General features: G+C 42.9%; 6 protein-coding genes and 1 long non-coding RNA gene across 62 annotated transcripts; 5 read left to right on the top strand and 2 right to left on the bottom strand.

Annotated features, from left to right (window-relative positions):
* The first annotated feature begins 166,899 nt into the window (after positions 1–166,899).
* PKIB (cAMP-dependent protein kinase inhibitor beta) lies at positions 166,900–176,623 on the top strand. The gene is made up of 2 exons (XM_033936023.1): positions 166,900–167,074; positions 175,979–176,623. Exons 1-2 carry the CDS (start codon positions 166,927–166,929, stop codon positions 176,062–176,064), a joined length of 234 nt encoding a protein of 77 aa, XP_033791914.1. The 5' UTR covers positions 166,900–166,926; the 3' UTR covers positions 176,065–176,623.
* A 24,496-nt stretch (positions 176,624–201,119) lies between these two features.
* LOC117357492 (PE-PGRS family protein PE_PGRS5-like) lies at positions 201,120–210,637 on the bottom strand. 7 transcript variants are annotated; one of them, XM_033938192.1, is made up of 3 exons: positions 210,413–210,637; positions 209,587–209,818; positions 201,120–201,340 (listed from the first exon to the last, which is right to left on the bottom strand). In XM_033938192.1, exons 1-3 carry the CDS (start codon positions 210,500–210,502, stop codon positions 201,270–201,272), a joined length of 393 nt encoding a protein of 130 aa, XP_033794083.1. In that variant the 5' UTR covers positions 210,503–210,637; the 3' UTR covers positions 201,120–201,269. The 7 variants fall into 7 exon arrangements, 6 of the variants coding, with proteins under 6 accessions (XP_033794083.1, XP_033794080.1, XP_033794081.1 ...); XM_033938189.1 differs by lacking the exons at positions 209,587–209,818; positions 210,413–210,637 and adding exons at positions 207,067–207,334; positions 207,928–208,165; XM_033938190.1 differs by lacking the exons at positions 209,587–209,818; positions 210,413–210,637 and adding exons at positions 207,103–207,334; positions 207,928–208,165.
* Positions 205,181–263,917, top strand: SMPDL3A (sphingomyelin phosphodiesterase acid like 3A). 5 transcript variants are annotated; one of them, XM_033938184.1, is made up of 8 exons: positions 205,181–205,294; positions 227,156–227,369; positions 229,669–229,813; positions 232,772–232,868; positions 242,072–242,250; positions 255,650–255,830; positions 260,515–260,639; positions 263,383–263,917. In XM_033938184.1, exons 2-8 carry the CDS (start codon positions 227,281–227,283, stop codon positions 263,686–263,688), a joined length of 1,122 nt encoding a protein of 373 aa, XP_033794075.1. In that variant the 5' UTR covers positions 205,181–205,294; positions 227,156–227,280; the 3' UTR covers positions 263,689–263,917. The 5 variants fall into 5 exon arrangements, with proteins under 5 accessions (XP_033794075.1, XP_033794073.1, XP_033794074.1 ...); XM_033938182.1 differs by lacking the exon at positions 205,181–205,294 and adding an exon at positions 206,051–206,346; XM_033938183.1 differs by lacking the exon at positions 205,181–205,294 and adding an exon at positions 208,551–208,810.
* Positions 263,918–265,880: 1,963 nt separating this feature from the next.
* Positions 265,881–268,881, top strand: LOC117356472. Its single transcript, XR_004538646.1, has 2 exons — positions 265,881–267,342; positions 267,452–268,881. It is a non-coding gene; the product is annotated as an uncharacterized LOC117356472 (long non-coding RNA).
* Positions 268,882–285,862: 16,981 nt separating this feature from the next.
* Positions 285,863–295,643, top strand: FABP7 (fatty acid binding protein 7). The gene is made up of 4 exons (XM_033938541.1): positions 285,863–286,057; positions 286,701–286,873; positions 290,587–290,688; positions 295,394–295,643. The coding sequence occupies exons 1-4, from the start codon at positions 285,985–285,987 to the stop codon at positions 295,442–295,444; spliced, it is 399 nt and encodes a 132-aa protein (XP_033794432.1). The 5' UTR covers positions 285,863–285,984; the 3' UTR covers positions 295,445–295,643.
* Positions 295,644–405,014: 109,371 nt separating this feature from the next.
* On the top strand, positions 405,015–484,202 carry CLVS2 (clavesin 2). The gene is made up of 5 exons (XM_033939970.1): positions 405,015–405,403; positions 428,921–429,095; positions 465,515–465,625; positions 481,720–481,940; positions 483,466–484,202. The coding sequence occupies exons 1-5, from the start codon at positions 405,015–405,017 to the stop codon at positions 483,551–483,553; spliced, it is 984 nt and encodes a 327-aa protein (XP_033795861.1). The 3' UTR covers positions 483,554–484,202.
* Positions 484,203–527,728: 43,526 nt separating this feature from the next.
* Positions 527,729–1,124,987, bottom strand: TRDN (triadin). 46 transcript variants are annotated; one of them, XM_033935809.1, is made up of 66 exons: positions 1,124,471–1,124,986; positions 1,002,337–1,002,546; positions 983,986–984,027; positions 966,598–966,651; positions 962,562–962,690; positions 957,348–957,377; positions 946,026–946,052; positions 931,658–931,717; positions 923,435–923,512; positions 918,291–918,350; positions 912,573–912,632; positions 907,514–907,573; positions 904,285–904,344; positions 891,054–891,113; positions 890,103–890,162; positions 881,145–881,204; positions 878,811–878,870; positions 877,348–877,407; positions 872,057–872,116; positions 871,136–871,195; positions 869,877–869,936; positions 863,440–863,499; positions 860,702–860,893; positions 850,493–850,552; positions 798,890–798,922; positions 788,678–788,740; positions 785,138–785,182; positions 768,406–768,456; positions 753,945–753,992; positions 751,850–751,897; positions 746,198–746,242; positions 744,887–744,934; positions 741,345–741,392; positions 737,619–737,663; positions 735,355–735,402; positions 728,848–728,895; positions 724,928–724,978; positions 723,653–723,700; positions 713,781–713,825; positions 698,196–698,234; positions 694,240–694,287; positions 692,921–692,971; positions 689,520–689,570; positions 685,051–685,095; positions 674,385–674,420; positions 658,455–658,499; positions 654,382–654,429; positions 651,923–651,967; positions 644,937–644,984; positions 638,022–638,069; positions 621,537–621,584; positions 612,595–612,642; positions 607,468–607,512; positions 603,176–603,223; positions 600,137–600,184; positions 592,897–592,941; positions 588,551–588,598; positions 583,220–583,258; positions 581,300–581,347; positions 576,716–576,760; positions 574,391–574,411; positions 562,186–562,224; positions 558,104–558,142; positions 556,203–556,247; positions 553,022–553,051; positions 527,729–529,930 (listed from the first exon to the last, which is right to left on the bottom strand). In XM_033935809.1, the coding sequence occupies exons 1-66, from the start codon at positions 1,124,490–1,124,492 to the stop codon at positions 529,785–529,787; spliced, it is 3,684 nt and encodes a 1,227-aa protein (XP_033791700.1). In that variant the 5' UTR covers positions 1,124,493–1,124,986; the 3' UTR covers positions 527,729–529,784. The 46 variants fall into 46 exon arrangements, with proteins under 46 accessions (XP_033791700.1, XP_033791701.1, XP_033791723.1 ...); XM_033935810.1 differs by having other exon boundaries at positions 694,240–694,284; XM_033935832.1 differs by lacking the exon at positions 1,124,471–1,124,986 and adding an exon at positions 1,121,738–1,121,880.
* Between the last annotated feature and the right edge of the window lie 26,960 nt (positions 1,124,988–1,151,947).

Genomic DNA, 1,151,947 nt, shown 5'->3' with positions numbered 1-1,151,947 from the left:
GGATTCCTACAATCCAGGACATACAGAGTAAAGACAAACAAAGAAAAATCAGAACCATGGTCCAACCCCTGTGGCATACCTCAAGGATCGCCTTTATCCCCAACACTCTTCAACCTTTACATTGCATCCCTCGGCACCTGCCTAGACAAATTAGGCTTAACCTCCTATAGCTATGCAGACAACATCACCATTCTCCTTCCTTTTGATCAACCAATGCCCTCCATGACGGACACACTACACAGAACACTAGAAACAGTAGCAACATGGATGAAAAATCACAAACTGAAACCGAATCCAGACAAAACAAAATTCATACTCCTCGAAAATAACAAAACCCCAACCATAACAAACCTAGTAATAAACTCTATCACATACCCCATTCAACCCACTCTAAAACTTCTGGGAATGATGATAGACAGATGCTGTACCATGAAGCCACAAATCAACAAAACAATACAGAAATCATTCGCAGTCATGAGAAACCTAAGGCAAGTTCGAAAATTCTTCGACAGATAACAATTCCAGCTCGTGGTCCAGTCCCTAGTCCTATGTCTTCTAGACTACTGCAACATCCTCTATCTTCCGTGCCCCGCAACCATGATAAAACAACTACAAACAGTACAAAACACAGCTCTGAGACTTATCTGTTCACTGAGGAAATACGACCACATCACAGTGGCATACCTTGAATCACACTGGCTCCCAATACAAGCGAGAATACTATTCAAATTCTACTGTCTACTATTTAAAACCATTAATGGAAACAGCCCAGCCTACTTGAACAACCGCCTAATCCAAACTACCAATACCAGACATAGGAGAACCCACACACCATTCACACACCCTCCTATCAGAGACGTCAAACGAAAAAAACTGAACAATGGCCTTCTAGCCACACAAGCAGCAAAACTAGACTACCAATGCTCCAACTTACTGATCACGACCCCAGACTACAAAACTTTCAGAAAAGAAATAAAAACCATGCTATTCAAGAAATCCTTAAAGACAAACTAACACCGCAAGAATCATCTCAATCCCCTGTAGCAACCCGTTCCATTCTGTAATACCTCTGGAAATGTCCAGATAACTTCTCATGTAATCCGCCTTGAACCGCAAGGTAATGGCGGAATAGAAATCACTAATGTAATGTAATGTAAATATGTGATACTGACTCTGTATGAAAACATAAAACACAATCCCCCTCTTCTACGAAACCGCGCTAGTGGTTTTAAGCGCAGAGAGCTTATGCGCATCGGGAGCAGCAAAGGCCATTCAGCATGGCTTTCTTTGCTAAAAATCGCTAGCATGGTTTTGCAGAAGAAGGGGAATATCTAACTGAAACAAAGAACTTGATTAATCTTTGCTACTCTTAATTTGAGCTAAACAAGAGCTGTATTTTAATTCCCAAGAAAAGTTGTATTCGCTATGAGCACCTGTTGCTTATATAAGGCACAGCATTAAAGGGGTATACTGTATAGCAGGGGTGCCCACACTTTTTGGGCTTGCGAGCTACTTTTAAAATGACCAAGTCAAAATGATCTACCAACAATAAGATTTAAAAAAAAACACAACGCACACTGTACGCATAGAATTGTTAATTATCATTCCTATTCCGGGGTTTTTTCAAAGAGGTCAAAGCAGATGACTCTATGCACTGTCACCTCAGTAACAACCATACAAAAATAGACAAAACCCACCCCCCTCCCTTTTAACTAAACCACGATAGCAGTTTTTAGCGCAGGGAGCTGCGCTGAATGCCCAGCGCTGCTTTCGACGCTCATAGGCTCCCTGCGCTAAAAACCTCTATTGCGGTTTAGTAAAAGGGGACCATATTGTAAAATATAGAGAGCAGATATAAATTCAGACACATTTTGATCACTAAATTTAAAATAAAATCATTTTTCCTACCTTGTCTGGTGATTTCATGAGTCTCTGGTTGCACTTTCTTCTTCTGACTGTGCATCCAATCTTTCTTCCCTTCTTTTAGCCTGTATGCTTCCTCTCCTTCTGACCTCATTCCCCTCCCCCCCCAACGTTTTCTTCTTCTCTCCCTGCTCTCTCTTTCTTTCTCTCTTCATGCCCCCTTTCTTTTTTTCTGTTTCTCTTTTTTCCTTCTGTCTCCCTGCCTGCCCTCTTTCTCCCTCCCTGCCCTCCCCCAAGCCACTGCCACTGCCATCGGATAACAGGCCGCCGGCCAAGCTCTCCTTGCTTCGGGCCCACCAGCATTCCTCTCCCCGACGTCAATTTTGCCGTCGGAGAGGAAGTTCCGCTGGCCAGAACTTCCTCTCCGACGGCAGAATTGACGTCGGGGAGAGGAAGGTTGATCGGCCCAAGATCGACCTATTGGAAGAAATGCTGCCGGGTCCTGCCTTTGAGGAAACAGAAAGTAGGCAGGACCTGGCAGCAAGAAGAGCAAATCGCAAGCTTCACTGACCTGTCTCCCGCTTTAGCCCGCGAATGGGGCTCTAACATGTGCGTGCGGCTTCCCTTCTCTCCCCCCCCCCCCGGACATAACTTCCGGTTTCAGAGGGAAGAGAAGGGAAGCCGGTACAAGCACAGGTTAGCCCCCGGAGCATAAATTCTCCAAGCCGTTTTTTTTTTTTTGCTTTTTTTTAAATGTTGAGCAGCGGAGGCAGCAGCAGAATTCAGGAGCAGGCCAGTCAGGAGGGGAAAAAAGAGAAGAGAAGAAGGGAACCCGCTCTGCGATCGACTGGGGTCGCCTGAGCGAGCGACCTGTCGATCGCGATCGACGTGTTGGGCACCCCTGCTGTATAGGTACTGCCTATTAAACTGGTGATGAATACATGGCTGTATAGATGGTGTTGTCAAGAGTGTTTTGATTTCCTGAACCATGGGATGATTTTCAAAAAAGAAACAGATGGTGTCTATCTATGAAATAAGGGAAGACGTGTCTTCAGCAGCAGACTGGAAAACCTACTAAAGACGGCTTTAAACTAGAATCATTGGGGCTGGGTGATCAATGCCCCAGATAAAGCATAAGCCCTCAGGTAAGTGAAGCATTAAATACATCTTCACAAACGGGAAACAGGGGCAATGTCTGGAAGGAAGTATATACTACACTTCTCCCTCCTTATTCGCGGTTTCAGCTATTAACGTTTTTTGGCTTGCTGGCTCCCCCCCCCCACCCCCAAATTACATCAGCTTGCAGAGAATCGCTGATTCCCAGCACTTTGTTCACCATGTTTTGCCTCTCCTTCAGAAACAGGCCAGGTCTCCCACCATGTTATTCGCGCTTTCACCATATTCACGATGGTTTTTAATAGAAAGCAGCAAATAACATATGAAAAAGGTATTCATGGTTTTTCAGTATTTGCGGTTCTGTTAATCCCCTATTACAGCAAATACGGAGGGAGAAGTGTAATTCCCATAGTATGGAAAATAAGGTTTTGGATCTAGAGGCGGTGATGCCGGGAGTGAGTGAGCATCCCTTCTGCTGCTGGGGGGAGGGTTGATTGGCGGCGGCAGGAGGGAGTGGGCATTCCTCCTGCCAATCTTCATTTTGGGTCTTTTTCTTTTTTTTTTTTAACTTGCGGGTGTATTCTGTGCATGTGCTGATTGCTATCACTGGTGACTCATCCCATGCAAATTTAGCGACCCTCTGTGAACCTCATTTGCATGTGTGTTTTTTAAAGAATGACTCTTCTTTTTTAAATCGTTACAATAGCAGCCTTGATAGCAGCCTATTGGATTTTATCACTAACACTAGAGAATCTTCCCGTAAGTATTTAGCAACTGGTCACTGCTCATAGCTGCAGGTCAGTCATTGTTTACCCTGTTTTGAGAGGTCTCTGGGCATTCCATTATATCTGGCCCCTCACTGTTCCAGTACATTCTCTCCAGATCTGTACTTCTCAGCATTCACCCTGGGTCCTTCCGTGGCTGGAGTGGACTCTAGATCCCTGCTCAGCTCTAGCAGCTTGTTATCTCCTCCTAGCCTCTGGTGGACTTTCACATGAGGTCTGTGGGGTACTTGATGTCCAGATGTACCCGGACATGTCGTCTTTTTAGAGGACTGTCTGAGTGTCCAGACAGGTTTTCAAAACCAGGCAGTTTGGATTTTGAAAAGGGTTGAGCTTGGGGCCACTTCTGGAGGGCCTTGGCACATGCGAGGATGTGATGCATGCACGGAGACCCTTCAGACGTGGCCCTGAAGAGACAAGAATTGTGTGTGGTTGGGGGTTGGGGGGCAGAATAGGGCAGGGCTGTGGGTGGAACAGGGTGGGGCCAAGGCAAAACAGGGCAGGGCCATGCGTCTTCTTATTTTTTTTTTTACAAAAAATCTGGTAATCCTAGTCTGTTCACTTTTTTTTTCAGGCCCACCAACAACTCTGGTCACCTCCACCAAAGCCCCTTTCTAGATCTAGTGTTACTCATATTGGGCCAGTTTTTTCATTCACCAATGAGAATCAGTGTCTGAATGTCTCCAAAGGAAAACCTCATTTACCTGTGTTGACAGCAGAGATTGTATGCACAAGAAGAAGGGATCTGATTTAACTTGGATTGAATAACTCCCTTGGCCACCTGATTAGGACTGGTTTTGGATTTAAAGTGAACAGATTTTTGCTTCCATAAGCCAATGTCAATAAAACCATGAAAGAAGCTACGGACAAAACTGCTGTCCCATGCTTCAGAATACTGGAGGGCAAAGGGTTTGTATAGCTTTGGTTTTTGGATTTTTAAAATATAAATTAAATGTATTTCATTTGATTAACATAAGGTATTTACTTATTTATCCACCAAATCAAGTGTGGACAGAAACTGTTACTTATAACTATATTAAAAAATATCAAAAAACGTCAATCACCCTCTCAAAAAGATTCATATTGTGTTATACATTAACAGTTGTTATTTCTCTCTAATTGAACATGAATATCTCTCCATAGAGCCTCAGAAGCACCATTTGTAAGAACTAATGTATATGTGTAGTCATGGGGAAAGTTTATTGAAACCCAGCCCTGATGCAGATTGCGAAACATGCTTGTTGGCATGGGGCGTGGCATTTAAGATAAGTAAAAATTACTATAAACATATTATGAGCACTTTAGATATTTATTGAACCAGATATTAAAGAAGATATTACATTATTGGTGAGCCGGTGAGAGAGCTTGTGGCCTTTTACAAATATTTATCGGGTCACTGTTCCCGTGAAATAAGCCGCTTCTGAGGCTCTATGGAGAGATATTCATGTTCAGTTGGAGAGAAATAATAACTGCATATGTATAACACAATAAGAATCTTTTTGAGAGGGTGATTGACGTTTTCTGATATGTTTAAGTGATATAGCCTGCCCTATTAATTTGTTTTGGCCCCCTATAGAAGGGACTTATCACTATGCTAGCATACATTTAACTGGTCAACATTTTTACAATAGAATGTAATACAGCTAAAACTGATTCATCCGGCCTCTTTTTCAAACCAAACTATTGAATGATCCATAAGTAATACATACTAGTACTGTTTGGACCCAGTAGACTGATGTGTGTCACTGTGTTCCTTAGGAATATACTGTAGAACTTATCATCACACTTCCTACCGTTCCATTTTCACCTCCTGCAAATGTGCGCTTGTGGCTTAGCAGATGATGGTCCTGGGAGGTTCACAGCTTCAGAGTTAGCCTTTTAGACACACAGAGAGTTAATATTATTATTGACTGTAGTATAACACCCATTTCACCACATAACCAGGTACTTCAGCTGTACTTTAGAGGTACTTATCGTAATTAACTAAACATTTCAAAGGTAAAACAAAAACAAAAGAACATATAGGTAAACCAATCCGTAAAAAATTAAACCACACACACATGGCTCTATATTCATAGTGAAGACACTGAAGAGAGAGCACACAGGGCCTCAACGACAAGAACAACAGGACACAGTAGAGAGTCGTGAGGAAGAGATGTCAGACTTACAATTTTTGTATACAAAGTCATTTACCCAAGATTGAGAGGTGGGAGACACCGACACCATTTTAATGCAGGAAGAAGAAAAAACTATTTTTGAATCAGAAAGTGCCATCCCCAATGGTTTAAATATGGAAATAGACCACATGTTTTTTTTATAAACCAGTCAGTTCTCTACTCATTCACCTCAATCTACAGTTTTTTGACTTAACTATTATTTCACTTGTTAGTCATGTAGACATGGATTCTTTTAATGGTTGACTAACAATACTATCTTTACATAAAATATATTTTTGAGTTATTCTTTTATTGTGTCCTTTAGTTAAATTACTTTGATGTATGTATGGTTTAACAATATTTATGATTTTCCAAAAAATAAGCATAGTTTACACTTTTTTTGGGCCTTCTTTTTTCTTTTTCATTCTTTTCTTCATCTGTCTATCATCATCCTTACTTTTTCATCTTCCTTCATTCTTTTGCCACGATTCTTATGTCTAGTCTACTCCTATCTGCCTTAGCCTCAACCGTTGCCAGTGTCAGCCATAAATGCAATGGTACCTTGGAATCCGAACTTAATCCATTCCAGAACCCCGTTCGAGTTCCAAAACGTTCGAGTGCCAAGACAATTTTTCCCATTGAAAATAATAGAAACTAGATTAATCCGTTTCTTGGTCCCACAAACTCAGACAGCAAGACCGGCAAAGTCAGCAAGATTAGGACCCCCACTGGCATAGGCAGCAAGATCAGCAACGGCAACTGCAAGCGGTGCTCAACCCAAAGCTTCCCTCCCAGGCTGAAACAGGAAGCTGCGTCAGAGGGGAAGCTTTGGGCTGAGCACTGCTTGCAGTTCAGATTCCAAAGCAGTGTTCGGATTCCGGGGCAAAAATTAAGAAAAAAAAAACAGTTCAGATTGCAAGTCGTTCGAGTTCTGGGGCATTCAGATTCCAAGGTACCACTGTATAGTGTGTTGTCTTTGATAACGATGTCAACACCCAAAAAAGTTTGTTGTTACCCTTTAAAACTTCCTTCTTTCCTGTCCAGCCTCTGTTTCCTTGTGTTCCATAGCCTCGCTTTGGCCACCAGTGAATTTCATGCAGAGCTCATTTCTACCAGTAAGTTCTATTTAGAATTCTTCTCTTGTAGCTATGGTTTTTTTCCTTCATGGAATGCTTGGCATAGGGTTATCAGATGTCCGGATTTACCTGAACATGTCCTCTTTTTAGAGGGCATATCTGGGCATCTGGGAGGCTTTTCAAAACCCGGCACTTCGTCCGGGTTTTGAAAAGCTTCTTCTTTGGGTCCGTGCCAGGAAGGCATCTGAGCATGACATCATCGCATTGAATCCGCGCATACGTGGATGCCCTCCTGACCTGGAGGCGGGCTGGGGCAGAACTGGATGGGCCTGGGGTCGGAGCTATAGGTCTAGATTTTATTTAAGTAAAAACTGGTAACCCTAGCTTGGCATTTCATGCGGTTAGTGGAATTTGCATTCCTAACTTGGAAAGAGTTCTTTTAAGTTTTATTTGGTTTAATAGTCTTAAATTTCTCAGATTGAATTTTAATTGAAGAACAGAATAACATACCATTCCATTCAGTATATTTGTTTACTGTAAATGTGTCTACCTTTTTTATAAAAGATATTCGTGTGGCATTGCTGATCATTTTGGATAGCCCTCTATAGCGTTGTTTTACCGCAGCATTGGTATATTTGTTGATTTTAAGTTTGTCCACCTTTTTTGTAAAAGATATTCATTGTTGCCTTTAAAAAAAAAAAGATATTTATTGTTGCATCTTTTCAACTTCTCGACATTGCTGATCATTACCATAGCGTTGCTTTACCGCCGTTCATATTGGCCACACGCTTTCCAAGTATTCTAGTGTTTGGTTTTTACTGTTTGAATAACTTACGGTCACATGTTTTACAGGACCGTACATATCATTTCACAGCGTGCAAAAAAATCTTCTACAGTAAGAGAAAACTCAGGCTAATCAGACCTTACTTCCACCAACACCACTTCCTAACACAGATATTGATATTGCCCCAGTTGGACTACTGTAACTCCCTCTATGCTGGCATAAACTCCATCCTCCTGCACAAACTGCAGCAAATCCAAAACACGGCACTACGACTTATCTTCAAATTAAGAAAATTTGACTCCATATCTCCTTACTACAAAAACTTGCACTGGCTGCCCATCTCTGCACGTATCGACTTCAAAGTATCATGCACAATGCACCATATACTATATGCAAGCTCTGCGGAACCTCTCATAAACTTCGTTGTCAATTCTTGGGTCCATCTCATTAAGAAACTCCTGCTGATCCTCCCTTCACCAAAATGAATAAAATCCAAACCCAAATTTATTATACTCTTCACCTACCTCGGTGCAAAGACCTGGAACGACCTCCCAACAACCGTCAAAGATGAACGCGACTACCTTAACTTTAGGAAGAAACTAAAAACTCTACTCTTTGGGACAATACACTCCGTTGACAATGGACAGAAAATGTTATATATTCAATGATAACCTCGTACTTCACGCATTTTATGTTATAGAGCTTCTGCCTCTTCTCTTTTAACTCTCCTAGTTATTCCTTCTAATGCTCCCTAGAGTTATATTTCCTTTGACTTCTATGTTGCCTTGAACCTTTTCAGGTATAGAGCGACTCATAAATACTAGATTATATTAGAATCAAGTTATAAATAGCAAAGGGATTGGAAGCCTCTGTAAAATTTATATATATATATAAATTTTATATATATATCATATATATATCATATATATATATTTCATATATCATATATATATATCATATATATGATATATATATATATATCATATATATGATATATATATATATATATATCATATATATATCATATATATATTTCCATATATATATCATGAAAATGGAAACCTTTCATAAAAATGTGGCTTGTGAGGCTGCAGCAGTATTAGCTCTAACACTCACAGAATTCCTATGAGCATCAGAGCTAATACTGCCACGACCGGCGATAAAAAAGCCTAACGCGGCTTCATAAAAGGGGACCTATAATTTTAGATTAACATCATGAGTAGGGCTGCACATCGATTAATCACAATTAAAAATTTTAATATGCACATAGCATCCTCCCTCACATTTCCTTCTATACTCGTACAGTGGCAAATATAGACAGCAGAAGTATATTCCCAGAACCAACATGTTTTAATTACTAAAATGAAAATAAATCATTTTTCTTACCTTTGTTGCTTGGTGATTTTATTTTTTTAATCATTTTGTTCCATCTTTAAGATCACCAGGCTTGATGCGATTCAAATTTTTAATCGCGATTAATTGATATGCAGCCCTAATCATGAGCAGTAGAAGTTACAGACTAGTTCAGATTAAATTTAACTCCCTACCTGACTAGAAGAGGGAGAAGGAAGGGGAAGAGTAAGAAGGTGCCAGGGCCGGCATCAGGGCAGCTCTGTGAATCGCTGCCTCCTCCTGGCAATCTTTACAACAAATTAAAGACTCCTGAAGCAGGCTGAGAGGCTGAAACACGATCAAGTTGAGTTCTGTTTTTATGTTTGGCATTAAGCTGCTTAGTAAAAGAGGGCCAAAGACCCTTAGCACCACAAAGGTATCTCCACTGTGTTTGGTGTTTGTATTTTAACTGTGGAACTTGCTCTTCGTTGTCTTCCTCTTAAGAGAGGGATTGGAACATTTTCAAGTAATCTAGATTAAATTTGAACAATTCAATATCTTATTCTAATATAGCAGTACATTTATGATTCAGTTTTGATTCAGATCCTTCAGAATTTGAATTTTTAGTCTTGATTCAGATGACAAAAAGTCAAATACAGTATTGCAAATAATTAAACTCTGATACATAACTATTTGCTAAGGAGTTTGCTTTTATATTCCACAAGGGGTCAGGTTGGAGGCAGTAGGAGAAGGTGAGTTTCATCAGGTTGTCACTGATAATAAATATATCAAAGTTTCAGGAAATATTGAAAAGTGTGCTGCATTGCTGGTATAATTTCTGTCTATAACTGATAAAAAGGTCCTGAAGGGGATAGACTTAGTAGATAAGGACAGGTTGTTCACCCTCTCCAAGGTAGGGAGAACGAGAGGGCACTCTCTAAATTTGAAAGGAGATAGATTCCCTACAAACGTAAGGAAGTTCTTCTTCACCCAGAGAGTGGTAGAAAACTGGAACGCTCTTTCGGAGGCTGTTATAGGGGAAAAAACCTCCAGGGATTCAAGACAAAGTTAGAGAAGTTCCTGCTGAACAAGAACGTGCGCTGGTAGGGCTAGTCTCAGTTAGGGCGCTGGTCTTTGACCAGAGGACCACCGCGTGAGGTCTGCTGGGCATGATGGACTACTGGTCTGACTCAGCAGCGGCAATTCTTATGTTCTTATTTTATAAATAAAAATTATTTATTTTGTGGTCAGAAGTTCAATAAATTTTGGGATGTTTCTAGGCAAGCTTCATTGATTACATGCAGCTTTATGGAATTTCAGCTTGGTTCTTGGTGTCCAGAGTTTTTTCTCCCACTGCACTTCAGCAGATAAGTGCTTCTTGCCTTTTCGGCTCAGGCATTTTATTTGAACTTTGGTTCGCAGTACCATTCGGGTCTTTATCTGCCGTCATCTACTATGAGAAGGACTATGAGAACAGACTGTTGTGATTATTACACTTAGCACATTTTGTTGTGCATTATTTTTGAATACTGTCACTTTGGGCAAGGTCCAGGGATGTTGCACAGTTGATACCCTTTTGTGTTCCTTTTGTGGCAGCTCGTCTGGGGGCTGCTGTCCCCAGGCTGCTGTGTTGACTGAGGACCTGCCCTTCACATTTAATAATTTATTAATATTTGTGTTGTTTTCTTCAGTCTGTTGCCCCCATTTCTCCTCTTCAGCGCTTGGGATGGGAAGATCTTTGTTTTTTGCATCTAGGCAAGCTCAAGCATGAAGAAAGTTTTCTTTCAGCATTAAAGTTGAGGATAGTTGTCTCAGGAATGACTTTCTTTTTATATTTTATGTGCAAAACCTGATAACATACGAAGAGAATAAGAATCAGTGCAATTAGAAAAATTCTTGTCTTAACATAACTGACATTTTATGGTTGAGGGAAAAAAAGATGTTCAATGAATTATGTTTACTTGTAGCATAAGATTTTGACTTTTATTTTTAGACTATTTTTATTGTGCTTCTTTGAATGTAACCATATAGGGCTGAATTCCATAAATGGCGTTGAAAAGTTTAAGACCCGGATATTTGAGCATTGATATAGCATTGAACATTATATAGGAGTGGATTGTCTGGGAACATATTGTATTGACCTCCCCCCCCACTCCCTTTTACAAAGCCACATGGCTATGACCCTGAAGCCCTTTAAATCCCTTTGGGCTTCAGGGCAGTTACCGCAGCAGCTCGTGCGAAATGGCTTCGTAAAAGAGGTCCAAAATTAGGTGCCATTTATAGAATAGTGCTAGGTGCTTGGAACTGTGCCAAACTTTAATGTAGCCATTTACAGTAACTAAACCCTGGTGTAAATCCTCAATTCTAAATTACACATGGATAAATTACAGGAATGCCCCCCCCCCATCCACCAATGACCCTCCCATGCCCATACTCCCCTTTTGATTTTTGAAAAGTAGAGATATACGCGGGAGTGCTGAAAAGTTCTCAGCTCAACCACATAAATATGCGCGCATATCTTTTCATTTATCTTAGAGCCCAATTATTGGCGCTAAGTGACTTGTTATTAAATTAAATTGTGCATGCAAATTGGATGCACGCCCAAATTTGCAAGCACAATTTGTAGCTCCTTTTATAGAATTGGGGGGATAGTCTAAAGATATGGATTGCAACCTTATTGGTGTTTCAGTATATGAGGGTTCGCTGAAGAGTTCTCAGCCCAACCAACAAAGGTGGGGCAGACTCCATCGAAGGCTATACTCGTAGGGGCAAATTCTATAAGAAGCGCCCAAAAGTTAGGCACCTAATTAGGCACTGTTCAGCGTGATTCAAGTAAAATTGGATGCCGTTTAATGAATCACGCTGAGCAGAACCTAGTTTGGAGGCGCCCAAGAAATAGGCGAGCTCTAGGCACAACTAAAAGTTGGGTGCCTATCTGAGCGCTTAAGCACGCTTAAGAGCAGCGATTCTGCAACAAGGCGCCTAACATGTAGCCACGCCCATGCCTAACGTGCATAGCGCCTATTTTGTTTGAATGCCGCCTAAATTTTTAGAGGCAAGGCGCCTCTAAAAATTTAGGCGCTTTCTTGATAGGCGCCTTTGTTTCAATCAGTGCTGATTTATAAGCTTTTGAGCTTTTTATTAAATTTAGATAGGCGCCTATCTAGTTGGCACCTCCGAAATAGGCGCCAAGCTTTAGGCACTGGTTACAGAATTTGGGCCTCAATCTTTGCATTCGGTCAAATGCTCAAAGAAATGCATCAACGAATAATTGTGTTTTCAGCAATTTCCTGAATGATCTCCTATCCCCACATTTCTGAATTTGACTAACAGGGCCATTCCATTTTAAATTTAGTAAAAACAAATCTGTGATTCTCTGCTTTGATTTTTGAAAGCAGAGATATATGAGTGGGTGCTGAGAAGTTCTCAGCCAATCAAGAAGAGAATGACATGGATATGGTTCAATCAGTGATCTGAAATAGAGAATGACACGGTGACAAAATTCATCACCGTTCCCGTCCCCGCGGATAATCGCGGGAAACCATCTTCATCTCATTCTTTAAGGAGAGAAGGAAGAATCAGAGTATGAATGGCCACAACCTCTGACCCGCAAGATTTGCTTTGAAGAATGCTGGTGTAGAAGGATTTAGATTGAAATAGACACTAGAAAATGACATGGGATTATTTCCCGCGGTTATCTGCGTGGACGGGAACGGTGATGAATTTTGTCACCGTGTCATTCTCTAATCTGAAACAATGTTAAAACACAGAATTTCGTTTTTGCAAATTGGCACTTAATGAAATAAGACAACACTCTTTCCAGCTACAGTGGCAAAATAACGCTCAGAATTTAGGAAGTTGGCTGTTTGGGCTGAGAACTTTTCAGCACCCCCTATATCTTGAGAGCCACAAGACAGTATACCTGGTTCTTGAAGCTGAAAAAAAGAGAATAGCATTATCACCCTCCAGCAGGGCCTTAAAACATGTTTACCCCTATGGACAAAATCCCCAGGAGACCTGTCTCATAGCATTTGGAAGCAGACAGGCTACATACAACATGTTATCATTAGAGATTGTTTCCATAATACTCTGTCACAGTGGCCAATGATAATACCTCAGACAAAGAACACTTCATAAAAATAAACTAACCTTGTCTCAATTTTTCAGACATTGAGAAGGAAAGGAGTATGAAATATTAATAAAATTCTCATAGAGAGAAAAGGTGTTATACTTGTGTGAGTATTGGTAATATGAAAAATATTTAACGATTGAACGATTGAAATAAATTTCAATTGATGATAACATTAAACAATACAGTATTTTTATTGGTATGAGTTGAAATAAAATTTTTAAAACAGTTGCAAATTGTTTTTTTATTTTATTGTCTGTTTTAAAATGTGCACTTTCAATAAGAACTAGTTAAAATTTTAAATATGTTCTTTAAAACCTCCTTAAAATGTAAATTCAGCTGAATAAATTGTCAAGAAAAGTGTGGAATAACTTGTAAGTTTCATGGCTCCACATCATTCTCTTCTTGGTTGGAATGAAACCTTTCAGCGTCCCCTCATAAGGTTCAAATGTTTCATATTTTTCAACCCCCCTCTCCCCATCTTAATTCCTATACCTTTTCCCCCTTCCCCCATAACATTATAACATTATAACATTTTCATCTTTGTTTTCCAAGACCCTAGGCAAGTCCACTTAGGGCTCCTTTTACTAAGCTGCGATAGCATTTTTAGTACACGCAGGATTTTAGTGCGTGCTAAACCTGTGCTGGCATTAAGGTCTAGCGCATGCGGCAATTCAGCGCGTGCTAAGCGCACGCTAAAACCGCTATTGCAACTTAGTAAAAGGAGCCCTTAATGTCGCCCCCCCCCCTTCCTGGTTGTACCAGGTACATAAATTTAGATTGTGAGCCCACCAAGGACAGAGCAAGTACCTGCATAAAATGTGTACAGTGCTGCGTACATTCGAGGAGGTTGACAGTGAAAGAGGGTGAAGCCTTGATAAAGCGGTTTCCCGCGAAACATGTCGGCTAGGACACCCTGTTTGCTATAGACATTTACTAAATGAAGAACAGCATACAAGCTAAGTACACTATTTCAAGACTATTTAAAAACAATTTAAAGTTTGTTTGAATACTATTTAAAATTATAAATTAAGCTCTTAAAAATAATATAAAATAATACATACAGACCCAGTGACGATTTGCCACGTAAAGCTCAGAACAGTGATACGTTGAGTTCTGAGTGGTGACGCTGAGGGTCTAAGAAGATTGTGAATGAGGCTGCTATTTGAAACTAGGAAGAAGTTCCTGTTTCTATGAAACTAGCGTACATCCAGTAGCATTATAGAAATAATGAGTACCGTATTTTCACGCATATAACGCGCGCGTTATACGCGTTTTTACCTACCGCGCATACCCCTCGCGCGTTATATGCGTGAGCGCGGTATACAAAAGTTTTAAAACATAGTTCCCACCCCGCCCGACGCCCGATTCACCCCCCCAGCAGGACCGCTCGCACCCCCACCCCGAACGACCGCTCGCAGTCGCTCCCACCCGCACCCGCATCCACGATCGGAGCAAGAGGGAGCCCAAGCCCTCTTGCCCGGCCGACTCCCCGACGTCCGATACATCCCCCCCCCCGGCAGGACCACTCGCACCCCCACCCCGAACGACCGCTCGCACGCGCTCCCACCCGCACCCGCATCCACGATCGGAGCAAGAGGGAGCCCAAGCCCTCTTGCCCGGCCGACTCCCCGACGTCCGATACATCCCCCCCCCGGCAGGACCACTCGCACCCCCACCCCGAACGACCGCTCGCACGCGCTCCCACCCGCACCCGCATCCACGATCGGAGCAAGAGGGAGCCCAAGCCCTCTTGCCCGGCCGACTCCCCGACGTCCGATACATCCCCCCCCCCCGGCAGGACCACTCGCACCCCCACCCCGAAGGACCGCCGACTTCCCGACAATATCGGGCCAGAAGGGAGCCCAAACCCTCCTGGCCACGGCGACCCCCTAACCCCACCCCGCACTACATTACGGGCAGGAGGGATCCCAGGCCCTCCTGCCCTCGACGCAAACCCCCCTCCCCCCCAACGACCGCACCCCCCCAAGAACCTCCGACCGCCCCCCAGCCGACCCGCGATCCCCCTGGCGACCCCCACGACCCCCCCACCCCCCTTCCCCGTACCTTTGGTAGTTGGCCGGACAGACGGGAGCCAAACCCGCCTGTCCGGCAGGCAGCCAACGAAGGAATGAGGCCGGATTGGCCCATCCATCCTAAAGCTCCGCCTACTGGTGGGGCCTAAGGCGCGTGGGCCAATCAGAATAGGCCCTGGAGCCTTAGGTCCCACCTGGGGGCGCGGCCTGAGGCACATGGGCCCAACCCGACCATGTGCCTCAGGCCGCGCCCCCAGGTGGGACCTAAGGCTCCAGGGCCTATTCTGATTGGCCCACGCGCCTTAGGCCCCACCAGTAGGCGGAGCTTTAGGATGGATGGGCCAATCCGGCCTCATTCCTTCGTTGGCTGCCTGCCGGACAGGCGGGTTTGGCTCCCGTCTGTCCGGCCAACTACCAAAGGTACGGGGAAGGGGGGGGGGGGGGTCGTGGGGGTCGCCAGGGGGGTCGCGGGTCGGCTGGGGGAGCGGTCGGAGGTTCTTGGGGGGGGCGGTCGTTGGGGGGGAGGGGGGTTTGCGTCGAGGGCAGGAGGGCCTGGGATCCCTCCTGCCCGTAATGTAGTGCGGGGTGGGGTTAGGGGGTCGCCGTGGCCAGGAGGGTTTGGGCTCCCTTCTGGCCCAACTACCAAAGGTACGGGGAAGGGGGGTGGGGGGGTCGTGGGGGTCGCCAGGGGGGTCGCGGGTCGGCTGGGGGGGCGGTCGGAGGTTCTTGGGGGGGGGGCAGTCGTTGGGGGGAGGGGGATTTGCGTCGAGGGCAGGAGGGCCTGGGATCCCTCCTGCCCGTAATGTAGTGCGGGGTGGGGTTAGGGGGTCGCCGTGGCCAGGAGGATTTGGGCTCCCTCCTGGCCCGATATTGTTGGGGAGTCGGCGGTCCTTCGGGGGGAGGGATGTATCGGACGTCGGGGGGGGCATCAGGCTTTCAGGATGGGGACAGACCTTCAAGGGGGGACAGTGCACGGAAGTCAGGGGGGGTGAACGGAGAGTCGGAAAGTCAGGGCGGGCGAAAGGAGCGTCGGGCAGCATGCGCGGTATACCCGTGAGCGCGGTATACCAAAGTTTTTGTACATATCATCGTGATTTCTGCGCGCTATACCCGTGTGCGCGTTTTATACGGGTGCGCGTTATTTGCGTGAAAATACGGTAATAGTGCCTCCAAATCTATACACCTGGTATGGACAATAAATTGTTTGAAATTGGCTCTAAGATTCACTTCCAAACCAATGTTTGAATCCTTTCAATAGATTTCTCCAGGTGAAAAGATCTCTCTACTAGACTTAAGTCTTCCTCCCACTTGCTGATGACTGGCCTGCTCTCTCTCTTAAGGACCTTACTCAAGGAGGTCTCAATATAACCTAGAGATAGTAGCACACCTAGGGAGTCCAAATGGATAAACTCCTGCAATTGCTTTCTCTTATGTATACTGTAACATCCATTGAGAGCACAATAGTCCTGTGATGACAGATCTGTAGATAAGCAAACTATCTCTAAGATCATATCTGTTCCAAAAATTGTAATGCCATATTATACTGTAATATTTAATATTAGGGAAACACATTACCCTACTCAATTTTCATCTATGGCTCCATCCTCTCCCCAAAGGAATCAAATACTTTTTGTACAAAGGACCTTCAAATCTTTCTGTAAAAGCCATAACGTCAATAACTGCAAAATATATAGCCATTTTAGGAAGAGTCATCATGTAAAAACATGTGGCCACTTAAGGATAGAGGCAAAGCTTGCCAAGCTTTTAATTTATGTCTTGTGAATTCATTGTCTCATTTATATTTCTAGGGCATAGCTCATTTAAGTGTGTAGCAAGCAGACTCCCAATACTTGAAGAAACCTTCTGCCCAGAGTAGGACCCCCCTCCCCCATATAACACTCCCATACCTAGTGGCAAGACTTCATATTTAGAAAAAAAAAAAAAATTAAATCTGGAGAAGAACTCAGTTGTGTGAAACTGATCAAAGCGATGCAAAGCATGAAGGAGATTCGTCTGATGTACTAAAGATGTAAAAGATTATCTGCAAAAGAAGATATTTTGAAAATATAGCCTCCTATGATCACACCTAGAGATCACCCTAAATTACAAAAGAGAGTCCAATGTTAAAATAAATGGGGGGACAGTGGGTAGACCTGTCGTCATGATCCTCTATGGATACCAAAATCATACAAAAGGTCCCAATTTGCCCAAACAGCTGCCTTAGGGCCAGTATATAAAGAGTGAACTGTGGAGGCAGAAACAAGTAAACAAACAAGTTTGCTAGGTCCCAGAGGAAGGAAATCGTTGAGGCAAATGTCAAAATTGAAGAGGGTTTTAAAATTCTTTATTTACTGCCCGATGCGCCCGGCCATGTTTCGCTCTGCGTGGGCTACTTCAGGGGCTTAACTCCAAAGGAGATCCTGCAAAGCCTTATGGTAATGTTTTCCCTGACACCAGAAGGTAAAAGTTAAACCCCTGAAGCAGCCCATGCGGGGCGAAACACAGCTAGGCACATCAATCAGTAAAGACCTCTTTAACTTTGACCATGTTTGCCTCCATAATTTTCTTCCTTTGGGACCTAGCAGTTTGCCTACCTGTTTTGTGGGACCTTATAAAGAGTGTACTGTATTATGATAGGATCCCACTGTCCCATACACCATCAATACAGAGAATAGAAAGTCTCTGTTGAGTGCCTTCTCTATGCTACTGCAGAGCAGAATAGCGTGTAGCAAGATGTACATGCAAATCAAAAATGGTGCTATTAGTGCTAATTACCACCCAATTATTGGCACTAATTTTAGCTCATTAGCCAAATTTAGTTGGGTGCACATCTTGAATCAGCGTCCAGTTTTGGACACTATATATAGAACTGGGGGTAAGAGCTCCCATGTTAACTCTGCATTAACCAGTTAGCACATGCTAATGTGAACAAACCAGCTGGTTAACACTTCCACATACATTCTCTGTCCATGACATGCTACCAGCCAAAAATATTTTCCAAAAAATTGTCAATGCATGAGTTAGCACATGCCAACAAACTACCACAAAATGCTTTAATGCATTTTGTATGAACTATTTTTCCTGCATTAAGTGCATGCTAGTGCTTAACACAGTTTAGTAAAAGGGTCCTATGTTTGTAGCAAAGCCAAACCCCACTGCAGCCAGTCCCCTGCCATGCTCCCTTTAAATCTTTGCACCCCAGAGGAATACATGTCTAAACAGCACCTTTCTAAAATTGCTATTTGGGCATGGACCCGGAAGTGATTTCAGAGGGAGCCAGGCTGGCGCGAGTAGCAGGCTAGAGCAGTTGCTCATGCTGGCGATGATTTTTAAGAGGTACGGAGGGCACGGAAGGGAAGGCATGAGCGTGGCATGGAGGGGAAGAGAGGTGCCGGCACCCACACCAAGATGGCGCCTGTGGCGGTCCACCCCCACCCCTTTCTACGCTACTGGTGCTAGGCAACATTTGTAGAATTGGTGGCTAGTGGAGACCTTAACAGCAACATTTACTGAATCTGTCCCTAAATGCTCCATGTGACACTAAACGGGCCATGTGACACTTAGCGCACACTAACGGCTCCTCTTACTAAGGTGCGCTAGCGTTTTTAGCGTGTGCTGCATTACCGTGTGCGCTAACCCCATGCTACGCGCCAAGAACTAACGCCAGCTCAATGCTGGCGTTAGCATCTAGCGCTCGCGGCAATGCAGCATGCGCTAAAACCGCTAGCGCAGCTTCGTAAAAGGAGCCCTAAGCTTTAGAAGGGCCCTAATAATTGTTCTATCACATGTTTACATCCTGAACCCTAACCTGCAGAATCACCCAGTTTCTAGAAGATTTTAGGCCAGTTCTTGATTTCTCACCACCCCAACTTGATGCACTGATTTCAATAGGTAGAATCAGGGGCTACAAATATCACAAGAATTTGCCATATACCAGTAAGTTCAAAACCACATTTTATAGAAAATCTCTCTCATTGACTGGGGTAACTTGGTAGTAGAGAATGACATGGTGACAAAATTCATCACCGTTCCCGTCCCCGCAGATAACCGCGGGACACCATCCGTGTCATTCTTTAGGGCTCCTTTTACTAAGCCGCGTTAGGGCATTAACGCGCGGAATAGCACGCGCTAAATTGCCACGTGCGCTAGACGCCAACGCCAGCATTGAGCTGGCGTTAGTTCTAGCCGCATAGCGTGGGTTTAGTGCACGCTAAAATGCTGCGTGCGCTAAAAACGCTAACGCAGCTTAGTAAGAGGAGCCCTTTAGTGTCTATCTCAACCTCAGTCCCTCTACACCAGCATTCTTCAATTCAAGGCTTGAGGGTCAGTGGTTGTGCCCATTCTTATTCTGACTTTTCCCTTTCTCCTTAAAGAAGGACATGGAGATGGTTTCCCGCGGTTAACCGCAGAGACGGGAACGGTGATGAATTTTGTCACCGTGTCATTCTCTACTTGGTAGTTCCATGAAGACAAGGAAGAGCAGAGAGTCACAGAGCTATGGAGTAGACGGCAAAATAAAAGGATCCTGTATGTAAAAAAAACAGAGAGCATGGCAGGAATTTGATTGAATGGAAGCCCAGACTGCTCCGATGAAAGGCTTGCAGCTCTTAACGCTTTGTCCTGGCAATGACTGAAAAATTTTATCATGAAGGCAATAAGTTGGATTGTTACCGAGTTTAAGTGCTGTTGCCCTGATGCAGTGGCCAACAAAATGCGCGAGTCATGGACTGATGTTGAAAATAGATGGCTGCTTATCATGCAACGAGCAGAGCACCAGTGTTTCTTCATCTTTCACGCATGTGCAGCACAGCACACACAAGAATCAGGAAAGAGGAGGATAGGCAGTAAAGTGTACTCCCCAATCACAACTGTGCACTCTCTGCATTAAAGGCTGCTACATTTCTTACCACACTGTCAACGTGATAAGGAAAGGAGAGAGTTCAGTCTAATTTTATCCCTAAGTAGGAAAATGGCAGGAGAAATCCATCAAGTCAGATGGCGAGTGCTTTGCTTCCTTTTAGTCAAGTGGAAGACTGAGCTGATTGCGTGTAGAGGCGGTGCCATCACTGATGGTAACAGATAGGCATGGCATTAAAGCAGTGGCCTCAAACTCAAAAACCCTTTGCAGGGCCACATTTTGGATTTGTAGGTACTTGGAGAGCCCCAGAAAGAAATAGTTAATGTCTTATTAAAGAAATTACAATTGCATGAGGTAAAACTCTATAGTTTATAAATCTTTCCTTTTGGCTAAGTCTTAAGAATAATATTGTAATTTATAGCTAAAGAGTAATTTGATCAAGAAACTTTTGTATTTTATTTTTGTGATTATGAGTGACATACTGTGTGGCCTCAAAATAGTACCTGGTGGGCCACGAGTTTGAGATCACTGCATTATAGCCTTTCTCGTGACAGTTGAACAGTTTCAAAAGGCCTGGGTGTAAGAAGAATAGCCATATGGTCCACCTCAAGACACAGAAGAACCTCGAACCCTTTCGCCTTCCCCCCACTCAAAGGCACACAACGCAAGAAAATGTTTGACAACCTTCTGGCAACACAAGCAGCAAAAATCAACCATTCCATCTCCAATCTTATGACAATATCAGACAACTTCAAAACATTCAGAAAAGAAATCAAAACCCTGCTTTTCAAAAAATTCATCCAAATATCTTAACCCCTCCTCTTTTACCTCCAGAAGATTCACCTACCTTCAGATAACCTTCCCCCAAATTACCCACCTTAACACCTTCCAATTAAACAAATACCATAAATAGATTGTAACCTACCCTCTCTAACTGCATTCCATATGTATTTTTCATACAGTTCTTCACTGTCAGTTTAATTTCCATACTATAAATTCACATAGAATTTTTCTTTTTTCAACCATCTTTATTTTCTCTTCTTTATTAATTTCCAGGTACTTTAGTTAGATTGTGAGCCTTCGGGACAGTAAGGGAATTTTTTAAGTACCTTCTTACTTCTCATTTATAATCTTAATGTATATTTTCTTCAAACCGCTTAGAACCTAACGGATGTAGCGGTATATAAGAAATAAATTACATTACATTGCATTACATATATGCAAATTTGATTCTCAATGTGTGGTAGGTCGCCAATATAAATCTGAAAAGTTCAGATGCCAAAACTGATCTCTGTGAGACACCATTTTTAAAAGCCCTTCTGGTGGATTACTCTTTTATTATAACTTTGGAGGCACTTACGCAATACTAGAAGCAACTTTGGGTACCAGACAGCGTCATAAATTGAAGAACGATAAATATAGCTTTACACCAGTAGCTTATCCAGAGCAACTTTTTTTATTTTTTTTTTTTGGGGGGGGGGGTTTACAATGATCATGGATGGACTCTAGGCACCCAACTCTTTTGCCTACCCTTCCCTCTTCCCCCTCTCTCCCAATTAAAGTTACCTTAACTGACACCAGTTATAGAAATCCATATCCCACCCAGAAAACCTAAAGAACATCTGTCCTCAAAGTGGTGCCACCGATTAGAGAATGACACGGGGACAAATTTTTCCCCGTCCCACACAGGAACTCAATTTCCCCCTCCCATTCCTGCCCCTGCCCCATTCCTGTAAGCTCTGCCTTAACCGCACAAGCCTCGAACACTTATGATTTTAAAGTGTTTGAGGTTTGTGATGATGAGGACGGAGCTTGCAGGAATGGGGCAGGGACGGGAAAGTGAGCTCCCACGGGGAAAAATTTGTCCTCGTATCATTCTCTACTACTGATTCAGGCACCATGATTCTCAGGAACCAATCTAATGAACAGTGCTATCTTTTAGTAAGTTAGTTTAGGCAGATTTTCTGGTGCTAATCTTATTATTCAATATAGAAAGTGTTTTAGTACAGAAAACTCTACTATAAAACCACTGTGCTATAACGATACCATGGCTGACATGCAAACCAGTAGAATAGACAATGGCTTCCAATGTAAAAAAAAAGTGTCAAAATTTAACTGTGATTATTTTTTACTTTGCTTTTAGTGCTGAACCGCTTAGATATTTGAGTAAGCGATTAATCAAATACTTAATAAACTTGAAACTTGAACTCAAGCTGTGGTAAAAATTTAGCATGGAAGTTAAACAGTCTTCTGGGGTAAAGTGCAATCATTTACCTCAGATCACCCTTTAAATCACCTTGTCCCAAAAGTCTTTAGTGTCCTTGAGCTCCAAGGTATATCTTCTCTCTCTCTTAAAAAAAAAAAAATCTTGTGGCCCAAGAACACCTTCTTCTTCCTAAAAATAATCCCTGGTCACCCTCATGGGCCTTGAGGCCTCTCCCTAAAGATAATTTTTTAATATCAAAGTAGGCCTTGGCCCTCCCCCATCCTCTACCTATATTGGAAAATGACTCCACCTCACGCCATCAAATCATACAGTACTGCTAAGAATCAACTTACCAAATAAGGGAGCATGCCCTTATTTGGCAGGCCGCCCTTACTGTTACATTCCAATGTACCACTTGGAGTTAGGTGGAGCCATTTAAAAAAAAATGTCATCAGATAAATAGAACACTGCAGCATACTTCCCCATGACTAGGTAAGTATTATTGGTTCATGGCTGTGCTTGCAGCTTTAGGGTCTCTGTGGTCGAGGGTTTTCCTGAGCTAGGTGTCCGGGCAAAAAGTACCCTAGAGCTAGGGCCGGTTTAGACATGCTGGGGCCCAGGTCAGAAATTAAGGAGGTGCCCCGCCCGATCCCTTCTCCTCCCCGTAACCCCCATTTCCCACTTGCTATTCCTACCACACATAATAGAACTTTAAATGACTTCTTCACAACAAAACCCAGATAGACTTTTACCAAATAGAGAACAAGGAATCACAAATAAAAACTGAACTGGGAATTCCAATAAATTATACTCGGCAAATATCACAACAACGGAGAAATAAAACCAGATATGCATATCTTTTAGTACTGAATACAGGGTTTTCTGGGCCTACATTTCCAGGGCCTGTCTTTGTCATGAATCACACCTACATAGGCGCTTTAGAGGTCACCTAACACCGCTTCCAGCATTATCCACGCTCATAGTTGCATTAAACGGCCTAAAGCATCTATGTAGGTGTGATTATGGTGCCTATTATTTAGGCACCAGAAGGTATTTATTTATTTATTTTTAAAAATTTATATACCGTTTATAATTAAACGTTTCACAGAGTTACATACATAATTTAAAAACAAAATCATCATTACATACAAATAATCCTAAAATGTCATGTTTAAAAAACATTATTAACAACTAAAAACCATAATAAGAATGATCATGAACAGTTCATCAGCTTTTCCAAAAAAGGCAATTATTAACTAGAAGAAAGTATCGACAAATAGCTGTGTCTTGAACATGCCCTTTACACGGCAGTTTTGTATTTGGCCCACAAGAACATAAGAACATAAGAAATTGCCTCCGCTGAGGCAGACCAGAGGTCCATCTCGCCCAGCGGTCCGCTCCCGCGGCGGCCCATCAGGCCCATTGCCTGAGCAGTGGTCTCAGACTAACTCCAGCACAGCAAAATGTCATTTTGCCAGTCTCAACAAGCCTTGGGTTTACATTCGTCTTCAGTAAAGCTAAATTTTAAGAACGTAATGATCTGTTTGGTGTGTAGCTGGACATATTAGTTTTAAACAATTCTGGGATGTTTCCATACAAGAATTGATGGCAGATCATTACCATACTGTACTTTAACTTTTCAGCTTTTTGCCGCTTTAAATGGCGTTTCTCAATTAACAGAGGTGCCAGTAGGGGGCCTGCCAGTGCCTAAGGGCCTCTTTTACAAAGCCGTTTAGCATGGGCCGCTGCGGTAACGGCCCTGAAGCCCATAGAGATTTAAAGGGCTTCGGGGATGTTGCCGCGCAGAAGTCACTAGCCATTGTTTCTAGTATTTCCCCCTTAAGGGCTTCTAACATAGAAACATAGAAACATAGAAATAGACGGCAGATAAGGGCCCACGGCCCATCTAGTCTGCCCACCTTAATGTCCCTCCCCTACCTTTGCCCTGTGAATAGATCCCATGTGCCGATCCCATTTGGCCTTAAAATCAGGCACGCTGCTGGCCTCAATCACCTGTAGTGGAAGACTATTCCAGCGATCAACCACTCTTTCAGTGAAAAAGAATTTCCTGGTGTCACCTCGTAGTTTCCCGCCCCTGATTTTCAACGGATGCCCTCTTGTTGTCGTGGGACCCTTGAAAAAGAAGATATCTTCCTCCGCCTCGATGCGGCCCGTAAGATACTTGAACGTCTCGATCATGTCCCCCCTCTCTCTGCGCTCCTCGAGCGAGTATAGCTGCAATTTGTCAAGCCGTTTTTCGTATGGTAGATCCTTGAGTCCCGAGACCATCCGGGTGGCCATTCTTTGCACCGACTCCAGTCTGTGTTATCTGGGCACTAACCAGTGAGCACAAGAACATAAAAGCTGCCATACTGGGCAGACCAAAAGTCAATAAAGCCCAGCATCCTGTTTCCAACCCAGGTCACAAGAACCTAGAAAGATCCCAAACAGTAAAACAGAGTATATGCTGCTTATCCTAGGAATAAACAGTGGATTTTCCCAAGTCCATCTTAATAATGGATTATAATAATAATAACTTTATTCTTGTATACTGCTAACACTAGCAGTTCTAGGCGGTTCACATAAAGTAAAACTGGACAATCAGTGAAAACTACAATTTTGTGAGAAAATACAATTGAATAGGAAATACAGAATAATACTGTATTAAAAGCAATCAAATCAAGCTGAAAATTTATCAAACAGATAGCTCTTAACTAATTTCCTGAAAAAACAATAAGGTGAAGCTTGGGAAATAATTTCACCTACGGTATGTACTTTTGTTTTAGGAATTGATCCAAACCTTTTTTTAAACCTTGTTATGCTAACTGCTTTCATCACATTCTCTGGCAACAAATTCCAGTTTAATTACATGCTGAGTGAAGAAATATTTTCTCCAGTCTTTTTTTAAATCTACTACTTAGTAGCTTCATTGCATGTCCCCTAGTCCTACTATTTTTGGAACGAGTAATGTTAGCACATGGTTAGCACAGGAACACCCAGTCGCTGTCCATGACATTCCCTCTCAAATGAATTAAAAAAAAAAAAACAACTTGGTATGCAAATGGCATGTGCATATCCAAAACTAATGCAGGACAAATTAGTAAATTCCATGTTAGGCTTCTTTTTTTTTATTTTTTGCTACTTTAGGTGCATGTTAGCACCTAATGTATCTTAGTAAAAAGGCCCCTATGTTAGGTGTTTAATAACCTTGCACTGTCCCTGTTTATTTCTATAAGGGGTCCTTTTATTAAGGTGTGCTAACTGATTTAGCGTGCGCTAAATGCTAAGACATCCATTATATTCCTATGGGCATCTTAGCATTTAGCGTAAGCTAATCTTTAGTAGGTGCTAAATCGGTTCGCACACCTTAATAAAAGGACCCTTATATTTGGCTCACAATGGCTTATATTTTTCTTACCATGTGCATGCTGATACTCTATTTAGGATCAGACCTAAACAGAGGCCAGTATCGGCACCCTATAGAGCAGTGGTTCCCAACCCTGTCCTGGAGGACCACCAGCCCAATCGGGTTTTCAGGCTAGCCCTAATGAATATGCATGAGAGAGATTTGCATATAATGGAAGTGACAGGCATGCAAATCTGCTCCATGCATATTCATTAGGGCTAGCCTGAAAACCCGATTGGGCTGGTGGTCCTCCAGGACAGGGTTGGGAACCACTGCTATAGAGAATCCAGGCCATACTGCCTACAAAATAGGTGGCCATAAATGCTGCCACAGTATTTTTTAAAAAATGGCTGAATGCTAATGGCTCCAATAGCACATGGCCAGAAATGAAAATAGAAAAAGGCATTTTTAAGGCTGTAGTAAAAATGGCCTTAGCACCCAGAAAAGACCCATAGGAGCATGCTAAGGCCATTTCTTACCACAGTTTAGTAAAAGGACCCCATATAGACCTTTTTACTAAGCTGCTGTAGGCACTAATACAGGAAAATGGTCTAACACAGGACACGCTAGAGCAGGGGTAGGAAACTCCGGTCCTCGAGAACCGTATTTCAGTCGGGTTTTCAGGATTTCCCCAATGAATATGCATGAGATCTATTTGCATGCACTGCCCAACTGGAATACGGCTCTCGAGGACCGGAGTTCCCTATCCCTGCGCTAGAGCATTCTGTGATAGTCTTGCCATCGATGTGTGCTAAGTGCCCGGTATTTATTTTTTTCTTTTTTGTGCAGAGGGGGTGCACTAATCGGCGAGAGCACTGACATTACCCTCACTGTTATTGGTTAGCATGTCCATACTACTACTATTAATGATTTCTATAGGATCCCGGTTGAAATCTGTGCAAAACTCTGCTGCACTACTCATCTTCTACCAACCTCACTACGCTCATGCCACCCCTCTCCTTAAGTCACTTCACTGGCTCCCTCTCTGCCATCGCAAACGGTGTCAGGTCAAAAGCGCGCCGGGACAAAGGCGCGCCCAGACAATTGAGTGCAGCGCGGAGGCGCGCGCCGCTCAAAATTAATGTTTTTAGGGCTCCGACTTTACATAATAGACATTGCGCCGCCTTGTGGGGGCATTGTGGGGGGTTTGGGGGTTGTAACCCCCCACATTTTACTGAAAACTTCACTTTTTCCCTGTTTTTAGGGAAAAAGTTAAGTTTACAGTAAAATGTGGAGGGTTACAACCCCCCAAACCCCCCATAACGCCAGCGCGATGTCTATTAAGTAAAGTGGGGGGGGGGTTCCCCAACAAAACCCCCCGTCGGAGCCCCTAAAAACTGTAATTTTCTTCGGCGCGTGCCTCCGTCTTGCGCTCAGTTGTCAGCGCACGCCTTTGTCTTTCGCGCCGTTGTCTATGAACCATCGTAAACAGTTTGAGATCTTATTGCTGACCTACAAATGTGTTCATTCTGCTGCCCCTCAATATCTCTCCTCTCTTCTCTCTCCTTATACACCTCCTAGAGAACTCCGTTCCTCAGATAAGCCGCTCTTAGTTGTACCCTTCTCCTCCACTGCTAATTCCAGACTTTGTTCCTTTAGTCTAGCTGCCCCCTATGCCTGGAATAAATTACCCGAGTTTGTCCACCAATCCCCTTCCCTGGTTTAAAAGCAGACTGAAAAACCACCTTTTTGATATAGCCTTCAATCCTTTACCCTACTCCTCTGCCCTCCATCCCAGCCAGCTGGTTAACTGTTCCCCTTAACTGTATCCATGACATCCTCTTTGTCTGTCTTGGCTGTTTAGATTGTAAGCTCTTTCGAGCAGAGACTGTTTTCTTCTTTGTGACTCTGTGCAGAGCTGCGTACGTCTGGTAGCGCTATAGAAATAATTAATAGTAGCAGTAGCTCCTTGTGTATAAACCTGCTTATATTGGTTCCTTTATTTGAAAAATAAGAACATAAGAATAGCCAAAATGGGACAGACCAGAAGGTCCATTAAGTCCAGTATCCTGTTTCCAACAGTGGCCAACCCCGGTCCCAAGTACCTAGCTAAATCTCAACTTAATCATAACTATTTGATTTTACATTTTCCATCTGCAAAAGGCATGTCATTAAAAAAAAGTTAATCGTTTCCATACCAAGCTGCAACCTTGGAATTCTCTTCTACATACAGTATAAGACCAGAATTCTATTATTTCAGGTTTAGAAGGAAACTGAAGACCTTTTTATTTCAAACATTTTGTAAATTGTTTTGCAGATAAACTTTGGGATTAGACTCTACAGAGATTATATATATATATATATATATATATATATACTGTTGTTTATTTACAATTATTTGTAATTCCTAAAAATGCCTATTCTTCTTATTGTAATCTATGTACACTGGACCATTGTGTAGCTGTAGCTCAAAGCCACTTACATTAAGCTGAGGAAATGAAAGGTCAAGTAACTTGCTCAAGGTCACAAGGTATCATAGTGGGATTTGAACCAAGCTTTTCTGCAGTCGGTACTAAAGCTCAGCTCACAGTTGTAAGGCAGGAATCATGACATATGCCCTTCAGTGAGACAATTTGCCTCATCTGTGAAATAATAACATTCAGTGACCTTGAATCCCCTTTCCTCATTGCCTATAGATAGAAACCATGCCTTCCAGTTAGGTCAAACAAATGGGTTTCGCGTTCACCCAGCCCCTAGTGTGGCAGTAAATTAGTTTCTGGGTAGACCGTGATGGTTCCCTTATCAAATAAAATAGCCCTTGTAATTGAGCACACATCTAATTAAAAATAGAGCACGAGACCTTGAGCAATTTATCTTCGCTACAGCATGCCAAAACCAAAGCAATTAGGGGTCCCCAGCCATTCCCTATCTACCCTGGCAACACAGCTGAGCTGCCAAGTTTCCCCAGTGGCAAGACTCCCCTGGGTCACACACATGTGCTTGCATTGATCAAGGCATGCTCAGTCAAAAAAACAACAACAGACCCACACATTCACAGCAGGAGGACATTGTCTGTCAAGCAAAACGTAAAGACAAACATAAAAATCCCCATTCACAGTTCAGCACTTCATCACAGCACACAGCAGCTCCCCAGTAGTCGTGCCAGAAAGGCGTCCGAGGGCAGGAAGGGGTAAAACGTGGACCTTAACTGCACGCCCTTAAAAAAATCTGAGGTCTGTGTCACTTTTAGTCTCGGCATAGGTTATGGCTCTGACAGACCTCTATGACAATTTAGCTCTGACGGATCTCCCTAAGCTAAGACTAAAAGTGGCACAACTCTTGCCCTGAGACCTGTGCCAGTTTTAGTCTCGGCATAGGTTATGGCTCTGACAGACCTCTATGACAATTGAGCTCTGACGGATCCTTATGCTTTTCCCTCCCTATGCTGAGACTAAAAGTGGCACAGGCCTCAAAAGTTGTGCCACTTTTAGTCTTAGCTTAGGCAGATCCGTCACAGGTAAATTGTCATAGAGGTCTGTCAGAGCCATAACCTACGTCGAGACTAAAAGTGGCACGGACCTCAGATTTTTAAGGGCGTGCAGTTAAGATCTATGAGATCCGCGTTTTACCCTTTTCCCATCAAGGCATGCTCAGCAAAAAAAAAAAAAAAAAAAGGGGCATTGTCTGCCAAGCAAAACGTAAAAACAATAATAAAAAAAAAAATCCCGATTCACAGTTCAGCACCTGATCGCAGCCGCGGCAGCTCCCCAGGAGTCGAGGGTGCCAGAAAGGTGTCCGAGGGCGAAGGAGAAGGGGGGGAGGGGGGGAGAAGGAGCGGCACCGCCTCCCCCGGCGGATCGGCTCCAGCTCAGCGCCGCGCGCAGTGTTCCCGAGAGACAGGAGCCCAGTCGCCGCCTTACCATGCTGCCTCGTCCGCTTCCTGCATCCCCCTGGATTTTGAAAGGCTGAGAGAAGAGCTTGAGGGAGACGGCCCAGAGAAGAGTGAGAGAGAGAGTCCGAGACGTGGGGGCTCCCCCTGCACCCCCCACCCACCCCCCCTCTGCCTTCTGGTGAGTACCGAAGCGCAAAAAGTTCCCAGATCGGGGCGAAGCCGGGCAGGGGGTGCATTTGAAGCAGCTCGGGAGCGATCGTGGGGGGGGGGGGGGGAGAGGGGGGAGGAGGTTATCGCTACCCCTGCCCTCCTCTCCGAAGTGATCTTGTTCGATTTGGGACGGTTTCTTGCAGTGTTACACTGCCATTTCTTTTAGCAGACATAAAATATATATATTTATATATATATAATCTTTATTCATTTTAAAACAGAATAAATTAAACATTTTACACTTTAGACATCACTTAAAAATTTTACAAGATTCATACAGATCAATACCCTCCCCCCACCCAACCTAATCTTTACCATTAAAGTAACTATAAAAATGTATCATAGTTTTAGAAATACACTAGACGTGTTTTAACATTACACATATAGAACCATTCAGAATTGTTTATCAAACCTCAAAAATACCACCCTTCTCCCCCATTACCATCAGTAAAAATAATCATTTAAAATCTTATATTCTCCTACCCTCCCCCCTCCCTGGAGGTGCAGACATAAAATATTTAATAAAAAAAAAAAAATAGATTGAATGTCGCAGTAAATGTCTTTTACAGAATGATGATGTGTTCACTTTCCAGCTTCAGCTCGGTCATGGTACTTTTTTTGGGAGGGGGGGAGGTAGGGCAGAGAATCAACAAAGAGGAAGTTTCTGTGTTTCGTTTGCTCAGGATCTGAAAGTTTGGAACCCAGACTGCAAGGAGGCTCCTGGGGCTTTTATCCTCTAGCTAGCAGGTTGCGAGATGTGCCTTTAAAGGCTCAGATCTGGAGCTGAAAGTCTCTGGATGTACTGCTGACGGAGCAGTCGGTGTCAGAGCGCACCAGTGTTCAGATAACTACTCGCACATTGCCCGTTGATCTCCTGGGTGCATAGGACAGTTTGGGAAATCGGTGCATGCCACCTACCCGCCTTACTGAAAAAGAAGTTGAGATTTTTAAGCGTTTTGGAAAAGCAGTTGCTTGTGCATTCTGATTTTTGGGGAAAGTCATCTACGTTTCTGGAAGGTGGTAGATTTCGGTTCGAAGTTGGCCACATCCTTGCTTCATCCCCCAAATTATCAAGTAAGAAACGGAGAGCAAGAAGAAATGAGCACGGACAATTTGATGGTGAAGTTCATTTTAGGCAACTTGTCAGGGCAGCTACGGTGTATCCTCACTTGGATACACAAATTTATCCCCTTTTTTTTTTATTAAGGCACGCCAAATGCTAACATGACCATTATATTCTGTGGACGCATTTGCATTTAACATGCCTAAATAATAGGCACCACAATCATGCTAAATCGATTAGCGCGCTCATCTGTGTTCTATATTTGACAGAAATCATTCAGGATTATACTGAAGTCTTGAATATCACAGGGAAGGACAAGTTTCTCTGTGCATAGAAGGGAGAGACTAGTGTTCATGTGTGCAAAAAGGTGTTTCGTATTTTTCGGTCTATAAGACGCACCCCTCCATAAGATGCACCCCCCTGTAGCGGAGGAAAAACCAAGGAAAAAAAATTTCCTCCTCTACAGGGGGGTGCGTCTGGTGGTCTGGTGGTCCCGCCCGCAGCCTAAAGCCACCCGCACCCGAAGCTGCCTCCAGCGAAGAAACCTGCCCGAAGCTGCCTGCAGCTGAAGGAAACTGACCGAAACTGCCCGCACCCGAGGCTGCCTGCAGCGAAGAAACTTGCCTGAAGCTGCCCGCACCTGAAGCCGCCAGCCTGAAGCCGCCCCGGTACCTTTTTAAAGCTGCAGTGCTCTTCTGGGTTGTCTTTGTAAGCAGAGCAGAGCGGTGCATCCTGTCTGGTCTCGCGCCACTCTGCTCTACTCTGCTTACAAAGACAGCCGTCCGGCAGGAGAGCACCGTAACTTTTAAAAAGGTACCGAGGGAGGGGGATGGGATGGTGTATTCGCTCCATAAGATGCACCCACTTTTCCACCCCCTTTTTGGAGCGAAAAATACGGTAATTAAGAACAATTTAGTACCACCTGGAACTGATCCTCTACCCTCTTCTGAGATTGGAAAGGTGTTATATTCAAATGATTTTTATTATTTCAACAAATAACAAACAAAAACAAATAACATAGTCAGGAAATAATATTGCAAGCACCCCCCTCCCTCCCTTCCCATCCCTCCCCACCCCAAGAGTCCAATGCCACAGTAAAATTGAGAGTGAAAAGTAAATCTATTGATTCAAGAGTCTACTTCGAGCATATGGTGTGAGGTCCTGCCAGAAGCATTTCCAGGTCTGACGAAATCCATGACCCGGCCCACGATCTAAGTCTCCCACCAGTCTTCGCTCCAGCGTAGCATGAATTATCAGCAAGGCTCTCCATTGAGCATTGGAAGGAGGATCTCGGGACAGCCAGTTAGTAAGAATTGCTTTCTTTCCCATCAAAAGCACTCTAGTGACAAAAGCTGTCATTCCCTTAGGTTTAGGCATGGCTATATTGTAATATCCAAATAGTGCTCTCGGTTGCAGAAGCCAACGCCTCCCCCAAAGCATCGTAATATAATGTCCAAGATGTCTCCAAAACTGTTTGGAAAGGTGTTAAGCTCATAAAAGGGCAAGTCTGTGATACAGGTGCTAACTTTAACATGTCTTTTACCTACATAAACATTTAGAATGGCTATTTTTACTACTACTAATCATTTCTATAATGCTATTAGATGTACGCAGTGCTGTACACATTATGGACTAGATTCAGTACATGACGCTCAAAAAATGGCACAGAAAGAAAACAGTGAAGGCGAACCAAAGTGTTGAAATGCTCAAAGACTTTTACGAGCAGCGTGTTGCTCGAGAGGCATATGCAGAATTGTACTTTTGTTGGTGTTCGACACACATTTAGACGACAGCACTTCTTTCACAAGATATCATCTCCTTTCCAGCCAATAAAATGCTATCCAAAGATAAGAAGGATCCTGATGTAGGCCATAGGGCCGAAACATGTTTGTGTCAAGTCTTTGACTGAGGAATAAATCATTTCAACACTTTGGGCCACCTTCACTATTTTATACTGTTCTTCATACTCCAAAAATGGTAAAAAAATCCATTCACAGCGCTTCAAATTTGGTGCCATTTATAGAATAACACTTAGAGCTGATTTCCATGCCAAATTTTTTTTAAGTTTTTAAGTTGTTTTTTTTTTTTAAAGTTTATTAGGATTTTATATACCGCCTATCAAGGTTATCTAAGCGGTTTTTACAATCAGGTACTCAAGCATTTTCCCTCTCTGTCCCGGGGGCTCACAATCTATCTAATGTACCTGGGGCTATGGAGGATTAAGTGACTTGCCCAGGGTCACAAGGAGCAGCCCAGTAGGTAGGGGGGGATAGGAGGGGGTGAGAAGTGTGTGTGTGAGTGAGTGTGTTAGTATGACTGTTGGCTATGCCCCTGTTGGGTGGGAGATGAGTGTATAGGGGGCCAGCCTGGGTTTGCCTTAAAGAAAAAAATTGGTTTGTGGAGATTATCATATAACTTTCTGTATTCTTTGTGGTCATCTGATCCTTTTTATCGTGCGATGGTGCGCCCGCATCTGGAGTACTGTGTCCAATATTGGTCACCGTACCTTAAGAAGGACATGGCGATACTTGAGAGGGTTCAGAGAAGAGCGACAAAAATGATAAAAGGTATGGAAAACCTTTCATACGCAGACAGGTTAGAAAGACTGGGGCTTTTCTCCCTGGAGAAGTGGAGACTCAGAGGAGACATGATAGAGACTTACAAGATCATGAAGGGCATAGAGAAGGTGGAGAAAGACAGATTCTTCAGCCTATTGGGAACCACAAGAACAAGGGGACACTCGGAGAAATTGAAAGGGGACAGGTTTAGAACCAATGCTAGGAAATTCTTTTTCACTCAGAGGGTGGTGGGCACCTGGAATGCGCTTCCGGAGGTTGTGATAGGACAGAGTACACTATGGGGTTTCAAAGAAGGATTGGATAAATTCCTGAAGGATACGGGGACTGAGGGATACAGATAGAGGTAGAGATATGAATATGAAAAGGTTTAGATAGAAGGTTAAAGGGGACTGAAGGGTTTTAGACAAAGGATCACCTTACAGGTCATGGACCTGATGGGCCGCCACGGGAGCGGACTGCTGGGCGCGATGGACCTCTGATCTGACCCAGCGGAGGTAACTTCTTACGTTCTTACATCAGTTTTTGATTTTCAGTTTTCTTGAGATATTTAGATAACTACAGTGTGAATTCACTCTGTTGTGTTGGTGTATGCATTCTCTGTACCACTGTCAATAAAAAGTTGTTAAAAAAAAACATCTGGTATAAATCTTGGCACATAATTTAGGTGCAGATGCCCATTCTTTAGTAATGCTGCATGCATCTTTATTGAGCATCCCTGACCCGTCCATGCCCGTGCCCCCTTTGAATTGCCTGTGGATCTGTATAGAATAGGGCTTAGCACAGTGTATCACACACTGTGTGCCTCTTGAGATTTCAGGTGTGCCGCGACACACTGGGGAGGAAGAGAGGCACCAGTTGACTTCCTACAGGATGTGCCGCTTGTGGTGAGAGGCACGTCCTGTAGATAATTAGCCAGCGCCAGTGCCTCTCCTTCTCTCTGGCCCTCTTCCCCGCTGGCACCCGCTTCTGGTGTCTCAGGGCCCATCTGGAGGACCTTCGCGCATGCACGGACATCGACATGATGATGCATGTGTGTGACATCATCACGGTGACATCTGCGCACTTCCGGATGCCTCAAGCCACGGCCACTACGTTTAGTGTGCCGCAGCTCGAGAAAGTTTGCGGGAAACTGGCTTAGCAAGAGGCATGTGCAAATCCAATTTCAGGCCAATTAATGCTCAGCCTGGGAGGATGAGAAGGGTAGAAAACCCAGGGTAGAAAGGAAGGAGCTAGGGAAAAGAGCTTGGGAAGATCAGGCCAGGATAAGAAGGGGGAGGTGAAACATTTGGAGGGAGGGTAAGAGGTAGTGCTGCCCGATTTCCGATTTGAATTGATTCACCAATTCACTTCGGGTGAATTGATTCGAATCGATTTGATTTTAAAAAAATCAGCCTGGCCGATTTGGTGGCTGACCTTCCTCCCCGTGCCTTCCTAAAGCAGGAGCAGCAGCACTGCCTCTTGCTGGCCTGCCGCTCCTGCTTTAGAGGGCGAGGGGGGAGGGTCAGTCGGGAAGAGCTGCAAAAATGCTGGTTCTACCTTGTTCCATGCTTTGACTACGTTGGCGCTCTCTCCTGCATCCTCCGGCTTCCCCCCTCCTTCTCCCCGAGCCTCCCACTCTTACCGCAGCCTGCAGAGAGGATCGCCGGTGCTCTACACGATCCTTGTAGGCTGCTATAGTCCTCAGAAGCATGTTCCCTCTGATGCAATCTTGCCCCTGATGTCAGAGGAGGGGCGGGACCGTGTCAGAGGGAATGTGCTTCTGAGGACTGTGGCAGCCTTCAAGTATCGCATAGAGCACTGGCAATCCTCTCTGCAGTCTACGGTAAGAGTGGGAGGCCCAGGGGAAGCTGGAGGACCTGCAAAGAAGGGGGGGCAGGCCTTCAGCGGAGGGGATCCTGGTCTAGAAATACATGGAGGGAGGGAAGGGAGAAGAGGTACTGCTGGACAGGAGGAGCAGGGAAGGGGGAAGGGGTACTGCTGGACAGGGGGAGGTAAAAGGAAGAAAAGGTGCTGCTGGACCTGGCAGAAAGGGAGGGAAAGGAAAGGTGCATGGGGAGAGAACATGTTTGGTTGGGGGTGGAAAGGAGGGTTGTCACTCGAGGGACGAGGCAAGGACAGAGATAGAAAGCGTGCAGGAAGCAGAAAGTATTGGACTCATGGAGAGGACGAGATGGATGGAGAGGCAGAAAGGAGGGAAGGAGAAATGTTACACTGGGGAAGGAGGGAAAGATGCTGGATGAAAGGGTAGTTGAGAAAAGGAAAGATAGTGGATCTGGGGATGGTGGGTCCATTGCTGCAGCTGCGTGGATGGAGATGAAAATAGGGAAGATGCCAGACCTCCAGGGGAGGGAAGGGAAAACCCGAAGGGGAAGACAGAGATGGAAGATGGATGGCTAGCACGGAGAAAGAAGAAAGAAGGAGACCCTGGCAAGCGAGTTAGCAGAAGACAACCAGAGCCTGGGACCAACAAGATTTGAATAATGACCAGACAACAAAAAGTAGAAAAAAATCATTTTATTTTCTGTTTTGTGATTATAATATGTCAGATTTGAAATGTGTATCCTTCCAGAGCTGGTATTAGACTGCAAACGTGAGCTAGGATTTAATAGAGAAAGGAAAAGTCTTTTTTGTTTGTTTATTTTGTTTACACCACAGCTCCAGTGTGGGTAGAAGAGGGCAAAGGGGATGAAGAGGCTATAAAATAAATCCACCAGATGTTTGAAAAAACACCCACTTGGGCAGGAAAATCGAATCGAATCGAATTGAAAATTCAATTCAATAGGCTGAATCGAATCGAATCAAATCAAAAATTTTTTTCCTGAATCGGGCAACACTAGTATGAGGAAGAGGAAAGAGAATTAGGAAGGAGGGAGGGAGTAAGAATGGGGTAATATTTTTTTGGAGGAAGGGTTAAAAATGGGGGGGGGATGGGGAAGTATGTCTGGAAAGAGGGTGTGAGAAATCTGAAGAGCATCAGGAAAAGAGAAGAGAAGTAGAAAGTTGGAAGGAAGAAGATGCAAAGGGGGAAAGAGCAACTGGAGGTAGACTTACAAAGTGGGAAAGTGCAGGGAGGGTACAAGAAGGGAGAAGAGTGTCTGGAGGGAGGGAGGAGCAAATTATCCGTATATGGAAGACTGACTTAGCAATAGTACCGCTAGGGACCATTGCTGTCATTTTGAACTCAGAGTCAGGTGGGGCAGGAGAGGAAGGGGACTGTTACTACTATTACTCATGATTTCTATAGCGCTATTAGACATATGCTGCACTGTGCATCAAACGTAGAAGAGACGGTCCTTGCTCAAAAGAGCTTACAATCTAGTCAAGACAGACAGAAACATAGAAATATTATGGCCAAATGGCCCATCCAGTCTGCCCACCTCCTCCTTTCCCTAAGAGTTCCACGTGCTTATTCTAAGCTTTCTTGAACTCAAAACACAGTCTTTGTCTCCACCACCCCTACTGGGAGACTATTCCACGCATCTACCACCCTTTCTGTATAAAAGTATTTTCTTAGATTACTCTTGAGCCTTTTAGCTTTATCCTATGCCTTCTCATTCCGGAGCTTTCTTTCAAATGAAAGAGACTCACCTCATGGACATTTATGCCATGTAGCTATTTAAACATCTCTGTCATATTTCCCCTCTCCCGTCTTTCCTCCAAAGTATACATATTGAGATCTTTAAGTCTGTCCCCGTATGCTTTATGACAAAGACCACTGACCATTATAGTAGCCTAACTGGCTAACTGGTCATTTTCGGTGGTACTTAAATCAGCTAGCACTGCAGAAAATAATCCGTTAGCAGAGAAATCGAAAACAGATATTTTGGGGACAGTCTAGGGGTGGAGCGGAGTCAGCACTCGGCTGGTTAAGTGCTGAAGTTCAGAGCTTAACCACGCAGGTTAACCACACAAATTGGATGACATAAAAGTCAGTCTTATCCTTGGCCCTCTTTAACAAAGCCGATTACTGAGGCAGCCCTTGGCAATCGCATCAAAGCCCTTCGGGAATTAATGGGCTTCAGTTCTGTTGCAGTGTGGCAGCTGCTACTGTGGTTTTATAAAAGAGGGTGTTTATAAGGTAAATGTATTACTATTTAAAAAGGCAATAGAAGACCTTCAATCACTATCCTCACTGGAAGAATACCAGGAGATCAAAATAGTATACAAATTAAGTTTTATTACATATATATACAAATATTTCTAGCCATAATCATTGATTAAGTACAGAGTTTGAATCAATACGTTACCGGTTATTGCATCACTCCGATGGGGGACCACAATCAGGAGGCTTATTCAATATGTCATCACACAGCTCGTCAGCAATGGAAAAAAAATGTCCCTGCTTTACAGGTAACTTTCCTCCCTTAAATTGTACTTTTTCCCCATCCCCTTTTTCCAGATTGGATTTACAAACGCGTGCTTACCTCATGTTGAGAGGGTAATCCCCAATCAGCATGTCTTGAAAACAACTAGCTTAGCTCGTGGGTTGTATACCCAGCCCCTCTTTATGGATTGGATACTTTTTCCCTCATCCCCTCTAGCCAGATTGGATATACAAACGCGTGCTTACCTCATGTTGAGAGGGTAATCCCCAATCAGCATGTCTTGAAAACATCTAGCTTAGCTCGTGGGTTGTATACCCAGCCCCTCTTTATGGATTGGATACTTTTTCCCTCATCCCCTCTAGCCAGATTGGATATACAAATGCGTGCTTACCTCATGTTGAGAGGGTAATCCCCAATCAGCATGTCTTGAAAACAACTAGCTTAGCTCGTGGGTTGTATACCCAGCCCCTCTTTATGGATTGGATACTTTTTCCCCCATCCCCTCTAGCCAGATTGGATATACAAACGCGTGCTTACCTCATGTTGAGAGGGTAATCCCCAATCAGCATGTCTTGAAAACAACTAGCTTAGCTCGTGGGTTGTATACCCAGCCCCTCTTTATGGATTGGATACTTTTTCCCTCATCCCCTCTAGCCAGATTGGATATACAAATGCGTGCTTACCTCATGTTGAGAGGGTAATCCCCAATCAGCATGTCTTGAAAACAACTAGCTTAGCTCGTGGGTTGTATATCCAGCCCCTCTTTATGGATTGGATACTTTTTCCCCCATCCCCTCTAGCCAGATTGGATATACAAACGCGTGCTTACCTCATGTTGAGAGGGTAATCCCCAATCAGCATGTCTTGAAAACAACTAGCTTAGCTCGTGGGTTGTATACCCAGCCCCTCTTTATGGATTGGATACTTTTTCCCTCATCCCCTCTAGCCAGATTGGATATACAAATGCGTGCTTACCTCATGTTGAGAGGGTAATCCCCAATCAGCATGTCTTGAAAACAACTAGCTTAGCTCGTGGGTTGTATACCCAGCCCCTCTTTATGGATTGGATACTTTTTCCCCCATCCCCTCTAGCCAGATTGGATATACAAACGCGTGCTTACCTCATGTTGAGAGGGTAATCCCCAATCAGCATGTCTTGAAAACAACTAGCTTAGCTCGTGGGTTGTATACCCAGCCCCTCTTTATGGATTGGATACTTTTTCCCCCATCCCCTCTAGCCAGATTGGATATACAAACGCGTGCTTACCTCATGTTGAGAGGGTAATCCCCAATCAGCATGTCTTGAAAACAACTAGCTTAGCTCGTGGGTTGTATACCCAGCCCCTCTTTATGGATTGGATACTTTTTCCCCCATCCCCTCTAGCCAGATTGGATATACAAACGCGTGCTTACCTCATGTTGAGAGGGTAATCCCCAATCAGCATGTCTTGAAAACAACTAGCTTAGCTCGTGGGTTGTATACCCAGCCCCTCTTTATGGATTGGATACTTTTTCCCCCATCCCCTCTAGCCAGATTGGATATACAAATGCGTGCTTACCTCATGTTGAGAGGGTAATCCCCAATCAGCATGTCTTGAAAACAACTAGCTTAGCTCGTGGGTTGTATACCCAGCCCCTCTTTATGGACTGGATACTTTTTCCCTCATCCCCTCTAGCCAGATTGGATTTACAAACGCATGCTTATCTCGTGCAGGGAGGGTGTGATTCTGTCAAGCACCTATCATCAGGTGCTGAAGACTCCTGGCTTTGCTCGTGTGCTGACAGTGACCTGCTCTCATAATAGGAAACTTATCAGCAGGTGCTGAAAAATTCCTGGCCTTGCTCGTTCTCATAATACTTGTGTTTCCCTGTAACAGCTATCATGGATCCTAGGCAGTGTCATTCAATATTAATAATCCTTTCATACCATACGTTTCACATTCGTATCACAGTAACATAGCCAGATAAGTGCTGAATATCACACTTAACTGGCTATGTATTAGCTGGTTCTGAAAACCCAGAAATTCAGGGACACATTCTATAAACGGTGTCCGGCTTGTAGGCGGTGGTAGGCATCCTACCACTGTCTAATCAGCCAATCAGGATGCACATTAAAAAAAAACCAAACACCTGAGGCAGGCTGCCTACACCATAGGCGTTTGTCGTGGTTGAGGGAGACGCATAGGGGCGCTTAAGCTCACCCAAGGCTAGGCGCGGGCGCGGTTTCACCCGGAAGTGGCCTTGGGCAAGCTTAGGCAGCCCTATGCGTCTCCATAGGGCCACAACAGATTCCTGAAATGTAGGCCAACACAAAGCTGTTCTACATTTCAAATATGAACTGGAATATAGAATGGAAACGTAATGAAGTGTCCAAAAACCGATGTATAAATCAATAAACAGGGTCACTAAGATAAGTGCTTGACATTTTAAGATTATGGTGTTCTTTCAGCATTGAGTCATGTTCAGAGCTGCTGGTTTTTTCATGCTCAATCATTAACAAGAGAGATTTTGATAAAAGTTTTAGAAAAAGAAATATAAATATTGCACATATTTGATAAAGATTAAAAATAATATCACACAATAAGTCAAAAATTAAAATCCACACAGGGGTTTTTGACCAGTGATGAAAACCAACTCCAATTGGCTATGGTCTTTTTGATCCATATTCCAGGGGTTTTTTGAGGTCTTTTCTCCTCTGTTTTAAACATACATTATATGCAACAATTAAGTGATCCATCCTGTTTATTGATTTCTACATTTCAAATAGACATGGTCGCTATGCTGATCGATACAAAGAAATCTCACTGCTGCAATCAGCTGTGTGGCCATGACAGAGAACTTGCACCCCTCCCCTCTGCAAAGTTGGGCAGCAGGAGGGATGCCCACTTTCTCCTACCACCTCCCCGAAGCATCCTCTGACAGGAAGAGTGCCCAATTCCTCCTGCCGGAACCCCTTGAGCAACCTCCCCAATCCCCCCTCCCACCCAACCGCAATAGAAAGGAGTGATGCCCACTTCTTCCTACCAGAACGCCCCCCCCACCCAACTGTGATAGGCAGGAGGGATGCCCACTCCCTCCCACCCACTAACCCCCCACCCGGTAATCCCCCTAACTCCCCCCCATACCTTACAAACAGAAGGTCTGGCCGGAGGGGGGTATACACCCTTTGACTGGAAGGCCTGCCACTGGAAAATGGCAAACCTTCCCCTTCCCGGAGCATTCTAGGATGCACCAGGGAGGAGCCTAAGGCCCTGATTTAGCCAATCAGAGTCTTAAGTCTCTTTCCCAGTGCATTCTGGGATGCACTGGGAGGGGCCTAAGACTCCACTTGATTAGATACCTAAAGCCCCTCCCATGGGTGGGGGGGGGGGGGTCGGCTGGTCACCGGGTGGGGGGAGGGGTTGTTTCGGGGAGGTGTTATGGTAGGATGAAGTGGGCATCCCTCCTGTCCAACACAGTTGGTTGGGGGGATGTTTTGGGGGAGGGGGGGGGTCCTGGCAAAAATAATTTGGCACTCATCCTGCTGGGGGTTGTTCAAGGAGCTCTAGCAGCAGGAATTGGGCACTTCTCCTGCTGGTGGATGCTTAGTGGTGGTGGTGGGGGTTCAGGGGTTCCCTGCCGCTGCGCTGATCATGGCAGGGAACTTCCTTTGCCGTGAACAGCTCAGTGTCAGCACAATTCTGTAATCGGCACCTGTGCCATAGACGATGGTTAAAGAATCAGGGTGGTTAGGTGGGGTTCATGATTCTATAAAGGACAGATGCGATTCTATATAGGACGCCTGTGTACAATTCTTAAAAGCCGCCTAGGCGGCAGCTGAGGCCAGGCATCCTATACAGAATCAGGCCCTTAATGTCTGTGCCCGGACATGACCCAACATTGAATTTCTGGGTTTAGCACCAGCAGTAATCAGCAAAACATTGAGTGCTGCTGGCTGAATATCGGGCCCTTAGTTGCTCAAGTGAATAAATTAGGCCTTTCTGAAGTATGCATCATTTGCTTAACTTATAGAACAACTCTGCAGCAGTTTATTTTAATGTCATTAAGCCTATTAGCATGGCTGGTAGGCTTAGACAGTGGAACACTTTTTGGTTCGGGGGGAAGGGGGGTTGCAAAAGCTCCGCCCTAGACTTCTCTTTCTGGCTCCCCCACCTACCTCCTCCCCGGCTTCTGTCATTTTAAATCTTCAGGCAATCCTCAGCAGCAACGTACGAGCCTGCTGCCATCGGCCTGTCCTGGAAGTTTTCATTCTGCAGCAACTGGACTGCAGGATGAAGACTTCTGGGGCACACCGATGGCAGCTGGCTCACTCATTGCCGCTGACGGCTGCCCGAAGATTTAAAATGGCAGTGGCCAGGGAGGAGTTGGGTGGGGGAGTCAGGAGAGCCATAACTCTTCTGTTCTCTGAATGCCTATTTTTTTTTTTTTTTTTGGAGGGGGGGGCAGGGCGTGGCCACCCACGTTCCGACGTTCATGCTGGTAGGCAAAGGGGAAAGGGGCCAGGCACACACACACACTATAAGCAGTTCATCATGTTCAGATCATTTAAGTACACAAGTCATTGATTTTACTGGATAAAAGAGTATGGTTGCCATGGGAAACCCTGTCAGTGAGCAGTGATAAAAGCCAATAAGTAAAATTATATAAAGTGAGGTGTTTCTGTTAGATTCACTTCATCTATTTTTGAAAAGTCCTTCAGAAGCTCAAGTCCTTTTTTTTTTTATTTTTTTGAGTAATAGGATGGTCACAGAGAATCAGAATTATGAACTATTATTTTAATCTCACTACCAGTCATAACTCTCCTTTCTCTTTGTCACCATCTTGTCATTTTGGAAACACTTTAAACCTTTCTGCCTTTTCCGTCTTGCTAGCATTGTGACTGAACCTGTGATTCATTTGTCTGTCCGGGCAATATCATCCTTTGATTTAACCTGCTCATTTTGTTTCAATATGATGAATGTAGCTTCCAAAACCTAGTCAATAAATTATTTTGTTAGCCCAATTAGTTATTGACCTTATCATTTCAGAGGAAAACTGTACAAATTACTTTTCAGCTACAAGTCTAAGTAACTGTTAAATATATATATATATATTTTTTTAATTTCATAAATACAGCCTGTGAGCCCAAAAGCTTTCAAAGCAGTGCACATTCTGGTACAATAGATATTTTTTTTTTTTAATTTGCTTAACTTATATCCATAGTCCTAGATGGCTTACAGAATCACGTACTTAATTAAAATCACATAAGAGATGTGGAGGGGCATTTTCAATATGACATCTAAATCTGAGCTTGGGTGTTTTGCAGAAGACACACAAAAATCCAATAGTGAATATTACCATTTTCAAAACAGAAACACATCTGTCTTGGCCATTTCTTAGATGTGCATCTATCTTTTTGAACCATTTTCCAAAAATAACACATCCAAAATAAAAATGCACAAAACAAGCCATTGGGATGTAGGAGGGGGTCCGCAGTCAGGGCTAGATGCACTAAAGAGGATCGATAAGACCATGTGGGTCTGCTCCCAGGGCTGTAGAGCCGGTAGATAAATCCTTCGACTCCGACTCCTCAGTTTCTGGTACCCACGACTCCAACTCCAACTCCAGTACCCAAAATTGTCTCTGACTCCTCGACTCCATAGCCCTGTCTGCTCCGATCTGATTTTCAGCCAATTCAAATTGATGCACTAAAAGATTTGCCTGTGAATGATTCACATGGAAGTTCGTCATAATCCCTGACTCTCCCATCCAATCGATCGCTGTGAGAGCAACTCTCACACATGTGCAAAGCCGGAAGGGGAAGCCCGAACAGCTGAGAGGCAGGAGAAACCCTGAAAGCAGCCTTCTTCCACTCAGCTGTTCGGGCAGGAAACCTTTTTATTTTTATTTCAATGGGCACAGATGGTATGCATGGTACACATGCACAATATCTGCCCCATAAAAACAAAAAAAGAAAAAAGTCCCCCCCCCGCCAAAGACTGCCCCATAACATCACAAAATCATCAAATATGAATTAAAATCCAAGAATTTATGTTGCCATAAATACCTGATGAAGCAAATATGCTTTCAATTTGCAACACTGTAAGATTTCTTATAACGCAATTCATTTGGAAGGGAATGCCACAGTTTAAGTCCACCTATAGAAAACATTTGTTGCCTAGAATTTTCTAAACAAATAGACTTCTCCCTCCATATTTGCTGTGATAGAGGATTAACAGAACCGCAAGTACTGAAAAACCATGAATAACTTTTTTTATATGTTATTTGCTGTTTTCTATTAAAAAAAAAAAAACATGAATATGGTGAAACTGAAAATAACATGGTGGGAGACCTGGTCTGTTCCTGAAGGAGAGGCAAAACATGGTGAACAAAGTGGTGGGAATCAGCGATTCTCTATGCAAGCTGATGTAATTTGGGGGGAGGAGCCAGCAAGCTAAAAACCGTGAATAATCGAAACTGTGAATGCTGAAGCCACGCATCCGGAGGGAGAAGTGTAGTTTTAAATGAAAAAGGATCTGCAAAAGTTAGAGGAATGGTCTAATGCCTGGCAACTAAAATTCAATGCAAAGAAATGCAGAGTAATGCATTTGGGGATTAATAATAGGAAGGAACCGTATATGCTAGGAGGAGAGAAGCTGATATGCACGGACGGGGAGAGGGACCTTGGGGTGATAGTGTCCGAAGATCTAAAGGCGAAAAAACAGTGTGACAAGGCAGTGGCTGCTGCCAGAAGGATTCTGGGCTGTATAAAGAGAGGCGTAGTCAGTAGAAGGAAGAAGGTGTTGATGCCCCTGTACAGGTCATTGGTGAGGCCCCACTTGGAGTATTGTGTTCAGTTTTGGAGACCGTATCTGGCGAAAGACGTAAGAAGACTTGAGGCGGTCCAGAGGAGGGCGACGAAAATGATAGGAGGCTTGCGCCAGAAGACGTATGAGGAGAGACTGGAAGCACTGAATATGTATACCCTAGAGCAGGGGTGACCAATGTCGGTCCTCGAGGGCCGCAATCCAGTCGGGTTTTCAGGATTTCCTCAATGAATATGCATTGAAAGCAGTGCATGCAAATAGATCTCATGCATATTCATTGGGGAAATCCAGAAAACCCGACTTGACTGCGGCCCTCGAGGACCGACATTGGACACCCCTGCCCTAGAGGAAAGGAGAGACAGGGGAGATATGATTCAGACGTTCAAATACTTAAAGGGTATTAACGTAGAACAAAATCTTTTCCAGAGAAAGGAAAATGGTAAAACCAGAGGACATAATTTGAGGTTGAGGGGTGGTAGATTCAGGGGCAATGTTAGGAAACTATACTTTACGGAGAGGGTGGTGGATGCCTGGAATGCGCTCCCGAGAGAGGTGGTGGAGAGTAAAACTGTGACTGAGTTCAAAGAAGCGTGGGATGAACACAGAAGATTTAGAATCAGAAAATAATATTAAAGATTGAACTAGGCCAGTTACTGGGCAGACTTGTACGGTCTGTGTCTGTGCATGGCCGTTTGGAGGAGGATGGGCAGGGGAGGGCTTCAATGGCTGGGAGGGTGTAGATGGGCTGGAGTAAGTCTTAACAGAGATTTCGGCAGTTGGAACCCAAGCACAGTACCGGGTAAAGCTTTGGATTCTCGCCCAGAAATAGCTAAGAAGAAAAAAAAAAAATTTTTAAATTGAATCAGGTTGGGCAGACTGGATGGACCATTCGGGTCTTTATCTGCCGTCATCTACTATGTTACTATGTTACTATGAAGGAGCATCTAAAAACAATTTCTCCAAAGAATGTAATGGACAATAGATCTTCAATGACACAACTAATGGCAAAAGGACATCACCAATCAAAGCCTTAAAAATAAGTCAGAACCTTAAACTGTGATCTCCACTTCACTGGAAGTCAATGCAAACCCTGTAAAACAGGAGAAGTAGGTTCAAACCTTCCCTTCTGGGCTTCAACTCTTGCCGCTGCATTCTGGACCAATTCTAATGGTTTGAATAAATAACCAAGAAAATCTAAAAAGAGAGCATTACAATAATCAAATAAATGCATCATTAATGCATGAATTACTGTTAGATAGTTTTCCTGTGACATTACATCCGTCAACCTCCTCAAAACTTTCAATTTAAAGAAAGATATTTTTTTTTCACTAAACTTCTCACGTGACTATGGAAAATAAGTTTGGAATCCAATATGATCCCCAAATACTTTACTTCATGTATAATTGGAATCATGTCATCCCTGTGAAGAGAAGCAAGAGACTGTGAGACCAGCTCCAATAAAGTCTGTCTCAGGTTTTCTGAAGCAGCTGGATGTGAAACACGTCAAGACCCGCCTAAGCCTTTGCTGCACTTCAGCGCAGATATGTGGTTTTTTTTTTTTTAAAAAAACAACAAATAACTAGTGCAAGATTTAACTAGCAAGATGTGTTTTTTTTAAAAAAACAACAACAAATAACTAATGCAAGATTTAACTAGCAAGATGTTGAAAACTTATCAAATGCAAAGCCATGTTATGTGCTATGATTGAAAAAGGAGAGTTTTTCCTGCTGTTGGAGCTCTGCTCTAAGTCTGGTCTCAAACAAACTTTTTTCTGAGCACTCCAAAAATATGTTACATTGTATTTGAATTAATAACCTTTGAGGACTCTTTTTGGTTATTACATTGTATCATATTGGCCTTTGTGATAAGTTTGGTTATTAAGTATACCCGGTGTGTTGGGTATTAAATTACTCTTTATACTGTGTTTTAGGAGACTCATATTTTGCCTGTTATACTCAGATTCCTTCCTTTCCTGACATGTAGGGGTTCATATCTATCTATCTATCTATCTAGCCAATCAGTGCCTTTGACCTCTCCCACTGCATCCCAAGATGCAATGGGAGGGGAAAGCCCTGTCATTCGCAACACATGGCCATATAGGCAGGAGGCAGTAAGCTTCCCTCCTGCAGTTTTCTCATCCAAAGATACAGGGGGTGAGGATCCGGGGATGTGGGAAGAGTGCCCAAGGATTTTGGAATATAGGGGCCGGAGATGTCAGGGGAGGTCTGGTATATGAGGGGGATGTCGTGGATGTTAGGAGTGTGTGGGGGATGTCAGGGGGGGGGGGGTGTAGGGCTCCGCAGCTCAGTTGATCCTGGCAGAGGGAGCCGCCAGGAATCCCCAAAACTGACTCAGCTGATGGGGATTCCTTCTGCCACGATCAGTCAAGGTAGTTGGTAGGTAGGTCTACAAAACTTGCTTTTGTACATTTTGAACGTGGACGTTTTTATTTTTGAAAATGGGCAAAAAAGATAGACATCCTAAGGACCAAAACTTATACCTAGCTCATTTTCAAAAATAAAAGATAGATATTTGGCAGCTTTGAAAATGGACACTTTTCCTACTGGGCTTGTGGACGTCTTGCACAAAATATTCAGACTTAGGCACACTTTTGATTATGCCCCTCCACGTGTTTATCTTCGGCCCTTAAGCGCGAGCACTTACACAAGTTCTATGGCTCATGTCTAAATTACTCAGTAATTGTGCAAAGCAAAAAAATACTACATATATCAAAATAAGCTAACTTATATGGTGTGACAATTTTACCATTGTTACACTGGTGATTGTTTATGCATTATTTATCAGCTAGGTATTTGGATATTTTAGCGTTAGTGATGCTATGATGGTTCCTCTTCGAACTGGTCTATTCCCCATATGACTGGTCTGCTGGAACACTGAGCACACCATATAAGTTAGCTTATTTTGATATATGTATTAAGTTAGCATATAAGTTAGCTTATTTTTTGCTTTCTTTTTGTGCTTTGCACTGTAAATACTTTCTGTGAGGTGGGAGTGTTGCTTTGATCGTGGAGGACATCAGAGTCCAGTCCTCCGTGGTTGTTGGGTGAAATCGTATACCCTGTTTTCTATTGCTGTTGTACTTGCTGTTGTACTTGCTTAATAAAATAGATTTGAACTAAAAAAGGAAACCATAAAGAGGTCTGATACAGTTCTCTCAACTGTACACGTACCATTTTTAGTTTACTCAAGGAAGGATGTTCTACAAATTGTGGGCACAAGTTCATGTTTGAGAGAGAAGGGCAGAGGAACGGCCCAGAAAAGGAGATGGCATGGTTCCCAGCCTTCTAAACTATAATCTCTATGAAACTGTGATGAGATGCTTCCTGAAGTAGCAAACGGTACATTGACTAGGGGTATTGGATTTAAAGTCTGAAAAATATTTACGTTTGAAAATAAACAGAGCACTAACAATACTCGGGGTCATGTCTGGGCGTCTGAATGGCTTTTCAAAACCCGGCACTTTGTTTAGGTTTTGGAAAAGCTTCTACTTCAGGACCGCATCAGGAGGTCGTCTGTGCGTGCGTGGATGGGACGTGTTGATATCATGCACATGTGCGTGACATCACACCTGCCCATTCGCAGATGCCCTCCCGATGTGGCTCCGAGCATGAGAACAGGTTGAGGGGGCCAGGGCTGGGGGATGAGGCTTGGGGGGGGGGAAGCTTCACCCTAGCCCCAACAGGATCGGCATGACAATTCTCATACCTACCTTCCCCAGTTGCTGTAATTTTAAACTTTGAGTAGCCACCATGCAGGGTCAAGGAGCAGGTCTGCCCTGGAAGTCTTCATTCTACAGCACAGGTGTCAAAGTCAGTCCTCGAGGGCCAGAATCCAGTCGGGTTTTCAGGATTTCCCCAATGAATCTGCATGAGATCTATTTGCATGCACTGCTTTCAATGCATATTCATTGTGGAAATCCAGAAAACCCGACTGGATTTTGGCCCTCGAGGAGGGACTTTGACACCCCTGTTCTACAGTGATGCTGCACAGAGGCTGCCTGCAGATTTAAAATTACAGCAGCCGGGAGGAGGTGGGGGGGGGGGGAGCAAAGCCATAACTGACTCTTCTGACTGCCAATTTTTTTGTGAGGCCATCGCCCTATGGCCTCCCCCGTTCTGATGCCTATGGGGTAAGAGCATAAGAATAGCCATACTGGGTCAAACCCAACGGTCCATCAAGCCCAGTAGCTCATTTCCACGGTGGCCAATCCATGTCCCTAGTACCTGGCCAAAACCCAAAGTGTAGCACCATGCCATGCTACCAATCCAGGGCAAGTAGTGGCTTCCCCCATGTCTTTCTCAATAACAGACTATGGACGTTTCCTTCATGAACTTGTCCAAACCTTCCTTAAAACCAGCTACGCTATCCACTCTTACCACATTCTCTGGCAACACGTTCCGGATCTTAACTATTCTCCGAGTGAAAAAAATTTTTCTCCTATTGGTTTTAAAAGTAATTCCTTGTAACTTCATCGGAGTATCCTCTAGTCTTTGTAATTTTTGACAGAGTGAAAAATTGATCCACCTGTACCCGCTCCACTCCACTCCTGAGTAGACTTCAATCATATTTCCCCTCAGCCGTCTCTTTTCCAAGCTGAAGAGCCCTAACCATTTTAGTCTTTCCTCATACGAGAGGAGTTCCAGCCCCTTTACCATTTTGGTCGCTCTTCTGTGAACCTTTTCTAGCGCCGCTCTTTCTTTTTTTAAGATAAGGAGACCAGAACTGAATGCATTACTCCAGATGATGTCACATCATGGAGCGATAGAGGGGCATTATAACATTCCTAGCCTTGTTAGCCATCCCTTTATAAATAATTCCTTGCATCCTATTTGCTTATTTGGCCGGAAGCTTTTATCATATTGTCTACGATGACACCCAGATCCCTTTTTTGGGTGCTAACCCCCAAGGTGGACTCTAGCATTCAATAACTGTGATTTGGGTAGGGGGAGAACTACAATTCCATAGTAAAGTAGAAGGGGGAGAATATAAGGAAGATATGTTTTATTGTTTTTGTCATATGGAGGGAAAATATGAACTAAAGTGCGCAAGAATCTGTCTGGGTTTGTTATTTTGATTGCTATTTTTATGCAGCTATTTGCTGTCTTCTCAAGAGAGAAAGAAAGGGTAAGAAAGTCCTTTAATTAAGCCACCAGAAAAGCTAGAACTGTTGTTATGACTTAGGGCTGCATCTGTATAACTGATTTTCAGGGCCATAGATGTGGAATGGGAGAAATTGTTTTGAATCCAGGGATCCAGGGAAATGTTCAAAAGGAGAAAGATCTGAAAATAAGTTGTTTGCAAAACTAATGATGTCTGCTTTGTGAGATGCACATGTGCATGTAGACGTGACTTCTTCACCAGCTCCAAAATGCCCCGGTGTTTTTCAGAATTTTGATGTGACTGGCACAAAGTGATCAGGGTTCTGCTCTTTCTGCAATCCTGTTTAATATTTATATGTCTTCTTTGGGGGGCAAAGTTTCAGGAGATGGGAGTGCAATACCGAATATACGCTGATGATATTTTATTCTTTTTTTTTTCGGTGAGCAGAGCAATGTTTGCAACGATATATGGAAATGATTGTGGGATGGATGGATGAACATGATCTGAAATTAAATGTTAACAAAAACAGAGGTGATGGTGGTGAAAAGTCAAAGGGATAACTGAGTTAGAAAGTGTTGATGTGATGGGTGAGAAACTGTTATTCAAGAAAGAGATGACGGGAGTATGTTTGGATAGTTGTTTGACTATGGAAAAATAAATATTGAAAACGATTCAGATAGGATATATGCAATTACAATTGTTATATATATTAAAACCTATGCTACCAGCTTATGATTTCTGTAGTGTGGTGCAAGTAGTAATACTAAGTAGGGTGGATTATTGCAATTCTCTTTATTTGGGATTTTGGGATGAGGTCACTGCAAATGTTAGTTAACTCTACAGCAAGATTGATTACTAGGATTTCTTTTCTTTTTTTTTTATTTTTTATTCTTTATTCATTTTCAAACTTACAATAAGTGTGACAACATGTCCAAACAAATTAACAATAAATATATCACTTAATAATCATCAATGGTATAAATGATATGCTCTTATCTCCCACCCTTCCCACCCTTTCCTATCATATAATCAATACCTTATACAATAAGTAACAATAAAATTACCCCCTCCCCCTCTCAGAATGACTCATATACCCCAGTGTTGAAACAACTGCACTGGTTACCTATGCAGCAGAGAGTACAGTTTAAGATTCTCTCAATCATACAGCAAACATTATATCACGCTTCCCCAAGGGCACTAAAAGAGTTTTTTGAAATCTATCAACCAGAAAATGTTTGAGATTAAAAAATAGCATGAATTTGAATTTGGAAGGTAAGATGTTAGTCTCTTATGTTAAGATTGGGGCAAAAATGCTGTCTGTGGCAGGTGCCAAGCTTTGGAATGTGCTGCCTGGTATTCTGCGATTTTGTGAAGGGAGACTGAATTTTAAGAAAATGTTGAAAACACAATTATTTGTTAATGCCTTCATGTGCTAATGCTATTTGCTGCTGAAGCCTTACTGTCCTATAAATGGTTTTATGGGATTTGTCTTTCCATCTTGTTGGATGAATTTGAAAAAAGGTTTTAATAATGCGACTGTTAATGTTTTATTGTGTTTGTTCTGTCGAAATATGTTTTAGTATTTTTGTACAACAAATTTCACAATACAAGAATTTAGAGCACTTGATTTCCGATAGTCTGAATGTATGAATATCATTTTGGTGTGTTTAGTATTTTTGTATTCATGTAGTTTTGTAAACCGCGTGGAGGGGCATAATCGAAAGGGACGTCTAAGTCCGTTTACATCCATCTCGCTAGTCGTCCAAAATAAAAAACAGCCTAAGACACATTTTCGAAAGATACGACCAAATTTTTCTTTGTTTTGAAAATCGTCTAGTTATACGTCCTGCCGATCTGATCGTCCAAGCTGCTAAATCGTCTATCTTTATACCACATTTCCGTCCAACTTTCCGTCGAAGTCCAAAACGCCTAGAACCAGCCCTGTTGGATGTGGGAGGGGTCTGCAAAGTGAAGGACAGCACACCAAGACATGCCATCTAAATAGTGGGGTACCTTACAGGGCACTGCTGTGAACTTCACAAAAAGGGTGCCATGTCTTCTCCTCCCTACAGCTCCTTTATAGGTCACGGTGAGCCCCCCAAACCACCACCAGAATCCCTTAGACCCACTTATCTACCACCCCAATAGCCCTTATGGCTGCAGGAGCCACTTATATGCCAGTATAAAAGGGTTTTGGGGGTATATAGGGCAGTGCACATGTTTTAGTATCAATGCAGTGATTACAGGGGCTTATGGGCATGGGTCCTCCTCTCTATGGGCCCCTAACCCACCCCCAAGACGACTTAAGCTGCCTCAGGGCTGTACGACTAGGCTTTCCTATGCCAGGCGCCAGGGATGATGGTCTGGAGGCTGAATTTTAAAGTTATGATTAAAATTTTTATGGGGGTGGGAGGGTTGTTGATCACTGGGGTAGTGTATGGGGGGGGTCTGTTTTATGTGTTTTCAGTGCTTATCTGGTGAGTTTAGGTGGGTTTTTGTGACATAGACCATCTAGGCTCTGTTGTAAAACTTTCGGTTATAAATGCTGTACGACTAAGTCTAAGCCTGCCCACGTCCCACCCAACTCCCGCCCTCGACACGCCTCCTGAAACACCCCGTTTAGCTTTGGTCGTTCAGCGGCACTATGAAGGCCTAGGTCGTTTAAAAATACTTCCAAAACCCATTTTTAGTATCGGCACTTGGACGTTTTTGAGAAATGTTCGTCCAAGTGCCGACTTAGGCCAGTTTTTGGACGTTTTTCTCTTTCGATTATGAGCCCCATAGTATTTATGCGGTATATAAATGTTAAAATAAAATTAGGTAGGCCATGCATTGACACGGTGATCTCATGCATGCTTTTCCTCCTTTCAGAAATACCTAAAAGCAATGTAAAATGCCAGAGATGCCAAAGGTGTATCTGTAAAGATGAACACATCTATTGCTTGGGATTTATTGCACTCAATATACTTCTAGTACCAGTACATTTAGTAGTTTAAAAAACTAAATTAAAAGAAAATATGTGAAGTTAGTCTGGAAGGAGATAGAAACAGTTAAGATTCATGGAAAGATTGGGCAATTTTCAAAGCCATCTCCACAGAGAAATGGTCTCGTTAAAAACTGCCAACCCCATATATGAGTAAACGTTCATGGGCCTGATATTCAAACCGCAGGAGACAGCCTGGCCAGTGGCGTAGTAAGGGGAGGGGGGTGGATCGGACCACCCTGGACGCCATCTTGATGGGGATGCCGGCACCTCTCCACCTTCCCAGCCGTGCTCACGCCATCCCTTCCCCCCTCCATACCTATTTAAATCTTCACCAGCGTGAGCAAATTCTCTGGCCTGCTGCTCGCGCCAGCCTGGCTCCACTCTGAAATCACTTCTGAGCCGCAGGGCCAGGAAGTGATGTCAGAGGGAAAACCAACAGTGTGAACAGCAAGCTGGCTGCTATGATTTAGCTGGTCAACCAATGAATATTGGCTTGGTCAGCTATGTCAAGCGCGGCTGAACATAGACCAGAAATTCAAAGCCAGCCACCGGATGTGACCTGCGCACTGAATTTCCAGGTTCGTCACTTGCTGTGAGAGATGGCCGGGCTCAGTGGCATAGTGAGGGTGGGGGGTGCCTGGGGTGGTGGCACCCGCCCCCCCTTCTCTCTGCCTCAACCCACTCCTTCCTCAACCCCATGCTCTTTCCCTAACTCCCATGTCACACTCACACCCTCCCTTGCCCCCAGTACCTATCTTAGAGCAGGGGTGTCAAACTCAATCACATAAGGGGCCGAAATCTAAAACACAGGCTAAGTTGCGACCTGAATTTTTTATTAAGATACTTAGTCTTAGTAGAAGGATTCTAGGTTAGATGGACCATTGGTCTGACCCAGTATGGCTCTTCTTACATTCTCATGTTCCTCAGAGCGATCTCCATTGACCACTACCCTCTGTCATCTTCCACTCAACCAGTTCCTAACTCATTCTGTCACTTTGGGGCCCATCCAGAGGGCACTCGGTTTATTTATTTGGTTTATTTATTAGACGTCTGTGTGGAACACTGTCAAAGGCTTTGCTAAAATCTAAATAAACCACATCCAGCGCATGCAGTACTACACCAGAGAAACAGAAACAAATGAATTTCTTCCTGAACAGTGCAAAATATAGACAGCAGATGTAAAATTTCAAAGCTAACATAGTTCAATCACTGAATTGAAAATAAAATTGTTTTCTTACCTTTGTTGTCTGGTGATTTCATTTGTAAATCATCTATCTTTTCCCAGTCTCTGGCTACACTTCCTTTTCTGCTCTTAATTCTGTTTCCAAGACTTTCTTATCAATTTGCTGATTTTCTCTCCTTCACTTTCTGCCCTACTTCCATCTTTGGCATTAACCTTTAACATTCAACTGCCTTCCATGTTTCTGATTCCTTCTCAATCTATTTTTCCATGTCTCCCCTTCCTCTCCATACATGTGTACCAACTTGGCCCTCTTTTTCCTCTATTCCCATCAATCCTAAACAGCATTTCTTCTATCTCTTTTCCCTTCCCCACTCCTACCATCTCTGTGCACCATTTCCTCCCTCTCCTGTGTTCTGACATCTCTGCTTTCCCCCTTCCTATGGTCTGGAATATTTTTTTTCTCTCCTTCCCACAGCTTGGCATACCTTCTTCCTTCCTTTCCCTCCTTCCCCCTACTGTGGTCTGGCATCTCTCTCTCTTCCTTCCCTTAGTCTGGCATATCTCTCTCATCTTCTTCCTTTCCAGTGGTCCATTTCCTTCCCTTCCCCCCCTCCTGTGGTCTGCTATCTCCTCTCCTCGCAGTTTATCATATCTCTCTCTCCCCTCTTCCCCTTCCATACCTGCTCTGCACTGTTGCTCACTATCTTTCTCTCTCTCCCTTATGTTTCCAGCATCATATGTTCTTCCCCTTCCCCTCTCTCACACCTCAGTCTCCCCCATTCTACTTAAGAAGCTGGTCCAGAGGGCTTCCTGGCCTGGCATTTCCTCCCCTTTCTATCTGTGCCAGTCCAATGTCATCCTCTCCTTCAGTCTTGCAGACACATCCATTTTTGTTGCAGGGTACCGCCAGTCTCAGCAGCAATTCTCAACTGCCGCATGCGGCCCCTTTCTGTGCTTTCCTTCTGCCATGGTCACCTGATACCCGAAGCCAGGTCTCTCTCGAGGCGGCCGGAACATTTCATGCTCCTGCCAGCAGCATCCACCATTCGGCGCCCACATAAAACGCATATGTTCTGCTTTTTTGAAGTGCTCATAATGAATTCACCAAAAACACACGCACAACAACACTGTACCAAAACGGCGGCCTCAGGACCACTGTATGTTCCTTTTATTTCTTTTTAAAAAATTTTTATTTTAAATTCTCACAGCTCACCAGCTGTATCAAGAGAGCAGACCCCTCAGGCACTCTAAACTGTAGTCTGTGCCAAACAGGTGGCCAGGCATACAGTTGAGGCTCCTCTAAATTCAGAAAACCTGAGGAGGTGGGGGAAATAGAGGGAGGGACTCCATTCTTCCGAGTATGACACCCCCAAGGTCGGTAGGACCCCCAGAAGGGTCCCTCAAGATCTATCTGGAAAGCAAAAGAGACAAGAAAGATTCACTAAACCAGATCCAACAGGCCCAAAACAAACCTCAGCACAGACTGCACAAGCTTACCACCCCACATGCTGGAGACTGAGAAAAGACTGTAATAGGGACTGCAGTGCACAGCCCACTTGTACTGTAGCCCAAAAGACAGTATCTGTCTCCATCTGCTGTCAGAGAAGCGTAAATCCATCCGTTTCTGTGCCGGTCTGGAGGGACGCTGAAGAATACTGAATTTTTACCAAATTCCTCTACTTCACTGCCACTGCTGCGTACCATCTATGAACCAGCTCCTCCAGTAGTGGAAGCTTCACTCGACGCTCCCACCGTTGATCAAATCTCTTCTGGAGTCAGAGGAAATGCCGGCAAAGCCATCAGTGAATCAACGCCCGATGTCTCCTGCTGCGATGTCGGCACGTCCCATTCCATTCCGGGGGAGGGTGGAGGAGCAGCTGGTCCCTCTGAGCTCAACAAAACTTCATTGTCCAGGTCAGGCATCTTCCTATACCCGACAGCAGATCCGCCCAACTTAACACATACAGCATAAGTTGTTACTGCTGTTTGTCATGGAGAGGAGGTAGCAGGGGGATTAGGAGGAAATGCCCTCTACATTTAGGCATTATTAAAAAGAAAATGTTTAACAGGGTAACTTAATTCCTTGCTAGCAATCTGGGAGCCTCCTCCCACGCATCTTACTCTGACGCCATCTTGGCCTTTTCTCTTCATCTTTGTCTTCCAATTGCTTTCATAGCTAACATATCCTGAAAACATGATGGAATTAGGTTGAGAAGCACAGCATTAGAGCTAGGGTTTCAGCCTAGTCTTTGAAACACACCCAGCTAGTCAGGTTTTCATGAGTGACAATGAATATGCATGGCATACTTTTGCTTGTACAGAACTATACTGCCTGTCATAGTCTAACAGCAAAGAGGTTTATAATGAAAATAATAGACAGAAAAGAAGCAGTGTTTTGACAGGAGAAGGTTGGGTCATATGTAGGTACAGAAGTCAACCCCAACAGGCCTCCGTACTTAAAGCTCATCAATAGGTCCGTAGGAAGAAGTGAGTCTTGAAACCAGCTTTAAGGGTTTTGGGTTTTTTTTTATATAAATCTTTATTGATATTTCAAACTTTATAATGTATACAATTTAAACATCAGAAAAAACTATATGAAAATACATTATTATCATCAAAATTATTACATTCATCAAATTTTAATCCCCTTCTTATCCTAATTATAATCAGTAATCTTATATATTATACTATGAATAATATTAAAACAAATAATCCACTCTCCACCCTCCAACCCCCCCCCCCCCTGGATGTGCAAAGGAATCTACTATAATTATAATGTAACAAAGTTAGTTAATGGACCCCATATCCCATTAAAGGATTTACTAATCCCTAAATGTTCTGCCATAATCTTTTCATATTTATATGTTGCACATACAGTTGCCCACCAAAAACTAAAATTAATCCTGTCATGATGTTTCCAATTAGATGTGATCATTTGAACTCCTATTCCTGTTAAAATCATAAAAAGGCGATTACTATTTTTATCCAAAGTGGGTTTAACATGAAGAATAGTTCCAAATATTATTGCTTCATATGTCAAAGGGATATCAGCTTGAAGAATATTATTGATTTGCCCCCAGATCGACTTCCAAAAAGCAAGTATCAATGGACAAAAAACAGAAGATGATCCAAAGTCCTTATATCAATTTGACAATGCCAACATCTATTAGATTTAGAACTATCTACTTTGTTTAACCGAACTGGGGTCCAAAAAATCTTATGTAATAAAAATAACCATGTTTATCTCATAGATGATGACATTGTACATTTTAATCTCCAAGTCCAAATCCGTGGCCAACGAGAAACAGAAAAAACCAAACATAGAACCTGCAGATCCTCAGACAAGTGGTTCGACTCAGAACTCCTCCTACAAAAAAGGCATTGCAGACAACTTGAAAGATCTTGGAGAAAAAAGAAAAATGATCAAACCAAATCCGCTTGGAGAACCCAAATCAAACTATACAACATCAAACTTAAAGAAAAGCGCAAAACATACTACTCTAAACTAATTGGCACAAACACCTCTGACACAAAAACACTCTTCAACTTAGTAAAAAAACTTACGGACACAAACCCATTCCTTGCCACTCAAGGCAATAAACCACCAACAGCTTCTCAACTAGCAGACCACTTCAAACACAAGATCACTACAATCAGAAATACCTTCAACAACTCAACCACCAAACTCTACGAGATAATAACACCCACAACGGAAGAAGCCATATCTGCAGACAGAACATGGACCACATTCCCAACCCTACAATGGTCTGATTTGAACCGACTATACAAAAAATACAGCCACACCTCATGCGACTTGAACTACTGCCCATCGTATCTGCTTACAAATGCCTCCCTTAAATTCAAAACCAACCTCATGCAATGGATTCAAAGCACTCTCATAGAAGGTCAATTCCCACAAGATCTTGGAGAGATCATAATCACACCCCTACTGAAAGATCAAAAAGGCCCTATAGACGCTCCTACCAACTACAGACCTATTCGCTTCGATCCCATTATATGTCAAACTGATTGAAGGACTTGTGGCTCAATACCTCACCAACTACCTATTTGACCATAATATACTTCACTCCTCTCAATCAGGATTTAGATCTCACCACAGCACGGAAACACTACTAGCAACACTACTAGACATAGCCCGACAACACCTCAGTAAAGGACACAGGATCCTAATTATCCAACTAGATCTTTCCGCCGCCTTCGATCTAGTCGATCACACCATATTACTCCAGATACTTGATGCAATCGGGATCTCAGGGGTGGTTTACAATTGGTTCCAAGGATTCCTTAAAACAAGAACGTACAGAGTTAAGACAAACAACACGAAATCTAACCCATGGTCAAATCCATGCGGAGTCCCGCAGGGGTCACCACTATCGCCCATTCTATTCAATCTCTTCATCTCCTCCCTCGGCACCACTTTAGACAACCTAAATGTAACATCATTCAGCTACGCAGATGACATAACTATTCTCCTCCCCTTCGAAATCCAAGACCACACCTCAACAGGACACCTGGAAATAATTCTGGATGAAGTAGAAAAATGGATGACAAACCACAAACTGAAACTAAACTCGGACAAAACCAAATTCCTAATGCTTGAAACGGACAAAAACCCATCCATAACAGACCTAGAAATTAAAGCAACCAAATACCCAATCCAGACCTCACTCAGAATCTTGGGAGTGCTGATAGACAGATGCTGCACTATGCAGACCCAAATCAACAAAACTACCCAAAAAGCATTCCTCACAATGCGCAACTTAAGAAAAATAAGGAAATTCTTTGACAAAGAACACTACAGGATAATTGTACAATCCCTGGTACTAGGTCTCGTGGACTACTGCAATATCCTTTATCTACCATGCCCCACAAACATGATCAAAAAACTTCAAACTGTTCAGAACACAGCCCTTAGACTAATTTACTCACTCGGAAAATTTGACCACATCACCAATGCCTACCTAGACTCACACTGGCTACCGATTCGAGCCAGAATTCAATTCAAACTATACTGTCTACTCTTCAAAGTAATTAACGGTACTGCACCCACCTACCTAAATGACCGCCTAAACCGTAACCTTCCAACCAGAACAAGAAGAACACTGACATCATTCACATACCCACCACTCAAGGGTACTCACCGCAAAAAGCTTTATGATAGCCTCCTGGCAACACATGCTGCAAAACTCGAACCTTCCATCACCAGATTGTTAACCACAACATCAGACCTCAAGACATTCCGTAAAGAAATCAAAACACTGCTGTTCAAAAAGCATATACAATCTACCTAACCTCCCTCACCCCATCCCCCAAGAAACCAAAACACTGCCGTCCAAAACATCTTCCGATGTTATTAAGTCTTTACTATCATTCTGTTATTAAGTCTCTATCCTCAAACTGTATTCTCTATTGTCATGTACCATCCTGGAAATGTCCAGTTCTCTTCTTATGTAATCCGCTTTGAACCGCAAGGTACAAGCGGAATAAAAAATCACTAATGTAATGTAATGTACTGTTTTATCTCGATACTCCAAATGTCTCTAAGACTATTTTTTGGTTTTTTATTTAAAAATCCAGAAATCAATTTATACCACTGAGCAGCCTGATGTCCTATTAAATATTTGGTAGCAAAGGATTTGCAAGCTAAAATATTTTTTTAAATTTTTCCATTCAGGGAACCCAGTCTGAATAGCCTGCTTCAACTGTAAGCACCTATATTGTTGAGTCTTTAAAATACCAAATGAATGCTGCAGTTGTGGAAACTCAAGCAGATTACCATTAGAAATAAGATCATCTAATGTCCTAATATTTGCCTGCATCCAATTCTTCCAAGCGATCCCAGCACCGCCTATTTGAATCTTGGAGTTTAACCATAAGGACTGTAAAGTAGAATTCATTATTGGAACCTCTGTAAATTTATCAATAAATTTAATTGTTTTCCAAGTATCCAATAAAATTATGTTGTCCTTAGCATATTTATGTAATCTGATACTTAGTACATGTGGAAGTCTCATAGGGGACACCAATTTCCTTTCCAAATATAACCAATCTGGTTGATGATCTATAAGCTCAGGGAGGATCCAATACATACCTTGACGCAATATATAGGCTTGATGGTACCTATAAAAGTTTGGAAAATTTACCCCACCCTCCACAATTGGTTTTTGCAATGATACTAAAGCAATTCTTGGTTTTTTCCCAAGCCAAACAATTTTTGTCAAAATATTATTTAATTTTTTGTAAAAGGACTCTTGAAAATAAACTGGTAACATACTCATTTGGTAACAAACCATAGGCAAAATCATCATCTTTACTGTTTGAATTCTCCCCCACCAGGATAAATGCAAAGGATTCCATTGCTCACACAATTCTGAAACCTTTAGCAATAAGGATTTTTCATTTACCTTCATTGTTTCTTCCAACGTACTTTTTATCCAAATTCCTAAATATTTTATTCCATCTTTCTTCCAACTAAACTGAAACTAATCAAATAATCCTTTTACACAATATACATTTAGTGGAAGAATTTCTGATTTATTCCAATTTATTTTATAACCCGAGAATTTTCCAAATCTATGTATCAAATCCAGTAAATGTGGAATAGTTGATTCAGGATTTCTCAAATGAATCAATATATCATCTGCATATGCAGAAATTTTATTTTCCCGACCTGCATAAGGAATACCCTCTATCTCCTTTGATTGTTGAATAGCTAAAAGTAGAGGTTCCAAAACAATATCAAACAACAAAGGAGATAATGGACAACCCTGTCTAACTCCCCTTTCTAAACCGAACCTTTCTGAAAACGTATTATTTATATATAATCTAGCAGATGGGGAGCTATACAGGGATTGAATCATTTGAATAAATCGAGAACCAATACCAAACCAATCCATTGCCTGATACATAAAAGTCCATTCTACCCGATCAAATGCCTTTTCTGCATCTAAAGAAACAGAGAAAGCCGGATCCTTCATATCCTTTGTTAAATGTAAAATATGAAAAGCTAATCTGGTATTATTTGAAGAATGTCTTTGAGCAACAAATCCTGTGTTTTTAATAAAAGGTTTTAGATCAAAGAGACCTTGGCAGGGCATTCCAGAAAGAAGACACCATAAAAAAAGAATGCAGTATGTCTAGCTTTCTAAAGATATGTGGATGGACAGCTAGGGGAATCGACAAGAGATATTCACAAAGAGCAAAGTGGCCCAGCAGGGTATATAGGGTGATTGGGAGGAGAGACGCGATGGCAAAACACTTTTACCCCTGTGTTCTGGAAGGTATTGAGGTGTTTCGAATCCGTTGATTTGTTTTTGCATAAAATGAGTTCCAGTAATCAAGCATGAAATTATAAGCCGTGAATTAAGGAATGCTGGGCTGCCATATCTAAAAGTGGCACCTAGCAGAAAAATTGGCATAGAGCACAGAAAGCACTGTCTTGGTAACTGATTCTGAGCTTTGCAGTGCAAAATCCTTTTCAGATTCAAGGTTCCTCAATCTTTTAAAAAATAAATATATATATATATATATATATATATATATATATTGTTTGAAAGGAGGTTTACATAGCTGGAGCTGCTATAACAACGCTTCCCAGAGTTTACTTTGAGAACAAGTCTACAGATTTTATTGGAATCTTTGCAAGTTTTCAGTGCCTGGAATCCAACCTAAATGCCAGTACACACTGCTGCTGCCACACAGCCATGGATCTGTCCTTGTGCTCTGACTGTCTGAAAGGAGCTCCAGCCTCTCTGCTTAAGGGCTAGTGTCTACATCTAGCTCAGGGGTGTCAAACTCAATCATATTAAGGGGCCGAAATCCAAAACACAGGCTGTCGCGGGCCAGACCCCACTCAATCTCTACCCCAGACCCTGCCCCCATAATAATACTAATTATAACACCATTTTATCCAGTCATTTTTCACATATACACACACACACAATATAATCTTATCTATAATAATAAAATGCTAAGCGCGCATGCGCACTCTTGCCGCGTGTTCCCTGAGATCTGATCTGTCGGGATGTGGCCACAAGAGTGCGCATGCGCGCTTACCAGCCACCGTGACTCCTCTCTCGAACCGCACCAGGCGGGGATCGAGAGAGGAGCCGCGGCATCGGCTTTGAACTAAAAAATGAACTTTTTCATCCGGAGCCGGCAAATGGGACATCGGGAAAGCTAAGTGAAGTCTTAACGGAACTTGCGGATCTGTAGGATTTTAAATCTGCCCCATAGACCCTACTATGCCACAGAAATTCTAACTCAAAACCGCCACCACGGGTCCTCTCTCGAAACGCACCAGGCGGGGATCAAGAGAGGAGATGCGGCGTCGGCTTTGCACTAAAAAATGAACTTTTTCATCCTGAGCCGCATGTGGCGTACGCCATTACCCGGCCGCCCTGGATTGCCATCTTTTCCGCCTTGACTCCTCTGTTTTACTGTATATGTGTTAGCGCAAAATGATTTAAAGGAGCCATATTCTGGGCTGTTCTTCTAAATATAGGTTTTCCATATTTTAGAATATGGGAAGTCAATCCAGATGAGGTCCCTAGATCCAACTTTAACACTAAGGGAAAAAAAAAAAAAAATCACGAAGCTCCTGGGCAAGGTAAGCCCCACTAAAGCAGAGCAGGGCAAGATGGAGATGCATTCAGAGCAGCCAAAGAATCTGGGGAAGACTGAGGCAGCAGAGGATCTGGGGTAGAGCAGGGGAAGTTGGAGCCCCACATGCCAAGCAGCAGAGAATCCTGGGCATTGTATAAGTAAAACGTGGATCCTCTGTTGACCTGAATGAATCCGGTGGATCCAGAGAATCTGGCTTTTACCCAGTTCCTCTCAATCTCTACTTTTAAGGATAAGCTGATTTACATTTATAAATCTGAATTATATATGTTAAACTGGCACCTTAGACTTCTTATTCACTCCTAAATCACTTAAAATAAGAATGTAAAGCTATGTATTTATCAACTGTGCAGTGCTGGAATTTTGGAGGGGGGGGGAGGTAAAACAAAGGGAGAAGGGCTGCTGCTGGATAAGGGGAGCAATGAAAGGGTGCTGGTGGACACAAGGGAGGTAAAAGGAAGGGAGAATGGACAGGGGGAGTAGCCAAGGGGTGGTGCTGGACAGCTAAGGAAAAAGAAAGAAAGACAGAAATACAGAAACAGCCTAAGGAGAGAGAGAGAGAGAGAAAGAAATAGACAGACATACACACATATATTCTAGCACCCGTTAATGTAACGGGCTATAAGACTAGTTAACACATAATGGTAATGGTTAACCACAAAATTAAACTACACAAAACACACTGTATGTTTCTCAACATTCATTCCTAGCAGAACAGATAACTCCTATACAAATAGGGGACCAAAAACTAAAAATACTAATATATTTTTTTAAAAACCTCTCAGATTCAAGATTCTGCATGCAGTACAACCTCCAAAGAAAAAGAAACAAATGTATTTCTTCCTGAGCAGTGCAAAAGATAGACAGCAGATTAAAATGCTCAAAACTGACACAATTCAAACACTAACATGAAAATAAAATCATTCCCCTACCTTTGTTGTCTTCCTCCCTCCATGCTGTGCCTCCCTCTGGCGGGTATCTAACCTTCTGGCTGGCTTCAACCTGGCCATTTTATGCGGCCCGCGGTTCGATGCCCCCTGGTGTCATCTTGTGGCCGGCTCCTTCCTCCTCACAGTCGTAGTATGCATGGAGCCACTTGCAGTGGCTCCTCATGCGTCCTGCACCTGAACCAGAAGCTTTGTCTCTGACGTCGCAATGTCAGAGGGAATGCTTCTGGATGAGGAGTGGGACGCGCGAGGAGCTGCTGCATGCGGCTCCATGCACACTACGGCTGTGAGGAGGAGGGAGCCGGCTACAAGGTAATACTGGGGGCATCGGTCCGCGGGCCACATAAAATGACCAGGCAGGCTGGATTTGGCCCGCGGGCCTAGAGTTTGCCCGATCCGGGCAGGTCTGATGAATTCTGCAAACAACAATATGCCGATGGGGGTGATCGGAGAAACGCCCCCATCAGCCTGCCCGGATCACTCTATAGGGGTCCCAGCGCATGAGCAGACCATCTGTAGATGGTCTGCCCATGCGCTGGACCTCCGGGCTGGCAGAGATTTTTTTTTTTCTTTTTTTCACTTCTTTAGGAGCCCGTGGTTTTAACCTGCTTAAGCCAGTGGGTTAAACCCACGGGCTAGCACTGCGGGGAAGGGTGGGAGAGTTGGGCAGGCAGGAGATCTGGGGCAGCGGGAAAGTCGGGACATTCCACACAACCACCACCCTTTCCAGACAGAATTCTACGGGGCAGTTGAATGGAGAACAGCGGGAGAGTCGGGGCAGCGGGAGGCATTCGGGGCAGGCAGTTCAGGGCTGCAGGAGGCATTTGGGGCAGCAGGAGATCGGGGCTGGCAGGGCAGAGAGCAGGGCGGCAGAAGTCAGGGCAGTCGGAAAAGGCTTGAGCGACTGGTCCTCAGCAGTCGCTTGTTTGTGATCGGCCAGCCCAGTTGGTGTTGCAGGGTTTTGCTTTGTGAATCGCGTCCATGCCTACTTTGCATGCCGTTGCCCTCATTTGCATGCGCGGCTTGGAGTATGGTTGGCAGAGGGAAATTTGGTCGCAAAGGGGTCGCAAACCAATTGGTACACGATCGGTTTGCTTTGTGAATTTAGCCCTTAGTGAAGTGGAAGAAATCCTGGGACTGAAGGGGGAGCTCTACTCATGTATATGATCCCCTTGCACTTACGTATTGTAAGTGCTGACATTCAGCACTTAAGCAGCCAAGGTAACCGCATAAATAGGACCGCATAAAAGTCACTCCTGTGTGCGCAGTTAAGTGTTGAATTTCACACTTAACTGGCTATATTTTTTTTGGCTAGGTGTACTCAGAAATTTCAATGCTGGCTCGGCATTGGATTTCTGGGGATAACACTGGCAGTGGAGAGAAAAAATGGTGCCTAAAGTTGCGTGCATACATCACTGGGCATAGCTGATGTGTGCACATGACTCATTTGAGTACACAGCCTAATCGGCACCGATAAAAGCACCTCATAATTGATGCTATTTGGGATTAATTAAAAGTTCTGTGTACAACGTGGAAAACGCGATTCTTCAAAAATTATACGCCAGTTGCAGTGCGTGAATTTGAAGAAGGGGCATGGCCAGGGGCAGATTGTGGATGGATCGGGAGCAATCCTAAAAGTTATGCGCACTGTTATAGAATGCGCCCGATGCGTGCACAACTCTGTAATTCTGCCATCTGAGCACTGTTGCACATTCTTGTCCGGTTTGTCTGTCATGACTAGATTGTAAGCTCTTTTGAGCAGGGACTCTCTTCTATGTTTGATGTACAACACTGTGTATGTCTAGTGATGCTATAGAAATGATTAGTAGTAGGTTAAAGGTAGTTAAAGGTACGCACATGCACAATTTAAATGCCAACTTAAATGTGGTTGCCTAGATTATAGAATTGGTCTATATCAGGGGTCTCAAAGTCCTTCCTTGAGGGCCGCAATCCAGTTGGGTTTTCAGGATTTCCCCAATGAGATCTATGTGCATGCACTGCTTTCAATGCATGTTCATTGGGGAAATCCTGAAAACCCGACTGGATTGCGGCCCTCAAGGAGGGACTTTGAGATCCCTGGTCTATATGTACTAAGAAAGCAAATTCTTTGGAGGTTTTGTTTGTATGAATTATTTTTCACAGTCCTCCGTAATCTGATGGTGTTCTATAAATTATGCAATAGTTGCATTTTTCTGTTCACTTTCTATGCCAGCTTCCTGATCTTTCCGTGAATCTCAAATCAGGCCTTTCGCAGGTTGCTTCCATTCCTGATTACATCAGACTGTTGACTGATTAAATGGTATTTAGGAAATGTATGTGTCATCTAATCATGTAATTAACCGCCCAGCTGCCCCCTTCAGTTCCTTTCATCAGTGGGATGAACTTAGGTGCATTGCCTTTTTCCTGCAGTAATAGCTTTTGCCTTGTTTCCAGGGCTGTCGTTTCACCCTGATGTGTGTACTTACTGAGATTCAATTTCATTGTGTTGTTTTTATGACCATTGAGTTGTTCCAAGTCTACATAATAAGGATTCTATATGTGTTGTACCCTAACAAAAATCAGGTAGGGTAAACTTCCAAAACAAGTCAGATCTCATCTTTTTTTGTCTTCTTTTATTTTTACCTTTTGGGCTCCACGCTTGGTGAAAATCTAAGCTGGGAAGTGAAGTTCTGAGCGGGCTTGGCTAGACCTGTTTTTTTTTTGTGCTCAAGGACTCACTAGTCTGCGCTGTTTATCAAACTTGCACGGACCGCAGCGACTATCTGTGCGAGTATTTTTCTCTGGTTCTTTACGCAGAATATTCCTTTGGGCCACTAAGACTCAACAAGGATTCTCATCCTATGTGCTTGATGTTGATTCATTGAAGACTGGACTCCTCAGGAAGGCACTGTGTGCCGAAACACAAACTGTGTTGGGTCCTTAATACACCTATTTTTTTATCGCCATCTGATTTTTTTGCATATTGTGTTAGCCACAATCAAGAGATTGGAAAATAAAGGTCACCTGGACTAAAGGCTCCTTATACAAAGGCGCGGTAGCGGTTTAATGTGCGTAATAGTGCGCGCTAAACCGCCAGCCGTGCTCGCCGCTACCACCTTCTCTTGAGCAGGCGGTAGTTTTGCGGCTAGCGCAGGGGTTAGCGTGTGATTAAAAGTCACGCACGTTAAAGCCACTACCGCGGCGTCGTAAAAGGAGCCCTAAGAGTGCTATTTATCCAAGTTTCCGAGTTTATTTCTTATTTGATATGCTGCCCATCAACCTGGCTCTCTGAGTGGTACACAACCCGGACAAATGACGGGTTTTGGAAAGTCTGTCCAGGAGACTGGGCAGTCCTCTAAAAAGAGGACATGTCCAGATTTTCCCGGACGTCTGGTATCCCTAATTTGGGCTGAGAATGTAAACACCGCCTCTCTCAAAAAGAGAATAAAGCTTCTGTTTGTATGCTCAGTGTTTAGGAGAGGAAAGTGACGGCAGGCTGGCAGTGAGCACAGATTTTCTGAAAAGATCTGTTTTTATTAGCATGGCAGGTGTGGGTTCAGTCTCCAAATGACTCTGCTAACCAGGATTCATCTCCTAGGGAAAAGCATTCATTTCTCCTCATCTTCACCATTTATTTCACTCTCTTCATGACCTTCTGTGTAATACTGTGATGGAACTACATAGGTTTCACTCTTATAATTGCAGCTGGCTAGAGCTTTGAGACTTGTTGGAAGGAAAGAGTGAAGAAACCATTTTGTCAGTAGCTCCAGTTGTTAATATAACTAGCTTGGAGAAAATATGCCTCTTTAGCACAGTGTTCTTCAACCACCGGTCCATGGACCGGTGCCGGTCCACAGAAATTTCCTGCCGGTCCACAGGGCCAGCACGTGCATCAGGTCCAAAACAGTGTTCTTCAACCGCCGGTCCACGGTGCGATCGATGCGGCATTATCTTCGAGCCAACTCCCTCTTCCTAACTGATTCAGTGCACAAAGCCACGGGCAGCGGCTCCTACAGGCATCCTGCGCTTGAACCAGAAGCCTTCTCTCTGACGTTGCAATGTCAGAGGGAAGGCTTCCAAATGAGGAACAGGACGTGCAAAGTGCAATTAGTACTATTATGGGGGCGGGGTCTGGGGTGGAGATTAGGTAGAGATAGGCGGGGTCTGGCCCATGACTTAGCCCTGTGTTCCTCAACCGCCTGTCCACGGACCGACGCCGGTCCACAGAATAATTCTTTTATTTCTGCCGGTCCATAGGTGTAAAAAGGTTGAAAAACACTGCTTTAGCAGATCTTAATTCTTAATTTCTACCTTTTAAATCCACATACCAAAGAAGAACATATTTACTTGATGCCAAAAGCTAAAGAAGTTTTCACTCCCTGGACTCCCAGCTACCCTTGTGAACTAGGATAGCTTTAGCTTTCCGGAGGAATGCAATAGTTTTATGGGGAAAGTTATCAACATGGACTAACATTCAGATGTGTTTACTGTTAACCTCACTTATTGGTAACTAGATTAGTGATAAAATAACATGTCATAATGGCAGCCCATATTGATAACCACACCCCTTGCTGAACTCATCTTCAAGGATCCTTTCAGTTTTAAGGAAGAGGAAGATAAGTGCTGTGGATGGGCAGACTGGATGGGCTGTTTGGCCTTTATCTTAGGGCAGGGGTTGGCAACCTGCGAGCCACATGCAGCTCTTCTTGCATGTGGCTGTGGCCCCCCCCTTCCCAGGCCTACTGAGGTACCTGGTGGTCCAGTGGGGGATCTTTGTGGCCAGAATACGGCTTTCCTGCTCCTGCCTCCTCACGACTGCCTTCTAAAATAGCTACTGTGACCTCTCACAGTTGCTCGCGGCATTTCCCTTAGTACCTGTTTAAACAAAGTAAAAACAGAGCAATTTTCATAATAGAATAATCACATAAGATACAAGAATATCATACACTAAAGGCCACTTCAATGAGAGCACATGGTGTAACAAATAGTAATAAAGAAAACAAGAGGAAAACTAAACACATAAATTATTTAGCTCAGTGCTGCAATTTAGCAACTTAACATACCCTTAATTCAAATTCCAGAAGCTTCTTTCTCCAATATAGACCTCTCCAATTGCAAAGGATAATCCCCCCCTAATTTGTACCTTGAAGTGAAGCTAAACATTTACAGGGGAATTTTAAGTATACAAGTGGCACCCAAAGTTACCAAACAAGATTTCAATTCAAGAAATGTCTTACATCTTTCCTGAGTGGCCCTAGTCACATCAGGGAAGATTATATTTTTCTGACCACAATACGATTTCTCCTTATTTTTAAAATAGGCACTCAGAACCATTACTTTATCACTCTCTAATATAAATGTAACCAATAGGGTGGCATGTTGATTGAACTCATCCTGGGAAGTCTCCAGAAACTTGGTCAAGTCCTTCCCAAGTGAGTCCATAGCTTCCCCCTCTGGTACTTGAGTAATCTTATTTTGAGGTAAATAATAAACACAGGAAAACAACATAGAATCAGGTCCCATAACTTTGCTTTCATGTGACAGCTATGGAAACATAAGAAGTGCCCTACTGCAGTGGTCTCAAACTCAAACCCTTTGCAGGGCCACATTTTGGATTTGTAGGTACTTGGAGGGCCTCAGAAAAAATAGTTCATGTCTTATTAAAGAAATGACGATTTGCATGAGGTAAAACTCTTTATAGTTTATAAATCTTTCCTTTTGGCTAAGTCTTAATAATAATATTGTCATTTATAGCTAAAGAGACATATGATCAAGAAACTGTTTTATTTTACTTTTGTGATTATGATAAACATACCGAGGGCCTCAAAATAGTACCTGGCGGGCCGCGTGTTTGAGACCACTGCCCTACTGGGACAGACCGAAGGTCCATCAAGCCCAGTATCCTGTTTCCAACAGTGGCCAACCCAGGTCCCAAGTGCCTAGCTAGATCCCAAGTAATAAAACAGGTTTCATGCTGCTTATCCTAAGAATAAGCAGTGGATTTCCCCAAGTCATCTCAATAATGGCCTATGGACTTCTCTTGTAGGAAATTATCTAAACCCTTCTTAAACCCAACTAACCTAACTGATTTCACCACATTCTCTGGCAACGAATTCTAGAGTTTAATTACACGTTGTGTGAAGAAATATTTGAAAATACCTTGATTTGCCCATTATGTAAGATAGAAAAGTGCTCATGGTTCCAACCTACTGTAGGAGTTGCCTGCAGGAAGACACAAGAAGGTCCCAGTGAGCTCCACTCCATTACTGAAGGCTAAATATTGGTTACCGATCGTTCTGCATATTTTAAAATGCTTACTCTAACTCACAATATTCAACATACTGAATTTATGTTTCCTATTTTACTACCTGATTCTGTATTCTATTCCACATTCACTTCATTCAGCTCAACAAAACCTTCTTACAATCTCTTTGTTTCACCAACCCCATCTTCTATTAAACTGCACAGTTTAAAAGAAGAGGCCCCAAGTCTTTTTGGACATATATCATGTATCCGTATTTAAGGCCTCTTCTATTAAACTGCGCTAGCAGTTTCTAGTGCGGGGAGCAATGATAAATAGCCCGTGCTGCTCCCGACGCTCATATAGTTCCTATGAGCATCGGGAGCAGCGCGGTCCATTCAGCATGGCTCTCTGCGCAAAAAACTGCTAGCGCAGTTTAATAGAAGATGGGATTAATGTTACAGGTCTTACACTGTTGAACCAGCTCCCTCTATCTCTTTGATTGGAACATTAGAAAGAAATTTAAAAAAACAAAATTCCTTGAAACATATTTATTCCAAGTTTTTGGATAAGGCCCTCTTAAGCCTGAGATACATTAATGGCTGCAGTTGAGATGCCAGCTACTGTTGTATGTACTGTATTTTCTTTTCAATTATGCTTGCATTTTACTTTATGAAACCACCTGATGGTTGTATATGTGACCATTTTTTATAGCATCAAATCTTAGCTGCTAAATTCTAGACCATTCCTCAAGCTTTGCTAGATCCCTCTTCATGTTATCCCCACCATTAGGGGTGTCTACCTTGTTGCAGATTTTGGAATCAGCCACAAAGAAGCAAACCTTACCAGATAGCCCTTCATTGATATCACTTATAAAAATCTTAAAAAACAAGAAATGAACCTTGTGGTACATCACTGGTAAAATCCCTTTCCTCATAGTGAACTCTATCTACTATTCCCCTCCTCTGTTGCCTTCCACTCAACTAGTTTCTAACTAAGTTAGTTACTTTACAGCCTATACCAGGCATGGGCAACTCTGGTCCTCGAGGGCCAGAATCCAATCGGGTTTTCAGGATTTTCCCAATGAATATGCATGCGATCTATTTGCATGCACTGCTTTCAATGCATATTCATTGGGGAAATCCTGAAAACCCAATTGGATTCTGGCCCTCGAGGACCTGAGTTGCCCATGTCTGGCCTATGCCAAGGGCAATTCAGTTTATTAGTCACCTATGCAGAACTGTGTCATAAGAACATAAGAATTGCCGCTGCTGGGTCAGACCAGTGGTCCATCACTCAGTGGTCCATCGCTCACGCAGAGACCAGCGCCCTAACTGAGACTAGACTTACCTGCGGATGTTCTGGTTCAGCAGGAACTTATCTAACTTTCTCTTGAATCCCTGGAAGGTATTTTCCCTTATAACAGCCTCCGGAAGAGAGTTCCAGTTTTCTACCACTCTCTGGGTGAAGAAGAACTTCCTTATGTGCATACGGAATCTATCCCCTTTCAATTTTAGAGAGTGCCCTCTCGTTCTCCCTACCTTGGAGAGGCTGAACAACCTGTCATCTACTAAGTCTATCTATCCCCTTCAGTACCTTGAATGTTTCGATCATGTCCCCTCTCAATCTCCTCTGTTTGAGGGAGAAAAGGCCCAGTTTCTCTAATCTTTCGCTGTACGGTAGCTCCTCCAACCCCTTAACCATCTTAGTTGCTCTTCTCTGGACCCTTTCGAGTAGTACCGTGTCCTTCTTCATGTACGGCGACCAGTGCTGGACGTAGTACTCCAGGTGAGGGCGCACCATGGCCCGGTACGGCGGCATGATAACCTTCACCGATCTGTTCGTGATCCCCTTCTTTATCATTCCTAGCATTCTGTTCGCCCTTTTCACCGCTGCCTAATATCTAAGTACACCACATCTAATACTATCCCTTGATCCAACTGTCTAGTCTTAGAAAGGGTGATTTCCCTCTTGAAAACATTAAAGATGGCAGCAAAAGGGAATCTTGGAAAATGTGTAGTTAATCTTTGACTTTGAGTCCATGGGCAAAGGAATGCTTAATTTGAAATGTTGCACCTGCTGAGTTAAATTATATCTACTCAACCAAGACTATATTGAACCAGAGTCAACCATGACTGACTGCCCAGAGGACTCATAATCTAGGGAAGACCTAGTACTGAACTGATGTTCTTGTACCAGATGCAGACCTGCTGTGCCACCATTATTATCTCTGTTGAGTGAATCTAATAAACCCAGCCCATTAGTGAATGTCACCTGTTTCACGGGTTTATCATTTATTAAAATTTGATATATTGCCTTAGTTACAGCACAATTCAAAGCAGTTTACAATAAAATGCATTAAAAAGTAGAAAAAAGAACGCCATTAAATATAGGAAAGTACACTTCAGTGGAACCTCGGTTTGCGAGTAACCCGGTTTGCGAGTGTTTTGCAAGACAAGCAAAACACTCAGCAAACTTTTGACTAGCAAACCGAGCACTGCCCCGATAAACAAGCACTTACAGTCCAGGAAGCGTCGCTTCGGGGGATTCCTCTTCCGTCTTCCGGCCAGCCTTCCACATCGGGTGCCTTCCGCAGGTTGGAGGACCTCTGTCTGGGCCTGAATGGCTGGGTGCCGTCCCTCCTGCGCGTTGCGTGTGACACGCACAGCGTCAATCATCGGCGTTGTGTGTGTCATGCACAGTGTGCGGGTGGGGCGGCGCTCGGCTGCGTGGGCTCGGATGGGGGCTCTCCAGCATGTGAGGGGCATCCGATGTGGAGGGCTGGCCGGCGGATGGAGGAGGCATCCCTCTGAAGGCACTGCGGGGTTCTCCGGCGGCTGGCGGACATTACAAGCATCCCCCCTGAAGGGGTTCTTCTTCTGATGACGGACGAAGGAGGCAGACGGAGGAGAAGGTGCTGCAGCACCCGGCCCCGACAGGTACAGACCCCGGATTCTGGAACCAATCGTTGCTGTTGCCACTGTTGTCTATGGGTAACTTGGCTTTGATAAACGAGCATTTTGGATTATGAGCATGCTCCTGGAACGGATTATGCTCGTAATCTAAGGTACCACTGTGCTTTCATACAAAAAAATAAAAACCATAGATAGTGTTGGATGGTAAAGGCAAAGAGGTAGTGCAAGATGAGTCTGCACTAGTGTATAATAGAAAGGGTTAGTAAGCAAGAAGCCGATGAATTGGAAGCATCTGTGTGGTACATACTGTTTTCACCTGATGCAGCGATGTACTACATTCTTCTCTGTTACCGCACCTCAGACGTGGAACCTACTACCTGCTCAGGTAAGAGAAGAAAAAAATCTCAAAAAATTTAAATCAAAACTAAAAAGTTTTTTGTATAGAGACGCTTTTAGTTAATTAGTCTTTCAAACCAAGTTATTATTCCTAACTGAAGTAGGCAAGCGCTGATCTGTTATAACATAATTCCTATTGTTTTATCCTTATTTGTTCTCTTTTCTATATCAAATTGTAGTTCTTCCCGAAGTGCATTTCTGTCCATCCCTATATTGTATGTTTCCCTTATTTGAAAATTATTCATTGTTCATCGCTTTGTGATCTTTGAAAAAAGCAATTTTATCAAATACGAAATAGATTTGAAACTTGAAATTTATTAACTGCGAAACAGGAGCCCCTTCGGAAGTGGACTGCTACCTGAATGAAGGATTGAGTCAGACTGACTTTTGCTTCATTTTTGCTTAGATGTTGAACTATTAAGAACTCGATTGTAGCAGTTTCTGGGTCTTTCCGCATCTGAATAGAAAGAACTAACGTTTCAGCCATCATGCTGTGGCTTTCTTCAGGGTATGAATTCACTCACTATTTCGTTATCCTCTGCTGTAAGCAAGGAGTCAAATACACAGATGTGTAGGGGTTTACAATTTTTTGACTGTTTATTTTACATGTTTGAAAATTATGAATTAGATGTACATATTTAATTTAATTTAATTTAATTCTTATATACCACTAATAACCGTGAGGTTTCTAAGCGGTTTACAAAAATGAATGCATTAAAAGATACAATAAATAAAAATAAATAAGATAGGTACTTGGAAATTCCCTAACTGTCCCAAAGGCTCACAATCTAACTAAAGTACCTGAAGAGACAATTTATGAAAAATAAAGATAAAATATAAAGACAGAGATAGAGATAGAGATAGAAATGAGTATTCCACCAAGTAATGAATAAATAAATTTAAAGATAGAATTAAAAATAAATAAGTAAAATAAATAAAAAATAGAGATAAAAAATAAGTATCAAGAGAAATAAAAAATATATATTTAAAGTATTCTCCCCAGCTGAATCGGGGGAGCGGTGTAACTGTGATCAGGTGCCCTGCTGGAGAGGGGCTCCCGATACTGCTGCTGGTCTCGGTGAGCCATTGGCACCACTTCTTTTGAAGTGTTCTCCCCTGCTGGATCGGGGGAGGGGTGTATCTGTGATCAGGTGCCCTGCTGGAGAGGGGCTCCCGATACTGCTGCTGGTCTCAGTGAGCCGTTGGCATCGCTTCTTTTAAAGTGTTCACCCCTGGTGGATCGGGGGAGGGGTGTAACTGTGATCAGGTGCCCTGCTGGAGAGGGGCTCCCGATACTGCTGCTGGTCTCAGTGAGCCGTTGGCATCGCTTCTTTTAAAGTGTTCACCCCTGGTGGATCGGGGGAGGGGTGTAACTGTGATCAGGTGCCCTGCTGGAGAGGGGCTCCCAATACTGCTGCTGGTCTCAGTGAGCCGTTGGCATCGCTTCTTTTAAAGTGTTCACCCCTGGTGGATCGGGGGAGGGGTGTAACTGTGATCAGGTGCCCTGCTGGAGAGGGGCTCCCGATACTGCTGCTGGTCTCGGTGAGCCGTTGGCATCGCTTCTTTTGAAAGTGTTCTCCCCTGCTGGATCGGGGGAGGGGTGTAACTGTGACCAGGTGCTCTGCTAGAGAGGGGCTCCCGATACTGCTGCTGGTCTCACATATGTGGTGTTTAAATGAAGTGGAGTTTTTTGCTTGTCCATGAAAGACGGTGAGTCATTCCATTTTGAGCACCCTGAAGGGGTTCAATGGTTTTTTGGCGCTAGATATCTGAGTCTTTTTTTTTCCATTTAAAAAGACTGTGTATGAGAAGGGTGGATGAATGAGTTCTGTGTGTGATTGGATAACTTTGGTGGTGACTGTTTATTCTGATATCCAATTTTCCTCTGTGTTGTATATGGAATTTAAGATAGAAAGACCCCATATAGAAAGCTGTAGGTATATCCTACATGGTGAGGAAGACCTATGGACATTTTAAACAGTTTTTGACTTTATTTATTTATTTATTCAATTTTTTAGCCTGTCCTCCCAAAGGAGCCCAGAACAGGTTACAAAGTACATCCATAATAATCAAGACAGGACAGAGATGACATAATTTACATAAATTACAATATAGACATGACAATAATTTACAATATAGACATGACAATAAAACATATGCACAAAGTAGCATCTGGTGAGATTAGGTGGCGTAGGTGCATTGACTATGTGGCATTTCTGGGTGAATGACAAAGCACTTTCTGTTCTATAGCAATACCTTTCTCATACCAACTCAGACAACCAAAGTACATTTTATTGTTCTAATAGGTGGGCAGCTTTAGGGGTCCTTTTATTAAGGCACGCTAAATGCTAAGGCATCCATTATATTCTATGGGCGCCTTAGCATTTAGCATGCAGTAAATTGGTTAGCTAAACTCTCTTGTTAAAAAGTGTTTCATTAGCCTCTGTATCCTGAGAAGAGTGAGAGCGCTCTTTCATAAGCAGCACTTCTGTGTATTGGTTCAGTCAATTATCTTGTTAAGGTTGGATTATTGCAACTCAATGTACCTGGGTCTCTCAAAGGCCAGTCTGCAGAGACTTCAATTGATACAGAGTACCACTGCTAAGCTCATTTTTGGTAAGAGTAAATTTGATCACGTAACTCAAGGAATTACATTGGCTTCCAATGTATCTTAGAATTCAATTTAAGTGCGTTTGTTTGCATTTAAAATTCTCTTTTGTATTTTTATTACTTTGGTTCCTTTAGATTGGAATGTACACAGATCTCATCTTGCTAGGAGTTCAAATAAATTAAAACTTACATTTCCTTCCCTTAGGGGTAAAAATAGAACTTTCAAGAGATTCAGCCACTCTTTTATTTTCAAACTAACTGAGCTCTGGAATGAGTTACCGCTTTCACTTAGAAGTCTAGGCCTCTTCATTTTATTTCGGAAAGCTCTGAAAACTTTCTTGTTTACTAAACACTTTGGAAACTAAACCATTCGAGATTACATTCTTCTTCTATATTTAGGTACTATATTTACATTATTGTAAACCGAGTCGAGCACCTTTTTGACTGAAGACCCGGTCTATAAAATTAAGTTTTAGTGTAGTTTAGTTTTAGTTTAATAAAAGGACCCCTAAGTTTGTAAAATTTCTCATCCTGCAAAAGCCTAAAAGATCTCCTTTGAGTACCATAAAAGTATGACCTGTAAGGCAACTTGATGAATCTGAAAAATAACTAGGAATGAATGCCCCTGACCTCCCCAGGCTCCTCCCCAGGCCACACCCTCTTCTCATTTATGCCCTATAAGATTTGTGTGCAAATTTTTTAGAATAGCACCAAGCAAGATATGTGTGTAAATCTAAACTGGTGCCAATTAATGCCAATAATTAATTGTTAAGGTCCAATGATTGGTACTAATTAGCTCATTAAACATTTAAATTGCACATGCAAATTGGAGGCATGCCTAAACTTATGCACGTAATTTAGAGGGACACATAAAATTCAGGTGTTAAAGTGTACATACAGTATACCTTTAAAACCGTCTGCTTCTTTGATTCCTGATGCACTCCTGATGACTAATAGATTGTAAAATGGTTCTCATTCTCTGTAACTCTGTACATGGATATATATATTCATTTTTGATTGCAAGCATTTGAAGTCCCTGATATCTTATGATCTGGATTCTTTCTTTGTCGTTGTTGCAAAATTATGTCAACTTCTAATAATAGCTTGCTTGGAAATTGTGGTTGAAAGAGTAGGCATTTTTGTTGTTGTTTTTCAGTAAGCAGCTCATGAGATTCCAAACACAGCCCAGCAGGTGAGGTCTGACATATCACAAACAAGCCAGCTGTTCATTTCATCCTCTAGGCTCGAGTACCTTGATTAAGAGAGCAGTTACCTACTTAAGTTTCAAGCAATTGTGCTTAATCATTTAATACCATTCAGTGCTCTGGTAGCTAGCCCCCAACGAGTCAGCTGGCAGTGGACAGTATTTTTTTAAATGTCAATCAATTTGAATGATAATTAGAGTTAAAAATTATTTTGCTAGGCAGATCCAAATAAGAGCGCTCGCATGCTTTCCTGGATCTCTCCAGTGACTTTTTCAAAGCCAGGAAGGCCATGTATTCATTACCTGTCTGTGTAGAAATATTTTCTGATGTCATTTCATGAACCTCATGCCATGACTTAGTGCTTTAGGACTTCTTGTTCCTTAGTTATGCTTTTGAAGTATTTGAAAGGTTCTTTCACGTTACTACCGCCACTGGTTTTCTCTGACATACAGCAATATATATCCTAGTAGGGAGGAAGTGAAAGATCACGCTAGAGTAGCTCCAAATATTCAGGTTGCAGCAGTCATTTTGCAGAGGCCCGCTGCAAGGGGCAGGAACAAGGTTTTTTAAAAAAAAAATAAATTTTTTATTAATTTTTAATTTGAGTACAAAGTGCATTAAATTTTACATATAATTAATATCATAAACAGCACTTACATTCGATCAAAGAATAATGCAAAAAATATATTTCCCCCTCCCTCCCTCCCACCCTCCCTGGTTGTGTGTGCAAATCAAATAGGAAATAAAGGCATTATACAACTAATCTGAATTAATATAATTCGTTAATAGTTTATTATGACCTAATATTCCTGAATTCATTTTTTCATATCTATAACATAAACATAAAGTTTCCCACCTAAAGGAAAAATTAAGCCTGTCCCAGTTTTTCCAATTCTTGGTAACCATTTGCATGGCCAGTGGCATACCAAGGGGAGGGCAGGGGGGGAGGTCTGCCCCAAGGGGGTGCACAGCTGGCCATCCACCGGGGAATAGGCTGCCGCTGGGGAAAGGCTTCCACTGCCGCAATCTGGAACAAGCCGGCCAAGTTTTCCCTTCTTTTCTTCCCTGCGGGGCCGACCAACTCTCGTCGTTTGACGTTAATTCTGACGTCAGAGAGGACGATCTGGGCTAGCCAATTGCTGCCTGGCTGGCCCGGAACTATGGTGGGATGGTCGTACTATTTGGAGGGCAGGGAAGGGTATTGAAAGGGCTTTAGAGGCACAAGATTGTTATGCTAGTTCAGGGGCCCTCAGAGCTAAGTGGGTTAATTTAGGACAGATTTTAAGCTGTCCTAAATTAAGCCACTTAGCTGTGCAGGTTCTGGCACTGATATTGCCAGCCCTTGCAATGAAATGTTAATGCTCATGTGTTGAATGCATCCTTGAAAAGAAATGTTTTATGTTGAGATTTGAATCTTGACAGGGAAATCGCTTGCTGGAGGTCTTGGGGCATTGCATTCCAAAATGAAGGAGCCATGACTGAAAAGATTGATTTATGTGTTGTATCATATACAATCTGGTGGATGGAAGGGATAAGCTTGTGTGGAAGGCTGCTATGGGAGAAGAAGATTCCGAAGAGGATTGCTCTTTTGGAGGGGGATTGGTGATAGGGTTACCAGATTTTACCATTGGAAAATCCAGACCCATAGCCCTGCCCCTAGGCCCCCCAGTTCCCCCCAGCCCCACCCTATTATGCCCAAGTCATGCCCCATTCCGCCCCATCCCCCCTCCCAACCTGTTCTTGTTCTCAGGACCACATTGAGAGGGACGGAGGGCATCTACGCATGTGTGGATGCAACATGATGATGCCCGATCCGATCAGGGGTGGGGTGGGGGCTGCGTTGGGGCAGGAAGGGTTGGACTCTCTCCTGCCCGATCTGATCGGGGAGTGGGGGGCTGCATCATGGCAGGAGGGGTTGGGCTCCCTCCTGCCCGGATGGTATCGGGGGTGGGGGTTTTGCCGGGGCAGGAGGGGCTGGGCTCCCTCCTGCCCGATCCGATCGGGAGTGGGGGGCTGCATCAGGGCAGGAGGGGTTGGGCTCCCCCCTGCCCAATATGATCGGGGGGCTGCGTCGGGGCAGGAGGGGTTGGGCTCCTCTTGCCCATATCGGTTCAGAGGGTGGGGGCTGCGTCGGGGCAGGAGGGGTTGGGCTCCTTTTTGCTGTCTGTCCCCAGCACACCTCCCCCCCAAAGCAGCCCCCTTTCCCTCTCCATGGCCCCTTCTGTCTTCCCCCAGCACACCCCTCCCCCCAAAGCAGCCCCCTTTCCCTTTCCCTCTCCCTCCTGGCCCCCGGTATTGATCCTCTTCTTACCCTCCCTCCATCCCGGTGTCTTCTGGTCTGCTCCTCTTCAAAGCCGCCTGCAATCATGGTGGCCGGCTTTAGCGAACCTTGCAGGCTGATCTCCAACTCGGTAGCATGTGCCCTCTGATGCGATCCCGTGCGTCAGAGGGAACGTGCTACTGAGGTTGGAGAGCGGCCTTCGAGGTTCTTTAAAGCCGGCCACGATCGCAGGCTGCTCTGAAGATGAGGATCAGCTGCGGCACCGTCGAGTGAGGGCGGGAGGTGTGCTCCCTGCTGAGGACACAGGCAGGTAGAGAGCTTGCCTGCGCTTCCAAATGGTGAGTGAGGGCGGGAGGAGGGGAGTGGCCAGAATGTTCCCTGCCGCCGGGTTCTAAAATGGAACACGGCCACGGATCACACACCACAGCGGCAGGGAACACAAAACCCTAAGTGCTCATGCGCGCTTAGGGTTTTATTATATAGGATATATATATATATATATACTGGCATTTGTTTCCATTATGAATTACAGCTTCACAGCTTTAAATCAACAGCCACACAGTGTCTTGTTCTAAAGAGTATGTGGGGGTTTTTAGTTGTTTTTTTTTGCTATATAGTTTGGATCACTTTTCAACCACAAAGGTTTTGTTCTGTTGTAATCACAAACAATATTCAGCAGTAATACCTGCTTACATTCCACTGAATATTGGTGGGTAGTCAGCTTCTGCCCAGTTAACCCCTTTTGAGTATCAGGCCTAGCAAAACGGCACCTTCCACATGTCAATCAAAGTTAGGCACTGGTATAATAAGCCAGGGTTTTCACATTCAATTTATTTGATATATTGCCAATATAAAACCAAGGTTAAATCTAAGCGGTCTACAATATAATATGATAAGAAACAGGGAGGATATGCGTACCTTTTAAAAGAGGTGTAACATGATCAAATTTTGGTCTAATATACTTAGCCTAACAGAGATGCCTACCAGCACTTAAGTCAGTCCACATCCAAACTCTGCCTCTAATCATGCCTACTTTTTGTGTAGGCACCTCGGTGTAGACGCCTACTAGAGAATGACACGGTGACAAAATTCGTCACCGTTCCCGTCCCCGCGGATAACCGCGGGAAATAATCCCATGTCATTTTCTAGTGTCTATTTCAACCTCAGTCCTTCTACACCAGCATTCTTCAAAGCAAAGCTTGTGGGTCAGTGGTTGTGGCCATTCATACTCTGATTCTTCCCTCTCTCCTTAAAGAATGACATGAAGATAAGAACATAAGAACATAAGCAGTGCCTCCGCCGGGTCAGACCATAGGTCCATCCTGCCCGGCAGTCCGCTCCCGCGGCGGCCCAAACAGGTCACGACCTGTCTGAATCACCAGAAGGGGCTCCCTTGCCACCTTGGTTTATCATTGAAGTCCTATCTTCCCATCGAAGTCCTAACCCTCTGGTCTTGCGCATGCACGACCTGGTTGGGTTTCTATACTCATTACCTGGTTAGCTTTCTATACTTGTGTTACATCCCAGCTCATCCCTCAGTATCCCACGATCCCTTTATCCCTCAGGAATTCGTCCAATCCCTGTTTGAATCCCTGTACCGTACTCTGCCTGATCACTTCCTCCGGTAGCGTATTCCAAGTGTCCACGACCCTTTGCGTGAAAAAAAACTTCCTTGCATTTGTTTTGAACCTATCTCCCTTCAGTTTCTCCGAATGCCCCCTCGTACCTGTTGTCCCCTTCAGCCTGAAGAATCTGTCCCTATCCACCCTCTCTATGCCCCTCATGATCTTGAAGGTCTCTATCATATCTCCCCTGAGCCTCCTTTTTTCCAGAGAGAAGAGCCCCAGCCTATCCAACCTCTCAGCGTATGGGCAGTGTTCCAGCCCTCTTACCAGTTTCGTTGCTCTCCTTTGGACTCTCTCAAGTACTGCCATGTCCTTCTTGAGGTACGGCGACCAATATTGAACGCAGTATTCCAGATGTGGACGCACCATCGCTCGATACAATGGCATGATGACTTCCCGTATCCTGGTTGTTATGCCCCTCTTTATGATGCCCGGCATCCTGTTGGCTTTTTTCGAGGCTGCTGCGCACTGTGCAGATGGCTTCAGTGATTCATCCACCATCACACCCAAGTCTCTCTCAAGACTGCTGTCTCCCAACAATGCCCCCCCAATTTGTAGTTGAACAATGGGTTCTTTTTCCCTATATGCATGACCTTGCATTTTTCCACGTTAAAGCGCATTTGCCATTTGTTTGCCCAGTCTTCCAGTTTGTCCAGGTCCCTTTGTAGGTCCTCACACTCCTCCCTGGACCTAACTCTGCCGCACAGTTTAGTATCGTCTGCAAATTTTATAACCTCGCACTTTGCCTCCTTTTCCAGGTCATTGATAAATATGTTAAAGAGTAACGGCCCCAGCACCGATCCCTGTGGCACACCGCTCGTGACTCCCCGCCAGTCAGAATATTGGCCCTTTACTCCGACCCTCTGCAGTCTACCCGACAACCAGTGCTCGATCCATCTGTGCACATCCCCTCCCACTCCGTGGTTCCACAGCTTCCTAAGCAGCCTTTCATGTGGCACCTTGTCGAAAGCCTTTTGAAAATCGAGGTAAATGATGTCTATAGGTTCCCCATTGTCCACCCGACTGCTTATTCCCTCAAAGAAGTACAGAAGGTTCGTTAAGCATGACCTTCCCTTACAGAATCCATGCTGGCTTGTTCTCAGTAGGCCATTTCCCTCGATGTGCTCGCAAATACTGTCCTTGATCATAGCTTCCACCATCTTCCCTATAATTGAAGTCAGGCTCACCGGCCTGTAGTTCCCGGGGTCACCCCTCGATCCCTTCTTGAAGATAGGTGTGACATTCGGCAATTTCCAGTCCTCTGGTACCTCTCCAGTTTTCAAGGATAGGTTGCAAACATGCTGGATTGTGCCCGCTATTTCTTGTCTTAGTTCCTTTAGAACCCTTGGGTGGATCCCGTCTGGGCCCGGCGATTTGCCGCACTTTAACCTGTCTATCTGTTTGAGGACATCCTCCTTACTTACCTCTATGTGTTCCAATTTTTCAGCCTGTTCCCCACTCATGAGCTCCTCTGAGTCCGGTATATTAGATGTGTCTTCTCTCGTGAAAACCGACGAGAAGAACGTGTTCAACCTCTCTGCTACCTCTTTATCCTCCTTAATCACTCCCTTCCTATCCCCATCGTCCAACGGCCCCACCTCCTCTCTCGCTGGTCGCTTCCCCTTTACGTAACTGAAGAATGCCTTGAAGTTTTTCGTCTCCCTGGCCAGCCCCTCTTCGTATTTCCCTTTTGCTTTTCTAACCTCTCGGCATTCCTTTTGGCATTTCCTGTGCGCCTGGAGATTTTCCTCCGTTGGGTCCTTTTTCCATCTCCGGAAGGATACTTTTTTGTCATTTATTGCCCTCTTTACTTCTGTTGAGATCCAATCCGGGTCCTTTGACCGATTGTTCTTGCCGCCTTTCCTGAAACTGGGGACGTACATTCTTTGTGCTTCCTGCAGGGTGTCCCTGAATAGGGTCCAGGCGCTTCCTACAGTCTCCATCCTGGGGACGGGAACGGTGATGAATTTTGTCACCGTGTCATTCTCTAACGCCTACTGCGAGGTGGTAGGCACCTTCTGAGTTAGGTGTCTAATGGCTAATTAATTTTTAATTGTTTTAAATCAGTTTTTAATGGCATTTTCAATTATTAGCACCAATTAAACCGATCAAAAGGGTTGTTAGGTACCTAGATTGGTAGGTGCCTTGATCTAGGTTCTGATCGGTAGGTACCTTTTTTAAAATCGGAGCCTAACAGGCTTATAATCAAAAAACATAGACGTCCATAAGCATCCTAAATCGGCACTTGGACGTCCTAATCCCCAGGACATCAAAATGCCTTTCTGTACTTCTAGCAGGGTATTCCAGCCTCTGTATGTCCAGAGCACGAGATGGGGGTGGTGTTGGTGCGTTATGGGTGGGCTTTGGGTGGTCTCAAGGGCAGGTTAGACATGGATGTCTTGCAGCGATAATCAAACATTTTGCCAGGCATCCTGGACGGAACTTAGATGTTTGGAACTAGGCCTGTTGTAGAAGCATCTAAGTGCCACAAAGGTGTCCAAACTGACCAGATGACCCTGCATGCATCAAGGTAAGACACCCCCACACTCCCCCAGTGCTCACTTACCCCCTTCCACCATACAAAAATGAGAACAAAAAGGTACATACCTGTCTCTAAAACAGCAGCATCTGATATGGGGAAGCCTAGTAGAGCTTCACACAAGTAACTTAAGCAGCCTGGTGGGTGGGCTAATGAACCATAGAGAGGAAGACCCAGGCCCATAAGCCACTCTAACCACTATATTTATGGCAGAACATGTGAACCCATCCAAAACCTACTATACTGTCATATAGGTACCATCTGCAGCCATAAGTGCTATTGGAGTGATACACTGGAGGGTATAGTAGTTTTTTGTTGTTGTTGGATTTTTTTGGGGGGTTGGGTTGGGGGCTCACCCTAAATTATAAAGGGGTTATGGTGAGCTATACCGGTACAGCTGTGAATATACTATGTAAAGGTCTTTTTACTTTTTATCTTTTTTATATCTTTTTTATATATTGGCTTCAACAGCAGCAGCAAACATTCTTTTTAAATCATTACTTACTACATTACATTACATTACATTACATTAGGGATTTCTATTCCGCCATTACCTTACAGTTCAAGGCGGATTACAAAAGAATTATCCAAGATGTATTACAACAACTTACAAAAAAAAAAAATTGGTCATTTTCAAAAAGAGTAAGAAATGGGTACCGCCTAGAAGTCGATTGACTATGGCGGTATAGAAAAATAAAGTTATAATTATTATTATTATTATTATTTGTTTGGGGTAGTTGGCTTTAGTGAGAGGTGGAGTTTGAGACTTGCGGTATTATTTCTTTTTTCAGAGTTTTCTTGAAGAGTATGGTCTTTATTTCTTTTCTAAAAGTCTTGTAGTCGAGGGATGCCGTCAGTAGATTGGCGATTTGGTTGTCTAGTTTGGCTGCTTGAGTGGCCAGGAGGCCATCATATAGTTTTTTCCGTTTGACCTCCTTAATTGGGGGGTATGAGAATGGGGTGTGAGTTTTCCTATGTCTGGTTGCAGTGTTGTGGATGAGGCGGTTATTCAGGTATTTTGGACTGTCTCCATATAAAGTCTTAAAAAGTAGGCAGTAGAATTTAAATTGTATTCTTGCTGGGATCAGAAGCCAGTGCGATTGGAGATATGCTTCTGTAATGTAATCATGTTTCTTTAATGAGTAGATGAGTCTTAGTGCTGTGTTTTGGATAGTTTGTAGTTGTTTTGTTATGGTTGTAGGGCATGGGAGGTAGAGGATATTACAGTAGTCAAGTAGGCCTAGTATTAAGGACTGAACTATGAGCTGGAATTGAGTTTTCTCGAAGAATTTCCGAACTTGTCTTAAGTTTCTCATGACTAAGAATGACTTTTGTATTGTTTTATTGATTTGCGGTTGCATGATGCAGCATCTGTCGATAGTTATTCCTAGCAGTTTTAGTGTGGTTTGTATGGGGTAGTTGATTGCGATGATTTCAATGTTGGTTATGGTTGGTATTTTGTTGTTTTCTAGGAGGATGAATTTTGTTTTATCTGGGTTCAATTTCAGTTTGTGATCTTTCATCCAGGTTGCTATTGATTTTAGTGTTTGGTATATTGTGTTCATCATGGAGAGTTCAGGTTGATTGAAGGGTATGAGAATGGTAATTTCATCGGCGTAGCTGTAGGAGGTTATGCCTTGTTTGTCCAGGTGAGAGCTGAGGGAGGCTGTATAGAGATTGAAGAGAGTCAGGGATAGAGGGGATCCTTGGGGAACTCCACAGGGGTTTGACCAAGGTTCAGATTTTTGTTTGTCTGATTTTACTCTATAGGTTCTTGATGTATGGACCTTCAGACTGCATCCGGGCACTTTGCTACCGGTTGCTAAACTCTTCATAAGTCCAATCTTTAATAAGTCTTTATTTAATAATATTAGTCCAATCTGGCTATCAGAAAATTTAATTTAAATATAGTGTTTCAAACTTTTAGCTTCTTATTTTTCTGAAGTAAGCATTTCTAGAAGAACATCACTTAGCTTTATTAGTAATTAGTTCTTCCTTCACCCCTCCCGACATGCATGTTTCAATAAAGAAACTTTTCTTCAGGGTTGAGTTGAACTATAAGAACAGAAATACAGTTAACACATCTACTATTTTAACGATATAAAACATAGACCACCCTAACAACATGACCTCTTATTGTATTTTATACTCAGCAAGGAAGCAAAGATCAGAATCCACGCTTACCGTTTGTGGGAGCTAGTGTCATCTTGCATAATGGCCGCTGTTTGAAATGCAGGCCATTAAATACAGCTGGCCCAATGCACATCGAAGTAACGTGTGACGTAAACATATACACTAGTGCGGGGCTCAGCAAGACAATAAGATTAAACTACAGAATGGACAGCCATTCTATTTCTTCATTAAGCCCTGCCGGGGCTAAAGATTTAAGTTTAAAAATCCATCGTTGTTCTTTAATAGCAAGTGCTTTCTGGATATTACCACCCGCCCACCCTGCTGTCACAGTGTCCATAATTCTCCATCTGATGTCTGACCAAGTATGTCCCATAAGTTGCCAATGCTTTACCAATGGGGCAGTGTCTCTTTCAGTGCGTACACGAGATTTATGTTCATTGAGGCGGACTTTTATAGATCTCATCATGCGGCCAATGTAAATCTTTTTGCAGGGACATTGTAATCCGCTTTGAACCGCAAGGTACAAGCGGAATAAAAATCACTAATGTAATGTAATGTAATGTAATGTATCAAATAGACCACTCCAATCGAATCGCAGGTGGTAGCGGCCCCAGTGTAGATATATAGTTGGCACCCTTTATGTGAAGCATGCCCTCTAAGGTGTCCCATTGCTCTGACGGGATGTCTATGTGGCCAGTCCATTACTATGCTGGCCCCACCCATGTCCAAATGGTCAGAATTAGGATGATTTCAACCTGGATGTTTTTCTGATTGAAAATGAGGTATAAGGCTAGAAGTCCCTGTGGCCAGGATATATATTTTGACATCCAGCAGTTTGCTATTGGAAAATGGCCATTTTTGTACCTCCAGCTTTGGACGTTCAGCTGCAAATGTCCAAGTTGGACTTAGACAATTTTTTTGAAAATGCCCCTCCACATGTGGTTGACTGCCTGATTAAAGGACACACCTCAGGCAGTAGGTATAACACATCTGAGTGCTGCAATTACTAGGGCTCATCCTCAAAGGTTTCATAACTACAAAACTTCAATGAATCTATAAGTGCCCATTCTTCAGCTTTCCACTGATTAAATATTGATCTGCTAAAGAAAATGTACCTTTCAGCAATAGTCTGTAGAACATTTTTGGCAGCTGTTTTCTACACCTTAGTTCTCAATGGAACTGAATCTCAAACATGGAGAGAAGCACTGATCCATGTCTTCCCCAGCATTACCTGTGTGTTTTCCCTTTGGCCTAAATGGTGGTTTTATTACCCTAAGACAGGGATCTCAAAGTCCCTCCTTGAGGGCCGCCATCCAATCTGGTTTTCAGGATTTCCCCAACGAATATGCATTGAAAGCAGTGCATGCACATAGATCTCATGCATATTCATCGGGGAAATCCTGAAAACCTGACAGGATTGCGGCCCTCAAGGAGGGACTTTGAGATCCCTGCCCTAAGATCTACCTATGTGCTTAGTTTCTTCAGATTCAACAGATAACATGAAACCAGTCTCCAAAATCCAAACGAGAAGAAAAGACAGCAAGCAGACTGCATATGAGACATGTGAATGTCAGCTGGTAGTGAATGGAAGCTATTTAATTTCACAAAGTTTGGTGGCCTGGTTGTCTTGGATTTTAGTGGTCACTTGCTTCACTTAAATTTAATGTCCTATTGTGGTCCTTGTGCCATCGTGTTTCTATATTTCTATTAGCAAGAGGAGGAGATAGTGGATGCTGCAGATGGGCAGATTGGATGGACCATCTTGTTAACCGTGTCAAGCTTTACGAATGTAGAGATGATGCGGTATACAAACCTAAGGTTTAGATTAGATTAGATTAGATCATGTTTCTATGTTTCTATGACAGCTGGTCTGGGCTCCCTTTCCTCTTCTCTTTGGGACTCCAACCTCTTCTGTAGGACAAGGAACAGCAAAGACAGCACTTTTCTAAGGTGTGATATAATGGAGTGGAGGACTAACATATTGGTTCAAACAGTGTGTTGACACCCAGGGAAGCCCAATTCAATTCCACTGCAGGTCCTTGTGATCCTGAGTAAGTTATTTAACCATCTATTACAGTGTATCACCAGCATCTCTCCTCTTCTCCATGCCGCTTCTCTTGCAGCAACCCTTGCCCCCCTCCCCCCCCAGTCTGGAGGACCTCCATGACATCATCGTGTCGACATCAACGCATTTCCAGATGCCCTCCAGCCGCGGCCCTGAGTCTAGTCTACAGTTGCTCTGGAGAGTTTGCGAGACGCTGGTCTATCACCTTAGGTTGGAACTTAGAGTATGTTGAGGGTCATTTTTGTCATCTTTAATGCGCGGCTGTTAAAAACAGTTACTGTGTGAGCTCTTAGCTGCCATCCATTTTGTATGCAGTAAGGGCCAAATTCTGTAAATGGTGCCAAAAGTTAGGTGCCAGTAGGCATCTAGATCACGACCACCAGTGCCTAACTTAATTGCATTAATTGACCTTAATTGGCGTGGTAACTGAATGCACCATTTAAAACCAGTTAAAAACACATGTATGAAAACTGGGTGCTGCTGGAATTGTGCCTACAGCTTGGAATCTAGTGGCACCTAAGGTCAAATTAAGCGTGCTTAGGGGCAGAGATAATCTTAGCTGTCACTAGGCACATTAGGCGTGATTCTCCTAGAAACCTATGGGCCAGAAATGTAGGCCTATAAAACCCTGACCTATATTATTGATGCCTGTTTTTTCTTAGGCGCCGGTAGCCATGGGTCTGTTAGCGGGGCCTAAGTGTGATTTACATGCGGCTGGCACTGTTTCTCTAGGCATGGCCGATTTAGGCGCCACTTACAGATCCGGGCCTAAGGGCTCATGTGGTAATCCTGCATTAAACACTTAGCATATGGTAATGTAGTTGCGCTTATTAGTACAGATATGCCCACTGTCTTTCTCCAAACATGCTCCCTCCAAGAAAATTTGTTAAATATTCTTTAACAGGCAGGTAGTGTACACAGATCCCAAACTTACCACAGGGTGCCTGAGTGGGTCCCAGGGTAAACCATTTAAGCTGCAGTAAATGGGAGCCTGAGACCCCCCCGTGTCGATGGGTGCAATGTAACACGGGGCTGGTAGAGCCCATCGGTCAGGGTTTGTTGGGTTAGTGGGGTGGGCGAGGGGGAATTAATTGGGTAAGTATTGGGTGGTGGGTCTGTCAATTTAGGATTTTAAAATTGATTGGTTGGAGGCAGGGAAGGGTGCCAGGACCCTGGAGGACTCGGCTCCTTCTAGGGTCCTCCAGGGTGGCTTTTTCACACCCGTCCGCGGTTTGTGGCAGATGTTGGTAGCTTGGGGGTGCGGATCTCCCGAGCTACTGGGTCATGGGGCTCATCAGGTGATGAGCGTTGGGCCGGCAGGGAGCCGTGTCTGGTGAGTCAGGTGACCCGGATAAAAGGGGCATGAGGGGCATGCCAACCCTCGGACCCTTGCTGTGGTGGCGGGGTATTTTTGGTAGCTCGGGAGGAGCTCTTTTGATATGATGTTAATTGAAGTTAAGATATGTTTTATATGTTATGGGTTAATAAACTGAGCTAATTTTTACCATCATAAAGACTGTAGTGTGTTTGTGGTAAAACTGGGTGGGGGAAGGTTATGATGGTAAGGGGGTGGGTGTGAGTATATAGGCGGACAGCAGGGCCTATCCAGATCCCACTGTTAGTGAATGCTAGCACTTCCTGCAGCTTAATAAAAAGGACCCTTACGATTGTAAAATCCCTGAGGACAGTAAAATACTTACTGTACTTGAATGAATCTTGCTTTGGGCTACCACTGAAAAAGTGTGAGTTAAATCTCTACTCTATATATTATCCAGAGGTATCACTATCAGCCCATTTTTGGGGGGCCCCGGGATAGATTGGAGGGGTGTCATTCATTCCTCTGTGTTCTTTACCACCTATTAAAAATTATACCATTGCTGGTGAGAATGCACAAGCTCTGCCAGCCAAAGATCTCCATGGTCTGAACTCCTCCCCTCCCCTCCCATGAGAAGTCGTCAGCAGTGTGCTTTCCAGCTGCTGATGCCAGCACTCTTTGTGCATGCAGTGATGCAGTAAGGGGGGAGGCAAGGGGGCGGCCTGCCCCAGGGCACAGTACCTCTCTGCCCCCCCCCCTCCCCGGTGTGAGGTTTCAGCCCACATCGGCATTGGCGCTCTCTCTGACATCACTTCTGGGACCCACACCTAGAAAGTGATGTCAAAGGGCAAGCCGACATAGATGTGGGCATGCTGCTCACACCAGAGTCATAAGAACTGCCATCTCCGGATCAGACCTTCGGTCCATCAAGTCTGGCGATCCGCACACGTGGAGGCCCAGCCAGGTGTACATCTGGCATAATTTTAGTCACCCATATCCCTCTATGCCTCTCGTAAGGAGATGTGCGTCTAGTTTGCTTTTAAATCCTAGAACGGTGGATTCCGCAATAACCTCCTCTCCTCTGGGAGAGCATTCCAGGTGTCCACCACTCGTTGCGTGAAGCAGAACTTCCTGATATTTGTCCTGGACTTGTCCCCCTTCAGCTTCAGTCTGTGTCCTCTTGTCCGTGTCACATTGGACATTGTAAATAAAAAGGTATGGGTAAAGGGAAGGGGGCATGTGCACGCCAGGGGTAGAGGTAGGGAGGGACACCACCAACCCAGGCGCCACTCATTTTTACTATGCCACTGTGTGCATGCTCAGTTTATAAGATAAAATTAAAAGTGGATAGACTCAGAAGTAATCTAAGGAAATACTACTTTACAGAAAGGGTGGTATATGCACGGCATAAAGTACCTTTTAGGGGGCAGAAGATAGTAGATGATATGGATGAGCAGACTGGATGGGCCATATGGCCTTTATCTGCCATCATTTTCTATATTTCTATGCTTAATAGAAGTTCTTGCATTGCATTTACAAGCATTTGTAAAATATACATGCATTGCCAGAGGATGTGGTAACAGTGGTTAACGTAGCTGGTTTACAAAGGTTTAGACAAGTTCCTGGAGGAAAAGTCTATAGTCTGCTATTGAGACAGGTACAGGGGAAGCCACTGCTTGCCCTGTATCAGTAGCATGGAATGGTGCTACTTTTTGGGTTTTTGCCAGGTACTTGTGACCTGGCTTGGCCTCTGCTGGAAACAGGATACTGGGCTAGATGGACCATTGGTTTGACCCAGTATGGCTATTCTTAGGTTTATCCCCTGAATTTGATGAAAGGCCCTAAAAATTGTGTATTCAAATTTGGGCGCAATTTAATTGAATAACAAGTCAATTACCACTGATAATTGGGATCTTAACAAGCGATTGCCATTCTAAACACTTAAGCATGTAACGGGTATGTAAATGTTACTGCCAGTGTAATAGAATTGCCTCTATCTATCTATTTGCCTTGTTTGTTCATGAATATACTGTACTCCCAATCAATTTTAAAAGAGCACACTTGAGCACTTAAGATGATTTTCTATGTTATATCTCAAGAGCTTAAGAACATAAGAATAGCCTTATTGGGTCAAACCAATGGCCCATCTGGCCAGGTATCCCATCTTCACAGTGGCCAATACAGGTCATAAGTACTTGGCAAAAACCAAATAGTAGCAACATTCCATGCTATCGATCCAGGACAAGCAGTGACTTCCCCCATGTCTGTCTCAATAGCAGACTATGGACTTTTCCTCCAGGAACTTGTCCAAATCTTTTTAAAAACATACTATGTTAACCGCTCTTACCACATCCCCTGGCAATGTGGTTGAGAGCTTAACTATTCTCTGAGTGAAAAAAATATTTCCTCCTATTGGTTTTAAAAGTATCTCCCTGCAACTTCATAGAATGCCCTCTAGTCTTTGTAATTTTTGATGGAGTAAAAAATAGATCCACTTGTACCCGTTCTACACCACTCAGGATTTTGTAGAATCCAATCATATCTCCCCTCAGCCATCTCTTTTCCAGGCTAAAAAAAAAATCTAACCTCTTTAGTCTTTCTTCATATCAGAGAAGTTCCATCCCTTTTATCATCTTGGTTGCTCTTCTTTGAACCTTTTCTAGTTCTGCTATATCTTTTTTGAGATATGGCGACCAGAATTGAATGCAATACTTGAGGTGAGGTCGCACCATGGAGCGATACAGAGGCATTATACCATTCTTAGTCTTGTTTATCATCCCTTTTCTAATAATATCCTATCTTGTTTGCTTTTTTTGGCCACCACCGTACATTGGATGGATGGTTTCATCGTATTGTCCACAATGACACCCAGATCTTTTTCTTGGGCGCTGACCCCCAAGTTTAACCTTACATCAGGAAACTTTGATTTGGGTCATTCTTCCAATGTGCATCACTTTGCATTTGTTCACATTAAATTTAATCTGCCTTTTGGATGCCCAGTCTTCCAGTTTCCTAAGGTCTGCCTGCAATTTTTCACAGTCTGCATGCATTTTAAAACTTTGAACAGTTTAGAAAATTACTCCCTAGTTATCAGTAAAAATTCCACAAAAGCAATAACAAATTTCTGTTCCCTTCAAATGGTTTTCTGATGCCTATTTTCTTCAGTTAAAAAAAAAATAAAAAAATCACTTTTGTCTTGACAAAAAAGGTGCCCCGCAATTTTGAGCACAATTTACTGGTAGTGCTGTTCTCTCTGAAAGGATACTGTTGCTTTAATAATAAGAAAGAGAAAACGGCATTGTTCTGAAGACTGGAGGGATTATTTTCCATATATCGGTGTCAGGTTATAATGTGATTATGTAGGTGAGGCTATAAAAAGAAGACATTGAAAGCTCATAAGAAAAATGATGGAGTGAGGTCAGCATACGGCAGATGGGAAGGCAATATCATTTAGCAGTTATAGACCTAAAGGCACTCACCAGCAAGCACATGTTCTGTACATGGAGCTCGTGGGCTATGGCAAAGCTTTCAAAACCCTAATGACCTTCTTTAAGGTGAAGGCTAGGATCCTTTGTGCCAGCCTGTCGGCTAAATAAATGGACACCTGAGTGATGCACAGATGGTCCTGTTTATGCATGTATGAGTTTGTGTAGATTTCCGACCCACCTTTCCAGAAGATTGGTCAACATGGCGTGTGAAGGGCAATTCTATAATTGCCTGCATTTATGTGTCCCCCTTGTGTGCATAAATTTTCAGAATACTGGCACCTGCATATAAGTACACAACTACAAAATTTCTGTCAGGAGGTCTAAGCTCTATTCAGTAAAAGCATGTGTAAGTGTAGGGTTTCCAGACGTCTGGATTTTCCCGGACATGTTGGCAGGTCCAGATAGCTTTTCAAAACCCGGCACTTTGTCCAGGTTTTGAAAAGCTTCCTGACATAATCGCGTCGGGACGGGGCATCCGCGCATGCATGGACGCAGCACAGTGACATCATGCAAGCGTGCCGCCATTGCGTTGTGCCTGCACATGCGTGGTTGCCGGATGGGGGCGGGGCTGGGGGGCAGAACAAGGCAGGAAAGAAGCGGATCTGGGCGGTCCTGGGGGAGTGGCCGTGGATCTGGATTTTCCCGAAGGAAAATCTGGTAACCCTTTGTAAGTGGCATTTCCCTGGATTCTGCATAGTTTGCCATAGTTAAGCCTGCAAATCTGGGTGCCAATCATAGATCTGCACACCAATTAATTAATTAATTGGGATTTATTAACTGCTTTTGTGACGAGATTCACCAAGGCGGTGTACAACAGATATAAGTTAACAAAAAACTTATAATTTTGTTAACAGCTTAACAATAGTAAAAAGACCAAATATAATGACTGAGGTACAGTTAAAATTGAAACTTAAATAATAGGACTACCATGAAACAATTTCAAAAATGTACTTATTAACAGCACTGAAATTCAAATAAAAGAGATGTAGTACATACTAAAAGGGAGACATAATACTTATGAAGCATCTAATAAGCACAAATCAGAATATTCAAATAACATAGATATAATCCTAATGCTTTTCTCTAATTCTGCTTATCCTATCATCAAGGGCTCGAATGCATATATTAGGTGGGGGCAAGATGGGTGGTACAGTGTGTGTTGGGATAAACAGATGGAAGGCTAAACTCAAAGCAAGTTATTTAAACAGTTAGACAAGGTACAAGGAACTGATTTAGTTAGTGTGTGTGACAAGCTAATCCTGGTGCTGAAAGCGTGTATAGTCAAAGGCTTGGGTGACGGTACTAACAATCCATAACTGGTGTTAATTGACAGCACTTTGGAGTTAGTTTCCAAGTTTATTTACTTGTCCTGTTTGTCTGTTGTCAGCATAGCTATCGCTAGCATTCAGCATTTTCAGTTGGCATTACTAATGTCAGCGAAGGCCTATGGGAAATGATATCAATCTGACTCTGGCATGTGAATGCAGATAGACCCTGAGGGCAGGGAGACTGTTTTAAGTAGCCCTGATTGAATCATGATTAGCTAAAAGGTGTTAATGTGTTAATGTCTGATTAAGAGGGTGCTTAGGACAATGGGTCCAGGTGCACAGATAACTAAAGTTAATCAGAAACTATTGTCAGAAACAGACTGGAAATACATATATGACTACAGCCTATTTTTCTCCTGTCTACGAAGGAGGGGGGACATTTAACTTCTATTGAAGCTCAATAGATTCTGGTTTTTAGAATAAGTTTCCAAACTATAAAAGCCCCCTCGCATAAGTTTCCAAACTATAAAAGACCCCTCGCAGCATCACCCCCCTCTCTTGGCTCTTGGAACTCTGGTCCTCTCTTCTATCTCTTGAGCTCTCTCTTTCTCTGTCTATCCTTCTCTTTATCTATGGAACACGAAGCCTGGACCATTACCCCATCCCCCTTTTTTCTCTCTCTGCCTTTCCCTGGAACTTCAGGCTTCTATGTCTCTCTTTTCCTCTGAACACTGTAAGGCAGGGAAACTGCGTTGCTCTCTCATTAATTGTAATGCTTAATTGTAATGCTTATAAATATTGTTTTTCTGTAAGCCTATTTCTATAATATATTCTTTATGCAATCACCTCTGGCTGTGCCTTTTTGATTCTACTTCCTGGTGAATGTTCAGTGAGGGAACTGAACCTGGGACCTGGCGTTTGTAAGGGCGCCTCTAATATAACCCCACCAACCATACATTGTGGGGGCCACTAACAAACCTTACATTTTGGGGGCTTAAGATGTCAGCATAGCTATCGCTAGCATTCAGCATTTTCAGTGGGCATTACTAAAGTCAGCGAAGGCCTATGGGAAATTATATCAATCTGACTTTGGCATGTGAATGCAGATAGACCCTGAGGGCGGGGAGACTGTTTTAAGTAGCCCTGATTGAATCATAATTAGCTAAAAGGTGTTAATGTGTTAATGTCTGATTAAGAGGGTGCTTAGGACAATGGGTCCAGGTGCACAGATAACTAAAGTTAATCAGAAACTATTGTCAGAGACAGACTGGAAATACATATATGACTACAGCCTATTTTTCTCCTGTCTACGAAGGAGGGGGGACATTTAACTTCTATTGAAGCTCAATAGATTCTGGTTTTTAGAATAAGTTTCCAAACTATAAAAGCCCCCTCGCAGCATCACCCCCCTCTCTTGGCTCTTGGCACTCTGGTCCTCTCTTGTTTCTCTTGAGCTCTCTCTTTCTCTGTCTATCCTTCTCTTTATCTATCGAACACGAAGCTTGGACCATCACCCCATCCCCCTTTTCTCTCTCTCTGCCTTTCCCTGGAACTTCAGGCTTCTATGTCTCTCTTTTCCTCTGAACTCTGTAAGGCAGGGAAACTGCGTTGCTCTCTCATTAATTGTAATGCTTATAAATATTGCTTTTCTGTAAGCCTATTTCTATAATATATTCTTTATGCAATCACCTCTGGCTGTGCCTTTTTGATTCTACTTCCTGGTGAATGTTCAGTGAGGGAACTGAACCTGGGACCTGGCGTTTGTAAGGGCGCCTCTCAAGTGACCCCCCACCAACCATATATTGTGGGGGCCACTAACAAACCTTACATCTGTCTGATTAGATTGTAAGCTCTACTGAGCAGGGACTGTCTCTTGAATGTTCTAATGTATAGCACAGTGTACATCTAGCAGCGCTATAGAAATGATAAGTAGTTAAACTCTAGAACTTGTTGCCAGAGAATATGGTGAAATCTGTTATTTTAGCAGGGTTTAAAGAATTTCCTAAAAGAAAAGTACATAGGCCAGTGTATCTCAAACTGTATGCCGAGGCACAGTAGTGTGCCTCCTGCATGTTTCCCGCTTCTCTCTAGCGTTCTTTGGCTTCCCCCCCTGGCCTCCCGGTCTCACCTTTAAAGCTAATTAAAGCAGCCTGCAGAGTATCGCTGGTAGGTAAAATGATTTTATTTTCAATATAGTGATTGAAATGTGTCAGTTTTGAGAATTTATATCTGCTGTGTATATTGTGTGTATATGAAAAATGAATGGAAAAAATTGCATTACAATTAGTAAAGGGGATGGGTTCTGGGACAGAGCTTGGATGGGCCTAGGGAGGTTTGTGGTTGGGGTACTCAGTTGATATTTGTTAGACTTAGGGGTACTTAGCTTGAAGTAGTTGAGAAACACTGCTGTAGGCAATCAGCTGGTGCCAGTACCTCTCCTTCTCTCAGACCCTCTTCCATGCTAGCACCCTCTACTGGCGTCCCAGGGCCCATCTGGAGGGCCTCTGCACATCCGCGGATGTTGATGTGATGATGTCATACATATGCATGATGTCATCACAGTGATGTCCACGCACCTTTGGGTGCCTCAAGCCATAGCCACTACCTTTAGCTTGAGAGGCACTGCCATAAGCCATTATTAAGATGGACTTGGGGAAATCCATTGCTTATTCCTAGGATAAGCAGCATAAAATCTGTTTTACTACTTGGGATCTTGCTAGGGTACTTGGGACCTGGGTTGGCCACTGCTGGAAACAGGATGCTGGGCTGGATGGACCTTTGGTCTATCCCAGCATGACAATTCTTAAGTTCTTTTTTTTTATTTAAATCTTTATTTATTGGATTATTCATTACAATACCTTAGTAACAAACATTCATGAATGAACACAAAAAATGCAAATGTAAATTCCCTACAAGGAACAACAAAATATTTAAGGAAACTAATCAACCATATCCTAGTCCACATTATTGCTGATCGCCAGTATTTTAAAATAAATCATCAAATCAATTCATTCTCTCTACTATCTAGGCACAGGCAATTGGCTTTTATATATATTATACATCATCCTCCTAAAGTAAACTCAATATTAGAAATTAAACTTTTAGCAAAGGTTTCTCTTTAATAAAATCTTCCACCTGGGCTGGATCAAAAAACACATATTTATCACTTCCATATGAAATCAACATTTACATGGAAATTTCAAAAAGAAAGTAGCTCCGACTGCCAAAATCTTAGGCTTTAGCTGAAGGAACTGTTTCCTCTTAAACTGAGTTTGTCTAGAGACATCTGGAAAAATTATCACCCGTTGACCACAAAACATCTCTTGTTTTTTCAGGAAATATAATTTCAAAATATCTTGTTTTTCAAGCTCTGTCTTAAAGGTCACGAGAAGAGTTGCTCGTTTATCAATTATGTCTTTAGATGACTCCAAAAACTGTGATACATTCAAACTATCAGGTAACACTATTCTATCCATTCCACCTTCATCTACCTTTTCCTTGGAGTCTCTTGAGATGTAATATAGGTTATCAACCTCAAAGGTCTCCACTTTAGTATAATGTAATATCTCCCTCAAATACATTCTCAAGAGCTCCATCGGAGAAAGGTAATGTGTGATTGGAAAATTTAACAGGCGAAGATTTTTAACTCTGATAGCATTTTCCATTTTTTCTAATTTAGCATGTATCATCATACTATCCTTTATATTAGAAACAGCACTAGCTTGTAAATTACCTACTACCTGATCTAGCTTTTCAACCTTCACAGCTGTTTCTCCAATTTTATTATCTTGTTCTTTAATTTTCACAGTTACATCAGATGAAAATTGACATAAGTTCAAAACGTTTTTTTGTAAAGATGACTCTATTCTGTTAATACTTAGCCAAACATCATTTAGAGCAGGGGTGTCCAATGTCGGTCCTCGAGGGCCGCAATCCAGTCGGGTTTTCAGGATTTCCCCAATGAATATGCATGAGATCTATTAGCATACAATGAAAGCAGTGCATGCAAATAGACCTCATGTATATTCATTGGGGAAATCCTGAAAACCCGACTGGACTGCGGCCCTCGAGGACCGACATTGGACACCCCTGATTTAGAGTGATCACCTTATCCCTGGGGAGAGCGTCCGAGCTTTGCCCAGTAATCATCTGTACTGGGGTTAGTTCTTTAGTTTGCCCCAGGGATTGTCCTGAAACCTCCAGACCAGATAGTAAAGATGATTGAGGGGAAGAAGAAATTATTCCTTCCTTAAAAGGGGAAGGAGATTCTTCTAACCGTGAGGAATATGATGGTTGAGGAGGTGGTGTTGGTTCCCCAGAACATAAGGAAACAGCTTGAATGTTAAAAGTTACCTGTTCCTCAACATGTGGCAAGATAGGAACTACAAGATAGCGATCCATCAGGCCTGTTGTTCCAGCAGATGGTGTTGCTTTAGCTTTCCTCTTACCCATGTTGAAGATTCGATAACCCTGCTCCCTGCTCCTCTTAGGCTCCGAAGGGGCTCAAAAGGGGCAAGCCCCTTTAGCCACGCCCCTTCAGCTCGCGACCCAGGGCTCGCGACCACGGGCCGCATACCGCGGCTGTGCCGGTGTTTTAAGGCTCCTCTCCAAGGAACCTCTCAGCTGGCTGGGTCGGGCAGCAGCGGGACTGCCTGCCCCGATGTAGAAAGGTGCAACAAGCACTAGCGACAGGCTCCCTCTCTGCTGTGCCGGTGTTTTAAGGTTCCTCTCCAAGGACCCTCTCAGCTGGCTGGGTTGGGCAGCAGCAGGACTGTCTGCCCCGATGTAGAAAAGTGCAACAAGCACTAGCGACCAAATCTTATGTTCTTATTTAGCTTTTCATAACCCACACATCAAAAAGATATCTTAGTGGCTTACAGTTCTAAAGTATCGTATAATATAGAGAAAAGGAAAACAAAGAAGGTGGGGGTATGTGTAACAGCAGAGGGGTGGGAAGAATCTAGAACTACAAATGTAATACAAAAGAGAAGAGAAAAGAGGGTCAGATGAGGGAAAATTGGATGCATCTGCAGGCCAATAACCTGGGGGGAAAAGAAAAAACAAAAATCAAGTATGAAGGAAAGCATCCATGAATAAGAAGGTTTTAAGATCAATCTTAAACTTTTGTACGGAGGTCTGTAAGCATAAATGAAAAGGTAAAGAGTTCCAAAGTATAGGACCGACAACAGAAAAAAATTGAATTACGGGTGTGATCATAAGTAATCTGTCTATGAGTGGGAACCACCAAAAGCTCTTGTGAAGAATGGAGGGGTCAAGAAGATTGGTAGGATCACAGTACTCTGGGCCAGAAGGAGCATGATGCCTGTAGTTCAGATCTTGAAAACAAGGAGTAAGATCAGTGGCATAGCGAGGGTGGGGGGCGCTTGGGGCAGTGGTGTTCCCCATCCTCTTCTCCACCCTGTGTTCCTTCCCTGCCCCACCCACCACACTTCGTATCCCTTCCCTTTCCCCATTCCTCTTTAACTTCCCCAGTGTGAGCAGCATCTCCAATTTGCTGCCCGTGCTGGCCTCGGCTCCCTATGATGTCACTTCCTCGCCACAGGACCAAAAAGTGACATCAGAGGGAAAGCAAGGTCAGTGCGAGCAAGTTGGAGCTGCTGCTTGTGCCGACAAACAGCTAGAGGTATGGTGGGGGAAGAGGAAATGAAGGCGCACATGCAGCAGGGGCGGGGTGGAAAGGAGCAGAGAGGAGGAGAGGTGCCAGCGCTCCTACCAAGACAGTGTCTGGGGAGGTCTGCAATCCCTCCGCTCCCCTTACTACACCACTGAGTAGGATCTTAGAAACATGACGGCAGATAAAGGCCAAATGGCCCATCTAGTCTGCCCATCTGCAGTAACCATTATCTCTTTCTCTCTCCAAGAGATCCCAAGTGCCTATCCCAGGCCCTCTTGCATTCAGTCACAGTCTCTGTCTCCATCACCTCTTCTGGGAGACTGTTCCATGCATCTACCACCATTTCTGTAAAAAAATGTATTTTCTCAGATTATTCCGGAGCCTATCACCTCTTAACTTCATCCTATGCCCTCTCATTGCAGAGATTCCTTTCAAATGGAAGAGACTGGACTCATGGGCATTTACATTACGTAGGTATTTAAACATCTCTATCATATCTCCCCTCTCCCGCCTTTCCTCCAAAGTATACAGATTGAGATCTTTAAGTCTGTCCCCATACGCCTTATGATGAAGACCACATACCATTTTAGTAGCCTTCCTCTGGACAGACTCCATCCTTTTTATATCTTTTTGAAGGTACGGCTTCCAGAATTGTACACAATATTCTTTTTTTGTTGTTGTTGTTGTTGTAGTTCTTTATTTAAACACTGCAGTTACAACCCAAAAAACAGACATCAAGACAGGGCACAGTCCATCAGCAGTACTCAGGAACAAATGAGGTCTCACCAAAGTCTTCCTACTGGCCACACCTCTCCCTATGCATCCTTTTAGCTTTGGCCATCACCTTTTCAACCTGTTTGGCCACCTTAAGATCATCATATACAATCACACCTAAGTCCCGCTCTTCTGTCGTGCTCATAAGTTCTTCACCCCTAAACTGTACCGTTCCCTTGGGTTTTTTCAGCCCAAATGCATGACCTTGCATTTCTTAGCATTAAATTTTAGCTGCCAAATTTCAGACCACTCTTCAAGCTTTGCCAGGTTTTTCTTCATGTTATTCACACCATCTGGCATGTCTACTCTATTGTAGATTTTGGTATCATCCGCAAAGAGGCAAATTTTACATGACAACTCTTCAGCAATATTATTTATAAAAAGAACAGGCCCAAGAACAGAACCTTGAGGCACACCACTGGTAACATCACTTTCCTCAGAGTGATCTCCATTGATCACTACCCTCTGTCGCCTTCCACTCAACCAGTTCTTGACCCAGTCTGTCACTTTGGGCCCATCCCGAGGGCACACAGTTTATTTATTAGACATCTCTGTGGAACACTGTCAAAGGCTTTGCTAAAATCGAAATACACCACATCTAGTGCACATCTTCTATCCAATTCTCTGGTTACCCAGTCAAAGAAATTGATCAGATTTGTCTGACAAGACCTTCCTTTTAGTGAATCTTTGTTGCCTCCGGTCCTGTAATCCACAGGATTCCAGACACTTGACCATTCTCTGTTTTAAAAGTGTTTCCATTAATTTGCTTACCACAGAGGTCAGACTTACTGGCCTGCAATTCCCTACTTCTTCCTTACTTCCACTTTTGTGGAGAGGGACCACATCCACCCTTCTCCAGTCCTCCAGTACCACTCCTAACTCTAGAGACTCGTTGAAAAGGTCAGTCAGTGGAGCTACCAGAACTTCCTTAAATTCCTTCACCATCCTAAGATGTACACCATCTGGCCCCATCGCTTTGTCTACCTTTAATTTAGCTAGCTCATCACAAACACAACCCTCTAAAAATTGGTCAGGGTCTATTACTCCTCCATCCCTATTCACGTTTGTCTTCTTTGGTTCCGCTCCCGGTGCTTCAGCCATGAACACAGAATTGAGAGTAACGGCTAGTTTAAGTAGGACGAAGTGCCTTACTAGAGTTACAAAGATAAATTTCAAAAATAAATTTATTATATCATATTAAGAATTTTATTGTTGAAAGTCAAAGAAATGTGTGAGCATTGGAATCCAATATGTCTTTCTTTGTAGGGGAGAGTCCACACCATCAAAATGACGATCTCGCCTGTAGTTTGTTACCAAATGAGTATGTTACCAGTTTATTTTCAGAGTTCTTTTTATAAAAAACTAAATGGGATTCTTACAAAATTCCTTTGGCTTGGTAAAACTTCTAGAATAACCTTAGTATCTTTGCAAAAGTCTCAGTCGGTGGGAGGGGCAAATTTTCCAAATCTTTACAGATATTAAGCTTTTATTTTACATCAGGGTATATATTGGATCCTTCCTGAACTCATGGATAATCTACCGGATTGGTTGATTCTGGAAAGTCATCTTATGGCCCCACTTCATCTCAGTATACAACTACCACACAACAAGAATGGATAGAAACCTCAAAATGGTGAATGACAAATATGCAAAACAGATTTCCCACACAACTATAGTTAACTAAACAAGAGGAAAAAGACCTCAGATGCCTGCGCCACGTAGAATATGAATTCACAAAGTGGTCAAAAGCAGGAAATGATCTCTATCATAGATCAAAAAACCTCTTGTAGCTGATTGAAATAATTATTTGAAACTCGTGTATTATACACTTAGATAACAACAATCAGCAATTTAAATGCACTTATCTCAACTATTGATAAGAGCCCGACGGCACCCGTTTCGCCAAGATTCTGGCTTCATCAAGGGACTTTTTAAAAAAAAACTACGAAAAAGGTGCCAAAGCATATATTAATGCAATTTTAAATACAGTTGTTAAGAACAATAAGCCGAAATAGTACTCACTGCGTTCAGTTTAACTTTCTCGCATATCAAAAAAAATGGCGCCGGTGGTTCAATGAACGCCACATATGAGCATTTATAGGTGACCAAAATGACATCAAAATAACAGCTCTCCCTACTCAGAAGAATTTCTAGAGCAGGATGCATGGATTATTATTACAAATTAGAAAAAAGAATTCCATCCTATGTTGCTATTAAGACCTGCAGGTTTTATAGTATTGAGCTGAAACATCCAACGGGCTTCCCGCTGCAATAACTTAATTTGACGGTCACCCCCCCACCCACCCCCACCCATGTTTTATTTCTTTGTCAATACATAAACATTTTAACTTTAAAATCATGTTGAAACTCTAGACAAAGTTCTACTAAAGGAGCACTGACTTTCTTTAGCTTTAAATTTGATTTATGTTCGCTCATTCTTATTTTAAAAGGCCGAGTTGATTTGCCTACATATACTTTCGCGCATGGGCAGATTATCAAATCCATTTATTGAGCCATATATTGAGTATCAAGCTTCCTAGAATATATAAGGACAATATTATTTTTCGTTCAACTTGGGTGACGTTAAAATTTATAGATGCTTTAATTCCTATTCCAATACAGCAAACCAACTGTCAATCCCTATGGTTGAACTCCAAGATACAAATTGGGGAGTCTAAAATCCTCTGGAAACATTGGTTGCAGGCAGGCATTTATACTGTAAATGATGTAATTCTGAATGGGAAAATGGTAAATTTATTACAGTTACAACAATCATTTGGCATATTAAAATCTCAAGGTTATGAATGGTTGCAATTGAAGCAGGCCATTCAAAAGGGGTTCCCTGACTGGCGCAACTTAAAAAATCAGTACAGCTTGCCGGGTCTATGTTTCCAGACAGATTTTCAAGGGCATCAGGCCGCTAAGTGCTACAAATTAATATCTGAATATTTGGCGAAAAAAACCTAAAACAAGTTTAAGAGACATTTGGAGTATAGAAACAAAGCAGCATATTTCTGCTACACAATGGCCACGGATTTGGACTTGGAGAATGAGATATACAGCGTCAGCATCTATGAGACAAACTTGGTTCTTTTTGTTATATAGAATTTTTTGGATACCTGTTCGTTTACAAAAGTTGGATAATTCAAAATCTAATAGATGCTGGCACTGTCAACTTGAAATAGGGATATTGGACCATCTACTATTTTATTGTCCATTGATACTTAATTTTTGGAAGTCAATTTGGGCCAAGATTAACATGGTATTAGGTATCTCTATTCCATTGTGTTATGATGTGGTTTTATTTGGGACATTGTTGAAACCTAAGAGTCCAATTGATACACATAAAAATAGTCTTATTATTATGACGGGGTAGCCATGCAGTTAATAACTAGAAATTGGAAGAATTGGGATAGGTTGAACTTTTCTTTTTGGTGGGAAACACTTTGTCTGTATTATAGATATGAAAGAATGATAGCGGAACAATCTGGAAATAATAAAAGGTTCAAAGAGATTTGGAGTCCATTGGAGGAATTTGTCAAACAGCAGAATGATTGAATCCTTAATTCCTAGATTTTCTTAGATTTCTACGCACATCCAGGTAGGGAGAGAGGGAAAGGGTGGGGAGGGAATAGGGTAATTTGTTTCATTGTAAGAATACAAGTGCTGTTATTCATAGAAACATAGAAATAGATGGCAGATAAGGGCCACGGCCCATCTAGTCTGCCCACCCCAATGACCCTCCCATACCTTTCTCTGTGAATAGATCCCACGTGTCTATCCCATTTGGCCTTAAAATCAGGCACGCTGCTGGCCTCAATAACCTGAAGTGGAAGACTATTCCAGCGATCAACCTCCCTTTCAGTGATATATCTGAATGTATATTTGTTTGCACTTTTTATTTTAATTCTTATATACCGCTATACCGTTCAAAGCGGTTTACAAAAAAGATATATTAAAGATACAATAAAATAAAATAAATAAAGATAGGTACTTGGAAGTTCCCTTACTGTCCCGAAGGCTCACAATCTAGCTAAAGTACCTGAGAAAACAATTTATGAATAGTAAAGATATAAAATATAAAGAGAGAGGTAGAGATAGAGATAGATATGAATATTCCAGCAAATATTGAATAAATAAATTAAATTAGAATTAAAAAATAATAAGTAAAATAAATAAAGATAGAAATAAAAAATAAGAATAGAGAAAATATAAAATAAAATATATTCCAAAAAGCATTAGGATCTGATGTTAAATGATCATAAGGATTACATGCCAAAGAGAAAAATAAGCTGGTATGCTCCTTGAGGCCTGAGGTATGAAACTCAGACCCCTCACCATAATTCAGCACTAAGGTTTCACAGGATGTTATAATTAGTGCCTAAAAATTTTGAAAATCAATAAAGAATTACAAAAAAGAATTTTGTGATATAATATTGAAAAACTTAAAAAAGAATGCTAAGACTAAACCGGAGCCTATGAGGAAGCATAGCGGCTTTAAATCTCTATAATCATCTGTGCTTGTCATATAATAGAGTGCCACTTCTGATAGTTCCTGGTTACAAGATGAAGGATTGACTGTGATTGATTCTATGACACATCTGACTAAAGGCTCCTTTTACTAAACTGCGCTAGCGTTTTTAGCACGCGCTTCAGATTAGCACACGCTAACCCCCACGCTACACAGAAAAATGAACGCCAGCGTTAGTGTCTAGCGCGTTAGCGTCTAGTGAGTGTGGCATTGTAGCGCACGCTACGCATGCGCTAAAACCGCTAGTGCAACTTAGTAAAAGGAGCCCTAAGTGATTGTCCTCAAGAGCATAAGACATGAGAAGGTTTGGACTGTCTTTTTCCTTTTGTTTGATGTTGGAAATAAACTCAGATTTAGACATCATATTGAAAATGGCCTTCCACATGACTTTGATTAAGAACATAAGAATTGCCACTGCTGGGTCAGACCAGTGGTTCATCATGCCCAGCAGTCTGCTAACATAGCGGCCCTCTGATCAAAGACCAGTACTCCAACCGAGACTAACCCTACCAGCGTCCATTCTTGTTCAGCAGGAACTTGCCTAACTTTGTCTTGAATCCCTGGAGGGTGTTTTCCCCTATAACAGCCTCCGGAAGAGCGTTTCAGCTTTCTACCACTCTCTGGGTGAAGAAGAACTTCCTTACGTTTGTACGAAATCTATCCCCTTTCAACTTTAGAGAGTGCCCTCTCCTTCTCCCTACCTTGGAGAGGCTGAACAACCTGTCATCTACTAAGTCTATCCCCTTCAGTACCTTGAATATTTCAATCATGTCCCCTCTCAATCTCCTCTGTTTGAGGGAGAAAAGGCCCAGTTTCTCTAATCTTTCGCTGTACGGTAGCTCCTCCAACCCTTTAACCATCTTAGTCGCCCTTCTCTGGACCCTTTCGAGTAGTACCATGTCCTTCTTCATGTACGGCGACCAGTGCTGGACGCAGTACTCCAGTTGAGGGCACACCATGGCCCGGTACAGTGGCATGATAACCTTCTCTGCTCTGTTCGTGATCCCCTTCTTTATCATTTCTAGCATTCTGTTTGCCCTTTTTGCCGCCGCCGCCGCCGCCGCACATTGTGTGGACAGCTTCATCGACTTGTTGATCAGAACTCCCAAGTCCCTTTCCTGGGAGGTCTCTGCAAGTACCGCCCCAGACATCCTGTATTCATGCATGAGATTTTTGTTACTGACATGCATCACTTTACACTTATCCACGTTGAACCTCATCTGCCATGTCGATGCCCATTCCTCGAGCCTGATTATGCCACGTTGCAGATCTTCGCAATCCCCCTGCGTCTTCACTTCTCTGAATAACTTCATATCAGCCACAAATTTAATCACCTCGCTCATTGTACCTATGTCCAGATCATTTATAAAGTTGTTAAAGAGCACGGGTCCAAGCACCGAGCCCTGCGGCACCCCACTGGTGACGCTCTTCCAGTCCGAGTATTGTCCATTTACCCCCACTCTCTGTTTCCTATGCTCCAGCCAGTTTTTAATCCACATGAGTATTTCACCCTTGAGTCCATGGCTCGCAATTTTCCGAAGTAGTCGTTCATGTGGAATCTTGTAATAACTCAGGCTGTTATTTATAAGACTACTAAAATACCACATATTGTATTGTATATTTGTTCACAGTGACATAGTAAAATAGTAAATGACAACAGATAAAGATCTGAACGGTCCATTCAGGCTGCCCTTCAGTTACACACCTTATTAATGCATGATTAAATTAGTCTTTTTTCTTTGATATTTCTGGGCCCTAGACCATAAAGTCATCCAGGTACTGTCCTTAGGTTCCAACTACTGGACCTGCCACTGAAGCTAACTACAACCATCTCATTATTTGTGTGATACATACCATAAGGTTTACCCAGCAATGTCTTCAGGTTCCAAGTTACTGGATTTCCCGTTGATACCCTCCCCAGCCCATCCTAAACCGAATCGCCATATACAAGACACAGACTGTGCAAGTCTACCTTAGTTCTTCTATTTATTCAATTCATTTTCTAATTAGAGATCCTTTATGTTTATCCCACTCGTTTTTTTAATTCCATCACCGTTTTCCTCTCCACCTCCTCCCTCAAGAGGGCATTCCAGATATCAACCACTCTCTCTCTAAAAAAGCATTTCCTGACATTACCTCTAAGTCTACCACTTCACAACTTCAATTCATGCCCTCTAGTTTTACCATTTTCCCTTCTCTGAAAAAAATATGGTTCCACATTAATAACATTCAAGTATTTAAATGTCTGTATTATATCTCCCCTATCCCTTCTCTCTTCAGGTCTTCCAGTCTCTTCTAGTATGTCTTTTGATATAAACCCCCTACCATTTTCGTTGTCTTCCTCTGGACTGCTTCAAGTCTTCTTATATCGTTCACCAGATACGGCCTCCAAAACTGAACACAATACTCCAAGTATGGCCTTTTTAATTGTTCACATTGTTCTCATCTTTGTTTATTCTTATGAAATACCAATAAGATTTGAACCTCAGAAATATTTCTTAGAGGCTTAATTAAAAGCAATTTCCAGGCACCTTGATGGTGCATGTTACATCCTGTGATTTTCTAGAATGTTCTCTTTTGCATGATTCAAGTACTACAGTGCGGTCTTCTTTTACTAAGGCTCGCAAGCGTTTTTAGCGCATGCACAAGATTAGCGCGCGCTAGCTGAAAAATTACTGCCTGCTTAAAAGGAGGTGGTAGCGGCTAGTGCGCGCTATTCCGCGCGTTAAGGCCCTAATGCACCTTTGTAAAAGGAGCCCTGAGTGTTATCAATAAGTCTGAGAGACTGGTATAAGGGGGATCCCATTAAATGCCTGAAGACTATGTTGTATAGTGTAAGCTCTCGCATAAAAAGTTTGTTTCCTTGGGACCAATGAACACAGGGAGGCTGTAGGCAAATATTCCATTAATGTTGCACTCTTCATTTAATCAATAAGTTAGACCACTCCTGAGCTGGTGTCCAATTTGAGCGAATGAATTTACTAAAAGTTTGTTTTGGCAATTAAACAATAGCAGAGGGAGTTTACTTTGGAAGAGACAGTAAACAAATTGGATTTACAATCTCTTTCTCTTTTGTATATCCTTCACTCCTTGTAGCAAGTCATATCAGCAGGTTTTGAAAAATGTTGTCACTGGTAGATTCTATAAAGTCTACCTAAAGTTAGGCACCTGTATCAGCGTGCCTTGCTGATGTAGGCTCTTAATTTAATTGTTTAACGGACTTAGTCGGCGCCAGTAATTGACAATTAGCACCTCATAACTAACGTGACCATTTATTTTTCCCATCAAAACGGGACATCTGTTAATTGTGAATCCAGCCCTAGCCCCACCCCCCAATTCCGCCTCCAATTTCTTCCATTCATTTTTCATGTACACATAATATCTTATTAATTCATGATGGTAACCATAAAATTTTTTTTAAAATCCCACAAAGCACACTATACGCAGAGAAAACGTTAATTATCATTTATATTTGGGGGGTTTTCAAAGATGTCACCTCAGTAACTATAGAAAAATAGACAAATATAGTGCAAAATATAGACAGCAGATATAAATTCTCAAAACTGACACATTTTGATCACTAAATTGAAAATAAAATCATTTTTCCTACCTTTGCTGTCTGGTGATTTCATGAGTCTCTGGTTACGTTTCCTTCTGACTATGCATCATTTCTTTCTTTCTGCACTCAGGCCCAACAATTGAACGTTTCTATTCTTTCATTCCTATTCCTTAGTGCCCCCAGTGCCTCTTTCCTATGTCCTTAGTGCCCCTTCCCATGTCCTTAGTGCCCCCAGTGCCTCCTATGTCCTTAGTGCCCCCAGTGCCTCCTTCCTATGTCCTTAGTGCCCCTTCCTGTGTCCTTAGTGCTGCCAGTGCCTTCTTCCTATGTCATTAGTGCCCCTTCCTATGTCCTTAGTGCCCCCAGTGCTCCTTCCTATGTCCTTAGTGCCGCTTCCTATATCCTTAGTGCCCTCAGTGCCTCCTTCCTATGTCCTTAATGCCCCTTCCTATATCCTTAGTGCCCTCAGTGCCTCCTTCCTACATCCTTAGTGCCCCTTCCCATATCCTTAGTGCCTCCAGTGCCTCCTTCCTATGTCCTTAGTGCCCCTTCCTATATCCTTAGTGCCCTCAGTGCCTCCTTCCTATGTCCTTAGTGTCCTCCCTCCCTCCTTCCTATGTACCCCTCACTGCCTTCCAGCCTTTGTCCAACCCCTTCCTCCGAAGCCAGCCTGCCTGCTTACCTTGTTCCCTCCTTGCCATGCCAAAGCCAGCCTGTCTGCCTGCCTACCTCTTTCCTTCCCTGCTGCGCCAAAGCCAGCCTCCCTCCTTCCCTCCCTCCAACGCCCGATTTCCCCTCCCCCCTGCTCTGCCGCCACTGCTTGGTGCCCAGAAGCCTTCTTTCCAATGTCAATTCTGACGTCGGAGAGGAAGTTCCGGGCCAGTCAATCACTGCTTGTCTGGCCTGGAACTTCCTCTCCGATGTCAGAATTGACGTCGGGAAGAAGGCTTCTGGGCGGCAAGCAGCGGCTGTGGAAAGGGTGGTGGTGGGTGGTTTGAGTCTGCGCTGGATGAAGGGAAGGATAGAGGCTGGCAAGCAGTAGCGCCGGACGGGGTGGGGGTTGAATCGGGCGCTGGAGGGAGGGAAGGAGGGAGGCTGGCTTTGGCGCGGCAGGGAGGCAGGGGAAGCGATCACCTGTCCTGTTGTCCCTGCGCACAGCTTTGGAACACAGCTTGAAAACGGGACATTTCGGTGTCCCGAAGCTGTGTGGGGGGATCTAAAAACGGGATGGTCCCGTTCAAAACGGGACGTATAGTCACCTTACTCATAACTGATGCAAATTGCACTCAGTTGGATGTTAGATGCCTACCACTTTGAGAAAGTTCAAGGCATCTACCACAAAGTAGGCATAGTCAGGGGGCGGATTGTGAGTGTGTTTTGCATGTAAGTGCCAGTTTTGGACTTAGGCACCAATAGGCAACTAACTTAGATGCAGGTATTTAGGCCAAGAAAACCCTGGCATAAATACAGTACGCCTAAAAATTAGGATGCCTAGTGGCACTAAGCATGATTCTATAAAGTCCACCTAAATTCTTTAGAATTGCGCGTATCGCTGCACTAGTGGACACTCATTTTTTAGGTGGCATATATAGAATCGGGCTCTTAATGTCTTAATTGTGAGAGCTGCTAAGAGTCTCAGAGCAGCGCTTTACATGGCTTAGCCTTGGTTGAATGTGTAATGGTGCTAGGAAACTTGCTGCTGTAAGCAGTTTGTAGGTTTTTGTCAGCCTCCATAGCTGTTCCAGGAGCCTGCTTGGATAATAGGTGATCTTGGTCACCCTGCTGGAAATACACAACCGAGCCAAGCTCCTCATTAACTCCCTTTGTCCTAAGAGTGGGTGCAGCAAGTTCCCTGTTCCCACGGTCCCAGTCACAGCACACAGCTTAAGCAACTACTGTTACTACAATTGCTCCTAAATGTCTCCTTATAATTTGCCCTGATTAGTGTAGCCAGGTATCTCTATCTCCTATATTTGTTTAGGCTTAGATGGCATGGTTTGGCTAAAAGGCTCTTTCCTCATATTCAGATTTTTCAGCCAGGGAGGCAGAGAGCCAAAAACAAAGATTTGAACTGTGCAGAGGGTTTTATACCCAGGAAAGTTCCCTCTAGAACCAGGGCTGTGGAGTCGGTAGATAAATGTTCCAACTCCGACTCCTCAGTTTTTTGTACTTCAGACTCCGACTCCAGGTACCCGAAATTTCCTCCGACTCCGACTCCTCGACTCCGACTCCACTGCACTGGTTAATTTTCAGATCGTTAAAATGGAATGTCAAGTTGAGAGAAATGAGCATTTTCGACACCACCTTCTTTTTGCTTTTAATCAAGGTTCTAAGGCCGCAGAAGCTGCTCGCAACATTTGTGCTGTGTATATAGTGGGTGCTATAGCTGAAAGAATCGCTCGTGATTGGTATGCCAAGTTCAAAAATGGAGTCGGTAGATAAATGTTCCGACTCTGACTCTGACTCCGACTCCTCAGCCCTGTCTAGAACAGAGGTTTTCAATCCAGTCCTCAAGACAAACCCAGCCAGTCAGGTATTCAGGATATCCACAATGAATATGCATCAGATACATAGGTATGCACTGCCTCCATCGTAAGTAAATCTATCTGATGCATATTCATTGTGGAAATCCTGAAAACCGGACTGAGTTGAGAACCCCTGCCCAAAAACAAGTCTCCTCCCCTGATTATAATATTCTCCCTAGAAACCAGTGATGTCATGATAAAGTACGCAAATTATTTTAGTAGAGTCTCTAGCTCTCACTGGTAGTACCCCATAGCAGAACCCCAGGCTCTCTGCATGTAGGGATATTTCCCCTGGATGAGACCAAATCTGAGCACTGTAGATATGCATTTCCAACTTATTTCTTTAACAAGCAGTAAAAATATTACTAGCATTGCATTGTTCTTCATGTTCCGTGAGAATGCACTTCTCCATTGACTTGAATACCTGATAATTTTCCTTTTGAACTGTATTTGGCAGGAATGCCTGGGCAGTAACTCTTTCCTTCTCTTTGCATATCCAACAGACCACAAAATCCTGTGGTTTCTTTCTCTACAACATCACTAAAATCCAGCCTTTCCTTTCTGAGCACAGTGCCAAGACCCTCATCCATGCTCTCGTCACTTCATGCCTGGACTACTGCAACTTGATTTTTGCAAGTCTTCCACTAAGCCATTTCTCTTTCCTTCAATTTGTTCAAGAATTCTGATGCTTACCTCATATTCTGCCAGTGTCATTATGCGCACGTTACCCCTCTCCTCAAGTCACTTCACTGGCTCCCTATCTGTGTCCGCACACAGTTCAAACTCCTCTTATTGACTCGGTTTTTCTTTCCAAGAAGTAGACATGGCAATACTGTGCTGGTTTCTGAACCTGCAGTTGTACTGCCGTAGTCTTCATTGTTGGATCACAACGAGAGGAAGAACTTTGTACATTTTGTTAGGGCAGATGAGGAAGACGTGTCCGTGAGAATATGCAACACGGCTAATTGTTTCTTACCACATTTCAAGATTTCTCACCACATTTCAAGATTTTTATTACCGCTTTTTCCAAGTTTAACACAAAATTCAATCACACACCTCTGGTGTACTCTCACAGACACACCTTCCTCATCCGCCGTAACAAAATGTACAAAGTTCTTTCTTTCGCTGTGACCCAACAATGAAGTCTATAGCAGTCCAACTGCGGGTTCAGAAACATCCATGAATGAGCTTCACAAGAACCAGCAGAGAAATAAGTTGCCACGTCTGCTTCTGGGAAAGAAAGGCAGAGGCAGTCTCATTACTTTTCAATCAGCCCTCATACACGCGTATTCACTCTCAGCAACGTGGTATCTCTCCTCTCTCATTTCTCCCTATACCCTGCCCCAAGAACTCTGTTTGTCGGATAAGTCTCTCTGCCTGGCTCAGTACGTTGGGCTCCATCTCTGGAGGTATTCAAATCAAGGCTGAAAGCCCACTTTTTTGAAGCTGTTTAAGTCCTAACCCAACCAACTTGTAAAGCACCCATATCTGTAGGTCATTCCCTCTATAAGCGCCTACCCTATCCACCTCATGAATCCCCCCCTCTAATTCCCTACTTGACCAGCATGTATAGTTTCACCCTGTTGTCCTATGTGTCTGCCATTGGATTGTAAGTTCTTGGGGGCAGGGACTGTCTCTTGTGTGTTTGATGCATGTGTCTGGTAGTGTTATAGAAATAATAAATAGTAGCATTGCTCTTCTAAAATAGCAGTGAGTGAATTGTGAGCTGTCTGTTAATGCAAATATAGTAGTCGGGCTGAATTTTTCTGAAGTTTTGCATTTTTCTTGAGAGGTAATCTGCCCTCACACGAACGAGTTATTCCATTTGTGTTTTGCTTACAAAATAATTGGAAAGGTCTTAAAAAAAGTTGGCTTTTGGGTAGAGAAAGCTATTAATTAGGAGGAGACAAAAAGCACAATTTAAAGCTTTGGTTAAAATCAAGTGCCTGTCAAACTTGAAACCCAACCCATTTTAGCTTCATTTCAAAACACATGAATGCAAGGGGGAATAAAAGAAAGACACCATATACTGTACTTATCTTTATTGGAGTCATGTAAAAGAAACCTACTAAGAAGCAAGTTATAATACCTTCCCATGGGATAGTCTTTTCAATCTCTGTTAATCAGCCCAAAGGGTAATTTTTTTGCATTGTCAAATGTAGAGAGACCCATTGTCAAGCAAACCTGTTTGCTTGAAATGTCAGCATTCACAGACATTACAGAGGTGTGGGCTCTTCCTCTGTGGAAGATTTATTTTTCTCACCCTCCATGGTCTTTCCGTACATGTAAAGGCAAGTGTGGCTTTAGAAGCATTCCATTTGCCCGCTTCCTTTGGACCTTTGACAGTCTGTGGCTGGTTGTAATGCAAGGTAAAGGTACTTGTTCATTTGTTTCATGCAAAATGATGTCCAACTCAAAAACACCTAGAACAAGATCCCTGAGGAAGGCATTTTTTTTTTTTTTTTTTTCCGAAACCCAGCCTGTGTTGGGTCATTTTCATTGTAATGTTATTTGGTTTCAATCCTGTGGGTCACTTGTGACTGTATACACCCTTAGTGGATTGTTTTTATGATTATTGTTTTTAAGTTATTTGGACGCTTATTAAACTACAAACTGGTACATCTGAAAAAAAGGAGATCTTTTGGATGTGGGAGGGACCAGCAAAGTGATGGACTGGCCAGCCAGACATGGCAATAGAGTAGTGGGGCACCTTACAGGATACTGCTGTGAACTTTACAAAAAGGGTGCCACATCTCACCACAACTCCCTTCTAGGAGCCCCAAAACCACCTGTCTACCACCCCAATAGCCCTTATAGCTGCAGGTACCACCTATATGGCAGTACAGTAGGGTTTGTGGGGCTTTTGGTGGGTGCACATGTTTCACCATGAATGCAGTGGTTAGAGTGGCTTATGGGCCTGGGTCCTCCTCTCTATGGTTCACTAACCCATCCCCCAGACTACATAAGCCATCTCTGTGCAGCTCTACTAGGCTTCCCTATGCCAGGTGCTAATGTTTTGGCGGCAGGTATGTACTTTTTTATTCCGATTTTTATGGTGGTGGTGGGGGGGTCAGTGATCACTGGGAGAGTGTGTTGGGATCTTTGCTTTGTCCCTTCAGTGGTTATCTGGTCACCTTTGATACCTTCTGGGCACTTATACCTGTTTTAAAATCACCTAAGTCACAATGTATAAGTTCTGTCTAGGAAGTTTCGTTAAACGTTCAATTATCGCTGCAGTACGACTATGTCTAAGTCAGCCCACATCCCGCCTATCTCCCGCCCTAACGTTCAAAAACACCCCTTTTCACTGTGGGCGTACAGTGGCAGCGAAAAGGCCTAAGCTACTTTTAGATACGTCTAAAACCCGTTTCAATTATCGGCACTTGGACGACCTGTCTTTTTGATCGTCCAAGGGCTGATTTAGGCGGGTTTTTAGATTTATTTCCGTTTCAATTATGAACCTCTATTATGATCTAAAAAACACACAAAATGGAACCAGATCTTGGAGCCAGGAAATAAGATTTGCAATGCTTTATTGAAAATTGTAACAAAACGCACACTGGAACCTTGGTCTAAACCAGGGGTGGGCAACTCTGGTCCTCGAGGGCTGGAATCCAGTCAGGTTTTCAGGATTTCCCCAATGAATATGCATTGAAAACAGTGCTTGCAAATAGATCTCATGCATATTCTCCAGCGTTTGTGCTGGAGCAAGATCCTGATTTGGAGTTCTCAGGCCTGGTTGAGGCCAGCAAACAATATATGATGAAATGTCAGAAACTGTGATCAAGTCTTAAGCTCCTGATGATGCCTTAAGGTGAAACACAGAACTGTGTCAAGTTTGATTGAATGAAAGTGGAGGCAAATCCAGTAGACAACGGCGTGAGGAAGATAATTGAGAACTGATACAGATAAGAAGATTAGGCACTGAATAGAGTGTTTTAGTGAAAGGATGAACTTTTCATGAATTTTAACATTTTGTATGTGTTGGATAGATTGGGGGGGCTTCACCATTTGGGAGAATAATTGTGTGTATGAAACAATGTTATAATATGTTTTAAAGGTTTTGATGGTGTTATATTATTATAATAAATGATGAATTATTTATAAGCACAAGAAGCAGTGTGAAGCATAGCTCTTTTTTGAGTATTTTGTTTATGTATTAACTAGAGCTATTAAAAAGTCTGATAAGTCCCAGTGGGTTAATTAATATTGGATGCATATTCATTGGGGGGAAATCCTGAAAACCCGACTGGATTCCGGCCCTCAAGGACCCGGAGTTGCCCACCCCTAGTCTAAATCTTGACCCTACATGGGCCCTGTTTCGGCAAAGAGTGCCTTCCTCAGGGGTCCTGAACAACGACTGAACTTCCTGAGGAAAGACACTCGACAGCCTCTACTACTCTAAGCATTGCAAATTTATTTCCTGGCTCCAAGTTCTGGTTCCACTTTGTGCATTTTTTGGATACTCATTTTGTGTTGTGGAACCTCGGTCCTTTGTCTCTGGCTTGGGGCTATTGCCTCTGGCATTTATGGATTGTCTATTATAATCTACCATGTTAAGTGCCATACTGTCATTTCACACTATGTTACCCATGCTTGTATACTAGGTTTGCCATGCAATGCTTATATATACTATATATATATATTTCCCCAAACTTCGTGGGGGTTCCGTTCCAAGAACACCTGCAAATTTTGGGAAAACTGCAAATGAAGTTTAGGAGCTGAACGAAGTTAGGAGAGGGCAGGTGGGGCACCGGCGGGTGCTGAAAATCATTCTCAGTATTTTCTGACTGCCCCTTCTTGGTACTAAAGTCAGGCTACACCAATCAGGAGCTGCTTTGACCTGCCAGATAGCATGTCAGAGCAGCTCCTGATTGGTGTAGCCTGATTTTAGTACCAGGAAGAGGCGATCAGACAATACAGCGAATTACTGAGTCCGCGATTCACAAACCGCGAAGTCGCGTGGGTTTACTGTGTAATAATACTATGTTTCCCATGCTATGCTTGTGTATATAATAGTCTGCCATGCTATTCTAGCCAAGCTTGTAATGCTATACTTGTCATGCTAAGCTGCCATCCTGTGCTTTGTTATACAATGTTCATCATGCCATGTCACACCATACCATGTTTTTACCATGCTTTGTTATGTTTGTAAACTTGTAACCTGTTCTGAGCTCTCCTTAGAGGATGGTATATAAAACCAAATAAATAAATGTGCGCGTCTTCTAATGGGAAAGGGGGAAGTTGGATAATTCTATCTAGGTCCCAGATGTGGGGTTAATATGATTTTATGCAAAGCAATGCATCACAGCTGGAGATTGAAGTAGTTCAAGCCGGTGCGGGAGGCAGCAGGCACCGGAAGAAGCAGAGCAGAGCGGCGAGGAGAGAGAGGGAGAGCAGAGGAGCAGCGAGGGAGAAGGCAGGCGAGGGAGAAAGCAGGCGGACAGTGTGGGGTAGCGGCGAGAGGAAGCTCCACCCACCCCCCAGCGTCACAGCAGCGTCAGCAAGCCCAGACTCCCCCTTAAAAGGGGGGACTGAATGGTGCGCAGCCGTTCAGTGCGAAGGGCCTTGAGAAGGGCCAAGCAAGGATAGACAAGGACTCCAGAACACCAGAGAACAGCAGGAAGGTAAGGAAGAAGCGAGCACACACGTAAGGAGAACACACACACAAGAACACACACAAGACAGTTCTTGGGTGACTCTTTAGGCTTTGTCAATAGGGAACTCTTCAATATTCAGTTGAATCTCCCTTTCATTTTAGGTATTTATATACCACCTATCAAGGTTATCTAAGCAGTTGACAATCAACTATTCAAGCATTTTCCCTATCTGTTCTGGTGGGATCACAATCTATCTAATGTACCTGGAGCACAGAGGATTCAGTGACTTGCCCAGGGTCACAAAGAGCAGCATGGGATTTGAACCTACAACTTCAGGGTGTTGAGGCTGAAGCTCTAACCTCTAGGCCTCTCCTTCCACCTTTGGATTCAAAGCAGACCTCTTCGCTAACTGCTTTCTCATCCTCTTTGGCATCATTAAGCAACAGATCCTTAACACTTCTTCAGAATATTCTCTTCCTTCAGATACTGAGGAGTAAGCCAAATTTTGACTTCCCATAATGTAGGGAAAGTTAAGACTTCGCAAACTGCCACTCAGAGGAGTTACTAGACTGTACTGCTTTCGTATTCTGAAGCAAAAATGAAAATTTATAGGAACCAACTTTTTATAATTATTAGGAGTGCTAAACCCAATCAAGGAGCTTGTTCTATATTGAGGGTGCTCAAGCACCCATAGAGCTGGTTTCTATGCATACATAGTAACATAGTAGATGACGGCAGATAAAGACCCGAATGGTCCATCCAGTCTGCCCAACCTGATCAAATTAAATTTTTTTTTTATTTAATTTAATTTTTTTTAATTTTTCTTCTTAGCTATTTCTGGGCAAGAATCCAAAGCTTTACCCGGTACTGTGCTTGGGTTCCAACTGCCAAAATCTCTGTTAAGACTTACTCCAGCTCATCTACACCCTCCCAGCCATTGAAGCCCTCCCCTGCCCATCCTCCACCAAACGGCCATACACAGACACAGACTGTGCAAGTCTGCCCAGTAACTGGCCTAGTTCAATATTTAATATTATTTTCTGATTCTAAATCTTCTGTGTTCATCCCACGCTTCTTTGAACTCAGTCACAGTTTTACTCTCTACCACCTCTCTCGGGAGCGCATTCCAGGCATCCACTACCCTCTCCGTAAAGTAGAATTTCCTAACATTGCCCCTGAATCTACCACCCCTCAACCTCAAATTATGTCCTCTGGTTTTACCATTTTCCTTTCTCTGGAAAAGATTTTGTTCTACGTTAATACCCTTCAAGTATTTGAACGTCTGAATCATATCTCCCCTGTCTCTCCTTTCCTCTAGGGTATACATATTCAGGGCTTCCAGTCTCTCCTCATACGTCTTCTAGCGCAAGCCTCCTATCATTTTCGTCACCCTCCTCTGGACCGCCTCAAGTCTTCTTACGTCTTTCGCCAGATATGGTCTCCAAAACTGAACACAATACTCCAAGTGGGGCCTCACCAATGTCCTGTACAGGGGCATCAACACCTTCTTCCTTCTACTGACTACGCCTCTCTTTATATAGCCCAGTATCCTTCTGGCAGCAGCCACTGCCTTGTCACACTGTTTTTTCGCCTTTAGATCTTCGGACACTATCACCCCAAGGTCCCTCTCCCCGTCGGTGCATATCAGCTTCTCTCCTCCCAGCATATACGGTTCCTTCCTATTATTAATCCACAAATGCATTACTCTGCATTTCTTTGCATTGAATTTTAGTTGCCAGGCATTAGACCATTCCTCTAACTTTTGCAGATCCTTTTTCATATTTTCCTCTCCCTCTTCGGTGTCTACTCTGTTACAAATCTTGGTATCATCTGCAAAAAGGCACACTTTTCCTTCTAACCCTTCAGCAATGTCACTCACATACATATTGAACAGGATTGGCCCCAGCACCGAACCCTGAGGGACTCCACTAGTCACCTTTCCTTCCTTCGAGCGACTTCCATTAACCACCACCCTCTGGCGTCTGTCCGACAGCCAGTTTCTGACCCAGTTCACCACTTTGGGTCCTAACTTCAGCCCTTCAAGTTTGTTCAACAGCCTCCTATGAGGAACTGTATCAAAGGCTTTGCTGAAATCCAAGTAAATTACATCTAGCATATGTCCTCGATCCAGCTCTCTGGTCACCCAATCAAAAAATTCAATCAGGTTCGTTTGGCACGATTTACCTTTTGTAAAGCCATGTTGCCTCGGATCCTGTAACCCATTAGATTCAAGGAAGTACACTATCCTTTCAGCAACACTTCATAGAAACATAGAAACAATAGACGGCAGATAAGGGCCCACGGCCCATCTAGTCTGCCCACCTTAATGTCCCTCCCCTACCTTTGCCCTGTGAATAGATCCCATGTGCCGATCCCATTTGGCCTTAAAATCAGGCACGCTGCTGGCCTCAATCACCTGTAGTGGAAGACTATTCCAGCGATCAACCACTCTTTCAGTGAAAAAGAATTTCCTGGTGTCACCTCGTAGTTTCCCGCCCCTGATTTTCAACGGATGCCCTCTTGTTGTCGTGGGACCCTTGAAAAAGAAGATATCTTCCTCCGCCTCGATGTGGCCCGTAAGATACTTGAACGTCTCGATCATGTCCCCCCTCTCTCTGCGCTCCTCGAGCGAGTATAGCTGTAATTTGTCAAGCCGTTTTTCGTATGGTAGATCCTTGAGTCCCGAGACCATCCGGGTGGCCATTCTTTGCACCGACTCCAGTCTCAGCACATCCTTGCGATAATGCGGCCTCCAGAATTGCACACAGTATTCCAGGTGGGGCCTCACCATGGATCTATACAATGGCATAATGACTTCCGCCGTACGACTGACGAAACCCCTTCGTATGCAGCCCATGATTTGTCTTGCCTTGGACGAAGCCTGCTCCACTTGATTGGCAGACTTCATGTCCTCACTGACGATTACCCCCAAGTCTCGTTCTGCTACCGTTTTTGCTAGGATCTCGCCATTAAGGGTATAAGACTTGCATGGATTCTGGCTGCCCAGGTGCATAACTTTGCATTTTTTGGCATTGAAATTGAGTTGCCATGTCCTAGACCATCGCTCCAGTAGGAGTAGGTCGTGCATCATGTTGTCGGGCACTGAATCTTCGTCTGTTGTGCATTTGCCCACTACATTACTCAGTTTGGCGTCATCGGCGAATAATGTTATTTTACCTCGAAGCCCTTCTGCCAAGTCTCTTATAAAGATGTTGAATAGGATTGGGCCCAAGACTGAGCCCTGTGGTACTCCACTAATCACCTCCGTCATTTCGGAGGGGGTGCCGTTCACCACCACCCTTTGGAGCCTACCTCCAAGCCAGCTCCCAACCCATTTCGTCAATGTGTTACCTAATCCTATAGAACTCATCTTGCTCAGTAACCTGCGGTGTGGTACGCTATCGAATGCTTTGCTAAAGTCCAGGTACACGATGTCCAGGGACTCCCCAATATCCAGCTTCCCCGTTACCCAGTCAAAGAAGCTGATCAGGTTGGATTGGCAGGATCTCCCCTTAGTAAATCCATGTTGTCGGGGATCCCGTAGATTCTCCTCATCCAGGATCTTATCTAATTGGTGTTTGATTAGAGTTTCCATTAGTTTGCTCACTATCGATGTTAGACTCACTGGTCTGTAGTTTGCTGTCTCCATCTTTGAGCCTTTCTTGTGGAGTGGAATGACGTTAGCCGTCCTCCAGTCCAACGGGACGCTGCCTGTACTAAGGGAGAGGTTGAAGAGCGCGGACAGTGGCTCCGCCAAGACATCACTCAGCTCCCTAAGCACCCTGGGGTGCAGGTTGTCCGGCCCCATTGCTTTGTTAACCTTGAGCTTTGACAGCTCACCGTAGAAACTGCTGGGCGTAAACTCAAAGTTACTAAACGGGTCAACTGAGCCAACCCTTGTCTGTAGCTGAGGGCCGAGCCCTGGCGCTTCTCGGGTGAAGACTGAGCAGAAGTATTCATTTAATAGTTGGGCTTTTTCCGAATCCTTTTCCACATAGTCTCCGTCTGGTTTCCTAAGACGTACAATCCCGCCTGAGTTTTTTCTTCTATCACTGATATACCTGAAGAAGGATTTATCTCCCTTCTGGATGTTCTTTGCTAGAGACTCCTCCATGAGGAATTTAGCCTCCCTGACTGCTGTTTTGACGGCTTTTGATTTGGCCAGGTAGTCTGCTCTAGAGTCCTGCTTCCCTGATTGTTTGTAAGAGATGAATGCTTTTTTCTTCTCCTTGATCAGGTCTGAGATCTCCGCAGTAAACCACTGTGGCTTATTGTTCCTTCACCGTTTACTTACTGATTTTACATAGCGGTTTGTTGCTTCTTGTATGGTTGCTTTCAAAGTCGACCACATGTCTTCCACGTTATCGGTTTCTTCTTGGCTTTGTAGCGCCTGGTGAACGAAGTCTCCCATTTCTTTGAAATTTGTGTCCTTGAATTTGAGGACTTTGGTTAGTGTAGTAGATTTAGTGAAACCTTTCCTGATATTGAACCATACCATGTTGTGGTCACTGGAGGCCAATGTGTCGCCCACCGAGACCTCTGTGACACTTTCTCCATTGGTAAGTATCAGGTCCAGTATTGCCTGATCCCTTGTTGGTTCCAACACCAGTTGCCTGAGGCTTGCTCCTTTCATAGAGTTTAATAGCCTCCTGCTGCTGCCGGAAGCAGAGGTAAGTGTAACCCAATCCACATCAGGCATGTTGAAGTCACCTAGCAATACTGTGTCCCCACGCAATGTGATATTTTCTATATCTTCGATTATTTCCATATCCAGGTCATCCTGTTGTCTTGGGGGTCTGTAAATTACGCCAAGATACAAGCATTTGTCCTTCCCTCTGGCCAAATTAACCCAAAGGGATTCCCCAGTATACTGGACATCTGAGATTCTCGTGACCTTAATGTCATCTTTAGTATATAATGCTACACCCCCTCCCTTCCTACCCTCTCTGTCCCGGCGAAGCAAGTTGTAACCCGGTATGACCATGTCCCACCCGTGGGAGTCTGTGAGCCAGGTTTCGGATATCGCCACCACATCCAGGTCGGCATTCCTTATTTCTGTTTCCAATTCCAGGATCTTGTTTCCTAAACTGTGTGCGTTGACGTACATAGCCCTCCATGTTATATTTTTGTTATGTCTCAGTGGGGATATTCCTGTTTGAGCTATTTGAACATCTTCAGCATTGTTTGTGTTATTTGTGCTTTCCTGAGGCTCAGAACCACAATGTGTACTCCCCATATACCCAGAACTACAGTGTGTACTCCCCCTAGACCCGGAATTACAATGTGACCCATAAATATGATGTGACCCTACTCCCGACTCAAAAGTGTGTGCACTCACCCCTGACCCAGAATTTCGGTGTCTACTTTCCTCAGCCTCATAAATGTATTGGCATTTTAGTTTGCCTGGTATGTTGTTTGTGCCTGTACCCTCCCCCGACTTACCTAGTTTAAAGCCCTGTGGAGTAGGCGGGCTAGGCGGTGTCCAAGGACATTCTTCCCTCTTCTGGTTAGGGGTAGCCCATCGTGTCCCTGTAGTCCTTGCAATGCTTCTCCATGGTGCAGAAACCCGAAGTTCATCTCCTTGCACCATCCTCGCAGCCAGTCGTTCGCCCTTTGTATTCGATCCTCTCTGGCTCTGCCCTTGCCCCTCACTGGGAGAATCGAGGAGAAGACTACCTGCGCATCCATCCTCCTCAGCTTCTCCCCCAGGGCCCTGAAGTCTTCAGGTATGCTGTCCGGGCTGCTCCTTGCGGTGTCGTTGGTTCCGACGTGGATTAGAACCATGGGGAAGTGGTCTCGGGGCTTGATGAGTCTGTCAATGCAAGCAGTGACATCCCGGATCCTGGCCCCTGGCAAACAGCAGACCTCTCTTGATTGTAGGTCTGGTCTGCAGATTGGTCCCTCGGTGCCCCTCAGCAGCGAATCTCCGATGACCACCACTCTGCGCTTCTTAGGGGTGGGCTGTACTGTTGATTCCGGAGTTGGAACCGTCTGCTGAACAGCTACTTGTAGCTCTTTCTCCGGACCTTCCTGTAGCAGCTGATATCTGTTCCTCAGGGCGATATGAGGTGTCAATGTTGAGCTGTCCTGTATGGGGGAAAAAGAGACAGAGTTAGGTCCTCTGCATTTTCTTGTGGAGGAAGTCACCAACTGCCAGGAGTCAGCGTCTCCAACCACTTCCTGCATTCCGGTAGTTTGTCTCAAGGTGGCCGTTTTGGATGCTATGGGTGTTCCCAGGGTGGTCTTGTCAGGTTCCTGTTCAGCGATCTGAGACAGCTCCTGGATGACTCCATCGATGAAGGTCTCGTCGTCTCGGATGCTCCTTAAGCGCTGAACCTCCTCTCTCAGGCTCTTTAGCTCCATCAAAAGGCTTTCGTCCGGTTGAACCATTACTTCTGTCTGCGTTGAGACTGTAGACATCTTTGACTGTAGACACTTCCATTATTTTTCCAACAACTGAAGTGAGGCTCACCGGCCTGTAGTTTCCTGCTTCATCCCTGTGACCACTTTTATGAATAGGGACCAGATCCTCTCTCCTCCAATCCCCAGGAATCACTCCCGTCTCCAGAGATTTGTTGAACAAGTCTTTTTTTTTTTTTTTTTTTTTTTTTAATTCTTTATTTATTTTGAATATATTATCAAGAATAAACTTCTTGTACAGAGTATGATTAAGTCAACATAACATAAAACAAATGAAGTAACATTTATATAACAAAATTACTATTTACTCAATCAAAATTAAAGTCCCAAAAATTTGAGATCCAAGATGTTCCTGAGTGAGAAACTATTTAAAGGAAAAAGAGAAATTCAAATTACAAATTAGGCGGTCAGATGAGAATGGACCAAGAGTAAATTTATGCATTGAGATTTTCTTAATCCCCTTCAAGGCCCCTCCTGGAGAGAAATCCTGTCAGCTGTGAAGGTTCAAAGAAAATATAATTGCAAGATTTATACTTTACAATGCATTTACAAGGATATCGTAAAAGAAATGATGCTCCCATTGCCGCAACCCCAGGCTTAAGAAGCAAAAATTCCTTCCTTCGTTTCTGGGATTCCCTTGTCACATCCGGAAATATTTGAACTTTACATCCAAGAAATTCTTTATGTCTGTTCTTAAAATAAAGCTGTAATATCCAATTTTTATCTGGTGATAAAACCACCGTAGCCAATAGGGTAGCTGGAATAGCTACCTCCCTCATTGAAGATTCCAATAATAATGTTATATCCATTTGTTCACCCTGACCTTGTTGTTCTGGTGGACGCTGTTCTTCCGAATTTTTTGATGTTGGCAAATAATATATTTTGGAAAAGGGAGGAAAGGCATCATTAGGAACATTAAGAACTTCACAAAAGTACTTTTTCAAAACTTCTTTTGCTGATAAAGAAGGAATCTTTGGGAAGTTCAAAAATCTAAGATTATTCAACCGCATATTATTTTCCATCATTTCCACCTTTCTCCTAAGATTGATATTGTCTTTAATCAGTGTCGTTTGAACATGATTTACTTCACTTATCTTTTTATCTATTTTTTCCACATTAGTTTTCATCAATGTATTTTCCTGTTTAAGTCCATTTATTTCATTTCTTTGTTCTAGGAATTTATCTTCTAGTGCTTTAATTTGTGGTGACAATGTTTGTCCCAGAGTAATTACCAAATCCCAAATAGAGTCTAGGGTAACATTCATGGGTTTAGGAACAGAGAATATACTTGCTTGCATTGTCCCAGCTTCCACAGCAATGACAGTCTTCTCCCTCTGGGAGCCTTGTTCTATTTCATGTTCCCTCGTTGTTCTCACTGCAGTCTCCTCTTCCTCCGGTGCTACGCCCATTTCAGCCTCCCGGGAGACGAAGTCTGCCTCCTCGGACTGACTACTCTCCCGTGGAGAGCTAGCACGCTGCGGCTGAGGGGGCGGGGTTCTGGCGTCGGGGCTCAGAGTGGACTCTAGCCCAGGGAAGCTTGCCGTGACCTCACTCCTTCCCGGCGATTCCAGCGGGCGACTCCCCGATGCAGCTGCTGCCTCTTGGTTTAGACGCCGCAAGAAATCCTCCATGGACATCTGAAGAGGAGTCTCCGGGCGCCTCGAGGCTCCAGAAGCACCTTTCCCTCTCCTTTTCGGCATCGATAAAGCTGTGAGTAAACGTTGTTACTTGGAGTCTCTGGCGGCGTCTCTCTCACTCTCATCTGCTCACGGCCATCTTGGATCACTGGATGTCCTTTTCATGGATGTTGTTGAACAAGTCTTTAATAGGACTCGCCAGAACCTCTCTGAGCTCCCTTAGTATCCTGGGATGGATCCCGTCTGGTCCCATCGCTTTGTCCACCTTCAGTTTTTCAAGTTGCTCATAAACACCCTCCTCCATGAACGGCGCAGAATCTACTCCATTTTCTCGTGTAACTTTGCCAGACAATCTCGGTCCTTCTCCAGGATTTTCTTCTGTGAGCACAGAACAGAAGTATTTGTTTAGCACATTTGCTTTCTCCTCATCACTCTCCACATATTTGTTCCCAGCATCTTTTAGCCTAGCAATTCCATTTTTTATCTTCCTCCTTTCACTAATATATCAGAAAAATTTTTTATCTCCCTTTTTTACATTTTTAGCCATTTATTCTTCCCCCTGTGCCTTCACCAAACGTATCTCTCTCTTGGCTTCTTTCAGTTTCACCCTGTAGTCCTTTCTGCTCTCCTCTTCTTGGGGTTTTTTATATTTCATGAACGCCAACTCTTTCACCTTTATTTTCTTAGCCACTAGGTTGGAGAACCATATCGGCTTCCTTTTTCTCTTGTTTTTATTGATTTTCTTCACATAAAGGTCCGTAGCCATTTTTATCGCTCCTTTCAGCTTAGACCACTGTCTTTCCACTTCTCTTATGTCCTCCCATCCTAACAGCTCTTTCTTCAGGTACTTTCCCATTGCATTAAAGTCCGTACGTTTGAAATCTAGGAGTTTAAGTATCGTGCGGCCGCTCTCCACTTTAGCCGTTATATCAAACCAAACCGTTTGATGATCGCTACTACCCAGGTGAGCACCCACTCGAACATTAGAGATACTCTCTCCATTTGTGAGGACCAGATCCAATATCGCTTTTTCCCTTGTGGGTTCCGTCACCATTTGTCTGAGCAGAGCCTCTTGAAAGGCATCCACAATCTCCCTACTTCTTACAACTTAAACATACAACTTAAACATGCGATAAGAATTAGACTCAGCAGAGCACACTTTGAGTTTCTGCTGCTTCTGAAATCCTCTTAAATTACTATAATGAAAAACCGGAATATCTTAAAATGTTCCAAGTGTCTGTTGAGATAGAGATCCTGCCTTATCAAAATCTAAGTAAAATGGTGACACTGATGGAAGGCATCACTGGGTAATACCAAAGTCGGAAATTACCATTGGAACACACACACCTAAGTGACTGGTGGTGGAGTATTCTCTAACTGCCAATACTCTCTCTTGGTATGACTTATATACTGCCTTTTTATAGTTTTACAACCACATTCAAAGTGGTTTATGAATAGAAACTTTAAGTTTCAACTTTCCAAGTTTATTAAGCATTTGATTAATCGCTTATTCCAAATTCTAAGCGATGTACAAAATATTAAAATATTAAATTACAACAATCAAAGGGAAACAAACTGTATAAAGATGACTGACACGACAAAACGTAATACAAAAGGAATGGGATGGGAAAGAAATACAGATTTAAAAATAGTAAAGAAGACATGTAAGAGAAAAAAACAATAGGGAATGGGAGAACAGTAAGCTTCAGAGAGTTGAAAAGCCAGGGCACAATTGAAGCACCTGATCTAATCCAATTTTCAGGTTTATAATCCAAATTTAATTTAAGCATTTTCCTAGTTTTTCTGGTGGGCTCACAATCTATTTAATGTACTTGGGGCAGTGGAGAATTAAAGGGCAAATTCTATAAGAAGCGCCCAAAAGTTAAGCGCCTATATAGGCAACATTCAGCGCGATTCAAGCAAAATTGGGTGCTGTTTAGTGAATCGCGCTGAGCGGCACCTGTTTTGGAGGCGCCCAATAAATAGGCCAGCTCTAGGCACAACTAAAAGTTAAGAGCAGCAATTCTGTAACAAGGCGCCTAACACAAAGCCACGCCCACACCTAAGATGCTTAGCGCCTATTTTTTTCCATAGGCCGCCTAAATTTTTAGAGGCGCCTTGTTACAGAATCGCTCTTTCTTGATAGGCACCTAAGTTTCAATTATTGCTGATTAAAAATCTTATTTGAGCGTCTTATTCAATTTAGATAGGCACCTAGCTAGATGGGCGCTGCCATAATAGGTACCTAACATTAAGCGCCGGTTACAGAATTTGGGCCTAAGTGACTTGCCCAGGGTCACAAGGAATGGCAGAGAATTTGAACCCACAACCTCAGTGTGCTGAGGTTGTAGCTTTAACCTCTCTGCTATGTTCCCCTCCAAAGGGAGGGATACATTTCAGTAGGGATCTAGGGAGCCTACATTTAGCAAATGCTATAGGTAGGGTTTCTGATTCTTTAGCTTATAAATTGTAGATTTGGGGGAGTAGTTATTAACATGGGCTAGTGTTAAGATGTAACTCTTACTATTTTAGCACAGGTCACCTTTATGCAATGAGACGGGGAGGGGAGGGGTGGAATTATCAAAGTAGGCAACCATTATGATGAGTTATTTTACTATTAACCCAGGTTATTAGTAATGAGAGGGCAGAGTTATCAATGTGAGCTGCTGTTAAAACAGGTTATTTTACCACTAATCTGTGCTACGAGTATTTTAGCAAAAAACAAAAGGAATTGACTCAAAAATATCCACAAAGAAAATCCAGAGAAAACCAAAAAAACTGTGTGGAGTGACGATATTCCTAAATGGACTTTATTTGAAAGTGTCAAAGTTCCAAAGGTACACTGAAATCATCCACATAAAATAATTTCATCCACATAAAAATAAATCATCCACATAAAAGCCTTAAAGGACCTAGTCTGCTAGGGATACAGGACCCAACACGGTCTGCGTTTGAACAAAAAGTCTTCTTCAGGGGTCCCTGGGGTCCTATAAAGGTGAATACGTGGGAAACAATTGTGTGGTGACCCCCAGGGACCCCTGAAGAAGACTTTTTGTCAAAACGCAGACCGTGTTGGGTCCTGTATCCCTAGCAGACTAGGTCCTATAAGGCTTTTATGCGGATGACTTATTTTTATGTGGATGAAATTATTTTATGTGGATGATTTCAGTGTACCTTTGCAACTTTGACACTTTCAAATAAAGTCAATTTAGGAACATCGTCACTCCCCAGAGTTTTTTTGGTTTTCACGAGTATTTTAGCACAGGTCCCATTTTATGCAATGGGACCTAATTGCTAATAATTAGGATTGTGGCACAGTGGTTAAAGCTATAGCCTCCGCATCCTGAAGTTGTGGGCTCAAACCCAAACTGCTCCCTGGGCAAGTCATTTAATCTACCTATTGCCCCAGGTACATTAGATAGATTGTGAGCCCACCAGGACAGGCAGGGAAAAATTTAAGAGTACCTGAATAAAAATCAGATACACTATTCTCAGCTCCCTTGGGAGAACAGTATAGAAAATTGAATAAATAATAAAATAATATGTCTTAATGGTAGCTAACATTAACACTATTGCCCCTAGGTGTTTTCAGACTAATTAGGTACTCTGGGAAGATACTAAAAATCTGTATATGTCAGTATTTTCATACTGCAAAATTAAACATTAGGAAATTACTAGGGCTGTTCAAAGTCAGAATAATCTCAAAAACTCTGTGCATTGCTTTCCTTCCTTTCTCTGAGCATCTGTTGACCTAAGTGTTACTATTTTGGTTTCTTAAAAGCCTGTACCCGGTGATGATAATTTCTACTGTTGCTCACGAAGTAAAGATGATGATTTCAATCATTTCTCTTCTGTTTTCTATCTAATGGTTTCTAATTGTGGACAATTGGTTTTTCTCTATATTCCTTTGACTTTTCTGTCCTTCCATTTCTCCTCTAAACGTGCTTGAGAGTTGGCACTCCCAATTTCTCAATTGTTTCTTTGCTGGGTGCCAAAATGATGCTCTCTGCTCACAGGTAGTAATAGCTCCGAGGTCCAAGAAAGTACAGCAGCACAGGACCCATGTTCCCAGGTAGAGAATGACACAACAGGATTTGTCACCATCCCTGTCCCCAATGATAACCGCGGGAAACCATCCCATGTCATTCTTTAGTGTCTATCTCAACCTCAGTCCTTCTACACCAGCATTCTTCAGTGCAAGGCTTGAGGGTCAGTGGCTGAGCACATTCATACTCTGATTCTTATGTGAGCCAGGTATAGGATAATGAAGCCATTGTGACATCACTGATGAGCTTGGCTCTTAGGCATTGGTGGAATGAGGCATTATGACATCACAGTATCTGCTCTGAATACCAGAAACTGTCATTCTTTAGTGTCTGTCTCAACCTCAGTCCTTCTACACCAACATTCTTCAATGCAAGGCCTGAGGGTCAATGGTTGTGCTCATTCATACTCTGATTCTTCCTTCTCCTTAAAGCATGACAGGGACAGTGATGGTGACAAATTCTGTCACTGTGTTAATCTCTGTGTGAGCTTAGCTGTCTTCAAACTCCTGTGGCTCAACTCAGCAGCTGTCTCTTCATGTTCAGCATGCCATGGAGGGGTAGAGAGGCCAATCCAGTGCATACAACATCATCCACATATGACCGCAGCAGCTGAATGATGTTATTAGAGTACATCAAAATGAAACCCTATTTCTTTATTGGGATATTTTTGCATCATTTTTCACTTATAACTGAGAATCAGAAACTTTAGTTATAAGCCTTGTTAGTTTGCTAATGCAGTGGTCCCCAACCTTTTTGACACCAAGGACCGCTTTTAGAGAAGCAAATTTTTCCAGGGATCTGTAGGGGGGAGGAGGATTCGGGGCAGGTTCGTAGGGAAGTTTTATACACAATACACATTTCTATTATTATTAAGTTATAATATCATAATAGAAATTATGCAACTTACCATAATGCAGAATCAGTGGGAGCCCTGAGTTTGTTTTCCTGAAACCAGATGATTCCATCTGGGGATGATGGAAGACAGTGACACGTGTGCAGAAGAACCTCTCAGACCCCGCCAACCCATCTACCTGCGCAGCACCTTTCCATCTCTCCCTCCCATCCCCCACGTACAGCAGAACCCCGATGACCCTCCGACCGCGAAACCGACATACCTCTGTTCTGAAAAGCAGCAGAGGCCCGGGCACTCTGCTCATTGAATAACTCTCTTATCTGTACCCTTCTCCTCTACAGCCAACTCCAAACTCCGTCCCTTCTACCATGCTGCACAATATGCCTGGAGCAAACTGCCTAACTCATAGTAACATAGTAGATGATGGCAGATAAAAACCCGAATAGCCCATCCAGTCTGCCCAACCTGATTCAATCTAAAAATTTTTTTTTTTTCTTAGCTATTTCTGGGCAAGAATCCAAAGCTCTGCCCAGTACTTTGCTTAGGTTCCATCTCTGAAGTCTCCATCAAAGCTCACTCCAGCCCATCTACACCATCCCAGCTATTGAAGCCCTCCCCAGCCCATCCTCAACCAAATAGCCATATACAGACATAGACCATGCAAGTATGCCCAGTACTGGCCTTAGTTCTTCAATATTTACTATTATTTTCTGATTCTAGATTCTCTGTGTTCATTCCATGATTTTTTGAACGGTGTCACTATTTTCCTCTCCACCACCTCTCTCTGGAGCGCATTCCAGGCATCTACCAGCCTCTCCATAAAGAAGAATTTCCTTACATTGCTCTTGAGTCTACCACCTCTCAACCTCAAATTATGTCCTATGGTTTTACCATTTTCCTTTCTCTGGAAAAGATTTTGTTCTATGTTAATACCTTTCAAGTATTTGAACATCTGAATCATATCTCCCCTGTCCCTCCTTTCCTCTAAGGTATACATATTCAGGGCTTCCAGTCTCTCCTCATACGTCTTTTGATGCAAACCTCTTATCATTTTTGTCGAACTCCACTGGACCGCTTCAAGTCTTTTTTTATGTCCTTCGCCAGATATAGTCTCCAAAACTGAACACAATACTCCAAGTGGGGCCTCACCACGACCTGTACAGGGGCATCAACACCTTCTTTCTTCTACTGGTTATGCCTTTCTTTATACAGCTCAGCATCCTTCTGGCAGCAGCCACTGCCTTGTCGCACTGGTTTTTATGTCTTTAGATCTTCACCCCAAGGTCCCTCTCCCCATCTGTGCATATCAGCCTCTCACTTCCCAGCATATACGGTTCCTTCCAATTATTAATCCCCAAATGCATTACTCTGCATTTCTTTGCATTGAATTTTAGTTGCCAGATATTAGACCATTCCTCTAACTTTTGCAGATCCTTTTTCATATTTTCCACTCCCTCTTCGGTGTCTACTCTGTTACAAATCTTGGTATCATCTGCAAAAAGGCACACTTTTCCTTCTAATCTATCAGCAATGTTACTCACAAACATATTGAACAGGATTGGCCCCAGCACCAAACCCTGAGGGACTCCACTACTCACCTTTCCTTCCTCCGAGCAACTTCCATTAACTACCACCCTCTGGCGTCTGTCCGACAGCCAGTTTCTGACCCAGTTCACCACTTTGGGTCCTAACTTCAGCCCTTCAAGTTCGTTCAACAGCCTCCTATGAAGAACTGTATCAAAGGCTTTGCTGAAATCCAAGTAAATTACATCTAGCATATGTCCTCGATCCAGCTCTCTGGTCACCCAATCAAAAAATTAAATCAGGTTCGTTTGGCATGATTTACCTTTTGTAAAGCCATGTTGCCTCGGATCCTGTAACCCATTAGATTCAAGGAAGTACACTATCCTTTCTTTCAGCAACACTTCCATTATTTTTCCAACAACCGAAGTGAGGCTCACCGGCCTGTAGTTTCCTGCTTCATCCCTGTGACCACTTCTATGAATAGGGACCACATCCGCTCTCCTCCAATCCCTAGGAACCACTCCCGTCTCCAGAGTTTTGTTGAACAAGTCTTTAATAGGACTCACCAGAACCTCTCTGAGCTCCCTTAGTATCCTGGGATGGATCCCGTCTGGTCCCATCGCTTTGTCTACCTTCAGTTTTTCAAGTTGTTCATAAACACTTTCCTCTGTGAACGGCGCAGAATCTACTCCATTTTTCAATCTTGGTCTTTCTCCAGGATTTTGTTCTGTGAACACAGAGCAGAAGTATTTGTTTAGCACGTTTGCTTTTTCCTCATCTCTCTCCACATATCGGTTCCCAGCATCTTTTAGTTTAGCAATTCCATTTTTCATCTTCCTTCTTTCACTGATATATCTGAAAAAAATTTTCTGTCTCCCTTTTTTACATTTTTAGCCATTTGCTCTTCTGTCTGCACTTTCGCTAGACGCATCTCTCTCTTGGCTTCTTTCAGTTTCACCCGGTAGTCCTTTCTGTATATCAGGCTACGTCTCTGGCAATATTCAAATTCAGACCCAAAGCCCAGGTGCTTTCAATTCCAAACTCCTACCTACCTTCTAAGCACCAATATATGTCTTTTCATTCCCTCTGTAATTCCCCCACCTGAGTGTTGACTAGATTGTAAGCTCTTTTGACTAGATTGTCTCTTCTGTGTTTTAATGTACAGTACTGCGGTCTAGTAGCGCTATAAAAATGATCAGTAGTAGTAACCTTTCTTCACATTTGCTTATTTCTGATCTGAAGAAGGGTCACCTTCGAAAGCTAATCAAAATAATACATTAATCAAAAAAAAAAATAAAAAAAGGTATCACCTTATTTCATTTATGTTTTGTTTTATTCCTGTATATTACTAAACAGAATACAAGAAATCTATATTTTCAAAGCTGACATCTCATTTCTCTAAATATTAACAAGCAAAAAATAATAATAACTGTACTTTTGTCTGAGCGTTTTGTTTTTCCACTTGGGTTAGTCCTGGTCTCTGGAGAAGGGCGGATGTGGTTGCTCTCCACAAAAGCGCCCACAAATAGGGGCGCTGTTTAATCGGGAGTTGCAGATATAAGAAACAGTATTTTGGGTTTAACCCGCCCCCCCCTCTTTTTACAAAACCGCAATAGCGTTTTTTAGCGCAGGCCGGCGCGCTGAATATTCTGCGTTGCTGCCGACGCTCATAGGAACTCTATGGCCCTCTTTAACTAAGATGTGCTAACCGATTAGCGCGCGCTAAACGCTAATACATACATGTTAGTCGATGGATACGTTAGTGTTTAGCGCACGCTAATCGGTTAGCGCACCTTAGTAAAAGAGGGGGGTATGAGTGTCGGGAGCAGCGCAGAGCATTCAGCATGCCTGTGCTAAAAAAATGCTTTCGCGGTTTTGTAAAAGGGGGGAGGGGGGTAATTTATAATTTGTTATTTCATGTGCTACTTGGACTTATTTTTGGAACCCGCTTAGGTTATTAGGCTGGTGATATAAGTTTGTTAAATAAATAAATAAATATATGTATCCATATGAGAATGTATGAAAAGAAGCTTGTAGTAGCTGTGCTTTGATTTTGGCAAAGAGAGGTTTGGTCAAATGTATTCATCCCCAAGTGCCTCTGGGTACATTTGCACACTGTCATCTCCTGTCTGTGGCCTTTAATTTTGAAGCTTTCTGTTTGTAGAGTTTGCTGATGCCTCTTAGTCGGGCGAATGTTGGTCAGTTCACACCAGTCTGAGGGAGGCATTGAATAGCATTCAGTTACTGAGCTGACTGAATAGCGTGAAGGGTGAATGCCCTCGTATGGTGTTTTTTTTCATTTGCATGCGTGGACACGCACGTTGTAGTGTGCTCATGCTAATGTTTTTCCAGACCTCTTTAATATGCTCATTAAAAGCTTCTTTTATGGCACACTAGTTTTAGCATGCACATGAGAGCCTTAGCGTGCCTTGCGAAAATTGATTGCCTAGAACAAGGACACGGGGCATTGGGTTGACAGTAGGGTTTGTTTGTTTTTTTTCCACATCACTTTAGTAAAGTGGTGAGGGAAACATGATTGAAAATGCAGTGCCATTAGTATCCTCCAAGTGAGGAATTCGGATGAGGGTCTATATCTTTGGAGTCACTCTACTCAAGAGACTGCCACCCACTTTGATTAAGTTTGGCAACGTCTCAGAATGAGCTCTCTTTATTTTCGGCAGCAAGTTTATAAGAAGTGACTACCATGGAAACGAACTAATGGGATGAATGAAGTTACTGGTTGAGAACAAAAAATGGGGGGGAGGGGTGTTTGTCAATAATGCTGGAGATGAGCATTCAGTATGAAGGAGCAGAACGGAAAGCAGGAACACATTTTATGTTAGTATGGTAGTGGTGCTTTACAGATTTTATTTATTTATTTAAAAAATTTATATACCACCTATAATCTAAGCAGTTTCCTTAAAATGAACATACATAATTATAAATTCAAAACTTGAAATTAGCAAACTTCCATTCACTGCCAACTAAAATGACAAACTTCGCTCACTAATAACAAACAACCAATTCACGTCATAGAAGATCCTACAACATAACATAGATGATCAAAACTGCCAGCTTGTGGACTCCAAGAACCAATACAGAAACTACTTATTCCATAAGGAATAAACTTTAACCTAGGCTGGATTGACTCTACAAATAAGTGTCCGCAAATAGCTTGGTTTTCAACAGTTTCTTAAAACTAAGGCATAAGGGGCAAAATCAAAAAATACATCTAAGTCCGTTTTTGGGCCTAAGTCGCTAGTCGCCCAAAGTCCATTCTCGAAAAATATACCCCCCCCCCCCAGTATTTTTTTTTTTTGAGAATCGTCTACTTGTACATCCAGCCGTTTGATCGTCCAGACTGCTAAGTCGTCTATCTTTATACCCCATTCAAGTTTCAAGTTTATTTAAAATATTTGATTTGATTACAAAATCCAAATCCAATGCGATTTACATTTAGTTAAAGATTAGGTTAAAATTTAAAACACAAAACAAAACAGGACAATTAGTACTAATTTTAATAAAATAATATGTTTGTAAAAGGGAGGTGAAAAAAAGAGGATTAAATACAATTCAAAAACAAATAAAAAGTGATAGGTAATGAAACAAGTCAAAAACGCCTTCAACAAGACCTTTTGGACATGGGAGGGGCCAGCAAAGTGATACGTCCATAGAATATAATGGGCACATTAGCATTTAGCGCGCGCTAGATCGGCTAACATGCCTTAGTAAAAGACCTTATTTTGCTTGGAGTGAGTTCTGCAAATTCTGCCCACGGTATTAAAGAGTGCCATATCCATTAAAAAAAAAGGCAACCATGATTTCATCATCAAATTTGGACAAGCATTCTGAAAAATAGAAACAATTATTGGTAACTTATTGGTACCTGTAGAAAAAGAAGCGGCAGAATTTTCAAAACATGAGAAAAGACTTTTTAAGGACTTGACTTTGCAAACAGGGAAAAGAAAGTGGCAAATATAAAAAGGATAGAGGGACTTCTTTTACAAAGGTGCGCTAAGCGTTTTAGCGTGCGCTAACCACACGCTAACTGCTAACACATGCATGTTAGTCTATGGACGTGTTAGCAGTTAGTGCGCGCGTATATTTAACACACGCTAAAACGCACAGCGTATCTAAGTAAAATGGGGAAAGAGTTACTTTAGCAAGCAAATGCAGATTAAAATGAACACAATAATGGCTAATGAGAAAGTGATAACTGCAATACGGGACAGTGAACAATGCACACCTTGGTTCACATCAAGCATAGGAAAACCTGGAAAAACACACAAAGGCAAATTTTGTTACATGCACCTGGAAATGGTTGCAAATTTTATGGCTGAGCTCAGATTTATTTATTCATTTAGATCTGGCTCATATCTTTTCATAGCTCAAGACGAGTCATATTCAGTAGACTCAGTAGGTTCAGTAGATGGCCTCATGATGGTGTGAAGCTCTGCTCTAATGGAAACAGTTCAGAGAGATGTGAAAGAGTCAGGCCTCCAAAGATGCAGACATCAGAACAGAAAGTAAAGCAGAGATTAGAAGTAATGTCACATTAGGGAAGAAAGGGGCAGAGAGTGTGATGGGAATTATAGATCAGGGGAGATGTGTTCTAAAACTGGTAAGAGAGAAGAAATGAAATGGGAAATATGAAACTGATTTGTGGTGCTAGGAGAGTCTAATAAAGACGCTCTTCAATCACCCCCCGATAAAAGGCATACAGCGAAAGAAAGTGCACGACGGGCTACTCGCCAAGCAAGCAGCGAAACTAGACAACCACCTCACCAATTTACTGACCTCAGCACCAAGCTACAAAACCTTCCAAAGAGAAATCAAAATCATGTTGTTTAGGACATTTATCAAGACAAGCTCATGATATAACCGGTTACCTCAATCTATCACCAGATCCTAAACGTTCCAACCATATAGTTATCGTGTAATCTTCTGGATATGGCCAGAATCTCCTCTTATTGTAATCCTCCTAGAACCACAAGGTGTTGGCGGAATAGAAGACACCAATGTAATGTAATTTACTTAGGGAGGACTGAGCAGGGGAGCCAAGGCATGCAGTGTCCAGCTGAAGTAGAACCACACAATGGAATATTGTTTTTCAAAGACTAGAGAGCCCATTGCTAGGCTTTCAGCAGTGTGATAGTGCAAAGCAGAAAAGGGTATTTGATCCTTGTATGTATGTACAGTAACATAGTAAATGACAGCAGATAAAGACTCTACCCTGTAATCAGTGGCAGAGTGAGGGTGAGAGGTGCCCGTGACGGTGGTGCCCCTCCCCTGCCCTTGTCTCCTGCTCCTTCCCCGATCCCACATGCCGCGCCCCCCTCTGCTCCTTCCCCGATCTCATCTTCTGCATGCGCTTCCCCGTCCCTCTAGTTGAAATTGTTGCTCGCGGCGGTCAACAACGTGCTCCTCACGACCCCGTTGGCTCTCCCTCAAACATAACTTCCTATGCGCGGCACTCGGAAGTAACGTCAGCGGGAGCGTCAACGGGGTCACGGAGAGCACTTTGTTGACCGCAGCAAACAACGGCTTAAACTAGAGGTATGGGGGGAAGGGAAGGGGGTGCACGTGGAGGGGAGGAAAGGGAAGAGGCAGGGAGCGGGAAGGAAGGGGGGAGCCAGCGCCCCCACCAACATGGCACCCAGGGTGAACCGCCCTCACCCCCTCCCTTACTATGCCATTGCTTGTAATCACAATTTCATAATTAAGGGCTCCTTTTACAAAGCCGCGTTAGAGTCTTAACGCTCAGAATAGTGCACGCTAAATTGCCGTGTGCGCTAGCCGCTACTGCCTCCTTTTGAGCAGGCCGTAGATTTTTGGCTAGAAACATAGAAACATAGAAAGATGACGGCAGATAAGGGCTACAGCCCATCAAGTCTGCCCACCCTATTGACCCTCCCTATTAAGTCTAATGATCCCCTTAAGTATGATTGTAATTATACTTCCACTCTACTGATCCGCTCTTTCAAGTCTATACCTTAGTGACCCTATCCATTGGCATGACCCTCGTAGGGATCCCACATAGGTATCCCATTTTTTCTTGAAGTCTGAGATGCTGCGTGCCTCGATCACCTGCACTGGAAGCTTGTTCCAATGCTCAATCACTCTTTCCGTGAAGAAGTATTTCCTGGCGTCTCCACGAAACTTCCCTCCCCTGAGTTTGAGCGGATGACCTCTTGTGGTCGAGGGTCCCAACAGAAGAAAGATATCATCTTCCACCTCGATCCGTCCCGTGATGTACTTAAATGTCTCAATCATGTCTCCCCTCTCCCTACGCTCTTCGAGAGTGTAGAGTTGCAATTTGCTCAGTCTTTCTTCGTACGGAAGACCCATTAGCCTCGAGACCATCCTGGTGGCCATCCGTTGAACCGATTCAATTCTGAGCACATCTTTACGGTAATGTGGCCTCCAAAATTGCACACAGTATTCCAGATGAGGTCTCACCATGGCTCTGTACAATGGCATCATGACTTCAGGCTTCCTGTTGACGAAGCTTCTCTTGATACAACCTATCATCTGTCGTGCTTTAGATGAAGCCTTCTCCACTTGAGTGGCTGCTTTCAAGTCAGCACTGATGATTACTCCTAAGTCTCATTCCGCCATAGTCCTGGTTAAAGTTTCTCCATTCAGGGTGTAAGTTCTGCAAGGATTTCCGTTACCGAGATGCATGACCTTACATTTATTGGCATTGAAGCCCAGTTGCCAGATCGAGGACCAACTTTCTAAAGTACGCAGGTCTTGCTCCATAGCATCCTGTAGATTATAACCGTTTACTATATTGCATAGTTTGGCGTCATCAGCGAATAAGGTTACCTTGCCTTGAAGCCCTTGAGTCAGATCCCCAATGAATATGTTGAAGATGAGTGGGCCCAGGACTGAACCCTGTGGCACTCCGCTAGTCACCTCCGACATTTTAGAGAGGGTACCGTTAACCACCACCCTCTGAAGTCTGCCACTAAGCCAATCTTTAACCCATGCAGTTAGAGTCTCTCCTAATCCCATCGATTTCATCTTGTTCAGCAGCCTGCGGTGTGGGACGCTGTCAAACGCTTTGCTGAAGTCCAGGTACACGACGTCCAAGGACTCTCCTGAGTCCAGTCTTCTTGTTACCCAGTCAAAGAAGCTGATAAGATTGGACTGGCATGACCTACCCTTGGTGAATCCATGTTGACTGGGATCCCGGAGATTTCCCTCGTTCAGGATCGTATCTAATTTATACTTAATTAGTGTTTCCATGAGTTTACACACTATTGAGGTGAGGCTTACCGGTCTGTAGTTCGCAGCGTCAGCCTTACAACCCTTTTTGTGTAGAGGAACGACGTTGGCTGTTTTCCAGTCCAACGGAACTATCCCCGTACTTAGTGAGAGATTGAAGAGTACTGCCAACGGTTCCGCCAGAACATCTCTCAATTCCCTGAGCACTCTTGGGTGTAAATTGTCCGGTCCCATGGCCTTGTTTACCTTTAGCCTTGCCAGTTCGTTGTAGACGTCCCCAGGTGTGAACTCAAAATTCTGAAACGGGTCATCCACGTCTTGTTTTATCTTCAACTGTGGTCCGTGTCCCGGTGCTTCGCAGGTGAAGACTGAGCAGAAATATTCATTTAGTAGTTCTGCTTTTTCTGAATCCGCCACCGCGTAGTTTCCGTCCGGTTGTCTAAGGCGTACTATACCGTCTGTGTTCCTTTTCCTATCACTGATATACCTAAAGAAGGATTTGTCCCCTTTTTAATGTTTTTTGCCAGAGTTTCTTCCACTCGAAGTTTGGCCTCCCTAACTGCTGTTTTAACCGCTGCAGATCTGGTCTTATATTCTACTTTAGTTTCTCTTCTCTGCGTACGTTTGTAGGAAAGAAATGCTTTTTTCTTCTCCTTAATGAGTTGCGAGATCTCTTCAGTGAACCATTGGGGTTTGTTGTTTCTTTGCCGTTTATCTACTGATTTTATGTAGCGATTAGTTGCTTCGTGTATGGATGATTTCAGGTATGACCACATAGTTTCCACATTGCCGGTCTCTGCTTGGTCCTGCAGCGTCTGATGAACGAAATCTCCCATGCGTGCGAAGTCGGTGCCCCGGAATTTGAGCACCTTTGTTTTTGTAATTGATTTAGGGGATCCTTTCCCAATGTTGAACCATACCATGTTATGGTCGCTGGAGGCTAGCGTATCTCCCACCGAGACCTCTGAGACGCTTTCCCCGTTGGTGAGTACCAGGTCTAGGATCGTCTGGGCCCTAGTGGGCTCCGTTACCATCTGTCTGAGATGTACTCCTTTTATGGAGGTCAAAATCCTCCTGCTGCTGCTGGTTGTTGCTGAAAATGTGGTCCAGTCTGCATCAGGCATGTTGAAGTCCCCTAGCAGTACAGTGTCGCCCCGTAGAGTGATATTCTCTATGTCTTCAATTAAATCTGCGTCCTTGTCTTCCGGTTGTCTTGGAGGTCTGTATACCACTCCAAGATACAGGCATTTTTTGCCACCTCTTGCCAGGTTTACCCAGAGGGACTCCCCGGTATACTTGACATCAGTGATCCTGGTGGTTCTGATGTCCTCTTTAATGTATAGTGCTACCCCTCCACCTAACCTGCCCTCTCTGTCCTGACGAAGTAGATTGTACCCCGGTATAGCCATATCCCACCCATGTGCGTCCGTGAACCAAGTCTCGGATATTGCCACCACGTCTAGGTTGGCATCTCTTATTTCAGTTTCCAGTTCTAGAATTTTATTGCCTAAACTGTGTGCATTAACATACATGGCTCTCCACACTTTGTGTTTGCTGAGTCCCAGTAAGGCTAGCGCGCGCTAATCCGGTTAAAAATGCTAGCGCACCTTTGTAAAAGAAGCCCTAAATTTAAATGTCTTTTTTTCTTTGTTATTTCTGGGTCATAGACCTTAGAAGTTTACCTGGTATTGACCTTAGTTTCCAACTACTGGAGTGGCCACTGAAGCTCACTCCAGCCTTTCCAAACCGTCTCATTTGTGGGATGCAGATCATGAAAGTAAGCCTATTCATATTCTAATTAGCGCTTTTTTGAATTCCATCACAGTTTTCTCTCCACCACCTCCCTCGGGAGGGCATTCCAGTCATCCACCACCCTCTCCATGAAAAAGAATTTCCTAATATTACTCCTAAGGCTTTCACCCCTCAACCTCAATTTATGTCCTCTAGTTTTACCAGTTTCCCTTCTCTGGAAAAGATTTGGTCCTATATTAAAACCTTTCAAATATTGAAATGTCTATATCATATCACCCCTGTCCCTCCTCTCCTCCAGAGTATACGGTACATGTGGAAGTCTTCTAGTCTCTTCTCGTACTTATTTTGTCGCTTTCCTCTGGACTTCTTCAAGTCTTTTTTTTTCCTTGACCAGATACGACCTCACCATAGTGGCATCAACACCTCCTTTCTTCTTGCTTAAATCTGTTTTGTTGTAACAGACTATAGAAAAAATGAAGACACTGCCAGTTGCAAGCTGTGTTTTAGGCAGTCTGGCAGAGATTTGAAGTAGATTACATTATTGATTTGTTATGCCTGTATTGCAAAAAGCACAATTAGGTAGTATGACTCATTGACCTGAAAATGTGTAAACACTATAGCATTGTGGTAGCAGAAAAATACTGGAATCAGAACCCTGACAAAACTATAGAGGCTGAAACAGAGAAACATGAGGGCAGATAAAGGCCAAATGGCCTATCCATTCTGGCCATCTGCAGCATCCACTATCTCCTCCGCTCCCTAGGAGATCCCATGTTCCTATCCCACGCTTTCTTGAATTCAGACACAGTCTTTGTCTCCACCACCTGTATCAGGAGAGTATTCCATGCATCTGCCACCCTTTCTGTAAAAAAGTATTTCCTTAGATTACTCAGGAGTCTATCTTAAGACGTAATTATTTGCAGATGCCTTTTTCTAGTTAATAACTGCCCTCTCTGGCAAAGTTGATGAACAGTTCATGATCTTTTTAAATATGGTTTTAGTTTGTAAATATGATTTTTGGGTATTATTTTTATGTTTATGCTACGATGATTTTGTTTTAAATTATGTATGTAATTCTGTAAACTGTTTAGTTTTAAATGGTATAGAAATTTTAAAAATAAAAAAAAAATCCCTTAACTTCATTCTATGCCCTCTCATCCTGGAGCTTCCTTTCAAATGAAAGAGACTCGCCTCATGCGCATTTAAGGCATGTAGGTATTTAAACGTCTCCATCATGTCCTCCCTCCAAAGTATACATATTGAGATCTTTAAGTCTGTCTTTGTATGCCCCGTATGAAGACCATTAACCATTTTAGTAGCCTTCTTCTTCTGAACCGACTCCATTCTGTTTATATTTTTTTGAAGGTATGGTCTCCAGAATTATACAAAATATTCTAAATGAGGTATCACCAGAGTTTTATACAGGGGGCTCTTCCTTTTTCCTTTTGGCCATACCTCTCTATATCCACCCTAGAGTTCACTCTCACCTTTTCAACTTGTTTGACCACTCTAAGATCCAGCTTCTCTCTTGGGTAATCACATAGGCCATTAACTATGAAAAAAAGTGATGCTAGAAACCCAAAGAGAGTCAGGCTGGGTCTATGGATGGTGTAATTGTGGTCACATAAATGTTAGGTGACCAATACCAGGTTAGGTTTGCATCCTATAAGAGAATTTGGGTGCCCAGATGACTTTATAGGATGGGCTCTAATTGATGAACTATCTATATTGTGGATCTTTACTTGACTCGACACGGCTGTGTTTCAGCTAAAAGGCACTGGTATCAGAAGTCTTCAAGGTGGCTTTACAGAATAATTGGTTTATTGAAATAGCTCAACAAAAATCCTAAATGATGACCTCCTAAGCAGCTCAATCAAAGCTTAAGAGAAAAGAAGTAAGCTATCACCATTATAACGTATTACGTATGCAAAATCAGATTTAGTAGCTGTTTATTAGCCATGAAGATTTTGTACTTTGCCACATCTAGGATTATGGACTTTCTCGAAATGGATTCAAAGTGCACACATTTTAGTTTTTCTTCTATTAAAAATTGTACTGTGTTATGTAATGCTATTTCTAAATAAGTCCTGTTTTGAGTTATCTAATTCTACGAATGGAGTTTTAGGTTGCTCTTGACATAACTCAGAGCGCCATTTATAGAATAAAAATCTGCACAGATTTTTTTTTTTTTGCCATTTACTGAATCTAGTGACCACCTTTACGATGTTAGAAATGATTGCCAAAACTGCTGGGCGGTCTAAGCCACAATGGGAGATTCTTCTTTACCTCATTTTGAAAGAGGAAACCAAGGTCATTCATTAGGTCTTGAACAAGACAGCCACTAACAATGAATTGAAAAAGGCCATTTTGGACTGGTCAGAGATCAGTGTGGAGGCCTACATACCCACCTAAAAACTGGTTGAGAGAGCAGCAAATGCTCTATCTAAGGTTAATACAGATTAAAATTTGACAAGGAATTGAGCACAGAATGACAACTGAAGTCACACTGAAGCAGCAGCAACTTTCTGATACCAAATTTAAGCAAAGTTCCTGCAGGTTTCTTTACCATATAGCAAAAAGTCATCTTTTGTGACAATAATCACTAAAAGATTGGACACTTGATTTTGTGAACATTTATTCATCTGTCTATTAACGAAATAGAGTGAATATTTTTCTACGATACAGAAGGCAGAGCAGGGAGGTTTTTCTAACCAATGACGGCTCAATAGAGAGGGGATAGGGCATGAGATATTGAACAGCCTACCCCCTCCCCTATGAGCACTTGAGTCTTTCCTGCTGATGAGATGAAATTGTAGTATCAAATTATAGTATAATTTTTTTTGTAGTGTGTAGTAGTAGCTACTGTCTGACGTTCAGCTGACATTTAGAAAGCCATCGCTGGCTTTTACAAAGCTGTGGTAGAGGGCTGGTGAGGTAAATGCTCTGGCACTCATAGAATTCCTATGAGCATCGGAACATTTACCTTACCAGTCCATGGTAAAAAAAACCCGTACTGCAGCTTTGTAAAAAGATCCCTATATTTGTTGCTAGCTTTGTCATACTAGATACAGATAAGTGAATTGGTATGTACTGTCTTCTTTAGGCTGCAGTGTAGACTAAAGCTTCATATTCTCCTTTATGATGCCAGGACTGTGACGGAAGCCCTAATTTTGGCACTTTTGGACTAACCTAATTCATTATGTCTGGGGTTGCTGAATAATTCCTTAATGCCCTTATAAAAAGCACAGAATATGACATCCTGTCGATTGCAGCATACTTAGATACCTTGCACTGGCTTTCCATGTGTTGGAGTATAAAATTCAGAATCCTAACATTAATCCTTCAAGTGGAGACTCCCCTTCAGTCTATGTTGTAAAAATGCATAAGCCTCTTCGCTCCTTGAGGTTCAAAGGCGTTCACTATATCCCTTTGATTAGAGAATTCTATCTGATTGAATGTAGAAATCACATTTTTCTCTAATGGAAAGACTCAGTGAATGGGATAAAGTGCCACTGGACTTCAGAATTTGCATTACATCATTTAAGAAATAGCTGAAGGCACTATTATCAACTCCTTCTCCCTTTTCTCCTCCTAGCTTACTCTCTCCTTACTCCTTTACTCTTCTATACATTTTGTTTATCACTTGAATTGTATGTCGCCTTGAACCTAATTAGGCACAGAGTGACTCATAAATTATAGATTAGATTAGATTATTTAGGCAGGCATTTTCACCATAGGAACATTTCAACTAGCCGATTAAGTCTACGGTACTCAGCACTCTGGATTATTTACTTTTCCTAATCCCAAAAATTGCCGTTATAAAAAGTTTTTTTGATAGAACCTTAGCCTATCACGCAGGTAAAGTGCAAGTCTGGCTAGATGATATGATTCGACAGACTGCATCTTATTGCACTTTCAGGAAATTAGTTAAGACTTATTTGTTTAAAAAATGTGTTATCTGATTGATTATATCATAGTATTCATACTGTAGTTTTATAAAACGGTATATTGTACTGTACTTCTTATGTGTTTTGTTTCTTCACTGAATTGCTCAGTCCTCTTATTTTATGAACCGCCTAGAATTCTTTGGGTGTTGGCGATATAGAAAAATAAAGTTATTATTTTTATTTGACTGTAGCATTGCCAATGACTGATTCAGATCGATGGTAGTTGGGTGGGATAAGTGCATTGTTACCAGTTACAGCTGGTTATTGGTTTTCATTTGACCTGTGCATATCCCTTGTTATCGGCCTCAAGCTATGCATGGGCAGGATATAAATATTTCAAATATATGAAATAAATTTACCCAGTCTAAGGATTTACTTTCACATTATATCATCTAAGGATCCCCTTCTTTTAAAATTCTGTTACTTCCCTCTTTCTCAATCAACTTCCTGTATCCAATACTCTCTCCCTCTCAGTCTTCCCTACCTGTTTATATCAGTCACTCTCTGTGTCTCTTTCTCTGAATCCTCTATCTTTCTCCCCAGTAGTGCTTGGGGGGTAGGAAGTAGGTGTTGGGTACTGGAGTGGAGTAAATGCTGTTGGGATGGAGGAGGTTTTAGAGTTGAAAATCATCTTTTTTTTTTCCTCCTTTATCTTTCCTCTTCTCTCTGACCCACTCTTTTTCCTTCCCTTATCTCTCCTCCCACCCTTTCTTCTACTGTTTTTCCAGTTCATAATCAGTCGCACGTGAGACACCAGCGCGCCAACAATGGAGGGCAGACAATTCAGCGCAAGACACTAGCACGCCGTGGGAAAACTTAGTTTTAAAGAGCTCCAAAGCGGGGTGTTAGTGGGGGAAACCCCCCCACACACACACACACACTTTACTGCATAGTGTTCGAGCTGCTGTTGGGGGGGGGGGTTGGAACCCTCCATTATAGAAAAAACGGAACTTTTTCTGATTTTTTTCAGGAAAAGTTCCGTTTTCTCCATAATATGGGGGGTTGCACCCCCCCCAACGGCAGACACCCCCCATCGGAGCTCTTTAAAACTAAGTTTTCCCACGGCGCACTGGTGTCTTGCACCGAATTGTCAGCGCGCTGGTGTCTGGTGCGCGATTGTCCCATCACCGTTTTTCCTTCTGTCATCCTGGTAGCCCCTCTGCAGATCCAGTTCTTGTTTCCTTCACCGTTGAGGGGTGAGGAAGGGGACCAGTATTAGAACCCTGCTGTGTTTCCAGTGTAATACCTCTGAAGGTTTACTTTGACTCCATAAGCATGCTGCCATAAGCCTCTTCTTAGGTCTTCTGCTGGTGGTGTTCGTGGAAACAAATGGTCTTCATTCCTTGCCCTACAAAGTGGCCATTACTGGGGCAGGGTGCAAATTTTCACTGATGTGCATATTCATCTTTAAGTCTGTGCTTGTATGCCCCGTATGAAGACCACTAACCATTTTAGTAGCCTTCTTCTGGACCGACTCCATTCTGTTTATATTTTTTTGAAGGTATGATCTCCAAAATTATACAAAATATTCTAAATGCATTATACAGTGACAGAAAGACTGTCGATGGCATTCCTGTCTATTCCCTTTGAAGGAGAAGATATTTATTTATTTAAAACTTTTTTATACTGTTTACAAAAATCTAAATGGTTTACATCAATTAAAACATACATGAGATAAAAACAAAGCATATCATAAAATCTACATAATTAAACAATTTCTTCTCTTCAAATGCCAACTAATAAATCACAAAAATGCAGTAACAAACAGCTGAGTTTTTAACTGTTTCTTAAACTGAAATCGATTTACACACAGGGCTCCTTTTACAAAGGTGCGCTAGCGTTTTTAACGCACGCACCAGATTAGCACGCGCTATTGCGCTCGCTAGCTGAAAATCTACCGCCTGCTCAAAAGGAGGCGGTCGCGGCTAGCACACGTGGCAATTTAGCGCGTGCAATTCCGCGGCAATTTAGCGCGCGCTATTCTTTTGTAAAAGGAGCCCACAGTCGCAATTGGCCCACCAGAGCATTCCAAATTTTAACACTAGCAATACACAATCAGGTTTCAGAAAAAACCACAGCACAGAGACACTACTTGTATCTCTAATGGATATAGCACACCAACACCTCAGCAAAGGGAACAGGATACTACTTATCCAACTAGATCTTTCAGCAGCTTTCGACCTAGTGGATCACAACATACTACTCCAGATACTAGACGCCATAGGGATCACAGGTTTGGTACTCAACTGGTTCCAAGGCTTTCTAAAAACTAGAACTTATAAAGTAAAGACAAAAGACCACATATCTGACCCCTGGTCAAACCCCTGTGGAGTACCACAAGGATCTCCATTATCACCCATACTTTTCAACCTCTACGTATCCTCACTGGGCACCACTCTAGACTCCCTAAATATAGTCTCATTCAGCTACGCAGACGACATAACAATCCTTCTCCCCTTCAATACCCAAGACCCCAACTCATCAGGACGACTGAAAATAACTCTGGAAACGGTAGAAACATGGATGACCAACCACAAACTGAAACTGAACACGGATAAAACCAAATTCCTGCTGCTAGAAAAAGACAAAGAACCTACCTTAACTGATCTGACGACAAATGCAATCACATACCCAATACAGCCAGCACTCAAAATCCTGGGAGTAACAATAGACAGGAGATGCACAATGCAGACTCATACTAACAAAACCATCCAAAAAGCCTTCTACACCATGCGCAACCTGCGAAAAATAAGAAAATTCTTTGACAAAATTCAATACAGGATCTTAGTCCAATCACTTGTACTAGGACTTGTAGACTACTGCAACAGCCTTTATCTACCCTGCCCCGCTTACATGACCAAACAATTACAGACAGTACAGAACACAGCACTCAGACTTATCTACTCGCTAGGAAAATACGATCACATCACTAATGCCTATCTTGACTCACACTGGCTACCGATACAAGCAAGAACTCAATTCAAACTATACTGTTTATTATTCAAAGCACTAAACGGAACAGCACCTCTCTACCTAAACAGCCGCCTAACCCGAAACCTCTCAACTAGAGTAAGGAGAACCCAGACTCCATTCACCTACCCCTCACTCAAAGGCACAAAACGCAAAAAGCTATATGACAACCTACTTGCTACACAGGCCGCGAAAATTGACCCCACCATATCCAAGCTGCTGACCACAACTACGGACTACAAAGCGTTTCGAAAAGATATAAAAACCATACTATTCAAAAAACACATCCCAATATTATAATCTACCATCATCTTCTCTCCCTTCATAACCTACTGCAACTCACAACCAACTGCAACTTCGTCCCCATAGGCAACATCTAACCTAGCTGCATCGGGCGTAAAGCCAATTCATATCTAGAAACACAGTCTCCCCAAATACCGAAAAAATCAGATATAGCATCCTAGGAACAGACGATTTTTGGTAACATAAGATTATGCGTTGTAATATTATGTAAATTAACATAAGGTTATGCGTTGTAATATAACATAAGGTTATGCTTTGTAATATCATGTAATGTAAGTTATGCAATGTACTGGAATAATAAGGTAAAATAACATAAAATAACTCTACGTAAAGTCTTGTAAAGTTATGTAAGATAAATTATGTAAGATAAATTATGTAAACTTAATGCAAGTTATGCAAGCACGGTAAGGATAATGTAAAGTAACACAAAGTAACTCCACGTAAAGTTATGTAAAGTTATGTACGTAAAGTTATGTAAAGTTATGTACGAAAAGTTAAGTAAAGTTAGGTTTGCAAAGTTTGTAAAGTTATACAAATAATTGTATTGTCATCGCCTGGAAATGTCCAGCCATCTTCTAATGTAATCCGCTTAGAACCGCAAGGCACAAGCGGAATAGAAATCACTAATGTAATGTAATGTAATGTAATGTATCTGCATAATTTCCCTGTACTATTGGAATTAATAGCTTTTGATTTTTCGGATCATAACGAACTATTGGGCTTATAGAGTGCCACAACTTGTCAAAAGTACCATGGTGATTGATGGTAAATAGTCTGATGGACCACAGAAACAACTTTAGTTTGCACCCGAAATACAATTGGTAACCAATGTAATTGCTTCAGAATTGGCATAATAAGAGCCATCCTGTCAACTCCCATTACTAACCTAACTGCGACATTTTATATCAATTGGAACGTTCGCCCTCTTGTTTGTCGAAATTCCAAGATAGAGAGCGTTACAATAGTCTAACCTAGACAGAACCATCCATTGCACAACAGTCTGGAAATCAGAAGGCAAAATGAACGATTTCAAATGATAGAGCATATGAAGTTGGTTAAAACGTGATCAGGCCTGAATCCAAAACAACTCCCAGAACAGTCATTTTTTTCCTCAAAGGTAAGTAAAGATAAAGAAAGACAAAAAGTAACTAAATAATGTCCTGAAATAAACTAAAGCTAGTCACTGCACACTAATTACTGAAAGAAGGTATATAATTTTTAATTAGAGGATAAAAAAATTTATCACACTTTGCAGGTGCCAGGAAATTATTTTCTGTTCCACATCATTAATTATTGTATCTTGCATTCCTCTCAAATAACAAAGCTGGTTAAGTTGACTGGGAAAGCATTAAAGTGTGTTTTTGCCAATTATACATACTTCGAAATGGTTACCCATAATCTATGTATTAGAGAAAGCCTTAACAATGTTGGAAAAATATAGTTGCTGAAAATTTTACACATAGTAACATAGGGCTCCTTTTACAAACTGCCTGCTCAAGAGGAGGCGGTAGCAGCTAGCATGCTAAAACCGCTAGCGTGCCTTTGTAAAAAGAGCCCATAGTAAATAATGGTCCATCCAGTCTGCCCATTAGTTATACCCATTACAAATACATGATTAAATTAACTTGTCTTTTCTTTGGTATTTCTGGGCCATAGACTGTAAAGGCTGGTATTATCCTAGGTTCCAAATGCTGAAGTTGCCGTCCAAGCTCACTCCAGCCTATCCAACCATCCTGTTTGCAGGATATCTACCGTAAAGTCTGGCCAATAACGTCCTCATGTTCCAGGTTACTGGAGCTCCCATTGATGCCCTCCCCAGCCCATCCTACACCAAATCATCACATATGGGACACAGACTGTGCAAGTCTGTCCAGTACCGGCCTTAGTTCTTTAATTTACATCCTCCGTTTTCTAATTAGAAATCTTCTATGTTTATCTTACACATTATGTATAAAGTAATGTGGTTGCTCTTCTAGTTCATATGGGAATGAAAATAACAACCTCTGGCTCTTTTTTCTTACATGCAGCTACTCAAATGTGTTTGCTAGGGAGCTCTAGGACAGATATCATCCTACTTACTGGATTACCCGCCCCGCCCTTTCCCCTTTATGAAGCCAGCAGCGGTGGTAAAAGCTCTGACACTCATAGAACTCCTATAATGCCTCGTCCAGCAATAAAAAAGTCTAACACCGCTTCAAAAACGGGGACCTTAATGAGTATATGTTTGGGATTTTTTAAAGTTTCCTTGGCTATGACTTCTGCCTTTGACATGATTTCCTGGTTTAAGTTTTATTTATCTGAGCACCAATTTCAAGTTGTTCAACCCCACTCAAAATCAAATTGGATCCCTTTACATTTTGGGATCTGTGTTTGATGTTCAAACTTTTTATGATTTCGGTTTGTAAATTGTTGGCTAATTTAGGCATGAGTTATTGACTCCATGCCCATGATTTACAGTTTTACTTTCCTGTCTCTCTGAACATAAAAGATGGATAAAAATTGCTTGAATTATATATTTGTACTGTTTGTGCATGGAGGACTGCCAATAATTTGCTTCTGAATATAGAGAAGACTCAAATTATTTGGCTTGCTCAGACAGGTTAATTTCCTTCCAATAATTTCGAGTGCGAGGGTGTCAATACCAGTTTTACAGTCAGTTAAAAGTTTAGGTGCTATTCTGGATTCCTCTGTGTCCTTAAACTACAGATTTAATCTGTTGCTATAAATGTGTTCTTTGCCTTATGACCTTGTTATTACCTGAGAATTTCCAATTGGTAATGCAGAGCTATGCATTATCTCATTTATTCATTTATTCAGGGCTGCTTTTACTAAGGAGCGCTAGCATTTTTAGCGCACGCACAAGATTAGCACGCGCTATAGCGGGCGCTAGCTGAAAAATTACTACCTGCTTAAAAGGAGGCGGTAGCGGCTAGCACGCAGTATTCCACACGTTAAGGCCCTAACACACCTTTTGTAAAAGGAGCCCTCAATTTTTCTATACCATTTTCCCTGGGGAAGTCAGAATGATTTACATGAATTTTATTCAAGTACTCAAGCTCACAATCTATCTAATATACCTGGGGCAATGGGGGGATTAAGTGACTTGTCCAGGGTCATAGAGAGCAACGTGGGTTGGAACCCACAATCTCAGGTTGCTGAAGTTGTAGTTTGTTTTTTTTTTCTTTTTTACATTCAGGCGAAACTCAAAGCGCCAATCAAGCTAGACACACACTATATTATTTGTACCCGACTTAAGCAAAAATGCGGCACAACAGCGAAAACAATTACTCACCAAGAAGCTGTAGCTTTAACCACTGTGCCACACTCTCTCCCCCCTCCCTTTTTACAAAGGCGCGGTAGTGCGTCCCATGTGGCAAAAGCAACGCAGCCTTTGCAATTCCTATGGGCTGTGTCACATTTGCCGCACTGATACTCGCTGGCCCGGACCTTCTCGCCAACGTCAGAATTGACGCGGGGGTAAGACTTCTGGGCCAGTGGTGTGCAATTGCTCACCCACCTGGCCCTTCCGGGTGCCGCACTGCTGAGCCAGGAGTCCGCTCCCTCGCTGCTACTGCTTCAGCGACGTGTCCTCACAACAGCAGTTTGGTTTCTTATATCCAGGTTTACTAAGATTTGTTTCAGTTCCTCTGTATAGTCTCTCTTAAATACCATTTCTGGCATAAGTAGTTCTCTTACATAGAAACATGATGGCAGATAAAGGCCAAATGGCCCATCTAGTCTGCCCATCCACAGTAACCATTATCTCTTTCTCTATCCGAGAGATCCCACGTGCCTATCCCATTACATCCTGCTTAGTAATGACCGAAGCTCAGAATTCATTAGATTTTGTGCACTGCCTTTCTATCATTAAAATCTGTTAAGTCAGTGGTCTCAAACTCAAACCCTTTGCAGGGCCACATTTTGGATTTGTAGGTATTTGGAGGGCCTCAGAAAAAAAAAAATAGTTAATGCCTTATTAAAGAAATGACAATTTTGCATGAGGTAAAAAAAACTCTTTATAGTTTATAAATCTTTCCTTTTGGCTACGTCTTAATAATAGTATTGCAATTTATAGCTAAAGAGACATATGATCAAGAAACTGTTTTATTTTACTTTTGTGATTATGATAAACATACTGAGGGCCTCGTCGCCCCCAGGCTGCGAGTTTGAGACCACTGTGGTAAGTGAATTCCTGGTTCAGAATACTCCCTGCACTGGACTTTTGGGAGTCCTTTTATAAAGCTGCGGAAAGCACAAATATGTGCTTACCTCAGGTTAAAAAGTACTACTGCAGGGCACATTCAGGTATCCAGTGGTAATTTCACGATCGGCTCATGTTACCCATTCACTAAAAAATAAACCAGGACTACACTTGCAAGCATAAGTAAATCAGAGGTCTTTGAACTGACCGTGAGAAACTGTAAACAGAAAAATTTGGCAAGTTGTGTGATGGAATAAATCTGTCTGAAAAGGCATTTTATTTGTTTGTACAGCATTTACCCCCTCTTTTACGGATGCATAGTGTGGGTTTTAGCGCCGGTAACGGCGGTAACTGTGCCGATGCTCATAGAATTCCTATGAGCGTCGGAATAGTTACCGCCGCTGCCGGCATTAAAACCCGCGCTATGTGTTCATAAAAGAAGGGTTTAATTTTTTTTTTACCCTTAAAATATTCAACGACAACCAAAAATAAAGACAAAAATCATTTTCTGTTATGGTTGTGTGCAACTGCTGTGGAGTATGAGACAGAAGCTATAGACACATCAATATTCGGGGATTTTTTATTATTATTATTTCTCAGTTAAGAACATAAGATTTGCCGCTGCTGGGTCAGCCCAGTGATCCATCGTGCCCAGCAGTCCGCTCATGCGGCGGCCCTTAGGTCAACGACCAGTGCCCTATTTGAGTCTTGCCTTACCTGCGTATGTTTTGTTCCAGCAGGAACTTATCCCTGAAGGGTGCTTTCCCCTATAACAGCCTCTGGAAGAGCGTTCCAGATTTCTACCACCCTCTAGGTGAAGAAGAACTTCCTTACATTTGTACGGAATCTATTCCCTTTTAACTTTAGCAAGTGCCCTCTGGTTCTCTTCACCTCGGAGAGGGTGAACAATCTCTCTTTCTCTACTAAGTCAATTCCCTTCAATATCTTGAATGTTTTGATCATGTCCCTCTCAGTCTCCTCTTTTCAAGGGAGAAGAGTCTCTCATTGTACGGCAACTCCTCCAGTCCCTTAACCATTTTTGTCGCTCTTCTATGAACCCTTTCGAGTAGTACTATGTCCTTTTTCATGTATGGTGACCAGTATTGGATGCAGCATTCCAGGTTGGGGGCGTACCATGGCCCGGTATAAAGGCATGATAACCTTTTCAGATCTGTTTGTGATCCCCTTCTTAATCATTCCTAGCATTCTGTTTGCCCTTTTTGCTGATGCGCCAAAAAAACTGCTCCCTCTAGTTTCAAATTTTTTCATCAGAAAACAAAGGGCCTCTTCTATCAAACTGCACTAGCAGTTTTTAGCGCAGAGAGCCGCACTGAATGGCCTGCGCTGCTCCCGACGCTCATAGGAATTCTAGTGCAGTTTGATAGAAGAGGCCCAAAAAGGCAAAATAAAAGGTCTTTAGTGATCCTAGTAAAAGACACTGGAGCAGTGTATCTTAAACCTTTTTAGCTCCGGCATACTAAATGGAGCAAATGTTTTTCTCAGCACATTATAAATGAAATAATAAAATTGCAAAACCAACAAAAAAATTAACCCCCCCCCTCCCTTTACAAAACTGTGCAAGAGGTTTGTAGCACTGTCTAATACGTTGAATGCTCTGTTGAATGCTCATAGAGTTCATATTCCCTTTCTAAATATATTTCTAAGGTGCTCTTCAAATACCTTGTCCCACTTTAATGAGTACTTTAAATGGTTCTCTAAACATCTCAACAGATCTCAGAACCACCACTCCTCCGTCCCACAAAAGTGTCCCAATGGGGAGATATAGGCTAGCGGTTTCACCGCTAGCCTATATAGAGAACTGAAAGTTCACCATTACTGAGATAAGTGAATACTAAAAATCTTTAAAAAATATATATAATAAGAATTGCACATTATTTAAATTGAACAGACCGGTGAGGAGTTCACCACTTGAATCTCCCCGTTGTGACACTTTTGTGGGACGGAGGAGTGGTGGTTCTGAGGTCTGTTGAGATGTTTAGAGAACCATTTAAAGTACTCATTAAAGTGGGACAAGGTATTTGAAGAGCACCTTAGAAATATATTTAGAAAGGGCACATTGACTTTCTAAGGCAATAATCGGCCATACATTTGCAGGCTGAACATAGAGTTCATATGAGCATCAGAGCAACACAAAGCATTTGTCACGCCAGCTGCTGCTAAAAATCTCTTGCACAGTTTTGTAAAAAAAAAAAAAAAGGGTGTGTGTGTGTAAATTTGAGCGTTATTTATTTAAAGTTCTTTAAGCTATGTATACGGGTAATTGTAACAATGGTGAAACTAAGGTAGATAGAATAGAATTGCTAATCAATGCGCTGGATGTGCTTGTTTTTGAGTGCAAATTAACTCAAAATGCAGCTCAATAGTTGACAAGGGAACATGCATTTCATCATCCACCATCTGCAGTCGCTCTCTTTTATTAAATTTAATTTCTGTCAAAGCTGAAAATCCAAGGGCTCCTTTTACTAAGGTGCGTTAGGGCCTTAATGCGCGAAATAGCGCATGCTAAATTGCCGCACGCGCTAGACCTTAATGCCAGCGTTAAGCTGGCGTTATTCTAGAAGCGTACCATGCGGTTTAGTGTGCGGTAATTTCGTGTGTGCGTTAAAAACGCTAGCGCACCTTAGTAAAAGGAGCCCCAAGTTCGCAAAGACAAGAAGATCCAAACTGTAACAAAGCCTTGATTGCATTGTTGTTCAAGTTAACTTATTGCTTAAAAAATAAAAAAAAATTACTTGCCATTAGTTTTCAAGGACCAATCACATCAAAGAATGATGCTTGTCTGGGCGGTTGTATCCTTATGCACATGGACGCTCATAACATTGACAGATTCTTTCGTACAAGACGTACAAGACGTACATATTCTAGTGTATACTTATAAAATGAAATTTTTAAATTAAAATAAAATTCTGGAATCTCTTTGTGGCACACTGTTTCGAGAAAGACTGCACTAGCAACATGGCAAAGCTGTTTTATAGTTTGGATTTTGAGGCGGTTTACAGCTCTGAATGGAAGAGTGGAAGGCATTCAAGGTGATGTATTCTTCTAGGCATATTCTTCAAACCAGCATAGCCAGGAGAGAGACAGAAGAGATATACTTCAGTGAGACAATGTCAAAACCCAGAATGAAAATGAATGCCTATTTTTACTTGCTATGAAGATAAAAGTTGGTTCTATGTCTGAGCCACAAGCCTGTTTAAAAAAAAAATATATCTTTGAATGCTATTCTTGTTTCCACATGAGATTGTGATGTGTTGCTGATTTTTCAGATACATACAGTATTTGTCCCCGTTCTCCTTCCGGTCTCTGTTTCCTAAAATACAACAGGCACCATGATTCATTTCCCATGAGAGACTGAAGTAATGGGAACATGCTGGTTGAAAGTCTGAAATGCCAGGCAAGGAACACCAGGTGATTTCAGAAGAAATATTACCTTGGCTCTCTGGGCTTTGGTGACATGTTAAATGCTTTTATAGTTTCATTCAAGCACAGGAGTCCTTTGAATATAATCATAATGTTTCCATAACCTACACTTTTTATCCAAACCATTTAACAAGCACAATACATTATTATTCACTGTGAATTGTTCAAAGAGCACTGTCAAAAGTATCGTCTTTTTAATCCAGGCCTAGATTTATACCATTGCATACAAAGATTTAGGGGCAAATTCTATATGAAGCGCCCAAAAGATCGGCACTGATATAGGCACCATTCAGTGCGATTCAAGCACAACTAGGTGCTGTTTAGTGAATCACGCTGAGCAGCACCCATTTTGCAGGTGCCCAGTAAATAGGCCAGCTCTAGGCACAACTAAAAGTTAGGCACCCACGCAAGCACTTAAGCATACTTAACAGCAGCGATTCTGTAAGAAGGCGCCTAACACGTAGCCACGCCCACGCCTAACATGCAGAACACCTGTTTTTTTTGAAGACTGCCTAAATTTTTAGAGGCACCTTATTACAGAATCACGCTTTTCTTGATAGGCGCCTATATTTCAATTAGTGCTGATTTAGAAGCTTCATTGAGCTTGTTCAATTTAGATAGGCTCCTATCTAGTTGGGCACCTCCGAAATAGGTGCCTAACTTTAGGCGCTAGTTACAGAATTTGGGCCTTAATTTATAAACTTAACCCTCCTACTGGTGTAACCAGGCTTGAATGTAAACACTGGACTCTAAGCACTATGGGGTTCATAATCAAAGCAGAAATATGTCTAAAAACTTGCCTAAATCGGTACTTGGACGACCTAAAAGACAGGTTGTCCAAGTGCAAATAATCGAAACAGGTTTTAGACGTATCTGAAAACAGCTTAGGCCTTTTCAGTGCCGCTGTGTGCCCAGAGTGAAAAGGGGCTTGTTTGAAGGAGTATATCTCGACTTCCAAAAAACCTTCAACAAGGTACCCCCACGAGTGCCTACTAAGAAAACTGTGGAATCACGGGGTGGAAGGGGACTTACACAGATGGATCAGAAATTAGCTGGCGGACAGGAAACAGAGGGTAGGAGTAAAGGGACACTACTCTGACTAGAAGGGGGGTCACTATTGGCGTCCCGCAGGGGTCAGTGCTGGGACTGCTGCTGTTCAATATATTTATTAATGACCTGGAATCAGGGACGAAGTGCGAAGTTATAAAATTCGCGGACGACACAAAACTCAACAGTAGGGTCAGAACTGCTGAGGAATGTAAAGAACTACAAAGGGACCTGAACAAACTGAGTGAGTGGGCAAACAAATGGCAGATGAGCTTCAATTTAGAGAAATGTAAAGTCTTGCACATAGGGAAAGGAAACCCGATGTACAGCTACACGATGGGGGGGATGGTACTGGGGGAAGGCAACCTAGGAAAGGACTTGGGGGTTTTGGTGGATAATACAATGAAGCCGGCAGCACAACGCGCAGCGGCCTCTAAGAAGGCGAATAGAATGTTGGGCATTATCAAAAAAGGTATCACTACCAGAACCAAGGAAGTTATCCTGTCGCTGTATCGGGCGATGGTGCGCCCCCATCTGGAGTACTGCATTCAATACTGGTCGCCGTACCTTAAGAAGGATATGGCGATACTCGAGAGGGTCCAGAGAAGAGCAACAAAAATGATTAAGGGCATGGAAAACCTTTCATATGATGAGAGGCAAAAGAAGCTGGGGCTCTTTTCCCTGGATAAGCGGAGGATTAGAGGGGACATGATAGAAACTTACAAGATCATTAAGGGTATAGAGAAAGTAGAGAGGGACAGATTCTTCAGACTGGCGGGGGCAACAAAAACAAGAGGGCACTAAAAAATTGAAGGGAGACAGATTCAGAACAAATGCTAGGAAGTTCTTCACTCAGAGGTTGGTAGACACCTGGAATGCGCTTCCAGAGGAGGTGGTAGAGCAGAGTATGTTATTGGGTTTCAAAAAGGGATTGGACGAGTTCCTGAAGAAAAAGGGGATTGAAGGGTACAATTAGAGGGATACTATACAGGACAATGTTAAGTAAAAGATCACTTACAGGTCATTGACCTGGGGGGCCACCGCGGGAGTGGACTGCTGGGCACGATGGAACTACGGTCTGTCTAAGCAGAGGCGATGCTTAAGTGGTTAGAGCAGGAGGTAGGCGGGATGTGGGCCAACCTAGACTTAGTTGTCCTGCAGTGATAATCGAAAGTTCAACAAGACTTCCTAGATGGAACTTATACGTTATGACTTAGGCAATTTAAAAACAGGTTTAAGTGCCCAGAAGGTATCCAAAGTGACCAGATAACCACTGCAGGGACAAAGTACAGATCCCCACACGTTCCCCCAGTGATCAATGACCCTTCCCCCCCCCCCAACTGCCATAAAAATCGGAATAAAAAAAATACATACTTGGCTGCCTCCAGAAAGAACATCAGCACATGACATAGAAAAGCCTAGTACAGCTGTACAGAGGTGGCTTATGTAGTCTGGGAGGTGGGCTAGTGAACCATAGAGAGGAGGACCCAGGCCCATAAGCCACTCTAACCACTGCATTCATGGTGAAACATGTGCACCCACCAAAACCCCCACAAACCCTACTGTACTGCCATATAGGTGGAACCTGCAGCCATAAGGGCTATTGGGGTGATAGACAGGTGGGATAGTAAGTTTTGGGGGGCTCCTATAAGGGAGTTGTGGTGAGATGTTTATGTGGCACCCCTAAACCCTACTGTATTGCCATATAGGGGGCACTTGCAGTAACAAGGGCTATTGGGGTGGTAGACAGGTGGGTGGAGTAGGTTTTGGGGGGCTCACCATGACCTATAAGGGAGTTGAGGTGAGCTGTTTATGTGGCACTCTTTTTCTGAAGTTCGCAGCAGTGCTCTGTAAGGTGCCCCACTATTGTGTTGCCATGACTGGGTGACCAGTCCATTACTTTACTTTTCCCTCCCACGACAAAAAAGTATTTTCTAGGTATTTTAGGCTTGGACGAGAATGGGGTATAAAGATAGATGACTTAGTGGCTGGATGTACAAGTAGATGATTCTCGAAAAAAAGTAATATTTTGGATGCATTTTTTTGAGAATGGACTTTGGACGCTGCCAACTTTGAACGACTAGCGACTTAGGCCCAAAACGGACTTAGATGTGTTTTTTTTATTATGCCGCTCCCCACATTCTCCCCACACACAAAAAACCATGTAGTATATCTGGCTGTTAGTTCCCTCTTCATATGGGAACTAAGACCCCCTTTTATCAAGCTGCATTAGGGTTTTTTATCGCAGGCAGCTGCAGTAAAAACTCCAATGCTCAAACAATCCCTATGAGTGTCGGAGCTTTTACCACAGTGACCTGCAATAAAAACCCCTAATGCAGCTTAATAAAAGGGAGACCTAAGAGAAGCCAGGCTACATGAATATCAAACATAATTAATTTATTATCTAACCCAGTGAGTACTTGATTGTAAAACCGCTTAGATAACCTTGATAGGCGGTATATAAAATCCTAATAAAAAAAACTTAAAAACTTGATTAAACTTAGGTTCTATTAGCTGTGGTTAATCAAGCGGTGTAGTAAATTGGGGGTGAATTACACACTGCCCAGGGCTGACCCAGCTCCCCTGCGGAGAGGTATCAGTTCTCCTTTCTGACTTTTTCTGGAAAAACCAACAATTCCTTATTCCTTTCTGAGGAGCCAGATCCTAGGCTGTTGGCAAGTAGTTGAGGTTCCACAAAAAGGTTCAGTTTAGTTACCTGGTGTCATCCGCAGGAGACCACAAGAGAGAGATTCACATGAACTTAGTTCTCTTTCTCCTTCGATGCCAGAAGGATATAGATACAGAGTACTCTAATTAAGTGCCCAGGTGCACATCTCACCTTAACCCCCTTATAGGGTATGGGGAGTCCCCTCAAACCCATTGGACCCAACTGTATACCACACCAATAGCGATTTGGGTGGGTTATAGAAGGCTCTCATATTCCACCATAAGAGTAGTAGTTAAGAGTGGAATATGGGCCTGGATCCCCATCTCCTGGAGTACCCCCTTGCCAGTCAGGTTTTCAAGATATCCACATTGAATTTGCATAAACTTGATTTACATACACTGCCTCCATTATATGCAAATGTCTTTCATGCATATTCATTGTGGATATTTTGAAAACCTGACTGGCAAGAGGGTACTCCAGGACCGAGTCGAGAAACACTGCACTAGACTACTCCAGAGACCTGCTTGCTGTTCTCTAGGATTGGCCATAACATCTGAAGCTGTCATACAAGTAGGTATATTCTGTTTCATTTACATCTTTGGGGGTGGGGGGTGGGAGGAAGTTGGTGACCACTGGGAGTATGTGTGTAGGGGTCATTTCTGTATCCCTCCAGTGGTCATCTGATCAGTGTGGACATCTTTTGGGACACTTTCGTTATTAAAACAGGTCAAGCCTAAAACATCCAAATTGTGCCCTGGACGTATTCTTCAATGTTTGATTATGGCAGAAAAACAACCAAGTCAAAAGCCCGCCCTAGTCCCACCCAAACCATGTCTCTAACACCCCCCTTTGAGATCTAGACGAACTGCAGATCAGCAGTATTGAAATCCGTCTAGAAAATAGGTTTTGAAAATAGCAAATTGGAAGGGTTTGCCCCTTTAGGCTCCTTTTTGGACATTTTTCTCTTTTTGAAAATGAGCACCATAGTGTACAATTCAATGGGGGCTAAATGGGAGCAGAGCTTGGTAAAGACGTGGACATGTCTTTCACTTAAGGCTCTTATGTGGATGATTTACTTTTATGTGGATGGAATTATTTTATGTGGATGATTTTAGTGTAACTTTGGAACTTTGATACTTTCAAATAAAGTCCATTTAGGAACATCGTCACTCCACAGAGTTTTTTTGGTTTTCACAACATTTAGAATGCCAGGAGTAATTGGGTGCACCCTTCACTTAGGTGCATCCATGAGGGTTTACACTAGCATTCTATAATGGAATCTGGGTATCCAGATTGCATTATAGGTTTTACTAAGTCACAAAGTTTTAAATGGTTGCAGCTGAAGCAGGCTATTCAGGAGGGGTTCCCTGAATGGAAAGATCTTGATACTCAATATAGTTTGGAAATCCTGTGTTTCCAGGCGGATTTCTTGGGTCACCAAGCCGCTAAGTGGTATAAATTGATATATGGTTTTACAAATAAAAAACAAAAAACGGGTCTAAGAGACATTTGGAGCATTGAGATTAAGCATCAAATTTCTGCTTCTCAATGGCCACGAATTTGGTCTTGGAGAATTAGATGTACAGTGTCGGCATCTATGAGACAGACTTGGTTCTTTTTGTTGCATAGAGCTCTTTTGACCCCAGTACGTTTACAAAAGTTTGATAGCTCTAGATCTAATAAATGTTGGCACTGTAATCTAGAAGCAGGGACTTTGGATCATCTAATTTTTTATTGTCCTTGTATTAACGCCTTCTGGAAGTCAATTTGGTCTCAAATTAATTATTTTCTAGAAAATCCAGTTGCTATGTCATATGATACAATTTTGTTTGGAACAATGATGAGAGCAAAGAGTCAAATTTCAGCAAATAATAATAAATTACTAATGATTATGACAGGGGTTGCCATTCAAAATATAACTAGAAATTGGAAAGATTATACAAGACTTAACTATACTTTTTGGTGGAATTCTATATGTTATATTTATAAAATGGAACGAATTCTTGCTATGCAAAAAGGAAATTATAACAAGTTTAAAAAAATTTGGGGGCCATTGATTGAATATTCGAATGATTAGACACTTTTTTTTTTTTATAGAAGAATAATATGATATGGGATTGGGAGGGTATAATGTGTGAGATTCAAATAAAATGTTGATATGTGTGGAAGGGAAGGGGGGAGGGGGGATAATATAAGATTTAATATTATATGAAGTATACAAGTGAATTGTATGAATATTGAATGATTATTGTATACTTGTTATGAGATATGAAAATGAATAAAGAATTGGAAAAAAAAAAAGAAAATAGCAAATGGAAAGCCCCCTCCCCCCCAGCCCAAAAAAAAAAGGCCATCTGTTCATATATGACATTTTTTGGGCATTTTTCTTTTTTAAAAATGAGCCTCATATTGTCTTTAGATTTGCAGAAAGCTTTTAGAGTTCCTCAGGATAGTCTCCTAAGAAAATTAAAGAGTCACGGGAGAGGAGGCAATATTCTGTTTTGGATTAGGAGTTGGTTATTGGACAGAGAACAGAGTTTATGGTTAAATGAAGATTTTCTCAATGGAGGGTAAATAGTGGAGTGCTGCAGGGATCTATACTGGGACCAGTGCTATTTAACACATTTATAAATGATTTGGAAATTGGAACAAGTGAGGTTATTAAATTTGCAGATAACACAAAACTGTTCAAAGTTGACAAAACACACAGGGACTGTGAAAAATTGCAGGAAGATCTTTGGAAATTGGAAGACTGGGCATCCAAATGGTAGATGACATTTAATGTGAACAAATGCAAAATGATGCACATTGACATAAATTAAAAAGAGAATGACTGCAGATAGTGGATGATGAAATGTGTGTTTGTTAACTATTGAGTCGCATTTTTAGTTAATTTGCACAAAAAACGAGCACATTCATTGCATTGATTAGTAAATCTACTTTAGTTTAGTTTCATTGTGATTACAATTACACATACATAAAGCTCCTTTTACTAAGGTGCGCTAGTGATTTTAGCGCGCGCTTAGTGCATGCTACAATGCCGTGCATGCTAAACACTAACGCCTCCATAGAGCTTGCGTTAGTATTTTTTATTTAGCGTGTGGTTTGCGCATGCTAATCATAAGCGCACGCTAAAAACGCTAGCGCGCCTTAGTAAAAGGAGCCCATAGCTTAAAGAACTTTAAATAAATAAATAAATCTTTTCTCCGCCATCTCCCCTTTTAGCCTCTTGCTCTTTGAATCCCACACAGTTCCTCTTCCTCTGTCTTTATCTCTTTTTCTTTGGGTACCCCGGCACCTATGAGGAGAGGGGCTAAGGGAGTGGCAAGTGAATTTCCCTGGAATCACAATTTCAATTAGAACCCAGCAGGTAGATGAAACATGGACAGGGTCTGAATGGAGTGTGGGCGAGACCTATGTGCGTAATTTATAGAATACTATAAATTCTATGGGGTCCTTTTATTAAGCCACGCTAACGGGGTTAGCGCGTCGGACATTTCATCACGCGCTAACCCCCGCAGCCAGCTAAAAAACTAATGCCTGCTCAATGCAGGCGTTAGCGGCTAGCGCGGCAGGCAGTTTAACGCGCAGTATTGCATTATTGTGGCTTCATAAAAGGAAGGTGTAGGAAGTGCTTTGTGCTCCTATGCTAAGAACACATTCAGAGCTGCCAAGAAGGCTGACCTCCTATGCATGAGATTTAGGGCCTGCTCCACTCTGCCCCACCTTTAACTCTGTTCAACCATGCCTACAATGCCACCCAGCCCTTCCCACAGCAGCTTCAGCAGTAGCCTCCCCTTCCAGCAGAAGATGACATTTTAGGAAGACGAAAGCTAGAAGGATGCTAGGTTGCATAGGGAGAGGCATGGCCACTAGGAAAAAGGAGGTATTGATGACTCTGATGAGACCTCATTTAGAATATTCTGTACAATTCTGGATGCCGCACCTTCTAAAAGATACAAAAAGGATGGAGTAGGTCCAGAGAAAGGCTACTAAAATGGTGTGTGGTCTTCATCATAAGGCACATGGGGACAGACTTAAATATCTCAATCTGTATACTTTGGAGGAAAGGTGGGAGAGGGAAGATATGATAGAGACGTTTAAATACCTACGTAATGTAAATGCACATGAGTCGAGTCTCTTTCATTTGAAAGGAAACTCTGCAATGAGAGGGCATAGGATGAAGTTAAGAGGTGATAGGCTCTGGAGTAATCTAAGGAAATACTTTTTTACAGAAAGGGTTGAAGATGCATGGAACAGTCTACCAGAAGAGGTGGTGGAGACAGAGACTGAATTCAAAAGGGTCTGGGATAGGCACGAGGGATCTTTTGGAGAGAGAGAGAGAGAGAGAGATAATGGTTACTGCGTATGGACAGACTGGATGGGCCGTTTGGCCTTTATCTGCCGTCATGTTTCTATGTTTCTATAAGACCTCTGCTGCCACTGGAAGGGAAGGCCGCTCAGTGGGAGATACCTGCTTCTTGGTAGGAGCACGGGAGAATTGTCAGGTCTGTACATTATCCAGTTAGCGCTTGCTGATCAGATAATGCTTCCTTGCCCATTCCCTACCCATGACGTGCCCCCTGCACAAAATAATGCATGGTTTAGCACAGTAGTTCACAACCCTGTCCTGGGGGACTCCTAGCCAGTTGGATTTTCAAGATATCCCTAATGAATATGCACAAGAGAGATTTGCATATAATACAAGTGACAGGTATGCAAATCTCTCTCATGCATATTCATTAGAGATACCTTGAAAACCCAACTGGCTGGAGGTCCCCCAGGACAGGGTTGGGAACCACTGGTTTAGTACATAGGAACAGGCAAAATACTGTAAAACGCTTTAAAGCATTTTGTGGTAAGACTCTTCTTGCACACTAAGCACACATTAGGAATTAATGATGTTTAATAAAAAGGCTCCTATGTTACTTTTCTATAAAACAGAATAGACCATTAGTGGTCTATTTTACTTTATAGAATAGGTGGCAAATAGATGTATTGTTATAGAATTGCCCTTGCAGAAGACAGCTTGTAAAGGTTACCTTTGGCTTGCAAGCAATTCTCAAAGGGAAATTTACAATTAGGGATTGGGACAATTAAACAATTACAAAATTAAAACCTTTGCTTATTGTCTCCTCCTGTGTTTAAGTAAAATTGAAGATTTTTTTTTTTTTTTTTTTTTTTTTAGTATTTATATACTACTTATTGTTTAAGTGGTTTACATTCAGGTACTCAAACATTTTTCCCTATCTGTCCTGGTGGGCTCACAATGTACCTGGGGCAATGGGGAGGGTCACAAGGAGCAGCACAGGGTTTGAACCCACAACCTCAGTGTGCTGAGGCTGTAGCTCTAACCACTGTTTGGTGTTATTCCTGTTATGTTTTGGAGAAATCTAAAAGCAAATAGATTATGAGCCCTCCAGGGACAGAAAATGATCTACTGTGCCTGATTGTAAATCACTTTGATAGTTTTCAGACTTGCAGGCAGGATATGAGAAATTGAAATAAATAAATAAAATAAAAATATTTTCATGGTAAAAGAAATTGTGCTTCCATTTGGACAAGAATCAAATGCAATTTCTAGTCAGTGCAACAATATTTCAGGCTGCAGCCTGGGACAACCTTTTTATACTTGCTTTCCAAAATTCATTGGAAACAATGGAAAGAATGAATGAGAAATATGAGTTTTAGGGGGAAGTTATCAAGCTGTGTTAGGGCTTCAGGTCACATTATTTGGCCATTTACAGTATACATACATACCCTATTGCAGCCTAACTTAATTTCTTGTGGCAATATTTAAGCCACTGTGGGTTACATAATAACGAAATGCAAACCATGCAGAAGCATGATTTGCATCTTATTACTCTGCAAATACTTCAATACAATCTTGCAGTGTTATACAGTAAGTTGTGTTAGTGGCAAATAAATCCCAGTAAGAACATAAGAATTTGCCTCCGCTGGGTCAGACCAGAGGTCCATCGCGCCCAGTGGTCCGCTCCCATGGCGGCCCATCAGGTCCATGACCTGTAAAATGATCTTTTGTCTAGAACCTGTTCTTCCCTAATCCTTTACATCCTTCAAACCCCTTTTCTTTTTTATCTATACCCTTTCTTTCTCCTTTATCTGTAACCTTTCAATCCCCTTATCCTTCAGGAATTTATCTAGTCCCTCTTTGAAACCCCATAATGTAGTCTGACCTATTACACCCTCCAGCTTTATTCTGGTATTATTTCACCATTCAGGAAGATCAAGCTGCAAAGTTGTGACCCGATGCTTTTGGGCTGGCAAAGCAGGGCCCCCCTGGTTTCTACCCTCTCAGCTCAAATGCCATCTCTCAGTAAAGGCCCCAGCCCCCTCCCAAGGTAGCTCCTCACCCCATCAACATTAGTGGTCTGGGGGAGTTCTTTAGGCATGAGTTTTTAAATAAATATAAGGAAATATAATCTCTAGGGGTATGGTATGTTATTGTGCCAGACTAGGCAGGAGCAACAGGGCATCACCAATGTTGCAAAGGTAGACCTTTGAGGAGGAGAGGACTACTTTTTATCATTTTATTATAATCTAACCTTTATTGTTTTTTTCCTTTAAATGTAATGGAGTTCGTTTTTGCATTATTTTACATCCCCAATTTATATTCATTGTAAACTGCGTGGAGGGGCATAATCGAAAGGAACGTCTAAGTCCGTTTTCATCTAAGTAGCAAATCGTCCAAAGTAAAAAAATCAGCATAGGACACATTTTTGAAAAATACGTCCAAATTTTTTTTTCGTTTCGAAAATCGTCTAAGTATACGTCCTGCCGATCTGATCATCCAAGCCGCTAAATCGTCCATCTTTATACCACATTTTCATCCAACTTTTCATCCAAGTCAAAACCGCCTAGAACAAGCCCTGTTGGACGTGGGAGGGGTCTGCAAAGTGATGGACTGAACACCCAGACATGGCACCTAAATAGTGGGGTACCTTACAGGGCACTGCTGTGGACTTCACAAAAAGGGTGCCATGTCTTCTCCTCACTACAGCTCCCTTATAGGTCAAACCACCTCCAGAATCCCCTAGATTCACTTATCTACCACCCCAATAGCCCTTATGGCTGCAGGAGCCACTTATATGCCAGTACAAAAGGGTTTTGGGGATGTATAGGGGAGTGCACATGTTTCAATATCAATGCAGTGATTACAGGAGCTTATGGGCATGGGTCCTCCTCTCCATGGGCCCCTAACCCATCCCCAAGACAACTTAAACCACCTCTGTGCAGATCGACTAGGCTTTCCTATGTCAGGCTGCCAGGTGATGATGGTCTGGAGGCTGAATTTTAAAGGTGTGATTACGATTTTTATGGGGTGGGGGGGGGTCGGTGATCACTGGGTAGTGTGTGGGGGTCTGTAGTTTGTGTCTGCAGTGTTTATTTGGTGACTTTAGATGGGTTTTTGTGACTTAGACCATGTTTTAAACGGTCCAAGTCACAACGTCCAAGTTCCGTCTATATTGTGCTGTATAACTTTTGGTTATACATGCAGTACGACTAAGTCTAAGCCTGCCCATGTCCCGCCCATATCCCACCCTCGACACTCCTCCTGAAATGCCCCATTTAGCTATGGTCATTCAGCGGCACTGTGAAGGCCTAGGTCATTTTAAATACGTCCAAAACCTGGTTTTATTATCGGCACTTGGACATTTTTTGACTGATGATCGTCCAAGTGCTGACTTAGGCCGGTTTTTGGACATTTTTCGATTATGAGCCCCTTAGATTTTAACTTTGGTTTTATATTTGTGTTGAATTAAATAAATTGAACTTGAACTTGGAAGTGAGAAATAGAGGTGAGGGGAAGGGGGGTTTAAACCTAGTGGGGGTGGATTTGCCTTGAGCTGTGGATAGCCAGAAGCTGGGGGTGAGGGGTGAGGTGGAGTGGGGAAACCTCCAGCTCTGCCAGCCTGGGAACATCATGCTTGGCTTTGTGGTCTGATGCTCCTGGGCTGCTGGAACAATGCAGCATGTGAAGTGGCTCGCAAGCAGTGTTATATCTTTAAAATAGGATTCAGCCACCTTTGGAACTGATACTGCAGGTTGGTGAATCCCATTGGAAATCAAGATATAGTAAAAGGCAATCCTATACCTCACCCTGAAAACTTCTTCCATTTTTAGAGAAATTGTAAACAGAAAAATTTGGCAAGTGATGTGATGGAATAGACCTGTCTGATAAGTTCTGCATTTTGTTTGTCTTTACAGCATTTTTTTTTTGACCTTTAAAATATTCAACGACAACCAAAAAATAAAGACAAAAATCATTTTCTATTATGACTGTGTGCAACTGCTATGGATCTTAGACAGAAGCTACAGACACATTAATACTCTGGGTTTTTTATTTTATTTCTCAGTTCCTAAGGCTAAAAAACCTCCTCCCTCTAATTTCAGATTTTTTTTTTCATCAAAAAAACAAAAAGGCAAAATAAATATTGTATATGACTGAAATAAAAGTTCTTTAGTGATCCTAGTAACAAGACACTAGAGTATCAGCTTTGACAACATCTGTTCCATAATTTGGATACGGCAGCACCTGTGCTGTGGGCAGTAGAGCCCTGAGAGTTTAGAAAAAAAAAAAAAAAACCTGTTCTGGATCCAAGGTTCAAATAACAGGGACCTATCCTGTTTCTGATTTTTTTTTCCGATATAACTACTAAAGCCAGACAGCCTGCTTATATGACCACCATTGTCATATTGTCTCTACTATTTGCAGGTGTTGCTATGAGGACAGAGGTCAGAAATGACTGATGTGAAGCCTGTGGCCACAGATTTTGCATCCTCAGGAAGAACTGGTCGCCGAAATGCCTTACCAGATATAATGGTTCCCCCAACTGGAGCTGAGACTTCAGAGCTGCCACCCAGACTAGCGGAACTTTCACTGTCTAAAGGTAAATCCAGTCTCAACTCTCAACCTATACAGTCAAAGGGATCACTTCAGTGAGGGTTGCCAAAATATCTGGACTAAATTCAAATCTATCTGAACTGGAAATTTTGTAATCAGAGTTGAATCTGTTCAAGTGGGAGGACAATGAAGATGATTATTCTAGGGGGAATAGGGACACAGGGTACTGATGATATGATTATGCCAGGGGGGTGGCGGTGAGATGGTTTATATATCTGTCCATATAACTGTGGGGGATGCAGTGTACTTGTTTGTTCAAAATCCGCCTAAGTGATATTTGCAGTGGCGTACCTAGGGTATGTGGCACCCGGGGCCCATCATTTTTTGACACCCCCCCCCATGTAAAAAAATAGTTTTTGTAATAACCATGAAACAGAATAAATGGTCATAATAGAAACAGACAGTGAAAATTTTCTTTTATTGAACCTCATATATGTAACCATTAATCCAAACATAAAATAAATTATGTCTGAATTGTCATGACATCAGAACTACATATGGAGTAGTTGCAGGTGATGCTTGGGACAGTTCTGATTGTGTTAGTTCGGTTTTATGTGTTTTTTGAACAGAAGGGTTTTTATTTCTTTTTTGAAGGTTTTGTAGTTTGTGGTCGAAGTCAAAAGGTTGTAGAATTGGGGGTCGAGTGTTAGGAGGTTGTCGAACAGTTTTTTTTCTTTTGACAATTTTGGTTGGAGGGTGTGTGAATGGTGCGTGAGTTCTCCTATGTCTGGTTGAGGTGGATTGAATTATTTAGCTGAAGAAATTAGTTACCCCCCCCCCCATTCCACACACATTAATTCTCTTCCATTTTTGTTCCCATTATAAAAAACACTGATAAGTTCCCAGAAAAAAAATACATTAAAATAAGAAGTAAAAACAAAGGCACCTACAGATGAGAACATAACATAAGAATAGCCTAACTGGGTCAGACCAATGGTCCATCATGCCCAGTAGCCCATTCTCATGGTAGCCAATCCAGGTCACTAATACCTGGTCAAAACCCAAAGAGTAGCAATATTCCATGCTACCAATCCAGGGCAAGCAGACACTTCCCCTATGTCTTAACAGACTATGGACTTTTCCTCCAGGAATTTGTCCAAATCTTTCTTAAAATCAGCTGCGCTATCTGCTTTTACCATAACTTCTGGCCACTTCATTTTTAAGCTGAGATCTTTCCTTCCAAACAGAGACCTTGCTAGATGTCAAATACAGTACAAGGTAAATTCACACGGACTTAGCTGTGCAGGAAATGTGAATCTCCTCATACACCCACCATATAGTGCAAAAATGTGCAAAGGTCTGTTTTTTTCTTTCGATCACTACATAGCCTAATGCCACACAAGCAGCGCTGTTACAAACATATTCTGAAGGTCAATGCTAAGGTTAACAAAGTTTCCTTCCTTGGACCACAAGGAGATATTGACAAACCATTGGAAGAGATCCCAAAACAACTACCCAGGCACAACACTCAAAGACCCACTCAGTGTGTGAACCAGTTGAGTGGAGTGGACTAACTGGGGGGTGGAAATGGGCCCAGAGTTTGCTCAGCAGAATTTCCCAGACCACCTCTTCCTCTCAACACATTGACACGCTGCCACCACCACCACCAATAGGAACACCTCACCGGGTAGGCCAGCAATGCTTATAAACTTTATAAAACACATTATTATATTTTCTTATAAAGCTCATATTTTAACTGAACTCTCTGACATCCTCAGCCTTGCCATTCACAAAAATAGAAGGAAGAAAAGTTCCCGTTTCCTGCTGTCTCATGTTCCCGGCCTATACAATATTTTTCTTCTGCAGACCCTTCAAAAGTCTGACCAAATCCTCGTTTCACTTACATTATAAAGTACTGAGGATGCCATCTCTCCCCAATCCCAGGTCCTAAAGTCTAAGACAGTAGCGCAAACAGTAGCCCGATTCAAAAAAAAAAAAATTTTCGATTCGATTCAGCCTTTTGAAGTGGTTTTTCGATTCGACTTTCCTGCCCAATTGGGTGTTTTTTGTTTTTTTTTCAAACATCCTGGTGGGTTTATTTTATAGCTTTTTCACCCCCCCTTTGGCTTCTTCTAAACACACTGGCGCTGTGGTGTAAATAAAATAAAGAAACAAAAATGACTTTTCCTCTCTCTGTTAAATCCTAGCTCACGTTTGTGGTCTAACACCAGCTCTGGCAGGATACACATTTCAAATCTGACATATTGTAATCACAAAACAGAAAATAAAACTAATTTTTCTACCTTTTGTTGTCTGGTTATTTTTCAAATCTTGTTGGTCCAAGGCTCTGGTTGTCTTCTGATAACTTGCATGCCAGGGTCTCCTTCTTCCTTCTTTCTGCATGCTAACCATCCATCTGCCATCTCTGTCCTCCCCGTTTCCCTTCCCTCCCCAGGAAGTCTGGCATCTTTCCTTTTTTTCGTCTCCCTCCACAGATCCATCTTTTCTTAACTACCCTTTCATCCAGCATCTCTCCCTCCTTCCCCACCACCCCAGGGTCCACCATCTCTCCCTTTCTTTTCCCAACTACCCTCCTACCCAGTATCTCTATCCCCCCTCCACACCATCCCTAGTGTCCAACTTCTCTCCCTTTCTGTTCCTTCCCTCCCTAAAAACCATGGTCCATCATCTCTCTCCCTCTTCTCTATTTTCAGACCCATTATTTCTTCCGGCATATGCGCGTCTCTTTGAACCCCCCTTCCCTCCGTGTACTTCTACACCAGGGCCCCTCTCCCTGAAGGCCTGTCCTCCCCCTTAAAGGTTTGCATTCCACCCCTGAAGGCCTGTACCCCCCCTTGAAGGCCTGCACCCCCCCCGAAAGCCTGTCCCCCCCTTGAAGGCCTGTCCCCCCTTGAAGGCCTGCCTGCCTGATCCCCTTGAAGGCCTATCCCCCCCCTTGAAGGCCTGTCACCCCCTTGAAGGCCTGCCTGTCTGTCCCCCTTGAAGGCCTGTCCCTCCCCTTGAAGGCCTGTCCTTCCCTTGAAGGCCTGCCTGCCTGTCCCCCCTTGAAGGCATGTCTGCCTGCCCCCCTCCCTTGAAGGCCTGCCTGCCTGTGCTGCTTCGTAGCTGCTTCCTCCGCCGCGGTCCCGCCCCTCCTTTGACGTCAGAGGAGGGGCGGGATCGCGGCGGAGGAAGCAGTGCCGAAGCAGCATAGGGATCGCTGGCATCGCGATTCCGCTACAGGCTGCTTCTCCACTGCAAATGGTGTGGGAGGGGGGGCGGGGGAAAATCCGGACGTCGGGGGGGGGGGGAGAACTGGACGCCAAGGCCGGGAGCACCCCCTCAGGGCTTGCACCCGGGGCGGACCTCCCCCCTCCGCCCCCCCCCCCCTTAGTTCGCCACTGGATATTTGTGCTCTGTCATCAAAATACTATAAGAATACCTAACCAGACAGGCCATTTCTGCAGTTTCAGAGCAAGTCAGAACATGAGCTCTTTAGGGTTACATTTTTGGATAATGAAAATCCAAAATGCCAAGGCCCCATTAGTTAAGATAATCATATCCCCTGCCAATTAGCACATTTACATGAATATATTTGCAAGGAATAGCATCATATATTATTTGTCATAGCAGAGATGGCTGTACCAAGACAGCAGACTTTTTCCCAGCATTGATGTTTGCTGAGCATAACCAGAGATTGTAATTTTCTGGTTTTCTAATTATGGGGCTCTTCTACTAAAGAGCATTACGTTTTGGGCACAGCCTGCTATAATGCTGGATTTAAACATATGGCAAGTCCAAAAGTAAGGCTACAGCAAAATGGGGCCTTTCTAGTATTTATTTATTTATTTATTTTTATTGCAGATTGTAAATGGTAAATGGAGATGTATTTAGAACCTCTTATTTAGGAAGCAGTACCGTATTTTCACGCATATAACGCGCGCGTTATACGCGTTTTTACCTACCGCGCATACCCATCGCGCGTTATACGCGTGAGCATGGTATACAAAATTTTTTTTACATAGTTCCCACCCCGCCCGACGCCCGATTCACTCCCCCCAGCAGGACCGCTCGCACCCCCACCACGAACGACCGCTCGCACGCGCTCCCACCCGCACCCGCATCCACGATCGGAGCAAGAGGGAGCCCAAGCCCTCTTGCCCGGCTGACTCCCCAACTCCCCGACAATATCGGGCCAGGAGGGAGCCCAAACCCTCCTGGCCACGGCGACCCCCTACCCCCACCCCGCACTTCATTACGGGCAGGAGGGATCCCAGGCCCTCCTGCCCTCGACGCAAACCCCCCTCCCTCCAACGACCGCCCCCCCCCAAGAACCTCCGACCGCCCCCCCAGCCGACCCGCGACCCCCCCTGGCCGACCCCCACGACACCCCCATCCCCCTTCCCCGTACCTTTGGTAGTTGGCCAGACAGACGGCAGCCAAACCCACCTGTCTGGCAGGCAGCCAACGACGGAATGAGGCCGGATTGGCCCATTCGTCCCAAAGCTCCGCCTACTGGTGGGGCCTAAGGCGCGTGGGCCAATCAGAATAGGCCCTGGAGCCTTAGGTCCCACCTGGGGGCGCGGCCTGAGGCACATAGGTACGGGGAAGGCGGGTGGGGGTGTCGTGGGGGTGAACGGAGAGTCGGGACAGCGCACGGAGAGGCGGGGCAGTGCACGGAAAGTCAGGGAGGGTGAACGGATAGTCGGGACAGCCCACGGAGAGTCGGGGAGGGCGAAAGGAGAGTCGGGGTGGCCAGAGGAGAGTCGGGGCGGGCGAAAGGACAGTCGGGCAGCATGCGCGGTATACCAGTGAGCGCGGTATACAAAAGTTTTTGTACATAAAATCGTGGTTTCTGCGTGCTATACCCGTGTGCGCGTTTTACACGGGTGCGCGTGAAAATACGGTAATTGGTCCCGTATTATTACTACTACTTATTTCTATATTGCTACTTGACATAGGCAGCGCTGTACAGTACATCAAAACATAGAAGAGACAGTCCCTGCTGAAAAGAGCTTACAATCTAATCAATCTCAATCTCTGCATTAGCCATTATATGGTAAGGGTAACGCATTAGCTGATTAACCCTTCCACTTCTACTCTTCACCTATGCCAGTGGTCTCAAGCTCAAACCCTTTGCAGGGCCACATTTTGGATTTGTAGATACTTGGAGGGCCTCATAAAAAATAGTTAATTTCTTATTAAAGAAATGAAATTTTGCATGAGGTAAAACTCTTTATAATTTATAAATCTTTCCTTTTGGCTAAGTCTTAATAATAATATTGTCATTTATAGCTAAAGAGACATATGATCAAGAAACTGTTTTGTTTTACTTTTGTGATTATGATAAACATACCGAGGGCCTCAAAATAATACCTGACGAGCCACGAGTTCGAGACCACTGACCTATGCCATGCTCCTTAAATAGAATTTTTTTTTTTTTTTTAATTCAGTAAAGTGTGATCTAACACATGGAAACAGGCAAACCACCATGAAAACTCTTAATGCGGTTGTACAGTAGCCTTTTCCTACTCGTTAACCATGTACTAAGGGCTCCTTTTACAAAGGTGCGCTAAGCGTTTTAGCGCGTGTTTAGCGCACGCTAAATCAACGCGTGCGCTAACTGCTAAAACAGCCATAGGACAACATGTGCGCGTTAGCGTTTAGCTCGTGTTTAGCACGCGCTAATATTTATTGCGCGCTTAAAAGCATAGCGCACCCTAGTACAAGAGGGGTAAGTGTTTAATGCCCTTTAGTAAAAGGTTTTCTATAAAAGCTTGGGGGGGAGGGGTTGGGAGGAAGTGCCTGACTAGTATTCTTATTGTGTGTGTGTATGGGGGGGGATTCCTTCTCACCTTACTCCTTGACTAGAGCTCTGAGGGGTTTTTAGGTGCTTTGGTGGGGACACCATCTCATGCCTGACAGATTGTCTTGAGGCACCCTGTGTCACAGTACATATGAAATTCATTATTAGAGTGTTAGCTAGCGCTACTCAGTACAAATTAAATTCAGATTTAACAAAAACAAACTTTCATTCCAAGGCTTTCAGCTTGTGTCTGATTTCTCCCTACCTGACAATGTAATTCTTTTTCAATAGCACCATCTAGACCAGTGGTTTCCAACCCTGTCCTGGAGGACCCCCAGGCCAATCGGGTTTTCAGGCTAGCCCTAATGAATATGCATGAGATCAATTTGCATATAGTGGAAGTGACAGGCATGCAAATCTGCTCCATGCATATTTATTAGGGCTATCCTGAAAACCCGATTGGCCTGGTGGTCCTCCAGGTCAGGGTTGGGAACCACTAATCTAGACCACAAAAATTAACCAGATTCAACCTGAAAAATTAAATATTGAATGCATCAAACCGTGTATATAAATCCATTAATTCTCCTCCAAGGAAGTTAATATGAATAAATGAGGCAAAGATGAAATACTGAGTTTATCATGTACAAAAATTCAATTCTTTCAGTGTCCACAATAAAATACAGGTAAATAACAACAATATCACATTTTCCCTTCATGCCTATATAAATCATTACCTAAAGAGAGCAGCGTGTACCATCTGAAGCAGACGTGTTACTCAGCTTTGCTTAGTCAATTTGACAGCTCAGCAGAGGATTGAGTTTCAGTGGGCCATAAGGCATTATTCTTTGTGAAAATATAATTCCAGTAAACAGCGGTATTTCTGTTTAAACATGCAGGTGCCCTCTAAAATTACCCAAGGTGCATAGAGGGAATAGGGAAGGGGACTTGATATACTGCCTTTCTGTGGTTGCAATCAGAGTGGTTTATATATTATACCTGAGCCAATGGAGAGTTAGGTGATTTGCCTGTACTTCCAAGGAGGTTCAGTGAGATGTGAACCCAGTTCCCCATGATCTCAGTACACTGCACTAATCAGTAGCCTACTCCTCAACTCCATATAGAGCAGGGATCTCAAAGTCCCTCCTTGAGGGCCGCAATCCAGTCGGGTTTTCAGGATTTCCCCAATGAATATGCATTGAAAGCAGTGCATGCACATAGATCTCATGCATATTCATTGGGGAAATCCTGAAAGCCCGACAGGATTGCGGCCCTCAAGGAAGGACTTTGAGATCCCTGATATAGAAACATAGAAATATGTCTAGGGTTAGCAGATTTTATGATTGCAAAATCTGGACACGTGGCCCTGCCCCTAGGAACGCCCAGTTCTACCCAGCCCCGTGCTGTTCTACCCAAGTCATGCCCCATTCCACCCCAGTCCCGCCTCCAAACCTCTTCTCCGAGCATATGCAGGTGTGAAGTGATGATATCACATGCATGCGTGTGCCATCACCGCGTTGCATCCACGCATGCGCAGATGCCCTCCAGATGCGGCCCCGAGCTCAAAACTTTTCAAAACCCAGACATAGTGCCGGGTTTTGCAAAGCCTTCCGGTCACCTGGCTAGTCCTCTAAAAAAGAGGACATGTCCGGGTAAATCCGGACTTCTGATAACCCTGTACATGACGGCAGATAAAGGCCAAATGGCCCATCCAGTCTGCCCATCCTCGGCATCCACGGCCCACTGGCTTCAAGCATTTTTGTATTTTGGGGAATTAATGAGAATATTTGAACAGCTCAAAATAATAGAGCAATAAAAGGGGTAAGGGGAGAGGGCATGGGAAGGAGTAATGTGGTGTTTCTGGACTTAAAATATTAGGATAGAGCTCTGGGATGGTAGATGTATAAAGAATAATTTGATTGATCATAAGTAGAGGGGAGGCAGAGTTTGTAGGAATGCTGTGTGGATGAAAACAAGAGAATTGACCCAATGATCTCCACAGACAAATCTAAGAAGAAATAAAAAAACAATGTGGAGAAATGATGTTCCTGAGATGGACTTTATTAATATCAAAATTTAGCAAACCACATAAAAACCTCTAAGACATAGTCTGCTGAAAAGCTTTGGACCCTGGATCCCCCCCCCCCCTTTTTCAGCGGACTGTGTCCTAGAGGTTTTTATGTGGTTTGCCAAGTTTTAATATTATTTTAATATTAATACAGTCCATCTCAGGAACATCATTTCTCCACATTGTTTTTTGTTTCTTCTTGGAATGCTGTATGGGACATTTTTGAATGGGCACAAAGGTTTTTGTTTTTGCCTTCTGCATGGGTATAGTGGAAAGAATTTCCCACCCACCCTTCACTTGATGATGATGGGGGCGGATCAGTTCCCGGTCACAGCTGGGGTGGAAGAAGACCTGGCCCTAAATGGCATTATTATGAAAGTGATGGTTTAGTGAGACCTGATGTATGTTATTGAGTACTTGAGTGTATCGGTGCCACAAATGGGGGAGGGGGCATGATCATGCAAGACCATGGGTCAGGCATTTGTAATAATATGTGAAGATTTCTGGTTTCTCACAAGTGGCCAGTTCATCACTCACTAGCTGGAACAGGGTGGGATTTGAAATATTGTTTGGGGGACATAGTAACATAATAGATGACAGCAGATAAAGACCCGAATGGTCCATCCAGTCTGCCCAACCTGATTCAATTTAAATTTTTTTATTTTTTTTCTTAGCTATTTCTGAGCTACCCGGTACTGTGCTTGGGTTCCAACTGCCGAAATCTCCGTTAAAACCTACTCTAGCCCATCTACACCCTCCCAGCCACTGAAGCCCACCCTAGCCCTTCCCCCACCAAATAATTTTCCATTGTATTCTGCATTCACTTATTGAATCAAGCTGAGGCCAACATTAATTACAGTATCGCTGTGTTTTGCTCCTTATTATTTTATTCATTAGTATTTGGTATATGGGTTTGTGAGTATATGGGTTGCCTATGTTGCCCCCTTGTGGTGGCTTTTTATTTCCTGTTTAATGAAGGAAATGCTATGTTAGAAGTTACTCAAAGCCCCAAAAATAGTCTGATGATAGAAAAATGTAATCTACTGACTTATGCTGAAAATATTTTATATTTGTTTTAGATGCAGGAGCAGAAGGTGGAGAGAGAGCATCCTCGGAAACCCCCCTGGAAGATAAAGTGGAGCAGGCGACGAAGGAAAAAAGCTAGTGTCCCAGTGATTGGTGCCTTTATTTACGCCCAGGGACTGGCTTTGCAGTGTATTTCTTTCCATAAATCCTGAGACCCAACTAGTAACTGTAGTGCTACATACAGGACTATGCAAGACAGTCAAATCCAGATATGCTCTACCACACCACTAGACTTAAGAATGACTTTTTATGCTAGTCTGACAAAATGTAGGCTCTTCACTACTCACAGCCCAGAAGAGGCGTAAGGAATTGATAGAATTTTCTTTTGCTTTTAATTTCTACTGGCTACATTGCTAACAACCAAACATTCTTTTAGAAACAGTTGGAATACAAATTATGCGTTCACACTGTTATGTTTGTGTGTGCGTACGTGCGCGCAAATTACAGTTTAACTAGGGGATATTCCTGCATACTCATCATTTCTCTTTCTAGACCTGTCCTCTGTTCAGAGACTTCTTATGTCATTTGTATGTGTGTGTGTGTGTGTGTGTGTATCTAAATAAAAGTAGCTGTTTGTTAAATGATTTACATTTTATTTGCTATAAACAAAGAAATTAAACTGAAATCAGATTTTCTTGCGTGGTGGTCACTGTATTAATTATTTTTCAGTGAATGCATAGAATTAATCAGGAGTGATAATGGTGTTCATTTTTGAAGCATATGGGCATTTCTAAAGGCCAAAATGGACGTCCATGTACTTGAAAGGTTTAAATTCCAATTTTGCAAAGGCAGAATAAGGATGCCCAACACTGCAGAATGCCCAAATAACAAGAACAAATGTTCTGGACATGTTTTGGGTGGGACTAAAGAGGGCCTTAAATCAACAGCGGAAGAAACATCCATGTCTAAAAAGAAGGACATCCTTATTTAGGCCTGTTTCAAATACACATAGGCGTCGGAACAGTGTGTGTGTGTGTGTGTGTGGGAGGCACAGGGGCCATGGCCTCCCCAAAAATTGCCCATCCTGTGGGTGGTCCTGGTAGGGGGGACCCTACTTCTTGTGAGGCTGGGAGTGGCATCTTGCAACTGGCCAGCATGCCTACTGGTTGGAACTCTCTGCTGCGCACCTTCGCCGGCATCTACTTCTTTCCCCTCCTCCCTCCCGCCACGTGTCTACCTTTGACTTCTTCGAAAAGCACTATATTATATGCAACTTAGCAGCTAAAATGACTAGCGACACTTATCTTTAGTTGGTCGCTTGTGTATCAGGGACGCTCAGCCGGTACACAAAGAACCCGATGGGACCCGTTTCGCCGGTTAAAGCTTTGTCAAGGGTCAGGCTATTCAAGTGAGCACAGCTAGACCCGTACTTAACAGGTCAAAGATGGCGCCAGGGAAAGGCGGAGGGGATATGGACTGGGGGCTGGGAGAGGTGAGAGATGTCATACTTGGGAGCACACCAGGACCTCTGGCCATACTCTGTTGCTGCCTGTAGCTTTGTGAAAAAAGAAGTACAGCTGGAATGAAGGAGGAGGAGACCTACTTGGATGTTTTAGAGCCAGCCAGAACAATGGAACACACTCTTGGGAGGGGGCATAAACTTGGGACACAGAATGGAGGGAGGAAGAGAGGCACATTGGGTCACAGGAGGGAGAGGGGCATGTTGGGACAAAGGGAGGGGCACATTGAGACAAGGAAGGAAGGGAGCATGAACTTGGGACAAATGAGGGAGGGGGCATGAATTTGGGACACAGAATGGAGATAGTGGACGTGATAGGACACAGAAGCGAGAGGGCACAAACTTGGGACAAAGGCTGGAAAGGAGGGAGGGAGAACTAACTTGGGACACAGAAGGGAGAGAGGGGGCATGAACTTGGGACATAGGATGTAAGGATGGGGGAAAGAGATGCTGAGGTGTGGGAGGGAATAGAAAGGGAGAACTGTTAAGCATGGGTGTGAGTGAGACGGAAAGAGATGGTGTACATGGGGAAAGGAAGAAAGAGGAGAATTATTGGACGTGATCGGAGAGGAGTGAGGTAGAGATAAGAGGGAGAAATGTTAGATGTGGTGAAGAGGAAATAGTGGGACAGATGGAAATGGATGCAAGAGGGAGGAATGTTGGACATGGTGGTGGAAGGAACAGTGGAAGAGATGTGGCATGGAGCTGGAGAGGGGTGGTAGAAGCAGAAATGTTGGACTTGGGGCTGCTGGGCAGGGGCAAAAGATGCTGCACACAGTTTGGGGGATAAGAGAGGGAGAAATATTGAATGTGGCAGTAGAGGGGGTGGAAGAGAAGCACCCTGGATTCCTCCCTCCCTTTCCCCACTCCCTTTGCAGCAAGGGAGGGAATGAGACAGAGAGAGAGAGAGAGATGATGGACAATGAGAGAGAGGAAGACGTTTTCACACATTAAACTGTGCATTATCGAATTTTTCAGTTAAGCGGCATTAGAGTTACCAGATTGTACTCCCGAACAATTCAGACCCATAGCCCAGCCCCCAGGCCTGCCCAGCCCTACCCATTACGCCCATGTCGGGAGGGCATCTGCACATGTATGGATGGAACACGATGATATCACATGCATGCGTGTTCACAGATGCCCTCCCGCCAGGGACACAAGGTGGAAACTTTTCAAAACCTGGACAAAGTGCTGGGTTTTGAAAAGCTGTCCAGATGCCTGGAAAATCCTGACATCTTGGAACCCTAAGCGGCATGGCATGCAAAAAAAATGGGTGTGAAAGTGCTAGTTAGCTACCACATTACACTTACCACTTGCTAACTGGTTAAAGCAGAGTTAACGTAGGATCATTTACTGTTTCCTGAACAGGAGGCACTGACTCCCAAATTGTGTATATAATGCCATATTTTGTGCATGTAAATCAGTACGCACAGTCAACTCACACTCAATTGTTTAACAAGATAAATCATCGCTGATAATTGACAATTAACACCTCACGATTGATGCTAATTGGACCTAATCAGAAGTTACACGCACAACTCAGCAGGCGCATTCTATAAAGTGGCATGCATCAGTTCTAGCGCACAAATCTGTAAAGGGGGTGTGGCCAGGGGAGGAGCATGGACAGATCGTGTGCATTTATAAAAGTAATATGCACTGTTATAGAATATACCTGATCTACACACAACTTAGGCGCAGGTATGTAGGCTTGTTTTTCCTTGGCCTAAATTTTATTTATTTATTTATTTAAAAAATGTATATTCCTCATATCCTGCAATTCTATGTGGAGTACAATGAGATATCCAAATGAGAAATAACAAATTTACAACCTTCACATACAACACATACCGTATTTTTCGCTCCATAAGACACACCTGACCATAAGACGCACCCTAGATTTAGAGGAGGAAAACAAGAAAAAAACATTCTGAACCAAATTCTCCCTGCCAGGCTCTGCACCCTGTCCCCATCTCTGACAAGCTCTGTACCTTGTCCCCCCTCTGGTGTTCTAGTGGTAGGCCGGGACAGGGCGGGCAGGGACAGAGCATAGGGCAGGCAGGGACAGGGTAGATGACTTTTTAAAATATGCAACGTCACCTCAGTAACAACTATAGAAAAATAGACAAATATAGTGCAAAATATAGACAGCAGATATAAAGTTTTAAAACCGACACATTTTGATCACTAAATTGAAAATAAAATCATTTTTCCTACCTTTATTTTCTGGTGATTTCTTTCTTTCTTTCCTTCCTCAGGCCCAACAATTGTCCCTTCCTCCCTCCCTCCTTCCTATGCCCCTTCAAGGCCTTCCAGCCTTTGTCCTCTTCATCTCCCCGTTGTCTGGTGATTTCTTTCTTTCCTTCCTCAGGCCCAACAATTGTCCCTTCCTCCCTCCCTCCTATGTCCCCCTCAATGCCTTCCATCCTTTGTCCTCTTCCTCCCTCCACCCACCCCCCTGTTGTCTGGTGATTTCTTTCTTTCCTTCCTCAGGCCCAATTGTCCCTTTCTCCCTCCTGTTCCCCTCACTGCCTTCCAGCCTCTCTCCTCTTCCGTCCGTCCCCCCCAAGCCTGCCTGCCCGCCCGCCCGCTGGATTTAATTACCTCCCTCTGCTGCTGCTGTGAGGACACGTCGCTGAAGCAGCAGCAGCAGGTGGGGGCGGGGAGGGCGGACTTCTGGCTCAGCAGCGCAGCACCTGGAAGGGCCAGGCGGGTGCCAATGGCTGGCCCAGACCTTCTCGCCAACATTAGAATTGATGTTGGGGTTAAGGCTTCTGGGCCGGCAGCATGCAATCGCTGCACCAGCCTGGCCTTTCCCTTCTACGTTCGGCTGTGAGCAACCAGCAGCGGCGGCAAGCAAGGGACAGGCGGTGGTTCTGCAAGGTAACGGGGGGTGGGGGGAGGGAGGGATTTGGGTATTTGCTCCATAGGACGCACCCTTTTTTCACCCACTTTTTTGGGGGGAAAAAGTGTGTCTTATGGAGCGAAAAATACGGTATATCAATAAGACAACAAAACAACATGATACAATACAAGAAACATATAACAATACTACCAACAACAAACAACACAAACAGAATGGGTGTGCCTAAATATTATGATGTGTTCAGGCGCTATGCGTGATTTTATATATGGTGCATGCCGTTTATAGAATCATGTTAAGAGCCATAATGATCAGCACAATTTTTTAGGCACTATATGTAGAATATAGGCCCTGATTCTATAAACAGCGGCTAACTTCTAGGCACCGTTGAGCGCAGTTATCAATCATACGCTAGGCACTGTTTATAGAATTGCACCTAGCAGTGCCTAAGCAGTCTTAAATGCCAGCAGGCATTGAAACCATAGGCACACTCCCATTTAGGCCAGGGCTTTCTTGGTCTATGAGTGCCAAAGTCAAACCACGCTTACAATCCATCCAGAATCTTCCCCTAACCATGCCTACTTTCTGTAGGTGCCTCGGAGTAGATGGCTACTACATAATTAATTTTAATTATTTTTTTAATGGTGCTTTCAATTAACAGTGCCGATTGAGCCAATTAAGTTAGGCGCCTAGGTCGGCTAGGTGCTCCAATCTAGCTTCTGTGTCAACTTAGAGCAGGTACCGCCATTAATCTGAATGTTAAACCATGATCTGCCATGTAGAAGACCGGGAAAGCCCCTTTCTGATGTAACATTGGTTTTAAGCTTGATGCATGTTAAAATTCTTTGATACAGTGCTTTAAGTCCTAAATTTAACACACCAGTTCAAAAATCCCTTGATTCCACCTTCTATCCTTATTTCTATCCAATGCATGCCTAAATGCAGCAATTTAATTCCCCTATATCAGGGATCTCAAAGTCCCTCCTTGAGGGCCGAATCCAGTTGGGTTTTCAGGATTTCCCCAATGAATATGCATGAGATCTATGTGCATGCACTGCTTTCAATGCATATTCATTGGGAAAATCCTGAAAACCGGACTGGATTGCGGCCCTCAAGGAGGGACTTTGAGATCCCTGCCCTATAGTCCAAAAGTCCTCACTCCACTCCTGACATATTTCACTTCCCATCCAATCCTTTCATTTAAATCACCCCTAATCATCCATCCTGTGCAACATCCAGTATACTTCATCACTCAATTATAAGAAGGCCACCTTTAATTCAGAATGCCCTTTTCTCATAGACTGACACATATTTTGGGCGAATGTGTCTCCATTTCAAGGTAATGTGTCAGAAGAGGAAACAGAATTCTTCTAATCAATCTATTTCTAACTAAAATGTATTACTGCTTGAAGGAGAAAGATATGAAAATACTGGACCTGAAACATGTTCCTTGTCAAAGGAATGACTTAAGAGAGATGTACAGTACAGTGACATAGTAAGGGTGTTGTGTGTGGGAGGGCGGAATGTCCAGGTGCCGTCTTGGTGGGGGTGCCGGCACCTCTCCACCCTCCACGACACCCTTCCTTCCCTGCCCCACCCTTACCTCTTTAAATCTTCACCAGTGCGAGCAACTACTCTGGCCTGCTGCTCGCGCCAGCCTGGCTCCCTCTGAAATCACTTTGGATCACAGGGACAGGAAGTGACATTAGAGTGAAAGCCGGCGTGAGCAGCAGGCCGGAAAAACTGTTTGCACTGACAAAGATTTAAAGAGGTACAAGGGTGGAAATGGAAGGTTTGAGTGTGGCATAGGTGGAGTGGAAGGAGCAGGGGTGCCATGGAAGAAGCATGGTGTGGAGAGGAGGATGCAAGGGATGCCACTGCCCCGGGCACCTCACCCTCGTTACACTACTGCACAGCACTCAGCCATTTTGCAGGTGATCGAGGCAAACAGCATGCAAGAATTTAAGAGCAAATGGGATGCCCATGTGGGATCCCTTAGAGGGTTAAGCCAAGGGAACCTGTCACCAGGAGTGGAATCCCTAGGATAGTAGACTTGGGGGTGGGTGGGTGGGTGGGTCAGTAGAGTGGGCAGACCTGATGGGCTATGGCCCTTATCTGCCGTCATCTTCTATGTTTCTATGTTAATTCCAGTTCAGTAGAATTGTGGAATAGCACTGTTCACAGTTAAAAAGCAGAGGATTATCTCACAGTTGAGTGAGCAGTTTTGCAGAACCTGCAAATAGAAAAGGCTTACAATGAATTCAATCTGCTCTCCTAGGACGATGGAAACTTTAGTGCCGATACAGCGGTGCCCTAATGATCTTTGCTCTAAGAACTGAACAACTGAGAGCTATTTATCTCCACACTTACATGGCTTTCACTTTTCTCCTAGTCCTGAATTTGGTGATTTTGGCTTGGGGCAAAAATATCCTTGGATGATCACATGCTTCAGTCCCATAGCTGTCATGGTAATTAATGATAGTGATTTTGTCACATATATTTCCTTTTCTTTTTCCTGACAAACAAATATAGCTTGCACAACCTGTGCTACTCTATCACGTGCCATTAAAGGAACGTTCAAAGACTGGTCGTACATTCACAATTCAAAAGCTGCTTTTAATGAGACAGAACTTTTCTTTGCAGCAGATCACAAAACACATCTTTGAACTTTTTAAAATGTTTAATGATGTTTGGGAGCCATTAACAAAATATGGTATGGATTGATTATAATTAATAATTTATTTTTCCCCTTTTGTTTATTAAAGTACAAGGTGGGGGGAGGGTGGGTTTATTTTAATGATATCTAGAGTTAAAGTGTTATTGATATTTATAATGAAGGGAGGGAGGGTATTTGATATGAATTAGTCTTTCCTGGATTAGTAAGTGATATTAAAGTGTATATGATTGTATTTTGTTACACTTGTTGAAAGTTTAAAAATGAATAAAAAATTTTTTAAAAAAACAAAACCCAACCCACATCTTTGAATAAAGTCTTGGCCGGATCTTTCATCCTGTAAGTCCCTTTTTTGTGTTCAATATGGGGTCCCTTTATTAAGGCGCGCTAGCCGTTTTAGCACATGCTAAAAATTAGCACGCGATAAACGCTAACACGTGTGAACGGGTCCATTATATCCTAAGGCATGCGTTAGCGTTTATCGCGCACTAAATCGGCTACCGCACCTTAGCAAAAGGATTACTGTGTTTTTAATGTAATTATTACATGTGACTTAGACGTCACTGAGGTAAAACCTGGCCTAATTTACCGCCGCCTACCTCTATGATACCTAGTGATGCATAAGGACGCCTAATAACCACTAAACATGATTCTATAAAGGATGCATATTGGTTGATTGACAACCGCGCTGATCGATGCCTAGGCATGGTTAGGCACCATTTATAGAATCAGGCCCTAAGGCTCATGAGGTATCCCTGCGCTAACCAGTTATCCCCTTATTCTATATATAGTGCCCAAAATATGGGTGTGCACCTAATTTGTATGTGCAATGTAACTAAACAGTGAAAAAATAAGCGTCAATTATTGGGCATTAACAATCAATTATTGGTAGTAATGGCAACAATCAGAATTTATGCACACATCTTCCTAGTTGGGATTGTTTAAAGATGTACAAGTAAAATTTTCCATGCAGATCTGAAAAGGGGAGGGGCACAGGCAGATCATGAGAGTTCCTAGAATTTAAGAATGGGGGTTTACACTAGGTTGGTGTATGCAGTGGCGTAGTAAGGAGGGTACGGGGGGAGCGGTCCGCCCCAGGCGCAGTCTTGCTCGGGGTGCTGGCACCCCTTCTCCTCCCTGCCCCCTTCCCATTCCTCCCCCTGCCGCATGCCAGATTGAGCGCTGAAGCCGATGTGGGCAGCAAGTTGGTGGCTGTTTGCACCCAAGTTAAAAAGGTACAGGGAAGGGGCGTGCATGCGCAGCAGGGAGGGCGGAGAAGAGGGGTGCCACTGCCCCGTGCACCACTCACCCTCGCTATGCCACTGGGTGTAAGTCCTTGTGCCCAAAACTAAGCACCAATTCTGGTGCTACTTGCTATTCTACAAGCAGCGCTGTTTACAGAATAGCACGGGGGTGCCCAAAAGGTCAATGGCGATTGACCAGTAGATCGCAAAGGCAATGTGAGTCGATTGCGGAGCCCTTTGCATTCTGTTCTCCCTGCTTCCCTGATGCCAGGCCAGGTGCGTATAAGCACTGGGCCCACAGCCTTCCCCCCTCCCTCCCCCTCTGACATCAATTCTGACGTTGGAGAGGAAGTTCCAGGCCAGCCAGGCTGGCCTGGAACTTCCTCTCCGATGTCAGTATTGACGTTGGGGGATGGGGGGGAGGGCTTGTGGCCCAGCACTTTTACGTGCCTGGCCTGGTGTCGGAGAAGCAGGAAGAATCAGCGGCGGTGGCTTGGGGGAGGGCAGGGAGAGAGAAAGAAAGAAAGGGGGGCAGGGAGAGAGAAAGAAAGAGAGGGCAAGGAGAGAGAAAGAGTGAAAGAAAGAAAGGGGAGAGGCAGTGGCGTACCTAGGATATGTGGCACCCGGGGCCCATCATTTTTTGACACCCCCCCCCCCCCCATGTAAAAAAATTTTTTTTTTTTTTTTTTTTGCAATAACCATGAAATGGAATAAATGGTCAGAATAGAAACAGGCAGTGAAAATTTTCTTTTATTGAACCTCATATATGTAACCATTATTCCAAACATAACATAACATAAATTATGTCTAAATTGTCATGACATTAGAAGTACATATGGAGTAGTTGCAGGTGATGCTTGGGACAGTTCTGATTGTGTTAGTTCGGTTTTATGTGTTTTTTGAATAGAAGGGTTTTTATTTCTTTTTGAAGGTTTTGCAGTCTGTGGTTGATATCAATTGGTTGTAGAGTTGGGGGTCGAGTGTTGCAGCTCGAATGGCTAGGAGGTTGTCGAACAGTTTTTTTCTTTTGACGTTTTTGGTTGGAGGGTGTGTGAATGGTGCACAAGTTCTCCTATGTCTGTTTGAAGTGGATTGAATTATTTAGCTGAAGAAATTAGTTACCCCCCATTCCACACACATTAATTCTCTTCCATTTTTGTTCCCATTATAAAAAACACTGATAAGTTCCCAGAAAAAAAATACATTAAAATAAGAAGTGAAAACAAAGGCCCCTACAGATGAGAACATAACATAAGAATAGCCTAACTGGGTCAGACCAATGGTCCATCATGCCCAGTAGCCCATTCTCATGGTAGCCAATCCAGGACACTAATACCTGGTCAAAACCCAAAGAGTAGCAACATTCCATGCTACCGATCCAGGGCAAGCAGACACTTCCCCCATGTCTTAATAACAGATTATGGACTTTTCCTCCAGGAATTTGTCCAAATCTTTCTTAAAACCAGCTACACTATCTGCTTTTACCATAACTTCTGGCCACTTCATTTTTAAGTTTAGATCTTTCCTTTCAAACAGAGACCTTGCTAGATGTCAAATACAGCACAAGGTAACTTCACATGGACTTAGCTGTGCAGGAAATGTGAATCTCCTCATACACCCACCATATAGTGCAAAAATGTGCAAAGGTCTGTTTTTTTCTTTCGATCACTACATAGCCTAATGCCACACAAGCAGCGCTGTTACAAACATATTCTGTAGGTCAATGCTAAGGATAACAAAGTTTCCTTCCTTGGACCAGAAGGAGATAAACCACTGGAAGAGATCCCAAAACAACACCCAAAGACCCACTCAGTGTGTGAATCAGTTGAGTGGAGTGGACTAACTGGGGGGTGGAAATGGGCCCGGAGTTTGCTCAGCAGAATTTCCCAGACCACCTCTTCCTCTCAACACATTGACACGCTGCCACCATCACCACTAGGAACACCTCACTGGGTAGGCCAGCTATGCTATAAACTTTATAAAACACATTATTATATTTTCTTATAAAGCACATATTTTAACTGACCTCTCTGACATCCTCAGCCTTTCCATTCACAAAAATAGAAGGAAGAAAAGTTCCCATTTCCCGCTGTCTCATGTCCCCGGCCTATACAATATTTTTTTTCTGCAGACCCTTCAAAAGTCTGACCAAATCCTCGTTTCACTTGCATTATAAAGTACTGAGGATGCCATCTCTCCCCAATCCCAGGTCCTAAAGTCTAAGACAGTAGCGCAAACTAATGCTGCCAGATACAGGAAAAAAAAATTTTGATTCGATTCAGCCCTATTGAATTGGTTTTTCAATTCGATTTTCCTGCCCAGTTGGGTGATTTTTTTCAAAACTCCTGGTGGGTTTTATAGCTTTTTCACCCCCTTTGGCTTCTCCTAACCACACTGGCGCTGTGGTGTAAATAAAATAAAGAAACAAAAAGGACTTTTCCTCTTTCTGTTAAATCCTAGCTCACGTTTGCAGTCCAACACCAGCTCTGGCAGGATACACATTTCAAATCTGACATGTTATAATCACAAAACAGAAAATAAAATTAATTTTTCTACCTTTTGTTGTCTGGTTATATTTCAAATCTTGTTGGTCCAAGGCTCTGGTTTTCTTCTGATAACTTGCTTGCCAGGGTCTCCTTCTTTCTGCATGCTAACCATCCATCTGCCAACTCTGTCCTCCCTTTCCATTTCCCTTCCCTTCCCAGGAAGTCTGGTATCTTTCCTTTTTTTCATCTCCCTCCACAGATCCACCTTTTCTTAAATACCCTTTCATCCGGCATCTCTCCCTCCTTCCCCACCATCCCAGAGTCCACCATCTCTCCGTTTCTTTTCCTAATTACTCTCCTATCCAGTATCTCTATCCCTCCTCCACACCATCCCTTGTGTCCAATTTCTCTCCCTTTCTGTTCCTTCCCTCCCTAAATCCCATGGTCCATCATCTCTCTCCCTCTCCTCTATTTTCAGACCCATTATTTCTTCCCCCCCCCAAAGTTTGGCATATGCATGTCTCTTTGAACACCCCCTTCCCTCCGTGTACTTCTAAATCATGGTCCCCCCCCCAAAGGCCTGTCCCCCCTTAAAGGTCTGCCTGTCCCACCTTGAAGGCCTGCACCCCCCTTGAAGGCCTGTCCCTTCCCCTTGTAGGCCTGTCCCCCCCCTTGAAGGCCTGCCTGCCTGTCCCCCCCCTTGAAGGTCTGCACCCCCCGAAGGCCTGCCCCCCCCCGAAGGCCTGTCCCCCACTTGAAGGCCTGTCCCACCCCCTTGTAGCTTCTCCCCCCCCCTTGTAGGCCTGTCCCCCCTTGAAGGCCTGCCTGCCTGCCTTTCCCCCCTCGAAGGCCTGCACTCCCTTGAAGGTCTGCACCCCCCCCGAAGGCCTGTCCCCCACTTGAAGGCTTGTACCACCCCCTTGTAGCTTCTCCCCCCCCTTGTAGGCCTGTCCCCCCCCTTGAAGGCCTGCCTGCCTGCCTTTCCCCCCCTCGAAGGCCTGCACTCCCTTGAAGGTCTGCACCCCCCCCCCCGAAGGCCTGTCCCCCACTTGAAGGCTTGTACCACCCCCTTGTAGCTTCTCCCCCCCTTGTAGGCCTGTCCCCCCCCTTGAAGGCCTGCCTGCCTGCCTTTCCCCCCCTTGTAGGCCTGTCCCCCCCTTGAAGGCCTGCCTGCCTGCCTTTCCCCCCCTTGAAGGCCTGCACCCCCTTGAAGGACTGCACCCCCCCCGAAGGCCTGCACTCCCTTGAAGGTCTGCACCCCCCCGAAGGCCTGTCCCCCCCCTTGAAGGCCTGTCCCACCCCCTTGTAGGCCTGTCCCCCCTTGTAGGCCTGTCCCCCCCTTTAAGGCCTGCCTGCCTGCCTTTCCCCCCCTTGAAGGCCTGTCTCCCCCTTGAAGGCCTGCACCCCCCTTGAAGGCCTGCACCCCCCTTGAAGGCCTGTCCCCCCCCTTGTAGGCCTGTCCCCCCCCTTGTAGGCCTGTCCCCCCCCCCTTGTAGGCCTGTCCCCCCCTTGAAGGCCTGCCTGCCTTTCCCCCCTTGAAGGCCTGTTCCCCCCCTTGAAGGCCTGCACCCCCTTGAAGGTCTGCACCCCCCCAAAGGCCTACACCCCCCCCGAAGGCCTGCACCCCCCTGAAGGCCTGCCTGCCCCCCTTGAAGGCCTGCACCCCTTGAAGGTCTGCACCCCCCCCCCCCGAAGGCCTGTCCCCCCTTGAAGGCCTGCCTGCCTGCCTGTCACCCCCTCCCCCTTGAAAGCCTGCTTGCTTGCCCGCCCGCCCCACCCTGAAGGCCTGATGCCCCGACCCACCCCGAAGGACCGCTTGCCCCCCTGGCCTCCCCGCACCACCTATGAACAGCCGCAGCAGGATCGCGAAGTCAGCGTCAGCGATCCCTGCGCTGCTTCCTGCGCCACGGTCCCGCCCCTCCTCTGACGTCAGAGGAGGGGCGGGATCGCGGCGCAGGAAGCAGCGCAGGGATGCTGACGCTGACTTTGCGATCCTGCTGCGGGCTGCTTCACAGGTGGTGCAGGAAGGTCAGTGGGGCGAGCGGTCCTTCGGGGGTGGCGGGGGACTGAACGGCAAGGCCGGGAACACCCCCTTAGGGCTGGTACCCGGGGCGGCCCGCCCCCCCCCCCGCCCCCCCCTAGGTACGCCACTGGGGAGAGGGAGTGAGAAAGAAAAATCTGGACTCATAGAGGGATAGAGGGAGATGTTGGTTGGGAATGGAATGAGGTCTGGCCGAGAGGAAGCATGCAGGAGGCAGAAAGAAAGAAAGACAGAAAGAAAGAAATATCGGATTTACAGTCACAAGAAGAAAGTGCAACCAGAGACTCATGAAATTACCAGCCAGTAAAGGTAGGAAAAATGATTTTATTTTCAATTTAGTGTTTAAAATGTGTCTGTTTTAAGAATTTATATCTGCTGTCTATATTTTGCACTATGGCCCCCTTTTATTAAACCGCAATAGCAATTTTTAGCGCAGGGAGCCTATAAGCGTCAGGAGTAGCGCGGGGCATTGAGCGCAGCTCCCTGTGCTAAAAATCGCTATCGCGGTTTAGTAATAGGGGAGGGGGTATATTTGTCTATTTTTGTATAGTTGTTACTGAGATGATATTGCATATTTTAAAGTCATCTGCCTAGACCTCTTTGAAAAAACCCTCAAATATAAATGATAATTAACATTTTCTCTGTGTACAGTGTGCTTTGCGTGTGTGTGTGTGGGGGGGGGGGTAAATTTTATTGTTGGAAGATCATTTTGACTTGGTCATTTTAAAAGTAGCTCGCAAGCCAAAAAAGGGTGGGCACCCCTGGAATAGCACAAATTGCTCATTTTTATTCAGCATGGAAATTTGGGCACTATTTTCAGAATCTAGTCCTTAGTACACATTATGTAATTTAGATCTGCTAACTGATTAGTGCAAAATTATACATACATTAATAATCAGAATCAATAATCAGAGCTCCTTTTACAAAGGTACGCTAGCGTTTTTAGTGCACGCATCAGATTAGTACGCACTATAGCGTGCGCTAGCTGAAAAATTACCGCCTGCTTAAAAGGAGGCGGTAGCAGCTAGCGCATGTGGCAATTTAGCATGCGCTATTCCGCGCATTAAGGTCCTAACACATCTTTGCATAAGGAGCCCTTACAGTCAATCAATAACAATACAAGATGAATTCCCCTCCCCCCTTCCAATACATCCAATCAAGGACCTAATCTAATCCTTAGGTTTGTATACCGCATCATCTCCACGTTCGTAGAGCTCGACGCGGTTTACAGTAGGAGAAATAGGAAGGAACTACAACAGAGGGTTAGAGGTAGAAGTGTGAAGAAAATTTAGAGGACTTGGGATGCCAAGATATAAGAGTTTCCTTGATTCCTAAGGATAAAACAAAAGAGATATCCCTCCTCCCACCCTTCGCTGGAAGGACGCATTAGCGTTTAGCGCGCGCTAAAATGGCTAACACGCCTTAGTAAAAGGACCCCTAAATAACTCATATATTCTGATAGCCATCTTTTGCTCATACTGTCCTGACTTGAGGAAGATGAAAAACAAAGTTTAAAATAATGTACAGTACTGATAATAAGTTACTAAAAAGAGAAAGTATTTTCTTTCTTTTTTTTTTTTTTGCTTTGTTTAATTTGCATTTATTAACCTTTAACGTGAACTAACACAGCAACCACATTACCATACATAGGCAATTACTCCGAAGAGGAACGAGCTTCTGAGATAGATCTTTTGGACCTATAACATTCCTCCTGAAAATGAGACTTGTTCTTTGAATGCTAATAATCAACACATTCAAATGGAGGAAGCAAGGACTCTGGAGTCATAGAAACATAGAAACATAGAAGATGACGGCAGATAAGGGCCATAGCCCATCAGGTCTGCCCACTCTACTGACCCACCCCCAAGTCCACTATCCTAGGGATCCCACTTCTGGTGACAGGTTCCCTTGGCTTAACCCTCTAGGGATCCCACATGGGCATCCCATTTGCTCTTAAATTCTTGCACGCTGTTTGCCTCGATCACCTGCACCGGGAGCTCATTCCAAGGATCAACCACTCTTTCGGTGAAGAAATATTTCCTGGTGTCGCCATGAAATTTCCTGCCCCTGAGTTTGAGCGGAAGCCCTCATGTGGCTGAGAGTCCTTTGAGAAAGAGAATCTCTTCTTCCATCTCGATACGGCCGGTAATATACTTAAATGTCTCGATCATGTCTCCTCTCTCCCTACGTTCCTCGAGTGAGTACAGCCGCAAATTTTTCAGCCTTTCCTCGTACGATAGATCCTTGAGCCCCGAGACCATCTTGGTGGCCATCCATTGCACCGACTCTACTCTCAGCACATCTTTTCGGTAGTGTGGCCTCCAGAATTGCACACAGTATTCCAAATGAGGTCTCACCATGGTTCTGTATAATGGCATTATGACTTCAAGCTTCCGGCTGGAAACATCCATTTTCAGATAACATTTTAAACGATTTATACCAGACACATTATTAAGCATAGGAGAGTCAACCAAACTGATATTCTGATGCTTCAATACATTTTTAGTATTCTCCATTTTTTCTCATCAAAATAGCATTATTACCAAGATTCACTAAAACATTCTGAACTGCCTTAATCCTGTTGTCACACATTTATCTACAGCTCACAAACTTATATCTGATATTCAAACGTAACCACATCAGTTTATCCAATCTGCCAAAAGATTGCAATAAAACCCCAACAGAAGAAACCCCACCCCTCCTTACAAAAGCTTTTTCCACCCTATCCTCAGAAACATCAGGCAGCACAAGACTTTTTTTTAATCTTAAATAAAATTTTATTTGCTCATAGCAACCATAAAACAGCCTGCTTCTGAAACAAGATCAATACATAAACTGTCACACAAAAAGAATACTGTTATGTGTTCTCAAAAACACTGAGGTGGTCTGATTCAGCTCACTATCCGCATATATCACAGACAGCGTAGGTGGAATGCAGAAAAAGGCAATTTTCATAAACCTAAAGGGGTAACCCCTTCTGATCGATCATCTGTTAATGATTCAGCTATTCCAACAACTGGAATTACTAAAATGAGAGGAGAGCGTTGTAATTGGTACAAAATGCTGCAGCTAGGCTGGTACTAGGTGTCGACAGGATGGCACATATTAGGCCAATTCCGATGAAATTACACTGGTTACCAGTTCCATTTCGGGTCCAACATAAGGTCAGACGGGAGAGGGGAGATATGATAGAGACGTTTAAATGCCTACGTAATGCAAATGCGCATGAGTCGAATCTCTTTCATTTGAAAGGAAACTCTGCAATGGAGTAATCTAAGGAAATACTTTTTACAGAAAGGGTGGTAGATGCATAGAACAGTCTCCCATAAGAGGTGGTGGAGACAGAGACTGTGTCTAAATTCAAGAAGGCATGGAATAGGCATATGGGATCTCTTGGAGAGAGAAAGAGATAATGGTTACTGCGGATGGGTAGACTGGATGGGCCATTTGGTCTTTATCTGCCATCATGTTTCTATGTTTCTGTGGTCCATCAAACTGTTTATCATCAAACACCATGGAACTTTTGGCAAGTTATGGCGCTTTACTACTACTTATCACTTACGAGTATATAGCACTAAACAGTATACGCAGCGCTGTACATTTTGACATTTATAGACGGTCCCTGCTCGGAAGAGCTTAAATCTAACTTAGACAGACAGACATGACATAGAAGGTAAGGGATGCAGAACCCAAGGTGAGAGGAGTTAGGAGTCGAAAACACTCTCAAAGAGGCGGGCTTTTAAATGGCCCTTGAACGCTGCCAGAGATGGAGCCCGCCGTAGGTATTCGGGCAGCTTGTTCCAAGCATACGGTGCAGTAAATAGACCTTTACGATCTGAAAATCAAGGGTTATTAAACCCAACAGTGCAGGGAAATTATGCAGACACTAGAGCAATGGCATTCTGTATTGCTGGTGTGAAGATGTGGAACGCCTTGGTGGGCCAATTGCGATTATGTGTAGATCGGCTCCAATTTAAGCAACAGTTAAAAACTCAGTTGTTCGTTACTGCATTTTTGTGATTTATTAGCTGTCACTTGAAGAGAAGAAACTGTTTAATTACAGAGATTTTAAAGTTTTAGTTTGTTTATTATTTTATTTATGGGCTCCTTTTACAAATCACAAGATTAGAGCGTGCTATAGCGCTAAAAGGAGGCGGTAGCGGCTAGCACGCATGGTATTTTAACATGCGCTATTCCACGTGTTAAGGCCCTAAAGCACCTTTGTAAAAGGAGCCCTATGTTTTTATTGATGTAAACCATTTAGTTTTTCTTTAAACGATATAGAAAAGTTTAAAATAAATAAATCACCACTGAGGATTAGATTTAATTCTAGATCTAGAATTTTTTTTGGAGTAGATGGTGTCTTTCTCAAGACAAATTTGATGTTATTTTTATTTGTATTCTTTGAGGTCTTTTCTATTATTATTGAAGTTCTTTTTATATCAAATTTGTATTGTAAACTGCTTAGACCTGTCAAATGCTCAAGCGGTATAAAAAATGTTTTAATAAAACATAAAACACAAATAAATCACTGCTGAGGAACCCATGTGAATTTGGAGCAGCTAAATTGTTTCTGGAAGAGAGACTCCATTGTCATATGTTAGGGCTCTGTATGTATTGCAGAAGTAAGAGACACGTTCTCCAAAATTACCTCAACAAAGCAAGAAACTCTTGTGCCTAGATGGGATTAGAGAGACTTACTTGGGTGGGGCTAGCTCCCTCCTCTTATGTACTAGTGAAGTCTCTCTTAATTATTGTCAATTAATGGCCAGATCAGTCCACCACCACCTTGGCCATTCTGGACTCTGGGGCCAGAAACTTCATGGACATTTCTCTTGCAGACAGCAGGAAATTTCCTCTGAGACCTTGGCTATTCCCATATAAGCAATGGCAATTAACAGAAGACCATTAGCTGAAAGCTTGATTACAGCAGTGGTTTCTGTGGTTAATATTACAATAGACTGTTTTCTGGTTGCCTATTCATAATCCATCTATTAATCAGAGATCAGGAGATATTGTAACATGGTTACAAGAATATGTCCACTACTATAATAATAATAATAACTTTATTTTTGTATCCCGCAGTATCTTGCAGTTCAAAGCGGTTCACATCAAGAAAAGCTGTGAAAATGCAGCAAAAATATATCAGCATTTTTCATAAGAAGTACATAATCAAGATGATTAAACAAATTTATCAAATAAATAAGTTTCAATGATTGTCTAAATTTTTGATACGAAAGGGAATTCAGAATCAGATCACTTAAAAGTTTTGTTCCATTTATCAGCTTGGAAAGAGTTTTGTCAATGAATCTTTTAAACATGCATCCCTTCAAAACTGGAAATGAGAATAGAATTCCACATGTACTGGTAGATCAAACCATGAAAATTCAATTAAAAAAGTACAATAATAAAAAATACTGTGATAAAAATCTAAGCGGATCCTACACGGTCCGTGTTTCGGCGAACACGCCTTCCTCAGGGGTCCAATGGTTTGCAACCTCACATATGAAGAATTGAACTGAAAACAGTCTATTGTCTTTAAACATGTGAGCAAAGAACACCACTATAGCGTTTTTTTTTGCTACTTCAGCTTGTCTGCGGTGTTCTTTGTTGGGGGAGGGGAATACATGAGAGTGAAAGCAAGAAGACTGGATGAAGGCTGTGGGTAAATGAGACAGAGAGACTGGCTGGGAGGGGACGGCACACTGTAGTATTTACAGTGCGTGTTTTGGCTCTCTGAATGTCACAATGTATAAAATGTGGCCCCTGATAGGAAAAAGGTTGGACAAGCCTGCCTTACGCCATCTGCTTTATGGGAGATGCTTGCCAGCAAATAAAGAAGGCTCCCAGGTGTACGCATAAAATTCATTTATTCAGTTGATCTGTGTAGTGGTCTTCTGTGTCTTTGTGCAATTTGTGCGCAAGCCAAAAACCCTCATTTGGACCTTCTGGGTTACTTCAACCATTACCTGTACCCTAACATCCATTGTCCCATATTTCCATGGAATCCATTGTAGATCTGTCAAAATCCATAGATAATGGTGTTTCCTGGTTAGTAGCGGATAGAATTAGTAAAATGCCTTTGTTAAAATGTCATCACTCATATCAGCTAAACTCTTTGTGGAACATATCTTCTGGCTACATGGGATACCAGAAAACATTGTGTCTATTAGGAGAGATAATTTCATGTTTAAGTTTTGGAGGGCATTCTGTAAGTAGGAATGAATCTGCCTTTTCAATATACTATTCCAAAGGAACCAAACAGGTATTAGAGCAATTTCTGCACTGTTACCATATGTACTTGAGAATTTGGGGCCAGTGAATCCATTTTATACTCCATCGAAAATTTGAAAGACTAGGAGACAATAAAGTTATAAGGAAATACTTTTAAAACTAATAGGAAGAAATATATTTTCACTCAAATAATAATTAAGCTCTGGAACTCATTGCCAAAGGATGTGGTAACAGCGGTTAACATAGCTATATTTAAAAAAAGGTATGACTAACTTTTTAAAAGAAAAGTCCATAAGCCATTATTTAGATGGCTTTGGAAAAATCCATAGCTTATTCCTTGGATAAGCAGCATACAGTCTGTTTTACTCTTTTGGGATTTTACTTTTTTGGGATTTGTTATCTGGGTTACCCACTGTTGGAAACAGGATACTGGGCTTGATGGACCTTTGGTGTATCCCAGTATGGCAAGTCTTATGTTCTTTTTTTAAACCCTGCTAAGCTAACTGCTTTCACCATTCTCTGGCAATGAATTCCAGAGTATAATTACACATTGAAGGAAAAAATATTTTCTCCAGTTTGTTTTAAATCTGTTACCTAGTAGCTTCATTGTATGCCCCCTAATCCTGGTATTTTGAGCATAGTCCCCTCAGTGAGTTAAACTTTAGTATATCTGAATTCTGCTGCTCCTGCTATATGCATATTTTGCTGTATCAATGTAATGCCTGTAAAGGGTTTCATTAAAAATCAGTACAACTGCACCCAAGTTATGGTGGGAGTGAATGAGCCCAGAAGCTTCTATATAATAATGACACCACCATCTCCTTGCAAATGAAATATAACCCAGAATGAAAAGCAGGGATCCTAATAGTCTTATATGTGTTCTTCCCGTGTGAAAAGGTCATTTTTGCTACAGCTGGAAAATGGACAATTTTTCTATATTTTTTAGGGCTCCTTTCACAAAGGTGCGTTAGTAGTAGTTTAACGTGCGTAATAGCCTGCGCTAAACCGCCAGACGCGCTAGCCACTACCGCTTCCTCTTGAGAAGGCAGTAGTTTTTCTGCCAGGGCGGGGGTTAGCGCATGATGACAAGTCGCGTGCATTAAACCCACTAGCGCGGCTTCGTAAAAGGAGCCCTTAATGTTGCCATTAGTGGGCTCAACCGAAAAGTTGACCCTTTGGATCCACAGAAAATTGGAAGTCCGACACAAAAAATACTGTGGAATCTAATGTTACTGATGCAGACTTTATTAAGAAGATAATCCACAACTTTGGAGAAATGAAAATCATCCGCAACTTTAAAAGACTGAAGTGTGCTGCCAATAAAAAAAATTTTAAAAATTTACCACAGGAGCATTTATTGACACCTACACCCAGATTCTGTTTTTTTGCCTACAGTTAGGTGCCTATATTGGCAAGCCTAGCCGATGCAGGCGTCTAACTTTTAACAAACTGAATCAGTGCTGATAATCAGTGGTGTAGTACTGGGGAGGGGCGGTCCGCCCCAGGTGTGGTCTTGTTCGGGGCACCAGCACCCCTCTCCTCTCTGCCCTCTTTCCCACTCCTCCTCCTCCTGTTACACGCATACCCCTTCCCCATACTTTTTTAACTTTGGTGTAAACAGCCACCAACTTGCTGACTGCGTCGGCTTTGGCGCTCTGTATGATGTCACTTCTGGGACCCGTACCTAGGAAGGGACATAAGACACAGCGCTGAAGCCTACATGGTGGTTGCTTGCATCAAAGGTAGAAAGGTTCGGGGAAGGGGCACGGGGTAAGGGGGGGGAGGGGGTAAGAGGGCAGGAGAGGGGCGCTACTCACCCTCGCTATGTCACTGCCGATAATTAACAATTAGAACCTCATAATTGATGTTAATTGTACTTAACTGGATGTTAGGCACCTAACTTGGTAGGCACCTATCACTTTGAGGTAAGCACTTAGGCCCTGATTCTACATAGTGCATCCCGATTTTAGGCAGCTGTAGGCGTCCTACAGCTGTCTAATCAGCCAATCGGGATGCACGTTTTTTAAAAAAATGCTCCCCAGGCAGGCTTTCTATATTGAAGGCGAGGCCCGCAAGACACCTAAGCTCGCCTAAGGGCCTTAGGCGGGCCTTAGGCGAACCTAGGCGGCCCTACGCGTCTCCCTAGTAGAGGAAGAGACGCTTACAATGTAGGCCAACAAAATGCTGGTCTACATTGTAAGTAGACGCGGTCGCTATACTTATTGTGGCAAGGGATCTCTCTGCTGCTATAAGTATACCGACCGCCCCCCCCCCCCGACACTACCAATCGCTGGCAGGAGGGTGCCCAATCCCTCCTGCCAGAAGACGCACCCCCTCACGGTAACAGCCCTCAAACCTCCCCCCAACCAAACTAACCTTTCCTTGTTGGCCGGACGGGACTTGCCCGTCCAGCCGCCAGGCCCATCTCGTCGAAATGAGACGGGCCCGCCCCTTCCTGGCCCATCCTTCCGAAGCCTAAAGCCTGATTGGCCCAGGCTCTAGAAGCCTGGACCAATCAGGCCTTAGGCATAGCGGGTCCACCCATCCCCACTTAATCTAAGATCTGAATGGCCCAGGCTCTAAGGCGCCTGGGCCAATCAGGCCTTAGACTTAGTGGGGATGGGCGGACCCGCTATGCCTAAGGCCTGATTGGTCCAGGCTTCTAGAGCCTGGGCCAATCAGGCCTTAGGCTTCGGAAGGATGGGCCGGGAAGGGGCGGGCCCGCCTCATTTCGACAAGGCGGTCCTGGCGGCTGGACGGGCAAGTCCCGTCTGGCCAACAAGGAAAGGTTAGTTTGGTTGGGGGAGGTTTGAGGGCTGTTAGCGTGGGGGAGGGGGTGCGTCTTCCGGCAGGAGGGATTGGGCACTCTCCTGCCAGCGATCGGTAGTGTCGGGGGGGGGGGGGGGGCGGTCGGTATACTTATAGCAGGAGGGATTGGGCACCCTAGGTTCGCCTAAGGCCCGCCTAAGGCCTGCCTAAGGCCCTTAGGCGAGCTTAGGTGTCTTGCGGACCTCGCCTTCAATATAGAAAGCCTGCCTGGGGAGCATTTTTTAAAAAAAACGTGCATCCCGATTGGCTGATTAGACAGCTGTAGGACGCCTACAGCTGCCTAAAATCGGGATGCACTATGTAGAATCAGGGCCTTAGGGCCAGATTCTCTAAAGGGCTCCTAAAGTTAGGCGCCTAACTTAATTGGCAAAATCCCCTTAACAGGTTCAATAATTGAAAAAAAAAATTTTAATTGGGTGGTAGGCGCCTTCCTGATTCTATATAAGGTAGGTGCCTATCGCATGGTGCTTAGAGGCGGTTAACGCCTAAGTGGGCATTTCTGTGGGTGGAGTATGACTTAGGTGCTGCTAAGCGCGAATCTTGAAAAACTTAGGCACCTGAATTGTAGGCCCATAAAGCTTTTGCCTACATTTCCGGCACCTAAGTTTTCACATAGGCACTGCTAGGCATGATAAGCCATTTCTAGGCGCCGTTTACAGAATCTGGGCATAAGGGCTCAAGCGGTAATGCGGATGTGCTAACTGATTAGCGCAGGAATGCCTACTCTCCACTCTCAGACATGCCGCTTCCAACAAAAATTTTAGAATAATTTTTTGCATGTGGGTTGCGCATGCAGATTGGAACTTAACTGCAGGGTGTCTTAACTTATTTAACAAACTCCTGAATTATCACAGATTTTATGTTTGTAAACCAGTGCAGAAATTATTGGAATCCACTCCACGTATAAGAGATACTTAGCATGATAAAGTATAAAGGATATCAGAAGAATTTAACAAACAGCTAAAAAATCTTTACAGTTCTAGGGTACACTTTAACTTAAGATCTAAATCTATGAAGAGCTGAATGCAGCTGGAGGCATATTTTGAGAGCTTATGGTCCACAAGGTGACACTAGATGGTGCTGTCTGTCTATTTATATTTTATCCATAGTCCACCAAGAATCATTTCAGCATGAAATTAAAATCAAGGAGCCATATTCATCAGTCCCTCCTCACTAAGGGCTTCTTTTACTAAGCTGCGTTAGGGCATTAACGCGTGGAATAGCGTGCTCTAAATTGCTGCGCATGCTAGACATTAAAGCCAGCATTGAGCTGGCATTAGTTCTAGCCACGTAGCGCGGGGTTAGCGCACGCTAATCTGCTGTGTGCACTAAAAACGCTAACGCAGCTTAGTATAAGGAGCCCTAAGGGTTGTATATCAGGTACTATGGCGGAATCGTTAACCATTGTTTTGCCAAAGCCAAACCGAGATCCCATGTTGGTTTCAAACTATAGGACTATTTCTTTAATTAATGTTAATGGGAAAATCCTGGCTAAATTATTGGTTTTAAGATTATCCAAGGCTTTCCATTATATGATTGTTATGCACCAAACGGGTTTCATTGTTCAAAGACATTCTTCAAATAATATTAGATTGGCATTTCAAATGCTAAATTTAGCAAAAACAATGGATGATCCTCTGTTTCTTTGGAATGGACTTTCTTGTATCAAGCAATGGATTGGTTTGGAATGGGATCTGGATTTATTTAAATGATTCAAACTTTGTATAGTTCCCCTTCTAAACTAAATTAAACCTTAAGTTTATATACCGCATCATCTCCACAGAAGTGGAGCTTGGCACGGTTTACAAGAACTTAAAATATAAGAAGAGAAAGGAAAAGGTTTACATGAGCTTATATATAGAATGGAAGAGTAAGGGGGAAAATAGAATTACATGTTAGAGAAGAGCCAAGTTTTCAGTTGCTTGCGGAATAGTTGGAGAGAGCCCAGGTTCCGCAACGGGATAGTAAGGTCGTTCCAGAGACCTGTGATTTTGAAGAGAAGAGATTTTCCCAGTTTACCTGCATAGAGAATACCGCGTAGAGAGGGGAAGGATAGTTTATATCTTTGGGCGGGTCTGGTGGAGTCAGGATTCGAGGAGTTAAAGGATAGTGGGATTAGGGGAGGAAGGATGCCGTGAATGATCTTAAAAGCCAGGCAGGAGCATTTGAAATAGATTCTGGAAATCACTGGGAGCCAGTGAAGATTGGACAGGAGTGGGGAGACATGGTCAGATTTGCGTTTTGTAAAGATCAACTTGGCTGCAGTATTCTGGATAAGCTGGAGTCTTTGAAGACTTTTTTTTTGTTAGGCATAAGTAAATGGCATTGCAGTAGTCAAGTTTGGAGAGGATGATGGATTGGACGAGGACGGCAAAATGTTTTTGGCTAAAGTAGGATTTTACTTTCCTCAGCATGTGGAGGCTGAAAAAGCATGATTTTGCCAAGGAGTTGAGGTGGTCACTGAGGGAGAGAGAAGAATCAATAGTGATGCCAAGGACCTTGCTTGAGAACTCATGGTGCAGAGCAGTGCCTGTGGGTAGTGCGAAGATGGTGGGCAGGTGTTCTAACTTTAGGCCGAGCCAGAGTAATTTTGTTTGTGATTCATTTAGTTTCATCTGTACCGAGAGGGACCAGATTATATATTAATAATACATTTTTAGAACGTTTTTGTCTGGAGAGGGGAGTTAGACAAGGTTGTTCCTTATCTCCTTTGCTTTTTGATATAGTTTTGGAACCCTTGTTGTTGGCCATTCAACAGGCAAAGGAGTTACAGGGAATTCCATATGCAGGTCGAGATTATAAGGTTTCGGCCTATGCAGATGATATTTTGCTTCATTTGAAGAATCCTGAATCTACCATACCGCATTAACTGGAATTGATTGATCGATTTGGCAAATTTTCTGGTTACAAATTAAATTGGAGCAAATCAGAGGTTCTTCCACTAAATGTGCATTGTGTAAAAGGTTTAATTGATCCATTCCCATTCCTTTGGAAAGAAGAGGGAATAAAATATTTGGGTATTATGATTAAAAGAACTTTGGAAGACACAATGACAGTAAATGAAAAGTCTTCATTGCTGAAAGTCAAAGAAATGTGTGAGCATTGAAAACCACTACATCTTTCTGGGGGGGGGGGGGGGGGGAAGAGTCCAAACCATCAAAATGATGATTTTGCCTGTGGTTTGTTACCAAATGAGTATGTTACCAGTTTATTTTCAAAGATCCTTTTATAAGAAATTGAATGGGATTCTTACAATATTTATTTGGTTGGGTAAAACTGGTAGAATAGCCTTAGTATCTTTGCAAAAATCACAATGGGCTGTGGGGGGGTACATTTTCCAAATTTTTACAGGTATCATCAAGCCTTCATTCTGCGTCAGGGTATGTATTGGATCCTTCCTGAACTCATGGAGAATCTTCCGGATTTGCTGATATTAGAGAGTCATCTCATTTCCCCATTATGTCTGAGCCATATTTTGATTATCAAGCTGCCCAGAATATACAAGGACAATAGTATTCTTTTTTCCACCTGGAACACATTAAAATTCATTAATAATTTAACACCTACTCCAATACAACAATCCAAGATTCAAATTAGCGAGTCTAAGAACCTCTGGAAACATTGGCTGCAGGCAGGCAAATGTACTTTGGAAGATGTAATTTCTTTTTTTTGTTTTGTTTTTATAAATCCTTTATTCATTTTAAAACTTAGAATAAGTGTGACAGTAAGTTAAAACATTTTAACATTAAATATAACACTTAATAATCAGCAATAATTCAAATCATATAACATTATCTCCCTCCCTCCCCACCCTTTCATAACAAAATATAAAATATAAATATCATATGATAAACTTTTTTCCTATCATTCCTATATAGTTAGATGATAGACTAAAAAATTAGTCCCCCCCCTCCCCGAATATTGAACTTATCAATTTAAGGGAAAAAGGTATCTATTCATTATATTTTGTTAACGGCTCCCACACATTTTTAAACTTCCTTAAATACCTGTGCTGTGTAGCTATTGCTAAGAACATAAGAACATAAGCAGTGCCTCCGCCGGGTCAGACCATAGGTCCATCCTGCCCAGCAGTCCGCTCCCGCGGCGGCCCAAACAGGTCACGACCTGTCTGAATCACCAGAAGGGGCCCCTTGCCACCTTGGTTTCTCATTAAAGTCCTATCTTCCCATCAAAGTCCTCACCCTCCGGTCTTGCCCATGCACGACCTGGTTGGCTTTCTATACTTATTACCTGGTTAGCTTTCTATACTTGTGTTACATCCCAGCACCTCTCTCAGTATCCCACGATCCCTTTATCCCTCAGGAATCCGTCCAATCCCTGTTTGAATCCATGTACCGTACTCTGCCTGATCACTTCCTCCGGTAGCGCATTCCAAGTGTTCACGACCCTTTGGGTGAAGAAAAACTTCCTTGCATTTGTTTTGAACCTATCTCCCTTCAGTTTCTCCGAATGCCCCCTCGTACCTGTTGTCCCCCTCAGTCTGAAGAATCTGTTCCTATCCACCCTCTCTATGCCCCTCATGATCTTGAAGGTCTCTATCATATCTCCCCTGAGCCTCCTTTTTTCCAGAGAGAAGAGCCCCAGCCTATCCAACCTCTCAGCGTATGGGCAGTGTTCCAGCCCTTTTACCAGTTTCGTTGCTCTCCTTTGGACTCTCTCAAGTACCGCCATGTCTTTCTTGAGGTGCGGCGACCAATACTGAACGCAGTATTCCAGATGTGGACGCACCATTGCTCGATACAATGGCATGATGACTTCCCGCGTCCTGGTTGTTATGCCTCTCTTTATGATGCCCAGCATCCTGTTGGCTTTTTTTGAGGCTGCTGCGCACTGTGCAGATGGCTTCAGTGATGCATCCACCAGCACACCCAAGTCTCTCTCAAGTCTGCTTTCTCCCAACAATGCCCCCCCCCCCAATTTGTAGTTGAACAATGGGTTCTTTTTCCCTATATGCATGACCTTGCATTTTTCCACGTTAAAGCGCATTTGCCATTTGTTTGCCCAGTCTTCCAGCTTGTCCAGGTCCCTTTGCAGGTCCTCACACTCTTCCCTGGACCTAACTCTGCCGCACAGTTTGGTATCGTCTGCAAATTTTATAACCTCGCACTTTGCCTCCTTTTCCAGGTCATTGATAAAGGAGGCAAAGTGCGAGGTTATAAAATTTGCAGACGATACCAAATGCTCTTTCCATTTTATATATATGGCACAACGAGTTCCACCAAAAATTATAATTCAGTCTATTCCAGTTCTTCCAATTACATGTAATTTGTTGTATGGCAACCCCTGTCATTATAAGCAAAAGCTTATTATTATTCGAAGATATCTGACTCTTTGCCCTCATTGACATGCCAAATAATATAGTATCATAGGTCAATGCCATCGGGTTTTCTAATAAACAATTAATTTGGCCCCAAATTGATTTCCAAAAAGCCATAATAAATGGACAATAGAACAATAAATGTTCTAAAGTCCCTGCTTCAAGATGACAACACCAACATCTATTAGACTTAGAGCTATCCAACTTTTGTAACTGAACAGGGGTCCATAATGCTCTATGGGGCTCATAATCGAAAGAGAAATACATCCCAAAACTGGCCTAAGTCGGCACTTAGATGAACATTGTCAAAATACGTCAAAGTGCCGATACTAAAAACGGGTTTTGGACGTATTTCCAAATGACCTAGGTCTTCATAGTGCCGCTGAACGACCAAAGCTAAATGGGGCGTTTCGAGAGGAGTGTCGAGGGCGGAAGTTGGGCAGGACTTGGGATGGCTTAGACTTAGTCGTACAGCATATATAACTGAAAGTTATACAGCCCACGATCGACGAAACTTGGACATTGTGACTTAGACCATGTAAAACATGGTCTAAGTCATAAAAACCCACCTAAAGTCACTACATAAGCACTGCAAACACATAAAACAGACCCCCACACACTACCCCAGTGATCACCAACCCCCCCCCATAAAAATATTAATCACACCTTTAAAATTCAACCTCCAGACCATCATCACCTGGCCGCCTGGCATAGGAAAGCCTAGTCGTACAGCACAGAGGCAGCTTAAGTCATCTTGGGAGTGGGTTAGGGACCCATAGAGAGGAGGACCCATGCCCATAAGCCCCTGTAATCACTGCATTGATACTTAAACATGTGCACTCCCCTATACACCCCCAAAACCCTTTTTTACTGGCATATAAGTGGTATTGGGGTGGTAGATAAGTGGGTCTAGGGGATTCTGGAGGTGGTTTGGGGGGCTCACCGTAACCTATAAGGGAGCTGTAGTGGGGAGAAGAAATGGCACCCTTTTTGTGAAGTTCACAGCAGTGCCCTGTAAGGTACCCCACTATTTAGGTGCCATGTCTGGGTGTGCAGTCCATCACTTTGCAGATCCCTCCCATGTCCAACAGGGCTTGTTCTAGGCATTTTGGACTTGGATGGAAAGTTGGACGAAAATGTGGTATAAAGATGGATGATTTAGCGGCTTGGACGATCAGATCGGCAGGACGTATAATTAGACGATTTTCGAAACGATAAAAAAGTTGGACGTATTTTTTGAAAATGTGTCTTCAGTTGTTTTTTACTTTGGACGACTTACGAGACTTAGACATCCCTTTCGATTATGCCCTTCCACGCAAATACAGGACCACAAACTAAAAGTCCTAATATACACAATTAAAACCCTAAAATTCCAGGCTCAGCCCAACTTTTCACTACAGTAAAGCATAGCATTCATCCCCCCTCTTTCTCATAGCCTGACTCCTAGCATTCATCCCTTTCTCTTCACCTCTTTATTTCTTGCCACTCACAGTTTCTCCTTCCCCCTTCATTCATCTTGCATGGCACCATCTCCTTCCTTCTTCCCTGTCCTGTCTCTGCCTAAAGAGACACCATAAGGGTGTGGAGCGAGGGAGGAGTTTGCAGGGTAGCAGGAGGCAAGACAGGGGGCACAAGGCAAAAAGTGGTTCTAACTAGTGCCAAGTGCCTTCTGCCTGAGTGACATCACTCAGCTTTGCCAGGACCTTGGCGGTGCTGGAAGTCCAGGCAATTGCCATGCATTGGAGCAGGAACAGCAGAGTAGTATACTTTTTTTTTTTTGTTTCCTCTCCTTCTGAGCTGGGTTGCTGCCTGCCACCTGATTGTTCTTTAACACAGATGAAGCAAGGAGGGCATTTAAAAACAAGCTTTCATCTTGCATTGAAGCCAACATTTAGCTCTACAGATTACCCCTCTCTGGAACAATGAAGGAATCTGTGCCAACATGGATATGTGTAAACATCCTCAGACCAGAGTTTTGAACTTGTGCCACCAGCTGGTTTCACTAGATAAAAACAAATTCAAACTAACTCAGTTGGAAATCAGAGAGACTGATGGTGGAGGCCGGGAAAGGGGATAGAGAGAGAAAGAAAATGTGCAGAATTTCAGGAAGCCTCTCTCCTTCACTAATTTACACCAATCCCAAGGTAATCATAACTCATATTTATAAGTAGAGACTACATAAGGAAACACAGAATACAAGGACAGCTCTTAAAACATTAGCCCAAGCTTATTCATACCCTATATTTATTTTATAAATAAGAATGCTGATTTCTTTATAAAGTATATGTTTACTGTTGAAGATTCCTGGAATTTACAGGTGTGACAGTTGTCACTGATGATATGAAAACTGCAAGTCTCCAGCCTACTTGCACATTACCAAGGTGCTTTTATTAGGTTATGTTTTTTAAATAGTGTTTTAATTTGATCTAATTTTTCTATTGTAGCAGTTTTTTTGTTACTGAAGTTTTTATGACTGTGTGTTTTTAAATTTGTATTTTAATGATGTCACATTATTCGCTGTATTACAAGCAGTATGCTGGCGATGGTACTTTTTTAACTGAAATGTTTCAGTTTTTTCTGTTGTGAACCGCCTAGAACTTATGGTGTGGTGGTATACAAGAAAATAAATTATTATTATTATTATTATTATTATACAAAACAGACCATAAAGTGGGGAGGGAGGAGGAGTGAAGAGTACCCTGGAATTTGCAGGACCCTCTCCCTTAAGGTGACCAGAATCCTAATAAATTTTAAAAAAGGTTAAACGTACAATTACAGTACGGTGGGAACGATTGATTATAAGGACAACTGGAAAGCAAACTTCGCAGATAAGAAATCACGTGTTGAGAGAGGGAGGGGGGGTGCACAAACTTTTCGTTAACCATTCCTCCTGACTCATCACAGCTTCCTTGCTTTGGAGGAGGGAGAAGCTTAGTCACGTGGTGCAAACTTTGCAGCGACTGTGGAAACATGTCACCCTATTCCTGCCCAGGCACTACAGTCACGTGATTCGTCCGAGACTCTCATTCCGATTTCTGAGTACGGCAACAGAGTGGGGAGAGCGCGAGCGAGCAAGCGATGGGCATCGATTGTCGCTGGAGCTCTTTGCTCCCCATCCTTCTCTTCCACTGCGGGTGGCATAATTATTCCCCGGTTTCGGCAGTCCCAAGACACAGGACTTTGGAGGGGTCTGTAGGTGAGTCGTTAAAAGTGATCAATGAGAGAGCCGTGGAAGACAGACAGTATTCCTTCCAACAAAAGGTTAAAGATATCTAAAGAAAGCTTGTGCAATCCATTTAAAGCGAGCCTCGGGGGGGAGGGGGGGAGGGATGCACCGAGGGATCAGTGGGATAGAGGGTGTTTGTATGCAAATGCCGAAGAGCCCAAGATTGTTGCGTTTCCCTGTTTTATATAGTTTGTTTTATGAAATTAACAAGCACTGAAGCAGCAAACTAAACTATAAAGTAGTCTGTCAGATATATATAGTCTGGAGATATATATATATATATATCTCCAGACTTAAGAGCAGGGGTCCGGCCGCGGAATCTGTTCTTTACCTTGTTCCAAAGCTGGAACAAGGTGAGGCTTTACTTCATGGAGTAAGGGGAGTCGTCTCTCATTTCATGCCCAAATGTCACTTGTTAACATGGTGAAGCCGATGTAGAAACAAAGCCGTGCATTAGGACTCTGCACACCCAAACAAACAGCAGCAGCAGCAGCAGAATATAATCAAATTCAGTGCAAATGGACTGTATGCAAAAACCTTGTACAAATATGGGAGACCACCCGAGAGGAAGATACATAGATAGATCTGCTCTTGAGGCATCTATATTATGGAACTCAGAATTGCATGTTAATGAAGAGGAAGAGGACGAAGAAGAATCCCGCACCCTACGGCGCTTCCTCCCCCGCTTACCCCGATTATCAACCCCAGCCCCTAGGGCCATGTTACCCGTAGTCCGGACAGCTCCAGGTCCGCATCCGCCATCAACAGCTTCCACAGTGGCGCCGTCCGCAGCTACCACCATAGCAGGACGCTGAGTAGTCCGAACAGCATCCTCGCAGCTCGTCTGCACGGCTCCAGCAGATCCTTCACGAACCGATCCAGCCGTAGAAGTTCCGGCCATGGCAACGCGTCCAGCGGCGACCTCCTGTGGGAAGAAATCCGGACAGGGGCCAGCAACCTGAACAGCAGGAGGGTAAGTTAGCCCCGAAGAACTAGCAGCCCCGCCAGGGATCACACCCCCTCTAAAACCACCCACAAACTCCGGTCCCCAAGGTGACGTAGGACCCACCGCCGGAAAAGTCGGGGGAGGAGGGACCAAAGCCCACGGGCCCATCCCCCAAGGAGAACCCCACATACTCCATGGGGACCAACCACCCCCATGCCCCCCTGTGGACCACCAACGGAACCCGACGTAGATGGAAGGACGGAATTCCCCTGAGACCCTCCGGCCTCACACAGACTACCCATAACCGGCAAAGCCCCTAAGCCTAGCTGGTCCTCCAATGGCACAGGAACCAACTCCCGAGCCCCCCGAGACACCCCCCGGGACCCAGAATCAGCAGCAGGCACAGCCAGTACCGTCCCTCTCCCTGCCGAGGCCCTGCCACGTGATCGCGAGCCTGGAAGTCGGCCCCTACCCCTGCGGGTTGACCCCGCACGGTCCTGCACGGTCGGGACTTCTCCCACTACCTCCAGAGCGATCGCCGTTCGGGCAGCCGAACGGGACCGCCTGGGAGGCAACTCCCTACCCACACCGACAGCCAAACTCACCGGGGCTAAGTCTCCCTCATCGAATGAGTCCCCAGCTAACAGGGACAGCTCGGCCAGGTCCGCGGCCGAAGTGGAAGGCGTGCGCTCCATACTGCAATCAGGACACCTTACAGCAGCAACCAATCATGGAATTCAGCACGATTCCGAAGCAGCAGGCCGCACGCCGCAGGACACACACTCGCCACGAGGTGAACAACTCTGTCTCGGAGGACCAAACCGTTTAAGTCCTCCGAGCATGCTCCCCTTATAACCCCTCCCACCCACAATCCCCCTCGGCTGCGACGACCCGAGGAGAGGCGGAGAAGAGATCCCTCGACCACGGATCGCCCCCCCTTTCCGCCCCCCCCTCTCTCCTGCTTTCGCAATTCCCCTTCAGATCTAGCAAGCCCGACGAGCGACTCAGCGGGCCACCCAGCCCCGCGTTAGGGTCGCCCGTCGAGACCAGCTCTCGGGCTTGCTTAAAACGTACAATTACAGTACGATTGATTATAAGGACAACTGGAAAGCAAACTTCGCAGATAAGAAATCACGTGTTGAGAGAGGGGGGGGGGCACAAACTTTTCGTTAACCATTCCTCCTGACTCATCACAGCTTCCTTGCTTTGGAGGAGGGAGAAGCTTAGTCACGTGGTGCAAACTTTGTAGCGACTGTGGAAACATGTCACCCTATTCCTGCCCAAGCACTACAGTCACGTGATTCGTCCGAGACTCTCATTCCGATTTCTGAGTACGGCAAGAGAGTGGGGAGAGCGCGAGCGAGCAAGCGATGGGCATCGATTGTCGCTGGAGCTCTTTGCTCCCCATCCTTCTCTTCCACTGCAGGTGGCATAATTATTCCCCGGTTTCGGCAGTCCCAAGACACAGGACTTTGGAGGGGTCTGTAGGTGAGTCGTTAAAAGTGATCAATGAGAGAGCCGTGGAAGACAGACAGTATTCCTTCCAACAAATGGTTAAAGATATCTAAAGAAAGCTTGTGCCATCCATTTAAAGCGAGCCTCGGGGGGGAGGGGGGGAGGGATGCACCGAGGGATCAGTGGGATAGAGGGTGTTTGTATGCAAATGCCGAAGAGCCCAAGATTGTTGCGTTTCCCTGTTTTATATAGTTTGTTTTATGAAATTAACAAGCACTGAAGCAGCAAACTAAACTATAAAGTAGTCTGTCAGATATATATAGTCTGGAGATATATATATATATATATATCTCCAGACTTAAGAGCAGGGGTCCGGCCGCGGAATCCGTTCTTTACCTTGTTCCAAAGCTGGAACAAGGTGAGGCTTTACTTCATGGAGTAAGGGGAGTCGTCTCTCATTTCATGCCCAAATGTCACTTGTTAACATGGTGAAGCCGATGTAGAAACAAAGCCGTGCATTAGGACTCTGCACACCCAAACAAACAGCAGCAGCAGCAGCAGAATATAATCAAATTCAGTGCAAATGGACTGTATGCAAAAACCTTGTACAAATATGGGAGACCACCCGAGAGGAAGATACATAGATAGATCTGCTCTTGAGGCATCTATATTATGGAACTCAGAATTGCATGTTAATGAAGAGGAAGAGGACGAAGAAGAATCCCGCTCCCTAAGGCGCTTCCTACCCTTACCCTTCTTCCTCCCCCGCTTACCCCGATTATCAACCCCAGCCCCTAGGGCCATGTTACCCGTAGTCCGGACAGCTCCAGGTCCGCATCCGCCATCAACAGCTTCCACAGCGGCGCCGTCCGCAGCTACCACCATAGCAGGACGCTGAGTAGTCCGAACAGCATCCTCGCCGCTCGTCTGCACGGCTCCAGCAGATCCTTCACGAACCGGTTCAGCCGTAGAAGTTCCGGCCATGGCAACGCGTCCAGCGGCGACCTCCTGTGGGAAGAAATCCGGACAGGGGCCAGCAACCTGAACAGCAGGAGGGTAAGTTAGCCCCGAAGAACTAGCAGCCCCGCCAGGGATCACACCCCCTCTAAAACCACCCACAAACCCCGGTCCCCAAGGTGACGTAGGACCCACCGCCGGAAAAGTCGGGGGAGGAGGGACCGAAGCCCACGGGCCCATCCCCCAATGAGAACCCCACATACTCCATGGGGACCAACCACCCCCCATGCTCCCCTGTGGACCACCAACGGAACCCGACGTAGATGGAAGGACGGAATTCCCCTGAGACCCTCCGGCCTCACTCAGACTACCCATAACCGGCAAAGCCCCAAAGCCTAGCTGGTCCTCCAATGGCACAGGAACCAACTCCTGAGCCCCCCGAGACACCCCCCGGGACCCAGAATCAGCAGCAGGCACAGCCTGTACCGTCCCTCTCCCTGCCGAGGCCCTGCCACGTGATCGCGAGCCCGGAAGTCGGCCCCTACCCCTGCGGGTCGACCCCGCACGGTCCTGCACGGTCGGGACTTCTCCCACTACCTCCAGAGCGATCGCCGTTCGGGCAGCCGAACGGGACCGCCTGGGAGGCAACTCCCTACCCACACCGACAGCCAAACTCACCGGGGCTAAGTCTCCCTCATCGAATGAGTCCACAGCTAACAGGGACAGCTCGGCTAGGTCCGCGGCCGAAGTGGAAGGCGTGCGTTCCATACTGCAATCAGGACACCTTACAGCAGCAACCAATCATGGAATTCAGCACGAATCCGAAGCAGCAGGCCGCACGCCGCAGGACACACACTCGCCACGAGGTGAACAACGCTGTCTCGGAGGACCAAACCGTTTAATTCCTCCGAGCATGCTCCCCTTATAACCCCTCCCACCCACAATCCCCCTCGGCTGCGACGACCCGAGGAGAGGTGGAGAAGAGATCCCTCGACCACGGACCGCCCCCCCTTCCGCCCCCCCCCTCTCTCCTGCTTTCGCAATTCCCCTTCAGATCTAGCAAGCCCGACGAGTGACTCAGCGGGCCACCCAGCCCCGCGTTAGGGTCGCCCGCTGAGACCAGCTCTCGGGCTTGCTTAAAACGTACAATTACAGTACGGTGGGAACGATTGATTATAAGGACAACTGGAAAGCAAACTTCGCAGATAAGAAATCACGTGTTGAGAGAGGGGGGGGCACAAACTTTTCGTTAACCATTCCTCCTGACTCATCACAGCTTCCTTGCTTTGGAGGAGGGAGAAGCTTAGTCACGTGGTGCAAACTTTGCAGCGACTGTGGAAACATGTCACCCTATTCCTGCCCAGGCACTACAGTCACATGATTCGTCCGAGACTCTCATTCCGATTTCTGAGTACGGCAAGAGAGTGGGGAGAGCGCGAGCGAGCAAGCGATGGGCATCGATTGTCGCTGGAGCTCTTTGCTCCCCATCCTTCTCTTCCACTGCAGGTGGCATAATTATTCCCCGGTTTCGGCAGTCCCAAGACACAGGACTTTGGAGGGGTCTGTAGGTGAGTCCTTAAAAGTGATCAATGAGAGAGCCGTGGAAGACAGACAGTATTCCTTCCAACAAATGGTTAAAGATATCTAAAGAAAGCTTGTGCCATCCATTTAAAGCGAGCCTCGGGGGGGAGGGGGGGAGGGATGCACCGAGGGATCAGTGGGATAGAGGGTGTTTGTATGCAAATGCCGAAGAGCCCAAGATTGTTGCGTTTCCCTGTTTTATATAGTTTGTTTTATGAAATTAACAAGCACTGAAGCAGCAAACTAAACTATAAAGTAGTCTGTCAGATATATATAGTCTGGAGATATATATATATATATATCTCCAGACTTAAGAGCAGGGGTCCGGCCGCGGAATCCGTTCTTTACCTTGTTCCAAAGCTGGAACAAGGTGAGGCTTTACTTCATGGAGTAAGGGGAGTCGTCTCTCATTTCATGCCCAAATGTCACTTGTTAACATGGTGAAGCCGATGTAGAAACAAAGCCGTGCATTAGGACTCTGCACACCCAAACAAACAGCAGCAGCAGCAGCAGCAGCAGCAGAATATAATCAAATTCAGTGCAAATGGACTGTATGCAAAAACCTTGTACAAATATGGGAGACCACCCGAGAGGAAGATACATAGATAGATCTGCTCTTGAGGCATCTATATTATGGAACTCAGAATTGCATTTGGCATCCGGAGTTATTTGCAGGGATGGTGCAACCATTAAGCAAGACCAGGAAGTTTCTTGGGGCCAAGCAGTATGGGATCTGTAGTGCCTGATCTTGCTCACTGAAATCAGTCCTGCTTACTGTATACCATAATGCAACTGCATAGGGTGGTCAGAAAGGACTATACCCAAATCTCCAAAACTGGGTAACTCCATACATACTTTTACCTGCAGGAAGGGTGGCTATGCTCAAATAGCCTATGGGTGGGCAACCATCATCCTTGAGTGCTCCAACATTTCCATTATGAATAAGCATGAGATCTATGTTGCTTACCGTGAAAAGAGGTAGGAATTGCGTGGAGATTGTGCCGGTTACGGGAGTGGACAGCACCTTGCAATTAGTATGTGGCGTGTTATCATATACTGCCACTAAATTGCAGAAGCACTTTCTTCCTGAAATGGAAGGGTCAAGTGTATAATAACATAACATATAAACTGCGAAAGCCTTTCGGTTTGAGGCGGTTTACCTGAAAAATGGTTGAAGAGAATCAGCGAGCTACATCAATGGAGAGAAGACTGAAAATTGTAGAGATTGCATAGAGGGAGGTTAAGCAGGGTTTTATAAGGAGGAAGATAAATAAATTAGAGAATGACACGGGGACAAATTTTTCCCCGTCCCCGCGGGAGCTCATTTTCCTGTCCTGTCCCCACGAGTTCTATTTCTGTCCCTGCCTCATTCCTGCAAACTCTGTTCTCATCTGCACAAGCCTCAAACACTTTAAAATTATAAGTGTCGGAGGCTTGTGCAATTACGGCAGAGCTTACAGGAATGGGGCAGAGACAAGAACAGTGACAAAACTCATGGGGACGGGAAGGGGAAATTGAGTTCCTGCGGGGGCGGGGACAAATTTTTCCCCGTGTCATTCTCTAAAATAAATACACTTCTCCCTCCGTATCCACGATACGGAGCACAGCCGGCGCGTGAATATTAAAAAAACACGAATAATATTCGGGCTGGTTCTTCCCCTATCCCCCGCTTCCCCCGGCTATTTTAATCCCTGTAAGCCCCCCCTTAAACCTTACCTGGTGGTCTAGTGGGTTTTTGGGGCAGGAGCGCTCTTCCCATGTTCCTCTCCCGTGCATATCGCTCACAGGAAATGGCTGCCTTAAGCTCCCGTCGTCTCTCGAGACCATGGGAGAACAAGGCAGCCATTTCATGTGAGTGATCTGCACGGGGCAGGAGCGTGGAAAGATCACTCTTGCCCCAAAAACCCGCTAGACCACCATGTAAGGTTTAAGGGGGGAGCTTACAGGGCTTAAAATAGCCTGAAAAAAGAAAAAGGAATTTTTGGTTTAAAATCGCGAATAAGTGAATCCGTAGGGGGAAGTGTAGATAGGAATGTTCATAGTCTTAGAGTAACAACTTGGAATAGAGAATCAGTGGGTCGGGAGCCTTTTCATGGAAAATGTAAGGTGGGTCGTCCTGTTTGGAGAAGAGGAGCGTTTTTAGGAGCTTTCTGAAGTGCATGTAAGAGGTTGATGTTCCGACCAGTTGGCTCCATTCGTGATCTTTTGGAGGCTGCTTGATAGGCTAGGAGTCTGTTGATGAATCTCTTCTGGGTGCACCCTTTAATTGAGGGGAAGGCGAAGAATGATTGAGATCAAGTAGATCGTCCGGGTCTGGCGAAGGTGAACTGATTGGTGAGGCAGTCGGGCAGTAGACCGTGCAGAGCTTTGTAGAAGAGACATCCGAATTTGAAAAGTACTCGGCTCTCAGCAGTGCTAAAAAACTGCCATGTTCTACCCCTTTGCTCCCTCTTATTCCCTCTCTGCTTCTGTCCTTACCTTGTGCTTTCTTCTACTTCCCCATTCTCACACTCTCTCTCTTTCACCTCCTGCCATCCTCTCGTTTTCTCACTTTCTATTCCCTCTTTAAACTTATTTCCCCCTCACACCAAACCCCTTTTGCTATCATCTCTCTGTAATTACATCTTTGTGTGTTCCCTTCTTGATTCTCCCCTTCTCTCTGCAACATGTATGTGCTGTATTTACAATTGTTGTGGCACAGGAAGCTTTGTGTTGTGCTTTGCACTTTCTCATCCTTTGTGCATGGTGCTATAGTAACATCCATATGATAACTTCCTTTTATATAAGGTTACCAGACGTCTGGATTTTCCTTTTTGAGGACATGTCCGGGGGTGTGGACGGCTTCTCAAAACCCGGCACTTTTTCTGGGTTTTGAAAAACTTTCAGCTAGCAGCGACATTGGGATGGCATCTGCGTATGCGCACATGCAACGCAGTGACATCACGCGCCACACCAGCGCATGTGCGGATGTCCTCCCGACAAATGAACAGGTTGAGGGGGGCGGGGTTGGGGGCAGAATGGGGCATGACTCGGGCAGAATGGGGCGGGGCCAGGTAGAACTGGACAGGCCTGGGGGCGGGGCCATGGGTCTGGATTTTCGTTCCCGAAATTCTGGTAACCCTACTCTTATAGTACCGATAAAGTAGCGCTTATGCAGAGCTGGCACATTTTCTTTTTCTTTTTTTTTTAGCTTCCTTAGGCTGTTGAGAATCTGAGAACTCTTCTGCTGACCCCAAGGTCAGAGCCTAAACCTAGAAACTGCAATTCATATTTGAACTGCTCTCAGGCCTGATTGCCTTGGCAGTGGTAGAGGAGCGGCCTCGTGGTTAGAGCAGCTGTCTCAGCACCCTCAAGTTGTGAGTTCAAGTCCCACTGCAGCTCCTTGTGACTCTTGGCAAGCCACTTTACACTTCATTGCCTCATGTAAACCACTTTGATTGTATAAATCACATAGAAAAAGCGGTATATTAAGTCAAGTTCCCCCCTTTATTTTTACCGTGCAGTACTTTGCAAGCATTAATAGGTTTATAATACACACATATAACATAATTTATTTATATACCGCAAAACCTTCCAGTTCAATGTAGTTGGAACAAGACTAGGTTTGGAGCCTCAGAAACCTGGACGAATGGGCCTGCCCCATTCCCGCCTTGTTCCCACCTCCAGTCCTGCCCCCTCAAAGCCTCGTCTTTCTTCACCGACGAGCTCCGGCCGCATCTGTAGGGCCTCGAGCATGCGCAGATGTGTGTGACATCACCCACAAATGAAAACAAAAGAACAATCCAACTAGTCTGCAGTGAAAAACAATCGGAACAAACAAAGGAAAACTGCGGACAGAAGTGCAAGAGGCAGACTACGTTTATTTGAAACAATTATAGGTTGCGGTTAGTGTCGCTGCCTTTTTAGAAACCAGGGGACCCGACACGGTCTGTGTTTCGATTAACATGCCTTCATCAGAGGTCCCTAATTTGAAAGGTATCAAATTAAAACCTAACAAAAATAAACATTAGCCTGTGTAAAACGTAACTAGTCACCGCAACAGAAACTCCGTGGGAGGTTTTACATAGGCTTATGTTTATTTTTGTTGTGTTTTGATTTGATACCTTTCAAATTAGGGACCTCTGATGAAGGCGTGTTAACCGAAACACGTGTTGGGTCCCCCTGCCTCTTGTACTTCTCTCTGCAGGTTTTCTTTGTTTGTCATCTGTAGGAAGGATTCTCGTTCATTGACCAAAAACCTTTCATTCATTCATTCATTTAAGACATTCATATTTTTTGATTTTTTTTACTTTTTACTCAATAAATAAATAAATAAATGAATAAATATCAACGAAAATGCACTTAGCTTCAGATTTCTTCAAAAAGTGCCTTAGTGTAAAGTGCCTTGTGCAGTCAAGTGTTCACCCGACGGGGCCCGTTTCGCCACTCGCTAATGGCTTTGACGGGGCCCGTTTCGCCACTCGCTAATGGCTTCCTCAGGGGTCTTTTATGGAGATGTTTACAGCTATAACATCGATTTCCTGCAGTTATCTCAATGTTCATTCATTGAACAGAGCAGGATTTCTGAGACCTTTTCCTCTCAACAATGACATAACTTTTAAGTTGTGGTTCAGAAACCTATTTTTTGGTTATTGAATATACATTCTTAGAGGTTTCTTGCTTTCTCTGTTAAATCCTAGCTCACATTTGCAGTCTAACAATAGCTCTGGCAGAATACACTTTTCAAATCTGACATATTGTAATCACAAAACAGAAAATAAAATTATTTTTTCTACCTTTTGTTGTCTGGTCAATATTCAAATCTTGTTGGTCCCAGGCTCTGGTTGTCCTGTGATAACTTGCTTGCCAGGGTTTCTTCTTTCTCCGTGCTAACCATCAATCTTCCATCTCTGTCCTCCCCTTCTGTTTTCCTTCCCTCCCCTGGAGGTCTGGCATCTTTCCTTTTTTTTTCGTCTCCATCCACAGATCCACCTTTTCTCAACTATCCTTTCATCCAGCACCTCTCCCTCCTTCCCCACCACCCCAGGGTCCACCATCTCTGCCTTTCAGTTCCTAACTACCCTCCTATCCAGTATCTCTATCTCCCCTCCACACCATCCCTTGTGTCCAACTTCTCTCCTTTTCTGTTCCTTCCCTCCCTAAATCCCATTATCCACCATCTCTCTCCCCCCAAAGTCTGGCATATGCATGTCTCTTTAAACCCACCTCTTCCCTCTCTCCCTCCGTGTACTTCTACAACAGGGACCCCTCCCCTGAAGGTCTGTCCCCCCCGAAGGGCACCCCACCCTTGAAGTCTTGTCCCCCCGAAGGACTGCACCTCCCCCCAAAGGTCTGTCCCCCCTGAAGGCCTACACCCCACCCCTGAACGCCTGCCTGTCCCCCCTGAAAGCCTGCACCCCACCCCTGAAGGCATGTCCCCCCCCCCGAAGAACTGTACCTCCCCAGAAGGTCTGTCTCCCCCTGAAGGCCTACACCCCACCCCTGAAGGCTTGTCCCTCCCTTGAAGGCCTGGTTCCCCCCCCTGAAGGCCTTCTCCCCCCCCAAAGGCCTGTCATTTCCCCCGAAGGACTGTACCCCCCCCCCCGAAGAACTGTATCTCCCCCCCTTGAAGGCCTGTCCTCCCCTGAAGGCCTGCACACCCCTTGAAGGACTGTCTCCCCTCCCATAGGACTGTACCTTCCCCCTGAAGGCCTGTCCCCCCCTTGAAAGTCTTTCCTCCCTCCTGAAGGCCTGTCCTCCCCCCGAAGGCCTGCACCTCCCCTCTGAAGGCCTGTCCCCCCCCTTGAAGACCTGTCTCCCCCCCCCCCCCCGGAAGGCCTGTGTGTCCCTCTGGCCTCCCGCGCCTCCCTTTACCTGATTGCAGCAGAGAGCAGCCTGCAGAAAGGATCGTGGGTACTTTAGCGATCCTTTAAGGTTGCCATAGCCCTCCGGAGCTGTCTTCCCTCTGCTGCGATCCTGCTTCTGACGTCGGAGGTGGTGCGGGATCGCGGCAGAAGGACAATAGCTCCTGAAGCCTATGGCAACCTGCAAGGGTCGCTAAAGTACCCGCGATCCTTTCTGCGGGCTGCTCTCTGCTGCAATCAGGTAAATTGAGCCGCAAGAGGCCAGGGGGGAAACTGGATACTGCAGCACTTCCCGACTGTCCCTCCCTTTCTATAGCAGGAGCGGCAGCGCTACCGATTCTGCTTTAGGGGGTGAGGGGGGGGGGAAGGTCAGAGTGAATTGGGAGGCTGATTTTTTTTTTTGGTTTTGAATCGATTCGAATCGATTCACCCGAAATGAATCGGTGAATCGATGTGAATCGGGCAGTACTAGCCAGTACCCTCTTCGACAAACTTTACAGTCATTTTCTAAGTACCTGAAGGCAAACTCTCAAATCTCAGCTCACTGTGAGGTCTGTTTACTAAGTTGTAGTAAGCCAGCACACTGTTTTACTTCAGAAAAATTCCCATTAGATTTATTAAACTGCAGTACCAAGAATTCCTCAGTGATTTTCCTGATGCTACCATTTCAGGAAGATAGTACATTCATGGCTGTAGTAACACAAGATCTTGGCCCAGCCTTCTTAAAGGACCCACAATACTGTTTTAAGAGTTTTTGTTCATCATCTTCTGCTTTGGGGAAAGTGCCTTTTTCTATTTTTGTAATTTGTAACACAGAGAAGGAAATGCATTTCCTGTTTCTTATTTACTGGTACTGCACTGTTTATGGAAGTTTGTATTTCCGTTTCAGATTTTGTCTACCTTTCTTTTTCTCACTTATAGTCTCACATTCTGTGTTGGATGAGGGATTTTGCTAAGTATGTAGTTCCTGTGACACGGGAACAGGTACCTGCAGATAACCGTGGGGACAGAGCCTGCAGGGACAGGGCAAGAACGGGGACAAACTGTGTGGGTGGGCTGCTTATCCACGAGGCCTGGGTAGTGAGGCTTGGGAGTAAGCCTGATTGGAGACAGCTGGGACTTTGTGGACAGCTAAGTTGCTTTTTTTTTTTTTTTCTTGCTCAAGTTGCAATATTTCTGACTGTGCCTCTGGACTGCAATCTTTTTTCACACAACGTTTGTATGTGAGATTTTGGCGTGCTGGATGTGAGGTGTTTTTTGGGGGGCTGCTACTGTGCCTCATTTTTTCACCACTGTTTTTGATATAGTGAAGACGCATAAGTGGAGGTTTTTTTTAGCCATATGAAGCTTAACTGAGGCTTTTTCTCCCCTTTTTCTCTGTCTTCTTTTTTTCAGACTGGGTGTATGTGTCATGTGTGGGTGGCCTTGCAGTGTCCTATAAGACCCTTGAATGTTCTTTTTAGGGCGCATTTTGAGGTAAATGGTAATTATTTGGATCCCTATCCTAAGTTAGTTTGGAGTAGTATGACAAACTGTGTCCCCCATGTCATAGAGACTAGCATTAAACAGGCTTTTCCAACTAGATGGAACAGCATCTCTTAAAGCTTTTACATATTGTTATTAGCATTTGACATATCTTAGACAACTGGCAACTGAATTCAGCGTAGCTCCCTGCACTTAAAACTGCTATTGCAGTTTCATAAAAAGGGAGAGGGTATATTTGTCTATTTTTGTATGGTTATTACTGGGGTGACATTGCATATTTTAAAGTCATCTGCCTTGCCCTTTTTCACCCCCTCCCCCCCCCCGAATATAAATGATAATTAACATTTTCTCTGCGTACAGTGTGATTTGTGGGTTTTTTTTTAAATTGTTGGTAGATCATTATGACTTGGTCATTTTAAAAGTATCTCACATGCCAAAAAAGTGTGGGCACCCCTGGTTTATACTGTAGATTACTTTTGATATATTGCTTTTCCTGAAATAATAACAAGGCGGTGTACAATAAAAAAATATATTTCAACTTAGGAAAGGAATACCAATTGTTGATAGGAAAGAAAGATGAAGTTTAACATTGAGAGGAGCAAATAAAAGGAGACATAGAGCTGTAGGCAAAAGAAAAGGAATAAGCAGCCTGGTAGAGAAAGGAGAGATTTAGGAAACCAGTGAACCCTCACTGCGTCACCACCATCCAGCTGCAGGCCAAAAATATTTTCAAACAGGTCAGTTTTCAGTAAGGATCTAAATTTTGGCCAGGACAATTCAAGTCTTAGGGGTCCTTTTTACGAAGGCGCGCTAGGGCCTTAACGCGCGAAATAGCGCACGCTAAAATGCCGCACGCGCTAGCCGCTACCGCCTCCTCTTGAGCAGGCGGTAGTTTTTCGACTAGCGTGCGCTAAACTGGTGTGTGCGTTAAAAACACTAGCGCACCTTCGTAAAAGGAGCCCTTAGTGATTAGGGGATGGAGTTCCAGATGGAGGGTGCTGTATTGAGAAAAGCTCTCTTTTGTTGTGGAGATTAGTAGTAAACCTGACATTTCTTTACCCCACATTTTATCTGACTTTATCTAAAAGCACTGTGCAAACATGTATTTTGTCACATCTGAAACCCAGGATCTGGCACTAAGCCACAGGCCGACCACAGAGAAACAGGAAGGAGAGTGTGGTGTAGTGGTTAGAGCTACAGCTTCAGCACCCTGTGACCCTTAGCAAGTCATTAAATCCTCCACTGCCCCAGGTACATTAGCTAGATTGTGATCCCTCTGAGATAGATAGGGAAAATGCTTGAGTACCTGACTATAAGCTGTTCTGAATTCCTTTGGGAGGTTGGGCTAAACAATAAAATGAATGCAAAAGTTGTGTAAACATTGCACAGTTTCAGCACAAGACTTTTTTTCCCCCCATGCACCTTTTATAGGTGTGTTTTATTGAGCAATAATGTCATTAGAGAGGGTGGCTGGTTCATCTGTACAGCACAACAGTTGGTTGCATGGGAAACTTAAATCATATAGCTCGAGCAGAAACGTCCTGCTTTGGCCAGAGCCGTAGGAAAGCTGGAGCTGCCTACGTTGCAGGGAACCCAAATTCTGCAACACACAAAAAAAAAACAATCTGGTTAGGGCAGGGCCGCCATCAGAAATTTCTGGGCCCCTTACTGAGCAATCCTATTGGGGCCCCCACGCACCCCTTCCCCCCCCCCCCCCCGACACCCCCTCCCCCTTCTTCCATGGGCCGAATACACACATACTTTTCTGCTAATGCTCCACCTAAGCCAGTCCCTTAAAATCTTCTCACGTCCATTGGGTGATTTGGCATAGAGGAGATATTCATAAAAAGAACGTCTGTCAAGATCTTTACTCATAGACTGTGCCATTTGCTTTAAATCATCTTCCATCATTAATCCAAATTGCACAATTCTTTCTCTGTCTTTGTCCTGAATGGCATCTGGCCACATTGCTGGATCCTTCCAGTCAACAAATTTATGAGCAGGCGCGGAGAACGCATTTTTAAACAAATGTAGTTTATCCTTGTACTCCTTAGGTAATTTTAATCATCTATGGATATGTTTGTATGTTTATTGTTCAAATGGTTTTATTTATTTCCCCAAATTTATTTTTGTTATACGCATTGAAAATATTTGATATTGCGTTTAAATCAAAATCTCAATAAACTTGAAACGAGTGCCCGTGAGATTGTGGGAGGGTTAAATACTCAAAACTTAGAAGAATAACAATTTACTTAAAAGTTTTTGCTACGCCAGCTTTCTGGTATCTTTACATACAGTGGAGTACGTAGCATATGTAACACCCGGGGCCCATCATTTTTTGGCACCCCCCCCCCCATCTGTAAGAAAAACATGATTTTTAGTAACAAACCACACGTCACACATGAGTACCTAGGAAAAGGCAGCATCTTACATATTGCAGTGAGCAGTACATCAATACACCCATTGTAAAACTAAACAAGCCAGACCAGCACAGATCAATCCTACACCGTCAATTCTAACAGAAAACCATGTCTTTCGAACACACAGAACACAGAAAACACCTTCGCCTAGTATGGAATATGTCATCACAAACTAACCCCTCACTCTTTTACAAAACTGTAGTATGGATTTTAGCCACAGTGGTAACAGCCCTGACGCTTATAGAATTCTGAGCATCAGAGCTGCTACCACCACGGCTGGCGCTAAAAAACGCTCCACAGTTTTGTAAAAGGGGGGATAAAATAGAAATACACAGTTTCAACGCTCTAGCTCAGAGGTGCCCAAACTTTTTGAGCTTGTAAGCTACTTTAAAATGACCAAGTCAAAATGATCTACCAACAATAAAATTAAAAAACACAAAGCACACTATACGCTGAGAAAATGTTAATTATCATTTCTATTCTGGGTTTTTTTCAAAGAGGTCAAAGCAGATGACTCTATGCATTGTCACCTCAGTAACAACCATACAAAAATAGACAAATATACCCTCTATCCTTTTTATTAAACCACAATAGAAGTTTTTAGCGCAGGAGCTCTGGGCTGAATGCCCAGCGCTGCTCTTGACGCTCATAGGCTCCCTGCGCTAAAAACCACTATTGCGGTTTAGTAAAAGGGGACCATATTGTAAAATATAGACAGCAGATATAAATTCAGAACTGTGCATAGTAAGTGAAGGGAAGTTTTCATCTCTGGGAATTTACCCAGTTAACTATTAAGTTATTTGGGCAAATTCCTTTGAAAACTGTGGTAATACTGCCTCCACTTTGCTAAATTTAAAATAAAATCATTTTTCCTATCTTGTCTGGTGATTTCATGAGTCTCTGGTTGCACTTTCTTCTTCTGACTGTGCATCCAATCTTTCTTCCCTTCTATCAGCCTGTATGCTTTTTCTCCTCCACACCTCATTCCCTCCCCCAACTTTTTCTTCCTCTCTCCCTGACCTTTCTTTCTTTTTTTCTGTTTCTCTTCTTTCCTTCTGTTTCCCTGCCTGCCCCCTTTCTTTCTTTCTCCCTGCCGTTCCCCAAGCCACTGCCACTGCCGCTGCCATCGGGGAACAGGACCTACCAATGGATAACAGGCCCCAAAACCGACGACGACGCATGTTCTCCCTGCTGCGGGCTGATCAGTCTTCCTCTCCCCGACGTCAATTCTGCCGTCGGAGAGGAAGTTCCGCCCAGCCAGGCAGCGATTGGCTGGCCCGAACTTCCTCTCCGACTGCAGAATTGACGTCGGGGAGAGGAAGACTGATCGGCCCGATAGATTAGATCGCCAAGACAAAGTGAGTCCTGGGTGATAGACTCACTTTGCCTTGGCGAGCTACTGGTGCCCCTGCCTTAGAACACTGCCTAGGACCCTGGGGGAGCCCAGGCCCCCTGTCAGCTCCGGGCCCCTGAATGCAGGACTGGTAGTACTGCCCTGATGGCGGCCCTGGGTTAGGGTTACAGGTAAAAGGTGGGGGAGAAAATATAGATGGGGATCAAGGTAAGGGGTGAAGTGGTCAGAGCAGAGACTGGAAAAGCTGAAGGGTGGATGGAAAGGGGGAACAAATGTGAAAAGGAGGAAGATAAGTGAGAACTCCTGGGGAAAAAAAAATTACCCACATCCAAACTCCCTGCACAGATAGCAGTCCTATAAAACCCTCTCATACACAGCACTCGCATGATCATTAGTTTCCCCAACTCTCCATCCCATGTCTGGTACTCTGTTGAGACATGCTTTGATTCCTCCACACAGACATGTCGGATCTGCACATAGAGAATGGGGAATCATTGCACTTTTTCAACTTCTTTCTTTCTATAGATTCCCCCACCCTGTGCAAAAGTTTAATTAGTAGGTAAAAGATGAATAATTTCAGTCTGGACAATGTTGAATAAGCCTGGGCCTGAGGCTGCTGACCAGTAGTTTCTGCCATCCCTGTATTTTCCTGCATGGCTCTCCCATGTATGTAATAGCACTTACAAGGAGGGTCTACTGAAAAGTTCTTGGCCCAACCAACAAAGCTAGGGCAGTCTCTGTCGAGGGCTATACACTTAGTTCAGTGATTTTTCCACTTTTTTCGTTCTGTTGGAAAAATACAGAATAAAAACAATTGGAAAATCGCTGGATTATGTGTATAGCCTTCAATGGAGACTGCCCCAACTTTGTTGGTTGGGCTGAAAACTGTTCAGCGGACCCTGGTATGTGTGCCCCTATAGAATGGCATTTAGGTTACTTCCACATGTGCTAATTGTCTCGCCCTTTATGTGTGCAAGGTGTGCATAATTGCAGGCACCCAGTCACAGAATTGCCTTTATAGTCGGCAGAATTGAGAAGCATTATGACTTCACTTATCTATTTCTAGCATTGTTGGGAGCAAATGGTTCCATGTGTCATGAGACAACATCCCTCTAGCTCTGCAGCACAATACAAGGAATAAATTTTTTCTTTTTCGATGCCGGATTGTATCAATTATGAGAAACCAGCAGACTACAAGCAAAATGGGTGGAAGTAGAGCAAACCATAGTTCCTGACCCAAGTAGGTGTAGAAGAGGGTCAAAATACATCACATAGGTGGAGAACAAAAAAAACACCAAGGGCCATCCAAATCTGGGACAATGAAATTTTTATTGATGGACCCAACACCGGCTGTGATTCAGCATGAATCGCCTTTGTCATAGGTAATGCAATAGAAACAATGTTCAAATCAAAACCAAAACGGTTGCTCCAACGTTGAGCAAAACGGGACCAATCATTTGGCTCTGTATCTGTGACAGGCTCCATAAGAATTCATTTTTTTAAGATCTTTGGTTTCTATGATTATTCCCGTTTTGCTTAATGTTATAGCAACCATTTTAGTTTTTTGTAAACTTTATTAAATTTTCAATGCTAAACCAAGTGCATAAAATTATACATACATTAATAATCAGAATCAGCACTTACAATCAATCAGTAACAATATAAAAGGGATTTCCCCTCTCCCTTCCAATACATCCAATCAAGGAATAAAACAAGAGATATCCCCCTCCCCTGGATGTATGTGCAAATCAATAGAAAATTAAAGGTAAGAGACAACACACATAAACAAAAGTTGCACACATAAACAAAGTTGCACACATAAACAAAAGTAACATATCGATTTCCAAAAGTTGAGTATCAAAGGACAATAGAACAACAAATAAATGACAAAAAAGTATCCTTCCGGAGATGGAAAAACGACCCAACGGAGGAAAATCACCAGGCGCACAGGAAATGCCAAAAGGAATGCCACCGAGAGGTTAGAAAAGCAAAAGGGAAATACGAAGAGGGGCTGGCCAGGGAGGCGAAAAACTTCAAGGCATTCTTCAGTTACGTAAAGGGGAAGCGACCAGCGAGAGAGGAGGTGGGGCCGTTGGACGATGGGGATAGGAAGGGAGTGATTAAGGAGGATAAAGAGGTAGCTGAGAGGTTGAACACGTTCTTCTCGTCGGTTTTCACGAGAGAAGACACATCTAATATACCGGACTCAGAGGAGCTCATGAGTGGGGAACAGGCTGAAAAATTGGAACACATAGAGGTAAGTAAGGAGGATGTCCTCAAACAGATAGACAGGTTAAAATGCGGCAAATCGCCGGGCCCAGACGGGATCCACCCAAGTGTTCGGAAGGAACTAAGACAAGAAATAGCGGGCATAATCCAGCATGTTTGCAACCTATCCTTGAAAACTGGAGAGGTACCAGAGGACTGGAAATTGGCGAATGTCACACCTATCTTCAAGAAGGGATCGAGGGGTGACCCCGGGAACTACAGGCCGGCGAGCCTGACTTCAATTATAGGGAAGATGGTGGAAGCTATGATCAAGGACGGTATTTGCGAGCACATCGAGAGAAATGGCCTACTGAGAACAAGCCAGCATGGATTCTGTAAGGGAAGGTCATGCTTAACGAACCTTCTGTACTTCTTTGAGGGAATAAGCAGTCGGGTGGACAATGGGGAACCTATAGACATCATTTACCTCGATTTTCAAAAGGCTTTCGACAAGGTGCCACATGAAAGGCTGCTTAGGAAGCTGTGGAACCACGGGGTGGGAGGGGATGTGCACAGATGGATCGAGCACTGGTTGTCGGGTAGACTGCAGAGGGTCGGAGTAAAGGGCCAATATTCTGACTGGCGGGGAGTCACGAGCGGTGTGCCACAGGGATCGGTGCTGGGGCCGTTACTCTTCAACATATTTATCAATGACCTGGAAAAGGAGGCAAAGTGCGAGGTTATAAAATTTGCAGACGATACCAAACTGTGCGGCAGAGTTAGGTCCAGGGAGGAGTGTGAGGACCTGCAAAGGGACCTGGACAAGCTGGAAGACTGGGCAAACAAATGGCAAATGCGCTTTAACGTGGAAAAATGCAAGGTCATGCATATAGGGAAAAAGAACCCGTTGTTCAACTATAAATTGGGGGGGGGGGCATTGTTGGGAGACAGCAGTCTTGAGAGAGACTTGGGTGTGCTGGTGGATGCATCACTGAAGCCATCTGCACAGTGCGCAGCAGCCTCGAAAAAAGCCAACAGGATGCTGGGCATCATAAAGAGGGGCATAACAACCAGGACGTGGGAAGTCATCATGCCATTGTATCGAGCGATGGTGCGTCCACATCTGGAATACTGCGTTCAATATTGGTCGCCGTACCTCAAGAAGGACATGGCAGTACTTGAGAGAGTCCAAAGGAGAGCAACGAAACTGGTAAGAGGGCTGGAACACTGCCCATACGCCGAGAGGTTGGATAGGCTGGGGCTCTTCTCTCTGGAAAAAAGGAGGCTCAGGGGAGATATGATAGAGACCTTCAAGATCATGAGGGGCATAGAGAGGGTGGATAGGGACAGATTCTTCAGGCTGAAGGGGACAACAGGTACGAGGGGGCATTCGGAGAAACTGAAGGGAGATATGTTCAAAACAAATGCAAGGAAGTTTTTTTTCACACAAAGGGTCGTGGACACTTGGAATGCGCTACCGGAGGAAGTGATCAGGCAGAGTACGGTACAAGGATTCAAACAGGGATTGGACGGATTCCTGAGGGATAAAGGGATCGTGGGATACTGAGAGAGGTGCTGGGATGTAACACAGGTATAGAAAGCTAACCAGGTAATAAGTATAGAAACCCAACCAGGTCGTGCATGTGCAAGACCGGAGGGTTAGGACTTCGATGGGAAGATAGGACTCAATGGGAAACCAAGGTGGCAAGGGGGCCCCTTCTGGTGATTCAGACAGGTCGTGACCTGTTTGGGCCGCCGCAGGAGCGGACTGCTGGGCAGGATGGACCTATGGTCTGACCCGGCGGAGGCACTGCTTATGTTCTTATGTTCTTAAATGATCTAGTGTCCCTATTCAAGATGACAGTGCCAGCATCTATTAGACTTAGAACTATCTAACTTCTGCAAACGAACTGGGATCCAGAAAATTCTATGTAACAGAAAAAAACAAGTTTGTCTTATAGATGCTGACGCTGTACATCTCATCCTCCAAGTCCAAATCCGTGGCCATTCAGTAGCAGAAATCTGCTGCTTTATCTCAATGCTCCAAATGTCTTTTAGAGTAGTTTTAGGTTTCTTGTTCAAAAATTCAGATATTAATTTATACCACTTGGCTGCCTGATGCCCTAGCAAATCTGTCTAGAAGCATTGTTTCTATTGCATGACTCTGACACAGGTGATTCATGGCAAAAATGTGGCCCATATCGGTTCTATCAATAAAATCTTTGATAACCCCAGACTTGGATGGCCCTTGGTGCTTTTTTGTCCTCCATGGTTTCTGACCCAATCTTATATGAGTGTGTCTCTTGGATCCACCTTGTAGATATTCTGAAATCAGAATGGTTTGTGGCCTTGGGGTTGGATTTGCTATACATGATCTTCCTTCTTGCGCTTAATGAAAGTAGTGGAAATAAACTATGGAGACTGGAATTCATGTTAGAATATCAATTTTATGATCGTGGCATTCACTATGGCTCCTACCTGGAAGAGGCATACTAATTCCAGACCTGTGGTTGATCTTTTTTTTCTGCAGAACAGTTCTGGCACGTGTCCGACTTGCATCTGGATGCCACATACCACCTGGTTAGTGACCACACCAAAGTGTGTGCTTCATCTAAAGGGAAGAATGCCTCCGAACCTGGTATCTATGGAGATTTCATGTGTGATTCCCCACACCAGCTTATCCTCTCGGCATTAAACTACATGAAACAATCTCAACAACGGGCTTCCTTTATGATATGGACCGGGTAAGAAGTCAGTGACATGTGAAATTCCACACAATGACTTGTTTTGGTGATCAATGCATAACGATCCATGTACCTGGCATTTACTGACCATGCCATTAAAAACCAAAAGCTCTTAAAAAAAAAAATAGTAGGCACTGGAGTTGCATCTAAACATAGTGCCTAGTGGTGCCCAAGGTGAAAGTGGGTGTGATTATGGGTGGAGATTTGCCCTTAGGCACTGCTGTGCGCAATTCTTCGTCAAACTTGGGCACTAGTAATGTAGGCCTTTAAAACCCTAGCCTAGGGAGAACTGGCAAGACAGACAGCAGAAGAACAGACCTGAGGAAAGGTCAGAAGCCAAGCCAGAGGTGGAAGGGAGGAGTCATTCCCCTCACACAGAAGGGGTGCTGTAAGAGGCTTTCAGTGAAAAAAAGATCTTCACTGGGCAGGATTTCCAGGGAAGGGGATCTTGAAAGGAGTGAAAGAAATACCATAGCGCCCAGGCTAAAATGGTGTCATAATACAAGCCCACAAAGAAAGACACAAGCATAGAACTAATACCTGCAAAACAAGGACCAAGTATTGAAATAGGAAAATGGCATCTCCTTGAAACAGCCTAGTGAAACGTGGTTCCATGTCGGAGTCTCGTTTTAATATCTCAAGCACTTTAAGCTAAGTTATACATTAAACTATTTATTAAGCTATTTAAAATATTTAAAGTATTTATAAAATTATAAAGAAATAGATTTGAATAGAAGGCAGGGGGATTAGGCCAATGAGGAGGCTAGCTACATTGAAATTCTGTACTTTCAACAGATTTATTCTGTACAGAAATAGCCGCTGAGGCCATATCCCGAGAATAGAACAATGTATGAACAGAGAAATAATGAAAGATAGAGAAAATGATATATGAAAGGAAATAATTATTACAATATACCAGAAAATTATAGTATACCAGAAGATTACTTATATTAAAGAAGTTCTGATAGTATGGGTTAATGAGGATATAATAACTAGAAGGTGTGTTACAATTTCTGCTTGAGCCAGTTTCTGTGTGGTGCCAGAGCTTGTGGTCGAAATGAAGCAATTTTCTCGGTATGCTTTCCTGGAACGAGAATGAGTGGCCGTGCATCCGTACGTGTGTGAGCTTGTGGATTATTGAAAACATTTAGCAGATGCATTTTGCTATGTGTGTGTGTGGCTAACTTAGCAAGTCGAGAGGGAAAAAGTATTCCATAGAAGCATCTGCTAAGATGTGCAGTGCGAGGCACATTTTGGCATGCCTATTGGGCATCAAGACAAACCTTTGGCACCTCACTTCACATGTGAGCACTGCCCAAAAAACCATCTGGAAGATAAGACAATTTTGTTTCTCACTAGGATGGCTGAATTTTCTGCTATAAAATTTCTTAGAATGATAAATTTCTAAAAAATTACCCCCCCCCCTTTTTTTTTTTTTTTTTTTACAAAAGTGCAGAAGAGGATTTTAGTGCCAGCTAGAGTTCCTATGAGCGTCGGAGGAGTGCAGAGCATTCAGCACACCGGCCAGCGCTAAAAGCCTCAACTGCACTTTTATAAAAGGGGGAGGGGGAGAGGTAAATTTTAAATTTTCAATATTACTGTATTTGAAAATATATCATATGAAATATGTTGTGAGAATCTCGTACACATTAGTCATAGGTAAAATAAATTTATAGTTTTCATTGCCACAATTTCATTTTGTTCTTCTACAGCAGGGGTCTCAAAGTCCCTCCTTGAGGGCCGCAATCCAGTCAGGTTTTCAGAATTTCTCCCAATGAATATGCATGAGATCTATGTGCATGCACTGCTTTCAATGCATATTCATTGGGGAAATCCTGAAAACCCGACTGGATTGCGGCCCTCAAAGAGGGACTTTGAGATCCCTGATCTACAGGATGGTACAGAGAGGAAAAGAGAGCAGGAAATACAGGCCTTTAAAACCCTGGCCTATATTTCCGGCGCCTACCTTTCACATAGCTGTGAATCTGCAAACAGCACTGTTGCGTGATTGACACGCGATCAGTGGACTTTTTTTAGGCAGACGCTGATCATGGCTCCATTAACAGAATCCGGGCCTTACTGCCCAGGAACAAAAATTGTGATACATAGTGATAACAGAAAAATAAAAAGTAATTCCAGGTGTTTTTTTTTTAGCTTGGCACTTTAATATATGGCTATTTTATTTTCTATTTAAACTTGCTACCTTTAGATAACATATGATAGGATTTGGGGCTATTTTTGATTAAAGGAAACATTTCATGTGCTAACCCTGCTGTTATTAATTCCCCCCTCTCCCCAGGGACAGTTCTCCTCATGTTCCTGTGAAGGAACTTTCAACAGAAACTGTCATAAATTATATTGATAATGTGACTTCCACCATTTTGAACTTCTTCCCAGATTTTCAGGTCTTTCCTGCTTTGGGCAACCATGACTACTGGCCACAGGTATAGTTGACATTCTGTACAAATTGTGAGCTGTTCTGGTTTGAAATTGTTTTTGCCATTAATGTAGAAACTTGGCAACAGATAATGACCCCATGAAGCTCATCTTGTCTGCCCATTTCTAAATGCAATACCACAAGGCCCAAACCTTCACATTTTGGGAATAATAGAGTCGCTCTACATATTTTTTGTGCTTATTATTTTACTTGATATGTTTCCCCTCTCAGAATAGAAATGGTTCTGTTTGTTGTAATGGAATCAGTAATCTTCTTCTTCTATATATATAAAATTGGAGGTATGTATGTGTGTATGTATGTATGTATGTGTGTGTGTGTGTATGTGCCGCGATCATGCAAAAACGGCTTGACCAATTTGAACGAAACTTGGTATGCAGATCCCTCACTACCTGGGGTGATATGTTCTGGGGGTCTCGCGGCCCACCTGCACACGTGGGCGGAGATACAAACAGAAAATCAGATTTCACCCATTCATGTCAATGGAAAAAATGTAAAAAGCTGCCATTCTCACAGTAATTCCAACTACCTGGGGTGATATGTTCTGGGGGTCTCTCGGCCCACCTGCACACGTGGGCGGAGCTACAAACAGAACATCAGATTTCACCCATTCATGTCAATGGAAAAAAGTAAAAAGCTGCCATTCTCACAGTACTTCAAAAACGGCTTGACCGATTTGAACAAAACTTGGTATGCAGATCCCTCACTACCTGGGGTGATATGTTCTGGGGGTCTCGCGGCCCACCTGCACACGTGGGCGGAGCTACAAACAGAAAATCAAATTTCAGCCATTCATGTCAATGGAAAAAATGTAAAAAGCTGCCATTCTCACAGTTATTCCAACTACCTGGGGTGATATGTTCTTGGGGTCTCTCGGCCCACCTGCACACGTGGGCGGAGATACAAACAGAACATCAGATTTCACCCATTCATGTCAATGGGAAAAAAGTAAAAAGCTGCCATTCTCACAGTACTTCAAAAACGGCTTGACCGATTTGAACGAAACTTGGTATGCAGATCCCTCACTACCTGGGGTGATATGTTCTGGGGGTCTCTTCACCCAAGAATTTATATGTTCTTGCTCCTGGAGGTGAAACTAAAAATGTTGTTTATAATCAAGTTTTGTGTGTGTTGTATTGTCTTCATTTTGTCAAATATTTCACATTATAATTTGAATATTGTACTTTTTATAAAGCTGTAAAAAAATAATTTCATTCACCACTATAAAGTATCTTTATTTGAATCCATTTACAGTGTTATTGCTATAATTAAATACCCGTGCAACGCCGGGGCATCAGCTAGTGAATTATATGATTCAGTTGGGGGGGCCAGACTAAAAGCTGCGCCATAGGGTTTATGATATGAAGGACCTAAGAGAATTTGTTTTTTTCTTTTAAGGTAGGACACAATTTAGCCTTGTGGATAGACATGGAAAGGGTAGTGTCCTGTGTTTGAATGAAATGGCTGATTTTGCATGCTCTTTGGCCTAAAATGGTAGAACACAAATAAGGGAGATGACAAAATATGTCCTGAATGAGGGCGTATAGCTGGCATATATCCTAGACTAGAATATCTAGAAAGACAGGATGGGCCAGCTAATGTTTTCCTGTTGGCATTTTTTTATCGCTCTCTGAAGCTGCTACGTAGTGTTCTGGCTAAATTTAGCTTCTCGTGACTTTGAAACTAAAATGAGGCCTCTGTGTACGAGAGTGATATGTGAAGAATGTGCTATATATTCTATACCTTTCTTTATCCTGGGATGGTTGTTATTACTGTATTTTTTTTTTGTACTTAATACACTTTAGACTTTGCAGTTAAGATTTCTGTAAGTGCAAAGCCAGCGCAGTAAATGTAAGGGGCATGCACATTATTTGCCCTGCATTTACTGCATAGGGCAGATACCTAACATAAAGGCTTTATGTTACATGTATTATCAGTACTCTTGTGTGTAATGTGAGCCTGGTGCAAAAGGAACCTAACATGAAGAAATCATAGCAGCTCAACCTGGACTCTTCCCAAATCCGCTTAATCCTGCCTCCAGCACCATACCTAGATTCTCTCCCCAACATCCCTGGGACATCCTGGGGGCATGAGGGGGATGGATGGGGGGTTGCCCTGGTAGTCTAGTATGCTGGGGCAGGAATGAGTCCTTCCACAAATATACACAGATTCACTTCCGAGTGGACTATAAACCAGAGGGGTGCAACTTCTATAAATTATTCAAGTCCAAAGGGTTGATGTCTGATTGTTAAACCCTTAACACCAACACCTGAATGTTGTGTAAAATAATTTTACACATTCAGGTGTTGGTGTTAAGGGTTTAACAATCAGACATCAACCCTTTGGACTTGAATAATTTATAGAAGTTGCCCCCCTCTGGTTTATAGTCCACTCGGAAGTGAGTCCGTGTATATTTGTAGAAGATTTCACTTTACCTCATTTCTTCATCTTCTCCACCTTGGCAGGAATGAGTCCCCTCTGCCACTGCTCCCCACTGCTGCTGTCTGGTTTAAAGGGTGCCAGTGACCTCTAGTGGTGGTATCACAGTACTAGCCATGAAAGGTCAATCTGCCTTGCATGGGGAGGCTGATGATTCTACATTCCCTCCTCCTTACTTTTAACTGCAGTATCTTTCGGGAGAGCAGATAACCTTTTGGTGCTTGCTGCTTCTATATATACACTGCTCCATGATTTCAAAATGGGATACTTCAGTGCTCGGTGATAAGACTGCACCTCTCCAAACTCCATAGTCCCCCTGAAGCTCTCAGTCATAATCTGTGCGATGCATTGAAATGCAATGGAGAGTAATCAGTAACCATTACGTCAATTCGGCTTTACTTTGAAGCAATCTGAACTATAGTTGCAGGATTATTTTTGGATAGTGATATAGTTACTTCTTCAGCAGTGTCCTTGTTCTGACCTGAAACTGTATTTCTTTTTGAGTTAGGATCAGTTACCTGTATCAGCCAATCAAATTTACGCTGCCGTAGCAAAACTTTGGAGACCCTGGCTGACTGATGAAGCCATCAGCACCTTAAATAAAGGTAAAGAAAACTTAGAGGGGCAATATTTGAAAGTGTAGTATAGAACACTATCTGCGTATGCGATGTTTCTTTAACATCTCCAGGCTGCTTAATAGGTAACTTTTTTAAATGCATAGATTAATAGATGCAGTGGCGTAATAAGAAGGGGGGGCGGTCTGCCCTGGCCGCCATTTTGTTAAGGACGTGGCACCCCTCCTTCTCCCCCTTCCCCTACTCCTCTCCTGCTGCACATGCACGTCCTTTGTCTTCTCACATACCTTTGTTACTTCCCTGGCACGAGGTTGCTGCCCATGTTATCAATGACACTCTCTCTGACGTCATTTCTGGGACGTGCACCTAGGAAGTGACGTCAGAGGGTGAGCCGACACCAACGTGGGCATGTTGCTCACACTGGAGAAGGTTAAAAAGGTATGGGTTAAAGGGAAGGGGTGTGCGCCTGGCAGGGAGGGCGGGGCGGGCGGGAAAGAGGGCAGGTGAGGTGCAGCGCTCACCCTTACTACGCCTCTTCTGACCCCCCACCAAAAGGGGTAATCTTTGTCCAGTAAGGTCCTTGTTTCTTTCTCACATACCGAAGTGTCCTGCATTATCTGCCCAAGTTCCAGTGGCCTCATAAATTGGCCTGGAGATAAGATAGCTAATCTCTGAAGATCGCCGGTCCATGCTGGATCCTCCTTTTCACACATTTCCTCAAGCAGTGGGCATCCTTTGCTAACAGACAAGCAGCTTGAAATTCTAATATGCTAAGAGAAGGGAAAATTATATATTTTTTACTAGGCCCAAGGCCTAAAAATGGTGAGGGAGGCACAGGCTTACAGTCCCCCCACTGACCTCTCAAAAAAAATGGTACGATGGATTCCCACTCCCTCTTGCCACGGGAGGGGCCTTAGGCGACTGAACCAATCAAAGCATTTGCCCCTCCCCATGTATCACATGATGCACCGAAGAGGGGAAGCCCGTCATTTAGGACTCGCGGCCTGAAGCAGGAGCCTCAGAGCAGGCTTTCTGCTTCCAACTTTTAAAAAGTGTATGGTGGAGGTTCAGGGGGGTGGGGGGCATTCGGTGACAGGAGAGAGTGGGCATCCTTCCTGCCATTTTGGGGGGCTTCGGGGGGGGGGTTGCTTAGGGGTTCCTGGTGTGGGGGGCATGGGCATTCCTAGCAGGAGGGAGTGGGCATCTTCCTGCCATTTTTGGGGGGTTCTGGGGAGGGGACAGTGGCTCAGAGGTGCCTGATGCAGGGGGGTGCCAATTTTCTCTCGTGCCACGTTTGTCGGGGGTCATCAGGGAGGGCTGTCATCGGTGGTGGGGGACTTTTTTTCTCTTATTTTTAATTGGGACAGATATTTTGCCATTATAGAATACTGTATCGGTGCACTGATTTTAGGTATCTAATTTTTGTACCCTTCATAAGAATTGTCCCCTTTGATTTAAAATTAAGCACTCAGCCTAATATATTTTCAAAGAGGCCAATTTGGGAGCATAACTCTAAAAGGCAGTGACAAATACTTTGACTATCGGGCTCAAAACTTAAAACCTTTGGAGGAAGTAGAAAATGATTGTAAACAAAGCCATCACCACAGTGTATCATCTGGTCACTGAAAAGAGAAGGCAGCAAGTAGAGGCTGAGGTTTTCTTAACTCAGAGTGCAAAGGCTGATGCAGAAAGTCACATGTTAGAGCTATCTGCTAATGGCTGATTGCACTGCTTCTAATGTGAATATAATGCAAAAGTCTTGCATGCTGATGAGTAAGCTAAAGTGCACAGAGCTTGTGCATTAACCAGGGTGAGCACACCGAGGGACAGATTCTATAAATGGTGTCCCATTTGAAAGCAGTAGTAGGCTTCCTATTGCTGTCTAACTAGATAATCAGGATGCAAGTAAAAAAAACCAACAACCCAGAGGCAGGCCAGCTACATTGCAGGCATCTGTCGCGGGTGCAGGCAGACACGTTGGGACACTTAAAGTCGCCCAAGGCTGGGTGTGGGCGTGGTTTCCCCTGGAAGTGATCAATAAAGTCAGATGTCATGTGGGATAAAGTAATCTCAGGTTCACTTCTAATCTACATAAAGGGCCGGATTCTGTATAGGATGCCTGGGCTCAGCATCCGTCTAGGTGGCTTTTGAGAATTGCACACGGGTGTCCTATATAGAATCACGTCCATCCCGATTCTCTAACCGGCATCCATGTCAGAAGATATTGAGCAACTCTCCTGCCATGGACACTCTCGGGGGGTGGTGTGTTCCCGAACCTCTGCCCCTCAGCTGATGGCATTGTGATTCTCTAACCGGCGCCTGTGACATGGATGCACTTAGACGGCTTCTGAGACTGGCATCCTAAACAGAATCTGCCTGCAAATGTGTACATGTATGAGCAAAATGAAAATGCTGGTGTACATTTTCTCTTATGCTCCTGTAGCATGCTATTCTGCATTGCAAAAATTCTGTGGGCGTAAATTTTTTAGGATGCTGGCATTTATGCATAGAACAATAGTTATGATCACCCTAGTCATTAGGAACTTTTAAATCGGTTATAGCTCCAAGGCCAGTTCAGGTGTGTCCTTTAGAAATGAATATTCTATCAGTCGCATTTTATGATATTATTTTGGTGAGGTTTTTTTTTAGTTGTAGGTTTTGGGCAAATTTGCAGAGCATATTCATTATTTATCTCCCCTAATATTGGGGGTTTTCTCCTTCAGAAGAACATTCCAGTGCATGTGCAGATAAAAAAAAAAATTCTGCTCAGACCTGTGCACAGAACTGTTGCCTCCCATTCTGTCTTAAAAAGTCCTGGGTACTGTTATACTTGCACTGTGGCTCGGATTCTATAAACTGTGTCTCGATTTTAGGCAGCTGTAGGTGTTCTACAGCTGTCTAGTCAACCGGGACGCACGTTAAAAAAAAAAAAAATGCTCCCCAAGCAGGCCGCCGGGAAGGGGTAAAACGCGGACCTCACGGACCTGACGGACCTCGCGGATCTAAACCCGTACGACCTTAAAAATCTGAGGTCCGTGTCGGTCCGTGTCCCTGCCACTTGTAGTTTCTGTCGCTGACAGACCTTGATTGAGATTTGAGCGCTGACGGATCCGTCTCAGCATAGGGAGGGAAAAGTGTTAGGATCCGTCAGCGCTAAAAATCTCTTCGAGGTCTGTCAGAGCCAGAGACTAGTGCTGGAGTTCGGAGACTTCTTTTCCATAACGCACGTCCAAAACCTATGTCCCCGCTCTCTTGGCTTCTGCTCTGCCACTCCAGCACTAGTCTCTGGCTCTGACAGACCTCGAAGAGATTTTTAGCGCTGACGGATCCTAACACTTTCCCCTCCCTATGCTGAGACGGATCCGTCAGCGCTCAAATCTCAATCAAGGTCTGTTAGCGACAGAAACTACAAGTGGCAGGGACACGGACCGACACGGACCTCAGATTTTTAAGGCCGTACGGGTTTAGATCCGCAAGGTCCGTCAGGTCCGTGAGGTCCGCGTTTTACCCCTTCCCCAGGCCGCCTATGTTGAAGGTGCCTCCGGAAGCCTAGAGAAGCCTGCAAGCCTGCCTAAGCTTGCCTAAGGCTAGGCGGTAGCCTTAGGTGAACCTAGGCGTACCTACGCATTTCACTAGTAGAGCAGGGAACGCTTACAATATAAGTAAGTAACTAGACATGGCTGCTGTACTTAATCATGGCAAGGGATATCCTTGCCGCGATTAGTATAGCGGCCGTGGCTGCTAGTCTCCCCCTCCCCCTCCCTAAACAAACGAGGCAGGAGGGATGCCCAAACCCTCCTGCCGAAAGACCCCCCACCTGCCCCCAATGATTGCCGACAGGAAAGTGCCCAAACCCTCCTGCCAGACCCCCCAACAAACCCCCATCCCCAAACCTACCCCCCTCCCTTGGCCCCCCCAGTGAACCCCCCCCCCAATGAAACTCCCACCCCCCATCCCCAGATATCCCCCGGGCTCACCTAGCAAGTTAGATGGATGGACAGGTCCTCACATCGGTTGGCCGCTGGCCCACCTCCGTCCAAATGAGGCGGGCCCACCCTTTCCTGCCCCTGCCCAACACACAGGAGTGTAGGGCCTGATTGGCCCAAGCGACTAAGACCCCTCCTATGGCCCATGTACCATAGGAGGGGCCTTAGGCGCCTGGGCCAATCAGGCCCTAGGCTTCTGTGGGTTGGACAGGGGTGGGGCAGGCCAGCCTCATTTGGACGGATGCAGGCCTGCCGGCAGGACGTTGAGAAGACCTGTCCGGCCGGTCAAGTTGCTATGTGAGCCCGGAGGGGAGGGGTTCGTTGGGGGGGGAGGTCTAGGGATGAGGGTTTGTGGGGGGGGGGGGTGTTGGGGGGTCCGGCAGGAGGGATTGGGCACCCTCCTGCCAGCGATCTTCAGGAAAGGGTGGGGAACCCTATTCCATGATCGTCAGGGTGGGGTGGTGGGGTCCTACTGTGAGGAGGGGCTGGGCACCCTCCTGCCGGCGATCGTCGGGGGGGGGGGGGCTACCAGCAGGAACAGTTGGGCATCCCTCCTGCCTCAATCATTTAGGGGGAGGGGGGAGACTGGCAGCCGCTATACTAATCGCAGCAGGGAGATTAAGTATAGCAGCCGCGATTAAGTATAGCAGTGCATCTAAAGTAACCCGGTTCTGTAACCGGCGTCTGTAACTTGGACATTGGTTACAGAATTGGGTTTAGTTTGGGCGGGTGTAGGACCGATTCTGTATAGGATGCCTGTCCTGGGCATCTTATACAGAATCCAGGCCTTTATATCCAAAAAAGATAGGAATAGAACCCCCAAAAATCACTGCACAAGCCAAGAAGGGTTCTCAAATCAAGCACTAGGGTAAAGTCTCTCAGCACTGGAAGGAAAAGAACCTCAGAAATCCGCTCAGAATCTGACAGAAGGTAAACTTAGTCTGAGACTTATCTTAATAAGTCTTAATAATTTCTTATCTTAATAACAGAACAGACTTATTATTAAAATAAGTCGTTTTACAGTTTATTTATGCTGGTCCATGAGGTTTCCACCAGATGGCATGTGTGTTGAGAGCATATGGCCTTATTTTGATTGATATATATGATTAAAACAGTTATAAACATAACTTTAGTTGTTTCAGTAAGGGGTTACTTTATATAAAAAAAGAATACAAAAAATAATAAGAAATAAAACATTTTTTGGTAATATATATTAAGTCACAGTATTGGTATCGTTTCAAAAACCACTGGAAGGTTTTTCAGAACCTATGATAGAAAGCCGGAACCGATAAGTCTCAGACTAAGTTTACCTTCTGTCAGATTCTGAGCGGATTTCTGAGGTTCTTTTCCTTCCAGTGTTGAAAGACTTTACCCTGGTGCCTGATTTGAGAACCCTTCTTGGCTTAAATCCTCTGGGTCAAACATTCAGCACTATTTAGGATAACCAGGAATGGCTCCCGGCTGTCTAAATAACTGGCTATCCGCTGATATTCAGCGGGGGAATAGCCAGCTATCTCACGCTGAATATCCTGGTCTCTGGATTGGCCAGTGACTGGCTATGTCACGTGGTTACCGCTAATATTTAGCGGCTCACCGGCTAAATTTGGCAGCCAAAGACAACTGCCTAAAAAGGCCAATGAGACATACCCGGCTATGCCAGTATTCAATGGCTAGCTGGCTATGTCACAGCTGGCCAAAAATAGACCAGAAATTCAATGCCAGTGGTCAGATTTAGCACCGGCACCGAATTTCCGAAGTCACCACAGACTGCAGGAGATTGCCGGTGATCTTCCATGGTCTGAATATTGGGAAGGGCGAGAGGGTCAGTGTTTATATTATTGTTCTCCTATCAGGCTGTAAGATGGTAGAATTTATTGTTTATTTTAGTAAGAAAGATATCATAGTATAAATAATTTCTTAAATGTCTGAAGACTTTTTATTTCAAAAAGTTTGTTTTGCCTAATGAACAACATTGCTATGATCTTGCATATTTTGGGTTTTCTTTCTGTAAGCTACATTGAACTTTGAATTTCTAAATTCAAAAATACTCTGATAAGAGCGATCTTAACATAGTACATAAACATAACTCTCTATATAGCTGAGAAAATGAGAACTTATACTCTATCGCAATTATATATTCTGCAAATATATGATATGATTGTGTGTATATGTGTTTGTACATACATGTTTTATATATATATATATATATATATATATATATATATATATATATTGTGACAGGGAAGCTCCTGTCACGGTGAAAACTACTACTAAAACTCCCCAGAATGCAGCACAAGGCTGGATAAAACCAGGCATGGAGTCAGGACAGCTGGCTCAGGCAAAAGAAGGCAAGCCCAGGCAGGTTCCAGCACAGCTGAAGAGCCAATTAAGAAAGGCTCTGCAGACCACGGATTGCCCCTATCACTCCTTTCCTGAAGTCAGGGAGAAACCTGAGGCTAATTTAGAAGGGGGTGGAGTCAGACCCCGGGGTTGGCCTTATAGGAAAGATCAATTTACTGGAGAGAGGAGAAGGGAGGAACCTAGAGAAGGAACGAGAGTGAGGAGAGAGGAGAACCAGAAGGAGTGGTTGAGAAGCCAAACTACTCACGTGGGTTCCAGGTCACAGAGGGTGCCTCAAGTCCAGCAGGAACGGAGGGCAAGAAGCCCACACCTAGGGAAAGGTGTTACTGCCCTGGAGAGGTATTGTGACTGGCAACTCAAGCCCCAAAGAGCAGGGCTGGGAAAGCCTCCCCAGAGAAAAGCTGCAGATAGTTTTGCAGACGTACAGAGAGGGGGAGGGGAAGCACAAACAGAAAGAAGTGAAGAAACTTCAAGCCAGAGTTCCCGGGAGTGTGAATGGGAAATGGACAGCGTGCTAAGTAATGAGATAAGTGAAGAGGGCATGGACCTGGGAGAATATGATGTTTGCATGTCCTAAGTTAAACTCCTGAAGAACGTCTCCTATTGTTTGTATACCCGACAGCATGAGCAGTGCGGGCAGAGTTAACAAGGTGCTAATCAAGTGTTAAACAAATGCAGAGAGCTGAGAAGGAAAGGCTGGACGCAAGCTGTGCTCAGCTAGCTAGGCTCGTAAAAGGTGAAGTCCAGAGTGAGAGCAATCAAGCCCGGCAGGGGCTACGAGCCAAGGAAAGCATTAACTGACTTATACGTTGGCTGGGATTTTACTTGTGATAAGGAAGTGCAATCTTGCTCCTTAATAGAACCTGGACTGTAAGAGTATAATGTGGGAGAAGCACTTGAAGCGCTGTAACCAACTGAAGTGAATGTTTTATGTTTTTCCTTCTGCTGTTTTATTTTCTTTGAACTTTGGGTTAGTAATAAACCTGATACTATATTCTAAAGAATCCGGTATCCGGGTCTTCCTTCCACTGCCCTATAAAAGGCGTATTAAAAATCTTACTTGTGGTCCGGGCCGCAGTTTCCCACTTACTCAGGGACGGGCCCGGTGACAATATATATATATATCAGACAGAAGCTTTAAAGCCCTGCACATACATTGGGCTCATTAATCACCGACAAAGCATCACCACTAGGCTGTGGATATTAGTGCTAATAACCAAGGGCCCCCTTTTTATATATAAATATATATATGTGTATATATATATATGTGTGTGTGTATATATATATATATATATATATATATATATATATATATATATATATACAGACATTAATAATCAAAACAAGCACTTATATTCAATCAATAACAATGCAGAAGAAAAATATCCCTCCCCTCCCATATAATATATTTAATCAAAGAATAAACCAACAAGATATCCCCCCTGTCCTGGATGTGTATGGAAATAAACAAAAATTAAAAACAAAAGATACCTATAATGAAGTTACAAAGGATGTCAACGGGCCCCAAACCAGTTTGAATAAATTGCTTTGCCCCAACATATGAGCATTCATCTCCTCATATCTGTAGCATAAACATAAACTATTTCTTCAGGTTGCTGAATCACACAGATAAACTCCTCTGGAGCATTGAGCTTTGAGGCACCTGTGGAATACAAGTGCCTAATGTAATGCAATAGATAGACCTGCAGAATGGCAAAGTAGCCTTTCCGTGTTAAAACTCATGCCTTATGTTCAGCCTTAAAAGTGGAGTTCTGTGTGTCGAGGCTTCAGTAACATTCATTTTAATATGCTGTGTGCCACTGTCCTACACACAGATTTTGTGGAGGCCACAAAATTGCACACAGTTGTCGCACTATCATCCGCCAGTGTCCACACATGCTTTCTCAGAGAGCTGTTCAAAAGTGTATAAATTAGCCAGTGTGTTTAATGTATTATTTTTGCAGTACACTGCCTTGATGCGGTAACTAAATCCTAATAAAGAAATATGTATGTGGTGTACCAGGAGTTATCTGCTAACAGTGTCAGGATTAACATAATAATATATTATACTGTATGGATATATAATATATGTAAATAGCTTTGTTTGCACCCACAGAATGGCAGTATATCAAATGAGTCTGCCCGTTCGTTATATTTTCAGTCAAATCAGTTGTTGGTAATACCATCATTACTAAATTTAAGTAAGATTTCAGTTCGATCTCGAGTATTTTGTGTGGCAGGTCCCCTCAGTTGTGGAATGCCCTTCTTGTATCTCTTCATCAAATGGCATCATTTCAGTTATCTCTTAAATGTTGGAAAGAATTTTATTTCCACAAGGTTTTTTCTTAAATATCAGGTATGTTGAAGATGTTACTGGGGGTACTTTGTTTGTTTATAAACTGTGCATGTTTTATGTAACCCACATTGATTTTGGGATATGCAGGATATAAATAATTTTTAAATAAAATAAATAAATCCATCCATGACACTTTGACACACCTAGGGCTCCATTTATTAAGCTGCGTTAGCGTTTTAAGTGCGCTAACCTCCACGCTACACAGAAAATACTAATGCCAGCTCTATGGAGGCGTTGGCATATAGTGCGTGGGGCAATATAGTGGGCGCTAAAACCGCTAGCGCAGCTTAGTGTAAAATTAGGAGTCACTGTTGAGGCCAGGTGTATTCAAACTTGAAGTTATGGTAGGCCTGTATCGGTTCACATGTGTATGAAAGCCAGATACCATATATAGCACAATAGGCAGCGCTGCTTACATTGTGAAGAGACAAGATGAAACGGCCTCACAGGAAAATGGAAACCATATGACTGCTTTGGGTGCCTTAAAAATAATTCTTATTAATATTTATGTGAAAATTTTATTTTAATAGGTGGATTTTATTCCCAGATTTACCAATCCCAAACAACCCAACAGCCGTTAAGAATAATCAGTTTAAACACCAACTTATACTATAGTCCCAATCAAGTCACAGTGAATATGACGGACCCAGCTAACCAGTTTGAGTGGTTGGAGGACACCCTGGAAAGTTCTTTCCAGAAGAATGAAAAGGTATATACAGGAAACTGATTGTGTCAAAGATAAATAAATTACTTGCTGAGACAAAATCAGGTTGGCTTCTCCAACACCCAAAACACATTTTATTTATTTATTTATTATTTTTTGGTTGGGGGGGGGGGGTAAAGGATGACAGGTCTTTGTTGTACTATAAATGAAGAGCAAAAAGAAAGTCATACAAAAATGATGATGTTTAACATAGCAAGATTTGACTTCATCTTGGTTAAATAATATGGTTCAGATGTAAAACAGCATTGTGGAAAGATGTCCAATTCAGAATAAGGACGTCCAGGTCGGTACATAGAACAGGATTTGCTGATGTACAGCATGTTCTGAAACCGTATTTCCCAACATAAAAATTGCCGCTGCTGGGTCAGACCAGTGGTCCATCGTGCCCAGCAGTCCGCTCCTGTGGCGGCCCTTAGGCCAGTGCCCTAATTGAGTCTAGTCTTACCTGCGTATGTTCTGGTTCAGCAGGAACTTGTCTAACTTTGTCTTGAATCCCTGGAGGGTGTTTTCCCCTATAACAGCCTTGTCGAACGCCTTCTGAAACTCCAGATATACAATGTCGACCGGGTCACCCTTGTCTATCTGCCTGTTTACTCCCTCGAAGAAGTGCAGCAAGTTCATCAAGCAAAATGATGCAGTCCTTTATCAGCGCCTCTACCATCTTTCCCGGTACCGAGGTCAGACTCACTGGTCTGTAGTTTCCCAGATCCCCCTCGAACCTTTCTTGAAGATCAGCATAACAATCGCCACTTTCCAGTCTTCCGGAATCCTTCCTGATTTGATCGACAGATTGGCTATTAATTGAAGCAGTTCAGCTATAACCCCTCTCAGTTCCTTGATTACCCTGGTATATATACCCCAAGGGGTACGTGAGACATCTGCAGGGGTAAATGTCAACTAATTCTTCTTGCTGACTCCCCCTTTTGTGCATACTTCAGTGGCAGCAGTTTAATTTGGAACAGGTGTAAAAGCTATACAGGTCACATGCATAGGAGTTCTTTGTAGTGAAACATCTGTAGGAGGTACGCAGCAGGAAGAAAACAGATCTCTCTTGGTCCATCCCCCTTTTGTGTTGTCCTTCAGCAGCACTGCCTGAATTTGTAACAGGTGCAGAAGCTACACAGAGACACCTGCAAAAGAGCTCTCTTGGTGCAACATGTGGTGCACCACTGTAGCTGCACCTTTTCTCGCCTTCTCTGGATACTGGGGCCTTGTGAGATGGGTTAGGAACCCTCTTACCACATCTGCAGCCTTGCTCCTTGATCTGCCACTGCCAAGCAGAGCTCCTTGCTAACATACCACTGCCAGAAAACAGCTCCTCCGACCATGCAGTCAGGTCAGGACACCCAATCTCATCACAGCTGCAGCTCTGCTTCAGTTCCTCAGCCTAGAACGTGCAACTTCATTGCTGGGTATGTAAAAAAAAACAACAACCCCAAAACACAACTTTACTGTATGGTGGGGATGAGAGGATGCAGCAAGAGAAAAGTGATGGTGGTGGGGAGGGGAAGGGGTATAGCGGAAAGATTTTGGGGTAGCAAGAGAAGAAGGGACAGGATGGGAAAAGAAAAGGCAGTAGGTTTGCATTTGTAAAAAAAGGGCACTAGGAGAGAGAGAACAAAGAAAGGATGTGGTGTGAAGGAAGTTTGGGATTTTGGGATATGCAAACAGGAGAACATAACAGAAGGTATGATGGAACAGAGAGAAAGGAGTGTGTGAGGGTAGGTAGGTGTCATTAGAGAGCTGAATGGAGTTTCCAAACTCCCTTTGGTAGGAGCTGATATCCTGGGGCTTTTGATTCCTTCTGTTTCTCTGGGGTGGATATACTCACTCTGAGAGGAACAGCAGTAGGGGCTTGGTGGTCCCAATCCATAAGCTCTCACTGAGAGGTAATATGATGGAGCTGTTGAGTACTTGTTATTTCTCTGGAATTGAGAGAGGCAATAGGCTGGGGTTGCCAAACCAATCTTGCTGTTTTCCTGGTACTGGAAGGTGATATGTTGGGTCTGCTGAACCCTTCAACCTATTCCTAGGAGTAGAAGTCTCCCATCAAGAGGGGCTTAACAGAAGAAGGCATAAACCAGAGACTAGGGCCAGCATAATTAGAAAAATGATTAGTCAACAAAGGTAGAAAAAAACAATTTTATTTTCTATGTCGTGATTAGAATACGTCAGGTTTTAGAATGTACATCGGCCAGAGCTGCTGTTAGACACAAGAATGAAATAATAGCAAATGATGCTAATGCTGCTAATTTCTAAATTTTTCAAGTGCAGAATGCTAAAAGAGGTAACAAGCCACACTTTTGGTTTAACTGGCTATGGTTGCATTCCTTGTATGTTCTGAAGACGGTTTGCACTATTCTATGTGATGATCTTAAGGTGGCCAAACAGGTTGAAAAGGTGACCATGAAAGCTAGAAGGATGCTAGGAAGAGGTATGGCCAGTAGGAAAAAGGAGGTATTAATGCCCCTGTATAGGACTCTGGAGAGACCTCATTTAGAATATTGTGTACAATTTCCTCTTTGCGGATGATACCAAAATCTGCAATAGAATAGACATGCCGGATAGTGTGAATAACATGAAGAAAGACCTGGCGAAGCTTGAAGAATGGTCTGAAATTTGGCAGCTAAAATTTAATGCTAAGAAGTGCAAGGGCATGCATTTTGGCTGCAAAAACCCGAGGGAACGGTACAGATTAGGAGGTGAAGAACTTATGTACACGACAGAAGAGCGGGACTTGGGTGTGATTGTATGTGGTGATCTTAAGGTGGCCATCAGGTTGAAAAGCTGATAGCGGAAGCTAGAAGGATGCTAGGTTGCATAGGGAGAGGTGTGGCCAATAAGGAAAAGGAGGTATTGATGCCCCTGTAAAAGAGTTTGGTGAGATCTCATTTAGAATATAGTGTACAATTCTGGAGGCCACACCTTCAAAAAGATATAAAAAGGATGGAGTCGATCCAGAGGAAGGCTACTGAAATGGTGCGTAGCCTTCATCATAAGGCATATGGAGACAGACTTAAAGATCTCAATATGTATACTTTGGAGAAATGGCGGGAGAGGGGAGATATGATAAGAGACGTTTAAGTGCCTAGGTGGCGTATGAGTCCAATCTCTTTCATTTGAAAGGAAACTCTGGAATGAGAGAGCATAGGATGAAGTTAAGAGGTGATACGCTCAGGAGTAATCTAAGGAAATACTTTTTTTTACAGAAAGGGTGATAGATGCGTGGAACAGTCTCCTGGAAGAGGTGGCGGAAGCAGAGACTGTGTTTGAATTCAAGAAAGCGTTTGATAGGCAAGTGGAATCTCTTAGAGATAGGAAGAGATAATGGTTACTGCAGATGGGCAGACTGGATGGCCCATTTGGCCTTTATCTGCCATCATTTTTCTATGTTTCTCTATTATTCATAGTTGTTTAACTTTTGAACTTCACATGAGCCAATCAGAAATTGGCTCATGGAGTTGAGGCTTGCTGATTGGGAAAACAGACAAAATGGTCAAGCAGCAATTTACCACACACCCTTCAGTATGATAGTTTCAGTTGACTTCTGTTGACAAAACAGTGCATATAAACTAGGTCTGTGGGTGGAGATGAATGCAGGAGATCATGGGTGGATGAAAGTGTTTGCTGCTTTATTGTGCTGTGTTGCAGTTTCTCCTCAGTTGGAGCCTGCCCTGACTGGGGCATTGACCCATTAGCCTTCATTTGCAAGGATTTTACGTTTTAATTATTCCCTCTGCTTGTCTCCAAAGTATTCAGGATGTTCAATCAAGCTACTGGAAACAGTGGCATACCTAGCATATGTGAAACCCGGGGCCCATCATTTTTTGACCCCCCTCCATCTATATGAAAAATATGATTTTTAGTAACAATCTACATATCGCACAACAAGAGTGTACCTAGGAAAAGGCAGCATCTGAAACATACATTGTAAAACTAAACAAACCAGATCCTGCACAGTCAATTGATCCTGTACAGTCGATGCTATCAGAAAGCCATGTCCCTTTCATACACACAGACAGATGCACCCTCGCCCAATATGGAATAATCACAAACTAAAAATAGAAATATGTAGACAAAAGTTAAACTGAACTGCCAAGAAACCAGACTCTGCATACAATGCAAAAACAGTAATACATGTCCTCTAATACTGTGCAAAATATAAAGATAGTAGATGTAAATTTGAAAAAAAACTGATACATCACCACTTTACAAACTAACAAATAAAAATAAAACAAATAATGAGAAATAAGAAAATACCATTTTATTGGACTAATCCTCATCCCCACAAACCAATCACCTGATTCCATCCACACAAGCCTTGAATTGTTTTATATTGAACTTATTATATTAAAGTATAAAAAGAAACAATATTCTGTACAATTGTCAATTTATGAATCAGCGTCATCTCCCCACTCTCTCTTTCCCATTTCCCTTCAGTGTCCTCAGCCCACTCTCCACTTTCCTTCAACGTACGCACATAAAAACAAGCAAATAATTTTATATCATTTTCATTCTATTCATTCATAGAAATTAAAGTCTAAATAATGCTAGTCACATAACAAAACATGATTTTACAAAAATAATTCCCTGCACAGTCAAGCCTGCAAGGATTACTAGATGTCTTTCAGCAGCTCCCCTCCCTCCCTCCCCCTTACCTTCGTGGCCAAGTCAAAATGATCTACCAACAATAAAATTTAAAAAATACAAAGCACACTGTACGCAGAGAAAATGTTAATTATCATTTATATTCCGCGGGTTTTCAAAGAGGTCAAGGCAGATGACTTTATGCAATGTCACCTCAGTAACAACTATACAAAATAGACAAATATACCCCCTCCCTTTTTACTAAACCGCAATAGCGTTTTTTAGCGCAGGGAGCTGCACTGAATGCCCCACACTGCTCTCGATGCTCATAGGCTCCCTGCGCTAAAAACTGCTATTGCGGTTTAGTAAAAGGGGGCCATAGTGCATAATATAGACAGCATATATAAATTCTCAAAATGGACACATTTTGATCACTAAATTGAAAATAAAATCATTTATCCCAGGACAAGCAGGCAGGTATTCTCACTAGTGGGGTGATGTCATCCGACAGAGCCCCGATACGGACGTCTCACAAGCATGTCTTGCTTGAAGAAACTCAGAAGTTTCGAGATGCCCGCACCGCGCATGCGCCAGTGCCTTCCCGCCTAATGGTCCGAGCGTGTCTCCTCAGTTCTTTTTCTTCCGCGGAGCTGAGAAGTTCACTTCAATTCTGCGCCCATTGAATCTGTTTTTTTGCCTTCTTATTGCCGTGGGTTGGGTTCTTTTGGGCTCTCCTGTGCGTTTATTTTCTTTCTTTGATTTCTTTTTAAAAAAAAAAAAATTTTTACTTCCGATACCGGGTCGGCCGCGTGGCTGGGGCCCCGCGCCTTCGACCTTGCGGCGGAACTTTTCTGGCCTATGTCCCGGCCGATCACTGGTTTTAAAAAGTGCAGCAAATGCCAGCGCGCGATTTCGCTCATGGACCCTCATCGACGCTGCTTACAGTGTCTGGGCCCGGACCACTTTCCGAAATCGTGCCGGCCTTGCTCCACTCTGACGGTGCGAGCGTTTAAGCGCCGCTGCCTATTGTGGGAGTCCATGTTCAAGATGGAAGCTTCGTTGGATCCTTCGGCTTCGACATCGACTGGTGCTTCGACTCCTTCGGCGAAGCCCTCTGCCTCCCCGGCCACTTCGGGCCTTCTGAAACCAGTCTCGTTCACGCCAGTTTCGGCCTCGACCTCGGCGCCGGTGCCTTCCTTTGTCTCCTCGGAACAGGTATCGACCCCTATAGTTCCACCGGTGGTGCTTAAAGTGCCGAAGGCTGGCAAGCAAAAGCACGCAGCACCGAAAGAGCGCGGAGACCGTGCGGAAGGACCCCCTTTTGGTGCGGATCCCTCCATATCGGCTTCGCTGAGGTCCATTCTGGAGGTTCAGTTTGTGGAACTCATGACCACCATGGGTCCCCGGCTGATTGCCTCGATCCAGGGTGACCTGCCAGTTCCGGCTCCGAGTGGCGGCCCGCCCCCCCCTCCTCCACCGCATCGCTCGACCTCGTTGCTTAGCGAGGAGGAGCGGCGGGCGGTGTCCAGTTCGTCGAGGCGGTCCTCGGGTAGTGCCATCCCTCCCTTGGAACCGATTCCCTCGAGAAAGGCCTCCCTTAGTGATATGCCTCCCTTGGAGCCTATTCCCTCGAGGAAAGCTTCCTTTAGCGACTTACCTCCCTTGGAACCTATTACCCCGCCCCATGACACAGTGTGGTGCCCACCTTCGAGGCCTCCCAGTCCTGGGCATAGCAGGAAGCAGGACGAGTTCTTCCGAACCCCCTATCAAGCCTGGGCGGTTTCTGGGGAGGCGCCGACTCTTCCGCCTCTTCGATCGACGGCCTCGAGTCCTATCTGCTCCTTGGAGGCTTCTGGGGACCAGTATTCTCACAGAAGGGCTCGATCCCCTTCCAGGCATCGAGAGGGGCATCGATCCAGACACTCTTCGAGGCATTCCTCTCGACACTCGACCGTCTCGCCCCAGAAGAAATTGCTTCGGATGGGGTATTCTGCTTCGGCTGGGTCTCCTCCTCCGGGCCCGGAGTTCGAGGACCCCGAGGTGTTTTACTCGCCCTGTTGCTCACAGGCCTCTCTGGAGCCCGAAGCCTCGACTTCTTCTAGTCCTTCTCGAAGGCCGGCGCTGGCGGACCAACTGTCCTTTTCCTCGTTTCTCAGACAGATGGTGGATGACATGGACATTACCCTCGATGCTGGGTCTCGATACTCCAAGGAGTACCTCGATACCATGCACTTGCCTCGTCCTCCGGCCGAGTCCTTACGCCTACCTCTGCACAAGCTCCTCGACCAGACCTTCATGAGGTGCTTTGAGTCTCCTTACTCTATTCCTGCAGTCCCTGGAAAATTGGATGCTCGGTACCGCACGGTGCATCTTAAGGGCTTCGAGGGGCCTCAGCTTTCTCATCAATCCCTCCTGGTCAAATCCTCGCTCAAGCGGTCTCATCCTGGCCAGGAGTATGCTTCGGTGCCTCCGGGCCGCAAGGGCAGGACCATGGATAAGTTTGGACGACGCATCTATCAGAATTCTATGATGGCGTCTCGAGTCCTGAATTATAATTTCCACTTTGCCACCTACTTGGAATTTTTTCTACCTGTGCTTCGGAAATTCACGCCCTACATCGAGTCCCAGGGTCGGTTTGAGTTCGAGGAGGTGGTTGCCTCGCTGTCCCAGCTTCGTCTTCAATTGATGCAGTCTGCCTATGATGCTTTCGAGCTCTCGGCCCGAGCAGCAGCCTGCTCTGTGGCGATGCGCCGTTTGGCCTGGTTACGAACCATTGACATGGACCCGAATCTTCAGGACCGGCTGGCAAACGTCCCGTGTGCTGTGGCGGATCTTTTCGACGAATCCATCGAGACAGTCACTAAGAAGCTGTCTGATCATGAAAAGTCCTTCCAGTCCATTCTTAGGCCGAAGCCTAAGCCTCAGCAGTCTCGGCCCTCTTGACTGCCATTGATCTATCAGCGGCGTTATCAGCCGAGGCAAGCTCCTCCTGCGAAGCGGCAGCCCCCTCAGAAGGCTCAGCAAAAGTCTCAACCGTCTGCTGTCCCTAAGGCTCCTCAGCCTTTTTGACTGTCTCGTAGAGGGCATAACCAGTCTCGTTCCGCCTCCCCCTGTTTTTCCCATCGGAGGGCGCCTCCACCATTTTTATCATCGCTGGGAGGCCGTAACCACCGACCTCTGGGTCCTTACTATCATCAGGGAAGGATACTCTCTTCATTTCCATTGGGTCCCTCCGGACCACCCGCCAAGAGAGTATTCTTCCAACTTGACACAGACCGCCCTTCTTCTTCAGGAAGCCCAGGCCTTGCTCCGGCTCCGGGCCGTCGAGCCGGTCCCTGTGGACCAACACAACCAGGGGTTTTACTCCCGATACTTCCTTGTTCCGAAGAAGACGGGTGACCTGTGCCCCATTTTGGACCTCAGGGTCCTCAACAAATTCCTAGTCAAAGAGAAGTTCCGCATGCTGACCCTTTCTTCTCTCTACCCCCTCCTCGAGCAGAACGACTGGTTATGCTCTCTGGATCTCAAGGAGGCCTACACTCACATTCCCATTCATCCGGCCTCTCTCAAGTTCCTCAGATTTTGGGTGGGACATCTGCATCTGCAGTATCGAGTGCTTCCGTTCGGCCTGTCATCGTCTCCCAGAGTCTTCACGAAGTGTCTGGTAGTAGTGGCCGTGGCACTCCGGAACCGGGGTCTGCAGGTTTTCCCCTACCTCGACGACTGGCTCATCAAGGCGCCCTCAGCCTCGGAGGTCATCTTGGCGACCCTGTCCACGGTTCTGTTCCTGCAGAGTTTGGGATTCGAGATCAACTTTCCCAAGTCTCATCTACAACCTTCACAGTCGCTCCCCTTCATCGGGGCGGTCCTGGATACCATCCACGTCAGAGCATTCCTTCCTCCTCAGCGACTGGAAGCTCTTCTTCGTCTCTGCCAGTCTGTGTCTTCTCGCCAATCCATCTCAGCGAGACACATGATGGTCCTCCTGGGCCACATGGCCTCTACAGTTCATGTGACGCCATTTGCCAGACTCCATCTCAGAATTTCTCAGTGGACCCTGGCATCTCAATGGACTCAGGTGTCGGAGCCGTTGACTCGACACATCATCGTCACTCCTGCTCTTCGGCAGTCTCTACTTTGGTGGATGACCTCTTCGAATCTATCCAGAGGTTTGCTGTTTCACACTCCTCCCCACCAGAAGGTTCTTACAACCGATTCCTCGACCTATGCCTGGGGAGCACATCTGGATGGTCTTCGCACTCAGGGATTCTGGACCAGTGCGGACCGCCTCCATCAAATCAATCTACTGGAGCTCAGAGCCATCTTCAATGCTCTTCAAGCTTTTCAACATCTGCTCCACAACATGGTGGTCCTCATTCGCACAGACAATCAGGTCGCCATGTATTACGTCAACAAGCAGGGGGGCACGGGCTCGGCCTCCCTCTGCCAGGAAGCTCTCAGAGTCTGGGATTGGGCGGTTCGCCACAACGCCTTCCTCAAAGCTGTCTACATTCAGGGGAAGGACAATGTCTTGGCGGACAATTTAAGTCGTCTCCTCCAGCCTCACGAATGGACGCTGCATTCCTCGCCCCTTCATCATATCTTTGCACAGTGGGGGACGCCTCAAATAGACCTCTTTGCGGCTCCGCACAACTTCAAACTGCCTCTCTTTTGCTCCAGGATCTACACTCCTCATCGCCTCCTCACTTGCATCGCCTTTCTGCTGGATTGGGGGAATTGCTTTCTGTATGCGTTTCCTCCATTTCCTCTCATTCAAAAGACTCTGGTCAAGCTGAAGTCGGACCATGCCACCATGATTCTAATAGCTCCTCGGTGGCCCAGACAACCTAGGTTCTCCCTTCTACTTCAACTCAGCAGCAGGGAGCCATTCCTTCTTCCAGTGTTTCCTTCACTGCTTACTCAGCATCAGGGATCTCTCCTTCATCCCAACCTGCAGTCTCTCCACCTGACAGCTTGGTTCCTCTCAACGTAACTCCTCACCAGTTTTCCCAGGCGGTGAGGGATGTCTTGGAGGCTTCCAGGAAGCCTGCTACTCGTCAATGCTACTCCCAAAAATGGACTAGATTTTCTTCATGGTGTAGTTCTAACTCTAAGGAGCCTCAGTGAGCCTCCCTATCCTCTGTATTGGACTATCTTCTACACCTGTCTCAATCTGGTCTCAAGTCTACATCTATACGAATCCACCTGAGTGCTATTGCGGCTTTCCATCAGCCTCTACAAGGGAAACCTCTCTCTGCTCATCCTGTGGTTTGCAGATTTATGAAAGGACTTTTTCATGTCAATCCTCCCCTCAAACCGCCTCCAGTGGTTTGGGATCTCAATGTTGTCCTTTCTCAGCTTATGAAACCTCCTTTTGAGCCTCTGAGCAAGGCTCCGCTAAAGTTTCTCACTTGGAAAGTGGTTTTTCTGGTGGCCCTCACGTCTGCTCGCAGGGTCAGTGAGCTTCAGGCCTTGGTGGCGGACCCTCCTTTCACAGTTTTCCATCATGACAAGGTGGTCCTCCGCACTCATCCGAAATTCCTCCCTAAGGTGGTCTCTGACTTTCATCTCAACCAATCCATTGTGCTTCCAGTGTTTTTTCCAGAGCCTCATTCTCATCCTGGAGAATCAGCTCTACACACTCTGGACTGTAAACGTGCTTTGGCTTTCTACTTGGATCGCACCAAACCACACAGAACTGCTCCTCAACTTTTCGTCTCCTTTGATCCAAACAAGTTGGGACGACCTGTATCGAAGCGCACCATCTCCAACTGGATGGCAGCTTGTATCTCTTTCTGCTATGCCCAGGCTGGATTACCCCTTCCCTGTAAGGTCACAGCCCATAAGGTCAGAGCAATGGCAGCCTCTGTAGCCTTCCTCAGATCGACACCGATTGAGGAGATTTGTAAGGCTGCCACTTGGTCCTCGGTTCATACATTCACCTCTCATTATTGTCTGGATACTTTCTCCAGAAGGGATGGACAGTTTGGCCAAACAGTGTTACAAAATTTATTCTCCTAAGTTGCCAACTCTCCCACCATCCCATTGAGGTTAGCTTGGAGGTCACCCATAGTGAGAATACCTGCCTGCTTGTCCTGGGATAAAGCAATGTTACTTACCGTAACAGTTGTTATCCAGGGACAGCAGGCAGCTATTCTCACGTCCCACCCACTTCCCCTGGGTTGGCTTCTCTGCTAGCTACCTGAACTGAGGAGACACGCCCGGACCATCGGGCGGTAAGGCACTGGCGCTTGCGCGGTGCGGGCATCTCGAAACTTCTGAGTTTCTTCAAGCAAGACATGCTTGTGAGACGTCCGTATCGGGGCTCTGTCGGATGACATCACCCCACTAGTGAGAATAGCTGCCTGCTGTCCCTGGATAACAACTGTTACGGTAAGTAACATTGCTTTTTCCTACCTTTGTTTGTAATTTCATCAGTCTCTGGTTGCACTTTATTCTTCTGACTGTGCATCCAATATTTCTTCCCTTCTTTCAGCCTCCTGTATGCTTCCTCTCCTCCAGACCTCATTCCCTCCCCCAACTTTTTATTTGTTTCATCCTGTCCCCTTCTTTCTTTCTCTCTCCATGCCCCCTTTCTTTCTGTATGTCTGTCTTTCTCTCTCTCTCTCTCCGTGCCCCATTTCTTTCTTTCTTTCACCCTGCCCCCTTCTTTCTCTCTCTATCCCCCTTTCTTTCTCTGTTTGTCTTTCTCTCTCTCCCCATGCCCCCTTTCTTTCTTTTTGTCTTTCTCTCTCTCTTTCTCTCTTAGTGCCCCATTTCTTTCTTTCACCCTGCCCCCTTCTTTCTTTCTCTCTCCATGCCCCTTTCTTTCTCTATGTCTGTCTGTCTTTCTCTCTCTCTCCCCATGCCCCATTTTTTTTTCTTTCTTTCACCCTGCCCCCTTTCTTTCTTTCTGTCTCCCTGTCTCCCCCCCCCTTTCTTTCTTTCCTTCCAGTCAGGACTCCCGAAGAAATTAACAACAACAAAAAACTTCAACTAATACAGAACACAGCAGCAAGACTTATATTTTACAAATTGAGTTTCGATCACGTCATACCATTACTTATTAAGTTACATTGGCTCCCCGTTGACAAATGGATTGAGTTCAAGCTTTGATGTTTAACTTTCAAGACTCTACATCTCTCAGTAGCATCCCCAGATTTGTGGAATTACTGGGAAGATATATCAGACAACATAACGCAAACCATATGAGATTATTCTTTCCATCCCTGAAAGGAGTAAAATAAAATATACAAGGATTCACTGCAACTCATTTAACTATCTTAGATCTCAATACTCACAGAGATTCACACATCCACCATGTTTTGTAAATATCTGAAAACATGGCTCTTCCAAAAATCCTGGCTTGGAGCCTAGCTCAACCCAAATGTGAGAGTGTAAGCTTATGATTATGAAGCAAACACAAATCCACAAACTCACTGAACCAAAAACCTAAATTAGGAGCACGCCTGGATTCTTTCCTGCATGGTGTATAAAACTTTATGTTGCTAGAATTGTTGTAGTAATGTTTATGATGCATAAATTGATGTGGTAACCCACCTCAAAACTTTACCTCAGAGGATTTGGCAGGATATAAGACCACAAATAACATAAACTCCCAGTCCAACATTTCTCCTTCTACTGCCAACCCCCCTCTCCCTCCCCCCTACACACACACACTGGAATCCTGTATCTCCTCTTCTCTTTCAAACCTCTCCACCCCAGAGTCTAATTTTAGGCTCTAGAAGGAGTCGGCAGCGGTAAGAGTGGTGATCCACACAAATTGTCTGTGTCCATCCTGGATCCATTCTTCTGCCTCTTCTTACCCGCTTCAAAGCAACTTCCTATTTTCAGTGGGGCAAGATGCAGCAGAAGGAACGCTTTGCACTGGATGCAGACAGTGTGTGTGGATTGCTTCTTCGACTGCTCCCAGCACCTTAGAATGTGAAGGTACACAGGTGTGTGTATGACGAGGTGTTTGAGTGAGAAGAGAAAATCTTTATGGGGTTGGGAGGACACGAATGCAAAGTTGGCTCAGGGTGAGATAGTACCTTGAGCTGTCCCTGCACAGGGGACAGCATTTTGTATACTGCACTTGGATTCAGAAAGGCTTCTAACACAGTTCTGCATAGGGACTTGCTGCATGGATAAACTGAGAGGCCCATACAGTAAGATGGGCCCTAAGATTACCCCTGCCATTGGGAAACATGCTGCTGTCACCACCGCCGCCAGGGAAAGGCTGCCACTGGCCGGCGCTGCCCTGCTTCTCTTCCCTGCGGGCCGACCAACTCTCGCTGCCCGATGTCAATTCTAACGTCGGAGAGGACATTCCGGGCCAGCCAGGCAGCGATTGGCTGGCCTAGAACGTCCTCTCCGATGTCAGAATTGACGTCGGACGGCTAGAGTTGGTCGCCTCGCAGGGAAGAGAAGCAGGGAAGGAGAACTCGGTGCCGGCTTCTTTCTGATGACGGCAATGGCAGCCTTTCCCCAGCGGCAGCCTATTTCCTGGTGAGTGGCCAGCTGTGCACCCCCTTGGGCCGTGCACCTGGGGCGGACCTCCACACCCCCCCCCCCGCCTCCTCCCTTGGTACCACACTGATTGGAAATGTAGGATTGAGTTAGCCAGTTGATGGCTAGTTAGGGCACCTTCACTTCTATGCACTGGTCCCAGCCTGAGAAAAAGTTTAGTTCAGGAATCAATGCCAGGTGTCATGTTAGTGCTTCTTTTGGAGCATTGGATGTGAAATTTCATTATGTATAACACTAACTGATGTGCTGGTGCTTGTTGACTCTCTAGGTGTATATAATAGCACATGTGCCAATTGGATATTTGCCATATGTAAGGAACGTGACTGCCATGAGGAAATGCTACAACGAAAGACTGGTGATGCTGTTTCGCAAGTATAGTAGCATTATTGCTGGACAGTTTTATGGACACATTCACCGAGATAGCCTCATGGTTCTCCTGGATGAAAAAGGTTTGCATTTTGTAGATAAACTTTGTCATGTCTATAATATTATAGTTGGAATGTGTGCAGAAAAACTTCCACTGAAGTTAGTGATGTGAAGGCGTGGGTGTTACATGGCAGAGTTTCCTTAGGGACCCTTCCTCACTGAGGTTGGACCTGAGCTACCTTTAAGGCAGGGAAACTGGCTAGCTTGGTTAGCCAGTTTGGTAAGGAGGGCATATCTCAAGCAGAGAGCAGGTAATTACTGTAAAAGCCTTCTGGCAGAATAGAAGAGGGAGACCCTGAGTGAGGATCCTCCCAAGGTGTCTTTTGACATGGCTGAGGGGAATTCCAGGGAAGATAAGTTGCCCTAGCTCAGACGCTTGCACCCTGTGTTGTAAGAAGCCTCAAATCCATGCCTTCAGGGCTGTTGGAACTGTGAAGCCACATCTGGGACAGGCTATTAGAACTGTGATTATTATGTTTGAAAAACATGCTCTCTTAAGCTTCCACAGCTGGCATCATGATGGTTACAGTTGTCTAGGTCAGTGTTCTTCAACTGCTGGTCCATGGACCGGTGCTGGTCCGCAGAAATTTCCAGCCGGTCTGCAGGGCCGGCCCGTGCATCGGGCCCAAGACAGAGTTCTTCACCTGCCAGTCCACGGTGTGATCGATGCGGCGTTATCTTCGGGCCGGCTCCCTTTTCCTCACTGCCACAGTGCACAAAGCCGCAGGCAACGGTTCCTGCACATGTCCTGCGCCTGAACTGGAAGCCTTCTCTCTGATGTCGCAACGTCAGAGGGAATGCTTCTGGATGAGGCACAGGACATGCGAGGAGGAACTGCCCGCGTCTTTGTGCACTGCATCAGTGAGGAAGAGGGAGCTGGCCCGAAGATAACGCAGAGGACTGCATAAAACGGCTAGGCAGGAGCAGGCCAGAAGTTAGGGCACAGCATGAAGGAAGGGAAATAACAAAGGTAAGGGGAATGATTTTAGTTTTTAATTTAATGATTGATTTACATCTGCTGTCTATATTTTGCACTGTTCAGGAAGAAATGCATTTGTTTCTATTTCTCTGGGGTCTTGAATCTTAGGGTTTTGTTTATGTATGTATGTATATATATATATATATATATATATATATATATATATATATATATATATTAGTACTTTTAGTATGTGATCCCAAATTTGCATAGGGGTTATCTGTGTTCTGGTAGGAATGAATATTGAGAATCATAAGTATAGTGTGCTTTGTGTAGTTTAATTTTGTGATTAACCATTATGTAGTAATAAGATTATATTGTGTGTATATATGAAAAATGAATGGAAAAAAATGGTGCTTCAATTAGTACTATTATGGGGGCAGGGTCTGGCCCACGACTTAGCCCAGTGTTCTTCAACCGCTGGTCCATGGACTGGTGCCAGTCCATAAAATAATTCTTTTATTTCCACAGGTCCATAAGAACATAAGAACTGCCATCTCCGGATCAGACCTTCGGTCCATCAAGTCTGGTGATCCGCACACGTGGAGGCCCAGCCAGGTGTATACCTGGCGTAATTTTAGTCACCCATATCCCTCTATGCCTCTCGTAAGGAGATGTACATCTAGTTTGCTTTTAAATCATAGAACGGTGGATTCCGCAATAACCTCCTCTGGGAGAGCATTCGAGGTGTCCACCATTCATTGCGTGAAGCAGAACTTCCTGATATTTGTCCTGGACTTGCCCCTCCCCAGCTTCAGTCCATGTCCTCTTGTCCATGTCACATTGGATATTGTAAATAATTTTATTTTCCTGCTCTATTTTGTTGATTCCTTTCAGTATTTTGAAAGTCTCGATCATATCCCCTCGCATTCTCCTTTTCTCAAGGGAGAACAATCCCAGTCTCTTAAGTCGTTTCTCATATTCCAAGTTCTCCATACATTTTATTAGCTTCGTTGCTCGTCTCTGCACCCACTCCAGGTGTTAAAATTTGAAGAACATTGGTCTAGGTTATGTCGTGTCTGAGTATGAGTATTTCAGCCATCATGCTGTGGCTTTCTTCAGGGTATGCTATGAAGTCTGCAGTTGGTCTTCTTATATAGTGGGATCTCAAACCTGATTTCTGGGGTTTGAGGGGGAAAGCCCCAAAAACTTCTGAACACCCTAAGCCACAAAATCAGCAACAACCGACAACCATTAGATGATGTTCCTACAACATAACAAAAACTCTTAACAATCTCATAGGAAAACTACTAAAGAATAACATCAAAACTGCTTATGATGCACCATGTATGAAAGATCAGCTACCTCTGTTCCAGACCCCTGGAGTGTGCAAATTCCCATGCAGTTGTGGCCAATCATACATTGATGAAACTTACCATAGAGGAAAGGCTACAAGAGCTTAAGAGACATCACAAGCGCTGCAGCATGGAAAAGTCAGCAGTAGTCCTTCATGCTAAGACAACTGGTCACACACTTAGATATGAGGACACAAAAATCTTGGAGAAAGAAGATTGTTGGTGGCTGAGAAGAATCAAAGAGGCGGTTAGTTTTTTTATTTTTTTTTTGGGGGGGGGTTGCCCTTAAATTTGCTTGGACAGTTCATTAGAATACAAGTTGAATTAATATTCTGTTTAAGCTAACAAGGTAGACTCAAGCGTTCTTAGAATTGAAACAATGGAACATCAGTATGAGGCTTGGAATACTCAGTTGGAATAAAAAATGACATCACTCGCCCCAGCGCACCCTTGAACTTAACCACATTATCGCTGGAATCTTTTCTGAGTTTCTGGCCACAGGCTATATAGTGGAAAGGTTGGGAGCTGTTTGAGGTTGATAGTTCATAGGCTATACATTGACTGTACTAGGGGGGGAACTAGCCATAAGTAATTGATGCTCGGGTTTAAATGGATGTAGGATGCTTGGATTGGGGCGATTATAGGATAGTGTGTGACGGGTTAATGTTTGAGTAAATATACCAACGCTACAGCAGACTGTAATTACAGCCTTTACAGTCCAACCTGCAACTTCGGGCGCCTCTGCGGCTGTGAGTGGGGAAGCTCACAGCTTGGACGGCGAGATGTCGCTCGCTGAGCCCGCGAGGACCGCGCACACCCCCAAAGCCCGGAGAAACGTCGGCAGGGCAGACTATGCAGGAGGCTCACTGAGTACATCGAGTGAGGCACGCTCTGCAGCCATGCTAGACCCGGAAGTAATCATCAGAACACCGACTCCTGTGTTGGAGCCGTTGCGTGATGGGAGTGTGGAGCCAGTGGGAACAAGCGGTGGTGAGGCTGTTGGAGTCCGGAGAGCACTCTCCAGGGAAGAAGCCAAAGAAAACCTGGCAGTTATCTCCCCCCTCAAGCCGCTGGTGAGACCACAGGCAGTAACATTGGATTCTATCTGGATGGCGATTGAAGACTTACATTTTGGTATGCACAAACTTTGTCTCTATTACTTTAAATTCAATCTCTAGGATAAGTCTTTTAGAGACTTCTGTTCAACAGCACCAGGTGGATTTAAATAATTTAGAGAAGTTAACAACTGAGACCTCGAATTTGGTTACTAAACAAATGACTGATAAAATGATGTTCTTGAGGAAAATTGAAAATTTAGAAAATCAACAAAAAAAACTTGAACTTAAGGATTCTTGAACTTAAGGAGCAACTAAAATTTTAAACGGAATTGGAGACAAGGCAGAGTTCTGTTGTACCCCACAAATAAGTATAAATTTTTGGGATGCAGATTGGGCTGTTATGACAGAATAAGATCTGTCTTTAAGAAATGATGAGAACCAGTTTAAAGAAGTCAAACAAATCCCTATGGAAGCTAACTAGTTGATGATTTCCCAAGTCAAATGCAGATGCCAAATCCAGGGATACTTCAAAAGCTAAGGGCTCCTTTTACTAAGGTGCGCTAGCGTTTTTAGCGCACGCACAAGATTAGCACGCGCTAGACAAAAAATTACCACCTGCTTAAAAGGAGGCGGTAACAGCTAGCGTATGCGGCATTTTAGCACGCACTAAAAGGAGCCCTAAGTATATAAGTATCTTATATTATCTAAGATCTCAAAAGCATCACTACCGGTAATTATCCCTCCAAAATTCAAATTTATGACCAATGGACTTTCCTGCCTCAATTTTCTGCCTCAATCGTCTTCTTTCCTGAAGAAACTACTTGCCTCAAACTCCAGCCAAACAGGTTTGAGAACCCACTGTAAATAAAGACCAACTGCAGACTTCACAACATATCCTAAAGAAAGCCACAACATGATGGATGAAACATCTGATGCAGGGGTAAGACCAGGACAACTGCAACAATTATGCTTGAGAGTGATTATTAACTCATATATTGAAATGTGAAGCTATTTTATAAGAAGTACTAAGCCTGTGAGGAAACAGGGCTGGCAATTTTCCTTTATGTACATAAATAAAGTGCTTTGACTTTAACTTGCAAACCGTGCACTGCATTTTGTGAGGTCTTGCAGCCAGCCACTAATTCATGCTACCATAAATGAATTACAAAATGGTTCTAGTTTTTTGGTCTTTATGCCAAATTTTGTTAGGAGTAACATAACATTTTTTGGGGGGTGGGGTGGGGAGGGAATTGCCAAAGTATAACAGAGAAAGTTTCCAGCTAAGTATAAAGTCCACATACTTTTTCAGAGCTTGTGTAATAGAGGAAAGAATGTCAGGTGACCTTGTAACATGATTCTCTCAACTTTTATACAGGAATACCAGTAAATTCTTTGTTTGTGGCTCCTGCTGTAACTCCAATCAAGAATTTCTTGCACGTCGATTCTAATAATCCAGGCATCAGGTTATATCAGTATGATCCAAGTGATTATAGTTTAAAGGTAAGTAGGATAGACATGCAAGATAAAAGGAAATATACCCTGTAACTTTTAAGTACTGAATATTGCAGAGACACCAAAGCTGGAGATTTACCACTGCAATACTGGAGATTGAAGGCCAATGAGTGAGGTTTTTTTCTCGCAGGCACCAGCTATGCCTAAAACTAATTCTGGCAGATGCAGATTCCAAAACCTGGCACATTCCAATCAATAAATAGAAATAAAATTATTTTTTGCCACCTCTGTTGTCTGGTAATTTGATTCTCTTACTGTATTGGTCCCAGTTTCTGGTTTCTGCTTTCCTCTTTCTTCTCTTAACTGTCTTACCAGAGGTTTCCTCATCCACTTGGCATTTCTTTTCTCAATACATCTACCATCTTCCCTCTGTGTCCTTATCTATCTGACCTAGCATCACCCCTGTGTCATTGACTTATCTTCCCACCATGTTAAGCATCTCCCATCTCTGTCCCTATTCTTGCCCTATCCAATATAACTTTTCTGTATCCCTATGCCCCCACCCCATGTGCTAGCATCACTCCCTCTCTGTTTCTATGTTTCTATGTTTCCTTCCTATGTTCTCCCCCCGGCCAGCATGTCTCCACATTTCTTCTTTTCTTCTGCCTCCCCCTCCCCATTTGCTCCTGTTCTGTATTCCCTTTGCAGGTCTACCACCTCTCCCTTTTCCTTCTTTCCCCTCAGGTCCTGACATCTCTTTTTCTCCCCTCCCCATCCTGGAAGCTCTTCCCTACCCCCACCCTCCACCCCCCCAATCTTGGCAGTTGTCACAACTCTTCCTCTCCCTACCACTATCTCAGTATTTTTTCCTTTCTCCCCCATGTGCAGCATTTACCCTTTCTTTCAATACATAAACAGCATTTTCCTCCTTTTCCCTCTCCTTTCTATTCAATTTATGTGCAGCTTCTCTCTCTCCCCCCCTCCTCGCCTGAATCCCTTCTTTTCCCTCATGTAAATGTGTGTGTGTGTGTGATCATAAAATTCCTAGTATAGGATGCATTTTCCGCATGTCCCATTTTGCATGCGGCATGCAAACAGTTACATTCAAACTCTCTTATATGTGCACATTTCTTTTTGTTTTAAAACTGATTCATACTGTATGTCTAAAATTTCTTGTATGCATGTAACTCCAAGTGTATCCAAAATTTCTGCACCTTCACTCTGAATAAGCCTTTTCACATAATCCCCTTATGTGTTACTTTGGCAGGACATCAAAAATGGTTAAATCCATAAAGTCTAGAGTCTGGACTAATATAGACATTTAAGAATGGCACTGACTTTACAGGCAAGGCTGCCCTCTACAGGAAAAGAAATAAATCAAGCAAAATGTCTGTACTGATCCAATGACAGAGTTCTGATAAAATAATCACACACACACATTACGTTACAATATACACCCAGGATCCACAGAGGTGAACTAAATATTTACTACATCTTCAGCCTGTTTTTTTAAAAGACTATCGGCATTTTGTAAGGTGTTTTTTTTAATCTATCATAATAAAACCCTTAGCGCACATGCACACTTTAATCTCTGTGCCTCCGTGCTTTGTGCTATCGTGCCACGCATGTGCAGCACAATAATTCACCTGCCGTCGATCACCCGTGCCTACCTCAGCTGATTTCCTGCCTTCTGCCTACGCTGTCGGGACGCCTCTTCTCACCCCTGGCCAGCAGGGGCGGCAGCCGCGGTTTCATCAAGCAGCCGCGGGGCCTTTGCTAGGCCAGCCCACTTTGATAATATGAGGCGGGCCGACCTAGCAAAAGCCCCAAGGCTGCCCGGGCTAGCGGATGCTGGACAGGGGGAGCAGGGAAGGGAGAAGGGGTACTACTGGATAGGGGGGAAGTAAAAGAAAGGGAGAAGGGCTATTGCTGGACGGGGGGGAGCAGGGAAGGGGTACTGCTGGATAGGGGGAGGTAAAAGGGAGAAGGGCTACTGTTGGACAGGGGGAGCAGTGAAGGGGTGCTGCTGGGCAGGGGGGAGGTAAAAGGAAGGGAGAAGGGCTACTGATGGACAGGGGGAATAGGGAAGGGGTTTACCCCTATATGTCCCAAACTCACCTCTTGAAATTTACTGCCCCACAAGAGCCCCCTCCCCCCACCTCTACTACCTTGCCAGAGAATGGGATGGAATGGGTAAATAGGAAATGGTTATTTATCATTTTTCACAGTAAGAGACACTGTTAAAACAAATCAGAGAAAATATTTTTTTTTGCTTAGTGCACTGTTGAACTGCAGAATTTGTAACCAAAGGATGTGTTGAGGGCAGTTAGCGCACCTGCATTTAAAACAGGGTTTTACTTTTTCCTGGGGGAAAAGTCCCTAAGTCATAGGGGTCCTTTTATTAAGGCACGCTAACTGATTTAGTGTGTGCTAAATCCTAAGGCGCCCATTATATTCTGTGGGTGCCTTGCTATTTAGCGAGTGCTAAATTGATTATTACGCGTTAAATCGGTTAGTGAGCCTTAGTAAAAGGACCCCATAGTTAGCTATGTAGGCTTGTGGAAGCTACTGATTATCTCTGAGTATGAGGAAGAATAATTGGATCTGTTCTTTGGAATCCTGCTAGGCACTTGCAGCCTGGATAGGCTATTGTCTGGATGGACCTTTGGTGTGCCAGTTCTTACGTCAAACTTTATGTTGTATACTGAACGTTGTTAAACAGCTCAGGGTTAAGCACTCAACCTTCAGTAATAATAAAGCTTCCTCAACACCATTTTTGTACCTGTTTCAGGACCTGTGTCAGTATTTCCTGAACCTTACAGAGGCCAATATAGAAAAGAAACCAATCTGGAAGTTGGAATACATCATGACCAACACCTACGGCATTCAAAACTTACAGCCAGAGAGTTTGTACGGCCTTGTCAAGAAATTCAAAGACTCGCACAGTGATCAATTTAAGAGCTATTACAAACATTACATTGTGAGTTATGACTCGAGCTATGTCTGTGAAGAATACTGCAAGACTACTCAAATGTGTGCAATTCAGTATTTAGATGAAGCTTCTTACACAGATTGTATCACAGGTGGGGTATTATGAGCCTGAAATAGAGGTGAATAGAAAAAAGCTTTGCAGGGTAGCACTTTATAGTTTCCTTTTGCTTCTGGCTGTTTTCTTCCCACTCTTTGGGCTCCTTTTACAAAGCCGCAGTAGTGGTTTCCCCTTTAGCAAATGCACTGAAGCCCATTCAGTCCCTTTATTTGTCTTCCATGCATGTCTGAGAGAAAATGAGCAAATGCAAAATTGAACAATAAACAGAATGACCTGAGACTGTAATCTGTTTTCTGTGCAAGGGTTTCATGAGGCCACGGCCTTTCCATTTAAGGATTTGAGCTTGCATATTCAACTGGCAAAAAAAGGGGAAAATGTTAACTGAAAAACTTTTGGCCCTGATATTCAGCCAGGTCAAGGAAATCTAAGTGGGTGAAACTTGCTCATTCAGATTTATCCCTGCTGTTTGTGCAAAATGTTCATGTAGCACTCAAGATGGTGCTTTCTGGCTAAATCCCACTCCTCTTACACTGTTCCACACAAAAATTGTATATCTAGACCAGGAGTGTCAAAGTACCTACTTGAGGGCCGCAATCCAGTTGGGTTTTCAGGACTTCCCCAATGAATATGCATGAGATCTATTTGCATGCACTGCTTTCATTGTATGCTAATAGATCTCATGCATATTCATTGGGGAAATCCTGAAAACCCAACTGGATTACGGTCCTCTAGGAGGGACTTTGACGCCCCTGGCCTAGACAAAATGTAGATATTTTTTGGAAGTAAAAGATTAAGGCAGGTAGAAGCTGATTGTTTTTCCTGTGGAAATCAGAACATTAGCATCTAAGAGCAGTTTACAGAGCTGTTGACCTGGGTAAAATGGCTTGGCTGAAAATTTGCCTTTTTTTTTTTTGCCTGGCTAGTAAGTGGCAACCTTCAAGCAAGGTTAGGTTGGTATAGTATGGGTAGTTTCCCTTTGAAAATTTGCTGCTGTTTACAAGGACTAAAAAGTGATTAGGGTTCAAAAGTGCCCCCCCCCCATTAGGGTTAAGGAGGCCAGTATTCAAAATGTTTGTCTGGATACCTGGTCCAACCTCTTCAACAATTCTACCCTGCAGCCAAGTTTAATTCTTTCTCACCAACTCAGGAACAAAATGTGTCAGGTGGTGTTTTGAGGGCATGACTTGAGTTTAACCAGAAAGCATTGAAAATCCGTGCTTTCTAATTAAAGTTAACCAAGATACAGTACCCCACCAAAATAGCTGGTCTAAAATTATCTAGATAAGTTTGTCAGGTTTACTTTATGTGGTTACGTTCAGTGATCAGATTTTTCTGGTTATACGAGAGGGTGCTGAAAAGTTCTCAGCCCAACCAAGACGAAAATGATATGGATATGGGTCAACCAATGATTTGAAACAATGTAAAAACATAGAATTGGCACTTAACGAAATAAGATAACACAGCTACTGTGGCAAAATAATGCTCAGAATTTAGGAATTTGGTTGGGCTGGGAGGCTTTTCAGCACCCCCCCTCATTGCGCCTTGTAATCATTTTCAAACCTTTGTACGTTTTTCACATACAAAGTAAAATGTATTAAAGTATGAACTTGTTTCATTGATCTAAATACAGTGGTACCTCGGTTTACGAGTGCACCGGTTTGCGAGTGTTTTGCAAGATGAGCAAAACATTTGCAAAATCGGTGCCTCGGAAACCGAGCATGGCTCGATTTACGAGCACCACCCCCGCAATCCGGCACCCCCCCTGCGATCCGGCACCCCCCCCTGCCTCGAACCGGCACCCCCGCCACGATCCGACCCTCCCCCCCCCCGCCACAATTGGGCACCCCCTGCCGCTTCTTACCCTCATCTGGGCACTCTTGAAAATCGGCCTTCTCCTCTGCTGGGCCTTGAGCATCTGAGCATGCTCAAGGCCTGCGAGTTCACGTTCTGAACGTGAATGTGAACGTGAACTCGCAGGCCTTGAGCATGCTCAGATGCTAAAGGCCCAGCAGAGGAGGAGGCAGATTTTCAAGAGTGCCCAGATGAGGGTAAGAAGCGGCGGGGGGGGGGGGTGCCCAATTGTGTCGGGGGGGGGGGTCGGATCATGTCGGGGGGGGTGCCAGTTCGAGGCAGGGGGGATGCCGGATCGCAGGGGGGGTGCCTGATCGCGGGGGGGGGGCCTTCGAGGGGAGCAATGCCGATACTCGGTGGGGGGGGGGGGGGGGGAACGCATCAAAGCGAATTATTTCCTATGGGGAAACTCGCTTTGATAAATGAGCATTTTGGATTACGAGCATGCTCCTGGAACGGATTATGCTCGTAATCCAAGGTACCACTGTACTATACGCTTTCAACATAAAAGAAAATTGTAAGACAATCAAAGAACGAGCGTTGAAATAAAAATTTTTTAATATTTTGATACCTACCAGATAGGTCTTAACAAAGACCACGGCTTCCTTCCACACTACAAAGAAATTTAAACTGCTTTGGGCTAGATTCACTAAGCAAACCGACTGTGCAACGATCGGTTTGCGACCCCTTAGCGACCAGATTTTCCTCTGGCCCCATTCACAAACCTCTCCTGTGATCCGCTTCAAATCCGTGCATGCAAATGAGGGGAAATGCATGCAAAGTAGGCAGGGGAGGTGATTCACTACACTGAAGAAGGAAGACTGATTGGGCTTGCTGATCCGAAGTGAAGGGACTGCTGAAGACCAGTTGCTTCACTTCTTATCCCTTTAAAACCACAGGTTGGCAATGCACTTTGGAAGAATACATAAAAAAGGAATTCTTCCTTTTTTATATATTCTGTAAAAATTGCCAGAGCAGCTGAAGGTTAGTGAATCTCCTACTTACCCCCTCCCCCTCCCTCTTCCTGTTAAACTCCCATTGGAATTTCACGTTTGTTTATATATATATATATATATATATATATATATATATACTGTACATACATACTTTCAATGCTATTATTTGTCAACATTTGCTTATTTCTGATCTGAAGAAGGGATTACCTTCGAGAGCTAATCATAAAATGCATTGAGTTAGTCCAATAAAAAAGGTATTACCTTATTTCTATATATTAACATAAAAGAACAATTACAGCACTATTCAAACAGTTATTAAGAATGGCATACTAAAAAGATTTACTTTTAATTCTTTTGTAAGTCTGTAAAGCTGTTGATTCTTGATGGCTGTCCCTTTTGCAGTAATAATACCATGAATGTTTTAGGATCAGCATCTACTGGTCACAGCAGGGTAGTGCGGGTTTTGCATTTTTTTATGGCAGAATAGCTCAAACTGTTTCATTTTGGCCTCCTTTTGTTAGGCCTCAGTGATTTTCTTCAGTGGTTTCCTTAACCCATGGCTACTCGTCTTGGAAGAACTGCCTAACCGAGCAGTGGCTTGGTGGTGCAAAACTTTAAGCTTTACAATTATTAATTTGATACTTCTTAAGTTTCACAAGTTTTATTTAAAATTTGATAATCCGCTTATCAATTTTCTAAGCGGCATACGTTACTAAAATAATTTGGGAAACATTTAACAAGACACATGGACGTACATGAAAGAAAGGGAGAGAGGGAGCAACTACAGCACAGATAGGAAAGAAAGAAAAAGGGTCAAAACATAAGGGGGGGGGGAGTGAAACCTGTCTGAAATAAAACTTAGCAAAATCTATAAAAAAGCATCGTTACATAAAAAGTTTTAACTTAGGGCTCCTTTTACTAAGGTGCGCTAGCATTTTTAGCGGGTGCTAATCACGCGCTAAATGAAAAATAACGCTAAAACCGCTAGCACACCTTAGTAAAAGGAGCCTTTAGATTTAAATTATTTCAGAACTGTGTCCTCACGCAATTGAATTGGCAGAGCATTCCAAAGCATAGGAGCTATAACCGAAAAGATAGTTGATCGGGTCACACTAAAATGTCTCAGTGAGGGATTAAATAGGTACCTTTTGAATATCTTTATCCTGGCAGATTTACAGTTTTGCATCAAATTTACTTAATATGACAAAAACAGCTTGGCTTATCCATAAGTTATTCAAATCAACTTGAATACTGTGATTGAACACCAATGAGTTCTAATTAACTCATATACTTGTTAAGGCAGTTTTTGGGCATGGAGCTAATTTGGGGTTGTTTTGACAAAGGTTTTGAAGATTTATGCTTTCAATACTTTTTAGATTCTTATTGATTATTTTTTTAATATATACTTAAAGGGGGCAGTGCTGTTCAGCCTCCTTGGACACTGCAGGTAACCAGTCACCCAAGGACCTGCCGTTTTTGCCCTCCACTTTCACTGCAGTTTTCCCTGTTCCTGTTGTTATGGCTAGTGATGATGTTGTGACTTCACCATAGGTAGAAAGGAAGAAGAAAGAAAGACAAGCTAGATCTTGTATGAGCCAATGCAGTATGGTATAGGCCAGTGTATCTCAAACAGCGTGCCTCCTAAGATTTCAGGAGTGCCGCAACACACTGGCGAGCAAGACAGTCATCCACGCCGGCTGACTAGTGGCGTGAGGCACGTCCTGTAGGAAGTCAGCTGGCGCAGATGACTCTCCTTGTCGGCATCCCTCTTCCTCTCCCTGCACCTCCCAGATCCCTTCACCAAAGCGGGTCGTGGCCAGATGTGCCTCCACGCAGGTGCGGACGTTGACATGGTGAAATCACGCATGCGCGTGATGTCATTGCATCGACATCCGCTCACTTCCGGGTGCTTTCCGGCCAGGGCACTGGATTTAGTGTGCCGCCAGCCGGAAAGTTTGCGTGACACTGGTATAGGCCATGCCAGCCAGGGACTGGCTGGCAAGGATGGGGGAGAAAAAAAGTAGACGGTGAAATCCTTCAAGGGACCACAGTTATTGGTTGGGACCTATTTTCCAGTTGTTTTACCTTATCCTAGGGTGTTTGGCTAAGAGGTTACAAAGACCTTGCCAAGTCTGTGCTTGGCAGGAGACCCAAATAATTTAATTTTTTTTCTGCTAGCATTCTAATTTTCTCTGCTCTATTTCTTCCTACCTTTAATTGGCTCACTCAGGCACACCAGGTTCTGTTTTTTAAACTAAGCATAGGAGAATAAAATGTATTTTAAAATCATTAAGCCTGCATAGAAAGAGAATACATATCTTACTCAGGGTCATTTGACTTTATATATAAACTAGCTGATGCCCCGGCGTTGCACGGGTATTTAATTATAGCAATAACACTGTAAATGGATTCAAATAAAGATACTTTATAGTGGTGAATGAAATTATTTTTTTACAGCTTTATAAAAAGTACAATATTCAAATTATAATGTGAAATATTTGACAAAATGAATACAATACAACTAACACAAAACTTGATTATAAACAACATTTTTAGTTTCACCTCCAGGAGCAAGAACATATACATTCTGGGTGAACCCACCCTTGAGCAAGCAACATAGAGTTGTCCATGGGAAAAACAGGGGGATCTTAAATCCACTCCACAGTATGTAATAGTCTGTCCTTGTGATTTGTTGATTGTGATAGAGAATGCAAGTGTCAGTGGAATTTGCAATCTCTTAAACTGAAAAGGAAGATCTGTTGGAATAAGTGGTATCCGCGGGATAAATACGGTTTCACCCTGTCCCTTTCCGGTTAAGATAGTCGCTTCAATTACATTGGCCAGTAACCTCTTTACACAAAGCCTTGTGCCATTGCAAAGTTTTGGTGGGTCAAGGTTGCTAAGTAAAATAACTGGAGATCCCACAGCTTTTTACATTTTTTCCATTGACATGAATGGGTAAAATCTGATTTTCTGTTTGTAGCTCCACCCACGTGTGCAGGTGGGCCGCGAGACCCCCAGAACATATCACCCCAGGTAGTGAGGGATCAGAATACCAAGTTTCGTTCAAATCGGTCCCACAGCTTTTTACATTTTTTCCATTGACTTGAATGGGTGAAATCTGATTTTCTGTTTGTAGCTCCGCCCACGTGTGCAGGTGGGCCGCGAGACCCCCAGAACATATCACCCCAGGTAGTGAGGGATCAGAATACCAAGTTTCGTTCAAATCGGTCCCACAGCTTTTTACATTTTTTCCATTGACTTGAATGGGTGAAATCTGATTTTCTGTTTGTAGCTCCGCCCACGTGTGCAGGTGGGCCGCGAGACCCCCAGAACATATCACCCCAGGTAGTGAGGGATCTGCATACCAAGTTTCGTTCAAATCGGTCCCACAGCTTTTTACATTTTTTCCATTGACTTGAATGGGTGAAATCAGATTTTATGTTTGTAGCTCCGCCCACGTGTGCAGGTGGGCCGCGAGACCCCCAGAACATATAACCCCAGGTAGTGAGGGATCTGCATACCAAGTTTCGTTCAAATCGGTCCCACAGCTTTTTACATTTTTTCCATTGACTTGAATGGGTGAAATCTGATTTTCTGTTTGTAGCTCCGCCCACATTTGCAGGTGGGCCGCGAGACCCCCAGAACATATCACCCCAGGTAGTGAGGGATCTGCATACCAAGTTTCATTCAAATCGGTCCCACAGCTTTTTACATTTTTTTCCATTGACTTGAATGGGTGAAATCTGATTTTCTGTTTGTAGCTCCGCCCATGTGTGCAGGTGGGCCGCGAGACCCCCAGAACATATCACCCCAAGTAGTGAGGGATCTGCATACCAAGTTTCGTTCAAATCGGTCAAGCCGTTTTTGCGTGATTGCGGCACATACACACACACATACATATACACATACATACCTCCGATTTTATATATATAGAAGATTGGCTTATCTAAACCCTTCTTTGTGTGTAAAGCTAAGCAGAGCCTACCTTGCTTAATGCTTGGATAGGAGACTAGTGATGATGATGATGAAAAAAAAATCTTATATAAGATGTTCTGATATGTGCTTATTAGGTGTTACAGTGGCAGCTTACTTTTCTTTTTTTTTTTTGTTAGATCTTTATTCGTTTTTAAAGCCAAGACAAAGTGCAACATATTATCATACAGTTAACAGAATAAAGAGCACTCAAATTCATCAAATATTATTGTACTTACATATCCCCCTCCCCCCCCCCCACCCACCCATCCTGGATGTGTATAACTTTCTTTCAGAAATCAAGGGTAAGACTAATATTCACTCCTTGCAAAATTTTGTTAATGGGTCCCAAATTTCCCTGAACTTCTTATAGTGTCCCATATGCATGGAATTCATATGTTCAAACCTATAGGTTTGGCATAAGGTTTCCCACCAGAAGCAATAGTTTAACCAGTCCCAATTTTTCCAATTCTTCATGATAAGTTGTATGGCAATTCCTGTCATAATGAGAAATAATTTATTACTATTAGGAGTTAACAGACTCTTAGGCATTAATAACGTACCAAACAATACTGCATCGTACGTCGATACTATTGGGACTTCTAGTATCGTATTAATTTGATTCCAAATTGATTGCCAAAATTTAAGTATCAGAGGACAAAAGAAGAGCAGATGATCCAATGTCCCTATATCCAGATGACAATGCCAGCATCTATTAGATTTAGAACTATCTACCTTTTGTCGTCTAACAGGGGTCCAGAAAATTCTATATAACAAAAATAGCCAAGTTTGTCTTATAGATGCTGATGTTGTGCATCTCATCCTCCAAGTCCAAATTCAGGGCCATTGAGTAGCAGAAATTTGTTGCTTTGTCTCAATGCTCCAAATATCTTTTAGACTAGTTTTTGGGTTTTTATTCAGATGCTCAGATATTAGTGGCAGCTTACTTATGAATATATTGCTGCTATTTGAATTTCAGTGCTGTTAATAAGTATAAATTTGAAACAGTTTCATGGCAGCCCTGTCATTAAGTTTTTAATTTGCTAATTTTGAGTTTACCTCATTCATTGAATTTATGTTTATATTTGGTCTTTTTACTACTGTTATGCTGTTATCAAATTGTAAGTTTTATGTTGCATTGGACTAGCTGTACACTAAAGCAGTGGTTTGCAACCCTGTCCTGGAGGACCACCAGGCCAATTGAGTTTTTAGGATAGCCCTAATAAATATGCATGAGAGAGATTTGCATATAATGGAAGTGACAGAGATGCAACTGCTCCATACATATTCATTAGGACTATCCTGAAAACCCAATTGGCCTGGTGGTCCTCCAGGACAGGGTTGGGAACCACTGTGTACACCACCTTGGGTGAATCTCTTTGTAAAGGCGGTTAATAAACCCCAATAAATAAACCATGCATAAATTGCTTCTACCTTAGGGAAACATGCAGTGGCAGCACCCCAAGGGCAGGGATGGTCCTCCATGGCATGCAGAGATTACAGGGCAGGGTGGGTTAGTCTAAAACAGTGTTTTTCAACTCGGACCTGGAGTACCCCCTTGCCAGTCAGGTTTTCAGGATATCCACAATGAATATGGATGAACTTCATTTGCAAACACTACCTTCATTGTATGCAGATTTCTTTCATGCATATTCATTGTTGATATCCTGAAAACCTGACTGGCAAGGGGGTACTCCAGGATTGTACTAAAAGGAGGTAGGACTTTGTCAGGGGAGCTGTGGTAGGTCAAGGGATTATGACTCTGTGTGCAATAATAGCTGGTAAGGAAAGTGTATTCTTTAATGCATGTTTGACTTTATTAATTTTGGGGATTTAAAGATGATGCATTACATCACATTTATGCAACAGAATGTCCTTTGGTTGGAGGGTGTCAAATCTACCCCATAGCTCTCATCCAAATGTATCAGTTTACATTTACACAAGTGGGTTGATATTCAGAAGGGCTGAGCTAGCTGACTGTGATACTCCAATCTCAAACAATAACACAAAATCAAAAAGACTGCTTAAACCAAAAACAAATCGGAGTGTTTCAACTAACTTACACTAAGAGCTCCTTTTACAATGCAGTGCCACCGATTCCACCACGCTGAATACAAAGAAGCCCATTCAATTCTCATGAGCTTCTTTGTTTAGTCAATGCTTGATTATACCACTGTTTCTGTGCAATAGGTCACAGCGGTTAACACAACATAGATTATCAGGTACTCTAAGCATTTTCCCTGTCTGTCCCAGTGGGCTCACAATCTTACTATGGTACCTCTTAGAAGATAAGTATTCAATTTAATGAAAATGGGATAGGCACATGGGATCTCTTAGAGCGAGGAAGAGATAATGGTTACTGCAAATGGGCAGACTGGATGGGCTAGTTGGCTTTTATCTGCCTTCATGTTTCTATGCTTCTACAACCATAAAGCTCTTTGACTTCACCCTGGAACGGATTACCAGAGGTTGTGGTAAGAGTGGATAGCGTAATTGGTTTTAAGAAAGGTTTGAACAATTTCCAGGAGGAAAAGTCCATAGTCTGTTATTGAGAAAGACATGGGGGAAGACCCTGCTTGACCTGGATCAGTAGCATGGAATGTTGCTTCTCTTTGGGGTTACAGAATCATTTGTTACTCTTTGGGATTCTGGAATCATGCTATTCTTTAGGATTCTGAATGGAACGTTGCTGCTACTTAGGTTTTGTCCAGGTACTAGGGACCTGGATTGGCCACCGTGAGAACGGGCTACTAGGCTTGATGGACCATTGGTCTGACCCAGTAAGGCTATTCTTATGTTCTTATAATAACTGTATTTTTATGCTAGACAAAGGGGCTCATAATAAAAAAAAAACTAAGACATTAAAAAAACCCGCCTAATTCAGCACTTGGACATCCTAATCATTGGGATGTCCAAGTACCTATAATCAAAACCATTTTTCTGGACGTCTAGTGGGATGTTTCTCCCATTGTATATCATGAGTTCCAGGAGCCATGTTGGGAGGAATATTATAGATGTGTTTTGGGTGGGCTTAATTTGGACTTCCAGCACATATGGTCAACAAGCATTTTGCTGCTGTAGTTCTGTCACCTGTATCTTAACAAGGGTCGTATGCTGATTCTAAATCTGAAAACAGTTTTCGTCTATCATATCCTGTTTTTAAGTTATGTGTCTGTTTGTGTTTATATCATTTTTGTCAATAATGCTACCATGAAGCGTCAGTATTTTACTGTTTCTGTAACACAATATTGCATTTTAGGACAGCTCATCTATCACATATACCAGTAATTTGAAAGTTTATACTAAAAAGTGATTGTGCTGCTTTTTCTACCTGTGAATTTTTATATTTTGTCTGTTTTTGTCTGAGATAAGAGGTGGTGGAGACAGAGACTGGGTCTGAATTCAAAAGGACCTGGGATAGGCACGTGGGATCTCTCGAAGAGAGAAAGAGATAATGGTTACAGTGGATGGGCAGAATGGTTGGGCCATTTGGCCATTATCTGTCATCATGTTTCTGTTCCTAAGACTTCTGAGGAAATTTAAAAAAGTTATGGGATAACATAAGAACATAAGAACTGCCATCTCTGGATCAGACCTTCGGTCCATCAAGTCCGGCGATCCGCACACGCGGAGGCCCTGCCAGGTGTAGACCTGGCGTAATTTATAGTCCACCATATCTTTATATGCCTCTCTTAAGGAGATATGCATCTAGTTTGCTCTTGAAGCCTAGGACAGTCGATTCCGCAATAATCTCCTCTGGGAGGGCATTCCAGGTGTCAACCACTCTCTGAGTGAAGCAGAACTTCCTGACATTAGTCCTGAACCTGTCCCCCCTTAGCTTCATTACATGTCCTCTAGTCCGTGTCAAATTGGACAATGTAAATAATCTTCTCTGCTCTATTTTGTCGATTCCTTTCAGTATTTTGAAGGTCTCGATCATATCCCCACGCAGTCTCCTTTTCTCAAGGGAGAACAATCCTAGTGTTATAAGTCTATCCTCGTATTCCAGTTTCTCCATACCCTTCACCAGTTTTGTTGCTCGTCTCTGCACCCTCTCCAGCAGTTTTATATCCTTCTTTAGGTAGGGAGACCAATGTTGGACGCAGTATTCCAAGTGTGGTCTGACCATTGCCCTATAAAGCGGCATTATAACTTTCTCCGATCTACTCGAGATTCCTTTCTTTATCATGCCCAACATTCTATTTGCCTTCTTTGCCGCTGCCGCACATTGTGCCGACGGCTTCAGGGTCCTATCTATCAGTACACCCAGGTCCTTTTCTTGTTCACTCTTCCCCAGAGTTGCACCTGACATTGTATACTCGTATTCCTTATTCTTATTGCCTAAATGCATTACCTTGCATTTCTCCACATTGAACTTCATCTGCCATTTCTCCGCCCATGTTTCTAACCGACACAAGTCGCTCTGGAGTTTCTCTCTATCCTCCTGCGATCTGATTGCCCGGCATAGTTTTGTATCGTCTGCAAACTTGATGATCTCACTGGTTGTTCCTTCCTCCAGGTCATTGATATAAATATTAAAAAGGATCGGCCCAAGTACCGAGCCCTGGGGTAGGGGGTAATGTTCTATTATGGATTAAGATCTGTTTAAAAGATACGTAGCAAACAGAGAGTAGGGTTAAATGGTCAGTTAGGGTGCTGGTCTTTGACCGGAGGGCCGCCGCGTGAGCGGACTGCTGGGCATGATGGACCACTGGTCTGACCCAGCAGCGGCAGTTCTTATCTTATAATTATTATCAACAGACGAGGTTGTGTTAACCATCCTGATAATTTCTGTTATGTCTGTAGACAATTTACTGCACAAGATCAGCGAAAGAATCTGTCCAACAGACTTCAAAGTGCATACAAGCATTATTTTGGCTGTAAAGTTGGTGACCAAGATAAAGCGTGGGCACCTCATGTGTGCTGCACTGTCTGCTATTGCGGATTAACAGCATTCCTGCTGGTTGTTCAGAATTTTCTTGGTAATCACAGCTCAGAGAATTATGCTGAGCTTGTGGCAAACATGCTGACAGCATATCAGCTAATGGGTGCCAGAATGTCACTTAAAATGCACTTCTTATATTCTCACCTTGGGATTTCTTCCCTCCCAATCTTGGTGATGCCAGCGATGAGCATGGGGAAAGATTTCATCAAGATATCAAGGTGATGGAAAGCAGATATTGGGGAAATTTCAATCCCATTATGATGGGAGACTATTGTTGGTTCTTGCAAAGAGACAAATGTACAGTACAAGCATAAAAGCAAGTGTCTCAAACATTTCTGAACATGCTGACATCACTTTTGTGTGAGATAAGAGAGGCATAAATATATGCTGTAACATGTCTCCTTATTGTCTTTGTTTTCAGAGTAAACTCCTTAACAATCCCTCCCTGCTACAAATGTGGTTCACCCCTAATAGCTGCTAATGTGGACATCCCCCTTCTCCACTTATGCTAAGTCTTCCCCCACATTATCAAGTGTCAAACAAGAGGGTTCTGCACTGTTCTCAATCTCTCCCTTCTAGAAATGGAAACCCATAGCTAAAACTGTAAAGGTTGTGGACCCACAAAAGATTGTTCCAGCTGACTCCTGGATTGCCTACTGAGATGGACCAATCCAAAATAAACAATAGCTGTGCTGCTTGATAGTACCAAGTTAAATTAGGGACAGCTCTACCTCCTTAATCTCTGGGTGCCCATACATTTTTTGGCCAATTATATAGATTCCCCCACCCCTCCCCCATATATACCTAGAACATTCCCTCTGTAAACTCTGCAACAACCCTTCAGGGACCGGTATAGGTAAAGTTTGAAACAAAAATGGAAGGAGTACAATCCTACCCCACCAGGACAGCCAAAGTCCCCACCACCCGGCGTACAATTTGACCATAATTAAACTGATAAAGATAACTCAATTTATGAGGTAAATATATTCCCAAATATCAAATCTGAGCCCCAACAATTTTAAAGGGAAAGTCCTCCCCTATTCTCTGGTCTTCCTTAGCCCTCAAAGTCAATCCCATGGACTTGTCCATGTTGACCTTAAACCCTGCTAATACTCCAAAGCATCTAAAGACATCTAAAAGTACCAGGAGTGTGAGCCCAGGATCCTGAATATAAAGCAAAATATCATCGGCAAACACTGTGATCCTGTGCTCACAACCACCAATTCCCTGCAAATCTAGATGATCTCTAATATAAATAGCTAGCAGTTCTGTAGAAATGACAAACAATCATGGGGAGCGTGGGCATCCCTGCCTGGTTCATCTTCCTATCTGAAAAAATCTGTATAAGAGCCATTGATCTTTAAACAAACTATTGGGTGTTTATAAAATGCCTGTACCCATGAACAGAATATATCTCCCAGACACATCTTTTTCATTACTGCCCACAAAAAGTCCCAATTTACCCTATCAAATGCCTTTTTGGCATCTATGGCCAGGACCGCTGTTCTTTCCTTTTGTCATTTAGCACTCCACATCAAGTGTAAAGTTCGAACATTGGGCTAAATTCACTAAACTTACCGATCCGGTAATGATGGTCACAAAACCGGTTTTACTGGTGTGTTCCCCGACCCAATTCACTAAACTGCTGTCCAATGAATCTATCCGATCCGATCCACCCATGCAAATGACTAAAACTCCTTGCAAAATAGCCAAGCAATTGATTCACTGACAATTGCTTGGCTATTTTGCATCGGTTGGCTGATAAAAAAAAAAAAAAAAAAAGCCTGCTCCCCCCGACAAAGTGTTCCCTCCCTTCCCCCCTCCCTGAACCCCAAAAAATGGCAGGAGGGATATCAACGCCCTCCTGCCATCGACGCTCCCCCCACCACATTAAAAAAAATGGCAGGAGGGATGCCCACTCTCTCCTGCCACCGGATGCGGTTGCCCCCTCTCCATCCCCGTCCCCCTCCCTGTACTTTTAAAAGTTGGGAGCAGGAGGGGTGCTTAGTCCCTCCTGGTCCAGAGGCCTCCAGCACCGAACTGCAGGCCTTAGGCCCCTGCCCCAGTGCATCATGTGATGCAGAGGGAGTGGCCTAAGGCCCTGATTGGCTCAGGTACCTCGGGCTCCTCCCTTGTTTTGCCAAAGCAATGGCCAATCAGGGACTTCCTTAGGCTACTGGTGGCAGGACGGTATAACAGGGTAGGGATGAGTGGAACTGGGAGGGCCAGGGAGAAGGTCTAGGGGTCTGGATTTTAATAAAGTAAAATCTGGTAACCCTACCAAAAGGAGGACATGTCCAGGGAAATCCAGACATCTAAGTGCATGATTGGGAGGGGCTACAGCCTAGCACCGGTTAGGGGCTGCAGGAGGCAGGGTTAAAGACGGCAAAAGAGAGGAAGGGGCTGCAGAGGTTGGTTTGTAGTCACTCCTGGAAGAGATCAAAAGATAGCATTTATTTTAAAGTGTAGGCTGGAAGGGAAAGCAAGACGGACTAACCAGCTACAGGAGGAATAAGGAGGCCATTCAGAACAAGTGTGAATGCTGCAGCATATGGTCTTTCTCATTGCAATCATTGGGACCATATAATGCCAATTTTAGAATCTTCATATTGGTTGTCAGTAATTCAGGGCATAAAATATTTTTTCATCTAATTTACCAGGTGCAACTCAAGGCAATCTGCTGCCTGAGGCGAGGGATGAGCTGGTGCACCCCACCCCCCCCTCAAACATCCATAATGGGAGTGGGGCAAGTGATGGCCCAACTTTTAGACAAGACTGGCCAGCTGCCTATGGCAGCAGCTTCTTAGAGGGTAGTAGCTTCAATAACACAGTAAATGACAACAGAGCCTTATGCACCACTCCTTTTAGGCCCAGGTCACCCATGTTTAAAGCAAAACAATAGATCCTGCCAACAAACTCTAAAGAATCATGTTTCTAACTACACATACTTTAACCTGCTTTTCAGCAAAAACACAAAGGAGATATATACAGTCAAACCTCGGTTTGCGAGTAACACGGTTTGCGAGTGTTTTGCAAGATGAGCAAAACATTCTCACAAATCGTGACTCCGCAAACCGAGCGTTGACTCGATTTGCGAGCACACCCCCCCCACCCCCTGTTCGCACTGGCACCCCCCGCCCGAACAGAGAACGAGAGCCAGAAGGCCTTGAGCATGCGCAGATGCTCAAGGCCCAGGCAAGGAAGGATCTTCGTTCACTGTCATGTCCTGGGGCTGCGTGCCGGTGCCAGATGGGGTTAGGCTTCTGTTCGGGCTGGCAGGGGATGCTGGTTCACACGCAGGGGGAGGGGTGTTCATGAGCAGGGGAGAGCGATGCTGGTTCTGGGGAGGGGGAGCAGCACCACTGGCCTCGGGGGATGGGTGTGGGTGGGAACGAATCAAGCGAGTTTCCCTTACTTCCTATGGGGAAACTCACTTTGATATACGAGTAATTTGCTTCTGGAACGAATTATGCTCGTAAACCGAAGTTTCAAAGTATATATAATGCTCAAACAACAAGGAGCAAAATGAGAAAGCAAAAGAAAAGCTCAGTTTAACACGCCATAATACAACTATATGGGAGCTGATATTCTATCTCCCCACAATGTGCAAATCAGAACTAGAACATTTCTCCATGGAAGTCACCATACAAAAAAAAATCCTGATTTTCATGTTATCTGAGCAATAGCAACACAAAGCTCTCCACTACCAAGCACATTGTGAAATACAAAACCTGAAAAGGGGCTCCCTATTTTGTACTGAATACAGTATAAAGACATGTGCAAATAATAGTGCTCAAAGCTAACACATTTCAATTAATGCATTCCATATAAAACATTTTATTGTTCCTTTGCTTTCTGGAAGGTTTTATGTTCTATTATGCTGCTTTCAGGTACCTGTCTGCTTTCCTATCTTTCTTCTATTTCCAGTAACTGTTGACTCTTTTTAAATTCTCCTTTCTCCTCCTGCCTTGTTCCCTGAATATACAGTATCTGTCTCTGACAAACTGATTTTTCCTTTTCAGATCTTTCCTTCCATTTTATTGCCCCTGTTCACCCTACTCCATACTACTTTTCACCTACCTATCAACTTTATGTCCTTCTCTTACCCCCTAGCTCTCCCATTCCCCACCTTGCCCCTTCCCCAGCCTCCTATTCCCATCTCTCTCCCTCTCCCCATTCCCCCTCCACCAAGTCCATCTCTCTCTCTCCCTATTTTTCCCCATCCACCAAATCCCCATTTTTCTCCCTCCAGCAAGTCCATCTCTATCTCTCTCTCACCATTTTCCCCCCTTCACCATGTTTTTATCTCTCTTTCCCCCTTTCACACCCTCTACCCTTGCTCCCTGACCTTCTTTCACCCCTTTTGCATTCTCTCTCTCTCTCCTGACCCTCCGTCTTTCCCCAAGGCCATCTGTCCCTCTCCTGCCTTCTCCGTCTTCCCCAAAGTCCATCTCTCTCTATCTCCCTTCTACCTCCCTCTGTCATCTCATCCTGTCTCCCTTCTAGACCATCTGTCCTTCCCATCCATCTCCCAAATTTGACATCTGTTCCTCCCTCCCTTACCTCATCCCTGTGTCTATCTTTTCCTCACTTGAGTCCAAGTTCTCCCACTCCCTCCCCAGAGTCCAATATCTATCTTCAGTCGGCACTCTTGAGGGAGCGGCATCTTGCTGCCAACCCTCTCTGCCTCTCCCCTTCCCGGCATCTAATGTTTTCACCCTTCTCCCCCCCCCACTCCCCCACCCCAATTGGCATTTTTCCCATTCTATGCCCCTTGTAAAAGTTGCTGGGCAGCAGTAGCAATTCCCTGCCACCGGTCCTGGCGTCTTCTCTCCACTGCAGTCCTCCCCTGAGGAAACAGGAAGTTGTCAGAGAGGGCAAACCTCAATGGAGAGAAGACACAGGGACCGGTAGCAGGGGATCGCTACCGCTGTCCAACAACTTTAACAGAAAATTAAAGGTAGATGCGGGGTGGGTGTGTGTGTTAGAATGGGAAAAATGCTGATTGGGAGGAGAAGGGTAAAAGCGTTAGATGCCAGGAAGAGAAGCAGTAGAGACCCAACCAGCATGTAGGCTGCCCGGCAGCAAGATTCCGCTCCTTCAAGAATACCGCCTGAGGCTGCCACCTCAGATGGCCTCATTATAGGGCCGCCCCTTTAATGTACGCTGGGTTTTACTAAATCACAGAAGAGCTTCTTACCATGGGCTGGCAAGATAAATGCTCTGATGTTCATAGGATTTGAATGAATGTCAGAGTGTTTACCTCACCAGCCCGCAGTAAGAAATTCTTCCATGGTTTAGTAAAACAAGCCCTTAAAGAACTTGTTGCAGCCCTATCTTCTGAGTGTAGGTTACATTCTGTGAAAAAGCAGTGCTTTTTCCCCTTCGGCAGGATGGAAAACCTATCACAAATTCAGCTTTTTTTTTTGTAGCTGCTCCTCATCTTTGGAATGGGTTGCCAGATCAGTTGCATTTGGAGGGTGATTTATTACAGTTTAGGAACATATTGAAAGCTGATTTATTTGCATAGCAGCAGTATTTCTTTGCTTCTTGTGGGCTTACAGGAGGGTTCAGATTGTCTCATAACATTACAGATGGAGGTCTCAGCACCATTTTGGAAGGCCAAAACATCAAGACAGGAGCGAGTGGACATTGCTTCCACCTCGCTAGACTTCACTTCTAGTAAAAGCTTAGAGAGCAGATTAGGGGGTGAGAGGTGGGGCATCATTTACAATTTGAGCTTTGAGGTGGTTGTGCATCATGGGAGGCTTCCATGTGTTGGGCAATTGCCCACATGTGGGGGGGAGCCTTTGATGTTGGTGGGGAGGAGGGTCAGTCGGGAGAGATATGTCATGGGGGTCCTCAAACAGCTGTACATGTACCATGGGGGGCCTCAGTCAAGTAGAGTGTGTGCCGTGGGGGCAATGATCAAAGAAGTGCCACCGGGGGAGTGCAATTGAAGAGATGTGGGCACCGGGGGGGGGGCCTCAGTGAAGGGGGTATGTGCTGTGCGGGGACTAAAACTGGGGATGTCACAATTGCAGGGTGGTTTGGCATTCAGGGACTTTAATTTGGGGAAGGGCCCCTGATTGGGACCCTTTGCAGAAAGAGAAGCAATTTTAGAGAGCTACTCCCACATTTATGCAGAAGAGGGAGTGTGGTGCAGTGGTTAAAGCTACAGCCTCAGCACCCTGAGGATGCAAGTTCAAACCCATGCTGCTCCTTGTGACTCTGGACAAGTCACTTAATTCCCCCATTGCCCCAGGTACATTAGATAGAGTGTGAGCCCACCAGGACAGAGAAGGAGACAGAAAAATTGAAGAAAGCTGAATGTGAAAGACCATTCCCACCTTTTGTCTGTCTGTTTGGCACTGAAGAAGAAAGTAGGTGAGAAAAGAAATAGCAGATGGAAAAGAGGCCTGGGGGAAGACAGATGCCAAGACCATGGGAGGGAGGGAAAGGAAGGAAGGAAAGGAGATACCAGACAATGGAGGGAGAGGCAGAGATAGAAGAGAAGGAAAGGAGAGCGATGCTAGGGCATGAGGGGAGGGAAAGAAAGGAGATAGAGATGCCAGCCCAGAAAAATGGAGAGGGGGTGAAGCTGAGATGAATCATATACAAAGGAGAGAAGGGGCAAAGGATAGACAGTTTATTGAAGGGAAGATGCCATATGGAAGAGAGAGAGGGCGGACGCCGGATGGAGAGGACAGACAATAGATTGAAGTAAGAGAATGATGAAAAGATGAGGAAAGCAGAAACCAGACAACAAAGGTAGAAAAAAAATTATATTTGTTTTATTTATTTTTGCTTTAGGATAAAGTATTATCATAGCTGTGTTGATAATCGTTTATTAATAGAAAATGGAAATAAGGTGATCCTGTTTATTGGACTAATTTTAATACATTTTTTACTATTTCAGAGACCATAACTCCTTTCCTCAGGTTAGGACAGGGATAATGTAACAGCAGTATAGTTTACTGATCTGAAGAGGTTTTAACCTCTGAAAGCTAAGTGAGAAATGTATTAGTCCAATAAAATGGCAGGCACTAAATTTTCTTCCCGCCCCATCTTCCTACCCAAAAGCAAAATATAAATTGGCTGGCTTCCCAAAGCCCAGCCAGCTGAAGATCTCTTCCTCTAGGAAGGCAGGGGAGATTTGTTCAAAGATGTTTGGAGGTTGCATAGAAGAAAAACTGTACATTGGCACTGGTATGGTAATCTTTGTTGTTTGTTTTGAATTGTAAAATAAAGGAAATAAAGAAGTAAATAAAATGGGCAAATAAATGGGGGCGTGGCTGGGGTGTGGAAGGAGGCGGGGTGGGGCGGGACATGGGCCCAGTGGACTTGTGTGCCTAGAGGCCCTCAATGAATTAATCCTGTCTTGTCTGCCTCTAAAGAAATGCTTGTTTGAATGTTGATAAAACAACAGCTTGCTGGATAACTGGCTGTAGAAGCATAGCCAGAGATGAATATCTGGATGGGCACAGGAATGAACTGGGTGGGCTCACACATTTCTACCCTTTGACCTCTCTCCTTCTGATTGTTAAAAATACCTTGGCTGGAAATGATCCCATAACCCTACCAGCTGATGTCCAATAGACCTCCCCACCCCCTAGGTCACAGGAACACTGGGAAAGTCAGCAGTATGCTTCTATCCACTGATGCCTAAAATGAGATCTGCAATACAGTGGTGCCTCGCATAATGGACGCCTCGCACAGCGAACGCTGCGCACAACGAACTTCAGGTCTTGCTTCCCACAACGAACTTCGTTTCACACAACGAAGTCGCCCGAGCTGCATCCTTCCGCGCAGGCACTGCGCTTAACTGCCCTCTCTCCGCCTGGCTCCCTGTGCAGTGGCGCTACATATTTTAAACCCCCCTGCCGCCGCTGCTGCATATTTTTAAACCTCTGCCACCACCGCATATTTTTAAACCTCCCCCCGCCGCCACATATTTTTTTAAAAAAGCCACCACTGCTGCAACTTTAATCTCACCCGCTCACTCGTAACTGGTGGTTTAGCAAATTTCCCAGCCAGAAGCGCAGAGATCAAGAGCAAGCCTTCTGTGCTACTGCCTGGGCCTGCGCTGATCTCTGAATGGCTGCAGTCAGCTCTCACGGGACTCACAAGAACTAACTGCAGCCAGCTCTCGCGGGACTCACAAGAACTAACTGCAGCCATTCGGAGATCGGCATGGGCCCACACAGGCGTGCAGAGGAATTGCTCCTGATCTCTGCGCTTCTGGCCTGTACGCCACTGGCTGGGAAAGATGGGAGGAATTAAAAAAGGTACCGAGGGGGGATGATTAAAAAGGTACTGGGGAGTATGTGGGGGGTGATTATAATACACAGCAAGGATCAACAAAACCCCTGTCTCCCCTCCCCTTCACATATATCCCCTCTACTATCAAGAAAATTGAATAAGCCAAATTATTATAGAATGCTACACAGAAATATCATGCTAACAGAATACCACAGTCACACATAGCAGGAATAGGGTTAGGGTAGTGCAACTAGGGCAACTGTCCCCCCTGGTCAAAGAGAGCCGTAAGCCTCTGCCTGGACTTTGCAGTCCCCAGTTGTGTCTAACACCAGCTCTAACAAGATAAATTTATCTTTTTTTATGTCATCTTAGCATATTTTATGCTACAGAACGAATTATTTTTTTTAACATGTATTGTTATGGGAAAACGCGTTTCACATAACGAACTTTTCACATAACAAACTTGCTCCTGGAACCAATTAAGTTCGTTGTGTGAGGCACCACTGTATATGTGTCTGTGTATGGCAACATTTTTATTTATTCATTCAATTTTCTATACTGTTCTCCCAAGGGAGTTCAGAATGGTTTACATGAATTTATTCAGGTACTCAAGCATTTTCCCCCTCTCTTTCCTAGTGGGCTCACAATCTATCTAATGTACCTGGGGCAATGGGGGGATTAAGTGACTTGCTCAGGGTCACAAAGAACAGTGTGGATTTGAACCCACAACCTCAGGGTGCTGAGGCTGTAGCTTTAACCACTGTGCCACACTCTCCTTATTCAAATAGGAATTAGAGCCTGATGAGGAAGAAGCTGACACTGATGTGGGATGCATCATACTTTTTAAAAAGATCAGTAAAACCTTTAAGGAAATGGTTTGGAAGCTAAGGGCCAGATTTGCTAAAGTGTGCTACCATGTTAATGTACACCAGCACTATGAACACACATTCTTAGAAATACGAGGGGCCTTTTTAAAAAAATCTTTATTAAATTTTCAAGGCTAATACAAAGTGCAGGAAATTATACATACATTAATCAGAATAAGCACTTATATTCAATCAATTATAATGAAAAAAAAATAATTCCCCCCTCCTTTCCAATACATTCAGTCAAAGAATAAACTAAAAGAGATAGCCCCCACCTCCCTCTCCTGGATGTGTGCATGAATCTATAAATCTTTATTGATTTTTAAGACCAACAAAAGTGCAGAACCGTATATATACATTAATCAGCAAGTTAAACACTTATAATCATAATCAGTAACACTACATAAAGAATAAATCCCCCCCCCTTTCCTTCCATTATATTTTATCAAGGATTATGACAAAGCAATATGAGGGGTTTTTGAAAAGTTCTCAGGCCAGCCAAGAAGAGAACGATGTGAAGCCATGAAACTTAAAGTTATTCTACACTTTTCTTGATACTCTTCATATAATTGAAATGAAAAGTGTCAAGTGTGGAATAACTTGTAAGTTTCATGGCTCCATATCATTCTCTTCTTGGCTGGGAGGAGAACTTTTCAGCGACCCTCATATTATTCAAATGCATGGGACCTTCAGTTAATAACACACATTATGCATGTGTGTGAACAGACTGGGCATTGCTAATCCGCAAACCTGACTGTCCCTTCTCTGTCTTGCAGTGCTCTGTATAACCCCTCTTGGCTCTCCCACCCCAATCAGATTTTTAAACAAGGATTTCAAAAGCCAATTCTCAGAAACTAAGCCTTTTTCTTAAAAGGAAGAGAGACTCTTGAAGAAAACGGAGCAGTCACTTTTTCTAGGAAATACGTTTTGCAAGATTTTATGTCCCAGTATCTAGTTGCAGGTATTGGACCCAAGCCTGTTAGATTAATATGAAACCTTTCTATGTCAGTACAGCATCCCACTACTGTGATCAGTAATTAGGCCAAATAATTTCTTGTTTAAGGGTAAACTTAATTTGCTTTGAAATTCCTTTCCTCCTAACTATGACTATATAGAAAGATAGAAAGCAGCAACAGAGGCAAATCGCTCTGCATCTTGCATTTTACAGATCTCGACCCCCTCCCCTTTCCCTCTTTGCCTCAGCAAAGGGACCCTTATGCATCTTCTCGCCTGACCTACTGACTTTGGCCTATCATCAAGTGGATTAAGGAGACTTGCCCCCTACTAGTGATCTGATTGGTGGAGAGACTGGGACGGACTATGGTTCCCCTCCTGTCCCACTTTCTGTCCCCCCGTCTGAGCTTTAATAAGAGCACTGAGGCAGTGTGGTGCAGGGAAGTCAGGCTGGAAACGCTTTACCCGGCAGCACGCTCTCCCGCAGCCATAGCAGTGCCCATTGTCTGTTGTCTGAGTCCATTAGTGGACAAAAATGGTTGATGCCTTTTGTGCTACCTGGAAACTGATTGAGAGCCAGAACTTCGATGAGTACATGAAAGCCCTGGGTAGGTAAAGGCAACATTTTATAAGGCTTCTATTATCCCAGAGTTTTTACACCTTGCAGTATTCTTGCATCCTTGAATTGTGTAAAGAAGTGGAAGAGAAAAATAATTGTTTATTGCTCCGTTTTCAGTGGCGGGTTTTTTTTTTTTTTTCTTCTTATAAATGTTACTTTCTAAAGGTTATATTCCATTAAGGATGTTCAAGGTTAACGTAGAAAAATGATGCCCAGTTTATTTTAGAAAATGTTATTTGGCAGCGCATTCCAAAGGCTTCTGTTTCTCAGTGTTCAAAAACTATTCCAAAGAACGATGACTGATCCACTAATCTAAACCCGTGCTAGAAAGTTAGTACATGGTTTAACTATAAGCCAAAGTATTATAAACGTGCTTTTGGAATTTATTCATAAATATATCATTAAGGAAACTAGAGAAATCAGCACATGCACAGATTCTCCTTAATCTTCTAGTCTAGACAATTTATTTTCACCTTCCAAAAAGATGATATTGGAAAGGTTGTTCCCCCCCCCCCCCCCCCCTCAGTGATAGCAACAACAACAACAAAAGACTTTACAAAATAACCGGTTAAGGTATTTGATGCCGTCTTAGAAACTTTGGTCTGAAATAATTATTTTGCTCGCACTTGCAGGTGTGGGTTTTGCCACCAGACAGGTCGGCAATGTTACTAAACCAACGGTGGTTATTAGCAAGGAAGAAGAGAAAGTGGTGATCAAGACACAGAGCACCTTCAAGAATACCGAGATCAGTTTTAAACTGGGAGAGGAGTTTGATGAACCCACCGTAGATGACAGGAACTGCAAAGTAAGTGGGGGGAAAAAAGCTGGACCCGGGAGCTGCATTAAAAGAAGACATAAAAATGTATCGTGTGCTCTTTTCTTTCTGATACTGTGGCACTCATTGGCTTTGTGGTCTGATCCATGCTCTAATTGTCTAGGTAGGATTACTTGAATCAGCTTGATTTCATTTCGAGTTTGCTTTTTGTTATTCTAAAGGAAGGGCACCCAGGGTTTCATTTGTTTAACAAGCTCTTTTATGCTGTGTGATGAAAACATCCTCAAATGGTACAAAGGTATGCTGAAGAGACATGCTAAAAAAATCATTGCAAGTGCCGTTAACCATCTCCAAGTCAACAGAGACCGAGAGCCTGTCCTGCCACTATTGGTCCCTTTTCTCACATTAGTTTGCATGCTTACAGAAGAACAAGGGGTCTCAACCTAGTCCTCTGGACACAGGTTTTCAGGACATTCAGAATGAATGTGCATGGAACAGATTTGCATGCGCTCATGCATATTCATTATGAGAATCCTGAAAACCTAACTAGGTGTGTCTCAAGGTCTGGGTTGAGAACTATTGGAAGAGTGTGGTTAAAGCTACAGCCTCAGTGGTTAAAGCTACAGCCTCAGCACCCATGCTGCTCCTTGTGACCCTGGGCAAGTCACTTAATCCCCCCATTGCCCCAGGTACATTAGATAGATTGTGAGCCTGCCAGGGCAGATAGGGAAAAAATGCTTGAGTATCTGAATAAATTCATGTAAACCGTTCTGAGCTCCCCTGGGAGAACAGTATAGAAAATTGAATAAATAAATATTGCACAGGAGGATATGTAAGAAAAGGCTGTCTTATATGATATCAGAATCTGAGTAGCTCGGCACTGTAATTTATTTATTTATTCAGTTTTCTATACTGTTCTCCCAGGGGAGCTCAGAACGGTTTACATGAATTTATTCAGGTACTCCAGCATTTTTCCCTGTCTGTCCCTGCGGGCTCACAATCTCTCTAATGTACCTGGGACATTCTCTACAAGGATGATTTTTGTGGTGGTGGCTGATGTAATAATATCTGTGCATTTTACCGAGAGAACCAGCCTACAGATCTTTATCTCAGTTAAATAATCTATACACTCATTGTTCAAACTATTACGCCTGTTTCAATTAATGTCTTACTAGTAATGTGGCACTCAGACAGTGCAAATGCATAATGGCCCGGATTCTGAAAGTGGCGCCTTAATCGTCAGCTGCCTGAAAAAAACAGCGCTGCTCATGTGCATCTCCGATTACTATGCCGTTTTAAGAATCGTGCCCTGATTCAAAGGTAGGTGCCAGAAATGTAGACCAGGGTTTTACAGGCCTACGTTTCCAGCACCTACCTTCGACGTAGAATCATGCTTAGCAGCGCCGAACATCAATCTTGCCCACAACCACACCTCTTTTGATGTATAGAGCTGCTAGGCATCTGCGTAGACGCAATTTTGACGCTGAGTTTTGTAGGTGCCTCGTGATGCCTACTTTTTTTTTCTTTTAATTGGTGTTTAATAGTGTGGCCGATTACCACGCCGTTACTAGCCAATTAAAACGATTAACTTAGGTGATGGTTTTAGCGGATTACTGCACAGGTCCTGGACCTGTTGGGCCGCCGCGTGAGCGGACTGCTGGGCATGATGGACCTCAGGTCTGACCTAGCGGAGGCATTGCTTATGTTCTTATGTTTAGAATCCAAGCCAATGTGGTTTTCTAAAATCTCTTATTTGACATCATATTTAATTACAAATCTGTTTGCTTAAAATAGGCCTCAGTGGAACCTATGGTGGGTTGAAAGGGTAATTCATGACTTACTATGGATGTTAATACTTTCCATTCATGCAGTGATTATTATTTATGCTGTTCTTTATGGGGCCCTTTTACTAAAGCTTAGGGCTCCTTTTACGAAGGTGCGCTAGCGGTTTTAGCGCGCGCACCGGATTAGCGCACGCTAGTCGAAAATCTACCGCTTGCTCAAGAGGAGGCGGTAGCGGCTAGCGCGTGTGGCATTTTAGCGTACGCTATTCCGCGCGTTAAGGCCGTAATGCGTCTTCGTAAAAGGAGCCCTTAGTGTAGTGTGTGCTGAGTGCTAGTAAGCTCATTGTATACCTATGGGCTTCTTAGAATTTAGTGTGCCCTAATTCTGTTAGTGCACACTAAGGGCTCTTTTTATGAAGACGCATTACGGCCTTAACGCGCGGAATAGCGTACGCTAAAATGCCACACGCGCTAGCCGCTACCGCCTCCTCTTGAGCAAGTGGTAGATTTTCGGCTAGCGCGCGCTAATCCGGTGCGCGCGCTAAAACCGCTAGCGCACCTTCATAAAAGGAGCCCTAAGCTTTAGTAAAAGGGCCCCATAAAGAACAGCATAAAAATTGAACCAAAGTAGCAGATGAGGTCCAGTGGCAGTCTTCAGGATACATACAAAGAAGAAAAGGTTCCACGTTCAGAATGAATCTACTGATTTCAGCGCCAAACTCCCGAACCTTCGGGAGGGAAATAAAAACCAGGTTGTTCAAGAAATATGTCAAGCCAAACTCCCGATACAACCAATATCCTCACTCCATCACCAGACTCCAAGGGCTCCTTTTACAAAGGCGCGCCAGGGCCTTAAAGTGTGGAATAGCGCACGCTAAATTTCCGCATGTGCTAGCCGCTGCCGCCTCCTTTTGAGCAGGCGGTAGATTTTCGGCTAGCGCACACTAATCCGGCGCATGCGTGCGTTAAAAACGCTAGCACACCTTTGTGAAAGGAGCCCCAAAAGTTCCAGCCAATAGCTTCCCTGTAATCTTCTGGAAATGACCAGAATCTCTTACTTTTGTAATCCACCTAGAACCGCAAGGTATTGGCGGAATAAAAGAAACTAATTTAATGTAATGTAATGTAAAATGGTTCTAGACAGTGACATAATGCCCTCCTGAATGCTATTTATAGAGTTCTTTTGAAGTTTAAGAAAGGGTTAAAAGCATATTTGTTCTAGTGTGCTTGGGGCTCAGGAGGTTGGTAGTTTCCAAGTTTCTTTATTTTTGATAAATCGTCTATCAAAACAAGTGTCTAGACGGTGTACAATATAAAAAGATTGTATGGGACAATTAAAATAGATAAATAAAAACAATATTTTATCAAATATTAAAAATACTAGACAAATTTGAATTAACGTACATGAAACAGAGGGAAAGTAAAGGAGGGGGTAGATGTCAGGGTAATGGGTAATGTTTTTATCCATGTTGATTTTATGAATTATAGGATTTGATATTTAATGTGTATGTGCACTGCATGGAGTGGTTGTAGATTTGCAATATAGGAAGTTTGAATAATGAATAAATAATAAATCTGGCATGACCTATCAGAGAATTGCCACTGCATTTAGTTAAATTGTGGACTTTATATCATTATTCTGAGGCAATTTATACCATTATTCTGAGGCAAGGGCAAAACTGTCAAAATCAAATGGGCTTTTAAAATAAATGGCACAGTGTAGCAAGACTGGGTTCAAATGAGTAATTATTTCATTTTTATGTACATTGAAGCTGAAAATTAGCCTCAAGCTATTCATTCTACTATTGTGTGCCTTGTGTCCTTGTACTGTTGGATTCCTGTACGCTCTGTGTTGCAATCGCTAATAAACATATTATAAAAAAAGAAACCGGAGGAAGAATCCAAATGGACTTTAATGAATGCCAACTTACATGTGTATCTGTGAATTTTTTTTTCCAGTCTACTGTGAACTTGGATGGAGACAAGTTAGTTCATGTGCAGAAATGGGATGACAAAGAGACAACATTTGTCAGGGAAATTAAGGACGGTAAAATGGTCATGGTGAGTATTAGAGATACACAATTCTAGAACTACTGTAGTCACTGCCTTCATCGTTCAAATGTAGCATTAAAATACACGCTGTTCCTTTTACTTTTTTGATCCCCTCAAAAATTCTCCTAAAAATTGATGTATCTTTTTTCTCAGATGTTGAGGATGCTTTATAAACCAATTTCTTCAAAGCTAGCAAAAAATATACATACTACATTCTATCCATACTCTTCCACTCAGAATCCTCACAAGAAATATACAGTGGTGCCTCACACAACGAACTTAATTGGTTCCAGGAGCAAGTTTGTTATGTGAAACGTTCGTTATGTGAAACGCGTTTTCCCATAGGAATACATGTAAAAAAAAATAATTCGTTCTGCAGCATAAAATAAGCTAAGATGACATAAAAAAGATAAATTTTTTGTTATTATTTTTATTTAGATACATCTAAAAACATACATCTCCCTGTCCTTTTACTTCCACTATCTTCCTATCCCATCTCTATTCCCTTTTGTCCCTCTCCCCATGATCAATCATCTCACCACCTCTCTCTGCCCTCACCCTCAGGGTTCAAGATTGCTTCCACTCTTTTTCCTGTTGTTCTCTCTGCCTGTCACCCTATGATTTAGCATCCCTTCTGCCCTTGTCCAATATTTCCCCTTCTCTCCCTCCCTCTCATCCCCTGCTCCAACATGTGCTTTCAGCGGCCTTCTCCCCCCTTAAGCGTCTTTTCTTCTCCACTCCACCTTTCCTCCCTCCCTGCCTCCACCTTTGTGGCGCTTTTGCACCCGACCGACAACAGAACAGGCCCGGTCGGACAAATCTCCCTGTCCTGTAGCCGCGAATCTAAATTACCTTCTTACAGCAGCTGGATTATTGAAGCTGCTGTAAGAGGTAATTTAGATTCGCGGCTACAGGGCAGGGAGGTTTGTCGGCCGGGCCTGTTGTCGGTCGATCGGGGGACCTGACCAGCTGTGCACATTCTTCGGGGCGGACCGCCCCCTCCCCCTCCCCCTTCCCCCTCTTTCGTTCGCCATTGCCTTCTTCCTACCTGCCCTGCCGCAGCCGCACACAGCCGAACGGAAGTCTTCCTGATGTCAGCGCTGATGTCGGAGGAAGGGAGGGCTTTGCTTAAGCCCTCCCTCCGACGTCAGCGCTGACATCGGGAAGATTTCCGTTCGGCTGTGTGCTGCGACAGGGCAGGTAAGGAGAAGGAGACTACCCTCGCGGCTCGACCAACCCCGCTGCGATCCAACCCCGCAGGAACCCCGGACTTCGTTGTGTGAAACGAAGTCCGTTGTACGAATCAAGACATAAAGTTCGTTGTGCGCAGCGTTCGCTGTGCGAGGCGTTCGCTGTGCGAGGCACCACTGTATAGTACATATGTGACATTTAGTTAGTGTTTGTACTTAAGCATTACAGCAGGAGTGTGAAAATCTCTCCTCGAGGGCCGCAATCCAGTCTGGTTTTCAGAATTTCCCCAATGAATATGCATGAGTTCTATTTGCATGCAGTGCTTTCATTGTATGCTAATAGATCTCATGCATATTCATTGGGGAAATCCTGAAAACCTGACTGGATTGCGGCCCTCAAGGAGGGACTTTGACACCCCTGCATTACAGTGACAGTTAAGAGCTCCCATGCTTGGATCCATAGTGATTAAGCTTTGCATATTACTTTCTCTGTCAAAAGAGAGTGTAGACTGGATGGAAAAGAACTTCCTTTATAGAACAGATTTATGCTATCGGTCTATCTTATTTAAAGGGAATGAAAAGTACCTGTTGTGTTTTTTTTTGTAACAAATGAGGAAGGGGTCCATATGTTCACAAATTATGTGAAGATGTGAGAACCAGAGAAACAAAAGTTCACTTTTGATATTCCATATGACCTTGTGCAAATAACCCTCGATTGCCACAGGCACAAATTAAGGGCTGTATTTACTAAGCCGAGGTGTGGCAAAGTAACACATGATTGGAAATAACTTGTGTCGTTTGCCAGTATCGCAGCTTAATGTAAAAAAAAAAAAAAAATTGCACTTGAAGTAGCTGATTTCATAATGCACATTGAGCAAAAAGAGGGTAATTCTTTAATAGGGTGTCTATATTTAGGTGCTTAGATGACACTTTTGTGACATCTGCTTTATAAAAGAAAGTGGGTGTTTGCCTTTCTCTTTTTTTTGTTTCTTTAACTTTATTTAGTTTTTAATGCCAACAAAAAGTGCAATACAATTTATATACAAATAATGATAATGAACTAAGCACTTATAATCAATCAGTATCTATACAAAAGATAAAAATTCCCTCCCCCATCCATCAATACCATCAGGAATAAGACCAAAACAAAAGATATAGCCCCTCCCGCTCCCACCCACCCCCTGGATTCTTATAGAATGCTAGCATAAAAGCTTAGATATGTGCCTATAACACAGGCCCAAGTACTTAAACCAACCATAGAGCTACTGTAGATGCTTGCATGTAAATACCGGAGATACAGGTGTAACTTACACTATTGTATATGTTATGGGGGAATTCAGAAAATGGCACCCTAAGCTACGTGCCGGGAAGATCTGTGTTAAACTAGCATTCTGTAAAGCAGCGGCTCTCAAACTTTTTTTTTTTTAGCTCTGGCACACTAAACGGAGCAAATGTTTTTCAAGGCACATTATAATTGAAATTATAAAATTGCAAAATCAATAAAAAATGACTCCCCTCCCTCCCCTTTTACAAAACTGCTCAAGAGGGTTTTAGTGCCGGCTGGCATGCTGATTGCTCTGTGCTGTTCAGATGCTCATAGGAACTCTATGACTGTCAGAGCAGCGCAGAGCATTCAGCGGGTCGGCCTGTGCTAAAAACCTCTTGCGCGGTTTTGCAAAAAGGGGTGGTGGTAAATTTGAGTTATTTATTTAAAGTTCTTTAAACTACATATGGGTAATTGTAACAATGATGAAACTAAATTGCTAATCTATACAATGGATGTGCTTGTTTTTGAGTGCAAATTAACTCAAAACATGGTTTGATAGTCAACAAGCAGACTTGCATTTCATCATCCACCATCTGTAGTTGTTCTCTTTTTTTAATTTGCAAAGTTTGTAAAAATAAGAAGATCCAACGATAGCAAAGCCTTGCTTCCTTTGTTGCTCAAGTTAGGATAATCTATTGCATAAAAAAATGAAACTAAAATTACTTGTCGTTAGTTTTCAAGAACCAATGACGTCAGAGAATGAGGCTTGTCTGGTTGGTTGTATCCTTATGAACACAGAAGCTCATAACATTGACAGACTTTTGCATATGCGACATACATGTCATCCATTCTAGTGTATACTTATGAAGGGAATTTTTTAAAATCAAGTAAACATTCTGGAATTTCTTAGGGCACACCCAGCAACTCTTCGGGGCAAACCACTGTGCCATGGCACACAGTTTGAGAGACACTGCTGTAAAGGATGCACAGAGCACTCTTTGCATGACATTAGCTTAGTTTGGATCTTGTGCCTAAATTTGGGCTCCAGCATCTCGCTTTTGCGGTGTACAGTTGGATCGTATTGATTGCTTTAACACAGGCGCTTTGCTCATTACCAATTTATATTGCGGTTTGTTTTAACCCTTATAACTAATGGACCCCTGAAGAAGGCGTGTTCTCCGAAACATGGACCGTGTCGGGTCCCAGGGTTTGTAAAAAAAAGGTGACAATAGTTACCGCATTTTATATTTGGTTTAATAAACACAGCCTGCATCTTGTACATACTGTCTGCAGTTTTCTCTTTTGATTTTTGCTTGCTGTTCTTGAATTGCAGACACCGTTGGATTTCCTTATTGTTTGCTAGTTGCTTTCTGCAACATTCCCACTTAAATTATATAGCGTGCAGTTCAAAGGAGGTGTGGCCATGGGAGAGGCATGGGAAGGTCAGGGGCATTCCCCAAAATTAGGCACAAAGTTATAGAAAACATGGATTTGCAAGCCTAACTAGTATCAGTTGGGCATGAGGATTTACATCAGGTTCCAGTGGGCATGAGTTCTCATGCCCCAAGTTAGGTACAGAAATCCACTCTAAGCACTATTCTTTAAATATCACTTAGTGCTAAGTGACATTTCTAGAGTTGATGCTTAGTGCTGATCTTAACTAAGGTTACCAGATGTCCTTTTGAGGACATGTCCAGGGGTCCGGATGTCTTTGTCTGGATTTTGAAAAGCCTCCTCAAATTGCGTCGGGCAGGGACGAAATTTACACATGCGCAGATGCCATGTGATGACATCATGCGCACACATGTGTGATGTCAGCACATGGCATCCACCCATGTGCGGATTTCCTCCCTGCCTGACAAGAGCAGGCAGCGGGGTTAGGGCGGAACTGGGGGCTGGATTAGGGCTTTAGAGGGTGGGGATAGGTGGAACAGGCAGGCCTGGGGGGGGCGGGTCTAGGGATTCTGGATCTTCTGATTGGAAAATCTAGCAACCCTAATCTTAACCCTCTGCTAATTTACTGGGCAGACTAGATGGACCATAAAGGTCTTTATTTGCCACCATATACTATATTACTATGTTCAATGATACCTAACTTTTGGGCACCCAAAATGGGTGGTTGAGAGTTGACATGGAAAATTATAACTTTCTGGTAATCCAAAAGTTATACTCAGATGTTATACATAGTAACACATAGTACAGTACAGATCCTTTACCTTGTCATTTACTTCTCTTCTCTCTTTTTTTTAATCTGCAGACTTTAACCTTTGGAGATGTAGTAGCTGTCCGTCAATATGAGAAGGCATAAAATGGGCAGCCTCTCTCCACCTCAGGCCTCAATCAGAGTACAGCAAATCTATATGCAACTGTGACAGTATTTGAAACATCACTGCTATTACTTGAATGCAAGAACTCAAAATCTTTTGTTTACCGTGTACTATCAAAATGACAACCTCCTGTGGATCACATTTTTTTGGTTAAATTGATAAAAAAACCTCCTGTTTGTATGAAATGTGTGGTGCATTTTTATATAACCTTTACACACACACACACACACACACTTCTATTGTGCTGTATAAAATATTTCATAAACCAGATTTTAGTAAATATGAGGATGTGCTGAAAAGTTCTCAGCCCAACCAACCAACTCCAAATATGGAACTGACAAATTGCCAAGAACCATGCTCTTCTCCTTGTGCATTCACCCTTAAAGAATGAAAGAACAGGGCATCTACTGGTTCACTGTGAAGCAAAACGTGGTATAGTATAAGCTGTTCCCTACTTTCCTCACAGGCTTTAAATCTCTTTCCAGACATGGAAGAAATAGAAGTATAGAAAAATGAAGGCAGACAAAGATTATATGGTCTATCTGCCCATCTACTCTCCCTGTACTCCTTCCTTCCCCTCCTTCCTGTACACTTCTTCCTTGCCCTCAAAGCTGGGGGTGGAGGCAGGTGGAAGAGCAGAAGGGTAAAGGGGGGAGGGGAGACCCCCTGGTGAGGCCAATCTATTTGTGCTATATATAGGGGCCTTTGGCTCCTTCCTTATCATGGCATGTCATGGCCACTCATGTGCTACGCTGCTTGTGTATGGGCAAGGGAAGAAGGTTGTGGGAGATCCAAATTGTGAGCAAATGGGTATCCTGCCAGCAGGAGACTCTCCACCTCCCCTAGAATTGTGTCTTGCTGTCAACCTGGGAAATTTATGAGTGTCACCCTTTAGACCAGTGGTCTCAAACTCAAACCCTTTGGAGGGCCACATTTTGGATTTATGAATTCTTGGAGGGCCTCAGAAAAAAATAGTTAATGTCTTATTAAGGAAATGAAAATTTTGCATAAGGTAAAACTCTTTGTAGTTTATAAATCTCTCCTTTTGGATGTCTTAATAATAATGTAATTTATAGCTATAGAAACTGTTTTATTTTACTTTTGTGATTGTGATAAACATACTGAGGGCCTCAAAATAGTACTTGGCGGGCCGCATGTGGTCCCCGGGCCGCGAGTTTGAGACCACTGCTTTAAACCCATATCTCCATGTTTTGTCCTTTCTGCTCCCATTCAAGCTCCCACAGTCCCTTTAAATCTCCTTAAGAACTTTCATATTTTCATGAGTTGGATCTAGTACCTTTTTTTTCCTTACCACTGTTTTGACCCTATTCACTATCTTATCCTTCAGAACCTTTCTTCTTATTGCTTTTCTGGCTTGGTCTATTGCTTGACCTATTTTTCTCATTTCCGACTAGTTCTTTATGGGTTTGGTCAATCAGGTTAATATTCAAAAGAACTTACATGTTTACGAGGCAATGCTGTCACTGGTCACCTATTCATGTAAAGGAGCATAAGCACCTACTGTTCTTTAAATAATACCAGTAACAGTGAAAATACACATCTTTAATTTAGGTGTGAGTCCCTGACCAAGCCATGACTTATGGTATTCTATGAGTTGTATGCATTAGTTGTCCCCAGATACTGCCCTTGTGTACATCCATCTGTAAAAGACATGTTATTGACAGATATACAAATATTTACAGATGTGTGTAATCTTTTGTCTTTGCCTAGTCTTTGGGTCCCGAGAATCAGACCTCAGAGGCAGTAGGATGTAGATTAATAAGACAACAGCCCGGTGTTGCAGAAAAGGTGTGTCTAGCCCTGTCTCTGGTAGTCTTCAAGTCCAGGCTGAAAGCCCCCTTTTTTGAAGCTGTATTTAAGTCCTACCCTTCTGATTTGTAAAGCATCCATATCTGTTGTCATTCCCTCTTAATATCCTACACCTTCCACCTCTTCAGTTCTTTGTTATTTCCACCTAAGTATCATGAATGAATTCATCTTTGTCCTCTATGTCTGTCATAATTTATTTGAGCATCCATGGATTTTGGTATCCACATGAGGTCCAGGAACCAACCCGCTGCAGATACTAAGGGCTGACTGTATGTAGCTCTACCGCAGGGGTGTCAAAGTCCCTCCTCGAGGGCCGCAATCCAGTCGGGTTTTCAGGATTTCCCCAATGAATATGCATGGAATATATTAGCATACAATGAAAGCAGTGCAGCAAATAGATCTCATGCATATTCATTGGTGAAATCCTGAAAACCTGACTGGATTGTGGCCCTTGAGGAGGGACTTTGACACCCCTGCTCTACCGTATGGATAGACAGAGGTACTAAATATCACTATACACATACCTAGACTTATACCTAGACTGGATTCAATGAATGGAGCCCAAAAGGTGGGAAAATGGGCAGAGAGCGAGCCATGGTCAGGTCCATGGTTGGTTGAAACCACAGGTGCGAAACCCGCAGATACAGAGGGCCAACTGTATACATATTTTGTAAATACCATCTGCATTTAAAAGGTGGTTGGCATGGCTATTGAATTTCAATTTACAGTATGTGTGTGTAGTCTGGGTTAGAAAAGCTTCCTGCAAAAAAAGAACAAGTACAGACACGTTTCCCTTTGCCAGCTTTCAAATTGACATGTGTGGAATTTGCAGCACTACAACAGCTTGGAAATTGCCCTCCGAAATGCTGTAAGGTATCCAGGATTTTAGACATATTGTCTGAAAACTTTAATTTACTAAATAGTAGGTGGCAACTACCTCTTCAGACCACAATGGTTTTGGAAGCTCAGCTGCCAGGCTGGATAGCCTCCAGAACAGCAGCAAATTGATCTATGAGATACACCACGCCGGCTTTTACTTATTGTTCATGCTGCAATTTATATAAAACAGCAGGAAATTGAGTGGGGAAGAAGAGTAATGAAGGCAGAAACATGAAAACAATGAACATATGAGGTAATTTAGTCAATCCCTGACATATTACATCATATGTATTGATCAAAATACTGAGGAGGATAATAAAACGTAGGACCAAAATCCATAAATTCCCATATGCACTTTAGTTCAGCAAGCCAGAAGTATAAAGAACTTCCACTCACTTGAGGAGAAAGATGCTAAACTGATTAAGAGAATATTTTTTTTTCTGATACAGTGATGTAAGCTTCTCAGGGACTGGGTGAAGTAACCTTTCTGTTTGACTCTGTTTCATTATCTTAATTCATTCACGTAATCTAATGCCCTGAAATGATAGTTGTATCCGATTACAACTTAGTTACCTAAACCTGAAGCTGTATCCATTATTAATGATATTCTTTGAATCTAATATATCCTCTTTATACTGTCATCCTTTATGGTAATGGTGGGGAGTAAAATGGTGACGGATTTTTAAAAAAGGGTGGGACCAACTCAGAGGATCTCCAATCAGAAAGTAAAGGGTACAAATGGAAAAACTAGGGCCGGAACTGAGCAGACTTGGGCTGCGAAGGGCTTTGATGGGAACTACAATGCTTTGGGATGGTTTAGAAAGGCTGGAGTGAGCTTAGACTTCATATATATATATATATATAATTCAAAGGCTGAATATGCTCAGAGACATAGAGGTAAAAACAAGGGGTATTTACCCCAAGAATATCGCCTGAAAAAAATCTATGCTTATGAAGCTGTTTTGAATTTCTAGCAGAGATTATACCATCTTTACAATCGATTAAATCTCTTTTTGGTTCCCTGACGCAGGAGCGAAACAGGTTTAGCCTGTCGGAACCTCTGACAAAGCTAAGTGTCTTGTCATTCTAATTGAAAATTTATTGAAAACAATTAGACTGTGATATACAGCACTCAAAGGTGTTTGAAGGCACTTTAAGCATGCGATGACTGGGTGGTGAGGCAATATTCTTGGGGTAAATACCCATTGTTTTTGCCTTTATGACTCTGAGCTTATTCAACCTTTGAATTATATATATGAGAAATCTAATGCGTATGTGCACAAGTTTGTTAATCTTTTTAGAGAAGTGACCTTTATTCTTGATATTTAACCAGTTTGGTATAGCCTCAATTACAAATAGTGATTAATTTTTCCCCCATTGATATTTTGACAGGCAAACCTCTATGGCAGAAATATCAATTAAAAAAAAAATTAGACTGATGGGCAGGCTGAATGGAACACATCATTTACTGTGTTACTATGTAATTTAGACTTTCATACCAGAATTATAAGAGTCATGATCATGGATGGGTGATGATGTCCACCTCAAGAAGTTATAATAAGATTTAAAGGATTGGTGGACTGCATTGAGATCACATTTCTAAAGACATTCTTTCCTCTAGTACTTATTGTGTACAATTCTGGAGATCGCACATTCAAAAAGATATAAACAGTATGGAGTCGGTCAAGAGGAAAGCTACTGAAATGGTCAAAGGTTTTCGTTTTAAGGCATATGGAGACAGACTTAAACATCTCATTATGTATAATTTGGAGGAAAGGTGGGAGAGAGGAGATATGATACATATATTTAAATGTATACAAGTGGCATACATGCACATGAGGCGAGTCTCATTTGAAAGGAAGCTCCGAAATGAGAGGGCTTAGGATGAAGTTAAGAGGTGATAGGCTCAGGAGTAATCTAAAGAAATACATTATTACAGATGTGTGGAATAGTCTCCCAGTAGAGGTAGTGGAGAGAAAGACTGTGTCTGAATTGAAAAGAGCATGGAACAGGCATGTGAGATCTTTTAGGGAGAGGAGGAGATAGTGGATGCTGCAGATGGGCAGACTGGATGGCCCATTTAGCCTTTATTTGACATCATGTTTCTCTCTTTCACTTACCTGGGGCAGAATAACTTCGCTATGGATGTTCCATGCTTTCCTCCTACAAAACTAATTTGTGACCATTATGCATAGCATGAGTACATGAATGCATATCTTTTCGGAAAAGTGTATACATTCCTTTTCTAACTCATACAATTCTCTCACTTTATTCCTCCATCCTTCAGGGCAGTCTTTATGCAGTCATTTCTTTCCTGACCTATTCACCTTAATGCTATTCTTTTGCCTCCATCTACTTTTCCTGGTACAATCTCCTCCCTACTCAATTGCTTCTCTCCAACCTAGACTCCTCCTCTTTTCCCCTTCCATTCAACCCCTACAAACTCATTCATCTCTATCCCATTATTTACCCTCCTCTTCACCTAATTAACAATCATTTCTCTCCACCTATTTTCCTTCTACTCATTCACTTTATCCTTCTTTCCCCTTACTCACCCTAGACATTTCTCTGCATCAACCATTCACCTTCCTTCCTCCCCTTTATCCACTCCTTCTTTTCCTTTATCCTCCCTTTCCTTCCCTACACCTTTGTTTACATCGCCTTCAGACATATTTACCCTTCAGTCACCGATTCTTTAACTCTTTCCCCCTTCTCCTCAATCTCTCTCATTTGTTCACTCTCTTGTAGCTCTACATATTTACCCCTTATCTTCCTCTCCCTCATCAACTAACCCCCTAGCCTACCTCTCTATACTATTCACTTACACTTCTCACTCTTCTTTGTTCTACCTATTCACTCCCCACAAGCCTTATCCCTTCACCTTCTTACTCACTATCCCCCTCAGCTTCAGTATTCTGATCAAATGTCCATCATAGTTAGGGTTGCTAGACTTTCCAGTCGGAAAATCCGAACCCCTAGATCTACCCTCAGGCCTGCCCAGTTCTATCCTTAGCCTGCCTGCTCTTGTCGGGCAGAGAGGAAGTTCGTGCATGTGCGGACTTCCTCCCTGCTCGACGCGATTTGAGGAGGCTTTTCAAACCCTTGACAAAGTGCTGGGTTTTGAAAAGCCATCCAGACCCCCGGACATATCCTCAAATGGAGGACATGTTCGTTGAAATCAGGTCATCCGGTAATCCTAATCATAGTAACATAGTAAATGATGGCAGAAAGACAACCATGTGGCCCATCCAATCAAGAGCAGACAGAATGGTCTACAAACCTCTCATGGATAATAGTGGAGAATCTGTGAGTGCCAATTGTTGAATGATGTGGCTCCCGAATGGGTGATGGTCAAGTTCAAAGGCTGCAAAGTCATTGGCGTGATGGGGCCCAGTGGCTGCTGTGCTTTCTGTGCCCTGTCTATGTGAGATTATTAGTGACAGTACCTCTTCAGGGTGCGAAGATGGTTTCTGCCCAATTACAGGTTGGAGTTTTATGGGCGATGGTGGGTGCTCTGGGTGCCCTAGTAAGTGTTACCCCCCCAAACCCTAGGCAGAGTGGCCCAGAGTGTGGTAGATGCTCAACCTGGGATGGTTGAACTGAGGAGCAGGCTACATTGCGCCTGGAGGCCTGCAGTCCTGCATTCTGGCTGAAAATTACCTTCAACATGACAACATCCCTAATCAAAAAAAACCTTATTGGGTAGTTAATTTTGTTTAGATTGAATGCAACACAACATTTAACAGTTATTTTAATCTAATCTTCTATTTCCACGTCGCACATACCTAAGCGGACTCAAGGCGACTTGCAAAGAGAAGTGAGAGGAGTGGGGAGAGAAGGGGGGGGGAGAAAAGGGGGGAACATTTGGGCATGTTAATCTTTTGGAAGAGATTAGTTCCAGATTTAATTTCAGTATACATCAATCAAATGAAAAACTGAGCTTCTATACATAGTTTTCTCGGAGTTCTTGTACAACGGTAGCCATGGTACTTTTGCTTAGTAATCCTGAAAAATTAAGTGACTTTGCCTTGCATGTTGGTACTCATGAGCAAAAAACATCAGAGCAACATTTCAGTTATTACATAGATTGCAGTTTTTATTTGCTGGAATGCATGTGGCGGATAATTTCACAGACTACTTAGATGAAATGACTAAAAAAACAGCTGTTTTCTAATGGCAACATGTGCTCTTATAAATTAGGCTCACACAATGATCCCTGTGAACTGTACAAATGCTCCCACCCACACTTTTTTTTTTTTTAAATCTTTATTCATTTCAAATCTTAAATGAAGTACAATAAATACATATAATAAGTTAACTTTCAAAAACACCTGACATCTTATAATTAATCCTTATAAAATAAAATGTATAAGGGAGGGAGATTATATTTTATAAGGACTCCCACCCAAACTTAAACCTGTTCCAAAGAAGGTGTAAATATGTGCATATCCTCAAAGGATATACATACATATTTTATAAAAACAGACTTGCACATCATACCTCTGCCCTGGTAGAAACAAAACAAACAAAAAAAGCTGACTGTTGAGAATTTCCTAGAGGCTTTGGAGAATCAACATGTTGGTGAAACGACAACTACTGTACAGTGTCAGAACAGGTTGAAATTTGGAATACACACTTACCCCCCCCCCCCTTTTACAAAAACATAGCATGGTTTTTAGCACCAGCCATTGCGGTAACACCTTTGAGATTGTAGAGAAAAAGGCAGCACTAAAAAAGGTCTTATGCCCCACTCACAAACACTCACCTTGGTTCTCTCCAGAACTTCGAAACCTTAAGCGCAAAGGACAGAAATTGGAAAGGAGATAGCATAAATCTCGCCTGGATGAGGCAGGCTAAACTGTAGGAAACACATGACAAAGTACCGCCAAGCCTAGGGTTGCCAAATTTTACATTTGTAAAATCCGGAGCCCCTAGACCTGCCCCCAGGCCCGTCCCGTTATGCCCCAGTCCTGCCCCTAATCCTGCCCTAGCCCCACCCACCACTGCTTGCTTTGGTCGGTCAGGAGGGCATCCACGCATGCACGGATGTGACACGATAACATCACGTGCATCTGATGTCATTATGTGGCATCCGCGCACGCGCAGATGTCTTCTTGCTTGACACAATTTCGGGGGAAGCTTGTCAAAACTTGGACAAAGTGCCTGGTTTTGAAAAGCCATCTGGACCCCTGGACATGTCCTCAAAAGGAGGGCATGTCCTGGGAAATCCGGACGTCTGGTAACCATAGCCAGCCTTAACAACAGCCAAAACCCAATATTTATCTCAATGCATTGAACTGGCTGCCAGTTTAAGCAAGTCTCCCCACCAGGATTTACAGGCAGTTCCACCCAACCGCCAATCAGTTAATCAGGAGCACACAAACTTGCTTCCTCCTAACACAGACATATGGGACTCTTTTAATCCAATAACAGAGGAGAGCCATGACAAATTCTTAAAAGATCTTTGACCAATTACCTGCTCTCTTGACCCCTGCCTATCAAAGATAGTGAAGCAGGGGCCTCCTAGAAGGTGCCACATAAATTGTGAACTCCTCTCTTTCAATTGGGCAACTGCGAACAGCATTAAAAGCAGCAGTGGTGCGTCCTTTATCTAAAGAAGAACAGCCTTGATCAGGACAAACTCAAAACTTACCGGCCAGTACCTAACATCCCATTTCTAGGAAAACTTATAAGTTTCTGAGGCAGCCGGAGAGAGTCGGGAGGCGGCTGGGCAGTCAGGAGCACATGGTGAGTGAAGAGGATTAGAAGGAAGAGAGGCAGGCAGGACACAGAGAGGGGTAGAGGCGAGAGATAACTCCGCCCACCCCTCCGACGTCAGCAGCTCTCTGAAGCCGAACTCGCCCATAAAAGGGGAGGAGCCAACGGCGCACAGGGCCTCGAGAAGGCAGAGTCAGTACACCATGAAGTTGCAAAAAGTTAAGGAAGCTAGCAATAAACAAAACTAAATATCCAATAAGAACATATTAGCAAAAACAGAGTAAACTAAACAGACACAGAGGGCACTTACATACGTAACATCAGCAGGACACAAGTAAACTCCTAACTTAAAGTAAGAACATCAGCTAACACAGAACACCAAACTACTCTTTATCAGTCAAACGCAACACAACTAGGAGTAGATACAGACCGAATCATAAAACAAGGGCATAAAGAAGTAGCAAGCGGACACAGAACAAAACACACACTCACACAAGCAGAAAGAACCAGTAAAGTAAAAAAGAGCACTCCCAAAAAGACAGACACCAATGGAAGCAGAGGGAATCCAGAAGATGAGCTTTCCAGTGTTCTGCACTGTCTGTCATATGTACGACTACCTCCCCTGGGGGAGACAGTCGTATGTATGCGGTCGGTGTCAGGAACTGGAAAGCTTGAAGAAAGAAGTCAAGCAACTGAAGGACAAGATACAGGAACTGGAAGGCCTTCACATCACAGAGGACCCAAACAGGACAGCTGAGATCTTCATGAGAGAGAGACACATCGAGGAAGAAGTCAGGGAGCTCGAGGACTTCATTGAGGAAGCCTACAGGAGGCGGGTGGAAGAGAACGAACTTCAGAATGCAGATGAAGTTACACCAACACCATCATGGAAGGTAGAACAAGCAGATGACCTCATAGAAGACACCCTCAGAGGAACATCACATGATAGGGAGAACAGGGCTAGTCGATGCCCAGGTGAGGAAGCAGCGAAGCACACCGAAGACATTGATTTGAGACCGAAGAGAAACCTAAAGAAGGGAAAGTCAGCGATCCTAGTGGGAGACTCGATCCTGAGGAATGTGACAGCCACATAGCAGGAGGGAGAGAGGATCGACTGGTGACCTGCCTTCCGGGAGCAAGAACCAAGGACATCGTGGACAAAATTGGAAGGATCCTGGAAGGAGCGGAGACGGAAGAGACCACAGTAATGATCCACATCGGGACGAACGATGTCAGCAGGAAAGACTACAGGAGAAGCACGCTGATAGAACAGTTCAAGATTCTGGGAAGGAAGCTGAAGATGAGAACCCAGAAGATAGCGTTCTCAGAGATCCTACCGGTACCGAGGGCAGATGTGAAAAGACAAGAGGAACTACAATCAATAAATGTGTGGATGAGGAAATGGTGTGACGAAGAAGGGTTCCACTTCATGAGGAACTGGACAACGTTCTGGGGCATGAACAAGCTCTACAGGAGAGATGGACTGCATCTGAGCGCGGCAGGAACAAGACTTCTAGCAAACAACGTCAAGAGAGGAATTGAACAGGCTTTAAACTAAGAAGAAGGGGAAAGCCGACAGTCGACCAAGCGTCGATGATTCGGAAGACGATCCCGTGAAGATACCGAGGGGAAAAAAGGCTGGGAAGAAACAATGGACAAATCATAGGAGTCAACAAACCCAGAAGAGAAGGTTATAAGGATTGTAAAAACAGAGAAGAAACTAAAGACCGAAGCACAGGGAAAGGAAATAAAGACAAGGATATTATACCAGGATCTAAATTGCATATATACTAATGCAAGGAGCCTAAGAAACAAAATGGGGGAATTAGAAGCCATGGCCAATGCAGAGGACATAGACATCATTGGAGTCTCTGAAACGTGGTGGAATGAAGAAAACAAATGGGATACAGCACTGCCGGGGTACAAGCTCTATCGCCAGGACAGGTCAGGACAAAAAGGAGGTGGAATAGCCCTTTACATAAAAGAAAGCATACAATCGACAAAAATGGACACAGCAGAAACGACCAACAAGCTAGAATCGCTATAGGTTAAAATACCTGGAAGGAAAGGGCCTGAAATAAAGATGGGCTTATACTATCGTCCGCCCGGGCAATCCGGAGATATTGATGAAGAAATGGAAGCCGAGATGAAGCGAGAATCCAAAAGCGGTAACGCGGTTATTATGGGAGACTTCAACTACCCCGGGATAGACTGGAGTCTTGGAAGCTCAAATTGCACTAGGGAGACAGAATTCTTAGAGGTTATACAAGATTGTTTCATGGAGCAGCTTGTCAGAGAACCGACGAGAGGAAATGCCACTCTGGATCTAATCCTAAATGGGTTAAGGGGACCTGCTAAAAAAGTAGAGGTAGTGGGACCATTGGGAAACAGCGATCATAATGTGATCAAGTTCAAGGTTGAGGTAGGAATATCGAAAAGAAGAAGAACCATAGCGACAACTTTAAACTTCAGGAAAGGAAACTACGAAGCAATGAGGGAAATGGTAAAGAAGAAACTTAGGAACACTTCAAAAAATTGGCAAACGGTAGAACTTGCCTGGTCTTTTCTCAAGAACACGGTGAGCGAGGCGCAAAATCTATATATCCCCATATTCAGAAAGGGGTGCAAAAAGAGTCAAATAAAGGACGCGGCGTGGATAACCAAAACAGTGAAGGAAGCGATAGGCAACAAGAAAAATTCATTCAGGAAATGGAAAAAGGACAAAACTGAGGGGAACTGGAAAGAGAACAGGAAATATCAAAAAGAATGTCACCAAGTGGTTCGAAAAGCCAAAAGAGAGTATGAAGAGAGGCTAGCCAGGGAAGCACAAAATTTCAAACCGTTCTTTAGATATGTTAAAGGGAAGCAACCGGCTAGGGAGGAGGTGGGACCGCTGGACGACAGTGACAAGAAGGGAGTGGTGAAGGAGGAGAAAGAAGTGGCAGAAAGACTTAACGCGTTCTTTTCATCTGTATTTACAAACGAAGACACATCCAACATTCCGGAACCTGAGCAATTTTTCAATGGAAATCAGGCAGAAAAATTAACAACCATGGAAGTGAGCCTTGAAGATGTACACAGGCAGATAGATAAATTAAAAACAGACAAATCCCCGGGTCCGGACGGAATCCATCCAAGGTTTCTGAAGGAATTAAAGGAGAAGATAGCGGAACTACTGCAGCAAATTTGCAATCTATCCCTGAAAACAGGCGTGATCCCGGAGGACTGGAAGATAGCCAATGTTACACCCATCTTTAAAAAGGGATCAAGAGGTAACCCAGGAAATTACAGACCGGTGAGTCTGACCTCGGTACCGGGGAAAATGGCAGAAACACTGATAAAAGAAAAAATCGATGAACATTTTGAAAGAAACGAACTTCTGATAACCAGCCAACACGGTTTCTGCAAGGGAAGATCTTGCCTAACGAACTTATTGCACTTCTTCGAAGGAATTAACAAACGGATGGACAAAGGAGACCCCATAGACATCATATATCTAGATTTCCAAAAAGCCTTTGACAAGGTGCCCCATGAACGCCTACTCCGGAAACTGAAGAACCATGGGGTGGAAGGAGATGTACATAGATGGATCAGAAGCTGGTTGGCGGGTAGGAAACAGAGGGTGGGAGTGAAGGGCCACTACTCGGACTGGAGGAGGGTCACGAGTGGGGTCCCGCAGGGCTCAGTACTAGGGCCGCTGCTATTTAATGTATTCATAAATGATCTGGAAACAGGGACGAAGTGTGAGATAATAAAATTTGCGGATGACACCAAACTATTTAGTAGAGCTCGGACTAAAGAAGACTGTGAAGAATTGCAAATGGACTTGAACAAACTAGGGGAATGGGCAACGAGATGGCAGATGAAGTTCAATGTTGAGAAATGTAAAGTATTACATGTGGGAAACAGAAACCCGAGGTACAACTATACGATGGGAGGGATGTTTTTAAATGAGAGTACCCAAGAAAGGGACCTGGGGGTGATGGTGGACTTGACAATGAAGCCGACGGCACAGTGCGCAGTGGCTGCTAAGAAGGCAAATAGAATGCTAGGCATCATCAAAAAGGGTATTACAACCAGAACGAAAGAAGTTATCTTGCCATTGTATCGAGCGATGGTGCGTCCGCATCTGGAGTACTGCGTCCAATATTGGTCGCCGTACCTTAAGAAGGATATGGCGATACTCGAGAGGGTTCAGAGGAGAGCAACACGTCTGATAAAAGGGATGGAAAACCTTTCATACGCTGAGAGATTGGAAAAACTGGGACTCTTTTCCCTGGAGAAGAGGAGACTCAGAGGGGATATGATAGAGACTTACAAGATCATGAAGGGCATAGAGAGAGTAGAGAGGGACAGATTCTTCAAACTTTCAAATAATAAAAGAACAAGAGGATATTCAGAAAAGTTGAAAGGGGACAGATTCAAAACGAATGCTAGGAAGTTCTTCTTTACCCAGCGTGTGGTGGACACCTGGAATGCGCTTCCAGAGGGTGTAATAGGGCAGAGTACAGTACTGGGGTTCAAGAGGGAATTGGACAATTTCCTGCTGGAAAAGGGGATAGAGGGGTATAGATAGAGGATTACTGCACAGGTCCTAGACCTGTTGGGCCACCGCATGAGCGGACTGCTGGGCATGATGGACCTCAGGTCTGACCCAGTAGAGGCATTTCTTATGTTCTTATGTTCTTATAGAAATGGAGAAGGACCGAGATTGTCTGGCAAAGTTACACGAGAAAATGGAGTAGATTCTGCGCCGTTCACAGAGGAGGGTGTTTATGAGCAACTTGAAAAACTGAAGGTGGACAAAGTGATGGGACAAGACGGGATCCATCCCAGGATACTAAGGGAGCTCAGAGAGGTTCTGGCGAGTCCTATTAAAGACTTGTTCAACAAATCTCTGGAGACGGGAGTGATTCCTGGGGATTGGAGGAGAGCGGATGTGTTCCCTATTCATAAAAGTGGTCACAGGGATGAAGCAGGAAACTACAGACCGGTGAGCCTCACTTCAGTTGTTGGAAAAATAATGGAAGTGTTGCTGAAAGAAAGGATAGTGTACTTCCTTGAATCTAATGGGTTACAGGATCCGAGGCAACATGGCTTTACAAAAGGTAAATCGTGCCAAACGAACATGATTGAATTTTTTGATTGGGTGACCAGAGAGCTGGATCGAGGACATATGCTTGATGTAATTTACTTGGACTTCAGCAAAGCCTTTGATACAGTTCCTCATAGGAGGCTGTTGAACAAACTTGAAGGGCTGAAGTTAGGACCCAAATTGGTGAACTGGGTCAGAAGCTGGCTGTCGGACAGACGCCAGAGGGTGGTGGTTAATGGAAGTCGCTCGAAGGAAGGAAAGGTGACTAGTGGAGTTCCTCAGGGTTCGGTGCTGTGGCCAATCCTGTTCAATGTGTTTGTGAGTGACATTGCTGAAGGGTTAGAAGGAAAAGTGTGCCTTTTTGCAGATGATACCAAGATTTGTAACAGAGTAGACACCGAAGAGGGAGTGGAAAATATGAAAAAGGGGAGGGGGACCCTGGTGTAGAAGTACACGAAGGGAGTGAGGGATGGAGGGGTTCAAAGTGATGTGCATATGCCAGACTTGGGGGGAGGGGAAGAAATAATGGGTCTGAAAATAGAGGAGAGGGTGAGAGATGATGGATAATGGGATTTAGGGAGGGAAGGAACAGAAAGGGAGAGAAGTTGGACACAAGGGATGGTGTGGAAGGGGGATAGAGATACTTGATAGAAGGGTAGTTGGGAAAAGAAAGGGAGAGATGGTGGACCCTGGGGTGGTGGAGAAGAAGGGAGAGATGCTGGATGAAAGGGCAGTTGAGAAAAGGTGGATCTGTGGATGGAGATGAAAAAAAGGAAAGATACTAGACCTCCTGGGGAGAGAAAGGAAATGGAAGGGGAGGACAGAAATGGCAGATGGATGGTTAGCATGGAGAAAGAAGAAAGAAGGAGACCCTGGCAAGCAAGTTATCAGAAGACAACCAGAGCCTGGGACCAACAAGATTTGAATAATGACCAGACAACCAAAGGTAGAAAAAATAATTTTATTTTTTGTTTTGTGATTACAATATGTCAGATTTGAAACATGTATCCTGCCAGAGCTGATGTTAGACCGCAAACGTGAGCTAGGATTTAACAGAGAGAGGAAAAGTCTTTTTTGTTTGTTTATTTTGTTTATCCCACAGCGCCAGTGTGGGTAGGAGAAGGCAAAGGGGGTGAAGAAGCTATAAAATAAACCTAACAGGATGTTTGTAAAAAACACCCAATTGGGCAGGAGAATCGAATCAAAAAACCAATTCAATAGGCTGAATCGAATCGAAATTATTTTTCCTGAATCGGGCAGCACTAGTTTTCAGGGTCTTCTTACACATTTGCTGTTTTCTCTCCTTCTTCACTTTCAGCACTACATCCATTTTTGGCATAAACAGCAGTTTTTCAAACTCTCTTCCCTTCCCAACTCTCCCATCCCTGTGCATATATGGGTGTTTTATAAAATACACCTGTATTCTGTATCGATATACATAGGCGTCGGATCAGGGGGGGCCACAGGGGCCATTGCCTCCCCCAAAATTGCCCATGGCTCCAGGGCTGGGATTAGCCGTAGCCCAGGGTTTCTCAATGTGCGTCACTCGCCACCTGCCCACTGCTACATTAAATTACAGCCCCAGTGCTGCAACTGCAGGAAGGGAAGGGTCAGTGCGTGCAGCAATTTCATGCTGCTGGCCCACAGCCCTTCCCCCGATGTCAATTCTTAAATCGAAAAGCGATTGGCTGGCCCGGACCTTCTCTCCAACATCAGAATTGACGTCAGGGGAAGGGTTGTGGGCTGGCGGCATGCAATCGCTACACACACTGGCCCCACCGGGGCTGTAATTTAATATATTGGGGAGCAAGCGGCAGGCGGTAGACCAGGGAGGGAGGGGAGGGGAGGAGGAAGAGGTGGCGGGTCACCTTGGAGACAGATAGGTTTCTGCATGACTTTGGGAGGGAGGAGGCACTAAGCACAAAGGAAGGAGGCACTGGGGGCACTAAGGACATAGGAAGGGGCACTAAGGACATAGGAAGGAGGCACTGGGGACATTAAGGACATAGGAAGGAGGCACCGTGGGCATTAAGGACATAGGAAGGGGCACTAAGGCCATAGGAAGGAGGCACTGGGGGCATAGGAAGGAGGCACTGACGGCACTAAGGACATAGGAAGGGGGCACTAAGGACATAGGAAGGGGGCACTAAGGATATAGAAAGGAGGCACTGGGGACATTAAGAACATAGGAAGGGGCACTAAGGACATAAGAAGGAGGCACTGGGGGCACTAAGGACATAGGAAGGAAGGAGGGAGCGAGGGGATAGAAAGGGGCAATTGTTGGGCCTGAGTGCAGAAAGAAAGAAAGAAATGAAAGAAAGAAAGGATGCAGTCAGAAGGAAGTGCAGAGACTCATGAAATCACCAGACAGCAAAGATAGGAAAAATGATTTTATTTTCAATTTATTGATCAAAATGTGTCATTTTGAGAATTTATATCTGTTGTCTATATTTTGCACTATATTTGTCTATTTTTCTATAGTTGTTACTGAGGGGACATTGCATATTTTAAAATTATCTGCCTTGATATCTTTGAAAACCCCCCAAATATAAATGATAATTAACATTTTCTCTGCGTACAGTGTACTTTGTGTTTTTTAAAATTTTGTGGTTAACCATTATGTGTTGCTAATAAGATTATATTGTATGTATATATGAAAAATGAATGGAAAAAATCGTTGTACAATTAGTACTATTAAGGGGGCAGGGCTGAGGCAGAGCTTTCAGGCCCCCCCAAACAAAAAAGTGTTCCACTGCCCATGTCAGTATACATGTATGTTTTAATGTACATGTTTATTCTATATGAATATGTGTGTATTTTATAAAGTACACCTGTATTCTGTAGGATTAAGGGCACAGGGGATGGAAGGGAAGAAAGAAGAAGAGATGGATGCAGGGATGGAAAATTTTAAAAATACTGTATTTTTGTACACAGATCGAGATGAGGGTAGGAAGGGCTCACCCAGGTTAACTTTGGGTCCACCCAAAATTGCAGATCTGGCTATGCCCCTGAATCTCATGCATATTCATTATGGATATTGTAAAAACCTGAGTGGCATGATGGGTTCTGAATCTTGCTACTCTTTAGGATTCTGCCAGGCACTAGTGACTTGAATTGGCCACTGTTGGAAGCAGGATCCTGGGCTAGATGAACCATTAATCTGACCCAGTGTGGTTATTCTTATGAGGATTGAGGTGAGAATCCCTGTTTTAGGTGGACGCCAGTTCAGGGTGTCATGGTCATAGAAACATAGAAACATGATGGTAGATAAAGACCAAATGGACCATCTAGTCTGCCAATCCACAGTATCTCTTTTTCTCTCTGAGAGATCTCACAAGCCTATGCCAGGCCCTCTTGAATTCAGACACAGTCTCTGTTTCCACCACCTCTTCCGAGAGACTGTTCCACACATCTACCACCCTTTCTGTAAAAAAGCATTTCCTCAGATTACTCCGCAGCCTGTCACCTCTTAACTTCATCCTATGCCCTCTCATTGCAGAGTTTCCTTTCAAATGAAAGAGACTCGACTCATGCGCATTTATATTACGTAGGTATTTAAATGTCTCTATCATATCCTGGCCACCCCCAAAGACAAAATCAAAGACACCACAATCCAAGTGAAAGGATTGGTTTTCCCACTCGAACAAACATTAAAAATACTAGGAGTCACGCTTGACAAACATTTATCCCTAGAAAATCACACTGACCTCACTGTTAAGAAAGGCCTTTCGGCGCTCTGGAAATTCCGTACCATAAAGAAATACTTTGATGACACCGCATTCCGCCTACTAGTACAATCCTCTATTCTCAGTATACTGGATTACTGCAATATCATTTACCTAAGCTCCACAAAGAAAATCACCAGAAGACTAAAACTGATTCAAAACACAGCCGTCCGCCTCATTTTCGGCCTGAACAAATGGGAACACATCACTCCCTTCTACCACCAACTGCATTGGCTACCTTTCGAATCCCGAGTCCTTTTCAAGTTCGCCTGCATTTGCTACAAAACAGCATTTGGTCTTTCACCAAAATACCTCTCCCCCCATTTCACTATGTATTGCACCAATAAGAAATCCCGCAGAATTCAGATGTTTGCCTTCCCCTCCATAAAATTATGCCAGCTCAAAAGATTCCTCGACAAAACCTTCGCCTTCTAGGCGGCTAAGCTGAACCCTTGGCTAGCCCAAATGATGCTTGAGGCCCCGACCTACCTCGACTTCAGAAAACTTCTCAAATCATACCTTTTCCGCGAACAGGACCCTTAACCTTTATTCCCCGCAACAATCCAACTCCCGCTCCACCCCCTCCTTTCTCTCCCCCTCCCCTCCCTTGGTTCCCTCTCCCTCCCTCATCCCTTCCAATCCAACTATGATAAACTTCTGCTAAAACCCCAATACTTCCTTCCTCGTTGCTTGTAATTCCGACAAAATTTTGTAAATCCGTGTTCAGACCGGATCCTAATTTAATTGATGTGAACTGCCTAGAACTCTTTGGGTATGGCGGTATATAAGAACTTAATAATAATAATAATAATATCTCCCCTCTCCCGCCTTTCCTCCAAAGTATACAGATTGAGATCTTTATGGCTGTCCCCATGCGCCTTATGATGAAGCCTACATACCATTTTAATAGCTTTCCTCTGGACCGACTCCATCCTTTTTATATCTTTTTGATAATATTTCAAATGAGGTCTCACCAAAGTCTTATACACATTTATTTGTCGCATGGGCTATGAGCATCTGCTAATCTACCATTCAAAGGTGCTGGGTGTGGGCAGGCCTGTGGATTGTGCATGATACAAATAACAGGAGCGCTGTGCATCCTGACTGGAAGGTTGCTGGAATGTCTTTAGGTTGGTGTTGACACAGATTGAAGGCTGCCTAAGGTGTCTCTTTTACCAGATATATTGTACATACAGGCCTGGATTCTCAAAACGGCACCATTCGGAAGGGGCCTAAGTTAAGTGTTTTACTTGGCAGTTAATCAATTAAAAACTAATTAAGAAAAAAAAAAGTAGGCGCCACGAGGCACCTACACAAAAAGGCACCTGAATCACATCTACGCAGATGCTTGCTGGTACTGAACATCAGAAGAGGTGTGGTTAAGGGCGGGATTAATATTTGGTGCTGCTAAGTGTTATTCTATGTTGAAGACAGGTGCCAGAAAATATAGGCTCATAAGAACATAAATACCAAAATATTTTGGTATTTTTGTTGATTTGTCTTGGGTTCACTTTTAAGAATTTAAGAATTGTCAGAATGGATCATAAGAACATAAGCATTGCCTCCACTGGATCAGACCCGAGGTCCATCGTGCCCAGCAGTCCGCTCACGCGGCAGCACAACAGGTCCAGGACCTGCACAGTACTCTTCTATCTATACCCTTCTATCCCCTTTTCTAGTAGGAAAATGTCCAATCCTTTCTTAAACCCCAAAACCGTACTCTGCCCTATTACGTCCTCTGGAAGCACATTCCAGGTGTCTACCACACGTTGAGCAAAGAAGAACTTCCTAGCATTTGTTTTGAATCTGTCCCCTTTCAACTTCTCTGAATGCCCTCTTGTTCTTTTATTTTTCGAAAGTTTGAAGAATCTGTCCCTCTCTACTCTCTCTATGCCCTTCAAGATCTTGTAAGTCTCTATCATATCTCCTCTAAGTCTCCTCTTCTCCAGGGAAAAGAGTCCCAGTTTCTCCAATCTTTCAGCGTATGAAAGATTTTCCATCCCTTTTATCAGACGTGTCGCCCTCCTCTGAACCCTCTCTAGTAACGCCATGTCTTTCTTAAGGTACGGCGACCAATATTGGACGCAGTACTCCAGATGCGGGCGCACCATCGCCCGATACAATGGCAGGATAACTTCTTTCATTCTGGTAGTAATACCCTTCTTGATTATACCTAGCATTCTATTCGCTCTTTTAGCGGCCGCTGCGCACTGTGCCATTGGCTTCATTGTCATGTCTACCATTACCCCCAAGTCCCTTTCTTGGATACTCTCTTTCACTAACATCCCTCCCATCGTATAGTTGTACCTTGGATTTCTGGTTCCCACATGTAATACCTTACATTTCTCAACATTGAACTTTATCTGCCATCTCGTCGCCCATTCTCCTAGTTTGTTCAAATCTCTTTGCAGTTCTTCGCAGTCCTCTTTAGTCCGAGCTCGCCTAAATAGTTTGGTGTCGTCTGCAAATTTTATTATCTCACACTTCGTCCCTGATTCTAGATCATTTATGAATATATTAAATAGCAGCGGCCCAAGCACCAAGCCCTGCGGGACCCCACTCGTTACCCTCCTCCAGTCCAAGTAGTGGCGCTTCACTCCTACCCTCTGTGTCCTGCCCACCAACCAGTTTCTGATCCATCTATGTACGTCTCCTTCCACCCCATGGTTCTTCAGTTTCCGGAGTTCATGGGGCACCTTGTCAAAGGCTTTTTGGAAATCTAGATATATGATGTCTATGGGGTCTCCTTTGTCCATCCGTTTGTTAATTCCTTCGAAGAAGTGCAATAAGTTCACTAGGCACGATCTCCCCTTGCAGAAACCATGTTGGCTGGTTATCAGAAGTTCGTTTCTTTCAAAATGTTCATCGATGTTTTCTTTTATCAGTGCTTCCGCCATTTTCCCCAGAACAGAGGTCAGACTCACCGGTCTGTAGTTTCCCGGGTCATCTCTTGATCCCTTTTTAAAGATAGGTGTAACGTTGGCTATCTTCCACTCCTCCGGGATCACGCCCGTTTTCAGGGATAGATTGTAAATTTGCTGCAGTAGTTCCACTATTTCCTCCTTTAGTTCCTTCAGAACCCTTGGATGGATTCCATCCGGACCCGGGGATTTGTCAGTTTTTAATTTTTCAATCTGCCTACGTACATCTTCAAGGCTCACTTCCATGGATGTTAATTTTTCTGCTTGATCTCCATTGAAGAATTGATCGGGTTCCGGTATGTTGGATGTGTCTTCATTTGTAAATACGGACGAAAAGAACACGTTAAGTCTTTATGCTACTTCTTTCTCCTCCTTCACCACACCCTTCCTGTCTCCGTCATCCAGCGGTCCCACCTCCTCTCTAGCCGGCTGCTTCCCTTTAACATATCTAAAGAACGGTTTGAAATTCCGTGCTTCCCTGGCTAGCCTCTCTTCATACTCTCTTTTGGCTTTTCGAACCACACGGTGACATTCCTTTTGATACTTCCTGTGCTTTTTCCAGTTCTCCTCAGTTTTGTCCTTTTTCCATTTCTTGAATGAATTTTTCTTATTTCCTATCGCTTCCTTCACTATTTTAGTTATCCACGCCGGGTCTTTTGTTCGACTCTTTTTGCACCCCTTTCTGAATCTGGGGATATACAGATTTTGCGCCTCGCTCACCATGTCCCTGAAAAAAGACCAGGCATTTTCTACCGTTTTCCAGTTCCTGGAAGTGTTCCTAAGTTTCTTCCTTACCATTTCCCTCATTGCTTCGTAGTTTCCTTTTCTGAAGTTAAAGGTTGTCGCTATGGTTCTCTTTCCTTCGGTATTCCAACCTCAACCTTGAACTTGATCATATTGTGATCGCTGTTTCCCAACGGTCCCACTACTTCTACTTCCTTTGCAGGTCCTCTTAACCCATTTAGGATTAAATCCAGAGTGGCATTTCCTCTCGTAGGTTCTCTAATAAGCTGCTCCATGAAGCAATCTTGTGTAGCCTCCAGAAATTCTGTCTTCCTAGCGCATCCAGTTTGCCCGGGTGGACGATAGTATAGGCCCAGCTTTATTTCAGGCCCTATCCTTCCCGGTATTTTAACCCATAGCGATTCCAGCTTGTTGGTCGTCTCTGCTGTGTCCATTCTTGTCGATTGTATGCTTTCTTTTATATATAGGGCTATTCCACCACCTTTCTGGCCTGATCTGTCCCTGCGATAGAGCTTGTACCCCGGCAGTGCTGTATCCCATTTGTTTTCTTCATTCCACCATGTTTCAGCGACTCCAATGATGTCTATGTCCTCTGCATTGGCCATGACTTCTAATTCCCCCATTTTATTTCTTAGGCTCCTTGCATTAGTATATACGCAATTTAGATCCTGGTATTTCTTTATCTTCATTTCCTTTCCTTGTGCTTCGGTCCTTGGTTTCTTTTCTTTTGTTACAATCTTCCTAACCTCCTCTTCTGGGTTAGTTGACTCCTGTAATTTGTCCCTTGTTTCTTCCCAGTCTTTTTTCCCCTCAGTATCTTCATGGGATACCTTCTTCCGAATCATCGACACTTGGTCAACTGTCGACTTTCCCCTTCTTCTTAGTTTAAAGTCTGTTCTATTCCTCTCCTGACATTGTTTGCTAGAAGTCTAGTTCCCGCCGTGCTCAGGTGCAGTCCATCTCTCCTGTAAAACCTTGACCTACATTTCCGGCACCTATCTTCGATGCAGGCCGTGATTCTTTAAATGGCATTGCAGTTTGAGTGACATGCAATGGCACCGTTTTTCAGGCGCCCAGCCTATTCCAGCACTGTTTTGAGAATCTGGGCCTGATTCTATATATGTCACCTAAAATTTCAGCACCGACAAGAACAGACATTGGCAACTCCAGTCGTCGAGGGCCGGAATCCAATCGGGTTTTCAGGATTTCCCCAATGAATATGCATTGAAAGCAGTGCATGCAAATAGATCTCATGCATATTCATTGGGGAAATCCTGAAAACCCGATTGGATTCCGGCCCTTGAGGACCGGAGGTGCCCATGGCTGGACTAGAACAATGTTTAGCGTGATTCTACAAGGTGTGTGTTCCTTTTATAGAATTGCACTAAGTGCTGCTATGCGACACATAACTTAAGCACAGCCATTTAGGCTAGCTAAAACTAGGCCTAAATGAATGCACTTAAGCTGTGCATTGGTCTATATTTAAATGAAGGATATTTTGCCACTGTAGCTGATCTGAGGAAGAAGGGATACCTCTGAAAGCTTATTGTAAAATGCATTGAGTTAGTCCAATAAAAAAGGTATTACCTTATTTCCTTTGTTATTTTTGTTTTATTTCTATATATTGCCACTGTAGCTGAAAAGAGTGTTATCTTATTTCCTTACATGCCATTTTGCAGAAACGACATTCTGTGTTTTGACATTGTTTCAGATCCTTGATTGAACCATATTCACATCCTCTTTTTTGATTCAGCTGAGAACTTTTCAGCACCCCTTGGTATTCACACAATCAATGTTGTTCTCTGCACTATTGGAAGGTTAGCCCCCTCTTCTACAAAACTGTGCTAGTGATTTTTAGTGCAGAGAGCCATTGCTGAATGGCCTGTGCTGCTCCCGATGCTGATTGAGTTCCTATGAACATCGGGAGCAGCGCGGGCCATTCAGCACGGCTCCCTGCGCTAGAAACCGCTAGCGCGGTTTTGTAGAAAAAGGGGGTAAATGTTTGTAAAAAGAATGCATGAATTAATCATGGAAGGGGGTAGAAACGTCAAATTCAGATTCTATAAGTATATTCATAACTAATCTGCAAGGTTTACATATTCATGAAATGTCCTTTATGGGTTTTAATGTGATTATTTATTTGCAAAAAGTAGTCAAATTTCACAAGTTCCGCATCAATTTTTGGTTTTCTTTCCTGGGGTTTTTTTGTTTTAGGTTAGAGTTTGCAAATTAAACGGAAAGGGAGAAGATTCTGCAATCCACTTCCTAATTCATGAAAAAATGTTCTGCTGAATATTATGATAAAAACACATTTTAAGCATTTTTACACCTACTTTTTCACAAAAAATAAAAAACAGTTTTTGACGTAGTTCACACCATAAATATTTTCAGACAGAAGAATAAGCTTGCCATTATCCAGAGCATATACCAGTAAAGTTCACTGCTTTCATTCGAGCAGCATTTCACTTAAAAGCAAAAACGTAACAGAAATTATTCTGAACTAAGTAGGACATGAAATCTGCTAAAAAGCAAATAAACTACATATATCATATTTAATTTAGCCCTGTTCAGGCATTTCAACATTATTTCTTCTCTTTCAATGGAAAGTAGTTGACATGCTTCTTCAGCACTGAACAAAGTCTTTGGTTTTCATTTAGGAGCTGAATAATTATTTTGGGCAAACTGCTTTAAAAATCAACAGGTCCGTTCCCAGGAATCCTAGTACCCACAGAGCGCTCTCTATAGCATTTCCCTGCCCCCACCCTCCAGGCAAATTGCCTCCATGAAGTACTACATAACCATGGCAACTATCTACTAACAAGCCTATGAGGTTTTTGTCTTGCAGAGGATCCATGAATCAATAGGTTTCTCGGCAGAAGTCATGGGAACTGCTATTTCTGCTGTGAACTGATGTGGGATGTTTGTTTTCCTGTCAAATTTAAAAGTTGAGGCCAGAATGTAATAAAGTCAGTCCAGTCATACTACTCAGATGATAGCATTAATGGACTAGTGTTTCTGATAATAAGAATTTGCTTTTGGTTTCTAATTAGCCTGTGGGCAGAGGCTTTACGAGGTTTTTGTGCCTTTGCTCTGGTCTCTTAACAAAGTTCTATGGGTTTAGATGCAAAGAGACTTCTTTTCCCCTCCATTGTATATTTGTCTTGGCTGTGTGCAGTGGTGTAGTAAGGAAGGGGGAGGCGAACAACCCCGTGTGCCATCTTAGTGGGGCGTCGGCACCTCTCCGCGCCCCCCCCCCCCATACACATCATGCTCGTGCTTTACCTTCCCCGCCCCCGTATTTCTTTAAAATCTTTGCCAGCACAAACAACCACTCTAGCCTGCTGCTCATGCTGGCCTGGCTCCCTCTGAAATCACTTCTGGGTCATGGAGCCAGGAAGTGACATCAGAGGGAAAGCTGATGCCTGTGCGATCAGCAGGCTGGAGAAGCTGTTTGTGCTGGCAAATATTTAAAGTGGTATGAGGGTGGGAAGGGAGGGCACGAGTGTGGCTTGGGGGTCCTGAGGGAGTGTTGCGGGGGATGGAAAGAAGGGAGTGAGGAGGTGCCAGTACCCCGGGCACTTCCTACCCTCGCTCCGCCACTTACTATGTGTCAGTGTGCTCTTTGAAGTGTACAATCTGAACAAGGTGAGAAATTACTGATCTGTAAGCTGTTGCTATAATGTCTGTAGTACCTGAAAATTGGAGGGTAGCCAATGCTACACCAATTTTTAAAAAGGGTTCTAGGGGAGATCCGGAAAATTACAGACTGGTAAGCCCGACTTCAATGCAGGGCAAAATAGTATAAACAATTATAAAAAATAAAATTATGGAACACATAGATAAACATGATTTAACTGGAAAGAGTCTGCATTGGTTCAGGCCAAGGGAGATCTTGCCCCACCAATTTGCTTGACTTCTTTGAAGGTGTGAATAAACAGTGGATAAAGGTGAGCTGGTTGATATAGTCTATCTAGATTCTATTTATTTATTTATTAAATTTTCTATGCCATTCTCCCAGGGGACCTCAGTTATTCAAGCATTTTTCCCTGTCTGTCCCAGTGGGCTCACAATCTATCTAATATACCTGGGGCATTGAGGGATCAAGTGAGCTGTTCAAGGTCACAAGGAGAAGCATGTGTCAGAACCCACAACCTCAGGGTGCTGAGGATACAGTTCCAAGCCCCTGCACCACACTCAGACACAGTATGGTAAGAGACACCATGGCAAACATTGTCTGACAGGGATGGCAAAACATAGGGCTCCTTTTACTAAGGTGCATTGCCGTGCGTGCTAACCCCGCACTACGCGCCAAGAACTAATGCCAGCACAATGCTGGCATTAGCGTCTAGTGTATGCGGCAATGCAGCGCACGCTAAGCATGCGCTAAAACCGCTAGCACAGCTTAGTAAAAGGAGCCCATAGTTCATAACATAAGAATAGCCTTACTGGATCAGACTAATGGTCCATCTAGCCCAATATCCTGTCTTCACGGAGGTCAATCTAAGTCACAAATACCTGGCAAAAAACCCAAATAGTAGAAGCATTCCATGCTACCGATCCAGGGAGAGCAGTGGCTTCTCCCATGTCTGTCTCAACAGCAGATTATGGACTTTTCCTCCAGGGACTTGTCCAAACCTTTTTTTAAAACATGCTACATTAACTGCTCTTACCACATCCTCTGGCAATGCATTTCAGAGCTTAACTATTCTCTGAGTGAAAAAAATATTTCCTCTTATGTTCATGAAATATTTCCTCATGAATGAACATTAAGGGGCTCATAATCGAAATGGAAATATATCTCAAAATCAGCCCAAGTTGGCACTTGGACAACCTAAAGGACAGGTCGTCCAAATGCTGATTATTGAAATGGCTTTTTAGATGTATCCAGGGACATTTTAGGCCTCTGAATGCCACTGTATGCTCAGAGGAATGTTTTTGGAGGAGTGGTGAGGGCAGGATTTGGGCGGTACATGGGCCAACATAGACTTAGTTGTACTGCAGGGATAATCAAAAGTTTTACGAGGCTGCCTGGATGGAATTTATACATTGTGACTTAGGTGATCTATAAACAGGTCTAAGTGCCCAGAAGGTATCCAAAGTGACCAGATAATCATTGCAGACATTTCTTCTCTGGCTCCTCCCCTTCTGTGTCACTTCCCCCTAGGAAGGAACTACATACTATACATACTGTATATTAAGATGGTTCTGACACTGTGAGAAAGTATCCAGCAGGGGGCGTGGTAGCATCCTATAGATTCCCTCATACTACTATACATTATCCACTGTATTTATCATATTTTAAATTTGTTTTTGTGGACCATCAGAGGTGAGCTGCCCATATAATTTTCATGAGGGCTTCTTTAACTTGGTATTCGTCATCAGTTTCATTTTTAAAATATTTTTTCCTTCCAGCTAGTGCTCTATGTGCATCATTTTCAAACGAGTCCATTGTAACATAAACCCTTTTTACTTAAAAAAATTTTTTAAAAAATCTTTATTGATTTTCCAATCCCAGGGAAGGGTGGAGGGGGGGGATGGGTTATTTCTGTCATAATTTGATTTTTAAATATTTATACTTGGGATGGGTGGGAGGATGGAAGGATATGACTTTTAAAATTTTAAAGAGTTATTTACTTAATACAAGATCAAGGTTCAGGGGAATATTTGCTGACATGAATTCATGTTTTGCCCACTGCTGTTTCAAGGCTCTGTCTCCCTTCTGTACTGGTCTCTTCTTCATACTGATGATGAATACCAGGTGAAAGAAGCTCTCATGAAAATTATATGGGCAGCTCACCTCTGACAGTCCACAGAAACAAATTTAAAATATGATAAATACAATGGATAACGTATAGTATATATACAATTATTAAAACCATTAAGGGGAATAGTTTTCAATCTATATTAGGACACTAACCTATATTATTTGTCCCTTAATGTTTGTTATGCCCCCAGCAGCCTTACCCTGGTTGTGAATTCAGTGATTTCACATAGCTTTATTGATGTAGATACTTCTTGCCAGGATATGTGAGCTAAGCATTGCAGGTAATGTAGTCTTACACATGCTGCAGTCACTCCTGCTTACCTGCAAAAGCCTCTCTGCCAGTGGTCTTTCTCCCTAGACCACCTCATCCCTTTCTCTCACCTAAGTTTGAATCCTTTGTCTCACTTCTGGCTCACCTTTAATTCCTGAGCTACCTGGTGCCAAACTCTGTTTCTATTGGTCATTGACTATGCCCTTCCCTTGGCCTCGTGGGAATTCTTTGTCTGGAGAGAAGGTCACTGCCCTTCCTGCATCCATCTGTAGCACATATAGCTCTTCTTATCTTCTAACATAGAACTACAGTATCTTTTCACCTCTTTGGAGCTATCCAAACACACACAGGGACGCTTCAGCAACCCAGCTCTGAAACTTTCTTATTCTGCTGGACTATTCTTCTCAATTTCTCATCCTTATCTACACATTCTGGAACCAAAAAATCTGAGCCCAGGGGAACAAACCTCTGAGAAAGAACTGTTACATGCAGGGCCGGATTTAGATGAAAAGAGGCCCTAGGCTATTCCACTTATGAGGCCCTTTCACCTCCCATTTTTAAGTTTGTAAATTACATGAGAGATAATAAAATACATCATTACTGTGATATATATCAATATGTTAAATGAAACATGTTGTTATTGGTACTAACCTTTATAAAAAATGTGACACGGATAATAAATAAAAAAAAAGTCGAGAACACTTATTTGGACATTTATTCTCAGCATCATATATAGTACTTGTAACAATAACTAATCAAACATAACACACAACATTGCCCCTTCCTATGTCCATAGTGCCCCCAGTGCGTCCTTCCTCACCTCACCCCCCCTCCGATGCCCAGCTGCCTCCCATCCCCCTTCCATTGAACACCCCCCCATGCCATCCTGCCTGCCTGCCTTCCATTAAACCCCCCCACACCCCCTCCGATGCCAGCCTGCCTGTCTCCCATCCCCCTTCCACTGAACCCCCCCTCCCCGATGCCAGTCTGGGCCGCCCTGTCCTGACGGATCCACGTTTTGCCTCTCTCCCCGAGGGGCTGGGCTTTGCCCAGCTGTTTCCGGACTGACGTCTTTCCCTCCCTGATCCTCCTCCCAGGGCGAGAAAAAGAAAGAGAGAAGCCGAGTTGGCGCCCCATTGCGGCCGGAGCCAGTTCTGATCCCGAAGCGTAGAATTTCTCCTTATTTTCGGTTCAGAGTTTTAGTGTTCACTGTTTTTAGAATAGTGTAATTTTAATTTTGCTAACAATTTGAATGTAGGCCCCTCTTGATCTTGAGGCCCTAGGCTGAAGCCTAGTTAGCCTATAGGAAAATCCAGCCCTGGTTACATGTGAGAGTCCGCCTTGGGGATTAGCACACAAGAAAAGGATCTGGGTGTTATCGTAGACAATTTGATGAAATCTTCTGCCCAATGTGTGGTGGCAGCCAAAAAAGCAAATAGGATGCTAGGAATTATTTTTAAAAAGGGATGGTTAACAAGACTAAGAATGTTATAATGCCCCTGTATCGCTCCATGGTGCGACCTCACCTAGAGTATTGCGTTCAATTCTGATCTCCTTGTGACGCTAGAAAAGGTTCAAAGAAGAGCGACCAAGATGGTAAAGGGGATGGAACTCCTCTCATGTGAGGAAAGACTAAAACGGTTAGGGCTCTTCAGTTTGGAAAAGAGACAGCTGAGGGGAGATATGACTGAAGTCTACAAAATCCTGAGTAGAGTAGAACGGGTACAAGTGGATTGATTTTTCACACAGATGCATGCTGCAAGCTGTATTTTATTTGGAAAAATAACTCCATCAAAAATATAGGTTATTTTACTGTTCCAGGAGCATCTTAAAGAGACCACCATAGTACCTGTGAGAAAGCCCCCAGCCCCCCCCCCCCTAGAGCTGCACATTTCTTGAATCAAATCGATTCACCGATTCACTCCAGCTGAATCGATTTGAATTGATTCATTTATTAAAAAAACAAAAAGCAAAATGGCCTCACTGATTCAGTGGTCAGATCTCAGCAACTTCTCTCCTGCAGCATCAACAGGACTGCAATTGGAGTGACTGTACAGAGGAGGCAGCTGTAAGAGCAGAGCTTCTTCCTGCTAAAGAGCCAAGGGAGCCACTTTGAGCAGCCGATCATCAGCTCCTGCAGCTGATCCCCCACCAATCTGAGGTGGGTGGCTTTGAGCTGCACACCAGAACATGGCTTTCAGGGCCGGGCAGAGCTGCACATGCACAGCATCAGGGTGCCGGCAGCTGCAGGCATAGGCGTCAGAATGTGTGTGTGTGTGGGGGGGCATAGGGGCCATGGCCCCCCCAAATTGTGTCCTTCGGTCTCTCCTCCTTCCCTCCCCCTACAGCCCTCCTCCTGCACTCCTACCTTCCCAGCTGGCAGTGATTTGCCTTATATGCTAGCACTGTCGGTAGTTGGATGACCGGTTCGAGTCTCCTCTCTATGGCAGATTGCTATAGAGTACAGACAAATCAGCCAGTAGCCTATAGCAGTGCTAGCGTTTAAGACAATACACGGCCTCTTATCTGTACCCTTCTCCAACACCACCAACTCCAAACTCCGTCCTTTCTTTCTGCGCTGTATGCCTGGAACAGGCTGCCTGAGTCAATACATCATGCACTTTTTTTTAGCAGTATTCAAATCCAAGCTAAAAGCTCACTTTTTTTAAGCTGCTTTCAACTTTTAACTCCCACGCTCTGTCAGATACCTATACCTATTGTATCATTCCTTCTGCTAGAAACTCCTCAACCCTGAGATGTCCTGTCTGTCCAAATTAGATTGAAAGCTCTTCTGAGCAGGGACTATCTATTGAATGTTAAATGTTTGTGCTGATTTATTGTGTATGTGATGATATGCTCTACTTTGTGAAAGGTGGATTATAAATAAAAACCAGAACCAAATCAGAACAGCGCTGCATATGCCTTTCAGCGCTATAGAAATGATAAATAGTAGTAGTAGCAGTAGTAGAATAGACTGGAAAAAGATACCCAATGGGGGGGGGGGGAAGGAGAGAGAGAAAGAGAGACCCCTTGAGAGGAGGGAGGGAAAGATGGGGAGGGGGAGAGATAGACTCCACAAAGGAGGGGGGGAGAGAGAGACCTGAGAGATGGAGAGAGACAGAGAAAGATAGACCCAACCAGGGAACCAGGGAGGGAGAGAGAGAGACCCATGGAGAGAGAGAGAGAGGGAGGCAGGCCTAACCAGGGAGAGAGATGATTGACAGTGGGAAAGAAACAGAAATGTTAGATATGACAGTGGAAAGGAAGGTAAAGAGCTGGAAGATGGGATGGTGAGCATGGAGAAAGAAGAAAGTGTCAAATGGGTAGGAGACCCTGGTGAGCGAGTTAACAGAAGACAGACAGAAAGCAATGCTTTGGTTAATTCCGCTCTCTTCATTTTCCCATAAACTCACCATATATCTTGACATGAATTCATTTTACAAAATCTTCTACAGGGTCAAGGTAGTTATCGCTAACTTTAATGTGAGCCGTTCAGACCAACATGGCGTCATCTGCATTAGTCCAGATACAGGAGTAAGACTGCCTGAACTACTATCCTAAAGCTGGTCAGACTCACAGATGATTGTATCACCCTCTGTTGCCTCAGTCTGAAGAAAATTTTTTGACCAGTGAGGCAATCTGCTCTCTCATAGTAAGATCAGCACTTGGATGTCTTACTAGTCAAAATGTCCAAGTGGGCATTTTTGAAACTGATTTTCTAGTTTTTCTGGTCATTCTGTCTAGGAAGCCAGGTTTCAGCATCTGCCCAAGTGGCTTTTGAGAATTGCACATGGGCGTTCTTTATAGAATCGCATCTGTCCGTAACCTCGCCTAACCACCCCGATTCTCTAACCGGCAACCATGTTACAGATGTCATTTAGAGAATCGTATTGCCACTGAGCTGATTGTGCAAGGGAATCTCCCTGCCGTAACCAGCTGAGTGGTAGCAGCAAGAAACACCAAATTACCCCACACTGTCTACGGCAGGAGGGATGCCCAATACAGCTGGCCCCTACAACATCCCTGACAGAAAGGTTGCCCTCTCCCTCCTGCTAGCATCCTCCACTCCCCGAAACCGTGACCCCCAACCCCCAAAACCCACCCAGACCCACCTCCGTACCTTTAAAAGGAAGGTCAGCCAGAGGGATGCCTACTCCCTATGGACGGCAGGCCCACCTCTTCAGAATGGCGGGCCTTCCCCTTCCTGGTGCATCATGGAATACCAATCCTAACTGAGTGATATAAATATTTAATGTATCACAAAAGTCAAATAGCACAGAATTGAAGAAGTTCAGAAATGGAAACAGAATAATGAAAACACTAAAGATAAGTAATTTTCTGTGAGGTTTTTCAAATTCTGAAGCAGTCTGCACTCAATCAGTTAATGTGCAAAATAAGAGATATAAGTTATAACAAAAAAGTTTAAAAAATAGTTTAAATTAGCAGAAACATAATATGGATAATGAAATAAAAGAACAGGTTTTAGGCCAGTGATTGCAGTACGGAGTACGTGTTTGGAATACACCTGTGCTGGTAATGATTACCACTGAAATTATAAGCATAGTACTCCTTATTTCTGAGGCCTTTTCCTGAATATCAAGCTCAAAGTATAGATAAACTATAAAAGTGGAGTGCGAGTGTTTGAGTATAGACTTCTTCATAGGAGTGGAGATTTGACTTTTGTGATGCATCATGGAATACACCAGGGAGGGGCCTAAGGCTTTGATTGGTCCAGGTACCTATGGTCCCTCCCATAGAAGGGGCTTTAGGCACCTGGGCAAACCAGCATCTTAGGCCTCTTTCCCAGTGCATTCTGGGATGCACTGGGAGTGGCCTAAGACTCTGATTGGCCAGATATCTAAAGCTACTCCCATGGGAGATGCATAGGGCTGCTTAAGCTCACCTAAGGCCACTTCTGAGCAAAACCTTGCCCACGCCCAGCTCTGGGCGAACTTAAGCATCCCTAGGTGCCTCCCTGCACCTTTGACAGATGCCTGCAGTGTAGGTAGCCTGCCTCGGGTTGTTGGGTTTTTTTTTTTTTTTAGAAAACATGCATCCCAATTGGCTAGTTAGACAGCCGTAGGACGGCTACTGCCGCCTACAATCAGGACACCGTTTATAGAATTTGGCCCTTTGTTTCTTAAGGGGGGGGTGTTTTGGGTGGGATTAGGGTGGGCTTAGCACTTGGATATTTTACAGTGATAATTAAATATTTTACAAAACATCCAGGGCACAATTTGCATATTTTAGACTAGACAGTTTACAGTGTACAGTTTATTTAAAATGCGATAAAAATGCTTATAAAACTTTCTAAGCACTGTACATAATAAAAAATGGGGTACAAACATAGAGAAGTAAATAAAGGATAAACAATGGACAACAACTTACAGGAATGAGAGGAATAGAGGGGAAGAACTACAATTTTAAAAAGAAAAGTTAACATTTAAGGAAAAGATGAAAGGAATGGGATATGATTGGAAAAATATTTTAAGAAAATAGAGGAAATTGAATGAATAACTGATCAGTTGTTTAGCTATGCTAAGGTAGGTAAATTTAAGTCTCAAACGCATCCCTAAAGAGAAAATTTTTCAAGGAACTCTTAAATTTTCCTAGTATGGGTTCCTCTCTAAGATGATTTGGAAGGGAGTTCCAAAGCTGGGGTGCGGTGATAGAAAAGATCTTGTTACGCCTAGTGCTGATGATTTTTAATGAAGGTACTGAAAGGAGATTATGAGCATTCAAACATAATGCTCCAGTGGTGGAATAGGGGCCATAAAGGTACCCAAACTGACTAGATGACCTCTGAAGAGACAAAGTAAAGACCCACACACACTCTCTCAGTGGTCACTGACCTCTCTTGCCTTCCCCCCCCCCCAAAAAAAAAAAAAAAAAAAGATGTCTAGCTGGACAAAACATCTAGCTGGACCATTTTTGGGGAAAAAAAAAAAAGTTAGACATCTTGTGGGTTCAAAATGGCCATTTTTTTCCCCATCTGATATTCGGACATCTTGTCAGAAATGTCCAAAGTCGGATTTAGATGTCCTATTGAAAATGGGCCTCTATATATTTTATAAAAGGCTCTGTATTTGAGACAGTCTTTTGTAAAAGGCTGGAGAAATTGTAGATGTCCTGATATGTACATCTCAATTCCAACCTAAAATGAGGTATCACATGTTATAAAATCTATCAGACAACTTTTAAATTTACAATTACATCAATTTCTCATATTTTAGGTGAGAGAATTTACAGGCTGAAACTTGCCAAAGTTCATTTTTTTTTTTTTTTTTTCCATAACCACATGTACTTTTACATTACTTATTTCCTCAGAGTTAGGCCATGAAGAAATGAGGACTTTGGAAATAACTTTTATTTAATTTTTTTCCGTTTAAGATGTACAATCAATTCAGAAAAATAGACAAATGATATATTCTAAAATAGGAATCAATTCAAAAATAGGAACCAATTCAATATTATAGTCTACAGTTCATGAAGAAAACCTAAAAGAAGTTCCATAAAAAGCTGGAAATAAGCTGAAAGAAAAAGGGAGGGAATTCTTCTACCATAAAATTATTCAGGCCAAAAGTGACCAGGACTCAGGAGGCATTAATAGTTATTCTAGAATGGAGCCCCATTTACCTTCAAGAAAAAACTGTTGTTGCAAAAGTTCAAAGAAGATATAAAAATTATTTTGATAGGAAACAAGGCATTTACAAAGAAAACGTAATTGAAAGATTGCCTCCACTGAAACAACAGCCAGACATGTGGAGTGGCATAATAAAAAAAAATGTCTAAGTCCGATTTGGGCCTAAGTCGCTAGTCGTCCAAACTTGGCAACGTCTAAAGTCCATTCTCAAAAAATATGTCCAAAATATATTTTTTTGAGAATCATCTACTTGTACGTCCAGCCATTTGATCATCCAGACCACTAAGTCATCTATCTTTATACCCCATTCTTGTCCAAAAAATCATCCAAGCCTAATACACCTAGAAAAAGACCTTTTGGACATGGGAGGGACCAGAAAAGTGATGGACTGGACATCTAGAGTTCCTTTTACAAAGGCGTGCTAGCGGTTTTAGAGCACGCTAAAATGCCACGCGTGTTAGCTTCTACCACCTCCTTTTAAGCAGGCGGTAATTTTTCAGCTAGCGCGCGCTATAGCGTGTGCTAATCTTGTGCATGCATTAAAAACGCTAATGCACCTTAGTAAAAGGAGCCCCTGGACATGAGAACAGAGTAGTGGGGCACCTTATAGGGCTGACTACAGGACGTGCCTCTCGCCGCGAGTGTTTGTCTTGTCTATTTAGATTGTAAGCTCTTTTGAGCAGGGGCTGTCCTCTTCTTTGTGACTCTGCTAGCGCTCTAGAAATAATTAATAGTAGTACTCATAAGTATTTAAGAAAGACTGAGGAAAGACTAAAACAGTTAGGGCTCTTCAGCTTGGAAAAGAGATGGCTGAGGAGAGATATGACTGAAGTCTACAAAATCCTGAGTGGGATAGAACGGGTACAAGTGGATTGATTTTTCACTCCGTCAAAAATTACAAAGACTAGGGGACACTCAATGAAGTTACAGGGAAATACTGTTAAAATTAATAAGAGGAAATTTTTTTCACTCAGAGAATAGTTAAGCTCTAGAACACATTGCCAGAGGTTGTGGTAAGATGTTGTAGCTGGTTTTAAGAAAGCTTTGGACATGTTCCTGGAGGAAAAGTCCATAGTCTGTCATTGAGAATAGACTTGGGTTTTAGCTAGGGTCTAGGGACCTGGATTGGCCACTGTGAGAACGGGCTACTGTGTTTGATGGACCATTGGTTTGACCTAGTAAGGCTATTCTTATGTACTTATGTTCTAATCTAAATCTTGGATTTATATACTGTGTTATCTCCCCAAAAGGAGCTCGACTCAATTCACATAAAAATTGATAATCGAAGTGAAAGTAGTGAGTAGAGAGAAAATACACTTCTCCCTCCGTATTCGCTGTGATAGGGGATTAACAGTGAAACCGTGAATAACATGGTGGGAGACCTGGCCTGTTCCTGAAGGAGAGGCAAAACACGGTGAAGAAAGTGCTGGGAATCAGCGATTTTCTCTGTAAAAGCTTGGAATCAGCGATTTCTCTAAGCAAGCTGATGTAATTTGGGGGGAGGAGCCAGCAAGCTAAAAACCGTGAATAATCGAAACTGCGAATGCTGAAACCGCGAATACGGAGGGAAAAGTGTAACTTATTAATGAAGACTCTCATCCGACCTCCTAGAGAGAAGGTAACTAATTTTCCTTAGAACAATGTTCTAAGAACTGTTGCAATAACAGTGTTTTCATAGATTCACGGAAAACCTGGAAGGAGAGAAAAGTTATAACACAAGAGGGAATCCTATTTCAAATCATTCTAAAAGTGTGTGAGAAAGATCGAGTAATATTACCAATAGATTTTATTCCTTTTAAAGATGGAAAAGACAGTTTAAATTTCTGAGTTTCTTGAATCAGAAGATTTGTGATTATTCAAAGATAGAGGAATCAAAGACGTAAATAGCCTATGTATGATTTTAAAAAACTGTACTCTAAAGGCTCCTTTTACAAAGGCGCGCTAGCGTTTTTAGCGCACGCACAAGATTAGTGTGCGCTATAGCGCATGCTAGCTGAAAAATTACCGCCCGCTTAAAAGGAGGCGATAGCAGCTAGCGCACGTGCTAAAACCACTAGCGCACCTTTGTAAAAGGAACCCTAAGATAGACAGGGAGCCAGTGAAGATTTCTCAAAAAGGAAACACATGATCAAATTTTCTCTTACCAACCCTGGTTAGAAATATGACAGACCACTTATTTCTTTTTTTTTTTTTTTAATCATGATTTCATCTCATTTCATAAGCCTTATTTCATGCTTTTAATATACTGTGTCTGGGGGGGAATGCATGGATGGGGGGGGGCATCGCGGGGGAGGAGACGTGGACATCCTGGGACTGTCGGCCGGGTCTCTTCCCTGGGGAGGCCCTTTCTGGAGGCGTTGGTCGCTCCTCCTGGACTTGCTTGCTCCGCTTCATCGCTGACGCTGGGGCCGTGGATTGAGGACAGGGTTTTGTTTTGTTTTTCTTTCCAGCTTATGATTTATCTTTAATCTTATCTATTGTTTTGCCTTTTGTCTTTGTTTTGTTCTATTTCTATCATTTAAATTTCTCCAGAATTCTACTGTTCAACGGCTCCCCCTTCTGCTTCTATTCCTTTCTCTCCTCTCTTCTACCTTCCAAAGTATTTAGATCAATGCTGTCTTGTTAAAATGTTTATTTTATTTTTATTTTTCCTCTAACTCTACTTTTCACTTCTCTATTACCCTCCAGGTACTTTAGTTAGATTGTGAGCCTTCGGGACAGTAAGGGAATTTTCCAAGTACCTTTCTTATTTCTAATCTTAATGTATATTTTCTGTAAACCGCTTAGAACCTAACGGATGTAGCGGTATATAAGAAATAAATTACATTACATTACATTACATACTGTACAGTATGCTGGAAGATGAAGCTGCATATACATTTAAGGTTCATAGTCAAAAGCGCGCAGCGACAAAGGCGCTCCGAGACAACTGAGTGTTGCGCTGCTCCGAAGAAAAACAGTGTTTTAAGGGGCTCCGACGGGGGGGTGTTGGTGGGGAACCCCCCACTTTACTGAATACAGATGGGCGTTGTTCGGCATTGTGGGGGGTTAGGGGGGTTGTAACCCCCCTCATTATACTGGAAACTTAACTTTTTCCCTGTTTTTTAGGGAAAAAGTGAAGTTTTCAGTATAATGTGGGGGGGTGCAACCCCCCAAACCCCCCACAACGCCGGCGCAATCTATATTCAGTAAAGTGGGAGGGGTTCCCCCACACACACCCCCGTCGGAGCCCCTTAAAACACTGTTTTTCTTCGGCGCGGGTTTCCGCCTTGCGCTCAGTTGTCTCGGCGCGCCTTGGTCGGCGTGCGCTTTTGACCTGTAACCTACATTTACAGTATGACAGAAAGAATTGAACTATACAGCTATTTGAGAAGAACTTTATTTAATTGCTATAAAAGCTTAGCAGTGCTTCTGTGACACCTAATAACCTCATGATGCTCAGTGAGCATGAAAATTGGAAGGATTATTCATCTTTGAGGCAAGTTATGAGGTAATTAATATTCAGGACAGGATTTGTATTAAAGTTAGCAGAACTGAATGAGAGGATACTGAAAGCACTGAGAGTGTGCCTATCGACTCCCAAGGCCCCGTTCAGGGTCTGTGTGGGACAGACTGAATGTAACTATTTTCCCACATATCGGACTGCAGTATGTTAAAAGACTTGAAGCGGAATCTTTTGTTTGCCTGACTTCCCCCGTTCATTCTAACAAAGGGGTTTTTGTTGCGAGCACAATGCTAAGGAGAGTGCACTTTCTTCCCATGAACGGTGTGACACAGATGCATGGACCAGCAGTGACAAACTGATGCTGAAACAAAGTATTTTGTGGGCCGTCCCATGATGCTGTCCAGTACACAGACTCCCTGCTCTTAAGCAGCCTTCTGCAAGCCTAGCAATTTTTGGCATTAGAGCAGAGCTTTTCATTCCTAAGGTCTTTCAAATTCCTCAGCCATATAAATAAGAAATAAAGCAAATCTAAACAAAACACCCCAGAATCCTTTGTGGAACGAATTATCATTGGAAAGAGATTTACGTGTTTAGAGTGACATGGTTTTTTGAAATTAAATTCTGTTTGCTCTTTTTATATTTTTAAATAATCGTATTAGTGCAGTCCCAGGATTTCCATCATCCCCTGTTTAGCTGTATTATTCAGAAAGTTATTTTTAGAGAAGGTACTGCACTGTTTTTAAAAATTATTCCAGAACAAGCTTTCCCTCCCCCCCCCCTCCTTTTACAAGCCGCGTTAGGCTTTTTATCGCCGGTCAGGGCGGTATTAGCTCCAGCGCTCATAGAATTCCTATGAACATTGGAGCTAATACCAACGTGACCGGTGATAAAAAAAAGCCTAACGTGGCTTTGTAAAGGGGAGGGGAGTTATTCTTTGTTTTTATTTTTATTGAATTGTTAAATGTTACAGCTACATGTAACAAAAAGAGAAAGAAAAAAAAAAATTATTTTCACATTATTTCCTACTAGTCCACATCAAGGTTAACATCGAAGGTTCACAAAAAAATAAGGAAATAAATCACATACTATGAAACATCAAAGCAGGCAAAAACTTTTATTAAACCAGAGCACACTTTATTCTGAATGTTTTTCTTAACTCTATAAAATTATAGAAAAGCCTAATGCTTAAAGGAGCATAGTTCAAGTGGAAACTATCACCAGTCTGCCCATCCAGTCTGCGGATGGGCAGACTGGATGGGCCATTTGGCCTTAATCTGCCATCATGTTTCTATGTTTATTTTTAATTTCCAGATGACAATTTATGGCTCAATATTCAAAAGGGGTTTGTACATGTGGAGGTGCATAATCAAAGGAAACGTCTATGGGCCAGATTCACCATCCTGCCCGATCGGGCCCAATCCAGGCAGGTCCGACGAATTCAGCAAACTAAAATATGCAGATGGTGGCGATCGGAGGAACGCCCCCATCTGCCAGCACGGATCGCTTTTCTGCGATCCCCACACGTGCAGACCATCGGAACTTTTTTTTTTTAACTTTTACTATGGGCTAGATTCACTAACCTGCCCGATCCGGGCAGGTCCGATGAATTCCCTAAACTCTAATATGCAGATGGGGGCGATCAGAGGAATGCCCCCATCTGCCGTCCAGCCGTGACTTTTTTATTTTATTTTCTAACTTTAAAGTTGCTCTCTGTTCTCTTGATAAACACCCCTTCGCGTAGGACAAATCTTCAGGCAGGGGCTTTGGGGGTGGGAGCAGTGGTGGCATTATAGGAACAGATCGGAGAAGCCAAGAAGGCTTTCCATGCCCCACTTATCTTTCAGCAAGCAGATGTCCATTTTGCCACTGTCCCGGCGCAGTGCATGCACCACAAGTGACACGCTGCTCCGAGCAGGATCTGCTCTAGGCTCACTGAGCCCTTGGCCCGCCGCCGCACGATGGTGTTGCAGTGCACGTTGACCAAGCCACAAATGGAGCCGGCGCTGTGGGCCAGGAAGGGTCTGAAGTCCAGCAAGAGGCACCTCCCGGCGCGAGGCCCAGGCAGCTCGCCCTCGCCGCCCTCCGGGCTCAGCAGCCTCTTCAAGACGCAGCCGTCCATCTCCCCCAGCAACTTGGCAGTCACCATGGGGAAGGGTGGGAGAGTCGGGGCAGGCAGCTCCAGGGATACAGTCGATCAGGGCAAGCAGGAGAGTTCGGGGCAGCAGGTAGAGTTTGGGGCTGACAGGAAGAGTTCGGGGTAGCAGGAGAGTTCAGGGCTGACAGGGCAGAGAGCAGGGTAGTCGAAAAGGGCTGGAGCGACTGGTCCTCAGCAGTCGCTTGTTTGTGATTGGCCAGCCCAGTTGGTGTTGCAGGGTTTGGGTTAGTGAATCGCGTCCCTGCCTACTTTGCATGTGTTTCCCCTCATTTGCATGCACGGATTGGAAGCGGATCGCATGAGAGGTAAGTGAACCAGGCTGGAGGGAAATTTGGTCGTAAAGGGGTCACAAACCGATCGGTACACGAGTGGTTTGCTTTGTGAATCTAGCCCTTTAGTTGCAGTGCTCCCAATCAGCAGAGCCCTCTTTCGAGGTAGGCAGGAGGCAGAGTGCAGCTGGCTTTATATTAGAATGAAATGAAAGACAACCCGAGTAGAATTCTCCTGCTTCAAATAAGGGGGTTAGGGGAAGAAGCAGAACAGTTGAATTTCATTGCCTTTTATAGCGCCCAGCGCTTGTGTGAAAGTAGAAACTCGGTTTCAGCATGGTGGCCTACATTCAAGGTGTAAAAAAATGACCCTCAGCCGGCAGCCTGGTGAAAGCTCTTTTGGAGCACTGCCCTATTTTGGTGACTGTTTGGCCTAGAGATTCACCCCGACTCTCCTGCAATTGCCACCCTGACTTCAGTGCAAGCCCATGTTTTAAACCCACGGGTTAAAACCACAGGCTCGCACTGAAGTTGGGGCGGCAAGAGCAGGAGAATCAGGCCGTGAGCTGTCAGCAGTGTTGTTCTGGCTACCTCCTCTACTGCGGCAGGGCCATGAGCAACTGGTTCCCAGCAGTCGCTTCTTTTGTGATCGGCCAGCCCAGTCGGAGTTCCTTACTTTTGTTTGTGAATCGCTGCCTTCCCTACTTTTAAATGTCCCTCCCCCTCATTTGCATGCACGGATCGGAATCGGATCGAGAGGCAGGTTAATGAATTGGGTCCGGGTCGCAAAAGGGTCGGGTCTTGATCGGTGGGCTTAGTGAATCTAGCCCTAAGTCTGTTTTGGGCCTAGTCACCCAAGTCAACAGTGTCCAAAGTCCATTATCGAAAAATACATCCCCAAATTTTTTTGGGGGGGTCGAAAATCATCTGCTTCTAAGTCCAACCTTTTGATCGTCCAGACCTCTAGTACGTCTATCTTTATACTACATTCTTGTCCAAAAGATCATCCCAGTAACAAATGCCTGGAACAAGACCTTTTGGACTTGGGAGGGGCCAGCAAAGTGATGGACTGGCCACCCAGACATGGCAACAGAGTAGTGGGGCACCTTACAGGGCACTGCTGTGAACTTCACAAAAAGGGTGCCACATAAACATTTCACCACAACTCCATTGCAGGTAATGGTAAGCCCCCCCAAAACACACTATACCCACCTGTCTACAATCCCAATAGCCTCTATGGCTGCATGTGCCACCTACATGGCAGTAGAGTAGGGTTTTGGTTTTTTTTTTTGGTGGACTCACATTTTCCACCATAAATGCAGTGGTTAGAGTGGCTTATGGGTCTGGGTCCACCTCTCTATGGTTCATTAGCCCACCCACAGATTACTTAGGCCACCTCTGTGCAGCTCTACTAGGTTTTCCTATGCCAGATACTGATGTTCTGGAGGCAGGTATGTACATTTTTATTCCAATTTTTATGGCGGTGTTGGGTGGGTGGGGGGGATCAGTGATCACTATGGGAGTGTGTGGCGCAGTGGTTGGATCTACAGCCTCAGCACCCTGGGGTTGTGGGTTCAAACCCCGCGCTGCTCCTTGTGACCCTGGGCAAGTCACTCAGTCCTCCATAGCCCCAGGTACATTAGCTAGATTGTGAGCCCACCGGGACAGAGAGGGAAAATGCTTGAGTACCTGATTGTAAAACCGCTTAGATAACCTTGATAGGCGGTATATAAAATCCTAATAAACTTGAAACTTAAACTTGAAACTTGAGTATATGGGGGTCTGTACTTTGTGTCTGTAGTGGTTCTCTGGTCACTTTGGATACCTTCTGGGCACTTAGACATGCTTTTATAAGTATAAGTTGCATCCAGGCAGCCTTATCAAACTTTTGATTATCCCCGCAGTACGACTAAGTCTAGGTCGGCCCACATCTCACCTACATCCTGCCCTAACCACTCCCTCAAAAATGCCCCTTTCACTCTGGTCGTACAGCGGAATTCAGAAGCCTAAAAAGTCTCTGGATATGTCTAAAAACCCATTTTGATTATAGGCACTTGGTCTTTGATTATAGGTCTTTTAGGTCGTCCGGGCAGGTGTTTAGATGTATTTCTGTTTTGATTATGAGCAGCTGCTAAATATATACATTCTCTTTGATAAATTTTCAGCAGTACTATCAGGACAGGATTAAGGCAAAAGCAAACAAGGCACCTGCCTAGAGCCCAGATGTTTAGGAAGGGCCTTCCAAGATGTGCTATTCAGTGGCTCCCAAGGTAGGGTTACCAGATGTCCAGGAAAACCTGGAGATGTCCTCTGTCTGGGTGCCCGGACAGACTTTCCAAAACCCGGGTTTGCCTGGGTTTTGGAAAGCCCCGACCTCCGGTTGTGTCTGGAGGGCCTCTGAGCATGCGCAGATGATGTCACATGCATCTGCGCACATTCTCTGATGCCCTCCGGGCACTCTGTATTTATCATCGCTACTCTACTTCCTGCATTACTCACCTCACTGGGCTTGTGAGGTATTTTCCTCTCAAAGAATAAATGAATAATAATCACACACAAAAAAATATTAAAGCAAATAAATAAAAAATATATCTTGTAATTAATAAAAAAATAAAAACATATTTAAGAAGTTCAGCTTATGTGTTAGTTAAAGATTATAGGGCCAATATTCAGACCACGGGAGTCATCTGGGTTGACTCCTGCAGTTGGCGGTCAGCCTGGATGTTCAATGCCAGGCCAATTCCGATGATCGGCTTTGAATATCCGGGTGTTTTTTAGCCAGTTTAAATTTAACCGGCTAAGCTGATATTCAGCACTGGTCGGTTAAGTTCAAAACAGCAAAATATATTCCAGCTGTTTCAGCAGCCTACTTTGGTCACCAAACTTAGCTGGCAATGCGCTGAATATCATCGAATAGCCAGATATATTGTGCCATATAACCAGCTACCCACTAAGCACTAACTGGCAATATTCAGCAGGAGATAACCAGCTATCTCCTGTTGAATATTGCTAGAGAGCTGGTTAAGGGCCATTTAACCATTCAGGAGCTGCTTAAATGGCTTTAAATATTAGGTGGTATAGTTAGGGTTACGAGATGTCCAGATTTACCCGGCCATGTCCTCTTTTCAGAGGACTGTCCAGGCGTCTGGACGGGTTTTCAAAACCCAGCAGTTTGTCCTGGTTTTGAAAATCATTGAGTTCAGGGCTGCGTCTGGAGAGCATCTGAACATGTGCGGATGTGATGCAAGGTTGTCACATGCATATGTGCATGCATGTGATATCATCGTGTTGTATTCACATATAGTTTGCATTGGGCCCTGTTTATCCCACACAATGCCAGTTGGTGGAGTAGGAGAGAATGGTTGACATCTTTTCATTATCAAGAGTACGGTGAAGGCCATTTATGAGAATGGCTATGATGGTTTCTGTACTGTGTCCTGAATGAAACCACGATTGTCTAGGACAGGGATCTCAAAGTCCCTCCTTGTGGGCCGCAATCCAGTCGGGTTTTCAGGATTTCCCCAATGAATATGCACTGAAAGCAGTGTGTACACATAGATCTCATGAATATTCATTAGGGAAATCCTGAAAACCCGACTGGATTGCGGCCCTCAAAGAGGGACTTTGAGACCCCTGGACTAGGATGTAAGACATTAGTGTGGTCCACATGATCAAGTAACTATTGAAACACAATTTTCTCAGTTGGTGTAGAAATAAAGCTATGGTTAGAAACAGGTCTATAATTCTTTTTTTTTTTTTCAATTATCTTTATTAGCAACTGCAAAGGGACATACAACCAGTATCAAAGGAATCATAAAACAGAGCAGGCAGATAAACAGTACTGGAAAGGGCATCCACCCATTGGGTTCTTGTACTGAGAAACAAGTCTATAATTCAATGCAGCAGAAGGGTCAAGGGTTTGTCTTTTCAGAATTAGGTGAACAAATGCCTCCTTCCATTCTTGGGGAAAATTCCCCAGAGATGAGGCTGTTATTGATCACTGAATATGCTCAGGACAGAAACCTGTAGTGTGAGTAATTGCCAAAGGGTAGGTATCAGATCTAGGGCACAAGTGAATGGCCATGTTAATGATTTTGGTAAAGGTTAGAGAATGTAGGAATAATAAAAGTATCCCATGAGTTTGTCAATGTCAATGACAAATCCAAGGGATTGGCTAATAGGACTAGGGGGCATGCCGTGAGGCTGTCATGATGGGTGGCAGTTTGGTTGCTCAAATTCTGTTAACTTGATGGTTCATTATCTCAGCTCCGGTACTGACAAATATCAATTCACAATAAAATGAAACTGTGGCCTGTTAAATACCAATTCTTGTGTGATTGTTCTTATCTATTTGATTTTCAGTCGTCATATGTTCTGGAATGGCATGTTTAATAATTGATAGAATAGAGATGTTAACAAGATTTGGTGTGTGCCTTGTTTAGTGACAGGACTGGGAGGGGGGCATGATAGCTGGAGGGCAAGCAGTAGCCGCTCCCCATGTTTATCAGACATTAACCCTCTATGGACAGAGTTAAGGAGTTTGCTCAATATTATAGGCATTCAAGAACCCACAGCACCCACTTAGCTGGCTCCTATGAATGTCAACACAATGCCCATTTGAAAATCCTTCATGTTTGTATAGATTATAACTTTTACTATACCATAGCTTGTTCCAAAGATGAACTGATATTAAAACAATGGTCTTGAAGTCCTGAAAAATCAACATTTTCATTTACATAGTCACATAGGGCTAGATTCACTAACCTCCTTTGCGTGCCCGGTCCGTGGCTGATCCATTCAGGCCTGACCAATTTACAAAACAAAAAAAATTAAAATGAGGACAATCGGAGGAACGCCCCCATCCGACTGCACGGATCGCTAGTGTGCGATCCTGACACACGCGCAGACCATCTGTAGTTGGTCTGCGCATGCATCTAAGAGTTGTCTAGAGCCGCAACTTTTTTAAAAAAACTTTTACTAGCCCAGCGAGCTGTGGTTTTAACCAGCTTTAAACCCGTGGGTTAAAACCATGGGCTCGCAGTGCAGGGAAGTGCAGGAGAGTCAGGGTGGCAGGAGAGATTTGGGGCAAGAGCATGGTGGCGAGTCAGGGCGGCAGGCAGGAGAGATTCGGGGCAGAGCATGAGATCGTGGCAGGCAGGAGATTGGGGCTGAGACAGGGCAGGAAATTGGAGCAGAGAACAGATCGGGGCAGGCAGGAGATAGGGGCTGAGACGCAGGGCAGTCGGAAAGGACCTCAGCGACTGGTCCTCAGCAGTCGCTTATTTTGGATCAGCCAGCCCAGTCGGTGTTGTTTTTTTTATTTTAGTGAATCGCTTCCTGTCTGCATTTGAATGCCGTCCCCCCTCATTTGCATGCGTGGATTGGAGAATGATCTGGATAGAGGTTAGTGAATCGGGTCAGAGGGAAATTGGGTTGCAAAGGACTCGCAAACTGATTGGTACACGATCGGTTTGCTTAGTGAATCTAGCCCACAGTAAAGCATATAATGAATGACCTGAATAGTCCATCCAGTCTGCCCAATAATCACACACATTATAAATTCATGATTAAATTATCTTTTTTTTCATTGATATTACTGGGATATAGTCTGCCCAGCACGGTCCTCATGTTCCAAATTACCGTACTAGTTTCCATCAAAGTCTTTCCCAGCCCATCCTAAACCAAATCGTCATATTCGAGACACAGACCTTGCAAGTCTGCCCAGTAGGGCCTTAGTTCTTCATTTTCTATCTTTAATTTTCTAATTAGAAATCCTCTGCATTCATCCCACACTTTTTTGAATTCCATCACTGTTTTCATATCCACCTTGGGAGGGCATTTCAGGCATCAATCACCTTCTCCATGAAAAATAATTTCCTAACATTACTTCTAAGTCTACCACCCCACAACCATTTGTAAGCTGGAAACTGAGGATTGAGGCTTTGGACTTTACTAATGAAAAACTGCATGCCGAAGAGACTACCGGCTGTATTCACATTTCGGCTTTGTTGCTATGCGATCTTTGTGACCCAGTTCCTGAGTCGCTGCTGCTTTTCGAATTCGTTTGTTTCCCTGCCAGCAGTGCCGCAAGTCATGTGATGAACTCAAGTAACCCTGTCTGGTTGCCATTATCTGCTTCACAAGCGCACCCCAGTAGACCTGTGTCTCAGAAGGAGAAACAATCTCTTCACGGAGAGAGACTCCCTTTAAATTTCATTGTCCATTGATGCTTTGTGAGCCCGTGAGCACTTCCCCCACCCCAGCTGTCTTTGTAAGGGCAGTTTGGGCTCAGATGTGATTTAGTTGTAAGCCGATTGAGGCTTGGTGTGTGTACAGAATATGACCAGTTTGGCAGTAGCCACTCACCGTGGGTCCTGACAATGACATCACTGTCAGACGATGGGTTCCTCACACAGCCCCACACAAGCCTCCTTGTTGATAGCTGTCAGCTGTGAGGGGAAAGCCTGGGAAAAGAGCAGAGAGCCCCAAAATTTGCTTGAGAACTGCCGAATGCTGTCTGTGTGGCAAGGAGGAGCACAACAAAAGGTGTCTTGTTCAGGCCAGGAGTTGGGGGAGAATGCAAGTGGGGAAATGAGGAAACAGCCCAGGCCCCACCCCCTCCCTAATGCAATTTATCATGCTGTGACTGAACTCGACCCCCAAATGTCAAAGCGCTTTTTCTTAGTTTTAATGTCATGATTCATCACTAGTTAATTGACAGCCAAGCTGTTCATACCTGCTTATGATGATACCAATTACAATATGAAGAAGGAATAATCATCCAGAGCTTCACATTAACTGAGAATTTCCTCTGTGGGTACAGCATTTGTGTTCCTTTAAAGTACTTAGCATCTTTTGCAAGCCTTAATTTGTCCTATATTCTCTCTTTCTTAAATTGCTCATCCCTTCCTTTAGTTACTGTGCTTACCTGTTAGAGGGATACTTTATGCAGCACAAAATAGTGAAGAGCAATGCAAAGACCAGTGATGAATTATGTATGTATATTTATTTAGCATCTGTATTCCAGCCTTTCCATGAAGCACCATATCTCAAGAGTTGTCTCTGTGATTTTCCATAAGTTAAGGACTGTGAGACGTTTACGTGAGGTCCTATCCTTTTCTAACTTTTGCTCAGTAGCTCAGACCTGCATTTTTCCCTGTTTTGATGACTGGAATAGCCTTTTAGTGGGAACCTCAAAGATGCATCTGAGAGCCCTACAAGTTGCTCAAAATACACAACTAGAAAATTTGACCACATTACTCCAACTTTAATCTCACTTCACTGGCTTCCGGTTGAACAGAGAATCATCTTTAAGCTTCTCTGCCTAACTTGCAAAGCTCTTCATAACTTATCCTTCCCCCCACCAATTTCTAAATTGTTGCAGCATTACCAGCTTACCAGGAATCTATGTTCCTCTGGTGATCTTCTTCTGGTAGTTCCCTCCATACGAGTGGTCTGGCTAGAAACTTATATAAGATCTCTCTTCAGTGTCATGGAACCTAAACTTTGGAATGCTATGCCTTCAACTTCCCATACATAACATAGAAACATGATGGCAGATAAAGGCCAAATGGCCCATCTAGTCTGCCCATCTGCAGTAACCATTATCTCTTTCTCTCTCTGAGAGATCCCACGTGCCTATCCCAGGCCCTTTTGAATTCAGACACAGTCTCTGTCTCCACCACTTCTTCCCGGAGACTGTTCCATGCATCTACCACCCTTTCCGTAAAAAAGTATTTCCTCAGATTACTCCGGAGCCTATCACCTCTTAACTTCATCCTATAAGAACATAAGAATTGCCACTGCTGTGTCAGACCAGAGGTCCATCGTGCCCAGAAGTCCGCTCACACAGTGGCCCCCAGGTCAAAGCCAAGTGCCCTAACTGAGACTAGCCTTACCTAATCTGTCTTTATCTGCTAAGTCTATTCCCTTTAGTATTTTGAATGTTTCGATCATGTCCCCTCTCAGTCTCCTCTTTTCAAGGGAGAAGAGACCCAGTTTCTCCAATTTCTCATTGCAGAGTTTCCTTTCAAACAAGACTTGACTCGACTCATGCACATTTAAGTCTCTATCATATCTCCCCTCTCCTGCCTTTCTTCCAAAGTATACAGATTGAGAACTTTAAATCTGTCCCCATATGCTTTATGATGAAGACCACACACCATTTTAGTAGCCTTCCTCTGGACCGACTCCATTTTTTTATATCTTTTTGAAGGTGTGGCCTCCAGAATTGTACACAATATTGTAAATGAGGTCTCACCAAAGTTTTATACAGGGGCATCAATAACTCCTTTTTCCTACTGGCCATACCTCACCCTATGCAACCTAGCATCCTTCTAGCTTTCGCCGTCATCTTTTCAACCTATTTGGCCACCTGAAGATCATCACTTACAATCACACCCAAGTCCCGCTCTTCTGTCGTGCACAAAAAAATTCTTCACGCCCTAAACTGTACTGTTATCTTGGGTTTTTGCAGCCCAAATGCATGACCTTGCATTTCTTAGCATTAAAGTTTGTTTCTCTTGCCTTTCTCTTTAGTACACTACGAGTGCTATTGGATGCAGACTCTGCCCTTTGATATCTTTTGACATAATAACACATTTGACAGAATATTTGTGACCCCTGAAGCAGACGGTTATCCGCCGAAACACAGCCTCATGTTGGGTCTTTTTATCTGTCGGTGCTTTGCCAATAAATTAGTGCTTTATATTCTACACTTGAATGCAAGATAGTTCTTAGTCCATCCCTATTTCTGTGTGACCTTTGGCTTTGTTCTGTAGAGGTTTTTCTTGAACAACTTCTACCAGTATAATTAATCAGTTACAGTGAAGTGGACAGACTCTCCAACTGGTTCAACTTCCAGGCCCCATCTGAATAAAAATATTTATTTATTTATTTATTTATTTGATTTTTTAACCTGTTCTCCCAAAGGAATTCAGAACAAGTCACAAATCAGGTACTCAAGCATTTTCTCTATCTGTTCTAACAGGCTCACAGTCTATCTAATGTACCTGGGGCAGTGGAGGAATTAAGTGACTTGCTCATGGTAATAAGGAGCAGTGCAGAGTTTGAACCCACAACCTCAGGGTGCTGAGGCTGTAGCTTGTACACCACACTCTCCTCAATACAGTTAAATACAGTTTAATAAAAATACTAAATGCAAGGATACAGAAACCAGAGAATTCCTAGCAGGTGATATTGTACAGCAGAAACCTTCCTCTTTATCTTCACAGACTGAGAGTATTATTCAGCTCTTTATCTGGATCCTTCTTCATTCTTCCTGAACATCAAGAGTCAGACAATCTAGAGCAGGAGGACTTCACTCTGGAGGAACGAGGAAGGGAAGAGGTATGGGAACTTCAGACAGCAGGAAGATACAATAAGTTTGTGAAGGTTGGATGCTGAGAGTGTTCATTGGGGTGGGGGAGGGAGAGCCCAGTCGTTTGGGGCTGGGGGGAAAAGGAAAAATTTGCGATCTATGGGGTTCATGGGAATAAAAGGAAATCCTTTATGCTAACTGATCCTTTCATTTAGGGGATTTGGACATAACTAGGTGCTTCAAGATCCATAGCATACATTGCATAAATATAACACCTTTTCCAAGGTAGGTTTTACATTTCAGCCCTTTGCACGTGTTTGCTAAATACAGTGTGAAAAAGAACAAAGCTCATAATTTATATGCACATGCCAAAGCCTCATTTGCAAGTAATGTTCCTTCATTTGCATGAGTGAGCAAGTGAATTCTACTGTGTAAGCCCTGAAGAGTCTTAAATTCATCTTACACTATAGAAACCTTTCAAGAGCATTAATTGTCAGCAAGCCAGCCAGCAAATGTGCTGATATAATTGAAACACAGATTTGAAAGCATTACAAAATGTAGACGATGGCCAAATATCTGAATTCCTTCAATGTTGCAAGTTGAGAGACCTTGGCGCTGCCCATCACTTGCATGTTTCAAACTTGTGCTGATTCTGGCATTTTTTCTTGTCTCATACCATGTGCTTAATATATGCTGCATATCAACCTGTCTAATCACAGACAGGCGTATTTGATTAAAGATATGCTCTAAATAACCTTTTTGTGCAGCTGGATTGTTTCACATCACTATCTCCAAATGGGATTGTTTTACACTTAGAAATGTGGGTTTAGTCTGCAGCACTTTAGTGCGACACGCATTGCATTACTGCCGCTGATCGACAGAAAAATTTAATACTGTACTTCATTAATAAGATGCCCCTATCAGCTGCTCTCACATACAACAGCTATAACAGGAAGTAAGACTACTGATGCAGGCCGTAGGGGCGAGACATGTTTGTTTTGAGTCTTTGATTTGAAGAATACAGCATCTCAACCAATTTGTCGCCTTCTCTGTTTTCCTTCTGTTTTGTTTTACTCTTGTCATAACAGAAATTAATCTCCCTTTTAAGCCAGAGTACGTTGGGTATGATCATAATCTCAGATTTGTGCTAGTGCTCATCTTAGCACTTGTGTCATTTTGCCATTACTAGGCCTTTGAATACACATCGTTTGTTTATCAGCAGCCAGTGGGCAGCGCACAACTCTGGGGTGATTGGGTCTTGTATGTGGAGATTCTTTAGGAGTTGGATGGCATATTTTGTACTCATTGTAGTCAATGGAGGTTTTTCCTAGTGAGCCTGTTTAGGAGTGTGTTTAAAAGCGCATTGCAGTAGTCCATAAGGAAGAGGACAAAGGCGTAGAGTAGTTGAGAGAAGTCCAGTTCTGAGAAGTATTTCCTGATTTTCTGTAGCTGTCAGAGGTAGTAGAATGAGGCAGATACTACTTGGGAGATATGGTCAGAGAGCAAAAGGTTGCTGTCAAGGATCACCTCTAGACTGTGTACTTTGTCTTTAGCTGTCAGGGTGGTAGATTCCCAAGAAATCAACAAGCAGGTAAGGTTGGGGTCACCTCTCTGTATCCAGAGGTGCTTCGTTTTCAGCACATTTAGTTGCAGCTTGTTTTGAGCCTTCCAGCTTTTCATTTCTGAGAAGTAGTTGTGTAGTTTGGAGATTTGAGCATCTCGGTTTGAACCTAGGTATGTCATTGGCAAACAAGTGTATTTTTATATGGTGTTTTAAGGCAATGTCTATCACCGGTCTGATATACAGTAGAGGTTGAAAAGCAGAGAGGACAGGAGGGTCCAAATTTTATCGTGTTGGGTCACAATAGAGTAGATCTTAGTAGGACACTTTGGGTTCTATGGCTTAGGAATGATGAGAACCACTGGAGCGCTCGATCACTCATTCCAATATCTGTGAGTCTGGCAAGGTGGCAGAGGTGGCTGATGGTATCAAAAGTGGCACTGAGGTCTAGAAGGACCAGTAGTTCATTGTTTCCAATGTCTAGTATGCTCCAGCATTCATCGATAATGTCTGCTAGGACAATTTCTGTGCTACAGAATTTTCTGAAGTCAAATTGGTACGAGGAGAGGGCATTCTGCCTGTTGAGAAAGGCCTGGAGTTGCGATAGTTCGGTCTTTTCAAGGATCTTGGAGATGAAGGGAAGGTTGGAGACTGGTCTCCTGTTGCTGGGCTCGTTTGGATCCAGAGTTACTTTTTTAAAGATAGGCCTGATGATTGTTAACTTCCAGCTTTGCAGTACCATTCCTGATTGCAGGGAATAATTTATTAGAGGTAAGACTGATTTGATGAAGGCGTCTTTTGTGGCCTTCAGGAGATTCGGCAGGCATGGGTTGAGGATCGATCCAGCGGGTCATAGCATGGTGATTATTTTTGCTAGGTTGTCATGAGAAGCCAGTTCAAAGTGATTGAGGGTAGTAAAGTGGGGACAGACTGCCCCAGGTGCTATCTTGGTGGGGGATACCATGCTCACGCCTTCCCCCTATCTCTTTAAATCTTTGCCAGCGCAAGCAACCTCTCTGTCCTGCTGCTTGCGCTAGCCTGGCTCACCTCTGAAATCACTTCCTGGTCATGGGGCCAGAAAGTGACGTCAGAGGAAGAGCCAATGCTGGCACAAGCAGCAGACTGGAGAAGCTAATCACACTGGCAAAGGTTTAAAGAGGTACAGGGGGAAGGGAAGGTGCAAGTGTGGGTGGGGGTGGAGAGGAAAACCTGGGGGTGCCACTGTCCCAGGCACTTCTTACTCTCACTACACCACTGATTGAGGGTTTAAGTTCCAGATTCTCTCATTGGGGGGGGGGGGGGGGGGAGAGCGGTCATGCTGGCTTTGCTGGGTTTTGAGGTGTCAAATCAAGATTTGCTCATATGCGATTGATTTTTTTCTTGGAAGTAGATGGAGAGGGTTTCACTGTCCAGGTTGGTTTGTAAGTTTTTATGGTTTCTTTGTGACAGAGAGTTGCACAGGGACAGAAATCAAAACCCGTTCCCACCTGTCCCTGCTGGAATCTCTTCCATACCTATTCTTCCCCATAAACTTCAGAAGTAGTTATTTCATTTAATTATGCTACTGAATTAAAGGCTCTAGTAGAGACCCATTTACAAATAAGCAAAGACACATTATTAATTTGGAAATATTAACTGGGAAGAATACATACTTTGTAAACGGGTCTCTGCCAGAGCCTCTAATGTAAATGTAAATATAAATACTCCAGCTGATGAGTACCCTCAAGCTATGTCAGCTAAGGACTTCCTCTGCAGGTGGCCAAGGATCCCTTTTGCCAAGCTTGGCAGGCAGCAGCAGCGTCGTCCCTGAGTCACAGATGCTGGTACCTCAGTGGCTCAGGGATGCTGCCAGTGACTGCTATGCTTGGTGGAGGGAAATTCTGGCCAGCTATAGAGAAGAGCCTCAGCTGGTGGTGCTTGGGGATCCCCATCAGCCACAGAAAGGTTCAGTAAATACTTCAACACTGGTGAAATAAAAACAGAAATGCATTTCCTTTTTTGTTGAACACAATACAAAAACATCTGCTATATACATTTCCCACAGCTAACATATTTTGTTCAGTAAATTCCTTTCTTTTTACTTTTGTTGTATGGAGATTTATTTTTCCATCAAGTTGGTTCCAGTTTCTCTTTTTTGTGCTTTCCTGTCTTCTGCAAATACTTCTTCAAGTGATTGCTGTCCATTGGTTCCTCCTACCATGGTCCAGCATTTCTTCCCTCCCTCCCTTTGTACAGCATCCTCATTCCATTCTATCCTGGACCATTCTCCCTCTTTTTCCCTCCCCACTCCTGCAGAGCATTTCTTTCTCTCTCCTCCACCCCATGTGCAACATGTTTCCCTCTCTCTCTAACTGTCCATCATTTGTCTACCTTGCTGCAAAGTGAATGGGAAAGTATAGAGAGAGATGGATCCAGGGTGCATCTCTTTTACCCCCCTCTACTTTGTGAGGCAGTGAGCAATTTTTTTGTCACTTTGTGAAGAGGTTCCTTGATCTGTTCAGAGCTTTCTGTAGGAGATTAGTATAGTAGGTCTTTTTTGCATCATGGATTGATAGTTTGTATTCATCTAGCCATTTTTTCCAGTGGGCTTTGTCCTTTAATTCTTTGGATTTGCATCAATTTCTTTCAGCTTTTATTAGTTCTTTCTTGAGGTTGTCTGTAAACAAGGCGGAGGAGAAATTGTGAGAGTTAGGTTTTATTTCCTTGCTTTCTGCTGGATTTTCAAACAGGGTCTTGACTTGCATGTGCCTGTTTGACGCAGCTTCTTCGATGAGTATCAGTTCGGAATCAGTTGTTTCAGCTACTTTAAAGATGCTGGATGATAGCTTTTCTAGGTTGACTGAGTTAGGGTTGAGTATCTTTTTGAGGGGTGGCGACCTTGGTTGAGGATTCTGTAGTTGTGTTTGTGAGATGGAATATGATAAGGTGTTGGGTACTGATTTGGAGACGTAGTACTGGATATGAGGGTTGGTGGGTTGGTCTTTTTGTGTGAAGACTAAGTCAAGAGTACGGCCTGCAGTGTGGGTGGATGAGGTGATGATCTGGTGGAAGCCTAGGTCTGATGTTGTTATGAAATTGGCTGGTGCCCGTTATGTGGTGGTAGTTTGTAAAGTTGAAGTCACCAAGGATTGTGATTTGTTGGTGGGAGATAACTAGCTTGCTGATGATTGTTACAAGGTCATCTAGGACAGGGGTAGGCAATTCCGGTCCTTGAGAGCCGGAGCCAAGTCAGGTTTTCAGGATATCCACAATAAATATGCATGAGATAGATTTGAATCTCAAGGAGGCAGTGCATGCAAATCCATCTCATACATATTCATTGTGGATATCCTGAAAACCTGACCTGGCTCCGGCTCTCGAGGACCGGAATTGCCTACCCCTGATCTAGGGCGTTCAGGGGGAGCTTGGGGTTCTGTATATTAGGGTGAAGGTGAGGCTTCTGGTTGACCAGTGGAGAAGGTGAGGCATTCAATGCCATTTAGTGTGATTGTGTCTATCAGTCTTGGGATGATGTTTGATTTTATAATCACTGCTACCTCTCCTCCCTTTTTGTTTGTACGAGAGCATGCTAAGGCTTGATAGCCTGGGGGAGCATATCATACCTAGTGTAACTCCATCATGATCTTTTAGCCAGGTTTCAGTAATGAGAATGACCCAGTTTTTTTTCTGTGAGGAGGCCATTTAGTATGATGTCATTGTTATTTACTGATCTGTCATTTATGAGGGTGATAGGCTTTTTGTTGTAGGGGGTGATCGAAGAAGTGGTCTTAGGTTGTGGTCACTGTGTTAGGAGGGGGGTGCTTCGGGGGCATTTTCTTAGGTCACCATGTCTGCCCTGGTTGATGATGACTGGGATAGCAAAGCACATGATGACAAGATTGTTATAGATTTAAACATTCCCCTCCCCCCATCAATAATTGTCATTATTTCTACAGGTTTGCAGCAGTGACAGCATTCAACATACGCCTGTAGTTAGCCTAGGAGCCTTCTTTCTGATCCCCAGCCAGAAACAGGAAGTTGCATCAGCAGGTGGGATGAGGCAAAGGAAAAGCTCTGAACTGCTGACGGATAACAGGTGTGACTTGCTTCCTGCTGTTGATGGTTTCTAGGAGTAAAAGTAGACCATGGGTTTGGGATGAGGTTGAGAGAGAGGGGGGATGCCAGACCACTGGCGATTTAGCGGGAACAGTGATTTTGGTGCTCTTTACCAGCCGTGCCTCATCTAGTCCACAGGTTATGCAAGCCCTAGTTTTAGTTTTTCATGTAGTGACTTTTTACCAGAGCAAAGCTTTGAATGCTGTAAAATTTCATAACTAATTTTTTGTGTGTTTGTTTGAAAAGCACAAATTTAGGCAAACAGTGCTTTTGTTGATCCCTGCAGTATGTATAAATATTGGTACTTCCACGCTTTTGTCTGCCACTTTGTTTCTCTCTGGTAGGCTTTATGCACCATAGCGGCTAAAACAGAAAGAAAGAAACCTTAGGAGACACTGTGGCTAATCACAAAGCATTCAGTGAGTAAATGCTACCATTTCCAATGTATTTTTCCTGTTAATAATCCAGTGAAAATAGCATTTATATCAGACCTCAGCTGATAAACATGCAGATAGTCATGCTGCTAATTCTGTGGTCTTCAACAGCTTTATTGTAAAGTAACAACAAAAAAGCACCACGGAGTCTATACTAACTAAGCAACATGTAGCTATTTAGCCCCCTCTTCTGGCCTGTTTCAGAAATTCTCTTTGGAAATGCATTGCCTCAATGATTTTTTTCTCCTCTATATTCAATATCCCCCATCACCTGAAAAAACAAACAAGCCATAAAGTCAAATAATTAGAGCAAGGCTGACAGTGCACAACAGGTTAGGCCATCTGCGACCTACAGAGACTAGGCTAGTTGAATCACAAACTTCAAAGATATGGAACTGTTCTCATTCCAATAGAAAGGGTGAAAACATAGGGCTCCTTTTACTAAGCTGCCATAGTGGTTTTAGCGCATGCAGAACTGCCGCGCATGCCAGACGCTAACGCCAGCATTAAGCTGGTGTTAGTTCTATCCACGCAGCGCAGGTTTAGCGCATGCTAAAATTCCCCATGTGCTAAAAACGCTATTGCAACTTAGTTAAAAGAACCCATAGTCCTGGCAATACAACAGAACTTAAATTGCCACAACTAGTGCTTCATGGACTAAATTCACTCAGAAGTAAGATCTAAAAAGAAATTTACACATTACTTCAGTTATTCAGCTGAAACAACCAGCCTGGTATTCCAAACCAATGATGAAGCTGGCAGTGAGTGCTAACCACACAACTCCTTTATAATGTTTGTGCCTTTGGAACACATATGTTTGCTAAAACAATTGGTACGACTCTGTTTCTTTTGGTTGGCCAAAATATATCTGTCCATAATGGCAAGGGCTTAGAGGCACACTAAATATGTTGCTTTACATTCCATAAAGATATCCAGCATTTACTAGGGCAATCATTTATTCTTTGTAACCCTGTTAGCTGTCTTGAGATCTCTTTTACCATTGGAAAAATATGCACTGCATTTGCAACGACGTTGAAATTATAATCGCTGCTCTGCATTCTTCATTGATCAGCTGTTTCACATTTTTTTCTTTTATAAGTATCAATGAATTAAATAACTTTCAATACCTTTCATTGTTCTTTCTTATTTTGTAACAAGGTTTTTAAAAAAGCAATTATTTGTGTGCTACTTCCTCAGTGTCGGCTGGGGACTCTTCTCACCCATGTTTCACCTATGCGACTGCCTCAAGAATGCCACCGAATGATGTTGTTAAGCCAGATCTCTCAGTACTTCCTGCATTTCAAAATGGCCAAAGTTATATCACCAGCCCACAGCATGCGAGAGCCACTGTTCCCTCTAAGCCAGGGGTGACAAAGTCCCTCGCAATCCAGTCGGGTTTTCAGGATTTCCGCAATGAATATGCATGAGATCTGTTAGCATACAATGAAAGCAGTGCATACAAATAGATCTCAAGCATATTCATTGGGGAAATCCTGAAAACCCAACTGGATTGCGGCCCTTGAGGAGGGACTTTGACACCCCTGCTCTAAGCCAAGGATTCTGAACCCAGTCCTCAGGACATATTTAGCCAGTCAGGTTTTTGAGAGATCCACAATTAATATGCATGAGATAGTAAATGAAAATTTAGCTCATGCATATTCATTGGGGGTATCCTGAAAATTTGACTGGCAAGGTGTGTCTCGAAGACTGGGTTGAGGACCCTGCTTCAGTGGTGTAACGAATTGGGGGGGGGGAGGGGGGGAGGGAGGATGAGGGAGATCCACCCCAGGTGCAGCCTAAAAGGGGATGCTATCAGGGCCAGCATCGGCAACATTCACAACTAGGTGTCCTGACCTGAGGAAGGGGGTTTTGGTTTCTCACAGTCCAATAAAAAGATTACCTTATTTTCATTTTCTATTTCTAAATATTTATCAATACAGCCACAATACTATTTTATTCTAAAGCAACAAAAAAAGTCTTTCTTCTACCTTTTCTCATTTCTGTATTAATCATCTTCTCTTCTTTCTATCTAGCATCTGCCCTCTCTCTCTCTCTCTATCCCTTCCATCTACTGTCTACTTTCTTTCTCTGCCCCTTCATAAACTGTCTATTCTGTTCCCCTTCTCTCCTTTATATATGATTCATTTCAGCTTTACCCCCTCTCCATTTTTCTCTCTCTGTCACCACCACACCCTCCATGCTCTGGCATCTTTTTCTTCTCCTTTCCTTCCTTCCTTTGTTTCCACCCCACAGTCTGGCATTTATGTCTCCTTCTCTTCCCTCCTCCCCATGCCATGGCATCTTTCTCCTCTTCTCCCTTTCTATCTCTTTTTCCCTTTTCATGCTCTGGCATCTCTTCTCCTTCTTTCCCCTCCCTTATTCCCTCCATTCCCCCTATTCTGGCATCTCTGTCTCCTATCCTTCCCTCCCCCATGCCCTGGCAATTCTCTCCTCTCCTTCCCTTCCATCTCTTCCTCCCCCTCCATGCTCTGGTATCTCCTCTCCTTCCTTTCTCCCTGGTCTGGCATTTCTGCCTCCTTTCATTTCCTTTCCTTCCCTCCCCCCATGCTATGATATCTCTACCCTACCCCCCATGGTCTGTCATCTCCTTTCCTTCCTCCCTTCCCCTTGGGCTGGCATCTCTTTCCTCCTCTCCCTTACCTGATCTAACTACTAACTGGTTTCTACAAACTACGCGCTTGAGGAACAATTTCACTCATGCTGGGCGTAGGTTTCTATATCCACAAAACGTATGTAGAGACCATTTGGGACCCCTAAGGAAGACCATTTTAGTCAAAACATGGACCGGGTTGGGTCCTCTTCAATTTGTTTGTTTTGATCTCTACCTCCCCTTCCATGATCTGTCATCTCCTTTCCTTCCTCCCTCCCCTTCTATTCCTTCCACCATTCCCCATGGTCTGGCATCTCTCTTTCTTGTCCTCTCCTTTCCCTTACCTGGTCTAACTACCCCCTCCCCCCCAATCAGATGCAGCGTTTCTCTACCCTCCCTCCCTCTCTCCTTTGTTACCCCCCCCTCTCCAGTTGGCAGCACAACATTCACAACTTGCTGGTCTTGCCAGTTTCAGCCCTTCCTCTCTACTACTTATATAATACATATACATACCCCCACTAATGGCATCCTGGTACCTTTAACATAGTAACATAGTAAATGATGGCAGACAAAGACCCAAATGGTCCATCCAGTTTGCCCAACTGTACATGCTCTATAAATTAATAATTTAATTTAAATGGTCCTTTTTCTTGGATATTTTTGGGACAGAAACCCAGAATTCTGCCCGGTAGTGTGCTTAGGTTCTATCTACTGGAATCTCTGTCAAAGCTCACTCCAGGCCATCTAAACCAACCCAGCCATCGAAGCACTCCCTTTTAATTCTTAATCTCCTCAGAAACTTCTGCGCCCCTAATGCACAGATCATTGTCTCTAGGTCAGGCACTGAGGTAGCATATTGGGTTTCTCTACCCAGTAGTTGCTGCCCTACCCAAGACAGGTTTGAACTCATAATGGGACTTGCTCATCTTCATAGCCATGAAGACAGACTGTGCAGTACAGGGGACCTACTGATAACAGCAGAATATATACTATTGGAGGTAAGAAAGAGACAAACTGACCACTGCTGTGCTGTGCTCCTAATCTTAAAAATTTATATTTGAGGTGCATATATTTTTGGTGGAGACTAGGGAGTTAACTTTCCTGCAATGTCCTAGGGCACGCCCAATTCATATTTTGGTATCTAAAGCAAGGACTGGAGTAAATGCCATATGGCCAGATACATAGACTTGCAAAAATATATAAACAAACAAATAATAAAAAGTGTGGGAAATGTCAGCATTAGTGTGCTTAAAAAATCCAAAAAAGTCGGCTGTGGCCCTTTGTTACATTTTGTTTGGGGGAGTTGGCTGGGGAGGGTTCTTTGAGTGCTTTTTGCTTTCTTTCACACTGAGTGTTATTATTACCTGATTGTGGTGTAGCACTATTTATTATTTGATTTACGCACACGTGATGGTGTGCAGGCAAAGGTATTGTACTTTTGTCCTTTAGTGTGAAGCGCTGGAATTTTTCTCCCTTCGCTGACCCTCACACTGAGGTTGCCTCTATCACTCATATTATTTGTTGATTTAGCATTGTTATTTAATTCAGGTGTGTCTTTTTTGCACTCAGCACTCTCAGAACCCTTAGACACTGCAGTCTAACTTAAGTGACCAAACCTACCTTAAAAGCCCCGAAAGCAAAAAAAAAATATAGCCACCTGCCTGTGCCTCCCGAACCGGTATCCTAATTACAGCTATGGAGGCGCCTAATGTTGAAGAAGGCATGACTACCGCCGGAAATGACCATAGGCATCCTAAGGCGCCTCCAAATCCATGATTCGTAGCAAACATAGGTGCTGGAAATGTAAGACTTCAACACTCTGGCCTACATTTCTGGCACCTGTTTGACGTGGCCACTATTCTGCACCTGACGCCAGTGTGTGATTGACACATGACAGGCGACGGTTTGGGAGGCGGCAGATACAGGCGCCGGTTGCAGAATCCAGACCTATGTGTGCACAACTTAGGCCTGATTATAGCTGGCGTAAGTGAAGGGATTAGATCCTGGGTATGCAGGAGTGCTCACTTAGACATATAAGAGAGAGACAGTCCTTGCTCTATCTGTCAGTCACATAGAAAGAGAGAGAGAGAGAGAGAGAGGTGGTAGTAGTCGTGGGTTGGGTTTGGAGCCTGGAGTCTGAAGGTGACAGGTATTACCCAAGTTTCCAGGCCAAATTAAACAAAGAAACATAGAATATGATGGCAGAAAAGGGCCATCGGCACAACAAGTCTGCCCATTCGAAGAACCCTCCTCTAAGCACTTCCTCGAAGTGAACCAACATATTTATCCCATTTTTTCTTAAAATCGAACACGTTGCTGGCCTCAATTACCTGAAGTGGAAGATCATTCCAACGATCAACCACCCTTTCAATGAAGAAGTATTTCCTAATGTCTCCATGGAATCTCCCACCCTTGATTTTTAACGGATGCCCTCTTGCTGCCATAGGTCCTGTAAGGAAAAAGATGAGCAAAACTGAGCAAAAAATCATAGCTTCTTCATCCCAATGTCATGATCAGCTTAATATGATGGAGCCTGGCATAGCCCTGTATTCTTAACACTGATAAATAAGAACTTTATATGTCGTCTTCTTCACCAATCCTAAAAAATAACTAGCAATCTTCTTTCAGTTATACCAAATAAATTCTTCTTGTAGAGGTTTCTATTACACTGAGCAAGAATTTTGAAAGACCCAAAACAAGACAACTGATGCAAAGTGAAATGAAATGTATTAACAAAAATTCTATTAAGTCCAAGAGAATTATATTATTTAATAAGAGAAAAAAAAAAAGCATTAAAGCTGTATTTACAAACACTGGTGCTAGAGGTTTTTAGTGTGAGCCAGCAGCAGTTCCATAGGAGGATGGGTAGGCCCAAGGGTTAAATGTCTGAAGTGTTAACATCATAAGCCTCTGTCAGTTCTTTCATTTCACACTTCCTCCTCTGTTTGTGAATAATGATGAATAGTTCAGCTGAATGAGTGAAATGTCCACAGATCCTTCTTGGCTCTGTGCAGACATTTTGATGTGACAGCAGAATATAGTTGTAGCAGCAGACCCATCTGGTTTTAAATATTGAGTTTAATCTGATTAGTGACCCGGCCAAATGTCTGGCACATCAAGAACTGACATGGAAGCACTGTTAAATCTAATTTAATTGTATAAACATACATATTGGGTAAATGCTTCAGTTACTGTCATAAATCCTCAGGGATTGTGCCCGAGGGTTTTATTGCTTTCTCCAAGCCTCAGAGGATCTCTAAGATCCAGCACAGTAGAAAACAGTAGACCATAAAAAATGATAATCCAAATTTTTACTGACTGTGAATTTTAGAAGAAAGCAAGACTTCTACAATTCACAGGCAATAAAAGTTTTGGATTATCATTTGTGCGGTCTTCTCTGTTTTCTCCTGTGCTAGATCTTAAAAAACTCATAGATCGCCTATTTGTTTTTTGGTGGGCTGGTAGAGAGCAATGTTTTCTTCCAAAATTCAGAGTCAATAAAACTTTTGGATTATCATTTGTATGGCCTACTATATTTTCTGCTGTGCTGGATCTTATAGAGCTTATAGACCACCTGCCTGTTTCTTTTTTTTGGGGGGGACCCTCAGAGGATCACTGCTACATGAATCTGTCTGCTAATGGGCACAGCTCAGTGCACTATTTTATTTATTTATTTGGTTGGTTTTATATCCCATCCTCCCAGAAGAGCTCAGAATGGGTTATAAGTTTAGATACATAATCAGTCTTGGTGCCTGCCCTTATGCTTATCTTACCATACTAATGTAATTTTGAAAGTTATTTGTAATATCGCTGTCTGTATACAGTCTCTTCCTCTGTAAACCGTTCTGAACTGTTTGTGGTATTGCGGTATATAAAAATATAAAGATATTATTATTATAAAACAATTATCCAGTGATTATATTATATCAGATGCCTTGCAAATTCATGAGAAAATACCAGACAATGGTGTTTTGTTTCTGAATTATATATTTGTATTTTTTGTTTTCATTCTATTTCTTGGTTTGAATCCTCAAAGAACAAATCAGATTTGGAAAGGTAGAACATAGCTTTAGTTCTTTTGAAAAAAAGACAGATGGAAATGTGGGAAACATGCCTGTAAATCTGGGATATTATTAATATAATTTTGTATTAAAGTTAATATTACTTGTTTCCAAACAATTAACTCAAAGCTGATTCCATAAAATTAGCAAAATATTTGTGATAAAAAGACTCTGTACTGAAATACCCCTTGCACTTTCTACTGCTTCTTGCTGCTCCCAGGACCAGATTCTCTAATATCGATGGTAAAATCTGTCAAGTCACTGTTCTGCCAGCAAATTCTCTGATTTCAAAATGGCGATCGATACTGAAACAATTTCGCATGCAAATGAGTTCACAGAGATCTGCTATAATCCCATCTGATCATTCATAGAAACTTGATGGCAAATAAAGGCCAAATGGCCCATCTAATCTGCCCATCCGCAGTAACCATTACCTCTTTCTCTCTCTGGAAAAGCAACTGACACATGCGCAGAGCCAACAGGGGAAGCCCAAATAGCAGCTGAGCATCAGGGGAAGCTCCAAAGTAGTCCCCTGCCGCTCAGGTGTTCGGGGCAGGAGGATTTCTTTTTTTTTTTTTTTAATGGGCACAGATGTTGTGCATGTGTTACATGCACACAATATCTGTCCCCATTTTAAAAAAGTCATGCCAGAGCCTTCCCCCCCACAATGACAGCTCTCTCCCAACAACAGCCCCTGAACCCCCCCCAAAAAAAAAAAATCAGCAGGGCACACAGACCCCCCCACTTGACCTCCCCCTGTGAATATCAGAAGGGATGCCTGCTCCCTCCTGCTGGCAGGGCCATAGGCCCCTTCCTGGTGCATCCTTGGCCCCTCCTACAGGCCGGCAGGAGGGAGTGGGCATCCCTCCAGCCGATATTCATGGCTTGAAATGGTGGTACCATGTGGGAGAGGCAGGGAGAAAGAGGGGTTTGGCAGGGAAATTAATGAGCAGAATGAGCTCCTGTGAGCTCATTGGAGCAGCGCACAGCATTGAGCGCATCAGCCGGTGCTAAAAACGTCTTGCGCAGTTTTGTAATGGGGGGGGGGGTTAGTTGACTAAGGGCTCCTTTTACAAAGCCATGTTCTATAACAGCGATAATCCATCCGATTCAGATAAGTACCTGGTGTATTTATTATGTTATATTGCATGGATGGTATATGGGGACAGTGAAAAACTATGATGGTCTCCTATTGAACCTCAGGTGGTGTGATTACACTATTTTTCACGGGTTCATGGTCTGAGTTTTTCACATAAAAATTTAATTTGAAATGTTTTTAAATTTAAAGCTGTGATTATTGTTACTATATAGGCTTTTTTTATCGCCATCCACAAGTAATGTGCTCTCCTTTTGTACTACAAGAGAAGATACGAACAAAAGGAGGAGAATATTACTTGCATATACTCAGATACTACAAAGAGACTGACGCAATCTATTAAGAAATACTAACATACCCTACAGTTATATCCAAGTTTTAAAGATTTACCTATAATAGCATTTAGAAGAAATAAAACTATTGGAGAATATTTCACCTCGCAGCGTTATGTTCTTCCTATTGATGAAAACAACAGTGATTTTTCCCATGAACCATGTGGGCACTGTCAATTTCAGGAAAAGATTAGTTTTGTCTGTCTACAAATTTCAAGTTTATTTCTAATTTGGTATACCGCCTATAATTACATCTAAGCGGTTTACAATAGATTTAAAATAATTATATAAGAATTAAAAAAGATTAAAAATAATCACCATATCAACCACTTAAAAACAATGACTTGATACAAAAGGGATGGAGGGGGGAGAAAATTACAATTTTTGAGATACTATTCTAAGATGGCTACTACCTGTGATAGTTCATATGTCCTTTTTATTTATGATATGTCCTTGTTCCTTAATTTATGTGGGGAGAAGTAGACGCCCAGTGAAATTAACAGAACATTATTCATGAATAGTGACAAAAATCTTAGAGGCACCATTGGTTGAACATTGGTTGGGGAAAGGCCATTCTGTGCAAGATTTGAAATGGCGAATTATAGATAAGATCTCAGTTGGGTGGGAGGGTGGAGATTACAACCGATTGTTAAACTTTAAAGAGCAAAACTTGATTTTTCAATTAAACTCTGTTCAACCGAATGGCTTAAACCTTGAGATTGAATGGGCTACGCTCCTTTGAAGTCCATGGATTCTGTGCGCAGATAGGCCGCTTTAGATCATAGGACTAATCCTTTAAATTAGAGTACAAAATGCCGCCACCATGTTTGACTAGAGAAGATACATGGTCAAAGAGACGAGCGGGTTAAACAGGGTGAGAAACTTACTTAAAAACTGGATAACAGCTTAGGAATACTAAATAGTCATATTGATGACAAATTTTTATTTCCTCTACAGGGGACGATTCCTTGAGAAAACGTGTCAACGAAACATGTCGGAAGGTGTCACCTGCCGGCATAAAGCTAAGTGCATTTAAGCTAAAGGTTTGAATGAAGAAAATGTTATGAAAATTTACTTAAGAGTTTTATAACTGGGGAATAAAATAAGAAAATAAAATATTATAAGAGAGTGCCTATACACCCAGTGATAATTTGGTTCCTGGGCTGCACTACTGACTTCTATATATTAGACAGGTTCTTTTGGAGAGCCTTATCAGCTGGCATCATTCTGAAATACAGCACCAGTGGGCCAGGATTGACTGAGGAAACTCATGCATCTTTTGGATCACATAGATAGGGGAGGATGGTAGCAAACCTAGGTATGTATGTGGGGGTGGAGGGGGATTTTTAAAAGTTGGATGGGTTGGTTTATTAGGCGAGAGGAAGTAGGGTTAAGGGCCCAAAAACATATGAACACAGCAAAAGAATTTTAAATAAAAATTAAGCAAAATCAACCCTCTATTAACGAGACCATATTTGTAACGAAAACCTCGCCCCACCACCAAGCCGCCCACTGGTTTTGTACTCTTTAGGATGGCAGCACATAAAAAGAATAAAACACCACAAAATATTAGAGGAAGAAAACTGGTTGATTTCTTATAGGCAATGCTTAAACTGCAACCACGGCTCATGAACAACAGCCAGGCTGTAGCTGGACCTCCAGGCAGGAGAGTTTATTCATATTTTATTTCAGTCTGCACAATTTGTTAAGGGTCCATTTTACCACAGCTTAGCTTTTGATTAATTCTAGGCATCCTATTTTATACCTATGGACCACATGGCACTTAGCGCTTAATGTTACGTTATGTTAATTAGGTTTTCTATTCCGTCTTTACCTATTCAGTTCAAGGTTGGATTACATTACAATAGGTTGGGTCAGTTACCCAGGAAGTTACAACGGACAGTTTGACAAGGACATTCAATAAAGTTGCTAGTATAGGTAGATCAGTGCAGTTATTAATACAGTTAGGTCATAATTACAAATACATAATGCCTTTAAGTACAGAAACAGTAATAGTTAGGTGTTCCTTTTAGAAGAGCTGCAATACCACAGCATAAAAAATGGCATAACACAGGGAGCGAACTGAGGTGTCCAATTTTGCCATGTGCTTGCACTGCATTTGCACAAAAAATTATTAATTTTTGAAAAAATTTTTTGTCACAGGGGGCATATCTGGGGGAGGGGGTGGAGAGTGAGCATGTTGTGCACTAATCAGCACGGCTACATTACCACACGCTAACCAATTAGTGTGGGTTTTGCACGCGAGTCCCCTACCACATACAATATAGGTAGTGGTAGGAGCTCACAATTTAATAGCCATGCACCAATGTGAACATTAGCGCGTGGTCATTATTGAAAAGTTCAGAAAATCGCTGTTTTACACTAGCAGAAAAATGGCCGTGGTGCATGGGAATGACCCATGTAAGGCCACCTTTTACTGAAGTTTGATAAAACAGCCCCTGGGGTTGTGTTAGCATTCACTAGTGAGAGAGTCAGAAAAGCGGAGTGAATTAGTACACGTCTGTAAACTGGTCTAGCCCAAGCCCTGCTTTTGTCTGTAATCATAAGTCCACAGTGAGATGTAAAAAATCTTTCACATTGTCTAGGCCAGAGGACCCCCAGGCCAGTCAGGTTTTCAGGATAGCCCTAATGAATATGCATAGAGCAGATTTGCATGCCTGCATGCAGATCTCTCTCATGCATATTCATTAGGGCTACCCTGAAAACCCGAATCGCCTGGGGGTCCTCCAGGACAAGGTTGGGAACCATTGGTCTAGGCATCTTGACCAAGAGAACACGGGCACAGAGTTTTGACTATACTGATCTGTTACGTAACCTAAACGGAGAAAAGAAGTTTAAAAAGAAGGTTAAGAGAGGGCAAAAATAGTACAGTAAGTAAGGTGTGCAGGTTCAAAAAGAAATTTGATTTACATTTGTTTTAAAAAAAAAAAAGTCCTGATTTGTAGACTCTGTTAACTGGAACTCAATTAACCAGAAATCTCAAGTAACCAGAAAAAAAACCCCTAAGAAGTACTGTAATAATTTAAATAAAAATGAAAATAAAATCAATTTCTGACAGAAATTTAAGTATAAACTTGACACACCTCACCTGAGAATGCCCATGCTTTGCCTACCACATACCCATTAGTTTGTCTGGAACAGTTTATGGTATGGCGTAGTATGGAGTATAGCATTAGTTAGGCCTATTTTTAATAGTAACTCTCAAGCAACCATAAACTACATTTATATCCGGCACCTATCAATCCCCATGGGTGCCAGTTAACTGAGAGTCTACTGTACTAGTTTTTTTAGGTGCTTATTATACGAGTATATGCAAATTGTGCATGCATTAATTCATAGGTGTACATATATATAACTGATTTTTGTGCATTTAAAATTTGTAGGTGCTCAAATGAACTGAATTCACAAGCCTAGTAGTAAGTAAGCACATCTGCACAGTGAAACAAAGATAAATATATGGATATCAGAGGAGATAAGATATCAAATTACTGTAATTCATCATCTGACTAAATATTGTCTTACTGGGAACTGAAATATCTTTTAGGAATTTAGAGAGAGTACTCATGGGCCAATTTTCCTTTCCCTTTTTAATCCAGACACTGTGGAGAATGTGACCTTTGTGAATTATTCAACAGATTACTGGACATGACAATGTTGCAATTCCCTCTGGAATAATTGTTCATTGTAGGTGGGAAAATTCATGATAGTCAATTAGCTGTGACCTTTCAAAACTCAGCTGACACAGCAGCGTAAAAGAAGCAATACATGAGGAAATCTGGAAGTGTTTTTGTCAAGTCTTTGGAATTCACTGAATAAAGAAATGAGGACGAACAGGGACTAAGATGGTTTTAGATGCATCTGGCTAAGTTTCTGTGGTTCACATGGCTCAATTACTCTAATCAAGTTTCCTGTTTTTGTTGCTTTCCTTCGCTCTCTCTCTAAAAACCTATGCAGATTATTTCAGTGCAGTACAGTTTGTTTTGTGTCCTCAATCACAATAAAAAATGACTTTAATCAGGACTTGAAGAAAACTGAAGAGAAAGAGAGGAATCATTTCAGCAAAGGGATGCAACTTCAGATGGAAATCTATTACCAGTAATTGCTGAGATATCTGAAAGCACAGAGAGAAGACAGGAATTAAGACTTCAGTTTAATTGAGATGATGAAGAGAATTAAGGTCAGAGAGAGAGGTAGGATAACTGGATAGAGGAGATTGTTCTTTTTTTTAATCAGCGTTGTCTGGTACTTTGAAAGTTATAGAGATTATTCAGAATACAGTGATAGAGGTGGTTTTGGAATGCTTTTGGAATGGATATCAGAGTGTGGCCACCGGGCCCTGGTTAGGCTGCTAGTGCCCCTAGTGGACCATAGGATTACTGCACGGGCGTGCTGCTCAATAGGTAGACAAGCCCTACAGGCCAAGATTCAAGAAACTGAAACAAAAAGAGTCAGGAAACCAGTCACACATTCAATGCTGTATTTTCAATCCTGACAGTATTCTTATTCAGGATGATTACTGCATAAGTGTTTAAAACCAGAATGGCAAAAATACAAAAACTTATAGCAAAAATCCTGGTCAGCAGTTCAGGATTTCCAAAAGCCACTGTGCCTTAGCAATCCAGCACAACCTACATAAACTAGGCCTCACCTGGGCCTAGGCCTTACTCTGGCCCTCAAATTAGGCCTGCTCAGATTGGAGCACAAGTCCAGTTACCTTAACTCATAAACATTCACAGTTTGACTTTTCAAAATATCAAACCAAAAGAAAATGTCCAAGAAGCCATCAACTCTGATCCTGAGCTGAGGCAGGAGAATTATCAAGTTTGTGTTCACAGCTAACAAAGCTTTCATATAATCCCACCCAAGGTCTTGACAAACTTCTCCCCACAATCAATTCTCAGCTCCATTGAATTTCTTTATTCAAAATTGTAATTCCACCAAGCAAAATGTTTCTAATCAATACTGTGAGAGCTCCAACTACAGAAACTTAGGTAGCACAAAAAAGGTACCCTGATCCCACCCTGCATGAGGCTAAAGCAGTGCTGGAGGTTTTTTTGGGGGGACAGATATTTTATCTTTGCAACACATGCAAAATATCTGTACCATTAAAAAAAAAACAGAAAAAACACACCAGGCAGACCTGTCAGTTTTTCCGATCGCTAGCCCCCCCCTTTTTTCCCCCGAATACCCAAGCGATGATAGTGCATCAATCGCTTGGCTACTTTGCATGCGATGATCAAGGGGAAAAACACATGGTGGGCTGTTTTGTGCATTGGGTCAGTAAAAGCAATCATCACTAAAGCTGTGAAAACAGGTTTAGCAACGATTGCCGTCTTTAGTTCGTCTAGTCCATAAACAGGATGGAGTTGGTCCAGAGGAAGGCTGCTAAAATGATCAGTGGTCTGCATCATAAGATCGTAATATGTATACTTTGCAGGAAAGGTGGGAGAGGGGAGATATGATAGAGACGTTTAAATGCCTATGTGGTATAAATGCACGCGAGGCAAGTCTTTTTGAATTGACAGGAAATGCTGGAATGAGGGGGCATAGGATGAAGGTGAAAGGTGATAGATTCACAAGTAACCTCAGAAAATACTTTTTCATGAAAAGGGTGATGAATGCTTGGAACTTTCTTAGTGCCAACCCTAGCCATCTCTTTGCCACACTCAACTGTCTACTCAAAGTGCCCCACCTCCTATCCCCTCTTCACTCTCCCCCTAGACGATTGCAGAGTTCTTCCATGACAAGATTCATAAGATCCACCTTGAATTCTCAACAACGTCACCTCCCCCACCACCCCTTCTGACTGTCCACTCTGTCAACCTCCCTTCAACAACCCTTATAACCCTTTCTTCCTTTTCTGAAGTTATGGAAGAGGAAACTGCTTACCTTCTCTCCTCCTCAAAACCCACCTGTTCCTCTGATCCAATTCCTACCTGCCTACTTGGATCCATCACTCCCATGGTAATTCCTCCAATCTGTCACATCCTCAACCTGTCGCTCTCCACTGCTACAGTTCCTGATGTCTTCAAACATGCTGTAGTTACACCCCTCCTTAAAAAGCCCTCACTAGACCCTACATCCGCCTCCAACTACGCCTCATCTCCTTCTTCCCCTTCCTATCCAACCTACTCGAACGTGCTGTTCACCGCCATTGCCTGGACTTCCTTTCTTCTCATAATATTCTTGACCCGCTTCAATCGGGCTTTCGCCCTCTCCACACTACAGAAACTGCCCTAGCTAAAGTCTCTAATGACCTGCCCTTGGCCAAATCTAATGGACTATACTCTATCCTCATTCTTCTCGATCTGTCTGCTGCCTTCTACACTGTTGATCACTACCTCCTCCTCGACATGTTGTCCTTGCTGGGATTCCAGGGTTCTGCTTTCTCCTGGTTTCCTTCTTATCTCTCTCATCGTACCTTCAGCGTATGTTACGGTGGATCCTCCTCTGTTGCCATCCCGCTGTCTATTAGCATACCCCAAGGCTCTGTCCTGGGCCCTCTCCTCTTTTCCATATATACCTGCTATCTTTGTACACTAATCTCCTCTCATGGTTTTCAATATCACCTCTATGCTGATGACTCCCAGATCTACCTCTCCACACCAGATATCTCTACAGGGGTTCAGGCCCGAATTTCAGCCTACCTGTCTGACATTGCCGCTTGGATGTCTCACCGCCATCTCAAACTGAATATGGCTAAAACTGAACTCCTTATCTTTCCGCCTAAACTCACCTCCCCCCTTTCACCGTTCTCTATTTCTGTGGATAACACTATCCTCCTCCCTGTCTCGTCAGCTCGCAACCTTGGGGTGATCTTTGACTCCTCTCTCTCCTTCTCTGCTCAGATCCAAGAAACTGCCAAATCCTGTCGCTTCCTCCTCTATAATATTACCAAAATCCATCCTCTTCTCTCTGAACACACTACTAAAACCCTTGTCCACGCTCTCATCACCTCACACTTAGACTACTACAATGTACTTCTCTCAGGCCTCCCGCGAATCCATCTCTCACATCGTCAATCCGTTCAAAATTCTGCTGCACGACTCATATTCTGTGAGAGCCACTATTCTCACATTATCCCTCTCCTCAAATCACTTCATTGGCTCCCCATCCATTTCCGAATACAGTTTAAACTCCTCTTGCTGACTTACAAGTGCATTCACTCTGAAGCCCCCCAATATCTCTCTTCACTTATCTCCCCCTATGCTCCTCCCCATGATCTCCGTTCATCGGACAAGCCCCTCTTATCTGTACCTTTCTCTTCCACTGCCAACTCCAGACTTCGTCCCTTCTTTCTTGTGGAACCTTATGCCTGGAACAGGCTGCCTGAATTAATACGTTATGCTCCATCCCTAGCAGTATTCAAATCCAAGCTAAAAGCCCACTTTTTGGAATCTGTTTTCAACTCTTAACTCCAACTCACTGCTGTCAGATACCTATACCCACTGTATCATTTCCTCTACCATAATCTCCCCAACCCTAAAATGTCCTGTCTAAATTAGATTGTAAGCTCTTGTGTGCAGGGACTGTCTATTGTATGTTAAATTGTACAGTGCTGCGTATGCCTTTCAGTGCTATAGAAATAATAAATAGTAGAAGTAGTAGGAACAGTTGGTGGAGATGGAGGAGACAAAAAGTATATCTGAATTCAAGAAAGCTTGGGACAAGTATGTTGGATCTCTAAGAGAGAGGAGGAGATAGTAGAGGGGTAGGCAATTCCGGTCCTCGAGAGCCGGAGCCAGGTCAGGTTTTCAGGATATCCACAATAAATATGCATGAGATAGATTTGCATCTCAAGGAGGCAGTGCATGCAAATCCATCTTGTATATATTCATTGTGGATATCCTGAAAACCTGACCTGGCTCCGTCTCTCGAGGACCGGAATTGCCTAACCCTCTACTATCTCCTCCTCTCTCTTAGAGATCCAACATACTTGTCCCAAGCTTTCTTGAATTCAGATATACTTTTTGTCTCCTCCATCTCCACCAAATGTTCCTACTACTACTACCATTTATTATTGCCTATCCCTGAAAGATTGTATGGTTAAGCAGATGTCTTTATCTGCCTTCATTTTTTACTCTGTTTCTATGTTAACAGTATGGATGTATTTCTTGGAGCAGATTTTCACTATATAAGGAAGAATCTCACTCTACACGAGCATGAGGAAGGCTGTGCATTCACTGTCCAGTGCAGATGCTTGCCAATTATATAAACACCTGGTACATGAACATGCTGGACTTTCTGTCACCTCTTGTTCTATTATTTCTACTGCTAAAATCTGAATATTTTATTTGCAAACCTGCTCAAGCATCACAGCGATTTCAGACTTAAGGACTAAACAAATCTCCATTTGCCTTTTGCTCAAATAAGTTTGAGTTCTCCTTTCATTGAGTTTAGCACATATTCCTTCTCCCCAAAAGATATTCCTAATTTTACTGACAATTCTCTTGCTTGGTCTTTCTCTTTTTTCTTTTTTTTATGTTCTAAAATGATCATTATGCAGTCATTTTCTGTCACTCAGTGAGATTGTTCATATTTTTTTTTAAAACACACCAATCCTCAATATATAAAGTCTAAGACAACAATCTCTTACAAATAGATGAAAATAGGAGAGTTATTTAACAAAAAACCTTCTAATATGATATTAAAAAGGTTTTAAGTATGTTAAGGCTGAAAGACCTCAAGTGTTCACAGCTTTTCTGACTCCAGAAATAAACCTGCCCAGATTGCCCAATGTGAACTATCATTGATCTTATTTGCCTTTATTTTATTTGAAACACTGATTAATCTAATGATATTAGTGGTAGAAATCTAACACTCTAAGCAGTACCACTAATTGTATTATACATGTTCACTGTCTTTCAGCCTTAACATACTCAAAACCTTATAACATCATATTAAATAACTCTCCTATCTTCATCTATTTGTAATATATATATTTTTTTAAACCTAACTCTTCATCAACTGTTGAAAATGACAGGGCAATTCTGTTTCCCTATCACTTCATTCTCATTATAGTTCAGCTTTTAATTCTCTGCTCTGCTTCACTTCATAGCTGTTTATCATTTCAGTCTTTCTCCTGCTTCCATATTTGTGAGCTGCTTTCACTGTCTCATAGCCCAAGGGATACTTTCAAGACTGGTAAAACGGGAGGCTGAAAATCACTGCCATTCTTATCATGCTGTAGTATTTTCATTTCACCTCTTTAGTTTGGGCTTGTTTTCCTTTAAATCAGGGGTTCTCAGTTCTCGGGACACACCCTGCCAATCTGGTTTTCAGGATAGTCACAATGAATATGGATGAGAGAGTTTCACATTAGAGAATGACACGGGGACAAATTTTTCCCCGTCCCCGTGGGAACTCATTTTCGCATCCCGGCAAGTTCTTTTCCTGTGCTTGCCCCATTCCTTCAAGCAACATCCTCATCTGCACAAGCCTAAAACACTTTAAAATCACAAGTGCTTGAGGCTTGTGTGGTTATGGAAGAGCTTACAGGAATGGGGCAGGGAAAGAGGCAGCGACAAAACTCGTGAGCACGGGGTGGGGAAATTGAGTTCCTGCTATATGCAAATCCATCTCATTCATACTCTTTGTGGATGTCATGAGAACCTGACTGGCTATGTATATCCTGAAGACTGAGGGCTCCTATTACAAAGGTGCATTATGGCCTTAACACGCGGAATAGGACACCCTAAATTGCCGCACATGCTAGCCGCTACCGCCTCCTCTTGAGCAGGCAGTAGTTTTTCGGATAGCGCACACTAAAAACGCTAGCGCACCTTTATAAAAGGAGCCCTGAGTTGAGAACCACTGTCTCAAATCCATTGGCTTTTATATTTTGCTCTATCTAGCTGACATCATTCCTTCATTTCCTCCATTCCATTCTCCTTCCCACTTTATCTTTCATCTTCTCCTTTCTTCCATCTCTCATCTGTCCTGCCAATTCCTCTTTCACACCTCTCTCATCTCACTTCGCCATGTTCCGCCTTTAATCACTTTTCTCTTCGTCTCTCCCCTTCCTTTCCCTTCTTTTCACTCCTTTCATTTTTATTTATGGTTTAAAGGTTTCCTAGAGAGTCATACCTATCAGGTTCGTAAATATGAAAACTATTCATTTAAATGGAAAAATACATGTGGAGTGCCACAGGAATCACCTTTTTCTCCAACACTCTTTAATCTTTATCTAGCTTCTTTAGGAACATGATTAGCTTCCTTTAAAATCATACACTATAGCTATGCGTATGATATAACAATTGTAGTCCTGATCCTATCTTTATCAGCAGATACTCTACAATTTATCTCTTCTATAATCTAGACAGTAGACTCCTAGATGAAGGACTTTAAACTCAAACTCAACCCAGACTAAAATCTTCCTGGCCTCACCTTCCAATAAGATCACAGAGAACACTATAAAGTTGAACAGTATTACACACTCTATTATGCTAGCTATAAAAATTTTAGAGGTTTATTTAGACCAAAATCTATCACTTGATTCTCAAATTAATGCATTAGTTAGGAAAACTTATTTTATGTTTTGGAAATTGCGATTGATTAGGGCATATTTTGATTCTTCCTCATTTAGACCACTGGTACAATCATTGATTTTGAGTTCTGTGTAACATCATTTATCTAGGCTCCAGTAAAAAGAATATCAAAAGGTTGCAGATCATTCAGAACATGGCTGTTAAGTTGATTTTCAACTTGAAAAAATTTGATCATGTAACTAAATTTTATCGAATGCTACATTGGCTCTCAGTTGAGGCAAGAATATTATTCTCTTAGGTTGTACCTGTTACAAGACATTGTTTGGCCTTACACCTGATTTATATTATTGATCACTCTAAATTTACTGACAAAATTAAATATTCAGAAAACCCTTTTTTCACTGGTATCGTCACTTTCTTGTGCTGGGTATCATTGTATTGTTGTCCTGTCTGCTGTCTGAAACCAACAGCTCCTCTGAAGATCCGGATGGTTGCTACTATCCTATCTGTAAACAAATGAAAAGAAGCAAAATCCTAATCTCCCTAGAAGAATATAGGCTGAAGTCAATGTCTTCTTAGGCTAAAACCATGTATTTCTAATTATATCTGCAAAAGAACATATAATTATTTTATCCCTAAGCTGACCTTTACAGAACCCTCCACCCCAAATGCTTCTGATATGAAATCAGCTCACAGAGTTTCAACACGCACATTCACACAATATCTTGAGTCACCTCAGCTTTATCTGAATATCCAAGTATCTTTGATTCAGAAAGAATGAAACTCCTAGGTAATTACCTCACAGTTTCCTCACACAGTTTCCTCACACAGAGCCCGACTGCTCACATATTAGGAATACTGACTGGAAACAGTTCTATACCACAGAAGTTACTAGAATTCAAAGACAAGCGATCCCTCTTAAAGTTTCAGACCTTTAGTTCTCAAAAGAACATTTATCTTTTAAAAATAGTTTCAGATTTTCCAAATTTCACTTGACACATATCAGGAATACTGACTGGAAACAGTTCTATACCACAGAAGTTACTACAGACTTCCCACACCCGGTTCGCAGACGGAAGATCTCCGTTTCGCTCTTGTAAAACTATTAAGAGCTTCTTCAGAACAGCATGTTGTTTAGCTTCAATACTAAAATGAAACAGATAAAACCATCTTTATTTCAAAATACTGTTACTACTCAGTAACTAAAAACTTCTTAGTTAGTATGTCCTAAGAAAACGCACATGAAACCCCCACCTTTCGTAATTTTAAAAGACAATCTGTAAGTAGTTAAACCCTAAATTTGCTTACAGACCCGGAACAAAGTCTACATTATACTTACTAAACTTCAGTCCGTGACTGTGCTCCCCACTGTATTATATTGAGGGAAGTGACCGTAAAGGCCGACTGAGATCACAATACTTAAAAATCTCTAAAGGCGTCTGACGTCATTTCCGGAACGGCTTCTGATTGGGAAACTTATCAGAAGTAAAATGTAATTAATTTCCCTGAGTTAAAGTGGTAAATCCATCCCTTAATTAAAGAAAACTTGCCAGTTTAGTGAAATGTTTAGACCATTAGGATGTACTGTATGAAGTCTGTCTATCCATTTCTGTTCGGTTTGAAGTAATCTTTTAACTACATACAGATTGTCTTTTAAAATTACGATAGGTGGGGGTTTCATGTGCGTTTTCTTAGGACATACTAACTAAGAAGTTTTTAGTTACTAAGTAGTAACAGTATTTTGAAATAAAGATGGTTTTATCTGTTTCATTTTAGTATTGAAGCTAAACAACATGCTGTTCTGAAGAAGCTCTTAATAGTTTTACAAGAGCGAAACGGAGATCTTCCGTCTGCGAACTGGGTGTGGGAAGTCTGTCGGGCGTTTTCTTTAACCCGAGCTAAGTACCACACGTTTACAGCATTAAAACTATATATAACAAAAAAAAAAAAGGCTCATAGAGAAAATAAGACCATATTCGATGATAGCCCAGTTACTAGTTCAACAACCATGATTTGTTCTGGCTGCTGACCTTGGGCACTTGAGAAATTAAGTCTTCGTCTCTATTTATGAGCAGGTTCTACTCCTTAGTTTCATTGTTGGCCCAGTGTATGAGTTTGAATCAGTGGTCTTACATAGTGAAGGAATTAAAACTCTATTTCCCAGTACTTAGTACTTATTTTTAGCAACAGGAGTCACAAAAATCCAGATTAAATACTGAAACACCCTTTAAAAGCTCTTATCACTTTTCCTTTGAAATATAACTCCAAATTTAATTTGGAAATCTCAATAAATCATGAGAACTAGCAGGTATCAGACAAGTTGTTGACCCACAACTCACACAAACTCAGTTCAACAGCCCATAAGCAAGTTTAATTTGCAGCATTTCTCATAGAATCAAACATTTACAGGAGATATTATTTCATAAATATCCATTCCTTCCACATGCAAACTCAAGAACAGACCTAGAAACTTTCACTCAGCAGCCTCACCCTTTTGTTACCTTAAGCTCTCTGCTTTCCTCTCACAATAATGGTTCTCTTAATGATAGAGGTGCTATTATGTGTAAAGTTTACTGCTGGAGACTCCCTTTTGCTCATCTCTATGATCTCCCTGCAGCACTCAGGCTCTGTGCATGGGCCCATCCCCGAGCAGCCCTCAATATTTCCTCACCAATTTCTCTGCTTTAAATTTATAGATTTTTTTTTCCTGTTAAATAAAGATTTATGACATAGTGGAAGAAATCCTCTGGAGGACCAAGGATCAAGTTGAGCCCTCCCCCTACCATGGCAGCGCCTGACTGGAGTTACAACAGACAGGTGGCTTAGTGGGAGTTACCTTAGATCTCTCTGTAGAAAGCAATTCAGTCAAACGAAAATAATGGTTGGCTTTAAAGCACTTGTCACCCAGTCCTCAGTTCTAGATGAAGAATCAGAATGCTGCTATTGTCTTTGAATTGAAAACCATATATAGCATCTCCATCAGAAATTACGTTATAGCTACCACTGACAGTTGAAAGCAGGAGACAGGTTTGTGAGGTAATAGATATTAATACTGTATATAAAATTATGTGTATAGAAGCATACATGCTGACAAAAGCAGTCATATTTTCACATGGTATAGACTGTGGAAGATATATTGGTGACTCTGTGGCAGAGTTGTGAGGTATGTGTTTACTTTATAAAATGCATATAGAATACATATAGACATTTGCACCTGTCTTGGATCATATATAATCTGGTGTGACAACATTGTGAGCTACTGGGGCTAGAATTGAAAGCTTAAAGGCAGAGATACATATTGGTTACCTTTTAAAATAGGCATAAAATAGGTGAATTAATAAAAATGTTATACTGTAAATGGCCTGTTACAAAAAAAAAATAAAAATCTTTATTTGAAAACGACAACAACAAAATAGTTAGCCATATATTTAAATAAAAAGAAAAAAAAAATGTCCCTAGCCATAGGATTCCTTCTTGCAGTCAATAATGTCAAAAAACAAAATGCCTCTGGAGGCCAACACAGGCTTTCCCCTCCCTCTTTCCCTGTGAATGTTTTCATAGAGGTCATCCAGGTCACTGCTCTTTGTTGTTCAAAATGTCTCCAAAGAATAAAGTTGCATTCCATGTGGTGGAGGGGGTGCAGCAAATCATTCTTTCTTTTCCTCTAACTAACTAACCTTTCTGCATTCTCCTAGATACAGAACTTAGCAGAAAGTCGTTACATTATCAATATCTTGCAGCTTTCTTGTATTTGCTTGCATCGTGTTATACTGGCAATGATTTGAAGGACACTTGTGGTATCATAGTCAAAAATATAGGTGCTCCTATTAAATTCATAGGATTTCAAAATAATGAGTCAGTATAAACTTGCTTCTAATAAAATTATTTATAATGTGAAGTGGTCAGACTACAACTACTACTAATCACTTATATAGTGCTGAAATGCGTACGCAGCGCTGTACATTCTGAAATGTATAGACCAGTGGTCTCAAACTCGCGGCCCGGGGGCCACATGCGGCCCGCCAGGTACTATTTTGAGGCCCTCGGTATGCTTATCATAATCACAAAAGTAAAATAAAACAGTTTCTTGATCATATGTCTCTTTGGCTGTAAATCACAATATTATTATTAAGACTTAGCCAAAAGGAAAGATTTATAAACTATAAAGAGTTTTACCACATGCAAAATTGTCGTTTCTTTAATAAGACATTAACTATTTTTTTCTGAGGCCCTCCAAGTGTCTACAAATCCAAAATGTGGCCCTACAAAGGGTTTGAGTTTGAGACCACTGGTATAGACAGTCCCTTACAATCTAACTTGGACAGACAGACATGACATAAAGGGTTGTGGATGCAGAACCCAAGGTGAAAGGAGTTAGGAGTCGAAAGCACTCTCAAAGAGGTGGGTTTTTAACTGGGCCTTGAACACTGTCAGAGACGGAGCCCGCCATAGGAATTCGGGCAGCTTAGGTACTATCATTGCACTTCCATGGTCTCGCAACCGCCATAAATAAAATATAATAAAATCTAGCTCCCAATTCATTTTTGAAAAGCTTAAACCATCTCTTATCTTTGCTGTCTTCTGATCTGGCGGTCTATATTTTGGCTTCCAAAAATATAGGTAAACAAGGTGGCATTTTAGAAAGGAAAACGAAAGCAAACTAAGGCTGTACTTTTCTTGTACACTGCAATTAAAGTGGTAAAATTACAAATCTGAAATGATTTCTGTTCTCTTCTAGTCCTGGAAGAGATGGCGTGGCTGCAGTGTGTGAGCTCAGGAAAAAGAATTGTGAGGATGGTGGATTGTTTGTCTCGGGGTCCAAAATTATTCATTCACAGAAACTCCTTCTCAGGAAACATTACTTCTTCTGCAGTAACAATACAATGGGGCACAATTAAGTCAACAGCTCTATAAAATACCCATTTGCATATTCTAACAGTCTCATGCATACAACACTTTTTCTGGTGTTCTGTCAAATGGATATGTTTATTTAAATTGCAAAATGGAAAGGAAAAGATGGGATGCAGTTAGTTAAAGGCATTTATTACTCCTATACTGTAGAAAATCCATGGATGGCAATATTACGTAAACTCACAGCGTGTACTGCTATGCATTGCTTTAAGATCTTAGGCTAGAACTTTAGAGGGACATTTTTGAAAAGATGTCTAAGTTAGAAATGTCCATATAGGCACTATTTAGACGTGAGAGTGGCCAGCATTGTAATGGACTAGCCACATAGACATCCCAGTAAAATAGTAGGGCACTGCTATGAACTTCACATAAAGGGTGCTAGATATACATCTCAGCATAACTACCTTATAATTTATACTGATCCCTTCAAAACTCCCCCCCCCCGACCTATTATACTCACCTGTCTTCTAACTCAATAGCTTTTATAACTGCATGTGGCATTTATATGGTGGTATAGTAGGATTTTTGTAGGTTTTAGTGGACTCACCCACCCCCTTCCCAAAAAAAATATGAATACTGCAGTACATACCTGTCTCTAGAACAGCAGCATCTGGTATGGGAAGTTTAGTAGAGCATCACACAGGTGTCATAAGTAGCCTGGTGGATGGACCAGAAGATATTTGCGGTATTTCACCATTCGTGCTCCGGCTCTGCCCCTATCCCCCGTGAATCCGGAGGGAGAAGTGTAAGTGCCACCAGCAGCCATAAGGGCTATTGGGGGTAGGAGACAGATGGGTATAGTAGGTTTAGGGGGAATTTTGGAGGGATCATCATAAATTATAAAGGGGTTATGGTTCGGATGTGCTGAATGCTCCGCGCTGTTCCCAACACTCATAGGGATCCTTTTACAAAGGTGCGTTAGGGCTTTAACACGTGGAATAGCGCGCGCTTAATTGCTGTGCGCTAGACCTTAATGCCAGCATTGAGCTGGCGTTAGTTCTAGAAGCATAGTGCAGGTTTAGCGCATGCTAAAATCCTGTGTGCGCTACAAACGCTAGCGCAACCTTAGTTAAAGGAGCCCATAGAGTTCCTATGAGCGTCGGGAGCAGCGTGGTTCCCTGCACTAATAACCGCTAATGCAGTTTAGTAAAAAGGGGGGGATAGTAAGGTAATCATAACTTTACTCAAAGAAAATTAATATTTATTTGAAGTAATATTGATTTAAGCTAAATTCATATTTAATTTATTAGCTACAAATCATTAACATAAATTAATATTTACAGTATGTTAGCTAGAATAAATTATAAAAATAACAGGTGTGAATTCATATGATTCCAGTACTCAAAAGTATAATTTCACTATCTTGTTTTTACTTGATAGTTGTAGAAATTATGGGGCTCCTAATCAAAAAACTAAAATGTCCAATAAACCTCCTAAGCTGGCACTTGGACGTCCTAATCACCAAGTGCCGATAATTGAAACTGTTTTCCTGGATGTCATGCCAGATGTCAACTGCTGTGTGTCTAGAGTTCCAGGGGGTGTGATGGGAGGCGTGTTATGGGGTGTTGTTGTTTTTTTTTTTGAGTGGTTAACTTGGACATTTTGTGGCGATGATCAAACCTTTCCCAAAATGTCCTGGACAGAACATCAGCGTTCGGAGCTAGACCTGTTAAAAAAAGCATCTAAGTGCCACAATGATACTCAAAGTGACCAGATGACCACTGGATACATTAAGATATGACCCCCCCCCCTACTCTCCCACTGCTCACTAACCCTCCTAAAATCAGGATGAAAGAGTACATACCTATCTGTAGAACAGTAGCACTTGATATGGGAAAGCCTAGTAGAGCAGCACACAGGTGTCTTAAGTAACCTGTTGGATGGGCTAGTGAATCGTAGAGAGGCGGACAGGCCCATAAGTCACTCTAACCACTACATTTATGGTGGAAAGTGTAAGCCCACTAAAACTGCCATATAGATGCCACCTGTAGCCATGGCATGTGGTGGTAGACAGGTGAGTCTAATAGGTTTTGGGGGAGTTTTTGAGGGGTCACCATAAATTATAAGGGATATATGGTAAGATGAACATCTGGCACCCTTTATGCGAAGTTCAAAGCAGTGCTCTAAGGGTGTCCCGCTGCTCTGTTGACATGTCTGTGTGGCCAGTCCATCACAATGATGGCCACTCCCATGTCCAAATGGTCTGGATTTGGACATTTTCAGTTTGGACATTTCTTTGGTTGAAGACGGGGTATAAAGCCAGGCTTCCTAAGGGATGGATGTCCTGTCAATCTAGATGTCCAACTAGGCAATTCCCCCCCTTAAAAAAAAAAAAAAAAAATAACAATAATAATTTTGGGACGTCTATCGGTCTGGCTTTTGGACATGTCATGAGAAACAGAGCAAATACTCACTACAGTTTCTTCAGGTTTGTCTGACATCTTTACTCTTCGAAAACCCCCCACTAATATGCTATCTACCAAGGCATGTAACACTGCCCAGGCACACAATGCCAAATACAAGACACCTGCAGTGGATCCCCCACATTTCAAAATCCCCAATTTGGAATTCCCCAAACCCTGGTACCAGTTTTCTTTGTTCCCCCAAATCTGATCTGCTTTCCAAATTCCCCATTTGATACAGCACTCCTCCCACAATTCCTCAAAGCAACTATCCCTGTCCCTTCCAACTACCCCTAAGACCTTTCTGGGAGTAATCCCTGGTCCTTTAGTGTCATTGGGTGGCAACCATTGTAACATATAACATAGTAACATAGTAGATGATGGCAGATAAAGACCCGAATGGTCCATTCAGTCTGCCCAACCTGATTCAATTTAATTTTTTTAATTTTTTCTTCTTAGTTATTTCTGGGCAAGAATCCAAAGCTCTACTGTGCTTGGGTTCCAACTGCCAAAATCTCTGTTAAAACTTACTCCAGCCCTTTTAAACCCTCCCAGCCACTGAAGCCCTCTCCAGCCCATCCTCCCCCAAACGGCCATATTCAGACACAGACTGTGCAAATCTGCCCAGTACTGGCCTTAGTTCAATATTTAATATTATTTTCTGATTCTAGATCCTCTGTCTTCATCCCACGCTTCTTTGAACTCAGTCACCGTTTTCCTCTCCACCACCTCTCTCAGGAGTGCATTCCAGGCATCCACCACCCTCTCCGTAAAGTAGAATTTCCTGACATTGCTCTTGAATTTACCACCCCTCAACCTCAAATTATGTCCTCTGGTTTTCCCATTTTCCTTTCTCTGGAAAAGATTTTGTTCTACGATAATATCCTTCAAGTATTTAAACGTCCCTGTCCCTTCTTTCCTCTAGGGTATACATATACAGGGCTACCAGTCTCTCCTCATACATCCTCTGGCACAAGCCTCCTATCATTTTTGTCGCCCTACTCTGGACCGTTTCAAGTCTTCTTACGTCTTTCGCCAGATATGGTCTCCAAAACTGAACACAATACTCCAAGTGGGGCCTTACCAATGACTTGTACAGGGGCATCAACACCTTCTTCCTTCTACTAGCTACGCCTCTCTTTATACAGCCCAGCATCCTTCTGGCAGCAGCTACCACCTTGTCACACTGTTTTTTTGCCTTTAGATCTTCGGACACTATCACCCCAAGGTTCCTCTCCCCGTCCGTGCATATCAGCTTCTCACCTCCCAGCATATACGGTTCCTTCTGATTATTAATCCCAAATGCATTACTCTGCATTTCTTTGCATTGAATTTTAGTTGCCGGGCATTAGACCATTCATCTAACTTTTGCAGATCCTTTTTCATATTTTCCACTCCCTCTTCGGTGTCTACTCTGTTACAAATCTTGGTATCATCTGCAAAAAGGCACACTTTTCCTTCTAACCCTTCAGCAATGTCAATCACAAACATATTGAACAGGATCGGCCCCAGCACCGAACCCTGAGGGACTCCACTACGCACCTTTCCTTCCTCCGAGTGACTTCCATTAACCACCACACTCTGGCGTCTGTCCGACAGCCAGTTTCTAACCCAGTTTACCACTTTGGGTCCTAACTTCAGCCCTTCAAGTTTGTTCAACAGCCTCCTATGAGGAACTGTATCAAATGCTTTGCTGAAATCTAAGTAAATTACATCAAGCATATGTCCTCGATCCAGCTCTCTGATCACCCAATCAAAAATTTCAATCAGGTTCGTTTGGCACGATTTACCTTTTGTAAAGCCATGTTGCCTCGGATCCTGTAACCCATTAGATTCAAGGAAGTACATTATCCTTTCTTTCAGCAACACTTCCATTATTTTTCCAACAACTGAAGTGAGGTTCACCGGCCTGAAGTTTCCTAGCTTCATCCCTATGACCACTTTTATAATAGGGACCACATCCGCTCTCCTCCAATCCCCAGGAACCACTCCTGACTCCAGAGATTTGTTGAACAAATCTTTAATAGGACTCGCCAGAACCTCTCTGAGCTCCCTTAATATCCTGGGATGGATCCCGTCTGGTCCCATCGCTTTGTCCACCTTCAGTTTTTCAAATTGCTCATAAACACTCTCCTCCGTGAACGGCGCAGAATCTACTCCATTTTGTCGTGTAACTTTGCCAGACAATCTCAGTCCTTCTCCAGGATTTTCTTCTGTGAACACAGAACAGAAGTATTTGTTTAGCACATTTGCTTTTTCCTCTTCACTCTCCACATATCGGTTCCCAGCATCTTTTAGTTTAGCAATTCCATTTTTCATCTTCCTCATTTCACTGATATATCTGAAAAAATTTTTGTCTCCCTTTTTTACATTTTTAACCATTTGTTCTTCTGCCTGTTCTTTCAGTTTCACCCTGTAGTCCTTTCTGCACTCCTCTTCTTGGGTTTTTTATATTTCACGAACGTCAACTCTTTCGCCTTTATTTTCTCCACCACTAGTTTGGACAACCATATCGGCTTCCTTTTTCTCTTGTTTTTATTTATTTTCTTCATATAAAGGTCCGTAGCCATTTTTATCGCTCCTTTCAGCTTAGACCACTGTCTTTCCCACTTCTCTTATGTCCTCCCATCCTAACAGCTCTTTCTTCAGGTGCTCTCCCATTGCATTAAAGTCCGTATGTTTGAAATCCAGGACTTTAAGTATCGTGCGGCCGATCTCCACTTTAGCCGTTATATCAAACCAAACCGTTTGATGATCGCTACTTCCCAGGTGAGCACCCACTCGAACATTAGAGATACTCTCTCCATTTGTGAGGACCAGATCCAATATCGCTTTTTCCCTTGTGGGTTCCGTCACCATTTGTCTGAGCAGAGCCTCTTGAAAGGCATCCACAATCTCCCTACTTCTTTCCGATTCCGCAGATGGAACATTCCAGTCCGCATCTGGCAGGTTGAAATCTCCCAACAGCAGCACCTCCTCTTTCCTTCCAAACTTTTGGATATCCACAATCAGATCCTTATCAATTTGCTGCAATTGAGTTGGAGGTCTATAGACTACACCCACGTAGATAGAAGTTCCATCTTCTCTTTTCAGAGTGATCCATATCACTTCTTCCTCTCCCCAGGCCCCTTGCATTTTGGTCGCTTGGATATTGATCTTTACATAGAGTGCTACTCCTCCACCTTTTTGACCATCTCTGTCCTTCCTAAAAAGATTATATCCCTGTATGTTTGCATCCCATCCATGTGATTTACTGAACCATATCTCTGTGATAACGACAATATCTAGATCTGCCTCTAACATCAGGGCTTGCAGATCATGAACTTTGTTGCTTAGACTGCGAGCATTTGTGGTCATCGCTTTCCAGTGGTAATCTCCTTTTTCGTATAGATTTTTGTTTTATTTCATTTTCCGTTGCAATGCTATGAAATGAGTTGCTGATATTGTTTATGTTGCAATCTTTACTACCATCACATCTTTTCTTTTGCCGGGGGTGGTCTCTTTAATTGTCCTTCATACAAACACCACCCCCACCTTCTAGTTTAAATGCCTAGAAACATAGTATCTAAATTTCTCTGCAAGGTTTCTTTTTCCTGCTGTAGTAATATGTAGCCCATCAGTGCAATATAGCTTCTTGTCCTTCCATGTATTTCCCCATCCTCCTATGTACCTGAAGCCTTCTTGATGACACCAGGCTTTGAGCCATCTATTAAAGTACTCTGTGTTTTTCACTCTTTTCTCTCCCTTTCCATATGCAGGCAGTATTTCAGAAAAAGCTAAAGTCTTTAAAAAAGGTTTCAAGCCCTCACCAAGCTCCCAAAAAGCTTTCTGCGCTGCAAATGTGAAGTTGTTGGCCAGGTCATTTGTTCCCAGATGGATAACAACATCAGTGTTAAAATCCTTAGTTTCTTCCTTAATTATAGTCAGTATTTGCCTGGAACTCCTGGTAGTTGAGGATCCTGGAAGACATTTCACTATTTTGGTCTCCTCACCTTGTGTTCCAAGGTTAATGCCTCTGATGATGGAATCACCCAACAGTAATAGTTTTCTGTTTTTGGCTTTTTTTATTTGTGTTTAGGGTGCGCTTGTTCTCTTGAGTTACCTTCATTGGTTCCAGTCCCACCTCCCTTTGTTTTCTTGAGTATCGCAGTGCACTAGTGGAGCGAAGGAATTCTGTAGATGTAATATTAGTGAAGGTGGATGTTTCTATGTTAAATGTCGCAATATTCCTGAGTCTACTGTGACCCATTTATTCCTGGGCTGTTTTATTCTTTGAGGTAGAGGTGGTAAGCTGGTATGATTTTGTGGAGTGATGGAAGCTGCTTTGATTGTATTCAATTCCTGTTTAAGTTTGCAGAGCTCCTCCTTAATACTAGCAAATTGAAGACAGATGGGGCAAGCCTTAAGCCTCCAAATAGTGTGTCTTGGAATTAAAGCACCACAGTGATTGCATAGAATAAAGGTCATCTTGATTGGTTGTGAAGTGACTTGATTTGAGTAGTCCTGATTATTTGGGTCTCTATATATGAAAAGTGGTCCCTGGGGTGGGTGGGACTATAAGTCTTACTCTTATTCCTATGAAGGGAAAGAGGAAATAAGATTTAACAATAAAAAGAGAAGGGTTTATTTTTTGTGGGTTTTTTTCAGTAAGAAACAGGGAGGAGGAGAAGAGAAATTAAGCAGATATAATGCTGAAAAACAGTGAAAAGAGCAGAATATGAAATGCTGAGTAACTCATCATAAATTCTGGAGCTATATGGTAACCCTACATTAGAGCATGACAGCCCGGAGCAACCTCTCTGTTTGAACCCCCCCCCCCAAAAAAAACAACAACAAAAAAAACCGTCAGCCCTATCAATGCAACAATCGTTCTCTCAAGCTTGATGAATCAGATCAGCTTGAATCTTTGCTTCTCTACAATCTCTGTGGCTTTCTTTGGTTTACAAAATGTCAGTAGTTCCATTGAGCCTTGAATGCATAGTAAGTAGGAAAGAGTTTGCATGCATTTGTACAGTGTGTGTATTGCTCATGTGCCTATGAGATCCAATGTGAATATCATCTTAAGTAGGAATAGAGGATAATAAGAAAAAGAACATAGTGTTACCATGTACCTGAGAGCAGATTGATGAAAAGTGTCTCTTTAAAAGTGTGTTTGTCCATGCAAGAATTATAGCCAGTACTTTATTTTTCACTAGGAGAATGTTATTATAAGCAGGCATCCTTTTGGCATCTCAATACATTTCTAAATACAGTACTTACTGCTGAAGACTGTTAGATTACATAAAATGGAAAACAAGATTCAAAATCAATCTAGCAGTTACAGCAGCTTTCTCGTATCAGCTGCGGTTTAAAAGTATCTAAAAAGACAACCGACAATGGCACTGTAAAGGAAAGCGATTTAGCTGAACGAAGGGGGTGGTTAATAAGCTGCAGTAAAAGTCAGGCTTTTGCCACATTTTAGTTTACCATGGAAGTGACTAACCTGTGGCATCTCAATACCACAGATTGGTCAATGCCGCAGTAGTGAATAAGCGCACTGTGGACAACCTTGCAAGTTGCACCCTTCATAGTGGCCAGAAGCATAAGGCGCTCAGCCATGGCCCAATGCCCCTGGATCGCTTCTTTAAAGGCGCCAGGCATTAGTTTTCTCCCTACCCCTGAAGTCCCTCCACCCACCAGCAGACACATTCCCCTCTCCTGAAACCCCCATCACATGCCTCTTGAAGTCTCTGCCCATCATATACACCTCACAAGTTTCCCATCATATACCCTTCAAAGTCGTCCCCCCACCCAGGCCATGCCCCCAGGCCAACCCAGTTCCACCCACATCATGCCCCATCCTGCCCCCAGCCCCACCACCCTTAACCTGTTTGTATGTCGGGACAGCATCTGTGCATGCGTGGATGCGACGCGATGATGTCAGATGCATGCACGGATGTGATGCGATGACATCACATGTGTGTGCATGACGTCACCACATTGCATCTGCGTGTTCGCAGATATTGTCCCGACATCGGAAGCTTTTCAAAACACAAAGTACCAGGTTTTGAAAAGCTATCCAGACCCCCGTACATATCCTCAAAAGGAGGACATGTCCTGGGAAATCCGGACGTCTGATAACCCTACCCCTATTACCACAGGGTCCCCTCTCCCCACATGCGGTCACTGCATATATGTGGTGCAATCTGACTGCACATGCGGCTCTACATAAAGGGGGACAGCAAGCGCCCCGGAGGCTTTGATCAGATGTCTGAACCTGAACCTCTGAAAACATATGGACCCAACACAGTCCGTGTTTCAACACTATAGTCTTCTTCAGGGGTCCCTATTTGGTCCTAAATGTAGACATGCAGATTAAATAATGAACGTAAAACCTCTGTGCTGTGGAGATACACTTATGATTGTATTCTGTAAACCACTTAGTTTAAGTGGGTAAGAAATTTTTTAAATAAATACATAAATTTATAGATTAATTTTATGTTGTCTTTTTCCTCCTACCTGTGGATGGAACAGAATCCCTGATTTAACATCTTTAATAAATGTTATTTTCCTTCACCTGCAACCAGAGTAGGATTAATTCTACAGTGGGCCCTGGGCACACAAGTACACTGGACCTCCTTGCCCCATCCCTCCATGGCCTCACCCCTCCCATCCCATGCCCTATTTATTTATTATTTATTTACCTGCTTCCTGGCCTATCTACTTCTTTGTTTATTTCCACTTCATTTCATTTTTTTCTATATATTTTAGATTCAAAAGAAAGCACCATACCAGTACCAGTGTACAGTTTTTCTTCCATACAGCAATAAGGCAATACCAAAAATCTCTAAAAACAAAAATTTCCCTCCCCCTTTCCTTCCCATCTACTTACCCAGGACCTAAACTCTAAACCAGGGGTGCCCAAAAGGTCGATCGTGATCGACCAGTAGATCGCAAAGGCAACACGAGTCGATCACGTAGCCTATCCCGGGCTCCGTGGTAGACTCACGTTGCCTTCGCGTTCAACCTGCTTCCCGACACCGTAAAGAGGAAGCTGAAGCACCGGGCCAACCAATCTTCCTCACCCGACGTCAATTCTGACATCAGAGAGGAAGTTCTGGGCCAATCACAGCCTGGCTGGCCTGGAACTTCCTCTCCGACGTTAGAATTGATGTCAGGTGGGGAAGGCTGGTCCCTGCGCTTCTGTGTCCTCTTTACAGCATGGAAGCAGGGAGAGCTAAAAAAGCGGTGGCGGCCTGTTCCCTGATTGTGGCAGTGGTGGCTTGGGAGAGGGCAGGGAGAAAGAAAGAAAGGGGGCAGGGAGACAGAAAGAAAGAAAGAAAGAAAGAAGCGAAACAGAAAGAAAGGGGGGACAAAGAAAGAAAGGGGGCATGGAGAGAGAAAGACAGACAGAAAGGGGGTATGGAGACAGAAAGAAAGACAGACATACAGAAAGAATGGGGGCAGGGAGACAGAAAGGGGGCATGGAAAGAGAAAGACAGACAGACAGAAAGAAAGAAGGGGGCAGGGAGACAGAAAGAAAGAAGGGGGCAGGGAGAAAGAAAGAAAGAAAGGGGAGGGGGTGCAGGGAGAGAGGAAGAAAAAGTTGAGGAAGGGAATGAGATCTGAAGGAGAGGAAGCATACAGGAGGCTGAAAGAAGGGAAGAAATATTGGATGCACCGTCAGAAGAATAAAGTGCAACCAGAGACTCATGAAATCACCAGACAACAAAGGTAGGAAAAATTATTTTATTTTCAATTTAGTGATCAAAATGTGTCCATTTTGAGAATTTATATCTGCTGTCTATATTTTGCACTATGGCCCCATTTTTCTAAACCGCAATAGCGGTTTTTAGCGCAGGGAGCCTATGAGCATCGAGAGCAGCGCAGGGCATTCAGCGTACCTCCCTGCACTAAAAACCACTATTTTAGTAAAAAGAGAGGGGGTATATTTGCCTATTTTTGTATAGTTGTTATTGAGGTGACATTGCATATAGTCATCTGCCTTGACCTCTTTGAAACCCCCAGAATATAAATGATAATCAACATTTTCTCTGCATACAGTGTGCTTTGTGTTTTTTAAAATTTTATTGTTGGTAGATTATTTTGACTTGATCATTTTAAAAGTAGCTCGCAAGCCCAAAAAGTGTCGGCACCCCTGCTCTAAACCAATTCCATACATAAACAAAAGGAGGAAGGAGAGAGATCTCCTAAAAGGGGGATATCACCCTGGTGAAGTAGGAAATGATCCTAAAACCATGACTTGTCCACCAGGAGATGCAATATCCTCTCGCACTGAGGATGTGTCTCCTGGTGCTTCTGCCCAGGAGGGAAGGGTTAACGCAGCTATTGTAGTTGGTGATTCGATCAATAGGCATGAAGATAGTTGGGTGGCTGGTAGGCCTGAGAATTGCCTTGTCACTTGCCTGCCTGGTACGAAGATGATGGACCTCATGCATCACTTAGATAGGATTTTAGATAGTGCTGGGGAGGAGCCAGCTGTCTTGATACATTTAATACTAATGAAAGCTGAAATCCATATCCTCCAGGGTAGCATTTTCAGAAATTCTCCTTGTTCCGAGGCAAGACCCAAGAGGGATACAGAGCTTTAAAGTCTCAATGTGTGGCTGAGACAATGGTGCAGGGATGAAGGATTAGGTTTGTTAGGAATTGGGCGACCTTCTGGGATTCCAAAAGAATGGACTCTACCTTAACCAGGTTGGAACCAAGCTGTTGGCGCTAATGTTTTAAAAGGAAGTAGAACAGTTTGTAAACTAAGAGGGGGGGAGGGGGTGCCGACAATTGCCCAGGAACAGATGGTTCAGTGTGGAGTATCTTTGAAGGATACTATTGAAACTGGATAATTAGGGAATCCCAATAGAGAGGTTTCAATAATGGTGAAAGAAAGCCAGGAGTGTTTAAGAATTAGGTATAGTAAAGGACTCAAATTATCCCTGTCATCTTCTCAGCAGGCTGTAGATTCAAGGAAAAAATACAATTTGAAGTGTCTTTATACAAATGCTAGAAGCCTAAAAAATAAAATAGGAGAGTTAGAATAAATAGCAATGAATGATGAGGTAGATATAATAGGTATCTCGGAGACCTGGTGGAATGAGGACAATCAATGGGACACTGTATTACCTGGGTACAAATTATATTGCAAGGATAGAGTAGATCAAATTGAAGGGGGGAGTTATACTAAAGAGGGAAATGAATCAAATCAAATAAACATTCTGCATGACATAGATAGCAGTGTGGAATCCATATGGACAGAAATTCCATGTGTAAAGGGAAGGAATATACTGGTAGGGTTATACTACTGTCCCCCAGAACAAAATGAGCAGACAAATGAATAAATGTTTTCAGAGATTAGGAAAACTGGCAGATGGGGCAACAGTATAATAATGGATGATTTCAATTACCATAGAAAACTATAATACAGGATAGAGTAGTATTCAATCACTTATATCAACACAGAACCTACTCCCTTCTGCTGTGGGGGAACAATAATAAACAATCTTCTCAGCATAGTGGAGAAAAAAGGCCTAAGTAATACTTCCTAGCACTGCTATTATGAGCAGAAACCCATTTCAAACAGCAGGGCCACTATTTATTCACCGGTCTGAAAAAAACCTCCACTTTCTCAAAAATATAAATATCAAATTGTCAGTTCCTCCCAAATAGCAGGAAAGAAGTTCATAAACGATATCGAAACCCCAAACCCCCTCAAGACATCCCCTAGCAGGAGGGATGCCCAGTCCCTCCTCCCAACCCCCCCCCAAAAAAAATACCTAATTGAGTTAGACGGATGGAGGTGATGCTTACTCCCTCTAGCCGGCAGTCCCGCCTCCACTGAATGGTGGGCCTTCTCCTTCCCAGTACACTGGAGAGGGGCCTAAGGCCCTGATAGGCCAAGGTGCTTAAGGCCCCTCCCATGGGGGATGGCCTAAGATCTGACCAATCGGAATGGTAGGCCACTCCCAGTGCATCCCAGAATGCACTGTGAAAGAGGCCTGGGCCAATCAGGGCCTTTGGCCCCTCCCCAGTGCCCAACCAAGAAGAGAATCAATCATCTGAAACAATGTCAAAACATAAATTTTGTTTCTGTAAATTGGCACTTAATGAGATAAGATAACATTCTTTTCAGTTACAGTGGCAAAATAATGCTCAGAATTTAGGAAGTTGGTTGGTTGGACTGAGTGCTGTTCAGCACCCCTCTTAGTAACATAAGACTGTTGATCGATCTACTGTGGTCTGGTTTCTTGTGTAATTTCTCAATTTTCTTTGTTATTGGGTTGTGGCTTTTTGGTACTTTGTTTGTGTGAGAGGTTTACTCTTTGTTCTATCTGGATTCTATTGGTCATGATGATAGGTAATGGGCTTTTCAGTAATGTGCCTTCTGCTAGTTGACCTAGTAGTATTACCAGTAATCCTAACATCCACATTCCAGCTATCTTTCTTAGCATTCTGAGTGTTCTATTAGGTAAAAGTAGGTAGCAGGTAAGCCTACAGCCTAGCTGCCCTGGGTAGGCCTGCTCTTGTTATCAGAAGCTAAGCAGGGTCATATCTGGATGGGAGACCACTGGGGAATACAAGGTGCTGTAGGCTGCTGGGCAGCAGCAACATAGTGGAACCACATACTGCATAGGAGAAGGCAATGGCAAACCACTCCTGTACCCTGCCTTTAAACATCACAGGGAGGATTCCTCACTGTGCATGCAGCCATGGGTCAGTGGTCAACCTGAAGGTACACACACACACAGGTAGGGGATATTGTTTATATATTAGGTAATGTAGCTATAATCCTTGGCTGTCCTGTGTTTGGTTCTTGTTGGTTCTCAGCAATTTTGTGGTGTCTGAGGGTCTTGTTTGGAGAGCCTACAATATAGGCATCCTGCCTGAGAATTTTTTTTTTTTTTAAACATGTGTCCCAATTGGCTGCCAGATGGCAGTAGGACACCTACCACCGCCTACCATCAGGACACACATTTTTGAGAATCAGGCCCTAAACACACTAGCTGAATAATGCTTCCACACCCATTCCCCACCCATAACATGCCCCTCCCCCAAAATATATTTAAAAATAGCATGCAATTAGCGCACATTAGCAGGCAAATTACTGCAAAAAGCTTTAATATATTTTGCAGTAAGCCTTTTTTCTCACATGACGTGTCAGTTATTGCTTAACAAGATTTAGTAAAAGGGTCCCTAAAATGATATCTACTAAATTTTGCCTGTAATTTTTAACAAATGAAGACTGCAGAACAAAATCTATTTTTACCCTGCACATATTTACACCATAAAGACATCATCCAGCCTCAGTGTCTTCTAGATTTGACCTTTTGAATACATGGAATACAGACAAAAGCAATTGTGATGGCTCCAAGGAAAAACTAACATTATAGAAGTGCAATAAAATGGGCTATTAGATTAATGTAATGGATTTATTCTGGTGCACCTATTGCTTTACAGAGATGTCTGAATAAGTTCATTAAAGCCTAAATGTATCTTAGCTCAAAAATTTAATTCCCAAGTTTTCAGGCTTGAAAGGCAGGATTGTTGCACGAGATGGGCAAGCAGAGTTGCATTCACTTGGCTGCCCCTCACTATCTCTCTTTACCTATCTCCCCTATGTTCCTTCCCCCCCACGAGCTCTGTTCAGCTGGTAAGTCCCTCCTATCTGTGCCCTTCTCTTTCTCTGCCAACTCCAGACTCCGTCCCTTCCACCTTGTTGTGCCGTATTCTTAGAACAAGCTGCCCGAATCCCTATGGTGGGCTCCGTCTCTAGCAGTTCAAGGCCCAGTTAAAAGCCTACCTCTTCGAGACTGCTTTCAACTCCTAACTCCTCTCACCGTAGGTTCTGCATCTCTAACCCTATATGTCATGTCTGTCTGTTCAAGTTAGATTGTAAGCTCATTTGAGCTTACAAAATGTATAGAGCTGCATATGCCATTCAGAGCTATATAAGTGATTAATAGAGAGTGGGGACACCATATTTCCTTTTCAAGTCAATCTTTGAATCTGAAAGCGTGTGAGCTCAAAAGGAGCCCAGTTCCTAACAAATCTAAAACCTTTCTCCCTGCACTATTGCCTCCTCCATGCATTGAGACTCCAGAGCTCTGCCTGTCTCTTGGGTCCTGCAAATGGAACAGGGAACACTTCTGAAAATGCTACCCTGGAGGTTCTGGATTTTAGCTTCCTATCTAACAACCTAAATTTGGCTACCAGAATCTCCCCCTCTCCACATTTCCTTATATCATTGGGAGGTACTGGAAGAAAAATTTAGGAGAACTGGGAGCCTATTCTACAACCAGGCCGCTGGCATCAATATTTAAAAAGAAGAGTGAGCAGATTTTAAACTAGAAAATGGGGGAAGGTCAAGTCGCTCAAAAGAGCATGGTTCAGAACAAGGAATATTAGAAAAAAAATAGAATGTTAGGAATTATCAGGAAAGGAATGGAAAACAAAGATGAAAATGTTATAATGCCCTTGTATCGCAACTTGAATACTATGTGCAGTTCTGGTCACTGTATTTAAAAATATATATATATAACGAATTAGAAAAGGTACAGAGAAGGGTGATGGAAATGACTAAAGGTTTGGGACGACTTCCCTATGTGGAAAGGCTTAAAGCAGCTACGGCTCTTCAGCTTTGAGAAAAGATGGCTCAGGGGTGATATGATAGAGGTCTATAAAATACTGAGGACGGGTAGATGTGATTCACTTGTTCACTCTTTCTAAGAATACTAGCATGCAATGAAGCTACTAAGTAGTAGATTTAAAACAAACTGGAGAAAATATTTCTTCACACAGCGGAGAATGTGGTGAAATCAGTTAGCTTAGTGGGGTGGATAATTTCCTAAAAGAGATGGCTTGGGGAAATCCACTGCTTATTCTTAGGATAAGCAGCATAAAATCTGTTTTACTACTTGGGATCTAGCTAGTTACTTGGGACCTAGGTTGGCTACTGTTGCAAAGAGGATACTGGGCTTGATGGACCTTCGATCTGTCCCAGTATGGCAATTCTTATGTTTTTATGTATCTTTAAAAGATATCACCAAAACAGGTCCATTCAGTCACACATTTATCAACCTTTAACTTACTTCTTGGAGACTTTCATCCCATATGTACTAATTTATAACTGGGGCCTCAAGATCTCTGGTATGACCCTTGCAGTCGCTCCTGTTGTCTACCTTCCATTGTAGCCATATTTATATTAATTTTTCTGCCATGACAAGAGTGGAAAATCTATCTAAAATATTTCATACCATTTTAGTCCATCTCATGCCATAAGGCAGAAATATGAAGAAACACTGACTACTGTTTCATTTAGACAAAGCTGTTTTTAAAGAAATAATAATGCATTCTCCACAGGAGACCACTTACCGTTTCAAAACCGCCTTGCTAGGCCTTTCCTCTTGCATGAGACTAGGGAAGGCCCAAAATATGTCAATCTAGCTCTGATTGCAGAAGGGGCGTCTGGATATAGACCTGGTATTTGCAGTGGATTTGCGTGGGTAGGAGGCGCCCCCCCCCTCCCGCTCCTTCCCTGTCTCCCATACCACACTCACGCCCTCCCTTTCCCCTGCACCTCTTTAAATCTTCATCAGCGCAAGCAGCTTCTCCGGCCTACTGCTTGTGTCGGCTTTGGCTTTCCCTCTGACATCACTTCCTGGCCCTGTGACTAGGAAGTGATTTCAGAGGGGAGCCAGGCTGGTTCAAGCAGCAGGCCGGAGAAGTTGCTCATGCTGGCAAAGATTTAAAGAGGTACAAGGGTGGGAAAGGAGGGCATGAGTGTGGCACACCAGGGGCGGTCTGCCCTCCTGCCCCCCCCCCTCACTATGCCACTGAGCAGTTGTCACCCCCAGGTTATAGAAAAATTCTCTAATCGAGCAGTTCTTCACTGAATGAAGATAAAGGAAGATATAGTAGATATTTTTCTGTCCCTGGAGTGCTCACAATTAAAAAACAACAACAAAAAACCCACAACAAATTACAAAAAACTGCAGTGGGACTTGAACGAGCAACCTCCAGATCTCTGCTCTGACTCTCAGCTGACTGCTTTCACTATGAGAGTATTTTTTCACAAGGTCATCTGTATGGCCATTTTATTTATTATTTATTTATTTAAAAATTTATATACCGCATACAACTATGCAGTTTCCAAGTCACACTAATCTATTTAGAACCGTGGAAGTGGGTAAATATAAATAAATAAATAGAAATGCTCCACTTTTAAAACTCAAGAGCACTATTCCAACGGAAGAAAAGGCCTCAGGTATTATCATGGCAGAGCATAAAAGCTCAAACCTCCTCCACCCACATCATTGGCCAAAAGAGCGCTGGTATGAGCAAGAAAGCAAGCAACGCAACTTATGTGGGGAAGTGAAAGTGGAGAAAGCCCTGAAGAAATGGTTGTATACTGTGAAATGTTGCCTATTACATTGTATCACTGTTACCTACATAGTATGAGAAGCTGCTAGTGATTTCAGTCCTGCTAGAGTAGTGGCAGGGGCACATTTTTTCCGGAAGTTTTTTGGCCAATGATGTGGGTGGAGGAGGTTTGAGCTTTTATGCTCTGCCGTGATAATACCATTGGAATAGTGCTCTTGAGTTTTAAAAGTGGAGCATTTCTATTTATTTGTTTCCAAGTCACATACATAAAATCTTGTTTCCCAACGAAAGGCTTGCCACTACAAAAGATTCTTGGACAGAACTCTTGCCTTCCAGGCAGGCAAATGGAACGATTGGCTTAGTTTTCGCGCTCTCATCATCCTACTTCAATTTTAGAAAACAGGTAAAAACGAGCTTTTTCAATCGATTTGTTAACTAAGAATCTTCTCAGCTCTGCTTAATCAACCAGTATCCCTAATGAACTAAACAGCTTTCATATTCCTTTTTTATGTAAGATTGTATAACTCTCATATTCCTTCATTATGTAAGATTGTATTGCTGACTTTGATTATAACCTCTTCGCTGTCTTTGACTGTAACCTCTTCGCTGATTGTCCAGCGCTTCTTGCTGTAAACCGCCTTGAACTTCTATGGCTTTGGCGGTATATAAGAATAAAATTATTATTATTATTATATCCACATATAATGTAGACATGTCTGGACAACATCATAGACATCCCCCCCAAATAAAATATTAAAAAAATCAAGGCAAAACCACATACACATCAAATAAATGATCAATTCTAAGGTAAATAGCCACACTAATTCACATTAGCATGCAAAGCAAGTAGTCTAATACCATCAATTCAGAAATACAACATGCTTTAAATCATACATTACCGACAGGGAAATCTCAAGAAGATATTATCAAAGGAATAAGCATTAGCATAAAAAGGCATTGGCAAATAATTGCGCTTTCAGCATTTTCTTAAAGTTCATCCTCCCAATATAGAATCGCAAAATACCAGGCAGGGCATTCTATAATTCTACACCAGCCACAGGTATCATTGATGCTCCGATCTTAACATGAATAGTCGACATTCTTCCCTCCAAACTTAATTTCATCCCATTTTCAGATCTGAGCTCTCTTTTCGGTTTATAGATTTCAAAAAATTCTTGTAAGATCTTTGGAGAAGCTACAATGTCCGGTGTATAATTGCAGCAAATCTTAAACTGCACTCTGCTGCATTGGTAACCTGTGCAGTTTATTCAACATAGGAGTTATGTGAGTACTTCTTGAAACCCCTGTGATTAATCTTGCAGAAGAGTTGATAAGCGGTTGGATGTTCCTGTAGCCACACAGATATCCATGTCCCTTATTTTGCCCTGTTCATATTTTGGGTGTTTCAGTTTATAAAATGAATGACCATATGTTTCCAGCACATGGATATTCATCTTGCCTGTATTTTACAAGAGGCTATATTCTGCTCTAAAATACATATGAGATGGACATCCAGTTATGATGTACTCACTGGGACATCCACATTCTGAGTTGGATGTCCTTTCTAAAATGCCCCTCTATCTTCCTATGTCTCACATATACACATCTAACATATTCCTGGATGGCTTTTCTTTGTAGTTTAAAGTTAGCCTAAACCAAGCTGGTCAAAGCCTGGTAGCAAAGCTTAGTTTGTGGAGGAGAGGCCAAGGGATAGCACTACAACCTGAGAAGCCAGGGGTTCAAAGTCTTGCTGACATTCTTTGTGACCTTTGGCAAACTACTCATAACCCTGAAGAAAGCCGCAGCATGATGGCTGAAATGTTGATTCTTTTTACACAGATGTGGCAAGACCTGAAAACCTGCTACAATTACTTCACCGTCCATTGCCTCAACAGCAAAACTAGATTGTAAGTCCTCTAGGGATGAGAAAATGCCAACTATACCTGAATGTAACTTGTTTTGAGCTATCAGTAAGGCATGAGCTAGATATTAAAAACAGCACGGTCCAATGGCATTTCTGTCTTATATATAGCAAAAACCAGATACCAAAATCCACAGAGCGAACAAAAAGAAAATAAAGAAAGAAAAGAAAACGAGTGATCAAGAGGAGCCTTGCTCAGAGGCTCAAAAGGAGGTTTCATAAGCTGAGAAAGGACAACATTGAGATCCCAAACCACTGGAGGCGGTTTGAGAGGAGGATTGACATGAAAAAGTCCTTTCATAAATCTGGAAACCACAGGATGAGCAGAGAGAGGTTTCCCCTATAGAGGCTGATGGAAAGCCGCAATAGCACTCAGGTGGACTCGTATAGATGTCGACTTGAGACCAGACTGAGACAGGTGGAGAAGATAGTCCAACACAGAGGATAGGGAGGCTCGCTGAGGCTCCTTAGAGTTAGAACAACACCATGAAGAAAATCTAGTCCATTTTTGGAAGTAGCATTGACGAGTATCAGGCTTTCTGGAAGCCTCCAAGACATCCCTCACCGCCTTGGAAAACTGGTGAGGAGTTATGTTGAGAGGAACCAAGCTGTCAGGTGGAGAGACTGCAGGTTGGGATGAAGTAGAGATCTCTGATGCTGAGTAAGCAGCGAAGGAAACACTTGAAGAAGGAATGGCTCCTGGCTGCTGAGTTGAAGTAGAAGGGAGAACAAAGGTTGCCTGGGCCACCGAGGAGCTATTAGAATCATGGTGGCATGGTCCGACTTCAGCTTGACCAGAGTCTTTTGAATGAGAGGAAATGGAGGAAACACATACAGAAAGCGATTCCCCCAATCCAGCAGAAAAGCATCTGCCTCGAGGCGATGAGGAGTGTAGATCCTGGAGCAAAAGTGAGGCAGTTTGAAGTTGTGGGGAGCCGCAAAGAGGTCTATCTGAGGCGTCACCCCACTGTGCAAAGATCTGACGAAGGGGCGAGGAATGGAGTGACCATTCGTGAGGTTTCTTTATTTTCTTTTTGTTCTTTTATTTCTTTTTGTTCGCTCTGTGGATTTTGGTATCTGGTTTTTACTGAAAACTTCTAAGCAATAAGATTGTGGAGTTATATATAGCAAAGCATACAGTACATGCAAATGTATTCATTACTCCAGTGGTGATTTTCTGCAGGATCAAGTCAGAAGAACTGTGGAAAATCCACTTTTAATGAATTTTTGGTTTTGCTCCAGCTTTCAGAGACAAGGCAAAGATGTCACATATGCAAGATATCACAAGCATTTCATCAGTTCACAGGCTAGCACTTTGTCAGGACCTCCCTTGGGCAAGAGTGACTAGGCCCAGGGCAGAGTTCAGCAACATGGAAACCAGCCACAATCGGGAATCAGTGTGGAGCGTGAATAGGCATGGAACAGGACTCACAGGTCGAGTGAGAACCAAGCATAGAAGAATCAGGCATGAGACAGGTACCAAAGGTACAGAAGGAATCAAGCATGAAGCAAGTAGGGCAGACCTTTCACTGAAGCAGTGCAAGGAACTGGACTCGAGGCAGGCCCACTGAAAACTATTGAACCAGCAAGGTTGTATCTGGATGGACTTCTTTACATACTTCCTCTGAAAAGATGTACCTCCTGATCCAATGGGTTTATCTGGGTCATCTTTTTTGCTCCTTGTGGTCACATATTTCTAGGGTTACCAGATTTTACATATGTAAAATCTGGACCCTTAGACCCGCCCCTAGCCCTGCCCCCTCAACCTGCTTGTCTTGGTCGGAAGGGCATCCGCTCATGCACAGATGCCCCTCTGCTTTTCAAAACCTGGACAAAGTGTCGGGTTTTAAAAAGCCTTCTAAAAAGAGGACATGCTCAGGTAAATCCAGATGTCTGGTAACCCTACATATTCTGGGAGCTCAGTTTGAATCTACGTAGCCTCCATTGCTCGACTGAAAGTCTCCAGCCCTTTGCTTCCAATATTGTGAGTTTCATTCCTGGAAACTCTCTCTCCTCACTTGCTTCACCTGCCAGAATTTTCCAATACCCTTCCTGCTAATGCCAGAAATTAGAGAATCACAGAAATAGAAGGCAAATTTTTAAATAGTCTCATGTGAAGTATTTCTAATCAAAAGCCATATAACTGATCTTCACGTTCAATACTAATTATTCAAAGACTATGGGTTCCTTTTACTAAGGTGTGCTAGCGTTTTTTTAGCGCGCGCTAAAGATTAGCACTTGCTAACCACACGCTAAACGAAAAATACTAACGAAAGCTCTATGGAGGTGTTAGCGTTTAGCGCGTGCGGTATTGTAGCGCACGCTAAAAACGCTAGCGCACCTTAGTAAAAGGAGCCCTATATTGATGATCAATAAAGATTCCTGATCAACACACTTATTAAAAATTTCAAAACAGCACCCTTTCTGAAGTAGTATCTTCACTTCTTCAGGTGTATAGGAATAGACCTCAATGGCTACATCTACACTCGTTCAAAGTTGTTACGGTGTAGAATTCAAAGTAGCTGGCCTCCTCATTGGTCATATTCCAACCACCTTCCTATTTAATTTTTATAAATAATTTTTATTTTTATTTTCATCATTTTTTAGAACTTATAAATAGTTTTCAATGCAGTTGATTAATTTTTAACTTAACTTATAAGAGTAGCTGAATAGGGCTTCGACATAGATATACATTTCGCTAGGGCTGTTTCAAGGAGTTACCCCGTATGTTCAGACCTGCTGCCAGCCTTGTACTGTTCAACTTTATTGAAAACTATTTATAAGTTCTAAAAAAGGATGAAAATAAAAATAATTTATACAAATTAAATAGGAAGGTGGTTGAATATGACCAGTGAGGAGGCCAGCTACTCTGATTCTACACCGTAACAACTTTGAACAAATGAAGATGTAGCCACTGAGATCTATTCTTTTACACCTGAAGAAGTGAAGAAATTAGAGAATGGCATGGGGCCAAAGATTTGATATACCACTAGGACAAAGGGTATTAAGCATTTTACCAATTGGGTACTCAAGCATTTTCCCTATCTGTCCTGGCAGGCTCACAGTCTAACTAATGTACCTTGAGCAGTGGAGGATTAAGTGACTTGCCCAGGGTCACAAAGAGCAGCATGGGTTTTGAACCCACAATCTCAGGGTGCTGAGATTGAAGCTCTAACCGCTATGCCCCACGCCCGTAAGCTCGGTCCCTGACCCCACAACACTGTCCCTGTCCCTGCTTCATCCCTGCAGGCTCCAACTCTATCCCTACCTCGATCCCGCAAGCTCTGTCCCCGTCCAAGCAGGCTCTGTCCTCATTTGCCCAAGCCTCATATACTTATGGTTTTATATTTAACACCTTTTATTAAAGTATGAAAAGAGACAGTAATCTGTACAATTGTTTATAAATCACAAATAGAGCCATTCATTTCTGTCTGGTTTTGGTACAACCTTCCCTAAGATTCAGTTGCCTATGTTTTTACATCATCTGGGAAGGTTATTGGATTGTCTTTTAGACATGGATGTAGAAGAGAACATAAACTGTGTAGTGGATGAACAGGTAAATAAGTGTCTTATTAATTGTTAGAAATGTTCCTTGATGTCAGCAATGATGGATGAATCTATTGCAGTAACAGTAAGATGTTTGAGCAGCCGAGCACATGATAGAAGGATGTTGCAGATGATAGGAGTCTGGTCAGCAGACAAGACTCTTGTTGCTACAGCAATGGTAGACAAAAAAACAAATAATTCAATTTAACAGTAGTTCATTGAAATCTAAAAGCAGCCTCTGCAATTTTTTTTAATCATTGAATTCAGTTTCCAATTGTCTAAAATGTATTAACTTTTTACATATTGATACTAGTCTCAAGTTTTTAGAGAATGATATAGGGACAAAGTTTGTCCCTATCCTTGCGGGCTCTGTCCCCATCCCACAGCCTCTGTCCCCGTACCTGCCCAAGAAATGCTCATTGTGCAGGATCGGGATGGCAGTGAAGGTCATGCTACCAGCTGATGAAAACATAAACCTATCTACCCAGTGCTATGATCTTTGGTGAAACTTGTCTTTCTAGCCACCATACATGAGTTTGCTGTCTGCCAATTTGGACTCCTTATTTTTCACATTCATACTTTAAAAATTATTGGGACATCCCCTAGTTCTCTGTAGTAAATGCACTAAAATATTTGCAAATGTTGCTTCATGCAATATCAGCAATACAGCAGATTATTTGTGATTGTACTCACACTACTTGTTTTTTTAGCATGCAAAGCAAAATTTGTGAATTTTGCTTGCAATTTTAAGTTAGAGAGCAGCTGTGATATTAACAGCTTATTAAATATTCTCACTGGGTAGCATGAAATTTGCTTTCTAGCTGGATTTGGCAAGGAAAAAACTCACACTTCAATAAAGGAGGGAGATGTGGTCTAGTGGTTAGAGCTATAGACTCAGCACCCTGCAGTTGTGGGTTGAAGCCCAGTGCTGCTCCCAGTAACCCTGGGAAAGTCATTTAATCCTCCCTTAGGTAGATTGTAAGCCCATCAGGACAGATAAGGGAAAAATTCTTCAGTACCTGAATATAAAAACCACTTAGACAATTTCCATTGAGAGGCAGTATATAAATAAGTAATAAACTTGGAAGTATATTTATACTTTTGTCAAATGTTCCTGGAACAAAACTGAGTGTTATTTTTCTGTCAGGATTATTTGCATATACAGTAGGTCATAGAAAGATTTGTGCAAAATTTGCTGCCTTTAGTACATCAGCCTGTAGGCAGCTTCTTCTATTGAGTCATTAAAAAAAAAAAATTATTTCTAACCTTTTCAGATGCCTATATACCCAGATATCCATTCCTCCACACATTTCACACTATAGTTTTGTAGGTAAAATACTAGGACTAGGGGGCATGCAATGAAGCTACTAAGTCGGAACATAAGAACATAAGATTTGCTGCTGTTGGGTAAGACCAGTGGTCCATCGTGCCCAGCAGTCCGCTCATTTGAATCTAGCCTTACTTGCGTATGTTCTGTTCCTGTAGGAACTTATCAAACCTTGTCTTAAATCCCTACAAGGTGCTTTTCCCTATAACAGCCTCTAGGAGAGTGTTCCAGACCTCCACCACTCTCTGGATGAAGAAGAACTTCCTTACGTTTGTACGGAATCTTTTCCCTTCTAACTTTAGCGAGCGCCCTCTCGTTCTCTTCACCTTGGAGAGAGTGAACAATCTCTCTGTCTCTACTAAGTCAATTCCCTTCAATATCTTGAATGTTTCTATCATGTCCCCTCTCAGTCTCCTCTTTTCAAGGGAGAAGAGACCCAGTTTCTCTAGCCTCTCATTGTACGGCAACTCCTCCAGTCCCTTAATCATTTTGTCACTCTTCTCTGGACACTTTCGAGTAGTACTATGTCCTTTTTCATGCACGGCAAACAGTTTTGGATGCAGTATTCCAGGTGGGGGTGTACCATGGCCTGGTATAATGGCATGATAACCAGAGAAAATATTTCTTCACTCAGATCCAGATTCTCTAACTGGTACTGATTTTTCAGGCGCCGGTAGGTGCCCATGAGTTTCAAGGTGCCTACCAGTGCCTATAAAATCGACACCAGAATCATGCCTCTGTAGGCACTTTAGGCTGCCTAATGCAATTCACAACAAAGATAGGTACTGGAAATGTAGGTCTGGAAAACCCTGGCCTACATTTCTGGCACCTATCTTTCCCGGAGGCACGATTCTCTATTTGGCATTGGATCGATGGCCGTTTTTTAGTGTGGCTGCCAATATCGGCGCTTTATAGAGAATCTGGGCTTAGTGTGTAATTAAACTCTGGAATTTGTTGCCAAAGAATGTGGTGAATGTAGTTAGCTTAGCAGGGTTTAAAAGAAGTTTGGATAATTTCCTAAAAGAAAAGTCCATAAGCCATTATTAAGATGGACTTGGGGAAATCCATTGCTTATTCCTAGGAGAGCAGCACAAAATCTATTTTAGTCCTTGGGATCTTGCCAGGTACATGTGACCTGGAGTGGCCACAGTTGGAAACAGGATACTGGGCTTGGTGGACCTTCAATCAGTCCCAGTATGGCAACTCTTATGTTCCTACGGCTCCAGTTTAGGAGCTTTTTGGCACTGCACCTCTCCTGGATAACTCGGTTTTCTCAGAAACACAGCAGACTTTTATGTGGATTTCAGATCTCTGCAGATGTACAAGGCACAAAATCTTTAATGGGTAAAAATATGATGTAGCAATTCAAGTAATGGTTCTCGTATGTGAAGCATTATCAATAAAGTATACAAGCTGAATATCCAAAAAAATAATAACAAATATTCAGAATAGAACTGCTAATAGTGGAAGGTAACAGGTTGAAAAGCAAGCATCTAACATGGAGAAAAAGACCTCAGTGTTTCAAGGAAAAAACCAAGAAACTATTATGACAAATTATAAACTGTCATAAAAAACACATTCTAGGTCAAAAAAACTCCATGAAGAAAGATTGGTAACAATACAGTTTAAAATACAAAAATTAAACTGCAAATAATAATGAAAATAAACTTGCACATCTTCCATACATCTCCCGACTGGCAGTTGAATTAATTATCCATTGCTCCAATAAGGAACCAAATATAATTTTCACTTAATGAACTCAGTATTCCCGACAGGCCCTGTTTCGCCAGTTGGCTGCTTCAGGGGAATATCTTTAGAAAAAAGAGCAACAGCTTCAAAAACTCTTCCGCGGGAAAATGGCTCGTATGTGAAGAGCCAGGACCCGACAAGGTCCGTGTTTCGAAAAACACTCCTTCCTCAGGGGTCAGGGATGTTACGATGCACACACGTAGAGAACCTTTTTAACAAATCCCAAAAAACCAACACAGGTAATCCGTGAAAGACAGGCGATGAAGAGCTCCTGTCTTGCTGCAACTCAGTTTGCTAACTGACAGCTAACATCCCGGACCCCCGAGGAAGGAGTGTTTTCTGAAACACGGACTGTGTCGGGTTCTGGCTCTTCTCATACGAGAACCATTACTTGAATTGCTACATCGTATTTTTAACCATTAAAGACTTTTGTGCCTTGTACATCACATTGCAGTTTCTTCCTTGTTTTTGTCGTTTGACTCTTTACTGCGGATTTGTTGGATCGTTTTTCGTTTTGATTTCAGATCTCTGCCAGACATCTAAACTAGAATTCACAGCTCTGGAGAATTTGGTCCTTTCTTTATCTGAGAGAGGGATATGCACTGGTGAAAACGTTTCTGTTCATTTCAGTTCATTTGGATTATTTTCATGATTTTCACACAGTTGTATTAATGCAAATATTTTACATACATGCTATAGCTTTTTCAACATGTGCTAATCAACTTAATTCATTTGTTTAGTGCACATGAAATCAATCTAACGCACACTAAAATTTCTAAGGTACACTATCAAAGAAGCAAAGTACAACTATATTTCAAGAACGCTTTAGATATAATCAGGTGGAGGACAACAAAATGAAATTAATAAGCAAAAGAAATAAGCCAAAATAAACTTCAAAATACTTAAAAGAATACCTAAAACACTTGACTGAATAAATGCACTTTCAAATAATGCTCATATGTGGATCACATAAAAGTACATGCCCTCTTGTCATCAGCATGTGACAAGATGAACCATGGTGCTTTGTAATTAGTCGTCCCCCCCACACACAAACACTTTAGTGAGTGTTCCAATCATGGGGCTATTTGAGTGAGGAGGCATCGAGAATATCCATGATTAGAAGTAGCTAGGCAGGTGCTGAGTAGGTGGAGTTGAGAAAGAGATTCAGGGGAAGATTCTCAAAACCCACTGTGCCTTTAACGATGGTAACTAAACCGGTTCCAATGGGGTCATTTTTGAACAGGATTTACATATGAAAAGTCTTTTATAAAATTAGCCCCTGTGTGAAGGGCCTTGAGCAACCTGGACCAATCAAAGCGTTAGGCTCCTCCTTGGATGATCCCAGAATGTACCAGGGAGGGGAAGGCCTACCATTTTGAAGAAGCTGGCTGGAGGGATTAGGTGTCCCTCTGGCCAGCCATCATAAACAAGGTAGGGGGGTTGCCAGAGGCAAGGGGGGGGGGTTGTTGGAGGCACAAGGGCAGCAGCGGGAGGGAGTAGGCATCTCTCCCACTGCCAGGGGGTGTCAGGGATGTCGAGGGGCTTTGCTTTACGGCAACGGTGGGAGGGAGTGGGCATCCCTCCTGCTGCTGTGGAGGGCTTTGCTTTACGGCAACAATGGGAGGGAGTGGGCATCCCTCCTGCTGCTGTGGGGAGGTTTGTTTTATGGCAGTGGTAGGAGGAAATGGGTATCCCTCCCACTGTTGGAGGGTGCCAGGGCGGGGGGGGGGGGGGTTGGTTTATGGCAGCGGTGGGAGGGAGGGAGTGGGCAAAATTTTCTGGCAGGTCTTAGCTGTCAAGCCTTGCATTGGCTCAGGCATTGACAAGAATCAGCGCTCAGGCAATGACCAGAAAGTAAGACTATGACAGCTCAGATCTACTGGAAAATTTTGCCCGCAAATATAGGACAGCGAGGTTAGGGAATCACCCAGTGATAATGGAGTATTGCCAGGAGTGCTTGTTTAAACATTAATCACCTAGTTGTAATATATTTGCATGGCAGAGTCGGAGTCTGTCAGGAAGCTCAGAAAAGCCCACGGTGAATCCTTTTGAGAACTGGCCAGTAAAATGCTTCCTCGCTAAACCGGCTGGATCCGGTTTAGTGACCATCGTTAAAGGCACAGTGGGTTTTGAGAATCTTCCCCTGAATCTCTTTCTCAACTCCACCTACTCAGCACCTGCCTAGTTACTTCTAATCATGGACATTCTTGATGCCTCCTCACTCAAATAGCCCCATGATTGGAGCACTCACTAAAGTGTGTGTGGGGGGGGGGGGACAACTAATTACAAAGCACCATGGTTCATCTTGTCATATGTGAGGGTACTGGAGTAGAGAGGCCTCACATTTGAAACATTCAAAAGTTGAACTTCAGCTTTGGACATGGTGTAAGTCAAATGAGAACCCCCTCATGTGTATCACTGAAACATGACTCTGTATCAGGTCATTAATATGATGTCTTATTGAGACCTTATAATAAAATTGGTTTAATACGAATTGGGACTCCTCTGCATTTTGTTGCAAGTTCATTGCCCTGCCCCACTTCTTTTGCTCTGTAGACCAAATAAGAGCTGCGACAGTGCTGGAGAGGGGCAGGCCAGAAACATTGTTCCTTCAAAGCTTAGCATGAGCCCTTCAACTGCATTGCTGCCATAAGGGAGTAGTGCTTCAATATTGTGTTTTCGATTGCTAGGGATAGGCATGTTCCCTGAAGTCTTGCAGAGCTTGCCTGTCCCTCACTGTTGAAAATGTGATAGTAAATCAGCACCCCTGTAGGTGGAGGATTCCTGCTCAGATAATGTATCGTATTTTTCGCTCTATAAGATGCACCTGACCATAAGACGTACCCACCTGTAGAGGAGGAAAACCCAAGAAAAAAAAATTCCCACCGGCCTACCTTTTACCCCCTCTGGTGGTCTAGTGGTAGGCCGAGACAGGGTCTTATAGAGCGAAAAACTCATAGGCAACCCCCCCGGTACTTTTTTAAAAATCCCCCCCCCCCCGCACCTTTTATAAGCATCCTGGTGGATTGGATTTCAAACACACTTTACTACTCATATCTAATCACACATACAACCCAAACACTCATCACTACCCTATTATATATGTGGAGAAAAAAACTCAGATGTAAAGAGCCAAACACTGTTGAACCTCTACGAGGAACACAAAACAGGTGGGATCACATTCATTCATTGGCTAAAAAACTCCACTTAGCACAATAGAAAACATCAAATATGGCATTCCATTTACACAACTATCAAATGCATGTCTAATAAACCCTATGGCATTCCATTTACAAATTATCCACCGTACAATAAGCTAAGTAAACTATTGTGCAAATTAAAGTCCTAATGCAGTTACTAAAATGTGAAATAATCAACAAGTATGTAGTGAAATGATGAAAGGGTTCTTCAAAATATCAAAATGTTTCCATTGAAACATTGTAATCCACATCAACTGCAGCCACTGGGGATATAGGTACAATCAATAGTCAAGTAATCCACATTAGAGGCACACTTATCTGGCATCGTTCCTTTATCCTTCGTGGCAGAGCAATCCAATTCCTGATGGGGCTCCCTTTTCGTGGTTACCACCGCTATGTCAGGGGAAGATATAAAGTGCCCCCCCCTGCCGCTGTACCTTTTTAATAATAATAATAATAATAACAGTTTATATACCGCAGTACCGTGAAGTTCTATGCGGTTTTAAAACATCTTGGTGATCCAGCGTGTATCCCTCCCTCGCTAGATAGCTGTCATCCTATTTCGCAGCCAGCGGCGCACAGGTCAGGAGCGCAGTCAGGAGCGAGCTTTCCACACTGTTGCCTGGGTCTGCACCGCTTTCTGAATGGCTGCCGTCAGTTCTCGCGAGTCCTGCACTGACATTTCCACCCACTTTTGGGTGGAAAAAAAATTGGGTCTTATGGAGCGAAAAATACAGTACTTATAATGTACATCTTATGTACTTATATTTCCTATAATTTAATTTTTAAAGGTTTTTTTTAGCATAGATTGTGTTCCTGTCTAGGATAGTTAGGAATATCTATGGAATACCTATTCTTAATGCTATCAATTCCTTCTGTGCTGTATTCCTTCTTTGTCAAATCCCACGTTAGTAATTCCTTTTATGCAACGCATGTATTGCTGATCTTGAAGACTGTGTATGTATCCCTGTAACCCGTTCTGGGCTCCTGGGGAGGACAGGCTATAAAAATGAATGAATAAATAAATAAGCAGGAACAGTAGCCAGAACTGCTAACAACAAAGAGACATGCTGCCGTACAAGGGAAACAGTGATGGGAGTGGGGCAGCATTCAACAGCTATAGGTGCATGAAATCAACTCCCAACCTCAAGAAGAGCCTTAATGCCATTCTCACAGAAATTTAGCTGATATGATATGGGTGATAAATTCACCCATAATTCTGTTTTGCATGAATGGGAGTGATCACTTCTAATAGGATAGCTGTGCAGAAGACTATTGAATGTAAAATTGTATACATCTCTTGAGCAAGGTGAGGATACATTCTGTAACACAGATTTACTTGCAGCAATATTGCAGCGTGATTTAGGAAGTTAAGTCTAGCAGGTGCTTTGAGTTCCTGAAGTACAACGTGTACCAGACCTGTGGGTTTCCTGAAATTAGTATCTTTGGTATTCATGGGAGCCAACTTTTCAAAATCATTGGGGGTGCTTAACCCAATGGAAATTACATCTTCCTGGACACAGTCAAATTTGCTCAGTATTGGAGGTGTTCAAGCACCCACAGAGCTGGTATCTTACCTGAGTTATTTGAGCTCAAGTCATGCAAGGAGCAAAGCACCAGGTACAGAAATGCACTAGGATTCTGGATATATCCTGGGGGGTTGGGGGGTGGAAAGGAGATGAATGAGATCCGTAGAGACAGGGCAATGATCACGCGAGATGGAGGCGAGCAAAGGAGCAGGAGTAAGCAACAGCAGAGTGGGAGAGCCTGGGCTGACGTCACCTGTCAGCAGTCACATGCAGCAGCAACAGCAGGACCAGAAATCACTGAAACCATGCAGCAGATGGGTAGGCTGCTCACTCGTTTCCAATCAAATACACGCGTCTCCTTAACCCTCCCCACCCCCATCTCGACCACCACCACCAACAAAAAGAAAGCCACACAGGCGAGCGAGCTTAGCTGGAGGGAGCCACAGAGATGTCGACTCATGACAAAGGTCTGCTGAAGCATCGTGTCCACCTTCCGGTTTTTAGGGCAGGAAGGAATTATCAGTAAGCCCGAGCCGAAGGAAAAGCCACTCGAAGCAAGCATGGTTTTATTTTCCTTCTCATCCTTTTCTTTCCCCGTGATGATCTGTGCCTCTTGTCAAAGGCTTCTTGCCACAAGAGGAGCTACTGCAGGTTGCCGCATTGCCTAGTTTCTCTGCTGGTAAGAATGTAGCATATATATATTCATTCTTTTCTCCCTCCTCAAAAGATGGATTATTGAATTTTGCTATCTGTGGCTATAGGCTGCATGGAATCCAGCTAATAGAATCAGACAGAAAGGAAAACCATCCTGGCGGTGGTAACACATGAGCCCTACATTATGTTCAGAGAAAACGAGGTGGCTTTTCTCTCCCTTACCATTTCCAGGCTTATTGAAATGTAAAAAGAAAAAAAAAAAAAAAAAGAAGAGAGAGAGAAGCCCAGCCACCCCGTAGCCTGCGACACAGCATGTCTGTTTGAAAAGAAAGAATTTGCAGGGCTATCTGGAGAGAATCATCAAAGGCTCCCCAGCGAAACGATGCTTTCTTCTGTTGGGTTTCTTTAATTGACTGCAGTATTAGGGGCATTTTCTTTGGACACAATATAGAGATCAGAGACAATGACTCACTTACAGGCAGGCTTGTCTACAGAAACGCTGGAGAAAGCCCGGCTGGAGCTGAATGAAAACCCCGACACGCTGCATCAGGACATCCAGGAGGTGCGGGACATGGTCATCACCCGGCCGGACATCGGGTTTCTCCGGACGGATGATGCTTTCATCCTGCGCTTTCTGCGAGCCAGGAAGTTTAACCATTTCGAGGCTTTTCGCCTGCTGGCCCAGTATTTTGAGTACCGCCAGCAGAACCTGGACATGTTCAAGAACTTCAAAGCCACTGACCCTGGGATAAAACAGGGCCTGAAAGACGGCTTCCCTGGCGTACTCTCCAACCTGGATCACTACGGCAGAAAGATCCTGGTGTTGTTTGCTGCCAACTGGGACCAGAACAGGTAAAGTCATTCGGAGGGAGAGGAAGGAGGTCGAGGGCTATGTTCGGGGACGTTTCTATGCAATAAAATGTTATGAAATACAACATTAAACAAAGCAAAGATGTTTTCTCATGTGCTCTAATTTGTAGATGTGAAAAGGGGACTTGAAGGTGTGGGAGGATTGCGTTCATTGATAAAGAGAGAGGTTATGGTAGACGGTTGGCTTTTCTTGAATGTGTATAAACTATATTTGGTTGGAGTAGACAGCCACAGCTAATTTGTCTGGTCCAGGTGGTAAAATTGACAGATTGGCACTTAGGACAAAATTTGGATCTGATTTTATGGTCTTGGGAATTTATGTGTGTCTGTTATTTTTTCCTGAATGTATGGTACTTTGCCTTTCTCCTTTGATCACTGTGGAGCATCAGAGTCATGATAAGGACCCCGAATATACTGTAGAGCAATATCCTCACTGTATTCACTTGGAGGATGCATTATTCTCTAGCTTTTGCAATTTCTAGAACTAATTCTGAATATTTTTCCTTTAATGTTATAAGAAAGTTTGGTTCTGCTGAAACTTCTCTAGTAAACTAATTAAAAATGTTAGAAAGCTGCAGGGCTTGATATTCATAGTGACTTAACAGGCCACAGACAGCTCTTGGCCAATTAAGTAATCTGTTCAGGGCTAACCGCTAATATTCCGTGGTACTTAATCGATTAATGCTGGTGAAAATAACTAATTAATGCCAAACTGAAAACCGGCTATTTTTTTTTTTTTTGGGGGGGGGTTGGGGGCGTGGAGTCAGCACTTGACTGGTTAGGTGTCAATATTCAGCATTTAACTAACCCCCCATTTTACTAAGCCACGGTTGAGGTTCTACCTTGGTTTGGAACACATAATGCCTCAATGCTGCTCCAATACTCATAGAATTCCTTTGAGTATCAAAGCAACATTGGAACATTTAGCGTTCCATGGTAGCGTGCCATGGTAGAAACCTCTATTGTGGCTTAGTAAAAGGAGGGGAAATGGATTAAGTGCATAAGCAGGGCCGCAAAGAAATTAACCGAGTGGTTCTAAAACTTGTCCTGGGGGAATCCCAGCCAATCCCTAATCAATATGCATGAGGCAAATTTGCATATAATAGAGGTGATAGGCATGCAAATCTGCTTCATGCATATTCATTAGGGATATCTTGAAAACATGACTGGCTGGGAATCTCCCAGGACAGTAATCCACAGCTGAAATAAATGCTGATTATTGCATTAACCTGCTCTGGAGATTCAGAAATTCGGTGCCTTTGCCTAGACATGGCCCTGCATTGAATTTCTGGGTATAATTTGGTGGGGGTCACCACATTTTTATTTTACAAAGAGAAGGTCCTCCCTTGTACAGTGCTTCACAAACCTTCCTAAACTTTCTCTGGCAGTGACCCTATGCTTACAACTGAATTAAAATTGTGTGTCTCCCCCCCTGAAAGTGCAGAATAATGATGTACCTAAGAAAAGACCACCTAGGTCAAGACCTCAAAGGGAGGTTTTATGACCCATTGGGAAACTCTGGCCTAGTGTTCAGTGAGTGTATTTTTAAAAGTCCAAATATGTACATTCTCAGGGATTTTTCCTGTGGAAAAGAGTGGATTAGGTAAAATCATTTATTGGATATATTTACAACACTGAATAACTAGCAATCTTTTTTAAAGTAAATCATTATTGAATAGGCAAATGACATGTATTCTAATGGGCATAGTTGACACCTACATTAAATGGAAATATTTACATTAATGCCTTTTGGAATACACACTATATGGAATTAAGATCAGAGTGTTAGAGGCATCATCAGAGTGTTAGAGGCATCATTTTGATTGTAGGATTGCTACAGTCCCTCCTTCTGGTGAAGATTCAGGAGACTATGAGAAAGTGAGTTAAGTCTGAGGTAGGCCCATCCACCCATAGCTCTTATTTTCAGTCTTGAACTAATACAGTGTTCCCCCGGTTGTTTGCGGTCGGCGGTTCGCGGTCCCGGTCATTCGCGGTATTTTCGGACTGTGAACCGCCAATAAAGAGAGGGCAGCGGGAGAGGCAGGAGAGAGCAGCCAGAGCACTGCGAGTGCAGGAAATCACTCGCGGTTCTCTCCGATCGCCTCTTCCTGCATGAAATCTGGCCTTATCCAATAAGGAGCTGCTTTGACACGCAGCTCCTGATTGGATAAGGCCCGATTTCGTGCAGGAAGAGGCAGTCGGAGCGAACCGCGAATGATTTCCTGCACTCACAGCACTCTGGCTGCTCTCCTGCTGCCCTCTTCAGGCTCCCCCATGAAAAACCGTATTCACGTTTTTTTGAGATTTACGGGGGTTCCGTTCGGGGGAGCACTGTGCGTACACTAGCTAGGTGTGTACACATTTTTTTCTCATGTGAGCGACAAGTTGTAAAAAAAATTTTTTTGTGTGAGCAAGAAGTTCTAAAAACCAACAATTTTCCAGATTTGCAAGTAGTTTTGTGAGCGACCATGGAAATTTGTGAGCAACACTGCGAGAATGTATAAGCAATTGCTCATATGCTCAGCTTAGAGGGAACATGCTGACTAGTACAGGGCTAAGCACAATTCTATAAAAGATAGGAGCACAGTATGGAATCACGCTTAGCAGTGCTTAAGCAGTGTTAGGCATCACTAGGTGTCCTAATTTTTAGGAACACCATATTTACGCCTGGGTTTCCTTGGCCTAAATGCCTGGGCCCAAGTTAGGCGCAAAATGGCACCTGTCAAAAAAGACAGTTAACTGAAAAACACACCCATGATGTGCTACTAACCACGCCCACTTTAAACCAAGCACATAACTTTCAATTAAGTCCAATTAATGCTAGTTTTGAATTAATTGCCATTAGGTGCTGATTAAGCCTGTCAATCAATTAGGTTAGATGCCTATATCGGCTAGGCGGGCCGATGTAGGCACCTAATTTTAGGTGGACTTTATAGAATTCAGGAGTAAGTGACTTGCCCAGTCAGAAGGAGCTGCAGTGGGTAAAAGATAAATAAATAACATACCTTTAATTTCACAATTAATTATGATTAAACATTTCATTGAAATGTAGCCTTAGGTCATATGCCTATGGATGAAGGACTGGCTTGTGCCAAATGCTTATTTGTGCAAGTCATTTTTTGTATCAAATCATGCCTATGGGGAGGGGCAGAGAAAAAGACAAACCAAAAGTTATTTTGGAGGAGAAGAAAGCAAAGCAAGAGACTTTTTAATCAATCATGTTGAAATATTTGGACAAGCAAAAAAACAAGCCTATCCCTGCTGTCCTTCTTCTAAATCCCATGGCTGATGTCATCAGCACCTGACTTGGAGAGTGAAACAAAAGTAGAAGAGAGCCTTATTTTCTCTCCTGTATTCAGGTGGAGAGGACAGAGAGAAAGCTGTTTCTAATACACTTCCCCCTCCCCATTCGCGGTTTCTGCACTTGCGATTTCACATAATCGTGATTTTTGGGGGGAGGGGGAAAACCCATATTTTTGCCTTTCCCCTAGCATCCAGGCCTTACCTGGTGGTCTAGCGGGCTTTCAGGGCAGGAGCCATCTTCCTATGCTCCTGCCCCGTGTAGATCGCCAATGGGAAATGGCTGCTGTGAGCTCCCTCCCTAGTCTCGAGAGACTACGGGAACTCACGGCAGTCATTTCCTATTGGCGATCTGCACGGGGCAGGAGCGTAGGAAGATTGCTCCTGCCCCGAAAGCCCGCTAGACCACCAGGTAAGGCCGGGATGCCGGGGGAAGGCGTGAGGGAGGCGGGGTGTATCAGAGCCGGATATTCGCGGTATTTCCCTATTCGCGGTCCGACTCTGCCCCTATCCCTCGCGAATAACGTGGGAGATGTGTAGCCTAAACAGAACCCTAGAAGAAAGATAAAAAAGCTGTATGAGTCTGGGTTTTCTTTATTCAATCTAACAGAAAAGTAAGAGTTTTGTAAAAATATCTAGGACTGTGTTAGGGATAGCCCAAAGGTCTATGACACCCTAAACAAACCTTCACCATGCCATTCACACCCTCCACTATGTATCTCCCTTCCTACATTGAACCTTCACCCGCTCCCTATCTTCATTAATTTTTTTATTAAATTAATATGAAAAAGTTTGTATTTATAACAAATTTATGACTGGGTCCTGCATCTCTCTCTTTTTTTTTCTCTCTCCACTCCATCCCCTTGGGTCTAGTATCTCTTTCTCTTTTCCCCCCATATTTGTAGCTTAGCATCTCCTTGTTCCCTCTCCCTTCCCCTTCCAACAGTACAGCATATCTTCCCCTCTTTCTCCTACTTCCCACCATGGTCTCTCTCCTCTTCCCCTCCTTCCTCCCATAGTCAGCATCTCCCTACTCTTTGCCACTTCATGTCAGAATCCATCTTTGTCTTCTTCTTTATCTCAATTTTCTCCTCTCCTCCTTGCTCTGCATTTCTCCTTGTCCCCTCTCCCTCTCTCTTCCCTTCATCCAGTTGTCCAGTGTCTCAACCTTCCTTCCTCTCCCTCTTCCGTATGGTACTCCTTCCACTCCTCTTCTTAACTCACAATTAGGTAAGTTCCATAAGAAATGCCTCCGCTGGGTCAGACCTGAGGTCCATCGCGCCCAGCAGTCCGCTCACGCGGTGGCCCATTAGGTCCAGGACCTGTGCAGTAATCTTTTATCTATACCCCTCTATCCCCTTTTCCAGCAGGAAATTGTCCAATCCTTTCTTAAACCCCAGTACCGTTCCCCACTTTATACCTTTTGACTTGCGTTTGCTTCTAAAAGTCACTAGCAGTGACAGGCAGTGATTCACACATACTGCTTGTGGCCATGAGAAGTTCTCTTTGATGCAACTACCTGTTTCTGGTGGGGTAGGACACATCAGAGAGAATACTTCTTGGGTGGCTACAGACAACATGTGTGAATTGCTGCTTTCTGCTGCTGGTAACATTTTAAGTAAACACAAGTTTGAAAATACACCCCGGGGGTGGGGGTGGGTGGAGAGGTATTACTTACTGGATCACAGGAGGGAATGGAAAGACAAATACTGGATCATGAATGAGAAGGAGGGGATAGGGGAGGAGAAATGGTGATATTGCTTCTCTTAAAATTATGCCACCTTAGGCAACTGCCTAATTCACCTAGTGCTAGGGCTGGCCCTGTTGTGTGTCAGACAGATACATACTAATCAGTGAGCAGCACAGAGCAGTAGCACAATACAGAGTAAAGGTGTGAGGGGGAAAACCCACACAGCGGGAAGGGGAAAGAAGCAGATATTTCTCTGTTGCTCGCTCAGCAAAGTGATGCTCTTGTAACATTTCTAAGGTTGTGAATGTGTCTGGCTGTGTATACATACTGAGCTCTGAGCCGTATTGCACTGGAGAACTAGGGTCACATAGACTGCAGGCGAGGCAGATTGTCTGTCTGCCTTTGCCTCTTATCTAATACTACTTTATCATTTCTAAAGTGCTACCAGGCATATGCAGCACCACAAGGATTCATATAACAGAGACAGCCCCTGTTCTATAGAATTTACATTCTACTCTGATTGTCAATGCTTATAATGGATAGGCATGTAGAGCATCAGGGTCAAGAATTCCCCACTGATAGGACAGTGAAAACTGTGAAGGATGCCCCTAGAGTTTCATCTTTTGCTCCGTCCTCGGCCCCAGTTCCATCAGTAGCAGTAGAAACAGCACCTGCATCACCTAAAGCAGCAGAAAGCAAGCCATGCAGAACATCAGAGGTGAAGAAGCAATTTAAAGTGCTTGAAGATGTACATAAATTTAGAGCACATGTACTGCCAGAAGCCCATTAGCGGAGAAAAATTAATGAGTATCTTGTGACTAGTGGCATGCTGCATAATTTGCAGAAACATCACTCTTTCAAGCTAAATTCAATGGTGGACACTGGGTCTTGGTCAGGGATTCTATCTAACAACGGTGAAACTGAAAGCAGCAAAAAAGCTACAGTAAAGAATATTCCCCCCCCCCCCCATCCAATTTAGCTGGTGGTGGTGAGTGTTTTGCTGCCTGCCACCAGTGTTATACCTGGATATTTAATACTAGGCCGTGTCTAGGTTCTGATGTTGAATATCTGTATTTTTTTTTTGGGGGGGAGGGGTTTGAACCCGCTAAATAACACATATGAGGGGCATTCAATAATTTCTTTTTGTTCCTACTGAGATAGATAGTTTTAAAAAACAGTGATTTATTTTTCAATATAGTCCCCTGATAGCTCCGTACACTTCATTCATTTTCCTGCAATGACTTTAACCCCTTTGAAAAGAATTCTTCTGTCTGACCTGCAAACAAGGATGTCACAGCTTCCTTGACACATCATCAATTGAAAACCTCTGTCCATGGTGAGATTTCTTCAAAACTTGGATCTGGAAATAATCCAAGAGAGCCAGGTCAGGACCGTAGGGAGGATGGTTCAGTTGCTGAAATCCACATTTTCGGATGGCAGCCTGTGATTGTTGTGACATGTGCACCAGCACATTGCCATGAAAAAGCAGCACACCTTCCTCATCTTTTCTCCTCGATTGACTCCTACAAAATGATCATTGTGTTGGCATAACTCTTCACAATTATGGTTGTCTTGTGTGGCATTAACTCCAGCAGCAAAAGTCCTTCATCATCCCAGAAGACATTTGCCATGACTTTGCCTGCAGATTTTTCTGTCTTGCTTTTTTGGGGTGGGGATGACTTGTGCTTCTACTTCATTGACTCCATTTTGGACTCTGGATCTCTGTAATAGACCTAAGTCTCATCTCCAGTCAACAAATGATGAAAAAAATTCACTTGGTCTTCATGGAGCATCTTCAAGTTCTCCTGACTGCACTGGAGCCACAAAGCCTTTTGACATGGCATCAGCATTCTTGGAACCCATCTTGCACTAACAATGGACATGCCCAACTCTTCAAAAATTATTTTACAAATTGTACCTGATGAAATGCCTATTCTTCAGCTATTTGAGAAACCTTAATTTGTCTGTCTGATAAAATTAAATCCTCAACTTTCTTGTACATTTCTGTGGAAGTTGCTTCCCCAGGCCGTCCAGTGTGAGGGTCATCTTCAATGGACTCTCTACCCCACTTAAACTGCTTGCTCCAAAATTTTATGTTGTAGGATGATGGGGCAGATTCACTATAAACTGCAGTTACAGTATGTGTTCATGGATCTCCTTTGGCTTTTTCCTTTCTTTTGTGAGAAATTTTATCTCTGAACAGTACTCCAGATCTAGCAGTTTCTCATGTGATTCACGAGGACTCTCATGACATCCTGTCTCTTGGAATGTTAGACTCACACTGAGCCATAACTGTGTATGAATAACCTTGAGACATATCGACAAACTAACACAGCAAGACCATAATACCACGGGAAATGTCCAGATAACTCCTTATGTATTCCTAAATGCCCAAATAACTCCTTATGTAATCCGCCTTAACCGAAAGGTAATGGCGGAATAGAAATCACTAACGTAATGTAATATTACAACAAGCACAGATTTGTTTCAACATGCTTGCTACTTTCTTTCATACTCAGATAAATTATTGAACACCCCTCATAGCATGCCAAGTTAGTATTCAGCCCTTGACCGCATAAGCCAAACCACTTTAAAGATAGGACTGCTAGTAATGTGGCCTGATATAAGGGGTTTACTTATGTGATGAGAAGCTAGATATCAGCACTTAACCTGTCTCTACCCCGGGAATGCCTACTTTAGTTGTTTTTGAATTCAACAAAAATAATTAGGTAAGTGCTGCAGAAAATGTCTGGCTAGCTGCAAACAAGCGATTTTACAGCCATTTGGAATATCGGTTGGCTGGTTTCTAAGCTGAGAACTAAAGTCTCTTCTTCCACTGAGGTAGCATGAATGAGAAAACAGGAAAAATATAAAGAAAACCTCCTAACGGCACTGATATAGTCCTGGAAGACAGAAGGAGGTTGTAGGCGTACTATTTTTCACTCAATCTAATTTCTAAGGCTGTGTCTGATTGTGTGTCTGGCCCCTAAGTGGACCCTTACCATTTCACCTTCACCCCTTACCTTCCATTAATTTTTTTCAATAATTAATATGAAAAAGTCTATATTTATAACAAATATATGACTGGGACCAACACCTATGTAAACATGCTACCACTGAGAAAATGGGACAGTGTTCTATATCAGTTCATGTAAGTGGATTAGAACACTGGATTCAAAAAGTTACGGTATCTCTTAGCCCCCAAATACCAAGTGCCTTCATGTTATTTGATACTTACCACATATGCTGTACCTGATAGTAGCAGAATCTCTGGGCCTGAGGAGCAATGGAGACAGCAACCTTGTCCTTAAGATCCTGATTGAAAAGTGCTAGCACCTAACCGCTAACCCTCCATTATTCCCCTTTATGCCTGTATTGGGCATCAGGGGCTGAGTAGGAAGGGAAGGAAGGATAGAAGGAGGAAGAAAAGGAGGGCTGGGTGCAAGGCAGGGCACTTGAATATAAACCCGTGGTTTATAATCAAGTCTACCTTTGTTCCTGGATAAGTATTATTTAACTGGCTAGGAGTCATTCTTGGACAGTTAAATAGCATAGAATAATGGGGAGTGTGTGTGTGTGTTGGGGTGGGGGGGGGGGGAGGAATCGCCTACTTGTCTTTATAAAATAGTGCTTGTGTAGCTGCCTCTGTAGGCACCTATCCATGATGCGGTGGGGTAAAATAACCCCTCCATGTCTTACATTCTCATATTCTTCTAAATTTTCATTTTGCTGTAGTATCCATCTGATAGGCATCAGTGCAAGGGTCTGATTCCAAATGCGTCCCCTAGGATATATTACCTTGGGGTTTTTTTTTTTGTGATGCGTAATTTTGTGTCGATGTAGATCCGTTCTTGTCTTTAATTTCTGGCCTGCTTGCTAATGTAGCATAAGATGTGAGGATATATGTCACACTGGTGAAATGTAAGAAGGTAGCATTAAAAGCCAGATTTTGGTCAACTAGGTAAGAAAAGGGACATTTTAAAGTGTATTTTACAAAAGGCTTTGGTAAAATACTTATAAATACATAGGAGAAACTTCATTTTTATCATTCTGGTGAATGATAAAAATTGTCCATTGTAGCCAAGATCCCTTATATCCAGACTGTCTATTAATGAATTTGTTTACTCAGTCACAATACATGAGGAAGTATGCATTTACTGTTAGTATGATGTTTCACCATCAGTTTCTTGTTAACAAATTTGAAGCTTATTTAAAATTTCTTATACCGCCTAATCAGACTTCTAGGCAGTGTACAATTTTAGTAAAAACATATATTGACTATAATACAATCTTAAAATTAATAGACATCTTTAGGAGTAGTTAATACATCCAAGGACGCTTTAACCAAGGACAAACAGGAACACAAGGAAAAAAAGGATGGAACTACAATATTATGGAGAAAGAGAGAACAATTAAGGAAAGTACACTGGGAAGGGTTGCTGCGGTGGAAAACAGCATGTTTTGCCTTACAAGGACACTTAGGGCCTATTTTACAAAGCTGCGCGGTAACAGCCCCGAAGTTCTTTAAATCTCTATGGGCTTCGGGGCCGTTACCGCGCTGCAGCCGCTAGCGCCGCTTTGTAAAACAGGCCCTTAGGTTTCAAAGGCATCGACAAATAAAAATGTTTTAAACTTTGTTTTAAATGGATTGATTTAAAGAAGATTCTACACGTAAATAGTTACATGTATAAATAGTACCTGTGTTAGTGTCCTGTCTCACTGAACAAGTTATCCAAGGGCAGCCAATTAAGGAACTGTAAAACTCTACCTTTTTTAGATAGATTTAAACACAAATGATGTAACCGCAATTGTCTCTTTAATTTGCTCCACCAAAGTGGAAGTCCAAGCAAGAAAGTTGCCATTTATGCTTGGATCAGAGCAAGAACTGGATTAATTTGATTTTAATACTTAATATACCACTTAACACAAAGCATTATAAAAGTTTACAGAACAAATGAAAACATACAGCTTACAATATACACATAACAGTTATTAACTCAATGCAAAATAAAATTGTAAAAAAATCTATGCAACTCGTAACAAAAAAAAAATACAAAGGGGTCCTTGTACTAAAGAATCCAAAGAATCCACAATAATTTGTCAATATTTGTACAGTTTAAGCTGGGAGTGATTTTAAATTTGCAATGAATCCGGGACTCTGGAAAGGCTCTTTTATGTGCTCCAAGCTGAAGTACTACTAGGCCATCCCCTCCTCCTACCCCCCCCCCCCCCGATTTTTTGTACCAGATGCTGCTGACACATTGGTGAAAGAGGTCAGAAGTTAAAGGCATTTAGACAGCTATTTGTTGAAACAAGTTTCAGAAGAAAGTGTTTTATATGCTTGCCTGAATAAATAATTCAGGAGCTCAGTCACGCAGTTCAGAATGACTGATCCTTGCACTGTTCTACGTAGTCGCTTGGCCAGATAGGCATGCTCTGTGAACCATAAGCCCTTACACTGACTTCACTGATGGCTGTGATTTACCACTGATTACTGAAAGTATAGGCTCCACATTTCAGGATGTCTAGAAGTCCAAGCAAACATGTGGTAGCTGTAAAGTAGTTTTTCTCTACTTTCATATCATGTATTGTTAATGCCATCGAAGCTAATGCATATTACTAGAAGGAATGCACATTACTAAACCTAATTTAACCAGTGTGCTTTGCATTCTGAATTTCCTCAGCTTTCATGTAAAGTGATATTAATTTCTTATAAAAAATATACTTTCTATAAGTAAGCAATTTGTTAGCACGGTCTAAGAAATGATTAAAGATGCACAGCTTGAATTAGTCTTTCCTACCAGTCTGTTTTTAAATCCTCTAACTACATCTTATGAACAATTATTTTCTTTTAATTTTAGCTGTTCTTTATAATGATACAGACTAGTCTCTTGGTCTTCACTACTAGTCCTCAAAGGCTGTCAGATTTTCAGGATAACCCTAATGAATATGTATAGGGGGATTTTCATATAATGGAGATATTCATCATGGAGAGAGTAATTAGAGAATTTGTCCCCATCCCCATGAGCTCGGTCCCATTCCCGCAAACCATCTAATCCCATCCACACAAGCCTCAAATAGTTTAAAACTGAACTTATTTTATTAAAATATAAAAAGAAACAATATTCTGTACAATTGTCATTTGATAAATCAGAGCTCTGGCTGATGACCTGTAGGAAGAAATCTTCAGCTGGCAGGGCTTTGTTTATAAACATTTTTTCAACACAGCTACAATATACTTTATCCTAAAGCAAAAAAAGAAAAAGAAAAGAAATAGAAATAGAAATTTTTTCTACCCTTTGTTGTCTGGTTTCCTCATCTTGTCATTCTCTTCCTTCCATCCACTGTCTGCCTTTTCTCTGCCTCTTCCATATGACATCTGCTCTATTTCTATGCCTCTATCAGAAACTGTCTGTCTCTCCCTTCCATCTCTTCCTCCCTCCTACCCCCTACCCCCATTGGTCTGGCACCCATCTTCTTCCCTCTGCTCTCCCCACAGTCTGGCATCTATGTCTTCTTCTTTTCCATCTCTCCCTCCCTCCCCCAAATGGATTTTAGCATCTCTTTCCTCCTTTCCTCCCTTCAGATTTGGTATCTGTCTCCTCCCCCTCCCCCAATGCTCTGGTATCTCTCTCTCCTCTCACTTTCCCTTCCTTTTCTTTTCTGCTCTTCCTTCTGAATTTGTTTTCTACTTCTTGTCTACTTTCTTACCTTCCAGTCCTCAATTTCCCTTTCATTGTGTCTACCTATAGTTTGCTACCTCGTTCCCTCACCCCTTCCAGTATCTCACTAACTTTATCCTCTTCCCCCAACCCAGCATGTTCCCTTTTTTCTTTATCCCCTCCTTCCATCCTTATGAGCTCCCCTCTCTTTCTCCTCTCCACTTCCATCCAACATCTGCTCTTCCCTCTCTCTCCACTACCCTTCAGCATCTGATCACCTCTCTCTCCTCCCCACTTCCTTCCAGTGACTGCTCCCCTCTCTCTCTCCTCTCCATTTCCATGCAGCATCTGCTTCCCCCTCTCTCCTCCCCATTTCCATTCAGTGTCTGTTCCTCTCTCCCCTCTCCCTCTCTCTCCCCTTCAGTGTCTGTTCCCCTCTCTCCCCTTCCTGCTTGTATCCAGTGTCTGCTCCTCCTTCTCTCTCCACTTTCCTTTGGCGTCTTCTCCCCTCTCTCCCCTTCCCGCTTCCATCCAGTGTCTGCTCCTCTTTCTCGCTATCCGCCCCACTTCCATGCGGCATCTGCTCCCCACTCCAGCCCCATTTCCATGAGGTGTCTGCTCCCTCCTCTCTCCTCCCCATTTATCTTCAGCATCTGTTCTTCTTTCCCCTCTTCGTTGGGCCATCTCCCTCCCTTCCCATCACTTTCATAGGTGCTTTTCAGAATCAAGGTTTTATTTACGAGTAGCCCGGACACCATAGCTTTCTCACAGGTCACGCGCTACTAACCCAAAACCTCTCCTCTGACACAACTTCCTGTTTCCGCCTGGGTAGCCAGAGGAGAAGTTTTGGGGTACTCACATGTGACCTGTGAGAAGGCTATGAAATCTGGGTCACTTAGAGAGAGAACCTCAATTCTGGAAAGCACCTGCGAAGATGAGGGGAAGGGAGGGAGATGGTCCATCAAGGGGAAGAGATGCCCAGACTCCGGCGATTGGGAAGGAGGATGGAGGAGGCTGCTGGACTGTGCGATCTCTAGGAAGGCTGCTGACTGGGAGGGGTGGGAAAGGAGGCAATGCGTGGCAGATACTTTACTATGGGGACAAGGCTATTCATCGCTCCACAGGAGTGGTGAATAGCCTTGTCTCTGTATCCATGGCTACCAATCTTTTTTTCGCCCTATTCCTGTGGGTTACCTGCAGCTAGCCATGAGTAACAGTCACCATGTCATTTTCTAAGAGTAATCTCTCTCCATTAATTTTCATTAGGGATAACCTAAACACCTGACCGGTTGGTGCCATCAAAACAGAATCCTGTTATCTCAGATTTCAAAAGAAATTAAAGACTCTTCTCTTAGAGACAATTTTCTCCATTGATAATCAGTAGCTTGTTCCAACTCAGATATCTTCCCCTCATCCAATGTAATCTATACTTCCAATGTCTACTCATCTCTTCCTTGTAGAAGTCTCTTCACCATCTCCCTTTTCTCCTCCTGTTTACTATCTCTTCTCTCCTTAATTCTTCTTTCCTGTTACCATCATTTGGATTGTATGTTGCCTTGAACCTATATAGGCATAGAGTTACTTGCAAATTGTAGATTAGATTAGAATAGATTTAAGAACTGAGAATGAAGCCAAAGAAGCCTAGTTTGGTGCTGGGATTATTTGGTAGTTGGTTGCATCTATTTGCATGCACTGCTTTCAATGCATATTCATTGGGGAAATCCTGAAAACCCGACTGGATTCCGGCCCTCCAGGACTGAGTTGCCCACCCCTGCTGCAGTAGATGGAACCTAAACACAGTACCGGGCACAACTCTGGGTTTCTAGCCCAGAAATATCTAAGAAAAAGGACAATTTAAACTAAATCATTCATTTATAGAGTGTACGATTGGGCAGACTGGATGGACCATTCGGGTTTTTAATCTGCCGTCATTTCATCATTTACTATGAGACATTAGTAAAGGCTGGGGTACCAATTCCATGATTCATGACAGCCTGCAAAACCATCGATACTGTATCAGAGACTGGGTCCCTGCCATTGGGAAACCAGTACGAAGGCACCTCTTCAATAGAGGGAGAGCGCTCCTCCCAGTGCCAGCTCTTCTCGGGTATCAATGACTAAACCCCTGTACATTGTCACAAACCCGATCCCAGTTCAGGTCTTGTGCCAATGAAAAACTTTAGAAACCGCCCAGTGAAATTAGTCAGGGCTGATCACTATGTGCCTGCAAGCCAGGAACAAGATCAGGAAGCGCAGGCTGTGTTTGAGCAGGGTTTAGCCCATAGACCTTTGAAAATAGGTCTTACCCCTTTAAATCCACCATTTTGGAAAGGGCTGGCCAAACAGGGCTGGGCTGGGCATGGCATAGCAGCTCTGGAACAGTTAGAAAGCTGTCTGTCTTGGGTCAGCTTTTTCTAATAATCTACTCAAAGTTGTTGTATAGACTTAAGAAAGTGGATATAGGATGTATAGTACTGAAATGGTTCATATATCTTATTTTTCTAATCGGTCTTGTTTAGTGCACTGGAAGAGTCAATTATCCCCTAGAAGGTCTTTGAATTCTGGAGTCCTTCAAATGTCATTATTATCACCAACTCCTTTTAACTTGTACCTTATACCACTGGTGAAGCTCCTCAACATTTCAGGTATCACTTTTCATATGTTTGCTGAGGATATTCAGCTACTTTTCCTTTTGGATAAAGATCCTGAGAGAGTTTTTTTATATTAATAGTAAATTATGTCAATTAAAATACTTGGTTACTTGAAAATAATTTGATACTGAGCATCGGTAAGTCATCAGCAATGTTGATTTCTCCTTCCCATAATATATTGAGGGTCCTGCCAGAGATTCAGGGTGTGAAGTTAAAGTTATTATCTCAGGTTACTGTATTAGGTGTACACGGTGATTCTTATTTAAGCTACAAATCTCATGGTCATATAGTAAAATCTCATTTTCATCAGTTGTGTTTGTTATACATCAGTTTAAACCTATTTTGACAGCTGAAAACTTAACCAAATTAATACATGCTTTTATAACCATCTGGATTATTGTAACACTCTCTTTTGAGCTTGAGTAAAGTTAACATATATTAGTTACAACTTATCCAGAAAACTGCAGCCAGACTTTTGACTGGCACTACATTGTTTGCCTGTCTCTCAGTGTATAAATTTCAAACTTTTATGTTTTAGTATTTAAAGCATGGAATTTGAAATTTTCAATGTACTTATCAAAGAAACTGGTTAGATATTCTCCACAAAGACATTTGCATTCTTCTCAAAAGAACTAGTTTCAATTGCCAAGCTTGAAACACATCAAACTTGCTTCGACCAGAAACAGAGGCCCAGATTCACTAAAGATAGCGATTCAATCGCTGTTGGCCTATGACTGGCCGATTTTGAAACAGTGATTGTTCACTATCAACACATTCTAGTAGCTTGGATAAGAAGGGGCGGAAAGAGATGAGGCGATAGTTGGAGGGGCATTTGGGGGTCTAGTGAGGTCTTTTTTTTCCTGTGGAGAGGTATAATATGGAATGTTTGAAGACATCGGGAACAGTTGCAGTGGAGAGTGATAGGTCAAGGATGGGATAAGAGGAATGACAGTGAGAGAGATTGCCCCTAGTAAGTGGGTGGGAATCGGATCAAAGGAACAGATAGTGGGTTTGGAGGAGAGGAGATGTGTTGTTTCCTCTTCAGAGATTTCAGAAAAGGAGGGAAAGATGGCAGGAATTGAAGGGAGGTTGGCAGAGTGGACAGCTGGATGGGAGGTTGGGGGGAGGAGGTTTAACTGGTTGAGAATTCAAGGTAAATCTTGAGAACCTTGTCGTAGAATAACTCTGCCATCGTCTGAGGGGGTGAGAGAAATGTATGTGTGGGGGGGGGGAGGTGGATGAATGGAGGTGATGGTACTTTGAGCAGAGTTGAGTGCACCAAAGAGATGGTGAAGATTAGAACTAAGAGAATAAGTTAAATGGACATAGTATTCTTGTTTGGCAAGCAAGAGGGTAGACTGAAAGGATGTCAGGAGGAATTTGAAGTGTATGACGTCAGCATGTGTAAATCCTTGCACCCAGAAGTTGAGCACAGATCCTGGTGCTAAGTGCTATTCTAAACAGTGCCCAACTCAGAGTGCCATTTATAGAATATCACTTAGTGCTCATTCTTCTTGGTGCCAGTTTTTCAGCACCACTTTGGTTCATTATACATGCATATATATATTTAGATCTGCTCTCGAGCAGGTGCAATGTATGCATTTAGGCATAGGCTCTATAGGATTTGTAATAGTATTTTAAAAATACACATTCTGCTACTCTCCTTAGAGCTCTCCACTGTGTTTGATTTGGTAAATCCTTTCTTTTCCAGAGTCTTTCAGATCTCAGTACTTTCTTGGTTCCATTTCCATCTGTTTAAGGCCATTTTTAAAAAAAACTTTATTTAGTTTTTAATGCCAACAAAAAGTGCAATATAATTTATATACAAATAATGATAATCAACATAATAGAGCTGCTCATCTAATTACGAATAGAAAAAAATATGATCATCTATGCTTGATATTAAAGGCATTTCGGTTCTGTTACTTTATCTTAACAACAAACTTACAGCTCAGAATCCTAACAGAGTATTGCAGTCTTCACAACGTTGTTGACTGCCAACTTTACAGTGCATCAAATTGACTATCCCTAGGAATAAAGCGTTCTCTTATGTTGGCCGTTTCCTGTGGAACACCTTGCCCTTTACTATTTATGAACTAATTGGGTTTCCTGTTTTTCGTAAAGTCTTGAAGACTTGGTTGTTTTCTCTTTCCTTTGATGTCTAATTGTGAATTATGGATTTTGTGACTCTTTTATATTTTAATTTGTATTTGATTATATTATTTTTTGTAAACCAATAAATCAAATCAAAATCAAATTAATGCTGATGAGATACAACTCTTAGGGCCAGATTCTCAAAACTAAAATCTGCCTTTAATATGCTTGCTAAACCAGTTCCAGCCAGTTTAGCGTGCATGTATTTTAGTGGCTGATTATTAAAACGGCTTTACTGTGGTCTTTTCCGAGTTTTCTGGCAGTCTCCGATACTACCATGCAAATGTAGTACAATGAGGTCATTACTATTAAAATGAACACTCCGAGCAATTCTCTATAATCGCCGAGTTATTCTCTAGCCTTGTTGTGCAACATTTGTGGCCAAAATTTCCCAACAGGTCTGAGCTGTTGTTGTCTTACTTACTCAACAGTGCCTGAGTGCTGATTGGCTCAGGCACTGACAGGAAAGTAAGGCTGGCTGCTCAGACTCCTCCCCCCCCCAAATTAAAATAAATCAAACAAACAAACCCCAGATCGAAGATCAGCAGGAAAGATGCCCACTCTCTCCCGCTGCCGAAATAAAGTACCCCCCCCCCCCATGGCAGCGGGAGAGATGCCCACTCCCTTCCACCACCAAGCAATGCCCCCCAACACCGCTCCCCCAGAAGTGGGTGAGATGCCCACTCCCACCACCAAGCAATGCCTCTCCACTGGAGGAGCTTTAAACAACCTGGGCCAATCAGAGCCTTAGGCCCCTCCCCAGCACATCCTAGGATGCACTGGGGAGGGTAAGGCCTACCATTTTGAAGAGGTGAGCCTGCTGGCTGGAGAGAGTAGGCATCCCTCTGGACAGCCATCGTAAATAAGGTAAGGGGGAGGGTGCGGGGGTCATCAGAGGCATGGGGATGTCAGGGGCATCTCTCCCACTGCCGTGGGGAGGGGTGCTACTTGACTTCAGTGACGGGAGGGAGTAGGCATCACTCCCAGTGCCATGGGGGGAAGGTTGCTTGACCGGTCCTTGCTAGCCACGATTATGTAAACGGCGCCTATCTGTGATTGATACACGACAAGTGCCAGTTTTCTAGGTGCCTACCGTGGCAGGCACCGCTTACAGAATCAGCTCCTTAATGTGCAGTCAGCATTTTCAAAAAGGCTGCTGCAAAATACACTTTGCAGTATGTAACCTGTTAACACACAATATCCCACATTAGCTATTTTTTTTAATAACTATTGGAGGGGGTATGTCATAGGTGGTGAGTGGGTGTTCCCACATCATCCAGCTAGCACTTTAGGATTAACAAACAGTAACTGGTTAAAACTGGGTTAACATGGGAGCCCTTAGCTTCTCCTAAATAGAAAGCACTAAAGCAGTCCAGCGTTGTTTGTGTATATTGCATACTAATTTGAATATTAGCATATGATCTGCCTAAACAAGCAAACAAACAAACCAGAAAATGCCTTCAAATATACTGCGGGGCTTAGCATGCAGGAAAATTCTAAGTTCTATTCCGAAAGCATCTGAAAACTTGGCTATTCTCAAAAATGTAAATCTCACTACCCTCTTTATAATCATTAATTCTCATTATGTTTTTCCTTCCTTATATTAAAGTTCCTGTAAACCGTGCCAAGCTCTATCTTTATGGAGAGGATGCGGTATATAAACTTAAGGTTTAGTTTAGTTTAGAATGTGCTTAGTCCAGATTAAAATGCAGTTTAGTAAAAGGGCCCTTTAGTCTCTTAAAACATAGGGGAAAATAGTGAACAATTACAATGTTATGCTGAAATTAACAAATTATGCATAATTACATATAAAGTTAAGAAAAAATTGAGTGTTTTCATTGGACGGGATCTTGCAAATTGTACAGGATTTCATGAACACACAGATATACAAAATGAATATGTGGGTTTTTTTTTTTCCAAAGTGCTAAAAAGAAAAGGGGTGTGACCATGGTTGGGCCTGGGCCTTTCTACTTTTGCCTTTGGCTCACCCAACAGCTGGCACACCATTTGTGTAGCTAAATGGGATCCCCAAGCCCTGCCAGCTGAAGATACCCAGAGTCCACTGCCGGCAGTCACTGATGCCGGCACTGCACACATGCTCAGTTCACACAGCTGAATTAATATTTGCAAGGCTTGGGAACTGATCAATTGTGATTTTGGAATGAAAAATAGCTGGAGCTGGAGCTGTTCACCTGTTTGTTTTGTTTTCATTTGTCAAAAGAAAACTGAAGTGTAATATGACATTTATCATACATTTATTTGGGAAAGATTGTATCAAGTAAAGGAACAAAGCATTAGGTTTTCCATTATCATGTGCATAATGATTTGTATGAGAAATGTTAGTGGATTAGTTGTTTGTTTGTTTTTTTACTTACTACTTATTATGACAGGGGTTGCCATACAACATATTACAAATAATTGGAAGAATTTTTGGTGGAACTCTTTATGCCATATCTTTAAAATGGAGTTTGCTATAGCTATTCAACAGGGGCATTTTAAGACATTTAGAGATGTTTGGGGCCCATTAACAAAATATTGCAGATTGAATATTACTTTTTCCCTTTGAATATACACATCCAAGACTGGGGGGGGGGATAATTTTTGTTTTCTTAAAACTGAAGATAATTGGTGGGTTTTTGGGGCGGGGGATATTTGATTTGAATTAGTTTCTGATAGAATATTAATTGATCTTAAAGTGTAAAATGTTTTTATCTTGTATTGCATTTATTTAAAGTTTTAAAATGAATAAAGAATTTAAAAATAAATAAATAAATAAAGTGGGTTAAGCTTTCGAGATCTTTCACATAAATGTGACAATGATCAAGACTCCAATTCATGTACCGTATTTTCACGCAAATAACGCGCACCCGTGTAAAACGCGCACACGGGTATAGCGCGCAGAAATCACGATGATATGTACAAAAACTTTTGTATACCGCGCTCACGGGTATACCGCGCATGATGCCCGACGCTCCTTTCGCCCGCCCTGACTCTCCGTTCACCCCCCTGACTTCCGTGCACTGCCCTGACTTTCCGTGCGCTGTCCCGACTCTCCGTTCACCCCCCCTGACTTTCCGTGCACTGTCCCCCCTTGAAGTCCTGTCCCCCCTTGAAGGTCTGTCCCCATCCTGAAAGCCTGATGCCCCCCCCCGACGTCCGATACACCCCCCCCCCCCGGCAGGACCACTCGCACCCCCACCCCGACGGACCGCCGACTCCCCAACAATATCGGGCCAGGAGGGAGCCCAAACCCTCCTGGCCACGGCGACCCCCTAACCCCACCCCGCACTACATTACGGGCAGGAGGGATCCCAGGCCCTCCTGCCCTCGACGCAAACACCCTCCCCCCAACGACCGCCCCCCCCCAAGAACCTCCGCCCGTCCCCCAGCCGACCCGCGACCCCCCTGGCCGACCCCCACGACACCCCCACCCGCCTTCCCCGTACCTTTGTGTAGTTGGGCCAGAAGGGAGCCCAAACCCTCCTGGCCATGGCGACCCCCTAACCCCACCCCACACTACATTACGGGCAGGAGGGATCCCAGGCCCTCCTGCCCTCGACGCAAACCCCCCTCCCCCCCAACGACCGACCCCCCCAAGAACCTCCGACCGCCCCCCCAGCCGACCCGCGACCCCCCTGGCCGACCCCCACGACCTCCCCACCCCCCTTCCCCGTACCTTTGGTAGTTGGCCGGACAGACGGGAGCCAAACCCGCCTGTCCGGCAGGCAGCCAACGAAGGAATGAGGCCGGATTGGCCCATCCGTCCTAAAGCTCCGCCTACTTGTGGGGCCTAAGGCGCGTGGGCCAATCAGAATAGGCCCTGGAGCCTTAGGTCCCACCTGGGGGCGCGGCCTGAGGCACATGGTCGGGTTGGGCCCATGTGCCTCAGGCCGTGCCCCCAGGTGGGCCCTAAGGCTCCAGGGCCTATTCTGATTGGCCCACGCGCCTTAGGCCCCACCAGTAGGCGGAGCTTTAGGACGGATGGGCCAATCCGGCCTCATTCCTTCGTTGGCTGCCTGCCGGACAGGCGGGTTTGGCTCCCATCTGTCCGGCCAACTACCAAAGGTACGGGGAAGGGGGGTGGGGGGGTCGTGGGGGTCAGCCAGGGGGGTCGCGGGTCGGCTGGGGGGGCGGTCGGAGGTTCTTGGGGGGGGGCGGTCATTGGGGGGGGAGGGGGGTTTGCGTCGAGGGCAGGAGGGCCTGGGATCCCTCCTGCCTGTAATGTAGTGCGGGGTGGGGTTAGGGGGTCGCCGTGGCCAGGAGGGTTTGGGCTCCCTTCTGGCCCGATATTGTCGGGAAGTCGGCGGTCCTTCGGGGTGGGGGTGCGAGTGGTCCTGCCGGGGGGGGATGTATCGGACGTCGGGGAGTCGGCCGGGCAAGAGGGCTTGGGCTCCCTCTTGCTCCGATCGTGGATGCGGGTGCGGGTGGGAGCGCGTGCGAGCGGTCGTTCGGGGTGGGGGTGCGAGTGGTCCTGCCGGGGGGGGATGTATCGGACGTCGGGGAGTCGGCCGGGCAAGAGGGCTTGGGCTCCCTCTTGCTCCGATCGTGGATGCGGGTGCGGGTGGGAGCACGTGCGAGCGGTCGTTCGGGGTGGGGGTGCGAGCGGTCCTGCTGGGGGGGTGAATCGGGCGTCGGGCGGGGTGGGAACTATGTTTAAAAACTTTTGTATACCGCGCTCACGCATATAACGCGCGAGGGGTATGCGCGGTAGGTAAAAACGCGTATAACGCGCGCGTTATATGCGTGAAAATACGGTAATTAGCTGCCCCTGTCCCCCAGTTTCCTGTTTTAAATCTGTCCGACAATAGAGCCAGTCGGGCAGACTGACTCTCCATTAATTTACTGTTTCAAATTTTTGGATGATGCTGAGAAAAATCCCCGCACATTAAGGTCTGACAACAAAGCACAGTACAGGCTTCTGCACGTTCTACTGGCGTTTATTTCTGAGCCAGTGTAGCAAATTCCTTTGTCTAAAATGCACAGAGGTTAATACAGGTGTGCTATGCTCTTGATGTACTGTATTGTACTGTGTTTGCATCTGTGGTACTCCCATATTGATGAAATTCAACAGTCAGTGGCATAGTAAGGTGAGAGGCGCCTGGGGCGGTGGCGCCCATCCCCCGCCACTTGTGCAACCTCCCCCCTTCCCTTTCCCTGTACCTTTTTTAACTTCTCCAGTGTGAGTAACATGTGCTTGTTGGTATCGGCTTGCCCTTTGACATCACTTCCTAGGCACAGGTCCCGGAAGTGACATCAGAGAGAGTGCCAATGCTGATGTGGGCCGCAACCTCACTCCGGGGGAGTAAAAAAGGTACGGGGAAGACAAGGGGCGTGCTTGGCAAGGAGAGGAAGGGGGGCAGAGAGGAGGAAGGGTGCCATGCCCTCAGCAGGACAGCGTCAACAGCTCATGCGGATAGGAGATTTTTAGGATGCAGCTGACAAGTGTTTAAATGTGACTTTATTGCATATACACAGCCTTGAAATTAAAAAGTCAACACAGATGTACCCTACAATACCAACGAAACCGAGACAGACAGCAGAGAAAGATTAAAAAGACAAACCTGTTTGCCCCATTTCTATTCCTGTTGCAGATCCTGCTTGATCTGCAGTTTTGCCTATACTCGTCTGCACCTGAGTACTGATTTTATTAATTGTACTCCACTGGGAGGCTGCTCCATTATCAGCTAGCCTTTCTGTGAAGGAATATTTCCTTGGGTTATTCTTAAGGCTTCCCTTCAGCTTCATGACCCTTTCATCTAGAACTTTCCTTATGCCCCTGTGCATTGAGTTATTCAGCTGGCTAAGTACTGTATTTCCCCCAAAATAAGGCAGTGTCATATTAATTTTGGGTCCAAAAAAACACACTAGGGCATATTTTCAGGGATGTCTTATTTTTTTTTTGTACAACAATCATGTCTCCCTTCCTCTCCTCTACCCCAATTCTTCCTCTTTCCTTTCTTCCCCCCACACATGTGCAGCATCATTCCTTCACTCTCACCCATCCCCTTGTGCAGCAGAACCCCACCGACCCTCCCACCATGAGACTGACATATTTCTGCTCTGAGGCCTCCTAAAGCAGCATGGGTGGGGGTTGCTGAATTGAGTCCGATTTTTTTCAGCAAATCAGACAGCACTAGTGTAAGGGATGGAGTCAGGGAGTGTCGGGGAGGGGGGATGCCTTCGGGGATTGATCTTATCTAGGGCTTATTTTCAGGATAGGTTTTATTTTCGGGGAAACAGGGTAATCAAGAAGATGCTGATTCAAATGCAACAAACCACATCTTTCTATCATTTCATTTGCCAGAGATTTACCATTTCAATTACCAATACAATTCAACAAATAAATAGAACCCAACTGACATTGTTGCCTCGTTTCTCAAGTAAGCGTGCACTATGACTTGGTACCTTTTCTTTGATTGTGACACAAATATTCACAGTAGCACGTGTGTAGTATGTGTACACATGGCACAATTACCGAAGGATACCTCAGTACCCTGTGTGTATTTTTTTTTTTTTTTTGCTGCAGTAAACACATATTAGAACTTACCACAGCCTACACCCGACAACTGAGGCTAAATTTAGGTGAGGCCATTTACAACAACAAAAACACGGTGCAAATTCCTGTGCCTACATTGAGGCATGAATGCCCTTATTCTATAATTATATGCATAATTTAAAGAAATGCCCCCAATCTGCCCATGGCCTGCACCCAAATTTACGTGTGTAGTAACTTGTAATTGATTGACCAATAATTGCTTGTTAAAATGCCAATTATTGGTGCTTCAATTAATCTATTCAATTAAATTGTGTATGCAATTTTTATTGCTTTTTATAGAATTAGGGGGTAAATTTCATTATGTAGATCCAATTATGCAAAGATAGTGCCTTTTATTTCTAATATAAAACTTTCTTTTCAAATGTATGCATTTATGAAAGGACTGGGTTGTTATTTTAGCTTATTTTTGAACCGAGGCATTGCTTAAACTGAGAATCTTTAGACAGAAGCCTCACTTTAATGCTTTCTTACTTCTAACACTCACAGGTATACACTAGTGGATATTTTGCGTGCCATACTACTGTCCCTAGAGGCCATGATCGAAGACCCAGAGCTTCAGGTGAATGGATTTGTGTTAATCATAGACTGGAGCAACTTCACCTTCAAGCAGGCCTCCAAACTTACTCCAAGCATGTTGCGATTAGCCATTGAGGGGCTCCAGGTAATGTTCTTCCTAATTTGCATTCAGACTTTTTGATCTTATCCATCAATAAAACTCAAAATATTCTACCTTAAAGAAATGGTCATCTGCACAAACATTGTTGACATTTGTCACAGAAATGAATTAATAAGTGCATTTTCTTCTTCGCCCTCAATATTTGAGGATTTCAGGATAGTCTAAACATCCAGGTGTTTCGTTTGGTTTTAAAAAGATAAATATTCCTCACTGATATTTTGTACATATATTTTAACAAATTTTGGCCTCATTTTATATCACCAGCCATGACGGTAAAAACTCAAATGCTTATAGAATTCCTATGAGCATCTGAGCTAATATCGCTGCGGCTGGCAATAAAGCTTAACACAGCTTCATAAAAGGGTGCCTTTAAGGCTTATTAAACCAAGGGGCTTATTTACTAAAATATATAAGGATTTGTATTTAATTTCCATATTTATATCTCATTTAACCACAAAGTTCCAAGCAGGGTACAATAAAAGATAATACAATATAAAAAAAATTTACAAACCATTAAATAAATTTTAAAATATAATCATAATATCCACCCTACTTAATCTAGAATATTTCTGAAATAACCATATTTTTATCACTTTCCTAAAATGCTCGATATTAGAAAAGTTTCTTATTTCACTTGGAAGCATTCCAAAACTCTGCAGCTCTTCCCAAGAGTATTCTCTTCTTAGAGGAGAGTAATCTATAATCTTTACAAGATGGTATTACGAATAACAATTTTTGGGAAGAGCTTAAATACCTAGTTGAGTAGATATTCTGTTATCAAATCTATCAAATAATCTGGACATAACCCATATCCAATTGTAAAAATAAAACACAAAGCTTTGAAATTCAATTTTTGACTGAATTGGCAGCTAATGTAGTTCTCATAGTAAAGGGGATAACACAATCAAATCTATTTCCCCCCAATATAAGTTAATCAGCAGCATTTTGTAAAATCTGCAGTCATTTCATCAATTTGGCAGGAAGACCTAGCAGACATATGAGGGCTGTTTAAAAAGTATCAGACCTTTATTCATAAAAAATACTCATATTCAGATACAATAATCTTATACTAATCTCCTTCAAAGTAGTTCCCTTGGGCTGCCACACACTTCTTCCAATGGTTCAGCCACTGTCGGAAGCAGCGTGGAACTACTCACAACTGGTCCATCGCATTCTACATGATGTCTTCTCTTGACTGAAATCTGGTCCCTTTCAGGGGCATTTTCAGCTTGGAGAAAAGCCAAAAGTCACATGGAGCCATGTCAGGAGAGTAGGGAGCCTGAGGAATCACAGGTGTGTTGTGTTTGGTCTGGAAACTCTGTATCAAATGTGAAGAATGGGCAGGTGTGTTATCGTGATGGAGCTGCCAATTGCCCGCCTCCCATAGGTCTGGCCGTTTGCGTCTCACAGCGTTATGAAGGCAATGCAGAACCTCTTGGTAGTACTCCTTGGTGATGGTTGTGCCATGCGGTGCGTACTCGTGTTGAACTACGCCATTGAGTCAAAGACAGTCAGCATGACTTTGACATTGCTGTAGACCTGCCTTGCTTTTTTTGGCTTCGGGGATGTTGAATGCTTCCATTATGATGATATCAACTTGGTTTCTGGGTCGTACCCAGGACTCATCACCAGTGATCACTGTGCTGAGGAAGTTGGGATCACTGTTCATAGTCTCCAGCATGTCCTGTGTGATCTCCAAACAGAGTTGCTTCTGCTTGATCGTTAGCAGCTTTGGCATGAACTTCACTGAAATTCTCCAGAAGCCCAAATCCTCAGTCAAAATGGAATGAATCGAACCAACGCTGATGCTTGCCTCGTCTGCAAGTTCTCTGACCATGATTCAATGATCCTGTATCACCAGGGTCCTCACTTGGTCAATGACGATCTCATTTCTGGATGTTGAGGGCCTAACAGAACGTGTTTCGCTCTCCACTGATGTGCGGCCATCTCTGAAGTGGTTGTGCCACTCCTTTATCTGTGTGGTGCCCATTGCGTAATCCCCGAAGGCCTGTTGAATCTTGCAGATCGTTTCCACTTGGGAATCGCCAAGCTTTACACAAAATTTACTGCAGTAGCGTTCAACTTTTTCTGTCATTTTGTCAAAAATGAAAATCGGACGGCGCTCACTTACACTTCCTCACTTATCGACAGTCTGCTGGCGACTGACAGCTTCTGTAGGTGGGAAAAAATTCAAGCATGCGCATTAAGGTCGCCTACATATATGCACCAAACTATGCCTCCCTAGTTTTATTTGCAAGAAAAGGTCTGATACTTTTTGAACAGCCCTCGTATAATCCAATAAGGTAAGTATTAAAGACTGAACTATAACCTGCAGAAAACTTCTCTCTAAAAAATACTTCATTCTATGCAACAATTTTAATTTATATCATAATTTTTTGATCAGTATTGGCCTGAACTTCCATAGTTAAGCTTACGTCCAAACACCCCCCCAAGAGTTTAATTTCTGTTTTGAATTTAACATTCGTATTTTGGAGTTTCACCTCTTCTACAACATTTACTTGATTTCCTTTCCCCTCAATATCGCATTAAATATGGTGGTTTTAACGATATCAACAACAGAAGGAGACCCAGTTTCCACAGAAGAAAAGCACAGTCCAAAACACAAACAAGACCGTGGAAGACAATGTACTTGACACACCTTTTATTTCTTCAAACAATTCTAACAAAGTCCACATCTGTCTTGGCAGGGCCCAACACGGGCCGTATTTTGGCAGAACACACCTTCCTCAGGGATCCTAGATGTAAAATACAGTGGCGATTACAAATGTGGAAAAACAATAATGGCTGTGTTGCCTACACGGCAAAGTTTAGCCTCTGCTACGCGCTATAGTTAGATATTTATTTATAGTCATTTTTAGTTGTATGTATATATTACTATTTTTTTATTCATTACTCATGTTTTCATCTTTGAGTGCTTTGGAAATAAACTTTTGATTTATTACGCCTAGATATGGCAGAAGAAAATGGTATTGTAATGTTATAATTATTGTTAATATTACTGTTGTAAAGAATAATTTGTCGCAATAAAGCTGCAGTTAATGTTTTGCCACTGTTCAGATGGAGTGAAATTTATGTTTTTGGGGGGTGAATGAGGTAAGCAAGAATGAATGGAATTTTGAGTGCCTATGTTATTCACTTTCTTTAACTACAATAGTTCATTGTGGAAAACACTTTGGCTTTTCTATACCATGTTGTTCTTTTGTTCTATAAGCAGGAGTAGTACTATTTAGGAGAGCCTCTACTGGATTCCCTTTCTCATGGAGGTCCTATCCAAAAGGGTCTCATTTTGTGATACTACCTATAGAGGGCAGCACTGGGTTAAGTCCATTCCTGGCTCCAGCAGTATAGAGTACTCAAGGGTGGGTAGTTGGATGTGAGGGTCCTTCTGAATGAATGCTAGCTAGTTTCATTTCTCTTATAAGGAGAGAAATGTGCCAGGGCTGGGACACTTTGGGGGGTGACAGATGTTGAAAAATGGACTTTTTAATCAGGGGGAGTTATAGGAAAGTTATAACTTTAAAAAATTACCCTCAAAAGTCTTTTTCTTATGTAGTTTCCATGGGAAGTGGAGAAAGGAGTTAATTTAACAACAACAACAACAGAAAAATGCCAACAGGAAACTTTCTTATGCACAGGAAGTTCATTGATCAGGGTAACCATGCAAGAAGGACATAAGATCAATACCAAAAGTGGTGTTGGATCCAAGAGAGACTCAATAAGAGCCCACAGAGAATACATTCGAGGAAACATTAATGGAGCATTAATTTTCTTTGTATAATTGGCCATGGTTTAAAATGACTCCACAATAAATAGAGGTAGGCAGTTTACAAGACAACGGTTTTTCCCTTTTGAGGAAAGCTTGCTCTTTGCAAAACTCAATAAATCCCTATTAGTTCGCTTGCATTATTGTATTTCTTCCATGTTATTGCATTTCTTTTGATGTTCGAGATAACATTGCCACAAGGTAGATTTTGAATGCCTGTGTAAAGTCTTAGTCAAAATCCATTCTATATGGGTTAAAACAACGAGTTAATACAGGAGTGAAATTTCAGCTCTTCAAATGATTAACTATCAAATTATTAAACTTTGAGCTGCGTCACATAGAGTCATTCCTAGGGGGAGGGGGTATAATTGGAGGGCATTATTGAAAACTAGGCATGGAAATATTTTTTTACAGAAAGAGTGGTAGATGCGTGGAATGATCTACCGATAAAGGTGGTGGAGATATAGACGGTGTCTGGATTCAAGAAAGCATGGGACAGGCACGTGGGATCTCTTAGGGAGAGAAGGAGATAGAGGATGCTGCAGATATGCAGACTGGATAGGCTATTTAGCCTTTATCTGCTGTCATGTTTCTATGTAACCAATGTGTTTTTTCTCAGCACTGCATTTCTGGATTACCTCTGGTCTATGGGGGAGGGAAAGGTTCAGTCTGCAGCATTTCATATGGAGCTGTCCAGGGTACCTCAAAATGTCATTCCAGCATTGCCAGGGTTTTTATACAGAAACTCAGCAGTGTGTTTTCCTTTCAAGGCATGGTTGGGAGGAAGCACATTTTTCTTCCTCCAGAGTTATGCTGCTACTGCTGCTGCATTCATGGGTCATTTTTCAGGCCTGCGAATACTTTGCACTCACAAAATCTGGAAGCTAGTTTTCCAAGGGAAATTGTGTGCAGGGCTTCATTTGGAAAATCTCTGGTTGAGCAAAGAATATGGTCAGAAAATTATCCACAGAGTTTGCAGGTGGTGGTAAAAATAGACTCCCTCTACATCAGGGGTGTCAAAGTCCCTCCTCGAGGGCCGCAATCCAGTCGGGTTTTCAGGATTTCCCCAATGAATATGCATGAGATCTATTAGCATACAATGAAAACAGTGCATGCAAATAGATCTCATGCATATTCACTGGGGAAATCCTGAAAACCCGACTGGATTGTGGCTCTCGAGGAGGGACTTTGACACCCCTTCTCTACATGCTTGATGATGCTAATGTCAATCCCACCCCACCCCTGAAACCACCCCTTTTCTCTAGAGAAAAACTTCACATAGTTGTGTATGGTGTGAATACTTTCCTCATCACTGGAAGTCGGAGGGTAGAACTATCAGCAAGTGTGTTTAATTCATATTAGCCTATAAAGTAGTGCATGTTGCTGTCCTGTTAAAAAGTTCTGGCAGATGTTATATTTATTTTATTATTAACACAAATATGAAATGAAACAAAGAGATCTAGAAATTGGGAAAAGGCCTCAAAAAATTAAAAGCGCGTGTCCTGTGCAGATTATTAAGCCTGGCAGTGGAAGGTATTTGGGTTGGGTCTCCTGAGCAACAAAAAAACACTGTGGAACGGTGATGATCCTGAGATCGGCTTTATTGATAAGTTGTGTTTTTTGGTTTCTCTTGGATTTCTTTCCTGTGGACTTCACGGGGTCAATCTCTTGGTTTTTGTCTCCTGAGCAACACCACAATAGGCAACATTTTGGCACGTATGCTAGAATTCTGAACATTTGCGCATGTAACATAAGTGCAAAGGTTAGTTCCTGTTTTATAGAATTGCCCCCATAGAGGGTAATTCTGTAAGAGGGCACCTAGGATATGAGAGTAAGCAGATACCTATTCCAAGCTTATCCTATCGAGAAATGTAGGCACTCGCTTTTCTTTATGGAATACAAGTGCAGATGGCAGAGATTAGAAACACATACACAGAGTCCAGATCGCTTAACACCAGCTCTCTAGGCGGTGTAAATTCCTGCTCCTCAATGCTAGCCAAATTACATGTAAATTATTCAGTGCCCACTTCACACTCTGCCCAAACTCCATCAATGTGTACACCTACCGGCAAAGTACATGCCATCAAATCATGGCACATACTTGTTCACTAGTCGTTATTCTCTACAAAGGTCATTTATGTGTGAAAGTGACAGTATAGGCATGCAAATAGCTAGAATACTGTCATTTCTGTACGTTCCTGCCACTTGAAACTAAGAGGCTCTGTATAGGATTAATGGGGTGGATGAGGGCTGAGTGAAGGTGTTCTGCCTCAACATACAGCTAGCAATGATATGTAACCATATCCCATACAACTGTCCTAACTTAAACTGATGAATATAAGTTTACAGTTTTATTAAAACTTTCTTTACTGCTCTAACTGGCAGTATGCAGTCTAAAATCACTGCTTTCCATAAAGCTGAGCAGCTATACATTTGAAAAGGTTTAGCCTATACAGAGGCAAAAACACATCATGTTATAATGGAAATAATCATGGTGGTTACCTGCCTCATCAATGTCTTATCTACACAAACAGGTCTTAGCTGTACCCTTCGCCTCAACTGCCAATTCCAGACTTCGTTCCTGTCATCTAGCTGTCCCCTATGCCTGGAATATATTACCCAAGTTTGTCAACCAAGCCCCATACCTTACCTTATTTAAAAGGTGATTAAAAACCCACCATTTTGATATAGCCTTCAGTCCATAACCCTACTCCTCCCTGCCCACTAACCCAGCCAGATTAACCATTCCTCTTAACTGTATCCATGACATCCTGTTTGTCTGTCTTTTCTGTTTAGATTGTAAGCTCTTTCGAGCAGGGACTGTCTTGTTTGTGACTCTGTACAGCGCTGCGTATGTTTGGTAGCGCTATAGAAATAATTAATAGTAGTAGTAGTATTCAGTACTATTGACTTGACCCATCATTTTACAAGTCCTATTCGTTTTTCATTCATGCATAAACCAACACTTAGGGCTTCTTTTACTAAGGTGTGCTAGCGTTTTTAGCGCATGCAGGAAAATTACCACGCGCTACGCTTCTAGAACTAATGCCATCTCAATGCTGGCGTTAAGGTCTAGTATGTCCTAACTTCCAAGGCACAATCCAACTATTTCACCTTCTTCTCCTCCTCTATTCATGCATTCATACATATAGTTGACTTATCTTAAAGACCTCAGAACTACCACTCCTCCGTCCCACTCAAGGTGTATTTTACAGGGAGATATCTGTGGTGCACTCCTCACTGGTCTAGTTTAGATTAGTGTTTAAAACAACTTATAACATAACTTTTTAATTGCATTTTAAATTACTTAGCTTTAGTAATGGTGTAATATCAGAATCTCAATGAGTTAAGCGGTAGGACCCGACATGTTTCACCGAAGTTTCGTCAGGGATCCGTACTGGATAAAACAAAACGTCAAGATTAATAATCTCAAACATATCACCATATACGATAATAACAGTTCTTAATGTCTACTTCCATACCATACCCGCTGTCCTCCAACCTACTCAATTGTTTCTATCAGTAAGATGGCGACAGCGTTTCAGGGCTCGTTATATGAGTAGTCTTATTACTGAACGGCCAGCCCCTCTCCTAGAGTCATCTGATCACCAGGAGCCCAACCCCCCACCCGACCCCTGGGGCGCATGCTCCTAGCCCGTATGTTGACAATAGTGAACAACTGAGATTGCCTCGAGTCTAACTAGGAGTCAGAACATAGAAGCCCACTCCACTTCAACATTTAATCCATGAGGTTCTATTGTTTTAAGTCTATGAATCCACCTCTGTTCCTTCATGTTTAATACTCTCTCTAAGTTACCTCCCACCCACCCATCTTGTTGTAAATTATCAATCACTCTCCATCTCAATTCGGTCACCATATGTTTCATTTTAATCATATGTTGAACTATAGGGGCTTGCATATATGCATTATTAATACGAGACTTATGCTCGTTCAAGCAAATCTTAATCGATAAATATAGGTTACAGGGACACATGATCGCATAAATCACCCCTTTATTGTTACAGTCTGCATTGTTTCTGGATACGATGGTAGTGTGTTTTCCTGGTATTACTCATTGTGGACCCTCTATAGTAACATCACACCACTGGCATTCCCCACATTTTAAATGTTGTCCCCGATTCCTTGTGTTGATATTATTGAATATTTTAGGATTTAAAATTTTTCCAATCGTTTTCCCTTTGGTAAAAGCAACCATTGGGAACTGACTCAGCTCTGTATGCAATTCAACTCTATGCCAGTGGCTTTTCATTAATTGAACCAGATTTATAGTTGCTTCCGAAAATAGGAGTACACATACCAATCGTTCTTGTTCGTTACGATCTTGCACTTTATCCCTAATCAGTAACTCTCTCTGAGCATACCTTGCTCTCAAGTATGCTTGTTTAATCGCACGCTTGGGATATCCACGCGCCAGAAATCTTTCTTCCAATATCCGAGCCTGTAATTTGAATTCATCAAGTGTGGTACAATTCCTCCTAATCCTGAGGTATTGGCTTATGGGTAACCCAAATTTTAATTTAAAAGGATGGCTAGTAAAATGTAAAAGGGTGTTGCGAGCCATGGGTTTCCTATAAACTGTGGTGTTAAATCCTTCAAATATCTTGAATATAGATAAGTCCAAAAACTCAATGCGATGTTGGTGAAATGTGAGAATGAAGTTTAACTGAGCATCCACCCGAATTTAAATAATCTACAAAGCTCTCCAATTCATCTTGAGGTCCCTTCCATAAAATGAAGATATCATCGAGGAACCTAACCCACAAAGGTATTTTATCAAATTGAGATGAAACATATACATGTTGTTCCTCAAATTTTGACATGTATAGGGTAGCAACTGAGGGAGCCAGACTTGCTCCCATGGCCACCCCTTGAATCTGTTTGAAAAAAATCCCCTTGGAACTGAAAATAACTTTCCTCTATCACCCACCGAGCTAATTGTAGTAAAAAATCCGTGGAGATCCTCTGAGGGGCGCTATGATTATTAAGCACCCCCTCAATAATACTCAAAGCCTGGGCTTGTGGGATTTGAGTATATAGTGATGTCACATCAAGGGTGACCATCCATAGTTCCCCCTCTAATTGTTGGATCACTGACAACTTTCTCAAGAAGTGGGCTGTGTCTTTTATGTAAGATTTAACCTTGGTTACTTCAGTGCATAGGAAATAATCCACAAATTTGGATAGCGGATCCAATATCGATTGACGTGTATTAACTATGGGATGTCCTGGCGGAGGATACAAAGTTTTATGAATTTTAGGAACAAAACGTATTGAGGGTATTCTAGGGGAGTCCTGAATCAAAAATTGGTGTTCCTTCCTCGTAATCATTTTGTCTTTATAGCGTTTAGTCACCCATTCATTTATTACACCAGACAGTTCATACGTTGGATCATTCTCCAGATATTTATAGGCTACAATGTCCTATAGTTGTCTTCTAGCTCCCCTTTCATAATCACTATTATTTAGAATCACAGTGGCTCCCCCCTTGTCTGCCTTTATTATTATAATGTTATGGCAATTTAGCGCACTCTATTTTGCGCTTTAAAGCCCTAGTGCATCTTCGTAAAAGGAGCCCTTAAATGTTCACGTGGCATAAACATCAAAGTCCAATAAACACCGCATGGTGTAAACAAACAATAATCGCAACAAAACACTTTCACCAAACATAGGGGTCCTTTTACAAAGGTGCGCTAAGCATTTTAGCACACGCAGCAGATTAGTGCGCGCTAGATGAAAATTTACCGCCTGCTCAAAAGGAGGTGGTAGCGGCTAGCGCGCATGGCAATTTTAGCGCATGCTATTCTGCGCATTAAGGCCCTAATGCTCCTTCGTAAAAGGAGCCCATAGTTAAAGGAATGGAGACTTTACCAAAATCCAGCAATTACAAACCAAACCAACTTAGCCTGCATGAGTTAATTTAAATGCAAAAAAAGGAGAAATAAGCCTCAGAAAATGTAGCACAAGCCAGCCATCACAGCAGCTCAAGGCCTGCCCCAACCAAAACTCATAGCCATAAAAAATCTCCCTTTTGCCAAATTCAAAATGACCCTCATGCGGTACAGGGAGAGACATTTGTTTTGAGCAGTCCGAAGAGGATCGACTGGCGGCTACATCCTGAGGCAGCATAGAATTGTGAAGCGCTGGCCATCGTTGGTGCGCCGATCCTCTGCATAAAATAAGATAAATAGTTTTTACACTATTATCTATTTCTTGTTCTTTACAGAGTTAGGGTAGTTCTTTTTTATGCTGTTTCTCTTTTGCTGTTTTCTACTTGTTTGTATTATTTAGTGTGATTTTGTATGTGATTTTTGTTCCCTGCTTAGATATGTGGATAGGTGTGTTATAAATAATTTTAAATAAATAAATAATTTTACTAGGGGCCCTTTACTAAAGCTTAGTGCGCACTAATTCTGTTAGTGTGCACTAAATGTTAAGAAGCCTATTTTATACCTAAAGGCTTCTGGCATTTAGCATGTGCTAACAGAATTAGACATGTTAAGCTTTAGTAAAAGGTCCCTTGATCTGGTGCTAAAGTCCACTTTCCCATGTGTTAAAACAGATAGCCTCTGTGGCCTCTAAGGGCCGGATTCAGTAAATGGTGCCTAAATCAGCAGGCGCCTAGAAAAAAGGCACCGGCCGCCTATCAATCATGCTTAGGTGCCGTTTATAGAATCGCGTCTAACGGTGACAATCCCAAAACTTAGGCGCAGGTAATGTAGTCCAGGGTTTTACTGGCCTACATTGCAGGCACCTAGGTTCTTTAGAGAATCTCGACTAGCAGCACCTATGTCTGACTCCGCCCCCCAAACACGCCCACTTAGATGTTAGGCGCCGCTAGGCACCATGTGATAGGCGCCTACCTTTTAAAGTATCAGGTAGATACTTATTGGCCAATAAAAAATGTTATTTTTCAATTAAGAGCATGGTAAAGCTAAATACCGTAATTCAATCTATTAAGGTGATTTGGGTAATTAAGATAGACAACTAAACCGGTACCTAGCGGCACCTCTTATAGCATCTGACCCTAAAAGTGGTATTTGTCTAGTACAGAGGGCCCTAAGGACTTTTAAAAATTAGCAGATTATTTCCATTACATTTTTAATATAGGTTCAAGTACTTTCTGATAGAGGGAACCTATATCATAATTCTCCAAATAATTATTCCAAACTTTGTATCTCTCTGGTTTCTTTAACTTAATTGCCATTCCTTGGAATAAACTTATATCACCTGGGAAATAATTACTTCCATGTTCCATGCTTTTGCCACATCTCATGTCGTTTGAAAAGGGAATAAATTGTGATCATTGTCTATAAAAGTCTGTGTGTAATTTGCCTAGGATTTTATTATGTTGCAGACTGATGTTTATGTACCATCTGTAGGATTTATAGTACCCTTTCCAAATCCAATCCAAGTATTCACTGGGGCATAAGACAATGACATTGCTAGGTTAGACATTGCTACAACATTTTTAATTACTTTTATGAGTCTAGAAATGAGCCTAAAAAAAAATGAGAGGTTGATTTGAGGGAGATCAAATCGGAAAAGCATGCAGAAGCATGATGCTGGGAATGATTTCTAACATAGATTTCTAGAGGGGAGTGATCGTGTTCTTCAGTATGCCTTTTTTTTCCTTTTATTGCAACCATGGGGTAATTGGGCACAGGGGACGAGTAAAGCTTGGAATGTGCCTGTGTGAGTGTGTATGTGAATGTGTATGTGAGTGGTGAAGGTTGGGGAGGGGAGGATTTGACTGCATTCCGATGGGGGGGGAGAGAGAAGAAGAGGAAGGCGGTTTAATGTGAAGGCAGAGTATGCTGTTTGGGAATGCTGGCATTCTGTTGGGATTGCCTTGAATTAGGTATAAATTCTGACATCTGGATTTCCCTTTGTGGACATGGATTCTTAATGTGAAATAGTCTCACTCAACATCTGCAATAGAGTAGACACCCATCATGGTATGAATAACATGAGAAAGGATCTAGCGAAGCTTGAAGAATGGTCTGAAATTTGGCAGCTACAACATAATGCTAAGAAATGCAAGGTCATGCATATGGGCTGTGAAAAATTAAAGGAATGGTACAGTTTAGGAGGTGAAGAAATTTCATATGGGACTTGGGTGTGATAGTATGTGATGATTTAAAGGTGGCCAAACAGATTGAAAAGGAAATGGCGAAAGCTAGGGTGCATAGGAAGAGGTATGGCCAGTAAGAAAAAGGAGGAATTGAAGCTGCTGTATAAGACTCTGCTGAGACCTTATTTAGAATATTGTGTACAATTCTGGAGACTGCACCTTCAAAAAGATATAAACAGGATGAAGTTAATTCAGAGGAAGGCTACTAAAATGGCCATTGGTCTTCATCATAAGGCATATGGGGACAGACTTAAAGATCGCAATATGTATACTTTAGAGGAAAGGTGGGAGAGGAGAGATATGGTAGAGATATTTAAATAGCTATGTGGCATAAATGTGCATTAGGCGAGTCATGGGATGGAGTTGAGGTGATAGGCTCAGGAGTAATTTAAGGAAATACTTTTTTACAGAAAGAGGGCTAGATGTATGGAACAGTCTCCCAGTAGAGTTGGTGAAGACAAAGACTGTTCTGAATTCAAGAAAACATGGGACAGGCACGTAGGATCTCTTAGGAAGAGGCGGAGATAGTGGATGCTATGGATGGGTAGACTGGATGGGTCATGTGGCCTTTATCTGCCATCATGTTTCTATGTTACTTCCTCTCTCCACTTTCCTCCACAATGCCTCCTTGCCATCTGGACATCTAAATGGACCATGTTTAAATTGGCATTTAAGAGTTTTTCTCTCTCCAGAGAAATGCTAATTTATTTTTCATTTCCCTGTAGGGGTATTTTGTTGGGTTTTTTTTTTTTTTAGCTTCAAGGTTTCACACACACCTATGAGATATGTGACTCTTTCCAGTCCAGTGTTGCAAAATCTGCATTTGCCTCTTTTATTATTACTTTTTCTTTGTTAACTGTGTGAACTATCTGATCTGTAGTCTTTGCTGCAATTTCTTAGTCTCTCATCTTTCATTTTAAATTCACTTCTTAACCATGCCAGCTTCTGATCTGCTTGTAGTTTCTGAAGTACGAGTTATCTGTATTTCTTGATATATTTCTGCTTTAGACAAATGGTTTTCTTCATATGCTGGTCCAGTTCTTCAGAGTTTTTCCCTTGTTTTCTCTGTGCTATTTGATGTTCAATCATTCTTTCTATTCGTCAGAAAGCTTGTCCAAGTTTACAGGAAAAAACTAGTGCTGGCTGTTTGCTTTTTTACTTCAAAATCTTATTTTATTTTAATCTACCAACAATGTGACTTTCAAAGCTACAACTCTTCTCTGCATTTACTGAGTACTTGGGTCTGCTGCTGCTGTTGAGAATACCTGAAGGCCTATAATACTAGCTATAAATGTCAGGACTGTGGAAGGCACATAAATAAAAGTGGGCCTCAATGGGACAAGGCCATAGGCTTTGAGCTCTAGCATACATAAGGTAGCCTGTTCTGACTTGAAGGCAAGGATTTGTTGACCCTTCATATTGGCAGAATATAAAAACATAAGAATAGTCATACTAGGTCAGACCAATGGTCCATCTAGCCCATTATCCTGGTTCCCCTGTGGCCAATCCAGGTCACAAGTATCTGACAAAAATCCAAATAGTTCCGTATCAGCATTCCCTGCTACTGATCCCGGGCAAGTAGTAGCTTCCCCCATGTCTGTCTCAATAGCAGACTATGGACTTTTCCTCCAGGAATTTGTCCAAACCTTTTTAAAATCCAACTACATTTATCACTGTTACCACATCGTCTGGCAATGCGTTCCAGAGCTTAATAATACTGTCATTCTCACTTCTTTATCATAACTCACATCCCATAATAAAGACACCAATCACTTAGTGGCAAAAATTGGGCCGCAGCTTTATTCATCTTTATTCAACAGTTCCATAAATCAATTGTTGATAACAAACATGAAAAAACAGTGTAGCATAACAACAATCACAACCCCTGGAACTATTCGGTGACGAAATAGCTCCCTTCACAAAAATGTCCCACAATTCCAATTCCCCATCCCAGCAAGGTTTGCGGTGGCGCAGACCCTGCCGTCACCCATGGCGGTGTCGCACATGAGCAGCTCGAAAAAACAAATCCCCCTTCTTTCCATAGCTACATTGATCCAAAACTTGCCCCCAAAACATCATATTTCCGCCACTTGCGGTGACAGCTTAGCTAGTCACCACACCCCCCCCCCAAAAGCTGCGACCCGGCCATGGGTGCCATAACAAGCCTCTAACAAATCCTGAACAGCACTCAAAAATATATCAAGCCCAATATCTGACAAATGAACCCCATCTGCCCGATACAGTCCTGGGCAGTCCACAGAAAGTAAATCATGACCCAAAACCAAACCCCCCCAAATACTCATAAATCGAAAAACTTCAGAATTCACACATCTGCGTAAACGCTCGATACCCTCCACCCGTCGAGCATCCCTCCACAGCAACCGAGGAATGATACAAGATCAAACCAAACGGGTGCCAGGGAAATAAACTGGTGGACAAAAGGTCTTGCTTCATTCGCCGGATGAGATCCATCCCTTTCACAGAACAAAGATCATTGCCCCCAACATGCAATACAATAACTTGAGGTGAGGAAAAACGGCGAGCTTGAAGTAAGGTTGGTAACAACTGTTCCCACAGCATGCCCCTCAATCCCAGCCAGCGGATGCGAACTCCATAATGAACCAGGCCAAGATTAGGTCTCCAACGAGACTCCTTAGCTCGTTTCTGTGCCCAAAAGATGTAGGCATGGCCACAGAGCCACATGCAATTATCAGGAGGCAGGGCATCTGAAAGAAAAACTGCAACATTAAACATCCACACCATAGATCGCACATAGCGCTGAAAACTACCTGAGCGCCAACAGCCGATCTTCTGCAACAAGGGCACCGAAGCTCCCCGCCAAGCAGCATACGACGCAGCACCTATCCGGAAGGAATGCTTCCCAAAGTGCGCGGGATCACACCCAACTGCCACCAAACACCTTTTCAAAACAGCAGCGAATTGAAAACATGTCAGCGGTGTACCATCCGCATGTACAAGCCAAAACAACCCACCCACCGGTCGAACCCCAGCATAGCGCTCAGCACATCGGACGGGACACAAACCCGAAGCGCATGCAAAGAAACCCACACCCCAGACCCAAATTGATCAGTTTTTGATCTCCGAATGTGCAAACGCAAACAGTGGGGTAGCAACACAACATCAGTCAGCAAGAGCCCAGAGAAACCAGACGCAGATTTAGATGGTGCCACAAGCTCACTAACTTGGAGAGCCGCATAAAAGGCAACACTGAAAGCCAACTGAAATAAAAACACCTTAAAGCCGTCAGTACAGACCACAGGCAAAGCAGTCCACAAATGCAGCAATAACTCAGGGGAAATTGGCAACCGTGCCGGCCGAACATGCCCGGCAGAGCCAGACCTCTGAAAGCCAGCCAAAAACTTGTGCACCAAAAAAGAAGCACAAGGATTAGCATAGCCCAAGAGCTGAGATAAAAAGGCTACACTGGCAAAAGAGATCCGAACTGAGCCAACCGACCACCCCTGCTGACGAGCAAACAGCAAAAATTTTACCTTGGCCACCACTGAGAAAGGCAGAGCACCCCCCGACTCCAAAGAATCCAAAAAGTGCATGACACGCTGCCACCCCGAACGATAGGATTTCCAGGTATTAGCAGAAAGGCAGGTCCTCAATAACTGCTCCAAGGCTCCTCCACAGGTCCACCGGCATAGGGGTAAGATCTTCGTCTGCCAGAGGAGCCAGAGCTCGGAAACGAGCCCACTGGAATTGAGATAAAGCATCAGCAAGCTCGTTACACAAACCAGGCACATGCTTAGCTGTAACAGTGACATTTAAATGCAAACAGCGTAACACTATCAGCCGCAACAGCTCCACCAACAGGGGACAATGAGCTGATTGCGCATTAATAGCCTGTACAACTGCCATATTATTGGAAAACAGCACCACTCTCCGATGCTGTAACCGATGCCCCCAAATCATAAATGCCACCCAAATGGGAAAAAGTTCCAAAAAGGCAATGTTGGAGCACCAACCCCGCTCCCTCCACCATCAGGCCATGGTTGAGTGCACCAAGCACCCCCAAAATATGCACCGAAACCACAACTAGCAGCCGCGTTGGTAAACAGCCGCAAATCAACAGAGGAAACGGCTTCACTTTGCCAAACACAAACGCCATTAAAATGCTACAAACGTACTCCTCCCCTTCATCCGGTACCCAGTGATAGTGGGAATATAACACCCACTACGTCCGAAGCTCAACTGGTTTCATCTACCCATTTAAGTAAATTAGTATATGCTGAAATACCTAAACCATTGATATTTACTGGTGGAGTGGATGAAAACACACGAACAGAGGAAGCACAGGATATTACCTTAAAAGACTTATGGTTAGGTATATCCAGAGTTGAAGGGTTTCTCAGGACAACGATGAAGCAAATGGGAGATTATTCTCAGTCAGTTTCTTCTAAATTTGAAAATGTGGATGCTAACCTAAGTTGTTTGGATAAACGTTTAAATGTGGTAGAAAATCAATGTAATAATTTACAAGCTGTCTCTGTATCAGCTGTTAAAGATTCAACAGTAATACACTCTAAAATTGAATCTATCGAGAACATGAATAGAGTGAAAAATCTACGCTTGGTCAATTTTCCAGTAACTCATTTATTTTCACCCGAGATTTTATTAAGGAAATTCTTTAAAGAAGTACTGGGAATGACCAATGCTGAGAATTTTCCAATAAATAATTATTATTATATTCCTCCAAAAAAACTTGAATCTGCCCAGGAGGTGGACCATCTGACCACACCAGAGGTAAATTTGACTGAATTCCTAGAAGATACTCAGGATGTGATTCAGACTCGGTCCACTCTGGTAATAACATGCATGAGCGAGATGGATAAAATGTTGATAATGCGACTTTATTTTAAAAACAGGTTAATGAAATTTTGTGGGGATTTGGTTAGGATCTTTCCGGATGTATCCAGAACCACACAGTTGAGGAGGAAAGAATTTTTGAAATTGAAGGAAAGAGTGTTGGCACTGGATGCATCCTTTTACCTGAAATTTCCCTGTAAGTGTATGATTAAACTACAAGATATCGAATATTCTTTTTGGGATCCAATACAACTACAACAATTCTTAATTGCAAGAGAAAAGAAATAGAAATGAGATTTGTTTCACCTTACTGAGAAATATGAGGAGAATTAATATAATGGTATCCCAGTTGACTCAGGGTTCATTAATATGAACCAAGAATCATTATCTTTTATATTTCTTGAACTTTATTTTATTAGAAATAGCAAGATATACTCCCCATTAATGTGGGCTTGAAAGGAGCTTTGTATGTATGATTTGATTATGTATGTATTGTTTTATGTGATTTTCCTTTTCTTTTGAATTTGTTGGATATTGTAAAGTATTCAAAATTATAAATAAAGAAAAAAAAAAATGCTACAAAAAGCCATACCAAAGACGCAAATCCTCCATAACACCCCGAGTAATACGCACCCGAAAATGTTTCTTAAACAAACCCCTGGAAAGAAGGGACAAATGTCACGAAAACACGCGCCCCATAGGAATGACCCTAACAGTAAAATTAAAATGACCCACTAAAGACTGTATTTCGTTTAAAGTGAATTTGGACTTCCCCAATGCCTGCAATAACGCTGCCCGTAAAGCCTCCACTTCCGCCGCAAGCAAACGAGACTCCATGCGGAGGGAATCTAATTCAACACCCAGCAAAACTAAAGAAGTTGCAGGCCCTTCAGATTTGTTAGCGGCTAGTGGGACCCCCAAGGCAGAAGCGACGGATTGAAACGCCGTCACCAACTCAGCACACTGCAAGGAATCGGCAGCACTCCCAAAAAGAAAATCATCCAAATAGTGAACAATAAATGCACAACCCGACACCCGCTCCGTAACCCAATACAGAAAGGAAGAAAAAGCCTTAAAATAAGCACAGGAGACGGAGCAACCCATGGGCATGCACTTATCAAAATAGAACTGATTATCAAACTTAAACCCCAACAAATGAAAAGAGTCGGGATACACAGGCAGCAAACGAAAAGCCGATTCAACATCAGCCTTAGCCAGCAAGGCACCCCGACCCAAAGTCTGCAACATAGACACAGCCACATCAAAAGAAGAATATTGAACAGAACAAAACAACGGATCAATAAAGGAATTCACACTATGCCCCAAAGGAAATGATAAATTGTGAATAAGGCGAAACTTCCCTGGCTCCTTCTTAGGTACAACCCCCAAAGGCGAAACTACCAAATCTGGAAATGGGAGAAAAGAAAAAGGACCAGCAATCCGCCCCAAACTCAATTCCTTACACAATTTGTCACGAACCACCTCTGCACGAGGTCTCACAGAAGGCATGTTACGACAAGCTTGAGAAAGGGGCGGCCCATTTAAAAGGGATAAGAAACCCACAGTGGAAACCTTCCCAAAGCAATTGCGCCCCATCCGCCACCAGATAAACCCGTAACCAAGTATCAAGCACCGACAAATTAATAGGAGAAGGCGCCTTGACTAGGCAAACCCCCCGAGACATGTCCAGCCCCCCCATCCACCACCTCCACTGGTGAGACATCGAAATGCAGGGTGGGGACCGGCACATTGACTTCACCGATGCTTGTACCAACACGCAGGACGCTCACAGCGCCCGGCATTAAACTGAAATCAAAACGTGCTGGGATCACTCCGAGATTGGGATTGACCAAAAACTTCCCCTCAACCAAAGGAGCCAGGCAATGCTCGAAAGGGAGGCGAGGCCACAGACCCACTAGAGGAACCTCCACTATATCCCCCAAACCCGGAACTGCTCATCATAATTTAACCAGGACCAGCCCCCATACATCCTGTATGCCCACAAAATGAGGTCAGAATAACGCAACAAACCAGCAGACAACTCAGGGCGCGCTGCACCTAAGACCGCTGCATAAATATTAAAACCAAGCAGCCAATTTATAATGGAGCGCAGAACGTGACTTTTCTTCCGAAAACCGTCTGGCTTCCCATCCTCCCATTTCTTATCATTTTTATCCTGCTCCTTTTCCAATAAATGAAACACATCCACATACTTGCCGCGCACAATCTTCTGACGCACTTTTCTCGAAATATCACAATCCAAAGGCACAATTTCACACAAAGTGTACCCTTTGCGCGTCAAGCTCATGGCAGCTGCAGTAGAAGGACCAGGAACCGTTACCGTTGCAACCCCGAAACCAACGGCCGAGAACCAACACCAGACACTGAAGAAGAAGAAGAAGAAGAACCGGACGACTCCTCGGAGGAATCATAGGAATCAGATGACTGCCAAACATCCATAGGATCACCTGACCCACCCCGACGACGGTGTTTCTCCACATCCAAGCATTTCACGACATAGGGATTCGGGCAGCTTGTTCCAAGCATACGGCGCAGCAAAATGACAATAAAATTCAACTCTCCCCCTCCAAAAATGAAATCTCCTTTCTAAACATTCATATCTACTAGCACAATAAAACCTCAACACTCAGGTTAAAAAGCCAAGATTTTACCAATTTGGATAATTTTTTTATAGTCCCAACTGAACAGTTAACAGTAGAGCATTTCATAACTGTGGTTACAAAAATGCAAACATCCTCTGTCTTGTACTTTATAGGTGAGCCTGTTTTGGTTAAAAAAAAAAAAAAAAAAAGGAACTGCAGAAAAATAGCCACCTTCCTCAATCAAGAGATTAAGTAATGATAGAAAGGCAATGCCAAGACAGTATTAATGCACATTGTATAAATCAAACCTGCATGGCGAGAGCTAATGGTGTTTTACTAATTTCTCATTCACTGGGCTCTTGCCATCTCTGCAGCAATCAGAGTGAGGAACAATTTGCTTTCACGGTACAATTAAACACCCTGCCCCCAGCACCCCGTCTAGCACATCGCTGTAGGGAGAAAATTTGTCTGCCTCGCAGAAAATCATTTACTTTTCAGCAGCCACCCAGTCCAAAATAAAAAGCAGGATGGTTGCAGTATGTGCTAACTATAGCTATTTACTTCAGTAATATTGAATAATATATGTAAACAAAAACACCTGCCTATTTTATGATATATACGTACCTCCCCCCCCCACCTTTTACAAAGCCACATTAAACTTTTTTAAATCCCCGGCTGTGGAGGTATTAGCTCTGACACTCATTGAATTCCTATGAGTGTCAGAGCTAATACTGCCACGGCCGGAGATAAAAAAAAAAAAAAAAGCCTAACACAGCTTCGTAAAAGGGGACCTTAATTTTTCCCAGTGATGGTGACATATAAAGAGAAGATGCAGGAGGCATATATCATTGGGCCCTTATTCAGAACCCGGGAGTTAGCTAGACTGACTCCCGTGGTCAGCAGTGAACCTGGAAATTCAATGCCAGTCATATCTGGCGACGAGAGTCGGATTTCCAGTCTATTTTTAGATGCTTTTAACATGGTTAAGCTGATATTCATTGATTGATTGGCTAAGTTAAGGTGGCCAAAGACAGACCTGCACAATAGCTGACTATGTTCATTGGCTGACTGTCAACCTAACCAGTCAGCCAATGAACATTGATGCTAAATGGCCAGGTAGGGACCATCATTTCTGCTGGAATTGGTCTTTTTATTAGCAGATAGATCAGGATGTGTTTTGAGGAAGCAGTTTTACCTTCAATTTCCCTCCCCATAACAAATTAGGTTACGTACTCAAAGGAATGCATCTTTTTATTATCAGGTACCTCTAATCTGGAATGATTTACTGTTTTTAATGAGATCAGTTCATTATATGGTTTTTAAGAATCTTTAAAAAATATTTTTATTTCAGAATTTTTTATCTTGAAATTTGATCAAGATTTGTGTTTACTGTATTTTAAGGAATGTATTGGCAATATATGTTTAATTGGGTCTGTTTCCATTATTTATTTATTTAAAATAGTTATTATCTGCCTAAAACCTAGGTTGCTTACAATATAAACATCCAAAATCTTGAAAACATACAAACATATTTAAGATACACAGTGACATCCCAAAAATTAAACTACTGGTAATAGCTGGGCTGAACAACATCATAATTACAGAAAACTCATCATTTCAGTTAAATGCCTGGACAAAAAAGTGGTTTTTTTTTCTCAACTTCTTAAACCCTGACATATTTTCACAAAAACATAAAATCTCAAGCAAGTCATTCCACAAACCTGGCCCAGCCACTAAAAAAGAAGATTTTTGTGATTTGCCATGAACTCATAAGGGCTTTGGAAGAATACGAATGGTAATGTAATATAATGTAACATAGCTGGCGACCGGGCTAGTCACTAACTGCTAATATTCAGTGGCCAACTCACACTGAATATTTGGCTATGTTACTCAAAGCCCAAATGATGAAGTTACGACTGTCTTATTGTGGTCACACCATCAGATGAGAGATCACTGGAGAAGGATATCATGTTTGAGAAGATCGAAAGAACCAGGTGAAGAGGCGCCCTGCAATCAGATGGCTGAACACGTTGATAACAACTTTGGGGATGACGCTGGAGGACCTTTCCGGACTAGCACAAAACCAATTTCTTTTTAGATCTGCAGTTCATCAAGTCGTTAAGCCTAGAGCATGAGTCAGTGGCACCTAACAACAACAACAGATGGCATGGATGCAGACTGGATAGGCCATATGTTCTTTATCTGCCTTCATTTTTCTCTGTTTCAAGTATTAGAAACAATGGATTAAAAACTCAAGGCACACAGAGAGGTGCAAAGCTGGAAGATGAGGAAGACTGGCCACTTTGTACACAGACACATCACAGAGGATATAAACTGATGGCATGGCTGGTAGGATCAGGACTGTGGATCTGATGGGTCATGCGCAATCAAAATTAAGAAAAGGCACCAATGTCAAAGACTGGAAATGGGCACAGCAAAAACTTTCTGCCTGGAATTTCCCTGGTAACATCATAATGCAGAGTAAAAACCTCTACGTATGCTCGTATAAATTAGAGATGTGCACAGCCAAAGAATTTGTGATTCTTTTTTTCTTTACATCATTATTTATATTTAGAAAAACAACAATACTGTCTACATGTGGAGGGGCATAATCGAAAGGAACATCTAAGTCCGTTTTCGTCTAAGTCGCAAGTCATCCAAAGTAAAAAAACAGCCTAGGACACATTTTCAAATAATAAGTCCAAAAATTTTTTTCTTTCGAAAATCGTCTAACTATACGTCCTGCCGATCTGATCGTCCAAGTCGCTAAATTGTCCATCTTTATACCACATTTTCGTCCAACTTTTCATCCAAATCAAAAACGCCTAGAACAAACCCTGTTGGACGTGGGAGGGGTCTGCAAAGTGATGGACTGAACACCCAGACATGCCACCTAAATAGTGGAGTACCTTACAGGGCACTGCTGTGAACTTCAGAAAAAGGGTGCCATGTCTTCTCCTCGCTACAGCTCCCTTATGGTGAGCCCCCCAAACAACCTCCAGAATCCCCTAGACCTACTTATCTACAACCCTAATAGCCCTTAAGGCTGCAGGAGCCACTTATATGCCAGTAGAAAAGGGTTTTGGGGTGTATAGGGGAGTGCACATGTTTCATTATCATTACAGGGACTTATGGGCATGGATCCTTCTCTCCATGAGTCCCTAATCCACCCCCAAGATGGCTTAAGCCACCTCTGTGCTGGACAACTAGGCTTTCCTATGCCAGGTTGCCAGGTGATGATGGTCTGGAGGCTGAATTTTAAAGGTGTGATTACGATTTTTATGAGGTTGAGGTGGGGATCGGTGATCACTGGGGTAGTGTGTGGGGGTCTTGTTTTATATGTTTGCAGTGCTTATCTGGTGACTTTAGGTGGGTTTTTGGGACTTAGACCATGTTTTAAATGGTCTAAGTCACAAGGTCCAAGGTTTTTTTTATTTATTTATAAAATTTACACATTTATTGTCAAGCATATCATCTTGTACAGAAAGTGAGATCAAGAAAACATAATAATATTATTTACTCTCAAACCTGAAAGCAATTCAAAATAATAAAGAAAGTATACATCCTAACTTAATCACACACTAGTCCTCAAATTAAGATCCAAGATTAACGATAAGAGTAGAAATTAAATTAAAGTAAAACGTTTTAACAAGAAAAATCACTTAAACTACTACTGAGAGGTGAGCTAATTATTATTATCACAAAGGTACAGATGGTTCTACAGACTCAAGACGTTTCGCAGAAAGGAAAGTAGTCAAGTGAGCTGGATCTACAAATACATATTTCAAGGAACGGTATTTTATGACACATTTACAAGGATACCTAAGAAAAAATAAACCCCCTATTTGAGTCACTCCTGGTTTTAACATTAAGAATTCCCTTCTTCTCTTCTGAGTCTCTCTCGAGACATCAGGAAATATCTGGATATGAAACCCCAAAAAGTCCTTGGCCCTATTTTTAAAGAAAAGTTTAAGAATCCAATCCTTGTCTGGGGTCAAAGCCACAGTCAATAAGAGAGTGGCTGGAATAGCCAATTCTCTATCTGATTGCTCTAACAAAGTGGAAACGTCCAAGGATTCTTTCTGTGGTATTCCTTCATCTTCTTTCTTTTGAGGATCCTGATTTCTTATAGGTAAATAGTAAACCTTTGTAAGAGGTGGTAAAGCATTTTCAGGTATTTTAAGAATTTCCAGAAAGTATCGCTTTCAACGGGTTCTGACGCATTTCGCCATGCTGCCTCAGAGAACCCGCATCAACACAAACTTAATTCTGCCCCCACCATGTCTGCAAAACATAAAACAATACAAACAGTATACCCAATGTTCTAACTCAGGGGTAGGGAACTCCAGTCCTCGAGAGCCGTATTCCAGTCGGGTTTTCAGGATTTCCCCAATGAATATGCATGAGATATAGTTGCATGCACTGCTTTCAATGCATATTCATTGGGGAAATCCTAAAAACTCGACTGAACTAAGGCTCTTGAGGACCGGAGTTCCCTACCCCTGTTCTAACTAATTTATCTCTACTACTCTTATATAATATTCTAGCACATGCTGACACACAGTACCTGTTTTTGCTTCAACCACTCTTGCTAAGACACTGACCCTACAAACTCCACCCCTTTTATACAACATCCACCCAACCAGGACTCGACCCATCTAAACTCCACCTCCTGCCCTCCTGATAGGTCAATGCTCCTTGCAGAGTGTCAATCACAAACATTAAAGGTAATATAAAGAAAATTTTAAAGAAAAGACCAGTGGCCTGGACCACCCTGGTTAAATCATGATCCCAAGAAAGTTCGCCATTTTACATCTCTATTTAACTGTCTGCCATCTAAAAATCCATTCCTGCTCCCTCCTCCACAGTATGACAGCCAAGTTACCTCCCCGGGGCAGTCACATCTCCTCCAAAACTACAACTTCAAATCCTGTAAGGAATGGCTTTGCCTCACCCAATGATTAACTAAGGGGCACCCTCTTCACCCCTTCTAATTTTACTTAAATGCTCAATGATACGGGTGCGCACAGAGCGCACTGTATATCCAATGTAAAATAAAGGGCATGGGCTACAATTTTGCTTCACCCAGCGGTCTCATAAGCTAAAAACAGTTCTCTGAGCACTGAGAAGTGTTAGAAGGTGTGTGCTATAATCACCTGTGCGCACATTGGTTTATATCTGTTTGCATTAAAAAAGGTGCCAGCTGCGTGTCAATCACGTTTAGGCGCCATTTATAGAATCGTGGCTAGCAGCGCCTATATAAAAACTTAGGTGCCTGAAAGGTAGGTGAGGGTTTTAAAGGCTTACATTTCAGGCACCTAAGTTTTTTGAGAATCATGCTTGGCAGCAACTAACTTAAGCTATACCCATAGAATGCCCACTTAGGTGCATTAGGCACCTATCTTTTAGAAAATTGTATAGGTGCCTATCACCCAATTATTTTTTCTTTTACCCAATTATTGAGACTGTTAAGGGTATTTTGCTAATTAATCATCCCCCCCCCCCCCCGCTTGCTAAATGTTGTTTTCTGCTGATTAGATCTGGGCAGAGCAATAACGAAAAGATTAATATTTCTAATGATAGCCTTGATATGCCAGTCATCCTGTCAGCTTATAAACTGGGTCTTGAAGAGTGCTTCTTTCCACTCACCCCTCAGGACCTACCAAAAATAAACTCGCTGTAGCCCTTTGAACTTTCTTGAAGCCCCGACCACCTGGACCTTCACAGTTTCAGAATTTCATTGATAGTAAGAAGTCTGTCTCTGCTGGGGGTGTATCAGAAATGGTAATTTAGGAAAGTGCCAAGTGTTTTCTTGATTAATTGATTTATTTTTGCTCCCTCATTTTCCTGTTCTTGGATCTTTCTTTTAGTTCTATAGAGCAGTGTTTCTCAACAAATACCCCCTGAGCCTAACAAATACCAAACAAGTACCCCCAAGCTCTGCCCCAGACCCACCCAAGCTCCACCCTTGACCCCACCCCATAATAATACTAATACTAATTATAACTCAATTTCTTCCATCTATTTTTCATATACACACAATATAAGCTTATTAATACATAATGGTAACCACAAAATTAAAAACACAAAGCACACTGTACGCACAGAAATTGTTAATTATCATTTATATTCAGGGATTTTTTTTCAAAGAGGTCAGGGCAGATGACCTTAAAATATGCAAACAGTAACAACTATAGAAAAATAGACAAGTATAGAGCAAAATATAGACAGCAGATATAAATTCACAAAACTGACACAGTTTAATCACTAAATGGAAAATAAAATTATTTTTCCTACCTTTGTTGTCTGGTGATTTCATGAGTCTCTGGTTGCATTTCCAATATTTATTTCTTTCTGACTCCTGCACACTTCCTCTCCTCTGGACCCCATTCTCTTCCCCAATCAACATCTCTCTCCCTCTGTCCCTCTATAAGTCCAAATTTTCTTCCTCTCTTCTCCACCCCTATTGGCAATATCTATCCCTCTCTCTCTCTCACTGTCCATCTGTCTTGAGAGATCTAGGCATCTTTCCCATCCTCTCTACTGCCACATCCAACATTTTTCCCTCTTTCATCCCCCGGATCATGTGCAGCATTTTTCACTAGCCCCATGCCCATTTCTCCTTCTATCACCCCTCTCCAACACAATGCCACATTTCTCCTTCCATCACTATGTCCAACATTCCTCCCCCTTGCATCCCCTTCAATCTGCTCTCTCCACCACCATATCCAACATTTCTCCCTCTCATCCTTCTATTCCCCATGCCTCTCTACCTCACTCCTATTTCTCTATGCCCAATTTTCCTTTCCCCATGTGCACCATCTCTCACTCACACACTCATGCTCATCAATTTTCCCTTTCTATTCTATCCCTTCTATGTCCCAAGTTCGTGACCCCATGTTCATGCCGCTTCCCTTCCTTCTGTGTCGAGATCGTGCCCCTCCCCCAAAGCTGGCCTGGCCACAGAGGCCACAGGCCGGGCATCCATGCCTGCCTTCCCCCCCTATGCTGAAGCCACTGCCCCCCTGTCTCCATCTACCTGCATGCTGCACCACCCCCCACTCCTGAAGCTGATCTGGAGCCAACACGCTCCAACCCCACAGCAGTAACTCCATGCAAGGACGGGCCAGGGCCATGCAGCGACTCACAGGCTTTATGCAGTCGGCCCACAAGCCTTCTCTCCGATGTCAATTCTGACATCAGAGAGAAAGTTCCGGGCTAGCCTATTGCTGCCTGGTTGGCCCAGAACTTTCAATATTCAATGCCAGTGTCTAGAAAAATTACTGGCCAAGTAGAACAGCATAAATAGGAGCCCTAACTTGCCCAGATAGCTATCCGAGTGCAGTGCCCAGATAACTTTAGAAGCCAGCAGATGCTCAGATATTCAGGTAAGGACCGACACTGACCCCCTCTTTTACTAAAGTGCGCTAACCGATTAGCGTGCCGATTAGCATGCACATGTTAGTGTTTAGCACACGCTAATTCAATTAGCGCACGCTAATCAGTTAGCACACCTTAGTAAAAGAAAGCCTGAATGTTCAGTGCACAAATCAGGCCGCACGGGCAGTGTTTATGAAAATGCTGATCACCATCAGTTGAATATCAGGGCTTTGTTCTTATAAATACATTTTATTTTTGAGCGTGTGGCTAGCGTGTGCACATACAAAACTTACCACGGCATGCCTGAGTGTGCCCATGATAGGCCATTTTAAGGTACAGTAAGCAAGTGTTAGTGAATATTACAGAAAATATGAAACTATTGAAAACCATTTGCACAATATCAAAACTGGACACTACTTCTATATTCCAACTTATTAATTAGATTTACTACTTAAGTAATTGGATTTAATTGTATGACTGTTGACTTTTAATCACATTACATTAATTAACTTCTAATGGGGACAAGCCTCAGACTTAGGAGAACGTGTTTCCCAAAATGGGATTACTTAAAGAGAGAAACACATTACTCTCTTATCTCCTTATAACATCATCGGCTTTTACCCCACCTCCCTACCAATATAGATAAATTAACTATTTTATTTTAATTCTCTATTTTTTTAAAAAAATACATTACATTAATTTGTATAAATAAAAAATTCTAAATACCACGTCTCCTCGTTTATTAATTTGAATCCTTAAAAACTTATCCCATACCAAAATAGTTTTTGTAGTTTAAATTTAATAAGTTTTTAAGGATTCAAATTAATAAAAGAGGAGACGTGGAGGGGCATAATCGAAAGAAACGTCTGTCCGTTTACGTCCATTTCGCAAGTCGTTCAAAGTCAAAAAGTGCCTAAGTCCCATTTTCGAAAGAGACATCCAACTTTTGACTTTTGAAAATCGTCCAAATTAGACGTCCTGCAGATCTGATCTAAAACGTCTATCTTTTAGTCCATTTTCGTCCAAATGTCCATCCAAGTCAAAAACGTCTAGAACAAACCCTGTTGGACATGGGAAGGGCCTGCAAAGTGAGTGACAGAACACCCAGACAGGGCACCTAAATAGTGGGGTACCTTACAGGGCACTGCTGTGAACTTCACAAACAGGGTGCCATGGCTTCCCCTCACTACAGCTCCCTTATAGGTGACGGTGAGCCCCCCAAACCACCTCCAGAATCCCCTAGACCCACTTATGTACCATCCCTATAGCCCTTATGGATGCAGGAGCCACTTATATGCCAATACAAAAGGGTTTTGGGGGGTGTATAGGGGAGTGCACATGTTTCAATATCAATACAGTGATTACAGGGGCTTATGGGCATGGGTCCATCTCTCTATGTGTCCCAAACCCACTCCCAAGATGACTTAAGCTGGCTCTGGGCTGGACGACTAGGCTTTCCTATGCTAGGCAGCCAGGTGATGATGGTGTGGAGGCTGAAATTTGAAGTTATGATTAAAATTTTTATTGGGGTGGGGGGGTGTTGGTGATCACTGGGATAGTGTGTGGGGGTCTGTGTTATGTGTATTCAGTGATTATCTGTTGAGTTTAGGTGGGTTTTAGTGACTTAGACCATGTTTTAGATGGTCTAAGTCAAAACGTCCAAGTTTCTTCTAGGCTCTGTTGTTTAACCTTCGGTTATACATGCTGTACGACTAAGTCTAAGCCAGCCCACGTCCCGCCCAACTCCCGCCCTCGACACGCCTCCTGAAACGCCCCGTTTAGCTTTGGACGTTGAGCGGCACTATGAAGGCCTAAGTCGTCCAAAACCCAGTTTGATTATCGGCACTTGGACGTTTTAGAGAAATGTTCGTCCAAGTGCCGACTTAGGCCAGTTTTTGGACGTTTTTCTCTTTCGATTATGAGCCCCATAGTATTTAAAATTTTTTATTTATAAAAATTAATATAATGTATTTTTTTTAAAAATAGAGAATTAGAATAAAATAGTTAATTTATCTATATTGGTAGGGAGGTGGGGTAATAGCCGGTGATGTTATAAGGAGATAAGAGAGTAATGTGTTTCTCTCTTTAAGTAATCCCATTTTGGCAAACATGTTCTCCTAAGTCTGAGGCTTGTCTCCATTAGAAGTTAATTAATGTAATGTGATTAAAAGTCAACAGTCATACTATTAAATCCAATTACTTAAGTAGTAAATCTAATTAATAAGTTGGAATATAGAAGTAGTGTCCAGTTTTGATAGTGTGCAAATGGTTTTCAATAGTTTCATATTTAGTGAATATTACAGCTCATTAAAGGGCGCCTAAAGGCACATTAAAAAATGTTTATGCTTAATAAAAACCAATAACAGTATATGCAGTCTTCATTCTTTAGCTATGGGGCCCTTTACCCAAACTGCAATAAAAAGTGGCCTTAGCATATGCTTGTGTGGCTCATTCTCACACAATAAAGTCATTTTTATCCCAGGAGTAAAATAGCTGAAGTTCGTTTTTTTTTTTTGGGGGGGGGGGGGGGTGGCGTAAAGCACCTACAGAGGTGCGATTCCAGTGCCAATTTTTTAGGCGCTGGTAAGCACTCAAACCTTGGTTAAAAATGACATTTGGACAGTGTTTTTAACAGAGGCATGGGTAAGCACCGACACCTAGAAAATCAGTGCCGTTTCGAGAATCCGGGCCTAAGTACAGTATCTGCTAATTCAGTATAAGAAACATTGATACCAAGATTTTACTATACTTTTCTAGTTAGAACAATGTGTTTTGTGGTGTTTTTCCTTACACATGCCATGCCAGCTTTTCTTCATTTTGATAATCTAACTCTTAATGGTTTACGGCTCCCAGTGTACCTGTCTTTAGTGAAATGTGAATATCATAAGTAGAGCTGATGTCTCCTTGATAAATCTCCAAGCAGTCACTCATTTAAAAGTAAAATGTACCTTTTTTTTTTTTTTGCAGATGGTTATGTGCTTAAATTGTCAATCAAAGAAAAGACTATGGGGCTCACAATCGAAACAGAAATACGTGTAAAAACCGGCCTAAATCAGCACTTGGATGATCAGTAAGGCAAGTCTTCCAAGTGCCGATATTTGAACAGGATTTTAGACGTATCTAAAAACGACTTGGGCCTTTTCAGTGCCACTGTAAGCCCAGAGCTAAAAGGTTTTTTTTTAGGAGGAGTGGTGAGGGCGGGATTTGGGCGGGACGTGGGCTAACCTAGACTTAGTCGTACTGTAAGTATAACCGTAAGTTTAATATGGCTGCCTAGATGGAACTTATACATAGCAACGTAGGCGATTGAAAACCAGGTCTAAGTGGCCAGAAGGTCTTCAAAGTGACCTGATAACCACTGTAGAGACGTAGTACAGACCCCCACACACTCTCCCAGTGATCACTGACCCCTCCCCCGCCATAAAAATCATAATAAAAACTTTGCATATCTGCCTCCAGAACATCAGCACCTGGCATAGGAAAGCCTAGTAGAGCAGTACAGAGGTGACATAAGTAGTCTGGGGCTATTGGGATTGTAGACAGGTGGGTCTAGTAGGTTTTGGGGGTGTTTTGGGAGGCTCACCATGACCTATAAGGGAGTTGTGGTGGGATGTTTATATGGCACTCGCTTTGTGATGTTTGCAGCAGTGCCCTATAAGGTGCCCCACTACTGTGTTGTCATGTCTGGGTGTCCAATCTATCACTTTGCTGGCCCCTCCCATATCCAAAAGGTCTTGTTCTAGGCATTTTTGACTTGGACAAATTTTTGGATAGGAATGGGGTATAAAAATAGATGACTTAGCGGTCTAGACAATCAAATGGCTGGACGTATACTTAGACGATTTAAAAAAAAACCACAACAAATTATTATGGACATATTTTTAGGGAATGGACTTTTTACACTGTCGACTTTGGGCGACTAGCAACTTAGGTCCAAAACGGACTTAGACGTGTTATTTGATTATGCTCCTCCACATATAAATCCATGTCATATCCATACATTAAAATAAAGTGAGATATCAGATGGGTCAATACATTAGAGTGGCAGATTTTCATATAAGTAGGATGTCTGGATTTCCCCGGACATGTCCTCCTTTCGAAGACATGTCCGGGGGTTCAGACAGCTTTTCAAAACTGGGTTTTGCACCACTGGTAGAAGGTTTCTTTTTTTTATCACTTGGCACCTTGTGAACTAGCATTCAATGAGCACATGGAGTATTTATTATCTGATATAAGATCTATGCCATTTAAATAAATGTGATTTAAGATTCATGTGGGGTTGCTATTTTCAGTGAAGTTGTTTCTATTTACCCCTGCTTTCATTTCAATTTTCCCTTGTCTGGTTTTGGAATAAGCCTACATTCATCTTTGGCATTAACTTTGAATATTCAACGTTCTTCTTCTCAAAATCTATCTACTTTCCCATGTCTTCCCTTCCCTTCTAATCTATCCATGTGTACCATCTCCTCCCTCTTTCTTCTCCCCTATTCCCATCTATCCATAAAAAATATTTATTCTATTTCTCTTCCCTGCCACACCCATTGCTATGAACCATCTCCTCCCTCTCTTTCCTCTTTCCCTCTATTCCTGTGCACCATCTCTTCCCTTCCTCTCCCTCTTCCATGGTCTGACAACTCTGTCTTCTCCCTTTCCCCCTCCTATGGTCTGGCATCTTTCTTCTCTCCTTCCCACAGCCTGGCATCTCTCTCCTCTCCCATGGTCTGGCATCTCTCTCTCTCCTTCCCTCCTCCTTCCTGTGGTGTAACATCTCTTTCCTTCTCTTCCCGCGGGCTGGTATCTCTCTCCTCTCCTTCCCATAGTCTGGCATCTCTCTCCTCTTCTTCCCGCAGCCACATTAAAGGGGATGAAATTTTGGGTGGGACTGAGCACAAACTGGGCAGGCTCCAGCCCACCCGGGCCAACCCATCACTATCCCACTGTGTGCACCAAATAGGTGCCCTCTAGGGGCCTCTTTATAGAATTTTCCTTCACATATGCATTATTTACCACAGAGCTATTTTATTTCCTGTGATAAATACCACCTTTTAACTGTGTTAACACCTGCTGTTAACAAATGACGCCCTCACAGGGCTGTCCAAAAGATGAGTTTAAATTATTTTCCCAAAGTGTAAGTTTAGGCACACGGGGTTTAATTGGCACACTAAAGATGACAAAGTGAGTGGCAGAGAAGAGAGATGAATTGATTTATTGGTTTGATAGGAAGTGTTCAGCTCGGCAGAATCTGAAACACCGCATTTTTTAATTTCTTGATGCATATAGCTCTGTGTGCACATATCATTACAATACAGTTTGTATGGAAACAAACTGCTGAGGTGAATACAACACTGGCAGCACACAGTGGTTCCGGGCGGAAAAACCCAAACATATTGTATTAGCATCTCTGCTGTGCAATAATCTTGTGGAGGCAACTTTTGTCCTCCAACATAAGAAATCACCGAGGAGTGAAAGCATTACAGCAGGCATGTTTCTCTCGAAGCCCTTGTGTCTTGGTATGAATAACCAGCATGCCCCCCTATTCTCTGACACAAATTTTGGTTCCCCCCTTCTGCCTGCATCACATTATTAGAAACCTACTGCTGCTTCCTCTTTTTGCTTGCGCTGTTTGTCTCATTCTTTACTGTGGTAACATCAGATTTGCTCAAAGTGTGAACTAATGTGATAGATGTAAAAAATAAGCGGCAACTCTAATGTGTTGTTCATCTTCTGCCTTATGAAGCCCCGAAGCATGCTTACTGCCCTGGGCATGTGTATGAGGTACTATCAGTGTGATATATGATGCATATAGCGCTTTTGAGACTCCTAATTGCTAAGTAATGCCACCACCTTGCTCTGAATTATGCTCTTTCATTATATAGCTTTCTTTCCTTGTGTTTTTCTGGAATCTTATTTCATTCATTGTGGTGATTATATAGAAACTCTATTCATGTTTTGGATGTCTGAGAGCCATCATTTACGCTGGTTTTTTTTTTCTAAACTGCAGAAAAGCTTCTTAACGTGGGCTGGCTAGATAAATGCTCCGATGCTCAATTTACCTCGCTGGCCCATGGTAAGAAGCTCTTCCACAGTTTAGTAAAAGGAGCCCTTAGACATTTATATCAGATGGACCTCCAAATCCTGATTTTATAGTCAGGATATGGCCATCTAAAGCTGCAGCACATCCCTATGTACGGGGGTGGTGGTCTGGGCATGTTTGTGGGTGGGGACTGTGGAGGAGTCCAAAAATGGATGCCCAGCTTCGATTGCAGAAGGGAAAGGGATGTCTACGTATTTAGACCTGGAGCTTGGCATATTCAGTTTACAAAGAGGTGCTCCGATTGAGCAATTCTGCATGTGATGGAGTAAGGGAAGTTACAGTAGGTATTTTTTTTTGTTCTTGGGTGCTCACAATTAAAAAAAAAATAAATAAATAAGGAAAAGAAAATTACTAATAGTTACAGTGGGCTTTGAACTGGCAATCTTTGATTCTCTGCTCTGGTTCTCAGTTACTCCTGTACCTGGACGTTTATGAGACCATTTTATAATATAGATGTTCTGCTTCCACAAAAATGCCTCACGTCCCTTGAGTTTGCCCTGTTCGCGAGGGACTTTCCCAAATAAGTGTGGGGGGGGGTTGTTTGTTTTTTTACTAATTAATAATATTTTGGGGCCTTATTAAGTATTACACATTGTGTGCAATTTAACTCAGAACTTTATTAAATTTAACAATTTAGTTTCATGTTATAGTCACAAAATATGAGGAGCAGCATGGTGTTCCTAGAGGGAACTTAGACGCTGGCAGTTAGACTTGTCTGAGTTGTGTCTAAGTTCCACAAAGGTGCCCAAACTGACAAGAAGACCACTGGAGGATTTAAGGCTTGACTCCCCTTACTTCCCCAATGGTCATGATCCCCTTCTACCACCCAAAGAGTGAAAAAAAAAAAATCTCTGTAGGCTTCCCATCAGCTGATTGTGGCATAAGGAATCTACATCAGCTGAGCCAGTTTCATGGATTCCTAGTGGCTCAGCTAATGGGGATTTCCTCTGCTAGGATCAGCTGAGCATTTTTTTTGCTACTTCAGCTTGTCTGCGGTGTTCTTTGCTCACATGTTTAAAGACAATAGACTGTTTTCAGTCCAATTCTTTATATGTGAGGTTGCAGACCATTGGACCCCTGAGGAAGGAGTGTAGGGTCCAGTTGGATTTTTATCACAGTATTTTTTTATCATTGTACTTTTTTAATTGAATTTTCATGGTTTTATATGTCAGTGTTTAATAAATTATCTCCAGAACATCTATATCCACAGTTTTTGTATTTTGTTTTCATCAGCAGTTCCTTACACCCATCCCCCTGACATCTCCCACGATATCCCCTACATCCCCCCTGACATCCCAACATTGCTCTGATATCCTCCATATCCCCCCTCACATCCTGACATTCCCCTGATATCCCATACCTTCCCCAACATCGCCTGACATCTCTGTCGTCCCCCTCCCCCCACATCCCCCCCACATTCCTGGGTCCCACATCCCTGGAACCCTTCTGTACCTTTGGAAGAGCAAACGGCAGGAGGGAAGCTCGCCTCCTCCTGCCCACAGGGCTGCATGCTGCAAATGATGGGGCTTCCCCCTCCCAATGCATCTTGGCCCTGATTGGTGGGATGTGGGGGATATCAGGGCAATGTTGGGATGTCAGGGATGTCAGGGAAGGGGTGTAGGGATCCATGGCTCAGCTGATGCTGGCAGGGGGAATCCCCATCAGCTGAGCTGGCAGGAATCCCCAAACCAGCTCAGCTGATGGGGATTCCTTCTGCCACAATCAGACAAGGTAGCTACAAAACTAACTTTTGTACATTTTTCGTGTTGATGATTTTATTTTTGAAAATGGGCAAAAAAGGTAGATGTCCTAAGAACCAAAACTTATACCCAGCTCATTTTCAAAAATAAAAGATAGACGTTTGGCAGATTTGAAAATGGACATTTTTCCTGCTGGGTTTGTGGCCATCTTGCACAAAATGTCCAACCTCAGATTTAGGCACATTTGTTTTTTAGTTAAAAAATTTGATTGATTTTAATATACAAAGTACAAATACAAAAATAGTAACAAGGCAAAATACAGACAAGTTGCATTAATAGAAGTGATTAAGGAAGAGGGTGAATACATATACAATACAAGCTGAACCATGCCTAAGCCCCTCCATATGTACTATATTGGGCTGTAACATTGCAACCATGCTTGCATAATTTTAACATATTTTAGTTCATTAATCAAAATTAATGTTAGCTTAATATCAACAGATAACTGACTTAGCAGTATTTACCCAGCCAGGAGCTATTCCTGGCTGGTTAAGTACTTCTGAATATAAGGAGGACACGTGGGGGGACATTTTCGATAGGGCGTCTAAGTCTGAGTTTGGATGTTTTGGGAAGACATCCAAAAATCCAGTAGAGAAAATATCGATTCTCAAAACAGCAAGATATCTGTCTTTTTTTTTTTTTTTTTAATGACCTATGTAGACATTTTGGTCCTTAGTACACCTATCTTTTTTTTGGCCATTCTAAAATATAAATATTTCTACATGAAAAATGCACAAAAGCAAGTTTTTCTCTAAGTATTCTTAGCAAACTGTTGAGACAGCTGAGCATAGCAGAAGGGCTCTTCTAAGAAGTACTGTAGTGAATTTCACATTAAAAGTCCCAGGTACAGATGTCACTATATCTTGCTTATACTATATGGTGAGCCCTCCAAAACCCACTCAAAACTTACTGTACCCACCTGTACACCACAACAATAGCCCTTACACCTGAAGGTGTCATCTTAATGTAGGTGCAGTAGGTTTTTGAGGGCTCACCATACAATATAAGAAAGATATGGTGACATCTGTGCCTGGAACTTTTAATGTGAATTTCACTGCAGTAACTCTTAGGGCTCCTTTTACTAAGGTGCGCTAGCATTTTTAGCTCACACTGCATTGCCGCGTGCGCTAACCCCATGCTATGCACCAAGAACTAACACCAGCTCAATGTTGGCGTTAGCATCTAGCGTGCGTGGCATTGTAGCGCGTGCTACTCTGCACGTTAATGCCTTAACGCACCTTAGTAAAAGGAGCCCTAAGTGTGCCCCTCTGCTCTCTGGGCTCAAATGTCTGTGTTAACATCTGAAGCTGCTTGGGCTGAGAACTTTTCAGCACCCCCTCATAATAAAGGCTAGAATGTACTAGGGTTTTTTCTAACATCTTTGGGTGGTGGGAGGGGTCGATGACCATTAGGGGAAGCTGCTTGCACCAGCTTCTGCACCTTTCTGATGTCACGTCCTGGTCCTGCAACCAAGACGTAATGTCAGAAGGGAGGCTGGTGCAATTAGCAAGTGGAAGATGCTGCTCACGTCAGCAAACGTTTCAAGAGGTGCGCGGGAGGGTAGAGAGGAGGAGAGGTGCCAGTACACCCTATGAGGATAGTGCCCGGGGCAGTCCACCCTGCCCCCTACCCCTCCTTACTGCATTACTGTGTACATCATCTTGAAGATACATTTTTGGGGTGTTTTTTTAAATTTCAAATGAGTAAATAATTTCATTGTACTGTTCAAATTAGTTTATTAAAATCTGTAATTTATTTAAAACTTGCTCATTCTAAGATTTAATGTCTTTGTTTTAGGACAGCTTTCCTGCTCGGTTTGGAGGAATCCATTTCGTCAATCAGCCTTGGTATATTCATGCCCTCTACACAGTCATACGACCCTTCTTAAAAGAGAAGACACGGAAAAGGGTAAATTCCATGTTTAATAGACTTATATAGTGGCGTAGTAAGGGGTGGGTGGGAGGAAGACCATCCCAGGGGCTGTCTTGGTGGGGCACTGGCACCTCTCTGTCCCCATGCCATGCTCACGCCTTCCCTTTCCCCCACCCCATACCTCTTTAAATCTTCACCATTGCGAGCAACTTCTCCGGCCTGCTCGCGCTGCCCTGTCTCCCTTCTGAAATCACTAATAAGTCGCGGGACCAGGAAGGGACATCAAAGGGAAAGCCAATGCTGGTGCAAGCAGCAGGCTGGAGAAGCTGCTCGCGCTGGCAAAAATTTAACGAGGTACAGGGGAAAAGGAAGGGTGTGAGCAAGAAGGAGCCAGGGGTGGTGGAGAGGAGGGTGTGGTGGCTCCCCATCCCGGGCGCCTCCTACCTTCACTACGCCACTGGTCATATGTAACTTTAATATCAACATGGCATCTCTTGGGCAGGTTTTCCGGGATCTAGGAGTTCACTACACTATTTATGCAGATGACATTCTTTTTTTTTTCCTATTGATGGTGATCTTGAGAAAAGATTGAATGAATGTATGACCAAGGTTTGTGAATGGATGTCCCAACATGGTTTGAAGTTTTATGTGAACAAAATAGAACTTATGATAGTAGAGAGGAAGGATGAAGCTAATGGGAGAGAGAGTGTTCATATTATGAGTGAAGAGATAAAGGTAAAAAAATCAATATTATAGTGTTAGGTGTCTGCTTAGATTCGGCTTTATCTATGGGAAAGCAAATTGGGTGCCTTCAGAAAGGTTATGCCCAACTACGTATATTGTATAGGCTAAAACTATTTTTGAATACGTATGATTTTCGAACTGTGGCCCAATCTTTGCTTCTGACAAGGTTGGACTATTGTAATTCCTTGTTTCTGGGTTTGCCTAAAATGAAACTGAAGGTTCTGCAGGTACTTATGAATTCTGTAGCTAGGGTGATTAGTGGAATAACGAGGGCAGCCCATATAACTCCTATATTGAAAAGCTTGCATTGGCTGCTGATTGAGCAAAGAATACTGTTTAAAGTGCTGTCCCTGGTCCATCAAATAGTATATCAAACCATGCCACTCTGGTTTCAATCTCTATGGGAGATTTATAAACCACCAAAGGTACTACGATCTGAAGGGAAAATTAAATTGGTGGCATTGACAGCTGATAAAGTATGATATGTGGCAAATCAACTCCAAATGTTTTCCATTGCTGGAATATCATATTGGAATAAGCTTACTAGGCAGATCACTGTTTGTAGACGCATATTTCCGATTTACCTTTCTTAAAATTATCGGCTATTTTTTTATATTTTAAATATGGTATTGAAGGATTTGTAAATTTGATTTTCATATGTTTTGATGATGTTTTGAAGAATGTTTTTTTTTATTGTTTTGTCTTTTTTTTTTTGCTTTGTGTATGTTTACTTGGAATCTGCTGTGACTCCAGGCGGTATATTCAGTTTCTAAATAAATAAATAATAATGATGTTGTTTAGATATGTCTATGTTATATGTGATAATCGTAGGGAAAGATTTTATGTATGTGATATGGAAACCGCATAACTGAATGTGGTATATAAATTTTTAAATAAATTAATTAGGCAGGAAGAAAGAATCTGCATTTCTTGAGGATGATTTGCCTGCTGAAGGTTCTCTTTGCACAGTTTAATTAATAAGCATTGTTTTTTGGCTATAGAATTTACAAAACTTGGTTTGGGTTCTTAGGGCTCCTTTTATGAAGCTATGTTAGGGCATTAATACACAGAAAAGCGCGCGCTAGACGCTAACGCCAGCATTGAGCTGGTGTTAGTTCTAGCCACGTAGCACGCGGTAATATCCTGCTTGCGCTAAAAACGCTAGCGCACCTTAGTTAAAGGAGCCCTTAGTCTTACTAGTGAATATTTGAAATGGTTTGATTGGGCAGGGGAGGGTCATGTCTGGTTAAACCTTCGTGGAATTGCCAGCCGTTGATATTTACTGACACTTAGCTGTGTAATTCTGCTGAATATTGGTTCTAACTGGCCATTTACAAACTGGCTAAACAAGGGGTGGTCTGTGGGCAGAGTTTGGGCAGAGATGCCACTTAACCAGTTAACAAAAAGGCTGTCCTAACTTTATCCACTGAGCTATTTGGGCACCAGTTTCAATATCGGGCAATGCCCGGTTAACTTCTGAATGACCACTCATTCCTGGATATTCAATGCTGGAGCCAGGACATGACCTGGAATTGAATATCTGGGGTTAATTCTGCCCATGGCGGTCAATGGCTTAAAAAACATTGATAGTTGCAGGCTGAATATTACCTCCTAAATATGTACGACTATCCCCTATGTCAACATTTGTGCACAAAAATCTGGAACCACTTGTCAATTTTGCATTCTTTCAACTTTCTGAACTTTCTTTGTTAACCCAACAGATTTGTCTGTGTATTATAAGGGATATATTTGGCTATTAGAATCAATTTTTTAAGATCACTTGCCTCTGATTTTACAATTTTGTTGATACTGGAGCATAGCTCCTATAACTTTAACAGATCATGCTTCAAAACTGGATCGAGACTGTCCAGTCAGCAAACGTTATTTCTGACTAATCAGCGAGGAAGGATTTTTGTGCAGCTAGATCACCAGTAAAGTTGGCTGCAGTCACATCAAGGTAGCAAAGATTGTACAAAAAAAGAAAGCGATAGGTTCAGTGGAAGACAAGCCTCGATCCAGTCGTCCACATGCATCAAAATCACACCAAGACCGTGTACGTCAGCACATTTCATTGACCAATCACAAGTTGACCTCACCTCAGCTACTACATGAGTGATCAGGTGAGTGTCATGTCAGCGTCAGCTAATCAGCAGTTTGGTCTGGGGGGTGGGGGCTGCAAAGCACTCAACAATCCATTGATGACTGACATCCAAAGATACAACTGGATCGAGTGGGCACAGAAGCATTCAAGATGGACATGTGAAATGTGGGAAAAGATGCTTTTCAACATTGAAAGCACCTTCTCCATTTGTTAACCAGGCCCAAACCTATGTGAGGAGATTTCCTGGAGAGGAGTTCAAGCCTAAATGTCTCAACCTTACTGTGAAGCATCCTTTTAAGGTCATGGTCTGGGGCTACTTGACTGCCAGTAGCATCAGGCATCTGCACATCGTCAATGGAATGGTCAACAGGACCAAGTACATCACAATACTGCAAAAGTGCATGGTGCCATCAGCTAAGCAGTTGTTTCCATGCCAGTTCCTGTTCCAAGATGACAACACATCTTGCCATCACTCCAAACAGGTGATCAATTGGAAGTGTCATAATAACAACAAGTCAATCGACTCTTCTGCCCAATCTCCAGATCCAATTGAGAACTATGCTTGTGGCACAAGGTGACTTGGAAGATATTCAAGAGACATCCAACATCAAAATATGAGTTGAATGAGTCACTCATTACAGCCTGGAACCGTGTTGTCACCCATGATCACCTCATCAAATTGGTCACTCAATGCTGACATAGTGCAGACAGGTGATCAAGAACAGAGGGTGGCCCACCAAATACTGATATAACAGTGATAGATTCAAGTCTACGAATCCACCTTACAAGAATACTATGATGATCCTCAGATGCACTACTCCACGTTCAAACTTTATCACCACGTTAAGCTTAATGTGCAAAATCTTCCCTGGATCAATCTTATTTGAATGTTTTAGTATATATATTTTTATCTAAATCATGCCATTTTAAATGCTTCAATGTGTTAAATATATTAAATGTTAAATCTTTTAAATATATTGAATAACTTAGAGTAAACTTATCTTGAATTTGTGGTCAGTTTAGGGACTTCTTGTGCCAACATGTTTCGCATTAAAAACGCTTTTTCAAGGCTGGGTCCCTAACTTAGCAACGCCATCCAACATGGCCACTAATCTCAGCTCAGAAAAGATCTTTTCAAGGCTAAGGCCCGGCCGAAAATCAAGATTACCTATCAGCTGCAGGAGCGGATATGCAAAGAAAGTCCTAGCCTGAACCCTACGCCACCACCTCCACGCTAAACAGAAAGGTCTCAGAAACCGAAGTTTGGAGGGCAAGCCCCCCCCCTCACCCAGTAACATGGGGGAGTACAAGAGGTTCAGGAAAGTAAAAGGGGTGCACCAAGCCGTCAACGCTGGGGAGGACAGGTTTATTCTCTTTTGTTGCTTTACTGCCAAGTTATGCCTGTCCCTTCCCGGTAACTATCCGTGGAGAGTGTATTTTTTTTGTTTTTCTTGTATTTCTACTGGTCACTTGTATTTGAGTCATTGGCACATTTGTTGTTCCTGTTACCCTGTTGTACCCTTCCTAATAAAAATGATTACAAAAAAATAAAGAACTGCTGAATTTGATTACTGAACTAACCATAAGATACCCTAGGTTACTGATCATGGGAGACTTTAACCCTTTAACCTACACATTGAAACTCCAGACACCACCGCTGTTGCCTTTCTTGATAGGATGGCAGCTCTAGGGTTCACTAAGGTGATCAGATCTCCAAACCACTAAAAGGGCCATATGCTAGACTTGATGTTATGCAAAGGGGTTGAAATCTTTAAACATAAGGCTGGCGGCATTGAGCCGCCTATCATGGTCTATGACCCCTATCGTGGTCTGAGGCATCCCATGGTAAAATTGCAGATTTGCACCCGCATCCCAAACTAAATAAATATTTTGTGTTTTTTTGCAGAAGGGGGCATATTTGAGGATGGAGAGTATGTGACAGTACTACTCAATGCGTGGGGTATTGCCTTGTGCTAACTGATTAGCATGGGGTTAGCATGTGGCCCCTTACTGCCTGCAAAATGGGTAGCAGTAAGGGCTCCTATGGTAATATTTTTAATGGCTGTGTGCTAATTGTGCAATTAGCACATGGTCATCAATTCTGGAAATAGGAAACCTGGCTAATTTCTGGGTACGACACAAGCAGTCTTAGCGTTTGAGAAAGACCCACGTAAGGTGCTCGCTAAGGCCGCAGCACTCCTGAATATAACTCCCCATCCTGTAACAGTGATCTGTTCAAAGCCAGATCTAAGGGCCTTTACTCAATCCTCATCCTTCTTGACCTGTCTACTGCCTTTGATACTGTTAATCACAGCTTATTCCTTGATATGCTGTCCTCGCTTGGATTCCACAAATCTGTCCTTCCAGGTTTGCCTCCTACCTCTCCCATTGCACCTTTAGTGTATGTGCTAGTGGGTCCTCTTCCACTGCTACCCCGCTAGCGATTGCTGTACCCCAGGATTGTGTCTTAGGAACTCTTCTTTTCTCTCTCTACACCTCTTCCCTTGGTGCCCTCCCATGGCTTCCAGTATCACTTATATGTAAGGTGATCATACGTCCTGTTTTGAACAGGATCATCCCATGTTTAGATCTCCTGTCCCATTGTCCCCACACACAGCTTTGGGATGCCAAAATGTCCCGTTTTCAGGGACAACATCCCGAAGCTGTGCACGGGAACAAAGGGACAGGTGATTACTTCCCCTCCCTCCCTGCCATGCGAAAGCTAGCCTCCCTCCTTCCCTTCCTCCAGCACCCGATTCACCCCCTCCCCCACTGGTCTGCCGCCACTGCCGCTGCTTGCCAGCCTCCCTCCTTCCCTCCCTCCAGCGCCAATTCAAACCACCACCACCCCAGTCCACTGCCGCTACTTGCTACCCAGAAGCCTTCTTTCCGACGTCAATTCTAACATCTGAGAGGAAGTTCCGAGCCAGCCAGGCAGCGATTAACTGGCCCGGAACATCCTCTCCGACATCAGAATTGATGTCGGGAAGAAGGCTTCTGGGCGGCAACAGTGGCAGCGGTGGGGATAGGGGGTTGAATCAGGTGCTGGAGGGAGGGAGGGAAGGAGGGAGGTAGGCAGGCAGGCTGGCTTCGGGGGAGGGGTGGGACAAAGGCTTGAAGGCAATGAGGAGGACATAGGAAGGAGGGAGAGAGTAAGGGAGGAGAGACAGGGGCAGAGACGGGGGGGTGTAAGCAGAAGAAAGACAAGAGAAAGGCCTGGACCAAAGGGGAAAGACAGGAGGTAGATGCAGGACTATGGGAGGTGCAGACAGAGGGGGAGAGACCATGAGGAAGAGTAGAGAGAGGCAAGATCATAACAGGAGGGAGAGAGAGGGAGACCTGGAACAAAGGTACAAAGGAGAACTGACACTGGATCTGGGGGCACTAAGGACATAGGAAGGAGGCACTGGGGACCCTAAGGATATAGGAAGGGGCACTAAGGGCATGGGAAGGGGCACTAAGGACATGGGAAGGAGTCAATGGGGCATTAAGGACATGGGAAGGGGCACTAAGGACATGGGAAGGAGCACTAAGGAAGGAGGCACTGGGGACACTAAGGACATGGGAAGGAACACTAAGGACATGGGAAGGAGGCACTGGGGGCACTAAGGACATAGGAAGGGACACTAAGGACATAGGAAGGAGACACTGGGGGCACTAAGGACATAGGAAGGAAGGAAGGAGGGAATAGAAAGGGACAATTGTTGGGCCTGAGTGCAGAAAGAAAGGATGCACAGTCAGAAGGAAACACAACCAGAGACTCATGAAATCACCAGACAGCAAAGGTTGGAAAATGATTTTATTTTCAATTTCGTGATCAAAATGTGTCAGTTTTGAGAATTTATATCTGCTGTCTATATTTTGCACTGTATTTGTCTATTTTTCTATATATATTGAGATGACATTGCATATTTTAAAGTCATCTGCCTTGACATCTTTGAAAACCCACCAAATATAAATAATTAACATAAATGATAATTAACATTTTCTCTGCATATAGTGTGCTTTGTGGGTTTTTTAAATTTTATAGTTACCATTATGAATTAATAAGATATTATGTGTACATGAAAAATGAATGGAAATAATTGGGGGGCGGGGCTAGGGGTGGGACTGACAATTAATAGATGTCCCATTTTGATGAAAAAATAAATGGTCAATTTACCTATATGCTGATGACTCCCAGATCTACCTCTCTACACCCAAAATTTCACCTGAAGCCCAAGAAAAACGTTGCTGCCTGGATGTCCTGTCGTCATCTCAAACTTAAGATGTGTAAAACTGAGCTGCTCCTCTTTCTTTCTAAACCCTCTGCTCCTCCTCCTGTTCTCCATATTGGTAAATAATACTGTCATCGTTCCAGTCTCCTCTGCTCGCAACCTTTGGGTCGTCTTCAATTCCGACTTCTCATTTTCTATGCACATCCAACAAACTGCTAAGGCCTGTCGCTTCTATCTTTACAGCATCGCCAAAATTCACCCCTTCTTCTCTGAGCACACTACCCAGACTCTTGTCCACGCTCTCGTAATCTCACGCATAGATTTCTGCCATCTACTTCTAACTGGTCTCCCGCAGTGCCGTCTCCCCCCCCTGCAATCTGTGCAAAACTCTACTGCACAACTCATCTTCTACCAGCCTTGCAAAACTCGTGTCACCCCTCTCCTTAAATCACTTACGGGCTCCCTATCAGCTTTCGCATAGAGTTCAAGCTCCTATTGCTGACCTACAAATGTGTTCATTCTGCTGCTCCTCAATATTTCTCCTCTCTTCTCTCTCCTCATACACCTCCCAGAGAACTCGGTTCCACAGATCAGCTGCTCTTAGTTGTACCCTTCTCCTCCATTGCCAATTCCAGACTTCGTTCTTTTCATCTAGCTGCCCTCTATGCCTGGAATAAATTACCCGAGTTGGTCCGCCAAGCCCCTTCCCTTCCCTTGTTTAAAAACAGACTGAAAACCCATCTTTTTGATATAGCCTTCAATCCATAACCCTACTCCCCCCATGCCCACCAAACTAGCCAGCAGATGAACCGTTCCCCTTAACTGTATCCATGACATCCTGTTTCTCTGTCTTGTCTGTTTAGATTGTAAGCTCTTTCGAGAAGGGACTGTCTTCTTTGGAACTTTGCAGTGCTGTGTACATCTGGTAGTGCTATAGAGACCATAAGAATTGCCGCTGCTGGGTCAGACCAGTGGTCCATCGTGCCCAGCAGTCCGCTCACACGGCGGCTCCCAGGTCAAAGACCAGTGTTCTAAATGAGTCCAGCCTCACCTGCGTCCATTCCAGTTTTGCAGGAACTTGTCCAACTTTGTCTTGAATCCCTGGAGGGTGTTTTCCCCTACAACAGACTCCGGAAGAGCGTTCCAGTTTTCTACCACTCTCTGGGTGAAGAAGAGCTTCTTCACATTTGTACGGAATCTATCCCCTTTCAACTTTAGAAAGCACCCTCTCGTTCTCCCTACCTTGGAGAGGGTGAACAGTCTGTCTTTCTCTACTAAGTCTATACCCTTCAAGTCCCCTTTCAGTCTCCTCTTTTCAAGGGAGAAGAGGCCCAGTTTCTCCAATCTCTCACTGTACGGCAACTCTTCCAGCCCCTTAATTAATAGTAGTAGTAGTAACTCTCTTCATGTTTAGTCATCCATCCGTGGAAGTTTAATGGGGCTGGAACAATCCTCACTCACTCCTGTCTATTTGGTACTTTTTTTTTTTTTTTAAATAGTGATGTTTGTTCTTAGATACATTTTTATGCTGAAGGCAGCTTTTTAACCTCTAATGTCTGCCATTTCTAAGCCGTCACACATTTTTTTCAATAATCAGATTTCTTTCCTCCTCATACACTTTGTCTAAAGGTTTCATCTGTTTGAAAAACACCAAAATGTATCGTCTCTATAATCATACATTTGAGAGAGAAGAATTCATGTTAGAATGCCATTGTTGTAAACATCTCTCTCTATTTATTAATTCTGAGCAAAAAAGTACTCTAATAGCTTAACTTGAACATTTATAGTCTTTTGTATTCTGGTGTAACAGGCACAATAGAAATCTGAGGTGTCCATCAAATAAATAAGTCAATTGTCCAATTCAAAATCAAGTCTGAAATGGATTAAAAGTACACAGAGATTTACGCTTGGTATTCCTACAGGAGCTCTGTGCTTCCTAAAATTACTTGGCTGTCTATCACATTGATTTTTTTAAAAATGTTTTTCCATCAACAAGAAAGGAAATGGCTTAGTATAATTTCAGTTCTTTGTTTAAAGATACCATTGGGAATTTAAGAAGTCATATAGGTCAGCTGAACATAGCAAACAGTATAATCATGCCTAAAAAAAAGAGGAATTAAAAAACATTGCATGAACTACTACAGAAGTAGCCTGAAGTTTGTTTCCTTGTAGGATTTTAATTTTCAATCTGAAATGCATATGAGTGTAGGTTTCATATTATTCTGTGTTATGTTTTCATTTAAATATTTTATATGCTATATTGATTGCATAATGTGATTTATTAATTATTAATATTGCCTGATGTTCATTTTAATTTTCTTGAATTGTAATTGTATTTTATAAGAATTACAATCCACCTTGTACTAGCTCACCAGATAAATTAACTGAAAGTGTCAAATTAAATTAACATTTAGGAAAGCTCAAAAGCTTTGTCGATTGCATGGTTGAGTATTTCTACATTACAGCCCTCTCCCCCCCAAAAAAGAGTATAAATGAAACGTCAGCTTTATGGCTATAGAAGCATGATGTAAACCAGGGAAACCAGAATTCAAATTTTCTATCCCCCATTCTGTGATCTTGGGCAAGCTACTTTGCCCTTCACCTTCACTTCAGGTACACCTTACATTGTAAGCCCTAGGTAGGCATATAACTTGTGTACCTGATTGTAACTGGCTTTGGAAATAGATGAAAACATAAATCCAGAATCACTATGAGGCTGAAATTGCTTATGCAGGGACTTTCCAGAGATGTTCAGCAGCACTTAACCAGACGATGCTGGTGATTATCCCCTCCAACCACCTATGTCAAAAACCAGAAAGTTTGTGGGCAGTCCAGGGGTGCAGTTAGAGTGGAACGAACCCTTAGCCAATTAGATTTTCGGTCCAGCAGTCCCTGGCTTCTATATGTGAAGCTTTGAGTTGTGTGTGCAAATGTGGGCGTGGACCCAATTGGCATGTGCAACTTAATTGAATAACTAGCCAATCAGCGCCAATAATTGGACACTAACAACCAATTGTCAACACTAATTGGCACTAATTAAAGTTGACATGCACATCTTTTTAAGTGTTTTCTAGAAAGAGCTGCACGCAAATTCTAGTGCGTGGAACTCAAAAGGGGATGTGGCCGTGGGAGGGGCATAGGTGGCTCATGGGTGTTCTGAAAATTTACACGCACTGTTATGGAATGCACTGTTCTGCGCCTAAGTTAGGTCCAGGGATTTATACCAGGTTTTGGTTGGTGGAAATGGTCCTGGCGAGTGCCGCAACTATGCGCTATTCTATAAACCGCGCCTAAAGTTAATAAAGACTATTATCTTCACCAGAAAAGGAAAACTAGTAATAGAGTGATAAACCCTAGTGTCTACAGATGATTTATGAAAACAGGACAAACAGAGGCTTATACCATAAAGGCTCCTTTGATCAAACCGTGCTAGTTTTTTTTTTAGCACAGGCCAGCGCAGTAAATGCTGCGATGCTCATAGAATTTCTATGAGTGTCGAAGCACTTAACTTGCTAGTCTGCACTTAAAATCTCTAGTGCAGTTTGATAAGTGTGTGTGTGGGGGGGTAAATTAAAAGATACCACTACAATGACATGTAAAATGAATCTAAAACATTCAAACTAGCCTGTTTTAAGGTGGTTGAACAAAGGTCCAAAGCACAAGTAGGTCAATTCAAATAGATTATTAGGGGTCTAATCTCTGTCTAGAGAGTGTCGTGGGGACAAAAATTCATCCCTATTTTCCCTTCCTGCAACCAAAGGTTTTATCCCACTCCCATCCTATCCCAACTGTGAAGCACACTTCGTAACCCTGTTCCCTCGCCATCCCCCACATTCTCTATCCCCGTGCCGTCACCATCTCCGCAGTTTTAATTTTCTTCCCCACATTTACAAAAAAGACACAGGATTATCTTTTTTTTTAAAAAAGAAGGCTGCTGGAGAATTTCCTCCTTACTAATGATACTCCTTACAGAGCACTTATGCATCTTCCAGTTGTCCATTTATTTATTTAAAAATTTATATACCACTTACAACTATGTGGTTTCCATATCACATACATAAAATCTTGTTTCCTTGCGATTACCACATATAACATAGACATGTCTAAGCAACATCCTTAATAGTCCCTGTTAAAAACAGGGATAGAGCACAAATTCAAACAATTCAGAAATACAATAAAACTTTAAATCATACATTGTTGTCAAAAGAGTTCTAAAAGGCGATTATCAACTGAAATATACCTTAGCATAAGAAGGCATTGGCAAATAATTGAGTTTTCAGCATTTTCTTAAAATTTATCCTCCCCACACAAAATCGCAGAATACCAGGCAAGACATTCCACAGTTCCACGCCAGCCACAGCTATCATTGATGCTCCGATCCTAGCATGCATAGTCGACATTCTACCCTCCAAACTGTAACAGAAATCCTGTGGTTACTAGTAACCATAAGAACATAAGAATAGCCTTACTGGGTCAGACCAATGGTCCATCGAGCCCAGTAGCCCGTTCTCATGGTGGCTAATCCAGATCACTATTTATTTATTTGCTCAATTATTTAGCCCGTCCTCCCAAAGTACACCCATAATATAATCGAGACAGGACAGAGGTAACCTAATTTAAAATATAGACATGACAATAAAACATATACATTAACCAGCATCTAGTGAGAGTTAGGTGGTGTATGTGCATTGACTGATGGCATTTCTGGGTGCATGCACCTTGTACTTCCACTAGTGCCTGGCCTTTCCACCTAATATGCAACATTCTCTTTCTGGCTTCTCTCTTTCTCCTTGCAACATCAATCCCTTCCTTACCTCCCCTTCATATCCAACAATCCTCCCTCTTTCACCACTCTCATCCCACCTGCAGCATCTTCTTTCCCTCTCCCACCCCACTCCACTCCACTCCGCTCACATCAAATACACTCTCTCTTGCTTCAATGGGTTATTGTCAGCAATTTCTACATACTGCCTGCCACTATTCTACTGTCTATATTTTGCACTATATTTGTCTATTTTTCTATAGTTACTGAGGTGACATTGCATATTTGAAAGTCATTTGCCTTGACATCTTTGAAACCCCCCCCAAATATAAATGATAATTAACATTTTCTCTGCATATAGTGCGCTTTGTAGTTTTTTTAAATTTTATGGTTACATTATTAATTAATAAGATATGTGTACATGAAAAATGAATGGAAAAAATTGGGGGTGGGATTGGGGGGCAGGGCTAGGGCAGGATTAGGGTAGGGCTAGGGCGGGATTGGGGGCGGGGCTGACAATTAATAGATGTCCCTTTTGACGAAAAAAATAAATGGTCACGTTTAGTGTAGGGCCTTATTCAATGTATATCATCTAAAAAATCAGCGCTAATCATAATGGCGCTTAACACAGTTCTATAAAAGGCATATATAGAATCAGCTGTACATAGCATGATGTTTGAGTGCACTCATTTAGGCCAAAGAAAACTAGACCCAAATACCTGTGCCTAAGCTGTGCATGGACTGGGCACACTCTATAACAGTGTGTGTAACTTTTAGGAATGCTACTCACCCACCCATGCTACTCTCCTTTCAGATTCACGCACTAGAACTGATGCGCACCATTTTATAGAATGCACCTATCAAGTTGTGAATCAAATACGAACCCGAAAAAATAGGGAGCTAAACAAAACAATAACAAAACAAGTCTCCCTAGCCCCAAGAAGGAAAACTGTGTGCAGGGGAAGAGACTGCCTACACAAGCAAACAAAGTACTAAAAGTACTTAATATAATAAATAAATAATTTATAATTTGTAAGGAGAGCCCTCAGTCGCACAACCAACCTCCAACCTCAGGAGGAAACGGCTGCCACTGGTTTGCACCTAGAAGGTGTCAACTGTGAAACATCCTAGGGCTCTCCTGTGAATTTTGGTGCTAAATAACTCAAAAGTGCTGTTTGTGCAAACAAATCAAAAGTGCACTGTAAGCAGTCTCTTCCCTTGAACCAGGGGGGCAAAAGAACCAAGTGTCCAAATTCAGTCTATTGAAGCCACAGGAAGATACTTAGCTTCTCTGGTGAGCAGTCAGAAAGTCGCCAAACGTCCAACGAGACTCCGTTTCGGGGGAGCACTCCCCCTTCCTCAGGAACGACTGACGCTAAAGCAGGAGCCTAAAAATCAAAGGCAAGAGCGGATTGACAATAGTAGAAGATGGTGCTTGAACCAGAACAGACGCCTCTGATTTAAACCTACAGACCAGGGGGAGTGTTCATATCAAATCACATGACCCAACCAGGTGCAGATTACTAGAGGATGATGAACAAACTAGTAGTGATATGCTGTTGATCACGGAGAATGTGTCATAAAAAAGGAAAAAGGAAAAAGAAAAAGAACTGTCAATCAAAACGTGTGATGCCATTCAATGAAGTCATTATGTCCTGTGGGGCTCAATGATTGAAGTTCGTAAATCCAGTATTGTTCCCTCCTTTGCAAATAGGTGAGTTTATCGCCTTGGTAATCTGTATAGACCTGTTCAATAACTGTCTACCTCAGGTCGTGAAACGCGTGTTCGAATTGTGTACAGTGGGGTACCATAGGGGAAGTCATGGATCTGGTATTAATCCGACTGCGGTGTTCTATCAAGCGAGTTCTAATGGCCCTTTGGGTACGTCCCACATATATCATCTCACATGGGCACATAATAATATATATGACCCACTTAGATGTACATGTGGTATTTGATCTATGGACGTATTGTTTGTGGGTTCTTGGATGCTCCCACATGGTACCTGTAATAGTAATGGAACATATATCACAATTGTTCCCGCACATGTCATGTTGACCCCCCGAGCGGCCCTGAGTACGTTCGGAAGTGTATTTAGAGTGAACTACGCGATCAGCAATGTTCTTGGGGCGGGAATAGGCTATGCATGGAAGATCTTGGAAATCAGGGTGAAGCTGGAGAATGTGCCAATGGGACCTAATGCTCCGAGCCACCTCGTGGGCTTGATCAGAGAATGTTAACACACAAATGGTCTTGGCATCCACACTTTGGGGGGCCTGAGAAAGTAGCAGAGACCTGTTAGCAAACAAGGCCCTGTTGTAGGCTTGAGATAGAACTTTGTGAGGATACCCCCGTTCCCTGAATCGAGCATACAGTATTCGAGCTTGCCTACGGAACTCGTCCACGTCAGTACAAAGTCTGCGTACGCGTAGAAATTGACTGATGGGCACTGACTGCTTGAGTTTGATGGAATGACAGCTGGTATAGTCCAAATAATTATTCACTTCCACAGATTTTCTATAAAGAGTGGTGACTAGAATGTTATTATTCTTCTGAACCCAAACGTCCAAAAAAGCAATTTTTTGAATATCGAAAGACATGGTAAATCTCAGATTGGGGTCTAAGGTGTTAAGCCAGTCCAAGAAATGAGCAAGCAATTCAATAGGACCCGTCCAGACGCAAAACACGTCATCGATGAATCTGAGCCATGTTGTGTACATAACTTCTAATTAGTGCCATTTAGAATCAATTGCCAAGTATTGGTGTTGATTGGTCTTGTTAAATAATTAAGTTGTGCATTCATATTGGCTGTGTGCACTGTTTTGTGCACAAAACTTATGGCGCTATATACAGAATTTAGATCTTAGCATGTGGGAATGTCCCACATTACAACATATGAATCTAATATTTTACTGTGTTTTAGTAAAAGGGCCCCTTATTCCACATATTCTTATCACTTAAGAAGTCTTATTGGATTTGGCTGCACTTCTTCGAGGGAGTACACAGGCGGATTGACAAGGGTGACCCAGTAGACATTGTATATCTGGATTTTCAGAAGGTGTTCGACAAGGTTCCGCATGAACGACTTCGGAAAATTGCGAGTCATGGAATCGAGGGTGAAATACTCATGTAGATTAAAAACTGGGATTAGGAAACAGAGAGTGGGGGTAAATAGACAATACTTGGACTGGAAGAGCATCACCAGTGGGGTGCCGCAGGGCTTGGTGCTTGGACCCATGCTCTTCAATATATTTATAAACGATCTGGAAATTGCTATGATGAGCGAGCTGATTAAATTTGTGGTTGATACGAAGTTATTCAGAGTTGTGAAGACGCAGGGGGGACTGCGAAGATCTGCAACGTGACATAAGCATGCTCGAGAAATGGGCAGCGACATGGCAAATGAGGTTCAACGTGGATAAGTGTAAGGTGATGCATGTCGGTAACAAAAATCTCATGCACGAATACAGGATGTCCGGGGCAGTACTTAGAGAGATCCCCCAGGAAAGAGACTTGGGAGTACTGGTCAACAAGTCGATGAAGCCATCCATGCAATGTGTGTCAGTGGCGAAAAAGGCAAGCAAAATGCTAGGAATGATTAAGAAGGGGATCACAAACAGATCAGAGAAGGTTATCATGCCGCTGTACCAAGCCATGGTGCAACCTCACCTGGAGTACTGCATCCAGCACTGGTCATCGTACATGAAGAAGGGTACGGTACTACTCGAAAGGGTCCAGCGAAGAGCAACTAAAATGGTTAAGGGGCTGGAGGAGTTGCCGTACAATGAGAGGCTAGAGAAACTGGGCCTCTTCTCCCTTGAAAAGAGGAGACTGAGAGGGGACATGATCGAAACATTCAAGATACTGAAGGGAATAGACTTAGTAGATAAAGACAGATTGTTCACCCTCTCCAAGGTAGGGAGAACGAGAGAGCACTCTCTGAAGTTAAAAGGGGATAGATTCCGTACAAACGAAAGGAAGTTCTTCTTCACCCAGAGAGTGGTAGAGAACTGGAATGCTCTTCCGGAGTTTGTTATAGGGGAGAACACCCTCCAGGGATTCAAGACAAAGTTGGACAGGTTCCTGCTGAACGTACACAGGTAGGGCTGGTCTCGGTTGGAGCGCTGGTCTTTAACCTAGGGGCCGCTGCGTGAGCGGACTGCTGGCCACGATGGACCACTGGTCTGACCCAGCAGTGGCAATTCTTATGTTCTTATGTTTTCAGTTGTAACTCAAGGTGTGCTATGTTCAAGTTCACTAGGTATTCTCAACATGTTTCATTATTTTTGTGAACTCTTTTTACAGATATTTCTGCACGGAAACAATCTGAACAGCCTGCATCAACTAATTCATCCAGAAATTCTGCCTTCGGAGTTTGGAGGTATGCTGCCACCTTATGACATGGGCACATGGGCAAGAACGCTGCTAGACCACGAGTACGATGATGACAGTGAATACAGTGTGGATTCCTACAGCATGCCAACAAAAGACTTGGAAAAGGATCTGTCCCCTAAATCCATGAAAAGGCAAGTTGAACGTTATTTTGTTGCAATTAACCTGTTTTATGTTTGACTAAGAACTGCTCAGCATTATTTTGGTTATGAAACTATAGACCAGAAGTTCAATTAATTCAAAATTCTTCATTAACTTAAAGTAACCATCCATGTTGGGTGACGGTACTACTTTGGAATTATTATATGTGCGGCAGTATATTAAGTTCAAAGTATAAATTAACATGCAGATTTTGCAGACTGCTTCTACTTATAGAATTCTAGGAGTAAATATTCAGCTGATAGCATTCAGCGTTTTTCATCTGCTTCCGGCATTATGCTCGTATATTCTTCCCCCTTCAGATACTGGAAGGGGGAAAAGAAAATGGGCACATGCTGGATGGAAGGGGAGATTAAGAACAAGGGTAGCATTGAATAACCAGGTTTATATAGTTGGCTATCTCTTATCTGATCGTGTAATAATATTTAAAGGGAGCAAACTTAATACAACAAAATTGCACTAAATAATAATGTTTGCTAATGATGAATTGCAGGCGGTAGTTTTTAGGCCAGCGCGGGGGTTAACGTGTGATGAAAAGTCACGCACGTTAACCTCGCTAGCGCGGCTTGATAAAAGGAGCCCATAGTTAACATGACTTATTGATTTACACAAATGTACAAAATTAAAAATATCCTGACAATCTAGAAATATCTCTTAAAATACTGCAGCAAGAAAGCCTAAAATTGTCATAAAATGTGTCACATACTTCAGGAAGGAAGGAAAATACTCGATAGCACACTGGTTGCCAGTTTTAGTCATTTATTGTACCTGTGGGGTGTATAATACCCCACCTCACCTCACCTCTAATGGGATAGGACAGAATAGGATACACATTTTGGGCTTGATCTTGAAAGAATTCGCAAAAAGTTAGGTGCCTAGATCACACCTAATGGTGCTTAACATGTTTTAATTGGTTTTAAGTGACACAATTATTGATCACATCATTAAAAAACAATTAAACACTCATTTAAAAAAATAAATTAGTGTCTGTAGGTAGCCTCCGGGACTGGCGCCGGGTCCATGGCACCTAGCAGTGTTTAGTGATGCCAAAGCCTGGAGGTGGACGTGGTTAGGGGCGGTGCCGGATTTCGGTGTCACCAAGCGCCACTGGCTGCGATTCTGCAAGGACCCTAGGTGCCAGAAATGTATGCCTGTAAAACTCTGGCCTAAATTTCTGGCGCCTAGGGTCCTTGGTAGCCCTGATTCTGTAAGCGGCGCCTGTCCGTAATTGGCATGCGGCAAGCGCTGCTTACAGAATCTGCCCCTTTGTGAGAAAGATGGTGATGAGAAAGCTGTAATATACATTTTTATATGCTGTGAGCAAAGCTATTTTTGCCCAGCAACACAGACAGGTCCCTCCTTTCCTGCCTCTGACAGTGTATTGCATATGCAGTCTGTCTAGATTAGAATTGTTAATTAATGTCAAGTCACTTTGTAGTACTGTGAGTGATGGGGACATTTTTCTGTGTTTTTTTTTTGTTGTTTTTTTTTTTTTTGCAGATCTCAATCCGTCGTGGACCCTGGGGTGCTCAAGCGCATAGATAAAAATGAAGAAGAAAACATGCAGCCTTTGCTCTCCCTCGACTAAGTGCTTCTGAGCCGTACTTCAGTAATGGACATGAATTAGGGAGAAGGTCCTGCCTCTCAGGAATAAACTGAGCAAGCATTAGACTGAATGTACCAGCCGGAATTATATTTATTTATGTTGTGATGCATAATGTAATCAGGCAGCAGGTCTTATTGGCATGTTTGAAATATGAGTGCCCAAATCTACAAAAGGATGGATTAATAATTTATTCTGTAAGTGCCAATTTGTTTGTAAATACCAATGTAATCCTCCACTTTGAATCAGTATGTCTTGGTAATAAAGTAGTAAGGCAGAGAGTGAATTTTCAAAAAAAAAAAAAAAATCTTACACTGTAAAAGACAAAGCTCATTAAGGTTCATTCTTTTACATGAAGCCTAGAGTGACTGAGATTTTTCCTCGTTTTCACGCTCTCACAATATGCACATTCAATAGTTCTTAAGTGAATAGGGAATAGAAGAAGTGTGGAAATTTTGGCTTTAATGAATACAGTATTTCTGTTTCTGGAAAATATAGTTTTGTGGATAACGTATTCCGGCACTGGAAACAGACTCACGAAGGACTGAGAGAAGAGTGATCAAAAATGGATACTTCTGCGCTGTGCCAAAACAGTTTTCAATTTGACTTTGTGATGCTGGTTTTCTTTTTTTTTTTCTTGACTTTGTTAAAAAAAAAAAAAAAAGATTTGAATATTGAAAAACACATTGTAACTTTTCCAGTATGTGCCATAACTGAGGCGTTGTGATCTTATGTACAATTTCCAGGATTTTTTTTTTTTTCCTTCAGAGTCTCGTCTTTCCTGACACAGAGGAAATTCATCCAAGCAAAACAAGGCTGATATTATGAACATGGAATTGTAATATTCTGAAGCTAATTTCCGAAAATCCTTTGCACTTTGTGGCATTTCTTTTACCATCACTGAGCCCATAAGCCGACATTGGATTAAACAAGAATGTATATGAAAAAAATGTCATGTCCATTTGTACTTGGTAAATATAACTTTCTGAGGCCTATTAAATCATATAATATATACTCTGAACGATATATGAGAGGGATGGGTGGATCTCTTCAAATGTCTATATCCAGATTTCAGATATTTCATTCCAGCTAACCTGGGCATGTAGAATATGTTCCCAACTGCTTTGCTTCCAACTGTTTTGTTAAATAAATCTCTCCCCCCCCCCCCCCCACACACACATTTTGATTTTAATGCTATCCACCATGTTATTTTTATTCAATATCAATAACTGGATACCAGATGGTTAGTTCAGTGGCCTGATGTGGATGCAGGGCAGGATTAATTCATCGAGGGCCCCTAGGCACCCCACCATGCGCCCAGGCGAAACCAGGAAGCTGCGTAAGAGGGAAGCTTTGGGCAAGCAGCACCGCTTGCACAATTACAGTTCCCATTGCCTTTCTTACCCGCGTTGCTTGCTTGTCTTACTTTCCGTCGATAAGGGGGGGGGGGGAGCCACGTTGCCGATTGGGGTGGGGGACCGCGTTGCCAATCGGTGCTGGAGGGGTCCATCGCCATTTGGAAAAACAATATTGATGCCCTCCTTCATCGGGCCCCCCTGACCATTTCGGGCCCTAGGCACGTGCCTACTTGGCCTAATGGTTAATCCTGCCCTGTGTGGATGATATGTTTATACTGATAGCTATTCAAAATGACCTGCCTTCCACTTTACCTTGTGTTTTGCCATGTATAAAAAAGATAGGCAACGTTCTGCTCGTGGATTTAAATTAAACAAAGAAAAAACTAAACTTCTTTGGTTAAATCGTACAGACTCTTCTATTACTACAGAACTATAGCTCTCTGATGGATTAACCTTGAAGGCAGAATGTCTAAACCAGTGTTTTTCAACTCGGGCTTGGAGTACCCCCTTGCCAGTCAGGTTTTCAGGATATCCACATTGAATCTGCATAAACTTGATTTGCATACACTGTCTCCATTATATACAGATTTCTTTTTTTGCATATTCATTGTGGATATCCTAAAAACCTGACTGGCAAGGGGGTACTCCAGGCCCGAGTTGAGAAACACTGGTCTAAACTATTTGGGGTTTACTTGGATACAACTTTATCTTTGACTCCTCAGGTTAATGCAGTAATTAAAGTAGGTTGTTTTTTTTTTTTAGACGTTGTCAACTCAGGAATATTTGTGCACTAGTAACTGAATTTTTTTTTTCTATTTTGGTTCAGTCTGTAATTTTATCTTATCTTGATTACTGCAAAGGAGTATGCTGTCTTACCCCAAAACAATCACTTGCCAAGCTGCAGATCCCTGCAGAACACCTCTACTAGGAAGCAAAAGTTTGATCATGCCACTCCTTGTTTATTCAGGTTGCACTGGCTTCCTATAAATGCCAGAATATCTTTTAAACTGCCTTGTTTGATTTATAAGATATTTGAAGGCTCATAGTCCGGAGTATTTGATAAAATTATTTTCTTTTCCTCTATCGCCTTAATCTTGGGCTGGAGACCCTTTGCCTTCTTTATTTTCCATCCTTCAGAGGTGTTAAATATAAAATGCCACTGCTATTATCTTTTCTTTACCAAGCTATTCAATTCAGGGACTCTTTGCCAATTAAATTTAGAATACTACCTGCATATATGTCTTTTCATAAAGCATTGAAGACCTACCTGTTTGAGAGAACATTTTTGCAATTTCTTATTGCTTTCTAAGAGGTTAAATAAATTTGTAATCCTCTTAGAACCAAAATATTGGGAGTTGCAGACTGTATCATATGATATCATACCCATTTTAAATTGATGACACCCTTTCCACTTTGGTACTTCTGTCGTTAGGTACTCCAGTATTAAATGCATATATCCAATATTGTTTCTTATAACTTAGGGTGCTAGCCTGATCTCCACCTCTCCAGTCTTTTTCTACTTGGTTTACTGTAGAATTTGCCACTGTCAATCCTGAAAATTATGATTTTCACTAACAAAATGTTCTACTGTTTGGACCATGGCTGTATTTGTACTGAGTTGACTACGATGCTCAGTCAATGTAGATTTAAATGATGATGTTTGCTTTTATTCCCAAATATATCAATGGCCAAGGACATTCAGTCAACTACATCACCTGGGAAGATTTTCATATAGTAAACAATCTGGCTGGAAAAGCCATCCAACATCATTTCTCCACTCCAGGTTTGTTAACGAAAGTGACACGTGCCACTGTTTTCATGACCTTCCTCAGAATTTACTGATTCTCCCTCCCTACATTGTAATGATCCTCCCACCTACTTTTGCCCTTTGTGTATATGATATCGAGGGGCATTTGTTGGGAAACTGCATATAATGTGAGAACAGATATGGGGGAAGCCACTGCTTGCCCTGGATCGGTGGCATGGAATGTTGCTACTATTTGTTTTTTTTACCAGGTACTTGTGACCAGTGGCATAGTGAGCTGGGCGGGTGCCCCTGGCACAGTTTTGCTGTGGGTGCGGCACCTCTCCTCTAATCCCCCCACTCCTCTCTTTGCCATGTGCACTCCTTGTTTTCCTCCATACCTTTTTGACCTCACCAGCGCGGAGTTGCTGCCCGTGCTAGCTTTGGCACTGTCTCTGATGTCACATCCAGGACCCACGCTTATGAAGTGACATCAAAGGGCGAGCTGACACCAATGTGGGCACGCTGCTCATGCTGGAGAAGTTAAAATGTTACGGCGAACGGGAAAGGGGTGCACGCGTGGCAGGGGAGACGGGGACGATGGTGGGGGAAGGGTGTCACCACCCCAGGCACCTCGCACCCTTACTATGCCACTGTTTGTGACCTTATATTATTCTTCATGCAATGTGCTACTATGAAGACACACCAGACTACTTTGGTATGTTAATAACATTAGCTGAGCTGAGTATCTGCAGGTGGAATTTGTGTACATGAGTTGGGGTGATGGAGGGATAAAGGGAGATGACATGGGTAGTGAAGTCTGCGTAGGACAGTGTGTATGGAAGAGATAACAAGGGTAGATGTAACAAAATTCTGGATTGGTAGAGCTAAATAAACAAATGGTGGGAGGAGCTCTGTTAGGAATTGGTGGAAACTTTTGACAGGCTTGAGGGGTTACCCTATAGGAATAGGAAAGAGGAGGGTTAGGAGGCACCTGTTGTCATTCCCCCCACCCCCAATGTTTTCTTTTGGATTGAGGTGGATTTAGTGGTTCTTGGGATGGTGCTTGGGCCTTGGGATGGGCTTATAGCAGGGGTTTGGAATAGGGCGGATAACCGCGGGAAACCATCTTCATGTCATTTTTTAAGGAGAGAGGGAAGAATCAGAGTATGAATGGCCACAACCACTGACCCACAAGCTTTGCTTTGAAGAATGCTGGTGTAGAAGGACTGAGGTTGAACTAGACACCAGAAAATGACATGGGATTATTTCCCGCGGTTATCTGCGGGGACGGGAAATTTTGTCACCGTGTCATTCTCTAGTGGAGAGGTCGCAGCTGTGGCGTGAAGGGTGGAAAATAGGGGGCATTGGTCTCAGATGCAGCTGGGAGATGAGAAGATCATTAAAATATAGCCAACGCTGCTACGAGGGGAGGCCTGCCTGACGTTACTGTGGGCCAATGCTTATACAATGTTTTGAAAGTGCAAATTTAAAGGGAGCTAGTTTCATCTGGGATTGCGAAGCTGCTTTGGGGTATTTTAATGTTTCATTTGGATTAAACTGTGAGTTAAAGTTGATGTGAATAGTTAATAAAGTTGCGGCCAAATACTTGTTCTTCAAATTAGTGTCAGTATGTTTATTGATTATTTGTTGATTTTGTTATATATATGCAGGTGACAGAATGCGAATGCTAATGTTATGGTTCTTCTGTTTTTCTTCTCTTTATATTTGATTTATGCTCACTCATCCTGACATGTAATGCTCTGCTTGTCTGTCCTACATACAATTTTGTGCAAGAACAAATAATTACATATAGAAATTAGAAAACCATTTCAGATGATAATATTTGTTATTGGGGTTAACAAATTCTTTGCAATGTGATGACATATTGTACATGTTCCACATTTAAATGTCCTAATGTGAATATTATCACATGAACTTTTTTCTTCACATCCTAATGGTATAGTGAGGCTCAATATCTCTCTCAAATTCTTGTTCCTGGGGAAGGCAAATCACAATTCTGTGCCTTTGAACACAGGTTGAAGTCTCATTATCTCCCACCTCTTCTTAATTACATTGGCAACCAAAGAACTGCACTCAGAAAAATCTCAAACACGTTTGCTCAAAGTCCCCTTGAATTTTCTTTCACAGTTGAAATAGGAGATCTAAACGTGGGCACAGCAAGTTTTGATTGCAACCGTGAATTTGGCACCCTGGCCCAGATTCTAGAAAAGGGCCCCAATATTAAGTGGTTAAATTGGCACACACCTAGTAGAGGTCTGCACGGGAACGGGGATCGCGGGAATCCCGGGGGGGTCCCATGGGAATTCCCCCTAACCCACGGGACTCCCATAGGGACCCCCCTCTGGCCCACGGGACTCCCATGGGGATGGAAGGCTTTGGAAGTAGGGTTCATCCACATAATATAATGGACACGTCAGCCTTAGTAAAAGAGGGGGTTTATAAGTTAATTACCTGAACAGAAAACAAAAAAGGGTTCCACCAAAGAGATTCCACAAGGAAAACAGTAGCACAAACACAAAAGAAACTGTGGAATTGATGATCCTGTCAGAAGTAATTGCTGCTTTTTATGGGGATGGGCGGGGATGGAGGTAATTCTTTGCGGGGATGGGCGGGAACGGAGAGGATCCTGGAGGGGATGGGCAGGGACGGAGAGGATCCTGGCGGGGACGGGTGGGGACGGAGAGGATCCTGGCAGGGATGGGTAGGGATGGGTGGGATTTCTGTCCCCGCGCAACTCTCTAACACCTAATCAATTTAGACACCTAACTTCCCCCCCCCTTTTTTTTTTTTTAACAAAGTTACACTAGCAGCTGCCACTGCGGTAACTGCTCTGAAGCCCATAGGGGTTTATAGGGCTTAGGGGCTTTTGCACACATCAGCCGCTAGCACTGCTTTGTAAAAGGAGAGGTTAATGATTTAATTAGCTTAATTGGTGCTGATAACAAGCTTAATTGGCTCAATAATTAGCTTAATTTTAAAATTAATTACTAGTTAGGTGTCTAAATCCTAGGCTCAATTATAGAATATTAGTATAACTGGTTAGCAATGTGTCTAATATTTAGGTGCTTGTACTTATGCCAGCCATAAAGCTGGTGTAAACGCAAATGAGTAAGTGTGACAGGAGGTGAGGAGTGGCCTAATGATAGAGCTGCTGCCTCCGCACCCTGAGGTTGTGGGATAAAATCCCAGAACTGCTCCTTGTTACCCTGGGTGTCACCTAATCCTCTATGGTTTTACATACAAAATAAGTACCTCTCTCTCTCTCTCTCAACTACTTTGAATGTATAACCACAAAAAGGCAGTATACAACTTCCTTTCCCTCCCTTAACTTATAATATTATGTAAGTGGGGGCCCTGTCTATGCCCCACTCGTGCCTCTGTATGCTTCCTTGCAAATACATGCTATGGCAGTTAAACAGGTATTTGCAGAATAACACTTAGACATCATGCTAACATTTACATGTTTAAGTGCACACAGTCAGCACCTAGGTTATAGAATTACCCTTTATCTCCCTCATTCCATAACAGGTTGCTTAAATTTAACATGCCAATTACATGTGTGCTTTTATATAATATTTCCATCCACACGTTGCATCTAACTGGTTATTTGTAATTAGGTGCTAAAATTGCAGTGTATAACTGTTAGAAGTGCATTGACAGCAGAGGAGCACAGGCGTGCCATAGCCAGGATCAACATTTATGTGAGCAACTTCTAGAATGTGTTAAATCAGTGGTCTCAAACTCGCGGCCCGGGGGCCACATGCGGCCCGCCAGGTACTATTTTGAGGCCCTCAGTATGTTTATCATAATCACAAAAGTAAAATAAAACAGTTTCTTGATCATATGTCTCTTTAGCTATAAATTACAATATTATTATTAAGACTTAGCCAAAAGGAAAGATTTATAAACTATAAAGAGTTTTTACCTGGTAAAATTGTCACTTCTTTAATAAGACATTAACTATTTTTTTTCTGCGGCCCTCCAAGAACCTACCAATACAAAATGTGGCCCTGCAAAGGGTTTGAGTTTGAGACCACTGTGTTAAATTGTGCTGACTAAATCACACTAAACAGTACAGTCTTTATCTCAGGTTTTTGTGCTGAAGGCAAAGATTCCTCTAAGTTATATTGGCCACTGTAAGAGGTTCCTATCCAGCCAATCCCTAATTCTGTAGCCTTGGTGTCACCAGCCAGACTCTGAATTGATTGAAGTTTCCTTAATAATGAAGCAAAAACAATTTAGATGGATTCAATGCACTTCAAGCCTGTCACATATCTTCTCACTCCACCAGCTTTGACGCGCAGCTCCTGATTGGTGAGGCCCGACTTTAGTACAGGAAGAGGCGGTCGGAGCATACTGCAAGTGATTTACTTCACTCGCCAGCGCTCCAGCTGCCCTCTCCTGCCTCCCCTTCATGGTCAGAAAATACCGCAAATGACCGGGACCGTGAACCACAGACCGCAAATTCGCGGGGCAACACTGTACTTCTATTACAAATACTTAACTAGTTCTTATACTAGAAGCTGAGCAAATGCCTACATAACATGGGGGCAGGACATGAATGGACACATGTTCACATCTACATTTCAGCACACTGATGTAAGGCTGTGCTGGTATGCTTTCAAGTTTCAAGTTTTTATTAATATTTGATAAATCGCTTATTCAGTTAACTAAGCAATGTACAGCTTTATAAAAACATAGGTTGTGAAAACTAACAGTGTTCTTCAACCACCGGTCCATGGACCAGTGCCGGTCCACAGAAATTTCCTGCCGGTCCACAGGGCCAGCACGTGCATCAAGCCCAAAACAGTGCTCTTCAACTGCCGGTCCACGGTGCGATCGATGTGGCGTTATCTTCGAGCCAGCTCCCTCTTCCTAACTGATTCAGTGCACAAAACCACGGGCAGTGGCTCCTACGGGCATCCTGCGCCTGAACCAGAAGCCTTCTCTCTGACGTTGCAATGTCAGAGGGAAGGCTTCCAGATGAGGCACGGGATGTGCAAGGTGCAATTAGTATTATGGGGGCGGGGTCTGGGGTGGACATTGGGTAGAGAAGGGCGGGGTCTGGCCCACAACTTAGCCCAGTGTTCTTCAACCGCCGGTCCACAGACCGATACCGGTCCACAGAATAATTCTTTTATTTCTGCCGGTCCATAGGTGTAAAAAGGTTGAAAAACACTGGGGTAATACACATCCTTTAACTCTAGGACAGACATGAAGCGTGGGGATAGCGGGGAGAAGTTACAATTTTTAGTTAAAGAGAGAGAACAAAAAAGGGAAAAACAAGAGGAAAGGTAACAAAATAAAGGCTTGAAGTTTCATGTGGTAGGTCTCATTAAGCACTATTTTGTCTAAAAACAACATATTTCTTCATCTCATTTATCAGACCAAGGTGCAAAAATAACCATAGAACCTGGGAGAAGAAGACTTTACTTGAATTTTTCTGAGGAAAAAAAAGAAAACAGATTCATAACGTTCTTCCCTTTTATGGATTGGATCTTTCATAACATGACCATACATCCCGTTTTGAACGGAACTATCCCGTTTTTAGGTAGCCTGTCCCGTTGTCCCCAAACACAGCTTCAGGACGCCAAAATGTCCTGTTTTCAGGGGCCCACTGAAGAAACGAGTACTTTAGTGAATACAGCACCCCCCTCCTCCCCGGTACCTTTTCAGCGGTTGCCTCCTGTCTTGATGTCTTCCGGCAATTTATTTGTTTACTACATATTAGTAAAGCTTTTTTTTTATTTTAAAGAATCATTAATCTTTCTAATATAGATGATCTTTATTTTCAATATATCTGAAAAGGGATAATAAGCATATTAATATTGCATTATGTATAATTTTTTTAAAAGCTGAATTAGAAGCAGCAGAGAAACAAAGCCTCCTGACATTCCAGTCCAATAACACAATTACCAAGATCCTGTGCTACTAATGTACACAGGAGTATCAGCTCTTATTTTTCATGAGGATGAATATCCAATTAAAATAATAGGGATTTAGCCATTTGAAAGCAAATCTGCACTGGATTAAGGCAATTAAATTGTAACAGGGGCTTAGTTACTGTAGTGTTTGTGAAAGTAAAGACAAAATCTGACATATCGAGTGCTTCACAAAGGAAGAGTGTGAAACAATTTCTATACATTTAGCAGCACAAATCCAAACGATGACAGTGAGAGGTGAGGCTCTGAATGAACCTATTTTCTTTTTCATCCACTCCCTAGAACTGGTGTATATGCTATTAATTAAATTCTGGTGTTACCACTAGTACTAGAACTTAATAGGAACGGACAACCAAAAGGTTTTTGTTTTGTGTTGCTTCCTATGTCATTTGCTAAAATTTCTATTTGAATTTTTTTGGCCATTTTGATTTTTTTTTTTTCAGTTTCTGATCCAGGGGTAGAGAACTCTGGTCCTCAAGAGCCGTATTCCAGTCGGGATTTCAGGATTTCCCCAATGAATATGCATTGAAAGCAGTGCATGCAAATAGATCTCATGCATATTCATTGGGGAAATCCTGAAAACCCGACTGGAATACGGCTCTTGAGGACCGGAGTTCCCTACCCCTGTATAGACTATATACAGTATGAAGAGTATGCATTAAGGGCCTCTTCTGCGCAGCAGCGAGATGTTTAAATACCTATGTGGTGTCAAGGCACATGAGTTGAGTCTCTTTCATTTGAAAGGAAGCTCTGGAATGAGAGAGCATAGGATGAAGTTAAAAAGGGATTGTGTGTGATTTTTAGCACCATGTAGAGACTTAACCCCTCTTCTATTAAACTGCGCTAGCAGTTTCTAGCACGGGGAGCCACGCTGAATAGCCCGTGCTGCTCCCGACGCTCATAGAGTTCCTATGAGTGTTGGGAGCAGCGCGGACCAATCAGCGCAGCTCTCTGCACTAAAAACTGCTAGCGCAGTTTAATATAAGAGGGGTTAAGTCTCTACATGGTGCTAAAAATCACACACAATCCCTTTTTAACTTCATCCTATGCTCTCTCATTCCAGAGCTTCCTTTCAAATAAGAACATAAGAACATAAGCGTTGCCTCTGCCGGGTCAGACCAGGGGTCCATCGTGCCCGGCAGTCCGCTCCCGCGGCGGCCCCCCAGGTCCATGACCTGAAAGTGTTCCCTACCTAACCTGAAATATCCATACCCTATTCGCTCAATGTCCTGTACGGTAAACCTCTATCTGTACCCTGTTATCCCCTTCGCTTCCAGGAAGTCATCCAGTCCCTTTTTGAACCCCAGAATTGTACTCTGTCTTATTACCTCTCCGGGAAGCGCGTTCCAGGTGTCCACCACCCTCTGAGTGAAGAAGAACCTCCTTGCATTCGTTATGAATCTGTCTCCTCTCAGTTTTTCTGAATGACCTCTTGTTTTAGTTGTCCCTGCTAGTCTAAAGAATCTGTCCCTCTCCACCTTCTCTATGCCTTTCATGATTTTATAAGTTTCTATCATGTCCCCTCTCAGTCTCCGCTTCTCCAGGGTAAAGAGCCCCAGCCTGTCTAACCGTTCGGCATATGAAAGGTTCTCCATACCCTTTATCATCCTCGTTGCCCTCCTCTGGACCCTTTCGAGTATTGCCATGTCCTTCTTGAGGTATGGCGACCAGTATTGGACGCAGTATTCCAGATGTGGGCGCACCATTGCTCGATACAGTGGCAGGATAACTTCTTTTGTTCTGGTAGTGATACCTTTTTTGATAATGCCCAACAATGAAAGAGAATCAACTCATGTGCCTTGACACCACATAGGTATTTAAACATCTCGCTGCTGTTGTTGCCATCGTCGGAAGATAAGTGAACTGTTTTGTTCTTTTTCTGGCTCCCTGTGTACAGTGGTGGCTTTGGTCCCGTTTTGAAAAATTACATTTTTAAACGTGTGGAGTTTTTTGCCTATGATACAGAGCAGGACTGGCTTAAGAACTCATTGGGTTGCTGTCCGTATATTGTTGATAAGTTGAAGCTTTTTCTCCACCTATTATAAATGTATCTCCACCACTAGGCTAATAACAATTTTTTGTTTATTGTATTTAAGCGTCTCTATCATATCTCCACACTCCCACCTTTCCTCTAAAGTATACTGTGACGGGCCGAACGGTCATTTTCCCATCACATTGCCAGGACCTGCAGTGCTCCAGGCCAGGTTTTCTAACCCTCTCTGTATTCATACACATATACACTTCTAGACACTCTTGAAGGTACAATTAACACTTTTATTGGTGTACAGGTCCCGAGTCTGTTCCTTCACAAGCTCTATATTTTAAGTTCAGTCTCTTAGTCCAGTGTAACAGTTTGTTCTATAGACAGTATCAATTCCCATTCAGGGATTAGTCAGTTAATCAGCTCTCAGCAATTTCAAAACCTGCATGGCTTACCTCAGCCACACCAGACATTAGCTGTTCCTTTCACAGCAGTGTTAGGCTCTTCAGCAGACAGCCTCAACCAAATAATAATGGGCTTACCTTAGCCAGCACCTTTACTATCCAAGCTTCCAATGCATTCAGCAGGCTTCTCATCCAGCCAAGCACAACACCACTCATCATACCAGCTCTTCCAAGCAATCCTTATTCTTATCAGCTTCCCCCAGGGTTCTCCTTAATCCATGGCTTGGGAGCCTTCTCTGCTCAGGGAAGTGTCTTTGTGGAGGCTCTCACCTTCCCACAGGTGACCCTCTTCTGGGGACCTCACAGAATGAATCCCAGACTGGGTATATGAAGCTCTTCCTGCCTGGGTTCCATCCCATGACTCAGCAGGGTAGCCTGTTCAGCGCCACCTGCTGCATGAGGGTTGAGCTCTGAACTACAGAGCTCAATGCATCCTGGACCCTGTAGTTTACCCACTAATTGGCCAGTGCCCTCTACTGCCCATCGATATAACCACATCACTCGTGAGGGATAATCCCTGACTCCCTCACATATACATATTGAGATCTTTAAGTCTTATGACGAAGACCATGCACCATTTTAGTAGCCTTCCTCTGGACTGATTCCATTCTTTTTATATCTTTTTGAAGGTGCGGTCTCCTGAATTGTACACAATATTCTAAATGAGATCTCACCAGTCTTATACAGGGGCATCAATACCTCATTTTTCCTACTGGCCATACCTCTCCCTACGCACCCTAGCATCCTTCTAGCTTTCGCCATCACCTTTTCAACCTGTTTGGACACCTTAAGATCATCACATACAATCACACCCAAGTCCTGCTCTTCTGTGGTGTACATCTTTATCTTTGTTTAAGTTTTTGATTAACCGCTTATCCAAGAGTACAAAGCATTGTACAAAATATTTAAAAATAGCTGGAAGATAAACATTTCAACTTATTAGACATACATAAACTAATTATTGGACATACATGAACAATGGGAAAAGGGGGGGAGAACCACAATTTTTATAGAAAGAATACATAGAAGGAAAATACAATAGGAGGTGGGAAAAAGTTAAAAATTGCTGGAGTAGAATTGGGAAAAGTTAAAAATTGCTGGAGTAGATACGTGTATGATTGTCAGTTATAGGCATCTTTAAAGAGCAAACACTTTAGACTGCTTTTGAATTTCTGCAAGTTTCGTTCGGCTCTTAGGTATAGAGGGAGAGAGTTCCAGATCAAAGGGGCAGTAACTGAAAAAATAAGGGTACGACGATTGCCAATTATCTTCAAGGATGGGATATTAAGGGAATGCTGTGAGGTTGATCTTAAGGCTTTGGGAGGGTCATTGGGGATCAAGAGTCTATCTATGAAAACCGGGGCATTAGTTTGCATAGTTTTAAAGGCCAAGAGGGCAATTTTATATGTAATCCTATGTAGAACAGACAACCAGTGGGCTTTTTGTAACAGTGGGGTGATGTAATCAAACTTATTTGAACCCGAAATAATTTTGATAGCTGTTTTGTATAAGTTGAAGACGTTTTATATCTTTTATGCATATCCCTTTTAATAATGAATTACAGTAATCTATTTTAGATATTACAAGAGAATGAATTAACATGTTAAGGGAATTTGCATCAAGGAGGGGGACCAAAGATCTAATCATCCTGAGTTCTTCACCCCCTAAACTGTACCGTTCCCTTGGGTTTTTGCAGCCCAAATGCACGACCTTGCATTTATTAGCATTACATTTTAGCTGCCAAATTTCAGCCCATTCTTCAAGCTTCACTAGGTCTTTCTTCATGTTATTCACACCATCCGGGGTGTCTACTCTATTGCAGATTTTGGTATCATCCGCAGAGAGGCAAATCTTACCCAACAGCCCTTCAGCAATATCGCTTATAAAAATGGCACATACCTTTCCAGCAAGGATAGGATCCCAGTCAGCTCAACTGAGATTTTACCCAGGTATTTCAATTAATTTCACGAGGAAGCAAAGGGTCATATTTTTCACACCCTCCTCCCTTGTTTATTGAATAAGAAAGCATACATATTAGTCAGTAGTAGCTCAGAATCACGGAGCATTTTGCAAAGATCACATACCAGCTTATTTGCATTCTCATGTAGTGACTAATCAAAGCACCCAAATAATATAAAGATAGCATTAAATATTTATAAATGTGCTACCTGTTTGATATGGCTTCTTTCTAATATTGTACTTAATGAGACAGAAACATTTTTATGCTCTATAGGCAAAACAGACCATTTACTTATCAGGTGGACACACAGCCTAGGTGAATATAGAAACTGGAAATATTCCAGGACACCTGCCAATAGAAATAAAGTCATGAAAGGTACTATATAATTAGAACAGCAGTTCACTCTGTGACTGAGCATGTTTCCAGCTGTGTTTAAGCTTGATGCCACAGGTGGTGCTTCTAAATAACATGTTGGCTTATTTTGAACTCCAGTTTTATAATCCAATTTGAGCGCCATGCTGAGGGAATGGATATTTTTCTCACTATCAGAACAGAAAGTTCAGATTTTGGTTCAGTTGAACTGGACTTTGACTTAAATAGCGCAATATCCTCTTCTTTTGATTGACAGGCATTAGTGGTCCATTTAGCTGAGCCCTCTCTAAACTGCGTAAGCTTGGGAAATGTATTTATTTGTAGTTGTCCAAAGAAAAGGTAATTTAATTCAGCTATAGCATGTTTTACTGATATAGAAATGTCTTTAATTTCCAGGGGAAAATATTGCAGCTGGAGCTCTCTTGGCCATTTTGTAACCTTGAGGACTCAAGGTGGAAGCAAGTGGGCATTGCTCCTGCCTCACTAAACACCAGGGATCCCTTGTAAACCCATGGAGAGGGTCAGGGGATGGGAGGGACTTGTGCTCAAGGGCTATTTTTGTAGGCTTTTGGCCACAGAGAAGAAAAGGAACAGGTGAGTTCAGGGAAGATTTTTGTGTGTTGGGCTCATGCCCAAGCATAGGGCATGGTGGGGGGGAGGGAGTACTTTAGGGGATGGATGTCTTACTTGGTGGAAGAGGTCCAAGGTTACTCTAGAGCATGGGTGTCCAACCTTTTGGCTTCCCTGGGCCGCATTGGCCAAAAAAAATCTTTCTGGGGCCGCACAAACGTGCAAACGCTGCAGCAAGACAGAGGAGGGAGCTGGCAAGACGGTAAACACCCGGGGGCAGCAGAGGAAAACACTACATCGCCCTCGACCGGGGCCGCACAAAATACTTCACGGGGCCGCATGCGGCCCTCAGGCCGCAGGTTGGACACCCCTCCTAAGTCTAGAGGTAAGTATCTGATGGCTGGTTGAGTGATGCTGAGTAGTGGTGGCAGGAGGGATGGGGAGTCTTGGCTGATATGGGAGTTAAAGTTCCTTGGCTGATAGGGGCGTTAAAGTTGATCTAGAGGAGTGTTTTGTCTAGTCAGGTAATTTTAGGTGCCAGCAGTGGTTGTCTTGGCTGGTAGGAGGGATATTGAGTGTGCTGCTGAAATAATAATAATAATAATAATTTATTTATATACCGCCCTATCGCAAAGTTCTAGGCGGTTTACATATATTAATAACTTTATTCAAACAATGATTAAAAATACAGTACTCTAAATAGTACTAAAATTATTCAATAAAAATTCTAAAATTATGCTATAAAATTCTAAAATTATACAGTAAAATAATATACAATTTGCTAAAATACAGTGAAAAACCTCAAGAACCTTCGGCTTTAAGATCAATATACTATTTGCCTGTCAGTATTCTGGAACATCAGTTTATAAATTTATTGAAAAGTTGGGTGTGCTATCAGGGGAGAAGATTGGGAATACTTGCATCAGGTTGGGAGCCACCAATGCAGCAATTGTGGCCTTTTGTAGAAGGAGAAGACATTTCAGAAACCTGCTCCCACACCTTTGCAGCAGGTTAGGGCGGGCATGATTTTTTTCCCCCCTCACATTCAGCTTCCTAAAATCATTGTTTGCTCTGCTCATAGAGGGGCCGTGTTCCTATTTGACAAGAGTCCTTATGTTTAATGAGCCTTTTGTAAAATAGTATGGGAATTCAACTCATCTTCACTTGGATGTTTGAATTCCCTTTTACACATCATTTCTAAAATCTGTCTCTAAATAAGTAAATATATGTTAAAATGTCAAAACATAATATGCACATACTATACATCTTTCAAACACATCTAATTAGAATCTGATGTTTGTATCTGTCCCCTATAATACCAATATATTGTTAACTAACCTTGGTAACAACTCAAGCTGAGTCAGATGTTCCCAGTGATTGGTGAATGTAGAACGCCAGTATCCGAATTTTCAGCCCTGGTATGGATAGCATTCAGCTACTTTCCTGTAATTAGCCTGATATTGTCTGTATAGTCAAGGGACATAAAAAAAGGCAGGCAGTAAAAGTTATCAGGCCAATATTCAATGTGATTTAACTGGTCCGAAATGGCTCCTGGCCAGTTAAATAACATGTTCAGTGCTAACTGCTAATTTTCAGTGGTACTTTAGCAGTTAGTGCTGCTGAAAATAACTGGTTAGCACAGAACTATTTGAGGGACTTTCTGGGGACAGAGTCTGCCCTTGGCCGGTTAAATGCCAATATACAGCACTTAACCAATATATAGCACTTAACCGGCAAGGTTAAGTGCAAAAAAAGTCAGTCCTAGCTTTATGCCATACTCTTGGCCAATTAAGTGCTGAATATCATACTTAACCAGCTGGGTCCTGTATGGGTGGGTGGGGAGATACTTTTAATTTGAGTGCAACTGTTAGATATGTAGAAAGGAGGGGGACGATATATGTATTTGTTCTAAAATATAATTTGATAGAATTTTAAGTGCTATTAAAGTGTAAAATGTCTGTATATTATGTTGCACTTACTTTTGGCTTTAAAATGAATAAAGATATTTAACCCCCCCCCCCCCCAAAAATAAAAAATAAAAACTAGCTGGCTCCGCAAACTCAGAAATTCAATGCAGAAGACTGGACATTGGTGGTCAGCAAAATACTTGTCGCTGCCAGCTGAATATCGGGCCCTATCTAAGTAGCAGGCCTAAATTAAGTGGATAGCAGCGGTGGCAGAGACTACAAATATTCAGCGCCACTGACTCTACGTGGAGCAGTTCCGAATATGCATGTACATTTAATTGCTATCACCAGTGTAGCAAATCGGGGCCTTTAGATCAAATACTATGAACTTATCCAATGAGATGAGGATAAGCTTGTTTCCAGTATCTTTTTTTCTTTTATACTTTCAAAATAAATCCACAAGCATCCACATATTACACAGTAATACAAAGTAAAGAAAATAAAAATCAAAGTAATCAAATATTAATCTAACATATTGAAACTCTTCCTTAGACCATAAATCGAAACAAGAACAGAAATATATTAGCAGATCTCAATACAAATATTATATCATAAAGGGCTCCTTTTACTAAGCTGCACCAGCGTTTTTACTGCACGCTGCAGATTAGCGCATGCTGCCCCCCACGCGGAAAAACTAACACCAGCTCAATGGAGGCATTAGCGTCTAGCATGCGCGGCATTACAGCACACGCTAAAACCACTAGCACTGCTTAGTAAAAGGAGCCCAAAGATAAAGACTTCACGTGTTTCATATACCATCCATCAAATTGTTTCCAGTATCTAAAGGCAATGAACTTCATTAAGTATTGCAACTACCTCGGTTTCTGTGTAATATCTTTTTCTGAACTGAGAGTGCTTAGGATGAAAAATGTTGACTCAACATCTATCTTAGACACTAATGCAGTGTGCTGCAAACTTTTTAAAACCACAGCACACTAAATACAGGCCTGTGGCTGGAGGCCATCTGGAAGTGCGTGGATATCTGCACATGTGCAGATATGCTCCTACTGTGGCCCTGAAACTCCTATTGCTACCGGTGGTGGGGTTATAGAGAGGGAGAGGCACCGGTGCAGGCTGACTGCCTATAGGACATGCCTCTCGTGGCACATCCTGTAAGCAGTCAGCTGGTGCCAGCACCTCTCCTCCTCAGGCATCTCACAGCACACCTGGAATCTGCTGAAGCGCACTGGTATGTCATGGCACACAGTTTGTGATACACTGCACTAATGGGAGATTAGAGACTTGTATACTGCCTTTTTGTGGCTTTGACATTCAAAGAAGTGGGCACTGAAGGATTAAGTGACTTGCCCAGGGTCACAAGGAGCAGCACTGGGAGTTGATCTCACAACCTCTGGGCGCAGAGGCAGCAGCTGTACCAGTGAGCCACACCTTCTCATCATAAGATTAGTGAAAGATCTGTAATTGGCAGAGATGGCTAGATCTAAATTAGACTTTATTAGATCTAGTCTGACCCAGGCCTATGAGCACTGTTGTAAACTGTTCTGTAATGGATGCTCTGGGATGCACGGCCTTTACAGAATAACACCTAGAGGAGATTCATGCACCCAATATTTGTGTGTGAAGACCTACACCAGCTGAAACTTGGTGTAAATCCTGGCAGGAAGTTAACTGTGGATCCCTGGAATTCTGAAACACTACAGGCAACTTTTGTAAGCGCCCCGTGATCCACAGTGTCCAAACCTAAATGAATTCTATTAGGTAATTGCTTAGGTAAACCAATTATCTCATCTTTGCCAGGTAGCTGTTAATCTAAAGTGTTGGGAAGAGTTACTTGTAGCATCTTCACTTTTTCTGTGAAACCACTTGCAAATTTGTCTGCCTTAACCCCCATCCTGTCGCTTAGTTGTAGGCGTATTCATATTAAAGAAGGCCAAAGTTTCAAATAATTGCATAATTATTGCCTGCAAAATTAATACCATATTTAAAATACTGTTTTTTAATCTCACATATATTATCCTTATTAATAGAAATCTGGTTCTTACATTCAAATAAGCTTTCAGCTGTCCTGAATTTATGACAAAATCTTTCAGCCCTGTGCTTAATTTTCCTTTGAAGCCTTCTTTGAGAACTGAACCATGGATAATTACAGTGTATGACACTGTGTATTCTCTATTTGCACTATTATACCTAAGGCCTGACCGAGGGGTCGATTCAGAAATTGCAAACTAGAGCACATGGTTACTAAACTGCTCGTTGTTTACAACGCACTTTCACATCAGTGCATTCTTGGCAAGAGACTTTTATATTCCCTGCTGCTTGAGTTTTGAGACTTTCCCATGCATTTTTAATTTTTATGATTTATCTTTTAGAGCATCGCATATGTTTACAGCCTTTTTAAAGACCAACAGACACACCCCTGAAGCAGGCCTCCATCTGGGGGCCGACACACGGACCGTATCTGGTCATCAACTGGATGCTTTAACACAGACACTACATTTATAGGACTTTTTATACATGTTTTAATTCATGTGTTCCTGTATTTATTTTGAGTCTATAGAAATAAAAGATTGTTTGTCTCGAGGTTGACGTGTTCTGTCCTACTCCCCACTTGTTCTTTCTCTGTTCCCTTACTCTGTTCTACTATGGGATGCACTATTCCCTCCAAGCTGAGCAGGTGTCCTTCAACTGCATTGTTTTCAATCACCAGGGATAGGCAGGTTCCCTGGAATTCCAAAGAGCTTGCCCGTCTCTCACTATTGAAAATAGTCCCCCCACTGGCAGGACTGTAGGTGGAGGACTCCCACTCAGGTCACTTTTTAGTGCAGCTTAGTGAAAAAAGCCTCTTAGTTTGGAGTTTATAGACTTTTTAGACCTTTTCCAAATAGCCTCGTTGTTCCTGTAATATCTACTGAATGTGTTTTTATTTGTATATTATACTGTGTGTTATACTTTTTTGAAACTGTTTTTGTTGTTTTTTTGCATATTTCATGTACACTTCTCCCTCCAAATTCCCGGATTTAGGACTCGCAACTTCAGTTATTCACGAGTTTCTAAACCCTGACCCACCCCAACCTCTCAGACCTCTCCACGCTACACATGGTGGCCTAGCAGTGAAGCGGGGCAGAAGTGCTTTTCCTACACTCCTGCCTCGTGCAGAGCAATCAACAAAAATGGCTGCCGTGAGTTCCTGTGGTCTCATAGAATTCCTATGAGCGTTGGAACTTTTACCACCATGGCAGAACGGAGGGAGGGCAAGAGGGGGAAGGGGGGGTTGTCAGGACCAACTCTACTGAATTTTGGTGGGAAAAATCATTTGTTCCCCCCATAGAATGGAAAAGTCCCTGAAGAGTTTAAGATATTTTCCCCATGGGTTATATGTTCTCTCAGGGTTTCTGCAGCTGGCATTATGCTTGTTGCAGGTTTCTGGGTCTTGCTGCATCTTGTCAGGTAGAAACCGTTTCAGCCACCATGCTGTAGCTTTCTTCAGGGTATGCTGTGAGGTCTGCAGTTTGTCTTTGTAAATAGTGGCTCTGCTGACCTGATTGGAACAGGGCAATCCATTAGTCACCAATTCGAATTTTGGTGGCAAAGTCAGTTGGTCTTTTTTCCCTTGGAGTGGAAAAGTCTATGGTGAGTTTAAAGACCTCACAACATACCATGTAGCATAAAGGGGCCTGTGGTATCTCCTCCCCCCCCCCATACACTTCTCAATCACATCCCCCTGATCAAGACCCCCCCCTGACATATCCTTCCACTTCCTCATACAGTTTTCCCTTCCCCCACCTTCATGCCCATACTTCCTTTCCCCTGGTGGCCTAGTGTTTCCAAGGCAGAAGTAATATTAGGCCAGTTGCCGCATATGGGATGGAAACCATAGACACCTGTCTGACATCGGCTACACTGCCCTATGTATTGCTGGAGCTGCCGTCAAAGCTAACTCCAGCCCCTCCCGATCAATCTTGCCATATGCTACTACTATTATTTCTAGAGCACTACCAAACATATGCAGTCATGAAAGAGACAGTTCTTGCTCAAAAGAGCTTACAATCTAAACATATATGGGACAAAAACCGTAGAAGTCTATCTGGCATTGTCTTCAAGTCCCTGCTGCTGGGGCTTCCATTTAAGCACCATTCTTGCACATCATAAATGAAGCTATGGTTTTTTTGTCAAAACTATCCTCTTTCCATTTACAGTAGGGATCCTTTGTGTCTATACCAGGTATTTTTTAATTCCTTCACTATTTTTGCCTCCACCACCTCTACAGGGAGGGCATTCCAGGTATCCGCCACCCTCTCCTGACATTACTCCTAAGTCTACCACCCCACAACCTCATATTATGTCCTCTAGTTTCACTGCTTCTTTGTCTCTGGAATACATTTGTTTGTAGATTAATACCCTTCAAGTATTTAAACTGTTAGCTTCTACCTCATTTGTTTTATTGACAGGTTGGAACATTTAGCTAGTGTCATTCATGGAGAGCAGACTGATTTTCTTGCATTTTCTCAACAACAAAAAGCAAAATGTACTGAGGGTGCCGCAAAACAGGTTCATGTTTTTATAAGATCTCATATTTTTATGGATGTGTCCAGGAGAAGCAACTTATTTTTCATTAGGATAATTATCTCAGGCAAAGTAATTATAGTACTGAATTGTTAAAAAAAAAAAATAATAAAAAAATGCAATAAGGTAATGCTGTGAAGAAAGAGGATATATGCAGTAATAAACTCTCTACTGAGCTGCTGTAAATAATATAAATCTAACTTTGAGAAAATGACTGGGAAAATGACAGCATCTGGCATTTAGGACTAGGTTTAGGTTTTAATGAAACAGTATATACATGGTACGTTTCACTTGTCCTAGCTATGCCATATTTTCATTACAAGCAATTATGCCTCTGAATAATTTGCATTCCTGAAGCTTTGACTGCCTGAATGATAGCAAATTCTCTTGTGGTTACATCCAAAAAAGAACTGTGCAATGACACAGTTATATGACCATACTTTACAGCTGCATTCTAGGTATAAAAGACCTGGCAGTTGTATATAAATGACTTTGCACCAGTGAACTTAAATGGAAGACACTCCAATAAATGTTCCGGATTTGCAAACGTAATATTATGGACGCCAAATGAATGAGAATATTTTTGAAACTGTGAATGACTGAATGCTTTGAAGCCGAGTAATATTAAAGCATGGCTTGATGAACCTTTCAGGATGTCTGTAATAGCTAAACTTGCTTGCGTTGGAGACCCAGTCTTCGCTAATTTATCTCATCCTTATCGATTGTGGATATTGTGAAAACCCACTTGACTCTGGGGTCCCCACAAAAGGCATGGGAAGGCCTCAAAAATTATTTCCATGTTTGTCTCATAGATGCAGACGCTGTACATCTCATCCTCCAAGTCCAAATTCGTGGCCATTGAGATGCAGAAATCTGCTGCTTTATCTCAATGCACCAAATGTCTTGAAGACCAGTCTGGTTTTTTATTCAAAAATTCAGATATTAATTTGTACCAATGGCGGCCTGATGCCCTAGGAAATCTGTCTGGAAGCATAGCACCAGCAAGCTATACTGATTTTTAAGATTTCGCCGATCAGGGAACCCCTTCTGAATGGCTTGCTTCAACTGCAACCACCTATAATTTTGAGACTTAGCAATACCAAATGTTTGTTGCAGTTGTGAAAAGTCAAGCAGCTTTCCCCCTGATTCTACGTCATCTAGAATACATATGCCTGCCTACATTCAATGCTTCCAGAGGATATTAAACCCGCCAATTTGAATCTTGGAGTTCATCCAAAGGACTGACACGAGGATTTATGAATCAGAACAGATGTTAAATTATTAATAAATTTTAATGTCTGCCACATTTACTAGATTGACAGATTTGGGAAATTTTCTGGATATAAAATAAATTGGAGTAAATCGGAAGTTCTTCTGCTAAATGTACACTGTCCAAAAGGATTATTTGATACATTCTCTTTTCTTTGGAAAGAAGAGGTTATAAAATATTTAGGTATTTGCACAGGCGGTGAGAGTTGATTAGCCCCATGGGAAAGAAAAGCAGGGAGGGAGAACTTGGCGCCGGCCTGTTTCCGATGGCGGCGGTGGCAGCCTTTCCCCAGCGGCAGTGGCAGCAGCATGTTTCCCAATGGCGGTGGCATTGAGGAGGGCAGGGAGAAAGAAAGAAAGGGGGCAGGGTGAAACAAAGAAAGAAAGAAAAAAATGGGGCACAGAGAGAGAAAAAGACAGACATAGAGAAAGAAAGGGGGCATGGAGAGAGAAAGAAAGAAGGGGGCAGGGTGAAACAAAGAAAGAAAGAAAAAACATGGGGCATGGAGAGAGAGAAAGACAGATATAGAGAAAGAAAGGGGGCATGGAGAGAGAAAGAAAGAAGGGGCAGAGTGAAACAAATGGGGCACGGAGAGAGAGAGAGAAAGACAGACATAGAGAAAGAAAGGGGGCATGGAGAGAGAGAAAGTCAGACATACAGAAAGAAAGGAGGCATGGAGAGAGAAAGAAAGAAGGGGCAGGGTGAAACAAAGAAAGAAAGAAAGAAAGAAATGGGGCACGGAGAGAGAGAAAGACAGACATACAGAAAAAAAGGGGGCATAGAGAGAGAAAGAAAGAAGGGGGCAGGATGAAACAAAGAAAAAGTTTGGGGAGGGAATGAGGTCTGGAGGAGAGGAAGCATACAGGAGGCTGAAAGAAGGGAAGAAATATTGGATGTACAGTCAGAAGAATAAAGTGCAATCAGAGACTGATGAAATTACCAAACAAAGGTAGGAAAAATAATTTTATTTTCAATTTAGTGATCAAAATGTGTCCATTTTGAGAATTTACATATGCTGTCTATATTTTGCACTATGGCCCCCTTTTAATAAACCGCAATAGTGGTTTTTAGCGCAGGGAGCCTATGAGCGTCGAGAGCAGCGTGGACCATTCAGCGCAGCTCCCTGCGCTAAAAACCACTATTGTGGTTTAGTAAAAAGGGAGGGGGTATATTTGTTTATTTTTGTATAGTTGTTACTTAGGTGACATTGCATAAAGTTATCTGGCTTGACCTCTTTGAAGACCCGCGGAATATAAATGATAATTAACATTTTCTTTGCGTATAGTGTGCTTTGTGTTTTTAAAATTTTATTGTTGGTAGATCATTTTGACTTGGCTACAAAGTTAAGGGGGAGGGAGGGAGGGGAGCTGCTGAAAGACATTTAATAATCCTTGCAGGCTTCACTGTGCAGCAAATTATTTTTGTAAAATCATGTTTGTTATGGCATTATTTAGACTTTAATTTCTATGAATGAATAGAATGAAAATGATATAAAATTACTGGCTTGTTTTTATGTGCATGCGCTGAAGGAAAGTGGAGAGAGAGTGGGCTGAGGACGCTGAAGGGAAATGGGGAAGAGAGAGTGAGGAGAAGACGCTGATTTATAAATTGACAATTGTACAGAATATTGTTTCTTTTAATATAATAAGTTCAATATAAAACAATTCAAGGCTTGTGTGGATGGAATCAGGTGGTTTGCAGGGATGGGGACCGAGCTTACAGGGATTAGTCCAATAAAATAGTATTTTCTTATTTCTCATTATTTGTTTTATTTTTATTTGTTAATTTGTAAAGTGGTGATTGTTATGTATCAGTTTTTTCAAATTTACATCTACTATCTTTATATTTTGCACAGTATTAGAGGACATGTGTTACTGTTTTTGTGGTGTTGTGGTGTTGCATTGTATGCAGTCTGGTTTCTTGGCAGTTCAGTTTAACTTTTGTATACATATTTCTATTTTTAGTTTGTGATTATTCCATATTGGGCGAGGGTGTATCTCTTTTCTGTATGTATGAAAAGAACATAGTTTTCAGTTGGCATTGACTGCAGGATCAATTGACTGTGCGGGATCTGGCTTGTTTAATTTTACAATGTATGTGTTGGTGTTCTAGTGTTCACTGCAGTGTTTAAGATGCTGCCTTTTCCTAGGTACACTCTTGTTATGCGATATGTGGATTGTTACTAAAAATCATATTTTCATATAGATGGGGGAGGAGTCAAAAAATGATGGGCCCCGGGTGTCACATATGCTAGGTACTCCACTGGGTATTTGGATTCATAAAATGCTGGAAAAGACGATGAAAGTAAATGAAAGATCTTTATTGCTGAAGGTCACAGAAATGTGTGAGCAATGGAACCCCTTACATCTGTCTTGATGGGGGAGAGTTCAAACAGTTAAGATGATGATTTTGCCTGTGGTTTGCTTCCAAATGGGTATGTTGCCAGTTTATTTTCAGGGGTCCTTCTACAAGAAATTAAATAGTATTACTAAATTTATTTGGCTGGGGAAAGCTACGAGAATTGCTTTAGTATCTTCACAAAAACCAATTGTGATGGGGGAGGGGTAAATTTTCCCAATTTTTATAGGTACCATCAAGCCTATATACTGCGTCAGAGTATGTATTGGATCCTCCCCGAGCTCATGGAAAATCTTCCAGACTGGTTATGGTTGGAATGGCAACTCCTATCTCCATTGAGATTGTTTCACAATCTCAAGTTACCTAGGTTGTATAAGGACAATAAAACTTTATTAGACACATGGCAGCCATTACAATTTACCCAACGAGGCCCAGGTTCAGGTTGGTCCAGGCACCAAAGGCCCCACCTGTGGGCGGGGCTTGAGGGGCCTGGGCCAATCAGGCCCTAAGGCCCACCATTCTGAGAATGGCGGGCCTGCCGGATGGATGGGCTTGGGACCCGTCCGTCCAACTTTTTTAAGGTAAAGGTGGGGTCTCGGGGGTGGGGTGCCGTTGGGTCAGCAGGTGGGGGGCATTCGTGGTATCCCTCCTGCCCGTATCTTACTGGAGGTGGGGGGCAGGGGGGTCACCTGGGCAGGAGGGGTTGGGCTCCCTCCTGCCCCGATCAAGTCGGAGGGGATCACCAGTCGCCAGGGCAGGAGGGCTTGGGCTTCTTCCTGCCCAATCCGATCGGGGATGGGGGGTGGATCGTGGCAGGATAGATTAGCTGTCTCTCCTGCCGCAATCGTTGCTGAGGGGTGTATGTGGGGGGGTGGATTCTGTAACTGGTGTTCTTTTTGACAGACACCGGTTACACAATCCAGCTTTTAGGTGAAGAACTGGCCCCTCCTTCACCTAAAAGCTCTTGTATTGGGCGTTTTGTTCTTAGGTTGTTATTTTTTTGGTGATTATATGTTGATAGTGGTCTGGGCATTTAGACAGCTGAACGTAGAGGCAGGCCATTATTAAAAAAACCCTCCTTTTAGACGTTTTTTTTTTTTGAGAATGGACATTTTCCCTGCTTCTACTTTCAATGTTTAGGGCCTAGGCCAAAAGAGGACTTAGACGGTTTTTTTTATTATGCCCCTCAACTTTACGAAGGGAAGGAAAAGACCGTTTAAGTTTTTGCAGTGTCCTAAGCAGACCCCAGTCTATGACATCATAATTCCATTTTCATTTTTAAATAATGGGAAAACAGACTGAAAAGAAAGCACCAGCCGTCTCGCTTCAAACCATTCCCTTTTATTTTGAAGTGCTGACAGACACTCCTAGAATATAAAAGGTACAGGTCTATGGTAGAGCAGCAATTAACATGACTGTAAACATGTTGTTTGGTGGTTCACTTGCCTTCCTTGAGACGTTTGTCTAAGCGTATAAAATCTACTAATCCCACACACAGCACAAGACTCAGTCTTTCACAGCATACGTGAATTACCTATGTACATAGAAATATAAAGCATTTTAACACAATTCTCTAGTGCACATTTTTACAATGGCAAATAGTGCTTTGTCTATGTTATACACAGTATTTGTGATTTTAGCCTGACTTTCCAAATAATAGTCAAAGTGGTATGTAGTATTATCTTTATTCAGGTACAGTAAGTCTCTGCTTCAAAGAGCTCGCAATCTAAGTGAGTGCCTGTAACACAGTTACCTAGTTTCGCAAGAAAACCTTTTTGGGCTAGTCCTGGTTTTCAGTTTACATCCCAATACGGAGAGCCAGCACTATTATATACAATGAACCCTGCAGCAGATATTGATAAATAACTATTAATAAATGACTCCCCCCCACACACACACTGTGACATTTGTAGCTCTCAAATTTTACCTGCAGATTCCTTCATGCATCAGCATGAAGTTATCAGAAATCCCCCCTCCCCCTCCATGTCTTGCTCTTCCTCCTTTGCTTTCCTCTCATTAAATTATAGTTATTTTCCTTTTCTATTATTATGCTTATTTTTAGTTTTTATCTTTTGTAAACCACATTGATTCTCTCTCTGAAAGGTGGCATATCGAGTACCAAATAAGCATAAACATAAAATCTCCCCTCCTGAAACTGGGTAACTTAAGCAGTCACATTCCTGGGACAACTGAAGGCAAAGGGGCTTGCCTAAGGTCACAAGAAGTATCAGTGTGAGAAATGGGATTTGCACCCTGGTTTGTAGACCATTGATCTATCCCAGGGGTAGACAACTCCGGTCCTCGAGAGCCAGAGACAGGTCAGGTTTTCAGGATATCCACAATAAATATGCATGAAATAGATGATCTCAAGGAGGCAGTGCATGCAAATCTATCTCATACATATTCATTGTGGATATCCTGAAAACCTGACCTGGCTCTGGCTCTCGAGGACCGGAATTGCCTACCCCTGATCTATCTATTTTGCTACTCTTTTCCTCATGCTGGCACTGCATGCAAAAGACACTACTTTAACAGTAGCAGTTGGCGGACTGTACTGTGTGTAAAGTCATCAAAAATGTTTGGAGTTCCTTGTAGCATTTTCATTTGGTAAGCATGCTCATTGTAATCTGTACACAAAAGTGCACCTCTAGAAACAGGTTTAAAAAAATATATATATATATAAAATTTTTAAAATGTAAATCAGATTAATTTTTTTAACAAAATGATTTTTTTGAGGAAAATTTTATCTAAAGATAGTTTTCTATTTAAGAGACATTATAGTCCAAAAGTTCATCATGAATTAAGGATTAGTTTTTAATTATGTAGCATGAGGCTGTATATTTAGGCAATATTTATATTTTGTGGTAAATGAATTCCATTAATCTATTCATAATGTTATGCGCAATTCATCTATCTAGAAGATATTATCACAGATGCTTGGTTTTGCAGTTCTCATAACTGTAAAGTTGTGTCTGCAGAGATAACATGCTTCTTCAAAGCAAAAATCTATCTGTAGAAAACCATGATATAAATCAAGGCTTTTGGACTATGATTTAAATCAAATCCACCCTGTCTAAAACCATGGAAGGAGGAAATGTAGGGGCCCTTTTACTAAACTCGTAAGCACTAGCATGCATTTATCACGGGACGTGCACTGATGTCCCTAGGAAAAATGTCAAATTTGCAAGCACATACTGCATCATAAGATAATGCTCTTAATGAAATCAAATAATGCCCTTTTCAGCTACAGTGGCAAAATAACGCTCAGCATTTAGGAGTTGTTTGGTTGGACTGAGAGCTTTTCAGCACCCCTTTGTACTGCGTGAACCTTTACCACCTCCCATGTTGTAGGTGGTAAGAGCTCTGGTGCTAACCCCATGCTCACTCTCCATCCCCTTCCCTATTTTTTATTTCATTACGTGCCAATTTTCAGAAATGAAATTCTCTGTTTTGACATTGTTTCAGAGCACTGACTGAACCATATCCACGTCATTCTCTTGGTTGGGCCGAGGTCTTTTCAGCAACCCCTCATAACATTTTTAATGGCCACGTGCTAATTGTGCAGTTAATGCACAGCCATGAATTCAGGAAATAGGAAAATCTGCCTTGGTGCATGGAAAAGACCAGCAGGACACGTTTGCCGTGGCTTTAGTAAAAGGGCCATAATGCGTCAGTTAATTTTATTTTAATTCAAGGTTGCAAAATTTCTGACCTGTGGAAATGAGTGGGGATTTCATTCTTTTTCCCCATGACAAAGCTTTGCACAGCTCCCACTGCCAGGGAACCATGGCTTTTGGACTTCATTTCCACTCCGCTCTGCTGTATCACATGAATTGTGCTTGTTCAAAGCTGTAGTTCAACACAGTGGCGTAGCAAGAGTGAGAGGGGCCCGGGGTGGAGGCGACCATCCCCCGCTCTCTTTTTCACCCCCACCTCTGCACACTCCTTCCCCGCCCCCTCCTGCTGTGCACCACTTCCCTTCCCCCATACCTCTGTAACGTTCCTGATGTGAACAGCAACCCCCAAGCTGCTGTCTCGCCAGCGTTGGCTCTTCCTCTGGTGTTATTTCCTAGGCGCGGATCCAGGAAGTGATGTCATGTCAGAGGAAGAGCTGACGCTGGCACGACAGCAGGTTGGGAGTTGCTGTTCGCACCAGAAATGTTACAGAGGTATGGGGAAGGGAAGTGGTATGCGCACAAGGCAATGAGAGTGGGGAAGAAGCAGGGGTGGGGGATGGAGAGGATAGTGCCTCACTAAGAAGGTGCCCAGGGTGGACCGCTCCCCACCCCACCCCCCTTTACTTCTCTACTGGTCCAACAGCATTGCAACAAGGGTTACCTTGACAGATGCTGTAGTTGTGTCTTACTGACCAATATAGTATCCAAAAATTGGATGAAACTATAGTGCTCCATTAAACCAACAAACTCCAATACACAAGTACAATATCAACTCAAAACCTAATTCCAAGAAAATAGGTATGAAAAAGAGAGAAAGTCTTGTTGCCAGAAAATGTGGTGAAATCAGTTAGCTTGTAGGGCCATGAAATGGTTAACTATTGTTTAAAATATTGCTCTGGCCTACATAGCTGAAAACAGTGTACAATCTATTGACCTCATCTGCCTGAAATGTATGTCCCTGCCTTACCACATTGTAAGCTGAATAGATAAGAGTTTGAGCCATGATGTGCCCTGCCCTTCTGTACATGTAACATTTAGACCTGTAAGATTTAGATAAGCAGAGAAATGAGCTAGTTTCCTATAGGACTATAAGTTGTATCCCTGAACCTATCATGAGTGCTGGCTTAGGACCAATAATAATTGTAGAAAAGTTATAGAAGTAACAAATGAAAATTGTAGTTTTTGCATATATTAGTTTGCGTATGCTTAGTGAAAAGGGCATAAAAGTCCGTGCATTTCCTGTTTCTGACACTCTAGTAGACAGGCTGTTAACTGCACTAGAGTCCAGCATGCTGTAATAAACCTCTTGTACTTTCTTCACACCTCTGACTTTGTGTGTCCAAGTGACCTTTCAAGCTCAGTGGGGTTTAAAAAAGGCTTGGATAATTTCCTAAAAGAGAAGTCCATAGGCCAATATTGAAATGGCTTGGGAAAATCCTCTGCTTATTCTTAGGAGAAGCAGCATAAAATCTGTTTTACTAATTGGGACCTGGGTTGGCCCAACAGGATTGGTTGGAAACAGGATACTGGGCTTGATGGGCTTTCAATCTGTCCCAGTATGGCAATTCTTATGTAATATTAATGACACTGCAAATTAACATCATGCTGGCTGCTATATTACAATAAAACAGCCTAAGGGGTCACTTTGCTAAAGCTTAGGGTGCATTATTATTTATATACCACTTATGGTGTAAATGGTTTATATTCCGGTACTCAAGCATTTTTTCCCTATCTGTCCCAGTGGGCTCATACTCTATCTAATGTACCTGGGACACAAGGAACACTGTGGGATTTGAGCAAACAACCTCAGGGTGCTGAGGCTGCAGCTCTAACCACTGCACCATACTCTCCCATTTTATACCTGATTCCATTAGCGTATGCTAAGCAATAGTAAAAGGACCCCTGGTAAAAAGTCTACCATTTAGATTTGTTATTTTACCACTAACTTGTGCTATTTTATCAGGGTCCTATTTTATGCAGTGAGACCTAATTACTAATCACTGGGGTTAACAGTATAATAATATGTTTTATGTTAATTTACTTTTCATTAATTTTTAAACACTTTGATTTTCCCAATTGAAAGGGAGCATATTAAGGGCTGCTTTTACGAAGGCGCGTTAGGGCCTTAACGTGCAGAATAGCGCACGTGTAAATGCCGCACGTGCTAGCTGCTACCGCCTCCTCTTGAGCAGGCGGTAGTTTTTTGGCTAGCACACGCTATAGCGCATGCTAAACCGGTGCGTGCGCTAAAAACGCTAGCGCACCTTCGTAAAAGGAGCCCTAAGTTTTAATAAACCCAAAAAGTGTATCTGAATTCAAGAAAGCTTGGGGCAAGTACGTTGGATCTCTAGGGGTGAGGAAGGGACAGCAGATGGCATGGTAAGTAGACTAGAGAGTCCTTCATTTTCTCTGTTTCTCTGTTAAATCATAAGGAGTAGGGTCAGACAGCCTTCCGAAAAAGGAAGAAAACAACAAAGGTAAACCAAAATTGAATATTCATTAAAAAAACAAAAAAGCACAGAATACAAGACTCAACTTAGGGTCGTGCCTCAGCATCAACAGCCTGCTTCAGGAGTCTTAATATCATACAAATCCCCCTGTTGTGTGCTACTGCCACATAGCGATGATTTAGAAGTCCATGGCTTTTGTTACTAAAGTTGTTCTGGCACCTGGTACAAACCGGCATGATATGGTGCTGCGATGACATCAATCGATCCCTCTTGAGTTTGAGCGTGCAAGTAGCATACAATGGAGAGATTTGTAAGATATTATGACTCCTGAAACAGGCTGTTCATGCGCCGAAACATGGCCCCATGTCGTCTTGTATTCTGTTTTTTGGGGTTTTTAAAAAATAAATAATCAATTTTGATTTACATCTGATATTTTCTTCCTGTTTTTGGAAGGTCATTTGTTTGGCCCTAGGCCTCTTGGTGATTGACTTGATATAAGATTGATCTTTTTTGGGGGGGTTGGTTTAATCAACCATATGCTCCCTTCACTGTGCAATATGTAAGGCTTTGTGAAAATTCTAAAATATAAATGTCCTGACTAATAATCATACAAAACTTGAAAACATAACAAATAGATTGAAATGTGACCAGATCTTTCAAGGGCCATAGTGAGTCAGTTTAACGCCTTGTAAAACTGATCAGACTTGAGGCCTTAAAACAGAACAAAAAAACTTGGTGTTAAGTTGGGCAAAATGAGACTGGAATACTGCATCATAAGCTAATGTGAAAATTCTATATGACGCTAGAGTTGTCCAGAAAAACCTAAATTTGGAAGAACTGTGTGAATTGAAGTTTGTCCCATGAATTTGATCATTCTTAATCAGAAAATAATTTTTAAAATGTTTTAAAACCCATCCTGTGGTCCCTCAAAGCCACTGATTGTATATAGCTCCAATTTTCTTAAAATGTGCTGTTATTTTTGCTTAATGGAGCAAATTTCTTGGTATTATGGCTATAATTTTCATGTTTTCACACTCAGCAAAGATACATTGATAAGTTGACATTTTATACAAAAATCTAGTAGAATTTTATTAACACCCCTTTTACAAATCTGTACTGCGGTTTTTAGCACCGGCCATGGAGGTAACAGCTCCGACGCTCATAGAATTCCTATGAGCATCGGAGCTGTTACCGCTGTGGCCAGTGCTAAAAACAGCGCTATGGTTTTGTAAAAGAGAAGGTAATTGAACCTTCAATATCTGCACTTTATTGTGGAAAATAACAGAAATTTAACATACTTCTCTAATAGCTAAACACATACACTTTGATATAGTCATCTACCAATGGTGTTCCAAATACTCAAGCATTTAGGCCAGAATTCTATAAATGGCGCCGTTGTCGATGGCCACCTTAAAAATAGCTGCTGATTGTGTATCAATCATGTGATGGTGCCATTTATAGAATCGTGGCTTCGAGAAAGGTAGGGGCTACAAATGTAGGCCAGGGTTTTCAAGGCCTACATTTCACATGGCGTTAGGCACTGTTTAGAGAATCACAGCTTCAGGAAAGGTAGGCGCCGAAATGTAGGCCTTGAAAACCCTGGCCTACATTTTCAGCACCTTCAGCATTTTCAACTTAAGGTCCCCTTTTATCAAGCTGCGTAACGGTTTTTTTTTTAAATCATCAGCCACTGTGTGTAAAAGCTCCAGCACTCACAGGAATTCTATGAGCGTTAAAGCTTTTACTGTAGTGACCAGTGATAAAAAAAACAACCCTAATGCAGTTTAATAAAAGGGAGCCTAACTTAGGCACCAGTAGGGCACCTCCTACCTGTGTGTAACCTAAGGCACTGTTTATAGAATATGGGCCTGAATTTCTTCTTGAGATTGGATAAAGCCTGAATGAAAGAATAGGTTTCTTACCTCTTTTAATCTTCTTTCTTGTAAATCTCCTCTGGAGGCTGAACTCTCAGGTTGTGCATCTATTCCAGCCTTGGCTGCAGAACTTAGAAATAAAACCAACCCCCTCTGCAATGTCACCTGTGCAGATATTTCACTTGAAGTTCAGTAGGTAGCAAAGCCAGGAGTATCTAATACAAACAGGAAACACAAGCAAAAAGAGAGGGGGGTGTGGGTCTTCCCTCTATCAATGCTGCTCATGATAACCAAATACATAATCAACAAACACCAAAAAAGGCCAAGCTAGTATAATAAGAAATTGTAACACTTCACACCTGCAAACCTGAGGAACAGGTCACTAAAGAAGACATAGCCTAAAGAACAGAAGGGGTACCACCCTTAAAACCCTATAAGGACACACATGGAAATTTTAGTGAGGCTGGTCAAAGAGAGAAAGCCAGCTTACCAGTTACTGACAGGTGACCTGCAAATTGGACAAAACAGATGGGTGAGAGTTCAGCCTTCAAAGGAGATTTACAAGAAAAAAGATTAGCAGAGGTAAGAAACCTAATCTTTCATTCTTGTACAATCCCTATGGAGGCTGAACTCTCAGGATGTATCAAAGCAGTCCCAAATCTCAGGGGGGGGGGGCGATGAGCCCACCGCCAGAACAGAAGAGCCAAAGGCCATAGCACCCTTAGCTGCCACATCAAGCCGGTAAAACCTGGAAAAAGTATGAAGAGAAGCCCACATGGCTGCCCGACAAATATCCTCAGGTGAGACCGTATGAGATTGAGCTCATGAGGAAGCCATTTCTCTGGTAGAGTGAGCCTTCACCCCAAGGGGAAGCTTCTTCCCCACCACCACGGAGGCCGCGGAAATGGCTGCACGTATCCAATGCGAGATGGTAGCCTCAGAAGCAGGGCCTACCAGGACAAACAGAAAGTCTGACAGACAGAAGTCGTTAGTAGCCTTTAGGTATCTCAAAAGGAGACGCCGCACATCCAGAGACCGCAAAACACAGTTCTTAGACTTGGAACCCGACAGAACAAAAGTGGGTAGATGAACTACCTGGTTGACATGGACTGTGGAAGCCACATGCAGAAGAAAAGAAGACACGGTCCTCAAAACAACCGCAAACTCCGTGATGCGGAAAAAAGAATCCCTGCACAATAGAGCCTGAAACGCCGACAGACCCTGTGCAGAAGAGACCACAAAGAGGAAAGCGGTCTTGACGGTAACATCTCTCAGAGAAATCCCATCCAGGGGTTCATAGATCAGATGAGCTAACGAGTGGAGAACCAGACTCAGATCTCAAGGAGGACACGGCAGTCTCAAGGGAGGCCGCAGCCTCCCCGCCCATCACGTAAGAAGCGTACATCTGGGGGAGACACCAGAGAACCCCCAAAAGAAGAGGGACCTAAACATGACAGTCCCGCAAAGGGGACAAGGATGAACAAACTACCAGACCCTTCCTGGGACAAGGCCACAGGAAGGCCAGAACATGCGCCACCAACAGGGCCAAAGGATCTACGCGAACTCCTGCACACCAAGCCAGAAAGCACCTCTAGGCCTTCACAGAGGCAGACCCCTTCAAATTCCTGTCACCATGAAGAAATGTTGCGATGACAGAAGATGAGAAGCCCCTAGCCCTCAAGCTGTCATGTACAGTGCCAGGCCGCAAGACCAAAGCGGTCCGGAACTTGAAGGGCTACTGGACCCTGTGTGAGCAATCTCCGATGGCAAGGAAGATGCATACCCCTCATGGAGCTCAACCGCACCAGGTCTGTGTACCAAGGATGGCTGGGCCAGTCCAGGGCCACTAGGAACACAGGACCTGCATGAGATGCCACCTGGCGCAGAACGCGCCCTATCATAGGCCACGGGGAAAAGCCATACAGAAGTTTCCCTTCTGTCTACGGTTGAACCAGAGTGCTGAGCCCTGCTCTGACGACCTCTCGGTGGCAGCTGAAGAACCTGCCTGCCTTCTAGTTCCCTGAGGACGCTATCAGATCAAAGGAGAGGTGACCCCACCAACGAATTATGGATTTGAACACTAGCCTGGACAGGGACCATTCTCCCGGGTACAGAATCTGACAACTGAGAAAGTCTACCGGCCCATCGGCCACTCCTATCACATGAGCTGAGGACAAGGCCATCAGATGCTTCTCCACTTAGGCAAAGAGCATCCGAGCCTCCAGGCTCAGCAGCAGACTCCCTGACAGTTGACAAAGGCAACCGCCGTCGCAATGTCCAAGAACACATGGAGATTCCTTGAAATTGCAGCAGAGCCAGACAGATCATATGCATCTCCAGCCGATTGATCAACCATCCGCTTTCCAACGCATTCCACCGCCACTGGACCAGCACTAACTGGCAAACTGCTCCACAGCCAGAAAGACTCGTGTCCATTGCCAGGGACACCCAGTCCAAGACATGCAGAGGGAGCTTTCTGTACAGAGTAACCAGATACAACCACCGCACCATACAGCTGCATGTTGTCGCCAACCATGGCAACTACACCCCCATCGTGTCCCGCTGAGGATTCCACCGAGACAGATGGGACAACTGATGAGGACAGATGCGAGCTCTTGCCCACGGATCACAACTATGGTCGCCACCATGAGACCCAATACCTGCAGACACTGCCAATCCGTTGAAGCTGGCGCCGCTAACATGTCCTGAACTGCACTCCGAAGCTTGAGTTTCCAGGATTCCGAGAAAAACACTTGGTTCCTGCCCGAATGGAAGCAGACTCCCATGTACTCCAAGTCCTGCGTCGGCTCAAGGCGACTCATCTTGAGATGGATCACCCAGCTGAGAATGTCCAGCAGTCACCACTTGGCAAATCGCCAAGCGGGCTTCCTCCAAGGAGAGAGCTCTGATCAGCAAGTCATCGATGGAACAGCACACCTAGTAAGCACAGATGGGTAACTACCACCATCATGACTTTGGTGAATGATCTGGGATACCAACCTGAAGGGCAGCGCTGCGAACTGGAAGTGCCTCCAGAGAACATGAAACCTCAGAAACCTCTGATGATCCAGAAAAAAAAAAAAAAATTGAGATGTGGAGGTACACTTTCGAGAGGTCCAAGGAAGCCAAAAACTCCCTGGGTGCCATTGCTGCCACCACTGAACGTACCGTTTCCAGCCGGAAACGAGGAACTCGCAGGAAGGTGTTCACTGTCTTCAGGTCTAGAAATCTTCGGAGTCTTTCATTGGCATGATAAAGTAAATCGAGTATCTCCCGGAGCCCATGTCTCTCTTTGGGACAGGCTCTATAACTGCCAGATCCAGCAACCTGCTCACCGTGGCTCGCACCTTGCTGGTCCTGTCCGGAATTCCCACAGGAAGGGACAGGAAGAATTCCGGCGGAGGCCGGAAAAACTGTAGTCGAAGGCCTTCCCTGAACACATCAAGGACACACTGGTCTGAGAGTACCATTCGCCATTCTGGAAGGAAGGCCGAAAGCTGCCCTCAAAAACCGGGGGGGGGGGAGGGGTGCGGCGCCAGAGACATGCCATCATAATTCTCTCTAGGGAGGGGCAGAAGGCTGGGAGTAAGAAAACTGTTGGCGCACTGCACCTCCAAAGGACTGGAGGGAGCTCTGAAACGCTGTCCTACTGCCGGGGGTCCGATGAACTGAGAAGTGTGCCGAAAGGGATGAAAATCCGGCTGTCCCACACCCCTGGTCAGACGAGGTCTAGAGCCAGGGAGCACCTCAGGCTTACAGTCCTGAACACTGACCATAAGGTCTTCCAAACCCTGGCCAACCAGGATCGAACCTTTAAAAGGGAACCTGCTCAGTGTAGCCTTTAGCTGAAGTGAATCCAAGTCATTCGTCGAGCGGACACTGAAGAAGCTCTCAACTTAGTTCAAGATGCCATAGCATGCATCAGTCATAGTAACATAGTAACATAGTAGATGACGGCAGATAAAGACCCGAATGGTCCATCCAGTCTGCCCAACCTGATTCAAAAAAAATTCAGACATGCCCAGGCCACAAGGAAGTGGCTGCTGCATCTCACCCTCCCGTCATAGCGGAAAGAGAAAGACGCTTGAGAACAAAATGGACTCTTCTGTTCTGAACATCCTGCAGGACAATCCCTCCATCTGAGCAGAAAGAGGTACGCTTGGCAACCTGAGCCACAACTGAATCCACCGTCAGTGGGACCAGGTGCCAGTTGAAGTCCGATGCCTTGGGATACAACTTTGCCATGTCCAAGGATAAGGGAACCCCCTCCAGGGACTCCCAGACCTCTGACTGCACTTCCGTCAAAATTGCATTGTCCAGCAAGGAGGCGGACAGCGGAGGCTCAGAACTCAGAACTGTACATTCTGCCTGACTCGCATGTTCTAAAAACAGGTTCCGTGTTCACAGTGACCCAGAAATAAAGACGGGCAGGCGACCAGTCTGGAAGAGCCGGCACACCACCTGACAATCCGCAAGGTCTCGGAACCCATTGTTCTGGGTTTCACCCGGATTCGCCAAATTAGCCACATCTGCTGATTCAGCCAAAGGAACAGGCATGCTGGCATCCGAAGTTGGAGACTGTTGTACTGGAGTCTGAGCGGGAGAAACAGGCAAAGCCCCTTTTACTTTTTTTTTTGCATACAGCCAGATAGCTCAGATCCACAAAATTCGGCAGCCAGAACCGCTCTGTGCATCTCAGATCTCACAAGATTAGCAGACTGAGGAGACTTTTTCCCGGAACTGTGCTTGTGATTTGCAAAAACGCCATCCATGCCCAGTTTAGGTGCCCTGGATGCAGCAATCGCAACTCCGGTGGAATTAAAGGGCATTAGGGCCTTTCAGTAGGAGGGGAGAGCGGGATCTGCATACATCTCACCCCCCCCTCATGGCCCATGGCACACAGGATACACGGCCATGAAGCCGGCCACCATCCACCGCATCTAAGGCATGTATCCATGCCATCCTGTCCTGAGGTAGCCATCTGTGAACTTTGGAGCAAAAACGAAGCTTCTAAGTTGAAAAAATATACTTTTAAAAACTTTGAAGAAAATCCAAGATGGCCACCGCGGGTGCTGATTTTGAGTGAAAAACGGCTCTTAAAAATGCAGGTAAACGCAAAAAATGGCAACTTTAGGATTTTACAAGTATGTGGGGGGGACCAAGGCATGCAGGGAAACCTCCCCAAACCCCGATTTGAGAACCCCCTAAAATTGGCAAACTCTGTGACTCACAGACAGCTCTGATACATGTGCTACAATGCATTTCAATGGTAGCTAGCAATATACAGTGCAAGCATAGGGAGATCATTACCTCAGATCTTCTGACCGCTTCACCTTCCCTGTCACCACAGATCATGACCACCAGGACCCCTCAGGGAAATTAAGGAAGACATGCAGTCCAGTTCCGATCCTGGCACGAAACTGCAGCAGCCTGTGCTCTACCCCTTTGCGGATGAACCAGGGGAGAGATGGCTCCCAATCCCGAAGACCCGATCCAATCTGCAGGCTGTATAGATGGCTTACTGCAGTTCAAGCTTACAGAGCACCCTCCAGAAGCAGACAATCTTTAAGGAAAAGTCTGTGATCTCCCGACAAAGGAACACTCTTAGAGTAAATCCGCAGCACTTGGGCAATATCTGCGGCACCGAAGAAAATAAAAGACTAGTAACTGAGAAATAAAATCACGAGCAGAAGAAACTAGAAGTTCTCAGCAAGGCTTCAGAAACAAACTGAACTTCAAGGGGAGTGTCCGCACAGGTGACATCGCAGAGGGGGTTGGTTTTATTTCTAAGTTCTGCGGCCAAGGCTGGAATAGATGCACAACCCAAGAGTTCAGCCTCCAGAGGGATTGTATAAGAAATGCTGTTCAACTCCTTGCAACAAGGCCTCATGCTGCATTCAGTACACTCAGTGCACTGTGAAGCCTTGTTGCAAGGAGTTGGCTTTATCCTATCTCAAGAAGACATTGAATGCTTGAGTGCTTGGAATGTGAAATACAGATATTGAAAGTTCATTTATTAAAATATTGTTAAGATTTCTTTTGTATAAAAGTTATAGCTATAATACCAAGAAATTTGGCCCATTAATAAAAAATAATAGCAAACTTTAAGAAAAACAGAGCTTTATGTAATCAGTGGCTTTGAGGGACCCCAGGATGGGCTTTAAAACATTAATAAAAAATTATTTTCTGATCAAATACAATCAAATTCATAGGAAAAAAAAAAACCCTTCAATTTGCAGTTTTTCCAAATTTAGGTTTTTCTGGACAACCCTAACATAATCTGCCAAGTTTATAGAATAACTTCACTTACCCCCCATTTTACTAAGCCATGGTAGAGATTTCTACTGTGACCTGGAGCGCTAAATGCTCCAGTGCTGGTCCAACACTCATAGAATTCCTATGAGTGTCGGAGCATTTAAAAAATGTTGATCTTCATTATCTATTTCATTGGAGTTATTTCTAGTTCCATCTTAAATGTTAACAGTAGCAAGATCCTTCATACAAAAAAGTGCTGATCCGATTGAGCTCTTGTCTAGTAATTCTCCCCTCTGATTTACAGTCATTATCCGCATCACATTCGTTATCCGCATCACGTTATTTCTAATGATATAGTTTACTTTCCAAAGGATGTTTCTCCAGTTATAAACTTACCGAGTCCAGCCAACTAATGACCTCTAACATCCTGCTCACCTCCAGTATTAGTCTCCTGTACAATCCCAAATCCCCAAAATGGCACGCAGCCCTTCTCACATCAAGCTTCTGCACTTACCAAAAAAACCAGAACAAAATGAAAAATACAAACATGCTTCTTCATCTTTGTAAAAAAATAAATAAATAAATAAATCACCTTGTAAGAGGTGGGCATAAAAACTCCAATGAAAATAAAGATATACAAGTATTGTGTATAGAGAAAATAAAGAAATTGTGCATTTGTATTGAAATGATAACTGGAAAAAATATTAAACATAGCTTGGCTGCTCAGAGTACTCTGCCTGTAACCTACACAGTCTTTTTCTTTAATAATATGGGAATAGAATCACAATTAAAATGTCCACTTGATTCTGTAAGACATGAAATTATATCTATTGGATCATTCAGTGTAAAGTGAGATAAATTGCACATTTCTGTATTGAAGGCTTAAAAATGGATGTCTTGCATTTCATCACTCTGAATAATGTAATGCTGTAGTTTGGAGGACACAATGTTAAGTGAATATGAGATTACTAGATGAATTTTCTTTACAAGGCATTGCAGTCCCTCTCCATCTTTAGTTCAGAAAAGGATGCCAACTGTGTGCCTACATGCCTCTGAGTTGATCACTGACCCACGGCTGCATGCACAGTGAGGAATCCTCCCTGTGATGTTTCAAGGCAGGGTAGTGGTTTGCCATTGCATTCTCCTGTGTAGTGTTTGGCAACACTATGTTGCTGCTGCCAACAGCACCTGGTATTTTCCAGTGGTCTCCCATCCAGGTACTAGCTAGGACTAACGCTGTTTAGCTTCTAATGGCTATAAACTAAGTTTACATAGAAGCACTTGCTGATTTTCTGTCCACTGTTAATATACTGTAACTCAACTGTTTCTTGAAGTGAAAGAAGCTACATGGAAATATGCCATGGCAACAGGGGAAACTTCACAGACTGAAAATGGACAGCAGATCAAGCCTGTTTTATAAAGACACAGAGGAGCCTGTTTACTAAGGTGTGAAGTTCCATAAAATTTAACACTCAGTAAGTGCAAAGCCTGTCCACTAAAGTAGTGGTGCTCCTAGGTGCCATTCGGCATAGCTGTTAATCAGCTGCTAGGCGTCATTTATAGAATCGCACCTAACTTGACTCGGGCATCGTTGGGTGTCCTAATGATAGGTGCCAGTATGCCTGGCTCTTTACGTCAGGCGATATTCAAATCCAGGCTGAAAGCCCACTTATTTCAAGCTGTGTTTAAATCCTAACCCTGCCAACATATCTTTCTGTCATCCCCTACCACCTCTCCAGACCCCTCTAAGCTCAGACTCCCCTTTGTCCTATGTGACTCCACCTCATCAGCCCCTCCCCTCTAATTCCCTACATGAGCACTATGGGCCAGATTCACTAAGGGCACGGATTGGATCCAATCCATGGGGGATCCAATCCAATCCGTGTCCGGGGGGCTGATTCACGAATCGCCCTCATGCAAATGAGGGCAATCGGAATCACACCCCCAACTGATCGCCCGGATCACTCTGTAGCGATCCCGACGCATGCATAGACCATCTGTAGGTGGTCTGCGCAGGCTTAAAGAGCAGCGACCCTTTTTAAAAAACTTTTAACTTTAGCCCAGTGAGCCCGTGGTTTTAACCCACTTTAAACCCGTGGGTTAAAACCACGGGCTCACACTGTGGGGGAAGGCTGGGGCAGAAGCAGGGCAGCACTTGGGGCAGAAAGCAGGAGAGTCAGGGGCAGAGAGCGCAGGAGAATGGGGGCAGAGAGCAGGAGATTCGGGGCAGGGCAGCAGGAGAATTGTGGCAGAAAGTCGGGGCAGAAGATAGCAGGGTGGCAAAAGAGCTGGAGAATCGCAGTAGAGAGCAGGAGATGCAATCGGAAACCACTGAACAACTGGTCCCCAGCAGTCGCTTGTTTGTTAATCGGCCAGCCCAGTTGGTGTTGCATTTGTTTTTTTTTAGTGAATTGCTGCCTGCCTACATTTGAATGCTGTTCCCCTTCATTTGCATTCACGAATCGGAGGATGATCGGGACAGAGGTTAGTGAACCGGGTCGGAGGGAGATTGGGTCGCAAAGGGGTCTCTAAGTGGTCGGAACTTGATCGGTGGGCTTAGTAAATCTAACCCCGAGTTCCTGCGGGAACGGGGACAAAGTTGTCTCTGTGTCATTCTCTATTACACACTTAGGTAAGAGCCCCACCCTTGTTTACAGCCCTTGCATTTAAGCACTATCCAACTTACGACCACACTGAATAGTACTTGTTGCTAGCACTTATGTATATACATTTACTCACAGAAGTGCTAGTTTTCTCTACATTTATATGTACAATGGGTGCATAAATATGGGTGCCCTTCATGTTAACTTTTAGCCCTTCTCTATATCTGCCCCTCCAGGGAACACCTCTGCTGTCAAGATTTGAACAGCACTATTTTGAAATGCAGAAGATGCAGGGCAGGAATGATGGGAAATTGCTCCCTGATCTCAAAGATATACATGGTAATAGAATGATCCAGAAAGCCTGAGGGAGGTTCTGAGGAAGCTTTTATTTTTATTATTTTTTTTGGCAGTTCAAAACAAAAATAACCCCCCTAAAAAAAAAACAAAAACAAAACACTATCTGCCCACCACTAATATGGAATTGAATTCCACAGAAATAGGGGTACAAGGATAAACAAACCCAAAAGTTATTCTTTCATTTATTACCCCCCCAACTTTAAAATTAAAAGCAAAAATGTGATATAGGAGCTAAGGATTAGGGCAGTGGCGTAGCAAGGGGGGGTTGGGGTGGCATGGGCACCAGTATCTCTCCTCTTCTCTAACCACCCACTTATCTCTTCAAAGATTGTCGGCAGCGAGAAGCATCTATAAACTGCTGCTCATGCTGGCCTCAGCCCTCCCTCTGGCTTCCGCACCAGGAAGTGATGTCAGAGGGAGAGCTGAGGCTGGCTCAAGCAGCTGGTTAGCAATGCAGCAGGTGATCATTTTAAGAAGTACACTGCGGGGGGGGGGGGGGGAGATGCATGGCAGGAAAAGAATGCAGGGGAGAGAGAAGGTGGGAGAGGGGCATATGGTGCAGCGATGCTGGGTTAAGGTTACCATATTTGGAGAATCACAAACCATGGCCCCGCCCTGTCCTGCCCCATCCCCGCCTTGTTCCACCTCCATCCCCCACCCAGTTCTGCCTCAAGTCCCACCCCATTCAACCCCCCAGCCTCTCCTCCTCAAAGCCTCGTCTTCTTCTTCCCCGATGAGCTCCGGCCGCGTCTGGAGGGCCTCGAGCATGCACAGATGTGTGTGAAGCCATCCGCGCATGCTTAGAGGCCCTCCAGATGCGCCTGGAGCTCATAGGGGCTTTCTAAAACTCAGACAAACTGCTGGATTTTGGAAAACCGTCCAGGAACCCGGACAGTCCTCTAAAAAGAGGACATGTCACGGTTTTCTTGCACATCTGGTAACCCTATGCCGGACGCCTCCTTCCCTTGCTATGCTGCTGGATTAGGGGAGTCATTGTCCTTTATCACATCTGAAATGAAACCACCTTAAAAATGCAGCCTCCCTACTTAATTGGCATCACTTATAGATGTAGGTTTGTAAAATGGGGCTGCCACATGTGGCAGTATTGACACATGCAGTGGAAGTTGTGAAATCACCACTTCCATGTGTAAATGTCAATACATCACGCTTACCTCACATGATAACAAGGTTATTGTGGGATGTGTGTTGGCATCCTGTGGTAAAATGGGCAATTTGCACACGCACACTGTGCACTAAAAAATATATTTCTGGGAAGGGTACATGTTAAGGGGTGGAGAGTGGGCATGGCAACTCTAATTAGTTAGCACTTTCTGGAAACGTCAATCGCTCCTCCTAAACTTACTTGCTCCACTTCATCACTGACGCTGAAACCGTGGATCGAAGACAAAGTTTTATTTTAATTTTTCTTTCCAGCTTATGATTTATCTTTAATCTTATCTATTGTTTTGCCTTTTGTCTTTGTTTTGTTCTATTTCTATCATTTAAATTTCTCCAGAATTCTACTGTTCAACGGCGCCCCCTTCTGCTTCTATTCCTTTCTCTCCTCTCTTCTACTTTCCAAAGTATTTAGATCAATGCTGTCTTGTTAAAATGTTTATTTTATTTTTATTTTTCCTCTAACTCTACTTTTCACTTCTCTATTACCCTCCAGGTACTTTAGTTAGATTGTGAGCCTTCGGGACAGTAAGGGAATTTTCCAAGTACCTTTCTTATTTCTAATCTTAATTTATATTTTCTGTAAACCGCTTAGAACCTAACGGATGTAGCGGTATATAAGAAATAAATTACATTACATTACATTACATTGCTGCACGCTAACTGATTGGAGTGGGTTTAGTGTGGGAGCCCTTACCGCCTTCTAAATGGGTGGCGGTAAGGGCTCACGTGGTAATATTTGTAATAGTTTTGCACTAAGGGCCCCTTTTACAAACCCTGGTAGCAATGCTGCCGCATTAAACACATCAAAGTCCATTCAATTCCTATGGGTTTCAGTATATTTGCCGCGGCAGCATCGCTACTGCAGCTTTGTAAAAGGAGCCCTAATTGTGCAATTAGCGCATGGCCATGAATTCCAGAAATAGGAAAATCTGCTTGTTTCCTGCAGCGGCAAAAGCAGTCTTGGTGCACGGAAAAGACCCGTGGTAAGGGCACACCAAGGCCACTTTTTCTGTGGTTTAGTCGGCAGATCCTTTTCTTAAAATGCCGCCAAAATCTGAGCACACCCTGACCTAGATGTCTGAGTTCTGATCTCTACCTTCCTCGTATAGTGGGACTTTACATTCCTCATTCTGCATACCTCATGAATAGATGAATATCTTCTTTTTAAAGTTGCTGTCAGACTGCAGGCGTCAAAGTAAATTTGGATGATGAGAACCCTATTATATTCATAGTCTTAAAAACATAACTCATTATCCACATTTCTTTTTTTTTTTTTTTTGCATGCATATAGTCTAAATAGAAGAGCTAGAATTGTTAGGCATGGTTCAAACAATTAGATTAGCAAACACACCTCTTTCATAAGTGTCCTGCCCGTGCGCATGAGTGATGTGTGATTAATGAAAGATTTTTAATTATTGTCAGAGCTTGTCATAAGCTGAAGAGTGGTTAAGAGAAAAAGCCTAGAAAAGGGTCTCATGAGGCACAACTAGAAAATATGAGTGAAAACCTGATGCGTACCAACTAAAAATATCTTCTCTAAAGCACTACAATGGACTCACTTGGAAAGTATTGAGCTTTAAGAGGTAATTATATAATAGGATACCTAGATTAATTAAGCAAGAAGGAACCTAGCCTGCCACTAGCTATGCTATATAGGCACATGGGCATTGTAAGACTTTACAAAATGCCAGTGTAAATACTGAAGTATTTGCATCTAGATTGAAGGCATGGACGTTATAGCAGATTGCGAGTCGGTATTAATGTCCAGGTATGCAGCACGCGAGGCCATCTATAGATTACAGTATTCTAAAATCAGTGCATATATTTTATAACTCCACCCATATTCTGCCCAGAACTTGTCCTTGGCAATCTCTACAGTAAAAACACATGCATTCATGCCACTGTGCATGCTTCTATGCCTGACAAAATTTTATAAGAACTATTTAAGATGACTATAATCTCGAATCCTTTTAAGACAGTGCTTGTATGACTGTCATTATATAAAAATGTACTACCATTTCAAACCACACAAATCAATATAGGGAATAGTAGAAAAGTAGGATTTGTAATTAGGGAAAAGTGCCTTTAATTTAGTATTAATTTTAGTTATGGGTTCATTCCATGTTAAGTGGTCCAGAGTTTCCCACTCAACCATCTCAGAACTGATGAAATTTTGTTCAGGGGATATCCAAAGTTTTGGGGCATGATCTCAACTAAGTCCAGGGTTAGGAGCCCCTTTTTTGACTGGGGACCCTCCTTGAAACTGGACCAGTTGACATGGAATTACCCTAGACTAGTTATCTGAAACTTGGGAAAATGAGTAATGCTTATCTAGAACACAGGGAATGAAAACTAAATTTGGGCAACCTGAAAAGAATAGATTTCCAGATTAGGTATGAAAACGTGGCAAGGAAGCATTCATAATGCTCACAGGATATTCTGGCTCTCTCATACTATATCAAGTGTTGTAATAGATTATGCATCAAGTGCCACTTTTCTCAGCATTAATCAGTTATTCATTAAGAAAATAGACTAAACATTTGTTTTTGAACTGCTCCATTTTAAACAAGGATCCAATTGCCACACGTTCAAAGATTTATCCAGTTCATTCCGCTTAGTGGTTTTGGCATACAGTAGGTAAACAACCTTTGTCACATCTTTGCCTGAAATAAGATTTATGTTGTTAATACCCTAGACATTTGGATTACTAAGAAACTGAGCAGTCTCACCTGTTATATAAATGAAAACTTGTTAAGCTAGCATTTTTCGCACTAAATGATCAGTGAGCTATTCTCATAGTTTGGTAAGTCTCTGTCATGTCACTGAATGACTAAATGAAAAGGCAAACCCTTGTAAGCATTTAAAAGCAATTTTTGCTCAAACAAGTCTTTCATTTCCTCTTAAGCTCTTGAACACTATCACGTGGAAATCACACTTTCAGCATTATTCAAAGCAGAATGAAAAAAAAAAAAAGCTGAAAAAAAGGCAGTGAACACAAAATTTGCCTGCTCTAGAAAACAATATTGCAGTACCCCAGCCTTTATCTCAAGGAATGTGGTACTTTCACATCTCTAGTTTAGTAATACAGTATTTACTTTGTACCAAGTGCGGTTTATCCACTCGGTTTCCTCTTGGCACTGGCAATAGTACAAACTTTACCAATGGGCCGTGGTCAACCGGATCACATTTCGATCATGAGACATATCCACAGCATTTACTGTGAAATACGTGTAGTTGCAGTTTAAAGTGCAAAATCTCTTAACATTTGTAGTCAAGTAAGTTTTGGTTTATTGTCCTGGTGCCTTTGTCTTCCGTCCTTCAGCCTTAACATGACTAGGGTTCTTTCCATGGCTGTGGGCAGGAGTGAAGGGCAACGGTAGTCCATATCCATTGTGTGCATCAAGGAAGACGCATTGAAAGAAGCGGACAGGAGCTGTGGAAACAGCAAAGAATACAACATTTGGTCAACACATTTTTTTTAAAGTTCAAAGGGAAGATAATCAAGAGAGAAAGTGGAGCAGGTATCTAGGGTTTAGAGCACTGTTTGCCGAGTCGGTCCTGGAGTACCCCTTTGTCACACAGGTTTTCAGGATATTCACAATGAATATGCATGAAGAGTTTTGCATATAATGAAGGCAGTGTATGCAAATCAATCTCATGCATATTCATTATGGATATCCTGAAATTCTGACTGGCAAGGGGGTACTCCAGGACTGACTTGGGAAACATTGGTTTAGAGGATCTGGGAACCAGGGAAATCTAATTCAAATCCTACTGCTGCTCTCATTGACCTTGGGCAAGTCACTTAACCTTCCAGAGAAATTCTGTAAAGGGCACCTAAATTTAGGTGCCAATTGTGTGCACTAATTTATAGAATAGGCACACTTATGTTTATGAATGATGTCACAAACTGGTGCGTATGCACATATAGGATTACCAGATTCTCCCGAAGGAAAATCCAGATCCATGGCCATGCCCCCTCTCTTCTGCGACATTCTGCCTGTGTCACATCCCGTTCCACCTCCAGCACTACTCTCAGATGGCATTCGCGCATGTGCGGATGCACTGCAATGACATCACACGCATGTGATGTCAACGTGTAGTGTCCGCGCTTGCGCAGATGCCCCTTTCTGATGCGATTTTGATGGGAAGCTTTTCAAAACCTGGACAAAATGCTGGGTTTTGAAAAGCCATCCAGATCCCAAGACATGTCCTCAAAAAGGAGGACATGACCGGGGAAATCCAGACATCTGGTAACCCTATGCACATATGTGCTAGGAGCTATTCTATAAAACCCCACAGTGAAGATAATTGTAATGACCAGATCATCACATGTGCAATACAGTCTCTTAATGGCTGGAAATTCATCCTGTATTAATAATTTTTCTTATAGATACACCAGAGTTCAAGTAAGAGTGTAAGTCCATACTAAATCAATAGAACACAGTCACACATTAACGTTATAGAAATAGCAATAATGGGAGGGAGGGTATTTTTATTGTTACATGTTGTATAAGTATTGATTATATGATAGATAAGAGTGGGGAGGGGGGAGATAAGAGAATATTATATGTATCATTGTTGATTATTAAGTGATATATTTATGGTCATTTGTATGGATATGTTATCACACTTATTATAAGTTTAAAAATGAATAAAGATTTAAAAAAAAAAAAAAAAAGAAAGAAATAGCAATAATAAACAGAATAGCTTTCATCCCCCTTATGAATGAAAACATTTACCACATCTACAGTACAGTACATGGTAGACTTAATTCAACCAAGGAAGTGATGTCAGCATGATAATATTTAATGACGGGGGAGGAAAGGAGACTGTTAACTATAGGAAAAAGAGAACTGGGGAATAGGGTTACTGTTTTTGTAGAGAGGGGTGTGTTGAATTTCCAACACAATCTGTTTTGTTGTCTTCCACACAGTAAAGAGAATCCGACATCCCACATCTACATTCTCTTTTTGATCTTCTCAATTCTGACCCTAGAAAACAGCCCATGCTATCTATAACTGCAGGATAACAGAAGAGGAATTGTAAGATGACTTCCAGAGGCAGAGAAATCTTCACTGGAGAGACTCTGCTGGGAAATTGCTTGCAAACTTGGGGAAAGGGAATCCTAAAGCGAAAAAGATAAACTCAGGAACTTATTTTATTTAAAGTACTTTGCTCACTTAGTAAAGGAGTTTTAGGAATAGCTTTGTTTTATTTTCTTAGCATAGGAAGTGTGTTAGTGTTAAATAGGTTAGCATTTCAAGGGGCTAATTTAAAATTGCTATAGTATCAGTATAAAGCACATAAATAGGCACAGGCAGCTTCAGTTTATACTTTAATTCCTACCTATCCCTGGCCTGATCTCTGATTTATAGACCCTTGAACCAATTAGAAGGCTAAAAAAGTAATTAGCTAATCCTAATTAGCTAGCAATTAGCTCTTAAGGAATAGTCTATGAAATCTTTGGAAGGTAACCTTCCAATTACAACATTACAAAATAATAATAATTAAACATTACCATCGCCTAACATAGAACTAGTAATCTTAGGGAACCTTAGTGTACAAATCCTTATTCACCAATATTAAGATACCAATATTAGGTAAGGTAAGGTAATTTATTTCTTATATACCGCTAAATCCGTTAGGTTCGAAGCGGTTTACAGAGAAATATATATTAAAGAATACAATAAAATAAGATAAATAAAGAATAGGTACTTGGAATTCCCTTACTGTCCCGAAGGCTCACAATCTAACTAAAGTACCTAGAAGACAGTTATTGAACAGTAAGAATAAAATAAAGATAGAGATATTGAACAAGATATTAAACATTCTAACAAGAGTACACTGATCTCTCTAAGGCCATAGTACTTTTTAAAGTAAAGTATACATCTCAGTAATAATTAAATAGATAAACTAAATAAATTAAATTAGATTTGTTTGGATTGAAACTAAATATGGAAAAAATTTTAAAAAGAACATATATGGACATAATGAAAGTGAAAAAGAATGAATAACAAAGGAATGTGAGTGGAAAAACGTTGAGGAATGGAATTCTGAGGAATAATTTAAAAATAAAGATATAAAACCAATAGATAAAAAAGAGTAAAATTAGAATATAATAAACATGATGAGAAAAGAGTCAAAAGGGAACAGCATCACTTCAGTCAGAACAACAGATCTCTGTCCCAAGCACTTCAGCCGTTAATCCAATCAGCCGCTGTTATCATCCGATGTACACCAGCCACAGGATAACTCCTCCGATGAAAAGAAACATCTTTTAGTTTCCAGGTCGACACTCAGTGCGCTGGACAGTACAACCTCACTCAGATCTTGCCGACCTCATCTCTCCGCTCCCAGGTCCGGTAGTGATCTTTTCCGTTAGCCCCCGCAGCTGCCGACATCGCCTCATACCACACCACACCCATGGTTGGCAAGAATCGGACATGGTGAAATATCAAATAGACGAGACGGCTCAGCGGACCTCCCATCCTGATGGTGTCACTCCGTCGGTAGAAAACATGAATCTGTAGCCTCTCTGATTTCAGTGTCATGCAGAACACTTCAGACATGGCGCCTCAAGATCTCCACAGCCAGCCATTTCAAGAAGTCTCTGCCACCCCCGCCGAACTCAGCGATGCTCCCCTCGTGTCTCTCCAATATCAGCATTACTCGATGTGTCCCAGTCGTCAGGCCCAACTCAAACCTTCCTGAAGTGCAAGGAGTATCAGGTAGGATGTTGGCATTTCAAATTGTTAGACCATAAATCAACGGTCAGCTCAGTGGCTATCAGACTAGAATTCACAAGTGGAGGCTAAGTAATAGAAATCAATATAAATCAAAATATGATTTAATAAAGATTAATAAGATAAATTAAACAAAATGAGCTACTAAATGAAACAAACAAGCAACAGAGAAAAACCAAAAATAAAAAGGGAGAAGGAGATCGTGCAATTGATGACTTAATCGGCCGCCATCTTGTTAGAACCTCTTATTATATTACTCACCAATATAAAGATACAGGCAGCAGTTCAGCAGCAAGATGGGAGCTATCCAGTCTTTTGCTCTGAGTGTCACATGTTTGATTATCTCCCAGTTAGTGAGACGTCTTATGTGTGTGGTCGGTGCAAAAAGCTCCTAGCATTCAGAGAATGGGATCGATCTCTTGAAGCTAAAGTAGCAGACTTGGATCTGAGAGAGGTAGAGAGGTACACAGAGGACGTTGTAGAGAAGTCCCACCTCCAGTCTGGCAGCCTCTATGCTGTCTCGGATGATACAAGTCTTCTTAAAGAAGAGCATCACCCTGGTTATGTAGGAAGCATTCCTGTAGCTAGGACCTGCCCACTAGGGAATGAAATGTCTTCTCACACCAAGGATGTGTTTCCAGGGGCTTCTGCCCAGGATAGAAGGGTTAGGATAGCTGTCATAGTGGGAGGCATGTAGATAGCTGGGTGGCTGGTGGATGTGAGGATCGCTTGGTGACTTGCCTGCCTGGTGCAAAGTGGCGGACCTCACGTATCACCTAGATAAGATTTTAGACAATGCTGGGGAGAAGCCTGGTGTCTTGGTACATGTGATTACCAATGACATAGGGAAATGTGATAGGGAAGTTCTGGAAGCCAAATTTAGATTCTTAGGTAGGAAGTTAAAATCCAGAACCTCCAGGGTAGCATTTTCAGAAATGTTCCCTGTTCCAAACGTAGGACCTAAGAAACAGGCAGAGCTCTATAATCTCAATGCGTTGATGAGGCAAAGGTGCAGGGAGGAGGGTTTTAGATTTGTTAGGAACAGGGTAACATTCTGGGGAAGGGAAGCCTATTCCGCAAAGATGGGCTCCACTTTAAGCAGGGTGGAACCAGGCTGCTGGCATCTATATTTGAAAAGGAGATGATATTTAAAAAATCCCCCCCACACACACACTTTTACAAAAGCGTGGAAGAGGTTTTTAGCACTGGCCGGTGTGCTGAATGCTCTGTGCTGTTCCGACGGTCCCTTTTGTAAAAGGGAGGGTATATGATTAAATAATTAAGAAAATACTGTAGACTGATCACAAAAAAGCAACAGATAAGTGGGAAATACATCAATGAAAGTCTTAAAACCTTCCTATTACCTTGGACTTTTCTACATTCAGTTGATATGGAAATAATTCATTGCTGCTCTAATACAACTGCATAGGAATATTGACAGAAAGATTGGCGGGTTCTTGGCAACACATTTAAAAGGACCTCCTGAGAGAGTAAGGCATGTCAGATCTATAAATGTAGGTGTCAGGTGGATCAATCTCTTGTGCTTATAACTAATGTCACCTGGGCCTGAAACACTGAAAACAGCAAAATCGATTGAGTCCAAGTCAATATTCTTTCATACGAGCTGTCATTTAATAAAGTTTTTAAATGATTCATTGACTTCTATTAAAAGTGACTACCCAAGACTGTTTGCAAAATCCGTAATTATTAATTTACTAATTTATGATAGGCAGAAGTTCACATTAATTATATGATTCATCAAAGTCTTGTGCTATACACCAGAATAGAACTAGACCCTTAATGAATCAAGCTTTAGGGCAGCTGTTTGTAAACCCAGTTCATCATTAATATAAATAAATTGGCAGAACAAGAAGATTTCAGCACACTAGGCTGACCAGATGGTCGTATTATTTTGGTTTCCACATAAAACATGCCTTTGGTGAACATGCCGAAAAAATATGAGAGTAGTTCAGACCCCTCCTGCTACCTCCATACCTCTACGGCAGACCCAAATTTCAACCTTTCTTCAGCCAGCATCACATAGAAACATAGAAACATAGAAATTGACGGCAGAAAAGGGCTATAGCCCATCGAGTCTGCCCATACCAATGACCCACTCCCTGATTCTTACTCTCCTAGAGATCCCACATGAATATCCCATTTTCTCTTGAAATCTAACACGCTGCTGGCCTCAATTACCCTCTGAGGCAGCTCGTTCCAATGATCTACCACCCTTTCAGTGAAGAAGTACTTCCTCGCATCACCCTGAAATTTCCCTCCCCTGATTTTCAGCAAGTGTCCTCTGGTTACTGAGGGCCCTGTAAGACTGAAGATATCATCTTTCACCTCTATACGCCCAGTAATATACTTAAAGGTCTCAATCATGTCCCCTCTCTCTCTTCGCTCCTCCAGTGAGTACATCCTCAGTTTTTTTAACCTTTCTTCATACGTGAGTTCCCTGAGCCCCAAAACCATCCTGGTAGCCATTCGCTGAACCGACTCAATTCTCAACACATCTTTTCGGTAGTGTGGTCTCCAGTATTGAACACAATACTCGAGATGAGGTCTCACCATGGATCTGTACAGCGGCATTATGACTTCAGGTTTTCTGCTGACAAAACCCCTACGGATACAGCCCATCATTTGTCTTGCCTTGGACGATGCCTTCTCTACTTGATTGGCAGCCTTCATATCGTCGCTAATGATCACTCCTAAATCACGTTCCACCGTGGTCCTGGACAAGGTTTCACCATTTAGTGTGTAAGTTCTGTGTGGATTTTTTTTGCCTAGGTGCATTACTTTACATTTTTTAGCATTGAAGCCCAGCTGCCAAGTTGATGACCACTGTTCAAGCTGTCTTAGGTCCTGCGTCATAAAGTCAGGCACGCTGCTTTTGCCAACTATGTTGCATAGTTTGGCATCGTCGGCAAACAGTGATACTTTTCCTCTAAGTCCTTGGGTCAAATCTCCTATGAATAAATTGAATAGAATCGGCCCTAAGACGGAGCCCTGAGGTACTCCACTCATCACTGCTGACGTTTTGGAGGGGGTACCGTTTACCATCACCCTTTGAAGCCTACCATCTAGCCAATCCCTTACCCATGTTGTGAATGTATCCCCTAATCCCATCGATTGTAGTTTGTTCAACAGCCTGCGGTGTGGAACGCTATCAAAAGCTTTGCTGAAGTCCAAGTATATCACGTCAAGGGACTCACCGGCATCCAGATGACTGGTCACCCAATCAAAGAAGTCAATCAGATTAGATTGGCAGGACCTTCCCCTGGTGAATCCGTGTTGATGTGGATCACGTAGATTTTCTTCATCTAGAATTTTGTCAAGTTCCTGTTTGATCAGTGTTTCCATGAGTTTGCACACTATGGATGTAAGACTCACCGGTCTGTAATTTCCTGTCTCCGTTCTGCAGCCCTTTTTGTGGAGTGGAATTACATGTTGTCATACCGGAGAGTTCTTCGATAGAAGAGCTGAGGGAGAGAGCCTCGGTCTTGTTGGGAGAGGAGGTTTCACTTTCTCCTCCACCACTAATATTACAGAGCCAACATCAGATGGAATCCCTCGGCTTAGCAGAGGAGAGACACACAAGACCCGAAGAGTTTCACATGTGTTGAGGGACTGAAGCTGAGGGACTGAAGGTGAGGGACTGAAGCTGAGGTGACAGTGATGTGGCAGAATGGAGCTGTATTGATTCTCTGTATTAGTTTTGGTGTGGCTTAGGAAGTGCCAACAGGAGTTGTACAGTCCATTGTTCCAACTTTAGAGGTTCCTTCTGTTGGTCTAATGTCCTTGCTTGAACTCTCTCGGCCATCAGACAGTACTGTCTAATTTGCATGCATCTATGAATGTGGGCCTGAGTGATATAGCCAATGTTTCAAAAAATATGGAGAGTTTTGGACAACTCTAAGAAAAGGATCTGGGTAACATTATAGACAATACGATGAAACCTTCCACTCAATGTGCGGCGGCAGCCAAAAAAGCAAACAGGATGCTAGGAATTATTAAAAAAGGGATGGTTAACAAGACTAAGAATGTTATAATGCCCCTATATCACTCCATGGTGCGACCTCATTTGGAGTATTGCGTTCATTTCTGGCCTCCTTATCTTAAGAAAGATATAGTGGCGCTAGAAAAGGTTCAAAGAAAAGCGACCAAGATGACAAAGGACTGACTAAAAACGGTTAGGGCTCTTCAGTTTGGAAAAAAGACGGCTGAGGTGAGATATGATTGAAGTCTACAAAATCCTGAGTTGCTACTCCTTGAGTTTTGGCCAGGTACTAGTAACCTGGATTGGCCACCGTGAGAACGGGCTACTGGACTTGATGGACCATTGGTCTGACCCAGTAAGGCTATTCTTATGTTTTTATGTTCCAAGACTTTATAGCTGTATTACATGCTTGAATTGAAGTAGTGGAAAATACTATAAATGAGATTACAGAACTTAAACACTGTTTTGATCAAGGATAAGACTCTGACTCATCAAAAAAACAGAATCATTAAAAAATGCAAGGAGTTTGAATTTAAGATTTTTGAATTTTCCTAAAGTACTAGTACAAACACCTAGAGATGCTTTTAAAATACAGTAGAATCTGTTATCTGGCACCCCCAGGGATTGGTGGATACCAGATAACTGCTATTCTGGTTAATTGAGAGTGTGTTAGAAACCTTGTCTAACTCACTCTCAACCTCCCCCCTCCCGCCCCAAAGCAGCGGCTGTCCTGAGCTGCAAAGCCCTCCTCCCTCCCTCCGAAGTTGGTTTTGATGAGCTGATCAGAATGAGTAGATGGTCACATATTGAATAAGATGAATGATAAATACAGAGGTTCTCCGAGCATAAAACTTTAAATACTAAAAAAATTGTTTTATAGGTGACTCGGTGTTTTACTGGAAGCCAGTGGTAATGTGATCAAAACACTTTCAATTGTGGATGTTTAATAGCAGTATTTTGAATATTTTGAAAGCAGCAAATTTCTTTGAATCTTACGCTTATGTATAGGGAGTTGCAATAGTCCAGGTACTGAATGATTAATGAATGCACTAGTATATTTATTTTTTTTTTTTTATTATTTTATTTATAACATTTTACAATATTACCAAGCATATACATCTTGTACAGAAAAGTGAGATCAAACTACATATTAAACTTAAATTCCAAACATAATATTGCTACACGGAAATATCAAATTAGCTGTTCTCACACTAGTCCTCAATATTATTGAATCCATTATTAAGAGCAGAACTTATATACTTCAAATTAATTAAATAAGAAAAAATCCTTGTCTAACTGAAGTGCAGGAAACTAATTTCACTTAGGCGTTTATTACGTTGTTATTCATTTTTCAAGACGTTTCATTGAGAGAAAACTAACCAATTGAGATGGCTCTGTAAATATATATTTCAATGATAAGTATCTCACTACACATTTACATGGATATCTCAAGAAAAAATTACCCCCTATTTGAGTCACTCCAGGTTTTAAAATTAAAAATTCTTTTCTTCTTTTTTGAGTCTCTCTAGAGACATCAGGAAAAATCTGAATATGTTGCCCCAGGAAGTCTTTAGACCTATTTTTAAAGAAAAGTTTTAATATCCAATCCTTGTCTGGAGCCAAAGCCACAGACAACAAGAGAGTAGCTGGAACCGCCAACTCTCTATCTGATTGTTCCAATATTGCTGAAATGTCCAATGACCTCTCCCGGGGTTCCTCCATGTTTTCTTCTTTGAATTGGGGCTTAGCAGGTAAGTAATACACTCTTGTAAGAGGAGGTAAGGAATTTTCTGGAATTTCCAAAATTTCCATGAAATATCTTTTCACCATTTCTCTGGGAGAAGTTGACAGGATCTTTGGAAAATTTATAAATCTCAAATTATTTATTCGACCATTATTCTCCTGCATTTCCAACTTCTTCCTGAGTAATATATTATCTTTTACCAACATATCTTGATTTTGTTTTAGTAATATTAACTCCTTATTTGTATCTTGTGTCTCTGTTTTAAATTGTAACATATCTTTCTTTAAAACTTTTATTTCTTCCTTTTGTTCTTTTAATTCTTTATCCAAACTTTTTATTTGAGGATTTAATGAATTTCCCAAATTCACCACCAAGTCCCATAATGCTTCAAGTGTGACTGTAGGAGGTTTTGTAGGTGAGAAAAGTTGTAAAGGTGTAGTGACTACATGTTCTGAAATTAGCTTTACCTCAGTGACGTCTTGTATTCCCCCAACTTCTGTTGTCCCGGTCACAAGTCCTTGTGGAGAGATCAGTCCTCTCTGCGTTGTTATATTCGGCAAGCTCTCCATACTAGCCTCTGTGGACAGAAAGGCACCCACCTCCTCAGGTGGGTTCTGGTCCCTTGGAGAGCTTGCAGCTTGTGGCGTCGGTTGAAGGGGTGGCGTCCTAACATCGGGGCTAAGAGTGACATCATGCTCAGGGGCACCCACCGCACCGCTCTCCGGCGGTGTCCCCAACGAGCTAGAACCCGACCCTTCTTGTTCCCGCTGTAGGCGTCGGAGAAAATCATCAATGGTAACCACTGGGGTTAAGGGTCGCCGGGAGGCTCCTCCGGTATTCCTTCCCCGTCTTTTCGGCATTGTTAAAATAAGAAAAATTCCAACGACGTCCTCACTGCAGTAGACATAGGATGAATTTCTTGGATCCAATAATAGGAAGCAGGGTCCAAGCTGGATCTATGCACCCCGAATAAAGGTTACCCACTATCGGCTCCTGGGCTCCACGTTGCTCCTAAGGGGCTCCCAAGGGGCCTTGCGTGCCCCTTAGGGCACGCCCCTTCGGCCACGCCCTGCGGCCGCACGGCTGCGGCCGCAACCACAGCAGCGGCTGCCTTTAGCGATGTTGGAGATGGACCCAGTGACGTCAGGGGTCCGTCTCTGTGAGTGCCTGTCTGCGCCGCCCAGCAGGAAGAAGAGCCGCCGCTGTGGGATCCAGGACCAGCCACGGGTCTCCTCACACTCTCCTCTAGCCGGTAACTGCTCCGAGTACTGCCACAGCAGCGGCTGCCTTTAGCGATGTTGGAGACGGACCCAGTGACGTCAGGGGTCCGTCTCTGTGAGTGCCTGTCTGCGCCGCCCAGCAGGAAGAAGAGCCGCCGCTGTGGGATCCAGGACCAGCCACGGGTCTCCTCACACTCTCCTCTAGCCGGTAACTGCTCCGAGTACTGCCACAGCAGCGGCTGCCTTTAGCGATGTTGGAGACGGACCCAGTGACGTCAGGGGTCCGTCTCTGTGAGTGCCTGTCTGCGCCGCCCAGCAGGAAGAAGAGCCGCCGCTGTGGGATCCAGGACCAGCCACGGGTCTCCTCACACTCTCCTCTAGCCGGTAACTGCTCCGAGTACTGCCACAGCAGCGGCTGCCTTTAGCGATGTTGGAGACGGACCCAGTGACGTCAGGGGTCCGTCTCTGTGAGTGCCTGTCTGCGCCGCCCAGCAGGAAGAAGAGCCGCCGCTGTGGGATCCAGGACCAGCCACGGGTCTCCTCACACTCTCCTCTAGCCGGTAACTGCTCCCTGCACTAGTATATTTAAAGCTGAAGGAAGGAGGATAGCACTTATTGAACAAATTAACCCCCTTTTATGAAGCCGTGTTAGGGATTTTTTAATCACAGGCTGCAGAGGTAAAAACTCCGATGCTCATAGGAATTCTATGAGCATTGGAGCTTTTACCACTGAGGCCTGCGATAAAAATACCCTAATGCGGTTTCCTAAAAGGGAGGAGGGGATAAGTGAAGCTTAAAAAAGGAGAATTGTGCTGACACTCTCCTGTTAGGCATAGATCAGTCTGCTGTATCATATTGTTCGTCAACATTTTGAGATGCCTTATTTTGTACAGCTTATTTGTATCTTGCCTTGTCAACATTTCCTGTTCTTTCTGTACTGTATATTAAAATCAATAACATCTTTGAACTGAAAAAAGGAGCATTTAATAACTTGTGATATTTGCGAGGTAAAAGATAGTTAAGAGTCTAAGGTCTAAGTCTAAGAGTCTTAATGCTTTAACCAAGTTTGTTAAAGGAACCATAGTATTTTCTAAAAGGACAGGGGCTGGTAGGGTAAGTAATCTTTTGGTGTAAAAAATGATAGGGCTAAATATATCTGAATTGAGACTAAGATTATGTTGACGAAGCCAGGCTATAATACTGGAAAGAATGGCATTGATATAAAGGATTTCCTGGACATCACAGGTGTTAAATGTGTCCAGGATTTGAATATCATCTGCATATTCTTAGGCAGTAAAACCAAAGGACTGTGGTACAATGAGAAGAGGGGGGATGCCGGATCGCAGGGGGGGGGGGAATGCCGGATCACGGGGGTGGGGAGGGTGGAGTAGCGCTGGTGGCCTCGGGGGGGGGGGGGGGAGGTGGAATGTAAGGTAGAGCAGCAGTGGTGGCCACGGGAAGGGGGGAGGAGGTGGAATGAATCAAGCGAGTTTCCCTTACATCCTATGGGGAAACTTGCTTTGATATATGAGTAAATTGGTTTACGAGCATGCTTCTGGAACGAATTATGCTCGTAAACCAAGGTTCCACTATACTGCCATTCACGTGAGTTAGTTACATGTATTTACATAAACAGCAGTTGTGTGCTTAACCTCTATTATGTAATTACACTTTACCATGGCTTAGATGCAAGAGATCATTTGCAGTGCAGGGGTACAGACCTGGACAATATTTGCTGCTTGCATAATTCTGTAATTTATACAGGTAGTTGCTGAATTTCAGAGTACCCATTTACAGCAGCCATAGACCTGGTGTAAATATGCAGCCTTTCTCTCCCCTGTTCGTTTATTATCAAATCATACATCTGTTTCATTATTGTAATGCTATTTTATTGTACACTGCTCGGAAGGCTGATTGAGCGGTATAAAAATTTTTTCATAAACTTGACCTGAAACGACTTTATTCTACAGCAAATATATAAAGTACTTTTATAGAATTGGCTCTCTACCCACACAATTATTTTTTTAAATTTATTCATTCATTGTTCTGTACTGTTCTCCCAGGGGCGATATAGGCAAAGCGCAGTGCAGAGAGCAGTGGCATTTTCGGCTCATAGTGAGGGCCTTAATATCACCATACGTGAGTAAAATTGAATTATAAGTGCTGTTAAAAACTTTTTGAAGAAGGAAATATTTTGAATTTATTTTAACACTTCATTAGGAAAGACTTTCAATACATCGTCAGATAAGGCAATCATTTTGTTTCTATGTTAAATGTAATGAACAATAGGTAAACTTTAACGTTTGTGGTTATAGATACCGGCTTTTGGAGCCGTGTTGTTAATATGCTGCTATCATAGGCCTGATCAGTCTGTCCGTTAAACTTGTTGTTTAAACAGATTTTAAAACAAGATAAATGATCAATAAAATTGTTTTTCTGGCGTAGCTTAAGTTATACATCAACTGAGAATCAATTTGTTCTCTATGCATCAACTTATTTATTCCCCTTTTAGAAACCAGTCATAAAGAATGTCAGCTAGATCCTCAGATGCACCACTCAAGTTTCAAGTTTAAGTTTCAAGTTTAATTTGCTTTTGATGAATCGCTTATAACAATATCTAAGCGATGTACAATTTAAAAACCATCAGAATGTGGCAATACATATAATTTGAACAAGTTAGACAACTGACAAACAAATTGGACTAACAAGAGTAAAATGGAAAGGCAGGGGAAAGTTACAATTTCGTTGTTTGTTAAAATTTTTACATAAAAAGGAAAACACATTGGGTAATAATGGGGTGAGGTAAAATAAAATATTTTAAATGTACAAAGATATTAAATGTAAAAGAAGAGAGAAAATGAAAGAACCTTAAAATAATGCATTTCATGAATCAAATGCATCTTGAAATAAATATGTTTTTAAAATTTTTTTAAAAGAAACGAGGTCTTTTTCACTTTTAATAAAATTTGGAAGAGAGTTCCACAGTGTAGGGGCCATCACAGAGAACATATCATTACATCTTGTGCCTATAATTCTCAATGAGGGGACTGATAACAATTGTGATGAGGATGATCTTAGAGAGCGGGAAGAATTATACGGGACAATCATTTTTGATATAAATTGGGGTTCATTAAAGATCAATGTCTTATATACCAAAAATATAATTTTGAAGGTAATTCGATGAGATATGGGGAGCCAATCAAACAGTTTTCATCACGTTAAGCTTGATGTGCATTATCTTCACCGGATCCGCTATTATGAATAATCATTTTTAAATTCATTTATAATCAATAACTTAAGTGTTTTATAAATATGTAAATATATTAACTTAGGTTTTAAATCGTGGTCTCTCTCTCACTTAGGGACTTTCTTTTGCCAACATGTTTCGCTGGAGAAAGCTTTTCCAAAGCTGGGTCCCTATACAAAAACAGCGGTGTTTTAAATCAAATACACATCTCCTAAAAAACCTTACACATTGAATTAGCTTGTAATAAATTACCTAGTAATCATACGCCATCAATCAAGCTAATTCAGTGTGTAAGGTATTTTAGGAGATGTGTATTTCATTTAAAACACCGTTGTTTTTGTATAGAGAACCCAGCCTTGAAAAAGCTTTCTCCAGCGAAACATGTTGGCAAAAGAAAGTCCCTAAGTGAGCGAGACCACGATTTAAAAGCTAAGGGGCTCATAATAGAAAGAGAAAAACGTCCAAAAACCAGCCTAAGTCGGCACTTGGACGAACATTTCCCAAATACGTCCAAGGGCCGATAATAAAAATGGGTTTTGGACGTATTTCTAAACGACCTAGTCCTTCATAGTGCCGCTGAATGACCAAAGCTAAACGGGGCATTTCAGGAGGAGTGTCGAGAGTGGGACTTGGGCGGGACGTGGGCCGGCTTAGACTTAGTCGTACAGCATGTATAACCGAAAGTTATACAGCCCAGTATCGACGGAACTTGGACGTTGTGACTTAGACCATCTAAAACATGGTCTAAGTCACAAAAACCCACCTAAAGTCACCAGATAAGCACTGCAAACACATAAAACAGACCCCCCCCCACACTACCCCAGTGATCACTGACCCCCCACAACCCCATAAAAATATTAATCACACCTTTAAAATTCAGCCTCCAGACCATCATCACCTGGCAGCCTGGCATAGGAAAGCCTAGTCGTCCAGCACAGAGGTGGCTTAAGGTGGCTTGGGGGTGGGTTAGGGACCCATGGAGAGGAGGACCCATGCCCATAAGCCCCTGTAATCACTGCATTGATACTTAAACATGTGCACTCCTCTATACACCCCAAAACCCTTTTTTACTGGCATATAAGTGGCTTCTGCAGCCATAAGGGCTATTAGGGTGGTAGATAAGTGGGTCTAGGGGATTCTGGAGGTTGTTTGGGGGGCTCACCATGACCTATAAGGGAGCTGTAGTGAGGAAAAGACATGGCACCCTTTTTGTGAAGTTCACAGCAGTGCCTGTAAGATACCCCACTATTTAGGTGGCATGTCTGGGTATTCAGTCCATCACTTTGCAGACCCCTCCCATGTCCAACAGGGCTTGTTCTAGGTGTTTTGGACTTGGACGAAAAGTTGGATGAAAATGTGGTATAAAGATGGACGATTTAGTGACTCGGACGATCAGACCGGCAGGACATATAGATAGACGATTTTCGAAAGAAAAAAAATTTTGGACGTATTTTTCAAAAATGTGTCCTAGGCTGTTTTTTTACTTTGGACGACTTGCGACTTAGACGAAAATGGACTTAGACGTTCCTTTCAATTGTGCCTCTCCACATTAATATATTTATAAAACATTTAAGTTATTGATTATAATGAATTTAAAAATGATTATTCATAATAGTGGATCCGGTGAAGATAACGCACATCAAGCTTAACGTGATGAAAACTGTTTGAACGTGGAGTTGTGCATCTGATGATCTAGCTGACATTCTTTATGATTGGTTTCTAAAAGGGGAACAAGTTTGATATACTATCATTGATGAATGAATGTTGAGCATAATTAATAGATAAGGTGCAGGTATCTGGATTTCAATTTATTTATTAACATATGTATTTATAAATATATGTATTTATTAAAGTATTTTTTATGAACTGGTTTTTCAAAGAAATAGATTTTCATCTAATTGAAAGGCATTTACAACAACATATTAAAATTATTAATTTATGTTTATTGATACAATTGAGAACTAAATATTTAAAAAGTTTATTTAAAAAGTATATATAAGGATGAAATATTTCTATATTTTAAAAAAATAGATATTTAATCAATTAATGATTCAATTAATTGATAATTATAATGTCAAGCAAAGTGTGCTAGGTTATGTCACTCTTCTAAAAAGATATATTAAGTCTTTTTGTTTTTCTTTATAGTTATTGGTGTCTGTATATAGGAGGCATAGCCCCTGACGAAACCAAGAGTGAAATGGTTGGGCAGCCGTCGGGCATAAAGATAAGTGCCTTTCCTTTACAGCACTTGATGCACTTTATAATTTATAAAGAGTCTGTTTACAATTAATAATTTATATTTAAAAGAAAGTATCTTTGCACATGTCACCTTGATAAGACCAATGATGAAAACACCACCCCAAGTAAGGGCACAAAGAAAGTTGATGAGTAGTGCCTTGGGTGTTTGAGGTCTAAGCAAAAAATGTACTTGATAGAAGTTTTGTCCTCATCATTTCATATTTTGTATTGATATATTGGACATTTCTTTATTTTCCTTGTCTAATCAAAATGAGAAGAGGTGCCATGAAAATATTGAAATGAGTGGGTGATAATATTAATTCTTGAGGGATTCCTGATCCAGGATTGAAAGGGACTGAGTTAGGTTCTGAAAAGACACTGTATAATGACAGTCAGTGAGGTAAGATGAAAACCAGTCAATTGCTGGTGATTCTATACTAATTTATCGTAGGCATTGGGGTTGGTGGCCTGGCCGCTGTGGAGGATATTCCCTGCTGGTCAGTAGAGGCTGCTGCCACTGAGGATCCCTCCCTCCCTGCCTGCCCGCTCTCCCTCCCCCCTCCTGAAGCTGACCCAGTTATTTGATGGAACCGCACTCGCTCCCTCCACCCTCATCGATCTCCGAGCAGGGACACGACTCACACACTGCATGTAAGAAGCTGACCTGGAAACCTCCTCTCTGATGTCAGAGTTGACATCAGAGGGAAGGCTTGTGGGCCATCCACATGCAGTGTATAAATCACTGCTTGTGCCGTCCCTACATGGAGTTTGTCAGGGGAGGAGGGAGTGAGTTAAGCTCCAATAAATTACTGGGTCAGCTTTGGGGAGGGGAATGCGAGTGGTCAGGCAGGCAGGGAGGGATCCCAAGCAGCGGCATCAGCGGGGGCGGGAGGGCAGGCAGGGCTCCCTGGCATACAACTTAATTTTGGGACAAAGGCTAGATGGCAGGGAGGGGGTATGAACTCAACAAAGAAGGAAGGGAGGAAGGGACACTAACTTGGGACATAGGAAGGAGGGAATAGAAAGGGAGAATTGTTGGGCATGAGTGTGTGAGTGAGAGATGGTGCACATGGGGTAAGGGAGAAAGGAAAATTGGGCATATATATAGAGAGAGGAGTGAGGTAGAGATGCATGAGGAATAGAAGGATGAGAGGGACAAATGTTGGCTATGGTGGTGGAGAAGGACCAGAGGGACAGATTGAAGGGGATGCAAGGGGGAAGAATGTTGGACATAGTGATTGAGGGAGATATGTGACATTGTGCTGGAGAGGGTGATAGAAGGAGAAATGGGCATGGGGCTGTTGGGCAGTGATAAAAAAATGCTGCACATGATCCAGAGGATGAGAGAGTGAGAAATGTTGGATGTGACAGTAAAGGGGGTGAGAGAGATGCCTGGATTTCTCAAGACAGATGAACAGTGAGAGAGAAAGAGGGATACTTGTTGCCAATAGAGATGGAGGAGAGAGGAAGAAAAGCTGGACTCATGGAGGGACAGAGAGATATGTTGGTTAGGGATGGAAATGAGGTCCGGAGGAGAGGAAGCATGCAGGTGGAAGAAAGAAAGAAATATTGGATGCACAGTCAGAAGGAAGTGCAACTAGAGACTCATGAAATCACTAGACAGTAAAGGTAGGAAAAATGATTTTATTTTCAATCTAGTGATCGAAATGTGTCTGTTTTGAGAATTTATATCTGCTGTCTCTATTTTGCACTATATTTGTCTGTTTTTCTATAGTTGTTACTAAGGTGACATTACATATTTTAAAGTCATCTGCCTTGACCTCTTTGAAACCCCCCCCCCCGAATATAAATGATAATTAACATTTTCTCTGCATACAGTGTGCTTTATGTTTTTTAATTTTGTGGTTACCATTATGTATTAAGATTATATTGTGTGTATATGAAAAATGGATGGAAGAAATTACATTACAATTAGTACTATTATTATGGGGGTGGATCAGGAGCGTAACTTGGGTGGGGATACTCGGTTGGTATTTGTTAGATTTAGGGAGTACTTGGCTTGAAGAAGTTGAGAAATGCTGAAGATAAATCCAGAGATAGCATTAATACTGATTTAGATTTGTTAAAGGTCTTATAAATCAGTGTGGTAAGTCCTAGTAGGGAGTCTCAGTACTGTGATGATATATGAATGCATTTTGGTGTTGGTGAAGGACATTCGTTTTGGTATCATTTAACTCTATGAAAAATCAGTTTGTGTTTGTGGGTGTGTGGGAGACAGACAGGGAGAAATAGAAAATTATGTAGATTTATTGTTAATATCAGACCCTTCTAGCTGGGTATTGGGCCTAATATGTTATAGTCATTGAAATCACCATCCATATTGATACATATTTTCCCTAAACACTGACAAAACCAAAGCTCTTTTTTTCCCCAAGTAGTGGAATGGAAACTTTAGGGACTCTAATCTGCATAAAATCAATTCCAATTAAAATGGACAACACAATAAAACTCCTTGGAATAATCCTTGATAACAAATTTACCTTCCACCAACAGATTAGTTCAGTAGTTCAGAAATGATCCGTTTCAATTCCACCTTGCTCGAATCAAAATCCCTCAACATTCTGATTCATTCATTAATCATTTCTCATCTAGATTACTGCAACTCTCTTTATCAAGGCATTTCACAAAAAGAAATTAGACGACTTCAGATCATACTGTACAAAACACTGCTGTCAAAATCATATATAAGACCAAAAAGTTGACCTTGTCACTCCTCTTCTAAAAAATGCTCACTAGCTTCCAGTATCTTATCGATTTATATTTAAAATTCTATTGCTTATTTCTAAATTAAAACTACATCACTCCCTGGCATGTATTGATAGATTATCAATTCCCTATATTACCTCTTGATCATTACGTTCCTCTCAACCAAATCTCCTTTCAATCCCTTTCATCTGACAAATTGTTTATAATAATAATAACTTTATTCTTCTATACCGCCACAGTCGAAAGACTTCTAGACGGTTTACATTGAAGAAGGCTGGACAGTCAGCGAATTACAGAATGCAAGAGTGGGGGTACAGCTTATTACATAAGAAATAGATAAAAGGACAGCATATTACACCGAGATTGACAGAGGGAAAATATAACTTAATAAGAGGTGAGGTTTCAGTTTAGGAGATGAATTTGTCAAATAGTGTGATTTTAATTGTTTTCCGGAATGCGCCTTAAGTCAGCCTGGTTTCATTAATGTAATTTCCCAGCCAGGACTGCTGTTTGCTTGCTTGGAACATGAAGGACCTGTCCAAAAAGGATTTGTATTTGCAGCCTGTGATCTTTGGTTATGTAAATATGTTACGGTTTCTGGTTGGTTGTGTGGGGTTGTGTAATATGAAATGTGGCAGTAGGTAAGAAGGCACTAGTCCCCAGACCTGCTTGAAACAAATACAGGGAAATTTGAATAGTATTCGCGCCTCCATTGGCAACCAGAGCAACTTTCTGTAGTAAGGGCTAATGTGGTCGTTTTTCCTCAATCTGAAGATCAGGTGAACTACAGTGTTTTGCACTATTCTTAATTTTTGAACTGTTTTCTTTGGGATACCTAGAAAAACAATGTTACAGTAGTCCAGAATTGATAGGATCAGAGACTGCACCAGTAATCTAAAGGATGTAGCATCAAAGTATTTTTTTAATGGTCCTTAGTTTCCACAGAGTACAAAAGCATTTTTTCACCACTAAGTTCGTGTGGTCAGTCATGGTTAGGTGTGTGTCCAGTGTGATTCCCAGTATTTTTATGGTTTTGGAGATTGGGCATTCGTGGCCCTCATGTAAAAACATTTTTTTCGGTTACTGCGCCAACATTATGGAATGCACTACCTTACTATCTTCGTCAAGAAGTCTGCACACTCAGATTCAAATCAGAACTTAAAACGATTATGTTCAAAGATGCTTTTGAAACATAACTTTCTCTCTTTTTGGCAGCTTTCCCAAAACAGCCATTTTACCCCTTCCCTTTGACCCCTTTCTTTGTGTGTCATTTCCCACTATTGATTGTCTGTTTTTGTCTCTCTTCTTTTTTTTTTTTATATATATTACTATTTATTGTGTACTTACCCCCTCTTCTACAAAGCCGCAGTAGTGGCTGCCGTGCGGCAACGGCCCCAAAGACCATAGAGATTTAAAGGGCTTCGGGGTTGTGGCTTTGTAGAAGAGGGAGTTAATTATATGTTTTTAACTTGTTTGTAAACCAGTTATACACTCGTGATAGGTGGCATATTAAATAGAAATAAACTTGAAACTTACAATTGATATACGCTGTCTGGAAAGCTCAGTAAATAATGTCACAGCCAGATTACGAGTGGCATTTATAGACACATGTATACATTTTTTGCTTATTTAAGAAAGGTTCAACCTCTTTCTCAGAGAACCACAGACATCACAAACATTAGGGAGTCATAGCATGAGAGCACCTGGCTGCATCAGTGATGGGAAACATATCTTAAATGCAGCAACAAATTACAGTACAAAGTAATTGGCCAATTCTAGATGATTATTTTCATTGAAATATTCAGATGAACCTAACTGGCTAGGTATTCAGCTGAATATTTACTTTTTATTTAGCTAGTTATAAATATATATAGTGCTAACTTTGGCCATAACCTGTCACGGCAGTCTACAATCATATAAAATTGCAGCAATCATAAAAATGCTAAACATAAATATTAATGCTAAGCATAAATAATTCCTTAGCTGCAAGAATATTCAAGGAAATCCGTTTCCTACCCTCTTATTTAAAAAAAAAAAAAAATGATAGGGAAAGGGAATCCTCAGACAGCCCTCTATTATATAGATGGGAGGGTGTCATTGGATCCTAGTATTTTGGGGCTTTTCATACAGTTATTTATTTGTTGTTGTTTTTTTTAATTTTTACTGGAAGGAGGGAGGGTTAGAGCTATAGACTTGGGTTGGGGAGAATTCATTTCCTTTGATTCTTTGTGGCACACAGGGAGGAAGAAAGGGAAGAAGGGAAAAGAAGGGGAAGAAAATCAATGGGGCTCCTTTTTTAAGGAAAGGGAGCCCAGGGTTATATTTTTTAAAATAATTTACACATTAGAAAGAGAACAGGAAAGGGAATGGGAACCACAGGGAAATCTGTTTCATAATTTCCATATTGGGTGAAAGAAGGAACAAGATCGGAACGGCGGTATAATTTTATTATCTATCTATCAAGTACATATATAGATAGAGAGAGAGATACATAGATATAGATATAGAGAGATATACACACAAATATATACACAGTGGGAAAGTAAGAGGTGGGATTAGATAGCAAACAGGGGGTAGGAAGGGAAGGGGTGGGACCCCCAGAAGCTATATTTATTTATATACCACTTATAGCCTAAGTGGTTTTCATTCAGGTACTCAAGTATTTTTCCCTATCTGTCCTGGAGGGCTCACACTCTTTCTAATGTACCTGGGGCAATGGGGGATTAAGTGACTTGCCCAGGGCCACTTAATGGTGGGATCTGGGAGAAGCATCATCCTTCATCTGTTACAGTTTTGTTTTCTATTTGGGATTAGGAGATGGGTCCACTGGGTCCCTACATTTACAGTTTTTTTACCATTGAGAGTGGAAGGGAGGGCATCAAGGCAAGTCTTATTTATCTGTTTTAAGTTAAGCTTGCTATTTCTGTGGTCCAACTTACATTTATAATCCATGTAGCAGCTAAATTTTGATACAAGGATGGAAGTTATCAAGGTTTGGTAAAAGAAGTTTTATTGTGCCTTGATTTACCATGAAGTTACCAATCTGTACAACAGGTTACTGACTCTTGTGCTAAAGGACCAACGCTGCCTGCGAACCACCTCACATGCAGCCTTAGTCCATTGGCTTGGGAGCATCAGGCCTCAAAGTGTGACCCAATGCTTCCAGGCCAAATCTTAAAGGGATTGCAATAATATCCAATGACATCCCTACTGCCCACTGTCTAATACCTACCCCCTGATCAAACTCTGCCCACTTGAAAAGACCCAATTATCAAGGTTCCCCTCCTCCGGATAACCCCCAAAGGACTCCTTCTCGAAGCCATAAGACTACTGGTCTCTACTTGGTGGTCTAATGGGTTCATGGGCAGGAGTGATCTCTAGTTGCTCCTGCCCTTGCCAATCCTCACACAAAATGGTGCCCCTAGGGGTTACCACTAGGAATGAGATTGCCGCTAAGGATTACCAATAGGAATGACATTACCAATAGGGGTACCATATTATGTGAGGCATTGCAAGAGTAGGAGTGTCTGGGAATCACTCCTGTCCACAGACACACTGGACTATTAGGTATGGACTGGTAGGCCTACCATTGGCTGGATAGGAGGGCCCTTTACAGGATGGAAGATTTAATTGAGAAGAGAGCCCTTTCTGTAAAAAATTATTTCCTCAGATTACTCCTGAGCCTATCACCTCTTTACCTCATTCTATGCCCTCTCACTCTAGAGTTTCCTTTCAATTGAAAGAGACTTGCCTCATGTGTATTTATGCTACAGAGCTATTTAAACGTCTCTTATCATATCTCCACTCTCCTGCCTTTCCTCCAAAGTATACATATTGTGATCTTTAAGTCTGTCTCTATATGCTTTATAATGAAGACCACCAACCATTTTAGTAGCTTTTATCTGGACCAACTCCATCCTGTTTATATGTTTTTGAAAGTGTGGTCTCCAGAATTGTTCACAATATTCTAAACTAGGTCTCAGTAGTCTTATACAGTGACATCAATATTTCCTTTTTCCTACCAGCCATACCGCCGTCACCTTTTCAACCTGTTTGGCCACCTTAAAATCATTACATACTCTCACACCCAAGTTCCAAAAGTTCTTCACCCCCTAAACTGTATCATTCCCTTGGGTTTTTGCAGCTCAAATACATGTCCTTAGCATTTGAATCTTAGCTGCCAAATTTCAGACCTTTCCTCAAGCTTCGCTAGGTTCTTCCTCATGTTTTCCACACCATCAGGGGTGTCTACTCAATTGAAGATTTTGGTATCATCTGCAAAGAGGCAAATCTTACCAGTCAGCCCTTTAGCAATATCACCGAAGGGCTGTATATTTTTGTCTATACTGCACACAGAAATATACAGCTAGAATCTGGTCAACCAAGTAGCAGGAATAGCTTATCTTTTGACAATTGATGCTGACCCCATAAGTCATCTTGAAAACCTATCTCAAATAATTTTACTATTTTCCTTAAAAAGCTACAAAATGTTCAGCATAAAGAATACACACAAATATGTCATTCTGGAAATAACCATTTTTTTCTGTAGAACAGCATGAAGTAGCTGATGAAGAGATTAAGCAAGTAAAAATTAGGACTTACTTGCTGTCTTGGGAACCTTTGAAACTTTTCCTGTGGGGGGAAGGTAAGAATATACAAAGTAATTCAGTTGAAAACAAAGCTTAAAATATGTGTTAGAATCACCCAGTAGGAGCAAACATTCCAAAAATGATTGGGTGTACCAGCAACAATAGAGATTACCAATCCCTGGACACAATAGTGGGGATGCTCAGCATTTTTTGTCACCCATAGAGCTGGCTCCTTTGGTCAGAATGGGAAGAAGGGAAAAGAAGGGGAAGAAAATCAATGGGGCTCCTTTTTTAAGGAAAGGGAGCCCAGGGTTATATATTTTTAAAATAATTTAGACATGGTCTAGGGTGCTAGTCTCAAGTAATTGTCCTTCCCGGCATAGGGTCTTCTGGCCGCCAAGTCAAGGTGTGTGTTTAAATCCCACTTTTGACATATTATAAAGTTAGTATTGGATTGGAGGCAGGGCAGGATTAATTCTTTGAGGGCCCCTAGGCACACAAGTACACTGGGCCCCCCTGGGCCTGCCCTGCCTACACCCTGCCCATGCCCCGCCCCATTCATCTATTTTCTTCTTTACTTCTTTCCACTTGTATTTCCTTTTTTAAATTCAAAACAAACAAAGATTAGCATATCAATCAATGCACAGTTTTTCTTCTATGCAACCCCCAAACATCTCTGAACAAATCCATCTTCCTTCCCTTCCCACCTACTTAGCCAGGACTTTAACTCTGAACCCTTTCCATGCATATATAAAAGTGTTCAAATATTTGTAAAGCAGGAATACTATCCGAAATATAAGTCTATATTAATAACCAAGTTTACAACGCCTCTCAACTGCCTCACTCTACATCAACCAACTGTAACCCATATGTATGTATAAACAACCAAATCTGTAACTCCTCTAGTACGTTCCACTCCATGTATGTTAACTTGCAACAAAACAACAAGGCAAGCAATCCACCAAAGAATCCAACATGAAATAAAAGAAGATTGGCAGAAAATAAAGAGTTTCAAATCAGGTTTATTCAAGGTGCTCCCAAGAACCATGCCTGATGCATTTCGCCAAACAAGGCTAGTCAACGCTAACAAAAAAACATGTCTTTCATAGAACACAGAAAACACCTTTGCCTATTATGGAATATGTAATCACAAACTAACCTCTCCCCCTTTTACAAAACTGTAGTATGGTTTTTAGCCATGGTGGTAACAGCTCAAATGCTCATAGAATTCTGAGCATCAGAGCTGTTATCACCATGGCTGGTGCTAAAAAAAATGCTCTACAGTTTTGTAAAAGGGGGGATAAAATAGAAATACATAGACAAAGGTTAAATTCAACCACCAAGAAGCTGAACTCTGCATACAATGCAACACCACAGAAACAGCAATGCATGTTCCCTAAAGCAAAAAAATAAATAAATAAATAGAAATTTTGTTTCTACCATTGTCTTCTCTGGTTTCTGTTCTCCTTATCTTCTTGTCACTCTCTTCCTTTCATCTTCTGTCCTTCTATGTCACATCCAGAAACTGTTTGCCTCCCCCTTCCATCTTTCCCTTCACCCCCATTGGTCTGGCATACATCTTCTTCCATTCCCTCCTCCAACAGTCTGGCATCTCTCTCCTCTCCTCTTCTCTTCTTCTCTTCCCTCTCCCACACCCCCATGGTGTGGCATTTCACTTTCTCCTGTCCCTTCCCCCACTTCCATCAGCATCAGCCCCCTTTCTTTCCCTCCAACCCAAATTCATCCAGTATCCTTCCCCCTTTCCATGCATACCAATTCTATCAGCATCTGCCCCCTTTCTTTCCCTCCAACCCAATTGCATCCAGTATCCTTTTCCCTTATGTCTGTCTCACCTTTCTCTGCACACCAATTCCATCAACATCTGCCCCCTTTCTCTCCCTCCACCACCCTTCCATACCATCCTTCCCACCATTCTTCCATACAACCCTGACCCTTTCTCTCCCTCCACCACCCTTCCATGCTCCTTTATCTCTCCCCCTCCAAACATTGCAGCTGCTGCTCTCTGAACTCCTTTGCAAAAGGCAACCTGAGAGCAAAATTAAAACACCTGACAGCAACGGCCCCCCCCATCATTGGCAACACGGACGGATCTGTTACAGGAAGGTCCCGTGATGACTGCATCTGCCGGTCCATCCCCCTCTGATGTCACTTCTTCCGCAGCAAGTAAGTGACATCAGAGGGGGATGGACTGGCAGATGCAGTCATCGTAGGATCTTCCTGTAACAGAGCCGGCCGCGTTGCTGTCGATGGGGGAGCCCGTTACCGTTCATGCTGGGCGGGGGGAGGGGGGCGTTTCTGTTTTTAAAAAATGGTAAGGTGAGTCGTCCTTCTTCAGTGGGCCCCCCTCAAAGTTTTGGGCCCTAGGCACGTGCCTACTGGGCCTATTCATTAATCCAGCCCTGATTGAAGGAGTAGCCCAGTGATTAGAACAGTACATTATGAATCAGAGAAACCAGGATTCAAATTCCAGTGACACTCCATGTGGCTTTGAGGGAGTCACTTACTTCTCCATTGGCTGAAGTACAAGCTTAAGGTCCCTTTGATAAAGCCTTGCTAAAAAAAAAATAAAAACATGGGCTGCGCTGTTTTTCACACTTGGGTTACCTGCGCGCTGAGGCCACTTTTTAGCACACCTCTAAAATGGGCACGTTTCCCCCCCCCCCCATTAACGGCCATGTGCTAATTTCAAAATTTACACATGGCCATTAGCACATGAGCCCTTACCACCACCTATTTTGAATGCAGTAAGGGCTCCCATGCTAATTGGTCAGCCTATGCCAGTGTTAGCAGATTAGCACAGATTAGCCAAGGCCCTGTGTCCAGTGGAAGATGCTACTTGCGCTGGTGAACATTTCAAAAGATATGCAGGGGGTGGGAGCTTAAGTGGTGAGGGGGCGTGGTGATGCTGGGCGCCAACCTCTCTAACTACGCCACTGGATTTTCATTATATCAGGCAGTGCCTTACCCAAACAATTCCACGACTGTTTACTTAAAGAAGGTAAAGGAAACAGGTGCAAAAATGATAGGCAATAGAATGTTTCAGGATGTGACCAATTACAGAGATGCTGGCGCCGCTCGCATAATTAGTATGCCGAAATATTCATAGAATGCAAGCTTCTAAATCAGCAGCTCTATTTGTGACTGCACAGAGATTGTGAGCAAACATTAATTACCTGCTGTTACATTGCGGTGCTGTAGACTGTCCTTTGCTGAGGGCGCTGCAGAAAAGCAAGCATTCAATACTAATTACATCTAGATTCCATAAAATAATTCACACATATATCAAATGGCCACCAAACCTTTTTGTCCTGTGTGTAGACCTTAATTAAGAGGAAGAGTGGAGGAAGAATCAATCCATCAAAATGAAATGTCACAATGAGGAACAAGCTACCTAGATAGTGTTATATGAAAAATAGGATCTTGGCCTCAAAGTATGAGATCACTATAATCCAGGGGTTCTCAACTCAGTCCTCAGGACACACCCAAATAGTTAAATTTTTCAGGATATCCAAAATGAAATGCATGCAATAAATTTTCATGCACTGTCTCCATTATGTGCAGATCCCTCACAGATGACCTGATTTATTATGTATATTTCCTAAAAACACAGCAGTGGTTCTCAACTGGATCACTGGGACTAGGGTTACCAGACGTCTGGATTTCCCCGGACATGTCTTCCTTTTGAGGACATGTCCAGGAGTCCAGCCGGCTTTTCAAAACCCGACACTTTGTCCGAGTTTTGAAAATAAATTGTGTTGCGAGGGGGCATCCACGTATGCGCGGATGCCTTCCTGCCTGACGAACAGGCAGCGGGGAGCGGAGCAGAGAGCGGAGCTGGGGCATAACAGGATGGGGATGGGTGGAACTGGGCAAACCTGGGAGTGGATCTAGGGGTCTGGATTTTACTGATGTAAAATCTGGTAACCCTAATTGGGACACTCCTAGCCAGTCAGGATACCCACAATGAATAAGCATGAGATAGATTCACGTGCATTGCCTCCATTGTATACAAATCTATATCATGGATGTATTCATTGTGGGTATCCTGAAAACCTGATTGGCTTGATGTGTCCCAAGAACTAGGGCTGCAAACTACTGCTATACTCCCCCCTCCTCCTCCCACCCAGATATTCAGAAGGCGATGGTCAGCATTTTTTTTAAGGGCCGATTTTTGTTGGATAATAAATCCAGGCGACTGAGCTTATGCGGGCCCCGCCAATATTCAGCCAAGGTTGCATAGAAGTTATGCAGCCATGACTAAATATCAGGCTGGTTGCATAGCTTATTTTTTTCCTAAGCAAAAAAACAGAACCACAGAGCCATGGAGCCATGATCTGCCTCCCAGCACTCCCCCCCCCCCCCCCACGACCAAGGCCCCTCTGTCCTTTCTCCTCCTTTGAGAAAATACATCCTTCCATCTCTTCCTCCCCCTCCCCCACATCCCCCAAGTTCACAATCCCCCTCCCAACTTCCCTATCATGGGAACTTTTTCCTACTCCCACCCACAGTCTGCAGGAAAATCCCTTCCTCCCTCACTTGAGGACCCACCACCCTCCCAACTATCTAGGTAGGCTTGGACCCCCATGGGCCTACCTGCATCCCTGATCCAGCGGCCTCGATGAGGGCAGGAATACAGCCCTTTTACTCCTGTCCCCTGAAGCACCTTTGGCAAATGGATGCCATGACCTCTTGCAGCAGCTTGTACTACGGGAAGTACTGACACCTGCCATATGAGGTCAAGATAGCCATTTTCTAAAGAGATTCAGGTAGACTGATAGGCCAGTACCCACATGACTTTTTTTTTTTTTTTTAGCAAAAAACAGTCCGGGAGCTTCGATTACCTTCCCAAGCCCCTGATCATGGCCTCTCCCCTATCCATGGGAAAATGCATCCTTCCATCCCTCCCTGCTCCCACTGGAAAGCCCCCTGTCCACTCTGAGTTCCAAATCCCCCTCCCAACCCCCAATCAAGAACACTCTTTCCCTTTCCCTCTCCTTCCCTCCACACTTTCCAGCTGTCCAGTTAGGTCTGGACTCCTCCTCCCTGGGCCTACCTGCATCTCTGGTGTTCTTACCTTCGTTTTCTTTTGCCGTTTTCACGGGCTTCTTCTTGGCTATAACATTTGAAAAAAATTAAATATATATATATATATTTTTTTTTTTTCAGCAATGTAATTACCTTAAGACATGTTTTTGACTGTGGCAAAAAATAATCCTTTACGGTGGAATCAGCTTAAATTTTTGCAGATTTAATTAAAGTTTCAGTCTGATGCAATACAATTTAACTAGCCAGAAACTGCTTCTTTTTTTTTTTTTTGAAAATATGTTTATTGAGGAGTCAACAAGAGAGACCAAGAAAATACAAAAAAAAAAAGAATAGAACAATGGTCAACAAGAATACAAGGAACTCAGTCAGAAGCGCATAACACATCCAGCTTCTTATCAGTTACATCTCCTGTTTGGGGCTAACTGCTAAATTTTGGTGATATCCGATAAATGTCAAACTAAGACTGGCTATTTTGGGGATGTTCTGTGGGCAGATTTGACACTTGATCAGTTAAATGTTGATATTCAGCACTTAAGGGCAAATTCTATAAGAAGCGTTCAAAAGTTAGGCGCCTAATTAGGTACTGTTCAGTGTGATTCAAGTAAAATTGGGTGCTGTTTAATGAATCACGCTGAGCAGAACCTATTTTGGAGGCGCCCATGAAATAGGCCAGCCCTAGGCACAACTAAAAGTTAGGCGCCTAGCTGAGCACTTAAGCACGCTTAAGAGCAGCGATTATGCAACAAGGCACCTAACATGTAGCCACGCCCACGCCTAACATGAATAGCGCCTATTTTTTGAAGGCCGCCTAAATTTTTAGAGGCGCCTTGTTACAGAATCGCGCTTTCTTGATAGGTGCCTATGTTTCAATCAGTGCTGATTAAAAAGCTTAATTGAGCTTGTTACTTGATTTAGATAGGCGCCTATCTAGATGGGCGCCTCTGAAATAGGTGCCTAACATTAGGCACTGGTTACAGAATTTGAGCCTTAACCCCTCCCTCTTGCCCCAGGTACATTAGATAGATTGTAATCTCGCTGGGACAAGGAGAGAAAAATGCTTGAGTACCTGAATAAATTCATGTAAACTGTTCTGAGCTCCCCTGGGAGAAGGGTATAGAAAGTTGAATAAATAAATATATATTTTGAAAATGAGCGCCTTAATGACCTTATACCTTTTTCCAGGCCATATTGTAACGCAGTACTAGCCAAAAGGTTAACACGCAACAGTACAGCAAGACAGCGAAGAACAGTTTTATTACTAGTCTAGCTGATACCGATGTTAGAAAATGAATTTTTCCCTTATTCTCAAAAGTAGGCAGTGACATCAAATTTTTGGCATCAGAGGAAGTTAATTCCAGAAATGAGAGAACGCCCACACACACCTTGTCTCTTCTCCTTACTGAAGTCCGGGCTGCGTCTGGAGGGCCTCCAAACATGTGCGCGTGCAGGGTGATGACATCACAAGCATTGGCACATGCATGCGACATCATCACGTCACATCCACAAATGCTCGGTGGCAGCCCCATGCTCGGGGTCTTCCAAAACTGATGGGTTTTGAAAATCCGTCCGGACACCCAGACAGTCCTCTAAAAAGGGGACGTGTCCAGGTTTCCCTGGACAGTACACTGACAAGTCCACGCAGGACAATTGCGCACTGACAGGTGTGCCCTGGCAGTTGCACGCATGGACAGGTGCGTGCAGGATGATTGCGGTCCATCAATTGCACCCCGTGAATGATTCTGCCATAGGTGGATATCTGGAGGGCCCTGGTTTGTTTGGACTCCTCGGGCCCCGTTCCTTGGAAGGTTCCTCAAGCCCCTCCTGAGGGAGGAGGCTGGAGGAGTCTGGGTGGATTGGGGCCTTCTAGATATCCACTTATGTAAAGGGTTCCCATAATCATGATGCAAACCTTACCCTAGCACTAGATAGCAAGTGAATGTTTTAAATGTAGTGGGGGGGGGTTCTCCCCCTCAAAAAAGAGGGTTACTTTGTAACCCTCAAAAAGACAAAATAGTATCCACCGGTGGGGCGCATTTGACAGGTCACCTCCCATTCAGTGTGAGCATTTGTATTGTGCGCAATTGTCTGGGCGCATTTGTTGAAGCGCAGTTGTTGTGCGCGGATTTGTTGGGTCACCTTCTTGGACAAATTGTAACCCTATGTGGAATGTCCAAACTTAAAGAGAGCAAACTAGTACAGTGTGTTTCAAACACACGGTCCTCGTGCACCCTGGACGCTACTCGCATGGCTTTCGTGCCCATTGCTGGGGTGGTGTATTTATCATTGGTCTGGTATAAATTAATTATTTGCTGTATGGTAATTAATGTGCAAAAAATGTGTGTACAACAAGAAGGAAGCACTTAACTTCATCCCGACAGTTACTCGACAAACAACAAACACCGAATTGGGACATGATCGAAAGGTTCAAGATAATGAAGGGAATAGAATTAGTAGGGAAAGGTAGAGAGAACGAGAGGGCACTCTCTAAAATTAAAAAGGGATAGATTCCGTACAAACGTAAGGAAGTTCTTCTTCGCCCAGAGAGTGGTAGATCTGTAATGCTCTTCCGGAGGCTGTTATAGGGGAAAACACCCTCCAGGGATTTGAGACAAGGTTAGACAAGTTCTTGCTGAACCAGAACGTACGCAGGAAAAGCTAGACTCAATTAGGGCACTGGTCTTTGACCTAAGGGCCGCCGCAGGAGCAGACTGCTGGGACGATGGACTACTGGTCTGATCCAGCAGCGGCAATTCTTATGTTCTTATGTTCTTATGTTTATATATACTATGACAGGAATGAACCTGACTCCTAAGAGGTTTGTAAGATGGCCCAAAATCATAAAAGGAGAATAATAAACAAACATAACATAACATTGCACTTATAAACCACTTAACTGTAAGTTCAACGCAGTTGACAAAAGATTAGTGATAAAATAACATATGAAACATATAGCTTAATTCGACAGATACTTTAAAAAAAGATAAGTTTTCAATTGAGTTCTAAAATGTTTATAAGAACAAGCACTAAGCAACAATGGTCAAAATTTCTATCATAGAAAGCAGCCTGAAATGTTAAAGTATGTTCCAAAGATTTACCTCTTTGAGCCGATGGTAAAATTAACAAAGCGTGGGATCCTCTTCTATATTTATAGGATGTTATGAGGAATCTATCAGTCATATAAATTGGAGCAAGGCCATACATAACTTTGTAGCAGAGACAACCCAATTTAAACAAAACGCGAGCCTCTATCGGAAGCCAGTGCAACTCGCGGTAGAAGGGTGTCACATGACCATATTTCTTCAGACCATAAATCAGTTTTCTGCCGTTTTCGGAATTAGTCTAAGCCTAGCCATCTCTTTCTTGGTACATGTTAAATAGACTATATTACACTAGTCAAGAAGACTCGGCAACAATGATTGAACTAAAAATTTAAAGGCAGAAAACTCAAAATATGGCAGCTTCCATAATGTATAGTAACTCTTTTGTACCACAGCATCTACTTGCTTTTTCATGGTCAAATGTTAATCAATAACAACTCCCAGTATTTTAATCGTTGGATTAATTATGTACAATGTTGAGTCTATAGTAATTGATGGTTCATGTGAAATTTTGTGTGGAGATGCAACAAAAAATTTGGTCTTATCATGATTTAATTTAAACTTAAATTCCTGCATCCACGAATCCATCAATTTCAATATAGACTCAATCGTCTGAGTGATATGGGACAAAGCTGTATTACAAGGAATAATGATCGTGATGTCATCAGCATAGCTGAACAGCCTAGAACCCAGTTTATTCAAATGAAAGGAAACAACAGCAGACAGGTTAGGAGGAGCAGAATTTTTATAAGCAAATCCACATTTTGAAACAGTTCCTACCTTCATAGGTGTGTTACTACCACAGACATCATACATGAAGTCAGTATCCAAAAAAACAGAGAAGCAATTGCTATGACTTTTGGGTCTAAGTCAGATTCCACATGCTAGGCCATAATTAAATGCAATCAAATTAATGAGGCCTAATTCCTCTTCCTTTTCCCTTCCCCGGCCAAGGCTCAGAAGACAACAGAATCCATTCTCCTGCTTTCATTATGGTATGTACAATAATTACCTGGCTCTGTGACTTCTTTTCTAGGTTCTGCATCTGCTTCTTCAATGAATCAGGGAGTCATAAAGAAAGAGCAAAAGCATGAGTAATTAAAAAAAAAAAAGAAAAGACGTCTGGTCATCTTGACAAATAATCTTTTGTGATTAGAATTTTAATTTGCTAACAAATAGGCCTTTACTATGGCAATTCAGTTTGCATTCCCAGGGAATGATTCACATCAGTCAATCAGCTAACAGGTAAATTCAGATACAACTCACTTACCTGTCATTCAAAGAGCAGAAAAAAGGGGAAAAAAACACCATTTGAATTTAAATGTCAAGCAAGCCTCTGTCAGCAGGCTTTGCAACACATGTTTAGGGTGGCCGTGAAAATGTTTTCTCATGGATCTAAAATCCTTTTTGATAACAGCTTTCCCTTTGGTGAACTAAGATGCAGAGCACCGTGATTTCAATATAACATGCAAACTCTGCCAGGCACTTACTCCATTTTCATCCTTTTAAGCTTAGAGAGGAAAGAGAAGAGGATGTTATAAGATAGACTTGCCTAGTAACTGTAAATGCTGGGCAGTAGAAGCACTTAGCAGTTTCACAAATAAATGCATGTCTCTGGTTCAAGGATAGGAGTGGCTACCTTCGCTGTGTTATCAAAAACATATCATTAGAACAGATGGGAAAGAGTTGTTGACATAAGGGACAAGTCTACAACTGGAACCTCTCCGGAGCCTATTCTGGAAGAGAACCTGGATACCCACATTCCATTCTAGAATACTAAGGTAGCCTAGTGCCTAATATCTAGGGTTACTACAGCCTGCCCAGTTCCACCCTAGTCATTCCCCATTCTGCCCCAACCTCGCACCCTTCAACCTGTTCTCGTCCTCGGGACCGCGTCAAGAGGGCATCTGTGCATGCATGGATGCAATGTGATGTTAGATGCGTACATGTGACTTCAACGCGTTGCATCCGCGCATGCGCCCATGCCCTTCTGATATAGTCCCGAAGTGGACAAAGTGCCGGGTTTTGAAAAGCCATACGCTTGCCCAGACATGTCCTCTAAAAAAAAAGACATGTCCGGGTATATCCAGACGTCTGGTAACCCTACTAATATCTACCTGTCTGTAGCTAAACCAGCCACAGATCTGGTGTAAGTGCAAGAGCCTAAATTTGGTAGGGTTACGTACACAAACGCCCTGCCCATGTCCTGCTTATGTGTATGGTCCCCTTGCATTTACGTATGTGCTATATATGTTAAGCATGCTTAGGCCCCCCTGCTGGTACTTTCATGGGTAAGTGTAGAGTTACATGCATTTACCCCCAGATTCTATATACAGTACTAGGATGTGCATGCAGAATGGCACATCTATCTAATAGAAAAGATATTAGCAAGAAAGAACCTAATTTCTTTTTATAGTACTTTAAGACAGTACACTTTCAACACAGAATGTTTACCATTTTGTAAACACATTCCAGCAAATGTAATCTGTGTTTCAAGAGAATTGAACTGCCCAGTGTTTGCAATGATGAATAAATAAATAAATGCTGCCTCTTTGCTGTTTAGATTATTGACCCCATTTTGATGAGAAATTTAATTTCTCAGTTGTTTCATAATGGACATTACCTTATGAGATAAATGCAGCAATGTTATTCATTTGCTCTATAAACATTTGCGCTCTCCTGAGATGATGATTTAATGTTGAATGGAGTAGAGTGTTTTGCATATGAGCATAGCAGCCCCTCCTGTCACTGCTTTACCGATTCAGGAGTTTGACTTTTATGTACATGTGTTGCAAAAGGGTGCATTTGGTTGTGCTAATCAGATCCAATTCCAGAACTTTCTGATGGAAGTTTTTACATATCTCTGGCTATGCATAGTTCTCTGCAAACCCGCAGGAACGTGTAGGCCCTAAAATCTGGAACAACCTACCACTGTATCTTCGACAGATTTCATCCTACAGCTGTTTCAGGAAAATGTTAAAAGCATCTCTCTTTTCTCTATGATCACTATCCAATTGTAATCCAGAACCTTACAGTAATTATGCCGGAATTTCTGGCAAATCTTATTGTATGCCACAATGAATCCGTGCGGAAATTTGCGAGATATAAGAAACTGTATGGGTTTTCAGGATTTCCCCAATGAATATGCATGAGATCTATTTGCATGCACTGCTTTCAATGCATATTCATTGAGGAAATCCTGAAACCCCGACTGGAATACGGCTCTCGAGGACCGGAGTTACCTATCCTTGATTTAAATAGTTGAATGTGTGTGGATGTATTGAGTGGTGCTTAGATGGCAACTCTGGGTGTGAAGAACTAAGGCTGGTGCCAGGCAGACTTGCGTGGTTACACCCTAGCCAGCAGCTTAGCCATCCCCGCTAACTGTAACCCCTACCCTGGCATCCTGTTTGTCTGTCTTGATTGATTAAATGAGCAATTGGCCTTTATCTGCCATCATGTTTCTATTTTTCTATTAGATTCTGAGCTCATTTGTGCAGGGGCTATCTCCTTCATGACTCTGTACATCTGGTTGCGTTCTAGAAATAATTAATAGTAGTAGCAATCCCCCCCCCCCCACACACACACACGTACCAGCATTTTAGACATTTACCCTCCACAAGAGATGCATAAATAAAGGCACCTAGATTACAGAATTTTCATTTTTAATGCTGGAAACAATAATGTCACGCTTTTTACAATTTTGCTTCACAGTTCAATTAAGGCAACTGGAGTTCTTATTGCTTGGAAAACTGGGCAATGAATAATGCATTACAGTGATTGACATTTTGAGTCAGGCAGGGAATCATGACTACACAGCCATAACACACGACCCTATGCTGTCTTGGGAAAACTGCTTAATTACACATTTAGTTCTATTCATTTTAGCAATTTTTTTGTATAATAAACTTTGGGCATGATTAATGAGGCGTGGTTCATTTTTGCAGGTACCACATCATGGATGCATAGCATGAGGTGCAGAAAGTGCACAGCCTGTATTGTAAATGTGGCGGACATGCTCAGAAGCTCCCCTGCATTTACCAGACAGGGCAAACACGTCCTGCACAAGCCCATGTTACATGCCCAGCAGCTGAGGGGGAATTCTATGTTCTAGGCATCTGCATTTATGACCCCCTCTGTGCTATGATTAGTAGCACTTATGCATGTACATAAGCACATAAGCATGGCCTCTGCTGAGTCAGACCATAGGTCCATCATGCCCAGCAGTCCGCTCCCGCGGCGGCCCCCCAGGTCAATGACCTGTAGTGATCTATTACTCAAGAGCATTTTGTCTTGTATAGTAACCCTCTAATTGTACCCCTGGATTCCCTTACCCCTCAGGAATTCGTCCAATCCCTTTTTGAAACCCAAAACCGTACTCTGCTCAACCACCCCCTCTGGAAGCGCATTCCAGGTGTCCACCACCCTCTGGGTAAAGAAGAACTTCCTAGCATTTGTTCTAAAACTATCTCCCTTCAATTTTTTTGAGTGTCCTCTAGTTCTTGTTGCCCCCGCCAGTCTGAAAAATCTGTCTCTCTCTACCTTCACTATACCCTTCATGATCTTATAAGTTTCTATCATATCCCCTCTAAGTCTCCTCTTTTCTAGGGAAAAGAGCCCCAACTTCTCCAGCCTCTCAGCATACGAGAGGTTTTCCATGCCCTTTATCATTTTTGTCGCTCTTCTCTGGACCCTCTCGAGTATCGCCATATCTTTCTTTAGGTACGGCGACCAGTACTGGACGCAGTACTCCAGATGCGGTCGCACCATTGCCCTGTACAGCGGGAGGATAACTTCCTTGGTTCTGGTAGTGATACCTTTTTTTGATAATGCCCAACATTCTGTTCGCCTTTTTTGAGGCCGCTGCGCATTGTGCTGCCGGTTTCATTGTTTTATCCACCAAAACCCCCAAGTCCTTTTCTAGGTTGCCTTTTCCCAATGTCATCCCCCCTATCATGTAGTTGTACATCAGGTTCCCTTTCCCTATGTGCATAACTTTACATTTCTCCACATTAAAACTCATCTGCCATTTATCTGCCCACTCACTCAGTTTGTCCAGATCCCTTTGGAGTTTTTTACATTCCTCTACAGATCTAACCTTACCGGAGAGTTTTGTGTCATCCGCAAATTTTATAACTTCACACTTTGTCCCTGTTTCCAAGTCATTAATAAATATATTGAATAGCAGCGGTCCCAGCACTGACCCTTGTGGGACGCCACTTGTGACCCCTTTCCAGTCAGAATAGTGTCCCTTTACTCCTACCCTCTGTTTCCTGTTTGCCAACCAGTTTTTGATCCATCTGTGTATGTCCCCTTCCACCCCGTGGTTCCACAGTTTCCTTAGAAGGCGCTCATGAGGTACCTTGTCGAAGGCTTTCTGGAAGTCTAGGTATACTATATCTATGGGGTCACCTTTGTCCAAATGTCCGCTTATCCCCTCGAAGAAGTGCAGTAGGTTTGTTTGGCAGGATCTTCCAGTACAGAAACCATGCTGGCTTGTTCTCATCAGCTTATTTTTTTCTATGTGCTCACTGATACTGTTCTTGATCAATGATTCGGCCATCTTCCCTGGAACTGAGGTCAAGCTGACCGGTCTATAATTCCCCGGGTCGCCTCTGGTTCCTTTCTTGAAGATAGGTGTAACATTTGCTATCCTCCAGTCTTCCGGTATTACCCCTGTTTTCAGGGATAGGTTACAAATCTGTTGCAGTAACTCCGCTATTTCGTTTCTAAGTTCTCTTAGTATTCTTGGGTAAGTGTACACTTGCCTGCAAAACTGTCAGCAGAGTGCCTAACGCTATTCTGCAATGCTGTAGTAACTGACATAGGAGACCTTTCACTAAAGCTTAGGGCTCCTTTTACAAAGGTGCGTTAGGGCCTTAACGTGCGGAATAGTGCGCGCTAAAATGCCGCTCGCGCTAGCCGCTACCGCCTCCTCTTGAGCAGGCAGTAGTTTTTCGGCTAGCGCGCGCTATAGCGCACGCTAATCTTGTGCGTGCGCTAAAAACGCTAGCGCACCTTTGTAAAAGGAGCCCTTAGTGCATACTAATGAAATTAGCATATGCTAAATGCTTAGAAGCCCATTTTATATGCACCTCTTAGCATTTAGCATGCACTACTAAGGGGCCCCATAGTGAATAAGTGTAAGGGCAGGACAACATATTGAGAGCTATCCATGTTTATGCTACATTTTAGTATCTGAGTTATGCCAGGTCTAGGGCCAGTGTAACTACAGGCACGCAAATGTTAGGCATGCTGATACTGAGTTACGCAAGTATTCTATCACACTTCCTCGAGTTGCCTAAATGGAGGAACTCAGTCGCAGAATTGTCCCCATAGCACCGGTGTACCCATAGCAATGACAATGGAACAGTCCTAAACATTATAGGTGGTGCAACTTCACATGATTCCTCCCCAACAGAACCACCCTGATATGATCTACCCAGCCAATCCCAGTCGCTGATTAAAACCCCTAACATAAGGCCCCCCCCTGGCAAGAAATCCCCACACATTGACGTCCCCAATCAAGCCCCTTCATATTGAAACCCCTTCCCAAGATCAACCCCCTCCCTAAAGGAGAAGGGAGCCCTCTCAACTGAAGCTCCCCTACCATATCCTATCCCTCCTTTCCTTAACCTTCCCAGGAACCCACAGGGGGGCTTTCCTGGTAGCTAGGTAAGCAAGAGTGGGGACAGTTCCTCTCTGCTCCTGCATTGAAGCTACGCTGCTATGACCTGCAGCGGTAGTCTCACATACATACTATCACTAGGGCCCATTCTGCCATATAAGTGCAATCACTCTTGAGGTGTTGTTAAAAGTGCAATTGCCCTATCAGCAGTTGTGACAGCTAACGTGCAACACTGACCTGCACACTAGCTGTCAGTGCCAGCCACACCCCGTCACCACTCACGTTTTGCCCAAATCCCAGCCCTATCTGTACTAAGCAGCTAACATGGGATATTTTGCCATGCTGACTTATTGTAGTGAGCAGTAACCATTTGCACAGGAGAATGTGGCGCAGTGGTTAAAGCTATAGCCTCAGCACCCAGAGGTTGTGGGTTCAAACCCACACGGCTCCTTGTGACCCTGTGCAAGTCACTTAATTCTTCCATTGCCCCAAGTACATTAGATAGATTGCAAATCTGACAGGACAGACAGGGAAAATACTTGAATAAATTCATGTAAACCATTCTGAGCTCCCCTTGGAGAACAGTCTAGAAAATTAGATAAATAAAAAATAGTGGTCTAGTAGCCTTCCCCTTTGTCTTGTGTAAATCAGCTCCTAAATCTATCTAGGCCATTAAACAGATTTTGAGCAAACTACACATAATTAAGTGCATAACAAGTTATTAAAAAACAAAACCCCATCCTCGTACACTGTGCAATTAAAATACAGCCAGAAATGACCACAAACCTCTTAATATTGCACCAACTTAATTTACTTGGTTAACAACATACACATTGTTTCAAGAAATGTAAATATATCAAAGCTTCACATTACAGGATTGCCACAGCCTTTGCTCTTCTAACTGAAGCGAAAGCAGAGTTCATATATAACACACGTAAGGCGAACAATGAGAGAAATCAGCGTCCTCCTAGAAATGAAGTACAGACAGCCTTGCGAGTCAAGGGATGCTGTTAGGATGGATCAAGCAGGGGACAAGTGCTAGATTCTCAGTGCAGCATTTTATTATTTTAGTTAAACAGTTGTTTGGCTGAAATAGCACACACAGAGATAATTAACTACTACTGTCAAAAGCCCCACTGGCTCTTCTTAAAGATGAGATCCAAATTTAAATTATGTGTATTAGTGTTCTGGACTTTACAGGAATACCCCCACCCATCCAAACGCATGTATTATATGATTATAACATCTGGCTGATACAAGTACACTTTGGTTTAAATTTTCATTTTTTGATCTTTAAGGGAGTGTGATATAAGGTCTATATTAACTTTATCATTTCCATATTAAGCAGCTACATGATGGAGAGTTGTCAATTGAAATTAAACAATTATCCCTCTGTAGACTGATCCAGAAAGCTTTGAAAATATTTTTATTTCAGAATTTGGTATTGAATAAGCCTAAATAGTTTTAAGTTAAGGCTGTTAATTCCTAGGTATTCCTTGCTTCTTTTATGTAAACCACTTTGGATTTTGTATGTAGATATAAGTATTTTTAATGAAATGTAAAAGCTATCATTGCTAGGGACAAACATAAGAACATAAGCAATGCCTCTGCTGGGTCAGACCTGAGGTCCATCTTGCCCAGCAGTCCGCTCACGTGGCAGCCCAACAGGTCCAGGACCTGTGCAGTAATCCTCTATTTATACCCTTCTATTCCCTTTTCCAGCAGGAAATTGTCCAATCCTTTCTTAAACCCCAGTACCGTACTCTGCCTTATAACGTCCTCTGGAAGCGCATTCCAGGTGTCCACCACACTTTGGGTAAAGAAGAACTTCCTGGCATTTGTATTGAATCTGTCCCCTTTCAACTTTTCCGAATGCCCTCTTGTTCTTTTATTTTTTGAAAGTTTGAAGAATCTGTCCCTCTCTACTCTCTCTATGCCCCTCATGATCTTATAAGTCTCTATCATATCCCCTCTAAGTCTCCTCTTCTCCAGGGAAAAAAGACCCAGTTTCTCCAATCTCTCAGCATATGAAAGGTTTTCCATCCCTTTTATCAGTCATGTCGCTCTTCTCTGAACCCTCTCGAGTAACGCCATATCCTTCTTAAGGTACGGCGACCAATATTGGACGCAGTATTCTAGATGCGGGTGCACCATTGCCCGATACAGCGGCAGGATAACTTCTTTCGTCCTGGTTGTAATACCCTTCTTGATTATACCTAGCATTCTATTCGCTCTCTTAGCAGCCGCTGCGCACTGTGCCATCGGCTTCATTGACGTGTCCACCATTACCCCCAAGTCCCTCTCTTGGGTACTCTCATTCAATAGCATCCCTCCCATCGTATAGTTGTACCTCGGGTTTCTGCTTCCCACATGCAATACTTTACATTTCTCAACGTTGAACTTCATTTGCCATCTTGTCGCCCATTCTTCTAGTTTGTTCAAGTCTCTTTGCAATTTCTCGCAGTCCTCTTTAGACTGAGCTCCCCTAAATAGTTTGGTGTTGTCCGTAAATTTTATTATCTCACACTTCGTCCCTGCTTCTAGATCATTTATGAATATATTAAATAGCAGCGGCCCGAGCACCGAGCCCAAACATTCATTGTTTGGTATTTTTATGGTCTAAATATTTTACACTGAGTTTGAGAGCCTACCAGTGCTTAACAAACAGTGTTGTTTAGAGAATCCGGGCCTTCTTTCCTGTTTTAGCATAACTGGGTATATATGTGTACAGTATATGTGGGTAGGCATGAACACTTAGCCAGCTATAGAGCTGGTTTAAATGCTTGTGTCTAAATGCTGGAGATATGCATATAACTTAAACATGTGGGGGCGGGCTGCTGGGCTAGTAATGCTATTCTTATGTTCTCTTTGGGTTTTGGCCAGGTACTAGTGACATGGATTGGCCACCATGAGAACGGGCTACTGGACTTGGTGGACCATTGGCCTGACCTAGTAATGCTATTCTTATATTCTCTTTGGGTTTTGGCCAGGTACTAGTGACCTGGATTGGCCACCATGAGAACGGGCTATTAGGCTTGATGGACCGTTGGCCTGACCCAGTAAGGCTATTCTTATGTTCTTATGTTGCTTCTAGTATTCTATATGCTACATATGTTTGAATCTTGCCCAACCTCTATGTGTATGCTCACCTGTCAAACACATACAAGCATTATGTAAGATATGAGCATATTGTTCAACGTGCAAGCTGATTTTTTGGCACTGAGGTGCTTATGTGCACACATTCATGCTGGTATTACTAAATTCTTCTCCCCCCCAACCCTATTCCCACCACAGAGCAGCACTAGTTCTTATGGAAGTTACATCTAACATCTGCTTTCCAGACAAGGCTGCTATAGTACTTAACCCAATGGTGTAGCGAAAGTGAGAATCACCCGGTGCGGTGGTGCCCCTCCTCTGCCCCCCCCCACCTCTACACGCTCCTTCCCCACTCACTCCTGCTGCACACGCGCTGCTTCCCTTCCCCCATACCTCTGTAATGTTCCTGGTACGAGCAACAATCCTCAAGCTGCTGTCACACCAGCGTCGGCTCTTCCTCTGACATCACTCCCTAGGCACATCAGGTTGAGAGTTGTTATTTGTGCCAGGAACATTAGAGCTACGGGGGAAAGGAAACGGCAGGCAAGGATGACAGTGGGGAGGGGAGAAGGAACAGGATGGGTGTCTGCACCTTCACCAAGATGGCACTGGGGTGGACTGCCCCCTCCCCCCCACTCACTCTAGTCCTTCAGTACCACAAGGTGGTCAAGTTTTCACATGTTGGATAGCTTTGCATTATACTGGGTCTCTAATGAATGTAAATCTGTCCCATGCATATTCATTGTGGATAAGCCAGGTGTGCCACTCAGACCGGGTTGAGAAATACTGCTGTAGGGTCATTCCATATGAAGTGGACCAGGGGGGGGGTCCACGCTCAACCTCCTCCAAATTGAACAACATTTTATGTTGATGTTCCCTAAGGTCTCAAACAAAACCATGCAACATTTTTTTGGCTGGATCTCTATTGGTTCGAGACTTACAGGCAGATGAATGGAGGTCACCTTCAGAGTGCCATGCTCCTCATAACACATAACAGCCACTTTGTCCTGGCACTGCAGCCCAACAAAACCTATCAGGGGACTGAAATTTTTGGGATTACTACAAATAAGTTCCTGTGCAAAGTCTGGAACTTAATATGAGCTTGCCTCCCTTTTTATGGGCCAGCAAACTATACGGGAAATGCTATAATAAGAAATATAAGGCCTACTTTGACTGCTCCTGACCTATACTTTGGTTCAGGCCATAAATGGACCAGTAGTCATGGCCCATGGCATATGTCTAGGATTTGCACTAGGTGGCTTTGAAGCTAACTGGAAGCAAAGATATAATGACAAAGATGTGATGTTACTTTTTTTATACACTAATAATAAGATGATACTTATAAATTCTCCAACTCACATCACCTTAATGTCTAAACCAGCAATAAATTTCAGCATTATCATTTAAATACTAAAAATAGGTTTCTACGTGAACGCTCAGACCCATAACCAAACTCTAATGAAAAATCACGGAATCAGTTATAATAGAGACCATCATTTCTTGTTCACAGTCTCAGCCATCTGCTATTAATCACTTAAGAATACAAGAATGTTGCTATGCTCAAACAAAGACACAGCATACTTTTCTGATATGCAGAGTGGCATTGCTGGTACTCTCTAACTGCTCCGGGTACATGCTTAAATTACAAGGTAACAAATGCTGTCTCCAAGTTTCCGAACCCCCCTCCCCCAATGCTGTCTCTAAATTTCCAACCCCCAACCTGGATTTCACAGTTGGCTTCTTCAGGAGGGGACACGGGAAGAAAAACTCCCAAACCAGACAGACAGACTACTCATGGCTCATTACATTTTTATATACATTTACACTATTTTTTTTTTTAGCACATATATCTCTACTATGTAGTTTTTAATTTTTTTTCTCATTTGTGTTTTTTGAAAGAACATCATTTTTGCTATAAAAGTTATCCTATTTCATCTTTGAACCAACCTCAGAATTAAGGTTCTGAAGACCAACATATTAAGTTCAAGCTATTGTGTATTGTATTTAAGCCATGACATTTGAAATCTCCATTGTATTTGGCAAATAATTTGGTAAGATAAAGTCAACAGAGATCCTTGCGCTCGTCTAGCGCAATTGGTATCATAAAGTTGTCTCTCGTGAGAGGCAGAGCTTTTTCTTATGTAGGTCCTGCATTACGGAATTCTTTGACAAATTCTTTGATGGTTTGTCATATTTGTCATTTCATAAGCTGTTGAAAACAGAATTATTTCAGGAATATTATAGAAACAAACCTTGACTAAAGGATTTAGCAATGATTGACTTGATTCTGTTAATTTGAACTATTGCCTTTTTTATGTTTTTTTAAAATAGATTTTGTGTAGTGACTGTATTGTATTTTAATAAGATTTTTATTGTACTTATATCAATAGCAATAAAACAAATAATCAATCCAATCCAATCCAATATACCATTGGCATGCGTGGATACACTACAGAAAGTTATTTAGAGCCATATTTGGCGCCCTATTGTATAATATGCAAATGATCTAGAGATGTGACATTTTACAATGTAGCTGAGACTTGGGAGTACTGGTCGACAAGTCGATGAAGCCATCCGCGCAATGTGCAGCGGCGGCGAAAAGGGTGAACAGAATGCTAGGAATGATTAAGAAAGGGATAACAAACAGATCGGAAAAGGTTATCATGCCGCTGTACTGGGCCGGTACATCCTCACCTGGAATACTGCGTCTAGCACTGGTCGCTGTACATGAAGAAGGAAACAGTGCTACTCGAAAGGGTCCATAGAAGAGTGACTAAAATGGTTAAGGGACTCAAGAAGTTGTCATACAGTGAGAGATTAGAGAAACTGGGCCTCTTCTCCCTTGAAAAGAGGAGACTGAGAGGGAACATGATCGAAACATTCAAGATAATGAAGTAAATAGACTTAGTAGATAAAGACAGATTGTTCACCCTCTCCAAGGTAGAGAGAACAAGAGGGCACTCTCTAAAGTTAAAAGGGGATAGATTCCATACAAATGTAAGGAGTTCTTCTTCACCCAGAGAGTGGTAAAAAGCTGGAATGTTCTTCCGGAGGCTGTTATAGGAGAAAACACCCTCCAGGGATTCAAGACAAAGTTAGACAAGTTCCTGCTGAGCCAGAACGTATGCAGGTAAGGTTAGTATTAGTTAGGGCACTGCTCTTTGACCTAGGGGCCGCCGCTTGAGCGGACTGCTGGGCACGATGGACCACTGGTCTGAGCCAGCAGCGGCAATTCTTATGTTCTTATTTGGAGGAAGTGAAGTGTGACAATTTTCAAAATTGGTTCACTTGACATAGAATGACCCTAAACTGTCTTATTGTACGTATATTTAAAAGGAAATAAAGAAAAAAAAAACCCCCAGAAAATATATAGAGGCTATGAAAGCAACATGACAATGAATTTGAAGCAAAATGGCCTTGCAGGGTACCATATCAGAGCAGCAGAAGACTGCATGCATGTTTCAGTCATAGAACTGAGTAAATTGTTACATACTTGGTACTGCTTTTGGTTTGGCTGGAAAGTTAAAGAAATCAAAATATAATATTACGTGTACAGAAAAACATCCTTAAAATAACCATTGCTAATACAGTTCTTCGTTTTTATCTAATTCTGAACAGGTAGTTTTTGTATTTGATATTCAAAAGGATTTAATTGGAAAGGAGAAGCTTCGGCCTGGTTAAATCATACTGAGTGATCAGGAGGAGATATCCCATGGGTTCACTGTGGCACTGTGTGGATAGAGCCAAGGAGGTCCGAAGACAGAGTTGGGATGCTCCCAGAAGTTATGGAGATACCAGCAATATTCCGTGTCGATGCCTGTATATCTAACTGGGCAAGTAGGACAACATAAATAGGAGTCCTAACTTTTTCCATTTAGCTAAGATAGATGCAGTACTGAATATCAGCCATATCTGCATATCTTCCACATAGCACCACTGACCAAAATATTCAATGCTGGCAACTGGATAAGGCTCAGCACTGAATATTTGGCTCTAACTCTGCTGGTGGTGGTCAGTGTTTAAAAAAACAAAAAAAGCTCACTGCCACTGGCTCAACATTGATTGGATAATTCATATCATATTCCTATTATTACTTCTTGATGTGATTTTAGACTGAAAAACTAACATATTTCCTGGCAAAATATGAGCAGAGGTACGTACCAGCTTAAAACAAGTGGATAGGTGTGTAGTGGCTATACCCTTATATGACAGGTGTCCTCAAATCCATTTCTCAAGGCTCACACCTAGCCTGGTTTTTAGGATTTCCACCATGAATATGTATGAAATCTGCATGCAATGGAAGCAGTGAATGCAAATAGAACTCAAACATATTCATTGTAGAAATCCTGAAAACCAGGAAGGGTTATAGACTGAGGACTGGATTTGAGGATCCTTGTTATATGACACTAAGGGCTCCTTTTACAAAGCCACTCTAGGGCCTTAACGCGCAGAATAGTGTGCGCTAAATTGCTGCGTGCGCTAGACGCTACTGCCTCCTTTTGAGCAGGTGGTATATTTTCGGCACTAATCCTGTGCATGCTTTAAAATCGCTAGCGCGGCTTCGTAAAAGGAGCCCTAAGGTACTGTACCTGCTAATCATGCAAATACCAATGAATTCTCCTTTCTGGTGAAAAATGTCATCATTCCTTATTCCTCATGTGCCACTATGAAATGTCACTAGATCAGTCAGAACAATATTCAAATGAGCACCTAGATCTGCCTACTTAATCACAGCCTACCCCTTTCTTAATCAAGGAGTCTATTTTTCCAAGGTGCATCCAATTATCTGTCATATTAATTTCAAAATGACACTTCTATCCCACAGAGCTTTCTGTTATGGTGCCTTATATACCTAGCACCCTGTTATAAAATTTCCCCCTAAGTTCTGAGATCAGACAAAGAAAAAATGTTGGGAAAAATTGATTTAGCAGATGATGTTAGAATTAGGTGCCCTTTACATGTGCACTCCAGCCCATCTTATCCATTCCAGCCATCGAAGCCCTCCCCAGCCCGTCCTGTACTGAATGTCCATATATGGGACACAGACCATGCAAATCTGCCCAGTAATGGCATTAGTTCTTCTATATATACCATTATATTCTGATTAGAGATCCTCTGTGTTCATCCCACGCTTCTTTGAACTCTCCGTACAGAAGAATTACTCTTGAGTCTACCACCCCTCAACCTCAGATTATGCCCTCTGGTTTTACCATTTTCCTTTCTCTGGAAAAGATTTTGCTCTACATTAATACCTTTCAAGTATTTAAACATCTGAATCATATCTCTCCTGTCCTTCCTTTCCTCAAGGGCATGCACATTCAGGGCTTCCAGTCTCTTCTCAAATGTCTTTTGGCACAAACCTCCTACCATTGTAAATGTAGATGAACAAGGTAACTGAACCAATTTGTCTGTTTATGGCTAACAAACAATTAGTTCTAATTAAAGTTACTTTTTATCACCAGTAGTGAATAATTGGGGCGAACATTTGAGAAAGAATTCTGCTTCTGATCTTTTGAGGGTATACTGGATGTATACCTCGCACTGATTTCCCCCACACTCTGTCAAAATATTAAAATAGTACTAAAAGTGCACTATCCACTATTCTCAGTAAGGAGTAACTATGGATTGATCTGTAAAAATCAAACCAACAGAGCAAAGTGTAATAAGATGTCAACTACACAATTGGATTTTCCCATTAATGCAAAGGTCCTCTAAACTGTGAACCTGAAATTAGCTAACACCCAGGTAGCATCCTTTTTGACCCAGATTATTGGAAAGTGGATCGCTCAGTGACAAAGGCCGTATGTCATTAATTTACCTGGTTTTGTTTGTGGAGATACTTTTTCATGTTTTAATTCTTGTTCTACAAGAAAGAAGAAACATGGAAAATCAGATTTATTGCACAGAGCCAAAGAAATAGTGGCATAGATACATAAGTTCAAAAATTTGATATCATAAAGACAGAGGAACTCCCACGCCTGCAGAAAACTAGGAAGAGCTCTGCTTATCGTAGCTTTAAAGAAGGTATATGGAATTGGTAGAGGATCCTTGGCTATCTCCAGGAGATAGGGTAGTACCAATATCAGGAAAGAAGAGCAAATTACCTTTCTTGTCCTGGGAAGGCAAGCAAGGGTGGGAGGGCAGGGAAGGAGATTTAATTTCTGGAAAACAAGCAGTACATCATGTAGCCATAGTGGACCCTTTATCTGGAGGGACATTAGGGGAAATGCAACAACCCATGGAGGTAGAAGCTGCCTGTCGTTGCTAAATAGGGCCAGGGTTGGCCGAAGGGCAGTGAATTCCCAAAGAGAATCTTCAACCATGTGCCCCACAGGGTTGGCTCAAGGATCTACCATAATCTGCCCCTTTCCCTCCCTGCTTTTGGGTCATTTCCTTCCTTCCTATTTCCTGTTGTACTAGTCCTGAGTTAAACAAAAGCAGAGATGCCAAGTCACACACATTAGGCATGTAACACACGCATTTGGCTGACCTCAAATGCTCATATGCCAAGTACTCCTTTCTACATGCATTCATTTAAAAAAAAAAATTGCTTATATGCCGCCTATCTACAAATCTGGGCGGCTTACAGATAAAACAGATAAAACAAAAACATTTAACATCATACTCCAAAACTTATAACAAAATCAAGAACATACTTGTAAAAATAAATGTGCTTTATGCTGTTTTCAAAATGTAGTCAGAGAATCGATTGCTCTTAGGTTCCTTGGTAGCACATTGTACATAGAAGGACCTGCTACCATAAAAATTGTTTCCTTAGACATGCCAAGCCTAGCTTGTTTGAAACTTGGGATGTCATGAAGAGCCTGACTACTCAAGCATAAGAAACTCCCTGGAACATGCACCCTCAGAGTAGTGGCCAAATATAATGGATGTCTATCCAATAATATTTTAAAAAGTCAGTTACATTTTTTAAACGAATATACCAGGTAATCGGTACCAAATGAAGTTGTTTTAAAAAAATGGAGTAATGAAATAACATGACTGCAGTGTGAAGAATCAATTATTATTTGAATAGCTTAATTCTGAACTACTTGTGATGCTCTTGGATCCTTCTTTGATAGGCCTAGCAACAAGGGATTGCAGTAATCAAAAAGAGGATATATAAAAGCCACCTGTAATCTGACTTATTTCTACATCTCACTTCCACTTTCCTCCTGCTCCTTGTCTGTGGTCCAGCCTCTCCCCATCTCTCTCAATCCCCTCCTCATGGTCTACTTTTAAACTTGACTTCTATAAGTCACTGGCAGCAACAGTGATTTTATAGGCACTGCCTATGGCCAGCTCCAGAGCCTTTTCTTTGCCATGTCCTGTCTCTTCTGATGGAACTTCCTCTTTCTGTGCAGGCAGGAGGCAGCAGCAGAGAAAAGACTCCAGAGCTTCTCTAGAAGACAAGTTTAAAGATAAATGGAAAGGGGGTGGGGGGGGGGGGCTGAGAAAGAGGGAGAGGGGCTGGACCATGGGCTGGATGGAGAGGGGAGTGGAGAGAGAGATGCCGGATCTGTGGCAGAGGGGAGGAAGAAAGATGCTAGACAAGGGGAGGAAGAGAAGAAAATGGAAAAGTGTTTGATCTGTGCTTAAATAGGAGGGAGGGAGAGTGATGCTGGACAACAAGGGGGAGGGAGGGAAGATAAAGGAAAATATTTTAGATGAAGAGGAGGGAGAGAGATGCTGAACTATGGGAGAGAATGAAGAAAGAGAGGATAGATGTTGGACAGAGGGTCAGGGAAGGAGAAGAGAGAGCGAAAGATGCTGGACCATGTTGAGGGGGTGGGGAAAGACAGCTGAAAAGAGAGGTAGATATGTTGGATCATTGGGAGGGGGAGGGGGAGGGAGAAGGAGAGATGCTGGCAATGTATGTGGTAAGCAACTCCCCTGTGCAGTAAATGCAAGGCAGGTCTAGGGCATACGCTCTCAATTTACCACTCAGGCTTCAAACTTACCACACCATAACCTTTGCATTTAAGCTATGGTAAGTGCTAAAACTTATTACACTTTAGTAAACATGAACATGGCCTATGGTCAATAATATTCCCAGCTCATATAACATGCTGTGGCACAACCTAAAAAAAGCAAGTATACTTTTAGAAGTATATTAACTTATCTCAGGTTGTCTGTTTCTAGCATTAAACAAATTGCCCAGAAATTTAAAGTACTAGTTAAATCAAAAATTGGGCAATTATGGTCTTCAGGGACCACAACCCAGTCAGGTTTTCAAGACAGCATGATGAATATGCATGAGGCCTATTTGCATACAATGGAAGCAGTACATACAGACTGATCTCATGCATATTCCCTGGCCTACATTTCCAGTGCCTACCTTTGCCAGAGGTGCGATTCTGTACCTGATGCCTTCACATGATTGACATGTGATCGCCGGCTGCACTGGTTACAGAATTCAGGCCAATGACTTCATATGGGAGTAGGGTTACCAAATGGTTCCAGAAAAAGGAGGATGGATTGAGACATCCAGGTTAAACCGCCTGCCACGCTAGTACCTAATGCCTCCATTGATGAGGCGTTAGGATTTTAGGTTGCGCGGGGGTTAGTGCGTGATAAAATGTCCAACGCGCTAAACCCCCGTAGCGCGCCTTGATAAAAGGAGCCCTTAGTAACTCTAGATGGAAGGAGCTGGAAATGAGGCAACCTTTTAAATGCTGGCATCTTACATTGTCTCCTGCCATTTTGAATACTGCAGTGGTCTTGGAACAGAGGAGTATCTTGATGCAGCTTATGTGAAACAGGGATTCCCTGTCAGACATTTTTCATGGATGTGCTATTAACAGTGAATTCTGGAAAATTTCCAGATAAGCTTTTTTGAGTTTTGCTGTTAAGGAATGACTGAGATTTAAGATGTTTTGTGGCAAGCACTGTGATGTACTGCTCTAGCACTTGATAGAGCCATACCGACTATTCAGTGCAACTTGCTAGTTTCGTCAACAGGAAGCCTGAGGTCATGATGCCATTATACAGAGCCATGGTGAGACCTCATCTAGAATACTGTGTGCAATTTAGGAGGCCACATTACCGTAAAGATGTGCTCAGAATTGAGTCGGTTCAGCGGATGGCCACCAGGATGGTTTCGGGGCTAAAGGGTCTCTCGTACGAAGAGAGACAGAACAAATTGCAGCTCTATACTCTCGAGGAGCGTAGGGAGAGGGGAGACATGATTGAGACATTTAAGTACATCACGGGACGGGTCGAGGTGGAAGATGATATCTTTCTTCTCAGGGGACCCTCGAACACAAGAGGACATCTGCTCAAACTCAGGGGAGGGAAGTTTTGTGGAGACGTCAGGAAGTACTTCTTCACGGAATGAGTGATAGAGCATTGGAACAAGCTTCCAGTACAGGTGATCGAGGCCCGCAGTATCCCAGACTTCAAGAATAAATGGGATATCTATGTGGGATCACTGCGAGAGTCAAACCAATCAATAGGGTCGCTAGGATATAGACTTAATAGAGCAGGTCAGTAGAGTTAAGGGGGTCAGTAGACTTAAAAGGGGGTCAATGGTATGGGCAGACTTGATGGGCTGTAGCCCTTATCTGCCGTCATCTTTCTATGTTTCTATAGGAGCCACACAAACTCAGGTGGAAAACGCCTATTTTTCGCTGGCTTTTAAAAAGCCTTGGTAGAGGTTTCTACTTCAGGCGGGCAAAGTAAATGCTCCAACGCTCATAGAATTTCTATGAGTGTCGGAGCATTTACTTCGCCAGCCTGCAGTAGAAACCTCCATTGTAGTTTTGTAAAAGTATAGTTACTTATCTCAGATTGTCTGTTTCAGCATTAGCCAAATTGCCCATGAATTTAAAGTACTAGTTAAATCAAAAATTGGGCAATTATGGTCCTCAGGGACTACAACCCAGCCAAGTTTTCAAGACTGCATGATGAATATGCATGAGATCTATTTGCATAAAATTGAGTTTTTCTGTGACAGATGATTTTTTATAAAAACACTGGCTTGTTTATGCCTGAGTGTATGTGAGTAGAAATTGAGGTATTTTTTTCTTCAGTTTTAGACATTTATATTTTTTAGAGACTACTGGTATTGAGTTTTGAGCAGTCCTGGTTCTAACATTTTTTTTTTGGGGGGGAGGGAAACTATTGTTGTGGGTTGATGACAATGTCCTGTGTGTCATAATATTTGCTTGAGTATTTTTATTGTTTCAGGCAGCATTTAGGAAAAGTAGCTTTAAGTGAATTTCCTTTTATGCCGAGTTGTATTCAATTCTTGGACAAAGGCTTGCATCGTACTTCCACGTCCATCCTGATAGTGCATCCGTTTTTGAATTTGTTCTCATTTATGTTATGGAAAACATGGAAGACAATGGAGATATATCAACTCACATTCACCACAAGCAGTTTGATAGAAAACATGGCCTACCAGGTTTGATCCGAGGAGATGTTTTTTCCTGTCTCTTGGCTTCTTCCTCTACAGAAAAATAAGCAAAAATGAAGTCAGTAACTCTTGTCCATGCAGTAATTCATACAATATTTTACACAAAGGTTCTCTCTACTGACTTTAAAATCTACTATCATACTATAGAGTAGACTAAGAATTAAAAGGCAGATAATAAAATTTACCGGAATTTTTACTGTATGAATCAATGCAAAACAAGTTCAAATAATGGTATCTATAAATGGTATCTGCGCTTGTTTAGGCACTTTTTAAAAGCAAAGCTACATATATAGGGCTCTTTTACTAAAGTACTGTATAATAAGCACTTAACCCATGGTTAAAGTCTGGAAACAGGTTCTTGCGCATAAGGACTTTTGGACATGGAAGCATTAGCCAACTAGCGTGCTACACCTCTTGTGTGCATGTTACTTTCACTGGCTAATGAGTTAACACGGAAGGATGTAATGCCTCTAAATGGAAGAAGGTTTCTATATTTCTATGTTTTTATCACGTATTAACTCTCAGCAAGTGCCATGTGCTAATGGGAACATTAATGCACAACTTGCAATAAAAAATACTGGGAATGCATTATTCTTGATGCAGCATTAGTTTTGGGCTTTTTTTTTTGGGGGGGGGGGAAATGCTATAGATGGCGCCTTAACTTAGGCACCTAACCAGTGTCTAAGAGGGAAATGTCATTTCGAACGGTATTTAAGTATAAAATAAAAGCTCCTACCAGCATTTAAACAAATGGCACTGGCTAATGCCGGAAGTGGCATTAGGCACCGGAAGGCACCTTCGGAAGTGCGATTCATGTCAAAGGTAGGCGTTAGAAATTTAGGCCTGGAAAGCCCTGGCCTACATTTCTGGTGCCTATCTTTGCTGGAGGCGCGATTCTCTAAACGTGATTTACATGAGATTGGCAAGCCACTTGTAAGACGGCTGCTGACAACGGCACCGTTTAGAGAATCCAGTTTGAGCATTAAAACCTACGTTAAAACACGTTAAGCCTAAAACTTAATGCATTTTAGCAGAAGGGCCCTTAAGTGATGAATATTTGACTCTGTCTCTCTTAAACTACCACGGTAACATATCTAAACCTCAATGGGAAAAAGTATGTAGATTGTTGATATATGCAGATAGTTTTACCCGTTTGGCAGGGGAAGGGGGGAGTAATTTTGTAAAGATTTTTCATGTAAAAAACTTGGGACCACCCAGGCCCCATCCAGTATTGTCTTTTAAATGTAGAAAATGCCTTTTATAAAAAATGGCTGCTATATATGTGCATATCTGATCATCAAGCTGAATACAAGCAGGCATTCCTGGGTCCATTGTTTGTGTGGAGCAGCAGATGCTGTACATGTTTTATAAAACATGTGAGTACACATTTAAGTGACTGTTCTCATTTACATCTGGGCAGATGCATGTTGGCAATTTGATGAGTTGGCATCTCTTTTAGGCAACCTGATGCCAGATTCTTTTATAGCATACAAGCATTATCTGGAATCAGCATACGTTTCTCTTGCAGTTATATCAGTCACAGACCTTGCCTAACTATTGGTCTTGTGTGTATAGGTCTTTCCTATAACTAGAGTTCTTTTCTTATTATTCCCTTGATTGTAACTTTGTAAATTCCTCTATGTTCTATGTTTAGCGGTACAGCAAATTTTAATAAATCATCATAATCATAACACATCATTATCAAATGTGTCAAGGGCTTGCCTAACCCACTGTATTTTATAAGATTATGGATATAAGTGGCAGTTCTACTCATGCCCTTCTCATGATCTACCCATGTGAACACTTTACACGAGTCCTCTAAAGTGTAAACCAGAAACTAGCTGACATTCTTTTTCACCCAGGTTATTGAAAAGTGTGGCACAAAGTTGAACATCATTAATTTACCTGGTTTAGTTTGCAAAGACACTTTTTCATGTCTTAATTCTTGTTGTACATGAAAAAAGAAGCCCAGAAAAATCAGATGTATTACAAAGAGACACGGAAATGCTGACACACATATATTATTTTCAAATACATATAATATGCATTATTAAATTTCTCATAGTCCTAACGGGAAAAATAGGCATTATAAATTAAACATTTATATCATAAGAAATGTTATCTTGCTAAGTATTGCTTAGAAAACATGGGGTCAGTATTCAAAGCAATGTAAATGGGCAGGAAAGACTCACATGGAGTGCTTTTTACATTCTCTCGGATTAGAAAAATGTAGGCTATTTTAAATTTTAGTTTAATCCATAGCAGTAAAATGAGCCATTCCAGGATTTCTATTTAACCACAAAAAAGTACTTTTAGGGGCTGATTCTTTAAGTGGTGCCTGAAATGGCAGACTGCTAGAAAAATGGTGTCTGCCAATTGTCAATCACGTTCAGGCGTTATTCAGAGAATCGGCACCGGCACCTAACGATGAATTTAGGTACTGGTAATGTGGGCCAGGTTTTTAAAGGCTTACATTTCCAGCACCTAGGCTCATTGTAGAATCTTGCCTAGTTGTGCTTAGTGAGGCCTAAAGCAAATTCTGCCCTTAAACATGCCTCTTTCCACACTGGCTTGTCTGCTTCACTCGCCGCTCATGGCTGAATGAGTGCTGTCCGTTCAAAGTCACAGGTTCCTGAGGAAGGGACCTTGGCTGGTAGAACCTGAACTTGAATTCAACTTGATTGGGCAGTGGACTGTTTTGCCCTGCCCGTGTCTTCATCTCCGGACTATGTCAACAAGCTAAGTTTTCTTTATTTGATCCTGGGAGTCAGCTGGGGGACCTTCAAAGTATTTTCCTTGTTTTAAGCACTGTGAATATGTGATTGATTTCTATCACTGTTTAGTTAGTCACCTTATTTTTTGATGTGGTTGGTGGATGCACACAGGAGGGACTCGATGATGGTGTGCAGGTGGAGGTTATTAGACCTTCACCTCAGTATGTGAGCGTTGGAATTCGCTCTCTTTTCGCTGTGTCTTCACACTGAGACTCCCCCTTTCAATTTAATTATATTATAGTTTTATTGTATGATATGATTGGTAGTCCAGTGCTTGAAACAGAGTGATCTACTTTGACGGTCTATTAGACCGTGTTATTGCTGCTGCTTGTGGTTTCTATTTAGTATCTTGTGCAGCTATTTTGTTATTTGTGGAGTGATTGTTCTTTGGCAAGTGGCATCTCTGAGTACTGCTAGGTGCTTGGGTGTTAGCTGCCAGTCCCGGGAGGCACCTAGATTTTTTAAAATTATTTTTTAATCAGTTTTTGATGGTATGATCAATTATCGCTCCACTTAAAGCTGATTAAAACAAATTAGGCTCAGGCAAAGCATAATCGAGGCAGCCATTATAGAATGTCCCTCTTATTGTTTTCTTTAACGGCTCCAAATGGCAGCAATTTCATAGCAATAAAAATCAGAACAGTTCATTTTCTTCATAGTCTCCTTTACTTTTCCCCCGTTTGGGTTCAGGCATAACTCATAAGGAGAGCCCCATCTTTTGGCTGTGTTTGGCCCACATTTCTTAAGAATAGAAATGCTAGCTCCAAACAATTCCTTATTTTGCAATATTTTAACAGGGCTCACCCTTAATCCAGGTTCCCAGCCTCCATGACTTAAGAAGGATTTTAGTCATAGAGGTTTCCAAGAAATGCCTCCATCTCCTCTAACATTTCCTTCAGGGACCCTGCCCCTGGGAATTTCAGCCTGAAATCTACTTCTGGTATGGGAGTGCTTCATGGGCCTCTAGTCCTGTTGCCTTTTTCTCTAGAGAAGAGCTTTTATTAATTTATTTTTTAAAAGCTAGGCATGGCTCTTAGGCTTTCATAACTTCATCCTAGACCTGGCTCTCTGCTTTGTTCTTCCCTTCTGCTTCTTGACTGAAGGACAGGGCTTTAGATTCCAACTCCTAGGATTCTTGAGCACTCTTCTCCCTGCTGGACTGAGCTATCTGCTTCCTGGTGTTGCACTGCATCTTCCCCTCCCTCAAGGATCACAGCAGTTCCTTAAGCCTGCTTGTTTCATGGAACTTCTGGTGCCTGCCTATTGATCAGATAAGAGGGTTTGATTTCCTCTTTCTATTAATCAGATAGGAGAATTTTATTTCCCCTTTCTATTGTCTGATCCTGATTAGGGTTACCATACAGCTGGGAAAACCTGGACATGTCCTATTTTTAGAGGACTGTGGGCAATATTTTTAAAATTAGGGGAATTTGTACTTGTCTGTCCAGATTTAAAAAAGCGAGCTGCCCACAAGCCCACCCACCTACTTGAGGCTCAGCATAAATTATGCATCCAACCTCTTCCCCTTTCCAAAGTCTGGCTTGTCTTCAGTCTTCCTTTCCTCCCAGCTGCCCTGTGCTTCCTCTTTAGTCCCTCCCTCCTCACACCCCCACCGCAGTCTTCCAGATCTCAGATTAGTTGCTGGCAGCGTCAGTGATTGAGACCCCACTGCCGGCTGGCTGCTCCTGAACTCTTCTCTCTGTCGTATCCCACATCCTGTGATGCAATTTCCTGTTCCCAAGCAGGTGGGGCACAAAGAGTTCAGTAGCCAACAGGCAGTGGGTGTTTCAATCACTGACACTACTGGCAATGTGTCAGAGAAGTGGAAGACCACAGGGGGAGGGACTAGAGAGAAATACTGGAGTCCCAAACCATATGACAAAGAAAGATGCTGCTCGGAGGTAGAGGGGAGGAAGAAAAGAAGGAAACAGAGCTAGCAGGAAGATCAGAGGAGAGGGAAGGCAGAAATCAGATAAAGGAATGAGGGAGCGGGGGAAGGGAGAGACATTAGAGGCATGAGAGAGATATTGATGCTGGGAAGGGAGTCAGCAGAGAAATATGGAGAGAGAGACAAAGAGATGCTGAATTTGGAGTAGGAGAGAGAAAAATGAAGAGAGTGGTAAAGCTGTAATGAATCATGCTGGATAGAAATGGGAGAAGGCAGAAGGGCATAGAAAGAGGGATGATGCCATATCGAAGAGTGAGAGGGCAGATGCTGGATGGAAGGGATAGATGCTGAATGAAAGTGAGAGAGAAAGGGCAGACACTGGATGGAAGGAAGAGAGTGAAGAGAAGATGAAGAAAGCAGAAACTAGAGATGACAAAGGTTAAAAAAATAATAATTTAAAAACAGTATTGGGGGCAGGGCTGAGGGGAGGTCGGGCTGGGGGTGGAATGGGGTGGGTTGGGGCAGGGTCATGTGTTCTCTTTTTTGTCTCCACAAATATGGTAACCCTAGTTCTTCTGATTCTCCTGATAACAAACTGTCCAGCCCTTTATTCTTTTCCCTATTCACTAGGCGACATCTGAGTCTATCAGGGCATAACAATCCCCTCCCTTCTTGGGGCCAGTCCAGGTTTCTCTTTTGGTCCAGGAACATCAAGTCTATTCTGAAGCTCTCCTGGGGTTAATCCTGTAGTGAGAAGGCAATGGGAATGTAAGGTTATCCTTTTAATTATTAAAACCTGCTATTGAGACATCCATACTTGTATGGATAAGTTATCTATCTAGAAGCTGAAGATCAAATCATAGGCAAATAACTTTTTCAGCCTGCTTCAATTAAAACAAATACCTTCTGGCCCATTAGCAGCCTAAAAGATCACAACATATCTGTTTATAAGGGCTATAGTTTCACATATAAGTCACTTAAGGGTCAGCACCAGGTGCCAATAGGAGAAGTGGTTTTGAATATTGTCACAAACTAGCTCTTCTATTGTCCCAGGGTGAGGTATGCAAACATGTAAATTTGCTGTTTATAGCTTCAAGTGGATGCTTCGCTATGGGCTTCTAATTTCTAACAACTTACCACAGCTACAAGAAAAGCCCCATTCAAATTACATTTATAAACAATAACATTCACCAGATACATTTACATGGCCCAAACTACATCATATTTACTAGCACAGCAATTGATTATCCACTCATTATTATGACAGCACCCTTTGGCACAATCGTAAATGTTTTTAATGGCAATGCATTTACTTCTTCCTGTGTATCTAGCTGCTTCCCAAGAGAAATTACCTGCCCAGATACTGAAGAATTAGGTAAATCTTTTCTTATGGCTTGCGATCAGGATCCTTCACATAGCAAACACATCAAGTTTTTATCAGTTTCCCAAGACTCTGACAGTTCCTTAATTCCTTATTTAAAAAAATATGTAGCAGCATCTAGCTTCCATCTTCTTTCAGTCTGGCAGCTGAGCCCCCAAGCATTCCCTCCTCATTGTTTTTTTTTCTTCTATAATTGTGGTATTACAACTCTGCTCATCCTTCTGCCTTTTTTCTTTTTCTGCCAAACAGTAGCTTTAGTCAGAAGCCTTCAAATAAATTCTAGCTGCTCTGCTACCATCACCATCATTATTATTTTTATTATTATTAAATTCCAGCTTCTCTTCTACCATCATTATTTTTGAACCCCTGCTGCTTCCTCACATCTCCCAGTCTCCATCTCTCACATGAGTTGACTTCCTATCAGTACAGTACTCTTGAAACTATCAGCCTCTTTTACAAAGCCGCATTAGCGGCTGCGCTGCGCTAACGGCCTTGAAGCCCCTAGAGATTTAAAGGGTTTCGGGGCTGTTGCCATGCGGGAGCCACTAGGGCGGCTTTGTAAAAGAGGCCGTATATCTCCCAGCATTTCCATGAACTCCCTTCCTTCTAGAACACTCCTTTCTCTCTGGAGCTCCTTAAAGCACAACAAGGATGTATAACTAGTTTTAAGTAGATAGAGAGAGATATATAAATATATGAAAGGTGCGATCTCTGAATTTGTTAAGGGTTTGATGTCTGAATATCAACCATTAAGATCATTGCGCTCCGAAAGGTCAGCATTGCTGAAAACGAAAGCTAACCTTAAATATGTGGAAACGAATGCCATGACTTTTACATGTGCAGGAATTAAGTTGTAGAATAACCTAGTTGGTCAAATTCGAAAATGTAGAGACAGGAACGCATTTAGGAAAATGTTAAAAACACAACTATTTGTAGATGCATTTCTTTGAGCAATTGACCTTATGTAAAGATTGAATCTGTCTGGTTTTGTTCTTATCTTGTTTAGATTTTATACTATTTTATGTATCTAACTTTTTGTAAACCGTTTTGGAAAAAAAACGGTATAGAAATTTAAAAAATAGATCAATAAATAAACAAAAAAGCAATGCACAAATGCTTAAATATCCAAGGAAGAATTGTAATAATTATTCCAGTTCTTATTCACCATAAAGCTGTTTAATAGAAAATATAACCTTGTTTAATTCGTGGAGGTGTTTTTTCCTGTTTTTTGGTGTCTTCCTCTACAAAAAAGTAAAAAATGAGGTCAACCACTCTTGTTCATTTGGATATTATTTCACAACAAAGATGCTTTACAGTCTTCAGAAGCAGCGATCTCATTATGCTGCAAACTAACGAGTTATTTCAGAAGCACCTGCTTATGTTGAAATCGACAACCGCACATATAGATTGCATACTCTTGAAAATGGTGATTTCTGAAAGCAGCTATATACATGGGGGAGATCTATATCATGGAGAGATTTCAAGAGCACAAGGTAAGGATGTTTCCTCTTCAGGTTTTATACCAACTTAAAAGCACATACAGTGTTTATAAAAGTGTTAATTTCAGTCAGGGCTTTATATGATATGACTAATTCTATCACAAAAATCCAAATATACAAGAAAGGATGTCCAAAAAATCTCAAACTCACAAAAACACCCCTCAAAATCCAGGGCTACATCTCAGAATCTATAGCAAAAAAAGGAGAAAAGACCTCAGTGTCTAACAGGGGCTCTAAAAAAGCTTCCCAAATAGACAAGCCAATCTCAGACAGAGTTTGAAACTGGCAGACACATCCTTGGCCAAAAAACTCCTTTAAACTCCATTAATATTCAGAGTCACACATCTCGTTTTATCAACTTTGTTTAAATTTTCATAAATAGTGTCATAAAAATCACTTATCTGAACAGATAGCTGTTTAAACGTAGTCCTGGGGTTAGAAAGCAGGAACAAAAAATGCTCCGTTGGAAGTCAGCTGAAGGCTAATTAAAGCATATCCAATGCAACACTTCCACAATCATCCAACAGGGCTCCCTGTTTCGCTTCAATGCTTCGTCAGGGATTTTGAGCGTCCATTCACCCGCTTCCGAGTGACAGGAGTGGAAGCGGGTGAATGGACGCTCAAAATCCCTGACGAAGCATTGAAGCGAAACAGGGAGCCCTGTTGGATGATTGTGGAAGTGTTGCATTGGATATGCTTTAATTAGCCTTCAGCTGACTTCCAACGGAGCATTTTTTGTTCCTGCTTTCTAACCCCAGGACTACGTTTAAACAGCTATCTGTTCAGATAAGTGATTTTTATGACACTATTTATGAAAATTTAAACAAAGTTGATAAAACGAGATGTGTGACTCTGAATATTAATGGAGTTTAAAGGAGTTTTTTGGCCAAGGATGTGTCTGCCAGTTTCAAACTCTGTCTGAGATTGGCTTGTCTATTTGGGAAGCTTTTTTAGAGCCCCTGTTAGACACTGAGGTCTTTTCTCCTTTTTTTGCTATAGATTCTGAGATGTAGCCCTGGATTTTGAGGGGTGTTTTTGTGAGTTTGAGATGACTAATTCTATGACATATTAATTTATATGACTTTATAAGAATGAAAAGATGAAAATTCGGCATTTTCACGTTTGTAATAAGTAAATTGCAAAATGTGACTATCCTGATCATGGATATAACAGACATTTTCTATAGTTTTTAGGCATGAGCAATTAGGAAATTATACTTACTGCCGAGGAACAAAGATAAGATCATAAGAACATAAGAATTGCTGCTGATGGGTCAGACCAGTTGTCCATCGCGCCCAGCAGTCCGCTCACGCGGCGGCCCCCAGGTCAAAGACCAGTGTCCTAACCGAGACCAGCCCTACCTGCGTTCGTTCTGGTTCAGCAGGAACTTGTCCACATGTTATGTGGAGGGTCATTTTTGAAAAAAAAAAGTTTAAGTCTGATTTGGACATTTCCCACTAAACATGTACAGAAATAGTCAGTTGCTAGTCATCCAAATATATATATATATATTTGAAAATAGCCAGCTTGGACATCTTGGCCAGCAAAATGTCCAGACCGCCAGGACATCTAACTTTATTCACCATTTTCGGCCATAAAAAATGTCCAAGTTAGAAATATCCATAACAGCACCATTTAGACATGGGAGGGGGCAGCATTCTAATGAACTGACCACATAGATATGCCAACAGAGCAGTGGGGCACCTTAGAGGGCACTGCTATGAATTCACATAAAGGGAGCCAGATATAAATCTCACCATATACCCCTTATAATTTATGATGAGCCCTCCCAAACTCCCCCAAAACCTACTATATCCATCTGTTTACCACCCCAATAGCCCTTATGGTTACAGGTGGTACCTATATGGCAGTATAGTAAGGTTTTGGTGAGTTCTCATGGACTCATACTTAACGCCATAGAAGTTGTGGTTAGAGTGCCTTTTTACTGCATTAAGGCTTACAAAGACTAGGAGACACTCGATGAAGTTACAGAGTAATACTTTTAAAACCAATAGGTGGAAATATTTTTTCACTCAGAGAATAGTTAAGCTCTGGAATGTGTTGCTAGAGGGTGTAGTTAGAGCAGTTAATATAGCTGATTTAAAAAAAAGGTTTGGACAAGTTCCTGGTGGAAAAGTCCATAAACTGCTGTTGAGACAGACATAGGATAAGCTACTGTTTGCTCTGGACCAGTGGTATGGAATGCTGCTTCTGTTTGGGTTTTTGCCAGGTACTTGTGATCTGGATTGGCCTCCGTGAAGATGGGATATTGAGCTAGATGTACCATTGGTCTGATCCAGTAAGGCTATTCTTATGTTTTTATGGACCTGGGTCCTCATCTCTATAGCTCACTAGACCATCCACCAGGTTGCTCTACTAGTCTTTCCCATACCAAATGCTGTTGTTCTACAGATAGGTATGTACTCTTTCATTCAGATATTTTGGGGGTGGGAGGGGGGTTAGCGAGCAGTGAGGGAGCATGGGGGGAATCGTACCTTAATGTATCCAGAGGTCATCTGGTTAGTTTGGGTACCTTTGTGGCACTTAGATGTTTCTAAAACAGGTCTAGCTCTGAACATCTAAGTTCCATCCAGGACATCTTGGAAAAGGTTCTATTATGATCGCAAGACGTACAAGTTAAGCCCACCCGAAACATGCCCATAACACACCTCCCAACACATTAGAAATTATTTTGATTATAGGCACTTGGATGTCCAGGTGATTAGGACGTCCAAGTGTCAACTTAGGCGGTTTTAAGGATATTTTAGTGTTTTGATTATGCCCCTAATAGTGTTATACAATAGACTAAGAATTAAGAAACTGCAAACCTTAAGGAGATGATTTTTACTCACAGGATTTTTACTCACAGGGTTTGCTGTGATAATCAAAGAAAAAATAAATACCCCCCCCCCCCTCCACACACATAAAATTCAGTCTGCACTTGTGTTGGTACTTTTTAAAGCCAAAGTTATGTCTGTAGCTTTCATTATTCGAAACTAACCCTTTGATATTAAGGGTGGTCTGCATATATTTTTTTCTTTCTTATGCTTGCTGTCGTGGGCAAAAACAAGTAGATATTCAGTGGCAGTATTGGATAATGGCTACTGCTTCATATGTATCTGGATATTCCAAGTTTTCAAGTTTTATTTAAAATTTGATATACCACTTAAAAAGTTGTCTAAGCGGTGTACAAAGTCATGAACAGATAAAATCAATGGGGGACAAAATTGGACAACAATGGACTTAAATGACATATTGAAACAAGGGGGATAGGGGGAGAAATATAATTGGCAATAGGAAAGGCCCTGAACTCCCAGGCACTATGGGGATAGTGCTGAAATGGCTTGTAAAGGTATTCGCCAATATGATCTGGATAGTGCCACTGAATATCTTTTTTTAGCAGCTTTACATGTATAGCACATACAACCTGGATTAAAGTTTATGAATAACAATTCCTGAGCGTATATTCAATTCCCCCAACCTTTCTCTGCTGTTTAGCCTTTACGTAAAGTTAGACTTTTTTTCATCAACAATTAAAGAGTGTGAAAACTAGAGAGAGAGCTTTGCTCCTTCTCTCACACATTGTTATTATAAAAGTGTATTTTAATTTTAGAAATAATAATAAAAGTGCACTATCAGGAGTGTCCTAAAATGGAATTGCTTCCTCTGGGACACCAACCCTAGCCCCTCCTTCCCAGGCCACTGACTGGATGGGGAACAATTTTTATGCCTTGTCTCCCTTGTGCCCTGTGTGGCCACATTTCCTGCACGGCCCTCAAGACAGTCCTAATACTCCCCAATTCCGGGAGCAACTATGGACTGCTCTGTGAAAACACACAACCCCCCCCCCCCCACACACACACACACACACATCAAAATACATTAAGATGTCAGCTATACTCGTATAATCAGATTCTTCCATTCATGCGGAGGTCATTACTGTAAACCTGAAACTAGCTCACACTAGAATGGAACTGCTTTTGACCCAAATTATTGGAAAGTGGATCGCTCTGTGACAAAGTTGCACGCCATTGATTTACCTGGTTTGGTATGCAGAGACACCTTTTCATGTTTTAATTCATGTTCTGCAAGAAAGAAGAAACCCAGAAAAATTTAATTTAATGCACAGAGACAAAGAGATGGAGGAAAACGTAGCTGGAATATAAACCAGGGAGTTTACATTCAATTGTATGGTAACTCCTCCCACCCAATGATGAGCATTTCTTCTGCCACATGCCCTTTTCTGTGGTTATCCACATTTTTCTTCCTCCACCCCCAATCCCGCCACCTGTGTTTATTGGCTTTAAACAGCAGCTCCTTCCTCCTTCAGCTGATGCTGATGTAAGCTGGGTAAAAAGTGCTGCTTATTTACCTCAGGGCAGCTTTCAGGGCCCTGAATCTGTAGAAAAGTTGACTGGCTGCCAGCTGTAGGTAGCTGTAGGGATGCCAAAGAAGACTGAGGTAGCTGCATGTCCTATGGCAGGAACACTCTGGGGTGGTGGGGACCCAGGCCGCCAAGAGGCTTCATGCTGTTTTTGGGCCTGGTGGCAGAAGCATCTGTTTAACCCAGTTTACGCTGCCGGCTCCCACCTTCTCTGAGATTATAGCTTTTGTTAGCATCGGAGGAAAGAACTGAAAGTTAAAGCTGGTAACTATGGGGGCAGAGGGTGGAGGAAGAAAGATGCCGGTAATGGTGGAGAGAGTGGGGAGATTCAAATATAGCCTAAAAATCTTGGTTTATATTCGAGCATACATGTAGGGTTACCAGATTTTCTGGAACTAAAATCGGACCCATGGCCCTGCCACCAGGCCCGCCCAGTACCACATAGCACCGCCCAGTTCTGCCCGAGTCATGACCCATTCCGCGCCCCCCCCCCAGCTCTGCCCCCTCAAGCTGTTCACTTATCGGGAGGGCATCTGTGCATGTGCTGGTGTGGCATGATGACATCACACACATGCATGTGACATCACTGCATTGTATCCACGCATGCGCAGATGTTTATGTTTATTTAAGTTTTGATATACCGTTCCTGCATTTTAACCGACCTAAGCAGTTTACAATGTATCAAACTAAAATGAAATTAGGTACTTAAGAAAAAAAAAAAAAAGCCGTCCTGACGTTGCTCCTAGCTGGAAGCTTTTCAAAACCTGGACAAAGTGCTGGGTTTTGAAAAGCCGTCCAAACGCCCAGACATGTCTGGGGAAATACGGACGTCTGGTAACCCTACATATATGGTAATTATCCAGGTACCAGGCCGAATATTGGTGGGATAAATGCCAGTGCCTTACTTATACCTAGATTTTCAGTGCCGGTATCCAGAAACAGACCAGCATTAATCTGCGTATAAAACAGTCCATGGTGGCCAGTGTTTATAATCATGCTGATTACTACAAGCTAGGGAGTCCTTTTTCTAAGGTGCACTAATGGACTTAATGCATTCTAACCCAGACCAGAGTCTCAGCCTGCTTGACTGACATTGCCGCCTGGATGTCTCACCGCCATTTAAAATTGAATATGGCTAAAACAGTGTTGCTCATCTTCCCACCTAAGCCCACCTCTCCGCTTCCCTCATTCTCCATCTCTGTGGACAAGACTCTCATCCTTACTGTTTTGTCAGCTCGTAATCTCGGGGTCATCTTTGACTCCTCTTTCTCCTTCACCGTCCAGATACAAGATATCACTAAAACCTGCCGCTTCGTCCTCTGTAATATTAACAAAATCTGACCCTTCCTCTCTGAGCACACTACCAGAACACTTATCCACACCCTCATCACCTCGTGCTTAGACTACTGCAACTCGCTACTCTCAGGCCTTCCGCTTAGCCATCTCGCTCCCCTCCAATCCGAACAGAATTCAGCTGCATGACTCATATTCTGGGAGAGCTGCTTTACTCACTTTACTGCTTTATTAAAGTTATTATTACTCCTCTCCTAAAGTCACTTCATTGGCTTCCCATCCGTTTCTGAATACAATTCAAACTCCTCTTACTGATCTACAAATGCATTCACTCAGCTGCCCCCACTATCTCTCTCCACCTTATTTCCCCCCACCCCCCCCGTGAGCTCCGCTCAGCTGGTAAGTCCCTCCTATCTGTGCCCTTCTCTTCAACTACCAACTCCAGACTCCGTCCCTTCTGCCATATGTTTGGAACAAGCTGCCCGAATCCCTACAGCAAGCTCCATCTCTGGCAGTGTTCAAGGCCCGTCTAAAAACCCACCTCTTTGAGAGTGCTTTCGACTCCTAACTCCTCTCATCTTAGGTTCTGCATCCCCCACCTTCTATGTCATGTCATGTCTGTCCAAGTTAGATTGTAAGCTCTTCCGAGCAGGGATCGTCTATAAATGTCAATATGCACAGCGCTGCGTATGCCTTTCAGCGCTATATAAGTGATAAGTAATAGTAGTAGTAGTAAAGTCAAAAAAGGGGGCACAGAAATTGGAAGGTCATGGGCAGATCTTGGATTTACGCACATAGTTATAGAATAAGGGGAATCCGTGTCTAATTTGGGTGTGAAGATTTGGTACAAATGGGCACGCCTAAAGTTAGGTGCAGTTCCCGGGTATAAGTGTTATTCTTTAAACCGTGCCTAAACCATTTATAAATTGTGCTCAGTTAGGGTTTTTTGTGTGCTAAGTTTTTTAGGCACCATATAAAGAATCCACAGTAGCCCTTAATGGATAATATTACATTACATTACATTACATTACGGATTTCTATTCCGCCTGTGCCTTGCGGTTCTAGGCGGATTACAATATAGAAATTATCTGGGCAGTTCCAGTAGAATTACATTTCAGGATAAGGGTAAGTTACAGGAACAGTAAAGGATTATGATACTTCAATTTCACAGAAGATAATACATATCACAGAAGATAATACATATAACAGAAGATAATACATATCACAGAAGATAATACGTGTCAACTGAATCAAGTTAAATCGGGTGTAGTGTAAAAGAGTTACAGTACATTCTGGATCACAGACAAAGAGATACTATAGGTGGGTGTTTCCAAAGGCGTTGATTGGGGACTCATTGGGAGGTAGTTAGAGTGATGGGAGATATTTTTTGAACAGTAGTGTTTTTATTTCTTTACGGAACTCTTTTATGTCTGTTGTTTTGGTCAGAAGTTTTGAGATGTCAGAGTCGATTTTAGCTGCCTGTGTCCCCAGAAGGTTGTCGTAAAGTTTCTTAAGACGAGTACCGTTGAGAGGTGGGTAGGTGAAAAGGTTCTGTGTTCTCCTTCTTCTGGGTGAGAGGTAGTAGTGAAAACGGTTGTTTAGGTAACTGGGTGCCGTGCCGTGGGTTACTTTGAAAATGAGACAGTAGAGTTTGAATTGTGTTCTTGCTTTTATTGGTAGCCAGTGTGATTCTAAGTATGCATTGGTAATGTGGTCGTGTTTGCTGAGTGAGTATATGAGTCTGAGGGCTGTGTTCTGGATGGTCTGTAGTTTTTTTATTGTGTTGGTAGGGCAAGGTAAGTAAAGGCTGTTGCAGTAGTCTACAATACTTAGCACAAGGGATTCCCCCTGAATGTGTAAATGTGCCACTTTTAGTCTGCTTGTCTTTCCTTCACTGAATAATTAACATAAGGTGCTGCCTAACTTCCTCTCCTGGGCTCAGTGATGGAACATTTATCAAACTGATAACATTTCTCCTACAGTGCTGCTGCTCAGGCAAAATGACAAGTTAGAAACCTGTCTTTTCTCAGTACACACCACAGACAGAGAGAGAAATGTGCTTTTAAGATTTGCCGTGACCAAAGATCTTTTCTCTCCCCAATTTCTCTTTAAACTCTCCCTTTGGCGGGGATGGGGCGAATGTCACCTTGATTTCTTATTTCTCTCCTCCTTGAGCATCTATGCCTCCTGGCTTCTGTTCGTTTTGACTTCCCGTTTCAAAGAAGGACAGAAGCTGACAGGGTTGAGCATGCACAGATGCTCAAGGCCCATGCCTTACAGCCAGAAGGCCCCTCTGTTAAGCAAATTGCAGTACTGCTGCCAGGAGGAAAGAGGAAATGAATTAATGCTTGGAGCAGGAGGAAGAAGAAAGGTGCTATAGACTGGGGAGGGGGGAATTTTGGGGGAGGGGTGCCATGGCTAGGGTTACCAGAATTTCTCAGCCCCATCCCGCCCCTAGCCTCGCCCCCAAATTGACCTCATGTCTCTTTCCCCGAGCTCAGGGCCACGTCTGGAGGGCGTCTGCACGTGCGCAGACGTTGATGCGATGACATCACACATTTGTATATATGCATGTGATGTCATCATTCAACATCCACACATGCTCAGAGGCCTTCCAGACGTGGTCCTGAGCTTGGGGCCTTCCAAAACTCAAATAAACTGCCAGGTTTTGGAAATCCCTCTGGGCACCCGGACAGTCCTCTAAAAAGCCCAAGCCAAGGCATCCCCATTCTGACAGCCATGAATCAGAGCAAAATTTTCAGACAGAATGACATGCTCAAATCTGGCCTTTTTGTTTTGTGCATGGATATATTTTAAAGCCCAAATGGCACTTTTACTACATTGTGGTAAAAAGTGGCCTCAGTGTGCATTTACGTGGAAGGGCATAATCGAAAGGGATGTCTAAGTCCATTTACGTCCATTCGCAAGTCGTCCAAAGTTAAAAAGAGCCTAAGACACATTTTTGAAATATACGTCCAACTTTTTTTTACTTTCGAAAATCGTCTAATTATACGTCCTACCGATCTGATCGTCCAAGCCACTGAATCGTCTATCTTTATACCACATTTCCGTCCAACTTTCCGTCCAAGTCCAAGGCCTAGAACAAGCCCTGTTGGATGTGGGAGGGGTCTGCAAAGTGATGGACTATACACCTAGATATGCAACCTAAATAGTGGGGTACCTTACAGGGCATTGCTGTAAACTTCAAAGAAAGGGTGCCATGGCTTCTCCTTACTACAGCTCCCTTATAGGTGACGGTGAGCTCCCCCAAACCACCTCCAGAATCCCCTAGACCCGCTTATCTACCACCCCAATAACCCTTATGGCTGCAGGAGCCACTTATATGCCAGTACAAAAGGGTTTGGGGGGTGTATTGGGCAGTGATTAAAGGGGCTTATGGGCATGGGTCCTCCTCTCTATGGGTCCCTAACCCACCCCCAAGACGACTTAAGCTGCTTCTGTGCTGGACGATTAGGCTTTCCTATGCCCGGCTGCCAGGTGATGATGGTCTGGAGGCTGAAATTTAAAGTTGTGAATAAAATTTATAGGGGGGGTTGGTGATCACTGGGGTAGTGTTTGGGGGTCTGTGTTATGTGTTTGCAGTGCTTATCTGGTGAGTTTAGGTGGGGTTTTGTGACTTAGACCATGTTTTACATGGTCTAAGTTACAACGTCCAAGTTCCGTCGATGCTGGGCTGTATAACTTTCGGTTATACATGCTGTACGACTAAGTCTAAGCCAGCCCACGTCCCGCCCAACTCCCGCCCTCAACACGTCTTCCGAAATTCCCCGTTTAGCTTTGGACGTTGAGCGGCACTATGAAGGTCTAAGTCATTTAGAAATACGTCCAAAACCCTTTTTTTATTTTCGGCGCTTGGATGTTTTTGAGAAATTTTTGTCCAAGTGCCGGCTTAGGCCAGTTTTTGGACTTTTTTCTCTTTCGATTATGAGCCCCATGGGCTTTTACCGCACTTTAAGGCTATTTTTACCACAGCCGTAAAAATGACATTTTTGCTTCTTTTTTTTTTTGTATCATGGCCATCGGCATGCAGCAATTAAAAAAAATGCACTTCATGAGCACTTACTGCCACCCATTTTGTAGGTGGTAAAGACTCACCTGGTATCCATACGCTAACTAGATAGCACATGCTAATGTAGCTGTACTACTTGGTTAGTTTAAGAATGGCCACTCTTTGCCCCCAGACACACTCCTTTCACATACACGCACACACAAAAAAGAAAACTATGTTTAGCACACAGCAAGCACAGATTTGACGCTTGAATGCGTCCCAAGATATATCATTTTCAGCTGAGTTAGGCACACATTGGTGTCTAATGCAGCGTAGTAAAAAAGGCCCTTGAATTAGATATTCAGAAATATTTTTAAACCTCCAAAAAAAGGATGCACATCATTGATATACACAAGTACTTATTACCTATACATATGTTGGGCAATAATTAAAAAAAAAAAAAAAAAAAATCAATTTTCATGAGTAAAAGTCGTATGTTGCCTGCCTCTTATTAGGAATGTATTTCTATCTGTATTTACCATCAGTTATAGCTATTCCAAAAGCAAGATATGGCAAAGGCAAGATGAGATTATATAAAAAGATAAACTTATCTAAAAATGAACTATAGGCTAGGCATTCTAAGTGCTTATTATTTTTGCTAATGCTTGCTGTCCTCTGATGGAAGGAAAGACAAGCAGCAGCATAGGTGGGATGGGAAGAATCACAGGTGCCTTGGCACCCCAAATTTTCCTGTCTCTCTCCTCATAGATGTTTATTTTCATACTGGAGCAATGACTCTGCCTTTTGTATAGCAAATGTCAAGTTGCCATACAGCATGGGGCCTTGAGTATCTGCACATGCTGAAGTCCAGCTAGCTTCTGTCCTCTCTGAAACAGGAAACTCACAGGGGACATAACCAGCTGGCCTTGAGAATGCAGAAATTCTCAAGATTTCACACTAGATGGCTCTCAGATGACTGTTATGTGGGGCAGAGTTATCCCCCACCTCTTCCTGGGGATCAGGATTACCCCCCCCCCAAAAAAAAAAAAAAAAAAAAAAAAACCCACACAAAAAACCAACAACAACAAACAAACCAACAAACCAAACCTCTCAGCAGCAGCAGGGAAGGAGAGAAATTCTGAAGAGGGGGAGCGAAGGAGAAACATACTGAAGACCAAATGGGATGGAGAAGGACAGAAATGCTGGACATCATGGAGGAGGAGGAAAGGAAAGAGATGCTGAAGGAGGAATGTAGGATGGAGAGGGATGATGATGAGGAGTGGAAGGAAGGAATGAGAAGAGATGCTGAAGATCACTGTTGGGGGGGAGGGTGGAAGGCATGGAGGAAAATGCTGGAGTCCATGAAGGGGAGGGAAGGAAGAAAGGAGAGAGATGCTGGGAGGCAGGGGTTGAGAGGGAGGGAAAGGGAGGGAGAGAAGGAGCTAGATACTGGACGCTATGGGAGGGAACTAAGGGATGGTAGGGAAGGGGCAGGGCTTGGGTACCTGCTAACAAAATGTGTTCTGCTAAATAGGAAAATGAGGGAGTTCTGTAAACTCACAATCTTCATAAAGCAAATTGAAATACGACCTACCTGGTTTGATTCGCGGAGGTGTTTTTTCCTGTCTTTTGGTTTCCTCCTCTACAGAAAGAAGAAAAGATTAGGTCAGCCATTGTTCTCCATGTAGCTATTTGCACATTGTTTTACAACTTTAAAAACCACTATTGTATGGCAGAATAAAAAAGAAGAGGTTTTTTGGCAAATCTCAGCTTTCTTTTTTTCATGTGGGTACATTTTAAAGGCCAAGGGGAACTTTCACTAAGCTGTGGTAAAAAGTAACTATAATGCATTCTTACATGGGTTCCCCCCCCCCCATGTGCTAAACCCATTTTATCACAGCTGTAAAAATGGCCTTTTTGTATTAATGGCCATCTCCTAATGATGGCATTAGTGCACAGCCATTAAAAAAATGTACTAGTTGAGCCCATTTTGTAGGCAGCATAAACTCATGCAGTATCTGTGTGTTAATGTAGCTGTGCTAACTGGTTAGCACAAGAATGTCTGATCTTCTTTCCCAAACAACCCCCTCCACACACACACCCACCAAAAAAAAACAGAAATTGGTTTAACATGCAGTTAGAAAACTGATTTGGCAGTTACCGCGGAACACTGAGCGCTTGGGGATAGATTCTCAAAATGGTGCTCTTCCTAATGGTACGTCAGTTCCCCTGAGTCAAGACACACTTCTACCTGAAATTACCACAGGCGTTTAAAATACCATCGCTGTAAACTGAGTGCGTGGTACACCTTGTGAAAACTAGTTTAGAAGAGACTTCACATAAGTTTCAGTTAAAAGCTAGCACGTACGGTATTTATTGTACAACAGATATTAAAATAACAAAACAGTAGTTCTGAAATGTTTAAAAACTGCTAGCTTAGTTAAAGTGTAATTCAATTAAAACACAATAAAACACTTTCAAAGTTCGCTGTTACGAGACTGACCAAAGTGATATGTGTTTGCTTACATTTCAGGCCCAACCATCCTAATTCAACTCTATTCAAAGAACCACATCCACAAAATGCCTTATCAGTTAAGTATCTCTCCATTTTTTTGTTACACTAAGAATGAGCTGTTTTGTGGTAAAAATCTTTTAACCATTTTGTCTTCATAGATACATCAGAAATGAACACTGTACCCAAACTTAGGTAAGTATAGAACTTACTTAGGTTACTTAACCCCCTGAGAACCAGTGTTGTAATATTACAACATCACATTTAAGGCTACAAAATAAACCCTCCCCCATTTTTTTTCTTTTTAAAACTTCATGTACATTACTAATAGAACCTATTGTTCAGTTCTGCAACACCATTGGATGGTTGAATGTGTAAATAGGTCTGTTTATCTGGCCATGAAGTCATACAACCCTGTTGCCTGCTTTGGAGTATATCATCTTGTTGTTTTGGACGGGATACATCAGGACTAAAGTAAGTAAAAAGCTTGAAATATTTTTTTATGTGATCATTAATATGTGTAGATCATGCAGATTTTATGACATCATTGAATATACTGATTTTAAGAGATTTAGAGCTGGTTATTTCTATGTTGTAATTTTACAACAGTGGGTCAAAGTGATAGCAAGGTTTTGTCTGCACTTTAAGTACTCAGTTTTAAAACAAACAAACAAAAGTCATGTAAAATAAATGTTTGTGCATACTAGCAAAAAGGAAACCTCTCTTTACTGGTCTCACTGCTCTCTTGCGTGGGGGTACCACAGAACCAAGAACCAAACAATTAAATGGTACACCTACTCCCTAACTTTACATATGTATCGATTTAGTGGTGTAATAAGTGGTTTGCCCCGGGCACTGTCTTGGTGTGGGTGCCACACCCATATTCCCCGCCCTCCCCCCGTTCTTTCCTGACCTCCCTCTGCTGCATATGTGCATCCTTTCCCTTCCCTCGTACCTATTTAATTTTCACCACGCGAGCAGCATCTTGAACTTGCTGGCCAAGTCGGTATCGGCTCTCTGACGACACTTCCAGGACCCATGCATAGGAAGGGACGTCAGAGGGAGAGCCGAAACGATGGGGGAGGGGGGTACGCGGCAGGGGGAATCGGGAAAGAGTGGAGATTGGAGAAGATGGTGGAGGAGGGGTGCCACTCAGCCTCGCTATGCCACTGACTCTGCCCCTACTCCAACCCTCTATCTTTTATATTATTAGTGCAGGCACTAGTTTTATCCATACTGGACTACTGTAATATTGTCTATTTGGGGGCCCCAAAGAAAATCTTGAGAAAATTGAGAATAGTACAGAATATGGCTGTTCGATTGATATTTGGGCTGAAGAAAAATGACCATATTATTGACTGCTGCATTGGCTCCCGGTAGAAGCACGAGTGCTATTCAAATTTTCTTGCAAATTTTCTAAGCTGGTTTGGGATTTTGACCCAAATTACCTTTTATCTCATTTTGTGTTATACAGTCCAACAAGGATAACTAGGAATTCCAATGTATTTGCTTATCCAAAAATTACTGGCTGCAGATATGATCTTTTTGGATAGGACTCTTGCATTTCAAGCAAGTAAGCAGCAGTCCTGGTGGGGTAATTGTATTGGTGGAATTATGTTGTCTTATGGTGCATTTCGAAAAGTAATCAAATGAGGATGTCACTGTTAATCAAAATTTTACATTGAATATTTTAGGAAACTTGTATTTTAGTTAATTGTATTTCGCTGATTGTCCAGCCTTCTTCTGTGTAAACCGCCTAGAAATTGTTTGATTATGGCGGTATAGAAGAATAAAGTTATATTATGTTATGGTATGTTAACCCTGGACCACCCACATCATATCTTTTTTCAGCTTAGGTGATTAGAGGAGATATTCATCGGCACTACCCTCAGACAACTGTATAAGGAGCATTGTATACTGACCCCAGTACCTTTAATTATTTTGATAGCATTTGGGGAAAAAATGTATTCTTTTTAGAAAACAGCACTATAATTTGAAATGCATCTTTCTTATCCTAGCACTCTCTGACTCTCATTTTGCATTTCTTCACATTGACTTTATGGAATAAATAGGAAAAGTTCACATTCAGCACAACGTAGTTTGATCAAAAATATGACCTACCTGGTTTGATTCGTGGAGGTGTTTTTTCCTGTCTTTTGATTTCCTCTTCTGCAGAAATAAGTAATGATTAGGTCAGCCATCTATCTCCATTCAGCTCTTTGTGCAATTCCAGAGAGTACCACACAGGTGATTTAACCGGAAAGAAGCCTCTCCTGCCCAATTAAACCGCTTTGAATATTGATCCTTAAATGTTTACTCTAGTTCAGATATTCTTAATCCTGACCTCAGGACACACCCAGTCAGTGAGGTTTTCAGGATATCCACTATGATTATGCATGCGATAGATTTTCATTCTGTACATTGAGAGGTAATACATTCAGATTAATCTCATCCATACTCATTGTGGGTATCCTGAAAATCTGATTAGCTAGGTTTGTGCTAGTATTTAAGGCCATACAGCATATGCTACCAAAGATGGTAGGTTCTTTAATTATTTCATATGTACCCTCCCGTACTCTACGGTCAGAGTCTCAACATTTGTTGGACGTGCCTCCATTGCAGTTATTGAAAAAGCCAGAATTCATTCCAGGGTCTTTAGTGTGGTGGACCCACTGTTGTGGAATGCCCTCCCTGATGATATTTGCCAGATCTCGTTGTTCTTTCTTTTCGCAAGGCTTCAAAGTCTTACTTTTTCCAGGAAGCTTTTGGTACTTTGTGAAGGGAAGTTGTGGTTGTTGCATTTTATTGCTAAAGTCTGGATGCAGACTGTTATTTTAACAGCTTTAATTTTGATTCGAGTGTGTTGATGTGTAAGGTTGTTTTGTCTAATAATGTGTGTTTATTTTATTCCTCATGTCCGAAGGGCTGGGTTGAGAACCACTGTCATATTCCCCCAATCTGTAAAGGGGGGGGGCAGGGGGAGTAGAGTGCCATGGGTGCTGTCTTGGTGGAGGCACCTGCACCGGCACTTCTCCTCTCCCCCCCCAGCGATGGGAGGGGTATCATCAAAGCACTCCCCCTCCCCCCCCAAATACCTTTTCAAATCTTCACCGGCAGAAAATAGCATATCCTACCTGCTACTTGTGCTGGCATCATCTCTCCCTCTGACATCACGTCCTGTTCGTGGGACCAGGAAGTGATGTCAGAGGAAAGGCTCCACCAGTGCAAGCAGCGGGAAGGAGAAGCTACTCGTTGTCAGCAAAGATTTGAAAAGGCATCAGGGAGTGGGCACAAAGTGAGGTAATAGTGGGGGGAGGGGCAGGGAAGAGTGCATTGGGGAGGGACACATGGCATGGTGATGCTGGGAGCCTCTACCCCAGGCACAAACTTCTCTTGCTTTTTCCTATAAAGTATATATTACATATGGCTTTTATTGTGTTCCCTGCATAATTTTAGTAGCCTATCTCCAAATTTGGACATAATGAGGAGGAAGAGAAGAAGAGAAAGGTTTTGGATTTAACTCATGCCTTTTCTATTTCTAGTACAAAAGCTTTTCCTGTCCCGAAGGAACTTCATTCTTAATTTGTATCTGAGGCAGTGGAGGGTTATCTGACTTGTTCAAGATCACAAGAAGGATAATTTTATCACCAGGTACCTAATTTAAAGCAGCATAAAAGGGCCTATGTCAAGCTTTTTTAATAAAGAAAAGTAGGCATCTACTTTTTTTCATAAAATGCTAGTGTAAATGGCTAAAAGCACACCTTAATTTGTGGTACAATTGCTTACATCGGCAATAGACTGTGTAAATGAACATGTCAAAAACAACAATAGGAAAAGAAACAACCTCTGCAGATTAAAAGCACAAGTCTTAGAGCACAGACAGCAAGTGGAGAGAATCAAGGAACTGTAAACAGAAGCTACATGGTATAGGCAAAGACTTATTATGGAGATCAGTGACCTGACATGACTGTGTTCAGTGTATGCCTGCATCGGGTGACCTGAAAATCTCTACATTCAGTGGTATGTCTAGTAATAATTGAAAGTTTTGCTGGAACTAGAGCACAATGCATGATGAATAGGGCATGCAATGAGAGAAGTCAACATCCCCTTAGATTAGGTGGAGGAAGCCCATTGAGTCAGAAGGTACTGTTATGCCTTGGTAAGCAAAAGGTACTATTCCATTCTTAGTTCAGCTCCTTGTTTCTCAGGCTGGCAACTAAATCCAGATTATATTATAAATGACAAACCACCATCTGGTGTTCAGTCAAAGAACAGCTCTAGCTCTACTTTCAACGTTTAGGGCCTAGGCCAAAAGGGCACTTTAGACGTTTGTTCTTTTTTATTGTGCCCCTCCATGTGTTTTCATCCTGAAAAGGTCCCACACATAATTGCACCTACTCTGAGGCTGGCATAAACTTATATATACCACCTGAAAGTATGCATATATATATATATATATACCACCTGAAAGTATGCATTCTGTATTAATTATATGTAGCTTCATGTATGTGTAACCAGGACAGTTTTATCAGTGATTTATGAGCAATAAATATATATGAAATTGCTATAATAAATCATAAATCACTGATAAAACTGTCCTGGTTACACATACATGAAGCTACATATATATAATACAGAATGCATACTTTCAGGTGGTATATATATATATATATATGCATACTTTCAGGTGGTATATATATATATATATATATATATATATATATATATACATATATATATGTATATATATATATATATATATATATATATACCACCTGAAAGTATGCATTCTGTATTAATTATATGTAGCTTCATGTATGTGTAACCAGGACAGTTTTATCAGTGATTTATGAGCAATAAATATATATGAAATTGCTATACCCTTAAAACTCATTTACCAAAACCAATACCAGCTCGACTCCCACATCTTTAACAGTCCTGTTTCTATAATTCATTAATGTTGAATTGTTTTATTATTTCAATTTGAAAACTAAAGCAAAGTCATCATGTAAAAAGTGCATTGGGACAGTTAGAAATGTATCTCACTTATGTTAACTCAGCAAATACCTTTTTACTTACAATTTGAAGGTCCAAACTATATTTCTACAATAATTCCCACCGTGTCAGCATTTGCAAATAGGCACTTTATGGCAAATTCTATATAGTCCACCTGAAGTTAGGTACCTACATTGGCGTACCCAGCCGATATAGGCACCTAACTTAATTGATTAATAGGCTTAATCAATGCCAATAATTGTTACTTAACACATTGGTAATTCCATGTCAACTGGTCCAATTTCAAGGAGGGTCTCTACTTGGCATCTTCCATGGATACAAAAAAATGGCCCAAATAAAGGGGCCCCTAATGCTGGACCTAGTATAAACCATGCCCCAAAGCTTTGGATATCTTCATTAGAGGTCTGTGAAAAAAAATCATCAATGTCTGAGATGGTCGAGTGGGGAGCTCTGGACCACTTGACGTGGAATGACCCACATCATAATTGGCTTTAATTGTACTTAGTTGAAAGTTAGGCACCTAACGTGAAAACCACAGTTCTACAAAAAGTAGGTGCCTAGTCCAAAGTGTCTGCCTAAAAGTAGGCATGGCTAGGGGGTAGATTATGGGTGTGTTTTCGAGTTAGGTGCTTTTTTGTGAACTAGGTAGAGGTATCTAGGCGAAGAAAACCCTAAGCCCATTTAGGAGGTGCAAAGTGTTATTTTATATAGTACGCTTAACTGTAGAATCACACTTAGGGCTGCTTTTACAAAGCCACGCTAGGGCCTTAACACGCAGAATAGCGCGCGCTAAATTGCCACACGTGCTAGCTGCTACTGCGCGCTAATCCGGTTCGTGCGTTAAAAACGCTAGTGCACCTTTGTAAAAGGAGCCCTTAGAGCTGTACTAGCCAGTGCTGATGTTTTTAGGCATACTATATAGAATCTATTCTAGCCCTTTATGTATATTAACTACATTGCTGCACTTTAAAGGAGAGATACCAATTAAATAAAAAGAACTAAAAATGATATACAGTACAGCAAAATCATCTCTACTACCACATAATAAAACTGGGGTTAATACTAGAGAGAAAACTGCTATATATTTTGCAAGATATAGATTTCATATCTCTCACAAACTGTCAAAATAGAGAAATAATAATAATAAAAAAATTCTCCACCCGATCCCAGCTTTCTCAGTAAGGAGTAACTATTGATTGCTGTGTAAAAACCCCCCCACAAAGCAATAGAACAAAGTGCAGTATGATGTCAGCTACAGATTTAGATTCTCTCATTAATGTGAAGGTCCTTTAAACTATAAACCTGAAACTAGCTGACACTGAGGCTGCATCATTTTTGACCCAGATTAATGGAAAGTGGATTACTCATTGACAAATGGCTGTATATCATTAATTTACTTGGTTTGGTTTGTGGAGACACTTTTTCATGTCTTAATTCTTGTTCTACAAGAAAAAAGAAACCCAGAAAAATCTGTTTTATTACAGAGAGACAAAGAAATAGTGGTACAAATACATAATTTCAAAAAGTATAGTTGTAACTTGACAGAAAAAGAGGAGTCTTCCTTTGCCCAGCACAGCGGGAAGCAAAACAAAAAGAAAGGCAAAGCCGATGTCACTAAAAGTATATTTCTGCCATGTCTCTCCTACTGCTTTTCAAGGTTTTTTTTAAAAAAATTTATCGGTCTAAAAGAAGTTTGAGATCAGAAAATAGTATGAAACTATGTTTAGAGGGTAGAATGTCAATCTCCCACATTAAGATTGGTGCGGCCATGTTGTCGGTAGCAGGATGCTCTCCCAGGAATCTTGTGTTTTTGTACTGCTAGGATGAATTTTAAGAAAATGTTAAAAACCCAATTATTTGTTAATGCTTTCTTGTGTTGAGATTTTATATTTAGAATGGAACTGAAAATGTCTTCTGTGACTGACAATTCAAGTCACTAGTACCTGGCCAAAACCCAAGAAAGTTTGTTTAACATTTTATGCTTGTTATTATGTAAACTGTATAGGTAATATACGATATATCAATTTTTAAATACAGTGTTCCTCCACAAATTCATGGTTCATGAATCGCGGACTCAGTAATTCATGGAATGCTCTGACCACATCTTCCTGTACTAAAGTCAGGCTACACCAATCAGGAGCTGCGCATCAAAGCAGCTCCTGATTGGTGTAGCCTGACTTTAGTAACAGGAAGAGGCGGTCGGAGCATACCAGGTATGATTTAGTGTACCTGCCGGTGCCCCAGCTGCCCTCTCCTGTCTCTTGACAGACGGTTGGAACATACCGTGTATGATTTAGTGTACCTGCTGGTGCCCCAGCTGCCCTCTCCTGTCTCTTGAGATATTCAAAACCGCATTCGCAGTTTTTTGAAATTCACGGATGTTCCTGGAACGGAACCCCCACAGATTTTGAGGGAGTACTGTACATAAATAAATAAATTGTAGACAGGACATCCAACTCAGAATAAGGACGTCCGGGTTGTTATATTTTAGAACAGGATCTGCCAATGTACAGCCTGTACTTGGGAAATGCACTGTACATTCATATGCTAATTTTGTCCACATGTTGGATTGAAAGGTATACTCATGAGTAATTTAGGTACATGCCCAAAATTACACACACAATTTTTAGCGCTTTTTATAGAATTTGGGAGAACATGTATTAGTTACCTGAATTGCCACTGAATAGGTTTGTACCTTCATTTGAAATGACATAGGAAATGTAAATTTATATTTCCTTGTCATTTCATATACCTTTTAACCCAAAATATCAGGAATAAACATTGAAATGACAGGTTTCTTTCCAGTGTTCTTAAACATTAGTGTTTTGCCCAGAGGGTCAATAGCTATGAGGCACTAGTCAGCTTTGAACCTGCAGGTTTTTTCTGCCTATGAGGTTTCTCCCTGAGCAATAACCTATCGTATAAATAAGTTGCGGTGGGTTGGAGTCTCCTCCTCTTCTTAAAGCTAGTTTGCTGAAAGCCCTTTCCCAGAGCAAATGATTTAAAGCAGGGGTGTCAAAGTCCCTCCTCGAGGGCCACAAACCAGTCGGGTTTTCAGGATTTCCCCAATGAATATGCATGAGATCTATTTGTGTGCACTGCTTTCATTGTATGCTAATAGATCTCATGCATATTCATTGAGGAAATCCTGAAAACCTGACTGGATTGCAGCCCTTGATGAGGGGCTTTGACACCCCTGATTTAAAGGATTGCTCATAATCGGCAAAAAGTCTGTATGACAAGTAGTGATCTTCTAATAAGACAATAAAAGGCATCACACCTCATATAATGGCCTCAATAGGATATTATACTTAAATGCTTGTGGAATCTTTGATGCCAAGGTCTGCAAAAGATAATGAGGGTATAACAGTTAAAAGAATGTACACTTCACCTCCCAAGAGGTGTAATCCTTTGTTTTTAATATCTGGTCCTGTAACCATATTATAAAAGTGTACATTAGGAACACCCAATCCCCTCATTTTCCAGTTGCTTTGCAAAACTCCATTCACAATTTGTTTTTCTGTTCTCTCCAACAAAAGGCAGCCAATATTACATTACATTACAATAGTGATTTCTATTCCGCCAATACCTTGCAGTTCTAGGCGGATTACAAAAGAAGATAACTGGACATTTCCAGGAAAATTACAAATTAGGGTGCTGTTTACATGGTTTACAAGAGCGGGGATAGTCATGGAGATGTGTTATGATTTCTTGATAAATGTTTTGAATAACAGGGTTTTCTTTTCTTTTCAAAATGATTTGAAGTCGGTCATTGTTGTCAGCATGTTGGAGAGGAGGTGATCAAGTTTCGCTGCTTGCGTTGTTAGTAGGTTGTCAAATCTTCTTGCGCTGTATACCTTTGATTGGGGGGTGGGTAAATGGGGTCTGAGTTCTCCTTTGTCTGGTTGATTTGTTCCGGTTTAAGCGATTGATTAGATACGTGGGGGCAGTGCCATTCATTACTTTGAATAATAGACAGTAGAATTTGAATAGTATTCGTGCTTGTATAGGTAGCTAGTGTGAGTCTAGGTAAGCGGTGGTGATATGGTCATATTTGCTTAGTGAATAGATTGGTCTGAGGGCTGTGTTTTGTACTGTCTGTAATTGTTTTATCATGTTTGCGGGGCACGTCAGGTACAGGATGTTGCAGTATTCCAAAAGTCCTAGAACTAGGGATTGGACTATGAGCCTATATCGCTCTTTGTCGAAGAATTTTCTTATTTTTCGCAGGTTGCGTATGACTATAAAGGCTTTCTGGATGGTCTTGTTGATTTGAACTTGCATGGTGCAGCATCTATCTATCATCACTCTGCGGAGTTTTAGGGTGGACTGTATTGGGTATTTGGTATCATATCTTTCTAATTCTGTTATGGATGAGGTTTTGTCCTTTTCTAGCAATATAAATTTTGTTTTATCTGAGTTCAGCTTTAATTTGTGGTCTATCATCCATTTTTCAAGTACTTCTAGTGTTTTTTTCAGTTTTTATATTGAGGTGGGAGCTGGTGGGTCGAAGGGGAGGAGAATGGTGATGTCATCTGCGAAGCTGAATGATGTTACGTCTAGATTATCTAGACTGGACCCAAGGGAGGCTATAAAGAGGTTGAAGAGCGTTGGAGATAGTGGTGACCCTTGGGGACCAGGAGTCTGATTTAAGATTGTTTGTCTTTACTCTGTATGATCTTGATTTAAGGAATCCTTGGAACCAGGTATGTACTCTGCCTGAGATCCCTATGGCTTCTAGTATTTGTAGTAATATGGTGTGGTCTACCAGGTCAAATGCTGCAGAAAGATCAAGTTGAATTATCAGCATCCTTCTGCCTTTGCTAAGGTGCTGTCGGGCTGTGTCTAGGAGAGTTCCTAGTAGTGTTTCCATGCTGTGGTTGGTTCTGAACCTAAATTGTGAGGGGTATAGTAGGCTGTGGTCTTCCAGGTAGTTTGTGAGGTATTGTGCAACTAGGCCTTCTATTAGTTTAACGTATATTGGTATTGAGGCGATAAGTCTGTAGTTGGAGGGGAGATCTATTGAGCCTTTTTGGTCTTTCATAATTGGGGTGATTATGATCTTGCCGAGGTCCTGTGGAAATTGACCTTCCGTGAGCGTAGTTTGTACCCATTGCATGAGGCGAGCTCTAAATTTGGGGGAGGCTGTTTTTATCAGATATGTGGGGCAGCTGTTCAGGTCTTATTTAATTTTCTATGATCAGTATGTAAGATCCAAAGAGGAACATGTTCTAAAACATAAAACCAAGTGGGAAACAATGTCATATGAAACAGACCTATTCTACAATTCAAGGATAACGGTAAAGAGCTTCAAATCCACAGCTGCTTAGAAATCTGAAGTAAATAAGTAATATTACATGCATATAATAATCTAGGATTTGAAGGTAATTGAATCCCCAAATACAGAAAAGATTCTGAGGCCCAATGTAAAGGAAAATAGCACCCCCCACCCCGAAGGTATGAAGTAATGGGTCAGTCTCCAATGTTTCAGATTTAGTTATATATGATGGTATTAAACAATACAGCAAAAGGAAGAGCTACTTCATCCCCAGTCAGCTTATAAAATTTTGCTTTATAGTCATCTGGTCCAGGAGTTTTACACAACTTACTTTTACTAATGTCCTATGCTACCTCCTCAGCCTTAATAGGAGCATTCAAAGTACAAGTTTTCTCCCAGAGTTAAGCAAGGCAAATCAAGGCTCTCTAAATATATGGTGGGATCCAATGCATCTGTAGCTGTAGGCCTATAAAGATCTGAACATTTGGTTTTAAAGTAGTTAAAGTTGATTATCAGTGTGAACCATCCGCCCTGCCTCGTTATTAAGAACAAAGACTTTGCAAGGTCTCTTCCATTGTGTCGATAGTCTGGCCAATAACTTCCCAGCCTTATTTCCATATTTATACAATTGATACTGATAATATAAGGCAGATTGTTTTGGCATGTTGATATAACAGCTCATTGAGGGAGGTCTGTTTAGCTAGCAATTGGTTTTTAATGGAAATGTTTGGGGTTGCACCACACTGTTGACACAACCGAAGTAATCTACCTTCTAGGTGAGGTATAGATCGATATTTCCGTTTTCATTTGGTACAACTATATGTAATAATCTCTCCCTATAATAAATCTTGGAGTTGGCTTCTTTCAGTTTTTCTTTCTCTTTCTCCACAGATTTAGTAGCTATTACATTAAATAGTACTCTCTGCTCCCTGCCAGAGAACCACCATGATACTGTTTCCACTTAGCAGAGCTCTGGAGTTTATAAGCTGTGGGGTGTCACTTAGCAGGATTAAGCAGAAGGTATGGAAGAGCTAAGCCTAGCAGCCACTGCTTCATTCTACAGTGCCACATGACTCATGCTGATTTTTTAAGAAATAGGAATATAACTGTAAATGCAATCTGTGTTCTCTGTTTTGATGCTTCTCTGAGGGCTTCTCATTCTGTATCTCTCACAGATATATAATGCAAGAGAAGACAAAGCTGTTTTTGTTCACCACAAAACAGTTTGATAGAACTTATGACCTACCTGGTTTGGTTCGTGGAGGTACTCTTTCCTGTCTTTTGGCTGCTTCCTCTATCAAAATAAAGATTAGGTCAGCTATCTTTCTTTATGTAGGCATAATTAATTTAATATGGTTAGCCTAAGCATTAATGCAAATACAATTTGCATGAATTAAAAGGTTCTAATGAACATTACAAATATTAATTAAAATGAATGAAAGAATCAAACCACTAAGCCCCCTTCTAAACTGGAAAAATTCAAATATCTAGAAATGCAAAGTTTTTTGGTTTACTGTACTTTTTAAGCAGTAAATTACTCATATATTCGCACCTTATATACAGGGCTTGTATTCTTAGATGCTAATTAGTTAGCTGTAAATGTAGGTGTTTATTTTCCAGCTAATTAGGAGTTCTTTGAACGTATAAAAATTATCAGTGTTTATTGGTGTTTTCATGCCACAGGAGTCATCAGTACAGAAAAGACACAAAATCTGAGTGGAGGATTAAAACCGCCCCCCCCCCCCCCAATAAACAAGGGAGAGGTGAGAGTTGCTTAGAAATTCCAGGAACCCCCGCAAATGTTGAAAAACTGCGAATACGTTTTTTAGCGGGGGAGACAGGAGAGGGCAGCCGGAGAGGCAGGAGAGAGCAGCCGGAGCACTGGCGAGTGAAGGAAATCACTCGCGGTATGCTCCGACTGCCTCTTCCTGTACTAAAGTCGGGCCTCACCAATCAGGAGCTGCGTATCAAAGCAGCTCCTGATTGGTGCTATGGGTTTCGGTGCATTTACCATGGCAGCATTGCTAACATGGCTTTGTACAAGTGCTCCCAAATAAATAGCAAGCTTGCCTACGTGCATATTGGCAGTACAATGGCTCTGTCTCTGACTTCTAATATATTACTAAAGAATGAAGTATAGCTATTTGTGATGGCAAATTCATAATTATGACTTCGAATTTTATGTTTTAACCACTAAACACTGATAAAGCACTCTGATGCAAAAAAAAAAAACGATACTCTTTTACTAGACTAACATGCATGCATTAGCGTTTAGCATGCGCTAAATCGATTAGCACACGCTAATTGGTTAGCGCACCTTAGTGAAAAAGGGCCTTAATTTAGCTAAGGGGGTCTTTTACAAAGCTATGCTACAAAGTACCCTGCACTATTTTTAGTGTATGGGTTTCCTGAGCGCAGAGGCCACTTTTTAGAGTGGCTCTACAATGGCCGCAATTTGGCTTTCCCTCTTAATGGCTGCACGCTAATTTTGAAATTAGTGTGTGAGCTCTTATTGCCATCTATTTTCTAGGTGGTACGCGCTCCTGCACTAATTCTATACTAATCAGTCAGCACACCAATAGCCACACGTTATTCGATTAACGCAGGGCATACCTACTCTCCACTCTCAAACATGCCCCCTCAAACTAAAAAAGGAAAAGTATTTTGTAGCACATGTAGCTAACTGGTTGAACTACTCAGAGCCAGAGGTTACACATAGAAATTATTAGAGCTGGTATATCAGGCTATTAGACCTGGTCTAAGTTTGGATTATCAGCAGCCAGAGTACATTTTTTCCAAGGGAACACACTTCAAGAGCACTTTTTGATGAAAACAATGCATGAGATATTGCAATACTCTTAATTCCCATTATTAATCTTAGATTGTAGAAATATTGCACTAGACACAGCAGCATTAACTATACTTACAAAACTGAATAGTTCCGTGACATTAGGTTGGCTTGCACATCACTGAAGTATTTAAATTAGCATCAAAGGTTGTGCAGTGTAATGGAATAATGGCAGCATTTAATATGCCATGAGTTGAGAGGTCACAGACTAGAAATTGAATTGAGGAATTCAATTTGTCACACAGTGAACCAAACTGTTGAATAAACCATTGGACAAGACTATTCGTTAATAGCTTAATACCCTATTGAACTCTTCTGAATACAGAATTCCAGAGTCATCTCAGGCCTGCTGAAACCTGATCTTTTTTGGTAGGTTGTGTTATTTATGGCTTTTTTTTAATGTAACTTGTATAATAACAGAACACAATCACAAAAAAAATATATGAAATGATCTAAAACCTAATATTAACACAGGGTAAAAGCAGTCTCAACAGACCTCAGTTATTGGAAGTAGAAGATTCTGTATGGGAGAACAGAAACAAAGGTTGTCCTACCCTCCCCCCCCTGAAATTTATTAATCATTCAATGTACCTTTTTTTGTTAATTGTAAGTCACAGAAGCAGCCAGAGTGTCAGTGCCAAAGTGCATGCATCTTTTTTGTTACAATTGATTTAGAAATTATTTGCAAAGATTTGCATCTGTTTTGTATAATGTTAATTATGAGGCCCTTTTACGAAGTGTGGTAAGCAAAAATGTGCTATGGCAGCATAAAGTGACATTCCATGGGGCACGCTGAGGCATTCTGTTGTAACCGTGCACATGCAAATAATGTACTAAAATATACTTTTTCAATTTTTCATCGAGGGGGCATGTTTATGCAAATAAGTGCATTGGCATTGTTGTGCACTAATCAATCCAGGCAGATTTAGCACGTGAGTCCCTGCCACTTACAAAATAAGTGGCCATAGGGGCTCATGTGCTAATGTCCACACGTTAATGCGAAAATTACTGTAAGTCATTAATGGAAAAATCAGAAGTTCACCCATTTTACCTCTGTAGTAATAATGGCCTTAGTGTATGGGAAAAACCTGGTCAAGGGGTGTGCTAAGGCCACTTTTCACTGCAGTTTGGAAAAAGGGTTCCTATATGTGTAGGGGAAGAGTAGCCTAGTGACATAGCCAGATGGCTAATTTTGAGTGGACTCACCTCTCTCACCCTTCCTCTTTTCTCCAGCGCCTCTCCGGTAAACCCCCCCCCCCCCCCAATCAAATGCAGTCTCTCTAACAACAGTCACACTGTTTTCCAAATGACAACTGGTGACAGTAACTATGAGCCACCTTTGCTGCCAGCCCTGGACTCCTCTCCTGGTGCTTGCTTCAGGAGTGGGGTCAGGGCAAGCAGTGGCTCTAGACAGCTATTTTCTGCTGTTGAGATAGACATGGAGGAAACCACTGTTTGCCCTGGGGTCGGTAGCATGGAATTTTGCTACTATTTAGATTTCTGTCATAATACTGGAATGGAAAGGAGAGAGATAGAGATGCCAGACCACAGAATGGAAGGGAAGGAGGGGAGAGAGATGTCAGAAAGGAGAGGAGAGGAGATGTTAGACCTCAGAAAGAGGGAGGGAAAGGAGAGAGATAGAGAGATGCCAGACCACAGAATGGAAGGGAAGGAGGGAAGAGAGAGAGATGTCAGAAAGGAGAGGAGAGAGATGTTAGACCTCAGAAAGAGGGAGGGAAGGAGAGAAAGATGCCAGACCATGGGAGAGGAGAGAGATTCTAGGCTAGAAGAGGAGAAAGATGCCAGACCATATTAGGGGGGAAGGGAGAAGACAAAGATGTCTGACCATGGGAGAGGGAGGAGATGGTGCAGAGGGAGGAGATGGTGCACAGCGATGGGTGCGACAGGGAAGAGTTAAGAAGAAATGCTTATTATGGATAGATGGGAGAAGAAAGAGGGAGGAATTGGTACACATGGATAGATGAGAAGGGAAGGCATGGAAAATTAGATTTTGAGAAGAAAGCAGAAAAATGGAAGAAAGTTGAATGTTAAAAGTTAATGCTAAAGACAGATATATTTGATAAATTATATTAAGACAAGTTTGACAATTTTTTTGATTTCAATATAGTTTTTCATGAAAGCATGTTGTGTATTATGTTTTGTTCGATTTTTTTCACGTTTCCTTTATGAATTGTATTTCCTCTGTGTTTTGTTTTTGACAAAGACGGATGTATGGCAGAAAGTGAAGGAGAGAAAAATAGCAAATAGATAAGGTGGTCCTGGATACACAGTTAAGAGCATAGACAGAAGGACATGCAGCCAGAGACTGGGAAAGATGGTTTGAAAACCAAAATCACCAGGCAACATTGTAGGGGAAATGATTTTATTTTCAATTTAGTGATTGAATTGTGTCAGCTTTGAGAAATTACATCTGCTGTCTATATTTTGCACTGTTCAGGAAGAAATACATTCATTTCTATTTCTCTGGGGGTTATACTCCATGCAGAGTCTTGCATTTTAGGATTTTGTTTGTATATATTAGTACGTTTAGTTTGTGGTCCTGTATTTGCATAGGGGTTATCTGTGTTCTGCATGTGTGACCAGGGCCAGGTGTTTTGATAGGAATGAATGTTGAGAAACATATAATATGCTTTGCATAGTTTCATTTTGTGGTTAACCATTATGTATTGTTAATAAGATTATATTGTGTGTGTATATATGAAAAATGAATGGGAAAAATGGTATTACAATTAGTACTATTATGGGGTGGGGTCTGGGGCGGAGCTTGCAGGTCTCCCCAAACAAAAATAGGGGCTTTAGGCAACTGATCCAACTGGAGTCTTAGGCCTCCTTCCCAGTGCATTCTGGGATGCACTGGGAGTGGCTGAGACTTAGATTGGTCAGATCTCTAAGGCCACTCCCAGTTTAGGGAGTGAAGAACTTACTATTTTGTTTTTAATTGTACACTTTTTTGAATTGTGCTGCAACTAAGGCGGTATATCAAGTTTTAATAAACGATAAACAATAAATAATTTAGGCCCCCCGTTGAAAGTATGTCTGTCATTCCCCTAAAAATTGTTTGTCTCCCCCATTTTTTTTTTATTGTTCATCGCTTTGTAATCTATGAAAAAAGCGATTTTATCAAATCCCAAATAAACTTGAAACTTATCAAGCAGCGGGACAGTGTTTTAGTGCTGGATGGCGAGGTAAATGCCCCAACGTTCACAGGAATAAGTGGTGGAGCATTTACCTTGAGGGCCAGCACTAAAACGTTCTACTGCTATTTGATAAAAGGGGGCCTTATTGCTTTCTTTCTGGTATAAAAACAAACTAATAGCATATGGCTTAGTGCTTTTCTCAGTGTGAAGCCAAACTAAACAGCATAAACAGATAATGTCCATTTCCAAGCAACAAAACAAAGCCAGCAAATAAAGAACACAATTACAGTGTTCAGAATATCACATGCAAATAACTTAAATTTCCTCCTTCCTCCTTTTTACCAAGCCGTGGTAAAGGTTTCTACCATGACCCGGAGTGCTAAATGTTCCAATGCTTCTTTGATGCTGCTCTACCGCTGTTTTATAAAAGGGGATGGATCACTAAATTGAAAAAATCATTTTTCCTATCTTTGTTGTCTGGTGATTTTATTTTTCTAATCATCTTTTTCCAGTCTCTGTACTTTCTCTGTTTCCAGGGCCTTCTTATTCATCTTATTTTATTTTTCTTTCCAGCTTATGATTTATCTTTAATCTTATCTATTGTTTTGCCTTTTGTCTTTGTTTTGTTCTATTTCTATCATTTAAATTTCTCCAGAATTCTACTGTTCAACGGCTCCCCCTTCTGCTTCTATTCCTTTCTCTCCTCTCTTCTACCTTCCAAAGTATTTAGATCAATGCTGTCTTGTTAAAATGTTTATTTTATTTTTATTTTTCCTCTAACTCTACTTTTCACTTCTCTATTACCCTCCAGGTACTTTAGTTAGATTGTGAGCCTTCGGGACAGTAAGGGAATTTTTCAAGTACCTTTCTTATTTCTAATCTTAATGTATATTTTCTGTAAACCGCTTAGAACCTAACGGATGTAGCGGTATATAAGAAATAAATTACATTACATTACATTACATTTGCTGTCTTTCACTCCATCCTCACTTTCTGCCCTACATCCATCTTTGGCATTAACTTTTAACATTCAACTTTCTCCCATTTATCTGCTAAATCTAAACTAAACTAGACTAAAGCTTAACTTTGTATACTGAGTCATTATTCTGAAAAGGCTCGACTCGATTAACAGCAATTAAATAAACAGGGAATGATTTACAAATGAAAAATAGAAAATAATAGCAAAATTTCAAAATAATTAATTTTCAAAATGTTTGTCAAACAGAGTAGTTTTTAAAGATTTATGGAAAAATTGAAAGGAACTGGAACTCCTTAAAAAAAAGGGGAGATCATTCCAGAGTTGAGAGAATTTAAAGACCAAAGACTGACTGAAGATCTTGACTCCTTTAACCCCTTTTTTAGAAGGAAGGGAGAGTTTAAATTGTTGGATACCTCTTGCAAAGGAGAATCGATAAACGTTCCAAAATAAAGGAATAAGAGGATTAAAGATACCATGTAGAATTTTAAAAGAAATACAAGTGCATTTAAATTTAATACTTTTCCCATGTCTTCCCTTCCAATCTATCCATGTGCAGCATCTCCTCCCTCACTCTGCCCTTCCCTTTCACTCCCCTTCCCATCCATATGTGCTATCTCCTCTCCCTTATATCCATCTAGCCATAAACAGCATTTCTTCCATATCTCTTCCTTTCCCCGCCCATATCTGTGCACTATCTCCTCCTTCTCTCACCAACTTCTCCCTCCATCCCTATGCACCATCTTTTCCCTCTCTCTCCTATGTTCTGACATCTGTCTTCCCTTTTGCCCCTCCTATGGTCTGTCATCTTTCTCCTCTCCTTTCCACAGTATGGCATCTTTCTCCCCTCCTTCCCTTTCCCATCCTCTAGGCTGGAATTTTTCTCTTCTCCTTTCCTTACCTAGTCTGGCATCTCTCTTGCTCCCTTCCTTAGTCTGGCATCTTTTTCCTTCCCTTCCCTGATCTAGAACATTTCTCCTTCCCTTTCCTGGTCTGATATTTCTCCCCTTTCCATCCCTAATAGGGCATCTCTCCCCTTTCCTTCCCCTACATTCCCCAATATCTCTCACCATCCTTTCCCTCCCCCATTCCCTCTCCCCTGGTTTAGAATTTCATTCTTCTTACTCCTGGCCATTCCTAGATCTACCTTAAAAATCCTGGTGGTCTAGTAGCCTCTGTCAGGGCCCGAAAGATCCCCACTCTTTCCTGTGCTCTGCTGACACTTGACCCTGAACTAACACATTTTGAAAATGGCTGCTGATACTTCTTGCGGCAGCCTCAAGATATTCAAGTTTTGCAAGGCTGATGCATGAAGTCTCGGCAGCCATTTTGAAAATGGTGGGACGAGTGGTGGCAGCAGGAAAGAAAGAGTAAGGATTTTTCCTGCTCTAAAGAGGCCACTAGACCACCAGAATTTTTAAGGTAGGTCTTGGGAGTATAGCCTGTTTCCTCATTACTTGGGGTTACCAAGGTATCAGTTCCCATTCCCGCGGCAATATTGTCTACCAGTAATGTGTAATATCAGATAATTTCCTGACTTGGTCCCCATTACCACAGTAATTACTGTGCATGGAAGGGCTAAAGTTAGGGCCCAAAGTGGTGAACTGGATTAGAAACTGGCTGTTGGACAGATGCCAGAGGGTGGTGGTTAATGGAAGTCGCTCGGAGGAAGGAAAGGTGAGTAGTGGAGTCCCTCAGGGTTCGGTGCTGGGGCCGATCCTGTTCAATATGTTTGTGAGTGACATTGTTGAAGGGTTAGAAGGAAAAGTGTGCCTTTTTGCAGATGATACCAAGATTTGTAACAGAGTAGACACCGAAGAGGGAGTGGAAAATATGAAAAAGGATCTGCAAAAGTTAGAGGAATGGTCTAATGCCTGGCAACTAAAATTCAATGCAAAGAAATGCAGAGTAATGCATTTGGGGATTAATCAGAAGGAATGGTATATGCTGGGAGGTGAGAAGCCGATATACACAGATGGGGAGAAGGACCTTGGGGTGATAGTGTCCAAAGATCTAAAGATGAAAAAACAGTGTGACAAGGTAGTAGCTGCTGCCAGAAGGATGCTGGGCTGTATAAAGAGAGGTGTAGCCAGTAAAAGGAAGAAGGTGTTGATGCCCCTGTACAGGTCATTGGTGAGACCCCACTTGGAGTATTGTGTTCAGTTTTGGAGACCGTATCTGGCGAAGGATGTAAGAAGACTTGAAGCGGTCCAGAGGAGGGTGATGAAAATGATAGGAGGCTTGCGCCAGAAGACGTATGAGGAGAGACTGGAAGCCCTGAATATGTATACCCTAGAGGAAAAGAGGGACAGGGGGGATATGATTCAGACGTTCAAATACTTGAAGGGTATTAACATAAAACAAAATATTTTCCAGAGAAAGGAAATTGGTAAAACCAGAGGTTGAGGGATGGTAGATTCAAGAGCAATGTTAGGAAATTCTACTTTATGGAGAGGGTGGTGGATGCCTGGAATGCGCTCCCAAGAGAGGTGGTGGAGAGGAAAACGGTGACTGAGTTCAAAGAAGTGTGGGATGAATACAGAGGATCTAGAATCAGAAAATAATATTAAATATTGAACTATGGCTAGTACTGGGCAGACTATATGTGTCTGTATATGGCCGTTTGGGGGAGGATGGGCTGGAGAGGGCTTCAATGGCTGGGATGATGTAGATGGGCTGGAGTAGGTTTTGACGGCGATTTCGGCAGTTGGAACCCAAGCACAGTACCGGGTAGAGCTTTGGATTCTTGCCCAGAAATAGCTAAGAAGAAAAAATTAAAAAAATTTAAATTGAATCAGGTTGGGCAGACTGGATAGACCATTCGGGTCTTTATCTGCCGTCATCTACTATGTATCATTGCAGTAATAGTTATTGTGCTACTCTCTATTCTCTAGGACAAACCACATTCCCCATGAGCTTCTCCTTGCCAGCATGGGGGCACTTCCAGATTTGTGGGTGACTGCAGCCCCTCCCCCTTTCTGGCCCACTCAGGATGCTGGCCTGGAACTCTTTCAGCCAGTTCCCTGGGTATGTTTTTTTACTTCCTTTCATTAGGTTTCATAGAATCTTTATATAACATTTGAATTGTTTTATCCCACTTACTACATTTTATTCCTAGTTGTTCCATGGGTTTTTTAAAATGCACATTTTATGCACAGTTGCTAATGAAAGTAAACAAAACTTAACTTATTTAATACATACAGTACCTGGTTTGATGACTTGTACTTCTTTTTCATGTCTTAAGGTTTCTTGCTCTACAGAAAAGAAATATATTAAGTCAATAATGCAAATACAGAAGAGTTAGGAGCCTGATGTAGTAAGGTGTTTTTCTCATATTTACCTTCTTTCAATAATGGCCACCTAAATTTATACACAGTTTGTGTGCTTAAATTTATAGAATATTATCATTCACCTGAGTAAGTAATGTAATGTAATTTATTTCTTATATACCGCTATATCCTTTAGGTTCTAAGCGGTTTGAAGAAAATATACATTAAGATTATAAATGAGAAGTAAGAAGGTACTTAAAAAATTCCCTTACTGTCCCAAAGGCTCACAATCTAACTAAAGTACCTGGAAATTAATAAAGAAGAGAAAATAAAGATGGTTGAAAAAAGAAAAATTCTATGTGAACTTATAGGATGGAAATTAAACTGACAGTGAAGAACTGTATGAAAAATACATATGGAATGCAGTTAGAGAGGGTAGGTTACAATCTATTTATGGTATTTGTTTAATTGGAAGGTGTTAAGGTGGGTAATTTGGGGGAAGGTTATCTGAAGGTAGGTGAATCTTCTGGAGGTAAAAGAGGAGGGGTTAAAATATTTGAATGAATTTTTTGAAAAGCAGGGTTTTGATTTCTTTTCTGAATGTTTTGAGGTTGTCTGATATTGTCATAAGATTGGAGATGGAATGGTTGATTTTTGCTGCTTGTGTTGCCAGAAGGTTGTCAAACATTTTCTTGCGTTGTGTGCCTTTGAGTGGGGGGAAGGCGAAAGGGTTCGAGGTTCTTCTGTGTCTTGAGGTGGAGATTTGGTTTAAGCGGTTATTTAGATAGGAGGGCAGTAAATGGCAGTAACATGCTATAATTATGCACTTAACTTACAGAATACTGTCACTTATGTGTGCACGTGCTGCATTTACGTACATCCTTTTACACCTGCCATAGACCTGGCATAAATGTTTACACCTACATTTAGGGTTGCTGATGCTGATTTAAACTAGTATTATATAAGAACACTTATGCTCAGATTCTATATATGGTGATCAAATTTGGATGCCCTGATTTTGAGTACAGATCTCATATCCGTGTGCAAACTAATGAGTCAGAAAGTCAGTAACAATCAATTATTGATGTTAATGTGCATTAACTTGGATATGTCCATGGCAGTTTGCAAACCTGGTGGGGTGGGAACCTGAGGCGGAGCACTCCCCTTCTCTGGCTGGAGCACTCCCCTCCTTCAGGAAATAGGAAGGTGTGTGGATCGGTCATGAGTTTGCAGGCTGCCTGTGTGTGGCTGTCCTACCCCGGAGCAAGAATTGACAACAGAGGGTTGGAGCCGGCAGAACTGACAGCTGTGAGCAGGCGGACCACAGACCTGCCACTACTCCAGCACCCCCTAAGCTCCATGCACCGGGGGGTGGACCACCCTCCATCCCATCATTGGTACATCACTGGTACATGGATCTTCCTGCACACTATTCTATAACACAGTGCACCTAAATTGTCTAGTGTGCAACTGAAAAGTGGGTGTGCAATATGGGAGGGGTGTGGGTGGGGCAAGAGCATAAGAACGTAAGAATTGCCATCTCCGGATCAGACCCTGGGTCCATCAAGTCCGGTGATCCGCACACATGGAGGCCCCGCCAGGTGTGCCCTGGCATGGATTAAGTCCCCATGTCACTGTATGCTTCTCAAGGAAGATGTGCACCTAACATACTCTTACCCGTGTCACTCTATGCCACTCCTAAGGAGATGTGCATCTAGTTTACCCTTAAACCCTAGAACGGTGGATTTTGCAATTACTTCCTCTGGGAGAGCATTCCAGGTGTCCACCACTCCCTGCGTGAAACAGAACTTCCTGATATTCATCCTGGACCTGTCCCCCCTCAGCTTCAGTCTGTGACCTCTTGTCCATGTCACATTGGGACATTGTAAATAGCTGCTTTCCCTGCTCTAGTATGTCGAATCCTTTCAGTATTTTGAAAGTCTCGATCAGGTCCCCTTGCAGTCTCCTCTTCTCAAGGGAGAACAATTCCAGTCTCCTAAGTCATTCCTCGTAGTACAGGTTCTCCTTCCAAGTTTCAAGTTTATTAGGTTTTTTATATACCGCTTATCAAGGTTGTCTAAGCGGTTTTACAATCAGGTACTCGAGTATTTTTCCCTCTCTGTCCCGGTGGGCTCACAATCTATCTAACGTTCCTGGGGCTATGGAGGACTGAGTGACTTGCCCAGGGTCACAAGGAGCAGCACGGGGTTTGAGCCCACAACCCCAGGGTGCTGAGGCTGTAGCTCCAACCACTGCGCCACATACTCCTCCTTACCATTCACTAGCTTCGTTGCTCGTCTCTGCACCCTCTCTAGTAGTTTTATATCCTTCTTTAGGTATGGGGACCAATGCTGGACGCAGTATTCCAGGTGCGGTCTGACCATTGCTCTATAAAGCGGCATTATAACCCTCTCCGATCTATTCGTGATTCCCTTCTTTATCATACCTAACATTCTATTTGCTTTCTTCACTGCCACCACACATTGCGCCGATGGCTTCAGGGTCCTATCTATCAGTACACCCAGGTCCTTTTCCTGTTCGGTCTTTTCCAGAGTTACACCTGACATACTATACTTGTGATCTTTATTTTATCTGCCCAGATGCATCACTTTGCATTTTTCCACATTAAACTTCATCTGCCATTTGTCTGCCCACTTCTCCAATTGATTTAAGTCGCTCTGGAGTTCTTCGCTTCCTTCTGCAATCTGATTGCCCGGCATAGCTTTGTCGTCTGCGAACTTGATGATTTCACTGGATATTCCTTCTTCTAGGTCATTTATGAAAATATTAGATAAGATGGGTCCAAGCACCGAGCCCTGGGGTACACCGCTAGTCATTTTTTCCCATTCTGAGAACTTCCCATTTATGCCCACTCTCTGTTTCCTGTTCTCCAGCCATTTGCCTATCTATCTTAGTACATCTCCCCCTATTCCATGGCCTTGTCATTTCCTGAGAAGTCTTACATGTGGAGCCTTGTCGAACGCTTTCTGAAAGTCCAAGTATACAATATCCACCGGTCCTCCACTATCAATTTGTCTGTTCACTGTCTCAAAAAATTGGAGTAGGTTCGTCAAACATGATTTCCCTTTCCTGAACCCATGCTGACTGGTTCTCATCAGGTCATGTGTGTCTAGGTGCCGGACTATGCTATCTTTGATCAGTGCCTCAACCATCTTTCCAGAGACAGACGTGAAACTCACAGGTCTGTAGTTGCCTGGCACTCCTCTCGATCCTTTCTTAAATATCGGCGTAACATTCACTATCTTCCAGTCGTCAGGTATCTGTCCTGTTTTGATTGATAGGTTGGCAAGTTTTTGCAATAGTTCTCCGATTTCAAATTTCAGTTCTTTTAGGACTCTTCGATGAATTCCGTCCGGTCCAGGAGATTTATCACTTTTAAGTTTGCCTATCTGGTGGTAAATCTGGTCCAAGTCCACTTCTACTGTGGTGAGGCCGTCCTCTGCGACTTCCTTGAACACTTTCACTGCTTCCGGTATTGTTGCGGTGTCTTCCTTTGTAAAGACAGACGCAAAGAAGGAATTCAGTCTGTCCGCAATTTGTTTGTCATTCTTGACACACCCTTTTCCTCCCAGGTCGTCCAGCGGTCCCACCGCCTCCCGTGCAGGTTTTTTCCCTTTTACGTATCTAAAAAAGGGCTTAAAATTTTTGGCCTCTTGCACTATTTTCTCCTCGTAGACCTTTTTGGCAACCCTCACCACCTTGTGACATTTTTTTTGATCTTCTCTATGTTTGTTTCAAGTTACAGATGTTTTCGTGCGTTTCCACATCTTAAATGAGTCCTTCTTTTCATTTATGGCTTCCTTCACCTCTTTGGTAAGCCAAGCCGGTTTGCTTTTGCCTTTGGTTTTCTTGATTTTGGACATCTGCGGAATGTAGAGGCTTTCTGCTTCCGTGATAGTGCTTCCACCATTGTGACTTTGTCCAATTTTTTCTTGATCCGCCTTTTTACCATGGCTATCATGCTGTTGTATCTTCAATTTTTAAAGTTTAAAGTCGTGGTTGAGGTTTTGATACCTTTCCCTTTTCGGGCATCAAGTTTGAAGTTGATCATGTTGTGATCGCTCATCCCCAGCGGGACTGTAACTTGTATTTCCTTTGCTGGACCCGTAATGCCAGTTATGATCAAGTCCAAAGTGGCATTTCCTCTCGTCGGCTCTCCTACCATCTGTTCCAGGAAGCAGTCCCCTAGCACTTCCAGGAATTTTGCCTCTGTGCCACAGTTAGAGGTTCCCAGGTCCTAGTCTATTCCCAGGAAATTGAAATCCCCCAAGATTATGACATTACCTGTCTTACATTTTTGTTTAATTTCTTCTATCATTTCTGAGTCAGTCTCCTCCCTCTGTCCCGGCGGTCGGTAGTAAAGGCCAATCTTTATGTCAGCATCATTGTGTCTGGGAATCCTGATCCAGAGGGATTCCAGCTTCTCCTTCTCTTCCATCATAGCATCTCTCACAGAATCTAATCCTTCCCGAACATATAGGGCAAATCCTCCACCTTTCTGCCCCACTCTATCTTTTCTGTACAGTTTGTATCCCTGCAGTACTGTGTCCCAGTTGTTTTCATTGTTCCACCATGTTTCTGTTATGCCAATGATTTCCAGTTTGTCTTTTTCGCTATTGCTTCTAACTCTCCCATTTTTGTTCCTTAAACTTCTAGCATTGGTATGCATACATTTGAGTTCTCCTTGTGTTACCTTCTTGGACTTTCCAGGCCTAGCAGTGTCTACTGTTTCTTCCACGGTATCCTTCTCTGCTGCTGTGTTGTCTCCCTCATTTGTTCAATGGTTGACCCCTCCCGTGTCTGAATCGTTTCCTGTACTTCCTTCTACGGGGCATCCTGTCGCCTGGGCCCTCAACTGGTGGTCAACTGTTGGCTTTCCCCTAACCTTCAGTTTAAAGCCTTCTCTATGGCGCTTTTCATGTTGCCTGCCAATACTCTCGCTCCTTCCTTGTTGAGGTACAGTCCGTCTTTTCTGTAGTACTTGCTTTTTCCCCAGAATGCCGTCCAGTTGCGCACAAAATCAAAGCCTTCCTCTTCGCATCATTGTTTCATTCAGGCGTTGATTGCTTTCAGCTCCCCCTGTCTCTTTGCATCCGCTCTTGGTACCGGAAGAACCTTCACCTCCCTGATCTTCAATTTTCTTCCTAGTGAGCGGAGCTGTTCCTTCAACTCTTCCCTGTCATACTTCCGTCTGATCACATCGTTAGTTCCCACGTGGATAAGCACAGCAGTGTCCTCTCCCCCAGTGCTGTCTATGATCCTGGAGATCCTGTTGGCCACATCCTTCACTCTTGCTCCAGGCAGGCAGGTGATGATTCTATCCTCTCTCCCTCCTGCGGTGTGGCTGTCCACATGACATACGATGGAGTCTCCCACGATGATCCCCATCTTCTTTATTCGCGGGTTCCTTGGGGGTCGTAGGTTGACATCCATGGTATAGGACCAATCTTCCTCCTGTGGTACTCGTGAGGCTGTTTTCTGTTCTTCAGGTGGGGGGACGTCCCCCTGCAATCTCCCTCTTACTTCCGGTGTGCGATTGCCCCTTATCTCTGCTTCCATTCCTCTAGAAATCACAAGGGTGTCCTCTCTTCCCTCATCCAGACCTTTTTCCTGGGTTATTCAGGTACAGTTCTCCACATGCTGTTGGTGAGCTTCCTCGATGTATCTTTCTAGCTTCTGAACCTCTTCGTTTGGGCTGTACTCCACTAGAAGCTTCTCCTGTTTGCGGATTTCTTCTTCAAAGGTGAGGAGTTCCTTCAGTCCCAGTACTGTCTCCTCTAGCAGCTGGACCTTCCTTTTCAAGCTCTCCAGCTCCATGCAACGATTGCAAATGTATACCTGAGTCCCCAAAGGGAGGTAGTCATACATGCTGCAGCCGGTGCAGAAGACTGGGAAGCTCATCTTCTGGCTTCCTTGGGCGTCCATCTCTTGCTCCCTTTCTGAGTTGCCTGAGCGAGTCAGTTGTGAACTTCTGTCTCTGTCAGCCGGACGTTTTCTGGCTTTCTAGTATTTGTCTTCCCGTATGTTGCGAGTCTGCTAGTGCTACTGTGTTGGTGCTAGTGAGTGCTTGTTTCTCCTCTATGTGTGTGAGGCCGTGCCCTGTTGCATAGCTAGCTAAAGACTAGGGTTTGTGACCTTCCTGATTGATGTGGGTTTGTTGGTGTTACTGTTTGTTCTGAGTCTGCTGGTGTTACTTGAGTTACTGAGTCAACTGATGCTACTGTATGTTCTGAAGTCTGCTTGTGTTACTATGTTAGTGCTAGAGAGTGCTTGCTTTCCCTCTAGGTGTGTGTGTGTGAGGAAGTGTGCCCTGCTTCCTAGCTAGCTAAAGACTGGGGCTTGTAGCTGCCTACCTGTTCAGCGTGAGTTTGTTGGTATTGCTCTGCTGGGTGACCTAGGTTCCTGGTTCCTTCTAAGGCTCCTTCGCAAAGGCACTCTCGCTAAGGCGAGCGCTTTTGCCGCTCGCCTTCGCCGCGCGCCGAATGGCTGCGCGCCTTTGGCTCCTTTCCTTTTAAGGGGGAGCTCGGCCTCAATGTGCTGGTGACGTCGGAGGGGTGGGCAGAGCTATCTCTCACCTCTGCCCCTCTCTATCTCGTGCCTGCCTTGCTTTCGCCTGGCAATCTAAATATTTAGGGGCATTGTTATAGAATAGTGCCATGAGTCAAGTGCCAACCCAGTTAATACAAGAAAAAAGGGGAAATACATTCTTTCAAAAATTGGGAGCACAAAGTTTAAATGTCCAAACAATAGATATATGTGAAATTCCCCTATATTTGCATTGTCACTGCAAATGCGTACAACCTTGTTTTGCATTTTTGATAAACAGATGCCTTTTGATGACCACATAGAATTATGAGAGACCTGCTACCATTCTTTTTGACACCCATTTTCATTTATCAGTGAGATTCCCTGACCCAGGGGTGAAATGTGATTCATCACGTCGGAACCTTCAAATAGATAAAGTGCTCTACTTTCTTTTTAACTAATGTGAAGATTAGCAGTATTTCATCAACTAAAGATCGTCTAATATTAAGATAAATCTGAAGAAGTTCGACCACATCACCACCGCATACCAAGACACACACTAGCTACCGATACAAGCAAGAATACTTTTAAAATTCTACTGCTTACTCTTCAAAACCCTACATGGCAATGGACCATCCTACCTGAACACTCGCCTAACTCGGAACAACTCTTCCAGACCAAGGAGAACTCAGACACCCTTGACCCACCCCCAATCAAAGGCATTCAGCATAAAAAAATACAAGACAGACTACTCGCCAAGCAAGCAGCGAAACTAGACAGCCACATCTCCAATTTACTGATTTCAGCACTAAACTACAGAACCTTCAGGAGGGAAATAAAACCAGGCTGTTCAAGAAATATGTCAAGACAAACTCCTGATACAACCAATATCCTCACTCCATCACCAGATTCCAAATGTTCCAGCCAATAGCTTCACTGTAATCTTCTGGAAATGACCAGAATCTCTTACTTTTGTAATCCGCTTAGAACTGCAAGGTATTGGCGGAATAAAAGAAACTAATAAGAACATAAGAATTTGCCTCCGCTGGGTCAGACCAAGGGTCCATCGAGCCCAGCGGTCCGCTCCCACGGCGGCCCATCAGGTCCATGAACTGTAGAGTGATCTTTTGTCTAACCCATTAATTCCTACTCCTTTATATCTTAAAAAAACCCTTTTCCCCCTTTATCTATACCCTTTTTTTTTGCTCCTGTGTCCTCCCTTATCTGTAGCCTTCAATCCCCTTATCCTTCAGGAATTTATCTAATGTAATGTATATGGGGAGTATTCCCCGGCTACGGTCTCCAGGTCTTTGAGCATATCGTTTTCTTGTTGAATTGATTTAAAACAAGGTTCCATTTACAGTGACAATACAAATATAGGGGAGTTTCACATATATCTATTGTTTGGATGAGTCAAGTGCTGGCATTTACACCAGGTTTCAGCTGGCATAAATTCTGGCGCTCAACTTTAGGCGTGGGACTGGCTCAAAGCGGTGTTTTATAAGGCTTGATCATCTTGGAGTGTCCTTTATAGAATAGTGTTTTGTAACAATTTTTTTCTGGTGCCAATGTTTGAGCCCCAGCCAGTTCAATCCCTTTCCCAGAAAAATGTGCACAATGAGTTTGCACATTTGCTGTTGATGTACGCCAAACCACATGCCAACAACCTAATGAACTTTAGTAACAGAGACCCTTAGTTTTCCATTAAAGTCAATGGGAGAAATTCTTCCTATTTTTGACTCTTCCATCTAGGTTTTATGAAACTTGCAGGCTGGCATCAGCAGCACAGAAAAAACTACCCCGAGGCACTAAGAATGGGCAAAGTGGCATGAAGCATATCATGAACACCCCTTGGCACAATGAGAGTAGTAAAGAGGGGTCTATGGCACACCAATAGGGGCAAAATGATTGTAGCAAGGACACCCCACAGCACTCTGAGGACGCCAAAGCAGCAGCATAAGATAAATCAGCTTATACCCCAATGAGAGGTACACAAGCCCTTGACCAGGTATAGTTAAGGACGTGCATTCATTTTGAAATGAAATAACATTCACAATGAAAGCGGCTTATTTTAAACTGAAATGGATAAAAAGAAAAGTCCACAATAAAATTCTGCTTTGTTTCATTCTGTTTATAGTGCATCTGATTTGCAAATCATGTGAGCTAAAAGTGAAAGAAATGCATATAAAATGGAAAACCTCTGGAAACCTCACCTATCCATCCTAAAGTGAAACAAAAAATGATTTGTGTGCATGCTCCTAGATATGGCAGACTTAGGCATCTTAACAGGATTTTCATCCGTGTAAAAAGCACCTAAGTCTTTGAATATTTAGGCACCTATATTCAGCTCACAACAGACAGTGCTTTTTAAATGCCGACCGCTGCAGGCTTGTTCACTTTCCAAAAATACTAGGACTAGGGGAAATGCAATGAAACTACTAAGTAGTAGATTTAAAACAAACCGGAGAAAATATTTCTTCACACAATGTGTAATTAAACTCTGGAATTCATTGCCGGAGAATGTGGTGAAATCAGTTGGCTTAGTGGGGTTTAAAAAAGGTTTGGATAATTTCCTAAAAGAGAAGTTCACAGGCCATTATTGAGATGGCACTGCTTATTCCTAGCAGATTCTATGCTGCTAGTGCTACTGTGGTGGTGCTAGTGAGTGCTTGTTTCTCCTCTAGGTGTGTGAGAGCGTGCCCTGTCGCGTAGTTAGCTAAAGACTAGGGCTTGTGGCTGCCTTCCTGCTTGACGTGGGTTTGTTGGTGTTACTGTTTGTTCTGAGTCTGCTGGTGTTACTTGAATTACTGAGTCAACTGGTGCTACTGTATGTTCTGAAGTCTGCTTGTTTTACTATGTTAGTGCTAGTGAGTGCTTGCTTTCCCTCTAGCACTAGCAGCATAGAATCTATTTTACTACATGGGATCTAGTTAGGTGCTTGGGACCAGGATTAGCCACTGTTGGAAACAGGATAATGGGCTTGATGGGCCTTCAGTCTGTCCCAGTATGGCAATTCTTATGTATATCCAGCTACTGGTGCTGAATATCCGGAGATAATGCAGCCACCAAAACATATCTGGGTACCTTAGTCACTATGAGCTCAATATTCAGCCAGCGGTGGTGAGCATTATTTCCAGGCCACATCTTGGTTTCAGCATTGAATATCTGTTTTTTTGTGGAGCCAGTTAACACCTTAATGGTTAAGTTGATTTTCAGTACTTAACTGGCCATGGGTTGCTGCCTAAAGATAGGACTGACTTTTTTTGGTCCTATTTATGCAGTTACCTGGCTGGTTAAGTGCTGAATATTAACACTTAAATGGTCAATAGAGTCATAGATTCATAGAGTATGATGGCAGAAAAGGGCCGTCAGCCCAACAAGTCTGCCCACTCAAAGAGCCCTCCCCCTAAAAGAACTTTCCCCATAAAAGAACCCTCCCCTTAAGCATTTCCCCGGAGTGAACCCACATGTTTATCTCATCGTGTCTTGAAGTCGAGCACATTGCTGGCCTCGACTACCTGACGTGGAAGACCATTCCAACGATCAACCACCCTTTCGGTGAAGAAGTACTTCCTGATGTCACCATGAAGTCTCCCACCCTTGAGCTTGAGTGGATGCCCTCTTGTTGCCGTGGGACCTATAAGGAAAAAGATATCTTCCTCTATCTCAGTACAGCCTATAAGATATTTGAACGTCTCTATCATGTCTCCCCTCTCTCTGCGTTCTTCGAGAGAATATAACTGCAGCCTGCTTAGACGGTCTTCATATGGGAGATCCTTGAGTCCTGAGAACATCTTAGTGGCCATTCACTGAACCGATTCCATTTTCTTCACATCCTTTTGATAATGTGGCCTCCAAAACTGAACACAATACTCCAGATGAGGTCTCACCATGGACCTGTACAACGGCATTATAACTTCAGGCTTTCAGCTGACAAAACTTCTTCGGATGCAACCCAGCATTTGTCTAGCCTTGGCTGAAGCTTCCTCCACTTGATTAGTAGTCTTCATATCTTCACTAATGATTACACCCAGGTCCTGTTCTGCGACAATTCTTGTTAAGGTTTCACCATTCAGGGTATATGTTCTGCAGGGGTTGCCGCTACCAAGGTGCATAACCTTACACTTTTTGGCATTAAAACTCAGTTGCCATGTATTAGACCATTGTTGCCAAGTATTAGACTATTGTTCCAGTAAAAATAGGTCCTGCCTCATAGTGTTGGGCATGGTTCAGCTACACCCGGAACACCCCCAAAATAGGAAGTTTCACTTAGGTATGAAGGTCCAGTTTCTATAAATGATGCATAAAGTTAGGCGCCTAGATCATCACGCCTAGCTGATCTAGGTGCCTAGCAACTGTTTAAAGTGCTTAATCGGTGCCGATAACAATTAACATCTTGTAATTGACATAAATTCACTTAGGCCCTCTTTTACTAAGCCACAGTAGAGGTTTTGTTCTGCAACCCAGGGCGCAAAATGTTCCGATGCTCATAGCATTTAATGCTGTATTTAATGTTGCAGGAACGCTATGATCATTGGGAGCAGCGCAGGCCATTCAGCACAGCTCTCTGTGCTAAAATCCGCTAGTGTGGTTTCATAGAATAAGGGGTTAGTCCAAGGATTTCCCACTTTTTTTCATTCCTTATTTTTACAACAGAATGAAAAAAGTGGAAAATTACTGGACTAAGGGGGGACATTCTAGAAACAGTGCCTAAGTTAATTAACAAACGCTGTTTAAAGTAGCAATAAATGACACTGTTAAAGTGCCTACTGGCGCCTAAATAATACACACTGGAATCACGCCTACATAGGTTCTTTAGCCCATCAAACACCACTATGAGTGTGGCTAATGCCAGAAATGGTGTTAGGTGGCCTAAAGCATCTTCGTAGGCATGATTCACGCCAAAGATAGGTACCGGAAATGTAGGCCTGAAAAACCCTGACCTTCATTTCCGGTGCCTATCTTTTGCAGAGGCATGATTCTCTCTGGGGCGCCATCACGTGACTGAGACGTGATTGGCAGCCACTTTTTAGATGGCCGCTGATATCAGCGCCCTATAGAGAATCCGGGCTTAAGTGTATAGCCCACCGTGTAGAGTGCCCCAATTTTGTTGGTTGACTGAGAACTTTCCAGCGACACCTTAACATTTTAAAGTGCATTAAAATTGTTTTATAATAGCAACTGTGTGAGAAAAAAAAACAAACTAAAAATAAAGACTGAAAAACAGGAAAAATAGCAAAACAAACAGAAAATGATCCAAAAATGCTTCCTTGTGCACATCCATACTAGAGATAACTAGACAAAGCATATGAACGGTCTCACAAGCCCCATGCTTTTAAAGCGAGCCTTAAGGATAACAAGCCAGTTACAATACACCTCATACTTGTCTTTGTTTTGGCTATGAAATAAAAGAGAACACAATACACAGGACACTGATTAGAACTAAGATGATTGCTGTTATTTCTTATCGATTCATTTTCATTTCATCCTGCAGTGAAACCATTTTCCCTATTGGCAGTACATGGTATTGTTAAAGTTGCCACCTAACACTTCATTTGCTAGAACACTGTTACAACTGGTTAAAGGTCTGAAACGGTACAGAAATATAATTGCTATGCTCACTGTCTGAACAATATGCACCATGAACAAACATTTATTTCTTTATGCATGCTTATAACTTGCTCCTCCCTGAAGACCAAAGACAAGGATACATAGCATTAAAGTTATAACATTTTATTTTATAATATAAAACAAATTATACATTTTACTGCAAAAATAGACAATGAAAACTAAGGTTGGTGTGAAGCACCCTTATGAACTGATTTCAACAAATTTATTTTCACTTCTGTCTGTCTCTGTTCTACAGTTTACCATTTTGTCTGAGTGTATCCCTATTATGGGGTCTTCTAGTTGGGAGATTCTGGATTCTCTACAAGTAGAACGGTTCCAGCAGTTGGTAATGGAACCTATGTGGAATGGGGTCATACTGTACTTAGTGCTTACAAATGGGGAAAGTGTTTCTGATGTTACAGTGGGTAATCATCTGGCATTCATTGATCACTGCATGATACGGTTTAATAAGAAGACAGGTATAGAGAGGGCTCTTTCAAAAGTAAAAGTTCTAGACTTTAAAAAAAACCAACTAACTTTGTTTGGATGGGAGATTACGATAAGGAATTGTCTGGATGGGAACGTCTAGAAGGAGTAGAAATGCAGTGGGCAAAACTAAAAGGAGTTATTGTAAGGGTGACAGACCTTTTTGTGAGGCAAGTAAGAAAAGGAAGTAGTAGCTGAGAAGGTAAGGAATGAGAGGTTAGCTTTCAAAAGTTACAAAAGATCGCAGAAAGAGGAAGACAGTGAAAAATATCTGGAGAAGTTAAGAGAGGCTGATCAAGAAGTCAGGAAAGTAAAGAAGCAAATGGAACATAAGAGCATAAGATTTGCTGCTGCTGGGTCAGACCAGTGGTCCATCGTGGCCAGCAGTAAGCTCATGCGGCGGCCCTTAGGTCAAAGACCAGTGCCCTATTTGAGTCTAGCCCTACCTGCATATGTTCTGGCCTAGCATGAACTTATCTAACCTTATCTTGAATCCCTGAAGGTTTTTTTCCCCTATAACAGCCTTTGGAAGAGCATTCCAAATTTCTACCACTCTCTGGGTGAAGAAAAACTTCCTTACATTTGTATGGAATCTATCCCCTTATAAATTTAGCGAGTACCCTCTCGTTCTCTCCACCTTGGAGAGGGTGATCAATCTCTCTTTCTCTACTAAGTCAATTCCCTTCAATATCTTGAATGTTTTGATCATGTCCCCTCTCAGTCTCTTCTTTTCAAGGGAGAAGAGCCCAGTTTCTCTAGCCTCTCATTGTACGGCAATTCCTCCAGTCCCTTAACCATTTTTGTCACTCTTCTCTGGACACTTTTAAATAGTACTATGTCCTTTTTCATGTACGGCGACCAGTGTTGGACGTAGTATTCCAGGTGGCCCGGTACAGTGGCATGATAACCTCCTCAGATCTGTTTATGATATCCTTCTTAATCATTCCTAGCATTCTGTTTACCCTTTTCACTGCTGCCGCGCATTGTGTGGACGGTTTCATTGACTTGTCTACAAGTACTCCCAAGTCTCTTTCCTGGGGGCTCTTTCCGATTATATCACCGGACATCCTGTATTCGTGCATATGATTTTTGTTACCGACATGCATCATCTTGCACTTATCCATGTTGAACCTCATTTGCCATTTCGCAGCTGATTCCTCAAGTGTGTTTATGTCTCGTAGGTCTTCGTGACGTCAGAGAGGCTTCCGATGCAAGTGTGGATCACATGAGGAGCCGCCACCCGAGGCTTTGAATAGAAAATAGACCACAGCAAGGGAGCTGACTCTCGATCATCGCGTGCAGACTGTGGGCCGCAGAATAGTACCTGGGGGGCTGCGAGTTTGAGACCGCTGGTCTACAGTATCCTATGGTGTTCCACAAGGCTTGGCCTTGTTGGCTGTGTTGTTTAATATTTATATGCTATCTTTCTGTAAGGAGCTGCGAGAGCTTGGGATTAGTTTTCATATATATGCTAATGACATCCAGTTTCATATTCCCATGAACAAATCTGTGGATGATGCTTTGAAGGGCCTAAATGATTGTTTTCAGGTGATTAAGAGATAAATGCATAAGAACCAGATGAAATTGAATGTAGCAAAGATGGAAATTTTGGCCCAGATTCTGTATAGGACGGCCCAGGAGAGGCGTCCTATGCAGAATAGGGCCTACACTAAACCTCGATTCTGTAACCGGCGTCCATATTACAGACGCCAGTTACAGAATCGGGTTAGAGTAGATGCAGCCGCTACACTTATCGCGACAAGAGATCTTACTGCCACGATAAGTATAGTGGCCACCTGTCCGATTGCCGGCAGGAAGGTGCCCAACCCCTCCTGCCGGAAGATGCCCCCACTCCCCCCGACACTATCGATCGCTGGCAGGAGGGTGCCCAAACCCTCCTGCCGGAAGATCCCCCCCCCCGACACTACCGATCACTGGCAGGAGGGTGCCCAATCCCTCCTGCCGAAAGACACCCCCCTCCGCACCCCCCTGCACTAACAGCCCCCAAAACTCCCCCCCACCAAACCAACTTTTAATTGTTGGCCAGACGGGTCTTGCCCGTCCAGCCAGCAGGCCTGCCTCGTCGAAATGAGGCGGGCCCTCTCCTTCCCAGCCCATCCTGCGAAGCCTATGGCCTGATTGGCCCAGGCTCTAGAAGCCTTTCGGACATTTCATCATGCGTTAACCCCTGCGGCAAGCCTAAAAACTAACGCCCCCACCTTCCGAAGCCAGCTTGCCTGCCTGCCATCCCCCTGTGCAGTAGAACTCTCTCCCCCTCCCCACCAGCAGAACCTCTTCCCTGCTCTCCAGTCCCTCTCCCCTGCTCCCCCTATCCAGCAGCTCCTCTTCCCTGCTCCCTTGGTCCCTCTTCCCTGCTTCCCCGGTCCAGCAGCACCTCTTCCCTGCTCCCCCTCACTGCCTCCCACACCCTCCAAAGCCAACCTGCCTGACAGTCATCCCCCTGTGCAGTAGAACCCTGTCCCCCCCCACGCCACTATCGCTGCCGTGCAGCCGACCCCACTGACCCTCCCAATGTGGATGACCGTCAAACCTCCCAGCTCCAGCAGTGGCCGCATCACATTAAAGACACTGCTTTGCGGCCTTCCCATGCTCTGATTTCTTCTGCCGCATCTCTGATGACGTCATCAGAGACGATTGCAGAGGAAATCAGAGCATGGGTTTTATTATATTAGATGGAAAATTTTAAGACTGTTATTAGTGCGATGTTGACTCCTGTCTTTGACTATTGCAATGCATTGTATCTCGGTTTACTGAAATATGTGGTCCAAGAAGGTTGCTCAGAATTCCACCACACAGACTATTATGCAAGTTTCAAGATTTGAGCATGTAACCCCAATCTTACAAGATATGCATTGGTTGCCTATCAGTCCATGTATTGAATTTAAGGTTCTTTGCTTGCTTTTTAAATTAATTAAATGCGATGGGCCACCAGCATTATCTTCCTTGTTGCAGTTTTATCAGCCCACATGAGCTTTTTACGATCGGCAGATAGGTTGTGTTTGGCCTTGCCATCTTTGAACATGGTGAGGCTTTCTAGCCACTGTAATACTATGTTAAAGGTACAAGGGCTGATGTGTTGAAAATTTGTTGTTTTTGAGATAAGACAAGTGTCGGGCTTGTTGCAGTTCAGGAAAATGGTGAAAACTGTTTTATTTGAATGTGTATTTTGCTCATAACTTGCTTTTCAGTTGTAATTTCTGCTTAGTTTTGTTTATTTATTTTAAGCATTTTAGATTTTAGTTTTAAGATGCACTAGTTGGTCTGTGCTAAGTTTTAGGTGTTTTATTACCGTAAGTTTTATGATGTTGTATGTTTATTTAATATATATGTTTTTTGTTACCCGTCTAGAATTGTAGGATAAGCGGGATATAAATTGTTTAAATAAAAATAAAGAAAGAAGAGCGGGACATGGGTGTGATTGTATGTGATGATCTTAAAGTTGTCAAACAGGTTGAAAAGGTGATGGCAAAAGCTAGAAGGATGCTAGGGTGCAGAGGGAGAGGTATGGCCAGTAGGAAAAAGGAGGTATTGATGCCTGTATAAGACTCTGGTGAGACCTCATTTAAAATATTGTGTGCAATTCTAGAGGCCGCACCTTCACAAAGATATAAAATGGAAAGAGTTGGTTCAGAGGAAGGCTACTAAAATGGTGCGTGGTCTTCGTCATAAGGCAATTGAGGATAGACTTAAAGACCTCAGTGTGTATACTTTGGAGGAAAGGCAGGAGGGGAGATATGATAGAGATGTTTAAATACTTACGTGGCATACATGTGCATGAGTCGAGTCTCTTTAATTTGAAAGGAAGCTCTGAAATGAGAGGACATAAGATGAAGTTAAGAGGTGATAGGCTCAGGAGTAATCTAAGAAAATACTTTTTTACAGAAAGGATGGTTTATGCGTGGAACAGTCTCCTGGGAAGAGGTGGTGGAGACAAAGACTATGTTTGCATTCAAGAAAGCATGGGATAGGCATGTGGGATTTCTTAGAGAGAGGAAGGGATAATGGTTACTGTGAATGGGTAGACTGGATGGGCCATTTGGCCTTTATCTGCCATCATGTTTCTATGTTTCAGTCTCATCCAATCTCCAACAATACATTTAAGAATCTTCAGGCTATTGACCTTTGCACTCTTTCCACCACTGCTTTATCTCTCTTCTCATTTACAATGTTACCTAACTCTCAATGAGGCTGTCTTTTCCTATAATATTATTCTTTTTTCTGCTCTGGATACTCTCATACCTCCTATTCTCCTTCTTTAAGTTGTACCAAACCTCAGCCTTGGCTGACTTCCAGTATCTGCTATCTACATTCCTGTGCCGGTTTTGTTGAGTCCCCCTCCCCCCCGATGACCAACACTCCTATCTCCCTCCCCCATTGACCGGCAATTCTATCCTCCACCATTTGCTCCCCCTGCCCCAGATCAACATTGCACATGCTCAAGGCTTAATGTACTCTCTTTGAGAATCCCAGGAGAGTATGGGAGCCAGCAGGCCTTGAACATGTACAGGTGCTCAAGGCCCTTCAGCTCAACACAGAGCATCAGCATTGGCTTCCGGAGCATCAGGACTGTAAGTATGATGTCAGTCTGGGGGAGTGAGTAGTGGAGGATAGGAGTGCAGGTCAATGAGGGGGGATAGGAATGGTGGTCATCGGGGGTGGGGGTGGGGGGGGGCAAAAGGAGTGTAGGTCATTGGGAAGGTGAGGAGGAGAAAGCAATGCTCATCAGTGGGGATAGCAGTGCTGGTTGTAGGGGGCAGGGCAGGGGTGTGGAGGGAGAGATAGCAGTGCCAGTCATAGGAAGGCATGGAAGATAGCTGTGCCGAGCATCTATAGGGGTAGAAAGTAGCATTGTTGGTCATCAAGTGGAGAGGAGAGGAAAAAAAAAGCACCATCATCCAAAGGAGGCTCAAATATAAACCGAGAATCCCAATTTTGGGTCATTTATTTTTGCCCAGAAATCTCAGTTTATATTCAAGTATATACGATAGTCATTATCGACTGTTCCTGAACTAGAAATAAAGTTAAAAAACATAAGAACATAAGAACATAAGCAATGCCTCTGCTGGGTCAGACCTGAGGTCCATCATGCCCAGCAGTCCGCTCACGCGGCGGCCCAACAGGTCCAGGACCTGTGCAGTAATCCTCTATTTATACCCCTCTATCCCCTTTTCCAGCAGGAAATTGTCCAATCCTTTCTTAAACCCCTGTACTGTACTCTGCCCTATTACTCCCTCTGGAAGCGCATTCCAGGTGTCCACCACTCGTTGGGTAAAGAAGAACTTCCTAGCATTCGTTTTAAATCTGTCCCCTTTCAACTTTTCCAAGTGTCCTCTTGTTCTTTTATTTTTCGAAAGTTTGAAGAATCTGTCCTTCTCTACTCTCTCTATGCCCTTCATGATCTTATAAGTCTCTATCATATCCCCTCTAAGTCTCCTCTTCTCCAGGGAAAAGAGACCCAGTTTCTCCAATCTCTCAGCGTATGAGAGGTTTTCCATCCCTTTTATCAAGCGTGTCGCTCTCCTCTGAACCCTCTCGAGTAACGCCATATCCTTCCTAAGGTACGGAGACCAATATTGGACGCAGTATTCCAGATGCGGGCGCACCATCGCCCGATACAATGGCAGGATAACTTCTTTTGTCCTTGTTGTAATACCCTTCTTGATTATGCCTAGCATTCTATTTGCTTTCTTAGCGGCTGTTGCGCACTGTGCCGTCGGCTTCATTGTCATGTCCACCATTACCCCCAAGTCCCTTTCTTGGTTGCTCTCATTCAATAATATCCCTCCCATCGTATAGTTGTACCTCGGGTTTCTGTTTCCAACATGCAATACTTTACATTTCTCAACGTTGAACTTCATCTGCCATCTCGCCGCCCATTCCCCCAATTTGTTCAAGTCCCTTTGCAATTCTTCGCATTCCTCTTTAGTCCCAGCTCCACTAAATAGTTTTGTATCGTCCGCAAATTTTATTATCTCACACTTCATGCCTGTTTCTAGATCATTTATGAATATATTAAATAGCAGCGGCCCGAGCACTGAGCCCTGCGGAACACCACTCGTGACCCCCATCCAGTCCGAGTAGTGGCCCTTCACCCCTACCCTCTGTTTCCTACCCGCCAACCAGTTTCTGATCCATCTATGTACGTCTCCGTCCACTCCATGGTTCTTCAGTTTCCGGAGTAGACGTTCGTGAGGCACCTTGTCAAAGGCTTTTTGGAAATCAAGGTATATGATGTCTATGGGGTCTCCTCTGTCCATCCGTTTGTTAATTCCTTCGAAGAAGTGCAATAAGTTCGTTAGGCACGATCTCCCCCTGCAGAAACCATGTTGGGCTGTTTTCAAAAGTTCGTTTCTTTCCAGATGTTCATCGATGTGTTCTTTAATCAGTGCTTCCGTCAGTTTCCCCGGAACCGAAGTCAAACTCACTGGTCTGTAGTTTCCCGGGTCACCTCTTGATCCCTTTTTAAAGATGGGCGTGACATTGGCTATCTTCCAATCCTCCGGGATCATGCCTGTTTTCAAGGATAGGTTGCAAATTTGCTGCAGTAGTTCCGCTATCTCCTCCTTTAATTCCTTCAGAACCCTGGGATGGATTCCGTCCGGACCCGGGGATTTGTCAGTTTTAAGTTTTTCTATCTGCCTGTGTACATCATCAAGGCTCACTTCCATGGATGTTAATTTTTCTGCTTGATTTCCATTGAATATTTGTTCAGGTTCCGGTATGTTGGTTGTGTCTTCGTTTGTAAATACAGACGAGAAGAACATGTTGAGTCTTTCTGCGACTTCTTTCTCCTCCTTCACCGCTCCCTTCCTGTCTCCTTCGTCCAGCGGTCCTACCTCCTCCCTAGCTGGCTGTTTCCCTTTAACATATCTGAAGAACGGTTTGAAATTTCGTGCCTCCCTGGCTAGCCTCTCTTCATACTCTCTTTTGGCTTTTCGAACCACACGGTGACATTCTTTTTGATACTTCCTGTGCTCCTTCTGGTTCCCTTCAGTTTTGTCCTTTTTCCATTCCCTGAATGAATTTTTCTTATTGCCTATCGCTTCCTTCACTATTTTAGTCATCCATACTGGGTCTTTTGTTCGACCCTTTTTGCACCCCTTTCTGAATCTGGGGATGTGCAGATTTTGTGCCTCGCTCACTGTGTCTTTGAAAAAAGACCAGGCATGTTCTACTGTTTGCCATTTTTTGGAAGTGTTCCTAAGTTTCTTCCTTACCATTTCCCTCATTGCTTCATAGTTTCCTTTCCTGAAGTTGAAAGATGTCGCTATGGTTCTCTTTCCATTCGGTATGCCTACTTCAACCTTGAACTTGATCATATTATGATCACTGTTTCCCAACGGTCCCACTACTTCCACTTCCTTTGCAGGTCCCCTTAGTCCATTTAGGATTAAATCCAGAGTGGCATTTCCTCTCGTCGGTTCTCTAACAAGCTGCTCCATGAAGCAATCTTGTATAGCCTCCAGGAATTCTGTCTCCCTAGCGCATCTTGAGCTTCCAAGACTCCAGTCTATCCCAGGATAGTTGAAGTCTCCCATAACAACTGTGTAACAACTTTTGCATTCTCGCTTCATCTCGGCATCCATTTCTTTATCGCTATCTCCGGTTTGCCCGGGTGGACGATAGTATAGGCCCATCTTTATTTCATGCCCTTTCCTACCCGGTATTTTAACCCATAGCGATTCCAGTTTGTTGATCATCTCCACTGTGTCCATTCTTGTCGATTGTATGCTTTCTTTTACGTATAGGGCTATTCCTCCTCCTTTCTGACCTGACCTATCCCGGCGATAGAGCTTGTACCCCGGCAGTGCTGTATCCCATTTGTTTTCCTCATTCCACCACGTTTCAGAGATTCCAATGATGTCTATGTCCTCTGCATTGACCATGGCTTCTAGCTCCCCCATTTTGTTTCTTAAACTCCTTGCATTAGTATATATGCAGTTTAGATCCTGGCATTTTGTCGTCTTCATTTCTTTTCCCTGTGCTTCAGTCTTTGGTGTCTTCTCTTTTGCTACAATCTTTCTAACCTCCTCTTCTGGGTTAGTTGACTCCTGTAATTTGTCTCTTGTTTCTTCCCTGCCTTTTTTCCCCTTAGTATCTTCACGGGATACCTTCTTCCGAATCATCGACGCTAGGTCGACTGTCGGCTTTCCCCTTTCTCTTAGTTTAAAGCCTGTTCTATTCCTCTCTTGACGTTGTTTGCTAGAAGTCTTGTTCCCGCCACGCTCAGGTGCAGTCCATCTCTCCTGTAGAGCTTGCTCTTGCCCCAGAACGTTGTCCAGTTCCTCACGAAGTGGAACCCTTCTTCCTCACACCATCTCCTCATCCATGCATTTATTGATTGTAGTTCTTCCTGCCTTTTCACATCTGCCCTCGGTACCGGTAGGATCTCTGAGAATGCTATCTTCTGGGTCCTCATCTTCAGTTTCCTTCCTAGAATCTTGAACTGTTCTATCAGCGTGCCTCTTCTGTAGTCTCTCCTGCTGACATCATTCGTCCCGATGTGGATCATTACTGCGGTCTCTTCCGTCTCCGCTCCTTCCAGGACCTTCCCAATTTTGTCCACGATGTCCTTGGTTCTCGCTCCTGGGAGGCAGGTCACCAGTCGATCCTCTCTTCCTCCTGCTATGTGGCTGTCCACATGCCTCAATATCGAGTCTCCCACCAGGATCGCTGACTTTCCCTTCTTCAATTTTCCTATCGGTCTCAGGTCAATGTCCTCGGTGTGCTTAGCTCTCTCTTCTTCTGGGCATCGACTAGCCAATTCTTCCCCCTCGTGTGGTATTCTTCTGTGGGTGTCTTCTTTGAGGTCATCTGCTTCTTGCTCCCCCTTCCAAGTTGGTGTTGCATCATCTCTCATCTGGAGTTCGTTCTCTTCCACCCTCCTCCTGTATGCTTCCTCAATGAATTCCTCGAGTTCCCTGACTTCCTTCTCGATGTGTTTCTCACTCCTGAAGTCTTCAAATGCCCTGGTAGGGTCCTCCGTGGTGTAAAGTCCTTCTAGCTCCTGTATCTTGTCCTCAAGTCGCTTGACTTCTTTCTTCAAGCTTTTCAGCTCCTGACACCGACTGCATACGTATGACTGTCTCCCCGAGGGGAGGTAGTCATACATATGACAGTCCGCGCAGAACACTGGAAAGCTCATCTTCTGGTTACCTTCTGCTTCCATCGGGGTTACTACTTTAAGAAAACAGATAAGTTTACGTGTTCCTTCGGTGCCTGCTTCCTTCTGCACCTGCTTCTTGCTTTACTGCCTTCTGCCTTTGTATGGACTGCCTACGCTCTACCTTTCCTTACTTTTGTTTGTGTGATTGTTCTTTCTGTGCCTGGTGCCTTTGCACAACTTTGCCTAACTTTTGCTTGTGTGTGGTTGTTCCTTCTGTATCTGCTTCTTGCCTTGCTGCTTTCTTGTGTGTGTTGTCTTTTCTCTTCCTTACCTTACTGCTGCTTGTGTGTTCGTCTCTTCTGCGCTGCTTGCCACTTCCTCACCTTTCAGTCCTTCCCTGTGCTCTTGGGTGTAGTGACTTGGCCTTTCTTGAGGCCCTTCGCAAAGGCGCTCTCGCTAAGGCGAGCGCCTTTGCCGCTCGCCTTCGCTGCGCGCCTAACGGCTGTGCGCCGTTGGCTCCGCCCCCTTTTATGGGGGGTTCGGGTGCTGACTCCTCTGACGCGGTGGGGGTGGGCGGAGCTAACTCTCGCCCAGCCCCTAGCCTCCTGCTCTCCTCTGTCTCCCTCCTCTGCTCGTTTTTGCTTCTAAAACTGCTTTTCTCCCTTGCTGCTTCTACTCCTCTTGCCTGATGCTGTGCACCACGTTCGTCGTTGGCTCCGCCCCCTTTTATGGGGGGTTCGGGTGCTGACTCCTCTGACGCGGTGGGGGTGGGCGGAGCTAACTCTCGCCCAGCCCCTAGCCTCCTGCTCTCCTCTGTCTCCCTCCTCTGCTCGTTTTTGCTTCTAAAACTGCTTTTCTCCCTTGCTGCTTCTACTCCTCTTGCCTGATGCTGTGCACCACGTTCGTCGTTGGCTCCGCCCCCTTTTATGGGGGGTTCGGGTGCTGACTCCTCTGACGCGGTGGGGGTGGGCGGAGCTAACTCTCGCCCAGCCCCTAGCCTCCTGCTCTCCTCTGTCTCCCTCCTCTGCTCGTTTTTGCTTCTAAAACTGCTTTTCTCCCTTGCTGCTTCTACTCCTCTTGCCTGATGCTGTGCACCACGTTCGTCGTTGGCTCCGCCCCCTTTTATGGGGGGTTCGGGTGCTGACTCCTCTGACGCGGTGGGGGTGGGCGGAGCTAACTCTCGCCCAGCCCCTAGCCTCCTGCTCTCCTCTGTCTCCCTCCTCTGCTCGTTTTTGCTTCTAAAACTGCTTTTCTCCCTTGCTGCTTCTACTCCTACTATTTCTGTGGTATGATCAAAGCAGTTTACATATTGCATGCAGACACTTTCTCTGTCTCTAGTATGCTTGCAACCTAAGTTGTTGTACCTGGGGCAATGGAAGATTGGGTGACTTTCTCAGGGTCAGTGAGAACTGAATCCAGATCCCTAGATTCTCAGCTCATTGAACTAACCATTAGGCTATTTCTTCATTCTAGCCCATGAAAAAACCTACATCATTTGCAATTAACCTGTTTGTAGTCATTTATTAAAGCTCCATGTAACTCTAAGATGGAAAATGCATTGTGTTTACCTGGCTTGACTTGCAGAGTTGTTCTTTCCTGTTTGATAACTTCAGGTTCTGCAAAAATGAGTTAAAATAATTCAACAAAAGTAGCTACTACTCTTGAGCTCTCACCAATAAACTAAAGTTAAACACCACAAACACCAAATTACTCTGGTTCAATTGTGAAACACAATCTGTCCCTACAAGCTTGACCTTGCCCTCTAGTGCTTCACTAAAAGTTGAGAAGACTTGGAAGTCTACACTATCCTAAGGACCCCAAATCTCCAAAATCTCAAAAAAAAAAAAAAAACCCTTTCTGCAGTTTAAAACAATTGAGACTTATCAAACCTTACTTCTATAATAATAATTTTGTGATTCTGGTCCAAATGCTGGTCCTAAGTCAACTAGATTACTGTAACTCCCTCTATGCAGGCATAACTTCTACTTAATTGAATAAACTTCAAATGATTCAGAAAACTGCAATCAGCTTGATCTTCGGTTTAAGGAAATATGACCACATCTCTGAGTACTATTTCAGACTTCATTGGCTACGTGTAAATGCTTGAATCCTGTTTAAGCATTCCTGCATTGTGCACCATGCTCTAAATGCCAGCTCACCAGAACAGGTGGAGGGGCATAATCGAAAGGGACATCTAAGTCCGTTTACGTCCATCTCGCAAGTCGTCCAAAATAAAAAACAGCTTAAGACACATTTTCGAAAGATACGTCCAACTTTTTTTCTGTTTCGAAAATCGTCTAATTATACGTCCAGCCAATCTGATCGTCCAAGCCACTAAATTGTCTATCTTTATACCACATTTCCGTCCAACTTTCCGTCCAAGTCCAAAATGCCTAGAACAAGCCCTGATGGATGTGGGAGGGGTCTGCAAAGTGATGGTCTGCACACCCAGACATGCCACCTAAATAGTGGGGTAACTTACAGGGCACTGCTGTGAACTTCACAAAAAGGGTGCCATGTCTTCTCCTCCCTACAGCTCCCTTATAGGTCACGGTGAGCTCCCCAAACCACCTCCAGAATCCCCTACACCCACTTATCTACCACCCCAATAGCCCTTATGGCTGCAGGAGCCACTTATATGCCAGTAAAAAAGGGTTTTGGGGGTGTATAGGGCAGTGCACATGTTTCAGTATCAATGCAGTGATTACAGGGGCTTATGGGCATGGGTCCTCCTCTCTATGGGTCCCTAATCCACCCCCAAGACGACTTAAGCTGTCTCTGGGCTGGATGACTAGGCTTTCCTATGCCAGGCGGCCAGGTGATGATGATCTGGAGGCTGAAATTTAAAGTTGTGAATAAATTTTTTATGGGGGTGGGGGGATTGGTGATCACTGGGGTAGTATGTGGGGGTCTGTGTTATGTGTTTGCAGTGCTTACATGGTCTATGTCACAACGTCCAAGTTCCGTCTAGGCTCGGTCGTTAAACTTTCGGTTATACATGCTGTACGACTAAGTCTAAGCCGGCCCACATCCCGCCCAACTCCTGCCCTCGACACACCTCCCGAAACGCCCCGTTTAGCTTTGGTCGTTCAGCAGCACTATGAAGGCCTAGGTCGTTTTTAAATACTTCCAAAACCCAGTTTTATTATCGGCACTTGGACGTTTTTGAGAAATGTTCATCCAAGTGCCGACTTAGGCCAGTTTTTGGATATTTTTCTCTTTCGATTATGAGCCCCATAGTCAATATGTTGTCTACCTCCCACTTCACCTCATCGAGGATTAACATCGAAGATTGTCCCCTCATCTAAGGGAATGAAATACAAACTAATATTCAACACCCTGTTCACATTTGCAGCTACCAGAACCTGGAATGACCTTTCAGCACCCTTAAGAACAGAATTTAGGCCTAGATTCACTAACAATAGTGACTCAATCACTGTTGGCCAATTCTCTGGCCAATTTTACAACAACGATTAAGTTTGCATGCAAATGATTTACAGGGAGGTGCAAATCATTTTCATGCAAGCTCCTCGACTCAATCGCTCAGTGAGCGACTGAGTCGGGGCAGAGCCTTGACAGCAGTGACAGGAGAAGCAGCCTCTTGTCACTTCTGTCAGGGCTTCTGCCAGCTTTTTTTCTTTCATTTTTTTAATGGGCCTGATATTTTGTGTGTGTAATAACAAATTTAATTATCTCACTAGTTATTCCCATCTCTAGATCATTGATAAAATGTTAAAAAAAACAACGGTCCCAGCACAGACTCCTGAGGAACCCCACTATTTACTCTTTTCAATTGAGAATATTGACCATTTAAACCCATTCTCTGTGTTCTGTCTTTCAACCAATTAATTTAGTTTTCTTCATATATTTAAGAGTAAACATTTTCCCTCTTAGGAAAAAATAGTATTTTTCAAGGTCTCATGTAAATAGTTCAGTCTGTAAACTACTGCAGCAGACGCAAATCTGGAACATGACAAGAGTTCACAGTAATGCAATTACTATGCTTCTCATTACACAATACAAAACATAAGAACATTAGAATAGCCTTACTGGGTCAGACCAATGGTCCATTAAGCCCAGTAGCCCATTCTCACGGTGGCCAATCCAGGTCACCAGTACCTGGCCAAAACCCAAGGAGTAGCAATATTCCATGCTACCAATCCAAGGCAAGCAATGGCTTCTCCCAAGTCTTTCTCAATAAGAGACTATGGACTTTTCCTGCAGGAACTTGTCCAAACCTTTCTTAAAACCAGCTACATTATCCGCTCTTACCACATCCTCTGGCAACGCGTTCCCAGAGCTTAACTATTCTCTGAGTGAAAAAAATTTCCTCATATTGGTTTTAAGAATATTTCCCTGTAACTTCATCGAGTGTCCCCTAGTCTTTGTAATTTTTGACAGAGTGAAAAATCGATCCACTTGTACCTGTTGTACTCCACTCAGGATTTTGTAGACTTCAATCATATCTCCTCTGAGCTGTCTCTTTTCCAAGTCATCTCTTTTCCAACCGTTTTAGTCTTTCCTTATACGAGAAGAGTTCCATCCCCTTTACCACCTTGGTTTCTCTTCTTTGAACCTTTTCTAGTGCCACTATATCTTTCTTGAGATAAGGAGACCAGAATTGAACGCAGTACTCCAGATGAGGTCACACCATGGAGCGATACAGGGGCATTATAACATTTGTTAGGCCCTCTTTTACTAAGGTGCGCTAACTGATTAGCACGCGCTAATTGCTAACACATGCATGTTAGTCTATGGATGCGTTAACATTTAGCTTGCGCTAATCGGTTAGCGCACCTTAGTAAAAGAGGGGGTTAGTCTTGCTAACCATCCCTTTTTAAATAATTCCTAGCATCCATGTTCCTTTTCAAAGTTGCAAGTTGAGAAAATAATTAATTCAACATAAAACAAAATTCTGCTGCATAACATAAAACAAATTATACATTTTACTATATAAACAGACAATAAAAATTAGGATTAATATAAAAAAGGAGAAACATATTTATGAACTTATTTCTACACATGTATTTTTTCTGCACTGTTTCTTTACTGTACATTTTGCTCTGTTAATATGCCTCAGATCTATTCAGAAGAGACTAATGCTACAGGGATAAGATATGCTGTTATCCTTTTTACCCTGCTAAGGCTGCCAAGTAGAGCATAACGGGATAGCTCAAAAGGAAATCAAACGTCTACAGATCATTCAAAATACGTCCATTAAACTCATTTTTAAAGCAAAGAAGTTTGACCACGTAACACCGCTTCTTAGGGAAGCCCATTGGCTTCCAGTTACACATCGGGTAACATATAACCTATGTCTGCTTACATTTAAATCTCTTCTCTTTAAAACCCCAGCTTTTATTTACAAGTTATTGATCCCATACACCGCCAATAGAACATTAAGATCCGCTGAACAACATCTACTAACGATTCCTTCCCTTAAAATTATAAATACCCGACGACAGTTAATTTTTTCAGTTACAGCTCCCCAAACCTGGAATTCTCTCCCTAATCATTTAAGGGAAGAAACCAATATAGAAAAATCTAAAGGTAAACTGAAGAGTTTTCTCTTTAAAGATGCCTTTATAAATTAATCATTTTGTCTTTGAATCGATATCATTTTTTCTTTCCAAACTTTTATTGAAGTAAATTTAAATTTAAAAGAAAAAGAAGAAAAAAAAAAAAGGGGGTTTATATTTTTTATATATATATTTTTTCTTTCCCCCTTTCCTTATGTGCCCTCCTTATTTGTCTCTTTATCTTTTAAATATATTGTAATTCTTTCCCATCTCCTCCCTTATGTTTCTTGTCTTATCAAATTTGTTAATAATTTTGTCAGTCTTATTTATTGTATTATTCCCCTTACATTGTAATTTTATCAATATGTTAATCGCTTAGAATTTGGATTAAGCGATAAATCAAATCATTATTATACTTGAAACTTAAACTTGAAACTTGAAACATTAAGGGGCCTATTTACTAAAGTGTGCTAAGGTTTTGTAGTAAATACCACATTTATTGCAAAGGTTAACTTAAAGTTAACCTCTGTATTAACTATTAGATGAGTTTTATAGATGCAGTTATAAACAGAAAATCGCTAAACCAGTAATTACACTTCCCCTCCGTATTCATGGTTTCCGTATCTACAGATTCGATTATTCGCAGTTTTAACCCAAAAAAAATGCATTTTAATCTTTTAGGCTATTTTAAGCCCTGTAAGCCCCCCCCCCCCTTAAGCCTTACCTGGTGGTCTAGCGGGTTTTCAGAGCAGGAACTAAACTAAACTAAACTAAACTAAACCTTAAGTTTATATACCGCATCATCTCCACGTAAGTAGAGCTCGGCACGGTTTACAAGAACTTAAAAATGAGAAAGGGTAGGAAAAGGTTTACATAAGTTTATAAATCAAGTGGAAAAGTAAGGGAAAAGAAATTACATGTTAGAGAAGAGCCAGGTTTTTAGTTGCTTGCAGAATAAATGGAGGGAGCTCAGGTTCCGCAGCGGGATAGTAAGGTCATTCCAGAGACCTGTGATTTTGAAAAGAAGTGATTTTCCCAGTTTACCTGCGTGGAGAATACCATTAATCTTCCTACGCTCCTGTCCCGTGCAGATCGCTCACAGGAAATGGCTGCCTTGAGCTCCTGTTGTCTCTCAAGACTACGACGGGAGCTCAAGGCAATCATTTCCTGTGAGCGATCTGCACGGGGTAGGATCGTGGGAAGATCGATCCTGCCCTGAAAACCCACTAGACTACCAGGTAAGGCTTAAGGGGGGGCATACAGGGCTTAAAATAGCTGGGGGGAAGCGGGGGTTAGGGGCAGAACTGGCCCGAATATTATTTGTGGTTTTATAATATTCGTGGGTCGGCTCTGCCCCTAACCAGTGCGAATATGGAGGGGGAAGTGTATTCTGGATTTGTGGCAAGGAATATGAGAGCACCTCTTGTAACCTTTTGATTCTACTATGGCTTCCTTATTAGAAGAATAATGCTGGTGTGGGATTATATATTATTGATTAGATAATATAAATTCTTAGAAATATGGTAAGCAGGTTACAAAAATATGCTAATGAGGCAATAATGCATTAGGCAGTTAGTTATACCTCTTGAAGTGGTATTAGCTGTCCTACCATGTCTGTTGAATTAGGAGTTAACCGTGAAAATGACCTCTGAAATAACTGTATGGCACAGTCCCCACTCCCGCTTTGTCCATTTCATGCCCCATTCCACCTCAGTTATTGAATATAGAAGGTAGTACGCAGTAGCAGTTAACCCACTGTATGTGTTAATGCCTATATTAAATACTAATCCAGCTTTAAAAAATAAGTTCCTAAGAGTAATAGTACGCCCTTTCTGACATGTACTCCTGCCCAGTAATAGTTATATTGAAATTATCAATCCTTTTCACACTGGCCAGTGATTAATCCCTCAGCATAACAGTAACTAACCCCCTCTTTTACAAGGTGCGCTAACCGATTAGCGCGCGCTAAATGCTAACGCGTCCATAGAATATAATGGACGTGTTAGCGTTTCGTGTGAGCTAAATCGATTAGCACGTAGTAATTGGTTAGCGCACCTTAGTAAAAGAGGGGGTAAATGTAGCCATTAGCAGCCATTCCTAAACTAGGAATAAGATTACAGATAAGAAATGCCCGGAGATATGACCCCGTCTCTCTGTTATTTAGAGCAGTGGTTCCCAATCCTGTCCTGGAGGACCACCGGGCCAATCGGGTTTTCAGGCTAGCCCTAATGAATATGCATGAGAGAGATTTGCATATAATGGAAGTGGCAGGCATGCAAATCTGCTCCATGCATATTCATTAGGGCTTTCCTGAAAACCCGATTGGCCTGGTGGTCCTCCAGGACAGGGTTGGGAACCACTGATTTAGAGAGTATAACTGGCTTCCTATCAAATACTGTTTAATGCATAAAGCTTTAACCTTAGCATTTAAAGTACTACACAATGGGCAACCTGACTATCTAACAAAATTGATTGTTCCATACAAGCCTATTTGTACCTTACGCTCATCAACCTTAAATTGATTGACCTTACCTACAATTTATCTGGTTAGGCTAATGTCCACTTTTTTGTTTCTGTTCCAAATTAATGGAATCTCTCGCTAAAGAGTTACGCTGTGAGCTCTCTTATATTAAACCTAGGTCTTCATTGAAGACTTAACTTTTTAGATTAGCATTCCTTTAATTCAATTAATTATGGGTTTTAATTTTTTATTCCTATATTTAATTTTCTAGGAAATAGGTCCTGCAGCAACTGATAAACTATTGAGTTTGTTTTTTTTTTTAATTCCTCTCTTTTTTCACTCTGTTCTCTAAGTATTGGTGTTCTTTTCCTTTTCTCAATATTTTGTAAACTGCACTGTTGTTGTAGCGAAGAACGGTATATAACTATTAATAAACCTAAATGCTACATAGACTATGTAGATGTCAGTCCTTCCAAAAACCTAGCTTGCCACATCATTTACAAAGAACCTGTTTGCATTCATTCATTAAAGCTCATGTACTGTAATTCAAGGACGGGAGATGTGCGGAGTTTACCTGGCTTGGCTTGTGGAGTTCTTTCATGTTTGACAACGTCTGGCTCTATAAGACAAATCATTCAACTTAAAACAAGTTATTATCAAATATACATATGACATTGTATAATAATTTTGTGAGTTACAGCATATTTGCTTTCATAAGAGGATATTTCAAAGTTTCTTGAAACATCCCATCTTATTTTATACTTTTTTAGTGAGTGTTTCTTTTACTAAACTGCGGAAGAGCTTCTTACCACCAAGTTTACAAGTTTTATTTAAAATCTGATAAAACGCTTATATGAAATTTTCAAAGCGATGTACATCAATAAAAATACACATATAGAAACATATAATAGATAGACTTTGAACATCACAAACTGGAAGGTAGGGTAAAAGGAAAGAACTACAATTTTTATAAGAAAAGAACGAGCAATTGGAAAAACATTAGAGATGGGGGTCGCTGGTAACCAAAAAGATATATTCTTAGGGTTAGCTAACAATGTAATGTTAGAGGGAGATGTAAATCTAAGGTTTAAATTAATTTCCAAAGGTGTCATTAAGAAGGAAGACTTTCAGAGAGCCCTTAAATCTCTCTAATACCGTCTCCTCTTTTAGATAGATAGGTAAGTGATTCCATTGTTGGGGGTCTGTTACCGAAAATATTTTGTTTCACCTTGTATTTATAACCTTCAAAGAGGGGATTGTAAGAAGATGCTGATTAGTGGATCTAAGAGTTCTTGAAGTAGTATGGGGAATAAGAAGCCTGTCCAAAAATGCCGGTAAATTTGACTGTCTTATTTTGAATGTTAAAAGAGCTAGTTTTTAGAATATTCTATGTTGAACTGAAAGCAAATGAGCGTTTTTTAGGAGAGGTGTGACATGATCATATTTTTTTGAATTTGTAATCATTTTTATTGATGTATTTTGTACTATTTGAAGGCGCCTTATTTCTTATTGGGGTATGCCTTTATAAAGGGAGTTGCAATAGTCAATTTTTTATATAATTAATGAATGAATTAGGACATTCAGAGCGGTAGGTTCTAAGAGCTTTGATATGGATCGGATCATCCGTAATTTCCAAAAGCAATTCTTAACTACAGAACTGATCTGATTTTGAAAACTTATGATCTATTACAACTCCTAAGATTTTAACCGTGGTGACTGTTTGGACGGTACACCGTCAATAGCGCATAGGACATTAGTGCGCCAACAATTCCGCTGCATCAAATGCACGTACCTGCCCAATTCCGGTCCTCGAGATCTACAGGCAGGCCTGGTTTTCAGGATATCCACAATGAATATGCATGAGAGAGATTTGCCTGCACTGCCTTCTTGGTATGCATTGCAAATCTCTCTCATGCATGTTCATTGTGGATATCCTGAAAACCTGGCTTGCCTGCCTGTAGATCTCAAGGACCGAACTAGGGCAGCCCTGCTCCATAGGGTATCGGGGAAGGCCAAAGTGGTTTTTAAAAGCAAAACATCATGATTTCCTACAGCAAAAAAAGCATCCGTGGCCCTTTATCATTGGAACTTTTTGACAATCTTTAAAAAATAGGTAGCAGCATTACACTTAGAACTTCACAGTACTAAAATGCCCTACACCAGTGGTGCCCAACCCTGTCCTGGAGGACCACCAGCCAGTTGGATTTTCAGGATAGCCTTAATGAATATGCACGGAGCAGATTTGCACGCCTGTCACCTCAATTATATGCAAATCTCTCTCATGCATATTCATTAGGGTTATCCTCAAAACCCGACTGGCTGGTGGTCCTCCAGGACAGGGTTAGGAAACACTGCCCTACACAATTCAAATCACAGCACCAACCGCAGGCAGCCTAAAAGGAAAATGAAGACTGCAAGCCATTTTTGGGGTGCTCTCTGATAGGGTAAAGGAAGATGGATTGTTGCCACTAGCCTTCCTATTTTTCCTACTGGCTTAAAACAGGTTTGAGACTGGTCAGGTGCTGGTGCTGCCCTTTTTCTGAAAAGTGGAGCTTGGCTTTACACCGGCCAGAAGCAAGGGTAAATGCAATCATGTCTGCAGGCTCCACAGGGTAAATAAAGTACATTTATGTATGTGAATCAAAATCAATGAACACTCTAGGCTCATCAGAGGGCAGTGTGTGTGTGTGGGGGGGGGGGGCATTAAAGGAACATATACTGTATAATGGTTCTTGTTCCTGATACCACCAAATATAGTAATCCTTTTACTAAGGTGTGGTAGCCGTTTTAGCACACACTAAATGCTAACGTGCACTAACGCATCCATAGGATGTAATGGGTGCATTAGCACGCATTAGCGTTTAGCGCATGCTGAAACGGCTAGTGTGCCTTAGTAAAAGGACCCCATAGTTTTTCAATAGCTCCCTTTTGAGCAATTGTTTTCTGGAAAGCTCCAAATATTTTCTATTTCAAATAACCTTCCACTTCTCAAAGCCCTGAAACCATGACACTGGAGAACAAGTTCTCTCCTACCTTTCTTGTGAATCGGGACAGTCTTTTCTTGCTTTGTTGGTTTCAGCTCTGGAAAAAAAACCACATTTGGAACAAAGACATCTGTTATATCAGTGCATGTTGCAATATTATACTGAAAGATCAGTGAACGTCACAACACTTTCTTTATTGAGGCCATTCAGGCAAATGGTTTTCTGCTCTCTGCTTGCAGTTTTGAGGATTTCTGTTGTGTGTTTTGAGAAGGCAGCCGTAACTTTTTGACAGGACACCATCCTGGTTCACCACATTGGGGTTTTTTTTTGTTGTTTTTTTTGCAGAATGTATTTTTGGAGCCCTGTGGCTGACAAAGATTATTAGGAAATTACTAGTCTACTTGTATTCTATTAAACCACTTAGAATATCCTGTTCAATTTTGTAGTCCAGTAAGTGGAACAGAATTGTAAAGGCATAAATAACATTTAAAAAGAGACTAAGCTCCTGTACTGATTTGATTTCAGAGAAACACACAGGGAATTGAAGCAAAATCTGATTCATTTAAACTTAGGGTGGCTGCAGGTCAATAAAATTGCCTTCATGTTCATGTTTACTTCTGTCTAATGACTAGATGTTCTTGATTTAACTGGCCAGAAATGGCTGCTGATCGGTTAAATTGCTTGTTTGGGACTATCTACTAATTTTCAGCAATACTTAACTGGTGATCACGGCTGAAAATGAGCATTTACATAATAGAAACATAAAAACATAGAGTATGACGGCAGAAAAGGGCCATAGGCCCAACAAGTCTGCCCACTCGAAGAACCCTCCACCTAAGCACTTCCTCGAAGTGAACCCACATGTTTATCACATTTTTTCTTAAAATTGAGCACGTTGCTCGCCTCAACTACCTAAAGTGGAAGATCATTCTAACGATCAACCACCCTTTCTGTGAAGAAATACTTCCTAATGTCACCATGAAATCTCCCACCCTTGATTTTTAACGGATGCCTTCTTGTCGCCTTAGGTCCTGTAAGGAAAAAGATCTTTTTCCACCTCAATACAGCCAGTAACATATTGAACGTCTCTCTCCCCTCTCTCTGCCCATTAGTTAAATGCATTATAAATTCATAATTAAATTAAATCGTCCTTTTTCTTTGATATTTCTGGGCCATGGACCACAAAGTCCACCTGGTACTGTCCTTAGGTCCCAACTTCTAGAGTTGCTGTCAAAGCTAACTCCAGCCCATCCAACCATTTTGTCACTTATGGATACATACCATAAAGTCTATCCAGGAATGTCTTCATATTTCAAGTTATTGGAGTTCTCATCAATGTCCTCCCTAGCCCACCCTATACTGAATTGCATATACGGGAGACACAGATCATGCAAGTCTGCCCTGTGTTGGATTTAAGAACATAAGAATTGCCATACTGGTACAGACCAAAGGCCCAAGTCCAGTATCCCGTTTATAATAGTGTCCAACCCAGACCCATGTACCAAGCTAGAACACAAGTAGTAAAATAGATTTTGTGCTGCTTATCCTAGGAATAAGCAGTGGATTTTCCCCAACCCATCTCAATATTGGTTTATGAACTTCTCTTTTAGGAAATTATCCACTCCTTTTATAAACCCCACTAAGCTAACTGATTTCATCACATTCACTGGCAACGAATTCCAGAGTTTAATTATACATTATGTAAGAAATATTTTCTCCAGTTTTCTAATTAGAGATCTGTGTTTATCCCACGCTTTTTAAAATTCCATCACCATTTTCATCTCCACCACCTCCCTTGGGAGGGCATTTCAGGCATCCACTACCCTATCCAAGATAAGAATTTCCTAACATTACTCCTAAGTCTACTTCCTCGCAACCTCAAGTCATGCCCTCTAGTTTCACCATTTTCACTTCTCTGGAAAAGATTTGGTCCTATACTAATATCTTTCAAGTATTTAAACGTCTGTATCATATCTCCCATGTCAACTCCTCTCCTCCAGAGTATATATATTCAGGTCTTCCAGCCTCTTATGGTATTCTTTTGGCTCAGATCCCCCTACCATTTTTGTCACCTTCCTCTGGACCGCTTCAAGTCTTCTTAAATCCTTCGTCAGATATGGCCTCCAAAACTGAACACAATACTCCAAATGTGGCCTTGCCAATGATCTGTACAGGGGCATCAACACCTCTCTTTTTCTGCAGGTTACTCCTCTTTCTATACAGCCTAGCATCCTTCTGGCCAATGTCACTTCCTTATCGCACTGTTTCATCACCTTCAGATCCTCAGACACTATCACCCCAAGGTCCCTCTCCCCATCTATACACATTAACCTCTCACTTCCCAGCACATATTGCTCCCTTGGATTTCTATTCCCTAAATACATCACTCTGCACTTCTTTGCACTGAATTTTAGTTGCTAGACAGACCTTCTTCTAACTTTTGTAGATTTTTTTTCATGTTTTCCACTACCTCTGGGGTATCCACTCTGTTACAAATCTTGGTATCATCTGCAAAAATGCAAACCTTACCTTCTAATCTTTTGGCAATGTCGCTCACAAACATATTGAACAGAATCAGCCCAAGCACTGATCCTTGAGGCACTCCACTACTCACTTTCCCTCCTCCGAGCGAATTCCATTAATCACCACCCTCTGGAGTCTGTCTGTCAACCATTCTCTAATCCAGTTCACCATTTTGGGCACTAACTTCATCCTGTCAAGTTTATTCAAGAGCCTCTTATAAGGAACTGTATCAAAGGCTTTGCTGAAATCTAGGTAAATTGTATCTAGTGCACATCCTCGATCCAATTCTATGGTCACCCAGTCAAAGAATTCAATCAGATTTGTTTGGCAGAATTTATCTTTAGTAGAGCTGTGTTTCCTCACATCTTGCAATCTATTAGTTTCTAAAAAAAATCACTATCCTTTCCTTCAGCAACGCTTCCATTTTTTTTTCCAATAACCGAAGTGAGGCTTACCGGCCTGCAGTTTCCCGCTTCATCTCTGCAACCGCTTTTGTGAAGAGTGATCACATCCGCTCTTCTCCAGTCTGGTAGAACCTCACCTGTCTCTAAGGCCTTCTTGAATAAATCTTTAAGAGGACCCACCAGAACCTCAATATCCTTTGTCCACATTCATTTTTTCAAGTTGTTCATAAACACTTTTTTCTATGAATGGCACAGTATCTACTCCGCTGCCACTTGTAACTTTGCCAGCCAATCGCAGTCCTTCTCTAGGATTTTCTTTCATGAACACAGAAGTATTTGTTGAGTACATTTGCTTTCTCCTCAACATTCTCCACATAATGGTTCATAGCTTCTTTCAGTTCTTACAATTCCAATTTTTGTCTTTCTCCTTTCACTAATATACCTGAAGAAATTTTTCTCTCCCTTTTATATATTTGTAGCCATTTTCTCTTCTGCTGGCACTTTTTCCAGACAAATCTTTCCATTTCATCTGGTATTCCTTTCTGTATTTATTTAATTGTTTAGTTTTCTATACTGCTTTCCACAGGGAGCTCAGAATGGTTTACATGAATTTATTCAGGTACTCAAGCAATTTTCCCTTTCTGCCCTGGTGGGTTCACAATCTATCTATCTGGGGAAATGGGGGAGTTGGAGATTAAGTGACTTGCCTCTTCTTGAGTCTTTTTATATTTCATGATCTTTTGCCTTTATTTTCTCTACCTCTAGTTTGGAGAACCATATCAGTTTTCTTTTTTCTCTTGTTTTTATTAATTTTCCTCACGTAAGGTCAGTAGCTATCTTTATTGCTCCTTTCAGCTTAGACTACTGTTTTTACACATTTCTTATGTCCTCCCATCCTATCAGCTCTTTCTTCAGATACTTCTCCCATGCTACTAAAGTCTGCATGTTTGAAATCCAGAACCTTGAGATTTGTGTAGCCATCCACCCCTTTAAACCAAAGAAGGAGTGGGGAAGGGACTGAACAAATCAACTTTAAGGAACAAATACAATTTTATTATAAATAAAAATAGCAACCCCATAGATCCTATATCTCATATATAATTTTTCTATTGCCACAACATGGGGAAAACTCTTTAGTGAATAAGGACTACAATTACTCACTCAACAATATGTATATTCTTCTATAAGCTATTACCTTGCAAGGCAGCTGCAGGCTTTGCTTCTTTCATTTTTATAGGCTCTGCAAAACAATATTTACGATTAAAAGATATGGTAGAAGTATGATAGATGATAAACCAGCTCTTAGAATATAGAAGGGGAAAAAAAACAGTAAGGAAGAAAAGAGACACCAAACAGATCCAGTCAAGTTAAATAATGAAAACTTTTACTGTCAGTATTCAAAAAACATGTGCTGAGGTGACTCGACATAGTTGCGTTTCGGCAGAATAGCCTGTATCAGGATTCAAAAACAACTTGAAGGTGAAATAGCATAACACACAAGAGATGTTTTAAGATGTGGAATTCACTTCAGCATGCCAACAAAGATACCACTGGGGGCCACCCTTTATATGATTAAATTCGAAGAAACCAAGCTGTATTCAGGGTTGAATTTTTAAATGTGATTTTTTTAGAAACATTTTTGGATGATGTTTTTCGGTTATGGGCAATAAATGAAACACGGCTTCATGAGTTTGAACACTTGTTAAATTCTCTAAGCCCTTATTTGAAATTTACTATGAGTTATCATACTCGTACATCAACTGTTGATTTTTTTACATGTGAGAACATGAAGATATGGGGAGATAATATCTAGAAGTCTATCAAAGATGGCTAGAAATTCTCTACTACACTTCAAAAGTTTTCATCTATACAATTTGAGATCAAGTCTCCCAATTAGCCAATTTCTTAGATTCAGGATTTGCTCATCTCTGCTTGAATATAAGGAACAATTGAAAATACTAAAAGAAACATTTTTATTTTTTTTATAAATCTTTATTGATTTTTAAACTTTGACAATGCAATACAATTATCTGAACATAAATATTTCATAAAACGCATTATTAAGCATACAATTTATACTTAGAACAATCATTTTCTCCCTCCCTTATCAAATTAGTACAATAAGATAAATTATGCAAGTATTTTAATAAACAAAATATCTTTCCCTCCCCCTATCTCCCTTAGATGTGTAAGGAATTCTACCAATCCTTTGGTTTGATATAACGGCTAAAGTGGAGAGCGGCCGCACGATACTTAAAGTCCTAGATTTCAAACGTACGGACTTTAATGCAATGGGAAAGTACCTGAAGAAAGAGCTGTTAGGATGGGAGGACATAAGAGAAGTGGAAAGACAGTGGTCTAAGCTGAAAGGAGCGATAAAAATGGCTACGGACCTTTATGTGAAGAAAATGAATAAAAACAAAAGAAAAAGGAAGCCGATATGGTTCTCCAACCTAGTGGCTGAGAAAATAAAGGCGAAAGAGTTGGCGTTCATGAAATATAAAAAAACCCAAGAAGAGGAGAGCAGAAAGGACTACAGGGTGAAACTGAAAGAAGCCAAGAGAGAGATACGTTTGGCGAAGGCACAGGCGGAAGAACAAATGGCTAAAAATGTAAAAAAGGGAGATAAAAATTTTTTCAGATATATTAGTGAAAGGAGGAAGATAAAAAATGGAATTGCTAGGCTAAAAGATGCTGGGAACAAATATGTGGAGAGTGATGAGGAGAAAGCAAATGTGCTAAACAAATACTTCTGTTCTGTGTTCACAGAAGAAAATCCTGGAGAAGGACCGAGATTGTCCGGCAAAGTTACACGAGAAAATGGAGTAGATTCTGCGCCGTTCACGGAGGAGGGTGTTTATGAGCAACTTGAAAAACTGAAGGTGGACAAAGCGATGGGACCAGACGGGATCCATCCCAGGATACTAAGGGAACTCAGAGAGGTTCTGGCGAGTCCTATTAAAGACTTGTTCAACAAATCTCTGGAGACGGGAGTGATTCCTGGGGATTGGAGGAGAGCGGATGTGGTCCCTATTCATAAAAGTGGTCACAGGGATGAAGCAGGAAACTACAGGCCGGTGAGCCTCACTTCAGTTGTTGGAAAAATAATGGAAGTGTTGCTGAAAGAAAGGATAGTGTATTTCCTTGAATCTAATGGGTTACAGGATCCGAGGCAACATGGCTTTACAAAAGGTAAATCGTGCCAAACGAACCTGATTGAATTTTTTGATTGGGTGACCAGAGAGCTGGATCGAGGACATATGCTAGATGTAATTTATTTGGATTTCAGCAAAGCCTTTGATACAGTTCCTCATAGGAGGCTGTTGAACAAACTTGAAGGGCTAAAGTTAGGACCCAAAGTGGTGAACTGGGTCAGAAACTGGCTGTCGGACAGACGCCAGAGGGTGGTGGTTAATGGAAGTCGCTCGAAGGAAGGAAAGGTGACTAGTGGAGTCCCTCAGGGTTCGGTGCTGGGGCCAATCCTGTTCAATATGTATGTAAGTGACATTGCTGAAGGGTTAGAAGGAAAAGTGTGCCTTTTTGCAGATGATACCAAGATTTGTAACAGAGTAGACACCGAAGAGGGAGTGGAAAATATGAAAAAGGATCTGCAAAAGTTAGAGGAATGGTCTAATGCCTGGCAACTAAAATTCAATGCAAAGAAATGCAGAGTAATGCATTTGGGGATTAATAATAGGAAGGAACCGTATATGCTGGGAGGAGAGAAGCTGATATGCACGGACGGGGAGAGGGACCTCGGGGTGATAGTGTCCGAAGATCTAAAGGCGAAAAAACAGTGTGACAAGGCAGTGGCTGCTGCCAGAAGGATTCTGGGCTGTATAAAGAGAGGCGTAGTCAGTAGAAGAAAGAAGGTGTTGATGCCCCTGTACAGGTCATTGGTGAGGCCCCACTTGGAGTATTGTGTTCAGTTTTGGAGACCGTATCTGGCGAAAGACGTAAGAAGACTTGAGGCGGTCCAGAGGAGGGCGACGAAAATGATAGGAGGCTTGCACCAGAAGACATATGAGGAGAGACTGGAAGCCCTGAATATGTATACCCTAGAGGAAAGGAGAGACAGGGGAGATATGATTCAGACGTTCAAATACTTAAAGGGTATTAACGTAGAACAAAATCTTTTCCAGAGAAAGGAAAATGGTAAAACCAGAGGACATAATTTGAGGTTGAGGGGTGGTAGATTCAGGGGCAATGTTAGGAAATTCTACTTTACAGAGAGGGTGGTGGATGCCTGGAATGCGCTCCCGGGAGAGGTGGTGGAGAGTAAAACTGTGACTGAGTTCAAAGAAGCGTGGGATGAACACAGAAGATTTAGAATCAGAAAATAATATTAAAGATTGAACTAGGCCAGTTACTGGGCAGACTTGTACGGTCTGTGTCTGTGTATGGTCGTTTGGAGGAGGATGGGCAGGGGAGGGCTTCAATGGCTGGGAGGGTGTAGATGGGCTGGAGTAAGTCTTAACAGAGATTTCGGCAGTTGGAACCCAAGCACAGTACCGGGTAAAGCTTTGGATTCTCGCCCAGAAATAGCTAAGAAGAAAAAAAAAAAAAAAAAAAAAAAATTTTTAAATTGAATCAGGTTGGGCAGACTGGATGGACCATTCGGGTCTTTATCTGCCGTCATCTACTATGTTACTATGTTACTATGTTACTATGTAACCTAAAAAAAAATAAATACATTACAATTATTATGATGTTACAAATATAGTCAATGGACTCCACACTCTACTGCTAAACCCCAAACACTCTGCATTCATTTTTTCATATTTATACGTGGTACAAACATTTGTCCACCAAAACGTGTAATTTAGTCTGTCATACCTCTTCCAATTATGTGTAATCAATTGGATAGCTATTCCCGTCATTATCATAAAAAGTTGACTTTTATATTTATCCAAAGAAGGCTTGACATGTAAAAGCATACCACAGATTATGGCTTCATATGTTAGGGGAATTGCTGAATCAAGAATAAAACTAATTTGTCTCCAAACTGATTTCCAGAAATAAAGGGCTCCTTTTATCAAGGCGTGCTATAGGGGTTAGCACGTTGGACATTTCATCATGCGCTAACCCCTGCGGCAAGCCTAAAAACTAATGCCTCATCAATGGAGGCATTAGCGACTAGTGCGGCAGGCGGTTGAACACACGGTATTCCGCGCGTTAACCGCCTACCGTATCTTGATAAAAGGAGCCCTAAGTATCAAAGGACAATAATATAACAGATAATCCAAAGTCCCTATATCATTATGACAATGCCAACATCTATTAGACCTGGAATTATCTAACTTTTGTAAACGAACTGGGGTCCAAAAACTCCTTTGCAATAAAAATAACCAAGTTTGTCTCATAGATGCTGACCTTGTACACTTCAACCTCCAAGACCAAATTCGTGGCCAACGAGATACAAAAATATGCTGTTTTATCTCAATGCTCCAAATGTCTCTAATACTATTTTTTGGCTTTTTATTCAAAAATTTAGAAATTAATTTATACCACTGGGCAGCCTGATGTCCTACTAAATCTGCCTGGTAACAAAGGATCTGCAAGCTGTAATAATTTTTAAAATTTTTCCAATCAGAGAACCCCTTCCAAATGGCCTGCTTCAACTGAAACCACCTATAATACTAAAAGAAACATTTTTAGAGAAAGGATATCCTTGAAAGATTCTTTGTGAAGCATTCTTAAGGGCTTGATTTGCTCAGAGAAATCTACTTCTCCAATATAAACCAAAGCAGAAAATGGAAGATATAGGGCTCTTTTTACTAAGCTGCAGTAGCATTTTTATCGCACGCTAACCCCCGCGCTATGCAGAAAAACTAACGCCAGCTCTATGGAGGTGTTAGCGTCTAGCAGCCAGGGCATTGTAGCACATGCTAAAACCACTAGCGCAGCTTAGTACAAGGAGCCCATAGTGTGTGTCTTGCCTTACTCAACTCTTTCAAATTTGGTTGCCTCTTCTAAAAGTTCTTAACAGTCTACTGCCCAATTACCTTACCAATTAATCCTTACCTTATCAATCAATTCTCATTTTCCAGACACGGATGATCTACCCGACCTCAGCTATTCCTTGCCTTCCCCGCAATTAAAGGTTTTACCTATGACAGATTCATCACTAGACTCTTACCCTATCAAGCAGCTTCCAAAAATCCAGAATGGAATCAACTGGTCCGATCTTCAACCTCTTACATGCATTTCAGAAAGTTCAAAAAAATGCTCTTCTTTGGGGAAGTTTAAACTAACTCCCACTTTACACTGTTGACTTAAGACTAGCACATTCCTGCTTATTATTTCACCCCTTATATACCTCTATAATATTCCCGCTAAATGTTATATGTGTTCACTTACAATATTTCTTCAAATGTTAACTTTGATGTTTCTTCTTTGTTTTTATCCTGTAAACCACCTTGAACTGAAAGGCTTATGCAGTATATAAATAAAGATTTGTGTTGTGTTGTGTTATGTTATGTTATTTAGTTCCTTCAATCAGAATCACTAGAAAATGCTACAACTGGATGATGTTTTTAATAATCCCACCATATTTGCATTTAGATGCAGGAAGACTTTGGGTAAGTTATTTTTGTATAAAAGACTTGATCATGAAATTATGAATGAGATGAAAGATTACCGAACCTGCAGTAATTGCCAGTGGTGCAGTACTAGCCTCACAGAATCAAAATAGACAGATCCGCGAATGAAATGCCAGATCTATTCTTATTATTCTACAACTTTCTCTTAAGCTTTTGTAATTTGCTTGGTAACCTACCCTTACATTTTGGTGTATGTGGAAAGAAACATTCAGCAGATTAAGATTAGGCTTAATGAACAAAAGTCTAAAATATTAACAGCTAATATCTAAGCCCCAATTGTCCAACATTGGTTGGAACAAAAGCACTCTATTGAAGATATCTGCAGGAAGATAATTGATACTGTTCAAGTAGGGTGGGAGGGTGGACACTCTGAAAAAATATTGAATCATAAAGAACAGCAATAGATTTTTTAAAAAAAATTAAACTTGGTCATTGGTTTGAACTGGGAAACAGAATGGATGTTGTTAGTGTGAGTGGGGTCTGTGAATGGACATCAGGTATCACATGACAAGATATTTAAATAAAAAAAGCCAACATTGCAACCATTTTTTTAAATGAGCCAAAGAAGAAATATCACTTACAAGCACTAAGGTATGTGCCTTTTAATTTATTGCTGCAAAGATTATATAGAATAAGATATTTGAGAGCATTATAGGGAAGAAATAAGCTTTTAAATATACTGTATTTTTTTAATGAGACCCTATTGATGCAGCTTTTTGAAGCAAAACATTAATTCATGTCAGGGTGACTTGTGACTTTGGATACACTGATGCAATAAGATAAATTTGATTGTTAAAATTAGAGAGAAAAAAAAAAAGATTAAAAGGACTGACCTGATGAAGAGATATCAAGTCCTTTGAGATTAAGCTTGATACTAAATGATATTTTAGGCAAAACCTCAGAAGGTCATTTACCTATATTATTAGTATTTATAGGTACAGTATATGATATATATTTATTGTTCTTTTGATTAAAATTCAAAAATAAACATTTCACAGTTGACAGTGTCAAAAGCATGTAAATTTCATTAACCATCTCCCTGAATTTATAGCTTGAAGTTTGAACATCTATCCAGTCCATATAAAAATGTGTTTGAAAATATTTGTGGTATGGGAAATGATGTATAGGTTGATTGGCAGGATCCAGACATTTCTTTTAGTAGCATTCATCATTTCATTCCTTTCAATGATTTGTTGGAATTTCTTCATATCTCAGTAAGAATACATTGATTTCTCTCTACACCAAGTTCCTGGCTCACTATAATACTACATTTGAAACTTGAAGACCATAAGAATAGCCATACTGGGTCAGACCAAAGGTCCATCTAGCCCAGTATCCTGTTTCCAACAGAGGCCAAGCCAGGTCACATGTACCTGACAGAAACCCAAATAATAGCAACAGTCCAAGCTACCAATCCTAGGGCAAGTAGAGGCTTCGCCTATGTAGTAGCAGACTGTGGACTTTATCCAAGAGGAATGTATCCAAACCTTTTTTAAACCCAGCTACTCTAATCGCCGTTTCCATATCCTCTGGCAATAAGTCCCAGAAGCTTAACTACCCAAAGCTTAACTATTCTTTAAGTTAAAAAATATTTACTCCTATTGATTTTAAAGGTATTTTCATGTAATTCATTGAGTGACCCTAGTTTTTGTAATTTTTGATAAAGTAAAAAATTGATTCACATTTACCTATTCTACTCTACTCAGGAGTTTGTAGACCTCAATCATATCTCCCCTCAGATGTCTCTTCCAGGCTGAAGAATCCTAACCTCTTTAGCCTTACCTGATACGAATAAACCAGGCAAATGAAATTTGATTCTGGACATGCAACATTTTGAATACTGCCTGATAGGTCATACTTACAAAATGTAGCATGGGTAGGGTTACCTTATTTGTGGGGGGATAAGAAAGAGGACACAGATAAAAATAAAAATGGCTGCTTCCTTTGCTAAAGAAAGATGTAATAATAGCAAATGTATAAATGACTTTTAGTTAATGAACACACATCAAACTGTGACTGACTTACAATACAGCCATAGACAATAATCTACTTTTTCAAACTCTAATGAGTAGATTATTGTAACTCACTGTATTTAGGGGTTGCTAAATGGAAATTGAAGGCACTGCAGATACTGATCAATTCGTCTACTAGATTGCAGGGATTCCTAGGAATTCACATATATCCCCTATATTGAAACAGTTACACCTATTCAGCAAAGAGTACATTTTAAGGCCATTGTAATCAACCATCAGATATTGTACCATATTGCTCCAAGGGTACTACAAGAGTTTGAAATTTACCGACCTAGAAGAAATCTAAGGTCTAAAAACACTATGAAATTAAGTTTAGAGGGGGAAGATGTCTATTACTCATGTTAGAATTGGAGCATCAATGATGTCAGTGACGGGTGTCAAACTTTGGAACGCTCTGCCAGGCATACTGCAATTTTGTGTTGGAAAGATCAGTTTTAAGAAAATATTGAAAACACAGCTCTTTGTTAATACTTTCCCATGAAAATGCTGCTATTTCTGTTTTTTCCTGTAAGATACAATGCCATAGAAACATAGAATATGACGGCAGAAAAGGGCCATCGGCCCAACATGTCTGCCCACTGGAAGAACCCTCCCCCCCTAAGTACTTCCTCGAAGTGAACCCATATGTTTATCCCATTTTTTCTTAAAATCGAGCACGTTGCTTGCCTCAACTACCTGAAGTGGAAGATCATTCCAACGATCAACCACCCTTTTGGTGAAGAAATACTTTCCAATGTCACCGTGAAATCTCCCACCCTTGATTTTTTAACGGATGCCCTCTTGTTGCCTTAGGTCCTGTAAGGAAAAAGATATCTTCTTCCACCTCAATACGGCCAGTAACATATTTGAATGTCTCTATCATGTCTCTCCTTTCTCTGCGTTCCTCAAGAGAGTATAGCTGTAATTTACCTAGACGGTCTTCATATGGGAGATCCTTGAGTCCTGAGACCATCCTAGTGGCCATTCACTGAACCGACTCCATTCTCAGCACATCCTTTTGATAATGTGGCCTCCAAAATTGAACACAATATTCCAGATGAGGTCTCACCATGGACCTGTACAGTGGCATTACAACTTCAGGCTTTTGGCTGACAAAACTTCCTCGGATGCAACCCAGCATTTGTCTAGCCTTGGATGAAGCTTTCTCCAACGGATTGGCAGTCTTCATATCTTCACTAATGATTACTTCTAGGTCCCGTTCTGCCACAGTTCTTGTTAAGGTCTCAACATTCAGGGTGTAAGTTCTGCATGGGTTTCCACCGCCAAGGTGCATAACCTTACACTTTTTGGCATTAAAACTCAGTTGCCAAGTTGTGGACTATTGTTCCAGTAAAAGTAGGTCCTGCATCATAGTGTCGGGCACGGTGCCCTTGCCCACTACATTGCACAGTTTAGCGTCATCAGCAAATAATGCAATTTTACCTCGAATTCCCTTAGGCAGGTCCCGTACAAAGATATTAAATAGGACTGAACCCAAGACCGAGCCCTGCGGCACTCCACTGATCACTTCCAACATTTCGGAGGGAGTACCATTTACCATCACCCTTTGAAGTCTGCCACTGAGCCAGTCTTTAACCCATGCAGTCAATGTTTCTCCTAGTCCCAATGAACTCATCTTGTTCAGTAACCTACGGTGTGGGACACTATCAAAAGCCTTACTGAAGTCCAAATACACGATGTCCAGGTTCTCTCCCATATCTAGCTTTTTCATTACCCAGTCAAAGAAGCTGATCAGATTGGACTGGCAGGACCTTCCCTTTGTAAATCCATGCTGGTGGGGATCCCTCAGTCTCTCGTCGTTCAGGATCGTATCTAATTTGTGTTTAATCAACTTTTCCATAATCTTACACACTATTGATGTGAGACTTACCGGTCTGTAATTTGTGGTCTCCGACCTGCATCCCTTTTTGTGGAGTGGAATGACGTTAGCTGTTTTCCAGTCCAATGGGACTTTTCCTGTGCTTAGGGAAAGATTGAAAAGCACAGCTAACGGCTCCGCCAGGACATCTCTCAATTCCCTAAGCACTCTGGGGTGCAGTTTATCCGGTCCCATGGCTTTGTTCACTTTGAGCCTTATTAGTTTTTGGAATACGCTGCTGGTGGTAAATTCAAAATTCTGGAACGGGTCTTCTGAGCTCTCCCTTGTCTGCAGCTGTGGACTGGATCCCAGTGCCTCACAGATAAAGACTGAGCAGAAGTATTCATTTAGTAGTTCTTCTTTATCGGAGTCCGATTCTACATAGTTACCGTCGGGTTTCCTCAGGCGCACTATCCCATCTGTGTTCCTTTTTCTGTCGCTAACATACCTGAAAAAGGATTTATCCCCCTTTTTAATATTCTTAGCTAAATTTTCTTCCATCCGAAGTTTGGCATCTCTGACTGCTGTTTTAACAGTTCTAGATATTACCAGATAGGCTTCTTTAGCTTCCAGTCGCTGTGATTGCTTGCTTTACAAGTTCCGAGATCTCCGCGGAGAACCACTGGGCTTTAACTTTTTACAGTTTTATTGCTGAATGTTTAATTGATAAGATGTTTGTCCTCATCTATGCGAATAAAAGGTGATCATTATATTATGTATATAACCAACATGTTAACCGCTTAGTTCTATGCGGTATATACATTTTAAAATAAATAAATAAAACTTATGGATTTGAGTTTGATTGAGTCTGAGCCCATGCAAACTTATCAGAAGGGCAGCTAATCTCATAACAACTCTGGCTAGCTTCTTAGATACATCTGAAAGTCTTTGCAAGGCATATGTTTAAAGTTGTACTGCATGAACAAAATTCCTTTGACAAAGGGAAACAAAGAGGAGATCAGCAATTCCTTCTTCTCTCTTTAGCATCCTCATATGTCCAGACTGACTAATAGGCCAGAGATGATTTCTCTCATTATGTGGGTAGGTGTCCGGGTTTTGAAAAGCTTCCTGACATAATCGTGTCGTGAAGGGGGATCCGCGCATGCATGGACCCAATGCAGGGACATAAGAACATAAGAAGTTGCCTCCACTGGGTCAGACCAGAGGTCCATCGTGCCCAGCAGTCCGCACCCGCGTGGCCCATCAGGTCCATGACCTGTCAGGTTTTCTTGATTTAGCCCTATAGCCCCCTTATTTCTCTATCTATACTCTTTCTATACCCTATCTACCTCTCTCTGTACCCCTCAATCCCCCTATCCTTCAGGAATCTATCCAATCCCTCCTTGAATCCCTATAGTGTACTCTGCCCGATCACCTCCTCCAGGAGCACGTTCCATGTGTCCACAACCCTCTGAGTGAAGAAAAACCTCCTGGCATTGGTTCTAAACCTGTCCCCGTCCAGTTTCTCTGAGTGCCCTCTCGTACTTGTGGTTCCCCATGGTCTGAAGAATCTATCCTTGTCCACCTTCTCTATGCCCTTCATGATCTTGAAAGTTTCTATCATGTCTCCTCTTCTCCAGGGAAAAGAGCCACAGCTTGTCCAACCTGTCAGCGTATGAACAGCCTCCATACCTTTTATCATTTCCGTCACTCTTCTCTGGACCCTCTCAAGTATCGCCATGTCCTTCTTGAGGTACGGCGACCAGTATTGGTCACAGTATTCCAGATGCGGGCGCACCATCGCACGATACAGCAGATGTGTTACGCCAGTGCATCATGTCTGCGCATGAGTGGATGCTGTCTGCAGATGGGGATGGGGGCAGAACAGGACGGGAAAGAGATGGAACTGGGTGGTCCTGGTGGTGTGGCCTTGGGTCCAGATTTTCCTGAAGGAAAATCTGGTAACCCTATGTATTGGTCATTGGTATATAAAAGAAAATGTGAACATTTTCCTAAAAATTAAAAAAAACAAAAAAATGGAGGATATATCTGAAGAAGTCCAATGGGAGGACATGTCCTCTTAAAAGAGGATGTATTGCTCTGCCCCCATTGCTAGGGAGCAGATTTTGCTATTTGTGTATAACAGATTGCATTGTCTATATTGTGACAGGCACAGAAGCTGTCATGTTGTGCAGATGCCACAAAGAAGAGCTCAGTGTCCATGATTATGGGTTAGAGTATAGAAAGGCTAGACTTTCTTTACTAAAAGCGGGATTACAACTCCCACAAGGATTAGACCTAGGATAGTTTCCTCCATGCCTAACCCCCTCTTCTACAAAACTGAGCTAGCAGTTTTTAGTGCAGTGAATGGCCCGCACTGCTCCCGATGCTCATAGGAACTCAATGAGCATTGGGAGCAGCGCAAGCCATTCAACACGGCTCTCTGCGCTAAAAACTGCTAGAGAAAGACTAGCAATGGGGAAAATCCTGAGCTGGAATTCCACTGGAAGGGAGAGGCAAAGGAGTCCTAATTGCCCTCAGGAAATGGAAAAGCCTAAAACAAGGAAACCTGAATAAGCAGGGATTGTGTCACAGGGCAAGCACATTCTAGAACTTTTCTTACTAGAATATAAAAGGCAGCCTGCTAAGGAGGGAGAGAAGTAGATTAAACCATCTGTGACAGAATCTGAATCTGAGGAAGAGAAGCCTTCTTGGTGATGGTGTATGAGGACCTTGGGGGAAGGAATGACCTACAAGCAGTGTGTATGCCTTGGCAAGACAGCCATTTAATGAAGGTACTAAATATCTGTTTGCATTAAAAAAAAGAAAGCAGATGCTGAGAAGGGAAAAATTTCAGTTTAATGTTTGTCTTCAGGGTGTTTCTTTTTGATTACCAGGGTATGGAGGCTGTTTGCTTGTGAAAAGAAACACCCCTAGTTGTTGTTGGGGGGATGGTAGCAGAACCCTGCGAGGAGTCAGAGATATAATTTGCATATTAAAATGATTCCAACAAGCCTGTCCTTTTAATCTGATTCTCAGTGTGTGAAGGGAGAGCAAGGAAGCTAAGGAAGTGGTGGATGTCCATGTGAAACCAATAGGACGCATTGGTCAACTTCCATAGTGAAAGAGTTAAAGTTTGATATTTCGCCTTGAGTGTAATAGTACTAAGAAACATGGAGTATTGATTGGTGTATTAACTCTGCAGACCAGTCCTGTCAGATTCACGATTTGAATCGGTTCACTGATTCACTTTGGGTGAATCAATTGGATTTGGTTCTAAACAAACAAACAAACAAAAAAAATTGGCTTTCTGATTCATCTGATCCTCTCCCCTCCCCTCCTAAAGCTAGCACTGCATCTTGTTTGCAGGCTGTTCTCCAAGATGCAGGCTGTTTCTGGAAGGTAAACAGTGTGGGGAGGCCAAGGAGGGAAGCAGAAGACCAAGGGGGTGGATGCTGGGGGGGGGGGGAGGAGTGAGCTGTCCTTTGGGGTGGGACAGATAGGCAGGCCTTCAAAGGGGGGGGGGACAGACCTTTAGGGGGGACAGGCAGGCCTTCAGGGGTGGGATAGGCCTTCAAGGGGGGGACAAGCCTTCAAAGGAGGACAGGTCTTCAAGGGGGGACAGGCCTTCAGGGGGGACATGCAGGCCTTCAGGGGGGACAGGCAAGCCTTTAGGGGTGGGATGCAGACCTTTAAGGGGGGGGATAAGCCTTCAAGGGGGAAACAGGCCTTCAGGGATGGTGGCACAGGCCTTTAGGGGTGGGTTGCAGGCCTTCAGGGAGGGGACCAGACTTTCAAGGGGGGACAGACCTTCAGGGGAGGGGGGCCCTGGTATAGAAGTACACAGAGGGAGGGAAAGGGGGGTTCAAAGAGATGTGCATATGCCGGACTTTGGGGAGGAAGAAATGGGTCTGAAAATAGAGGAAAGGGAGAGAGATGATGGACAATGGGATTTAGGGAGGGAAGGAACAGAAAGGGAGAGAAGTTGGATGCAACGGATGGTGTGAAGGGGAGATAGAGATACTGGATAGGAGGGTAGTTGGTAAAAGAAAGGGAGAGAGGTGGTGGGGAAGGAAGGAAAGATGCTGGATGAAAGAGTAGTTAAGAAAAAGTGGATCTGTGGAGGGAGACAAAAAAAAGGAAAGATGCCAGACCTCCTGGGGAGGGAAGAGAAACGGAAGGGGAGGACAGAGATGGAAGATGGATGGTTAGCGGGGAGAAAGAAGGAGACCCTGGCAAGCAAGTTATCAGAAGACAACCAGTGCCTGAGACCAACAAAATTTGAATAATGACCAGACAACAAAAGGTAGAAAAACTAATTTTATTTTCTGTTTTGTGATTATAATATGTCAAATTTGAAATATGTATCCTGTCAGAGCTGGTGTTAGACCGTAAACGTGAGCTAGGATTTAACAGAGATAGTAAAAGTCTTTTTTGTTTGTTTATTTTGTTTGCACCACAGCACCAGTGTGGTTAGGAGAAGGCAAAGGGGGTGAAGAGGCTGTAAAATAAACCCACCAGGATGTTTGAAAAAAAACACCCAATTGGGCAGGAAAATCAAATAGAATCCCAGTCAGCATGGATTCACCAAGGGTAGGTCCTGCCAATCCAATCTCATCAGCTTATTTGACTGGGTAACAAGAACGTTGGACTTGGGAGAGTCTTTGGACGTGGTGTACCTGGACTTCAGTAAAGCTTTTGACAGTGTCCCACACCGCAGGCTGCTAAGCAAGATGGAATCGATGGGGTTAGGAGAGACACTAACTGCATGGGTCAATGATTGGCTGAGTGGCAGACTTCAGAGGGTGGTGGTTAATGGTACCCTCTCTAAAACATCGGAGGTGACCAGTGGAGTGCTGCAGGGCTCGGTCCTGGGTCCACTCCTTTTCAACATATTCATAGGGGATCTGACTCAAGGGCTTCAAGGTAAAATAACACTATTCGCCGATGACGCCAAACTATGTAATATAGTAAGTGAATGCAGTTTACAGAATTATATGGCGCAGGACCTGCTTACATTGGAAAGTTGGTCCTGAACCTGGCAGCTAGGCTTCAATGCTAAGAAATGTAAGGTCATGCACCTCGGAAACAGAAATCCATGCAGGACGTACTTCTTGAACGGAGAAACTTTAACTAGGACTTCAGCAGAACGAGATTTAGGAGTAATCATCAGTGCAGACATGAAAACTGCCAATCAAGTGGAGAAGGCTTCATCTAAGGCAAGGCAGATATTGGGTTGTATCAATAGAAGTTTTGTCAGCCGAAAGCCTGAAGTCATAATGTCGTTGTACAGGGCCATGGTGAGACCTCATCTGGAGTACTGTGTGCAATTCTGGAGGCCACATTACAGTAAAGATGTGCGCAGAATTGAATCGGTTCAGCGGATGGCCACCAGGATGATCTCGGGGCTCAAGGGTCTCTCGTACGAAGAGAGACTGAACAAATTGCAGCTCTACACTCTCAAGGAACGTAGGGAGAGGGGAGACATGATCGAAACATTTAAGTACCTCACGGGATGTGTCGAAGTGGAAGATGATATTTTCTTTCTCAAGGGACCCTCGGCCACAAGAGGGCACCCGCTGAAACTCAGGGGTGGAAAATTTCATGGCGACACCAGGAAGTATTTCTTCACAGAGAGAGTGGTTGATCATTGGAACAAGCTTCCAGTGCAGGTGATCGAGGCAGACAGCATGCCAGACTTTAAGAATAAATGGGATACCCATGTGGGATCCCTACGAGGGTCAAGATAAGGAAATTGGGTCATTAGGGCATAGACAGAGGGTGGGTAAGCAGAGTGGGCAGACTTGATGGGCTGTAGCCCTTTTCTGCTGTCATCTTCTATGTTTCTATGAAAAACCAATTCAATAGGCTGAACAAATTTTTTTTTCCTGAATCGGGCAGCACTACTGCAGACTTGCCTCTGAGTTCTTTTTTTATTAGTGGCCGGTCTTGTCTTTGGCAGTGATGAGTTGGTCACTAGGCCCATTTCCACTAAACTACAAGGGAAGAGGGTCTCCAGGCTACTATGAAGTGCTGAAGACCTGTAGCCTTATGGCAATATGTATAAATTAGAATTAAGCTGTGCATAATGAACTACCTGGAGATTGTAGATCTTAGGTGATTAGCCTTTCTGGGTATTTGAGCTCTTTTCCCAGTGCCTTATGGAACCCTTCCGGTTTGCTTGGCTGCCCTATGCAAGCTGAGAGGAGCAAATTCCCTCTCCCACCGCCCACCTGCCTGGCTTCATACATATTCAAATCTGTAATGGCAGAACTAGTATTCTAGTGCATCTAAATGTAAGTGTAGTTTTTCTTCCTTATTTTTTTGATCAACTGCATTAAAAAGAACATTTTGGATTGAGTCATGTCTTCTCCCTGGTAATGAAATACTACATTTAAGCTAAATAGGGAAAGGAGACTGACTCACTGTAGAGTTCATTACACATATGGTAACCACAAGTATAGAGATAGGAGGTTGTGTAAGAATGCTGTACATAGAAAGACAGAACACTACACAATCAATATCAATAAATCAGATGTAGTCAGCATTTATTTCACAATTGATATTGCTTTTGTGGGATATCAAATGAACAATAAACATAAACATAATAAGAAAAGGAATCTATGAATGAGAAGCCTTAGTGATAAGAACTGAAGAAACCTATAACAATTCTAAGGATTTAATAATAGTACCTTTTTTCTTTTCTTCCTTTTTTTCTGTGTCTGAAACTAGAAAAAAAATGTATTTCCTTATTCAAAATTAAAGGAACAAAACAGAATGAAAGATGTTAGATTTTTTTAAAGTTAGAAATATAGAAAGAAATTAAAGTATTCTGAAAATAGCTAGTTACTATTGAGTTCTAAGTCCCATTATATAAAATGGTGCCTGAGGTACAATAATGTGTGTTAATAGTTTTAGTACATGGTAGTAACTCTTGTGGTACCAGAGCATTCATTTTAGCAACATTAATTAATTAATTTATTTATAACCTTTTGAATCCACCTTTATCCAAGGCGGCTCACAAATTTCCATACATAATAAAATAAACATTTATAAAGAAGACATATAATAATAATAATAATAATAACAGCTTATATACCGCAATACCGTGAAGTTCTATGCGGTTTACAAAAGATTAAGCAAAGGTACAAATTGACTGACTTCAAGAGGGGAAGAGGAAAGAGAAGTAATTAGACAGGAAATTCATTGTTGAGGAGAAAAGTGATCAAAAGGACAGTAAGTCACTATTGAGAGGAAAGAGATAAGTGGATCAGTTGTCAAGATGTTTTAGGAACAGGTGTGTTTTTAGACATTTCCTAAATTCCTCATAAGTAGAGGGCGAAAGTAATTGTTCTAGGTCTTTACCCCATGATGCTGCTTGGTGTGAGAGAAGGAATTCATGGTGTTTTTTCAGTTTGCAACCTCTCACTGGGGGGGAAACGAAGTTGGAATGTGAACTTCTCTTGTGTCTGTTGGTTGAGAAGGAGAAAAGGTCAGTAATGTATTTGGGGGCAAGTCCGTGTAATGCTTTAAAGCAGAAACAGGCAAATTTGTACTTTACGCGTGCCTTCATCGGCAGCCAATGTAGCTGCCGGTAGTAGGGTGTCACGTGGTCAAATTTTTTTAGTCCAAAGATTAGTCTGATTGCCGCATTCTGCAACATTTGTAGGCGTCACATATTTTTTTGGGAAATTGCCAAATAGGCGATGTTACAGTAGTCAAGCAGGCTTAGTATGAGGGATTGGAGTAGGATTCTAAAAACCGATGTAACAAAATAAGCTTTAACCCTTTCAGGACCATAAGGATCGTAGGCCAATTTTTGTGGTTTTGACGACATTTTTATGGTAAAAAGGGCTTGCAGATGCCAAAAAATTGATTTTTTTTGTGAAATATCATTATTTTTATTTAAAAAATCACACTTCTGGCTTATGGACAGTGTGGCAAGTGAATCTTCTCGTCAATCTGGCAACGACGCTAATGAATGAATGTCGGAACCAGTTTGTTTACATAAAGGCAGTATCATATGGAATCCGTACATATCAAATTTAGAACTGTAGACTATCCCAATCAAAATTTATAGGATTTTAAAGTTATGGGACAAATATGTCCCTTGGTCCTGAAAGGGTTAAGGGATCTGAGTTTCCAGTGAGTGAAAAATCCCTTTCTGATTAAGGAATCTACTTGGTATTTCATGGTTAGGCATTGATCCAGAGTTACACCTAGTATCTTTATGGAGGGCTGGATAGGGTAACTAAGGTTATTGATACAGAGGGGTGATTTAATGTCAAGTGGATGTGGTGAAGCAATGAAAAAAGTCGTTTTATCTGAATTAAGTTTGAGCCTAAAGTTTGTCATCCATTGTTCCATCATATTTATAGCTTCTGAAGCTTTGGGAATAGTTTCGGAGACAGAATTAGTGAATGGGATGATAATCGTAAAATCATCTGCATAACTAAATAGTTTTATCCCCAGCTGGGTTAGCTTCGTGCCTAGTGAGGACATGTAGACGTTGAAGAGCAATGGGGATAGTGGAGAGCCTTGGGGCACACTGGATGGATTGCTCCAGGTGTCGGAAAGCTCATAATTAAAACGAACCTGATAGGTGCGGGATATAAGGAAGCCACGGAATCAGTTCAGCACCTTATCCAGGATACCAATGGCATCTAGGCATTGCAGCAGTTTCATGTGGTCCACTAGATCAAAGGCAGAACTCATATCGAATTGCATTATCAGGGCATTAAGGCCTTTACTAAACAGTACTAAAATGAATGCTCTGGTACCACAAGAGTTACTACCATGTACTAAAACAGTAGTACTAAACATATGTCAATTAGAGGAAAATACAAAGGGCTCCTTTTACGAAGCCATGTTAGCGGCTTTATCACACGCACATTTTTAGCACGCGCTAACCCCTGCGCTAGCCGAAAAACTACCGCCTGCTCAAGAGGAGGCGGTAGCAGCTAGCGTGGCCGGCAAATTAGCGCGCGCTATTTTGCATGTTAAACTGCTAACATGGCTTCGTAAAAGGAGCCCAAAATCATAGTATTATATAATTGAGTCCTCGACAAGACTGCATCCAAAATATTTATCAAGTAACACCATTCTTCAATTTAGTACACCGTTTTTCCAATAAAACATAACTCAAAGATGTTTTAAATCCACTTAAAGAAGGCTTGAACAAACAGGTTTTAAGCAACTTCCTGAATTGCAGGAGATTTCTACAATATTTTTATGCATTTTCATATTTTACAACCCGAACAAAAATGTCCATTCATGCCGTAGGTCAGATTAAACAACTGGAAACAAGACTGTTTAACATGTTTAGACTGGTTTTTTGTGTGTTTATATTAGAAAACCACTGTTTTCCCATTGAGAAAATATGTACATTAAAATACTTGTGTTAAAAATGCTTGCATGCTTTGTGTTTCCTCTTTTGTATGAGTGCCCAAGAGATGCAAACCAGTATACATCCTTAAAGAAATGTTTAAGTCCAGCATTCAAAAGCACTTATTTAAGTAGCAAAAAATTGCTGCATAGATCAGTTCTGCTGACAGAAATTGTACATTGAAATTCATAGGCATTATTTGGTTAATGCTGCTGAAAATCATTACAGACTGTATTGGCACTATCTGGATAGCCTTGAGACAATATGAAGCGGAGTGAGGAGAGGGAGAAAAAATCTAGATAGTTGGGAACAGAGAGGTAGTTTAGTGGTTAGAGCTCCAGACTGACAATCAGAAAAGCCCAATTCAAATCTTCCTGCTGCTTCTCAAGGGGCCCTTTTACAAAATCATGTTAAACACTTCATGGCCAGTTCATGTAGCATTAACATAGTAAAATAGTAAATGATGGCAGATAAAGACCTAAGCAGTCCATCCAGTCTGTCCATTAGTTATACTCATTAAAAATACAGTCAAACCTCAGTTTGCGAGTAACGCGGTGTGCGAGTGTTTTGCAAGACGAGCAAAACATTCTCGCAAATCGTGACTCACAAACCAAGTGTTGACTCGATTTGCGAGCACTCCCCCCCCCCCCCCCCCCCGAACTGGCATCCGAGAATCTCAGAGAGAGCGAGAGCCAGAAGGCCTTGAACATGCGCAGATGCTCAAGGCCCAGGCAACAGGAAGGATCTTCGTTCACTGGCACATCCTGGGGCTACGTGTCGGTGCCAGATGGGGATAAGGCTTCTGTTCGGGCGGGCGGGGGGGAGGGACATTTGCGAGCGGGGGGCAGCGATGCTTGTTCTCGGGGGGTGGGGGTGGGAGCAGCGCCGCTGGCCTTGGGGGGTGAGGGGCTGGGAATGAATCAAGCGAGTTTCCCTTACTTCCTATGAGGAAACTCGCTTTGATATACGAGTAATTTGGTTTATGAGCATGCTTCTGGAACAAATTATGCTCGTAAACCAAGGTTCCACTGTACATGATTAAATTAATTTGTCTCTTCTTTGATATTTCCGGGGCATAGACTAAGTCCACCTGGTATTGTCCTAGGCTCCAACTGCTGAAATTGTCATCCAAGCTCATTCTAGTCTATTCAACCATCCTGTTGTTTGCAGGATATCTACTGTAAAGTCTGGCCAGTAACGTCCTTATGCTACATGTTAGTGGAGTTCCCACTGATGCCCTCCCCAGCCCATCCTACACCGAATTACCATATAATTCTTGGTGTAGAGCCACATCAAGGGGCTTTGTAGTATTTTTGCATTTAGCATGTGGTAGCTGGGTATAATTTGTCCCAGATTCTATAAATGACACCTACCGAGACGCATAGCGATGTAAGTGCTTAATGTGGCCCTGAGCTTTGGGCCTTCCAAAACTCAAATAAACTGCCAGGTTTTGGAAATCCTTCTGGGAACCTAGACAGTCCTCTAAAAAGCCCTAGCCATGGCATCCCCATTCTGATACCCATGAATCAGAGCAAAATCAGAATGACATGCTCAAATCTGGCCTTTTTGTTTTGTGCATGGATACATTTTAAAGGCAAAATGGCACTTTTACTACATTGTGGTAAAAAGTGGCCTCAGTGTGCATTTACGTGGAGGGGCATAATCGAAAGGGACATCTAAGTCCGTTTACGTCCATATCGCAAGTCGTCCAAAGTTAAAAAGAGCCTAAGACACATTTTCGAAAGATACGTCCAACTTTTTTTACTTTCGAAAATCGTCTAATTATACGTCCTGCCGATCTGATCGTCCAAGCCACTAAATCATCCATCTTTATACCACATTTCCGTCCAACTTTCCGTCCAAGTCCAAAACGCCTAGAACAAGCCCTGTTGGACATGGGAAGGGTCTGCAAAGTGATGGACTGCACACCCAGACATGGCACCTAAATAGTGAGGTACCTTACAGGGCACTGCTGTGAACTTCACAGAAAGGATGCCATGGCTTCTCCTCACTACAGCTCCCTTATTAAATTGTATTAAATTGGTTCCATGGCGTACAGTCAAGGCGGAGGGAAGAAGAAGTTCTGCTACGACGATGAGTGACAGGGACGCCGCGGCCTCCAGACTCCGCAGCAGCAAGAGAGATGGGCTTCTCCACTGGGCCTGGTGGGAGTGGGAGGAGTGACATGGCGCTAGTAGCCCTTGAGAGGAAAGGGAGAGGGGAGGAGAGGAGGTCTGAGGCCCTTAAGCACAGGGACCATCTTCTTTATGAAGGGAAGCCAGAGAGGAAAGGGAGATAGGAGGGGAGGTCTGTGGCCCTTAAGCACAGGACCTTCTTCTTTATGGAGGGAAGCCAAAGAGGAAAGGGAGGAGGGGAGGTCTGAGGCCCTGAAGCACAGGGATCATCTTCTTTATGGAGGGAAGCCAGAGAGGAAAGGAGGGGAGGTCTGAGTCCCTGAAGCAAGGGACCATCTTTTTTTAGTAAAAATAAAAATAATTTTATTTTATATATACCGCCAAAGCCAAAGTAGTTAGAGGCGGTTTACAACAAGAAGAACTGGACAGTCAGTGAAGAAATAACAATGAAGTCCTTGAATACAATGAAGTCTTAGAATAATAATGATGTCTTTGAATAAATGAATATTTGTAGGGAGGAAGAGAGAGAGTGAGAGTCACATTGTAGGGACGTCAAGTGCAAGTAAGTAGAGTACAGGGGTGAGGCTTTTAAGAGTTCTTGGTTACAAATCGGTTGAACAGGTTGGTTTTAACTAGTTTTCTGAAGTTAAGGTACGTTGAGGAGTGCTTGATGAGATTGCCTAGCCAGCCGTTCTGTTGACTTGCTTGGAAAGCAAGAGTTTTGTCAAGGAATCTTTTGCATGGGCAGTTTTTTATTATTGGGTAGCTAAACATATGTATTCTGCGTGTGGGCCTGGTAGGACAGTCCAATTTAAAATGGGCGACCAGGTATAGGGGGGCCAAACCAAGAATGGATTTGAAACAAAGACAGGCAAATTTGAACAGCACTCTTGCTTCTAGGGGCAGTCAATGGAGTTTTTGATAGTAGGGGGTTATGTGGTCCCATTTTTTTATACCAAAGATCAATCGCACCGCTGAATTTGGTATTATTCGGAGTCTTTGAATGGTTTTCTTGAGAGAACTCAGATAGATGATGTTGCAATAGTTGAGCAGGTTTTAAATTGAGGATTGCACCAGTAATCGGAAAGATGCTGCGTCGAAGAACTTTCTGATGGTTCTTAATTTCCATAGTGTCGAGAAGCCTTTTTTGATCAGTAGCTCTGTGTGAGTATCTAGAGTGAGGTGACGGTCCAGTGTCACTCCCAGGATTTTTATGGTGTTGACAAAAGGGAAGTTCTGTCCATTCAGGGAAATTGAAGTGTCTTTGATTTTGTCATTCGGGTTTGCCTGGAAGAATTTGGGTTTTTTTCGGCGTTGAGTTTCAGTTTGAACTCAGTCATCCATGATTCGATTTGCTTTAAAGTTAATACTAAATGATTCCTCGTCTCAGGAGTCAGGCTTGTTAGGGGAAGGATTATGGTGATGTCATCAGCGTAGATGGTACGATCGTTTAGTCAAGAATCCTTGGAACCAATTTAATACATTACCGGAGAGACCTATTGTTTCCAAGCAGTCTATTAGGATGGCAAATCGAAAGTACTACTCAAGTCCAGCTGAAGGATTAGTGCGCTAGAGCCTTGGCTGAATAGTGTCAAGGAGAGAATCCAGCAATGAAGCAATAACTGTTTCTGTGCTGAACCCAGAACGAAAACCTGATTGGTTGTCATGAAGTATGCTGAATTTATCCAGGTATCTTACTAAATTCTGGTTTACCAAGCCTTCCATCAGCTTTACAAAAAAAGGGAATGTTTGCAGTGGGTCTGTAATTCAATGTCAAGTTGATAGATTCCTTGGGGTTTTTAGGATTGGAGTGATTAGTATCTGACCTAGCTCCTCGGGAAACATACCACACAGTAGTAGAGAGGAGAGCCAATCATGTAACTTGGCTTTGAAGGTGACTGGAGCGGCTTTCATGAAGTTTGGTGGGCAACTGTCCAATCTGCAGTACGAATCGGCGTATTTCAAGTAGAGTTTGCAGAATTGATTCCAGGTGGGGATAGAAAAATTATTCCAGTACCAGTCTACCCTGGGTTCGTCAATGTGTTGGGCGACTGGGTAGTTCAAATGGTTGGTTGTGGAGATCAATAGGTTGGATCTTAGGTTGTTGATTTTGTTCTTAAAAAATTCAGCCAGCGCATCGGCTGATGGTGGGGGGGTCTGTAGTGGGGCGGGAAAAGGCCTGTATATCGTAAAGATTGTTAACAAGTTTGAATAGATTCTTAGTGTTGGTGTTGGGAAAGCCTATTTTTTTGCTCGTAAAAATATGTGCGTTTTGTAGTTATAAGTTTTTTGTATTTTTGTATTCTTTTAGTTTTAGTCTCCAATTTGTTCTACCTATATTAATTCCTGATTTCAGCCATTGTCTTATTTCAGCCATTATGGAAGGAAGCCAGCAGCAAGGAGCAAAGGCTGCAGAAAGCCCTTCACTCTCTCTGGATGCTCAGCTCCAGAGCCACAAACTCCTGTACTTCCTGTGCTCAAACGCTGCCCTAATGCATGCTCCTGCATCACCCACATGTCCCTAAAGCATCCTCAAACCACCAGACGTACCCATGTGTACAGGAGGTAAAACCCCCCCAAAAAATTCTGAACCATAGATTTTTCTTGGTTTACCTCCTCTACACATGGGTGCGTCTTATGGTTAGGTGTGTCTTGTGGAGTGAAAAATACGGTAATTGACAGTCTCTACATGTGGAGGTCTGTAAATGTGTCAACTACACATGGCAGTTACAAAATCACCATTTTCATATGAAAGTGCTCAAACTTCAACATGAAACAGCCAGGCCTATGTCGTTTTATTTATTTATTCATTCATTCATGTATCTTTCTAAAATGGTTACTCCTGCTGTGTTAGGTGCTTTCAATTCGTGTTCGAGTCCTAGCAGCTTGATTGCACACACACACACACACTCCTTCTGACGGTGTGACCTTCCACTTCATCGTGTGTTTTCGAAAAGGCTCTATATCAGCAAGGCCTTTCCTATAAGGAATTTGGCATGTCCTCCTCTAGATGTTTCAATTCTGATCTCTACATTCTAAGCAACATTGAGGGATAGATATGCAAAGTAATTTAACCAACCAGAAATGGTTCTTGGCCAGTTAAAATGCCTGTTCGGGGCTGACTGCTAAGTTTGAGTGATACGTAACTGGTTAGTACTGCTAAAAACAGTCGGTCCGCGCCAAACTGAAAACCGGCTTTTTGGGGGGCATTCCAGGGTCAGAGTCAGCACTTAGCCAAGTTAACCGCATAAAAGTCAGTTTTCTCTTTATGCAGTAACCCATAGCTGATTAAGTTCTGAATACTGTGCTTAACCAGCTATAAGTTAGCTGGCTCTGGAAACCTGGAAATTCAATACTGATGCCCAGTCTTACCCCCTTTTTTTACAAAGGTGCGCTATGCTTTTTAGCACACCGTAAATAGCGTGTGCTAATCACGCACTAAACGCTAATGTGTGCATGTTATCCTATGGATTCATTAGCGGTTAGCACATGCATTGATTTAGCGTACGCTAAATGTGCGCTAAAACGCTTAGCGCACCTTTGTAAAAGAGGGCCTTAGCCTGGAATTGAACATCTGTATTTAATACCAGTGGTGGTCAGCAAAATGCTGATTGCTGCCAGCTGAATACTGACCCCATGTTTATCCCTGTACAACACTGGGAATACCTGTGTAATTTTTTTCGGCTGCACTAACCATGGCCACAACATACCCCATATGAATCGGTTAAAACTGAATCCAGAGAAGACAAAATTCTTCTTTGCATCACTCCGCAAAAACATTGAGACCTCCCTAACATTAAATGCTGCTACCTACCTGATCCAACCATTAAGATCTTGGGGGTTATTATGGATCAGAATTTAACTATGAAAAATCAGGTCGATGCACTAGTGTGAAAGGGCTTCTACACGCTGTGGAAATTGCGCACTATAACAGCTTATTTTGAAGCATCATTTTTCGAATTGTTGGTACAATTTCTAGTTCTAAGGCAGCTGAATTATTGTAACATTGTTTATTTAACAGGTATCCAAAATAATCTGGATTGCATATCATTCAGAACGCAGCTGTTCGACTTATATTCGGTCTAAAAAAGTCAGACCATGTCACCCCTTTTTTTTCGTGAGCTGCACTGGTTTCCTGTCGAGGCTCATGTGAAATTTAAGTTTGGATGTATTTGTTATAAAGTTTCAGCTGGGCTAGTACCTAATTATTTAATAGATTCATTTCTTTCTGTCAATTCAAAGAAGTCTAGAAGATTACATGCTTTTTTCGCTTTCCCACCAGTTAAAGGTTGTTAATTTAAAAAGTACCATCAACGCCTTTTTTCCTACCAAGCAGCATCCTGGGACAAGGATCTTAAATTAATGATACTGGCCTCCGCTTCTTATCAAGATTTTAGGAAATAATTGAAAACACATTTATTTTCAAAATTTTTAGGGAATATTTAATTATCTGATTGTTTATTTAGTGTTTGGAAACCACAAAGAACTTAACGGTTTTGTGGTATAGAAATTTTATGTTATGTTAGCGCATTCTCTGGTATTTACATATGAAAATGCAACTATTTAAACATGCAAATGCTTTACAAAGCTTCTAAAAGTCTTTGTTTTTCTAAAGATACACCACGGGAAATATTATTTTGGAAAAAGACCAATAATTATCTACCGTATTTTCACGCATATAACGCGCGCGTTATACGCGTTTTTACCTACCGCGCATACCCCTCGCGCGTTATACGCGTGAGCGCGGTATATAAAAATTTTTTTACATAGTTCCCACCCTGCCCGACGCCCGATTCACCCCTCCCAGCAGGACCGCTCGCACCCCCACCCCGAACGACCGCTCGCACGCGCTCCCACCCGCACCCGCATCCACGATCGGAGCAAGAGGGAGCCCAAGCCCTCTTGCCCGGCCGACTCCCCAACTCCCCGACAATATCGGGCCAGGAGGGAGCCCAAACCCTCCTGGCCACGGCGACCCCCTACCCCCACCCCGCACTACATTACGGGCAGGAGGGATCCCAGGCCCTCCTGCCCTCGACGCAAACCCCCCTCCCTCCAACGACCGCCCGCCCCCCAAGAACCTCCGACCGCCCCCCCAGCCTACCCGCGACCCCCCTGGCCGACCCCCACGACACCCCCACTCCCCTTCCCCGTACCTTTGGTAGTTGGCCGGACAGACGGGAGCCAAACCCGCCTGTCCGGCAGGCAGCCAACGACGGAATGAGGCCGGATTGGCCCATCCGTCCCAAAGCTCCGCCTACTGGTGGGGCCTAAGGCGCGTGGGCCAATCAGAATAGGCCCTGGAGCCTTAGGTCCCACCTGGGGGCGCGGCCTGAGGCACATGGGCCCAACCCGACAGCGCACGGAGAGTCGGGGCAGTGCACGGAAAGTCAGGGCGGGTGAACGGAGAGTCGGGACAGCGCACGGAGAGGCGGGGCAGTGCACGGAAAGTCAGGGAGGGTGAACGGAGAGTCGGGACAGCGCACGGAGAGTCGGGGCAGTGCACGGAAAGTCAGGGAGGGTGAACGGAGAGTCGGGACAGCGCACGGAGAGGCGGGGCAGTGCACAGAAAGTCAGGGAGGGTGAACGGATAGTCGGGACAGCGCATGGAGAGTCGGGGAGGGCGAAAGGAGAGTCGGGGTGGCCAGAGGAGAGTCGGGGCGGGCGAAAGGACAGTCGGGCAGCATGCGCGGTATACCCGTGAGCGCGGTATACAAAAGTTTTTGTACATAAAATCGTGGTTTCTGCACGCTATACCCGTGTGCACGTTTTACACGGGTGCGCGTTATCTGCGTGAAAATACGGTAATCAACAATTTCTATACATAGTTCCTGTTACCTTTTAAAGCAGCTGAAGGCTGTGCTTCTTTTCTTTTCACAGGCTCTGAAAAGGAATACACATAAATTATTCAAAGATGTAAAAAAAACATGGCAGAGGAACATGAAGGCTTTTGAAATATGGAAGCAGGACAATATACTGTATAATAAGATGCACCCAGGGCAATATTAAGAATAAGGTTTGATGTATATGAAATATGTATCCCTAAAATACATCCATCCAAACATTTGTCACTCTTATGAAACAATTTGCCACTTGATAAAAAGGACTTGCGACATGTCTGTGACTACAAGTCTATAAATATATATTTTTACTAAAGATAACAGTAGTTGATATAGAGGGACATTTTTGATATAGCATCCCTTGAGAAGAGGAGACTTCGAGGGGATCTGATCGAGACTTTCAAAATACTGAAAGGATTCGACAAAATAGAGCAGGGAAAGCAGTTATTTACAATATCCAATGTGACACGGACAAGAGAACATAGACTGAAGCTGACGGGGGACAGGTCCAGAACGAATATCAGGAAGTTCTGTTTCACACAGCGAGTGGTGGACACCTGGAATGCTCTTCCCTGATTGAAAATGCTGGAATGGAGAGGGGTTTTATTTTTTCTGTATTGTTACTGATTGATTATAAGTGCTTATTATGATTATTAATATATGTATATTGTTTTGCACTTTTTGTTAGCTTTGAAAACTTAATAAAGATTTTTTAAAAAGAAAAGAAAAACCCTCTAACTTTTTATTTCGAAAATGACCATTTTTTTTGAGCATAGTACATGTATTTTTTCAAAACATTTTTGAAAAAATAAAAGTCTAAACTAAACTAAACCTTAGGTTTGTATACCGTGCCATCTCCACAAGCGTAGAGCTCGGCACGGTTTACAGAGTTAGGATAGAAAGGAACTCCAATGAAGGGTTATAGGAAAGGAACAAGAAGAAAGAGAGGGACAAGGGTCCCAGAGAGCAGGAGGTGTTAGATTTTTGAAAAGAGCCAAGTTTTCAGGTGTTTGCGGAAGAATTGGAGGGAGTTTGAATTTCTGAGCGGGGATGTGAGGTTGTTCCAGAGTTCTGTGGTTCTAAAGGGGAGGGATGTTCCTAGTTTTCCTGCGCGGGATATACCTTTTGTAGAAGGGAATGATAGTTTCAGTTTTTGGGAAGATCTGGTGGAGTTAGGGTTAGAGGAGTTCCAAAGGAGTGGAATAACGGGAGGAAGGATGCCGTATAGAATCTTGAAGGCTAAGCAGGCACATTTAAAGAGGACTCTGGAGTGTACTGGGAGCCAGTGGAGCTTGGACAGGAGTGGAGAGACGTGATCGAACTTGCCTTTTGCGAAAATAAGCTTAGCCGCAGCGTTCTGAATTAGCTGAAGTCTATGGAGGTTTTTCTTAGTTAGGCTTATAAAGATGGAGTTGCAATAATCCAGTCTAGAGAGGATGGTGGATTGAACAAGGACGGCAAAGTGAGAATGATGAAAGCAGGATCTCACTTTCCTCAGCATATGAAGGCTAAAGAAGCATTTTTTTTTACCAAGGAGTTGAGGTGGTCATTGAAGGAGAGAGAGGAGTCTATGATGATGCCCAGGACTTTGCTTGAAAACTCGAGCTGAAGAGTGGGGCCGGAAGATAAAGGGATGGAGGTGGGTAAATGATCTAATATTGGGCCAAAGAAAAATGTACACAAACAAGCCAATGGGACGTACAAGCAGCCAGTGTTCTTAGCAAACAGGCCACAGACATTTTTAAAACAGATCTTGCCCCAAATGTCTAAGGCCCTCTTTTACTAAGGTGTGCAAACCGATTAGCACGCGCTAAGTGCTAACGCGTGCATGTTAGTCTATGGGTGCTTAAGCATTTAGCGCGTGCTAATTCGATTAGTAATTCGGTTAGCGCGCCTTAGTAAAACAGGGGTAAATGGTGTCTTGGGCCTTATGTTAAATGATCAATTATCACTGCAAAATATCCGAGTGCTAAGCCCACCCAACACACGCCTTCAACAAACACCCTTAGAATTTAGACAGCCAGAAAAACATCTACAATATGGGTTTTGAAAATAGTGAGTTGGATGTTTTTTTAGCAAGAAGAATATCCAAATGGCACTTTATGCAATATTTTGGTCATTTTTCTCTTTTGAAAATGAGCCCCATGAAAAAATACAGTACAGTGCTGGCACTGAAAATGGAAATTATATTTGAAAGATCCTTACATGCAAAGCGCATTATAATGGCTAAGGCTGGAATGTGTAATTTTCAAGGAATACTCAACAGAAAATTTTAGAGTGAATGGTGACAGGTAGTAGAGCAATCACCAGAGCATATGGCACACCAATTCAGTTTTCATGATTCAATAGATAAATCTATTTGTTTCTAGATATGTTCTTTCTTTGTTTCTTATTTGAAGGCCCTTGTTCTTTGGGTACAAAAAATAATTTCTTATAGTTTAAAGTTGAGACAGGAGTTTGGTTTATGGATGTCCCAATTTTGGCATTGCTTGGAAGATTGTAGATTATTAGGGATTGTTCAGAAGGGAGATACTGGTTTGTGAGATATCTGTGAGGGGTTAATTGGGCAGAATAAAGAAGCCTCAACCAAAGGGGGTTAATCAATGTGTGGCTTTGGAGCAAATTTAGGAGCTTGATTTTGGGGAAACAGTGGGGGAGGATTACTGGCTGACTTTTTGGACAAGGGTTTGAAAGCCTACACTCTGACCACCCCTTCCCCATCCAGTAGTCTGATCTATCTCTCTTTTCCCCCTCCTGTGGTCTGCCATCTCTATCTGCCCCCCTTCTCTTTCTTCCCCTGGAGGTTTGGCATCTTTCTTTCCCCTTCCTCCCCATCCCCATGGTCCAGCATCTCTCTTAACTTCCCCATGCTATCTCCCCACCCCCTTTTTCCAGGATCCAGTGCTTGCTCACCCAGCACTGCTATAACATTTTGGCTGTTGGCAGAGTGAGTAAAGCAAACACACTGCCTTCAGTGACCTGGAAGTTTTCTCTCTGCTACTGCTTCCCACCTATGTGGGAACAGGAAGCAGTAGTGGAGAGAAAACTTCTGGGTCGGCGAAAGCAGCGTGTTTGCTTCACTCACCCTGCCGACAGCCAAAAGTTACAGCAGCGCTGGGTGAACAAGCAGTGGATCCCGCGAGGAGGGAGGATTCTGGATTGGTGCAAGGGGGGGGGGGGGAAAGAGGAGGCTCCGGATAGGTGCAGGGGATGGGGAGGAGGACTTCAGAGAGGTACATGAGCTGCTATGGGGTTACTAGATGTCCGGTTTCCCCAGACAAAAGTTATAAAATTAAAAAGCCACCCGGACTCCCGACACAGTCCTCAAAAAGAGGACATGTCCGTGGAAATCCGGACATCTGGTAATCGTATGCTGGGGGAGGGGGAGAGGTCTGAGAAAGAAAGCTCCCACAGGAGACGGGGGCTAGAAAGAAAGAGAGAGAAAAACCACCCATGGGGAAGGGGGTTGGAGGGAGCGAGGGATAGAAGCACGGCAGGGGAGGAAGGTTTACTAGAAGGAAAGAGAGAGAGAGAAGCACCTATGGCTAGGTGGAGGGGGTGTGTAGGGAGAGATGTGATCATTGGGGATCTTTTGGGGAATATAGGGTAAAGAGAGGCAGATGCTTTGGGGGAAATTGAGAAAGTTGGTGGATTTTTTTTATTTTTATTTTTTTTTGGGGGGGGGAATGCAGTACCTTGGTGAGGGGCAGGGGAAAAAAGAGAGAGGTGAGGGTACAAAAGAAAGGGGAAGAAGGAAGAGAATCTGGACAGGGGTTGAGATATGGTCTTATAGGTAGGAAGGAGAGATAGGGATGGAGCTGGAAATGATGGGATGATGAGATGCAGTGGAGTGTAGATGAGGGCTAAAAGGGTACAGAGGATGGGAAGGGGTACTAAGGAAACTGGTAGAAGTGGAAGAGTGGGTCTGGTGGGAAGCAGGGGGCGGGGTGTGGGTAGGTCTGTGGGTAGGGTACATGTCCTCTTTTTTTGCCTGCACGAATATGGTAACCCATGAAGTTATTAAAATGTCTTGGCGCTGGCTATAGAATTTCCTCGTAACTGCTAAACTTACATGCTGGGTATTTGCAAGGGGGCTTACACATAGACAGAGCAAGAATGAGCCTCAAACTTACATACGTAATGTACAAAATACTGTGAGCTATACACATATTTCTATTGCATAGGCAGACACTAATGCAGAATTTCTTTGGCTGGCATAGGTGCACTCATCAAACTTTTAGGCACATATACACCAAGTTAGGTTAGTGTTTTATAAAGGAAAGTAGGTACCTGAGTTCCTTAATAGAACAGACTCCAACCAGGCACCCTGTTATATAATTGCTCTTTTAAGTGAGTAGCACTCCCATATATTTAAATGTCTATTCACCTCTGTAACTGGCCTTTTATAAAACAAAGGGGTTTGAGCATTAACATAGGTAATCTGTTTGGTTTAAATTGAGCCATTACCTTTCTCTTTCAAGGTAGATGGAGGCTTTACTTGTTTTTCTTTTACAGGCTCTGTAAGGAAGGAGACATCAAAGTATGTTGAACTAATTAAAACAGTAAAATAAAATAATGAAATACAATCAGCTCTTTTGCTATTTACCATGGTATGGAATGTAATTTGATGTAAATAATGTGATATTACCAGGAGCCAGATAAGGAGGTGGGCAGGCCTAGGGCTAGGGCAACAAGAGAAGAGGGGCTGGATTCGGGAGGGGAGGTACTGTTCTTTGTTCAACTCCATATTTAACCCTTCCCCCCTTCTCTTCTGCTTGCTGTTTGGATAGGAGGGGTTAAAGCAGAGCTTCCCTGCTGCCCTGAACTCTGAAAAGAAGTGATAGCATTCCCCAGAAATTAAGCCCTGGATATCAACAATAGACACAATCCCTCGGATTCTTTTTTTTTTTTTTTTTTTAATTTTTATTTATAAAATTTTCATTCTTACAATAAATGAATAGCATAATATTTAGTTTATAATAATTATAGTTGTATGTACAATATCATATCATATATATTGAATCCCTTTCCCCTGTTATTTGTTTTTTCATTTTTCCTCATATTAATTTCTATATTTCCCTCCCTAACCCTATATTATTATTATCAATGTGTTAAGATATCTGATCTTTAGAATATTTTGTCAATGGATCCCATATTTTCTTAAAATTTTTTATATTTCCTTGTTGTAATACCAATATTTTCTCCATTTTGTATATGTGACACACCGAGTTCCACCAGAATGTATAATTTAGCTTGGTATAATCCTTCCAATTTTGTGTGATTTGCTGCATGGCAACTCCTGTCAATATTAAAAGCAATTTGTTATTGTTTGCTGATATTGGACTTAGTGTTCTCATTGCAGTACCAAATAATATGGTATCATATGAGAGACCAATATGATTTTCTAGTAATATGTTAATTTGGGGCCAAATTAAATTCCAAAAGGCTTTTATGCAAGGACAAAAAAAAATTAAATGATCTAATGTCCCTACTTCTATTTTACAATGCCAGCATCTATTAGATCTAGTATTATCTATTTTTTGCAAGCGCGTCGGGGTCCATAACACTCTATGTAATAAAAATATCCATGTTTGACTCATAGATGCTGACTTTGTTAATCTTAATCTCCAGGACCAGAATCTTGGCCATTGAGATGCAGAAATTGTCTGTCCAATCTCAATGCTCCAAATATCCCTAAGTCCAGTTTTCTTTTTTTTATTTAGAAATCCATATATTAATTTATACAATTTTGCGGCTTGGTGTCCCAAGAAATCCGCCTGGAAACATAAAACTTGCAAACTATATTGGGTATTAAGATCTTTCCATTCAGGGAACCCTATCTGAATGGCTTACTTCAATTGCATCCATTTAAAATATTGTGTTTTATTTAGTCCAAATTTATTTTGCAATTGTGAAAAACTAAGCAAGGAACCTTCTGATATGACATCATTCAATGTTCTTATTCCTGCATTTATCCATTGTTTCCAGACGATTTTAAATCCGCCAATTCTGATCCTGGAGTTTACCCATATTGATTGATTTAGAGATTTAGCTATTGGTTCTGGTGATAGGTTACTTATGTATCTCAATGTTTTCCAAGTATCTAAAAAGATTCTGTTATCTTTATATCTCCTAGGCATTGTTATGGTAATTAGATGTTCTGGATATAAAGGGAACAGGAGCTGCCATTCTAAATACAGCCAATCAGGTACATTCTATAAATGGCACACACATTTCCATGCGCAAAATTGTATGTTATTTTAGGATGCATATGTAATTAAATTGGCCAATAATTGAGTACTAACAATTAAATATTGGTGTTAATTGGCAACAATTTGGATTTGCATGCGCAGCTTGCTATGTGCTATTCTATAAAGATCTGTGCACAATTTTTATAGCATGTAACAAAAAGGGGTGGGGCCATGGAAAGGGACGTGGCCAGTTCATGGGCATTCACTAAAGATATGAACAGTATTACAGAAAATTGGGGACCCATGCTTAAATTATGCACCAAGGCTTACACCTGGTTTCAGTTGATGTAAATCCTCACGACCAAAGTTTGATGCAGAAATCACTTCTATGCTCTGGTCTTTAAAGAACACCTAACTCAGAGCATCGTTATATAAAAACAAAAGAATTGCCATATTGGGACAGACCGAAGGTCCATCAAGCCCAGTATCCTGTTTCCAACAGTGGCCAACCTAGGTCCCAAGTACCTAGCTAGATCCCAAGCAGTGGATTTCCCCAAGCCATCTTAATAACGGCCTATGGAAAGGACTCCTTGTTTTAGTTTAGTTTAGTTTTTTGCCTTTTTATTGGTTGAACTTCTATTTATGTAGTACAATGCGACAGTTCCAAATTATTATATCAGGCTACCTTTGTACTATAGACATTTCTAATCAGTGAATCTCATTGTTTAGTGCATATGGTAGCAAAGTGCATTACTTTACCTTTTGCCTTTGGAGGAGTTGGGTGTTTTTCTTCCTTTTCTATTTTTTGTTCTGTCAAATAAAGGAAATTCATTATCTGGACCTATAAAGGAGAAGGGTTATGGCTAGTAAACAATTACAAATTGGCAATTTAAAAAGGAAAAGTCCAAGTATACCGTTCCTTCTTTAATCACTGCTTATATGTGCAATAAGCATAGGCAGGCATACATATACGCATACTTACATCTGACCCAGGACAGACATAAACAGGCATATATGCATGTCTAATAATTATACAAGGACTTTAAACTTTTAAATTAGACAAGGATATTAACCTTGAGCAGATAGGCAGCAAATTAAAGACTTCATTATCTTCATACCAGGGCAAGTAGCCTTTCCTGACATAAACCTGCTTTTACAAAACCATAGTGCAGTTTTTAGCAGTGGCTGCGGCAATAACATCTCCGATAGTCATAAAATTCCTATGAGCATCGGAGCTGTTACCGCTGTGGCCGGCACTAAAAATCATGCTATGGTTTTGTAAAAAGGAAGGGGGGAGGAGTTATTATTATAGTAGCTGAAAATTATTACTGATTGATGCTGGAGATGGCCACATAAGAACTGGAAGGCTCTAGAACAGGTCCATCAAGCCCAGTATCCTGTTTCCAACATTGGCCAACCTAGGTCCCAAGTACCTAGCTAGATTCCAAGCAGTGGATTTCCCCAAGCCATCTTAATAATGGCCTATGGATAGGACTCCTTGTTTTAGTTTAGTTTAGCTTTTTGCCTTTTTATTGGTTGAACTTCACTATACTTCTATTTATGTAGTACAATGCAACAGTTCCAAATTATTATATCAGGCTACCTTTGCACTATAGACATTTCTAATCAGTGAACCTCATTGTTTAGTGCATATGGTAGTAAAGTGCATTACTTTACCTTTTGCCTTTGGAGGAGTTGGGTGTTTTTCTTCCTTTTCTATTTTTTGTTCTGTCAAATAAAGGAAATTCATTATCTGGACCTATAAAGGAGAAGGGTTATGGCTGGTAAACAACTAAAAATTGGCAATTTAAAAAGGAAAAGTCCAAGTATACTGTTCCTTCGTTAATCACTGCTTATATGTGCTGGCTAGTAACATAGATATATATTTTTTTCAGGAGATTGTAATTTGTTACTAAGGGCTCCTTTTACGAAGCCGCGTTAGTGGCTTTATCGCACAGGACTTTTCATCACGCGCTAACTCCCGCACTAGCCGAAAAACTACCGCCTGCTCAAGAGGAGGCGGTAGCGGCTAGCACAGCCGGCAGTTTAGCGTGCGGTATTATACGCGTTAAACCGCTACCGCGGCTTCGTAAAAGGAGCCCTAAATAATTATCTCATGGACCAATAATAAATGTAATGCTGTCTCACCTGGAGAAGATGAGCCATCCAAATGGGCTGTGCAAATGCACAGATTCAACTCAAAATGCTCATTTTATAAAACAGTTGAATCTCCAAATATTTTATAAATCAACAGCATTAATGGTTTATATCGACCTTATGAAATGTAGTCTTCAGAGCCTCAGTGCCACCACTCTACCACTCAATAGGCTTTCATTAAGGCAAGATTTACGTGCCTAATTGTCATCGGCTCACTAGTAACTTATTACAATTTTTCTAATAATATATTAGAAAAATATTTGAAAAATTATTTGAAAAATTGGAATAAGTTACTAGTGAGCCGATGACGATTAGGCACGTAAATCTTGCCACAATGAAAGCCTTTTGAGCGGTGGAGTATGGCACTAAGGCTCTGAAGACTACATTTCATAAGGTCAATACAAACCATTAGTGCTGTTGATTTATAAAATATTTGGAGATTCAACTATACTGGCATTACTGTAATACCTCTAAATCAAATTATTTAAGATATCCATCTTTGATCGAACATTTTACAAAACAGGCAACAGGCATCATTTTTCCTATTATATTCAGAGACTTCTCACATATACCATCTTTGCAGCATTTGTCAGGCTACAGTGGAAGCAGGTTCTGAAGTGCTCGTCTAGCTTTGGTAGCCAATAAATGGAAAACGAGACAAGCATGGTAGCTAGCCCCGACTCTTAGCCCTTGATTTGGCAGCTGGAGCAGTGCTTGCTATTTCAACACAGCAACCTCGTATTTAAAGCAGTATTGTCTTCAAGTCATCTTTAAGCAATGGCTTCTCCTTGCTTCTGTCTCCATGACAAAGATAATGTCATCACATTTCATTACATTACCTTGCTTAACTGTCTTCACTATTTTTTGCTCTTTCATTGAAGGTACTGCTGCAAGGCAAAGATAAGGTTTAATAAGACTCTCGGACAGAAGCGCCGCCACTGGAAAGAAATATAAGTTTTCATGAATAATTAAGCTCTGCCTGTCTTTCAGAAGCAGGCAGCGTCACACATTTATTGTTTTTCAGTTTGTTTGTTTTTTGTTAATTTAAAATTTGATGACATTCCTCTACAGTAAGGCCAAAATGTGGTACACTGGTACAGTAATATTCAATCAGTAATATAAATATTGTCAACTCAAATTATCCTCTTCCTTTCCTAACAGTCACCCAATCCCAACTCACTTTGAACTATAATAAAACAACAAAACCCAGCTAAAATTCACCCTCTCTCCCATTTTATAATCCTGCATAACCTACATCACATTCATGGAGAAGCAAGGAAAAAGCGCACCAGTGAGAAGGAACATTCAACGGGAAAGAAATAGAATAGAAAATGCTAAACAGAGAAACAAAATAAACCATTCAAATTAGGGTAAACCTTAATAGTGAGCAATAATGAGAAAGAACCGGAATAAGCATCATGGGGAAAATTTTATATATGGCGCCGAACATTGCGTGCTACTTCTGCAATTAATTTTCTGTGTGGAAAAGCATTCTACCAGATGCAAGGCACCAAGAAGGAGCAGAAACAAAAAAAATCCATGTGAAAACATACATGCCCCCATTTATAGACTAGCACATGTTTTCACATAGATCTGAAAAGGGTGTGGGTCATGGGAGGGACATGGGCAGGTAGGGGCATGCAGTGGGATTCACGCCCAACTTGCGTACTGGGATTCACACCTGATTTTAATTGGTGTAACTCGTTGTGTAGCATGAAATGATTTTATAATTCTGATGTGATTTTAAAATATGTAGCATGATATAGTTAATGTTGCTGGAGCTATGAATTTGAATTATTGCCTGACCCAATAGATTATTAATTTTGATGGACTTAAAGTAAATAATTCTGCTTGGAGTTAAAGTATATTAATTTGATGGATTTAAAAGTGAATTTCTGATTTGGTTTTTGAGCCCAGCCCTGCCTCCAGCCATCTTATCCAGGTGTTGTGTTAAATGCACCTATTACAAAAGAAAGGACTGAGCCATTCACCTTCTGAAAGTGTTAAGTACATCTATTCAGATAAGACAAAGACAGGGTGGATACCAGAGCTAAACATAATTTTAACAGGATGTAGGCCAGCATCTCTTCACACCAAATTCATTTCTGGACTATTCCAGTCTGAAAGAACAATAGAAGCTCATCACACCATTTTAAGCCACTCAAAGAAGATTCAATCAGATGACCACATCTGCTTAGAAACAGAGGGAATTGAAAGACTGCTCCATGATTGGATGTGATGCCATTCTCAGGGTATGGACAATTGCTATTGTGACAGGGAAGCTCCTGTCACAGTGAAAACTACTGCTAAAACTCCCCAGAATGCAGCACAGGGCTCTGTAAAACCCGGCATGGAGCCAGGACAGCTGGCTCAGCCAAAAGAATGCAAGCCCAGGCAGGTTCCAGCACAGCTGAAGAGCCAATTAAGGAAGGCTCTGAAAACCACTAATTTCCCCTATCACTCCTTTCCAGAGGTCAGGGAGAAACCTGAGACTAATATAGAGAGGGGTGGAGTCAGACCCAGGAGATTGCCTTATAGGCAGAGTCAGTTTACAGACGAGAGGAAGCAGGAGAGGAGGAAGCAAGAGAGAGAGAATGAGGACACAGCTGTCTCTGATGAGAGCAGCCAAACTACTCCAGGAGTTTCCAGGTCACAGAGGGTGCCTGAATCTCAGCATGAGCGTATGGCAGGAAGCCAGCACCTAAGGAAAGGTGGTGCAGCACTTGGGAGGTACAGTGACTGGCAACTTAAACCCCAGAGAGAAGGGCTGAGAAATTATCCCCAGGGAAAGGCTGCAAGTATTTTGGCAGACTTGCAGAGAGGGGGATGGGCAGCACAACCGGAGAGAATTAAGGAAACTTTAAGCCAAGGTTCCCATGAGGGTGAATGGGAAATGTGCAGTGTCCTGAGTAGTATGAGTGAGGAGGACATGGACCTGGGGGAATACAATATGTGAGAGTCCTCAGCTAAGCTCCTGAAGAACGTTCCCTCATTGTATGTGTTTCCCGATAGCCAGAGCAATGCTGGCCAAGTTAATGAGGTGAGAACAATGTGTTAAGCAAATGAAGAGAGCTGAGAGGAGAAAGGGCTTGAAGCAAGCCGTGCTCAGCTAGAGAAGCTAAAAGGTGTTAAAGGTCCAGAGAGATCAATAAATCCCAGTGGGGATACAAGCCAAGGAAGGCTCTGAACTGATAATATTTTGATGTTATAATAATTTTTGCTGTTTATAAGGAGGTGCAATCCAGCTCCTCAGTAGAACACCTGAACTGGACCATCATAGTGTGCAGGAGGCACCTAAAGGACTGTAACCAACCAAGGTGAATGTTTTTCTTTTTTGCTTATGTTTTCTTTTCTGTATACTTTGGGACCGTAATAAACCTGATACTATTTTCCAAGGAATCCGGTATCCGGGTCTTCCTTTCACTACCATATAAAAGGCGTACTAAAAATCTTACTTGTGGCCCGGACCATAGCTTCCCACCTACTCGGGGACGGGCCCGGCCACACTATGCATCATGGGTCCAGTTTTCAAGCCAGCCACATCTATAAAGCCAGACACACGCGCTGTCTTCTCTCTCTCTCTTTTCCCTGGATCACCAAGGCTGGACATTCTTTCTTTTTTTCCTGGGGTGCTACAACCGTGTGCTTCCACTGGCCAAGTGCTCAACCAGGCTATGCGGCTTCTTCTCCATTTTAAGAACTATTCACATCGTGAGTAATTTTAAGAATCCAGATAAATTGATCCTTCTGCTTTAGCAACATTTTGGGCTCCTTTTACTAAGGTACGCTAGCGGTTTTAGCGCATACTAAAGATTAGCGTGTGCAAAACCCGCACTAAATGAAAAATACTAACGCAAGCTCTATGGAGGCATTAGCGTCTAGTAAGCGCCTTAGTAAAAGGAGCCCTTTGTCTAGTGTATCCTATTATCTTTGCTTAAAGATCCAATCTGTAACTGTTTTTACCTGCTTGATTTTAATTTTATGCTTAATCTTGCTTGGTAAAAAATAAAATTTTAGTTTGTTTGCAACTTCTTTGAATCTCGGCCTTTTTATACCTTATTATTACAGAGATAAGTTTTAATCAAGCAAGCTAATTTTCCCTATATTAATATTTCTGTATAAATTATATTCCTCTCTTTGAGAGGGTGTATAGTTTATTGGTGGAGTTCCATCCATTTAATAATAATTTTGTAACACTTGCGCCCAAAGCCAAGCATGAATCTTGGCACTATAAGGGTGCTGATCCTGGAAGGCCCATTATAGAATGCTATTCAATGCCAATTTTTTCATCTAGTTTGCTGTTATCATTAATGTCTATGCACTAAAGTGAACTATAAGGGGAGTGTGTGGCACAGTGGTTAGAGATACAGCCTCAGCACCTTGAGGTTGTGGGTTAAAATCCCCTGCTGCTCCCTATGACCCTTGGCAAGCCACCTAATCCACCATTACCCCAGGTGAGCCCACCAGAACGGATAGGGAAAAGTGCTTGAGTACCTGAATGTAGGTTGGTCACTGGGAAGGATATAAACTAATATCCTCCTCCCATCAACCTACAGGTTTGGGAGGTAGGAGGTTAGGATAGGATGGGGTAGGGATCCAGATGAAGAAGCAATGTGAGGATCAGGACAAGGAGATCAAGGTTGTTTGATATATCATAGGAATTAGAACTTGAGAAGGGCAAAACAGTAAGAAGGACAATATTACAGGACTGGTTAACATGGGATACAATAATACATATTGTACATAGAGCATGAGAAAGCTAAACATTAGAAGATATAATCTCCACTTTACCTACCTATTGATACTGTGACAGTCACTTCAACTTGTTCAGGATCTGAAAATTCAAGATCAGGATAGAAATGAAGTGCCAAAAGCATATCACAAAACTCACTGTTACAATATAGTTACTAAGCTGCAACACTATTTGGACAATTCTATTACATACACATAATTATCTATATATTTTATCATATATGCACATATATGCCAAACTTCCATCGATGCACTATGCTATAATTATGTTTCTTATATAGTGGATATTTTATAGGTAGGAGCACACATTGGTGAAGTCTGGACAGAGTATGGATGGATCTCACAAATATGCATATCTGTGGCTGGCGAAAGTGATCATGCCTAATTTATAGGTACTTAATTTCATGGTTGTACTTATATTCTATATAAAACAGTAGGCACCTACTTTCCATTATAGAATAGGCTCCTAACAGGTGTTCTCTGGTGTCTATTTTTGGATGCCCAGTTATTCATAAAGCATCTACAATAGATTCTTTACACTACAGTAGAGTCTCGGTTAACTGGGCCTTAGTTAACCGGGACTCTCACACAACTGGCAAAAAAAACCACCAGTGGAAAACAAAGAATGGCCCACGAAGCACCAGCGGCAGCATCCTGAGCTGTTAATCCTCCTTCCCTCAAGCCTCAAAGCAGCTGTCCGCTGCCAGGGCTTGTTTTGAGGCTGCCTCCTGCTGACCGCTGCGCTTTGGGTAAGGAAGACAGAGAGGGAGTGAGGGGGTTCGTGGCTCAGGACCATTGCCTCCTTTGCCACTTCAGGGCTTGAAGGAGGAGGGCTTTGCAGCTCATGACCACTGCCACGTTGGTGCTTTGGGGTGGAAGGGGGTGGGTTGGAATTGAGAGTGTGTTAGACAAGGTTTCTAACATACTCAACCAGAAAAACAGTTATCCGGTATCCACCAATACCCGTGGGTGCCAGATAACTGAGATTCTATTCTATTTTATTGCATTTCTTTTATGGGGAAGTATTTTCATAAAGTAACCTTGCTATTCGGAATTCAGGACATTTGAGTCAAAACGTTTGAAATGCATTCTTGTCTATAGACCTTTTATGGCAAATTTTCATAAGCTCATTTCAAAGTTCTATTATAAACAGTTTACACTAGGGCAATTCTATAGCAATTAGGCCCTCAGAGGGAACTTGGTAGAAGTCTGCTTATAAAAGAACATAAGTGTATTCTTTATAATGTAGTACACAGACAAATCTACTGGGTCAACAAAAAAAATTACAATAAAAGGTCAGAAAGTTGAAAGAGTGCAAAATTCAAAAGTGGTTCCAGACTTTTGCATATCACTGTAGACATAACGAAAATGGTCCTCGAAATCAACTATAATAATATATGTAAAAAAAAAAGTAAAGTGAAAATGAAATTTAGCATATAAGCTCCTAGAATGTGCACAATAATGTTATTTGATAAACTTACTAACACTATTTGAGTATAAAGCATGAAGTATCAACTGTCATCCAGTGATTGACCTCTGTTTTATATCTTCCTTTAGGCCATTCAGGTACAATAAATTTTAGACCTCATCTTCCAAGTCCAGATAATTACAGACCAGTGTGCATTTCTACTTTATTTGCTGGGAACATTTGCTTCATCCTGTCTCCCTGAGTCACACAGCCTTTTCTTGTTTAAGAAGTTCAGATGTACATCTCCACGTCATTCCTGGGCATGTTTAATGTTTTCCTTTGAGAATATTAATCACTTAACTCCATAAACTTGCTAAATTAAACTCCTACCTTACAGAATATGTATGAGGTTCCAGACTCTGAATGCGTCACACAACAGTCTTGGCAGAATAAATCACAGATACTGAGGGGATATCCGAAGACGCTGACACTAATGTCATATATCAATGCTCTATAAATCAATAATGCTGCCTATTTATAATACTAAATAGAAATAATATATGCAATTGATTCTTTGTGAGAGAAACTAATATATACTTATATCATTCACATTCATATAACACATATATCATGACTTATCTTTTCTGCCATAACAAGACTTCAGAAAACATGGTATTTACTAACTGGGTTAAAGGAAAGACACTGTGGGGCTTTTGACTAAGCTGTACAGGTAAATGGACTTAGCACATCCTTACAAGGGCCGTTCCTGTAGGGTTACCAGATTTTACTCCTGTAAAATTCGGACCCATGGTCCCGCTGTCAGGCCCGACCAGTTTCACCCAGCCCTGCCCAAGTCACGCACCGTTCTGCCCCAGCCTCGACCCCCTCAACCTGTTCTCGTCCTCGGGACTGCATCAGGAGGGCATCTGTGCATGCCCTCCCAATGCGGTCCCAAGGTGGAAGCTTTTCACCAGCGCGAGCAGCTTCTCCAGCCTGCTAAACCCATTTCTAGCTTAGCGGTCAAGGGTTTGTTTTTTAATTGTTGCATTTCTGGCAGATACGCTAATGCTAGGATTAGCGCATGGTTATTTCAAAAAATGAATGCAGTTATTAGGAGGCACTAAGGACTCATGCTTTATGGATTTGCTAACCAGCTGGTGAAGTGGTTATGACAGCATACTAGCTGATTAGCATATCCATGTCCATTCTCTGCCTTTGACACACACCTTAAAAAAAACAAACACTTGCTTAGCACTTGCAGGTGGCAAAATGAACGCAGAATGTTTTAGTGCATCCTGCGTTAAGCTGTGTTAGGTATGTATTGATGCCTAATGCAGCATAGCAAAAGATCCCCGTATATTTGCCTGTTGACATGCATTAAATGGCAAAACTATGCATTATTTTAGCACATATTATGTTAATTTAGGCCACCAAAGGCAACAGAATAATGACATGCAGAGTATGCAAATGCATGCAAAGCACTTTATTATTATTAGGCAAATAGAATAATGCAGCTTGCGTTGAACTCTCTACTACTGCTATTACTACCACTACAACTACTTATTTCTATAGTGCTACTAGACATACACAGTGCTATACATGAAAACACAGAAGAGACAGTCCCTGCTCAAAAGAGCTTACAATCTAGTCAAGACAGATAAACTGGGCAAGAAGGTGCATTAATACACCGTGCTCAGGTGGGGGAATTACAGAGGGAATGGTAAGACAGATTTTGGTGCTTAGAAGGTGGGTTGGAGTTTGGAATTGAAAGCAGCTTCAAAGAAGTGGGCTTCGAGTCTGGTAAAAACATATGATTACAGAGCCCTGAAATCCAAGCAAGGACAGAATATCGATGACTAGGTAGTGATTTACTGTGTCAAAAGCTGCAAACAGATCAAGAAGGATGAGGATGGAGTAGAAACCTTTGGATTTGGCCAAGAGCAGGTCACTGGAGACTTTCATAAGGGCAATTTCTGTAGAATGAAGAGGGTGAAAGCACGATTGCAACAGGTGAAGACAATGGTGGTGAACAGCACGTTCGGGTAGGGGAGGAGGGAGGCAGGATGATAGTTGGAAGGGCAGCGAGTCCAGCAAGTGTTTTTTGAGGAGTGGTGTAACGACAGCATGTTTGAAAGCATCAGACACAGTTGCGGTGGAGAGTGATAGGTTAAGGATATAGCCAATAGAGGGGATGACAATAGGAGAGATGGTGGTAAGTAGATGGGTTGGGATGGGATCAGAGGAACAGGTGGTGAGTTTGGAGGATGAAAGAAAATGTGCAGTTTCCTCAGTAATTTCAGGAAAGGAATGAAGGGAGGTTGACAGAGTGGGCTGAGGGAGGTGGTTCGATTGAGAAGTACTCAGCCATAGTCTGGGGGGAGAGTGACAGAGGAGTTGGATGTAGAGAGACCTTGAGTAAGGAGTTTTAGAAGCAGTGAGAGTTGACGCTGAAAGAGTCAATATGGCAAATGAGAGAGCGGATTGGAAGGAGGGTCAGGATGAATTTGAAATGAATGAAGTCAGCATGAGAATGGGAACTGAGCCAGAGCCGTTCAGCAGACCTGTCACAGACAAAAAACAAAGGAGAAGCCAAAACACAAAAAAACAGTGGGGTGGATGAAGAATTAGGTCAACCAGCGATGTTCATGAAAGTCTTTACTACAAAATTTTCAGCACACGATTTGTGTCAAGTCTTGTGTGTTGAAATTTTGTAATAAAGACTTTTACGAACATTGCGTATTGACCTACTTGTGTTGAACTCCACATACTGCATTTTTCTTTTTTTTTAAATAATCTTTATTAAATTTTCCAACTACAACTATGCATACAAATAATTCATGTACATATAATATTACAAGAAAAGCACAATAAAGCAATTATTTTCCCCCACCCTCTCACCTATCAATCAAGAAAATAAATACGCACAAGAAATTATCTAAAAATTCCCCAAAACAATTCCAGTACAAACCCCTCCCCCTCCCTCCTACCCTGGATGTGTATGTTTAAAGGTCAGTAAAATAAGGTCAGTTATCATTCCTTACAAAATTTAATCAGCATCTCCCTAACATCCATAAATTTCCTGTACCTTCCCTGCTGTATAGCCATCAGACGCTCCATTTTAAAAGTATAACAAAGGGATTCCCACCAGAAAGTGTAATTTAACCTATCCCAGTTCTTCCAATTCAAAATAAGTTCTATGGCAACCCCTGTCATTACAAAGAGAAGTTTGTTATTCCTAGCAGATATTTGACTTTTAGCTATCATTAAAGTACCAAATAAGGATGGTGTCGTACGTCAATGCCACTGGATTTTCCAATATATTGTTCACTTGATCCCAGATAGCTCTCCAAAATTTAAGTATCAAGGGACAATAGTATATAAATGAAAAATAATCTCAGCTTCGAGCTGGAATTGGCAAAGCACCAACAGTTGTACAAGCAGTGTGGCCACAGAGGCACCAATAATGCTCTCAGTCAGCTGTCTCCTCTCATTGGCAGTGGCAAAGTGGGATTTTTTTTTTTTTTTTTTTTAGTTCTTTAGCTTTTATTCATTTTAAAATATGAATTTGTACACCATCTGAATCCTAGCAGACTAGGCAGTATATTGTATTAAGCTTTTAATAAACTGTAAGGTTTTACTGGACTTACTGTGATCAAGAGAATATGGGGCATTTCTTCCTACCTCATGTGGCTCCCTGTACAAAATGGGCCCTTAGTGATAATCTTGTGGTATTTCCACTAGGGATCAAGCTGCTATATAAGGGCAGAAGGCTACTTTATCTTATGCGTTTCTGTGCTGTTATATAGTGTAGTAGTAGTTAAAGTTTGAAGAGAGCTATATTATATGGAGCTTGTCCCTTCTTTTTCTCCATCCCATTATCTTTTTTGTAGGTAGTTTGCTTTTCGTTCCCTCGGTTTAGATCCAATCAAGATGCTTCAGATGTTGTATGTGAAGTGATTGACTATGATGGATAGTACAGCTGACAAAGCAAAATTTGCAAAGGGATAAATCAATCTATTTCTATTCATTGTGTTTCTGCATAGACGTGGCACCCCTCCCCCTCCATCCCACATAACTCTACCTTCCTTCTAATTATGATAGTAGGCTGGGGTTTTATTCACCTGCAATGAAAGATTTCTATTTCATTTCTTGATTTCTATTGTGCTGACTCTTTAGAATATTTTGATGGATTACAGTGCCCAAAGTATGGACAAGTGATTTTTTTTATTCTCCCCTTAATTTCAACTACTAAGGGCTCCTTTTACAAAGCTGCACTAGGGCCTTAACGCGCGGAATAGCGCACGCTAAATTGCCGCATGCGCTAGCCGCTACTGCCTCCTTTTGAGCAGGCGGTAGATTTCTGGCTAGCACAGACTATAGCGTGCGCTAATCCGGTGCGTGCGATGAAACCGCTAGCGCGCCTTTGTAAAAGGACCCCTAAGGTAAGAATGTGCTTCATAGGCTTCAATTAATCACATATCCAAAAAAAAACCCAAACCCCCCCAAAACAAATAAAATTATATCTATTTGAATACAGACAAATAGTGGAATATTTTACAAAATGTTACCTAAGTGTAAAGGATGATACAGTGCCTATTTGTAGCCTATCATAAAAAGATGCATAGACACTTATATTGCAGACATCATGAGTAACATGGTCCCATGTACATTTCCACCAGTTTGTGAGCATGTAAATGGAAATTTTTTTCTGGGATCCTAAGCCTGACTATTTACATTCATATTTGATTCCTTATTCGCCACTAAGAACCTTGAGATCGATTCAAGATAATAAAATGATAATATCCTCTGTTCATAGAGCTAGGTGGAAGTCTACTCGTAATAAATCGGATTCCCTAACCCCGATATCAAAAACCTATTCAAAATAGTCAACCACCTCTACGATATTCAATCCCTTACACGCCCTTCCTCAGACTCACCCCCACCGGCCAACGACCTGGCCGCGTTCTTCAATAACAAAATCTCCAATCTCAGATCCACCCTACCTCCAACCTCCAACAACCATCTGAACTATCTGGACAGTCAGTCCCATGACGACAAAACCAGGGCTGATTTATTCTGGAACAACTTCACCATCCCCAACTGGCAACAATTCTGCAAATTCTACTCAAAATATGCCAATTCCCACTGCAAACTAGATAGCTGTCCACCAAATGTAATGAAAGTTGCCCCGACCTCCTTCAAAACCAAATTATATACCTGGCTCTCCTCCCAACTACAATCAGGCTCATTCCCTGTGGACCTAGGCCAAATTCTTATCACTCCAATTGTCAAAAACCCCAAAGATCCCATCTCCCTTATATCCAACTACAGACCCATTGCGAATATACCCTTCTTTACATAGTTGATGGAAGGTCTGGTCAACCAAGATTTAACAACCTACCTGGACAAATTCAACATTCTAAATGATAACCAGTCAGGTTTCCGCTCCGGACACAGCACTGAAACCGTCATCGCTTCTCTGGTAGACTACCTTTATAACCTGTTCAGCCAAGGCACAAGTGCACTAGTCCTGCAATTTGATCTTAGCAGCGCCTTTGACTTGGTTGATCATGCCATTCTTCTGGACTGTTTGGAGTCTATCGGTCTCTCAGGCAATGTGTTAAAATGGTTCCGGGGTTTCCTAGGTCAACGTTCCTACCAAGTTTACAGTGACAACTCCCATTCCGCCAGCTGGGCCAACACCTGCGGAGTCCCACAGGGCTCCCCCCTGTCCCCCACACTGTTCAACATCTACCTGGTCACTCTAGCTAATCTACTGCTAAACTTGAAGATCAAATTCTATATCTATGCCGATGACATCACCTTAGTCTTCCCCCTATCCAACATAACCCCCGAGATAAATAATCACCTAGCTTCAATCCTAACGCAAATCGAACTATGGATGGCCGACTTCAAACTGAAACTCAACTCAGATAAAACCAAATTCTTCCTGGCGAGTCCAAACGACAAAATCAAAGACACCTCAATCTCCCTGAATGGCCAAGTCTTTCCCATAACAAACTCCTTAAAAATTCTTGGAGTGACTCTCGACCGCAACCTTACGTTCGAAGCTCACACCGACCTTCTGGTCAAAAAAGGCTTCGCCACCTTATGGAAGCTAAGATCCATCAGAAAGTACTTTGACGCTCCCTCAATCCACCTACTTGTGCAATCCTCCATCTTAAGTCTACTCGACTACTGCAACATCATCTACCTGGGATCTTTAAAAAAAACCACACAAAGATTGTGAATCATCCAAAACACGGCAATCTGACTGATCTTCGGACTAAAAAAATGGGAACACTTAACTCCCTACTACCACAAACTTCACAGGCTATCCCTGGAAGCAAGAATGTAATTCAAGTTTGCCTGTTTCTGTTTCAAATCCATCCTTGGCTCGGCCCCCCTTTACTTGATATCCCATTTTATCCTAGACCTCCCATCCAAACTCACATGTAGAACCCTAAAGGCCTGCCGTTATAAAAGATATCTAAATAGAACTCTTGCCTTCCAAGCAGGTCAGCTCAATAATTGGCTGGCCCACATCATCTCACGTACTTCATTCTACTTAAACTTCAGGAAACTACTAAAAACTAATCTTTCCACCCGATTCACACCCTAAGACCCCTATGCCCTACCATGGCCCCTTCTATCTCACCATGTCCCATTCCCATTAAACTGCTTCCCTTTAAACCGCATCTTCACCTGCTCTCTGCACCCCATGTTTTTTATATACATGCCCACTTCTACTGTACCCCTTTGTTATACCTACATTCTTGGATTGATTCTTTACGCAGATTGTCTTGACCTTCTTCCCTGTACCATTTTTTGCCCTGATTGTACCTATTTTCGCTGATTGTACCATTTTTTCGTCGATTGTACCACTGTTCGCTGATTGTTCCTATTTTCTCTGTTTGTACCATTTTTTCTCTGCCACCTATTTTCTCTGATTGTACCTTTGTACCATTTTTGCTGATTGTCCAGCCCTTCTTCGTTGTAAACCATCTTGAACTACTATGGCTTATCCAAGTTTGTCACAAGGCTGTCTCATCATACAACTCTATTCTTTCCTCTGTTCTGGACACCCTTGATCCCTCTGTTCCCCATTCTGTCAGGTGTACTTTGGCTCAATCCCAGTATCCACTACTTACGCTCCTGTACCCACTCTGCCGCGTGCCTTTGGCTCAAATCTTGCACACATGTTGATTACCTTCACTTTAAATTTATGCTGACCTCCTTTAATTCTGCTCTTACATTGATCAAGCAAGACTACAAAATCCAGCTAACTCCCTTCCTTTCTTCCAACTCCTGCTATCTCTTTGCCACGCTAAACTCCCTCCTCAGAGTGACCTCCCCACCCTCAAATCCTCTATCTTTCTGATGATGGCTGAATACTTCCATGGCAAGGTTCACAAGATCACCCTTGAATTTGCTGCAAAGTCATATCTTTCTCCCCTTTCACTATCCACTCTCGTAACCTTCAAACTCTCACCAGCCCTTCTTCATTCGTCCAAACAACTCAGGAAGCACTCGCACATCCTCCTTTTGCCTGGTCCCATCCTCTTGAACCACTGTTCCCTCTAAGCTGAGCAGGAGTCCTCCACCCACAGTCTCACCAATAGAGGGTGCTGTTTTACTGTCACATTTTTCAATTGTGAGGGACAGGCAAGTTCTGCAGGACTCCAGGGAACATACCTGTCCTTAGCGACTGAAAATATTCCACCCCCTAGTGGTAGCAATGCAGCTGGAGGACACCTGCTCAGCTTAGAGGGAACACTTCTTGACCCTCCTTCAACTACCACCAGCTTTTCATCCTTCTCTGAAATCATAGAGAAAGAAACCGCATAACTTTTGTCCTCAGCCAAGCCTACTACATGCCCCTCAGACTCTATTCCCACTCCTCTACTTGACCTTATCCCTCTTGACCTCTTATTTTCTATGTGCATCCAACAGACTGCTAAAGCTTGTTGCTTCTACCTCTACAACATCACCAAAATTTTCCCTTTCCTCTCTGAGCACACAACCTGGACCCTTGTCCACACTCTCGTAACCTCTTGCTTAGACTACTGCAATTTACTTTTAACAGGTCTCCCACTGAACCACCTCTCCCTCTGCAATCAGTACAAAACTCAGCTGCAATACTTATTACATTACATTAGGGATTTCTATTCTGCCATTACCAACCTCGCTACTTTCACCTTGCCCTTCTCAAATCACTTCACTGACTCCATATCCACTTCCACATACAGTTCAATCTCCTATTACTAACCTATAAGTGTGTTCATGCCGCAACCCCCAGTATCTCTCATCTCTTCTTATACGCTTCCCCAAGAACTGCATTCCTCAGATAAGCTGCTTTTATCTGTACCCTTCTTCTCCACTGCAAATTCCAGATTTTGTTCCTTTCATCTAGTTGTCCTGTATGCCTGGAATAAACTGAGTTTGTCTGTCATGCACCTTCCCTTGTTCAAAAGCAGACTGAAAGCCTATCTTTTTGTTATAGCCTTCAATCTAAAACCCTACTCCGCACTGCCCACTGCTCACCACCCTAGCCAGCAAATTAACCATCCCCCCTAACTGTATCCCTCACCCTGGCATCCTGTTTGTCTGTCTTGACTTTTTATATTGTAAGGTCTTTTGAGCAGGGTCTGTCTCCTTTGTGACTCTGTACAGTGCTGCATATGCATGGTAGTGCTCTAGAAATAATTAATAATAGTAGTAGTAGTAGTAGTAGTCCTTTTACCAAGCTGTAGTAAGGGCCTACTGCAAGGTAGCTCAGGTGTCCTGTGGTAAATTCCAGGGTGGGATGTGCCCATCACATGGGAAAAAATTATTTTCATATTTACCACAAAAGGGGTGTGTTTGAGGATGGAGCGTGGACATCTGCAGTAATCAGCATAGCTACATTGCCAAGCACTGATTAGAGCATAATTATCCTGTCAACCCTTACCACCTACAAAATAAGCACTGGTAAGAGTTTGCATGCTAATCTTTTTTAATGGCCACGCACTAATGGGAACATTAGCATATGGCAATTAATACAAAAATTAAAACAAAAAACCCAGCCATTTTACTGCTGCACTAAATCTGGTGTAAGGACACACTAAAGCCATTTTTTGTAGTGCTGCTGTGTAAAAGAGCTCCTTGGTAATTTAGATTTTCAATAGCTCTTATTGGGGTCCTTTTATTAAGGTGCGCTAACTGATTTATCGCATGCTAAATTCTAAGGCATCCGTTATATTCTATGGGTGCCTTAGCATTTAATGTGCGCTAAATTGGTTAGCGCGCCTTAATAAAAGGACCCCATAATTACTGTGATAAGCCTGCTTTTTTTCACTGCATGCAATATATTTGTACACGTGAGATGATTTTATGAGGTCTTTTACTGTGTAATTTTGAGCAGATGTCAGCTAAAAACTCTGCAAAATTTTCCAGAGATACGCAAGTCCCCTTGCCCACTTTTTTAAAAAACTTTGTATGTGATTACTTTTAAAAAGAAACATCATGTACATTAAAGCTCAATCCACTTATAAAAAGTCACAGAAGAAATAATTTAAAAAAACAACTAACAATTATATTTATGGGTTAAGCACAAGTCCACTATATATAGAGAGATAAGTTAATCGCACACACACAAGAAAAGGACAGCCGAAATCAAAACTGTCGATCAAGCATGGTCCCTACTAAAAACTACCATCACAGAAGCACAGAATCTCTATATTCCGCGGAGAGCCAAAGGAAGGAAAAAAAACCGAACAAGGGAGAACCAGCTTGGTTAACTAAAGGGGTGAAGGATGCGGTAAGGGAAAAGAGGAACTCGTTTAAAAAATGGAAATGCGAACAAACGACGGAGGCCTGGAACAGTCATAAGGCTGACCAGAAGAAGTGTCACAAGGCGGTAAGAGACGCCAAAAAGGTCTATGAGGAAAAGATAGCACAAGAAGCCAAAAACTTCAAGCCCTTTTTCAGATATATAAAAGGGAAAAAACCAGCAAAGGAGGCAGTAGGCCCTCTCGATGATCAGGGAAGAAAAGGGTGCATCAAGGAAGACAAAAAAGATTGACGATAGGCTAAATTCATTCTTCGCATCTACCAAGGAGGATACTGCATCAATACCCGAACTAGGGAAAGTATTCAAGGGAGAAATCGAGGATAGACTCACCGCAGTAAATGTGGACCTGGACATGATATACTATCAGATCGATAGACTGAAAAGTGACAAGTCCCCTGGACCGGACAGAATTCACTCGAGAGTACTAAAGGATCTTAAAGTAGAAACCGGAGAGCTCTTACAATCCCTAGCTAATTTGTCAATCAGAACCGGGTGAATACCAGACGACTGCAAGATAGCGAATGTCATTCCAATCTACAAAAAAGGATCGAGAGGAGAACCAGGCAACCATAGACCTGTGAGTCTTACGTCGGTTCCTGGGAAGATGGTTGAAGCACTAATCAAGGACAGCATAGTGCAGCACCTGGAAAATCACGACCTGATGAGAGACAGTCAACACGGCTTCAGGAAGGGGAAGTCATGTCTGACGAATTTACTTCAATTTTTTGAGAAGATGAACAAACAAATCGATAGCGGAGACCCGGTGGATATAATATACTTGGACTTCCAGAAGGCATTCGACAAGTTTCCACATGCTAGGCTTCTGAGGAAACTACAAAGCCATGGAATTGAAGGGGATATACTAAGATGGATAGCCAATTGGCTGGAGAGCAGATTGCAGAGGGTAAGCATAAATGGGAAATTCTCGGACTGGGAAAAGGTGACAAGCGGTGTGCCCCAGGGTTCGGTCCTTGGGCCAATCTTATTCAATATATTCATAAATGACCTGGAAGAGGAAACAACGAGTAATATAATTAAGTTCACAGATGACACAAAACTATGTCAGTCAGTTGGATCACAAATGGACAGTGAAGAACTCCAGAGAGATTTGAACCAACTAGAGAAATGGGCTGAAAAGTGACAGATGAAGTTCAATATAGAAAAATGCAAAGTGATGCACCTGGGCATGAAAAACAAGGAACATGAATATAAAATGTTAGGTGCGACATTGGGCAAGAGCGAACAGGAAAGGGACCTGGGAGTACTGATAGACCGGACCCTGAAACCATCGGCACAATGCGCAGCGGCTGCAAAGAAGGCAAACAGGCATGATAAAGAAGGGAATCACAAGTAGATCGGCTAACGTCATAATGCCGCTTTACAGAGCAATGGTCAGGCCACACCTGGAGTATTGTATCCAACACTGGTCTCCCTATCTAAAGAAGGATATAACCCTGCTGGAGAGGGAGCAGAGGCGAGCCACAAAGCTAGTAAAAGGTATGGGAAACTTGATCTACAAAGAATGCCTCAGAAAACTGAGCTTGTTCACCCTTGAGAAGAGAAGACTGCATGTGGATATGATAGAGACATTTAAAATACTAAAAGGATTTGACAAAATCCAGCAAGAAGCATCGTTATTCACATTGTCAAATGTGACTCGGACGAGAGGTCATGGACTGAAATTGAGAGGCGACAGGCCCAAGACAAATGTCAGGAAGTTCTGTTTCACACAGCGAATGGTGGACACTTGGAATGCTCTCCCGGAGGAGGTTGTGATGGAGACCTCCATTATGGGATTCAAGGGCAAGTTGGATACACACCTCCTTGCAAATCACATTGAGGGATACAGGTAAACAAGGTCTCATCTGGGAACACCTAGGTCTTCATCAGGAAGCACCTAGTTAAGCCTCCGCTTAATGGACCAAGGGTCTGATTCGGTGATGGCATTTCTTATGTTCTTATGCACATACACAAAATAGTGCCCAGAATACTCAAAACAAGAAATTTAGCAAAGGACAATAATCTTTAGCAATCCTGATGAAACTGAGTCCATTTGCAGCTGAGAACTCCCCAGTGAAACAGGGGCCCTTGTTGGGAGTTGCTTACTAATAAGACTCCTCCAGCCACTGAGATTTCTAAGAACTCCTGTACATCACTCTGTGGATTATTAAGCTACATACTTATCTCTGTTTTTAAATTTTTGACTTATGAGGCACTCTACATAATTCAGTTAATTGCTGTGTTTTTTGTTTTTTAAAAATTTTGCATTGTTTATCACCCTTTTGGAGAGTTTTGATTAGAAACAGTTTTTCTGCTTAGTGATAGTGATTTTTGCTGTAGAGGCTGAATGCCTCTTTTTTTACATAGGTCACCAAGGTCTTTTCTCTGTTTCCTTATAAAAGGACTTAGAATTTATTCATGATATACAGATTGGATTTTCTTGAGTAATATTGATTTTTTTCCCTTCTGTACAAAGACTAGGGAACACTCAATTAAGTTAAGTGGAAATAACTTTAAAACAAATAGAAGGAAATATTTTTTTCACTCAACAAATAATTAAGGCCTGGAACTCATTGCCAGAGGATGTGATAGCAGTGGTTAGCGTAGCTGTGTTTAAAAAAAAAGGTTTGGACAAGTTCCTGGAGGAAAAATCTATAGGTTGCTAAAAAGAAGGCGGTAGTGGCTAGCGTGCTCGGGAATTTAACGCGCGCTATTGCGCGTGTTAAGGCCCTAGCGTACCTTTGTAAAAGGAGCCCGTAGTGATGAGTAACTTTCCTCTGCAATGCATATGATATTTTATGGTATTTGCTAAGATATTATTGTATGATTTCTGAGCTGTACGGTCACCCTTTCTGTTATTCTCTGTCGTTTATTTGTTTGTTTTTGGCATTTACTTTACTATATCTCTTTCTTTGTTGGCAATGCACTTTCTCTAGCCTAGAATCCCTGCAGATTGATTGTACCTTGAGCATTGCCTTTATTATACTTGTAATTACTCAGGTTGTTATGCTTTTTTTGTGTTTTTGGTATTATGCAAAAGTCAATGAATAATTTTGAACTTAAAAAAGTGTTAGAACATAAGAACATAAGAATTGCCACTGCTGAGTCAGACCAGTGGTCCATCATGGCCAGCAATCCGCTCACACAGCGGCCCTCTGTTCTAAGACCAGCACCCTAACTGAGACTAGCCCTACCAGCGCACGTTCTTGTTCAGCAGAAACTTATCTAACTTTGTCTTGAATCCTTGGAGGGTGTTTTCCCCTATAACAGCCTCTGGAAGAGCATTCCAGCTTTCTACCACTCTCTGGGTGAAGAAGAACTTCCTTATGTTTGTACGGAATCTATCCCCTTTCAACTTTAGAGAGTGCCCTCTTGTTCTCCCTAGCTTGGAGAGGGTGAACAACCTGTCCTTATCTACTAAGTCTATCCCCTTCAGTACCTTGAATGTTTCAATCATGTCCTCTCTCAATCTCCTCTGTTCGAGGGAGAAGAGGCCCAGTTTCTCTAATCTTTTACTGACAAAGGCCACTTCTGATTAGTCCTGAAGAAAGTTTAAATGATTTAGAGGTCTTTTTACTAAGCTGCGTTAGCCGTTTTAGTGCACGCTAAATATTAGCGTGCGCTAAACACTTGCGCATCCATTATAGTCTATGGACGTGTTAGCATTTAGCATGCGCTAATTATTAGTGTGCACTAAAACGGCTGGCGCACCTTAGTAAAAGGACCCCTAAATGTGGGATAGCTTGAAAATATATGTTTGATGCTCTCACATTGATTAAGTGTTTGACCTTATAATACTGCATAAGTTAAAGGGTACTCAACTCATGACATTTCACCATGTTAATGGTACTGTACTATAACACTGCATGCAACTTCTCGGCAGGCCTCTGACCCACCCCTGTTCCTCTCCTGGATATGCCACCTTTTGAGTTGCAAGCAATGGAATTAAGTGCCCAAATTATAAAATAGTATGCATGCAGATGTTTGTGCAATAAATCAAATGAATGCCAATTAATTTCAATGGTCGATTGTTGACGTCAATAATGTAATTGGTAGTTAATGGCTTTTTTAACTAAATCTGTTCACATGCACATATGCTAACATTTCAGCATGCAAATTTTGATACCATATATACTGTAGAATAGGGAGGGGGGGTATACATTCATTAGCGCACATTCAGTTTGATTTGTACATATTAAAATGTTCCAATGTGAATTTTAAAAAGTTGTTAAAACAAATGTGTATAACAAAAAGGATAAAACACCTGAAAATTAGGATGACAAAACAAATGAAAAACAGAAATGTTATGACCTCTGCACATCCATAATGTGTACATACGATATTTGTAGGTTTTGAAGTGTGATTTTCTTTTGTTAATTTATATTTACCTTTCTTAATTGAAACTGCAGAAACTTCTTTATCTTGTTTTGGTTCTGGAAATTTGAGAAATCAATGGCATGAAAATGGGTTCCAGTAATATCCATAGAGTCCAAACAATTAAATCCTACATATTTGTAACAATAATCCTTTCAAAACCACCATAATTTCTCCATCTAGAGCAGTGGTCTCAAACTTGCGGCCCAGGGGCCACATGCGGCCTGCCAGGTACTATTTTGAGGCCTTCGGTATGTTAGCATTGTTCAGGAATATTGTCTGCCTCACTGCTGTAACCTCATGCAAACGCTTTCCTGCGTCTGTACGCGATTGTGAGGTGGAATGGAGAGGACAATCAAAAGCAATTAAGGAAAGATTTATAAACTATAACGAGTTTTACCTCAAGCAAAATTGTCATTTCTTTAATAAGACATGGCAATTTTGCAAGAGGTAAAACTCATTATAGTTTATAAAGACTGGGATGTTACCAATATGTTAAAGACTATACTGTAGATCAGTGGTCTCAAACTCAAACCCTTTGCAGGGCCACATTTTGGATTTGTAGGTACTTGGAGAGCCTCAGAAAAAATAGTTAATTTCTTTAATAAGACATTAACTATTTTTTTCTGAGGCCCTCCCAAGTACCTACAAATCCAAAATGTGGCCCTGCAAAGGGTTTGAGTTTGAGACTACTGATCTATAGTATAGTCTTTCACATATTGGTAACATCCCAGACTCCATTGTTGACCTGCATTAGTTTGCTAGCATGGGTACAGTCCTTAGGTCTGTGGAGAACGTTTATTAACAAATTTTCAGAATAATTCAAAACTTAGGGCAGAGCCCATTATTCTGCTCAATCAAATTTATTTTGATAGCTACAAAGACCTCTTTACTGGAAATAAAAGCAGTACCGTATTTTCACGCATATAACGCGCGCGTTATACGCGTTTTTACCTACCGCGCATACCCCTCGCGCGTTATATGAGTGAGCGCGGTATACGAAAGTTTTCAAACATAGTTCCCACCCCGCCCGACGCCCGATTCACCCCCCCAGCAGGACCACTCGCACCCCCACCCCGAACGACCACTCGCACGCGCTCCCACCCGCACCCACGATCGGAGCAAGAGGGAGCCCAAGCCCTCTTGCCCGGCCGACTCCCCGACGTCCGATACATCCCCCCCCCCGGCAGGACCACTCGCACCCCCACCCCGAAGGACCGCCGACTTCCCGACAATATCGGGCCAGAAGGGAGCCCAAACCCTCCTGGCCACGGCGACCCCCTAACCCCACCCCGCACTACATTACGGGCAGGAGGGATCCCAGGCCCTACTGCCCTCGACGCAAACCCCCCTCCCTCCAACGATCGCCCCCCCCCCAAGAACCTCCGACCGCCCCCCCCAGCCGACCCGCGACCCCCCTGGCGACCCCCACGACCCCCCACCCCCCTTCCCCGTACCTTTGGTAGTTGGGCCAGAAGGGAGCCCAAACCCTCCTGGCCACGGCGACCCCCTAACCCCACCCCGCACTACATTACGGGCAGGAGGGATCCCAGGCCCTCCTGCCCTCGACGCAAACCCCCCTCCCCCCCAACGACCGCCCCCCCCCAAGAACCTCCGACCGCCCCCCAGCCGACCCGCGATCCCCCTGGCGACCCCCCCCCCCCCCCCCCCCTTCCCCGTACCTTTGGTAGTTGGCCGGACAGACGGGAGCCAAACCCGCCTGTCCGGCAGGCAGCCAACGAAGGAATGAAGCCGGATTGGCCCATCCATCCTAAAGCTCCGCCTACTGGTGGGACCTAAGGCGCGTGGGCCAATCAGAATAGGCCCTGGAGCCTTAGGTCCCACCTGGGGGCGCGGCCTGAGGCACATGGGCCCAACCCGACCATGTGCCTCAGGCCGCGCCCCCAGGTGGGACCTAAGGCTCCAGGGCCTATTCTGATTGGCCCACGCGCCTTAGGCCCCACCAGTAGGCGGAGCTTTAGGATGGATGGGCCAATCCGGCCTCATTCTTTCGTTGGCTGCCTGCCGGACAGGCGGGTTTGGCTCCCGTCTGTCCGGCCAACTACCAAAGGTACAGGGAAGGGGGGTGGGGGGGGCGTGGGGGTCGCCAGGGGGGTCGCGGGTCGGCTGGGGGGGCGGTCGGAGGTTCTTGGGGGGGGGCGGTCGTTGGGGGGGGGGGGGGTTTGCGTCGAGGGCAGGAGGGCCTGGGATCCCTCCTGCCCGTAATGTAGTGCGGGGTGGGGTTAGGGGGTCGCCGTGGCCAGGAGGGTTTGGGCTCCCTTCTGGCCCAACTACCAAAGGTACGGGGAAGGGGGGTGGGGGGGTCGTGGGGGTCGTCAGGGGGATCGCGGGTCGGCTGGGGGGCGGTCGGAGGTTCTTGGGGGGGGGCGGTCGTTGGGGGGAGGGGGGTTTGCGTCGAGGGCAGGAGGGCCTGGGATCCCTCCTGCCCGTAATGTAGTGCGGGGTGGGGTTAGGGGGTCGCCGTGGCCAGGAGGATTTGGGCTCCCTCCTGGCCCGATATTGTTGGGGAGTCGGCGGTCCTTCGGGGGGAGGGATGTATCGGACGTCGGGGGGGGCATCAGGCTTTCAGGATGGGGACAGACCTTCAAGGGGGGACAGTGCACGGAAGTCAGGGGGGGTGAACGGAGAGTCGGGACAGCGCACGGAAAGTCAGGGCAGTGCACGGAAGTCAGGGGGGGTGAACGGAGAGTCGGGACAGCGCACGGAAAGTCAGGGCAGTGCACGGAAGTCAGGGGGGGGTGAACGGAGAGTCGGGACAGCGCACGGAGAGGCGGGGCAGTGCACGGAAGTCAGGGGGGTGAACGGAGAGTCGAGCAGCATGCGCGGTATAATCGTGAGCGCGTTATACCAAAGTTTTTGTGCTTATCATCGCGATTTCTGCGCGCTATACACGTGTGCGCGTTTTATACGGGTGCGTGTTATTTGCGTGAAAATACGGTAAATAACAAAGAACAAAAAGATGTTTGTAAATTTTGAAAATTGGCGCCATTTTATTTATATTTCTTAGTGAGGGTTGCCAGATTTTAGTATAGTAAAATCCAGACCCCTAGACCCACCCCCAGGCATGCCCAGTTCTACCCATCGCTGCCCCGTTATATACCAGTCCCGCCCCTAATCATGCCCTAGCCCCGCCCCAGCCCTGCCCCCCCACTCCCTGCTCTCGTCAGGCAGAAGGAAATCTGTGCATGTGCGGATGCCATATGATGACATCATGCCCACGCACACGTGACATCATCGCGTGGCATCCACGCATATGTGGATGTCCTCCTGCCCGACATGATTTAGAGGAAGCTTTTCAAAACCAGAACACAGTGCTGGGTTTTAAAAAGCCGTCTAGACCCCCGGACATGTTCTCAAAACGAGGACCTGTCTGGGAAAATCCGTACATCTGGTAACCCTATTCTTAGTAAAAGCTGCAGAAACATCTTTTTTATCTTATTATGGTTCTGCAGCTGTTTACTGTTCCCTGTTCACTGTGGTGCTTCAAAATTGCATTTTCCAATTGCTAGGGACAGGCAGGTTACATGGAGTCTTTCAAAATTCACCTGTCGCTCACTACTGAATATTTGATGGTGAAACAGCACCCCCTAACTAGCCTGAGGACTCCCGCTCAGCATAGAGGGAACAGTGAACAGAATGGAGAATGGATTTATAATATTATTCATTTGCAGATAAGGGGAGAATTCTACAAATGGCACCCAAAGTTAGATGTCAGGAAGATCCATGTTAAACCAATATTCTGCAAAAGGCATCAGTTTGGGCTTGGCATTTATGCCTGATGTAACCTGGTATAAATGCTGGTGCACAACTAATAGTGACTGAGCGTATTAATGACCCTATTCAGTAACATTGCTCTAATTTCTGGGAACACCCTTGATTTGCCCATGCCCTTTCCATTGCCATACACCCTTTTAAGTTGCACAGTATAAGATTTAGGTGTACATTTTATAGAATAGGACACAGGTAGTGGTGTACCAAGGGGGAAAGCGGGGGGCGGTCCGCCCCGGGTGCACACCCCAAGGGGGTGCACATCTGGCCACCCTCCCTATTCTGCTGCAGCTGCCTTTCCTTAACCAGCAGCAGCGGTAGTAAACAGGGATGTCCGCGGGTGCTTACCAGCTTTGCTCAGCTTCTGGCCGGCTCCCCTGCTGAAAGCTGCGGGCGTCTGCTCCTCACGTGATCCTCAGCTGCGTTGGAAGCGTTCTCTCTGATGTCATGATGTCAGAGAGAAGGCTTCCAATGCAGCCGTGGATCGATGAGGTGTAGACGCCCGCAGCTTTCAGCAGGGGAACCGGCCAGACATGCTGGGCATGGAAGGGGAGAGGGTAGAAATGCTGCACAGGGAAGGGGAGAGGGTAGAAATGCTGCACAGGAAAGGGGGAGGGGAGAAATACTGCACAAGCAAGGGGGGGAGAAATGCTGCAAAGGCAAGATGGGGGGAGAAATGCTGCAAAGGCAAGGGGGAAATATGCTGCTGCACAGGGAAGGGGAAGGGTAGAAATGCTGCAAAGACAAGGGGGAGATAAATGCTACTGCTGCACAGGCAAGGGGGAAAATGCTGCTGCTGCACAGTGAAGGGGGGAGAAATGCTGCACAGGAAAGGGGGAGAGAAATGCTATTGCTGCACAGACAAGGGGGGGAAATGCTGCTGTTGCACAGGGAAGGGGGAGAAATGCTGCTGCTGCACAGGGAAGGGGGGAGAGAAATGCTGCTGCTGCAGCACCCAATTGTGGAGAGAGAGGGAAAGAGGGAGAGGGAAGGGAAGGGAGAGGAACCAGGGATGCCAAGTCCATGGGAGGGAGGGAAAGGAAAAAAGGAAAGGAGATACCAGACCATGGAGGGGGAGGAAGAGATGCCATGGCATGAGGAAAGGGAAGGAGATAGAGATACCACACCATGGTGTGGAGTGGGAAGGAAGGAAGGAAAGCAAAAGAGAGAGATGTCAAAGCATAGGAGAGGGGGTGGAGACAGAAAAATGGAGAGGGGGTGAAGCTGAAATGAATCATGTGTAAAGGAGAGAAGGGACCCCAGATATACATTGAAGGGACATAGAAAGAGGGAACATGCCATATGGAAGAGAGAGAGGGTGGACAGTAGATGGAAGGGGCAGAGAAAGTGTGGGCAGTAGATGGAAGGGGTAGAGAGAGAGGGCAGGAGCTGGGTGGAAGGGGTAAAGAGAGGGCAGATGTTGCATGGAAGGGTGAGAAGACAAACGCTGTATAGAAAGAAGAGAGCAAAGAGAAGATGATTAAAGCAGAAACAACAAAAGGTAGAAAGATTTTTTTGTTGCTTTACTTGGAATCAAGTAGTATCATAACTGTATTGATAAAAGTTTATAAATAGGAAATGGAAATAAGGCAATTTTTTGGACTAAACCCCTTTCCTCAGGACAGGATACCATAATACCAGTATACTGTACTGTTCTGAAGAAAGATTTGGCCTCTGAAAGCTAATTGAAAAATGGATTAGTCCAATAAAATGGTATTTTCTTATTTCTCATTATTTGTTTTATTTTTATTTGTTAATTTGTAAAGTGGTGATTGTTATGTATCAGTTTTTTCAAATTTACATCTACTGTCTTTATATTTTGCACAGTATTAGGGGACATGTGTCACTGTTTTTGTGGTATTGTGATGTTGCATTGTATGCAGAGTCTGGTTTCTTGGCGGTTCAGTTTAACTTTTGTCTACATATTTCTATTTTTAGTTTGTGATTATTCCATATTGAGCCAGGGTGTATCTCTGTTCTGTGTGTATGAAAAGGACATAGTTTTCAGTTGGCATTGACTACAGGATTAATTGACTGTGCAGGATCTGGCTTGTTCAGTTTTACAATATTTGTGGTAGTGTTCTAGTGCTTTTTGCAGTGTTTAAGATGCTGCCTTTTCCTAGGTACACTCTTTTTGTGCGATATATGGATTGTTACTAAAAATCATATTTTTGATATAGATGGCAGGGGGGGTGTCAAAAAATGATGGTCCCTGGGTGTCCCATATGCTAGGTACGCCACTGGATACAGATAAATCAAGTGATGAATAAACTTGAAACCTGAGGACAGATCTGTGCATATGCCCAAATGAGTATCAATTAACACCAAGTATTAAGATACATAGAAATATGATGGCAGATAAAGATCACATGACCCATCCAGTTTGTCCATCCACTGCATCTACTATGTCCCACTCTCCCTAAGAGATCTCATGTTCCTGTCCCACGCTTTCTTGAATTCAGACACAGTCTTTGCCTCCACCACCTCTACCAGAAGAGTATTCCACACATCTGCCACCCTTTCTGTACAAAAGTATTTCCTCAGATTACTCCTGAGTGTATTGCCTCTTAACTTTATCCTATGCCCTCTCATTCCAGAGCTTCCTTTCAAATGAAGGAGACTCAGCTTATGCACATTTACGCCATATCTATCATATTTCCCCTCTCCTATCTTTCTTTCAAAGATCTTTAAATCTGTCGCCATATGACTGATGATAAAGACCACCTACCATTTTAGTAGTACCATTTTCCTCTGGACCGACTCCATCCTTTTTATATTTTTTTGAAGGTGTGGTCTCCAGAATTGTACACAATATTCTAAATTAGGCCTCACCAGAGTCTTATACAGGGGCATCAATACCTCCTTTTTCCTACTGGTCATACCTTTCCCTATGCACTCAAGCATTTTTCTAGCTTTCACTGTTATCTTTTCAACCTGTTTGGCCACCTTATGATCATTACATACTATCACTTCCAAGTCCTGCTCCTCTTTCATGCACAAAAGTTCCTCACCCCCTGAACTGTACCATTCCCTTGGGCTTTTGCAGCACAAATGCATAACCTTGCATTTCTTGCATTAAATCGTAGCTGCCAAATTTCAGACCATTCTTCAAGTTTCACTAGGTCCTTCCTGATATTAAACACAGCATCAGGGGTGTCTACTCTATTGCAGATTTTGTTATCATCAGCAAAGAGGCAAATCTTACCTAACATCCCTTCAGCAATATCTCTTGCAAAAATGTTAGAAAGAGCAAGCCCAAGAACCAAAAATTGAGACACACCACTGGTAAAATCCCTTTCCGCAGAGGGGTCTCCATTGACCACTACCCTCTGTTGCCGTCCACTCAACCAGTCCCTGACCCAATCTGTCACTTTGAAGCCCATCCCGAGGGCACTTAGTTTATTAGATGCCTGTACTCTCAAATGCTTTCTTAAAATCTAAATACACTATATCTAGCGCACTCCCTCTATCCAATTCTCTAGTCAACCAGTCAAATAAATTTATCAGATTTGTCTGACAAGATCTGCCTCTAGGTGAATCCATGTTGCCTCGGGTCCTGTAATCCACTGGATTCTAGAAATATCATATTCTCTGTTTTAAAAGTGCAAATGACTCATTAACTAATTATTTTGCACATGGATCTGGGATCTATGCCCAAATTGTGGTGATCTTACACGGAATACAGGGGATAGTATTTGAAACAATGGGCCTGATTCTAATCAGTGCCTAAACATTATGTGCCAATTTGAGGGGCACTAAGCGTGATTCTATAAAAGTTAGGTGCTCATTATAGAATCGTACTTAGGCGTTGTTAGGTATGCTAAATTTGGGCGCACCCTATTTATTCTAGGGTTTTCTTCGCCTAAATACCTGTGCTTAAGTTAGGTGCCTAATGTCACCTAATTCACAAAGAGGTGCCTAACTTGAAAAAGCACCCATGATCCTCCCTCTAACCATGCCCACTTTTAGTGTAGGCGCTTTGGACTAGGCGCCTACTTTTTATAGAAGCATGTTTTCTGAGTTAGGTGCTTAACTTCCAATCAAGTCCAATTAAAGCCAATTATGAGTTGTTAGGTGCTAATACCGGCACCAATTAAGCCTACTAACCAATTAAATTAGGCACCAATATCAGCACCTAACTTTAGATGGTATTTATAAGAATCTGGGCCAAGGTGTTTAAATAGGCATTTGCCATACTTTCCTGTTTCCTAAGTAACCAGTTTATAACCCAGTCGGTCACTTTAGGATCCATACCAAGAACACTCAGTTTATTTAAAAGTCAATAACTGTGTCAAAAGCTTTCCTGAAAACTAAGTATACCATTTTAGAAAAGGGGCCCTAAATGCTACTCTTTTGTTTTGTTGTTTTCATTTCATTGGTTTGAGCTGCCATTAAAATCCTTGGTCACCTTCCATGGGCCTTCACAGGTTTCTGCAAGTTCCTTAGACCATCACAAGCATTCCCATGCTCCCCATCCCCCTAAATACCATATCTGTGGTCCACAGGTCCTCATGTATGGGCAGGAGGAAATCTCTGTCATTCCTGTGCTACTTTTCAAAATAGCATCAAGCAACCTGAAGCAGGCATCTTTTTTGTCTGTCAGATTCTGTACTAAATATTCTGCCATACATAGAAATGGAACCAGCCTTAGGTTTGCTGATGCCATTTTGAAAAGTAGAAAACTTATTTTATCTTATAATTATTCTTATATTGAAGAAGACATGCATGGGGCGGCAGAAGGGTGATATATATAGGTGGGTCTCACATTTATGCCATAATTTACAGAATACTGTAAGCTGTACACCAAAGGCCTGATTCTATAAATTGTGCCTACCTTATAGACACCAATCGACGTAGTTGTCAAGCTCATAATTGAAAAAAAAAATTTAATTGCGAGATAGGTTGATTGACATGGATTAGGTGCCTAACTTTAGGTGTCTATCTTTTTTTAGGCACCAATTACAGAAACTAGTCCTATTGCATGAGCACTTACCAACACTTATTTTTCTATATGGTAAGGGCTCATAAGAACATAAGAATTGCCGCTGCTGTGGTAACCATCCATCTTCCATTTCTGTCCTCCCATTCCATAGGTCTGGCATCTTTCCTTTTTTCCACCTCTATTTCCGTAGCTGCAGCGATAGACCCTACCATACCCAGATCCACCATATCTCCTTTTATCAACTACCCATTCATCCAGCATCTCTCCCTCCTTCCCCATCAGCTCTCCCTTTCTCTTTCTAACTACCCTCTTATCCAGTATCTCTATCCCCCCACACCATACCTTGTGTCCAACTTCTCTCCCTTTCTGTTCCTTCCCTCCCCAAATCCCATTGTCCACCATCTCTCTCCCTCTCCTGTTTTTAGATCCATTATTTTTTCTATCCCTCCCCATCTCCCCTCTCCATGATCTCCCCCAAGTCCATCTCCCCCTCCACCAAGTTCATTTCTCTCATCCATCTTCTCCCCATTTCTCCTCAAGTCCACCATCTCCCCCAAGTCCATCTCCCCTCTCCCTCCATCAACCTTTATTTTACGTTACAACGTGTTGTCGGTGGTGGTAGTTATTTAGCAATCCACTCCTGCCACCAATCTTTGTGTCTTCTTTCCACTGCAGCCCGCCCTCAGTGAAAACTTCCTGTTTCCGCTTGGGCGGTCGAATGGAGAGAAAATGCCCAGAGTAGCGGCAGGGTAGTGAATTACATTCTCTACCGCCGTTTTTGCCTGGCAAGGGAGGAAAGGAGAAATACTAACGCCTGGGAAGGAGAGAGCCTTGCTGCCGCCTATCTGCACACAGAGACCCTTTCAGGATTTCCCTCTGCCACCGGAGTCCTTTCTTTGATATAACTTCCGGTTTTGCAAAACCGGAAGTTACATCAGAAGCAAGGACTCCAGTGGCAGAGGGAAAGCCCGAACAGGTCTCTACCAAGGGGGCCGATGAATCGGTAAGTCCGATTTTTTTCAAAAACAAACCGATTTGAATCATTTGAATTGCGAATTGGGCAGCACCAGTATTTACTGCAGCTTAGTTAGAGAGCCCCCAAAACTGAAAATTGCAAGAAACAAAGATTTTGAAGTCTGATTGGTTTCTGTTTACCTTTCTTAATCGATGTTACAAAGACTTCGTCTTTATCTTGGTTAAGCTCTGCAAAGTTGGGATATGTGATTAGCATTAAAACTGGATTACATTAAAAAGTCATAGATATAAATTAGCAATAAACTTCATGACAGTAGATATATATATATATAGAAAAAGCTAGAAACTAATGCTGGGTTTTACTAAGCCACGGTAGAAGTTTCTACTGCGGCCCGGAATGCTAAATGCTCCAGCGCTGCTCATAGAATTCCTATGAGCTTTGGAGCATTTAGCACTCCGGGCCACGGTAGAAGCCTCTACCGCGGCTTAGTAAAAGGAGACCTAAAATAATTGTCAAATGATTGGAATACTACTGAAAAGACAAAGAATCTCGAGAAGTCCCCACAAAGGTATGCACAAAGAAGACATAAAAAGTGGGAAATCACAAATCAAAAGACCACCAGCAAGCAGTAAAGCCAAACAGTCCTTATTTGCAAGGATATTGCATAAGGAGGACTCAACATTGCTGTGTTTTGGCTACGAAGCCTGAATCAGAAGTCAACATAAATCTTATTAAAAATCCTTGAGGAACTATGTTAAGAACCTTGTTCTTTCAGGATTTATAATAAGGTTTCTTAGCCGAAACATGGCCGTGTCACATCCTCCTTATGTAATACTCTGTTTGGCTTCATTACTTGCTGGAGGTGGCCTTTTACATAAGAACAGTCTTACTTGGGTAGACCAATGGTCCATCAAGCCTTGTTCTCACGGTGGCCAATCCAGGTCACTAGTACCTGGTCAAAACCCAAAAAGTAGCAATATTCCATGCTACTGATACAGGGCAAGCAGAGGCTTCCCCATGTCCCCAGACTGTTGCCTTTTGATTTGTGATACCCCCCACCTTTTTGTGCCTTCTTTGAAATCCTACCAAGTCACATTTTATAAATATGTTCTACTGTTCTGTGCCTGTTGAAAAATATTTGAGAAATTAAAGACTTAATATTTCCAGAGTAAATACAAAAAAGTACATATTGATAGATATCTTGTACTTTTGTTTCTCATAGTCTATGTTGTACTCATGTCATAAAAAAGAAAAATATTCTGCTTTACAAATATGGATATTGTGCATTCAAAATCTTCAGAATCATTTGGAACCTAAGAAACAGTCCATTATTCTGCTCAATCAACTTTATTTCTATGGCTATAAAGACCCCATTTACTGAAAATAAATGCAGAAAACAGCAAAGAAGACGAACGAGATCTGTGAATTTTGAAAACTGATTTCATTCCACATACCTTTCCTAACTGGTGTTCCAGAAACTTCTTTCTCTCGTTTTGGTTCTGCAGCTATGGGATATCAATAAAATGAAAAATGTACTGTACTGTAGTAATAGTCACAGTCTCAATTTTATTAGAAATATATTTTACAATTCAATTATCTATAAATATGTGAATGCACACTATATAATAAAGACTCGCTCAAGCTCTAAAAATGTTCTTCATTAATTTGCTGCCTGCACAGAATCAAGAGCATAGGTTTTAATATAAAAGCAAAATGAAATGTTAAAACATTTTGCAGGAATAGTTACTAAGCTGTAGTACAATGTGCTGCTTCACACTCGCTAAATTTACAGCACGAGTCACCAATCTGCAGAACCATAGATTTCTCATTTGTGTGTTAAATTTAGGAGCTACTCCAATTCTTATCAATATGAATCATTGTTTAAATAAATTTCCCAATATAGTGAAAAGAGTGCTCAGTGCCTTAAAATTCCTGCATTACGTGGTCTCTTGCCGCACTGAACCCCTTCCTGAATGGCTGCCTTGAGTTCTCATGGCCCTGCGGTGTACCGGGAATGAGCAAGCTTTTTGCCCTCCTGCCCGGCCCTGAGCCGCTCCTTGTATGGCTGCCGCCAGTTCTCATGAGTCCCACGAGAACTGGTGGCAGCCATTCAGCGCGTGGCTCAGGGCCGGGCAGGAGCGCAAAAAGCTCACTCCTGCCTAGTACACTGGACCGCCCTTTCTGAGTCCACCTACCACTCCCTTGCCCCATTAACCACCAAAACCATCTCCTACCCCCGAAAGGCTCCCTGGTACCTACCTCTCCACAGAGAATTGAAACAGAAATGTCGCGCTCTGGAGCGCAAATGGAAAAAATCTAAATCCCCCTCAGATAGACAGACCTGGAGAGCTAATATTAAATCTTACAATTCAACATTAAAAAAAGCCAGGAAAAACTTCTTCGGAGATAAGATTTCAAGATCCAACAACCAGACCAGTGCGCTGTTCAACATCTGGCGCTCACTAACTACAAAAAAAAATGACCTATCTTTGCTCCCACCATCTCTATCAGCCGATGCCCTTGCAAATTTCTTTAACGAAAAGGTTACCACCCTAAGATGCTCCTTCCCCCCCACAGTCTCCTATAATTCCTTGACCTCTATTGATCTCAACCCTACCTCACTTGTATCCACTCCCATTCCTGCCGACAGATCCTGGACCTCCTTCGAGCTTGTCTCCGAACCGCAAGTCTCCAAACTCTGCCTCAAATTAAAAACTTGTAACTGCTCGCTGGACCCTTTCCCCTCCTACTTATTCGAGAATATCCCTACACAGGCCATCGCTTCCCTCACTGAACTTATTAACTCTGCCCTAACATCGGGCCTTTTCACCCCCGACATGGGACACATTTCATTGTCCCCTTTACTGAAAAAGGCCGACCTTGATCCCTCCATTCCATCAAATTACCGCCCTATAGCAAATATCCCAAGCTATTAGAATCTATCATATCCACCCAACTCTCTTCCTACCTAGAAAGATTCTCTATCCTCCTACCCCACCAATTCGGCTTCAGACCCAACTTCAGCACCGAATCCCTCTTGGCCTCACTAATCTCTAAAGTGCAACAACTCCACTCGCGTAACAAATCTGCTGTTCTTCTTCAATTCGACCTCTCCGCAGCCTTCGATGTCGTTCACCACGACATCCTAATCTTCCAACTCTCCGAAATAGGCATAAGCTCCACTGTCCTAGACTGGTTCTCGAAATTCCTACGCTTCCGCTCCTACACCGTTAATACAAACGGTACCTCATCCCCCCCCTGGAAGCCGAAATGTGGAGTCCCGCAAGGCTCACCCCTCTCCCCTATCCTTTTCAACATCTACATGTCCTCTCTGAAACTACTTCATCTATCCCCCCTAGAAACTCTCTACTCCTACGCTGACGACATCCTCATCCTCCTCGAGACCGACTCGAACCTCTCTAACCTCACTGAAAACATATCCTCTTGTATTACGAACCTCCAATCCTGGGCCCAATCTGTACAAATGAAACTAAATGAGTCCAAAACAAAACTACTTTGGCTCGGCCCTATTTCAGACCATTTACCCTCCTCCATTCCACTACCTTCCGGCCCCACTCTCCAGCTTGAGTTTTCAAGCAAAGTCCTAGGCTTCGTCCTAGACTCCTCCCTCTCCTTCAGTGATCACCTCAACTCCCTGGTAAAAAAATGCTTCTTTAGCCTCCATATGTTGAGGAAAGTAAGATCCTACTTTCACCATTCTCATTTCGCCATCCTCGTTCAATCCACCGTCCTCTCCAGACTGGACTACTGCAACTCCCTCTATATATGCCTAACTAAGAAAAACCTCCACAGACTTCAACTAATTCAGAACGCCGCGGCCAAGCTTATTTTCACAAAAGGCAAGTTTGATCACGTCTCCCCTCTCCTCTCCAAGCTTCACTGGCTCCCAGTATACTCCAGAGTCCTCTACAAATGTGCCTGCTTATCCTTCAAGATTCTACATGGCATCCTACCCCCCGTTATCCCACTCCTTTGGAATTCCTCTAACCCACTCTCCTCTAGATCCTCCCAAAAACTGAAACTATCTTTCCCATCTACAAAAGGTATATCCCGCGCAGGAAAACTTGGAACATCCCTCCCTTTTAGAACCACAGAACTCTGGAACAACCTCTCATCCCCGCTCAGAAATGTCAGCTCCTTCCAATCCTTCCGTAAACATCTGAAAACTTGGCTCTTTTCAAAAATCTAATCACCCCTCGTTCTCTAGTACCCTGTTCCCTCCCCATCTTCTTATTCCCTCTCCTATATCCATCTTTGTAGTTCCTTTCCTCCTAACCTCTGTAAACCGTGCCGAGCTCTGCGCTCGCGGAGATGATGCGGTATACAAACCTAAGGTTTAGTTTAGTTTAGTTTAGTTTACACGGCTGTACCACCAAGGATTCAAAAAGGTACGTGGGGAGAGGCGGGAGGGAGGTAAAAAAATTGTTAGAGTAGGCCAGGACAGGCGACAGGAGGGATCCCTCCTGTCCTATCCCACCAGGTCATACAGAATTTATAGGTTATGGACCTCTGTTTCTTTATAATTTGTGTTTATTCATAGGCCCTTTTATTAAGATGTCATTCCCACATGCTAAGACCACTTTTTACCACATGGGCAAAATGGCCAATTTTTTTATTTCCAGCATTAACAGCCAGGTGCTAATTTTCCCGTTAGCACATGACTATTATAATGTGAGCACTTACTATCACCTTTTTTGTAGATGGTAAAGACTTACATGCTAATCACATGCTATGAACATAAGAATATCCATACTGAGTCTATCTAGCCCAGTTTCTTGTTTCCACAGTGGCCAATCCAGGTCACAAGTGCCTGGCAGAACCCCAAATAGTAAAAACATTCCTTGCTACTGATACCGGTGCAAGTAGTGGCGTTCCCCATGTCTGTCTCAAAAGCAGACTATGGACTTGGGCTAACTAATTGCTGCAGTACATGGATACTCTCTATCTCCTAACTCACTCCCAGCATGTGAGTAGCACTCACACATGCAAAAATTACTGTGGTACACCAAGCACACCCTATGGTAAGCATTTTTTTTTTTTTTTTTTTTTTAGCGGTAAGAGTACACACTAATACTTACCACAGCTTTATAAAAGGCCCTGAAGAGTCTTTAGTTTTATATGTACTGTTTTACATTTGTTAAGTGAACTGCTCTGGTATATGCAATGAAGGGCTGTATATCAAATTATCTTAAATAAAAAATACTGTACATGCCTATATACATAAAGGCAAAGCATTTATGCAGCCAGTATCTGATGCTGCCTGCACAAGTGATTTTGAATATTGACCAGGCTGCCTTCAACTGGGAACCAATAAAGGATTGGTGAATTTAAGGACTGGCTTCATTCCACTTACCCTTCCTAACTGGGGCTGCAGAAGTGTGTTCTTTATCTTGTTTTGGTTCTGAAAATAATGGATGGAAAGAAAATGGATTGCCAATAATCTTCAAAGTCAGAAAGATGCAGTAGAAAATGAACAATATTTATTTTTATTAAGCTACACTAAAATTTGTACCTACCACAGGTTAATGCAGAATTTTACCATGTGGTAGCTGAAAATTTAATGCACCAACCACTGGGGGCATTTCAGCTCCTTGTGACCCTGGGCAAGTCACTTAATCCCCTCATTGCCCCAGGTACACTAGATAGAGTTTGAGCCCTCAGGGACAGAGAGGGAAATATGATAAAGTAAACCACTTAGAGAATAAGTGGTTTATAAATAAATAAGAATAATCAATGGTCCATTTAGTCCAGTATCCTGTTCCATAGTGGCCAATCCAGGTCACAAGTACCTGGCTGGGTGTCAGGTCAGGCGCTGGGATAAAGGTGCGCCCAGACAATTGAGCGCAGCGCGGAGGCGCGCGGTGCTCTAAATTACTGTTTTTAGGGCTCTGACGGGGGGGCGTGGGGGGGAACCCCCCCACTTTACTTAATAGACATTGCGCCGCGTTGTGGGGGCATTGTGGGGGGTTTAGGGGGTTGTAACCCCCCACATTTTACTGAAAACTTCACTTTTTCCCTGTTTTTTAGGGAAAAAGTTAAGTTTACAGTAAAATGTGGAGGGTTACAACCCCCCAAACCTCCCATAACGCCGGCGCGATGTCTATTAAGTAAAGTGGGGGGGTTTCCCCCCATGCCCCCCCCATCGGAGCCCTAAAAACAGTAATTTAGAGCGGCACGCGCCTCCACGCTGCGCTCAATTGTCCGGGCGCGCCTTTGTCTTTCGCGCTGTTGTCTATGAACCACCTGGCTGAAACCCAGATAGTAGCAAAATTCCATGCTACTGATCCAAGGCAAACAGTGGCTTCTCCCATGTCTGTCCAACCCTTTTTTAAACCCATCTGCGTTAACCACTGTTACGACATCCTCTGGCAACGTGTTCTAAAGCTTAACTATTTAGAGTGAAAAAATTTTTCCTCCTATTGGTTTTAAAAGTATTTCTCTGTAGCTTTATCGAGTGCCCCCTAGTCTTTGTTATTTTTGATGAAGTACAAAATCGATTCACTTGTACCCATTCTACACCACTCAGGATTTTGTAGAGTTTAATCATATTTCCTCTCAGTCATCTTATTTCTAAACTGAAGAGCCTGTTCTCTTCAGCCTTTCCTCAAAGGAGAGGAGTTCCATCCCCTTTATCATCTTGGTCACTATTCTTTGAACTTTTTATAATTCCGCTATATCTTTTTTGAGATACGGCGAACAGAATTTATCTTTACAGGTCCCACATTAAACATTCCATTAGCATGAGGTACTCTGTATGCAGTTAGCATGTAAACATTTAGCACCTCTTATTTAGAAGGCATGTTAGTAGTTTCAAGTTTCAAGTTTTATTGATTTTGATATACCAACCATCAAATTAATATCTAGCTGGTTAACAATCGAATTAAAAAGATAGGGAAAACTGAGAAAAATTAAAAAAAAAAAATAAAAAAAAAAAATGTGTGAACATATAATAAAATAAACAAACAAACGAACAAACAATTACCAGACGTACTAGAATGTGAGGGTAGAATAATGGGATGGGAAAAGTTACATATTAAAGAAGAAGAAGGGAGATAGTAGGGGTTGGGTAGTACATAAGGGAGGGGTTGCTTTGTCAAGGAAATTGTTGTGAAAAGGAAGAAAAAGAATAATAGTTCTAATGATTATTAAATGCATCACCAAATAGGAGAGTTTTAAGACCAGTCTTAAATTTATCAAGTCGAAGTTCATCACGGAGATGCTGTGGTAGGGAGTTCCAAAGAGTAGGTGCAGTTACTGCGAAGTTCACTTTCCGTGTATAGTAGAAATCTCTTAAGGAGGGGATGAAAAGAAGTTTTTGGTCGGTTGATCTTAGTGTGCGTGGAGAACTTTGAGGAATAAGAAGTTTATCTAGGAACGAGGGCAGATGAGAAAGTTTTATTTTAAAGGAAAGTAAGATGATTTTGTAGGTGATGCGATGTTTTGTACTCAGTTTTCACTCTAAGCTCTCTTTCTAACTACCGTGTTTCCCCGAAAATAAGACACTGTCTTATATTAATTTTGGGCCCATAAAAGGCACTAGTCTTATTTTCGGGGAGGTTTTATTTTTTTCCATGTACAATAACTATCTCTCCCTTCCTCTCCTCCACCCCAATTCTTCCTATTTCCTTTCTCTCCCCCACATGTGCAGCATCTTTCCTCCTCTCTCACCCATCCACTTCTGCAGTATCTTTCTATCCCTCCCCCTCCCTCCCATCCCCCTGTGCAGCAGAACCCTTGCAGCCTATATCCCTCCCTCCCCTTGTGCAGCAGGACCCTTGCAGTGTCTATCCCTCCCTCCTTCCCATCCCTTGTGCAGCAGAACCCTTGCAGCTTAAATCCCTCCCTTCCTCCCATCCCCCCTGCCGTCGCTGTGCACCCCTCTCTCCCTGCTTTCTCACACCTGGGGTTCCTCTGCTACATTGCTGATGACATCATCAGCAACGCGGCAGAGGAATGCCAGGGCATGAGAAATCTGCGATGGGGCCTATGCTGCCGATGATGCAGTTTGCTATAAGGTACTGTATTTCAGTCTTGCGGTCGAGGTTCGGATGGGTGGGAGAGATGGAAGGATCACGGGGGAGCGCTGCTGCTGCCGGCGACTAGGGCTTATTTTCAGGGGTAGGGCTTATATTAAGACCTACCCCAAAAATCATGGTAGGGATTATTTTTGGGGTAGGTCTTATTTTCGGGAAACACGATACATGCACTATAACAATGGCTCATTCAATAACCACTCATTAAAATTCAACTGTATGCAAAAACAAATAAAAATAGAACCCTCAGTTATAAGCACAGTAAGTGCACACAAATGCTCAAAAGCTATTTGAGCAATGGTTGGGCTCAAATTATAGCTCTATTTGCTTCAGCTGCTTTGTTAACAATATCGCTGGACTCTAATTCTTAAAGTGCTAGTGTCCCAAATAAAGCATGATGTGCTTAGCCGCCCTAAATAGTGTTCAAAGTAAAAAAAATTTGCAGCAATCCTGCTTAGATCAAACTTATCATAGCAATCCTAATGGCAGTTCAATACTCTATGGTCCCGTGAGTTCTTTTCCTGTCCCTGCCCCATTTCTGCAAGCTCCATCCTGATCTGCATATTCCTCAAACATTTTAAAATCATAAGTGTTCGAGGCTTGGATGGTTAAGGCAGAGCTTACAGGATTGGGGCAGGAACAGGGTCAGCGACAAAACTCATGGGGACGGGATGGGGAAATTGATTTTCTACAGGTACGGGGGAAAATTTGTCCCTGTGTCATTCTTTACTCTATGGCTCAATGAGGTACCCCATTTCACTTCCTCACAAGCCAAGTTACAATCCAAAACATAGCTCCTGGTTGAGCACTCTTTATGGAATAATGCACAGCACTACTTCCTGCAATCAGATTTGGGCACCAGGACTTATGCCTGCTGATACCATGTGCAATTTCTGACACCCACTTTGGATGCACATCTACAGTATTCTATAACACTGCATGCAAATTTCCATAATGCTCCTTACCCACCCATGCTCCTCCCCTGACCACACCTCCTTTAGTATTTCACACGACAAGATTTAGGCACACAGTTGTATAGAATAGCACATAGCAAGATGCATGCCAATTAACCAATGAGAGATTGTTAGCATCCAATTATTGACATTGATTGGCTCATTTCCCAATTTAGTTGTGCACGCGTCTCAAGATCATGCCCAAATTTGGGCATAAAATTTGAATGTAAACACAAGAGCCAACAACTCCACGGTAAATACCAAATCATTTATTAAATACAACACATATGTAAATACATGTCAGTCCATATGATATATTCACAGGCTCCTTGAGCAATACGCTGGATATGGGACTGTACAGTATTTTTTCCAAAGATACAAAGTTTTTCAACGTTAAAAGGATAAGATACATTAAAAACCCAACCTGTTAAACTCAATTATTTAACAGGATGGGTTTTTAATGTATCTTATTCTTTTAACTTTTTACTTATTTTAACATTGTTGTATCCTTCTTATATTGTATGTATTTCTTTTTACATTGTTTGCACTTAATCTTTCGAATCTCAAATGATTTGCATTGTTTGTACTATGCTTAACTGTTGTGAACCGCCTAGAACTCACGGGTATGGCGGTATATAAAAATAAATTATTATTATAAAATTATTATTATCTAGTAGATTGTTTACCCATACCCCTGATGCAGGCTTCAGCATCATAGCCGAAACACAGACTATGTCAGGTACAAGAGAGTCTGAAAATGATTACTCGTAACTGGAAAAATTGGGATCGCTTTAATTTTACTTTTTGGTGGGCGAATTTATGTTTAAGTTATAAGTACGAGAAAATGAATGCTAACATGCTAGGGCATACTAAGATATTCAAATTAGTTTGGGGTCCATTGACGTCTTTTGTAGAGTTGTTATATGTAATGTAATTTATTTCTTATATACCGCTACATCCGTTAGGTTCTAAGCGGTTTACAGAAAATATACATTAAGATTAGAAATAAGAAAGGTACTTGAAAAATTCCCTAGTTGTCCTTTATCTTTATTTCCCGCTGTTTTAGTACCTACACATCCAGGGGGGGGGATATATCTTTTGTTTGGTATTATTCCCTGATGGAAAATTTTGGATGGGAGAGGGAGTTTTATTTTTGTATTGATACTGATTGATTATAAGTGCTTATTTGATTATTATTATTTGTATGTATATTGTATTGCACTTTTTGTTTGCTTTGAATACTAAATAAAGATTTTTATTTTTTTTTAAAGAAAGTCTGAAAGGATCCACAAAGAGGGTATGTCATATGGACTGATATTTACTTACATAAATGATCTCAAACTCAACACTGTCACAGGTCGATGTGTACAGTTCCCTCCCCACTTTCTTTCTTTTATAGAAATTTGAGTACCATTATGACAAGTGTGGAACCATTTCACCTGTTGTTCTTAAAGCGATGGAGGTGCAGATGGCTAATGGTTATATTATATTTTAATTGTATATGTCAGACCCCCCCCCTGTTTTAAATTACTTTTAGCTTTACATTCTGTAAAACGCTTAGGATGGATAAGCGGTATATCAAGCCTAAATAAACTTGAAACTTGAGATAGCGAGGTCTTAGTAGAATGTGAATACTGAATGAGTTGTATCACTTATTCTGTCAGTTTTGACAACTGCTTGCTTTTAATGTTTGTTCTCCTCCTTATTGAATTTGTATTGAGATGTTTGTAACTGTGCAGCTGTAAGACCCTGTTCTGATGTTATTCTAATGAAAATATTGAACATAAAAGAGTTGGATCTAAGAAGAAAAGCCAAAGCAACAAGACCTTCTCTAAAATGTTTCAGCAAAAACATTAAAATTGCTCTTGGCTGGTGATGCAGTAATCTCCAAATTCTATAAACTTGCACACCCAACTTTACCCCAGATTCTATAAATAGATTTCTAGAAACAAACTTGCACACTATTCTGGGATGTGCATGCAACTAATGGCAAACAAGCCCATTAGTATCAAATTGGGTGACAACAATCAATTATGGGAGTTAATTGGCATCACTTCGGTTTTGCATGTGTAATGCTAAGAGAACATGATGACTGAAGAAAGGCAGAACAGAAGTTAGATTGAGACATCCACAAGAAATTAATTGGAAGACGGCCTGTAGCCTTGTCTAGCTGGCAAATATTTTTGTACACAATTTCTGTGACTATTTCTATCCCGCTTCCTTGGGGATTAACCCATTTTCTGTTTGCTCACTGCTGCTTCAGCTTGTCAGGGCCTTAGTGCATGTGTAAGAAAGTGGATGTCAAAGAGCAGTTTGAATATTGACACTATGCAGAAAACAGTGGCACTCGTTGCGGTAGCATAGTGACTCGCAAACTTTACGAGCCACAACACGCTAAACTGGCAACCGTGGCTCGAGAGCACCTGGAAGGGTGTGGATATCACCGCAATGACATCACACGCATGCATGATGCCATCATATCGATGTCCACACATGCGCAGACGCCCTTCAGAAGAGGCACTGAGCCGCCAGTGGGAGGTGCTGAAAAAGAAGAGGTGCAGGGAGAAGGAGAGGTGCTGGCAGCAGCTGACTGCCTACGGATGTGCCTCTCGCTGCAAGAGGCATGTCCTATAGACAGTCAGCCAGCAGTGGTGCCTTTCCTCCTCCCCGGTATCTCGTGACACATCAGAAATTTTGTGCGGCACAGAGTTTGTGATACACTGCTATAGCAGAACAGTCTGTGACACATGCTGTCTGGTTAGTAGCACTGAATAACCTTGAAAAATGCAAATGCCATGACAGGGGACTCATCTAGGCTTTTAAAAAGATTGCGGTATGCACAAGGCAAAGGCAAAATACTTGCACTTAACATACTTGGTAGTTCTTTTGTCGGACTGGCTTGTTTTAGTTTCTCAGCCTCAGCTGTGGAAAACATAAGAAAAGTGATGTGCATAAATGAACAATTTTAATTATTTCTGTCTTTAAAATCACTGAGAAGTCAGGCAGATTATGGATCTACCCAGGGCAAAAGGTTTCCAGTCATTATTCAGCTCGCGGGGCTAGTATTTATTTTTTTTTTTTTAACACTGACCGCAACAGCCACAATTAGCCCTGGATATTCAATGCCAGGCCATGTCTGACTCCCCCTAGTGAATACTGTATCTGAGGCTATTTACCGAGATCCTGGAACTTATGCGGGTCCCAACCGATATCAGCCAGGACCCTCATAAGACACTTATGTGGGTTCCAGCTGAATATTGGTCAAGACCTGCATAAATGTGATAACCATTTCCCCCTTCCCCAGAAACCAACAAAGCTCTCCCATTGGATCCCCCTGCCCCTTCCCACCCTTGCCTACAGAAACTGCAAACCCCCTCCCTCAAAGTGGTGGGTTTATCTGTCCATTGCCCTGGTTTTTCTGCCCTTTGCCCTGGTGGTCCAGAGGAGTAATAGGCAAGAGCGATCTTACAACCTCTCTAAAATAGCAACAGTGATCTCTAGTGGCAGTCTCAAGATTATATGGCTTTCTTTTGATCTTTTAAATTCATGAAATTTATTTTATCTGGGCCTCCAAAATGGTATGTTCAAATAAACGTCCACATTTTAACCAAATTTTTGATTCAAGCAACTGTTCCTTTAATGTTGCTCATTTGCCATAGAATCTGTTTTAAAATTTAAATGCAAGAAGCAGTAAGGGTTTTCAGTATACTCCTTTCAATGATAAGAAATTAAATAATATTCTGATCACTTTGTAGTATCAAAAGACTGCTGCTAAAGGTCACAGCAGCTGTTTTGAAGGGGTAGCCACAACAGGCAGGAGTGAATAGACATTGCTTCTGCCCATTCTCTTCTTTCTGCTAGACAACCAGGGACTGGACAGGTAGGCCTAAGCTAGGATCTGCTGATATTGGGGGGGGAGGGGGGGTCAAAGGGAGGAAGGGGAATCCTGGGGTATCTGTTCATGGGAGGGAGGGCAGGCCTGCTCATGTTCTGGGGGTAAACAAGAGGAAGAAGGGATTGGAATTGTGGGATCAGAACTCAGCTAGATACCCTTATGTGGATTCCAGCCAATATGCAGCCGAGACCCACATGTCTTATATAGGTTGTAGTCGACTATCATCTGGGACCCACATAAATTGCAGAGGCCTGCATAAGTCTCATCTGTTGCCAGTATTCAGTGCTGGTGCTCAATACTGAATATCAGAGCTTAATTTAGCCAGCAATGATCAGTAAAAATGCTGACCATCACCACCAACACTGCCTGAATACTGACTGGTAAATAAATAGATAAAAAGAATAGCATTACCCTGACACAAATTTGATCCACCCTATGATTTCTACATAATTGGTACTCTTGTTGGCCTATTGGTTATCTTCCTTCCACTAGATCTTTAAAAAAACCTTATAATATAGCCCTCTATTGTAATTTCTAGACTTATGGAATTCACATACAGACAATTTAGGCCGTGTTTATTTGCATTCATAACCTCCATAGCAGAAGATGGGGATAATTTAGAATTATTATTTTCAGTTTTTCATTCAAATGCATTTACGCTACCTCAGATTCTAGTACAATTTCTCTGCCAGGATAATCTAACTTGCATTTTGCCAGTATCTGAGCGAATTATCAGATTTCTACTATGGGCTCCTTTTACTAAACTGCGATAGCGTTTTTACTGCGCGCTTAGCATGCACTGAATTGCCACGCGAGCTAGACCTTAATGCCAGCATTGCTCTAAAAACGCTATTGCAGCTTAGTAATAGGAGCCCTATATCTTTTTTAATGCCAGCATCCTCATTCCTACCTGGTTAAGGTGAAACCCATTCTTTTGAAATACACTCTCTTTTCCCATGCTATTGTCCAGTTCCTCTTCCCTACTCCATCATCTCATCTTTGCTTTGAGACTATAGCGATCTGCCGGCCTCTAGGATCTTGTTAGTGAAGCTGAGAATTTCTGAGATTGCTACGCTGGAGAGGATGGATTTCAACATTTTTCTTAAATACCAAAATGATGCATCTCTAATTCTCTCCTACGTTCCTATAGGTGGATTCTTCCCAGCAACATCTAACATTATGTCTATCTAACTGGAAGAGAATGGTAATGGTAGATTAAGAAGTTTGATTTCATTCCATTTACCTTTCTTAACTGAGACTGCAGGAACTTCTTGGCTTCGTTTTAGTTCTGCAAATTTAGAATATCAATGCATGAACAATAAATTGCAAGAATTTTCAGTCATAAATATGTGGCAGTATGAAAAATTCTATTAGAACTATATGCAAAACAAGGTAGTGAAAAGCATATATCGTATTTTCGCGGATATAACGCGCACCTGTGTAAAACGCGCACAGGGGTATAGCGCGCAGAAATCACGATGATATGTACCAAAACTTTTCTATACCGCGCTCAGGCATATAACGCGCATGATGCCCGACGCTCCTTTCGCCCGCCCTGACTTTCCGTGCGCTGTCCCGACTCTCCGTTCACCCCCCCTGACTTCCGTGCACTGCCCTGACTTTCCGTGCGCTGTCCCGACTCTCCGTTCACCCCCCCTGACTTTCCGTGCACTGTCCCCCCTTGAAGTCCTGTCCCCCCTTGAAGGTCTGTCCCCATCCTGAAAGCCTGATGCCCCCCCCCCGACGTCCGATACATCCCCCCCCCGGCAGGACCACTCGCACCCTCACCCCGAAGGACCGCCGACTCCCCAACAATATCGGGCCAGGAGGGAGCCCAAACCCTCCTGGCCACGGCGACCCCCTAACCCCACCCCGCACTACATTACGGGCAGGAGGGATCCCAGGCCCTCCTGCCCTCGACGCAAACCCCCTCCCCCCAACGACCGCCCCCCCCAAGAACCTCCGCCCGTCCCCCAGCCGACCCGCGACCCCCCTGGCCGACCCCCACGACACCCCCACCCGCCTTCCCCGTACCTTTGTGTAGTTGGGCCAGAAGGGAGCCCAAACCCTCCTGGCCACGGCGACCCCCTAACCCCACCCCGCACTACATTACGGGCAGGAGGGATCCCAGGCCCTCCTGCCCTCGACGCAAACCCCCTCCCCCCAACGACCGCCCCCCCCAAGAACCTCCGCCCGTCCCCCAGCCGACCCGCGACCCCCCTGGCCGACCCCCACGACCCCCCCACCCCCCTTCCCCGTACCTTTGGAAGTTGGCCGGACAGACGGGAGCCAAACCCGCCTGTCCGGCAGGCAGCCAACGAAGGAATGAGGCCGGATTGGCCCATCCGTCCTAAAGCTCCGCCTACTGGTGGGGCCTAAGGCGCGTGGGCCAATCAGAATAGGCCCTGGAGCCTTAGGTCCCACCTGGGGGCGCGGCCTGAGGCACATGGGCCAAACCCGACCATGTGTCTCAGGCCGCGCCCCCAGGTGGGACCTAAGGCTCCAGGGCCTATTCTGATTGGCCCACGCGCCTTAGGCCCCACCATTAGGCGGAGCTTTAGGACGGATGGGCCAATCCGGCCTCATTTCTTCGTTGGCTGCCTGCCGGACAGGCGGGTTTGGCTCCCGTCTGTCCGGCCAACTTCCAAAGGTACGGGGAAGGGGGGTGGGGGGGTCGTGGGGGTCGGCCAGGGGGGTCGCGGGTCGGCGGGGGGGGCGGTCGGAGGTTCTTGGGGGGGGGTGGTCGTTGGAGGGGGGGGGGTTTGCGTCGAGGGCAGGAGGGCCTGGGATCCCTCCTGCCCGTAATGTAGTGCGGGGTGGGGTTAGGGGGTCGCCGTGGCCAGGAGGGTTTGGGCTCCCTTCTGGCCCAACTACACAAAGGTACGGGGAAGGCGGGTGGGGGTGTCGTGGGGGTCGGCCAGGGGGGTCGCGGGTCGGCTGGGGGACGGGCGGAGGTTCTTGGGGGGGGGCGGTCGTTGGAGGGAGGGGGGTTTGCGTCGAGGGCAGGAGGGCCTGGGATCCCTCCTGCCCGTAATGTAGTGCGGGGTGGGGGTAGGGGGTCGCCGTGGCCAGGAGGGTTTGGGCTCCCTCCTGGCCCGATATTGTCGGGAAGTCGGCGGTCCTTCGGGGTGGGGGTGCGAGTGGTCCTGCCGGGGGGGGATGTATCGGACGTCGGGGAGTCGGCCGGGCAAGAGGGCTTGGGCTCCCTCTTGCTCCGATCGTGGATGCGGGTGCGGGTGGGAGCGCGTGCGAGCGGTCGTTCGGGGTGGGGGTGCGAGCGATCCTGCTGGGGGGGTGAATCGGGCGTCGGGCGGGGTGGGAACTATGTTTAAAAACTTTTCTATACCGCGCTCAGGCATATAACGCGCGAGGGGTATGCGCGGTACGTAAAATCACGTATAACGCGCGCGTTATATCCGCGAAAATACGGTATATGAATATTTGGTACTTTATAATATTAGATTATGTTGAAACCATTCATTAGTAATAGCATAAGTCAAGGCTTTTAGCAGAAGGTTTGATTTTTTTTACTATTCATCAGAATGAGCTTTTATGGGTATAGTTAGGAATGGATCATGGGCATGTTTTTGAGTTAGGCATTGATATCAGTGCCTAACGTCAGGTGAAAAAAAAACCCTGTCATAAAAATGTCATAAAAATGCCTAAATGTTAGGATGCTGAGTACTACCTAAGCACGCTCAGGCGATGCTAAGCATGGTTCTTTTTTTTTTTTTTAATTGTCTTTATTAGCAATTGCAAAGGGAACATACAACCAGGATCAGAACAATCCTAACAAACAATGGGCGCCTACGTTTTATAGAATCAATGCTGCTATCAATGTCTAAGGGCTCCTTTTACTAAGCTGCGTTAGCATTTTTAGCGCACACAGTATTTTAGCGCGTGCTATACCCGCGCTACGTAGCTAGAACTAATGCCAGCTCAATGCTGGCGTTAAGCTCTAGCGTGCGCTATTCCACGTGTTAAAGCCCTAATGTGGCTTAGTAAAAGGAGCCCTAACTTTAGACAGAATTTATAGAATCAGAGTCTAAGGGCTCCTTTTACTAAGGTGCGCTAGCGTTTTTAGCGCGCGCTAAAGATTAGCGCACGCTAACCACGCGCTAAATAAAAAATACTAATGCAAGCTCTATGGAGGCATTAGCGTTTAGCGCATGCTAAAACCGCTAGCGCACCTTAGTAAAAGGAGCCCTAAATGTATAAGAAGAAAACCTTTTCCAAAGCCAGGAAGTTATGGTATTGGGATTTAAACTTCTGGATTCAGGAGCAGCAGCAGCAAATATTTCTTTACAGACAGGGTAGTAGATGCATGGGATGGTCTCCCAGGAGAGACAGCAAAGGGGAAAAAAAACAAAGTAAATGGAAAAAAAAGCTGTAGATAAATATAAATGATCTTTGACTGCACAGAAGTAATTGCAAAGCTAGGGCTGAAAACACAGTATAGGAGTGAAAGTGAACAGCCTGCAGTGCTCTCATTATACTCATCTGAGATAAGCTGAATCTCTACCTGTTCAGATCACCTTTAAAATTGCCAATTAATTATTCCAAAACCATGCCTGATATATAGCAACTGTTAATCATGCACTACCAGTAAAGGCAATGTTTGAAACAGTGCACTGCTAAATTATGAAATCACAGATCAATCAAGCAATTTCTCCAAATATTTCTGAGTAAGCTTATTTTTGAAGAAATAAAGCACCAGCCTAGATCAGAAGGAATGAAGCAAAGACAAATTTCACTAAGAAGACTCAGAATGGTGATGGGGCACAAGGCTTATATTCCAGACAAATAATCCCCTGGACAACGGTGGTAAAATTTAATAATCAAAGCTGCCTGTTACAATGTTCTATTTTTTTTTTTTTAGCTGTGAAAATGTATTTCTAAGGACCAATCTGAAGATGACATTTCAAAACCCTCCAGGATGCACAAGTCATAGACAAAATATTTCACATACTTGGTAATTCCTGGGACATAGTTATTGGTTTTATTTTCTCTGATTTGGCTGTGGAAAACAAAAGGAGAGTTATATACATAAACGTACCATTTTTGGACATTTATGGTGAAATCACTTGTAAATCTTCCTGACCTCAGTTAGCTGTAAATTTGTTTTTACTGCAAATAAATTTCTTTCAAATTCTCTCACGCTCAAGCGTATACAAAACAAAGCAGGAACCATGGAAAAGCATCTACAAATCTAGAGTGACATCCAAAGGAACAGCAGGAAAAGTATACCCAACTCATAATTTCCTTCAGCTCTTCTGCACCTGAGATGTCCAAAACTAGATATTAGACGATGGAAGTGAAAACACACAAACAGAGCTATCTGGGATATGCTCAGATATAATAAAGGGATTTTCTCGTTTAGAAATATAGAAACAATATGGCAGATAATGGCCAAATGGCCCATCCAGTCCACCCATCTATTTAGCGCTATTCTATAAATGGCACTCATACCCCCTCTTTTACTAACACATAGCGTGGGTTTTAGCACCGGTAGTGGCGGTAACTTCTCCAACGCTCATAAGAATTATATGAGCATCGGAGCAGTTGCTGCAGGCGCTAAAACCCATGCTATGACTTAGTAAAAGAGGGGGATAGTTAGGTACTTTTTATAGAATACTGCTTGGTACTGGGAACCACACCTACAATTCTGGGGTTCAAAAAGGGACTGGATGACTTCCTGAAAGCGAAGGGGATAACAGGGTACAGATAGAGGTTTACCTTACAGGACATTGAGCGAATAGGGTATGGACATTTTAGGTTAGGTAGGGAAAACCTTCAGGTCATGGACCTGGAGGACCGCCACGGGAGCGGACTGCCGGGCACGATGGACCCCTGGTCTGACCCGGCAGAGGCAATGCTTATGTTCTTATGTTCTTAATTATAAGTGTGGCCACTTACACCAATTAAACTCTGGTATAAATCCTCATGCCTAATTTAGGCGTGGATCCCCTTTATTCTATAATAGTGCGCATAAATTTCAGGAATGCTGAATATGCATTTGAATACAGGGGAGGCAAAATTTATCTGATGCATTGTCAGTGTGGATATCCTTACAATCAGATTGGCTAAGTGTACCCTGAGGACTGGATTGAGAATCGTGGCATTAGGGCATGCCCTTCAAGGGATAACTACACTGGCATCTGACTTCCCTCTAATACAATGGTCTCAAACTGGCGGCCCAGAGGCCACATGTGGCCTGCCAGGTACTATTTTGAGGCCCTCAGTATGTTTATCATAATCACAAAAGTAAAATAAAACAGTTTCTTGATCATATGTCTCTTTAGCTATAAATTACAATATTATTATTAACACTTAGCCAAAAGAAAGATTTATAAACTAAAGAGTTTTACCTCATACAAAATTGTCATTTCTTTAATAAGACATTAACTATTTTTTTTCTGAGGCCCTCCAAATCCAAAATGAATCCAAATCCAAAATGTGGCCCTACAAAGGGTTTGAGTTTGAGACTACTGATCTAATACCATCTCTCCAGTCCTGCCTTGGGTGCCAAAACCTTAAATCAAGCCCTCACCTGAAACTCCACTGAAAAAAGCAAACCCTTTCCCAAACCCCTCAAGATTTAAAAAATAATTCAGCCCTTGTTGGATCCAGTAATAGGTGAGCTTGCTTATCTTTCTCCTGTACCTGTATTAAATTGATCTCAGTGGTAGAACAAGAAAGAAGAAAGCATGCTTTCCACTCCCACTGAAAAGAGGGATCACCAAGTCTGGGTAGATGGGTGGAGAGAGGGAGAGAGAACAGGATTTATCAGGGTTTACCAGAGAGCATGGTTAGCATAGTAGAGTTAAAAATATGTATGGAGATGTTCCTGAAGGAAAAGTCAATAAGCCATTATTAAGATGGACTTGGGAAAATCCACAGCTTATTTCTGGGATAGGCAACATAAAATCTGTTTTGCTCTTTTAGGATATTGCCAGATACTTGTGACCGGAATTGGCCACTGTTGGAAACAGGATACCAGATTTGATGGACATTTGGTCTTTTCTAGTATGGTGATGCTTATGTTCTTATTCTGTTTATACTGAAGATTCAGGGAGACCTGGAAAGGGTTTAGTTTTTGCATTGAGGTTTCAGGAGGAATTACTTATTACTGTTGAGATTTGGAGGGACTGGGGAAGGTTTGATATTAACTGCAAAGTTTCAAGGTTGAGAAGCTGCGTTGCAAGATACATGCAAATGTTATAAAATGTACATATATCTGTTTGAAGGTAAGCAGAAAAATTGTGCCTGCATCAGAACAGATATAACATTGTGTGGCAACTTAGAGGGAAGCAATTTGATAAAGGTACATACAGTAGGTATAAATATAGCCTTGATAGAATGTGCATTTATGAGTATGTGCTATCACAGCCCAGGTGTTCTATAAAAGTACCATCCATCTAATAACTAACTAGGTTTTAGACTGTTAGGCTAATTTAGAATAATTTCAACTTCAACCTAGCCAATTAGCTTTGACTGAAAGTTCAATAACAGATAGCCAGATATCTCAATCATTCAGCATGATATTAGGGCAAATCAAAAATTAAAGGCAATTGTTATTAAATTACATGATAACTGGAACAGAGACTGCTGGATAGTTTGTTCAAGTACAGTGCAGCACTCGGCCTTTAGTCATGTGGCAGCCACGAAGTCAGAAACGTGGACTCTCCATTGCAAGATTGCACCATCAAAGAACAACGTGCAGTAGTGAGTTTTCTTTGGACAGTGGGAGTGAAACCTGTGGAAATTCACCATCGGATATTGATTCAATATGGACATAGTGCAATGGATCAACGAAAGGTTGATGAGTGGGTAAAAGGCTTTAAAGCAGGAAGAACAGGTGCAACCAATGAAGGTTGTTCTGGTCACCCATCAACATCATGGACACAAGAGCACATTGACAGGGCGGATGCCTTGATTAGAGAAGACCGACGGATAACGGTGTCTCAGTTGGCTGCAGATTTGGATGTCAGCTATGGATCTGCATTTGCCATAATGACTTGGGATACAGCGTGTGGAGGTTGCAACCCAGTTCCTGAGACGTTATGAAGAAGATCAGAGTATTCTGGAGGGAATTGTCACCAGCGATGAGACATGGGTGCATCACTGCGACCCGGAGATTGAAAGACAAAGCGTGATGAAGTAAAGGAAGCGGCGCTCACCTGGCTTCGGGAGCAGCTGAAAAACTTCTCTGCAGGAATGCAGAAGCTAGTTGAATGATACGACATACTGTATGTGTCATCTTGCATGGTGACTATATAGAAAAGTGATATGTTAAATTGTTCACAGTTACTTCTAATAAAGCCATTAAATGTATTTTGTCTTTACTTTTTGATTTACCCTCTTATTTGAAAATATATCCAGAAATATCTATATAAACATGCATAATGTATCTGGCCCATAGTGTTTCTATGACAACAGCAAAACTGCATTTCTAAGAACTAATCTATGAAATCTCAAGGCACCTGAATGTCATATTTGCACTTAACATACCTGGCTGATCCTGGGACAAACTTGTTTCTTTAAGCTTCTCAGTTTTAGCTGTAGAAAAGAAAATGAGAGAGCTGTACATAGGCTTATCATTTATTTTTTTCTTTAAATCATTTGTAAGATATGTTGCTTCTGTGTCAGAAAGTAAGGGGACCATTACTAGTATTTCAATATTTAAAAGCTCTTAAAACAGTGGCCAGAGGATAAGAAACAATGATGTGATGGGCAATTAGGAAATACTTTATAAAGGGGAGACTGGAGAAAGGTTATGTTTATTAATAACTCAATATATCGCTTAGACTACAAATGAGATCAAAATGGTTTACAATATAATCTTAAATAACAGCAGCAAATCAGGTACGCAGCCTAGGAGTAACATTAGATGGCCACCTGTTCTTGTCCACCCACATATCTCAAATAGCCTCCACCTCCTTCTACTACCTCCACCAACTAAGAAGAATCAAACCTTACATCTCCAAACTAAACTCCTTATATCCTTACTCCTGACCTAGCCCAACTCCTCTACGCCTATGTTCTCTCCAGGATGGATTACTGTAACTCCCTATTTAATGGAATGGCCAAAAAAGATCTCAAACGCCTTCAGCTCACACAAAACACAGCAATCCGCCTCCTACACAACCTCAACTACCATGACCCTATCTCCCCAGCCCTCTGCGCAGAGCACTGGCTCCCGATCAACCAAAGCTGTGCTTTCAAGGCCCTGGTGATAGCACATAAAAGATTCTACGCCACCACCCCAGCATACATAGGATCCAAGCTAACCCTGTACACCCCCATCCGCCTCCTCCGCTTTGAAATGGAGAAACGCCTATGCATCCCCCCAGGAAGGTCTCTCCTGTCAGAAACCACCCGCAAACGCTCCTACAGCCATTTCATCCCCCATCTCTGGAACCAACTCCCCCCACAAATCAGACTACAGAACTCTCTGATGACCTTCTGGAAAGCAGTAAAGACCCTCCTCTTCAACTGAAATTCTAACTGCAAACTACCCCTTGACCCCCTTATATTCCCCCTCCTTTCTGCACTCTCCTGTACTTAAGTTGCTGTATAGTCTTGTACTGTCCAAAATGTTTTCCATTGTGAATGTTGGCTTGTAACCTGTTCTGAGCTACTAGGAGGATGGGATAGAAATCAAAATAAATAAATAATAGGAAATTAAAAATAGGAAAGAAAAGAAGAGATAAAAGCACAAGATTAAAATATATTTGCATACTCGAGGGAGTGGAGGGGAAGGGGGGGAAGGATATCAGGAACAGTTATACTAAAAAAAATAAAATTTCTCAATTTATTTACCTTTCATCACTGAAGATGCAGTCACTTCTTTAATTTGTTTAGGTTCTGCAAATGTATAGATACAGTAGAAATTGACATTCTGGCATAGCTCTATGTTTAAGGCAATTACATAGTGTGTGTTCTTTTTCAATGTGTAACAATTGTCAAAAAGCAAATATAAGAAAGGGATGGAGAGTAAAATGGAAAATGTTATGCACCTTAATGCACCTTAATTACTGTATGCAACTCTGGTTTCCCAATGTCAGAAAAGATATAACAAAACTAGACTAGACCAAAGTATATGGGATGACTGGTAACAGTTCAATATCCTGGTCCTCAGACCTGGCCATAGCACTAAGGGCTCCTTTTACTAAGCTGCGTTAGGGTTATAATACGCGGAATAGCGCACGCTACATTGCCATGCGCGCTAGACCTTAACGCCAGCATTGAGCTGGCATTAGTTTTTCCACGTAGCGTGCGGTAATTTCCTGCGTGCGCTAAAAATGCTAGCGCACCTTAATAAAAGGAGCCCTAAGACCCATCTCTATGCTCAAGAGTCCATCGTATCCTTATTACAGTGTACATTTAAGGGTACTACTTCCAATTTGTTATATACTCAAAAAATTTTGAAAATGTATTAACTGGAGTAAATAAAGTGTGAAACATGATCCTCATGTTGGCAATATACAAAATGAGATCATCCACATAGGCCAGCAGTTTAACTTTTTTTCTCCAACTCAGATCCCCTATACAGTATACTTTCCTTTCACCTGATTGAACATAGAAGCAAGTTTTTTTTCCTTTGTAACTTTATCTATACTCAAAATTTTAGTATAATAAACAAGTGAACAACTTGCATAAGAATTCAAGAATTAACATCTTATCAAATTAAACAAATACAGGAAATAACATACGTGATTATTTAGTCCACAATAACCTGATCCAAGAACAAGGAAACTATCAAGTGGAATTTTGGAAAGTAAATAATATAAGATACTTAGATGGAATGGGAGACATTGATTATATACCCAGGCAGCTGGTTCGTTAAACTGTGGTTGGAGACATTGTGCCAATAATCACCCCTCCCCCTTCTCTAGCTGTTACAAACTCAAGTAATTGTTTGGGTTCGAAAAACAAAATTTTTTCCCTCATGAGAGACACAACATTTCACATAGAAGCAACTTGAGAGCTAAATTAAACAAATAGGGAGAGAGTGCAGTCTTGGCAGGTACTCCTTTTAAGGAAGAAAGAACTTAATAACATTATTTACAAATACACATGTGATAGGCTTACATATGTATTTTGTATGTAGGTGATGAATTGCTTCAGGAATCCAGATTTGCATATCCAGAAAATAATTAGTTCCACTTAATCCTGTCCAATTCTTTTTCTGTGTCTAATGATAGCACCATTAAGGGTTGTACCTTTTTCTTTGAATACCAGATTTTGTTTCTTGTTCTCCTTTAAAATAACATGACAAAAAGTAATCTATGGCTAACATCTAGACATGGGCACTTATACCAGCTATATGGCACATTTTTGGCCACTTGTGCTAGCATTCTGTAAGGAAAAATAGACAAAATAGGCTTGAAATAGACATAAAAATGTAGAAAAATGAAGGCAGATTGATGTAGGCAGCTGTCCAGGCCTACCTCGGTAATGAGACCTCGAACGCTATATACTGGTTTCAATAAGTATATATTTATTTTGTCAATCAGTAACAGCTTACAGGAATAAATCATTCAGCATATAGCGTAACAGAAGGTGATCTCCAGGCCTAGAGATCCTCTGATGTCTGTTCTGACCTCTCCCTTCTAAAGGCCTGGTTTTTATACATTTCTTAGTGGCCAACACCACGTTGGCCTAGATCACATGATACCTCCTTATTGGCTATTTTCCTATGTATTACTGCCTAACTACATTCATTTATTGGCTGGTTCACCTGCGTCATGTTATATATTCACTCTGTTTCCCGTAAGACCTAACCTATTCCCCAAAATGTCTGTTTCCGAACCATATTAGCATTTCCGAGCACAAGACCCCCTCCCAACTGCAAATATCTCCGACACTTGCTATTAGATGATATTTCTTGTGAATTCTATCTTCTGAGAATTCTGTCTTCTGACCATGGTCTGTTTATCTCTTCATGGTATCTGGCTGGGCGGGCCTTGGTGTAAAACCACAGCATACCCACAGCCTCAGGACCTGTTGATTTTTCTCTAGTTTTACTGCTACAGTAGCTAATTGAACTTAAAAACAGCGCATTTCCCCATCTTTGCATGCTCTTTAGTCAATGATGTGAAATATCTTTTCACAGCTAATCTACTGTTTCCATCAGCTGCAGAGATAAGATACTAGTTGCAGGGGGAGAGAAAGGTTTTTGTAGAGAGAACAGTTTCTGTGAGCTTATGGTTTTTCCTTATACCACTTCACCTGGTTTAATAATGTCAGGACTTACAGGGATCCTTCAGAATTCCCATGCTTTTCCTTCTTTCCATCTCCCTCCTCCTCTCAAGATGAAGACCATATGGCCTATTCAATGTCCATTCATGCCATCTACTATCCCTTTTTCTCTCTTAGAGATCAAATGTACCGTATTTTCACGTAGATAACGCGCACCTGTGTAAAACGCGCACACGGGAATAGCGCGCAAAAAACACAAATTTATGTACAGAAATTTTTATATACCGTGCACACCCATATACCGCGCATGCCGCCCCGACTCTCCCGTCACCGCCCGAGTCTCCTTTCGCCCGCCCCGACTCTCCTCTGGCCACCCTGACTCTCCTTTCGCCCGCCCAGACTCTCCTCTCCTCCTTGAAGTCCTGTCCCCACCCTGAAAGCCTGATGCCCCCCCCCGACGTCCGATTCACCCCCCCGGAGGACCGCTCGCACACACCCGCACCCCCACCCTGAAGGACCGCTCGCACCCCCACAGCCTCCCGACCCCCCCCATCATGTAGAAGCTCCTACCGGTGTCCTGCTGCTTCCTCTTGGTGGTCCCGCCCTTTCTCTGACGTCAAGCCCTCTTGCCCCGCCGACTCCCTGACACGATCGGGGCAACAGGGAGCTCAAGCCCTCTTGCCCCAGCCAACCGCGGCACCCCCGACACGTTCGGGGCAAGAGGGAGCTCAAACCCTCTTGCCCCCCCGACTCCCCAACTCCCCGACAATATCGGGCCAGGAGGGAACCCAAGTCCTCCTGGCTCTGGCGACCCCCCCCTGCTAGTTGTTCGGGCCAGGAGGGAGCACAAACCCTCCTGGCCACAGCGACCCCCTACCCCCACCCCGCACTACATTACGGGCAGGAGGGATCCCAGGCCCTCCTGCCCTCGACGTAAACCCCCCTCACCCCAACGACCGCCCCAAGAACCTCCGACCGCCCCCCCAGCTGACCCGCGACCCCCTGGCCGACCCCCATGACACCCCCACCCCCCTTCCCCGTACCTTTGTGTAGTTGGTCGGACAGACGGGAGCCAAACCCGCCTGTCCGGCAGGCAGCCAACGACGGAATGAGGCCAGATTGGCCCATCCGTCCCAAAGCTCTGCCTACTGGTGGTGCCTAAGGCGCCTGGGCCAATCAGAATAGGCCCGGGAGCCTTAGGTCCCTCCTGGGGGCGGGGCCTGAGGCACATGGGCCCAACCCGACCATGTGCCCAAGGCCCCGCCCCCAGGAGGGACCTAAGGCTCCCGGGCCTATTCTGATTGGCCCAGGCGCCTTAGGCACCACCAGTAGGCGGAGCTTTGGGACGGATGGGCCAATCCAGCCTCATTCCGTCGTTGGCTGCCTGCCGGACAGGCGGGTTTGGCTCCCGTCTGTCCGGCCAACTACACAAAGGTACGGGGAAAGGGGGTGGGGGTGTCATGGGGGTCGGCCAGGGGGCTCGCGGGTCGGCTGGGGGGGCGGTCGGAGGTTCTTGGGGGGGCGGTCGTTGGGGGCAGGGGGGTTTGTGTCGAGGGTAGGAGGGCCTGGGATCCCTCCTGCCCGTAATGTAGTGCGGGGTGGGGGTAGGGGGTCGCCGTGGCCAGGAGAGTTTGGGCTCCCTCCTGGCCTGAACAACTAGCGGGGGGGGGTCGCCAGGGCCAGGAGGACTTGGGCTCCCTCCTGGCCCGATATTGTCGGGGAGTTGGGGAGTCGGCGGGGCAAGAGGGCTTGGGCTCCCTTTTGCCCCGATCGTGTTGGGGAGTCGGGGGGGGGCAAGAGGGCTTGAGCTCCCTCTTGCCCCGATCGTGTCGGGGGTGCCGCGGTTGGCTGGGGCAAGAGGGCTTGAGCTCTCTCTTGCCCCAATCGTGTCGGGGAGTCCGGGAGTCGGTGGGGCAAGAAGGCTTGACGTCAGAGAAAGGGCGGGACCGCCGGAAGAGGAAGCAGCGCAGGCGCAGGGCTCAAAGAAGGGCCGGGACCGCCAAGAGGAAGCAGCAGGACACCAGTAGGAGCTTCTACATGATGGGGGGGGGTCGGGAGGCTGTGGGGGTGCGAGCGGTCCTTCAGGGTGGGAGTGCGGGTGCGGGTGGGAGTGCGTGCGAGCGGTCCTTCGGGGTGTGGGTACGGGTGCGTGCGAGCGGTCCTTTGGGGTGGGGGTGCGAGCGGTCCTGCAGGGGGGTGAATCGGACGTCGGGGGGGAGGGAACTATGTAAAAAAAATTTTGTACAACGCGCTCACGCGTATAACGCGCAAGGTTATGCGCGGTTTGTAAAAACCACGTATAACGCGCGCATTATATGTGTGAAAATACGGTACTTGTCACAAGCTTTCTTGAATTTAGACACAGTTTTCATCTCCACCACTTCTATCAGGAGGGAGAAGTATTTCCTCAGGTTACCTCTGAGTCTATTCCTTTTCACCTTCATCCTGTGCCCCCTCATTCCAGAGCTTACTCTTAATTGAAATAGGCTTACTGCCTGAGCATTTTTCATAGATCAAATTATTCAAAACTTTTTTTGTTATGCTAATAGCTTCTTCATAAATTAAGAAGTATTGTCTTCACAGGGGCTATATTATATACATCTGAACCCCAAATATTGTATGTTTTGATGCATATTCATTAGAGATATTCTGAAAACCTGACTGGTGGGAGGTCTCCCAGAGCAGGGTTGAGAACCACTGCTCAAGACAAAGGCCTTCAATGCCACCATTGCAAGATGACTGGGATCCACTCTAATCCTACCTCTGTGCATTTATGCCACAGAGGTATTTAAACATCTCCATCATATCTCCCCTATACTGCCTTTCTTCCATATTGAGATCTTTAAGTCTGTCCTCATACTCTTTATGTGAAGTCCACTGACCATTATAGTAGACGCCCTCTGGAACAACTCCACCCTGTTATATCCAGTTAAGCCTCATATCCTAGATGCCCTGTTATAGAATTATTCTCAAAGTGTACATAGTAAAATCCTTTATTCATTCTTTTTATCAATTAGTTCTTTATGATTCTTATTATATTCTTGGATACCCTACCTTTTTTGTAGCACAACCAAAGTAGTTCACATATTACATACAGGTAATTTCTCTGACCCTAGTGCGCTTTCAAATTTTGTACCTGGGGCAATAGAGGGTTAAGTGACTTGCCCAGGATCACAAAAAAGCTACAGTGGGAGCCTGTGCTAGAGACAAACCCAGATCTTAAAAGAAGCAGTTTCATGCATTTGGAAAGTGTTATTTCAAGATGATTACCTTTGTGGACTGAGGCCTCAAAGATGACTTCTTTGCTGTGTTTAGGTTCTACAAAGTTGTGATATCAATAGAATAAAAAAATTAACCATACAAGTTCTTACATTCACAAATAAGCAATTTAAAGGAGAATGGTCAACAAGCAAATAGCAATGGTCTTTATCTGAATGCATCCATCATAACAAGTTGACGTTTAACTATGCTATTAACTCGGGAAATCTTTTAGATTATATGCAATTAATCAAATTAAACCATACACAAAGGGTTGGATTCAAAAAATGGCGCCTTAAAATGATAAGCGCCTAAAGTTAGGTGCCAATTACATGTCAATCACACTTAGGTACCCATTATAGAATCACACCTAACTTAAAATGTAGGCACCTGTAATGTAGGCCAGAGTTTTAAAGTCCTAAATTATAGGCATCTAAGTCCTTTAGAGCAGTGGTTCCCAACCCTGTCCTGGAGGACTACCAGGCCAATTGGGTTTTCAGGCTAGCCCTAATGAATATGCATGAGAGAGATTTGCATATAATGGAAGTGAGAGGCATGCAAATCTGCTCCATGCATATTCATTAGGGCTATCCTGAAAACCCGATTGGCCTGGTGGTCCTCCAGGACATGGTTGGGAACCACTGCTTTAGAGAACCAAGCCTAGTGGCACTTAAGTCTTTCTTCACCCCTAAATGTGCCTATTTTGGTGTTAGGCACCATGTGATAGATGCCTATTTTTTGTAGAATTGTACCTAAAAAGATAAGCGCCATCTCCCAATTAAATTTTATTTTTTTCAATTATGAGCTTGTTGAAGCTCTTTATTGAAGCCAATTTACTAATTAAGTTAGGCGCTTATCTATGTAAGTGCCTAACTTTAGGCACCATTTATAGAATTCGGGTCTAAGGGGGGAATTCATCAAATGGTGCTACTGTGTTAGCATGTGCTAATCACATTAGCATATGCTAACAATTAGTGCAAACAACGCTAAAGATGCCCATTATATTCTTATAGGCGTCACACAATAACACATCTTTGAAATTGTCAATAAATAATCACACATCATACATACTGTCTCAACAGTTCTTATTAAAGTTCCTGAAATGTCCAGGTGAATCATATATTTTTTGTCAGTCTTTTATCTCAAAGCACCATTCCATTTAGATATTCATCATTTATTTATTTATTTTATCGTTTATATACCACTTATATCCTAAGTGGTTTACATTCAGGTAATTTATCATATTTCCCTATCTGTCCCGGTGGGCTCAAACTCTATCTAGTGTACCTGGGGCAATAAGGGGATTAAGTGACTTGCCCAAAGTCACAAGGAGCAGCGAGGGATCATCATCATACAATTCATTCCATCCTCCATATGTCTAGTTGTATACTGTGATTCTTCTAGACCGCTAAACACCACGATCAGTCTAGTCCGACACAGGTCTGTGTTTCGCTAACAAGCGTCTTCAGGAGCTATGACTGGTAAAGGTGCCCCCTTTTTTTTCTTGCGATTAAAAATATTTCATTTACTGGCAGCTACAGAGATAAGACACTTAAACCAGGATCTTCAACCAGCTAAGTTGCTATAAAAAAACAATGTCCTCTCAGGAACTTTAATAAGAACTGTTGAGACAGGGAAGGTTCTATATGCATGATGCATGATGTGTGATTATTTTGATTATTTCTTGACAATTTCAAAGATGTAATGTTATTGTGTGATTATTTAATAAAATGTTTAATGGTTTTTATGAATAGCTTTTTTATATGTTGAGAAATGAATATGCATGAGACATATTTGCATGCCTGTCTCCTCCATTGTATGCAAATCTTTCTCATACATATTCATTAGAAATAGCCTGAAAATCTAACTGGTGGGGGGCAGAGGGGAGTCTCCCAGGACAGGGTTGAGAACCACTGCTCTAGGCAAAGGCCTTCAATGCCACCATTGCATGATGACTGGGATCCTCTCTAATCCCACCTTTTCTCTACCCTGAGAGGTTCTTTAAACACTACCTCCACAGCATCTTTAGCCTTAGACCCTATGAAACCTACTTTCTAAAAGCTTGTAGGATGCACAACTCATAGGCAAATGCTTTCAATCAACGTACTTGGCAGATCCTTGGATAAACTTCTGTGTTCTAGCTTCTCGGTTTTAGCTGTGTGAAAATTGAGAAGATAGCCTTACATTTATCTTTAGTTTTAACAATTCAGTAATGAACAGGAATGTTACAGTTGAAATCATCTGACATATGAGCTTTTCAGAAGAAACACTAATAGTTCAATTAGAATCACACAAACATTATGATGGCTCTCCATTTTTCCACAATTAAAGACAAGTTGAGTACAGATTTTATACAATCTGGTGGTAATTTGTTTTATAACGGGATGCCGATTAGCATTTCTACAAACAAACTCAAGCTGATTTAATGAAAGTAACATAGGCACTAAGAATGGCCTGCCATTCGCAGCAACATAGGAAATTAAGCATTTGGGGGCAAATTCTATAAAGTACGCCTAAAGTTAGGTTCCTAATCGATATACCGAGCTGATGAGGCACCTAAGTTAATTGGTTGATAGGCTTAACCAGCACTAATAATTGGCACTCATAATTGCTGTTAATTGGACTTAATTGAAAGTTAGGTGCCTAACTTGAAAACACAATGTAGGCACCTAGACCAAAGCACCTACCTAAAAGTACCTAAAATGTTTTTGAGTCAGGCACCTGTTTTTGAAATAAGCGCCGTTGTGTACCTAACTTAGGCACATGCATTTAGGCCAAGAAAACTCTGGCATAAAGGTGGTACGCCTAAAGTTAGGACTCCTAGCGATGTCTAACGCCACTTAGGCAGCACTAAGCGTGATTCTATGCCTAACTTTTATAGGATCTTTTATGTGCATAGCGCCGCACTAGTCACTGCCGATGATTTAGGTGACCTGTATAGAATCGAGGCCTTTGGGTTCTATCATTTGCGAAAAGAAATTAAGTACAAGCGCATATTTAACACAATTATCACCTATATCGGCACAAAGACCTGGAATAGCCTCCTGATAACCATCAAAATAGAACCCTGTTATCTCAGTCTTTGAAAGAAACTTAAGACTCTTCTCTTTGAGACAATACACTCCATTGACAATCAATAGCTGCTTTGACTCAAAGAACACCATATCCTCATCCAATGCAAACTGTACTTCTAGGGGCAAATTCTATAAAAGGCATCCCAATTGTAGGCAGTGGTAGGCATCCTACCACTGTCTAACCAGCCAATTAGGACGCACGTTAAAAAAAAAAAAACAACACCCGAGGCAGGCAGCCTACATTGTAGGAGTTTTTGCGAGAAACGTAGAGCCACTTAAGCTCACCCAAGGCTATGCATGGGCATGGCTTCGCTCGGATGCAGCCTTAGGTGAGCTTCAGCAGCCCTAGGCATCTTCCTAGGACTGCGTTAGGCACCTGAAATGTAGGCCGGTAGGAGGAATGCACAGTCCCTCCTGCTAGAATCCCTGAAGGCCCTCCCCCACACACACACCCACAAAAAAAAATGACCGCAGCAAGAGGAAACATAGAAACATAGAATATGACGGCAGAAAAGGGCCTACGGCCCAACAAGTCTGCCCACTCAAATAACCCTCCCCTCTAAGTTCCTCTTTGAAGTGAGCCCACATGTTGATCCCATTTGATCTTAAAATCAGTCACGTTACTGGCCTCAACTACCTGAAGTGGAAGATTATTCCAACGGTCGACCACTCTTTCGGTGAAGAAGTACTTCCTAGTGTCACCATGGAATCTCCCTCCCCTGATTTTCAGCGAATGCCCCCTTATCGCCGTAGGGCCTGTAAGGAAGAAGATATCTTCTTCCACCTCAATGCGGCCAGTAACGTATTTAAACGTCTCTATCATGTCACCCCTCTCTCTGCGTTCCTCCTCCTGCCGCCATCCCCTGAAGATCACTGGCAGGAAGGATGCCTAGTCTCTTCTACCAGAAAACCCCCTGAAGATCAATCGCAAGAGGGATGCCCAGTCCCTCCTGCTGGGACCCCCTAAAGATCAATGACAGAAAAGATGCTGAACCTCCTGCCGGACTCCCCCCACCCCCACCCCGAAGATCAAATGGCAGGAGGGATGTCCACTCCCTCCTGCTGGAACCCCTGCTGAAAACTTGTCCCCACCCCACTCCCCCAAGCCCTCATGGATCACCCATAACTTTTTCTTGTAGGTTGGAGGAATGCTTACTACCTCCGGCTGGCAGGCCCACCTCCTGAGAATGGCAGGCCTTCCCCTTCCCGGTGTAACCTGGGATGCACCGGAGAGGGTTCTAAGGCCTTGATTGGCCCAGGTGCCTAAGGCCTCTTCCATAGGAGAGGTCTTAGACACCTAGGCCAACCAGAATCTTAGGCCTCTCTCCCAGTGCATTCTGGGATCCACAGGGCCTGGCCTAAGATGGTCAGATCCCTTAGGCTACCCTCTATGGGTGAGCTTTGAGTGCCATTTATTTGTCAAATTGGGTGTATAAGTTGTACAATGAGAGGGCATATAGGAAGAAGGCACACTATTTCTGAAAGAGGGTGTAATCTAACCTGATAGATGGAAACACCATGCAGGCATAAACCTGTGCATACATGCATGTCCTATTGGAAAAAGAACAGACCTTTCTTCCATTTACTGCACATTGTTCTCAAAGAGAGCTATTATTGGCAACTGACAAAATGAAGATGAATAATTATTTATTTAAGTGTTTATGTACCACTTATGACCTAAGTGGGGGTTTTTTTATATTCAGGTATTCAAGAATTTTGCTCTATCTGTCTCAGTGGGCTAACAGGCTATCTAATGTACCTGGGGTAATGGGGGATTAAGTGATTTGCCCAGGGTCACAAGGAGCAGCATGGGATTTGAATTCACAACCTCAGAGTGCTGAGACTGTAGCTCTTATCATTGCACCTGTGAGCATCAAATAGAGATGCAAAACAAAACATTTCTGGCTGTCCATCCCTAATAGGTACCTATGTACCTTCTCAAATAGGCTCTGAGAACTTTCCTTGTTCAGTCACCATTTAATACTCTTCAATGCACGGCCTGTAGAGATAATAAAATTTCTTTGAGTACTTATCTCACACGTTTCATTTGGAATAGATTGATCCACCTTGGAGTGCAAAACGTTTTTTGAAAGATTTTGATCGGAGGAAGTTCGGCTCCTGAAGAAGACAGTGAAACAGAGCTCTGTCGGGTACATTAGGGACTTACCTTAGCCAGTGATGGACAGATCCAGCTTCCTTGAATTCAGATAAGTTGGATTTTTTTTGAACTTTCATGATATTTTTGGTTACACTTTATTAGCACTTTTCCTTTATTATATTTTTGAACTTGAGGATTTTTCAAAAGATGGAAATGAATAACTTATAAACTGTCACTTATTTTCTTATTTATTAAATATCTCAGCCTTTAATTTCATTTGAAGCACGTTTTCTATCACTTATAGAGACAAATGATGTATCGGGCAAAACCATTTGAGTTTCAATAGCTATCACAAATTGCTCTGCCCTGGGGATACTGTTATAAAGCTTTTTATCCTAGCACAGTTCCCCGATACTGAAGTCTCTAAAAAGATAGTTCCTTTAATTTCTTGTTTTTCATTTACACATTTTTTTTTTAATTTTCACTGTCAACATCACCCCTTACTTGCTCCCCCGGTCCAGCATGTAGCTTTGTGAGCATCGCGGCCATCTTTTCCGAACCTCGCAGGCCGCTCTGCACCTCGGTAGCACGTTACCTCTGACGCGATCGAGTATGTCAGAGGAAACGTTCTACTGAGGTGCTATGCAGCCTGCGAAGTTTGGTACAGCCGGCCGCGATCCTCACGGAAGCAGCACCGACCCTCTTCCACGCTTTGGGGAGAGTCTTCAGTGGCTCGAAGCCCTCCTCCTGGCAGCCGCCGGCAGGGCCGCCGAATACAGCAATGGAGGGCAATCGGGGCGGCCAGGACGCATGCAGGGAGAGAGCTTGCCTGCGCTTCTCCAGCGGTTGGTGAGTGAGGGCAGGAGGAGGGGAGTGGCCAGAGTGTTCCCTGCCGCCACGTTCTAAAATAAAATCCGGCCACGGATCAGAAAACACAAAACCCTAAGTGTGCATGCACGCTTAGGATTTTATTATATAGGATTTAAACAAATAAGACAACCGGCAATTACACTATCAAAAACTTACAATGTCACCCTAATTTATATCATCTAGGTTTCTTGTATTCCACTGGTTCTGAGCACAGCAACTCATGTGTGTTTGGAGAGCATGATATGATATCAATTAATATTTTTAGCTCTAACGCTGCTTTGAAACCCCCCCCCCCCATAGTATAGCACCAAAGAAAAGACCATCACTAGTATTTCTTTGCTACCAAAGCTCCTCTCTGTCTTCATGCAATGCCTCAGTCATCCTTTCCAGTGAATGGTGTAACCTATCCGGTACTTGAAACCTTCCATTGTGTCTTTTAACCATCCCTTCGCTAGGCTCAGGGATGTACAAATCTAGGTGGTCCAGATTCAAGGAACCATATGACTACTTGGATCAGTGACCTCACAGGCTGAGAAACAGAAGAGCATTTAAAGGCCCGTGGCTTCCCCCCTCCTCACAGCGAGGCGAGAAGCAAAGGGGGCCGCGCACCGTACCTGTGTTCAGCGGGCTGATGAAGGCTTCCAGCCACGGGCTCTAAGGTGCAATGTCCGCTGTGGGAAGATTAGAGACGCTCCTCCGGCAATGCCTGGCAGGAAGGACCGAGAGCCGCCTCCGCCGCCACCTAATACATCCACGGAGGGCAATCAGGGCGGCCAGGACACATGCAGGGAGAGATCTTGCCTGCACTTCTCCAGCGGTTGGTGAGTGAGGGCAGGAGGAGGGGAGTGGCCAGAGTGTTCCCTGCCGCCGCGTTCTAAAATAGAATCCGGCCACGGATCAAAAAACACATCAGCAGGGAACACGAAACCCTAAGTGGGCATGCGCGCTTAGGGTTTTATTATATAGGATTATAAGTAGTAGTACAGAAGTTTATAACTTGCTTAAATTACATAAAATCTGTCCATACAAAATATATCTGGTCAAAAGTATAAATCCTGTTAAAAGAATGATCAGGCATTGAACAGACAAGTAATAGTGAGGAATCTTTGTCTGATTGGGTTTCATTTCAATGGTTTTGTTAAGTTCAAGGCATTCAGTTTCTTTGCAGTGCAAGTGCTCCTCACAGTGTTCGGTTTATATACACATTAAATGCTTCTTCCCTGTAATTCTTGTCCTTTATTTTTTAAACATGGTTTGCATTTGGATACTAAGCATAGCGATGGAAAGTCCTCCTCTCTACCCCCACTCCTTCTGCACCATACTGGTGCCCTTCCCACCCCCGTACCTCATAAAATCTTCACCAGCACGAACTCTTCTCCAGCCTGCTGCTTGCGCCGGCTTTCCTTCTGGTCCTGAGACCCGGAAGTGATTCCATAGGTAGCCAGGCCAGTGCAAGAAGCAGGCTAGAAGTAGTTGCTTGCGCTGGCAAATATTTTAAATAGATACTGAGGGCGGGAAAGGGAGGGTTTGAACAAACTTGTAGGGGTAGGGGTGGAGAGGTGCTGGTGTCCCCACCAAGATGGCGCCCAGGGCGGTCTGCCCCCTTACTACGCCACTGGACTCTCCCCCACATTCACTGAAAAAAAATGTGAAAATTCTATTCATGCGAAACCTTTTATCACTTTGGGGGTAAGAGTGGATTTTTTTCTAATGTTTCTCATGAGAAATCTGGAGTTCAGCAATAAGTGAAGAACTGGTACTATGTGTTTTACTATTTAGTTTAATCTGATTAAAAAAAAACAGCAGTAGCAAGATTATAAATAATGTATGTATACTGAAGGGGAGAGATGTCTACAAATGGGTAAAATGGATGTGCATGGAAAATAATTTCAGGTCAGTTCATAGAACATAGAAACATGATGGCAAATAAAGATCAAATGGCCCATCCAGTCTGCCCATTCACAGCATCCCCTATCTCCTCTGCTCCCTATGAGATCCCATATTCCTATCTCATGCTTTCTTGGAATCAGACAAAGTCTTTGTCTCCACCACCTCTACTGGGACTTATACTGGGACTCTATTCTGCACATCTACCACCCTTTCTGTATAAAAGGATTTTCTTAGGATATGGTTATCATCATAGACAATATGATGAAACCTTCCACCTAATGTGTGGTGGCGGCCAAAAAAGCAAACAGGATGCTAGGAATTATTTAAAAAGGGATTCAGTTCTGATCTCCTTATCTCAAGAAAGATATAGCGGCCCTAGAAAAGGTTCAAAGAAGAGTGACCAAGATGATAAAAGGGATGGAACTCCTCTCGTATGGCTCTTCAGCTTGGAAAAGAAATAGCTGAGGGGAGATATGATTGAAGTCTACAAAAACCCTGAGTGGAGTAGAACGGGTACAAGTAGATCAATTTTTCACTCTGTCAAAAATTACAAAGACTAGGGGACTCTCGATTAAATACTTTTAAAACCCAATAGGAGGAAATTTTTTTCACTCAGAGAATAGGTTAAGCTCTGGAACGCATTGCCAGAGGTTATGGTAAAAGTGGATAGCATAGCTGGTTTTAAGAAAGGTTTGGACAATTTCCTGGAGGAAAAGCCCATAGTCTGTTATTGAGAAAAATAAGGGGGAAGCCACTGATTACCCTGGATCGTTAACATGGAATGTTGCTACTCCATGGGTTTTGTCCAGGTACTAGTGACATGGATTGGCCATCTTGAGAACGGGCTTGATGGGCTTAATTGACCATTGGTCTGACCCAGTAAGGCTATTCTTATGTTCTTATGTTCTTAGTTCAGCAAAAATCTAAGAAGCCAACTAGGGGTGGTGGGTGGGTTGTGAGAATATATGTTTGCTGTCCTTGGAGAACACCTGCTATAGGAAAGCATCTATGCTTTCTCTGAGGATAAATAGGTTCTTATAGGTGGGACTCCCAAATTGCTAGGATCATATCTCTGGAAGAGACTGAACTTGAATATAGAGGAGCATGGCGAAATACAAGAGGGCCATAGGAAAAGTTGGCTTTTGGTAGAAAACAGATTCTGCAGTACTGCTTTCCCAAACTGACTGTCTCTTCTAGATTTGTGTTCTAAACAGTAATAAGAGGTAAACATATGTATTGAAGACCAGATAACCACTTGTCAGTAAAAGCAGAGCAGAAATGAGCTACCGAGGGAGCCATAGCCCATACGGTATGGGCTGTTACACAGCTTTGCAGTGTCAGCCTAGACTGAGTATACGTGAAGGAGATACAATCCACTGGCCAAGTAGAGATGGTTCTCTTGGAAACAACTATGCCAAGTCTATTAAGGTCAAAAGCCACAAAGAGTTGAGAGAGCTTTCTGTGGGGTTTAGTTAGGTCCAGGTAGTATGCTAGAGCACACTTGCAGTCCAAGATGTGAAGAGCTGCTTCTCCAGGATGGGAATATGGCTTTGAAAAGAAAACAGACAAAACTATGGGTTTGCTAAGGTGAAACTTTGAGATCACTTTAGGGAGGAATTTGGGATATGTTCTGAGGACTATCCTAACATGATAAAATCTTGTGTAAGGAGGATCTGAAATAAGTACTTGAAGTTCACTTACATGGTGACTGATAAGGAGGGCAACCTTCCAAGTTAGAAGTTTGAAAGAACAAGATATAAGAGGCTCAAAGGGAAGCTTCATTAGAACAGAAAGAACCACATTGAGATCCCAAGCAGCAGGCAGAAGTTTGATAGATGGTTTTGTGTGGGATAGGATCTTCATAAAATGATTTATCAAGGGATGAACAGATAAAGGTTTCTTGTCGAAAGTAAGTAAAATGCACTGATAACACTAAGATGAATGCTAACCGAGATTGGGTTTTTTTTAGATATAGAGATATAGAAAGTAGTTTAACATTGATGGAAGTGGGCAGGTGAGAGGTTCTAAAGAAAGTAATGGACACCAGGAAGAGAATTGTGTCCACTTAAAGTGATGACAATGCTGAGTAGAAATCTTTCAAGATACTTCTATAACAGCAGATACTGCAGCGGAAAAGCAGAAAGAATCTATTTGGAAAAAGAAACCATTCTGTTAGTGCTAACAAATGGGGTTTGGATGAAGAAGCACCTTTTCATTCTAGGTTAGCAGTGTTGAAAACGGCTGTAATTTCCATCCATTTTGAGAGCAGAGCCAGTATGGGCAGGAGTAACTACATCCCTAGACCACCAGAGATTTTAAGATAGGTCTGAAGGGGGCAACTACAGGTGGGCAGGGGAGAAAGGCAACTCCTGTTCAGAGGTGAGGGGGTAGAGAGGGAGGGAGACAAGCAGGATAAAGCACAAATGTTCAGCTTCAGCAGAAAACACATGGTCATTTTCAACTGAAGTTGAAACTCTGGTCATAATAGCCTTTCTGCCAAAACTGAAACCAGGCAGAAAAAAGATTTTGGCCAGTTTCAGCACTGTAACCAAAACCCAAATCTAAATTTGGTTGGCTTTTAATGGGGTTACTATTTTTGCCTCACCCTGCAAATATGGACTCACTTGTATGTCTTGCTTAAACAACAATCCTTGTTATTGGAGTTAAACTTACTGTATATTTTTAAAATCTATTTATGGTAGTGTAAGTCGATGCTAAATACATAATGCAAATAAGGGCTTAACTACTCAGAAGTCATCTCTGTGTCAAAGATCACTGCTAACATACATTTCTTTTATAACATTTATTATTTATTTAATTAATTTAACTCATAATGAACATTGATATCTTTGAGATTTTCTAACAGTTTAATATGAGCATTAGGAGTATCAAGCTTCAGAGTCACCGGAGCCTATATTCAGACCGCAGCAGTGAACCTAGATATTAAATGCTGGGGTCATATCCAGCCACCAGCTTTGAATTCCCTGGTTAAAATCAACCATTAAAGATGTAGACGGCCTGCCCCTTTTAAGGCGGATCTATCTGGCTGTTAGCCTTAGCTGATCAGCCAATGAATATTAGTGGTGACTAGTTATGTCATGTGACATAGGTGGTCACTGGCCAATCCACTGACTAGGATATTCAGTGGTAGATAACCAGTTATCTCCTGCTGAATATCAATTGTTAGCTGGCTTAATGGTATTTAGCTGGCCAGAAGCCATTCCTGGCCAGCTAAATACTGCTGAATATCGGGTAGATTATACATAACTCATTTGCCATATTGTGGTCTTTGCATATTACCTGCCTCTGCCAAAGTGTATTGGTTTGCTCAAGGAAATGTCTCATAATAAATGATTCAGAACAACAACGTCTTGGAGTTGCCTGACTTATTGAGATAATGGCCATTGTGAATAGAGTGGAGCTGCAAATGGCCTCCTGAAGGATTACGGTTCCAGCCCTATATACTCCATTATCTCAAGTACAAACTTAGGGGCATGTTTACTAAAGGGTATTTTTGTACTTTTCATATGTTCTGTGCAAAAATGGTAAGCTAGTGGGATGGGGCAAAAGCAGTCCCCATCCATACCTGCCATGACCTCCAGTGATAGTCTTGTGGTACTTCTGCTAGGGGTTAGCCTTCCATATATAACAAAGAAAAATCCTTAGCAGTAGTACCATCCCTAGCAGTAGTACCATCATGGAGCTTGGATATTGTTGCCAGACTAATGGGGCAGGTATAGAGGGGGACTGATTCTGCACTTTGAATATTGTGTGCAATTCTAATTACCACATCTCAAAAAAATATATAGTGGAATTAGAAAAGATACAGAAAAAGGCAACAAAAGGGAATAGGTTGACTTCTCTTTGAGGAAAAGCTAAAGTGGCTGGAGATCTTCAGCTTAGAGAAAAGACAGCTTAGGGGAGATATGACAGAGGTCTATAAAATACATGTAGACATGAATGACTTGTTACTTTTTCCAAAAATACTAGGACTAGGGGGTATGCAATGAAGCTATTAATAAGTAAATTTAAAACAAACCATGAAAATTTGTTGCCAGAGAATGTGGTGAAAGCAGTTAGCTTAGCAGTGTTTAAAAAAGGTATAGATAATTTCTTAAATTAAATGTCCATAAACCATTATTAAGATGAACTTGGGTAAATGCACTGCTTATTTCTTGGATATGCAGCATGAAATCTATTTTACTTTGTAGGATCTTGCCAGGTACTTATGATCTGGATTAGCCTCTATTGGAAACAGGATACTGGGCTTGATGGACTTTGGTCTGTCCTAGTATGGCAACTCATATGTTTTTCTATTTTTATGCCACATCCCATTAGCTCATCAGGGATAGGTTCTTAGAGGATTCTGTGTGCGTGGAGGACTGACTGGTCCTTAGGAGAAAAGATGTGAGAAAGGGGTGAGGCTTTTCTCTAACTTCTCGTTAAGGGAAGGGGTCTTTCATTGAAGGGAGATTGGATGGGGAAGGGGTTATTTTGAAGTGGGGGTCAAATCAGGGATCAGATCTGGAGATGATATTGAAGGGGGAGATTGGATATGGAGGGGAGTTGATTGAGATGGGGAAATATGTTTTTGGGAGGGAGGGTGCGAGGTGTGTAGTACCTGACACTTCAAATGTGCAAAAGGACTACCAGTAGTGCTGGCACAGTCAAAGCCTCCTTTTCAAGTGGCTCAAAGTGCAGTTGTGCTATCAACAGTCATGACAGTTAAAGCTAGCTTTCATTAACAGCCGCATCGCTGCTTCACCCCTAAGTCATATCCACTAAGTTACATTAAGCAGCTAACACAGATTTTTGCTGTGCAATCTGTTTTAAAGTGCATTAGAGGTTAGCATAGATTTGTGCAAACCACTAATGCCTGGTAAAACTCATGCTAGCAGCTGAATGGAAGATTAGGTTCTTATCTGTATATCTTCTTTCTGTTTATACACATAAGAGTCTGTACTCTAGGTAAATATCTGGTCACAAACTGCTAGAGAAGGATGTCATTCACATCTTTCAGCTCCTCCTCTTTTACTTCGTGATGTCTCACAAGGCTGCCCCATGAAGTCTCAGCAGCCATTTTGAAAATCTTTGGACCGGCAGGGGCAGGAAAGAGATGGGCTCCTTCCTGCCTCTGAAGAAGCCACAAGACCACCAGGGATGATAAAGTAGGCCATGGTGGGGGTTGTGTCGAGGGTTGCACCACGGAGTGGGGGTTAGACGGGAGGGAGGGACAGATGTCATGGGAGGGGAGAGATAGAGGAACAGATGGCAGGCAGAGCAGGGAGAGAGGGATGAATGGCATAGCGTAGGAAGGGGGCAGGGATGTAGCAATGGGCAGGCCTGGCCTCTCCGCCCGCCCAGCCACGGAGAACTTTTCCACACCAGTGGCAGAGAAACAAGCTGGGCTTCTGCAGTCCCTGCAACTCCCTCTCTTCACTCTCCAGCTTCAACGGGTCAGAGTCAGCAACAGTGATCTCTTAAGGCTGCCTGCCAGTAAACTGGAAGCCTCTCCTCTTCTACTGTTACAACTTCCTGTTTCTGCTGGGGGCAGAATACACCAGAGAAGAGTCTTCTGGGTTACTGGCAAGCAGCTTGTGGTGATCGCTCCCGCTGACTCTGATCCGTTGAAGCCAGTGGAGAGTGAAGAGAGGGAGGTGCAGGAGCCCATCTTGTTTCCACAACACCAGCAAGAAAGAGAGTTAGCTGTAAGTGTGCTGGGGAGGGATAGGAAGGAAAGATGTTGCACACAGGTTAAGAAGACAAGAGAAGAAGGATTTTAGGACATAAGGTGGAGGGGAGGAAGGGAGAGATACTGCAACGGAGTGGAGAGGGACAAGAAAGGGAAAATGTTATATATGGGATAGAAGGGAGGGAGAGAGATTGCAAGGAGAGGGGCAAGAGATGGAGAGATGTTACAAATTATGGTGGAAGGGAGAGATTTTTGATCCAGGACACATAAGAGGGGAAGAGAGATGGTAGTTAGTGGGAGAGAGGCAGAGATGCTGGACATGGCAGAGAAAGGGCAAGAATGCTGGGAATGGGGGAAGACATTGGGGCTTGGGGCTTGGGGGAAAACATTGGACCAAGGGTGCAAGGAAGGGAGAGGGAGAGAGAGAAATATGTTGAACATAGGGGTATATAAGAGGGAGGGAGAGATACACAACAGATTTTAACTTTTAAACTAGTGATTGTAATATGTTTTGAAATTTACATCTACTATATAGACTTAAAATGTTTATTTGCAATGCCTTAGACTCATAAAATTGCATAAAATCATGTTTTTGCTTTGAGCTGGGAGATGCGGGGAAGATAATTAAGACTGCGGGGATGGGGCTGAAAACTGCAAGGATGAAGATGAAAAAGGCACTTCACTGCGGGGATAGTGAGAGGATTGGAATGAAAATGTGAGGACAGTGAGGGGACAGGGATGCATTTTGTCCCTGCGTCACTCTCTATTTCTGAGCTTTTGTTTGCATGGCTCAAGAAGAAAGATGTGTCCATTCATCATGTCGAAGCAGACTTCCAAATACTTCAGGTTTTGGGTCAATTCTAGATGACTCTTTTTGAAGTTGACAATACAGCCCAAATCCTGTAGGAGACATACCACTTGCCGCACAGCTAGCTCACCCTCTGACTTTGATGGAGCTCTGATCAGCCAATTGTCCAAGTATGGGTATACCTGTAATCCCATCCTGTGGAGGTGAGCTGCAACCATCACCATCACCTTGGTGAAGATGCATGGAGCCGTTGACAACCTGAAGGGTAGGGCCACAAACTGGAAATGCCTTTGCAGGTCATGGAATCTCAAATATTTCCTGTGGGCCGGGAAAATGGGAATATGAAGGTATGCTTCCATCAGATCTAGGGAGGCTAGAAATTTCCGAGATGCCACCATCACAAATACTGACTAGGTTGTCTCCATGTGGAAGCATGGCATTATGAGGGCCACATTTACAGACGTATGGTCCAGAATCGGTCTACAGTCTTTGGTGCTGTTTTGGGCACTATGAGGTATATGGAGTATCTACCAGAGTCTGATTCTTCATCGGTGATTGTTCTATGATGTGAATATCTAGCACTGTTGTTCAGGCACTGGTCTCCTTGTCTGGCCATCTGGCTGGAGAATCCACAAACAGATCTGGGAGAGGGCGATAAAACTCAATCTTGTGACCCTCCCGAATAAGATCTAGTGCCCAGCAGTCTGAGGAAATTTGCTTTTAGACCCTCCAGAATGTCAACAGCAGTCCAACAATAGTCTTGGCTACCCTTAGAGAGCTTTCCAGAACTTTCCATTGCTCAGTAATTAGAAGGTGATGTCTGGGTTTGCAGGACAAAAGGTAGTTTGAGCATTTGTACCGCTCATAACCATGCACTGAGAGATCGACGGTTGTTGTGGTTCCAGCTTCAATTCCATGAACACATCTATAATAGCAAAAGGCATGGTAGCTGACTTAAAAAGCTGCCACCCTGAGGAATCATCTTCCTAATTGAACAGGACTATTGCCTCCTAAAGTTGAGGAGTCCTTAAAAGGATCTGATCTGCAGGGGCAGTCGATTCCAGCGGCTCAGTATGAAGTGGGTGTACGAACATTGTTTGGCGGTTTACAGTTGAAGAGCACGACCAGGGGGGCGTTTTGAGGCTTATTTCATTCTGGGAGTGGAAGGATCTGTTTGGAACATACGGAGGAAGCTTAGCCATCACGTAGCCCGGCACCATGTTGTGTAAGGATTTGAATGCTAGCATCAGGCCCTTGAAGACACAACATTTGGCTAAGGGCAGCCAGTGAGCCAACACTAGAGCCTAGGAGATAGGGTCATTGGCACGTAGGTTTTTTAGAAGCCTGATTGCTGCGTCGTATGTTCTTCGCCATGAGACCATTGAATTGCGCATTGCAGTAATCCATGCAAGAGAGTACTAAGGCATAGAGTAGCTGGGTGAAGTCCAACTCTGAAAAGTAGTTCCTTATTTTTCAGAGTTGTCACAGGTAGTAAAATAAGGAAGATGCCAACTGAGAGATATGGTTGGTAAGTGACAGGTTGCATTGAAGGAGTATTCTAGGCTGAACGCTTGGTCTTTCACAGTTATGGTAGTCAAGTCCCAGTACAGTGAGAGACAGGTGCATTTTGTGGCAATCTTATGTCTTTTACAGTTGATTCTTCTCTTGGTATCTGATCCATAATATATAGTATTCTACATATAAGGAACAGCATAAGTGGGATCCCCTTATGTTTAATTTTTTTTCTTATGTGGGAAACCATAGATTTTCTGTGATATATGCTTGCAGTTTGCAGGTTGGCATATTGCAGGGACTTGTGCTATTCCTTTCTTCATATTTTTGTTTGTCTTTGCTGTCTCAGTACCTACCATTTTATATAATGTAATATTTCTATGTGTTTATATTCTTGTATGCTGGCATTAGGTAGCTAACAAAAATAAGCAGATGCAGAAAATAATCAAATCTGGGAATCTATATTCATCTAAAAATAAAGAGAATTATAAGACATTGAAATGGAGCAGATAATAGAATTCTTGCATCTGCCAGTAGATGGAGATCTCATGCAATGAACATCTACTTCTGTTATTGCTACATTCAGTGTGCAAAATAGAATATATTAAAACTGCTATAGATTACCTGATGCTGCTTTCGCAGTGATGGCTTTAGCTGCAGGAGCTTTTATTGGATCTACAAAAAAAAATTGGATAAGCAAATTATGATTGTGCACCTGTAATGCCACCAATAATTGCACAGATATTAAGGAAACACTGAAATTGACAGAAAATGTATTATGCATTGCATACAGGAAAAGTGTCAACACTGTTCAGCTCAACAAAGAGCCGTAGAAGGATCCTGATAACCAAGCAAGGGCATGAAAATGAAATGACAGCAAAGGTCACAATCCAATAGTTGTGGTCCACTCTACAATTATATGTCCATGGCAAAATCCTTGTGGTATCGATGCGGGCCAAGCATTTTCCATGCACAGTGCATCTTGCCTTGACCTAATGCTAAGACTGAATTGTCTGACAATTTAAAACCAGTACAAATGCGAGCTGCTCCTTGCAAACACTTTCTAAGGAGATGAGCTGTGTATTTCGTTTAAATAGAAATGGATTTTAGTTCCTTAGTCTCTGATCTCCCTCCCATGCTGTGCTTACAGTAGAAGGACACAGCCACACTGTACAATTATTCTCTTAGCCGGCTCCTGTAGTTAACTGCATTGCTGAATATTGGATCCCTTCATCAGACTGATAGCTATATTAACAATGAGTGTAATATATTTCAAATCATCATCACAATACATTCAGAGTATAGATCACGAACCGACAGATCAGGAAAACGTCAAGGCACCTCCTCTATCTGTGTATAATTATAAATGAGAAATATTATTCAGTTGATATTCAGCCAGGCTACATTACCTCACATTTCACTATGTCCCAAAATGACTTTGGTTAAATGCAAGCTGATTGCTACAGATCAACCAAAATCTAAGCAGAAGTCAAAATGACTTGGATTTCATTTGTCTCTTTGGCATCAGAGACAATTGTTTATGAGTTTAAAACCTGATTTATTAAGGGTTTTCTCCCATTTTGGGCCTGTGTTTGCATGTAAATATTTGCATGCATATATACCTGGTGTAGCTAGGTGGGGTGCAAGGGAAATGAACTTTTCAAAAAATGGCATTTGTGTGCATGCCAGGGTCAGCAGCCCCTTACAACCGGCACCTTAAAAAACTGTTTGTGTGTGTGTGTGTGTGTTTTGCAGCATGAGTCAGCTTGTTTTTTTATTTGGTTTGTTTTATATCGCATCCTCCCCGAAGAGCTCAGAACGGGTTACAAGTTAACATACATAATGCGTAGACAAGCAGATTGTGAGTTTACATGTGTACAGTAGTCTTAGGTTGTCTTGGTTTGACAGAGGGTCAAAGTTAGCATACAATCTGGTCATTTTTAGTTAACAAGCATAATGCTTAGACAAACAATGCCAATTTACATGTGTGCAGTAGTCTTTGACATAAACAAGAAGTGGGGATGTCCAATGAAAACTGGTATAAAATGAATGACTAGGAAGTCCTTTTTTTTTAAGATCACTTCATTCTGAAGATCTTTAAGACTCCTGAAGCAGGCTGATTTGGCCGAAACAAGTACATGTCGAGTCACTGAGGTTTTTTGGATGAATAAAGGACTTTTTAAGAAAGAATGAATCCACCAGTTTTCATTGGACATCTCCACTCCTTGTTTTATGTTATTGAGTTTTGTGGATTTGGTTCTCCTGTTCTTTGTTGTAGTAGTCTTTGGTCATCTTGGTTTGACATATACAGAGGGTCAAAATTAGTATACAGTCTGATCATGTAAATTAAGATGCAGTTGATCTCTTCAGTTAATTTACATAGGTGGTAATTTGGGGAAGAGGTAGGTTTTTATTGCTCTCCTGAAGCTCAGGAGCTCATTAAGGGATCTGATGTGGGGGGATAGTTGATTCTAATAGCTAAGTATGAAGTGGGAGTAGGAACGACGTTTAGAGTTGGAGGGTGCACCCTGGTGATATTTGCAGATGTGTTTCCTCTTGGTCTGCTTGGTGTGTTTGGAGGAACTTTGGCTGATATGTAGTTGGGTGCCAAGTTGTGTAAGGACTTGTATGCTGTTACTAAGCCCTTGAAGGTACAGCATTTGGTGATGGGTAGCCAGTGAACTGATAATGCTTCTGAGACATGGTCTTGAACATGAAGGTTTTTAGGAGTCTAATCACTGCGTTTTGTGCCCATTGTAGGCACTGGAGATTTTTTGTTGACAGTCCATTGAATAGCTCACCTTCCAGGCTACTTAGAAGACCTCTATGCAGCTCTACTAGGCTTTCCTACAGCAGATACTGATGTTCCGGAGACAGGTATGTACATTTTTATTCTGATTTTTATGGTGGTGTGAGAGGGGTCAATGATCACTGGGGGAGTGTGGGGAGGTCTGTACTTTGTGTCTACAGCAGTTATCTGGTCACTTTTAGATATCTTCTAGGCACTTAGACCTGTTTTTAGATTGCCTAAGTCATAACAAATAAGTTCCATCCAGGCAGCCTCATAAAACTTTTGATTATCCCCGCGGTATGACTAAGTCTAGGTCAGCCTACGTCCTGCCCAAATCCCGCCTTCACCACTCCTCCAAAAATGACCCTTTCAGCTTTGGATGCACAGCGACATACAGAGGCCTAAATTGTCCCTAGTTACATTTAAAAAGACATTTCAATTATCAGCACTAGGATGACACATAACCCTCTTTTCCAAGAGTGTCTAGTTGTACCTTCTTTATTGTGGGATGTTGTGGTTTACCTACCCCTCTGGTGCCTATTTAAAAAAAAAAGTCTGCTCCCTCATCTACTCCTCTGCTGGTTGTGTTAGTATTTTATGAAGGAAAGTAGGAATGGAAAATGTATTTGCATTGGTGTGATATACAGACCTCAAACATAGATAGAATAAGTGGACAGAGATTTAATTGGATATTAAAAATATAGCCGTGAAAGGGAAAGTACTACTAATAGATGATTTAAATTGCCAGTTTTTAATTGGGGTATCCCTATTGAGGAGTCTTTTAGAAGTACGGAGATCTTGAATTCTCTACAGTAATAGAACCCATGTGGGATTGAGCCATATGAATGGGGAGAGTGTTTCTGATGTTATAGAAGGTGATCATATAATATTAAACCACCAGACATTCAGAGATCACCAGATAGTTTGGTTTAATATTAAGATAGGTATGAAGAGGATTCAATCAAAAGTGAAGGTTCTAGGCTAGATGGGAACATCTAGAAGAAGTAGGAAAGCAGTGGGCAAAACTGAAAGGAGCTATTGTAAGAGCAACAAACCTCATTGATAGGAAAATAAATAAAAGTAAGAAGAAAAGAAGGCCACTCTGGTTCTCAAAAGTCGTAGCTGAAAAGTTAAGGAAAAAGAGGCTAGCTTTCATAAACTACAAGAGAATTCAGAAAGAGAAAGACAGGCAACAATACCTGAAAAAGCTATAAGAAGCTGGTAGAGTAGTCAGGAGAGTAAAGATGCAAATTAAAGAAAAAAATGGGGGGGGGGGGCAAGACATTATTTAGGTGTGTTAGTGATAGGAGCAACTGTAACAATAGCATTGTGAAACTCAAAGGTGAAGGAGAGGAATATGTAGAAGCTGATAAAGATATGGTGGAATTGTTTAACAAATATTTCTGTTCTGTGTTCATAGCTGAAGGGTCAGGAGCAGGACCACAGAAGACAAACACAAATAGGACTGTATGATTTTCAGATGAATGTGTTTGTGAGAAGCTAGCTAAATTAAAGGTGGACAAAACAATGGGCTGGGTGGCATACATCCAAGGGTACTGAAGGAGCTTAAAAAAGTTCTGGCGGCTCCATTGGCATACCTTTTCAATGCTTCTCTAGAGTCAAGAATGGTCCCAGAGGACTGGAGAAAGACATTTGAAGTCCCTTCCACAAAAGTAAAATTAAGGAAGAGCTTAGGAACTAGAGGAATGGCCAGTAGGAAAGAGAAGATATTGTCCTTGTATGGCTCTGATAAGACCTCATTTAGAATACTGCGTACAATTCTGGAGATTGCACCTTCAAAAAGATATAAATAGGATGGAGTCGGTAAAAAGGGCAGCCATTAAAATTATCAGTGGTCTTTGTCATAAAGTATATGAGGGCAGACTTAAATATATATAATTTGGAAGAAAGATGGGAGAAGGGAGATATGATAAAGGCATTTAAATACCTATATGGCAAAAATGTAGAGGAGGTGAATCTTTTTTCAATTGAAAGGAAGCTCTGGAATGAGGGGGCATAGGATGAAGGTAAAAGAAGACAGTGTCAGAAGTAACCTGAGGAAAGGATAGTGAATTTGTGGAGCGGCCTCCCAGTGGAGGTGATGGAGACAAAAATTGCATCTGAATTCAAGGAAGCTTGGATCAAATCCATAGGATCTCTAAGGAAGTGAAAGGAAGAGTAGATGTCAGGGATGGGCAAACTGGATAGACCATATGATCTTTATCTGCCTTTATTTTTCTCTGTTTCCTTCTTTCACCAAATCATAACCCACGCATCTGTTGTGCTGGACAAAATCAAATTGATTCACCTTAAAAATGTATGCTACCCATCATGAGCCAGGCAAATCTGAACAGGCCTGATATCTCAGATTTTAATACAAAACAGGTTGGATCTGGGCAAACATCCAGCATGAGTCAGTCTATTATTTCAGCTTCATCTTGCCAGCATGCAAGGGAAGAGCTTTATACATTCTAACCAAGAGCCTATGTCCACCTGTGACTCTGCTGGGCTTATCCACTATAATTTTCGTTTATTAGTAAGTTTAGAAACTGATTTGAAATTAGTTGTAACCTGCTAAATAAATTGTATTTGACAACCACTGAACTCATCTACTGAGAAACTACTTAAATATGTATTACTGGAAAATTAAATGAAGATTGTTCTAGAACTAACCTTGGCCTCTGTTATAGTTCTTCCTCAAAAGTCACAAGCAGCTACGTGCCCTAGTTACTTATTAATCATTGGAGTTACTGCTTAAGTTTTATATTTCTGGTGATAATCTCTGCCTAGCACTAAGGTTAGCATGGATTACCCACAGAATCCTGTGATTATTTGCTGTTATAGAGAAGTCCTCTTGTTCATCTGGTACTAAAATGAAGTCTAAAATAAATAATTTGTACAAAATTCTGCTGTACAACTTATCTTCTGCCAACCTCACTATACTCACCTCACCCTTATCCTCAAATTACCGTACTTCATTGGTTCCCTATCTGCCTTCGCATACAGTTCAAACTCCTATTACCAACCTATAAGTGTGTTTCTTCTGCAGTGCCTCAGTATCTCTCCTCTCATCTCTCTCCTTAGACACCTCCCTATGAATTCTGTTCCTCAGACAAATTTCTTTAATCTGTACTCTTCTCCACTTCCAATTCCAGACTTTGTTCCTTTCAGCTCATAGGCAGCGGAACGCTGCTTTGTTTGAGGAGGCCTAGGAGCTCTGCCCTGGCGCACAACCTCTCAATAGCTCCTGAGTTCCCCATCCACCTTCTCCTGGTACTTTAGTTTTAAATATTCAGCAGCTGCTACGCAGTGTCCACGAGCAGGCCTGCCCCCGGAAGTAGAATGAAGGGTTTCGGGTCAGGCCTGCTGTTTGACGCTGCATGGCGGCTGCACAGAAGCTGCCTGAAGATTTAAGCATAACACCAGGAGAAGGGTGGGTGAGAGGGCTAAAAACAGTGACTGAGAATTTGGGGGGAGGCAATGGCCCCTGTGGCCTCCCCCATTCCGACGCCTATGTTTCAGCTTGCTGCCCTGTATGCCTGGAATAAACTTCCTGAGTCCGTCCACCATGCCCCTTCCCTTATTCAAAAGTAGGCTGTAACCCCTACCCTGGCATCCTGTTTATTTGTCTTGATTGTTTAGTTTGTAAGCTCATTTGAGCAGGGACTTTCTCCTTTGTAACTCTGTACAGCGCTGCGTACATCTGGTAGCACTCTAGAAATAATTAATATTAGAAGTAAATAAAGCAAAAACTACATCAGCAATATTCATTTTTTAAGTTTATTAGGATTTTATATACCGCCTATCAAGGATATCTAAGCGGTTTACAATCAGGTACTCAAGCATTTTCCCTATCTGTCCCGGTGGGCTCACAATCTATCTAACATACCTGGGGCTATGGAGATTTAAGTGACTTGCCTAGGATCACAAGGAGCAGCGCGGGGTTTGAACCTATAACCCCAGAGTTCTGAGGCTATAGCTTCAGCCACTGCGCCACACACTCCTCCAGATTTTGTGATTGTAAAATTAATTTCTAATCCTCCCTCGGTAGCATCACTCTGAACAAAGCCCCAACAGTGATCTTATTGCTTAAAAACTTCTGAGATTTCTGTCTCTAACTTTCATGGCTTCCTTTGTACAATATTCATGATGACTTCTAATCAATTTAAGAATCCATGCTTTATTAATTTATTTCTAACACGTTACACCGTCCTAAACAGTTTTCAAAAACAAAACAAAACAAAACATACTTAATGCAGGCAGCCACTGCTACCACATTTCAGACCTGATATGTTGTTAATTGTCCATCGTGTTGTGTAGCACAGATACTTTAGCTTTAGGCAATTTTCAAAGTGAAAATACTTGTGCATTTTTAGTTTGAAAATTGCTGCAAAGTCTGTGGGTGAAAACACTTCATACACTTTGCAACTATGCAGGCAGTATGAAAACTGCCCTGTTATTTTTATGCATATAAAGCAGAAAATAATGCTATGCAAATTACACAGGAGTATAAATATATTTAAAATAGGCAAAAGGAAAGACATTGCCTACAATAGGCATCTCTATTGTTTATTGTGAGCTTCTATACTGCTATTAATGACTGGGTAGTCAATTCAGAATGGTTTGCATGAGCTTCTGTAAAGGTATTACAATACAGAGTTACTAAGAGCTTCTGCGAGGTGTTATAATACATGGGCTCTATACTGAGTTACAGGGGCTTCAGTAACAGTGTTACAAACCAGAGTTATTAATACCGGCATAACTATACTATAATCAATCATCCTACTTATATTACTGGCACATTGATCATCCTACTTATATGCATATGTTTATACCAAATCAATTGTCCTATGTATATTCACATCTAATATTAGGTTTACTATTGCAGCTAAGTACACAATATTTACACACCTCCTAAGGAGTTTGGTCCGTTCAACTATACAGTACACGTCTATATACGTCACCCTATATACACATATCTGTATCGTGTTTTATGTTTATCTTTGAAATATTATCTTCTCTGAAGGGAAGAAAAAAATAAGATCATGGAGCAGATGATTGCAGGGAGAGAGAGCAAGTTAGAAGGGTGAGGGAAGTTTTTAGGGTGAGGGTGAGCATGAGTATTGGGGGTTTTGTGTGTATATTAGTAGTAGGAAAAAAAAGGAGGGGATAAGAAGTGGAGAATTCTTAGTGGGAGGGAGAAAAAAGGGAATAGCTGAGAAAAGGGGGTTAAAAAGATGGAGAAAAGCATTGACAGTGTAACGGAGAGATAGGACAGCAGGATGTGTAAAACAGTAACATCTCTAGAAAGAGGGAAAAATGTAATATAATGTAATGTAATTTATTTCTTATATACCGCTACATCCGTTAGGTTCTAAGCGGTTTACAGAAAATATACATTAAGATTAGAAATAGGAAAGGTACTTGAAAAATTCCCTTACTGTCCCGAAGGCTCACAATCTAACTAAAGTACCTGGAGGGTAATAGAGAAGTGAAAAGTAGAGTTAGAGGAAAAATAAAAATAAAATAAACATTTTAACAAGACAGCATTGATCTAAATACTTTGGAAGGTAGAAGAGAGGAGAGAAAGGAATAGAAGCAGAAGGGGGAGCCGTTGAACAGTAGAATTCTGGAGAAATTTAAATGATAGAAATAGAACAAAACAAAGACAAAAGGCAAAACAATAGATAAGATTAAAGATAAATCATAAGCTGGAAAGAAAAATAAAATAAAACTTTGTCTTCAATCCACGGTTTCAGCGTCAGTGATGAAGTGGAGCAAGTAAGTTTAGGAGGAGCGATTGACGTTTCCAGAAAAGGGCTTCTTCAGGGAAGAGACTTGGCAGACAGTCCCAGGATGCCTATGTCTCCTCCCCTGAGTGAGAATGTGTGAGAAGATAGAAAAAAGGGGATGAAAAAGGGAGATAATCTAGAGAGAAGATGGAGAGAGCACAAGACAGAGGGAGAGGGAAGAAGCATCTCTGTAGAGAAAGAGAGAATCAGAGGTGAAAAGGGAAAGAAACATCTCTAGAGAGAAAAAGAGAGAGGGAAGCATAGGAGAGATGCACCATGAGAATAACCCAAGACATTTATTCACTTACATTTATACCTAATGTGTTTTTTTTTAAGTTCAAATGTGTTTAATAAGGTTTATAATAACAGCAACCCCCACCCCCTCCCCCCCTAAAAAAGCAACAACAACCCTAAATCTCATAGAATTCTGAGCATCAGAGCTGTTACTACCATGGCTGGCGCTAATAAACACTCTACAGTTTTGTAAAAGGGGGGATAAAATAGAAATATGTAGACAAAGGTTAAATTGAACCACCAAGAAGCTGGACTCTGCATACAATGCAACACCACAGAAACAGCGATGCTTCTCCCTTAAAGCAAATAAATAAATAGAATTATTTTTCTACCTTGTCTTCTCTGGTTTCTGCTTTCCTCATCTTCTTGTCACTCTCTTCCTTTCATCCACTGTCTACCCTTTCTCTGCCCCTTCTATATGGCATCTTCTCTCCTTCTATTCCCCTTCCAGAAACTTTATGCCTCCCCCTTCCATTTCTCCCTTCACCCCCCATTAGCCTGGCATCCATCTTCTTTCCTTCCCTCCTCCAATGGGCTGGCATCTCTCCTCTCCTCTACTTCCCTTCCTTCTCCCACACCCCCATGGTCTTGCATTTTACTCTCTCCTCTCCCTTCCCCTTACTTCCATCAACATCTGCCCTTTTCTTTCCCTCTGACCCAATTTCATCCAGTATCCTTCCCCCTTATGTCTCTCTCCCCTTTCCCTGCACACTAATTCCATGAGCATCTGCCCCTTTCTTTTCCTCCAAACCAATTCCATCCAATATCCTTCCCCCTTATGTATCTCTCTCCTTTCCCTGCACACCAATTTCATCAGCATCTTCCCCTTTCTCTCCTTCCACCACCCTTCCATACTACGCTGACCCCCTTTCTCTCCCTCTACCCCTTCTATGTTCCTCTCTCCCTCCAAACCAGCAAGGTCCCGCAATGATTGCTTCTGCTACCTCTGCTCCGGAAGAGGTAAGTGACGTTGGAGGGGGTGGGCCGGTAGATGCAGGGAGTTGAAGCAAGTTCCCGCAATCACTATGGCTGCCGGTTTACCCCTTCCAATGTCACTTACGTCTTCCGGAGTAGAGACGGCAGACGGCAGTCATCGCGGGACCTTCCTGCACTTCAGTGCGGCTGCCGATTCTGCTTCGGAATATGTACGGCAGCTGCAATGAGGTGCAGGTGACCTTTAGAGCAGCGTGGGAGGTTCGGGACCCAGCTGGCCGGCTGTGAAACCTCCCCCTGCCTATAGTACGCCACTGGTACGAGTATATTTTATACAGTAAATAACAAATAGATCAGAGCTCCACCCTGGCACCACCCAAAATAATGTCGTCAAGAACATATATCCATGCTAGAGAATGACATGGTAAAAAAATTCATCATCATTCCCGTCCCCGTGGATAATCGCAGGAAACCATTTCTATGTCATTCTTTAAGGACAGAGGGAAGAATCAGAATATGAATGGGTAAACCATTAACCCTCAAGCCTTGAATTGAAGAATGCTGGTGTAGAAGGATTGAAGTTGAGATAGACTCTAAAGAATGACACGGGATGGTTTCCTGCAGTTATCCGCGGGAACGGGAACGGTGATGAATTTTGTCACCATGTCGTTCTCTAATGCAGGTCCACAAATATTAACTGACGGTCTCCGAAGGATTCGGGTCCCCTCCACAAACTGCACACTGAGCAGGAAGAGAGGCTTCGTTGCCTGCGTCAGCTGAATTGCAACTTCCTGTTTCTGTTGCGTATGCCAGGACTCATGCCTTCTGCCTTCGCCAGGATTCCATCTGCTTATGTCTCCTGCCATTGCTGTGTATTCCGGGCCTCCTGCCTTTATCGCTATGTATGCCGGACCAGCAGCGGCATCTCTGTGTGCTTTTAACTTCTGCACACAACTACCGCTTGCAGTAGTTTAGCCATGATTTCATGAGGCAGCCTCGGGGCCCTTGCTAGGTTGGTCCACCTCGCATCATTGAAGTGGGCCGGCCTAGCAAAGCCCTGAGGCTGCCTGATGAAACCACATCTAAACTACTGCTAGCGGAAGCTCTGTGGTGAAGTTTAAAGTACACAGAGCTGCCGCTAAGCTAGAGAGAGGAAAAATTTGCTGGAGAAGGGGTACTCCTGGACAGAGGAGGAGGGAAAGGGAAGGGAAGAGAGTTACTATTGGATAAGGGGGATGAGGGAAGAGAGAAGGGGTACTGCTGACAGGGGAGGAGGGAAAGGGAAGGGAAGAGAGTTACTGTTGGATAAGGGGAGGAGGAAAGGGAGAAGGGGTACTGCTGGACAGGGGAGGAGAAAAATAAGAAGGAAACAGCTGGCAGGGAGATTAGAGGCGGGGAAGAGGTCAGGATGGAATGGAGAGATCAGATGAGGGAAAGGGGAGAGACAGAGGAATGAAAAAGTAGAGAGAGATTGATGCTGGGAAGGGGGTCAGCAGAGAAAAAAGGAGAGAGGGACAAAGATGCTAGATCTGGTATAAGAGAGATAAAAATGAAGAGAGCAGAATGAATCATGTAAAAAGGAAAGAGGGGGCACAGGCTGGATGGAAAGGGGACAGGGGCATAGAAAGAACGCAGATACCATATGGAAGGGGCAGATGCTGGATTGAAGAGACAGAGGGCAGATGCTGGAAGGAACAGAGTGAAAAGACGATGAAAGAAGAAACCAGAGATGACAAAAGGTAGAAAAAAAATAATTTTATTTCTATTTTGTGATTAGAATATATCAGATTTGAAATATGCATCCTGCTAGAGTTGGTATTCGACATAACTGGGGACTGCAAAGCCTAGGCAGTGCTTCTTTAGCTTCTAGCTGGCTTAGGGCTCTCTCTGACCAGGGGCAGTTGCCCTAGTTGCATTCCCCTAACACTATTCCTGTCATGTGTGACTGCGATATTCTGTAAGCATTATATTTCTGTGTACCATTCTGTAATAATTTGGCTTATTCAGTTTTCTTGATAGTAGATGGGATATATGTGGAGGGGAGGGGAGACAGGGGTTTTGTTGATCCTTGCTCTGTATTATTTGTATTTATAAAATGACAATTGTACAGAATATTGTTTATTTTTATACTTTAATAAAATACGTTCAATATAAAATCATAACTATTTGTAAGGCTTGTGCAGATGGGGTCAGATGGTTGGCGGGGACCGAGCTCTTAGTAGTTTGCTAGTCTATGAAATAATTATTTTATTTCCGCCGGTCCATTGGTGTAGAAAGGTTGAAGAACGCTGTTCTAATGTATACTCATTAGTACTACCAACACAGTTTTATAATAGCTGTGTTTACATGCAGAAAATGCTTTATAAAATTACCTGGGTATATATTTTTCCCCTGGAATTTTTTCCAGTGAGTAAACCATGACATAATATTGGCATGTAAAACTAGTTGAATGCTAGAAATCTGTTTAAAATAAGACATGAATCAGCTAGAATTAAATTCCAGACTTGGCTACAGTGTTGGTAACAATAAAATGTGTTGTACCTAATTTGTGTGCTGTATTTTTGCCTTACTTTTCTCTGTTATTGCTGTGAAAACTCCCTCTGAGGACATTCAGCAAAAATGCCTACAGCCACTAGTGTAGCATTCGGAAGGAACGGCATGCACTGCAGAAGTCACCTACAAATGGCAGTGACTAATGAGCTGGTTTCAGTGATAAACACTGCATAATCCATTCTTGTGCCACCTTGCTTAATCCATAGGCAACTGTTCAAAAGATGACCTACCTTTGCCAGGCTAGTCAAGGTTCAGTGACTTCCTCATTACTGAAACTTCAAGTCTAAATCCAGCAAGCAAGCATCCCTTGGAAGACAACATAGCCAGTTCTGTAAATGCAGGTTTGCTGTTTCTTAAGTCACTGTGCCATATCCTCGTTAAGAAAACTCAGTTAAAACTTTTTTTTTTTTTTTGCAGATTGCTGTTTCTAGGCATTTTTTCCCCCCATTCTTGGCAATTAGAATAAGAAAATAAACAATATATTTTTGCCTCTGAGGAGCAGATTCTCAAAACTTACAGTGCATTTAACGATGGCAGTATTTTACTGGCCGATTTTCAAAATAGCTCACTGTGGTCTTTTCTGAGCTTCTGACTCTGCCATGCAAATTAGCTCATGAATATTAAAGTGGTAATAAAATGAGCTCCTCAATATTTAAACAAGCACTCCGGGCAATTCTCTATCCAGGTAATTCTCCAAGCGCGGCACCGGCTTTTGATGACTCAATATTACCGGCTGGTCCAGGGGTGCAGGTACTGCGCATAATGCATCTCAGGTGTGTGTTTCTGGCTGTGGCTCATTATAAAAATAAATTTTAAAAATACACCAGTCACATAAAATATAGTTTTTGTTTTTTTTCTTTTTCAATATTTTTTTTTTAATTTTTGTAACAACAAACAGACAGAACAGAATGCAATTTTAATACAGACATACATCATTTTGATAACTAAAAATTACCAGTTGACTCGGGGGTGCTGGTACTGTACAAAGCACATCTCAGACATGCGTTTCTGGCTTTGGTTCATCGTAAATTTTTTTAAAAAAGTATACCATTCACATAAATTATAGTAGTTTTGGGGGAAAAGGCATGTATTAAAGACATGTCTTATCCGTGGATGTTGAAAGTTATCGCTTGCACCTTCCCTCCCCTCCCCTCCCTTCCCTTTCCTTCCATCCAATAGCGCTGGTTGTTTTTTGCCCCTCATATCTGTCCATTCCACCAATATGTATGCCTATGGCATAGCTTTTCCTGGCACATGTGCACATTTATGCTTCTTTCCATGGTCTATTCTGTGCATGTGCTGATCGCTATCATCTGTGATTTGTCTCATGTATATTCAGTGACCCTCCATGAAGCTCATTTACATGCACATTTTTTTGAGAATCACTCGGCTTTTTGAAATCATTACATTACAGCCACGACAGCAGCCCATTGGATTTTATCACCAATATTAGTGTATCTTCCCCTGAGATATTTTTGCTTTAAGGAACAAAAAAGCAGTAATAGTCACTCCCGTCATCTAAAATGTGGCACACATAACTTGGGTGCCAAGATTCACACCAGGTTTGAGCATGCACCCAGAGTTGGGCACAGGTTGCCTAAGGCCCCTCATATGCCTATGGGGCCTTAAGCATCTGAGCCAATCAAGGCCTTAGGCCCCTCCTTGGTGCATTCCAGAATGCACTGGAAGTGGCTTAAGACTCCGATTGGCCAGCTACCTTCCCATGCATTGGGAAGGAGGTCTAAGACTCCAGTTGGCTTAGGTGCTTAAGCCCCCTCCTATTGGAAGGGGAAGGCCTGCCATTTTTCAGTCGTGGGCCTGCCGGCAGGAGGAAATAACCATGCCTCTTTCCGGTCATCAGATAAAGATATGGGGGGTAGAAGGGGGTGGCAGGGAGGTCTTGGGGTATCTGGAGTGACAGGGGGATCTTGGGGGTGTCAGGGAGTTTTGGGGATAGAGTCATGGAGTGTCAGGGGATCTTGGGGGTATCAGGGTAGAGTTGGAGAGTGTCAGGGGGATGTTGAGATGAAACCGCGCCCACGCCTAACCTTCTGCGAGCTTAAGCGTCCATACACATCTCAACAGTGACAGATGCCTATGGTATAGGCGGCCTGCCTTGGATTGTTTTTTAAAAATATGTGGGTCCTGATTGGCTGGTTAGACAGTGGTAGGACACCTACCACCGCCTAAAATCAGGATGTCATGTATAGAATTTGGTCCTAAGTGCTATTCTATAAAGGGTGCACTTTCTATCTAATATTCAAATAAAACTTAGCACTGATCTTTTCAAGCACCTGTTTTTGAGCACCATTTACAGAATTCCCTCTTTAAGTTCCAGAAACAAATTTGTCACTTCTGCCCATAGTGTTTTTCCTAAATCTGAGAAATGTTACTGAACGTTAGACTCCTTATTCTAATCCCCATGTGCATGTGGGCACACTAAGAGCTCATCCAAGACTGAACTTGGCATTTATAGTGCTGTGAAATTTCAACTTTTGGGGGAAAGCAATGACAAAAGAGGAGGCAGGACTGTCAATCAGGGACAACAGTGTAGAATCCCAACTACTGTATTGTGTGAAGATTCTTAGAAAAGAGACAATGGACAGGCAGCATGCCTGACCTTTATCAATAATGCATTTTCTTTCAACTACTCTTTGCTTGTGGTTTTCTGAACACTGCAGTGTGCACAATGGAACCTGCCAATTATGGCCATAGGGACCTTCCATCTCTAAGCTTTCTGGACAACTCTTGTTTCTACCTATATTTCACATACAGTACATGCAATAAAATGTGTATCTAGCTAAATTACTAAAACAGTCACATTGGCTTATACATTTTTCACAGGGGGTTCATAAGAAGATATTGCTATGCAATTTGAAGGTGTGGTACAAATATTTGTTTTAAAAACTCTTCCTTTCAGCCTCCTTGGACAGCAAAATGTCTCTCTGAATAGAGTTCGCTATATATTGATTCAAAATTACTTCCTATCTACAAATACCAAGCAAGCGTTTCTTTTCACAAGAAAGACATGCAGAATAATGCAGTGATCAAGGAGTGCAAAAGTGCACCAGCATGTTATTGAGGCTGCTATACAGAGAGTCTGGTAAAAACCAGTGAAAGCTTGCTTTCACCAGCTTATAACCTCAAAGGTCACATCCATTTTTGATATTTTCTTGATGTATCTACTTCTTCATAGCCAGATATAGGTTGTTTAATCTGTCCGCAAATTGCTCTCTCTAGCCCAGAGTCAAAATTAAAGCAGCCTGTAGCCCTGTTATCTGGCTAAGGGTGTCCTGACACTTTAGTGAACTGCTGGCTTGAAAGATAACACGCAAATGATGAGGGGAAATGCCTATAAAAACTAATGATGCATTTATCACTATAGCCTAACATTACTGCAGTATAAAGAAACCAAATGAACTGAGCAGTGCCTTTTCCAGTAACAGCCCTGATCTACAGGCCCCTGGATCTTTTTTTCTTTGGGGAGACATGATCGAGACGTTCAAATATCTCACGGGCCGCATCAAGGTGGAAGAAGATATCTTCTTTTTCAAAGGTCCCACGGCTACAAGAGGGCTTCCGTGGAAAATCAGAGGAGGGAAGCTGCACGGTGACACCAGAAAATACTTTTTCACCGAAAGAGTGGTAGATCGCTGGAATGGTCTTCCACTTCAGGTGATTGAGGCCAGCAGCGTGCCCGATTTTAAGACAAAATGGGATCGTCACGTGGGTTCTCTTCACAGAGAAAGGTAGGGGTGGGTCATTAAGGTGGGCAGACTAGATGGGCCGTGGCCCTTATCTGCCGTCTATTTCTATGTTTCTATGTAACACAAGCCCTATATTTTTAAAACAAGTATTTTAGGGCGGTGACGGGATAATCATGCGCCAGACACCATCGCGCCGACAATTCGGCACAAAACAGAAGTGCGTGGGAGAAAAAGTAATTTTTAAAGAGCTACCAAAACTTATCAAGGTGGAGGTGGGGTTCTGAGGCTTCGTCCTCCCTATCTTATAGCAGTGGGTTGGATGTAGACATTAAGGATATTTATTTCTATCTCTACACAGTTGATTTAAATAGTAAATGGTGGTTTAAGGGGCATCCAAGTTTTATTATAGGATAGAAGCGTTATTCTTTGATTTATCATTGATTTCAATTTAACCTGTGTGGTGGTTACTAATATTAGCAGCTAGCATCAACCAAGTGATATAACTGGTCAGGGGCCAGCTCAATTGTTTTGAATATTGGGCCCAGGATGATTTTTCAGACCACCTCCCAGTGTACCAAAGATTATATGCAATATTCAGATTCTGTTATGATTAGTATTTAATTGTGTTAAATATTCTATATCAGGTGGGCAATCTGCCCCATATTCAATTATATTTAGCCGGCCGGGAACAGCTCCCGACTGACTTAAATACTGCTAAGCCAACTATCCGCTGAATATCCTGGTCTGCAGATGGATCGTTGACTGGCTATGTCGTATGTCATATGTAGCTGGTCATCATCAATATTGGCTGTGGCAAAATCTAATGGACAGATAGGCTCATTTAGAAAAGTAGGTCTGTCTTTGGCTGCTATGCCTTAGCCAGCTGATGACTATATGTGATGCAGTGGTTACAGTTACAGCCCTAGCACCCTGGGGTTGTGGGTTCAAATCTCACACTGCTCCTTGTGACCCTGGGCAAGAGCCCCAAGTACATTAGATAGAGTGTAGGATATGCAGAATATAAATAAATAAGCCTTTGGCAGCTGCATTTAACCCAGAAATTCAATGCTGGTGGTATTGAATATCTGGGTTTCACCATCAGCACGGCTTATTTGTTGCATTTGAAATACTCAGTATTATGCCAAATTCTTAAGTAGATTTAGATATAGGAATCAAACATGTTTAAATATTCAGAAAACTTAATTGCCTTGGTTGAAAATCAGGCCACATGACATTATTTATCTTCTTTTCCAAATGAGTAAATCATTTTTGAAAATAAAACTTGCCTCCTTCCTTTGCAATCACAGGAGCCGTTTTTTCTTTTTTTGGCACTTGAGAGAGAGAGAGAGAGAGAGAGAGAGAGAGAGAGAAAAGAACACTGTTAAATGCAAAGAAAATCCATCTCCTATCTCTGCAACACAGCAGTTCCAGAAAAAGGAATTCATTTTTAACTGAAATTACTGAACAGAATATTAGCACTGGGCATCTGATGGAGTTAGTTACATTATCTCCCTGAACCAGCTGGGGGGAAAGCTGCATTCCTTACAGCTTTCTAGTTCAGCTAACAGACCTTTTTCACTTTCTTCAGGCTCGTGTCTGAACTGTTTCTTTTTTAACTAAACAGCAGTCTATCTGTGCAAGCATCTCAGTCACACATAGAAGCTTTCTCTCTTCTCCAAGAACCCTTTCTGGTAGACGGGACATAAATTGAAGACTGAACAGGATAATGAAGACAGTAGCATGCAATAATTCTAAAGAGAATTTGGATTTAGAGTTGTAGATCAAGGAAGTAACATATAGGTAGAATTGATATTTTCCTGTCCCTGGATGGCTTACTACCATGTTTCCCTGAAAATAAGACACCGTGGTATATTAATTTTGGGCTTAAAAAAGGCACTAGGTCTTATTTTTGATGAGGTCTTATTTTTTTTCATGTACAATGATTATCTCTCCCTTCCTCTCCTCCATCCCAATTCTTCCTATTTCCTTTTTCTCCCCCACATGTGCAGCATCTTTCCTCCCATCCCCTTATACAGTATCTTTCTATCCCTCCCCCTCCCTCCCATCTCCCTGTGCAGCAGAACCCTTGCAACCTATATCCCTCCCTCCTTCCCATCTCTTGTGCAGCAGAACCCTTGCAGCTTATATCACTCCCATTCCCCCGCTGCCGTCACGCACCTCCCCTCTCCCTGCTGACCCTTTCATCTCTCCCACCCATCCGAACCTTGACCATGAGACCGAAATACAGTACCTTACTTATAACAAATCGCATCGTTGGCAGCATAGGCCCCATCGCAGCTTTCTGACACCCGGGTGTTCCTCTGCCGTGTTGCTGATGATGTCATCAGCAACGCGGCAGAGGAATACCCGGGCGTGAGAAAACTGCGATGGGGCCTATGCTGCCAACGATGAGGTTTGTTATAAGATACTGTATATTAAGACCTATCCCCAAAATCATGCTAGGGCTTATTTTCATGGTAGGTCTTATTTTCGGGGAAACACGCTATCTAAGGGTTTGATATTCAAAAACAGCTGAGCTCCTAAGATTATGCTCTGGTATTATGCTCCCTATTTTATGCCAAAATATATGAGCATAAGTTTCCAGCTGAAAATTTGTATTTATTTAGAAGCATAAAGATTTGCTTATAATCTTAGGCCTGCTGTTCATTTTCCTAGATTTATGATCCTAAGGGGGGGGGATTCATCAAAAGGTGCCAAGCGCATTAGCACACTCAGTCACGTTAGTGCACACTAGCCCTTAGCGGTTAGGGCTCCTTTTACTAAGGTGCGCTAGCATTTTTAGTGCATGCAGGAAATTACCACGCGCTACGCTTCTAGAACTAACGCCAGCTCAATGCTGGCGTTAAGGTCTAGCGCATGCGGCAACGTAGCGCATGTTATTCCATGCATTAAAGCCCTAACGCGGCTTAGTAAAAAGAGCCCTTAGTGTGTGCTAACCCGATTAGCACCCTTTGATGAATTCTTCCCTAAGTGAACATTCCCAAATATTCAATGCCGGGAGCAGTGCATGTCCTGCCACTGAATATTCAGGGTTAGGTCAGCCCGTGAATGGAAATGGATTGTAAACTGCTAACTATAGAGGCTGATTCCCCTCCCCCCCCCCCCCGCGCCCTCCCCCCATGTGTTTAAATGCTGGTATGTACACATATAAAGACCCAAGTAATGCTGTTCTTTTTAGAACATGTTTCTTTCGTAGGTGCCTCTAAAATATTTATATTTCAAATGCCCTTATAGTCATTTTACAAAATTTTCCATGTTTAGCAAGTCATTTGTTAATTACAGTCAAACCTTGGTTTGTGAGCATAATTCGTTCCAGAAACATGCTTGTAATCCAAAACACTCGTATATCAAAGTGAATTTCCCCATAAGAAATAGTGGAAACTCAGACGATTCGTTCCACAATCCAAAAACTTTAATGCAAAATACTATACGTACTTGTATTGCAAGACCTCGCTCATTTAGAGTAGTCACTACACTCTCACAGCGTCAGAGAGAGATCCATCGGCTCATTTGTGATGATGTGACGTGTGTATACTGTATGTACTCATATTGTAAGACTTTGCTCGTTTAGAACAGTCACTACATTCTTGCAGTGTCAAAGATAAAAGAACCATCGGCTCAGTTGTGGTGTGTGTATACTGTATGTACTTGTATTGCAAGACATTGCTTGTCTTGCAAAACACTTGCAAACCAAATTACTTGCAATCCAAGGTTTTACTGTTTTCTTTAGTCAATATTCAGACTCAGTGGTAAGCATTTCTTTTTCTTACAGGTCAACTGCAGCGTGAGCAATATATTCAAACAAAGCAAAAAGGGTCCACACAAACTTATCTGAAAGTCCTGTAGTAAACAAATCTCCCTTTGCTATTTATATCCAAATGGGTCATCATCAATGATTGTAATCCACAAAGGCACTGAGCACGCAAGCAACTGAACTCAGGCTGCGGAGCTCTAACTCTTCAGGCGGCGGCTTCCCTTCTTCCAAACAGGAAGTTATATCATTCCTATATCAGAGGCGAAGGGAAGGTGGCACGCGCAGCATTACAGCAAACTGAACCCAGGCAGGACTCTAACACTGTGCACGCCAGCTTCCTGTTTCGAAGGAGGGAAGCTGCTGCGTGCAGTGTTAGAGCCCCGCGGCCTGAGTTCAGTTCGTTTGCGGGCTAGAGGGCAGCAAGGGAGAGGGAGGGAGGGAAGCTGAATTACTAGGCAGTCGGGGTGGGGTGGGGGGGCCCAGCCATGTTTGCTCCCCCCTAACGCTGGCTCTGGGGCCCCCCTGATATTTTTGGGCCCTAGGCATGTGCCTACTGAGCCTACCCTTTAATCTGGCCCTGCAAGCTGCAGTTTACTTTGGCCCCATTTTTCTGCAACACCTCAATCATGTGCTCACTGCAAAAATACTCATTTAAATCTGCTACACATTTGTTTAATGGGGTGTCCTTTAATCTCGGTATTATTTGAAAGGATAAATAACTGTTCCCACTTAGCATAATTGAACTTATTGCATGGTTTCGAAATTTGTCACCCTACTCAGGGCTCCTTTTACAAAACCATGGTAGAGGTTTCTACTGCAGGCCAGTGAGAAATTCTGTTGAGTTTCGGAGCATTTACTTCGCTGACCCACACACAGCTTTGTAAAAGGAGCCCTCAATGAATAGCATTCCAATTTCGCATTTGTTGAAAACACTTTTAAATTTATGTTGCTGACAAAGTTTGTAGCAATCAGGAAGGTGCTAAAGACCCACCAAAATGAAAATAATATAGCTGTTATAATTTGAAAGAGAATTTAACAGCACACTCTGTACCTGCTTTATGAATTTCAGGACCAGATTTCCTCTTTTCGGGAGTCTTTATTTTCTCAACAGTGCCTATAAAGGAGATACAAATCAAGGTACAATAAATAACTCTGAAGTCATTACTAATGGTGAACAGAAGGATCTTAGGCTTGGTTACATAGACTTGACCTACCAGTAAAAACAGTGGGCTAGATATTCAAAGAGATTTGAATGGTCAAGAGAGGACTATCTGGGAATATTCAGTGGCACTTAACTGGACAATGCCACTGAATATCCTCTTTAAACAGCCTTGCCCTAACCGGCGAGATTAAGGGTAGGCCGGGAATAGAGTAGGATATAGCAATAATCTTTTTGCACTACATCCATCTTTGACACTGATTTTCATTTTCATTTTTCTTCCATATTTTCTGCCTCCATCTCAAATCTATCTAACTTTCCATCTCTTCCCCTCTCCTCCATCCATGTCCTCCCTCTCCCCCTTCCATTCCCTCCATCCATGTGCATCATCTGTTCCCTCTTTTCTTCCCCACCTATCCTTCCATGTGCACCATCTCTTCCCTCTCTTCCATTCTTTTCCCCTTCCCTCCATCCATATGCACTACTTTTTCTTCCCTCCTCTTGCACTTCCCTCCATCTATGTTCACCATCTCCTTCCCCTCGCTTCCATCCATATGTCCCCCGTTCTCTTTACCCCTCCCATTCAGCATCTCTCCCTTCTTCCTCCCTACCTCCCCACCCAGTTCCAAAGACCTCCTTACCATGAAAACAGTTAACTGTTGAGGCTCAAAGAAAACCTATTTATCTGAGCGGTGACAAATAATAACACATACAAGGATGTCTCAAGTAAAATGTGGCCCCCCAATAAGATGACCCCAGTATTACATCATTACATTAGACATATACTATTTATTTTAAAAATTGTTTATTAATTTTATATAGCAAAATATAGCTGATACACAGTGTAAGCAAATTTACATAAATTAGCAATATATTCAGAAAACGCCAAGCAACTATACATAAGTAACTTAAGACCAACCCCCCCCCCCACCCCACCCACCTCCTGTATGTGTATAAAAGGATCTTGAACTGAAACAAAGTCCAAAAGGGTACATTTTGGGATCCTTTTACTAAGGTGCGCTAGCGTTTTTAACACACACACAAAATTACCGCACACTAAACCGCGTGGTACGCTTCTAGAATAACACCAGCTCAGTGCTGGCGTTAAGGTCTAGTGCACGGGGCAATTTAGTGTGCGTTATCCACACGTTAAGGCCCTAACGCACCTTAGTAAAAGGAGCCCTTTATGTGAGTATGTTTAAAGAAAATTACATATGCAGTGTTCTCCCCAGACATTTTTCCAGCCGGGTGGCATGAAAAAGTAGCCGGGCGGAGCGCGATGTGAAAATTTGGTAGTGGAGAAAATTAACCCCCTCTTTTACTAAGGTGCGCTAACATTTTTAGCACGCACAAACTCCTGCGCTACACGGGAAAACTAACGCCAGCTCAATGCTGGCATTAGCGTCTAGCGCGTGTGATAATTCTGTGTGCGCTAAGCACACGCTAAAACCATTTTCGCAACTTAGTAAAAGAAGCCCTAAATGTGTACTATTTTTATTAGTTAATTATTATTATTTTCCAATGCTCAATATGACTTCCTTTTTTAGGGTTTGACACTTGTGCCAGAATATTTTTATTTAATTTAAGAAGCATCCAATGCTAGAAGGGAATAATTAGATATTTGCCCTCTTTCAAATGGTATAGAGCAGGGATCTCAAAGTCCCTCCTTGATGGCCGCAATCCAGTTGGGTTTTCAGGATTTCCCCAATGAATATGCATTGAAAGCAGTGCATGCACATAGATCTCATGCATATTCATTGAGGAAATCCTGAAAACCCAACTGGATTGCAACCCTCAAGGAGGGACTTTGAGACCCCTGGTATAGAGGTTTAAAAAAGGGAAAGGCGTTAATGAAGTCATTAGGTTCAATTTAGCCATTTATTTCTGCATGAATTTAAACAACTAAAAAAAAAAGATAAATATAGCTCATCCAGTCATACAAGAATGGCTGTACAGCAGGAGTGCCCACACTTTTTGGACTTGCGAGCTACTTTTAAAATAACCAAATCAAAATGATCTACCAACAATAAAATTTTAAAAAACACAAAGCACACTGTACGCAGAGAAAATGTTAATTATCATTTATATTCCGCGAGTTTTCAAAGAGGTCAAGGCAGATGACTTTATGCAATGTCACCTCAGGAACAACTGTACAAAAATAAACAAATATACCCCCTCCCTTTTTACTAAACCACAATAGCGGTTTTTATCGCAGGGAGATGTGTTGAATGCCCTGCACTGCTCTCAATGCTCATAGGCTCCCTGCGCTAAAAAACGCTATTGCGGTTTAGTATAAGTGGGCCATAGTGCAAAATATAGACAGCAGATATAAATTCTCAAAATGGACACATTTTGATCACTAAATTGAAAATAAAATCATTTTTCCTACCTTTTTGTCTGGTGATTTCATGAGTCTCTGGTTGCACTTCCTTCTTCTGACTGTAAATCCAATATTTATTTATTTCTGCCACTTCCCTTTTCTTTCTGTCTCTCTTTCTTTCTCTCTCCCCCCTGCCTGCCTGTTTCTCTCTCCCCCTGCCACCTCTTTATTTCTGCCTTTCTTTCTCTCTCCCCCTGTCCCCCCCCAAGCCATCACACCGATTTATCCACTTCCCCCATTCTTTCCCTACCCCCTAAGCCACCACACCAATTTCTCCCTGCTGCTTCCCTGAGCTAGGCCAGGCATGTACAAGCGCCAGACTCACAAGACTTTACCTCTGACGTCAATTCTAACGTCGGAGAGGAAGTTCCAGGCCAGCCAGGCAGCGATTGGCTGGCCCAGAACTACCTCACTGACGTCAGAATAGACTTCAGAGGTGAAGTCTTGTGAGTCTGGCGCCTGGCCTGACTCAGGGAGGCAGGAAGAAAAAGATTGCAAAGGCAAAGCAATCGACTCACATTGCCTTTGTGATCTACTGGTTGATCGCGATCGACCATTTGGGCACCCCTGCTGTTATGGTATCCTGTCCTGACCTGAGGAAAGGGGTTTAGTCCCAAAAAAACTGCCTTATTTCAATTTCCTATTTATAAACTTTAATTAATACAGTTACAATACTACTTGATTCTACGTAAAGCAACAACAAAAAAATTTTTTCTACCTTTTGTCGTTTCTGCTTTAATTATCTTCTCTTCAGCGTTTATCCTCGCTCCCTTCCATGCAACATCTGTCCTCTCTTTGCCCCTTCCACCCAGCCTCTGCCCTCTCTCTCTCTACCCCTTCCATCTACTGTCCACCCTCTCTCTGCCCCTTGCATTCTCTGTCCACCCTCTCTGCCCTTTCCATCCAGTGTCCGCCCTTTTTCTGTTCGATATGGCATCTTCCCTCTTTCTATGTTCCTTCAATAAACTGTATATCCTGTGCCCTTTCTCTCCTTTGTACATGATTCATTTCAGTTTCACCCCTCCCCTATGCTCTGGCATCTCTCTCTTCTCCTTTCCTTCCTTCCTTCCTACTCCACCCCATGGTCTGGCATCTCTATCTCCTTCCCTTATCTTCCCCATGCCCTAGCATCTCCCTCCTCCCCCATATGCGCTGACATTTCTCCCCCCCCCCATGGTCTGGTAGCTCCTTTCCTTTCCCTCCCTCCCATGGTCTTGGCATCTCTTGCCTCTCCTCTCCCTTCCCTAGTCTTCCTTCTCCCCTCTCTCTCCCCAATTAGGTGGTGCTGCAGCAGCACTTCTCATCCCCCTCCCCCTCCCCAATTGGGTGCTGCTGCAGCACTTATCTTCCCCTCCCCCTCCCCAATTGGGTGCTGCTGCTGCACTTTTCTTCCCCTCCCCAATTGTGTGCAGCAGCAGCTTTTCTCTTCCCCCCAAATTGGGTGCACCAGCTTTTCTCTTCCCCCCTCCCCCCCCAAAAAAAAATTGGGTGCAGCAGCAACATTTCTCTTCCCTTCCCTCCAAAATGGGTGCAGCAGCAGAATATTTTTCTTCCCCCTCCCCTCCCCTATTTGGTGCAGCAACAGCATTTCTCTTCCCATCCTTCCCAGCTCACAAACCCGGTAGTCGCTAGGCAAGTTGTAAGCTTCCCTCCATCGCTGACCTATCTTTCATAGATCAGCGATGGAGGGAAGCTTACAACTTGCTGCTTTTACTTGCTTCGGGCCTTCCTCTTTGCCGGTTTCTGCCTTCACGGAAACAGAAAGTAGGCAGGACCCGGCAAAGAGGAAGGCCCGAAGCAAGTAAAAGCAGTAAGTTGTAAGCTTCCCTCCGGAGTTCTGTGTGCGTGCTGGCTTCCCTTCTCTCCGAAACCGGAAGTTGCGTCCCGTGGAGGGGGGGAGGGAAGAGAAGGGAAGCCGGCATGCACACAGAGCCCCGGAGGGAAGCTTACAACTTTTACTTGCTTCGGGCCTTCCTCGCTGTCCGGTCCTGCCTTCACAGAAAAAGAAATTAGGCAGGACCAGGCAACAGGAAGGCCTGAAGCAAGTAAAAGCATGCAGGCAAAAAAAAAAAAAAAAAAAGGCAGGCGTCAAACAAAATTTTCGGCGGCGAGTCAGCCCGGGAAGGAGCATCGGCGGCAGCAGCAGCAGGATTAGCTGGGCGGTCATCTAAATCAGCCGGGCGCAGCGCCCGGCTGTAAGGCCCTGGGGAGAACACTGCATATGTATCTAGCGGACCCCATGTTTCTTTAAATTTTCGAAACTCCCCAGAATTTTCTGACATCTCTCTTTCAAACCCATAATACTGACATACAGTTTCCCACCAGAATGAAAAATTCAAACAATCCCAATGTTTCCAATTTCTCGTTATCATCTGTATTGCAATTCTGGTCATAATTAGTAACAGTTTATCTTTATCTGCTCTAAGCGGATTTTTAGACAAAGAAGTGCCGAAGATAACCATACCGTAAGACAATGCTAAAGTCACTTCAAGAATGAGGATAATTTTGCTCCAAATAGAGCTCCAAAAAACCTTTATTAAAGGACAATGAACCAAAAGATGATCTAAAGTACCTGCTTCAATTTGACAGTGCCAACATCTATAAATGATATGTTTTTTGGAATCAAAAGTGTAGTTTTATCCTGATCTTTCTAGAATTTCTCAAAAGATACACCAGGAGTTCCTGGCTCTCCATCTCAGAATTTTTGGCTTATATCAGGTAATAAATACTTCATGCACTCATAGAATGCTAGTTCATAAGGTGTCAAAAAAGAAAAAACCTGCTACCAGTGGCGGGTACTAGCTGTCAGGCTAGTCAGGCTGACAGCTAGTCAGGCTGTCAGGCTTCTAAAGCGAACATTTCTAGATGATATCGGCAGCAGAAGGTGACCTCCAGTAGACATAAAGGCCCATTCCACGAGGAGTGTAGCATCCTCCTGGGCAAAGTCTAGAGTTTCCAAATTTCCAAGTTTATTAAAATTTTGATAAAATGCCAATCATAACTTCTAAGCATTTTACATTAAAAAGGGAAACAGTCAAGTGTCATATTGAAACAATACAGACAAAACAGCCAATATAACAACCGTACAGACATAGAAACATAGAAGATGACGGCAGATAAGGGCCATAGCCCATCAGGTCTGCCCACTCTACTAACCCACCCCCAAGTCTACTATCCTAGGGATTCCACTCCTGGTGACAGGTTCCCATGGCTTAACCCTCTAAGGGATCGTGGGATCTTAAATTCTTGCACGCTGTTTGCCTCGATCACCTGCACCGGGAGCTCGTTCCAAGGATCAACCACTCTCTCAGTGAAGAAATATTTCCTGGTGTCGCCATGAAATTTCCCGCCCCTGGCTGAGGGTCCTTTGAGAAAGAAAATCTCTTCTTCCATCTCGATACGGCCGGTAATATACTTAAACGTCTCGATCATGTCTCCTCTCTCCCTATGTTCCTCGAGTGAATACAGCCGCAAATTTTTCAGCCTTTCCTCATACGATAGATCCCTGAGCCCCGAGACCATCCTGGTGGCCATCCATTGCACCAACTCTACTCTCAGCACATCTTTTCGGTAGTGTGGCCTCCAGAATTGCACACAGTATTCCAAATGAGGCCTCACCATGGTTCTGTATAATGGCATTATGACTTCAGGCTTCTGGCTGACGAAACTCCTGCGGATGCAACCTAACAACTGTCTTGCCTTAGATGAAGCCTTCTCCACATGATCAGCAGTTTTCATGTCTGTGCTGATGATCACTCCCAAGTCTCGTTCTGTTGAAGTTCTAGCTAAGGTCTCACCATTCAAGGTGTAAGTTCTGCACGGATTTCTGCTGCCGAGGTGCATGATCTTGCATTTCTTAGCGCTGAAGCCTAGCTGCCAGGTCGAGGACCAAAGCTCCAACAAATGTAGGTCCTGTGTCATACTATCGGGTGAATTGCCATCTCTCACTATATTGCATAGTTTGGCGTCATCAGCGAATAACGTTACCTTACCTTGAAGCCCCTGAGTTAGGTCACCTATGAATATGTTGAAAAGGAGCGGGCCCAAGACTGAGCCCTGCGGAACTCCACTGGTCACCTCCAATGTTTTAGAGAGGGTACCGTTAACTACCACCCTCTGAAGTCTGCCACTCAGCCAGTCATTGACCCATGTAGTTAGTGTTTCTCCCAGCCCCATTGATTTCATCTTGCTCAACAGCCTGCGATGCAGGACACTATCGAAAGCTTTGCTGAAATCTAGGTATACGACGTCCATGGATTCTCCCAAGTCTTACTGTTTTGTTACCCAGTCAAAGAAGCTGATGAGATTGGATTGTCAGGACCTACCCTTGGTGAATCCGTGTTGACTGGGACCCCGTAGATTCTCCTCATCCAAGATTGCGTCTAATTTACGTTTGATTAGTGTTTCCATGAGTTTGCATACTATTGATGTGAGACTAACCGGTCTGTAGTTTGCAGCCCCTGCCCTACAACCCTTTTTGTGCAGTGGAACGACGTTAGCTGTTTTCCAGTCTATGGGGACTCTCCCCGAACTTAGGGAGAGATTGAAGAGTCCTGATAGCGGTTCTGCCAGGACATCACGCAGCTCACTGAGCACCCTGGGGTGTAGATTGTCCAGACCCATGGCTTTGTTCACCTTGAGTCTTGCCAATTCGTAGTAGACGTCGCCAGGTGTGAACTCGAAATTCTGAAACAGGTCTTCCACGCTGGGCCTTGCCTGCAACTGCGGACCGTGCCCCGGTGCCTCGCAGGTGAAGACCGAGCAGAAGTATTCATTCAGTAGTTCCGGATTCAGAACCAATCACAGTACTGAAACACTTCTGGTTTCCCTACTAGACATAGCCCGTCAGCACCTCAGCAAAGGAAATAAGTTACTAATCATACAACTCGGTCTTTCAGCAGCATTCGACTTAGTTGACCATTCCATACTACTCCAGATACTAGATGCCCTAGGAATATCAGGTAATGTTCTCAACTGGTTCCAAGGATTCCTCAAAACAAGATCATACAGAGTCAAGTCAAATGATCTTCTATCTGACTCATGGTCAAACCCCTGCAGAGTTCCACAAGGATCCCCTCTATCGCCCATACTTTTCAAGCTCTTCATAGCATCCCTAGGCATGGCCCTAGACGCCCTAAACATTACATCCTTCAGCTACGCGGATGATATAACCATCCTCCTCCCCTTCGACATCCAAGACCCCACCTCCAACGGATGCCTGAAAACAACATTGGAAACTGTAGAAAAATGGATGACGAACCACAAGTTAAAACTGAATGCGGAGAAAACCAAATTCCTACTACTAGAGAAGGAACAAAAACCATGCCTAACAGAACTAGATGTAAACACAATCAAATATCCAATACAGAATACTCTCAAAATTCTGGGAACACACCTAGACAGAGGCTGCACAATGCAAACACAAATACACAAAACCATAAAAAAAGCATTCTTCACCATGCGAAACCTAAGAAAAATAAGAAAATTCTTTTCCAAACAACACTTCAAGATCATTGTACAATCCCTCATACTCAGCTCCTTAGATTACTGCAACAGCCTCTACCTACCTTGCCCAAATACTATGATAAAACAACTACAGACCGTTCAGAACACAGCTATCAGACTCATCTACTCGCTCAGCAAATTCGACCACGTCACACCCGCCTATGTAGACTCTCACTGGCTTCCGATAAAAGTAAGAACTCAATTCAAACTCTACTGCTTACTTTTCAAAGTAACCCATGGTATGGCTCCCAATTACCTGAACAACCATCTTTGCCGCTACCGACTACCCAGATCAAGAAGAACTCAGAATCTTTTCACCTTCCCCCTCATAATGGTACCTGACGTAAGAAACTTTACGACAGCCTTCTAGCAACTCAGGCAGCGAAAATTGACCCCACCATCACCAAACTGATGATCAAAACAACAGACATCAAAATGTTTCGGAAAGAAATCAAAACATTTATTTTCAAAAAACACGTCTTTAGTTAATATTCCCCTCCCCAATCGCACATGCACTCTCCCCAGCAAATAACACACTAGCCATCCCCTTGAACCTCATTTACCAAAAATATCCAAACTCCTAAATAAGCATCTCCCTTAGGTATCCATTTAAACTTCTCCTAAATAAGCATCTCCCTTAGGTATCCACTTAACTGATTCCTTCAAAGTTAGGTATCTTTCTTCAGTTGCCTATATTGTTTTCCCCACTGAACCTTGTAACTACTTGAACCCTGTCAAGTTATTCTATCGATAAATCCAGATATCTTATACTTGAATTTCTATACCACAACATGTAATTTACTTAAATCGTTGTAATGTAATTCTCTCGGTAATGTCCTGATCTCTTTTAACTGTAATCCGCTTAGAACCGCAAGGCACAGGCGGAATAGAAATCACAAATGTAATGTAATGTAATGCTTTATCGGAATCTGATTCTGCGCAGTTCCCATCTGGTTTTCTAAGGTGTACTATCCCGTCTGTGTTCTTTTTCCTATCACTAATATACCTGAAGAAGGATTTGTCCCCTTTCTTCATGTTCTTTGCCAGAGTCTCTTCCACTCGAAGTTTGGCCTCCCTTACTGCCGTTTTGACCGCTGCAGACCTCGCCCTATGTTCTAGTTTAGCTTCCCTAGTCTCCGTTCGTTTGTAGGAAATAAATGCTTTTTTCTTCTCCTTGACGAGGTGCGAGATTTCTGCGGAGTACCATTGGGGTTTGTTGTGTGGCGCGGTGGTTGAAGCTACAGCCTCAGCACCCTGGGGCTGTGGGTTCAAATCCCGCGCTGCTCCTTGTGACCCTGGGCAAGTCACTTAATCCTCCATAGCCCCAGGTATGTTAGTTAGATTGTGAGCCCACCGGGACAGACAGGGAAAATGCTTGAGTACCTGATTGTAAAACCGCTTAGATAACCTTGATAGGCGGTATATAAAATCCTAATAAACTTAAACTTAAACTTGTTTCTCCGCCGTTTGTGTACTGATTTAATGTAGAGGCTTGTCGCTTCATGTATGGTAGATTTCAGGGATGACCACATAGCTTCCACATCATCGGTCGTAGCTTGGTTCTGCAGTGTCCGGTGGACGAAATCTCCCATGCGTTTGAAGTCAGTGCCTCGGAAGTTGAGTACTTTTGTTTTCGTGTTTGATCTAGGGAAACAATGAAACAAGAGGAAGGGGAGGGGAGTATACATTGAAGGTAAGAACCGAGGAGATTTGTAGAACAGCCACGTGGTTTTCCCTCCATACTTACCCAAAGTTTTATAGGGTGGATGTAATAGTCAACTGGATATCGTGTTTGGATTTCAGTACTTTTAACAGGCTCATCTGTCCCATCCTAGATTCTGGGGGACTGCTTTGATATGTCCCACAGGTTCCAGAATGATTTGCTTATTGCACTAGAAGGGAAGATTAGGTACTTACTTTGATAATTTTCTTTCTAGTAAATAGGCATATCATTCTGGAAGCCCATGTCAGATGTTCATTAGCCTGCTTGCTGTCTCAGACATGCCCGTATTCCCGGATGCCTTGTTTCTGTCCCCTGTCTAGCACTGTCAAGGATAGGGAAAATAGCTACTATTTTAAAAGCATAAACCATCTGGTCTTCGTAGTACTCTAGTAGCTGACCAGCACAGTGAAATATGCAGAAATTTCATGGGTTAGTCTACAGCCTCACAACACACTCGTATCTAAGGTGCAAATGAAGAAAGAAATTGTTCACTTACGGTTTCCAGGATTTATTATGATGTTTGGTTTTTCTGTATAAAAATACAAATTAAAACAGTTTAAGTCAATAAATGGAGAGCGGAATGCTGAATGGCAGGGATATGTATAGGCAAAAAACAATTTTAGAACATTTGTAGGGGCCCTTTCACTAAGCTGTGGTAAGCACCAATGTGTGTTTACTGCAGATTAAAATTCACTTCCATGGGGCTCGTTCAGACATCCCACAAAAGTTTTTGGATATGTGCATGCTTCCCACATGCTAAAAAATACTTTTTATTTTTATTTTATTTTATTTAAATATAACAATTATAATACATATAGTATTCTAAAGCAATATGAGTCTACATCAAGGAAGAGAAAGAGGTAATTCTTAACATACATGACCAACAAATAAAAGGAAAAAAAAAAGCCTGTATATCTCTATTTTAAGTTTTAGTTTGAACGCCTGTTTCCCTATCTATCAGGATTCTTTCCAAATGATCAGGTTCAAAAAAGGCATATTACATATTTAAATAAGTAATCATACATTTAGCGGGAACTTTTAAGAAAAAAGTTGCTCCCAATGATAATACTCAAGATTTGTATTGAATATACTTTTTATTTTTTATGTGCTGGGGCATGCCCACCGTTACTCAGCGCAGCTACATCACCGCATGCTAACTGATTAGCATGTGGGTAATGTGGAAGCCCTTATCGCCTAGAAAATAGGTGTCCTTAGAGGATCCTAATGGTCATGCAACAATTGGGAAATCAGTGCGTTCCCGTTAATAGAGGAAGTTGCAAATTCAGCCATTTTAAAGCTGCACTAAAAGTAGCCTCAGTGCATGGGAAACCCATGTTCTAATCATAGCACAGCTTAGATAAAGGGGCCCTAAGATTTACCAGAATTTTCCCTCAATTTGGGTATTTTTAGAATCTCATTTCAGACATTCATTTTAATTAAAACATATTAAACTTGCATTGCATCTGTAATGGTTGCAAATTGTATGCATGTTACTTTGATTTTGCGCATGGTACATTTTTTAAGGCATGCTAGTGAACCAAATATAATGTATAGTGCCGCACATGTCTGGCAGCACTATAGAAATGATAAATAGTATTAGTAGTAAATGCACAAATGGTTCAAAGAAGTGCTGGGTAGAAAATATTTTGGACTTGATTTACAAGTACTAAGCTTTATTCCCATATTCAGAGACCAGGGGAGGCAACCACAGTCCTCAAGGGCCACATCTCAGTTAGGTTTACAAGATTTCCACAATGAATATACATGAGATCTATTTGCATACAATGGAAGCAGTACATGCATATCAATCTCATGCATATTCATTATGGAAATCTTGAAAAACTTGATTAGGCTACAGCCCTCGAGGACCGTGGTTGCCCCCCTCCCACACACACGCGCTTTCAATAGACACAGACCCCTGGACTCTATATAAATTGCCAAAATTTGGTGCCCAGAGCAGATACATGCTCAAATTCATTAGCGAGGCATCAACAATGCAGGTTTTTAGCTGAAACACGAATTGTGTTGAGTCAATTTATATCACCTAATACATTGATCCAATTAGTCCATTGGTTTCCGTCTCCTTCGCTGTAATCATGCAACAGCACCATGTACAGAACTGCAGCTACATGAAAGGTAAGTGCCAGAAATGTAGACCAGGAAAGGCCTAAATTTCTGGTACCTACCTAGCATAAGAATCATGTCTATGGAGGTGCCTTATGACACCAATCACTATGTCTGGCGTTAACCACACCTACAGTGGAGGTAGGCGTTGTAAGGCACTTCCCTAGATGGCATTATGGCAACTTTTTTGGAAGTGCCTTTAATGTCTCCAATTTTTAAAATAGCATTTTAATTGGTTTTAAATCGGTACAGCCAATTAGTGCGCCAATTAAACCCAGTTAAGGCAGCAGTAGCACACCTATAAAGCTCTAGTTTTAGAATTGGGTCCAAGGTCACAAAGTGTATCAATGGAAATAATAAGATTTGAACCTTGGCTATTTGTAAACCTGTTTTGGAACTAGAACTCATCATCACTATTATATGCAGGTCTATTTTTTTCTGAGCTATACTGGAATTACTAATTCATAAAGGAATTAGCATTTTGTATACTAAATGTCTGTCTTAAACCATGAATTAATTAATCAAATATATTTAAACATAAACTGTGGCCAATTATAATTTATTCAAGCAGATAAGAAGGAAGTAAAATTATATATTTTTTTGTTTCTCAGTGGGGTGCCGCAGGGCTTGGTGCTTGGACCCGTGCTCTTGAACATCTTTATAAATGATCTGGACATTGGTACGACGAGTGAGGTAATTAAATTTGCGGACAATATGAAGTTATTCAGAGTAGTGAAGACGCAGGGGGATTGCGAAGATCTGCAACATGACATAATCAAGCTTGAGAAATGGGCTTCGACATGGCAAATGAGGTTCAACTTGGATAAATGTAAAGTGATGCATGTCGGTAACAAAAATCTCATGCACAAATACAGGATGTCCGGGGCGGTACTTGGAGATACCTCCCAGGAAAGAGACTTGGGAGTGATTGACAAGTCGATGAAGCCATCCGTGCAATGCGTGGTGGCAGCGAAAAGGGTGAACAGAAAGCTAGGAATGATAAAAAAGGGGATCACAGATCGGAGAAGATTATCATGCCGCTGTACCGGGCCATGGTGCACCCTCTCCTGGAGTACTGCGTCCAGTACTGGTTGCCGTACATGAAGAAGGATACGGTACTACTTGAAAGCGTCCAGAGAAGAGCGACTAAAATGGTTAAAGGGCTAGAGGAGTTGCCGTACAATGAGAGATTGGAGAAACTGGGCCTCTTCTCCCTTGAGCAGAGGAGACTGCGAGGGGACATGATCAAAACATTCAAAATACTAAGGGAATAGACAGTAGAGAAAGACAGATTGTTCACCCTCTCCAAGGTAGGGAGAATGAGAGGGCACTCCCTAAAACTGAAAGGAGATAGATTCCGTACAAACATAAGGAAGTTCTTCTTCACCCAGAGAGTGGTAGACAACTGGAACGCTCTTCCGGAGTCAGTTATGGGGGAAAACACCCTCTAGGGATTTAAGACAAAGTTGGACAAGTTCCTGCTAAACTAGAACATACGCAAGTGAGGCTGGACTCACTTAGAGCACTGGTATTTGACCTAGGGGACGCTGCGTGAGTGGACTGCTGGACACGATGGACCACTGGTCTGACCCAGCAGCAGCAATTCTTGTGTTCTTATTTAACAGATGTGGCAAAAATTATACTTGTTTAAACAGTTTTAGACAGATATCTCTATTGAAGTCATTCTAGTCACAAGTGCATATATACTGTAGAGGAGAATGGCAAATGTGTGTAGGTCTGTTTTCTGTTCTATTCACTGACTGTTAAAGGAAACTTCCAGCAGCATAGCCTGTCATCACATCGGTTTCCAAAGATAATGGAAATATAAGTGTTCAGATAGTAGTAAATGTCCTATTTAACACTTTTTTTACATAATCCAGTTAAGAAAAAAAAGCTTCCTGCTCATTAGGGCCCTTTTACTACAGCCGCGGCAAAAGCAGCCTTAGTGCACCCCTTAGGTCTTCCAATGCGTTAATGCAACTTGTGTCATGCCGAAAAAATTACTGATTTTCTGGAATTAATGGCCAGGCACTAAGGGGGGAAATTCTGTATAGGGCAGCTGAGAATCGCATACCGGTGTCCTATACAGAATCACGCCTGCCCTAAGGGACAGACACTCAATCCTGCCTAACTGCTCCAATTCTCTAACCAGCTCCCATGTCACAGGCTCCGGTTAGAGAATCATACCTGATCCCTTGCCATCAGCTGATCATGGCAAGGGAATGTTGCTGCGATCAGCTGAGTGGCTGTGGCAAGGAACCCTTGAACCTCCCACATGAACTCGGCCAGCAGGAGGGATGCTCTCTCCTTCCCACTGGAACCCCCAAACCCCCACCCGTGAAGTAAGCATGGTAGGAGAGATTCCCACTCCATCCTGCCCCAGACCACTCCCCCCAAAGAAAGCTGGGCAGGAGGGATGCCCACTTCCTCCTGCCCCGGAAGCGTCGCCACCCCCAAGGCAAGCCGGGCAGGAGAGATGCCCATTCCTTCCTGTCACCAACCCCCCAAACTCAACCCCCTGAACCTGAACCCCAACAAAGCTCAGGCTTCCCTACCTACACCCACACTCTACCCTCAACCCCTTCCCTGTACCTTTCAGTTGCATGTCCAGCCAGAGGGATGCTCACACCCTCTGGCCAGCTGGCCTCCACTCCATAATGGTGGGCTTTCACCTTCATGGTGATTTCTGGGATGCACCAGGAAGGGATCTAAGGCTCTGATTGGCTCAGATGCCTAAGGTCCTTCCCATAGGAGGCCAAATAGTAAAATATGCTATTCAGTACAGTTCTAGTTGGCAGGGCCACTGAAAGGGTAGGAGGTAGGGGGGCAAGACAATGACTCTGCACCCAGCCCTCCTCCCCCATGTATCTTCCTGACAAAGCAAGGGGGATGGGGGTGGATTCCATGTCAGCTGCAGATAGCATGTGTATGTTGTTGCCACAGATGATGGCAGGAGGGAGGCAGGGGTCAGGGAGTGAGATGGGGCAACGCCGGACCCTTAACATTCTTTATATAGGGCTCAGCTTTGTCTCTCAGCCGTCCTGCTAGTTGCTGCTGCTTTGCTTGTCTCTCTGACCTTTGGGGTTTCAGGCAGAGAAATTATATCCCCTCATGGTATGCTGGGAATTTTATTGCCATTGTTTACTTGCTGTGCCAGAGGGTATTCTTCCTACAGTTTGGCTACTTTGTCCCTGCTGCTGTGTCATGAGGTGCTGTTACCAAGGTTTGTCTAGTTTTTGCCATGCTTTATGCTACATTACCCCGTTCTTGGAACTTGGGGTGCCTTTGTCTGTTCTGAAGACGCGTGCCAGCAAGTTTCATAAAACAGAAATTGAGACCTCCAAATCCAATGTTAAAGTAAAAATAAATGAAGAATTATATTCCCTATTGACATGAATAGAACATGTGATAGATGACAAATGAAATAAATGACCTTACTTGGAAATCAAAATGAAAGGAAATGGCAGAAAAGGGCAAATGAACAGAAACGATGAAGCAAAAAGATTTTTCTGGGCACATCTCTAATATTCTTATGGGCTGGTATTTTCAGAACAACTGTCATGAATTCCTGCTGCTTGACTGCTAAAGACACGAGAGCTTGTTAAAATGTGATGTGCCACTAAATCCATGGATTATAGGTAAGCTCACAAATTAAATAACATTGCAGCTTGTGTTAAAATTCATTATGCCTTGGCAGAAAATCCATCAATGCAGCAAAACTCAATGATCTGGGACAGATGCTTCCATGAACAATGTCATTTTCACTAAAAAGGGCAGCCTGAGTATTAACTGCAAACAGTCCCAAAGCCACAGGATACCCACAGAACTGAAAGAACCCGGCTTACATGCTCCTAGCTCACTTCTCTGAAAATGGAGTTCCAGCTTGAAAGGAGTGTGCACCATTTACATCTTACATTGGGAGAAGTCAGATTGTCTTCTGCAGTTCATAGTAACAGATGGCAGATAAAGACCGGTGTGGTCAATCTAGGCTGCCCAACAAGGTGGCTCTGTGCAGAACAGTTTTATTATTCACTTGGATTGTGCTCACACCTGTTTCACTCGTAAGGTGAGTTATATTCAACAACAATAATTTATTATTTCTTTAGTGCTACCAGATGCACGCAGCACTGTACATTAAACATGCAAGAGACAGTCCCTGCCCGATAGAGCTTACAATCTAATTATGGCAGACACAGGACAAAAGGGTGAATCTATGACCCTCTTCTATCAAACTACGCTAGCAATTTTTAGCGCGGGGAGCCGTGCTGCTCCTGATGCTCATTGGAACTCAATGAGCATCGGGAGCAGCGCGCCGCAGGCCATTCAGCACGGCTCTCTGCGCTAAAAACTGCTAGCGCGGTTTGATAGAAGAGGCCCTATGTATGATGCTCTGGTAGGGAATTAGAAAGGGAATGATGACGCGGATAGCGTTGGGGGTCTATGGAGGGAATGACTAGCAGAAATCGGTGCTTGTCAAGTTAGTCCTACATGCAGCTTCAAAAAAGTGGACTTTCAGCCTGGATTTGAATACTATCAGAAAAGGAGTCTGACGTACTGAATCAGGCAGGTTGTTCGAGGCATACGGCACAGCAAGGTAGAAGGGATGGAGTTGGGAGTTGGCCGTAAAGAAGAAGGATACCTCCAAGAGATCGGAGTTCTTGGGGCGGAGTGTAGGGATGGATAAGAGAGGAGATATATCGAGGAACTGCAGAGTGAATACAGAAACGAACGGGCAGCCAGGAGAGCATAACAACACTGGGGGATTATGAGATATGCAACAGAATTTTGCATAGATTGAAGAGGAGAGAGATGACTTAGCAGAAGACCTGTGAGAAGCAGGTTGCAGTAGTCCAGGCGCGAGGTGATAAGGGTGAGGATACGGGTCTTGGCAGCATCTTCAGAGAGAAAAGGTCAGATTGTTGTGATGTTATAGAGAAAGAGGCAGCCTGAGTATTAACTGCAAACAATGGCAAAGCCAAGGGATATCCACAGAACTGAATGAATCCGGCTCACACGCTCCCAGTTCACTTCTTTGAAAATGGAGTTCCATAGAGAAAAAAATAGGATTTGGCAGTTTGTTGGACATGCAAAGAAAAGGAAAGAGATGAGTCAAAGATGACCCTGAGGCTGCGAACCAATGCAACAAGGAGGATGAAAGCATTATCCACCAAAATAAAGAAGGAGGGGGGGGGGGAAGATGAGGCAATGGAGAGCTAACTGCTCCTTTTAGTAAACAACACTAGAGATTTTTAGCACAGTCTGGTGAGGTAAATGCTCCTAGAATTCCTTGCCGGCCTGTACTAAAAACCTCCAGTGCCGTTTAGCAAAACCCAGCTTAAGAGATCTGCCCCAAATTACAAGGAAAATCAGTGGGATTTGTATGGGGCACCCTTGGATGTCAAGCCCAGTGCCACTATGCTAGTCCTCTACCATGTCAATTGCTTTCTCTATGCCTATGTTTAGGATTTACCTCCCTTTATGTACAGATCACACACCCCCTATGCCATGTTTTCTTTGATCCTTTCCTCTTGCTATATAGGGATCCTCTTTGCTTATCCAAAACTTTTTTTAATTCTGTCATTGTTTTGGTTCCAACCACATGTACCAGAAATGGATTCCAAACATCCACCATCCTTTCAGTGAAAAGGGGTGTTGCTTTTAGGTTTATCTCCTTTCAGTTTCATTTTGGCCCTGATTCTGTAAAGCAGTGATTCCCAACCCTGTCCTGGAGGAACACCAGGCCAATCGGGTTTTCAGGCTAGCCCTAATGAATATGCATGAGAGAGATTTGCATATGATGGAAGTGATAGGCATGCAAATTTGCTTCATGCATATTCATTAGGGCTAGCCTGAAAACCCAATTGGCCTGGTGTTCCTCCAGGACAGGGTTGGGAACCACTGCTGTAAAGGACGCCTAAGTCCTGCCTAAAGTTATGTGGGACTTAGGCGTCCAAATAAAGTGGTTAATAAGCAATTTAAGGGACTTAACAAGCAATAATTGGCACTTGGATGTCCAAAGGATGTGGATGTTACTTCTGAGATGCGTCCACAATTTTGTGGACGCTCATAGTAAAAAGCTGCACCTAAGGAACTAGGTGTGGGCATGGCATGGGTGTGGCATAGGAGAGGCTTCGATGTGGACATCTGTTGACTGATTTGCATATCGCTGAGTGCCCATGGGCGTTTTTGGTCCATAAGACACACTTTTTCCACCCCAAAAATGGGGTGGAAATGTAAGTGCATCTTATGAAGCGAAGATACAAATTTGTTAAGCCCGCTGTCGCCACTGCACCTTTTAACCTCCCCCCGCCACATATTTTTATCCTCTCTGCTGCCGCCGCATATTTTTAACACCCCCATCACCGCTGCATATTTTTACCCCCCTTCCACTTCATCTTTAATTTAAAACCTAGCCACCCGCCCGCCCACTACTGTCATACCTGGTAGTCCAGTGCATTTCCCTGCCATCGGACACAAGCCCTCCGTGCTCCCGCCTGGGTCCACGCCTATCTCTGAATAGCTGCAGTCAGCTCTCATGAGACTCGCGAGAACTGACTGCAGCCATTCAGAGATCGGCGCGGGCCCAAGCGGGAATGCGGAGGGCTTGTTCCTGATTTCTGTGCTTCTGGCCTATATCCGCTTGCTGGGAAATAGATGAGACGGCCGCTGGAGGGAGGAATTAAAAAAGGTACCGGGGGGGAGGGGTATGATTAAAGGTATGGGGGGAGGATAATTAGAAAAGGTACTGTGGGGTAGGTGGGGCGATGATTTAAGATACTGAGGGACATGTGGGAGTATGATTTAAGGTGTATGGGGTAATGATTTAAGGTACTAGGGGACATATGGGGGTATGGGGGATTATTTAAGGTACTGGTGGAACTTGTGGGTATGGGGGGATGATTTAAGGTATTGGGTGCACCTGTGGGTATGGGAATCATTTAAGGTACTGGGGGCACATGGGGGGTATGGAGATGGTTTAAGGTATGTGGGGGGTATGGGGGATGATTTAAGGTACTGGGGGCACATGGGGGTATGGAGATGGTTTAAGGTATGTGGGGGGTATGGGGGATGATTTAAGGTACTGGGGGCACATGGGGGGATGGGGGATGATTTAAGGTACTTGGGGGGTATGTGGGGGATATGGGGCCTGCTTGCCAGTCACTAGGTAGGAGGGATTGTGCATCTGTCCTTCTGATTTTTTGATACCAGAGTCATTGCAAGGGGGTCATGGGGGGCTCACTTTTTGTGCATGTGTAATCCTTGTACAGCATCTTTGCCCATTTAAAAAAATAATTTAAAAAAGGCTTCCTGCCCCAAACAGCTAAGCAGCAGGACATTGCTTCTGACCTTCCCTTGCAGCTCAGCTGTGCAGGATTCTCTGCGCATGTGTTCAGTTGGTTTTCCAAAGACTGGAGGAAAAGGATTAAAGCAAATATCCAACTTAACCCATTTGCATGGGAAGCCTTTTGAGCATGAATCTCTGTTTGGAAATCGGCCCCCCAAAAAATTGGCCAACAGCGAACTGCATGGTCTTAACGACTGTACATCTAGCCCTCAGTCCTAGCACAGTGAGCTTTCTTTCACAACTTTTAAAGCAGCTCTGATGACACCAGGTCAGAATGAAACTGTGACAACTTGAAGTTTTTACTTGCCTTTCAGCTTTTTCTTATTACATGTAGTTCCTGCCTCTTTTTACTGTTATTAATGGGTTTGTAAACCACCTTGCTGTGTATTCATGAAATAGCTGAATCATAAATCAAAAACCATAAGTCATATGCATTTTGCTACAGACCTCATAGTATTATGGTCATCCTGCTCTGAGCCACATCACAAAACAGCCTCCAAGACTGAATGCGGAAGCGGAACTCCAAAGATTTCTATTGGGGGCATTATCACTTCCTGCCTTCTGATGATTATGAAGCCCCACTTGGAAACTGCATTCAGTTTTAGAGGTTGTATTTTGCTAAGATGATAAAAAGACTTGAAGACGTTCAGAGGATTGTGGTCAAAAATGGTGGGAGAAGAGACTTGGATACCTGAATATGTATACACTAGTCTAGTGGAAAGGAAAGATAGGGGCAGGGCAGGATTAATTCATCAAGGGCCCCTAGGCACAGAAGTACACTGGGCCCCCCTGCCCTGCCCCACCCCACCATGCACCAAGGCGGAAACAGGAAGCTGCATCAGAGGGAAGCTTTGGGCAAGTAGCACTTCTTGCACAATTACAGTTCCTGTTGCATTTCTTACCCGCCCGTGTTGCTTGCTTATCTTACTTTCCGTCGATGGGGGTGGGGGGATGGGAGCGTTGCCGATCGAGGTGGGGACCACGTTGCCGATCGATGCTGGAGGGGCCCATCACCGTTTGGAAAAAACAATGTTGATGCCTTCTTCATCGGGCCCCCCTGACCATTTCGGACCCTAGGCACGTGCCTACTTGGCCTATTGGTTAATCCTGCCCTGGATAGGGGAGATCATTTTTATCTTTTCAGGATTATATTCACATACTACTGCTAGATTCAACTAATTCCTTTTAAAGCCACCTGTACTTACTGAAAAATGGAATACAGTCCAATTTCCCATTGTGAATTCAACAGTGGGTTGATTCAGCAATGATTTTGTGTTCTATTGTAAATAACAGTGCATTAAATATTATATAAGCGATATATGCAATAACAAAGGCAAATGTAATGCATTAAAATATTTGCAGTTTGAGTTGGTGATCCTTTCACAGTATCATGAGGTCTTTTGATTTCCAGAGACATAATGCTAACTGTGATTTTCAATTTGTTCTCAGGCTATATGAGTCACGCTGTAAATCTAAAAAAGTTCCAGAAGATTCAGAGCAAATCAGCACTGGTTTTAAATTCCAGCACAGCTTTCGTATTTATCACCTCTTTTGGAAGGCATTCCAACATCCACTATTCTTTATAAAAAAAAAAAAAAATAAATAAATAAATAAAATAGGACTAAGGAAGGCCTGATATCTGGATGTCCAATGGCAATCACCAAAGGGGAATAACTGCCCATGTCTAAAACAAAGGATGACCTTATTTATACTGGTCTCAGGAAGGGCTGGCTTAACCTATGGACCAGGATAGGCTCTGGCCCAGGGCGCTGGCACTAAAAAATGGTGGTGGTGGTGGTGGTGGTGGTGTCACTGGCCCATAAATTAAGCTTGCCATGAGTCTTGAACACTTCCCTCCTCTTCCCTCTTCTGACACTGCTGCCCAATAACAGCAGGATGTGGGTTGATAGGCCAGCTCCTGTGAGGTGGGACGGTCAGTGACAGAGGTGGGAAGTGCTGCATTTCTCTCTTCCCTCCTCTAATGCTACTGCTTGACACTGATACTGGCCCTCCCTCCTCAAGGCAGCTGACCTATGAGGTTGCATTCTGCTGAAACTAGGCAGTAGCATTAGAGGAGGGAGAAAATAACTGGCCAGGGGTGGGGCATGAACCAGGTGAAAGCAAGACAGGGCATGACCGGGGGTTGAGCCATGGGCCCGGGCGCTGTAATCTCTTAAACTGGTCCTGGTTTCAGGAACAAGATGCTCTGATTGAGCAGTTGTCCACTAAAGGGATTAAAATACTACACCTACTAAACCTGTGTTGATTGGCAGTGGGAGAGAGTGGGCATCTCTCCCGCTGCTGGAGGAGGGGGGGGAGTTGCTTGGTGGCGGGAGAGCGTGGGCATCTCTCCCGCTGCTGAGTGGTGGGGGAGGGGGGTTTGAGTGTTTTGTTGCTTGGCAGCAGGAGAAATTGGGCATCTCTCCCAATGTTGAGTGGAGGGTTACTTGTGGTTTGATTTTTTGTTGTTGTTGTTGCTTTTTTGCCTTTATTCTGTGCATATGCCCATCGCTATCAACAGCGAGGGGCACATGCAAATTTAGCGAATCTTCACTACTGTCTGCCAACCGCATTTGCATGAGCATTTTTTAGCGAATGGCTCACTTTTTAAAAATCGCTACTATAATGGCTGCAACAATGGCCTGCCGGTTTTTAACATGACTTTTAGCGAATCTAGGCCCCAGTGATTGCTGTTGTCTTCTTCTCCCTTGAAAGTGAAACCAGAAAGAGATAACAGGATCTATGGCAGTTTTAGATAGTATAGGCATTCTTAAGAAAGCAAGAAGCAAGTCTGAGGAATATCCTAGTGGTTAGTGCAGGGGATTATGACCCAAGGGAGCCAGGCTCAAACCCCACTAAAACACTTAAAAAAATAAAATTGTGAAGCTGAAAAATATCCACTGTATCTAAACATATATGCCACCTGCAAACCTGAAGACTATTGAACTAGTGTACATTAAGGTACAAAAGGTATTTTTCTGTTCCTCCCCCCCCCCCCCCTTGCTCCCTTCTTTATTTTGGTGGATAATGCTTTAATCCTCCCTGTTGCATTTGGGAGTTCACTAATTTCCTGCTCAGCATGTGATCTTTAGAATTTTCAGTCTGAAGGCAGGAAGAATCACATGCAAATGTGGCCCTAGGGGCTCTGGAGCAACTGATTGCTGAATGTCCAAGATATGTGCATGCAGGTGGTAGAACAGCTCATAGGGCCTTTCTGGATGTGGAACTGCTATGGTATTTCAATCTGTGGGTTCTAGATATGAATGATGTCTGGGGTTCTGGAAAAGGGTGGTCAGGAGCCCAGATACTATTAGAGAATAGGCTCTTACTGTGTCTCTTTCGGGTATGTAAATGGAGATGTTGAGTTGCTGAATATCTAGTTAGCAGCACTTAAGAAGCTTAAGAATAGCCTTACTGGATCAGACCAGTGGTCCATCCAGCCCAGTATCACGCCTTCATGGAGGCGAATCCAAGTCACAAGTACCTGGCAAAACTCCAAATAGTAACAGCATTCCATGCCACTGATCCAGGGCATTTCACACAAATGCAAAAACCCAAAGGGGAATATCTTAGATAATAACGATCAAAAATCCACATATACAAATAAAGGGAGGTGAGTAGTACTGATAATTAAAGTAATATTTATATTTTTTTTATTTTATAAGTATAATTATATAATTATATGAGGCCTCAGTGCAATAGTCAAAGCTATGGTGCTCCGGCGATCCAGTGCTCCAGGCTTAACACTTCAAGGGAGGCTATTTTTCAAGTCCCACCATGCACCATCATAGACCTACATACGTACACAAATCATATTAATAACATGCTAAATCAATAAATTTTTTCATACAGTGCTAATAAAATTACAGTGCTACCAACATCTCAAGATTAAGGTTCAAAAACCAGCAAAGTGCTTGAAACTTATCTGCGATCTTTGCCTGAAAAGTTCATATCCAGCATAGTTCAGAATGTCCCCTTGATGTCCAAGGCATAATATGTAGCTTCTCTCATGTCTGTCTCAACAGCAGTTTATGGACTTTTCCTCCAGGAACTTGTCCAAACGTTTTTTTAACCAGCTATATTAACCGCTCATACCTCATCCTCTGGCAACACATTCCAGAGCATAACTATTCTCTAAGTGAAAATATATTTTTTCCCATTGGTTTTAAAAGTATTACTCTGTAACTTCATTGAGTGTCCCCCTAGTCTTTTGAATCTTGATGCACTAAAAAATCGATCCACTTGTGCCTGTTCTATACCTCTTATTAGGATAGCAGATGCTGCTACCTTGGATGTACTTTTGAATATTGATCCATATGTGTAAGGCACCAATAATCACCATCTCTATGTGTAGCATACTTATAACTGGCACTTATATATATAGCTATATATGTATATTCCCTGGTGCTTGCTATACACATGCAAATAATTTGAAACATCTCTATTAGATATTTCAGATTATTTCCTCAATTTACTGCTCACTCTTTTTATTCCTGGAATCCCTCTATTTCTGGCAAAACTATAGACATTTAGAAACAGACTGCCCGCCCACAGTAACAATTATCTCTTCCTCTCTGTAAGAGATCCCACAAGCCTGTCCCAGGCCCTCTTGAATTCAGACACAGTCTCTGTCTCCACCACCTCTTCCAGGAGACTATTCCGCGCATCTACCACCCTTTCTGTAAAAAAAAGTATTTCCTTAGATTACTCCTGAGCCTATCACCTCTTAGCTTCATCCTATGCCCTCTCATTCCAGAGCTTCCTTTCAAATGAAAGAGACTCGACTCATGCGCATTTACATCACGTAGGTATTTAAACGTCTCTATTATATCTCCCCTCTCCTACCTTTCCTCCAAAGTATACATTTTGAGATATTTAAGTCTGTCTTTCCAAATGCACGTCAGTCATATGTGTAGGAAATTATGTGCCTTTTTTCTGTAGCCCCCTACTGCGCATGGCCTTGTAGTGGTGGCAACTTATTGCACTGTCTTGGTAGCTAGAGGTCAGGGGTGAGGGGTGGGGAGCCAGTCTGCGCCCAAATGCTGAAGAAATGAAAAAGCACCAATCACATTAACAATGTTTGTAAAACTGATTACCTTTCTCATTCACGCTCCATTAGTTTTTCATTAGCTTGAGACAGGTTTTTTTTTTCCCTACAGTTTAAATTTTCCCTAAATATTATCACCTGCAATTTTCAGGTCCAGATGATTTTGATGCATTCAGAATACAGCAATGAGCATTGATTGGCAATTACTAAACTCACAAAGATATTTTAAAAAGCGAATAACTATTCCAGATACAAGTCTGTTCACAGGTCTTAGTGTTGAGAAAGATCTATTTATTAAACCATTGTTAGACTGGATATAATTCAAGCCATAATAGTTAGCTAATAATAATTAACTGCCATATTGTACGCCTGAGAAAATTAACAGTATCATAAATAAACATTGAGTGTTAAAAATATCTTGCAGCTAATTTAAGTTAAGCCAACCTAATCATCACATCATGTAAATAATATCCCACCAGGCAAGTTTATTGTAATCTGCTCCTTCAAGTCAGCATGCGCTTCTGTTTGCTCTCTGGAGATGTGCTCACAAGAAGCAGCATTCATGCCTTGCTAACCAAATCAGCCTTGCTTCAGCAATTTAATGACCAGTGTACCTTTTTTATTGTTTGATGCTTTCCCCAGTTACAGAACAGATGCTTGGCAAATCAGTACTGTGATCACTACACTCTTCTGGCAGAATAATCTCCTGGGCTTTTGATATACTGTACCTTATGGTGGATGAACATAACAGAGCATTGTACAATCAGGTGGTTGCTGATGTTTTGCTGGAAAGTTCTGTTTTGGATATTGATTATCTTCTGTTTTTATTTGCTTTACTGGTATTGCATTGCTACCTTCTCTTTTTTTTCCCATTAATCGTGTAACATATCAGCATGATCTCAGCGGCAATAGTAATTTATTACTTTTTACTCAGTATATTTATTGCTGATTTATGTTTAGGTTTAATTACAACAATTTACAAATTAGCATTTCCTTCTCTGAAAGCTATTACATGTACTGGGAAGCTTAGTAAATCTTTTACTTTTAAATTGATGAGAATCTGGAATGGACTTCCAGATTCTCTAAGACTGGTAGATCAATTATTTCAATTTCAAAAAAGTACTGTTTTGTACTGTTTAGATGAAATTGTTTCCCTTAAATTTACAAGTTTAATAGTGAGGGGGGAGGGGGGTTATTTTACTATTACATATTCTATAAGATATTTGATTATATGGTAGGAAAGGGTGGGAAGGGGGGGGGTGATAAGAGTTTATGTTTTGTACCAATGATGATTATTAAGTGATGTATTTATTATTAATTTGTTTGAACATATGTCACACTTATTGTAAGTTTGAAAATGAATAAAGAATTATAAAAAAAAATTTCAAAAAAGTTTAAAAACCTGGTTGTTTTCACAATAGTTAATTTGATTTTAGCTGTCGTATAGTAATTTTAAGCAATTCAACATACTTTTTCTAACTTTTTCCGTCCATCTAATCTAACCAATTTCTGCTTTTATCCCACAGTTTTTACTTGTTATGTTTCATTTTTTAACGAACTGTAAACCGAGTCAAGCTCCTTAGGGAGTAAATTTGGTATATAACATGAAGATTAGATTAGATTAGAATTAGAGCTCTGATTTTAATAGTTGTGCCAGTCAACATGGGCTCTTATAACCCACACACTCACAACGTCAATGACAAATCACCCTTATCATAAAAGTGAAAAAAATAGAGAATGGTTTCCTTTAAATAAATTGATCAACTGCTTCTTAAATCTTCTTAGATCTTAAATCTTCTTATAGTGGTTAATATTTAACACTTTATAAACCAATCATATTATCTTTCACATTCAACTGCTAACACTTGTAATTGAAGTTGCAATTAAAGTTGTACCGTATTTTCACGCATATAACGCGCGATTTTACAAACCGAGTATAACCATGCGCGTTATATGTGTGAGCGCGTTATACAAATTTTTTTTTCAGTGCGATCCGGCATCCCCCCTGTGAACCGGCATCCTTCCCCCCGCTCGCGTCACCCCCCCTTCCCCGCGATCCTACATCCCCCCAGCACCGCAAAGACATCGGTCGCTTACCCGATTGGGCACCGGCACCAGCACCAATGCACAGGACTTGCCAGTGCCAGTGCCCGAAGATCCTCCCTCGTTGGGCTGGGCTGGTCTCGCTCTCTCCGAGATTCTGAATCTGAGAATCTCGGAGAGAGCGAGACCAGAAGGCTTTGAGCATGCGCAAATGCTCAAAGCCCAGTCCAGCCCAGCACAGGGAAGAGGGAGGATCTCCCTCGCACCGCCCAGCCCAGCCCAGCCCAGCCCAGCCCAACAAGGGAGGATCTTCGGGCATTGGCGCTGGCACGTCCTGTGCATGTGGTGCCGGTGCCCAATCGGGTACGCGACCGATGTCTTTGCGGTGTTGGGGGGATGTAGGATCGCAGGGGAGGGGGGGGTGATGCGAGCGGGGGGGAGGATGCCGGTTCGCAGGCCAGAAGAGGGAGTAAGCGGGAGTGGCGGGAGGAGGTTATAGCAGCATGCGCGGTATACGCATGTGCATGCTATATAAATTTTTTTTTACACAAATGGTTTGGACCCGCACGCTATACGCGTGTTATACACATATGCGCGTTATATGCGTGAAAATACGGTAATTGAACTGGGGATAAAGAAACCTCAAGTGCTCACAGCAGTTTGGTTTTAAGAACTAGTCTTAGTCAAATCTGCCTTTCAACATTCCCCCTATGGACTAATCATGTTTATTTTTCACTTATTTTAGCTAAATATTAAACTGTACTTAGCTTGTATAAGCCTCATATTTCATTGTTCCAGTTGAAAGCTAGAAATATACTTTCCCAAATTGTATGATAGTCATAGGCTTTATCAACATGGGCTACCATTAAGATGTGCTAATTTATCACTAACTTGTATTTATGCATTGAGACTTAGAGGTCCTTTTACTGAGGTGTGCTACCACATTTAGCATTTAGCTTAATGATAAGAATCCCATTATTTATTGTTTATTGGAAGCTTCTAAACTACTACTAATGACTGGGGAGTCAATTCTGTGGGTTTGTATGAGCTTCAGTAAAGGTGTTACAATACATGAGCTAAATATATGTGAATCTTACCTATTTATACCATCTATATACATACTATAATTATTGTTTCTGTATTTTCATATACTGTACCTATGGTTGTATTGTAATATAGTTGTTTTTTTTTATATAATTATTGATTTTCAAAAATAACAAAAAGTGCAGAACAGTATATAAATATGAATCATAAAGTAAGCACTTATGTTCATTCAATAACCATACATAAGAATATTTCCTCCCCCTTTCTCTTCCAATATATTCAATCAAAGATTAAAACGAATCACAGAGATATCCATACCCCCTCCCCACCTCCCTCCCTCTCACCCTGGATGTGTGCAGATCCGCAAACATTGAAGATAAAGACAATTATAAGGTGGTAGTAAAAGACGTCAATTTACCCCAAACCAGTTTGAATAAATTACTATGTCCCATAAAATCAGCATACATTTTCTCATATCTGTAGATTAAACATAAATTTGCCCACCAAAAAGGAAAACAAAGGCAATCATAATTTTTCCAATTATAAGTTATCATCTGCCTAGCTACCCCTGTCATGACAAGGAGTAGTCGATTTTTATATCGGTCTATAGGAGGTTTAGGAAGTAATAACATTTCACATACGACAATATCATATGTCAGTGGAATCGATGAATCCAATATGGTATTAATCTGTAACCATATCGATTTCCAAAAATTAAGTATTAAAGGACAATAGAACAACAGATGATCCAATGTCCCTATATCGAGATGACAGTGCCAGCATCTGTTAGATTTATTGTAATATAGTTATACTGTCTGGTTCATAGAAATACCTTTGAAGGCTCCGTACATTACAAAACATGGCAGTTTATCTGATTTTCAATTTAAAAAGATCAAATCAAATTACACCCTGTTTTTGTAAATTGCATTGGGTACCTGTGGAGGTACATATTGAGAGGCATAATCAAAATAAATGTCTAAGTCCAATTCGGATGTGTGGCGCTAGATGCTCAAAGTTGGCAGTGGTAAAATCTCCATTCTCGAAAAATATGTCTAGAATATTTTTTTTTCCGAAAATTGTCTTATCTGGACGTCCAGGCCATTGATAGTCCAGACCGCCAGTACGTCTATCTTTATGCCACATTTTTGACCAAAAATTTGTCTAGGTCTCTAATGCCCAGAACAAGACCATTTGGACATAGGAGGGGCCAGAATTGTGATGGATTGGCCACCCAGACATGGCAGCAGAGCAATGGGGCACCTTATAGGGCACTGCTGTGAACTTCACAAAAAGGGTGCCACATAAATATCTCACTAAAACTCCCTTATAGGGTATGGTGAGCCCCCCTAAACACACTATACCCACCTGTTTACAACCCCAATAGCCCTTATGGCTGCATGTGGCACCTATATGGTAGTACAGCAGGGTTTTGGAGGTTTTTGGTGGGCTCACATTTTCTACCATGAATGCAGTGGTTAAAGTTGCTTATGGGTCTGGGTCCTCCTCTCTATGGTTCACTAGCCCACCCCCCAGGCTACTTAAGCCACCTATATGCAGTTGTACTAGGCTTTCCTTTAGCAGGTGCTGATGTTCCAGAGTCAGGTATGTACATTTTTATTCTGACATCTGTGGCGGTGGGGGAGGGGGGGGTCAGTGATCACTGGGGGAGTGTGTGGGGGTCTTTATTTTGTCTCTTCAGTGGTTATCTGGTCACTTTGGATAACATTTTGATACTTACACCTGCTTTTACATTGTCTAACTCGCAACGTATAAGTTTCATCCAGGAAGTCTCATGAAACATTCGATTATCTCTGCACGGCGACTAAGTCTAGGTCGTCCAACATCCCGCCCAAATACCGCCCTACTCCAGATATGCCCCTTCTAGCTCTGGATGCACAGTGGCATTCAGAGGTCTAAAAAGGCCCTGGATACATCCAGAAAGTCAGTTGGATTATCGGCACTTGGATGACCTGCCTTTTAGATCATCCAAGTGCCAACTTGGGCAGGCTTTTAGACGTGTTTAAGTTTCGATTATGAGCCCCATTCTGTTTAAGTTAGGTTGTTTTTGTTATAGGGCCCTTCATGAATCACTTTGTATATAACAATTCTTGTTGCTCTTCGCAAAATCTGGCATTCTTTGTCTTTCCACTGGCGAGAGGATGCATGTTTTAAGAAATTTCAGGGTAGATTGCTTTCTTACCAAACAGCAAACTGTGAATCAGAATGTATAGCATTTAAATCAGGGGTGTCCAACCTGCGGCCCGAGGGCCGCATGCGGCCCTGTGAAGTATTTTGTGCGGCCCCGGTTTAGGGCAATACAGTGTTTTCCTCTGCTGCACCCGGGTGTTTACCGTTAAGCCGGCTTCCTCCTCTGTCTTGATGCAGCGTTTGAGCATTTGTGCGGCCCCCAGAAACATTTTTTTCAGCCAATGCGGCCCAGGGAAGCCAAAAGGTTGGACACCCCTGATTTAAATATTCATTTATGATTGTTGATTTATTAATTGTTTGAGTTATACTTGTAATTCGCTATATATGAACCAATTTTTTTAAAATTGTTTGCTACCCACATTGAACTACAAGGTATTGTAGAAATAGAAATAAAATCTTATGTTATATTATGTTGTCTTATCCTTTAGCACATGCTAAATCTGTTAGCATACCTTAGTAAAAGGATCCCTTAGTAACTAATATCTAGATTGAACAGTAAAATAATAGCCCATGTTTATAACTTTTCCCCTAAATGTTGCATACCCTCTAGGGTTTTAATATGTGTAAGAACTGATACTCAGCCCATGGCAAGTCAGTGATCTTAACATATAATGCTACTCCCCCTCCCTCAAGGTTGCGAACAGATGAGACAAGGAGGAGGATAGTGTTATCCACAGAAATAGAGAAAGGGGGAGGTGAGTTTAGGTGGCACAAGACATTAACACTTAATGATGTCTTGTTCTTTAATGTATTGCCATGGACTGTTGAATAATAAGCAGTTGTAATCAAAATTGTACGATATCTTGTTTAGTCTTGCAGCCAACACTTTACACTTTGTACCACTATCAAGCGTGATTCTGTTTTGAGTTTAGGCCTGGAATATTTAGCTCACATTTAGGACTTTCCAAATGATATCAATATGAAATAATTATATAATTAATTAGTCTAAAAGGAAAACTGTGAAAAGTGGGAAAAAAAATTGTAACTACATTTCCAGAGTACATGTCTGAATTAAAAGTCAAACAATTATACCTCTCTGGCTCTGGCTTTTATAATTTAATTATAATAGTGCAGGAAATCACTCCGTAACCTTCTGGTCCATCATGAGTTTTTCCATTCTGTTCATGAGAAAAGTTAACCTCTGAGACTGAATAGAAGGCAGTGAATATATGCCCATCTTTTGCAGAGCAGGAGATTGCTGTTCCTAAAATTGTGTTCATGGAAGGGAGGGGGCGGTGAGTAAAGGATGATCAACGTCTTTACATCATTTTCAGAAAAGATATTTTGAATGTGAGGTATCTTGCACATATTTTAGAATCATTTTTGTACTCTTCTGCCTTAAACTAACCCTCTCTGACCCCTCACCCCCCCCCCCACACACACACACACATGCTCCCCATGCAGTATGCATTTCTCCAGCTAAATCCTTCTTTTGCTTGGATGACTACAAGAAATTAATAACGTCCTTTTACATAAACCTTTATTATAGCAGCAAACATGAGCTGTCGATCACTGATGAGACAAATACTCTTGTGGAATCCATTCTTTACCCTTTCTGGTAATAATCAGATAATGATAATAAACAACATCTAATTAACTAGAGATCATAGCTTGATTAGGTCTTAATTTTCTGTGCCTCTCATATCAATGTTTTTAAATTACTTTCTGGGTTGTTGTTTTTTTTCTATTCTGAAGCGTGTCCTGAATGATTTAGCCACATTATTAGATAGTTGAAAGTTAAATTTACATTCTTGATAACTTTAAATATAAATATTCTTTGGACAGTGCTACATTTGAGCATGGCCAGCTTATTTATTTCCTTAAGTTATTGAAACCTACAAATGTCAGACAGCTTGAGCATCCCAAGATCTTCTGCAAGGTTCTAGAATTTTCTGGCCTTCTCTCATTAAATATTGAATTTTCTGGAGCAGTTGATGGAGACTATCAGCAAACCAGCAGACATGGTGCACTTCAGTATCTTTAAAGATACATGCACTTTTGATAACTGTACACTATTCTTCATTTCAATGTTATATTTGATTGAAGCTCAGACTGGAATTCTGGGTAGACATTATAGGGTATGTAAGTAGGGACTGTAAGTTCATCCTCTTTCAGAGGCTCTGTGACCTATGCTTTCGCTTTGTTGTGGGCTTTGCCCATCCACTGGTGTTGCTGCTCCAGGAGACTCAGGCTTGGTCTAAGTACTAAGGCAACGAAGTGATATGGATGACTGAGATTTGGGGAAAATTTGTCTATCAGAAAATATAGAGGTTCAGGAAGGGATATATGTAGGGATTAAGAGCAGAGACTTAAGATACAGAGCCAGTGAGACAGTGAGCAAACCTAGTAATATTGTAGATGATGACAGATAACGATTAAGGGTGCAATTCTATAACTGGAAGCCAAGGTTAGGCACCTAGGTGCAGCACATTTAGGAGCCCATTACAGAACTGTGCTTAGCAGAGCCTAACTTAAAACTTAAGCGCTTGTAATATAGGCCACTGTTTCTCAACTTCTTCAAGCAAAGTACCCCCTAAGTCTAACAAATATCAACTGAGTACCCCCGCCTAAGCTCCGCCCTAGACCCCACCCCCATACTAATAGTACTAATTGTAATGTAATTTCTTCCATTCATTTTTCATATGCACACCATATAATATTAAAAATACATAATGGTAATCACAAAATTAAAAAAACACAAAGCACACTGTATGCAGAGAAAATGTTAATTATTATTTATATTCTTTTTTTTTCCCCAAAGAGGTAAAGGCAGATGACTTTAAAATATGCAATAGTAAACACTTTCAGTAATGGTTGATGCTGTAATGTCCTATAGTATGATACAAGGACAGCATAGTTATTGAATAACTCAAAATGAAGGAAAGAGCCTCAGAAAATGGTCCTCCCACCTCCACCGAAGTGGTTTGTTAAAGGTGGTTGAGCAGTAACCTCATTGGCAAAAAACCTTCAGTATAATTATAGCCTTATGCTGTACTTTGCTTAAAGAAAAACAAAACAAAAGATAGAAGAAAAATTTTTTCAACTTATCTTCAGCTGATCGGTACACCACTGGTGGCCAGCGTTTCTCAAAATTGCTGCCTTAGGGTGTATTCAGACCGATCAGTCTTCTTTCAAACGGGACGCCGATAGTCTCATGCAATTTCTTTGACTGGGTGACCAGAGAACTGGATAGAGGGAGTGCAACAGATGTGGTGTATTTAGATTTTAGCAAAGTTTGATAGTGTTCCACACAGACGTCTAAAGTGACGGACTGGGTAAAGAACTGATTGAGTGAAAGACGACAGAGGGTAGTGATCAATGGAGATCACTCTGAGGAAAGGGATGTAACCAGTGGTGTGCCTCAAGGTTCTGTTCTTGGGCCTGTTCTTTTTAACATTTTTATAAGCAATATTGCTGAAGGGCTGTCAGGTAAGATTTGCATCTTTGCGGATGATAAAATCTACAATAGAGTAGACACACTGGATGAATAACATAAAGAAAGACCTGGCAAACATAAGAACATAAGAAACGCCCTCACTACACGCGGCGGCCCATTTAGGTACTCCTTTTTGGAGACCCGGATTTACCGTATCCCTCAATATGATATGCAAGAAGGTGTGCATCCAACTTGCGTTTGAATCCCAGAACAGTAGATTGAAGAATGGTCTGAAATTTGGCAGCTAAAATTTAATGCGAAGAAATGCAAGGTCATGCATTTGGGCAGCAAAAGTCTGAAAGAACGGTACAGTTTAGGAGGTGAAGAATTTATATGTACAATAGAAGAGCGGGACTTGGGTGTGATTGTATGTGATGATCTTAAGGTGGCAAAACAGGTTGAAAAGGTGACGGCGAAAACTAGAAGGATGCTAGGTTGCATAGGGAGAGGTATGGTCAGTAGGAAAAAGGAGGTACTGATGTCCTGACTTTAGTGCAGGAAGAGACAGTCAGAGCATACCGCGAGTGATTTCCTTCACTCGCCGGCACTCCAGCTGCCTATCCTGTCTTACAAGCTGCCCTCTTCTGCTTCCCCAGGCGAAAAACCGTATTCACAGTTTTTCAATATTTGCAGGGGTTCCTTGAATGGAACTACCACAAATATCGGGGGAGTACTGTATTGAATGGGGTTGAAGTGTGCACAGAAACCTCCAAAGAGGAATTCCTCAAGAATCAGCATTGTTGGCATTATTGTTCAATGTTTATATGGAGTCATTGGGAAAGGTTTTTGAGTAATTGAACATACATTATAGACAATATGCAGATGATATAGATATATAGATTGGGGAAAGATCTGAAAAATAAATTAGAATCCTGCATGTTGAAAGTTACGGATTGGATGAATGTCCATGATTTGAGTGGGAATGTGGGAAACAATGAAGTAATGCTTGTGGGGCAGGGTGGTGAAGAGATTTGGCCAGAGGTTGAAAATGTATTGCGTATAGACTTATTGTTCAAAAAGGAAACAAAGACAGTATTAGGGGTAAAACTGGATTCTGGTTTAATGATGAAGTATCAAATTGATAGGCCTGAATAGTTTTGTTTTGGCTACTTACATATACTACATCTTTTAAAGCCGTTGCTGACGCCTTTTGATTTTAGACCTGTAGTTCAGGAAATGGTTATCTCTAGACTGGACTACTGTAATGCACTGTACCTTGGAATAACTAAAACAAGGAGCAGTGCGTTGCAGTTGGTCCAAAATGCAGCAGCACGGTTGGTTATGGGTGTTGCATGAAATGAGCACATAACCCAGTCTTTCGGAAGTTGCACTGGGTACCAGTAGCACAGGGGCTAATATAAAGTAATCTTGATTGTTCATCAAACACTTTACTAGCCAATTCCTTTATATTTTAAGCAATTGCTGATGTTATACTGTCCCAGTAGAACACTGTGCTCAGAAAATGCCATGTTACTTGAAACATCAACTAAAGTGCGATATGCTGAGACTAGAGCAGCTGTTGTTTGTGTGGCAGGTGTTAAAATGTGGAACATATTGATGGCGCAATTATGCCTATGTGCTGACAGATTGAAATTTAAAAAAACTATTGAGAACACAGTTATTTGTATCTGCTTTCATGTAAGGAAATATTTCTATTTGTACAGGTAATAGAAAAGAAGTAGGCAAGAAATGCCAGTTTTTAGTAATGTTGATTTTATATTATGCATGTTTTATATGGAAACCATCAAGATATAGACGGTTATAATTTTTACAAATAAATAAATAATATTAAAATATGTCTTTTACTACTGACAATGGGCTATAAACATTTGGAACAGCCCCTTCATGCCCCCCTCTTGATGGTTTCCTTTATAGCCCCTCATGCTTTCCAGTCCCCCTTTCCGATGCTTCCTACAGCACACACCCCCAACCCCCTCATATTCTCCAGCCCACTCTCCAATGCTCTCCCAAGAAGTCATAGTACAACACTGGAGAAAGAAAAAAAAAAAAAATGATGCACATTCCCCTGTACTGTGCGAAATATAAAGATAGCAGAAGTAAATTTCAAAAACTGACATGTTAAAATCATTACACTATAGGCTAACAAATACAAATAAAACTAACACTGGCTTTTACAAAGCTGTGGTAGAGGTTTCTATTGCGGGCCGGCGAGGTAAATGCTCTGAAATTCATAGAATGCTATGAGCATTTACCTTCCCAGCCCATGGTAGAAACCTCTAATATGGCTTTATAAAAGGATCCTTAAATTTGGGTAATATGGTACCATTTTATTGGACTAAATACATTTTTCAATTAGCTTTTAGAGACCAAAACTTTCTTCCTCAGGTCAGAACAGGGTACCATAACTACTGTATACTGTCCTGACCTGAGGAAAGAAGGTTTGGTCTCCTAACATGAATCAAAAATGTATTAAAATTAGTCCAATAAAAAGATATCACCTTATTTCCATTTTCATTAATATTTATTAAACCAGCTACCATACTACTTTATCCTAAACTAAAAATAAAATTCATTTTTTATACCTTTATTGTCTGGTCATTTACTTTTTCCAATCATGTTGGTCCCAGTCTCTGGTTTCTGGTTTCCTTGTTTTCCTCTTAAGTCTCTTGCCAATATTTCCTGTCAATTTGTCATTTTCTCTTCTTCTTTTCCACTTACCTTTTTTCAATTTATTTTTCTGCCTTTGTCCAGATTTAAATCTTTCCTACTATACATTCTAGAGTTCCATTTTTTTTGTTACTGTATCTACCTATAGCTTGCCATCTCTTCCCCTCACTCTGGCTCTCTCCTATTTCACTTCCTCTTACTAGGGTACCACAGAAAGTTCTCCTTTTTTCAGTCATAAATGGTGCACACTCTTTCCCAGTATTGCATGCATGCATGTACTATGTATGTATATCTGAATAGTGCACACATGTGCACACTTGGGAAACAGTATATTCTTTTCCAAAAGGGTGTGCATTATTTGCAAAGGGGGCACTATTTCAGAAGAGTGTATTATCTTTCCCCCGGATTCTATGCATGGTGCCCAGATTTGTACGCATGCACAAATTTATCGCGTATTGATCCCTTAATTATTGGGTGTTAACAACCAAATATTGAATTAGCAGTCATTAAAATTTGCACATGCATTTGGCCATGCGCCATTCTATAAGACATGCTGACTAACACCATTAGCACATCTCAAAAGGGGGTGTAACTATGGGCTTGTTAAAGGAGTTCTGAAAAAGTTGTGCACCTAGTTATAGAATACAGCCTCAGTGGGCCCAATATTGAGATCACAGGCGGCAGTGCTATCTCCCGCTGCCCGCGGTGATCCTGGATATTCAATACTGGGGCTGTATCCAGCCACCAGCATTGAATATCTGGGTCAACGTTCACCGCTTGAGCTTAGCCAGCCAAGCAGATATTCAGCAGCTGGATAGATAAGGTCTAGCGGCCAAAGCTAGATCTGCTTTGTAAGCGAGTCTATCTAGCAGCTAGCCCTAGTCAAGCAGCCACTGAATATTGGCAGTGACCAGCTATGTCACCAGTCAATCCATGGACCATTGGGAGATAGCCAACTTTCTCCCACTGAATATCCACAGATATCAGTGGGAGTGTGGGCATAAGTCTGGCTACCTATATAGTTAGGAGCAGGATTGGCGCTAAGCGTGATTCTATAAATGGGAAAGGGAATGGGACTTCTATACTGCCTTTTTATGGTTACACATTCAAAGTAGTTTACATATACAGTGGTACCTTGGTTTACGAGCATAATTCGTTCCAGAAGCATGCTCATAAGCCAAAGCACTCGTATATCAAAGCAAAGTTCCCCATAGGCCATAATGCAAACTCAGAAGATTCGTTCCACAACCAAAGTTTGCTATGGTGGCCCAGGGGTGGCTACCTGCCTGTGGGTGCCGCAGCCCTTTCAGCGGGGTGGCTTCCTTCCCTTGTGCGTGCTGGTAGTGGCGCGCGCATTGTCGGAGCAGCAGCCGGCTTGACTCGGGAGCTGAGAGGGCCTGTGCATGCTTCTACAGGATGGCGGCCGGCTTGACTTGGGAGCCGGGAGGTGCTGGCGAACAGCAGAGGCATCGGCCGACGCGGGAGGGCAGCCGCAAGGGAAGGAAGCCACCCCGCTGAAGGGCTGTAGAACTCACATGCAGGAACCCACTCCTGGGCCACCATAGCTGAGAGCTCATTTAGCGAGTCAACGCTTGTTTTGTGAGGCACAATTTGTGAGAGTGTTTTGCTCGTCTTGCAAAACACTCGCAAACCGTGTTACTCGCAAACCGAGGTTTGACTGTATACAGGTACTTATTTTGTACCTGGGGCAATGAAGGATTAAATGACTTGCCCAGGGTTGCAAGGAGCAGCGCTGGGATCAATCCCACAATCTCAGGGTGCTGAAACAACAGTGCTACCACTAAGCCACTCCTCACCTCGACTAGGCCACTCCTCACCCTTTATAGAATTGTGCTTAGTGCCAATTTTTTTTTGTGCCAATTTTAAAGAATTTTCTCCTTTGTGAATAGCATGCAGACTTTTGGAATAATACACAGAAATAACAATATTGCTCCTAAAATGAAAACAAAACAACCCAAACCCATAAACGACACAGGAAACCAAACAAAACTTTTTGGGCTGCACATCTCTAGTCACAAATGCAAAACAAAGTTGACTCATATCTCTATAGCCAAAATAGGTGTTTTTTAAGGAGATGCAATATTTTTCTGTACTTTTTCATTAAAAAAAAAAAAAAGAATGTAGCCACCATTAGACAGTGGTGATTTAATGTAATAGGAGAGTACACATAATAAATAAGTTTTACATTAAGTCATTTTTAAATCACTAAAAGAACACGGAGCATATCATTTAATAATGATTCCATTGAAATGAAAACCTAGGTGGAATTTAATATTTGAGTCTTAATTAAGAAGTGAGCTGTAATAATTATTCATCTGATTAGACATCAAGATAAATTCATGTAAATTGCCTTATGCTTATATGGTTTTCTACCAAAATTATGTCCTTAACTGATGGGTGCTCATTCTGGTTTGGTATTAATAAGACCCTTCTTTTGTAGCAGTTCAGCCATCCTTCTGTTTATTTTAAGAAAGCCTACATGGTCAAAAGCCCCTTTTGCACAGACTGCAGAAGTAGGACTTGACGCTCAGATTAGGAAGTTCACAGTATTTTCAAAAATCTCTGCCAAAAGTAGAGTATTTTATAAAATAATTATAATTGTGCAGGCAAAGAAACATGTACTTTCACATTGGACCAGAGCCTAATCATGAAAGACCAGGTGGACTCCTTGGTTAGAAAGGGTTTTTTCACTCTCTGGAAGCTTCTGTCCATTAGAGCATATTTTGATGTTTCATCATTTAGAATTCTGGTACAATCTCTTATACTAAGTCAACTTGATTACTGTAATATCGCCTATTTGGCATTTCTCAGAAGAATATGCGACAATTACAAATAGTGCAAAATGCAGCGGTCAAGCTGATTTTTGGATTGAAGAAGTTCGATCATGTAACACCTTCCTACTGACTTCTGCATTGGCTGCTGATGGAGGCATGTGTAAAGTTTAAGTTTGAATGTTTTTGCTTTAAGGCACTATTTGGTTTAGCCCCTAAATACTTAACTGACCTTTTCTCTTTCTCGATCAACAGACATAAGAGAAGCTCACACATGAATTTTGTTTCTCCACCGGTTAGAGGATGTAAATTTAAAAACCATCAACATCTTTTCTCATATCAGACAGCATTATGGGGTAAAGATCTGGAACAATTGCTTACGCCTACTACTTATGGGGAATTTAGGAGACACCTAAAAACATATCTGTTCCTGGAGTATTTAGGTAACTGATCTGTACAATCTTATTCCACCATAACTGATTTATAGAGCTGGTAATCACTAGCTTTTAACTTTGTTAACTCAACTCAACTTGTAACACCTTTTAATCATTGTAAAACACATAGAACATCACAGTCCTGCGGTATATAAACTGCTATTATTATTATTATTATAGAAACACATTCCAGACACTTCTACATACAAATGCTGCCAATTAAAGAATAAAGTCTCCAAAAGATAAAACTTTACATTTTAAAGTTTGACCAAAGCTAATACCCTCTCAGCCTATTACCCTCTGGCACTGCAGAAGCTTATGCATGCCTTGGATGTAGTAAAATGAGAAATATGCACCCTAACCATGTTCAAAATATCATAGTATATCAAAAAATCTAGAAACATGATAGCAGATAAAGGCCACATGGCCCACCCAGTCTTTGTCTGAATTCAAGAAAGCGTGGGACAGGCATGTGGTATCTCTTAGGGAGAGGAGGAGACAGTGGATGCTGCAGATGGACAGACTGGATGGGGCCATTTGGCCTTTATCTGCCATCATGTTTCTATGTTTTTTGATATGCTAAGTCAAAATGGGGCTTTAAGTATCTTTTTAAATAGGCTTCAAAAAGTGTCTCCTTAACTTCCCAAACTAGATGACCTACTATAAAATTACTCTCCACATGTTGGAATGGAATGTCTAGACAGATATTCAGATTTCCCCCCAGTCTAACCAAGGGATCTGTCAAATGCATAGGTGTGTTGTTGTTTTTTTGTGTAAAATATTTAGAACAGGATTATCTAATCATCTATCTTTAAACAAATATATACGAGTATACTGTACGTATATTAAATGAGAGAATCATTATCCACCAGCTTCCACATAAAGTGCCAGCAATTATGGGGGGATTATTAAGTTGAAGTAAAGGGGGGGGGGGCACTTTTATTGCGCCTTGATTTACCATGGAAATCACCAACCTATAGAATCTCTGTACTGCTGACTGCTGGCAAACAACAAAAGGTTTTTATGAGCCACCTCACGTGCAGAGTTAGTCCATTGGACTGGGAACATTAGCCCACCAATCTGTGGCTTGATGCTTCTCCCTCTCCCTTAAAGAGGCAGCACCTATAGATACAGTCCCCTATACAGGTCACTCATTCATGTTCACCACCAATGGTGCCCCCTAATAGTGCCCCAATACAACTGCCCATGTCCTGCACCCCCAAATTCAGACAGTCTCCTTCACCTCTGCACCCCTATGACTAGCCCTCACCAATATCTTCAAATATACCCATACCATCAAATGGTGGTCTAGGGGGCAAGGAGGAGTGATACCCAGCCACCCCTGCCCTTCTCAAGCCAGGTCAAAAATGGCACCAACATCCCCTAGCAGTAGTCTTGCAATACAGTTGCTAGAGGTCATCTTTCCATATAAGTGCTTCTTTTGATGGGGGTGGGGAATCCCATGTAGGGAGGTATAAGTGCTGCCCCTTTAAACGTTGACCTGGAAGCATCAGGCTACAGCTTGGTAGCCTAATGTTCCCAGATAGTACCATAAAATAAACATAGCTGAAATCTGGGGTCATTTTATCATAATTTTAGGGCCAAAGTGTGATTTCTGGTATGTACCCAGCATGGTGGCGGAATAATTGCTCGTCAGACACCAGCGCGCTGACAAGCCAGCGCTGACAATTCGATGTAAGAAAGAAGCACGCCGTGGGAAAGCTTCGTTTTAAAGAGCTCCAATGAGGGATGTGGGCCACATTTTACTGCATTGTGTTCACGCTGCCGTTGGGAGGAGTGGGGGTTGCAGCCCCCCACATTATAGAGAAAACGGAACTTTTCCCCCAAAAAATCAGAAAAAGTTCAGTTTTCTCTATAATGCAGGGTTCCAACCCTCCCCCAACAGCAGCGCGAACACTATGCAGTAAAGTGGGAGGGGTCCCCACTCACACCCCGCTTCGGATCTCTTTAAAATTAAGTTTTTCCACGGCGCGCTTCTTTCTTGTGCCAAATTGTCGGTGCTGGATTGTCAGCGTGCTGGTGTCTCGCGCGTGACAGACTATGAACCCCCAGCATTCACTGCAAATCACATTATACAGTTTACATATTAATGAGCTGTTGTACATGCATTTGCATGTTTTGCATCTCATTATTACATAACCCATGATGACATACATATTGCCTGTTATGGCAAGATGAGCTGTGTTAATAACATTAATTCATGTTAAGGAGCAAATAACATTACTTAAAACCTTAACAAACCCCGCTAAAATCTCTCCGCCTGAGATTCAGCCCTTGGTGGTAAATGGCATCGGAATCGCTCACCGCCGTGGCGTGAACTGACCCCAGATATCCAAAGCAAGGCAGTGGTGAAGTAAGGGAGAATGGCGTCTGGGGCAGAAGGAAGATGGCCCCCATTCCCCTGGCCATGGAGGTCCTAACTGTGCTCCCTCACTGGGACATTATAATTCCTTTTATTCTTCATGGGCAGCAAGCAGGAACTTCTACCTGTTGCTCGTGTCGGCTTGAGCAACAATAAATTATGTCAGAGAGAAGGCTGAGAGCTAGCATGAGCAGCAGTTAAGAGTCCCTGCTGGCTGCCAGAGAAGAATAGAAGGAATTAAAAGATATTGGCGGAGAAGTGCAGTTAGGAGACCCACCATCACTGGAGGTGGGGTGGGAGAGGATATGCTGGGAGTCTTCAACTGGTGGCAGTCCACCCCCTTGCTATGCCACTGATCCAGGGCCTGTGGCGGATCCTGGAACTTGGACGTTAACTGAGTTTCAGCCAATATTCAGATTGGCACCCACTTAATTTCACTGCGTGTTACAACAGCCTTTTAGCTGTCCCTGCTTTATGCTGTTGTATGGCTAGTTAGCAGGTTGACAATCACCACTGACTACATTTGCACCCTGCCCATGCCTAAGATTGGCAGATGTCGGGGAAAACCTGGAGGGATTTCTAAAACCAAGAAGCTTGTCTGAGTTTTGGAAGGCCCTGAGTTCAGGGCCGCATCTGGAGGGCTTTTGCGCATGCGCCGGACATCGACGTGATGACATCAAGCCCACGTACACGTCAACATCCACACACGCTTGGAGGCCCTCCAGACATGGCCCCAAGCTTGGGGGAGGAGACACGAGGTTTGTGTGGGGGCAGGGCGGGGTCAGGTGTCCTCTTTTTTTAAAGAGGAAATCTGGTAACCCTACCCATGCCTAGCCCCTGGTAGCTTCTAACATAACTAGTTAAATGATGTCTTGTTACAGGGGATATTCGGTGGCACTAACTGGTTAACTGCTGTTGAATATTGTGTGCCAGGTCACTCAGGCCTGGATTCTATTAATGGAGCCATTTATAGAATCGCAGCACCTTAAATGTAGGCCAGCATTTTACAAGCCTACATTTAAGGCGCCTGTTTTGTGCCTATGAAAGCGCCTAGACTCACCTGATGTCTAAGGCCACTTCCAGCATAAACCATGCCCATGCCGGCCTCAGGCATCCTTAGACATGCCTAGGCATGCAAACGGTTCCTTCCAAGTAGGCGTCATTTGCCACATTGATTTTTTGTTTATAAATGTGCATCCTAATTGGATAACTAGACAGCGGTAGGATGCATACACTGCCTAACTATGGGACGCCGTTACTAGATTTGGGTCTCAGTGGGGTTTAACCAAGCAGGAGCCTCTCCTGCCCAGTTAAGCCCATTTGAATATTGGTGATTTCCATGTATGAATAGTGGTTTTCTGAACTTGCCAGTTCTGCATATGCCAAACATTTTGATATACTTTTAAAAGCACTCAGTGGCATAATAAGAGGGTGGGGCTGCGGTCCGCCCCGGGTGTCGTCTTGCTGGGGGTACTGGCACTCACCCTCCTCTCCACCACTCCCCTACTCCTTCCCCGCACCCTCCCTAATACCGCTCACACCCTTTCTCTTTCCCCATACCACTTTAACGTTCGTGATGCACACAGCAACCCCAACCTGCTGCTCGTGCCAGTGTCAACTCTTCCTATGATGTCACTTCCTGGACCCACACCTAGGAAGTGACATCAGAGGAAGAGCCAATGCTGGCGTGAGCAGCAGGTTGGGTTTGCTGCTCATGCCGGGAAAGTTAAAGAGATACAGGGGAAGGGAAGGGATATGTGCATATGGCAGGAGGGAATGGGGAAGGAGTGGATGTGGGGGCGGTGAAGAGGGTGGGGGATGGGCATCATGGCCCCGGGCGCCTCTCACCCTTGCTACACCACTAAAAACACCTGTATTGTTATAAAATTGATCAAGAAAACCTACAAACATTTTGGTTAGAATGAAGCTGGAGTAAATATTTGCATGTACAATACGTGCAGCCAGGCATATTTTATAAAGAACATGTACAAATCACGTTTCCAACACTACACAAACTTTGCTCCTGAGTATGCATGCACCAGAGTCGCATACAAGTGTGCATGGTCTTGTCAGTATGCAAATTTTTACAAAGGGATTTTACTCTTTCATATGCACATGAAAAATCATTTACACTTCTCCCTCCGTATTCGCTGTGATAGGAGATTAACAGACCCTCGAATACAGAAAAACTCCGAATAACTTTTTCATGTTATTCTCTGTTTTCTATTAAAAACCCTTGTGAATATGGTGAAACCATGAATAACATGGTGGGGGACCTGGCCTGTTCCTGAAGGAGAGGCAAAATACGGTGAAGAAAGTGCTGGGATTAAGCGATTTTCTCTGTAAACGCTTAGAATCAGCGATTTCTGTATGCAAGCTGACGTAATTTGGGGGCGAGGAGCCTGCAAGCTAAAAAACGTGAATAATCAAAACCGCGATTGCTGAAACCGCAAATACGGAGGGAGTTAAAATGATTCCAGTAGTTTGTGGTGTTTGCACCATAATTTTACAATTCTCTCAGTTCGGTAGGGATTATATTCACAAACAGTCAAACACTCTCGCTCTCTCTCCATGGAAATTGTTTTCCTATTAGTTAGCCACTCCCACCAAAATGATGTCCTGTTACTCTTAGTGGATATACCATCCATATGTATCTCTGCTTAGATAAATTAAGCCAGATAAATAGGGAATCTGTCCTTACAAAATTATGGGCTTGTGTCTGTGCTGAACAACCACTTTCACATTTTCTGCCACAGATAAGACTTCATTGTCCTGACTTATACCTTTTGTGTGCTCTTGTCACTTTTACTTTTTCTGAGGTTTAGGGGAATGCAAAGAAGATTTGTTGGCGATTTACTAAGTTTGTGCAGTGGCATAGCCACAGGTGGGCTCGGGTAGGCCAGGGTCCTCCCAGTTTGGGCTCAGGATTACCCAAAATTTACTCCTTGTTTTACGAAGCCACGCTAGCAGCTGCCATGCAGCAACGGCCCCAAAGCCCTTTAAATCTCTATGGGCTTTGGCGCCATTACCGCAGTGCAGCCGCTAGTGTGGCTTCATAAACAGGCCCTTAATCTCTTTTAGCGTTGCTGGCATGGATTCCCAAGCCCCGCCAGCCGAAGGCCTCCTCCCCGCTGAGTTTACACATTGGGCAACTGCTGGCACTGTTGTGGAGCTGCTGCTGCTGCCAGCTAGAGGCTGCTCCCTCCCTCGTGCACATTCTGTTTTCACACTTGCACGAAACTTAACATAACCAAACAGAGGCTGACAGCTTTGGATCCTTGCAGCACACTGAGGGCTAGATTTACTAAAGGCAAGGATCGGATTTGATCCATGAGGGATCCGATCCGTGTCCAGGGGGCTGATTCACGAATTGCCCTCATGTAAATGAGGGTGATCGGAATCACGCCCCCAACCGACCGCCGGGATCGCTCTGTAGCGATTCCAATGCATGTGCAGACCATCTACGGATGGTCTGCGGAAGCATCTAAGAGCTGCAACTTTTTTTTTTTTTTACTTTTTTACTGGCCCAGTGAGCCCCTTGTTTTTACCTGCTTTAAACCCGCAGGTTAAAACCACGGGCTCGCACTGTGGGGGAAAACCAGGGCAAGGAGCAGGAGAGCAGCTTTGGGGGCAGAGAGTTGGGGCAAGGAGCAGGAGAGCAGATTCAGGGAGTTGGGGCAAGGAGCAGGAGGGCAGATTCAGGGCAGAGCAGGGCGGCAGGAGAAAATTGCGGCAGAGAGTGGGGGCTGAGAGAGCTGGAGAGTCAGGGGCAGAGAGCTGGAAAGACAGCAGGCAGAACAGGAGATGGCAGTCGGAAAGCTGTGAATGACTTGTCCCCAGCAGTCGCTTGTTTGTGATCGGCCAGCCCAGTTGGTATTGCAGGGTTTTTGTTTGTGAATCGCTGCCTGCCATCATTTGATGCTTTTCCTACTCATTTGCATGCGCGGATCGGAGGATGATCGGGACACAGGTTAGTGAATCGGGTCACAAAGTGGTCGTAAACCGATCGGTACATGATTGGTGTGCTTAGTGAATCTAGTCTCAAGTCCCGGCAGTCTACCATAGCCCAATGTGTAAACTCTTGCAGCACAGAGGAACTCTTCAATTGGCAGGGCTTTGAGATCCCTGCCAGCATAGGTATGCCATTTGCTTTAGGGGGCCAGAGGGACAGAAAATATATTTAGGTTTGCATTAATGGGGGGAGGGGGTGCAGGCATGAATTTTTTGGCCCACCCACTTTGGTCTCAGGCCCACCCAAAATCAGCTGCCTAGCTTGTATGGGGTGATCTTTTGTTTCAAACATTCAGTTAAATAAACTTGTGTTTTCAAAGCACTAGAGCTTTATAGTGCCTTAAAATAGATTGTACACACATTAATTCATAAGTTAATTTGTATTAAATTCATTTTGCATGCCTTAAATTTTGAAGGGGCTAATGAATAAAACATGCACTAACAAATGCACTGCCCCACTGACTGCAAAAAATGCTTTCATATATCAACCATCTTGCTACTTTTTTTTCTTTCCTAACAAGTCAGATCAGTGAAAGAGTAAAATCATGAAGAATTTTAAAAGCTCTCAAACATTTTCAGAGCTGCCATTCCATGTTAGTGTTAATGGTCAAAGAAGAAAATGCTGACATAAAATGTTCTTAGTCTATTAGAGACTGACATTCAAAAGATTTATTCAAGTAATTATGGAAGGTACATAGATAGATCTTTGCTTTTTAACCCCTCCCCCCTGCACACAGTGTAAATCCAATCTGGCCAATTTATTGCTCAGTCAAAATATTTGTGGCTATCTCAGGGCATATCAGGGTGTGGTTTGAGTTTACCCAGATAGGCCAGTTCAATTCAAGTTTTACTAGGTTAGTTGGGCTGCACAAATAGGTGGCCTAGACCAGTGGCTCCCAACCCTGTCCTGGAGGACCACCAGACCAGTCGGGTTTTCAGGATAGCCCTAATGAATATGCATGGAGCAGATTTGCATGCCTGGCACTTCCATTATATGCATATCTCGCTTATGTATATTCATTAGGGCTATCCTGAAATCCTGACTGGCCTGGTGGTCCTCCAGGACAAGGTTGGGAACCAATGGCCTAGACTCATCCATATAAGTTTTTCTGGATACCTTTTACCAGTTATATTAAGCAGTATGACTAACCCAATGGTCTACTAAAGTGTCTCTCAAACTGTGTACCACAGAGATTCCAGGTGTGCCACGAGCGATTTCGGAATTTTGCTTTATTTTTAAAAATTTCCTTCATATGTATACACTAGCATAGATGACATGTACGTTGCTTACGCAAGACTCTGTCAATGTTATGAGCATCTGTGTGTGTAAGGATACAACCGCCTAGACAAGCATCATTCTTTGATGTGATTGGTCCTCAAAAGCTAACTGCAAGTAATTTTATTTTGATTGTTACTTTTTATGCAATAGTTATCCTAACGAGCAACAAAGCAATCAAGGCTTTGTTATTGTTTGGATCTTATTTTTGCGAACTTGGATTTTCAGCTCTGATAGAAATTAAATAAAAAAAAGAGAACTGCAGATGGTGGATGATGAAATGCGTGTTTGCTTGTCGACTATTGAGCCGCATTTTGATTTAATTTGCACTCAAAAACAAGCACATCCATTGCATTGATGATCAATTCTATTCTATCTACTTTAGTTTCACTGTTGTTACAATTGCCCTTACATAGCTTAAATAACTTTAAAAAAACAACTCTCAAATTTAATTTTTTTTTTTGTTGGTTTTTGCAATTTTACTATTTCAATTATAATGTGCCATGAAAAATATTTGCTCCATATAGTGTGCCAGAGCTAAAAAAAAGTTTGAGAGACACTGGTCTACTACGTTAGTGGTTCTCATCTTCGTACTCAGAACAGACTCAGTCTGTTGGGTAGTCAGGATATCCACAATGAATATGAATGAGATAGATTTGCATATTAAGGAGGCAGTGAATGCAAATCTCATGCATATTCATTGTGGATATCCCAAAAATCTGATTGACTGGGCCCGTCCCAAGAATTGGGTAGGGAAACATTGTACTACATATCCAATTAAGGTTATCCTATCTACACTGCAGCCTTATATTACCACAGAGCACTTTTGTATTTGGCTCTCTACACCTCAGGACCATTTTGGCAAACACAGCCATTTACACTTCCCAGATCAGCAATGCTCTGCATCTGTTGGTCACATCTTAAGACACTAGTTGTGACAATTTGCCTTATGGACTTTTATTTATCATAGTAACATGTTACATAGTAACATAGCAGATGACATAGTAGATGACGGCAGATAAAGACCCGAATGATCCATCCAGTCTGCTCAACCTGATTCAATTTAAATGTTTTTAATTTTTTCTTCTTAGCTATTTCTGGGCAAGAATCCAAAGCTCTACCCGGTATTGTGCTTGGGTTTCAACTGCTGAAATCTCCATTAAAACCTACTCCAGCCCATCTAAACCCTCCCAGCCATTGAAGCCCTCTCTAGCCCATCCTCCCCCAAACGGCCATATACAGACACAGACTGTGCAAGTCTGCCCAGTACTGGCCTTAGTTCTTCAATATTTACTATTATTATTCTGATTCTAGATCCTCTGTGTTCATCCCATGCTTTTTTTAAACTCTGTCACCGTTTTCCTCTCTACCACCTCTCTAGGGAGCGCATTCCAGACATCCTCCACCCTCTCCGTACAGAAGAATTTCCTTACATTGCTCTTGAGTCTCCCACCCCTCAACCTCAAATTATGTCCTCTGGTTTTACCATTTTCCTTTCTCTGGAAAATATTTTGTTCTACGTTAATACCCTTCAAGTATTTGAACGTTTGAATCATATCTCCCCTGTCCCTCAGAGCCTATTGGTATTTGATTTTATTAGCATCATTTGTTATATTTGGTTTTATCACTTTTTTATATTTTATGTTTGATGTTTGTAATAAACCTGGTTGCATTCACTGCATTAACTCCACTTATTCATACACCTGCTTGTACAAGAGATTTTTTTTTTGTTTTCTCCATTTTCAAGTGGAATACGGTATTGAGGTACCATTTTTGTTGTGGATCCAGATAACTTTGCCTGGATACTTTGCCCTGCTGATACTATCCTCCATTTTGCAGTTAGAATGAAGACATGACAATCAGTGGCATAGCGAGGGAGGTTGGCACCCGCGTGCCCCCACTGATGTGAGCATCTTCCACCTGCTGCTCGTGTCAGCCTCGACTTCCTTCTGATGTCATGCACTGGTCCCTCAAGCGTTAGCATTTAGTGCATGCTAATATTTAGCATGCGCTAAAATGGATAGCGCACCTTAGTAAAAGGACCCCTTAAAGAGGTACACGTGAGGGGGGATGGAGAGAAGGAGAGGTGCTGGCGTCCGGAGCGGTCCACCCTCCTTTACTACGTCACTGATGACCATGGCTACCATTACCAACCTGAAGTCAGCTTTTTACTGCTTGGGAGGGCGTGAGGCCTTTTGCACCTTCTATTCAAGGAATTTTGCTTCAGCTGGTAAGAGTATGTACCATCAAGAGGCTGGCAATACTGAAGCATTTACTTTAATTTCCAATGTAGACTACCCAGTTCTCACAATGGAGAAGCATGTGTGCCAGCATTTGCATAGGAGAATTTCAATTACAAATGTTATTCTTTCTCTACTACTGTTTTCTTTTTGTTTAAACTCTAATAAAAATATTTGAACATAAAAAAAAAAAAAAAATTTCAATTGCAACAATAAAAAATCTGTTTCTGTAGTTTCACATAATTACGATACTTTAGGTCCCAGGGGATCGAGGAACACATGGCAATAATATACCCTATGAGAAATAGGGTATATTATTGACAATGTTCTCTAAAATACGAAAGAAAATTTAAAGCCCTGAAGGATAAGAAAAATTCCGCAAATGGCACCAGAAACTAAACAAAATAAAAATGTTTGGCACTCACACCTCTAATATCTTCTGGCGATTTCTCCCTTAAATGAGTAAATCAAAAAGGCTTTTGGCTTGGAAGATACCATAAAATACAAGTCTCTTTATCAGTATTTTTCCATTTTTGGAAGAATTTGCACCACATGGAATGGAATTGCAGATTACACGGAAAAAGCAGATAATCATCAGGCAAAATTAGCATGCATGCAGTATGTATTACATGATTTGAATGTCAGAAAGAAGGTGAAGCGACATCACAAGAAAACAAGTTATAGCTATTAGAGATTAAAAACAGCCCAACTCATCAACTCATGTTAACATCACATTTTTATTGATAGCAAAAAGGTCAAAACTGACAAGTATCACCAACGGAGTCTGACTTCAAAACAATTTATAAAAAATAAGACATAAACGTAATTGGGACTCTGTTTACAAAAATAGCCTTCTGATTTGTAATTACAATCAAGTCATCTGTCCTTCATGTTAACAAGAGAATAAATTGTACATGAACTTCCATCTGAACATTCACGAAAGAGATTTTTTTTCCCATACCGTCACTATAGCTCTCTCTCTTTATTGGGCTTGTTATTTTCCTCCTGCTCCTCCAAACTCCCAGCTCAGTGGGAGCTGGTTTTTCCTGCAATAAGCTTTCACTGTAAATTATCCAGGCCTTCCTTCCTAGCCCATTGCAGCCCTTCGCTGAGAACATCTTTGGACAAACTATGATTCCTCTTGCTGCTTATGTGTGAAATCTAAAAGAATCAATGGGGTAGATATTCAAAGGGGTTTAAGCAGCCCAATCAGCAAGCCAGGAAGGGATATTCAGTGACATTTAGTTAGGCAGTGTTGCTGAATATCCCTTCTAACAGCCTCAGCACTATTAAGATAATTCTAGGGTGGCCTCGGCGGGGGGTGGGGGGGTGGGAGGGGGTTTAAAGTCACGGCACAGCAAGCACATATATGGTTGCTGGCCATGATCCAGATATGCAATGTCAGCGTCCTGTACATGGCCCTGGTGTCAAATATATTACTACTACTACTATTAATTATTCCTATAGCGCTACCAGACGTACGTGTCACAAAGAAGACAGTCCCTGCTCAAAAGAGCTTACAATCTAAATAGACAAGAGAGACAAACAGGATGTCATAGATACAGTTAAGGGGAACAGTTAATCTGTTGGCTGGGTTGGAGGGCAGAGGGGAGTACAGGACAATCAAGCCATTGTGACATCACTGATGAGGTTGTGTCTTATTGGTGGAAGGAGGCATTATGGCATCACAATCTCAGCTTTGCTTCCCAAAGGCAAACAGGATGTCATGGATACAGTTAAGGGGAACGGTTAATGAGCTGGCTGGGTAGGAGGGCAGAGGAGTAGGGTTAAGGATTGAAAGCTATATCAAAAAGGTGGGCTTTCAGTCTGCTTTTAAACAAGGGTTTATATTTGGGTTTAATTCAGTTTGTAGCTGTCACTGGTTTTAAAACTGTTGACATCCTTGGGCTTAATATTCCCCGGATCTATTTTAAGCCTATTCTAAATACAAACAAACCCCAAAACAATGTAAGCCCCTATGAACATATCTCTAAAAAAAATAGGTTCTCAGATCCAGCCCAATGAAAAAAAATGCCAAGAAACAAATTTACACCTTTGAAAAGGTGTTCATCTTAGCTTGTACTACATGGGCCTGATTCTATAAATTGTGCCTATGTTAGACACTGCTAGTTGCCCTAATTGCAGATGCCTGGCCTATTATACAGGTGCCTATTTCTAGGATGCCTAGCGACATCTAAGTGCATTTAGGCACCATTAAGTGTGATTCTATAAGTGATTAGAGGCCATTTATGGAATCAGGCCCTAAGGAGCAAATTCTGTAAAGGAAGTCTAAAAGTTAGGCATCGTTTAGACATCCAGCAGCATACTGCTGAGCGCAATTCTATTAAGCATAGACGCACAATAGAGAATCGTGCTCTGTGGCACTCAGCGAATTTAAGCGCGTCTGTATAGTTAGGCGTGCATTATAGAATCGCCTTTTAGGTGTCGCATAGACCTCTTCACATTTTAGCGTTATGATGTTATTAGAATGGCAATTTTATGCTGCTTTTTACATTTAAATTGTATGCAGTAGGCAGCCCAATTTTACAGAAGCACTACTATTATATTTTATTTATTTATCTTTGGCTACTTTAACATATTTCCCTTCTCTCCTGGTGGGCTCAATGGGATTAAGTGACTTGCCTAAGGAATCCACAATCTTGGGGTACAGTAGCTCTAGCTCTAACCACTGTACCACACACACTCAGATATTAAACCACATGTCAATTCAAAATCCAAGCTTATATCCTCTTGATTCATAAACAGTCATTTTTCTAAGATAAATATCAAACACGTACCTTCAATACTTGTCCAGTTCCTCTTTTGGCCTCTGTGTTTCTCAATCAAAGCACATGAAAAAAAAAAAAAATACATATATTGCATACTAAACCCATTTTTGGGTATAAAAAGGACTCCTCTTTGATAATAATGGAAAATTAAGTTTAATAATGCATTATTCAAACAAAGCACTTGATAAAATGATTTGCATACTAAACCTCATTCCAAAAGTTTAAGAAAAGAAGAAAAGAAACCCTACTCACAATGACTGTGGCTCAGAGCAAGTATAAGTTTGACGCACAATCCTGACATCATTGTGACATCATCAATATGCACCTTGATGGCAGATTGCCACACAATAAAATAGGAACATGTGCTGGGATCCCTGACCATACTAGGATTTGAACCTGTGACCTATAGAAGATAGAAGCAGTGCTCATAACCACTGAGTTACATGTGTTTCCTTTTAGCAGGGGTTCCTGATATTTTAGGAGATCACTGCCATCTCAAGGTAAAAATAAATTTCTTTCTGGACCCTGGAAAAGGCAGAGTGCAAATATAAATTGCAAAGTCCATAAACCATTCTTTCTTATGAAACCAAAAAGAAGATGTTAAGGTACCTGGGGGGGGGGGTTGTTTGTATGTATAGTCAAACCTCGGTTTGCGAGTAACGCGGTTTGCAAGTGTTTTACAAGATGAGCAAAACATTTTTGCAAATCGTGACTCGCAAACTAAGCGTTGACTTGATTTGTGAGCACCCCCCCCCAAGAACAGGCATCATTCCCCCTGCTCATGAACACCCCCCCCCCAACGCGAACCGGCGTCCCCACCCACCCAAACAGAAGCCTTACCCCATCTGGCACTAGCACGCAGAGCACAGGATGTGCTGGTGAATGACGATCCTTCCTGTTGCCTGGGCCTTGAGCATCTGCACATGCTAAAGGCCTTCTGGCTCTCGCTCTCTCTGAAATGCTCAAGGCCCAGGCAACAAGAAGGATCTTCGTCCACTGGCACCAGCACATCCTGGGGCTGCATACCGGTGCCAGATGGGGTAAGGCTTCTCTTCGGGCTGGCGGGGGATGCCGGGCTGGCGGGGGATGCCAGTTTGATGGGGGGGAGGGAGGGTGTTCGCGAGTGGGGGGGAACGATGCTGGTTCTTGGGGGGGTGGAGCAGCACCGCTGTCCTCGGGGGGTGGGGGGTGGGAATGAATCAAGCGAGTTTCCCTTACTTCCTATAGGGAAACTCGCTTTGATATACGAGTAATTTGGTTTACAAGTAAGCTTCTGGAACGAATTATGCTCGTAAACCAAGGTTCCACTGTATTTGAACCCATGACTTGTAGAAGATGGAAAATGTGCCTTTAATCACTGAGCCATAGGAGCTTCCTTTTAAGTTTGGGTTCCTATTATTTTTAGTGACATTCTGCCATCTAGGTACATATTGATGATGTCACAATAATGTCAGGATTGTGCGTCAAACATGTCTACTTGCTCTTTGCCACAGCCATTGTGAGAAGTGTTTCTCTTCTTATTTTCTTAAACTTTGGGAATGAGGTTTAGTATGCAGTACATTTTATCATGTATTTTGCTTGAATAATGCATTATTAAACTTCATTTTCCATTCAAAGAGGAGTCCTCTTTATTCCCAAAAATAGAAGGTTTAGTATGCAATATATATTTGTTTCTTTTCATGTGCTTTGCTTAAGTAATGCATTATTAAACATCTTTTCCCATTATAACTAAAGAGGAGTCCTCTTTACCCCCCAAAATAGAAGCCCCGTTCAACTATATGTGGATGCCTCTGGCATGCCTAAGTGATGCCTAAGTTGTGTACACCTAACTTGTGCTCAAAAGTAGACCTGGTTTTACATTTTAAGCAAAAATACAGATGTATTAGGATGCTCAGTGCCATGTAATTCTGTAAGTGGACGTCAATATTAAAGCCACACCCAAACCTATTCCGTTAGGTGTCTACGAAATTCTGGACGCTTATTTTGTGAATCGCACACAGCCTTTGGACATCTAACTTTCAATTATTGCTTGTTAACATCATTAATTGGGCATATTATCTAATTTATTTGGATGCCTAAGTAGGTGCATACTTCCCATGTGCTGACTTTTCAGGTGTGTATGTGCTTTACAAGAGAAAAAAGCAGCATAAAATTCCCCTGCTACAGTACACTTAGGTGACACCATTTTATGATGTCTCAAATGTCCTCTCCTCAGAGCTAGGAACACCAGCTCCACCTCATCACTTACCCTGTTTGGCCTAATAAGCAGAGGCCAGGCTTTTTGCATAAGGCTATGTAATGCTAAATCACTGGCTCCCAATAATCCACCTGATTTATCAATTATAGAAAAACATTCCAGCTGTAATAATAAGCAACTAATCAAGGCTCATTGTTCGCAAAATGTTTTAGATAAAAATGTAAAATACTCAGATCTTATTTTTTATTTCAAATGAAAGGAACTACTTTAGGTCTCCTGTGATACAGTAAGCTGCTAGCATATTCTACAGAGCAATATCAGCATTAATAGCATAGTTCTGACAGAAGCATTCAAAGCACTGAGGGCAGAATGCACAAAGCTCCATCACCAGGGTAAAAAATACCATGGTGGGAAAGATTTTTGTTTTCCAGGCGATGCTCTGCATGAATAGTATGCAAATTATATGCAAGTTATTTGTGTGGAGCAATCCTAGTAAAAGGGGGAGGAACTGTGCCTGGCACTTGCTGAGAATAGCAATCACTAGCACAGCTCCTAACTCATCCCTCCTGTCAGCCCCCTTCCCCCCAAAAAAAAAGCTCTTTTGAGCTCTTCTGTCGCTGCTGATTCTCCCTGCCTGCTCATCTGATTGCGGCAGAGGAATCCTCAATCAGCTGAGCCGGCAGGATTCCCCAAAGCCATCAATTGGCAGCTCTGGGGCTTCCCCTGCTGCTCATCATCTGTTTGGAGCTTCCTCTACCAGCTCAGCTGTTTGTAATTTCCCCTGCTGTGATCAGATGAGCCACTTTTAAGGTCCTTAGCGACGCCAATGTCAGTATCGAAAGCGTGGTTCTAGGAGATGGTGGTTAGTTAAACAGGGGAATAGCCTTGATAAAGCATCAGGCGAAACAGGTTGGCAGCAACTAATTCCCGAATATGAAACCACAAATTATGAAGTTAAGTATTAAAAAGATTTAAAGAAATAAATAAAAAAATAGATGTAAAATATAAAATAAAATACCAATGAAGAATGGACACGTAAAGCTTAAAGCAATGAGAAGCTTGAGCTTTACGTGGTGTCGCCGAGGACCTTAAGAGTATTAACAGTGATATCAGGAGAAAGCTTGAATGGCTCCCTGGACATGCTGAGGAACCAGATGTTGAGTATCAACAGATGTTATCTGTTACAAGAGAATGTTGGGCTATGTTGATTTTGAGGTTAAATGTTCATTATGATGGTTCAGAATGTTGGTTTATTGTTCATATCCTTGCAAGTATGGTATACATCTATGGCTGCAGCCACTAATAAATCCACTTTTGTCAAAGAACAGTGGTGTGATTGGTGTTTATTATAAAGAAAGCAAAGGATAAAACAGAGAGTGCTTAGTGCCCGATTTGCGTGGGGAGGAGTCACACTTAGGACCTGATATTCAGCATTAACAAAGTACATTTAGCACAGGAACAGGGCCGCATAGCTGTCCTATCTTTATGTGTTGGTCGATGGCTGGTTGGTGCTGAATATTGGCTTAACTGATTATCAGCTGGCAGCCAAAAATGAAACCAGATATTCAGTACGAGTTGCTGGGAATTGCCTGGCATTGAATATTCGGGTTCAGGGCCGATGGCAGGCAATGTGGCTAAAGCCAGTTGAAAACTGGGCTGAGGAAGCTTTACTCCCATAGATGCAAAAAGGCTTCATAATTAAATACTAATTTTGCTGTGGGTTAGCAAACAAAGCCACTTAAGTGGCTTTTTTGACAAGCTCCTTAACAAACTATGCAGAAAGATCTAGCATGCTTGCTATAAAAAAAAGAAGTGAGAATGCACCAAAACAAAAAATGTCTGGACATATTGTGGCTGATTCTAATAATGGGCATCCCGATTGCAGGCAGCAGTAGGCGTCCTACCACTTTCTGGCAACCAATCAGGACACACGTTTAAAAAAACCCCAAAACAGTGGCAGGATTCCTACACTGTAGGCATTTGTCGCAGGTCTAGGGAGATATTTGGGGACACTTAAGTTTGCCCAAAGCTGGGTGTGGTTTTGCCCAAAAGTGGCCTTGGGCGAGATTAAGCTAGGCATCTCCCTAGGGCCATGACAGACGCCTGAAATGTAGGCCAGCAAAATGTTGGCCTAAATTTCAAATAGATAGTCCGCTGAGCTAATCGCAGCAAGGGAATCTCTTATCAGCTGAGTTGGCAGGCCTGCCAGTTCAGCTGAACGGGGGGAAATAACCCACTCCAAGACCAGCTGAGTGGCTGCAGCAGGGGACCCCATGACATGTGACGTGAAATCGGCAGGAGGGATGCCCACTCCCCCCTGAAGCGATGACACCCCCTAAGCAGCCCTGCAGGAGGGATGCACACTCTCTCCTACCGCCACCTCTCGAACTCCTGACATCCTCAAAGCAGCCTGGCAGGAGGGATGCCCACTCCCTCCTGCCACCAGCCCCCAGAACCTCCTTCCAGGCTGCTTCAGGCGAGAGGGTGATGCCGCTTTGGGGGGGGTCAATGGCAGGATGGAGTGGGCATCCCTCCTGTTAATTTCACGGTATGTGTTGGGGTGGGGGTCCCCTGCCGCAACCGCTCAGCTGATCATAAAAGGGGTATTTTCCCTCTGATCAACTGAACTGGCAAGGGAGGCCTGCTGGCTCAGCTGATTGGGGATTCCCTTGCCCTGTTCAGCTGATAGCAAAGGATCCCTTGATCAGGCAGGCACGATTCTCTATTCAGCAGTGATGGCATGGGCGCCGGTTAGAGAATCGGGGGGTTGGGGGGGGAGGGGATTAGGCATGGTTAGGCTTCTGTCCGTTAGGGCAGACGTGATTCTGTATAGGACAATTCTAAGCCACTTTTTAGGCATCCGTGGTGTCCTCTACAGAATCAGCCCCACTATGTATCAAGGGCAAACTAAACTGTATGAGCCAGATTAAGGGATTCCTTTACTAAAGATTAGTGCACGTTATCTTAAGCAGGACCCATAGGAATGAAATGGGTCATGGAAGATAAAATGTGCTAATCTTTAATAAAGGATCCCCTAAATGAGTATGCTTGGTTCATTTTTCCTCTCGGTTCATCTTAATGACTTACGCCAATTATGCAACTAAACATGCTATCTTGATAGGTTTTTAACACCATCCTTCCTTCTGATCTTACCTTTTATGTTCTCTTTCCTATTTTGATATTGTTATTCTTCCCCTTTTTCTTTCCTATTGTATCTGTAAGTTTATATGTCCCATTAGTGACCCTTTATGTGTAGGTCTTTGTGAAAGAAACCCAACTTATTTTTTTATGTACACCGTTTATGTGAAACTCTGTATAGGCCAGGGGTCTCAAAGTCCCTCCTTGAGGGCCGCAATCCAGTCGGGTTTTCAGGATTTCCCCAATGAATATGCATAAGATCTATGCGCATGCACTGCTTTCAATGCATATTCATTGGGGAAATCCTGAAAACCCGACTAGATTGCGGCCCTCAAGGAGGGACTTTGCGATCTCTGGTATAGGCGATCTATCAAATTTTTAATAAAACTTGAAACTTGAAAAATGGACTTTGCTTGCTAATGAAGAGGGAAGAAATGGGGGACATACTACCTTCCAGATAAGGAAGTCAAATGAGAGCAGTTACAGAACAGCAAAAACCTATGTGACTGAATGTTTAGAATCATCTGTCTTATAAAAAGTAGAGGACCACCAAAAAGATATTCAAAAACAAATCAAATCAGAGATTAATTAGATAAAGTTTCCTAATGTTTTTGGAGAAAAGACCTCAGTATTTTCCAGGGATTATTATCACCTGGAAAACTTTAAGGGCTCCTTTTACGAAGGCACAGTAGCGGTTAAACGTGCGTAACAGCGCGCGCTAAACCGCCGGCCGCACTAGAATCTCGGCGAGAGGGAGAACTAGATGGTCTTGAGCATGCGCAGATGCATGCTCAAGGCCCAGCAGAGGCAGGAACTTCTTCAAGCGGCACCGGCACATCCTGTGGGCCGTGTGCCGGTGCCAGACGGGGGGGTAAGTTTGATTTTGTTCGGGCAGGGGGTGCTGGTTCACGCAGGGGGCCTCTGTGAGCGGGGGGAGAGTGATGCCGGTTCTCGGAGGGGTGGAGCAGCGCCACTGGCCTTGGGGGGAGGGGGTGGGGGTGGGAACGTATCAAGCGAGTTTCCCTTAGTTCCTATGGGGAAACTCGCGTTGATATACGAGTATTTTGGTTTACAAGCATGCTTCTGGAACGAATTATGCTCGTAAACCAAGATTCCACTTCTATTTTTGCTCAGTTAACTATCTTGTGAAGCTTATACATTGACGCTTCTGAACTGGCAGTTGGGCTGCCGTAGTTTCCATTGACGGGTGACAGCGAGAGGAAGAGCTTCGTGGGTTTCGTCATGACAGACGAGGATGACGTGTCTGTGAGAGTTCAATTTTGTGTTAAACTTGGAAAGAGCGGTAATGAAACTCTTGAAATGTTACAGCAAGCGTACAGCGGTGGAACAATTAGCCGTGCTGCGTACTCTCACAGCCACGTCTTCCTCATCTGCCATGACGAAATGTACGAAGTTCTTCCTCTCACTGTGACCCAACGATGAAGACTACGATCATCCAACTGGAGGTTCGGAAATGTCGATGTACGAGCTTCACAAGAACCAGCACAGCATTGCCACGTCTACTTTTTGGAAAGAAAAACAGAGGAAGCCTCATTACTTTTCAGTCAGCCCTCGTACATGCCTATTGCATTACTATTTTATAGGTGCCTGGATGCCTTTATAAAATAGGCTGGGGCAAGAATCAATAGCCTACAAACGCACTCACACAAACTTGACCCTGTTTTGAAGTAGGTGTTTATTGTCTATGCATGCACACAAATATTTTACAAAATGCATGCATCCACCGCAACTCAACCCCAGCTTAGGGCAAAGTACACACCCAGGAATACCTGTGCCCAGATCACATAAACATATATGTTCTTGTTCAGAAATACAGGGACTCAAACAATTTTGTATCAACCATTTTCTATGTGCAAAACATGCTTTACATGCAGACACTGCTTTATAATGTTACTCTCTAAGAGGCCAGTACTTAGTGAGACTGTGAGCAGTACAGATAACTGCTATTGAACAGGACCTAACCAGATACTCTTCTTCTGACTATATCTAGTTAAAATTATCTAGATAACTTAGGATAGCCTTTTGTGTGCATCAATTTGTCCACTTCACTTTATATAGCTGGCACTGAATAGCTACTATGTTGAATGGATATAGTCTGGTTCTCTCTCCAGGACTGCCTCCGAACCCACCTCTTTATCAGTGAACAATGGAGGGTTTCCTATTTTGTTTTGCTACAGCTAATTCTAAAAGTTTGCATGTTTACTCCTTTAGGTCTGTCAAACCGCAGATGCCAGCATGCAGGTCCCAAAACCGAAGTGATTTACATCCCCAAAAAAGACTATTGCTATTCTTTCCTGTCATGGAAGTGGCTCCAGCAACTGAGGTTTAAGATAGGCGCTAAAGAATACAGTGGTACCTTGGTTTCCGAGCATAATTCGTTCCAGAAGCATGCTCGTAAGCCAAAGCACTCGTTTATCAAAGCAAAGTTCCCCATAGACCACAATGTAAACTCAAACAATTCATTCCACAACCAAGGTTTGCTATGGTGGCCCAGGGGTGGGTACATCTCTCAGATACATGGAGCAATCCATCTGGCATGCCACAAGGATCACCGCTATCCCCTTTGCTCTTCAATGTTTACATGTCCTCACTGGGTGCACAACTATCCCAACTGGGGATAAAACTATTTAGCTACGCTGACGACTTCACGATAATCATCCCATTCACCAACTCTGTCTCGGAAGTCACCCCCAAAGCAACAGAAGTATTAAATCGGATGGAGCAATGGATGACCGAATTCAGACTAAAACTAAACTCAGAGAAAACAAAATTTTTCATAGCAGCGCCATACCCACTCGACAATAAAGCACCAATGTGCATCAACAACCTCAGCTATCCAATTCAACCCACTATGAAGATATTGGGTGTAACACTGGACCAAAACCTGACCATGAAAGACCAGGTGGACTCCTTGATCAGAAAAATATTTTATACCCTCTGGAAACTTCGGTCCATCAGAGCTTACTTCGATGCCTCATCATTTCGAATTCTAGTACAATCCCTTGTTCTGAGTCAACTCGATTATTGTAACATCGCCTACTTGGCACTCCCCCAGAAATACATGCGGCGATTGCAACTGGTTCAAAATACAGCGGTTAGACTACTTTGTGGATTGAAGAAGTTTGATCATGTGACACCTTCCTATCGACTTTTACACTGGCTACCGAGGGAGGCACGTGTGAAATTCAAGTTTGGTTGTTTTTGCTTCATTAGCCCCTAAATACATAACAAACCTTTTCTCTTTCTCAACCAACAGACACAAGCGAAACTCACACCTGAACTTCGTTTCTCCACCGGTTAGAGGTTGTAAATTTAAAAGTCATCATCAACATCTTCTCGCACATCAAGCAGCATTATGGGGTAAAGACCTTGAACAATTGCTTGTGCCTACTACCTATGGAGAATTCAGGAAACGTCTGAAAACACATCTATTCCTGAAATACTATTCAACCTTAGTCCTTAACAACCGAGCGCAAGAACCACCTGTCGCTAAATCTGTACTTTGTTTGTTCATTCAATCTGTAACTTTGTTTATTCACTCAATCTGTAACATTTCTAATCATTGTAAACCGTATAGAACTTAACGGTCCTGCGGTATATAAACTGTTATTATTATTATTATTACCTGCCTGTGGGTGCTGCAGCACTTTCAGCGTCGTGGCTTCCTTCCCTCAGGGTCCCCGGGTGGCTGCCCTCCTGCTTCGGCCGATGCCTCTGCGTCTGTCAGCGCCACCTGACTCCCTATCCAAGCTGGCCGCCATCCTGTGCGAGCATGCGCACGACCGCTCCTCTCCTGAGCCAAGCCAGCCGCTGCCCTGACAACACACTCACCACGTACAAGCACAAGCATGAGGGCAGCCGCACGGGGACCCTGAGGGAAGGAAGCCACCATGCTGAAAGCTTTGCAACACCTACAGGCAGGTACCCACCATTGCTGAGAGCTCGTTTATCGGGGCGATGCTCGGTTTGAGAGACAAAAGTTTGCTGTGTTTTGCTCGTCTCGCAAAATACTCGCAAACCGCGTTACTCGCAAACTGAGGTTCCACTGTATATGTGAATGAAAACTTTGGGAGTATTCCTAGCTGAAAACTATAATTTGCTCAAATTTCCTAAATTACGATTCATGCATCTATAGAACAAGAAAATAAATGCTTTCTTAATGTAGGTCTTCATTCCACAAAATTAGACAGAAGTATATAAAATCATTAAAATTAATTAAACTCAGTCAGAATCAAATACAGTGGTACTTTGGAATCTGAACTTAATCCATTCCAGAACCCCGTTCAAGTTCCAAAACGTTCGAGTTCTAAGACAAGTTTTCCCATTGAAAAGAATAGAAACTGGATTAATCCGTTCCTTGGTCCCACAAACTCTGCAAGATCGGGACCTCCAGCAGCAGAGGCAGCAAGATCTGGACCCCCAGCAGCAGAAGCAGCAAGATCGGGATCCCCAGTGGCAAGATCGGCAATGGCAGCTGCAAGTGGTATTCAGCCCAAAGCTTCCCTTCCAGGCGGAAACAGGAAGCTGCGTCAGAGAGGAAGCTTTGGGCTGAGCACTGCTTGCAGTTCGGATTCCAAAGCAGCATTCGGATTCCGGGGCAAAAATGAAGAAAAAAAAAAGTTTGGATTCCAAATCATTCAAGTTCTGGGGCGTTTGGATTCCGAGGAACCACTGTATTGCCTTGGACCAATATATTTTTCTTATCATGGGAAAAAGTACCATAGACTGAATGAATATCTACAAATATTTGAGAATTCACCTGCAGATTTTGCAGAATTAAGACCAGCGATGTTAATTCTATTCTTTTCTTTTTTTTAAATGACAGCTCCATCACAGTTTTCTTATACAGTACATACACAAGTCATATTTTAGTACATGATAAAGCAAAATCTCTCCAAAAAGCAAGTCTTATTAAAAGGGAATGGAAGAATCTTGGGAAATACCTGAATAAAAATCCCCTTGTGCATACATGTCAATCACATAGCGACAGAAATGAAACTGATCTGACAGAGCAGAAAGGAAAAAGACAATGAATAAAATTAATAAAACAAATGGTTTTTTAAGGTACAGAAGAAATAAAAATATAAATGTTATTTAGTGTGGGTTAACTTAATTTACTTTTATATGCATAGTCAGAATGTTGTAGACAAGAATGAACATATTTTAACTTGTTTTCATTGCTAAAGATTCATTTAGAGCAAATGTAAAGATTTTAAGATCGAACCTCTTATACATTAAAGCTAATATACATTACTACAGTCAATCAGCTAGCCAATTAGCTATGATACTAAAAATAAAGCAATTTTGATATGCCTGCTATCTTAAATTGTTTGATATCTTCATAGTTATCTTTATCAACACAGACCACCATATTTTTAAATAAAATAAATAATTAATAATCCTAAAATCACCTTCCTTTACAAGATATTTTTGATATTCTACCATGTGGTAGCTAACAGACCAGCCAACACATTAACCCCCTCTTTTACAAAACTGCAATAGCAGTTTCTAGCAGGGAGAGCCGCACTGAATGGCCCGCGCTACTCCCGATGCCCATAGGAACTCAATGAGCGTCGGGAGTAGCGCGGACCATTCAGCGCAACTCCCCCACTAGAAACTGCTATTGCAGTTTCATAAAAGGAGGCCCAAATGTTACATAAGAATAGCCATACACATCTAGCCCACTATCCTGTTTTCCACAGTGGCCAATCCAGGTCACAAGTACCTGGCAGAAACCCAGATAGTAGCAACAAAAGTTATGGTTCACGGATTACCTTATATACTTGAATATAAATTGATCAGAATATAAGTCGAGACCCTCATTTTTCCCTCCCAAAAGGAGGAAAAATGGTTGACTTTAATATAAACCGAGATTAGAAACTTGGGTGATCCTGATTAGCCAGTCTACAAAGACTAGACATCCTTGCCATAAATTTTAACACAAATTTCTATTAACATTAGGACTTAGACTTAGGAGAACCACTGCTCATTTCTGGACTTAAACTATGAGAGAGGTCTAAGGTTTGAGATCTGCTGGTACTTGTGACCCAAACACTAGGTCCAAAGAAATATTAGCCTGCTATAGATGCCAGGTAGCATTTTAGGTGACCTGTCATGACACATCCAACAATTTTAGATGACCTGTCATGAAATATCCAACAAAGGTAACAATAAACATTTTTTTCTATACAAAATTCCTTTAAGATTCAAAGGTTAATGCTCACATTACAATATTTTATAATAAAAATTATATCCTCCCCCCTTAAAAAGAAACATACCAGGAAGCAAAAATACCCATGAACACTCCCTTCCCACCCTACAGTGTGACCACACAGGGAAAAGACTACCGGTAAATCTATGTGCAATAAACTGCTTAGAAATTAAAATAGGCGGTATTTCAAAAGAAGAACAGCTTTACCTTTCAGCACTGAAGACATCTATCTTAGATGACGACTCCGTATGCTGCCCTTGTGTGGGGCCCCAAGCATCTGCGCATGCTCAAGGCATGGCGGCTCACGCCCTCTCTAAGAATCACAGAGGGAGCAGGAATTGGTAGACCCTGGAGAGCTGCACCACCAGCTCAACCACCAGAGTTGCTAACCTCTATGCATGGAGCCATTGACCACTGTATTTGCCCTCTGGAGCCATTGACATCCATACATCGTTGGCGATTCACTCTATGCTGAGCAAGTGTGTGGCCTTGAGCGTCTCCGCATGTGTAGGTTCCCACCTCCTCTGAGATTCTCAGACAGGGCGGGAGCCATCAGATCTTGGGCATGCACAGATGCTCAAGGCCCCACAGTTGCTCAGCATAGAGCAGATCACCAATGGTCTGTGTATGGATATCAACAGCTCCGGGGGGTGAATATAGTGGTCAGTGGCTCCGTGCATGGAGGTCAGTGACTCCAGTGGGTGGGGTAGAGTGGAGGAGTGGATTGGGGGAGCATGGAGGTCAGTGGTTCTGGGGGGCGGGGCTAGGTGGGATGGGATGGGCAGGCAGGCAGCTCTGTGTGTGTGTGTTACTGGCTCAGGGGTGTATGATTAATAAGGAAAGCTGGCGGATCTGCAGAGGCACTAGTTGGGTCTGGGCAGTTGTCAAGTCAGCGTATCAGTGGAAGCAGCACCAGTAGGTGTACAGATGTTAAATGGATGCGCGTGTTGAGGATAGCAGCATGGGGAGTGGTGTCGGCCTGCATGTAGGAGAGTGATCCATGAGCTTAGCGGTGAACAGGAGGAGGACAGCTGTGCTAGTGGTAAGGGGGTGGCTCAAATATAAACCGAGACTCCCATTTTTGAGCCATATTTTTGGCCCCAAAATCTCAGTTTATATTCGAGTATATATGGTACCATCAAAATTGTTTACATTTTATATGCAGGGCTTCCTCTGCCTCTCATGTGTAAACAATCCAACTCTCCCTTTTACAAAGCCATGGAAGCGGCTGCCATGTGGCAAATACTTTGACGCCCATTTTATCTCTATGGGCATCTGAGTGATTATCGCAGCAACAGCTGCTACCACGGCTTTGTAAAAGGAGCCCTAAGTTTTGTACCTAGGACAATGGAGGATTAGAAGCTTTTTGTGGTAATCAAACCCAGTTCCCCTGGTTTTTATTCCACTGTACTAACCATTAGGTTACTCCTTTTAAGCAGAATATTTGGGCACATAGGGGCAAATTCCATAAATGGTGCCCTGATTTTAGGCAGCGGTAGGTGTCCTACCACGGTCTAACCAGCGAATCGGGATGCATGTTTGTTTAAAAATATACACCCCAAGGCAGGCTGCCTATATTGTAGGCATCTTCGCAAGTCTAAGGAAGCGCATAGGGCTGTCTGAGCTTTCCCTCGATACATCCCCCCCACCCCCTAAGATATCCCCCGGCGCCCCAACCCTACCCGGACCCCACCAGTACCTTTTTTAGTTGGTCAGCCGTAGGGATGCTTACTCCTTCCGGTTGGCAGGCCCATCTTCACTGAATGGCGGGCCTTCCCCTTCCTGCTGCATCATGAGATGTATTATGAGGTGTAAATCCTGGTGCATTAAGTTGGGCATGGATCATCTGAATTCTATAGCAATGCGCACATTTTAAGAGAACCTTGTTGACCCACCTGTGTCCCTCCCATTGTTATGTCCTATTTTCAGATCTACACAGAAACACTTAGATGTGATTCTATAACTGGGCATGTGAGTGTGGTTCCACATGGATCTGCCATTTTGGGGTCATTTTGGTGCCTTGCTTCTATTATAACGCTTTTCTACGCTGAAAATTTGGTGCAGAAATAGTGCATAATGCTAGGCATTCACACACGCATCTTTATATTCCCTATTCTATACAGATGTGCATGTAAATATTTCCACGTCGATCCAAAAAGGGGGAGTGGGCATGGGCAGGTCAGGGACATTTCTAGAACATGTGTACAGTGTTATAGCTTTAGGGGGAATCCATGCCTAATACAGGCATGGAGATTTACACCAGGGTTCATTTGGGCACAGATCTTAGTACTAAGTACTAAGAAGCTAAAGACCCACCTCAGAGACTCCATATTATCCTCCAACAATGGGGAGTGTGTGGTGTAGTAGTTAAAGCTATAGCCTCAGCACCCTGAGTTTGTGGGTTCAAACCCACGATGCTCCGGGCGACCCTGGGCAAGTCACTTACCCCCTCTTTTACAAAGGTGTTCTATGCTTTTTAGCGCACGCTAAATATTGGTCCGTGCTAAACGCTAACGTGTGCACGTTATCCTATGGACACGTTAGCCTTTAGCGCACACATTGATTTAGTGCGTGATAAAAGCACGCTAAAATGCTTAGCGCACCTTAGTAAAAGAAGGCCTTAAGCACATTAGATACAGTATGAGTGCACTGGGAAAGATAGGGAAAAATGCATAAGTACCTCAATGTAAAACCACTTATAACATAAGTGGTATATAAATGCTAAAATAAATAAATTAACTCTCAAACCTACATAACAGACCTATTCCATCAGTATCTCAGATACAAAACTTACCATCCCAAGCCTATTACCTACTTCTGTACTGTTCTAAATCTGATCTATTCCTGCCCCCAATAGAACCGTATCTTGCCTTATTCCATTCACAATGTACTAATTTGTATACCTATAATTCTCAAATTGTAAGTCGCCTGGAATCTGTTCTAGACATAGCATGACTCAGAAATTCCATGTTAGATTAGATTAGAACTGCTATTCTATAAATGGTGCCCAAACCTTGAGTGCCATTTATAGAATAGCATTTAGCATGCTTTTTTGGTGCCCATTTACAGAACTGAATCTCATGCATATATATTTTGGATATCCTCAGAGTAACTTTAGTGACTGTGAGGCCACCAGGATAGGTAGGGGAAACTCTGATCATTTTTATTAAATTAGCATACCCGTTAACATATTTACATAGGTGATCACAATAGCACGTATTGAAGATACAATGACAAAGGAAATGATTCTATAATCGGGGGCCTGCACTCAGTGCAAGTTCTATAATGGCACTTAGGAACACCTAAGTTGTTTTAGAATACTAGTGCAAATTTGCTTTGGTATACCAAAAGTTAGTCATGATCACTGATGCCATGCCTAGCTGCACCAAACAACATGTGCAACAGTTAGTATTCTATAAGCTGAACATATTGTTTGATGACAATCCCATAGATTGCCCAGGCTTCACCCCTTGCAGTTAGCACTACAGCACTTAGAAGATACCTTATGGAATATGGCCTAATGCATATGTGAACATCACTGCTGATTAATGGTATCCAATGACATGCACAAATGGTACTTCTAGGCACCCATTTATAGAACTACCCCAGATGTGGCCAAAGCATTTGACATAAGAACATAACAATTGCCGCTGCTGGGTCAGACCAGTGGTCCATCATGCCCAGCAGTCCACTCAAGCGGCAGCTCTCTGGTCAAAGACCAGCGCCCTAACTGAGACTAGCCATACCTGCGTACGTTCTGGTTCAGCAGGAACTTGTCTAACTTCATCTTGAATCCCTGGAGGGTGTTTTCCCCTATGACAGACTCCGGAAGAGCGTTCCAGTTTTCTACCACTCTCTGGGTGAAGAAGAACTTCCTTATGTTTGTATGGAGTTTATCCCCTTTCAATTTTAGAGAGTGCCCTCTCGTTCTCCCTACCTTGGATAGGGTGAACAACCTGTCCTTATCTACTAAGTCTATTTCCTTCAGTACCTTGAATGTTTCGATCATGTCCCCTCTCAATCTCCTATGTTCGAGAAGAGGCCCACTTTCTCTAATTTTTCGCTGTACGGCAACTCCTCCATCCCCTTAACCATCTTAGTCGCTCTTCTCTGGACCCTTTCAAGTAGTACCGTGTCCTTCTTCATGTACAGCAACCAGTGCTGTATGCAGTACTCCAGGTGAGGGCTCACCATGACCCAGTACAGCAGCATGATAACCTTCTCCTATCTGTTTGTGATCCCCTTCTTTATCATTCCAAGCATTCTGTTTGCCCTTTTCGCCACCGCTGCACGTTGCGTGAACGGCTTCATCGACTTGTCGATCAGAACTCCCAAGTCTCTATCCTGGGAAGTCTCTCCAAGTACCACCCCGGACATCCTGTATTTGTGCATGAGATTTATGTTACCGACATGCATCACTTTACACTTATCCACGTTGAACCTCATCTGCCATGTCGATGGCCATTCCTTGAGCCTGATTATGTCACGTTGCAGATCTTCGCAATCCCCCTGTGTCTTTATACTCTGAATAACTTCGTATTGTCTGCAAATTTAATCACCTCACTCGTTGTACCTATGTCAAGATCATTTATAAAGATGTTGAAGAGCATGGGTCCACTTTATCACACACTGGTATAAATATTTGTAAAGTTGATAATTGTTTATTGCTTAATTTTGTTATTGATTTTATTATATTTTTATCTTTTTCTAGTATATTATTTATCAGAGATGATTGCTCTCGGTTTTTTAAAATTTTGTAATCCTTGGGCAAGCTGCAGAATATAAGACCTTATATTGTATTGCATTGCACTTTGACTTCTTTATTCCAGTTTTAGATAAACTACTAGGAGAACAACATTGACTAAAACAAGCTTGACAGTTACTGACCAGTATCTAACATCCCATTTCTAAGAAAACTTACAAACAGTCTGTGTTCAACTTAATGACTGGCTAGAAGAAACTGGTTAGACCCCTATTAGACCTGGTTCTGGAACAGAAATGATCCTTGTAGTCTTACTAGTTGATCTTCATAGAAACTGAGCTTTTGACACTATGGACCACAATATCATGCTAGCATCCTGACAAATTGCTGTACTGGCTAATGTCCCCCTATCTTCTTTTGTGATACATTGTCTCACAGATAAGCAGTCGGACCTTCTACTGTGAACCAATGGGATGAGAAATGTTTCTCCCTACATTAGTTTTTCTAGCTGCCTATAAATGTAAAATCATTGTTATTTTATTATAAAGTACTAGTGTTTAAGCCCATTACATTTGTTAAGTAATGGGTGTTAGAATAGCCCCACCTATACCCTGAAGCCACCCATGCCCCGCCTGTACCATGGCTGGACCGTCCAACCACCTCACCTTTCATCATTTCCTTAGTCCTCTGTACCCTTTTTTTTTATTTTATATTTATAATTTTTGTACAACCAATAAAAATGGTACAGAGAAATCCTGAGTCCTCTTGACTCTCCCTTTTGACTCTCATCATGCCCTTTCCCTCTCTCACACCCTCTACCATCTCTCTCTGACCCTGTTTCACCCCTTTTGCCATCTTTTCCTTTCAAGTCCCCTTTGTCCTTCCCCAAGGCCATATGTCTTTCTTCTACCCCTCCATCCTTCCTGAAGTCCCGTGTCCAGTAGCACCCCTTCCCTGCCCCCCTCCTGTCCAGGAGTAACAGCATCCATAATCCAGTTCACAATCAACACAATAAGCATCAGTGCTGTTCCCTTCCGACACGAACAAACTGCTGAGCTAAAATACCCAAATACAATCCTTTCACTCATTTTTTAATATCTATTCTATTCACAATTTTCATCAATTGCTATATATGTAACCCCCCCCCCTCCCACACACACACACCTCAAATCCACTGCATTCATGTTTGCCACTACCAACTCCCCCTTTTTTTCCCCTTAGGAACCTTTCAGTCATGGCGCCATAGCCTACTCTCCACTGTGGCCAGCACATGTCCGCATGCCATATCCACTGAAACCTGCTCCCTCCTTCTCTCCATCATGACCACACTTGGCCCGCTTCCTACCACCCGGACAAATATTATTGTCGGCGCGAAACCCAGTCTGCGGCTGACAGTAACACCTCCGCTGAAGAGTGTCGCTCTCTTCCCCCTCTCGGACTGCTGCTTCTTCACCTGTGGGTCTGTGGCTCTTTTTTCTTCCTCCTCCCTCTCCTCCTCCCGCAGTCTCCAGAACCACCGCCCTCCAGCCGTTCCTCTCAGCTGTGCTGGGAGCGCGAGAGGGAGAGCGATAGCGGGGCCGGGCAGGTGCCACGGAGGTGCGGCGAGGCTTCTTTTTGGCATCGGTGAGGAAGGAGAGGTTGGAGAGGGATTTTTACTTGCGCAGGTTCGAGCCCCCTGCCTGGAACAACTTCAGCTCACCAGTCCTGCGCGGGGGCAGCGGCCGACCCCTCCAGCAAGGGGGGAGTTGCTCCGTGTTCTGGCCTGCCTCCGTGTTCGAAAATCAAATTTGGCACGGAGGCACATCTCACGGAGCCAGGAATCACAAAACTCTAAGTGCACATGCTCGCTTAGAGTTTTATTATATAGGATGCTGTGTGCTGGGTTCCTTTTCCTAGCTTTGTTCTTGCTGTGCATTTGACATACAGAACCCACTTACATTTGCTTCTCCTGTCTCATTTCTCTTGACAGCTGTGAGTATAGTAGGACTTAAGCACAATAAGGGATACCCAGCATCCAACATGCTTGCTTACAGAAGAGTATCCTTACCTGCATATTAGGGTACAGAACTCTGTGTTCTTTTATTGCTAAGGATATATATACCGTCCATACTTAGAGTAGCACAACTCTGGTACCTGTTACTGTGTAAACTTGATTCTCATAGACAGTGTGCAGCTTAGAAGAATGCATTTGTGATAGCCCAAACCCCTTGGAAAAGAATATAAACCCTGAAATGTTGACTTAGCATAGTCCTATTTTGAGGGGAGATCCTGGAAACTATAGACCAGTGACTCTGACCTCGGTACCAGAAAAGATGGTAGAGTCGCTGATAAAGGATGGCATCATTGATCACCTTGACGGACACGGGCTGATGAGGACCAGTCAGCACGGTTTTAGCAAAGGCAGATCGTGTTTGACGAACTTGCTGCACTTCTTTGAGGGAGTAAACAGACAAATAGATAAGGGCGACCTGGTCGACATTGTATATCTGGATTTTCAGAAGGCGTTTGACAAGGTTCTACATGAACGACTACTTCAGAAAATTGCAAGCCATGGAATCGAGGGTGAAATACTCACGTGGATTAAAAACTGGCTGGAGCAATGGACAATACTCGGACTGGAAGAGCGTCACCAGAGGGGTGCCGCAGGGCTTGGTGCTTGGACCCGTGCTCGTCAACATCTTTATAACGATCTGGACATTGGTACGATGAGCGAGGAGATTAAATTTGCGGATGATACGAAGTTATTGAGAGTAGTGAAGACACAGGGAGATTGTGAAGATCTGCAACGTGACATAATCAGGCTCGAGGAATGGGCATCAACAAGGCAGATGAGGTTCAACGTGGATAAGTGTAAAATGATGCATGCAGGTAACATAAATCTCATGCACGAATACAGGATGTTCAGGGTGGTATTTGGAGTAACCTCCCAGGAAAGAGACTTGGGAGTTCTGATCAACAAGTTGATGAAGCCATCCACGCAATGTGCGGCGGCGGCAAAAAGGGAAAACAGAATGCAAGGAATGATAAAGAAGAGGATCACGAACTGATCGGAGAAGGTTATCATGCCACTGTACTGGGCCATGGTGCGCCCTCACCTGGAGTACTGCATCCAGCACTGGTCGCCGTACATGAAGAAGGACATGGTACTACTCAAAAGGGTCCATAGAAGAGCGACTAAGATGGTTAAGAGGCTGGAGGAGTTGTCGTACAGTGAAGATTAGAGAAACTGGGCCTCTTCTCCCTCAAACAGAGGAGATTGAGAGGCAACATGATCAAAACATTCAAGGTACTGAAGGGAATAGACTTAGTAGATAAGGACAGGTTGTTCACCCTCTCCAAGGTAGGAAGAACAAGAGGGCACTCTCTAAAATTGAAAGGGGATAGATTCCTTATGAACATAAAGAAGTTCTTTTTCACCCAGAGAGTTGTAGAAAACTGGAATGCTCTTCCGGAGTCATAGGGAAAAATACCCTCCAGGGATTCAAGACAAAGTTAGACAAGTTCCTGCTGTACCAGAACGTACGCAGGTATGGCTAGTCTCAGTTAGGGCGCTGGTCCTTGACCAGAGGGCTGCCGTGTGAGCGGACTGCTGGGCACGATGGACCACTGGTCTGACCCAGCAGCAGCAATTCTTATGTTCTTATGTTTAAAACAGAATCAATGTCACTGTGCTGACTTGGTTCTGATCCTACCTATCAAATAGGCAACTGTCTATGCTATTTAGCAACACTTATTCTTGCTATACACCATCATAAGTGAATTTTTTTTGAAATAGGTGATAAATAAATCCGAAATAAAATATTTTATATTTTCAAACCATTGCCGATCAAATTTTTTCCTTATCAATATTACCTTTAAGAACTAACCCTCCTCCCCCCCTTCTACGAAGTTGCGTTAGTGTTTTTATATCGCTGGCCGTGGTGGTAAAAGCTCCGACGCTCATAGGAATTCTATGAACGTTGGAGCTTTTACCTCCGTGGCCAATGATAAAAAACCCTAACACACCTTCATAAAAGGGGGGAGGGGTAAAATTTATCAAGATATATTCTTTAAACACAATTCTTGATAATCATAATTTTTATCAAATGAAACGTTCTCCAATGAATCTTTAGCCATGAAGACTCAGTTTCAGCGCATGCTTCATATTTCCAAAATATTTCAAAGAAAGAATGAAGATCAATGGCAGAAGCAAAGTTTCTCTTTTTCATCTTCTTTAGCATCCTTCTGGTATTTGTTTACCTTTCTCTTCTGTCCACGTCATATTCGTCGCATTCGTTACTAGTTTACTCTCCTGTGCTTTAGGTAGGGTCTTTGCTTTTCCCACTTCCTTTGCATCTGTTTTCTTGACTTTCTCTGTTGCTGTTTCCAGTTTAATCTTTGGAACTTTTATGTTTGTCTTTTGTTCTGCTTCAGAGATTTTGATTTTCTCTTCTGTAAATTAAAAACAAAAAAACCCCAGATAAGTAGTTACAAAGAAGCATAGGGTGAAACTGTCACTTCAAAGGGGCCTATGTATTAAAGTTTAGCGCGTGCTAAAAAAATATGCTACGAAGACCTTGATGTACATGCTACTTTAGCATATGCACTGCAAAATGCAAAGCATGGTTTGTTTTCTGCTATCACATATTTAATATCTATTCACCAAAGCCCAAACTGCCTCAAACCAGTTATTAAATTTACATCGGTGTCTAACACCACTGTAGGCGGGGCTAATGCTGGAAGTGTCACTAGGGGCTCCTTTTACAAAGGTGCACTAGCGTTTTTAGCGCACGCACCGGATTAGCGCATGCTAGCCGAAAAATTACCGCCTGCTTAAAAGGAGGCATTAGCAGCTAGCGCGTGTGACAATTTAGCGTGTACTATTCCGTGCATTAAGGCCCTAATGCATCTTTGTAAAAGGAGCCCTAGGTGCCAGCGGGCACATCCATAGGTGCGATTCATGTCAAAGGTAGGCACTGGAAATGTAGGCCTTGAAAACCCTGGCCTACATTTCCAGTGCCTACCTTTGCCAAAGGTGTGATACCCTAAATGGTGCCGTCGTGTGATTGGATATCTGAAATTAACCAAAAATGCTGAAAAATTGGGGAAAAAAGCCCAGAAAGGACCTGGAAATGTCCATTTATTCTCATGACATCTAAAAGCACATTGCTTTTTTCAAATGGCTCTCCCGAATTGAATAATAGAATGGGGGCTGCAATCTGCATTAATTTGTATTAATTTATACTGATTCATGTTGATTTGGATTTATTTATTTCATATAACATTTTTAGTGGATATGCTTAATTAGTGGAAATGTTAATTTATTTGATGCTCTCAAGCTCTTCCAGTGACGGATCTGTGAAGTGTGCTGTGGCGGGAGTTGTATTAAGACCTGCACTAAAATATGACTGTTTGCCATCAGGTTGCTTCAGAGACTTTTCTATCTCTTAAATTTGTTTTATTTTATTTTTTAATTTTTTATCTTCTTTCATTATTTCTATTTTCTATCTCTTTGATTTTTGATCTTGGAAATGTATTATATGTTGTTATTACATATTTTTAGTTTATCAGGTACTTTACCTAGATTGTAAGCCTTCGGGACAGATAGGGTAGTTTTTCTCAAGTACCTAATTTAATTTTAGTTTGATACATTGTAAACCGCTTAGGTCAGTAAAATGCAGGAGCGGTATATTAAATCTTAAATAAACATAAACATGTATATCCCTACTGTTTATTTGCATTGTTGTACTACTCCAAGACTTAGGACTTCTTTTACTAAGGTGCGTTAGGGCCTTAATGCACGGAATAGCATGCGCTAAATTGCTGCACGCGCTAGACCTTAACGCCAGCATTGAGCTGGCGTTATTCTAGAAGCTTACCGCACGGTTTAGCACATGGTAACTTTGTGTGTGCGCTAAAAAGCTAGCGCACCTTAGTAAAAGGAGCCCTTAGAGGCATAATTATCAATGTTGGCTACCATTAAGACATGTTAGTTGACTATTAACCCAGTTATTAGTAACTAAACCTCACTGCAGAACATGGGACCTGTACTAAAATAGCACAAGTCATTAGTAAAATAGCATTTTGATAATACGCTCCGAATCTGAAATATTTAAATTTATTTAAAATATTTATAGACTGCAACTATCCAAACGAGGGGCTGCTGAAAAATTCTCAGCCCAACCACTAAAGTTGGGGGCAGTCTCCATCGAGGGCAATACAGCACACCGAGCCTAGTGAATTTCCCACTTTTATTTGTTCCGTCAGAAAAGTACAGAAAGAAAAAAAGTGGAAAATCGCTGGACAACGTGAATAGCGCTTGATGGAGATTGCCCCAACTTTGTTGGTTGGTCTGAGAACTTTTCAGCTGCCCCTCAAAGTTTTATGCAGTGTACATTGAAAACATGTACAATAAATTAATCACAATGCTTAAGACATTACATAACATGAAGCATATGAAGGAAGCAGTACAATATTCAACCTATTCTTCAAAATTAATGTACAACTCCCAGTCGTTGAATACCTGATTAAAAACTTGCCTTTTTCAACAGTTTCCTAAAGTGAGTAACATGTATGTTCAAAGGTACCTCTTGATTTAGCTACAAACTCCACACTCCATATTTACTCTAGAACTAGCTACAGTACTCCTGTAATAGTTAGTCTAGGACAGGGGTAGGCAATTCCGGTCCTCAAGAGCCGGAACCAGGTCAGGTTTTCAGGATATCCACAATGAATATGTACGAGATGGATTTGCATGCACTGCCTCCTTGAGATGCAAATCTATCTCATGCATATTTACTGTGGATATCCTGAAAACCTGACCTGGCTCCAGCTCTCGAGGACCGGAATTGCCTTGGAGAAAAGCAAAAAGGGCCTGCTTAGCTGACATTAATCTGTTACTCCATGTCAATTTTCAGTGTGCGAATGCAAAGAAGAAGTGATTCTAGACCAGTGCCTATGTGAAGACGGTAACAAAGAGAGCTGTATTAAAAGCAAACCTTTGGGGGAAGCTTTCTTTTCAGGTTTCTCTTTTCTTTCAGCTTGGCCTTTGAGAATTTCTAGAAAAGAATACGATTAGTTATTTATTAGGTATATGCCAATATTAGGCAAGTTCTTCATTTATTAAGGCACATGCCAAAGTGATGCTATGTACATTTTGAAACAATGATTCCTAAATCTGAAGTCTAAGATAAGTACTGTACATTTGTTTCTTCATTCAGGAGCACATCTTCAAAAACATATCCGTCAATATTCAGCATGTAGCAATCAGTGTTTCTTTAAATACGGGCTCGCACCAGCTGATTAATGCCCTAGTATTCAGTGCTTGCCCCTACACGGGTGCCAGTACAGTACTGAATATCAGGTTCTCGCAGTGTTCTGCCCCCATATTCCTGGGAGAAGACTATTTACCGTATTTTCACGCATATAACACGCGCGTTATACACGATTTTACAAACCGTGCATAACCTTGCGCGTTATACGCGTGAGCGCGTTTTACAACTTTTTTTTTCAATCCGATCAGCATCCCCCCTGCGAACCGGCATCCTCCCCCCCCCGCTCGCGTCACCCCCCTCTCCTGCGATCCTAAATCCCCCCCAGCACCGCAAAGCATCTCTTACCCGATTTGGCACCGGAACCAGCACCAATGCACAGTACGTGCCAGTGCCCGAAGATCCTCCCTCGTTGGTTTGGGCTGGGCTGGGCTGGGCGGTGCGGTGCAGTAGAGATCCTCCTTCTTCCTGCGCTGGGCTGGACTAGGCTTTGAGCATTTGCGCATGCTCAAAGCCTTCTGGTCTCGCTCTCTCCGAGATAATCTCGGAGAAAGCAAGACCAGAAGGCTTTGAGCATGCGCAAATGCACAAAGACTAGTCCAGCCCAGCGCAGGAAGAAGGAGGATGCTGGGCTGGGCTGGGCTTGGCTGGGCTGGGCGGTGTGGTGCAGGAGAGATCCTCCTTCTTCCTGCGCCGGGCTGGACTAGGCTTTGAGCATTTGCGCATGCTCAAAGCCTTCTGGTCTCGCTCTCTCCGAGATAATCTCGGAGAAAGTGAGACCAGAAGGCTTTGAGCATGCTCAAATGCTCAAAGCCTAGTCCAGCCCGGCGCAGGAAGAAGGAGGATCTCTCCTGCACCGCACCGCCCAGCCCAGCCCAGCCCAAACCAACGAGGGAGGATCTTCGGGCACTGGCACTGGCACGTCCTGTGCATTGTTGCTGGATGCCGGTGCCCAATCGGGTAAGAGATGTTTGGTGCTGGGGGGATGTAGGATCGCGGGGGAGGGGGGGTGACGCGAGCGGGGGGGGGGTGGATGCCGGTTCACAGGGGGGATGCTGGATCGGACTGAAAAAAAAAGTTGTAAAACGCGGGTAAGCGAGCGGGGGGGGGGGGGAGGATTCCGGTTCGGAGTAGGCGGGAGGAGGTTTTAGCATGTGCGGTATACGCGTGTGCGCGCTATATTAAAAATTTTTTACATAAATTTGTGTTCCCCACGCGCTATACCCGTGTGCGCGTTTTACATGGGTGCGCGGTATATGGGTGAAAATACGGTACTCATATATTGAAGTGTGTATTCAATATTACTTTTTTACTACTGTGTATTCAATATTACTTTATTACTACTCCGTCCTCCAGCTCCCCCTGTGTATTTTGAGATGTTGCCTAGTGGCTGCTGACCTTCTAGCACATTGGGCTGGTTGCCTCTAATGCTCTCTCTCTCTCTCTCTCTCTGCTGAGTAGTGGCAGACTCCGTATTCAGGCAGCCGCATGGCTCAAGAGAGCACTGTTCTCTGTCAGGTTTCTACCTTTAGCGCTGCTTGTCTCTAAGTATTGATAGTTTCTGAAGTACAGTATTATCCTCAACAAGTGTTGAATACACTCCCAGCTATCCCAGTTCCTGGGATGCGCTGGTAGAGTTTAGGACTGTGTGCAGAAGGCAAAATTATTTTGTTTTGAGTTCTGATAATGTTCCTGAGATTACAGTGCTAATGAATGTAAGCTGACTGAGATCCTCTCAGAGGCTTGCAAGGAATTACCCAGGTATTGCTGATAATCAGGTGATACCTGAATAGCCACCTGTTTAACTTAGGAAAGATTTTTGGCTGTCTTAAGTTAACAGGATAATTATTTGGGTATCACTGCCAAATATTAGCACTGCCTAAGTAACTTATTTTTTCCTCAAATCCATCCCCAGATAACCCTGGATAGTGCCTGGTGGTGAGACAGAATATTCAGTAAAACTATGTGGATACGTGCCACTCAGTGACATACCAAGGGGGGGGGGTGCTGACCATGAGGGGGTGCTCCTGGGGTTGGCATCATGGTCCGGGAGCATTGCTGCTCTGCCGGCTTTGGGCCTTCTTCTCTGTCAGGTCCTGCTTCACAGAAGCAGGAATTAGGCAGGACCGGCAGAGAGGAAGGCCCGATGCTGGCACAGCAGTGAGTTAAGGCTAGGGTTACCAGACATCTGGATTTCCTTTTGAGGACATGTCCGGGGGTCTGGACGGCTTTTTAAAATCCGGCACTTTGTCCGTGTTTTGAAAAGCCTCCTCATATTGTGGCGGGCAGGGAGGAAATCCACGCATGCACGGACTTCCTCCCTGCCCGACGAGCAGGGTGCGGGGCTAGGGCAGGACTGGGGGCAAAATTATAGTGTTACAGGATAGGGAAGGGTGGGTATGGGGGCGGATCTAGGGGTCCGGATTTTCCGATTGGAAAATCTGGCAACTCTAGTTAAGGCTGCCGACAAAGAGAGAACTCATATACCTCTAGGTCTGCTTTCTAAAATAGCAGCAGCGGTGGCTCAGAACAGGCTTCTTGTGGCCTGGCTGTCGGGGCCTTTCCATCTGCCGGCCTTCCCATCTGCCGCATCACTGATGATGCGGCAGAGAGAAGCCCTAGCAGAGCAGGCCACAAACAGCCTGACATGTACATTTTTTGCTATATTGCTGTTTCAAGATAGATTCCTTGAAGCAATGAATAATATGAAGGGGGAATCTACCTTGAAACAGCGATATAACAAAACATGTGCATGTCGGTGAAATAAAACTCCCTGCCGACTTGAAAAGCTAAGTTACTGTTTTACTCTACTACTGATAGAAAGTTCTATTTGAGTGGAAAAATTTGATTAATATAAACTATAAACTATAAAATATAAATTATGACATGAGCAATGTACTTTAAAGCAGTTTAAAAAAACACAGATCAGTGAAGAAATGATGTAGTTTTCTTTAGTGGGAAAGAAGTGATACTGCCATTGAGGGACATAGCTGTGATCCTGATTTTAAAAAAACAACAAAAAACAAACAATTAAATTTAAAAAGCTGATGGTTGATATAATCTGCTGAGTATTCTATTCTTACTGATATAACATAACTTAAGACTTTATTTATATATCGTTAAATGCCTTTCGGTTCAATGCAGTTACAGAAAGTAGGTACAACAAGGAAGAAGAAAAGTTTAACATTGAAATTAATAGAATGTTAAGGCACATAGAATTTCCCTAACTGTCCCAAATTAGGGATTACAATTAAAGCTAAATGCCAAAGAAATAAATGGTAAGGTTATGTATAAAAGAAAAATAAATAAAACAGGGGAGAGAGCATCTCAGATCACAGCCTGCACCAAGAGACAGAAGAGTAAATATCTGAAATGAAGGCCTTTTGGCTTCCCTGGGCCGCATTGGTCAAAAAAAATGTTTCTGGGGCCACATATAGGCGTAAACGCTGCAGCAAGACAGAGGAGGGTGCCGGCAAGACTGTAAACACCCGGGGGCAGCAGAGGAAAACACTGCTGGCCACACAAAATACTTCACGGGGCCACATGCGGCCCTTGGGCCGCAGGTTAGACACCCCTGCATTAGAGCATGGCCATTAAAAAATGGTTAGCATAGGAGCCCTTACCGCTACCTATTTGTACCTATTTGATTCTATAAACGGCACCATTGAGCGTGATTGTAATTCATCCTTTAGGCACCTACTGGCTCCTAAGTCAAACCACACTCAAAATCAACCCCATATCTGCCTCAAATATGTCCCTAATCATGCCTACTTGCTGGTAGGCACCTTGGTGTAGGCACTTTCCAAGTTAGGTGCCTACTGACTATAATCCATCCCATAGCCGCCTCAAATCTTCCCCTAATCATGCCTACTTGACGGTAGTGCCTTGGTATAGGTGCCTACAAAGTTAGGTGCTTATGGGCTAAATAATTTTTTTGTTTTTAATGGTGTTTCCAATTAGCACCAATTAAGAAAATTAACTTAAGTACCAAGATTGGCTAGGCGCACTGATCTAGGCACCTAGCCTTAGGTATCATTTATAGAATCTGGGCCTAAGGGCTCACATCCTAATTATGCACTAATTAGTTAGCATATAGCAATATTGCTAACTGATTACCGCAGAAATGCCCACCCTTTGCCCTCAGACACTCTCCCTCTGCAGTAAAAATATAAAAATTTAATCCCATTGTCAGTGGCATACCTAACCTATGTGACACCCAGGGCCCATCATTTTTTGACACCCCCATCTCCATCTGTATGAAAAACATTAGTTTTAGTAACAATCCACATGTCACACAAGAGTGTACCTATGAGCAGTACAACATCAATACACCCATTGTAAAACTAAACAAGCCAAACTAGTACAGATCAATCCTGCACAGTCAATCCTAACAGAAAACCATGTCTTTCGAACAAATAGAACACAGAAAACACCATCGCCTAGTAAGGAATAGGTAATCACAAACTAACCCCTCCACCTTTTACAAAACTGTAGTGTGGTTTTTAGCCATGGTGGTAACAGTTCTGACACTCATAGAATTCTGAGCATCAGAGCTGTTACCATCATGGCTGGCACTAATAAACACTCTACAGTTTTGTAAAAGGGGAGATAAAATAGAAATACATAGACAAAGGTTAAATTGAACCACCAAGAAGCTGGACTCTGCATACAATGCAACACCACAGAAACAGCAATGCATCTCCCCTAAAGCAAAAAAATAAGGGCTCCTTATATCAAGGCGCGCTACGGGGGTTAGCGCATCGGACATTTCATCATGCGCTAACCCCCACGGCAAGCCAAAAAACTAACGCCTCGTCAATGGAGGCGTTAGTGACTAGTGTGGCAGGCAGTTTAACGCACGGTATTCCGCGCATTAAACCCCTACCGCGCCTTGATAAAAGGAGCCCTAAATAAACAGAATTTTTTTTCTACCTTGTCTTCTCTGGTTTCTGCTTTCCTCATCTTCTTGTCACTCTCTTCCACTGTCTATCCTCTTTCTGCCCCTTCTATATGGCATCTTCTTCTATTCCCCTTTCAGAAACTTTATGCCTCCCATTCCATTTCTCCCTTCACTCTCATTGGTCTGGCATCTATCTTCTTCCCTTCCCTCCTCCAATGGTCTGGCATATCTCCTCTTCTTCCCTTCCCTCTCCCACACATCCATAGTTTGGCATTTCACTCTCTTTTCTCCTTTCCCCCCACTTCCATTAGGTATAGAAAGCAAACCAAGTAATAAGTATAGAAATCCGACCAGGTCGTGCATGTGCAAGACCGGAGGGTTAGGACTTCGATGGGAAGATAAAACTCAATGGGAAACCAAGGTGGCAAGGGGGCCCCTTCTGGTGTCTCAGACAGGCCGTGACCTGTTCGGGCCGCCGCGGGAGCGGACTGCTGGGCAAGATGGACCTGAGGTCTGACCCAGCGGAGGCACTGCTTATGTTCTTATGTTCTTATCTGCCCCCTTTCTTTTCCACTGACCCAATTCCATCCAGTATCCTTCTCCCTTATGTCTCTCTCCCTTTTTCCCTGCACACCAATTTCATCAGCATGGTTGAAGGAGAGAAAGAGGGAGAATTAGAAGGCCTTGAGCATGCAAAGATGCATGCTCAAGGCCCGGCAGAGGCAGGAAGTTCTTCAAGCGGCACCGGCACGTCCTGTGGGCTGCGTGCCGGTGCCAGACAGGGGGTAAGTTTCAAGTTGTTCAGACGGGGGGGTGTCTTTGCGAGCGGGGGTGGGGGGGAGGAGCATCGCCACTGGCCTCGGGGGGGGAGGTGGGAACGTATCAAGTGAGTTTCCATTATTTCCTATGGGGAAATTCACTTTGATATATAAGTATTTTGGTTTACGAGCATGCTTCTGGAACGAATTATGCTCGTAAACCAAGGTTCCACTGTATATGAAAAAAAATCAAACTTTAGTATATAGACATCTATGTTATGGATTTAACTACAACATTCCATTTACTCGAGAACTCTATTTTGCATACATTTGGTCCAGGAGCAAAACTGCTTCCTATATACATGGCCTGCTTAAAGAGCATTAATGCCTGCTTAGTTCTTGCTCACTTTGCAGTGTGAATGCAAATAAGAGGCCAGTCTTGCCAAGTGCTCCACCTAGTATCAGAATAAGCTGAAGGTGCGAAAACAATTTTATTAAATGCAAACCTTTGGATGACTCTTTCTTTTCAGGTCTTTCTTTTCTATCAGGTTTGTCTTTGGGAGTTACTAAAAAAAAAATTAAAATAGCAGATTAGTTATTTATGAAAATAAGATTTTCCAATGGAATACTGGATACGAATCCTCCATATCAGTGATTCTTAAATCTATCCTGGGGGGATCCCCAGCCAGTCGGGGTTTTGGGATATCCCTAATGAATATGCATAACTCAAATTCTTGAAACCAGCTATTAAATGTTTAATATAAACAAGTATTATCTGAATCAATTCAATTTTAATCTTATCTCCCACAATTCATTTCATTACAGTACTTTTACAACTTAACAATACTTAATTTATTAATAAATATCAAAATATTATAGTATTAAAAACATTAAAATTTTAAAATATGCCCTTAACAGGACAGTTGTTATCCGAAGGCATCTTGGAACAAGAATGTTTTCAGTTTTGCTTTAAATTGTTTTAAGTCTGGTTCACTACGCAAATGGTTATTTAACAGTGTTTTGCACTTAAGTTAGGCACCGTTTATAGAATATGGGCCTTAGTACCTCTTTAATTGGAAATAGTAAGTGATCGCCCATAAAACTTTTGGATTGCACTCAAGTGTAATGCACAAGATAGCTTCTGTACAGAACCCCTTACTGCACTATATGCTCAGTTATAAGTGTGTACTCCTCAGAGTAACACACACTTCTGCTCAAGGAAGCTTTCTGCACCGGTCACTATGTTTTATTATTTCCTCGTAAATTCACTAATTTTTTTTAAAATTAATCTATTTTAGACTGGTTCAAGGAAAAGGTGAGTTATAAGTACCTGAGACTGAGACTGAGAATGAAATGAGAAGAATGTGTGAAGACCATGTAAGAGAACTTTCCATATAAGGGAAAGGGACTTGTATACAGCCTTTTTGCTCTTACACATTCAAAGTGGTTTACAAAGATGCAAGTACTTATTTTGTACTAGAGAATGACATGGGGACAAATTTTTCCCCGTCTCCGCAAGAACTCAATTTCACTATCCCGTCTCCATGAGTTTTGTCGCTGTCCCTGTCCCATTAGAACTCGCAGGGACATGATGGGAAAATAATTTCCCACATGGACAAATTTGTCCCTGTGTCATTCTCTATTTTGTGCATGGGGCAATGGAAGATTAAGTGACTTACAAACAGTCACAAGGAGCAGCACTGGGATTTGATCCCACAACCTCAGGGTGCTGAAGCAGCAGCTCTACCACTAGGCCATTCCTCACCTTTGGGTGGCGCTTGCTTTTCAGGTGTTTCTTTTCTTTCAGGTTTTTCTTTGGGAGCTACTAGAAAAGATTAAAATAGCAGATTAGTCATTCATGACAACAAGAGTTTCCAAAGGATGCATGTTTGAAGCAATTTATGCTCTATATGAAGTCTGAGAGTTCTAATAATCGATTTCTGCAATCAGAAGTTTAGTGCAGGAAGCATGGCTGCAGTTCGCATTTGTTGGAAGGAAATGAAAGTACTTATGATGTTTAATGTACAGATATTAGCCCCATAAAACCTCTTGAACATAAAAGTTTTGTGAGGCTAATATTTATCCATAGAACAACATTCTAGTTCATGTGCAGATCTGTTCTGGTATTTTTCTTTTCTGGATGTCTGTTTTAAAGATGAGACTGGATAAGCAATATTGGCTTTATCTGCCTTTCTTTTTCTTCTATTTCTTTGGTTGCAGTTAAAAAAAGTTGTAGTAAATCTCAACACTGGTATGAAATCCTCTAACCTTTCTATTCTGCATCTGAACTGGTGGTTTATTTTTCACACTGGACACACATTAAAATCCCTTTTATTTTTCTCAGTGTAATGCAGAAGAATATCTGAGAGATAGACTTCCATCCATTTTAATATACTGTTCACTTGTTAACTACAGTGCTGAACTCCTTTCTATTCTGTGTGCTCAGTAAAAAGCATTTGTACCTCACAGTAATCACAAACTTCTGTGCATGAAAGCTAATTTTTACATTAACTACTGTGTAAATTTTTGGGAATTTTTTTTTTGCATGCTTATTTGTTATATATTGCAATCTGCTTTGGACCGACTAAATGAGAAGGTGAATTATAAATACACAAGACTGAGATCGAGATTGAAATGAGCAACTTGCATGAAGACTATATAAGAAGAAAACCTATTACAAACAAACCTTTGGGTGGAGCTTTCTTTTCAGGTGTTTCTTTTCTTTCAGGTTTGTCCTTAGGAGTTACTAGTAAAAAAAAACCAAAAAAACAGTAGTTATTTATGAAAATAACCCCCTGTTTTACGAAGCCGCACAGCAACGGCCCCGAAGCACTTTAAATCTCTATGGGCTTTGGGGCCATTACCACAGCGCAGCCGCTAGCGCAGCTTCCTAAAACAGGCCCCAAGAGTTTCCAAAGGATGTATGTTTGAAGCAATGAATGCTCTATATGAAGTCCAAGAATTCTATTAATCAATTTCTGCAATCAGAAGTGCATTTTAAAGAACAAGGATTATGGAAGAAATTCTATAAGGAACCATTTAAGTTGGGCAGTACATACATTCATTGACATCAGGTTTCTAGTAATTTAAGTGCATATGTGCACATATGTAAGTATAAGTGACCATAATCTATATACATATGATTCTGTAAGCATGTATTTTCCAGGTGGGGGTTCACAAAGATGGGTGGGGTGCACAATTATACGTGTAACTTGTAAAATACTGTATGTTGCACACATATTGCTAGAACAGGGTTGTCCAACGGTTTTCGACATCCGCAATGAATTTGCATGAGATCTATTTGCATGCACTATAAGCAAATAGATCTCATGCATATCCATTTGGGAAATCCTGAGAACCTGACCTGGCAAAGGTGGAGGTTGAACGCCCTTGCACTAGAATCTAGGAAGGAGTATTTACACCAACTATAGGGCTGCCATAAGTGCTCACATTTAAATGTATATGCATCGGCATTCTGGTTATGCTAGTATTTTGGAAAGGAAAGTATTGTTCATTTTCAGCTTCGATACTGCTACTAATGAGTAGAGAGTCAATTCAGAGCAGCCTACATGAGTTTCTCTGCTGGTGGTACAGAGTTTGAGCGTTTCTGTGATGGTTTTCCATACAAGAGCATCTGCAGTGGTGTTACAGAGTTTCTGTGATGCAATACTGCTCGAGAAAGGACTTGCCATGGTTTTGGAGCATTTTGCCATCATGGTATGCAAGTGTCTACTGTCTTAAGGGATAAGCTCGATTCAGCCTTTAGGAGGGAAATTCTTTAAGTGGGCATTTCATTTCAAGCACCTCAATGCTGTGCAGTGAGAACCTATTCCATAATGGATCTGGGCACAGATTCTATAGAGCATTAGTGCAGCCCCAGCGCTGGTGTGCCTAACTTTTAGTTACCCACAGTTACATTAGCCATAGACCTGCTGAAACAGTGGGCATTTAAAGAGGCAAAGGGTACAGTTAACTTTGTGTATTTTGTAAGTTACGTGTAAGTGGGAGAAACACACATTTCCCACATCGCCTTGCTTTTTACACACTATAGCGATTAGCTCACCCTTAGAGAATAGCAATTTCAACAATTATGTGCATAAGTGCTAATTTTCTCATATTTATGAGTATAATGAATGTATAGCTGCATGTGTTTGGTTAGAGAATTGCCTTTCATATGCCTGCATAATTGCAATGAGGGCAATTTTATAATGTATAAGGTTAAGCCTGCATTAATAAAGTTTATAGGCAGATTTGGAGCATTATGTTCAGTTTTAGAAGCTGCATTTTGTCACGGACAAGAAGCAGGCCAGAGCAACTCATGAGGCCTGCCACAAAAAGGGGGGCCTTGCGGGTCAAGGCAGATGTAGGAGCAGGGACAAATAGGGGGGTAATGGGGCAGGGCAAGAGGAGCTGCGGGAAAATTTGATTAAGTCTCTCCTGGCGCAGCCATATTTTCAGCAGCGTGCCGGGAGGAAGAGGACATCCACCCTCCCACCCGATGAGCTGAATCTCAGGGTACTCCTGGTGTAACCATAAGAACATAAGAGTTGCTGCTGCTAGGTCAGACCAGTGGTCCATCATGCCCAGCAGTCCGCTCACGCGGCACCCCTTTTGGTCAAAGACCAGCACCCTGAGACTAGCCCTACCAGCGTACGTCCTTGTTCAGTAGGAACTTGTCTAACTTTGTCTTGAATCCCTGGTAGTGGCCAAGCTCATCACAGCAGGCAGGATTGGGGACCTAGGGGGGCTACGAGATGAGCGGAGGGGATCTATGTAGGAGGAAGGGGACTAGGATTGGTGCCACTCTAAAGTGAGGGCTCCTACCCCTCGATGGCTTAATTGGCTAATGAGAAACCACTCTTGGATAGAGGGGCACGCCCGAGAAGTGACCAGCGGTACCCACTCGCTTGAACGGCGTAAGTGGGCAGGAGCAGTCAGCGGGGCCCGAGAAGCTTGGACGGTGACTTGGAGGGAATAGAGCACGGCTTGAACGGCAGTGCCTACTCAGATACAACCAGCTACACGTTTTGAAATGACTAATGCAAATGGCAGCGGCCAGTTTCCCCCCCCCCCCCATTTTCAGGTGATAGTGTGGCCTCCCGGGTTGAGATTAGGACAGCTAGTAGATGGGGTAGAATTCAATGATAGATACAGTAGTCATTGCTAGTGAAAATTGTTATACCTATTAGAGGAATTGAGTTGTATGCTAGTGATAATTACTGTATTGCTTGATGTTATGTAACCATACTACAGCCTACAATAAACTTTCCATAGCGGAAAATTCATCTTGGGCTCAGACTGCGTTTTGTTGGGGGGGAGGGGGAGAGGGCATGGGCATTGTGACTCATCTGAGGCCTCCCCAATTTTGTGAAATGGCTTCAGAGAAAAGCAACCAAAACTATTTCCTATACACGGACTGCTTAAAGAATAAATAACACTAAACTATTCAAAGTTGTAAAAACGCATGCGAACTGTGAAAAATTGCAGGCAGACCTTAGGAAATTGGAAGACTGGACGTTCAAGTGGCGGATGAAATTTAATGTGGACAAATGCAAAGTGATGAACATTGGGAAGAATAACCCAAATCACAGTTACCGGATGCTGGGGGTTAGCTCCCAGGAAAAGGATCTGGGTGTCATGGTAGACAACACGATGAAACCTTCTGCCCACTGTGCGGTGGCAGCCAAAAAAGCAAACAGGATGCTAGGAATTATTAAAAATGGATGGTTAACAAGCCTAAGGATGTCAAAATGCCCCTGTATCGCTCCATGGTGCGACCTCATCTGGAGTATTGTGTTCAATTCTGGTCTCCTTATCTCAAGAAAGATATAGTGACGCTAGAAAAGATTCAAAGAAGAGTGGCCAAGATGATAAAGGGGAAGGAACTTCTCTCGTATGAGGAAAGACTAAAAAGGTTAGGGCTCTTCAGCGTGGAAAAGAGATGGCTGAGGGAAGATATGATTAAAGTCTACATAATCCTGAGTGGAGTAGAATGGGTACAAGTGGATTGATTTTTCTCTCCATCAAAAATTACAAAGACTAGGGGACACTCTGTGAAGTTACAGGGAAATACTTTTTTTTTTTTTTTTAATTCTTTATTGATATACCAATAGGAGGAAATATTTTTTCACTCAGAGAATAATTAAGCTCTGGAACGAATTGCCAGAGGTTGTGTTAAGAGCGGATAGCGTAGCTGGTTTTAAGAACGGTTTGAACCATTTCCTGGAGGAAAAGTCCATACATAGTCTGTTATTGAGAAAGACATGGGAGAAGCCACTGCTTGCCCTGGATCGGTAGCATGGAATAGTTACTCCTTGGGTTTTGGCCAGGTACTAGGAACCTGGATTGGCCACTGTGAGAACGGGCTATTGGGCTTGATGGATCATTGGTCTGACCCAATAAGGCTATTCTTATATTCTTATGTTAATGCCTGCTTACATCCTGTTGCCTTTACAGTGTAAATGTAAATATGAAGCCAGTCTTGCCCAAGGCTGTTTCTTGGTGACTTTTCTATTTTTTGAAATTATGCACTTTTTTTAAAGAAATGTTAATGTTTTTGAGGTTGACACAGAAAGCCATGAGGCAGAGCTGTGCAACAATAACAGCATGCAGGGAAAAATTCTATAAATCAGAATCAGAAAAGGTACAGAGAAGGGTGACAAAAAAAGGGATGGGAGAACTTCCCTATGAGGAAAGGCTAAAGCAGCTAGGTCTCTTTAGCTCGAGTAATATGGTAGAAGTCTATAAAATACTGAGTGGCGTGGAAAGGTTAGATGTGAATTGCTTGTTTTACTCTTTCCCAAAATATTAAGACTAGGGGGTATGTGATGAAGCTACTAAGTAGTGGATCTAAAACAAGCCAGAGTAAAATATTTCTTCACACAATGTGTAATTAAACTCTGGAATTCGTTGCCGGAGAATGTGGTGAAATCAGTTAGCTTAGCAGGGTTTAAAATAATTTTGAATAATTTCTTAAAAGTGAAAGCCGTAAAACATTATTAAAATGGACTTGGGGAAAATCCACTGCTTAATTCTAGGATAAGCAGCATACAATCTGTTTTACTCCTTGGGATCTAGCCAGGTACTTGTGACCAAGATTGGCTACTGTTGGAAAAAGATGCTAGGCTTGATGATTTTCTGTCTGTCCCAGTATGGCAACTATTATGCTCTTAAAAATGGGCTCTAGAAAAAATCCACACTAAGCATGATTCTATAAAAAGTGTGCATCCTTTATAGGATTGTACTTAATGCCAAAACTTTGGATGCCAGACTTACACCTGCTGAAACCTGGTTTAAATGCCGGCGCCCAAATTGGGCACACTGACCCCATATTCTATACTTGTAAGTACGTGTACGATTTTATGGAACACCCCTGACAAGCCCATACCCCTTCCTTGGCCATGCCCCCTTTTCAGATACATGATAGGAGTTATGTGCCCTGCCTTATAGAATAGCACACAGCCAGAAGCATACACAATTTCTAATGCATGCTCATTATCTCAATAATTCGTTGTTAGCACCCAGTTGATGGTTCAGAGCTTGTTATTCATCTTATTTACATGTGTATTTGAGGAGTCTGGGAGAATTTAGGTACATAATTGTTGGTGCTGCATATAGAATTGGGTGAAGTGGGGGGTTTAGCTTCTGCTGTGAGATTAATTAGAAAATATTCTGCAGCAATGCAGCAAGCTAATGACAAATTCAAAGCACAGACAGATGGACACATTTGCCTTAACTGCCTTAACTGATTTTTAAGGTGTTTGAGGCTTGTGCAGATGAGGATGGAACTTGCAGGAATAGGACAGGGACAGGAAAATGAGTTCCCATGTAGGACAAATTTGTCCCTGTGTCATTCTCTATTTTGTGCATGGGGCAATGGAGGATTAAGTGACTTATAAACAGTCACAAGGAGCAGCACTGGGATCCCACAACCTCAGGGGGCTGAAGCAGCAGCTCTACCACTAGGCCATTCCTCACCTTTGGGTGGCGCTTGCTTTTCAGGTGTTTCTTTTCTTTCAGGTTTTTCTTTGGGAGTTACTAGAAAAGATTAAAATAGCAGATTAGTCATTTTTGACAAGAGTTTCCAAAGGATGCATGTTTGAAGCAATTTGTGCTCTATATGAAGTCTGAGAGTTCTACTAATACCGTATTTTCACGCATATAACGCGCGCGTTATACACGATTTTACAAACCAAGAAAGGGCGGGACCGCTGGAAGAGGAAGCAGCGCAGACGCAGGGCTCAGAGAAGGGGTGGGACCGCCGGCAGAGGAAGCAGCAGGACAATGGTAGGCAGCTTCTCCATGATGGGGGGGGAGGAGGCTGTGGGGGTACGAGCGGTCCTTCGGGGTGGGGGTGCGAGCGGTCCTTCGGGGGGGTGAATCGGACATCGGGGGGGGCATCAGGCTTTCAGGGTGGGGACAGGACTTCAAGGGGGAGAGGAGAGTCGAGGCAGACGAAAGGAGAATCGGGGCGGCGAGAGGAGAGTCGGGGCGGGCGAAAGGAGAGTCGGGGCGGCCAGAGGAGAGTCGGGCGGCGACGGGAGAGTCGGGGCGGCATGCGCGGTATACGGGTGTGCGCGCTATATAAAATTTCTTTACATAAATTACAGTTTCCCGCGCGCTATACCCGTGTACGCGTTTTACACGGGTGCGCGGTATATGAGTGAAAATACGGTAATCAATTTCTGCAATCAGAAGTTTAGTGCAGGAAGCATGGCTGCAGTTCACATTTGTTGGAAGAAAATGAAAGTGCTTATGACGTTTAATGTACAGATATTAACCCCATAAAACCTCTTGAACATAAAGGTTTTGTGAGGCAAATATTTATCCACAGAACAACATTCTAGTTCATGTGCAGATCTGTTCTGGTATTTTTCTTTTCTGGTTATCTGTTCAAAGCTTCAGACTGGATAGGCCGTACTGTATTGGCTTTATCTGCTTTCCTTTTCCTTCTATTTCTTTGGTTGCAGATAAAAAAACGTTGTAGTAAATCTCAGCACTGGTATTAAATCCTCTAACCTTTCTGTTCTACATCTGAACTAGTGGTTCATTTCTCACACTGGATGGACATTAAAATCTCTTGTTTTCTTCAGTGTAATGCAGAATACCCGAAGGCCAGATTTACTGTGCACTCCTGTACAGAACACTAGTTAACTATAGTGCTGAACTCCTTTCTAAACTGTGTGCTGAGCAACAAGCATTTATACCTCACAATAATCACAAACATCTGTGCATGGTAGCTGGTTTTTACATTGGCCATTGGGTGAATTCCCACAGCCTTTTTTTTTTTTTGCTTGCTTATTTGTTTTTTTGGTTTTTTTTTATTACAATCTGCTTTGGACCAATTTAATGAGAAGGTAAATTATAAATACATGAGACTGAGACTGAGATTGAAATTGAGATTGAAGACCATATGAGAAGGAAGTTTATTACAAGCAAACCTTTGGGTGGAGCTTTCTTTTCAGGTGTTTCTTTTCTTTCAGGTTTGTCCTTGGGAGTTACTAGAAAAGATTAAAATAGTACATTAGTTATTAATGAAAGCAAGAGTTTCCAAAGCACGCATGTTTGACAGAATGAGTGCCCTATATGAAGTCTGAGAGTTCTACTATTAATTAGTTTCTGCAATTAGAAGTAGATTTTCTAGAACAAGGATTAAGGAACCACTTAAAGTTAGGTGGTACATACATGTACTGATGCCAGCTTTCTAGTAATTTAAGAGCATATGTGCTCATGTGTATATAGATAGATAGATAGATAGATAGATAGATAGATAGATATAGATATATAACTGACCATAGGCAGCGGACCACTTTTTGTTGGGGGGGCCAAAAGGCTTTGCCCTAGACCCCGCCCCAGACTTGCCCAAGCTCCGCCCCACAGACCCCTCCCCCATAATAATAGTACTAATTGTAACTGCCATTTCTTCCATTAATTTTTCATATACACACACAATATTATCTTAATAATAATACACAATGGTAGCCACAAAATTAAACTATACAAAGTGCACGCTTTTTCTCCTCCCCACCACTTCACAACATTTCTACTTCTCTCTTCCACCCCCATGTGCAACGTCTTCCTCTCTCTCTCTCATTCCCTCCTTTGCTGCAAAGGGAGTGGGGAAAGAGAGAGAGAGGGATCCAGGGTGCCTCTCTCTCACCCCCTCTACTGCCACATCCAATATTTATCCCTCTAATCCCCTGGACTGTGAGCAGCATCTTTCACCCCTGCCCACCAGCCCCATGTCCAACATTTCTGCGTCTATCACCCCTTTCCAGCTCCATGCCACATCTCTTCCTCCATTGCCTCTACACCATGTCCAACATTCCTCCCTCTTGCTTCCATTTCCATCTGTTCCACTGTTTCCTCTGCTGAAGCCAACACTCTCCACTGTGGCCCGCCCTCTCTGACAACTTCCTGTTTCCGCTAGGGCTGGCCACAGTGGAGAGCAGACACCGGGACCGTAGCGCTTTTAGATGCTCGGTGGGCGGGAGGAGTGGATGCCGGCGAAGGGGCGCAGCAGAGACTGCCAACCAGCAGGCATACTGGCCTGTAGCAAGGTGCCACTCCCAGCCTCCCAAGAAGTGTTCCCCACAGGATTCCAAACAGGATGGGCAATTTTTGGGGAGGCCATGGCCCCTCTGCTCCCCTCCCTCCCTATTCCGACGCTTATGTAACTGACCATAATCTGGATACAAATGATTCTGTAAGCCTGTATTTTCCAGGTGGAGGTTCACCTAGATGGGTGGAGTGTATCAGAACTGGTGGTTAATTTTTCACATTGGACGCATATTAAAATCCCTTGTTTTCTAATCTAATCTAATCCTTAGGTTTGTATACCGCATCATCTCCACGTTCGTAGAGCTCGATGCGGTTTACAGTAGGAGAAATAGGAAGGAACTACAACAGAGGGTTAGAGGTAGAAGTGTGAAGAAAATTTACAGGACTTGGGACGCCAAGATATAAGAGTTTCCTTGATTCCTAAGTTGGAGGGAGACTTACATTTTTTGAGAAAAGCCAGGTTTTCAGATGTTTGCGGAAAACTTGGAGAGAGCTCAAGTTCCGAAGAGGTGAGGTAAGGTTGTTCCAGAGCTCAGTGATTTTGAAGTGGAGGGAGGTCCCTAGCTTTCCTGTGTGGGAAATGCCTTTTAGCGAGGGGAAGGATAGTTTTAATTTGTGGGAGGATCTGGTGGTATTAGGGTTTGAGGAATTCCAAGAAAGAGGGATAAAGGGAGGGAGGATACCATATAGGATTTTGAAAGTTAAACAGGCGCATTTATAGTGGACCCTGGCGATTATCGGAAGCCAGTGGAGCTTGGCCAGGAGCAGGGAGACATGGTCAAATTTACTTTTAGCGAAGATGAGCTTGGCCGCGGCATTCTGAATCCGTTGGAGTCTGTGGAGGTTTTCTTCAGTGTAATGCAGAAGAATAGCCGAAGGATAGATTTCCATCCATTTTAATATACTGTTCACTAGTTAACTATAGTGCTGTGTCTCTTTCTACATGGTGTGCTCAGTAACAAGCATTTATACCTCACAGTAATCACAAACCTCTGTGCATGGTAGCTAGTTTCTACATTGGCCACTTTATGAATTCCCTCGGCCTTTTTTTTTTCCTCTCATTTTATTTTGCTTGCTTATTTGTTTTTTATTGGAACCTGCTTTGTACCTAATTCAATGAGAAGGTGAGTTATAAATACATTAGACAGACTGAGATCGAGATTGAAATGAGCAGGATGTGTGAAGACTTTATGAGAAGAAAACTTATTACAAACCTTTGAGTGAAGCTTTCTTTTCAGGTGTTTCTTTTCTTTCAGGTTTGTCCTTTGGAGTTACTAGAAAAGATTAAAATAGCAGATTAGTTATTTATGAAAAGAAGAGTTTCCAAAGGATGCATGTTTGAAGCAATGAGTGCTCTATATGAAGTCTGAGAGTTCTACTATTAATCCGTTTCTGCAATCAGAAGTGGATTTCCTAGAAGAAGGATTAAGGAAATAATTATATAAGGAACCACTTAAAGTTAGGTGGCACATACATGTATTGATACCAGCTTTCTAGTAATTTAAGTGCTTATGTGCTCATATATTACAGTCATGTGAAAAAATTAGGACCCCCCCATGAAATATTCAGTTCTTTCTTAAGAAATGTTCATATAGGGCATTTGGTTCAGAATTATCTCTGTAATACGTATGAATAATAAATTACCTCTGTCTTATAAATCCATCATAATGCGTTCCTCAAACCCAAAAAATCAATTAAAACCGCCCTATTCGACAAATTCACTGACTAAAACAGACCACCCTCTCTCTCTATGATATTCCCCTCTGTAAACGCTATTACAATCTCTCAGGAAGCTCCAATTTTCATGTATTCTTTACCCATGGAACTTAAATTAGTATGTAACTTTTCTATTTTAGGCTTCTTGTTATTCGCTGACTGCCTTCTTTCAATGTGCACCTCCTAGAAGTCACTTGACTATGGCAGTGTAGAAAAATAAAGTTATTATTATTATTATTACATCATCATTCAAAAAAACATTTGATTATACGATTGCGTTAACTATTCACTATATTATCTGTAATTGGAAGGATAATTCTAAGCTTAACTTTCATGAATGGTGGAATCACGATTGTGTCATCAGGAAATATGAAAAAATAATGGCGTTCAAACAAAATATTACCAGTTTCACTACGATTTGGGCTTCTTTCTATGAGTTTTGTAAGAATTTAAATGTTAATCTCATATGACTCCATTATATATGACTTGAGAGTATGCAGCTTGAGAGTATTGTATTAGTGTATTGTTTTATTTGTACATTTTTGTTTTTGAAAAATTTCAATAAAATGTTGTTACAAAAAAAAAAAAAGAAGAAATGTTCACATATCAATGTCAAATCTTTTTTTTATTTATCTCTGGAAAAGAAAGTGATGTAATTGCAGGTAAACAACAAAAAATTTTCCTTGGTTTACTCATGAAACAAAATATATGCACAAAAATGTGTATTCTAACTAAGGAATAAATTAGGACACCCTACACCCTAATAGCTAGTGTTACCCCCTTTGGCTGAAATAACTGCAGTGAAACGCTTCTTGTAGCCATCTACCAGACTCTGACATCGGTCTGAGGAAAGTTTGGCACATTCCTCAATGCAGAAGTATTTCAGCTGTGAGATGTTTGAGGGGTTTCTTGCATGTACAGCCCATTTCAAATCACCCCACAGCATCTCAGATCAGAGCTTTGACTCAGCCACTCCAGGACTTTCCATTTCTTAGTTTTCAGTCAGTCCATGGTGGATTTACTTATATGTTTTGGGTCATTGTCTTGTTGCAGGGTCCACTTCTGCTTCATCTTTAATTTTCTTACAGATGGTCTCATATGTTCCTCAAGCACCCTCTGATACATGGTACAATTCATGGTGGACTCTATGATGGTGAGCTGGCCAGGTCCTGCTGCAGCAAAGCACTGGCAAACCATGTCACTTCCACCTCCATGCTTCACAGTTGATATGAGGTTCTTTTCCTGGAATGCTGTATTCGGTATACGCCAAACATGTCCTCTTTTCAGGTGTCCAAATAATTCAATTTTAGACTCATCTGTCCATAGAACACTATTCCAGAAGTCCTGGTGTTTGTCTACATTCTCTCTGGCAAACTTCAGCCTTGATGTTTCTCTTAGAGAGCATAGGATTCCTCCTTGCACACCTCCCATACAAGTTAAATTTGTACAGTCTCTTTCTGATTGTAGAGGCATGCACTTTCACATCAACAGTAGCAAGAGCCTACTGTAGGTCCTGTGATGACATTTGAGGGTTATTGGAGACTTCTTTTAGCATCTTGGAGTCTGCTCTGGGGGGTCAACTTGCTTGGATGGCCAGACCTGGGCATGTTGGCAGTTGTTTGGAAAGTCTCCACTTGTACACTATTTGCTGGACCGTGGAATGGTGAATGTCAAATTATTTTGAGATCTTTTTAAATCCCTTATTAGACTTATAAGCTGCTATAATCTTCTTTCTGAAGGTCTCAGACAGCTCTTTTGATCTCACCTTGGTGGTCACTCTCACCGCAGCAGTCATGAGTACACCAAACTAAATGTCTGAGATATATATGTAGGGCAAATCTTCCTCAAAATGCTGAGTAAAGATGTTCTAATCATGTGCACCTGATGTGATACACCTGTGTGTGATTTGAGCCACTTTAAGTGGGAGGATATGTGGAGGTGTCCTAATTTATTCCTCAGTTAGAATACAAATTTTTGTGGATATCTTTTGATTCATGAGTAAATCAAGGAGATATTTTGTTGTTTACCTGCAATTACATCACTTTCTTTTCCAGAGATAAATTTAAAAAAAAAAAAAAAGATTTGAAATCGATATGTAAACATTTCTTATGAAAGAACTGAATATTTCATGGGGTGTCCTAATTTTATCACATGACTTTCGATAGTGTCCCGCATCGCAGGCTGTTGAGCAAGATTAAATCAATGGGGCTGGGAGAAACACTAACTACATGGGTCAATGACTGGCTGAGTGGCAGACTTCAGAGGGTGGTAGTTAACGGTACCCTCTCTAAAACATGGGAGGTGACCAGTGGAGTACCGCAGGGCTCAGTCTTGGGCCCGCTCCTTTTCAACATATTCATAGGGGACCTAACTCAGGGGCTTCAAGGTAAGATGACGTTATTCACTGACGACGCCAAACTATGCAATATAGTGAGAGACGGCAATTCACCCGATAGTATGACACAGGTCCTACATTTGTTGTAGCTTTGGTCCTCGACCTGGCAGCTGAGCTTCAATGCTAAGAAATGCAAGATCATGCACCTCAGCAGCAGAAATCCGTGCAGAACTTACACCTTGAATGGTGAGACCTTAGCTAGAACTTCAACAGAACGAGACTTGGGAGTGATCATCAGCGCAGACATGAAAACTGCTGATCATGTGGAGAAGGCTTCATCTAAGGCAAGACAGTTGTTAGGTTGCATCTGCAGGAGTTTTGTCAGCCGGAAGCCTGAAGTCATAATGCTATTATACAGAACCATGGTGAGAACTCATTTGGAATACTGTGTGCAATTCTGGAGGCCACACTACCGAAAAGATGTGCTGAGAGTAGAGTCGGTGCAACGGATGGCCACCAGGATGGTCTCAGGGCTCAAGGATCTATCGTACGAGGAAAGGCTGAAAAATTTGCAGCTGTACTCACTCAAGGAACGTAGGGAGAGAGGAGACATGATCAAGACGTTTAAGTATATTACCGGCCGTATCGAGATGGAAGAAGAGATTCTCTTTCTCAAAGGACCCTCAGCCACAAACTCAGGGGCGGGAAATTTCATGGCGACACCAGGAAATATTTCTTCACCGAGAGAGTGGTTGATCCTTGGAACGAGCTCCCGGTGCAGGTGATAGAGGCAAACAGCGTGCAAGAATTTAAGAGCAAATGGGATGCCCATGTGGGATCCCTTAGAGGGTTAAGCCAAGGGAACCTGTCACCAGGAGTGGGATCCCTAGGATAGTAGACTTGGGGGTGGGTCAGTAGAGTGGGCAGACCTGATGGGCTATGGCCTTATCTGTCGTCATCTTCTATGTTTCTATGTTTATGTATAGGTGACCATAATCCAGATACCCATGATTCTGTAAGCATGTATTTTCCAGGTGCGAGTTCACATAGATGTATAGGGTGCACAGGTATGTATAACTTGTAAAATACTGTAAATTGCATACATATCTCTAGAATAGGTTGTCCAACATCGGTCTTTGAGGGCCGCAATCCAGTCGGATTTTCAGGATTTCCCCAATGAATTTGCATCAGATCTATTTGCATGCACTTCTTCCATTATATGCAAATAGATCTCATGCATATCCTTTTGGGAAATCTGAAAAACCTGACCTGACCAAGGTTGGATGCCCCTGCTCTAGAATTTAGGCAGGAGTATTTACACCAACTATAGGGCTGCCATAAGTGCTCACATTTAAATATATATGCATGTGCATTCTGATTATCCTAGTATTTTAGAAAGCAAAGTAGGTGTCTATGTCTGGCACACAGATTCCATTATAGAGTATTAGTGAAGCCCAGCACTGGTGTGCTTAACTTTTAGTTACCTATAATTACATTAGCCATAGACTTGCTGAAACTGTGGGCATTTAAAGAGGCAAAGGGTACAGTTAACTTTGTGTATCTGTAAGTTACGTGTAAGTGGAAGAAACACACATGTCCCACATCCTCTACCCACATGTACGAGTATATCCTCTTGCTTTTTACACACTATAGCGATTAGCTAACCCTTAGAGAATAGCAATTTCAACATTTCTGTGCATAAGTGCTAATTTTCCCACATTTATGTGCATAATGAGTGTATAGCTGCAGGTGCTTAGTTACATAATTGCCTTTCATATGCCTATATAATTGCAATGAGGGTAATTTACAATATATAAGGTTAATCCTGCATTAATCAGATTTTTAGTCTGATTTGGAACATTATGTTCAGTTTTAGAAGTTGTATTTTATGAAGGACATAAAAAGGCTTCAGAGGAAAGCAAGCAAAACTATTAAGCCTTTGCAGTGTATTTTTTTGAAATTTTGCAGTTCTTATTTTTTTAATGTTGATGCTTGTGAGGTTGATGCAGAAAGACATGATGTACAGCTCTGCAACAATAACTGAGTATACAGGGGAAAATTCTATATATCAAAATTAGAAAAGGTACAGAGAAGAGCGATAAAAATGATAAAATTGATGGGATGACTTCCTTACGAGGAAAGGCTAAAGCAGCTAGGCCTCTTCAGCTCAGGGGTGATATGATGCAGATCTATAAAATACTGAGGGGAGTGTAAAGGGTAGATGTGAATCACTTGTTCACTCTTTCCAAAAATACTAGGACTTCACTCAATGTGTAATTAAACTTTGGAATTTGTTGCCGGAGAATGTGGTGAAATTAGTTAGCTTAGCAACGTTTAAAAAAGGTTTGGATAATTCCCTTTAAAAAAGTTCATAAGACATTATTAAAATGGACTTGGGAAAATCCACTGCTTAATTCTAGGATAAGCAGCATACAATCTATTTTACTTCTTGTGATCTAGCCAGGTACTTGTGACCAGGATTGGCTACTGTTGGAAACCGGATACTGGGCTTGATGACTTTCAGTCTGTCCCAGAATGGCAACTCTTATGCTCTTAAGAATGGGCTCCAGAAAAAAATCCACGCTAAGCATCATTCTATAAAAAGTGTGCACCCTTTATAGGATTTAAACTTAATTCCGATTCCCTTGCCATAACTTTGGATGCCAGACTTATACCTGCTGAAACCTAGTTTAAATGCTGGCGCCCAAATTGGGCACACTGACCCCATATTCTATACTTGTAAGTACGTGTACGATTTTATGGAACACCCCTGACACGCCCATACCCCTTCCTTTGCCATGCCCCTTTTTCAGATACATGATAGGAGTTATGCACCCTGCCATATAGAATAGCACACAGCCAGAAGCGTACACAATTTCTAATGGGTGCCTGTTAATCTCAATAATTGGTTGTTAGCAACCAGTTATTGATGGTTCAGTGCTTGTTATTTAAATTATTGATGTGAGATTAATGAGAATATATTCTGCAGCAATGCAGTAAGCTAATGAGAAATTCAAAGCACAGACTTCAGGACACATTCGCACAAATTTTTTTGCAAGAAGCGTGGCTGCAGTTTGCATTTGTTTGGAGAAAATGCCAGCACACCTTTGCTTATGACGTTTAATGTACAGATATTAACCCCTTAAACACCTCTTGAACATAAAAGTTTTGTGAGGCAATTATTTATTCACAGAACAATATTCTAGTTCATGTGCAGTTCTGTTCTGGTATTTTTCTTTTCTGGATCTCTGTTTTAAAGCTGAGACTGGATAAGCAATATTGGCTTTATTTGCCTTCTATTTTCATCTATTTCTTTGGTTATACATAAAAAAATAATGGAAGTAAATCTCAACAGTGAACATAAGAACATAAGAAATGCCTTCACTGGATCAGACCTTAGGTCCATCTAGACCAGCGACCCGCGCACGCGGAGGCTAAGCTAGGTGTTCCCTGATGAATACCTTGTTTACCCATATCCCTCAATGTGATTCGCAAGAAGGTGTGCATCCAACTTGCCCTTGAATCCCCGAATGGTGGTCTCCGCCGCAACCTCCTCCGGGAGAGCATTCCAAGCGTCCACCACTCGCTGTGTGAAACAGAACTTCCTGACATTTGTCCTGGGCCTGTTGACCCTCAGTTTCAGTCCATGACCTCTTGTCCGTGTCACATTTGACAATGTGAATAACGATGTTTCTTGCTCTATTTTGTCGAAACCTTTTAGTATTTTAAAAGTCTCTATCATATCCCCTCACAGTCTTCTCTTTTCGAGGGTGAACAATCCCAGTTTTCCGAGCCATTCCTTGTAGCTCAGATTCTCCATACCTTTTACTAGCTTTGTGGCTCTCCTTTGCACCCTCTCCAGCAGGGTTATATCCTTCTTTAGATAGGGAGACCAGTGTTGGATACAGTATTCCAAGTGTGGTCTGACCATTGCTCTGTAAAGCAGCATTATGACGTCCGCTGATCTACTCGTGATTCCCTTCTTTATCATGCCCAACATCCTGTTTGCTTTCTTTGCCACTGCTGCGCATTGAGCCGACAGCTTCAGGGTCCTGTCTATCAGTACCCCCAGGTCTCTTTCTTGTTCGCTCTTGCCCAAAGTTACACCTAACATTTTATATTCATGTTCCTTGTTTTTCCTGCCCAGGTGCATGACTTTGCATTTTCCTATATTGAACTTCATCTGCCACTTTTCCGCCCATTTCTCCAGCTGGTTCAAATCTTTCTGTAGTTCTTCGCTGTCCTTTTGTGACCCAACTGCCCGACCTAGTTTTGTGTCATCTGCAAACTTGATAATATTGCTTGTTGTTTCTTCTTCCAGGTCATTTAAGAAGATATTGAATAAGATGGGCCCAAGAACCAAGCCCTGGGGCACACCGCTTGTCACCTTCTCCCGGTCTGAGAATTTCCCATTTATGCCCACCCTCTGCAATCTGTTCTCCAGCCATTTGCCTATCCATCTTAGTATGTCCCCATCTATTCCATGGCTTTGTAGTTTCCTCAGAAGCCTTGCGTGCGGAACCTTGTCGAACGCTTTCTGGAAGTCCAAGTATATTATATCCACCGGGTCTCCGCTATCGATGTGTCTGTTCACCTTTTCAAAAAAGTGAAGTAAGTTCGTCAAACAAGACTTCCCTTTCCTGAAGCCGTTGACTGGCTTTCATCAGGTCATGATTTCCAGGTGTTGCACTATGCTATTCTTGATTAGTGCTTCAACCATCTTCCCCGGAACCGACGTAAGACTCACAGGTCTGTAGTTGCCCGGTTCTCCCCTTGATCCTTTTTAGAAGATTGGGATGACGTTTGCTATCTTCCAGTCGTCTGGTATTTGCCCAGTTTTAATTGGCATGTTAGCTAGGGTTTGTACTAGTTCTCCAATTTCAAACTTAAGCTCTTTTAGCACTCTTGGGTGAATTCCATCCGGTCCAGGGGATTTGTCACTTTTTAGTTTGTCAATCTGATAGTATATTTTGTCCAAATCCACATTAACTGTAATGAGGCTTTCCTCAATTTCTCCTTTGAATACCCTTCCTGTTTCGGGCATTGTTGCAGTGACCTCATTCGTAAAGACAGAGGCGAAGAATGAATTTAGCCTATCTGCAATCTGTTTATCTTCCTTGATGCACCCTTTTCTTCCTTGGTCGTCGAGAGGGCCTACTGCCTCTCTCGCTGGTTTTTTCCCTTTTATATATATAAAAAGGGCTTGAAGTTTTTGGCATCTTGTGCTATCTTTTCCTCGTAGACCTTTTTAGCGTCTTTTACCGCCTTGTGACACTTTTTCCGGTCGACTTTGTGACAGTTCCAGGCCTCCGTTGTTTTTTCACGTTTCCATTTTTTGAACGAGATCTTCTTATCCTTCACTGCATCCTTCACCTCCTTAGATAGCCAAGCTGGTTCTCCCTTGTTTTTATTTCTCCTTCCTTTGGATATCTGCGGAATGTAGAGATTCTGTGCTTCGGTAATCAACCGTTTGAATTTCGGCTGTCCTTTTCTTGAGCCATTTTTTAATCATGGCTCTCATGCTGTCATAGTTCCCTTTTCTGAAGTTAAAGGTTATGGTTTGGGTCTTGGTTGGTTTCCCCTTCACGATGCTAATTTTAAAATTGATCGTGTTGTGATCGCTTGTCCCCAGCGGGGCCGTGACTTCTACATCTGTTGTCCTTACAGTTATGCCATTTAGGACCATGTCTAAGGTTACGGTCCCTATATGGCATAATACTCAGAACTGGTGGTTAATTTCTCACATTGTCGCAAATTAAAATCCCTTGTTTTCTTTGGTGTAATACAGAAGTATACCTGAAAGATAGATTTCTTTCCATTTTAATGTACTATTGTGCACTTGTTAGCTACAGTACTGAGCCCCTTTCTAAACTGTGTGCTCAGTAAGACGCATTTATACCTCACAGTAATCAGAATTAAATCTCTGTGCATGGTAGCTGGTTTCTACATTGGCTACTATGTGAACCCCCTCAGCCCTTGGGTTTGGGTTTTGGGGTTTGTTTTTTTTGCTTATTTGTTTTTTCTTGGCATCTGCTTTGGACCGATTCAATGAGAAGGTGAGATCGAGATTGAAATGAGCAGGATGTGTGAAGATTATATGAGAAGAAAACTTATTACAAACCTTTGGGTGGAGCTTTCTTTTCAGGTGTTTCTTTTCTTTCAGGTTTGTCCTTGGGAGTTACTAGAAAAGATTAAAACAGCAGATTAGTTATTTATGAAAAGAAGAGTTTCCAAAGGATGCATGTTTGAAGCAATTTGTGCTCTATATGAAATCTGAGAGTTCTACTATTTATCAGTTTCTGTAATCAGAAGTGAATTTTCTAGAATACAGATTAAGGAAGTAATTCTATAAGGAACCATTTAAAGTTAGGTGGTACATATATGCATTGATATATGCATTCATATATGTGTATAAGTAACTATAATCCAGATATACATGATTCTGTAAGTATGTATTTTCCAGGTGGGGGTTCACATAGATGGGTGTGGTGCACAGTTATGCTCGTAATTTGTAAAATATTATAAGTTGCAGACATATCTCTAGAACAGGGTTGTCCAATGTCGGTTCTCAAAGGCTGCAATCCAGTCGGGTTTTCAGGTTTTCCACAATGAACTTGCATGAGATCTATTTGCATGCACTATATACAAATGGATCTCAAGCATATCCATTTGGGAAATCCTGAAAACCTGACATGGCGAGGGCCGAAGTTGGACGCCCCTGCTCTAGAATCTAGGCAGGAGTATTTACACCAACCATAGGGCTGCCATAAATGCTGTTTTAAAGCTGCAGACAAGTTTAGTAGCCGTGGCAGGAAACCTGTTTCCCCACAAAGTTGGCCAGCAGGAAGGATGCCAATTCCCTCTTGCCAGAACCACCAAAGCCCTCCCCCCCCCCCTTCCACTTAGGAATGTGGCTCATCAGAGTCTTAGGCCATTCCCAGCGCATCCTAGGAAGCCTAGGACTCCAGTTGTCCCAAGTGTCTAAAGCCCCTTCATGGTGCATCCCAGAATGCATCAGGAAGGGGAAGGATGTGTGAAGCCTATATGAGAAGGAAACTTATTACAAGCAAACCTTTAGGTGAAGCTTTCTTTTCAGGTGTTTCTTTTCTTTCAGGTTTTTCCTTGAGAATTACTAAAAAAAATTAATATAGCAGATTAGTTATTTATGAAAACAAGAATTTCTAAATGATGCATGTTTGAAGCAATGAGTGCTCTATATGAAGTCTGAGAGTTCTACTATTAATCAATTTCTGTAATCAGAAGTGCATTTTAAAGAACAAGGATTAAGGAAGTAATTCTATAAGCAGAAGCCTAAAGTTAGGCAGTACATACATCTTAAGGAGAAATTAGGTTCTTACCTGCTAATTTTCTTTCTTTTAGTCCCTATGACCAGCACAAAACAGATGAGTTTATACTCCTCTGCCAGCAGGTGGAGACTGAAACATTGACTTTTGGCTGTAGTACAAGTGGGCTGTGCAGTCCCATCTACAATCAGGCTGATGAGTAGCGAAACAGGAACTAACTACGAACTTAAGAACTATGAACTAAAAAACACCAAGTGGACTCCCATAAAGAGAATAGCAAGTAACACTGTTGGATACTGATTAGAATAAGAACCTTCAAAATGTCCCTACAGCTCGCCAGCTAAGCCAGATGAACCAAAATGCCGCTGCTCTTTTTGAACTGCTCATTAACTCCAACAAAAAAAATACCGCAGGAAAAAACGTACTCTTCGTGAAAAGACACCAAACAAAAACGACAGTCTGGAGGGACTAAAAGAAAGAAAATTAGCAGGTATGAACCTAATTTCTCCTTAAGTATGTATGTACTCCCTAACTTTAGGTTTCTCCTCTCCAGACTGGTACAAAATGGATGGGACATACCAACGCAGTACCCATTATGGATGGGGCCCCTGAAAGGCCACCACCAGAACATGCTGACCGAACACTGCATCCTGATGCACCTGAATGTCCACATGGTAGTGACAAACAAAGGAATGGAGAGAAGACCATACTGCAGTTTTTTACAGATATCCACCAAGGCACAAGCGAACTCTCAGCCCAAGAGGCTGCCTGACCCCGCATGGAATGAGCTTTGAGAAAATCCAGAACAGGTTTCTTCCGAAGTGATAATCTCCTTGATCCAGTTTGCAATCAGCTTTAAAAGTACCATTCCCCTTACGAGGACCTGTGAGAAGGATAAACAGACGATCGAATTGATGAAAATCCTGGGTCCGCTGAACATAAGTGCAAAGGACCCTACGGACATCCAACTTGCATAACTGCCTCTGCTTCAAAGAGCCCTCTTGTCTACTCCAGACCGGAAAGGAAACTGACTGGTTGACATGAAAAGAAGAAAGAGGGAAGAAAAGAGGGAACCGGCCACAGCACAACCCGCTCCCTCAAGAACTCCAGGAAAGGAGGCCTGCAGTTCAGAAACATGTCTCGCAGAAGTAATGGCCACCAGGAACACAGCCTTAAGGGTAAGGAGCCGAGAGGCTCAAAAGGATGATGGAAAGAATCAGACTGAGATCCCAGGATGGAATCAAAGGACAAACTAGAGGCCAGAGTAATTTTGCTGCTCTCAAGAATAGAATCACATCCAGAGAAGAGGCCAAATGCCGACCAGACAACAGACCGCAAAAAGAAAACAAAGCCACAATCTGAACTTTGAGGGAGGACCAGGCAAGGCCCCTCTCTAGACCATCCTGCAAAAACTTCAAGATGTGAGGCAAAGATGTGTGAAGGGGAAACACGCTATGAGTGGAAAACCACTCCTCAAACAGGTGCCAAATGCACACATAAGCCTGAGATTTGGAAAGTCTCTGAGAACTCAAGAGGGTGAATATCACCTTATCAGAATAACCTTTCTTACTTAGACATTCCCTTTCAAGAGCCATGCTGTAAGACAAAAAGGACCCAGATTGAACATGGGAATGGACCCCTGAGTCAGAAGGTTGGGCGAGAGGGGCAGATGAAATGCATCTGCCATGAGAAGACGTACCAGATCTGCGTACCATGGGCACTTGGGTCAGTCTGGAGCCATTAGGATCATACGGCCTGTGTGCCAAGCAATGTGAAGAACTCTGCCCACCAGAGGCCAAGGAAGAAAGACATACAGCAGACTGTCTCATGGCCAAGCCTGCAACAGAGCATCCAGCCCCTCAGCCTGGTAATCCCTGTGCCGACTGAAGAACCTCAGTGCTTTGGCATTGGCACTCATCACCATGAGGTCCACGACAAGCCGACCCCATGATTAGACAATCAATTTGAAGGTTTCCAGACCCAGACACCATTTTCGGGATCCAGAACATTGCAACTGAAGAAGTCCGCCTGGACATTCTCTACTCCCACTATGTGGGAAGCCGAGAGATCCAGAAGGTGAGTCTCTGCCCACTCCATGATAGATTCATCTCCTGCACTACCAGATGGCTCTTGGTTCCCCCTGATGATTGACATAAGCTACCGCCATGGCATTGTCCAAGAGAAACCGGACCAACTTTCCTTCCAGCAAAGACTTGAAAGCTACAAACTCCAACTGAATGGCTCTGGTCTCCAGAACATTGATTGACCAGGAAGCCTCTGCCTGCAACCATTTGCCCTGCACCAAGCAACCGAGACACTGTGTTCCCAAGGAGACTGGCATCCTTGAGAAATACCGTCCACTGGGGCTGATCCAGACTCACTTCCTGAACCAGATTGGAAGATTGTGGTCACCAGCGTAGGCTGCGATGAACCAACCCCCAAAGAGGAACTGGAGAGTCCACATCATGAAACTTCAGAGACCACAGCTGAAGTAGAGCCCGAGCCCATCTGACCATATCCAGGGAGGCCACCATCGACCCCAAAACCTGCAGAAAATCCTGCACCCGAAGGCAACAGAGAGAAAATCTGTGACTGCAATTTCAGCACCTGGGCCTCAGGCTGATGTCAAAGAGAACCCAGAGATACTCCAAGCACTGAGACGGCAACACCTGGCTCTTGGAAAGGTAGACAACCCAGTCTAGTGACTGAAGAAACTCCACAACCCAAGCTGTGATCTGGGAGCTCTCCTGAAAGGACTTTGCTCAAATCAACCAGTCATCCAGATAGGGATGCACCAGAATGCCCTCTTTGTGGAAGGCTGTCGCCACCATCACCATAATCTTTGTGAAAGTCCGTGGAGCCATGACCAGACCAAATAGATGCACACAAAACTGATAGATCTTGCCCAAAATCGCAAAATAAAGGAATCGCGGAAGGGAAGCCTGAATCGTAACATGCAGGCAGACCTCCGTCAGGTCGAAAGAAGCCAGAAACTCCCAGGCTTAACAGCGAGAATCGCAGACCTCAGAGTTTCCAAGCGAAAATATAGAACTCGGAGAGCCCGGTTGACACCTTTCAGATCCAAAATGGGCCGAAAAGACCTCTCTTTCTTGGGCACTAGTGCTGTCTGATTCAGGAAAAAAAAATTTGATTCGATTCAGCCTATTTAATTGGTTTTTCGATTCGATTCGATTTTCTTGCCCAATTGGGTGGGTTTTTATTTTTTTTTTCAAACATCCTGGTGGGTTTATTTTATAGCCTCTTCACCCCCTTTGCCTTCTCCTAACCACACTGGTGCTGTGGTGTAAACAAAATAAACAAACAAAAAAGACTTTTCCTCTCTCTGTTAAATCCTAGCTCACGTTTGCGGTCTAACACCAGCTCTGGTAGGCTACGAGTTTCAAATCTGACATATTGTAATCATAAAACAGAAAATAAAATGATTTCTCCTACCTTATGTTGTCTAGTCATTTTTCAAATCATGTTGGTCCCATGTTGGTCTGGTTGTCTTCTGATCAGGCTCTCCTTATTTCTTCTTTCTCCATGCTAACCATCCATCTGCCATCTCTGTTCTCCCCTTCCGTTTCTCTTCCCTCCCCAGGAGGTCCGGCATCTTTCCTTTTTTTCATCTCCCTTCGCAGATCCACCTTTTCTTAACTACCCTTTCATCCAGCATCTCTCCCTCCTTCCTCACCACCCCAGGGTTCACCATCTCTCCTTTTCTTTTCCCAACTACTCTCCTATCCAGTATCTCTATCCCCCCTCCACACAATCCCTTGTATCCAACTTCTCTCCCTTTCTGTTACTTCCCTCCCTAAATCCCATTGTCCATCATCTATCTCCATCTCCTCTATGTTCAGACCCATTAATTCTTCTCCCCCCAAAGTAAGGCATATGCATGTCACTTTGAACCCCCCTTTCCTCCCTCCCTCCGTGTACTTCTACACCAGGGCCTCTCCCCTGAAGGTCTATCCCCCCTGAAGGGCTGCATCTCCCTCTGAAGGCCTGCCCCACCCCTAAAGGCCTGCCTGTCCCCTCTGAACGCATGTGCCACCATCCCTGAAGGCCTGCTTCCTCCTTGAAGGCTTCCCCCCTTAAAGGCCTGCATCCCACCCCTGAAGGCCTGCCTGTCCCCCCTTGAAATCCTGTCCTCCCCCTTGAAGGCCTGTTCCCCGTTGAAGGCCTTCATCCCACCCCTGAAGGCCTGCCTGTCCACCCTTGAAAGCCTGTCCTCCCCCTTGAAGGCCTGTCTCCCCCTTGAAGGCCTGCATCCCCCGAAGACCTGCATCCCCCTGAAGGCCTGCCTACCTGCCCCCCTGAAGGTTTGTCCCTCCTGAAGGCCTGCACTTCCCCCTGAAGGTCTGTCCCCCCCTTGAAGGCCTGCATCCCCCCGAAGGCCTGCCTGGCTGTCCCCCCTTGAAGTTCTGTCCCCCCTGAAGGCCTGCACCTCCCCCTGAAGGCCTGTCTCCCCCCCTTGAAGGCCTGTCCCCCCTTAAAGGCCTGCCTGCCTGTTTCCCCTGAAGGCCTGTCCCACCCCCTACCCTGAAGGCCTGCTTGTTCCCCCTGGCCTCCCCGCACCATTTACCTGTGAGGAACAACCTGCAGATAAGATCGTGATGCTAGCGATATTTCCACTGCTTCGGAGCTGTTTCCTCTGCCGAAGTCCCACCTCTCCTCTGACGTCAGAGGCAGGATCGCAGAGGAAACAGCTTTGAAGCAGTGGAAAGATCGCTAGCATCGTGATCTTATCTGCAGGCTGTTCCTCACAGGTAAATGGTGCGGGGAGGCCGGGGGTAAAGCGGGAGGCCAGAGGGAGGGAAGCCAAACACCAGGGGAGGGAAACGGACACCAGGGAGGGGAAGCCGGATAGCAGCACTTTACGACTGACCCTCCCCCCTCGCCCTCTAAAGCAGGTGCGGCAGCGGCCGGCCAGCAAGAGCAGTGCTACCGATCCTGCTTTAGGGGGCGAGGAGGGAGGGTCAGCCAAATCGTGAACCGATTTTTTTTGTTGTTTTTAATCAATTTGAATCGATTCAACCGAAGTGAATCGGTGAACCGATTCGAATCATGAATCGGGCAGCACTATTGGGCACCACGAAGTAAATGGAGTACCTGCTGGTGCGAATCTCCTGAGGAGGCACTAGGACCACCGCTTTGAGGTCCAGCAACCTTTGTAGTGTCTGACAAAACACCCGCTTCTTCCAAGATACCTGACAGGGAGAAGACAGGAAATGATCTGGTAAGAGAGCATAGCCATCCCAAATCACCTCCAGGACCCAGTGATCCGTCGTGATCTCGGCCCATCCCTTGAAATAATCCCTCAACTGTCCGCCTACCGAAACCGTGGGAAGGACCCAAACTGAGTCATTGGGCTGGACGTGCAGAACTGGAGCCACCGGTGGTGTCATGACTCCCCCCGGCAAGCTCCCCAAAGGGACTGCATGCACTGAAAAAAATAATTCTCTAGAAGGGAAAGAAACAGCCCTGGCCAAGGCAATACCAACAAAAATCACGCAGACATCCACGGTTGGCACCTCCCTGCGACGCCTGGTGAGGATGGTCCTAAGAACATAAGAATTGCCGCTGCTGGGTCAGACCAGTGGTCCATCGTGCCCAGCAGTCCACTCCAGCGGCAGCCCTTAAATCAAATACCAGTGCCCTAACTGAGTCTAGCCCTACCTGCGTAAGTTCTGGTTCAGCAGGAACTTGTCTAGCTTTGTCTTGAATCCCTGGAGGGTGTTTTCCCTTATAACAGCCTTCGGAAGTTGAGGCACCTTAGAGTCACTCAGGGCCTGAACCAGCTTATCCAACTCCTCCATGAAAAGGAAGGAACCCCAAAAGGGAAACTTACTGAGCTTAGCCTTAGAGGCCGCATCTGCTGACAACCCCGAAGCCACAGGGCACGATGAATAGCCACTCTAAGGGCCATGGGTTTGACCGATGCCCACAATAAATCGTACATGGCATCAGAAAGATAAGAAGCCCTGAGCTCAATTTTAGCCACCTCCTGATCCACCAAGGACCAATCATCAGACTCATGGTCAAAAACATGTGCAGACCACCAGAAACAAGCCTGGGATATGAGACCGCCGCAAATCACTGCCTGGACAGCCAAGGCAGCCACATCAAAACTCTGCTTAAGGAGAGACTCCATCATGCGGTCCTGCAAGTCTCGCAAGGCTGAACTGCCTTCAACAGACACGGTATGTCTATGTGTGATAGCCAAGACCACTGCATCAACCACAGGAAACTTAAAGGTATCCCTATCCCCATCAGGAATGGGGTAGAGCCTGGCCATAGACCATGTCAAGCAGAAAGGCGCATCCGGAGTCTTCCACTGTCCTTGCACCACATCCCATATATCCTGATGCATAGGAAAAGATCGGAAGGCGGACCAGATCCCCCAAAGTAGAGGGTCCACAACATGAGGGGGGGTTCTTAGCTTCCTCTTCAAAGTGCAAAACAGAAAACACCTGAAGAATAAGCTCCTGCAGCTCTTCCCAGTGAAAAATGTGCATGGCCGAAGCATCCTTGCCAACTAGTGTCTCAGAGAAACAACTATCCGTATTATCCATCCCTCCGAGAGGATCTGGAAGATCAACCAAAAAATCCAAGTCCTCAGCAGGTAAAACCATGTCAGAAAAGAAAAAAATCCTCATCCCAAGAAACCCGCAGCTGCTTGGACAAAGATGGGCAGGGGGGGGGGACTGGACAGGAGCAGACACCAAGGGGAGCTGAACGGAGGCAGGTGTCGAAGGCAAAGACCCCTCGAAGGACCAGGGCCCCCCAGGGAAGAAGCAAGACATCTAGCCATCTGAAAGTAAGCCTTGTACATGGCTAAAACAAAAACAGGGGCAACCCTCCCCTCCCCCTTCCTGGCGGCAACAAAGAACTCGCTGCAGTAGCAGGTGAAACGCCTTGGACCTGTTTCTGTCTCTCTAAAACAGGAGGGAGGTCATCTGAGGCCACAGGCAAAATGGCAGAGCTTCCCACCCAAACCAATGAATAGCCCGCCAAAAACTCTCCCGAGGCCTGAACAGAACCAGCGGCAAAGAGGCCTGAACAGAACCAGCTGCTAAAGTAGAACTGTAGACAGCAACTGCTGTAGTGAAAAGGGAGTCCCCAGCACTATCAGCAATAAGGGAAACCTTATTTCTCTGACTGTCGTTGGCTGGGGAAGTAGGTGGGGAAGTATCATGGGTGGTAGGGGAAGCTTGGGCTTCCCCACTGCCTACAGCCGACAAGAGGTGCATGCGCAAAGGAGAACCCTGCTCATCAGCACTTGAAGCCGGCGAGGATTCCCCCTCACAGTGACTGGATCACTTCGTGCACACGCCGACCACGTTTACTGCTCGTTGGGCACACAATGAGCTCTTTTTCAGCTTCTTTAAAGTGCTCATTGCGAACCGCTATAAGGAAAACACAAAAACGCTGGTTAACAATAAAATTCAATTAAAGCTAATTAAAAGCTTCCTTTCAGACTGGCACTGCCTTAGGATTTTTTTTTTTTAAAGTACAACTTTAATTAACAAAAGCATGTATTTTCCAGATGGGGGTTTAACATAGATGGAATCTGGACAGATCATAGATGGGGTATAGTTATATGTTTAAATTGTAAAATGCCAATTGCTGTTTCTTGGTGACTTTTGTACTTTTTTTAAACATTTCCAATGAAAAAAACATGCTTGTGAGGTGACCATGTTGCATTTACTGTGAGAATAGTGAGAACATATTCTACAGCAATGCAGAAAGTTAATGAGTGGAGGAGTGTGTGGCGCAGTGGTTGGAGCTATAGCCTCAGCACCCAGAGGTTGTGGGTTTAAATCCCATGTTGCTCCTTGTGACCCTGGGCAAGTCACTCAGTCCTCCATAGCCCCAGGTGCATTAGATAGATTGTGAGCCCACCGGGACAAATAGGGAAAATACTTGAGTATCTGATATGAAAACCACTTAGATCAGTGGTCTCAAACTCAAATCCTTTGCAGGGTCAAATTTTGGATTTGTAGGTACTTGGAGGGCCTCAGAAAAAAAATAGTTAATGTCTTATTTAAGAAATGACAACTTTGCATGAGGTAAAACTCTTTATAGTTTATAAATTTTTCCTTATGGCTAAGTCTTAATAATAATATTGCAATTTATAGCTAAAGAGACATATGATCAAGAAACTTTTATTTTACTTTTGTGATTAAGAAAAAACATACCGAAGGCCTCAAAATAGTACCTGGCGGGCCACATGTGGCCCCCGGGCTGCCAGTTTGAGACCACTAGCTTAGATAAACCGATAGGCAGCATATAAACACCTAATAAACTTGAAACTTGAGTTGCAAATTCAAAATACGCAGAATTTGAACTCTAATCAGGGAAAATCTGCTGGATACAGTTACACAAAGGTTCTGCAGCAAAGTGTGGCTCCTCTGTGTGCTTGTTAAAAAAAAAAAAAAAGTTCCAGTACACATCTGTGAATGATGTTCCATGCATAAATATTAACCTTACTAAAATTTCTTGCACATAAAATATGTGCAAAGCTACATAATATTTATGTGCAGAACAGTGGCGTACCTAGGGTATGTGGCACCCGGGGCCCATCATTTTTTGACACCCCCCCCCCCCCCTCATGTAAAATTTTTTTTTTTTTTTTTTTGCAATAACCATGAAATGGAATAAATGGTCAGAATAGAAACAGGCAGTGAAAATTTTCTTTTTTTTTTTTTTTTTTTTTTTTCCAAAGTATTTTTATTGAGAATGGCAAAAGGTCCAGACAAGCAACCATGGTCTGTACAGAAACTTATACATTATCAAAAAGAACACAGAATGAGAGTAACAGCAACAACAAGCATGAACAAGCCTCTCCCAAGAGAAAATTGCCAATGAGAGGCATAGCAATACACAACAAAAGGCCAAAACTTGGGGCAAGCAAACAAATCCCACCCCAGAACCCACAAGAATAATAAGCCGGACTAGACCCTCAGCCATATTTTATAATGAAAAAAAACCCCCACAAGCAACAACACCCAGACCGCTCACCAGACACACCAATCCGCACAACAAGCACCCAAGAAACACCCAGCCACCACCCAGACAAAACTACCAGACACACCTACCCCACCAAGCCCAGACCCAACCCCCCCCCCCCCAGAGAGTGCAAGCGCAAAGTGGACCGTGAAAAGGGCAGCTGCAGAAGTGGAAAGCCCCCGAAAAGTAGGTTAGCTAAAGAAAGCCCACAGATAGAAGAAATCAGGATAACAGAAGTTCCAACAAATGCTCCCACAGAAAATTTTCTTTTATTGAACCTCATTTATGTAACCATTATTCCAAACATAACATAACATAAATTATGTCTGAATTGTCATGACATCAGAAGTACATATGGAGTAGTTGCAGGTGATGCTTGGGACAGTTCTGATTATGTTAGTTTGGTTTTATGTGTTTTTTTAATAGAAGGGTTTTTATTTCTTTTTTTAAGGTTTTGTAGTTTGTGGTCGAGGTCAATAGGTTGTAGAGTTGGGGGTCAAGTGTTGCAGCTCGAATGGCTAGGAGGTTGTCGAACAGTTTTTTTCTTTTGACGTTTTTGGTTGGAGGGTGTGTGAATGGTGCGTGAGTTTTCCTATGTCTGTTTGAAGTGGATTGAATTATTTAGCTGAAGAAATTAGTTACCCCCCCCCATTCCACACACATTAATTCTCTTCCATTTTTGTTCCCATTATAAAAAAACACTGATAAGTTCCCAGGAAAAAAATACATTAAAATAAGAAGTGAAAACAAAGGCCCCTACAGATGAGAACATAACATAAGAATAGCCTAACTGGGTCACACCAATGGTCCATCATGCCCAGTAGCCCATTCTCATGGTAGCCAATAGTGCTGCCCGATTCAGAGAAAAATATTTCATTCGATCCGATTCACCCTGTTGAATCGATTTTTCGATTAGATTCACTGTTAATGACACCGCTTTTTAAGTTTAAACAAAGTATAACAATAAATTTCACAACAACAATAAATTTCACAAAGTACTTAAAAAAAAAAATCACATTTTTCCATTAAAGCAGTTCTGGAGACATTTGCTTGAACAGTCTTTTTTCCCAGTCCATAAGCAAGCAATATGAAAAAGATTTCCTTAATTATCTACTCAAACATTTTTGCTATTTACTTTCATTGTACCTATACTATTATTCAGTAGAAAAAATGGACTTAACTGTGCAGGAAATGAATCTCCTCATACACCCACCATATAGTGCAAAAATGTGCAAAGGTCTGTTTTTTTCTTTCGATCACTACATAGCCTAATGCCACACAAGCAGCGCTGTTACAAACATATTCTGAAGGTCAATGCTAAGGTTGACAAAGTTTCCTTCCTTGGACCAGAAGGAGATACTGACAAACCACTGGAAGAGATTCTAAAACAACTACCCAGAAATAACACCCAAAGACCCACTCAGTGTGTGAACCAGTTGAGTGGAGTGGACTAACTGGGGGTGGAAATGGGCCCAGAGTTTGCTCAGCAGAATTTCCCAGACTACCTCTTCCTCTCAACACACTGACATGCTACCACCACCACCAACACTAGGAACACCTCACCGAGTATGCCAGCAATGCTTATAAACTTTATAAAACACATTATTATATTTTCTTATAAAGCATATATTTTAACTGAACTCAGCCTTGCCATTCACAAAAATAGAAAAGTTCCCATTTCAAGCTGTCTCATGTACACTTTTCAAATCTAACATATTGTAATCACAAAACAGAAAATAAAATTATTTTTTCTACCTTTTGTTCTCTGATCAATATTCAAATCTTGTTGGTCCCAGGCTCTTGTTGTCTTGCTTGCCAGGGTCTCCTTTCTCCGTGCTAACCATCCGTCTGCCATCTCTGTTCTCCCCTTCCGTTTCCCTTCCCTCTCCCGGAGATCTGGCATCTTTCCTTTTTTTTGTCTCCATCCACAGATTCACCTTTTCTCAACTCCCCACCACCCCAGGATCCACCATCTCTCCCTTTCTGTTCCCAACTATCCTCCTATCCAGTATCTCTATCCCCCCTCCACACCATCCCCTGTTTCCAAGTTCTCTCCCTTTCTGTTCCTTCCCTCCCTAAATCCCATTATGCACCATCTCTCTCCCACTCCTCTGTTTTTAGACCCATTATTTCTAACCCCCAAAGTCTGGCATATGCATGTATCTTTGAATCCCCCCTTCCCTCTCTCCCTCTGTGTACTTTTACACCAGGACCCCCCCTCCCCCGAAGGTCTGTCCCCCCTCCGAAGGGCTACACCCCACCCCTGAAGACCTGCACCCCCCGAAGGACTTTACCTCCCACCCGAAGGTCTGTCCCCCTCTGAAGGCCTAAACCCCACCCCTGAAGGACTGCACCCCCCCCCGAAGGCCTGCACTCCCTTGAAGGTCTGCACCCCCCCGAAGGCCTGTCCCCCCCTTGAAGGCCTGTCCCACCCCCTTGTAGGCCTGTCCCCCCTTTAAGGCCTGCCTGCCTGCCTTTCCCCCCCTTGAAGGCCTGTCTCCCCCTTGAAGGCCTGCACCCCCCTTGAAGGCCTGCACCCCCCCTTGAAGGCCTGCCCCCCCCCTTGAAGGCCTGTCCCCCCCCTTGTAGGCCTGTCCCCCCCTTGTAGGCCTGTCCCCCCCCCTTGTAGGCCTGTCCCCCCCTTGAAGGCCTGCCTGCCTTTCCCCCCTTGAAGGCCTGCACCCCCCTTGAAGGCCTGCACCCCCCCTTGAAGGCCTGTCCCCCCCCTTGTAGGCCTGTCCCCCCCCTTGTAGGCCTGTCCCCCCCCCTTGTAGGCCTGTCCCCCCCTTGAAGGCCTGCCTGCCTTTCCCCCCTTGAAGGCCTGCACCCCCTTGAAGGTCTGCACCCCCCCAAAGGCCTACACCCCCCCCCGAAGGTCTGCACCCCCCTGAAGGCCTGCCTGCCCCCCTTGAAGGCCTGCACCCCTTGAATGTCTGCACCCCCCCCCCCCGAAGGCCTGTCCCCCCTTGAAGGCCTGCCTGCCTGCCTGTCACCCCCTCCCCCTTGAAAGCCTGCTTGCCTGCCCGCCCGCCCCACCCTGAAGGCCTGATGCCCCGACCCACCCCGAAGGACCGCTCGCCCCCCTGGCCTCCCCGCACCACCTATGAACAGCCGCAGCAGGATCGCGAAGTCAGCGTCGGGTACCAGCCCTAAGGGGGTGTTCCCGGCCTTGCCGTTCAGTCCCCCGCCACCCCCGAAGGACCGCTCGCCCCCCTGGCCTCCCCGCACCACCTATGAACAGCCGCAGCAGGATCGCGAAGTCAGCGTCAGCGATCCCTGCTGCTTCCTGCGCCACGGTCCCGCCCCTCCTCTGACGTCAGAGGAGGGGCGGGATCGCGTCGTAGGAAGCAGCGCAGGGATGCTGACGCTGACTTCGCGATCCTGCTGCAGCTGTTCATAGGTGGTGCGGGGAGGCCAGGGGGGCGAGCGGTCCTTCGGGGGTGGCGGGGGACTGAACGGCAAGGCCGGGAACACCCCCTTAGGGCTGGTACCCGGGGCGGCCCGCCCCCCCCCCGCCCCCCCCTAGGTACGCCACTGGTGCAGAACAACATTCCAGTTCATATACAGTTGTGTTCTGGGATTGCTGTTTTCTTTCGACATGCATGCAGTGCTGTTACCTTCAGCTCTGTCTTTTAAAGCTGCAGGTACTTTCTTTGGTCACAGAAAAAAAACAACGGATACTGACAAATGAATCTGCCCAACAAGAAGGCCAAAGTTGAATTTGGCACTCTGCACAAGATCCATTTCTTCTTTAATCACTGTCTCTGCCAATTTTGGGGCACAAACTATAGAAGTCTGCTCAACTACTGGAGTTGATGTTGAAGTCCACTCCAGCCTTGATCTTGCTCTGGTTTTGCCATTTACAGGACTCAGACCATAAAAGCCTGCCCTACATTGGTCTTACTCCCCAACCTCTGACTGAGATTGAGATAAAAATGAACAGGATGCGTGGAGACTAGATGAAATGAAAAATTATTACAAACAAACCTTTGGGTGAAGCTTTCTTTTCAGGTGTTTCTTTTCGTTCAGGTTTGTCTTTGGGAGTTACTGGAAAAGATTAAAATATCAGATTAGTTATTTATAAAAACAAGTTTCCAAAGGATGCTTGTTTGAAACAGTGAGTATTGTACTCTATAGGAAGTCTGAGAGTTCTACTATTAATTTCAACTTGTACCTATCTCTAGAATCTAGGCAGAAGCATTTGCACAAACTCTATGGCTGACATATGCGTGTACATTCCCGGTTATGCTGGGTGCCTACTGTCTTTTATAGAATAAGCTTGATTCACCCTACTACTAGGGCTGCCATTTTAATGAAAGTGCTGGACTGGGCAGGAGCAATTGGGCTTGCTCGTACACAAAGTCCCTCCCCTTCCATTAGACTACAAAATAATTCTTCAATCTGTTGTATTAACTGGTTTGGATTAGTGTAACATTGTGTATTTAAGAATGACATCTTCTAATCTAATCTAATGCTTAGTTTTGTATGCAGAGACTTCAATCCAGGAAAGCTTGACTCGGTTTACAATGATTAACTTAGGCCAATAATGGCATATAGAGAATTATCAAGAAAGATTAGTTTCCAAAATGTTTAGTAAACAGAATGGTTTTCAGAGACTTACGAAAAAAGGGTAGGGAACCAGAACTTCTTAAGCGAAGTGGAAGGTTGTTCCAAAGTCGAGTGAACATATTACTTCACATTTGGTATCATTGTATTGGCTGACCATGGAGTACAGAGGGAAGTATAAACTGTTACTATTGGTTTATCTAAGTGTACCTAGAGGATTGAGTGATGCCCTATGTGCCCCCCTCGAACATTGCGCTATGCTACACATTGTAATTTGGTTATTCCAACTCATATGAATTATGCTTACAGGCTATGAGATTTAGTACTTTCCTGTGTGCAGGACCTGCTGAATGGAACAAGCTTCCAGAATATATCAATCAACAAAACAATTTGTGTAAATGTAAAAAAAATTGTTAAAACATCATTTGTTTTGCAAGATGAAGTATGATAGTTGATGTTTTTTTCTATGATCTGGCAATTTAAATGTTTTTGACGCTTGTTTTATTTTGGTATTTTAATTGTGTATATTTGGTTATAATCTGCCTTGTGTAAAGGCAGAATATAAATAATAAACTATAAACTATAATTGTCATGGCACAAAGCTGAGGAACATGGCTGTTGATCTGGCTAATATATTCAAATTCTTGTTATGAAATTGTTTTAAACAGCAACCTTATAAAAAGACTCACACACTAATCACATAAGTCATTGAATGAACTTCTGGCACGTTACAATCTCAGTTTAGATGCTTTGTTAAGTCTGGCAACCTTACTTTATAATTAGTGGAATGCTGTATAATATTTTGTAAGGAAACAAAATGATAATGCTTTCCTTTGAGTTCCAGGACAGATTTAAAGCTCACATTGCTGCATTGCCACTGTGAATGCCTAACATTAACATTCACACTCCGTCACCTTTATACCCAATAAATGCACCACACAATCTTTGTGGAATAATCAGTTTGGCCGAAGCTTTATTACTTTCTCCAACAATTTTTCAAAAACCGTACAATACATATCACACCCCAAACACCCAATAGCATTTCACACTCCCAAGGAGCTATTCGGTGCCAAAACTAGCTCCCCATTAACTTCATATCCTCAAACAAACCCCAAAACATGGCCCATGGTAATGCCAGGCCATGTTTACCCTCGCAGCAGTGCCGCCTATTAGTTCTGCCCGATTCACAATTCGAATTGATTCAATTAAAAAAAAAAATTGGCCTCCCGATTCGATGACCGACCCTTCCACCCGTGCCTTCCTAAAGCAGGAGTGGCAGCGCTGCCTCTTGCTGGCTGTCCGCTGCCGCTCCTGCTTGAGGGGGTTGGGTCAGTCAGAAAGTCCTGCATGTTTCCCCAGCTTCCCCGCTCTTACCTTAAGCTAATACGGCAGCCTGCAGGATCGCTAGTGCTATAGCAATCCCTGCAGCTGCCGTTGTCCTCAGCGGCACGCTCTCTCTGCTATGGTCCTTCTCTGACATCAGGGTCAGGATCACGGCAGAGGAAACGTGCCGCTGAGGATGACAGCAGCTGCAGGAATCGCTATAGCACCAGCAATCCTGCAGGCTGCTGTATTAGCTTAAGGCAAAAGTGGGGAAGCTGGGGGAACATGCAGGCTTGCGGGGGGAGCAGGCCTTTGCAGCGGGGAGGGGGCAGGCTTTTTCAGGGGAAGCAGGCCTTCATGACAGCAAGGCAGACCAGTGCAGATGGAGGAGGAGGAAGAGTGCCTTCGTGGCGGGTAGGCAGGCCTGTGCAGAGGGAGGAGGAGGAAGGAGTAAGAGAGGGGAGGGGAGATGCAAGACCTAGGGTGAAGTGAAGGGAAAAGAGAGACCAAACCAAAAAGAGAGGGAGAAAAGCAGAGGAGAGGTGCTGAACTAATGGAGAGAGGGAGAGAGAAATGTAAGACCACAAGGGGAAGGGTACAAGAGGAACAGATACTGCTCCAAAATAAGTGGGCAGGGTGCAGGATGGCAGGAAAGATAGTAGGAGAAAGCCTGTACCTGGGGAAGGGGATACAGGAGGTAAGGAAGATAGAAAGAAGAAGCTGGATATGGGGAGAGACATGAAACAGATAAGATGCTGGGCATGGAGGGAGCATAGGAACAGGAACACAAGGGGGACACCACTGGAGAGGAGAATAGGGACAGGGACACAGAAGAGAGATGCTGGATTAAAGGGAAGTTGAGAAAAGGAGAGATGGTGAATCTGTGGATTGTGGGGTCCATCGCTGCAGCTGTGGGGGGATAGAGATGAAAAAAAGTAAACATGCCAGACCTTGCTTGTCCTTATAAAGCTGACCTAAAATAGGCCTCTGAAACAAGCTTAGACTAGGCACCATCTTAAAGTACCTTCCTAAAAGATCAACTGAAATTAATAGTATCTTGTAAGCACTAATCTTGTACCAAAACTACATCAACGGGTGCTACCTGATTTAGCGCTCACTAACCATGTTAGCGCATGTGAAATGTCAAGACACCGATAGAAAGATAATATTTCCAAGTTTATTTAAGATTCTCTATCCCGGCCTAGGAGGAGCCTTCAGGGCAGTTTACAATCTCACTCACTCCATGTTGATGTGAAGCAAATCTAGTCCCAGTACTACTAGATCAGAATTAGCAGAATATGTGAAAGCAAGTTTATTGCAAACAAACCTTTGGGTGAAACTTTTTTTTCAGGTTTTTCTTTCCTTTCAGGTTTGTCTTTAGGCGTTGCTACAAAAGAACACGATGGAAGATTAGTTATGACATTTTGAGCTAATAATCCTGCATATGAAGTCTATCTCTTCATTCAGGATTAATTCAGTTTAGTGAGCTGGTCTCTTAGCCTTGTGTTTCTAAATATAAATTGTCTCAGTGAGTCTGCAGTGCAAAAGCTACCATCAGAAGTGACACACATGATGATAGTTTCAGTAAATCAATCAAAGACTATATAAACTCAAACTGTGTTTTCATCTCAATTCCAGAACAAATTTAAGATTGCACTGCCACTGTGAGTGCTTTATCTAGTTTATGATTTAAGTTGTCTCACAAATTCTATAATTTACTGTCAGTGTTTCAACTTGCACTTTGTTTTGCTCCTGGGTTAGTCAGTTGTGACTGCTCCTTATTTTCACCCCATGGAATTACTCTAAGATTGAATGTGAAATATTTTTCATGTATGTTCAAACATAGTCCTAGATTTAACTATGGAAGTTAATATTTACTTCAGTATTAGTTACTCCTGCCATTGGTAAGTCAAGAACAAACATATCTCCTTGAAAAGAGTTCCCTAAAGCGACATTAATGCTAATTTATTCCATGTTACACTGCAGCAGTGGCGTACCTAGGGGGGGGGGCGGGGGGGGCGGGCCGCCCCGGGTACCAGCCCTAAGGGGGTGTTCCCGGCCTTGCCGTTCAGTCCCCCGCCACCCCCGAAGGACCGCTCGCCCCACTGACCTTCCTGCACCATCTGTGAAGCAGCCCGCAGCAGGATCGCGAAGTCAGCGTCAGCATCCCTGCGCTGCTTCCTGCGCCGCGATCCCGCCCCACCCTGAAGGCCTGATGCCCCGACCCACCCCGAAGGACCGCTCGCCCCCCTGGCCTCCCCGCACCACCTATGAACAGCCGCAGCAGGATCGCGAAGTCAGCGTCAGCATCCCTGCGCTGCTTCCTGCGCCGCGATCCCGCCCCTCCTCTGAGGGGCGGGACCGTGGCGCAGGAAGCAGCGCAGGGATGCTGACGCTGACTTCGCGATCCTGCTGCGGCTGTTCATAGGTGGTGCGGGGAGGCCAGGGGGGCGAGCGGTCCTTCGGGGTGGGTCGGGGCATCAGGCCTTCAGGGTGGGGCGGGCGGGCAGGCAAGCAGGCTTTCAAGGGGGAGGGGGTGACAGGCAGGCAGGCCTTCAAGGGGGGACAGGCCCCTTCAAGGGGCAGGCCCCTTCAAGGGGGGACAGGCCTTCGGGGGGGGGGCAGGCCTTCAAGGGGGGCAGGCAGGCCTTCAGGGGGGTGCAGGCCTTCGGGGGGGGGCAGGCCTTCAAGGGGGGCAGGCAGGCCTTCAGGGGGGGGCAGGCCTTCGGGGGGGGGTGTAGGCCTTTGGGGGGGTGCAGACCTTCAAGGGGGTGCAGGCCTTCAAGGGGGGAAAGGCAGGCAGGCCTTCAAGGGGGGGACAGGCCTACAAGGGGGGGGACAGGCCTACAAGGGGGGGGGACAGGCCTTCAAGGGGGGGTGCAGGCCTTCAAGGGGGGTGCAGGCCTTCAAGGGGGAGACAGGCCTTCAAGGGGGGGAAAGGCAGGCAGGCCTTCAAGGGGGGGGACAGGCCTACAAGGGGGGGGACAGGCCTACAAGGGGGGGGACAGGCCTACAAGGGGAGGGACAGGCCTACAAGGGGGGGGGGACAGGCCTTCAAGGGGGGGGTGCAGGCCTTCAAGGGGGGGGCAGGCCTTCAAGGGGGAGACAGGCCTTCAAGGGGGGGAAAGGCAGGCAGGCAGGCCTTAAAGGGGGGACAGGCCTACAAGGGGGGGACAGGCCTACAAGGGGGTGGGACAGGCCTTCAAGGGGGGGACAGGCCTTCGGGGGGGTGCAGACCTTCAAGGGAGTGCAGGCCTTCGGGGGGGGTGCAGTCCTTCAAGGGGGTGCAGGCCTTCAAGGGGGGGAAAGGCAGGCAGGCAGGCCTTCAAGGGGGGGACAGGCCTACAAGGGGGGGAGAAGCTACAAGGGGGTGGTACAAGCCTTCAAGTGGGGGACAGGCCTTCGGGGGGGGGGGTGCAGACCTTCAAGGGAGTGCAGGCCTTCGAGGGGGTGGTGCAGGCCTTCAAGGGGGTGCAGGCCTTCAAGGGGGGACAGACCTTCAAGGGGGGAAAGGCAGGCAGGCAGGCCTTCAAGGGGGGACAGGCCTACAAGGGGGGGGAGAAGCTACAAGGGGGTGGGACAGGCCTTCAAGTGGGGGACAGGCCTTCGGGGGGTGCAGGCCTTCGGGGGGTGCAGACCTTCAAGGGGGGGACAGGCAGGCAGGCCTTCAAGGGGGGGACAGGCCTACAAGGGGAAGGGACAGGCCTTCAAGGGGGGTGCAGGCCTTCAAGGTGGGACAGGCAGACCTTTAAGGGGGGACAGGCCTTTGGGGGGGGACCATGATTTAGAAGTACACAGAGGGAAGGGGGTGTTCAAAGAGACATGCATATGCCAAACTTTGGGGGGGGAAGAAATAATGGGTCTGAAAATAGAGGAGAGGGAGAGAGATGATGGACCATGGGAGTTAGGGAGGGAAGGAACAGAAAGGGAGAGAAATTGGACACAAGGGATGGTGTGGAGGAGGGATAGAGATACTGGATAGGAGGGTAATTAGGAAAAGAAACGGAGAGATGGTGGACTCTGGGATGGTGGGGAAGGAGGGAGAGATGCCGGATGAAAGGGTATTTAAGAAAAGGTGGATCTGTGGAGGGAGATGAAAAAAAGGAAAGATACCAGACTTCCTGGGAAGGGAAGGGAAATGGAAAGGGAGGACAGAGTTGGCAGATGGATGGTTAGCATGCAGAAAGAAGGAGACCCTGGCAAGCAAGTTATCAGAAGAAAACCAGAGCCTTGGACCAACAAAATTTGAAATATAACCAGACAACAAAAGGTAGAAAAATTAATTTTATTTTCTGTTTTGTGATTATAACATGTCAGATTTGAAATGTGTATCCTGCCAGAGCTGGTGTTGGACTGCAAACGTGAGCTAGGATTTAACAGAAAGAGGAAAAGTCCTTTTTGTTTCTTTATTTTATTTACACCACAGCGCCAGTGTGGTTAGGAGAAGCCAAAGGGGGTGAAAAAGCTATAAAACCCACCAGGAGTTTTGAAAAAAAATCACCCAACTGGGCAGGAAAATCGAATTGAAAAACCAATTCAATAGGGCTGAATCGAATCAAAAATTTTTTTTCCTGTATCTGGCAGCATTAGTTTGCGCTACTGTCTTAGACTTTAGGACCTGGGATTGGGGAGAGATGGCATCCTCAGTACTTTATAATGCAAGTGAAACGAGGATTTGGTCAGACTTTTGAAGGGTCTGCAGAAAAAAAATATTGTATAGGCCGGGGACATGAGACAGCAGGAAATGGGAACTTTTCTTCCTTCTATTTTTGTGAATGGAAAGGCTGAGGATGTCAGAGAGGTCAGTTAAAATATGTGCTTTATAAGAAAATATAATAATGTGTTTTATAAAGTTTATAGCATAGCTGGCCTACCCAGTGAGGTGTTCCTAGTGGTGATGGTGGCAGCGTGTCAATGTGTTGAGAGGAAGAGGTGGTCTGGGAAATTCTGCTGAGCAAACTCCGGGCCCATTTCCACCCCCCAGTTAGTCCACTCCACTCAACTGATTCACACACTGAGTGGGTCTTTGGGTGTTGTTTTGGGATCTCTTCCAGTGGTTTATCTCCTTCTGGTCCAAGGAAGGAAACTTTGTTATCCTTAGCATTGACCTACAGAATATGTTTGTAACAGCGCTGCTTGTGTGGCATTAGGCTATGTAGTGATCGAAAGAAAAAAACAGACCTTTGCACATTTTTGCACTATATGGTGGGTGTATGAGGAGATTCACATTTCCTGCACAGCTAAGTCCATGTGAAGTTACCTTGTGCTGTATTTGACATCTAGCAAGGTCTCTGTTTGAAAGGAAAGATCTAAACTTAAAAATGAAGTGGCCAGAAGTTATGGTAAAAGCAGATAGTGTAGCTGGTTTTAAGAAAGATTTGGACAAATTCCTGGAGGAAAAGTCCATAATCTGTTATTAAGACATGGGGGAAGTGTCTGCTTGCCCTGGATCGGTAGCATGGAATGTTGCTACTCTTTGGGTTTTGACCAGGTATTAGTGTCCTGGATTGGCTACCATGAGAATGGGCTACTGGGCATGATGGACCATTGGTCTGACCCAGTTAGGCTATTCTTATGTTATGTTCTCATCTGTAGGGGCCTTTGTTTTCACTTCTTATTTTAATGTATTTTTTTTTCTGGGAACTTATCAGTGTTTTTTATAATGGGAACAAAAATGGAAGAGAATTAATGTGTGTGGAATGGGGGGGTAACTAATTTCTTCAGCTAAATAATTCAATCCACTTCAAACAGACATAGGAGAACTTGTGCACCATTCACACACCCTCCAACCAAAAACGTCAAAAGAAAAAAACTGTTCGACAACCTCCTAGCCATTCAAGCTGCAACACTCGACCCCCAACTCTACAACCAATTGATATCAACCACAGACTGCAAAACCTTCAAAAAGAAATAAAAACCCTTCTATTCAAAAAACACATAAAACCGAACTAACACAATCAGAACTGTCCCAAGCATCACCTGCAACTACTCCATATGTACTTCTAATGTCATGACAATTTAGACATAATTTATGTTATGTTATGTTTGGAATAATGGTTACATATATGAGGTTCAATAAAAGAAAATTTTCACTGCCTGTTTCTATTCTGACCATTTATTCCATTTCATGGTTATTGCAAAAAAAAAAAAAAAATATTTTTTTTACATGGGGGGGGGGGTGTCAAAAAATGATGGGCCCCGGGTGCCACATACCCTAAGTACGCCACTGCACTGCAGTGGGTGAAGACTGAACAAGGCTGGGTGTGTCTTCTAAAGGCTAGAGGCCAATTGAAGCTAGTCTAGCTTAATGCTGTACTTATAACAGAATTAACAGCAGGAGCAATGACAATCTTTAAAAAAAACAAAACCTTTATTAAAAAGCAAACCTTTAGGTGAAGCTTTCTTTTCAAGTTTTTCTTTTCTTTCAGACTTGTCTTTAGGAATTTCTAGAGAAGAATATGACAGATTAGTTTTTATGAAAACAAATATTTTCCAAACTGACACCATCCTCCTAATTCTATAAAAAATGCCAAAACTTGCATCCATAATTTTGGTCATGTACCTAAATAGTATATGCAATTTAATTGAATAACAAGCAAATTATCAATCGAATCATTGGCGTGTAAATGTGAAACGCCATTTTAAAAAAGGATGTCTTAAGTCCAACTTGGACGTTTCCCGCAAGACGTCCAAAGTAAGGGGCGGAGAAACATCCATTTTCAAAACCACTGAACATCTAAAACTTTTTTCCAAAAATTGCCTATTTGGACATCTTGACTGCCGGGATGTCCAACCTTAGAATGGCCAACTTTGTTCACCATTTTCAACACCACGGAACATCTAAAACTTTTTTCCAAAAATTGCCTATTTGGACGTCCCCAGCTGAATATTGGTAGTGATCCGCATAAGTGGCATCCATATTAGCCCCCTCCTACCTCCATGAGCATCATCGGATCTCTTTTCTGCCCCTCTCTGGAGCTCCATCAGACCTCCTTGGGCCAACTACTAGCCCTGGTAGTCCATGGAGCAAGACTGACCTCATACACTCCTGCCCCCTAAGGGTTCCTAAACAAAAATGTCCCAAATGACCTATAGCGGTAGTAATGCAGCACTAATTGTAGTAAAATAGACTACAACTCGAGATAACAGCAACTATTTTAACTTAGGAATTTCAAGAGTGAGCAGTAATGGCTCGTGGCCTGTAGGGGCGATATCTATGGTACGTTAATAGAATGAACAGTGCAGGACATGATGGTGCAGTATTTTGTGGAGTTTTTCTACAAAAGCGCCTGCTTATCGTATGGTTCTGGGTAATTCTAGTTAGATACAAGCATATGTGTTGTTATGGCCATGCCCAATAGAAGTGTACGAAAAGTTGGTGAATAAAAATCTGAATATGGATGTAGCCAAGGCCAGAAAAACACACTACAGATTAATATTAAGGAAAAGCATGATAACATTCACTTTATGTATTTTGCTATTAAGCCAGATCATGGAGGACATCAGGTATATACATAGAACAGGGGTGTCAAAGTCCCTCCTCGAGGGCCGGAATCCAGTCGGGTTTTCAGGATTTCCCCAATGAATATGCATTGAAAGCAGTGCATGCAAATAGATCTCATGCAGATTCATTGGGGATATCCTGAAAACCCGACTGGATTCTGGCCCTCGAGGACCGACTTTGACACCTGTGACATAGAAGGATTGAGAACTCCATCTTGGTTCTCTGCTTTTCTTTGTCTGTCTTTGTTCAGCTTCCCGCCTTAAGCCTCGTGGGTCTAATTGATACCAGATGTGCTTAAGGCTGGTTAGGAAGAGCATATTAGATTATGTATCCCAAAATGGAGCATAACATGTATTAAGTGTGTTAGATGTGTGAAAGGGGCCCCGAACGGAGGAATGATGTATGAATGATGTGTGAAGGTATACTAAATATGAGAGTGGGTTTTGAAAAAAATATTTTATATATTTGCAACCTAAAGAAACTTAAAGGGAGCCTGGGAGGCAACATCTGGAAATGGTTAGAATCAGAAATGCTGTAGCAGTCTCCAGCATAGGAAGGGAGGGCACTTGTAGCCCACACTTAGGAAAGTGTGTCAGTGAAACTGCCAGTTGTTCAGAGCAGGGGGGAAATACCCCTCCTCCTCCTTTTCTGTGCTGACAGGGAGAGACAAGAACTTCTCAGCACTTTTTAACAAATACAGGTTCTCTTAAAATACTTTTTTGAGAAGGACAAAAAAGAATATTGGATATGTAATAATGGGTTTATGTATATTCAGAAATGAATGTAAACAAAAATATGACTTAAAAAATTTGTTTTGAGTGTGAAAAATATGTAAAGGAATTTCCTTTGTCCAAATCTAAGGACAGCCTCTGTTAATGAATTGGCTGACAAGTAATGATGTCATGCAGGACAAAAGGTATATATTGGGGAACAATGAATTATCGAGTTGAGATCTTTATCAGAAAGCCAGCGTTTGGCAACTATAAAGACCTCCCGATGATGCAAAATTAACCTTTTGAGGTCCATTATAACAATTAATAAACGAAATAACTATTTTAATGAAATTTGCATCATGTGTCATTTCTCATGTACTTTTTACACACCTAGAGCGAAAGCTAGCCGCTTACGGCTGCTTAGTACACGTGTGCCGCCATGCTCAAAGAGGTAGGAATGAGTGGTGTCACTTCTTCTTCAAAGACCACCAGGGCTGTTATGAAGTTCCGAGCATTCCACTGGGGCTTGGGGGGAGGGAGAAGGAGAAAGAATAATGGATCAGATGGTGCTTGAGGGAGGCAAGAGGGGGTATTGGAACTTGTTATGGGGTAATATAAAAAAAAGAGGGATGGGTGATGAGCTTCAGGCCATTATTTATAGCTATGCAACTGCAGCAATATTCAGACAAAGTTAGAATTGCTGTTTATGTAGTCCTGCTAGCCTGGTTAGCTATGCAGTCACAGACACTGAATATTTTTGGCACATGCATAACTTCTATTATGACTCAGATAGAACAGTGGACAATTAATTTCAAACTGAAACTCAATACGGAAAAGACCAAACTGTTCTTGGCTAGTCCCAATGACAAAATAAACTCATTGCTTCATCTTAATAGTCATGACTACCCAATTATTAAATCTATAAAAATTCTGGCAGTCACACTAGACTGATATTTAACACTAGCAGAACACACGAACTTAGTGGTACAAAAATGCTTTTTTACATTGTGGAAATTAAGAACCATAAAAAAATATTTTGATCCTTTATCGTTCAGACTATTGGTGCAGATATTAGTTTTATCTATTTCAGACTATTGTAACATCATCTATTTAGGAGCGCCCAAAAAAATTCTAAGGAAATTAAGGATAATTTAGAATACAGATATTCGATTGATTTTTGGTTTAAAAAGAACAACTTTTTTTTTTTTTTAATTTATTCAATTTTCTATACCATTCTCCCAGGGGAGCTCAGAAAGGTTTACATGAATTTATTCAGGTACTCAAGCATTTTTCCCTATTAGTCCATATTATCGTTTACTTCATTGACTGCCTTTGGAGGCAAGAGTATTATTCAAATTTTCCTGTATCTGCTTTAAGCTGATATCGGGATTGTCTCCAGCTTACCTTTTTCCTCATTTTGTGTTGCATAGACCAGTGTTTTTCAACCTTTTTTGGGCAAAGGCACACTTGTTTCATGAAAAAAATCACGAGGCACACCACCATTAGAAAATGTTAAAAAATTTAACTCTCTGCCTATATTGACTATATATAAAGTAATTCTCTTGAATAGGAATCAAATAAACACAAAGAAAGTATTTTATAATTACTTTATTATGAAATAAAAATTATAAAATACTTTATTCAGTGCGAAACCTGGGCCTGTTTGGCTGAACACAAAGCTGATATTCTGGCTGGAATCGAAGAAAGACACACACGTAGCTCTTCGTCAACAGCTCTCAGTCTCTCTCTGTATTTGGTTTTTATAGCATACAAAAATAGACAAATATACCCTCCATCCTTTTTATTAAACCACAATAGCAGTTTTTAGCGCAGGGAGCTGCGCTGAATGCCCAGCGCTGCTCTTGACGCTCATAGGCTCCCTGCGCTAAAAACCACTATTGCGGTTTAGTAAAAGGTGACCATATTGTAAAATATAGACAGCAGATATAAATTCAGAACTGTGCATAGTAAGTGAAGGGAAGTTTTCATCTCTGGGAATTTACCCAGTTAACTATTAAGTTATTTGGGCAAATTCCTTTGGAAACTGTGGTAATACTGCCTCCACTTTGCTAAATTTAAAATAAAATCATTTTTCCTACCTTGTCTGGTGATTTCTGGTTGCACTTTCTTCTTCTGACTGTGCATCCAATCTTTCTTCCCTTCTATCAGCCTGTATGCTTTCTCTCCTCCACACCTCATTCCCTCCCCCAACTTTTTCTTCCTCTCTCCCTGACCTTTCTTTCTTTTTCTCTTCTTTCCTTCTGTCTCCCTGCCTGCCCCCTTTCTTTCTTTCTCCCTGCCGTTCCCCAAGCCACTGCCACTGCCGCTGCCATCGGGGAACAGGACCCACCAATGGATAACAGGCCCCAAAGCCGACGCCGATGCATGCTCTCCCTGACGTCAATTCTACAATCGGAGAGGAAGTTCCGCCCAGCCAGGCAGCGATTGGCTGGCCCGAACCAGGCAGCGATTGGCTGGCCCGAACTTCCTCTCCGACTGTAGAATTGACGTCGGGGAGAAGAAGACTTATCGGCTCAATAGATTAGATCGCCAAGACAAAGTGAGTCCTGGGTGATCGACTCACTTTGCCTTGGCGAGCTACTGGCGCCCCTGCCTCGGGCCCCCTGTCAGCTCCGAGCCCGGCGGCCCTGCGGCACACCAGGCAACATCTCGCGGCACACTAGTGTGCCGCGGAACAGCGGTTGAAAAACACTGGCATAGACCATCAAGAGAAACTAATAACTTCTACTTGTTTGCTTATCCAAAAATTAATGGGTGTGGAGATAAGACCTTCTTAGATAGGACCCTAGCATTTCAAGCTGGTAGGCAATAATCTTGGTTAGGTAATGTATTCAGCAAGCTATGTTATCCTATTGCTGTTTTCGGACATTAATTAAGACTACTTTGTTCGATAAGTTTATTACTTAAAGAGAGTTTTATTATTGAAATTCTATTTTACAAATATTTGTATTTTTTACTGTATTATTGCATTTCGTTGATTGTCCGGCTCTTTTTAGTGTAAACCGCCTAGAACTTTTGGTTATGGCGGTATAAAAGAATAAAGTTATTATTATGGCTACTCTTAAACATTGCTTCACCTAATCCAAACTACCACAACCAGGCAAAGGAGAATCCAGACACCATTCACGCACCCTCCAATCAGAGGCATAAAAAGTAAAAAAAAATGTACGATGGCCTACTGACCACACAGGCAGCAAAACTAGACCACCAACTTTCCAACCTACTGATCATGACACCAGATTACAAAACTTTCAGAAAAGAAATAAAAAAACCTCTGCTTTTCAAGAAATCCATTAAGACAAACTAACACCGCAGGAAGCATTTCAATTCCCCGAAGCAACCCGCTCTACTCTGTAATACTTCTGGAAATGTCCAGATAACCTCTTATGTAATCCGCCTTGAACCACCAGGTAATGGCGGAATAAAAGTCACTAATGTAATGTAATGCCGCATTTCCTTTCTTATAACGGCCAGATAGTGTGGATATTCAGTGGCACTGTCTGGTTAGGTGCTACTGAATATTTGCGGCTGGTACGCTGAGCTCAGTTTAAATGCTTTTAATCTCTTTGAATATTGGGCCAATTATTGTTTTTATACATTGTATATAATTTATTTTTGAATGTCTTCTGTTTATTTTTACATATTTTTACATGTAGGCAGTTGTTAGACCCCTGATGCATACTATACGTCAAAACATGGGCCATGTCAGATTCCCAATAAACTTTGTCTCCACATCTTCCTGTGGTAATTGCATTTCCTTAATTCATTCCTCTCAGTAACAAAAGGATAGCTCTTTGGAAATGGGACTACCCCCCCCCCCCCAAGAAATAAACATTTGATTGTTTTCAGCTGGTCCATTATGTTACCTTTTGGTAATGCCTTCTTTTCATGCTTTTCTTTTCTTTCAGCTTTATGTTTGTGACTCACTAGAAATGAAGAAAAGAAAGATAGTGATGGCTCAGGAAAATAGTTACCACATTTCGTCAGAAAAGGAAGAAACCAGAAAGAATTAGATGGCTAAGCAGGATTGGCACTTATGTGTATATTTTATCAAAAGCCCTATTTATATGCCTATTCTTTCCAGCACACGCAAAGTTACACTTGATTAAGAGCGAGTGCATCTTTGAACTACGGCTTTTAGGAAGTCAATTCTATAAAGACACAAAGGCACACAAATCGCCTCTATATTTATATATCTAAGGGCTCCTTTTACTAAGCTGTGCTAGCGGTTTTAGCGTGCGCTACACGCTAATGCCTCCATAGAGCTGGCGTTAGTAATTTTTGTGTAGCACGGGGTTAGCGTGTGCTAAAAACTCTAGCGCAGCTTAGTAAAAGGAGCCCTAAATGGTGTCTGGAAAAAAACAGGACCCCCATATATGGATGGTGTAGGTAATGTAGGATACAATTTGACAAATAAATATTTAGCGATTGTTTAAACATTTACTATGACCTTTGAAAATACATTAGTACTGTATACGGTTTTATTTTCCTACTTAACTCATAATTTGTGTTCAATGTATCCTTCTTCAACCTTGACACATTCATAAAATCTTTCACACCACTGACTAAATGCCATTTTGCAAAACTGGATCTTAATGGGTCTGAAACTGGTTGAGTGGAAGCCAACAGAGAGTAGTGGTCAATGGAGATTGCTCCGAGGATAGGATTGTTGTAGTTGTCCGGGTTTCTCCCTGTCTGAGTCAGTAGAACTGACGTTTCAACCATCATACTGTGGCTTCTTCAGGGAGTGCTGGGTGGTATGCAGTTTGTCTTTATATATAATAGGTCCTTAAACCTTATTGGCTGTGGGGCTTGAGGTGATTAAGGCAGGAAAGTCTATTGGTCATGAATTTTAATTCTGGTAGGAGAGACATACAGTGCTATGTATGTCTAGTAGTACTATAGAAATGATTAGTAGTAGTGGTAGAGCTGGTTGGTCACAAATATGAATTTTGGCAGGAAACACACTATTGTATTGGTTCAATACAACCACTCTTCAGACAAAAACAAAACAATGCTTGTGGTTTGAAAGTACTCTAAAGCAGTGTTTTTCAACCTTTTTACACCTATGGACCGGCAGAAATAAAAGAATTATTCTGTGGACCGGCATTGGTCTGTGGACCGGCGGTTGAAGAACACGGAGCTAAGTCATGGGCCAGACCCCGCCCATCTCTACCCAATCTCCACCCCAGACCCTACCCCCATAATAGTACTAATTGCACCTTGCACGTCCTGTGCCTCATCTGGAAGCCTTCCCTCTGACGTTGCAACGTCAGAGAGAAGGCTTCCAGTTTAGGCGCAGGATGCCCGTAGGAGCCACTGCCCGTGGCTTTGTGCACCGAATCAGTTAGGAAGAGGGAGCTGGCTCGAAGATAACGCCGCATCGATCGCACCGTTGACCGGTGGTTGAAGAACACTGTTTTGGGCCTGATGCATGTGCTGGCCCTGTGGACCGGCAGGAAATTTCTGTGGACCGGCACTGGTCCATGGACCGGTGGTTGAAGAACACTGCTCTAAAGTATGTAACATCTTGTACATACATCTTGTATGGCTGCTTCTTCAAAAGCAATAATAATTACCGTATTTTCACTTAGATAACGCGCACCTGTGTAAAACGCGCACACGGGTATAGCACGTGAAAAACACAAATTTATGTACAGAAATTTTTATATACCGCGCACACCCCTATACCGCACATGCTGCCCGACTCTCCTTTCACCCGCCCCGACTCTCCTCTGGCCACCCTGACTCTCCTTTCGCCAGCCCCGACTCTCCTCTCCCCCTTGAAGTCCTGTCCCCACCCTGAAAGCCTGATGCCCCCCCGACGTCCGATTCACCCCCCCCCAGCAGGACCGCTCGCACCCCCAACCCGAAGGACCGCTCGCACGCACCCGCACACCCACCCTGAAGGACCGCTCGCACGCACTCCCACCCGCACCCGCACCCCCACCCTGAAGGACTGCTCGCACCCCCACAGCCTCCCGACCCCCCCATCATGTAGAAGCTCCTACCGGTGTCCTGCTGCTTCCTCTTGGCGGTCCCGAGTCCCCGACACGATCGGGGCAAGAGGGAGCTCAAGTCCTCTTGCCCCAGCCAACCGCGGCACACCCGACACAATCGGGGCAAGAGGGAGCTCAAGCCCTCTTACCCCAGCCAACCACGGCACCCCCGACACGATCGGGGCAAGAGGGAGCTCAAGCCCTCTAGCCCCAGCCAACCGCGGCACCCCCGACACGATCGGGGCAAGAGGGAGCTCAAGCCCTCTTGCTCCCCCGACTCCCCGACACGATCGGGGCAAAAGGGAGCCCAAGCCCTCTTGCCCCACCTACTCCCCAACTCCCCGACAATATCGGGCCAGGAGGGAGCCCAAGTCCTCCTGGCCCTGGCGACCCCCCCCCCCCCCCCGCTAGTTGTTCGGGCCAGGAGGGAGCCCAAACCCTCCTGGCCACAGCGACCCCCTACCCCCACCCCGCACTACATTACGGGCAGGAGGGATCCCAGGCCCTCCTGCCCTCGAAGCAAACCCCCAATGACCGCCCCCCCAAGAACCTCCGATCGCCCCCCCCAGCCGACCCGCGATCCCCCTGACCGATCCCCACGACACCCCCACCCCCCTTCCCCGTACCTTAGTGTAGTTGACCGGACAGACGGGAGCCAAACTCGCCTGTCCGGCAGGCAGCCAACAACGGAATGAGGCCGCATTGGCCCATCCGCCCCATAGCTCCGCCTACTGGTGGGGCCTAAGGCGACTGGGCCAATCAGAATAGGACAGGGAGCCTTAGGTCCCTCCTGGGGGCGGGGCCTTGGGCACATGGTCGGGTTGGGCCCATGTGCCTCAGGCCTTGGGCACATGGTCGGGTTGGGCCCATGTGCCTCAGGCCCCGCCCCCAGGAGGGACCTAAGGCTCCCGGGCCTATTCTGATTGTCGGGGAGTTGGGGAGTCGGCGGGGCAAGAGGGCTTGGGCTCCCTTTTGCCCCGATCGTGTCGGGGAGTCGGGGGGGCAAGAGGGCTTGAGCTCCCTCTTGCCCCGATCGTGTCGGGTGTCAGGGACCGCCAAGAGGAAGCAGCAGGACACCGGTAGGAGCTTCTACATGATGGGGGGGGGGTCGGGAGGCTGTGGGGGTGCGAGCGGTCCTTCGGGGTGGGGGTGCGGGTGCGTGCGAGCAGTCCTTCGGGGTGGGGGTGCGAGTGGTCCTGCGGGGGGGGGGGGGGTGAATCGGACGTCGGGGGGGGGAACTATGTAAAAAAAAATTTGTACAACGCGCTCACGCGTATAACGTGCAAGGGTATGCGCGGTATGTAAAAAACACGTATAACGCGCGAGTTATATGCGAGAAAATACAGTCATGTCTTACAAATAGGGAGGAGAGGGGGGAATTTAAAAAAAACTTTAGTCCAAAAAGAAGAAAGATGGATATTTAGACTAAAAATATTAGAACTTTTGGGTCTGAACAAAGCCATGGAATTGCAACACTTCTATTGATCCTGGACTAATTGCTTGTGTAAATTGTATACATTTCACGAACCCTATGCAGTTAAAATCTAAAATTTACCATCTACTAGTAATCGACAGCAGGATATTAAATACATTTTATAAAATCATAGTTTAACTTTTAAAATAGAAATTGGAAGGTTTATAATGCTAGCATAACCAATCAGGAAATACATTTAGGGCTCCTTTTATCAAGCCGCGCTAGCAGTTTAATGCACGTAATACTGCGCGCTAAACCGCCGGCCGTGCTAGCCGCTACCACCTCCTCTTGAGCAGGCGGTAGTTTTTAGCCAGCGCAGGGGTTAACGCGTGATTAAAAAGTCACGCGTGTTAACCCCGCTAGCGCGGCTTGATAAAAGGAGCCCTTAAATTAGCCTGACATCATTACGTCTTTTAAACATGAGTGCAACCATGTTGGTTTGTTCTCTGGAATCGGCAGAAGAGTGGTGTACTGATGCTAAGGTAAAGAAAGTTGTTTTTGAATGTTAAATAAGTTTGATAAATGTAAGATAGCTTTTTGGTAACAAAGTTGTTTTAATTTATAGCCTCCGTTGCATTAATAGCCCTGACGCAGCAGGAGACCAGTTCGTCCCGCAAAATGTAGGCCGCGTCGGACCTAACAAAAAGAAAATTTAATTTATTATAGCAACGGCTTCAGGCACCAGGCAATATGGGTGGTGTATGTGAATTGCTTAAATACAGCATCTGAGAGATAAGTATCGCTCTTTCAATATGAATTTTGAAAGTTTGTTAAATAAGAAGTTTTGCTTTAGACCAGCCTGCCGTTTTCCATTTGAAATAATTTGTGTGGCAAATGAAACAACGTGAAGAAGTTTAATCGTTGTTTAAAATCCTCAGGCAATAGTTTGCCTTTTTCTATAAATTTAAGTTTTGCGTAATTTATTAATATTTAAATAAAGTTTAAGCTTTTTGCAAGTAAAAAATATGGAGGTGGTTAGCATCCTATGATGTTACAGGAGCATGTATAAGGCTATATGATCAAAACCCTGTCCTGACATTGCTACAGAATCTGAGGTATACATCCACAAGGGGCTCCTTTTACAAAGCTGCGTTAGTGGCTTTATCGCACGCACGTTTTAAGCGCGCGCTAACCCCTGCGCTAGCCGAAAAACTACCGCCTGCTCAAGAGGATGCGGTAGCGGCTAGTGCAGCCGGAAAAATTAGCGCGCGCTATTACGTGCGTTAAACCACTAACGCGGCTTTGTAAAAGGAGCCCAAGGTTAAGAAAATAATTTTTATTATACAGAAGCAGCCATACAAGATGTATTTCAAAGAAAGTGATTTATTTGTTTGTTCAATAAACCACTACCACAAGAGCGAAGTTTTCTTTAGAACAGTGATGCGTCTCCTAGAAATTTGTGCTAGAGAACAATGCAAATTCAATATCTCATATGTAATATGTAAACTGCTGTGACTGTACCAATGAAAGGCAGCATATCCAGAAACTAATAAGCATAAACTAATAATAAACACACACTGTAACAAACAATGATTACCTTCAGCTACTACAATCTTTTCAGGTTTTTCTTTTTTCTCAGGTTTATCTTTTCTTTCATGTTTGTCTTGGTGGCTTACTGTAAATATATAAATTCACTTATACAATTATTGAATTTCCATTACACCCATTCCATTCTATATATTTTTTCATATGTTGGGGTTTCTGATCCTGTTGTACGGTTGTTACATATCACTTTAAATGCTGCAGACCTCCTCTTTGTGGGGTACGTTTATTTGCACATATTATCCCAGTGCTAGTTCAATTACTCTGGTTGCTAGTATAATGTTGAATCTATTTTAAGCTATCGGGTTTGATTTTTGAAGTACTTAGAAAAGCTGATCTGCTAGGTCTATGATTGTTGCTACAAAGATGCAAACCTTACCTTTAACATGGTCCCAGATCCTTTCTATGGTGGGTAAACAAGTGGCCTGCAACTGTCCATTAGGATAGAAACAACATTCTTGTGTTTTGGGCATTTTCAATAGGACATCTAAGTCTGAATTTGGACATTTTGAGAAATGTCCAGAAATCCAGTAGAAAAAAAAAAATTCATTTTTAAAACTGCAAGATGCCTATCTTATGTAGATATTTTGGTCCTTAGTACAACTATTTTTTTGGCCATTCTCAAATATAAAGACATCCACATGAAAAATGCACAAAAGCAAGCTTTTCGGACTTTCAAGCAGTCAGCATTCTTAGCAAACTGTTCAGACAGCTGAGCACAGCAGAGAGGCACTCTAAGAGGTAAGGTAGTGAATTTCACATAATGTCACATAAAAAGCCCAAAGTACTCATAACCTGCTTATATTGTATGGTGAGCCCTTCAAAACCCACCCAAAACTTAATATACCCACCTATACACCGCAGCAATAGCTCTTATGCCTGCATGTATCATCTTTATGTAGGTACAGTAGGTTTTGGAGGGCTCACCATACAATATAAGGATGTTATAGTGACATTTGATCAGTGACTTTTAATGTGACTTTCACTGCAGTAACCCCTAGAGTGCCTCTCTGCTCTGTTGTGGAGATGTATATGATCCATATGAATCTGTAAGACAGGCTGGAAAGTACTGCTTTTTTCACATATTTGAGTGGTGGGTGGGGGGTCAGTGATCACTGGGGGAGTAAAAGGGGTTGGGTAATGCCTTAATCACTCCAGTGGTCATCTGGGCAGTTTGGGCACCTTTTTGATCCTTATTTATTTTTAAAACAGGTTTAGCCCCAAATGTCTAAATGATGCCCCTGACATTTTGTTAAAAGTTTGATTATCTTTGCAGAATGTCCAAGTCCTGAGCCCACCCTAAGACCACCTAAAACACACCTCTAACATTTAAGTTTTGCATTATTTATTAATATTGAAATAAAGTTTAAGCTTTTTGCAAGTAAAAAATAGGGAAATGGTTGGCATCCTATGATGTTAAAAGGAGCACGTATAAGGCCATAAGGCTATATGATCAAAACAGTGACCTTGATACATTGCTCCAGAATCTGAGATATACAACCACACACACACCTTAAGATTTAGATGCACTGGAGATAAAGTGACTAGAAAGTCTGTTTTGGATGTCTATCTTTTTTGAAAATGAGCCCCACAGTATTTGTTTAACTTATCATGTTTGATTGATTAATTGCAGTCAAGTTGAAGCTGACTTCTGGTGATCGTTTAGATCAGGGGTGCCCACACTTTTTGGGCTTGCAAGCTACTTTTACAATGACCAAGTCAAAATGATCTACCAACAATAACATTTTTTTAAAAACACCAAGCACACTGTACGCAGAGAAAATGTTAATTATCATTTATATTCCAGGGTTTTTTCAAAGAGGTCAAGGCAGATGACTCTATGCAATGTCACCTCAGTAACAACCATACAAAAATTGACAAATATACCCCCTCCCATTTTACTAAACCGCGATTGCAGTTTTTAGCGCAGGGAGCTGCGCTGAATGCCCCGCGCTGATATTGATGCTCAAAGGCTCCCTGCGCTAAAAAACGCTATTGCGGTTCAGTAAAAGGGAGCCATAGTGCAAAATATAGACAGCAGATATAAATTCTCAAAACGGACACATTTTGATCACTAAATTGAAAATAAAATAATTTTTCCTACCTTTGTTGTCTGGTGATTTCATGAGTCTCTGGTTGCACTTTCTTCTTCTGACTGTGCATCCAATATTTCTTCCCTTCTTTCAGCCTCCTGTATGCTTCCTCTCCTCCAGACCTCATTCTCTCCCCCAACTTTTTCTTTCTTTTCCCTGCCCCCTTCTTTATTTCTGTCTCCCTGCCTCCCTTTCTTTCTCTCTGTCTCCATACCCCCTTTTATTTCTTACTCCCTGTTCCCCCTTTCTTTCTGTTTCCCTTCTTTCTTTGTCTCCTTGCTCCCCCCCCTTCTTTCTATCTCCCTGCCTGCCCCCAAGCCACCACCGCCCCAAGCTCTCCCTGTAGAAGCGTCATGCTGACCAGCATTCCGCTCCCCGACGTCAATTCTGACGTCGGAGAGGAGTTGTGGGCCAGCCAGGCAGCGATTGGCTGGCCCAGAACTTCCTCTCCGACGTCAGAATTGACATCAGGGAGCAGAATGCTGGTAGGTCCGATGCTTCTGGAGGGAGGGTGGTGGGGGGCGTCGGGGAGAGAAAGGCTGATCGGCCCAGTAGATCGGGACAGCAACACGAGTCTACCACGGAGCCCTGGATGGGCTCTGCGATCGACTCGCGTTGCCTTCCCGATCTACCGGTCGATCGTGATCGACGTATTGGGCACCCCTGGTTTAGATTGACTTTCACCAGAATGTCCTGTGTGCAAAGGTTTTTTAAAATGTGATTTAATATACAGTACAGTACTTTTTTTTTTTTTTTTTAAATTATTGCAACATCTGTGACTGTCAAAGAATTACAACTTGTATAGATACAAATGAGCAGTCCTATTTGCTGTGCCACAGCTTGGCATCAGTCCAATTGAATAGAGATGCATTTCTGTGTTCTTTCTCAAATGAGATGCTTTACAGTTCACGTAATTCACCCCCCCCCCCTCCATACACATCTGTTACATGTGTAAGGATGTTCATTTGGATTGGTTCATTAGCAAAAGCAAAAATATTAGCAGATACTCATAAGATACAGTCTAGTTAGCTAGGCACTTTATATTTTTTGTGCAGAATACATTCATTTCTTTGAACACAGATTACTGAAGCTCGTTTCAGTTACAGGATTACCTCAGTTCATGGGCAACAGGAGACGTTAAAAATCAGCTCACAAATACTGCTAAATCAAATTGCAAATCACAGGGGAAAAAAGCAAGCAGTATTTGATATCCTTGCTGCCTTCTGTGAGAAACTTTATATGATACTGTCTAAAAAGTTAGGCAGGGAAAAAAAAAAAAAAAAAAAAATCGAATGAGGGGTATTTACCAGTCAAATATTTAGGAATAAGCAATGTATGAAGCTGCCTCCAGCGACAAATTTTGCTAGTTTTGCTTGAGCTCCATCACTGAGCTTGCCACTGCTGTTGCTGCCTTTTGCTACTGCCGGCAGGGTGGCATTTACAACAGTACTGTAGTTATAACAACTTGCAGAAAGCTCATACAGTGGACACCTCCTGGATGCAAATCTACCTCATCAATATTTGCACTGTATTTATCCTGTGAAATAGACTAGTTAGGTGTACAAGGAGTAAGTTGCTAAACCCTAATGTAGCTCAGAGGTAGATGATTTTAACAATATGTTACAGATTACTGCAATTCCATTTTTTAAAATAATTTTTTCAGTTCTCTGAGGTATATGTAATCCAATCTAGGCTATTTGCTGTTTAACTTTTCAGTTTGGCCTATTACACCTTCCAGATTCATCTAGATTTATTTCAGTTCTACCAAATTGTCATCTTTAAACACTATTTCTGGTATGAGTAACTCTCTTACATCTCACTTAAAAAGAAAGAAAGAATTAATTTAGATGCCCTTTCATTAAAGGGTGATAGAATTGGTTTATCACATAGATTGGTTTATCACATCTGAATATGGGAGTTTTCCATGCGCTAAGGCCAGATTTAACACAGCAGTATTTATTTTTACTTTGCGGGTCCCACACGAATTTTTCCATTAGGAGGTATTATGCATAAGAACATAAGGACACAAGAATTGCCGCTGCTGGGTTAGACCAGTGGTCCATCATGCCCAGCAGTCCGCTCACGCGGCGGCCCCCAGGTCAAAGACCAGTGCTCTGAGTCCAGCCTCACCTGCGTTCCAGTTTAGCAGGAACTTGTCCAACTTTGTCTTGAATCCCTGGAGGGTGTTTTCCCGTATAACAGACTCCGGAAGAGCATTCCAGTTTTTTACCACTCTCTAGGTAAAGAAGAACTTTCTTATGTTTGTACGGAATCTATCCCCTTTCAATTTTAGAGAGTGCCCTCACGTTCTCCCTACCTTGGAAAGGGTGAACAATCTGTCTTTATCTGCTAAGTCTATTCCCTTCAGTATTTTGAATGTTTCGATCATGTCCCCTCTCAGTCTCCTCTTTTCAAGGGAGAAGAGGCCCAGTTTCTCCAATCTCTCACTGAACGGCAACTCCTCCAACACCTTAACCATTTTAGTCACTCTTCTCTCGAGTAGTACCATGTCTGTCTTCATGTATGGTGACCAGTGCTGGACGCAGTACTCCAAGTGAGGGCGCACCATGGCCCAGTACAGCGGCATGATAACCTTCTCTTATCTGTTCGTGATCTCCTTATTAATCATTTCTAGCATTCTGTTTGCCCTTTTCGCCACCACCGTACATTGCGCGGACGGCTTCATCGACTTGTCAATCAGAACTCCCAAGTCTCTTCCCTGGGAGGTCTCTCCATGTACCGCCCCGGCCATCCTGCATTTGTGCATGACATTTTTGTTACCGAAATGCATTGCTTTACACTTATCCATGTTGAATCTCATTTGCCATGTCGACTCACATTTCTCGAGCTTGATTATGTGACGTTGCAGATCCTCGCAATTCCCCTGTGTCTTCACTACTTTGAATAACTTCATATCGTCTGCAAATTTAATCACCTCACTCATCGTACCAATGTCTGATGGCAGCCGGTGGAGGAGCAGGAGGGACTGAGCACCCCTCCTGCTCCTGACTTAAAGGGAGGGGGAGGGTGATAGCGAAGGCAGGAGGGGATGGTGACCCGACGGTGGGGAGAGGCCTGATGGAGGAGGGAGTGGGCATCCCTCCTGCCATATTTGTGCAGGGAGGAGGAGTGTCTGGGGCAGTGTGTGGTGGTAGGAGGGAGTGAATCAATCGCTGTTTGAAAATCGGCCAGAGAATCAGCCAACAGCTATTGAGTCACTATCTTTAGTGAATCTGGGACAAAGTTTTGGTATTATTGGAAGTGACGAGAGTTATTCACTGTTATCTAGAGGTGATGAATGATTTTCATTTTTCATATCATTGGGGGGATTTTTTTGTGCTCACCAGTCCTGGCAGACTGGGGAAGCCAGTCCCTAAGGTTCCCATTTCCAGATGGATCCACATGACTATTTCATCTGCATATGTTGGCTGTGTTAAACAGCCACCAATCTCTCTGAAGGCACATTCTCCCAGTAGTGTGGCTTCATCATGGGCAGAATCCTGGGTTGACCTGAACGAGAAGATTTGTAGGGCAGATACATGGCTCACTTCCCTTACTTTCACAAAGTTTTACAGAGTGGCTGTGTCAGCACAAATGGACACTACATTTGGATCCTCAGTGCTAGCAGCAGGCTCATCTGCCCCGCCCTAGACTCAGGGGACAGCTTTGGTACATCCCACTGGTTAAGACTCACATTTCTTTTCCACTGGAAGAGAAGATTAGGTTCTTACCTCGATAATATCCTTTCCAGTGTAAAGAAACATGAGACTTGACGGCCTACCCAGTCAGTTTGTTACTTAACCTGCTTTTTGACTTAGACATATACAGTATGTGTGTCTCCAGAAATTGGACTGTGAGCTACCGAGAGAATATGAAGATGATTACTGTTCTTCGGTTCAACAAGTATGAAGCACTAGCAGTTAGTTCTATAGATAAACATTTTGGGGATTATACAGGAGCTGCATAAATATTAGTTCTGGTTGCACTCAGATATGTGGCTTGTTTGGTTCCACCTTGTTTAAGCTATATGTCTATTGGTTTGATTAAATATTATTATGCAGAGCAGAAAAGACTTGACTTGTTGGGGAAGTCCCTGTGCTCTCCTTGTTACTTCTCCTTTTTAGGGCTTATCCATTGTTTTGGTATGAACTGAGGAGCTGAGGTACTGCCCAGTGATACAAGGAGGCAGAGTTGAAAAATGTAGATGATGCCTTCTGCAATCTGTGCAATGGCTTTTAGTTGTCATCTTCTAAAGTGCAGTTCTTTGATGTCCCTCTCACTTCCTTGCCTGATCCTCTTTATCCCCCCCTCCTCCCCTCCCCCTCTTCTCCCTCCCCCATTTTCTGTTTAACTTTCAAATTGGTTTTGACTAAGCATGTCTGGCCTTTTTCTCCTCCCTTAGACTTTTGGGAGTGGTGGTTCCTAAAAACTCCCTGCTTTTTCTCGTTTTACAGACTAATTTCTTTACTTCTGCCTAAAGTGCCCCTTCCGCTATGATAGGTAATTATTTCAGCACAGTGCCACTCTTTAAAGCAAAATAATTTAAAATGAAACACAAATAATTACTGCATGCTTAGTGCACAAAAACAGGGCATTTAGCGCAAAACACTTTAATTTATTTTGAAGTAAACCTTTTCTCATGCACTGGTTAAGCATTAAGACTTAATGCCCGTTAGTAAAAGGGTCATATAGTTGTGAAATTAATTGATTACATTTTCTACTATTTTTTTAACCACACCATAGTAAATAGCACCCTTCCCCCAAAATATGTATAAATACAAAGAAATTATGTTCCTTTATCCTAGAGAAAAAGTAGTCAAGAGCATCCTAATGATCTTGCTATTAACTAGATAAATGAAGCTTGGAGTATCAATTTTGAACACACTAGGAGACACCCATGTCTTCCCTTGAGAGAGCCCTTGCTTGCTTCCTCAAAACACAATTATAAGAACTTGTTGGCAGAGCTAGAGTCTCAAGCATAATTTAAGCATAATGATTTCTTTTGTAAGTATAATATAGATTAGAACAGATTACTTCAGCATTAAAGAAATATATTTTCATAAAGCCAATTCTGAATAGATTAAGAGGCTCTTTGAAAGTATTAACTGGATGAGTAGTTTAAGATAAGGCCATATAAAGGAAATTGGATATATTAGGAATTACAAAGATCTGCAAAGTGCAGCAAAGAAAGGCTAAGAGAGGACAACAGAAAGAAAACCTGTATTTCTGTGTTACAGTATTTTTCATCATGCATGTTCTGCTCCCCAGCAGCCTCGTACTAATTTATGACATAGCTCTAAAATGTGTTAATGTCATTCTCACATCAAAGAACTGTAGCGCTGCAGTCATTTCTTGCCTTAGTATGTGAGCAAAGCATTGTGTGAAATGTAGTCTCATACATACTGCAGCCACTCCTGCTTGCCTGTATAAGTTTTGTTTCTAGTGGTCTTTCTCCTAAGACAACCCCCACCCCCCACCCCCCCACACACACACCTTTTGACTCATCTAAGTTAGTCTTTAGTCTCACTGCTGTATTTCCTGGCCACCTCTACAACCTTTGCTCTGAGGGGTCTGCAAAGGTACGACCTCTCTCTGTTACCTGTTGACAAGCCCTGTCTCTATTGGTCTCCTCTCCCCTTGCTCTGTAGGCATATCTTGGATGTTTACCCCAGGATGTTTACCCCAGACCTTTTATCTTCAGAATCCAGTCAGACTTCTGCTTCCATCTTGAACAGGGGGCTCTATCACCAACAAAGCAGCAGTATTTTCACCTTAAGCTACCCAACTATATGCATAAATAACTCAGCATTTCAACTCTGAAACTTGGCGCACCTTTCTGCCTAGCTTTTCCTCATCTCTGCCTATCCTCCATTGTTCAAATCTCCATTTTTCTTCTCCAGCTGCAATATCTAGAAGATTCACCAACTCCGAGTACAACTACCTTTTTTACTCAATAAAATATATTTCAGAAAATTATAAGGACTTTCTGTGTGTGCATTAGCATACTAAGGTTCATCTATTTGTACAGTATGGCCAGGACAGTAAGCCATGTGAGGAAAAAACAATGCATGTTTCATAAAAGACATCTTATGAAGGAAAAACATAAACATATGCAAAATAGTTACCTTTGTGGTGAAATTTCTTTTCAACCACTGTTGATTTTTCTATGTCATCTTTCTGAAATACTAGAAAAGAATACAATTGTGGTTATTTAGTATCAAGGCATGTTCCTGTTGCAGGATTTAGATCATATGTTTTCAACATAAAATGCAGGAATGATCCCAGAAATGGAAAATTCCTAGCCAGCTAAATAGCACTAAGTTGACTATCTGCTGACATTCAGTAGGAGATAGTCAGCTATCTCCTGCTGAATATCCCATTCAGTGGCTAGTCTGGTCACTGGTCAGTTGTGCAACATAGCTGGTCAGCAACAATATTTATTGGCTCACTGGCTAAGTCTAACAACCAGATAGACCCACATAAATACGTAGCAGGTCTCTTTGGCCACTATGATTTAGCTGCATCGAATTTCTAGTTGGGAGCCAGGCTGCCTCCCCCAGATTGGGACCAATATTCAGAGCGATTTAAGCAGGCCTGAGAGGCTCCGGACCTCTTAAATTGCATACCACCACCCAACTTCCAATATTCATCTGCAGCAAAAGGTTGTGGCAGCCATTTTGTGCAGTTGCTACAAAGAGCAGGAGCGAGGGGGCTGTAGTTCTGCCGCCACCATCCCCTGATGGAATACTAGATATTTTATTTTATTTAGTTATTCAATTATTTAGCCTGTCCTCCCAGATGAGCCCAGAGCGGGTTACAAAGTACATCCACAATATAATCGAGACAGGCAGAGATGTCATAATTTACAATATAGACATGACAGAAGAACATATACCTGGGGGCTGCCTACACATTGGGGGGCATGGGGGCCTTCCAGGGGGGGTTGTCATGGGCTGGAGGGAGGGAGGAGGGTGAGGGCAAGGTGGCATAGTTGGGTGATGTGGATCAGGGGTTAGGAGCAGTTTTTATTTTTAATTTAAAAGAAAAGTTGTGTGGGCCCTGCCTAATATTTAGCTGGGGCCGCATAACTCTTAAGCAGCCCTGGCTGAATATCAGCTGGACCTGCATAAGCTCCAGCAGGCCAGCCTGCCCAGATCTATGCACTGATGTTCAATGCTGGTGGCCCAGCACTGAATATAAGTGCATAATTTAGCTGGTAACGATCAGCATCTAAAAAAAAAACACTGACCACCACCAGTTGAATCAGGGGGAATATATATAATGTGTAAAGGAGAGGTTCTCATATTCTAATCCAAGCCATCAATACATAGGCATCTGTCTCAGTTTATAAAATAGACTTCCAGAACCATCCCCACCAGTGAGCATCTGATTTTGCATAAATTTACACCTGCCCTGGGGTGTGCATCATGGATTCACCCCGGTTCTACCCAAACTATGTTCAGGAATACCTTTGTGTATATCTAGTAAAAGTAGATGCTAATCTCCAGATTCTATATACATCACCAAAACTTGGATGCCCAAATTTGGGCACGCAGGCCAGAAGGGAACACAAATTTGCAAGGTTTTAAAAACAAATCATTGGAGTTAATTTGCAATAATTTGCATTTGCACACTAATCTGCCCTATTCTTAGTGATCATAAATGTGCATCCCCCTTTGAAATAAAGAATACAAAATTATTTTTTACTTCCGCCCTAGTCCTGCCCAAACCCCATCCCCTTTTCTTAGACACATAGGCTCTGATTCTACAAAGTGCGTCCCGATTTTAGGCAGCTGTAGGCGTCCTACAGCTGTCTAATCAGCCAATCGGGATGCACGTTTTTTAAAAAAATGCTCCCCAGGCAGGCTGCCTATATTGAAGGCGCCTCCGGGAGCCTAGGGAGGCCCGCAAGATGCCTAAGCTCGCCTAAGGGCCTTAGGCGGGCCTTAGGCGAACCTAGGCGAACCTACGCATCTCCCTAGTAGAGGAAGAGACGCTTACAATGTAGGCCAACAAAATGCTGGTCTACATTGTAAGTAGACGCGGTCGCTATACTTATTGCGGCAAGGGATCTCTCTGCCGCTATAAGTATAGTGGGCTGCGGCCGCCTGTCCGATTGCCGGCAGGAGGGTGCCCAAACCCTCCTGCCAGAAGATGCCCCCCGACACTACCGATCGCTGGCAGGAGGGTGCCCAAACCCTCCTGCCAGAAGATGCCCCCCCGACACTACCGATCGCTGGCAGGAGGATGCCCAATCCCTCCTGCCTGAAGACACACCCCCTCCGCACCCTCCCCCCCCTGTGCTAACAGCCCCCAAACCTCCACCCCACCAAACTAACCTTTTCTTTTGCCCAGACGGGTCTTGTCCGTCCAGCAGGCAGGCCCGCCTCATCGAAATGAGGCGGGCCCGCCCCTTCCCGGCCTATCTCGCCGAAGCCTAAGGCCTGATTGGCCCAGGCTCTAGAAGCCTGGACCAATCAGGCCTAAGGCATAGCGGGTCCGCCCATCCCCACTAAGTCTAAGGCCTGATTGGCCCAGGCACCTAGAGCCTGGGCCAATCAGGCCTTAGGCTTCGGCGGGATGGGGTGGGAAGGGGCGGGCCCGCCTCATTTCGACGAGGCGGGCCTGCCGGCTGGATGGGCAAGACCCGTCTGGCCAAAAGAAAAGGTTAGTTTGGTGGGGTGGAGGTTTGGGGGCTGTTAGCGCTGGGGGGGAGGGTGCGGAGGGGGTGCATCTTCGGGCAGGACGGATTGGGCAACCTCCTGCCAGCGATCGGTAGTGTCGGGGGGGGGACATCTTCTGGCAGGAAGGTTTGGGCACCCTCCTGCCAGCGATCGGTAGTGTCGGGGGGGGGCGGTCGGTAGTGTCGGGGGGGGCGGTCGGTAGTGTCAGGGGGGCATCTTCTGGCAGGAGGGTTTGGGCACCTCCTGCCGGCAATCGGACAGGCGGCCGCAGCCCGCTATACTTAAAGTGGCAGAGAGATCCCTTGCTGCGATAAGTGTTAGCGGGCTGTGTCTAATCTAACCCGATTCTCTAACCAGCGTCTGTAACATGGACGCCGGTAACAGAATCGGGGTTTAGTGTAGGCCCGATTCTGAATAGGACATCTCTCCCGGGCGTCGTATACAGAATCAGGGCCATAGTGCAGTGTTATATGTGTAAATCCCATGATTTACATGGGTATACTGCAATTATGAGCCACTGTGGGAAATTTTGTTGACTAGTTATAGAATAGCTATCCATATGCTAGACTTGCCTGAGTGCCCTTAGCTGGGTAACACTTTTCTGTCTGGCTAAATTTGGCTGCCCCATGATGGGAAGACATACTTGATCAATGGGAAAACATTTCTGAAAAGCACAAGTTTCAGAGCTCCATAAAATTTTTGAGAATTGACCATCGGAGCTTCCTGTTTCTGCTTCAGATCTGGATGAATAAATCAGAGTCATGAGAAATGGGTAGGAGGTGAATGAGTGGGCAGTATATAAATCACGCACCACCTACATGTGAACCTGTTTATCTTCAAAACCACTATGCATTTTCACGAACATTTCAGCTCATCTGTATCCAGCATATGTAATATCACAAAAAAACAAGGAAAGTGTTTATGTATTTCTATAAATGTTGCCAGTGTTTCTTTTAATTTTCACTTAACAAGGAGGAACCAAGTTTTGAATTTTTTTTCCTCACAGATTTAACATTTTTCAATTTATTTTAATGTGATTTAATTCTGTCATGTAATTATCTATGGTATTATTTTATTCTTAACCCTTACAGCCACAATTCTCCTCTCCCACTCCTCGTATAAAGTAGATCAACAGTAGTCAAAACAGACAAGTAATGTATATGTGAAATGCAGATAATGAAAATATTTCAAAATCTTTCAAAATTCCATTGCAATTAATGCTCATAATACATTATCAAGGCCATCAGAATAGGCAGGGAAGAGAAGTGATGATTACAGGCACCAAGCTCAGGGGGCATGAATGCACTTCTTTGTCAGGAGAAGGGCACCAGTTGTTCATGATACTTCTGTACTTATAGGGAACTCTCTTGAGGTGTAGCCAGCCCTCAAATTTTGGGTGGGCTACTGGGTGATGTGACAGGGAAGCTCCTGTCACAGGTTCAAAATCTGCTTTAACCCCTGCCACTAAAGTAAATGTGCCTATTCCTAAGCCAAGGAAGCTGCCCATTAACTCTGTTCCCAGTGCTAAGATCATCAGACAGGCAGGGCAGAACAGAAAAGGGATGACAGAGAAGAACAGAATACCTGTTCCAAGTCACTATAATCCCTTTTATAAACCATCTGTTAATTCTCTGGTTAAACCTCTGGTCAGGCAATCTGACACAGCAAGGGTTAAGGAAAGGGATGGAGCTGACAGGCAGAACATGGCTAGAGCACCAGTGAAAGTTACACAGGAGAATAAATCAAGGCCAGCTGAGAGCAGAGGGAGGCAATCAGGAACCAGGCAGGAAGGACGTTCCTCAAAGAACAGGGAACCGAAGGCTAGAAGCTCTGGCTTACTGCCTTCTGCTAAGAAACCCCCTGTCCCAAAGCACTGCCATGCTGACAAAACTTTGCTTTCTAAGCAGAGGCTAATTGGAAGGGAAAAGTTCCATGAGCAGGGCTGGCCAAATGCTGCTAAAGAGGATAGCCTGTACCCAGCTTCAGAGAGTGAGGAGTCCCTTATGGAAGTAGAGGGATATATCTCTGAGGGGAATGAAATGGACTGCATCCCAGAAGCCTTAAACTATATGTCTGAATGCAGCATGAATCAGTAAGGTACTGTGTGGGGGAAGGGAATGAAAGTTTGTCCTATTACAATGGTCTAAAGTACTTTAAAGAAACATGTCTGTCCTTATTTGGGACTGTATAATGAATGAGAGTTTGATGTGTGAATGCGAGGATAGGTTAGCAACAGAAATTAAACCATATTCCCAGTATGCAAGCAAAGCATCATGAGTGGGGGATGGGCTAATGCTAACTAATGTTAAGAGAAATAAAGCCCTGAGTTGATTCAGTGACCTGACATTTCACATCCCTGATAGTGGGAACTTTTGAGAGGGGAATCTTAGACCATTAAAACAAGGGTGTATGGTTCCCAGCCCACTGCCCAGAAATAAGAAAGGTAATGGGGGTATTTATACTTCAGGTAGTCATGTGAGGAGAACTTCCTGAAGAAACAGTGGGCTCAATTCAATAATTGTGCCAAGCCTAAAAAGAGTGGGGCTAAAGCCCTGGGCCGGCTAGTCCACAGGGGCTCTTGTATATAAGTTATTGAAACCAGAATGCTGCCCAGAACTGTGCAAAGCATGGCAGCCAAACTGTGAGAAAGAAACCTGGTTTAGAGGGAAATGTTATGGGTTTGTATTAGAACCAATGCAAGCTGAACTGGATAATAAAACTTGGAACTGGAAATTATTGGTGAAAGGGGTTTTTTTCCCCCTTTTCTTTTTCTCTGTTGTGCTTATTCCACAGTGGTCCTCCAAAGAGCACCAATACTTGCGCCTAGGGCAGGAGCAGGGTTGCCAGTGCTAGGCTTACCACTGGCCCCATCACAGTGAGCAACACATTCCCTCCCCTCCCAGGCCAACTCAAAGCCTTAAAAATACCTGAGCAGGTGGGGATCCCCAAGCTCCACCAGCTTCAAGAATTTTCCGACAGCAAGAAGTCATTCCTCTCTCACTTGCTCCAGCCCAGGGCTTGTTTGTGCATTGCTGCTACCCCTGTCCCACCCTCTCCACGCATGCTCAGTTTTCAAAATGTGTAAAACTGAGCATATATGGCAGGGGAGAAGCCAATGCTTGGACAGTGCTATGGGCTAGAGTGCGTGAGAGAGAGGGAGGAGTTCTTGCTGCCAGATGACCTTTGCAGCTGGTGGGGCTTGTCTTCTTTTTGAGGGCTTGATCAGGCATATGGGCAGCTTTTGAAAAATCTTCATTTTGTCCGGGTATCCACGGTACTCCGGTCCACTGAAAGGAAGCTTGCAATCTTCGGGCTACCAGCAGCATCATTTAGCTGCACATGCTACCTTTGGAGGCCCACAAGCTTCACCTCTGCAGTAACAGGAAGTTCATGCTGCGGGAAAGCTTTTGGGGCTGCCAAAGGTATCATGTGTCAAATCTAGGAAGATGCTTGGGTGCATAGAGAGAGGAATGTAGGAAAAATGAGGTAATACTGTCATTAAAGCCCTATTTGGAATACTCTGTGCAATACTGGAGACCACATCTTCAAAAAGATATATATATATATAGAAAGGAGCCGATCCAGAGAGCTATTATAAAATTGGTTAGTGGGCTTTGTCATAAAGCATATAGGGACAGACTTAGAGGCCTCAATATGTATACTCTGGAAAAAAGCGGAAGAGAGGGAATATGATAGAGACGTTTAAATATCTTTGTGGCATTAATGTACAGGAGGTAAGTCTTTTTCAAATGAAAGAGAACTCCGTCATGAGAGGGCATAGGATGAATTTAAGAAGTGATAGGCTCAGGAGTAATCTAAGGAAATACCTTTTTACAGAAAGGAAGGTTGATGCTTGGAATAGTCTCCCCGCAGATGTGGTGGAGACAAAAACTGTCTGTATTCAAAAAATCGTGGGACAAGGATGTGGAATCTCTCAGGGAAAAGAGATGGTAGATGCTGCAGATGGGCAGACTGGCCTTTATCTGTCATCATGTTTCTATGTTTCTGTGTAAGAAGGTGCTAACCAAAGAGAAGGGGCAGAGATGAGCCAGTACTTGGGGTGGCGGAGCCCTTAAGCAGAGAAGCAATCTGATAAAAAATAAAAAAGGTCAGAAAACAACTTGTAAAATTTTGTAAGGAAAGTCAGAATGTATGCAATGCTCTAGCTATTTAGCAGCTTTAGCTAAAGTATGTCCCTTTAGATCAGTGGTCTCAAACTTGCGGCCCGGGGGCCACATGTGGCCCACTAGGTACTATTTTGAGGCCCTCGGTATGTTTATCATAATCACAAAAGTAAAATAAAACAGTTTCTTGATCATATGTCTCTTTAACTATAAATTACAATATTATTATTAAGACTTATCCAAAAGGAAAGATTTATAAATTATAAAGAGTTTTACCTCATGTAAAACTGTCATTTCTTTAATAAGACATTAACTATTTTTTTTCTGAGGCCCTCCAAGTACCTACAAATCCAAAATGTGGCCCTGCAAAGGTTTTGAGTTTGAGACCACTGCTTTAGATCCATGGCCAATTTCCAGATGGCTATTATATGAGTATACCCCTAAAGTCTACTGGCTGATAGTCAGGATTCAGGCTTCTTTTTTTTTGTACCCCTTCCCCCATCTTTGGAATCAACTACTGATCAACATTTGAGCTGAAGGTAGCTTGAAAAGGTTTAAAACTCTTTTAAATGCTCACATTTTCTAAATTGCCTTTGAAAGCCACATTTCTGCAAGATGAAGCCACTTTCTCACTTTACTTTTTCTTTTATTTATTTATTTATTGTTCTTAGAGTCTGGTATGAATGCTTGTTTTCTGTCCTATCTAATATGGAGTTATTTTTTTATTTTATTCAAATCCTGAATTTACTAAACTAAACTGAACTAAGGGCTCATTTTACAAAGCCACGGTAAAAGGCGAAGTAAATGTTCCAACGCGTACAGGAATTCTATGAGCGCCGGAGCATTTACCTCGCCGGCCCACGGTAAAAACCTCTACCCTGGCTTTGTAAAAGCCCATGCAAATGTATTATTTTTTGTAACTTTATGCTAAAGGGGATGATAAGGTAAGACACAATATCTCATGGAATTGTCATAATTTACTTTAGTGTAACTCAATAACATGTCACATTGCAAACTATTCCAGGTAGCTCCAGACAGAATGTCATTATCTAAGAAATTCAATCAATATTGCTTTTCATGCACTGAAATGCCGGAAATGTCTTACCAATAAGTGGTATGGATGGCATATACTGAAATCTAAATGTAACAAGTCTCAATGTTTTCAATACAATCAACTCAAAAATAACAAGATAAGCATTCAGCTTCTAAGTGGAGTGAATTTATGTATTATAGTTTACAAGATATAGCAACCGGTCTATAAATGATTGACTAACACTGCAAAAGAAGAATTCACACAAGAGCGATTATGTATAATAAAATGTTACATTGATTTTGTTTTTATGAAATGTTTCCCTGTGCTTTATCTTTCATGAAAAATAGCTTTAATTTTAAGGTAATCGCTTCATATCTTGTTTCTGAGCTGACAAACAATCTGATTCCAAAGACAATTTAGGAGACCCGTGCAAAACATGTTTCTTTATTATACTGACATGCAGTTAATAAATCCTAAATATTATGAATTCATGTTAAGAAAAGTGACAGAATCAAGAAGCTGCTAGGATAATCTTTGTCACCCAGGCAACAATCCTAATTCTTTGTGAGATGACAGCAGCGTTTAATAATTCTTGGTGAATACTGTATATACATTTTTAAAGGATGCTTTCATTGTTATATTCTCTCTAGTTATCAAATGGAGAATCCTATGTATGCCTGTCTCACTTTTACCTATACGATATACAAAAGGAGTAGGGGTGGATGAATGGTATTCTAGTGCAATCCAGAAAAACAAGGACTCCAGAGGGTAAAGATGAAAAAACTTATTAATATGCACAAGTCACTGACAACAACGGTGCAAATACAAATAATAAATGCCTGTATCAGGAGTCAAACCAGATAAAAACATATAAAAATATTAAACATAAAAATCACATATCAAATGTTTATGTTTAATTAACTCCCTCTTTTACAAAACCGTAGTGCAGTTTTGTAGCGCTGATTGCAGCAGTAACAGCGCCAACGCTCATAGAATTCCTATGAGCATCAGAGCTATTACCATCATGGCTGGCGCCAAAAATCACGCTTTGGTTTTGTAAAATGGGGTTAATATATGTTTTTATCTGTGGCTTTTAGATGGTTTGACTCCCGGTGCAGGTGTTTATCACCAAAACATGGCTCTGTGTTTAGACTCTAAGTTCATGTGAGCATATCTGATTTCATATGTTTATGAGCATTCTTATTGATGAATTTTTATATGGGCTCTTATTATTATTATTATTATTTTTATTTAGACCATTGCTGTCAGTGATAAATGGTTTGGGACAACTTCCCAATAGAGAGTTACGCGGGGACAGAAATCCCACCCACCCCCGCCCGTCCCTGCCAGGATCCTCTCCATCCCCACCCGTCCCCGCAAGGAATTACCTCCATCCCCGCCCGTCCCCGCCATGATCCTCTCCATCCCCACCCGTCCCTGCCAGGATCCTCTCCATCCCCGCCCGTCCCCATAAAAAGCAGCAGTTACTTCTGACAGGATCATCAATTCCACAGTTTCTTTTGTGTTTGCGCTGTTGTTTTCCTTGTGGAATCTCTTTGGTGGAACCCTTTTTTTGTTTTATGTTCAGGTAATTAACTTATAAACCCCCTCTTTTACTAAGGCTGAAGTGTCCATTATATTATATGGACGAACTCTGCTTCCAAAGCCTTCCATCCCAGTGGGAGTCCCGTTGGCTAGAGGGGGGTCCCTGTGGGAGTCCCATGGGCCAGAGGGGGGTCCCCGTGGGAGTCCTGTGGGCCAGAGGGGGGTCCCCGTGGGAGTCCCATGGGTTAGGGGGGATTCCCGTGGGAACCCCGCAGGACCCGCGGGATTCCCGCGATTCCCGTTCCCGTGCAGACCTCTACTTCCTAATGAGGAAAGGCTAAAACGGTTAGAGCTCTTCAGCTTGCAGAAGAGACAGCTCAAGGGTAATAGTATAGAGGTCTATAAAATACTAAGTGATGTGGAAAGGGTAGATGTGAATAGCTTGTTCAAAAATACTAGGGCTAGAGGGCAAGTGACAAACCTACTAAGTAGTAGATGTAAAACAAACCAGAGAAAATATTTCTTCACACAATGTGTAATTAAACTTTGGAATTTGTTGCCAGAGAATGTGGTGAAATCAGTTAGCTTAGCAGGGTTTAAAAAAGATTTGGCTAATTTCCTAAAAGAGAAGTCCATAGCCCATTATTGAGAAGGGTTGGGGAAATCCACAGCGTATTCCTAGGATAAACAGCATAAAATCTGTTTTGCTACTTGGGATCTAGCTAAGTACTTGGGACCTGGGTTGGCCACTGTTAGAAACAGGATACTGGGCTTGATGGATCTTTGATCTGTGCAAGTATGGCAATTATTATGTTTTTATCACCTGTGTACATTAATACATTGCTTTCATCTTTTTCCCTCTGGAGTCCTCATTTTTTGATAGAGGAGGTGCATAAATGACCTCTTATAAAATCCCCATCAGTGCAAAAGTACGCACTATTAAATAGTAGAGTTTAGGCAGAGCATGGTTTAAGAGCACAAGTTTGCGGGTAAATTATAAAATACTATAATTTACATAAGAAGTTGTACAATATAGATGCAGATATTTGCACCAGCTGTAGGAGTGGTGTAAATATTTGCACGTACAATGTGGGAAAAATAAAATGACTTACGCTGCTATTCTATGATGAAAAGTAGGCAACTACACTTATTTATAAAATAGTAGAGCACATTTTCAAAAAAGATAGACATCCAAAAGACAGCATAAAATGGCACTTGGACATCTTACTAGTCAAAACATCTAAGTAGACATTTTCAAAATTGACTTTCTAGATGTCTTTCAGGTCGGTTTGTCTCCAGTGCGTCTAAATCATAAGGAGCCGCGTTCGAGGCGTGTTTTGGGTGACTGTGTGCCCAGTTAGGTGAGTAACAATTTAGTATCATATGACCCTCTCCAGCTCACGTTCACCACTGTGGTCAGGGCAGGATTAATTCGTCGAGGGCCCCTAGGCACACAAGTACACTGGGCCCCCTGCCCCGCCCCGCCCCGCCCCACCATGCGCCCAGGCGGAAACAGGAAGCTGCATCAGAGGGATGCTTTGAGCAAGCAGCACCGCTTGCAAAATTACAGTTCTCGTTGCCTTTCTTACCCGCGTTGCTTGCTTGTCTTACTTTCCGTCAATGGGGGGGGCGTTGCCGATCGGGGTGGGGCCCACGTTGACGATCGGGGGGGGGGTGCCCGCATTGCTGATCGATGCCGGAGGGGCCCATCGCCGTTTGGAAAAAACAATGTTGATGCCATCCTTCATCGGGCCCCCCTGACCATTTCGGGCCCTAGGCTCGTGCCTACTTGGTCTATTGCTTAATTCTGCCCTGTCTGTGGTTTAAGCAAATAGCAACAGATGGTTTCTAAAGCACATTGTCACCTCCCAGGTGACAGTGTGCACCTTAGGATATTTATATTTATTTATTTTATTTAGTCATTTATTTAGCCCGTCCTCCAAAAGGAGCCCAGAACGGGTTACAGGAGTACATTCATAGTATGGGCAGGACAAACTTTAATAAGAAATACAGCATTTACAGTATATACAAGGGTGGTTTAGGTTACAACATTTACAGTGAAGACATAACATACACACTTAAAATACAGACTTAGTAGGCATAGGGTGGATTAAATTGCAGCATTTACAGTGTAGATATAACATGCAGGTAACATAGCTTTCCTAGCAGGTGGGTGTATCTTTGTTGTCGGAGAATGTGGTGATAATTCAGGTTCTAGTTGGGGTGGCCTGCGAGTTTAGAGATGTCGTTTGGTGTATTAGGCGGTGCCTTTGAGATCCATCCAACAGGGATGTAGACACGGGGTTGTTAAGGAGCAGGGTTTGTAATGAGAAAGGTTTTCACGGCTTTCCTGAAGTTCCAAAGACTGTCTAGTGATCTAATGGATGGGGAGGATGATGTGCCATAATCTGGATAGGTTGTGGCCAAATGTGCAGGTGCCAGAGTACCTGACTATAACCTATGTCTATGTTTCCCTCCTTTTTAGCTGAACCTCCTGGATTCAGCAGGAGACAGCCAGCTATTTCTGCTGAATATTAGCAGTTAGCGCTTTAAACTTGGCTGGCTATATTGTGCAATTGCCACCAGTTTTAAGGGCAGACTGGCCAAGTTCAGAAGCCAAATCAGGAGATATTTATGGCTCCTCTTCACTGATTTTTATATAGTAAATCTGTTGACAGTCCTGTTTCACTTAATACACCCATTGTGACATCCTCTAATCTGTGAACTTTGGGAACGTGAGGTAAATTATGCACAGGTGTAAGTCTGAACAAGAAAGGACACAAATTCCCTGTAACAACCAGCCCTCTGTATGCAGTGTGAAACTGTGTTGAAATCTTTATCTATTTACTTCCTCTCATTTTACAAAACCGTAGCACGGTTTTTAGCCCCGGCCATGCTAGTAACAGCTCCAACACTCCGAGGAATTCTATGAGAGTTGGAGCTGTTACTGCTATGGGAAAAATTGAAAGGGGACAGATTCAGAACCAATACTAGGAAGTTCTTCTTCTCCCAAAGGGTGGTGGACACCTGGAACGCACTTCCAGAGGGAGTGATAGGTCAAGGTACGGTATTGGAGTTCAAGAAGGGATTGGACAATTTTCCGAAGGAAAAGGAGATAGAAGGGTATAGATAGAGGACTACTACACAGGTCCTGGACCTGATGGGCTGCCGCGTGAGCGGGCTGCTGGGCATGATGGACCTCAGGTCTGACCAAGCAGAGACATTGCTTATGTTCTTATGTTCTTAAAACTGTGCTACGGTTTTGTAAAAAAGGGGAGGGGGTCGTTTGTTAGTTTCTAACCTGCCTCTGCGTTGTTGTTCAAGCTAGGGAACAGCAAAATAATAGTGAAATGTAATGTAATGTAATGTAATTTATTTCTTATATACCGCTACATCCGTTAGGTTCTAAGCGGTTTACAGAAAATATACATTAAGATTAGAAATAAGAAAGGTACTTGGAAAATTCCCTTACTGTCCCGAAGGCTCACAATCTAACTAAAGTACCTGGAGGGTAATAGAGAAGTGAAAAGTAGAGTTAGAGGAAAAATAAAAATAAAATAAACATTTTAACAAGACAGCATTGATCTAAATACTTTGGAAGGTAGAAGAGAGGAGAGAAAGGAATAGAAGCAGAATGGGTCAGCGTCAGTGATGAAGTGGAGCAAGTAAGTTTAGGAGGAGCGATTGACGTTTCCAGAAAGGGCTTCTTCAGGGAAGAGACTTGGCCGACAGTCCCAGGATGCCTATGTCTCCTCCCCTGCGATGTTCTCCCATCCATGCATTCCCTCCAGACACACTGCCCGTGCCCCAGCCGCTCCAAGGAGGCTGCCCCAGATGAGGTCCACGGTGAATGCAGGATTCTCTCCTCTGCGGGAAAGCCGCCCGGAGCCGACAGTCGATCTTCTTAGCGGATTGCAGGGGGGGAAGAGTTCACACTCTTGGTAGGATCGGGTCTGTGTGCTCTCGGTGGTTGTGGCTGGTCTCATTGCTGCTTAGGTGTAAAAGCAGTTGATCTCCACTGCTGCTGATATTTAAAAGCAGGCAGATTGATCTCTCCAATGGACTGCAGGGGGAGGAGTTCACGCTCCTGGCAGGATCGGGTCTGTGGGCTCTTGGTGGTTGCGGTAGGTCTCGCTGCTGCTTGTATGTAAAAGCAGTTGTTTTTCTACTGCTGCTGATATTTAAAGCAGGTAGATTGATCTCTTAAACGGGATATAGGGGGAGGAGCTCACATGCCTGGTTGGATCGGGGCAAGGGCTCCTATTATAGGCAGCTGGTCTTGCTGCTACTTAGGTGTTAAAGCAGTTGATCTTCCTAGCGGACTGCAGGAGGTGTGGAGCTCACACTCCTGTCATGATCTGGTCTATGGGCTCTTGGTAGTTGCGGTTGGTCCCAATGCTGCTTAGGTGTAAAAGCAGTTGTTTTCCCACTGCTGCTGATATTTAAAAGCAGGTAGATTGATCTATCCAATGGAATGCTGGGGGAAGATCTTATATGTCTGGTTGGATCGTGGCAAAGGGTTCCCGGTAGTGGCGGCTGGTCCTATTGATGCTTAGGTGTAAAAACAGTTGATCTTCTTATCGGATTGTAGGGGGGGTGGATCTCACATTCCTGGCAGGTTCGGGTCTGTGGGTTCTTGGTGGTTGCGGATGGACCCGCTGCTGCTTAGGTGTAAAAGCAGTTGTTTTCCCAATGCTGCTAAAGCAGTTGATTTCCTACTGTTGCTGATATTTAAAAGCAGGTAGATTGATCTCTCCAATGGACTGCAGAGGTTGGTGGGTTGGTCCCGTTGCTGCTTAGGTGTAAAAGTAATTGATCTCCCACTGCTGCTGATATTTAAAAGCAGGCAGATTGTCCAGGGAGAGGAGCTCTGCACTCAAACTGCCATCCTCCTTGCCTCCAAGTTCCGGAATATAATGTAATATAAAGTTTAAAAAACCAGATAAAATCATGAAATCTAGATGAACGCCCATTCAATGCAGAACTGTAATAGGATATACCTTTACTGGAATGTGCATTTTCCCCTGAAGGAAATAATTTCAAGGAAAGGTTGCCAAATTAGTAAAGTTGTCCTAAGAATTCAATGATGGATCCAAAATGAACTCACCTTTTGCTTTCCACGCTGGTGTCTCAACTAAAACAAAAAGAGTTTAAAATAAACTCAATAAACACTTCAAAGGATTCAATTGAGATGTGGACTAGTATTCAACAACTTAAAAATATAGTAGAGATTTTCATTCATTTGAAACAACATGGGAAATGTTAATGACGTTTCCCATATTGTTTAATGTTTCCTTTTGCCATAACTACAGAAAACAACCTGAAATTTCAATTTTTTCTCTTGCGACGCTAATAGTGAGCACTGTTATGAAAGAGTGCATAATTTTCACAGGGTGTGCACTATTACCAAAATGATGCACTCTTTCAGGAACAGTGTGCATTCTGTCCCAATAGTATACATATGTGTGAACCAGTCTGCTTACATGGTATATGCTCGTTACAAACTATGCACACACTTAGTGAAAAATACATACTCTTCCCAAAGTGTGCACTCTCTTGCATGGTGTATGCTCATTGCAAACAGTGCACAGTTAGGGCTAGATTCACTAGATTCACTAGATCCTGTCCCGACGATCGCAAAACCAGTTTTACTGTTTTTGCAATCGTTTCCCGACCCTGACCTGATTCATTAAAAGGCCCACTGCCCACTTAACGAACCGATCTGATCCAACCCATGCAAATTAGTAAAATCCCATGCAAAATAGCCAAGCGATTGATTCACTAACAATTGCTTGGCTATTTTGAATCGGATTTTACAATCCTAAAATCCGACTGCTGTAGACCTGTCGCAACTGTGTTACCGACAGGTCTGCTGTTTTTTTGACAGGGCTGCCTGCCTTTTTTTTTTTTTTCCCATGGCACAGATATTTGCGTATGTTATACATGCAAAATATCTGTCCCATAAAGAAAAAATGAAAAGACAGGCAGACCTGTCAAATGTGACCCCCCCTCCCGTGACCCACAAATGGCAGGAAGGATGCCTACTCCCTCCTGCCACCAGCTGCTCCACCTGACGCTACCCTCCCCATTCACGCAACATAAAATGTATCCCCCGTCGCAACCCCCCCTAACCCCCGTCGCTAACTCCCTCCTGCTGTCAGAACCAGCCTGGTACCTCCCCGGCGCCCCTCCTCCAATATACCCCCCCCCCCGGCACCCCCACTCCAATATACTCCCCCTGAAAGTATCTGAAAGTTCAGAGCAGGAAGGGTGCTCAGTCCCATCTGCTCCGTAGCCTCCCTCAATGAGACTGAGAACCCCTCCTGCTAGCAAATTTCAGGTACCGAGGGAGGGTGTACTGTTGGGGGAGGGGGGGTGCCAGGCCGGTTCCAATGGAAGGAGGGAGTTGGCATCCCTCCTGTCACATTCGGGGTGGGGAGGGGATTAGTTTTATGTTGTCGGAGAGAGGGGAGGTCTGGTGGCAGGAGAGAGTTGGCATCCCTCCTGCCATTTTTTTTTTTGTGCGGTGGGGACCTCCAATGGCAGGAGGGAGTCAGCATCCCTCCTGCCATTTTTGGGAGTTCATGGAGGGGGAAAGGGAGGGAGTACTTTGTCAGTGGAGGCTCTCTTTTTTCATTTTTTTTAATCGCGCAGATATTTTGCGTGTAGCATACATGCAAAATATCTGCCCGATTTAAAAAGAAAAAGAAAAAAAGCCGGCAGAAGCCCTGACAGCAAAGACAGGAGGCTGCTTCTCCTGTCACTACTGTCAGAGCTCTGCCCCAACTCAATTGCATTGAGTCGGGAGTTTGCATGCAAATGATTTGCACCTCCGTGCAAATCATTTGCATGCAAAAAAGATAGTGAATCAACCACTGTTTTAAAATTGGCCAACAGCAATTGACTCCACTGTCTTTAGTGAATCTGGGCCTTAGTGAAAAATACATACTGTTCCCAAAATGTGCACTCTCTTGCACGGTGCATGCTCATTGTAAACAGTGCAAACACTTAGTGAAAAAAAGCATACTTTTTCAAAAAGTGTGCGTTCTTTTGGAAGAAAATGCATTTGTTTCTGGAAAAAAATGTATGTCCTTTCCAAAAGAGTGCATACTCTTAACAATAATGCTTTCATAACAAAAAATATGCCCCGAAGAACCCTAATCAAAACATTCCTGTAATCAATACAGGAAAAAATACAACTCAAAAATGTTTGGATTGCATACCCCTAAAATACATTATAATTTCTTCTAACATTCTACACAAGACCTTTCCATGTTTGACCCACAGAGCTCATATCTAATTGAGTTTTTAGATTATTCATAATGAATATGCATGAGATAAAGTGAATTTTAAATGTAATTATTTTTCTTTCTAAGACAAGTTATGATCTGCTACAGTTTATCTATCTGTCTTAAAGGGATCTACAAGGTATAGACTAGATTTAGTAAAGTCTGTACTTCTCCAGAGATTATATCAAATCTGATCATGTTATCACGTGGCCCCTGCACCATTACCTCCTGCCCTTTGTTGGTTCCTGAACCAGCTGCTCCATAAACCAGTCCTTGATTTCATCTAGGAAGTTTACTTCCCTAGCTTGCGCTGATGTTACATTTACCCAGACAATATTGGGGTAATCAAAATCAAATACTTTTTACATATAATCTACTCCCATCTGTAGAAAAGACTATGAACCTCAATTATAAATGATTTATTTATTTAATCAGTTTTTTTTAGTCCATCCTCTCAATGGAGCTCAAAACCAGTTACATCCTCAGGGTGCTGATGCTATAGCTCTAACCACCAACCTCAATATTATCAATGTCCTGCCATTCACCAAAGCATCTGTTTATTAATGTGGTAGGCACTCAATCATAGGCAAAAAAAAAAAAAAACAACCTCCACATATAGGGCTCCTTTTACAAAGGTACGCTAGCATTTTTAGCGCATGCACCGGATTAGCACCCGAAAAACTACCGCTTGCTCAAGAAGAGGCGGTAGCGGCTAGCGCGCGTGGCATTTTAGCGTGCGCTATTCCGCGCGATAAGGCCCTAACGCATCTTTGTAAAAGTAGCCCATAATCTTCTTCCAAACATTACGGAGGTAATGGTGGCAAAAGGTCAAAGGGACAATTTTGAGTTTAAAAATGTGGTTGTTTTGGGGGGAAAACTGCCGGTAAAAAAGGAGATGACTGTCCTGGAAAAAAGGAGATGACTGTCCTGGGAGTGTGTTTAGATAGCTGTTTGACAATAGAAAACCAAATATTAAAAATAATCAGGGTGGGATACAAGCAACTTCAAATGCTTTATAGATTGAAGCCAAATTACCAACACACGATTTCCGTACTGTGGTTCAGACATTGATCCTGAGTAGGGTGGATTATTGTAATTCACTATACCTAGGAGTTGTGAAAGGGAAGTTGAGGGCTTTGCAAATGCTTATCAACTCCACTGCAAGATTAATCACAGGGGTCCCTAGGAGTACCTATATAACACTTGTGTTGCAGGAACTACACTGGTTACCTATGCAACAAAAAGTACAGTTTAAGATTGCTGCGATTATACATCAGTCATTGTATCATGCTTCCCCAAAGATCTTACAAGAATTTTTTCAGATCTATAAACCAAGAAGAGAGCTTAGAGATGTAAATGGGATGAAATTAAGTTTGGAGGGTAGAATGTCGACTTTGCATGCTAGGACCGGAGCATCAATGGTATCTGTGGCTGGCGTTCAACTATGGAATGCCTTCCCTGGTATCCTGGTTTTGTATGGGGAGGATGAATGTTAAGAAAATGCTGAAAACTCAATTGTTTGCTAATGCCTTCTTATGCTAAGATGTATTTCAGTTGATAATCGTCTTCTAGAATTTTTCTGACATCGAAGTATGATTTAAAGTTTGTTTGTACTTCTGAACTGATCGAATTTGTGCTCTATCCCTATTATAACAGGAATGATTAATGATGTTGTCTTGATATGTCTGTTATATGTGACAATTGGAGGGAAACAAAAGATTCTATGTATGCCATTTGGAAACCACATAGTTGTATGCGGTATATAAATTTTTAAATAAATAAATAAATAATATTTAGAGGTTTTTGCAAGACTACAGCAACCATCAACAAACCAATTCTCCTTAAAATATATACAGGCACAAAGCACAGAACTGATTGTGTGATATGAAGATGGCTACCATGTTACTCAACAATGTTCTAGAAGTCCATTGCAATCCATATGTGCTTGTATATCCACATTCCAACAGGAGTACCCTGTTTTGCTTTGTTTTCAGAGTTCATGGAGAATAACTCAACAGTTACTCGGCATGGCAGCATAAACCAAGATGCCAAATTCAGATATCTCGTAAACCTAAGCACTATTATAATAATCTTTTTGGGTAAAGGTCCTAACCAATATAGACAATTCAACTGAGAGAAATTATCTCACAGCATTACCACCTTTATCACCAGATTTATTTTTCTTTTAGTTTACTGTTCCTCAGCGGGCCACCACACACTCAAGCGTTCTCATAGGGCATGGCTTTACGCTCCCACTCCTCATTGGAACCAGTATGTTTTTATGTATAAATGTATACACTTCTTGCGTTTACTTTGTGGTTAAATTATATATACTAAAAGTACTTAGCTTTTAGCGAGACGCTGTGCAGGGGAATATGTGTGAGTACACCAACATGTTTCGCCCGTGCAAATTAATGGGCTTTATCAAGGTTCCCACTCCCTAGAAAATATAAAAGCAGAGAGTTAAGTTTCCTTAATCCACCGTCCCAACTACTTTCAATCATATCGCTAAGTGTAATATCAATAAAACTTAATTTCATTTTCTTTTCTTACCTCTCACTAACATTCAGCCACCATAGCGTCAAAACGAAATGGCAGCCCGACTCAAGATCATGTGATTTATAGACTCCCTCCCATAACGTCAACCGCCCAATAATTATGGGCCGTGACGTCAGGGGACGGAGTCCAAACCTTGCTATAATTATTTAAAGATACATTGAGCTAAATAGAAGACAAATCCCAGGACCATTGATCTTATATTAACGTGGCCCACTCTAATTCATTGTTAAGTCCATAGGGGACTACTGAATTTAATCGGTAAATCCACCTCTGTTCAAGCACATTAAGTCTCTGCTCCCAATCTCCTTTCTGCTCACTTGATTCAATATGATCGATGATTCTCCATTTTAGTTGGTTAACTCCATGATCCCTATCAATACAGTGTTGAACTATCGGGGCTTGTATGGCTATGGTATTAATCCGCGATTTATGTTCGTTGAGGCGGACATTAATCGCTCTCTTAGTGCGCCCCACATAAACTAAATTACAGGGGCATACTATTATGTAAACTACCCTAGAGGTCTTGCAGTTGGTAGTAGTCCTAGCCCTCACTACATACCCCGATTGGGGGTCAATCCATTGGGGCCCTTCCAAAGTCGAATTGCACCACTGGCATTGTTGGCATTTTTCATGGCCACTGATCATACTGGGGTCCATTATGGTTCTACCAGGTTTAATGAGAGCTTGACCAATGGTCCTACCTCGGCGGTGGGAAAACAAGGGGAATTCTGCCAAACCCTCATGCAAGCTAAGTATAGGCCAGTATTGTTTAATTTGAGATATTAATACTCCTGAGGCTTTAGAATAGGGTAGAACACAAACAAGACGGTCTTCCTCTTTATCACTAGTTTTTTCTTGTAATAAAAGGTCTCTCTGGGCATATCGTGCTCTAAGATAAGCTTGTCTGATGGAATTTCTAGGATAACCCCTTTCAAAAAACCTCACTTCTAAATCTTTAGCTACCCTCTTGAATTCTGCTAAGGTAGAACAAACCCGCCGTACCCTCAAATATTGACTGATAGGTAAGTTAAATCTCAAGTGGTATGGATGGTGACTATTGAAATGAAGCAGGGTATTCCTCGCCACAGCTTTCCTATATAACATAGTGTGAATCCCTGTGTCATCTTTATTTATGAGTATGTCTAAAAATTCAATCTTAGTTTTACTATAATGGGCTACAAATTGGAGATTCGGGTTTCTGGTGTTTATCCATATACAAAACCTATTGAGGTCACCTTCTGAGCCATCCCATATTAAAAAAATATCGTCTAAAAATCTTTTCCAGACTTGGATGTGTTGAAAAAACTCAGAAGGGTACACTACTTCTGTCTCAAACTTGCCCATGTATAGAGTGGCTATTGAAGGGGCCACCGTCACCCCCATCGCTACCCCCTCAATTTGTTGGTAGATAGTACCATTGTGTTCAAAAAAACTCTCTTTAAGAACCCATTCTGCCAATCTAAGAAGAAAAGAATTAGATATTCTCAAATGTTCCGTCCTACTTATCATGATGTCTTCAATGACAGAGAGGGCTTCATTCTGGGGGATCTTAGTGTACAGGGACACTACGTCAAAAGTAACTAGAAATGATTCTTTATGCGGGATTACTTCTTGAAGAATCCTAAGGAAGTGCAAGGAGTCCTTCAAATAAGATTTTACCTTAATTGCTTCAACCCTCAAAAATGTGTCAAGAAACTTAGATAGTGGTTCTAGCAGACTGGACCTGGTGTTAACTATAGGCCTACCTGGAGGCATGGTTATGCTTTTGTGTATTTTTGGCACAAAGCAGATGGTAGGGGTTCTAGGATGTTTTTCTAGGAGAAACTGATACTCTTTATTAGTTATATGGCCTTGTTCATAATATTGGGTGATAAAATTGAAAATTTTTTCCATTAATGGACCTGTGGGGTTGTCAGAGAGGACCTTGTACGCTGTTGTGTCCTGCAATTGTCTATCAGCTTCTTCCTGGTATTTTAACCTATCTTGAACCACTATTGCCCCACCCTTATCTGCTTTGGTAATGATGACATTCTCCATATCTCTAAGTTGGTAAAGTGCTTGATGTTGTTGGTAAGAGAGGTTATATTGGATGTCAGAGGATTTAAGGGATCTTTCATATTTAGTTAATCCATCAAGTACTAGGTCCTTAAATGTACTCAGTGCCGGATCCATCTGTCCCGGGGGGATCCATCTAGATTCCTTTTTTACAATGGAAGAATCTTCATAGTTCGGGATAACCGTCTGGGATTGAAAGAATAGCTTGATGTGCAACTTCCTAATGAACTTATGAAAAGCTATCTTAAGAGTGAAAAAGTCAGGTCTTTCTTGAATAACATAACCAAGTCCAAACTGAAGCACTGTCATTTGGGCCGATGTTAAGGCCACGGAAGATATATTTATTACTAGGGGTATTACTTCATCCGTACTATTCTGCCCCGGGCTTGGCCCCGTCCTCTGTTTCTGGTCTTTACATTTTGACGCTATGGTGGCTGAATGTTAGTGAGAGGTAAGAAAAGAAAATGAAATTAAGTTTTATTGATATTACACTTAGCGATATGATTGAAAGTAGTTGGGACGGTGGATTAAGGAAACTTAACTCTCTGCTTTTATATTTTCTAGGGAGTGGGAACCTTGATAAAGCCCATTAATTTGCACGGGCGAAACATGTCGGTGTACTCACACATATTCCCCTGCACAGCGTCTCACTAAAAGCTAAGTACTTTTAGTATATATAATTTAACCACAAAGTAAACGCAAGAAGTGTATACATTTATATATAAAAACATACTGGTTCCAATGAGGAGTGGGAGCGTAAAGCCATGCCCTATGAGAACGCTTGAGTGTGTGGTGGCCCGCTGAGGAACAGTAAACTAAAAGAAAAATAAATCTGGTGATAAAGGTGGTAATGCTGTGAGATAATTTCTCTCAGTTGAATTGTCTAAATTCAGATATCTCAGCATCTTTTGTCATCATAAACATCAAATCCACAAGCCAATCATAGAAAGGCCTTCTACTCAATTAAAATATTCAAGCCATGTGGTATTACTGTTTGTAAATAAAAAATCCAATGCTGTTCTCTTTATCTCAGCTGTTTCTTCACATCACCACGCAAGGCAATGGGAGATCTTTAGGGGGAAGATGGTTTGAATTTGTAGATGTGCTTCACTAAAACATGTGCTTCCCTAACACAATCAATGTTTTTGTTGTTTACAGAGAGCTATGGACTCCAGTTAAGACTAGAGTCCATATCTCTCTGTACACAACAAAAAACAGAACCAAGATCTTCAGCATGCTAGCATCCACCCTCTAGAATGCATTATCCAATCATCTTAGATTGCCAAGCTCTTCCACAGAATTTTGTAGTTCTATTAAAGCTTATTTATTCTGAGATGCTTTCCTGGATTAATAACTATTATTACACTTAATTGGGGGATGATCTGGTTGCAACACTCTGGTACTAATTCTCTATTCCTCACCTTTTCTCTACTAGACTCCTCTTTCCCATCAGCAATGGAATTCATTCTTTCCTAACTATTCCCAATCTCTCTATCATTCTTATTTCTTATATTCCCTCTGTCCTACTATTAGATTGTAATAGCCACTTAATTAATTACTATTGTTAACTGCTTTGACGGCTGCTTGCCTTTAGTAGTATATCAAATTCTTAATAAAACTAGTCAACACTTGTTCCAATACTATACATTTAAACATCATAAAGGTATGACCTTTTTCAATTCAATGGTCTACTAAAGGTTCTAGCAGTTTCTTAGAAGGCACAAAGGCCTGGATTCTGTATAGGATGTCCAGGAAGGGCGTTCTATATAGAATCGGGCCTAGGCCCACCTAAAATAAACCCAATTCTGTAACTGACATCCATGTTACAGACACCGGTAACAGAACTGGATTACTGTAGACACAGTCGCTATACTTATCACGGCAAGGGATTTTCCTGCCGCAATAAGTATAGTGGTTGCGGCTGCCAGTCCCTCCCCCTGTATGATCGAGGCAAGAGGGAGCCCAACCCCTCTTGCCTGATGACTGCCCATCCTTTACCGAAGATCGCCGGCAGGAGGGTGCACAATTTCTCCTGCCGGACCCCCACAATGAACCCTACATCTCCCAATTAAATGCCCCCAACCCCCCTCCTTGCCCCCCCCAACGAAACCTCCATAGGCACACTGGGCAAGTTGGCTGGATGGACTTGTCCTTGCCCTGGCCGGTAGGCAGGCCTGCCTCTGTCCAAATGAGGCTCCTGTGGGTTGGGGAGGGGCGGGCCTGCCAGCTAGTGCGATAACCCGTCCACCTGGCCAACTTGATCGGTGAGCCCAGGGGGTTTCCAAGGAGGAAGAGGTGGGGCATTTCGTTGAGGGGGGGGCTGTGGGGATCCGACAGGAGGGATTGGGATCCCCCTGCCAGCGATCTTCAGGAAAGGGTGAGCAGTCATCTGGCAGAAGGGGTTGGCATCTTCCTGCTGCGATCATCGGGAGGGCCTACTGGCAGGAGGGGTTAGGCACCCTCCTGCCAGCAATCATTGGGGGAAGGTTGGGGATCTTTCGACAGGAGGGATTGGGCATCCCTCCTGCCTCGTTCGTTTAGTGGGGAGACTGGCGGCCGCTATACTAATCGCAGCAGGGAGATCCCTTGCTGTGATTAAGTATAGCGGTCGTGTCTACTTACAATGTAAGCCAGCGATTGTAAGCATCCCCCGCTCTACTAGGGAGACGCGTAGGGCTGCCTAGGTTTGCCTAAGGCTACTGCCTAGCCTTAGGCGAGCTTAGGCGGGCTTGCGAGCCTCCCTAGGCTCCCAGAGACGCATTCAATATGGGCGGCCTGTCTGGGGAGCATTTTTTAAAAAAACTTGCGTCCCGATTGGCTGATTAGACAGCTGTAGGATGCCTACAGCTGCCTACAATTGGGATGCAGTTTACAGAATCCGGGCCACGATGTCCGTGTTCAATCAAGCAGGTCCTTAATTGTCATAAAGTTTGTCCACTATATAACAAATTACAAGGACATAGGGCTAGATTCACTAACCTGTTTTTCCTGGGCGATCCGTGGCCGATCCTATCAGGCCCAACAAATTCACAACTTGGAAACATTCAGATAAGGGCGCTTAGAGGAATGCCCTCATCTGGCCTACACGTATCACTAGTGTGCGATCCCACGCATGCGCAGACCATCTGAAGATGGTCTGCGCATACGTCAAGACCCCTGTGAGCCGTGAGGTTTTTAATTTTTTTGTTTTAACTTTTTTAAACTTTTGTAGGCCAGCGAGCCCATGGTTTTAGCCCCCTTTAAAACCATGGGTTAAAACCACGGGCTTGCAGTGCGGGGAAGGGCAGGAGAGATTCAGGGCAGTAGGCAGGAGAAATCCGGGGATGAGCAGGGTGGCGATTCGGGGCAGAGTAGGCAGGAGAGATGGGGATGAGCAGGGTGGCGATTCAGGGCAGAGCAGGCAGGAGAGATCGGGGAAGAGCATCGGGGCAGCAGGCAGGAGAGATTTGGGGCAGCAGAGAGCAGGGTGTGCAAAGAGCAGGGCTTCAATGGAGCTGGAGAGTCGGAAAGACATTTTCGACTGGTCCCCTGCAGTTGCTTTTTGGGTTGATTGGCCAGCCCATAATTTCTTTGGTGAATTGCGTCCCTGTCTACTTTGCATGTGTTTCCCCTCATTTGCATGCATGGATTGGAAGTGGATCGTTGGAGAGGTTAATGAATCGAGCCGGAAGGAAAACTGGTCGCAAACTGATCGGTACACAATCGGTTTGCTTTGTGAATCTAGCCCATAGTACATAAATCACATTCCTAAAATCACAGGTTACTGATACCACATGGCTGTAAATAAAAAATCTCACGCTGTTCTCTTTGTCTCAGCTGTTTCTTCACACCACCATAACATCTATTAGTCAACACGTGGATTTGACGTGTATGATGGTGTATGACGCTGAGATATTTGAATTCAGCGTCTTGGTTTATGCCACCACCATGTCAAATATTTGGTTGAGTTATTCTCCGTGAGCTCCCCTGAAGACATGGTCAGCAAAACAGGGTACTCCTGTTGGGATATAGATATGCAATTACATATTGATTACAATGGACTTCTAGAACGTTGTTGAGCAACATTGTGTGATATGAAGATGTTTCCTATGTATACAGAATGTAAAATTTTTGTTATCCATTAGGCTAAATGAATTTATCAAACAGTGCAGTTTTTTTCAAACCACCATAACAAATCTTTTAAACATATCAAATAACAATAAAAAATAATCTGCAAATATGCAAAATACATAGCAGGGGCAACAGAATAAAGTAAGTGACAATTCTTCTTCATCGTATTATCGACACCAGATTTTCAGTTAGACCGCTAGTACTCTGGTGGGAACACAAGTCATTAATCCTTTGAAAATACCCAGATTCAAAGGCATAACTGCCTAGAATATTTGATTTACATGGTTTTATATTATTAACGTATAAATAAAAATGCAAACATGGCTTAGTTTCTGGTAGCAATGTTCCTGTCTCACTGAGATTATTTCTTAACAATACTTTCAAAAATTTGTTAATATAGAATAGAAAACACCAACCTATTTTTTTCACTTTAGACTTAGCTCCATCTGAATTGGGAAGGGAAAAAACAACAATTATTCAATGTACTAAAGAGCTGAACATTAGCATTATATAAAGGCATGCATCAAGGTGGTTTTCAGTTCATGCAAATCTCAAAATTTAGGATGCACTTTTCCAAAGGCTATTTTACTTGTCACACTGTAGCGCACATTTTATTTAATTTAATTTAGTTTAGTTTTTTTAATTATTTTGTAAAAATACCTTTGGGACCCTTTTACTAAGCTGCAGTAAGCACTAATGCATGCTTTCCACAGGTTAAAATCCACCACCATGGAATACATTCAAGTCTTCATGATAGATTTGGGATCGGCACATGCTTCTCACGCATTTAAAAATAGATTTTATATTTTTTTAATGTTGGGGCATGTCTGGGGGCAGAGAGGAGGCATGTACTACACTAATTGGTTTGGTTAACACAACCACATCACCATACACTAACTGATTAGCACATAGTTAGCATATGAGCCTTTAGGGCCTGATTCTCGAAAACATGTGTTCCGATGGCAGGTAGTTGTAGGCATCATATTGCTGTCTAGCAGCCAATCAGGACTCATATTAAAAAAAAATTCTCCAAGACAGGATGCCTACATTGTAGGCCTCCAAAGCGCATCTACGTGGACACACAACACTTCTATGTATACACGTAGTGACGCTTAAGCATGTCCAAGTTGGGACATGGGTGTAGCTTTGCCCGGAAGTGGCCTTGGGTGAGCTAAAGCATTGCTAAGCATCTACATAGATGCAAAGCATATGCCTTAAATATAGGCCCACAAAATGCGGTCTACATGTCACCATATGACCAGAACTATAGATGTGATTCTGTTTTGAATGCCAACGCCTGACTGACATGCGATCAGTGGCCGCTTCATAGGTGGCCACCGATGTCGGCATCCAAAAGAGAATCAGGCCCTTACTGCCTAGAGAATAGGTGTTGGTGTTCATACACTAATAGCCATGTGCTAATGGGAATATTACTGTATGGCTATTAATGGGAATTATAAAAATTCAGCCATTTTACTACCTTGCTAAAAGTGGTCTCAACACATGGGAGAGACTAATGCTGGGGATAATACTGGCCACATTTTAACTCAATTTAGTAAAAGCATCCCTTTATTTGGCAGCATGACTCCATAGCATGTGAGATCACATTAGGGAGCTTTGGCAGCCATTTTGAAGATGGCTGTTTTTCATTGCATTTACTGTGGCAGCATCACTATTGCAGCTTTGTAAAAGGGGCCCTTTGTACTACCCTCTTAAAAATAAAGTTCTCTAGTTATTCCCAAAACAGAAAGGGAATTATTTTAATATTGTTTATAAGCAATGTTACACAAAATCGCATGCAAACATCTTGCAGTAATAGAAATGAGGTGTTTGGGTGATCTTAGTACCTATAACTACAGTAGGTCAAAAAACTGGCAAATTGCTCATGCTAATTTTTAATATAGTATTGTATGTAAAAGTATATTAAAGATATTGGTGTCTCCTGGAGTCAGGATGGCATAAAATGCATGAAAGATTTATGCACAGTACAATCTTCATTTTACTTTCCTCCTCAATGAATCTGGAGAACCAGTCATGAGACAGGTGTACAATGCAAAATATGTCAGGTTCCATCTCTAATAGAGTTGATTCAAATGCAGTTTAAGGAAATCAAATGAGGATTTTAGAACAACAACCTAAAGGATAGCAAATGTATATGCACACCAGCTTCATCTAGCAAAACAGAGCAATTTAAAACCTTAATGGTATCACAGTTTGTCTCAAAGATCAATAAAATATAAATGTTTGATATAATAGAAGTGCAACATAGCAATACAGAGACCTATGCATTGCTAATTGAGTTCGTCATGTGGTATTTAATGTATGTGTTAAGAGGCACTGGCACTAATATGCAAATTAGGTGCATATTAATGCAGCCATTAGTGTACCTAGGTTAAGGTACACCTGTTGACGCAGGCATTAATGCAAAACATAAACCACACCTTCCTGATGTATAGCTAAGTTTATTGTGCTAATAGATTTGTAATGAATCTTTATGAGTTTTGACATGTATTATTATTTGATGTGTACTGGTATTCTAACAGATAATCAATTTAGCATACTCCTCTATCTTGTTTTGCATTAACTTAAGCTACTAATGTATGTTATGCTGTTAACATGCACTAATACTTCTGTTCCCCTTATGCAGATTAATATAATGGCCCCAATTTGGGCTGAAAGATAAAGATCAAGCTAAACTTTGTTGAATTTGGCATGTTTAGCAAGTTATTTGCTTTTATTGGTTCAAAAGAAGGCAAAAGCTTATGTGAACTGAAAGCACATTGCCACACACCTAATGAACTACTTGTTCAAACAGATCAAAAGGAGTAAATTCCTGGTGTAGGGATATCTAGTTAAAGCCAAAGGTTTTGAGGCTCTGACAGCTGAGAAAGCACTGATATTTTATTTATTAATTAAATTCATAGACCAGCTATATCTAAGCGATTTACATTGTATAAACATACTATATCAGGGTTTAGAGATATCTTTATTTTAATGATAACCTTCAAGTCATGAACTATTTTCATGCAATATGAAAGAAACATTTTTTCACTTCAATATCTTTATTGAAATGCATCCATAATATTATAATTGGTCATAGTGTCAGCAATAAGAACATTTAACAATAGTAATACTAAAATAGATAGAATAACATCAATATGACATCAGTATAGGCTATACATATCTCAAGGTTACTCATGCACAGTTGTGGCTCAGTGTGAGTCTAGAGGATATCCATGAACGCATGACAGCAGTTTATGGTTAGTCTGCCCCATCATCCTACAAAGCAACATTTTGGAGCAAGCAGTTTAAGTGGGGTAGAGAGTTTATTGAAGATGACCCTCACAAAAATGTACAAGAAAGTTGAGGATTTAATTTTGGCAGACAGACAAATTAAGGTTTCTTGAATAGCTGAAAAAATTGACATCTCAGCAGGTACAGTTTGGAAAATTATTCATGAAAAGTTGAGCATGTCCAAAGTTAGTGCAAGATGGGTTCCAAGAATACTGATGCCATGTCAGAAGGCCACAAGGCTCCAGTGCTGTCAGGAGAATATGGAGATGCTCTGTGAAGACCAAGTGAATTTTTTTCATCGTGTGGTGACTGGAGATGAGACTTGGGTTTATTACAGAGATCCCGAATCCAAAATGGAGTTAATGCATGAGAACCATGAGTCATTCTCCACCCCAAAAAAGTTCAGGACAGAAAAAGTCTGCAGGCAAAGTCATGGTAACTGACTTCTGGGATGATGAAGGACTTTTGCTTATGGAGTTCATGCCACACAAGACAATCATAACCAAGGAGAAACACAATGATCACTTTGCAGGAATAAATCAAGGAGAAAAGATGTGGAAAACTCACAACAGGCCTGTTGCTTCTTCATGACAGTTCACCAGTGCATATGTCACTGTGCATATGTCTTTTACTATTTGCATCCTGTCCATTTGATTATGTATACTTTTATGTTTCCCTTTTTTATGCTTGTAAACCACCTTGAAGTTTGATTAGGGAGTATAACAAATTTTTATTAAACTTGAAAACTTGACAATCACAGGCTGCCATCCGAGAATGTGGGTTTCAGCAATTGAATCATCCACCATGATCTGGCTCCCTCAGGTTATTTCCTGTTCTGAGTTTTGAAGAAATCTCTCCGTGGACAGCGGTTTTCAAATGATAAAGATGTCATGGAAACTGTGACATCTTGGTTTGAAGGTCAAAAAGAAGAATTCTTTTCAAAGGGATTAAAGTCATTGCAGGAAAAGTGGGTGAAGTGTATGGAGCTATCAGGTGATTATATTGAAAAGTAAAGCAAAAAAATTTTGAAAACTCTTTTCTTTCCTACTGAGGTAGATGAATTATTGAATGTCCCTCATAGTTTACTAAGCTACGGTAGTTTTGGCATTTGTGCAAGCTTTCTATGTGCTAAAAAATACTTGCCGAGGGTGTGTTTGGGAGGCAGAAAGTAGACGTGTTCTGTGATAATTAGTACAACTGCATTGCTGTATGCCAAACAATTAGGGTGTAATTAGCGTGGGAGACTTTACTGCCTATAAAATAGGTGTCAGCAAGTGCTCCTATGCTAATGGCCATGCGCAAATGGGGTAATTAGAGCCTGGCTATTGACTGAGGAAATGGGAAATGTGGCCATTTTGCAGCCACCTTAAAAATGACTTCAGAGCCAGGGCTGTGGAGTCGGTAGATAAATGTTCCGACTCCGACTTCGACTCCTCATTTTTTGTACTTCAGGTACCGACTCCGACTCCAGGTACCAGAAATTTCCTCCGACTCTGACTCCACAGCACTGGTTAATTTTCAGATCGTTAAAATGGAATGTCAAGTTGAGATAAATGAGCATTTTCGACACCACCTTCTTTTTGCTTTTAATCAAGGTTCTAAGGCCGCAGAAGCTGCTCGCAACATTTGTGCTGTGTATATAGTGGGTGCTTTAGCTGAAAGAATCGCTTGTGATTGGTATGCCAAGTTTAAAAAATGGGGTCGGTAGATAAATGTTCCGACTCCGACTCCTCAGTTTTTTGTACTTCTGACTCCGACTCCGACTCCAGGTACCCGAAATTTCCTCCGACTCCGACTCCACAGCCCTGTTCAGAGCACAGGGAAGACTCGCGCTAGTGATAGCTCTGGCCCCTTAATTTGTTTATTTTTTTATTCATGCATTTGTTATACCATCATTCACCAATTGGCATCTTGGCGGTTTATAACTGCCAGAGCAGAGCGATCAGATGAATAGACTGGAACAGCCTAATCAACAAAGGAAATTCCAAGAGACAAAACGAATAAAATTCCGAGGCAGAACACAAAGGTAGGAGAAAACCAAAGCTGCAAAAATGATCACGACCACTATAAAGAAGGGCTCTTTATGCATTAACCTTATCGTAATAGTACTTTTGGAATCCTGTCATCTTTAACATTTTGGGTTGGGTTTTTTTTTTTTTTTTTTTTAAGTGAATGCTAGTAGCAGACTATACAGAGACCAGTTCTGCAAACTTATCAGCCAAATGCTAGCACTGGCTTTTAGAGTTATCTGACAGATTGTGATGTTAAAAACACATAAGATGTTTTAATGCACATGTTAGTCATTGTGGTGCCACTAGCCTTCACATGACAAATACCTTCATCGCTGTCAGGAGACATGATGTCAGAGATTACAGAAACAAAGCCATATAGCCATTCAGTGGAGTCTTCCACGGCCTCGTGAACTGTATTGATGGGGTCATTCCTGAGTTTGTACACAGCACCTCCTGAGCACAGTTTAAAACAAAAAAAATGGATAAGAACAATTCTCTTCTTATTCTGCTTATACAGTAAAACCTTGGAATGCAAGTAACTTGCTTTGCAAGTGTTTTGCAAGACAAGCAATTCATTTTATTAAATTTTAACCTGATAAACAAGCAAGGGCTTGCAATACAAGTACATATAGGGCTCCTTTTGCTAAGGTGCGCTAGCGTTTTTAGCACGCTGCTGATAAGCGCGCGCTAACCCCAGCGCTACACGTAATAACCGCTAGCGCGGCTTAGTAAAAGGATCCCATATAGTATATACACATCACATCATCACAATTGAGCCGATGGTTCTTCTCTTTGTGACACTGCAGGAGTGTAGTGACTGTTCTAAATAAGCAAAGTCTTGAAATACGAGTACACGTGTCACATTATCGCAACTGACCCGATGGTTCGTCTCTCTCTGACGCTACGGGAGTGTAGTGACTGTTCTAAATGAGCGAGGTCTTGCAATACAAGTACGTATAGTATTTTGTATTAAAGCTTTTGGGTTGTGGAGTTTCCATTATTTCTTATGGGGAAATTTGCTTTGATATACAAGGATTTTGGATTACAAGCATGGTTTCGGAACAAATTATGCTCGCAAACCAAGGTTTTACTGTACTCTATATTTCCAGCATATTGTCTTCCTTAAATAGAAAAAAAAAATCCCAAAACCAAATGCTTAAATATTTTCATCTTTAAAAGAAAAATGTTCAGTTAAGACATCCAGGTTGATACATAACATGCATATAGAAGTACTGTTTGACAGTCTAAACGCTGGAAGGATCAGGAAAGTCATTTCTGGGCTTTGGAGAAATATCCTGTAGTAATCCACCATATAGCACTAATGATTTGCAGGCAAGAAGAGTTTTAATAATGAAATTGTTTTTGGGCTGCTCCATTCTGCCTCTGCCCCAGCAGTTCTTTTTTTCCAAACTATTTGAGAAGAGATGAGCATTCTTCTCCTGCAACTGGCTAGAATAAGTGATATTTTGATTTACTAGGATATCTGCTTCCAAAGCCAAGACAACTGAAATAAAACCTACTCATTAATAGTATTTTACTTTTTTTTTTTTTTTTTGCAGCAAATGATTATTCTGTTTCTGCTATGTAATCTGGTTTTTAATGCATAACACTAAATCGAGTTTAGCATCAGTAATACACAATTATATCTTGAAGCATGTGTTTGAAATGTATGAGAGATGTGCATTTAATTGTGCACCTCAAAAACATTAGTGTCCATATGATTGACACGTGTCAACCTGATAATGTGCATAAAGTCACTTTAAGTCAAAAGTTATGTGTGCTAAAATGTTTTAATTAACAAAAAGGGGTTGAAATTGAAGGGGGAAAAAAAATTAAAAAATGACCTGAACTGATTATTTTTTCATGCACATCCCTGAAATTTATGTAGAATAATGCTCAACCTACAAATACATTTTTTTCCCTAATAAGTTTGCAAAATGACACTTTCTGAACATGGGTGAATGATGCTCATTCAATGTATTTCATTGGTAAGACTCTTACCAGAATCCAAGGCACTCAAATTCAGATGATAATTTTTGTGATTTGATATCAATTTTCTTTCAAGAGACGTTCCTTGCCACCAGTTTCTTAAGAAGCAGCTCAGTGTTTGCTCTGCTGAGCTTTGGAGAACACTCTATGGTTTCATAACACAGTTTAACAAGATGCTTCCAGAAGCCTCCTTCAGTATATCACTGATTATGATCTTGGTTTCTAAGATGTTGGTAAACTAAGAAAGATGTTGGCTCTTTTGAAACTCAAGCGGACTTCACTAGAAATTAGTATCTGTGAAATCCATACCTGCCACCTGAACAAAAGCTTTGTGCATTATATAATGAATTATCATAGTGGTTGTGGTTTTTTCTGCCATTTCTAGCTGCAGTGTTTGCTGTGAGCATGCAACATATTCCAATGATTAGAAGCAGACTCTGACCAGTAGACACACCAAACACAGGCTTCAAGCAACTATTTTGCTAGCAATAATAGTTAGTTTTTTTTAATAGAACATGCTTAACATTGTATAAAGAGAATAATGTGTTGTATTTATAATGAACACTACTTTATCACTAACAACTAGAGTTTTTATTGACAAATGCAGCAGAGGAGCAACTCCACTTTCAAAACTGAAGACAGTGGCATCTGCGAAAGATTTTATTGTGGCCTTTTTTATGACATCCACATGAAAAAGGGAAAAGTACTGTATAATTGCCAAACTTCAAAGGTAAATATAATACCAATAATCAAGAAGCAGCTATTGAGATTTAAATACTTTGCACATTCAACATCTGATATCAAAAACAGTGCTCAGAGATTCAATAAGATTTGTCAGAGCAAACGCTGGAAAACCAGACGTTTAAACAAGCCGAAATTTTGGCGAAACGCATCAAGCCCAGAGCTTTCTTAAAGCATGTCTAAGCGATGTGACATCTGTGCATATACTTCAGATAAGTGGTGTTTTGCTAATTTTTGACAAATTTTATTTGCAATATAAATTTATAAAAATATCGAAAAACATGTGCGATGATTAGAGAAAGAAATTTCGGCTTGTTTAAACGTCTGGTTTTCCAGCGTTTGGTCTGACACATCGAATCGCTGAGAACTGTTTTTGATCAGCTGTTGAATGTGCAAAGTATTTAAATCTCAATAGCCGCTTTTTTATGACATGCCATAATGGCAGCTTAATAAGTATAATGGTAATCTATCATATCATAATGTATTAAGGGCTCCCTTTATGAAGGCACGTTAGCGGGTTAACACGCGTAATAGCGTGCGCTAAACCGCCGGATGCACTAGCCGCTACCGCCTCCTCTTGAGCAGCAGCAGTGCGGGGGTTAGCGCGTTATTAAAAGTCACGTGCACTAAAGCCACTAACGTGTAAAAGGAGCCCTAAGTACTAAAATGATCAGAATAAACTTTTCTGTCTTTGTTTCCCTTGTTTGAAATGTCCATAATTGTATGAATGTGTTTTCTCATCTCTATATAGTATATTCCGCTGAGTCAAACTTCTCTAAATTTGTACAGAAAAGTTCTAGCAGAGACCTGGCACCGCAAGATTCCCCAAATCATTCTGTTAGTGCAATCAAGAGCCTCTTCCTATAGAGTTAAAAAGATAGTTCAGGTTCCAAAAAAACTTCAAGTCTTTCCCTATGTGTGAAACTGCCAACAAGGGATCCCACTAGAACCAACTGCCAATAACGACATCATCTAGAACCAAGATTCAACTAGAGACAGCTGTCAAAAAATGGAGACAACTAGAGCCAACTGTCAACATGGCATAAACTACAGCCAGTTGTCTCCAATGAAGACAAATACAGCAGAGCCAACTACCAACAATGGAGTCAATAACCAGTTGTCAAAAATGATACCAACTAGAGCCAACAATCAACAATGGAACAACAACCAGTTGTCAAAAATGATACCAACTAGAGCCAACAATCAACAATGGAACAACTACTGCCAGCTGGTTTTATTGATGTGCAGCCCTCATCCACTGGTAATATAGTTGGAAATGCCAACTCATTTGACCTTTTATTCTTTTAATCTTTATCTTGCATTATTCCCCAGGGACATGCTAGGAAGCAGACACTCTTTTCCTTGCCATACTTTGATAGGTAAAATTAACAATGATAAATCTCTTGGATAATTACTTAATGTATTTCAAAGAACTGACTTGGAGGAATGTGTATTATTTAAGCAATGTTAAACAGTTTCTTGTTCTTGATAGAGCATCCTATTTCAAACAAACACACAAACAAAATTGTCTCTACAATCTGAGAACAGGATTAGTAGCAACCATGCATCTTTTTAAAATTTTCTGTGAGAAAACCTGTTAGAGAGAAGAAATGACTAAGCAATTCCTTGCCTCTGGAGTTCTCAGCTTCCCTCGGAACTATGCCAACAGCAGATTGATGTATTCCTATTAGAACAAAAGGTATATGAGGAAAGAGAACGAAGACTAACTCAGAAGAGAAAAAAGTGAGATAGCTATGTGCCGAGTGTACCGTAATGTGCATGCAGAGAATTATTACTGTTCATAAGGAATTAATGCAATGCAGGCTCTCCAAGATATGTTGAGCAGAAGGCACCTTATTAAAACATGGTTCAGGTTTCACATTATAACTCCAAGACAATTGCTATTTCTTTGGCTGGGGTGTTTGATTAATAACTGAGATGGGAAATATACTGTATTTTGCACTATAAGAAAGGTGAGAAACTGTTTACTGATCACAAGTAGCTCAAGAATAGTTTCTGAACTATTATAGATTCAGAACTAGCATAGCCTTGGTTTGTAGACATAAATATTTAGATATCCGCAGTGGGGTAATAAGGGTGAGTGCGCCCCTCCCTGCCCTCTTCCCCCCACCCCATGCATGCCCCCTTCCTTTTCCCCCTAACTTTTTAACTTTTCCGGCATGAGCAGTATGCCCATGTTGGTGTTGGCTCACACTTTGATGTCACTTCCTAGGAGTCCTGGGAGTGACATCAGAGAGATCATTGAGCCGACGCGGGCAGCAATCTCGCGTCGGGGAAGTAAAAAAGGTACAGGAGAAAGCAAGGGGTGCGTGCATGTGGCAAGGACAGGAGTAGGAGGGGGGAAGTGCAGAGAGGAAGACCGTCCCCCTTATTGCACCACTGGATATCTGTCAGTTTAGATGTTTAGGAGTTATAAGTTGAAATTTTATATATATGGTAGATGGATGAAAGTAATGTAATATACATTGAAATAGATCTATTGGTCCTGATTCAATGAATGACACCTAAAGTTAAGCGCCTAGATTGGTGTGCCAAGCTAATCTAGGCATCTGCTTTAATTTTCTTAATTGGCTTAATCAGTGCCATTAATTGAAAGTGCCATAAAAAAAATAACAATTAAAAAACCAATCAAAAAATTATCTGCCACTCTCAATCTGTCAGCATCATGTTCTCTCTCTCCTTCCCTCCCTCCATTCAAGCCATTTCTAGAACTTTTCTCCAGCCAGTCCCTTTTTTCCCCTCAGTCCATCTACACCACTCTATTCCCACAATTTTATTTATCATTTTTCCCTAACTTCATCTCCCCCTCCATCCTCCCTCTGTACATGTTAATTATTTTTTCCTCCTGCATAGGCATAACTTGATACTTTATATTTGGGGGCAGGGAATTTAATTGCTCTTCGCTTGCTCTACTCCTTAAATCTTTTTAACCTGTTCCGCTTCTCATTTTCCCAGCCTTCTATTTCCGTCTACTCCCCAGCAAGGTCCAATGTACTTTGACCTAACTACTTGTCATTCTATGCAAGTTTGGCTTACCAATCCCATTACTTTCCACTATCCTCTATAGGTAAGATTTCCTTTTGTTTGAGAATTAACTTATCTTCAATTTGTGGCTTTCCATTGACCACAGGATTTGTTCATTTCCTTGCTCCATTCTTCCTGGCACCAAGCACATTCCTGTTTTCTGGGACTGGTTCCTCATCCCCTTTTACACTGCAGCCACTTACCCTGGCACTCACAGATTGCAGACCTATAGCCACCTTTCTGCCTGCAGGGTCTACATCAGATTCTTTGCCACATGCTCACCCTGAGCTCTGGAAGCCCAGTAAGGATCATTTTTTGAAACCTGAAAGATTACATACTGAGTGGGAGAATATGTTCTAGCAGCCCAGGGCATAGGAGCATGTACTCAAACTAAGCCACTGTGTTCTGGGCTACCTGCAGGCAAAGAACAAGCATCCAACCTAAGGAGATGAATTGAAACCTGGCAAATGATTGCTGAGGGGAGATATGATTGAATTCTACAAAATCCTGAGTGCAGTAGAACGGGCACAAGTGGATCGATTTTTCACTCTGTCAAAAATTACAAAGACTAGGGGACACTCAATGAAGTTACAGGGAAATACTTTTAAAACCAATAGGAGGAATTTTTTTTTCACTTGGAGAATAATTAAGCTCTGGAATGCATTGCCAGAGGTTGTAGTAAGAGCAGATAGCGTAGCTGGTTTTAAGAAAGGTTTGGACAAATTCCTGGAGGAAAAGTCCATACTCTGTTATTGAGGAAAAAACGGTGGAAGCCACTGCTTGCCCTAGATTGGTAGCATGGAATAGTGCTACACCTTGGGTTTTGGCCAGATACTAGGGACCTGGACTGGCCACCGTGAGAACGGGCTACTAGGCTTGATGGACCATTCGTCTGACCCAGTAAAGCTTTTCTTATGTTCTGATGTTCTTTTTATCAAGAGCAAAGAGGTGGGCAAGAAGCCAAACCAGGAAAAACACAGAGTTTGTGAGACAGCATGTCCCTTCTCCCCCATCTTCAGCGCTACCAATGGTCTCCTACCACCTCTCCCTGCTGCTGTGCTACTTCTTTAGGCTTACAAAGCCCAGTGCCCCCATTTCAACCTCCTGTGGCACGTAATGGGGAAAAATATTTTTAACATTTGTGAGGAATGGGAACAGTGCTACTTTCCATTCTCCCTTGGTTCAATCTCTGACCATAGCTCCTCTCAATATCAAAGCTGCCAAGAGAAAGTAAGTTTTAAAAAAAGGAAATGTTCAGTTCATGGTATTCCGTGCTTCCACAACCTCCTCCCCTTTGAAATACCTTATTGACCCCAGTGACCAAAAAGTTGGAAGAAAAGAGCAGATAACAGCAGCTACCCAAAACTAACCCAGCACAATTAATAATATTATACCTCCCACCTAGTGATTCTTAGCCTTGCTTGGTTGTGGGGAGTGGTTGATATACTCTATGAGCACAAAAATCAAAAAATAATCTTCTTGTTGCTTATTCTTATTTTTTTTCTTCCTAATCTTGCCCTTACTTCACCCCTTAGTGCTTCTTCGCTGCAACCTGACATCTCTTCTCAGAATCCCTTTCTCAGCTTATCAGCCCCCTCTTCTTTGAAACCCACACAGTTCCTCTTCCAGTCCTCATCTCTGCTTAGGAGGTAATAGATTTTCCAGAACTAAAATCCAGATCCAGTTCTGCCTAGCCCCACCTAGTTCCACCTGAGTCAGACCCAGTTCCGCCCCCAGCCCTACCCCCTCAATCTGTTCATTTGTCGGGAGAACATCTGCGCATGCGCTGGTGTGATACAATGACACCACACACATGCACACATGCATGTGACATCAGCATGTTGCATCCACGCATGCAGGGCAGGATTAATTCGTTGAGGGCCCCTAGGCACAGAAGTACACTGGGCCCCCTGCCCCGCCCCACCTCAACATGCGCCCAGGTGGAAACGGGAAGCTGCGTCAGAGGGAAGCTTTGGGCAAGTAGCACCGCTTGCACAATTCCACTTCCCATTGCCTTTATCACCCGTGTTGCTTGCTTATCTTAATTTCCGTCGATGGGGGGGGGGGGGCTGCGTTGCCGATCAGGGTGGGGCCCACGTTGCTAATCAGGGGGGGCCCTCGTTGCCGATCGATGCTGGAGGGGCCCATCGCCGTTTGGAAAAAACAATGTTGATGCCCTCCTTCATCGGGCCCCCCTGACCATTTTGGGCCCTAGGTGGTAGTCATCTACACCGAGGTGCCTACCCAAAAAGTAGGTATGGTTAGGGATGGAGTCTGGGTATAGACTGAGTTAGGCATTGGCACATGCCTACCTTAGGCACCGATATATTAGGCCAGGAAAACCCTAGCCTAATATACCAGCACCTAAGTTGTAGATGCCTACTGGCGCCTAACTCAATGTAGGCACCGCTCAACACGATTCTACAAATGGTACCTCTGAATGACATGCAGTAGGTGCCGTTTCCTAGGTGCCTTCCAGGTTAGGTGCTGTGTACAGAACCGGGCTTTGAGAGCCTATTTTACGACAAAACTTGAATGAATAGGTTACATTAAAGACCTGACATTTAGGCACCTGTAGTTACACCAGCCATAGAGCTAACCTAAGTTCAACTTACAGTTTTCTGCAAGACACATGTTTAAAAGCCTTACCTATGTCTCTCGTGCTTAACCCTCGCATACTCTCCCTTGCAAATACATGACATGCTAGTCAAGAAGGGTTTGAGAAAGAAGATGTAAGGTCTTTTCTCACGATGATACAATCTAAATATAGGAAGTGGGGCTTTTCTGCTTTGGGCTTTATGCTCCTCACATTTGTATGAGGAAGTTCTGAACTTTGAACTGATTTTGCACTGTATATGCAAAAACTGCATTCTCTGTGCCATGCAGAAGAATAATGTTCTTTGTCTTAAGACTCCCAATCATGAGACTTGGAATGAAAAAACAAAACAAAGCACGTTTGTTTATATAAGTGTTGATGGGTTGAATTAAACTAAAGGCATGCTGGTGCTGATGATTAAACTGATTTATAATATAAAGTAGAAGGGACATCCTATGCTCTTGGGAATTCATCTCAGACTGCAAAGGTGCCAAGATCAATAGATTTATCACGCTGCCAACTAATAACACCCTGCTCCTCCCTACCAGCCAGGAGGTGGAGGAATGCGCTGTGGCTCATCTGTGTGGTGCATTATAATTTATGCTAACTGTTATCTAGTTATTCTATATGCTATTATCCTGTGCATAATAAAATGTTCATTTTGCTCTTTTAACTACTGGAATATTTGGATAGTGTGACAGTGGGTATTTGAAGAATAGTCCTTAGACTACCTGGTAGAACTTGGGCATCCTTACTACCATGTTTCTCCTAAAATAAGACAGTGTCTTGTATTAACTGGGGCCCAAAAAACACACTAGGGCTTATTTTCGGGGTAGGGCTTATTTTCGGAGAAACACAGTAGCAGGTTCTCACGTGCACAAATATTTAATTACTTAGATTTATTTACTGCTTTTTTAAAATAAATTCATCTAAATTCAATAACACCAATCTGAGCACAAAGTTGACAACGACAAGAGTAATATGGATGTAAGTGTTAGTATTCTAGACATTTATGCATGCACAGCACATGTAAATATGGGCACCCAGACTATGGAATTGCCGTTCACATTCTGCTCTTTTTACACAAGTTATTCAGAAGGAAAACAGCATTGGTTAGGTTAGCATATAAATGTGCAAAGCTCAAGCTGTTAAGGCAAACATGTAGTTCTGTATCTACACAGTAAACCCCCCCTTTTTACAAAACCGTGCTAGCGTTTTTAGCGCTGACTGTGGCAGCAACGGCTCAGATGCTCCTAGAATTCTGTGAGTGTCAGAACTGTTACTGCCACAGCCAACGCTAAAAACGCTAGCACAGTTTTGTAAAAGGGGGAAGTGGGGAGAGGGTAAGTTTTGGCCTAAATATTAATCCAAACAAACTAGCATCAAACTCAATTATGAGTCTCTCTGTCCTCATCTGACAGAAATGTGTCTTGCACTTCGTGTATAGTTTTTTGATAGCAAGAAATATATCAGTTTGATTACTGTTAATCAGCCATTCTATTAAAAATATATTAGTGCTTTCTACTTAGAGAAACTATTCGTATTTCTTTATGTGGTTTGGCATGTATTGGACAGTTCACCTAAGCCAGGGGTGGGCAACTCCGGTCCTCGAGGGCTGGAATACATTTGGATTTTCTGGATTTTCCCAATGAATATTCATGAGGTCAATTTGCATGCACTGCTTTCAATGCATATTCATTGGGGAAATCCTGAAAACCCAACTGGATTCCAGCCCTCGAGGACCGGAGTTGCCCACCCCTGACCTAAGCCAACTCATTAACCCCTTCTATGTTGAAACTAGAGGATCAATGTTCCCTACAGTGTTGTGCATATTGTGTATGTAATACAGCAGTAGAAGGACATCTGGTAGTGTTGGTAAGCCATAGAGATAAGAAGCAGTATCCTGAAGAGAAAGAAGAGCAATAGGGAGCTAGCTGGCTGCTCTTAGCCTCATAAGCAGAGAAGTGGAGACCATGTGATCTTGCTTTAAGGGTACCCATAGAGACAGGAACAAACAAACCAAAACTGCAGATATGTACAACGATGTGGGCAAATTTTATTGTGACAAGCAAACTATATATTAAAACTTTTTACCAAACAGTGGACCCAAACGGTCCGTGTTTCGGACAACCTTCATCAGGGGTCCATGGTAGATAAAGGAAAAAACATATGTCACAACAAATTTTAAAAAAGATAATGTAAAACCAAACAGGTGATGTGTCACGCCGAGAGTCTCTGCAAATAATAAAAATCGCTAGAGTTTAAAATTTGTTGTGACATATGTTTTTTCCTTTATCTATCTGATGAAGGTTGTCCGAAATACGGACTGTGTTGGGTCCACTATTTAGTAAAAAGGTTTTAATATATAGTTTGCTTGTCACAATAAAATTTGCCCACATCGTTGTACATATCTACAGTTTTGGTTTGTTTGTTCTTGGCTGGTTTTTTCACTGCAGACAAGGTTGGACCTCCCCCTTTTTTTGGTTTTGTTGCTCTGTACCCATAGAGACACCCATTTGTTCTTCTAATATGCTGGAAGGTGTGGCTCACTGGTAGAGCTGCTGCCTCTGCACCCAAAGGTTGTAAGATCAAATCCCAGTGCTGCTCCCTGTGATCCTGGGCAAGTCTGTGTCCATGGCTTTGAATGCCAAAGCCACCAAAAAGGTGGCATACAAGTCCCTATCTTCTAATGACCCCCCCCCCCCCCAATATTCTCTTAACTTTCATAATATACTGGTTTCTAGAGAAAAGTTGCTTCTACAGTGCCTATATTTTAATGAGGGAAGGATATTGGATTTGGAGGGAACTTTCCTGGGGTATAAACCCCCCATGTGAGGAAAGAGAGATATCCAGCCCAAAGGCCTGAGCTAAGACTAAGCAAATAAAAGAGACAGAGATGACTGACTACCTTAGGGAGCCTTTCCAGTGATAGCAATCACTTAAGCTTTGTGCTGTTGGAATCTGCTTCACCACTCTAAATATGAAAGGAATAAAGGAGAAACTTGGCTCAGTTATGTATTTCCAACAGGGCAACCAGGAAAATTTGTCATCTACACCAGTTCCTAGAACAGATCGCGTGGCAGAAGAAAAAAACAAACAAACTACAAACCGCTTACCTCAAGAATTCTGGAGATCATCACCCATCCAAACAAGACCAAACCACCTAAGTGCTACCTTAGAGCTTCAGAATTCCCTAAGTCTCCCACCACCACTAAGAACACTGACCATAGGTGACAATCATCTTTGATACATACAGTACTTACATTATCAGAAATAGAGTATGACACGGTGACAAAATTCATCACCATTCCCGTCCCCACAGATAATTGCAGAAAGCCATCCAATGTCATTATTTAATGTCTATCTCAACCTCAGTCCTTCTACACCAGCATTGTTCAATATAAGGCTTGAGGGTCAGTGGCTGTGCCCATTCATGCTCTGATTATTCCCTCTCTCCTTAAAAAATGACATGGAGATGGTTTCCAGTGGTTATCCGCAGGGATGGGAACAGTGATGAATTTTGTCACTGTGTCATTCTCTAATCAGAAACACTGTTATGTAGAGAATTAAGGAGAGGATATTCACATATTTTCACAAAGAGGAAAGGTTACCGGGGAGAAACAAAGACTTTGTAAATACTGTTTGCTTTCTACTTTTGTCAAAGCAACTGCCTCCACTATTGATTTTGTTTCATTTGTTTGACAAAGGAAACGTTAAGTAAATTTGTTGAGCCAGAACACCAGTATAGGAGCGATCTGAGTTATTGACTTAGTAGAGAGTGCACTGTGTGTAAACAAACTATCTACAGCTTCTTAGGGTTTGTAGGCTCCAGCCCTGGTCCCAACCAAATAAAATTCTTTACATGAGAAGTCCCTTCATACAATCTCCAGGCAAACACCGGGATCCCCCTTATATTCAAAAAAGAGAAGTAATGATATTTCAGAAAAGAGAATTAAGATTCTTTAATTTGGAAGAAAGTTGCAGAGACTCAAGAAGATGGGATGGGAAAGTCTGTGCTGCATTGTTGATAAGTTATGCACACCTGGGAGTGATCATAAAATCCCAGCAGGCACTTGGAAACAGTATAATTTGGAAGCTGCTCAGCCTGAGTACTGAGTTCTTGCCAAAATATCTGGAAGCCAAGAAGACTACCTTGACTAAGATGGGTTTTGTGTTTAGCAACTGTAGCTTTGCTCATCAATATGCTTTTATAATAGGAAGTGAGAAGTTATCTAGCATGGGTAACATGGGTGGAAATGCCTGGAAGCACTATAGGGGTCAAAGTCCTAGGATTGTTGTAGTTGGGTTTCCAACTGGGATGTTCTTATAGAAGGAATTAAGTGAGCTCTTTAGATTATTTATAGTCAAAGTTTTGGATGAAAGCTGTCTTTCTACTTTCATTTTTTTTTTTTTTTTTTCTGCCTTCCAACAAGCAGGCTGAGCTCCAAGGGGTAGAGACTCAGGCCCCGCACAAGGTTGACCCGTTATTACTAACTTAATTAAGGGTAAAGAAAAAGGGAAGTTACTTTGCCCAAATGCCAGAACAGGGTAAGAACTCCCAGTTGAGGGCAGTTTGTTGGATGATGCAGAGCAAATGTGAGAGAGGTTAGTGTCTTTTCCCAGGAATTGTTCCTTCTCTCTGTTATCCAATGAAGAGCCCAGAGCTCAAAGGTCAGACCATTTGGAGCTTACATGCCTGAAGTCTGAGAAAATGAAAGAAAAGTAGCTAATAAAAAGAGCAAGTATGCTGGAGCTTAAGAAGTGAGATTCCTTGAGGAAAGAGGATAGGATCAGGTTCTATAATGCAGTACTAAAAACAGCTAGGGAAAATTTTTATGGTAACAAAATTATTAGATCTAACAAACAAAGTCATCCACTGTTAGGGGAGAAGAGTGAATTAGTTTTTGGTGGGAGTCTATATGTCAAATTATAAGTTTGAAAACATGTGGAGGGGCATAATCGAAAGGGACGTCTAAGTCCGTTTACGTCCATCTCACAAGTCATCCAAAGTAAAAAATAGCTCAAGACACATTTTTGAAAAATACATCCAACTTTTTTTTTGTTTCGAAAATCATCTAATTATATGTCCTGCGATCTGATCGTCCAAGCCACTAAATCGTCCATCTTTATACCACATTTTCATCCAACTTTTCGTCCAAGTCCAAAACACCTAGAACAAGCCCTGTTGGACGTGGGAGGGGTCTACAAAGTGATGGACTGCACACCCAAACATGGCACCTAAATAGTGGGGTACCTTACAGGGCACTGCTGTGAACTTCACAAAAAGGGTGCCATGTCTTCTCCTTCCTACAGCTCCCTTATAGGTTACAGTGAGCCCCCCAAACCACCTCCAGAATCCCCTAGACCCACTTATCTACCACCCCAATAGCCCTTATGGCTGCAGGAGCCACTTATATGCCAGTAAAAAAGGGTTTGGAGGTGTGTATAGGGGAGTGCACATGTTTAAGTATCAATGCAGTGATTACAGGGGCTTATGGGCATGGGTCCTCCTCTCTATGGGCCCCTAACCCACCCCCAAGATGACTTAAGCTGCCTCTGTGCTGGATGACTAGGCTTTCCTATGCGAGACGGCCAGGTGATTATGGTCTGGAGGCTGAATTTTAAAGGTGTGATTAATATTTTTATGGGTGTGGAGGGTGTCGGTGATCACTGGGGTAGTGTGTGTGGGTCTGTTTTATGTGTTTGCAGTGCTTATTTGGTGACTTTAGGTGGGTTTTTGTGACTTAGACCATGTTTTACATGGTCTAAGTCACAACGTCCAATTGCCATCGATCGTGGGCTATATAACTTTCGGTTATACATGCTGTACAACTAAGTGTAAGCTGGCCCACGTCCTGCCCAACTCCCACCCTCGACACTCCTCCCGAAATGCCCCGTTTAACTTTGGTCGTTCAGTGGCACTATGAAGGCCTAGGTTGTTTGGAAATATGTCCAAAACCCATTTTTAGTATTAGCACTTGGACGTTTTTGAGAAATGTTCGTCCAAGTGCCAACTTAGGCCAGTTTTTGGATGTATTTCTCTTTTGATTATGAGGGGACATCATAATAAATTTAAGGAAATTTGGAGACCATTAACAAAATATTGCAAGTTATGATATATTAATATTATTTCCCTTCGATTTATGAAATATTGTTATACACATCAGGAGGGGAGGGGGGAGGGGGAGAGGGCGGTGGGAGGTGGGGTCTAATAACTGTATATTATTTGATTGGAATAGAGTGCAGTATGTTATATTATTTGTTTGTTCATTTGTTTGCACAATGTAATTGATTTAAAATGAATAAAGAATATTTAAAAAAAATAAAAGATCTAACAACCAAAGCAGTACTTTATTTAATATTTGGCGCTCCCTAACTTAAAACAATGATTTATCAATCCACTCTTCTCCCCTAACAGCAGATGACTTAGTGAAATTTTTTAATGAAAAGGTCGCTGCTATAACAGACTCTTTTCCTTCATCAGTCTCTTTAATTCCCTGGAGTCTAGTGACACTAATTCTATTGCAATTCCAGCAGATAGAATCTGGACAGTTTTCGAGTATGTATCTGAGGCCCAGGTTCTAAAATTGTGCCACAAATTAAGATCTTGCAAATGTGTTCTCTATCCATTCCCTTCATACTTATATGAAAAAATTCCTACCCAGGCTATCTTACCAAACTTATAAACTTGGCTTTACACTCAGGTCTATTCTCTGTAGAGATGGGTTAGATTGTTTTGACCCCATTATTGAAAAAAGCAGGCCTAGACCCATCTTCTCCATCTACTTACCGACCTATAGCAAATATTCCTCTACTGACCAAAATGTTAGAGTCTATTATATCAGCTCAGCTTTCTTCATATTTGGAGAGATTCTCCATTTTTTTACCTTGCCACTTTGGATTTAGACCTAACTTTAGTACTGAGTCTTTACTAGTCTCACTAATTTCAAAGGTCCAGCAACTTCATTCATGTAACAAGTTTGCAATTTTGCTTCAATTTGATCTATCTGCGGCCTTTACGTTGTTCGCCATGATATTTTGATTCACCAACTTTCTGAGATAGGTATCGACTCTATAGCCCTAGAATGGTTCTCGAAATTCTTACGATCTCGCTCATATGCTGTTAATATGAATAGCACTATGTCATCTCCTTGGAAGCCGTTATACAGAGTTCCGCAACGATCACCTTTGTCTCCTATTCTCTTCAACATTTACATGACCATTCTGAAGCTTTTCCATCTTTCTCCCTTTGAAACACTGTATACGTGTGCAGATGGCATCTTTGTTCTCCTTGTAATAGATTCAAACCTCACCAACTTCGTTGGTAATATAATAGAATGTATAACGAAACTCCAGTCATGGGCCCTTATTGTACAAATGAAGTTGAATGAGTCTAAAACAAAACTACTCTGGCTAGGCCCAAAATTAGATCAGCTACCTTTGTTTATTCTACTGCCTTCAGGATCTTCATTACCGATTGAATTCTCAAGTAAAATACTGAGTGTCATTTTAGACTCAACACTTTCTTTCAATGGCCGTCTTAATTCTCTGGTGAAAAAAATGTTTTTTTTTGTCTCCATATGTTGAGGAAAGTGAGATCCTACTTCCATCAACAACATTTTTCTGTTCTTGTGCAATCAATTGTTCTTTCAAGGTTGGATTATTGAAATGCGGTCTTTTTAAGCCTGACTAAGAAAAGTCTTCCAAGACTTCAGTTGATCAAGAATACTGCGGCTAGGCTGATCTTTGCAAAAAGTAAATTTGATCATGTTTCTCCACTTTTGCTAAAACTTCACTGGCTTCCAATTATTTCTAGAATCTATTTCAAATGTGCTTTCTTTACATTTAAGATCTTGTATGGCACTTTTCCTTCCTTCCTTCCTTCTTCTATTTTGGAATTCTACAAGATCTGAGATTACCAGACCTACTCAAAAACTTAAATTATCCTTTCCTACGCTGAAAGGCGTCATCTATACTGGAAAACTAGGGCAGTCTCTTCTTTTCAAAATTACTGAGCTCTGGAATAATTTTCCTGTCCAGTTGCGTGATCTGTCGCCTTGAGCTTGTATAAGTTTGTGTGACTCTCAAATGGAAGATTAGATTGGATCTGGGCTCTCTCCAATCATTCCGTAAACATCTGAAAACTTGGCTTTTTTCAAAATTGTGATCTTCGTTTCCTTCTATATATCCCTATCCCTATTGTATTTTATTTTTTTAATTTACTGTAAACTTTGTCGAGCTCTATTCTTATAGAGAAGATGCAGTATATAAGCTTAAGGTTTAGTTTAGTAAATACTCTTTGAAATTTACTTCAAAGAAGGTAACACATGCTAGTTATTGATCTCAGCTTGTTCAGAAAGGAGAATTTTCCTGTGTATGCTGTGGAGTTATTTTCAAGAACCCCTCGCTGAGAAAAGGCGTTACAGTCTTATGAATGGAAAAAAGAAACACACACACACAGTTTATCTTGAATCAGACTCTGAAAATAGAAATATGGTGCAGAAATGTGGTCATAATAGGACTATGAAAAGTAACTGGAGGTGAACATATAGTTCATGAGTTTTTGCATTCAATATCACTTTCAAATTTATGAAAAACACTATAACATTTGAAGTGTTTGTTCAACTCAAGGACAACCCATGGACCGCAGCTGAACCAAAATTAAGAAAATAAATTAGCACATTACCTCAGGGAGTTGGTATTAGTTATCTGTGGCTACATTATAATGACATTTTGCAGACTCTATAATGCTAGGAAACTGGAATCTTTACAGGTTGTAATATCATTTATTGAACCAAGAAAAAAATCTCATTATATTTTTATTTCTTTGTTTGATATATCACCTTTAATGAAATCTGTTGCCATCAGTGGGTTACAAAATAAAAACATGTACTATAAAATGAAAGTACGTGTAAAAATGACCACCCACCTTAAAACCACATAGCAAACAATCCTTCAATCCTCAGACTCATATATACAGGGGTGGTTTGAAAAGTTTGGTAAAAAAGCAAGTAAAGCAATGTAGTCGCCATTGAGGATTATACACTTAGTCCAGCGAGTTTCCAGTTTTTTTCATAAACTATTTTTCCTACGATATGAAAAACTGGAAACTCACTAGACTAAGGGGCTCATTTTCAAAAAAGATTGATGTCCAAAAGACAGCAAAATGTCTAAAAAGGCATTCTCAAAACAGACTTTCTAGACGTATTTCTGGTTGTTTTGTCTCTAGTGCGTCCAAATCTTAAGGGGGCGTGTTAGAGGAATGTTTTGGGTAGGCTTAGGATGGGCTTAAGACTGAACACTCCTCAGGCATACCTTTAACAAAAGGTCCTGGGCTTTTTTATTTTTAGACATTTGGAGCTAGACCTGTTTTAAAAGCATTTAAATGCTAAAAAAAAGTGTCCAAGCTGACCAGAGGACCACTGGAAGGATTAAGGCATGAGCCCCTCTCCCCTCTATTCTCCCAGTGGCCATCAACCCCTTCCCACCGCCCAAAGATGTTAAAAAAACAATACATTCTAGCCTGTATTATGAGGGGATGCTGAAAATTAGAGAATGACACGGTGACAAAATTCATCACCGTTCCCGTCCCTGCAGATAACCGCAGGAAACCATCTTCATGTCATTCTTTAAGGAGAGAGGGAAGAATCAGAGTATGAATGGCCACAACCACTGACCCACAAGCTTTGCTTTGAAGAATGCTGGTGTAGAAGGACTGTGGTTGAAATAGACACTAGAAAATGACATAGGATTATTTCCTGCGGTTATCCGCGGGGACGGGAACGGTGATGAATTTTGTCACCGTGTCATTCTCTACTGAAAATTCTCAGCCCAAGCAGTTTCAGATGTTAATATAGACATTTGAGCCCAGAGAGCAGAGGAGCTCTTCCAAGAAGTACTGTAGTGAATTTCACATTAAAAGTTCCAGGTATAGATGTCACTTTAACTTACTTCTATTGTATGGTGATCCCTCCAAAACCTAGCATACCTACATTAAGTTGACACCTGCAGGCATAGTAAGTTTACACCTGCAGGTATAGTAAGTTTTGGATGGGTTTAGGAGGGTTTACCATACAAGAGATTCAACTTAAAGTGATATATGTACCTGGAACTCTGCAGTAATCTTTCTGTGCTGAGAAAAGCTCAGCTCTCTGTGAAGTTTGCTAATAATGCTAGCTAAATGAACCTCTGAAAAACTTGCTTTTGTGCGTTTTTCATGTGTTTATATTTGAGAATGGCCAAAAAAGATAGACGTGCTAAGGACCATAACATCTACATAGATCATTCTAAAAAATAAAAAAAATAGATGTCTTGCTGTTTTGAGAATGGACATTTTCACTACTGGATTTCTGGATGTCTTTCCCAAAATGTCCAAACTCAGACTGAGACGTCCTATTGAAAATGCCCCTCCATGTGCATAGCCCTTGATGAAGACTGCGTTGTTTACTTTATTTTTTTTTTTAACCAAACTTTTCAAACCACCCTTATAAACATCTATGCTTTCAAATGATTTCTAAACCCAAGATGGACCATTTGAGTTTGAGACCTTATAGATGTAAACTAAACTAAACCTTAAGTTTGTATACCGCATCATCTCCATAAAGATAGAGCTCGACACGGTTAACAGGTAATTCAATAAATGAGGGAAAGACATAATTAGAGGTTATGGATAGCTAGCTTTACATTTTAAATAGATAGCTTTACGTTTTGGAGAAAAGCCAGATTTTCAGATGCTTTCGGAATAATTGGAATGAGCCCAGGTTCCGCAACGGGGTGGGGAGGTTATTCCAAAGCTCAGTGAATTTGAAGAAAAGGGATTTCCCTAATTTACCTGCATACATGACGCCTTTTATCAAGGGGAAAGATAGTTTGAGTATGTGGGCGGATCTGGTAGTGTCAGGTCTCGAAGAATTCCAGGATAGTGGGATTAGAGGAAGAAGAATGCCATGTAGGATCTTGAATATTAGGCAGGTACATTTAAAGTGAATCCTAGAAATCACCGGGATCCAGTGAAGTTTTGACAGAAGCAGGGAAACATGATCGAATTTGCTTTTTGCGAAGATCAACCTAGCCGCAGTGTTCTGGATCCGCTGAAGTCTTTCCACTTCAGATTTTATTGGTCCAGCATTTGGATCGCAAACTTTATGCCTATCACAGCTGATCCCAAGAAACCCCTGGCGGATTCACATTCTCATACAGAATCAGAAGCCTTTGAATTTTGTGCCAACTGGTCACATAAAAGCCCACAATTTTTTTTTATAGCTATGCACAACACCTTAGCAGCTGGTGCTGTGCTATAACAGCTCCTGAAAGACTTCTTTTGCAGATGCTGAAAAGCCAATGTATCCGTGTTCATTTCTTATTTTGTCATACAATGCTTTTTAACAACCGTATTCGTTGTAGAAAGTAATAGAATGGTATGACAGGAACAGATGAAAGTTACTGTTAAATATGTCTTCCTGGTCGCGCCATCTAATCCCCTGCCGCATTTCCTTTATTATCTTGCTCATAACCACTGCAGTGTCATCCCACAGTTTTGAAACTCTGTGCTGTGTGATTTTTTTTTTTTCTCCTGTTCTACTTTTACCTATTACCTCACTTCAAACTTTACACCCCCACAAGGACAACCAGAAATCACAACCTCTTTGCCTACCCGAAGATCATAGGTTACAAATACAGAACCTTTCTGGATAGAACTTTTAAGTTTCAAGCTTCCAGACAGCAAACCTGGCTAGGCAACTTCACCGACAGAGCCAGGCAAGACCTATGGCGCCTTTCAGAAAGAAATCAAGACCGCTCTATTCAATAGATTTATTTCCCAGCCAGACAAAACCTCTCTCTTTATGTTGATACTACACTTCTTCACAAATGTATTCTGTTCTTCTCTTGACTATTCAGTGTCTTCCTCACCACCTGTATTCTGTAATTCGCTGACCATCCAGTCCCTTTGATGTAAAATGCTTAAGATTATACTGTAACCTATTTGTAACCTGTAAACACTGATTACTCAGTGACTTCCTACCTGTTCTCACCTTGTAATTCGCTGATTGTACAGCTCTCTTTCACTGTAAACCGCCTAGAAGTCGCAAGATTATGGCGGTATAGAAAAAATAAAGTTATTATTATTATTATTCTTCTGACGACAAACGATGCAACAACTCACACGTCTTAGATAACAGCCTTATCTGACACATTTCTAAAGAAATAAAGACTACGCTAAGAGGAAAAGAATCCAAAAGTCCATTCAGATCACTCAATTTGCTTTCTTTTGCCATTGCAGTAGATCTCTGGCTTTTCTCTTACTTGGGGGATTAGCCTAATGGTTAGTGTAGTGGGGCTTTGATGTTAGCCAACTGAGTTCAGTTCCCATTGCAGTTCTTCATGACCTTGGACAAATCACTTAACCCTCCATTTCCCCAGGTACAAAACTAAAAACCAAAAAACTTAGATTGTGAGCCTACTAGGGACAGAGAAAGCAATTTCATATAATATAATATGATTGAAGTCTACAAAATCCTAAGTGGAGTAGAATGGGTACAAGTGGATTGATTTTTCACTCCGTCAAAAATTACAAAGATTAAGGGACACTCGATGAAGTTACAGGGAAATACTTTTAAAACCAATAGGAGGACATTTTTTTTCACTCAGAGAATAGTTAACCTCTGGAACATGTTGCCAGAGGTTGTGGTAAGAGCAGATGGCATAGCTGGTTTTAAGAAAGATTTGGACAAGTTCCTGGAGGAAAAGTCCATAGTCTATTATTGAGAAAGACATGGGGGAAGCCTGTATCGGTAGCATGGAATATTGCTACACCTTGACCAGGTACTGGTGACCTGGATTGGCCACTGTGGGAACAGGCTACTGGGCTTGATGGACCATTGGTCTGACCCAGTGAGGCTATTCTTATGTTCTTATATGCACAGGGCTGTGTAAGTCTAATAGTGCTACAGAAATGAATAGTAGAAATTCAAGATTCTTCCTGTTTTGGCTCTCTTTTCGTGAATCCTATCCTTGCTTCATTCACGTCCCTGTTTAAATGTTTAATGTATGCACTGCCCTTTCTATGAAGAAACATTTCCTAACTTTATTCCTGAGTACCTTCTTTGATCATCAGATCATTTTCTAGAATGTTCACTGAAAAAAAAGTTCATGTTTGGCAATTTATGTTTTGGAGATATTTGAATGGCTCTATCAAGTCCCTTTTTTCTCTATGTATTTAGATGATTAAGTGTTAGTGATGTTCAGCTAAGATCTATAATACATGTGTAGTTTCGCTTAATGCAGACACGCACAGTTTTCCAGCATCTACCACCATTGTGCTTGAGTTAGTAATGCAACACAAATGTACTTCAAACACTGCAGGCAGAATGTCTTTACCAGGCGGCAAACATGGGTCTTCACAATGTTGTGAGTAGGTGGCTATTGTGGAAGGCAACAGGATGTGTCGTGGAAGGGGTGATAAAAAAACAAAACAAAAACAAAAAAAACAAGCAATATTGTTAGCACTCTTATATGTAATTAACTTATCCAAGTGCCTTTTTTTAAAAAAAAGAAAACTACATTAAGGGCCTGATTCTATAAATGGCGCCTAACTTGGAGCTGCCAGTCAGTGCGGTTGTCAATCAACTGCTGGGCAACCTTTATAGGGGATCCGGAAGGTTCGCCCCCCACATTTCGCCCCCAGCAATTTGCCCCTCACATTTCGCCCCCCACATTTCGCCCCCAGACACATTTCGCCCCCACACATTTCGCCCCCACACATTTCGCCCCCCGGATGTATTGCCCCCACACATTTCGCCCCCGCACATTTCGCCCCTGAGCGTTGGATTATGACCCCCATCTTCTTTCTTCCTCCCTCCCCCCCCCCAACGTGGGACCCTGTGGCACCATCAGCTCTTACTCCCTCTAACGCCGGCCCTGCAGCTCCGGACTTCCCCACACCTGCTCTTCCCCCCCCCCCCGATCACTATTATTTTAAATGTTATGGCAGCCGCGGCGCTGTATCCATCGGAGGAGACTTCTAACCTCGGCCTGCCCCGGAACTCTTCCTGCAACAGCAACTTCATGTTCCTGCCTAGGCGGGTGGTGGCTGCAGGAAGAGTTCCGGGGCAGGCCGAGGTAGCGTTGGATTATGACCCCCATCTTCTTTCTTCCTCCCTCCCCCCCCCAACGCGGGACCCTGTGGCACCATCAGCTCTTACTCCCTCTAACGCCGGCCCTGCAGCTCCGGACTTCCCCACACCTCAGGCCGAGGTAGTGAATGCTGCATTTCCAGGCTATTGGATTACAAAGTACAAAACAGAGAGAGAGAATGTGTGTAAGCCAGTTTGGGGAACAGAGTTGCTGGCATTCACTGATCAGGTTTCACATCACATCAGGGCTGTGGCATTTCCTCCCTTTTAGGGGTCGGAGGGATGGAGTTCATGCTGATGAGCGATAGCCCAGAGACAAGGATTAATGGGGGGACGTAAACGTTAAGTGAGCACTGGATCTAAACCAGGCAAGTCCCTCCACAGTCTAAGAGAGAGGGAGAGATTTAGCGGGAACCTTCCTGTGATCATGTTTTGTGATCATCTTATTGTTGTACTTCAAAGTAGTATTTCTTATTAACTCTGTGCGTGCAGGGATACCCTCCTTAATGTTATTAATAATAATTTGTGTGAAGTGCTCAGACCCGCAACCATTTAAATTCAGTGTAAAAACCAAACCGAGGTTGCCGCTGGAACCATTATTGCCTTCACTGTCCCGACCGCCATAGTATATACTAAAAATTAACTCTTAATTATCGACTAAAATAAAACTTATCTGTTGGTCCTTGGCTACAAATTCAAAGTGCACAGCTGGCTGTTCTCACTGCCTCTAATGTCGGCCCTGCAGCTCCGGACTTCCCCACACCTGCTCTCTCCCCCCCCCCCCCCCCCCCCGATCACTATTATTTTAAATGTTATGGCAGCCGCGGCGCTGTATCCATCGGAGGAGACTTCTAACCTCGGCCTGCCCCGGAACTCTTCCTGCAACAGCAACTTCATGGCCGAGGTTAGAAGTCTCCTCCGATGGATACAGCGCCGTGGCTGCCATAACATTTAAAATAATAGTGATCGGGGGGGGCGGGGGGGGAGAGAGCAGGTGTGGGGAAGTCCGGAGCTGCAGGGCCGACATTAGAGGCAGTGAGAACAGCCAGCTGTGCACTTTGAATTTGTAGCCTGCCGTCGTGTCGGCAAAGAAATCGCCTGCGAGAGGAATAGTCTGACACTCAGGGGCGAAATGTGCGGGGGCGAAATGTGTGGGGGCAAAATATCCGGGGGGCGAAATGTGCGGGGGCGAAATGTGTGGGGGCGAAACATCCGGGGGGCGAAATGTGCGGGGGCGAAATGTGAGGGGCGAATTGCTGGGGGCGAAATGTGGGGGGCGAAACTTCCGTGAACCCCTTTATAGAATCTCACCTAATAGTGCCTACGCAGACCAAGGCATCACTGAGGTAGGTGCCGCTACATTAGGCCAGGTTTGTTTACTGGTGCCTAACTCGCATGCCCAGCGATGCTTAAGTTTATCACACCTCTTCTCTGCCCCTAACCATGCCTACTTTTGAAGTAGGCATGGTTAGGTGCTAGAGGCGACCTTGACTTAGGCATCACTAGGTGTCGCGCGGGTGTCTGTTTGCAAACTTAATTGTCAATTTTAAAAATTGCTTTTTAATCGGTTTTTAATGGCATGCTTAATTACAATAAAAAGACATAAAGAGTAAACTTGTACAACATTAACCTAATGTAGGACCTCATACACTCAGGACATTACTCAAATTTCTTTCAAGCCCTTACTGGGGTGGTGAATTTATGAATTTCCATTTCCTATTTATGAATTTCCATTTTTTTCTTTTGGCTGAATTTTCAATATGTTGTGTGGGCTTCTTTTATTCTTTTGATAAATACATCTTATTGAAAATTCAGCCAAAAGAAAAAAATGGAAATTCATAAATAGAAAATGGAAATTCATAAATTCACCACCCCAGTAAGGGCTTGAAAGAAATCTGAGTAATGTCCTGGGTGTATGAGGTCCTAAATTAGGTTAATATTGTACAAGTTTACTCTTTATGTCTTTTTATATATAAGATTTACTTTTGAGAAACTTTAGATTTTCAAGTTGTTTATGGTTATGCCATTTAATCAATTAAAAGCAATTGAGTTCATCAATGATGTGTTTGGGCTCTAATGTTAGAATTTTCCCAGATTTGGCTCAGAAAACCCAGAAGCGAAGGAAGGAATTCTTGGCCTTACGGCCAAGCGTCCTCGCTATGGGGCTACTTTTTGGGTTAAAAAGAGCCCGAGAGCTGGTCTCGATGGGCGACTATAACGAGGGGCTGGATGGCCCAGGTTGGTCGCCCATGGAGAATCAGCTTATAGCTGATGGGAAGGTGTGGGGAGGGGTGGAGGAGGAGCTGGGCATGATGGGAGGAGGTGGAGCAATATGTGTCTCTGTGATTCAGGGCTTTTCCTGTTCATCCGAGGCAGCTTTGCAGGTACTGTGTTCCTGGCTCTGTTCCCTGTTTACTACCCTGCAAAACCTTTGCCCTTTCCTTACTGTTCCTTGTTCATTGTTTCCCTGCATTCATTAAACTTGGACGGGGGTTTCACAGGGCGAGGGTTGCTGTTTAGTTTCCGCCGTCTGCCTGGGGGTGCGTGCAGGCCTTGGCTAGGCCTCGTGTGCTGGCTGTGCATGGGGTGTGTGGCTGGGTGTCGTGGGAGATGATGATGCATTTTGTTGAATTTGTGCAGGGGTCGGGCCTGTGGGATAGCCAGGGGTCAGCGGGAATCGGTGGGCGTGTTGAGTGTCGGGAGCGCTGGTAGCTTCGCGCTTCAGGTGTCCTACTGAGCGCTGTCTTGTGGGCGGGAATCCATGTTGTTATCCTTAGCCTGCGCGCGGTGGTGCCTGGGGGGAGCGGCACGCCGGACCTCTGATTCCGCAGGCGTCCCCCTGTCTCCGGCAGCTCCCTCCTGTTTTAGCAGCTGGCGGTGTCGGCCGTCCCGACGGTGTGCGCGATAGCATGGCACGCTTTGTGGGAATTCGCCTCCTTTGTGCTTATTTGGGGCTTGTTCCGTGCTGCGGACAGCGACGTGTGCGTGCTGTGGGGATCACATCGGCGTGTGGCCATCGGGTTTTGTGGTGCAGGGTACAGATGCCCCTCTCCCGGCCGCCTTTGTGATGGATCCCGGAGTGCTGGGGGCTGGAGTGGGGGGTGTTCGTTGTGCGCTGCCTGTTTCTTTGCGGGGTTGCCGGGGAGGGGGTGCCGGGTCGCCGTCTTGCGTGCCTCGAGGGCGGCTGTTCGGCCTTGTGGTGCGGGCGCTGTGGAGGTGGGGCGGATTTTGGATCCCCTTTCATGTGTCTCAAACAACAACAAAAAACAAAAAATTAAAATAAAATCAAAACCAAACCTCATTAAATCTTGTTCCTCAGCCTGTGCCTGACTGGGGGTAGCTTGGGGCGTGGTGGATACAGCTTCTGCCTCGGCCTCTGCAGTGGGGGGTTTCCTGCCATGTGGCTCCTCTCAGATGCTCTTGCACATGGGCGCTGCTCTGGGCTTCGGGTCTGTGCGGCGGGAGTCGGGGTCTTTCCGTTGGAGGGCGGTTGCCTTGGAGGCAGGTGGGGGAGTTAGCACTGGTGGCTCGGTGCTCTAGGGCCTTGTTCCCCCTTCTCTATGGGCTTGCCTTTGGACTCCTGGTGAGTTGGCTCCTTCAACTTGTTTTTTCCTTATTTCCTGGGGCAGGGGTTCAGCTGGGGGGGGGCTTGGCCTGGAGGTGAGGATGACAGTAGGGGCTGAGGCCATGGCGGGTGTTCAATTGGGTGTGGGTGCTTTGGGAGTGGGTCTGGGGCGCTCCTGGACAGTTGCTGCTGTTCTTTTGGTTTTGTTTCAGGTCTGGCGATGGCAGTCTCAGGGGTTCGTCTCTTCTTCGCTGGTGGTCTGTGGACAGAATATCAGATCTTTTGGTGCCAGTGTGCGACGGGGTCAGCGGGCTTGGTGGTTGCTCCGAATGGTGCCACTGCCTCACAGGTTCCTCTTTGCTTCGCTGCTGAGCAACGGCTAGGACTGTCAGTGTTGTTGGTGACTGTGACCCTGGACGACACGGATTACAGCGGGAGTCAGCAGATGCATTGGTTGCTGCGAAAGGCGCCATTCTTTCTTCCAGTCTGGTTTTGGGATCGATGAGAGACTGGTGGTTGCTTTGAGGGCTCCACTGCTTCGGTGGCATGCCCTTTTGCCAGCTGTCTGCAGGACATGGAGTTGTTCTGTGGCAGCGAAATGTGGCTTGGTTGGTGGCCTGGCTTCCCCTTGGGGGATTGGGCTGATCTGGTGCTGTGGACCCCCCGGGGGGGGGGCAGGACCGGGCGGTTCTGTGGTCTCTCCAGGGGGGCAGTGCTAGGATGGTTCTGTGGACTCCCCAGGGGGGCAGGACCGAGGTGGTTCTGTGGACTCCCCGGGGGGGCAGGACCGAGGAGGTTCTGTGGACTCCCCTGGGGGACAGGACCGGGGCGGTTCTGTGGACTCCCCTGGGGGGCAGGACCGGGGTGGTTCTGTGGACTTCCCGGGGGGGCAGGACCGGGGTGGTTCTGTGGACTCCCCGGGGGGGGGCAGGACCGGGGGTGATTCTGTGGACTCCCCGGGGGTTGTAGGACTGAGGTGGTTCTGTGGCCTCCCTGGGGGGGCAGGATTGGGGTGGTTCTGTGGCTCCTCGGAGGTTGCAGGACTGAGGTGGTTCTGTGGACTCCCTGGGGGTGACAGGTCCAGGGTGGGGTTCGGGGAACTCCCTGAGGTGAGAGGACTGGGATGGTTCTGTGGACTCCCCGGGGGGGGGGCAGGACTGAGGTAGTTCTGGGCCTCCCCGGGGCCGGGGCCGGGGGTTTTAGGGACCTCCCGAGGGGGTGTGACCGGGGTGGTTGTGGACGCCCATAAGGGGGCAGGACCTGGGGTAGTTCTGGGGACTCCTGATGGGGCGGGACCAGGGGTGGTTCTGTTAACTCCTGGAGGAGAGGGCCCGGGCAATGGTTCTGTGGACTCCCTGGATGGGCTAGTGCTGGCGTGGTTTGGATGGTGTCCTTGGGGCTAGCTGGGGGAGGTTCTTTGGTATCCAAGGATGGGGCGGGCCTGAGGAGGTTCTGGTGATCTCCTTAGAGCACGTTTAGGAATGGATATGTTTCAGGGACCTCCTAGGGAGGACTAGGTCAGTCTGGGGGTTTTCCAGTGTGGGATGGGTGGTGCTGGTTGCATGCCGCTGGAGAGGTGCGTGGTGACGGCCTGAGTTCCATGGGTTTGCGGTGCCTTACCCCTGGGGCGAGGGGCGGTGATGGCTGGTTGGTGCTGGTTCGTGGGGGGTGCTGCGGTGCGGGGGGCTGAGGGGCCCTGGTTCCGATGCTGAAGGACTTTATTCCCCTGCCCTGCATGTGGGGCTGTTTCGGGGTGCATCGGTGGTGGGTTGTGGTAGGACTAGGTGGTTTGGTGGTTTCTTGGGGGCAGGGGTCCAGGTGGTGCATGTGCTCGTTGATGGCTGGTGGGTGTTGCAGAGTTGCTATCATGGTTCCTCCAGTGCTTGGCTCCTGTTTGGGTGTTTTCATACTTCCGACCGTGCGTTGACTTGCGGTTGGTCTGATGGTGGCAGGAGTGGGTGGTCCTGGTTCTTTGGGGCATGGGCTGTATGGGGGCCTGCGTGATATGGAGTGCGGTCCAGGCACTTCGGTCTGCGACCCTTTCTCTTCCCCCTCCTCCTTTGGCTGGCTTGCCGCTATACGTGGCGCTGTTCTTGGGTCATTTTGGGTAGGCAGGGCTAGGGTGGTCCTGCAGTATCTCGCATTAGCTGTAGGTATATCAGTTAGTTCCCTGGTGGTGGGTCCCGTCCTGAGTTTATGGACACCCCCTTTTGGATCAGGGGTTTTAATCGGTGGCACCGTCGGGTTGGAATAGGGTTGTTTGGTGCATGCCCTGGTGGGGCCGTGTTGGGGGGAGGCACATTTTGGCTTTGGCTAGTTGCTGACGGTTCCTTCGGGGACTTCTTGGGGCACGACTTGTTTGCTGGATTTGGGGCCGGATGCGGGCGTGGTATTCCTTGTCGCCCCTCTGGTGTATAGGTGCGGGATAGGCTTGGGGTCTTAGTCCTGGTTCTTCGGGTTATCCTGGCGCCTTGTTGGCGTGGTTGTGATCAGTCGGATCGGCCCTCTTTGTGCTTGGTGCCAGTGAGGGTGTGCCTGGGTGTGGGACGGCCGTGCTCTGTGGGGGGATTGCTCTGCGGTTGTGTTCAGTGGTGCCTTCCCTCCAGTTCTTCCCAGCTGCTATGCTGGGCGGTTGGTGCCTTGGGTTACAGTCTGGAGATTCAGGGGCAAGGGGGCTATTCTGGTGGTGTCCAGGGCTGTCGACTTGGTTTGTCTTGCTTGGGCTTTGTAGACTGGTCAGGGGGTTCCTCCGATGGGGAGGTGTGGGGCGGGCAGGGTGCCCTTGCTGTCCTGGTAGCGGGGTGGGTTCGGCAGAGTTTGGGTTTCGTCCGTGGGGGTCCGATTCTGGGTTTCGGCCCGCTCTCTGGGTGGGTCCTGGGGGCTTTGGGGTTGGGCTTGGAGGTCCGCTGGCCGGGAGTTGGGGTCTTGCTGAGCTTCTGCTTTGTTGATGCCTCGTGATGGGATAGCAGGGTGTTCCATTCTTCTGGTGGTGGGGCACGTTTGCCTGTCAGGGGTCGTGTGTTCCGCTGAGGATTTTCCCAGAGTGTGGATAGGTTTGGGGCCACAAGTGGTGTGAGTCATCCGCATTTCCTGGAAGGTTTTTAGGGGGTGCAGGCTCATCGGTGTGTGAGTGGAAGGGCGCTGATTTGTGGCGGGTCCAGTGCGGGGTGTTACTGCTGACCTTGTCCTGGGGGTAGGGGATGGTTCTGGCTATTCTTCGGCCATTCTTGTGGTCTTTATTCCTTTGGGCCCCTGGGCTTTGTGAGGTTCAGTCCAGGATTCAGTGGCGGTCCTGGGTGGTGGTCTACCGGTATTACGCATGAGTTTGATGGTTCCGGTTGGGTGGGCTTGCTTGCCGTTGGTGGTGTCCTTGGCAGTGCCCCTCTGGGGGGTGCTGGCCTTGTGGTTGCTTAGTCACGGGGCTGGGGGGGGGCTTTTCAATGCCTCACTTTCCTGGGGGGCCGCAGCTTTGTTTTTGGGTGGGGGGGCCTGTAGTTTACAGGCCTGTGGCGGTGATCCCGAGCTACAAGCTTTGGCTCATCAGAAGATGAGCGGTTATGTGGTAGTGTGATCAGCTGAGGGATAACGTCATGGGTCATGTGACCCGGCAGGGGGGGAATGGAGGTATGTGCCTTACCCCCGCAGGCTCATCCTGGGATGAGCCGTTAGGGGGAAATGAGCTCAGGGGAGCTAATGGGCTTTTAGCCACGTGTCACGAAAAAGGGGCATGGAGGTCCATGCCACCCCCTAGACTCTTGCTTCATGGCGGGGTCAGGTGGAATTTAATTTTGATTTGTCAAAATTGCAATGTTTTGTAGCTCGGGAGGTGACGCAATTGAATTGCTTATTTACTTCTTGTCCCAATAAACAAAGCTGCGGCCTGGTTATGACTATCAATAAGAGTCTGTGGTTATTTAAGGTTGTCATTATTGTGGAGGTTATAAGGGATCTGATAAACAGGAAAGCGTTGAGATTTGGTGTACATAAAGGTAAGAGGGTGATGGGTGAGGTGGGGCGACAACTGGGCCATTCCAGATCCATACGTTAATATTTCCGGCAAAATGTTTTGTTTCCTATCAATGTAAGAATTTTTCTTTTCTTTGAGCCCAAACAGCTTTTAGATTTTATAGGACCTAAAGAAGGGTTGGTATCTCAGTCCAATGATAAATGACCTGCCATCCGGCTGTAGGATGGGTTATCTATTGCCGTTACTGTAATATAATTTTGTTTCCAATTTTCTAAAATGTAATTTCCTTTCTCGATCTCAATAATGGTGGACTAAATAGTCGTTAGTATTTCCATGTATACGTATCTGTATAATTATTTGGGGGTTTTTCTTTTGAATGTTTATGATCTGTTTCAAGTTGTATCTGCTTGATTTCAAATTAAAAAAGTTAAAAATTAAACGTTATTTTTTTTAAATTAAAAAAAGAGCAATTGAGTTCAGTGCAAAAAGTAGGCGTTGCTAGGCGTCTACAATTAGGGTGCCTAGCGGTGCTTAACCTAGGTGTCTTTTATAGAATCAGGCCCTAACTGAATGGAACAGCCAAGTCAAAATGAATCCATATAGAGCTGAAACAAAAAAATGGAATTAACGAAATAGCAAAAGACCAACAGGCTTCAGAGTTTGGGAAAACAATAATAAGGCTATAACTTTCTCCAAGTAATATTTAGAAATAAAACAAAGGAAATAAGGTAATACCTTTTTTACTGGACTAACTCAATGTATTTCGCCTCCCCCCCCCCTCCCCTTTCATGAAGCCGTGCTAGGCTTTTTTATCGCTGACTGTGGCAGTGAAAGCTCTGACACTCATAGAATTCCTATGAACATCAGAGCTAATACCGCCACAGCCGGCGATAAAAAAGCCTATCGCAGCTTCATGAAAGGGGGCCTTTATGATTAGTTTTCAAAGGTAACCTCTTCTTCATCCGATCAGAAATAAGCAAATGTTGACAAATGTCAGTATATATAAGAGAAACATGAAAGCATTTCAGTGATAGTTTCACAGGAAGAGGAAGGAATGCTTTTTACAAAGAGGCTGTAGAGTTAACATCTCATACATGGTTTTACTTATTCTTTATGAAGGCAACAGTTCCTATTGAGTAAAAGTACGCTAGTATTCATGGTTCATGTGCTTTTACCAGCCAGGGAAGAAGAGATGAAGATTCAGGGCTAAATACAGATGGAAAACCATTACTTTTTCCCTAGAGTTTATATTGGATAGCTAACACTGGAAAATAACAATGGTAATTTTTGAAATAGCAAAAATACATAAACATACATGTATCTAGTGCCCTGATAGCATTAACAAGGTGACACAATCATATGTTTTCCAGACCACAGATGGTTTTGAGAGATAATAGGTATCTGTAAAAATGAAAACAAAAAGCAAAAACAAATTACAGTAGTTTAAATTGCATGCTTCACTGTTGACTATTTGATGCTTCTTCTGAGATCCGTCACCAACCTAACCAATCATGGGAAATAGATGGGTGATTCTCTAATGAACTCTTCAAAAGGATGCGAAAACAGCCTTCTGTCAAAGATGGTATGAGCATCCTTCTATAGTTGTTAAGTAATTGTCCGCAAGTAGAGAAAGACAAACAAATGGAAAGGTGAAAACTATGAGAGAAGAAAAACCATAGGTTGTTGTTATAGGATGGCATTTTGGTTTGGGAATTGTATTTGTGAGTAGTCACTATGGAGTTATCAGAATAAATCCAGAAAGGGCTAGATTCACAAAGCAAACCGATTGGTTTGCGACCAAATTTCCCTCCGGCCCGATTCACTAACCTCTCCTGCGATTTGCTTCCAACCCGTGCATGCAAATGAGGGGAAAAGCATGTAAAGTAGACAGGGTCACGATTCACCAACAAAATTTTTAAAACCAACTGGACCGGCCGATCATCCCAAGAAGTGACTGCTGGGGACCAGTCGCAAATGTCTTTCTGACTCTCCAGCTCCACTGAAGCTCTGCTCTCTGCTGCCCCGAATCTCTCCTGCCTGCCGCCCCGATGCTCTCCTGCCTGCCGCCCCGATGCTCTTCCCTGATCTCTCCTGCCTGCTCTGCCCCGAATTGCAGCCCTGCTCTCTCCCGAATTGCTGCCCTGCTCGTCCCTGGATCTCTCCTGCCCGCCGCCCTGCACTGCAAGCTCATGGTTTAAGGCGGGTTAAAACCATGGGCTCGCTGGGCTAAAAAGTTTAAAGTTTTTTTAAAAAGTTGCAGCTCAGATGGGCATGCGCAGACCATCTACAGATGGTCTGCCCATGTGTTGGGTTCGCACACCAGCAATCTGTGCTGGCAGATGGGGGCGTTCCTCCGATCGCCCCCATCTGCATATTGGAGGTTGAAGAATCCATCGGACCTGCAGGTTCGTGAATCTGCCTTTAGCTACTTAACATTACAAGCAGCCAGTGGAGTGCAGTGAGGGCTTTCAGGGGATTCAGTGAATCCCCAGCTCTACAGCCCTGTTTTTTGTTTGTTTACTCTTTGCTTGACACAGTTTGATTTGTTAAGTAGGCATCAAACAAGAAAGAAAACAAACAAGAAACAAACAAAAAAAAAAAGCAGAGCTCTTGGGCTGGGGATTCTCTGAACCCCCTGAAGGCCCTGACAGTACCGATCTGAATTTGATTGGCTGAGCCTGTTGCCTGTTCAATCAATCAAATTCAGAGCAGTGTCCTCAGGGCCTTTAGAGGATGGGGTGAATCCCCTGAAGGCCCTGATCGCATGCCACTGTAAACAGCAAGCAGAAAACTAGACATCCTGAGTAAAGCTAACATTGTAAAATTAAAGGCAATGAGGCAGATATTTATCAATGCTGCTGGTGGAAATGTAGCTGATATTAGGTTAACTGATTGTACTTTGTATATTCAGCAGCATGTACATAGTTAAAGTGTTTTGGAGTATACTGAGCTAAATCTAACCAGATAAGAATCTGTGATTAATTTTCCGATAACTCTTGCTGGTAATCAAAATTATTCAATTACATTTAACTAGGGAGTGCTAATATTCAAAATCATTATTTTTGTCTAGCTTGAATCTGCACCCCTGGAATGGCCGAATCACTGCCTCATTTTACCTGGATGCATTTTGTCTAGCCAATGATAGAAAGACAGAATACAAAAAACAAAATTCTGAATATTGATCTCAGTGATTATCAGTTAATAGCAGTGTCCAAAGGCAGTCGATAGCTTTGCTTTAAAATAGCACTTTCATTGCATCTATCTTTTATTTTTTTGTATAAATTAAATTAATTATCTCGGGCAGCTCCATTGAATCCGGAGCTACCCCATCACTGTCCGACCCTCCGGCTGCAGGGACGAAGCTTCGGGACGCGTGGGAGTCCAGCTCCGCCTCCCGAAACCCCCTGCAACCAAGCTCTCTCCAGCGCTACTCTGCAGGGCAGCTCCATCGATACCGAGAGCTGCCCCAACGAGAGACTCGTCCCTCAGCTGCAGAGAGAGAACCTCGGGCCGCGTGGGAGTCCAGCTCCGTCACCCGAGGCCTCCTGCGGCTCAACCTTTGTTTGATTTTTACTTTCACTTACACTCTCGGGCAGCTCCATTGAATCCGGAGCTACCCCATCACTGTCCGACCCTCCGGCTGCAGGGACGAAGCTTCGGGACGCGTGGGAGTCCAGCTCCGCCTCCCGAAACCCCCTGCAACCAAGCTCGCTCCAGCGCTACTCTGCAGGGCAGCTCCATCGATACCGAGAGCTGCCCCAACGAGAGACTCGTCCCTCAGCTGCAGAGAGAGAACCTCGGGCCGCGTGGGAGTCCAGCTCCGTCACCCGAGGCCTCCTGCGGCTCAACCTTTGTTTGATTTTTACTTTCACTTACACTCTCGGGCAGCTCCATTGAATCCGGAGCTACCCCATCACTGTCCGACCCTCCGGCTGCAGGGACGAAGCTTCGGGACGCGTGGGAGTCCAGCTCCGCCTCCCGAAACCCCCTGCAACCAAGCTCTCTCCAGCGCTACTCTGCAGGGCAGCTCCATCGATACCGAGAGCTGCCCCAACGAGAGACTCGTCCCTCAGCTGCAGAGAGAGAACCTCGGGCCGCGTGGGAGTCCAGCTCCGTCACCCGAGGCCTCCTGCGGCTCAAACTTCTTGATCTTACTCCTATCAAGTCCTATCAAGTCCACAATCACTACTCAAGCCTGACTCTGTACACTGTTTAAATCCGCCAAGGATTACCTGTTTTCTTCAACTGTTTTTCCGTCCCCCCCCCCGATCCAGCAGGAGGACATTTTACCATAAAAAAGCCAGCGCACAATACCAACACGAGCCAGCCAGATCGGGCCGGCGTGGGAGCCCTGCTCCGCCCCCCCCGATCCAGCAGGAGGACATTTTACCATAAAAAAGCCAGCGCACAGCACCAACACGAGCCAGCCAGATCGGGCCGGCGTGGGAGCCCTGCTCCGCCCCCCCCGATCCAGCAGGAGGACATTTTACCATAAAAAAGCCAGCGCACAGCACCAACACGAGCCAGCCAGATCGGACCGGCGTGGGAGCCCTGCTCCGCCCCCCCCCCGATCCAGCAGGAGGACATTTTACCATAAAAAAGCCAGCGCACAGCACCAACACGAGCCAGCCAGATCGGGCCGGCGTGGTAGCCCTGCTCCGCCCCCCCCGATCCAGCAGGAGGACATTTTACCATAAAAAAGCCAGCGCACAGCACCAACACGAGCCAGCCAGATCGGGCCGGCGTGGGAGCCCTGCTCCGCCCCCCCCGATCCAGTAGGAGGACATTTTACCATAAAAAAGCCAGCGCACAGCACCAACACGAGCCAGCCAGATCGGGCCGGCGTGGGAGCCCTGCTCCGCCCCCCCCGATCCAGCAGGAGGACATTTTACCTTAAAAAAGCCAGCGCACAGCACCAACACGAGCCAGCCAGATCGGGCCGGCGTGGGAGCCCTGCTCCGCCCCCCCAATCCAGCCGGAGGACATATTACATTCAAAAACGACCCAGCGCACCACTTCACAGAAGCCAGCCAGATCGGGCCGGCGTGGGAGCCCTGCTCCGCCCCCCCGAACCAGACATCAAAAATGAAGCTCTCCCTGCATACACACACACTAGCCACCCTTTTGATAATCCTCCTCATTTCTAGCTGGAAAGCAGCAGCAAACAACTTACCCACCACAACCACATCCTCCAGTACAACCAACTTCCAACTTCCCAACAGAAGAATACTCACATCAAGAAACTCGAACCACCACGCCAGCACTCAACACTCCATCACTGTTACCTGGAGAAGAAGATCAACACTTCCGAAAACAAAATCTCATCCATCTCCCACAACACTCATATACCCGGAAACAACTCACATTCCCCAGACTGACACGACCCCCCTTACATGTGCCTATGTTAACATCAGAGCACTAGGACCCAAAACAGAAAACATAAAAAATTGGATAAAAACAGAAAAACTTGACTGCCTATTCCTCACTGAAACCTGGTTAACCTCAGACACAGACCCTAGAATAAAAGAAGTATGCCCGCCAGGATACAAAATAACAGTAACCTGCAGAGAGAAAAAAAGAGGAGGAGGACTAGCAATAATATTCAAGAACTCCCTAACTCTAAACATACTTGAGAAAACATCCACTCCACAAATGGATTTCCTAGCGTGTCAACTCACAAACCCAACACTAAAAAACTCTCTAAACTGCTTGCTCTGCTACATAACACCAGGAAACTGGACCACAGTGAGACCTGAATTTGAAAACTTCATCTACCAAAACTCACTAACAGCTGAATATAACCTCATCCTAGGAGACCTAAACCTACACCTAGAAGACACAACCTCCACACCAGCAAATAACTGTCTATCCTTCCTCAATGCCTTATCCTTCCAGATCCTAAACCCACAAACCACTCATGAAAAAGGTCATCAACTGGACATTGCTGCATTCATGTCTCACCAACCATCCAATCCAGCAATCCAAACTCCTAACGGAACATGGTCCCCATCCCTATGGTCAGACCACTACACTTATAACTTCAACATCAATTGGACCAAGACCAAACACACACCTCAATCAAAAAAAACCACATATACCTCACGCAAACATATCGACCCAACCATTTTCTGGTCAAAGGTAGACGAAACTATCCAAGACTGCGACCCAAAAAACTTCATCTCCCACTGGAAAAATGTATCCACCAACATCCTTGATGATCTGGCACCCCTACAAACCAAAACCAGAACCAGCAGGAAATCAGACCAATGGTTTGATAATGAATTACTCCAACTCAAAAGACAGTGTAGAAGATTAGAAAGAAAATGGAGAAAAAAGAACCAAGATCAAACAAAAACCGACTGGAAAAAAATCAACAAACAATACAAAAATCTACTAAAAGATAAGAGGAAAAGCTACTACACTAATCTCATAGGCACGGAAACCCAAGATTCCAAAAAAATATTCCAAATCCTGAAAGAATTAACAGACACCAAACCATACACTACCACCACGAACACACCTCCACCATCACCCACCCTCTTAGCAGAACACTTCAAGAACAAAATCACCAACACCAGAGCCACACTCATCCTTAACCCATCCCATCAAAATCCAACCATAATCCACCCTACAGGAAAAGAGGCAATCGCAGCAGACAGAATTTGGACTCAATTCCCTAACACACAATGGTCAGAATTCAACAAATTCTACAAAAAATACAGCCATGCCTCCTGTGACCTCAACCATTGCCCCTCATATCTCCTTACCACCTCCAGTGTAAAATTCCGCACCATAACTCTACAATGGATCCAATTCACGCTCACAGAAGGCACATTCCCTGCTGACCTCAGCGAAATTGTCATCACCCCAATCCAAAAAGACCCAAAAGCACCACAAAACCTCCCATCTAACTTTAGACCTATAGCCTCAATTCCGCTATATGTCAAAATTATAGAAGGCCTTGTAGCCAAACTCCTCACCAATTACATAGAGGACCATAACCTACTCCACCCCATGCAATCAGGCTTCAGAACAAACTTCAGCACAGAGACACTACTAGGCTCCCTTATGGATACCGTCAGACAACAACTTAGTACAGGGAAAAAAATGCTACTCATACAACTGGACCTATCGGCGGCATTCGACCTAGTAGACCACAACATCCTTCTACAGATCTTAGATGCAATAGGCATCTCAGACAAAGTATACTCCTGGTTTGAAGGATTCCTAAAACTCAGAACCTACAGTGTAAAATCAAACAAAGAAAAGTCAGAATCCTGGTCAAACCCCTGCGGCGTACCACAAGGATCTCCACTATCCCCTACCCTCTTCAATCTCTACACTGCTTCTCTAGGAACGCATCTGGATAATCTAGGCATAACCTCCTATAGTTATGCGGATGACATCACCATCCTCGTCCCATACGATCATTCTAAACCTACCATGACAGACAAACTTCACCAAACACTTGAAGCAGTCACAACCTGGATGAAAAATCACAAACTTAAACTCAACCAAGACAAAACCAAATTCATCCTCCTAGAAAATGACAAAATCCAAACCACAACCAACCTAGACATAAACGCAACCAAATATCCCATCCAAACCACCATAAAACTACTAGGCATGACCATAGACAGATGCTGCACAATGCAACCACAAATAAATAAAACAATTCAAAAATCATTCGCAATCATGAGAAACCTGAGACAAGTCCGAAAATTCTTTGAAAGAACACAATTCCAACTTATAGTACAATCCCTAATACTAGGTATATTGGACTACTGTAACATACTCTTCCTTCCATGTCCTGCAACTACGATAAGACAACTCCAAACAATCCAAAATACAGCTTTGAGACTCATCTACTCATTGAAAAAACATGACCACATCACTGAAGCCTTCATCAACTCACACTGGCTCCCAATCCAAGAAAGAATCCACTTCAAATTTTACTGCATATTATTTAAAACCCTACACGGAGACAGCCCATCATACCTGATCAATCGCCTCATCCAAGCACCCAGTACCAGACACAGAAAAACGCACTCACCATTCATACCCCCCCCAATCAAAGAAGTAAAAAGAACAAAACTACACGACGGCCTCCTAGCCACTCAAGCCGCAAGACTGGACAACCAGATCTCCAACCTTCTGATGACCACCCCAGACTATAGGACATTCAGAAAAGAAATAAAAACCACACTTTTCAAGAAATTCCTGAAACAGCAATAACAACACGACCTCTAAATGCTCTTAAGATCTACAACTTACCTCTCTAGCTAATCATTGTAATTCTGTCTTTTTTAAATTAACCTTTTGTAATCCGCCTTGAACCGCAAGGTAATGGCGGAATAGAAATCCCTAATGTAATGTAATGTAATGTAATTATAATGAAGGATGGTATTCAGAACTGGAATTATTTGTCAGATAAATTCAATGAATTATAATAAATACTAGTAGTCAGAAGTACAATGAACCTGGACCAGTGCTTTATACCCATAGGGGATTTCAATTTTAGGAGCCCTTTTACAAAGCTGCAGCAAAAGATGACCATAGTATGTCCTTACAAGTGTCTTTCCCGCGTATGCTAAGGACACCTTTTGCTGTGGCTAGAAAATGGCTGGTTTTCTATTTTTGCATTGATGGCCATGTGCTAATGTTCATAATAATAATAAATACTAGCTTATGTTGCAACACCTCATTCCCAGAGGCAAACAATTCTTCAGCCACTCCTAGGAAGGCCCAAGCGTCCAGTGGAAAACAAAAAACCCCCCTTGTTTTTGTTTTTCTTGTTTTCCACTGGCCTTGAGTACGTTCTGGGAAGAATGTGAATTGTGTGCTTGGGCCTCCCTGGGAGAGGCCAAAGAATTGTTTGCCTCTGGGAATGAGGTGTTGCAACATACAAAGTTGGACTCCATGGGAACTCTATGTAGGACTGTGTTGAAGCACGGCTTGCTCTGTTGTGAGCGTGTGCTACCAAAGCCGAGATAGCTGGGAGAAAAAATAGCAGCAGTAGTAGTTCCTCCAGTCCAGTCCAGAAACGAAGGGCTCCTTTTACTAAGGTGCGCTTGCGTTTTTTAGCGCACGCAGGATTTTAGCACGTGCTAAACCCGTGTCACGCTTCTAGAACTAACGCCAGCTCAATGCAGGCGTTAAGGTCTAGCGCGCGCTATTCCACGCGTTAAAGCCCTAATGCACCTTTGTAAAAGGAGCCCTAAGTACTTTGCTTTTTTGTGCTTTTTTGTGTTATGTGCATTTTTTGGTTTAACTTTGTGGCACATTGCTGTGTGGCTGTATACTGTTAATTATATTTATTGCTCTACAGTCAGGTGGGGTTCAGGTTTTTCTCGGACTTTGAGTTTTTTACTGAACTTCCCACCCGACATGTAAGAGGAGCTGATGATTAAGGACATGTTGCCTTATTGGCTATAAGTACCTGACTTGAAATTGTATATTCAGTGAGTGTGTCTGAGTCTCATTTCATTAACTTTATGAATGCAGTGACAGTTCACAGTGATTTTTTTATCTGACTGTCACATGATATTCTATGACACACCCTTCTACTACTTCCTCTGCCCCATCCATTTCCTGTGAAAATATGAAATTGCAGAAACTTTTTGAAAAACCCCAAACCTTTGAAAAATATATTATAAAAGTTTCTAAATTGTTATCTCCACCAAATTGCAGTAAAGATCCCAGAAGGTCTTGTTGTTTCCTTGACCCTCATTTGATGAACTAATCCAACATGGAGTCATAGCGACTGAGAAAAATTTAAAGATATGAATTCAGTCTAGGTTTAGTGAGGTCAAGAAAACAGACACAAAATCTAAGACACGATTGCATATATTCCAAGCCAATATTCAAATCAGAACATAGCCTGTTTGCTCATATCTGTCAGAATTTATTTACTGTGCTGACAGTTTAAAATTGCTGACATATTGTTTTCCCAAAGGCCAAAATAGAGGTTCTCCTAGCAACTCTTAAGACAGTGTGAAGACTGACATCAGTTTTAAGCTGCATATTGAAATATTTTAATGAATATGTATCAGATTGTACAGTACCTGCAAAAGTCTTGTAGTCTACCAAGTCGAACATTACAATGGCCACTGCTGACCAAGTGACAATCAGAGCCACAACGAGAAGCCATGCAGTTGGGGAGCTGAATGTGGTTAGTAGGTCCTCGGTGACTGACTTCTTCGACATTTTCACAGGAGGCTGAAGGACAGATCCATTCTTGCCGTCTATGACTGTAGTAGTGGTGAACGTGGGTCCTGGAAAGGTGTCCAAAACATTAAGAAAAAATAAGTGCCTTAGTGCACTTCCAGCTAAAATCTAATACTGTCAAATATTTTCTATCAAATATGGATTTTGCAAGCATTTTATTGGTCAATATTTGATCTGAAGCAGTCGGTGCATTTTATGGTCAAGAACAGCATACAAAAAGCACAACAACGGTAACAGAATCCAAAAAAGGAACAATCATAATATCATCAAATTTTCTGATGGAACTACAACAGCTCCCACCCTCCAAAAGCAATTAAAAAAAAAATTCCCCCCATCGTTACCCCCCCCCCTCATATCAACAATACATCAATACTGCAGCAATGAGGGAATTAGCCAAGGCCCTGGTTTCTGATAGACCCCAGCCCTCGGGGGGGGGAGGAAAACGAGAGGCACAGAACCCCCAGACTCAAACATAAAAGGGAAAAGGAAAGAAAGAAGGAAGGAGGAAAAAACCTGCAGGATCACTCTCTTAGCCAACATCCCCGCCTTACAAACCAAAAGCCTGTGAAAATGATTAGAGATACGAAAGGCCTCATGCTTGTCTAGCAGAAATCCAGCTGGTGAGCACACCAAAGGCACCCCTAAAAGACCCTCCAGGTAGCAGATCATGTGCCTCCAGACAGTCAGCGGATTTTAAGTGCTGACCACCATGGGCTGAATTAGACTTGGATACTTAGTGCAGGGCAATTTCTGGCTAGTGGTATTCAACATTTGGGTCTTCTGTGGGCTCCAAAGTTATCTGGGCCATTGATATTCGGGACCACTTACCACATAAATAACTAACCCTAGCTAGGACTACTTTTTTTGCAGTCCAACTTGCCCAGTCTGTTATTTGAGCACCACCATTGAATATCAGTGGTGCCTAGATAACTTCCGGGTTTGTCAAAACTACTCCCATGGGACTACCTAGTAGAGAATGACACGGGGACAAATTTGTCCCCGTCTTTGCAGAAACTCAATTTCTCCATCCCATCCCCGCAACTTTTGTCGCTGTCACTTTCCTTGCCCCATTCCTGTAAGCTCAGCCTTCACCTCACAAACCTCAAACACTTATGATTTTAAAGTGTTTGAGGCTTATGCAGATGAGGACGGAGCTTACAGGAATGGTGCAGGGACAGGAAAAGAACTCACCGGGATGGGATGGGAAAATGAGTTCCCGCAGGGACGGGAAAAAATTTGTCCCCGTATCATTCTCTACTACCTAGATTCATTGTCAAAGATAAGAGTGATGCTTGAGTACCGAACTGTAAACCGCTTAGATAATTTTGATAGGCAGTATATAAATACCTAAAACAAATAAATAACCCCTCCCCCCCACCCTTTTACAAAACTGTAATGTGGTTTTCAGCGACGGCCGTGGTATGTAACTGCTCCTACACTCAAAGGAATTCTACAAGTGTCGGAGCTATTACTGCCCCAGCCGGTGACGGGATAATCGCGCGCGAGACAGCAGCGCGCCGACAATCCAGCACTGACAATTCGGTGCAAGAAAGAAGCACACTGCGGAAAAACTTATTTTTAAAGAGCTCCGACAAGGGGTGGGGGGGGAACCCCCCACTTTACTGCATAGTGTTTGTGCTGCCGTTTGGGGGGGTGCAACCCCCCATATTATAGAGAAAACAGAACTTTTCCCCCCCAAAATTGGAAAAAATTTCATTTTCTCTATTTTTTTTTTTTTTTTTAATTATCTTTATTAACAATTGCAAAGGGAACATACTACCAGGAGCAGAGTAAACAGAAAACAGATCAGCCATAAAGACAGCAAGTAAAAATTTGAACAGAAAAAAGGTCACCGTACAGGAACCCATGGGAGTATGCCCATCACAATTGACATTTTGAAAGACCAAATCCCCCAAACAAACCCACCCATACCTCAAGCTTACGGCTTCAAATCCCAACAAACAAGCAACAAACACTCCACAAGCATAGCCCCAGACAACCTACCATCCAAATACACACACCCACACCCACACATCAATGCAGGAAAGCAAAAACAAAAAGAGCAAAAGAAAGAGAAAGAGAGAGCCACAGCCCCACCTAGAAGGAATATCAGGGTGAGGACTCCGGAACCACCAGCTCCAAGCTGGAACAAACAGTTAACACCCGTTTCCACAAGGCTTGATAGCAACGGAGGACCAAAGTCCCAGACCCAGGGAGGCGTTGAAGCTCATACCGCCCCACCTCAACAAAACGTGCAAGCCACTGCGGAAAGGAGGCCACTGAGTCAGCCACCCAATGCTGCAACAAAAGCTTTTTTACCACCAAGACAGCCATGTAAAGAACCCGGCGCTGGGGAAGCGAAAGCCCTCCCTCAATTAGATCACGTTGGTCACCCAAGAGCAAGAAACCATAAGACCAGGGCACCTCCCTCTGAAGAAGGCGCTCCAAAAATGGAAGAACCCGCAGCCACAGCTCGGAAGAGGGACATTCCAAAAAATGGTTCGTAAGGGTGCCTAAGAAACGATTACATTTAGTACAAACTGCTCCCTCCCAGATACCCATATGAGCCCCCCGAGCCCTAGAAATATACGCCCGATGTAGAAGTTTAAATTGCATTTCCTTAAAGTCTGTGGAGCCCCCCAAGGCATGCACAGTGGCAAAAAGATCAAGGAACGCCTTACGATCCAGGAGAGTGCCAAGCTCTGAGTGCCACTGGGAAGCCAAGCGATCAACAGATCCCATGGGCGATGCATTCTTCAAAATCCGATACCAGGTGGCTAATTTGTTAAAAGCAGGGGTTACCTGAAAAAACTGAACATCCAAGGGACCACAGAGCCAAGCATCCCCCCACTTGCGACCAAGGGACAAATAATAATGCCGGACCTGTAGATAAGCCCAGAAATGAGTCCGGGGCAATTGCCAGTAATCTTGCAGTTGGGCAAAAGTAGGAAAATGACCCCCCCCCCCACTGCGAGGAAATCTTGAAGAGTTCTACCCCCTCTCTGCTCCCACTGCCTAAACCAGGAATGGCCCACTCCTGGGGTAAAGTCAGAATTGCCATACAACTATAACAAAAGGGAAGCTGACGGAGTTTTCCCCTGCCGACGCCGCCACCACCGCCATGCCCGTCGCAGGGGTAGAAGATACGCAAACTTAGCCCCTCCTCCCGGTAAGGCAGACAGCGGGGCATGAAGAAGAGACAAGACCGAATGAGGGGCACACCAGGATTCAACCCAACTCCGGGAAGAAAATGTGTAACAACCCGACCATCCTTCATGTATAAAGCGAAACAGAGCAGCGACATTATAATAGCGCAGATCAGGAAGGTTCAAACCTCCCCTGGATTTATCCAAAGCCAAGGTAGCATAACTAATCCTGGCCCGCTTATGACGCCAAATGAAAGAGGAGATAGTCGACCGAAATAGACGCACCTCTTTCTCAGTAACCCAAAGCGGTACAGCCTGCAACGGATACAAAATCTTGGGGAGGAGTACCATCTTAGTCAAAGCCACACGACCCCAAACACCCAACGGAAGATCTCTCCATTTATCGCACAAACGCTGAATCGCCTCCAAATGGCGCGTCACATTAGAGTGGTACAAAATCTTAAGGTCCGGGCTTAAATATACACCAAGATAACGCATTGGCCCCTTCACCGGTGGAATCTCGAGGCTCCCATGCCAAGGCTCCACCTTAGTGGACCATAAGGGAAGGAGTTCAGATTTATCACAGTTAACGCGCAGACCCGAAAGATCACCAAAGGAGAGGACCAAAGCAAGTACCCGCCCCAGATCGCGTCTAGGTTGGTCCAGATAAAGGAGAATATCATCGGCAAAAAGATTAATGCGACTCTCCTTGCTCCCAATGCGTATGCCCTGAATAGTCGAATCAGTTCGAATCCGAGCAGCGAGCGGTTCGATAGCTAACACAAAAAGTAACGAGGACAACGGGCAGCCCTGTCGCGTTCCCCTTCCCAAAGCAAACGGAACAGTAAACTGACCATTGACGAAAAGTCTGGCCTTCGGCTGTAAATAGAGGCTGCGGATCCATTGATGAATAGAACCCTCTATACCAAACTGGCGTAGAACCTAGAAGAGATACTGCCAAGAGATACTATCAAATGCCTTTTCCATGTCCAGGCCTACAATAGCCGACTCACCCACCAGACCACGCCTGGAGTGAAGGGCCATCAAAGCTCTGACCAAATTCATCGACGCATAGCGGCCCGGCACAAAGCCTACCTGGTCTTCATGGATCAACAGCGGCAAAAAGGCATTCAATCTATGCGCCAAGAGGGCAGCAAAAAGTTTAGCATCCTGATTCAGGAGGGAAATAGGCCGATAAGAACCCACCTGGGCCGGATCCTTGCCAGGCTTAGGCAACAGCACAACATGAGCCAGATTAGGAGTCCCTAAACCCCTAGTTTCAGAGAGCGCATTAAATGCCCCCGCCAAAGCAGGAGAGATCTGATCCGACAGAATCTTGTAGTACTCAGATCCGAACCAATCTGGGCCCGGCGCCTTAGTCAATTTAAGCTTCTTAATACCGATCCGTACTTCGTCAGAATTAATAGGGGCATTCAGTTGCTCCAACTGGGCCTCTGTCAACCGAGGGAGCTTGAGCCCCTGAAAGAAAGCATCCCTATCAACATCCGAGAACGGTCGGTTAGCGTACAGAGATTCATAAAAGTGAACGAATTGCTGTTGAATCTGTCGTTCCTGAGTGTAACGAGTACCCTTTGCGTCCCGGATGGACAGGATAACCTGACGAGTGCGCGGAGGCCGGACCAAATTGGCCAACAAATGTCCTGTTTTACCCCCCCCCAGGCGTACAATTTATACCGTTGAAAATAGATATCCCGAGAAGCCCGCTGTGTCAAGATGGTATCGATCTGCCGCCGGACAGTCAACAAACGAAGTTTATCAGCCGCCGACAGAGAAGTACAGTGGCGTGCCCGCAACAGCTGAAGCTCCCCCGATAGAGTCAGTAACTCCGCATCAAGAGACTTCCGCTTGCGAGAGAGATAAGCAATAATGAACTCCCGCAAAACCGCCTTGGAAGCCTCCCAATAAGTCACCGGATTAACATCGGCGGTATTATTATGGGAACTATACTCCGACCACTGTTCCCGAAGATATTTATGAAATTCGAGATCTCTATAGAGGTAACACGGAAACTTCCAATGTCGCTCCTCTGGTTCCGGCGTAAATTGAAGCTCCATGACAACAGGCGAATGGTCCGACAGAGGAACCTCCTCAATCGCTATCCCAGACACCCTGGGGAGCAGAGAGGGCGAAACCAACAAGTAATCCAAGCTAGCATAGACATTGTGGGGATGCGAGTAAAAGGAATAAGTGCGTTCCGTAGGGTGCAAAATCCTCCAGGTGTCCAATAACTGCAACTGGCTAAGCAAAAAATTTACCCCCCGAGCTCCATGGTCCCTGGCCCCTGTCTTTGCCGGACTGTAATCCAGAGCAATATCTGCGGTAATGTTGAAGTCCCCGCCCACTATCGGCTTATAATCCGGATACATGGCTATCTTGGCAAGCAAAGCTGAAAAAAATTTATGCTCATACACATTAGGGGCGTACAGATTACACAACAACCACTTGTGCCCCCAGAGGTCCCCCAGCGCTATAACAAAGCGACCATCCGGATCTTGGAGGACTTTATGAGTGTGAAATGGCAGTTGTTTGTGAATAAGTATAGCAACCCCTCTCTTCCGAGTACCAAAAGAGGACGAGCAAATCTCGCCCACCCAGTCTCTACGAAGCTTAAGGTGTTCAGCAGAGGAGAGGTGGGTCTCCTGCACAAATGCAATATCCGTCCCCCTCCGGCGAAACCAGTTCAAAACCTTCTTCCGCTTGACAGGGGAGTGAATCCCGGCCACATTTAATGTGGCTATAGTCAACTTAGTCATGTGGAAAAACACTCCCAAAGACAATAGCAGAAATACCTGACACAGTGAACGGGAGACCCCCCAGCTAGGCCTCCCATCCAAGAAAAGTGGAACCGTGGCACCCCAAGTGACTGCAGTGCTGCCAACAGAGTGGTAGCCCTCCCCCAGAAACCTGAGAGGAGAACCCAGAGAACCCTCCCCTGCAACCTCACATTCATCCCCCTCACATACCTACACACATGCACACCCCTTCCTCCTCCCCCACTCAAACACCCCACCCTCCCAGTCACCCCCAAACCCATCCCCTTCCCCAGAGAAAACCATTCCCCAGGCGTCCCACCCCCCAAAGTCCTAAAGCGCCCACAGACCTCAGAGGAGAGAGAGAGAGAAAATCGCTGAAAACAGACTCCCATTCAAACGGCCATGTCAGCTGCAGGAGCTCCACTGTCGGCGAGTGCAGGCAACGAGTCCAGGAAGCGCTGAGCTGCTGCTCGGTCCGGGAATGTGTGTGGCTTCCCCTCCCTCCAAACTCACAGGGACGCCGGGTAGACTAGCGCAAAGCGCACTCCTCGTCGGTGCAACGCTGTGCAGAGGGGCGCCATTTCTCTGCAAAGGGAAGCCACGTGGAGAGAATAATCATTAAATAATAACAGCTTCCTCCCTTCATACTCCAGCCGCCCCGACTTCCGATAGGCCTGAAGAAGAAGCTCCTTCTCTCTCCAATTAATATATCGGGTAATCGCAGCCCGGGGGCGGTTGTTATCACTCGAACGCGGCCCCAGGCGATGCGCCCTCTCGCAGAGGAATCCAGCCGCTGGCACCTCCAGACCCAGCTGAGTCGGAAGCCAAGTTTGAAAAAACTGATAGAGGTCCTGATCTGCCCAGAACTCCAGCAGACCCACCACCCGTAAGTTGTTTCGGCGCTGGCGATTTTCCTGGTCATCCAAGCGGGTAGTAAGTGCTGCTACTTGAGTTTGCAGGGCAAGCACGCTATTTCGATCCTGTAGCGCTGCATCTTCCCCATCCGAAATGCGCTGTTCTACTGCTGCAATCCGAGTCGTCTGAGCCTCAAAGCGTTCATTAATGCCATCCACAGCTGACTGTAGCTTGTACAGTCGATCTTCTAGGGCCGCGGTTACCATCCACGAGATTTCTTGGGCCCATTCCCCCCACTGAGCAGGAGCAGAGAGTGGAGTCGAGGATGCCGCCATTTTATCCCCAGGCAAGGCCGACTTATGTTTAGGTGTCTTCACCGACCTGACCGGCATACCGGGCGACTGCCGTCCCGCAAAGCACCCCACTCGCACCCACTGCCTCAGGAACAGTGCCGGGGGAGCCAAAAACAGGCAAGCAGAATGTTTTAAAGATAGTTAAGCAGGTGTAGGAGACCCGAGGTCAGAGAGCTCAAAGAGCACACGTCCGATCAAGGCAATCGCATCACGTGACCCCCCCATTTTCTCTATAATGGAGGGTTCCAACCCCCCAAACCCCCCCAACAGGAGTGTGAACACTATGCATTAAAGTGGGGGGGTTCCTCTACACACACTCCATCGGAGCTCTTTAAAAATAAGTTTTTCCGCAGCGTGCTTCTTTTTTGCACCAAATTGTCAGCGCTGGATTGTCGGCGCGCTGGTGTCTCGCGCGCCACTGACTATGAACTGCTCCAGCCAGTGCTAAAAAACATGCTACGGTTTTGTAAAGGGGTGGGGGAATAAATAAATAAATAGTTGCCCAAAAAATAGGTGCTAAACATTATTCTATAGTTTAAGGTTTACTATTTATAGTCCGCCTTTCAACAAGGCGGATTACAACCATCAGCTATAATAAAACCCTAAATGCGCATGCGCACTTCAAACTCGGAGGGTCCTTGATCCGTGGTGCCATGCCAGCGCATGTGCAGTGCCTGCCTCAGCTAATTTCCTGCCCCGATTAACTTCCTGCCTTCTGATTAGCTGCCGCTGTGGAACGCCTCTTCTTCTAACCCCTGGACCAGCAGCAGCCGCGGTTTCAACAAGCAGCCGCAGGCCATTTGCTAAGACGGCCCACTTTGATAATGCGATCTGAGCCGGCCTAGCAAAAGCTCCGAGGCTCCACGGTCAACGGATGCTGGACAGGGGGAGCAGGGAAGGGAGAAGGGGTGCTGCTGGACAGGGGGAGCAGGGAAGGATTGCTACTGGACAGGGGGGAGGTAAAAGAAAGGGAGAACGGCTATTGCAGGACAGGAGGATCATGGAAGGGGTGCTGCTGGACAGGGGGAGTTAAAAGGAAGGGAGAAGGGGTACTGCTGGACAGGGGGGAAGTAAAAGGAAGGGAGAGAGACAGAAATAAAGACAGACATAAAGAAAGAAAGGGGGCAGGGAGAGAGAAAGAAAGAAAGAAAGAAATGCCTAAGTCTACACATCTATTCTAGCACCTGTTAATATAACGGGCTAAAAAACTAGTACATACATAATTTGAAAATACAAACCAATCAAATAACATCAAAATTGCCAATTCTTATAAAAGTATTAACCATCATGCTACAAAACAAATGGTGCTTTAACAATTTCTTAAATTTACCCAGATCTTTCTGTTGCCTAATATATACGGGGAGATTGTTATAAGGGGTGCCAAGGATTACAGAGTAGTGTATAGTACTAGAATCCATGAACAACTATGGACGTGAGGATTTACACCAATTGAAACCAGGTATAAATCTTGGTATGCAAATTAGGTCTCTTATCATGTCTCCCCTCTCCTGCCTTTCCTCCAAATTCTGTCCTCAAGGCATATGGGGACAGACTTAAAGATCTCAATACTTTGGAGGAAAGATGGGAGAGGGGAGATATGATAGAGATGTTTAAATACCTATGTAGTATAAATGTGCATGAGTCGAGTCTCTTTCATTTGAAAGGATACTCTGCAATGAAAGGGCATAGGATGAAGTTAAGCGGTGATAGGCTCCGGAGTAATCTGAAGGCTGCTTTAATCTGAGACCGGGAAGCCACGTGAACCTACAGCTGATGCGATGCTTGTACCTGATTGGGTAACACAAATGTCTGCTGGCAGACCAGCTTAAGTGCAAATTGGTAATTGTCTGGCGGGGCCAAATTTTATTACACCGTGGGCCAGAGTTTCACATGTCTGATTTAAAAGAAGTGCTGGCATTCTTAACAAAAGATGTCTGTAACTATATAGATGGAGGTACTATAAGTAGTTCACACAGGTTAAGAGCAGCTCATGTTTCAATCTCTAATTTAATTAACTGAATAAAGTCTGGCATTGAGTGGTGCTGGGAGCTGCAGGCACACCCTGAACTGTCTTCTGGCAGCACTTTCATTTCAGTGGGATAAGGCACTTCTAAACAGAGAGCAATGTAATTTAAATCATCTGTGCTTTTGGCTCTTAAGAATTAATATGTAGCACCATTATCATTATTATCTTGAAAACTCCATCAGGGTCCCTGCATTGCAGAGAAAATAAAACAGCAGATGAAAATATGCTAGCAAACAAAAGGGAGACCAGGAATTAAGAGATACATAGGGTGACAGATCCTATCAAGTTGGGGGCCCTGCAAGCATAAATCACACTCTGTTTAGAACGTTAAGCTGAGTTTTATTCCAGTGTGCCCTTTAATATAAAATCTATTTTCTGACTTGTGCCATACAGGATTTAACAGAAGACACAGGATTTTTCCTCTGGGGCAAAACAGGTTTCTGATCTAAACAGCTCAAAAAGGTTCAGTTTTACAATAATCAATGATCTTATCTACTGTAGCTGGTCTAGGTCAGATTATCCAGTCAGACATTATTTTAATATTTTACCTTCATAGGCACAAATGCAATTAATTTAAGGTTGAAGCCCCCAAACTGCTGAGAACACATTTCTGGAATCCCATAATCTCCGTAATAGCTCTGTGCTGCAAGCTGGTACTGTACTGGAGTGGAGCGTAGCCTAATGGTTAGAGCAGTGGCTTAAGATCAGGGGAGTCTGCTTCAAGTCTCTTAACTTTCCATTGTCTCAGATATAAACTTAGAACTCCCCTATCCCTATATGTCCTGTCTGTCTGTCCAAACTAGATTGTAAGATCTTCAGAGCAGGGACCGTCTTGCACAGTGTTGTAGACACCTTTCAGAGCTATAGAAATATTAAATAATAGTAGTAATAATAGAACTTGGGTCCTCTAGAAAAAGAAAAATACCTGCTGCACCTGAATATACCTCAGCCCCACCACTCCTCCACTGTAATAAACTTTATACCGTGGGAAGCAAATTGTGGTGCTTCATCATTGGCTGTCAATTTGGTATCCTTTTTTCAGTTTTATCATTTAATTTGTATTATTTAAACGTGTTATTTCTGTATTTCTTCAATAAATAAGTGTAAAAGTATACTTGGTACTTATCTCAGCCAACCCGGGAGTCAGACCTGACATGTTTCGCACGAAGGTGCTTTATCAAGGGTCTCCCTGTGTGACACAGAAAAGAAGCTGTAACATGCGATTGTGCTTGCCCCCTTTCTTGAAATATAATACATTCACCGTAAAGTTAAAAAGTATTTAGAACTTAGAACTTACCAAGGTCGCCGCCGTCATCCGACTCCAACTTAATTGTAAGCTAAAGATGGCGGCGGCGTCCTTAGATTCAGATTTAAATCCTCCCTCGCAATTGCTTGAATGGTCCCGCCCCCTGCAGCTCATTGGCCCATACCGATTACATCACTGTTCCCCATTCATTCTCATTGTTTAGCCCGTGCGGTTCAATCGTGTCCAGCTTAAATATAAATCTTTGCTCGCTCTCATTTAATTTCGCTCTGTCACCCCCCACACCATCAAAACCCATAACTTTATTGATGACTCGCCATTTCAAATCCTTAATGGCATGTTTATATTTAAGCCAGTGTTCCACCAAAGGCGCTTGCATTACTTCATTAACTATGCGTGATTTATGTTCAGTCAGACGCAGCTTTATTTTCCTACTAGTGCGACCGATGTACATAAGGTCGCAGGGGCAGATTATCACATAGACCACCCCTTGAGTATTGCAGTCAATATGAAACTTGGATTTCAGGGTCAATTCCCTACCTGGGATCTCCCACGTGTCTCCTACAATAGTGGAGGAGCACCACTGGTATTTCCCACATGCCCCATGATGGCCCCCCGTCCATTTCTGCCTAATACCATATTTCTGAAAGTTACAGCGCTGGGCTAATGTGATGCCCCGAGAGTAGGCTATCATGGGAAAATCTTTTAAAGATTCATGAAACTCTCGGCATGTTTATATTTAAGCCAGTGTTCCACCAAAGGCGCTTGCATTACTTCATTAACTATGCGTGATTTATGTTCAGTCAGACGCAGCTTTATTTTCCTACTAGTGCGACCGATGTACATAAGGTCGCAGGGGCAGATTATCACATAGACCACCCCTTGAGTATTGCAGTCAATATGAAACTTGGATTTCAGGGTCAATTCCCTACCTGGGATCTCCCACGTGTCTCCTACAATAGTGGAGGAGCACCACTGGTATTTCCCACATGCCCCATGATGGCCCCCCGTCCATTTCTGCCTAATACCATATTTCTGAAAGTTACAGCGCTGGGCTAATGTGATGCCCCGAGAGTAGGCTATCATGGGAAAATCTTTTAAAGATTCATGAATCTTTAAAAGATTTTCCCATGATAGCCTACTCTCGGGGCATCACATTAGCCCAGCGCTGTAACTTTCAGAAATATGGTATTAGGCAGAAATGGACGGGGGGCCATCATGGGGCATGTGGGAAATACCAGTGGTGCTCCTCCACTATTGTAGGAGACACGTGGGAGATCCCAGGTAGGGAATTGACCCTGAAATCCAAGTTTCATATTGACTGCAATACTCAAGGGGTGGTCTATGTGATAATCTGCCCCTGCGACCTTATGTACATCGGTCGCACTAGTAGGAAAATAAAGCTGCGTCTGACTGAACATAAATCACGCATAGTTAATGAAGTAATGCAAGCGCCTTTGGTGGAACACTGGCTTAAATATAAACATGCCATTAAGGATTTGAAATGGCGAGTCATCAATAAAGTTATGGGTTTTGATGGTGTGGGGGGTGACAGAGCGAAATTAAATGAGAGCGAGCAAAGATTTATATTTAAGCTGGACACGATTGAACCGCACGGGCTAAACAATGAGAATGAATGGGGAACAGTGATGTAATCGGTATGGGCCAATGAGCTGCAGGGGGCGGGACCATTCAAGCAATTGCGAGGGAGGATTTAAATCTGAATCTAAGGACGCCGCCGCCATCTTTAGCTTACAATTAAGTTGGAGTCGGATGACGGCGGCGACCTTGGTAAGTTCTAAGTTCTAAATACTTTTTAACTTTACGGTGAATGTATTATATTTCAAGAAAGGGGGCAAGCACAATCGCATGTTACAGCTTCTTTTCTGTGTCACACAGGGAGACCCTTGATAAAGCACCTTCGTGCGAAACATGTCGGGTCTGACTCCCGGGTTGGCTGAGATAAGTACCAAGTATAATTTTACACTTATTTATTGAAGAAATACAGAAATAACACGTTTAAATAACACAAATTAAATGATAAAACTGAAAAAAGGATACCAAATTGACAGCCAATGATGAAGCACCACAATTTGCTTCCCACGGTATAAAGTTTATTACAGTGGAGGAGTGGTGGGGCTGAGGCGTCTTTTTGAATTCTGAAGAGATGCACTAACACCAAATAAATCCAGAACCTATTTATATTGATATTGAAGTTGAATTATCAGGCTGGATTAGAGAAATTATTTGCAAACCATTTGCCTTTTTTTATTGAGCACCTGAATATACATCACTTTCAGAGTGTTTATGCAGTATATAAGAAATTACATAATAATGAAAAAGCAGCCTGCATTCGGCTGCTAGAATGTTGACGGAGTGTCTTGTTTTGATCATATCACACCCATATTGAAGAAGCTTCATTGGTTGTCTGTGAGTTACTGGATAAAATGTGCATAACTCCTAATTACTGCCAATTAACTCCAATAACTGATTGTTAGTGTCTAATTGACTAATTAGTTTATGCACACATTTGGGATCCATGCCCAAATTTGAGCATCCAACTTTGAGTAACCTATATAGAATCTGAGGATAATGGTAATCGTGAAGCACTTGTTTACTCTTCCCGAAAATATAAGGTCTAGAACCTACTAAGTAGTAATTCTGAAACAAATCAAAGAACATATTTCACTCAATGAATAATTAAACCCTGAAATTAATTGCCAGATTGTGGTAAAAGCAGTTAGCTTAGCAGGGTTTTAAAAGGGTTTGGACAGTGTCCTAAAAGTAAAGTCCATAAGCCATTATTAAGATGGACTTGGGGAAATTCAATGCTTATTTCTAGGATAATCAGCATAAAATCTGTTTTACTCTTTTGGGATCTTATCAGATATTAGACCTAGATTGGTCACTGGTGGAAACAGGATACTGGGCTTGATAGACCTGTGGTCTGTGTCAGTATGGCAATGCTTATGTTCTTTTTTTTTAAAAAAAAAAATATTCTTTATTGATTTTCAAAACATAAAAAGTGCAAACAAATATACATTCAGATATATCGAATAACAGCACTTGTATTCTTACAAACAATGAAACAAAATTACCCTATTCCCTCCCCCCCTTTCCCTCCCTCCCTACCTGGATGTGCGTAGAAATCTAAGGAAATCTAGGAATTAAGGATTCAATCATTCTGCTGTTTGACAAATTCCTCCAATGGACTCCAAATCTCTTTGAACCTTTTATTATTTCCAGATTGTTCCGCTATCATTCTTTCATATCTATAGTACAGACAAAGTGTTTCCCACCAAAAAGAAAAGTTCAACCTATTCCAATTCTTCCAATTTCTACTTATTAACTGCATAGCCACCCCCGTCATAATAATGTCTATTTTTATGTGTATCAGTTAGACTCTTAGGTTACAACAATGTCCCAAATAAAACCGCTTTTGAATGTCCTAGTGGCCCTGACGCAGCGGATGACTTAAAACAATAAAACTCCGCGAAACGCTGGCTGCGTCGGCATACGAACACTAGTGACCGTTACTTCCTGTAAAGACAAATCAGCTATAAAGCTAAGTTGCTTTTTTGGTCTTTGTTTCTTTACATTATGGCTTGCACTTACTTCATATAAACATATGGGGTGGTAGATTTATATGCTTTTGAAAATTCTTTAAAAAAATTTTTGCATTGGTGTTGGCCGATGATTGGAGCAGGAGCGAGTACACTACGCAGACTAGTCTTAACCTGTGACTGCTATTGCGATGCGTAGGCTCCGATTCTGAGGCCATAGCCCCTTCAATCTTCAGGGCTATTAACACTAAAGTGCACTGCTAGTTAGTTGCAGTATTTAGGATTGTTTTTCACCAAATAAAACCGCGTCATAAGACAATGGAATAGAGACACCTAATATCCTATTAATATTGCCCCAAATTGATTTCCAAAATTGAGTATCGACGGACAATAGAACAAAAGATGATCCAGTGTCCTTACATCAAGATGACAGTGCCAGCATCTATAAGACTTTAAATTATCCAACTTTTGTAAACGAACAGGTATCAAAAAAATTCTATATAACAAAAAGAACCAAGTTTGTCTTATTGATGCTGACGCTATAAATCTCATTCTCCAAGTCCAAATCCGTGGCCATTGCGTAGCAGAAATAAGCTGCTTTGTTTCTATACTCCAAATGTCTCTTAAACTTTTTTTTGGTTTTTTCGCCATATATTCAGATATTAATTTACATTACATTACATTAGTGATTTCTATTCCGCCATTACCTTGCGGTTCAAGGTGGATTACATAAGGAGTTATTTGGACATTTAGGAATACTTAAGGAGTTATGGAGTGGAGCGGTTTGCTATTGGGGATTGAGATGATTCTTGCTGTATTAGTTTGTCTTTAAGGATTTCTTGAATAGCAGGGTTTTTATTTCTTTTCTGAATAATTTGTAGTCTGGGGTTATGATCAGTAAAGTGGAGAATTGGTAGTCTAGTTTTGCTGCTTGAGTGGCCAGGAGGCCATCGTATATTTTTTTCATTTGACATTTCTGGTTGGGGGGGTGTGTGAATGGAGTGTGGGTTCTCCTATATCTGGTTGTAGTTATTTGGATTAGTTCAAGTAGGCTGGGCAGTCTCTGTTTATGGTCTTAAATAGTAGACAGTAGAATTTGAATAGTCTTCTTGCTTGTATTGGGAGCCAGTGTGAATCGAGGTAAGCCGCTGTGATGTGGTCATGTTTCCTCAGTGAGTAGATAAGTCTCAGAGCTGTGTTTTATACTGTTTGTAGTTGTTTTATCATGGTTGCGGGGCAGGGGAGATAGAGGATGTTGCAGTAGTCTAGGAGACCCAGGACTAGGGACTGGACCAAGAGCTGGAATTGTTTTCTGTCGAAGAATATTTGAACTTGCCTTAGATTTCTCATGACTGTGAATGATTTCTGTATTGTTTTATAGATTTGTGGCTGCATGGTACAGCCTCTGTCTATCAGCATTCCCAGAAGCTTTAGAGTGGGTTGAATGGGGTATGTGATTGAGTTTATTACCACTTAGCGGCCTGATGCCCTTGAAAATCTATCTGGAAACATAGACCCAGCAAGCTGTACTGATTTTTTAAGTTGTGCCAGTCAGGGAACCCCTTCTGAATGGCCTGCTTCAACTGCAACCACTTATAATCTTGAGACTTTGATATGCCAAATGATTGTTGTAATAAATTTCCCATTTTCCCATTCAGAATTACATCATTTAGAGTACGAATGCCTGCCTGCAACCAATGTTTCCAGAGGATTTTAGATTCGCCAATTTGTATCTTGGAGTTCAATCATAGGGATTGACAGTTGGTTTGCTGTATCAGTATAGGAGTTAGAGCATCTATAAATTTTAACGTCACCCCAGTTTGAACGAAAAACAATATTGTCCTTATATATTCTAGGAAGCTTGATACTCAATATATGGCTGAGATGAAGTGGGGCCATAAAATGTCTTTCCAGAATCAACCAATCCGGTAGATTATCCATGAGTTCAGGGAGGGTCCAATACAGTTCTTGTGAGGCAGCCATTCAGAAGTGGCGTGCACCTACGCAGCAGCGCGCTTGTGCCCCGCTGGCCCCGACGTGCCGGTAATCAGCAGGCAACCACCCTGTGAAACACCAGCGACCGGCACAATTACGGAGTGTCGCAGGCCCAGGCATTAGTGCACTTGTGCGCCACAGCCCCGACAAGCAGCAGGCAGCCGTCCACCGACCTCCAAAATTTAAAGGTACTGCCAGGGGGGGGGGTATATTCACTTCATAAGACTCACCCTTATTTCCACCCACTTTTTTGGGGGAAAAAAGTACGTCTTATGGAGCAAAAAATACGGTAAGCATATGAAGTGTCAATCTAGTGTTATTTGCAGTATGTCTTTGAGCAACAAAACCCATTTGGTGCATTCCAATCATATAAGGGAGAGCCTTAGCTAACCTCAGAGCCAATAGTTTAGCCAGAATTTTTCCATCTACATTCTTTAAAAAAATTAGCCTATAGTTTTAAACAAACATGGGATCTTTGTTTGGCTTCTGCCATAGTATCTGATATCTGACCCTTCGTCAGTTGTGATTGATATAATTGAAAAGATTTGAAAAACTCCACTGTAAATCCATCACTACCCGGAGCAGACCCAGCTCAGAGACTTCAATGCTGACTGGAGCTCTGTAGATGATATATGCACCTCAAGTTGTTTTTTTTAATATATATACTCTGGAATTTTTGGCCCCTTAATTGAATTCAAAAAAATCTCTTCCTTCATTCTCTGTATTTGAATAACACTCAGAAAAATATAAAGCTTTATAATATTCCAGAAATTGATTTAAAACATCTGGTATGTGGGTATAAATCTTACCCTTTTCATCCTTAATGGCCGCAATCTTTCCTCTTTTCTTTTTAGCTTTCAGATAATTAGCCAATATTCTTCCCGCTTTATTCAAGTTTCCGTAATACACCGCTTGCTGACGAAACAAATCTTTCCTAGCCAATTGTGAAGAAATCTCATTATACTTGTATTTAGCTTTCAACAGGGCATTCAAAAAAATGCTTATGTTCATATATTGAAATTCAAATATGCATATGCACATTTTTCTCCACCTAATCCCATCAGCAGAAAAACAAATAAACTGGCAAAGCATATGGAGTCTTTAGTACCCATATACCTTGTAGTAAATTTTCAAAGCAAAATTGCCACTTAATGAAAATTGCTGACAATAAACAAAATTTTATTATACCAATGAATATCAGTATACCTTCATTAAACCTATCTCAAACCAGAAACCTACAGTTGGTCACTACAGAACTGACAACTTTGTCCTGCCTGGTAATGGTATGCTATTAAAGATTTAAATTATACAAGAGGGATTTAATAAAAATGTTTTGAGGAACAGTACTAACCCATACTGTAAGCCTGCACTGCACAATATTTAATTAAATACATTCAGAACATCAAGGAAGAACCTGGTTCTTATTCTTAGGTGCAAAACAATTTTATTTACAGACCTGTATAAGTGATGCATTAAATTACAGCATTCTATTTAGGGATCTTATGCAAGGGAAATGTGCCATAACATAACTGTTGATAGAAAGCCTGAATTATTAATTATTCTGGATCAAGATGAATTCACTCTGATTGAGATCCAGATGCGTTATTTCTTTCTGCTGCTGGCAGGAATGGTGAAGGAGGCTCTCGCAGAGGGAAACCTAAGGTTGATCATTTTCCTGGAAGAGGTCTTCTATTTGCAGAATCGGTGGGAGTGGAACATGGTGAGTGTCTTGTCTTGAGTGCAGATGAAGAGAGAGAGAGTTGGGGAGGGAGAAACTGAAGTCTGCATTTGTAATTCTTGTGATACGTAGTACTCTAATCACAATTCAGGGATAGTTGAAACTGGTTCTTTCTCGGTTTTGAATTCTGGTAATCAAATCTTTTGTCAGGCAGTGGTTGATTACTTAAGAAATTTTTTTGTCCAACCTTTCAATGGTCTGAAGGGGGAAGAGGGGGGCCAGATCTGATTTTTCAGAACAGAATTTTCTGTTTAGTTCCAACCAGCAACAATTTATAGTAATTCCTATATCCAGCAATACTAATAATCCTGCAAATTCATCATATCATGCCATAGAATTGAGCTCCTAATCTAAAAAAATAGTCATAGACAAAATGTTGGACACTTACCCAGCCTTTTCCTTTGCCAACATTTCTCACAGGGACAAGATATCTAAGTGAGTTAGTTTTGCACATACCAAGACAGTAATGTACCTCATTCTTATGTCAAGGTAGTGATCTCATTCTATTAAATTTACTACTAATGCTTGCTGAAATACTTTCATCATGCCAAAGAGAGCTTCTTTCTAGAGTTCATAAGATATAATACTAGGGTTACCATATGGCTCCAGAAAAGGATGGCTTGAGACATCTGGGTATTACTTCCATTGCTTTCAGTCAAAGTAAAACCCAGATGTCTCAATCTGTCCTCCTTTTTCTGGAGCCATATGGTAACCGTATCTATACAAACAGGAAATCTATTAAGGTGTGCTAAGGAGTTGCTTTTAATCAAGGCTGTATCTTTCCACCACATTTTCTTGGTATCTGATTGCACTTCTTGGAGCTTCCCTTTTGCTACTCAGTGTGTAGAATAATCATTTGTCCCTGGCACATCTCATCAATTTAATCCTCATGTTCTTCTTTACCACTATCCCCCTCTTCTATTAAATTGCACTAGCAGCTTCTAGTGTGGGGAGCCGCGCTGAATGGCCCGCGCTGCTTCCGATGCTCATAGAGTTCCTATGAGTGTCAGGAGCAGCGCGGCTCTTTACACTAAAAACTGCTAGCACAGTTTAATAGAAGAGGGGGTATGTCTTGTTTTCTTACTAGTTGGAATGGGAATTTTATCATTGAGTGGTCTTCCTTCCTTCTTATTTAGCCTCTTGGTTCAATACTCTCCGCAAAGAACTCATCAATCATCCCAACAACAATTAGTCGTTCCTTCATTTCAACAATTATTCCTCGACGTTCAAGGAACTCCTCATTCTCTGTCATGGCTCCCATTTTCTGGAATTCTTTACCTTACTATATTTGTACTGAAAGTTCATTTTCGACATTTGAGACGCAACTAAAGGCATTTTTATTTCTCTCTGGCATTCTGCTCATAACTCTCCAGATTCTTCGACCACACTATCTCTGCTCTGACAGCTCACTCTTAAGACTTAAGATACAATTTCAGGCAAACTACTACTTTTCTCCGTCATTCCGCTTACAGCTGAATTGGCACAGGCAGCAACCGAAAATGGCTATATTTTTACCCTTTCCTTATATGTTGTTATCCCATCCATTTCCCACTGCTCAATTATAACTTGTCGTTTTTCCCTTTCCTAATGTTTCAAGACATGTTTGTCCAGTTGGTATTTTTTTTGTTTGTGTTCACCTCCCCCTCCTATTTTTTTTATTGTAAACTGCTGAGATTGTAAACTCGGTTTTATATTTGCGGTATATCAAATTAATTGAACTTGAACTTACTCTCCTCAGTTGTTTTAGGGTTAGGATCCCATTGTTTTTTCCAATAAAATGATCCTGTAATGCTTATGCAGAGGGACATTTTCACAACGCAGATATAACTTCAGTTATTCTTAGGCTGAGTATAATGCCTTACTGTTCCCTAACTCTACATTGCAGCATTGTTCTCCGTGGCTTCTGATGCATTTTTCCTCCTTTTAAAACAAAAGCTACAAAGAGTTGGGGAGCAATAAGGCATTATACCCAGCCTAAGAATAACTGGAGTTTTATCTGTGTTGTGTATATTTGCATTTACTCCAGTTCCTCCATTTGTTTTTGAAATTTGTGATACGGGGGACATTTCAAAAATACATCCAAGTCAGCATTGTGATGTCCTGCTCATGACAACCAAAATAAATCTGTCTCTCACAACCATTTACAAACAGGAAAAAATCTTGATTTTCCATTTGAAAATGGCTGCAATATGAACTTTTTTTTGTGATCAGAATGTCCAAATTGAATAGCCATTTTCCAAAATGAAATGTCCAAATTATGAACAGAAAAAAAAACAAATCAATTCCAGAAATAGGGACATCTCTCTGGCACCATTTTGAGAGAAATAAGCACACAGATCTCCAAGCAGAGCAGAGGAGTAGCCAAGAGATTTCTGTTCAAAATCCTCTTGCAATCTTATTTTGTAGATGTGAGTCCTCCAGGACCAGAAAAATACCTACTGTACATAAATGTACACTACTTCAGTTGTCTTCAGGCTTGCAGACCGTTTATATAGTATATTTAGGTGCAGTAGGTGTGAGTTCTGTTGCTGGGGGGGGGGGACTCACAATTAAAATAAAGTTGAGCTAAACTGGGATTTGAAACAAGGTCCTTTGATTTAAAGTCAACTGTATCAACCACTAGGCTTACTTACTGCCTATTTTGGTCAGAATGCCTGTAATATCTGAGGCTGTCTAAAAATGTTTTTATGAGGGGGTTTTCCATGTAACCTTTTGCCCCCTTCAGCAGCTCCTAAAAGCTTTCTGATAGATCAGGTTAGACCGTTTCTTTATTTTTAATTGATGAGACTAACTGGCAGATTATATAAAGGATGCCTAAAAGGTAGGCACCTGGATCAGCATGCCTAGATGGTCTAGTCACCTATGTTCCTTAGAGAAAATACTTAAGTACCTGATTGTAAAACCGCTTAGATAACCTTCATAGGTAGTATATAAACACCTAATAAACTTGAAACTAAAAGGCATGTAATTGCACATAAATGGCTGGCAGGCACCTATAATTTTGAGGTACATGCCTAGTTCAAGGCACAAACCTCAAAACTGTAGGCACCTAGCAGAAAGTAGGCATGGTTAAGGGTGGATTTGGGGTGTGTTTATCAATGGAGGTACTTACTGTGGACTTAGGTACCGGTAGGCCAAGAAAACCCTGACATATATAAAGTGTGCGTAAGGTAAGGATGCCTACCAGCGTCTAAGCCTGCTATAGTCTTTGCTAGGTGTGATTCTATAAAGTGTGCCTAACTTGTGATTGACACTCACTAGGCATCTATATTGTAGGTGTGCCATGTGGAGGCTCTTCTCTGAAATTATGATGGTAGGCACATTTAATAAGAATCCTGAACTGTGATTGTTGCACTTTATATAGTGGGGATGGTTAACGTTGAGTTTTTGACATTATTTTAAGAGGATTAAATTACTATGTAATTGCAAAGTATTTTGTACATGTACGGTCCATGAACTACTGTGAATATTTTAATTGTTAACCGCTTAGTTATAGGCGGTTTAGAAATTTAAGAAAAAAAAAATAATAAAATGGAATCCATCCCTAAGAGCGCAACCTTCTGGCTATAAGTAACAAGCTCTTTATTCATTTTTTATCTGCTTTTAACTCCTTTTTAGCTGTATGGTTTGTTCAAACTGTGATTTTCAATTTTAGACTCTGCCATTTTGCTTTACTAGAGGGAAGCAAGGGTGATCTAATTTTCCCTCTAGGAAGATGCCTCATCTACTTTGATCAAACACATTGGGCTCCTTTTATCAAGGTGCGCTAGTGTTTTTAGCGCACGCAGGAAATTACTGCACGCTACACCACACACTACGCTTCTAGAATTAACGCCAGATCAATGCTGGCGTTAATGTAGCGCGCGTTAAAGCCCTAGCGCAGCTTAGTAAAAGAAGCCCATTGTTTGATTTAGTCCTTTTACTGAAATAGCATATTGAATGGAATATAAACACAGGCCCTCTTTTACTAAGGTGCGCTAACTGATTAGCGCGCGCTAATAGATTTAGTCTATGGATGCATTAGCATTTAGCATATGCTAATTGGATTAGCGCGCGCTAATCGGTAAGCGCACCTTAGTAAAAGAGGGGGGATTACTGTTTTAGTCCAGCACTATGAGGACTTGTAGTATCTATCATATAAGAATGCTGACACTTGGCACTGCTATATTTTTATGCTACGGAGTATCTTCGTTCGTATGACTGATGTTTGTTATCATTCTTTAATGCACAGTATATTAAAAAATCTGCATGTTTAAAAATGTCAATGCACAAGCATGCATGCCAATATTTTTACAGGTTACAATTAAGTCACTGTCTTTTTAAGTTTATATTTATAATTTACTAAGCTTTAGTTATGATTTCATTATGTATTATGATTTGCTTTTAATATATTTATTATGTTGTTAGTGATGTTCATTTTTATTTTTAACAGCTGCCCCCGATGCAGTCGTACAGGCAAAACATTGGGCTCTGGTTGTATTTGTGCATTAAAGTTTATAAATTTACCTCTACTATACCTATATCTTCTATTTGGCGATCTACCCTTTGTTAACCATTCATGTGACTGGTCTTGATTGACTTTAATTGGTATTTTAATTGCAAATGCCATTAAAAGTCCATTAAAAAATGTAATTGTATTGCACATGAAATTCAGTGCGGTGCCTATCGATGCCTAAGTCAAGGCACCTAACGACATCTGAAAAGTTGGCACGGTTAGGGGCAGAGAATAGATGTGGTATGACTTAGGCATCAGTAAATTAGGCCAGGAAAACCCTGTCCTAAAATACCGGCACCCACAGGCAGTGGAACACTGTTTGGTTTGGGGGGGCGGCCCAGGAGCACCACCCTAGCCCCAGTGGAATCATGCGGCACAGGCATCACCAGCTCCTGACTTTACCTCCTATCTCCTCCCGGCATTGTACTTTAAATCTTTGGTGCAACCGCCGTGCAGCGTCAACAAGTAGAATGAAGAGTTCTGGGGCAGGCCTGCTCGCTGATGCTTCACAGTGATTGCCCCAAAAATATAAAGTACAACATCAGAAAATGGGTGGGAGAGCGGGTACCAACCATTGACTGTCAATTTTTGGGGAGGCCATTGCCCCTGTGACCTCCCCCCATTCTGACGCCTATGCCGTCACCTATTAAGTTAGCCATTGGTAGGTGTGATTTTTATAAATGATATCTAGCAATTTATTGACAACCACACCGAGCAGCGCCTAGGAGTTAGGCCCTGTCAGGAACCGTTTATAGAATCAGGCTCATGGTTCCTAGTGCAAAGTGGTGAACTGGGTTAGAAACTGGCTGTCGGACAGACGCCAGAGGGTGGTGGTTAATGGAAGTCGCTCAGAGGAAGGAAAGGTGAGTAGTGGAGTCCCTCAGGGTTCGGTGCAGGGACCGATCCTGTTCAATATGTTTGTGAGTGACATTGCTGAAGGGTTAGAAGGAAAAGTGTGCCATTTTGCAGATGATACCAAGATTTGTAACAGAGTAGACACCGAAGAGGAAGTGGAAAATATGAAAAAGGATCTGCAAAAGTTAGAGGAATGGTCTAATGCCTGGCAACTAAAATTCAATGCAAAGAAATGCAGAGTAATGCATTTGGTGATTAATAATCGGAAGGAACCGTATATGCTGGGAGGAGAGAAGCTGATATGCACGGATGGGGAGAGGGACCTTGGGGTGACAGTGTCCGAAGATCTAAAGGCAAAAAACCAGTATGACAAGGCAGTGGCTGCTGCCAGAAGGATGCTGGGCTGTATAAAGAGTGGCATAGCCAGTAGAAGGTAGAAGGTGTTGATGTTAGACTCACTGGTCTGTAGTTTGCGGTCTCCATCTTTGAGCCTTTCTTGTGGAGTGGAATGACGTTAGCCGTCCTCCAGTCCAACGGGACACTGCCTCTCCCTTAGTACAGGCAGCGTCCTGTTGGACTGGAGGACGGCTAATGTCATTCCACTCCACAAGAAAGGCTCAAAGATGGAGACAGCAAACTACAGACCCAGTGAGTCTAACATCGATAGTGAGCAAACTAATGGAAACTCTAATCAAACACCAATTGGATAAGATCCTGGATGAGGAGAATCTACGGGATCCCCGACAATATGGATTTACTAAGGGGAGATCATGCCAATCCAACCTGATCAGCTTCTTTGACTGGGTGACAGGGAAGCTGGATATTGGGGAGTCCCTGAACATCGTGTACCTGGACTTTAGCAAAGCATTCGATAGCGTACCACACCGCAGGTTGCTGAGCAAGATGAGTTCTATAGGATTAGGTGACACGAAATGGGTTGGGAGCTGACTTGGAGGTAGGCTCCAAAGGGTGGTGGTGAACGGCACCCCCTCCGAAATGATGGAGGTGATTAGTGGAGTACCACAGGGCTCAGTCTTGGGCCCAATCCTATTCAACATCTTTATAAGAGACTTGGCAGAAGGGCTTCGAGGTAAAATAACATTATTCGCCGATGACGCCAAACTGAGTAATGTAGTGGGCAAATGCACAACAGACAAAGATTCAATGCCCGACAACATGATGCACGACCTACTCCTACTGGAGCGATGGCCTAGGACATGGCAACTCAACTTCAATGCCAAAAAATGCAAAGTTATGCACCTGGGCAGCCAAAATCCATGCAAGTCTTATACCCATAATGGCGAGATCCTAGCAAAAACGGTAGCAGAACGAGACTTGGGGGTAATCGTCAGTGAGGACATGAAGTCTGCCAATCAAGTGGAGCAGGCTTCGTCCAAGGCAAGACAAATCATGGGCTGCATACGAAGGGGTTTCGTCAGTCGTAAGGCGGAAGTCATTATGCCATTGTATAGATCCATGGTGAGGCCCCACCTGGAATACTGTGTGCAATTCTGGAGGCCGCATTATCGCAAGGATGTGCTGAGACTGGAGTCGGTGCAAAGAATGGCCACCCGGATGGTCTCGGGACTCAAGGATCTTCCATACGAAGAACGGCTTGACAAATTACAGCTATACTCGCTCGAGGAGCGCAGAGAGAGGGGAGACATGATCGAGACGTTCAAGTATCTTATGGGCCGCATCGAGGCAGAGGAAGATATCTTCTTTTTCAAGGGTCCCACGACAACAAGAGGGCATCCGTCAAAAATCAGGGGCGGGAAACTACGAGGTGACACCAGGAAATTCTTTTTCACTGAAAGAGTGGTTGATCGCTGGAATAGTCTTCCACTACAGGTGATTGAGGCCAGCAGCGTGCCTGATTTTAAGGCCAAATGGGATCGGCACATGGGATCTATTCACAGGGCAAAGGTAGGGGAGGGACATTAGGGTGGACATACTAGATGGGCCGTGGCCCTTATCTGCCGTCTATTTCTATGTTTCTATGTTTTTATGTTTCTATGCCCCTGTACAGGTCATTGGTAAGGCCCCACTTGGAGTATTGTGTTCAGTTTTGGAGACAGCATCTGGCAAAGGACATCAGAAGAATTGAAGCGGTTCAGAGGAGGGCAACAAAAATGATAGGAGGCTTGTGCCAGAAGACGTATGAGAGAGACTGGAAGCCCTAAATATGTATACCCTAGAGAAAAGGAGGGACAGGGGAGATATGATTCAGACGTTCAAATACTTGAAGGGTATTAACGTAGAACAAAATCTTTTCCAGAGAAAGGAAAATGGTAAAACCAGAGGACATAATTTGAAGTTGAGGGGTGGTAGATTCAAGAGCAATGTTAGGAAATTCTACTTTACGGAGAGGGTGGTGGATGCCTGAAATGCGCTCCCGAGAGAGGTGGTGGAAAGGAAAACGGTGATTGAGTTCAAAAAAGCGTGGGATGAACACAGAGGTTCTAGAATCATAAAATAATATTAAATATTGAACTAAGGCCAGTACTGGGCAGACTTGCATGGTCTGTGTCTGTATATGGCCATTTGGAAGAGGATGGGCTGGAGAGGGCTTCAATGGCTGGGAGGGTTTAGATGGGATGGAGTAGGTTTTAATGAGATTTCAGCAGTTGGAACCCAATCACAGTACCGGGTAGAGCTTTAGATTCTTGCCCAGAAATAGCTAAGAGAAAAAAATTTAAATTGAATCAGGTTGGGCAATAAATCTAGAAAGGGCCGAAGACCCTTGCTATATAAGGCAAAGTGGGGAGAATGCAATAAAATACAACAAAAAAAAATTATAAATATTAAGCAAAGAGAGAGACCTCAGTACTGGGGAACTGCAATAGATCAAACCCCTAGCACACAGGTGTCAAAGTCGGTCCTCAAGGGCCGCAATCCAGTTGGGTTTTCAGGATTTCCCCAATTAACATACATGAGATCTATTAGCATACAATGAAAGTAGTGCATGCAAATAGATCTCATGCATATTCATTGGGGAAATCCTGAAAACCCAACTGGATTGCGGCCCTCAAGGAAGGACTTTGACACCCCTGGACAGACAACTCATATGTAACTAAAAGCTGTAACCTAAATGAGTTCGCTCTGTACATCATAATGTCTCCTCTATAGTGAAAAAATAGTGATAAATAAAATGAAAAAATAATAATATGAAAAACTTTATAATACACTCTCCTTCTCTGGCGATTGCTATCTTCAATTTTCTTTCACTGCTCAAATCAATATAAAAAAACAATATAATTGGAAATCAAACTTATCTGAATCCAAAGGAAATTAGTCACTGCCCTTTCTAGATTTATTGTCAAATTTTTAAGGAATTTCTGTTGAATTGGTTTTGGCAATTTTAGGTTTAATTTTTGTCCTTATGTTGTAAAAGTACACATTTTTGTAAGCCACCCAGAATGGTAGATGGCGTGGAATAGAAATTGTTTAATTAAATAAATAAATAAATAAATAAATATTATCTCTAGACAGTGGGTAGGTCAGGGGGCGGTACAGATGACAGAGTTGGGGAGGATCCAGTAGTTATGCAGGTGCTGGCAATATTTAGGCGTGGATTCTTGAACTGGCACCAATATCAATGGCCTCCTTAAAAGTGGCCGCCAATCTCATGTCAATCACACATCGGAGCTAGTTTCAGAATTACTTGAAAATCATTGCCCTTTCAAGCTCTTTTTAAGGTTTGGAAACAGAAAATAGTTGAATGCGCTAAAACCCAACTGCATCAAAACATCCATCGTTTTGTTAGCCTTGGGAGCAGGTGCATTGTCTTGCAAAAAAGAGAACTCCTTTCCACAGCTTCCCTCTCCTTTTTTCTTTCAATGCCTCCTTTAATTGGCACAGAAAATTACAGTAGTATTCTGCATTAACTGTTTGGCCCCTTGGAAGATTGTCAGTCAGTATAACACCTTCCTAATCCCAAAACACTGTGGCCATGACCTTTCCTGCTGATTTTGGGGTCTTGAGTTTCCTTGACCTTTGATAACCTGAATGCTGCCATTGCATAGACTGTTTTGTCTCAGGATCATAGTGATGTAACCATGTTTCATTAACAGTAACTAGTCTTTCCCAAAAAGTTGGCACCAGCTCACTGAAAATGCTGCAAAATCAACTTGGAAGAATAAACTCAATGTCATTTCTTGTCAGCATTCAAACATTTGGGCACCCACTTGGCTGGCATCTGCATACGCAGCTGCTCATGGATTATACACTCAACACATTCCCTGGATATCTGTAGTGTCTCAGCAATTGTTTTAGCTGATATTCACCGACTTGTCAAAATCAGGTCATGGACATGGTCAACAATTTCAGGAGCTGACACTATTTGACTCCTCCCAGACCTTGCTGCATCTTCGGTCTCAAAATCTCCACTTGAAAGTTTGCACATCACTTCTTCACTGTGCATTTGTCACTCAATGTTTGCTTCATACATTCATGGATTTCCTTTGGAGCTTTCTTCTGCAGGAATAGGAACTTCATGACGGTTGGAGTTCCACAGTTCAAAATTCCACACTTTTCATTGACATGGTTAAATCAATGATCTGAATCAATATCAAAACGTAGCATTATGATTCTGCAAATTGGCATTTACCCCCTCATACAGTGTGATTTGAATCTGCCTCATGGTTTACAATCCACTGCACTAACTACTAGGCTACTCCTCAGGATGGCTATAATACCTACAGCTGACATAGGGCCACTGTGTGGCGCCATTTTTGAAGACAGGATTCAATGCAGGCCCGCATGAGTGAGGCTTTGATAGTTGACCACGCTGTTCCGGGAGTAGCAAAGATGTGTTCCATTTTGCATTCAGTATGAGCTGTGGAGAAGCTCAGGGCGAAACAGGCCCCGTTGAGATCAGAGATCAGAAGTTTATCGATCAAAGCTAAGTTCTTGTCTTTATTGATTGCTGATAAAAAAAAAAAAATTGGACTTGTTGCACATTTCATTTAAAATTGGAGGGGGTGATGGACCGATGATTGAATAGATCAGCACATGCTGCTCTGTTGTGAATTGGGAAGGGGAGTCTGAGGTCCTTCCCCCTTCCTAAAGCACTTGAGATTTTTTACAATCAGCATATTTTGAAAATATTTACAATTTTTGAATGTCTATATACCCGCTCCACTTTTTGGTGTTTATCCACTGTGTGGAAAATGCCAGCTTTAACAGCGATTCTAAAGTACCGATTGATAATCGACACTAACAGCATGCAAATTATATGCACACTGTTAGCGTTGATATTAAACATTGATTTAATATATCACTGTCTTCTCCTAGGGACCTGGCCTTGAAAAAGCTCTTTCCAGGGAAACATGTTACCTAAAGATAAGTTAAACAGTTTACATAAAATAAATATTTATTAAGTTAAGAAATAGAGCAATATAATATAAAATACTTATGATACAATATAGGATCCGGTGAAGGCTTATGCACATTAAGCTTAGCGTTATGAAATCTATTTGAACGTGGAGTGGTGCATCCAAGGATCGAGTTGACAATCCTGTTCAGTCTGTTTCAAAAAGGGAACAGTCTCGTTGTTTTGAACACTGTTAGCGTTGAGCATTGGCAGTAAAAAGGAGAAGACTGTGCCTTGTGCATGCGTACAAGAGCTGAGATGTAGGCACAGCTCTTCTGTGCATGCCCAGTAGAATGTATGGCTGTGGTCACCTGGAGTGGCTTCTTCAGGGGAAAACGTGGACAGTGCCTGTAACAAATAGTAAAAGCTTTAAAGATCATTATACAGACATTTGTGAGAGTTAGATTTTTTTTTGATTCTCGGACCTCTTTCAGCTGTGTTTGCGTCATGACGTTTTTTACGTTTTTTACGTCTTTGACGCCGTACCGGCACGCACCCAGCTGGGGATTTAAAGGGCTTAATTCAGCAAGTTACCGACGCCATTTTTTGAGAATTGTACGCTGAGAGCAATTTCATTTCCGTAAGTTTGCTGAACTGTACTAACACATAGACTTAAAATCTAACTCTCACAAATGTCTGTATAATGATCTTTAAAGCTTTTACTATTTGTTACAGGCACTGTCCACGTTTTCCCCTGAAGAAGCCACTCCAGGTGAAACGGTGGCCCCCGTTGGGACTAAAGCAGTGCACAGACTGACCTAAGATAAGTGCTTTAATTTAAAAAGTATAGGCACTATTTTTTACAATTCTCATGATATTTGTGGCTATTGGAAAGATGTTATTACATTTATATTTAAAAGTAATTTAAATTCAATATAAAGAGTTAATTTCTCTTTTATTATAAAAAAAGTAAATTCAAGTGAAAATTGTTTCTACAATTGCCATTTTTGCCAATGATTGAGACTTTGACCACCACATCTATTTAGCACCAGTTGCTGAAATACGTGGTCTCTGAGGCATGGCATAAGTAATTCTGCAGGACTGCAGTAACAAATGTGTATAAGGAAGTGATTTTGCATATATAGGTGATACTACACACTTCTTTAGATATTGAATTTTGGCTATTACCATATTAATCTAACATGACATCAAGCAACTGGAATACGACCTTTGGATTTAATCTTGAACAAACTGAATCCATACTCAACGTAACTTCTCAATTTGATATCAATGCTACCGTACTGACAATTTCACTACAGATTGGGGTTCATATTTCAATCAGAATAAAAAAATTATTAAAACTGAGCTTAACAGCGGAATATTAGTAGAATACTGTAAATTTGAAAGAATACCAAGAGGACTGCGAATAAATAAGGAACCTCAAAACTTTAAAGAAGACACTGATTTTCTAAACAAATGGAACATGATTTTAAACAAATGTTCCTTTGATTTAATGCTATTGATCATTGAAAGAAGTAGACAGCAGGTTGAAAGTCGTAAGGGTGATCTTGAAAAAACCATCTCTAGTTTGAAATCCACTCACACTTTAGAAGCTTATCAGAATCAGCTTATTAAAACAAATGAAAATCTTGATAAGTTCAAAGAAAGTATTAAAAAATTTAAACTAAAAAAGTTTTATAGAGATGAGAAGGACTATTTAAACAATAGAGTATATCATTGGATGAATACTCCGGATCCAAATAACACAACAGCTTCCACAAATATTGTGGATGCAAGTGGATCTACAAGCAGTCTAAGTTCATCTGGGAGCTCTAATTTATCTAAACCTTTTTTAGGTTCAAGAGGGGGGTTTCAAACCAGAAAAAACAGGCGAGGCAGGACTCAAAACAGAAGCAGGCCGTGGACAAGATCCCAACAACAACAACAACAAATACGATACCAACAGTAACTGTCAATTTATCACACCAGAATTTGGAAGTTGCAGATATTGAATTATTAAATCATGGTTTATCATTTGTACCCACCGTACCTATTAATGAATTCCAATTCAATATCGATTTCGAGAAGTTTTGTAGACTTCTTGAGGTTAAATTATTTTTTGCATCAAAATCTGACTGTGGTGATAAAACGATCGTAGCACCTAAATCTACTTGGAAACCAGCCGGACCGATTGATCCAAAATTGAGTGTCTTCAAAGACCTTGTCTATCAGGATTCTCATAAATTATTTCAGAATCCCAATTTTTGTAAATTTAAATCTAATTTAACAGCTGACCAACATAAATCACTGGCAAATCTTCAATTTAATAAAAACATTATCATTAAACCAGCTGATAAAGGCGGTGCCATTGTAATTCAAGATAAAAAACTGTATACAACTAAAGCCTTGGATCATTTACATGATACCAATGCCTATATGGAAATCAAATTAGACCCCACTAAGAGGATTCAAAACCGCATAAGAAAAGCTTTAAAAGTTGGATACATTACAAATCGAGATTACCGTTTTCTCAATACTAAACATCCTGTTACATCGACTATATATTTCTTACCTAAGCTACACAAGGACGCAAATGATCCTCCGTTTAGACCTATAACTTCAACACGAGGGTCGGTTTTAGAACCTCTTTCGAGATATGTAGACCAATTCATCAAAGTTGAAGTACCAAAATGCAACTCGTATATCAAAGATTCTAAGGATTTTCTTAAAAAATTAGACTCTGTTGATTTCAATGAAGGTCCGTTTTTAATGGCAACTTTGGATGTTTCTTCCTTGTATACATCCATTCCACAACAAGATGCCATAGATGTCATCAAAAATGTACTTGAATTTCAACCTAAACCACAAATTGTTCCAACTGAATTCCTAATTTCTTTAGCTACCCTAGCCATGCGGGAGAATTTTTTTGATTTTGAAGGGAAACTCTTTAAACAAATACAAGGAGTGGCCATGGGGGCGACTTTTGCCCCCTCAGTGGCCAATTTGTTCATGATAGCATTTGAGAACAATTGGATTACACAATCTCCCTTTGAACATTTGATTTACATATGGTGGAGGTACATCGATGATGTTTTTCTTTTATGGAAAGGATCAGACATTCAATTGAAAGCATTTGTGTTATGGTTGAACACATGCAATACTAATATTCAATTTACCTTTTCATTTTCTGACAAACGAATACATTATCTTGATATTGAAATTACCATGGAACAACAAACGTTTAGTACACGCACCTATGAAAAACCCTTAGCAAAAAATACCTTTTTGGAATATTCGAGTTGTCATCCCAAGCACTTGAAGAATAGTCTCCCCTTCTCACAAATGCTCAGGTTGCGACGCAACTGCACATTACAGTCTGAATTCAAAGTGCAGGCTAAATCTCTGAGCAACAAACTTAAAGCGAGAGGATATCCTCCGCAGATTATAAAAAATGCATACAGAAGGGCGAAGTATAATAACAGAGACTTACTCCTAGAGGATCATCAAAAAGAAAGTGAGGTTGATACATTCATGACATGTGTCCTAAAACACTCATCAAACAGTTCACAATTAACAAAAATTATTAAGAAACATTGGGGAATTGTACAATCGCTTCCCAGTTTTAATGAAAGCAGATTACGCATTGCTTACTCCAGGGGAAAGAATTTAAAAGAATTTTTCACCAATTCTGGTGCACAAAAAAAGAACTTGATGACAACACCTTTGGGCCACCATAAATGTGGCCACTGCATATACTGTGACTTTTCTATTCCATCTAAAGAATTTTTAAATCCTCTCACACAGATCAGCTACAAAATCAAACATTTCAGTACATGCCAAACAGACCATGTCATTTATGTCATTATATGTCCCTGTCCGATGATTTATGTGGGCATGACGACAAGACCATTCAAAACCCGTCTAGCTGAACATAAATCGAATATCAAAAGAATGCAATACAAGGAACCACTTGTACAGCATTGCAAAGATTTTTCCCACTCTTTCAACAATCTTAAGGGACTGATCACACTGCACAACAATTTTTTGGTTAAGTCTTGATTCCTGAAAAGTTTTTGGTGATTATGACAGGTACCAACTTGGTATGCTCAAATATGGTTTTGGTTTTACTGCATCACGTAAGAACTATGAGAAATAGACATTTTTATGTTTACTGACAATAAAATATATAGTCAAGTTTACGTTTCGCACAAGCGACTAAATGAAACAGAATTAAAAGTGTTTTGCTCCCGAGTTTCTTTTATATTCAGTGTCTGGTGCATCACGTTGTAGCATCCAACAATAGTCGGCAAGCATTGACGGATTCCAATTGCCCTGGTATCGTTTCTCCATCGTAGCTATGTCTTGATGAAACCTTTCACCGTGCTCGTCACTCACAGCACCGAGATTTGCGGGGAAGAAGTCCAAGTGTGAATGGAGGAAATGAATCTTGAGTGACATATTGCACTTCATTCTCTTGTATGCTTTGAGAAGTTTGTCTACCAGCTGAATGTAGTTTGGGGCTCTGTAATTGCCCAGAAAATTGTCAACAACGTCTTTCAAGGCTTTCCAGCCAATTTTTTCCGGCCCAACTAACAGATCTTCAAATCGCTTGTCACTCATAACATGTCTGATCTGGGGGCCAACAAAAATACCCTCTTTGATCTTGGCATCAGTTATTCTTGGGAACATCTGTCTTAAATAACGAAAACCTTCCCCTTCCTTGTTCATTGCTTTCACAAAATTCTTCATGAGTCCCAGTTTAATGTGAAGAGGAGGCAAAAATATCTTTGTCGGGTCAACAAGCGATTCATGTGCTACATTTTTCTGTCCTGGAACTAACTTTTTACGGAGTGGCCAGTTCTTTCTAGAATAGTGCGACTCTCTGTCTCGGCTGTCCCATTCGCAGATGAAACAGCAGTACTTTGTATAGCCAAGCTGCAGTCCTAGTAACAGAGCAACGACTTTGAGGTCTCCACAGATATTCCAGTTATACCTGGTATACTGGACATACTTTAGTAACATTTCCATATTCTCATATGTTTCTTTCATATGTGCTGCATAGCCAACAGGTACTGAAGGATAAACGTTGCCATTGTGCAACAGAACAGCTTTCAGGCTTAACATTGACGAATCAATGAAAAGACGCCACTCTTCCGGGTTGTGATCACAACCAAAGACCGAGAACAATCCTTCAATGTCACAACAGAAACAGAGACTGTCGACTTGTGCAAAAAATTTGGTTATATCATGATGCCGGTCTCGAAACACAGAAATTTTCGTACCTGGTGATAGCAAACACCATTCCTGCAGTCTCGAACCTAGCAGCTCAGCTTTTGCTTTTGACAGACCCAAATCTCTGACCAAATCGTTCAATTCGGACTGTGTTATCAGATGTGGATCGCCTGATGAGGATGGTTCAAAATCCGGGTCAATGTCACTGTTAGAACCCTGCACTGCAGTTTCTTCATCTGGTTCGTCTAAGGTCCAATCCTCTGGTGGTTTCGGAACTGGAAGACTGTCATCATGTGGCATGGGTCTCATTGCTGAAGGCAGATTAGGATATTCAATTGACTTCTTGTTTTTGGCAGAGAAACCAGACACATTAGTCAAACAGAAATAACAGTCCGTCACATGGTCTTTCTGTTCTCGCCATATCATCGGAACAGCAAATGGCATCGTCTTTCGAGTACCTCTGAGCCAGGCTCTCAGACTAACAGCACATGTCGCACAGCAAATGTGAGGCGCCCATTGCTTGTCTTGATCACCTATTTTGCAGCCAAAATACAGATGATAGGCTTTCTTTACAAGGGCAGTCATCGAACGTCTCTGAGGCGTAAGTGTATATTCCCCACAGATATAGCAGAATGTGTCGCGGCTGTTACGACACCGACGAGACATATTGCCCGACACCAAAACGTCTATAGCATCAAGCTTACTTACTGTTATATTGCTACAGCTACTATACTACTATACTTTACTATACTGATACTATATACACACACGGACTATCTATATTAACCAAATGAGCAGGATCGGTGTATGGAAGCCACCATTATAGCATGGTGAGACAGCGCAAGCTCGTTCAGACCTGCCCAGACATGCCCAGGATGTCATCTTCCATAAAACAGCTTCCAACCTGGCTAGATTTTATGCATGGACATACCCAGGCGGCACAAACCGTTGTTGATAAGACACTTATGGGAGAAAAAATTGTTTGCATCCAAATATAAGAAAAAATCACGACAAAATTGAAGATTTCTCTGAAATGGTACGTGATGGGTAATTTTTGATGTAATATTCATGATCAGCACCCAAAATTCTATAAGAAACACCCAGCAGTGTTCAGGAAGCAAAAACTTTGTTGTGCAGTGTCATAGATGTCATCAAAAAGAATGACAGAGGAGGAGACAGAGTGACAGCCTTAAAACGACGTGAAACATACTGGATATTCACGCTACAATCCTTACATCCTAAAGGCCTAAATGACAAGATTGACTGGTCACCTTACTACTGACAACATCGAAGCATTTTATTGGTTTTTAGACTTGTGGTTCACTTCGGCCACTTTTGGCTGAAGATAAAAAATTTTTTTTGGATTCTCGGACCTCTTTCAGCTGTGTTTGCGTCATGACGTTTTTTACGTTTTTTACGTCTTTGACGCCGTACCGGCACGCACCCAGCTGGGGATTTAAAGGGCTTAATTCAGCAAGTTACCGACGCCATTTTTTGAGAATTGTACGCTGAGAGCAATTTCATTTCCGTAAGTTTGCTGAACTGTACTAACACATAGACTTAAAATCTAACTCTCACAAATGTCTGTATAATGATCTTTAAAGCTTTTACTATTTGTTACAGGCACTGTCCACGTTTTCCCCTGAAGAAGCCACTCCAGGTGAAACGGTGGCCCCCGTTGGGACTAAAGCAGTGCACAGACTGACCTAAGATAAGTGCTTTAATTTAAAAAGTATAGGCACTATTTTTTACAATTCTCATGATATTTGTGGCTATTGGAAAGATGTTATTACATTTATATTTAAAAGTAATTTAAATTCAATATAAAGAGTTAATTTCTCTTTTATTATAAAAAAAGTAAATTCAAGTGAAAATTGTTTCTACAATTGCCATTTTTGCCAATGATTGAGACTTTGACCACCACATCTATTTAGCACCAGTTGCTGAAATACGTGGTCTCTGAGGCATGGCATAAGTAATTCTGCAGGACTGCAGTAACAAATGTGTATAAGGAAGTGATTTTGCATATATAGGTGATACTACACACTTCTTTAGATATTGAATTTTGGCTATCTTCAAAAAGTTGCCACACTTAATTTTTTTTACTCCTTCCTTTACAAAGCCGCGCTAGCGTTTTTAGCGCCGGCTGCTGCAGTGACAGCTCCGATGCTCGCAGAATTCCTATCAGGGTCCGAGCTTTTACTGCTGTGGCCAGCGCTAAAAACACTAGCACAGCTTCGTAAAGAAGGGGGGGGGTCTCAAAAGCAAATCACCACTTTTCCACATAATCACCCACTTTTCCACATTTTCCCAGTGTCCTACTAAGTTCTTATTGCCATCAGAAAAGAATATATTTGGTTGAGCACAAAATATGAAAGTGCAGAAACTTTCTGAAGAACCATCTTTGTACCCAAGGCCAACACCCCTCTCCCCCCCCCCCCCCGAAAAGAAAAGAAAACCTTTCACAGCATTACAGCTGAAGCAAATTGCTATGACAGTCAATTGGAAGATGTATTTATTTATTTATTTATTTATTTTTCTTCATAACAACTTTGGAAACCTCTGTTAGGTACAGGACACACACATACAATACATGCATATGACCATATATAGGGTTACCCGATGTCCGGATTTCCCCAGACATGTCCTCTTTTGAGGACATGTCTGGGGTCTGGATGGCTTTTCAAAACCCGCCACTTTGTCTGGGTTTTGAAAAGCCTCCTCAAATTGCGTCAGGCAGGGAGGAAGTCTGTGCAAGCGTGGACTTCCTCCCTGCCTGACAAGAGCAAGCAGTGGGGGGGTGAGGCTAGGGCGGGACTGGGGGCAGGATTAAGGCATTACAGGGTAGAACTGGGCGGGCCTGGGGGCAGGTCTAAGGGGTCCAGGTTTTCTGATTAGACTATCTGGCAACCCTAGCCACATATCACACACACGTGCAGATTTTAAAAAATGCTAGCAGACCGCTCCACTGAGAAGTAGCACTCATGTTGCCACAGCTCCAGACCTGCCAAAAAAAGTCCCAACACTAAAAAGTAGGCGTTCCCCTCTATGCATTACACATGCAGTGCTCATTACCATACTAACGTGTTTGTTGTAATGCATTTGCATAGGATTATTGGTGACTGGTACTAGAAATGGTAAAAGCCTTTGTGCATTGGAGGCTGAAATAACTTGCACGGTAGACTAGCTGCAATCAGTCTAAATCAGTGGTCTCAAACTTGCGGCCCTCCAGGTACTATTTTGCGGCCCGCGGTCTGTACTAGTGCTGCCCGCTCTTTGCAGCATCCTCCGACTTCCCCCCTGGCCTCCAGCTCTTACCTTCAGATAATTACAGTAGCATGCGGAGAGGATTGCCAGTGCTGTAGCGATCTTCAGCATCATATTTCCTCTGCTGCGATCCTACCCTGACGTTAGAGGAGGAGAAGGACCGCGGCAGAGGGAACATGCGGAGGCCGATGGCAGCCTGAAAGGAATGTTACAGCACCGGCGATCCTCTCTGCAGGCATGGTAATTAGCTGAAACTAAGACCGGGAGGCCAGGGGAGAAGCTGGAGGATGCTGCAAAGAAGGGGGGACATGCAGGCCTTTGGGGGGGGGGGAGATTTATAAACTATAAAGAGATTTACCTCATGCAAAATTGTCATTTCTTTAATAAGACATTAACTTTTTTTTCCTGCGGCCCTCCAAGTACCTACAAATCCAAAATGTGGCCCTGCAAAGGATTTGAGTTTGAGACCACTGGTCTAAATCAAACCTTACTGGCACAGTAAGCTTTGAGCATTGGGCCACGGAGTCTGCTTTTCCTTTCCAGTTTCACTTTCAGGGAAGAGGAAGGGGGACAGCAACAACGAGGGCAGTGGACTTCACTAATTTTTATACGAGGGCTGTTTTGGGTCCAAAAGAGCTGAAGGAGAGCTGATAAATAATAATAATAATAAACTTTATTTTTGTATACTGCCATACCATGAGTTCTAGGCGGTTTACATCAAGAAAAGCTGGGCAATCAGTGAATCACATTATACATCACATAAAAGATCTCATAAATACAACGTTAAAATAATTAGGACATAAATCTTCTTTTTAGAAAAGCATTAAAAACCTAATGCTTTTCTAAAAAGAAGATAAGATTGAGCTCGAGGAATTAGGGTACTCCGCCAGGTGTTCATTTTACTAGCCTGGAATGCTAAAGATTGATCAAAAAATCTTGTGCAGCGGCAAGCTTTAGGTGATGAAAATGCAAACCAATAAGATTTGCGTGTATTCACGTTTTTTCTATGAAATTCAAAATGAGGGACAAGATAAGCTGGAGCTAGACCAAATAGTACTTTAAAGCAAGTACAGCCAAATTTAAATAAAACTCTTGCATCAAACGGCAACCAGTGAAGCTGTCTATAATAAGAACCAACATGGTCATATTTTTTCAGACCGAAGATCAAACGAACCACTGAGTTTTGTATTATTCTTAATCTATTAAGGACTTTCTTGTGGGATCCTAAATAACTATCTTCCTGCTTGGGGCCATGATGCCAATAGCGCTTCTCAGCATTCATTCTTACATCTGATCTTGGTCACACAATGAACCCTATGCAAATACAAGACCATACACTATCCCCTCCCCCCCCCCTTTTATCAAGCTGTACTAGAGATCTTTAGCGTGGGCTGGTATGGTAAGCGCTCTGATGCTCATAGGAACATCTAGGGCAACTTGGTAAAAGGAGCTGTAAATGCCCTAATATACACCACCAGAGAAATGCTTTTCTTCCTGAAGAATATATACAGCAGATGTAAATTCTCAAAACTGACATATTTCAATCACTGAATTGAACATAAAATCATTTTTCCTACCTTTGTTGTCTGGTGATTTTATTTTTCTAGTCATTTTTTCTCAGTCTTTGACTGTACTTCCTTCTGTCTGTGCGTTTAACTGTTTCTAAGACCTTCTTATCCATTTGCTGTTTTTCTCTCCTTCACTTTCTTCCCTACATCCATCTTTCGCATTAACTTTTAACATTTAACGTTCTTCCATTCTTCTGCTTCCTTCTCAATCTGTCTACTTTTCCATGTCTTCCCCTCCTCTCCATCCATGTGAACCATCTCTTCCCTCCTCCCTTCCCCCTCCTCTCCATCCATCCATTTGCCATCCTATCTCCTCCCTTTCTCTGTCTTCCCCTTTATCCCCATCTTTCTTGCCACAGAGATCTGATATCTTCCCCCCCCATCAAGATCCGCCACTTCCCCATTTTTCTTGCCACAGAGATCTGATATCTTCCCCCCCTCCCCCCCATCAAGATCCAGCACTTTTTGTTTCCAGTGCTGCAATCCTGCACTCTTTGGGCCATGGGCAGTATTAATTAAGTAAACACACTGTCTTTGGTGGCCCCAAAATCTTTCCCTCTGCTACAACTTCCCAGTGGTAGGAAATTGTAGCAGAGGAAAATCTTCTGGGGCCACCGAAGGTAGCATGTTTACTTCATTCATACTGCCCATGGCCCCAAGAATGCAGGACTTTAGCGCTGGAAACAAAAAGTTCCGGATCCTGACAGAGGACAGATGACATTCTGCATAAGCTCCAAGAGCCGCCGCTGGCTTGTGGGCCTTGCAATGAAGACCATTGAACTAAGGAGGAGGTCATGCCTTAAACCCTCCAGTGTTCAGCTGCTTAATCAGAACACCTTTTTGCATCTTGGATGTGACTGAAACAGACCTAGATATAAATATCCTTATTTAGACATTGAGATTTCATCCCATTCGAAAAACACCATTGGTCATCCCTAGTCCCACCTAAAGCACATCCCCTTGCTATTTGGACAAATTGCAATATGAAAATCAGGATCTGGACGTTTAATGAACCCAATTAAAAAAATAAAAACAAAACAGTCTCCTTAGAAAGTCAAAGCAGCTTTGTTCCTAGGCTTTATATGTGCTCTTCTGCTATCATTTATTTTAGATAACAAAAGGTTATTCTGTTTTCATATAGTTTCTGTAGTATCTAAGGCTTCTGTGATTGTGTTCCTCTTCACAGCAATTGTCTGAAGACAAAACTGGGTGTCATATGATTGGTTCCAGACAGCCTCCCACACTATCTGTTCTTCTGTTTATGGAACATGATAACAGGATTTGAAGTTCTGTTTTCATGGCTGTTTTGCTATACAAGGACGCCAACTATTTAAAAAAATCTGTCTATTTCAAATGATCCTGTGGGATTTGGATTTTTTTTTTTTAAAGCAAGTCTGCAAGGTTTATTTTATTTTCAGTACTTGTCTAAAATGGTTTTACATGTGAGAAAATCTTAAAAAGAGGCTTGCATTGTGCCTTTGGATACTTCCATCAAAGACAGGTTTCATAGAAAATCTGTGGGAGTTTGCATTCTGCTCATATTTTCACTGCTTTTTATTCTAGCTTTCATTATATTTAGTTCTTTTTTTCCCATTATTGTTTCTTCTTAGCACATGTTGGGAGTAGCTTTAAAAAGCTTTTACAAGATGTAAAGTCTGTTTTGCACACAGAAAAAGGCATTTATAAAACAGCACAAATGCATATCCACACAAAAAGAAGGCACAGAGATAAATTGTACTTTATTTAATTCTATCTGTGCATCAGCATTGTCAAAGGCCTAAGTTGGGTGGAATGGAGGTGGAGTTGCAATGCACTTGTATAGTTTATAAAATATGGATGTACAGTACATAGAAATATGATGGCAGATACAAGTCCAAATGGCCCATCCAGTCTGCCCATCCACAGCATCCACTATCGCCTTCACAGGGGTCAAGTATACAGGGGAGTCCCTCTGGGTGAACCTTGCCAGGGGAAGTGGCAAATGCCTGTATACAGACCTCCTAAACAACAGGACGACATAGACAAAGAATTAATTGAAGACATCAAGACCATCACTCTGCGTGGAAACACTGTACTGTTGGGGGACTTCAACATGCCGGATATAAACTGGAATAAACTTTCAGCTACGATCAGCAGCAGCAGAAGGCTACTAACCTCTTTACGAGGAGCACGACTCAAACAAATGGTAATGGAGCCCACCAGGGATCAGGCAATTCTGGACCTGATACTCACCAATGGAGATAGCATCACAGAGGTTTCGGTAGGTGATGCGTTGGCCTCCAGCGACCACAATATGGTGTGGTTTCACCTCAGGAAGGAATCCACAAGGTCGAACATGTCAACGAAGGTCCTCAACTTTAAGGGCACTAACTTCGAGAGCATGGGAGATTTTGTCTATGAGGCGATGCAAAACCAAAACACAACAGATAATGTGGAGGTAATGTGGTCAGCTCTGAAATCTACCCTACAGGAAGCAACCAACCTCTTTATAAAAACCGTGAGTAAACGGCGGAGAAATAAGTTTAAGTTTCAAGTTTCAAGTTTAATATTTTTCTTGATTTATCGCTTAATCAAATTCTAAGCGATGAACATATTAAAATAACAAACCCCAATGGTTCTCTGCGGAGATCTCAGAACTCGTAAAACAGAAGAAAAGAGCATTTGTATCCTACAAACAATCACAACAACCAGAAGCCAAAGAAACTTATCTAGAGAAATCTAGAACTGTTAAAACAGAGGTCAGAAATGCCAAACTCCGGTTGGAAGAAAATTTAGCTAGGAATATTAAAAAAGGGGATAAATCATTTTTCAGGTATGCTAGTCATAGAAAGAGGAATACTGATGGGATAGTACGCCTGAGGAAACCCGACGGCAACTTTGCAGAATTGGACTCCGATAAAGCCGAACTACTGAACAAATACTTCTGCTCAGTATTTACCGGGATCCGGTCCACAGCTGCAAACAAGGGAGAGCTCAGAAGACCCATTCAGGAATTTTGAATTTTCCACCTGCAGCATCTACCAAGAATTGTCAAGGCTCAAAGTGAATAAAGCCATGGGACCGGATAAGTTGCACCCCAGAATGCATAGGGAATCGAGAGATGTACTAGCAAAAACGTTAGCCAAGCTCTTCAATCTTTCCCTGAGCACAGGAAAAGTCCCATTAGACTGGAAAACAGCTAATGTCATTCCGCTTCACAAAAAAGGGATGCAGGTCAGAGATTGCAAATTACAGGCCGGTAAGTCTTATATCAATAGTGTGTAAACTTATGGAAACATTGATTAAACACAAATTGGATACGGTTCTGGATGATGAGAGGCTGAAGGACCCCCATCAGCATGGATTTACAAAGGGAAGGTCTTGGCAATCCAATCTAATCAGCTTCTTTGACTGGGTAACGAAAAAACTAGATAAGGGAGAGTCCCTGGATGTAGTGTATCTGGACTTCAGTAAGGCTTTTGATAGTGTCCCACACCGTAGATTATTGAACAAGATGAGCTCGCTGGGACTAGGAGAAACATTAACTGCATGGGTTAAAGACTGGCTCAGTGGCAGACTTCAAAGGGTAGTGGTAAACGGTACGCCCTCCGAAACGTCAGAGGTGTTTATTGGAGTACCGCAGGGATCGGTCCTGGGTCCAATCCTATTTAATATTTTCGTACGAGATCTGCCTCAGGGACTTCAGGGTAAAATTGCATCATTTGCCGATGATGCTAAATTATGCAATGTTGTGGGCGGAGGTACCGTGCATGACACTATGACACAGGACCTACTTTTACTGGAGCAATGTTCTACTATTTGGCAACTGAGTTTTAATGCCAAGAAGTGTAAAGTTATGCACCTTGGTAGCGGAAACCCATGCAGAACATACACTCTGAATAGTGAGACCTTAACTAGAACTGTTACAGAACAGGACCTGGGAGTAATCATTAGTGAAGATATGAAGACGGCCAATCAAGTGGAGAAAGCTTCATCCAAGGCTAGACAAATGCAGGGTTACATCCGGAGAAGTTTCGTCAGCCGAAAGCCCGAAGTGGTAATGCCGCTGTACAGGTCCATGGTGAGACCACATCTGGAATATTGTGTTAAATTTTGAAGGCCACATTATCAGAAGGATGTGCTGAGAATGGAATCGGTTCAGCGAATGGCCACTAGGATGGTCTCAGGACTCAAGGATCTCCCATATGAAGAACGCCTAGGTAAGTTGCAGCTATACACTCTCGAGGAACGCAGAGAGAGGGGAGACATGATAGAGACATTCAAATATGTTACTGGCCGTATTGAGGTGGAAGAAGACATCTTTTTCCTAACAGGACATACGGCGACAAGAGGGCATCCGCTAAAAATCAGGGGTGGGAGATTTCATGGTGACACTAGGAAGTATTTCTTCACCGAAAGTGCGGTTGATCAATGGAATGATCTTCCACTTCAGGTAGTAGAGTCCAACAGAGTGCTCGATTTTAAGAATAAATGGGATAAACATGTGGGTTCACTTCGAGGAAGTGCTTAGGGAGGTGGGTTATTTGAGTGGGCAGACTTGTTGGGCCGACAGCCCTTTTCTGCCGTCATACTCTATGTTTCTATGTTTCTCTCCCTAAGAGATCCCACATGACTGTCCCATGCTTTCTTGAATTCAGACACAGTTTATGTCTCCACCACCTCTACTGGGAGCCCATTCCATGCATCTACTACCCTTTCTGTAAAAATGAATTAACTAAACTAAACTAAAACTTAAGTTTAGAGACCGTGTCTTCTTTATACAGATAGAGTTCGACTCGGTTTACAGTAAGATTAATAATAATAAAGAAAAAAGAGGAAGGAAGGGATTTATATTCTATGCCCTTTCATTCCAGAGCTTCCTTTCAAATGAAAGAGACTCACCTCATGCGCATTTATACTATGTAGGTATTTAAACGTCTTTATCATATCTCCCCTCTGCTGACTTTTCTTCAAAGTGTATATATTGAGATATTTAAGTCTGCCCCATACGCCTTATGATGAAGACCACTAACTATTTTAGGAGCTTTCCTCTGGCCCGACTTCATCCTGTTTATATTGGATTGGATTTATTGCATTTGATATACTGCTTGAACATAGGTATTAAGCGGTTTACAATACTAAATAAAGGCACTGAATGGGCTCATAATCTAATTAAGCATACAAGAGAAGGCATCGCTAACATTATTATATAAGAGAGAGGAAAAGAAAGTACCCCATGGAAAGTAAAGAATATTGAAGGCAAAGAACCCCCCTCAAGATTCAAGAAAATTAGCATTATAGTTACATTATAAGGAAAGATAGAATAGTTAAACTAACAATCTAAATGTATAAATATCAATAACAGAATCATGAGAAAGATTAAAAATTAAACCAAAGTAAACTAGACAGTTTATAGTTCTGAGTTTCATTCCAGCCCAATAGACAGAACAAACGCCTCAATTTATCATCCATGAAAGACTAGCACCAGATACAATATTTAGCTAGAGACGTTCATTAATGGACTTTGGATAGGTCCATAGTGAAGATGAAAGAGAACAGATTTCAATAGTTTCCGGAAGGAGGAGCAAGTTAATAATTTCCGGAAGGAGGAGTAAGTTATTCCCTCAAAGAAGTCATGAAGTATGGAATTCCAAAGGCAGGGATCTGCATATGAGAAGGCTCGTTTCCTGATTGCTTGAAGTTTTATTACTCTAGGACCTGGGATTTCAAATTGGTCATGGAAAGATGATCTTAGAGTTCTACTGGATTAATATTTCTTTAGGTTTTTATGTAGATAATCAGGAAGTAGAAGATGCTAGGCTATGAAGACTAGGCAAAGTAGCATGAATTCAATCTACTTAAATATAGGCAGCTAGTGCAGCTTAAACAGAATAGGAGTAATAAGGTCACAGATGTGTGCACGTGTTAGGAGTCTAGCTGCAGTGTCTTGATTAGCTGTAGGAATGATAGAATGGCTATTCTTGACCCTAGAAATAACATGTTACAGTAATATAAAGGGCAAATTCTATAAGAAGCGCCCAAAAGTTAGGCACCTAATTAGGCACTGATCAGCGCAAATCAAGTAAAGTTGGGTGCTGTTTAATGAATCACGCTGGGCGGAACCTATTTTGGAGGCGCCCAAGAAATAGGCCAGCTCTAGGCACAACTAAAAGTTAGGCTTAAGAGTAGCGATTCTGCAACAAGGTGCCTAACATGTAGCCACACCCATGCCTAACGTGCATAGCACCTATTTTTTTGAAGGCCGCCTAAATTTTTAGAGGCGCCTTGTTGCTAAATCTCTCTTTCTTGATAGGCACCTAAGTTTCAATTATTGATAATTAAAAAGCTTAATTGAGCTTGTTAATCAGCATGGATTAGGCACCGGTTACAGAATTTGGGCTTAAGTGACTAGTAATGAAAGCATGAGTTACTTTTGTTAGATTATTTACAGAGAGCACAGGTTTTAGTTGCTGCAATAGTCTTTACTACATGGCTTATTTGCAGAGTGAAACTTAATTCAGAGTTACAATGCATTCCTAGAGTTAAGAGTTTGTGCTTGAGTTGATGAGGCGGATGATTTTTCTGCGTTAACAATTAGGCTATTGTTTGCAAGCCAGATGCTAAGAACAATCAGTTTGCTATTAAGGTCAGAGAGCACTTCTCCTTGGTTGTTACCCACAAATGTAAGTTATTGAATATCATCCTCAAAGATGTAAAATTTGATGTTCCATGACTCTAGTAATTTTGCTAAAGGAACCAGATACAAGTTAAAGACAGTTGGTGATAATAAAGATCCTTGCAGAACACCTGACATAACAGATTTGATGGTAGACCATTCATTGTTCCAATAAACCGAATAGGATCGGTTAGTGAAGAAAGAAGTGAACCATTGCCGAACTGTGGAATGCAAACCAAACTCTCTAAGTCTCTGGAGAAGTTTTTAATGGTGCGGTTTCCCTAATTGTATACAATATTCTAAATGAGGTCTCACCAGAGTCTTATACAGGGGTATCAAGACCTCCTTTTTCCTACTGGACATACCTCTCCCTATGCACCCTAGCATCCCTCTAGCTTTCACTGTCAACTTTTCAACCTGTTTGGCCACCTTATGATCATTACATACTATCACTTCCAAGTCCCGCTCCTCTTTCATGCACAAAAATTCTGTACCTCTTAAACTGTATCGCTCCCTTGGGTTTTTGCAGCCCAAATGCATGACCTTACATTGGCAGTTCTATAACTGGGCACCTGTATTCATATGCCACTTATGCATGTAGATGTAGGGAATAGCGGTATTTCATGGGTAAAGGACAACAAAGGAACTAAGGGCCAGATTCTAAAAAGGACGCTTATGTTAGGGTCTGCTAGGCACCCTAATCAAGGCAGCCTAGCAACGCCAAACTCTGGAATCCATGTGCCACTTTTTTTTTTTAATTGACTTAATTGGCATGGTAATTGACCAGTTAAAATTGGCATGGTAATTGATCAGTTAAAATTAAATTACCAATTAAGAGCTCCATGTGGAATACTTAGGATGCCTAGCGATGCCTAACTACGCTTACCTGAAAAGTAGGCATGGTTAGGGGTAGAAAAGAGGTGTGGTAAACGTAGGCATCGCTAGGCATGTGAGATAGGCGTGGTTAATTAGGCCAGATAAAACTTGGCCTAATGCACCAACATCTACTTCTACAATGCTTAGCAACACCTAAATCCACTTAGGTGCTGCTAGACATGATCCTGTTTTGACTTGGTATGTTTTGGGGCAGTGATAATATAGATCAGTACAATAGGGGTTATTATGCTATTGAATTAAATGTTTATTTTGGTTATCAATTTTAACGGTGAGGTCCGGGGCAGCGTTAATATAAATTTTGAACGACAATGTTGCAATAAGAGTTACTATGTTATTGAGGTAGGTGAATTCTGGGCTTGAGTTAATATAAATACAAAGGACAGTGGAAGGTCTTTTGAAATGTGATTTAGTGGGTCTGGTTTATGTATTTTTCACACGTTTGGTTTCTTTCTATTCTTTAGAGATGCAGCACAAAAATCACCCAAAGAAGATCTGATATAGACTGAAGGAGAAGGAGAAGGCATTGGGAGTTTGCATCAGAGTTTCAGCGCTGACCGTGGCTAGTTCCACTATAAGATGAGTGTTGCCTTCTTTGGTTCTTGGTATGGTAACATTTAATGAAAGAAACCAATGTTTAAGTCAAATTTAGGGCTCCTTTTACTAAGGTGTGCTAGCAGTTTTAGCGTGCTACATGAAAAATACTAACGCAAGCTTTATGGAGGCGTTAGCGTGTAGCGCGCACGGCATTGTAGCGCGTGCTAAAACCGCTAGCGCACCTTAGTAAAAGGAGCCCTTAAAGTTCTTGTTAAGGGTTCTTATATTAGGAACCTCTAAGAAATGGGATTTAATATTTAGATAGCACTTATAATTTCTTTAAAAAGGTAGGGTGGGAGGAGTGAGCTTACATGATTAAACAATGGAGCACAAGATGTGGACTTGGAATGATGTCTAAATCATAGGAGGTCCTATGATCTGAGTTCTTGGATCTTATGATATGCTCATCTCCCATAGTATATTTGATGTTTAATGAGATCATTTTCAGAAAATTTAAAGTGAAGGAACATACGCTTAAAAAGCTTGACTAGGAGTTTCATTTCATTTCCATGACCTCTTTAAGGTTCGTTGTTTATCCCCTCCCTATTGTTTTTACCATAATTGTCTTCTTTTCTATCAGCAATTTGTATTTCTCTACCCATCCTTTCCTCTCATTTTTACATGTTTGTAATGTTAGTCTTTAACATGTTACGTATGTTTAGTTTTCGTTGTTTTGTTGTCCCCTTAATTTTATGTAATTTTAATATGTTCATCGCTTAGAAATTTGAGTAAGCGATTAATCAAATATACAATAAACTTGAAACTTAATAAAATAGGATTATTTGATCAGCAGAATTTTTTGCGATCGTTATTATATTTTTTGGAAATAATGGAAATATGATACACTTTCTGATCATCTTAATGCCCTCTTTTTTTCTAGCAAGACATGACCCTATCAGCTGATTGACAACCAAGTCCTTAATTGGTTTGCATCATACCTTACTAATCGAACTTATCTTGTGAAATTTAATAAGGAATTTTCAGAAGAATATACGACAACCTTTGGTATCCCTCAAGGATCTATCCTATCACCTCTGTTATTCAATATTTATCTTGCACCATTACTGAATCTGTGCCAGTCTGTTGGCTTCACTGCTTTTTCATACGCAGACGACATACAATTAATTCATCCATTTAATCCGGAAAATCAAGAAGACATCAAAACTTTAAATGCAAAACTTGAACAAGTTCATAATTGGCTTAATAATAATAAATTATCATTAAATATAAATAAAACAAAAGCTATGATTTTTAACTGGAAAAGAGATATTAGACTTAATTCTCCTTTCCTCCTTAATAATAAACCAGTTGAAATCGTTCCTAAAACGAAAATCTTAGGTGTTATAATTGATGAAAGATTAGAATTTAAAGACCACATTAACAATATAGTTAAAGTCTGCTTCTACAAATTACGTTTAATTCGATCTATTTCCAAATTTCTTGAATCCAAATCTCGCAATATTTTAATTCATTCATTGGTCATATCAAAACTGGACTATTGCAACTCTTTGTTGCTTAATATTACTCAAAAGGAAAAACGAGAACTGCAAATTGTTCAAAACACGGCAATAAAACTAATCTATGACGCTAGGAAATTTGATCACGTGACTCCACTCTTCAAAGATGCACATTGGCTTCCTATTTGCCAGCGAATACAGTTTAAAGTTTTACTACTTATCTTTAAAAACTTGATTTTCAAAGAACCTCAGTGCATTTCTAAAATGTTGATTCCCTATAGTTCCGCACGCGCACTCAGGTCATCTTCTCAAAACTTATTAGTTATTCCATCTTTAAAAATTATAGGCACCCGTAGATTAGACATGTTTTCGGTCGTGGGCCCCCAATGGTGGAATTCATTGCCCCAATATATAAAAAATGAAAAAGACATTCCCTCTTTTAAGAAATCTTTGAAAACATTTCTTTTTAAAAAGATTTTTAATACATAAAAATTTTGTTCTTTTTTAATATAAAATTTTTTTTTGTTTCAAGAATTTTACTACCTCCTCAATGTTTTACCCTTAAATGTGTTTCTTATTATAAGATATGTAACTTTAACCTCCCTTTCCTCCCAATTGTTGTCTGTCTTGTCTAATATCTAATGTTTATATATTTATTGTATGTTTTTATCTTAATTAATTGTATTTTAATGTACAACGCTTTGTATAAAGATATAGCGATTTATCAAATATTTAATAAACCTTGAAAACCTTGAAACCTTGAAATGGAGTGGCACCCACAGTGTAAATGTGCTAGGTACTGTTTATAGAATTTGGCCCTAAATGCTATGTTTGAAGGGCACATAGGTGGGATCGTGCATAAATGGAACGGAGTAGATCACAAGAGGGGTTGCCAGCTATATGTAAAACCTACAGAATTTTGCTATGCTTAGGTATCCTACACTTAGGGCTCCTTTTACAAAGGCACGCTAGTGGTTTTAGCGCACGCTAAAATGCCCCATGCCCTAGCCGCTACCGCCTCCTCTTGAGCAGGTGGTAGTTTTTCAGGTATCGTGCGCTATAGCGCGCACTAATCCGCTGTGTGCGCTAAAAACGCTAACACACCTTTGCAAAAGGAGCCCTTAGACCAGTTCTACGGCTGGCGTAAGTGCAGCCATGTAAATGTAGGATGCATCAATACCGAGTTACATGAGTGTTCAATAATGGAATCTGGGTAATTAGATGCTGTTATAGATTAATGGCATTGCGGTATCTAAATGGAGGCAGCCCGTTTTAGAACTGTCCTCTATTAGGGAGCATATACACATTTCTATCCTCAGACAAGTGAAAATGTGTGTGGAAGAATTTGTTAAGTGGTTTTATAAAGACACATAGGCACAAATGTTTTCTATGTAAAACAGGTTAAAAAAAATGTGGGCCTTTTTGAACTTCTTACACAGATGTCCTAGTTAACCACTAGTTAAGGACTACATCAGAAATAAATATATACCTCATGACATCTTTCATCAAACCATATTAACTCTCTTGTTGTATATATTCCTCCCCTTAATGTCCATTCAATGTACTTCCAGCAGCACCGCTGAATTGTACCAAATTACCTCTTTAATTGCACGATATGACAATCTCTACCTCAAAGGATCCCAAAGGTCTTGATGTATCTCTAGTGCATCCTTGTACTGTAATGTATATCTAAGCTTCCTTGAACTGTACTACTATCTGTTCTCCATAAACTGTACTGTAAGTCACCTTGAACCTCTGTAGGCATAGCGCGACTCATAAATCCCAGATTAGATTAGATGTCCTATTCTATAATTACCGTTCATATCTGCAAGTAATGCACCCTATTTGCAAATAACGTGCATTATATATTCATTTCTTCCATTATTCATCTGCTTCTGTCTCAATGGATCCCAAGTGACTTAGAAAAACATACAGCTTAACATGGGGCCCTTTTATTAAATTGCAGTAGAAAGTGGCTTTAGCGCTCCCTTATGTGAGTTTTTCTGTATGCTAAGGTTATTTTTACTGCGGCAATAAAATGGCTGATATATAGAGAGATTTTGCATTAATGACCATGCACTATTATTAACCAACTATAAATCACAGAAGAACCTATTTAAAGACCTTATATTAATCATTTAAATTTTGTGAAGTGTTCCGACCTGTCACCAATGTGCTCAATAGGTTTGAGCAATGGTAGCTATCGGGACCTTCACTGTACTTTTTAGGTCCCATATCACCAGAAAGCCTTCATACGTAAAAGCAAATATCTACTTATCTGTTTCGTGCTCTTATTTTTTTGCTCTTGATTCTTTCAGCCACTGCACCCGCTGGCGGTTTTGGTTCGTAAAATCAGCTAGTCATTGATGAGCCCCCTCATGAACTAAATCCAATAAAAAAATTGCATCTCATCTATACCAACATGCACTATAATTGCCCTTACCATGCATCCATTAAAAGCAATTACTACATGAGCATTTACCACTACCCATTAAGGGCTCACGTGGTAATCCTGTGCTAACCAGTTAGGGCGCAGTAATGTGCATGCACTAACTGATTAGCAAAGATGTGCTCACTCTCCGCCCCGACATGACCCCTCAAGTCCATAGTCTGTTATTGAGAAAGACATGGGGGAAGCCACTGCTTGTCTTGTATTGGTAGCATGGAATATTGCTACACCTTGGGTTTTGGCCAGGTACTTGTGACCTGGTTTGGCCACCTTGAGAACGTGCTACTGGGCTTGAGGGACCATCGGTCTGACCCAGTAAGGCTATTGTTATGTTCTTAATTGTGTGAAATTTGGAACTTATTTCAAGACACCTGAGCCTACCCCAAGGAAAACCCTTCTAAACTGCAGTAAGCATGCACCAGCACTTGCTGCAGCTTAGTAAAAGGGCCCCAAAATATGACAAACCCCTCCCAAACACCTACATACCCACACTGTTATTTACAAATAACACATTCTAAAAAAAATGAAAACAATTCCAATTAGTTTTCTGGGATTTTGAGGAGGGAGATTTATGTTGCATTTTCCATTTAGTTTCACAGTAAGGCCCAGGTTCTATAAACGGTGCCTGGATTTGGGTGCTTAGGTCGGAGTATCTAACCGATCTAGACACCTGCCTTACCCCCCCCCCCCCCCCCCATTTTTACAAAGATAAAGTAGTGGCTGCCGCACGCAGTGGCATAGCGAGGGTGATAGGCGCCAAGGGCATAAAGTAGCATACCGCGGAACATGCTCAGGTGCCCTTTGGTCATTTTCAAATCTACATCTGCTAACAACACTAAAAATATATTTTAAAAAAATTTCTGGAAGTGGGTAGGTCTGGGATGGAGGGTGGCCATTTCTATGCTAATCAGTTAGTGCATCTACATTACTGCATGAACCCTTACCGCCTACAAAATAGGTAGCAATAAGTGCTTTCGTGGTTATTATTTTATTTTGTTTATTAAACGGCTGCATACTAATATCAACATTAGCACATGAAAACTAAAAACCAAAAAGTAGGAATGTTTGGTTTTTTTTTTTTTTTGCTCCTGTGGGGACAGGTTTCCCAATTGTTTATTTTGAACATGAGCACAAGGTCATCAAGTTAAAAAATGGAAAATCAACCATTTTACTGCCTCAGTAAAAATTGCCTTAACATGCGAGAAAAACTCAATTTAGTAAAACAACCCCTTAGAGACATAGTAATTTTAGAACAGGACACTCTGCAAGTCAACCAGCTTGTAAGAGGAATACCTGGATAAGGTTCACAACTTGGCCGTTCCACCCTTCCTCTCTTCTAACCACCCCACGGTCTGTCCTTTATTATATACACTTCTCCCTCCGTATTCGCTGTGACAGGGGATTAACAGACCGGCGAATACAGAAAAACCGTGAATAACTTTTTCATATGATATTCACTGTTTTCTATTAAAAAACATCATGAATATGGTGAAACTGCAAATAACATGGTGGGAGAACTGGCCTGTTTCTGAAGGAGAGGCAAAACACGGTGAAGAAAGTGCTGGGAATCGGCGATTTTCTCTGTAAACGCTTGGAATCAGCGATTTCTCTATGCAAACTGATATAATTGGGGGTAGGAGCCAGCAAGCTAAAAACCGTGAATAATCAAAACCGCAAATACAGAGGGAGAAGTGTAAATGGGTTTACTGTATAAAGAAAGAGGTTTTTTTAGGTAAATTACTACCGTATTTTCACGCAAATAACGCGCACCCGTATAAAACGCGCACACGGGTATAGCGCGCAGAAATCACGATGATATGTACAAAAACTTTGGTATACCGCGCTCACGGGTATACCGCGCATGCTGCCCGACGCTCCTTTCGCCCGCCCTGACTTTCCGTGCGCTGTCCCGACTCTCCGTTCACCCCCCCTGACTTCCGTGCACTGTCCCCCCTTGAAGGTCTGTCCCCATCCTGAAAGCCTGATGCCCCCCCCGACGTCCGATACATCCCTCCCCCCGAAGGACCGCCGACTCCCCAACAATATCGGGCCAGGAGGGAGCCCAAATCCTCCTGGCCACGGCGACCCCCTAACCCCACCCCGCACTACATTATGGGCAGGAGGGATCCCAGGCCCTCCTGCCCTCGACGCAAACCCCCCTCCCCCCAACGACCGCCCCCCCCAAGAACCTCCGACCACCCCCCCAGCCGACCCGCGACCCCCCTGGCGACCCCCCCACCCCCCTTCCCCGTACCTTTGGTAGTTGGGCCAGAAGGGAGCCCAAACCCTCCTGGCCACGGCGACCCCCTAACCCCACCCTGCACTACATTACGGGCAGGAGGGATCCCAGGCCCTCCTGCCCTCGATGCAAACCCCCCTCCCCCCCAACGACCGCCCCCCCAAGAACCTCCGACCGCCCCCCCAGCCGACCCGCGATCCCCCTGGCGACCCCCACGACCCCCCCTCCCCCCTTCCCCGTACCTTTGGTAGTTGGCCGGACAGACGGGAGCCAAACCCGCCTGTCCGGCAGGCAGCCAACGAAGGAATGAGGCCGGATTGGCCCATCCATCCTAAAGCTCCGCCTACTGGTGGGGCCTAAGGCGCGTGGGCCAATCAGAATAGGCCCTGGAGCCTTAGGTCCCACCTGGGGGCGCGGCCTGAGGCACATGGGCCCAACCCGACCATGTGCCTCAGGCCGCGCCCCCAGGTGGGACCTAAGGCTCCAGGGCCTATTCTGATTGGCCCACGCGCCTTAGGCCCCACCAGTAGGCGGAGCTTAGGATGGATGGGCCAATCCGGCCTCATTCCTTCGTTGGCTGCCTGTCGGACAGGCGGGTTTGGCTCCCGTCTGTCCGGCCAACTACCAAAGGTACGGGGAAGGGGGGTGGGGGGGTCGTGGGGGTCGCCAGGGGGATCGCGGGTCGGCTGGGGGGGCGGTCGGAGGTTCTTGGGGGGGACGGTCGTTGGGGGGGAGGGGGGTTTGCGTCGAGGGCAGGAGGGCCTGGGATCCCTCCTGCCCGTAATGTAGTGCGGGGTGGGGTTAGGGGGTCGCCGTGGCCAGGAGGGTTTGGGCTCCCTTCTGGCCCGATATTGTCGGGAAGTCGGCGGTCCTTCGGGGTGGGGGTGCGAGTGGTCCTGCCGGGGGGGGGGATGTATCGGACGTCGGGGAGTCGGCCGGGCAAGAGGGCTTGGGCTCCCTCTTGCTCCGATCGTGGATGCGGGTGCGGGTGGGAGCGCGTGCGAGCGGTCGTTCGGGGTGGGGGTGCGAGCGGTCCTGCTGGGGGGGTGAGTCGGGCGGGGTGGGAACTATGTTTTAAAACTTTTGTATACCGCGCTCACGCATATAACGCGCGAGGGGTATGCGCGGTAGGTAAAAACGCGTATAACGCGCGCGTTATATGCGTGAAAATACGGTAATTAGGCAAACAAACTGCCTGCAGCTTTAGTCTATAAGTGTTGTTCCCCTCTCCTTCCCACTCCTCAATTAATCCCACCTGATTCAATGTCCCGCTACTGTTTTCCACTTGGAAGATAAATGAAACTGTCCTCTGCAACCTTAGTCCCTAATATAAATGTCATCAGCAGTTTGAGTCTCTATCATCCCTGAAACTAAAATTGGAGTTAAAGCAGGGAAACCATAATGCAAAAATCAACATGAAGCTGTTTGTATGCTGCAGCCATCCTTGCCCTTCTCTGTCCGAAAGACAGATCAGCAGGGATGACTTAGACAATGGTAATCCATTATATCTTAAAATACACAACAGGTCTTGGTTGCATTGGTATGTTTAAATGATCATTACTTGAGCATTAAATGTAAATAGCTTTCACCCAAAGATTTTCCTGCTGATTCAGCTAATTGGTAGGCTAGTCTCCTCTTCAGTTAGACTCCGCCAAGTCCTACCCCCAAATCCCCTAGCTGTGACAGTTCGTTCAGGAGGTTGCTAACATCAAGGGAGGGACATAAAGTCAGGGAGGTTTGCCCCTTTCACTGAGTCAGTGATAATATTTGAAGGCTCAGCGAAGAGCTGAATCATTAATGGTGTTAGACGATAAAGCTCAAGGCACTGCTATGAGAGAATGTGAATGTGATAAGCAGAGCGCAGAGATACCTTGCAACTTAATGTAGTGGCAGTTTTTCTCCAGAGGAGAGGTCAAATAAGCCACAGTAGCAGCCAGAACAGGGCACGCCCAAACCTGGAACATAACAGGCTCCAGCGAAAGCCTGCATTGAACTGTATAATAAAGCCAATAAGAGCAGCTTGGCAGAAGTCACGATAACCGATGGTCTCAGGTTTATGAGCCTGATGAGCAGCTGCAATTGACTGGAGAAGTGAAGGAGAAGAGGACCCTAGAGGCTCTGGGATATGTACTGTGTTTTGTCAAGCAGTTGGCAAGCTATTAATGGAAAGCTTATGTTTGTTTTTATGTTGAAGAACTGATATTTTGAAGTAGAGCTGTGCAGGAGAGAAGCACACAAGTGAACTTTTATTTTGTTGCAGTATCCCTGAGTGGGGGCTAATAAAGAACTTTTATTTTGACACAGAAGTGTTTGAGCTATTTTCCTTTGGTTAGCAATCCCACCTATGGTCACTCCAGTAACTGCTCGGCTGGGCTGTGTTGAGGACAGGGCTTAGGTCCTGGCTGACCCTACTCCCCATCACAATATATATATATATACTAGTGTTTTAGGCCATTACATTAGTTACAGTAACGGGTGCTAGAATAGCCCCTGACCCTGACTCTGACCACCACCCATGCCCCGCCTCTATCATGGCCGGACCCTGCCTCCCACTGATCCCAGTCCCATCACATCACCTTTCACCATTTCCTTTGTACCCTTTTGGCCCTCCTGACAGGATCTTTACTTACCCGAGGCGGCAGCAGCAGTCCTGACGTACCAACCTTTCCTCCCTCAGTGCCCCAAAGCAGCAGTGGTCCTACCTTTTCCATCTCTCCCTTTCCCCCTTTCACACCCTCTACCATCTCTCTCTGACCCTGTTTCACCTCTTTTGCCATCTTTCCCTTTCCTGTCCCCCTCTGTCCTTCCCAAGACCATCTCTCTCTCTCCTGCCCCCTCCACACTCCCTGAAGTCGATCTCTCCCTATCCCCTACCATCTCTCCTGGTCCCCCTAGTAGCCCCTCTGTCCTTCTCATCCATCTGTCTTTGTCTCTCTCTCCTCACCTCCTGCCTCTGCGGAGCTCTCGCATACCATAACAAATACCAACTTAACCAGCTTCAAACTACCAGACAAATGCTTCAAACCACCAGACAACTCTCCTTACACAGCTGTCGTCTCACAAAAAGCACCCCAAACTGTCAAACCGGCAGTTTAGGACTTTTAGAAGCACCGCTGACTTCTTCACTTAGAAATCCAACCTGGTGCAGAGCCGCCGTGGTCTGCAGCTGCCGATAGCCGCAGCGGCTGACATCCGCCTCGGGGGATTCTCGTGCATGCGCACTCCTACCTGCGGTGCCCTAGAGCGCACGGAAAATGGGAACACGCAGGTGGGAGTGCGCATGCGCAGCCTAGGGTTTTATTATAGTAGAGTTTTGAATTGTGTTCTTTCTTTCATAAGATATTTTAATTTGGATCTGTATTTTAATTACCTGTTGTAATTACTATTGTGTAAACCACTAAGAACTGATGGTTTGGCGGTATATAAAAAATAAACTATTATTATGAAGTAAGACTGTGCAGAAGAGTGCCTCTGCTGGCGTTTCTGATCTTTCACTTCTTGAAGCTGTTTCTAGAGGTGCCCAGCAGAGGAAGTAAAAAGAGAAATGGAAAATCTATTCAACCAGACATCCATAGGAAAGGACAGGAGTGTGACAAAAAAGATTTAAGCAGGAATATCAGATAGCAAGAAGGGCCCTGTAAAGATCCACAGGGAGCCTAAGGCCCAAAGGAAGGGAATGAGCGTGTCTTGGAAGTGGTAGGAAGAAAGGAACTGGTTTCTTCACTTTCTGCTTGTATGATATCCTTCTGCCTTGAAACATATTGCCATTTATTGTTTAAGAACATAAGAATGGCCTTATTGGGTCAGATCAATGGTCCATCAAGCCCAATAGCCCATTCTCACGGTGGCCAATCCAGGTCACTAGTACCTGGCCAAAATCCAAGAAGTAGCAATATTCCATGCTACCAGTCCAGGGCAAGCAGTGGCTTTCCCCAGCATTCCCTGAAGTGGCTTCTCCAACTAGTAGTAATATTTGTTGGTGCAATCTGAACTGGACTATTTTCTCCTATTCTGGAAGTCATACTTCTGAAAATATATAGTCAAGTTTTGCAGATTTAGTTTTTAATGTACCACTGTTCCCTGGTTCATGCCAAGATGGTTTACAAAGGAAATATAAATTAATGAATAAGATTAAAAAATCAAGACGATTGCATTACAGAAAGGTCATAACTCAAAGGTGAAAGCCTAGATAGAAAATAAAAACAAACATACACTCAAAAACAAAGCAGTGGCCTTAGCTTACAAGACAAGACTAAATATAGCAATAATACAAGCTGTGAGTAGACAGTAGGATCAGATGACCCAGTCAGCAATGATATAATCCAGTTTGGGAGAACAATCTAAAGGTCACTATGATGAAGGCTTGGCAATAGAATAATGATTTGAGATCATCTATAAAGGAAGACAGATTTAGATCTAATCTTAGATATAATAGTAAGGAATTCTAATGAAAAGAGTATGGGTGGTCCAGAAAGGGCTATCAAAACGGTGCCGAATCTGCACCAGAAATTCTGGGAGGATGGGCAAACTGATAGGCCATATGCCAACATTCTTTCTCTGCTTCCCTGAAACTTCTTCTTCTCTTTCTCTGCTTCCCTGAAAGCAAATTTAACCAGGCAGCAAATGCTTCTGATCATTTGAATCACTCTCATTGGGTCAGCTGTCAATATTCATCAGCACATAACCAGGCAGTGCCACTAAATATTGACTATGACCAGCCATTTTTTGAAGTGAAAATATTCAGAAAATATTTTGTTTTATTTTGTTTTTTATTTTTTGAAGTGAGCCAGAGAGGGGCATTGCAAGGGAAGAAGCTGAGACTATATGCCAGCAATATTCAGTGCTGGTACCCACTTAACTAAGTGCCCAAATAGGACTGCATAATAGCAATCAGGGCTGAAGCTCATAATCCCCCTTCCCCTAAAGTACTTCCTATCCCCCTCTTGCCCCACAGAGCACCTCCAATCTCCCTTCTTCCCCCCCCCATCACCCCATCATCCTCCCCATGAGCCCCATCTAGCCTCCTCACTGGCTTTGGTGGTCTAGTGGGATTTGGGACAGGAATGAACCCTACTAGCTCCTACCCCACCCCCACCCCACACAAATAGTTCTTCATAGAAAATAGATGCCATGACTAGAGAATGACATGGGGAAAAAAATCTGGCCCCGTCACCGGACCACCGTCCCCTTCACCACTCTGTCCCCACCGTCCCTTTCACTGCCCCGTTCCTGAACCCGCCATCCCCTTCACCGCCCCGTCCCCGTCATCCCCTTCACCGCCCCATCCCCGCAGCATCCACTCTTCCCTCTCATCACCTCACCACCCTTCAGCAACCCGAGAATCTCCCTCCCTCCCCCTTACCTTCGCAGCATAAAGAAACTTAAGGGAGGGAAGGCGTTTGGCCCCTTCCCTCCCTACCTCCGGCCAAATGTATCTCCCTCCCTCCCCCTTACCTTCACGGCGCTTTAGAATAGAAACTGATGCCAGGGAAGCCTGCCTGTGCCTCCCTGTAGTCGCGTGTGTGTGAACGGAAGCTTCTCCTCTGGCAGTTGTCATTTTATAAACACAAATAAAACAGAACAAGGTTCAACAAAACCCATCTCCCCTCCCTTTCACAAATATCCCCTTCACTATTATGAATACTGAACAAACCAAATTACTACAGAATGCTACATAGAAAAATCAGGCTAACAGAATACTTTAGTCACACATGGTAAGAATAATGTTAGGGGAGTGCAATTAGGGCAACTGCCCCCTAGTCAGAGAGAGAGCCCTAAGCCAGCTGGAAGCTATAGAAGCACAGCCTGGACTTTGCAGTCTTTTTTCTTTTTGTTGTCTGGTAATTTTATTCTTCAAATCACATTGGTCTCAGGTTTTGGTTTTAGGTTCCTTCTGTCTTCATCGTGGCATGGCTGGCTCCTGAAGGTAAAATAGGTGCAAGAGGCTGGGGAGAAGATACTAAGTCTGACACGGGCGCAATTTTTTTTTTACCACAGGAGTAAGACTTTTCACCACTCCCATGGGGCGGTAAAAGGTCTTGTCCCCATTCCTGTGGTAAACAGTTGCAAATGTCTCCATTCCTGCGGATTTACTGTGGTGGCCCACGGTTTACTGCGGTAAACGGTCCCCGTGTCATTTTCTAGCAAAGACCTCTAGTGATAGTCTTGGGGAGGTTGGGACGTATGTTGTTGCTTTTTTAACTGCCACAGCCATTCAGACTGCTAGCTATAATACAGCTACATTTAATGCCATCTCTTGGTGTTTTAGGTCTTGTTCCAGTGGAAGCAATACAGTATCTGGTTATATACCACATGCTTTCAGTGCTAAACTAACCATATTCTATCCCTATCAAGTTTCAAGTTTCTTTATTTTTGATATACCGTCTATCAAAACAAGTGTCTAAACGGTGTACAATATAAAAAAGATTACAAAGAAAACAGTTAAAATAAATAAATAAAAGCAGTATTTTATCAAATATTAAAAATCCTAGACAAATTTAGGCTAACATACATGAAACAGAAGGAAAGTAAGGGAGGGAAAGGTTGTTTAAAATACATCAAAGTAAAATTAATATTAAAAAAAAGACGGTAAATGGAGAGTGGCAAAAACATTAGGATGGGAATTACTTCAAAAGAAGCATTAAATGTTTCAGAACATCACAAGAATCAAGGGATTAAGAGGCGGAAGCTGATACTAAAGAGTAAAGGCATCTTTAAAGAGGAAAGTTTTAAGTTTGGCTTTAAATTTTTCAAGCGAGTTCTCTAATCGAACGTCTAATGGGAGGGCATTCCACAGAGAGGGGGCGGTGATTGAAAAGATGGATTTGCGAGTAGTATCGTAGAACAGTTCCCCAAACAATTAGCATGGGACTTTTACTATGACAATTTGTCTTAGCATATGGTAGCTATTAGTTTCAGGTCAATGATAATATTTATGTAAGGAGAGGAAGTAACATCACACCAGAGAATAGCCACATAGTTTTGTGGATCAAAATGCCTCTCATGATTGACCACAATGCTGTACCTCAACTTCTTCTTAATTTAGAGCATGGTGAGTCAGAAGAAATTAGAAAAATTCAGATAATATTCATGTAACTGCTTCATACAACCAGACCCCCTAATTGTATATATCATACAGAGGAGATAAGAGAGGGAGATATGATAGAGACATTAGATACATCAACAGACAAATACCTCAAAAATATGAAGAAAATACAAGAAAGGAGAAAGTCGTGAAGATCCTGAGTTGTAAAGAAGTGACGAGGAAGTAAGAGATAACTGGCACATACTGATTATGGGACAGTCTAAATATGATCACATTTCATCATATCTACAGCAATTACATTGGCTACCAGTCACCTTTAGAATCCTCTATAATAAAACCCTAAGCACGCATGCGCACTTAGGATTTTGTAATCCCTGCCACCGTGCCACCGTGCCAAATTCGATTTCCGGCGTGTGGGGCGGCTTGCAACGGCAATTTCAGCGGTGGTATGACTCTTGCGCTGCCAGAACGTCTCTTCTCACCCCCCGACCAGCAAATGCAGCAGCCGCGGGGCTTATGCTAGGCCGGCCCACTTCGATAATGCAAGATGGGCTGGCCTAGCAAAAGCCCCGAGGCTGACCGGGCTAGCGGATGCTGGACAGTGGGAGCAGGGAAAGAAGAAGGCCTACTGCTGGACAGGGGGATCCGGTAAGAGGTGCTGCTGGATAAGGGGGGGTAAAAGGAATGGAGCAGGGCTGCTGCTGGACAGGGGAAGCAGGGAAGAGGTGCTGCTGGACAGGGGGAGGTAAAAGGTAGGGAGAAGGCCTACTGCTGGACAGGGGAAGCAGGGAAGAGGTGCTGCTGGACAGGGGGAGTTAAAGGAAGTTCAAGGGCTACTGATGGACAGGGGGGGAGGTAAAAGGAAGGGAGAAGGGCTACTGCTGGACAGGGGGAGCAGGCAAGGGGTAGTGGTGGACAGCTGAGGAAAGAGAGAGAGAAAAAGAAAGAAAGACAGACACACACATCTATTCTAGCAGCTGTTAATGTAATGGGCTTAAAGACTAGTATAATATAAAACAGTAATGATCTGCCATCAATTCTTGAATGGAAACATTCCAGAATTGTTTAAAACTAACATGTTCAGTTATACACCAAACATATCATTACGTTCTGAAAATCTAGCTTTATTGAAGACGAATGTGAACCCAAAGCTTGTTGAGACTGATAAAATGACTTTCTGCTGAGCAGAAGTTAAAATATGGAACTCCCTTGTGGGCGAAATACAAAATTGTCGTGAAAAGGGTACATATAGGAAACTACTCAAGACGCAACTATTTGTAGATGCCTTTATCCTATATAATAAAACGCTAGCCGTGCATGCGCACTCAGGCCTGCGTGATTTGTAATCCCTGATCTGTGATCCGTAGGTCCATGGCCAGAGTGCGTATGCGGTGGCCAGATCAGGAAAGCACAGCCGGTGACTGCCCCCTCCCACCCTCACTCACCGCCAAAACCATCACCGCCAAAGCCTCCTGCTTCTCGCCGGCTCACCGGCGTTTAAATTGAAAAAAGCGCTGCACCGCGCTAAAGCTGGCTTTGCTGTCTTCTGTCCACTGCGGCCCGCCCTCTCTGACTACTTCCTGTTTCCGCTAGGGTTGGCCACAGTGGATAGAAGACGCCGAAGCCAGCAGCTGTAGCCGCCGATCTCCATTCCTCCAGGGGGGGGTGTCTGGGAGGAGAGGGATCGTGGCCACTCAGCGCCCCCACCGAGGAGCCCAGCAACTTTCCGCTGCCCGGGAACCGGGTCATTTGCCACCCCCCCTTCCCTTACCGCGGGCCCGACTGGCGATTTAAGCAGCGTGTGCAGCAGTCTTCCCACGCTGCTTCGGGCCCTTCTACTGCCCTGATTTGCTCCGGACGTGCCAGAGTAAATCAGGGCAGTAGAAGGACCCGAAGCAGCGTGTGAAGACTGCTGCACACGCTGCTTGAATCGCCATGTGTAGTCGGACCCGCAGGAAGGTAAGGGAAGGGGGGGCGGCAAAGGACTCGGGCCCGCGTTTGTAGTCGCGACTGTGGGAAGGGAAAGGGGGTAGAGGAAATGCTAATGCTGCTGCAGAGGGAACTGGTGTGGGGGGAGGGAAATGGAGGGGGAGGGAATGCTGCTTTGGACAGACAGAGGGAGGAAGGGAGACAGAAAGACAAGAAGAAAGACACAGGGGCAGGTGCACAGGGAACTGGTGTGGGGGGAGGGAAATGGAGGGGGAGGGAATGCTGCTTTGGACAGACAGACAGAGGGAGGAAGGGAGACAGAAAGACAAGAAGAAAGACACAGGGGCAGGTGCACAGGGAACTGGTGTGGGGGGAGGGAAATGGAGGGGGAGGGAATGCTGCTTCAGACAGACAGACAGAGGGAGGAAGGGAGACAGAAAGAAAAGAAGAAAGACACAGGGGCAGAGAGATATACAGAAAGACAAACAGACAAAGGGGGCCAGGGACAGAGACAGACAGAAAGAAAGACAGCGGGAGTCGCGTCAGGAGGGGAGCGGGATGCCGCAGAGGGAACTTTTCCAATGGGTGCAACTGAGCGGCTGTCGGGAGCCTCTGATCAAGGGCAGAGCAAGGTAAGTGTATCATAGGGATAAGAAGGAGGAGGGGGGAGAAAAAGGAAGGGACGCCTACTGCTGGACAGGGGGAGAAGGAAAGAGGTGCTGATGGACAGGGGGGGTGAAGAAAAAGGAACGGAGGCCTAATGTTGGACAGGGGGAGAAGGAAGGTGCTGCTGGATAGGGGGGAGGTAAAACAAAAGGAGAAGGGCTGCTGCTGCATAAGGAGAGCTGTGAAGGGGTGGTGGTGGACACAGGGGAGGTAAAAGGAAGGGAGAATGGACAGGGGGAGCAGGCAAGGGGTGGTGATGGACAGCCAAGGAAAAAGAAAGACAGAAAGAAAGAAAGCGGCTAAGGAGAGAGAGAGAAAGAAATAAAGAGAGACACACACACATATATTCTAGCACCCGTTAATGTAACGGGCTATAAGACTAGTCTAGTCAATAATTGCCTCTCTGGCAAAGCTGATGAACTGTTCATGATCTTTTTTTAACATGGTTTTAGTTTGTAAATATGATTTGTTTTAAATTATGTATGCAATTCTGTAAACCGTTTAGTTTTAAACGGTATAGAAAATTTTAAAATAAATAAATAGGTATATTAGAGGAGCCTTAAGATCCTTACCTGCTATCATATTCTGCTTCAATGTAATCAATTAACTGTATGGTTAGTATTTTCCCAAAATATTCAGATACAGATTGCTATTATTGATGTATATTACAGATTTAAATAAATGGTTTTTCAAATATTTCCTAAACTGCATATAATTAGATTCTAATGTCCAAAGGCTAAGAATTCCATAGCAATACAGTTTGATATGGAAAAAGTGCATGAAAAATCTTTTTATATGTAATGCAATTTGCTGAACGAAAAGGAAAGTTCAACTGATAATAGTCACACCATAATCTAATGGCCATAAGATGTATAAGATGATTACACAGATAACCAGGAACAAGTACATCTACTTGGCCCCTCTTTTAACCCTTTGTCAATCCATTGGGTTCACAGTATATGCTTATGCAGATGATTTCCAACTTCTGCACACAATCGATCCCGCAAGTTCACACGACATTTCTAACATTAACCAAAAGCTAGCCAAAATCCATGACTGGCTAAATGTCAATAAGCTATCCCTAAGCATCAACAAAACTACTACTGTGCTCTTTTCAGGGAAAGAAGGGATACAACTTATTAACCCAGTCTTAATTGATAATAAGCCACTCAATCAAACTAACAACACAAAAATTTTGGGAGTACTAATAGATAATAAACTCACGTTTCGTTCGCACATCAGTGCATTGGTCAAAAATTGTTTCTACAAGTTGAGGATGATACGATCACTAGTCCCCCTCCTTGATAAACTCTCCCTTAATACACTAGTTCATTCCCTAGTAATATCTAAACTAGATTATTGTAATTCTTTATTAAAAGGGGCATATTTAAAAGACATAAGGCTTCTTCAACTTATACAAAACACAGCAATAAAGATAATTTCAGGCTCAAAAAAATTTGACCATGTCACACCTTTACTGCAAAAAGCTCACTGGTTGCCAATAACATATAGGATTACATATAAAATAGCTCTTCTAGTCTTCAAGACAATACAGACCAACACACCGGCATTTATAGATAGGCTTTATAGATTGGCCATTACCTTCTCCTGTGCAGTGTGTGGTTCCACTATGTTGCTGCTGCCCAACATGGGGCCCTGCAGACTACAGCACCTGGTATTCCCCAGTGGTCCCCCCATCCAGATACTAGCCAGGCCTGACACTGCTTAGTTTCCGGTGGCACGAGTGGACCTATACAGTGCAGCCAGGCCATAGGCTTCTGCTTAGTGTAGACTGATGTTAACAACACTTGCTTCCATAGCTTCTAAGAGTTTTAAATATGTGAAAGTATTTCTTGCATAGCTGATTGTTAATAGAATTTTCCATTTGGACTCACAGCTGTTCATTAGAGCATCAGTCCTACGAATTCATAACAATACAGAACGCTGCAACCTAATTAAGCATTCAAGAGACGAGATGTTCTCCATAACAGAAATTTCAGAGCAGAGATAGACGGGGGTAGGAGGGTGACAAAACAAGAAGCAATTAGACGAAAAGTTGAACTGTAAAAATGTTGTCGTTCAGGCTTGGCAGCAGATCTCCAAAAAAGGCATCAGGACCAATGTAAACACACAAGCTAGGAACACGTGCATCTGCTCAAAAATGCAGAATTGACTAATCTGAATCTCAACATCATTTTAGGGATTTAAAACATTAATTGTGGTCTTTTAACAAAATGTGCTTTGACTGATTCATTTTAGCAGCATGCTTTCGTTTCTAGAGTCTTTGATAACAACATTCTAAGCAATAAAGTTTAACATGAGCATATAATATGTCATTTGGCACATGTTAAAATGGCTTACATAGTGATAAAGTTGTAACATGTAGACTTAGGGCTCCTTTTACTAAGCTGCACGCTAACGCCTCCATAGAGCTGGCGTTAGTATTTTCCACGTAGCACGGGGGTTAGCGTGCGCTAATCTTCAGCGCGCGCTAAAAAAGCAAGCACAGCAAAGTACAAGGAGCCCTTAGGGGTCTTTCTATTAAACTGCTGTAAAAGTTGCAGTTATGGCAGCTTAATGTAGATCTGTACCATACGGTAGCTGCAAATTTAGCAAGGCATCTTTTGGGAGCATTCCCAGCATTTTCTATTTCAGGCTGTCTGTTAACATTCCCATTAACACGCGATACCTGCTCTCAGTTAACCCAGAAGCACTTAGCTCCTTCCATACCCATTTTGCATCCATGACACACACCCTAACAAGAAAAACACTTAGGGCCACATTCTGTAAACAGTGCCGTAAATTAGGCGCCGACAGGCACCTTGATTGTGACTACTGGTGCCTCTTAATTGCGTTAATTGGCTGGGTAATTGACAGCGTCATTTAAAACCAGTTAAAAATGCGTTAAAAAAAAGTAGGTACCTGCCAGGGTAGGTGCTGGAATCCAAAACTAAATTTATTTGTCTCCAAATTGACTTCCAAAATATAAATATAAACGGACAAAAATATAGCAGATGATCCAAAGTCCCTATATCAATATGACAATGCCAGCATCTATTAGACTTAGATCTATCTATTTTATTTAATCGAACCGGGGTCCAAAAAATCCTATGTAACAAAAATAACCATGTTTGCCTCATAGATGCTGATGTTGTACATTTCAATCTCCAAGTCCAGATTCGTGGCCAAGACACAGAAATATACTGTTTTATCTGGAAGCTCCAAATGTCGCTAAGACTGTTTTTTGTTTTATTGTTTAAAAATCCAGAAATCAATTTGTACCACTGGGCAGCCTGATGTCCTACTAGATCTGTTTGGTAGCAAAGGATCTGCAAGCTAAAATAAGTTTTTTAATTTTTCCCTTCAGGGAACCCACACTGAATTAGCCTGCTTGAACTGCAGTATTGTTGAGATTTTAAAACTCCAAATGATTGTTGCAGTTGTAAAAAATCAAGCAGATTTCCATTAGATATAACATCATCTAATGTCCAAATTCCTGCCTGCATCCAGTTCTTCCAAGCGATCCCAACACTGCCTATTTGAATCTTGGAGTTTAACCATAAGGACTGCAAAGTAGATTTCATAATAGGGACATCTGTTAATTTATCAATAAATTTAATTGTTTTCCAGGTGTCCAATAAAATCACCTTGTTTTTTAATATAATTAGGTATTTTAATACTTACTATATGTGATAGTTGCATTGGGGACATAATTTTCCACTCCTGGTATAACCAATCTGGCTGATGTTCCAAGAGCTCTGGTGTCCGTAACTTTTTAAGCTTTGGTGAATCTGATTGTCAAGTTTATTGGCAGTGTAACTAGAACATAAGAATTGCCAACTCTGGATCAGACCTTAGGTCCATCAAGTCCGGCGATCTGCACACGCAGAGGCCCTCCCAGGTGTACCCTGGCATAGATTTAGTCCCCATATCACTCTATGCTTCTCATAGGGAGATGTGCATCTAGTTTACCCTTAAATCCTAGAACGGTGGATTCTTCAATTACCTCCTCTGGGAGAGCATTCCAGGTGTCCACCACTCGCTGCGTGAAACAGAACTTCCTGATATTTGTCCTGGACCTGTCCCCCCTCAGCTTTGGTCCATGCCCTCTTGTCCGTGTCACATTGGACATTGTAAATAACTCTATGGAGAAGTTTTCTACAGATGAGTCTGTTGAGAAAATCTTGTTGATTTTTTTTTTTAAATGTGGCATTATATGTTTTCTTTTTTGTAAGCCACTTGGATTGAGGCAGGCTAAAAGTATAACAATAAGTAAACAAATATATAGAAGTCATGTTAGATAAAAGTGATGTAAACCCTACTTTAGACAATGCTATCAGCAATTATCAGCGCAAACAGCTGTCAACAAAATTACCAAAGAAAACCATAAAGACAAAGTTTTAGTGCTAGCATCTGCTTGTCATTCACGTCGCAAAACCTCTTAAAGAACAAATCCTATTACTTTCCACTTGATTACATGGCAGTCTCCATAAACTAGTCTCCCAAATGGAGCTCAAAACACTGCATCAGTCCTGAAAATGACACTTTATCGCCATCCGCCAGTGACTGACAGATGACATCATGGAAAACATATGTTGATGATTCATTTCTAAACCATTACATCGATACTGTGCCTTCGAATAACACTAAAGAAAATATTTTATAGGTATCCATGTGTCATGAACATAAACTGGTCTCACAACTATTTAGAGGCTATAATACAAATTGCAGTAGGATGTAGGAAGTGCTGGGATGTCTGGCCACACAGACAACCCAGCAGAGCAGTGGGGCTACTTCAGAAACCTACTTGCTACTCTCAAAGGACAGGCCATAACATCTAAAGCTGTCATAGAGGTTTGTAAATACTGTTTCATTCACATCTTTGGGGGTGTGGTACGTGATTATTCACCACTGGGGAAGTATGTTGGGAAATGCTAATTTTTAAAAAAAGGTTTTCAGAGGTGCAGAATTTTCTACACAAGCAGGCTGGGTTGTCCCCTCTCAGAAGAGTATGCCTTATGAGTCTATAAGACGCAGTGTGTTCTCATGTGCAGGACCATCAGAGTGGAATAAGCTGCCTGCGTACTTAAGGTGCCTAACAAACATGTATGAATTTAAATGACTGTTAAAAAAAAAAAAGAATATTTCTAATATGAAATATTCTTCTCCCTCTGTATTCGTGGGGGATGTGGACAGACCATAGGCGCAAATACGGAAAAACCGTGAATAACTTTTTAAATGTCATTCACAGTTTTTAGAAAAAGCCTTCCATTTATATTATTGGAACCGCGAATAACTTTACTACAACGATTTCAGGGCAGGCAAGCAGTGATATCAGGGCAGGCAAGCAGCGATTTCTGGGCATGCATGCTGGGAAGAAGCCTTTCTCTCTCTATGGATGCTGGGAAGCAGCGTTTTTCTCAGTGCACACTGGGAAGCATGGAAGCAGCGAATTTGTGGGAGAAAGCATGGTAGCAGCGATTTTCAGAGTGAATGGTAAGCAATACACTTTTTTATCGGTACAGTAAAAAGAAAAAGAACTTTAATGATGATATAATTTTGGGGAGCTGAGTCAGCTTCTGAAAAATCGCGAATAAGCAAATCCGCAGATACGGAAACCGCGGATACAGAGGAAGACGTGTATTGTGTTTAGTACTGTTGGTTCTAATATGACAGCGGATTTTCTGTGGGTGTGTCTGTTTGTATTACTATTGTTTTATTATGTATGCATTTATTGTAATCTGCCTTGGTTAAAGGTGGACAAGAAATAATAAATTGAAATTGAATGTATGAGGGTCAAACAAAAGAAGCCCAATGTGGCCATATTTTGCTCTATCAAGGATATCATTTCACACTTTGACTAGGACAGTGTGTCGACTGAGGGAGAATATGGCCCTCTTTTACTAAGTTGCGCTAATCAAATTAGCGCAAGCTAATGCGTGCATGTTAGTCTATGGATGCTTTAGCGTTTAGCGCATGCTAATCGGTTAACACGCCTTAGTAAAAGAGGAGGTATATTAAGAGTGTCTGTAGTGGGAACTTGCATTAAGAGAAAAGGAGTGGGTAAGTATGAGGGAATTAACTTGGATAAGGGATCAGATACAGTAGGTGTGTACTCTCCAGTAACATACCAAGGGCGGGGGGTGCGGACCGTCCCGGGTGCCAACCCTAGGGGGTGCACAGCCGGCTGGCCGGGTCCGGAACCTCCTGCGCTGCTCTAAACGGCACCTGCATCTCAGTGCGGCTGTCGTACTTATTCCGAAGCAGAGTCAGCAGCTGCGCTGAAGTGCAGGAAGGTCCCGTGATGACTGCTGTCTGCCACCTCCGCTCTGGAAGACGTAAGTGATGTCGGAAGGGGTGGACCAGCAGCCGCAGTCATCGCGAGACTTTGCCACAACTCCCTGCGTTTGCCAGCCCACCCCCTCCGACGTCACTTACATCTTCTGGAGGCAGAGGCAGCAGAAGTAGTCATCGTGGGACCTTGCGGGTTTGGAGGGAGAGAGGAGCATAGAAGGGTGGTGGAGGGAAAGAAAGGAGGTCAGGGTGGTATAGAAGGGTGGTAGAAGGAGAGAAAGGGGAAGGGTGGTATGGAAGGGTGGTGGAAGGAGAAAAAGGGGCAGATGCTGATGAAATTGGTGTGCAGGGAAAGGATAGAGAGACATAAGGGGGAAGGATACTGGATGGAATTGGGTCAGAGAGAAAGAAAGGGGGCAGATGCTGATGGAAGTGGGGGGGAAGGGAGAGAAGAGAGGGAAATGCCAGACCATGGGGGTGTGGGAGAGGGAAGGGAAGAAGAGGAGAGGAGAGATGCCAGACCATTGGAGCAGGGAAGGGAAGAAGATGGATGTCAGACCAATGGGAGTGAAGGGAGAAATGGAAGGGGGAGGCATTAAGTTTCTGGAAGGGGAATAGAAGGAGAGAAGATGCCATATAGAAGGGGCAGAGAGAGGGTAGACAGCGGATGAAAGGAAGAGAGTGACAAGAAGATGAGGAAAGCAGAAACCAGAGAAGACAAGGTAGAAAAAAATTGTATTTATTTATTGTTTTGCTTTAGGGGAGATGCATCGCTGTTTCTGTGGTGTTGCATTGTATGCAGAATCCAGCTTCTTGGTGGTTCAATGTAACCTTTGTCTACGTATTTCTATTTTATCCCCCGTTTTACAAAACTGTAGAGTATTTATTAGTGCTGGCCATGTGGTAACAGCTCTGATGCTCAGAATTCTATGAGATTCTGAGATGTTACCACCATGGCTAAAAAATACACTGCAGTTTTTTTAAAGGGGGAGGGGTTAGTTTGTGATTATATATTCCATACTAGGCGAAGGTGTTTTCTTTATTCTGTGTTTTCGAAAGACACAGTTTTCTGTTAGGATTGACTGTGCAGGACTGATCTGTACTAGTATGGCTTTTTTAGTTTTACAATGTGTGTATTGATGTTGTAGTGCTCATTGCAGTATGTAAGATGCTGCCTTATCCTAGGTACACTCTTGTGTGACGTGTGGATTGTTACTAAAAATCATTGGTACTCTCTGAACCCTCATTGCTTCATTCTCCCATCTCCAAAATCTGTTCATTATGAATCTACCTGTAATTCTGCTTTTTGTCTTTCTTTCACCTTTTCTCTGGAATAATTTACCTCAATACTTCAGATATGAACTGTCTTTCCTGAAATTTAAGTCTCTTTTTTTCATCGTATTATTACAACAAAGACAAAACATCTTTGAAAATGAAACAAAAAGTAATAAAGGAAAAAAAAAAGTTTATCAAACTGTAAGAATTTAGCAATCTAATAAACTTAACAAGTTTATAGTCCCCAAATCAGGAGACAAGATGGATGAAAGTCATAACACTGGAACTCAGATATCAGCCTTAAACATTCACTACCAAATCATATTTTTAAAAAAACAGTACACCTCGCATTGTTGGTATAACATTGGCCGCAGCTTTATTTATATTAACCCATTAAATTCCATAACCAATTTCAATAGCTGATAACAAAATTCATCATACATCAAATACAAACTTGCAAATTATTGTATACTCACTGGAGCCTTTCGGTAATTAAACTAGCTCCAGTATATAATAAATTACTTCATAATATTTTTGTGACTTACGGTGCCGTCAAGCCACCTTAACTCGCAGCGGTATCGCCCACAAGTCCATATTTCAATTACTCCCATATCAACTCTCCACTTCACCCCTTCCAATATAAATGTTCATATCTAGGCCCCGAGCATCTAAAAGCTGCAACCGACCCAAAACCACCCACCTACACTTTATCCCCCAGAACCTAAAGTTAAAGAACAAGGGAGGGTGGGAGGGAAACTCCACTCCCTGCTCCCTAACCTTCCTCTTCCCCTGTGCTCTCAGAAACTCCTGTTTTTCCTCCCGCCAAATTCTCTTCAGCCCCCGAACGTCTAAGCCCCCTCCCCTTCCTAATCTTCTAAGTCCACCCTAATTTCCTTTCAACCCACTCAACTAACCCTATTCTTCTGATCTCTTCCCCTTTCCTACCCCTCCACCAATCCTAGCCTTTTCTCCCTCAACTTCTCTTCCTTTCCATCCGCCCTCTGGCTGTCCTTCGCCCAATGTTAACTGCCACCCAGCCTACCCTGTGTGGCTCCATTAAAAACTGACATAAGCTAGGAATAAAACAACTAAAGAAAAGAGTTGGATATAAATTCCTTTTGAAAATAAACTTTTTTTCTCTTTTTACAAAGTTACTCTTTTACCTTCAAGAAAGAATTTTAACTAAGCAACATCATTAAACACATAACAAACATTCTGGAAGATAATTATATATTTTAAAGGAAAATGGAGCTAAAAATGACCCCTAAAGAAAGAACTGATTGTCTTAATTTCAAAACGTGTGTCCTTCAAGCTTGTGTCCATCTAGAAACATCAAAAAAGAAAAAAACCTTAATTTCATAAAATATTGTGTCCCTTGTTTTGTAATAAAGCTTCGATATAGCCTATTTATCTTGTTGGAAAACTAATGTCACAATTAAAGTATATCTGCTATTTATTTCTTTTGTTGAGGATTCCAAAATTGCAGAAACAGCTTATGGAGCATTTCTTTCTCTGACATTATTTCAAGAAGGCAAGTTTAATTGATGTTCCTTGCAGATTTTATTAATTTTAGTTGGTATTATATTGTGAGCTGCTGGGGCCTGTTTTTTTAGAAATGGGTGAGATATCAAGTATTTTAATAAACATTAACATCAGGGGTCCAAGTGAGAGAAACTTCAGGGAAGAGATCCGGGATACTACCTTCCTCCCATTTGTAAACTGGCAGCACCCAAATCTTGTCAGGCAGGGGTTGTATGCTCAGTTTACTACAGCCCCACAAAGGAGTTACATTCATCTTGCTAAAATATAAGATCAAAATGCTATACTAGCAAAGACCAAAATTCTATCAAGCCCAGTATCATGTTTCCAATATCGGCCCATCCAGATCACAAGTACCTAGCAAGGCCCCCAAAAGTAGAGAGCTTCCATGATGTTTACCCCCAGATCTACCTTAATCAGTTTATGATGTTTTCCTTCAGAAACTCGTCCATAACTTTTATAAATCTAGCTATGCTAACTGCTGTTAAATTCAGCTCCTGGTCCATGAGCCTGATGCACAGAATGGTAATTATTAATTAGGTCATTACCATGCTATTTAAATGATTAGTTAAGCAGACATGGAGGGGTATTTTCAATAGGATGTCTAAGTCCGACTTTGGACATTTCCCGCAAGTGCCTGCCCTTTTTTTTTTTTTACATTCATAATTTGGGCATTGTATTTTGGAAAATAGCTGTCCATTTTGGACATTTTCAAGTAGTTTTGAACAGGAAACTTTAACATTTTTCCTGTTCAAAAATGGCAATGAGATGATTAAAAAAAAAACAAACAACATTATAAGCAGGATGTCCCCAGGTGCAGCTCCTAAGAGGTGCTCCTACGATCCCTTTTAATAAGGTGGGGGGGGTAAAAATGATCAGCCCCGGGTGTCATATACTCTAGGTACGCCACTGATTGGCACCACCTCAATAGCCTTCAGGCTTGCAGGTGTCTCTAATATTTAAACACAGTAGGTATATCTCTATTCCTTGAAGGCTCATAATTTAAAGGTTAAAAAGGGGTGGGGGTAGAACAGTTGAAGAGGGATGTGAACATGGGTCCCTTGGTTTATAGTCCACTGCACTAACACCTAGGCTCCCCTTCGAGCCTGCTTCTTGCTGTGTTCAGAATGCCCACAATACCTGATTTTGTCAGGGAGTCTAGTTTCCTTTTCCACTGTCATTTTCAGGTGATAGAGGGGAACAGTAACCACTGGGAAATTCATGAGGGAGTCACGCTTTAACCCTTCCAGTGGTGAGCTACTCAATCAAAGCACAGTTTTATACCCTGGATGTGATTGGAACAGGTTTAATTTAGGACATCCATCTTTTTTGACTTGGACATTAATGTTCCCATTTTTTCCATTCAATTATTGCTATTCAATGTACTAGATTTAGACCCACCCTAGTTCCGCCCTCAACATACCCACAGCATGCCTCCTTGCTTTTAGATGTAGTGTGGTATGTCTAAATTCTGCCTTTTGTAAAATCGCAATTTGGATGATGTCAGGTGGATGGTTTTGTGGCCATTTTGAGACATCCATCTGCTTTGCCTTATATTGCCTTTATAAAACAAGTTTAAAATAGATGTGCCCTTTCTGGACCTCTTATGCAGGTGCCTTATTATTTATAAACTACCCCTAGTTCTAGGCAAGGGGCTTCCAAGTTGTAGTCAGTTTTATACAAATAAGTATACATTTATTTCTTTATAAGCACACACACACCCTTTTCCCTTGGTGCTCTGATCCCATCCCATGGTTTTAAGTATGATCTCTATCCTGATGACTCACAGATTTATATCTTTACACCTGATATTTTTACAGGAATCCTGGCCCAAGTCTCAGTCTGCCTGTTGGACATTGCTGACTGGATGTCTCGCCACTATTTAAAATGAAACATGTCCAAGAATGAGTTTCTTATCTTTCCTCTTAAACCTGACTCTCCTCTTCCCCCCATTCTCTATTTCTGTGGATAACACTCTTAACCTCCCTGTCTGGTCAACTCATAACCTTGGAGTTATCTTTGACTCATTGCTCTCCTTCTCTGCACAAATCCAACAGATCGTTAAAACCTGTAATTTCTTCCTCTATAATATTGCCAAAAACCAACCTTCCCTCTCTGATTAAACTACCAAAACTCTTATCCACATTCTCATCACCTATTGCCTAGACTACTGCAACTGCTTTTCACAGGTCTTCCACTAAACCATCTCTCTCACCTTCAATCTGTTAAAAACTCTGCTGCAGGCCTTATATTCCGCCACTGTCACTATGCTCATATCACCCCTCTCTGCAAGTAATTCCACTGGCTCCATATCTACTTCTGCATACAGTCCAATCTCCTATTATTGACCTGCAAATGTGTTCATTCTGTAGCTCCTTAGTATCTCCCCTCTCTTATCTCTCCCTATACTTCTCCCTGGGAATTCTGTTCATCAGGTAAGTCTCTCTTAACTGTACCTTTCTCCTCTGCTATCAATTCCAGTCTCCACCCCTTCTATCTTGCTGCAGTGTATGCCTGGAACAGACTACCTGAGTCAGTATGTCACGTTCTGTCTCTGGTAGTGTTCAAATCTAGACTAAAATCCCATTTTTTTGAGGCTGCTTTTAACTCCTAATGCCATCCTATCTGTAAAGTATCCAAGTCTATTTGTTACTCCCTCTGCAATTCCCTACCCCAATTGCCATTTGTCTGTCTGATTAGATTGTAAGCTCTGTTGAGCAGGTACTGTCTCTTACATGGTTAATGTAATATACAGTGCTATGTGTGGCTGGCAGTGCTACAGAAAGGATAAAAACTTGTATTGAAAATCTTGCACTGTAATTATGACAGATTTAACCAGTAACCTATTTAACATGCACTAAGAAAGAGATGGCTAGGGTTAGATTAATTCAGAATACGGCGGTGAAATTGATGTATGGCTTGAAGAAATATGATCATGTGACATCCTTCTACCGCAAATTACACTAGCTCCTGGTGGAGGCTTGCGTTTTGTTTAAGTTGGGTTGTCTTTGCTACAAAGTCGCGTATGGTATCACTACACGACTGATAGATTCCTTATAGCATCTTATAAACACAGAAGAGGATCACACGCTTTGTTTAATTTTCCATCTGCTCAAGGTTGTAAGAGTAAGAAATCTCTAGAACATACATTAGCATTCCAGGCTGCTTTCTATGATAAGGAATTTCGACCATTGTTACATAGTGCTTGTTCTTTTTTTTTTTTAGGTTCAAACAATTTTTATTGATGCATACAACATCAAATACAACATAAGAGCACCTCATGGTGCATAATCCAACAACAATGCATCAAATAAAATAAAAATAAAAGCATATATACCCTCCACCTCTCCCCCTAACTCCCCCCCCCTCCCAATGGTATTCTCTATTTCACCTCACTAAGATACATCAATATATTCTAGGACACCCATCTTAAGACTGCACTAAGGCCCTTAGGATGCAAGGTTTATAAGTAAGGATCTCATATATGCATAAACAATATCTTTCGCTTCTCAGGCCTTCCAGCATCTCTCGCCTCCCAGATGGCCAACTGATGTAACTGGTTTCGCCAATGCCAAAACTTCGGGGGATCAGGGGCCATCCAATATTGAAGAATACATTTCTTGGCCAATAAACTCATCTTTCTACATAGCACCCTATGACCCCTAGGCAAATGACTGAAAGCCTCTGGAAAATCTAAAACAAAATGGGTCGTTCTTATAAACATTTTAGAACTCAATTGAAAACTTGCCTTTTTTCAAAGTAGCTGGTGAATTAAGCTATATGTTTCTTGTGTCATTTTATTATTAATCTTTTGTTAACCGCATTGAACTTACAGTTACGCGGTTTATAAGTACAATGTTATGTTGTGTGAGCTCTTTGGGGAGGAAAGGATAGAAAACAAAATAAATAGATAAGTAGTAGTAGTAGTGGTAGTGAGTGAGAGAGTGAAAGAGTGTGAGAGCAAGAGAGTGTGTGTAAGAGAGAGAGATTGTGTGTGTAAGAGAGTGAGAGAGAGTGAGTGAGAGAGGAAGAGAGAGAAAGAGATAGTGTGAGAGGGAGTGAAAGAGAGTGTGTGAGAGAGAGAGTGTGTGTAAGAGTGAGAGAGTATGTAAAGAGTGAGAGAGAGAGGGAGAGGGAGTGAGAGAGAGAGAGAGTGAGAGACAGAAAGAGAGTGTGTAAGAGAGTGAGAGAGTAAGAGAGAGAGTGAGAGAGTAAGTGAGAGAGTGTGTAAGAGAGTGAAAGAGTGAGAGAGAAGAGTGTGTGTAAGAGAGTGAGAGAGAGAATGAGTGAGTGAGAGAGTGAGTGAGAGAGAGTGTGTAAAAGAGTGAGAGAGAGAGTTTGTGTAAGAGTGAGAAAGAATGAGAGAGTGAGAGACAGAGAGAGAAAGAGAGAGTGAGAGAGAGAATAAGTGAGAGTGTGTAAGAGTGAGAGAGAGAGTGAGAGAGAGAGAGAATGTGTGTAAGAGAGTGAGAGAGAGAGAGAGAGAGAGATTTATGTATAACTACATGGTCATGATCATTTTTATTTTGTTATACCACTAAATAAACCATAATATTTTGCCTTGTTATACTGCATCATCCCTGAACCAAAGTCTGAGCTCAAGGTGGTTTACAATAAGAATTACCACTATAATTTAAAAAACAGTGTTAAAGTTATCATTCTAAGAGTGTTTGAAAGAGCTTTTAAATATTTAAGAAAGATTTGATAAGATGTACACATTCTTAGATTAGCTGGTAATTAATTCCAAATGGAAATAAAAAGAAACCTAAGGTTTACCACATCCAAAACTAAAATGGTTGGTGGTCTATGTCATAAGGCGTACGGGGATAGACTTAAAGATCTCAATATGTATACTTTGGAGGAAAGGCGGGAGAGGGGAGATATGATAGAGACAATTAAATACTTATGTGGCAGAATTATGCTTGAGGCAAGTCTCTTTCAATTGAAAGGAGACTCCAGAGTGAGGGGGCATAGAATGTGGTTAAGAGGTAATAGGCTCAGGAGTAATCTTGTTAGGACTAAAATAAGTTTAAATGAATTTTTGGGATAACAGGGGAATAGTAAGATAGCTGTTACATATATAAAATGGAACACAGGAGAAAGTTTCTTTCCCTAGGATGGCTGACAAGCCTATTTGGCAAGCCTGGTTGCATATTTTTTTCTAAATCACACTATTTGAATTGGAACCCTATTCAGTATAAATGTTCAAGATGAACCAAGGCATAGCCAATCTGTAAGACATGTTATCTGGTCAACATAATATTGTCCCCTGGAAGTAATGGTACCTAAGGTAATGGAGCTTATAATAGTACCTAAGGTAATGGAGCTTATAATGACCCAGGTAAGATAATGAGTTCTGGGAAGGCACAATGACCTATATGTAGTTGGACCAATGAGGTACTTGAAAAATAGGTGATTTGCAGAGAAAGAACAGACTAGACCAATGAGAGAAGGCTAGGTGTGAGTGTTCTTTACACCCCCCCCCCCCCTGAAGAATGCATCATTAGCTTGCCTTAGGACAAGGGTGTCCATACTTTTGGGGCTTGCGAGCTACTTTTAAAATGACCTAGTCAAAATGATCTACCAACAATAAAATTTATTATTGAAATATAGGGGGGGGGGAGATTTTAGTTATTTCTGAAAATGTTATATGGGAGGGAGGGGGTAGGGAGGAATTTTATTATGATACAATATATGCATGATTAATAAGTGTTATTAAAGTATATATGAATGTATATTTAAATTACTTGTTGAAGGTTTAAAAATGAATAAAGATTAAAAAAAAAAAAAAAACCCACCCCACAAAGCACACTGTACACTGAGAAAATGTTAATTATCATTCCTATTCCGGGGTTTTTTCAAAGAGGTTAAGGCAGATGACTCTATGCACTGTCACCTCTGTAACAACCATACAAAAATATACCCCCCTCCCTTTTTATTAAACCACAATAGCAGTTTTTAGCGCAGGGAGCTGCACTGAATGCCCAGCGCTGCTCTCAACGCTCATAGGCTCCCTGCACTGAAAACCACTATTGCGGTTTAGTAAAAGGGGGCCATAGTGCAAAATATAGACAGCAGATATAAATTCAGACACATTTTGATCACTAAATTGAAAATAAAATCATTTTTCCTACCTTTGTTGTCTGGTGATTTCATGAGTCTCTGGTTGCACTTTCTTCTTCTGACTGTGCATCCAATATTTCTTCTCTTCTTTCAGCCTGTATGCTTCCTCTCCTCCAGACCTCATTCCCTCCCCAACTTTTTCTTCCTCTCTCCCTGCCCTTTCTTTCTCCCTGCCTCCCTTTCTATTTTTCTGTCTTCATGCCCCCTTTCTTTTTTTTCTGTTTCCCTTTTTTCCTTCTGTCTCCCTGCCTGCCCCCTTTCTTTCTCCCTGCCCTTCCCCAACCCACTGCTGCCGCCATCGGAGAACAGGCCCCTAAGCCGCCGCCGCCATTGGGAAACAGGCCCCAAAGCCGCCTGCTTCCCTGCGTCGGGCCGACCAGAATTCCTCTCCCCGATGTCAATTCTGCCATTGGAGAGGAAGTTCCAGCCTAGCCAGGCAGCGATTGGCTGGCCCGAACTTCCTCTCCGACGGCAGAATTGACGTCGGGGAGAGGAAGGCTGATCGGCCCAGTAAATTGCCAAGGCAAAGTGAGTCTATCACGGAGCCTGGGATAGGCTACCCGATCGACTCACTTTGCCTTGGCGATCTACCGGTCGATCGTTATCGACCTATTGGGCACCCCTGCCTTAGGAGAACATGAAATCTGGAGATTTTTCCATCTATAGTACATAGATATGTGATTTAAGATATGTAAGACCCTGAGTGAAAGGTACAAGGGAGGCTTCTTTTCCTCTGAGGAAGTAGGCTGCTGTGGAGCTTTAAAGCCAATGTAAGAGAGAGACACTTGGGTAATATCTAATCTAATCTAAACTAAACCTTAAGTTTATATACCGCATCATCTCCATGAGAATGGAGCTCGACACGGTTTACAAGAATTTAAAATAGTGGGTAGAGAAGAAGAAAAAGGATTACATGAACTTATGTGTAGAAGGGGGGAGAGAAAGGGGGGAAGGATAGAGCTACAATATTTCTTTTTAAGTTAATGTTGTAACTAAAGGTTACTAAGGGCTCCTTTTACAAAGCCAGGCTAGGGCCTTAACATGCGGAATACCACACACTAAATTGCCGCCCGCGCTAGCCGCTACCACCTCCTTTTGAGCAGGTGCTAGATTTCCGGCTAGCGCACACTATAGCGCGCACTAATCCGGTGTGTGCGATAAAACTGCTAGCGTGGCTTTGTAAAAGGAGCCCTAAGAGGAAAATCTGAGGAACTTGTGTTATTCTTAAAACATATGAATACATATTAATGGACTAAAAGCAGAAAGTAGCTTAGTAGAACTAAAATGCTTGACAACTCTTTAGCAACTCAGGCAGCTTCTCATGAAAAAGAATTTTGATCATTGTTGCTCACAGCTGTTTCTTACAGACATTTTAGAAATTATTTTCTCCAAATACCTGACTAGCTGACTCATTCAAATCTATGATTATGTTTAATGTTTATAAACCTTTGTAAACCGCGTAGAACTTTTTGGTAACGCAGTCTATAAGTATAATGTTATGTTATGTGCCATCCATGTGCACATTAACTATCTGTACCTAAAAATTTCTCCATGTAATTTTCTCAAATTAATTTCTTAATAAACACTTTTAGTTTTCAAGCTGTGTTTTTCCTCTTCTTGAGTAGCATTGCTTAAGTAGGGCATTGAATAAAGGACAATAACCCTAATATTATAAGGAAAATACTTTTTTTACAGAAAGGGTGGTAGATGCGTGGAATATTCTCCTGGTAGAGGTGGTGGAGAAAAACACTGTCTGAATTCAAGAAAGTGTGGGACAGGCTACTGGGATAGGCTGTTCTTATGTTCTTATGATCTCTTAGGGAGAGGAGGACATAGTGGATGCTGTGGATGGACCATTTGACCTTTACTTATCATATTTCTGTGTTTCAAAACATTATAGCACTTTCTTGAAAGGGATTTAGCAGCATAATGTATGATGATTTAACTTTTATTCTTCTTTTTGAAAAATAATGCTGCAGACACAGGAATAAGAGTCAGGTTTTCAGAAGTATATATCAAGATGAGGTTAATCAATCTCAGCTCCCCTACTGAAAGAGTTGCTTCAAGGCACAGTAGTCTTGATAGGTAATCCATTAGTAAGGGCTCGAGTATAGAATAACTCTGCACCATCTACCACTGACATGTGAATCCACTGAGATACTGGAGCACTCAGTCATTAATGGAAATCAGAACTGACCTTGCAACAGTTACAGTGGGGGTAACTCTACAGCTGGGCACCTCAAATTAAGCATCCTATAGAATGTCACCTGAATGCTCAGGTTCCATTTACAGAATACTAGTGTATTTCAGATTCAGCATGCCTAACATTTATGTACCCACAATTATAGCAACCATAGAACCTATATGTGGCAAGGATGCATATAGTTTACATTATTCTGTAAATGCATGTGTAAGTGGGAGTGGTGCCCAGTGGCGTAGTAAAAGGGGGGCAGACTACCCCAGGCGCCATGTCGGTGGGGGCACCGGAACTTCTTCACCCCACTAGATGGAAGGAGAAAACCTGAAACACTAATTTTTCAGAAAAATCTTACCCCCTCTTCTGTTAAACCACACTAGCAGTTTGTAGCACAGAGAGCCGCGCTGCTCCCGACGCTCATAGGAACTCTATAAGCGTCAGGAGCAGCGCGGGCCATTCAGAGTAGCTCACCACGCTAAAAACTGCTATTACAGTTTCATAGAAGAGGGGGTTAGTCTTTAAAATCTTTCTCATATCAAGATCAGTAGCAGTGTGATCAAGCCCTGACTTGCTTCCAAAACTGGTTAGCTTAATGTACAGCTAGAATGATTTGTTGCATTTCAAAATATGCCATTTGCAAAAACTCTTTCCTTAAAAAAAAAAAAAATCCCCTCCCTTTCCCCACCTCCCCCCAGACACTTTAACCCAAGAATATACAACTTTGAATTCCAATATATTCTTAAGACTGTATTTTCATAGCTTCTGCATCTCATTGCATGTATACGTGTGGGCATGATTTCAAAGTAATAAACCAGTTTTTGGAAGAAGAGTGACTAAGGCAAATAATTAAATGCCGTCTCACCTTCCTCAAATAAGTTCTAGACAAGTTCTGGAAACTATGGTGCTCATTTTCAAAACAGATGTCTCATGACCAAAAACACATCCATCTGCCAAAAACATCTAAATCATGATTTTCAAACTGGCATAATCTGGATGTTTTCCACTGAGTTCATCCAAATAGCAAGGAGGCATGTTTTGGGCAGGATTAGAGTGGCTCCAAGATTAGGACAATGGAATAGAGAAACATGCTCACATTTAAAATGAAATATATTTTTATCTAGACTTATTTCGATCACGTCCAATTAAAAAAATAATAATAATGCAAAGAAAGGAAGTTGGATATGTGAGTTTGTATGTTATGGGCTCAGCATTCATTGGGACTTATGCTGGATCAGCAGGGATAGCTCCTACATGTTTCAGTCTCACTTACTGAGTCCATTCCTGCATTTTTAGGGACATTATCTATATCAGGGGAGGGTCTACAACCCCGGTTGGGTTTTCAAGATTTCCACAATGAATATGCATGAGTCTATTTGCATACAATGGAAGCAGTACATGCAAATCAATCACACGCATACTCATTGTGGAAATCTTGAAAAACTGACTGGGCCACGGCCCTAGAGGTCGTGGTTGCCCATCTCATAGATAATAGCACTGAAAATCTACACAGACCACCTCATACTCGCTAATGGCCCCGAAGCCCATAGAGATTTAAAGGGCTTCGAGGCCGTTGCCGTGCGGCTTTGTAAAAGAGGCAGTAAGTATCACTAGAACAATCCAGTTCATAGTTAATGCAGAGCCTGGAATTACCCAGTTAGCAAATCAGATAACTATTCATATAAAGATTGGAAAACTGATAGGCTGAATCTGTCAGTACTCAAATAAGTGCCAGTGGCCAATTTAGACCCAACTATTAAGTGCCAGCATCCCCACACGGTCCCGAGCTGAAAATCCAGATATAAAAAAACCTGCAATAGCCCACTGAACATTATGAATATTCCCCCTAGAATAGATTATTTGATGTACTCATTATATGTTACACAGTATTATTGATTATAACTCATCTTGGTTTTGGTAACGAATGCAATCAATTAGGAAATAAATAAGGAGAGAGAAAGATGGACATTGATATAAGTTTAGACACTAGCATGGAGTGAGGGGGGACAGGAATGATGAAATGGCCTGGTATAAGAGAGACCACTCCCATCTTTTTTTTTTTCCTTTGCAGCCCTTTTCTGTCTTTTCTTGTCCTTGCGAGCTACGGTTTTGTGTTTGTTTAAGCATTTCTCTGGAGTTTAGGAATATTATTGAGGTTTCAGGGTCACATCTGTTACGGCTGGAAGGAAAACAGATAGAGAGGTACCCTGCAGGTTTAGAAGCTGACAGTCATTTCTCATTTATGAAGGCAGCATCGGAGAATTGCTTAGCCATTCCCCATGCTCTGTGTTTTTGTATCCAGTTGAATTCTGTTCAAAGAATCATTAATCATTTGTACTTTTTATGTGAAAATTATTTTTCTGATTATGTGAATTGACTACACCTCAAATACTGATCTAACAATTGCAATGGCAAATAGAATAACATACAGCATGGTGGATATTCATGCTGAAATTAGAATTACACGCAGTGACTGATTTCATAGATTGCAACCTTTCTATCAAAGCACTTGCATTGGGTCTTAAGGGTTGTGATGGAGGAATCAGGCAGGCAGTGACCTCATCACTTTTCACAAAGGACATTCTTATTTGGTATTAGACTTGCTCGTGTAATTCAAGTAATTTATTACTCTACCTTAGGGTTACCAGAGGTCTGGATTTCCCCGGACAGCTTTTCAAAACCCGGCACTTTATCTGGGTTTTGAAAAGCTTCCTGACATAATCGCATCCGTGCATGCACGGATGCAATGCGGTGATGTCACTGCGTCGTGTCTGCGCATATGCGGATGCCATCTGGGAGGTGGGGCTGGGGCAGAACAGGGCAGGGCAGAGGCAGAATTGGGTGGTCCTGGGGGGCGTGGCCATGTGTCTGGATTTTCCCGAAGGAAAATCTGGTAACCCTACTCTACCTAGCACTTCCTGGATAGGCTACTTAATTTGAGGGTTTTGCTGCCAGAATCTTGTACTTCTTTGGTATCTTTCATTGCAAAATGGACAGACATTTTCTATGCAAATTTCCTGCAGTTGTCTAGATGAAGAGAATTCCTTTTAAATTTATCAGCTTTGGGTCTCAAACAGTAGCACCCAGGCTATACAGTTTATTGCCGAGAGTGTAAGTTTCTATATTTTACCCCTAGTCGTAAAGCCAAGTGAGCATTTATAGAGAAACTAGGTCAGTCTAAATTTGACGGATCAATGTCTAGCTCCTAATTAAACTATAAGCATAGAAACATGATGGCAGATAAAGACCAAATGGCCAATCCAGTCCGCCCATAAACTCCTTGAATCCTTAAATAAAATCAATTATGTGTGTAAGTTTAGGCATGGAATCCACACCTAAATTGTACGTGGAAGGTATGTCTATTCCTATATGAACATTCCTCATTCTTCCCGATGTACAGATATATTTTGTCCGTATTGTGATTTGTATGCTAATTTGTGCACTGCGGGCTTGATTCTGTACAGTGCAGCCAAAGTTGTGTAAAGGGAAGGGGGGGAGGGTTTGGGGAGGAGATGTAGAGAGTATTTACATGTGTTTGTTATTTTATAAGAACATAAGAATCGCCTCTGCCGAGTCAGACCACAGGTCCATCATGCCCAGCAGTCCGCTCCCACGGCGGCCCCCCAGGTCAATGACCTGTAAGTGATCTATTACTCTAAAGTATTTGTACTGTATAGTACCCCTCTAATTATACCCTTTAATCCCCTTTTCCTTCAGGAATTTGGCCAGTCCCATTTTGAAACCTAACATCGTACTCTGCTTTACTACCTCCTCCGGAAGTGCATTCCAGGTGTCCACCACCCTCTGAGTGAAGAAGAACTTCCTGGCATTTGTTCTGAATCTGTCTCCCTTCGATTTTTCCGAATGCCCTCTAGTTTTAGTTGCCCCTGACAGTTTGAAGAATCTGTCCCTCTCTACCTTTATTATATTTGATGCATCATTATTGTATCTAGCATCTGTGTCTTCAACTGTATTTGATATTGTTTGCATCAATAAAAATTGTTTAAACCTAAGTCTTAATTGCTAGGAATTCACAATTAACAAGTAATAAGTGGCATTAATTAGAATTTGTGATATAATTTTTTAAGCCTATTTCTATAGAGTGATACATATTAATTCTAGTGTGTGAATCTCAAAAGGGGACATGGCCAGGAGACGAGCATTGGTGGGTCATTGGCATTCCTAAAAGTTATAGAATATGCCCAATCCACAACTTAGGCACAAATATTTAGGCCTGGTTTTCATTTATCTAAATGGGTGCATTCATAAATGTTAGTTATGTGTATGGCATTAAGTGTGATTCTATAAACTGTGAACAACTTCAGAGGCATCTTATAGAACTAAACTAAGCACTTCAGAGGCATGCCACAGAGAATGAAAGAGCTACCAAACCAATCAGGTGGATGGTGGAATATGGTGGAAGTGCCAGACAGATGAGTATAGCAAGGAATTGGCTCTCAACCTAGGCCCGGATTCACCAACCTGCCCAATTGGGCCCGATCCGGGCCCAATCCGGGCAGCTCCGATGAATTCTGCACAACAAAATATACAGATGGGGGCGATCGGAGGAACGCCCCCCCATCTGCAGGCACGGATCGCTGTTGTGCAATCCCCGCGCATGCGCTAGACCTCCGGGCCCAACCTAGATTTTTTTTTCTCTTTTTTTTTTATGTTAGGAGCCTGTGGTTTTAACCCGCTTAAAGCCCGCGGGTTAAAACCACGGGCTTGCACTGCGGGGAAGGGTGGGAGTCGGGGCAGGCAGGCAATCGGAGCAGGCAGTTGTTCAGGGCAGGCAGCAGATCCAGGGCAGCGGGAGAGTCGGGGTTGCAGAAGGCTTTCGGGGCCGGTTTATTTTTATTTTTTAACTTTTTTGCTGCTTTTTCATCGGGGCAGAGCAGGCAGGAGAAGAGCATCGGGGCGGCAGGTTGGAGAGATTTGGGGCAGCAGAGAGTGGGGCGTGCAGAGAGCAGGGCTAGAGAGTCGAAAAGACATTTTCGACTGGTCTCCAGCAGTCGCTACTTGAGATGATCGGCCAGCCCAGTCGTATCATGAAAAGTGTTGTGAATCTCGTCTCTGCCTACTTTGCATGCGTTTCTCCTCATTTGTATGCACGGATTTGAATCGGATCACAGGAGAGGTTAGTGAATGGGGCCCGAGGGAAATCTGGTCACAAAGAGGTCACAAACCGATCGGTACACGATCGGTTTGCTTTGTGAATCTAGCCCCTAGTCCTTTGGACATACCCAGCCAGTCAGGTTTTCAAGATATCCACAATGAATATGCATGGATAGATCAGCATACCAAGCAGGCAGAGCATGCAAATATATCTCATGAATATTCATTGTGGAGATCCTGAAAACCTAACTGACTAGGTGTGACCTGAAGACTGGGTGGAGAGGCATTGTGGTAAGCGATTCCTTGCCCTAAACATTTTTCCATAGACACAAGTTATGGGGGGAGGGGGAACGGGGGGGGGGAAAGGGAACCTTATATGATGCCTTATGTCAGGGGTCCCCAAAGTCCCTCCATGAGGGCCGAATCCAGTCGGGTATTCAGGATTTCCCCAATGAATATGCATTGAAAGCAGTGTATGCACATAGATCTCATGCATAATCATTGGGGAAATCCTGAAAACCCAACTTGATTCAGCCCTCAAGGAGGGACTTTGGGGACCCCTGCCTTATGTCATAGAGCTGGAAGATCATAAATAAGCACATAAAGGTCAGTTTTGGGGCATTTTTCTTGTTTGAAAATGAGCCCCATAGTGAAATTAGAAAAGGGTCAAAGAACGGCAACCAAAATGATTAAGGGACTGGAACTCCTCTCATATGAGGAAAGACTAAAGAGGTTAGGAGACTTCAGCTTGGAGAAGGGGACATATAAGAGAGGTCTACAAAATCCTGAGTGGAGTAGAATGGGTAAAAGTGAATTGATTGTTTTCACTTTCAAAAAGTGCAAAGATGAGGGGTCATTCTATGAATTTACATGGTAAAACTTTTAAAGTGCCTAGAAGAAAATATTGTATCACTCAATTAATGGTTAAGCTCTAGAGGATGTGGTAAAAACAGTGTCTGGATTTAAAAAAGGTTTGGACAAGTTCCTGACTATTAAGACAGACATGGGGAAAGCCACCACTTATTCTTGGGATTGACTGTGTGGAATTTTCATCCTCTTTGTGATTCTGCCAGGTACTTGTGACCTGGATTATGGATACAGAATACTGAGCTAGAGGGACCATTTGTTTGACCCCATATGGCAATTCTTATGTTATGTTTTCTGAACTGGTGCTTCCTTTGATTGTTTCCTCAAGTTTTGTTCTCTCTAAATTTCTCATGATTTTGATATCTTCTTTCATTTGGACAGTTTTGGCTAGGTGTTCCAATTGTCGGCAATGGCAGCTAATGATGTCACCATTTCCATTTTGAGTGGTCAGCTTCTGAGGTGTATGAGGCCTCAATATCACCCTTCCTAGAATAATCCTGTAAACACAGACATCACATTTTGTTTTGTATATGTTTTATATAAGGAGGACAGTTTCCAAAAGCAACTTGCTATATCCAGGTAAATGTGCTATTTGAAATTGCCCACCCCCTCTCTATAGGCAAAAGTATCTGATAATGGTATTTCTCATTTGTGTGGCTGTCAGGACTTATTATTGCAGGGGTGTCCAATGTCGGTCCTCGAGGGCCGCAATCCAATTGGGTTTTCAGGATTTCCCCAATGAATATGCATGAGATCTATTTGCATGCACTGCTTTCATTGTATGCTAATAGATCTCATACATATTCATTGGGGAAATCCTGAAAACCCGACTGGATTGCGGCCCTCGAGGACCGACATTGGACACCCCTGTATTATTGTTTTGCTTTGAAATCAACTAGTCCTTGTCACTGCCTAGTTTGCTTAATGATTAATTTTCCCATGCAAAAGAAATTAGACTGAAACTAAATAAAGTGAGAAAGCCAAGAAATGCTGGATATGTAACTTACTTCTCTATAACTACCAATATTGATACTTTTGTTTGTCATGGAGCATAGGTTAACATTTCACTTTTGAATTCCACTAGGTAATTCTCCACCACACTCAAACCTGCCAGCTAACTTCAATTTATCATGGACAACTGGGACTAATCCAGTTTATTTTTAACTTTACTTTGTGTACTCTCTGGGAGCTTTAATTCTTTCACAAAAACCAGGCCATAATCACATAATTCTTGCAGTGAAAGTTTAAAAACTGGGATTGGGTCAAAAATATCCCTAATTGGCTGGAAGATGACTGTCATTTCTGCACTCTGACAGGAGAAGTGTTAAGGTCACATGACTGGTATGCAAATTGTTTCATAGATGGAAAGGTCACTGCAGAAAAATTCCAAGCCTATCCTGAACTAATGAAGTCAGAAAGAGTGCCATGGTCAGCTGCATGACATAGTTTCTAAATATATCTAGGCCTTGCTTCAAGTTTGTTTTATTGTCTAAAATACTTTCAGTGAATCCTCTTCCACCACTATCCCATTTTCAGCTGGTGGTGTACCTTAGGACTCTTTTCCAGTGGAGTAGAATGGGTACAAGTGGATTGATTTTTCACTCTGTCAAAAATTACAAAGACTATGGGACATTTTTTTTCACTCAGAGAATAGTTAAGCTCTGGAACACATTGCCAAAGGTTGTGGTAAGAGCAGATAGCATAGCTGGTTTTAAAAAAGGTTTGGACAAGTTCCTGGAGGAAAAGTCCATAGCCTGTTATTGAGAAAGACATGGAGGAAGGCACGGCTTGTCATGGATCAGTTGCATGGAATGTTGTTACTCCTTGGATTTTGGCCAGGAACTAGGGACTTGAATTGGTCACCGTGAGAACGGGCTACTGAGCTTGATGGACCATTGGTCTGACCCAGTAAGGCTATTCTTATGTTCTTTCTCTTCTCCCTCTATGATCTTTGCCATGAAAAATTTATCACCTCCTTTGAACTTCAATATTGCCTCTTGGAAGAAGAATCCCAGATCTACCTCAGTGAGAACTTAGCCTCAAATTTCATCCTACTTGTGCAACATTGCTACTTAGATGCCCTCTCATCACATCAAGTTTCATCTGCCACCAAAGTTAGAACTCATTTGACCTGTTTATATTATCATGCACAATCACTAAATACTAATAAGGGGGCAATTCTATAGTGCAGTGTCTCTCATACTTTGTCGAGCCGCGGCACACTAAACATAGTGGCCGTGGCTCGAGGCATCCGGATGTGTGCGGATGTCGACGCAATGGCATCGCGTGTATGCATGATGTCATCACGTATGCACGAAGGCCTTTCAGACGGGCCCTGAGATGCCAGTGGGAGGTGCCGGAAGGGTAGAAGCACATAGAGATTGCCTACAGGATGTGCCTCTCGCCAGCTTCTCCTCCTCCCCTGCATCCCGCAGCACAGAGTTTGCGGTATACTGCTACAGTGGGTAATTCCTTTTAGATGTTCCAATGAGAGTCTATTCTATTACAGCATTTGGGTGCCTAGATTCCATTAGACATACTAGCATAACTCAGCATTGGAACAATTTGAATTTACGAGTCTGTAGTTCCACCAGCCATAGATCTGGAATAACTGGATGCACCTAAAAGCAGTAAGAACATACATAACATATTGTAAACTGTTTGGATCCTTTGTGGCTATGATGTGGTATATAAAGTTTTTAATAAACATAAACATAACTTATAGTATTCAGCAAGTTGGGGGCATAATTAGCAGCACTGCCCATGTCACAGTTCTCCTAAGCTGAGTGTGTTTGTATGTGGGGGGGCATCCAGAATTGTTGTCAGAGGGGGAGTGGCGGTTCAATATTGTGTTTTCAATTGTTAGGGACAGCCGGGGTCCCTGGCGTGCTGCACAGATTGCCTGTCTTCTCTATTAAGCCCCCCTACCAGAGGCGTATTAAGGGTGTGCGGCGCCTGCGGCGGTGGTGCCCCTCCCCACCATCTTCCCTGCTCCTCCTCCCTCACGCCACATGCGCCCCACCTTCTATTTCCATGCACCTTTTAAACTTCTCCGACAATGAGCAGCATGCTACCCACATCGGTGTCAGCTCCCTTTGATGTTACTTCCTAAGTGCGGGTCCCAGAAGTGATGTCAGAGAGAGTGCCATAAAGGTATGGGGGAAGACAAGGGGTGCACGCGTCAAGAAGAAGAGCAGGCGAGCGAGCGGGGGAGGAGGAGGGGTGCCACCACGCCCTTAGAAAGACGATGACCCCCCCACACCCCTTACTGTGCCACTGCTCACCACTAGTAGGAGTGTAGGTTGAGGACTACCACTCAGCTTAAAGAGAACAAAGGCCAATACACCTCCCATGTCCTACCCATGTATATATTAGTACTGCCCAATTCAGGTAAATTATTTTTGATTCGATTCAATTCAGCCTATTGAATAGATTTTTCAATTCGATTTGATTCAATTCACTTTTCCTGCCCAAATTTTTTTTCAATTTTTTTTCCTGCCCAATTTTTTTTCAAACGTCCTGGCAAGTTTGTTTTGTAGTCTTTCCACCCACCCCACCCCCTTTTGCCCTCTCCAACCCCACACCAGCTCTGTGGTATAAACAAAATAAAAAAAATATTTGTTCTCTCTCTGTTAGGTCCTAGCTCGTTGTATAACACCAGCTCTGGCAGGATAGACATTTCAAATCTGACATATTGTAATCGCAAAATAGAAAATAAAATTATTTTTTTCTACCTTCCACTGTCATACCCAACATTTGTTTCTTTACCACTGTTTGTCATCTCTCTCACTCTCACTGCCTTGTGCCTTGGGTCAAACTTCCCTATTCCCCTTCATGCAGCATCTTTCTTCACCTCCATTATCATGTGCACCATTTCTTTCTCTCACCCCATGCTCCATCTCTCCCTGCCCTCCACTCTTTGTCCAACATTTCTCCCTCTCTCTTCTCCATGCACGTCTCCCTCCCCTCTACCATATGAAGGATTTCTCCCTCTTACCCCTTTCTACCTCTTTGATTCATCTCTCATTTCTTCTCCTCCACCCCAACAATTCTTCCTCTCTCCTTTCTCCCATCTTATGCAGCATATTTCCTCCCCACCCATCCTCCTGTGCAGCAGCACCCCACCGATCCCCCCACCGTGAAACCTGACATATCTCTGAGGCCTCCTAAAGCAGCAGCAGCAGCAGTGGTCTGAACAAGCTGCTTCGTGACCTGCCCCGCTAGGGCTTCCCTCTGCTGCATCACTGATTATGGCATCAGTTAAGTGGCACAGGGAAGGCCCCGGAAGGGAAGGCAGCAAGCCCATTTAGAGCGTTGCCGCCGCTGCTAAGAGGCCTTAGAGGTATGTCAGGTCTCACCAGGGGGTGGGGTGTCGCTGAATTGGTGAGTCCGATTTCCTTGGACAACAAATCAATTCGAATCAATTCACCAAAGTGAATCGGTGAATCTATTCAAATCAGCAAATTCGGCAGCACTAGTATTTACCTCTTTAGATTTATACACCATGGGGCTCATAATTGAAACTTAAACACATCTAAAAACCCACCCAAGCCAGCACTTGGATGACCTAAAAGACAGGTCATCCAAGTGTTGATAATTAAAACTGTTTTTTTAGAAGTATCGAGAAAATTTTTAGGCCTCTGAATCCCGCTGTGTACCCAGAGCTGAAAGGGGCATTTTTGAAGGAGTGGTTAGGGCGGGATGTGGGCCGACCTAAACTTAGTCGTACTGCAGGGATAATTGAAAGTTTTATGAGGCTGCCTGAACAGAACTTATACGTTGTGACTTAGGCTAGGGTTACCAGATGTCCTTTTCAAGGACAAGTCCGGGAGTCCGGACAGCTTTTCAAAACCCGGCACTTTGTCTGGGATTTGAAAAGCTTCCTTGAAATTGTATCGGGCAGGAGGCGAGAGCAGATAGCAGGGTGTGGGGAGGGACTGGGGTGGGGCTAGGTTGAGATTGGGGGTGGGGGTAGGACTGGGACATAACGGGGAGGGGATGGGTGAAACTGGGTGAGCCTGGGGACGGGTCTAGGGGTATGGATTTTACTAAAGTAAAATCTGGTAACCCTAGCTTAGGTGATCTATAAACAGGTCCAAGTGCCCAGAAGGCACCCTCAAAAGCCTCATAGAGGTCATCATGAGGCAACAGTAGCAGCAGCAGCAGTAGGAACTGCAGAAAGAGGATCTGTGTATATATTAGGATTGCCATATGGCTCCAGAAAAAGGAGGATGGATTGAGACATCCGGGTTTTACTTCCATTTGCTTTCAATACAATTAAAACCCAGATGCCTCAATCCATCTTCCTTCCATTGTTTTCAATGGAAGTAAAACCCGGATATCTCAGTCCGTCCTCATTTTTCTGGAGCCATATGGTAACCCTAGTTAAAATGTTTTAATGTTCAAGCTAAATGCAGCTTATTTTTTTATTGTTACATGCACAGCTGTACAGCTCCATTAGTTTAAAATATGAGGTTCTGCAATAGCATTCAATACTGACAACAGCTGTGGTCACCACAGTAATAGTTCAATAATCGCCTGGTTTTCATTTCCAGTTTCACTTTCAAGGGAGAGGGAGGAGGCAGCAGACACTGGGGGACCAAGGAGGAATCATGCCTTAATCCTCCCCGTGGCCAGCTACTCAATCAGAGTACCTTGTTGTACCCTGGCCTGGCTGAAACAGGTCCAGATAAAAATGTTCCTTTTAGGCATGGACATTTGTTTCCTATTGCTGTTGGATGTCTTACTTTTGGGCCTTCCCTAGTCCTGCCCACAACAAACCCCTTTGCTATTTGGACAGACTGCAGTGTGAAATGTTCCAGTACTGACATTCCAAAAATCAGGATTTAGATGTTTTCAGCAGATGGACTTGTTAAAGGCATATTGCGGCATTCATCTGCTTTGAAGATGAGCCTCATTGTGTCTCAGGGCAAAACAAGTTCCTGGAATCACAGACATGTGAGCCTTTAAATGTTTAAGCTTTCTTTTTTTTTAATATCTGTATTACAATTTGTAACTATTATCCCCTAATGTTCTTTCCTAATGTTTCACAGTTCGTCTGTATTGTCAATCTGTCGTAGCACCTTGAAAATTGTTAATGTAAGACAACTTGTTTTATTGTTCTATACTATAATGCTTTTATTATGTAATTCGCTTAGTTTTAATAGGCGAACCATCAAATTTTAATAAACTTGAAACTTGAAACATACAACCAAAAGGGGAGCAGATAATAGGGTAAAACAGGCAAGTAATTCAAAGAGCGTTACTGACTGGAGAAAAATGTCTTGCTTTGCAGAATTGAAATCATCTCATTTTGCATCAGTAAATTCTTGTTGGAATACTGACCTCTAGCTGTAATTGTTCATTACTGAGCACCTTAACACTGTACCTGGGCCTTGGCTAGAGCTAACTATCCCATTAAAGGACTCACACATGGAGATTGAATAAAAGTATGGAAGCTGAAACTCATCCTGATTGAAGAGCTTAGCCAAGATCAGGGATTGATTACAGACCTATCTACATTACAATCTTTCAAATTTCAACAACATGACTAATTTGCTGTTGATTGCATTCCAATTATGTAACCCCTTTCTCAGATTACAACATTGGCTTCCCATCCATTTTTACAGACAATTTAAGCTGCTTACACTTGTCTATAATTGTCCTCACACCTCAGTTCCTCATTACTTCTTACTTCTTATTTTCTTTTAAACAAACAGTGCAGAATACACTTCCCCCTCCGTTTTCGAGGGGATTAGGGGCAGAGCCAGCCTGCGAATATGGAAAAATTGCAAATAATATTTGGGCCGGTTCTGCCCTTATCCCCGGCTTCCCACGGCTATTTTTAGCCCTGTAAGCCCTCCCTTAAGCCTTACCTGGTGGTCTAGCGGGTTTTCAGGCAGGAGCGATCTTCCCACGCTCCTGCCCTGTGCAGATCGCTCACAGGAAATGGCTGCCTTGATCTCCCGTAGTCTCAAACCATTTCCTGTAAACGATCTGCACTGGGCAGGAGCGTGGGAAGATCGCTCCTGCCTGAAAACCCGCTAGACCACCAGGTAAGACATAAAGGGAGGGGCTTAAAGGGCTAAAAAAAGCCCAAAAATTAAAATTTATTTTTTGGTCAAAAATCACGAATAACCGAATCCATAGATACAGAATTCGTGAATACGGAGGGGGAAGTGTACTGCAATTAGTTTATTAGGCTGGGCATATATTCGTCATCACGTGACACCTATGTATTTACATTATACATTGTACATTATACATTGTAAACCGCTTGGATCCTTTTAGGTCGTTATGCGGTATATAAAGTTTTTAATAAACATAAACATGTCTGTCTCCCATTGCCAAATCTCTTCTCTGTCTTTGAAATTGGTGCACCATGTTTATCTTAGCAGATTCAAACACAGCCTGAAAATGATTTGATGCTTCTTTTGCTGGACTCCTATTCCTCCTGCTGATATAACTGGCATGCTGATATACTAACTATGAATTGTTTTGTGGATTAGCCACCATTTTTGTGATATTTTAGATACTGACAATATAAGCTCCTGGATCATAAGCAGCCATAGTTAAATACTATATTACTAAAACTTTCCTATTCACTGTTTCAAATTTTCTTTATTTTTTTTTTATACCGTTTATCAAACAGGTATCTAAACGGTTTACATGTTCCCAGCTGTAGAAATATGGCAAATAAAAATAAAATTTCCAGATTATTGTATGTGGTGGCTTAACCTTAAAGGGGCCATGTAGCCTAGGAGAATCTCTGGGATGTGGCTCCGCAATACTGTTGAGGCTGCCTAGAGCAATGAAGAAAAGAGCAGAGCAGAGCAGAACAGAAACACTCATTCAGGCTTGAATGCAGAAGGAAAAAACTTTAGGTGGAAGAAGAGCTCTCTGTGAAGTAGAGGAGGCTATAGAAAAAAACTTGAAGTAGATTCCTTCTGCAAGGCTCGTGGCCATGGGGAAATTACCTGCTTGTCTAGAATGACGCCCCAAATGCACTAGAATTTTTATTTACAATGCCATCTTTCTGCTTTGAGCGGGGAGATGCAGGGAAGAAAATTAAGATTGCAGGGTCGGTAAGGAGATGAGGATGAAAAATGCGAAGATAGAGAGAGGACAAGCATAGAACAAAATCTTTTCCAGAGAAAGGAAAATGGTAAAACCAGAGTTCATAATTTGAGACTGAGGGGTGGGAAACTCAAGAGCAATGTAAGGAAATTCTTCTTTACGGAGAGGGTGGTGGGTGTCTTTAATGCACTCCCGAGAGAGGTGGTGGAGAGGACAACGGTGACAGAGTTCAAAGAAGCGTGGGATGAACACAGAGGATCTAGAATCAGAAAATAATAGTAAATATTGAAGAACTAAGGCCAGTACTGGGCAGACTTGCACGGTCTGTGTTTGTACATGGTCGTTTGGTCGAGGATGGGCTGGGGAAGGCTTCAATGGCTGGGAGGGTGTAGATGGACTGGAGTGAGGACAGTAGCAGAGCTTTGGATTCTTGCCCAGAAATAGCTAAGAAGAAGAAGAAAAAAAATTAAATTGAATCAGGTTGGGCAGACTGGATGGACCATTCGGGTCTTTATCTACCATCATCTACTGTTACAAGGATGAAAATGCACTTCACTGTGTGGATAGGGTGGGAAAGGGATGAAAATGCTGAGACGGTGAGGGGATGGGAATGATTTTTGTCCCCACATCAATCTCTAATGTACAAAATATATGTACTGTTCATTCATATTTTGAGGAGGGGGTAAGAGGGGGTTCATTGACCACTGGGGATGTTTGGAGGGTCATGCGTGCATCCCTCCAATGGTCACATGGTCAGTTAGGGCACCTTTTTGACATTCATTGTTAAAATAGGTCTAGCCCCCAAATGTCCAAATTGTGCCCTGGATGTATTCTAAAGCGTTTGACTATGGCAGAAAAAAAAAATCCAAGCCATAAACTCGCCCTAGTCCCACCACCACCATGCTTCTAATATACCCCCTTGAGATTTAGATGAACTGTGGATGAATAGTATGTATATTCATCTATGAAAATAGGTTTTGAAAATAGGAAATTGGAAGGGTTTAGCGAGAAAAACATCTGTCTGCCCCTTTATGCCACTTTGTGGACATTTTTTCTTTTGAAAATTAGCCCCATACTGTAACAGCAGTAATATTGGGAGGAAAAAAGATTTTAAAGAAAGGAAATCCTGGTGCACCTATGATATAGGAGTAGCACGTGTACAGTAGTACATATATATTTAGGGCGTAATATTCAGCATGTTGTGGCTAGTGATTTTCAAGGCACTGACTGCTGTATGTTGAACTGAGCCCAGATATTCAATGCCAGGCCATATCTGGGCATCAACATTGAATATCTAAGTTGAAGCAGCCCCCAGGAAGCTATTCACATACCGGTCCTGTGGTCTTTACAAATTTTTAAGTTGGGGCCACTTGGGATTCAAATGAGCTAAAGGAGAGACATCAAATATCTTCCCATGCCTCAACAATGCTGACCAGTGACCTCAGTGGCATCCACCCCATCAATCTGCCTTCAAACTTTATTGAGCGCATCCTCAAGTAGGTAGCTACTGAAAAATGCCTGGTCCTTCAAGCATGGCTCTTTCTCCCATCCGCTCCCCCTTTCTGTTATGAGCTTGGGCAAAGAGGAAGAATGATGATGAGGGCTGTCCCACAGGTCTCCAGAGGCTGCCATTGGCGCCCTGGGTCTTGCATGTAGTTTAATGTCCTAATTTTATCCATTTACTTAGCCAGTTAGCTAAAACTGAATATCACCATAAACTGGTTAAATATCAGCTCCACTCAAGCTCTAGCCATAAATTATCCTGTCACTAAGGCCTGGATTTTCGAACCACCGCTGGTAGGCACCCATACCTCCATTAAAACCCCGTCCAAATGGTGTTTGTAATCCAAATTTGAGGCGCATACCAGCACCTAGAAAATTGGCACTGGAATCACACCTATGTAGATGCTTTAGGCCGCTGAACGCCAAAGTAGGTATATCCAATGCTGGAAGTGGTGATAGGCAGCCTAAAGCACCTACGTAGGTGCGATTCACATGAATGTAGGCGCTGGAAATGTAGGACCAGAACACCCTGGCTACATTTCCGACACCTATCTTTTGCATTGGCACAATTACGAAACCGGTGCCAATGTGTGACTGACACATGATTGGCAGCCGCCAATGTTGGCACCGGTTCGAGAATTCAGGCCTAAGTGGACAGTGCTGCAGTAATCAGAGCCAATATTCCACAGCCGTTGAATATCAGTGGCCAGGGCACTGAGCAACATTTTACTATGCAGGAGTCCCTGCTGCCCAATTAAATGGCTTTACATCGTTTACTTTTATTTGAGGTTTGGGAGGTTTGTCGATCTCCTAAACAAACTCGTCTTTTTATGAAAACTTGGGACCCTTATATTGAAAAACTTTCACCTAGAGCAAGAAGTTTAATTCTTAATGAATTACATTGAAGCTATGGTTGCCTTCATTGTTTTCCAAAATCTGGCTGGTTTTTTTTTTTTCACCTTTCATCCTGGGAGGGAAGGAGGAATGGGATGGAGGGAGGGGGGAATGGGAGGGAGGGAGATGGTGTAGGGAGGAGGATTATGGTTTGTCATATAGAATATTTGGAGGAATGATAGTATCTTATGATAATATTTTATAGATTATATAAACATGGGAAATTATTTGTAAGGAATATCTTTATGTATTATATGAATGTATTTTTACTTTGTTCCTGCAATAAAATGTTTGAACATAACTGAAAAAAAAGGCTTTGAATAATGAGCCCATAAGTTTCATATGGAGGATAAAAGGATTAAACTGAGCACAGGTGCTCAACACTTCATCGCTCCTCTTTTCTATTATGGCCATTGTGCAACATTTAACTGCCGTAGGATCATTTTGTGTAGCTGTTAATTTTGGTTTTTGCTATTTAATTATTCTAAACAGAAGGCAAGCTGATTGCAGTTGAAAGGAGGGTTTTTAGTCCACTAAACTTTGGATGGAAATCAGGACCCAGATGGCATGTTTTAGTCCAGCTATTTGCAGTTCCTGAGGAATATGTTAGAATTTAACCTTGCCTTTAAATTAGCTTCCCATGTAGTTCAACTATCACATTTTAGCTCCACTCATAGATTTCATATAAGCAAACAGACTGAATGTAATAGATCAACTACCCAAGAGCATAAGGCAGAAGTGAGGAAGCCAACTATTGTACCTGCATAAGACAATACTTGCTCACAGGAACAGAAAAAGTGACTCATCTTCATTTTGAATCAAAAGGCACTTTTTTGTTTTTGCAAAAGCATATTAGCAACCCTTACTTAATTTTAACATACCGTATTTGCATTTGTATGATCTGTTTTGAGCATTTGCACAGAGTGATAGGATAGAAAAATTAATCAACGCATTGAAGGGGGATATGTTTTTAGAACAGGCATTTATCATAAATATATGGTCTCTTTAATCCCCTTTTGCAACACCTCTGAGTTTCTTTGCTATTCCGGTGTCTATATTGGTACTGCACGCAATCATATGCTTTCCTAATAACTCATCCTCTCTGATGTATAACAATAAATCCACAAATAAGTTGTTGATTATATATTTTCTTTGGACTACCTTTTGAGATGTGGAAGAACATTTTTTAAAGGATGTCCAAGTCATAATTAGGACATCCTGCTCACAATGTCCAAAAAAAGATCCATCTCACAGTAATTTTTGAATGGGTAAAATAGTGGGGGGGTCTCCTGTTCAAAAATATGTGAGAAATCCAAAATGAACAGCTATTTTCCAAAATAAAATGTCCAAATTATAAATGTCCAGGGTACCCTGGTTCATATTCTACTGCAACTCTGTTATTTTTAACCCTTTATTTGGTGTTGTTGCTCACAAGCTACATGTGTCTTCTATGGCTCTTATGGGAGACCTGTATTTCCAAATGCCTGATACTTGACACTGTTGCTCTCATTCAATATTACTTAAAGTAGCTGTTTCACCATCTGCCAATTAAAGATTTACATGGTGAGCCCTCCAGAGACAGAGCAATGTCTCAGGTTTGCAGGTGTCTAATATTTAGGTAGACTAGGTAGGTCTCTCTTTCTGGAGGGCCCACTTTGGATTACAGTAATATTGTTTATTTGGTGTTACCTAAAAAGAATTTATCAAGAATACTGCTGTTTGTCTGATTTTTGGTCTTAAAAAATATAACCATTACAGTCCTATTTATGCCAAGTATGGTTGCCATTTGGGGCAAGAGTGTTCTTCAAGTTTGGGTGTATTTGTTATAAGGCACTTTTTGGATTATTGCCCTCTTATCTGGTTTCCTATTTGAAACTGTCTTATTCAAAATGTACTAGAAACTCAGGTATGTTCATCTTCCCTACCCCAAGGGCCTGCTGTTACAAGACTTTTTTGGATAGGATACTGGAATATCAGGCTGGAAAGATGAATTCCTGGTTAAATCCATTGATGGTTCAAACTTACTCTTACTTTACATTTAGGAAATCATTAAAAACTCACAAGAATGTTGATTTTATATTCACAATGAGGTTTCTTATCTTTTTAAAAATTTTTATCTTATGTTTTTATTGATAATAATAGTTTAGAACTATATTTTAACCAATGTTATATTTGATTGACATATGTAGCAGTGTTATTATGAATTGTACTTTTCACTGAAATGATTCAGTTTTTACTGTTGTGAACCGCCCAGAACTGCTGGTTAGGCGGTATATAAGAAAATAAATTATTATTATTATGTTGTTGTTATGGTGCCTACTTTCCCTAGCCAGTGTCACTTTCAGAAGTAAGGGAGGAATAGGGTTACCATACGGCTCAAGAAAAAAGAGGATGGATTAAGACATCTCGGTTTTACTTCCTTTGCTTTCAATGGAAGTAAAATCCGGATATCTCTATCCATCTTCCTTACTTCCATTGCTTTCAATGGAAGTAAAACCCGGATGTCTCAATCTTGCCTCCTTTTCTGGCACTATATGGTAACCCTAGGGAGGAGAGAGGTAACCACTGGGGGATTCATGAGGATAAGCTACTCCAGTGGTATGCTACTTCATCAGGGTACCTTTTTATATCCTGGATGTGATTGAAGCAGGTCTAACTTAGGGCGCTCTTCTTTTTTTATTTAGACTTTTCTTCCTGTTCAATTTTCACAGCTGGATATCCTAATTCTGGACCCTCTTTAGTCCCATCCTAAACATACCCACAACACATCCATTTCTATTTAGATGAACTGGAGTGCAGAACATCCAAAATCTGCCTTTCAAAAATCAAGGCTTGGACATTTTTGGCGTATAGACCATTTTTGGCCATTTTGAGATGTCTATCTAGTTTGAAAATGAGTACCTTGGACTCCCTTTACCAGTTCAGAAAAAAATGAGCCGAAGGCAGTGATACTGAAATTGTACAATTGAATTGAAAATTGGATTTTAGCATCCATGTTTGTTTTCAAAGGTGGAAAGAGTTGAAAAGAAAAAGGATCAGTGGTGATTTGATATGTCTGCGTCTCATTTGAAATACTGACTTTCAAACACAAAGAACCATTTTCAAAAGCATTTCTACACATCAAGCATGGTTTTATGGGCTGTTATAGAGCTTTAGAATATTGCATAAATGCAGATGCATGCTGAGAATGTGTCCTTGGGAGCAGGGTTGAAACGGAGAGTGCATAGAGTACATAGTGCTCTTAGATTTCCAAATGAATGCCCTTTGAACACTCTTCCCTGTTTTCTTTGAATGGAAATCATCTTTGAAAAATGTAAGACTTCTAAAAAATGTTTTGTTTTGCTTCCCCCCCCCTCCCGGAGGCTAGACAGACAAAGTTGGTTATTGCTGTAAGTTTTTGACTTTTAATCTTTCATGTTACGGCTCTCATTCTACTCTTTCCTTTCTCTTTCTTTTGCTCTCTTTTAATAGTTTTTTTGTTTTTTTTTAAAGATTGTATAGAGCTTTGATTTGAGTCATTTCTAGAGAAGATTTTAAATAAACATAAACATGCCCACACAAATAGTAGGTACAAATCTGTGAATCTACTTTTCCTGGATCAATTTTGCTCATTTTAAAAGTCATTCTTTCACTGACTATGTGCTCCTTAATTTGGTAAAATATTTCCTGACTCCACTTCTCAAGCATACACATTGTAGGAAAAAAAGGCATTAAATAAACCTAATACAACATGGCACCAATATGCTTATTACTGCAATCATTCAGTCAAATACTGTATTTCCCCATGTATAGGCCGCGGCTTATACATGGGATTTACTAGGGCAGGAGCGATATTTTCGGCATCCAGCCTGGCCCTGCGCTGCTTCTTTAATGCCTACCGTCAGTTCTTGCGAGTCCCACGAGAACTGACGGCAGGCATTGAGTAAGCAGCGTGGGGCCAGGCTGAATGCCAAAAAGATTGCTCCTACCCTGCACTGCTGGCCACGACATTGGAGGAAGCAGCTGGCAGCCGTCCAGCAAGAGAGCTACAGTATTTTAAAAAGTACGGGGGACTCCAGTAGCCCCGTGGCTTATTTAATTGGGTGGCTTATCTAGGAGTTTTAAAACTAGAATAAACGTTTCCTGTGGCCTATACAAAGGGGCGGCCTATACATGGAAAAAATACAGGTACATCGTTCAGCAAGATGCATATGCGAGGGTCATTCAATAATTTATCTACCTCAGTAGGAAAGAAAATAGTTTTCAAACAAAATATGTTTTATCTTTCAATATAGTCCCCTGACAGCTCCAAATATTTCTTCCACTTTTCCTGCAATGATTTTAACCCCTTTGAAAAGAATTAATCTGTTTAACCTTCAAACCAGGACTTCACAGCTTCATCATAGGACTTCACAGCTTCACATCTTCATCACTTGAAAACCACTGCCCATGGACAGATTTCTTCAAAACTCGAAACAGTTTGAGGGAGCCGAGTCAGGACTGTAGGGTCCATGGTTCAGCTCTGAAACCCACATTCTTGGAGGGCAGCCTGTGATTGTCATGACATGTGCACCCGGCACATTGTTGTAAAGAGGCAGCATGCCTGCTGTGAGGGGGGTCTGTATTATGTGTTTACAGTGCTTATCTGGTGACTTTAGGTGGGTTTTTGTGACTTAGACCATGTTTTAAATGGTCTAAGTCACAACGTCTTTTCTCCTTGATTGACTCCCTCAAATTGATCATGGTGTTGGCGTAGCTCTCCCCAGTTATGGTTGTCTTGTGTGGCTTGAACTCCAGAAGCAAAAGTCCATCCTCTTACTAGAAGACATGATTGTGCCTGCAAAGTTTTCTGTCTTGAATTTCTTTTTAGGGGGGGTGACTTGCGCTTCCACTGCATTGACTCAATTTTGAACTCAGGATCTCTTTGATAGACCAAAGTCTCACCTCCAGTCACAACAAGCACAGACTTGCTTCAACATGCTTGCTATGTACTCTACTTCAACATGCGGGCATACGTACTCTAGATGATGTAATTTTCAATGGGAAAATGGTATCTTTATTACAGTTACAATAGTCATTTGATATTTCAAAATCTCAGGGTTATAAATGGTTGCAGTTGAAATAGGCTAATCATAAGGGGTTCCCTGACTGGCGTAATTTAAAAAGTCAGTATAGTTTGCATGGTCTATGTTTCCAGACAGATTTTCAAGGACATCAAGCCGCCAAGTGGTATAAATTAATATCTGAATATTTTGGAGGGGGGAACCCCTAAACAAGCTTAAGTGACATTTGGAGTATAGAAACAAAGCAGCATATTTCTGCTATGCAATGGCCACGGATTTGGACTTGGAGAATAAGATGTACAGTATCAGCATCTATGGACAAACTTGGTTCTTTTTGTTAAATAGAATATTTTGGACCCCTGTTCGTTTACAAAAATTGGATAATTCCAAGTCTAATAGATGCTGGCACTGTCAACTTAAAATAGGGACACTGGATCATCTTTTATTTTTTTGTCCGTTGATACTCAATTTCTGGAAGTCAATTTGGTGTAAAATCAACCTGTTATTAGGTGTCTCTATTCCATTGTCGTATGACATGGTTTTATTTGGGACACTGTTGAAAATTAATAGTCCAATTGACAAATATCAAAATAGACTTATTATTATTATGACTGGGGTGGCCATGCAATTAATAACTAGAAATTTGAAAAATTGAGAGGTTGAATTTTTCTTTTTGGTGGGAAACACTTTGTTTATACTATAGATATGAAAGGATGATAGCAGAACAATCTGGAAATAGTAAAAGGTTCAAAGAGATTTGGAGATTAAATCCTTGGAGGGGCATATTCAAAAGGAACATCTAAGTCCGTTTTTGTCCAAGTCGAAAGTTGTCCAAAGTAAAAAAACAGCTTAGGACACATTTTCGAAAAATACATCCAAATTTTTTTTTTCGTTTCGGAAATCATCTAACTATACGTCCTGCTGATCTGATCGTCCAAGCTGCTAAATCGTCCATCTTTACACCACATTTTCGTCCAACTTTTCGTCCAAGTCAAAAATGCCTAGAACAAGCCCTGTTGGACGTGGGAGGGGGTCTGCAAAGTTATGGACTGAACATCCAGACATGGCACCTAAATAGTTGGGTACCTTACAGGGCACTGCTGTGAACTTCACAAAAAGGGTGCCATGTCATCATCTCACTACAGCTCCCTTATAGGTCATGGTGAGCCCCCCCCAAACCACATCCAGAATCCCCTAGACCTACTTATTTTCCACCCCAAAAGCCCTTAAGGCTGCAGGAGCCACTTATATGCGAGTACATAAAGGTTTTGGAAGTGTATAGGGGAGTGCACATGTTTCAATATCAATGCAGTGATTACAGGGGCTTATGGGCATGGGTCCTCCTCTCCATGGGTTCCTAACCCATCCCCAAGATGGCTTAAGGTGCCTCTGTGCAGGTCGACTAGACTTTCCTATGCCGTGCTGCCAGGTGATGATGGTCTGGAGGCTGAATTTTAAAGGTGTGATTATGATTTTTATGGGGTTTGGGGGGTCGGTGATCACTGGGGTAGTATGTGGGGGGTCTGTATTATATGTTTACAGTGCTTATCTGGTGACTTTAGATGGGTTTTTGTGACTTAGACCATGTTTTAAATGGTCTAAGTCACAACGTCCAAGTTCCGTCTATGCTGTGCTGTATAACTTTCGGTTATACAGTGGAACCTTGTTTTACGAGCATAATTCGTTCCAGAAGCATACTCGTAAAACAAAATACTCATATATCAAAGCGAGTTTCCCCATAGGATATAATGGAAACTCGCTTGATTCATTCCTACCCCCCTCCCCGAGGCCAGCGGCACTGCTCCCCCCCCCCCTCGCAAAGGCCCCCTACCCACGTGATCCGGCACCCCCCGCCCAAACAACTTGAAATTTACCCCCCGTCTGGCACCATCACACAGCCCACAGGATGTGCCGATGCCGCTTGAAGAACTTCCTGCCTCTTTCGGGCCTTTGCGAGCAGGGGGGAGCGATGCCGGTACTCGGGGGGGGGGGAGGGGTCCTCGCAAATCGAGTCAACACTGTTTGCGAGACAAGTTTTGTGAGAATGTTTTGCTCATCTTGCAAAACATTCACAAACCGGGTTACTCGCAAACTGAGGTTTGACTGAATATGCATTACGACTAAGTCTAAACCTGCCCACATCCCGCCCAAATCCTGCCCTCAACACTCCTCCTGAAATGCCCCATTTAGCTATGGTCATTCAGCGGCACTGTAGAGGCCTAGGTTGTTTTGAAATACATCCAAAACCCGGTTTTATTAACGGCACTTGGATATTTTTGACTGATGATCGTCCAAGTGCTATTTGATATTTTTGAATGTATAATTGTTGCACTTTTTATAAGTTTTGAAAATCAATAAAGATTTTTTTTTAAAAAAGATCTTTGCCTGGGGGTTTTCAGGCTAGGAAGCATCTGAAGACAGTTATTTTTTATCACATTTATCAATATTTTTTAATATTGGATGTTGTGAGATTAAGATGTGATTTTATTATGTATGTTTTTATTGTACCCCATATAGAATTATTGGATTTTCAGGTAATACATTTTTAAAAATAAATAAATAAAATATTGACCATTTAATCCTACTCTCTGTTTTCTTTCAACCAGTTCTTTTTTTTTTTTTTTTTTATTCTTTATTCCTTTTTATTTCTTTCAACAAGTGTACAATATTATTACAATTAATTCACATAACTCACTTGACATTCTTAAACAATATTATTATACATGTTTTAATACCCCCCATCCACCTCCCATCCCTTAATCCATAATAGGATGTTACTTGAATCTCCTATCCCATGACTTTCTGATTTCCTTAGAAGTCTTTCATGAGATGCCTTTCGAAAATCCAAGTACACTATATCGACTCGCTCACTCCTTCAAGGAAATCTAATTGATTGGTGAGGCAAGATTTCCTTTGACTAAATCCATGCTAGCTCTATCTCATTAATCCATGCTTATGTATATGCTCTGTCATTTATCCACATGAAATTACATATACCATTTTGATGCCTGCAATTTCTCATAATTTGCTTGTTTTTTTAACAAATTTGACAATATGTATAATATTGTGTCATCTGGAAATGCCGTCGCCTCACTACCTGCTCTCTTCTCCAGATCATTTTTATGAATGTTATCCATCACTTATCACAATCACTGCTCTATTCACCTCTCTCAATTTGAGAAAATTGACCATTTAGTCAAATTCTTTGCATAAGAACATAAGAACTGGGTCAGATCAATGGTTCATCTAGCCCAGTACTGTAACCTGTTTTCACAGTGGCCCATACAGGTCATAAGTACCTGGCAGAAACCCAAATAGCAGCAACATTCCATGCTACCAATCCCAAGGCAAGCAGTGGCTTCCACATGTCTGTCTCAATAGCAGGCTGTAGACTTTCCTCCAGGAACTTTTCCAAACTTTTTTTTTTTTTTAGTTCAGTAAATTTTGTTGGTTTTATGAGAAAAATACAATACCAACAATAAGAGTGCTCCTGAAAAGGGGAACACATGATAATAACAAGTATTAACACATGGTAAGTACATCAAATTACAGGAGAATAGTATGCAGAAGCGCACCCTGGCCAAACTTTTTAAAAACCCAACTATATAACCGAGTATGTAAAAGGAAATCTTGAGGCGCCTATATCACTGAAAGAATTACAAGCAGCGTTGAAGTCCCTTAGAGTTGGATCCGCTCCAGGTGGTGATGGTTTCACTGTAGAGTTTTACAAATCATTTCAAATTACCCTATTACCTCATCTTTTAAATTTATATCAGGTTCAACTAACTAAAGGTTGCATTTCAGGTACTATGGCAGAATCTCTAACTATTGTTTTGCCAAAGCCAAATAAAGAACCCATGTTGGTTTCAAATTACAGGCCTATTTCTTTGATTAATGTAGATGGAAAACTGTTGGCTAAGTTATTGGCTTTGCGCTTGGCTAAGGCTCTCCCTTATGTTATTGCTATGCACCAAACGGGTTTGGTGGCTCAAAGACATTCTTCAAATAACACCAAATTGGCTTTTCACATGCTAAATTTAACAAAAACCATGGAAGATCCGGCCTTCTCTGTGTCCTTGGATGCAGAGAAGGCCTTTGATCGTATAGAATGGACCTTTATGTATCAAGCAATGGATTGGTTTAGTATAGGATCTGGTTTTATTCAAATGATCCAAACCTTGTATAGTTCCCCTTCTGCCAGATTATATATTAATAATACTTTTTCAGAGCATTTTTGTATGGAGAGGGGAGTTAGACAAGGGTGTTCATTATCTCCTTTGCTGTTTAATATTTTTTTTGGAACTCTTACTATTGGCTATTCAACAGGCACAGGAGATTCAGGGTATTCCTTATGCAGGTCAGGAATATAAGGTCTCTGCTTATGCAGATGATATTTTGCTTCATTTGAGGAATCCTGAAACTATCATTCCACATTTACTGGATTTGATTGACAGATTTGGAAAATTTTCTGGTTATAAAATAAATTGGAGTCAATCGGAGGTTCTTCCGCTAAATGGACACTGTCCAAAAGGATTATTTGATTTATTCCCCTTCCTTTGGAAGGAAGAGAGTATAAAATATTTAGGTATTTGGATTCAAAAAACGCTGGAAGAAACGATGAAAGTAAATAAAAAATCTTTATTGCTGAAGGTCACAGAAATGTGTGAACGGATCTCTGCTTATGCAGATGATATTTTGCTTCATTTGAGGAATCCTGAAACTACCATTCCATATTTACTGGATTTGATTGACAGATTTGGAAAATTTTCTGGTTATAAAATAAATTGGAGTCAATCGGAGGTTCTTCCGCTAAATGGACACTGTCCAAAAGGATTATTTGATTTATTCCCCTTCCTTTGGAAGGAAGAGGGTATAAAATATTTAGGTATTTGGATTCAAAAAACGCTGGAAGAAACAATGAAAGTAAATAAAAAATCTTTATTGCTGAAGGTCACAGAAATGTGTGAACAATGGAACCCCTTACATCTGTCTTGGTGGGGGAGAGTTCAAATGGTTAAGATGATAATTTTGCCTGTGGTTTGCTACCAAATGGGTATGTTGCCAGTTTATTTCCAGGGGTCCTTTTATAAGAAATTAAATAGTATTCTTACTAAATGTACTGGTATTTGGCTGGGTAAAACTGCGAGAATTGCTGTAGTATCTTTACAAAAACCAATTGTGGCGGGTGAGGTAAATTTTCCTAATTTTTATAGGTACCATCAGGCCTATATACTGCGTCAGGGTATGTATTGGGTCCTTCCTGAGTTCATTGAACATCTTCCTGATTGGTTGTATTTAGAGTGGCAACTTATGTCCCCATGTTTCATGTGTTGAGTATCAAGTTATCTAGTTATGTTAAGGACAATAGTATTTTATTGGACACCTGGAAAACCTTGAAATTTATTAACAATTTAACAGAAATTCCAGTAGAGAAAACCATGTGTCAATCTTTATGGCTAAACTCCAAGATTCAAGTTGGCGAGTCTAAGATCGCCTGGAAGCATTGGATGCAGGCATACGTACACTAGATGATGTTATTTCAAATGGGAAAATGCTTGATTTTCCACGACTACAACAATCTTTTAGTATTTCAAAATCTCAAATTTATAAGTGGTTGCAGTTGAAGCAAGCCATTGAGAAAGGGTTCCCTGATTGGCATAATTTAAAAAATCAGTATAGCTTGCAGGTCCTATGCTTCCAGACAGATTTCCTAGGGCATCAGGATGCCCAGTTGTATAAATTAATATCTGAATTCTTGAATATAAACCAAAAACTAGTCTGAGAGACATTTGGAGTATTGAGATAAAGCAGCATATTTCTGCGACTCAATAGCCACGAATTTGGACTTGGAGGATGAGATGTTTGGTGTCAGCATCTTTGAGACAAACATGATTTTGTTTGTTACATAGAAGTTTCTGGACCCCTGTTCATTTGCAGAAATTAGACAGTTCAAAATCTAATAAATGCAGGCACTGTCATCTTGATATAGGGATGCTGGATCATCTGCTGTTCTATTTTCCTTTGATACTCAACTTTTGGAAGTCAGTATGGGGACAGATTAATACCATACTGGAATCATCAATTCCTTTGACATATGAGGTACTCATATGTGGAGCAGTATTGCATATTAAGCCCCCCATGGACCACTATAAATGCCTGTTTTTCCTAATTATGACTGGGATAGCTATGCAGATGGTAACTCGTGATTGGAAAAATTATGATCACCTCAATTTTCCTTTTTAGTGGACTAATTTATGCTTCAGCTATAGGGATGAAAAAATGAATGCTGACATGTTGGGGCATAGTAATTTATTTAAACTGGTTTGGGGCCCATTGACGTCTTTTATTACTTCATTATAGTTGTCTTTTGTGTTTAATTTTTGTTTATTTCCACACACATCCAGGGAAGGGTGGGGGGGGGGGCTATTTCTATCTTACATCCAGGGTGGGTGGGAGGAGGGTGTCTCATCCCCTGGATCATGTGCAGCATTTTTCACCATTGCCCACCATTGTCCATTTCTTTTTCTATCACCCCTCTCCAGCACAATGCCACATCTCTCCCTCCATCACTATGTCCAACATTACTCTTCCTGTTCCCTCTCCACCACCATATCCAACATTTCTCCCTCTCATCCTCCTATTCTCCATGCATCTCTACCTCACTCCTTTCTATTTATGCCCAATTTTCCTCTTTCTTCCTTTCCCCATGTGCACTATCTCTTTCCCTCAGTCGCACTCATGCCCAACAATTCTCCCTTTCTATTCCCTCCCTCCTATGTCCCAAGTTAGTGCCCCTTCATCCCTATCTTCTGTGTCCCATGTTCATGCCCCTCCCTTCCTTCTGTGTCCTGAGTTCAGCCCCCCTGCCTTGCAGCCTTTGTCCCAAAATCGTGCTCCTTCCATGTCCCAATTCGCTCCTTCCCCCCTTCTTTCTCCCTTTGACCCAGATCATGTCCCCTCTCTCCCTTACTTGCTCAAGCCACACTCACTCCTTCTGCCTTCAGCTGCACTCATTGCAGGGACACAAAGGCAGTGATTCACATGTTGCACGTGGTTCACCCAGAAGCCTTCCCTCTGACATCAACTCTGACATCGGAGAGAAGGTTTCCAGATCAGCTACATGCAGCGTATGAACTACTTCCTGCAATGAGAGCTACTGAAAGCAGAAGGAAGTAACTGGGACAAATAAACACATCCGCCCGCTGACCCAGAGGTCTATCCTCTGACATCAGTGGGAAGCCCTCTGGGTCAGCTTCGGTGGAGGGGGGCAGGTGGGAAGGAGGCTTGACAGGATGGCAGGAAGGAGGGATCCCCACAGCAGCTTTGACAGAAGAGTGGAGGTCAGGAAGGAGGGATCTCTGGCCGCGGCTGTGGCAGGCAGGCAGACAATATCCTAGGCGGCAGTTAGTGCTGCATATCCCCCAACAAGCGGCTCATGTACCCCTAAGGGTACTTATACCGCGGATTAAGAAACACTGCTCTAATTTGTTAAAAATTTCTATTAAAACAGATATGTGAAAAGAACCAAGTGAACACTTGTAAAGTGGGGGAAATTCAGAACAAATTCTATAAACAAAAAAGTGGCATTTCGGTGCAAATCACAGAGCAGCATTAACATTCACATTTATACCAGACGTTCATCATTAAAGTGAAGTGCAAGAAAGCAGAATCCATTAAAATAAGCCCAGGTAAAATTCTGACTTTGAAAGCATAGTGAAAAAAACAACCATAGACTGAATCTACATATGGGACTGTGAGCAAAATAGCTCATTTGCATTGCAAAGGCTTGCGGTCATTGTAGCTGTGACAGAGGCTTGAAAATACTTTTGATGTCGGGAATACATATGCACTCTCAGGTAATGGCAATACTTTAATCTTATATCTTTGCAAATAATGTTTCTTTTTAATATTATCTTTGAAAGCACAGATGGTAGATTTGAAAGTTTTTACCCCATTTGTTCCAGAAGCTCTCATTGCCTGAATAAATAAATAAATAACAACAGAAATATTCCCCTCTTAAGAACAATATATACAATGCTCTACCAGATATGTTTGGCACTAAAAACACTGACCTGATATGCACTACAGTACACACCCTTTGACACTGTATGATGCTTGGAAATAACATCCTTTTTATCCTCCGCCACCCCCACCCCCCATCCACCCCACACACACACTGTAAAAACTGTGATACCATAGTTCAGCAGCCTACCTCCACCATATAAGTGCACTGACTTATATACAAAATATTCCTTTCCCATGTATGAAAGTGAAATCCTTTGTCTAAATTGTGAATGCTCCTTAAATATAAACAGTTAGGGAGGCATAATCAAAAGAAACATCTAAGTCCATTGTGGGTTTAAGTAGCTAGTCGCCCAAAGTCAGACATGGGAAAAGGTCCATTTTTGAAAAATATGTCCAACATATTTTTTTAACGAAAATCGTCTAACTGTACGTCCAGCCGTCTGATCATCCAGACCGCAAAGTCGTCCATCTTTATACTCCATTTTCATCTCAAAATTCGACCAAGTCAAAAACACCTACAAAAAAACCTTTTGGCGCGGGAGGGGCCAGAAAAGTGATGGACTGGACAACCATACATGGTACCAGAGTAGTGGGGTACCTTATAGGTCACCGCTGTGAACTTCACAAAAAGTGTCCCACATAAACATCTCACTACAACTCCCTTATAGGTTATAGTGAGCCCCCCAAAACACCCCCAGAACCTACTAGATTCACCTATCTACCACCCCAATAACCCTTATGGCTGCAGGTGCTACTTATATGGCAGTACAAAAGGGTTTGGGTTGTTTTGGGGGGTGCACATGTTTCACCATGAATGCAGTGATTAGAGTGGCTTATGGGCCTGGGTCCTCCTCTCCATGGTTCACTAACCCACCCTCAAGACCACTTAAGCCACCTCTGTACAGCTCTACTAGGCTTTCCTATGTCAGGCTACCAGGTGCTGATGTTCTGGAGGCAGATGTGTATGTTTCTATTATGATTTTTATGGTGTTGTGGGGGGGGGGGTCAGTGATCACTGGGGCATTGTGTGGGGGGTCTGTACTTTGTGTCTGCAGTGCTTATCTGGTCACTATGGATACCTTCTTGTGACTTAGACCTGGTTTTAGATGGCCTAAGTCATAACATCCAAGTTCCGTCTAGGCAGGGTTGTAAAACCTTTGGTTATACATGCAGTACGACTAAGTCTAGGATGACCCACATTCCGCTCAAATCTCACCTTCACCACTCCTCCTAAAATGCCCCTTTTAGCTCTGGGTGTACTGCAGCACTGTGAAGGCCTAAGTCATAGGTGCCAAAGTCAGTCCTTGAGGGCCACAATCCAGTCAGGTTTTCAGGATTTCCCCAATGAATATGAATGAGATCTATTAGCATACAATGAAAGCAGTGCATGCAAATAGATCTCATGCATATTCATTGGGGAAATCCTGAAAACCTGACTGGATTGCAGCCCTCAAAGACCGACTTTGACACTCCTAGCCTAAGTCATTTTTAGATACGTCTAAAACCAAGTTTGATTATCGGCACTTCGACGACTTGCCTCACTGATCGTCTAAGTGCTGATTTAGGCCGGTTTTTAGATGCATTTCTGTTTCGATTATGAGACTCATAATGTTTATTTCTCTCTGTCTTATTTAGAGCTTTACCCAGAAATCTACCCCTATCTATTGCCTATTATTAGGAGATATTAACCTGCACTTCGAACTAGAGAATAATACTTCAGTAACAGACTTGAAAGAATTTTTATCTTCTTTAAATTATCCAATCCCAGAATCTACATTGACTAGGTCATCATCTTGACTTAGTAACATTTTCATCTAAGAACATTGTTTTCCCAAATATTTATATGAGATCAGAGATGTTGGAACTCAATAATTTAATATATAACTTTAAGTTAATTGGTTAACTTCTTTATCTTTGAAAAATCAGATTCCCAAAGTAGAGATCCCATCTAGAGGGTTTGTTAACCCTGTAGAGTTTTGGACCCATTATGAAATGGATCACCAGGATATTATCCCTACTAATTTTTATACCCATTGGGATAAGTAATTCAATTTTGGACATAATTGCTCCCATACATTTACTTAAAAAAAGAAAGAAAATCATAGGGATGGTATGACTTACAACTTTTGAATTTGAAAGGCTCATTAAGACAACTTGAGCTTATTAGGCATAAAACTCATCGAGATGAAGATTAAACTAATTGGCATAAGATAGTACATGAATACAGGAGAAAGTTAAAAGAGAAACGTAGGGAATTCTATTTAGCTAAAATTGGTTCTATCAAGATGAATATTAAGGAATTATTCAAAACAGTTTCATCAGTTTTTAATGTCACCAAATTAACACAGGCAACACAGTATTTTAATACCAAAATCATTAATCTAAGACCATCCTGTCAGGAAGTTTCTAGTATTAATAATGTAGTAGTGAAATTGTCATTTGATGCCAGCTTAACTGAGATGGAGTGTTTTTAAAGCTCAAAAATGTGATCAATTTAAAACATTCTATGTAAAATATGCAAATTCTTATTGTTCATTGGATTCCTGTTCTCCCCTTGTTATGAAAATGCTTTACTTAACATTCCACTATTTGTAAAATTGTTTATTTATAGCTCCTGAATTACTTGGAACAAATCCCAATTCTACACGAGTCACAATCAGGATTTCGACCTCTTCATAATAGTGAGACAGTGATTGCCTCACTTTTAAACTACTTGAATGTTTTGTTTAGTAATGGAATGTGAGCATTGATCTTACAGTTTGACTTAAGCAGTGCTTTCGATCTAGTTGACCATAACATCTTACTCAATTGTCTAGATCAGGGGCCCAAATGGTCGATCACGATTGACCAGTAGATCGCAAAGGCAAGTCGATCACGTTGCCTATGCGATCTTGTTCTTCCTGCCTCCCCGAGCCAGGCCAGGCATGTACAAGCGCCAGACCCACAAGCCTTCACCTCCGATGTCAATTCTGATGTCAGAGAGGAAATTTGGGGGCAGGGAGAGAGGAAGAACTGGGGAAGTGGAGAAATTGGCACAATGGCTTGGGGGGGGGGCAGGGGGAGAGAAAAAGAAAGACAGGCAGGCAGGAGGAGAGAGAAAGAAAGAAAGAGAGACAGAAAGAAAAGGGGAGGGGGGCAGAAAGAAAGAAATATTGGTTTTATAGAAGAAAGAAATGCAACTAGAGACTCATGAAATCACCAGACAAAAAGATAAGAAAAATGATTTTATTTTCAATTTAATGATCAAAATGTGTCCATTTTGAGAATTTATATCTAAAAACCGGTCTAAATCGGCACTTAGACGATCAGTAAGACAGATCATCCAAGTGCCGATAACTGAACCATGTTTTAGACGTATTTAAAAATGACCTAGGCCTACACACTGCTGCTGAATGACCAGAGCTAAAAGGGGCATGTCAGGAGGAGTGTTGAGGACGGGATTTGGGCGGGACATTGGCCGTCCTAGACTTAAGGCTCCTTTTACGAAGGTGCACTAAGCGTTTTAGCGCACGCACCAGATTAGGGCGCGCTAGCCGAAAATCTACTGCCTGCTCAAAAGGAGGCAATAGCGGCTAGCGCGCACTATTCCGCACGTTAAGGCCCTAGCGCGGCTTTGTAAAAGGAGCCCTTAGTCATACTGCATGTATAACCGAAAGTTTTACAACACTGTCTAGACGGAACCTGGACGTTGTGACTTAGGCCATCTAAAACCAGGTCTAAGTGACAAGAAGGTATCCAAAGTAACCAGATAAGCACTGCAGACACAAAGTACAGACCCCCCACACACTGCTCCAGTGATCACTGACTCCCCCCCCACACACACACACAACTCCCATAAAAATCGTAATAACAACTTTACATATCTGCCTCCAGAATATCAGCATCTGGTAGCCTGGCAAAGGAAAGCCTAGTAGAGCTGCACAGAGGTGGCTTAAGTGGTCTTGGGGGTGGGTTAGTAAATCATGGAGAGGATGACCCAGGTCCATAAGCCACTCTAATCATTGCATTCATGGTGAAACATGTGTACCCCTCCCCCCCAACACCCTTTTGTACTTCCAGATAAGTAGCTCCTGCAGCCATAAAGGCTATTGGTGTGGTAGATAGGTGGGTCTAGTAGATTCTGGGAGTGTTTTGGGGGACTCACCATAAGGGAGCTGTAGTGCGATGTTTATGTGGGACCCCTTTTATGAAATTCACAGCAGTGCCCTGTAAGGTACCCCACTTCTCTGGTGCCATGTCTGGGTGTCCAGTACATCACTTTTCTGGCCCCTCCCACGCCAAAAAGGTATTTTTCTAGGCATTTGTGACTTGGATGAAAATAGGGTATAAAGATGGACAACTTAGCGATTTAGGCGATCAGCCAACTGGACGTACAGTTGGATGATTTTTGAAAAAAAAAAATATGTTGGACGTATTTTTCGAAAATGGACCTTTTTCTGTGTCCGACTATGGGCGACTTGCGACTTAGACTCAAAACGGACTTAGACATTTCTTTTGATTATGCCCCTCTAAGTTTTCCTGAAAACTATACTACAGCAAGCATGACTAAGTAGATTCAATACCCCGAAAACAGAGCTGATTCATACATAAAGCGCAACAGTTGTGATTCTGCATGCTAGGGAAAGAGCGAAAGTGACACAAATTTGTAGATTCATGAGTTTTTGATATGGCGTGATGATCTAAGCACAGACAGCTGACACCTTTGCTTAACAGCAGGTGCTGAGCAGCAGATGAGTGCAATCCTTTACAATGGAGATACACTTTGTCCTGTGGGGTGATTGAGTCAGAAACACTCCTCATACAGGTTTCTTCAATGGCCTCACTTAATTTGACAATAGCTGTGCTCTTAAACAAAAGTCAGGGGCATTGGATAGAAAGCCGGTCAGTCAGCTGATTGTGCATAATTATTTTAATTAACACATAAATCAATGATCTACAAATTGAAAAGCAACAAAAAAAAAATTGGGATTTTTTTTTTTTCCCAAGATCAAATTTGGCAAAGGAGTGAAGCCGATGAGTTTCAGTTTTTCCCCAGAGCTGTCAGGCAATGCCACCTGTTTCAACTTCTTATAGCAGCTCTGGCTGCCAGCAACAAATTATAGACTTAGCCAACTGCTGACCAAAAAGCACTTGCATCAGCCATATGCTTGCTACAGAAAACCAGGCACCCAGTCAAAACAGTGCAGGGTCTGGAAGCTCTGCTCATTCCTGAAGTGTTAAAAAATAGACCATTTATGTTTATTATTATTAGAAAAGGAGGTATGAGGGCTGATTTGGTGGGGTTGTGTACAGCTATGCAGAAGAACCTGCATTTGTTTTTAAGAAAGGGTTCCTCTCACAGAAATAGTACTCATACCTGGGAGGAAGGGGAGGGGCAATCTCAGCTATTGCACAGTGATGACACCTACTGCATGGATTTACATAGGATTAGAAGATTTTTGTCCGGAGAAACCCGGACACATGGCCCCACCCTGCTCTATCATAGCTCCATCCCATTCTGCCTCCAGCCCCGCTCTATTCTGCCTCTAGCTCGCCCAATTTTGCCTCTAGCCCCACCCCCCTGCAAAGCCTCGCTTTTGTTTTTTGACCTCTAGGTCGTGTCTGGAGGGTTTCCAAGCATGCGCTGATTCATGTGACGTCATCTGCACATGCTCAGAGGCCCTCCAGATGCGGCCGGGAGGTTGGGACTTTCTGAAACCCGTACAAATTACCGGGTTTTGGAAAGTCCATATATAAAAATTTATACACCACCTGTTACCAAGCGGTTTCCAATTAAACATACATATCATTACGAAGACAAGAACATCTTATTTTACATCAGGGGTGTCCAACCTTTTGGCTTCCCTGGGCCGCATTGACCGAAAAAATATTTCTGGGGCCACGCAAACGCTGCAGCAAGACAGAGGGAGCCGGCAAGACGGTAAACACCCAGGTGCATCAGAGGAAAACACTGCATCACCCTCAACCTGGACTGCACAAAATACTTCACCGCCCGCAGGTTGGACACCCCTGCTTTACATCGTCATTACTAACTGCTAAAAGAGGACATGTCTGGGTTTTGCTGGATGTCTGGTAACCCTGGATTTATGTGGATCTCACAGTTGCAGGTTTCTAATGAGGGAGTCCCGAGAACATGGACCCTTGTAGGTTCAAAGAAAAAGGCACATAGAATCACAGCCCAAGAAAGTCCAGTTCTGACTAGGCTGGAACCTCAAACAAACATTAGTCCAAAGGTAAAAATAATGAGCTCTACCTTGACCGTTTTTGAAAAATGATGCTTTGACAAATGTTTAATATTGTCATCCAAATTAAGAAAGAGAGAAAAATAAAATCACATTTGCATGGTGGCTTGGTTGGACTGAATTTGCAATAACCTGCTCACAAAAAAACACGGGTTTATCAAATAAATTGCCTCTGTCTTTATGAAGTGGATTTTAAAAGGTCAGAGGTACCCATGCTGTTTTACATGTGAGTGTTTGCAGCCACATCAGAAGTAGACTAGGGATAGGGGAAGGGCTGAACTACCTAAAATATATGGGGCAGTATACCTAGGGTTACTTTATGGCTCCAGAAAAAAGAAGGCAGATTGAGACATCCGTGTTTTACTTCCATTGCTTTCAATGGAAGTAAACTCTGGATTTCTCAATCTGTCCTCTTTTTTCTGGAGCCATATGGTAATCCTAAGTATACCCCCAAAGTTTGTCTGCACAGATGCTGAAAATCTAAACACAGACCCAATTGGCCATGCCAAATCCATAATACGCCATCCCAAATCCACAAATTGTGCACACAGTCAACCCTTCTGCCAATCATGGCATTCCCCCATCATAATCACAGTACCTCCTTCATTAACCCCTTCCCCTCCCCCTCCACACTCATTTCAATTGCATACGCCCCTCCTCCCAAAGCAGCAAAACCCTTTGCAAAATTGAACTTCCCCTTCGTCCCTTCCAAATGATTCCTGATTCTGTTCCCTCTGGAGCTTGCGAAATTGAACTTGCCCTTCGTCCCTTCCAAATGATTCCTGATTCTGTTCCCTCCGAAGCCATCTTTCTGTCAATCAAATAGCCTCTGGTAACCCTGGACCCCGAGACTCCAGACTATACACACTAGGAACCCAGACTCCGGAGCGGGGATTCAGGATATGAGGAAACATATGTTTCATATGATTCCTGTCAACACTATGTGGCTCTATATCATTGCTAGAAGCTGAGCAGGATGAGGTAGAAAGATATTTGTTTCTCACAGTCTAGACATACTAGATAACTGCGATCAGAGCAGGGCTGGCATTGGGGAGGGGCAAGGATGCAAACAGGGCAACTGCTTTGGGCCCCACAGCTCTAGGAGGCCCCTGTGGGCCAGGATGTCCTTCCTTTCTCCCCATCCTGTTCCGAAGCCCCCACCTTCTACAATACAAAGTGGTTGCCTGTGCGGCAGTAATTCTCTAGCACTGCTCGCAGATTCCTCAGCATTGTTCCCCTGATGCAGTCCACCCAAGAGGAAACAAGAAGTTGCATTAGAGGAGGCGGACTGCAGCAGAGGAATCCTCAAGTAGCGCTAGAGAATCACTGCCACGCCGGTGCCTCCTTCACATTTTAAAAGGTGAGGGGGGCTTCAGAATGGGGTGGGAAGAAGGGTAGGACTTCCTGGCCCATGGGAGCCCCTTAGAGCAGCTGATATTTAAATGAAGGAAGGGATGCTGGATGGCGGGGTATATGGTGGACCTGGGGGTGAGGAAGGAGGGAAGGAAGGAGGAGGAAGGGAGAGATGCTGGATGGGAAGGTATTTGGTGGGTGGGGAATCAAGGGAGGGGCAGGCAGGAGAGGAATTGGGGTCCCCCTCTTTAATTTTGTCCTGAGACCTAGCATGTCTAATACTGGTCCTAGGTCAGGGATCTTGAACTCCTTGGGGGCCACCATAAAAGATTGTAAGTGGGAGGTTCTAGGAAGAGGTTTATAAGAATTCTGGGATCTGGGATTTTTTTTGAGGGGGGAATAATGGAGGGAGAGCAATCAGCATGGAGGGTCAATGGCAAGATGCTGATGGAATCTAGCAAGCAACATTTCAACCTGCAAAGTCTGTCTAGGGGGTAGGTAGTCACTAGGGGCTGCTGAATTTTGCAGGGGAAAAGGTGTGCATGATATTATTTCTATGGAAAGATGGTCTCTCTTTAACAACACCGATAAAACTAATCATTTATGCTCTTGAAATGATAAAAAAGACCAAAAACTCTGTTATCATGATCAAATTAGCTCAGTTGTTAGAAATTGTTTGCTACGAATGATTAGATCTCTTTCAAAGGTCTTACAACCATCGGCTCTAAATGTCCTAATTCACTCCCGTATTATCTGAAAACTAGATTATTGTAACTCCCTTTACAAAGGCATATCACAGAAAGAAATAAGACGCTTACAAATAATCCAAAACAGCGCAATAAAAATAATTACAAACTCAAGGAAATTTGACCATGTGACTCCACTCCTCAAAAAAGCTCACTGGTTACCAATTTCATATATAATCACTTATAAAATAGCCTTCCTGACCTTCAAAATTCAACAGTCAAAACTTCCAGGATTTTTGGATAAGCTTCTAATCCTTTATGCGATTCCGAGGACACTCAGATCAACAAACCAAAACCTTCTATTCAGTCCTTCATTGAAAATTATAAATATAAGGCGTGCCAAAATTTTTTCAATTACCGCTGCCCAAACACGGAATTATTTGTCGCCCTACCTTAGAGAAGAAACCATACTGGAGAGATTTAAAGGCTCCCTCAAAAGCTTTCTCTATATAGACACTTTTGAAAAATAACAAGAATAATTAGATTGATCGGTCCACCTCCCCACAATCTTTGTCCTGCCATGAACAAGTTCAGTCATTTTTTAGAATGCTCTTAATCCCTTCCCTAATGGTCTTCCCCATTTATGTGCTTTACTAAGAAAATTGTAGTTCTTCCTTTTCTCCTCCCTAACAAGTCTGTCATTTCTATGTTTCAAGATGCCTATTTTTACATTGTAAATCACTTAGAAATTTCTTACAAGCATTTTTATAAAATTTTAATTAAATTTGAAACTTGAATGAGCACATTTTCCCTAAAGAAGTTCTAGTCATTTTTATATATTTAAAATTTGTTGTTAACCACAATTTCACGATAGCTCAGCATCATTTCTGTGCATTGAAAGTATCTGTAAAGCTGGCCTGCTAATGGGTAAATATTCAGTCAGCATTTATTTGGCTGCTGCTGGCATTATGCCTGGGTATTCAATGCCAGGCTATGTCCGGGCGTTGGCACTGAATGCCCTGGTCTGCACTGCCAGCTATCACTTATCCACTTAAATGTGATATTCAGCACTTCACCACACGAGTGCCAACTCTGCCCCCAGATTGCTCATAAAATTGCCAGTTTTGAGTTTTGCACCAATATTTAGTGACACTCTTCAGTTAAGTGCTTCTGAATATTAATTGAGACCCCACACAAGTTATTTAACCAGGCAGAAGACTCTAGGGGACCGATATTCAAAGGGATTTAGCTGGCCACTGAACAGTTAAATCATTTGGTCAGGTCTAGCCACTCAGGCCGGCTATGTTGGGACCCTTCTGGGGGGGGGGGAAGGTAGAGTCAGCACTTGGCCCCTTAAGTGCTGTTATTCAGCCCTTAAGTGGCCAGGTTTACTGCATTAATGGGACCACAGAAAAGTCTGTCCTATTTTTATGTGGTAACCCATGTCCACTTAAGTGCTGAATATTGACTTAAGCTGCTATGTGTTAGTCAGCTTTAAAAATATATTTAAAAAAATCTTCAACGCCAGAGCCCTCACAGGTCCTGGCTTTTAAAAATATGTTTGAAGGACTTTATTATGTAAAAATCCTTCCCACGAGTCGCTCTGAAAGCAGCAGTGGTGAACATCCACTCACCACTCAGTTTTTTTCTATTCCAAGAAAAGATCTTCAGCAGCTGTGCTTTCTCCTTCTCTCTTCTGTCTCAGAAACATCTCAAGGCAGCAGGATCGCTTGCAGTGCGCCTGCTTTTCACCTCTCCTGACGGCTCACAGCAGCTCGTGACTTTGTTCCTGCCTCTGCCTGTTCCTCCTTCTTTTGCCCTTGCCACCATGGGGGAAATGGAGGGTTAAGGGGAGGGGACATAGAAGCCACTGGTAAAAAGGTTGGAGGAAAAGAACATGAGGCTGCAAGTGGAAGGAAAAAAAAAGGTCGAAATTTGTATGTGGGAATGATGAGGCAGAGGCAGAGTTATGATGGGAATGAGAGGTGTGTTGAACTTTGGTTAGATGGAAAGTGAGTTATGGGAGTAGGAGACGAGAGGTAAAAGGGGACTGTGTGGAGGAGAGATTTGCTTTACTGTCTCAGTCATTCTTAGTTCATTTTAGTGTGTGTGAGTTCATTTTAGCATGCACTATCATGAAATAAATTGTGCTAACATGAAATAATAGCATGCACTGACTAACGTGAACCCATGCATACTAAAATAATAATAAAATCCACTAAAAATTCATCCTAATATTGAAGTCTTTTTGGATAGGGAAGGTTTAGTGAGGTGGTAGACAACCCTCCCTTATATTCCTCACTGAAAGATCCACCCCTCTCCTTCAGGACTATCTAATGTGTCCCTCCAGGTATTGCTAAAGTACTTCATCCAAAAAAGCTTCCCCTTCCTCAAGGTATAAGCTAATTAAATTACACAGTGCTTCCTGCAGCCAATGGAGAGGGCAACAGAAAAATGGTGTGTAAGAATATTTGTTTTATTCATTTTCATTTGGCTATTTTACTATCATAAGGGCAAAGTTGTTTAGTGGGCACTGTGGAAACATCACCCTAATTGCAAAGAGGATGTGCTCTTTTGGAATGAATGTATACCTGTGCACACCATTTCTGCATGTGGAAGTGGTTTGCATATGTACAAAGGTTCAAATGGGTGCACTTTTGGGAAGAGTGCACCCTAAAAAATTGTTACATGCCCTTTATAGAATTGTGCTTCATGCCAGTTCCCGTGCCATAACTTTTGGTGCCAGACTTATGCCTACTGTATCCTGGTGTAAATGCTGATGCTCAAGTTAGACATGCTGAGGCTGTATTCTCTAAGAATGCACATATATTTTTGAAATGCCTCTGACACACCCATGCCCCTCCCATGCCCCCTTTAGAGATACCCATTAAGTGAGAGAGGCACCTTGTCTTATACAATATCATGCACCCAGATGCATGCACAAATTTTAACAAGTGCCAATTAACATCAATAATTGGTTGTTAGCACCCATTTATTGAAAATAACTGGCTCGTGAGTCAATTAATTTGCATATGTATCTCAGGAACATGTCCACATTTTGGTGCACAAATCTAGACACCATATAGAGGAGGGATGATTGAAAAGTAATGAGACTGCTTCTGTTTCTCTTTCCAAGAATCAGACGTGGCAACGCTGCGCTGGGTCTTATGAAGCTCATACATCGACGTTTCTGAGCCTGCAGTTGAACTGCCATGGTCTTCATTGTTGGGTGACAGCGAGAGGAAGAACTTTGTACGTGTCGTCATGGCAGATGAGGAAGATGTGTCTGTGAGAGTACGCCAAAGGTGTGTGACTGAATTTTGTGTTAAACTTGCCGTAAAGTTTCATGAAAAACATAGGCAGTCTCATTACTTATCAATTAGCCCTTGTAGAATCCAGACAATAGTGCACACTGGTATCAACAAACAAAACATGAAGGTCCAAATAGTGCCTGAGGTCAAAGTAGGTGTGGTTTATGCTGGAAATGACCTTAGGCGCAGCTAGGCGCCTCTGTAGATTCGATTCATGTCAACCAGAGGCACCAGGAATGTAGGCCTTCAAAACCCCGGCCTACATTACTGGAGCCTATGTTTAACGGTAGGTGTGAATTTGCAAATGGCACCATAGCACAATTGATACACAATCGATGGTGTTTTCTAAGGTCCCCGTTGATGTAGGCGCCATTTGCAGAATCCGGCCCGGAATGTGTTTTTTATTCTTCTCATTTTCATTCGTTAATGACATGAAATGACACAGACTATGTTATCAAGATGCAAATCATGGCCCATCCCTAGTAAGACTGTGCTTGTATGCGCTATAATCAACAGGGTTTTATGACAGCAAACTGATTTCTGTATTAGTGCCCCTCCCCTTAACCTTCCACCTGCCCCGTGATGGCATGGGCAAAAGAAAGGGGTATATGCAACAAGGGCAGAGGCAGGATCAAAGTAAAAGTATGAATACATGAATGTTTTCTAGAAAAGATGATTATACAAAGAGGGCACCATACTTATAGGAACAGACATACAAAATAGATACCAACAATTTACATATCCAGGCATCAAGAGCAATAATACTTCTAGTTTTAACAGTATTTTCTCATCTGCTGTCACAGTAAGAGCCATGTTTTGTGGATTACATGGTCTGTGCTATTTATAGGTATGGTCAGCAGTGCTAACTCTTTGAGCTCCTTGCATTCACGCTTTCCCATCACCATATCAAAGCACCACAAAGAGAGCACTTTATGGAACACAGGAAAACAGCAATTCACAAAACCAAATGCATCATTCACACCCAACCTGGTTAAAGCATTTCACCAGCCTGCAAATGAATAGCAGTTAAATAGACATAATCAAGTATCAGAATACCTTCTGCTGTGATCTCCGCCATAGTGATGGCAAAAAAAAAAGCGCAGCACTTTCTACTGAGATCAGTGGTTGTGGTTGCAAGCGGCGTCCTTCAGGTTTCCAAGGCTCTGACAGGAACAAAGTAAGCACATGGGAGCAGGTGGATGGAAAATGGGTATCTCCTGCTCTTTCTACTTCATTTCCTCTTCTTTTGCACTGGTTTGAACTTTCTTCTGGCAAGAGATGCGTTCCTCCTCCAACCCACCTAAACCTGTTCCAGGACAGCACTTACAGCAAAAATTGGAGTATCAGCTTGCCTCCGAAATAGTCGTGTTTTGCAATGCTTGCAAAACTTCTTTTTGGGTGCCAGTGGAAATGCAAAGCAATCGGGTCCTAATGGGACACATAAGCCGGAAAAGAAATGAAAGGCAGCAGAAAAAGCAAAGGGACAGAGAAGAGCAGCTAAAGCCCCTGCAGCTTGTCCCCTGGAATCAGTGCACAGGGGGGTCCGGGTCAAAGAATATAAATTAGAGAGTTCAGTGTAACCTTATCCATTAGGACTCAAATTTATTCTTAGCAGGCTTGCTGCTTAGCACATTCTTCCTGGCCTTATAGGGATGAGGGAGGGTCTTATGAGGTCTGCTAATCACCCAAAGTAGAGTGCACCTCAAGTAATGCTATCCTTATCAGTTCCTTCTGATCTGATGGGCAAAGCTCACATTTACCAGTCACCTCACTAGTAACAGTGTGATCTGATGTCAAGAATTCAGTACTTTTAGATCGACCCTTTCAGATGATTTCACATAATTTTTTTAATCATATTTTTTTTTTCACTGCTCAGCAAATGCTTGCAGCAACAAAGCAGGGGAAAAAAACCCAGCCCCGGCTGGATGATTGCTTCTGTTCAAAATGAATTTGTTTATCGAATTTGTTTATCAAGACACCCGGACATGTCCTCTATTTACAGGACTGTCTGGGTAGCCGGAGGGATTTCCAAAACCCAGCAGTTTGTCCAGGTTATGGAAGTCCCCGGTCACAAGGCCGCAGCTGGAGGGTGTCTGCGCATACGCAGATGTGATGATGTCATATGCATGCACATGACATCCCTGTATTGACATCTGCCCATGCACAGATGCCCTCTAGATGCGGTCCCGATCTCGGGGAAGTTTGTGTGGGGATGGGGCAGAGGCCGGAATGAAGCAGAGCTGGAGGCGGAATGGGGCTGGGCTGGTGGCGGAATGGGGTGGGATGAGGTGTCCTCTTTTTTAACAGAGGAAATCTGGCAACCCTAATTTAAAGCATATAATCCAACAATTCCTTAAATGCCAGTATTCCTTACACAAAAACTTAAGATCGGAAACATATAGGGGATAATTCTATAAGTGAGCATCCCCTTTCAGGTAGAAGTCTGCACGGGAACGGGGATCGCGGGAATCCCAAGGGTCCTGCGGGTGTCCCGCGGGAATCACCCTTAACCCATGAGACTCCCACGGGGACCCTCCTCTGGCCCATGGGACTCCCACGGGGACCCCCCTATAGCCAACGGGACTCCCACGGGGATGGAAGGCTTTGGAAGCAGGGTTCGTCCATATAATATAATGGACATGTCAGCCTTAGTAAAAGAGGGGGTTTATAAGTTAATTACCTGAACAGAAAACAAAAAAAGGATTCCACCGAAGAGATTCCACAAGGAAATCAGCAGCGCAAACACAAAAGAAACTGGAATTGATGATCCTGTCAGAAGTAATTGCTGCTTTTTATGGGGACGGACGGGGATGGAGGTAATTCCTAGCAGGGATGGATGGGAACGGAGAGGATCCTGGCGGGTACGGGTGGGGACGGAGAGGATCCTGGCGGGGACGGGCGGGGATGGGTGGGATTTCTGTCCCCGTGCAACTCTCTACTTTCAGGCACCCTGATGCAGGGCAGTGAGGGCCTAATTCTAGAAGTGGTGCCTAGGTTAGGCATCGCTAAGCACCTAGATTGTGGACGCCTATCCGAGTTCCATGCAAAACTCAAAATTGATTAATGATCTTAATTGGCATGGTAATTTGCTTGGGTTTTCATCTGAATGGAACTGATGCTTGGGCAGCGTTTGGAAGCTATATAACTGTGAGAAGAAGCCCGGATTTACAGTACTGTACCAGATAAGTGACCTCTAGTGCACCTTTAACCCAGCTGTGAATGTTTCAACTATGCTGCAAGGTTTGGTTGTACAGGTTGGAGTTTTTTTTAATGTAAATGGCTGATTTCATGACTGCACTATACTACCTATGCCCGTTGCAGATAGATTGTTATTCGCTGTGGCTTTAATCCTTTTCAACAGTAAAGTAGAGTTAGTATGGTAACTGACATGCCATTAAAAGCTCTTTTAAAAAAATTAAAAACAATTAATTAAAAGTTCTATGTGGAACTCAGAGCGGCACAATACTTACCTCGAAAGTAGGCATGGGTGTGGTATGAATTAGGCATCATTAAGCATCTGTGGTAGGTACTGGTAGATTAGGCCAGGAAAAATCTGGCCTAAAGTACCAGTGCATACCATTAGGATACCTAGCAATGCTTAGGTCAAGTTAGGCACCAGTAGGTGTGATTCTGTGAATGGCACCTAGTGGTTGATTGACAACTGCACCAAGTGGCATTAGGAGTTAGGCTCCATTTATAGAATCGGGCCCTGAGTGCTTATTCAATAATAGCCTCTGGGCACCCAGATTCTGTTATAAAATGTCAGTGTAACCCAGTGTAGTAGACTCTGTTAACCGGAACTCAAGCAACCAGAACTCGCAAGCAGCCAGAAAAAAAAAAAAATCAAAGAAATACTATGATACTTTAAATAAAAATGAAAATAAAATCAATTCCTGGTGGAAATTTAATTGTAAAAATGCCTTATGCTTCAAGCATGTGGCTCTCCCCCCCCCCCCCCTTTTCCTAGGGTTACCAGATATCCAGATTTTCCCGGACATGTCCTCCTTTTGAGGACGTGTCTGGGGGGTCCGGATGGCTTTTCAAAACCCGGCACTTTGTCCAGGTTTCAAAAAGCTTCCTGACATAATCGTGTTGGGGAGGGGCATCCGTGCATGTGCGGACACAACGCAGTGACTTCACGCACATACGTGCGTGACATCATTGTGTCATGTGTGTGCATGTGTGGATGCCATCTGGGGGCAGGAAAGAGAAAGAACTGGGTGGTCCTGGAGGTATAGCCATGGGTCTAGATTTTTCTGAAGGAAAATCGGTTCATAGACAACGGCGCGAAAGACAAAAGCGCGCACCGACAATTGAGCGCAGCGTGCGCCACCACGCTGCTCTAAATTACTGTTTTTAGGGGCTCCGACGGGGGTTTTGTTGGGGAACCCCCCCAGTTTACTTAATAGACATCGCGCCGGCGTTATGGGGGTTTGGGGGGTTGTAACCCTCTACATTTTACTGTAAACTGAACTTTTTCCCTAAAAACAGGGAAAAAGTTAAGTTTTCAGTAAAATGTGGGGGGTTACAACCCCCCACACCCCCCACAACGCCCCCACAATGTGGCACGATGTCTATTAAGTAAAGTGGGGGGTTCCCCCCCCATACCCCCTGTCGGAGCCCTAAAAACAGTAATTTAGAGCGGCGCAGCGGCGCACGCTGCGCTCAATTGTCTGGGCGCACCTTTGTCCCGGCGCGCTTTTGACCTGACACCGGAAAATCTGGTAACCCTACACTTTCCCTTTTCTGTCCTGAGCCTGGATAGAGAGGCAGAGTAGAAGGAAAGAAACCAGAAAGACAAAGGGGGCTGCCCCAGAGATGTCCAGGGGCTGCCACTGGGTCCCAAGCCTTGCACTGAAGACCACTGGTATACAGAAAGCATTTATTTTTCATAATGCCTTTGATCTTTTCCCGCAGCAATTCTGGCACTCTTGTTCAAATCCAAGGCAGCAGACCTCTGTTGCCTTTGAAATCTGGTGATATGTTTTCTAGATTGTACTTTGGCCTGCAGCTTCTTACCTCAATAGCGACTGCAAATTTGTAAATCTGCTGTGTGAGTGATTAAGCCACATTTATATCTGGTTTCCAATTTCCTTCAGGGTAGGGAAGTTAAATAAAATTAATAACAAACACAGTTCAGAACAGACCTAAGGGTCATATACTAAGCAATTCTCCCTTAGACACAAAATTGGACAAACCCATTAGTATACCTCAATAATCACAGTTCAGACCCTCTGATCCCGGACTCTACGCATGCCACCTGATTCAACAAAGAATTAGGTAGACAGATGACAATAGCGTGTTTAATATTTTACAAGTTCATCCCAGTACTCTGACTCTGTTTCATTCATTTTTCCCTGTCTTCCATATCTATTTAAGGAGGTCTAGACAGCTTGGAGAGGTAATGTGATAAGAAATAGATTCAGCTCCCCTGTACAATATCCTTGCAGAACTAACCTGAGACTATAGCATATAACATGGGATATTTTAAAGAAAGAAGAGATTGATTTTTTTTTTTTCATTTTTAGTCCTCAGAAATCCAATGCAAATTACAATCAAAAACATCCATAATACTCATTTATCCAGTATCAGCCAACACACAAATGTGTTAATCATTTTTGTGGTACTTATGCCATTTCTAAGCATTAAATTAGACATGAATAATATTTTTTGCTATTAAACTAAACTAAACTAAAACTTAATTTCATAGGCCAGGTCTTCAACCAAAAGGTGCTCGACTTGGTTTACAATAATGTAAGTATAGTACATAAATATAAAAGAAGAATGAGGTGTTATGTAGTTCCACATTAACTGCTACCTCAGACTGAATGCCAAGGAAATTTTTAATGTGGAACTTGTATTAAAACATTCAGGGAGAAAGTGATTGATTCTATCTTGCAGCGATCCTATTTGAGAGCAAGAGACTACTGGTCAGGCGTCGTCATCTGATGTCATCAACTGCTGCTGCCAGATTTCCACCATAAAAGCAGCGCGATCCTGTGGCCTTGTGGAAGTGATTAATTATACCTTGCAGAGATCCTCTTTGGGCATCATCATCTTGTATCATCTATTGCCACTACTGGATTTCCACCATAAAAGCAGCGCGCTCCTGTAGTGCATGGCCATAGGGCATGCAGCCACAGGGGGTGCCCTAAGGGGTATGCCCTATGGGGTCCCTAAGGGGACTTCAAGGGACTTGGAAAAATGGTCCATTATATCCGGAGTCCGTTATATCCAGAGTAGCATTTTTAAAAAACTTTATTTAGATCAACTTGAAACAACATTCAATCAATGAACAACAGTCACTGCACAACCATATCAGCAACATCAAGAACAAAACTCAGCAAAACATTGGTATGGCATGAAATGATTGCAAAACCAGAACACTAAAAGATGTTCTAAAGCATTATGTCTTACTGTACTGGAAAGAAAAATACTCTGTCGTTTTCTTCTGGGCTGCATCACCAGCATGCCATGCACCTTGTAGGCAGAGCCTATATGTCCATTATAGCCGAAGAAAATTACAGCTAAAAGTGGCTCTCGGGACCAAAATAGTTGTCAGTTATATCCGAAAGTCCGTTATATGTGAGTCTGCTATATCCGATGATTTTCTGTATGTTTATAATGGCACTCGGCCAGGACTAGCAGACCTCGTTCTCTATAGGCGAAGTTTCATTATAAGCGAGTCTGTTATAATGAGATTATACTATAATGGTGAAGTGAAAAGGGAAAGTAAAAGGAGCCAGTATTCCCAAGTTGGGAAGCTCTATGGGCAAATATGTTTTATCTAAGGTACTGTACTATCTGCTGCTATTGCCAGATTATCTCTGGAGCCTCACTTGAGTGAAGGAGGATGTTCCACTCCCACCCGTTCAACTCATTTTCTTCCTAAGGGAGATTTTTCCCAAGATGATGTTGCTCCTGTAGGAGGAATATCTAAAGAATCCAAAAACTCTCTTCGATAAACCCTCTAGATGTCCGACAGTTATGGAGTGTCCTAACATGTCAAAAGTGGCGGTGCAGCCACAGGAAATAACTTTGAAAGATATTTGGAATTAGCAAACAGTAGACAGATTTCAAGATTTAGAATTTAAAGTAATATCATTGGATTCCAAGCTATCCCAAATTTATTCTTTAATGTTAAATAGTCAATCAGCTTATTCAGCTTTTATTAAGGATAGTTTGGTTACCATAGACAATTGGAATTTCTGAAAAATCAGATTTGTTCCGGAACTTTATGTATATTGAATTTTCCTATTTGTCGTCCCCTGTCTCCTTGAGATATTATTATGTAGTTATTGTAAGGCGCTAATACTTTTTTGAGAATATGGAAGCTATGAAGATTTGTGATTATCATTACATATCTGTACCTCTAGCTGGGACAGTTAATGGAGCCCAAGATAGAGTGACCAATTTAGAATCTTTTGATTTATCTGAGTTTCTAGAAACCTCTCAGCAGATTACCACTAGGACTAATCTCATGGTTACTTTACCAACTGAACAAAAGAAAATTAAAAAAATACTTAAAATATACTTTTGTAAGAAAAATATTCAGTTTATGGTCATCCAATACTGATTTTTCTAGATATGGCTAGACCTACTCAACTGTGGTGTAAGGAATTTCTTTTAAATCAAAAGACAGGATGACTACAGCAGAAGGGAGTTTCTTTCTACAGTTTCCTTGTAAATACTTGGTAACTTTTGATTCTATTCATTATGTTCAGTTTGATCAAACCCAGCTAGAAAGATTACTTATTGAAAAAGAAAGCTCTGTTGAGGGATCATTTGTGAATCATTGAGATATCACAAAGTAAAGGCCTATGGATTTTGTGCTATTTCACTAAAAACATAAGAAGTGCCTCTGCTGGGTCAGACCAGAGGTCCATCGTGCCCAGCAGTCCGCTCATGCGGCGGCCCAACAGGACCAGGACCTGTGTAGTAGTCCTCTATCTATACCCCCTCTATCCCCTTTTCCTTCAGAAAATTGTACAATCCCTTCTTGAACCCTATTACCGTACTCTGTCCTATCACGCACTCTGGAAGCTCATTCCAGGTGTCCACCACCCACTGGGTGAAGAAAAACTTCCTAGCATTGGTTTTGAATCTGTCCACTTTCAGCTTTTCCGAATGCCCTCTTGTTCTTGTAGTTTTCAAAAGTTTGAAGAATCTGTCCCTCTCCACTTTCTCTATGCCCTTCATGATCTTGTAAGTCTCTATCATATCCCCTCTAATCCTCCTCTTCTCCAGGGAAAAGAGCCCCAGTTTCTTAAGTCTCTCCGTGTATGAAAGGTTTTCCATACCTTTTATCAAACGCGTCGCTCTCTTCTGAACCCTCTCGCGTATCGCCATATCCTTCTTAAGGTATGGCGACCAATATTGGATGCAGTACTCCAGATGTGGGTGCACCATCGCCTGATACAATGGCACGATAACTTCTTTCGTTCTGGTTGTAATACCCTTCTTGATTATACCTAGCATTCTATTCGCTCTCGCGGCCGCCGCGCACTGTGCCGACGGCTTCATTGTCTTGTCCACTATTACCCCCAACTCCCTTTCTTGGGTACTCTCAGTCAATAACATCCCTCCCATCGTATAGCTGTACCTCGGGTTTCTGCTTCCCACATGCAATACTTTACATTTCTCTACATTGAACTTCATCTGCCGAGTAGTGGCCTTTTACTCCTACCCTCTGCTTCCTCCCTGCCAACCAATTTCTGATCCATCTGTGTAGGTCTCCTTCCACCCCATGGTTCTTCAGTTTCCGAAGTAGGCGTTCATGGGGTACCTTGTCAAAAGCTTTTTGGAAATTTAAATATACGATGTCTATGGGGTCCCCTTTATTCATCCGTTTGTTAATTCCTTCCCACATGCAGTACTTTACACTTCTCAACATTGAACTTCATCTGCCATCTCTCTGCCCATTCCCCTAGTTTGTCCAAGTCCCTTTGCAATTCTTCGCAGTCCTCCTTTGTCCGAGCTCCACTAAATAGTTTGGTGTCGTCCACAAATTTTATTATCTCACACTTCGTCCCTGTTTCTAGATCATTTATGAATATGTTAAAAAGCAGCGGCCCGAGCACTGAGCCCTGCGGAACACCACTCATGACCTTTCTCCAGTCTGAGTAGTGGCCCTTCACCCCTACCCTCTGTTTCCTACCCTCTAACCAGTTTCTGATCCATCTATGCATGAGGTGGACAGAGACGTGCATAGATGGATCAGAAACTGGTTAGAGGGTAGGAAACAGAGGGTAGAGGTGAAGGGCCACTACTCAGACTGGAGAAAGGTCACGAGTAGTGTTCCGCAGGGCTCAGTGCTCGGGCCGCTGCTTTTTAACATATTCATAAATGATCTAGAAACAGGGACGAAGTGTGAGATAATAAAATTTGCGGACGACACCAAACTATTTAGTGGAGCTCGGACAAAGGAGGACTGTGAAGAATTGCAAAGGTACTTGGACAAACTAGGGGAATGGGCAGAGAGATGGCAGATGAAGTTCAATGTTGAGAAGTGTAAAGTATTGCATGTGGGAAGCAGAAACCCGAGGTACAATTATACGATGGGAGGGATGTTATTGACTGAGAGTACCCAAGAAAGGGACTTGGGGGTAATGGTGGACATGACAATGAAGCCGATGGCACAGTGCGCAGCGGCAGCTAAGAGAGCGAATAGAATGCTAGGTATAATCAAGAAGGGTATTACAAGCAGAACGAAAGAAGTTATCCTGCCGCTGTACCGGGCAATGGTGCATCCGCATCTTGAGTACTGCGTCCAGTATTGTTCACCGTACCTTAAGAAGGATATGGCGTTACTCGAGAGAGTTCAGAGGAGAATGACATGACTGATTAAGGGGATGGAAAGCCTTTCATACGCTGAGAGATTGGAAAAACTGGGACTCTTTTCCCTGGAGAAGAGAAAACTTAGAGGGGATATGATAGAGACTTACAAGATCATGAAGGGCATAGAGAGAGTAGAGAGGAACAGATTCTTCAAACTTTCAGAAAATAAAAAACAAGAGGGCATTTGGAAAAGGGACAGATTCAAAACAAATGCTAGGAAGTTCTTCTTTACACAACGTGTAGTGGACACCTGGAATGCACTTCCAGAGGACGTTATAGGGCAGAGTACGGTACTATGGTTTAAGAAAGGATTGGACAAATTCCTGCTTGAAAAGGGGATAGAGGGGTATAGATAGAGGTTACTGCACAGGTCCTGGACCTGTTGGGCCGCCGCGTGAGCGGACTGCAGGGCGCGATGGACCTCAGGTCTGACCCAGCGGAGGCATTTCTTATGTTCTTAAGAAGTGCAGTAAGTTCATTAGGCACGATCTCCCCTTGCAGAAACTATGTTGGCTTGTGATTAAAGTTTATTTCTTTCAAAATGCTCATTGATGCTGTCTTTTATTAGTGCTTCCGCCATTTTCCCCGGAACTGAGGTCAGACTTACCGGTCTGTAGTTCCCCAGGTCACCTCTCGATCCCTTTTTAAAGATGGGCGTAACATTGGCTATCTTCCAGTCCTCGCCTGTTTTCAGGGATAGATTGCAAACTTGCTGTACTAGTTCTGCTATTTCCTCCTTTAGTTCTTTCAGAACCCTTGGGTGGATTTCGTCCGGGCCCGGCGATTTGTCAGTTTTTAATTTTTCTAACTGCCTGCGTACATCTTCAAGGCTTACTTCCATGGATGTTAGTTTATCTGTTTGGGCTCCTTTGAAGATTTGCTCAGGTTCCGGTATGTTGGATGTTTCCTTTTTTGTAAATACAGATGAAAATAAAATGTTTAGTCTTTCCGTCACTTCTTTCTCCTCCCTTCACCACTCCCTTCCTGTCTCCGTCATCCAGCGGTCCCACCTCCTCCCTAGCTGGCTGCTTCCCTTTAACGTATCTGAAGAACGGTTTGAAATTTCATGCTTCCTTGGCTAGCCTTTCTTCATATTCTCTTTTGGCTTTTCTAACCACACGGTGACATTCTTTTTGATGCTTCCTGTGCTCTTTCCAGTTCTCCTCAGTTTTGCCCTTTTTCCATTTCCTGAATGAATTCTTCTTATCACCTATCGCTCTCTTCACTTCTTTAGTTATCACTTCTCACTGATATACCAGTATATGATTTTCTGTATTTCATGTTATGTGAAATATTTATAAATACAATTTTAAAATAAAATAAAACATGCAGTGAACACCCCAGTAGTTGTCACTTTTGTGGGTTACTTTATATCAATTTCCTTTGTTAAGCTGCAGTAACTACAAAATCTAAAACACTTTAGTAAAAATGGCCCTCATTGTTCCAAAATTTACTTTTTTTTTTCAATTTGTTTTACACTTTTCTATTTCCTGACTAGTATCAAATTATTTTATTTTCATCTTTTTGAGAGGAGGTTTGCTTTCTCTTGCTCTCTCTTTAGTGACATAGTGGTTAGAGCTAAAGCCTCAGCACATTTTTTTGATTCATTTGACATATTCATGTGTGTAGAAACCTAGAACAGGACAGCAGATAAGAACTATACAGTTAATCCGGTCTTCCCATCTTTATGAATGCTAAGCTCTACAACCCCTTCCTCTCCATAAGAGATCCTGTGTATTTTCTGGAATTCAATATACTTCTCTCCTCTTCTACCTCCACTGGGAGGCTTTTCCTATGCATCCAACACCTTTTCCGTAAAGAAATATTTCCTTAGATAACTCTTTAGTCTATTCCCTTTCCCTTTCATCCCATGACCATAGCTCTCCTTCCAATTAAGGAAGGCCATCTTCTGTGCATTTAGACCATGGTGATATTTAAATGGCACATCTCCTCACTCCCACTTTTCCTCCAAAGTATACATATTGAGATCTTTAAGTCTATTCCTATATACTTTATAATGACAAAGACCACTGACCATTTTAGTAGAAACCCTCTGGACTGACTTCATCTTATTTATATGCCGCCTAGTCCTAGTATTTTTGGAAAGAGTAAACAAGTGATTCACCTCTACCCTTTCCACTCTACCCCCACCCCTGAGCCTTCTCTTCTTTAAGCCGTAGAGGCTTAGCCGCTTTATCCTTTCCTCAAAGGTAAGTTGTTCCATTCCTTTTATCATTTTTATCGCCTTCTCTGCACCTTTTCTAATTCCGTCATATCTTTTATGAGATGCAGCAACTAGAATTGCACACAATATTCAAGGTGTGGCTGTACCATAGAGCGACACATTTTCATCTTTGTTTTCCATTACTTTCCTGATAATTCGTAACATTGCATTATAGTCTTAGGCACGCTAACAAATTCATGCTAATGGACTCATATCCCTAGTGAATCAAGTAATGTGAATAATGCCGTGGGGAGCTGGGGAGGGGGGGTAGGGGGGGGGAGATAAGAGAATATCATATGTATCATTGTTGATTATTAAGTGATATATTTATGGTTATTTGTATGGATATGTTATCACACTTATAAGTTTAAAAATGAATAAAGATTTTAAAAAAAAAAAAAGAATAATGCCTTCAGGTTCTTAAAATGCTTAGAAAATTTACAAAATGTTCAAGATAATTGTAGTAAATGTGCTGGATTTTAGACTATTGCAGAGGTTTTACTGAGACAATCATGACAGATCAGGAGGACTTTTAGAGATGGAGTGGCTTCCACCTCCAGCTATAAAAGCTTGGTTTGAAGGGATTTTGCTCCATGAATAGTGAGAAATTCCTATGAATGTCCAGATATGATTATGGATAAGACCTTAAATTACTGTAGACATTAACCCCTCCTTTTACAAAACTGTAGCATGTGATGCCGTGTGAAGTTTTTTTCACACTTCTGAGTCTTCCTGTGTGTTCATTCAGGCAGGGACTTGGGTCTGTTACTCCCTCCCCTCCCCATCCCAAACCTCTATTGTGATTTTGTTTCTGAAATATTGTGGTAACCCCAAACAGCCCCCAGTTACTTAACATTTTTTTTTAAAAAACCCAACATTAGCCCCCTGTTTTACTAAGGTGCGCTAACCGATTAGCATGCGCTAAAACTTTAATATTGACTCTTGCAATAATTGAAAGCAATTGAGCTCATGGAGAGCTGGTATTATATGATCATTTAGTTTAGTGTTTTTCAACCTTTTTACACCTATGGACCTGCAGAATAAAAGAATTCTGTGGACCGGTATTCCGTGGACCAGCGGTTGAAGAACACTGGGCTAAGTCGTGGGCCAGACCCCGCCCATCTTTACCCAATCTCCACCCCAGACCCCGCCCCCATAATAGTACTAATTGCACCTTGCACGTCCCGTGCCTCATCTGGAAGCCTTCCCTCTGACGTGCAATGTCATAGAGAAGGCTTCCGGTTCAGGCACAGGATGCCCGTAGGAGCCACTGCCCGTGGCTTTGTGAATCAGTTAGGAAGAGGGAGCTGGCTCGAAGATAACACCGCATCGATCGCACAGTGGTCCGGCGGTTGAAGAACACTGTTTTGGGCCTGATGCATGTGCTGGCCCTATGGACCGGCAGGAAATTTCTGTGGACCGGCACTGGTCCATGGACTGGTGGTTTAAGAACACTGATTTAGTTTAAGGCCCAGCAGGATATATACCACAAATTTCTGTATACATTGAAACCAATTCAACTGTGATTTTAAATACCCATACATACTGAAATGCCTTAATCAAGTTGACTTGTTATTACAACTGACAGACATTTCTGTAAAGAATAGGCTCTCAAATTGCATATAGTTCTCAAATCTGTATTTATATCTCTCTATACACCATCATTAATATGAGCTTGTGATGTTATGATAGTATCGTGATTTAACTAAGATCTTGATATCTTTTTTTAGTGCAAGAATTTGATCATCATTAACTGCACTCGTCTGGAAAAAGCACATAGGGGCCTGTCTAATTTGAAATATGTCAAACTTTCCTATATTCAAAACTATTATATTAAGCGCCATCCATCAGGAAACTCTCATTAAGCAATTGGGTAGGATTTATAATCTCCTGTACCTCTCACTGCCTATGTCCAAAAGGATTTGAAAATCATCTACTTCAGCATATTACTCAAGGCCCTTATCTTTAATCAAATGGCCTCTGGTTGTGCATGCAAGTTAAATAACACAGAGAAGAGCATGGAACCCTGAGGAACCTTTTGCATTAATATCCATGGTAATGACCTACTCCCTCTCACTAATTTTCAGCTGCTAAGATCTCCCATTCAATAAAGAAATCAGAATATCATAATTAAGAAAACCAAAGGTCACAGATAAATCTAGCGATAATATCAACATATCAGGAAAATTTGGATGTGACTACCTTATTGGAAACCTCGAATAGTGAAAAGGCAGTTCCTGCAACTTTATTATTAACAGTGGCTTTGGCCCCTGATAAAAACTGGTTATTGAGACTTTTCTTTAAAAATTAACAGAAACAATTTCTGGGAATGCAGATACAAATGTATCCAGATCTAGCCAGAGATACCTAGAGACGTCCTAAAGAATTTTTATTATTAAAACCAGGGGTGTTAGCCTTAGGGGCAACTTTTTATTTACGTCACCCATGCAAATGTATAGTGTATTATTCTCTACAGAAATATGTTTTCTTTGAACCTGTCCAGCTGACGGCCTTTTTGTCACTGTCACACCTGAAAAAAGAAAAAGATAAGATCTAGCCCTAGATAAGAAGTTTTTTGGGGGGGGATTTTGAGTTCAGTTTAGATCAGTTGTAGCATTCCTTTAGATATGATTTTTGTTATCAATCCGCTATTGTTCCACCTTGATTCTAGAAACGTAGTGGACTTGAGTTAAAATTTAAATAACTTATTTTCCTCTTTGACTTAATTTGGATAAATGTGATTATGTACTACTGACTTTATATTCTTGATTTAAATATGATGAAAATGTATCTTTAACTTAAATTTTACTTTCTGTACAAGTTTATACTTGATAAATAATTATAAAATGATAAATAAATAATTTTAAAAAATCAACATATCAGACTCTAGTTAAGCCATCCTGGCAGATCATATACCATAGCCAACTATATAAGGCCCATACTGTGGTCTGTCCAACCATCCTAACAGTTATAATCTTCCACAAATTTTTCTAGCTGAGGTATTAAAGCTCATTCTATCGACTTCCCAAAGACAGGAGATTATAGTTGATTGGAACATTTATCTACCAATCTGATTTTTTGATACTGCGCAAAGTTGAGCCTGCAAGGAGAAATTAATTAGAATTTGCTGTTAACTACCAGGTGAATAACCAAGCACCACAGACCAGGATATCCAAAGCATCACCTGGCTAGTGCCTCTGAAAATCTTTACAGACTGTTTCAGCATTAGGCAGATAGTGGTGTGACGTGTGATAGTGCGGGCAGAGCCAAGGCAGTTCCAGAAATTACTTCTATAATGGTTATACTCAGGTGACTTATACAGATAGGGAGAATAAGTATTCACAAATATACTCCTCCTTTTTTTTTACAAAACCGTAGCACATTTTTTAACGCCAGCCGCGGTGGTAACAAACGATTATAGGTAAAGTTTTATAACGGATATTTTCTATACTTTTTAGGCATGAGCAATTAGGAAATTACACTTACTGCCCAGGATCAAAAATCATGTTACATAGCATAATGGAATGTAGCTACCCAAATTCTACTATAGAATACTAGCTTGAGGCAGCATTTAAACTAAATTAAACTAAACTAAATTAAACCTTGGGTTTATATACAGCACCATCTCCACGAATGCGGAGCTCGGCACGGTTTACAGGAAGAAAGATGAGAGAGGAACTACAGTGGAGAGATTAAAGAGTTAGGTGTAAAGGGGGAAGGTGAGAGGCCTAAGAGGGGGGAAGTGTTACAGTTTTGAGAATAGCCAGGTTTTTAGGTGTTTGCGGAAGAGTTGGAGGGAGCTTGAGGTTCGGAGAGGGGAGGTGAGGTTATTCCAGATCTCAGCGATTCTAAAGGGGAGGGATGACCCAAGTTTGCCTACATGGGAAATACCTTTTATGGAAGGGAAGGATAGTTTAAAAATTTGTGAGGATCTGTCATGACAATAGCAGGCATAAATGTTACAAGCCTAAACGTGGCATCTTAAAGCATAAAGTACTGTAGATTGTTACACGGAATTCAAGCAACCAGCAAAAAAAAAAGAAAAAAAAATCTAAGAAATACTTAATACTTTAAAATGAAAATAGAATCAATTTCTGGTGGAAATTTAAGTGTAAACTTGGCACGCCACACCTGAGTATGCCCTCACTTTGCCTACCACATGTCTGGTAGTTTATCTGGAACAGTTTATGATATGACATAGTATTAGTTAGGCCTATTTTTAATAGTAACTCTCAAGCAGCCAGAAACTAAATTTATCCGGCATCTATCAATTTCGGTACATAGATGAAAGCGTGCGGGACATTCGCGCGTGGACAAAGGAGCTCAGACAAATTCGCGCACGACGTCAGCGCGCCGGATTAAAAGTTAAATTTAAAGCGCTCTGAGGTGATATGTGGAAGTGTTGGCGCTGCCATTGGGGGGGTTGGGGGGAACTCACCCACCCCCCATTACAGAAGAAAGTGTGATTTTTCCCTGTTTTAGGGTGTTTCCTCCCCACCCATCCCCAACGGCAGTGCCAACACTTCTAAGTAAAGGGAGCACTTTAAATTTAACTTTTAATCTGGCACACTGACGTCCTGCACGCATTTGTCTGAGCTCCTTTGTCTGGCATGCTTTAGTCCCGTCACCATCAATCTCTATGGATGCCGGTTAACTGAGACTGTATAACTTAAGTTACATGCATAAATGGGTGGCCCACCCATGTCCTGCCTATGCATCTCTCCCCTGTTAATGCCTCCTTGCACTGACACGCTAAACACTACAGTAGATTCAGTAAATGGTGCTCAATATTCAGCGCTGAATGGTATCCTATAATAGGAGTTCTGGGATCATGGCCAGTTATAGAATAGCATGGAGCACCAGGATCCATACACAAATTTGGGGGCAAGGTGTTACAACAACTAAAAGAAATTACCGTATTTTCGCGGATATAACGCGCACCTGTGTAAAACGCGCACAGGGGTATAGCGCGCAGAAATCACGATGATATGTACCAAAACTTTTCTATACCGCGCTCAGGCATATAACGCGCATGATGCCCGACGCTCCTTTCGCCCGCCCTGACTTTCCGTGCGCTGTCCCGACTCTCCGTTCACCCCCCTGACTTCCGTGCACTGCCCTGACTTTCCGTGCGCTGTCCCGACTCTCCGTTCACCCCCCCTGACTTTCCGTGCACTGTCCCCCCTTGAAGTCCTGTCCCCCCTTGAAGGTCTGTCCCCATCCTGAAAGCCTGATGCCCCCCCCGACGTCCGATACATCCCCCCCCCGGCAGGACCACTCGCACCCTCACCCCGAAGGACCGCCGACTCCCCAACAATATCGGGCCAGGAGGGAGCCCAAACCCTCCTGGCCACGGCGACCCCCTAACCCCACCCCGCACTACCTTACGGGCAGGAGGGATCCCAGGCCCTCCTGCCCTCGACGCAAACCCCCTCCCCCCAACGACCGCCCCCCCCAAGAACCTCCGCCCGTCCCCCAGCCGACCCGCGACCCCCCTGGCCGACCACCACGACCCCCCCACCCCCCTTCCCCGTACCTTTGGAAGTTGGCCGGACAGACGGGAGCCAAACCCGCCTGTCCGGCAGGCAGCCAACGAAGGAATGAGGCCGGATTGGCCCATCCGTCCTAAAGCTCCGCCTACTGGTGGGGCCTAAGGCGCGTGGGCCAATCAGAATAGGCCCTGGAGCCTTAGGTCCCACCTGGGGGCGCGGCCTGAGGCACATGGGCCAAACCCGACCATGTGTCTCAGGCCGCGCCCCCAGGTGGGACCTAAGGCTCCAGGGCCTATTCTGATTGGCCCACGCGCCTTAGGCCCCACCAGTAGGCGGAGCTTTAGGACGGATGGGCCAATCTGGCCTCATTTCTTCGTTGGCTGCCTGCCGGACAGGCGGGTTTGGCTCCCGTCTGTCCGGCCAACTTCCAAAGGTACGGGGAAGGGGGGTGGGGGGGTCGTGGGGGTCGGCCAGGGGGGTCGCGGGTCGGCTGGGGGGGGGGGTCGGAGGTTCTTGGGGGGGGCGGTCGTTGGAGGGAGGGGGGTTTGCGTCGAGGGCAGGAGGGCCTGGGATCCCTCCTGCCCGTAATGTAGTGCGGGGTGGGGTTAGGGGGTCGCCGTGGCCAGGAGGGTTTGGGCTCCCTTCTGGCCCAACTACACAAAGGTACGGGGAAGGCGGGTGGGGGTGTCGTGGGGGTCGGCCAGGGGGGTCGCGGGTCGGCTGGGGGACGGGCGGAGGTTCTTGGGGGGGCGGTCGTTGGAGGGAGGGGGGTTTGCGTCGAGGGCAGGAGGGCCTGGGATCCCTCCTGCCCGTAATGTAGTGCGGGGTGGGGGTAGAGGGTCGCCGTGGCCAGGAGGGTTTGGGCTCCCTCCTGGCCCGATATTGTCGGGAAGTCGGCGGTCCTTCGGGGTGGGGGTGCGAGTGGTCCTGCCGGGGGGGGGGATGTATCGGACGTCGGGGAGTCGGCCGGGCAAGAGGGCTTGGGCTCCCTCTTGCTCCGATCGTGGATGCGGGTGCGAGCGCGTGCGAGCGGTCGTTCGGGGTGGGGGTGCGAGCGGTCCTGCTGGGGGGGTGAATCGGGCGTCGGGCGGGGTGGGAACTATGTTTAAAAACTTTTCTATACCGCGCTCAGGCATATAACGCGCGAGGGGTATGCGCGGTACGTAAAATCACGTATAACGCGCGCGTTATATCCGCGAAAATACGGTACTCCTTAAACACTGTTGTGCTACGCACTCAAACTTCAAAAATATACAGTGGTACCTTGGTTTACGAGCATGATCCGTTCCAGGAGCATGCTCGTAAACCAAAACGCTCGTTTATCAAAGCAGAGTTCTCCATAGGATATAATGGAGACTCGGACAATTCGTTGCTACTGCTGCCAGCCACCGACATAAACATAACAGAACTGGGGCACTGGGGCTCTTTCCACAGCCAACCAACCTCACTGGGGCCTTGCATCTTTAACTTCTTTTTCGTTCAGTGCTTACATTCATGCCGGCTTTATCTTCCTCACTGTGCCGCGGTGCCTACCTTCATGCCGCAGTGCTCATTTCAAGCTGTGGGCAACAGTTCCCATGTTCCCCCTACGGCCAACCCGGAAGCCCTCACTGTGCCGCGGTGCCTACCTTCATGCTGCAGTGCTCTTTCCAAGATGCGGGCAACAGTTCCCATGTTCCCCCCATGACCGACCCGGAAGCCCTCACTGCGCTGCGGTGCCTACCTTCATGCCGGCTTTCTCCTTCTTGCCGCAGTGCTCATTCAAAGCGGCGGCCAGCAGTTCCCACGTGCTCCCCGTAGCTGACCCGGAAGCCCTCCCTCTGACGTTGCAACGTCAGAGGGAACATCTCAGGGCCAGCCGCAGGAGGCATGCAGGAGCTGCCGCGGCGGCCCAGAGCGAACACAGCAAGGAGGAGGGAGCCGGCAAGAAGGCAATCATCCAGAGGCGGCAGACGGAACAAACGCATTGCCCTCGAGTGGGCCGCACGGGGCAGCAGGTTGGACACCCTAAAAGGCAAAACTGAAGTGAAAGAGCATTAGAAAGCATGCATTGCAAGGTATGGAGAGGGGGATGCAGGATGTTTTACTTTGGGACATGCTCGTATAGCGAGTCAAGCTCGGTTTACAAGTCACAAATTTTACAAATGTTTTGCTTGTCTTGCAAAACACTCGTAAACCGCGGTACTCGTAAACCGAGGTTTGACTGTATAGGCTACTGCAGAATCACAAATCCAACATCTCACTCAATAAGATTTCTTGAGTAATTTATAGTTAATCTCAAGTGTTCACAATTATACAGCCACTAGAACATGTCTCGGCGTATAACTATCTTGTGAACTTTCATCGGTTCGCTGATTTATTAATTACTCTGTTTATTCTAATTTCATTTTTATTTTTTCTATCATTTGATCAAATTATACTGTAGATTGAGATTATTTAACCTGAATAATCTTCCTATATCAATATTGTGATAGTACTTAGCTCAGGTATAGGTAAACTACCCGGCCATCCCCGACGGAAGATCTCCGTTTCGCTCTCTTTATATTGTAGTAGAGCTTCCTCAGGAACAGTATAAATATTTTTATCCGCACTAAACAAAAAGACATAGTTATATGTCGAGACGTGTTCTAGTGGCGGTATAACTGTGAACACTTGAGATCCACTATAAAATACTCAAGTAATCTTATTGAGTAAGATGTTGGATTTGTGATTCTGCAGTATGTTTTGTTATGTTGATTACAATTTTGCAGCTCACTGGGTTGTGGGTTCAAACCCTAAGCTGCTCCCTGGGCAAGTCACTCAGTCCTCCATAGTTAGATAGATTGTGAACCCACCGGGACAGATAGAGAAAATGCTTGAGTACCTGATTGTAAAAACCGCTTAGATAACCTTGATAGGCGGTATATAAGATCCTAATAAAAACTTGAAAAAAAAAAACCAACGTGAACATTTGATATCCACTATAAATTACTCAAGGAATCTTATTGAGTGAGATGTTGGATTTGTGATTCTGCAGTAGCCTATATTATTTTTGAAGTTTGAGTGCATACAACAACTAAAAGAGACATAAATCCCAGTGTGCAAGACGGGCACGGATCCGCATTATTCTCCAAAGCTATGCACATTTTAAGGGAATGCCCCTGGCTAACGTAACCCAATGTCCAGATTTACCCAGACAGGTCCTCTTGTTTAGAGGACCGTCCAGGCGTCCGGACAGGTTTTCAAAACCCCGCACTTTACCCCTCTTTTACTAAGGTGCGCTAAATGCTAACGCGTCCATAGACTAGCATGCACGCGTTAGCGTTTAGCGCCCGCGAATCGGTTAGGGCACCTTAGTAAAAGAGGGCTTTGGTCTGGGTTTTAAAAACCATCGAGCTCAGGGTTGCATCTGGAGGGAATCTGTGCAGGCGCACATGCGACACAACGATGTCACATCCATGTGCGCATGCATGTGACATCATCACGTCGCATCTGAGCAGATGCACGCCAGATGCAGCCCCGAAGAGACTAGGTTTGTCTGGGGCTGGGGTTGGGGGGGGGGGATGGAATGGGGCAAGGCTGTGGGCAGAATGGGTCAAGGCCATGCATCCTCTTTTTTTGGAAAATAATATGGTAACCCTGCCCCTGAACCCCCTCCCCAGTCCCTCCTATAGCCATGCCCCTTTTGCAAATTCACACAGAAACACTTAGCTGCTATCCTATAAATGGGCGTGTAAGTGTGTTTTCGCACGAATTTCTCATTTCTGTCCCGTTTCAGCACCTTTATGCGGATAACAAAATAAGAAAAACTGCACAAAGTTTAAGTTTTAAGTTTAAGTTTCTTAGGTTTTTATATACCGCCTATCAAGCGGTTTACAATCAGGTACTCAAGCATTTTCCCTATCTGTCCCGGTGGGTTCACAATCTATCTAACATACCTGGGGCTATGGAGGACTGAGTGACTGAGTGACTTGCCCAGGGTAGCAAGGAGCAGCTTAGGGTTTGAACCCACAACCCAGTGAGCTGCAAAATTGTAATCAATATAACAAAACATATCAACCAGCCATCATTACTTCCCAAAACATTTTTGAAACAGATAAGTCTAACACCTTAATAAAAAAGGGGGCTAAATTCAGCGCCACATAAACAAATTCCCCTGTAAGCGAGTTGCATGCTGAAGTTATAGAATATTGCTTAGTTCCCAACTAGCACTATGCAAGCGACGGTAAGTCTCAAAAGTAAGTGCTGGTATTCTATAATTTTAGTGCATATAAATAGTATCTCTGTTTAGATGCAAAGGCCTCCAAAATAGTCCTCTCCCTACTATCCCTTCCCTCCAGTCTGCAGATATCAAAGGCCCTCTCCACAAATGAGCCTCTCCATCCCAACCCTCCTCCCAAAGTCTAGGTAGGCCCCCCTGGGCCTAACTGATGTCCATGTTCATCTGTGGGAGGTCTTGTGGAGGGGCAGAAGAAAAGCCCCCTCGTTCCTGCCCCATTTGGCTTTCCTTAGAAAATGGCTGCCATGACCTCTCACAGTAGCTCATGGTATTACAGAAAGTATTGCAAGCTGTCTCTAGAGGTAGCAGCAGACATTTGCAAAGACCAGCTACAAGGGGCAGGAGCAAGGAGGCTTCACTCTTGCCCCTAACAACCATCACAGATCAATAGGGACATCTGGTAGTTCTTGGGGGAACTATCTTGACATCTGAGGGTTGGGGTGGGGGATCACATTCAGTGGATCAGTGGGGGAGGGGAAGGCCTTTGATGCCTGTGGGCAGGTGGGGTGAGGGGAGTTATTTTGGAGGTCTAGGATGTGATGGTGGGACTTCAAAGGGAAAACAGATATATGCAAATCCTAGCTGATACTCAGCCATGTCTTATGTGGGCCCTGGCTGAATATCAGCTGGGACCCAAATAGGCTCTGGCAGCTGTCTATCCCCATCACATTTAATAATAATAATAATAATAATTTTATTTCTTATATACTGCTATACCATAAGTTCAAAGCGGTTTAAAACAAGAATTTAGCCCCCAGTACTCAATTCCAATGTCCAGACATGGCCAGGTACCTAATATTAGGGGCTAATCTAGCTGATGACAAAAAGCATTTTAAAAAATGCTAGATTAATATTGTGGGGAATGCTTTTAACTTTGCTCAAATGGGGGATTATCTCAAGCAGTCGTTAGCTCAAGGAGTTAGGGAGTATCTGGAAGAAGTAGTAAAGCAGTGGACAAAATGAAAGGAGCTATTTAAGGGCAACAAACCTTTTTGTAAGGAAAGTAAATAAAAGTAAGATGAATAGAAGGTCTTGTTGATGGTCAAAAGTAATAGATTGCAGAAAGAGGAAGACAGGTGACAATACTTATCTGGAAAACCTAAAAGAGCCCGCTAAACTAATAAGGAAAGCAAAGATGCAAAAGGAGGAAAAAGTAAGCGGAACAAGGTAGTTTTTGGATATGTTAGTAATAGGAGGACGTGCAAAAGTAGCATTGGGAGACTCAAAGGTGAAGCAGAGAAATATATAGAGACTGATAAAGAAGGCAAAATAGCTTAATGAATATTTATGTTCAGCGGTCACAGCTTAATGGATGGAAGCAGAACTGTAGAAGACATACACAAATAGAGGTATGATAGAAAGATACTTGAGTGCAAAGCGAGAGGAATGTGCCGTAGGAAAAAGGAGGTGATGATGCCTCGGTATAAGGCTTTATTAAGATCACATTTAGAATATTGTCTACAAGTTTGGAGACTGTGCCTTCAAAAAGGATGGAATCAGTCCAGAGGAAGCTTCTAAAATGGTCTTCATTATGCATCCTATGGGGACAAACTTAAAGATCATTCCCTCCTCCCCCATCCCACCCCTGATATTCAGCTGATGGTGAGCAGTGCCAGCTAAATTATACCACAATATTCTGTGTCGGGCCAGCAGCCTGGACGCCCGAACCTTAAGCAGACCTGGCCGATATTCAGCCAGGCTGAGATAAAAGTTATGCTGGCCCCAGATGAATATCAGGCCAGGGCCCGCATAAGTTTTTTGTTTTGCTTTGTAACCCCACACCCTCTCCTGACACCCTAACAAATGCCTCTGCTCTCTCTGTTCCCCCGCTCCTAACAGTGTGAAAGCCCCCCTTCCTGGCCAATCCCTCCCAATTTGAAAGCAGCTCCCCCTAGCCTACCCACATACCTGATGGCCAAGCAGTGGTCTTCAGGGGCATGTGTGCAGCCCCCTTGCTCGTGCCCCACCATGGCTGTTTTTCAGAATAGCTGCTGCAGTCTCTAGTGGCAACTCATGGTACTTTGCATTGTACCGCGAGCTGCCATGTAAAGTCACAGCAGCCATTTTGAAAAGGTGCCAAGAGGGGGCAGGAGCAAGAGGGCTGAACTCCTGGCCAAGTAGGGGGCTTTGAAAGCTGTAGGGTAGGGAGAGGAGGGAGATCGGAAGTATACCTGGGGAGGTGCACCTTTTTTTTTTTTTATTAACGAAGAAAAATACTCATGTGATCTCTGGCCCACATATGATGAGGGGGAAATTTAGGAAATCTTTTTGAGCTGTCCTAAATTCACCTGCTCATCAGATGCGGGCCCCCACTGAATATCGCCAGAGCCTACATAAGCCCCAGCTCCTTCCTATCACCTCTCTCTGGCCTGCCCCTGACTGACCAATTTTTGAGGGGGGCCGCTCAGAGCTGATATTCAGTGGCACTGTCCAGCTTAATGCCACTGAATAGCGACATTTAGCCACCGATGGGTGAATTAAGTAGACTACAGCTTCTATGGCCCACTTATATCACTCTGAATATCAGTCTTTGGAAGAAAGGCTGGAAAGGGGAGATATTTAAATACCTCAGTGACATGAATGCAAAGGAGGCGAGTCTCTCTCAATTAAAAGGAAGCTCTAGAATGAGGAGGCATAGGATGAAGGTGAAAGTAATGTAAGAAGTAATGTAAGAAGATACTTCTTCACAGAATGAGTACTGAATTTGTGAAATGGCCTCCCAGTGGAGGTGGTGGAGATGAAAGCTAACTGAATTCAAGAATGTTTGTGACAGGTACATAGGACCTCTATGGAAGAAGAAAGGACAGCATATGGCAGGGATGGGCAGACTGGGTAGGCCTTATAGTCTTTATCTGCCTTCATTTTTCTATGTTTCTACGTGGTTGATATTTAGTCAGTGGTGCTCACATTTTGCTGATCACCGCCAGTGTTATGCCTGTAAATTCAATGCCACGCCATGCCTGGGGTCTGGCATTAAGCTGGGTTTCCAGAGCCGGCTAAACCATAGCAGATTAAGTGCAATATTTAGCACCCCATCTCCAGAGCACCCCCAAAATAGCCAATTTGGTTGTATGCACTAACCAGTCATTTTTAGCGGTACTAACTGGTTAAGTGTTATTATCTTAGGCTTCCCGTGGCTGTCGTCATGATTGTTGCTGTTGTCTGGGTCCACCCTGAAAAAGCCACAGCACGATGGCTGAAATGGCGGTTCTACCTACCCAGATGCGGCGAGACCCAGACAACATCAACAATCAAGGTTAAGTGCCACAGAAAATGGCCAGTTAGCTCTGAACAAGCAATTTTGCTAGTCAGGAGTTGTTTCTGGCCGGTTAAATCGCTTTAAATATCAACCTCTCTTTTTGTAATAGCTGAATGTGGTATAAGATTTTCATTGCAATCCGCAGCTTAATAAGTGAACAACTGAAAGATCTTTGGTCCAGAAAACAGTTGTGTAAATTCATGCAAAACACCAAACTAGAGGCTGAATATTACTATCAAACCCCTAAGCAACGGTTGACTGTCGCATGTCATCTGAAACAGTCCTTCTTATCAGCTGGTGCTCAGCATATCACGCATCACTTCGGTGATGACGTAATGACACCCGGCTCTCTTTTTTGAATGAGCTGGGTGCATCTCTCAGTACCGCAGCCATTTTGAGGGGTGCCATTTCTGCTTGTTTGCGGTGTGACAGCGCTTGGAGAGAGTAGTACCGAGTAAACTACATAGTTGTTGTCCCCTGAAGTAGCCTTGAGAGGGCGAAACAGAAGTGCTTTCTGTCGGGAAGAGGAATAAGCATTCTGGAATACAGTGTTCCCCCGGTCGTTCGCGGTTGGCGGTTCGCGGTCCTGGTCATTCACGGTATTTTCTAACAGCAAACCGCCAACAAGGAGAGGGCAGTGGGAGAGGCAGGAGAGAGCAGCCGGAGCGCCGCGAGTGCAGGAAATCACTCACAGTATGCTCCGACCGCCTCTTCCTGCACTAAGTCAGGCCTTATCCAATCAGGAGCTGCTTTGACATGCAATTCCTGATTGGATAAGGCCTGACTTAGTACAGGAAGAAGCAGTCAGAGCATACCGCAAGTGATTTCCTGCACTTGCGGCACTCCGGCTGCTCTCTCCTGCCTCTCCCGCTGCCCTTTTCAGGCTCCCCCCATGAAAAACCGTATTCGTGGTTTTTCGAGATTCGTGGGGGTTCCTGGAACGGAACTCCCTGCAAATATCGGGGGAGTACTGTATTAAATGAAGAAACAACTTCTGCTTTGAGAGGAGAGTTTTTCAAGATAAGTTTACCAAAGCCTTCACATGCTGTAATACTAATTAAAATAACTTTTGCTCCTAGCTGTAGTCATTACACAATTGTTTTATGCAGAATTAACCCTTTGTTCATACACAATGATAAACATGACAGAAAATGAATTTTGAAAAATAAGCCTATGAAATGAAAAAAGGAGAGATTGAATATATATATATATATATATATATATATATATATATTTGTACGGAGTTTTTTTTCAGACCAGTGATGATACAGGTGGCTTAGGATACTGTGTAGTCCCAGCTGCCCGTGTATAAGGTCTGTTTTTCTCCATTTTTTTGTACCTATGACTTGGTATGAATGTGTTTTTTCTGCTAAACTAAGGGGTCCTTTTATCAAGCCACGCTAGCGGGGTTAGTGCGTCGGAAATTTCATCACATGCTAACCCCCGCGGCCGGCTAAAAAACTAATGCCTGCTTAATGCAGGCGTTAGCGGCTAGCGCAGCAGGCAGTTTAACGCAAGGTATTACGCGCGTTAAACCCCTACCGCAGCTTGATAAAAGGACCCCTAAATATACAGTACATTTTTTTGTATTTTTTCTATATATATGACTGTACCCATGTATTTATTGGTTTGTCTGAAACAGTCAACCATAATTTAGAATTGAATACAAGCATTAAGTTTAGAGCAAAAAAATTACTGGGCCCATTAGTTTCCAATAAAAATGTAGTTTCATTTCACAAATTAATTTGCCTATGTTTTACTTCTTTAATTGAATTTGGAAATGTAGAGGAGCTGTGTTTCATACATGACAGCATATTAATGAACTCTGATTATATGCATAAAATATATTATTCTATTTTTATTTTGTTTCTAGGCATAAACTAACTTTCTTTATGGCAATAAGCAAAGACGAAATTAACTATGCCGCAGAAGTATTATCAAAGTGTAATAATATATTCAAAGGGAGCAACTCCTCCCCCCGCCCCCTCCTCCATTTAAAATTCATCTATTTTTAGTATATATATATACCACTTATTGTCAAAGTGGCTTATATTCAGGTACTCAAGCATTTTCCCCTGTCTGTTCTGCTCAGCTCACACTCTACCTAATATACCTGGGCCAATGGGGGATTAAGTGGCTTACCCAGGATCACAAGGAGCAGCATGGGATTTAAACCTACAACCTCAGGGTGCTGAGACTGTAGCTCTAACCACTATACCACACAGTCCCTAAATAAGTTAAGTAGGCTGGAGAGGCTTCCACCTACTGAAAACGCACTCTATGGAGCTGCCACCCATATTCAGTGGTCAGTACCGCTAAATATCAGCACTAACCAACCATTTTTAAAGTGAACAGTTCAGATGCATTCTGAGGGCAAAGTCAAGGAGGAACTCTACGAATAGGGTTACCAGAAGTCCAGATTTACCTGGACATGTCCTCTTTATAGTGGACTGGCTGCCCAGACGGATTTTTTTAAATGCAGTAGTTCGTCTGGGTTTTCAAGTTCAGGCCCGCATCTGGAGGGATTCCGAGCATGTGCAGGTGTGACACAATGACATCATCGTGTCACAACCACCCATGCTCGAAGGCCCTCCAGATGTGGCTCTGAGCTTGAGAAGATGAGGTTTGGGAGGTGGGACTAGGGCGGAATAGAGCGTGATAGACAGAATGGGGCGGGGCTGGGGTAGAACAGGGTGGGGCTGGGGGTGGGACCAAGTGTCTGGATTTTAGATTTATAAAATTTGGTAACCCTATCTATGGATGCCAGCAAGATTCAGTGCCCATAACTGAGTAGCTCAGCAGCCAGATAGGGCTGCATTAATACAATCCTAACTCTGGTCGCTTATCTAAGTGGATGTCAACACTGAATATCAGCCAGCACCAGTGTTCCCTCTATGTTGTGCTGCAGTCTTCCACCTATGATCCTGCCAATAGGATGTGCTATTTTAGGATCACATTTTCAATAACAAGGTGCAGGCAAGCTCTACCTGTCCCTGGAGGACTCTGCCAATACACTCATAGCTTCTGGGTATTGGCTGAAAATGTGAAGGCACTTCCCTCCCTTCTCCCCCCCCCCAACATGGTCTAACCTTCCCACCCGAATCACACCCTCCTTCTGAACCCTTTCAAGAAACCCCCAACCCCATTCTTCCCTCCCATCAGAAATAAGATCTTTCCTTACATATCTGGTAGTCCAATAGGGTTGCTAGAAAGAATTAATTCCTACTCTCTTCTGCCTCTAGAGGTTCCATCAGGTAAAACAGCTGGCATTAGCTCTAGCAGTAGTCTCATGGTACCAATCATGAGGTCAGCCTTCCATATATGCATTGTGTTTTAGTGGAAAATATTGCCTTTATTTTGAAATATACAAATATGTTACAGAATTGCTGTAAACAGAATTGTAAAACTTTGACTACCTCCCACCCCCTTTTACAAAGCCACGCCTGTAGCTGCTACATGACAA

This window comes from Geotrypetes seraphini, chromosome 3, assembly GCF_902459505.1.
Source record: "Geotrypetes seraphini chromosome 3, aGeoSer1.1, whole genome shotgun sequence".
NCBI lineage: Eukaryota > Metazoa > Chordata > Amphibia > Gymnophiona > Dermophiidae > Geotrypetes > Geotrypetes seraphini.
Note: the sequence above shows the minus strand (reverse complement) of the source record. Positions and strands in the feature narration are given on the sequence as shown.

Bases quoted from the DNA above. Each gene is read 5' to 3' on its own strand.
- PKIB (XM_033936023.1), top strand. From the start codon at position 166,927: ATGACTGATGTGAAGCCTGTGGCCACAGATTTTGCATCCTCAGGAAGA. The intron at 167,075-175,978 runs GTAAATCCAGTC...TATTTGTTTTAG, and splicing joins GGAACTTTCACTGTCTAAAG to ATGCAGGAGCAGAAGGTGGA.
- SMPDL3A (XM_033938182.1), top strand. From the start codon at position 206,229: ATGGGCATCGATTGTCGCTGGAGCTCTTTGCTCCCCATCCTTCTCTTC. The intron at 229,814-232,771 runs GTATAGTTGACA...TTTTTGAGTTAG, and splicing joins ACCATGACTACTGGCCACAG to GATCAGTTACCTGTATCAGC. The intron at 242,251-255,649 runs GTATATACAGGA...TTGACTCTCTAG, and splicing joins CTTTCCAGAAGAATGAAAAG to GTGTATATAATAGCACATGT.
- LOC117357492 (XM_033938186.1), bottom strand. From the start codon at position 210,502: ATGGAACGCACGCCTTCCACTTCGGCCGCGGACCTAGCCGAGCTGTCC. The intron at 201,341-209,586 runs GTAACATGGCCC...AATGTGTTCCAG, and splicing joins TGGAGCTGTCCGGACTACGG to GTGGAAAAAAGAATACTATT.
- FABP7 (XM_033938541.1), top strand. From the start codon at position 285,985: ATGGTTGATGCCTTTTGTGCTACCTGGAAACTGATTGAGAGCCAGAAC. The intron at 286,058-286,700 runs GTAGGTAAAGGC...TCGCACTTGCAG, and splicing joins TGAGTACATGAAAGCCCTGG to GTGTGGGTTTTGCCACCAGA. The intron at 286,874-290,586 runs GTAAGTGGGGGG...TTTTTTTTCCAG, and splicing joins TAGATGACAGGAACTGCAAA to TCTACTGTGAACTTGGATGG.
- CLVS2 (XM_033939970.1), top strand. From the start codon at position 405,015: ATGACTCACTTACAGGCAGGCTTGTCTACAGAAACGCTGGAGAAAGCC. The intron at 465,626-481,719 runs GTAAATTCCATG...CTCTTTTTACAG, and splicing joins AAGAGAAGACACGGAAAAGG to ATATTTCTGCACGGAAACAA. The intron at 481,941-483,465 runs GCAAGTTGAACG...TTTTTTTTGCAG, and splicing joins TCCCCTAAATCCATGAAAAG to ATCTCAATCCGTCGTGGACC.
- TRDN (XM_033935809.1), bottom strand. From the start codon at position 1,124,492: ATGGCGGAGATCACAGCAGAAG. The intron at 621,585-638,021 runs GTAAGTATTTAA...TCTTTTCTGTAG, and splicing joins CTCATGCACATGTATGCCAC to AGCAAGAAACCTTAAGACAT. The intron at 607,513-612,594 runs GTAGGTCATAAG...TTTTTCTTGTAG, and splicing joins ACCTCCACGAACCAAACCAG to AACAAGAATTAAGACATGAA.